Here is a 1,091,230-nt window from a genome sequence, read left to right as displayed (position 1 = left end):
GATACAGGGGCTGGCCCCCAGGCTTCTGTGTATGCAGCACTTGGAATTTGAGTTAAGAAAGCAATACTCCTCCCTGCACATCTGAGCTAGGTGGCCGCCTCCTGGCAGCTTAAGCAGACACAGGTAACACAGACCCATACATCTGTAGGGTAGGCTAGGACTCTCAACTTTGGCTACATTAGAACCACCTGGGAGCCTTCCAAAACTGCAGCTACCCTGGGGCTCCATCCCCAAATTAAATCTCTGGCAATGGGACCTGGAACTGATTATGTTCTTAAAGATTCTCAGGTGTTGCTAATATACACAACCATTGATATAAAGTGAATGAAATGACTCCTTGAAGGCAAGGAGCTTTGATTTAATCATTTATAAGGATTCTTAAGATTAGCTAACTCCTTCCCACAGAATTATAGGTCACTTAAAACATTTGGTTATTCATTTATTTGGCAGCAAACTGTGAATGAATTTTCCTGGTTTCGCCAGAAAAGTCAGGACCCAGGCTAGTTTAGAGTGGGTTTGGCCCAGTGCTAAGCTTAGTGTCCTCCATAGCACTAGAGGGGGCGCTGTTTTACCCTTTTCACTTTCCAAGCCGTGTTACTTCCGGTGGCCGACACTCACCTCCACCCCCACCCCGTGATCCCTCTCTCCAGAGGAGATTAACAAGCCAAAGTCTCAAACTCTACTGCCTTCTCCTCTCTCAGAGAAAGGTGCCTCTCCCACTTTGGTCAAAGACTCTATCCTCCCGTGCTCCAGACTGCCGTCCCTCCCACCTCCCCAGAAACTTCTGTCCATCATTCCATCACTCTTAGCTCTGAAGAAAATAATTAAGGCTCAGGAGAAAAAATTGGAACTGTAAGAATGGAAAAAGAAAAGAATTGGAAAGAAAGATTTCTATCTGTGGGTGATATGATATGATAGTATACTTGGAAAACCCTGGGAGTATCAAGCCTTAAATTCATACTAACAATCTGAGAATTCGGTGTAGGAGCAGGATAGTAAATTAACATACAAAAATCACCTTAGTCTGTATTTATAATAACAAACTAGAAGATAAAATGGACCCTAATTACAGTAACACCAGAAAAGAAAAATAAGCACCTAGGAATAAACTCAAGAAGTACACAAAACCTATGTGAGAAAATTATAAAACATTCCTGAAGATAATGAAAGTAGACTTGAATGAATGGAAAGAAATCCCTCATTTTGGGGTGGAATGACTCAACATCACAGAGATGTCAATTTTCTCCAAGTCAAAGTGTAAAATTTAACACAATCTCACTTTAAAAACCTAACAAATTACTTTCTGAGGGTAGATTCTGAAGATTTTATGATAAAATAAACAATAAGAATGGGAGACTGAGGGGACAACTAGCCCAACTAGATATTAAAACAGTGTGGTATTGATGCAGGAATAGACAAATAGATCAATGGAGCAGGAAGTTCAGAACAAGTCTGAAAATAGAGCCAAGTGCATACAAACATTGCTGTTTGCCTTAGGTGGCATCTCAGTCTGTTGGGGTAAGGGATGGGCTCTTTAATAAATGGTGTTGGGGCAATTGGATAGCCATTTGAAAATAGATAAAATTGGATGTGTACTTCCCAGTGTATGTTAGGTTAAAAATTAAAAGCTAAGAGTACTAGATTAAAACATGGGATGATTTCTTTATAGTCTAAAAATCGAAAGAGGCTTTGATAACTATTACTTAAAATCCAGAAAATCAAATTTTAGAAAATGATAGATTTGACAGCACTATTTACATTAGTCAAGACGTGGAAGCAACCTAAATGTCCATTGACAGAGGAATGGATAAAGGAGATGTGGTACATATATACAATGGAATACTACTCAGCCATAAAAATGAATGAAATAATGCCATTTGCAGCAATATGGATGGACCTAGAGATCATTATACTAAGTGAAGCAAGTCCAACAGAGAAAGACAAATATCATATTATATCACTTATATGTGGAATATAAAGAAAATGACACAAATGAACTTATTTACAAAACAGAAACAGACTCACAGACTTTGAAAACAAACTTATGATTACCAAAGAGGAAAGGTGGGGGGAGGGATAAATAAGGAGTTTGGGATTAACATATACACACTACTATATATAACATAGATAATTAACAAGGACCTACTGCATAGCACAGGGAACTCTACTCCATAATCTATAGTAACCTATATGGGAAAGGAATCTGAAAAAGAATGGATATATGTATATGTATAACTGAATCACTGTGCTGTACACCTGAAACTAATACAACATTGTAAATCAACTATAATATAAAATAAAAATTAAATTTTAAAAATTTGCATAAAAATAGTGAATACATACATGCCACCTTTGGTGTAAAATAAAAGGTTAAATAAGAATACGTGTATAAAAAAAAAAGAATACGTGTATGTATATTCAAATATGCTTAACTTTGCAAAAATACTCACAGAAAGAAGAAATCAGAAATTCATGAAGTGGTTAACTTGTTGTAGGATAAGGGGGTATGGAGATCAAGTGGTAGCAACAGAAAGTTGGCAGTGAGAATCCTCTGATAAACTTTTATTTAGGGGCAGATAAGTTTTGTGAGGCCTGAAACACATTTGATCTTTGAGTCTCTCTTTAAGGGACTTATATGTGGAATCTAAAAAAGCAAACAATAAAACTGACAGAAAAAGAGACAAGACTTGTGGGTATCAGAGGCGGAGGGTAGAGGGAGAAGAGAATGGATGAAGGTGATCAAAAGATACAGACTTCTAGTTATCAGATAAATAAGTAGCAGGGATGTAATGTACAACAAGGAGGACTACAGCTGACGTTGCTGTATAACCTATGGGAAAGTCTTTAAGGAAGTAAATCCTAGAGTTCTCATCACAGGGAGAAATTTTCTTTTTCCCTTTTTTCTTCTCTCTTTCCTTTTTTTGGAATCTATACAAGATGACGGATGTTAGCTGGACCTATTGTGGTGATCATTTCACAATACATGCAAATCAAACCATCAGGCTGTACAACTTAAACTTATACAGTGATGTATGTCCTTTTTTTTTTTTTTTTTTTTTTTTTTTTCTTTTGCGGTACGCGGGCCTCTCACCGTTGTGGCCTCTCCCGTTGCGGAGCACAGGCTCCGGACGCGCAGGCTCAGCGGCCATGGCTCACGGGCCCAGCCGCTCCGCGGCATGTGGGATCTTCCCGAACCGGGGCACGAACCCGCGTCCCCTGCATCGGCAGGCGGACTCTCAACCACTGCGCCACCAGGGAAGCCCAGAAATGCAAATTCTTGGCCCCTGCTCCAGACCTGCTGAATCAAACTTTCTGGGGTGGGGCTCAGTAATCTGGATTTTAACAAGGTCCCCAGGTGTTTTTGGTACACGGTCAACTTGGAGAAGCGCTGGTATATAGGGTTTGTGCCACCCGTGATCCTTCTCCCCAAATTTGCACAACTGACCTGTGAGCCAGAAGCCAGAAAGTAAATCTCCAGCAGCAGATGGCCCCAGAAAGCTCATTTATGAGACAGGAGATGAAATAGTAATGGCCAGAGGCAGCGCCTGTGATTCTTTTCTTCCCCAGGACAAGTCCAGGGAAAACCGAAATTGAATGTTCAGCCTCAGAGAAGATTTTTCAGGGTCATGCTGAGAGACCAGTTCTTTCCAGAGGTGATCTAAAGGGCTGCAGGGTGGCCTGGCTCCAAGCACTTCCCTGCCCTTCCCTTTTAGATCTTTCTTTGGGGCAGGGGGGTGTTTGCCTCAGAACTTACATAACCTTGCTGGTAAAGTCCACTGCAGCAGCTTCCAAATCCTGTAGGGATATATATGGCTGCAGGCTTTCAAAGAGCGGTCCCCAACCAGCAGCATCAGTGCCATCTGGGAACTTGTTCGAAATGCAAATTCCACGCCCACCGAATCAGAAATTATTTTAACAAGCCCACCAGAGGATTCTGACGCACACCAGGGTGAGAACCACTGCTTTAGACACATCATATGCTCAGAGTCTCTACTTTCACTGCCTTCAAGCCTACATTCAGGAAAAGATCTCATGAACTTTCTCTCAAGTGGAAACTGATTAATCAATCCTTCCTCCAGAAGTATCTGCCTTTGATAACAGTAGCTAATGCTTGTTGAGTTCAAGGCACCAGGAGTGCTTTCTGTGTGCTAATTTCTTTCATCCTCACAACAATCTACAAAGGTTCTATTAGCCCATTCTACAGATGAGAAAACTGAGGCACAGAGCTATTTAGTAACTTGCTGAAGGTCACACAGCTATTAAGTAGCCTAGCTGGGATTAGAACCCCACCAGTCTGGCTCCACAGCCCATATGCTTAACCTCCACCCTACTTGGCCTCTATTTTTTTTTTAATTTATAAAATTGAATTAGAAATTCTCCACAACATGTACACATCCTTGACATAATAAAATTGATTTCATTGTGCTTTCAAAATTACTGAATATTTTGACCTGCCAGTTTAAGGGTATTGAACACGGTTTTGATGTCTGAGAAATTTTCAGAGACACAGATTTAAATATAGCTCTGATTTGAAGGGAGAACAATGACAGAAATCACTGGAATGAATTTCTGACCAAGACATTCCACGTGTCAGTCAATGGTGGGGAGGTGATTGGGGGAGGGGCACTTCTTTGCCTGCTAAAATCTCTCTACGTATATGGCTGTCTTTTCCTGATCTCAGCCTGGCTGTGTGACAACACTTAGAAAAAAACAAAACTAGCATTTGAGTGGTTACTATACAGCAGGCATTTTCACTTCATTTCTTGTTTGATCTTCATAGCAACTCAGTAGAACAGATATTATTAGCTCCAGTTCTCCAAATGAAAAACTGAGATTCCCAGAGTTTAAGTAACCTAATCCAGTTACACAGTTAGCAAGTGACTGAAGCCAAGGGTCTTGATGCACAGCTTTTTTGTTCTTTGAAAAATGATTGAATTGTGATTCAAATCTTGCTGCAATCCTCTTCTCGCTAGGAAGGTTGCTACACCCTTTTGTGGTGTCACCATCAATGATTATGGTCTGGAGAGGATTCTTCCCCACTGTCTCACCTGTCCCATTCATGACCAAGGTCCCAGGATCCTGGCATCACCCACGTGAGATGACGATTGAATGTGAAGTGTGGGTTCAAGAGGATGCTAACTGATGCCCAGGTGTGTCACCTTAGCCTCTTGAAGCATCCCGGCAGAGGTGCTAACAGAGGCAATGATCCCAGGGGTTAGAAATAAGAATCTTTGGGACTTCCCTGGCGGCCCAGTGGTTAAGACTTCCACTGCAGGGGGCACAGGTTCGATCCCTGTCAGGGAACTAAGATCCTGCCTGCTGCTCGACGTGGCCAAAGTAAATAATTAAATGAGAATCTTTGCCTGGAGCAGCCCTACTGGGTTTCAGTGCACAAAGGTTGTCTGCTTTTCACTCAGTCAGTTCAAGCAGGAGGCTCCAGGTGATGAAATTGTGTCCTGGTTGAAATGTTTTCCTTTGGGAACCAAGTCTGTGGCTTCCTTAGTTCTGGTAACAGATACACTTTTAGTTGGTACAAACATTAATTTGAAAATTAAAAATAGAAGATTTCAAAGCAATGCGTGACAATATTAACAGTTTCCTTGGGTGGTAGGTAAACAGGAAACTATTTACGTTTCTGTACTTTGCAAGTTTCATGTAATGAACACATACTGTTCTCATAGTGAGAAGTGACATATGACAAGTTGAAGATGCCAGTAGGAGGTACATTACTGGTGGACCGTCAGGGACCATCAAGCCCAAGAAGCGTCTCCATCTGTGGACTCAGCACCTGGAGGTCATCTTCCCTAAGGTATTCTCATAGTGTTCGCCCACAGTTCTTCTAGAAGCATCAAGGCGACACACTTGAGAACCCTGTTTCATTAATAAGTCTTTTTCAGCTAAATCAACTCCCAAGGCTGTGAGTGGTGACTGGATTTTGCCAAGAACTGGAATCAAAGTGGGCAAATACTGCCCCAGGCACCCTCCACTGCACTTCCTTTAAAAGATGGAGTATTTTCTAAAACCCTCACCTTCGCCTCTGCCTGCGGGTACAGCCATCCCACCTGCCAACCCCCCAGGGCCCTGCCCTCCGAGACTGACAGGGTGGCCCTGTCTCTGGAACCAGCTCTATGCTCTGCAACCCCTCAGCTCCAGAGGATGTGAAAACACTCCTGACAGAAGAGACCAGAGTCTGCTCCATGTTTCTAACAAGGCTGCATGCTTGTGGCTCACCCTGGAATAAGGAGACCAGAGATCCGAAGTCTGTTGAGATCCTGATGGAGGGGAAGTGGTGACAGCAAAATGCTGTGTCAGGCAGCATCTCAGAGGCAAGTGAGGGTCCCAATGGGCCCCAGAGCATCTCTCTAGTTTGCTTCATTGGTGGAGGCAGCAGAAGGGAGGGAATTCAGATGTGTCCAGTTGCTGGGGAGGGCTACCAGTGTTTGTTATCCATTCCCTGGAAGACAGAGGAAGAAACTGGCCAAGCTGGAGGTCTGGATTTTTTTTTTTTTTTTGGCCACACTGCGTGGCATGTGGGACCTTAGTTCCCTGACTTTGGAAACACGGAGTGTAAACCACTGGACCACCGGGGAAGTCCCAGGAGACCCGGTTTTCTACAAACTACTGGCGCCACAGTACTCCCGAAAGCCCTGCCGTCGGCAGTGACCTGAATCACTCCCCTCAGGGAGAAGCAGTGAAGCCCATGTCATGTTATGGTATCTCCCTGAGCATATCTCCTTAGGCTGGTAGCTCCCTGATGACAGGATTGTTTTATCATTTTGTTCCCTGTCAGCTTAAATGTTTTTTGAAGGACTCTTGCCTGACTTAGTTGATTTCTTTCCTCTAGTCCCTTTCTACAAGTCATGTCCCTTTGTGTCCAGAAGGAGCCAGGAGCCCAGAGGAACCAAGCCTCCCAAGCAGGTCGGTATTTCCCACGGCCGCATCCATGGCCACCTGGAGAGGGGCAGGATACTCAGAATGGACGTGGTGGCACCTGGCTACGTGGCCACCAAACTGCCCTACCCCTCGGCCCTCATGCCGGAGCTGGCCAGCAACAGGGCTCTGCAAGCCAAGAAGAGCAGGGCGACCGTGCCCAAGATCAAGTCCCAATCCCTTCCAGCGGGCTGCGCACAGCAAGAAGGAGCTTAGCAGGATGTGGGCCTTCATGTCCATCACCAGGATGGTGTCCTCCTTCCGCAGCTCATTCCCCACAACCTGGTGGAGAAATCAAAGGTCCGGACCTAGGAGTTCTGATTCGGGGGTGATCACACTCTTGGCCATGTTCGGTGTCATACAGCCCCTGTCTCCAATGTAGGGGATATGCTGTGTTGCAAATGAGCGTCACTGCATTTTAGAACGTATTTTAGTTTACAGGTATGTTTAGATTGAACCTAAGTGGTTACTTATTAGGCACATCCCTGTGAGCTAATAAAAAAAGCAGGAAGATCACTGCGTGCATGCAAGACCAAGGATATAAGGATGTCATGTCCTATTAATTCATGGTACTCGTTCTGCTTATTCAAACCGGGGTAATGGTGGTGGTTAGCCATGTGTTTCCTCTGGAGGAGGCTGCTGGGAAGGGATTGTCCATCAAAGACCATCTGGACTTGGCCTCCGAACACGCTGCACACGCTGCCAGCTGCCACAGTCTCCGCTGAAGAGGCAACAAGCACGTCCCTGCCCTGGAACCCTACCTGTCTAGCCTCCTGCCATAGCCTCCCCGCTCCTCTGACGCACCCCTGCCTTTTGGCTCGCTGGACCTTTGGATCAGGATAAAACCCCTCTTTATCCACAATCTCTTCCCTGAACGCTGTACCCACTCTTCCCTCGTCTTCCCCGAGAAGCTGGGAAGGGGTTGGGGGAAGGGGCAGGGAGGCTGCTCAGCGTTCAGCGGCTAAGGAGTGATTGGCCAGTGGGTGGGAGGTAACCCACGGCCTCAGTAGATCAGGCGCCCTGTGTAAAGTCCTGAGGTTGATGCAGACAGAGGCCAGAGGTGGCTCTGAACCCCCAGGAGTGTTCTGGCCGCCCCTGGTAGGGATCTCGACTCAGCATCTCCACAAGCCTAGGGCCTCCCAGGAATTCAATTTACAGTTTATTAATTGAGCACCTTACTGTGTGTTGAGCATGCATTAAGAATTGTAGGTAGGGCTTTCCCTGGTGGCGCAGTGGTTGAGAGTCCGCCTGCCGATGCAGGGGACGCGGGTTCGTGCCCCAGTCCGGGAAGATCCCATATGCCGCGTGGCGGCTGGGCCCGTGAGCCATGGCCGCTGAGCCCCTGCGCGTCCGGAGCCTGTGGCTCCGCAACGGGAGAGGCCACAGCGGTGAGAGGCCCGCGTACCGCAAAAAAAAAAAAGAATTGTAGTTAGGGCTTCCCTGGTGGCACAGTGGTTGAGAGTCCCGCCTGCCGATGCAGGGGACACGGGTTCGTGCCCTGGTCCGGAAGATCCCACATGCTGCGGAGCGGCTTGGGCCCGTGAGCCATGGCCGCTGAGCCTGCGCGTCCGGAGCCTGTACCCTGCAAAGGGAGAGGCCACAACAGTGAGAGGCCCGCGTACCGCAAAAAAAAAAAAAAAAGAATTGTAGGCATAGCACCTGTCCTAGACAGTTTGGGATCCATGCCCTCATGCCCTCATGGTGCTTTAATGTCTGCCAAGAGAAGGACAGACGACGAATCGGGAGTTAAAAGAATAATGAGGGGTACGAGGGTCAAGTACAGGTTACCGGGGGAGAAGGTCAAGGGAAATCCGCCTGTGTGGGTCAACAGAGCCCCTGGGAGAGAGCTCCTCACTAGACTGGATTAGAGAAGGGTAGCCCCACAGCAGCCCCCAGGCCCGCTTCCCCCCCAGCCCCCATGGTGGAGGAAGGTGGACCCGCTCATCCTTAGATAAGTCGATCGCACGCTCAGGATTCAGAAGAATTTCAAAGCAGTGCTTTACTTTGGGTTCCAGCCACACCTTCTCATCCTTTCACAGAATATTCACAGGCATGTTGAGGAATGGAGTCTCTTTACCATTTACCTCATCTTCTCACCCAATATGGACCTTCATTGTCCAGCTCTCCGGGGCAGCTCCACACATCCACCCCTTTCCTGCAGTCCCCTAACCCTAACCCCCTCCTCTTTAGACCCTCTCCCTTTCCTCTTCTGGGTAATCTGGTGCACGGGATTCCGCCTCTTTTCCGTAACCTCCAGTTTCAGCCATTCAGTTTATCATGTTCCACTCAGATGAAATGGGGAAGGGGGTATATTGGATCCTGCTGGTAGCGCATCAACCAGCCCCTGGCAGGCTTTTGCACAGCCAACATCCTTCTCCCCCTGGCATATCACAGCATTAGTACCTTGCTAGAAGAATCCTTTCTGCTTCCTCAAAGTTGAGTTCTGTGTTAGTCAGCTGGTTACCCACCAAGAATCCTTCTTCTCTTCTTCTAAATCTAAAGCAGCAGGGTTTTAGTGCAACGTGGCCCCCGAGGCCACATTCCCTGAGTGTGGGCCTGTTGCTGATTTCTCTCCAAGGGAGGGGAGCGATGTTCGCCGTTTCCAGGCCTGGACCTTAAAACAATGCACGTGCACCCACCAAGCTGGAGCACAGACTCCTGGCAACCGTGCTTTGACGGTGCAGGGTCTGGGGGAGGGGCAATGATTTTCACCATCGTGTGCCTGTCAACAGCTCAAAGAACAGAGCCGCTCCACTGATCTGGGTCATCCATGTCAGAACTGTAAGCTAGGGAGAAAAACGTATTTATTCTTCAAACCACGGTATTGTTTGGTCTCTACTGTAAGTAATACAAGTTTCATTACCAAAATGTCTCTTTGTCTGGTAGTTGAGTGGGAAGGACCCTCCCCCTGTAAGAAGATACATTTTATAATGTTGTCCATCTCTTTAAGTGCCAATTGAGCATAAAATTACTGCCCTGTGGGGACTTCCCTGGTGGTCCGGTGGTTAAGACTTCACCTTCCAATGCAGGGGGTGTGGGTTCAATCTTTGGTCAGGGAGCTAAGATCCCACATGCCTCACGGCCAAAAACACAAAACATAAAACAGAAGCAATAATGTAACAAATTCAATACAGACTTTAAAAATGGTCCACATCAAAAAAAAAAAAAAATTACTCCCCTGTGGCTTTCCTTCCCACAAACACTCCTCACTCTTCTTCACCTGCTTCAGGTCAAGGTGAGTTTTCCCTGGGAAGATGACAAATGGTAGCTCTTCCCTCAACCACCCCTCCTCCGAGCCTGCAGACATATGGTCTACCAGCCGGCTGCCCAGAGCCCTAGCATCTCTGCAGCTGCTGTGCAGTGAAGCCTCTTCTTCTGGGCTCTGCTTTATTACAGCAACCCTCTAAGTTCCGTTTCACCAATGTCTGGAAGGCAAAGACTAAGGCTATAAATAAAATAGGTCCTACTGCCTCTTCTTCAGGGTTTCTATTGGTTGTGACTTAATCTCTTGAGGCAAATTGATGGTTTTAATATTAAACTGAAATACCAAGAGTCAACAAAGAGATCAGAGAATTGAGCAAAAAAAAATAAACCTTTCCAAAAGGCGTATTTTTCCAGCTCTTTGGATGGGGTTTGTTTGGGCGAGGAAAATTTGTTTCTTTCAGGTATTGAGGTAGACAAGATAAATACCTTTATAAAGACTAAGAAAGCCAGAGAGTCTAAACATGGTTGGGTTTTTTTTTGTTTGTTTTTCTTTTGTTTTTTTGGCCATGTTGCGTGGCGCGCAGAATCATAGTTCCCTGCAGTGAAAGTGCAGAACGCTAACCACTGGACCACCAGGGAATTCCCTAAACGTGTTGAATTGGAAAAGAATCTGAAACTCCAAGCAGAGGTTGGGTAGGGTCCCTGCTTAGTCTCCCCCAATTCATCCAGATCCCTCTTTGGCCCCAAATCAGGAATAGCTCTGGCATTCCTTGGCCATGATGAACTCCTGCTCCACTCTGACCTTGCACTAGGTATACCATCTCTACCTAATAAGTCAAGGGCTGAGAGGGTAGCAGTTGTAGCTTTGTAACTTCATGTGCAGCTCAACCTTGTACACTCATCCCATCTCACTCTTTTTTTTTTCCAGTTCAGTCTAACTTTAATTTAAAACCTTCAGTCTTTTAAAAACATTCAAAAACATTAACTGTCCCAGCACTAGAGGAAAACATAATGATGACAAGATAGTCTAGATGGAGGGACCCTGGGTAGAAGGTGTGATCAAATCATAAATGGCACCATCAATGTATGGAAGGCATGTAATAAGGTCTAAAGGGAAATATTTTATTAATTAAATCATGTATAAATAATGCCTTGATATTGCATTATGATCTGATGCTTCTAATCACTTCAAATGTATGTTAAAGTGTGATATTTTAATTATAAAAATAAATCCTACTCAGGACATTTTAAAGGCAGCTACGATACTCTTCATAATAGATCTAAAAATGACTCTACTTTGGTGTCTAACTTATTTAGTACATTCACTGTTTGTCTTTCATCATTGACTTGAAGTTGTTTTCTTTCTTCTTATTTTAACCATATTCTCCTAAAGGCCCAAAGTTTCAAACTAAAGGCCTGATGTAAACAATTTCACGTGTGGTTGGGCAACTCATACTGTGAAGACCCAATGCCTTTAAAATGTAAAGTGAGGAAAACAATCTCACTCTTGACCTCAGCCAAGGGCTGATTCCATGTCCCTGGGAGACAGCCCATTGTGGTGAAGAACTGTAGACGTTGGAGCCATTTAAACCGGGGTTTGAATTCTGACTCCGGCTTAGTGAAAGACCTACGGGCCAGCACCTCTATCTCACCCACCGGATCTGTGCGCAGCCCACTGTCTCATGGAAGTGGGCTGGCTCATCTCATCTTTTGTGACAGGGTCTACAGAGGGGTCTTAAAATATTCTATTTCAGAAAATAGGCTTGAGACTTATTGCAAAGGCTTATAAAGGTGAAAATAAAAACCGAATCCTAGAAGTGTGATGTCTAAATGACATTTTAAAAGGAGGACTCTTAAATTTGATGAGAAGCTTGAGAGCCTTCAAAGGAAGAAGTGTAAGTTCATGGCATGTATCGTCAGGGCCCCTCCATATATCCAGGCCCCTCAAATATCATTTATAGAGGAGGCACCTGAGAAGGTAAAGGCCTGAGCCTCACAGTTTCTTGAGGAGTCTGGAGTTGGTATGTGGAATTTTTTTGTTTGTTAGTTTTTTAATTTTATTGAAGTATAGTTGATTTACAATGTTATGTTAACTTCTGCCATACAGCAAAGTGATTCAGTTATACGTATATGTGGGTATATATACATATATATATATACATGCTTTTTCATATTCTTTTCCATCATGGAATATCACAGGATATTGAATAGAGTTCCCTGTGCTATACAGTAGGACCTTGTTGTTTATCCATCCTATATATACTAGTTTGCATCTGCTAATCCCAAACTCCCAGTCTATCCCTCCCCCACCCCCTCTCCCCCTTGGCAACCACAAGTCTTTTCTCTATGTCTGTGACCCTTTTTCTGTTTCATAGATATATTCATTTGTGTCCTATTTTAGGTTCCACACATATGTGATATCACATGGTATTTGTCTTTCTCTTTCTGACTTACTTAGCTTAGTATGATAATCTTTAGGTCCATCCATGTTGCTGCAAATGGCATTATTTCTGTCTTTTTTTTGGCTGAGTAATATTCCATTGTGTATATATGTGTATATATATATATATATATACATCACATCTTCTTTATCCACTCATCTGTTGGTGGACATTTAGGTTGTTTCCATGTCTTGGCTATTGTAAATAGTGCTGCCATGAACATAGGGGTGTGTGTATCTTTTCAGATTATAGTTTTGTCTGGATATATGCCCAGGAGTGGGATTGCTGGATCATATTGGAGTTGGTATACGTTAACTTAATGCTGTAACTTCGAGCCCTTGGTCAGCAATATAGAAGCAGCTCCCATAGGGCAAGTCCCTTTGGTACCATTTGTGTAACAAAACTCATCTTTGAAATGTAATTAGAGCCAACACTCCCTGAGTGCTCACTAGGTACCATCATGCTAAGCCCCGTACGTGGACCATCTCCTCAGTCATCTCTAAAATGATGTGAAGGTGCTGTTATTTTTATCATGGAAGTGACCAGCCCACCGTCCCCCAGCTAAAAAGCGGAGTCAGTATCTGAAGCCAGCCAGGCTCTCCCGGGCTTGTGCTCTCAATGCTCGACAATAACGAGATTGTCGGAACACGATAAAACAACACCAAAACCAGCACATTTTAATCATACATACCCTATTACTTAAAAAATATACCCGATAAGAAATGAAAATGTTGCGTCAATGCTACTTTATTTTTTACACAACTGAATATTCTAGCGAAGAGAGAGTAAGAGAATTCTCTTTAAATACTGTTCACAGAAAGAAATTTGATGTTTGTTCAAAACAAATGCTCAGTTACCTCACCTGATCCAGACTCCCTTTGCCGCTGAATTCTGAAAAGAAAAGAGAAAAACGTACAGGTCAGGTTGAATCATTATCCGGATGGAGACGAGGCCCAGGGTCACGTTATTATATAACATATTTAAAAATATCTCAATTTGGCACGTCATAAATGCCCATAATTGGTACTCATAAGGTTTGTTGCTGTAACTGGTCAGGCCATTAGGTCAGTGTGAGAGCTGTGGCCTCAGGGAACATCCTTCCCAGTTTGGCCAGGGCGGCTACGCTCCCCAGCATCTGGACAGCTCTCTCAGGCACCTTGGGCTGCCGGGGCCCCAGTCGCTGTCAGTTGGTCCAGGGGCTCCAGGAGGGAGGCTAGGATGCCTCTGAAAGACAGTGGCCTCATGTCCCTGGGACCACATCAACATGAGAGACAGTGGTGGCCCAGAGCTGCTCATGAGCAGGGACTCGAACTGCCACAGGCCAGAAGCCAAGAAATCTCACCAGATTTCACCTCCAGGTCTCAGAGCATCACTGAATGGAGGGAACAGCCTGGCCTGGTTCTAATCGGAAATGTTCCCACTATAGAGAACTTCTCCCCACCAAGCACGCCAGGGTGGATTTTGCCTCATCACAAGGGCCAGGTGAGAAGTCACAAAAGCTGTGGAGCTTCTGTCCTCTCACAGCCACTGCTGGAGACAACACACCTGCAAAGAGCTGGCATGAAGCAAAGGCTGCATTGTCTGGGACAGTGCCAGGCTGCAGTGGGGTCTCTGTGATGCTGAGAGCAGGAAAGGGAGGGGGCAGAGGAGCCCCTTAGGGGTTTCACATAGTGAAAGGATAGTTCCCTTTCTTGGAACTATCACCCCTCTGGTTGCCTCTCACTGCCCCACGTCAGACAGATAACATTTGTTTGGAGGAGAAGAGCTGCAATGAGGCTGACCTTGGACGATCCTACCAGGTGCTAAGGTCAAGGTTTCTTCCATTCCTTGGCTGAAAAAAAAAAAAGCTTACAGTACTGGGACCATACTGCCTGGAATCTCTTTCTTGGTTCCAGATCCTTTCTCTACGCCCTAAGGCTCTGCTCTCCTAACTGAGGCATTAGCAGCTTCCCTGGGGGCTCACCTGGGGATCCCCAGTCACTGCTACTCTGTGGATCCTCTGGGGCAGTGCTCCAGGACCCTTGCTGCTCCTATGGCCCTGACACTGTCCCTCACCCCACCACTCCACCCCTTAGCCTCTGTTTATGTGGCAGGACGATCCCTAAACAACGCATCACAGGACTTCTCATCCTAAAGACATCATGGAGACCCACTGTTTCTGCAAGTACTTTCCAGAAAACAACCACTAGTAGGCCATGCAGATTTAAAATGTGTACTTGGGATGTCGTGGGGGTTTGGGGAAAGTATGACTGAGCCAAGTTAAACAGGTTGCTTCCTGCAGGACATGGTATTCTCTGTAAACCTCGGAGAGTGTCAGGTACAGTGTTTTTGATCGTATTTGATCTTTGCAGAGCATCTCTTAGCACCAATGACCACAGAATGCAGATGGAACCATCTGTGACTCTGTGACCTTTGCAAGAAGCTCCAAGTTCCCTGGGGAAAAGGACGCCTAGACTCCTATTTCCACTGTGATCGGGGCCGTGCATCGCGGACTTTCAGGCTCTGGAACACGGACTCCGACTTTGGTTGGCCCGTGCGTCTGTCCACCAGCAGAACTCCCGCCTCCCGCCCCAGAGCTCCTCCCAGAGCCCTGGTGCGCGCAGCCCGTGTCCGCTGGACCCTTTCCTTTCCAAGCATCGAGTCATCCCCGAAGGAAGGGTGAGAAAGTTCCCCTAATGATTCACCAGTTCGCCATGGGGGCCTGTCTGGGCTCATTCTGCAGTAACTCCATAATTGGGACGGTAGGAGAGAATTGGGGTGAAAAACAGAGAAGAGGAAATATGCTTTACTCTGAAAAGGAAAAATGGTCTTTCCAAGGTGGCAGTGTGATCCTGCAACATAAAAACACAAACCGTTATGCAACCACGCTGTGCCGAAGGTCTTTCAAAGATGTCTATGTTAGTGGTTTTCAACGTATGGTCCCCAGACCCAAAACATCAACAACACCTGGGGACTTGTTAGAAATGCAAAATCTCAGGTGCCCACTGAATCTCGGGTTGGGGCCCAGCCATCTGAATTTTAACAAGGTCCCAGGTGTTTATGGTGCACGGTCAACTTGGAGAAGCACAGATGCTGCACCCCTCCCCAAGTCTGCACAACTGGCCTGTGGGCCCCTGAGCCAGAAAGCAAATCTCCAGGGGCAGATGGCCCCAGGTGACGCATCTGGAAGAACAGAGACGAAATAGTGCCGTCCAAGGGCGTCGCTCCATGATTCCTTTCTGCTCCAGGACAAGCCCAGGAAAACCCAAAATTAGATGCTCAGCCTCAGAGAATTTTAGGGTATAGTGTGAGACCAGTTCTTTCCAGAAGTGATCTAAAGGGGCTGCAAGGTGGCCTGGCTTCAAGCACTCCCCCGTCCTTCTGTCTTTGAGAAGCAGATCTTTTTGGGGGCGGTGCTTGCTCAGGGCTTACATACCTTCCTGGTAAGATGCTCTGCAACAGCTCCGGAATCCTGTGAAGGAATGAGGCCCAGGTTCACTTAATAGGAAACTCATCCCGGAGGCTTGCAGTGTACTGTGATCCTGCCCCTCCCCGATTCCATTCTAAGGTAGCCGGAAGTCAGATGCAAAATGCCTTTCAAGAAAACAGCTAACCGTGGAGCCAATCACAATTTTCTGTTCAGGAAGGCAAGTGTGTTTTCTTGGTGGGGTTACCCTTAGGGTCCAGGACAATGTTAAACTTGCTTCTTCTTCCCAATAGCCTCGACTTGAAATTGACTCCTGGTTTAGGCAGATTTTCAAGGATATGCCATTTCAGCTTCTTCAGCTCATCTTTCCTTGTGGGTCTGGCCCAATGGTGGAGGCAGACTCAACCTGGAAGTCTGACGCCAGTATCCAAGCAAACTGTGGCCTGTGCTTAGAAGGACCAATGGGTTTCTCAGGAAGTGAGCGATTTTCTGGGGTCTTGGCATTTTCAGAGCTAAACCCAGGAACAGGAACGTCCTGGGCAAACTGGAATGAGTCGTTCACCCTACTTGGACTCACAGTGTCCAAAAATTTGTGTTTGTTTCTTTGTTCTGCTACCACGCAACAAAACCTTGATGGACATTTTGAACAGGTTCAGCTATTATTGAAACTAGTCATTTCTAAACTTAAATTTTTTTAATTAAATTTTTTTTTGTTTTTTTAATTTAATTTTATATTAGAGTATAGTTGATTTACAATGTTGTGTTAGTTTCAGAGCTTTGTTTTTTTTTTAAGAAATGAAGCTCTGCCATAAGAGTAAAAGGGCAGGTGGGACAATGGGAAGCAGAGTATATGATCAAGGCAAGTGTCCATGTCATGCGGAGGAAGAGGAAGGGGCAGGGAAAGTGAAAAAACAACACGAAAACTAAAATGGGAAAAGATGAAGAGCGCAGAGGAGGAGCCCATGGTCACGGAGCTGGACCACAGCCCCTCTCCCCCATTCCCTGCCCTGCAGCCACCGTGTGGAGCTTGTACAAGGAGAAAACACCAGTGAGCCCAAAGGGGACAACAGGCATTCACCACGGGTAAGTGAACTTTTAGTGGCATAAAAATATGGTGGAAGGAAAAAGTACGTACGCGCTGCCAAAATCTTTTCATCCTTTGGTTGGCGAGCTTAGCAGCCAGATGCATTAGAGAATGCACAGGGGGAAACTGCGGCAAAGAGACGGTGAGGGTCAGACAGCACCGGGCCCAGGCCCAGGGCTATGCGCATTCCTGTCTGCTCACTCCCTTACAAATGGGTTTAATTTTCAGAGTAAAATCCATTTCCAAGCCTAAGCCTGAAATTTTATGATTTCAATAAAGAACCGCTTGCCTTGCTAGCACATTTCATTCCAACACATCACTCAAAAATATTCCCTTAGGGTAAAACAGACTTGTATCTGCATTAGTCCCAAACATTCTGTCCTTCTAGTGTGGAGTGCATCGTCCCAGATAAGCATCTCCATGAAGATCCTCTCTGGCTCCCCAGGTGTGCTCTCCTTATCTAAGGGACGAGGTGGAAGGGCAGCATGCATAACCACCGCCTCCATTCATTTTATTCTCCTGTATGTCTCATCTGTGACTGCCCACACACACTCAGACATACATACCCTGTCTTATCTAGTCCTGTGAATCCTCCCTGAGTATTTCAGCTCAGAGTAAAAGTTAATTCGTGTCACAGACACGGAGTTTATCTTTTCCCTTCCATTTTCTTTTATTTTTTTTCTTTTTTAGGCTAGAAAGGATCTTTTTTTATTGAACTATATTTGATTTACAATGTTGTGTTAATTTCTGCTGTACAGCAAAGTGACAATTATACACATATATATATATTCTTTTTTTCATATTCTTTTCCACTGTGGTTTATCACAGGATGTTGAAAATAGCTCCCTGTGCTCTACAGTAGGACCTTGTTGTTTATCCATTCTATTAAATGTAATAGTTTGCATCTACCAACCCCAAGCTCCCACTCCATTCTTCCCCACTCCCCACACCCCTTGGCAACCACAAGTCTGTTCTCTATGTCTGTGAGTCAGCTTCTGTTTTGTAGATGGGTTCATTTGTGCCATATTTTAGACTCCACATATAAGTGATATCATATGGTATTTGTCTTTCTCTTTTCCCTTCCATTTTTGACCCTTCTCAACTTGCAGTGCCCATGGCCTGTCCTGATACTATTCCCATCCTTACCTGATCCCCAGTACTAAATCTATACTACTCTTGTGTCTTTGCCTCAAAGGGAAAAACATTTCGCTTGGTACTTGTTTATTTTAAGGATCTTTCTGAAGACTTGGAAAGCCTTGACTATATAAACAAGTGACTTTCTAATAGTAGAATTTCAATCACTCTGACTGGATTGATTCTATGACCTTCCCAATATTCTCCAAATCATACCCTGCAGAAATTCACTTCAACAATCTGTTCCTGAGGGTAACTCCAATTTATAATAAGAGAGTTAGAGGCGATGCTTTTTATTCCCACAGCCCATACACACTGTGACAGTGACAAAAGATGCACACCCACAGGTCACTATTGAGAATGTGGTGCTTCACACTTCACAAAGCGCTTTTCAGAATTTAAAACACAGAAGGTAACATGGAGCAATGTAAATAGAGCTCAGTCTTTACCAGGCTTCTTGTACATCTGTTTAAGTGCATAATAAAAAGTTATTTCTTACTAATTTTTCCTTTTCTGTAATTATTCTCTAGCTTTTCAGATCTGTCAACCTCCCCCAACCCCTTCCCCAGAGAGGGAGAGAGAGAATCCCTGCAGCCCCAGGCAAAAGCACCTAGAAAGCTATTACCCAGAGTTTCTGGAAGGCCCCTGTTTTTCTACTTATCTGCATATATTAAACGGGAAAGGACAAAGGCGTGCAGAGGAGAATGACTTTTACAGAGAGATGATTACGATAAAATACTGACCCCGGCTTTAACTGGATGCGTCGGCTTCTGAGTTCTGGAGTAATGAAATAAAAACTAAATAAGAGGGGAAAAAAGGTTGATTTTAATTCTAAGCGTCACTTGCTGTAAATGTGGTAGTTGCATGCTCTTGTTACTAGGCTGGTGGTACTCACCCTTTTGTATATGTCTTGATTATCCTGGAAAGAAAATGATGAGGGTAAGTCACATGGAATTTTACTGGGGCAGGTTTCCAGGAGAAGTTACACCGGGGACCTTCCTGATTTACCTGAATATTATGAAATAAATTGGCATTCTAAAAAGAAATCCATTATACAAACTTAATAAGACTATAGTTGATGCAGAACCTTGCCAAAAGGAAAGTTGCCAGCGATATCATTATTTTAAAACTTAATCTTATTTTACCTTTTCAGTCTTCAGGGGAAAAACATACTCTATGATGCATTGAAGCAATACCCTAATCAGTTCCCAGATAGCCATCTAACTAAGAGGTGGGATAAAATAACGATTGCAACTTTTAATTTGCTGCTGGGCATACCCTATAATTCAGTTTTCTTAGGGTTGGTTCATATCGACCAAATTTTTTTCCCTAAAAGCTTTCTACATGAATCTTCACTGTTCTTGCAGAAAGTCCAGCTTTTAATTTCTAAATCCTTGTTAGAGCACCACCCTGTTCTGTCTGCATGGATGACAGCCCAGGAAAAGCTGTACTGGCAGCGTATCCTACTCAGAGAGGTACTGTGAATGATGTTGTAAATATCTCGTTACTATTGATCTCATCTCATTTACATCTAAACATTGTTGAATCAGCTCAAACTCCAATCAAGACAGAAATGAAAGTTGTTAGTAACATGTCTAATTTTGTTGCTGTGAGTACAACTTCCTACAGACTTTGTGGAGGGTTTCTGCAGTAACCAATACTTACATATTCTCTCTTTGTTATGCGTGTACATGTACCCACATGAATATGGGCACACACACACACACACACACACACACACACACACACAAAATAATGAACCAAAATTACTCATAGCAGAGGCTCAGTGGACATTAACTTTGTTTCTTTATGATCACCATTTCTAAATCAGCAGAAAGTATTTACTATTTTTACAACTTCCGGTCTCTTTGTCAGCATCTGTTCACAGGAGTGTGTGTGTGTGTGTGTTTGTGTGTGTGTTCTGGACACCTATTGGGCAAATATTTTTGCCCAGTAGGCAATATATTTTTGTTATCATGTTCATCAACTTTATACCATTACTTTTCAAGCCCCCCCACAAAATAACCAAGGAATTTGAAGATGATTTTCCAGGTGATGAACACCAACTCTCAAAATTTCATATGCACCTTCCTTGCTTTATTTTTTTTTTTTCTTTTTAGAGAAAAAAATATTTTTAAAATTTTGTCTATCTATCTTGGAGACTACTTCCCCAACTAGAATATAAGTTCCATGAGAGCAGGTAATTTGGTCTGTTTGGATCAATACTGTATCCCCACCTGACGTGTAATTTTATGTATATACGTGATTATGTATATGACATGTATATGTGATTATGATCCTTATAAGAATGCAGATGATGGTCATTTATATTTAGGAGATTCACTCGTTATTTCCTAAAACTGTATTCTTACACACACACTTACACGTACACGCAGAATTCTCCTATAGGTAACAAAAGAGTGTGCTTATTTACAGATATCAATTATGGTATAAGCAGGTGCACTGCTATAAATAAAAGAATTACCATATGTATATTAATTGTTTTACCTTAGGTTGTCTAGAAAGAGTTGCCCAATATGCCAGCCGCTAAAAAATGGGGAAAATGAATCAAAGATAAGTACAAATTCCTTAATCAATAGAATTAAAAATTAAATTCGAAAGTTGCCTCATTTATGAACGTTGAATTATCTTCTCACACAGTGGCCATAAATTTCAACACAACTCCCAAGATGACTTAAATGAAGCCATGAAAATGAAAACAGTGAGTTTCTGCTGCAGCCAAGAATCTGATCTTAAAATAGTTTCAAGTGAACATTATCCACTTGATAGTTTCAAGGCCAAGGCTAAATAAAAATCTCACATTACTCAACAGTGGTGTACCTCAAGCTTCACAATATCCAAGCCATCTGGAGGATCAGCTAAAGGTCGAGGAAATCCTATTGTGAGAAATCATAAAAATCTCTATTAGGAGAAAAGAGGTTGTAACGTTAACTTTTTAAAAAATATTTATTTATTTATTGGCTGTATCGGGTCTTAGTTGCAGCACATGGGCTCCTCTCTAGTTGTGGTGCGTGGGCTTAGTTGCCCTGCAGCAGGTGGGATCTTAGTTCCCCGACCAGGAATCAAACCGGCGTCCCCTGCATTGCAAGATGGATTCTTAACCACTGGACCACCAGGAAAGTCCAGCATTAACTTTTAAATCTTTACCATGAAGAGCACACAGCGATTCTATTAATACCATCTTGTTAAAAGGATTGTTAAAGAAAACACACTTCTACCTACCACTAGCAAATCTGAGATTTGTACCAAAGTTAATTAAAAATTGCATGGTTTTTTATTTACCAGGAGTTAGCAGCACGAGAGTTAGCAAGTTAGGAGAGAGGGAAAAAATTACCTAGTTAACAACTTAATTTGTATTTTTGAAATGGAGCAGTGCCCTATGGTCCTTGCCCCCTCATGTCCTCCTCCTGCCTTTTGTCTGTAGAAAAACTTTAGCCAAAAGATAAGTTTAATCCAAGAAGTGAGAAAATGCAGAAACAAAAGAAAACATTCCCAAAAGACTAAATAAAAATAGTTTAGTCAGTAAGCAAAGTCAAGGACCTTTAGTTCCTTCTCAAGGGCTATAGATAATATTCTGAGCCATATCCTGTGAGCTGTCTTGTAGATACTAAAACCTCCATCAGGTGGAAGAAGTTAACTACACGCTGACCAGGCTGTAGCCATGACAGAAGCTGCCACAATTCTGAGAACTGGCCTCAAGGAAATGGGAACAACCCAACCAGAGAACTGAAGATTAACTATACTTAAAACAATCAAGATGAGGCTGGTCAGACCACCACATGGCCAATTTCAAGATTACCGTCAGAGCTGACTGTGCTGTTTCTGCAAGTAGCCCCCTCCCTCCATCTATAAAAGCTCTTGCCCACTGATTTTGGGGGGGGGGGTCGTGGCTGGGGAGTCGGCCTTTGGACAGGCTTTTGTCCACCCCACTTTATCGCCAGCACCTGACATAAAGGAAGCTTTCCTTTCCACCAACCTTGCCTCTTTATTGGCTTTTGAGTGGCAAGCAGCTGGACCCCACTTTTGGTAATATTTTGATGGAATATATAAGGACAGGATGTCAAGAGATGGTGTCAGTAAGTTTGTGCATCAGAGTCACTCTTGGAACTTTTAAGAAATATGGATACCTGTCTCTCTGCTTCATCAGACGCTTCAGGAATAGGGACATGGGGAAGGTGGCTGCTGGTAATGAGCTGAGTAAGCACTGCAGCTGAACCCTATCTGACCTAGATGAAGTCTTCATCTCATTTGCATGTAACACAACACTTGGAGGAAAAGCTAATGCTGCAACTGAAAGAATCAACGGGATCTGTCAAAACTAAGAAGAGGAAATTAAATGGGATAAATATAAGACCCTGAATTTAGGTTTTAAAAGTCTGAGACAGGGAATATCTGGCTCAAGAGTAGTATTTTTTAAAAAAAATACCAAGTGATATATTGCTCCCTGCCATCTCACTATAAGCCAAGAAAAAGCTGAGGCAATCTTGTGCTGGATTCAAAAGATAGTGTCCCAGCCTTGAAAGGTAATAGTCCTACTTGAAATGATAGGATTTGTTGTGAGTTAAAGGAACTGAGCACAGTTTTCTTTGGCAAAGGGAAAAATTAGGAAGTGTGTGTTAACTGCCATCAACTGGTTTCAGAACTGTCATAAGAAATATTAGTCTTGGGCTTCCCTGGTGGCGCAGTGGTTGAGAGTCCGCCTGCCGATGCAGGGGACGCGGGTTCGTGCCCCGGTCCGGGAGGATCCCACATGCCACGGAGCGGCTGGGCCCGTGAGCCATGGCCGCTGAGCCTGCGCGTCCAGAGCCTGTGCTCCACAACGGGAGAGGCCACAGCGGTGAGAGGCCCGCGTACCGCAAAAAAAAAAAAAAAAAAGAAATATTAGTCTTATTCTGTATATCCCCAAAGGGCAGAACTAGGGCTAGTGGTTAGAAGTTGCATGTGATCAGATTTCAGCTCAGTGTAAAGAAGTTTGTGATGATTGGAGCTATTCAAAAATGAAAAGAAATTCAAACCAATCTTATAAGGAATTATTAAGAGGTTCTGTGCTAACACTATAATGATAAGTACCATAGGGACCTTATCCTCAGGGAACAGAAAATTAAATCGGAAAAAGAGGGAGGTGGATATAAATATATAGACAGATAAATAAAATGTAGTAAGAAATTTCCAAAACAAGTTTCTATTGGAAACCAGGGGAGGCAGCTACTGGCTGACTTTGGCTGGTTGTGAGTTGGGTGTCACTGAAAGTAATCAACTAGGGAAATCATAGAGGCGATCCCTGCTCTCCTGAGAGTTTAAACTAGATGACCTCCATGGTTCCTTGCAATGCCTAGGCTTTGTGATTACACTACAGGACATGGCAAAACAAGCATGCTATTTCAAATATATTTTCTGTTTGAATATATTTTCAAAGATTTTCTACTCCCTGAAACCAAAATTCTAAAATTTTGAAATAATCTGTGTTTCCATCTGGAGCTTCCACCACATCCTGCATCATATAGCGAGTTACCTGGAGATGGGTAACAAATTTCGACTAGGGACCCCATACCCAACCCCTGTTCCCTACAGGGAACCCCTTTTCCCTACAAAAGCACTGGTACTCAGAATTTGGTGAAGAGACACCCGCGTCCGGTCAGCACCTCGGACAGCGCCCAAGCCTTGGAAGACATGGGGCCTCAGCTGCGCTCCCTGGGCCTCTGCCCTCCCCCCCCCCGCCCAACCCCCTCACCTTCCCCTCCAGGCCCACAGGAGAAGCTAGGAGAAGATTCCCTTTCCCTACGCCCGCTCCCACACCGCCCTTCTCCAACTGTTCCTCAATCCTCATTCTTTGGGACTTTAAGCTCGTCTCTGCTCTCATCTCTTCAGAATTCCAAGAGCACAAATGGCTAACACGTTGGAGTCGTCCCCCGACTCATATTCCTCACAATTTCAGCGGGGCCAGCCCTGGGACAGGAGCTGTTTAAAGGCAGTTCCACAGGGGAAAGTAACCTCCTTTGGTAAAAGGCTGCAGCATCTAGCTCTGTCCATCCTCTCTGATGGAAGCCATTTCCAAAGGGTAGAAATGAGAGTAGGTGAGGGAACCAAGCTAGACTCCCTCCAGAAGTGCCCTGAAAGGTCAAGGTCTGTCCCAGTCTTCCTTAGAGCTCAGGCCAGCTGGGGTCTGTTGAAGGGGTCCCCTTACCTGAGGAGGGAATCTGTAGTAGGCAGAAGCAATAAATGGCCAAAATGGATGGGAATTGGGCAAGAAGATGCTTCATCTTCAAAGTGCGGTTTCTCTTTGCTGACCACAGATGTGTTCTGCTGGGATAGGAGTTGAGCATTTCCCGAAGTTCCACAGGCAGAGACAACACTGCGTCTGGCCAGCCCAGTGGAGAAGGTGCCTTTATTTGCAACGCCCTGAAGCCCATTGGCTGAGCACCAATCAGCTTTGCGCAGGAGGACTCGGCTTTTCTCGTAAATGTCGTGCTGAGCCCTTATTTGTAGAATTATATTCTCCTGGTGTAGGCATTGTAGAGTCACCTTTTTCAACCCAGCAATAAAAATAAAAACTGGAGAGTCATAATTGTTATTCTATAGTGGTTTGAGAAGCATTTTTTTGACTCAAAAAAAGGCTTTTTTTCTTTTTTAAATCAAATCACTGGATATAAATCTGTAAACTCTTGGATGATGAAGTCTTGTTTTATAAGAAGCTGTTTATTCTCCACCATTAACAAAGGATGTTTTATAGTCTTTGGTGCATCTGAGAATGAAATTTGGAATCCTGAATATAACATTAGAAGAAATTCAGAAGTTCAGTTAAGGTTTTTAAAAAATTAATTATGGTTAGGAATTATACTTCTTATGGTTTCTTCAGATTCATTTCTATGAACAAGTTAAATATTTCAAATTTAATCAGTATTCAAGAAAATATGACAGTGTTTAATAGTAATAACAAAATTACTCCATCTACTGAGGTCCTATTTAGGATTTCACATAGGTTATTTCATGTAATTTTGCAGAAAACTTATAAGAAATGTATTTCTTTCCTAATTCCATGAATGGAGAAATTGAGGCTGGGAGAGATTAAGGAACTTGCCAAAGCCACCAAGCCATCAAGGATGCAGAGAAGGGATTTGGACCCAAGGTCACATCAGTAAGAGTGTGGGATTTTAGTTGATATGTTAATTTTTTCTACAAAGAGCCTCCTTAAGATTGGATATGAGATAGAAAGAAGAAGGAAAAAGAATGAAGTGAGCTGTCTTGCAAAAAGTGTAACCTATACCGCATATGCAAAATAGCTTTAGGATTTTTTCCACCATGCATATCTTTAATTTTTGCCTTTAAGGATTAGGAGAATAATTTTTGGTGGAAGTTGCTCAGAATGGGCTATTTATTTATGACTTAAAATGTGGTATTTTGCCAAAAAATTTCTAATTCATAACAGAGCAGGAATTATAAACTATAGCCATAATTTTAGCCTACTTCTTTGAGCCAGCAAGAAATAGAGATTTCTATTTATTACAGTATTTACCACTTTGGTTCAAGGAGAATAACCAAGGCCTTTAAACACCACAGAGAGATGATGTCTTTTGTATTAAAATACACCCACTGCCTAACAGCAAGTCTCTACTGAATGAAAGAAAAAAAGTGAATGATTGCTTTTTGAACATAAACGTTTTATCTATGTCTTATTGAATGGACATTATGGACACAAATGGACATTCTAGACACAAAACACACACATAATAGCAAAGATTTGTGGCAGTTCTACAAAATGTCAATCAACAAGTACTTTTTGAACATCTGGTCTGTGTCTACCAGTGAACTAGTGCTCTATACATAAACATACATTTTTCATATAGGTTATAGGTTTATAAACATAAACCTATGGGATAACTGACTTGTATCAAATTTATTTTGTTTCCTTTGCATATTTTGTGCTCATTATTTCTCAGATATTCAGGATAAAAATATAAATTAATTTTAATAATAATTCAGAAATGGGAAAAGGAAAATCCAAGAAAAAAATCTGCATTGATACTATTCAACAACATTGGTATAGACTGAATTGTGCTGAAACCCTGACCCCCAATGTGACTGTATTTGGAAATAGAGCTTTTTTTTTTTTGCAGTACACGGGCCTCTCACTGTTGTGGCCTCTCCCATTGTGGAGCACAGGTTCCGGACGCACAGGCTCAGCGGCCATGGCTCACAGGCCCAGCCGCTCCACGGCATGTGAGATCTTCCCGGACCAGGCCATGAACCCGTGTCCCCTGCATCAGCCGGTGGACTCTCAACCACTGTGCCACCAGGGAAGCCCAGAAATAGAGCTTTTAAGCTGGTAATTCAGGTTAAATGGCATAAGGATGGGGCCCTAAGCCAACAGGACTGGTGTCTTTATAAGAAGAGGTAGAGACACCAGTTCTTCCCCACTCCCCCACCCCATGCACGCACAGAGAAAAGGCCAGAAGAGGACACAGCAAGAAGGTACTGTCTGCAAACAGAGGGGAGAGGTCTCACCAGAAACAATCTTACTAGGACCTTGGTCTCAGACTTCCAGAATCCAAACTAGGAGAAAAGAAATTTCTGTTGTTCAAGCCACCCAGCCTGTGGTCTTTTGTTATGACAGCCCAACCAGACTAGCACAAACACAGGGATTCTTAGCTAGTTCAATACAAAAAAAAAAAAAAAAGAAATACAAAGTAAAAGGTGGAAACTCTCATTGTTTAAAATGATACAATTACCAGGCTTCTCTGCTGGCGCAGTGGTTGAGAGTTCTTCTGCCGATGCAGGGGACACAGGTTCGTGCCCCGGTCCGGGAAGATCCCACATGCCGCGGAGCGGCTAGGCCCATGAGCCATGGCCGCTGAGCCTGCGCGTCCGGAGCCTGTGCTCTGCAGCGGGAGAGGCCACAACAGTGAGAGGCCCGCATACCGCAAAAAAAAAAAAAAAAAAAAAGATACAATTATCTCCCCCCCAAAATCCAAAGGAATCAACTGACAAATTATCAGAATGAATAAGAGTTACACAACAGTCGGATTTAAAGAAAACTATTTTCAGGAATAATTTTCTTAGACACGAGCAAAACCAAATTGAAAAATGTTTATTAGAAAATGTAAATAGCTTAAAAAACTATGAAATATTGAGAACTAAACCAAACGATAAATATGGACTATATTAAAAAATAAAAGTACAGAACTTTACCGAAGGACATAAAAGAATATGTGAATAAATGAAAAGGTACATCATGAATCTAGACAACATTCACTGTTGTTAAAGTTTCAACTAATGGCAAACTCACCTATAAAGTCAGAATAATCCTTACTAAACTTCCAAAATGACTTCTCATAGAATTTTAAGACTGATTCTGAAATTAATTTGGGAGAGAAAATATTCTAGAATACACAAGAAATTTCTTTAAAAAAGAATGATACTTTGTTAATGTAAAAATGTACTATAAAGCAATAGTAATTATGTTGCAGTAGTCATTTTGTTATTGATCCACCAACAGGCAAATAGGTCAATGGAAAGGAATAGAGTCTTGAAGCAGACCAATTTAATACAGAGTCAAGGTGGTATTTCAAATCGGTGCAAAAATAATGAACTACTCAATAAATGGTGGTTAGGACAATTGGCTATCCATCTGGGAAAAAATTCCCTATTTCACACTATACGTTAAAATAAATTCCAGAGGATTAATGAATTAAATCTAACGCACACACACACACAGGCACAGGCACACACACTTATATAAAATGCTATATTAGGAAAAAAAAGAGAGTAAATAATTGATTGGAAATTGCTTTTGAGCAAAACCCAGAATAGGGGAGGCTCTACAGTGGAGCTGAATTTGACTGGGATTTAAAAGACAAGTGGAGTTTGTGGAGCAGAGCAGGTAGGTAAGGGCAGTATGAAAGGTACAAAGGTGAGAAAGTATCAGAGAAAAGTGAAGTTTGGTGCTTCCAGAGATTGGGGACAGAAGTGTGGCTGATAGCTGGAATGGGAGGAGAGATAGCTTTGGCATCTTTGGGGAGGTTGTTGGGACTACCACAAAGATGATGGGGAAGCAGAATGAAGGGCTCGATGGAAGCAGGTTGTCAGTCTGCAGACTTGTAGTGAGAGTAGTCGATGAGTCATTTTTATCCGCTTACTCTCCCCATCTGCAAACGCAGCTGCCCACCAACAGACGGCAATCCTCTGATGTTAGAACTTGGCCTCCTCCTGCGGGAAGGGAAGTGAGAAGGGAGAGGAACACATTGGTTAGCGGCTGGGCTGGCGCGGAAAGCTGCCCTTGAAGAGCCTGCTGTGCCGATCAGGAGTTGGATGTATTGTGTCAGAATCAGGACGTCCTCAAGGTTTGAAAGCAGGGATGGTGGGATCTGAAGATGCCGGCATCCTCAGGTGAAGAATAGTGAAGGCCAGACCCCAGAGTCTTACCGAGAACAGAGAAGAGGGGGTGGATTCAGACGTTTGAACTGGAGAATTGGCAGGAGTTGGGGATGATTGGAGGCTGAAGGAAAAGAAGGAGCTGGAGAGGCCTCCAAGGGGTGAGGTGTTCAACGCAGAGCAGAGCGGCAACCTTGACTGAGGCTTGGAAATGCAGGCTTGGAGGGAGGGCGGTGGGTTGCTGTGTTGGTTACGTGCCTGCAGAGGATACAAACAGAGGGGTCCAGGATGTAGCTGGAAACGAGTGCCTTGTGCTTTAGAAAGAGACTGAACTGTGTGGATTTACTCATCGGGAGCACAGGTGTAGCGGCTGCAATCACTAGAAAAGACGTCGCTTTCGGAGAACGAATGGAGTAAAGGAACCTGAGAGCAGCGGCGAGACATGGGGAATATCAGGGCTCAAGGGCAGGGGCGGAACAGAAGCCAAAAGGGGATCCAGAGGGAACTGCCAGGGAGAGAGGGACGGTGGATTTAGCATCTAGGATGCCGTGGGTGAGCAGTGTCGACAGGGGCTGGCGTGAGCATGCGCAAACGCAGAGACCACAGAGAAGCAGGTGCAGACCAGCCTTCCAAGCACAGAAGGTGAGAGGGCTGCGCACAAGGGAAGCTCCGTAATAAATGAAGGGTGAAGGAGACGGGGACACGCAGGTCGGCAGAGCAGAGGAATTGGTAGAGACAGGGAGATGAAAGGAAATTGAGAAGCCAAAGTCATGGAGTTATCCAAGGGGACAGAGTCACAAGCCAGGAGGAGGGATCAGTCTCTTGCCTCTGAAACAGGAGGGAAGGAGATAAAGGCACACACAGAGCTGGAGAAGGAATTTGAGCCAGGTTATGTAAAGAAGAGGCTAAGGTACCTAGCTGGAGTCTGGTGGGAAGAAGAAGGAAGTTCGGGCAATTTCGAGGCAAAACCTCACACAGTCCATATTCCCTTTGTTAAATTCTCTTTCCACTTTTTCCTGCTCTATATTTTAAATTTTTAAATATTTTCATAAGGCAGGCCTGCTTTATTCTTCACAGTGCTAAGTAATGGAATCCAAGCCCTGACGTAATAGATCCTTCTAATTGCTCGTAAGAGAAATCTCAGCTAAAGAAGAAAGTGTATCCCTCTCTAACGGAAACAAACTAAACAAGATGAAAAAACTCAGAGAAATGTTCTTCTACATCATGTAATCATGCTTGTCCATGTTGTTTCTAACACAAGCATCATAAAACATCGGAACTCCGGAGATTGTTGCTATGGCTTCCGCAAAGCACTGTAGCTTCTGTGAAGGCGGTGATCCTAATTGGTCTTGTTTAAAAATGTGTTGCTCTGTTTCACCCCATCTGAGATCTGTTTTCTGAAAGGCATATATATTTGTGAGTCTTTAAGTCAAAAGAGGGCCAGGGGCACTTTGCTCATCTTCCATCTGCGTGAAGGGAAAATAATAACAATGAACCAAACCTTGTGATTTTTTTTGTTATCGTAAACAAAGAATTTGAAAGAATAACTCATGTAAGTTAATGGTAATAGATGCTTGAGAAGCCAGGTAGGAAATGAAACAAAAATGGCTATGGTCAGAGGGAAGGTTCGAATGGTCATTGTGGACAGTCTTCATGATTGTGGGCTGTTCTTCATGGTTCTGCACAGGCCACGGAGCAGGAGAGGAAGGTTCTGGAAACTCACGGAGATGAGGGGGCTCTGGAACTGTAGGAGCTCAGACCTTTGCTGGAGAGTCAGGCCACCTCCAAGAGCCATTTCCTGGACACCAACACCAGGGGAGATTCCTGCCCCCCTGACTGTCTTTGGGAGCCTTCAGCAAGGCTGCCTGGTGCACAGACTGCACTGCTGCCACCTTTGCTTGCAGAGACCAGCTGCCTATCCACCTCGATAAGTTGTCCCTTTTGAGTCACTTTCCCATAGTTGAGAGAAGTTGAACACCCTCCTTGGAACCAGATGTGATCATTAGCTCCATAGGGACTAAGTGTTATCGTGGTTTGTAACTTCTGAGGGCACATGGGTCTCTCCGGGTATGTGAGGGAAACCATACATCCTCATCTCTGAAAAATTCACGGGCACATCTGGATGCCCAATTTTCATACCGTTTCAGGGGTTCAGGCACATCGTTCTTTCCACAGTCCTGTTTTTCTATTGCTGTCAAAGTATAATTTACATATAATAAAATACACCCATATTCAGTACATCCTTGAAAGAATTTTGATAAATATATACACCCAAATAGCCACTGTCAAAATCAAAATCTGGGGGACTTCCCTGGCAGTCCAGTGGTTAAGACTCCAAATTTCCACTGCAGGGGGCACGGGTTTGATCCCTGGTCGCGGAACTAAGATTCCACATGTTGCGCAGCACGGCCAAAAAAAAAAAAAAAAGTTAAAAAAAAATCAAACTCTGGAGCATTTTCATCACCCCCAAAAGTCTCCTCTTGTGACTTTGCAGTTGGTTCCCACACTGAGTCCCAGCCCTAGGCAAGCACTGATCTGTCAGTCACTGTAGTTAGTTTTGCCTAATCTAGAATTTCATATAAATGGAATCGTACATTAGGTGCTATTGTGTCTGGCTTCTTCTGTTAAGCATTATCCATGTTGCATGTACCAGTGGTTCATTCCTTTTTATTCCTGAACAGTATTCTTTTGTGTGGATCTAGCACGGTTTGTTTATCCATTTACCGTGTGTGTGTGTGTGTGTGTCTATTTTATTATTATTTTTAATTGAAGTACAGTTGATTTACAATGTTTCAGGTGTACAGCAAAGTGATTCAGTTGTACGTGTATATATGTACATATATTCTTTTTCAGATTCTTTTCCACTATAGGCTATTACAAGGTATTGATTATAGTTCCCTGTGCTATACAGTAGGTCCTTGTCTACCTGTTTTATATGTAGTACTTTGTATCTGTTAATCCCCAGTTCCCAAGTTATCCCTCCCCACCTTCTCCCTTTGGTAATTATAAATTTGTTTTCTCTGTCTTCCACAGTCCTTTTTCTTGAACCCCTACCGCAAAAAACCACCCACCCTCAGGAGAGGGTTCCTCTGAATGTAGCCCCCAGGCCATGTGCTTGAGAAACACCTGGGGTGTGCACGAAAAATACAGGTTCATGGGTCCCCTTCTAGACTCCCAGAATCGGGATTGCTGGGTGTGGCACACGAGACTATGCACTGAAAACACACTTCACAGAGGGCTCCACTGCCTTCTGAGTTTGAGAAGCTCTGCCTATGGATTCAGGGGCCCCGGGTTAAGAACCTCAGTTCAAACAAAAGTAGATGATTTCTGGGACTTCCCTGGTGACACAGTGGTTAAGGCTCCGCGCTCCCAGTGCAGGGGGCCCAGGTTTGATCCTGGTCAGGGAACTAGATCCCACATGCGTGTCACAACTAAGAGTTCGCATGCCACAACTAAGGAGCCCAGTTGCCGCAACTAAGGAGCCCACCTGCCTGCCGCAACTAAGACCCGGTGCAACAAAATAAATAAATATTTTTTTAAAAATAGATGATTTCTCTTGTGTACTCAATAGCTCATTCTCAGCCAATTTTGGGTTCAGAACACACAAAGGTATTTTTATATTGGTTCTGGAAAAATACTGACAAAGACAAATCTTATGCAGAAAATAAATAGATAATAGAGGACTCCCCAGAAGCTGCGTGGAATGTCTGGAGTGATCTGTGCCCCAGCCCGGCTCCATCACAGCTGCTAGCGTCCACATGATCTATGCACAGCTATCTGCATGTGTAAAAATATCATTTGTGCACTAACCCAAGCATCCCTGGTGGATAGGAAGTTTCGAGAAAGCTCTGATGACTAGAATTTGTCATTTAGACAAACAGAATGCAAACAACCCCTGAGCATTGCTGGCTGCCCTGCTCTGGGAAAGGCATCCTGGCCTTTCCATTTTATGACCCACTATGAATAATTCTCACAATGTTTCATCTCCCTATTACTCAGACGTCACAAGCTCATTTCTTTTCTTCCCAGGGCCATATTTTAATTCAATGTAGCAACGCTCCTCCTCCGGATTCTGTGTTTTTATTACCCATGATGACACCATGAGAGCGCTGAGGCATAGGTACACTACTGAGGAAGCAATTGGTGCACAGGAGATAGAACGGGGCTGTAACTACACATTTATTCCTCCTCTTCTCGTTTGAGTAACTTTCTTTTTGGAAAGTTTGCTGACCAATTCATGGAGTGACTCAGTTTTCTACAGGAGACAACTACAGAATTATTACAATTATAACTACCCAGCTGTAATATCTGACACCACCATATTTATCAGAAGGCACACATCCAAGTCCTAAGCTGGTGTCATCCCATTAGGCAATTGTATAAAAAGCTCTGGGTTGTGTTACGAATCTCTAAAACCTGGAATGTGTCAACAAAAAATAAGGATCTTTTTTTTCACTTCAACTCTGAAGCTTTCAGACTTTGGACAAACCAAGATCAAGATGGCCAGTGTTTGACATTGTATGTTTTACGTGGATGCTATTAGTTATCATGTTCGTGGAGACCTTGGCCTTTAGGGGGTCCTCGGTGTGGGAGATGTTACCAATCATGGGGAAAGATTAATCAACAAATGGAACTGGGACAACTGTGTTATCTCATGGCATCGAAATCTCAGGGAGGCCGAATGGAAGGTACACATTGTACCGACATTTTTAAGGGATCTTTAAAGGTTGATGTGTCTCCATCACTGGGAGCGCGGAGCCTTAACCACTGTGTCACCAGGGAAGTCCCAGAAATCATCTACTTTTGTTTGAACTGAGGTTCTTAACCCGGGGCCCCTGCATCCATAGGCAGAGCTTCTCAAACTCAGAAGGCAGTGGAGCCCTCTGTGAAGTCTTTAAAGGTTGATGTGACTCCACCTACCCTTTCAACCTCCAAGATGATATAAAAGGCAGGCTGTCTTGATTCTGCAGCCTCGGGCACTTTTCTTTCCCCACAGGGCTGCCGAGACCACCAAATATTCAGATGTACTTCCATGACAACAGAGGAAATTTTGGAGAAATATTTCCTTAGCTTCCTGTGATCTTTGCCCTGGTCATTGGCTGGCTCACAAGTAAGCGATAGAGAAAGTAACTCAAGCTAAGTGCAGGTCGTCATCCTCACCAGTCCTCACGGCCATAACCAGCACTTGTAGTCCAGCTCAGCTTTCTACACGGAAACAAATTCGATTTCTACTTCTTCACACCATATAAAAATAAATTCCAGATGGGAGTGAGATTAGATAAATGTGAAATTAGATAAATTTTAAAATTTAGAAATTTTAGAACAACTGGAAGAAAGTATGCGATACCATTGTATTATTGGGGGAAAGGTGATTTCTTTATAAAGACAGCAGAAATCACTAGAGAAGACATTGATGTATTATTATAAAAGTGTTAAACTTCTATACGATAAAATATGCTACAGGGCTTCCCTGGTGGCGCAGTGGTTGAGAGTCCACCTGCCGATGCAGGGGACGTGGGTTCGTGTCCCGGTCCGGGAAGATCCCACATGCCGCGGAGCGGCTGGGCCCGTGAGCCACGGCCGCTGAGCCTTCGCGTCCGGAGCCTGTGCTCCGCGACGGAAGAGGCCACGACAGTGAGGGGCCCGCGTACCGCAAAAAAAAAAAAAAAAAAAAAAAAATGCTACAAACTAAGGTTAAAGACAAGCCACAATCAGAGAGAACACTTTTATGGCAGATGAAGAATTTATATACAAATATAAATTCATATATATGCTATGAATTAATAATAGTTAACAATTAGACAGTGTTTACTATGTGCTGGGCACAGTTCTAGACATATATAAAGGCACATTATCCTAATAATCACCCTACAGCTATAAAGTAATCCTATTATTCATTTTTCATTCTACAGATGGGGAACCATAGAATTTAAACAGCTTACTCAATATCACACAGCTGGTAAGGATCTGAGTCAGGGCTCAGCAAAGGATATGAGCAAGCGATTCAGAGAAGAAGAAATATAGTTGTTACCCACCAGGGTTCTTGGCCTCCCTAATCAATAGAAATTGATCAGAGGCTAGACGAGAAATTCAGGCAAGGCTTTATCCGGGCCCCTGCTGCAGCAGGGGGCAGTGAGAACAAACAGCAGGTTCCCTGATAGGGGGTGAGGGTAGGGGTGTGTCCAGGGGTCGTGCCAGAGGGTTGGCTTAGGTGTTTTGCCCACCCCTTAGGTGGTGTTGTGTGCAGGGGGCATGCGTAATACCCTGCTTTTGCTCCAGGCTCTTCAAAAGTGGCAGTTGGGTTTTTTGGTCTCTTTGTACCTTTTGTTCAAAATTTGTGTATAGTGCCCATGCATGCAGTTATTTTTAGTCCCATAGAGTTTCTTTGTATTTTGTTGCTCAAGGAGAGGTGTGTCCAAGTGCAAGCATTGCAGCACTGCAGCAAAGGGTCCCAGGTCCCATGTCTCATAGTGACCAGTAGACTAGTATTAGAGAAGTATGTATTAAAACCATTACCTACCATTCACACACATAGGACTGTCGGAAATCTAAACGTCTGACAATACTAATGTGGCCAAGGAGTGCTGGGCAAGTAAATTAGCACAACCCCCTTGCGAGCAATTTGGAATACCTAGTGAAGATGCTTGGAGTTGGGAGCCCCAGGGAGTCAGTTTTGATGGTTCCTAAAGACTAGACTGCTACAGCCCCTCAATTTTTACTGTGGGACCCCTCTCACCTGCTATTGGATTGGGCAAGACCCTCCCCCATTTCAGTGGCTCCTCTCAAACTGGTCCTCTGTACAACTTCCGGTTTCTCCCATTCTCCAGTTTTTCAGATGCTGCCTGGTTATCTGTCTGTTCCTGTACAGATGCTGTTAACCTATGGGTCTGTGGTTTTTCCCTGCTTACTTGTATTTTTGAGGTTTGTGGCAATGGCTCATCATCTGGTTCTGTTGTCAGTGTTGTCCATGGGTTTTGCTATCTAGTTGCTCTGTTTTTATGCCGATATTTTGAGAAACTGAAAAACTGTGCTGCCACTACTACCTCTAAATTCCTAGAATCTGTTTATGACATAAAGAACTAGAGGTAGCTTAAATGTCCAGCGAAGGGGATCTGTTTCGTATACTATGGTACGCCTATAAAATGAAATAGCATGAAGCCATTACCAGTGATACTGTGGAGCTCTCCATGTTGTAGCATGTATCAGTACTTCATTCCTTTTTTTTTTTTTTTTTTTTTTTTGCCAAATCATATTCCACTGTATGGGTATGCTATATTTGGTTATTCATTCATCATTTGATGGACATTTGTTTTGTTTCTACTCTTCGGCTATTATAAACAGCGATGTTGTGAACATTCACATACGAGTTTTTGCACAGATGTATGTTTTTATTTCTCTTGGAATATATACCTGCTAGGTTGACATTTTGAGGAACTGGCAAGAAGTTTTCCAAAACGATTGTACAATTGTATATTCTCACCAGCAGTGTGTGAGTGTTGCATTTCTCCATGATTGCCAACACTTGTTATTGTCTTTTTGATTCTAGCCATTCTAGTTGATGTGAGGTGGTATTTCATTGTGATTTTGATGTTCACTTCCCTAGTGATTAAATGATGTTAAGCATCTTTTCATGTGCTTACTGTCCATTTGCATATCTTCTTTGGAGAAATGTCTATTCAGATCCTTTGCCCATTTTTAAACTGGGTTATTTGCCTTTTTGTTATGGAATTGTAAGGGTTCTGTGTATATTCTAGATACTAGTCCCTTATTAGATATAGGATTTGCAAAAGTTTTTTCCCATACTTTTCACTTTTTTGATAGTATCCTTTGAAGCACAACATTTAAAGTTTTTGATGAAGTCCAATTTATCTATTTTTTTCTTTTGTTGCTTGTGCTCTTGGTGTCATATCTAAGAAACCATAGTCTCACTGAAGGTTACAAAGATTTATGCCTATTTTTCTGCTAGCTTTTTAGTTTTAGCTCTTGCAGTTAGATCTACTATCCATTTTGAGTTAATTTTTCAACATGATGTGACGGAGTGTGTAAATTCATTCTTTTGCCCATGGATATCAGTCATCTCAACACCATTTTTTGAAAGGACTCTTCTGCTTTCATTTAATTATCTTAGCAACCTTGTGTTACTGAGTCCAGGCTCGTACTGCTCACTGCATGACAGGCCAATCGATTGAGAGACCAGTTGTTGAGGCAAGGAATGGCGACTTTATTCGGAAAGCCAACAGACCAAGAGGATGGTGAGCTAGTGTCCCAAAGAACCATCTCGCTCAGGTTTGGATGCTAGTTTCTTTTATAAAAGAAAGAGGGGAAGGTGAGGAGGTAAAGTAAAAAAGGCAATAAGTTGTTGCAAATATTTCCTGGCTCTGGCCAGACTCCAGAGGGGGTGTGTTAATTTCTTCTTTTCCACAGGTGGGCCTGGTCAGGATGTTTCCTGTGAACAAAGGAAATCAAAGATATTTTAGCTTAACCTTCAGACATGGGAGACAGGCTTCCTGGAGATGGGCCATTATGCGTACCTTAAGCTATAGGCAACATCCCTTTAGTGAATAACTTGTAGCAAAAGCAATAGAATACAAAGGTTAAAGAAACACATCCAATATGGAGTCAGGGTTGTTCTTCCCTGTTACACTTGTTGGAAATCAATTGATCATAAACGTGAAGGTTTATTTTTGGACTCTCAATTCTATTCCATTGATCCATATGTCTATTCTTATGCTGGTACCACACTCTCTTCATTACTGTAGCTTTGTAGTAAGTTCTAAGATTGAGAAGTGTTATTCCTCCCTCTTTGATCTTATTTTTCAATAAGTTTTGAGTTTCTTGAAGTTCCCTGTGAATTTTAGGGTCGCATTGGCAATTTCTTCAAAGAAACCAGATGGAATTTTGATGAGGATTGCAATGAATCTGTAGATCAATTTGGAGAGTACTGCCATCTTAATATTAAGTCTTCAGATACATGAACATGGGATGTCTCTACATTTATTTCGGTGTTCTTTAATTTCTTTCAAAAATGTTTGTATTTTTCAGAGCATAAGTTTTGTACCTCTTTTGTTAAATTTATCTCTAAGAATTTTATTCCTTTAGATGCTATTATAAATAGAATTGTTTTCTTAATTCCATTTTTGGATTGTTCATTGCTAGTTTATAAAAATACAATGATTTTTGTATTATATCCTATAATTCTGCTCAACTAATTTATTAGCTCTTTTTAGTAGAATCTGTAGGATTTTCTGTATGCAATATCATGTCATCTGAAAATAGAGATAGTTTTACTTCTTCCTTTCCAATATGGATAATTCATTTGTTTTCTTGCCTAACTGTCCTACCTAGAACCTCCAGCAAAGTGTTAGAAGTGATGAAAGTGGACATCCTTGTCTTGGTCCTGATCTCTGGGGAAAGCTTCCAGTCTTTTACCATCAAGTATGATATTATTTGTAGAGTTTTGTAGATGTCATTTATCAGGTCGAGGAAGTTTCCTTCTATTCCTAGTTTATTGTATTTATCAATAAGGGGAGTTGAATTTTGTCAAATGCTTTTTCTGCTTCTATTTATTCATGTGATTTGTCCTTTGTATTCTATTGATATAGTGTAATACATTAATTGATTTTCAGATGTTAAAGCAACCTTCATCCCTGGGATACATCCCACTTGGTCATGTTGTATATTCCTTTATATATATTACTGGATTCAATTTGCATGTATTTTGTCGAGGGATTTTGTGTCTTTTGTATACAAGATATGGGTCTGTAGTTTTCTTGTGATGTCTATGTCTAGCTTTGGTATCAGGGTAATATTGGACTCATTGAATGAGTTGAGATGTGTTCCATCCTCTTCTATATTTTGGAAGAGTTTGTGAAGGATTTGCATTAATTCTTCTTTAAATGTAGAATTCAACAGTGAAGTCACCTGGGCCTAGTCTTTTCTTTGTAGGAAGTTTTAAAGTTACTAATTCAATCTCTTCCTTGTTTGTTATAGGTCTATTCAGATTTTCTGTTTCTTCTTGAGTCAATTTTAGGTAGTTTGTGTTTCCTAGGAATTTGTCCACTTGTCCAGGTTATCTAATTTGTTGGCATACAATTGTTAATAGTATTCATTTATAATCCTTTTTATTTTTGTATTGTAAGTAATATCCCCCTTTTCATTCTAATAATTTGACTCCTCTCTTTTTTTCTTGGTCAATCTAGAAAAAGATGTATCAATTTTGTTGATTTTTTCAAAGAGCCAATGTTTTGTTTTGTTATTTTCTCTTTTGCTTTTCTATTTTTTCTTTCATTTATTACCATGCTAATCTTTATTATTTACTTCTTTTATTCTTGCTTTAAGTTTAGTTTGCTGTTCTTTTTCTAGTTTCTTAAGGTGAAAGCCAAAAATAAATAAATTAAAAAACTAAATAAATAAAAAGAAAAATGTTAAAAAAAAAGAAAAACTTCTGGTTATAAAAGGGGATAGCAGCGGAGGCATAAATTAGGAATTTGGGGTTAACAAACTACTATATATAAAATAGATAAACAACAAGAACCTACTGTATAGCACAGGGAACTATATTCAGTATCTTATAATAATCTATAATGGGAAAGAATCTGAAAAAGAATATATATATTCAGGTATACATATATAACTGAATCACTTTGCTGTACAACTGAAACTAACACAAACTGGTGAATTAACTATACTTCAATTTAAAAAATGTTTAAAAAAATAGTGAAGACAACTAATGTTCTCGTGTTATTGCAAAAGTGGTTTTGATATTGCAGATCCCCTAAAAGGATCTTGGAGATTTTCAGGGGTCCACAGATCACGTTTTGAGAACTGCTATCTTAGAAACTATTCTGCTGTTATAAAGACTGAATATTAATACTTTCCTTAAGTTCATTTATAGAAACAAAAAGAACTAGAATAATTCGGAAAAACCCCAACAAAAATATTCAGCTACCTTAGTCACCAATGTGTAAGCCTCTTGAAAGAATTGTATCTTCTAATATTTGAACAGCATCTTAGGAATGCAATAAATAATAATGAAAGTAGTTTATGTTTACTGTGATTTTAACTACTGGGGGAGAACTGTGCTATGTACTTCAAATGCATTATCTCCTTTATTCTTTAGCATCAAACTCTGGGGTAAATACTATATAATATCCCTATTTTATAGATGAGGAAATGGGAGCACAGAGAGACAAAAGAACTTGACAGGGTCACGAGCCTTCTGTGGTGGAATAAAGATTTGAACCAACAGGGTCTAATTCCCAGAGCTTGGACTCTTATTTAAACTCTGCATATTATTCAGTGTCACATCTAAGTTCCACATTTACTTGTTGTGCTCCTCTCATGTACGTGTGTCCATTCAAACCCTCAAGGAGAAAGCAAATGTCTCTTGTCAACCATAGTGCCCCCAAGAAAGGGCTTAATAAATATCTGAATGTGTGATCAAAAGACCGAGTAAACCGCCCTTAAACTGCCTTGCCATCTTTAAGTCATGGTGGTCAGTAACCACGTTAAAAGTGAAATTCTGAAATGTTGAGCCCCACCGGTATTACATTTAAGTCATTAAAGAGGAAACCAACAGGGTAGACCAAAGAAGAAGAAGAAAAAGCTGGTTTCTTGAAAGCTTGACAAAAATTATATGTGTTCAAGTGCACACGTGTGTGTACACACGTATCTATATTACCGTGTTTGCTATGTAGATATATATTTAGGTAGTTAACCAACATGTAGGTTAGATCAAAACAAAACTGGTTGACGTTTTCTAGGGCAATAAAATCCCCATCACCGTTGGGACTGACTCCACCCACTCTACCTTGACAAGGGGGTTACATCTGTCAGCCAAGGGTGGGTCTGCGGAAAGGGCCCTGTTGAAAGCTGTTTTTACCAGGTAGGCTGATTAGGAATGCTGGGAGGTGCCCCAAACTCAAGCAATTTTGCCTTTTCCCAAGCTTGGATTTTTCTATTTTTCATTTTTCCAAGTTTGGGATTTTTTTTCGTTCTCAAACACCCAACCTGTTTCCTGGATGGAGACCTAGTGGGATTAGGTTTGGCCACAAGTCTCTCTGTCACTTCCCGGGATATAATTTGGTGGGTGTTTTTTTGGGGGGGTGTGGGTGGAAGGGAGGCTCAAGGACCGGGTGATCGGGTTCTTGGGGTCCTTTGGCTCCGCCCCCTCCCACCTCCCCTCGGTCCCGGCGGCGCGCACACGCGGGGGGGGGCGGGGACGCGCACAGTCGCGCAGGGGCGCGCACGGCGCTGACGGGCGCTAGGGCCGCGTGGGGCGGCGGCGGCCTCGCCCCCCGAGAGGGCGTCGCGCGCTCGCTTTCCTCCTTCCGGCGCCGCCGCCGCCGCTGCCGCTGCCGCCGCTACATCCCGGGCCGGTCGGGCGGCGGCGCCGAGGCCTCCGGGCGGGCGAGCCTCCAGCACTCCCCGGACGCCGGAACCCCGGGCGCCTTGCCCCCGGGCCCGCGAGGCCCGAGCCGAGCTTCGCCCCTGGGGCCGCGGAAGGGCCCGAGGGCTGCGACAGGCTCCGGCTCCACAGAGAGTGAGCTCGGGGAAGGGCGGGGGGCGGGGGGATGAGCGTCATATACTCCCGGACCCCGACTCCCACAACACGCCGGGTGGACGGGAAAACGGGGGGAAAACCGGCTTCTGTTTGCTAGCGATATCCCAGTGTGTTTTGGCGACTTTTGAGGGCCTCCCTGGTTCGTGGGGTTAAAGAGGAGAACCTTCATCACGTTAATTATGCAGTGAGGCGGCGTCCTTGCTGGGGATGCTGTGATCGTGGCATCATTGATACTCGGTGATCCATAGTTTACTTCTTTCATCCTTGCCTGAGAATTTGCATTTGTAATTGGAGGCGGAAAGAGGAAGAAAATGTTCCACTTGGGTGCAGGGAGCAGGCAGACAGAGGAAGAGAGAGGCCAGGGAAGAAGGGCCATGTGCAGCTTCCCTACGTGCACAATTAGGCACGTCTCTGGCGGGTGGGAGGGGAAAGGATGGTTGGAAATGCGTGTGTCCTGCCAGGTAGGCTCCCGGGTGCCCTCAGCTCAGATTTGGACAGAAGAGAGGCCTGTCAGAAGTTGGAGGTGGAGGCATAAATTTCTGCACTTCTGGCTGGGAAGATGAACCAGATCTTCCAAAAGCTGCCTTGTTATTTTCCACGTCTGCAAAAGGCAGGAAGGGGCCGGGCACTGAGTGCAAAGCAGCGCAGTCAGGTTCTGGTTAGCTGAGAGGCAGGACTGTCATAAAGGGTTTTTTTTGTCTCAAACACCCCAAGTCTGGGGCCTTGGACCATAAAGAGTTGGTTATTGGTCAGTTTTCACTGCCAGAGTGAGAAATGTCTCAGGTATTCTTAAAACCAGGCAGAGCTCCCTTTAGCTCCAGGCTTATTCATTCTTTTCATTGACTGGGTTAAGAGGAAGAGACACGAAGAGGGAAATGGTCTTCTCTCTTTTTTCCCATTATAATTAGGGCAAAGTCCATCTTGGGTCCAAATGGGAATTTCAAGATGGAAAGAAAAATCTGTCCATCTTTGCTTTTGACCCTCCAGGATAGAGTCTCCAAGAAATACCTAAGAGAAAAATTCTCTCCTTCCCTGGCATGGAAACTGGAGTTCTTGCAAAACTGAACAAAGAAAGGGAAGAATTAGTTACTATCCTGGGCAATTTGCAGTTATATTCAGATCATTTTTCAAATGCTTGAGGTTATACAGTAGAATAGAAACGGGGGAGAGAGGTGAATGCAGGACCTGAGAGATCATAGAAGCCAAGAGAGTGTTTTGTCCTGATACAGGTCTGGAAGAACCTGCATCTTAACCTTTCCGTCTCTGTAACATAAAATTGCTTTTCCTTTTAATATTGAGTTCATAAGAGTAAAGGGAAGCATAGCTAGACTGCTCCAAGCATCCCAGGCAGCTCGGGCTCTGTTGTGTTTTAAATCAGTTGGATGTTTATTTTGCCAGGTAGCTCTATTAAATCTGTAATCTCTCTAATTCCATGAGTTTGGCTTGTTTCCATTTATTCATTCAAGATATGACGTTTGGCTAGAATTTACCAGGGTGTTATAGCTTGAAGAAATACAAAACCCCGTGAACACCTTGCATTGAAAGATTTGATCATCTTACATAGGAATCCTTTACTCAATATCAAACATATAAAACAGGTATAACAGGATCTGATTATTTTTGCTCCAAAAAAATTTCATTTTTTCATACTAAGTGACAGGGAAGAATCTTTTAAACAGCTAGCTCTTTTGGTATGTTTAGAATATTTATTCATCTGCCAAGCCTTCCAAAGATAACCCCCCTCTGTAAGAGACCTGGCGTGCGAAATATACTTGAAAAATCAAAGTGGTTAACTGTTTCCCAAGTATAAAGCAAGTTGTGTTCAGTTAGTTGATCTCATAACCTTTAATGGTGCTTATTTGTTTTTTTAATCGTCCTGTACAGAGACAGGAGGAGCCAGGAACCTCCAAGGCAAAGCAGATACTGCAAGGAGATGTGGACCAGGCCTAAGAAGGTATGGAAGGGAGGTTGTGGACACCTCACTAGTTACCTGAGATCCACGTCACATTGCATTCTCCTTTCTTGCTCATATGGGGATTTCCGGAAGCTTAAACTCGTAAATAGGAGTATGTACACGGATTCTTAGAAATGTTTTCTTAACCATGATCCGAATAGGAGCACCCGCTTAGGAAGGGGGTTAGGTGAGCTGGGTACCTGCCGACTGCAGTGCCTGGCTTGCAGCAACCCCCGAAGACGTGTTTGCTATTCGTCATCATCACTCCTGAGAATCTGTCTTCACCTCCAGTTCATTCTCCAGCTGGCTAGAGTGAGGAGTAGGTTTCCATTCTGGTCACTGAAGGATGAGCAGTCGTTCTGAGGTGGTAAATTGTAATGACGATGGCCAAGTAGACAAAGGAAATTTCTGAACTTAGATTGAGAGAAACCCTTGCTATGAATTTAAAGCTCACAGTGATTGTAATAAGACTTTATATACATACATATATATATATATGTATGTATATATTTATTTATTATTATTATTTTTTTGTGTGGTACGCGGGCCTCTCACTGCTGTGATCTCTCCCGTTGCGGAGCGCAGGCTCAGCGGCCATGGCTCACGGGCCCAGCCACTCCGCGGCACGTGGGATCTTCCCGGACCGGGGCACGAACCCGCGTCCCCTGCATCGGCAGGCGGGCTCTCAACCACTGCGCCACCAGGGAAGCCCTAGACTTTATATATTTTATAAATTCATACGCAGCGTTTTATTTTCTTAAGTGGTGATTTAATAATTTTGTTGATTAGGGAACACATTTTAGTTCAAAATCGAAAGGGCTGGTGCTGGAGGGTCCCCGCTGCTCCAGCCTCAGCTGTCTCTCGTTTCCCTTCTCCCTGTCTGTCCTCCCGGGGTTACTGGGTCCTTGTACATGACCAGATTCTTTTCGTGAAGTTTCCTTTGCTGTCTGGATAGGTTTTGAATGAATGTTTTAAAAACTGAACGCTGGGCAGGTGATCCTTTCCCCGGGGTACATGGGTGATGGGGGGGCGGGGGTCCAGGAGTTTCCAACTCAGTAAAGGGCCCTTGACAAGGCTTTTCATCTGGGCCACTCCCTCGCCGTCCTGCTCACTCTGCACAGGAGACGCCAGCCCCCTTGCTGCTTTGGGGATTCTGGGACCCAGACCAAGCTCTTTGCCAGGTGCTGCGTGATGAGTCCCCTCCCTCTGTTTGAACATCTTCTCAACATCATCTCCACCGAGGTGCCCCTTCCTCCCTTACCCTTCTGTGTTATTAACTGTGTCACTTAGCGCCTGCCTGGTGTGATCCTAGGCGTTAATGGCTCTATCTGTTTATGGCCTGTCTGCCTCTATTAGAAGCAAGCACCATGAGAGCAGAGCGGGTAGGTTGCTGTATCCCCAGAGCCAGGAACAGCTCCTGGCTCAGAATAAGCCCTTGGTAAATATGGCTGAATGGATGAATAACATTTGGAGAAAAGCTGTTCTTTGGTTTTTTAAATCTCCTCTCCTTTCTCTGTCTAGTTGTCTGTCCCTCTGTCTCCTTCACATTCAAGGAGTTGAATGGAGGTTAACATCCCTGATGTCCGCAGGGCCCCTCGTTTTGTTTACTTGTGGATGCCTTTTTAATTCCCTTTCCTCAGTCTCATTTCCTCTCGTCCACCCACATAAGAAATCACTGGAAAGGTCATCCTCTTCTTTCTTTGTGTTTTTGTAGAACGTGTATTTTTGGTTTCAGTGCCTGCGTTTTTAATTTACGTAAATGGCACTGTGTCGTATATCTCGTTCTATTTTTGCTGTATTTCCTTTGCACCACGGTTGTGAGACTTATCTGTGTGCTTGTGTGCACACTAGACCACGTCTAGGCCAATTGCTTTTAAAAATTTTTTAACTCTGTTTGGAACAGTTAAATGGGCTTATTTACCACAGGAGGGGTGAATGTACATAGTAAAAGTAGAACTAGGAGAGGGCTTCCCTGGTGGCGCAGTGGTTGAGAGTCCGCCTGCCGATGCAGGGGACGCGGGTTCGTGCCCCGGTCCGGGAAGATCCCCCGTGCCACGGAGCGTCTGGGCCCGTGAGCCATGGCCGCTGAACCTGTGCGTCCGGAGCCTGTGCTCCGCAACGGGAGAGGCCACAACAGTGAGAGGCCCGCGTACTGCAAAAAAAAAAAGAACTAGGAGAAAAACAAGTGGAACTAGGCAGGTGGGAGTCAAACTCTTCTGCACAAATTCAGAAGGATTGTGCTTTTGGGTAACAACTCGAACACGGGGGAGAAGCCACTGGCAGCTGAGCAAAATGGATGCTTTCAAAAAGCATCATTTTGAAAGTGCAAGGGAGGCCGAATTTGCACCAAAAGTTGATAATAGTACCAGAGTCACTGTTAGTTATTACAGACATGTCAAATGTGTGCTGTCTTCCTTAACGGTTTAGAGAGAGAGAAGCAGCTTAGGATTTCGTGCATGGTTAGTGGTCTTCCTGCATACCTGACCCTGCTTTCCCCATATGTCTGTCAGTTCTTTAACCACCGCTTCTGCCTTGTGAGTTTTCAAAGAGCCAACCTTCTGGCTTAGTTTCAGAGCCTGACATCTTGAGAGGTGCAAACCCCACGTAATGATCAGGAGTAGGGAAGCTCTGCAAACGGCCAGCGTGCGCGCTCAGGTTCATCCCTGTTAGCTGCAAGAGGCACGTTGGGAGTTGTCTTGGCTCCTTGAACAAGGGAGAGTTAATTACAGAAAATGTCAGGCTCTTTAAAGGCTGTTTGTCACCTGGCTGCAGGGAGAGCAGTGGCCCTTCCAGAGCCGAGGAGGGAGGACCGTGGGTGTCAGGCCCCAGACGCTCTGCAGACGGAAACAATGAGCCTCGAGGCTGTTGCCCGTGGACAGGAGGCAGACCCGTGGGGAATTCGTGTGCTCAAGGAAACACTGCAGATGGCAGATGGCGGGCAGGCCGGGAGGAGCTGGGGCTACAGGAATTTGGAATGACTTTCTTTTTGTTGAAAAAAAAAATGGGGCAAATCTTCCTGAGTTTTCCAAGGTCAGCCCAAAATTCTACAGGGGCTGGAAAGGAGAGTAAATGGGAACAGTGATGGAGGTCTTTATTCTAATCAGGCCTCTTTAAGCTGTTTATTCAGAGCACAGGTAATTCACATCCTCAGTAGACAGTCTCAGTCGACAGACACCCTTTTGCTACGGTTTTCCTTCTCATACTGTAAAGAGGTGGTGGGAAGACAGCTGTTACGCTAAAAGGCCTAGAATCTGCATTTTGACGAGTTCCCCAGGGGGCAGCGGGCGCAGTAAAAGCTGAGGAGGCCTGGGGGCTGGACCAGCAAGCAGCTCAGCCTGGCCGCTCACTGGCATCCTGAGAGGAGCTTTGCAAACTCGCCCGGATTCAGCCTCACAGGTTCGCCGGGATCCTCCTCCACAGGTCTGCATTGTCTCTGCTCAGGTGTTCTTGGGGCCCAGGGTGTTGCTGTAGCGTGCAGAAGCTCCCCAGGTGGGTCCAGTACGCAGCCAGGACTGGGAGCCACTGCCCTAACCGTAAGGTCGGACACCTTAGCAGATGATCGCAGAGCAGAAACGCTGCCTGGCCAAGTGGACACACCCCTCCGTAGGATTCGTCAAAGCCTAGCCCCTCAGGTACTGTGGCTCTTACTGGTTCATTGGGAGGTTTTCAGAGATCGAGAGGGTGATGTGATGGGGAGCATTTAGGAGCACCACCTGCGGCCTGTGGAAGTGACCCTGGGGCTGGGGCATGGCTGAGCGGATCGCTGTGCTTGGCTGCCAGAAATAGTTCCAAGATGTAAGTCAGGTCACTGTACCCCATCCCCTCTCACCCACAAGGTGACCGCTCCCCAGGGCCCAGCCTTGTCTGACCACGTCTGCCAGGGCGCGTCTCTGGCCGAGCTCGGGAAGCTAGTGCCTGCGCCTGCGTTTGTGCTGCTCTGCAGCCCGGTGCCCGGGTCTCCGCCCCTCACCCTGTAGGTCTCTGTGCCGCCCCTGCCCTCCGTCTGCCAGGTCGCGGCCCTTGTGCTTTCCTCTCACGGCACCGCGTCCTCTGCCTCATCTCACGTCTTAGGTAGAGTCTTTGGTGGCTGCCGGTCCCCCCAGCAGCCTGCCAGCTCCACAGGACAAGGAGCGTGTGCGTGTTGGGGGGTGCTTTGGGGCTCGGTGCTGTGTCCCTGCGCCTGTTTTGTGGGATGAATGAGGACACCTTTTCGTGATGAGCTTGGTAAATGATCGTTTCTCGGTTAGTGTGTCCTTCAAAATGTATGCAGGTGCACGTCTCCTCGCGCGCGCGTGTGTGTGTGTGTGAATGTATGCAGGTGCACGTCTCCTCGCATGTGTGTGTGTGCGTGTGTGTCGGATGTCGTAAGTGTAGAGATAGTGGCCCTGAGGGGTGGGGCATGTGGTGGGGGCCTGGGCTTCAGTCTCACTGGTTCTGGTCAGCATGGGACTTGGAGAGCAAGTCCTGGTTCGTCTAAATTTTTAACCAGCTTCTACCTTGACAGCTTCTTCACTTGAGTCTGTGTGTGATTTGTGAATTTTCTCATTATAGACCACGAGAAAAAAAAGTTAAGTGCTTAAAAACGGTCCATCTCTCCACCCGGCTGTACCACCGCATGTGCCCCCTGAAAAACATAATAAGTAATGCAGTGTTTCCTCACAGCCCGGGGGAAGCTCGCCTCCCCTCCCCTCAGTCCGCCCTGCCTTCATCTGGACTGGGAGGACCAGCCTACCAAACCTTGCTGCGTCTATGAGAGGAGCCGTATTTGATGTAGTGAAAGTGTCATCACCCAGATGGAGAGTATCTGGGGAGGGAGCGGAGCGGGGCCAGGCAGGGGCTCCAGCTCATTTGTAACCCTTTATTTCCTTTAAAAGACTCAAGTACGTACAGCAGAACTATTAGAACTGAGCATCTGAAAACAAGTATTTGTTATATTATTCTATGTTTTAAATACTAAATCATTTTAAAAACTGAATTAAAAACTAGTGAAGACAGAGATGTATTTCGTAAACACTCAGATACATATTGCCTGTCCATTCACCACATTCTTTCCTGGCTGGAAAAGTATTTACCATCCTTTGCCCCATTTTACAAAGTGGTAAGGAAACTGCTGTTGGTGGTGGTCAGGTAGGAAAAAAATTAAACAGCAGAAATAAAAACACCCGGGTCCGCACATGTAGGTGATATTTTCTGTCTTTTGTTGGTTTTTATTATAAAATGGATATATGCTTATTGCAATAGTGTTTTTAAAATACAGAGTTGTACGAAGTAAAAAATGACTCCACTCATCCTCGAGATTTTCTTCTGTGCATCACACACACGTATGTGTGTTTGCGTGTATATATAATCACATACATTCACATGTATATATATATAATTCTTTTTAACTAATAGGATCATAATTCGATTGTGCAACTTGCCCTTTTTTGTTTACTGATGTATCTTGATACTTTGGAGCTATGTAATTGGCTTACCACCTTTCAGTGTTGTTTTATTTAAATTTTAGAAAAAATTTTTTTGGACTGCAGCATTCTTTCTTTATCCCCTGGTCAGTAGGTTGTAGACATAGAACAGTAGTTGTATGTGTCTATTCAAATGCATGTGAGTGCGTGACTTATAAAATAGAATTTTATTTTCAAGTAATAGTGAGGTCCTAGTAGCTTTGGGTTGTTTTCTAGTCTCAGTTATCGCATGTTAAATATATAAGCACTCACGTGGAGACTGGAGAAATATTTTGAGGTTGAACGGGGGCCTCATACTTTAGAGAGTTTGGACCTTGGGGTGGAGGGTTGAGCCAGGTGTCTTCTAAAGCACCTGCCAGCTCTCCTAAGTCTTCCCGGTCGTTCCTTGGTTGATGTCGTCATCCAGCAATAGCGAAGGTCATCTTGCGGTGCACTGGGCACTGTGCTGGCCGGGGTGCTCCAGCACGAGCTCACATGCCACCAGGGGAAGCAGAAGATTCAGGCTGTGGTGGGTGCCGGGAAGGAAGTGAAACTAGGTGAGGATGGAGGGCAAATCAGGGTGGCCAGCAGGGAGGGCTGAGCCTGCCTTGTGCTGTGCAGCGGGGGGAGCAGGCCCTGCCTGGCGTTTACAGGGGCCCAGTGGTTGGTTGGTTGGTTGGTTGGTTGGTTGGTTGGTTTAGCTGCACCGCACGGCTTGCGGGATCTTAGTTCCTTGACCAGGGATTGAACCCGGACCCCGGCAGTGAAAGCACCGAGTCCTAACCACTGGACCGCCAGGGAATTCCCTCCGGGGCCCAGTGGCTGGGAGAGCGCTTCACCCACTCCCCACCCCCTGCTACCCGAGCGCAGGCCCCCGCAGTGACCACCACAGGCTGTTGGCCTGGGCAGGGACCGCAGCAGGGCACCGGGGTCATTGGCAGGCCTGGGTCTGGTCTGCATTCTTAGTGCTGGCCGTATACTCTGCTTCCCAAGAGATTTTGGCAGGGGCTGCGGTTTATGCCCGCGGAGCTTCCCAAATCTGCAGCCACATCACAATCCCCACGTGTCCTGGGCACCGTCCCTGCCCGGCCCAGGCGGGCCGTGAAGAGGGTGAGAGGCGGGTGGGTGCCTTGCAGACGCCCCGCTCTCCTGATCCCGATGCCGTGGCCGGGCTTGGAAGGGGAGAGGGCTCTCTGGATGTCTTAGTGCAGTAGGAGTTTAGCAGAAGTCACTTTAGAAGTGGAACTTTTTGGAAGTAAAATTGCCACCTGGAAGAAGAAGTGGGCTGATACATAGCACGCTGCAGCCGAGGTGCTCTGGCAGCCTCTGTCTCACAGGGGCCTCCCAACGCACTGGTGGGTATGCAGGCGGCTGTTCTGTCCTAATCTAGTAGGGGGCCCAGAGAGCTATTCTGTGACTAACCCCCAGACACCAACACGGAGAAGAAGGGACCAAATCCTGGCCCTGCCCCACCCCCGCTTCCGGGTGAAAGTAGCTGTTGCTTCTGACTTTACATGAAAACCCAGGGTTAGGAAGGCAGGCGGAGCTTCACGACAGTGCAGGTCTCACTTTCCAAGCAGCCCAGAGGTAGAAATCCTGCCCCTAAGCCACCTGGCTTCCCGGAGGGCAGGTGGTGGGAGCCGCATTTTCATGTCAGGCTGTTTATTCTTTGTCTTCCTACCTTTATCTGGAGGTGAACCAGCTCGGGCGGGTGGACTCGAATTAGATCCCTTCAGGTGACTAGCTCGCATTGGAAAGATCGGATCCTTAAATCAAAAAAACCTCCCAAGTGCAGTGCCCAGCACCGGCCTGATGCCTGGGTGGCGCCCAGGGGCGGGAAGCCCGGAGGTCGGCAGGTTGAGCAGGGGGAAAGCTGAGTGCCAGTGCCCGGGGCTCTTCTGTGCCCTGCCCTGCACAGTAAGGTGTCTGTGTAAGGGGGGCAGACCCCAGTGACTCCCCTGTGTCTGTGCTCACTCTGCCACGACACAGTGTGAATCACAAGCCCCGGGCCGCTCGGCACCAGGGCCTCTTCCTTAGCCTCAATCTTTCCGAGAACTGGTGCACAGACACAGATGCCTCTGGGCACGCTGTGGACCACCTGCCTGGTGCTCATCCGCTTTCTCTTTACCCACTCTCCAGCCCACACTGGTCCCTCCGCCCCTCTGTTAGAAAAGGCCTGAAGCCGGGCTTCCTCAGTGACTGGTGAGGATGGACCCCGCCAAGTGTCCCCGTCTCGGAGGGCCCAGCTCAGTGGACTCAGCCCTGAGGGACCCTGTGCCCTCTGGGCCATCTGTGCCTCCCTTGTCTCTAGAAGAGAAAAGCTAGTAGCCTGGGCTGAGGGTCTGGCCTTTCTTTTCTTCTCCTCTTGGGCAGTTCACACTGTTAGGTTAATTTCTAGGTACGTGTCAGTCAAATAGGAAAGTCACCAAGGGTGCCGAGGGACCCAACGATTTCTGTTTATAGAGGGTCTGCTCCAGGCCAGGTGGTCCTTTTGGTGCAGTCTCTCATTTAATCCTCATGACCATCCTGGAGGGAGGAGGGCCTTGTCTCAGGGACTGAAAGCCACAGCTTAGGGAGGGTAAGTGACTTGCTGAGTCCCAGAGCTAGCGAGCGGTGGGGCACTCCAGGGCTCTGCTTTGTGCCACGTGGCCCCAGACGAGGCGTGGCAGAAGGGGACAGGGAGACAGGCCAGCTGCTTCAGGCAGTTAGAGCGGGAGCGGTGTTCCCCTCATTGGGTAGTGTTGCCAGATAAAAGGCAGGACACCCAGGTAAATTGGGAATTCAGAGAAACAGCAAATAGCTTTTTAAAGCATAAATGTGTCCCACGCAGTACTGGGGACATAGTTATACTAAGTACTAAAAAATGATTTGCTTACCTGAAATTCCAACTTAACGGGGCACCCTGTGTTTTCATGTGTTTAACGTGGCAGCCCTACCAGGGGACCCCGGGAAACATGGTGCGCCTGCTGCGTGGAGACCTGAGAACGCAGGTGCAGGGGTGGGCTGGACTGCGGGGGGAGAACCCCTTGCGGGAGGGAATCCAGGTCGCAGTGAGGGCCTCAGAGGCAAGGATCTGTCGTTGAGGAAGGAGGAAGGCCGACGCCCGGGCCCTCGTGAGCCCTGTCCACCAGGTGCACTCAGGCTCCGTCAGCGCACGTGCAACAGACCAGCTCCCTGCTGCCCGCGGGTGATGGACTGGCCGACAGCCGGCGGACACCAACCCAGCCCAGCATGGTCTCTCTCGCCAAGTGGGCTTGGTTTGGCTTCAGGAAGCCCCGTGTTAAAGGTGACACGAAGCACTTTTTTGTCTCTCTTGCAAAGAATCGAGTGCGACTTCTGGTTCTTCTGTGTCCCCTGCAGCAGAGTGTAACCGTGTGACCCGCTGAGGACCCAGGTGCCCCACGTCACTCCAGGGCAGCGATAGCCTGAGAAACGCCCACCCCCGAGGTTCCGCGCAGGCTCTGGCGGGCAAGTGGGCGGGGCCGGGACGCTCCGGGGTTCGTTTCTCGGGTTTCAGAGATTCTCTACGGCTCAGTGGGTGTGGCCGCAGCTTGTCAGCGAGTCAGGATTTTAAACCCAGCCTGCTTGGAATCGCCGCAGGGTGGCGTCTGCCCTCTGAGGATTACCCAAAGGTCCGGCCCGCGGCAGGCCCCCTCCTGCCCCGGCTTCCAGGCCCTGGCAGGTGCCAGATGCCAGGATCACAGTAGCCTGGGCCAGAAAGAGTCAACAGGCACATCTGCAGAAGTGAAGTCTTATCACGTGTTCCAAGACCAAATAGAAATGGCCCCTTTCCGTAAAGTGTTTTAATTTTACTTAATTATCAACTTGATAAGTTGCTATTAATTAAAAATATGATGTTAAGTTAAATAAGTCAAAACACCCTTGGTTGGTATCAATAGAAAATTTTTCAGGAGTATTTGTATTGAGGCTATTAACTGAAATGGCCTATTCTTTTATTACCTTCTGTTTACTTGATTTATTTGTAAGCAGCAGGGCCATTTTGCTTGTGTTTTCCAGGAAGAAGCACTGAATGGCTGACCTTTGACAACATGCACCACCAGTGGCTTCTGTTGGCCACATGCTTTTGGGTGATTTTCATGTTCATGGTGGCCAGCAAGTTCATCACACTGACCTTTAAGGGCCCTGATGGTAGGTACACCTCCTCATGGAATGGATTTTGGCAAATTCAAACCTTGCTGTGGTACCGTTCCTGGGTACCTGCTTGGATGAGTGACTCTGACCCAGAAGGGCCCTGGAGGTCATGGCGTCCAAATCCTTGATGTTGCAGAGGTTCAGGAGAGGAGGTGGACGGGGATGAAGGGGTCTTTCCCCTCGCAGTCTGTGGGTTTGGGGACCAGTCCTGCTTGCTGTCGTTGAGAGATGCTGCGTATGTGCCCGGTGATGCTGCCTGCTGGTGGCCACGTGTTTGAAGGTCACCTTCAGCGCCCCGGAAGGAAGGTGGTCTAAATATACGTGTGTTGGGTTGTCCTCGAGGATTTTTTTTAACTCCCCTTGACCTGATGTAGGCGTTCAGATGAGGACATATTAAGAGCACGCAACCCAGCCTCAGAAGAGCTGCGTCTAGTTCGTGCCCTTGCCCTTTGCTTACCGGGGCCTTAGTATTTTTTCTGTGGAATGGGCGTGCTCCCTGCTCTGACAGCTCCAAGCCCGACCTGGGCACCGTGAGGCCCTGTGAGTGACCTGTGAGGTGCTGGGCACGAGTGAGGAGCTGCGGGGACAGTCGTCTTGAACCCTGAGGCCACTCCTTCAGGGGCAGCATGAGGCAGGGCGCACAGGAGTTGTTGAAAAGGCTCGTGAGTGGCCTTAGTGTCCTGGCACTGCCATCCTGATAGGGAGGAAGCGCACAGCACCTTTATCCTGCACGAGGCCCTTGGCATGTCCGCCTGCAGGTGGTGGCCCTTGAGGAAGGGAAGTAGAAAAGGATCACACCAGTCTTTTGCTGATTTACGCCCGGGGGTGCACAGCCCGTGCCGTTTGTGTGGCCAGCGGGCTCCGGGCCGTGCTCATCCTGGAGAGCCCCCGGGGGTGTCCCCGGCTATGCTGAGGCTGCCCAATGCCCCACACCCCCTGCTTCCATCCTCCCTGTAGAGGGGCAAGGTTGGAAGGCAGATCTGCAGGCAGAAGAGGGAGGCGCTGAAATAAGCCCCCAGGGTGGTTCTCAGCTCTGCAGTTTCTGGTCAGTAACATTATCGGGGCCCACCTGGCTGTCATCTCAATGCTACCCTCATCTTCCAGGAGCCCGAGAGGCTTTCACAGCCCGGGGAAGGTGGAGTCACAGCTGCAGGCATCTGGGGTGGCCAAGAGCATCACGGGGTATCACGGCTAATCACGGTCACACTGGGAACCAGGGCCACTGTCAGGACAGCACAGACCAAGTCTGGGAAGGTTGTTGGAATCTGAGCTGCGGATCTCAGCCCAGCCATTTGCTGCAGGGCTGCTCCCCCCAACAGTTAACGTCACCGATAGTGGAGACCCCTTGTTAAGAGTTAGAGCAGTGGTTCTGGTCCCCAGGGCACTGTAAAATCCCTTGGGGACTGTGTATACCTCCTGCTGCCCAGGCCCAGCAGAGACCAGGGGGCAGAATCTCTAGGCGGGGGGCCCAGGTGAGGACCGCCAGTGGGAACGTGGCTGGGAAACTGCACAAGAAACAAAGCTGCATGAAATGGTGTCACTGAGTCTACACATTTCACTTGTGATTCCTTTAGTGTCACCTCCTGGTAAGGGAGGCAGTTGAAAGGCGAGCCGTGAGGTTGAATTGTTTGTGGTTTATTTTATTTAAAAATGAGGAGTGTATGTAATATATTTTATATTCCACCCAAAATAATTAAATAAGACGTGTGTCTCTGAGTTTGAATATGATCTAGCAGTAAGGCCTCTGAAGAGCACCTCGCATCTCAGGGGCCTCTGATAAACGAGGTGTCGCTGCTGGGATGGGGCAGGTTTTATGCTGAGTGTTTTCAGAAAAGTGTGGAAGCTTGAGAAGTTTCGGGAAAGGGGAGCAGAAAGTGAATGGGTGGAAGGTGACCCTACAGAGAAGGCTGAGAGGCCTTAGGATGTTAAAACTGCAGAGGTCTGCTGCTGCCTTGGGGGCGCTCACCAGTGGCTCCAGCCCCATGAGGCGCATGGTGGTCCTCGTGCCCTCGGGTGTCCCGCGTAGTTGCTGGGGTTCCGTGCATGGGAGCCTGGTGGCAGGCTGCTCCTGGAGGGAACGTGAGAGCCAGAGCTCACCAGCCAGCTCCCCTTTCCCCCTCGGGCAGCGCGGAGAAGCCGGTCTTCAGTGGGGATGCAGCCCCGTGTCGTGCTGTGGACTGAGAGTGAGGACCCTAACCCCTAAACACTAACCCCAAACCCTAAACCCTAACCCTAACCCTTTGTTGTTGGGCTCAAACATAACCCAGCCTTTCTCGACCACACAGATCTTATCTAACTGTCCCCAAGTCCCTGGCTGCGATCATGAAGGCGGGTGTCTGCTGGCTGGGTTCGGGTGCAGGAAGCGAGCCCACATGCATGGTGTCTTGCTGGCCTGGGTGACTGAGCAGGGAGCGGGCCCCCCAGAAGTTCAGGCCTCAGCCCCCTGGGGTACTGTGGCTCAGGCCTCGGGTCCCCTCTGTCTTGAGAAGCAGCTCACCCCCACAGTGGATCTCGGGCTGCTACAGGAAACCGGGGAGGTTGGTAAATGTGTGGCCATGAGAGATTTCCTCATGTGTTGGAGTTTATTTTACTCACGTTCAGTGTTTTTGCTTTTGAACCAGAAGCCCCCTGTGAACTGTCATCACAAAGAAGTAACTAACACACAGTGGTGTCCTGTGTGGGGAAGTTCCGTTCCTGTAAAGTGGGCAGCAGATCCATGGCCTCAGTGTTCAGGGAGCTGAGTGCCCTCAGTGTCTATGGGCAGCTCCTTCCAGCTCTGTCCCCTGGGAAGTGGGCTCTGTTCCAGCATCCAGTTCTCACCTACCTGTTCTTTTTTTTTTTTTTTTTTTTTTGTGGTACGCGGGCCTGTCACTGTCGTGGCCTCTCCCGTTGCGGAGCACAGGCTCCGGACGCGCAGGCTCAGCGGCCATGGCTCACGGGCCCAGCCGCTCCGCGGCATGTGGGATCCTCCCGGACCGGGGCACAAACCCGTGTCCCCTGCATCGGCAGGCGGACTCTCAACCACTGCGCCACCAGGGAAGCCCTCACCTACGTGTTCTTAATGAGTTCCCTACCACCCAGTGGGTAGGAAGAGCACATTTGTCTTGAGCTGCTGTTTAAAGCCGTGTGTGTGTGAGTGTGAGAGTGTGTGTGTGTGAGTGTGTGTGAGTGGTGGTCTCTCTTTGGCTCAGCAGTGAAGCCACAGTGAATCCTTCTTTAACAGATTTCAGTGTCATTTTGAACTAGACTTTGTCATAGGGAAATAAATCCCATTCAGTGGTGGGAGTTTGATGGCATGGTGTGTTGAGACTTGAACACAGAATTGACATCCATGTGAATCTGGGGTGTATGCGGAGACACTGACTTTCTTCCTAATCTTGTGCCTCAGCTCAGCTGCCAGCCGCTTAAGGTCAAAACCTGTGATGCGATGTCTGCACGCCCCCTGCCCAGCGTGTGATGCAGTGGTGACCCTGGGCAGCTGGACACACAGAGAGGTCAGGGAGCTGAGGGGATGCTAGCCTGTCTAGAAAAACAAAGCAGTACTGCACGTGGCAAATTTAAAGACATTTTGTAAAACAAATATAATGATGTCTCTAAGGAAAGCGAGCTCATGTTATGAAGACAGTTGATGGTACCTATTGATCAGGATCCTTGGGCCTGAAGCTGGCGTCTCGCCCCTGGGGTTCAGGGTGGGGTAGGGATCTGCCCTTTGATCACAGTGGCGCCAGTAGCACCCGCTGAAAATACGTGGTTGTCAGCAAAGCAGTGGGAAAGCAGAACCAAACATAAGGTGTGCTATTGGTTTTATTTGAATCTAGTTGAATTGGGTTTGAGGGGAGTTGGGGAGCAAATACCAGGATGTTCAAGGTAAAAAAAAAAAACAGTTAAAAATTGGCGGACGAATAGCCGACATGTGTGGCTGGAAGGTGAGCTGTCCCACAGCTACCAGAGCCCGTTCTGGATGCTTCCGAGTGTGTGGAATAGGCGCCTTTCAAAAATTCACTGTTAAATCAGTTGTTTAGAATTCACACTACGTTGTCCATCTAATATGTCATTAAGGAAACTTCGGTTTCTGGGAACCCGTGCGGCCAGTGGAAGTGCTGAGCATCGCTGTGCTGGTCAGAGATGTTGGCACATGAGGTGACCAGATAGGAGTGGAAGGTGCCATTTCCCTGAGCACGTTGGTGCTCGAAGGTGAGGCTGCGGAGGAGGAGGAGGTTGGACGCTGGCCTTGTGGCCCTCGGGGTGCATTCCGGAGCCTTGGGGCCAAGGGTGCTGCTGCCCTGTCTGTCTTCACGCGGTCCATGGTGCCCCGTGGTGCCTCACGGCAGGTGCAGAGCAGCTCCTGTGCGCACCTGTGGTTAGGGCTGCATTTCAACTCAACACAGGGAAAAGGAGAAAAGATTTCCGTGGGATTCATAGAGGTGTGTGGCCAAGATTTCTATTGGAGTCGGAGAGCTCAGAGGCATGAGAGGTGGGAGACGGGTTATTATTATTGACGGGGCTCTGGGAGGATGGGTTTCTCCCCTCTGCACTGGGAGGACGTCAGGGTGGGGCTCGTTCATGGCGGGGCTGGCTGGGGAGCGGGAGTCTTTAACAGCCAGACTGAAGGCGGGGAGGCTGCAGTAGAGCCTGCAAAGTGTAGGTGGTAATGACCCAAGAGGAGCTGGTTTTGATGTTTTTAACAAAGTGAAATACGCCTTTGCTTATGCTTTTTTATGCTAATTTCTGTGCTTTTCTTTGATAACTACTTTTTTATTCAAATTATGTTTCCAGGCTTTGCAAAACTTTGAAAGCAATGTTTCTTTGATTGTAGAGATCTGACAGTTACCTTCAAATTCTACCCGAAGGTTTTCCCCCAAATCAGTTTGTTGTAAACGATTACTCTGGTGTAGCGTTCTTTAAGACTCCTCTAGTCTGATTTCAGTTCCATAAATTTCAAAAATAATGTGTGAGCACTAACTAGACTGCTGACTTGGCTTTTTTTTCCTAATTAAACTTTTAATTTTGAGATTGTTGTAGAGTCACGTGCAGTTGTACAAGAGAGTCCGATGTACCCTTTACTCTTTTGCCCCAGTGTAACACGTTGCAAAACCACAGTGCAGAGTCACAAGAAGGGTATTGGCAAGGATGCAGTCACGAGGCACAACATCTCCACCACCACCAGGATCCCTCTGGTTGCCCTTCTGTAGCCGCACCCACCTCCCTTTCCCCATCCCCCACCCCTGCCCCCTCCCCCCTTGACAACCACTAATCTGTTCTCCTCTCCGAATGTTTTATATGGTATATGACCTTTGGGGATTGGCCTTTTAAATTCAACATGGTCACCTGGAGATGCATCCAATTTATTGTGTGTATCAATAGTTTGTTCCTTTTTAGTGCTGAGTAGTATTCCGTGGTATGGATGTACCAGTGTTTGATTAACCATTCACCTGTTGAAGGATAGCTGAGTTGTTTCAGTTTGGGGCTATGATAAATAAAACTGCTGTGAACATTCGTGTATAGGTTTTTGTGACATAATTTTTCATTTCTCTGGGATAAATGCCCAGGAATGCAATTGCTGGGTCATATTGTATTTGAAGGCTTAATTTTTGAAGAAACTGCTTCTTCTAGAGTTTCTGAGAGCTGCTGTACCATTTTATATTCCCGCCAACCATGTGTTAGTGATTCCTTTTTCTGCCTCCTCACTAGCATTTGGAGTTTTCACTGGTCTTTGTTACAGGCATTTTGATAGGTGTGCAGTGGTATCTCACTGTGGTCTTAATTTGCATTTGCCTGATGACTAATGACGTTGAACATTTTCTCATATGTTCCTTTTCCACCTCTAGATCCTCTTTGGTGAAATGTCTGTTCTGTTTCGCTCATTTTCTAATGGGATTGTTTGCGGTTTTTTTTTTTACTGTTGAGATTTAAGAGCTCTTTACATATTCTAGATATGCCAGTCCTTGGTCAGACGTGTGGTTTGCAGATAGTTTCTCCCAGTCTGTAGCTTGTCTTTCCATCCTCGTCATAGGGTCTTTGCCAAGCAAAGGTTTTAAATTTTGATGAGATTCAGTTTATCAGTTTTTCCAAGATTTACTCCTATGCTCTTTAAGAAGTTTTATAGTTTTTTGTTTCACATTTAAGTGCTAATCCCGAATAAAGGGTGAGGTTTAGGGAAAGGCTCCTTCTTTGTCTGGGGGTGTCCAGTTGCTCGGGTACCATTTGTTGAAAAGATGCTGCCCCACCACATTGCTTTTGTGCCTTGTCAGCTATCACCTGGGTGTGTTTGTGCGGGTCTCTTCCTGGGGCCCCTGGGCTGTGGCACTGATCGGAGTGTCTGTCCCCTCCATGGGAAGACGTTTTAACCTCTCTATGTCTCCTAGCCTACAGCGCCAAGCAGGAGTTTCTGTTCCTGACTGCCGCGCCCGACGCGGGGAGGTCGCTGAGAGAGACGCACTTCCCTGAGGAGCTGAAGGTGGGCACAGCCAGGCCGCAGCACTGACCCCTCTACCCATTCTTCCTTGGCGTCTCCCTCTCACCTACTCACCCCTCCGGCCCCAGCAGGTCCCCCATCACGGGGAACAGCCTCCCCTCCCTCCCTGCCCTCATCAGCTGGTTTCCACATACTGTCATGCTCAGCTTTAGAGTCACTGCTTCTGCACCTTTCCGCTTGCTTTTAGTGTCTGGCCGGGGGAGTCATGGTCGGTGGGCCTTGTGCATCGTGGGTGCTCTGGAGTGTTGACTGTGTTGAGTTCCCGCCCAGCCGAGAATGAGCTTTGTGATGGGTGGATTGGGGATGTTGGGCGAGTCGGGAGGAAACCAGGAGAAAAAGGTCTCTGCCCCCGAATCCTGGGAATCCTGGAACTTTGGAGTTACGGGGCAGCTAGTCCAGCCTCTGGGCGGTGTGGATGAGAGAACTGAGGGTAGGAAGAAAGCTAATCATCCAGGGTCACGGGGCGTTAGCAGCAGGGCCCAGGGCCGCTGACCTCTCCCCGTGCTCACCTTCCTTGACACTCTGACTCCAGTTTCTCCCCAGGCTCCTTTTGCACGTAAATTCCTAATCGTCCCCCAGCCAAGGTGAGGGGCACACTCCTGAGACCCCCTTCTCCCCCTGCTGGCCCCTGTGCCGGGTCTGGATGGAAGGTTCAGGTTGCCCTTGTGCAGGAGGAAATGAGGTGAGGAGAGCCAGCTCTAAAGATGTTTATCAGCCCAGAATTAAACTCAGAGAAGGGACAGTCCTGCCCATGAGCTGCACGTAAGGTCAACAGAAAGAATCCAGCCAAGTCTGGACAGCACAGCCCTGGGTTTCTGACATCACAGCCTTCACCCCGCAGTTCACGCGGATCTTCTCACCTGGTCTCGTGACTCCTCAGAGCAGAACCAGTGCTGATGGGCTCCATCGCCCGCTCACAGCAGCCAAACCACTGGTACCACTGACCTGACGGCCAGGCAGAGCCCCTCTCCTCACCTGAAGCCGCATGTCAGAGAAACGTAATGGTGTGCTCAGCCCTGAGGAAGTGGAATAACGGTGCCTGCTTTTTTAAAACCCACACTCAATGACCTAAGGTGTTTTCTTAAATTAATAAACCAGATGCACCAATGTGCCAGGTTATCTTCAAAACAGCCACCGCCTGTGTAGACAGCAGGTTCTTAGGTCCAGGCCACATACTTACACTCAGGTCATATGGAGGGAGAGCGAGGGGGCAGAAGCTGGCCTTCCCTCAGGTCGCTGAACGGAGGATATCCTGCCATTGCCATTGTGCCATCAGCACAGCGACAGGCAGACAGCCCACCCGCCCCCGCGGTTTGTCCAAGCTGAGGGTGAGGGGACAGGGTCAGCCGTCTCTGGCTGCACTATGGTCCAGCGCATCCACGCAGCCTGAACCCCGGGCCGCAGCGCTGACTCACGCCCTCCGTCCTGCTGCTTCTGTGGCGACAGCCCCCAGGCTCCGGCCTCCGTGAGTTGATGCCCGGCACGCCCCGTTCTGCCGATGAAGCCCTTGTGCCCGTTTTGTCTCCGTTCCCTGCAGCTGACCGGGAATAGGCTGCCGGGAGGGCGGCTCGTTCAACCCTTGGTCTACATGCAACGCCTGGAGCTCGTCAGGAACGTGTGCAGGGAGGACACCCTGAGGAACCTGTCACACACCGCCGTCTCCAAGTTTGTCCTCGACCGGATATTCGTGTGTGACAAGCACGAGATCCTCTTCTGCCAGACGCCCAAAGTGGGCAACACCCAGTGGAAGAAGGTGCTGATCGTGCTGAACGGTGCGTCCTCGCTGGGCCTCAGGGTCTGCAGGGAGGCTGGCCGGGGCCAGGGCGGGGAGTTGGGGGAGGGCGGCCGAGAGGGGAGCCCGGGCCGGGCCGGTGACTCGCAGACAGCGTGCCGGCATCTCTCCTGTTCGTGTCCGCGTTAGAAGTTGGCGGGGTTCACCCGGGCGCTCCCCACCCACGGTCAGGGCCTCCTGGCTCCCCCATCTCTGCCTGCCCAGTTGGTCCCGTTGCCTCTCTTCGGAGTCCCTGCATTGATTCTTGCGAGTCACTCACTCTGTCCTGGGAGGTCAGGGCTCCACACTGACTGGGCCATCCAGCAGCTATCCTCATGGCTGCCCTCCTGTGCTGAGAAGGACCCACACCCAGACACTGGTGGGTCTGGGGGCCTCCCCACCTGCAGTCGTCCCCATCTTACACTGAGCATCCGTATTCGGAGGTTTAATCCGCCTGCTTCAGGAAATCTGGTGTTCACTCGGGAACAAATTAGATCATTGGAGAGTGCCCGCATGCACCACAGGCTTTGACTCCTCACCACTCTTTTCAGACACTGTGTTTGTTTAAACTCCAGTTACTCTGAATTGACCCAAGATAATTATGGGCTCTGCTAAATGCAGCTTCAAAAGAAACATAGTTCCAGTAGACAGCCGTGTGACTCCTGGATCGGGAATCAGACCTCGGAGCCCCATGGGACATGGCCCCGGCCTCTCCGTCCCGCGGCCCCCCTGGCCTGCCGCTGCTCTCAGAGCGGGTGTCGGAGTTGGGTGTCATTCGGCCTCTTCCCTGGTTCGTTGGGGAAGAAAAGGGAGACACCCACCTCATCTTCCACTTATAATCAGCGCACTTCTTGAGTAATCAGGCAGTACGTTGGATTTTTGACATCGGAGAATGAGCTTACAAATCAGATTTAAAACAACAAACGTACAAAAGTCTTACAGATTTGCTACCACTGTGTGACGCATCAGACTTTGAAGAAGAAGAACCCGTTGATGCGGGCGGGATAGAGACGGGAGCGGTTCGCCAGGCCACGTGATAGGAGAAGGACAGTCCCAGGGCTGCCTTCAGCTGTCCGTAGGTGCACCTGCATGGCGACAGGTACCAGAGCAGGTCCAGGTGCAGATCCACAGAGCTGGTTCCTCTGTTGGCCCCTTGAGAGCAGATGTGCATCTTGCTTGTTTTATAGCCATCCGTCCACTGTACTTATTAGCACAGGGCTCTGGATCGGGGCTTAAATATTCTGAGGAGGCTGTGATCACTGCTTAGATGGCCCAACAGAGATCCTTCCCTGCCGGACTCTGAGTTTAACGTGGCAAGGTTAACACAAAGATGCACATGAAGAGTTGCAGGGGCTTGGCTAGCACCCCAGCTCAATGATGCTTTATTTCCACTTGTCCAAGCTGAGAAAAGAGTGAAGCACCTGCCCAACCCTCCAACCCTAGGATGGGCCCCCCAGGTTCCACTCTGCAGCCCGGACCAGGAGCTGTGGCTCTCGGCCCTGCCCTGCCTTCTCCTCAGACACCCCGCGTCCTCCTCTGAGCCGTGCTTCGAATATATCACATCACTCGCACAGCATCAGCCTGACTTGTCCAGCACCAAACTTCTTGGCCACTGCCAGTCTGGGATGCTGTGAGGTTACCTAGGAACCTCTTAGGCCTGGGTGATGTCATCCTGGGAGTGATGGGCCCAAGCTGCGGGCATGGACCAGCAGTGTGTGGTTGAGTTGTGTTTTTTAAATTACTTTTTATTGGAGTACAGGTGCTTTACAGTGTTGTGTTAGTTTCTACTGTACACAAAATGACTTAGCTGTACGTATACATGTGTCCCCTCATTTTTGGATTTCCTTCTCATTTCGGTCACCACAGAGCATTGAATAGAGTTCCCTGTGCTATACAGCAGGTTCTCATTAGTTACCTATTGTATACATAGTATCAATAGCGTCTGTATGTCAGTCCCAGTCTCCCAGTTCATCCCACCCACCCCCACTTTCCCCCGTGGTGTCCATACATTTGATCTCTACCTCTGTGTCTCTATTTCTGCTGGCTGTGGGTTTCGTGGTCCCGGTTCTCTAGCAGTTTCCCCCAGTTCCAGAGCAGAGTCAGTATTGCAGGTTTGGGGCGTTCTGCTTGCAGGCACCGATCTTTCTTTTGTGGCAGATTGAACCCGATTTAGGTGCTCGTTGCTGTAGCCGTTGCTCCCTCCCTCTCCCTCCTCCTAACTCGTCTGTTTCCTCCAGATGGCCTGTGGATCACCAGAAGCTCTTCTTCACTCTCATCCTGCCCGCAGAAGCAGTTGAAATTCAAAGACCTAAACGTGGATACTGGGATGGCCCATGGGGAACGCGGGCCCGGGCTTCGAGACGGGCATCTGCCTTTAAAGGCAGCGTCCCCAACACGCCCTCTCCCTGTTTGCCTCCCAGGAGCCTTTCCTTCCATCGAAGAGATCCCTGAAAGCGTGGTGCACGACCACGAGAAGAACGGCCTCCCACGTCTCTCTTCCTTCAGCGATGCAGAAATTCAGAAGCGGTAGGAGCGGGGGAGGGGGATGCTGATAAAACCCCGCAGGCTCGGCTCTGTACTTGCCGTGTTTCCCAGATGGCTCCAAGAGCTACTGGTTTGTGTTGGTGAGAGGCAGCCGGGCATACGCCCAGCGTTCAGCGCATTTAAATTCACGTCTTTGTGAGAATTTCTGAATGTCTTCTCCACCCTAACCTTCATGCAGGCTATCAGAATGAAGGTTGCGTAACTGTCCTATAGAAATGAGTGGTCGTTTTTGTTCTGCTCTGATTTTGTTAAGTTTTATGGATTTCTTACTGAACATGACGTTCATTTCATAAGAGAGGGATTTGGGTTTCAGGGAAACCCCACTTCATTTTTCATTTTCTCCCAAGGTGTTATGCCTGCCTTCGCGGCAGCTGCCCCTGGGGGGGGGTGGCGGGATCGGCTGGACCCAGCAGAGGTGGAGAGGGACAGGCCTCACCAACCACGGCAAGGAGGGAGACCGGCATCGGGCAAGTTCCTTAGCTGGTTGGACAGTTGTCTTGACAGCTGTGGTATGGCCCCGCAGAACAAGGCTTAAGAGGAACAGGTACATAATACGCTAGTCAGTGTCAGGGCACCGAATGATCTTTCACCTCCCTTGCTTTTCAGCTACTTGATTTTCATTGCTTCCAGTACTGGTTACTCACTCTTGCCAACGTGTACAGCCTTAGAAGGCAGGTGTCAAATGCCAGGTCAGAGACCCTCCTGGGGGAGGGCGGTCCTGTCACCCCCCTCAGCAGCGATCCTGCGGGGCTTTTGTGAGAGTAGACACGCTGAGACCTGCAGCGCTGAGAGGGTCTCTGGACTGGGTGAGCGCACGGAATCACAGCAGTGTCGTCGTCGCTCTGTCACTGTCAGTACAGGCTCTTTACGGGGGTACCCCTGCGCCGCCACCCCCCCACCGGCAGCTCCCCCAGACCCCCTTCTGCCCGCTGGAGACTGGAGCCTCACTCTGCCTTTCCTCTTCCCCCCCCTACTCTGCCCCCCATTTTCCTTCCCCTGGAAATTTTGAATTGAGTTTTTAAAGACGTACCCTGAGAGTCATTCTCAGGCCTCAGCTGTTCCTAACTCAGTCAGGGTTCCTGCCCTTAATGGTTTTCTGCACAGGAACAAAACTTTCAAACATTCCTGAAGTTTCAACCTACTCAAGTGAAACAAAACATGGGGTAAATAGATGTCTTCACAGCAGCCCCGGGGGTGATGAGTACTGTGGTCTTGGACAGTTAAGGTCTCTGAGCCTCCATTTCCTCAGCCTGTAAAATGGGTTCATAACAGGATCTGCTTCCAAGGGTGGCTGTGCGGATTGAGTAAGAGCCACGTGCAGTGCGCTTGGCACAGGGCTCAGCCTGGTGGCTGCCACTGCTCCAGCCATCACACTTCACTCTTCCTCACAACCCACAGCCAGCACCACCAGCAGCATCAGGTTAACTTCTTCATCTTCATTTTTTTCCCTTAGCTTGAAGACATACTTCAAGTTTTTTATCGTAAGAGATCCCTTCGAGAGACTGATTTCTGCGTTTAAGGATAAGTTTGTTCACAACCCCCGCTTTGAGCCTTGGTACAGGCACGAGATTGCCCCTGGCATCATCAGGAAGTACAGGAGGAACCGAACGGAGACCAGGGGCATCCAGTTTGAGGACTTTGTGCGCTACCTGGGTGATCCGAACCATAGGTGGCTGGACCTTCAGTTTGGGGACCACATCATCCACTGGGTGACATACGTGGAACTGTGCGCACCCTGCGAGATCAAGTACAGCATCATCGGTCACCACGAGACCCTGGAGGACGACGCCCCACACATCTTGAAAGAGGCTGGTATAGACCACCTGGTGTCTTACCCCACCATCCCCCCGGGCATCACCGCGTATAACAGAACCAAAGTCGAGCACTACTTTCTGGGTATCAGCAAACGAGACATCCGGCGCCTCTATGCACGTTTTGAAGGGGACTTTAAACTCTTTGGGTATCAGAAGCCAGATTTTTTGCTAAACTGACGTGTAGGACTGTGAGTTCAAGTATCTTTGTTAGACCAGAGGCTAACCAGGTGGAGATCTGGGCACAGAAATGACACTTTGCTCTGTCACACTCCCCCTGAACACTCCTCAGTTCCCATGGACCTGGGTGTGCCTTGGCCAGTGAAGCTGGACGCTGACCATTATGACCTAGTTTGGACAGAAGGTGCACGGCAGGCCCTGCCTCCCTCCTCCACCCCAGCCCCAGTGCCATGGGGCCTTTGCTCTCCTCAGCGGGGAAAGAGACTAAACATTTGCAGTTGAACAGACGGGAGGAAGAATCATACAGCCTCGAGTCACCTCCCTCAGTTGTCAGACACCTGCAGCTCCCGCAGACGGTGGGGCGGTCATGCCTGTCCCCAGGGGATTGTAGACATGGCGCTCAGCGCTTTCAGGAGAGATGGAAGAGCCAGTGGTCTGCACACATCCCAGGGGCCGAGATAGGGTCAAATCTGAGTAATTACACCTCTGGGTTTCATCTTGGCGCCGCTATAGTCACAGAGGCAGACCCTTCTTTCCACGACTCTTCTGTTCCTGAGAAGTTCAGGAATGACTCGAGGGCACTCTCCGGGAGTCCATCTATTCAGAATACATGCCTGTGTGCTGCTGGGCCACATTTCCAGACCTCTGCCTGCCAAGTGATGATCTCATTCAGCCCAAGAGATCCAATTTTGCAAAGTGAGGGGAGTGTACACATTTCCCACCTGAGAAAGGGAACTTCTCTGGGGACCTTAAAGGGAGCCTGGGAAGAGGCAGAGCTGGCCGGGTGCTGGAGCTCAGGCTGCCCTGGGCTTGGGCACGTCCACCCTGGTGACTGCCTCTTGTCTCTGATGGTCCCGTGTGGATGGGCACGGGGAGGGGGGTCTCCACCTGCCTCCCCCAAGGCCAGGGCCTCCTGGGGGCCAGCGGCAAACATGGGCAACATGCCAGTATTGCCCAGTCAGTGCAGCTTACACATTTCAGTCTCCTTTCGTCTCAGCAAAATGCTCACCACTGGACCCATTTCTGATGATGCCGTCATCCTGGACTGTAAGTTGGATAATCAAGTTCACCAGCAATAAACTTCTGGGCCGAGGCAGCCGCAGTAACGCACCTTCCAGACACGGAGGAGCAGGCCACGGCTACCATTTCAGGTGCCGTCCGACAGCGAGGCCCCTCGAGGTACGGGAGAGTTTCCCTGCGAAAAGTCCCAAGCGCCCAGGCTGCACAGGGCCCAGGAGCCCAGCTTTTCCTCCAGGCAGCCTCCACCGTCCCTCTCTCAGTGTGGCTTCCTGAGTTTGTAAATGTGAAAGTAACATGAAATTAAACAAAACAAAACACGTGCCAACCTGACCTTGGGCCGCGGTTCCAGGTCAGGTGCTGTGTGGATGCGACATCCCCAAGGCCTGGCGACGGTGAGGGGCACGCAGGCCTGCATGATGGCTGCGGGCGAGCCGGCGGTGGAGGAGAGGCGCTCGTGTGCCCGCCCGCCACGCCGGCGGAGGGGCAGCCAGCGTGGCGGCCCGTCACCCTCTGCTGACACGCAGAGGCTGCAGGATCAATCATTCTTCTATCACGTTTTAGCAGAGGCTTGTTGGAATCGTTTCGCACCTGATGCAGGAGTGTCTCTGTGGGGTGGAGCGAAGCTCATTCTCAGGGGAGACACCTGGCGGGGCAGGGGGAGGAGGAGATGGCAGCTAGAGAGGGCGACCCCGCAGGGAATGTGCAGGTGAGCACTCAGAAGTAGCATCAGCCTGATTCAGAAAGAAACAGGAGAAGCAACTCTGCCTCCAAGAAGCGGTCTTAAGGCAGGGAGGGCAGTTCCTGAATTTGGAAGTTTAATAATATTAGGTTGACTTAATAGGCTTGTGTCTTAGATCGCTTTTCTCTTACTGGATTTCTTCTCACACGTTTTAGTCTCATGGGTCTTATGTTGGAAACTGTCAACGGTGAAGTGCGCAGAGCCAAGGCGAGATTTGGTTTCCCTAGAGGCTGAGTGCACGGAGAGATGGCAGATCCCCACGTGCCGGGGCCCAGGTGGCTCTGTTTGGGGGGGGGCGGGGAGGGGTCCCGGGAGAAAGAGCCGCCGACCGGGGACACGGTCCCAGAGGGTTACTGGGGGATGTTGGTTTCCCGACCGCTCACCCTCTACCCCTCACCGCACCCCACCCCCACTTCCCCACTCAACCCCAGCTTAGCCCATTTAACTGGAACCTGCAGAAGCAGGGAACAGCAGAAAGCGGGACGAGAAGGGGAAAACGATCGAGATGCAGCCGAACTTTGGACAAAGAGCCTTGCCACCTCTTTGACGAAATGTAAATTGTTCTAGGTACTGCTGATGAAAGATTAAATCCGTCGATCTAAGAAGGAAATGGAAAATTTTATTTGAGACAAATTGAGGATTATAACCCGGGAACAGCCTCTCAGAAAACTCCGAGAGCTATTCTGCCCATTAGAAGTCAGAGCACAGTTAACATAAATTTTGGGAGACAGAGGGTTATACGTTAAATGATGGACTGTTGACAGTTTACACAATCCAGATCTTCAGGTGCAAAGTGGTGGGTCCTTGTGACCCTTTGCAAGATTAAGAAAGAACGTTATCTTTTAAGGAGTTGTCTTGTTGGTTCTAGGGGAATGTTGCTGTTTATGGCTGAGCAGGTGTTTCTGCCGATTGGGAGGTTTGGTCAATGCCTAATGCAGAGACACAATGCACGGTAGACGGTAGAGAAGAGGCCAAAGGGCAGAGAAGATTTTTTTACATTCAAGTTTTTCTTGTCTTGCCATAAAATGTGTTATTTCACAGTACCTCTTCCAAGCCCCTTGGACACGCCAGGCGCTGCATCCATCAGGGTTATGGGGTTCAGAGCTGAGCAGAGCTGCGAGCTTGCAGTGCAGTAGAGGCCGCCAAGTGCTGAACAGGGCCGCCCGGGCCTGGGGGTGGCGGGTACACAGGAAGGACTGGGGAGTTACATGTTTGTTTCCTTGCCCTCAAGCCAATCTCCCTGTCAGTTTATTAGCAGTCATCTTGACGCTGTCTAAAACAAGACTTGGACAGCAACATCACATCCGTCATCTGTATTGTCCTCAAAACTGAGTTGACCTGGTAAGTCTTAACAGGCCTTTTTCAGTCTTATTTCCTGTTGTCTGTAATCTGTAAACTCTCAATTGTTGTAACACTGCAAGGACCCAAAATTCTGGACTTTTCTTTGTGCTTGCCAATTTCCACTAGCCAATCCTCCCTCCCTCTCTCTCTCTCTCTCTCTCTCTCTCTCTCTCTCCCTCTCCCCTCCCTCCCTCCCTCCCTCCCTCCCTCAGAAAGTAGAGAGGAACGGTCAATACATGCTTGCACTTTGCCTCTTTCCCTCCATTTTCCCCACAGTCTTTCTGTTTTCTCTTTATCACTCCTATTGTCGCAGGTAAGTTTCACTCAATACTGCACTGCAGCATCAGGAGTCTCAACCTTTCCGGCCCACAATTATCTGTTTTGTAGCCACACAGCTCCTAACCAGTGAATATGAAATTTGAAAACCACAAATTTTGGGTTTTTGTAACTGCAGCTCCAATATCAGGATAACGGTTTCTTTGTTAGATAGGGTAACGTCAGCTGCCCTGACAAACAAAAACCAAGGTTTCAGTGATTAAAGACAATAAAATGATTATGTCTTGCACACATAACAATCCAGTGGTCTGTTCCTCCTAGGCAGGGAATTTTCCATCTTGTGGCTCCATTATACCCAAAGGTCACATGGTCCTCTGCTTGCAGGAGAAGGGTAGGAGGAGGGAGGACCACTGGGGCATTATTATGAGCCAGTTGTGGCATTGGGACACACGTCTTTCACTGCGTCCTTCTGGCACACAGCAATTTCACGGGAGCTGGGAAATTTAATTCCTGCCTTGACAGACATTTCCTGGTGACAACTCCCACATTCGTGGTGAATGTTGACCAATCCATAATAATCCATAAGGAAGTAGAGTGCTTTACCATTTACAAAGCATTTTAATGTAAATAACGATGTGAAGTAGGCCTAAAAGATTTATCATCACTATATCATAAAGGGAGAAATAGCTTCAGAGGAGTTGACTTGCTCAAGGTTGTACAGCTAGACTTCCGGTTTCAGGCCCAGTGTGTAAAAAGGGCTTGGAAGTTGTCGTTCCTATTGTTACAACAAGAAAAACGCTGAGAAAACTGAAAATCAACACCTTTCCTTAATACTCGTCAGAGAATCATGAGATGGGTGGATACAGAGATTCTCAGCTGAGATCAACTCACCTGTAGCAGAAACCACCAGAGCCGTGGACCGGTAGGATCACTTACGTGGTAATCCTGACAAACTGCTGGAGGTTGAGTGTGAGCTACCAGGCATTCTTATGATGAAGAGTCAAGAAAGAAGAGTCTCCTCCTGGCTCTGCAGATAGAGGAGAAAGGTAACCATTTTGAACTATGCCCAGAGCACCCTCCATCACAAAGGGCTACTAGCTAGAGTGAAAGACTTCACCAGAGCCTTATCCCACATGGGAGATGGGCATTTACCCAATTCCAGCCCCCTCAAGCCTTCCTGTCTCACCTCAGGGGTAAAAAAAAAAAAAAAAAAAAACAGCTAAGAAACACCTGTAAAGGTGACAGCCTGGAGACACAGGCCCACTAAAAGACTGAGATTTAAGGCTACAATTGTAGAATGCCACCCCCTCCCCACGCCTTGCCTCCACAGCACCAGAAATCAAATACAATGACTGTGAGTTACAGCTGGGAGAGCTGCAAGGCACAGACTCTGTTTAAGGAGTAGTTCCTAGGGAAGCCCAAGGATGATAGAGGAGGTAGCAGCAAGGACCCTGGAGGAAGCTGGAGCCTCCAGCCACCTATGGCTGCAGCAAACATTACACACAGCCCAGCTGCTCACAGGTTACCGTACATCCTAACATGAAAGGCCTTCTACCTCGGTTCCTATTACCTGATGTACATTATGTCTGGATTTTAACCAAAAAATTGCAAGGCATGCTAAAAGATAATTTTTTTTAAAAACCCACAACAATATGAAGAGCATCAGAACCAGACTCAGATACGACACAAATGTTGGAATTCTCAGGCAGGGGATTTAAAATAATTAATATATGGAGGGCTCTAACGGAAAAAGTAGACGTCATGAAAGAACAGGTAGGTATTGTAAGCAGAGAGATGGAAACTGAGAAAAGTCAAAAGGAAATGCTAGAAATCCACAGAAGTGTAACAGTGTAACGCCTCTGATGGCTTCCCAGTAGACTGGGCACTACATATGAAGCTGTATAGTGTTAGTTGAAGGTGGACTCAGATGAGTTATACATGTATATTGTAAACTTGAGGGCAACTGCTACACAATATAAAAAGAAAATGTAATTGATATTCTAAGAGAAGAGAGAAATCGGAATCACATGAAAATGTTTAAAACCAGAGGAAAAAAAGAACAAGCACAATGAATAGAAAAGCTACAAACACATTTATCCAACTGTATAAGTAATGACTATAAATGTTAATGGTCAAAACACACTAATTAAAAGACAGGGATTGCCAGAGTGGATAAAAAAACAAAGACCCAGCTACATGTTGTGTACAGTAAACCCACTTTGAGTATAAAGATTATACAACTAGCGAGTATCTGAACCAAGCAGACTCTCATGCTTTAACTTCAATCCACTTGTCCTCTTCCCACAGCACATGCCGTCGATGAATTACAGAGGCAAGTACGGTTTCTAGGGAAAGCGGAGCCTCCCCACACCTCCGACGTTTATGTCAGGGGGGACAAACTAGGCCCTCGTTCTCCTGAAAAGCCCTTGAGGGCTTGCTGTGATTGCCAACAGGGTAGTGGAGTAAATAAACCTAACTCCTGCTCCCCCTGCAAGGAAGCCTCAGGTCAGTTACCTGTTACAGGAAAGAATGTTTTAAATGGATCGATCTCCTCATATCTCCTGCTCTCCTTCACCCCCTACCACTCACTCCCCTTCTCCCACCCACGACCGAGTGACCCTCAAGGGCAGGGACTGTTTCCATTTATTCCCATAGCTCCTGAGCCTGAACAAATACTTAGTGAATGCTGCCTTGACTTAGCACAGTCGTTCTGAGCATGGCGTTTTTCTACAGGAACGCTCGCTGACCCCCTTGGCCACCCACCTGTTGCACGCCTGGCACCGCTGCAGCAGCATTGGACCTCCCTTCTCCCCAGCTGCCAGCATTCACTGGGAGTCAGTCATGAACTAAGCTGCTTCCACGCCACCCCATCCTAAAGACTCATGAGCGCCTTTTCTCCTTCCCACCCTCCCCGTCCCATAACTGGAGGACAGGGATGCTAAAGAAGGAACGTCTGCACTCACAAGAAAGCTGCCAGTTTCTCCGTGCATGTTCTTCTTGGCTATTTGTCACCTTTTTCCTTAGGAAAAGAACAATAACAATTTGCCCTTTCTTTCATCTCTAAAAATAACTTGAGTGTAAGATATACTTCAGAGCCTTCTGTACATGATAGCAAAACCGATCTGTGAACATTTGACAGTTCAATTAGGATCAGGCGACAGTGCTTTGGAAATAAGAATATGAGAATCTCATCTTGAGCCAGGCAGATCGGCCGCTCCACCTTAGGGTCCGGAGGCCCAGATGAGCTCCTGTAGGTCCAGAGGTTTAAGGAGGAGAGATAGATACACCTCTGAGCTTAACAGGAGGAGCTGGGCACAAACAGGAAGAAGAAAGGAAGTAGGGCCCCCTGTTCCCACCCTTGGTCCTGGTGATGAGCTCCAGCTGCCTCACACTGAAGTGGTGCTTTGTGGCTGGTGAGGATACCGCTTGAAAACCATCGCTCGAGGCCTTCACAGAAAGCCCTGAAGATCCAGGTGCTGGGGAAGAGTATTCCTTTTACCTTCCTCCTTCACCCTTGATACAAGAAATAGGTTTGAACCCTTTGGTTGTCTTAGGTAGATACCTCAGCATAGAATTTCTGGGCCACAGATATTTTTTAACGAAAAGGAAAAAAACCAATGTTACGACTTTAGGGAAGTTTCCAAAAGGCAAAAAAACTAGAACCAACCTCCATGTTACATAGAGAATATAAGTAAAGAGTTGGCCATAAACAGATTACACTGCAAAATTATTTGGAAACTAGGAGGATGGTAATAAAAATAGCAGCTGTATATTCTCTAGTCTTCAGTTGGTTAGATATTAGGTAATTATGACCAAACGCTGTAGTCTTCTGAGCCAGGGCCCACCCCATAAAAAGGTGTGGTTACCCTGCCCAGGCCAGGAGGGCTGGGAAACCCCAGGACATCAGGGTTTTTTTCTGGAAAGAAAGAACTAACAACCTGTTCCCTTCTCCCCCAGCGTGTCTGCGTGAAACCTCATGATTCGTTTTAATTTACTCTCTGATGTTTCACAATTTTGGCATTCCCGTTGATGGTATCTCTCACTGATCTTAAAAATAGCCAGATATGAAAACACATAAAATTTTGGATAAATCGAAAGTGCTTTCTGAGGAGGGAAGTGTGGACGACCTCTGACCTGAACTTCCAAGCATAAGAAGATGGACAGGATAGCAGAAGTGAGAATACCCAGTTTACAGCTGGGAACATCAAAGGTGCACAAGTTAAGGAGGTCCTTGGGCCACTGCTGACTTATACGCCGTCCGGTTGTAGCAGTTTCTCTGCCAGCTTTGTTCACCAGTTTCCTCCAGGGGGCGCTGTCTCCTAGTGCCCGCTAAACCCAGGTTCCCTTTGTGTACACAGGGAAGCTCACTAAGGTGGTCTTAGAAGCTGCAATGAAGATGGTTACAAAACAGTACTCTTCTGAAATTAGGCCCAGGATGTACATGGTCAGATTTTCTCTGCTGAAGAGCAGGTAGAGGATAGGAAATCAAACTAAGTCTACGGAGAGATTGTCAAAAATCTCTGAGCCAGGGAAATGGAAATGTCGTCTATTTTATTAAATCATAAGCTCTAAAAACAAACGGACAGCTTCCCTTACAGGAGATAATTCTTAGTAAAAGACTGGAACCCCTTGCTTAGGTCTTTGTATGATGTCACCCAATTTTACTCTTGCTGGAACTTGCCTCAGTGATAGTTGGAGCGAATCCAGCCAACTCTGTATGCCTTGTTCTGAGGGGAATGGGGGCCCGCTGTGGGCCCAGGGCGGCTGTTGTGTTTGCCAAGGGCTGTCCTCACCAGCAGCTGTCAGCCTGAAAACACTCCTTGGGACGTTGGTGGGAGTTTCAGAAAAAGAAATCTTCTCTATTCCTGTCCAGCATCAACAAAACCCAGGTGAATAGCGTTCATTAGCAAGTTTTCTATTCCACAACTGCTCAAACTTGCAGGTAAGTTAATTATTCTACCGAAAGGTTTTCCTGCTTAATATTCAGAAAATATAGTAAAATCAAGATATGCAGAAAAAGCTTTGGGTGTGACAGTTTTCTCTGTATGCGCTTGTGTGTCTACCTGTACACACTGTTAACAAACAAAAATTTAACCGAGTAAAATTTAAAGGTCTAATTGGCTTTATTAAACGATTCATGAACTGGGCAGCATCCCATCTGGCAAGTAGAGAGGAGTTCTGAGGAGCTGTACAAAATGGAAGGCTTTTATAAGCAAAAGGAGGAAAAGAGCAGATTGCTTCAGGCTTAGGTAAGCTACCTATAGGGGATGGAAGGGACCTGTGTGGTAGATTGCCTCAGTGGTGCTGACAAGAAATTTCCATACTGACCGGTTAAGACGGGGTCCCCAACCCCTGGGCCACGGAACGGTACCAGTCCATGGCCTGTTAGGAACCGGGCCGCACAGCAAGAGGTGAGCTGCGGTGAGCGGTGAGCGAGCGAAGCTTGATCTGTATCTACAGCCGCTCCCCATCGCTCGCGTTACCGCCTGAGCCCCGCCTCCTGTCAGCATAACGGTGAGCTGTATACTTATTTCATTTTATGCTACAATGTAACAGTAATAGAAATAAAGGGCACAATAAATGTAATGCGCTTGAATCATCCCGAAACCATCCCCCCCCCCGCCCCCGCCCCCGGTCCGTGAAAAAACTGTCTTCCATGAAACCGGTCCCTGGTGCCCAAAAGGTTGAGGACCGCTGGGTTAAGACTATATTCCTGGGGGAGGTTGTAACTGTAATTAGGTTAGGTATTAAGTTTGGTTTGCTGATGTGGGGCTTAGCACAAGTGATTTCATTTTGTTGTTTCTTTGTAACAATACACAGTCCATTTATCTATATCTCTGTGTCACTTAGGTTGATTTCAGTAAGCCTACAGCTTCCATTCTTGGCAGACAGATACAAAATGTATGCTTTATTTCTATGTGACTCACTGGCATTCTCCTTCCTTGAGAGCTTTGTGCTCTATACATTGATTTTTTTTTTGCTCCCCCCCCCCCCCCCCCGTTATCGTGTACACGCTTCAGTGACAGCCTTCAACCCTTATCTCCCGAGATAATTGTCCTATGCAAGGAAGCCACAACATCCTGTTGATTCTGCCTTCCCCGTATTGATGGAAAATGTCATTGAAAATGGAGGTGGGAATCCGCATGTGAATGCAGTCACCTGGGGAGGCCTTGGTGGGTACAGTCCTTTCCAGCCACACGTGAAGAGCAGGAAGGTGTCTAGTGGCGGAGCCTAAGAAATGGGTAGTGGCCCCAGAAGAGCTATGAATGTGGATAATGCAGAATGGGTGGGGTTGTTTTATGTCCAGTTTCTTTTTAGCCTACTCGCTTGTCTTTTCACCAGATGATCCTGGACAGTGGAAATCAACAGCTAGATGATCTATGAAACTAAGTTATATATTTGAGGACTACTTGGTGAAGATTTACCAGGACCTGGTGGAAAGGGTTTGTTGAGGGAAATTTCCACTGTAATGCTGCACATGCCCGGTTCAGGGAGTTCCAAGGGGAGAAAGGGCCACAGAGCTTTTGTCTGATCGATAGCCTCATTACCTGCCAGCCAGCACCTCCATTAACACTGATGATGGCTTGTTTCCGCTTTTGGCAACAAGTTCCAAGCTGGTAGACTGACTGATGGTCATTTTCTACAGAAATGCACGCCATCGCCTGCTCACTGTGCATCTATGTCACAGACGGCTGGAATGTTTCCCATAGGTTATCTTTATCCCCATGAATCCTGAGGAGTCTGTGCCTGATTTTTAAAAACTGTCTGACAAAGCCCAGTATATAGGCACAGGGATCAGTGATGTGTCCTGCAGTTTCACTTCACCTATAGGAAGTCCTATAGGGATTCCTCATCCATCATTTATAATGCTTAGAGAGCCCTACTCATTTGAGCATTACCATGTTTTCTCAATATAAGTGTAGTGTGAGTATAATCGTGAAAATAAGGAACAAGCTTCCTCAGTGCCCATCAAGGGCTGGCATCAGAGTTTATCAGTGAGTATGGGGGTTTCCAAATCCCAAACATTTCATTTTGGTTCCTTCCCCGTCCTGGCGTATGATTAATTACTTCATCCTTGTGTGTTCCCTAGTTTTTTCCTATAGGAATAATAATATTGGGTGGGCCAAAAAGTGCCTTCGGTTTTTTAAGTAAAAATAAAAAACACATTTTTCATCAAGAACTTTATTGAACAACGTCTTCCCCCTTTTGTTCCACTACCTTCTGCCATTTTTTCAGGCAACTCTATGATTCCATCTTCCCAAAACTTTTCATCTTTTTGAGCAAAGAACTGTGCCAGGTGCCTTTTACAGTCTTCCAGGGAATTGAAATTTTTTCAACTAAGAGAATTTTGTAAAGATGGAAATCCAAAGGTGTAATGTCTGGTGGATATGGCGGATGAATCAGAACTTCCCAGCCAAGCTGTAACAGTTTTTGCCTGGTCATCAAAGAAACATGCAGTCTTGCGTTATCCTGATGGAAGATTATGCGTTTTCTGTTGACTAATTCTGGACCCTTTTCATCGAGTGCCGCTTTCAGTTGGTCTAATTGGGAGAAGTACTTGTTGGAATTAATCGTTTGGTTTTCCAGAAGGAGCTCATAATAAAGGAGTCCCTTCCAACCCCACCATATACACAACATCACCTTCTTTGGATGAAGACCGGCCTTTGGTGTGGTTGCTGGTGGTTCATTTCGCTTGCCCCATGATCTCTTCCATTCCACATTATTGTACAGTATCCACTTTTCATCGCCCGTCACAATTTGTTTTAAAAACAGAACGTTTTCATTACATTTCAGTAGAGAATTGCTGCAGAAATATGGTCAGGAAGGTTTTTTTCACTTATGTGGAACCCAAACATCGAAGCGACTCACACAACAAGCTGGTGCAAATGATTTTCAGTGCTTGATTTGGACATTTTGAGTATGTCGGCTATCTCCTGCGTGGTATAACGTTGATAGTTTTCAATTATTGTTTTGATTTGATTGCTATCCACTTCAACTGTTCTACCCCACCATGGAGCATTGTCCAGTGAGAAATCCCCAGCACGAATTTGCAAACCACTTTTGACACATTCGATCAGTCACAGCACCTTCTCCATACACTGCACAAGTCTTTTTGTGCATTTCAGTTGCGTTTTTACCTTTCTTGAAATAATAAAGCGTAATATGCCGAGAATGTTGCCTTTTTTCTTCCATCTTCAATATTAAAATGGCTACACAAAAATTCACCAATTTTGATGTCTTTTTTAAATGCATGCTGATGTGACAGCTGGCACATTCAATCTAACAAAATTGTTTTGAATGAAGTTAAAGACAGCTAAGGCGTCTAGAGCCATCTTACAGAAAAAAACCGAACCTTTTGGCCCACCCAGTACAAGGTACCAAGATGGGATGTTATGCTACAAAACCTACTGATGTGTCCTCAAATCTTAGTGTCCAGGAGGTGATTACAGGCTAAAAATGTACTTAAGAGCAAAAAGATCTTAGATGCTTTAGTAAATAATAAAGCTCTAGAATTTAATAACGGAAGTAGAATATTTTGGTTTTATTTTTCACTTTGAGGTTGATAAATACCATGAGACCTTCCAAAATCCTATTACTCAGTGCGTCTGTCAGAAACAGAAGGACGCATTCACTGAATACAGCATTATCATTATTCTCATCATCATTACTCTCAAAAAATAACCACTCTGAAGTGCTTGTTGTGGAGCGCAGGCTTTAGTAGTTGCAGCACACAGGCTCAGTAGTCGCAGCACGTGGGCCCTTCGAACGCACAAGCTTTAGTAGTTGTGGCATATGGGCTCAGTAGTTGTGGCTCATGGGTTCTAGAGCACAGACTCAGTAGTTGTTGTGCATGGACTTAGTTGCTCTGCGGCATGTGGGATCTTCCTGGATCCACATGTGGATTGAACCCATGTCCCCTGCATTGGCAGGCAGAATCTTAACCACTGCGCCACCAGGAAAGCCCACCCCGTACATTTTGAAGCTCCATTATTAGGCATGCTTGTTTAGGATTGTTATGTCCTCTTGACCAATTGACCCCTTTATCACTATGAAATGGCCATCTTTTCTCCCAGTGCTATTCTTGGCTATGAAATCTCCTTGGTCAGGTATCAGTGTAGTCACTATCCCCTTATTTTGATAAGGGTTAAGATGAAACAACTTTTTGTATCCTTTTACCTTTAACTTATTTGTATCTTCTTATTTAACTTTTACCTTTTACTTATATGTATCTTTGTTTTGGAAGCAGCATATATTTGGACCTTCCTTTTACATACAATTTGACAATGTTGCCTTTTAATTATAGTGGTTAGACCATTAATGTTTAATTAACATTGATGGATATGGTTGAGTTTCAGTCTACCATCTTGCTCTTTGTTTTCTATTCATCTCCTCTGTTTTTATTCCCCCTTCTCCTCTTTTTCTTCATTCTTTTGGGTTAATAGACTTTATTTTTGTAGAACAATTTCATTTATCTCGTTTGTTGGACGTTCAACTATAAATATTGTGTTATCTAGGTGGCTGCTTTAGGGTTTAGAGTATGTATCTTTAGCTCACTACAATATTCCTTCAAGTGACTACACCATCTCACATGCAGTATTAGAACTTTGTAGCCCTCTGTTTTTCCTATACTGGCCTTTGTGCTATTTCTGTCACGTACTTTATTTCTGCATGTTATAAATCTCACAATATATTGATATTTTTACTTTACACACTTCTTACTCTCAGGAGGCATACCTCTGAACAGCGTCTTCTTTCTGTTCTTTTGCTAGAAATTTGTCTATAAGAACAAATAAGATCCGAGATCATAAGGTTTCATAGTCCTTAGTGTAGAGTCTGTTGCAACAATTTTAACTACTCAAAAGCTGCCCTCCAACCCCCGGCAGCTTCCCGGTTGTTGGTGGTGAATTTGTTGGATAAGCAACCTTCAAATCCAAGTGAATTACTACATAAAGAGAGTAGATGAAAACCTAAGGAGTGATGTAAAAGAGAGTTTGGACCCATTCAGTAATGAGGAACAGATCAAAACCTAGTTTGACTACAACCGTTATCAGTCAAAATAGAAAGCTGAGGAGAAAACTCATTCATGGAAAGGTGGGAGGTGGCAGGGGGATTTGCTCTGCATGTTTCTTTATCATGGGACTAGGAGGCTGGCCAAAGTTGTCTCCGTTTCTGTTTTACGGACTCATCTAAAATTTTCTCACCTCACTTAATGAGGCATTTCCCTTCTTCCAAGCCAGATTTGATGGGAGTATCTTATATTTTCTTTAGCCAATTTTAGATGTAGAAAAACTTCACAAATTTAGAATGAAGACATTTCGACTTGAAATAATGAACAGTATGGATTTTGGAATACTATAATGCATTTTATCGCATTCAAATACATAGCATGAAACAGATGGCAGAGCACTAGGGAGAGAAGAGCAGGTTATGTGTAGTTTTTAATTCCCTCCTTCCAGCAACTTCTCTCTGTAGTACTGCACTGTAGGAGACAGTTTTAGAAATTCTATCTCTACTTTCCTATCAAGGACATAATACAATTTTCCATGTCTCAAATCCTTTCCAGTACTTAGTCTGGTATTTCCTCACATGCTGTGTTAGAGTTCTGTCTAAATTAGAGCTCTAAAATGTCTATAACATCTAGAGTTCCGTTAAGAGAAGCTTACTCATGAGATCCGATCAGCACCCACTTCAGGCTTCCTGGTCATTTAACACAATTTCCTAAGTCAAAGCTAGGGTTACAGTGGTGTGCTGGGTAACGGTCCCTCAGTTCTGTCTCTTTCTCTTTCTCCAGTTATATTAAAAAATAATTGACATACATCATTATATAGGTTTAAGGCATACAGCATGATGGTTTGATTTACATATATTGTTGAAATGTTTACAATAGGTTCAGCTACCTTCCATCTTTTCATATAGATGCAAGAAAGAAAGGAAAAAAAGAAAAAACAGATTTTCTCCTTGGATGAGAACTCTTGGGATTTGCTCTCTCAACAACTTTCCCATATATGGTTCAGCAGTGTTAGCTATAGTCATCATGCTGCACCTTACATCCCTGGTACTTATTTATCGGTTCTCTTTTTAACCACAACCGCAGGTGGGCTTGGCCAGGCCTTGGAGCTAGGCTGGCACTCGGTGCGGGGAGAAGGGGGCACGGCGGGGCGAAGACACCTGCTCCAGGGGCGGGGGCTGCAGCGGACGGCCGATGAGCTGCGCGGGGCGGGCAGAGAACGCGCGGGACGAGGGCGCGTGGAGACGGGCGCAAACGCAGACGCGCGCGCGGGGCCGCCCGGGGCGAGGAGGGAGAGGGTTTGCGGAGACGCCGAACGAACGTGGAGGGGTCGCCGCCTTCCCGCCTGCGGCCCGGCTGCCTAAGCCAGGGGAGCTAGGAGGGCGTTCCCCGCGGGCCTGGGCTCGGCCGCGCCCACCGTGCCCGCCCCGCCCCCGGCCGCCCACGCCGCGTGGGAGACGCGGCCCCACCCCGCGCCCGCCCCCGGCGGTGGTCGCGCCGCCCGCCGCGCACCGCCCACCCGCAGACGCGCGTGGCTCTCGGCGAAGGCGGCGACCGCGCTGCAGTCGCCGGGCCCGGGCAGCGAGCATCCTCCCTTCTCCGTTCTTCCCTCCGGCCCTAAGCCGCAGCCCCGCGGTGATGAGCCCCGAGGCAGTCCCGTCGCCGCCCCCCTGTCGTGGCTGCGACTGCGGGGAGCCGCTCGCCCAGCGGGTGGAGAAGGGCGACGAGGCCTTCCGCGCGGGCGAGTACGAGACGGCGGCCGAGCTCTTCCGCTCCGCTCTGGCCGGCCCGGCGCGGTCCGACCGCGGCCTATGCCTGCGGCTGGGGGACGCGCTGGCCCGCGCCGGCCGCCTCCCCGAGGCCCTGGGCGCGTTTCGCGGCGCCGCGCGGCTCGGGGCGCTGCGGCCCGACGAGCTAGGGGAGCTGGCGAGCGGCCTGGCGTGCGTGCCGGGCCCGCGCGAGCGGCGGTCGCCGGTGGAGAAGCCGGGCCGCGCCCCCGGGGAGGCGCCGAGCGGGGGGCCGTCGGCCTCGGTTCCCGCGGCGCCTCGGGACCTGCTGGACTGCTCGCGCTGCCAGCGGCTGCTGCACAAGCCGGTGACGCTGCCGTGCGGGCTAACGGTGTGCAGGCGCTGCGCTGAGCCGGGGCCGGGCCGGCCGCCGGTGCGCCGCGTCAACGTGGTGCTGAGCGGCCTGCTGGAGAAGTGCTTCCCGGCCGAGTGCCGGGCGCGCAAGCTGGCGGGCCAGGTGCAGAGCCTGCAACGCCAACAGCAGCCCGAGGCCGCTCTGCTCAAGTGCCACCAGGCCCTGGACCTCGGTAAGCGGGGGCTGGGCCACCTACACGCTCGCCTGTTGAGGGGCAGGGCCGGGACGGGAAAGCTTGGTTCGGCCGGCGGGGCTCTTGTGCTGTCTGGAGGCGGTGAGCGAAGAGTAGGGGCCAGTTGCACCTGCGGGCTGTCTTTTCCAGGACCTCCGTGGCCTTCCTGAGCCGCCCTGTGAGGCCAGCACTGCTTTTCACCCTATCTCAGCCGTATAGGAGTGGGGGGAGGGCCAAGGGTTTTAATTCGTCTTGCAGGGAAATGCAAATAGCTAACACCCTCGTGTGTTACAAGAAGGTAACACTCCCGGGCTATCACAAGAAGATAGCCTTGTGATGGGGCAGGGTTTGCTTTGGAGATTCAGCTGGTGCATCCAGGAAGGATGCTGTTACACTCCACTGTTTGGCCCTGACCTCCCTTCTCTCTCAAAGGCCGTTAGATGTCGTATTGGTGTGATTAGCTTTTTAGATGGTTATATACTAACTAGCAGTCTGGTTTATTTTATTTTATCTTTTAAACCGGAGTCTGTGACCAGCACCAGCCGCTTCCCGCCCAGCCACCACCTGTTAAGAATATATAATTTAAAGGAAGCCCAAACTTCGGTCCTGGTCATTGCGTTTGACTCTGAATGAGTATGCTCTATTGACAGTTGTTTAGGGTGGAGAGTGTGTGGATGGAGGGTGATTTGTTTTCTGAATTCGCTGGTTTTGAAACAGGGTTGTGTGTGTATGACTTAAATCTGTAGTCAAGAAGACTTGGTTTAATGTTTTGTTACGAAGAGTCTTATTGTGTGCTCTAGTCATTATGCATTTTATTGTAAACTAGGGTTAAGGTTTTCTCTTTTAGAAGGCACACCTGTATCCAAATTGGGAGATTCTCTGCTGGAATCGGGCAGTTAAATTGCTTTATGTAACAAATAATTGGTACCATATTTGAAACCAACATATCCGTACTTTAACAGGCTGTGTATTTTTTAGTTTTCAGTTATTTATGTATCAGTATATATGGTGTAGAGCCACACTATTCAGTAGAAATACTGTGTAAGCCACATATGTTACTTTATGTTTTCTGTTAACCCATTTAAAAAAGGTGAAAAGTAGCAGGTGAAATTCATTTAAAAATATTTTTTAACCCTATACCTTCAAAATGTTATTTCAACATACCTTTAATGTAAAAACATCCAGCTTTTACTTTCTCAGTAAATCTTCGAAATTCATTGTGTATTTTACATTTGCTACCCACCCCAATTTGGATACTAAATTTTCATCAGAAGTACTTCCTCTTGTTTAGATTTCTTAAAATTTAGAGTTGAAAAAGCGATTCTCATGTTGATGTCATTCCAAATTAACTTAAAAGTTATCCTCTGACTGAAGAGTATCCATTTTTAAAAATTCTACTAGTTAAAATAACTCAGTTCCTTTGTTGGACTAGACCTCTCTCTTGTTTTCACTAGCCACATGTGTCCAACGGCTACTGTTGTAAACAGCACAAGTACAGAACCTTAAAAAACAATTGCTGGAAATGTAACAGATCACAATACCAACTCTTGGAGAAGATTTAGAAAAGGAGGACTATTGTATGCGGCTGATGGGTCTGCATAGTTATACCCCTGGTACATTGTTTGGCAGTATCTGAAAATGTTAATTATGACCTTTGGCCAAGCAGCTTCAATGAGGTACAAGCATATGTGCACTGAAAAAATGTATACAGGGGTGTACAAGAGCGTATATACATCATTAGAGATAGCCCTAAAGTGGAACTCAAATGTCCAAAAGGAACAGAATGAATAAGTAAATATATTGTGATGTCTTTGTGGAATACTACATAGAAAGAAAATAAGCCAACTTCAGTTACATACTACAGTGTGGATGAATCACATAATGTTAATTGAAAACCAGACTGAAAAGCATTTTTAATACATGATTATATTTATCTGTAAGTCCAAACAGGCAAAATTACTATGGCATGTTAGAAGCAAGTAAGGGCAGTGATTACCTTGGGGAAGAAAAAGGGGAATGTTATTGTGAGTAAGTATGGGAGGGACTTGAGTGGTAGTGGTAATGTTCTGCTCCTTGACCTAGAAGATGGATGCACAGGTGTGTTCACTTTGTGACAATTCATTGTATTTTCCATTTATGTATTAGACCTCAATTTAAAAGTTTTAAAAACATGGATTATTGCAGTCAGTTCATCATGAGAACTTTATTCAGTATCCATTTTCCACCCAAAGATTGGAAAAGAAAGCCAAGTTTCCCTAGTTTAAAAATTTATAGAAAAAAGTTAACTTAGTAATGAATTAGCTCCCAAGAGAGGTTTTGTTATAGTAAAAAGTTTACAAATATTTAGATTTGGAAATGGCTGTGTTTAGACCCAGGCTGACCCTTAGTTATTTTGTGACCATAGACAAGGGTGGTAATCATCAATGCTGTTCCCCGAATGTTTGTATCTTTATAGCCTCTCCAAACAAGTACGATTGCATTCCTCGCCTGCTTGTGGTTGGGTAGAGCCATGTGACTAATTTTGGCCAATAAGTTGCGAGTGGAATTCAAAATAACTGTATGTTAAACAGAAATAAGCATGTGAAAAGATAACTCAATAGATAACTGTCTATTAAAAAGAACCAAATGGGTATTCTAGCCCTGGAAAATACGGTATCTGAAGTTGAGAATTAGACGGATTCGAAAACAGGCTGGACACATCCAACATCGGGATGGGAACACTCAGCAACAAGCCAATAGACAATATCCAAGCTGAATCACAGAGGAAAAAAACAGAGCATAAGAGAAATGGGGGACACAGAGAAAAGTTCTAAAATCTGTGGAATACGAGCCCCCGAAGAGGAGAGAGGGGGAAGGGGCAAGTGAAATATTTGAAGGAAAAATGGCTGAGAATTTTCTAGATCTGATGGGAAACTGTCACTGAACCAAGAGGCTCAGTAAGCCCAACAGGATAAACACAAGCATTCACTTCACACAACAAACAAAACGTATCTAAGTATCTTACAGTCCAGTTACTGAAAATCAAACATAAAGAGACATTTAAAAGCACTTAGAGAAGGCAGGATATATTTCCTTGAAAGGAGCCAGAATAAGACTGATAGCTGACTTTTCAACAAAATTATTAAAACTAGAAGATAATGGAGTAACATCTTGAAAGTGATGAAAAAGGGGGAGAAAAACCTACCTGGCATTCTTTACCCAGATGAAAAATATCTGTCAGAAATGAAGGCAAAATTAAGATGCTTAAATCCAGGTAAATAATAGGAAGGACTTGTATTGCCATCACAGTTGCGTGAAGTACTGAGCGGAATTCTTCTGGTTAAAGGAAAATGGTGCAGATGGTAGCATGGAACTAAAGGAAGGAATGAAGATCACTAGACAGAGTAAATACATGAATAAATATAAGAGAATATTGATTATTTCAAACTCTTTCCCTCTCCTCGGGACTTCCTGTTCTCTGACACATAACAGTATTGAAATTAGGCCAATTAAGAACCCTAAAATGGCCTCTAAGTGTTCAAGTGAAAGGAAGAGTCATGCATCTCACTTTAAATCAGAAGCTAGAAATCTTTAAGCTTAATGAGGAAAGCATGTTGAAAGCTGAGACAGGGCAAAAGCTTGGCCTCTTGTGCCAAACACCTAGCCAATCTGTGAATGCAAAGGAAAAGTTCTTGAAGGATATTCAAAGAGCTACTTCAGTGAACACATGAATGATAAAGTGAAACAGCCTTATTGCTGATATGCAGAGCGTTATAGTGGTCTGGATAGAGCACACCAGCCTCAACATTGCCTAAAGCCAAAGCCTAATCCAGAGCAAGGCCCTAACTCTCTTTAATTCTATGAAGACTGAGAGGTAAGGAAGCTGCAGAAGAAAACTCTGAAGCTAGCAGAGTTTGGTTCATGAGGTTTAAGGAAAGAAGCTGTCTCCATAACATAAAAGCGCAAGGTGAAGTGTTGATGTAGAAGCTGCAGCAAGTTATCCAGAAGGTCTAGCCAAGATCATTAATGAAGATGGCTACACCAAACAACAGATTTTCAGTGTAGATGAAGTACCCTTCTATTAGAAGGAGGTGCCATTTAGGACTTTCATAGCTAGAGAGGAGAAGTCAATGCCTGTCTTCAAAGCTTTAAAGGACTGGCTGCCTCTCTTGTTAAGGGCTAATGCAGCTGGTGATTTTAAGTTGAATCCAGTGCTCCTTTACCATTCTGAAAATCCTAGGGCCCTTAAGAATTATGCTACATTTACTCTGCCTGTGGTCTATAAGTGAAACAACAAACTAGATGACACATCTGTTTACAGCATGGTTTACTGAATATCTTAAGCCCACTGTGGGTACCTGCTGCTCAGAAAAAAGATTCCTTTCAAACTATTACTGCTCATTGACAATGCACCTGGTCACCCAAGAGCTCTGATGGAGATGTACAAAGAGATTAATGTGTTTTCATGCCAGCTAACACAATACCCATTCTGCAGCCCAAGGATCAATTTCAACTTTCAAGACTTACTGTTGAAGAAATACATTTCGTAAGGCTATAGCTGCCAGATAAAGTGACTCCTCAGGTGGATCTGGGCAAAGGAAATTGAAAATCTTCTGGAAAGGACGCACGATTCTAGGTGCTGTTAAGAACATTCGTGATTCATGAGAAGAGGTACAAATGTCAACATTCACAGGAGTTTGGAAGAAGTTGACTCCAACCCTCATGGATGACTTTGAGGGGTTCAAGACTTCATGGAGGAAGTCACTGCAGATGTGGTGGAGACAGCAAGAGAACTAGAATTAGAAGTGGAACCAGAAGATGTGACTGAATTCCTGGCATCTCAGGATAAAACTAGTAGGTGAGTTGCTTCTTAAGGATGAGCAAAGAAGGTGATTTCTTGGGCTTCCCTGGTGGCGCAGTGGTTGGGAGTCCGCCTGCCGATGCAGGGGACACGGGTTCGTGCCCTGGTCTGGGAAGATCCCACGTGCTGTGGAGCGGCTGGACCTGTGAGCCATGGCCGCTGAGCCTGCACGTCCGGAGCCTGTGCTCTGTAGCGGGAGAGGCCACAACAGTGAGAGAGGCCCACGTACTGCCAAAAAAAAAAGAAAAGTGATTTCTTGATATGGAATCTACTGGTGAAGATGCTGTGAAGATTGTTGAAACGATAACAGAGGACTTAGACTATTATGTAAACTTAGTTTATGAAGCAGCAGCAGGGTTTGAGAAGATTGATGCCAGTTTTGAAAGACATTCTGCTGTGGGTAAAATGCTGTCAAACAGCACTGCCTGCTACTGAGAAATTGCTTATGAAAGGAGGAGTCAGTCATTGTGGCGTGCTTCACTGTTTTATTTTAAGAAATTGCCACAGACACCTCAACTTGCAGCAGCCACCACCCTCATCAGCCAGCAGCCATCAGCATCAAGGCAAGACCCTCCACCAGCAAAAAGATGATGGCTTGCTTGAGGCTCAGTTGATGGTTAGCATGTTTTTTAACAGTAAAGTTTTTTTTGTTTTTTTGCGGGACGCGGGCCTCTCACTGTTGTGGCCTCTCCCGTTGCGGAGCACAGGCTCTGGATGCGCAGGCTCAGCGGCCATGGCTCACGGGCGCAGCCGCTCCACGGCACGTGGGATCTTCCCGGACCGGGGCACGAACCCGTGTCCCCTGCATCGGCAGGCGGACTCTCAACCACTGCGCCACCAGGGAAGCCCAACGGTAAAATATTTTAAAATTAAGGTATACACATTGTTTTTTTTAGATATACTGCTGTTGCACACTTGATAGACTATCATATAGTGTAAACAAAACTTTTATGTGCTCTGGAAACCAAAAAAATGTGTGACTTGCTTTATTGTGATGGTCTGGAACTGAACCCACAATCTTGCTCATGTATGCCTGTATGTAAAACTATGGGATGTCATTGCAACAATGCTTAGAGGGAAATTTATTGCTTTAAATGTCTCTACTACAAAAGGAAAGTTGAAAATCAGTGATCTCCAGACTTCTATTTCAAGATACTAGAGGAAGAAAAGCAAATCGAATCCCAAGGAAGTAGAAAGGAGGAAAGAAAGGTGAGCACAAACGTCAGTTGTAAGAAAGGAAAAATAGTGTCCGATATTTCTTATGAGCATTGGTACAAAAATCCTAAACAAAATATTAGCAAATTGAATCTAGTGATAAACTTAAAGAACAATACATCATGATCAAGTAGAATGTTACTTTGTTTGTTCATTGTAAATCAACCACATGTACAGAATAAAGGAGAAAAATCGTATGTCTGTTAAAATCTCTCAGGAAACTAGGAATAAAAGGGAACATTCTTAATATGTTAAAGAATATCTATAGAAACCATCCTAATTAAATATTGAATGTTTCCCCATTCACTAGGTGACAGGGTTGTTCACTGTGTCATCACTGCCACTCAACATTATACTAAAGATTCTAGTGAGTGTGATGAGGAGAAAATAAAAGAGCATCAAAACTGGAAAAATAAAACAGTTACTATTTGTAGATCATGTGTGGGAGTACCTAGAGACTCCAGAATAGTATTTGGACTATTATAAATTATAAGTGAATTATCAAGAGTGTTGAATATTGGGTCAATATAGAAAGACCAATGATAATTATAAATACTTAGTAAAGAACAAATAGAAAACAGAATTTGAAAACAACCCATTGAACAAAAAATTTCTTGGAATAAATCCTGAAATATCTGAAGGATGTTCACAACCTCTACACTGAAAATACAAAACATTTCTGCGGGAAATTAAAGTGGACTTAAATAAATGGAAAGATTTTATTTTCATGACTTGCAAGTCTGGGTATCAATAAGATATCTACTCTACAGATTGAACTGTAGACTCAATGCAATTTCAAAGTCTCAGCCAATGGTTTTGGTGGAAGTTGGTGAATGACCAAGGCAGTACTGAAGAAAAATAACAGAGCTGGAGAGTTTATAAAGTATCAAGACGTACCATAATGTTGCAGTGATTAAGAGCTGTATTGGCCCAAGGGGAGACACACAGAAACTGACACTTGATTTACTACAAAGACGCCAGTGGAATTCACTGGGGAAAGAAGCATTTTAAATAGTCTGAGCCAGTTGCTTATTCATATGGAAAAAAATGAACCTGGATACTTACCTCATACATTGAAATTACAATTAGATTTCTGAAAGAAATCATAGGAGAATATGAACTTGGGACAGGCAATTTTTTCTTGAATAAGACACTAAAAGGATGATAAAAGAAAAAATAACTTTGATTTGATTAAAATGAAGAACTTTTTGTTCCTTAGAGACCCCCTAAAAGAGTGAAAATGTGGTGTGTATATGTAATATGTGTCTTACTGAGAATGCAAGTCCAGAATATTGATAGAATGCCTATGGTTCAAAAACAAGGTCTGTCCAAAAAATAGGCAAAGACTTCAACAGATGCTTTATAAAAGTAGATCTCAAAAGGGCAATAAACATATGAAAGGGTGCCCAACATAATTGGTGATCAAATGCAAATTGAAACTAAAATAAGATCTTACTACATACCCGCCAGAATGGTTAAAATGAAAGTTTAACCATTTACATGGTTAAACATTTACATAGTTTGGGCAAGTATTTGAAGGAATTGGAACTCTTATGTTGCTGGTGGAAATGTCACTTGGTAGAAGTTAAATGTTTGGGAGTACCTACTAAAGCTAAGCATATATACAACCTCTGACACAGTGTTTCCACTTCTGAGTATATACCGAATAGAAATGAATGTCATGTCCACCAGGAGACACATGCAAGAACGTGTCAGCTTTATTTATATGTGCCAGAAACATTTGAGAAACAGCCCTCCAGTAGAGTAAGTAAATCAATTCAGAGTATTTTGTGTAAAATGCACAAAATAATATTACACAAAAGTTTATTTTTTAAAAAGACCACTGAGACCTACAATAATATGGATGAATCTCACAGAATGATACTGAGTGAAAGATACAAGGGTCCATTCCATTTATATAACTCCATGTATAAGAAGTTCAAAAATAGGCTAAAGTAATCTGTAGTGATAGACGTCTGACTGGTGGTGACCCTTTGGAGAGGTGTCCTAACTGGGAAAGTGCCCAAGGGAACCTTCGTAGATCCTGGAAATGACCATGGTGGTGATTACATGGGTGTAACATATGTAAAGTTCAAGATGTACACTCAAGATTTATGGACTTGACTTTCTAAGTCCTACATTAGTTTGAACAAATAACCTATGAGGAGATTGCTATTCATTCCTTCTATTCATTGGGAACACTACCCAGTTGTCATTGCTTTGTGTCACTTCATTCAGCCCTTTTAAAGTAGCACTTGTATAGGTCTCTACTTCCCTCCACTGCCTACTCACTGGACAGACTGTCCAGCAGTAACCCCAGCTCCCAGCACCACAGTGGCCCTGGGTGGCAATTGGAGGAGAACAGCCTTTGATCAGCCCTAAACACAAGCTACAATCTCTCTTCTCTTCTCACAAAGCCTGTTCTCAGGCTGTCCTCTTCTGAATCTTTTGCCTGTACAGGGGTTAATCGGTAAACTCTCTGAAATTTTGTGTTAGTTTTTTTAGAGGAAACATTTTTCTTCCATTTACCTTCTCTACACAAAACATTTTAAATTGTTTTTCTTCTTCCATTCATTTTTGAGCAATTCCTCAATAAATTCTCAGTATTATTAAGCTTAAGGCTGGATGCTTAGAAAATGTGTTGAGATCTATTTTAAATGTTTTAATAGGTTAAATTATGAAGTGCTGGCTTCATAAATGGGTTGTCAAATGCTAGAAGCCAGCAAAGAAAATAGTTTGATTCATTCAGCGTCTAGATGGGAAGTGAATTTTATTGCCCTCGGACTTCTGTAAAAGCAGCCTTTAGAATCTGAGGAGTGGAGGCTTAAACGCATTAGAAAAAGATTAAAAATAAATGTAAATGAAATGTGTGTTTCACTCGGGAAACTCAACATCAATTGAGCTAACACAAAGTATAAGCAACAAAATAGTGGAAAAACAGAAAAATTAGTGAAACAGGAAAAATTGAGCCGGTTAACAAGTGAGAAGCTGGTTTATTATAAAACTGGTAAAACAGACACGTTTGGCAAGTGTGATGAAGACAAATGCAAAGCACGAGTAGCATCAGGAATGAAGGAAAGTATAACTGCAGATATAAATACAACAGATCTTAAAATCAATACGAAAAGAACAATTTTAAGGGAACTGTAAATTACCAGAATTGATCCAGGAAGAAGTAAAATACTGGTATGGACCAAAAACCATTAAAGAAATTGAACTCAGGGATTTTCTCCTGAACAGAGGCACTACTGTCAAGCAAGATCTAACAAACTTTCAAGGAAGATTAACTCCCATCTTATTTTATCGATAGCTCATAAAACATTTTGGAAAGATTTCCATCTCATTTTGGAGGGTTAGAATAATCTTGTTACTGTTAGCAGGTAAAGCTTGCGCGGGAAAAGAATTTCTAGGCTGGTCTGACATGTACATAGATGCGCAAACCTTAATTAAACTTCTTAGTAATATTTTGAATCCAGCAGTGTAATAAGAGTTAAGGTCGGGAAGGAAGGCTTATCCAAGGAATGTAAGGATGATTCAACGTTAGACAAATCTTTCAACGTGGTTCACTGTAGTAACAGGGAGGAGACAGACTGCGTGTAGTAGATGCTGAAAGAGCATTCTATGACATTTAATGCCCGCTTGTTCGAATGCCTTCGTAGGTGTGTTTCCCAAGCTCAAACTGTACTTCCAGCAGCGGTTTTGTTTTGTTTTTTTGTTTGTTTTAGATTTCCTAAAGTCTCCAAAGAAGATTTCTGTATTTCAAAATGCATTCAACCATGCAATTGAGGGGCTTTCATCTAATATTCAGTTGAAAATGATTAATCTGCGATTATATTTAGTGTATATTGACATACTAAAGGGGCAGATATCATGAGAAGAATCTAATAGAGGGCTTCCCTGGTGGCGCAGTGGTTGAGAGTCCGCCTGCCGATGCAGGGGACACGGGTTCGTGCCCTGGTCCGGGAAGATCTCACATGCTGCAGAGCAGCTGGATCCGTGAGCCATGGCTGCTGAGCCTGTGCGTCCAGAGCCTGTGCTCCTCAACGGGAGAGGCCACAACGGTGAGAGGCCCGCATACCAAAAAAAAAAAAAAAAAAAAAAAAAGACTCTAATAGAATTCTATAAACACTTTCCAGGCAGTGAAATGCTCAATTTAAAATTATATGCGTGTGGATTCACATCAGTATTCCATAGTACCTGTGTGCCTTTTCAAAGGTGAATATGTAAAATCTCGTTACAGATCAATAGGTGAAGATTTTCAATCAATTTTGATGACAGGGAACACTAACTTTGAACCTGAATTGAGGAAAATGTTGTCTTCTCTAAGAGAATTCCATTTTCCTAATTGGTAGACCTATACTACAAAAAAAGAAGTAAATTACTCTATTTTGCAGTTCGTCAATAAAAAAGGTGTAAATATTTGTTTTCTCTCTTGTTATACAAATACCTGCATAATACCCTCAAGTTGACCTCTTTCCCTGCAAAGCCTAAAATATTTAATGTCTGGCCTTTTACAGAAAAAGTTGTTAATCTCTGCTCCAGCCTGTCAGTGTCTTTTTAAAAAATTCAGCTTTTCTTGTTTGGCTCCTCCATTCCTGCTGTTACTTTTCCCTCTTCCCACTTTTTTCCTTGTCATACCTTCTCTATATGATACATTTGTAGCAGTAACATAATTAATACCTGCTCCCCATGCCTTGCCTGCACCTTTAACCAGTTAACTCTGTAAACAAAGAGGAGATGTGGTAGCCTTTGGAAAGTACCAAGCGGTTACTTTGAGAAAAAGGTCAAGATCAAGGATTTGGAGCAGGTCAAACATTCGTCTTAAGTGGAGAGATGAGAACACATTTCAGGTGCCCAGAATTTTATTGATGAACTAAAATGCATACTTCAGCCCTATTTCAAAGACTACAGTGAGTATGGGTAGAGTGAACTCTGTCCAGCGGCCTAGAAACATGGCCATGATGGTTCTGCTTTCTTGAGCTCCGGCTTTGTCACGTTTCCATGGTACCCTGCCTAATCAGCAACTTCATACACTGTCATCACTTCACAGTGAGAGCACTGTTAGCGTCTCTGTAAGCTGTTCTTAGGTCCTTAGTAGCCTATGAGTACTGTAATTCTCAAGATCTCTTCCGTTTGAAGAATCCTGGGAAAAGGAGGATTTGTTTTCCCTTCTTTTCCCACTTACCTGAACATATTATGGGTACGAATCTGCACCCGCTCAGTTGCATAGAAAAACAAATTATGTTTTACTTTTCGGTTTTTAAGCGTGAATTTCCTTGTGTACTTTCAAGAAAATGATTCTGAATCTTTTCTTTTTAAATACCTAGTTATAACATTAAGGTGACCCAGCATCTACTCAGTAGACATTATGTTGCAGCTAGTGTATGGGTAGCAGTCTGTTTTTCCTGGTGCATTTTGAAACCTTACTCATTGTCTTTCTGATTTCCTGAGAAAAGCTATGTAACATATACTTATCAAACTACGAAACTCTACGTATGATTAGAGGAGGTGTTATTTATTTTACCTTTATGTTTGTTTTCTAATTTAATATTTTTAATGACTTAAAGATCATTTTTTAAAAATGCAGTCAGTTTTATTTATTTCCATTCCTCATGCCTTTCAGCTCCTGGTGACAGTCCGTTATTGCTGCTGCGAGCAGAGTTGTATTTATCCGTGAAGAACTATGAACAGGCTCTGCAGGACGCCAGTGCAGTTTGTCAGAAGGAACCTCTCCTGCCTAAGGTATTTGTTTGTGTAGGTTGGCTTTGGAGATAATAAATGTAAATTTATGGGATTTTTAAAAATTCTATTGAAGTATAGTTGATTTCCAGTGTTGTGGTAATTTCTGCCATGCAGCAGAGTGATTCAGTTACACGTATGTACATTCTTTTTCATATTCTTTTCCATTATGGTTCGTCGCAGGATACTGAACATAGTTACCTGTGTATGGGATTTTCTGAAGAATAAGGTCATTGTGATTAGTACCTACGGGCAGAGTACATTTCCCTCAAATTGTAGATAGTCTAAATGTAGCAATCCACTTCATAATAAACCAATTCAGTTTAAAAGACCGAGTTTCCAACTGGATCTGGATAGGAAACACTAATTCAGATTACTATTAGTAGATGGTTAGCTGAATAATATGCCTTAGGCACTGAACAAATATATAAACAAACTAATAGAATTTTATGAGTTGGTGAATAAAGAGGAAATGTTTAAAATGACAGTTTAAGTAGGAAGATACTATATTATTATTATGATCATAATAATAGTGATTAGCAGTTGGGCCCTAATATGCATGTGCATATAAATGGTGTTAGTAAAAGGGTGCATGTTTTGTATGTATTTATTTTGTAATAATTTTAATCTCTGTGTCTTGGTTGGAAAGGTCTGATATTACTTCCTCTAGTGACACGAAATAAGGTTTGCTAACCTAATAACAGTAGCTTAAGTTGTCCTTGAGGAAGATTAAGGAGCCAAAGAATAAAAGTTGTAACTTTTTTCATGAATTTTTGAATTTTAAACCCCTTGAGAGATTTTAAAGTTTTAAAGAACTTGTGATGAGATTAATGCCTATAGCATTCTCTATTATCTAATAAAAATGTTTTTTTCTCCTGCTGTATTGCTTTTTAATCATCTTTGTTTTAGAAACACTGAAGAAACATTAACCCAGCTTAATAGACAGGGATGTAGCTTGCTCTTCCTGTCTTCCTTCCATCCATTCATCCAACCAGTCATCCTTTAAAACAAAATGTTTTCATATTAGATTGAGTATTAAGATGGGTGTGGGAATGAGTCCAAGAATGGGAAGCCAACGTTTGTTGGACCAAGCCCGGAAATTCATTTTGCTGCTTGTTTGCTTCACTAAATACATTCCCTACTCGTATTTCTGATACTCTTTCTCTGATCCCTTGATCTTTTATTCTTCTGAGGTAATTTCTATCAGTAGTGATTGAGCCTTAAGGACTGTGAATTACAAGTCTAGTATTTCTGATTGACAGTAGACCTATGTTGCCCTTTGAAGCTAGATTCTTCTCCACGGTATTGACCTTTGTGCTAACAACCTGGCAGTGTGTCTCTGACAAAAGACAGACTTAATTACTACAAAGTTACATGTCAGGGAGGCAGCAAATGTATCTCTAGCCTTTGGGATTTTGGTTTTATTTTCAGGGTTTATTGTAAATCTGTGAATCTCAGTTCTTGATATATGTCTAGTGAAGAACAGCTCCAGCAGAAGTGCAACCTTGATAATCACTTTAAGATAGTAAAGGACAAAAGTTTATTTCCGGGTTACCATTGCAACTAAAGGAAGTGCCATTGGAAGGTGAATTCAGAGGACTGAAGGGAGGGTAAGTTGGCCAACTGTGGTTAAGATGAGATGGAAGCTTCAGTTGGGGCTGGTGCAGCAGGTGTTTTACCCAAGCAAAGCCATCCTTTCAAGCAAGCAGCCATGGCTGATACTGAGTCCAAGCTTTTGGTGCAAATAGAGATGGGCCAGTACTAGCAAATCATTTGTCCATATTCAGAAATATAACCCAGCAAATGGTAAGTTGATGCAGCTGAATCCAGGAAAGTTAACTGCCTCCTAAAACAAAACCCGGTAATCCTCAGACGAATACAACAAAATGCAGAGTTGATACAACATGTTATGTAAAATATCCAGTGTTAACCAAAAATACTAGACATGCAAAGAAAGAGGAATTGTTGACCTTTACTCAGGATAGAAGATAGTCAATAAAAATTGTCTTCCTGTGGGCCCAGAAGTTGCATTTAGCAGAGAAAGACTTCAAAGCAGCTATTATAAGTAAGTTGAGAGAATTAAATGAAATTATGTCCAAAGAATTAAAGGAAAGTGTGGTGTCTTGGAATTAATAGACAGCCCCAAGGGAGAAATTGAAACTATAAAAAACGGAAATACTAGAGCCGAAAAATACAAATGCTGAAATAAAAGATTGCTATATAAGCTCAATAGCACATTACACACGGCAAAATAATCTGTGAAACTGAGGACAGAGTGATAGAAATTACACAATCCAAAGAACAGAAACAAAAAAGTTTAAAGAAAAATGAATCTTAGAAACATATGGTACAATATATGTGTAATTGGAATCCCAGAAGGAGAAGCTAGAAATTGGCAGAAAAATTTTTGAAGAAATAAGGGCTGAAAGCTTTCCAAATCTAATAGAAAATATTAATTTCAGATCTAAGAAGCTTAATGACCCCAAAGCAAAATAAATACAAATAAATACACTCCCTGACACATCATAATGACTGCCAGTCAGTAATCCAAAGATAAAAAGAAATTCTTGAATGCACCAAGAGAAAAATGACATGAAGTGAGAAAAACGACATACAGGAAAATAATAAGATTATTAATGACATATCACCAGAAACTGTGGAAGCCAGTTAACATTGGAATAGCATATTCAAAGTGCCCAAAGAAGAAACCTTTCAACCAAAAGTCTATATCCAGTAAAAATATATCTTTAAAATGAAGCTGAAATAAAGACATTTTTAGGAAACACGTCTTTGTTGCCAGCAGATGTGTACTACAAGAAATGCTAAAGGAATTTTTCAAGTCTGAAGGAAAACAGTAAATTGTAAGTCAAATATAAAGGAAGTGATGAAGTGCCCCACAAATAGACCAAAGCAAGAACCAACTAACTACATGGTGTCTGCCTACAGGAATCAATTTTAAATGCAAAGATACAGACTTAAAAGTCTGTAGAAATACACCCTCAGAGGGATTTCACCCCATGGGGAAAGAAGAACAGGAGGACCTCAGCAATCCTTGTCACCACCATGGACCTCTGCAGCCTTTGCTTCCAAGGACGTTTACAGTCTTCACCAATCCTGAACCCAGATGATGGCGCTGCCCAGGGTCCTTCCGCAGGGTCTCCTTCCCAGTGCTGGAGCTCTCACTGTGGTGAGACCTGCGTTCAGGAAGCCAGGTTGCTGCTATGCCCCACTCACGAGGATGAGGGTGCCATAGGGCCTCACCACCTGTGGGAACCAGAGCTGCCTCTGTGCTGTGCCCTTCCCCCGGGGCCTAAGCGTTAGGGTCTATGCATCTGCTCCTCTGCCATCACGGGACCATGAAGCTGCTGCTCTGCGCCCCGCCCCCTGGGGCCTCAGTTGGGACTTTGACTCTCTGTCACCGGACTGTGCAGCTGTTGCTCTGTGCTCCGTCCCTTCCTCCTCAACTGGGACACCTCTGTGCCCTGTTATCCCTGGGCTTTGCTGCTGCTGCATCTTGCCCCCTCTTGACCCCCTTAAATACGAATCACTGCAGGGGGACCCAGACCCCGGTTCCATGGGTGATGTACACGCACTTGCACCTCAGATACTGACTCCATCATGGCAGCAAGTGAGCCTGTGTCCCAGGCCACAGGGGCCACGGTAGTTCTGCCTGCCACTGAGCTTGTGACTCCTGCTCTGCTCTGAATGCAAGTGCCTCGGGCCTGGTACCACAGAGGGATCCCCTCAGCTGGAACATCCCCCCACACGTAGAAGAGAAGAAGAGGGGAGGACTCCAGCAGCCCTAGCTGCCACTACCATTGCAGATACCCATGGGATGCTGGCTGTCTCAGCTGCTGAGTGTCCCCACGGTCTTTGCCAATGTTGAACTCAGCCGGCAGATCTGCATGGAGATGGTGCCAGTGCACCCCTGCCCAGTTGGTGCCCTCACAGCCAACTTTAGGTGAAGGGGAGTTTAGATGATCCACTGAAGCCAGGTCATGAAGATGGAAAATCAATAAGGAAATAATGGACTTGAACTTGAATAAGGAATAATGGACTACTGGATCAAATGAGTCTAATAGACATATACAGAATATTCCAACAAACAGCAGCAAAATATGTGTTTTTAAGGGCACACAGCATTCTCCATGATAGATCATATGCTAGGTCACAAAGCAAGTCTTAATAATTTTAACATGATTGGAATTTTATCCAGTATCTTTTCCAGACCCAATGGTATGAAACTAGAAATACATAATAGGAGGAAAGCTAGAAAAGTCACAGATACATAGGAATTAAACAACAGGCTTGTGAGCAACCACTGAGTCAAAGAAGAAATCGAAAGGAAAATAGAAAAATACCCAGAGACGAACCAAAGTGGAAGCACAGCATACCAAAATGTATGGGATGCAGCAAAAGCAGTTCTAGCAAGGAGGTTGTAGCAATAAACTTTTACATTAAGAAAAAAGTAAGATCTAAAATAATCTCAGGGACTTCCTTGGTGGCGCGGTGGTTAAGAATCTGCCTGCCAATGCAGGGGACGCGGGTTCGAGCCCTGGTCCAGGAAGATCCCACATGCCACAGAGCAACGAAGCCTGTGCGCCAGGACTGCTAAGCCTGCACTCTAGAGCCTGAGAGCCACAACTACTGAGCCTGCGTGCCACAACTACTGAAACCCTCGTGCCTAGAGCCCATGCTCCTCAACAAGAGAAGCCACCGCAATGAAGAGTAGCCCCCGCTCACTCAACTAGAGAAAGCCTGCATGCAGCAACGAAGACCCAACACAGCCAAAAATAAATAAATATAAATAAATAAATAGATACTAATGCTTTAAAAAAATTAAAAAAAAACAACCTTAAATCTCAGGAACCTAAAGAACAAACTAAGTTAGCAGAAGGAAGTAAAAAAGATTAGAGCAGGAATAAATGAAATTGAGACGAGAAAGACAACATAAAAGATGAACAAAACTAAGATTTGGTTTCTTGAAAAGTTAAAATTGACAAACCCTTAGCTAGACTAGGGAAGAAAGAGATGACTCAAATAAATAAAATTATGAGTGAAAGAGAAGACATTTGATACCACAAAAATACAAAGGTTCAAAGTGACTACTTTGAACATTTATAAACCAACAAATTAGATAATTTAGAAGAAATAGGTAAATTCCTAGAAACATACAGCCTACCAAGTCTTGAATCAAGAAGTAATTAGAAAATCTGGACAGACCAATAGCAATCAAGGGGATTGAACCAGTAATGGAAAAGCTCCCAGAACAGAAAATCCCAGAACCAGGTGGCTTCACGGATGAATTCTATCAATCTAAATTCATATCAGTCTATTCTAGCAATTTAAAGAAGAATTAATGCCAATCCTCACCAAACTCTTCCGAAAATTGAGGAGGATGGAGCACTTCCAACGTCGTTTTATGAGGTTAGCATTACCCCGATACTGAAGCTAGACAAGGCCACTGCAAGAGAAGAAAAGTATAGGCCAATTATCTCTAATGAATGTAGATGCACAAATTCTCGACAAAATACCAGCAAACCAAATTAAAGAGCACACGGAAGGATCACTACAACGGGATCAAGTGGGATTTATCCTTAGGATGCAGGGATGGGTCAACATATGCAGATCAGTCAGTGTGATACCCCACATTCACAGAATGGAGGATAAAAATTATAGGGTCATCTTTTTTTTTTTTTTTTTTTTTTTTGTGGTATGCGGGCCTCACACTGTTGTGGCCTCTCCCTTGCGGAGCACAGGCTCCGGACGTGCAGGCTCAGCGGCCATGGCTCACGGGCCCAGCCGCTCCACGGCATGTGGGATCTTCCCGGACTGGGGCACGAACCCGTGTCCCCTGCATCGGCAGGCGGACTCTCAACCACTGTGCCACCAGGGAAACCCTGGTCATCTTAATAGATGCAGAAAAGGCATCTGACAAAATTCAGCCCCCTTTTATGATATAAACTCTCAACGAATTAAGTATAGAAGGAATGAACCTCAGCATAATAAAGGCTATATATGACAAGCTCACAGCCAAAATCACGTTCAGTGGTGAAAAGTTAAAAGCCTTTTCTCAGTGGTCAGGAGCAAGACAAGTATGCCCTCTCTTTTCTTAAATCAATTTGTTTTTATTTTTGGCTGCATTGGGTCTTCGTTGCCGCATTGCATCCATAAAGCAAAAACAAAATGCTGTTGGAAAATACTGACCCATATTGCGTTTTGTTCATTTCTGTTGTGGGACTTTGTGTATTACACTTTGTGTTAGTTATGTCTGTCCTGTCTGTGTGCTCCCACAAGACTGTAAGCTCCTTGAAGACAGGAACATTGTAGTGACCTGTGATTACTGGGTGAGTGAAGGGTGGTAGACAGTCAGTTCTCTCTTAGCATGTCCCTTGGAACTGCTTTGGGCTCACATTCCAGGTATGGACTCCTGTGTTCTGATTGTGTGTTGCACTTGTGGGACATTCAGGTTTGCCCAGTTTCGAAGGCAGTAGAGCTAGAGCCATCCTCTAGCTCTAGAGGGCTTGTGTTTATTCTACTTAATGTGCAAATAAAACAGTTCCAGTGATTTTTTTTTAAATTTCAGGGCTGTTTGTACATGAGTATATCATCACACTGTTTTTTCAAATGTATATCTTTGGATGAATCCAGGGACATCACGTGAAAGCTCTGGCTCTTTCCGGACTGGGAAGAAGTAAGGAAGTGTTGAAGGAGTTTCTCTACTGCCTTGCTTTGAATCCTGAATGTAACTCAGTGAAGAAAGAAGTGCAGAAGGTGTGATTTCCTTTCAATGACTTTCTTCTTGAAGTCTTATTTTCAGCCTTTGTGTCCATGCTGAGTAGCTGCTACATGTAAAATGAACAAGAAATGTAGTTCTGAATCATTCAGGACAGTGTGATTTAAAACAAACAGTGATAATGATGAATTCATGCATTTGATAATGTAGCATGTTTCATGAGACGGTGTACACATACCTCAATTCTGCTGAAATAATGACACGTATTACTGAGGCAGGGTAGATGTGTGCAGCTGGGGAGGCAAAGTGATTTATCCTAGAGTTTGTAATTCAGGGACTGTAGTTTGTGCAGAAGCCCTGTAAGAGACATCATGATATATGCAAAAGTTATCAGTTCAGCTGCATAGGTTGACTTGAAATTTTCAGCAAAGCTTCACCAACGTGGAGCAGAAAACACCTGCTCTTTTATGCAAATCTTTAATCCAGTCCTATTGGAGGTCATCGAGTCACACTTGATGTAGGGACCTGCCCTATAAAAAAGCCTGTACGGTAGGTACACAGTCTTAGCATTTCCGATGACAAGGAGTCCTTGCTTTTACATCAACGTTTCCATACTTTAACACTGTTTATTTTCAACTTGTACGGTACACTTACCCTGTAGTTTCCACTCTACAGTTGAGTTTTAGTCTCTGGAGCAAGAGAAAAGTTTTTCCTCCTTAATTTAAACCCCCTTAGATATTAGAGAAGAGCTATCATCTTCGCCTTAACTAGTTCTTTGAACCTAACATCCTCTCCCCATAGAACAGGGTTGTCAGGTTTCCTCCTCTGGCTGCCTTGCTGTATACCCCAAACTTTAGCCCCTACATGCAGTGGCTGCAGGTGGTGAACGTTTATCTTCCCTGTGTTCACTGGGAGTTTACTTTTAGCCTCCCATCACACTGTTGGCTTCTGTTAGAACTGTAATTAGCCAGAAGAGCCAGATGTTTCTTTTTTAATGAGAACTTTCTGGCACTATTTTTTATCCTTTTCTTGTGTAGTTGACTGGTCTTTGTTGATCCTGTTAAGTTGTCACTCATTGGTTTTGATCACTGTTTCCACTTGTCAAAATAATATTGAATCGTGAGCTGGCTGTTTTTAACGATTCCTGCCTGCTTTGTCTCACTGCAACTTTCACAAGAATCGTAAAACATGTGTTACCCCAACTGATCCTTACAACAGCATCATGAGAAGTTGAGCCCGAGCTCAGCGACATTAAGCAGATTCAGGAAGGTCCCAGGACCAGGATTCAGGTCTTGTGGATTCTTGCCTGTCTGGTGCTTTTGCATGCAGACATGATGTTTCTCCTCCAGCATGTCACGGGTGCTGGGTATCTTCTGTCACAGACGGCGCCAAACAGTGCCAGCCTCCTGATGCCCATGAGATGTGGTACCCTCCCTGGCAGCCTCCTGCAGCTCTGCTGACCCCTCAGGGCCAGTGCTGAGGACACTGCCGTCCCTGCTGGGGTGCTGACCCTCACTGCCGCAGAGGTCGTGGGTTCTGGTGCGCTCATCTGTCACCTGCAGCGCAGTGGGTGCATTCTTCATTGAGGTTTCAGTGAATCTTCTACGCCTCTCTTAAGCCCTCGGATTCAGCTGAGTCCATGAGTTTCTGCAGGGCCATCGAGGGACTGGCCGGCACTTCCCACCACCACCAAAAGCTGGTGAACCAGAACTGTGTCCCTTCACCTTCTCTTCCTTTAAAGTTCTTACTGGTTGACTCTTCCGGTTCTCTTGTAAATGAAGCAGCCCTCTAGAACTGTCTTAATCCTGTGGGTCATCACAGCTCAGGTTCGGTCTGGGACCCCCTGCAACCGATCCACCCCACGTTTCTCTCTTACCCCTGAGACATTTAGGGGAGATTTTCTGTAGCAGGTGTGTAAGGACCAAACTCAAAGAGACTGTAATGCTTGTATTTTGTAATTGGTACGAGTAAGATGGACAGGAACTGGGGGCTCAAATGCCTAAGATGTTGACTGTGGTTTCAGACACACTTGAATTTTTAAAACATTGGCAGTTGGAATAGGGTAGTTATTCTTGTCAGTGTTTTAGGCCTGTTTGGCTTCAGAGTTTCCTCTGAGTCTTTCAGGTATGTGATGTATTTTTCAAAAGTGTCTTAAAATATATATTTTTCCGTCTTGGCAATGTTACAGGTAATGTGTGAGGTGTTTTTCCCTGCTTCAGAAAACGTGCCTCAGAATTTAACATCTTCCGTCCAAAGCAGACTGTTGAGCACAAGGTTAATGGCGCAGTGTCAGAACCACATGAACAGCCAGCCTCCTGTGGAGGGAGGTGGCAGTGCAGGGAGTCCTAAGGTGGGAAGTGCACGCGTTTGTCAATATTATCTTGATTAAGCTTTATGTAACTTTGAACATTTACAAGTTACTCACACGGTTGCATTACGTTAGCTACAAGTACTTCTTAAGACCAGTTCTGGCTTCTCAGCCTGAGAATTGACACTTCTAAAGGAATTTGAGGGAAGTAATGAAAATCACTGAAGACTGAAAGAAACTTTTAGAACATCTCCAAACAACCCACAACATCAGGAGGCTTGATATTATTTTGTCTTGGAGAAAAGAGAGCAGAGGGATGGTTTGAATATATGAAGATTGGTGTTCAGTTGATCTGTTTCCGGAAGAAATTATCCTTATATTTTACCATGAAAAGTGTAAAGTTCATCTTAGAAGTTAATAGATGAAACCAATTATGAGGGAAGAGTATATGCTCTCTTTTTTTCCAGAGATTTCTAAGAAAGGCTGCTGCATGGTATTTTTCTCTGATGCTGTGATTTCTTTAATATTCAGGATTCTTTTTTCTTACTTAACCAGAATCCATCTGAGAAACAGGATGGATTTAGAAACACCAATTCTTCGGTGTTCTATTTTATACTGGGCCTACACTGTGAGGAGGGTAAGGAAGTGTTAGAAAGTTTTCTTCCAGCGGCGCTGAGCACTGGTTTAAAGAGACAGTTTCCGAATGAGTTGGAGGATGCTCACGATGTGAACGGCCCTGGAAAAATTCCCAAGAAAGGTCAGTAAGGCTACTTTTTTTTTTTTTTTTTTTTTGCGGTACGCGGGCCTCTCAGCGTTGTGGCCTCGCCCGCTGTGGAGCACAGGCTCCGGACGCGCAGGCTCAGCGGCCATGGCTCACGGGCCCAGCCGCTCCGCGGCGTGTGGGATCTTCCCGGACCGGGGCACGAACCCGCGTCCCCTGCATCGGCAGGCGGACTCTCAACCACTGCGCCACCAGGGAAGCCCAGTAAGGCTATTTTGTCACTGAGTGTGTGACCCTAGAGTGATAGAATGTTGGCTGATGCTCAGTATACTTTAGAAACATTTTATATAGGTGGTTTAAAATTGATCATGAAATGAACATATCACCTTCAAGATTGTAGGACAGTTTAAATGTTTACCCCTACAAGGACTTCATAGTCAAAATAGCAGAGAAAATTTAGGTATAACTTCCACTTTTATTCATGCTTTACAGTTAAATTATGGCTGTATACAGTCAGCCCTCAGTATCTGCAGATTCAACCAACCACGGATCAAAAATATTCAGAAAAAAAAAAGTCCAGAAGTGCCAAAAGCAAAACTTTCTTTTGCCCTGTGTAGGAATGAGTTATCAACACATAGCATTTACATATATTACTATAAGTATTATAAGTAACCTAGAGATGATTTAACGTACAGGCACACCTCGTTTTATTGTGCTTTGCAGTTTTTTGTTTTTTTTTTTAACAAATTGAAGGTTTGTGGCAAACCTGTGTTGTCAGAGGATGGTTAGCACATTTGGCGATAAATTATTTTCAGTTAACGCATGTACATTTTTTTTAGACATAATGCTGTCGCACACTTAATGGACTACAGTATAGCATAAACATAACTTTTATATGCACTGAGAAACCAAAAAAAAAAGTTGTGTGATGCAGTTTATCGCGATATTCACTTGATTTCAGTGTACTGGAACTGACCCTGCAATATCTCTGGGCGATGCCTGTACGTGGGAAGATGTGCTTAGGTTATATGCAAATACCACACCATTTTACGTAAGGGACTGCAGCGTCAGGGGTCTTGGTATCTGTGGGGATCCTGGAGCCAGTCCCCACGGGGATGCAGAGGGACAGCTGTACTGCTAATCCCATCCAGCGTGGTTTGTTACATTGGTGTAACATACTTTATCCAGAGGAAATACAGTTATCACATGCTCTTACCCAGATGTGCAGGTGTTAATTATAGCATTTAGCTTTTTCAGAGGCTGATTCCTCACCCCAAAGGAACGTGAGCTCTAACGTAGGAGAAAGTGCAGAGCTCCTGATAGATGTGGCTGATTTTGAGTGTGCCCTTCGCATGAGGTAGGATGACACAGAGTCTATGCAACTGGGAAGAATTCAGCCTTTCTGAATTTTGTATCCCAAACATAACGGGCTTTTTATTGTTAGAGAAATTACGTATATCTCAATAACAATTGATTTATTTTCTAAAAATAAGATTAAGGAACTTACAAATGGAAAATGGATATAAGTGATTTCTAGAATTCTTACAAAAAGGTTATTTGAAAACGTCTTCTGGACATTTCTTGCTGAAAACCCAGATGTCTTCTCCAGGTTGCTCTTTGAGCCTGTCACTACGCCCTGTGGACACACGTTTTGCCTAAAATGCCTCGAGCGCTGCCTGGACCATGCCCCACATTGTCCTTTGTGCAAAGAAAAACTCTCAGAAGTAAGTCTTTCTTGGGAACTGACAATTCCTAGCACTTTTTTATTCGGTCTCAACCTATTTCCCCTTCACATCCAGCTTTAATTCCTCAGGCCCTCAATGCCCTTTCCCAGTCCAGGTCAAGTCAACTCTTTGCCTTTTGTGTGCGTCTGTATAAGTAGCATGGCAGTGCCAGAGTAAACCCACAAAATAGGGAAGATTAAATTTCACTTTAAATTCATAATCTTAAATCTGAGACCCAAAACCTTATTAGTCATTCTTTTTTTTTTTCTTTTTTTATAAATTTACTTATTCATTTATTTGTTTTTGGCTGCATTGGGTCTTTGTTGCCGAGCACAGGCTTTCTCTAGTTGTGGCGAGCGGGGGCTACCCTTCGTTGTGGTGCATGGGCTTCTCATTGCGGTGGCATCTCTTGTTGTGGAGCACGGGCTCTAGGCACACGGGCTTCAGTAGTTGTGATGCACGGGCTTAGCTGCTCCGCGGCATGTGGGATCTTCCCGGACCAGGGCTCGAACCCGTATTGGCAGGCGGATTCTTAGCCATTGCGCCGCCAGGGAAGTCCTTATTAGTCATCCTTACTGTGCTTCTCTGGTAGCCTCAGCTTTTCACTCTCCAGGTGGTTCTTTCATCTCTCTTCTCTCTCACCACCTGCTACTCTCCCTCCCTGACATTATGATACTCATGGAAAGGGTATACACCAGCAAGATGGGAATTGCCTCTTCCTTGCTCCAAGGGAACCCTTTCTTTGCTTCTCTCATGGAGTGGGGGGCGTCCGGGGACTTCCCCTCCCCCGCCCCTCCCCTCCTCCCCCCTTCTCTCCCTCTCAGGGCCGACCCCCCTGCTGTCACCTCAGTCCCTTTTGTCTTCTGAGACGACTCCCCTCCCCCCACCTCCTTGTTGACCCTTGACTAGGAAGAGAGCTCTTTGTCCTTAAGAATTAATTACCATGTGGTATTATTTAACTTTTTCTTTTGTTCCAGTTGTTGGCAAGCAGAAATTTTCATATAACTACTCTGGCTGAAGAATTAATATTTCGATATTTGTCAGACGAACTGTCTGACAGAAAGAGAATTTATGATGAAGAAATGACGGAGCTTTCAAAGTAAGTCTCCGTGCTCCAGGTACTTGGTGTTGAGTTCAGGCTAAAGAAGAAAATCCTTGTTAATCTCACGACTTTATCGCATTTTTTTCCCCCTGCTTTTGGCAGAGAAATTAGCCTCCAAAAAAATTAATTGCAAAGAGTTTATGTGAATTTAATTGAAAAAGTTTGTAAGAAATATTTCAAAAGTGTGTTTTGACAATATTATATGGTTGCTTTTTGTATCTAAATAAGCAATGCTGAATTTTTCAGAATTGAAAAGGCACAGGACATAGAAGGGGAAAAGGGATTACCACTGAAAATAGGCTTGACAGTTATTTTTTCTCTTTTAAAGTGATTAAAATGTTGTGTTGTAGTGACCCGTAACTATTGAGACCTTATCATTCTTCTACTCTTTTTTTATTTAGAACTCATTACCTTTGACGGCTTTCATCAGAATTTTTTTCTTATTTACTTTTCTTGAGATATAGTTGACATCTCACATTGTATTAGTTTCAGGTGTACAACATAATGAGTTGATATTTGTGTATATTGTGAAATGATCACCACAGTAAGTCTAGTTAACATGTCTCCGGACATAGTTACAAAAATTTTTTTCTTGTGATGAGGGCTTTTGAAGATCTACTCCCTTAGCAACTTTTTTTATTTTTATTTTTTTGCGGTACGCAGGCCTCTCACCGTTGTGGCCTCTCCCATTGTGGAGCACAGGCTCCGGACGCGCAGGCTCAGCGGCCATGGCTCACGGGCCCAGCCACTCCGCGGCATGTGGGATCTTCCCGGACCGGGGCACGAACCCGCGTCCCCTGCATCAGCAGGCGGACTCTCAGCCACTGCGCCACCAGGGAAGCCCTTAGCAACTTTTAAATACACAGCACAGTGTTGTTAACGATAGTCACCACGCTGCACCTTACATCCCTAGGGCTTATTTATTTCGTGACTGGAACCTTGTGCTGTTTGACCCCCTTCACTCATTTCACCTGCCCCCTCCTCTGGTAACCCTGTCTGTTCTCTGCATCTATGAGCTGGGTTTTGTTTATTTTTAGATTCCACATATAAATGAGCCCCTAGGGTGGTATTTGTCTTTCTCTGTCTGACTTATTTCACGTAGTACAGTGTCCTCAAGGTCATCAGAATGTTTTTATAGTGATCGTAAGCGTGGTCTCCTCAGATTAAATGAGAGGGCTTGGCAGGGAACGTGGCTCAGCTGAGAACTTTCTCAAGCTGTGGCCCTTGGCTTTCTTTTCCCACCTAAGCCTGAGGCAAACCTGAGGGGTTTGTAAGTGAGAGAGCTGAGGTTGGCTAGCTTCTGCTGTTTCACAGTGACTCTCACTCCCTTCTGTTTCTAACAGCTCCACCTCTAAGTTCACATTTCCCTCGCCCCGCAGTCTGACCAGGGATGTGCCCATCTTCGTGTGTGCCGTGGCCTTCCCCACTGTGTCCTGTCCGCTCCACGTCTTTGAGCCCCGCTATCGGCTTATGGTAAGAAGATGAGTGGAAACTGGCACCAAACGGTTTGGCATGTGTTTATCTGCGGAGCACGCAGGGTAAGAATTACCAGTGTTCAAAGAAAGGGTTCTAATTATATGTATCATTTGTCATTTTTCTTGAAGCACGGCTTAAGGTGATGTTGAAAACCTCTAGTGTCTCCTGTTACATAACAAAGTGTAAGTTCAGGGCCATCCGTGATGTGGTCCCACCCTTCGTTTCTAGCCTCATCTCCTACCCCTTCCTCTGGAACGTCTTACCTACTAGTCCATTGCCACATTATTCGCCTGCCTCTACAAAAAGTTCATGTTTTCATGCCTCCATGCTTCCCTCTGTCTGTAATTCTCTTCTAGCTCACCATTATACAAACAAATCTGGTCCAACTCTTTAGGTCTAAAAAAATTGTTACATCCTCCATGAAACCTTTATCCACACAGCCAGAAAACTTTCAGTCTTATAAAAACCCATGGTGCTTGGTTTTTTTTGTTTTTTTTAAATTAATATTTTGGCTGTGTTGCGTCTTCGTTTCTGTGTGAGGGCTTTCTCTAGTTGTGGCAAGCAGGGGCTACTCTTCATCACGGTGCGCAGGCCTCTGACTGTCGCGGCCTCTCTTGTTGCGGAGCACAGGCTCCAGACATGCAGGCTCAGTAGTTGTGGCTCACGGGCCTAGTTGCTCCGTGGCATGTGGGATCCTCCCAGACCAGGGCTCGAACCCGTGTTGCCTGCATTAGCAGGCAGATTCTCAACCACTGCGCCACCAGGGAAGCCCTGCTTGGTTTTCTATCTCTTTTTGTTTTGCATCATTTTTCTAGGGAAGATGTTCCGAATCAGCAGGCAGCTCCCCTCCAAAGACTGCTCTGGAGACCCCCGGTCCTGCCCATGTCCTGGCTTCCTGATCCTCTAGGGCTTTGTCGTTACTGCATGGTCCCGATGAGGACATTACATCCAAGTTCTAGCTGGTGGAAGAGGCCCTGGTGCTTGTAGGGGATCCTGGAGAAAAGGGGCCCATATCAGTCACTGCTGCTCACACCTCCAGCAGAGGAGGCTGGGAAATGTAGTCCATCCAGTTGCCCAGGAGTTAGGGGAGAATGGATGTTTAGGGCTATCTGCTAGTTTCCACCGTATATACCTAGGAACATATCTTTCTAAAGATGTATGTAGAACATTTATGGAGAAAGTTCTACAACTTTATTGAAAGATATTCAAGAATGGACAGAGATACTGTGTTCATGGGTACATAGACTCAGTGTCATAGAGAGATGTTCTTTTTTTTTTTTCATCTTTATTGGAGTATAATTGCTTTACAATGGTGTGTTAGTTTTTGCTTTATAACAAAGTGAATCAGTTATACATATACATATGTTCCCATATCTCTTCCCTCTTGCGTCTCCCTCCCTCCCACCCTTCCTATCCCACCCCTCTAGGTGGTCACAAAGCACCGAGCTGATCTCCCTGTGCTATGCGGCTGCTTCCCACTAGCTATCTGTTTTACGTTTGGTAGTGTATATATGTCCATGCCACTCTCTCACTTTGTTACAGCTTACCCTTCCCCCTCCCCATATCCTCAAGTCCATTCTCTAGTAGGTCTGTGTCTTTATTGCTGTCTTACCCCTAGGTTCTTCATGACTTTTTTTTTCTTAATTCCATATATATGTGTTAGCATACGGTATTTGTCTTTCTCTTTCTGACGTACTTCACTCTGTATGACAGACTCTAGGTCTATCCACCTCACTACAAATAATTCAATTTCGTTTCTTTTTATGGCTGAGAGATGTTCTTTTTACCCCAGTTGGTCTATAAATCCAAAGTAGATCTGGTCAGCAACACAAGAGGGTTTTTCGTGGAATTGCTCAAGCTGATTTTAGAATCATTATGTTAAAGACCAAGACCATGGTAGTTTTGAAAAACCAGCTGAGAAAGAGGGGAGAACATCCCTGCAATAAAATTACAAGTCCAAGTAAGTAGACCATTGAAACAGACTGTAGACATAAGCATATCCACTCATATTTGGACTCCAAATTTATATGTAATTTTGTGAGAAAAGGCAAAACTCCACAATAAAAGGTACTCAGACAATTAGTGGGTAGTCCAAATGGGAAAAAAAAAATCTTTTTTCTCTGCCTTATACTATACACAAAAAGTAACACATTTACATTCCCAATGTGAGATGTGAAAAACGAAATATTAAAACATTTAAGAGAATATTGGGGACTGTCTTTACAATTGGCAACAGGGAGAGATTCTTTTCTTACACAAGATGCCGAGAGCATTAGCGCAGAGAAAGAGATGAATACATCTGAAGTGTTAACATTTGATTCATCGCAATCAGCATAAGCAAAGTGAAAAAGCAGTTTCAGAAGTTCCACTTCCACTGGGAATATGGAACATCCAGAAAAGACTTACTACAGATAAGCTACTGAACCGAGGAGAGACAGGTCCTCCAGGGAGAGAGCAGACAGGAGCCCTGGCTCACCCATGGCCAAGCCCAGGAGAGGGGGAGAATTCAGCTGATTTTTTGGACAAATTTCTAATGGCCTCATGTGGGCAAACATGAGAGCCTCGATCCCCTGGATGCTGCAGAGTTGGCAGCCAAGTTCCTGGCCACAGACCGGGTGAGATGTTTATCGCAGGAACAGGTTTTGTGGCTGAGACCGACTTTGGAGGAGCTGACGTGTGAGCTGGGGCACCGAGGCCTCGTTTGAAGGGGCTCTTCAGGCGGCTCCATGCGCACTGCAGCTGTGGGTAAGACAGACCCTTAGGAAGCAGGGCGCTTTATTGGCGATCCAGGCAGAGGTGTCATAACTGTGCAGGTGTGTAACTTGGGAGTCCTCCCTCAGCATTGGTTCGCAGGTGTGTAGTGCAGTTGTTGGGTTCAGATCTCGGCTCTGAATCTTCCTGTGGCCCTAGATCAGTTTAATTTTTCTGAGCCTCCATGTTTCTGTGAGGCTTGCATGAATACGTATGATAAATTGCTCTGTGTAATGCTTGACATGTCGTAGGCACGATCGATACCATCAGGACGGGGGGGACAGTGGGAACCGTGACTGTGGGTAGGGTCACACGGGAGAGCTTTGGAGTGAGGATACAGTGTCCCGGGCAGCCCCAGTGTGTTGGGGACACGTGGAGGATGCCTGTGGTGAAGGGAGGGACCGGTCAGGGAGGGCGAGAGTGCTGGGTCAGTGACAGGTCAGCTGGGGCGTGCCAGCGTCACGTGTGACTCCACTGGGCTCGTGTTGGTAGAACGGCGGGGTCTTGAGGTGTGATGGGGAGACAGGGAGATGAAGACAGTGCTTTTTTTAAAAAAAGTTATTTATTTATTTATTTTTGGCTGCGTTGGGTCTTCGTTGCTGTGCGCGGACTTTCTCTAGTTGCAGAGAGCGGGGCCCGCTCTTGGTTGCAGTGCGTGGGCTTCTCATTGCGGTGGCTTCTCCTGTGGCGTGTGGGCTCTAGGCACACGGGCTTCAGTAGTTGTGGTACGTGGGCTCAGTAGTTGTGGCACACGGGCTTCAGTAGTTGTGGCACACGGGCTTCAGTAGTTGTGGCATGTGGGCTCAGTAGTTGTGGCTCACGGGCTCTAGAGCACAGGCTTAGTAGTTGTGGCGCATGGGCTTAGTTGCTCCACGGCATGTGGGATCTTCCCGGACCAGGGCCTGAACCCGTGCTCCCTGCATTGGCAGGCGGATTCTCAGCTACTGCGCCACCAGAGAAGCCCCGAAGACGGTGCTTGTAGATGCCTTTCTGCGGCAGTTTGTTGGGGAGGGAAACAGCATGGGGGAGGGGAGCAGAGTCTGAGAGGCGGGGGGTGGGGACAGTGCCCTAGTGCCCCGGCCAAGGGGGCTGTGGGGCCACATTTCAGGTCCACCTGTCCCCACCCCACTGGTTAGAAGGGCTGAGGCACAAGTACCCCGTCCCCGCCGGCCCTTCTCTTGCCATGTCACACATCAGTGTGTTTCTCATCGGCTGCTGGTCTCTTGGAGGAAATAACCTTGCTGCTCTGGCAGGGAGATGCTCTTTGTTTCGTTTGGTTTTTTATTCCTTTAAAACCCAGGATTGCATCTGGGGAGAACTGAAGACCCTCCTGCATTTTTAGTCTGGGTTGTTTCTTCCGCCTGTCCCGCCAGAATCTCAGAGTACGGCTGCATGCTGGAGATCAAGGACGTCAGGACGTTCCCCGACGGCAGCTCTGTCGTGGATGCCGTTGGGATTAGCCGCTTCTGGGTTTTGAGCCACCGTCACAGAGATGGCTACAACACGGCAGACATTGAGTATCTGGAAGATGAAAAGGTGTGTAGTCACACCCACGGTGCCAGCTCTGTCCCCTTGCCAGCTGCTGTTTCTGGTCATCTGTGGGCACCGGGCCTTGTGGGGCAGAGGGCAGAGTGCAGCGAGGTGAGCTCTGAGGTCTTGGGCCCAGGGAGCTGAGTGTGAAGAAGACCGAGTGCGGTGGCTCTCAGGGTCCCTCTTCTATGCTGATAACAAATCTGATGAGAGGGTTTATTGACTATCATTGTGGATGATGACTTTTGGGGGTGTATGTATATATTTTAAAATGGCAGCTTAAATAGCTACCACATGAAATAATTTTAGTTTTTTTTAAAAGAAAACTCTCCACTACATATGAATATTTGATTTGTATTATATAAATCAAATTGAGAATGGTCATGTGTGTTATAATCTGATTCCTCAGTTTACCTCAATTTTCATAAATGCTGTTGTTTTATAATCAGGAAGGACCTTAGTGCTTTATTCCCATTTTACAGATGGGAAAATTCTCTCCTAAAGCGGCTGAGCAACTGGCTGAAGCTTCCACACAAGAGGCGGTGATGAAGCCAGAACAAACCTGGGTCCCCTGGTCCTCAGCCCGGAGCTGTTCCTGCTCACCTGTTCCTAGGTGTCCCTACCTAGGACTGAGCCTTGCTGGGCAGTGAGAGGGGCCCCGGGCAGCAGGGCACATCCGTCTGAAGCCTAAAGGCCTCCCCCGGCATCAGGCTCAGGCCGTGAATGCACTGTTGCTGTAACATGTCTATTGGAATATAATGTGGTGACATGGAATATAATTTTTAAAATGTTATAACTCTTTGACTTGGTAATTCTGCTGCTGAGAAACTATCCTGAGGAAATGACAGCCCCTTCTCTCACACACACGCAAAGCCACTTTTGCGGACTTATATTACTTGTATTATTTTAAAGTGTATCTTACGTGAATGGTTGAGTAAATTATGACACACCTCCAATATAGGATTGCATGTACTCATTAAAAATGATTCATGGGACTTCCCTGGTGGTCCAGTGGGTAAGAATGCAAGCTCCCAATGCAGGGGGCTTGGGTTCAATCCCTGGTCGGGGAACTAGATCCCGCACGCACGCAGCAACTAAGACCTGGTGCAGCCTAAATAAATAAATAAATATTTAAAAAAAAAAAAAAAGATTCATGATAACATCGGGTCCGTGCTCATATTAAGAGAAACATCTGGATGTTACAGATGGACAGACAGACAGGGTAGGTAGAGCTCCACTGTGTAAAAAAAGTGAAGATTTCTGTGTTGAGCACATATCTTGTTTATAAAACACTGATGAATACTGAAGCGTTAGATGCCAGGAATCCGCTCAGCAGACGTGGCCGCAGTCACTGTGTGATGGACACGCGTGTGATAATGAACTGTTGAAAAGGTTGTCTCTTCTCCTTGGTCAGGTGGAAGGTGCAGAGTATGAAGAACTCACCGCCCTGCATGATTCAGTTTATCAGCAGTCTGTGTCCTGGTTTGCTTCACTTCAGGATCACATGAAAGAACAGATTTTAAGCCATTTTGGGTTAATGCCTGACAGAGAACCTGAGCCTCAGGTATACTGTCCTTTCTTCTTTTATCATGCTGTTATGTCCTGCCGTAATGTGCTAAGACACATTATGCTGGGGAAAACTTGGCAGTACCTGCTATGCTGTTTACTCCGTTATGGTCGCTTATGAACCAGTTCATTTATCAGCAGCCCAAAGAAGCCCCTGGTATAGTAGCATGCGCCTTTTGGAGCAAAGCAATAAATGCTTTCTGATTAATACTACATGAAGGTAATTTCTTTTCTCTCAGAAATCAGTTTATTCTGATCGGCTGTCAGCTTTTGTACTTTCTCCCACAAACATAGGAAGATTTAGTAGTAATTTTAGTATATTGGCAGGAACACTTTATGTTTTGCATGTAAGATCGCCCTGCACCCAATGAACAGGCGTTGGATAAATGAAGAGAAAATCCCCAACTCTCATTAAATCGGAAACTTTCCTAGCCCTCGACCCCATCATCGTGGGCTTTCTCCCTGCTCCCAGGACTGCTCTCAGTGACACTGGTTCTTTAAGTGATGAATGGGTTTCAGGTCTGTGAAGCATTTGTAAGTGCAGATGACTCCACTTCTCCGCATCTGGGTGGCACAGGTGCGGATGGTGTGCGCTTGTGACTGAGAGCGTGTAGTTCGTCCTACTGTACCCTCTCACCTGTCCTGGAGAAAGGTGGGCAGCGCCAGGTCTCAGCAGGTTTACGGTCAGATGAAATGTCTTTTGTATCTTTTCCATCCATTTTTATGTTCTTTTTCTGTCTCTTGGGGGCTTCTCTCTTTTACCCCCACTTGAGTTCTGTCTTTTCCAAACCCAAGACAGTGCTTTCAGCCTCAGCTCACCTCCGAGTCCTTTCTCACCCTCCACTCTGTTATAACCCCTCCTCCTCTGTTCTGTAGCCTGGATTCAGAAAGCAAGGTGATTAGACTAACTTGATTGAGGTATGAATCATTCTTTTTTCTAGGAGTTTTTGCTTACTAACCCCAATTAATCTCTAATTGTAACACATTGCATGATGGGAGTGGCTTAAAAACAACAGAAATTTATTATTGTACAGTTCTGGAGGTCAGAAATCCGACACAGGTCTCACCAGGCTGTGACCAAGGTGATGGCAAGACTTTATTCCTTCCTGGAGGCTCTAAAGGAGAATCCATTTCCTGGCCTTTTCTGGCCTCGAAAGGCTTGCGGTGTTCCTTGCCTCTCACCCGTTTGTCCGTCTTCCAGGCCGGCAGCTTGCACCTCTGACCCCTCTTCCATAGACTCATCTGCACCTGATCACAGCCCAGAACAGCTCCCTGCTGGAAAGACCCTTGCGATGAGGCTGAGCCCACCGAGGTGGGGGAGATCCAGCATAAGCTCTCCATCTGCAGGTCCCTGACTCACATCCGCAGTGTCCCTTCTGCCGTGTAAGCTGCCATAGCCACGGGCTTCAGGAACTGGGGGGAGACCATTAGTCTTCCTACCACAGAGGATTTTAGGTTCTTTGTGGGAGATATTTTTATGCCAAGGCCCTTCCCATTAATCATGCTACTCAGTCTCTCCCCACTCGGTGAGATGAGGAGGGAGAGGGAGGGTGTGAATCCCACAGAAGGTTGTTTTGTCCAACACTTGGGCCTTCTTCCCTTGGAGAGGAGACGGGTGCCTTCCGCACAGTGACGTGGGCTGCCCTGTGTACTTTGGCCTCTGTGTTACTCCTGATCTCTCACCCTGAGCTCTGGTGAGTCTAGAGCCACCCTCCCTGGTTCGCAGTTTGGATTCTGAAGTCAAGACATTAGGAGCAGGGCGCCTTGGATGCCTTGGTTCCAGTACCAGGACTATTGAGAACAACTTTGTGATCAGCTTTTGCTTAGAGCTCATTCCAGAAGTGCCTGCTTGGTTATGTGAAATAAAGGCTCTCAGGTCGCTTACTAGTTCATATATATGTACATGTATAATTAATAGTAACTATTAATAATATATAATTGATAGTAATTTCTTATATATATATTTAACAATAACTCATATATACAGATGTTTCATATAGAGGTACATTTGTCCCTGACTGTATTATAAGGTTTATCTTACTGTAACCCTCAAACTTGCACACCTACTGTGTGCTTTATAAACATTGTGCTGTATATAACATTTAAAACTTAAAGAACAGCAACAGAACATTGGACAGTCGAGGTAAAAACTATAGTCTCCTTTTCTGGTTGGTCATATGTTCTGAACTAGAGCTTTGAGAGAACGAGGGTGACTAGTCCATAGCGTCTCCCTGTGCAAGCTGCTTCTCTTGACACATTCTTCCTTTTGTGAGTTTCCTCACATTTCAGTGTGTGACGTGGCCGTAAGCTTTGTGTTTTGAGGGCTGAATGAATTGCGTGGTAGACCTCAAAGAGAAGACGGCATTTAATTCTTGTTCACGTGTCTGTGGGTAAACAAAAGACCATTTCGGGGGAACAGGCTTGTATCGTAGGTGCTAATTTTGTGCTTCCCTTTGTTTTGCAGAGTAACCTTAGTGGTCCTGCCTGGTCCTGGGGGATCCTGGCAGTGCTGCCGTTGGAGCGGAAGGCTCAGCTGGCCATACTCAGCATGATCTCGCCGAAGGAGCGTCTGCTCGCCATTCGGCGAATATTAGCCATCATCACGCGTAAGATGGATAGTCGGCAAGAGCTGGTTAACAGCCGGGAGAGAAATAATTGATTTTCTCTCTCAGGGTTTCTGGAAGCCCTTGTGTTTTTATGAGGAGTTCCAGGCACGGACGAGTAACATCCATCCATCGTGCTTTGTAAAATGCTTGTTGATAGGGTTACAGATTGGAACACTTAGCAAACCTTGGCCCCCTACTCAAAAGTTGGAAGTCTGTGCCTGGTGGCATCTGACTCTGTACAAGGTTAGCCTGAAATTTGAATGGATCCCACGGTTGGAAAACAACCTAAGAAAATCTCTCTGAACCAGATGCTTTCAGTGTGTAGTTCACTCACAACAGGGGATGACCCAGGTGATTGACAAGTGGTTTAGCTTTTGCAAGAAAGAAGACTCCCTTCCCAGTGAAGTGTTCCCATCATGCTTTGGAGGGAAATCACATTTTTATCTGGAAGCATATTTCTCAGAGCACAGGCTAACCAAAAACGCGCTTAGGTTTTGTGTGTCACTGTGAAGTTGTCTGTGAAGGAATCACACAGTTGTCTAGCGGCAGGGCTGAAGTTAGTCCTTACCCGAGGAGTAGTACAGAGCCGGTTAGAACTGTGTTTTATGTCCTGCCGTAGTTCTGATGTTGTAAATTGCATGTTTTAATGGATATCAAAATATAAGAAGGGTACCTTGGATATAGAAAAATCTGAAAGCAGTATAGTTGATTTGAGGGTATGTACTTAAACACACAAACACACACACACACACACACACACACACAACAAAGAATGAATAAAGGAAGCTGAAACTGTACATGCATTGGGATGTTCAGAATACAACCAAAGGAGTGCAAAGAACCCCTTGAAAACAATGCTGTCTCATTAATTCAGTGGATGTGAAGCATGTAGGAAATGTCATCTTTCTACTCAGATTGCCGTTAGAAACTAGGCCCATCAGTAAATTTGAGTTCACCATCCATCCACTAATATATGAAGACATTAAAAAGCTGCTATGAAATGGGTATCTGTCTATTCCAGGAAAACACATCAGGACAGTATACAAGGAGAAGGAGGCAGGTATGGGATGTAAACAGGTAGCAAGTTTTTCTCCAGCCCCAACCTGAAAATTATATTTGTTTTCTTTTTTAGTAAGTTTTACAATGATCAGACCAGATGTTATCTATTAAAAAGCAGTGGTGGGGCTTCCCCGGTGGCGCAGTGGTTGAGAGTCCGCGTGCCGATGCAGGGGACACGGGTTCGTGCCCCGGTCCGGGAAGATCCCACATGCCGCGGAGCGGCTGGGCCCATAAGCCATGGCCACTGAACCTGCGCATCCGGAGCCTGTGCTCCGCAATGGGAGAGGCCACAACAGTGAGAGGCCCGCGTACCGCAAAAAAAAAAAAAAAAAAAGCAGTGGTATAAATCCCAACCTCTAGTGCATATTGGTGATGTTAATTGGAATAACCATGTGAACCTGAGATACCGAATCGTTCTCGCTGGCCTGACAGCTGGTGCGTTTAGTTGGCTTCTTGGTCTGTGAGGTGGATGTTCTTAACGAAGAGATGGTGAGAACCAGACTAGAGAATAAATCACAGCTTTAAGTTTTGCTTTACTTATTCAAGGTATGTGATGTTTTAGGTTTTTTAAATATATTTAATGATACTGAATGTTGGTTTATCAATCCATCAAGCATTTTAATAGAAAGACTTTATAATTGTATTTGTTTTTACATTGTAGGAGTTTTCAGTAGCTAAAACTCAGTTTCATCATGGGAATGCGCAAACACTATTCTTGTGTAACTTAGAGTCATATAGAGAAAATTTGAATGTATTTCCCAGTACCTCTCATATTGTGAATCTCAAATCTCATTATGGTATAAAGGCAGTTTGGCCAGGTGACTTCTAAAATATTTTATTAATTCATGCATTGACAATAGTATTCATTACATCCTAACCTGATCATCTAAAAGGAAGCACAACTGCGTCTAGTGTGCCAGAGACCTTTGTTAGAAATGGTTAGTGACAGTGGGTATGCATTGACCATGCTTGGTCTTTCTCTTTTGGAAAAATCTTTTTCTACCTTAAAACCGTACAATTGCTGTTTCCATGTGAGGGTGTCCAAGTAACCACAGTGTGATCGTAATTTCTCCGGGAGCCTTCCTGAAATTAAGTGTCTGTGCTCACAGTGTTAGGGCTTCCCCATAACAACTGGATGCTATTGCTTTCTAACCTCACTCTTTAAACATCATAACTTGCATAGTTCTCGAATCATTAAGTTATCTCTTCCTGATGCCGTCTGCCCCTTTCTGAGTCATCTCCTCATCCTGAATATTCTCTCATGGAAGCGTGTTCAACAGTGATGATGCAGACTAGAGCAGCAAAAGTTTTTATTGTTTTTGTTTTCTGACAGCAGAGGGAATGGGCTGTGATCCCCTCATGCTCTGTCCAGCATCACACGTCCGCATCGTGCAAAACAGGAGAGGTTGGTGCTTCCTGAGCATTTAGCTTACATTGTTTATCATGAAGTCAAATGAAGGAAACAATACCCCAAGTCATATTAGGAAGGAAGCTTCCTTTTAGAAAGTTAAAAAAAAAAAAAAAGAATCCCAACTCCAGTTTGCTGTAAATCTAGCTAAAGGAGAACAGTCCCCTTTCTCCTCCCCCTTCCTACCTTTTTTCTGTGATAGAGATGTCATTTCTAAGGATTTCTCAGGAAATAATGTCATCTCTCGGTCAAAGTCAGAGCATTCCAGTTTAATTTTACTGAAAGTGTTCTGACCCTAATGCTCTAGTTACATCAGAATAAAAACAGAATCTATTTAGAGTAATAACAGTGTGGGGAGTAGTTTTTCTCCTTTAAATTTAGCTCTGGGAGTACAGTATACACTCTGTTAGGTATTTTTCCATTCACTCTCCTGAGTGGCTTGACTCCTAATTCCATCCCTGCCTGTGTCTTTGAAACGCAGCTGACATCCTGACAGGCAGTATTTTGAAAGCCCGGGAGATTTGGGGGGTATCTTGTTCCCTGTGTGTCCCTGTCTTCTGTATTGAAAGGATATTTTTGGAAGTTCCAAATTAGAAATTAAAAATTTTCAGGTTTATCCACGCAACCACCATAAGTTCTAACCAATTCACGTGCCACATTTTGGAGTGTGATCTCATTTTTATAACCAAAAAAATGTCTTTTCTCAAACTGCTCCTCCCACCCAAACCAAGAAACCCCGAATGTTTAATAATTTATATCTCAACTCTTAACATACGTCAGGTCTTAACCACGGGACTTTCGAATCATCAAGGAACAAATTTATAGATGGTAAAATTGCTGTGACCCATATTATCATTTTGTCATAAAATTATTTGAAAATTGGCAGTTGATACAATCAAAATACTTCATTGCCTGACCTAGCCGTATAGTCATTAGGATCTGTAAGCTGCTTTTAAAAAGTATTCATCTGTTTCTTCTCCTTCCTTTCTTTTTTTTATGTTTTCCCCCACCACTTAAATTACTGTTTAGAATTTCGATGCTGTCTTTCAAATAATAAAAAAAAAAGAAATATCAAAGATATGAGGAGGCAAGTAGCTCATTAGGAGGAAAATAAATGTGGGCGGTTTCTTTCTGTGTAAAGCACGAGGTTTCATTTTTCAGAGATATGCCCGTGGAGTCAAGCAGGGAGGTCCCTCTCTCCCATTTTAACGTGGGTAGCAGTGGCAACTTGCAGAAAGAAGCTCTTTGTCTTTAGCACCATCCCTACTAAAAGGCCCTGTTCTGATTCTGTGGTTCACCAAAACCTAATTCCCAGGGAAGCTAGATTTGAATGGGTAGGGGGGTATATGTGCCAGCCACACAGGGGAAGAATTGAACCCTGAATGTTGCCAAGCATCACCTCCTCTCTACTAGGCCTAGATGCTTAAGTCTAAGCCGTTGACTTCAGTCTCCTAGAAGAAGGTCTTTTCACCCTTACAGTTGCTCACATTAACTTCACTTACCCACCGCTAAAAAAAATTACCAACGTCTGCTGGATCCTATGACGTAGCTTTTAGTAGTGGATCTTAGGTGTATAGTCTAGTAGCGCATATTGAAATATTAGGATATGTCAGCAGCATAAAATAAAGAAGAAATTAAAGTGCCACCATTGTACTTGGCCACGCTGGGAACCGTATCTCTGATTTGTGCCTGGGTCTTAATGTGTAACGGTGACTGAGTGACAATACAGAGAGGTCCGTGCCATTGAAAGAAGAGTTTACTGTTATTCGCAGTTCTGTTAGAAATGAGAGGCATGGCCCTCGGGGCTACTTGGGGAAGCACCCAGCGTCCGGAGGCAGAGACGGCAGTGAAGGGAAGGCATGGGGCATTGTATTTTGGCAGGAAAGGGGAAACGGCATGGCTAGTTTGTGTAATGTCGGTGGGCTGTGGGCTGCAGGGTGGTCTCTCGTTGTCTGGTACCGGCCCTGGGTGATTTGGGCAGAGGAATATTGCCTCTTGGAGGGTAAGAGCCATCAGAGGAGGTGGCTCAGAGTGTGAGCACTGGGTTGTTGGGTTTTCTATGAAAGTCGTGCTCCCTTGTGAGCCCTTTGCTGTCTCTTAAGTATTGGCCACCCCAGGAGGGGCCATCTCTCCCCTGTCAGGGAGGCCCCCAAGAAGTCAAAATATCATAAAAATATTTTTTGAAAACATGATTAATACAATTAGTCCTCCGATGTTTTGACATCATATTAAGGAAACTTGGGGTGATAACAGAGACAATGGAGACATTTAGAGAATAGGGCATAAGTTACCTTAAACAGCATAGAAAGCATTTTTTTTTTTTTTTTTTTTTTTTATGCGTTACGCGGGCCTCTCACTGTTGTGGCCTCTCCCGTTGCGGAGGACAGGCTCCGGACGCGCAGGCTCAGCGGCCATGGCTCACGGGCCCAGCCGCTCCGCGGCATGTGGGATCCTCCCAGACCGGGGCACGAACCCGTGTCCCCTGCATCGGCAGGCGGACTCTCAACCACTGCGCCACCAGGGAAGCCCATAGAAAGCATTTTTTATGAGAGTAAAATAAAACACAGAGGAACACTGGTGAAGGTATAAGGAGTCCTTGAGGCCGGCTCATAATTAAGTTTCCCATTTATATGGCATTAGCCAAGATCACAGATCTGGAATTTTTGGGGGGAGGGGTTCATTAATAATATTTTGGGAGAGTTGTAAAGTGTGTTAAAAGTATTAGTCTGATAATAATATCTTGGTGTATTTCTTGGGTCAAGATGGCAGGTCGAGCAGTTGTGCTATTGGAGGGTATGATCTGGTAATTTAGTAAAGTATATTAGCGATTAGTGGTGTCAACCTTTTTTGGGAAAAAAAAAGATAATCAGTTCAGCCCACACAATTGAGCTTATTCATAAGTAGCAGAGGAACTGCAATTTGGGACAAGCAAACTATGGTGAACCACAGGCAAGTTTGGAGAGCAAAGGAGGAGAGTGTTCTTCATAGAGGAAAGGAAGAAGTTGGGAGGAATTTTTTTTTGAAGTATTCTATTCTATTTATTTATTTATGGCTGTGCTACGTCTTAGCGGCATGTGGGATCTTTAGCTGTGGCATGCGGACTTCTTAGTTGAGGCATGCGGACTTCTTAATTGTGGCATGCAGACTCATGGTTGCAGCATGTGAACTCTTAGTTGCGGCATGCATGCAGGATCTAGTTCCCTGACCAGGGATCGAACCTGGGTCCCCTGCATTGGGAGTGTGGAGTCTTACCCACTGGACCACGAGGGGAGTCCCAGGAGAGGTTGCTTTGAGCAAAAGTTCATCAGTGGAAAATGAGAGTTTGCAGTGGTGGCACCTTTTCATTGACTGCAAGCGAGGGCAGCTTGCTGTTGCCAGGCCAAGGGGGCAGTCTTCCTTCTCCCTGCAGTGCTGTTCAAGCTGTGATCTTGTGGATTCCTAATTCCAGTTCTGAGTTAGGGTTCTTTAAAGCATTTTCACAGTGGTATGTGTGTGTAACTGAGGGAAAGGAGTGGTTATGGGGAGAGACACAGGGCAGGAGGTTCTGGTGGAAAGCTGGAGGGCAGTAGTAGGAGAAGGCAGTGGGGAGTGAGCGGTCCTCTCCTAGGGGCTTGAAGGGTTGACTTCGGTAAGACAGCAGATGCTTCCTGGGAAAGTAATAATCACCATTAATTTTTGGAATGGTGTACAAATGGTACTGATAGTAACATCTGCCAGATTTCCCTTTAGGCATGGGAGCGTGGGGGGCTATGTGTGTTGACAGAGAGTGAGGAATATATATACCAGGATCATGGGCTAAGCAGACAGCAAGCTGAGAAACATAATAGAATGCATAATTTTGAAGGAAGCAAAGCAAAAATGTTTTGTGTTCAACTTGTACCTTAGGAAAGGCAGTCCATGGGCAGAGGTCTTAGTGTCCAGGGTGTAAAGTTGTCTACAGTGGCAGACTTGTGGTCTGAGATGTCATCTGAACAGTGAGATTTTGAGCCAGGGTGATGTCTAGGATGTGGGATTTGATATCAGTTTTAAATGGATACCCAGTTGGGTTGATGTGGGTTTCAGCACTTGATATGTTTGGTTGAAACAATGGCTTACTTAAAGAGTTTGCAAACCAGTGAAAGCTCCCAATTCAGTAGTAATAAGATTGACAGTGAGCAGGATGGTGTGCAGCTGTACCTGGCAGAGTTTTTGTTTTTGTTTTTTGGTGGAAGCTTATTTCTGGTTGGGTCCCATATCATATGAGTGACTGCCTAGCATGTGGGAATGTCTGTGATTAATGGGTCCTATTAAAAAATAAAATTCAACTGAGTAAATTTGAAGACCTAATTGGCTTTATTAAATGATTCATGGATCAGACAGCATCTCCTCTAGCAAGCGGAGTGATACCCTGGGGAGTTATACAAAATGGAAGGCTTTTATAAAAAAGAAGGGTGGGTTGAGGAGTACATTAGCACAAGAAAAATGAAAGTTCATTGGAGAAAAGTAAGGGTTCAGGGAGATGATGGCTTCTCATTGGCTAACTTGTAGCATTTTCCATTGGCCGGGCTTGTTGCTAGGCGAGGAGAAAATCTCTTCCTGCTGGGGTAGTGGAGATGCAAGGGATGTCTCTTCCTGCTTGAGGTAATTGACAATGAGTGGTAGGGTGTGAGAGCTTCCTCTGCAGGCCTTCCCAACTTCCGATGTTGGTTGACATTTTCTTTATTAATTTTCACATTTTCCCCTTTTTAACAAGATCTTTGTCCAGAAGCATTGCTAATCAAAAGCCAGGCTTTCTGAGTTCAGTAGCCTTCATCCCTTGATGCCAGGAAGGACCTTTCCTGAGTGTCATGTCCCATGTTAGATGGACAGTGTGTGGACTGGAAACCACTTCAGGCCCGTTTGAGTAACAAGCAAAGTAAGTAGGGAGAAGTCTCAGGTGTTTCTTTTCCAAAGGCTATATTCTGTCAAGGTCATAAGCATTGGAGATCATCTTGAAGTGCTGAGCTAGCAACACCTTATTAGTTATGTCATTTTTAGGGACTGTTAAGCCAGGGGTAAGTCAGATTTTTAGTGCCTGTGGGGAGAGAATCTCCTAGTTTAAAGAATTATTCTAAATGTCTTGCAAAGATGGATACTGCTGGTGAGATTTCTTAGTGAGTGGGGACAAATCTGATGTAGATAACCATATGACCATGGAGGTGAAGAAAGGGCTTTATCTTTCCAGGCCATTGTCAGAGTAAGAAGAGAAAGAGGGTCTCATGTTCAGTTAAAGTGTGAAATATTGATCCATGTTTTTGGGGCAGAAGCAGTCTACCTTGTTGACCTAAAACAGTAAAACAGCCAGTTATTTTACCAGCAAAATGGGTTTATCGGGGATCAACAAAGAATTGCAATTTGGGACATGCAGTCTGTGGTGAAACACAGGCAAGTCTGGTGAACAAAGGGGCGGAACATTCTTTTATAGAGGAGAAGGGGGAGTTGGGAGGGGCTGTTATAAACAAAGAATCCACTGGAGGAACCTGGAGTTCAAAGTGTAATGGCTTTTCATTGGCTTAGTCATGACAGTGTCTCATTAGCTGGGTTATTGCCAAGCAAGGAGAAATTCTTCCTTCCTCCTGTTGGGTAGTAAAGTAGTCACCTTCTTCCTGTTGGAGATGCAAGGCATGGCTCTTTTTGTTGGGTGTGCAATTGATGTCAAGTGGTAGGACATGAGAGCGCCCCCTTCTGGCATCACTACTTCATTTTAAATGAGGTTTCTGTTTATTAATTTTCACATTTCCCCCTTTTGATCAAGATCCTTCTCTGAAAGCATCACTGATCAACAGTCAGTTTTTTTTTCAGATTTAGTGGCCTTTGTTCCTCGATGTCAGGAAGGACCTTTCCTGGGTGTTGTGACCCATATCAGAGGAAAAGTGCACAGATTAGAAACCTATCAAGGTCATATTCAAGTAACAAGGAGGGGTAGGAGGGAGGTCTCTTGGGCATTTCCCATCTAAAATTTGTATCTTAGAATAGTGATACAAGTGCGCCCTCAAAACTAGAAGAATTAAACAGGCTCTTTGGGAAGACACAGTGCAGGAATAAACATGAAGCAATAGCTAATGAACTGTTAGCAAAAATAGCAAAACTTCAAAGACTTTTTTTGTTGTTGTTATCTCAGAAGAACTGTTTGGAACCAAGTGTTTTATCAGTAATACAGCCTGTAGCTTGCAAATTCAAAGACCATGAATTTGAATCAGAAACTAGGCTCAGTTAATAGTCCAGATGAAAGAGAGAGACTGTGAATCCTGAACTTTCTGATGGGGCTGGTCTGGACATCTTGGGAAAGCTGTCTCATCAGATATCATCTGTTTCAATTCTGGGGAATCTTTACCTTCAAGTCATCAGGTGGTGTGCAGGTCCAGCCAGGGTTTGGTTCTTTTTAAAAACGTGTCACATGAATCCAAGAGTCTGTTTTCTGGAGTTTTGGCAGTACCAGGGTTGGTTAGTGGTACCTGATACAGGCGTTTCCAACGAAGTTGAACAGAGTTTTTCCAGAGGTGTCTTTTTCAGTAGACAAAATCTCCAGGTTGCAAGGTGTTACGCTAAAGGTCCTTGTCTCCCTGGAGCACACTGTGAAAAGATTGCTCTATCAGAGCGTGGTTGGTTTTTTTGAACATCTTTATTGGATATTGGAGTATAATTGCTTTACAATGGTGTGTTAGTTTCTGCTGTATAACAAAGTGAATTAGCTCTGCATATATCCCCATATCTCCTCCCTCTTGCGTTTCCCTGCCACCCTCCCTATCCCACCCCTGTAGGTGGTCACACAGCACCAAGCTGACTTCCCTGTGCTTTGTGGCTGCTTCCCACTAGCTATCTATTTTACATTTGGTGGTGTATATATGTCCATGCCACTCTCTGACTTCGTCCCAGCTTACCCTTCCCCCTCCCCGTGTCCTCAAGTCTATTCTCTACATCTGTGTCTTTATTCCTGTCCTGCCCCTAGGTTCTTCAGAACCAGTTTTTTTTTCTTTTTTTAGATTCCGTATATATGTGTTAGCATACGGTATTGGTTTTTCTCTGTCTGACGTACTTCACTCTGTATGACAGACTGTAGATCCATCCACCTCAATACAAATAACTCAATTTCGTTTCTTTTTATGGCTGAGTAATATTCCATTGTATTAATGTGCCACATCTTCTTTATCCATTCATCTGTTGATGGACATTTAGGTTGGTTCCATGTCCTGGCTATTGTAAACAGTGCTGCATTGAACATTGTGGTGCATGTTTCTTTTTGAATTATGGTTTTCTCAGGGTATATGCCCAGTAGTGGGATTGCTGGTATCGTAGTTCTATTATAGGTTTTTTAAGGAACCTCCATACTGTTCTCCATAGTGGCTGTATCAATTTACATTCCCACCAACAGTGCAAGGGGGTTCCCTTTTCTCCACACCCTCTCCAGCATTTATTGTTGGTAGATTTTTGATGCTGGCCATTCTGACTGGTGTGAGGTGATACCTCGTTGTAGTTTTGATTTGCATTTCTCTAATGATTAGTGATGTTGAGCATCCTTTCATGTGTTTGTTGGCAATCTGTATATCTTCTTTGGAGAAATGTCTTATTTAGGTCTTCTGCCCATTTTTGGATTGGGTTGTTTGTTTTTTTGTTATTGAGCTGCATGAGCTGCTTGTATATTTTGGAGATTAATCCTTTGTCAGTTGCTTCATTTGCAAATATTTTCTCCCATTCTGAGGGTTGTCTTTTCGTCTTGTTTATAGTTTCCTTTGCTGTGCAAAAGCTTTTAAGTTTCATTAGGTCCCACTTGTTTATGTTTGTTTTTATTTCCATTTCTCTAGGAGGTGGGTCAAAAAGGATCTTGCTGTAATTTACGTCATAGAGTGTCCTGCCTATGTTTTCCTCTAAGAGTTTTATAGTGTCTGGCCTTACATTTAGGTCTTTAATCCATTTTGAGTTTATTTTTGTGTATGGTGTTAGGGAATGTTCTAATTTCTTTCTTTTAGATGTAGCTGTCCAGTTTTCCCAGCACCACTTATTGAAGAGGCTCTCTTTTCTCCATTGTATAATCTTGCCTCCTTTATCAAAAATAAAGTGACTGTATGTGCATGGGTTTATCTCTGGGCTTTCTGTCCTGTTCCATTGATCTATATTTCTGCTTTTGTGCCAGTACCATACTGTCTTGATTACTGTAGCTTTTTAGTATAGTCTGAAGTCCAGGAGCCTGATTCCTCCAGCTCCGTTTTTCTTTCTCAAGATTGCTTTGGCTATTCAGGGTCTTTTGTGTTTCCATACAAATAGTGAAATTTTTTGTTCCATTTCTGTGAAAAATACCATTGGTAGTTTGATAGGGATTGCAATGAATCTGTAAATTGCTTTGAGTAGTATAGTCATTTTCACAATGTTGATTCTTCCAATCCAAGAACATAGTATATCTCTCCATCTGTTTGTATTATCTTTAATTTCTTTCATCAGTTTATTTCATTAGTGTCTTATAGTTTTCTGCATACAGGTCTTTTGTCTCCTTAGGTGGGTTTATTCCTAGGTGTTTTATTCTTTTTGTTGCAGTGGTAAAAGGGAGTGTTTCCTTAATTTCTCTTTCAGATTTTTCATCATTATTATATAGGAATGCAAGAGATTTCTGTGCATTAATTTTGTATCCTGCTACTTTACCAAATTCACTGATTAGCTCTAGTAGTTTTCCGGTAGCATCTTTAGGATTCTCTATGTATAGTATCATGTCATCTGCACATAGTGACAGCTTTACTTCCTCTTTTCCGATTTGGATTCATTTTATTACTTTTTCTTTTCTGATTGCTGTGGCTAAAACTTCCAAAACTATGTTGAATAATGGTGAGAGTGGACAGTCTTGTCTTGTTCCTTATCTTAGAGGAAATGATTTCAGTTTTTCACCATTGAGAACGATGTTGGCTGTGGGTTTGTCATATATAGCCTTTATTATCTTGAGGTAATTTCATTCTGTGCCTACTTTCTGGAGGGTTTTTTTTTATCATAAATGGGTGTTGAATTTTGTCGAAAGCTTTTTCTGCATCTATTGAGATGATCATATGGTTTTTCTCCTTCAGTTTGTTAATATGCTTTATCACATTGATAGATTTGTGTATTTTGAAGATTCCTTGCATTCCTTGGACAAATCCCGCTTGATCATGGTGTATGATCCTTTTAATGTGCTGTTGGATTCTGTTTGCTCGTATTTTGTTGAGGATTTTTGCATCTATGTTCATTAGTGATATTGGCCTGTAGTTTTCTTTCTTTGTGACATCTTTGTCTGGTTTTGGTATCAGGTTGATGGTGGCCTCGTAGAATGAGTTTGGGAATGTTTCTCCCTCTGCTGTATTTTGGAATAGTTTGAGAAGGATAGGTGTTAGCTCTTCTGTAAATGTTTGATAGAATTCGCCTGTGAAGCCATCTGGTCCTGGGCTTTTGTTTGTTGGAAGATTTTTAATCAGAGTCTCAATTTTAGTGCTTGTGATTGGTCTGTTTATATTTTCTGTTTCTTCCTGGTTCAGCCTCAGAAGGTTGTGCTTTTCTAAGAATTTGTGTATTTCTTCCAAATTGTCCATTTTATTGGCATATAGTTGCTTGTAGTAATCTCTCATGATGCTTTGTATTTCTGCAGTGTCAGTTGTTACTTCTTCTTTTTCATTTCTGATTCTGTGGATTTGAGGCTTCTCCCTTTTTTTCCTGACGAGTCTGGCTAATGGTTTATCTATTTTGTTTATCTTCTCAAAGAACCAGCTTTTAGTTTTATTGATCTTTGCTCTCGTTTCCTTCATTTCTTTTTCGTTTATTTCTGATCTGATCTTTATGATTTCTTTCCTTCTGCTAACTTTGGGATATTTTGTTTTTCTTTCTCTAATTGCTTTAGGTGTAAGGTTAAGTTGTTTATTTCAGATGTTTCTTGTTTCTTGAAGTAGGGTTGTATTGCTATAAACTTCCCTCTTAGAACTGCTTTTGCTGCATCCCATAGGTTTTGGGTTGTCGTGTGTTTATTGTCATTTGTTTTTAGGTATTTTTAAATTTCCTTTTTGATTTCTTCAGTGTTCTCTTGGTTATTTAGTAGTGTATTGTTTAGCCTCTATGTGTTTGTATTTTTTACAGTTTTTTTCCTGTAATTGATATCTAATCTCATAGCCTTGTGTTTGGAAAAGATACTTGATATGATTTTAATTTTCTTAAATTTACCAAGGCTTGATTTGTGACCCAAGGTGTGATCTGTCCTGGAGAATGTTCCATGAGCACTTGAGAAGAAAGTGTATTCTGTTGTTTTTGGATGGAATGTCCTATAAATATCAATTAAGTCCATCTTGTCTATTGTGTCATTTAAAGCTTGTGTTTCCTTATTTATTTTCATTTTAGATGATCTGTCCACTGGTGAAAGTGGGGTGTTAAAGTTTCCTACTATTATTGTGTTACTATTGATTTCCCCTTTTATGACTGTTAGCATTTGCGTTATGTATTGAGGTGCACCTATGTTGGTTGCATATATATTTACAATTGTTATATCTTCTTTTTGGATTGGTCCCTTGATCATTATGTAGTGTCCTTCTTTGTCTCTTGTAATAGTCTTTATTTTAAAGTCTATTTTGTCTGATATGAGAATTGATATTCCAGCTTTCTTTTGATCTCCATTTGCATGGAATATCTTTTTCCATCCCCTCACTTTCAGTCTGTATGTGTCCCTAGGTCTGAAGTGAGTCTCTTGTAGACAGCATATATATGGGTCTTATTTTTGTATCCATTCAGCCAGTTTATGCCTTAAACTACATTTAAGGTAATTATCGATATGTATGTTCCTATTACCATTTTCTTAATTGTTTTGGGTTTGTTATTGTAGGTTTTTTCCTTCCCTTATGTTTCCTGCCTAGAGAAGTTCCTTTAGCATTTGTTGTAAAGTTGGTTTGGTGGTGCTGAATTCTCTTAGCTTTTGCTTATCTGTAAAGGTTTTAATTTCTCTGTTGAATCTGAATGAGATCCTTGCTGGGTAGAGTAATCTTGGTTGTAGGGTTTTTTTCCCTTTCATCACTTTAAATATGTCCTGCCACTCCCCTCTGGCTTGGAGAGTTTCTGCTGAAAGATCAGCTGTTAACCGTGTGGGAATTCCCTTATATGTTATTTGTTTTTCCCTTGCTGGTTTTAATACTTTTTCTTTGTATTTAATTTTTGATAGTTTGATTAATATGTGTCTTGGCATGTTTCTGCTTGGATTTATCCTGTATGGGACTCTCTGTGCTTCCTGGACTTGATTAACTATTTCCTTTCCCATATTAGGGAAGTTTTCAACTATAATCTCTTCAAATATTTTCTCAGTCCCTTTCTTTTTCTCTTCTTCTGGGACCCCTACAATTTGAATGTTGGTACATTTCATGTTGTCCCAGAGGTCTCTGAGAGTGTCCTCAATTCTTTTCATTCTTTTTTCTTTATTCTGCTCTGTGGTAGTTATTTCCACTGTTTTATCTTCCAGTTCACTTACCCGTTCTTCTGCCTCAGTTATTCTGCTACTTTCCTTCTAGAGAATTTTAAATTTCATTTATTGTGGTGTTGTCATTGTTTGTTTGTTCTTTAGTTCTTCTAGGTCCTTGTTAAATGTTTCTTGTATTTTCTCCATTCTGTTTCCAAGATTTTGGATCATCTTTACTATCATTCTTCTGAATTCTTTTTCAGGTAGACTGCTTATTTCCTCCTTATTTGTTAGGTCTGGTGGGTTTTTATCTTGCTTCTTCATCTGCTGTGTGTTTCTCTCTCTTCTCATTTTGCTTAACTTACTGTGTTTGGGGTCTCCTTTTCGCAGGCTGCAGGTTCGTAGTTTCCATTGTTTTTGGTGTCTGCCCCCAGTGGCTAAGGATTGGTTCAGTGGGTTGTGTAGGCTTCCTGGTGGAGGGGACTAGTGCCTGTGTTCTGGTGGATGAGACTAGATCTTGTCTTTCTGGTGGCAGGTCCACGTCTGGTGGTGTGTTGTGGGGTGTCTGTGGCCTTATTATGATTTTAGGCAGCCTCTCTACTAACGAGTGGGGTTGTGTTCCTGCTTTGCTAGTTGTTTGGCATAGGGTGTCCTGCACTGTAGCTTGCTAGTCATTGAGTTGAGCTGGGTCTTAGCGTTGAGATGGAGATCTCTGGGAGAGTTTTCACTGTTTGATATTACGTGGAGCTGGGAGGTCTCTGGTGGACCAGTGTTCTGAACTTGGCTCTCCCACCTCTGAGGCACAGGCCTGACACCCAGCTGGAGCACCAAGACCCTGTGAGCCACATGGCTTAGGTCAGGACAGAACGTTAACTTCTCATAATTTGCCAAGTTCCTTATGTCACCTACTCTGTTTAAGGCACTGAGAAATTTTGGAAAGCACAAACTCCTGCCCCCAGTCATTTAGGAATGACCCAGTTTCAGCATTTCTGCCAGCATGATTATTTTTAATAGAAGAAATTAGGCCTTTACAGTATTGACATATATCTCCTTTTAACAGCTGTGGATCAGAAGAGGCAGGGGCCAGTACGTTGGGTGTCCTGTGACTATCTCAAAGGGTAAGAGTTTATGAGTTGCCAAGGGGGTGGATCTGAGATTCAAAAGGACCAAAGGCGATGCTTTTGGCCAAGGTATTTGGACGGTCTGTAGAAAAGTTGCTAAATGAGTTTTAATGGTGCTGTTAGCACTTTACACTAACCCGGAGGATTGAGAATGGTGAGCTCAGTGAAAATGTTGTAAAACTGGCCAGACAGCACACACTTGTTGTAGCGCTTGACCTGTAAAATGAGTTCCTTCTGTAATGAAGCTCGAGAGGGCGTCCCCAGGAGGGGATAATCTTTTATAACAAAATTTTAGCCATAGAAGCAGTTGTATATCTACAAGGGAAAGCTTCACTCTGGTGAGAAAACATACAGACCATGATTAAAACATTTATATCTATGAGAGTGGGGAAGCTGTATGAAATCCATTTGACAAACCTTGAACGGTCCATCAGGCAATTCAAAATGTCCAGGAGTAATGTGAACACGTTTCCCTGGATTGTATTTTGGACAGGTGGGACAAGCAAGGTTGGTACGTCTTGTAGCTTTATTATTTTCCCACCAATATTAGTTCATGAGTGCTTTGTCACTGGACCAGTGGTTTAATGCATGTACCGTGGCAAGGAATGCTTATCGGCTATAGATAAAAATGTTTGTGGTTTTGCCTTTGACTAAAGAGTGAGAGTGTATAATTCAGCCTGTTGGGCCAAAGTAGCCGAAGGTAGAGGTGCTGTCTCAGTGACTTCAAGAGAAGTTGTAATAGCAAATACAGCATGGTGTTCAACATGTTCATCTTTTAAATAGGAGCCATCAGTAAACTGTGAAAAACCTACACTGGTCAGAGGAGTCTCCTCTGAGTTAATACGGAGAGTCAAAAGGTGTCTGTCAGTGTTAAACAGCCATGAGGAGTTTCGTCAGTGAAGAGGGAGGAAAAACAGGATTGAGGTTATCACAACATGAAAGAGTTATGTGAGGAGCAGTTAGCAGAAGGATTTCATAGGTGTAATGAGAATTCAGGAGGGCTTCACTGCATGGGTACAGAGATGGTGTATCCCAAAGATAACACCCAAAGATACACCATCATCCCATGATTCTCTCTTTGGTGGCCTTAACCAGAAGGGCAGTGGCAGGAATGGCTCTGAGGAAAGGGAAATATCCCAGTGCCGTAAGTTACAGCTGTTGGCTATAATACCCTATGGGTTGATGACGGTCCCCGTGCTTTTGGGCGAGTACTTCAAGGCTGTTCTCTTCCTTCTCACCTGCAAAGAGGGAACAGGAAGCTGATATTGAGGATGTCCAAGGGTAGGTGGTGTCATTAAACTTTTCTTAAAGACTTCAAAGCTATGGCATGTTGATCTCCTCTGATGGTGGGGTCAGGTTTGCTTCTTTTTAATAAACCATATAGAGGCTGGGCCACAAGAGAGAAATTTGAAATCCAGTTTTGACGGCAGCCAGCTAGCTCAAGAATACCTTGTAATTGGTGCAGAGTTTTAGGCTTTGGGAAGTTCAGGATGCCATGACGCCTACCTGGATACAAATGTAGTCCTTGTTCTGAGATTGGGTGCCCAAAATACTGAACTTGAGTTTGGGCAGACTGTAATTTTTCTTTGGAGACTTTATGTCCCTTAAGCCAAATGTTTCCACAGGTGGATGCTGTCCTCCTCTGAAGAGGTTTGAGAAGGAGAACAAAGAAACAAATCACCTATACAGTTGACCCTTGAACAGCATGGGTTTGAAGTGCCCGAGTCCATTTATATGTGGACTTTTTTTTTTCAGTAAATATGCATTACAGTACTACATAACCTGCAGGTGGTTGGGTCCATTGATGTGGATATGAAGGGCTGACTGTAAAGTTATACTCAGATTTTCAACTGCATGGGGGGTCGGCATCCCTAGCCCCCGCGTTATTCAAGGGTCAACTGTATATTGTAACAGAGTAGAGCCTGCAGAAGACTTTATTTCACCCAAATCAGGTTTCAAGATTTGTGAAAAGTAAGAGAGACTTTGTGTGAAACCCTGGAGCGTTACTGTTCACGTGTGTTATTGTCCTTCCTAGGTGAAGGCAAAAAGATATTGGCTAGTTTTTTCAACTGAAATACCGAAGTACACACTGTATAATTCAGTTACAGTGAAAAAGTTTGCTTCCAGGGGAAATGGATGTCAGTTGTGTGTGAGGGTTCGGAACAGTAGGGTTCAAGGGATAACAGTGTATTGCTTGGAGGACCTGGATAAACCTCTCTCCTTGGCCCTTGGGTTTTCTCACAGGCAAGATAGGAGTGTTATAGGGATCAACGCAAAGGATAATGAGGCCCTGAGCTTTGTAATCTTCTATTATGGGCTTTACGCTTTGAAGGGCTTTTTTACTTACAGGGTATTGACCAATTCCCTAGGGAGAAGTTCTGAGGGATCTGTCTGAATCTCAATGGGAGGTGCACTATGGATTTTGTCAATATGAGTTGGAGATTTTCCCTATAAGTAAGGTGGTAGCTGATTCAGATCAGTCTTCAGAATCAGCTTCAGTGCCATCAGAGACAGAGCAAATAAAAGATGCCTAAGGGCCGTTTAATTCACCTGATTGGCTACTTTGATTTCAACTGTGTCAAGTTCTACATTTATTTTCCCCTTTTGGGAGAAAAAAATTTCAGGATGATCCTTTTCTAAGAAGTCTAGGCTTAATAAATGAATAGGGGCAGAGGAGCTAAGGCGAAAGGGATGAGTGTCTCTCAAAGAGCCTAAACAAAAGGGACTAGGTTCAGAGACAGGACCCTCTTGATGTTAGAGATCCCCACTATTGCAAGTTCAGGGACTGAAACTTTAGTTAGTTCATAGAGTGGGGAAGCCAATAGAGAAAATTTAGGAACCTAACCAGCCAAACCTAGGAATTCACCAAGCTGTTGCTTGGTAGTGGTAGACTAGGAAATCCTGTTAGCCGAATTCTTTTTGGAGATAGCGGAATCCTTCAGCGCTTAGATGGTGACCTAGGTAGTGAACAGTGTCTGGAGATAATTGTAATTTTTCCTTAGAGACTTTGTGTCCTTTTCAGCTCACTGTTGGAGCAAATACAAGGAGTCTTCTGTGGATGACTCTTGGGTAGCTGAGCACAGCAGGGGATCTTCTACATACTGTGAAAGGGTTGATTTCCTGGGAACTGTAGGGCGCTTATGTCTCGGTGGAGCATTTGGGAGAAATAAGAAGGGGCCCCGTGAGTCCTCGAGGCCTGAGTGTCCAGGTATACTGCTGATTGTTCCAAGTAAGGGCAGGTAGATACTGGCTTTTGGGGTCTAAGGGATGTTGAAGAAAGCTGAACAGAGGTCTACGGCAGTGAAGCGTTTCAAATCAGGTGGAACCTGTGACAGAGGGTTTTGGTTTCAGGACAACTGGCAAAGGGGTTACCTGCAGTTGACCTTTGAACTTCATGGTCTGAACTGCGTGGGTTCACTCTTGTGTGGATTTTCTTTCAGTAACTAGTACTACAGTGTTGCACGCTCCAAGGTTGGTTGCATCTGGGGAAGTGAAACCACGGATGCGGAGGGTGGATTGTGAAGTTATATGCGGATTTCAGCTGCACAGGGGTTGGCGCCCCTAATGCCCATGTTGTTCAAGGGTCGCCTGCATCTTACTAGTAGCTCTCAGGGCATGGACAGATCGCCGTCCCCGTCCGTTAAGTTTCCAGACCAGTAGGATGGGCGTGTTGCAGGTCTGGTGCAGGGATTGGTTAGCTCCTGCTTGCTTAAGTCTTCTGCTTTGGCTGTACGGCCTTGTATGGTCTCAGGCTTCGATGGACATTGAGGTAACTTAGGGAGAGGTTTAGCTACATCTGTCTGAACCTTTATATTAGGTTCCACACTTTTTATTCTTCCAATGTCAGTATTACAAGCAGCCCATAAATGTTTGGGTATGTCAGTTAAATTAGGGGACTTTTGTTGAACTTTCTCTTCTCTGTCTCAGAAACACTACAAGGAACATAAAAGGTCAGGTTCAGGTTGGTCAGGAAATTCTAAGGTGAGTTTTCCATTGGAAGCAAAACGTATTAGACCTTCTCATTTGGAAAGGAGATTTCCAACTGATAGAATGACGGGGGCTGGGTCGCATAGCACAAAGGAAGTTTCTTCAATAAAAGGTCCCAGAGTCATTTGTACCAGTTGAGATGAAAATTCTCTGAACTTTATTAGATACCCCCACTATGGGAACCTCCTTTTTACTCCGAGGAATTTGTTGTCCTGTGAGGGTGGGATTTAAAGTAGAAAATGCAGCTCTGGTATCATCTAAAATTTGGCACGTTTTTTCATTAATTTTTTTAGTTTCCCCTTGGTGGTTTATGGGAACTACTGGTAATAGTTTGAGAGCAATCTGTTTTTTCAATGTCCCAGTTGATTACAGCTGTGACACCAGTCTTTGGACCAGCATTTTTCAAAAATGGAACCCTTAGGGGACTGCAGCGCAGGTGGTGTTTTGCGTCTCTGGCCCTGGAGCCGTTGTATCTGTAAGGCTGTTAGTTCGGTAGATTTCTGTTTGCAGTGTTGCTCCGGGGTCCTTTCAAAATGCTCAGCTGCCGTCACGAGTTTAGACAGGCCTGTGGCCTCCCATCCTGTCTCCTGCCTTCTTGCCAATCCATTAATCTCAAGAGATAATCCATTTACAAAGAGGGCACCTAGAGCAGGCTGTGTGGGTTATTTTTCGTATGGAACCCTGAATGCCAGCAAAGGAGAGCTTCCAGATGGGCTGTAATGTCCACCACAGATTTATCTTTCCTTTGTTTGCATGACTGGATAATAGACAAAATCACTGCAGGCAGGGAAATTCTAGGAATGGCTTGTTAACGGGAAGTTGCTGTTTTGTGAGCCCTTTCTGGTTAAGGATCTCGAATATCATTCTTGGGGTTTTGCCATTTTGTTTCTTTACTTTTTTTTTTGCTGCGCTGGGTCTTTGTTGTGGTGCGTGGGCTCTTGTTGAGGCACGCAGGCTCTTCGTTGTGGTGTGTGGGCTTCTCTAGTTGTGGCATACGGGCTCTCTAGTTGTGGCATGCGGGCTCAGTAGTTGTGGCACATGGGCTCAGTAGTTGTGGTGCGTGAGCTCTAGTTGTGTGTGGGCTCAGTAGTTGTAACACATGGGCTCTCTAGTAGCAGTGTGTGGGCTTTCTAGTTGTGGCACACAGGCTCAGTAGTTGTGTGTGGGGTCAGTAGTTGTAGCGTGTGGGCTCTCTAGTTGTGATGTGCAGGCTCTCTAGTTGTGGCACGCAGGCTCTCTAGTTGTGGCACGCAGGCTCAGTAGTTGTGGTGCATGGGCTTAGTTGCCCCACAGCATGTGGGGTCTTAGTTCCCCAACTAGGGATTGAATCCACATCCCCTGCATTGGAAGGAGGATTCTTAACCACTGGACCACCAGGAATGTCCCGCTGTTTTGTTTCTTGCCTCCATTTTGGGGGCTACCCCAGGTCCTACCACACGTGTACAAACTGATAAAGATCTGGCAGTCCAAGGTCACAGGCCCAGACAGTGACTCTAAATTCTTCAAAAAAACTTTTGGGGCTCCTCTCTAGGTTTAGAAAATTCTTTATAGTTCTTTGTTCAGTCTTAGACCAAGGGATGAAGGACACCTGAGAGGGTTCATCTGCAACCTTGGGTAGTTTTATTTTAAATGGTAATTGTTTGATAGTCTCTCTGTAGTGAAAAGGTATCTTAGACGGAAAGTTAGTAAAATAGGAGTACTCAGGTGAAAAAGGATGGGGGCCAGTAAGAGTCACATCAGTTGTGACGTCTGTCCTAGCATCTTTTGTGTTAGCTACCTTTTTTGTCTTTAATTTTTCCTTAGCCTTTTATTTTTGGCTGTGTCGGGTCTTCGTTATGGCATGTGGGATCTTCATTGCAGCATGTGGGATCTTTATTGCAGCATGTGGGATCTTCCACTGAGGCGCGTGGGATTCTCTCTAGTTGTGGCGTGCGGGTTTTCTTTTCTCTAGTTGTGGCACGTGGGCTCCAGGGCGCATGGGCTCTGTAGTTTGCGGCACGTAGGCTCTTTAGTTGAGGTGTGCGGGCTCAGTTGCCCCGTGGCATGTGGGATCCTAGTTTCCCGACCAGGGATCGAACCCGTGTCCCCTGCATCGTAGGACGGATTCTTTACCACTGGACCACCAGGGAAGTCCCCCTTAGCCTTTTGTAATGAGTCTGTTAATGAAGCTATTTTGGAATCTTGAAGTGTTTTGTAATCTTATGCATAGCAATTAAAATAGGTATCCCATTCTGTCTGTCCAGTTTGGGATCCTTTGCTCTCCAATGTATTTCTTTGAACAATCTTGTCTAATTGGAGCATTCCCCATAATGGCCATTGTCATTCTAGGTTGTTTTTAGTAAAATTTTTCCAGCTTATTAGATAATTGCAACTTCCAGGATTATAGTTGTTAAACATAAAATAATCAGGTAGTAGTATACTCAACTCTCTACATATAAAGGATCCCCCCTCCCTTTTTTTAGCCAGGCCTTTGGGTTTCCTGGAGCCACGCTAATCTGGAAAGCGGGAAAAGGACTGAACTTGCAGGCCCCAAAGAATGGGTACTGTGGACTGATTCCGAACAAACAGGGACCTGTAGCTGCCACCAGCAGTTCCCGATGTGGAATCTGGAGACAGGGCTGAAGGTTTTGTGGTCTGAATGGCTGGGGGCTTGGCCCTGAGCAGAACTGTCTGCCAACTCAAGCGGCTGCAGGAATCATCTACCAGTTCAAGCTGACCCGCCCTGTAAAGGAAAGCCAATTCGATCAGGAGCTTGAATGCAAGAAGAACCGAGCTCAACCAGGAGGAGCTTACCAAATTAAAGACTTCTAAGGACTGAAGCACACACCAGCTAAAGCAGACAGCTTTCCCAAGACAATAGGGTCAGGCCTATATATTCTCTCCTTTCTGCCTTTTCTCACCTTGTTGTTTCCTTCTCTATCCAGGAGAAACAACGCCCTCATTCCCATTACCCAACCCCTAGCAAAAGGAGGAAACCTTTCTGCCTGTTGCGTCTATCGTCAGAAACCCAAATCTGCCCATGATGGCAGTGACCCTTTAGTCTTCCCCGGAGCAAACTTCTCCTTCATCTCCAATGCGACCGTTAACTATACCCACAGACCTTTGGGTATTTCTTACCAAATCAAACCTTTACAGCCAGGTGCTAGAACAACTCAGGGAACTCAGGAAAGCTCTCCACTTACGTTCAGAGTTTACGCTACAGGATATGAAATGGGACCAAAGAAGAGAAGAGACCCGCAGGGCCAAGTCTGGGAGGGGCCCCAACGCAGACTTGCCTTGGGGTAGGCTCAAGTTTGAGAACCACTGCTCTGGCCAGCTGAAACCCCTGCAGCGGGCTCTAAGGGCTAAGAAGTGCAGCTTGTGTACTTTCTAAAGCAAACAGACCAACAGAATACCCCAGGACAGAGTAATGAGCAATTTGTTTCTGTGCTCAGTGGACAGGAAATAAAAAACTGCATACAGTCTAGGTTTTCTAGTGTCCCACTTCTGCCCCAAACACAGTGTATTGACTGTCTTGTCCCCAAGCCTCACATGTGGAGAATTAAAATAATTTTGGTGGAGAAAAAAAAAAAAAAGAGTAAGTAAGGACCACAGAGGGTAGCAGGCCTTTGAGGTCTACTTATCGTTCAGGCTGGAAAACCATGGCAGCGTGTGGCAGACAGCCTGAGTTGTGGCCATGGAGGCGCCAACAGCCAACTGGGCCTTCAGAGGCAGCGTGGGCTACTTGGTGACCCTATTTAGCAAGTCAAGAGCAGTCGGACACGTGCCCCTCTGTCGAGCGCCGTCACCCTGCTTGCTGTACCGATTGTGTTAAAATATACCCACAGGATTTTAATTTATGGAGGTGACTGAGTGACGGGGAGGCCGATGCCATGCCACCCTGGGCCGCAGGGAGAAACACCAGACCCAGTCAGGAGGCTGGAGTGAGGGGAGAGCGTGGGACACAGCTTCTGTTGTAAGGGCGGGGGATGCAGCGAAGGACTGGCTAGTTTGGATAATGTCAGTGGGCTCTGGGCTGCAGGGTGATCTCTAGTTGTCTCGTACTGGCTCTGGATGATTCGGGCAGGGGAATATTGCCTCTTGGAGGGCAAGAGCCATCAGAGGAGGTGCTCAGAGTGTGGGCTGTGGATTGGTTGGTTTTCATGTGCGAGTCATGCTCCCTGGTGGGCCCTTTGCTGTCTCTTAGAACTGGCTGCTACCCCGGGAGGGGCCAGTCTCTCCCCAGTCTGGGTGGTCCCCACGATGTCAAAATGTCACAAAATATGAAAAAACATCATTAAGCAAGCTCATTGTAGCATTCTGGCTACAGCCTCTGTAAGAGGTTTGTACTCTGGAAATAAGTAGGTGTTTTCTGCGGGGCGTGGGCCTGCGGGCACCCTGCGCTCTGTGACTGCAGACCCGCTGTTGCAGTCAGGCAGCAAAGGCACAGCTCTGCAGAGCAGGGGGCTCCCAGGCATGTGACAGTCCCCAGGTAGAAAGATCGAGCCTAATCACAGTAGAAAACACTGAGGAAGTTTGCCTGGGACGTCAGGACAAAAAGGGAGTTTGCAACTTGGATTATCTCTAATCTTTTACCTCCAGGGATCATTTTAAAACCTTGCGTTGGGACCTTCGTTATTTAATATACTCTTCTAATTTGAATGGTTTGGTCACGTTTTTCGCTGGCGTATATTCTCTCTCGTGCTGCTTACCCACCCCTCCACCCCATGCACACAACTGTCCACGGAACTCTGGCAAAAAAACAGGTCAGAGGGTTCTATCTGTATATTGCTCTTTCATGCGTGTAGAGGGTGGTGTCTTTATAGCATCTTAATTTTATAGTTGTGAAATGATTTTACTAGTTAAGAATTTGATGTGTATTTTTTTTCTATTTAATTAGAAGGGCAGGTGTGGACATAAGTCAATGGAGATAAACTTTAAAAATCATGCTTTTTCCTGTTTAGAGATAGAATATGTCATCACACTCATAGAATGTAGTTGATTCCTCCGGCCTTCCTTTTATTTCCTAAGTTCAAGTCAGGATTAAAGGTGTAATAACAAGATTTGGCATTTCTTGTTGCTTAAGTGAGGCCCAGACTTCAATGTTGTGATGTTTACTTCGTGTATGCTTGTACTGTTTGCTTTCTTTCCTTGGAATTGTATTATCTAACGTTTGGTATTTGGAGTAAATATAAGTGTTGTAAACGTTCGTTAATAAATAATTGTGCGCAAGTAATAGGGTAGAGTGACTGGAAATTAGATCCGGTCATTGTGTAGGATATTGTATTAATTTTCTGTGGCTGCTCTCCAACCAGTTACCACAAACTTGGTGGTGTTAAACAATAGAGATTTACTATTTTGAAGTTCTTGGGGTTAGAAGTCCGAGATCAAGGTGTCAGCAGGGCTGTGCTTTCTCCAAAGGCCCCATGGAAGAGTTCTCTCCTGCCTCTTCTAGCTCCTGGTGGTAGCCAGCAGTCCTTGGCTTGTGGCAGCGTAATTCCATCTTTGTCATCATATGACTGCCTTCACTGCGTGTATCTGTGTGTCCAAATCTCCCTCTTCTTATATAAGTGCACCAATCGTTGGATTTAGGGCCAACCCTGATCCAGCGTGACCTCATCTTAACTTGATTACATCTGCGAAGACCCAGTTTCCAAAGAAGGTCACATTCACAGGTTCTGGTTGGACATGAACTTTGGAGGAACACTGTCTAACCCAGTACAGATGTGGAATTATTCCACCTTAATTCAGGAGTAGAAAAATAAGGGAAGTCAGCGGCTTTGCCTTAAAAACAAAAATTACTTCTTAAAATCAGTTCTGTCCAAGGCAGATAAGATTTTATAGGAGCTGAAGCTTGTATAGTGGTTTTTCTTTTTTTTTTTAGGGGTGGAATTCCTTAAGAAATTCCTTAAGAAAAGGAATGTAAAATTCCAAATACAGAGTTAGGTATGAAAATGCATATTTATTTAGAATTTTTAAAGAAGTAAATTAAAAGTTTTAAAGTTGGCATATACCACACCCATCACAGAATACTGAAAGCCGTTTTTATTAACTGTCTGACGCCTTTATGATGCTTTTCCTTCCTTTTTTTTTTTTTGGTTGCATATGCTTCAATCGCCTCCTCCTATGACAGTTTTGTACTGTATTAGTTTCTTAAGAGATAATGATATTTAAATTCTGTCTCTCGCCTGGTTGTTGAAAAAAATTGTCATTTCGGAGTTTCAGTTTCACAAGTTGTTATTGGTAATGTCATTTAAATTGTTAGGATTGTTGTCTAAATTTGGGAAAGCCTAAACTGAGATTCTTTTATATGTGAGCTGTAAAATTCAGGCATTTTTCAAGATATCTCATAGACTGGTGACTAATCTTAAATCCTTCATCACCGTCCAGTAGAATTTTCTGTGATGATGCAAACGTACATTGGAGCTAATATGGTAGCCGCTAACCACAGGTGGTTATTGAGCACTTAAAGTGTGATGAGCGTGGCTAGGAAACGGAATTTTTAATTTAATTCCATTTTAACCCTTTGCTCTTCACCCAGAAATCTGCCCACTCCCAGCCCTGGGGCCAACCTCAGTGCCCTCTTGTGGGCCCCCCTCCAGGCCCAGTGACTATGTCAGCAGACTAGAGCCTGAGCCAGTGAATTTGGTGAAACCATCTAAGGATGTGGAGGTATGAAAAAATCTGTCTCCTTCACTCACCTGCGTGTGCTCAGAATGACTGTTGAATCAACATGTTTAAGAAGGGAAAGGCGGGGCTTCCCTGGTGGCGCAGTGGTTGAGAGTCCGCCTGCCGATGCAGGGGACACGGGTTCGTGACCCGGTCCGGGAAGATCCCACATGCCGCGGAGCGGCTGGGCCCGTGAGCCATGGCCGCTGAGCCTGTGCGTCCAGAGCCTGTGCTCCGCAACGGGAGAGGCCACGACAGTGAGAGGCCCGTGTACTGCAAAAAAAAAAAAAGAAGGGAAAGGCTTATCGTTCTGGAACAGACTCCTGTTTATGTTCTCGAGGCTTCTTTCAGCATGAGGTCCCATGTGTCAGTCAGGATAGACCACGATGCTACAGTAACAAGCACACCCCCAGATCTCTTGGTTTTCAGATGGTAAAGGTTTATTATTTTACTTCCATGACATATCTATGAATGGTGGGCACCAGGGATGCATGTCCCAGATCCCCTTCAGTGCGGGACTGGTGGCCTTCTGCTGGGAGAGTGTTTTGCTGTCAGCCCCTTCAGGTGACGCCTCACACCAAGTCTCATCCCTTCCCAGAGGAGCTCACATTCAGTGGTTGATCAAAGTGATAGCATAAAGGCTGCAGCCATCTCAGCCCAACATAGGACAACTCCGAAGGGTCCTTTTAGCTCCTGAGTTCCCTGTGAGCCCAGCTGAGGCTGCTGTTGCACCTGCAGTCTGGCTGGACTTCCCCCTTTGCGCATTCCCCCTTCCTGCCCGAGGTGTGAATCTCACAGGTGCTATTTCTAAGGGCACGCTTTAATAAATATCCTGCAGGATGAACTCTTGTCTTAGAGTCTGCTCCCCTAGAGCCAACCTGCAGTGGTTTAATACCAGGAGTGGGCCAAGAAATCAAGTGATAAAGTGGGGTTTTGGAGTTGGATTACTCACCACTTTCTGGCAGTAACTCCCCATCGCTGGCCATAGGGCCTCTTGCATGAAGTCACCATCTAATGGTTAAAACTTGCACTGGTGGTGAACTGGGATGGTGTACTAGCAGAAGGAAATGCACTAGTTCATGCAGGGTGTCAGGCCTTTGAGAAGTGCATGTAAATAGTTATAAGGACAGTGGAATTGGGTAGCTATTGCTAAGACTGATCGATGCTCTAGAAAAAGATAAAAAGCTATGAAAAATTTATCACCAATCAAAAGCCCTGGGAAATTTTGAATACCCAGGTTCCCCTGAACCTTCTGAAGCTTAGAGATGATGCCAGGGCTCCTTCCTATAGGGCGAACACCATGGGCCCTTCAGAGTCTACCCCCACCTACCCTCCTGGTCACTAAGCTTATAACTGGGGTTAAATCACAATAAAACCCACGCATAGACGTTCTGAGCCTGATTAGGGGTAGGGGAGAGTGCTGTATCCCAGAGGAGCGACAAGACCTTGCCCATGGGTACCAGCAGAAGGCAGAAGACTGTGCCTAGGGTGGGATTCTGTAGGTGCTTCATCAAAGGGTTTGGAACGTAAAGTTGAGTAAGAGAGAGCTGGGTGATGTGGGTGCAGTCTCTTGGGACTCCATATCTGTCTAACACACTGGGAGGACTCCAGGAGATGGGAGAATGCCCTGGTGAAAGGGGTACCAGAAACCCTAAAATGCAGCCCAGAGCTGATGTGGGAAAGTGCATTACGGAAGCCAGCCCACTCATGGCCCTCGGGATCGGAGAATTCCCGAGCAAGAGAGGCCACGTGACAGACATAACTGCCAGAGGCAGGTGAGCTGTCACGGTGGAGGGAGGGATGCTGCTGACCCACACATGGGTACCAGGATGGTTATTACAGCAAAGTGTCCCTGGGCAGAACAGACGCACAGCCGCCAAGGGAGCTGCTCAGTCCGTACCACTCAAATCAAGGAGCTGGGACCAGGAGGTCAAGGGGAGTTACTCCAACAGAAAATTCACATTCCTTTGCCCAGTTTCCGTATCTGAGTCAGTTTCAGACCCAGAACCCACTGCCTGAAGAAGAGACCAGATCCCCAGGAGGAAGGGGACGGTCACACCATGGTAAGTTTCTCTTGGGCCTTCTGCAAAGGTCCCTTCAGCCAGTCGTTCAGCTAACAGTGCACAAGGGGAAGAGGAATATTTCACATTTCGAAGACTCTTGGACATAGGATCCAGGTCTCTATTGTTATCCAGGCACGCGAAACATCATCCTGGCACCCCTGTTAGAGTGGGGTGTACGCAGTCCTGGTCAGGATCTAGCTGCCTCTGGGTCCATTGGTTCGCAGACTCACCAGCCCGGGTGGCCATTTCCCTGGTCCCTGAATGTGTAATCAGAATAGACCTACCTTAGGGTCTTTGGCCTGAGAGGTAAGAGCTGTCATAGTGGGGAGGGGCAAGCAGAAGCCTCTGAAACTATTCCCCCCTTCCTCAGCCAGATGGTGAATGGAAACAATACTGCGTCCCAGTGGGATGGTAGAAGTTAGTGTTACGTATCAAAAGGATGCACAGGTAGTGGTCCCAGCACTTCTCCATTTAATTGACTCGTCGAGCCCTTGCAAAATCCCAGTGGATCCTGGAAAATGAGAGTAGATTCTCCTAATTTCAAGTGGGCATTCACCCGGGTCGCAGTCCGCCACACCAGATGTTATGTCTTTGCCAGGATATATTAACTTATTTGAGGCAAAGGGTGTACAGACATAGATTTAGCAAATGCATTTCCTGTGAGAAAAGAGGCAGTTTGCGTTCACATGAAACAAATATATACACTTATAGTTTTGTCCCAGGACCAGTGTTGACCCTTCTGCCCACCGTCATGATATAGTCTGAAGAGACCTGGATCATCTGGAAGTTCTGCAGAGCATCTCATTAATCCACTGCACCACCTGATACCGTCCTAACCAACCCGCATTAGCGAGAAGTGGCCAGGGCGTGGAAGGCCCGGGTGGTAGAACGTGCATTGCAGAGGGCGGGAGATAAACCCTACGAAGATTCAGGGCCTGCCGCCTCAGTGAAGCTTTTCAGGGTCCAGTGGCGAGAGGCATGCAGGAACAGGATATCCCACCCGAAGGAAAGGACAGACGATCGCATCGTGCACCTCCCACCGTGAAGAAAGAAGCACAGCATCTTGTAAGCCTCTTCAGATTTGGGAGGCAGCATGTTACATGTCTGGGGATTCTGCTCCAACCCACATATGAGATAAAACAAAAAGCTGCTGACTGGCGGCAGCCCAGGCTGTGGTACAAGGACCCCTGACATTTGGAGCGTGTAACCCGGCAGATGTATCGCTGGTGGGAAAGGAGCTGTGTGCCTTCTATGGACAATCACAGCACATACCCCCTTGCCTCTGCAGAGCAATACTGTGCCTCTTCCACTTTTAAGAAACACTCCTGGTACCCTGCGGGGCCCTGGTGGAGACGGGACCCTTGACCATGGGCCGTAAAGTGGCTGTGCAGCCACAGATGCCCATGATGGGCTGGATTCTGACACACGCCCCCAGGACAAGGCTGGGTGGGCCCCCAGGATCCATTTTAAGATGGAAGTGGTATATCTACAGTCTCACATAAGCCAGAGCGGGGGGACAGCAAACTATACAACTCGAAGCCCAGATCTCTCTATCACCCACGGTTCTTGCTCCAGGGCAGCTCATCCGTTCCTTCCTGTGACTGGGAAATGGTGTATGACCAGATGAAGGAGGAAGAGAAAGTCCAACTCTAGTTCATGGTCAGGTGGGCTTGGTACGTATGTGGAAGCTGAAAATAGATGGCAGCTGTATACACCCGCAACCAGGGGTGGTCTTGAAACGGTAACAAGGCAAAAAATCACACTCTTAAATCTGAGCTCTGCAGGTTGAGATGTCTTGGTTCCCAAAGGTAGACTTCTGCCTGGGAACATGTGAGACTCATTGAGTTACAAGCTGCCGTCTTCATCTGGGCATGTCAGAGTCACCATCCTGATGGGGGTGTGTGCCCAGAAGGACGAGGCAGGGCTGCTGCACACTGGGATGTGTGAACCCAGGTGATGCACATGGCTGCCACTTGGTCCTCTTGCTCAGTGTTGATGGTGGATGAACAAGCAACAACTCCAGCCTGAGAAGGGCACGTAGACCAGCGTTCATACTTCACAGAGGTGAGGTTCTGAGTCATCACATGGATTAAGCCACTGAGACCAGCAAAGGTGCTAGCTGAGGCGAGGAGAGCCTGGAACAGATGGTCCAGAAGGGGGATAGTGTTATCAGCTGTGGCCTTGAAACCAGCAACAGAGGCATCCTATTAACCTCCTTTTAAGTGTCCCCCAGGAAGAGGAGGAGGCCCCCGGGAATCTTGAAGGAGCTGCTTCCGGAACATATATGAAGAGATGTGTCCAAGAGGCACAGATCGGTTTATTGATTATTTCCACCAACAACCTCAGAACTGAAAGATAATTCGTGGTACTTTGTGACAGGACAATAGGAAACTTGGACACTCCAGAAGGGCTGTGTTTCTAGGACCTGGACCACCCCCTTTCCAATCCTTTTCAGCAGGAGGGGGCAGTGACAGCTCTGTCATGAGAGAGGAACTCCCCCCCGCCCCCGGTTCTTCAAACCAAAGGTTGCCATGGAGATGCACTGTAGGCTTGACACTGTCAGAGGTCCCTGTTTCACATGAAACCTCAGAATCCGACTTTGGAAAACATAGCAAGTGACTGGCCATTGTTTCAGACAGCAGAAGAAAATGAGAGGCAGCGGAGGAAACGGTAGCAAGTAATAGATGCATTCCTCTTACAGCAGTAACATCAGACCAGACTGTGAAGCTGTAGGTCAGTTGCTGAGTGCCTGGGCCGTGGCTCCCCTAGGATGCCCACAACACAGGCAGCAGCACAGGAGAGCAGGTCGAGCTGTGTGTCCAGATCCTTTCTCCTCTGTTTCTTCACCACTTCAAGACAGTTTCAGAAATGCACTTCTGAGGAAAGATCTTATATCCAGTAAAACTCTGCGGAGCAAAGACAAGCAATTAGCAATTGGCATAAACAGCCCTGGCAATAAGTAGCAGGACCCTTACAAGCTCACCTTACAACTGAGGGCCACCAGATGGATGCTGTGGCCACAGCCAGGGCCTTGGAGCCAGAGGAAGGGAGGGGGACGAGGTGGGGGGACACCCAGTTTGCACCAGAGGTGAGTTTATGGTGCTTTCCTGTGCTTTCTGGCTGCCCACCTCTGGACACAGCTGGGCACACCCTCAACTCCAGCTGCTGTTCACGTGAAAGGAGGCTCTGAGAGGCCCCCAGGCCCCTGCCGAGACTGAAGCCAACATGAGAATAAAGCTAAAGCTACATCAAAGCAAAATGTAGCACCCAAGTAAGTTGTTATATTACAGGACTGTTTTTAACTCTAACATGTGGCATTTTGAGCCATATCTGTGCAAGTTAGTGAAGGGGTGCTTGTGGAAGGGCAGGGATGGGGGAGGATTGGACTCCTGCAAGGACCTTCCCCAATTCAGTGGTTCTCCAGGTGTGGGCCTGGACCAGCAGCTTCAGCACTGCCATCTGGGAGCATAACTCATCTCAGCTTAATTTACATCCCCCAGCAGGGAGAGGGAAGGTTTTCTCCTTGCCCAGCAACAACCTAGCCAATGAGAAACCACAGCAACGCCTAACTCTCGCTCTCATCCAATGAACTTTCGTTCAAAACAGCTCCTCCCAACTTCCCCCTTATAGAGAAGAACGCCCCTCTCCCGTGTCCCCCAGCCTTGCCCATGGTGTGCGTGGCCTGAATCGCACTTCCTCTGCTATTCCCGAATAAACTCAAACTAAAACACCTTGCATGTACTCTAACTGGCGTGTAGCCTAAACAATAAGATGTTTGCCCAAGTTGTTTTAGAGGAACTCGGGGTCAGCTGTGTCTAGTTTGAGCTGAGCTGGTTGAGACCGGAGTGGACCACCAAGCCTCCAACTGGACGGGTGCGAGTGTCCACTCAGTGACCTTTTGGTGTCAGAGGGCCCCAAATCCCACCCTCAGATGTGCTAAACACCTCAGTTTTCTAAACGTACAGAGGCCTGTAGCGTAGTCACACCTGGGCAGAAGGATGATTACTGCACCTTTTTCCAATCGCCTTTCCCCATACCCCCAACACCCCTCATGTCTCAGACCTGCCCTACTGCTTTATACTTGATCCCATAAACACCCCTTGCTTTCGGGGCCTGTTCTCCCTTCTCCTCGCTTGGCTGCCTCGTGAATAAACCGTCTCTTCGTTGCAAACCTCCGGGTCTCACCATTTGGTCTGGCTGCCTGTGGAGCAAGACGAACCTGCTTGGGTAACAATTGGGACCTCAAGACAGACAAGACAGGTCCAACTCCAGAACCCACAGGCTGAGATGATGGAGCTCTTGAATGACGCTGCTCCCTCAGCAACCTGTGTCAGCCTCCTGGATTCCAATCGTCTATACTTTTTATTTCCCTGCCCTGGGCTCTTCAAAGGCAGGGACCCAGTCTTTTTTTTGTTTGCTTGTTTTTGTGGTACGCGGGCCTCTCACTGCTGTGGCCTCTCCCGTTGCGGAGCACAGGCTCCGGACGCACAGGCTCAGCGGCCATGGCTCACGGGCCTAGCTGCTCCGCGGCATGTGGGATCCTCCCGGACCGGGGCACGAACCTGTGTCCCCTGCATTTGCAGACGGACTCTTAACCACTGCGCCACCAGGGAAGCCCAAGGACCCAGTCTTAATTCATCTCCCCAGTATGTGCACAGAGCTCTGCTTTAGGCTCTCATAGATATTTGGTGTCTCAATGAATAAAGGAAGAAAGGGAAGGACAGCAAAGGGAGGGGAGGACAGGATGGGGGGAGTGTGGGAGGGGCAAGTACTTGGGAGAAGTTCCTTCTAAACGACGGGGTGTTTGGTGCCATCTGCGGTACTGCAGAGGACTGAGGTGCAGGGGTGTGAGCTGTGGGCAGGGCACCCCGTCAGGGGCTCAGCAGGTCTTAGCTGAGATCCCAGGACAAACGGCTTCAGGAGAACAAAGCACGATCGCCCTTGCACAGGCGTTGGTTGTGGAGCAGAGCGCTTCCATAGGCCCACTCTTGGCATTTCTTCTCATCCAAAATTCTAGGCAGGGGTGGACTTCCGTTTATGGGAGAGGCAAGCGGGATAATTCTGGCTATAAATGTAGCGCCCTTTTCCCACTGATGTATATCATGTATGCCATCATTTCTGGTTGGTCTTCGATGGGCGGCCTGTCACAATGTCTAGTTTTAAATTCCTCTCTCCTTGAGCCATTTTGCCAACTAGATAATACTGAAAACTATCTTATACTTAAAAATACTGGAGAGCTCCAGTCAAAGGAACCCTGGAGTGAGTTCTTTTATGAAGCCAAGAGCCTTTTTACAAAGCAAAAGGATTTTTTCTGTTTTACACGTTTAAATGGTTTTTAAAAAATTCTGACCCAACTGTACAAACAGAAAAAGAAGACGCTTTGATGGGATGTTAAACCGAAACAGCCCAGAGTCACGTGGAAGTTCCACCTGTGGCTTTAAGTGAGTCAGCAGCAGGTCAGAAAAAGGATGAAGGGTCTCCATGAAATGCACCCGGCAAACTTGCTTATTTTGAAACAGACCTTTCTACTGAATGCTTCCCCACCCCTTCCCCACGGTGGAAACAGCAGCAGCAGAAGCAGCCGCCTCCTCCAAAAATTCTCTATTTACAATCAAGAATCGTTAATAACTACGCCAAGGGAGCCGGTGTGAAAGGTAGCCCTTGGGGCAAAATACGTGGCTGAGTCCTGTGATTGTTCCCCTTCGAGTGGTGCTAGAGTGTTAAGACCATGGAGTCAGATCTAGGTTCAGATTTTGTTTCCATCACTCACTAGTTGTAGGGCAGGTAACAACCTCACTAAGCTTCATTTTTCTCACCTGTGAAATGGGAGTAAGAAACTCTTATCTGGCAGGATTATTACGAGAATGGATGAGACAGTGCATGTAAACACAGCAAGCACTGAAGAAATAGAAACTGTTATCATCACCACTAGTTACAGGTGAGGCGTCTTTCTTTTTTCTGCCTGGAACTCAGAAGCAATGAGTGGAGCTCTAGCAACCCTGTTGGGATCATGATGTAACTTTGTGAGTGGAAGTCATGCTTCAGGACTGAAGAAGCAGAGGGCAGAGGAATTGGGGTCTCAGATGACATCGTGGAGCCCTGGATCATAGCGGTCCTGGGCCACCTACTTCTGAGGGACTTTAGGTTGTATGAGAGAAAACGCCCCCTACCTTGTCTAAGCCATCATGACTTGACACACGTTAGTAGCAGCCATGTGCAATTCCTTGCCGCGTGGCTTTAAGGAGAGACCTCCTAAAACTTCTGGCCCTCACTTTCATTTCTGAAATAAAGGAGGGGCTCAGATAACCCCTCTGGACTGTCCCCTCTCACATAACAGGCTCCTATTTCGACCTTCTGAGTCTGGGGGTTACACCAAAGCAGAGTTTTTGCCTTGATCTTTTTGCTTAGTTGCAGCAGCCTGGTTTGGAGGTGGGGCAGGGGATGGGGAGGAATGGGGCAGGTGGAGGGGCCAGTAGAAGGTAGCAGTAGATCTGAGGTTAGCTCAAGATTAGATCAAGACCTTGAGGTCCTCATCACCGTGTTGCTGTCCCCCTAACACTGCCTACAGGGGTGCGCCCTCAGCCCACTTCCCGAGCTCAAGGGTTGTCATGGTCAGCATACCAGGAGGATATTTGTTCCCATAAGCTCAGCCGACCTCTTCCCAGTCAGAGCTGCTTCGGTTGCCTCTCCTCCTCAGCGAGATGAAAGCAAAACGTCTAACAAAGGACATCAATCTCGTGATTTTTTAAATGAGGAACTACAGCAGCAAGCAGCCGTATTGGGAAATGGCCACAGGGGGTCGCTGCGCGCTCAGTAATGAAGGGATGGACGCCAGCCCTCGGGGAAGGGGAGGCTGTCTAGGAGGGTTCGGATTTGAGGAAGGAGCTGCCCGTGGAAGGGATGGAAGATCTCCTTTCTGCACAGCTGAGTCCCCCACTGCAGCCGAGAGGGAAGAGCCTTAGTGTTGTCTTTGACCCCGAAACCAGGCTTGCAGAATATTACTGTTATTGTTTTCATTGTGATAGGATTTTGGAATTCTCATGTAATCTTTTCTGGCTCACAGATGATGAAAGCTATAGATCCTCTCTCTAAAAAGGTCAAATACCCACTACGATAAATCAAGGCCAAAGCCTGGAGCCCAGGGGGTCCTGGTGGTAAGTAAGTGTCTAGCTCCCCTTGCTGGATGGATGGTAAGAGAACTTCAGGGCTGCCCTAGTCACAGGTTTGAATCCCACTCTGGCGGGGTGACCTGCTTTACTTACTGGACACTTGCTTTTCTCACTTATAAAATGGGAACTCTGAGTTCCGCCTTGGTCGGGAGTTAATGTGGATACAGCACACGGAGAGCCGTCAGCAGGTGGCCATGTGCCTCCCAGGTTGGAAGCACAAGAAGAAGAGGCCTGGGGAGAAGCCGGTGGGCTGGGATGTTGCTACCAAAAGTGGGGGCCAGGGGCTTCCCTGGTGGCGCAGTGGTTGAGAGTCCGCCTGCCGATGCAGGGCACGCGGGTTTGTGCCCCAGTCCGGGAAGATCCCACATGCCGCGGAGTGGCTGGGCCCGTGAGCCATGCCCGCAGAGCCTGCGCGTCCGGAGCCTGTGCTCCGCAACGGGAGAGGCCACAACAGTGAGAGGCCTGCGTACCGCAAAAGGAAAAAAAAAAAAAAAAAAAAAAAGCGGGGTCCAGCAGCTGGACGTGCAAAAGCCAATAAGGTGGCAAGGTTGGTGGAGAGGAAAGTTTGCTTTATTGTGGAGGCCGGCAACTGGGGATGGGGTGTGGGGGAGTTGGGGGGAAGGCAGACTCGTGTCCAAAGGCCGATGCCCCTCACTGACAATCAGCGGGCCAGAGCTTTCATGGGCGGAGGGAGCGGGCTACACGCAGAAACGGCACAGTCGGCTCTGACCGTCGTCTTGAACTTGGTCGTCGGTCGTCTGACCAGCGTCGTCGTCTTGATTGTTTTAGGTACAGTTAGCCTTCAGTCCCAGGGTCGGCTTGTTCCCATTTCTTTGAGGCCGGTTCTCAGAATTGTGGCAGCCTGTGTCATGGCTACAGTCTGGTCATCATGTAGTTAACGTCTTCCACCTGGAGGGGGTTTTAGTCTCTGTAAGACAGCTCACAGGAGATGGCTCAGAATATTAGCTGTAGCTTTTAAGGAGGAGCTAAAGGTCCTTGACTTTGCTTAATGACTCAACTATTATTTTTGTCTTGTTGGACTGTTTTCCTTTGTTTCTGCACTTTCTCACTTCTCTAGTTAAACTTTTTCTTTGGCTAAAGGTTTTCCAGACAAAAGGCAGGAAGAGGACATGGGCAAGGACCACAGGGCCCTGCTCCATTTCAGTATGAGCTTGGATGTGTTTGCACGTGGCCGGGAGAGGCAGGTGGATGGGCAGCCTAGGGCTCAGGGGAGCTGGAGGGCTCTCGGGTGGCGCAGATGCATGGGGTGTAGACCAGTGGTTCTCAAACTTCAATAAGCTCGGGAGCACTGGAAGGCTGTTGAAACAAAGATCGCTGGGTCAGCGGACCCTGAATACCGTGCAGTTGTAACCAGCTCTTTCAGGATCCCCAGCAGGGGGCCTGGATTCGCTGCTTTTCAGTGGTTGGTCTAAAGGCAGGGATGAACTTCAGAATTTCTGGTCGGTTTGGAATTGTGCCTTAGGAAGTGTCTGGCACACCATCTTCCTGTTCCTTTATTTTTGCCCCCAAAAGATTTCATTTGACCAAAGGGTTCCCTGGCTTTAAAATATTGGAATAGTGCCTTAGGAAGTGTCTGGCACACCATCTTCCTGTTTCTTTATTTTTGCCCCCAAAAGATTTCATTTGACCAAAGGGTTCCCTGGCTTTAAACCATTGGAATATCATTGGTCTAAACCAGTGGTTCTCAAAGTACGTTCCCCAGATCTGTGACATCAGCATCACCTGGGAACTTGTCACACAGCCAATGTCTTGGGCCCCGCCCCCTACCTGCAGATCAGAAACTTGGGTGGGAACCAGCAGGCTGGGGTTTAACAAGCCCTGCAGGTGATGTTGATGTGATTTAAAGCCTGAGAGCCGCTGGTCTGAAGGAAGTGTGGGCCCGGTGCTCGGGCTTCGGCCATTCTCCCGTTGGCAGATTTACTCCTAGCATCCTTCCCCTTAGCGGCCCTTTCCTCTTTGGCATCCCCATCCCCTACCTTTCCCACCTCCCCTCATCAGACTCCAGGTGTCTAAAGATGCTCGCCCCTCTCTCTGCTCCCTGAGCTGGCACCTTGCAGTAGATAGTGAAGGGCTCACCAAGTACACTAACTTCTACCAGTCCCATAAAAGGGGGTAATGAAGTTCCTGCCCAGATTTCCACTTGCAAAAATGCATGCTTCCTTAAGAAAAAGAGAAAGTAAGAATCCAGGGCCAGATGGGGATGCTGGGATATTTTGTGGCCTTTGGGCACCCCTCAGATGGCTAATGATGACGGTCACCATCATCATTAGATGATGGTGATCTATACATCATTATAGAGTATAATAGTGTTACTGAGTCCAAGCTCGTACTGCTCGCCACACAACAGGCCAATAAATCAAGAGACGAGTTGCTGGGGCAAAGAATAGCGACTTTATTCGGAAAGGTGGCATGCTGGGAAGATGGTGGACTCCTACCCCTAAGAACCATCTTGCCTGAGTTAGAATTCAGTCTTCTTTTATACTAAACGGGGAGACAGTAAAGTCAAACATTTCCTGGGTCCGGTCAGACTCCATAGGGGACCTGTTACTTTCTTCCATCCTGCAGTCATTCACAGGTGGGCCTGATCAGGATGTTTCCTGTGAGCTAAACAAAGGTATTTTTAGCTTAATGCTCATTACCTGGGAGGCAGGGTTCCCAAAGATGGGCCATTATATATAATTTAAGCTTATAGGCAGCGTCCCTTTAGTGATTAACTTTTAGCAAAAGCAATAAAATACAAAGGTCAAAGTAAAAGAAACACATCCAATATGGAGTCAGATTTGTTCTTCCCTATTACAGTAGCAGCCTTTGCACCCAGCCAGGGTGACCCCTGCCCCACGCTGACCCCCCACCCCACCCCCCAGCTGTCTTCCCCCCAGGCTGCTGGGTCCCTGAGGAGACAGGGCCAATAGGACAGCTTGTTTGAACTGATCGGGTCTCCACCCCTTAAATTGTTGAGGCACTCGTATCGAGTGAGCCCCAGATTCTCAGACTGAGGAAGGAGTCCATGTAAGTTCTGAATTTCCCTGTTGCTTCAGGAGGCAGAAGCTGTGGCGAGTCAGATCAGGGGCTTGGCTGTTTCTCTTGGCATCAGACAGCTTCTTGGTTTCTTCTGTGAAATAGGGATGAGAGCAGTACCTGCTTTCCAGATAAAGCGCTCAGCACAGAACCAGGCGTCCTGCTATTACCATGGAAACCAGGAAGCCAGAGCATCCATCCTTCCCGGACAGCCTCGTGCGGGCACCCCACTCGGGGCCGTGGGTGCCCCCAGCCCAGGCCGAGCTCGGAGTCTCATCACCCCTTGGCGTCCTTGTCTATGAGCAGAGGCCGAGGGAGGAAAGCTCCTCTGCTCCCCCGAGCCAGTCATAGTAGGTGGATGTTTCTAGCCTCCGCAGGCCTTGGAGTGGATCCTTCTGGAGCCCACCCTTCTCTCCCTGCGGCTGAGCTTGAGTCAGCAGTGGGTCCTTGGGCACGTGGGGCTGGGCCGCCGCTCACAGCTCAGCGTCGCCTTACTTGGCTAAGCCCAGGAGGAAGCAGGCATCGGCCATGGCACCTCATGTGGACTCTGTCCAGTGACAGCCATCCTTCTGGCTTCGTGTCCTGGGAGCTCAGGGCCGGGAAGCCTGGATGAGGGGGGAGGGGAGTGGCAGCCAAGGGCGGGGGGAGTTGACTCACGGTTCTGTGCAGGGCGGACCCTGACCACCCAGCATGATCCCAGGCTTTGGGAAGGGAGACACTCCAGGGGCCTCCATCCACAATTTCATGTCATTCTGCCAGCAATCCAGGGGAAAGAGTGGGTGAAAATCAGTGACATCTGGGATCCCCAAAAGGCCATCCCTGGCTGCTGAGCTCCAGGCTGTGCAGCCTCGGGTGTGGCACCCTCCCTGCCAGCCACATCCTTGACCTGGTGGCACTGCAAGGGACATCTGATCAGCTGGTCCAGTGCAGAGCTTCTAGCGGGGGAAGAATGTCTCAGCTCCACTCTGGAAACAAAGCTCTGGTTTTGTTGGCACCGCCCACGTGGAGTGGAGGCCACGGGGCCTCTGTTTGCCCCTCTGGATCTGTCTCTTTCATCCCCAGGGCCCAGAGTGGTGCTTCACCAGAACAATGTGGGGTGCCAACAGTCACCCCAGAGCCAGAGAAAGGCCACGCAGCAGCAAGGAAGAGGGTGTTAGCCCCGCACCTGCACCAGAGCCATCCGGTTGTCTGCCCGGTTTCCCCAGCCTCACAGCCACGTGAGGGGAAGGACGCGTGAGAAGGAAGGGCAGCCTCTCTCCCCGCAGGGGAACTGGCCCTGGGCCCCTGCAGGCACAGTCAGCATGGGTCCAGGGGTAGAGGAGGGGGCGGGAGCACAGCCAGAGCTCCTGGAGGAGGGTGCAGGGTGTGCTTTTCTGAAATGTGCAATAGTTAATTTATCTAATCTATATTGGTGGCATTCGAGTTCTAATTTTTAGCTATCATCAACTACATGAAAGAATACCCCATACCTATATCTTTGTATGTTTGTCCAATCATCTACTTAGGATAAATTCCCATTAAAATGGAAAGCCCATGTGAAGAAGAGACAGCCTTAAAAATCTTGTTCATCTTTTTATCTTTAGTGTCTATAGTATCTGGCATATAACACAATCTCAATATATATTTGTTGATTAAATAAAATTTTTTGAAGTGGATTTTTTTTTAAATAGCTCATGTTTTGTGGGGTGATAGAGATTTAATGCATTTACTATTTGAAGTGCTTCACATAGATGAGGGTAATTTTTTTTTTTATAAATGTATTTTTATGTATTTATTTTTGGCTGCTTTGGGTCTTCGTTGTGGCGCTCGGGCTTCTCACTGTGGTGGCTTCTCTTGTTGCGGAGCACGGGATCTAGGCGCGCGAGCTTCAGTAGTTGTGGCACGCGGGCTCAGTAGTTGTGGCTCACAGGCTTAGTTGCTCCACGGCATGTGGGATCTTCCAGGACCAGGGCTCGAACCCGTGTCCCCTGCATGGACAGGCGGATTCTTAACCACTGCGCCACCAGGGAAGCCCCTGAAGTGGAATTTTTGAGTCAGAGGATATGCATATTGTATATTTTAACATACATTGTCAAATTGTATATAGAAAAATTATACAAATATAACCCCATCAACAGTATCTGGAGATACCTGTTTTTCTTTGTTCTTGCCAGTCCCATCCACTGGTGGACAGGACCCAGTGGATGCCAAGTTCTAACCGGTCCGGTGAGGACCCGGGGAGAGGATGGGGGGTTCCTTCCTCCCCTGAGCCTAGAGAAAAGAGAGAGCCCCCCACCAAAGTACCCTGTGTGCAGTAGGTGCTCCATACAACTGGACCCACACTGCTCCCCTACCCATGGCCCCCGGGGCCTGGGTCAGCTTTTCCTGCTGTGTGGTTTCTAAGGACTCTGCTTCCTCTGGCCGTGAAAAGTTACCTGTCTTTAGCGTCAGTGTGTGTGTGCGGCAGCTCTGTCGGATCGCCTCAGATGCTCGGCCGGGAAGAGCTCAGGTTAGAGCCGGGAGATGAAGCGGGCTCAGCAGCCCCGGTGTAAACACAGGTTTGGAAGGACCAGGGCCCCGGGAGGCGTGCGAGCAGAAGGAATGCCTGTGCCTGGTGGAAGAAGTGGCACCCTGCCTCCTGCGTATCTCTGACCCATAGGAGTGTTGTTGATCCAGGAAGAGCAGGTTTTGCACACATTTTTGTGATCTGATGCAATTCTACCTTCAAAAGGCCCTAAATCTAAAACCTAAGATGCAGTAAAAGAAAATAAGCTCCAAAGCCACGGGAAGTGATTTTGAACTTATTCAGAATGTCCCCCTCCCCTGAGGAGACTTCCCTGGTTTACCCTCAGTCTTTCCTTGCTCCCAGCTCCTCAGCCCCTCGGGCCACAGCCCCAGCCACACTGTAATCTCACAGTGGCCACATCTAGGGTGCCGAGGACGGGCCTGAGCACTTTGCAGGTGCTTCCCTACAGGTGGGTGTGATCGGTAGAAGGGGGCACCAGCCCTGAGAGCTTGTGCAACGGGAGTGGCTTAGCTCAGGATTTGAGCCCGTACGGCTGCCTTTTCCTTTTCTCATCTCTTCCCTGGCGTTCGCCTGTCAGGAGCTGTGAGGGTTAATTTCATGTGTCACTTTGGCTGGGTCATGGTGTCCAAACATTATTCTGGGTGAGTCAGTGAGGGTGTTTTTGGACAAGATTAACGTTTGATTGGTGGACGGCGAGTAGGGCAGGTGGCCCTCCATCCTGTGAGGGGGCCTCGTCCAATCGGCTGCTGGCCTGAATAGAATAAAAGACGACCCTCCCCCAGTAAAAGAGACACCTCTCACCTGAAATCTTCAGACGAGAACATGAGCTCCTTGTTCTATGAAGCCTCCAGCCTTTGGACTTGGCCTGGGACAGTGCGTCTGCAAATTTTAGTCTTGCCTACCTGCATGATCACGTGAGCTGGTTCTTCGTAATGAACCTCTTTCTCTTTACATAGATACACATCCTGTTCGTTCTGTTTCTCTGGAGGGCCCTGGCTAATAGAGGAGCCTTTCGTAGATGCTGTGCTTTGGGCAGCCCCAGGGCACTCAGTGTAGCACCCAACCCGTGGGGGCAGTATAGCATTTTTGAAGCCAGGGGTCCCTGTGTAACGGACCCTCACCCCCGAGAAGGGCATTCGCTCCTCCCTGACCCCTGCGGGGCTGTGGGAAGAGGTATAGGCTCAGCGAGTGGGCAGGGTGGTGGGGTGAGCAGAGCCGGGACGGCAGGACAAGAGTGATTGACCAGCGTCAGGTCAAAGCAGAGAGAATGTCAGCCTGTGGCCCCCCAGTGGGCCCTAGACTGGATGCCAACCCTTGTCGCTGTTGGCCAAAGCAGAGGGCAGGCTGTGTGGAGTGGGACCTGGGGGAAGCAGCAGAGCTGGGTGTCCCAAAGGTAAGTCCCAGCGTGCACCTGGGGGCGGGGGCTGGGGGCTGTAGGGGCCGTTCATCACGGAAGTAGCAACTTAGGTGATAAGAAACGGCAGACTGATCGTTGTTTGGATTTTGTTACTGTGTTTACCTTTTGTGTGTGTATGTGTGTGGTACGTGGGCCTCTCACTGTCGTGGCCGCTCCGGTCGCGGGGCACAGGCTCCGGACGCGCAGGCTCAGCGGCCATGGCTCACGGGCCCAGCCGCTCCGCGGCATGTGGGATCTTCCCGGACCGGGACACGAACCTGTGTCCCCTGCATCGGCAGGCGGACTCTCAGTCACTGCGCCACCAGGGAAGCCCTGGAAGGAGGGCTTTAATAGATTCTTGGGGTTGAGGTTCTATAGGGATGAGTATCACTTTCCCGAGATGGGTCCAAGCCAGCTGAGCCGCCGGACAGCCATGACACGTGACCTCAGGTCTCCTTCATAGCTAGAGGTGAGATCCGACCTCGTGGGACAACCACCCCCTTGCCCCCCAAGACCCACATTCCGGAGAGCAAGGGCTCTGCTTGCTCGGCCCTCCCACCTGGCGGACCCTCCCATCTGAGGACCTGCCCTGACTCGGGGAGGACGAAGTCAGTCATGGAACCACGTGGCCAGAGTCCTCCCCACGGTTCTCTACCCTCCTGCCCAGGTGAAATATGAAAAAGGAGACACAAGAGTGTCCAGTAGTCATTTTCCTGGCCATGTTGTGCCCACCAAACCCTGGCCTGGGAGTCTCCTTCTGAGATGTGGATGGAAGGCAGGAGTGGAGGTGGGATCCTGAGGGTCCCAGCTGGACTTCTCCCCCGAGGGTCCAGGTAGCACACCCTCACCCAGGTAGCCTCTGCGGGCAGGTGAACGAAGCCTGAGCTCCCACTCAGCCGACTCTGCTGATTGCTTCTCCATGGACCCTCTGCCACCGCGATGCCCGCCCCTTACGTCTGGGCATCGTCACTTCATGGCAGCCCTGGAAGCAGCTGCAAACTGCCTGGAACCCTGGACCTGGGCGAGGGTGTTATATTCTTCAGGAAAGAGGCAGGTGAGGTTCAAATAATCACCCTATCAGGTAATCACACAGGATACATGCCTCTGCACCTGGTTCTTCCACTCGCTACAGTCTGTGCGATTCATTCATGTTGTTCTGTGCCCAGGGCTTCCTGCCCTTTCAGTTGCTGGTGGCATTCCGTTGTATGAATATACATATATGCATTGAGGAATATAATTAAGACCAATGTACTTTGTGTAATTACTGTATTTGTGTTTTCCTTCAGTGTAAAATTTTAAAATGCACCCCAGGAATGTGTACCACCCTGTACAAAGTCTGGCAGCTGCACACAGCTGAAATGAGTTCTCACACTACTCTTTACTGTAAAACGTATACAGCCAATTGATTCGCACAGACTTTTTTAAAAATTAATTAATTTCTTTGTTTTTATTTTTGGCTGCGTTGGGTCTTCGTCGCTGCGCGTGGACTTTCTTTAGTGGCGGCGAGCGGGGGCTACTCTTCATTGCGGTGCCCGGGCTTCTCATTGCGGTGGCTTTTCTTGTTGTGGACCACGGGCTCTAGGGGCACGGGCTTCAGTAGTTGTGGCATGCGGGCTCTAGAGCACAGGCTCAGTAGTTGTGGCGCACGGGCTTAGTTGCTCCGCAGCATGTGGGATCTTTCTGGACCAGGGTTCGAACCCGTGTCCCCTGCATTGGCAGGCGGATTCTTAACCCCTGTGTCACCAGGGAAGCCCTCGCAGAGACTTTTAAAAATGTTTTTCTAGAAGTCTTGTACCCATAGCCATCCTACGGTCACATCTCAACAATGATTTGAGAAATGGAGTGGTTTCAGTGCTTTGCATGATTCTTGTTCCTGCTATTTTCTGTGTCTGTTTTCATCTTGCTTGCATTTACAAAGCTTAACTGATTACTCTGTCATTTGATATTTGGGGGATTAGGATCTGAAAAACAAATCTACATGGTTAGTGAAATTCACGAGACCACTTGAGGGTTAACAGAATTTTCTGTCCATGATTTTCTTATTTAAGTTTAGAAATGTCATAGATTTTAAATTAAATACCTTCTTTTTCAGTTTATACCTATAACTTCAGTGCGATTCGCTATTTCTTGCAAAATCTGCTATCGGTACTATCAGTCTTTATAATCTTATCCCCAACAACAGGGTCACAAAACCAGACCACAAAGAAATGGCGCGACACTCTCGTTTGTCAGAGAACTCAGTCGCATCATATTGTAAATGGCGAAAGCATCACCATAAACGTCTATTGTTCATAAGACAGAGCGAACCAACAAAGATGTGAGTCACTCATCTGTCAACGACGTAAGCAAGTTCTTTGCTAAATTAGATAATAGTTTACAAACACTGGAAGAGTATTTGCTCAGTTTCTGAGCTATTTGCAGTGTAATTGTGACAGGCATAGCACTCTTAAATGTCATCTGCCTTAGTCACATGTTCGCCCGTATTTTCTCCAGTCTAGACAAGCATCCAAACAATAAGCCCTGGTTTGCAGTATTTGCCAATTTCCTTTGTGTAAATGCTCCCGACACAGTCTATTTCAAGCCGACATGTCATAAAGAAGTGACACCTAGGCTCACATTCGAAGGTCAGGTCTGGGTGAACTGGATGGCCAAAGGAGGGGATGTTCCAGGCAGAGAGAAAAGCATGAGAAAATGCACGGGGGCTCCAGTGGAGCCTGAAGGACCATGTGAGACCGTGGAAGACTTTGTCTACCCAGGAGAATTGACAGTAATGAGAGCTGATGTTCATTGAACGAACCCACTGTGCCTGTTTCTGAGCTAAGCATCATCTCATTTAATCCTCCTCAGAATCCTATGAAATAGGACTTTGTTTTACCCCCTTTTTACACATTAGGAAACTGTATGGCTTAGAGCAGTTGAATGACGCACCTAAAGTCACACAGTAAATGGTAGAGCTGGGATTTGAACCTAGATTAGTCTGACGCCAGAACTCTACCTACAGCCTCTTAAAGGGCTCTCCTTTCTTATGGAAATCCAGGCAGAAAGTGACAAGACCTGAACCAAGGCTGGCTGTGTGGGGTGAGATAGGGGAGGGAAGCGGTAAAGTGGAGACTGGGGCAAGATCCCATAACCAGCTGGGTGTGGGAGGTGAGGAAGGGGGGGAAATATGTCAGTGGAACTTTTAACGTGAAGAGTTGAGTGATTGTTGTTGCCATTAACCAAGGCAAGGAATAGACTAGAAGGAGGGGTTTGAACAAAGCGGGTTTGGATATGCCAAGTGGAAGGCAGGCTGAGGCATCCAGGTGGAGAATTCTAGGAGGCATCAGAAACACAGCCCTACTTGTGGTTGCCAAGGGGGAGGGGGGGAGGGGGAAGGATTGGAGTGGGAGTTTGGGGTTAGCAGATGCAGGCTTTTACATATAGGATGGATAAACAACAAGGTCCTACCGTAGAGCACAGGGAACTCTATTCAATGTCCTGAGATAAACCATAATGGAAAAGAATATGAAAAAGAATATATATACGTATAACTGAATCACTTTGCCGTACACTAGAAACTAACACAATATTGTTTCCAATCAACTATGCTTCAATAAAATAAATGTAAAATGAAAGAAACATGGTTCCGGACATTAGGGGGGAACCTGGCCTATTGGTCCAGGTATGGACGTCGTAAACCTGTGGGTGGCGGTCTCACCTGTGTGCATGTGAAATCAGTCAGCGGGGTGACAGCCTTTGGCTTCAGTCAACCAGACACTAAGAGCCAACAGGGAAGGAGAGTCTTCATGCTTGGAGGTGTTCCCACTCAGTCAAGCGTTCCTGGAAGGCCGGTTTTGATTACCGCAGATTCTAGTCAATAGGAAGGAAGCAATCCTTCTGAAAGTTGCCGCAGTACCTTATTTTCAGAGGTAAGCCATCTGTTACCTTCCACTGGGAGGCCCCGCTTGAATGGAGAGCCAACCCTGCAGACCCCAGGCTGGGGCCGCCCTGCCCGGACTAGACCAGGAAGCTGCTTTCCTGGAGACCCCATCCTGCTCTCTTTGGGTGAAGGAAGGCGGGGGGAACAGGGGACTTTAGACCCTGCTGACTGAGAAAAAGAGAGGCTGCCAATCCCTGGAAGCTCTCTGCTGGCCACGAAGCTGAGAGAAGAGCAGGTGTTTTCATTCACAGGAGAGTAAGAACCAGCTGTGGGGCCTGCAAGATGCAGATTCCTGGGCGCCTCCAAAAGTTCAGATTCACTAGGTCTGGGGCAGGGACCAGGAATCTGCATTGTAATGACTCCCTGTATCAGGGTTCTCCTGTATCAGGAGTTTTGACTAAATGTCTGGACACCCCATGGCCCAGGCAGGCTGGCATAAAATCCTCCCTCACCTACCCCAGCTGAGGTGGGCTGAGGCTGGGCAGGCCTGAGAGGACCATGCCAGGAGCAGGGAAGATAGAAACCGGGAAGGAGTTTGAAGACGGGCCAGCTGAAAGCCAGGGAAGGGTCGCTTCCTCAGAACCTTGTGGGGTTCAGAAAGGAGGGAGGCTCAGCTGTGTCAGGGAACCCGGGTCAGGCAGGGCTGCAGTGGACCCTGGGCTCTCGCCCTCCAAAGGTCACTGAAGGCCTGGGTCAGAGCAGCCTTTGTGGAGTGGTGGGCAGGCCGGCTGCACTGGACGGAAGCTGGACCGAGGATGCGGAGGGGGCCAGCGGGTGAAGGTTGCACAGGCCAGCCGTGAAGGCGGGAGAGGCAAGGCGGAGGCTGGTTCCATCACCATGCATCCATCGGAGGTGAGCCTGGGGCCTGGCTCCCCGGCTACAATGGGTTTGGGTCTCCCCTTTCTGCAGGTCTTGGGGACTCCGTTTTCCTCCATCACCTCTGGGATCTGTCTTCTCCAGCCCTGGCTGCAGAGTGGGGCGTGGGCTCCCGGGCACTCTCTCCCTTCTGCTGACCCCAAAACATGTATGGCAGGTCTCTTCGTCTTCCGAAACTGCTGTGAGAATCCCTGTGACAAGAGTCAGGGTTACAGAAAGCACAAATGTGGGCACTTTGCAAAGATTCCTAATTTTTGCGGTTCTTGTAGTTCCTAACTGCTTCTGGGGATGGCAAGTGGAAAGATGACAGGGCTTTTTACATACATTTCAAAAGCCTAGGGCCAGGCTTTTGAAATAAAATGTTGCATAATACAGAAAAGTATGGAGAATATATTCCACACCGTTGGTCTCACTGACAACTGTCTCAAATTCTAACAGGTTTCCATGTGTGATTCATATTTATTTATCTTTTTATTTATTTATTATTTTTCTTTCTTTTTTTCTTTTCTTTTTTTTCATATTTATTTTTAAGAAATGGGAAATGGTAAGAGATAGAGTAGACTTTTAAGTGCTGGTGTGCCCTCCCTCCAAAGCCTGTGTGTGCACACATGCATACAAACATAGATGCACACACACACACACCAGGCAGCGAGCGCTGGGATCTCAACTCCTCTCGCCCGGCAGAATCCCCGCCGTGCAGCCTCCCAGGACCATTGAATGTGGGGCTCCTTGGAGGAACTGAACAGCTAAAAAGGAATCTCAGTCACTCACTTCATCCTTGAACTTGGGAACATCCTTTGCACCGTTCTCTTTTTCTCAGTAAAACAGTCATCTTAACCAAGTGTGCAGTCTCAAACCCGGGCCACCCTTCCCACTGTCCTGTCCATGCTGAGCTGCTGTGCTCACTCTACAGATACTCTGTATTGCGTGACTGTGCTTTGGTTTACAGATCTGTCCCCCTCTGATGTCCATTTAGGTTCTTTCCTAAATGAAAGCTCCAGTTCACATCGTTTACCAGCGCTGGGCGTTGCGGGACATTTTCCATGTCAGGCAGTTGGATGTGATTGAAACACATCAGTCGAAATTGATTAAAATATGGTGCCTCATTGTGGGTTTTTTTCAATTCTGCCCTGGAGTTTTTTTAATTTATATTGCTTTATTTTTTAAAATTTTTATTGGAGCACAGTTGATTTACAATGTTGTGTTAGTTTCAGGTGTACAGCAAGGTGAATCAGTTATACATACACTCACTCTTTTTTAGATTCTTTTCCCATATAGGTCATTACAGAGTATTGAGTAGAGTTCCCTGTGCCACACAGTGGGTCCTTATTAGTCATCTATTTTATAAATAGTAGTGTGTATATGTCAAACCCAGTCTCCCAATTTATCACCCCCCCTTTCTCCCCTGGTAACCATAGATTGTTTTCTACGTCTGTGACTCTGTTTCTGTTTTGTAAATAAGTTCATTTGTACCATTTATTTAGATTCCACATGTAAGCGATATCATACGATGTCCTTCTCTGACTTGCTTCACTCAGTATGACAACCTCTAGGTCCATCCATGTTGCTGCAAATGGCATTATTTCATTCTTTTTTATGGCTGAGTAATATTCCATTGTATATATACCACATTTTCTTTACCCATTCCTCTGTTGATGGACATTTAGTTTGCTTCCATGTCTTGGTTATTGTAAATAGTGCTGCTATGAACATTGGGGTGTATGTATCTTTTTGAATTAGAGTTTTCTCTGGATATATGCCCAGGAGTGGGATTGCTGGATTATACGGTAGTTCTGTTTTTAGTTTTTTAAGGAACCTCCATAGTCTTCTCCATAGTGGCTGCACCAATTTACATCCCCACCAACAGTGTAGGAGGGTTCCCTTTTCTTCACATCCTCTCCAGCATTTACTGTTTTTAGATTTTTTGCTGATGGCCATTCTGACAGTGTGAGGTGATACCTCACTGTAGTTTTGATTTGCGTTTCTCTAACGATTAGTGATGTTGAGCCATGTTTTCGATGGCTTTTTGGCCGTCGATCCTGGGGTTTTTAAAAATGTTTATTGAAATATAGTTGATTTGCAATGTTGTTAGTTTCAGGTATACAGTAAAGTGATTCAGTTATACACGTGTATATACATATATGCCTCGTTGTGGTTTTAATTTGCATCCCCTGCTTCTGGCGAGGCTGAGGATCCTTTCTTATGTCATTAGTCATTCTGCTTTCTTGATAGGGCTGTTTCTTCATGTGAGACAGTGTCTGTGGACCTCCACCGCTGGGAAGGAGGGATTAAAGATACTGGCTGAGGGTGATGCAAAGGATCTGGGGAAGCAAGAGGGATGGGACCCAGACACGGGAATAATTAGACTCAGATTGGAGAGGGGACGGATCCTCTGACAGGAAGGGAAGAAGGACTGACCATTTATCAGGTAGAGGCGGCCGATGGAATGTCAAGGAAGCTCATGCCGCAGGGCCTTTGTTTTCCCCACTGGGGTGGTGGCAGGCACGTGAGGGAGGCCGTGGGCCTGGAGAATGATGCTCTGGGGAACAAGTAACCAGACCGTGTAAAAGAACGATCAGGTGGCTTTGAAGGGCCTGTGGAGGGTTTGCCTGGACCAGCCCTTGGCCGTCGAGCGCTCCTGGAGCACATGCCAGCTGCCCTGGATGGGGGTGGTTGATCTGGGGGCTACCGGCTCTGACACAGAACAAACGGGGGTGTGACCACAAACTGGGATGGCGTGGGTTTAGGCTCTGAGGTGCATCTCTGCCCCTGACGTGGTCTAGAGATGTTCAGGAAGCTTCAAATGGCAACGTCTCACTGGCAGAATGACCCCAGCAAAGGGAACCTTCGGTGAAGTTGTGAACTAACTCGGTAGCCAGGGGGATTTGTTCAGTCACCTAGTCCTTTTACTGGAAATCATCTTCAGGTGTTCTAACAGGCCACGCCTCATCTTGACTCTAGTCACAGTAATTCCACTGAATAGTTGTGTTCTGAAAGTGATATCCTCAGTTTGTGTTCATATCAAATTCTGGTATTCATTTCCTGAATGGCTCCCATAACCAATCACCCTGAAATGGATGGCCTGAAACAACGGGAAATTATTGTCTCATAATTCTGGAAACCAGAGGTCCAAAACTAAGGTGTCACAGGGCCGGGGTCCACCCGGAGGCCATAGGAGAAAATCTCTTCTTTGCCTCTTCCAGCTTCTGGTGGGGTTGTCGGCGTTTCTTGATGCATGGCTGTACCTCCATCTTCACGGGGCCTTGTCCTCTATGTGTCTCTTATAAGACACTTGACATTGGATTTAGGGCCCCCTTAGGTAAACCAGGATGATCTCATCTTAAGATCCTGACGTTAATTTATCTGCAAAGAACCTTTTTCTAAATAAGGTCACATTCACAGGTTCTGGGGATTACAATGTGGACATATCCTTCGGGGGGGGGGGCACTCTACTACTTGCTCAGGCAAACCTACTAGAAAGCAGATGAAACCTTGAGCATCTAAGATGTGTGGCTCAGAGACCCCTGCAGAGGAAGGGCCCTAGGGGTCCTGGAGCAGACCTCATCCAGGCCCATTGCACAGAGGAGAATACTGAGGCCCAGAGGGGAAGTGGCAAAGCCCAAGATAGACTGGTGAGACTTCCTCTCCTCAGACACAAATCCTCGTACCTAGAGACAACATCCCCTCACCCTTTCTGCAAACAGCAAACCTTGTTTGAATGTCTTCTCTTCAATCCAGAGGTCATGGCCATGAGTAGACTCAATGGTACTTACTCAGGGCAGCATATAGGGAGCAGTAACCTGTTGATTTTGGCTGAAGCTCTTAATGCTTCTTGGCTTGTGTAAATGACCGTCCTTTTCTTAAATTGATGCCTGGAATCCATATGATTTTTCTTAAGGAGCACAACTGATTTTAAGTGTCACCTGTTGTAAACCTCCCTGGCTCACCTGCAGTATATTTCAGAACAAAGGTTTATTTGTCATTGTAAGGTTTTTGTGGAGGGAGATGGGGCGGGTGTGTGACAAGCTGGAGGAAGGGCCTGTGTTCGAAATCATCCCTGATCTTTCAACTGTTAAGCTGTGTGACCTGGGCCACTTAGCTAACCTCTCGGAACCTCTTCTTCTCCACCTATGAAATGGGTCGATGACCCCCAGCGCTCAGAGTTGGCTTGAGGATTGGTGAAAAGTTGGTTGTGAAAGCACCTGGCACGTGGTTCCTACTCAACAAATAACTTTGAGTTTTGCCTTTTAAAGGAAAGGTGCTTACAATCTAGAAAGGAAGGGAAGACACAGAACTTAAAGTAACAGCTAACACGTGTGTGAGACCCGGCTCCAAGCGCCTCACGTGTATTTACTCATTTCATCTTCTTAACGACCCTACAGGGCATGCGCTGTTACCACTCTCATTTCACAGACGGGCAAAGGGAGGCTTAGTGCAGGGAAATGGCCTGCCCGAGGTCGCAGCCAGAGCTGGGGTTTGCTGGGGTGAGAATCTTCCTGAGCCTTGATGCTGCCTCTCCAAATTTTCAGAAGGGATGTACCAAGGCAGGGGAAAGGAGTTCAGGGTGGATTTGCAGCTTCAGAGAGAGGACACCTATGGCTGGAAACACGCAGAAGGGCTCCAGGATGCCGGTGGCACTGAAAGGGCTGTGCTGGATTTGAACAGACGTGGGCTTCTCAGGTGTCTGCCCAGGGGGGCGGCCTGCTCTCCTCACCTCACAGCGGCTCGTCCAGAGCTTCGGGAAGGGCAGCCGGCCCCTCTCCAGCAGGGGTGGAGACGCTGCAGGCTGGCCGGACTTCAGGGGCCGAGGAAACACTGCTGACCTTCGAGTCTACTTCACCAGGTAGGGTGACAGTAGTTCTGGTCCAAATCGTTACATTCTAGGGTGTTATTAACCATTCATCCAGGACAGGAGGTGTCAGCCAGGGCTGTCCCAGCAAACTGGGTCATGCAGTCACGCTGTTACTGAGCAGCGAGCTGCCTGGGCCTTCAGGACACAGGCGACCAGCCCAGCACGGTCCCTGGCGGGGCTCAGGGGGATTTGGGTGGTAGGGCTCAGGTAAAGGCGTCCTGAGCAAACAGAACGTGAAGGGCAGAGCATCTCTCGAAGCCCCGTGCGAAGGGGGGTCGGGAGGAGGAGCCAGCTAGAGACGGAAACATCTCACTTGCCTGGACGCACCTGGACCACACACCCTGCAGCCCCCGCTGCATTCTGGGAACAGAGAAGATGCTTAAACTTCCCACCCAGAAGGGACTTTCTCGCTCACGAAAGGAAGACACCGCTGGGGTTGTTATTTGAGTAACTTGGGTAAGAAAACACAGCGTCTGCTCTAGTCACTAGAATTACCCGGGCAAAAATAGCCTCGAGGGTGGTTTTTCTTCTTTTCCCCAAGCCAAACTTTGAGAGGGTTTGTGGTGTGTCCCACGTAACCACGTGTTCCAGAACTCTCAGTCCCCCTTATTCTCACCGGGGAGCGGAGGGGCCCTGGGGGGAGATGGGGGCCCATGCCCAGACCGCCCCTACACTCCTTGTCCCGCCCCTGCAGGAGGCTGTGCCTGCAGGAGGGGATTATGAGTCACCTGGTCCCTGAGGGGAGAAGCAGACACAAAGCAGGGCCCTAAGGATATGGCGTGAAGACAGGTTAACTGGGTTGGAACACAGGGAGGGTTGCTGCCAGGCTGCACAGGTAGCTTGGGAGGGGGAACAAGGGGAATGAGGACAAACTTGCCCTCTCCCCACCGGGGCCCTGGCCAGGGATGCTGTGGAACCGGCCGCTGCATCGGTGAGGGACTGCAGGAGGGCAGCTTCCCAGAGCTGCAGGCTTTGTGAGGCAGAGGAGAACAAGACCAGGGACCCTGCAGTGATGACCCAGGCCTCCCCCTGCATCCTCACCCCCGGCTCCATTCCGTGTCACCCAGGCCTTCCAGGGACCACGCTGCAGTGTGACTAACACACAAGTGCCAAGCTTCTCTCCGGAGCAGAACCTACCCACTTACCAGTGGCATCGCGTGAATTTGCTTTGCTTCCAAGGGAATAGATAACTAGTGTTCATATGATGTCAGGGAATTGCTAATCGTGGCGATGGCGAATGTAGCCGTGTGGGAACTTGTGGAGCTGTAGTTAGTGATGGCAGAAAAGGCAAATATTTGGTGGTTTGGTGCTGCACCCAGGTTCTCTGGAGGAGACGAGAGGTGAGGCTTGGCACTGAGCCAGGCTCGGAGCCCCGGGCCTGGGACTCCACTCCCTCCTGCGAGTGCAGGGTGGGCGGGCAAGTTCAAGGCGGCGTGAGGACGGAGGACAGCCGGGGGGCTCGTGTCACCGGGCCGGCTGCCCCAGGGACTGGGTGTTGCCTGTTCCCACCCCAAGCTCACACACTTTCACACACTTGCACGTGTACACACACACACACTCATGCTCACATATTATCCTCGCACACACACCCATACATAATATCAAGTTTACACACCAGGCACACACTCACCTCAATGACACATACGCCTGGTCTCACGCACACTGTCAGAATCCACACACACACGGCTCTCACATGCTCACACTCCTGTATACAAACACAACACGCACACAAACATGCACAAACGCACCTTAATCCCAATTAGAGCTCTCTTCCTGGTTCCAGAAAGGAGGTAGTCACGTTAGTGTCTTGGGCTCAGATGGCCTTGGCTTAGATCCTGAGCCCCCCTTATTACGTTGAGAGAATAAAGTCCTCACCTTCCACGTTCTCTGGGCTTTGAGAAGAGGACCAACCTCCAGGGGGCGACAGAGAGAACATTAGCAGTGCCTGGCTTAGTACATTCTGCTAAGATACTTCAACTTCAGTAAATGTTGGTGGAAACAGTACTTGCAAATGACCGCAAAGAAAAAAATGTCAAGTGTGAATGCATATCTTATCCGGTAAATAATGCGTGATGTGCAGAGGGTGATGTGCGGCGTGGAGCCTCAGAAACCTGTGGGGAACCACTTGCCCCGCTGCCGTCAGTGTACAAGGTGCTTCTCGTGTGCGCTCAGTGTTGGAAACCAATGTGAGTTTAGATCCAGAATTACAAAGCCTGCTGCCCAACCAGGCACCCAGATCTTGGGTTCTAATACCAACCTTAACTAAAAGGAACCAGGGCTTGTTGAGGAAGTGGTTGATTCCAGGGCCGGCAGGAAAGGTACAAGGTGAGACTGGAGCATCTTACAGTGTCAGAGAATAAGGGAGTGCTCAAGGAACACGGTGATGGGGGCAGGTCAAAGGGACAGAGGAGCCAAATGCAAGCACTTTCCAGTGGCCAAAGCTGGAACATTGGAGCAATAAAATATTAGAGTATAAGCAGCGTATAAAATAAATATCCATGAGTCCATACTGACATGAATAAATGATAAATAAATAAACAAATGGGGGATTATAGACAAGTGTCTCATACAGAAGAATTCCAAATAATTTATATGGATACTTCTCTCTCAAGGAGGCAGAACATAACTCCCCAGTCCTGAAGTGTGGGCCACGCATAATGGCTTCCAAAGAGTATGGTATGAAAAGAGGGGGAAAAGAGTAACTTTACAGTGGAGAATCCTGACAAACCCAGCCTCAGCCAGGTGGTCGAGGTCAATAGCAACGGTAATAAGTCATGTACCCTTGATCGGTAACCACTTCTGGGGTCTTCCTCCCCAAAACCCATTATCCCAGTTTAACCATGAGAAAAATATCAAACAAACCCAAATTGAAGGACAGTCCAAAAAATACCTGAACAGTAATCCTCAGACCTGCCAAAGTCAGCAAAAACAAGGAAAGTCTGAGAAACTGTGGCAGTCTAGAGAAACCTAAGGAGACATAATGACTAAAGATAACATGGTGTCATAGGTGGGATCCTGGGCCACACATTCTTTGCTCTTCCACTGAAATATGGAATTTAATTCTTCTCCCCTTGAATCTGGGCTGGCCCCACTTTACCTATAGAATGTGGCAGAAGTGACTCTGGGTCTTCTGAGCCTAGGTCCTCAGAAGCCTTGAATTTTTGCCCAGACCTTCCAGAACACTTGTTCAGGAGGAGGGCAGATGCCAAGTAAGAAGTCCAACCTCCCCAAGACCACCATGCTGTGAGGAAGCCCAAGTGAGCCTCATGGATTAGAGTTACAGTCAGCCCCCCGCTGTTCTGGCCAGCCCAGCAGATTCCAGACATGTGAATAAAGACTCCTTTTGATGGTTCCAGCTCCAGCCACTATCTGACTGTAACTGCATGAGAAACTCTAAGTGAGGACCACCTGTATGAGCCCAGTCAGCCCATTTTCGGAATTCAGTCAGAATTCCGAAAAATAACTGGGTACAGGGAGTGACAGAGAGTTCCAGGCAGAGGAACAGCATGTGCAAAGTCCAAGACTGTTTCCTTAGACTTTCTTTAGAGAATCAGTCTTCTAAAAACAGCTTAGAACCAGCTCTTTGAACCAGGTGTAGTACTTGGCCTCACACACTGAACAGATATAGAGGGATATTGAATCCATCCATGGACGGACTGGGGAGAGGGGTGATTCATACACCCCTTGAGACTGTAGCTAAGTTAGCTTGGGTTTGGGTGCATTACATTTCTCCTGGGATTTAACAGGAGTCTGAGGACTCTTTCTAAGAACTGGGGTAGTGTTTTAGATTTTTTAAATGGTGTTTTCTAAGCCGACCATAATTATGCTGAGAACTAAAAAGACACACCCCTAGTTGGGTATAAAATAGATTCTTTAAAAGAATCAAGGGAAACAATAGCATTTGGGTTAAGAAGTATGAATTTTCCACTTCTATGTTGACTTAGTTTGTAAAAATAAGCATCTCCTCCTTGAGTTCTAAGAGTCTGTGGGTTGGAATGCATTTGGTAAGACTAAATGTGAAATAAAACCAAAACCTAGGAATTCCCTGGCGGTCCGGTGGTTAGGACTCTGCGCTTCCACTGCAGGGGGCACAGGTTCATTCCCTGGTTGGGGAGCTGAGATCCCGCAAGTGGCCGCATGGTGTGGCCAAAAAACGAACCAACCAACCCCCAAATCCAGAGGAAGCTGAGAGAACTCTGGGGTCGCTGGCCGCTCCCTGAGTGCATTAAAAGGCCCCGGCTGTGTATGAGCCTGTCCAGGACCTGGGGGGTGAGGTTGAGGTCCCCAAGCCTCCCTGGAGCAAACGAGTGAAGGTGGGTTTTGGACTGAGGCCCTCTGAGTACTCAGCCCCCTTGGTCTCCAGCTGGCACTCTGTAGCCACCACCCTCTTCCACCTTGGAAAGAGCCCGGTGACCGTCCCCTTCCCCCTCCCCAGGCCCTCAGAGAGTCAACCCCTACAGAGACACCCTCCCCCCGACCCTCCCTCGCCAGGCAATTAGGGAGCTCCACCTGGAGCTTTCTAGAAGTGAGAGGGAGACGAGGGTAGGAAAGCATCCCGCCTCCTTCAGGCGGGGTCCCTGCCTGGGTTTTTCTCTTATTGAGGTAAAATAATTCACATCTTACGCTCTTCCTGCCCAACAGAACTAGAATATTTATAGAAGTGTCAGGCCTGCCCAGCTTTGCTTTCCACTCCCCACCCGTCCCATATGCTAACGCCTGCACAAGGCTGTCTCCAGAGCCAGAGGGGAGTGGCTGACCACTTGGCAGATCCCCAGCTTTTGGATTCCCTTTTATCCCACCTCACGTTGTTTCCAACAGGTCACATTCTCCTGGTGCCCAGAGGCCCGCGTGCCAGCAGGAGGGCTACCTCTGTCTCTTTGTAGCTCACAGGACTTAGGGCAGGAAGTACTGAGACAATAAGTCCACAGTGCTGCCAGGAGGGGGGTGATCTGAGGACATGAAGGGAGGGGACAGATTGTCCCTGCTCCCTGGGGGGAATCCCTCTTAGCTCAGACCCCAGCTGGGAAGCCACTCTTCTCTGCAAAGAGGCAGAGGATGAATCTGGAGTCTTGGCAACAGATCAGCTGGGGAGCAAGGGGTCTGAGACCAGGAGACCCAGGGGCCCAGGCTGTGCAGGCTACAGGGACACCACTGCGGGGCACTCCACACGGGGGGTGGCACTTTGCAGAGTCCCCGGTGGGGGGAACCAAGCCTTCTCTGCAGTCCCCCCAGTAAAACTTCCGGGGCTCAGCTCTGAACCCGATCCTAGAAATGATGTCCCAGTGCAAACTTTGCAGAACAGGCAAAATCCAGAGAAGAGAAAATGCAGAAGCCGAGGGATCTGGCTCAGCACAGGGCAGAGACCGTCTCTTCTCCACGTGCTGTTAAAAACAGTCTCACTTTTGGCGGTGCGGAGAATTGAAATTAATGTCAGAATCTGTTTCTATTACCTGGAGATAGTTTGATGCGTTTATGCTCAAGCTAACTGTATGATAAATTGCCTTTTATCCTCATTCTAGAGCAAGGACCATCTCTTCCTTAGATTGTCTTTATGGACCCTCATGTTCATGGAAGGTCTTCTGGGGTTTGTCACAAATATATTTCTGGTTTGGGTGACCAGAGCACCAAAATGAGCCACAGTCACGCTTACAGAAATTGTGTTAAGAAGTTGCCTTCCTGTCTGGTTCTCCAGCTAATCACATGTGTAGTTGGAAGCATTGAGAAACAGCCTGTCTCCATTGGTTTCCTCACAAAGTACATCCTGAGACAAGGTCTGATGTGACTGGTTTATTCAGGGATAAATAAGCAGACAGACAAACAAATAAATAAACTGGGTGGTCCCAGAGAGCGGGGGTGAGGGAGCAGAAAGGGGAGAGATGTGTTATCCAGCTGGACACCACAAAGGGTCACTAGATGTTGCTTCTTGGAGCTCTGAAGAATCTTCTGGAGTAAAGACTCAGAACCCTCTACCTGAGCATTGAAGTGGGGAGCATTGACTCCCCTGCCGTCCTCACAGGTGTTAACTCTGCACTTTCAGGTGATGTGTGTGTGAGACCTTTCCCCCGGGCATCGCATCTCACCATCAGAAGACCTGAAATGGGTGTGGTGAGACAGGAATCAGCTGTTCACACCTGTGTGAAGCTGGTTGCAACCTGCAGGGACCTGGTCCCCAGGTCAGTGGCTGAAACAGGAGGTGAGGCTGACAGGAGCTGAGGTGATGCACCAAAAGTGCCCCCCACCCAGGTGTGGGCCCAAGCGGCATAGGGTAAATGGTTGGTACTCAGACCACGCTTCTCCGTAGAGAGCGTGTTGCACATAAATGGAACTAGATTACCCTGTAGAGCAGTCCACAACCAACTCAAGCCACATCTGAATGCACTGCTCAGGGGAAAATAACCACATCTTCAAGGCGCTCTCTGCGGAGGACAACAGAAAAGCCATCACATTGAGGAAAATCGTGTTTGTGAAGTTCACCTTGAATGCTAGTGCTTGAGGAAAGAGGGTTTCCTTGGAGAAATCGGATGAGTAGGTAGAGGTTCATGGAGATTGAAAGGCACTTCTGGGTACTTTCCAGAGCTTTCGAAACAGCATTGGAGTGTCATTGCACCTATCTCCACGGCAAAGGCAGGCATGTCTCTTCCTGGGTGCACCTGCATCCCCAGCATCACTTTTTTCTTTGATTAATTAATTTATTTATTTTTGGCTGCGCTGGGTCTTTGTTGCTGCGCGCGGGCTTTCTCTGGTTGCGGTGAACGGGAGCTACTCTTCATTGTGGTGCGCGGGCTTCTCACTGCAGTGGCTTCTCTTGTTGCGGACCATGGGCTCTAGGCACACGGGCTTCAGTAGTTGCGGCACGTGGGCTCAGTAGTTGTGCCTTGTGGGCTCAACAAGGAGCGCAGGCTCAGTAGTTGTGGCGCACGGGGTTAGTTGCTCCGTGGAATGTGGGATCTTCCTGGACCAGGGCTCAAACCCATGTCCCCTGCATTGGCAGGCGGATTCTTAGCCACTGCGCCATGAGGGAAGCCCCCCAGCACCACTTTTACATCATTCATCCCTAATTCTGGTTCACATTTGGCTCCCAAATGCAAGGGAAAGAGGGTTAGGAGGTGTGTACAGAGTTTCCTGGAGAAACTCCAATGAGTTTCAAGAAAATAAGGAAGAGGAAGGGGTTAGAGAGAGTATGGGTGGGCGTGTGAGAGAGAGTGTCTCTAGTGGAATTAACTCATTCTCTACATGTAAATGTTTACCATAAGTGCCCGGCATACAAACAAGTTCTGTTCCGAGAGCACGTTTGTAAGTCTAATTTGTTCGTAAGTCCAACAAAGTTAGCCTAGGTACCCAACTAACATAATCGGCTATATAGTACTGTACTGTAATAGGTTTATAATACTTTTCACACAAATAATACATAAAAAACAGACACAAAAAATAAAGAAAACATGTTTAACCTTACAGTACAGTACCAGCTACATCACCGCTGCTTTTACGATTGCTTCCAGACATCCTGGGCTTGAAATAAAGACACTGTACTGCTGTACCTATACAGTGCTGTACAGTAAAGCACACAAAAGCACAACCGCTTGTAGGAGATGCATGCACGTGACAGTGTACACCAGACACATGAACTAACTTATGTGACTGGACATGCGAACGCACGTTCGCATCTTTGAAAGCTCACGACTTGAAGGTTCGTATGTAGGGGACTTACTGTATTGGATACTTGAAGACAGAAGGACCATGGCGGGAGGCTGGGAGGGCGGGGGGAGGCACATGCCTTATACTGACCGTCTTCTCAGCAGGAAGCAGGGCAGCGTGAGGAAGCCAGCTGCAGCGCTGCGCTAGGGGGTGCTGTGGACCCAGGAGGGCTGGGTGGCTGCCTGGCAGATGGAACCAGCACGGAGTGGGGATGGCGGGGGGCACGGGTAGGTACGGTTCATGCAAATGGAGACACGTGTTTCCTAGGGTGAAGGTGCAGGACATGGGGATCCCAAAGGTGAACGAACTTGCATTAAAAAAAAAAGTGTTTTGCTAATCTCTCATTGCAATGGAGAAGAAGCTTCGAGTGTTTCCTGCAATGTTCTCGCAGGTAAAGATTTGTCTAAAATGCTCAGAGGAGGCTGTCATAGATTTTGATGCATGTTTCATAGTTTCTGGCATACCGCTGGATCTCACAAACAGATTTATGAAAACGCAATATTTATTGTACCATATCCATGCTTGAGTAAACGTGGTTACACTGCAAGGAAAAGAGAGGTCGTGGCCACAGCCTCAGTGACCAAGCTGGCGCTGAGTGTCCAAGATGCAAGGATGGGACCCAATGTGGTTGGCCTGGCTCTGCCCTCTTGGGTTTGTAACCCTGGGGTCACCCTGCCTTGGGGAAGCCCCTGCATCTTCTGACTCTGCAGGAAAAGAACAGCTCTCTCTCCTTTCCGCCCGGGCAGGCAGCAGACCAAACTGAGTATTAATAACACGTTCAGAGACAGGGGCCTCAATCTTATCTGAGCCCGAAAGGAGTCGGACTCATTATGCTGTCTGCCACCCTCAACTTATCTAAGGGAACACACAGCACGGATTCATCCTTCAGTCCCAGCTCCCCAGCGAACCTTCGCTCCTTGGAAACCTGAGAACGTTTGCTTCAAACATGGCCCTCTGGGCCAGGCATCAGATGGGCTTGGCTGCCCCCCAACCTCCCCAAGTCTGGGAGGCGGGGGTCCCGGCAGCTGGAGTAACTCTACCCCTGCACAATCCAGCTTCTTTTCTTTTCCCGGACAAGGTTTATAAGGCAGAGTGTAGCCTTACCACAGACATTCCCAGGAGGGGCCCTGAGCTCCTGCATCACGATAGCCCCCTTCAGCTCCCTGCAAGTTCACGTTAAGATGGGTTTTTAGATAAAGTGGGATTGATACTTAAGGCAACTCGAATTTGCATGTGATTGAGAAACCACCTTCCACAACTCGATGGATCGTGCTAACCCTTTTGAGGGAGGGGAGCGGGGAGAGGGATGCTTTGTCTACCCCCAGGCTGTGTGCAGGGGCAGGCATGGGCTTGGAGTCAGAAACAAACCAGACTGGAGTCCAGGCTACCTCCCTTGCTGGCTGTGTGACTTGGGGCAGGTTACTTAACCTCTCTGTGCACAGCTTCCTTACCTGGAAAAGGAGGGTGACAACAGCCTCACAGGGTTGTTGTGAGATAATGATTTTGAAGCACAGTCCTGGGCACAGAGAAAGAGGTCAATACAGGTTAGCTATTATCATGAGGTCATTTCCTTAATCCATTTAAGCCACGGAGCCAACGGCTTTGCTGTTGTTGTTTGATACAGGGCGTAATCGACAAGTGGCCAGTGTCCCGTGCAGAGAGGCCACCACCCAGGAAGTGAGTGGAGGGACCAAGAATCAGACCCCGGGCTGTGATCCATTCCCACCTGATGCTACGTCCCAGTGGTCCAGGTACTTGCCGGCTAAGGATGCTGGGGATGACGGAGTGCTAAGCGACGCCAAGTAAGAAATTACATTGTGCACAATGCATGATCCCTGCATTTGGGGGGCCACAAATGCCACGGGCGCAGGTGTGTCCCCTTTCCACAGTGGGATGGGACAACATGCTCCGTCTGTAGTGAATATGCCCTTTTATTTACCTGGCGATGTCAGTTCCAGACAGCCTGGGCCTGGCTGCTGATCTGAATAGTAATCAGCTTCTCATGTCTCCCTCCCTGTCTTTACGAGAAGTCAGGACACTAATAGCCTCCCCAGGGAGGGGCTGCAGCCTTGCCGAGTGAAGCCTCATGCGTCCTCATAGGCGGCAGCCGGGGATGAAAAGGATTTTTCAGCTTGGCTGACAGTTTCATTTAAAAAGCAAAATAGAGTAAACACTTGTTTCTGTTGGCCACAGCAGAGTGACGTTTGTACTTTCGAACAATTACTCAAAAGTACTTTCTAATGGAGCCTCCATTTTATTTTGTTCGTTTTTAAAGTTTCAAGTCTCTTGATTTGCCATTCGGTACCCCAAGAAATCATGACCACAGCCCTATACCCCACTCGAGTCTTCTGTACACAAACGGGGTTGCGTTGGAGGAGCCCCCTACGTGTGCAGGCACCCAGAGAAAGGACGTGGGCTGTTATAAGAAAGGCTTTATTTTAATGTTCTTGAAACTGGATCCAGCCATTCTTTCATTTGGTATTTACTCGCTCTGTGCACGGTTGGATGGACTGAGGTCCTGCCCTTGGGGGCTTCCATTCAAGCAAGAGTCTGGAAGCTTCAGCCCAAGGATTGTTTTCGTCGTTCCTGCTGCCCAGACCCCGCTGTTAAGCCCTCCCTGTTGCCTCTGCAACGCCCCCTCCAGGTTGTGCTGGGGATGCAAGGCAGGAGAGAAGGTGCAATGCCCAGCGAGGAGCTGGTAGCGGGGAGGTCCCCCCCGTGTCCCCAGCTCAGAAGCTTGGGCCTCCCTGTAGACGTCCAGCCTGCACCATGCCTGTCACCCAACCCCTGGGAGGACACAGATAATTGCTGGAGAGGTTTCCATTCCCACGACTAAATTTATTCCATCAGAGTTTTTTCTTTGCTTAAGTCTAATTGGTGCAGTCATTATGTCAGAGTGAATGTTGTTATTTTAGTCAAAAGCGGTCAACTAGAGAAGACATTCTGTATTACAGCTCTCCTCCCCGTCCTAGGGCTACGATCCTTAGGAAAGAGCCAGTGAGACCTATGTCCTGTTGCCACCAACCCAGACCTTCCAGGGCCCTCAGAGAACAAATAGAAAACTGGCCTGCTGGGTTTGACCCAAATAATCTTAAACAAGGTGGTGAATCTACATGTGTATAGACTACGTCTATGTAGATAGAAAAAAATAGCTCTGCACTGCTTTCCTTCTAGGATGTGTTATTCTATCCTGCGGGATTCCTCACCATCCAGGATGCTGGGCACAGTAACGGGGGAAGTGTGTATGTTTGTTGAATGAATGAATGAGCTATTGCAGAGTCCATGCGTGTGACACTGTGCCATGTTGCATGAGGCGAATTGAAAACCACCTCTACCTTTAGTGAGCTCGTGTCCTGTCTGTGGGTGTTGGGTGACAGTTACCAGTGATGAGGAAAAAACCCAAAATGGAATTCATGTTTATGCTTTCACCCAGCAAAATGCATATCAGATGACAGAAAACTCAGAATGTCTGTAGGTAAAATTACAGTGCAAAGTTTTATAAAGTCATCAAGGTAAATCCTATTTTGCAGAATTGCCACAAAATTGTGAATGTTCTCATGGCCCTAATTCAGAACACGTTCCTTAAACAAAGAACATCTTGGTTTGATTCCATTTGTTTTGAAGCCCATATCGTATGGATTTTTTCTTCAGCGTGTTATAAATATGTAAGGATAGTAAGTGAAAACTTACGTCATTTTTCAGATGCACAGATTTCCAGTCAACAATTATACAGAGGACTAAAACACGTAATCAACATGCATATAATCTAATTCTCATCTAATATTTAGGACTTTCTGCTTAGGGTATCCGCTCTCTGTTTTTGTGTGTGTGTACATATTTACGATCTGTCAGTTAAGACACAGGTATCTCCTGCAGGTGACACAGCACTGCCCTTGATATGTAGATGGTTCTTGGAAGGTTTCCTGAGAAGGGAGGGAAATATCATGGAGAGTCCATCATCCTATTTTAGGCTGAAAGCATGTAACTCTGACTTTGTTGTATTTTAATGTGTAGCCTTACACTGAGAACTGTTGTAAACAGTCCAGGTTTCTCTTTGTAGAATGTTGAAAATGAGCTGTTGTATTTGTTTGCTAGGACTGCCGGAACAAAGTACCACAAACAGGGTGGCTTAAACAACAGAAATGTGTTATCTCCCAGTCTGGAGGCTGGAGGTCCGAGATCAAGGTGTTCGCAGGGTTGCTTCCTTCTGGGGGGTGCGAGGGAAGGGTCTGCTCCAGGCCTCTCTGCTTGGCTTGAAGATGGCCGTCTTCATGTTCACATGGCCTTCCCCTTGTACCTGCGTCTGTGTCCAAATTCCCCTTTATAAGGACACCAGTCACCTTGGATTAAGGGGCACTCTATCCCACTGTGACATCTTAATGAGTTGCATCAGCGATGATCATATTTCCAAATGAGCTCACGTTCTGGGGTACTGGTGGTTAGGACTTTAACCTGTAAATTTGAGGGGGACACACTTCAACCTGTAACAGCTATGGAGGGGTCTGCCCCACCCCCATCCTCCTTCTCCCTCTTCCCCCCTCTGCCTCTTCCCGAGCCTGTCCCCAGGGGCGACTGAAACACCCTTAGAGACCTGTCCTTCTGCATCTTGGAGATGACTTGGTTTTCAGGGATCTCACCTGATGGCAGTCATGCCCAGGAGGGGTAGTGACATACCGATTTCAGTTCACTGTCTAGCGCCGTGGACCTCCACCCGTGTGCCCCAAATCTGCTCTGCAAATTCCGATCGGGGCGTGAATCGTTACAGAACTGTGCCTTCGGCCGGTCACCCTCCCGTGCTCAGAGACGTTGGATATGAGGGACCACAGATGGGGTGAGAGCCGGTGTACCTTGCAGCGAGTCAGAGACGGGAGGCAGGGGGTCGGGTCAGGCTGGCACGCTCTAGTGCCAAGTGCGTGACAGCAGCAGTCGGAGCTTGGAGCAGGGACGGTCCGCTCACACAGGGATGCAGGGCCGAGACCTGAACGACTGCAGATGCTTTTAGGCAACATGACATTGTAGGCGTGATGGCTTTGCAATTATTGCTGAGGTTTCTTATTGATTTTGGAATATCTTTTGAGGTTAACCTTCTAATGTATTCAAAAGGGCATCACAAACAGAGACAGAAGACAGCCTGCTTTCGGCATGTCAGGCTTTCGGTCTGGAAGGGACAGGAGACGTCCCTGGAAAGAACCAAAGGCAAAAACGCAAGGCAGCGATATCAGAGGGAGGGGAGTTGGGCAGAGCTGGGTTTGAACCCTGCCCCCGTCTCTTTCTGGCTGGATGACTTTGAACAAGCTGTCTGACCTTTCTGACCACCTGCTGACCCCTCATGTGTTCAATGCACATCGCAGTGCCTGCCTTGGGGAGCTCTCATGAGGGTCAGGGTGCCCACAAGATGCACTGTAGTGGCTCCAGTATCGTTGGTGACTTTATCTTTCTTCCTGGGCCCAGCCCCGCCCGGCAGGAAAGGCATAAGTCCTGAAAGACTGTCTCAAGTTAACACGATGGCTTGTCTTTGCCACAAAAGCTGCTCTCAGGGTGAGAATGGGCCTGGAACTGTCCCCCACCTGCCCCCTCTTTGCTCACTGGGCTCCTGACCAGCTGCCGAGTTCTGCACGCATAGCCGGGACCTCGCAGCTTCCTGAGCAGCGGGGAGGCCTCGGGCAGGAAGGGAAAATGAGGGTGGCCAAGGCTGCGCACACCTGGGCTGGATCAATGGCCACGCTGTGGAGAAGGCCCCCCAGGGCTCTGTGGCTGGGTGTCCGTCATCGCCTGTTGGGGCCCGGGTTTGTGTTTCAAACACTTGTTCGTGTGATTTGCACGTCCAGTAACTCATCTGTAACTGCCCTCCCTCCCAACAGTCCCCGTCACCACTCGTATTTTCTTCTTCCTAATACATTTCTCCCTGTCTGTGTGTCTGTCTGTCTCTCTTTTCCTGATTTTCTTCAGTCAAGGATAGATGGGGAAGCGGAGGCCTGGGATGAATGAAATTACTGGAGTGGGAAAGGCTACTTAGGTTATTCTAGGCTAACTCAGTGTTGGGTGGCCAGCTCTCACTGCCCCGGTCCTAGCAGATGTGATGGTGCTGCCATGGCCAGCAGAAATCACTCACCTGTACTCCGCTGACCTGCCCGCCGAGCCCAACTCAACCAGTCCTTAAAAAGGACGCCTCACCCAGCTGCAAGTTACAGATAAGAAAACCGAGACCTCAAGAGACTTAAAAATTCCTCGTTCAAAACCCACAACCAACTGCAACTCTCGGATGCGATGTGGGGCTCTAAATGAACCTGCCACATGGCCTTGGCCGTACCTCCGCTTGTTTATTCACAGAGGAGATCCGTGTCCTGACGCCTCTGTGAAGTATCTCCTCATCTGCTCAGGTGTTTACGAACATCATGAATAACTCCTGCGAATATTCACTGGATAGAAATGTGTTTCAGAACTACGCTAGGATGAGTCCTACCTTTGTTTTCTTTTCATTTCTTTTTTAAAAAAGTTTATTGAAGTCTAGTTGATTTATAATGTTGTGTTAATTTCTGCTGTACAGCAAAGCATGTCAATTATACATATACATTCTTCTTCATATTTTCCATTATGAGTTTTTTTTTTTTTTTTTGCGGTACGTGGGCCTCTCACTGTTGTGGTCTCTCCCGTTGCGGAGCACAGGCTCCGGACGCGCAGGCTCAGCGGCCATGGCTCGTGGGCCCAGCCGCTCTGCGGCATGTGGGATCTTCCCGGACCGGGGCACGAACCCGTGTCCCCTGCGTCGGCGGGCGGACTCTCAACCACTGCGCCACCAGGGAAGCGCTCCATTATGGTTTATCACAGGATATCGAATATAGTTCCCTGTGCTGTACAGTAGGACCTTGTTGTTTATTTTTTTTCTGATTAAATGATGCAGTTACTTAAGTTCCAAAGTTACTTAAAATTCCAAACTTTCCAGGAATGTGCATCATTTCTCTTCTAGCGATGCACTGCCACATATTGGTGCCTGACTCTCTACCTTCTTCTTCTGCACTGATATTAACTCTACTGTTGTTGCTATTGATTATTTCGGATGTGGACTCATACCATCGAAGCTGCCCTGAGCTTGCACTTTTCACGTTCCACATCAGGACAAACAGGTCTAACTCATTCTTAAGACGTGTAGTATTCCACATGTGAAGATCCCAACATTTATTTAATCTTCAGAGTTCATCTGGGTTACTTCTATATTACAAAGCCACAAGGAACATTCTTGAGTCTTTGAGCACTTATAGAAGAGTTTTGGAGCCTTAAATCTTAAAAGTAGGAATACCAGATCAAAAGGTATGACCTTGAAATATTTCAGTAGATACTGCAAGTCAAAAAGGTCTACTGATTTACATGCTCACCAGCCATGGACCTGAGCATCCATTTATTTCTTACACCCTCACCAATGCTGATTCTCAGTGGCCCATTTTTGGCTTCACCAATCTGATCAGTGAAACAATATGTCATTGTAGTTTAATGTGCATGTTTTATCTCCTGAGGAAAGCTGTGCCAGTGGCTTCCCAGGCTTGGGCTGGTTCCTCCTCCTGGCCAGTCTGCTTCTCGATTCTTTTCTCACCCCTTCATGTTTATGTGATTGGGAAATGCCCACGAATTTTAGTGGGCACCTCAGCAGAGCCTAACCAGAAAGACAAACCAGCTTCAAATTCATGCCCTAAGTTCAGAGCAGAGATTGTGACGTTTAGACCTGAGGTAACAGCACACGATTCCAGCAAAGAGTCAGTGCACCGTCGTCAAGTCTCATCACCAAGACACTTTCTGGCTGTCTTGATATAACAGAATGATGGCAAAGGGGATGCCAGCACTCAAGGGTGGTTCTGTTTCATAGGAAGGTGGCTTTTCTCCACTCAGGCAACCTTCTCGACAAGCTTTCAGAAGGTGATGTCCCACTGAAAGTCAGCTTTTGGGGACAAAGGTGTGGCCATGGAGTCTCAGCCCTGCTACCTGCTGCCATCTCCATCCTTTCCAACCTGTTTCCTGCGATTTCTCATCTCAGCACAAGGCATGTGCTGGTTGATTGTTTCCTTTGTCCCTTACCTCCCCACTAAGATTGTAAAATTCTTGGGGGCAGAGACCAGATCTTATCCTCCTTTGCTGCGCACCCAACTCCAACAAGACTCACCCGGGGCGGGCATGGATGTGTCTGGTGCTGCCCTGGGTCTGAAGGGCTCCGGCGAGTACTGTACAGACTCCCCAGGGGGTTGGACCCCTCCCCATACCCCTCCTCCCCGCCCTGGCTCCAGTCTAACTTCACCTAATGAGGCCTGGAAGTGAGCCAGTCCCAGAAGTAGCCAGAAACCTGACTTGTCCAGGTGGCCCTCAGACCACCGCCAAAGCCAGCCTGGACCTCTGTCCCCACGTGAAACTTCTCACGAAACATGTGTTATGTTTCTCCTCTCAGACACACGCTGCTGAAATTAACACGTCACCACCGTCCTCAGCAGGGTCCCTGCCTGATGGAAGGCAAAGCTATACCCACTCATGTCCCCACAGCTGACTTTTTCAAAAAGAAAAATGCTTCCGTTTGCAGCGCTATGTATATTTCTTTCATTTCTGAAGATTGGTGTTTGAGTACCATGTTGCTTTCATGGTACTTGGCCTAAACGTCATCAAGCTTGCTTTAGGTAAGCTTCACACCTCCCAAGTGTGAACAATATAACTCATTCAACCCCACTTCTAAAAAGAGGAAACATGCAAAGCTCATTAGAGGTTCTCGGGCATTCTTTCAGGAGTTAATTGCCACATTTTAAACCGCATTAGAGCCTTTTCAGCTCTCTTTAGGAGCCATTCCTAAAATCGAGACTTTATTGACACTTTTGGACACATTTGCTCTCTGACACCTTCTATGAAAGGAAAAATTCCTTTCCTTAAATTTTCCTACCTGCAGAAGAATATGGTGGATATAATATGAATGAAAACTTGCAGAGGGCTGTGATCTGGGAGGAGAGATTGCATTACAAATGACCAAAAAATGATTGAGGGGTCAGGAAATGGAACGGTCAGGCACGCTGGAGTAACTCAGCCTGGGGAAGAAAGACACTGATGAGTGACTTAGAAAAAGAGACCTAAGTTCTCTTCATTGTAAACCTTTCAAACTTTTAAAAATTGGTGAGCATTTCCATGCAGTTCTATGTATATTTTAAATTTCCCTTTGAAACTTCCTTTCTGACCAATGGATATTTTAGAAGTATCTTGTTTAATTTCCAAGTGTTTAGAGATTTTCCTGCATCCTTTTTTTTTAATAAAGTTAACCATTTTTAAAAATTTGTTTTTGCTGCGTTGTGTCTTCGTTGCTGCACGCAGGCTTTCTCTAGTTGCGGTGTGCGGGCTTCTCATTGCGGTGCCTTCTCTTGTTGCGGAGCACGGGCTCTAGGCGCGTGGGTTTCAGTTGTTGTGGCACGTGGGCTCAGTAGTTGTGGCTCGCAGTCTCTAGAGCGCAGGCTCAGTAGTTGTGGCGCATGGACTTAGTTGCTCCGCGACATGTGGGATCTTCCCAGACCAGGGATCTAACCTGTGTCGCCTGCTTTGGCAGGTGGACTCTCAACCACTGTGCCACGAGGGAAGTCCCTCCTGCATTCTTCATCTTACTGAGGTCGAAAAATTGATTCCATTATGGGCAGAGAACATAATCTTTATGATTTCAATGCCTTTACATTTTTTGAGATTGTTTTATGGCCTAGGATATGGTAGGTCTTGATGAATGTGTCATGAGCACTTACAAAAAAATGTATTCTGCCCCTGTGGGGTGAAGTAATCTGTATGTGTCAATTAGATCGTGTTGGTGGACTGCATTGTTTAGGTCTTATCTATTCTTGCTGATTTTTTTTCTAGAAATTCTCTCAGGTGCTGAGAGGAGGGTGTGGAAGTCCCCAGTTAGAACTGTGGATTTGTCTCTTTTCCCTTCCAACTCTATTGTTTTGTTTCATGGATTTTTAGGCTCTGTTATTTTGTGTGTACCTACTTAGGAACATTATATTTTCCTGGTGGATTGATCCTTTTATTATTATGTAATTCCCTCTTGAACCCTGGTGAAGTTCTTTGCTCTAAAATCTACTTTATCAGATATTTATATAGCTACTTCTGCTTATGTATTATTAATGTTTGCATGTTATATCTCTCTCAGTACTTTTGCTTTCAACCTACCTATGTCACTGAATTTAGTGAGTTTCTTGTAAGTAGCATATAGTTGAAATTTTTTTATATTGAAGTATAGTTGATTTACAATGTTGTGTTAATTTCTGCTCTACAGAAAAGTGATTCAGTTATGTATACATACACTGTTTTTTTAAAAAATTATTTTCCATTATGGTTTATCACAGGATATTAAATACAGTTCCCTGTGAGTTGAAACTTTTTAAAAATCCCCTAAAGCAATCTCTGCCTTTTTAAAAATTGAAGTATATTTGACTTACAATATTATATTTTAGGTGTACAACATAGTGATTCAGTATTCTTATAGATTATACTCCATTTAAAGTTATTATAAAATATTGGCTATACTCCCTATGCTGTACAACATATCTTTGTAGCTTACTTATTTTATACACAGTAGCTTTTACCTCTTAATCCTCTACCCCTATCCTGCCCATCCCCCCTTCCCTCTCCCCACTGATAACCACTAGTTAGTGTGTTTTCTGTGTCTGTTTCTGTTTTGTTATATTCATTCATTTGTTTTACTTTTTAGATTCCACTTATAAGTGATAACATACAGTATTTGTCTTTCTCTGACATTTCACTAAGCATAATACCCTCTAGGTCCATCCATGTTGTTGCAAGTAGCAGAATTTAATTCTTTTTCATGGCTAAGTAATATTCCATTGTGTGTGTGTGTGTGTGTGTGTGTGTGTGTGCGCGTGTGTGTATACACACACGCACACACATCTTTTTTATCCATTCGTCTATCGATGGACACTTAGGTTGCTTCTATATCTTGCCTGTTGTAAATAGTGCTGCTAAGAACATTGGGGTCCATGTATCTTTTTGAATTAGTGTTTTTGTTTTCTTCAGATATGTACCCAGAGGTGGCATTGCTGGATCATATGATAGTTCTATTTTTTGTTTTTTAAGGAAACTTGATACTGTTTTTGGAATAGAATAGCGGTTGTACCAATTTCCATTCACACCAGCAGTGTACTAGGGTTTCTTTTTCTCCATATCCTCACCAACGTTTGTTATTTGCAGACTTTTTGATGATAGCGATTCTGACGGGTGTGAGGTGATATCTCATTGTGGTTTTGATTTGCATTTCTCTGATGATTAGCGATGCTGAACATCTTTTCACATGCCTATTGGCCATCTGTATGTCTTATTTGGAAAGATAATTATTCAGCTCTTCTGCCCTTTTTTTTTTTTTAAATAGGGAACATTTTTATTTATTTATTTTTACTTATTTTTTAAAACCTTGGTTTTATGTATTTATTTTTTATTAATTTATTTTATTTATTTATGTTTGGCTGTGCTGCGTCTCCATTGCTGCATGCAGGCTTTCTCTAGTTGCGGCGAGCAGGGGCTGCTCTTCGTTGAGGTGTGTGGGCCTCTCATTGTGGTGGCTTCTCTTGTTGCGGAGCACAGGCTCTAGGCGCGCGGGCTTCAGTAGTTGTGGCTCACGGGCTCTAGAGCGCAGGCTCAGTAGTTGTGGTGCACGGGCTTAGCTGCTCCATGGCATGTGGGACCTTCCGGGACCAGGGCTCGAACCCGTGTCCCCTTCATTGACAGGCGGATTCTTAACCACTGTGCCACAGGAAGCCCTACCTGGACTATTTTCTATTGCAAAGTTGGGGGTTGGAAAATAAGGGGACTGTGTCACTTTCATCTCGTGGTGGAGGGTTGGAAAAAACAACACAGTCATCTTGTTGTTTCTCCAGTTTCAGCCTCTTTGTTTTCCTCTTTCCAGCTCTCAGAGCTCTCCTTGGTTGCCTCTTACATTAAAGCAAAAATATTTGTGACTTAGTGCCAGACAAAGAGTTCTTAGACTTGACACCAAAAACACAATCCAGTTGGTAATTTGGGCCTCATCAAAATTAAAAGCTTTTGTTCTATGAAAGACCCTGTGAAGAGGATGAAAAGACAAGCTACAGACTGTAAGAAAAGTAAGATTCTAAACCACATATCTGATGAAGCAATAGTATCTCAAAACTCAATAGTATCAACATTGTGAGAAGACAAGCCACAGCCTGGGAGAAAACATCTGCAAAAGTCACATCTGAGAAAGGACTGGTATTCAAAATATACAAATAACTCTTAAAACTCAACAAACAACCCAAATAAAAATTGGCAAAGAGATGAACAGACACCTCACCAAAGAACACATACAGATGGCACAAAAGCATACTAAGAGATGCTCCACATCGTACGTCATTTGGGAATTGCAAATTAAAACACCAATGAGACACCACTACATACCTATCAGAATGGCCAAAATCCAAATCATTGTCAACACCAAATTCTGGTGAAAAGGTGGGATGACAGAATTCATGCATTGCTGGTGGGAATGCAAATGGTACAGCCACCTTGGAAGACAGTTTGAAGAAACTAAACATACTTTTACTCTATATTCCAGCAATCTTGCTCCTTGGGATTTACTCACATGAATTGGAAACTTATGTCTGTACAAAAACCTGCACGTGGATGTTTATAGCAGCTTGATTCATAATCACACAGACTTGGAAGCAACCAAGATATACTTCAATAGGTGAATGGATAAATAAACTCTGATACAGCCAGACGATGGAATGTTATTCAGTGCAAAAAAGAAATGAGCTCCCAAGTCATGAAAAGACGTGGAGGATCCTTAATGCATATTACTAAGTGAAAGAAACCAATCTGAAAAGGCTACATGTATGATTCCAATTACATGACATTCTGGAAAAGGTAAAACTGTGGAGACACTAAAATGATTAGTAATTGCCAGGGGTCAAGGGGGAGATAAGGATCAATAAACAGAACATAGAGAATTTTTAGGGCAGTGAAATTCTTCTCTATTATATTACAGTGGTGGATACATGTCATTATACATGTGCCCAAACCTATAGAATATACAACACCGAGCGTGAACCCTAATGTGAACTATGGGCTTTGGCTGGTGATGTATCAGTGTAGGTTCATGGGTGGTAGTAAATGTACCACTCTGGCGGGGCGAGTTAATGGTGGGGAGGCTGTGCATGCGTGGGGATGTGTACTTTCTGCTCAGTTTTGCTGTGAACCTAAAACTGCTCTGAAAATAAAGGCTATTTGGAGTATAACCTCAGCAGTAAAACAAGAGCAACTCAATCAGAAATAGGGCAAAAGACACGAACAGACGTTTCACCGAAAGGTATACAAATGGCAGCTAAACACATGGAAAGATGTTTGACATCATTGACTTTCAGGAAAATGCAAATTAAAATGATCACAAACTGATCAGAATCGCTAAAATGAAAAACTAGCGACAGTACCCATTGCTGGTTTGGATGTGGAGAAACTAGATCACTCACACATTGCTGGTGAGGACGTAAACTGGTCCAGCCATTCTGGAACATAGTTTAGCAGTTTCTTATAAGACTAAACACGCAATTACCATACGACCAAGCAGTTGTGCTCTTGGGCATTTGTCCCAGATAAATGAAAACTGAAGTTCATAGAAGAAACTGCATGGACGTTTGTAGCGGCTTTATTTGTAACAGCCAAGAACTGGAAACAACCCAAATGTCCTTCAATGGTTAAACTGTGGTGCATCCACGCCATTGGAATACTAGTCAGCAGTAAATAGGATCCAGGAATTGACACATGCAGCTATATGGATGAATCCCTTGGATGGATGGGTCTGGAGGGAATTATGCTGAGTGGGCAAAAAAAGCCAGTCCCCAAAGCTTACATTCTATATAATTCCATTTATATAATTTTGTTGACATGAAAAATATAGAAACGGAAAACAGGTTAGTGGTTGCTAGAGGTTAGGGACAGACGGGGTCAGGAGAGGGAGGTGGGTGTCTATAAAAGGTGAACAGAGGGATCCTTGTGAGGGAAGCTTTCTGTGTCTTGATTGCGGTGGTGAAAGCATGAACCTACCCAGGCAGTAAAATTGCACAGAACTCAACACCCACACACACACACACACACGAGTGCAAGTAAAACTGGGGTGATCTGAATAAGATCAGTGGATTGTGTCAACCTCGGTCGATACGCCGGTTGTGCAGTTGTACTATGGCACTGCAAAACGTTGCCGCCGGGGGACGCTGGGTGAAGCTGTCTCTCTGAGTTATTCTGAATCTACAGCTCTTTCAGAAGTTTCAAATTGTTTTTAAAAAGGGCCAGGGAGCCATTCACTTCTTTGGATGAACTGAAACTCGGCTCTGCATGGGCAGAGCCCATGTGTGTAACCGAGTATGAAGCCTCTGGTTTAGTGTTCATGGTTTGGGAATTCCATGCGCCTAACCGGCAGCTCTGCTGTCCCTCTTGAATCCTCCTGGGTTCCGAGTGGTAGGTGATGAGCACAGTAGATGGAGCCCCTCTTGGCCACTCTTCCTCCTCCAAGTACCACTGATTCCAGCTCTCCGCACGCCCAGCTATGGTGCTAGTGAGGCTTTCCCCAAAAGAGAGAACTTGTTAAAGGTGAGGTTTTCCTATAGGTAATACTTCCCTCTTGTTGTTTGTTTTGATGAGAAAAACAGATGCATTGTGGTAAAAAAATAGTTTCTATATTGATATTCGTTAATAGATGTGACATGTTATGACTTATTAAAAATGCTAACAATTCTTTATGGTTAAAAATTAAGCATAAAACCTCTAACATGATAAACTTGAATAATTATGTGTGGTACTAATGGAGGTTAGCAGTAGGGAAGGCATAGTGAAATCTTTATGGTAAGTCCCCTACATACGAACCTTCAAGTTGCAAGCTTTCAAAGATGTGAACGTGTGTTCGCATGTCTAATCACGACGTAAGTTAGTTCACATGTCTGGCGTACATTGTCACGTGCGTGCATCCTCTACAAGTGGTTATGCTTATGTGTACTTTACTGTACAGCGCTGTATAGAGGACAGCAGTACAGGATCTGTATTTCAAGCCCAGGACGTCCAGAAGCAAGTGTAAAAACAGCAGTGAGGTAGCTGGTACTGCTGTATTTTTCAAGGTGCTGTACTGTCAGATTAAAGATGTTTTCTTTATTTTTTGTGTTTGTTTGCTTTATATGTATTATTTGTGTGAGAAGTCTTATAAACCTATTACAGTACAGTACTGTATAGCTGATTGTGTCAGCTGGGTACCTAGGCTAACTTGGCTGGACTTACGAACAAATAGGACTTACAGATGCGCTCTCGGAACGGAACTCGTTCGTATGTGGGGGACTTACTGTATTGTTATTTGTAACTTAGAAGAGCTCAGCCAGAGCGTTATCTGATGAGAAGCTTAATTAAACCTTTGGAAACACAAATAGAAAATATCAAGTCAGTAATTCTGTGCAGAAGTCGAAGTTCTCCCAGTTCCCAAAGGAACTCTGTGGACCTCTTGCCCTCTTTATGTAGATAACCTGGTGTCTTCCTCAGGGCTGATTTTTTTAAAAGGATAGTATCATGTTATGTTATAAACCTTTCTCCAAGACAGTAAAACCCTTAACATCATTTTAGTAACTTTATAATGTTCAGTGGGGTAGATATATCATCATTTTCTTAACCATGAGACATGTAAATTATCTGATATATATATATACACGCATCATGGTACATATATATATACACATATCTCCATGGTATTTATTATTGTCTTATGTGATAGTCCCAGCAGAATTACCAGATGAAAAAGAATGAACATCTTGATGTAATATGATGCATTTTGGTCCAAAAAAATCTTTTTCCAGAGGTGTTGTGTAAATTTACATCCCCTAGAAGAGAGTTCACCACCAGAAAGCCTTTCTAGAATCTGGTGATGTACATTTAAAGAGAAACATGTGCTAATTTAATAACGGGAAAATGGTATCCCGTAGTTCTTTTAAATTGCTTTTTCTTGGTTGCTAGGTGGTAATACTTTTCCCCTGTGGGTCTGTTAACAATTTGAAGTCCTTTTTGGAAATTGTTCATGTCCTTTGAGTAATACCTATGAGTGATTCCATCAGTTTTACTGACTATGTCAAATTCCATTGAGAAGTGTAACTGTAATTTACTTAAATCATTTTTTTGCTATTGGACACATTGTTTCTGAATTCTACTATTGAATGATACTAATTCTTTTATTCACATAGAAGATGTTAAAATGTGTTATTTGTGTCAATTATTGTCTATATAGCAGTGAACCAGTCAGACAAAGGGATTTGCTTTCCCCTGTAGGTAGGGGAGACAGACTCTAAACAGATAAGCATATGATATGTTAGTAGGACTGAAGTGCTAGGAAGGGTGAGGGGAGTAGAGGAGGTGGGTCGCTGGAGTCTATGCTGTTTGACAGAGAGTGTTCAGAGAGGGTCAGACCAATAAAAGAGCAGGAAGAAGTAGGGGAGCAAGCCAGGCAGATATCTGGCAGAAAGTATTCTGGGCAGAGGGTAGAGCAAGTGCAAAGGCCCCGAGGCCTGTATTAGAGAAAGGACCAGGAGGCCAGCATGGCTGGTACGCAGTGAGTTAGGAGGAAATGAGGGGATGTGAGGTCGTAGCGATTGCCAGCAACCAGATGTTACTGTACGTGAGATGGAAAGTTAGTGCAAGACTTGGGGCATGTAAGTGGAATGATACAGATGATTATGGCTTATATATATTTTTAAAGGACCACTCTGGCTACTGCATAGAGGATAGATTATAGAGGGGCACAAAGGGAAACAGGGAGAGACCAGTTGGGCCATTTAAATATTCCTGGTAAGGTTATAGTGTAGGTAGTAAAAAAAAAAAAAAAAAAGGTTGGATTTTAGACATGGTCTGAAGAATTGGGTGGTGGGTTGACTGTGCACGTGAGAGAAAGGGAGCCAAGGATGACTCAGAGGTTGTTTGGCTTAAAGTACCGTTTATTTAGAATGGAAAACCGTCTGTCTGCCCCAGGGTTCTGTTTGGATGTAGTGAGTTTGAGATGATGCTTAATCTGTGGGCCGTTGACTACGGATCTGCCTCTCCTGGGAGAGGCCTGGGCTGGAGGTATGAATTCCACGGTCATGAGCAATTAGGAGTAGTGAAACCTCATAGGGAGTGGGTGTAGAGAGAGAGGACCAGAGATCTGAGAACTGAGCTCTGGGCACTCCAGGTTGGGTTGGTAAAGAGGAACCAGCCAAAGAATCTGAAGAGGCGCCTTGAGGTAGGAGGAGAGAGGAGAGAGGATGGTTCCTGGAAACAAGGTAAAGAAAGAGTTTCAAGAAAGACAAGGCGAGTAAGAAGAGGGCTGGGAACTGAGAGCTGGGTTTGGTGTGGGGACGTCAGCAGAGACCTTAACTAGAGCTCTCAGTGGAGTGGTTAGAATGAAGTTCAGGATGGAGTGAACTGATCTTTTTAAAAGGAAAGGTAATCATTCTCTGGACTTTGAATTTTGTTTATTTCTCTACTTGGGAAAAGAAGGAGAAAAAGTTTCCCTTGAAGCTGCCTGATGAACATGGTGGCCTTGGCTTCACTCAGCCAGTTAAATTGATCCAGAAGAAACTCTGTTACAGGGTCAACCAGGTCTTTAGGTACAAGTGGTAGCTGCTTGGGTGATGGGATGTCAAGCAGTGTAAAAAGTGTCCTTACTCAACCCCAGTCCCTTCAGTGAACAAATAGAAAACTTCTGCCTTTGTGTAGCTTACAGTCTAGCAGAGAGAAAGACACTAATGGAATTGACACATAAAATGCAAAGAAAATAGAGGTTTTAGGGTGTAGGGATGGAGATTAAATTTTAAAGAGTAGTCAAGAACAACCTCACTTCTTGGTTTTTTTTAAACTGAAGTATAGTTGATTTACAATGTGTTAATTTCTGCTGTACAGCTAAGTGATTCACTTATACATATACACATATTTTTTCATATTCTTTTCCGTTATGGTTTATCCAGGATATTGAATAGAGTTCCCTGCGCTCTACAGTAGGACCTTGTTGTTTATCCATCCCATATATACTAGATTGCATCTGTTAATTCCAGACTCCCCATCCATCCCTCCCCCATCCACCCTCCCCACTGGCAACCACAGGTCTGAAGAGCAACCTCACTTTGAATGTGAACCTGTGACTTTCTAGGGGAAGACCGTTCCAGGCACAGAGGGAAGAGCAAATGCACGGGCGTGTTTAAGGAGACTACTGACACGGAAGCAGGTGGACAGGCAGACAGAGTACAGATATGAGAGCAGAAAGACAGGTGAGAAGCCACATCAGGGGGGGCCTTGTAGGTCACAGTAGAGACTGGCTTCTATTCTGAGTGAGACTGGAAGCTCTTGCACTAATTTTAGCAGAGAAGTGACATGATCTGACTCATGTGTTAACAAGAACACTCTGGCCCTGGGGTGAGGGTAGACCATGGTGGGTGAGGTGGAAGCTGAAAGCGCAGCTGGAGGTCGTGGAGCCACCTAGACGAGAGGCGATGGTGGCCTGGCCCAGGAAGGAAGCTCCATAGCCGTTCACTCCCCTTGTGGGGTTCTCATTCAACCCTTGCAGACTCCGTGGGGGAGGAGACCTCGAACATACCTTAGAGACAGGGGGAGTCTAATTAATGGGAGCAGTTTGACAAGCTCTCCTCTCAGAAATAAGAGAACAAATGAAAAATAAAAGCCTATGGGTTCCATGCAGGAAGGAAGCCAATAACTATGGTCCAGGAATGACTGTGAGAACTCGGTTGGACTTCTTGAGTCCATCCAGTTCTCCATATGTATTACTTTTGCACATTAATTCCATTTCTAGGTAAATGATAATCAATAACAATGAAAATGCCTCTCAGATACAGCAAGAAATGAAGTCTGGGAAACTAAACTTCCTTGTAGCCAGGCGGAAGTGGAAAAGAAACCACAGGAAACTGGGTCTATAGTGGCAACTCTGAAGGGCTCTGGTCCTATGGGGTGAGGGAGGTTGTTGTTGATAATAACTCTCCAGGGGCCTCTGAGCTATCCAAGAGATAGGGGAAGAGAAAACAAGAGCAGTTGTTGGGTTTTTTTTTTTGTATGCATTTCCTGGGGGCTGACTCTAAGAAGCCATGTAATGTGAGCCAGCCTTCTCTAGCTTTAGAGGAGAGCTACAGGCATCTCGGTTAACACCTGCCACATCTGGTGCTGGACTGCAGAATGATGGAGATTTACTTCCATCATGCTTTTGCTCACTCACAAGCCTGTATTTTGGACCAAATGGCTCAGGAAATTAAACTGGCTCAAGAAAAGTTTCTAGATGCTGCGGCCACCATCTCCTTGCTTGGAAGAAGAAAAAGGACTCAGCTCCAAGTGTCAACTCTGTAACGTTTCTGAGATTGTTCGCTTTATGGTGACTTGATTCTGTTAAGAGCTCCCCGTTGTGATCTGAACGCGGGTTGGAAAAGAATTTCCAGACACAAGGCAGAATGAAAAGAAGATAGAATTTATTAAAGGGAAGGGTCGCTGCCAGAACAGTGGGCCGACTTCCTGATAGCCAGGGAGAGTCGACCCTGAGCAAGGGTTACTGGTCTGTTTTTATAGCCAGGGAACAAAGGAACCTGCGAGTCATCTACTGATCGGGTAGGGAATGTATACTTGCAGTGTGCAGAGCGTGAGAAGAATGGGACAAATACCTTTCTTGGTATGGGACGGGAAAGGGACAGGGCATGCTGCTTGGGAGGGCTCTGGGACATTGTAATGGTCGCAGTGTGACAGAGTGATAGGAGTCCTGTAACTCTTTGTTCCGGCAGTGTTGGCCCTTTGAGTTTTTCTTGTTCTTTGTCCTTGGAGCACCACATTCCCCAGTTGAGACAGAGGGAAAAAAAAAATAGAAAATCTGAATAGACCTATAACAAGTAGAGAGATTGAATTAGTAGTAATAATAATAATAAACACTGAGAAAAGCCCAGTCCCAAACGGCTTCACTGGTGAATTCTACCGAACACTTGAAGAATTACAAACTCTTTTAAAAAGCAGAAAAGGAGGGCTTCTCGGCGTTTGGGTGTTAACATCAACGTGAGGGCCTGAGTCAGGACCATCGCTGCAAGTGGGCCCGGGAAGGTGATTGTTCCTGACAGGTCTGTGGAGGCGCAGGTTCAGAGATTGGTGAAAGTTACCTCGGGTTCTTGTGGAAAACGACTCGTTTCAGAGCACACCCCTGCCACACATGGGGTGTCCTTAACTATCCACAAGCAGACAGGCTCTGGAGTCCCCAAAACCAGTATTTCTAATGACAAATAGGATTCCCTGTTGGTGGAATTTGGGGAATCCAGTATACCTCCCTATCCCCAAATTAGCCCCTCACTTCCTCACTCAAAGAACTTTGCAATTCAGATTAAAGTCTTGGTTCCTGCAAGAGACATTTACACTTTAGTATGAATGAATTCAAATCCATTTCGTGCCATATGTGGAGATAAAAACAGAGATTGGATACCTCTGTGGACCAGAAGATAAACTGGGAAGCCAATCATTAAAAAAGAACCTTACTTTTTTTTTTTTTTTAAGTTTTTTGGCCGCACGCATGTGGGATCTCAGCTCCGTGACCAGAGATTGAACCTGCACCCCCTGCATTGAAGGCAAGGTCTTAACCACTGGACCGCCAGGGGAGTCCCAAAAAGAACTTTTCTTGATTCTCAGTGTGGACTTTCCCCCTTCTACTAGTGGAGCAAAAGTAGAGGAAGATGCCTTATCCTTGGATAAAGTTTTATAGTTGATAAAGCACATGCATGATCTTATTTGGTCTTTATAGTAAATAACTCATGAAGTAAGCATGAATGTGATGCCCATTTTTCAAGAGAAGCACGTAGAACCTAAAGATAAGGACCCCCCCAGGCCACCCTGCTGTTAGACGGCAGAGCCAGAATTTCCGCCTAGGTCTCTGAACTCCAAATCATGTGTTCTTTCAACTATGCTAATGTGGACGGAGCCTCTTCTGTCCCCTTTTCCACAGACAGAGAGTTTAAATCTCAGCTAGTACCCTTTAAAGCGACACGATAATTCTTTACAAATAATTTCAAAAGAGTTTCTTAGATCAACTGAAAAATGAAGGGAAGAGAAATGACAAGCACTCTTTTTATAAATTCATCTCTACAATACTTCAGCTCATTTTTTGCCCCCAAACACCCCATCCTGTAAAGGATACGTAGAAGTGCTGGGCCGTGAGCCTGTGTTTGAGAATTCACTGTTTTAATTCAGGCCCTTGATGCAGCAGCCGTGTTCTGACAAATAAATCGAGGCACGTTTCAGAATTGGCCCTTGCTGGGTGGGGGGAGGGAAGCTTTGATTGAATTGCTATAAACCCTAGGAGAAATGCTAATGGTGTCAGCATCCGTGAGGCTAGGAGTCAACAGGAATCTGCCTTGCCCAGGAGTACCTGTGTCAGTGGCCTGAAAGTGGGTCAGGGTTTTTTTTGAAGATAAACATTCTTATATTTCCACATTAAACGCTATGTAGGTCACTGCCTACCTAAGGGCTCTCCGTTGATACTGAAGCTGTGAGAATCAGAGTTTCTGTCACACGGGGGTCTGGTGGCTGACAAGTGGCTGCATTTGTTGCAGGGGGAGGGGGGCAGGATGGGAGAGAAAGAAGGGAAGGGCAAACCTGTCCCAGGTCCTCCCCTGGGGGAGTGGAAGTCTTGGGAGATGCTCAGAGAAGTACAGACGCCCCCGCCAACCCAAAGTGGGGCACTTTGATAAAACAGGGACCTCCCAGGACTCTAGGAGGAAACACGAACCACACCCCCGTGTCAAGAGGACTTGGTCACATCCATCCTTTTCCTCTGGCTGGTAGGGGGCCTCCTGGGGCCAGGAGCAGGCCCCCAGGGAGCCTAGAGAGGTGTCCGCTGAGTTTGGGGGTGCTGCTGAGGGGGACCCAGCACCGTGTTTGTTCAGCAATGTGATTTGGCATCTCTGCATCTCGGAGCCCTGAGGCGAAACCTGGAATCCTCCAACCTAGGTAGGACTCTGGCAATGAGGACTCCAGAGTGGGGCTGAAGGATGTCACCCCTACGCCTGCTAACTGGTCTTTCTGTGACCTTGGGGTTTCCCGCCTGCTTCCATTAAAACATTCAAGTTAGAGAAAAGCCTTTCTGGGAAAGAGAGGAATGTGTGTGTGTTACATTTTCAATGAAGCATCTGGATGGTTTTTAAAGGTACACCTTAAAGGAGTCAGACTGCCGAGGAGTGGAAAAGAACAATCGTATAAAGTGATTTTGGCCACGTGATGTCATTTCCCTGGGCCTCAGTTTCTTCACCAGTAAAAGGAAGAGGGTTTAGGCTGGTTGATGGAACGTCTGGGGGATTCCCTGAAGACCCTCTTCTGTGTAGGAAAGCCTGGGGCGTGAGGAGGTCGCAGGGAGAACGGCCAGGACCTTGGCTGAGGCTGTGTGCACGGTCACAGAGGGCTCTGCATCCGAGTGGGGCATCGGGACTCGCACTAACACCGTCTCCAAAAGGAGTGCTTGGTTCTCTGCACCTGATTCCCCTTCCCAGCCAGTACCCGGGATCCAGCTTTCAAAGTGAATATATCTAACACCGGTGAGCAGCGGGTCAGGGGGACCTGAGTTTGCCTTCAGGCTCACCCACCGGCTGTCTGGGGACATCGGGCAGCTCACTTAATTTCTCTGAGCATCTCAAAATCTCTTTATCAGTAAAACGGGAACAATGATTTTCTAGATCCTACTTTATGGGTTTGTTGTGATGGTTAAATTCATGGCAACTTTCTAAGCAGCAGGCCTGGTGTACAGAAATTTTTGCAATGAATGATGATCACAACGGGGACAGGACTACATCTGGCCCATCTTGACTTTGGCCCTGTATGAAGGTCGCTCCTTCACGTATCTGCATGCCCGTTACATGGGAGAACCGTGCAAGCCCACCTGTATGCCTTCAGAGAAAGGATATGATCCCGGGCTGTAGAATTCCTCAGCTGAGTGTTTGCTCAGCACGGGAAAGAAGTTGTATCAACAGTATTTAGTTGTGGAAAGTCTGGGAGGAGGAGACCTCGTAGTCGAGAGAGCCGTGGTGGACAGTGGGGGACCAACCAGATCCCCATCGAGACTTGCGCCCCCAGATGCTGGAGTACTGCTGAAGACGGCCCCTAGCTATCAGCCCTCTTCCAGAATAACTGCTCCGTGCGGGGGTAAAAAGGCCCAGGTCTGTCCCCTCACCTGGCTTGGGACACCTCTGAATGGTCCTGCCTGCTGCAGGGCCCCCGTGGCATTGGCCAAGGCCTTCACCGAGTCTGCAGTGCAGCCCGGCTTCTCACCTGGCTCAGTCCTGCGTCCTTCCACAGAGGAGCACAGGGGACCCCTGATTGAGGGGGTGGGATGGGAGGGAGTCAGACAAAAAGAGGAGGTTGGACTGCATGACCTTTGAGGCGTCGTGGGTCTGTGATGTTAAGCCTGCACCTCACAGCCCCAGGGAGTCTGGGATGCTCACTAATATGGCAGGTTCCTGAGCTCTCCCTTGGCCCCAGCTGGACCCACCAAATCGGACCCACTGGACTTCATTTAGAACAAGCTCCAGAATGATCCTGCTAACCACTGAGGGAGAACAGCCCCCTTAGAAGGTGGGCCTTGTCCTCTTGGCTCCAGCAACAGGTACAATAAGGCAAAAAAGTTCCAAGTCATCTGAGGCCAGCATGGGATTTGGTGGATGCGTTTCTGCATAAAGGAAGAGGACACAGACCAGCCTGGACATAGTAAGTCTTTCACAGGTGCACCTACCGCCTGTCTGCTCTCAGGCACGCATGCTGTCCTCACACCCTCATAATGAAATGACCTCCAAGTTAGAACGGTTTCGTTTTTCATATTTCCCTCCCTCATATTTCGCCTTTTACTCCAAATATTTTTTTTTCGAAGAGGTAATTTACATAGGTTCTACCAAAAAGCATGGGCGTCAGAGATTATTTGCAACTTTCAAATGCAATTAGCAAAGGATGTTGATTCCCATCCAAAAAAGGAAGAACTTCTAATGGACGATTAAATGTTTATAGGTCACCTTATTATTAATTTATTTCCTCAGGAAGTCAGGAAAGCACCCAGATTTCATAGCCGAGTTAGTCATTCGGTTCTCAGCCTGGCCACACAAAGTAAGTATGAATCATATCAGTAACATGTGCAGTGAGATTCGAATCTCGGTTTTACTGTTCTCTTAATCTCCACTTCGGCTGGCCTCCAGCCTCGTACCCAAACACTTTCTCTCCGATCAGCCTTTGCATTCAACGGAAACATAGTCGGGGCAGCCTCAGAGAAAAGAGCGTGCTTTGGAGCACACCGAGCATTGTGAACGTCCCAGCTCCAGCACTGGGTAGCTCTGTGACCTCGGGCAAGCTGCTGTACCTCTCTGAGCCTCACCTCCCTCACCTGTAAAATACGGGTAAACCAACTCCTTCTCTGGCAGACGTCTTAACATCTTACAGGGCTTCTAGCCTGGAAGCTCCTAGCACATAAAGGGCTGCACAAATGGAGGTTATTTTCCTATCTTCCAGTGGGATTAGCTGTCCCTGGGTGCACAGCAGGCAGCTGGCTACATCTCCTGCTCACGACTGGACGTATATTTAAACACCAAGAGCAGGCGGGTAGAAGGGCAGGGGGAGGATGGGGACGGTGTGCAGATACTCACCACTTAGCCCGGGAGGCAGAAACAAAATGACAGATGACAGTACAAGGAAGCAAATGCTAAGCACCAAATGAATGGCAAAGATGAGAATTCCAGGGTCAACGTTCCCAAGGTACGAGACCTGGGAGGCGCAGTACGGCTTTCCAAGATGGTGGTACCCAGCCTTGGCGACACAGCAGCGTCATCTGAGGAACTGAAACCAAGTGCCCATGCCTGAGTCCCGCTCCCAGGGCCTCTGATTTAATTGGCTTGGTGTAGAATCCAGACGTCTGTACTTGCCGAAATTTTCGCCTTGATTCCAGTGTGGGCCAGGTGGGGATTCTCTGTGCCAGGGAACAAGGCCTGAAAAGGGCAGGACATGTTTACCCCAGACGTGTGAACAGCGCTTTTCTGTTCTAGGCGCTTTCACCTACATGGTTCCAAGAGACCCGGGCAGGTGTGGGGAAGGGAGGGAGTCAGAGCCAAGGCCAGAAGGACAGTGATGTTTCCATCCCAGAGAATACTGGGGCTGCACCTGGGCTCTGTGCTCTGAACGCTGTCATGTCCCCCCGTAGCACTTATTCCTTAAAGAGAAAAGATTGTCCCTTCAAACACATAAGTGGCCCATAGTAATGGCAGAAGTGCAGCCAAGTCTTTGGAGCTCGTGCAGTGCTGTTACCAAGTCCAGGCTTGTGCAGCTCGCTGAATGACAGGCCAGTAAACTGAGAGACGACTTGTTGGGGCAAAGGAATAGTGCCTTTATTCGGAAAGCCAGCATGCTGAGAAGGTGGTGGACTCGTGTCCCAAAGAACCATCTTGTCTGAGTTAGAATTCAGGCTTCTTTTGTGCTCAAAGGGGAGGGAGTAAACTCAAGCACTTCCTGGTTTTGGTCCGCCTCTGGAGGGGATGTGTTACTTTCTTCCTTCCTGCAGCCGTTCACAGGTGGACCTGGTCAGGATGTCTCCTGCAAGCTAAACAAGGGTATTTTAGCTTAATGCTCATTACCTGGGAGGCAGGCTTCCCAGAGATGGGCCATTATGTGTAATTTAAGCTTATAGGCATCGTCCCTTTAGAGGTTAACTTAGAATACAAAGGTTCTTCCCTATTACAGTTTGAGGGTGCCCCCTCCCAAACAAATGACGCAAAACTACAACTACAAAAAAGTCTTATGCTTTGTTAACTTTAGGCTAGATGGGCCACTGGGATGGGGTACGTGTGTAGTCTCTCATCTGGTTAAATAGCTGTGGCCAAGATCCCATGGCTAGTAACCCGTAGAACTGGCATTGGAATCCAGGTCTAACGCCATAACCTCTTAGCTACTATTGGAAACCCTGGTGTCTGCCCTATCTAGATTCATTAAAATGTTCTTATTTGAGGGTGGCGCAGTGTTAAGAATCTGCCTGCCAATGCAGAGGACATGGGTTCGAGCCCTGGACCGGGAAGATCCCACGTGCCGTGGAGCAACTAAGCCCGTGCACCACAACTACTGAGCCTGCGCTCTAGAGCCCGCGAGCCACAACTACTGAGCCCATGTGCCGCAACTACTGAAGCCCACACGCCTAGAGCCCATGCTCCACAACAAGAGAAGCCACCACAATGAGAAGCCTGCGCACCGCAACGAAGAGTAGCCCCTGCTCACTGCAACTAGAGAAAGCCTGCGTGCAGCAATGAGGACCCAACGCAGCCAAAAAAAAAAAAAAGTTCTTATTTGAGTGTTGGTCCCGTGGTGGAAATTATTGCTTGCTCACAGTATTTCAGATGAAGCTCCCCGAGCAGAGTCCTGAGTAGTAGATTCTATTTCCATCCCAGGTTCTGTCCCAGGCAGAAGTGTTTCCCAGGACAGATGCCAGGAACCTTCCCCCACAGGGCAAAGCCCCATCTCCACACTGAAGCCCTCCCTTAGAGAGCGGTCCAGGAAAAGCTCCAAACTGTGAGAGGGAAACCTCAGTGTGGCTTACTGCTGCCTTCAGCCAAGCTGGGACATTTACGGGCTGGCCCTGCCAGATAATTTTCAGGGATTTAAAAAGCTGAGAACTGGAACTAAGTCCTTTTTGGGAGGCAAGAAGCCAATGAAGATGCTGCTGCTGGGGAGCCCGAGGCCCCGCCTGAAGAGCCCACCCCGGGCTGGGGATGGGGAGAGAGGGAGTCCAGTGCAAGTAGTGGGGGGCAGGGCCAGGGGGACGCCCTCTCCTCAGAACACAGGCTGCCCAGCCCCGCACCTCAGCCTTTCAGCCTATGACACCCTTCGTGTCCCTATGGAGCAGAAGCTCCTGCTTCAGAGTCTGTGTGTCAGGAGGGCATCCCCCAGCCCTCTCACTTCCACACCCTTCATGTGACCTTCACCGATGCTGCTGAGCTCTTTTGCTCCAGGTTCTTCCACTGAAACATGGGAGCTGCTTATAGCTTCCTTGCAGGGTGTTTGTGATGATGACAGAGGAAGTATGCAAGACACCGGGCCTGGAGGAGGGTCTCAGGAACGCGCAGCTACACTCGCAACTAGCTTTTTATCAGTAGAAAATTATAGGCATTTACTGCTTTTTAATGAGTAAGGAGTAAGACGGCTTACTCTTGCAGTGAGCTAGACACTGCGGACCTCAGGGCAGAGATGGGGACATTGCCCCTCCCTGAATCCCCGCAGTCCCTAGAGCAGAGTGCCCTGAAGGTGGTCTCAATGGTCAAGAAAGGTTTACAGACTGGCTTGGAGCCAGTAGTGCACATGCTCAGAACCTGCAGTGCCTGGAGTGGGGGCTGACTTCACGAAGCACGTGTTGCTGGTGGCTTGTAGTGAAACCTGTGACCGTGATACCGGGAGTGGCCCCCAGCGTGGGCTTGGGCAGAAGGCAGGCCAAGTCACACTAGAGCAGTCACGGGTGAGGCTTGAGGAAACCTCCTCTGTTGAAAGGATTCTTGGGGCTTCCCCGGGGGTGCAGTGGTTAAGAGTCCACCTGCCAATACAGGGGACACGGGTTCGAGCCCTGGTCCTGGAAGATCCCACGTGCCGTGGAGCAACTAAGCCCATGTGCCACAACTACTGAGCCCACGAGCCACAACTACTGAACCCAAGTGCTGCAACTAGTGAAACCCGTGCTGCTAGAGCCCGTGCTCCCCAACAAGAGAAGCCACCGCAATGAGAAGCCTGTGCACCGCAACAAAGAGTAGTCCCCACTTTCTGCAACTAGAGAAAGCCCGCGTGCAGCAACGAAGACCCAACACAGCCTAAATCAATCAATCAATTAATTAAAGAGGGAAAAAAAATTTTTTAAGAATTAAAAAAAAGAGGGAAAGGATTCTTTTTGGTACCTCATTACCGATGGTTCTGATGAGAGGTGTGTGACCTGCAGGGCTCGGAGCTGGGAGGGCTGGAGTCCAGGCCTGGCTCTGATGGTGGCCAAGCGTGTGACCTGAAGATGGCATTCCCCTCACTGAGGTCCCAGAGGCCTCGTTAACTGAGTGGAGGGGAGGCCTGGATGATCTCCAAGCTGCTCATGCACTGGATTTTACCTATTGCAAAAGTCCAGGAAAATGCATCTAATGAACTAACCAGCAATAAGTATAGTCAATGGATGGATACATCAATCAACCAGGTATTTACAGAGGACCCATTAAGGGTCTAGTGTGGCTATAAACACTTCAGGGCAAGAGATAGGCTGCCTGCAGTGGGGCTCTTGGCCTCTAACCCTACAGCACCTCTAACCCTACAGTGGACATTGTTCCACCCACTGCAGTGGCCTCTCCAAGTTCTATTGCCCATATCTTTATTTGAAAGCCTGTCACGCACACTGATCTTGGTTTCTAAATGCCATTCTCCAATACAAGGAACCAGGGCTCCCGGGAAAAATGCCTGATTCCAGGTCTGAGGCAGGAAAGTACAAGATGGGCCTGGATCTCTTTGTTATGCCAGAAAGCAAGGAAGCGCATAAAGAATGATGGGGACATGTTAAAAAGGACTCAGAAATTAGGAGCCAGCATGAAAGTGTTCCCACTGACCAAGCCTGGGACAATTTGAACATCAAAATAAATAAGGGCAGTCATAGATCTTAAACCACTAAAATAATAGGGATCCATGAGTCCACACTGACATACAAACCCACACACAAACATACTTAGATACCCACATGCATGCAGGAAGAGGGGAAGAAGAATGCCAGCTAATAAAAGTAAAAAGAATGATGGGATTGACAGAGCCACCAATTTGCAAAAGTCCTGGTAACAGCTGAATCAGGCAAAATCATCCATTTTTCTAAAATTATTGGGTGAAGATTTGGTGAAGAACAGGTTATAACAATAATTACAAAGGGAAAATTGATAAATTTACTACAGATGAGAAACCTAGTAGACTCTACCATCACCCTTCATCAATAAAGGGACAAACTGACAGCAGGCGCTGGTCCCCTGAGAAGAGCAACATCAATGTTAACACCTTATTGACCGGAGACGTAGTAATAGGTCTTTTGTTACCTGAACGTTATGGATCGGAGACGTATCAATACATTTTTAGAGACTGATACAATTAACATCACCGTGTGAAGTTGTTGGAGCTTAAAATTGATCACGGGTTCATTATACAACTTATGATTGTCGTTATCATTCACATTTTGCTCCGTTAGGTTTTTGTTCCAACCTTGTGTATATGTAAAATTTTCAGAAATAATGCATCATAACATTTTGAGTGGAGAAGTTTCTGGTGAATTTTATGCAGATACTCTCTATGGTTGTCCGAGCGACGTATATACTAGTGTCTCAGAAGATGACAGCTCTTCAGGATATAGTTCTGATTCAAACGATGTGAATATTAGACCAACAAAAAGACAAAAGAACCTTAGTGATTGATTCTGATAGAGAAAGTGAAAATGAAGCTCACGGTGCTGGAGAATGCTCCTTTGCTTCTGCAGAAGAGTGAAGACAACATTTCATGAAAATTAGAAGACTTTATAGGTGTGTCAGGTATAACTATTGAATGTAATAACCCACAAAGTGTTAGTGAAATAGCAGAATTAATTTTTGGTAATGACTTTCTCAAGTTGGTCACTTCTCAAACAAACTTGTATCACCACAGAATAAAAAGTCATAAAAAGTATGATAAGGCTTTAAAATGAACTGAGGTAACCAATAGTGACATGAGAAGTTTCTTGGATTAATAATTTTGATGGGACAAATAAAGTCACACTGGAGGGACTTCCCTGGTGGTGCAGTGGTTGAGAGTCTGCCTGCCAATGCAGGGGACACAGGTTAGATCCCTGGTCTGGAAAGATCCCACATGACGTGGAGCAGCTAAGCCTGTGCGCCACAACTACTGAGCCTGCATTCTAGAGCCCGCGAACCACAACTACTGAGCCCACGTGCTGCAGCTACTGAAGCCTGCGTGCTCTCGAGCCCGTGCTCCGCAACAAGAGAAGCCACCGCAATGAGAAGCCCGCGCACCGCAACGAAGAGTAGCCCCCGCTCACCGCAACTAGAGAAAGCCCACACGCAGCAATGAAGACCCAACGCAGCCAAAAGTAAATAAATAAATAAATGTATTAAAAGAAAGAAAGTCTCACTGGAAAGAATATTGGTCGACTGATCCCTGACTTGAAAGCCCTGTCTTTCCAAAGATTATGACAAGAAGGTTCGAACAAATAATGACATTCCTTCACTTTAAAGGTAACTCCGAAACTCCACTTCCTGCAGACAGATTTCAAAAGTTAAACCTTTTTTGGATTATTTTCTACCAAAATTTCGGTTAATCTATATACCGAAACAAGAGCTATCACTTGATGAGGCAATGATGAAGTGGAGAGGACGACTCAGACTCAAAATCTATAATCCCAGAAAACTTACAAAGTATGGAATTTTGGTCAGCATGGTTAGCAAAAGTGAAACTGGAGATCTATGCAACCTTGAGATTTACACAGATGAAGGAAAGAAACTGCAAGAAACAATATTATTGGTCCTACAACCTTATCTTGGTTCATGGCACCATATTTACCAAGACAATTATTACAACAGCGTGTCCACATCTGAACTATTGTTGAAAAATAAAACCAGAGTTTGTGGGACTCTAAGAGAGATCGTGGTCTACCAAACCAATTGAAGGAGAAATCTAAAAACCTACAGAGGGGGAAAATGACATTCTTACGGAAGGGAGAAGTGATTCTTCTTATATGGAAAGACAAGAGGCTAGTCCGCGTGGTGACAGCTATTCATGACGCCTCCATAACATCTACAGGAAAGGAAGACAGGAGGACTGGTCATCAGATAACGAAGCCCACATGTATATTAGAGTGTAACAAACATATGAAATGAGCTGATCAATGAGATCAATATCTGGCAAACTTCAATATCCTCTGGAAAACTCGAAAATGGTATAAGAAAGTGGGTTTCTATTTGAGTAATTGCAGTTTATTCAATGGGTTTAAAATTTATTATAGCCTTAATGCACAGAATAAAATGACTCACAAGCAATTTTTGCTAGCAGTAGCTAGAGAATGGGTAACGGACCATCCTGGGGTATGTAGTGGTAGTACTGCACCTGGTCCTTCTTGTGGAGTTTCTAAAAGAGCCTCCCCACAAAGATCCACCTTGTCGATTATCAGGTAAAATAAAAGAACATATTCTAGAGGAAATAATACCCACAGGACTAAAAAACGTGCTGCCAGAAAGTGTCGAGTCTGCTCTTTTCAGGGGAAAGCACAGTGAAACACGGTATATTTGTAATGGATGCTCTGTTCCCCTGCACAGAGGTGTCTGCTATACTGCCTATCATGCTCTAACGAAATATTAGAATGCTTTAGTAAGACATGTACAAAGTTTCAAATAAATACATTAAGTGCAAAAAAAGTTGATATTTACTCAAAAATATTCACTTTCATAACAAATTGCCGGCCATAGGCGTTAGTTTCTGCAGAAATCCCCCCGGTCAGTTATGTGTTAAGTTTCCTGATTTTGGTAACTGTGTGTTATGGCAGGAAGGCACGTAAGGTGTCCCCCATGAACCCCACACCGGCTTGGGGTTCTCACGTTATATGATCCTCTCCCTCTGAGACTGGGCAGGACCAGTGACCTTTTTCTTTCTTTTTTTTTTAAATTGAGGTATAGTTGGTTTACAATTTCAATTCACTCACCCTGGGACCCAGCTTTGTCCGTCAGTGAGCCAGCACTAGCCCCTGGGTCCCCGGGGGCTCTGCACCCAGCCACCTGGCTCCACCCACCAGCAGCCGCATCCCTCCTACAAGGCAGAGCCTGGCAATGACGAACTGGACCCGGGTGCCAGCCACACCTAACAGACCACACGTAGTAGTCAGCCCGCCGCAACAGAAGGACCCACGCGACCCACATAGGAGGTACCCCTAGAGCATATAGCTCTAGTGACCAGAGGAGAGTGTGCTACTGGGACACATAGGACATCTCCTACAGAAGGCCGCTTCTCCAAGGTCAGGAAATGTAACCAACCTACCAGATACCTAGAAATAAAGACAGTTAATTAGGTAAAGTGAGGCGACAGAGGAACATGCTCCAAACGAAGGTACGAGATAAAACCCCAGAAGAAGAACTGAGTGAAGTGGAGGTAAGCAATCTACCCAAGAAGTTCAAAATAACAGTCGCAAAGATGATCAAAGAACTTGGGAGACGAACGGATGCCCACAGTGAGAAGTTAAGAAGTTTTTAACAAAGAGTTAGAAAATATAAAGACCTATGGCCTTTTTCTAACCCACAGAATATGGTGAAGTGGCTGGAAGGGCTCGATTACACATCCACCACGATGCGATTGCATCCCACCTCACTGGAGTCTCTCAGGCTCTTGTTGGGTTTTTGTGTGTGTGTGTGTGGTATGCGGGCCTCTCACTGTTGCGGCCTCTCCCGTTGCGGAGCACAGGCTCCGGACGCGCAGGCTCAGCGGCCATGGCTCACGGGCCCAGCCGCTCCGCGGCATGTGGGATCTTCCCGGACCGGGGCACGAACCCGTGTCCCCTGCATCGGCAGGCGGGCTCTCAACCGCTGCGCCACGAGGGAAGCCCTCTTGCTGGTTTTGAAGAAGCAAGCTGCTATGGTTTTGAAAAACATGCTTTTGACTTAAACATTTCCTATCCTTTCCTGCAGTTGAGGGAAGTTACTCTTATCCTGATCTCCTATTTTCTGACATTTTGAACTTGGATTTGCCTTGACTCTCCATTTGTATTCATGTGGGTCGTGGGTTGAAAAGTTCATCCGAGGCATCATGGTGAAACTGGAACACCTCACTGTTTGCAGCATCCCCAATTCATTGTTTTTAAACGCATGATTTCTGTAAAGAGTCAGCTGGATTTTGCAGGGATTGGGCTACTTAGTGCCGTGACCTGTAATTGTGATGCATCAGGCCACCTACTGGCTCAGGTCTCCTGGGGGGAAGCCGTCCTCTGCCGGACTTGGTCTGGATGGCCCCCAACCCCAATCAGAGTATTCTGGATCATCTGTTCATGCAAATTTTGCTCTTGCCAGCTTCTAATATGAAAGCCAAGTTGGGGAATTCCCTGGCGGTCCAGTGGTTAGGACCCGGCACTCTCACTGCCGTGGGCCTGGGTTCAGTCCCTGGTGGGGGAACTAAGATCCTGCAAGACACGCAGCATGGCAAAAAAAAAAAAAAAAAAAAAAAGCTGTATTGGTAAGGTGACGACAATAACAGCAGAGGTCTTTTGAAACAGCTGCGAAGTGAAAGTCTAAAGAGGAACCTTGTTATCATTGGAATTGAGGCAGAAGGGGCTGGAACCCAGCCTGGAGTTTCCTGACCAGTGAACAGAAGGTCATAGGCACACATCTGCCTCTCAGTACAACGTGGTATAGTCACATAACTTCGTGAAGATGGCAGCTGGGGAAGGAGGGACTCTGGAGAGCCAGAGGAGCCAGGATTGGTGGTAAATTAGCTCCCCCAGGATTACCTGTGCCTTGGCATGTCCATCTGTAAATGGGCCCCTTTCCTAGAAAGGGAATAAAGACGGACCGAGGCGTTTGCGCTGTTCCCAGGCCATTCAGAGCAGAGACAGCCGGGCGACATGGCCCAGCCTCACCCCTGCTCTTTGATCGGTGCCATGTCCCCTCAGCTGCAGCTGTGGGCGCAGAACAGCAGGCCTTCAGGGTCCCCGAGAAAGGGTCGTTGCCCTTTTAGCCCATTATGAGCCTATGGCTGGTCGTGCTTTTCTCATGGAAAGAATTCCTTTATTCCCATGCTCCAGTGTTCTGATAACTTTCAGTACGTGGTCCTTTCTTTTCCTGGACAGACGATGGCATCATAACACTTCTGTAGGAAACAAAGCCCCAGCAGCATCTTCCCTTGTTTAATTGCATCCAACATTCTGGAAGAACCCAAAGGTTTTGCCTTTGAGTCCTGGGTGAAGCAGATGAATGCCATCCTTTCTGTGTTTTCTAAAAGAGAGACAGGAAAATCTTGCATTTGTGCTAAAAAGTATTCCCACCTTATTGAAATTCAGGCTTGAACTATCCACCCTGAACACGTCCAGAAACCCTTTCTCTAATTTTGGAAGCAGTGATCTCGGGAGAGGAGTTTTCCATCTGTCTCCTTATGATGCTAAGTTGTTAGTGCTGTTTATTATTTATTACATTTTCCACTTTATGTGAAACTCTGATTTTCTTTTTTGCTGGGTATTAAGAATTCAATCGGGTTGGTACAAAAATAGGGTTGGCATCCGCTCCTGCAGACTGATTTTTTCGAACAGCGTATTTCAGGGGAGGTTTGTATTTATTTATTCCCGAACTGCTTTCATTCTCAGCTGGTACTTGATGACTACTCTGGTTGTCTACACCCGTGCTGTGTCGTGTCAGAGACGTCTGAGTGACGAACGTGCTCAGTCAGCAGTAAAGAGATAGGTCTTCCAAGGCTCTGCACACGTGGCTGGGGGGCTGGGCTCTCTGCCCCCACAGGGGAGAAGATGACATGGGCGCTTGGCCACATACAGATGAGTGGCAGCGCGGGGGTCTCACGTTCACAGCAAACGCACGGCCTCAAAGGAGGCAGTCTGTGGCATGTGCTTTTAAAAACAAGCACATTGGGACTTCCCTCGTGGTCCAGGTAGTTAATTAAGACTTCGCTTTCCAATGCAGGGGGTACAGGTTTGATCCCTGGGCAGGGAGCTAAGATCTCACATGCCTAGAGGCCAAAGAAAACCAAAAAAACCCCACCAAAACATAAAACAGAAGCAATATTGTAACAAATTCCATAAAGATTTTAAAAATGGTCCACACCAAAAAAATCTAAACAAACACATTAACAGGCTAACAACTGACTTTCAAGACGTCTCCTGGTCCTCCAGGGCAGCCAGGACTGTGGCAATGATGTGTGTTATCAGGTGAGGCTGCCCAGGCCAAGGTGGAGAAGAGAGATGTGTTTCTCAGACATGGGGCCTCCAGCTGGCCAGTGCCCCAGAGGGGATCCTGCCCCTCCAGCCTGGTGGGGACACAGCTGAGAGCCGCCAGGGTTCCTGCACACCTCAGTCACACACTGACAGATAGCTCAGGAGCCGGAGGAAGGAACGGGAACCATGGTGCCAGCATTCTTGCAGTTAAAGCTTTATTATTCACTCCCACAAACGAGGGAGTCCTCTCCGTGGCAATCCCTGGACGCCCATCTCATGCTAGCAGAGGCTCGGGGGGGGGGGGGGGTGGGGGTGGTGAAATAGCTATGAAGAAGGCTTATTTCATTGCAACCGAGTTGAATCATTTTCCACCCAGCATCTTGTTTATAGAAATATCCTATCAGACATGTAAAGGAAAAGATTGGTATCTTATGCATCGTAATTAAAGTATTGCTTTTCTCCATAAAACATTATCTAGATTATTCCCCAAAAAAAGTGTCATTTGCAATAGTGAGTATAAATGTAACATTACCAGCTAAAATAGTATAGAAAACATTACTTACTGGACCATCTCCCCACAGTTCTTTTGATGTGCTAGTTGGAAATAAACAGACTTATCTTTGCTGTCGTCCAATGCTGTCTTTAATTTAAGAGATGTTTTAAGATGAAATCTCTATCCAATTCTGTATTGTATCATATTAACACACACAATTAGTAATGCTTTATCCGTTATGAAGAAAAATGATGACTGCTTTTAAGCTAAATTACCTTTATTATGGTAGCACAGCCTGGAAACCACAAAATATTTACCCAGTGTATGTACATTCTTATTTAATTTTAACACTGCTTTTATCAACCAAATTAACCAATGAATTTTATTAAAGGGAACGTTATCATAGAAGAGCTTCCCATACTGCATTCCATCTGCTTTAATTTATGTAATTTTGATAGTTTCTTCATTTCATTTTTAATTAAGAGGAACACATGGAAAATTGAACATTTGGGTCTAATTTTAGCAGAATTTGGAATCGTTAGACCTATGTTCTTGTTAATATAAAGATTGTCAGCGTTGGGACTGCAGGGCCTGAGTCTGTTCACTTGAACCCTCACAAAGGATGTTCAGTAAACACGATGATGTGGGGCTTCTCTGGTGGCGCAGTGGTTGAGAGTCCACCTGCCGATGCAGGGGATGCAGGTTTGTGCCCCGGTCCGGGAGGATCCCACATGCCGCGGAGCTGGCTGGGCCCATGAGCCATGGCCGCTGAGCCTGCGCGTCCAGAGCCTGTGCTCCGCAACGGGAGAGGCCACAGCAGTGAGAGGCCCATGCACTGCAAAAACAAAAACAAAAACAAAAACAACGATGCTGTGGTGATGTTGGACACATTGCTACAACCTTGAAACTCCAGAAGACAACCCACTCACCATGGTGATTTTACACTGAAGGAAGCCAAGCAGTTCCTTTTTATACTTTAAGAAATACAACTTGCAGTATAAAGGAGGAGAATGTTACCGCGTGAAGCGCCATACAGCTCAGGCTGGGAGTGTGCATCCCAGCAATATGTAAACAAACCTTGCTTCCTTTGGCTCTGGAACTGCCGTGGGACCCAGGCTTCTCTGATTCTCATTGTGGGTGTGTAGACAGATGGGAGAGATGGCAAGAAAAGAAGAGCTTGTATTGAGGAGTTTCTTGACCTTCTCGAGCTAGGATTTTTTCTTTCTTTCTTTCTTTCTTTTGTAAACATTCTTTAAATTGAAGTATGGTTAATTTATAATGTTGTGTTAGTTTCAGGTGTACAGCGAAGTGATCCAGTTTTATATATATACACACACACACACACACACACACGTATATATTCTTTTTCATATTCTTTTCCATTATAGGTTATTACAAGGTATCTAATATAGTTCCCTGCACTATATAGTAGGTCCTTGTTGTTTACCTATTTTATGTACACTAGTGTGTATATGTTAATCCCAAACTCCTGATTTATCTCCCCTCCCACTCCCACTACCCCCTCTGGTAACCATAAATTTGTCTTCTATGTCTGTCTGTTTCTTTTACATTTATTTACTGAAGTCTAGTTGATTTACAATGTTGTGTTAATTTCTGCTGCACAGCCAAGCAGTTATACAGTATATGTACAGTTATACATATATATATATATATTCTTTTTCATATTCTTTTCCATTATGGTTTATTACAGGATGTTGAATGTAGCTCCCTGTGCTCTACAGTGCTAGGATCTTCTTAATCTAAACTTTCCTGACCATTCCCCCACCCCCAAAAAATATCAAGTGTAGTAGCAGCGTGTCAGTGGGAGTCAGTACATCCTGGGGGTAGCAATTTACAATTTGGAAGATACAAGCTCAAATCTTGGCGGACTTGAGAATTTGAATTCTGCTAAATTTTTAATTTTCTCTTTGGAAACCTCCTGGGAGACAGAACTTATGCCCACTTTAATTGCTTTCTTGGGGGGGAAATCAGAGTGATTGATGTTTGAGAGGTGCATCTTGGTGCAGAGTCAGTGAGCAGAGAGGTGGTGCCACTGGTGTCGTCGCAGCCACTTCACGTGTGCCCCAGTTCACAGGTGCTGGGGCAGGGCAGCTGGCTGTCTCAAAACTGCTTCAGGTGGATCTCATGGTAACTGTGCAAAAAAATAGGCCCCATACGATGGGCCAGGCCCTTGGCATTGGCCCTGACTGGCAAGTTCTACCACGAAAGTTTGTGGGTTTATGTAAGAATCACGTTCAGGGAGATTGTGATAAAAGTACATTAAAAAGAGTGTGTGTGCATTTCCCATCATTGGCATCTCATGTCCTATGGCTGAAAGGCTATTGATCAGGACATGTGGCTCCTTCTGTTCTTAATGTGGACATTTACTCGTGTGACCTGAAGCAAGTCACTTGATTTCTCTAAGCTTTGGTTTCTTATCTATAAAACAGGGAAATACCTGCCTAATCCGTAAAGTGTAACAAATAACGTGTGTTCAACTAATGCTCAGGATCTTCTAAAGAGAGTGAGAGAAGAACATTGTTTTTAAATAGTTAAAGACATTACACAGGCAAACTGTCACTGTCATTATTTTCTTTCTACTGAAATCTGTGTTACTTTTTATTCCCACTAAGCCAAAAAAATCTGAACATATTACTGAAAAATAGGTTAGAAAATGTCCAGGGATGAAAGGAAATGATTTCCAATTGCAAAAAACCCAAAAGGATGTCTCTGACAACCCAGGTCTAGATGGGATGCTCAGGGCATGACTGATCTTATAAACATGAAAATAACCAAAGGATATTTTATCAAATTGGAAACAAATAATTTGAATCTATGTTCTTGCCAATATTCAAGTAGCAATTTGCCAGTAGTGGTAGCAATAGTAGTATCATTATTTCCACTGAGTTATGATAGCCACCTGAAAGCCAGGGTTGTAATGAACAGCCTTACAAAACTTTAGAGCAGGCTTAAATAAAAGTATAACGTATCAAAAGCGTCTTTACACCTCACTTGAACGAGTACTTCCCAGCTATGGAAGTCTCATAAAATTCAGAACCTGGTAATTTGTACTTAATCTCTATAAATACCGTGTGTTGGGGAGACCCACGCCCCCACCCCTGTGAGATGGCAACTAGACATCAATATTTTCTGCTGTATAAAATGGCTTGTCAGGAGTACACATATTAATTTGACCCCAAGGGAGAGAAGGTGAGAGCAAATCAACTAGAGTGAGCCATTTACATTCTTTATTTCTAAGGATGAGTTCTCCATTTATTTTCATCTTCTAATCGGGCACTTGCCAAATATATATAAATCGAATTTTCTGTCTCTGTAGCCTATGTGTCTCCTTACTTGGATAGGCCTTGTTTTTAGGAAGTAACAGTGTTTTAAAATTACATATTAAATAGGAAAACAATATCAGTCTGCATATAATTAGTGAACATAAGCAGATTATTTGCAATCAACGTCTACTTAGTGCCTTATTACCCTAATGGAAGTTATTGTAAGTGATGATAAAATCGTCAGAAAGAAGTTATGCTAAATGATGATAAAATTGGCATTATTAAGTAGTAGTAACCTTTTACCTTCTGCTTGGATTTAAAAAAAAAATACGCAAATTCATCCCTAATGAGAGACTCTGAAGGGCCCATTGATGGCCTTTGGGCCAATGAAGGTACTGTGGATTGAATGACTGTGTCCCCACCCCCGCCCAAATTCATATACTGAAGCCGTAATCCTCAATGTGATGGTATGTAGAAGTGGGGCCTTTGGTAGGGAATTGGGACATGAGGATGGAGACTTTGTGATGAGATTGGTGCCCTTGTAAGGAGAGACAGGAGAAAGATGATATCCTTCTCTTCTGCCATTGTGAGGACACAGCAAGAAGGTGGCCATCTGCAAGCCAGAGAAAGAGCCCTCACCAGGAAATGAATTGGCCGGCACCTTTATGGTGGACTTCCAGCCTCCAGAACTGTGAAAAATAATTGTCTGTTGTTTAAGCTGCTATCTGTTACAGTTGCCTGAGCTAAGAGAAGGAAAGACAGCAGCTCTTACCCACAGCCAGAGGAGATGTCGGCGGGCAGAGGTGAGACGGACAGGTGGAAAAGCTCTCATCCTGTTGTTGGGACACTTTGCTTGGCTTTGCCCACCTGGTGCCTTTCTCTCTGTTCCTAATCTGTGGGTTTTGTTGAATCTGTGACTCCCAGGCTTGGTGTTGGGAAGGAATCTGACATGAAATGATCTTTCTACAGGCAGAAGTTAGACAAAAGCGATGGTGGGTGTGCAGACTGGGAAGGAGTGAGAGTCCTGGCCAGGAGAGAGGGCTTCCCTGCCTCCATAGAGGAACCAGGAGTGGGCAACAACGAGGAATTGCCCTTTCTGGGCCGGGTGACTCACTCACACCCATCTGGTACCCACGTGACTCCTTCGTCTCTTTGATTAGCACTTACTGGACACACCAAAGGGGAAAATAAATAAATATGGATTTCTAAGTTAGTGTAAGTGACTCTGGCTTCTCCCCTAAAAGCCCTGATGCTATCTTCATGTCAGCAGGAATGAGGTTGATGAGGCAGATGTGAATGTGTTTTCAAGGATGAAAAGAACAGCAAGTCACTGGAGAAGGGCATGCGGGTGAGTCTTTGGCTGGCAGCTCCTGGCTTATGAGGCTCCTTAAAGAAGGAGCAGTGGGCTTCCCTGGTGGCGCAGTGGTTGGGAGTCCACCTGCCGATGCAGGGGACACGGGTTCGTGCCCCGGTCCGGGAAGATCCCACATGCCGCGGAGCAGCTGGGCCCGTGAGCCGTGGCCGCTGAGCCTGTGCGTCTGGAGCCTGTGATCCGCAACGGGAGAGGCCACAGCAGTGAGAGGCCCGCGTACCGCAAAAAATAAAAATAAAAAGAAGGAGCAATATGTTTTGAAACATCTTCTGCACTAGGATATAAGCTCTGGGGCCTGGGAGGTGCTCGGCACGTCAGTACTAGTGGGATAAAGGCATATATGATGATCACTAGCACCCTGACTTGAAGTGAGGAAACCAATTATCCCCCTACTTCCAAACTTCTCCTCTTTATATCACGCTGATTCCTGCCTCTGTCTTTGGAGAGGCTGGTGTTTGGAAGCTCTGGTCATTTTCATTCTTTTTCCCCTGCCCATCCCATTCCGTTGGTTGGCAGATCTGGCCCTTTCTGATCTACAGTGCTCTTTTTATTTCCTCCCTGCGTCTGGCCCTCTGGCCTCATTAGCTACTCCAGCCTCCTTACAGGCCTCCCTGCCTCCACAGCATACCCCACAGTCCAGGCCAGATCCACCTCCCTCCAGTACAGCTGCGATCACTTCCTCTCTGCTCAGGAGGTAGCAGAGGTTCCCTGATGTCTGCAGAATAAAGTCCAGGTTGCTCGTGCGGGCACAGTCTGAAGCTCAGACTCACTTCCTCAGCCTGGACTTTTCTGGGTACATGACATTTTGGTGGGGCTTCTTTGAAGCCAGGGATATTTGGCATGGCTGTTTTAAAATATAGGTTTTATTACTATTCAGGTATGGGAGGCCCCATTGAAAAGATAGTTTGTGACTCACGGTTCCCAAGAGGAGGGGGCACGCCATGCCAGGCAGGGGCACAGGGGAAGCACCAGTGTGGGTCAGGAGGCAGAGGGAGGGAGGGGAGGATGTGGGCTGGGCAGGTAACAGTCTCTACTGTGGTTCCTGCAGAAAGGAACAGACCAGGCAGGGAAAGCTTGGGAAGCGAGTTTAGGATTGATGAGCTTCAATAATTCCAGCAGGCTCTGGGACTTAGGGGCTGTCGCTAGTTGTCTGGTACCCTGCCGTGGGGTGATTAGGTCAGGGGAGTAGTGGCCCTCAGGGTAAGAGCCTGAAGTGGAGGCGGTTGGAGTGTGGGATCTGGATAGGTTGGTTTGCATATGAAAGGCGAACTCACAGGCCTTAGGAATTGGCAAACCCGTGGGAGGGGCCTTCTCTCTAGATTTATCCACTCCCCAAGGTGTCAGAGCATCAGGAACACAGAAAATTAAAAAACATAATTAATACAATGGTCTAACAAAGAACCCCCAATTATTTATTTATTTATTTATTTTTGGCTGTGTTGGGTCCTCGTTTCTGCGCAAGGGCTTTCTCTAGTTGCTGCGAGCGGGGGCCACTCTTCATCGCGGTGCGCGGGCCTCTCATTGTCGCGGCCTCTCTTGTTGCGGAGCACAGGCTCCAGACAAGCAGGCTCAGTAGTTGTGGCTCACGGGCCCAGCTGCTCCGCGGCATGTGGGATCTTCCCGGACCAGGGCTCGAACCCATGTCCCCTGCATGGGCAGGCAGACTCTCAACCACTGTGCCACCAGGGAAGCCCCGCAAATTATTAAACTATTGCATAATGCCTAGAATTGTCAGCCTCCCCCTGTTACTGGGTGGTTCCCGTTCCTAAGACCCACTCCAATGCAGAACTCCCCTCCATCCATTTCTACCCCCAGTTCCAGACTTACTCTTAATTTGCTAGCACGTTAGACTTGGCTTTTCCTGTTTGCCGCACAGGGAATCGCTCATCCTCACGTCGGGATACCCCACACCTCCATCTCTGCGCCGGCAGCCACTTCTGTGTCTGAAAGCCTGTCGTGGTCCATTTCCTTCACAACTGGCTATTAACAATCCAAACCAGTCATCTGTTCAGCTAGGTATTTGCCATTTGCCAATTCACAGTGCTTAAAATAGTCTTCCAAACTATTTTGTTAATTTTTAATGGGTTCTGTCTGTGCGCCCAGACGCCAGTTCCTGAGAGCAGCCGCTCTCCTCAGCCTCCTGATTATTGAAGAGCTTGGCTGAGCCCCCAAAGGCTTTTTTTTCCATCCCATAGACTTTTATTCCAGCTTTAAAATAACATAAATTCCACCTGATTACTCACTTCCCTACTTTGTTCACACTTAGTCATTAATCAGTTTTATTAAAAATGATGACGGACCCAAGTTGCCATCACATGTGAGAATAGTTACCCTCAGGATTGGCTTGAGAAAATCCTCTTTTGAATATCTTAAAAAAATTTTTTTTAATGAACAAAATGATGAGAGTGGGAGATTACCATTTCCCTTAAGTTTTTCAAAATCTTTCTTAAGAGGGACGTATCATTCCATCTTTATAATCTATTCTACTGTATTTTAGTAGCTTTTACAAAACTTCCTAAACATGTATATGAAACAGAGGTCAAGCATACTTATTACAAACTTTAATTAAAGTCTATTCTCTAATCTGACATTTAAGTGAATTAGTAGATATAAAAAATGTCTTTACGATTGAGTGTTCTCCCCAAAATCTCTCTTGTGACTCAGGTTGTAAAACACTCTCAAACTATAATTTTGCTCCCTGCCATTCATCGTGATGACGCTTTTACTGCTCTCTGGATTTCTAGGCTGTGTATAGAGGCGTATGTAGGAATAAAGGACATCCAACTTGGAGTAATTAATTGCAGTTAATCCCATGGGACCCAATCATGGCACAAAACGTGGCATCAGCCAATGTCGAACTTGCTTATTACTGAAGCTAGTCAGTGTGGAACAGAGCTTGCTCGAGTGGATGACATTGATAATTTTGGACACGTGCTAAGTATCTTACATAGATCTTCTCATTTAATTTTCAGAATGACCCTATGAGGTAGCTACTCTAATGATCCCCTTTTGACAAGTAAAAAGCTGAGCCAAGGCTAGGCGAGCCTGGGCACCTTGCCCAGCAACAGACTGACTCTGCCTCGGGCTGAGGGTCCCCTCCACTGCACCACCTCCCTCGTCACGTAGAGACTCAGCCACATTCCTTTCCTCGCTGCGGCCACATGCGCGCTGTCCAGAGGGCACAGCTCACCATGACGATATGCCCTTGAAGAAAATAAAAGAATTCCTTACAAGACGCCCTGGAGATTTGAGGAATACATGTTGGCAACCCTATGGACCAGGGACTGCAGGACTTTAACTGTCTCCGTGTAGACTGGAAGCTCCCTGGGGGCAGGACCTGCGTGACTTTTCCGTTCATTATGCCCACCAGCCGTCAGCCTGGTGCTGGCTACCTGGCAGCACTCAGCTGAGGAAGACGCCAGCTCTGGGGACAGAGCTCCCGCCTGGGAGTTCACACGGGAGTCAGGACGTCCAGTTTTTTTGTTTTTTTTTTTTAGGACGTCCAGTTTTGACCCTTGGATACCTTTGCCGGGTGACATTAGCCAAGTCCCCTAACCTCTTTGAATCTTAGCTTTCTCGTCTCTAAAGATAGGGATGAAATCTGATCCCTGTGGCAGTTGTGACAACAAGTGAGAAAATTATTGTGAAGGTGTTTTGTAAACTGTAATTACTACAGACATGTAGTTTAGCAAGTTCCAGTTGAATTGTGACACACTTATGCCTTGGCTTTCCAGGCATCTTTGCCGCCCCAGGGACCCCAGTTTCTGAGTCCATGTTGGACAGGTGCCCTGGGAAGGGTAAGCATAAAGGTGGGTATAGTTGGAATATAGGAAGTTCACTCCAAAGCCCCTCACAACCAAGTCATTCTGCCGGCCGTGCTCCAAGGTGGCTGGAACCACAAACTCTAACGTTAACTGTCATTGCCACGCAGCCCGTGCTGTCCACTTCTCATGAGCAGATGATGCAAGTCCTGCTATCATCCCCATGTAGTGGTGGGAGGACCAAAGCGCACAGAGGCTGGAGGGTCCCTCAAGGTCAAGGAGCGAGGAAGAGGCAGAGGCAGGCTGTTGACCAGTGCGTCTGACCACCCAGCTGTGGATGGCCTGTCTCTACTCTCTGAGAGCTTGAGAAGTTCTGTAGGGCTAGAAGAGCTGTGTATCCCGCCCACGGGGCCCAGGTACGTGGGGGGTTTGGAATGTCACAGATGCAACTGGTCATTGAAAAGCAAATCTTCCTCTGCACTCATGGGTTCCTCCCAAGCCCTCACTTAAGTCAGCGGAACAGAGAGAAATGTCACTCTTTTCCTCTGACTGACCTTTCTGGAAGATGGATGGGTCCAGGCCAGGCCCTGGAAAGCTGATACGCTGGAGGTATTTGCGAGGGCAAGTGTCAGTGCCCCGGTGGACAGGGAAGGCTGGCCTGGCCCGAGAGAGAGGGGAGGGGAGGGAAGAGGGGGCTGGAGGGGGCAGTGTTTGGTTTGGGGATTTTTGGGTTTTTTTTTTCCCCTTTATTTATTTATTTTTAAATTGAAGTATAGTTGATTTACAATGTTTCGGGTATAGAGCAAAGTGATTCAGATATATATATATTCTTTTTCAGATTCTTTCCATTATAGGTTATTACAAGATATTGACTCTAGTTCCCTGTGCTAAACAATAGGTCTTTGCTGATTATTTATTTTATATATGGTCGTGTGTATATGTTAATCCCAAGCTCCTAATTTATCCCTCCCCACCTTTCCCGTTTGGCAACTGTAAGTTTGTTTTCGAAGTCCGTGAGTTCGTTTCTGTTTTGTAAATAAGGTCACTGGTATCATTTTTTGAGATTCCACATGTAAATGATGTCCTATGATACGTGTCTTTCTCTGTCCGACTTACTTCACTAGTGTGATCAGCTCTAGGTCCCTGCCTGTTGCTGCAGGTGGTTTTTGTTCTTTATTGAGGTGAAATTCACAGAACAGAAGATGATCTACTTCAGAGGGGCATTTAGCACGTTCACAGTGGTGTGCAACCATCGCCACCCTCTACTTCCAAAGCGTCTTCATCACCCCCAAGGGAGACCTTGTGGAGGAAGGTTTTGATGTTGTGAGCAGGCAAGTACGTGATAGAACTCCCCAAACGCGTCCCAACCTCAACCTCCAGGCGGGTTGGATTACGATGCTTTTGTGTAAGTGGATTCCAATGGGGGACCCAAGAGGAGTCTGTGTCTGACCCCCCATCAGGGCAGAGGACGTGGGAGACACAGAGGGTGGGGTCCGGAGTGAGAGTGAATCTGGGGGTGTTCAGGAGTCAGCTGAGGACTTGGGAAGCCAAGGTTCCCTCAACTCCAAGGTTAACGAGGCCCCAGCTGACATCTGGGTTACATCAGCAATTTGCCGAAAAGGCAGCACCCCAAACAGGCACAGAACATCTCTAGGACATAAAATGCCTTCCTCGGAGCTGTACCCACTGTACCTTGCATCACAGAAGCCACTGTGCTTCAGACAGCCGCCGTAAATTGTCCATGAAGCAGAGGCTTCTTTCCTATTGGCTCTGGAATCCTCTCCAAGGCGTGGCCCCATCTCTGGCTGTTTCTGCCTTGGCCTGAGAATCACGCAAAGCAGGCCAGAAGGGAAGAGGGGAGGGGAGCCTGGAGCTCCTGGCCCTGCTGGCAGTGGCCCCCTTGGGAAGCCAGGGTCTCCGGCTTCGTGGAGCCACAGACAGTACCAGTGACAGAGCAGCAGGGCTCCTTCCCCAGCCGGGCTGAGGCTGAGCCCCTGAGCCCCTCCCCCACTGCTCCTGCTGCCGGCCCCCCTCCCTCCTGTCTGGAGTCTCAGCCACATTTTTCATTTCCCTTCTGGTGCATTTCTGGTATTTCTTAGTTGCTTTACCGAAAAATCACTTTGAAGAACATCTCTATTCTTGAAAGCAAAGCATACCTCTGTCCTCCTGAGCTCAAATTGTATTTTATTGAGGATTCCCTTATATTGTGATTATTTAATGGACAATCTGCCCTGCTGGGAACGGCAGCAAATATAACTATTGACAGGAAAAAAAAAAAAAAAGATGCACTTTCTGAGACACATTTGGCAAAGTAAACCCAGCTTCTTACAAGAAAAGAATGTAATGAATTTTTCTCTATTTTTAGTCATGCATAAATCCCTTTAATACGGTTGAGCTCAAAATTCCATATTTGTCTTGGTCTGAAGTGAAATCTACAGGATAAGTTTAAAGGACAGCATATTTGCCCACCACTGTGTATTGAGGCTCCCCAAGTGGAGCAGAAGTTTCCTGGGCCCTGGGTGTCATGGTGATGCTGAAAACGCGACCTCTTGTGTACCGGTGCCGAACTGAACCTCGGAGACGGAGTTTTGGGTGAAGTAGAAAAGAAGAGCTTTATTGCTTCGCCAGGCAAAGGGGGCCACAGCAGGCTAATGCCCTCAGAGCTGTGTGTTCCAACCCGTGAGGATTTGGTGAGGAGTCTTATAGCAATGGTTCAAGGGTGGACGGGGTTGCTGATGAGGATCAGGGTGTGTGCAGGGCCTGACCTCCTTTTAACTGGACTCAGGTGGTCTCTTGAAGAACTTCCCTCTGGAACATCTTCCATTTGTTGGGGGTTTTAGTTCTGCAGAGGGGCTTAAAGATACTGTTATGCATACCCCTTTAAGGGGAACCAGGACCCTGCCGCAAGTCTGCACTGTTGTCTCTTGGCTTCTCCTCCCTTGTCTCTGCATCCCCTCCCTTCCTGGATGAGCAGCTGTTTGAAAGACTTCCTTGCCCAGGAGCCCCACAGGGTTCTGCTCGGTTTCACTCGCAACCCTAGAACTGGGGCCCTCAAACTCAGGTGGGATGGGAAAGAAAGGGCTTTCCCTCAGCTTTCCTGGGAGCACACTGGATGGGGACAGAGTGTCCACTGAGGGCCTGGGAACACCAGTGTTGATGTCTAGTCAGCATAGATGGGAGGGGATGCCTTTGAACTTGGCCCCTAGGGCATTTAAATGAAGGCCCAAGCGGCAGGGGAGAGGAGGTGACTACTGAAATAAAAAAATGAAGAGAAAGAAAAGCTGTAGTACTAGGGTCACTGTAAAGCTCTAAGTCTCCTTATTTAAGGATTTAAATTTTTTTTGTTAGTCACAGTTAGATGGCGAGTGCCTGCCCGACCCACGGGGTGTGGCCAGGCTTACGTGGAGGGAAGGAGCGAGGCCTGACACTGATAATCAAAGGCGACTGAGTGGACTTCACTAACAAGGGAAGTCAAGACCACGAAACCTAGAGCCGTGCAAGGGACACACGCTATCACTGGTCCCGCGGGGACAGAGGCACTGGGGCGGGGACAACTGAACAAGGAGGCGTAGTGCTCCTGACTCTGGAGGTAGAAGTCCCCAGAGGACACACATGTGAGGGAGCACACCCCTGGCGGGACTCTGAAGGGACTGTGCGTGTGCACTGGGGGGAGGCGAGAGTGGCCGGCTAAGGACCCAGTGGGCTGCAGCCCCTCAACCATGCCTTCCTGGGGGCTGTGGTTTCAGAGCCTCACCCACACCTTCTTACATCAGGCAATCCCACTGGAATGGAAGCACAGCATTCCAGCACAGTTTCCTGTAGTCCAGAGGACTCACCCGTCCTTACCACGTGCCAGCTTTAGTGGGTAACACGTTCAGAACATCTCAGACCCTGGAGGTACAGGCATCACTGTCTAGGGAGTGTGTCCACAGCTCACCTCCTCTGACACCCACCAAACCCAAACCTGCTGCCGTCACTGCAGTGAATGCGCTGCTGCTGAACGGCCGCACCGTCTCCCCTCCCCTCCCCTCCCCTCCCCTCCAAGGACCAAACCAGACTGTAGCCCTGAGTGCTTGGCAAAGAGCCAGAAAGGCAGGCGAGTGGTACTGTGCTTTTGTATGATGGTCTGTGCTTCCTCATGCACCAGAACAAGTTCTCATTTGTTCCCTGTCGACCTTCAACGAGGCAATGAGGCAGAGGTGTTCATCTTTGTTTACTCACTGAGAGATCAAGCCACAAGAGGCTCAGCCACTTGCCGGGGATCAAACGCCCTGAACTAGAGAACAGGCCCCCAACTCCCCTTCTGCCCACCCTAACCATTGGGATGTAGACATCCTGTTGGAATGATTTTTAAAATATCCTTTTGAAATGGACACATAACTCATTTTTTAAAAATCTCCATAAAGTTTAAGGTTACAACATACAGAGGACATTTTCCATGAGGCTGCCCGGTATCGACAGCACCAATCAGTGGAGGGCTGGATATCGATCAGCTTTCTGGGTCAAAACACTTTGTATAAGTTCCCATTAAAGCCTTTTGAAGAGGACCTTTGCTACCTTCCAGATCTTTAACTGCCTTTTGTCTTCTCCCTGAGCTTTAAGGTATAAGCAGCCCTACCCTGAGCTCCCTCCACTTGGTCGCCAGGTGTGTCTGCGATGGAGCCATTGCTGGGAACCTATATGACCTCTGGCCTCTGGGTCTTCCTTAGGGAGGCAACAAAATGCACAACTCTGTCTCGGTCTCATTTCTCAGCCAGATGTTTTGGTCCATGTCGAGCAGACATGGAGTTTGAGTAATTTCTAACTGGATCACAGGGAAGAGTCTGCTCCAAAGATTTCATCCTAAACTTGCACAATCCACGCCATTTTTATTCCCTCAAGGGCAGAAATTGATTGCCTGCGCTTCCTGTAATAGATGGAGGAACCTAATCCTTCACAAATGTTCCTTCTTTTATATGAGCAAAGAGAAGGACCGAACAGAGCCAGATCTCACTTTTTAAGGGAATTAAAATTGGAGATGAGGACACTAAGGCAAGTTTTCTGTTTAATTCAGAGCTACAGGGAAATCTAGATTGATCACAGAAGTAGTTTCCAACCTTCCCTATTATACTGAAAACAAAACGTGCTACAGATGCCATTGCCAAAGCCTGAACTCCAGCTGTGTTTGGTAATTGAAGAAACAAAACAAAACCCCCCAAACTCCTAAGTATTTTTGTTTATAGATTTTTATTCCCAAGGATTTAAGTGGAGAACTTCTGCCTTAATGAAGGACTGGGGTTTACGAAGGGTCGCTGACTCAGCAAACACATTTACCTATGATAATAACTGCAAACAAGGCAGAAACATCCATACGTATAAAAATAATGAACAAACCAAACCAAAGAGACCAAGAACAACAATAACAAAAAACTAAAATAAATGAAACAAAATATTATGAAAACAATATTTTCCCTCCTGACTGTATCCTCAGCTCACAAGGGACCTCTTCTTGGAAAATCTCTGCACCAGGTGTTTTCTGTTTGCCCCTCATCCAGGTCCCTTCTCTCTCCTCCTCTGCCCTGTACTGTGCCCTGGGAGGCTGACCTCTGCAGAACATGTCACCTAGCACCCTGCCCATGCAATTCCTGGTGGGATTCAGCCAATGAGAGAGACTGGCAGGAGGTTGGAGGGCAGGAGGAAGGAGAGAGAGGTTGGGGTATTTCATCCTTACTTGCTCCATATAATGGTGTTTCCTGAAAACTGGGTTCACCTCTTGGTGGGTGTCGAGCCAATAGACACAACCAAGCCAAAGATGGGGAGAAGGAAGCATTTATTACTTGTGACAAGTAAGGAGAACACCGGGGATCTTTCCCCAAGCAGTATCTCCCCTCACAGCAAAAATGGGAAAGTTTGAAGCTAAGGTACGTGCATATTCATGAAGGGGCTTGAGCAGAGGAGAACGCAGCATAGAATTAGGGCAAAGGTCGACAGAGTCCAGGCCTTAGTTGGTTGAAGTCAAGAGGGTCAACGTCATCCTTCCATCCTCCACCAGGGGATGGAGGGGGGCTTAGTTCCTGCAGAACTCAGAGACTGTATCAGATTGTTACGTATATTCCTTGAGCAGGAACTAGGACTCAGTTTTATCGCTGAACTGTTGTTTCTTGACTGCTTTCCTTCTGTCCCTGTGTTCCCCCTCTTCCCTTAAGATCATTGATTACTGAGTCCTGTCCAAGGGCAAGCATTGTAGTCAGGCTTAGGTCACAAAATGGCTTAGATCAAAATGGCTTCTCTCATGTCAAGAAAGCCGTGCCTGGTTCTTTTTCTCTGGGGACCCCCTGCCCTATCTGCTTACATTGGTGCCAGGTTTCTCCTTTTGAACAGGCCCCCAGAACTCCAGCTCTTCTTTGCTCCAATGGCACCATTTCCTCTTCTTGCCCCTCAGCCCTTGGAGAACAATGGCTTCCAGTGTTGCAACGACAGTGTTCGTGAGCTCAGGTCCGGCTGCTCACTGCCCGAAAGCCAGTACTCGAGAGACCGTGTTGGTCGGAAAGGAAAGGCTGCTTCATTCAGGAGGGTGGCAACCTGGGGAGAAGGTGGACTCCTGTCCAAAAACCAACTCAGGATTCTGCTCGAGTGTGAAAGTTTTTAAAGAGAGAATCATTTGGGGAGGGGCTCAGAGTCTTCATTCTCTTCTGCTGTGTGCAGACTTTCTTCTGATTGGCTGGTGGTGAGGTGACAGGGCAGTGCTCCAGGAATCTGGTGCTCAGCCAGAAGTTACCATCCTCCACCTGGGTGGGGGTCTTAGTTCCTATAGAAGAACTCAAAGGTATTGTTACATATGTTCCTTGAGGAGGACCCAGGACCCTGCCGCATCACTGCACTATTGTCCTTTGGCAGCTTTTCCCTTGTTTCTGTATTCCCCCCCTTCCCTGGTTAAGCAACTTTTGAATCTGTCCTTTGGAATTCAGGAAAGGTCAAGGAAGCTGAATAAAGCCTATTTCCTACAAACAAGAAAAGAGGGACACAGAATGGATTTGTACTAGGAGGGCCCCACAGGGTCCTGCTTTGTTTCAACAGACCCGTGTTTGTTCCTTACCCTGCCCACAGCTCTGTGACTGGTCCCTTCACTAAACTCTTCAGTTGAACCGTCTGGCATGATTTCTGTTTCCTGCTGGGACCCAGACATAGATTCTCTTGACCACTGAAGATTAATTAGTCAACTACACGCCAGGGCCCCTCTACCTTCTTCTCTGATACAATTGATCACCTCCACTGTAATCTCATATTTCTGTTGGTTTCCCTGTTAGACTGTGAGCTCACTGACGTTCAAGGCTGACTCCTTTACCTCCCACCCCCAGCCCTGAGCACACCATCAGCCCTAAAATGGGCAGTCAGTTGATACTGCTTGAATGAACATGTAATTGCAGGTTAAACAAATAGGGTCTAAATGCTCTTCTGAGACAAACACTAGACTCTCTACTTTTCACTTTCACCTGTACCTTCATTAAGCACCTGCTGCTTGCCAGGCCCTGGGCCAGGTGATGGGGCCAGAACCATGAACAAGACAGACACACTCATGGCCCTTAAGGCAGTTCTAATCTAAGGGAGTATTGAGGGAGCCGACAAGAAGATGGGTGGTTACAATAGTGTGTGATAGTGCTTTGACTAGGGCAGGGAAGAGGGCTTTGTAAACATCCCTCCCCAAATCAATCCAAATTAGGGGTGGGCTGGCAGGGGAAGTCTAAGCCAAGACTGTCAACCTCAAATGCCTGCAGGGCCAAGCGGGCTAGAAAAGTGAGTCAATCCAGCCAGGTGGGGGCTGAGTGAACTGGAGAGAACATGCCTTATTTACCTACAGTGGGCCACTGCCCTTGGCTTAAGCGAATGGTGTCCTGCGACCACGGGAGACCAGTGTCCCCGATGTTGAAGAAATATTAAAAAGCTGGGTTTTTATTTTTAAATGTCCAGAACTAATCCAAAAATATAAAAACACTAAGGGAAACAAACAACACGTATCAGTAAACCAGATGCTGCCTGCTTCCCACTCCTGGCCTAAACTACTGCTCAAAAGAATGAGCCAGAGTTAGCCAGCTAAAGTCCGTGTGTGTGTGCGGGGTAGGTGCTTCAGTGGGAAAAGGGTTCCAGGTGAAAAGAACAGCATGAGAAACTACCCAAAACATAGGCAGAGTCTGGCAGGCTGAGAAATTTAGTGCAGCTGAAGAAGAGAATGGGAGAGAGACGTGGCAATGGATGAGGCTGGGTAGGCAGGACCGGACGATGGAGGGTCTCATAGGCTTGGGGTGGTGGGCACTGCTGATTACCTTGCCACTAGCCATCCTTCTTTACTACTGGAATCTCTATGTTGTTTAGCTGCTAGGCAACATGTGGTTGAGAGGAGAGATGCCCCTCCTTTCTTGCATGTATCTCCTCTGCCCGTGTGTATACGCCATTGGGCTTTGCTTGTAAAACACGAGTTCTAAGAATTTAAAGATGGTGAGAGCAGAGCATTAAATCCCAAGCCTGGGATCCATTTGAGATTAGGGTTCCAAGAGACCTTGCTGCTGGCACCCATGAAGCAGCACTGCCTGGAGCCCAGGGCCTCAGGCTGAGGTTCACAGCAAGGCAAGCTGGGTGCTAATGGGGAGTGAAGCCCGGGGGCAGGTCTCTAGGGGGCTACCTAGATTCTAATTATTGACTTAAACAACTTTATAATTACATTTGCAGCAAATTTATGTTTTTATGTACTTCTACCAATCTCTATGTATTCTATTTTCCAATTATAAAAATGTAAGTAAATGATGGAGATAAATTCGCCGTGAGTCTAAGGAATTTTCTAAATTTCCCTCTTCTGGGAACTTTCTCTTTGCTTCCATGATTGTTTTGGGTGTTTCTACCTTATCATTCCCTTCTCACTTCTCAGGAGTAATTCAGACTTTTAAGTCCCAGATGGCATACTTCTTCATGATCCTGCCCACAATAAGGAAACCCAGAGTAGTATTCAGGGATGAATTAAAGGGTTAACCTTTTCCAAAAGTGTTATGTCAAGAACCGTATCACACATCAGAGAGCACAACCAAATCTCTTCAGCATACAAGCAATGTCCATTCTGCCCCCTCATGGCCAGAAATGACCCTCAGGGTTTCTTCCATAGAGGCTTTTTTTTTTTTTTTTTTTCAGTGAAAGACCAGAAGAACTCCCTCTCCTGGAATAACAGGATCTGCAGACATCTTAACTACAGGTTTGCGCATCCCCACCTCCCTCCCGCTGGTGTGAACCCGTTGTGCCTCCTCCAGCTGTTGGGACAGTACTATTATTTGTGCCCTGAGGGTCTAGGATGAAAAGGGCTCTAGTCTCATTGGATGGGTAGGCTGTGTATTCCTTGCCCACCTAACTGAGTTGTGAAATGGTAATTTCCAAACGAGGGGGCTAGACTACAGCAGAGTCCTCATATCAAACGATCCATGTGCAAAACATAACATCGTTATTCACAAAAGCCAAAAAGCAACCAAAGGGTCCTTCCAAAGAGGAATGACTGAACAAAATGTGGTTTATACATGCGATGGACTATTATTAAGCCCTAAACAGTAATGAAATTCTGACACATGCTACAATGTGGATGAACTTTGAAGACATTACACTAAGTGAAATAAGTCAGTCACAAAAGGACAAACACCGTACGGATCCACTTATACATGATCCTAGAGTAGTCAAGCTCAGAGAGACAGAAAGTTGAATAATGGGAGCTGTGGTTGGGTGGAAGTGGGAGTTACTGTTTAATAGGTACAGAGGTTCAGGTTGGCAAGAAGAAAAAGTTCTGGAGGTGGATGGTGGTGATCACTGCACAACGGTGTGAATGTATACTTAAAAATGGTTAAAGTGGGGGCTTCCCTAGTGGTGCAGTGGTTGAGAGTCCGCCTGCCGATGCAGGGGACACGGGTTCGTGCCCTGGTCTGGGAGGATTCCATGTGCCGCGGAGCGGCTGGGCCCGTGAGCCATGGCCGCTGAGCCTGTGCGTCTGGAGCCTGTGCTCCGCAACGGGAGAGGCCACAGCAGTGAGAGGCCCACGTACCGCAAAAAAACCCACAAAAAACGGTTAAAGTGGTAACATTCATTTATATTTACCATGATAAAAATCTATATCTCATTAAACCTATTTAAACTGTATTAATAATTATAAAATAATTTTAGATCAGAGGAGAGATGGCTGAAGGCACAGACAAAATGGGAAAGGGTGACATTCCAGCCCTGGCAGGAGCATTAAGGACTCAGAATTTGGAGCTTTGGATGTAGTTTGTTCTCAGAGCTGGAGAGGAACGGTCGATGTTATAATCCACCTCCATGTCTTACTGTGCCAACACAGCCCCAAAGACCTCCATCATCCAGTAGTATCACCAGAAAATATGCAAATGACTCAATGGATCTGGCAACATGGTAACAAATCACCTTAAAGAAGCCAAGGCCACGCACAGCCTGGGTGTATTCACTTTGCAGGAGTTAACAGCGCTCACCTGAGATCAATCTTCAATAATACAAGCCCGCAAACCCAGCCCTAGAAGAGGAGGCAAAGCAGACGAGGGTGGATGGCGTCTCAGAGGTGCGTCTTGCAGGGTCCCCCCAGGAAGGAGGTGAGGACAAACCCGTGGACCCCCACTTTGCAGTTAACAGGTCACATTAGTGCCGGGGAGGGGAAGCCACACCCACCAAGCCCTGCTGAGAGGTCCCACCCCCCCCAAAGCTGGGTCCCTGGGTTCATCCCGGGACACTAGGTAGGATGTGGGTGAGGAGACAGAGAGGGAGGGAAAGCTAGTCAAGAAGAATTGACCTGACTTGGTAGAGGGAAACGTGTTAAGAATCCTAGGGGCAAAATCTCCCTAAGGGTTCAGAAGAAAATATCCAACAGGTCAGCTGACCTCTTCTCTCTGACTAACTGAGCTCCTTGCATAAATAAAAAGGGTCAACATTCAGCCAGAAAGCAAAACGGGTTTGTTCCCCTTAATCCTGCATACAAGCCTCTGAACTCCTGCAGCCTCTGCGAGGGATTTCAGCTACAGAAGCAAGGCTTTCCCAGCGCTTTATTGTAGCCTCACGCCCAGAGACGACGGTGAGAAGGAACAACTCTTGCACAGGTGAGCAATGATTTGCAATGATTGGCGAGAGTGGAAAACGGAATGAGGGCGGTTGGGGCCAGGCTGTTGAACGGGGCTGGCAAACGGCTCCCTCGCTGGCTCCCAGCACAGGGCCTCTGCACTTGCCATTCCCTTTGCCTCGAATACTTTCCCCACACGTGTTTGAAGGAAGATTTTATTATTTTCCCTGTCTGATGTTAAATTATATACCTATTTGTCTCCTATGAGGGCATATCCTTTGTTGTGTTTTCTGCTGTGTCCCCAGGGCCCGGGAGAGGTACCTGGGACATGACAGGCTTCAACAAATACTTGCTGAGCAGTCTGGCTTGCTAACTCGCAGCAGTAGCTAGCGGCCGTTGGGAGGACTGTGTGGAGAAAGATTTGAGCATCAGTATACAGTAATCGACAATGACTGGTGTTTTGCCCAGCGTGGGGAAGCAGAGCCAGAGGGGAGGTTGGCACCACTGATGCCTAGTATTGGGGTTGAAAACGGTGCTGGGTTTGTACTTTCCTGACATATTAGCCGGTAAGTCAGTATTCTGGGTTGATGGGTGGAATGAATGTCACAGTGAAGATCTGGTGGGGGAAGAGATTCCAGCTGGCAAGGCACACAGGTCAGGGCAGAGCGGGGCTGTCATGGGATTTAGCCTGGAGCTGGAAGGCTGTGCTCGCAGGAAGCCAGAGATCTGGGGGAGGCCCTGGGCACGAGGAGGCTGCGTGGGGACACGGGGCTTGTTTGAGAAACTGCCCAGGGTCAGGGAGGGAAGCCTGAGACACAGAGGGGCTGGTCTATCCGTTGCCACCCCCTGGTCTCCATGGCATCCTCATGTCACCCAGAGCTGTTTCACCACCTTGCTGGTTCAGAGCAGAGCTATGAAGAGTTCACAAAAGAGGAGTAAGCAGGGAAGAAATAAGCCCACAGATGAATGTCACTAGACTATATCCTTTTTTTTTTTCTTTTTTTTTTTTCACGGTACGCGGGCCTCTCACTGCGGGATCTTCCCGGACCGGGTCACGAACCTGCGTCCCTTACATCAGCAGGCGGACTCTCAATCACTGCGCCACCAGGGAAGCCCTAGACTATATCCTTTTAACACTCCTTAAATTTGGACTCCTTAAATACAGCGGGGTCACTGAGTATTCTTGTGTAGTCTCTCGGGTCCTTAAGCAAAACGACAAAAATGAAACCTCCATCTCCTTTTTAGGTTGGTGAATTGGTCAAGCAATGTCAGGACTCTTTTTCATTGTTTTTTTGTTTTTTAATTTTTATTGGGGTAGAGCTGATTTACAATGTTGTGTTAGTTTCAGGTGTACGGCAAAGTGAATCAGTTATACATATACATATATCTGCTCATTTTTAGATTCCATTCCCGTATAGGCCATTACAGAGTACTGAGTTCCCTGTGCTATACAGTAGGTCTTTATTAGTTATCCATTTTATATATAGTAGTGTGTGTATGCCATTCCCAATCTCCAAATTTATCCCTCGGTGCCCCCTTACCCCCTGGTAACCATAAGTTTGTTTTCTACATCTGTAACACTATTTCTGTTTTGTAGGTGAGTTCATTTGTACCCTTTTTTTTTAGATTCCACATACAAGCAATACCATATTTCATCATATGTTAAATGCTAAGTTAACTGTGAGCTCTTAAGCAATTGTCCTCAGTGCCATGCCAGACCCAGTACAATACTGCTGGTTTCCCAGGGCCAAGCTGCTCCCTCTCTGTCTCTCTCTCCAAAGCAAAATAAAAGAACAGCACTGAGCATCTTAGAACCACATTGCCCAGTTTCTGGGATAGGACACAGAATCGACGGGCCCATCTTTATTTTTCCCTACAAGATGTGTTCTTGTGTAATAATCTCTTTCCCATTTCCTAGAGTGTCTTCCAGCAAACGATGGCAAACATAATATAAACACCACTTGCGGAAGAGATGGTCTTTTATTAGTTCTTAGAAAGGCCTTCATTTCCTTCCAGGCTCATCACTCTAACTAGAAACCCGCTGATGGTTGGGAGTGAAGCAAATAGATTAGAACAGTAAACACCAGGTTTTCGAAATATGGTTATGCTTCTAATGGTAAAATAATTATAAGCTGGGGCCTTAAAGCATGCTTCCGTTTACCCCCAGGAAGGATTGTACTATTACAGCGTGATGCTAGATTAAGACTGGAGTTTTAAATGATTGAATTGTGTCTCTCTTGAAGTGGTGCCGCTTTATCTCTAGAGATCGGGAGAAAATAAAATTTCATTTCATATTTAGAATATTTTTCACCTGAGGAGCTGTTTGGATTTCAGAACTGATTTCTCATGCAGGAGAGATGGTTAAATGTCAGGAAATTATGCAGAGTTCCGTGTTGGGGATCACCACTTGGGAGGATGTAGCCAGCCACAGCAACCAGTCTTGGTTCTGGTACACAGGTTCTTTTTATGCAAACGGAATTTTACACAAATGGTCTCAAATCCCAGGCTATTCATTTCTCGATTGTTTATCGGCTCACTCTTAAGCAAGAATTGAGTTCAAAAGCATCCTGGTTACAGACCATCCATACAATCCGTGCCACCCGCATACCCCTTTCTGCCTGAGTGTGGCTTTGTTGATGCCACTTGAAATGACCACCCATTAGGATTTATTTTTGCCAATCTACATGCCTCAGCCCAGACGGGGCAGATCATTAGCGGGTGTGAAGGGAGGCTCAGGAAACGAGCGCCCCTCCAGCACTTGTCATTTCACTGTGTGACTGTTGCCTGGTCTGATACAGCAGAAAGAGCGACAAGGGGTGCTTTTCTCCTGCCCAGGACACTGAACTCACAGAAAATGAGACAGCACACGGGGCCGAGGCAGTCAGATCTCACCAGAGAGACTGGGATAAATGTGTTTCCCCAGTTGCTCAAGGAAAAGATTCCAGCGGATGGCAGGGGGCCAAGGGACAAAGAAAGCTAAAGGCATGATGGGAACGACCCTCTGAGGCCGCAAGGTGAAGAGGTGGGAGAGCCAATGGCAATCAACCAATTACTACGAAGACGTCAAAGGCACTGGCTGTGCATACTGAGTTTTCGAATCTCTTGCAGAATGAAAGGCTAGCCCAGTGTGTACCGTCTGACAGATGCAGGTGGTACATGTGGGCATCTTCTGGGCCTTGACTGACCTGTCCTCTCCCAGGCCTGCACCTGGAGAGCAACCCTGCAGGTCAGAAAGGTTGGACCTCCTGGAAGATTTCCACAATTCCTGGAGGCCTGTCCCTTCCAGGGGGATTTCTCCCTCCACCCAGCTGTGCCTGCATTTCCCCTCAGTGGGCTAGGGGATCCCTTCACCCCCTCTCCCCGACTCAACAACAAAGCAAGACCATCTCAGGATGCCTGGGAGGAAAGCTACAGCTTAATGAAAAAATAAGTGAGGGCCTATCTACCTATCAGTAACTGTTGTTTGATAGTTATTAATGGATGGCAGAGACAACATGTAAAAGTTATCCTGGTGACTTTGTTAAAACAAAGTAAAATTGGTCAGAGTCCATAGAGGTAAATTTACTCCTTTTAAATAGCATACTTTTAAGGATGACCAACCATCCTGGCTAGCTCCTGGACAAACTGGGGTGGTTGGTCACCCTACTTCTAGTTAATATCACAGTAGCTGGTTTAGGTTATTGAAAGATAAACTATTAAGTGTTTCAGACCTGGATAGCAAAAATCTAACAGGTGATTCACTCCCTTAGCTTTATCTACAGAAGTAAAAGCATTAAGAAAACCCAATGACTCGGGAGTCAGGAGCTTGAATCCTGGCACCCCACCTACAGACTGTATGAACTTGGGCAAGTTGTCACTCCTTCCCTCTGCGCCTCAGTTACTTTATCTATAAAATGGAGATGTTAGAGCATATCTCAGCGGGTTGTTATCTGAATTCAGTGAGCTAATACATGTGTGATATTGTGATTTATAAGAAGAAATATATATTTGGTCATCGTCCTTTTTCTGGCACAGAGATCCTAAGACCTTTGGAATTTCTTGTGATGCGAGCAATAAAGGTGTCTTTTGTTATGTTACTGAGGTACAATTTGGACTGAACCTAAGGATGGGGGCTCATTGCCAGGGGAGCCAGCCCTGTGCTTCGGGTGCTGGAACTTTCAGTCCACTCCCTGACCTCTGGGGAGGGGAGAGGGGCTGGAGGTTGAGTTCGGTCACCAATGGCCAGTGTGTTAATCAGTCATGCTTGTGTAATGAAACCTCCATGAAAACCCACAAGGATGGGTTTAGAGAGCTTCTGGGTTGGTGAACACGTGGAGATGAGGGAGAGAGTGGTCCCAGAGAGGGCATGCGAGCTCCACACCCCTTCCCCATCCCTTGCCCTAGGGCATCTCTTCCCTCTGACTGTTCCGGAGTTACATCCTTTTATAATAAACTGGTGATCTAGTAAGTAAAATGGTTCTCTGAGTGCTGTGAGCTGCTCTAGCAAATTAATCAGTCCCGAGGAGGCGTTTGTTGGAACCTCTGACTTGCAGCCAGTCGGTCAGAAGCACAGGTGACAGCCTGGGCCTGGGATGGGTGTCTGAAGTCGGGGTGGTCCTGTGAGACTGGGCCCTTAGCCTGTGGAACCTGAGGCCGTCTCCACATAGACAGTGTCAGAATTGAGTTGAATTGAAGGATACCCAGCTGGTGTTCAGAGAGTTGCTTGCTTGGCGGTGGTGGTGGGGAAACCCCCCCCCCCCCCCCCCCCCCCCACACACACACACACACACACAATGTTATACACCACACTCCTAGTGAGCTGTGGTCTCCAGCTCATCCTGGGGAGTGTGGTGGAATGTTTCCACCATTTCCACATGGATTTAAAGGTAGGCTTTTTCCTAGTGAATCTTTAGGAAGGAAAAAAAATGACACATAAAAGGTAATTACATGTGGTTTTCTTCACTGTCACATTACAAATATTAATTATGTGGAAGATTATTTCTAACATCAAAACTTTTACGTGCACGCTGGTCAGTTAATTTATTCAACAAATAATCAGAATTGCATTTTGTCTCTGAGAATTTACAGATGCTTCCTGACAGATCATTTATTGAGGAACTTCTAGGTGCAATTTGGTGCTGTGAAATTGTCAGTCCTTGGAGAGAGAGTGAGAGGCGGGGGGGTGGGGGTGGGGGGGTGTGCTGAGGGGCAAGCTCCAACGTGAAATATTTGAGGCCAGGCAGAGGCCAAGACATAGCGGCCGGAAGTGGAAGGGACAGAGGCTGACCTGGCTCAGGAAGTACAGCTGGTGGTCGGGTACCGTGGTGGACTAGGTACAGTGGTCCTAGTTTTAGAAACAATTAGCTCTAAGTGACCAATCAGGCAGCCGAGGGGAAGCAGAGGGAGGCTGAGTCCTAGTTCCCAGACACCTGCCCGCGGCATCTAGAGCGGGAGCTGTGGGCCTCTGGAGCCAAGGACCTGGAGACAGAGGTGGTGAGAGGCAGACAGAGTCTAAGAGCCAGGGGGGCTGTATCTCAGGGAAGGACACTAGTCATAAAGGGAAACCAAGGATGGATAGGACCACAGAAAGACGCTCTATGCCAGATAGGAGGTAGGGGATGTGCAGGTTGGGTGGAGACGTCTGGTTCTTCAGGTCCTTGTCTGATTGGAAGGAAGGGAGACGCAAACGATGGCAATGGCATTGGGGCTGCAGTCCCATCTACCTTACCTGAGACCCAAGCATCCCCAGATTGGGGCAGGAAACTGTCAATCTATACGTCAGTTAGGGACCTGTCAGGACATGGAGAGCACGTGCAAACTGGGTAGCTGGACGATTTAATAAAGGAGCTATTTATAAAGATCTGTGCAGAGTATAGGGAAATCAACAGAAGCCAGAGCAGAAGTACTAGAAATAGTCAGTTCCACCCTCAAGCCTGAGCAGAACCCAGGGAAAGCAGTGTTACATGGGAAGGGCTGCCTGATAGAATATGTGGCCTTCCATGGAGGGGTACACCCAAGCCAAGGCAACACGGTACGCAGGGGGATGGCAGGAAAATACCTCCACCTCGCCTTTCTCCCACCTCCGATACCTTTTTGGTACCTCTCACTGGCCACATCAGCCAGAAGGGAGAAGGCAGGTACGGCTGTTAGTGTAGAGTCCGTACAGGCCAGCCTCACCGGGCACAGAGTGGGCAGAAGAAGGGTGCGGAGTAGATCTGGAGGGACCATGGGAGGTAACCAGAAGACTTCACCCTCTTTGTGTCTTAGGTTCCTCACTGTTTTTTATTTGAGAAATAATTGGTATCCTCAACCAAGGGCACATATAGTCCTCTTGGTGATGGTATCAGGGCCAGTTTAGCCATAGTCCCTCCAGAATCAAAAGCATTAGCACAGCTAGTAAATTTCATATGAGGACAGAAAACAAGGGTGACAGCAATTCATCGACAGATGCACAGATGCTACAGTCCCCGTTTTCGTAGCTGGTCACAGGCCTAAGTTGTAACATAGCTTTCTCCCCCCACCATGCATTCCATGTGCCCCCTTCCCTCTGCCAGTGTCTTGGCTGGACAGCAGAGGGGGACAGCATCAACAAGATCTTCATTTCTGCAAAATCTGATGCATTGGGGGGCCTTGCCTTGATCAGTTGACAGTTTCTCTTTTGTCCAGAACTACTGGGCAAGTGAGGATGACAAGGCACCACAGGGCATCTCCTGGATTGCAGACATAATTCTTCTTGCTCCTGTTCTGTAGCGGTCACCCAACCTCCCTTCTGATCAGAACCCCAGACAACACAGTGACGCCTTTCTTCTAGTGGGTCAATGACAAGAGGAGGCCAAAACGACCAGAAGACCTTCCAACAGAGCAGAACCATGACTGTGGCCCCAGGTGAAGTCTTCCTCCCTTGGATACTATTAACTCTAAACCATCTGGAACCAAAATTGTGGGAACAGAAAGTACAAATTCCTTCAGGTGTTGTCTGGTGTATCAGTGAGAGAAGCCACTTCTACCTCCAATCCTTGGTTCCCCAAATTCTGGAGGTGATGGTACCATATACTAGCAGCTGGTTTAAGGCTTATACTTCATCCTGAACGTGTCTGGGCCTTCAGAGGGCCGTTGCACCATTCTATCAAGACAGCTCTAGCTAGCTAATGGGACATAGGGGAGACCAGTGAATTCTGGGCCGTGATCCCATAGTCCCAGTTTCTTTGCTCTGAAATGTGTCCTCTAGTTGTAGGACATCTTGTATGGGATACCACAGTGGCAGATAAAATATTCTCTAGGGCCACAGATGGTGACACACACCTGAAGTGCTCCAGGTGAGGAAGGTTAATATTTCCCTAGAACTACAAATGCCCGCCACTTCATGATATAGGTGGTTTAACACAATCAGTTTGCCGCCAAGGCTGATCCACTCTTAATACCCCACAGTCATTCCCTTTTTTCTTAAAGCCTCATTTTTTCCCTAAGAAACCCAACTTTACTGCATATCAGCTCAACTACAAATTGAGAGCAAAGTCAGTACGTATTACTTTTTCAAACCAGACTTGAGACAGTGGAAGATAACATTGGCCATTCTTGTATTTCTGCTGGTGTCCGGATGCTGGGGCTTTTGCCCTCACATCCCCATCCTGGTGGAACACTGAAACAGGCATCAGGACTCCCCACTCGGACGAGTCACCTTCTTGTGTGTCCTTTTGTGGTGCGTGATCTTAAGGTTTCCCCAAGCCACCTGAGAGACTGAAGTAACTTGGCTCTGTGGAAGCCTGGAAATAAAAACGTCCTTGAGAAGCGTTTGTGAAATCTCTCTTACTGGAATGTGGATTAAAAAGGCTTGCTGGGGTACGCGGCTAAATCTTTACAAATGTTTAAGATAAAGCGCAAATGAGAAAAACATGTTCAGTGAGTCTTTTTGGTTTGGGCTAAACTGTGTTCTTGATTCCCTTCTACTGAAATGTGTTATGATCAGGGAGAATGACCGCAGGCCAGATGGTGAAACCATTGTCCTTTTGTACTTGGGGTGACTTCCCCTCGAAGAGCTATGCTGCTTCTTTCTGACTCGGTCTCATTTTCTCTCTCTCTCTCCCACCTCACTCATGACACAGAAGGCAATATTTGGGGTACTTTTATTTAGTAACATTACAGCGACCATGGGTCACTAACAATGTTCTGGACCACTGGCAAGCTTTTTAGATGGAAGTGGAAACTTGGGTGGGCTAAGGTTCTTACTAATTAAGATCGCTGAAAAGAAACTGATAAAAAATGGCAATGAGAAGAAAGTAGATTGTGTGGGGAAAAAACTGGACTTTTATGATTTTGTAGTATTTTTAAGTAAAATTATTTTGGAAGTATAACATACATACAGAAAGTGATACAAATCATAAGTAGCTCAAGGAATTTTCCCCAAATGAATCACGTGTAACCACTACCCGGATCAAGAAACAATATTGCCGCCCCCTCGGAAGCCCTATTTGTGTCTGCTTTCATCGTTTTATTACTATTACCCCTAAGGGTAACCACTATCAAGACTTTTATCCACAGCAGTTTGTCTAGAGTTATAAGTATGCACACGTTTGTGAATTGGCTCTCTCACGCAAAATTGTGTTTGTGGAATGTATTCATGGTATTGCATGCAGAGTAACACATTCACTGCTAGTGGTCTGGAGCAGGGACAGGCAAGTTACCCCAGCCCGTCCTTGTATGGCCCACCAGCTAAGAACGGCTTTTGCATTTGCAAAGAGTCATAAAATAAATACACAGTATGCAGCAGCGACAACATGTGGCCTGTAAAACCTGAAATATTTACTCACTACCCCTTGACGGAGAAAGTTTGCTGAACCCTGCTGTAGAGAATTGTGTTGTACGACTATACCACAATTTACCGTTCTATTCTACTGCCAAGGGGTATTTGGTGGTTTTCAGTTCTTATCTATCATGAAGCGTGCAGCGCTTGCATGTGCGTTTTGGTGTCTATGAGTACACATTTCTGTTGGGGATATACCCAGAGGTGGAATTATTGGAGTATAAGGTATGAAGATATTCAGTGTTAGTGAATGCTGCCAAACAGTCATACAAGTTGACACACTTATCAACAGTGATTGGGAATTCTAGTTGTTCCACATCCTTGCCAATACTTGGTGTCACCCATCTTTTTAATTTTGGTCATTTCAGTGTATGTGTAGTGGTATCTCCTTGTGGTTTTGGTTTGTATTCACCTGATGCCTCATGGCATACATACGTTTTCATGTGTTTATTGAACATTTACGTATTCCTTTTGTGACATAGCTGCTCACATGTTTTGTCCAAGGTTTGTCTGTATTTGCCTTACTGATTGGTAAGAGTATCAAATTATTTGTTAGATAGGATTGCAAATACCTTGTTCTACTCAGTGATTTGTACCTTAACTCCGCAACGGTATCCTTCGATGAACAGAAATTCTTGATTTTAATAGTCTAACTTACCGGTTTTCCTTTTTGGTTCAATGCTTTTTTATCCTATTTAAGAAGTCTTGGCCTACCCTCATGTCACACAGGTATTCTCCAGTGTTTTCTTCTAGAAGTGTTATTGTTTACCTTTCACATTTAGATCTACAGTTCATCTAGAATAGGTTTCTTTGTATGGTGTGAGGTAGATATCAAGATTCATTTTTGTCTCCTATAGTATCTAATTGGTCCAGCACTGCTTTTGGGAAAAAAAAGGATGATTTCTCTACTCTACTACAGTGTCACCTTCATCATGAATCAGTTGCAGTATATGTGCAGATCTGCTTTGGACTTATGAAGGTGTTTCGTAGGAATTCATCTATGGATGAGTAAGAACTTCAGCTTCCTCCTGTAAGAGTGTCTTGACACTTCTTGGCCCTTTCCGTTCCCATATAAATTCATTGAATTGAAGAGGAAAAATGAGATTTTTATAGTATAAAAAGCAAATATGATATATCCCTCCATTTATTTAGGTCCTCTTTAACTTCTCTGTATGCTGTGTTGTAATTTTCAATGCAGAAGAATTACAGTTGACCTTTGAACTGCATGGGTCTACTTATTTGCAGATTCTTTTCAAAAGTAAATAATACAGTGCTGCTTGGTCTGTGGTTGGTTGAATCCTCTCATGCAGAACCACAGATTTGGAGGAACTGCTGATATAGGGGGCCGACTATATGTTATATGCAGATTTTGCACTGTTGAAATGACAAAATTATATAGTAGAAGAGAATAGCTGTTGCCGGAGGTTAGAGATAGGAGCAGGGGTTAGTAGTAAGGAGGAGGCAGCTGTGGGTGTAAGGGTAGCATGAGGGCTCTTTGCAGTTGAACTGTTCTGTATCTTGATTGTGGTGGTGGTCATGGAAATCCACCCATGTGATGAAATCCCATAGAACTAAACACACACACACACATGCACACATATACACAAACGAGTGCCTGTAAAACTTAAGAAATCTTAATAAGATCAGTAGATTGTATCCGTGTCAATTTCTCAGCTATGATCTTTACAAAACACTAGTTAAGCTTTTTAAATAAAGGCATTGAGAATTTGGACAAAAACGAGGACAGTAGAGTGAGAAAGGAAGCATTGTATGTAACATGCAGATAATAAAGGATGATAACCTGGGAACATTTTTTCTTAAAAATTTAACTAGAACCTCATCAGTTTTATTGATGTTCTCAAAAAACTAGTTTTTTGTTTCATTAATATTTCCCTACTGTTTTTCTATTTCACTGATTTCTGCTTTGATCTTTATTATTTCCTTTCTTCTGATTACTTTAGGTTTCATTAGCTCCTCTTATTTTTGTTTCTTAAGGTTTAGTCTTTGAAAATTTTTTCTTTTCTAATATAGGTGTTCAGTGCTATAAATTTCCTTTTAAATATAGCTTTAGCTGCATCTCAAACATTTTTGATAGGTTATGTTTTCATTTTCATTCAGTGCAAAATACTTTCTCATTTTGTGTATTTTTTCTGAGATCCATAGGTTATTTGGAAATCTCTTATTAATTTCCAAATACTTGAGGATTTCCTGAGGATTTTTGTTATTTATTTCTAATTTAATGCCGTTCTAGAGAGCATACTTTGGATGACTTCATCCCTCTTTACATTATTGAGAATACTTTCATGACCTGGAACCTGGCTTATCTTGGTAAACGTTCCATGTGCTCTTGAAGAAAATACGCATTCTTTTGTTTTTGGGTGGAGTGTTCTTTGATGTAAATTAGGTCAGCTACATCGATAGGGTTGTTCAAATCTTCTGTATTAGTTCTGATTCTCTGTATACTTGTTTTCTCAATTGTGGATAGATGGGTGGTGAAATCGTCTTCCATAATTGTGAATTTCTCTGTTTCTCCTTGCAGTTCTTTCAATTTTTACTTTATATATTTTGAAGGTCTGTTTCAGAAACATAAATATTAGAATTGTATGTCCTTTTGATTAATTTATCTGTTTATCATTATAAGTGACCTCTTGGTCCTTGGTAGTTTTTTTGCTCTGAAAGTGACTCCATCTGATTTTAATAGAACAATCCAAGCTTCTTTTGACTAGTGTTAGCATGGTGTATCTTTTTCCGTTGTTTTACTTTTAACCTCTTTGTGTATTTACATTTCAGTTGGATTCTTGTACGCAACATATACTTGGGTCTTGATTTTCTTTAATCCCATTTGACAATCTTTGCCTTTTTAATTGAGGTGTTAAGTGGTCTACATACATCTTCTTTATCCATTCATCTGTTGATGGACACTTGGGTTGCTCCCATACCTTGGCAGTTGTAAATAATGCTGCTAGGAACACTGGGTTCAAATTAATGGGGGTTTTTTTTGGATAAGTATCCAGAAGTGGAATTGATGGGTCACACGGTAGCTCTATTATTAGTTTTTTGAGAACCTTCCATTCTGTTTTCCACAGTGGCTGCACCAGTTTCCATTCCCACCAACAGTGTAGGAGGGTTCCCTTTTCTCCACATCCTCCCCAACATTTGTTGTTTGTTTTCTTTTTGTTGACAGATATTCTATCACAGATGTGAGGCGATATCTCATTGTGGTTTTGATTTGCATTTCCTTGCTGATTAGCTATGTTGGCCATCTGCCTTTCCTGGAAAAATGTCTGTTCTGATCTTCTGCCCATTTTTTAATTGAGTTCTTTGTTTTTTTGGTGCTGAGTTGTATGAGCTATTTATATATGTTGGATATTAATCCCTTATTGGTCATATCATTTGCAAATATTGATATTTTCTCCCATTCAGTAGGTTGTCTTTTCATTTTATTGATGATTTCCTTTGCTATGCAAAAGCTTTTTAGTTTAATTAGGTCCCATTTGTTTGGTTTTGCTTTTTTTTCCTTTTACTTTAGGAGACAGATTTTTTTTTAATTGCTGTTATTTTTGTCAAAGAGTGTTCTACCTAAAATTTCAGTTATATTTTTAATTTCTAGAATTTCCCTTTAATGTATTAGAATTTTCTATTGAAATTCTTCACCATATCATCTACTCTTACAAACTCATTCATCCTATATGTGAATGTGTATAGTAACTGAAATATCTTGATCACCTTTGTTTCTATTATTATTGCCTATTTTCCCCTTGACCTTTTTAATATATACTTGATGTTTTATTTAAATGTCAAACATCATGTATGAAAACTGAGGAGACTGAGGATTTTTTTTTCTTCCTTCAGAGAGGATTAATGTTATCTCTGACAGATAGCTCAAATATGGACAGTTTACCTTAATCCTTGGTTCAAAGCTATGTTATAGACTTTGCAAGACTGAATCTATATTTAATTCAAGACTACATTTAGTATGTACTACAGACCCTCAGCTGAGAGCATGGATGTTTATCTTCCCAGATATACAAGACCACTAAAACCTCTGCATAATTTTCCAGCTGGTTTTGTAGAGGTTTCTGAGCATTTTGTATTGCACAAATTAAGAATCAGGAAGTGCCTCAAGGGGAGAACTGCTATGGAGTGTCAGGCTCACTTTCCTGAACTTCTCTTCCTTCTACATCCTGGGCCCTTCAAGTCTTGGCCACCTTGGCAACCCCACACTCCTCTTTTGCCTTTGCATCCCTGTGAGATTAGCAAAAGCTCTTCTGGCTTATCTGATTCTTGATAACCTTCTTCTGCCCAGTTCAACCTTACTCTCTCTGTATCAGGTATCAGCAAATGTCCTAAGCGGAAGGATGGAATGAAAATGGTTGCGTTCTCAATGGGTTTCCATTTTCTTGAGAGCTTTGGCCCCTCAGATGCTGGCATTTGTCCCAGCATCTCCCTAGTGCCCTCAAACAAATTTACTGTGTATTTACTTTTCTACTTCTTTTCAGCTGAAGCATTTGTCTACTACAAATCACTCCACCATAGCCTAGAGAGAAATACTCTCTAGGATTTTAATAAAAAACAAGTGTGCACACGCAGATGCCAAAGATTCTATACTATTTTTCATTTGACTCTAGTTGGTCACACTTACTAGTACTAGTGTTCATGAATCTTCCCATGGTATCTTCTGTTGTGCCCATAGTAATGAAGTAACTAATTGCGATGGTAATAACAGTGGTGGTGTCTGTGGAAGAGTAAAGTTTTGAGATGTTAAACTTTCCAATATTTCCACCTTTTGCTTTTACCACTTTTACAGAGAGTTTGTTCTGTGTCCATTGTCCCATGTGAAAATATGACAGAATGGAGAGTGAAGAGGTCTATGAGTCTCTGGCTTTGGTGTTCCAAAAGCCTAGGCCTTTAGGACAACTTAGAGAATGTGAGGCCTCAGCAAAACTCTTGAGAGAAACAGGCTGGAGAGAGTAGAGGTCTCGCTGCTCCAAGACAAGAACATAATTCCCCACAGTTGATGGTGATAGAAAGTGATGGGAGAGAGAGCCGCAGTATAGCAGATGCCATTAGTGCCCTGCCCCAACCCTCTGGCCCCAACTAACCACCTCAGAATATGCCCGTCTGACATCCAACTGCCACGGCCTACACCTCTATGCCTGAGGATTTTCTCTGGCTCCCAAATCTCTTTTTTTTTTTGTGGTACACGGGCCTCTCACTGTTGTGGCCTCTCCCGTTGCGGAGCACAGGCTCCGGACGCGCAGGCTCAGCGGCCATGGCTCACGGGCCCAGCCGCTCCGCGGCATGTGGGATCTTCCCAGACCGGGGCACGAACCCGCGTCCCCTGCATCGGCAGGCGGCCTCTCAACCACTGCGCCACCAGGGAAGCCCCCAAATCTCATTTTGCCTTCATCTTTGGCAGACTGAAAGTATCAGACGACTAGTCCCTCCAGCAAACAGCTTTCAACCAATGACAGATAGGAGTCGGTATATAAATACTCTAGTCCCCAATCCGACTTGTGTGTTCTACATGGGTTGCTATGTCATTTCCCCAGAAGGTTAAGTCCCAGTTAACCACAGCGGCTTGATAATTCCTTCTTCTTGCTGCTTCCCTTCCCTGTCTCTCTCCCCAACTCTCCTACCAGTGTTTTCTTCATCTCCCGAAGAAACCATTTGCTCTGGAATCCTTATCTCGAGAGCCTACTTCTGGGGGACTCTAACTAAGACAGGGCTTAGACTGGTGCAGATGCTCCAGGACCTGGTTCCCAGACAGTAGCCAGAGGGGACAACAAGACTCCAGAGATGAAAGGCCGAGGATTCAGGGGGGGCTGTGGGCCATGAGGCATGGTCAGCCTCGCAGAATGTTTGTTGAGGGAGCATTAAATTAAGAAGAATCTTCTGCACTAGTGAGTGCTCTGTTTCCTAGTTGGGTAGATAGCGGTAAGCTACATTTTGAAAGTAAGTAAATGACTCACCAGCTAAAAACAAGTACTTTTGTCTGCAAGGGTAGCCTGGACTAAGCTTTTTATCAGGATGAGCTGTTCTGTTCCTTTTGCCTTTATTTGCCCTGTATCAACCATCAGAATGTTCAAAAACAGGGAAATTATTATGAATGTATAGAAGCAAATGGATTTTAATGATTGTTTTAGATGCCATTCATCTCAGATCTTCTGAAAGTTTTCAAAAAGGAGCCAGAAGTAATTGTTTTTCAGATTTGTCTTAAGTCATTCAAAGTATGATACAAAACGGAGTGATTTCCCTCTCAATTCCCTTTCTAAAACTTCCATTTTGCTCATTAAACACTGTAAATCCAGTGAGATTATGAAACTGGTGATTCAGTTAAGGCTTGAAAACTTAGATATGGCCTCCTGGCTTCAAAACACCAGAAAGCACTTCCTAGCAATTGAAATGTTCATGACTGCCAGCTGACTCAATACATTCACTCAGGCTGTATAGGTGGCATTTTTCTGCGTGTGCCTATGTATACACACATTTGTCCCCAATACACACACGTGTTCAGCTTACTCCTCACTCCATTTCTTCTCGCTTCAAAGTAGAAGGAAACTTTCTTCCGCATGCCTTTAGAAGAGAAACGGCAGGAGATCACAGTAACCCAGTATTAATCACCCAAATCACTCCAGTTATGACGTAATATAGGAAACACAAGTTGTGAAACTAGAAGATCCATAACAAATTGAGCACCTTTAAAGCTTGTTATCAGTCAAACATTCCTCTTCCCTTAACGTCAGAATCTACGGAATCAAGAAATCGACATGTTTTCAGTCAGTATGACAGATATTTTTATTGGTCCCTCTTATGTCCAGTTTCTCTCTTCCCACTCTGTGTCCTGAGAAGCTGAACTCTATATAGGTAATCAGTGGGCTCCCTTGCTCTCGGGATTCCATTTGGGTTTGGCCAATGGGTGTCACTGGTAGGAGACCAGAAGACAGTAGAAGGGTGATGTCAGGGTAATTAATCTCCAGGTCCCTCTCAGCTGGGTCACTGCAAATGGCTTGTGTCCTTCTACGTAAATCACCGCTCCTTCGAAGCATCCCTGCCTGCCAGCTACAGATATGCTCCCTGGGTCACAGGAGGCGGTTAGAAGAATGGAGGTGGCTGGTAATGGCTTCCTGATGTTGCTAACCCAGATATCCTTCAGCCTCCTTTACTGGTTTCCCCTAACCCTGTCCAACAACATTAAAAAAATTTTTTTTTATTAAACTCTCCTCAATTATAGTGTCTGAGTGAGTATGCCATCTGTTTCCTGCAGGGACCAAGACTGATACAGTTTGTCCCTCCTCATTTGTCAGACGTTAAGCAGAGCAAGACAGTGCAATGCCGTGGATTTGCGATGCAAGTCAACTGCAAAGTGAAATTATACATTTTGCAAAAGACGGTAAGATTTCATGAAGCAGATAAAAATGGTGTTGGAGAGCTCTTCGAATCACATGTAAAACTATTATCTAAGGCGGTTTAGCAGAATTCCTCTAGTTAAAAATTGAAGAGAAAATCCACGCTTAGGCATTTCAAAAGAGAGTGATTTTCATGTCAAGGATTAAGAGAGGCATTAGGCAAACATACAAATCCTTTGCTGCTGCTGCTGCCGTTGCTCCTTTTTTTTTTTTTTTTGAGACACTTTCTTTATGCTTGTGTCATAAAAGTATCTGAAGTGAAGGATGTCCTTATATGCCATCCTACTGTTTTTTTTAGGAATATTGCACCCAAAAGCCACCCAAAGAATACTCAGTTTATTTCTTGTTTGTCTTAAAAATTAACATGTAATGGCAATTATAACCTACACTTTAATAAATGTAAGATAAACTTACTTTCATAATTTTTCACTTTATTTTTAAAGATTAAGTCATAGTCAAACGTCTTATTTCTCTATTGAGTATCAAGTTTTCGTCCCCAGTTGAAGTGGATTCACTCAAAGTGGCTTTTTTCCAGTGACCTTTGGCTCAGAGGACCATCTGAACATCCTTGGAGGAGCTGCAGAGGCCACTGGGGGAGAAGAGACTGTCTATTCCTTAGGAGATTTCTGAGGGCATCCCTTTGGATTTGGGGTTGGCCTCTGGAATCACACAGCCTGGGTTTCAGATTCCAGCTTCAACTCTGCTAGCCCTTTGGCCTTGGCCGGGCCCTCAGTCTTGGGAATCCCATCCCCAGTCATTGTTGAAGCACTTAGCCCAGGTTTCTAGCACGGGGTAAACACTCAGTTACCATCAGCTCCCAGCAGAATTACTGGAATTACTGTGCAGTCAGTACTTCTATTTACTAGGCTTCTCTGTTAACATTATATCCGTTTACTAAAATTAAAACAGTAAATATTGCTTATGTTTCCACCAGTTTCAAAACGACAAGGTTTAGAGAATAAAAGGCAATGGAATTGAAACAGGATCTCTACCTTTCAAAGAAAAGAATCCATAAGTTATATAGAAATATCAAAACAAGAGAAGTAGCAAGAAATATCAAAAAAGAGAAGCCTGAAAAATAACAGAAGAAAAGGCAATTAAATTAATTAAGACAATAAAAGCAAATAGGGAAAAATCCTTTTCTAAAGGGCAAATACCAGCTGAAACATAAACTCTAACTAAGCTACTAGACTCCTAATAGAGAAATCAAAATGACAAAGAAATATAAAAATTAAAAGAATAAATAAAGACTCTCAGGAATATGCAAAACGTAAAGGATGCAGGGGAGACAGTACTTATACAAAGTTAAATTCAATGTAAAATGCATTGTAATTATAATGAGAAATGGAATAATTTAATAAATTAGTATAAAGTATAATTAATAACAAAATGAAAGCAAGCAGGAACATTTATGTGCCCCCAAACATAGCGTCAAAATATAGAAAGCAAAATTTTAAGACAATTAAAGAGTAACTAACAAACCCCAAATGCAGGGATATAGCAACACACGTGTATCAGCCAATGGCCTACTGAGTATGAAAATAATAACCCCTTCTTAGCTTCCATACCTTAGAGCAGAGTTTCCCAACCAAGCAATAAACATTCTTGGGCCATAGGACCTCCTAAGTCCTTAAGTTGTGTAAGGGTCTTAGGGATGCTGAAAACTTCAGTTTGGTCACCCCCAGCCTTGAGCAGCTTTTCCTGGTACTTCTCAGAGGACTGATTAAACAGACTGTCTGACCGCATGGCCTGCAGTCCCTGAGACCAGAGAGAGACAGTAGGATAAGTGACATCCCTCTCTGCCGCTGCCGCCCAGTACACTGAGCTTGGCAAGGAAGTGTCTGCTACCTGGGCATCTGATTTGACAGCCACCTTCAGAGAAGTTCCTGTCCTGGGGCAGGTAAGTCCAGGTAGGGGGACAGAGGGGCAAGTTACACAGCAAGCACGTGGCTGGGAGTTAGGGAGGTTGAGCAGGTACCTGGCCAAGCCTCAGGCCTACATCTCTGTCGTGTGATTTGGGTGCTTTGTGGCAGGCGGCTGTGCCTTTCTTTTTTAAAATTTTTTCATTGGAGTATAGTTGATTTACAATGTTGTGTTAATTTCAGGTGTACAGCAAACTGATTCAGTTATACTTACATATATATCTATATTTTTTCAGATTTTTTTCCCTTATAGGTTTTTACAAAATATTGAGTAGAGTTCCCTGTGCTCTACAGAAGGTCCTTGTCGGTTATGTATTTTGTATATAGTAGTGTGTTTATATCCCAAACTCCTAATTTATCCCTCTCCCCAACCCCTTGCCACCTTTTGGATATGCCTTTCAATGCTAGCAGAACTGTGACTCGTCTGACAGTGTATGTGCAAACTGAAAATGAGAGTTTCCTCACTATTTAAAAATATTCCTGTAAAGCTTCATTTGATACAAAAATCCATTTGCATTTCACAATTTATTTCACCAATACAATTTTCAGATGTAAGGTGTCAGATGCTTTAAATACCATTTTCACTGTTGTAGAAGTTTTTGTGGTTATTTATAAAGTTTAAGTTTGTCTTACTATAAAGGAAGCTTGTGTCAATAGTAACACTGAAAGACAGAAATTATTCTTTAAGAGTCTTGTTTAGGAATTACATGCTGCATAGAACAAGAGAATAAAAAGGAGTGTTTCATGAAAGTTAAAAAAAATGCAGTGATTACACTTAACCAGTGGGAGAACTGATACTTCAGTATTTATTCTAAAATATTTGTTTCTAAAGTAATACTTCAAATATATGAGGCCAAGAATACATACACACACATATATATATATATATATATATATATATACACACATATATATGTATGTATAACTGAATCACTGTGCCGTACACCTGAAACTGACATGACATTGTAAATCAACTATACTTCAATTTAAAAAATAAGTAAATAAATAAAATTGTTTAAAGAAGAGAAAAAGAGTAAAATGAATGAGATAGACCTACACAGAATACCAGTTAGCATTCTGAATTGAAAGCCACATACCTGTTTTGAAGCCAAGGACACCATTTAAAATTTATTTTGGTCATGCAATGTAGTTAAACCTACATGGCATCAATTGAATGATTTTTTCTCCCACTGGCATGCTTTAATAACATGTATGAAGTCTTATCACTGTACCGTTCCTGTGCTTTCAGCATCTCATTTATATGCAAATTCTCGTGTATGCGACTTATTCTCTGGTAAACGGTGCCGGTGGATTGAGTGGCTCCGTAATTATGTTCCATCCCCATCTACCCTGTTTGTTTCTTATTTTATCCCTGCCACAGTCCCTGCTTCGTGTTCCAGTCATGAATTACTGAGCAGCTCCCGCAGCAATTTTTCTTGTGTGTGATGGGATGCATACCTCCCTCCCCTTGATCTGTTACCTATTTACCTGTACTTTCTAAACCCAGTGCATGAGACTTGTCCCTTCTTCCTTTTGATTGTTTCCTTTGTTACTTCCTTTTAATCTGGAAGTCTTTGGTTCTAATAGAGATAAGTCGTTCCACTATCTTGGCCCCTTCCCTCTTCTCCCTCAGTGTGCTTTATGTGCTACCGAAATTTACTACTACCAGTAAAATGATTTTATATACGTGTGTGTGTTTGGGGCTGCTCAGGAGAATTTCATGTGGGATGGTCATGCCAGGAATAAACATTATGCTTACAGATTTACATATAAACACAATGTGTAGACTTGTTTTTACACATACGTACAAAGGTACGTGAATAAAGTGTGTATGTGTGTGTGTGGAGAGTCTACGTGTGCCCTGGAACAGTTAATACTTGTGTTTGAACCCTAGATCTATCATTGATTATTTGTGTGACCTTGGGCAATTTCTTAAACTTCTCTACTTCATGTGCCACACTGGTAAAATAAGGATAAGAATAGTATCTATTTCACAGGGTTTTTGGAGGATTAAATAAATAAATACATACAAAGTGCTTCTTGGGGCATTGTAAGCATAAATGCAATAAATGTCAGCTATTTTTCATTATCACACAGGACAAACAATAGATATAGACACACACAAAGAGGTCTCAATTAGATTAGATCCTTCTGTTCACGCAACCAAAATTCACAGCACCTGCTGAGTGCAAGAGGCCTCGCTGGAGTGCTCAGAGGGGTGTGGAGATGGGGAAACTCTCACCTGTGCATCTGTGAGCCTGCACATTCCTACCGGGTGAGGACTGAGGCGAGCCCCCTCCCTCAGTAGCCAGTCTCCATACCTAATCTGGCAACCTGGCAAAGGAGGCTGCCCACACCCACTGTGTGGTTGAGAATGATGATGAAGCCCCAGCTGGCACTGACCAGCCCATCCTCACCCATTTACCACCTAAGCTGTTCCGTTTGCCCAGCAGGGAACTGCAGGATTCCCAGACACACCTTCCCATCCCACCTTCCTAGAGAGGCTTCCTCATGCAGCCCCCCTTGGTCCAGCGTGTGCTGCCCACGTGGGCTTGTTTCCTGGTCCCGGCAGACAGGACCAGCCGTGTTTCCTGTGCTCTCGTTCCCCACTGTGGGGCATGAGGATGTAGGATGCATCACTTCCCTGCAGGGAGGGCTCGAGAACTTTGCCAAGTACACAGGCAATTGGCTCAGGGGAGCAACCGCTCCACAAACACAGCCCTTCCCCGGGGCAGAGGTAAAGCCCTAACTTTCTCCTGCTGGAGAAGCGGGGCGGGGGTGGGTGGGTGGGTGGGGTCGGGCATCCTGCCGCTGACCCGCTGGGTGCACCGCATTTGCCCCAACTCTTCCGTCATCCTCGCTCATCACTTCCTGCTCCCAGCTCCAAACACACCCGGCAGTATCACTTTCACAAAGGGCTTTGCAGTTTGCAGCCTGCTTTGGAAACTGCCCCCGTACCTATGGGAGGATGTGTCCTGTGCTTCCCAATTTATAGATGAGGAAACTGCAGCTCTGAGATATTATAACTTGCTCCAGGTTGCACAGGAGGACAAGGTTAACACATGACAGAACTTGGGCTCGTAATTGGTTTCAGCCAGCTGCAGTGTAATGACCTTTTCGTTCACGGGCTCCCTCAACAAATCCTTATTGAGGACCTAGGTCACGCAGAGACAGGCGTGGACAGGGCTGGCGCCACCCCTACCTTGCAAAGCCTCCAGCCTCCAGGAGAAGATGCACAACGAAGTAACTGACTAAGTGTAATGGGTGTTGTAGCAGAAGAAGTACTTTTATTAAACATGGTGCCAGGGACCTCCCTGGCCGTCCAGCGATTAGGACTCTGCACTTTCACTGCTGACGGCCTGAGTTCAATCCCTGGTCAGGGAACTAAGATCCCGCAAGCCACACAGCACAGCTGGAAAAAACAAACAAACAAACATCGTGCCAGGTGTTTTACCAGAGGATGGAAATAAATCTGAATGAAGGCATCTGTGACTAGCCCCAACTCTAGGGACTTGTTTTAAAAAAAAAATCATAATTATTATTGATAGTTGTCAGTTTTTTATTACTTTTTCCTTCTAGTTAATTTACAATGCTGTGTCAGTTTCTGGTGTATGGCAAAGTGATTCATTTATACATATATGGGTATTCTTTTTCATATTCTTTTCCGTTATAGTTTATTACAAGGCAGTGAGTATAGTTCCCTGTGCTCTACAGTAGGTCCTTGTTGTTGGTCTATTTTACATAGAGTAGTTTGGACTTGTTGCTGCTTACATCCCAGGCCCGGGATGGGGATGTCTGTACGGGGAACACAGGGATGCTGGCCGAGAGGGGCAGGCAGTCTCCCCCGAGTGCCCCCTGCCAGGGCTGGCACTTGGGGAGCTCATACAAAAGCACGGTGACAAGATGTAGCCCAGAGCATTCAGCAACCTGCAGGTGGTGGGTTATTGCTGGGTGGGCGAGCAGTGGGAAGTGAACGGAAAAGGGAATGAAGGAGGCCCGGCTGGGGATGTTCGCACAGACCCACCCTCGACAGCTGGCAGAAAATGCGTTCTCTGACCTGTTACAAGTGTACACTAAAGGATTAACCTGTTTTTTGTTTTTAATGAAGGGATTCTGCCTTATCAGGAGTAGGTCTCCTTGGTATGAAATTGATGCATTTTATAAGGAGTTTTCTGAATAGTAAGGTAAACAAAATAGCCATAACGATAATCCCCACCACTTACCGAATACGCTTTACATCCTGTTCAGACACGATGTGGTTGAATTTACACCATCACTCTGGGACGTGGGTGTTGCATAGATGAGGAAGCTGAAGCTAAGTTACGTGCCCAAGGGACCAGAGGCAGGATTCGAACCCAAGTCCTTCTGATGTCAGATCCCACCCTCTTAACCACCAAATCGCCATCGTACCATCCAGCACAGAGGCAAATGCTACAGTGGCAGTGCACAGGCATAATGAATTCTGCCTCAGAGAGGAGTAACGAGGAAGGGTCTCGTCAGATAGCCATTGGAAAGAAAGACATCCCCCAAAGAGGAAATGATGTGGGAAAAGACAGAGTGGTCTAGCGTAGCCTGGGTGTTCAGAAAATCACCAGTGGTATGATGGTCTTGGGTAGTGAAGAAGGAGGTGAGTCATGAGAGTGGCAGAGATGCTGCCGGAAAGAGCAGAGGCTACTGTATCAAGCACCTTGCCCACCCAGCGATGGGACTTGGGGATTTTCCTGGAAGGAATGGGGAGCCATTGAAGGGTGTGAGGTCTGGGAGGGGAGTGAGGAGAGTATCATGTTATCATTTTTGCAGTCTTGACAGAGAAAACGTGGAGGCAGTTGGGAGTATACGCTGGAGCCTGTCCCCTGGGAGATGCGTCAGGCAGCCAGGTGTGTCCACCTGTCTGATCATACACCTTCCTTGGTGAAGAAATCATCACAACATATTCCCAGTAGGTGTGTGATTATTCACAAATGATCACGGCACAATGGCACTCATGCATTAAGTGCATTAAAACATGACTGTGGTCAATGCCACTGGTACCCATCAAAATGGTTAATGGTAAATTTCATGTTGTGTGGGGCTTAACCTCATAAAAACAAACAAGTAAGTGTGAGTAGATATTCTATTCTTCCCCTTCCACACCACAGCGATGGGGTGCACATGTCCCTTTGATGTCGAGGTCTGGACGAAGGGCATGGCTGTGGGAAAGGAAAAGAGAGAGGATTTGAGGTGTGGTTTAAGAGGTAGAATTGATAGAGCTCGATGTTTGGAGGTTGAGGAGTGTGTGGGAAAGGGCAGAAGATGCCCCGTTTCTGGTTTGGATATAGGAAAAAAAAAGTTTTCCCTTTTTTGGGGACTTGGTGTGGCCAGTCCTGGGATCATTTCCCAGGGGTTGGCATAGGATTGGGTGGGGAGTTTCTAGGCATGTCCAGAAGTGAATCCAGCCTGAGGGTATGGATAGATGGTCCTGTTTAGGTGAGGAAACTGAGAGTCTAGTCTGAAAAAGCCTTATTAGCCAAGGGCCAAACAAGAGGTCAGAAGGAGGCAAACTCAGGAGTGGGAATCCAGGGGCAAGCTGGGAACTAGGCAGGAAGGGTTTCACAGACCACATGGAAAGTGATGCAGGCCAGGGGAGGGGGGGGTCTTCCCGACCAAGGTTTCATTCCGGACCATGGAACCTGATACCCAGGGGATGCCCGGGGGGAGCAGGAGACACTTGGGAAGAGATGGATGTGGGCTTGGGTAGCAGCATCTGGAGTGCAGAAGAGGCTGCTCGGGAGAACATGAGCCACTGGGCTGAGGACAGAGCCCTGGGGAAGATCAAAATTTAAGACGCCGGCAGAGGAATGGAAGCCTGACAATGAGGGAAATCACCCGACCGAAACCAGGAGAGTTCGGGGTCACAGGGCCAAGGGGAAATTTCCAGAAGGAAAGAAGTGGTCCCAGGTGTCAGACACTACAGGAGGACAAATAACACAGGAACTGAGTGCTTCCCTGGTAGCGCAGTGGTTGAGGGTCCGCCTGCCAATGCAGGGGACGTGGGTTCGTGCCCCGGTCCGGGAGGATCCTACATGCCGCGGAGCGGCTGGGCCCGTGAGCCGTGGCCGCTGAGCCTGCCCGTCCGGAGCCTGTGCTCCGCAACGGGGAAGGCCACAACAGTAAGAGGCCCGCATACCGCAAAAAAAAAAAAAAAAAAAAAAAAAAAACAGGCACTGAAAAAGTGTCCATTGGCTAAGCTCCCCGGTGACGTTAGCGAAAGTAATTCCGGAGATGAGTGGGGTGGGGCAGGGGGAGGCGAGGGCATGGAGCAGGGAGCCCTACTGGTGGATGGAGATGAGAAGGTAAAAACCCTTCAAGCAGAGCAGGCTTGGGTTGTCTGACTTCTCATCTAATGCTCTTTCTCCTCTCCCGGTGCAGCTTGGCCCTAGAAAGTTCTAGAAGTCTTATTACAGTCCAGAGGCAGGATGAGGCTTTTGGTTCTGATCTCTTGGATTTCCAGGCACTTTGGGAGAACCAGCAGAGTTTCGGACAAGTCAAGTACCCTATCAAAGTCAGTGTACCTGATGATAAGAATATATTTAAGGGGTTCAGAAACTTTCCTGGGATTCTTTTAAAGAGTTTGCATAGAGTTAGGGAGAGGAGTAGAGCAACAGAGAACTTCTCCTTGGCCTCCCTGACCACATTCTTCTGGTTTGTGTCAGGTGGTCCCCCAGAGTGGGGTGCAGGCTGCTGCTTCCAGCCTTCTGGTAGATCTTTTTGCCCTGCTGTGGGTGAGAGGCGGCCAGCTGGGTGCCTGGTGGGGAAACGCCATTGGCTGGGTTAGTCACTCGCCTCCACACTTTCACATCCTCTATCAACACCTGCACACTTCAGTGGTGACCACACGCACTCTTCCTGTTTATACGGAAAGTGCCATTCAGAAAGCTTGCCAGAGAGGAGAGAGCTGCACCCTCAGCCTCTGAAGAAAGACATTGCACAACTTATTTGGGAGAAGGAGAAAAGGAGCCCATGAGTTGAGAGGTAAGGTCAAGCCAAAGATCATCTGGGCCCTTCGGGCTGCCTTGGGTGGAAAAGAAGTGACCTTTCCTTTGTAGCCTTCAGGGGGTGACCCAGAGGAGCCTGACCCAAGCTCCCCAGGGCCAGGCAGCGGGGACTCTCAATCTGCTCCACAGAGAGAACCCAGGCTTGGGTGAGCGGCCGGACCAATTGGAGAGGCAGATTTGGAAGGTGGTCCCAAAAGGTCACAGCATTCACGTGGGGATAGCTTGTAAAGAATGCACAACCTGGGTCTGAGCGTGGACACGCACAGTCGTGACGGTGGCCGGCCCTGTAGGCTTCCGGAGGAGTGTGTCTGAACTCCGTTTAGGCCATCGGCTACACCGCACACAAAGAGCCCATGATGTATATGGTCACAGACTGGACCCCAGTGCATGGCTCCAGTGAGTGCACAGGAAGGAGAGAGTATGCAGGGCTCACCCTGAGGCCACCGCCGCTCCCGCAGAAGTGGCTCAGGACACACGGCCTCCTCGTCGGCAGGGGCTGACAGCACTGTTCGTATTCCTTGCACAGCACATAATGTCTGTGTGTGTGCACGTGTGTACACATCATGCACATACACATGCTACATTATGTGTATAGACAGACATACACGCGTGATACATAAAGACCCATATATAATACAAAATAGCAATAGTGTCTGTATTTTTTTTTTTTTTTTTTTTTTTTCTATACGCGGGCCTCTCACTGTTGTGGCCTCTCCCGTTGCGCAGCACAGGCTCCGGACACGCAGGCTCAGCGGCCGTGGCTCACGGGCCCATCCGCTCCGCGGCATGTGGGATCTTCCCGGACCGGGGCACGAACCCGTGTCCCCTGCATCGGCAGGCAGACTCTCAACCACTGCACCACCAGGGAAGCCCCGTGTCTGTATTTTTGAAACTAGAGAGTTAATGGTATGACAAGAGATTTCTTTTCCTAAAATGTGAATTCCTTGCTATTAAAGTTTTACAAATATAAAAGTGAAATCATATTGGGATATGTGTTTTATAACCCCCTTTATTCAAAGTATTGGGCTCTTGGTGCAAAGTTAAGGAAGAGCGCCTTGCCTTACGTAAGGCTGTCAAGGTTGCCTGTCTCACTAAAGTGAGATTATTAGAGTAAAAGTAGCACAAAGACTCCACATTCTGAGGTTTGGGTTTTGTTTCTGTCACTGCTGTTCCCTTGCTCTGGGCATTATCTGTGCTTTGTGTTCAGATATGCCATGCATATTTTTATGTATTTTGCATCTGGAAAATGGAAAACACGTGCATTGCTTATTGGCTAGACCTCTAGGTTCAAGTCCCAACTCTAACACTTCCTGTGACTTTGGGCAAGTCACTACACCCGCATCTGGGTTTCCAGCATCTGTAGAATGGGTACAACAACAGTCTCTACCTCTTAAATAAGGGTTAGATGAGCTAATACATGTAAAGCGCTCAGAAGAGTGACACATTGAAAGGGCCCCGTAAGTGTTGGCGGCCATTATTATTGTTACTGCTGTCATCAGTTTTTGTGCAATTAAGCTGTCACATTTGAAGGGAAATGGTAGGAGGCAAAGATTAAATGTGGGAAGTGGGGCTATGTAGATGGGTGTTGGGGAGACGCATAAGAGGTCAGAGCCATGACACCAACATGCAGTCCTTTACCCTGCAGAGGTGTCGTGAACAGGAGGTGGGAAAGGAGCTCTCATACATGTTGTACGTCCATGTGCACAGCAACCAAGGGCAGATACGTGTAACCGTGGCGTCCGAGTGATGCTAAATGGCCTGTGTTTAGTGCCTCTCATGTGGAAAGCATGTGCTCGCGTGTTACATGCCTTCTCTCGTGTCTTGCACCAGAGCCCTTATGGGATGCTGCCTATTTTAGAAGAAGCTGAGAGCCGGTCTAAGCGTGGCAGAGCTGGGCTCTAACTATTCTCCAGACTCTGCTCCTAGCCCTCGTGTCGCCTCTGCAATGTGAGCTAAGTGGTAATGGAATGTGCCAGATGAGGAAGCTGAGTTTCAGGAAATCAAGAACAAGTTCAAAGTCACACTGAGGGTTAAAGGTGTGGCGGGGAGCTGGATGGCTGATCCCTGATTTCCAGACCCTCTATTCCTGCCTCTGCAGTTCAGAGGAAGAACCTCTAGGCTTGCACCCTGCCTCCTGAGGTTGACAGCCGGTGGACTCCTTCAATAAGTCACTCTATCTTCCACGCTTTGGTTTTCTTTATCTGTAAAGTGGGTAAAATAAACTGCCCTATGGAGTTTACAAGGTTTTATGAGATTTCAGTGAGGCTACACATGTAAAATGCTATCATATTGAAGTCCAGTTGACTTACAATATTTCAGGTATACGGCAAAGTGATTCAGTTATCTGTCTGTCTATCTATATTCTTTTTCGGATTCTTTTCTATTATAGATAATCACAGGATATTGGAATCTAGTTCACTGTGCTACTACTCTTCACAGTAGATCCTTGTTGGTTACCTATTTGTATTATCGTGTAGTGTGTATCTGTTATCCCAGACTTCTAATTTATCCCTCCCCCCTTTCCTCTTTGGTAGCCGTAAGTGGTTTTCTACGTACGTGAGTCTGTTTCTGTTTTGGAAATAAGTTCATTTGTATCATTTTTTTAGATTCCACATATAAGGTCTTATCATGATATCTGTCTTTCTCTGTCCTGACTTACTTCACTTAGTATGATAACCTCTAGGTCCATCCACGTTGCTGCAAAGGACATTATTTCATTTTCTTTATGGCTGAGTAGTATTCCATCGTATATATGTACCACATCTTCTTTAACCATTCATCTGTCGATGGACACTTAAGTTGCTTCCATGTCTTGGCTATTGTAAATAGTGCAGCTATGAACATTGGGGTGCATGTATCTTTTCGAATTAGAGTTTTCGTCTTTTCTGGATATATGCCCAGGAGTGGGGTTGCTGGATCATATGGTAATTCTATAGCTATTATATATTTCTGATTCATGTAAGAAAAAAATGTTGAAAGTGACTCTCAGTAAAGGCAAGTTAAAAAGGAAAGGAAAAGTAAAAATGATGTTGGTTCTTCATGGCACGTCATTAAGTATGACTTAACTTATTCTTTCAAATGACTGCTTTGCACTGCCTGGTACTGATATTCTATAATTCATTTAACCAGTGTCATATATGGAAAATTAATTTATTTCCATTTTTAAATAGTCGAAATTAAACTGCAGTGATTGTTCTACAAATCCTTTAGTGCCATCGTTTTGTCAGTTTTTTGTGGTTTTTTTGTTTTTTGTTTTGTTTTCTTTTTTGTTTTTGTGGTACGCGGGCCTCTCATTGTCGTGGCCTCTCCTGTTGCGGAGCACAGGCTCCGGACGCACAGGCCCAGCCGCCCCGCGGCATGCGGGATCTTCCCAGACCGGGGCACGAACCCGTGTCCCCTGCATCGGCAGGTGGGCTCTCAACCACTGCGCCACCCGGGAGCCCTAGTGATGTGTTTTAAGATTTCACCTTTCTCCCAAGTCCTGGATGTTGACCACAGTAAGAGAGAATGCTTGTGAAGGGAAGAATTGTTTTCTTATTTTTCTCTGGGAATTTGGCCTCATCAGCCGTGCTCGTGTTGCAAGGGAAAGAAACCACGTGGAGCTGTGCTGAACAAAAAGACCATCTTTTGGAACAATCTGGGGGGATGACCAGGCTTAAAGAGCAACAAGCAAGGAGATATGAAGTCCAGGCAGCAGAACCAGTAAGAACACCATTAGGTACCACAGCAGTGGAAATGGGGGCACAGGCTGGGCCACGTAATGTGGCCACCACTGTAACAGATATGACCTCAACTGTTCCCACGTTGGGGCATCACTTATGTAAAATACAGGATCCCAGAAGGAAGGGAGAGAGTGATGAGCTGCGTCTAGGTCACGTGCCTGTCCCCAGGGAAAGGTCAGATCCATCCATGTGACTTCAAGCTATGCATAGGGAGGCCTCCCCCAAAGGAAGACTGGAGCGGTAATAGGAAGGGGTGGACGGTTGGAAGGTGACAGCGAAAAGCGACGAGCGTCTTCCACATGGTTCCTGCCCAGCAGTCTCTAAGTGGTGGCTGGTTGGTTATCACTGGGAGAGATCAGCCTTTGATGGATGTTTGTACAGATAGGTGTACACAAGGGAGAATCAGGAAACTGAGCCCCCGCTGCTTCCTGAATCCTTGTCCTGGACGCTTTGCTTCTACAGCTGGGAGTAGAGTAGGAGACCGAGGGATTTTCCTAAGGACCTGAGCAAGAAGATGGACCCTCCTTGTAAATCAGAGGAATCGGTGCTCTCTCCGTAGCTCCTACCCGTGTCAAGCATTTCACGGTCAGTTTTTGAGTCCCCCAGTGTAGATATTACACACTCCTTTTACATATGGAGGACAGAGACTCCAAGAGGTTAAGTGACCTGCTCACCTAGTCCATACAGTTAGACATGGGGCTCAAACCCAGGCTCCCCAGCTCTGAAACCTTCCACTCCAGCTGGCCTTAGGGCGAGCCTGAGTCTAGGCTTCACAGAAGCAGGACATGTGCTAATATTTGAATGAAATCATTTTCTTCCAGGACACCAGAGTGTGTGTGTGTGTGTGTGTGTGTGTGTGTGTGTGTGTGCACGCCCCCCCCACACATAACCAGGAGGAATTCTAAGAGGAAAGTTAGGGGTTCCGAGGGAAAACATCCCATATGTTATAACTTTGCCTGGGCTGTCCCTGTTTCTAAAGACCGTGACAATATTTTTTGAAGCAAAGATCAAAGGACATATGGTCTGACTCAAGGGTTAACAAAGGGAAAAATATTTGAAATTGGGACTCTCTGGGACAATTTGAGATGTGTGGCTACAATCATTCCCAGAGCACCTGGGAATCATGGAGCTCTTTGGGAAACACTTTGAAATACTAAAACATTAAATCCCATTCTCCAAACTAGGGATGATTTTATCAGCAGAAATTGGGACAGTCTTATACATTGGCTCTATGATTCCAAAGATGGGAGGCCTCATGCCCATGACAATAGCAAACGTCTTGAAATCTGCTTGCATCACCTGTAAAATCATTAGAAATAATAAGAGAATTCTTCATACAAAATGAATAGATTTCTTACAGCAAAAATAGCCAGTAAGAAGGGATATAATTCATAAAAGCCACTGCAATGTAAATATCTAGAAAAGAACTTAAGAGGAAACACATGAGACCTTTACAAAAAAAAAAAAATCTACTTAGGGATGTAAAGCATGTAAATGGAAACACACCCAAAAAAGAGGAGAAATAGTATATGTATAGCTGATTCATTTTGCTATATGGTAGAAACTAACACAACAATGTAAAGGAACTATACTCCCATAAAAATTAATTAAAAAAATTTTTTGAAATGGAAACACATGGGCATATGGAAACTAGATAAGTAAATATGAATTCTCACCAACCTGATTTGTATGCAAAAAGTGTGTAAAATAAAATTTCCAATGCATTGGGCGGAGGGGAACTTGATAAAATTCCAATCGAAACTTCTAAAGAATAACAAGGATATTTTTGAAGAAAAGGTGGAGGCAGACATGGTGCTTGCCTTTTCAACTATGAAAGTTTCAGTGGTCATATCGTTCCAGATGGATAAACAGATCAATGGGAGAGAAGAGAAAGTACACACACACGCATTCATGCACATGCAAATGTAGTGTGTGATAAAAGCACCTTTTGGAATCAGTAATAGCAAGAATGAGGGCACTCATATCGAGAATGAATGGTCAGTCCTCATTTAGCTTGATTCTTCAGCAGCTCTGACACAGTAAACTCTTCCTTCCTTCTTGAAATACCTTCTTTTCTGCCTCCAGAACATCCTTCTCTTCCCTCTCATCCTATCTCAGTGGTCTTCTGTTCAGGTTCCTTTTCCAACTCTTTCCTGTGTCTAGATGCTAGAGTGCCCAGGGCTCAGTCCTCCAACATCTCTGCTCTGTCTGCATTCACTGCCCAGGTGATCTGGTCCAATATGACCATTGAAACACTAACAATGTCCAAAATGACTTCTCCTAGCCCAGACCTGTTTTCTGAGCAGAAACCCCGCTGTCCAACACCACTCGGCATCTCCACTTGAATGTGTGTTCAGCCTCACAGTCTTAGCATGTCCAAAACAGAATTCCTGATTTCTCCAACCCCGGTCCTGCTCCTCCTGTGGTTTTCCTCACACCATCAGCAGATGATCCCTTCATTCTTCCAGGGTCAGGCCAGCCCCCTGAAGCCATCTTCACTTCTTTCTTTCACAGCCTACATCTAATCCATCAGTAGATCCCATTCACATGTCATTTGAAATATATCCAGAGTTGAATCCCTTCTCAGCACTCAACCTCCTGGGTCTCTCACCTGCTCTGCAAACTGGTCTCCTTCCCACATGCTCCTTCTTCATCCTGTTCTCGGCACAGACCCAGAGGCATTCTTGTAAAACTGAAATCAAATCATATGTTTGCTCAAAACCCTCCAATGGCCCTCCTTACCTCCGTGTTCCAGTTATTTATGGCTGCATAACCAAGTACCCCCAACATATGGTGGCTTAAAACAAACTTTCAGTTTTGCTCAAGATCCCATGGGTCAGCCATTGGGGCAGTTTAGTTTTGGTGGGGCTGGAAGGACGACCCCTTCTAAGGTGGCTTCTTCCCTCACATCCTGGCACACTTGTGACTCCTCATCTTCCATGACTCTCCATGTGGCTTGGACAGAATGCCGGTCTTGAGGTCTGTGCACTTCCTCCATTGTGATTGTCTCTAAGACGGCAGGGAAGAGGAAGCTGCCACAAGAGGCAGGGGCTGGGACAGCATCCTTTCTGCCCACATTTTGTTGGCCAAAGCAGTCAGCAGGCCTGTCCAGATTCGAAGAGGTTGAAGAGTCTCCTGACGGGGGGCAGGGCAATGTCATGATGCAGAAAAACACACGGGGTGTTCCTGTGGCCATCTTTGGGAAACGCAGTCCGCTACACTCAACCATTAGCAATCCAAAGTGCTACCATGACCTGTCAGGTCCTACAGGGTCTGACTCCTGCCACCCCTCACTTCTAGTACCCTTTCCCCTCATTAGTGGTACGACTTCACCTAGCATGGCCCCTTTGCTATGATGTGAACAAACCAAGTGTAATCCCACCTCATGGTCTAGTGCCTGTGGTTCCCTCTGCCTGGCGTGCCCTTCCCGGGGTGCACGGGTCACCTCTCACCTCCTTCAGGTCTCTACCCAAATGTTACCATTTCAGAGAGACCTTTCTTGACAACCCTTGACTAAGAAAGCCATTCCAACCCCTTCTTGTCGGTTGTGTTTAGCACCATCTTACTATCAAATGTTTAGTTGTTATTATCTGCCTCTTCCCATTAGAATGTAATGTATCACGAGGACCTAGAAAATGTCTATTCATTGAAGGTTCCGGATAAATATTTGTTGAATGAATGATTGGACAGGTAACTTTTCATTAAATGATATTGGGACACTGTCTAACAGCTGGGGTGGGGGGAGGAGAGGAAAGTTAGATGCATACCTAATACATTAAACCAAAATAAGTTCTAGAAAGATTTTAATGTATTATAATAAACATTGAAAATTCAGGTGAAGATTAAATAATCTTGGGGTGAGAAGGGTTTCTGTAAGCCTGATACTAAATAAATGAAGTAGAAATAAAAATACAGATTTGACTCTGTCAAAAACACCACACAATGAAAAGATGAATAGCAAACTTGGAAAGATACTTCAATATAAAATGAGCACAGACAATCCTTAATATTAGAGAGAACTCTGTCAAATAAATTCAGAAAAGGAAAATATATAAAAGCCTAATAAGCATTTCAGAATAAAAATTCCACCAGCTGTGTGGTTGCAGTCAAGCTACCCAGTTCTGTAAAAGGGGAAGGCATGTGGATTCAATGAGCAAATATATGTACCTTTCTTAGAAAAGTGTCTGGCATATAATGTTGCTTAATAAATATTAGCTTTTAATATTATTATCTCCAAATGCCATGCATGACACATACATGGGGTTTTAAATGTTTATTCATTATTTCATCCATCCATCCATCCATCCATCCATCCATTCATCCATTCATCCATTCATCTACCCATTCATCCATCCATCCATCCATCCATCCATCCATCCATCCATTCATCCATTCATCTACCCATTCATCCATCCATCCATTCATCTACCCATTCATCCATTCATCCATTCATGCATTCATCCATTCATCCATCCATCCATCCATCCATCCATTCATCCATCCATCTACCCATTCATCCATCCATCCATCCATCCATTCATCTACCCATCCATCCATCCATCCATCCATCCATCCATCCATCCATTCATTAATTCCCTGGGGTGCAAGTGTTGCACCACTTCACAGGCTGCACTCTGCCGTCTTCCCTCATTGACTCATAAATATAATGAAGAAAAGGTGCTGCAGGAGCCCTTGGATTCTTGAGAAATCTATTTAAAAAGCCAGCCTTTCCCAGAAAAACTGCTCTTACATCACATCAATAATACCAACCTCAAAATCATACTCATTTGAGTAGTTTAAGGGCTGAGAAAGCACTCAGGGACACACTGAAAGGACGCCTCCTCAGTTTGGTGAACAGTGTAATGAAGTGCGGCCGTGGGGTCTATGTTTCACAGGAGTGGTGGGCTGCCCTCTTCTTAAAGGAACAGGGATGTTGGGGAACAGAGTTGTTGAGTCCATCTTTTTGTTTTGTAAATAGCATGTTTACCATCTGGGGTCTGAGAAACTCTGGACTGAGAACGTTGCTGTGGAATGGCTGGCCATTGATGGTATGAGCCTGTTATTCGATCTTTATTGTTGTCTGGCCTGCAGTTATATTTTTGTACTTCAGGAGATGCCAGACAATCTTTGTTTGGCAATAAAGAGTAAGCGCTTAGCCTTCTTGACGGGCAGACGCCCTCCTGCCCTCTACACTTGACACTTCTGCGGTCCTGACGGCGCCTCGGTCAGGTTGTCTGATGGGGCAGCACATGCTTCAGGAAGCTGCTAGCAGCCCAGCAATCTCGTCACCCCAACTGCATCAGTGACTTCGCTTACATGCCTCCTAAGAGCTCCAGAAAACGCTGTACTCTGAGGCTTCCTAGAAATCACTATTTGAAACTATTGATGGACAAGGCTTTTATTTCTGAGGCAATGAACACACCATGCACTGCAGGAAGGTTCGTGTGGACAGCCACCTGCACAGGGGCACATAGCTGAGTGTGTGATTAGGGGCTAAAATCCAGCCTACGCTCCGTTCGCCTGGAGGAAGGGACACCTTTCCTTCAGTTCTCACAGTGGCACCAGCATCTCACCAAGCCCTGTGCCCATCGGTCTGGACCCTTAGGAGCAGGTGTCTCTCATGCATGTACCCAGGCCAGGCCTGGGTGAGGGGAGTGTTGGTGTGACAGCAATCGGTGATGCCAGGGAGCTGGGAACAGAGAGCTGGCTTGGAGCCTTGCCACATAGCAGTCTTGGGCACATCAGTTTTAGGAAGGATGACAATCTGCAAACTGAGGATCGGACCATGGATTCCATTAACACTGAATGTATCGGTGAGCTTCTAGAAACTTCTTTGTGCACCCTATCCAAGTTGGGAGACTACATCTTAATCATTCGTGCTACATGCTTTTAACTGACAGGGAGCTCCTGAAAGTGTAACGTCCACCATACGGCTCCCTTAGGACACAGATTCCGGCCAGTGACACATGGCCATGACCCACCTCCTCCTCACAGACAGCACAAGTTGTAAGAGGCAGAACCACAAAGAGGCCAAGTGTAAAGGCTTTGATGAGTGTACAACCTCGACTCAAATCCCAGCTGCACCTCCCAATTAAAAGGATATTAATGATCACTCATCTCACACTTTGCCGTATGACTGTGGGCAAATTACTTTCTTTTTTTTTTTCCTAATTTCATTGGAATATAGTTGATTTACAATGTGTTAGTTTCAGGTGTAGAAAAAAAGTGCTTCAGTTATACATATATTCATTCATTTTTATAGATTCTTTTCCCATATAGGTTATCACAGAGTATTGAGTAGAGTTCCCTTTGCTATACAGTAGGTCCTTGTTGATTATCTATCTCATATATAGTAGTGTGTGTGTGTTCATCCCAAGCTCCTGATTTATCTCTCCCGCCCACATTTCCCCTTTGGTAACCATAAGTTTGTTTTCGACATCTGTAAGTCTGTTTCTGTTTTGTAAATAAGCTCATTTGTATCATTTAACAAAATTAGATTGTACATACGGGTGATATCATATGATATTTTTCTTTCTGACTTACTTCACCCTGTATGACAGTCTCTAGGTCCATCCACGTCTCTACAAATGACCCAATTTCGTTCCTTTTCATGGCTAAGTAATATTCCATTGTGTATATGTACCACATCTTCTTTATCCATTCCTCTGTCAATGGACATTTAGGTTGCTTCCATGTCTTGGCTATTGTAAGTAGTGCTGCAGTGAACATTGGGGTGCATGTATCTCTTCAGATATGGTTTTCTCCAGATATATGTCCAGGAGTGGGATTGCTTTATCATGTGATAGCTCTGTTTTTAGTTTTTTAAGGAACCTCCACACTGTTCTCCATAGTGGTTGTACCAGTTGACATTCCCACCAACGGTGTAGGAGAGTTCCCTTTTCTCCACACCCTCTCCAGCATTAATTTTTTGTAGACTTTTCGATGGTGGCTATTCTGACCGGCAAATGACTTTCCTTTCTGAGCCTCAGTCTACTCTTCAGTGAAAATAGGGATGATAACACATCTGGGTTTTTGTGAGGACTTAATGAGGTTGTATGCAACACATCAAGCACTCAGTAAAAAGCAGCTTTTTTATTATTTAGACACTGGACCCACATCAGCTTTAACATGTCTATTACTTGAAGAACAAGTAAACGAGACATGTTGGGAAGAGGGTTAATTCCTCAGACTGGTGGAGCATTTTGTGAATAACAATGGTAATTTTCTGAATGGCTCTGAGTAACCTGGAAAAGGGCGTGCATCTAGCACAGGCCTTGTTGGTTTCCCGGAGAGTAAATTGCCCACTGGAATGGGCTGACCATTACTTGCTCATAATGTCAACTGTTTTAATATACACATCCGCTTAGTGATAGCACATTGGCCAGGAAAACTACGAAGCTGATGTTTTTGCCTAAATAGCCAGTCTTTTTTGGTCTTGAATAAAGTGTCAAATATATGATTTAGATTTTATGTTCAGCTGATTGTTGACATCAGAAAGCATCAATCCAGAGTAATTGGCAAGTGGGTACACATTCAAATGATATGATGATATCCCTGCCACATTTTCCTGTGATTTGAGGGGAGAAAATCATTAGGGATTCTTGTTTTAGAATCTCATCAAAATAGATCCTTTGAGTAGCTGCATAGCACAGGGAGATCAGCTCAGTGCTTTGTGCCCACCTAGAGGGGTGGGATAGGGAGGGTGGGAGGGAGACGTGAGAGGGAGGGAATATGGGGATGTATGTATGCGTATAGCTGATTCACTTTGTTATACGGCAGAAACTAGCACACCACTGTAAAGCAATTATACTCCAATAAAGACGTTAACTAAACCAAAGGATCTATTATTTTTTTAAGTGCTTGCCACTGCTCAGTTTGACCAGAGTGGCGCTGTAGCTGGAATCAGGGAGCTCTGACCCCTTAGCCTGTCTTCTGTTCATCTGTTCTCTTTGCTGCCACAGCCCACACATTCCTAGCTGGAGCAAGTGGACGAGCAGCTTGGGTTAGCCAAGGCGACAGATGGACTGGAGGTGCCTGACCATTGACCCCTGACCTCTGACCCAACTCCAGAAATGTGTCCATAGGAAGGATAAACAAATTAAATTTCTCAGTGTTGAGACCTCAGAGGTCATCTCTTCTAACCATACTCTCCTTTTCCAGTACATTTTGATAAGTAGCCATTCATTCTCTTTAACTACCTCTGACAATGGAAACCTCACAGCCCCTTGATACGGCCATTCCTTTTTTCCCAAAGTTTCAATTACTTGAAAATCCTTCCTTTCAAAGCAAAATCAGCCTCTTTGTGATTTTGGCCCTTGTTTCCCATTTTGCCTTCTGGTGTCACAGGGAATAGAGAAAAGAATATGAGATTGACTTAGGCAGACAGATCATAGTTCCCTGTATTCAAAGCATCCTTTGGGCCCAATAACAGTAACCATCGTTTATTCATCTCCAGTGGTGTGGGTTGGAAGAGGCAGGCTCTGGAAAACTCATTGCTTTAACTCCGAAATGAACCTTTCATAAGTGGATCACTCCGGCCGTCCTTAACCAAGCATTAAAAACATTGGAAGCCTCTGGAGAGTTTTTCCCATGAGAGTGGGCAAGGGGAGGGGAGAGAGGAGAGACAGAATGAGTGAGAGAGAGAACTAGGGGTGGTATTGTTCGTACCTGTGAGAAAGGAGTCCCCAGCTGAGAAAGTGAGCTAGCAAGAGAGGGTCAAAGATCTACCTGCTCCGTGACTGTTTGCTGACTAATGCTGACTCCTGCCTGAGCTGCACCCCATCCTGGAAGTTCTCTACACGTCTGGGTAACTCACCAGCATCAGGTTGGGAGCAGGGACCGCCTTGGGGCTGCTCCTGTCCGGCCTTGTTTATTCAGACGTTCAGAACATCTGTGCAGCGGGATTGTAGTGCAACGGTTGAAGCTCAGAGTCAGGCCAAGTGGGTCCTGGGGTCAGGGAGTCAGAAAGAAGTGCCCAGCAGGAATCAAAGACCTCCCACCCCAAGTGTGGTTCTGGCTCTGCACACCAACCAGCCGTGTGGCCCTGGGCAAGTGTCCTCAACCTTTCTGAACATGGTATTCCTTACCCATCATCACTAAACACCTGGCTGGGTGCATCAGGTACTTTTTCTCTGACTTGATGAAACTGTGACTGCAGACTTACCTCCTACAGAGGATGGAGACGCAGCACCCCTGTCCCACCACCAGGATGGCCAGCAATACCCATATAGTCTCCCAGAGCAGCCTGACAGCTCATCGAAACAAATGTATATGTGTCAGCACTGTTTTCATCTTTGACTTTAAACAACCTTAATTAATAATCCTCTCCTTTCTCGGTGTGTCAACAGAACTCCACCTTTTCATTTGGAGAGAGATTAAATAAATATCAAAATAAAATATTCAATTATTAGAACCCGAAATGAGAAAATATAATTGATTTGAGAGGCTTTCGCTACAAAAATTCCCTGGGGCCACTGACTACATCTTATTAAAAAAAAAAAAATCACAGACTTATATTTCTACATTTCTTATGTAATAATTTTGAGTTTCTCGGGGGAAAATAGTATTATGCAAGGAGAAATAATTATGCCAAGTGTTAAATATTAGTGAGCCGGATTCCCCCGACGTGCAACCAACATCCTGGGAGTAGGTTAAGTGCCTTAGAAAGCACCGAGAAGCCTTGTCACTGAGTAAATTATGGCTTCAGTGCACTAACGGGGACACTGGTAGATTGGAAGAGTTCATTCAGCTTCCCAGAGCACCAAGCCTAATCCCTGGGCAGCATTTGTGCTCTGTGAGAATCTGGATCTGTGTTCATCCACATCTATTTCTGTCTTCCAAGAATAGGCACTTCTTTAGGGTAGAGCTCACATCTGCACAGTGTTCCTTGGCGTCTGGCCCAGCCCCAGGCTCGGGAGAGCCCAGTAAACACGCCTCCAGCTTCTTGAATGGAGTGCACTTTGCTGCTGATCAATGCCTTGACGGCCCTGAGACTGTTCCTCTGCCTCCCTGCTGAAACGGTTTCTCAGTGTCCTGACAAGCGCCATCACCTTGGTGTCGAGGACATGTAGCCATTTCCCTCAGAGTCCTCAGGTCATCTGGTTGGATGTCTGCAATAAGCACACAATATTTGGAATACGTGGAGCATATTCAATTCAGTTATCTAAAAGAAAAAACACTTTCCTCTTCTTTGGTAGCTCAAAGTTATCAGATACTGAAAAGCAAATCCGCAAGCCGAGTTCCTTCCTGATAGGTAGAGCAAAGAGCTATTTGGAAACTCTGGTCCCAAGTGCATGCCCAGAGCCAGAAGTTCCCAGCCTCGTGGGTGATAATGAAATACAGACAAGTCACATGTCATTTCTTGAGTAAATCCTCAGCATCCTAAATGTGGCCGACAAAACCCTCTTAGACTTGGCCCCTTCTCTTCCCCAGGCTCACACAGAGCTTCCCTACCACACCCCACTCTGCCCCAGCCACCGGGGTCTTCCTTCTGCCTGAAACCTCGCATGTGTTTCCCAGCCTGGAGCTCTCTTCCCTCACCTGACTGGATCCTGCTCAGGTTCCTCTTATTGGTCACGTCCCCCAGGAAACCACCGCTATGCACGGCCTGCTCCATTCTTCTGATAATTATTTTTACAATTATAATTTTGTTCATCAAATATCTGCTAACCATTCACTGTTGGGAAGGGACGGCCTCTGGTTCTTCCTCTCCCCACTTCCAGCACCATTTCCCAGAGTCAATTTCTTTTCCTTCACCATTTATCAAACAGGTGTGCCAGGTTCTAGGTACCAAGGATACACCATCAGACCAATGAGACAAACAAGGACCCGGTTCTAAGAGGTTGTTTCCATTTTCAATTCTTCTGCTTTTGCCTCCGTATAGACAACGTGAATATCACTCTATATTTTTTAGTTGAAGTATAGCTGATTCGCAATGTTGTGTTAGTTTCAGGTGTACAGCAAAGTGATTCAGTCATATATACATATATATATTTCAGATTCTTTTCCCTTCCAGGTTATTACAAAACATTGAGTATAGTTCCCTCTATGTTTAAAATTTATTAATAAAAGATATTATTTACAGACTCCTCAATGTGAAAGGAGAGGATTTATCTCAATACCACCACCCTTCTTCTCCCAGAACCCTGGACATATCCAGTGTTTGACATCTATATTATTATCTTTGTTCTTCCTGTGTTTATATTTGTAATTTGAAGTATTATACTAAATCTGTATTTCTCATTTCATCAACTTTTGATAATATTATCTCTCTGATTCCTCACTTTAGAAAATGAAGGTGCCCCTGCCCTTTTCTCCACCTTCCACGTCCCACTTTGTGAGATAAACATTGACTGTACCCTTAGTCCTGTATTTGCAGCCAAGTCTCCATGGCTCATCCATCCACTGATCAAGTCACTTAATAAGTCTAACATCATAACCCCTGGGCCAGTCAAGAGAGGATGTTCCCAGAATCAAGGGTTAATGGATCTTCTCTCTCGTTGTTTTTATCCTCCAATATAGCCACACTTTAGTTTGCTTCATGTGTGAATTATGGTTTTATTATGCATTCAGCTGTATTATACATTCCTCACCCTACCACTGATCCCTGGAGTTTCCACCGATCCCTGGAGTTTCCACTGATCCCTGGCTGGTGTTGTTTTTCTTGCATTATTTGCCCTTGTGGTTAATATTCCCAAGCCTGTCTTTTCTATTCAGTCCCTCTTTTCTCCTAGAGAACTCCATCCCTTATCTCCCCACCATCCTTCTGCTCAAATCTACACTGTTTACCCTCCCTCTAAGCCTGCCATGCAATTGCCATGTTGCAAATTTTTTCCACTGTTACCAGGGGTCTGGATTAGAACCACAGACTCCTAGACCACAAAATATCCTTCTTATTCTACCCTGTGTTTTTCTAGGTATATCTCCAAATACCTTTAAAAGAAAGGATGTATAGGAGATAAACTTTCTGAGATGTTTTTGTCTGAAAATATCATTGCTTTGCCTTCATGCTTGACTGATACCTGGCTGGGCATGGAAGCCTTTAGGCAAAGTTTCTTTGTATCTTTGGTACTCTGACACATCAAAGGTGTATCTAGGTATAGCTCTCTTTTCTTTAATTGTTCTGGGCATTCAGAAAGTTCTTTTAATTCTGAAGAATTTTGTCCTTAAGCTTTGGACAGTTTTCTTCAACTATTTTTTAAATAATTTTTTTCACCTCCAACCCTGTATGTGAAATCTTCTAGACTGATCTTCTCTCTCATAGTTTTTAGGTTTTGCCTTTTTCTCCCTACATTCTAAGAGAGTAGAGTCAGTCTTTGGGCTTATTTTCTAGTCTTTCTTTAGTTAAAACTTTTTTCAACCAGTATTATCTTTTTAATCTGCAAATACTGTCTTTTATTCTCTAATTGTTTCTTTTTCTTAGTATTTTGTTCTCATTTTAAGGATGTTATTATGTTTTCTCCAAAATCTTCTTGGCATATTAATTAGAGTATTTTTAATGTTGCCTTCTGTTCCCTAATTGTCTTTCCTTTTTTTAATTTTTCTGGGTCAGTTTTTGTTTCCTTTGGTCTTTCTTTTTTATATCACAGTTCTCCTTGTATTCCTGTTGATTCTGAGTTTTGCATTTCCATTTCAGGGAGAAGGAAAAATGTGTGTATTTCGTGTGTTTATTGTCAGCAGGTCTATTTTCTGTCTGGATCTCTCTCCTTTAAAACTGTGAGTGGGATGGAAGGGTGTGTCTGCTAGGAAGCTTTGCTGAGGACAGCAAGATGGTGAGCAACAATCCTCCTGAAAATTTCTAAATGCTGAAATGATGAAGGCTTTATTCTAGTACACCAAGCTATTAATGCCATTTTACAAAGAGGAAACTGAAGCTCAGAGACATACCTGTGGTTAAATAGCTAGTAAGTGTTAAAGCCAAAATCTGAACTGCCATTTGCTAGATGAACACTTTTATTCTCATTCCACAAAACCAAATAAATGTCAATGTAAATGGAAAAATCACGTTATATGACTAAAAGCTCTATCTTGTCTGTAAGTATACTCTTTCACACGCTCTATAGTTAAAGCTTCCGCCTTGATGGTCATATCTTGAGCACAGGGGACACTGCACCTTTCCACACATGTAACAAGCCATCTTTTCCTCTTAAGCAATTAATCTACACTCTGCTATTAAAGAAAATGAGATAATTAAATTTCACTCGCACTCAGAAGTCATCTAAGCAGAATTAACAGTTTCAGAGGAGCTGTGAGCTGAGGAACTAGAGGGAATAATTTATTCCTGGGTTGGGCGGCCACGAGACAGTAGAAGTTTCTTAAATTATTTTTAGTGGATGTTAAGAAAGCCACATTCTTCCTAATTCTAAGGTTTTGTTCTGATTCTGAAGGTCACTGCTACTTCACTTTTTAAAAATCCACTTTTTGGAAAAATATGTTGACAACAAATAATGACTTAGTTATTTTAAAAATTACTCTAGGGCTTCCCTGGTGGCGCAGTGGTTGAGAGTCCGCCTGCCGATGCAGGGAACACGGGTTCGTGCCCCGGTCCGGGAGGATCCCACGTGCCGTGGAGCGGCTGGGCCCGTGAGCCATGGCCGCTGAGCCTGCGCGTCCGGAGCCTGTGCTCTGCAGCGGGAGAGGCCGCAGCAGTGAGAGGCCCGCATACCGCAAAAAAAAAAAAAAAAAAAAAAAAAAAATTACTCTAAAAATTCAAAAATAAACATGTATGGATCACCTAGATATACCAGACACCCTGAAATTAAACCATGAATTTGTTTCTATTTTTTTAATAGATAAAATCCTTCTATTAAACATCAGAGATTCCCATGCTGGGTGAGGACAATCACAACATATGACACCCTATGCTTTTTAAAAAAATTTTGTTGAAGTTTAGTTGATTTACAATGCTGTGTTAATTTCAGCTGTACAGCAAAGTGATTCCGTTGTACATATGTACATTCTTTTTCATATTCTTTTCTATCATGGCTTATCCCAGGATATTGAATACAGTTCCCTGTGCTATACAGTAGGATCTTGTTGTTTATCCATTCTATGTATAATAGTTTGCATCTGCTAGTCCCAAACTCCCAATCCATCCCTCCCCCATACACCCTCCCCCTTGGCAACCACAAGTCTGTTCTCTATGGCTGTGAGTCTGTTTCTGATTTGTTGATAAGTTCATTTGTGTCATATTTTAGATTCCACATATAAGTGATATCATATGGTATTTGTCTTTCTCTGACTTACTTCACTTAGTACGATCATCTCTAGTTGCATCCATGTTGCTGCAAATGGAATTATTTCATTCTTTTTTATGGCTGAGTAGTATTCCATTGTATACATGTACCACATCTTCTTTATCCATTCATCTGTTGATGGACATTTAGGTTGCTTTCATGTCTTGGCTATTGTAAATTGTGCTGCAATAAACATAAGGGTGCATGTATCTTTTAGAATTATAGTTTTGTTTGGATATACGTCCAGGAGTGGGATTGCTGGATCATATGGAAACTCTATTTTTAGTTTTTTGAGGAACCTCCATATTGTTCTCCATAGTGGCTGTACCACATGAATTGGTTTTTTTTTTAAATTAAGTTATTTATTTATTTATTTTTGGCTGTGTTGGGTCTTCATTTCTGTGTGAGGGCTTTCTCCATTTGCGGCGAGTGGGGGCCACTCTTCATCGCAGCGTGCAGGCCTCTCACTGTTGTGGCCTCTCCCGTTGCGGAGCAGAGGCTCCAGATGCGCAGGCTTAGTAGTTGTGGCTCACGGGCTTAGTTGCTCCGCGGCATGTGGGATCTTCCCAGACCAGGGCTCGAACCCACGTCCCCTGCATTGGCAGGCAAATTCCCAACCACTGCGCCACCAGGGAAGCCCTGAATTGGTTTCTTAATTCAACATTCCCCACACCTTCCTGGGTGGTGGTAATAGATGTTCCATGAAAAATGCATTCCCAGGTCAAAAAAGTTTGATCAACTCTGAGTTAAATGAAGTTAATTTTCCTTTGTAGCTGTTCTTCTCAGAGCCTTTCATTGCTAATAGGCATTGGGAAAAGCACATTTTGGGAAATGCTCAATTTAGAAAACACACAATTTGAGAGACATTTACTTAATTTATTAAAGAGCCATTTTGCTTTGCTTTCCTCTGCAGAGACATGTTCTCAATTATTCCATCTTGGGCCACATCTCTGGCCATGTAGCTTTTCATTCCCAAGGCATATTCAGTCTTTATTTGGGTTGGGTAACCTTGCTCCTACATCCACCTTCATCCTTTGCATTTGGGCTATGACCACCTCTTAGTTTCACAACCCCACATCCTTGAAGATGCCGTATGTTAATGCCTTAATTTCCTCATCTGCAAAATATTAACCCACAAACACATTAGGCGTTAGTGAGACATGAAAAAGAAAGATTACAGCCTACCTATGACCTGAAGGTGATAGTAAAGCATTTGAAATAAAGTTCCTTCTTGTGGAGAGTTCTCTCAGGATGGATCATCTCAGCCTTTAGTAGACGATATCCTATTGTGATAAATAACAAGATCGAAAATAAGCAAAGACTCAAGCTCTGCGATAGCCACGCATGTACCAACAAGAAAGGTTAGAGGAAGATTGCAGTTGTGTAATACAGAGAAGGGCAGTGTGTGCCAGTAACTTTTGTCAAGGCCCACCAGTGTCTTGAACAAGGATTTCCCCAGTTCGTGGCCAGATGCCATGTTTGTTATGACTTTGACTGACATCTCCTCCTCCAACTGTCCTCTTGGCAGCACTGCCCACCTTCTGTCTGAGTGAGAACTTCAAAGTCATCCTCGCCCCTTGACTTCCCTCTCTGAGTTGAAGGAACCACTTTTCCCCTGGCCAAATCCATCCTTTAAGATCTAGCTCAAAGCCTGGGCGAGCTCTGGCACTTTCTAAACAAAGGTATCCACCCATCCAGCATTCTTTGAGGACTTAGTGGTCCAGGCCTTATCCAGGATTGATGGCTGGCAAGATACAGAGCAAACCTATGGGAACTTCATTTATTTATGTTCACTTGGGAAGCCAGAGTTATAGCCTGTATGACCACCCTTCCCGCATCTCCACCATCTTTGGAACAGGTGTCATAGACCATTTCACCTTCACACCTGCACCTTGATTTTAGCAGTTCCTGAGTCTATTTCTATCCGTACTTAGACTCGTCCGATTAGGTTAGAAGGCTGAGGTGAAGTAAAGGACTCTTCAATCTCATGAGAATCTTCTGAAGCTACATTGTAATTGTCTCAAGAAGTTAAGGGGGAAGTTTATCTCCTCCCTGCAGATAAATGGGGGTAGCCAGAACTATTTGGGTAGATGGGGTCCTCACCCTTCAGGCTTCAGGCTTCTGGCTGGGTAAGTATTCACAGGGCAAATACAAAACCTTGTATAAGTAGGCAAGGCAGCAGGACCACTAAGCAATTTCATTCTTACTATCACTTCATTTCACCTCCATAAAGGATCCTCAGGTGCAGTGATTTCCGTGGAAAGCCTTGGGTGGACTCTTAGACTCCTTCATGAGGGTAAATTCTGTAACCTGGTTACCCACTAAATGTTTCTAGTCAGACGTCTTGTGGAAACACAATTTCCAGTTGGGCCGAGAGGGTTAGTGTTTCACAGGCTTATACAGTTGATCCTTGAACAATGCAAGGGTTAGGGATACCAACTTCCATGCAGTCAAAAATACATGTTAAGGCGCTTCCCTGGTGGCGCAGTGGTTGAGAGTCCGCCTGCCGATGCACGGGACACGGCTTCGTGCCCCGGTCCGGGAAGATCCCACGTGCCGCGGAGCGGCTGGGCCCGTGAGCCATGGCCGCTGAGCCTGCGCGTCCGGAGCCTGTGCTCCGCCACGGGAGAGGCCACAACAGTGAGAGGCCCGCGTACCGCAAAAACAAACAAACAAAATCCATGTTTAAGTTATCATTGGTGCTCCGTATCTGCAGTTCTGTGTCAGCCAACCGCCCATCGTGTACTACTGCAGTATCCACCATTGAAAAATAATCTACGTTTAAGTGGACACACCAAATCAAACCCATGTTGTTCAAGGGTCAACAGGACTTTCAGGAGTGTTACCTCTCATTTTGCACATTGGAGGCCTCTCTAAGAAGCTTTGTCCCAGGATCTGCTAATGTCTCCTCTTATGGATTATTTATTGAACATGACCACTTACATGACCAGATGCTCTCCCTTTGCTGCCAGACTCCTCTCACACTGTTCTGATGGACTGGTTTGGATGTTTGCAAACCTGCTTGTTTAAATTAGATCCTCAGTCTCTGTTCTCATCAGGATGGTCTTTAAAAGCACAAGCTACCAAAGTGGACCTACAGTATAGTACAGGGAACCATACTCGATATGGCTGTAATAACCTATAAGGGAAAAGAATCTGAAAAAGAAAATATATATATCATACACATACATATATACAATATATTATACATATATATGTATGTATAACTGAACCACTTTGCTGTACACATGAAACTAACAAAATATTGTAAATCAACTATGCTTCAATTAAAAAAATTATGAGATTTCATTTTTCCTAATGCAACTATTTAAGGGTATGCATTCCTCTTTAGTACTACTATATTCCTCATGTTTTAATACATGACATTTATATTATCATTCAGCGTAAACACATTCTAATATCATTGTGATTTTTTTTCTCATTTCCTCACTGCTTAGAAAGTACTCCTATGCTTTCTTTTTTTAATTTTTTTAACATCGTTATTGGAGTATAATTGCTTTACATTGTTGTGTTAGTTTCTGCAGTATAACAAAGTGAATCAGCTATACGTATACTTATATCCCCATATCCCCTCCCTTTTGCGTCTCCCTCCCACCCTCCCTATCCCACCCCTCTATGTCATCGCAAAGCACTGAGCTGATCTCCCTGTGCTATGCAGCTGCTTCCCACTAGCTGTTTTACATTTGATAGTGTGTATATGTCCATGCCACTCTCTCACTTTGTCCCAGCTTACCCTTCCCCCTCCCCATGTCCTCAAGTCTATTCTCTACGTCTGCATCTTTATTCCTGCCCTGCCCCTAGGTTCTTCAGAACTTTTTTTTTTTTTTAAGATTCCATATATATGTGTTAGCATACGGTATTTGTTTTTCTCTTTCTGACTTACTTCACTCTGTATGACAGATTTTAGGTCCATCCACCTCACTACAAATAACTCAATTTTGTTTCTTTTTATGGCTGAGTAATATGCTTTGTACATACGTGCCACATCTTCTTTATCCATTCATCTGTTGATGGACGCTTAGGTTGCTTCCATGTCCTGACTATCGTAAATAGAGCCGCAATGAACAATGTGGTACATGACTGTTTTTGAGTTATGGTTTTCTCATGGTATATGCCCAGGAGTGGGATTGCTGGGTCACATGGTAGTTCTATTTTTAGTTTTTTAAGGAACCTCCATACTGTTCTCCACTGTGGCTGTATCAATTTACATTCCCACCAACAGTGCAACAGGGTTCCCTTTTCTCCACACCCTCTCCAACATTTATCGTTTGTAGATTTTGTGATGATGGCCATTCTGACTGGTGTGAGGTGATAATTCATTGTAGTTTTGATTAGCATTTCTCTAATGATTAGTGATGTTGAGCATCCTTTCATGTGTTTGTTGGCAATCTGTATATCTTCTTTGGAGAAATGTCCATTTAGGTCTACTTCCTATTTTTGGATTGGGTTGTTTGTGTTTTTGATATTGAACTTCATGAGCTCCTTGTGTATTTTGGAGATTAATCCTTTGTCAGTTGTTTTGTTTGCAAATATTTTCTCTCATTCTGAGGGTTGTCTTTTCATCTTGTTTATGGTTTCCTTTGCTGTGCAAAAGCTTTTAAGTTTCATTAGGTCCCATTTGTTTTTTTTTTGTTTTTATTTCCATTTCTCTAGGAGGTGGGTCAAAAAGGATCTTGCTGTGATTTATGTCACAGAGTGTTCTGCCTATGTTTTCCTCTAAGAGTTTTATAGTGTCTGGCCTTACATTGAAGTCTTTAATCCATTTTGAGTTTATTTTTGTGAATGGTGTTAGGAAGTGTTCCAATTTCATTCTTTCACATGTAGCTGTCCAGTTTTCCCAGCACCACTTATTGAAGAGGCTGTCTTTTCTCTATTGTATATTCTTGCCTCCTATATCAAAGATAAGGTAACCATATGTGTGTGGGTTTATCGCTGGGCTTTCTATCCTCTTCCATTGATCTATATTTCTGTTTTTGTGCCAGTACCATACTGTCTTGATTACTGTAGCTTTGTAGTATAGTCTGAAGTCCAGGAGCCTGATTCCTCCAGCTCCATTTTTCTTTCTCAAGATTCCTTTAGCTATTCAGGGTCTTTTGTGTTTCCATACACATTGTGAAATTTTTTGTTCCAATTCTGTGAAAAATGCCATTGGTAGTTTGATAGGGTTTGCACTGACTCTGTAGATTGCTTTGGGTAGTATAGTCATTTTCACAATGTTGATTCTTCTGATCCAAGAACGTGGTATATCTCTCCATCTGTTTGTATTATCTTTAATTTCTTTCATCAGTGTCTTATAGTTTTCTGCATACAGGTCTTTTGTCTCCTTAGGTACATTTATTTCTAGGTATTTTATTCTTTTTGTTGCAATGGTAAACAGGAGTGTTTCCTTAATTTCTATTACAGATTTTTCATCATTAGTGCATAGAAATGCAAGAGATTTCTGTGCATTAATTTTGTATGCTGCTACTTTACCAAATTCCTTGATTAGCTCTAGTAGCTTTCTGGTATCATCTTTAGGATTCTCTATGTATAGTATCACATCATCTGCAAACAGTGACAGTTTTACTTCCTCTTTTCCAATTTGGGTTCCTTTTATTTCTTTTCCTTCTCTGATTGCTGTGGCTAAAACTTCCAAAACTATGTTGAATTATAGTGGTGAGAGTGGACAATGTTGTCTTGTTCCTGATCTTAGAGGACATGGTTTCAGTTTTTCAGTACTGAGAATGATGTTGGCTGTGGGTTTGTCATATATGGCCTTTATTATGTTGAGGTAAGTTCTCTCTATGCCTACTTTCTGGAGTGGTTTTATCACAACTTGTTGAATTTTCTCGAAAGCTTTTTCTGCATCTATTGAGATGATCATATGGTCTTTCACGTTCAGTTTATTAATATGGTGTATCACATCGATTGATTTGGTGTACTGAAGAATCCTTGCATTCCTGGGATAAACCCCTCTTGGTCATGGTGTATGATCCTTTTAATGTGCTGTTGGATTCTGTTTGCTAGTATTTTGTTGAGGATTTTTGCATCTATGTTCATCAGTGATACTGGCCTCTAGTTTTCTTTTTTTGTGACATCTTTGTCTGGTTTTGGTATTAGGGTGGTGGTGGCCTCATAGAATGAGTTTGGGAGTGTTCCTCCCTCTGCTATATTTTGGAAACGTTTGAGAAAGATAGGTGTTAGCTCTTCTCTAAATGTTTGATAGAATTTGCCTGTGAAGCCATCTGGTCCTGGGCTTTTGTTTGTTGGAAGATTTTTAATCACAGTCTCAATTTCAGTGCTTGTGATTGGTCTGTTTATATTTTCTATTTCTTCCTGGTTCAGTCTTGGAAGGTTGTACTTTTCTAAGAAGTTGTCCATTTCTTCCAGGTTGTCCTTTTTATTGGCATATATTTACTTGTTGTAATCTCTCATGATCCTTTGTATTTCTGCAGCATCAGTTGTTACTTCTCCTTTTTCATTTCTAGTTCTACTGATTTGAGTCTTTTCCCTTTTTTTCTTGATGAGTCTGGCTAATGTTTTATCAATTTTGTTTATCTTCTCAAAGAACCAGCTTTTAGTTTTATTGATCTTTGCTCTCGTTTCCTTCATTTCTTTTTCATTTATTTCTGATCTGATCTTTATGATTACTTTCCTTCTGCTAACTTCGTGGTATTTTGTTCTTCTTTCTCTAATTGCTTTAGGTGTAAGGTTAGGTTGTTTATTTGAGATGTTTTGTGTTTCTTGAGGTAGGATTGTATTGCTATAGCTTCCCTCTTAGAACTGCTTTTGCTGCATCCCGTAGGTTTTGGGTGGTTGTGCTCTCATTGTCATTTGCTTTTAGGTATTTTTTGATTTCCTCTTTAATTTCTTCAGTGATCTCTTGGTTATTTAGTAGCATATTGTTTAGCCTCTATGCGTTTGTATTTTTTACAGTTTTTTTTTCCTGTAATTGATATCTAGCCTCATAGCGTTGTGGTCAGAAAAGATACTTGATACGATTTCAATTTTCTTAAATTTCCCAAGGCTTGATTTGTGACCCAGGATATGATCTATCCTGGAGAATGTTCCATGAGCACTTGAGAAGAATTCTCAAATGTATTCTGTTGTTTTGGGATGGAATGTTCTATAAATATCAATTAACTCCATGTTGTTTAATCTGTCATTTAAAGCTGTGTTTCCTTATTTATTTTCATTTTGATCTGTCCATTGGTGAAAGTGGGGTGTTAAAGTCCCCTACTATTATTGTGTTACTGTCGATTTCCCCTTTTATGGCTGTTAGCATTTGCCTTATGTATTGAGTTTCTCCTATGTTGGGTGCATAAATATTTACAATTGTTATATCTTCTTCTTGGATCTATCCCTTGATCATTATGTAGTGTCCTTCTTTGTCTTTTGTAATAGTCTTTATTTTAAAGTCCCTTTTGTCTGATATGAGGATTACTACTCTAGCTTTCTTCTGATTTCCATTTGCATGGAATATCTTTTTCCATCCCCTCACTTTCAGTCTGTATGTGTCCCTAGGTTTGAAGTGGGTCTCTTGTAGACAGCATATATACGGGTCTTGTTTTTGTATCCATTCAGCCAGTCTATGACTTTTGGTTGGAGCATTTAATGCATTTACATTTAAGGTGGTTATCAATATGTATGTTCCTATTACTATTTTCTTAATTGTTTTGGGTTTGTTACTATAGGTCTTTTCCTTCTCTTGTGTTTCCTGCCTAAAGAAGTTCCTTTAGCATTTGTTGTAAAGCTGGTTTGGTGTTGCTGAATTCTCTTAGCTTTACTTGTCTGTAAAGCTTTTAATTTCTCCATGAAATCTGAATGCAAGCCTTGCTGGGTAGAGTAATCTTGGTTGTAGGTTTTTCCCTTTCATCACTTTAAATATAGCCTGCTACCCACTTCTGGCTTGCAGAGTTTCTGCTTAAAGATCAGCTCTTAGTCTTATGGGGATTCCCTTGTATTTTCCTTGTTGCTTTTAATATTTTTTCTTTGTATTCAATTTTTGATAGTTTGATTAATATGTGTCTTGGTGTGTTTCTCCTTGGATTTATCCTGTATGGGACTCTCTGTGTTTCCTGGACTTGATTGGCTATTTCCTTTCCCATATTAGGGAAGTTTTCAACTATAATCTCTTCAAATATTTTCTCAGTCCCTTTCTTTTCTTTTCTTCTTCTTGGACCCCTATAATTCGAATGTTGTTGCAGTTAATATTGTCCCAAAGGTGTCTGAGACTGTCCTCAATTCTTTTCATTCTTTATTCTGTTCTGTGGTAGTTATTTCCAGTATTTTATCGTCCAGGTCACTTATCCGTTCTTCTGCCTCAGTTATTCTGCTCTTGATTTCTTCTAGAGAATATTAAATTTCATTTATTGTGTTGTTCATCATCGTTTGCTCTTTAGTTCTTATAATTCCTTGTTAAACATTTCTTGTATTTTCTCCATTCTATTTCTGAGATTTTCGATTATCTTTAGTATCATTACTCTGAGTGCCTTTTCAGGTAGACTGCCTATTACCTCTTCATTTGTTTGGTCTGGTGGGTTTTTACTTTGCTCCTTCATCTGCTGTGTATTTCTCTGTCTTCTCACTTTGCTTAACTTACTGTGTTTGGGGTCTCCTCTTCGCAGGCTGCAGGTTCGTAGTTCCCATTGTTTTTTTTGTCTGCCTCCAGTGGGTAAGGTTGGTTCAGTGGGTTGTGTAGGCTTCCTGGTGGAGGGGACTGGTGACTGTGTTCTTGTGGATGAGGCTGGATCTTGTCTTTCTGGTGGGCAGGGCCACGTCCGGTGATGTGTTTTGTGGTGTCTGTGAACTTACTATGAATTTAGGCAGCCTTTCTGCTAATGAGTGTGGTTGTTTTCCCATCTTGCTAGTTGTTTGGCATGGGGTGTCCAGCACTGGAGCTTTCTGGTCATTGAGTGGAGCTGGGTCTTAGCGTTGAGACAGAGATCTCTGCGACAGCTCTCACTGATTGATATTTTGTGGGGCTGGGTGGTCTCTGGTGGTCCAATGTCCTAAACTCGGCTCTCTCACCTCAGAGGCTCTGATCTGACAGCTGGCTGGAGCACCAGACACTGTCAGCCACACAGCTCAGAACAAAAGGGAGAAAAAAAAAAGAAAGAAAGAAAGAAAGAAAAATAAATAAATAAAATGACGTTCTTAAAATAGAAAAAATTTTTAAATGTTATTAAAATAAAAAAGTAATTAAAAAAAGAAGCGAGCAACCAAACCAATAAACAAATCCACCAATGATAACAAGAGCAAAAATCTAAACTAAGATAAACATAAAAACAGAAACAAATCAGATGTAGAAAGCAAACCCCAAGTCTACAGTTGTTCCCACGTCCACCACCTCAATTTTGGGATGATTCGTTGTCTATTCACGTATTCCACAGACACAGGGTACATAAAGTTGATTGTGGAGATTTAATCCGCTGCTCCTGAGGGTGCTGGGAAAGATTTCCCTTTCTCTTCTTTGTTCTCACAGCTCCCGGGACTCAGCTTTGGATTTGGCCCTGCCTCGGCGTGTAGGTTGCCCTCTGGAGTCTGTTCTTTGCCCAGACAGGACAGGGTTAAAGGAGCAGCTGATTTGGGGTCTCTGGCTCACTCAGACCAGGGGGAGGGAGGGGTTCGGAATGAGGGGCGAGCCTGCGGTGACAGAGGCTGCCATGACATTGCAACAGCCTGAGGCACCGTGTGTTCTCCCAGGGAAGTTGTCCCTGGGTCTCGGGATCCTGGCAGTGGCAGGCTGCACAGGCTCCCATGCGGGGAGGTGTGGACAGTTACCTGTGTTTGCACACAGGCTTTTTGGTGGCTGCAGAAGCAGCCTTAGCATTTCACGCCCGCCTCCAATGTCTGCGCTGATAACCGTTGCTCATGCCCATGTCTGGAGCTCATTTAGGAGGTGCTCTGAATCCCCTTTCGGGTGCACCCCAAAGCAATGAGGTCTCCTGCCTCTTAAGCAGGTCCAGACATTTTCCCGGACTCCCTCCCAGCTAGCTGTGGTGTCCTAGCCCCCTTCCAGCTGTGTTCACGCAGCCAACCCCAGTCCTCTCCCTGGGATCTGACCTCTGAAGCCTGAGCCTCAGCTCCCAGTCCCGCCCGCCCCGGCGGGTGAGCAGACAAGCCTCTCGGGCTGGTGAGTGCTGGTCGGCGCCAGTCCTCTGTGTGGGAATCTCTCCACTTTGCCCTCTGCACCCCTGTTGCTGTGCTCTCCTCCGTGGCTCTGAAGCTTCCCCCCCGCCATACCCCGTCTCCGCCAGTGAAGGGGCTTCCTGGTGTGTGGGAACTTTTCCTCCTTCACAGCTCCCTCCCAGAGTGGCAGGTCCTGTCCCTGTTCTTTTGTCTCTGTTTTTTCTTTTTTCTTTTACCCTACCCAGGTACATGGTGAGTTTCTTGCCTTTTGGGAAGTCTGATGTCTTCTGCCAGCGTTCAGTAGGTGTTCTGTAGGAGTTGCTCCACATGTAGATGTATTTATGGGGAGGAAGGTGATCTCCACATCTTATTCCTCCACCATCTTGAAGGTCCTCTCCCCAAGGGCATCCTATGCTTTCTTTCTGCTTATCTCCTTGTTATTGGTTTGTAACTTTATTCCATTGGTGAAATTCATAGTCAAAGTTTGAAACATTCCATATGTACTTGAAAAATAAAGGTTTATTCTCCAAAAATAAAAACACCATCTACCCCATTCTAACAGAGCAATTCTGCAGAATAACTGCAGACCTATTAATCTTCTGGTCATTTCTTCTAAACTTCCCAACAGCTTCCTCTATGTTAAATTGAGTCTGAGTTTCTCAGTCTAATATTCTACACGGATAGCACACAGACTCCAGGAGTTTTTGACAGGAGCCCTAGTTGCTGGTTTGTGGCCTCGGGTTAAATACTCTGCCCCCCTGTAAACCACATTTCCTCCCCTGTAAAACAGGGGTAATGGCAATGCCTACCTCATTCAGTTGTTCTGTGCATCCAATGAGAGCATGTGTGCACGTTGCCTGCTGCATAGTAAACACTCATTACTTGTCAGCAACTATCAAGCATGTGATGAACTATTGTTAAACACTCTCATTGTTTTTCAAAGTCTGCCAAGAATAACATAACGCTGTTTGCTACTTTTATTGACTTTTCACAAGATTTTGTTCTGGGGTCAAGACTAGGTTAGGAATTAAGCAGCATGAGGTCAATGAAGACTCCTAGTTATTGATGTTTAAATGAACCTGATTTCAAGTGCCCAACAGGCAGAATTGGCAGGAATAGTCTCCTGAAGAGCGGATAATCTCTCGACATATAAAACAGGGCCAAGTGGTTTAAAGTGGGGCTAGAACAATGGGATCCCTGAGAGTAATCATAGGGACTTTTGCTAATGTACCTTTGGTCTTACCTGTGGGTGAAGAGGGAGCTAGTAGAGATTAAAACAACTGGAGCAATTGTAGAAAATTAGACACATAACCAGCAATCTCACACATCTCTGCATGGAGGTATGCTTTAATGCTACATGTAGGCAAAGCCAGATTTGCCTTAACTGGAGTTTGTAATTGACCCCAGAATGCAAGGAAGCATTCCACCGGGTCCCTGAGTTCTACAGCATAAACATTGCTGAGATTTGAGTATGGAAAAATTACAAAGCAAGTATTGCCAGGACCCCAGAGACATGACCTAAGAGTTCCTTTCTGAAATACAACACCAGAAAAAAAATCCCATAACTATAATCATCTTAAATCTAAAATAGTTATGTTTGGCTCATGTTATTAAATATTTAAATAATTCATATTGAATAAGACTAGTTGCCATTTGATGGGTCCTTACAGTAGATGCCAACTCTGTGTTATATCTTTGCAGTATTATTCTATTTATTTGTCAACAAAGGAGCTGTAATCGTCATTCACATTTTACCCATGAGAGAAGTAAGAATCAGAAAGTTTAATTACATTGCTGAAAATCACATTGCTAATAGAAGCAAAACAAAGATTTGAACCAGATTTGCTGGATCCAAATCCTGTGCTCTTAACTAATACACAGGATAACTCACAGCCACCCTGTGAAGGTCGTTGTCAGAGCAAATTATCCAAATCCAAGCAAAACTTTGTTTTTCATAGCACATATGCATCTATTCGGTGCATCTAAAGAAGTTTTTGAATAATTGGGAGATCTAAAAGTTAAGTGAAGTATTGCAGAACCAAGCTCCAGAAGAGAACAGAAATTAAAGGAAGTGAGTTTGGTGTCTAGGACTACTTTTGTCTGGGGATCAGTTTTGAAGGCAGTGGTCAAGAGGCCAACACAAGCTGTTGGCAGCCCTCTGGGGCTCAGGTGATGACAAAAGTCCACAGAGGAAAAACTAAGCATAAGGAATCCACATTATTTGGATTGGAATCTTGAGGAGTGCACCCCAAAAGAAATGGGGACTTGAAAGTAGATGTGCCCCTAAAGGTTTTTCATTATTGTTTAAAATTTCCCTAACCTGTCAAATTATATCAACGTAATCATGAATTGCGAATGAGCCTGAGAACCTGGCAGAAATGGATGTACTTCTCTGGAGAAAGATAATATCACCGTAGGCCTCAAATTAGTTCTGAAAATTATTTTGCAAATACAGTGTCCATCATATAAAAAAAAAAACTTGGTAGAAGGAGGTAAGACAATATGAATGACATGCTGTCAGCAGAAAAAATAGACAGTAGAAGTATACTCATAGGGGCTCCAGATAAAGAGGTAGTTAGATACAAACTTTAAGATAGCCATGCTTACATGTCTAAAAAGATAAGATTGAAAAAAAGATAAGATTGAGAATTTTAGAAGATGAGAAACTACAAAAATGAATCAGATGGAAACTCTAGAATCAAAAAACGTGATATTCCAAATTAAGAGCTCAGCAAATGGCTTTAACAACAGATTACATACAGCTCAAGAAAGAATTGGTTAGCTGGAAAGTATATTAGAAGAAAATATTCAGAAAGAAGATTTAAAAGACAAAAAATTAAAATTTAAAAGAGTAAAACAGAAGACAGTGAGAAATTCTAATGTGCATGAAATTGGAATCTCAGAAGAAAAGGAAAGAGAGAATGAGTCAAAATCAATAACTAAAGGCTATTGAGATAAAGGCTAAGAACTTACCAAAACTGCTAAAAGATATCAAACTCAGATGAGAAGCCCTAAGAACCTCAAGTAGGATAAAGAAAAAGGAACCTGCATCCTAGGCACATCATAGTAAAACTGCTGAAAGCAAAATCAAAAAAGAAAATCTTAAAGACAGCCAGAGGAAAATCAGGCTTTACCTTCAAAGGAATAACGATATAATTGACAACTGACTTTTCAATAGACAAGATAGAAGCCAGAAGATAATGATATAATATCTTTAAATTGATGGGGAAAAACCTGTGAACCTAGAATTGTAAACCTAGCAAAATATCCTTCAGTAATAAAGGATGATCAAGATGGTGATATAGGAGGCTACTCTTCTCCACCAAATGTACAGCTGTACACAGAGCGATTACCTCTGAAGGAAATGTAGAAACTGAGAGACTCCTACATATCAGGCAAATGAGGAAATACCCACATTGAAGTGGGTAGGAAATGCCGAGACACACTCTTTCCATAAACCCCACCCCTGGCACAGCATCATACAGTCTGGTGGGAACTCCAAACTCTTGACTTCTCGCTAAGGAGCAAATGGTTTGACCCCCAAATTTAGCACCCCAACTTTTAAGACTCCCACCCAAGGGACAGATCCCTCAAACACCTAGCTCTGAAAACCAATTGATCTTGTGTCCATGGAACCCAAATGAATATGGCAAATGAAGAGGTTATTAATGAGCACACAAGCACTCACTGTAGCTAATCACCCAAGGACTCAGCACAGATGGAGCAAGGAAAATCACCCATCTACCAGTCTTTGCCTGAAGGGGTCCATCTGCTGAAGCTTTTTCCTCTAAGATCAGGAATAAGACAAGAATGCCCACTCCCACCCCTTTTATTCAACTGGAAGTCCTAGCCAGAGCAATTAGGTGAGAGAAAGAAATTAAAGACATATAAATTGGAAAGAAAGAAGTAAAACAGTCTCTGTTTGCAGATGGCATGATCCTATATGCAGAAAACCCTAAGGACTCTACCAGAAAAACTATTATAAATGAAAAACAAATGTAGAAAAGTTGCAGGGTACAAAATCAACACACAAAATTCTTTTGCATTTCTTTATGCTAACCATGAGCTAGCAGAAAGAGAAATTAAGAAAATAATTCCCCTTAGAATCACAACCAGAAGAATAAAATACCTAGGAATAAATTTAACCAAGGAGTTGAAAGTCTTATACACTGAAAACTATAAGACATTGTTGAAAGAAATTAAAGAAGACACAATAAATGGAAAGATATACTTGCTCATGGACTAGAAGAATTAACATTGTTAAAATGTCCATATAACCTAAAGTAATCTACAGATTCAATGGAATCTCTATCGAAATCCCAAGGACGTTTTTTCAAAGAAATAGAATAAAAAATTCTAAAATTTATAGGGAATCACAGAAGACCCTGAATAGCCAAAGAAATCCTGAGGAAAAAAAATCTGGAGATATCACACTCCGTGATTTCAAACTATATTACAAAACCATTGTAATCAAAACAGCATGGTATTAGCAGAAAAACAGAAAAATAGAACAGAAATTAGAGCCTAGAAATAAATCCACACATATATGGACAATTAATTTATGACAAGGAAGCAAAGAATATAGAGAATATAGAGATATTCTCTATTAGAGATAGTTTCTTCAATAAATGATGTTTGGGAAAACTGGACAGCCACATGCAAAAAGAAGAAACTAGACCACTATCACACCATACACAAAAATCAACTGAACATGGATTAAGGACTTGAATGTAAGACCTGAAACCACAGAACTCCTAGAAGAAAACATAGGTGGTATGCTCTTTGATACTGGCCTTAGCAATATTTTTCTATCTATGTCTCCTCAGGCAAAAATCATCATTAGAGATTAAGAGGGACACATCATCCTTTTAATAAGCTCAATTCACCAGGATGATATAACTATTCTAAATTGTTATGCACTTAATAAAGGTGACCTCAAAATATGTAAAGCAAAACTTGATTTATAAGAAATAAGTAAATTCTTAATTATAGTGGGAAATGTTAACATATCTCTTAGATATGACTGAACGACAGACAAAATATCAGTAAGGATAAAGAGCTTTGAACAATAATATTAGAAAACATGACATATATGTATATGTATTTACAGGTGTGTATATATATATATATATATACACACACACATATATATATATACACGTGTGTGTGTGTTTATACATATATATATAATACCGTAGCAACAGTAGCAGAGTACACATATTTTTCTAGCACATAGGAAGTATTTACGAAATTGAGCATATGTAGGACCAGAGAGTAAGTCTCAAAAATTTCAAAAGATCAAAATGATAGAGTATTTTCTGCAATCACAGTGCAACTGAACTACAAGCCAACTTCCAAAGGATAACTAGGTAATCCTACATGTTTGGAAATAAAGAAATATGCTTCTAAATGACTACTATGGTAAAGAAGGAATCACAATGGAAATTAGAAAATACTTTGAACTAAATGATAATGAAAATCTGTACATCAAAACTTATAGAATGCAGCTAAAGTTGTGCTTATGTGAAAAAGTGTAGCACTGAATGCATATATTAGAAAAGAGAAAGGCCAAATATCAGAGCCAAGCACCCAGCCCAAGAAATTAGGAAGAAGACAGCAAATCAAAATAAAATAAATTAGAATGAAGGAAATGATGAGGATGAGAGCAGGAATGAATGAAGCAGAAAACAGGCAACAGAAGGAACCAAAAAAGACAAAAGGTAGTTCTTTGAAAATACTAATAAAATTGATAAAGTGCTGGTGATATTGGTTTAAAAAGAGAGAGAGAGAGAGAGAGAGAGAGGGAGAGAAGCTATAAATATGCAATGTAAGGAATGAAAAGGGGAATAACTACAGATCCTGCAGCTACTAAGAAGACAGTAAGTAAACATCATGAATTATGCCACTCAACTTGATATTTTTCATGACTTGGATATCGTTGTAGAAGCCATCAACTTACCAAAATTGACAGAAAATAGACTTAAAACTATTAAAAATCAAATCCATAATTAAAATTTTTCCTTCAAAGAAAAGTCTAGGCTCAGATGACTTTACTGGTGAATGCCACTATATTCTTAAAGAAGAAATCATCCCAAGATTACACAAAATCTCCCAGAGAATAAAAAGAAAAAGAGGTAAATGTCCCCAATTCATTTTCAAGGGCTTTCTTAGCCAAAGCTAGCAAGATCACTTCAAAATAGGAAAATTCTACTCACTTATTCACGACCATTGGTGCAGAAATTCCCCTTCCCCCCCCCCCCAAAATAGCATATTGAATCTATAGCAAGTAAAGCATTACAACTGAGTTGTGTTTATTCCATGAATACAAGGCTGGTTTGAGTTTTGAAAATCAATCAATCTAATTCACTACATTAACCATTAATAGAAAAAAAAAACAGGTAACAGAATCATCTCAACAGGCCACAGAAAACATTTTATAAAATTCAGCTACAATTCACATTTTCAACAAACAACAACAAAAATTAATAGCTATAAGGTTAACAAACTAGGAATAGATGGAAAATTCCTTAATCTGATAAAGGATCTACCAAAAATCCCTAGTTTTGAAATCAGGAATAAGACAAGGATGCCCACCATTACTGCTTCTACTCAACACTGTATTTAAAGTTCTAGCTGGTAATTTAAGAAGAGAAATAAAGGTGTGAGGATCGCAGAGGCTGGGAAAGAGCAGCCCTTAATCATATGATGATGTTGTTGAATTATTGTGTACATAGGAAATAAAAATAAAGCTACAGACAAATTATTAGAATGAATAGGTTAGTTTAATCAAACACCTAGAGGGGAAAAAAATCTGACAAATTATATGCAAGATCTGTATGCAGATGAATATGAAACATTATCGGTATAAGTAAAGGGAAATCTAAATAATCTGGGAACATAGTATGTTCAGGTGTCAGAAGACAATATCTTTGATGTATTAGTTCTCCAAACTGATCTATATATTCAAAGCAATTTCTGTTGAAATTGAAACTAAGAGGTTTTCTTTGTGCACGTGTGTGTGTGTGTGTGTGCGTGTGTGTGTGTAATTTGACAAGCTGATTCTAAAGCGATAATGAAAAACAAAGGACTAGGAATAGAAGATAATCTGAAGGAAGAACAAGGTGGGAATAACTGCAAGGTGTGAAACTGACCCAAGAAGAGACAAACAGACCAATGAAAATGACAGGATTACCAAAGAAAAAGACTAGGACCAGGGCCAGAAGAGACACCTAACCTTGGCCACTTGTGATGGCTTCCCCTGAGTCAGAGGCTCTTCAAACTCACTTCACACCAATCACATCAGTATCTTGCTTGGGGCAAGGGGGCAGGCGGTGCAGGTAGGCGACTGGAACTTTTCTCCCAGTTAACTCTAACCTCAGGTGGGTTTGAAAATCACCTCTCCCAACACATGCGTGCGTACACGGACACATGCAGACACACACGTCTTTCTCCCTAAGCTTGGATGAGTAAAGGCAGTTTTTATTTAAAACTCATTAGGAGGACGGAGAACGCGATTATATCATATCCCCCAAAATTTGAAATCCATTTAGATTTTGTCTTTCCCCCAAATTCTACTCCCTTAAGCTGCGACCCCTTCCCCCTCTAGCCACACTCTTTATGCCTTCCTGTACTCCTGTTATTATTATTCTTTTATTTTGGAGAACAATTCCTCCCTTCCCTCAGGTTCCCTAACCTACATCTCTATCATCACCTTGCCTAGCAAGTGAAGGCCTTTGTGAGGACTCACTCTTAGAAACTGAAGGTACTTTTAATTCAGGGTTTTGGCCATCGCATATTGCTGTGCGTGGCTTGGATCGTCTTCCTCTGTGTGTATTTTCAGTAGTGGCGCGGACTGTGTGAACGCGGGGCTGTGCTCCCCATGTGCTGCTCAAGCAGCCCCTGTGATGCGGGCTGCCTGACACGCACCCTGTGAGTGAAGATGTGCCCCATAGCACCAATAGCTCAGCAGCCCCGGCTTCGTGGGCTGTGACCTCGGCAGTCACACAGGGCCCCACATGGAGAAGGGTCTGCGCTTGGGTTAATGCTCTGCTGTCATCGTCTTGAAATTCTTAATCATTTGTGAACGAGGGGCTCCGCATTCTCAGTTTGCTGTGGGCCCTGCAGACAATGCGGTCAGCCCTGTACCGAGGAAAGGGCTTGCTCAATTTTACAGCAAAAAAAAAAAAAGAAAAGAAAAGAAAAGCCTCTGGGCCGAGTGCTCTGTGCAATACTTTCTCTGGCTTCTCAGAAACCATTTCCTCTTTTCGACTCTCGGCTATCCCCCTGGGTTTAGCAGCTGGGTGTACACTTGCTGCCTCACTGAATCGCTGATGTTCATTTCCTGCCCACTTCTCATGTTTTCACAGCAGCCGAACGGGGCTCTTCACCACCTGGCCCCAATCTCTTGCCCTGGCCTTGTGCCTTTTTCTCCATACCCCCCCCCCCACCTCCTTCTGCCTCTGCTCCCACCCTGAACATGACTCACTAACTGCTCCAGCTCTCCTCCACAAGGCAATACTTTGACCACACAGAACCTGCTCTGTCACCACAACAGGATGTGCTTCTTGCCTTTGTGCCCCATCGTGTGCTCTTCCTTCTGCCTGGAATGCTTTTCCATCACTGCCACCCATAGCCACTTTGGCTTTCATTCCTTTAGGCCCAGCCCAAATGTTAGCTTCTGCACTAAGAGAGCCTGAGACGGAAGTCATCACCCACTGGCTCTTGCTCCTGTAGCTTTGAAGACACTCCTCTGTCATAGCAGGTGAGACGGCCTGGCATACAGACCTCTTCCATCCTCTCCCACCCACCTTATTCTGGATAAGTCAGTTCTTGACTTAGACTACAAGTCAGTCATTCTTTCTAGAAAGATCTCCCTGAGTATTTGTTTTTCCCTAGTCATAGCACTAATTGTATTATAATTGTATCATAATCTCTCCTTATTTCTTAACCTGCTGCTTGGCATGTACTAGATGCTCAGTAATGTTTGTTCAGTTAAAAAAAAAAAAGTCTGAAATGATATATGTGCTCATTGAGAGTACTGTCGTGGGTCCTGAGCCCAAGACCTGGGCTTGGTTAAGTAACCCCATCCTTGACTTGAGGTTGCGCTCTTCAGGGGAGGATGACAGGGTGTGGGGATCTGGGCTGCCACTCAGGCCCAAGATGATGATTCTCCCTTTCTGTTGTAATAAACCTCATATTGTTGTCTAGAGAGTGACAGAAAGTAGTGCTAAATTCATGAAAATGTAACTGTCTGTGCCAAGTATATAGAATTACAATAAGTATCACAGGAGAGTTGGAACTTCGGAAAAACACTGGGAACTAGCTCTTGCAAGAGCTGCTGTCTTGACGTCAGGGTGGGCCTGGCCCTGAGGCCTTGGTGCTTTCATCAGGCCTCCTTCCTGGCCTCATTCTCACCCTTCTCCCATGATCTTGGGCCCCATTTTCCACATCTCATTGTGCGCCGACTTCCTGGAGAACCAGCAGGGAGGTTGCTTTCTTTTGAGGAGGCTCCTGCCTCCGTATCTCGTGCTGGGCATTTTCCTTCTTGCGGCTCCGCCTGCTTTTTGAAGCTCCCTGCTTCCCAGAAACCAACCACCAGTTGGAAGAAAATGGGGTTTCTCTCACCCCCATCCATGCCCTCCTTTTAAGAGACTGGCTCCCCTTCTCTGTAAAGGATTCCCCACCCAACAAGGAATTCTCTAGGACCAAGAGAAGTTCAGGGGAACTGAGCTGTAATTGAGTGTTTCCTGTAAGTTAGTGATATGCTAGGAAGTTACAGGGAAATCAATTTGGGATTCATAAATATAAAGAAGGATGTTGTTCCAGGCAGAGCTAAGTTCCATTAAAAATGGAATAGGAAGCCTTTTGAGAGAGTGCCCTACCTATCATTAGAAGTGTTCATGAGTGAGCTGAACATACCAGGGCTAATATAGAGGGATTTCCTGCCTGGGGAGGAGGTTGGTGAGAGAGAGCCTCCATGGTTTCTCCTGACTTTCAAGCTTCTACTATTTCATTATAGGGTTCTAACCTTGTAATACAGTTTATATTTCAGAATACTCTTCTTAATTTGTTGTTTTTTTAAACTCTTTCTGAAGTGAATCAGCATCATACAGTGGTAATTAGCTTATTGGTAGAAACAATGGCAGAGCCTGAAACATGCATATTTTTTTGTATATGTGGCAAGGACAAAAGAAAGCCTGACTCTTATTGTTCCTGCACTATTTTCCAGAAATGAGATCTTCTAGTATCCCTGTGAGGATGTAACAGTAACTTAGCCAGATAACATGGAAATAAAGAAACAATTATTAATATGGAATATTAAAAAAAATGCTGGAGCTGGATTAATCAGCCTTCAGACAATTGAGCATGGGTTTCTTGTTAATTGCTCTTCCTGCAACCAGAGTGAACCCAGAAGGCGAGATATTTAAGAGAGAAAACATAGGCTTTGCCTATGGGGCACATAGTCTGGGACATCTGGTAGACCTCACCATATGTGGCCATGTGCAGGGCACACTGGAGGGAACATGACTTCATTGAGTTAGGTGTAATAATCAAAACATGATTATAGTGGCTCAGCCAAATAGGGTCTTGTTTTGCTCCCAAAAGTCCTGAGCTAGGTAGGTGGTTCAAAGATGGTACGATTGTGTGAAGAAACCATCAAAGACATAGCCTCCTTTTAACTTCACATCTGCCAATTTTATTTTGTGGCTTTTGCCCTCAGGGTCCAAGATGGCTGCTCCACCTCAGGCCTTCAGTTGCATTCTGGAAAAAAAGAAGTAACCTAGAGGAAAAAATGTTGCCTATTCCAGGAAAGTGAAAATTTCCAAGAAATTCCATCTGATTTAAGCTTATGTCTCATTGGCCTGAGCTGTGTTCCATGCCCAGTTCTTGCTGAAATAGAGACTAGAAAATATAATTATTTCTGCTGGGCTCATCACATCCCCAAACTTAGGTTTTGTTAGTAGAGAAGAGGGCAGATAGATATTGGGTAGGTGACCAGCAGTGACTGACATAACGTGTTTGTCCCAAGCTCCCGATGACGTACCCTGCTCTCTCTGTGTCTTCTATTTCTAGATGGGAGCACCTCCACCATGAACTTTGAGGTTTGGAGATGCTGTTACCTGATAGGCTTTGGGAGGAACTTATACTGCTGTCCGTGGCCCATCAGTGTTTAACCAGCAGGATATAATTTGGAAATTTCTCTGTCTTCAGGAAGTGAGCCAGAACTGGTCCACTTGCAACCTCAGTGTCCTCCAGGGGCTCTGTGGGGATCATTAGCTCCATGCGGGAAACCTCTCTGATGCCACGGAGAAAAGAGTCTGACGTGTCAGTCACGTCGTGACTTCCCTCCCTCATTTCCCCTCAGACCTACACTGCATCTCCGCCTACTGGACGCGTTGGTCTTGCTGTCTGTTAACACCTAACTGAATCACTTTGCTGTACACCTGAAACTATCACAACATTGTTAATCAACTATACTCCAATATAAAATAAAAAGTTAAACAAAAAAAAAAACACCTAACAAAACAGCAAGCGCTCCTGTTTGGAACAGACCAACACCTTGAGATTTGTTTAAGCCAAAGAGGAGGTCATACCTTTAAACAAGAACAGATTTATGGCTCTCCTGATGTCCTCCAGCGATTCCTGTCTGGCAGTGCTCAGGAAAGAACAACTGAAGACTGAACTCTAACATTTTAGAACTGCCAGAGACCAAAACTGACAGAGACAAAAATATCCAACACAGCCTTGGTGGCTAGATCCAATCTCTGATCTGTCGTTCTTTGGTTTGTGACACGTATCTGTTCTTTAGTTTACTCATCTGTAAAATAAAAACAATGGTAACATACCTCATGTGGTTTTACGAGGAATAAACAAAGTTGATAGTTAGAGCAGTATCTGGTACATCATAATGTAGAAATGTTGGCTATCATTATGATTAGTGATCTCCTATTCTCAAAGGTTTAGAGTCCTTGCGTCTTGCATTATGGCCAGCGTACATCTCAAGAAGCACAGCAAAGAGCCAGTGGGAATATTAAGTTTTAAGTCAGGATGGTTGGTTCTTGTTACTAGCACCAAGGGCTCTTCTCATATCACAAATAATGGGGTTATCCCCCAAGTAGGTCAGCATGGCACGAAATACATGATCTGTGATAGGAATCACTTTTCTGATCATTTTTATGAATCGCCTATGCCTTTTCTGCCTGCTTTTTCATTTTCAGTACAAGTGCTTTGTTTCTTTCCTTTTTAAAAATGTAGTGAGCTTCACACACTAGTCTTTTGTAGCAGATGTATAAGGAGCAACTAACATCAAAGACATATATGCATAGAATTCTTCTACCAAATCAACTTTTTTTTAAAAAAGGACTCTTTAATTGGACAATACTTTAACTCTCTAAACAATGTTATGGTAGTTGACCACATTTTGAAATTATCTTTGTCTTGTTTGGTTGTTGAATGGCATGAAAAATTTCCCTCTGCTTCCTTACCCTCTCCCAAGGGTCATTTTCCCCACTCTTTTCTCTGCCCTGTCTGGCCTCTGACCTGCCCAGCTCTGCTGTTTCTACAGACTTCTGAATCTAATTAATGTCTTAGTAGCTATATAAGTGAATTATGTAGGCAGGAGGATGTTGGAAACTTTGAGGAAGGTACATTCCTTAGGGAAAACACGGTTTTGTTGAAAAAAAAAAAAAAGACTCCTCATGGAGGGGGTGGAATGTCAGTAAAACATAACCATCAGTAACATTGTTATACTCATTAAATATCCCTTACCTGATGAGCAGATACAACCTTAGGAGTATCTCTTTTGACATCTGGGCAATAATCAGCGATTATGGAATCCAGCTGAGGGGACAGATAGTCCAAATATGCCACCATTGCAAATTGGCCTCAGCCATACAACTGGGGTGTTGGCACCCCTCCTTCTCCCCTCCCTTTTCAAGCCAGTTCACAACCGTGCTTGGGGAGTATGTCCTTGGATGATCTCACAAATGACCCTGGCGGCACATTCTTAAACCCTCCAGAATGTGGGCAGGCAAGGGGGAGGGCCAGAGTGCTGAAGTTCTCCGCCAGAGGATACTGCCAGAGAGCCCAAGGCAGAGATGGTCCCTATGCCCCACGTTTCCATGGAAACATAGGAGGAGTGATGACAGCCAGCACAGCCACACCATCTGCTCAGGACCTGGTGAATGATGAAAAAAATTGAAAAAGAAAGGCACCTTAGGTCCCGGGCTAGAACCACTCTAAGAGAGCAGTGGAGAGGAAAGGGCTGAAGACTGTCGAACTCCTAGGTGGATTAAAACCCGGGCTGTCCTGGGGCTCGACATATTAGCATGTCATTTGCAAGCAGAAAGCCTAGAGGGCTGATCCTGCAATCCCTAGATACAATTATGAACATCCAAGAAGCCTCAGGAAGGAGAAAGCAGACTGCATGCTGCCCGCAGTCTTGCTGGAACAGGAGGGAGGGTGTGGTGACAAACAGTGCTGGTGGAGGCGGAGCAGGGCTCCCATCACCTTCCAGCAGGACCACCTGCACAGCTGTCTTTTGGCCAGGCATATCCTTCCAGGGGAATGGTGGGATTGTAAAAGGAAAATTCCCACTTGGTCACAAAAAACCTCTGAGTTGCAGCCAGGTCTTCAGAATAAGGCCTGAATTAATAAAGCCATGTAAGGTCTCTCGTCTCTCAATTCGTATCCGCAGGGAGATCTTAGCTGGATGCCACAGATTTGCTTCTGGGTCTACTTAGGAGGTTTCCAATTCCAGGCTGGCAGAATGTGAGTGGGGCCCTAGCTAAGTGCACTTGTGTATCTGCCTCAGACCGAGTAGGATTCATCTCTTAGTCCCTTTCCTTCATAGATGTAGCCTAAACAAACAAACCTGACCTAGGAAGCCCAGCAGCCCCTCTGGTTTAGCTGACTCCCCCAGAGGCTCTCCAGAGCTGGGCACTTTCGTGTAGCTTTCTGTAGTATTGCCTCATTTATCCCCGGAGGGAGATAGGCCTCCAGCCTGAAGGCCTTTACTATGCACAGAAGCTACATCAGCTTCACAGGAAACACCAGTTTTTATTTTTATTTTTAACTCAGGTTGTCTCTTACTCCTTTAGCAAAAAAAAAAAAAAAAAAAAAAAAATCCTCCCTTTTAGTTCTGGCCTTTGAATCCCAGGAAGTCCAAGCCTTTTTTTTTTTTTTTTTTTGTGGTGCTTTTTATTAAGGATTTAAAATTTTGACCTCTAGGTTAACTTGTTTTGGTATGTGTAGGGGCTGCTTGTTTTGGTATGTGTAGGGGCTGGAGGATAATGGGAACATCTTAATAAACCAGATAAATAATAATAATAAAAAGATCACCCTATAAAGGCTCTCATTAATTGTTCTACATTTTACCTGTAAATTTAAATTTCTTCCCATGAGAACTTAGCAAAAATGGCATCTACAATATTACTTGGATTTCTTCAAAAGGCCTTATTCTCCAACTGGAGACCATACACAAAAACTGAAAATAAAAGTATTCATGTAACTTCCCCTACGTTAGAGGCCCCAAACTGAAAATGTTTATTACCCACAGTGAAATTGCTTTAGGCTGGAGTATACTCATGCATTAACAAGAGGCACCGTGTTTACATTCAAATAGAAATCTACCCATTCATACGCGGCTTTGCGGGTGAGGCCTCTTATGAGCTAACCACTCTGCCAGCTCTGTAGCCCCAGGGCTTTCTCCCTTTCCTTTTCCAGGATGATCTATTTATCCTCAGCCTCCACAGTGAGGGCAAATCTGTATCCTGAGCTTTGGCCCAGGATGGGAGTCCCAGTAAACATGGTTCTGTTTGCTCTTCAGCCTTCCTGCGTTGTATAAACAGATGTGGTGGAAAGGGAAGGAAAGCCAGATCTCTGTGAGGGGTGGGAGGTCTCCTTTCTGGAGAGGCTTCCCGGCCGGCAGCCCTGAGCACAGGGACAGGATGCATGTCTTGTTGGGAAAGTGGAACTTGCAGTTCTTCCAGAGAGGGGTTGTTCCTCTAGCTCTCCTTCACCCTCCGCCCCCCATCCTTTGCTCCTGGGAACACTGTCTGGATGCCTCAGCCGTCTCACTTTTGCCAGAGCAAAAATTTACAACAAGGCTTATGCTAAGGAGATGTTAAGAAGACAGACTTCCTCCCCCCCCCCCCCCCCCCCCCCCCCAGTCTCTCCAGATACACCGTAGACTGGGATTTGGGAAGACAGTCCTTCACACCTGTGCCTTCTCCTGTATCAATATTCCCTTTGTTCTTCTGTAGCCTTGTTACTACCTTCAACTAATGAGGGAAGTTTTCAGGGGTTGGGAGTTGCCAGCTTGTAAAATAACAACTCCTTTCCCTTAAACGGTGTTGAGGCAAATTCCCTTCCGTCAAACTCTGCCTTAATTTACTGTTTTATCTTTTGCACATTAGTTATGGATGCTAATAAAGGAAGGACTGCTTCAGAGCTGGGGGAAGAAAGGGGGGTACTGTTTTGTAAGCCAACCCCAAATAGGAAAGAATTCTTGTTGGTCTTTTCTTCTCCTACATGTGCTCCAGACTTTGTTAATCCTCATTCAGAGGTCAGGGAGGTGAGGAGTGTAACTCATAAGCTTGCCCCAGATGGAGGGATCCTGTGACTTCTACCCAAGGGTCTAGATTTCTGGCAGCCCCAGGCAGTGGTTCTTCCTGCCTAGAATGAACAAAGGGGAGAGCACCAGAAAGGTCTCCCTATGGCAGGGACTTGCGGTTGGGTGCAAGGGATGGGATATTACACTGCCCTGTACTGCTCTCTCCAGGAAGTCCTTGGTATCCTGAGCCGTGCTCCCAGAGCTGTGGCCAAGAGGAGAAGAGAGTCAGGGACAAAAGAGGCGTTCTGGGTTTTGGCTCAGCACTTACACAAGCAAGGGAGGGGGAAATGATCTTTAAACTCAAGGAAGTAGTCATAATAAGAACTTAATTTTTAGGGGCCACAGTGACACTCTTTCATCCTTCTAGCAGACAATACGCCGCTCTCTAGACTTCCAGATAGGGCTGGAAGTTTGCATTCTACCCCCAGAGGCCTGTCACCCTTCCCTGAAAGAAACAGAAAGGAGGTGGGTGTCCAGGGTCCGACCAGCTGAAGGACGGGAGAGGGGGGGACCCCCACTGCAGGCCACACTGGAGGTCCCGTCAGAAGAGGTTTCGTCCCTGATCCCCTTGATTTCACTTAACTTACTGGCTCCAGATATTTTAAACGGTTTGTTTACGGCGCTGCTGCAGGCTGCATCGCCAACTCTCTCCGCGCCGCGGGCGGCAGGGACATCTCCCAGCACCCACCCAGGTCAGCAGCCGCCTCATCACCCGGCCCGCGGGGGCACCCGGCCGCTCAGGGGCAGCCCGGGGCCCCCAAGAAGTGCGTGCACCCGGGAGAGGCCGGGCGGGGCCGGGGCAGAAGATGCGGCAGGACGGGCGAGCTCCGCATCCCGGCCCTCTGGGCCGCCGCCCGACCCTCACCCCCGCTCGCCGGACCGCGCTGGGCGCCCCCGGGAGGCCAGGGTCGGCGGAGCGGGGACACGGGGGTCGCGGCAGGCTGCGCGACGAGGCCTGCGAGCGGCCGGGACCCGGGGAGCGGCGCGGTGAGCGCAGGGGCGCGCGGGGCGGGCGCGGCGCGGGGCTCACGGCGCGCGCGCGTCTCGGCCTCGCCCGCGCACACGCGCCTCCCCGAGGAGAAAGGCGGGCGGGCGCGGAGCGGCGCGGCGGCGGCGGCGGCGGCTGGAGCGGGCCGGCCCGCCGCGAGGGCGGGAGGAGGGGCCGGCGCGGGGGTTGGGGGGGGGCGAGGCGGCGGCGGCGGCGGCGATCTCGCCGCTCTCTTCTGAGTGTGCCTGCGCGAGCCGGCGAGCGGGTGAGTGCGCCGGCCGCCGCCAGCAGCCCGGCCGGCCCAGAGGCGGGGAGGGGGGCGCCGGGAGCCCCGAGCCGGGAGCGGGCAGCGGGCGGGCGGGCGGCGGCCGCTCCGGAGCGGCCGGGATGCACCTTGAGCAGCGCCTTTCGTTGCAGCGCGCGGGCGGCCCGAGCCTCAGCGGCGGCGGCGACGGCGGCGGCGGCGGCGGCGGCGCTGACACCTCCCACCATGGACAGCTTCGACTTAGCCCTGCTCCAGGAATGGGACCTCGAGTCGCTGTGGTGAGTCCCCGTGCCGGGCGGGCGGGCGCGAGCGAGCGAGCGAGCGAGCGGCGGGGGGCGACCGCGGCTGCCCGCGCGCTCTCACCTGGGCGGGGGGCTCGGGCGACCGGCCGCCGTGGGGGCGGGGTGGGTCGGGGGCGGCCGCCGCGCCGGCTCCTTCCCGCCTCCCCCGAGGGGTGGCCGGGCCGCCCGCCCGTCTTCTCGCCTCCCTTTCCCGTCCCCTCTCCCCGGTGCTGCCCGCCCCAGCCCGGGGGCCGGTGATCTGGGGAGCCGGGGGCAGAGCGCACTCGTGAAGAGAAAAGGAACCGATTTCTAGAACGTGTCACTAATGCCGGGGGATCCACCCCTCGGCCCCCTGGCCCCTCTCACCTCCCTTCCCTCCATTCGCGCCCCCCCTTTTCTCCGAGGGCCCCCGGTTCGCACCAGCGACCCTCTGGAGTTGTGGCCACTGCGTAGTGCCCTTAGAGGATGCTCCAGCCTCCTGCCTGTCTGCGCCGGGTCTTGGCGGCCGCATCCTTTCTCTCAACACCCGAGATGGAAAGTGAACCCGAGGGCAGGGGGCGAGTGCTTCTCCGTGCGGGAATTCTAAGGCCCTGCCCCTGGGAGACTCATTTCCTCGAGGTTGCAGTCCCTTTGAGCCCTTTCTTCACACCCCGCCTGGCCACAGTTACACTCCTCCTGTCCCTGCTCCAGCCCACCGGCGCCCCGTGTATCCCTTTATTCCGCGCTCAAAGCTCGCAGCCTGGGGAGCGGGAGGCTGTGGAAGAGCCCTCGGGGTTCTGTGGCTCGGGGTTCTCATATTGAGGAGCTACTGTAGGTAAAGCGCCGCTGGAAGCAGTTTAATTCTAGTTGCGGGTGTGTTAAAAATCCCATTGGCTGTTTCCACATCCCTCTTATCCACCCCCCGCCCCCCGTCCCCTCCCCCCCCACCGCCCCAATCTCCTAAATGTTTGCAACCAGCCCTATTCAGGTGGTAAAATTACCGCCTGCATATTCCTGGATGAACTTGTGTTATGTTTAATATTTACGGGAATGAACATCTGTGGAACAAGCATATTAACTGCATTCTGTTCTTCCCCTGGTAATCGCTTATTGTAGAGCTGAGGTTTGGTTCACCCCCCCCGTTTTTCTTAATTCAGTAAAGAGTTCACATGTGTCTAAAACTGCAAGTGGTGTGCACATGAATATGCAGTGTGCAGTTTTAAAGCTGAACTGCCTTTTGATTTACAGATCGTATACAATATGTGGAAATGTGTATATTTTCCATGCCGCAGGCTTCCAGTGACTGATCTGTCTAAAGCCAGGTGTAACTAACTAAACTGGACACAAAGCTAGTGCATTATCGAGCAGTTTCTTATAAAAAGATCCCAGGATGAGTAAGTACAGCTTGCTCTGCACAGTGCTGGTGCCTATAAAATACACAAGGATGGGCCCTAATGTAATAAAACTTTTATACATTACACTGGAAACTTCAAAGAGCCAGTGTAGAAAGAATATGAAACATGTTATTACTTTATAAAAGTCGCTAATTACTGTGTTGTTGCTGCTGGGGTTATTTCAGCCTTTCATTTACAGATGCCTATTACTTTACAGGTTTATACTTAGAAATGTTGGTTTCTGGCACAAATTCAGTAGGTTTGCAGGTAGAAACTGTGCTTTAAAATTGACTTTTGCTTTTAAAAGTCACATTTTCAGTCAAAAGGAAGAACTTTTTGTTTCGGCAGGTTTTTAGGCTGCTTGTCTGCTTGCTGACTCAAAACTGAAGCCCTCATGACTTTTACGAGTGATATTTTGAAATCATCAGCCGTAGTCTGTGGCTTTTCCAGCACAGGCCTGAGCTGTCTTTCCCTCTGCATCTTTAGTTCCCAGCTGGGTTACCTGGAGCACAGTTACATAATAAATGCCTGTTGAATTGACTTGAAATTTATATTAGCTACAGTACTTTTGTTATTTAAAAAAAAATTTTAAAAAGCATTTTTAAGAAGCTACTGTACATGCAGTCAGATTTTGATCAATCCATCAGTTTGTCTTTGTCTTATGAAACTGTGCAGGATTTCTTGCTTACAATATAATAGGACAGTTTGGCTTGACTGAGGGAGTGTTTCTAGTTTGCAGATGTAGAATTTACATCTTCTAAGAGATTATATATGTCTCATCAGTTAAAGATAAACCAAACTCTTTGAGTATGCATTTCTAACCCGGACATTTTCTCAGTCATGGATGAAGTTTTTGGATGGTATTTTCTAACTCAATTTTATGGTTGACTTTATAAGTTTTTAAGATTATGGCTTGGTTTTAAGCTTATAGGTGACCCCAAATAACTAACATTTGAGTGCTTTCTGTGGGTCAAACATTTTCATATCCATTGTTTTCTTATTTGAATCTTACAACAATTCTAGAAGTGGTAAGTGTTAGTAGTCCCATTTTACAGACAAGGAAATGGAGGCTTTGAACTGCAAAATGACTTTACTGAGACCATAAAACAAATGACAGCGGAATTTTAAAACTAACATTTACCAAATACTTAGCCAGACTCTGTTCTAAGTACAATGCATGTCTTAGTTCATTTAATCTTCATAGCAACCTTAGGAAACAAGCAATAACTATTGTTATTCCCATTTTACAGATTGGGAAATTGAGTGTGGGGAAGATCAGGTGACCTGCCCAAGGTCACACATCTAGAAGTGGAGAAGCCATATTTGAACCTAGCATTAATTTCAAAACTCAGTTTTCTGACTTCAAATCCAGCATATTTTCTATAGTATTGCAGATGTATTCCCAGTTTATGAGAGCAGCTCTGAAATTAATTACAAAACAAAACCTTGATGGACTGGAAATTAAGGTTCTGCTAAAATATAAAAGAAAGAGAAGGTCAGAGCCCTTAATTATATTAATTTAAAATTAAAGATTTGGAAACAATACCATGATTTAGGAAATTACATCTGCTGCCCTACTTGAATTAACTTCTAAAATGTATATAAATTTAAAATAGAGACTACTAAAGCCTTCTTTCTTTAATCCCTTTTAGAAGAACACTTTTCTTTTGTGTGTGTGGGGGGAAGGTACAGATGAATGGCAAAGGAAAATGGTATTTTAACAAACAATTTTTTCTCATTGGTGGGCATGATTTTCCAAAAAAACAAATTGCAGTTTGTTAGTTGTGACTGTGGCTTTGAATCTGAGCTAGCTTAGTCTAGTGGTCACTGGAAGTGTCCCCAAATGACTGTATAGACAACACGAAGAGAAAAGCTCAGTAGTATTGAATTTAATCTCCTCTGCTTCCTTGCACACCCTTACCCCTCCTTCCTTGCCCTCCAGAAACTCCCGTAGTTATTTTTCAAGGTGGAGGGGGAGATTTTGAGCCGGAATTATCCAGATGGCTGTTTCAACTTTTCTTTTCAGCCACGCCTTAAAATTGAGAAGGGTTGCCCTAATTCCCACCTCTAATTCCACTTCCATTTCTGGTTTGAAGTACGAATGAAGAATTTGGAACAAGGTGGAGGCTTTCATTCTATAGCCGGCTCCCTAGTTTCATTCAGTAGAGCCGAATCTCTGAAGAGCTGGGGATTCAGTAAGTTTACGTGGGCGGGTGACGAGAGGAGCAGGACCCCTTCTCAAACTCCTCCTCTATCCCCTTGGCTGCTCTTTCTGTTCGCCACCAGCTTTTGATCAGCTGCTGGGCATGTGCGCCCTTCCTCAGGGCCTTTAAAATAATGACCATCCCTTTGAACAGGGTAACAGTTGCTTTCATTTATTCACTTAACAAATTTTATTGATCATCTCTTAAATACAAGACCTCATGCTGGTTGCCACAGCGGATACAGAGAAGAGTAAACCATGGGTTGTGCGTGTTATTGTCTAGTGGGGGTAAGACAAGTACACAAGTATAAAAACGTTTCAGCACTGGTGATTCAGAAGTGAAAAGGACCATATTTGGGACTGGGGTGGGTGGTGGAGGAGGGAAAGAGGAAAAATCGAGTTTAAAAAAAAAAAAAGGCTTCCGTGGAAAAGGTGGCCTTTGAACTAAGCCTTGGAAGATGAATGGGATTTTTACAGACGGTGGGGGTGGGGTATTGAGAGGACATAGCGGCATCTTGGGCAAAGAAAGAACTGGAACAAAGGCTTTCATGGTGTCTCTGAAAGATCCTTTTATGAATCATGGTGGAATTACCTATACCAAATATTTTAAAGATGCAGAACTTTGTAATCATGAGGTGGTTTCAGTGAATGAGAAAAGCTTTCCACAGTGAACTTGGTCAAAATTGTTTTTAATCTCCCTTAAATATAGACACATGTTAGTTACTGGGGAGAAAGTCTGTTGAAATAAAATAGTAAATATTCAGATCCCTCTCTACTGCTCCCCCGCCCCATTGCCCCATAGCTTCACATAGCCCAGAATCCATTTACTTTTGTTCCAGGAGACATTATACTTTATATTCTTTCAAAGTGGAACCTTTGAAGTTGTAATAAGTGGATTGTATCATACTCACCAATTTGTTCAATTCAGCAAGCATTCATAGAGCATTAGGCATCCCTCTAGGTTAGGTACCAGAGAGCAGTAGCTTTCAAACGTTTTATACCATGACTCACAGTAACAAGTATGTTTAACATTGCAACCCACCACATCATTTGTGTGCACACATAACTGAAACAAGTGTCATGAAATAACACTTATCCATATTATGGGAGGTGTACTTTGATATTTTCTATTCTTTTTTTTTAAAAATTCCCCATCCATGGATTGAAACCTGTAGTTTAGGGGAAAAAAGAAACTAGCGACGCATAGGAAACAGCGTTTGCGAGCAACTGGTAGGAGAATAAGCCGTCCACATCCATATCTGCTGTACAAAGCTGACGCTGCCCATTTGAGGGGGGGGGGAGGGCGCATCCTGTTGGGAAGGGAAGAGACCTTTAGGGCTGAGAGGCCTGTGAAACGCCTCTTGGAGAAGTGGACTTTAAGAAAGAGAAAATAAAAAGGAGGAAAGTCCATGTGGAGCGAAGGCCGTGGCTAGAAATAAGGAGGAAATAAAGCGTGGAGCTCGTTGGGTGAAGATGAAGTTATTAACTAACTCAGGGGGAAGATGTCCTGCACTCCTGTGGGGGGAAGGGGAGCCAGGTGGAGGCACTAACAACTTCGTCTCCAGTAGTGCCTGCTGACCCACTGGGTTCTCTGCAAGTCAGTCGCCTTCTTCCAGGCCTCCTTAGGCTCCCCGGGGTAGAGTCAGACAACTGCCCTGATCCCTATTCTTGACCCTTATTAGCCCTTCCTTCCAGCCCCAACAAAGCAAACATTTTAAGGCCTACCCCTATCCCTTTCATCAGCCCGTAGGGGTGAAAGTAGTTTGCCAGAACACGGAGCATAGGAGAGACGCACCTTCACTGGGCGCGGCCTGAGCGCCAGGCGTCCTGGAGCCCATAGGTCTAGCCCCGTTGGCCCCGCTCGTTCTCATTGGCCCGAAGTGGTGGACTGTTTGGCTGCGGTGGCCATCATTGGCCGAGAGCCCCAGAACACGCCCACCGCGTGGCAAAGGGCTTCCCCAGGTGCAGGGATGAGAATGTTTCCAGCAGAGTGGCTTCCAGGGCCGGGCGGGAGGGTTGCCTCCCTGAAGGGGCTGATGGCCATCGTGGAGGAGGTAAGGACGTGTGGATGGGAAGCAGTGAAGTGCTGGGGGCCGGGAGCTGAGGCGTGCCTCCACTTGTGGTACCGTGGGTGGTGTGTTTTGGAAAAAGCTGGCGGGGGATTTGTTAATTCAGGTCATCGAGGTTGAGGGCTCAAGCTCTCAAGCTCGGTGTCAGGATAACAGGGAGGATGCGCGCTGGATGTGCAGATGAGTCTTAACCAAGTGCCTTTTGATGACGATGAACGTGAGTATTGTGTGTGGGGAAATAATTCTTTCCTGTGTTCCAGAGTCTCTTTTGTGAAAATGTAGGAGGCTTATAAAATGCTGAAAATCTATTTTGGGAGAATGTCCCTGTGAACCAGAATGGGTCTAATCTATGCCACTTTAAATTTAGCAACTTGAACAAGGCCCTTTGGCATAATATTGGTTAAAGTAACAGTCAAATTAAGAAAAAAAAAAACCTCTGAAAATGAAATGCAAGATTTTCTTTTCCTGTGTAAATGGAATTTTCAACCTGGAATAAGTTTGCCTGTTTAAATTTTCTGTATTTTGGGACTAAAGCCTTGGTGGCAAAATCAAGGACATAAAAGACGATTTTAAATATCATTTAGTGGTAACATAATGTTTCCTTGTTTTGTTTCAGAGTGAAATCCATAAAACTTATTTTCAGTGTTGCCTGTTCTCTTTTGTTTGGGAATTTAATTGAGGTTTCTGAATTCAGTTGGCTGCAGCCTCCCCTTCTGTTTGGCCCTGGGCAGCTCACCATCGTTCTCATTTCCTATTCTCAGTCTTGGCTTAATCACTTATAAAACAACAGCACTTATACTGGCCTACCTCATAAGGTTGTGATGTTAAGTAATAAAAGTGTCAATTGCTTTGTGAATGCCAAATGCAGTTCTTTTATACCCTTTACTTTCCTTCAAAACGTCTCTTTATCATAAACAAGGAAGGATGCAGAAAGGTCACGTTGGGTCAGGGCATCCATCTGGTGCAGAGTTCTGTTCCTGGTAATGGGACCCAGGGACATTTTTGAGTAGAGGCTGATAGTTTTTCTTAGTTGTACGTCATAGTTGAGAAGACAAATGTGCCCTTACTTATGGTTGTACTAGTAACAAATGTAGATATATTAACCATTACATAATCGTTGATGTTTCACCAAGAATGTATTGAATTACCACCCATTGCATCAAATGACTTCATTTGGCTCTGTGGGTCTCATTAAATTATGTCAGGCTAATCATAATTTAGCTTCAACAGAAACAAAATAACACGGTTATACCAGGATGAGAGGATACCACACTATCCAAGAAACTTAATGGGTTTAGTCTATGGAAACTAACACCTGGGGATGTGATAGAGGCCCCCGAGTGTTTCCAGGTGTTTTGCTGGGTTGTCCAAGGATATAAGTAAGTCAGTGGGTGTGAGGTTATCTAACGGTGGTGTGACAAGGCTGTCTCAGAGGGTAACAATGACCTGTCCGTAGAGGCTGTAGACCCCCTGCCGGGGACTTCGTAGAAAGAGCTTTCCAGAGTAAGTGTGCCAGCAGCAAGAAGTTACGCCTGAGTCCTTCCACCTTCAGAAGTCTATGATCATCCCCATCACAGGGGAGCGGGAATCAAAGAGAGCCAGAGTCATTAATTGTCTTCACTTGTGTATTTTCCCCTCTGCAATTTCTCCACTCACATGTGGAGAAAGGCGTGGGAGGGTGCTTAGGCTTCCTTACATAATTTCTTCTCAGGAGGCTCCTTGTTAGCCGAGGTAAACAACAGTGACTGTAATTTGGAGACCACGCTATCATAGCAACTCAGTTTAGAGTTACATGCTTAACTTGAGCTGAAATAATTTTATTTTTCCTTTTTTTTTTTATGACAGGAAATTAGTTTCCAAAAATCCTCTGGAGTGCTGCAGTACGAGTCTGTTAGTCTTAGTTAAGTTTTTCGTGTCATACCTGCATTTTTTACCTGAGTTATGAGGTGACAGACCAAATTTTCCGTCAATGTTCATTGAAATGTTAATTAGTTACCTGGCAGTTTAGATAGAAAAAGGCGTTACTCTAGTGGATCATCACCAGTTCTGGGAAATAATCTGTCTGTTTTGTTTTCAAATGTCAAAATATATTTGTTTTTCTTTAAAATGTATCTTGAGAGGAAGAAAAGACTTAGGGCTTAGAAAACAGTTTTGAAAACGAAGGTCCATATGCTTACCTAGCACTCAGGCCAGCGTTTCTCAAACTTTAACGTGCATCCAGGTAACTTAGGGATCTTGATAAGATATAGATTCTGATTTAATAGGTCCAGGGTAGGGCTATGATTCTGCATTTTTAACCAGCTCCCAGGTATAACTGCTGGTCCATAGACAAAACCTTGAGTAGCAAGAATTAAAAGGATAAAAATTCCTTTGAAAAGAAGCTCTTTAAAAATTCCTCATCTTCTTCTTTTTATTTTGAGGAGGCTTTGTATAATAACATGATAATTCCACAGTGCCAGGAGGTTACATTTCGATGCAGCATTTATTTTATTTTCGTGAGTCTTTCTAATACAATTTTGATGAGTGAGGGGGTGGTTAATTGTATCCTAGTGGGGATATAGTGGGAAGTAAACATAAAAACCTAAGTAAACAAAGTTTGTAATGAATAGGCTAATCACTTTTTCTTGTCAGCCCTTCAGAGACGGAGTCCTCCTTCTTCAGGAGCCAGTGCCGAGAGTAACTGGATTCAGAGTCTTAGAAACACTCTGGATTTGTCGGGAATCTCACAAGCACTCCTCTAGGTGCCCAGGACTCAGACCAAATGTCCCCGTTCTCTTTGGCAGGGAACTGGGGGTAGGGTGGGGCAGGGAGGTGGCAGTGGTGGGAGAGGGGGGTAACTGTTTTGCAGAATTACTGCACGACCCTGTGGCCATAGCTGCAAATTGCAACTTTCCCAGTGTCCTAAAAGAAATTGCAGCTCAGCTCCTGGTGGAACCCCTGGTGGGCTCAGAGCCTCCGATGGGGACCTTCTCTCCCAGCACTGCCGGCCACCTCTCCCTCTTCCCCACCACGGAGTGCCCCGAGTCCCTCAGGTGGTCAGACTTAGCTGCAGTTTCCATGTTTAATTTCCATTTCTACTTCATTAGAAGAATAAGTGCAGATGGCACTGATTATGTGAGTAAATACAGTGCGGTTGACTTTGTGCTGTGAGATTGGCGGGAAGTTTATTTACTTTATCTTCTTAATGAGGGCGTGTGTGTGTGCGTGTGTGTGTGTGCGTGCGTGTGTGTGAGTGCGCGTGTGTGTGCGTACGCGCACACACACACATTTCCATTCTCTGAGATAGGCATGGAAGACTGTGGCTGATAAGAGCAAGATAGGTTGGGCTTACACAGTTGTGACCATTTCAGATTGGGAAAACAGCTGACTTTTAAGGAACGATAGTGACTCCTTTAAATCTTGCAGCCTCAAGACACATGTGAACCCACAGAGGAAGTGTTCGCAATAGGTTTTTAGCCTGTGGTTTGGTGCAATGCTTTGCATTTGTGCTTTTAGTGGCTGTGATATTGCCTTCTACCTCATAATCCATTATGTTATCTGACTAATTGTGTTTAACCATTTCGTGAAATAGGCGATGTTGCATTCCATGTAACTTTTCTTTCTGACTGGGAACAGGTGAGAGGGAAACTCTTGCCCTCAAGCATGGAGGTAGATCAGACCCCTTGTAAGGAAAGCATGTGTTTGGTTATTGCTTTGGTTTGTACTGGTGTCAATGTCATCAAATTAATGTATTTTCTCTCACACTGGAGAAAACACTGTTTATTGACTCTCAGTAATGATACAGATAACGGAATAGTCAGGTGATTTGCGCAACTTACCCCCAAAGGGGTCTCTCAGAGTTAGTGGTTTTCCGTTGGGTCGTAAGAAGGCACACCCAAGAGTTCCTTCAGAACAAAAGAGCAACTGCTGGCCATCAGCTAAATTCTGAACTTTGTTATTCAGAATTGGGGCTTGACTAAGGAGATAGGCTGTCAGCATGGCCCAGCTTGCTCCCTTTCATACCAGCCATACTCCACGGCAGGGAGCCCTTTGGTGTCATTTCTCAGAGTTGCTGAGGAGGAAAGCGCTGTTGGAGGTTGAGGGCTTTACAGGCTGAGGGGGCAGGTGTCTCCACTGGCCATGGACTCTGCAGTTCACTGAAATAGAGGCTCTGGGTCCGGAATGGGTTGGTCCCTCCACTTTCTGAAATGTGCTGTTTCGCCGCTCTCCTGGTCCATAGCAGTGGTGGAAATGAGGATTCCCTGGATGAGAGGGTGTAGCTTTAGAGACACTCTGTGTTAAGCTGTCTGTCATCCTGAGGAAGCAGGCCGCAGCATCAGCATACTGCTGATGGGGAAAGCACACTACTTCAGCTAACGTCCGTATTCAACAGCCTTCCCTCTTTGGTGGAAAGTCCGGTGGTTTACTGTATTACCCTGGTATACCAGTTGTAAGGCTGGCTGTGTCAGTCCAGGATGAAGCCTTCACCTGGCTCCCGTTGTTTGGGCTCAGGTTGGGGTGAGGCAGGAAGGCCCATGCTATTCCTGAGCGCCCCGATCATCGGCTGCTCGTGATATTTGGAGCTCAGCACAGATGTTGCTTGCAGGGCCGAGTCCTTCTCAGAAGAACTGTCCGTGTGCCGGAGGGGGCCGCTCAGCTGGAACCACGTGGACTCTCCCATTTGTGTTTTTTCCACTAAAGATAGATCCTTCCCTAGAATATGGCTTGGCTTCTGAGAACTAAATCTTTGGGGTGACTTTCCTTTAGAGTGTGTGTTTGTTTTTCGATAAGTAGAGTATTAAACTTATTCTCATTGATACCTGAGAAAAGCATACGTGTATATCTATACTTATATATATAATAATTACTTATAGATAATATATTTAATATTATAATAATTTATATAATATATATAAATAATAAGTATGTAAACTTATTCTCAGTGATACCTGAGAAAAGTATCTTCTGGGAAAGTGGTGAATTTTACCTACCACCTGGCCCTCCCCCCAACCGCTGCAACTTGAATTAAAACGCCAAGGCTGAGTTAACAAGTTCTGAGTATGGAAATTAAATATGTATCATCGAAAAAGGGAGGGATTATGGTATTTCCGTTTCTAATATTTAGGTAGAAAATTAGTTACGCAAGTTAATTTCGGTTCTTTACTGTTACCCCTCAGCAGGACAAAAATAATATTTTAGTGTCCTGAAATATTATATACAATAATGTGACACAGTATGGATGCCTTAAGCTGCTCTTCATAACCCTCCTTTTCTAGATTTATAGGTTTCTGGGTTGAGATGAGCAACTACTTATTAAGCCAGACACAGAAGTAAACGCCACATTTTTAGCCCTCGGTGTCTGTGTATGTAAGCCTCAAACAGATTCTTTCAAATAATCTCAGTAGGTTTTTTACCTGCTCTAATAGGGAATCCTGTGGAGTGCATAAAAGGGTACCCTGTGCATTGTGGAGTTTTAGGGAAGATTTCCTGGGGAACGTGACATTCGATTTGAGTTTTCAAGGGTGAGCAGGAGTTAGGCTAGGAGTCAGGGAGCAGGGTGTGTGCCAGGTGCAACAATGTAAGCAAGGGCAAAGAGGTGCAAAATAGCGTGTCGTGATGGTAGCAGCGACTAATTCAGGCGGGTTGTGGGTCTGAAGCATTCCAGGTAGGCAGCAGCAGGAGAGGCGTTTGGAGTGTGGAGGGCCTTGCGTGGCATTCCGAGGAGCCTGGACATTTCCCCTTAGGTGACGGCCTGCCGTTTGAACAGGGGAACAAAATGGTCGCACTTGCATTTTATTATTTCTGGAAGGCATTTGGCATGGGTGAGTCTGGTGGCTGTGATGGGCCACGTCTGGAGGATCAGGTCAGGCAGGGAGGATGGAGGGAAGGGGATGACTAGAAAAGTGTGTAGGGCAGCGGACCCCAACCTTTTGGGCACCAGGGACCGGTTTCATGGAAGACAGTTTTTTCACGGACTGGGGGCGGGGGGGGGGGATGGTTTCGGGATGATTCAAGCGCATTACATTTATCGTGCACTTTATTTCTATTATTATTACATAGTGATATATAATGAAATAAGTATACAGCTCACCGTGATGCTGACAGGAGGCGGGGCTCAGGCGGTAACGCGAGCGATGGGGAGCGGCTGTAGATACAGATGAAGTTTTGCTCGCTAGCCCGCTGCTCACTTCCTGCTGTGCGGCCGGTTCCTAACAGGGGTCTGCGGCCTGGGGCTTGGGAACCCCTGGTGCAGGAGATTACACTGGAAAACTCGCTGACTGGTTGGGGGAATGAGGGAGGGTGAGGGGCCAAAGATGCTTCCAGGCTGTTGAGGTTGTGTGATGAGGTAGGGAGCATAGGAGGAGGGGCAAGCTGACTGGGGAAGGATGGAGTGTTTAGATTTTACAGGGTTCCATTTGGAACGCCTGTGGGCCGTGCAGGTCTCGAGTTGCCTGCGGGAAGTTTGCTGTATGGTAGTGACCTTTAGGAAGAAGGAGAGGACAGAAATAAAGATTTGGGAGTTGTCAGCATACATAGTGACAGCCATGAGATTGGACAAGATGATCCAGTAAGAGTGAGGAGGGAGCACATAGGCTGAGGACCCACAGGGCCAGTGGGAGGGAAGGCAGCCCGTGCAGAGAGGTGGGAGCCAGAAGAGAGGGGTCCACAGTCGACTGGTTTATTTTTTATTTTATTGAAGTATAGTTGATTTCCAGTGTTGTGTTAATTCCTGCTGTACAGCAAAGGGATTCAGTTATATCAATACATATGTGTGTGTATATATATATATATATATATATATATATATATATATATATGTGTGTGTGTGTGTATATACTTTTTCCTTCTGGTTTATTACAGGATGTTGAATATAGTTGTCTGGGCTATGCAGTAAGACCTCCTTTTTTCCCCACTGTGTATGTACTAGTTTGCATCTGCTGACCCCAGACTCCCAGTCTGTCCTTCCTCACCCACTCCCAGTCTGTCCTTCCTCACCCACTCCCCACCATGGTCAGCTGCTTTAGAGGACTCTCCTTGAGGAGGGCAGTGGGAGTGAAAGAGACTGAATGCTCTCACTGCGGAGGGGAGGGAGGGAGGGGGTGAGCTCAGGGAGGAAGGTCTCAGAGAAGGGCAGGGGCCGGCCGGCCTGGGAAGAGAGGAAGAACGCAAGGTGGTTCCAGATGTCCACACGTTGGGGGCAGCGGAGACTTAAAAAATCCCTATGAGAAATGGGAGTTTCAGAGAATGGAACCACTGAGAAGAGGATAGTATCAAATATTAGACTCGAAACAGTAAATTATAAGTGTTTCATAGGTATTTTTGAAAAACTGACTAAGTTAGCGTAAACCTGTGTCAGATTCTCTGTCTGTAATTTAATTAGAGTGTTCTTAGAAGTAATTTTGATTCAGAAGGAATTGGATGAGGCTACATTGTCAGGAAAAAATTAGTGGACTTTTCTCATTGTGGACTGTTGAAAATGGATTTTTAAAAACGTTTTCAAACACACAAGACTGACAGAGTCAGGTGCCCCAGGATGTTGCTCTGACATTTAATGGCAGGATCTCCTTAGAAGGGCACTCAGCCCATCTGGCCTCAGAGTTTCTTAGTGTTTTTTACATATCACTAAGTGTAGTGAGCCCTTTACATGAACTACATCTCATTTAATCTTCCTAACCTGTGAGGCGGGTTCTGTTATTCCCCATTTTATAGAGAAGGAAACAAAGGTATAGAGTACCTTGCCCAAAGTCCCACAGCCAGTGCAGGCAGAGCTGGGGTTTTAGCCCAGGCAGTCTGGCTCCAGAGTCCTTCCCTGTGGCCACCATCCTGTCAGAAGTATCTTGATGTCTCTCAGTAACAGAATTATAGGGCATGGGTTCTGAGGTCCTTTCCAATCTTAAAATATTTGTGATTTATACATATATGCATATATGTGTGTGTGGTCTCCAACAGGTGCAATGGGTACAGTGTTTACTGTCAGCTTTTTAATCCTGAATGAATAATACACTGGGTCCAAGTTATTGTGTATTTCGGACTAGTGGAATTCTAATCGAACAGGCTTTCCTGTACAAGGGTTGTCTGCAGTTCACTGTCGTTTTAGGTACTGCTCTTTTTGTCAGTATTTCAAATGTATAAAAATTTTGTATACTCATAAAACCACTAATCTGACAAGTTTTATGGCTGAAGAAAATGGTTGCAACTGTTCACCACCGCTGGCCCAATCTACCCCAACACCTAAATGTAACTTTATTAATAACAATAACGGTGGTGCAGCGCCCAAATTAGTAGAACTACCATATGGAGATCATCTGAAATTGTTTGCGAGGTGATTCTTTTTCATGCAGATTTTCTTGCAGTTTCTTCTTAGTTTCTACATAAAGACAAACTGTCTCTTCTAGGTATGTGACTACTTCTATAAGAAGTGTTACTTGGATGACATGGAAGGAGTAAAGAGGCTTAATTTGTGTCACGAGATATTTGGGTGAAGTAACAGTAATAGATTCTCGGCTTAAGGAATTGTGACATGTTGAAACAGATGACAAAAATAACTTTAAATGTCTTCTTTAAAAATCCTTGAATAAGACAATTTAAATGTTAAGGAGAAAAATCTGCCTGGCTGACGAAATTCTAGAACGATGCCATTTGATACCGGGAAGGGCAGGGGGTTTGGAGCCAGCATGCAATGGGTCCTGACTGCCATATACAAGGTGTGCTGCCTTAGACTAGTAACCTAACCTCTCTCAGTTTCCTAACCTCAGTTTCTTCATGTATAAAATGGAGGTAATAATGCCTGTGCCACTGACTTGCTATGCAGATTAAATGAGATAATATGCATAAATAGCCCAGCACATAGTAGGTCCTCAAAAAGCGGTAACTTTATTAATTCTTTTTTCCCTTCTCATGCTTACTTAATGTTTTGATTAGCAGTTGTATTCAATGACTGTATCCATTCTGTGTTTGAAAAGATATTTAAAAGCATTTATGAGTCAGTGTTTCAGTTGTATCTTTTAAAAAAATTGTTTTAGCTGATATCTTTTTTTCCCCAAAGGTGTGGGCTTGTGTTTATTTAATGACTGCAGAACACAGGTATAGAAGATGGTCTCTAATACTTTCTTCTCTTGAGAGCAAGGATTCCTTCTTGTGACTCCACAGGGCTAATATAATGAGCCCTGTGCATTGTAGCTGCGAAGAATTACCTATTTTTAAAATTTATTATGTGTATTTTAATTAAAATAGAAAACAGTTAAAACCAGAACTTCCAAATTGGTGAAGCAATTATATTATTGTTCAGTTTAGGTGGACTTAGAAGTAATGAGTTTTGATAGCCCAAATGGCAAATGAAATTCTATTCATTCTTTTCCATCAGAACCAAACTGAGGTCATTCTGTTATTTCAGATGGATGACTATACCTTGACTTCATTGTCTGTACTTTGGTCCATACCCATATGCTTGCTCCCCAGTCTCTGGACATAGAATGACCCCAGATTCTCCAGTGGGATGACAGCTCCTTGTGGTCTTGGTACAGTGACCCTACGTCATGTAGTTACCGTTTTTATAGACTTCTGATTTGGCTGCTTTCTGTTCTCTCGATTCCCTTCTTCTCTCATCTATGCATTAATTGCTGATACAGAACATAGGATAGCTTTGCATCACATTGCTTGATTCTGGCAAACCTGGAGCTGAGTTATCACATATTTCTTTCATACTGAAATGTGAAATCAGCCTCCCCTAGGGGTTGTTTATGACATCTGTTAGGTTTATCTACCTACAGATAAGTTAAAATGGCAAAGTGGGTTAAACGTTATGGTTGCAGTTTGTAATAGCCAGCTTTTGTCAGGTGATGCCGTAGTAACAAAACACCCCCCCGATCTCAGTGGCTTACAGTTGCAAAGTGTAGTTGTCCATGTTATGTGGCAGTTGAAGGTCAGCTGTGCTCTAGTGTCTTTTTCATTGTCAGACCCAGGCTGACAGAGTGCACTATTTTGAAATATGCCGTCCTCTTGGTGGAGGGGACAAAAGAGCTTTTGCTGGGTGTGGCATACGTCATATGGCTCCCATTTCACTGGCTTAATAAGTCATAAGCTCAAGACTTATATTAGTAGGGAGGGAAACTATCCTTTTCCAAAGCAGTACTGCAAGTCACATGCCAACCAGCAGGGATGCGTATCCTCTTAAAGGGAGGGCAATGAAAAATTGAAAACAATGATACAGTCTGCTGTGTACTTTACGTGTGTATGTGTGTGTGTGTGTGTGTGTGTGTGTGTATATATATATATATATATATACATTTAATCAGTGTTTTTAGGTTAAAGAAAAATAAGATTCACAAAAAGCTTGCAGAACTGTCCGGTCGCATATTCTTTTATAATATATATTATAGAAGATTTCTGTCTTTTGGCCTATGGTTTTATTTTTACCGGAATTTATCACCTCTTTAATTTTCACTGCAAAAAAAGGGACAGATGAAGAACCTTGGTGAAATGTTTTCATCCAAAGGACCAAAGCTTCTGTGTGATAGGCTTACAAGATTAGAGCAATTGTTTTTAAAAGTATGTGTTTATTTAACATTTCATCTGTAAATAATTTGCCTTCGCCATGTATAAAGGAATACTATTATTTAGTTATTATGTCCTGATTCTTAAATTAAGAACTTGACTTTGCTTATCACTGATTAGAAGCAAATTGTAAATGAGGGGCAAAATCCATATACATTGGAAGGGAATCAGGCAATAAACTATCTGCCTTACAGAAAAAAAAGTCTCATTAATGTTTTCTTTAACTGAAGCCTTACGTATAACTTGAGCCTGGTTTTGATGTTTAAAAAAAATTTAAGCAACAAAAGAAGATGAGTGAACCTACACATACATAGGGAATGATAATTAACCATTGATGTGAATTAATGAATGTGTGTTTATTGAGGTCCTAGGGTAGATGGTGTGAAAGGAATTTCCTGGAACTTAGCAGGACCTCTCAGAGCTTGGTCTTACCCTGAGCCCACTTTATTCCTCACAGATTTTAGAGTAGGCAGGGTCTGTATTCAAATCTTCAGAAAAGAACTTTCTGAAACATAGGACAGTTTTCCTTTCTGTGTGTGTTTGGTTTATGTTATGTAAGGAGCATGCTCGATATTATTAGAATAAGATACCCCTTCTATGTTAATTCTAATGAAATCGAAGAAAGAAAGAAAGTCCACACCAATATTGTGAAGTGCTTAATAGTATTTAAAATCTCTGGGAGACTGGACCAAAGTGAAAATATAAACTTAATAAGTGGAAATGTAGTCATTACTTTGTATGAGCATCAAGGTGCAATATTTGGAACAGATGAAAACCGCTATGTAGTACTTTGAAGAAGACCCATTAGAAGAGAATTAAAACTTGAGCACATTAGTGCTCTTCAACGGGCCTAGCACATGATCTTTTGTTGCTTCAAAATCTTTTCTAATTCTCATCACTTAACCTTCTTGGCTATATGAGCAAAAGTATCTATCCCTTCACATTTTCTAGAAGTGTGTGTATACCAGGAAACATTTCTCTTAAGTATCATAGATCATTTAAAAAGCCAAAGTAAATCCTGAATTTTATATGTCTACATCTCAGGCTGAGATTAATGAAAATAAAAGAGCAACCTTTTTGGTTGCTAAAAATTATTTAGTGATGGAAACATGGATCACTGATATTTTTTCTTTACTATTTTTTTTGTATGTTGATATTTTTCCTGCAACCTTGCTGAATGTATTCATTCATGCTAATAGTTGTGTAGCGGTGTGTACGTGTGTGTGTGTGTGTGTGTGTGTGTTCCTTCAGAGTTTGTATATGCAAGATCAGCTCACCTGCAAATAGAGATAGTTTTGCTTTTTCCTTTCCAATCTGGATGCCTTTTATTTCTTTTTCTTGCTTGATTGGTCTGTTGGAAGCCCCAGTACAACGTTGAATAGCAGTGGTGAGAGTGGATATCCGTGACTTGTTCCCAATCTTAAGGGGAAAGCTTTCAGTCATACGCTATTAAGTATGATGTTGTCTGTGGGTTTTCATAGATGCCTTTTGTCAGGTTGAGGAAGTTCCTTTCTATTCCTAGTTTGCTGAGTGTTAGTATCATGAAAGAGTGTTTGGTTTTGTCAGAGGCTTCTTCTGCATCTATTGAACTGATCCTGTGAATTTTGTCCTTTATTCTGTTAATGTGATTTATCGCATTGGCTGGTTTTTGTATGTTGAACCAACCTTGCATTCCCAGAATATTTCACTTGGTTATGGTGTATAATTCTTCTGTACATTGCTGGATTCATTTTGCTAGTATTTTGTTGAATGATTTAAAAAAAAACAAATTTTCTGTTTATTCTTTATTATTAGAAGCTCATGAATACTGGTGAGAAAAATGAAGGTGCATGACTTCCCAGTGGAAATATGGAAGCTTCCTTTCTGTTCATACTCTTGATGACTGTCCTTTAAGTGATGATCAGATTTCAAAATACGCCTACCTGAGTACTCAAGTTCAGAAACTTCTACGTGATGGTTATCTAAAGAACTTTACCTTGAAACTTGCTTAAGAAGTTCCCACGTAATGTTATTTCTTACATGACACGTTCAAATTTTAGGTCCTGACCTTGTGAAAATCATCACTCAATTTTTGTTTAAGCTTAGTTTTCTAATCAGGAAACAGGAAAATGAGCAAGTGAAACATGGTATGTGAATGTGCTCTTAAGATATTATGTGATGCTAAGAGAGAATTACTTATATAAGTATGTAAATATAATTATTTAGCACAGGGTTCACAAACTCAAATACCTTTAAGGACCAAGAAGACCTAGTAATTGTCTGAAACAGTCACACAGTTGGATGTGATGGGGCCTGTGGCTAGCTGGAAGCTCTGCCACCTTGTTTCAGTGCCTTCAGATTCAAAGTAAAACAAACAAAATAACGTGGAGAAAACAAACCAACCCCCCACTGACCTGGCCAGACATCACACATCTTCCTCCTCGGTGGGACCCCTGATGTAGGGAGTCAGTGACAGAGTGTGAATCCTGGGCATCTGGTTTCAGCCCCACCGTGGAGAAAGTTCGTAACCTCTCTGTTTCATCTGCTCATTTATAAAAATGCAGATAACGTGCGCCTTGCCTGCTCCAAGGGCTGTTGCGAGAGGCTGAAATGGCATAACGTGTGAAAATGATCAGAAAACTATCAGGCCTGTATAAATCTGAGGAATATTGTTGATTCTCTGCTTCTATAAATCTTAGCTTTCCAATGAAGATACTTTTCTTGTTGAGAAGAATCCATAGCCAGACATTGGAAAACTCCAAAAGGCCCGGTAGAAAAGTCCCCTTTCAATAGAAGGAGATTGGTGTAATAGATGCAAAGCCCATTTGATATATTTACTGGACTTAACCTGCATTATCCTGTTGTCGTTGCAGTAAAAAGAACTGTGGTCTTGTTTTTCTCACCATTACTTTCTCTTAGACATGTGGATTCTTTTGACAGTACAGCAATATGGTTCATAATTCTCACAAAGCAGAGATGGTATCTGTAAGGATTTTCTGTGGTTTCCTTAACAAATAAACAGAAAGTCAGAACTTACGCTTTCTTAGTATTCTGGTATTTGAGAGAGAGGGAGTTCCACAGTTTTATGACAGCAGTGAATCGAGTGCTGATATCTTGAAGCTTCTGTAGGAGGCTCTTTTGGAGCAAAAGGTGTAACTCGTAGGTCAGCATCTGCACAAGCTTTGCCGAGTAGCCCAGCCACGGCAATGTGTGTCTCGTCAGTCGGCAGGGCATAGTCATAGTGGCTCATGGTTGTGTTTATTAAGCTCCTACTATGCATGAGGCACTCAGAAGAGGTAATGGGGCCTCTGCTCTGAAGAAGCACGAAGTCTGGTTGGAGAGAAACCAGTATCCACGATGTAGCTCTAGAAGCTGGACTCACAGGCTGTGAGCTCTGTCCGACTTGAGACTTGGAGATCATCTCTCTAGCCCAGTTCCCTCTTTTTACAGTGGAGAAAACTGTACCTGTAACAAAATGTTAATATCTGTGGTGTAGTCCAGGGGTTCTCAAGTCTCGCTGTCTCCCAGAATCATGTAGGGATTCAGAGTCTCTGGGGTGGGTGACCAGAGATTTATACTGGGGTACAAAAGAGCCACAGTCTTGGGCGATTCTGGTGTAGCCAGTTTGCTTAATGGATTTGGGAATGGGAACAGTCAGGCGGTGAGTGGTTTTGGAGTTTAGGGTATAGAAATCTCAGTGAAAGGCCAAAGAGCCTGATGGAGGACTTGCATGTTTGTGAAGCGTGGACTGGAATCTTCTGGGATAGGGGAGCCATAAGGGGAGGGCGTGGAGACTGGGAGTGGCGTGAATAAGGTGGTGAGAAAGATGTTTACGTCACATGAGCCTCTGGGATAGCAAGGGGCTGAGGGGATTTGCTTTGACAAAGAGCTGTGATATCCTCAAGGCATTCTGATGTCACTTTAACTTTGTATGTGTAAGGTTTTAAGAGGGTATTTGATTGCATTACAAGTCATTCTGCAAATTCTGAATTCATTGTATTTGACTGAGCATAATTTTTTTCCAGTTATCATTAGTGTCATGGTTAATACAGTTGTCGTTTGGTATCCGTGGGGGATTGGTTCCAGAACCTCTGAGGATGCCAAAATCCACGGATGCTCAAATCCTTCTATAAAATGGCATAGTAGGTCGGCCTCCATATCTGTGAGTTCCATGTCCACGGATCCCAGGTTGGTTGACTGAGTGTCTGCGGAACCCGCGGACACAGAAGGTGGCCTGTATCTTCGATGCCTTCCCCAAATTGGTTTTAGACTGACACTGATAATTTTGTGTGCTTTAGTTGCTGTATTTCTTGGCAATAAAGTAATTGATATGCTAATAAACGTCTGCATAAAGAAGTGTACTATGGACAGTGAAAACACGAGCATTTATAAACTGTCCTTTGTTGAAAATCATTTTATTTCCTCAAGAAAGTGAGACATCTTGATGACATTTTAAATATTAACAAAGATACATGATATTGGACAATATCTATACAAATCCTTCATAATAAATTAATGTATCTAACCAGTGTGTATAGTAAGAACCAATTTCCTTCTTTTGTAGAAAATCTGTCCACTTTATATTTATGTATATTTTATAGCCATGTTCGTTTCACTGTCAAAATATTGAGCGTATATATATATATTTTGTACTGAAACACTTCCCCCTGGTGCGTGAGTTGGTGGAGGGCAGGAATCACATAGTGATGCTGGAGAGCGCGGCTGCAGGCCAGGTGGTCTGAGTTCTGCCGCCCGTGCTGCTGCTTGCTGGCCAGGAAGGACTGTTTTGTCAACCGTGAACTCTTGAAAAGAATTATACCCACCGCAACGGATTGCTGTCAGGGTTAAATGAATTAATATGCGTAAAGTGCTTTGAGGTTATCCAGTTAAGGCCCCTCATTGTACACATCGAAGAATCTTGGGCTTATTCTAAGAGCTTGCTCAAGGTCGCTAGGTAGTGAGAACCTGGACCAGAACCCAGAGCACCTGATTCCCAGGTGAGGAGAGAAAAGAAAAGAGTCAATAGGGAGGGTGGGAGGGAGGGAGACGCAGAGGGAAGAGATATGGGGATGTATGTATATGTACAGCTGATTCACTTTGTTATACAGCAGAAACTAACACACCATTGTAAAGCAATTCTACTCCAATAAAGATGCTAAAAAAAAAGCCAGTTCTCTCTGCAGCACTCTCTTCATGGTCTGTCACTTGGTCTGACTCCCTCCCTCCTCTCCTCCACCCCCATCTCTCTCTTTCTGTCTCTCCCCTGCCCCATCTCTCTCTCTGTATGCTTGTCCCGCTCTCCCCATCTCTCTCTCCAATCCCATTCTTCCTCTCTTAGCCTTGTAACCTGGAGGTTAGGGAACCCCCTCCTATCTTATGTGCATTTTTCTTTCTTTTCTTTTCTCTGAGAAGAGCGCCTACAGCTTTCATCAGACTCCCAAAGGCATCCGTGACCCCACTTCCATCAGGGTGGATGTGGCTCTGCAGCAGCCCTTTTCCATTGTGAGCAGAAGCTGAGTGGCGCTCGGAGAGGTAGAGGAACTACGTTCCTGTTACTGTTTCCAGCTGCAGAGGAGAGGGTGAGCCCTAAGAGGGAGGCTTGGCCAAGCTGTCCTGCTGGGTAAAAGTGATTGTATCGTGAAGACATGGTTGAATCTCTTCTGAACTGTCTAAACAAGCCGGAGGCTTGGAGTTATACAGCTGGGGCACAGGGACAATGCGGGCCATAGAAAGTAAGCCAGAAAGAACTCGGAGCCTATGGGGCCCTCGCGTCATCCATCGTTTCATTAGGGCACGTGGGAGTCAGGTGCCTTCGATTTGCCGTAATTGCAAATAAGCTGGTTACTAGACATTTTCATAGTGAGGGCTAACTCCTTAAAGAAAAACGCTGACATTCTGTGATTAAAAGAAAATTAAGGGGACCAATGCTGTGTCTAAGGACTCAGGAATTCAAATGCATTGTTATAAGAGCCATTTTATAAGAGTGCATGTTACACTGTTTCCTAAGGGCTTTTCAAGTATTAATTGTAGGCTGAGTTATCCTGAAGGTCACTTACTTAAAGATAAAATCATGACCAAATAGCTTCCCGTGTCACCTTGAGATCTATAATGTGGCCCTCGATGTTTTCCTCCACGATGCAGTATGCAGATTTGTCACACAACGGCTTTAACATAACTGATGGTGATGTGCTTTCTGTTGCTGTGGTGAGATCAAGGACTTTTTAATATAGTCTGGCTGGACACCAAGAGTACAGAAGCGATCCAGTTCTCCCCCGGCAGTTGGGTGGAAGACAGTTCATGTTGGGGGCGTTAAGTATGGAGGGCCTTATCAGGATGACATTCTTTTGCCAAGTATGTGTGATAAAGCCAGGGTTAGACTTCGGGAATTCGGACCCGGTCTATATTTAGAATCCAGAAACCACCATGGGACGGTCATTGTGCCAGCCGATGTCCGGTCACAGTCCTGATAAAGTGAGATAATTTAGGCATCTAGGACAGCGGTGCCCTGTCTGTTCTGAAGTGTTTGTTCATTCATTCATTGGTTCATATTTCAACATGTCTCAATTTTTCCTGACATTGTGTTTACTTATGGGACATTTTTAGAAGGATCTGAATAATTTTTCATGAGAAAAACTCAATGAAAAATTAAAGTTAAGAAAACATTAGAGCTTTTATACTTTGGCTAAACCTTCCCTAAAGAGCTTTTCAAGGAACCAGGTATTAAAAATTACCAAGTTAAGGAAAGAAATGTCAATAGGAACTTTTCTTTAAAGTAATTTAAAAAAACAACAAAACAACCCACATATACACACAAGAGTTTTCTGTGTGATTCCATCTCATTTTTACCCCCAGTAGAAATAATTTCTTTACAGAGACTGCCTGTTGACTGTTACAGGAGAGCTTTTGGTCCATGAGAGGCCAAATGTGGGCTTACGTCCGGCCATGCCTGTGGTTAGCATCTGATTTTTTATTTCTGTATCTATAAATGGGGATGCTGATACTGTCCTGTCTTATGAGAATTAAATGAATGAATGCTGACAGTTAACCCAGGAAAGAACCCTACACTCAGCACTCAGTACATCATAACTTTTCCCCCAAAGATTCAGTGCCTCCAGAGGAACAGAGGGTGAGTCAGAGTCGGTTGTGGCCCTGTATCCTATTCAGAGTTCCCCCTGCCCTCCTTTCCTCTGGGCATCTAGAATGTGGGTGGGTGTGGGCATGCAGCTCCTAGGCCAGGTGAGGTAGGAGAGTGAGGGCAGTGGAGAGTCTGAGAGGCAGAGCAGAGCATGGATTCCCCAGAACCTGTCTGTGCGGGGAGCTCACTGGGTGCGCAGGTGGGGGGTTTCTTGCACTTCCAGCTCTGTTTGACGAGGCTCCCAGGGACTTTCTTTCTTGTCAGATCTGAGCGAAGGGGAGAGAATTACTTTTAAGAATCCACTTGCTGAAGTTTGGAAACAACCTCATGGTTAGAGAGAAAACAGTTCTCTGTTTTCTTCTGTATCAAGATGTTTTCTTACATTTCACTGTAATCACCCCGCTTCCTGAGAGTCGTTTACCTGGTTGCACTTGAGGATGGTGGGCTTGGCTCCTCCCCCAGAGAAACACTCAGGATCCTAAGGTCTTGTCCATGTTGCTGTCTGACTGCTGTTCAGGCAGTTTTTGCTGGTTTCGGAGCCCCATTTTTTTTGTTTTAATTTTTATTATTTATTTATTTATTGAGTTGGGTCTCTGTTGCTGTGCGTGGGCTTTCCTTAGTTGCGGTGAGCGGGGGCTACTCTTCGTTGTGGTGCGTGGGCTTCTCATCGTGGTGGTCTCCCTTGCCGTGGAGCATGGGCTCTAGGTACGCGGGCTTCAGTAATTGTGGCACGCGGGCTCAGTAGTTGTGGCGCGCAGGCTCAGTAGTTGTGGTGCACGGGCTTAGTTGCTCCGCGGCACGTGGGATCTTCCCGGACTAGGGCCCGAACTCGTGTTCCCTGCATTGGCACGCAGATTCTTAACCACTGCGCCACCAGGGAAGCCCCGGAGCCCCATTTTTCCATGACCTCCATGTGGCTCCCAGGTCCTACTGTTCCATGGCTTTTTAGCCACCTCCTTAATCTTGATTAAAAGCTTCTGGGTACCTCCCCACCGACCTCTGCTCCTGACCCAGCAAAGGTCCCACCTCTGGTTTCCAGCCTTACCTTGACCATCATCCCCAGTTTCCATCCCCTTCTCTTTTGGCTTTGCTTCCGTTTGTCCCCAGAAGAGGACAACAGTGCCCTTTGGCCCTGAAGTAGAGATCTGGCTGAGAAACCTTCAGAATGTACAGATTCTTAATCTTTATCTGTAATTGATCATGTAGCCCACACATTTTTTTTTCTTTCAAGAAGATCTGAGGCCAACTGGTTAGTACTTGGTGCATGCCTGTGCTTTTTATCCCCAGAGTCTTAACTCTCTCTCCTTTTTTTTCTTATATAACCTTCCCTCTCTCATTTCTTTACTCCTCCCTCCCCTACCTCCCCTTCTTTATGAGCTTTATGAGCTGGGATGGTTGGCCTCTTGTCTCCGGGCTTCAGGGCTATGATGTACAAGAAGGGTGGCCCATCTACATAGAGCTTTTTAAAGCTAAGGCCCTGTATAAAAATGTAAAGGAAAAGAAAACCTTCAATATGAAGTACAGTCATGTTTTAATTAGAAGTAATATATTCTTTGACAGAGCTAAACAAACTTGTACTAAATATCCATGTAATACTATGCAAATAGCAATAAATAATAAAATAAGAGCTACTCATCACTAACAGCATCTCATCCATATTCTCTCTAGTCTTCACAGTAACCTACCCCAGCCAGCAGATGAGGAAACCAAGACACAGTTGGGTCAAAACCCAGTTATGACGTTGGACATAATGCCATTCCGATTTTAAAGCAAAGCATGTACTCTCTCCGTCTCTATCTTTTAGAGGATATCACAGCTCTGAAACTTTTTTTTTTTTGTAAATTGTGGTTATTCTTGGTCAGTCTGCTGTGTCTGAGTGCTGGAGGGCTGGGAGGAGAGGGGCATGGTATTTTATATACTACATAAGTAGCATCAACAAGTGCGTGGTTAGTTAAGAGCAAGGAGAAGTGCGACTAGGATGTCCTGTCTTCACAGCCAGGAGCTGAAGGAACACCCAACTTCAGGGAGGCTGACTTCTTAATCTCTTCTTACGATGGATCTGGTAGCACCCCGTCCACCCAGTGCTCAGACACAGCATCGGCAAATAAGCTGCGGTCCCAGCTGCAAATAAGCTTCGAACCAAGGAGCAAACACTGGTACAGGAACTAGACCAGCAGGAAAAGTTTAGATTATATCTGCAAGTGTTTATGAAGCTGGGGACTTCGAGTTCTGTCGAAGGGCTAGAGGAAAGCACAGTTTGTATTGCAAACTCTTGTGTTCTGGAGGGTCTCCGCATCTCTGAGGGCTGAGCAGGGACCATGGGTGCCAGTGGAATTCAGTTTGTACCGATGGTGCACCTGTTACAAAATAAGGGGCGGCAGACAAGAAGTGGAGTGTGGCAGACAGTGTCTGCCCTGAGGAGTCAGCAGTGTAGTTGAAAAACTTGAAATCTGCTAGTTTGCTAGTTTCTAGTTGGTTACTTAAAAAAAATTTATTGGAATATAGTTGATTTACGGTGCTGTGCTAGTTTCAGGTGTACAGCAAAGTGAATCAGTTACACATATCCATATATCCACTCTTTTTCAGATTCTTTTTCCTTATAGGTTATTACAGAATACTGAGTAGAGTTCCCTGTGCTATACAGTAGGTCCTTGATGGTTATCTATTTTATATATAGTCGTGTGTATATGTTAATCCCAAGCTCCTAATTTATCCCTCCCTCCATGTTTCCCCTTTGGTAACCATAAGTTTGTTTTTGAAATCTGTGAGTCTGTCTCTGTTTTGTAAATAAGTTCATTTATATCATTTTAAAAATTAGATTCCACATATGAGTGATATCATGTGATATTTGTCTTTCTCTGTCTGACTGACTTCGTATGGTAATCTCTGTGTCCATCCATGTTGCTGCAAATGGCATTATTTTGTTCTTTTTTTTATGGCTGAGTAATATTCCGTTGTATATATGTACCACATCTTCTTTACCCATTCCTCTCTTGATGGACACTTAGGTTGCTTCCATGTCTTGGCTGTTGTATTAAACAGTGCTGCAGTGAACATTGGGGTACATGTACCTTTTCAAATTATGGTTTTCTCCAGATATATGCCCAGGGGATTTAAGTATACTCTCTGTACATAACAGTTAACTTCATTTGACATAATATTATTCTCAATTTGATTGTTTAATCCTTTCACTGGGAGATGTTTGCAAGTCCACTTAACCCAGTTCAGTCTGCAGCACAGTGAGCCCGTGCCCTGTGTCATCATTTACGCCACTGATTAAAAACAAGACTTGATGCTGCAGCTGGGAGCAGGGCCCTCTGAGACATTGTTTGGTTTGTGCTTCTGGGTCAAGACCACGTCATATGTACACACGCCTGTCGAGAGAATTCTCTGACTCAATGAAAGATGGAACTAATGGTCTCTAAGTCTCTTCCAGCTCTAAACAGATGATTTTGGTTCAAAATAATAAAAACAAGCCTTGTAAAAGCTTTGAGTTTGAGGTGCTAAAAACTCTATCCAATATTTTTTTTTTTTTTTTTTTTTTGTGGTATGTGGGCCTCTCACTGTTGTGGCCTCTCCCGTTGCGGAGCACAGGCTCCGGATGTGCAGGCTCAGTGGCCATGGCTCACGGACCCAGCCGCTCTGCGGCATGTGGGATCTTCCCGGTCTGTGGCACAAACCTGTGTCCCTTGCATCGGCAGGCGGACTCTCAACCACTGCGCCACCAGGGAAGCCCTCCAGTATGTTTTTTTTAAAATTTATTTTATTGAAGTGTAGTTGGTTTACAATGTTGTATTAATTTTTTGCTGTACAGCAACGTGATTCCATTATACATATATATTCTTTTTCATATTCTTTTCCATTATGGTTTATCACAGGATAGTACATAAAGTTCCCTTTGCTGTACAGTAGGACCTTGTTGTTTATCCATTTTATATATAATACTTTGCATCTGCTAATCCCAAACTCCCAATCCATCCCTCCCCCATCTCTCCTTCCCCTTGGCAACCACAGTTCTGTTCTCTATGTTTGAGTCTATTTCTGTTTCGTAGATAAATTCATTTGTGTCATATTTTAGGTTCCACATATAAGTTCTTTCGAGTATTTTGGATGGTATTTGTAGAACCTACAGCTTGACAAACCTGTACATTGATTTACAATATCTTCTACTTGCCAGCAGGAGCTGAACGCACCTGGCTTTAAGATGAAGGCTTTGGTGACTTAGCGCACCTCGTCCTAGCCCGTGACCTGACATTGTGATGCGCACTGAAGTTCTCTGAGCCAGTCTGTGCTATTTCCTAGTGGGAATGTGCAAAACATGTACATTTTACTAATTGAAATGGGTATTTCAGAGAAATTTTCCCAGGGAATAACTTAGGGAAGGAAGACTGTGTTTCTGAGGGACAGAGTTGTTGACAGTACAAGCAGGAGCCAGGAAATGTGGAGAACTGGGTTAGAATCTCAGCAAAAGTCACCAACTGACTGGGTGTCCATGGGCGTTCCTTGAGCCTCTCTAGTTCTTATTTTCCTCTTGGATAAAATTGGAGGTTTGGCTGAAATTGTCTATCCAGCTTTAAGAATTCTGCAATGCTGGGTAGTCTTCAAGGAAAGGAAGTGTTTCCTCGTTGGTTTCTGTTAATGGAACAGATAATCTCAGGAGTGGAGGTGGTTGAGAATAGAGTTGGGAGACTAACCCTGTGCTTCCCCAAACTCCTAGGTCAGATTAGATCAGGAGGGAGGCGGTAACATGCTGAATTAGTTTCTCTATTGCGTGGGGAGCAAATTCCCACAAACTGAGCAGCTTGAAACAGCACACATCTGTTTACAGTTCTGAAGGTCAGAGGGCTGAGACAGGTTTCACAGGGCTACGATCAAGGTGTCGGCAGGATTGTGTTCCTTCTGGAGGCTCAGGGAGAATATGTCACCTTGCTTTTTCCAGCTGCTTGAGGCTTTCCACAATCCTTGACTCGTGGTGTCTTCCTCCACCTTCAAAGCCAGCAGCTGGGGGGCTTCCCTGGTGGTCCAGTGGTAAAGAATCTGCCTTCCAATGCAGGGGACGCTAGTTTGATCCCTGGTCGGGGAACTACGATCCCACATGCCACGGGGCTACTGAGCTCACGCGCCACAACTACTGAGCTCATGCGCCACAACTACTGAGCTCACACACCTCAACAAGTGAGCCCGCGTGCCGCAAACTAGAGAGCCTGTGCGCCACAACTAGAGAGAGAAAACCCGCACGCTACAGCTAGAGGGAAGCCCGGGCGCTGCAACTAGAGAAGCCTGCCTGCCGCAACTAAGACCCAATGCAGCCAAAAAAATAAAGAAAAATAAATAAATACAATAAATATTTAAAAGCCAGCAGCCACCCCATGCCGACCCCTGCTTCTCCAACCCCCCTTCTTCCTCCTTCTAAGGACCTTTGTGTTTAGGTTGGGTCCACTGAGATAATCCAGGAAAATCTCCCCAGCTCAAGATCCTTTTTTAATCCCTTCTGCAAAGCCCATTTTGCCCCATGAGGTAACATATTCACTGGTTCCTGGGGTTAGGAGGTGGGCATTTTGGGGCCCATGATCTCACCTCCCACGCACCGCTGACGTTGATGACGTTGCACTGGCCCAGGAGACGAGGCTTCCCTCCTGCGAAGGAAATATTGCTAGCAGATTAAATCATCTTTAGCATTCATGAGGGAGCTACAGCTGCACTGTTCCAGCCTCTTGGGCCACGGCAGGAAGTTTATTAAAAGGAAAAAGGGGAGAAAATGGGAAAAGAACTACACTGTCGGGAGGCAGTTATAGCAACTCACATGACGTCAAAGGCAAGGCCTCCAGAAGGAGCGTCTACTACATACTCTGATTCAGTCATGCAGAGAAAGGGACAAATGAGTTCTGAGGGCCAGAACCACAGGTACTTTGAGGCTTGTTTCCTAGGAAATTTGATGTGAGATAGGAGGTTTTAGGTTCTCTGGGAGTTCAGCTGCATTGGCCACCTTGCACTTCATGTTGAGGTCACATGTATTTACTTTCTGGTGGTGAGGCTTTTCTTTTTTTTTTTTTTTTCTTTTTAAAGCACTGGGAAATTATCGAATCCTCTATGGGAAAGAAATTCCTGTATTCAGTCCGAAGGTGACACGGAAAGTGTTGACAGTTCCCTGCAGCAGAAGCCACGGCGAATTTGTGTTCTTCATGTCTCGGGGGTGACATTTTAATTGTCACTGCATTAGATAAGAACTTATCTCCATTTGTAGTTAGAGGTGTAATTGAGGATGAGGCAGAGTTCGGGAGAACAAACCAGCTAGCGACCCTGAAGCCACATCTTTCCCCCCCCCCCCACCGTAAACTCCAGCCACTTTGCATCTGTGTCAATCAGAAGAAACTCAGTTGGTTCCAGAAGAAATTCTGTTTCTTCAGTCCATTCTTACTTTCTCATTTGCTTTGATGGAGGCATGCCAGCCGGCCTCCAGACCAGACTAATGCCCCCCCGCCCCCATGAGTGGTGGGGAAGCACTGGCTGGGGTCTTAAGAAGGATTCTGGGTGGTGTGGGTGTGTCCAGTTAGCCAGCTGGTACTGGGGCTCCATAACCCAGACCCCAAGGCATTCTGACAGCCCAGCGCCTCCCAGGCCCCAAACGTCTTACGGAAGAGGGACGCCCAGAGAAGCGAGCAGTGGGTCAACTAGAACGTGGTCTTCTGTGTTTGCTGTCATTTGAAACATCGTCAGACAGATGCGCGCTGGGAAGTTGGCCAGAACCTCTAAGGAAAAGTGAAAGCTGGAAACATTTATAAAATACCCGAATTGGAGATTTTCCCTAATTAAAGGGAAACTTCCTTAGTTATTTCCCCAATTAACAGGGGTTTTGTTTTTTTTTGCTTTTCTTTTTGGCTGCTGTTGTTGCCATGTCTAGAAATAGGATTATTCTGGTCTAACAGTTTCTAGGAAATGTAGCTGCTTGTTCTCCAAGCTCTGTCTTGGTTGTGCTCCGTGGAAGGGTGTTTCCAGCAAAGCATCTTACAAGGTGTCCTGAGACAGAGAAACAAACAGCCCGGACAGTGTTCTGCTGCTCTTACTGTATGTTGCTTCCCTTCAGGTCTCGGAGCTCTAATATAAAGAAGAAGTGCCCCCCTCACTGGAGGGGCATGACTGTGGCCCCAGACTCGGTCGTTGTGCTTCTTGAGGACTTGTTTCCTAAGTGATCGCGGTGTTTCCTGAGAGGGTTTTGGAAGAGGTGGATGGGGAGACAGCGTTGGTTGCCATGGTTTACCTGGGAGCCTTGACATTGAACTTCATCCAAGGCCAGCTTCTGTGTGCCTGCCACATGGGTCTTCTCTGAACTAGTCTCATCCCCCGCCAAGAACATGAGGAGTTAGCTCAGGTCATTCTTGTGAAAGCAAAGCATACTCCCTAGAGCCAAGAGCTCTGCCCTGCATTTCCTTTCTAGAGGGGTTATATTTATAGCTCATTGTCATATAATTAAGTGCTCTATTTACTGGCAGGAGTTAAGATCCTATAATGGTCCTTTTGAACATTTAAATTAGAAAATTTTTAACCTATTCAGGCATCCAGCTGCCTCTGCTTACCTTTTTCTCTACCAGCGATAACAGGGGGGTTTCAGTGTGCCTCCAAGCTGCAGTGACTGTTTGCAAAATATTCCTTCATTCTCTGAGGGCAGAGTTGGTGTGATCAGGATAAACAAGGTCAGTAGGCGGTCTCCCGGGCGTTTGTCCTTTAGTTCTTCCTGGTCGTTTAGCCTTGGGAAGGACCTCTGTAGCCTCACATTGGATGATGTTAAAAACACGTTGCCTCTTTGGTACCCCTCCGATTGAGAAGTCAGAGACACATCGGACTTTAACTTCGTTTCGCACCAGGTAAAATGAGATAAAAGCACCTGCTAAAGCAGAGGACACTGTGAACAAGTTGCTGGGATGTGTTGACCTCCTTCAAGAGACAAATCTACTAACAAGCCATTTTTCAAGTCATCTCTGTCTTCATGTGGGGTTGACTCCACTGCGAATCAACTGCAAAAATATTGTTTAGCAAAACTATCCTTATACGTACATGTAAGCACCAGGCATGTTATCATGATGTATTAACATAGCTGCCTTCCTAGAGATTGCTGCTCGGGAGGCCAGACGGTGGGATAGGAAATTCAGGCTTGGCCTTGCTGGCCCTCTGCCGCGGGGAGAGGATGGGCGGGGGGGAGCGTAAAGGGTGAAAGTGCGCTGGGTCGGGGGTGGGGTGGGGTGGGGTGGGGCTTTGCCTGGTGCAGGAGGAGAGCCAGGAGGCAGAAAAGTCCAGAAGCCCAGGAGGTGGGGGAAGTTTCAAGGGTGAGGGGCAGCAGAGTCATCAGCTTACTCAGATCTGGAAAGCGGGTGTTGGATTGGGTGGCCATGCCTGAGACACTGACAGAACTGCACGTGGAAACCAGGGCTCAGAGCCATTCAGTGTCTGATCCGTGGCCGAGCCAGGAGGGTCCTGGTAGTGGTCCTCCTTCTGGAATTTTCCACTCAGTCTCCTTTGTATTCATGAAGACCGGCTCCTTAGATACGACTCGTTCACAGTACCCCATTGTATATATGTTCTCATTTTATATAATTTAAATGTTTCTCATTTCATTTGTCTCTTTATTAGATATAGATCATGGATGGAGTAAAATGCTTCCTGCTCATTAAGCTGCTTACTTACAAGTTTAAATTTAGATATAACACTTTAAGTGTTAAAAAAAACCACAAAGAACCCTGATGTCCGTGAAGTGGCCATCTGAAAGCTCTTGACAGCAGCCTTTGAATTGTAGACGGCCACCACGATTCTTCTAATTTTTAACTTCTGACTGTGATACATGAACTTGCCTTTATTGTAGAAGAGGTTAGTGTCTTGTGTATCTGGCTCTAGGTTGTATATAGTATTTGACCAAATAACACATTCTGTTGACCTTATGGGTGAACAGAGACAGTGCACGGCTAGGGCTGCTGTGACAAAGTGCTGCAGACCGGAAGGCTTTAACCACAGAAATTTACGGCCTCACCTTGTGGGCAGGGCTTCTTAGGGCTGAGAGGGACAGTCTGTTCATGCCTCTCTCCTAGTTTCTCCTGGTTTGCTGGCAACACTTGGCTTGTGGACGCCTTACCCCCTTCTCTACTTTTTTGTTGACCTGGAGTTCTCCCCGTGTGTAGGTCTGTGTCCAAATTTCCCTTTGTTGTAAGGACATCAGTCATAATGAATTAGGGCCCCACCCTACTCTGGCATGACCTCATCTTGACTGATTATATCTGCAAAGACCCTGTTTCCAGATAAGGTCACGTTCTGAGGTCCTTGGGGTTAGGGCTTCAATGTATGAATTTTGGGGGACACAGTTCAATCCATAGCAGACTACAGCAGAGTAAGATTCTCCAAGACTGGGGATTCTGTCTTCAACATTCAGACTTAAAGTGTTGGATGTTATCTTGCACTTCATTGAAAAATGACATTGCACTGAAGTCCAGCAATACCTTATTCGTATTTAAATCAGCCAAGTCACTTAATATGGGAACAGACATAGGGAACAAAAGGACCCAGTTAAAGTAAGAGTGGTGGCAGGAGAGAAGAAAATGAAGATCAAATGGCAAAGATAAAGAAAACACAAATGAGAGACAGCCATGATAGTTTATTTGGGGAGCATGTTTCAGATGGAATTTTCTGGGTGCAGAAAATCTGTGAAGTGTTCCAAGCACACTTTATTGTAATAAGACCCAGCAGGTCAATATTGGTGATACGGAGGATTCTTAGCATTCATGGCATTAGTCCCACGCTTAAGAAAAACAAAGGTGCAACTCTCAGGATGACTTTGGAGGTGTTTCAGTTCATTGTTAACACCTCCCCTCCTGGTCTGAGAAGGGCACCGTCCCAGGGATTGCAGCCTTTATCGGCAGGAGGGGCCCCTCACAGTGTGGCCCAGCCAGCAGCCTGCCCCAGCCCTGCTCAGGACTGCCCCCTCCACGGCTCGTGCTCTCCATGGGTCCACGGCGTGTTCCCTTGAAGGCCAGTGGGTCACTTGGAGCACATCCCCTGCACATGGACACGGGGAGAATGAGCCAAAATGTCTCATTCTGTGGTTAAAATAGAGGTGATTTTTCAGCCTTCCCATCTCGTAGACTAGAAAGCTCCAATTTTAGCAACTCTTCTCTGGTCTGTACTAACAGGCATCAGAAGGCATAAAAATACATGATAAATGCTGTTTAGTTGAGCAAACTGGATTTACAGACTGTCCTGCCTGTGGACAACCACACTTGCTGGGCAGTGGGTGCCTTGAATCTGTACTCATTGAGGCTCTGAGACGGGGAGAGTGTCTCCACAGGAAACAGGCAGCTGATTTGCAGAGAGAAAAAGGAAAATCATGTCACAGTCACGGTGTCGTAGAGAAAGGCCCAGGCCATTTACTGCGTCGTTGGGTATTTGTGGCTAGTTCTGCTGAACGCCTTTTAACACCCATGCAAACAGCAGCCCCTTTGAAAGAAGACCCTGATACGGAACCACAACATTGATCCAGTTGAGGCTGGAGCTTTCTTTCTTTAGAGGAGGGGCCTCACCGAATCACACTCCCTCCCTCCACATATGTTTCAAGGATCGATAAATGTGTGTTCTCTATTGCACTGGGACTGTTCCTTCAAACCTAAGTCCATATTTGTAGAGTGTGGCCTTATGGAGTCATTTCATTCATAGATGGTCTAGTGTACATCTCACAGTGCATGTTCTGTACACTGTTCACATAAAAACTCGGAATGCAGAGCTTTGAACCCCTCCTATATCTTTTATACTTTCATTGAAAGATATCTCAGACTTCTCTCCTGTCAGTCATTTTTGGTTTTAAAAACGTTTTCAGTTTCAACTGTGATGACAGTTCCGGAATTTAAAAGCTTCTGCCCACATTCTGTTTCTGTTTCTGTTTCTTTTGAGAAAAAGGTCATATGCTATTAGGTCACCATCGATAAAAATGAATCTACATTAGTAGATTGCAGTATGTTTCAAGTCCAGTGTTTCAGTGCTATAACTTCTAAAATGTAGAGTCCTTTTAAACAAATGTTGGAGCACCTACACTCTGCTGGGCAAGAGTATATCTATAATTTTATTCTATTATGTACTCTTGTATGTTAAAAATGTTCATTTCTATCAGTAACTTTAAGACAGAAAGTCAGAAACAATATGTTCCATTTTAAGGAAAACCTCATTTATTTATTTATTTATTTATTTATTTATTTATTTTTGTGGTACGCGGGCCTCTCACTGCTGTGGCCTCTCCCGTTGCGGAGCACAGGCTCAGCGGCCATGGCTCACGGGCCCAGCCGCTCCGCGGCATGTGGGGATCCTCCCGGACCGGGGCACGAACCCGTGTCCCCTGCATCGGCAGGTGGACTCTCAACCACTGCGCCACCAGGGGGAAGCCCAAAAACCTCATTTATTAAAATTAAAAACGATCAAACAGGTACACTAGAGATTGCGATTTGCAATACGAAAAGACTTTGCCAAAAACCGTCCTCAGGGCACTGAGGATAATTACTTCATTCAACAAATCTTGACTGAGCATCTACACTGAGTCGGATGCTTCCAATGCTGTGACAGAAGTGGGCACAGAGATTCTCAGGGGCCAATGAAGATCAGGCAGAAATGAAGATAATGCATTTCTAAAATTACCACGTAGGGAACAAGGTGAAAATATAACTGCTGATTAGAAGTCAATATATCACTTTCCAAGAACACAGCTGTAAAGTGATGAACTGTGTAGTCATTCAGGGGAGGCAGAGGACAAACATAGATGAAAGGCAGGGATTCTATCTCAGTCACGAACAGGAAAGTGGACCCAGGGCATCAAACGACTGCTGTAAAAAGTGGTGTATCTTCTGAAAATGCTCAGATTTCTGCTTAACAACAGTTCCAGCAACTATGATTTCACATCTGTTAGTCAGCCGGTTTTAATCTGCAGAAGGTGAAGTGATTGACAGTTACTTGTTCTCATGTACAGATCAGCTGCTTGGAGTTTAACCTTTAGGTGTGCTTAAATGACCACGCTTTACCACTTTTTTTTTTTTTTTGTATAAAACCACCCAAACAGAAACAGTCTAATAACTCGCAACGAGGGATGCAGAAATCCAGGAGACATTTTTTCACTCGATATAAATTGCTCCAATTACCTCCTTTCTTCCTTTCTGTCTGGGGGTATTTTAACTCTCACCCTAGAGTCTAGAGGCAACTTTACAGTTAAAGAATGGGAGCCATTTGCAGCAATAGAAACGACAGAACGGCATAATTCTTCCACTTCAACGCCTTGCAGGATTTTAAAGGAGTGAGTGTGACTGCCTGCTAAAGGAAAGAAGAGAAATGGGGTCTTTTATCTTTTACCTGAGTATGTGGGAATAAATATGAGTTTTCAACTTTGTACAGAATTTATAGCTTAAGCTTCTAATTGTTATAAAAGAGCAAAAATTCACAGGCTTTATGTAGTACTGCATTCGGCTTTTACATGCATCTCTATGTGAAATTAAGGTAATACTCACACGGGTGAGGCATTTTTTTCAACTGATTCAACTACTCTTGCATCAGATTTCATCCATGTTGCGTGAAGGATGGGGAAACAGGCTAAAAAAAGGAGATGGCTAAACATTCACTCTACGTAAGCCATACGGTCCTCATTTTTAGTCAATGAATGCTCTTAAGCTTGATCTTGTACTACAGAGAACACATTTTTTTAAGGGACTGTGCATGTTGACTAGATACAGGCTCTATGCTAAGTGTTTTACATTTGTCATCCTTTTTAAATATCTTTATGACTCATGTAGGCAAAAGCTAACATTAATCCTATTTCACAAATGAAGGTGTAGGCTAAAAAAGTTTATCCCTGGCTCTCCAAATTGGGCCACTTTTTAAAAACAGATTCTTGGACCTACTTCTGGAGAGCAGGATTTAGAAGTTCTAGAGTATAGATGGGAGTATCTTTACGGTTAAGTCGTTTCCCCAGCTGGTTCTACTAAACATCCAGGTTCGGAGGCCACACTTGGTTGGAAAAGCCACCTCGTGTCACACAGTTAAGAGATGGTAGCACCAAGACTGGACTCAGGCCTCTGTGACCGCAGGGCTCATCCTCTGGAGGTGACCGTCGTGGGGCCTGAGCAGAGGCATTTGAAAACCACCATCAAACCCTAGCATTTGAAGGAATCCACGCTATGATCGTGTCTGGCGTCTTTCTCCCTGTGGGAGTGTCCTCCGGACACCCTTGAGGGTGGGCATCTGAGCCTCCAGTTTGCTGGCGGCCCTTGCTGTGGCGGAGAGCTTCTGATTGTTAGCAAGCTCTCTCGGCCCTGGGCATGCATGTTCCTGTCTGTCAGTTACTGGCTTTGCCTTCTGGAGCTATCCAGGGTAAATCCAGCCATCCTTCGGCACGACAGCCTTTGTGCTATTCAGATCATCTCAGCTTCTTCCTTCTGAGGCTTTCCTACTCTGGGCTAACTGTGTCCGGTGCCAGATCTGAACCCCCTGCCAAAGAAATCCCACCATAACCCCTGCAAACAACCAAGGTGTCAACCACAGAAGCTCCCCAGCGTGATGGGAAGGGTGTGTGGTGTGTCTGTTTCTCCCCAGGATGGGATCATCTCTCTCTCTCTCTCTATTTTTTAAAATTAATTTTTATTGGAGTATAGTTGATTTACAATGTTGTGTTGCTTTTAGGTGTACAGCAAAGTGAATCAGTTATACATATATCCACTCTTTTTTAGATTCTGTTCCCATATAGGTCATCACAGAGTATTGAATAGAGTTCCCTGTGCTGTACAGTAGGTCCTTATTAGTTATCTGTTTTATATATAGTAGTGTGTGTATGTCCATCCCAATCTCCCAATTTATCCCTCCCCCCTCTTTCCCCCTTGGTAACCATACATTTGTTTTCTACATCTGTGACCCTATTTCTCTTTTGTAAATAGGTTCATTTATACCATTTTTTTTTAGATTCCGCGTATAAGCGATATCATCTGATATTTGTCTTTGTCTGTCTGACTTACATCACTCATCTCTTAGCTTCCCCAGACCCACAGTTAATTTTCTTTTCTTCTTTATCACTTAGCTCTGTATCAGAATTTGGACACTTGGTCGTTGTTTATAACACAAATCTGAACCTGGCTTGTCAAAAGCAATCACTCACATTCCAGGGCAGAGATAGGCAGGATTTAAAAGAACGGAACCGGGGGCGTTAAGAGAGGAGTTAGCTGTGCCAAAGCAGCAGGCATGTCAGGTCCACGTGGCCTGCGGTCTCGTGGCCTCTGCAGCACCAGGCCAACCTTTCCAGAAGAACGGACTGTTCCTGACCAGCTCCTCCATTGAAGGAAAAGCAAACATATTTTCCTCCTACATTAAACCCTTCAGCCCTTTGTGTTTAAACTCTTTCCCATCTTGTTTGAACTATTTTTTTTTTTGGAACAAACATTTATTGTAGGCCATGTAAATAACAGCTGACCCTCCGTGTTGACTTTTCTCTTACTCTTCTGAGCTGTCTGTCATTTAGTTAGCTGGGAGTTGGGAGACCTGAATTCATGTCTCTCTACCTTGTTACCAATTTAGAGTTTAGACAAGTCTTTTAATTCTCTGGGCCAAAGTTCTTCTGCTAAATAGGGTTAATAAGTATCCTTGCCCTACCTTGTGAGGAGGGGTGCTAATAATATTGCCTGCCCAGAGTCTTGAGATATCTAGAGAAGTGGGTTACATAAAACAATGTGATGCTGTTGTGAATATTTAGTCGCCATTGTTCTTAATGCCACTGTTGGCTTATCCATGTAGTTTAGACTCTTTTTCTAGTGGACTATTTTGTTTCTTCTTTTGCTGTGGCTCTTAAACAGGGTGGAGTTGTCAGAAATATTTACCAGAAAATTCTGACCTTGCAGGGAACAGACAGATCACTCAGAAACAACTCTCTTAATTGATCTCAGATGAGCTTGAAGAAGGGCGTGTGTGCAGGCATACACGCATACTCGGGCCTGTGTGCTGGCTCCGTTTGTACTCAGGAAGGAAACAGATAAGAGACTGCTTCCCCTGCAGATTATCCAGCTCTTTCCTTGGCTGTAGATGGACTCTAAGAAGTAAACTCTTTATACATCTCCCAGGGGGCGGGGGATTTATGATTATCCGTCGGGCTTTTTGAGCAGCGCCACTTTTAACTAAGCGAAAGTATGAACAGATCTTCAAGTTTCCTGGTTGAGAGGGAAAGAATTATGGGTAGGAGGGTTTGGGTAGGAGGGTTTAGGTGAAGATACAAGTCAACGAACTGCACTTGCCCATGATCATGAGCAGTATTGCCTTCACGGAGTCTGTCACCCTGGAGTTGAAGATATGAATAAAAGTGTTATCTTTCTCCAGGTTCCATTTGTCGAAGCTCTCAGACTGTCATCAGGTTTTCTGAAGATCTGTGCCCCGTTTTCCCCTCTGTAAAACATCCATATCAGACAATATTTTCTCTAGCTTTCCTTGCAGAGATGCTGTGGGGATTAGTTAATAGATCACTAGCACATGCTTTGAAAATCAGATGGTACTTCAGACATGATAAACATTTTTTGGTCCTCATTTGGAGTGGAAAAGATCTCTCATTTCTTCCAAGTAATTTTAAGAAGATGGAAGAGGGAATGTTCTTCCTCTTGCAGTGATGCACTGCTTAGGTCATCATGTATTAACATGTAGTCATTATAAGTGGAGAAATAAATGAGCCCTCACTGGGTCTGCCAGAACTTTCTACCACAGACCATTACAAACACATTTCAGTCTAATCAACATCTAGTAACTGTATGTCTACAATGTGCTGATTAGAATATTTAACTGTGCAATAAGAGTTAATAAAATACGTCTAAGAAGTGGAAAATAAGATTAGAAGTGGCATTTTAGACCTTATTCAGTGGCACGGGACAGAAAAGGGTGTGGAAACCAAGTTGGGCTCATTTCCTGTGTCTATTTGCCACTGGCTCCTTCGTTACTAAACATCTGTACATATTTGGATAGCACCCCTTCCCCCCAAATATTCTACTCTCAGTTTGATTCAATACTATTTTGTCATTTTATGATACGTGGAAATTTCAGGATTCACTTTCAAAATAAATAATAAATGAGTTATAATTATAATTCGTTGATTTCTTGCTGGCTTTTTTTCTTATAAGACAGATTGCATTGATTTCCTGTTTCCTTCCCCTCAAAAGTGACTAACCCCCAAAATATCTGGAGGTGTGTTTTTTTTTTTTTTTTTTTTTAACTACAAGTGAACTCCTGTTTAGCAATATTGACTACAAACGTGCCGCATGGGAATTTCACCACTGTATAATTCCCTTTGTCATGTCTTCTCTTGCTTAACCAGTGTATATAATCACGGATTTCTAAGTGTGAGCTGTAGTAATGTCAGCTGTCTGCTGACATGATTGGAGAACTTATTATGAAATGAAGTTAATTTTCTATCTTCTTGGGAACTCTTTTACACTTAATCTTAAGCAGATAAGTGACATAAAAGACCAAGTCACTTGAAGATAACGCATTAAGAAATTGCTGATTGATGAGCTCATGCTTATCTAATTTTGTTTTAAAAAGATCTCAGTATATCTTTCGAGACTAGATTTTTGAGTGGAAGAACAAAAATACTCTAGGATAGGTGGATAAGATACCAGAAGAAGGAAAATTGAAGGGCTCTGACTATATGTTCTCTCTCCAAAAATTATTTTAATATTTAATCCTGGAATTCATGTTTTAGTCATGGTTGTCAGTTGTGGAAAATATTATTTGCATTAATAGGTTTTTTTTGGGGTTTGTTTTTAAATTTTATTTATTTTTGACTGCATTGGGTCTTGGTTGCCGTGCACGGGCTTTCTCTAGTTGTGGCGAGCGGGGGCTACTCTTCATTGAGGTCCGTGGGCTTCTCATTGCGGCAGCTTCTCTTGTTGTGGAGCACGGGCTTCAGGCACGTGGGCTTCAGTAATTGTGGCACGTGGGCTCAGTAGTTGTGGCACACGGGCTTAGTTGCTCCGCGGCATGTGGGATCTTCCTGGACCAGGGCTTGAACCTGTGTCCCCTGCGTTGGCAGGCGGATTCTTAACCACTGCGTCACCAGGGAAGCCTGGCTTAATAGTTTTAATTAAAATAAATGTTTGTGTTTGAGGCAGAAACAGTTTATGTTGTAAGAGGAAACAACAACATTTTAGGCATCTCTTTTTTTGCTGGATTTTCTTTTAGAGATAATGATCATTTGGGCTGCTTTCCATAAATATGCGTATCATACTCGTGTTTCTGTTTAAACGCATGCATGAGTAAGAAGCAGTGAATTTGATTAACTTTATTAACCGTAAATAATGAAGTGGACTCTTTTACATTAACCCTTATTTTATTGTGTATCAGCCTTTAGACATTTGGCTATCTGGACAAGCAATCATTTATATCCTTTTAAAAAATATTTATTGTATCTTTGACTAATTGCTTCTTATCCAGCTTAAAGCCTTTTGCAGGGGTACCATTTGTTAAAACACAGCCAGAAGCAGGCAGAGCGGTGTCATTTTTCAAAAATTTAGTGTCATTTTTATGGACAAATAACACTTGTAAATGATGGATAATAGCCAGCAGGATGCCACATGGTATAAAATGTGCATGAATTATATTTTCTGGGAGTTAAGAGGTTAACTTGTCTATGAACTGATTGAGGAGCTTTATGGTAGATGCGGAATGCTGTGTGCACATTATCGGCAAGACTTAAATCAGCTGAAAAGGGGAATTTCCTTCCCTTGGGTATTTTTCATTATCTCATCCTCTTTTCTGGCTAGCTGATGTATAAAGAGAGCATCTCATCGTAATGCATCTGTAGGATTTATAAAAGAGTAGATGCTGTTCACAACGAGTTGGCAGGTGAATACGTTGCTTGTTAGAATAGAAGTAGAAGTGGAGGTGAGTGCAGGCATCGAAATTATCCTGCACAATGATTATTTTTGTATTTACACAGGCCACATGCATCAAGCCACCTGTGGTTTCCATCCATGGGAAAACAAATGGTGGGAAATAGTCTTGATTTCTTCTGCAGTTTGCACTATAGAAGTAACAAGAATTTAACACACACTTTGCATTGAGGAAGGCTAACTCACGAGTCGGTTTCTTTTTTTTAATTTATTTATTTTTGGCTGCGTTGGGTCTTCGTTTCTGTGCTAGGGCTTTCTCTAGTTGTGGCGAGTGGGGGCCACTCTTCATTGCGGTGCGTGGGCCTCTCACTGTCGCGGTCTCTCTTGTTGCGGAGCACAGGTTCCAGACGTGCAGGCTCAGTAGTTGTGGCTCATGGGCCTAGCCGCTCCACGGCATGTGGGATCTTCCCAGACCAGGGCTTGAACCTGTGTCCCCTGCATTGGCAGGCGGATTCTTAACCACTGCGCCACCAGGGAAGCCCACGAGTCTGTTTTTATACCCTTTTACACTGGACATTTGGGTTAGTAGAAAACACGCTGTCTCAAATTGGTAGCAGTTGGAATGGATGATCAAGTATACGTATAGCTGATTCACTTCGTTGTACAGCAGAAACTAATACAACATTGTAAAGCAGTTATACGCCAATAAGAAAAAATAGGTTAATAAACACTTGAGAAACTTCATTCATCCAAAGGTAAGACTTTTCCTGCCCGAGGCATGGTTGTGGGCATCCATCCTCGTTATGGGAGAGGAGGTGTGTTTGGTGCCTTTTTCATTTCCCCCCTGTGTTCTAACTGCCCTTTCTCATTGGGTTTGTGTTGGGAAAGAAAAGGAGTTGAGGAAACGAAGGTACTTTAACTGTGAGAAATACAGAGGATTTCCTACCTGACCGGTCTGGTCAAAAGCTGGCTCTGTATTTTCTGGGCCAAGCTGCCATCTTCTCTTTATCTTGGGTGCTTTTCAGTTTTAGTACAATATGTCTAGGTTGGATTTCTTTTTATTTACCCCGATTAGTATATCTGTGGATTCATGTCTTATCACCTCTGGGAAAGTCTCAGTTATTATCTCCTTGAATACGTATTCGCTTTCCTCCATCCTTTCTATTCTTTTCTTCAGGACTGTGATTAGACTTACTTTAGACTCTTCTCATCGTATTCTCCGTATCAGCTGATGTCTCTCTTGTATTTTCACCTCCTGGTCTCTCTGAATCGCCTTTCAGGTCTCATCTTTTTCAGCCCTTCCTTCCTCAGTTCTTTTCAGTTTTGACTAATATGCTGTGTAATGTTGCTAGTGATTTAAAAAATTCCAGTAATTACTGTTTTTATTTTTAAATGTTTTACTTGGTTCTTTTAAAATCTGTCTCATCATTTTTAAAAATTGTGATAAAATACACGTAAAATTTACAAACATCTTTACATGTGCGAAGTGTACAGTTCGGTTAGTGCTAAGTACATTCATGTTGTTGTGTAGCCCGTCTCCAGAATTCTCTCCATCTTGCAGAACTGGAACTGCCCAGTCATTTTTGATAGTAACTTGTTACTTGCTTATTCTTGCGATTCTGTCTTTTGCTTCTGTAATACTTAGTATGTAGTTACTTTCTAGTCTGGGCCTGGCAGCTGAAACATCTGAAGTGCATGGTTATCTAAATCTGTTGTTTGTCGTTTCTTCTGCCTCTCGCTCATGTGTATTTAGGAAGCCTTGATTGCTAGCTTATATTTGGTTGATCTTAATCTATAGGAAAGCCCATGGGGCCTAAAGCATGCTTTCCTAGGAGGGTGTTTGCTTTTGCTTCTGCAGGTAGCCGTGAGTGCTGCTGTCCTGAGACCAATTTCACCCCCTTCTCAGTGTCCCGGTGGAACCCAGCCGTTTCCCTTTAGCTTTCCTACCGAGCCCAGACTTAACGCCCTCCCGAAGGCTGCCTAGAAAGCAACGCTGTACCTCACAGGACCTTCCCCGTTTTTGAGCTCACTGCCCAGGGTTTTTTTCTTCATTTGTTTGCTTTTACCTTTGTGCCCCTTGGCAATTTTTCTTGTTTCTTCTGAGCCCAACAGACTATAATTGTCATTTATTCAGGATCTGATTGTTTTACTGGTAGACTCCCAGAGTAGCTAGTCTACCTACTTTGGGAAGCCTTAGCTGATTTTAAAGCCACTTTCACTTGGGTGTTCTTTTGGCTCCCCTGCTGGGCCAGCATCCTTGCTGGGGCAGCCTTTTCCTTCAGCTGCGCCCAAGTCTCGCACGGATTCTGATTTTTACGGAGGTCTGCTCCGTCCAGACCCTGTTGGGGGTCACTTCATCCCCTGGAAAAAGCCTCAGGGTGACCTCCGGCCATCATGCCCACCATAAATTCCATGTTCGGCTCCCCAGGTTGAGGCCCCTTTGTTCCACTTTGGAGTGGCTGTGAGGGTGCAGGTATTGCTGAGCAGTTCGAGCTGGCCTTCAGGTGGGGGTCAGCTTCCCATCCAGTAGGCCCCCTGGCTCTAGGGAAACGTCATCAACGGCTGTGCTCTTCTGCTCGGAGCTTCTCCGATGAGACTTGAAGTGAGAGTGGACGATCCACGGACCTTCCACCTGACCTTGCTACCCCTAACCGAACCCCAGTGGTGGCAGTGGTGATAATCACAGCACAGCTTTTTTTCCTCAAAAGGAATAGGAAATTCTCTCCTGACCTCCTTTTTTATTTTTTATTATTTTTTTTACTTAGAGTAGGCAGAGGGTATAAAAACTCATGAAATAGTTGTGATACATTAACCTTGAAAAGTTCCTCTGAGAAGCCTGACACCTCACTTTGGAACTATGTATATACCTGTTGTGACTTGGGAACTCATTGGAAACTTGCAGTTTAATAACTGTCCATATGAACATATACAGACTGTGTCACCTCCTCTCTCACAGGAGAGCTTTTCTACTTCCTCTCACCTCCCTTTGTTTGTTAAGCATCCTCTAGAGTGGAACGGATTTCTGACTTTTCTCCGCAAGCTGGTTGGTTCACTTTTTCATTACCTTGTAGAAAGTACCTCTTACCCACTGGGATTCTGAGACCCAAGAAGAATGAGCGGTGAGCCCTCAGAACCCCTACAGGGTCACTACCAAACAGGACAGGGCAGTACATGCTCATTTGGCATGTTTTATTTTTTTTTAATGTCATGACAGATTAACCCCATTAAAAACTACGATTATGTTTATATAGCTCCGCCCACCAAGGAAGTGGAGTTTAACTCCCCATGCCTGGAGTGTGGGCTGCTTTTTGTGACTTACTCCAAAGAGCAGTTTATGGTGAGGGTGGGGGGAATAAGTTTGCGGTGGAGAAACCTGGTGGTTGCTTCCTCAGCCAGGCAGTCAGGGTCAGTGTCAGCAGTGGTAAGTCATGTGATAGCACATGTCCTTGATGAGACGTGAGAAGAAGGGCACTTCACCTCTGTGGTCTTCTCCTAAAAACCCATCATGTCAGTCTGAGGATGAGAAAGGCATCAGTAAAACCCAAACTGAGGGGCATTGTACAAAGTGCCTGACTGGTATGCCTCAAAACTGTCAAGGTCATCAAAAACAAGGAAGGTCTGAGAAGCTGTCCCAGACCAGAGGCGGTGAAGGAGCTGTGACTACAGACTGCAATGTGATGGGATCCTGGAATAGAAAAAAGGATGTCGGGGGGGAAAGTCATGAAATTAAAAGTGTGGCATTTAGTTAATAGCAGTGTACCAGTGTTGGTTCCTTTGTTGTGACAGGTGTACACAGTAATGTAAGATGTGAACAGTAGGGTCATCTGGGTGATGGAGAATACAAGCGACTCTCTGTACTAGCTGTCTACCTTTTTTTTTTACATCTAAAACTGTTGTAAAACAAGTGTATTTCAATCAAAAATTGAAAATAAATATAATTAAACAAACATAGGTATTTAAACAGTTTTCCTAATAGCTCTGAGAAATATTCTATGTGTTTTATCTGTACTTCAACCAAACCTTTGACCACCTTCTAGAAGAGATGGGAAATTGTGGAGGAAATGTGGCACCCTTATGTGGACAGCATTTAGCGCCGCGGTCAAGGGCACAGTCTTTGGAGCCAAACCAACTGGGTTTGAAGCCCAGTTTCATTCCTTGTAGCTGTGTGACCTCAGGCAAATGAACACTCTGCCTCAGTATCCCCATCTGTAAGATTTCTATCCCACACTGGGAGATTGTGAGGACTAATGAGGAAACACACAGAAGGCTTACCTGGTGGGTACCACGCCCCTGTGTGCCACCAGGACTTTCACTGTTTCATCCAACATTTTTACTACCTATCAAATGACGATAACCGTGACAAGTGGGTGGGTAACAGGATGGCAGGCAGGTTGGAATGGCGTTATTTGTTCTCAGAGGCCAGTGTTGAAGGGAACAAGGACGGAGCGTGTGTTTCCCACTGTGTTCGGTAATAACATCACCAGCTGTGTCTCCTGGACCCTCTGGGTGCTCTTTAAATATTGATGAATGGATCAGATGAATACATTTAGTTGTGTGTGTTTTGCGTTTGTGGTCATGCAGAACTTAATTTATTTATGATTTAAGGAAACACATCGTATGGCTGGGGTCGTAAAAGCATGTCCTGTGGATGCTGCTGTGTTTCATGCCAGAAAAGCTTTCATTGTCCTCTTCAGAGACACTTGCAGGGCATCAGGGCCAGATCCTGGGCCATCTTCTTGCGGTCCTGACATCTGGCTTGTTGGCTGACTCTTCAGCCAGAGGGGAGCCTTGATGTGGCCTCTGGATCAAAATTAGCTCTCGTTTTCTCATTGCCCTTTTGTTAACTTGCCTTGATTTAGAAGAACGGACGTACACTTCAAAAAAAAAAAAAAAGTCTTATTGAGATATAACTCACGTACCATACAACTCATCCACATGAAGTGTGTTCACACTGTGCAGTCCTCAGCACAGTCAATTTTGGACCATTTTTACGACCCCCATGTAGCTGTCACCCCCCAAATTCCCCACTACCCCCACCCCTAAAAACATCACGAAACTACTTTCTTGTCTCTACGGATTTGCCTGTTCTATCCCTTTCATATAAGTGGGATTATATAATGTGTGGCCATCTGTGTTTGATTTATTTTGCTTAGCATAACATTTTCAGGGCTCATCCAAGTTGTGGCACTTATCGGTACTTAATTGCTTTTGATTGCTGAGTAGTATTCCATCGAACGTGTAGACCACATTTTATTTATCCCTTCATCTGTTGATGAACATTTGAGTCGTTTGCACTTTTCGGCTGTTACAGAAATGTCGCTTCGAGCATTTGTATACAGGTTTTTGTGTGAATATGTATTCTCAGTTTTCTTGGGTGTGTACCTGAAAGGGGACTTGGTGGTCCAGATGTCGTAATGCTATGTTGAGGAGCTGCCAGACTGTTCTCCAAAGTGGCTGCATCATTGTATATCCCGCCAGTAGTGTATGAGGGCTCTAATTCCTCCATAGGCTTGCCAACTATTGTTACGATCTGTCTTTTTCATTATAGGTGTCCTAGTGCTTGTGAAGTGGTAGCTCACTGTGTTGTGATTGGCATTTCCCTAATGACTAAAGATGTTGAACACTTTTTCCGTGTGCTTATTGGCCATTTAAATATCTTCTTTGGAGAAAAGTCCGTACGGATTCTTTCCCCATTTTAAAATAGGTTATTTTTCTTTCTCTGAGTTGCCAGAATTCTTTGTAATTCTGGATATAAGTCCCTTAATCAGACATATGATTTGCAAATAATTTCTCTAATTCAGCGTGTCTTTGAAACACACAAGGTTTTAATGTTGATGAAATCTACTCTGTTTTTTGTTGTTGTTACTTATACTTTTGGTGTCATATCTAAGAAAGCTTTGCTAATCAAGGTCATGAAGAGTTACTCCTGTATTTTCTAAGAGTTTTAAAATAGTTGTAGCTCTTACATTTAGGTCTGTGATCTATTTTGAGCTAATTTTGGTATGAGGAAGAGATATCTTGCTTTCTCTCTGGATGGGGGCGGGGGCTGTCTGTAGTTTTGGTTTGAGTTACAAGACCAGCTTCGATCAAAAGCCTGGGGTGCTGAGTCTATAATGAGCTTCTGTGGGCAGAAACATTGTACATGTGTTGTTGCATTTTTGTTGCTGGGAGAAAAGTGTGTTCTGTATGAGCCCTCATGGGAGGGAAAGAGGATAGGAAGCCTTGGCGGGGATTCCTCCAGACTCCCCTCTATCTTTCCCTTGTGATCCAGCTTTGTATCCTTCCTGCACGGCTGTAATACATCTAGTTATGAGTGTAACTCTACTGAGTCCATGTCCTTTCAGCAAATATCTGAACGTTGGTGGTGGTCCTAGGGCTCCCCAACACGGGGTCCAGTTTCATTCTCTTGCACGTGGATATCCAGTTGTTCTAGCATCATTTGTTGAAAGAAGACATATAGTTTCAAAGAGAAATTTAACTTCTGAAAGCTCAAGCTTAAGGACGCCAAATGTCTTAATACAAGGTCACACATGTGACAAGTATGTGGACTAGTATAGCCTGTTGGTCAGTTCAGCCTGCTGTAACAAAAGTCCCATAGACTGAGTGGCTTAAACAAGAGACGTTTATCCCTCACAGTTCTGAAGGCTGGGAAGTCCAAGATCAGGCGCCAGCTGATTCCTCTTCCTGGTTTGTGGATGGATGTCTTCTTGCTGTATCCTCACTTGGTGGGGAGAGAGAGGGCTCAGGTCTCTTCCTCTTCTTATAAGGGCACTAATCCCATCATAGAAGCCTCACCCTCATGACCTCAGCTACTCCTTATCACCTCCCAAAGGGCCCGCCTCCAAATACTATCCCACTGGGGATTAGAGTTTCACCACATGCACAAACATTCAGTCCATAGCAGGACCCCATCTTCTAAATTCAGGACCAACTCTGGGCCACTTCACGGTGTTTACTCACTTTCTCTCTGGTACACAGGATGTGTCAAAAATGATACATTTCCTGAGTTTGCTGCATGTATATAATTCCTTGTAATTCCCTGCTTCAGGCTACCTGCCTTGTGTCTGTTTTGTACGTCTTGTGTAAAAAGCAGCCTTGGATATCTGACTTTCATCATCCAAATTGCCGGTTAAAGGTCAGCCATTCACCTAATCAACAAGGCTCATAGATTTCTCTAAAATGCAAGTAAATCTTACTCTTTTGCTTTTTTCCTGGAGGCTTTTTGTTTTTCAACTGCGTCTAAAACCAGGCTTGGATTGTCTTCATAAGAAAATAGCATCGTATGTCTGGAAGAGCATGAACTTTGGGTACAGGAGAACTGGGGTGAACTGTCGTCCTGCCGTTTACCAATTAGGCACCCATCGAGTCCTCTGAACCTCTCTCTCCAGCAGAATTGTTGAGAGGGATACGTGAGGTAGCATGTACGAAATGCCTGGTATGTCATTTCCTGGCGTATGGTGGTTCACGCAGTAAGGGCTTGCTAGTTCTGTAGTTGATGCTGAAACCCCAGGTATCACTCATTTTTTTTCCTGTGTGGGCCTTTTTCTAATACCCTTACTCGAATATGCCTTCAGACAGTCTTCTTCTCTGGTCTCTTGTACATGTGTTGTTGCATTTTTGTTGCAATGTAGTCATTGCGTTTTCTAGTTGGTGTGATTTACTCTCCATCCTTGGGAGTTGAAATCCCCCAAGTTTTGGGGGTGTGTTCCCAAGGGAACCATGCAGGAGAGTCATTTATCCTGATTCCAGGGAATAGTGATGCTGAGGGATTCGTGGAATATACGTTTGCATTCCTGCCAGAGCAGTTCATGTTAGGTAGGTTATTAATGCAGGTTGCTTCTTTGCCAGGGGAGAAACTTCCTCTGAGGAGCCCAGCTTTCCAGGGAAGATATAGACTTCTTCAACGAGACGGGAGAGACTTTACAAGATCGTGGGGAGGTAGAGTTGAGGGAATGAATGTCTTTGGTAATGATGCTCTTAATAGTAGGTGACACTGAGCATTTACTGTGACACGAGTGTGTGCTAAGGGCTGAAACCAGGTGGGTAGGCATTTAATAGGTACGAAGATTCCATTGAGTCGAGAGTTAGAGACTGAATGACTTAGGCTGAGGTCACACAGCTAGTAAATGGCAGGTCCAGGAAGTGAACCCAGCTTGGCTATAGAGACTTCACACTCTTTTTCTTGAGTGGGTGAGAGACCTGGGAAGCCAGCAAGTCTATGAAACGCTGTCTGCCTCCATTTCTTGTGCTTTTTCCCAGGAACTGGCTGTTCAGACTGGATACTTTTCAGAGTGGGGGACTGTATTACCATTTACCTCAAGACTAAAGATAGATACCTGACTGCCCTAGGCAGCCCAGGAGGCATGGCCACCTGGACAGAGAGGTTTTAGAACAATTGTATTTGGAGCCAAGAGAGAGAACACACAGCCTTATTTAGAACAGATGGTGTGGTGCAAACAGATGTCACAGAGAGAGCAGAACTGCTTGACTCCGGTTTTGACTTTATCATATTTATTAGGAAAAGTGATCTTGAAATGGAAAGGGTAGAATAAACATGGTTTGGAGAAATTAAAGCCCAGGATAGAAGAGATCATGAGAGTTGCTAAAAATGCATTTAGGTCTCCTGGGCACTGAAAGAACCTGCAGATATGATTGTGGAGACACTTTAGATAATGTTTTGTGAATCACGGAGAATAGGGACGCCTGGAGATTGCAAATGATTTCAGTGAACATGTCCTGATTTTCAATGGGGGAAAAGCATAGTTTAGAAACTACAGATGGGTAAGCTTAAGTCAGTTTCTGATGAAATTCTAGAAGCAATCTTAAACAGATGTTTGTGAACATCTAAAAAACAGCAGTGATTACTGGCAGAGAAAAAGGATTCTCGAAGAACAAGTTTGTTCCTTTTTGGGTGGTTTGATACAGGAAGGGAATGTCAGATAAGAGTGAATATTGATCTCACCAGGACGTTTGCGAGTCCCTCGTGACATGGCAAGTCAGAGAAATGTGAGCTGGGTGACAACACAATTTGATGAGTTTATATTTGGTGCAAGAACCCTTTTAAAACTGGGTGAGGAGGGCTTCCCTGGTGGCGCAGTGGTTGAGAGTCCGCCTGCCGATGCAGGGGACCATGGGTTCGTGCCCCGATCCGGGAAGATCCCACATGCTGCAGAGCGGCTGCGCCTGCGAGCCATGGCCACTGAGCCTGCGTGTCCGGATCCGGTGCTCCGTCTGTAACGGGAGAGGCCACAACAGTGAGAGGCCCGCATACCGCAAAAAAACCCAAAGAACAAAAAACTGGGTGAGGAATGGATTAATTGACATACTGTGGCTTGTGGGCCAATTATAGCTCACTGCTTGTTTTTGTAAATAAAGTTTTATTGGAACACTCATTTATGTGTTGTCTACTGCTTTCATGCTGCAAGAGCAGAGCTGAGCAGCTGCCTCAGGGACCAGATGGCCCACACAGCCTAAGGTATTTGTTTTCTGCCTGTTTACGGAAAAAGATTGTTGACCCCTGACCTGGACACAGCCCTGGTTTTCAGGCCAGCTGCACATCAGAATCACTGAAGAAGGAGTTCTAATTAATGCCTGAACCCCTCCCCTCCCAGTTGAATAGGAATCTCTGAGGTTGAGCCTGGCATTTATGTTGAAGAGTCCCAGGTGACTGTAATGTGCTGTCGGGGCTGGTGGCCTCTGGCCAGGAGCGGGGACGGAATGGGGAGTGCTGTGGAGGCCTGGAGCCGCCTCCTGTTTCTGTTGGAGCTAAAGATGTTAATCCAGTCTCTGGATGACAGGGAGGGGAGGGGATGAGCTAGTCCTCTGGACGACAAGGTAATAATTCCACAGTTTGTGCTCCTAAGGTAACAAAATGATGTTGGTTATCATAATCAATGTGAAGTCCTGCCCTTCCACACTAGCTGTCCCCTGCAGAACAGAATCACCTCACTGTGATTCATGTGAAAATGGGCTGAGGGTTCACTACAGCCTCAACCTTACTAACATTATGATATCACCAGGAAAATCAAAATGAAACAAAACTAACAAATGACAACCAAGGCAGTCTCAGCCTGTGTTAACGTAGTCGTAAAGGAAAAGAAGGATAAAAGGTTCCCTTTATGTGCTTTGTTCAGGTCAGATCACACCTGTTAGATGCAAGGTCCTTATGCTGAGAATAAGGCTGATTCAGCTTTGCATTCTCGCTCAGGGGTGGAACTTCGCAAGTACCACCCTCCTTAAAGCAGGGTGAGCTGCTGTGAGAGGCAAGGCAGTCTCCTCCCTGGGAGGTGTGCAAGCAGAGGTTGGATGACCATTACGCATGGTTTAGAAACGCAGATACCCTTGGTGATTGTAGTAGTCAGGGTTCTGCAGAGAAACAGGACCAAGAGAATGTGTGTGTGTTTATATATATGAAGAGATTTATTGTAAGGGATTGGCTCACGTGATTACAGGGGCCAGCAAGTCCCAAGCTCTGCAGGGTCAGTCAGCAAACTGGAGACCCAGAGGAGACAGTGATTTCTCGTTTGAGTCCTAAGGCCAGTGAGCAAGAGGGGCCGGTGGTGTAAGTTCCAGGCTGAAGGCCTGCAGGTTCAAGACCCAAGAAGGGCCCATAGTTCAGTTCAAGTCCGAAGGCAGGGAAAAGCCCACGTCCCAGCTTGAGGGTAGTCAGGCAGAAAGAATTCTCTTTTCCTCTGGGGAGGTCAAGCTTTGCTTTGTCCTATCCAGGCCTTCATTGGATCGGATGAGGCCCACCCACGTTGGGGAGAACAGTCTGCTTTACTCAGGCTATTAGCTCAAATGTTGGTCCAATCCAGAAACACCTCCCAGACACGCCCAGAATGTTTGCCCACGTGTCTGGGCGCCCAATGGCCTCATCGGGTTGACACATAAAATCAACCACCACAATGACCACCTAGTGCACCATCCTCATTTCATGCATGAGAAAACAGTCTCAGAGGATGTGAGGTGCCAAGGGAGCCCTGCACTCTTCCTGCCAGGCTGGGCAGTGGATGGAGAGGGCATGCTGATGACCGCTAGGGTCCTCTCCAGTCCTCAGGGTTAGACTGACTCTGTTAGACATGGAAGCAGTAGTGCTTAGGAACGAGAGGCCTTCAGCAGGACAAAGCACTGCAGCCACTGGAAAGCACAGCGCTTGATTTGAGGCACCAATCCATCAACTAGATACGGAGGCAGTCAGGGCACACCCAGGTGACAGCCACGGGCTCATGTACTTGGATTTCATACATAAACACCCTTCAGGCCTCTTCACGGAGCTGCAAGTGCTAGTTAATCCTTTAATGCTGTCAAGAGATGAGGAAGAGGGATCTTCGGGCAGGATTCATGCCGGCATGCAGAATTAGGCGAGTGCAAGGCCGCTGGCAGGAGCCCCACTGGGGGCTTCCCTGTGTGTTCTGGGCACATGGCCTCCTCTTGTTGAATCAGCAGATGATATGGCCAGTGCAAGACCCTCAAAGGGAAACTTGCTGTAGGGTACTGCTCCTGTACCTAGGCACTTAACCTTGTGTCTGAGATGCTTCTAGGTGCTTCACATGCATTATTTTTTTCCTAGTCCCAAACCAGCTGTGCGCGCTTCACATCGGTTTTCCCATTCCACAGATGAGGGGACAGAGCTCCGGGTGCTGCTGATTCATTTTTTTTTTTTTTTTAATAAATCTATTTATTTATGGCTGTGTTGGGTCTTCATTGCTGCACACGGGCTTTCTCTAGTTGCGGCACGTGGGGGCTACTCTTCGTTGTGGTGCGCGGGCTTCTCATTGCGGTGGCTTCTCTTGTTGTGGACCATGGGCTCTAAGCGCGTGGGCTCAGTCGTTGTGGCATGTGGGCTCAGTAGTTGTGGCTCGCGGGCTCTAGAGCACAGGCTCAGTAGTCGTGGCGCATGGGCTTAGTTGCTCTGCGGCATGTGGGATCTTCCCAGACCAGGGCTCGAACCCGTGTCTTCTGCCTTGGCAGGCAGATTCTTAACCACTGCACCACCAGGGAGGTCCGTGCCTCTTCATTTTGGAGGAAAGTTATTTGAACCGAAAGCCTAGATGCGTTGTAATGGAATGCCCCTGCGTGCATCCACTCCCTGAGCCCATCTGGTTTTAGGACCAGTAGTACAGTTATTCAGAAGACTGCACACAGAGTCAGCTCTCAGCGACTGTCCCACAGCAAAATGTGAAACTCACAAACATGCCGCCACCGAGCACTGTTCAGGTGTTGTCGAAATAAAGTCAACAGGCTGACTTTTGAGTGAAATGTAATTTTTCAGCTGCCAGCAAGAGGAAGATAATTGATGAAAAGAGGTAAACACGAGTGACTCTGATTACCTGTTGTAAATCACGGCAGCTTCTCTTCATCCTTACCCAAGAGACTTAAAAGCGACGCAAAGAAGCCTCTTGGTGTAAATTTCCCCTCTTGTCACATTGCCCCACCCCTTTTAATGGAAGCCCTCCTTTTGGGCAAGTCAGGAATTCGTGGCTTAAACTTTCTCATTATGACGAGTGTGCTAAACAAATCACGGGTGAGAGGCTTGCGCGTTGCAGGTGCCCAGGTACCCGAGGGTGCCAGCATCCCTCTCCAGCCCCCGCAGGAGACGGAACTGAGCATGCTGGTGGGTGGACCTAGCACGCTTTGCGGAGTGTTCTGTCTGGATGTACAAGTACAGGATTTGTGGGTTTTAAACCATAAGAATTGGTAAATGGACCTACCAAGTTGAATGACAGTCACTAGACCCAGCTCCTGCACTTGGACTAGGGTGGGGCAGGAAGTGGAGACAGTCGGGAAGTTTGATGTTACCACGGGGACCTTATGGATCCAGGCCAAACAAGTGTAGTCTCGGGAGGCAGGACAGAGCTCTGGGTGCTCTCGCCACACAAATGGGGCATGACTCCCCCACTGCCCTTCCCTAGATCCATTCGTGGAGGGGAGAGAGGAGATGGGGAGCTCCTTCTGCCATTTCTCTTCAGACCTTCACAGGTTTCTTAAGTTTCCTGAATTTCCTTGAGCATCGAGAGCAATCTTGGTCTTATTCTTTACCCTGTAAAGAAGTTTTAATACTGAAATTTTAAAAAGAAACTGAGTGGCATGGCTGCTCATCCCAGGATTAAGGATCTTCAGTAAAACACATTTAATTCGTATGGGAACTACACAGACAAACATGAAAATAGCACAGGAATGAGGGAAGGAAAGGCAGACTCTATGCAGCGATGATGTTAGATGTCTGTTTACCTCCTGCCTCTGCAGGCCCCCTCCCCCCTGACTGAACATCCTAAGGCCCTTTGAAGATGCATTTGCGTTTCTGTTGAATGCGTCTCAGGTCCTGAAGACTCACAGCCTGGAGAAGTGTTGATTGCATGTAAGGGTCCGTTACTTGGGTAAACCAAATAATGTAACTGATCTTGGCTGCAGTTGATCAAATCTCTCCCACAGTGTTGGAAAGATTGTAATCTAATTACTCCAGTTCCTGGTTTCTAAGGTGAAGGTTACGTTTGGCTGAAACTTACCTGCTTCACCAGCCATCTCCTTAAGGGGTTGTTCCTTCCTGAAGCACGCATGCCAGTGCGTCTTGTACATATGTGAACCAGGAGGTGAACACACATGCAGACACGTACACAGTGTCTGCCTGTCAAGCACCCTGGGTTTTAACTTTGACTCTGTATATACAGGTCAAAAATGGGAGCCAGGTTAGTTTTTTCCTCTTAACTTTGCACAGCCTGGCAAAGAGGGGTGGGAAGATGCTGCCGCCCCATCAGGTTCACTCTTGGCTTCCCTTATCTCTCCTACCAGCGTTGCCTCGTTCCAGTTCTTTCCTTTTCTGGAGGCGGGAGAGTCCAGAAACTTTTCAGTTTTGGAATGTGCCCGTGCTGTAGGTTTGGAGACTGTCGTTAAAGGCTGCAGAGCTGCAGATTTACCCAGGCGTCATGACTGCATTAGCTCTTTACTGGCAGCCCTCTGCACCTTCCTCAGATGCATCCCAGGGGCTCAGCTTGGGTTTTCCCACTCTTTATCGAAACACCTTTGGACTTCCCTCGTTAGGCCTGTTCTCAGGGAGTAACAGAGAGCATGTGTACGCTCTTTTGTCTGAACGGGGAGGACTGGAGGAATGACGAGTCTTCTTGTGGGCCCGACGACAGTGGGACCCGCCCCCGCTGGCCGTGAGTCCACATAAATCCAAGTGCCCCGGGCCTCCCCCAGAGGAGATGGTCGGCATCGCCAGCTGTATGGGGGTTAGTGGGTGTGGTCCAGAGCAGGTTGCCGTTACTCATCCGGCACCGCTTGGGGATGCGTGGGCAACACTCTGCCCTTTAGTGTTCTGAGGGGTTTCTCTTGGTTGGGCAAAATCTCCATGTACCAAGGTTTACTTTTACTTATGAAGAATACAAGTGTAGAATATGGTGTCATGGAACTTAGAGTGAGTGTCTTGAAATTAAACAACACACCCTCTTTAGATACAGCTTTTCTAACAGAATCAAATACCGGGTCTCTCCTTGGGCTGTGGGACGCATGAGTCTTCTCTTTCAAAATTTTATTGGAGCGTAGTTGATTTACAATGATGTATTAGTTTCAGATGTACAGCAAAGTGGATCAGTTATACATATATATATCTACTCTTTTTTAGATTTTTTTCCTATATAAGTCATTACAGAGTATTGAGTAGAGTTCCCTGTGCTATACAGTAGGTCCTTATTAGTTATCTATTTTATATATAGTAGTGTGTGTATGTCAGTCCCCAACTCCCAATTTATCCCTACCCCTGCTTACCCCCTGGTAACCATGAGTTTGTTTTCTACATCTGTAACTCTATTTCTGTTTTGTAGGTAGGTTCATTTGTACCCTTTTTTTAGATTCCACATATAAGCGATATCCTATGATATTTGTCTTTGTCTGACTTACTTCACTCAGGATGGATGTATGAATCTTCATGGGAAATGTCTGGGCTGCTTTGTAGCATGGGTTCTTTCTGGGGTCCGAAAATGTAAGGTGATTAGACTGTGTTTCATAGGAATGTTGTGAATCTATATATTGAAACATGACTGTGAAGCCACTTCCAAGGGTACCTGCTATTTTAATGGGTCTAATAATCCTTCTGAAAACCTTACACTCAAAGACGTGCAATAATAGTTCTTGAATAAAGTCTGCATGTAAGAAGTTGTAGGAAGAATATTTCTAATTTGGCCTCCCACTCAGCCCATTGGGTTAGCTATACTTTCCCAACCTTTGATTTCAGGTTTATAGAAAAGCGACAAGATGTTGCGATGACCTTTACCCCCTGCCCCGCCCCCTGCCATTTTGCTACATTTCCTTCCCAGCTCTCACTTTGTTTTCTGTGTATTTCCAAGAAGGTTGCCCATCATGACAATTCATCCTGAGCCACTTCAGGTGTGTCTCTGAAGAATTGGTTTATTCTGTTACACAATCTGTTACCATTAAAACACCAGGGAAATTTAACCTTGATATGATAATATTATCTAGGGCCCAGTCCGCATTCGGGTGGCCCTAGTTGTCCCAGTAGTTTTCTATATGGCTGTTTTTTGTCTTTGTTTTTAATCCATGATCCAATCAAGGATCACATATTGTATTTAGTTGTCACATTTCTTTAGCCTCTTTTAAATCTAGACTACTCCCTCGGCTTTTTCAAAGTCTTTTGTGGTGTTGACCGTTTGGAAAAGTCCAGGCTAGTTCTTGTGGAGTGTCCTGCAGTCTGTATCTGTTCAGTTGTTTCCTGTTACAAGATTGAAGAAAGCCACCTGGGGAGAGCTGCTTCCTGAACATATTTCTCCACTCTAAAAGCAATTCCTTCTGTGATTAAGAGCCTTTGGGGTGGTCTTTTGAGACCAGATGAATGTCCTGTTCTCCAGCAATCTTTCCCAGGAGTTGTAATATCTACTGGATGGTCTTTTTGTGAATCAGTTATTCCGTTGGTAGTAACTGTGCCCCAATATTTGGAGGGAAAAATGTCAATTATACTTCGGGTGCCAGAGAAATGACTCTAGGGAGAAAAAGCCATTTCCTTTATATTAAAAACAAAAGGAATTTGCTTTTTGTATACTTAAAATATACAGGTGAAATGGGTGAGTGTGGATATCAGTAAGTCGAAGCCTGTGTTAATTTTGAACGCAGGTTTAAAATTTTTGAGCCTATAAATTTCAAAAGTTTGGACACCCCCTCTTAAAATTTGCATGAAAAATATTAGAGTCGAAGTCTTGCCATTGGTAATTATTGCAGTGGTTGGAACGGAAGTGGGGAAATGCCCTGAGTTTATGAGTGAAAGATCCCTGTAGAGACGTGTCACTCTGTAGGCTTTTCATCCAAGGAATTTATCAAACTCTGAATGAATCTGTTGTATTTTTAAAGCTGTTCTCTTTTGAGAAACTGCTTGTGATAAATGGGTTTCACTAATTAAATCATATACTTCCGTAGTACATTACATACAAAACTAGACTAGGAAATAAATATCATTAAAGTAAACATGCCCTTCTAATTAGTAATTGTTTCTGCCATTTTAAGCAAATTCCAGAGTCACAGAGAGCTGCTCCGCTGTAAACCTGATAATGAAGCTTGTGAGAACAGGTGTAAATTAACACAATGGAAAACATTTACACTGTAACAGGCTAAATTAAAAATGACATTAACAAGTCTCATTTTCAAATTCTCTATAATTAACATTTGTTCAGCCCTGAGAGGAATAAGAAGTGTACAACGGTAGATGTCTTGATTTACAGCTTATGGTATTTATCATGGCTTTATCTTTGTTAAACTGTAAACAACAGAGACGCGCTCCTTCTTAAAATGTGGCACGTTTATGTAATCTTAGTTCTGACAGAGGGTGAAATGTGATATTTACTGGTGTCATTACTGTGGGTAATGGGCAGGTGTGCCCTGGCAGAGCGCTGGTCGGGGGTAGAGACAGACGCGAAAGATTGAGAGCAGGTTGACGGGGGAGATATGCAGGTAGGAGGGTAATAATATCCACGGCATGATAAAATATTCAGATTCCCTCAAGTGTTTCCCCTCCAGGCACATACGTGCCTCTGAGTGCTCCAAATCAATGTTTGTTTCTGCAAATAAATATTATCTTAAAGGTTTTCTTTTATGCCCCTTGTTAATATAAGCGGGAAACCAGAGCATAAGAGGAAACAGCTTTGCAGCTTAATTTGTCACAAAGGACATGAGGTTTTACTCCTTTCAGAGAATTTCATCCGTACACTAATGATAGAATGAAGAACTTAAGTGTTATGGCCCTGATAAACATGGGCCTAGATCTTACAGTTGATTTTTTTTTAACTCAAGGTTTTCATCATTCTGAATTTTTAAAAAATTGTCAAGGTTGTGTACCGTGGATTATTTTTGAGCTGTTTTTAAATTTTTCAGTTTATTTCATTTAGGTTGTTTTGGGGTTTATCCTAGAGGTAGAGGATGGAAAGGTTTATAAGGACGGGATCTGTGCTGTGTCCTTGTTAAGCCTGGCACGTAGCAGGTACTCAGTAATACCTGGAGAATGCTAGACTCAGTCTCTACTAAGTTCTGGAGCTTACGTTCTTGTTGGGAGGTGGAATTGCTCTACATCCTCACCTCTTCTGGGGCTCCAGGTGGCCAGCTCACCCTGCAGATCTTAGGACTTGTTGGCCTCCGTAATTGCACGCGCCAATTCATTATAGTCTCTTTATATACACACACACTCACATACACATACCCTGTTAGTTCTGTTTCTTTGGAGAAACCTGATACACCAACAAAGCAGGATTGTAGAGTAGGTTAGAAATTATCAATACATATGAAGATATATACATACACACATATATAGGATTGTAGAGTAGGTTAGAAATTATATTTGAATATATATACATACACACATATACCCAGAATAATAAATATCGGTACCCTTAGGGGGAAGATTTCAGGCAGTTCTTAGCAGAATACCTGACATACAGTGAGAACTCAGTAATGATCTCTGTACTTCTTATTGGCAAGTAAGTTTGTCTGCAGTTGCTGGGCTGTTCTCTATTTGTCTTAGAGGCAGAACACAAACACTGGTGGAAACGTGACTGCTGCTGGTGGATGGGAGCTGCTGCCATTCAGCTGCTGCATAGCTCATCAGTGGCCAGCTTTTCTGAGGGCATTTCACATCTTCTCTGGCTGCCACTGGCCACTTGATTAAAGGAAAGTGCCAATTCCGCCACCTCCCCCGTGGTCGCCCCCCACCCATTGCCCTGGCTGGTTTCTCCCCCTTCCTTTGCGACCCGCTCTCTGACAGCCCTCAGTTTTCGGAGGATGGCTGGTTAGGCTGGGGAGGTGCTTGGGAGTCTCTGGGCCGAGGCTCTTTCTCCCAGAGCAGATGGTCATCCCCTTCCCTCCAGACCCTTCCTACCAGTCTCTTCAGATCTGCTTCACGGCTTAATGTAATGGGAGCTGCGGGACAGTGAACCAGCAGAGGAATAGGCAGGGTCTGCGGGCCTCTGAATGGACAGTACTGTTATCTTTTTCCTCTTTGGCACATTTATGGGTTATTTTTGAAGGAATATAAACATATCAACTTCCCCCAAACTAAATCTCAGGGATCAACGAAAATTGAATGCTGTGATAAACATCCATCGGCCAGTGAACCAGCAAACAGCCGGCCAACCCACAGAGGGAAAAATGAGGTAGTATGGCTTTGTATTTATTGCTTTGGGGATTTGACTCTTTTCGCGGTTGGCTACCGCATTGACTCAGGATGGCGAACTGCTGTGGTGTGTTGAGAATGAAAAAAAAAATCTTGAAAAATGACATTGAGATTCACTGCCCTCTGTAACTCATATAGATAGATGTAAGGGAGGAGAGAGAAGCGGTAATTCTGCATAAATTCAGTATTTTCATCGAGATTTTCTTTGTACCATCCCCAATATTTGTGTCTTGGAGGACAGTGGCAAATGAAAACAGAAAGCTATTTCACTGGAAACGTGTCACTGTCTATGAATATACAGATATTGTTCCTGCCAGGAAATGAATGTTTACGAGGCGTCTTCCATGAGAGAGGATTCTTCGAGGTGCGGAGAGAGGGCAGACGTGGAAGATGCGTTCCTGCCCTCCAGGCACTGACCGAGTGAGGGAGAGCCCAGCCGTCTCAAGACGCAGTAAGGTGGAGAGGAAGGGCAGGGCGGCCATGCTGCCCACGGTCACGGCTCCTGGCTGGGTTCATGTGGCCTCGTGGCCGGATGGGAAGGAAGCAGTGCTATGAGATGTCATTACCAGAGGCGAGATAACTCAGGTGTGAGCTGTCTAGTTATGAAAGCCCAGGGCACACAGGCTTTCCAGGGGCCCGCCAGTGTTACAGATACTGGAAAAATACTCTTGGCAGCAAATTTAAACTCGCATGAGCTCCATCAGAAGCTGCAAGTATGGAAAAGGATTCTAGGCTTTCTTAAAAAATTAAAACACAAAGCCCCTCAATAACAACTACAAAAGCCCTTTGGAATCATTATTTCAAGCCAGAGCATCATGCTAGTTTCACAAGAGGGTGTGACAATGAACACACGTGAAGAGAATCTTTTAAAAGCTCATACTTAAGGCAGAAGGTCACACACCTTATGGTTTGGTAGATGGCAATAGTAAAAACACCTGCTCTTTGTTGTACGTATTGGTTAAAAAAAATGTTCTATTTTCTGGTATCCTGCGTTGTGAAACCCTTTTTGAATGCAGATTTTATTTTTTTTTCTTCATCTCTGTTCAATTTCTCTGAAAATAAAAACCTCAAGCGCAGTGAAGCAATTTTACATCTTTTTCAATATCACGTTCTCCCCATAATTGTATGGGATTCGTTTTGCATGGCCCCAGACCAAAGCCTTCCCATCCCTGTCATCCCGTGCAGGAGAACCCCGTGTCCTGCACGGGCCACCGAGCCCCGTGGTGACACGGTGTTACCGTTGGAGGAGATGCCGGCCCAGGGGACCGGGAACACGCACGGCACACCACGCCATGCCACCTGCCCTTCTCATTGGAGGCTGAGGCCACAGGTTTTTTTCCAAGCCAAATCCATCTATTCTTTTGAAAGAAGCATCTGGCTTTCTTTGGCAGCTCCACAGAAGTTCTCGTGGTTGTTTGAGAGCTTCTCCTGCACTTATCACATGGTTTAGATTTTGAAAGGGTTCCTGGCATCCTAATATCCCAGTTTCTGGGCACGAGGAACGTGAAAAAGCTGGAGTCTGTTTGCATGTGCGAAGCCTCTTTGAAATTTGTGAGGCTAAAGAAAAAAAGTCCTCCCTACTTAAAAAAAAAAACTCTTTTGGGTTTTGTCATCCCTATGTTCCTAGATGATTTTTCTCCTGCTGAATTTCAGTATCCGCCCATCCCATATTTATGCTAGAAAGATCAGTAGGGATTATAGAGAAGTGGTCCTTCAAAGTTCGCCGAGAAGGCTACAGTAACATTTCAGGGTTTTCTTAGTTTAAATATTTCAAAATTCAGTGATATTTTTTGAGCAACTCTGATGTTCCAGGCCGTAGGTACCATACCAGACACCACGTGTGTTAGCTCAGGCTGTTATGACAAATACACCAGAGTCCGGGTGGCTTAAGCAACAGACATTCATTTCCCACAGTTCTGGAGGCTGGAAGTCTAAGATGAAGGTGTCAGCAGATTTGGTTTCTGATACAAGCCCTCTTCCTGGTATGCAGAGCCTGCCTCTGGCTGTGTCCTCATGCAGCAGAGAGAGGGAGAGAGATGTTGGTTTCTCTTCCTCTTCTTATCAGGACACTCATCCCATCAGGGGGCCCTACCCTCATGACCTCACCTAAACCTGATTACCTTCCCAAGGCCTCCACCTCCAAATACATCACATCAAAGGAGGTTCTGGACTTCAAAGCGCAAATCTGGGGGGAGACACAAATATTCAGTCCAGAACACTGTGTTAGAAAGTTCACCAGGTTCTTTATCATCAAACCTCAGAACACCTTCCCAGCCCAGGCCACTCACATTTCTGTATGACTGTCCTTATTTTTATTAAATAATTTGTTCAAGTTGGATACATTCAGCTCACTTTGATGGTTTAATCACAATTTAGTATGCAACTGCTAAATTTTTAAAAAATATTTTTTGTTCTTGGGCCATTTGTTTCTTCATCATCAGATAGCTTCAAGGGTGTGGATCGTCATGTCTGTAACTTGCTTTATCCATCTTCTAGCACAGCATTTATTTATGTAACAAACACCTATTTTGAACCTGCTGTGCACCAGGCACTGTTTTAGAAACTGCACGGAGAGCAAGCAGCTCTCCTCTTGGAGCTTCCACTTTAGTGGGCTAGATAATCAACAGACAGCAAATTTCAGCTTGAAATCGATTTATACTACACAGAAAGTAAAACGGGAGATAGGGGACACGGTAGTGATTGCAGGTGTAGGGCATTGCTCATTAGGGTGGCCGGGGAAGCCCTACTCGTGAGGTGACATTTGACCCGAGATCTGAGAAGTTAACCTCACAACGGTGTGGGGAAAAGCTTTTCAAACAAGGGAAGCAACAAGGACAGCGGCCTTTCTCTTTGCTCACCACAGGACAAAGAACAAGCAAAGAAGGCCCGCCAGCCAGGTCCAAGGTGAGCCACGGTAGGGCTGGGCCAGGGGCCTGGAGAGGTTGTGGAATGGGGAGGGGGTGGCATGAGATGGGATCCAGGAGTGAGCAGAGGCTGGAGCTTTGCAAGCAATGATGAGTGTGACATTTATTCTAAATGCACAGAGCAACCAGGGGAGGGTTAAATGCGGGAGAAGAGGAGGATTTTATTAACATTGCAGGTTTATTCCGTAAACATCGTGATATCGTGATGATTGTAGTATTGACAGCCTGTATGCAATTACCTGTAATAACGTCCTGTGTCCTTGCTGTGATGCGAACACCCCTTCTGTGTGTTTGGTTGGAAGTGCGAAGATATTTTACGCAAACTTGATAAATGAATTATATCTCTTTGTGTTCCTCACAGTTTAGTGTTCATCACTTGGAGAAGCTATATACGTTTTTACCCCTGTGGGGGCATAAATTGTTCATTTGAGCGGGGCCTGCCAATTTTAGCTAAAGTCTCCCCTTAATTGTGATTGTATGTCCCTTGTGGCTACATGTCAAAATATGACATACCGGCGTAGGCCAACCTGGACCTAATGAACAGGAAACTATGGAATTTATATGATTTGGGGGCACATGGGGCTTTCCTAATGCCAATTCCAAGGGTAAGTGGCATGGAGGTTATTGGATTAATTGGAGAAGCCTAAACTCTGGCTTCAGCTGCCTGCCTGTCATCTGAACACAACACTGAAGGTGAGTTGACTTGTCACTCCATAATGAAAATTGCAGCACTTCTTTTACTGTTAACAGAATATTTTGCTTAGTAATACACTGTCTCGTAGATAAGCACTGACGGTGCCTGGCATATATAATCCTTACTTACGAGTGAGGTGTTTCCCAAGATGTGTTTCAGAAACACTCTCCTTCCTGAAGTCCAGGTGTGGTTGAAGCCATACATGTGCAATAAGGCCTGTTTCATAGCTTCTGTATGGACCTGTCTGCTGCTCTGGTGGAACTGGAGGATGCCACAGGCTTAGGAGGCTTGTACGGAACTTTTCTGTGGACATGATGTTGGTGAAACCGTCAATCCCACGTGACTTTCATCGTCCTGGGACAGTGCATTTGCATATATTTTTAGCTCAGTGTGGCTGTGTTCGGAAGACCCAGAGACCTGGATTGGCTCAACTTTCCAGGCGACGAAGAGGGAGGCTGTCATCCAGACGACAGGGCTGACCTACCGGGATGATGGGGCCCTTGGCCTGAAGAGCTGACGTTGGGTCTATATACTCCTCACATCTGGGGGAGTAAAAGAAATAAAGACTAGAGAGGTCCTCAACTGGTCATCCAGACCCTTTCACCACCATTCAGAGAATCCACTGCATAAACACTCCTAACACATTCAGATTTAATTCAGATGTGTTTTCAAATTCTTAAAGTTGCTGACTTTATTTTTAAAAATTATTTATTTTTGGCTGCGTTGGGTCTTTGTTGCTGCAGGCGGGCTTCCTCTAGTTGCGGTGAGCGGGGGCTACTCTTCCTTGCGGTGCGTGGGCTTCTCATTCTCTTGTTGGGGAGCATGGGCTCTAGGCGCATGGGCTCAGTAGTTGTGGCACAAGGGCTCGGTAGTTGTGGCGCATGGGCTTAGTTGCTCCGCAGCATGTGGGGTCTTCCCGGACCATGGCTCGAACCCGTGACCCCTGCATTGGCAGGCAGATTCTTAACCACTGTGCCACCAGGGGAGTCCCACTGACTTTTCAAGAAGCTCAGTAATAAAATTTAGTAGTAGTGGAGACACATTTCAACTCCCCAAAGAACCTATGTTACAGATTTTAATGTTGTGCTGTTAGCACCAGTTTTTCTTTCACTGATAACTATTACACTGCTTTTCTACTTGAATTACTCTTTCATAGGGCACGAGCAGTTTCTTATTTTGTCTTTCTAAAAATGTAAAGAGTATGTGGAGTATCAGCATTATTAGCTTGCCTTGTCGATAAAGACACTGATTGTTTCTCTAAGGTAGATGCCTGGCAAGTTGTAGAGCTGAGTCCCCCGCTCCCTCCCCAGATGTGCAGACCTTAAGTTCTGTGTTTCTCCTGCCTTTCTATGCCGCCTTTCAGTTTTTGAGAAGAAATGGCTAAATTTCTTCAAAGTCAAAGTGTAGCTCTTTCCAGGGTAGAAGGAGATGTGGAATAGTAAATATTCATCTAGAGCATTTCAAGATTCCTTTTGCACTGGTTTAGTAGGAACGTCAGGGTGATCAAGAAGGAGACCGTCCTTTTCAGGATTAAGAGCTATTTGTGTTGAGATTGAAGTATGTCTTTTTTAGAATTCGTGGACTAGAATTTGGTAAGATTTAGTTCTTTCTGTGTTCTGTTGATTCAAGGACACATGGAAATATGGTTGTAATAGAGGGAACGTGAAGAGACAGTTACAGGTTTTTTTTTTTTTATATGACTGTATTTCTTATTTTTTACTGAAAACGCTCTCACTTTTCTTTTTACTTAAAAAATCCTAATAAAAGGGAAAAAAATCACGAGGTTAGGAACGTTGCCGCAGGATGCGACAGACTGCCGCCAGAACACGAGTCTGCTTGACTGTTGTCAAAGGTACATCTCCCAATTGATGGAGGTTTTCATCCTTTAGTCTCACATCCTTGTTTTTCTCCTTCGAGGGTTTAGCCAAGGAGGGCTCTGTCCGCTCAGGGACGTCTTCCCATCATTGTTCAGTCCGACTTCCCAGCCAGTCTGACAAAACAACACTTTCGTAAGCCCTGAAACCGTGTTTTCAAACACTGCTTTCACTTGTGATCGTCCATGAGAGAATGCTTTAAAGAAAAGGCAGGCCTGTAAGCGTCAGGTGAAGGGGGCAGGTGCCCCAGCTCTGCACGCTGTCACCAGGCAGGGGCCACAGACCTGGTGATGCTAACGCCAGTTTTTGTTACTACCTCATCATCTGCTCATATCAGGGGTTCATAGTGGGCCTCTGATGGGATTGATAAGGATGTAATGGCTAGAAAAGGGGTCCCTTCCCTTGTTTTCCCTCTGCCCTTACTGACAGGAGGGAGGTCTCCAGCAGCATTTGGACCCTTTGAAAAAACTCAGTGCTGTATACGGGCTGCATTAGTAAAATGATTGCATCTCAGCTGGATTGGACTTTTCTTGGAGCAAAGGAACGTTAGTCATTGGGGTGGAACTCTTTCTTTGTGTGGAGGACTTAGGGACTCGGGAGAAAGGGAATTCCAAGTAATGTGTCATGTTTTCTTTCTTTAGGGAGATTATAGACTAATGGGGGGGGCTATGAGCAATAATTACCATAGTACTTCGTAACACTGGGCAAACAGGGTCCAAATGACTATAAGTTTATATTTTATTTTTAATTTTTTTGTGGTACGCGGGCCTCTCACTGTTGTGGCCTCTCCCGCTGTGGAGCACAGGCTCCGGACGCGCAGGCTCAGCAGCCATGGCTCACGGGCCCAGCCACTCCGCGGCATGTGGGATCTTCCCGGACCGGGGCACGAACCCGCGTCCCCTGCATCGGCAGGCGGACTCTCAACCACTGTGCCACCAGGGAAGCCCTGACTGCAAGTTTAGAAAGGTCCCCCAGAGAAGATGAGGATGGAAGGGCATACGGAGGTCAGCAGAGTGGGGTCAAAGGGGTGGAAGCCCCCTGTGAAGGAGTGACGAGGTCATGAGGAAGGAGGAAGGTTATGGGGCATGAGGGTGGCTGCAATTCCAGGTAGAAAGCGTGGCAGGTAGGGTTGTTGGGTTTGAAGTGGCCAGTGATGTTGAAGCAGATGCTTGCTGTACTGGAGATTTTGAAGACATAGAACAGTTAAGAGGAAAACTCAATTTTACAACATGTATTCAGTGCCCTTTTGAACTAGCCATTGAGTCGGGTGCGGGGAGAGCAAAGATGAGTGCCTGCCCCAGAACTCAGAGTCTGGCCGGGGAGGGGAGGATGAAAGCGATCTGTACTGGATGTGAGCCCCAGGCACCTGTAGCAGGCCGTTAGTTATGGGAGACTGGCCCCTAGAGGAGAGGAGGAACTTCCAGCAGAGCCACCGTGAGTGGGACGTGGGGAGGAGACACAGAAGAGGAATTTCAAGCTAAGCGACAAGAGGCGTGTGCACTTAAAGGAACCCAATGCATGGGGGAGCAATCTGATCTTTCTAGGACATGGACACATGCAGCAGAGTAACTTGGCTAGAGGTCAGGAGGCAGGTAGGTCAATGGGCAGGGAAGGGGGGTGGGGAGAGCTTTTACATCATGCTTAGGTGTCTTGATATCATCAAGTCTGATAGAAAATACTGGAAATAGTGTGAATTTCATTGGGTAGCTACTAGCTCCTAAGAAGCCATTGTAGATTTTGAGCAGGAAACTGATATAACAAAGGTAGTATTTAATTTAACTAATTACAGTTTTAAGTACTGTCATAAGAGTCTTTTCTCATTATAAAAGTAAGATGGACTAACTTCAGGAAAATTCAAAAGTAGAAGAGCTAAAAAGAAGAAAATAAACGTGTTGCATAGTCTCACGACCTGTAGATAAAAATTCTGTCGTTTGAGTGCTTTGTTACATTGCCTCTTTTCTGTGCATTTATGTTTCAGAGGTAAAATCAGGGGAAGATTTGGACTGGTGCCCAGCCTCTTTCCCTTGCAACTGCAAGCTGCATGACGTCTTTCACTCTGTCTCTCCAGTGTTTATGAAATATGTGAGAAATAAAGCTCTCTTTGTATTATTAGTTCACAAAATGGTTGAGATGCTTCACTCTTTTCTGTGTCTTTCTGTAAAACACTTTTTGTTCTCTGCAGCCCTTTTCCTTTTGGTACATACACACTTGCTCATTGTTTGGGGGACTCATTGATATCTCCAGGTTGTTTTTTAATTTGAGGAAAATTTAAGTTGGCTTCTGGAAGGCTGGAATCCTGGAGAGGATGCAATAAGGGGCCAAGTGGTCTTTAGGCTGAGATCTGGGGGAGTAAGACCATGCAGTGCCCTTAGCATGGTGGGAACACAGGCAGGGTACAGACACACTTGCTCACCGGAAGTGTCCGTGGGTGCCTCTGTTGTGTCCTGTGTCCTCTGGAGGACCACCCAGGGGCCTACTGAGCCTTTTGTCTTGGACTTCATTGCAGAGGAATGACTCCTGGATTGTCTTTGCCTTTTTCTCCTTTTTTTTTTTTTTTTTTTCTCTCCCTTTAATGGCTTGATAGGGACTTTTTAGGTGAGAAGAAATAAAGCTAAGAGTTTTATAATTTGAAATATTGATTTTGAAAGTCTTTCTTTTATCCATGCCGTTTCAGAGTCAGCAGAGACCCAAATCAAACAATTACAAATTACAAACAATTACAAAAACCAAACAAAAAACCACAAAGGCTCTCAAGGTTCAAGTTGAGACTACCGTCCATGATTTTCTCACAGAGCCAAATGTATATAATGTGTATTACTGTTGGCCTCTTCCCCCCGTGTTTGGATCATACCCCGTATAGTTTTGAATCTTGCATTTTCACTAATATTGTGAGGGTTTATCGTTAAATATTATGATACTTTGCTTGAAAACAGATTCATGACACTCAGTTACGTGAAGGCACCATAGCTCATTTAACCCTTCCTTCTTGTGTTAGACATTGAGATTTTTTTCTCTTAATATTTTAGCTGTTACATGAACATCAGCTGTGGTGAACATTCTTGTACAGAGGTCATTGCAAATATCACTGATAATTCCTCTAGTAAAAATTCTTAAAAATGGAATTCCTGTTTGGAGGATATGAGCCTTGATACAGTTTCTGATATATTGCCAAATTTCCCTTCAGAAATGCTTGACCTGTTTAGCTACCAGCAGGGGCAAGTGAGACCTCCTGCTGCCCTGTGCCATCGTCTGGACTGAGGAGTATACTTTTAGTTCTTTGCCTGTTTGGTAGGGAAGAATGGTATTTCTCCATTCTTTTTTTTCTTTTTCTCTTTTTTTAAAAAATTACTGGTGATCTGCATTTTTAACATGTTCAGTTATTTTTATTTCTCTGTCTTTATTTTTTATTTTTGGAATTTCCTGTTCATGTCCTTAACTCGCGTTATCTGATATTTTTAAACCATTTTCTTCATTTCTAACATCTCTTTGTATATATATGTAATAATACTATTACCCCTTTTCTTACATGTTTTATATCCTTTCCCCAATTTATCTTCAGTCTTTTAATTTTGTGGGACTTTTATGACGTATATAAATGTATAATTTTTACATGGTCAAATGTTTTTTCTTTCATGGCTTTAATGATGAAGAATGCCAGCCCCTTCCAAGATCAGTTAAATATTTACCTATATTTTCTTCTTGTTTTATAGCTTCATTAAAAAATTATTCTTTAATCTGTTGGGATTTATTTTTAAATATGTTACGAGGTAGGCTAAAATTTTTTCCCCCAAATACTTTACCTATTATCCCAAAACCCAAAAGCGGGTGTACTGAAAAACCCTCTTTTCTTCAAGGATTTGTAATGATACGAAGTTGAGTTTTTAAAAAGTTGGTAAGATAGTAATGACCTCGGCCGTGTGTGGGCCAATCCTAGGGTTATTAAATAAAAGGAACTGAATGTGATAGGTAAATGGCAGGCACTTCAAACCTAGGGCCTCATGAGGATGGTGGTGCCGTCTGTGTTAAGTGGGGAATTCATGAGGGGCGACGCTTGTCAGCAAAGAGTTTGCACATTTTCTTCAGCACCTTATTTTCTCAGAGCCTGGCACACGCTTTCAGTTTTGGTTAGAACCGTATCAGCGGTCTTTCTCGGTAGGTTGGACGTCTTTGCAAGCCAAGAGGTGGATTACGTGTTTCAAGGGACAGAGGAGAAATCTGGGCTTTTGGAGGCCATTTTGTTTTTATTCATAATTGTTCCCTCCTTGAAGTGCCCTCCTTGCTGCCACCATACCCCTTCCAAGAACACTTCTTTACTTAGAACTTACCTATATAAACTTCATCACCTTTGCACAACTTACCTTTATGGTTAACAGATTACTTTTGTATCTGTTGGTTCACCTGGCCTCTCACGACAGTCGAATGTAGAAGGCCCGCAGGTATTTTGATGTCCTTGTTTTTAAAGATTTGGAAACTTGTGCCCGAGGACATTAGGGGCTTAAGATCACACAAAGAAGATATGTTCTCTTGTTCTTTCATTGAACAGACACTCATTGGGGGCCCATCGTATGCTGGGCACTGTTAGATACTGAGGATACGTAGATGAAAGGGAGGTCTTTTTATAAAAAAGTTATTCAAGTATAATTGACTTACAATGTTGTGTTAATTGCTGCTGTACAGAAAAGTGATTCAGTTCTACATATATATACATTCTTGTTCATATTGTCTTCCATTATGGTTTATCAAGGATATTGAAGAGAGTTCCCTGTGCTATACAGTAGGACCTTGTGGTTTGTCCGTCCTATATATAATAGTTTACATCCGCTAATCCCAAACCCCCACTCCATCCCTCCCTTCCTCCCCTCCCTCTTGGCAGCCACAGGTCTGTTCTCTATGTCTGTGATTCTGTTTCTGTTTCGTAGATAAGTTTACCTGTGTCATATTTTAGATTGCACATGTAGGTGATATCCTGTGATATGCGTCTTTCTGTCTGACTTTTCACTTAATATGATGATCTCTAGGTCCATCCATGTTGCTGCAAATGACATTTATTTCTTTCAGAAAGGGAGGTCTTGCTCTTCAGGTACTTAAGAAAAGGGAAACGCAGCACTGGAACTAAAACCCAGATCCTGTGACTCTAAGCCGTGGTCTTCCTGCTACACCTTATTTTCTGGTGCATGGACCCATAAGCTTTGTGGCTGAGACTGGTCAAAAAAGTGCTTGTTAGTTCACTTCGTTTGCCGGGACTTGGTGGTCATCCTTAGTTGACTGAAGAGCCACCATCCTCTGCAGGAGTCCGTTCATTCATAATTGGTGCGTCTGGTTACTGCTTTGACTAAATGTGATTCATTCACACTTGGAGGCTCCTAGCACACTAGCAGCATTGGATTGAAGAAGGTTGACTAATTCAGTGAGGATTTCTTTAGCATAGCTTGTTGTGGGGTGCTGATACTTGGGTGAAATATGCCTCATAAGCATCATTGTTTTTTTTTTTTTTTTTTTTTTTTGCGGTACGCGGGCCTCTCACTGTTGTGTCCTCTCCCGTTGCGGAGCAACAGGCTCCGGACGCGCAGGCTCAGCGGCCATGGCTCACGGGCACAGCCGCTCCGCGGCATGTGGGATCTTCCCGGACCGGGGCATCGGCAGGCGGACTCTTAACCACTGCGCCACCAGGGAAGCCCAGCATCATTGTTTTGACAGAGTTGGTATAAAGTAAGGGTGGCTCTTGGCGTGCGCATCCTCAAAGCAGGTTCCACTTCGTGTAGGCATGTGGTTCCGTGGGTGCCCAAAGGCTAAAGTTTGAACGGAGGAAGCTGAATAGAGGAAGTTGACCTTGGCCGTAGTGAAGAGAACCGTGGTTGGCCCCGAGGCACGTATTGCTCGTGATGTGATGCCGTGGAACAGCGTGCTGCCTTGTTGGTGACCTTGAGGAGGCCCAGGTGGGGCACGTGGTGATCCTTCCGGGGAATGGACCCTGGGACAAGGAAGGAACGGACTCCTTCCCTGCGTCAGACTTCGCTTTTTAGAGCCAGGCCTTGGTACTTGACAATAACCATCCGTTAAAATTCAAAAAACAAAATCCCATGAGGCAGTTAGTGTGGGTGACATTTAATACGTCGTGAATGGTGAACTTGAGTGACCTTGATGAAATGAGGGAACTTGGGTAGTAATTAGATGAGTATATTATGTTGCTATCTACCTTAGTTGCCCATATATACCTTTTTAGGATTCTTTGTAGGCACTAGATCAAAAGCCAGACACCTGTTATTTCTTGGTTCTTTGTGTGTAAAGTGTGATTTAGAGTCACTCACACTCTTTGTTTTAAAGAGAAATTTTTTTTCATTGATGCTCTGATATAAGTGGGCCAGCATTATCACCCCTCTGGAAAGTTTGGTGTTCACAGATAAAAACAAAAAGGAAAATTAGGTTTCAGTGGACTTTCATGGTAGTGGGAAAAGCTAGTTGCTCTAATGATTTTATTTATTTATTGTTTTGAATTCTGAACTGAAAAGAGATGGGTGTGCTTGAAAACTGAAGATGGAAGTAAGTCTGTTCAACTGATTTTTGTCCCTTTAGCTTTAATTTCTGTATTTAGTTCTTTTTTTTGCATTTAAGTCTATGTATGTTAATTCTTTTGTTTTCTGTGTATGTTAATTCTATTTTATATGTGTATATTTTATATGCAATGCCATTTTATATTTCCATTTCCTCTTACATTGTTATTCAGTGTACTTCTATGTGTTCTAATAAAATCACTGTTTCTATATGTGTTTTCTGATTGACAGGTTGAAGAAGGAAATTGTTTTTTTTCTTGGTCGTAAAACTAAGCATAGAGTCATACCGGAAAGCTTTCGGAAAACAAATAGAACAACCCCTTTGTCAATGTGGATATTTCAGTTTGTCAAGCTACTTGCATGACTAGAGTGAGAAGCAATCTTAGAACAAGCATTTGATATTGATTTGCCAGGCTCAAGTAACAGGTTACTGCTTCACTTCTTGAGAATTGAATCACAATAATTCTGTGCTCTAAATAATACGTATCTCGAGAATTCCCTTGCATGATTTACGTGCTGCAGTGTAGCAAGAATAAATAATGGAGTCACACGACTTTAGATAAAGGTTGTATATTATTACTACATAATTTTATTGTATAGTAAATCTTAATTTGGGATACACAAAAAGCTGTTGCAGAGGTTCTTAAAAAGTTTTAGAGGCACATTGGATTATAAGAATTTGCATCTTTTTAAAATTAATCCAGATGCATTCTTAGCCATATGGCCTTTATTGTCCAATAAAAATCTCAAGTGGGAAATACTATTGCTTACAAAACATAGACCATTTTGCAAATCAGAATGGATTATCATTCAAAGCTGATATTAGAAATAGAATTCTATATTGTTTCCTCTTCTCAAAATTAAAATATGAAGTTATAATTAGGTACTCTGTGTTTCATATAAAAGTCAGATAGTATTTTTTTGCATATTTTAAATTTATTTCCAGAATTTACCATCTGGTAAATGGTTTGAGTTAATTTTAGAGAGTTGCAAGTAACTGGGATGTTTCATACGGATTTGACGAATCATGTAGCTCACATTTGCATTGTGTGAGTGTGTATGCAGTAAGCTAGTCATAGCTTAGATGTTTAAAATAAATCCATTTAATCTTAAACCTTTTTCTTCTAACCTCTCCTCGTACCCCAAGGCCATAGAAGTTTTGGGGCCATGGAAAAAATTATTTTTAATAATGAAGTTTTATTTCTTGCTCGTGCTAGATGTTCGTAACGTGTCAGTGTGAGTGGCTGCTCTCGGTGACATTGACATCACTCAGGGACCCAGGTGAAGGGAAACTCCTTTTTCTTTTTTTTTTTTTTTTTGGCTGCGTTGGGTCTTTGTTGCCACGTGCGGGCTTTCTCTGGTTGCAGGGAGCGGGGCCTACTCTTTGTTGTGGTGCGCGGGCTTCTCATCACAGTGGCTTCTCTTGTTGCGGAGCACAGGCTCTAGGCATGTGGGCTTCAGTAATTGTGGCAGGCGGGCTCAGTAGTTGTGGCTCACGGGCTTAGTTGCTCCATGGCATGTGGGATCTCCCTAGACCAGAGATCGAACCCGTGTCCCCTGCATAGGCAGGTGGATTCTTAACCACTATACCAGCAGGGAAGTCCCAAGGAAACGCCATTTCTATGCTTCCATATCTGGCAACGGAGGAAATACAGACATGACATATACAAGGATATGCATACTTATTCCCAAACTAGCTCCCAAACAATTGCGTATGGAATTGTGTGGAAATCAGCAAGCCGATTCCAGATATGTATGAGAAATACAAAGGGTTAAAAATACCAAGACAGTCTGGAAAAAGAAAAAGATTGTAGGACTAACTCTACTGGATAGTCAGATTTTATTATAAAGCTGTAATAATTAAGACATATTTTGTTGGCACAGGGGTGGGCAGATGGACAGATGAAATTGAAATGAGAATCCAGGAACAGAACTACACATATATAAAGACATAATTTTTGGCAAAGGTTGGGACTGCAGAGCATTGGGAAAATAATGGTCCTTTCAACTAATAGTGCTGGGTCATCTGGATCACCATATGAAAAAAAATGAAACTTGATCCATACATTTCATCAACATCAGTTGCAGGTTTTTTGTTTGTTTTCTGAACTGAGCTTGGTTTCACATGTAGTATGAGAATAGGGCTCAAGTTCAGTGCATTGAGTTGATTAGATCATGGACAGAGCGTAGATCATTGATTAAGTTTAGTAGAACGTCTCCAAAGCATCAGAAATCCCTCTCGGGCATCTTTCTAGTCATTATCCTTTCCTTTCTCCCCAGGGATAACCACTATTTTGAACCCCAGCACTGTAGTTTACTTGCTTTTGTACATCATACAAATGAATTATATAGTGGAATTATATAGTAGGTCTTCTCCGTATTGCTGCTTTCACTCAGTACGACGTCTGTGAGATTTCTTTATGTCGTTGCGTATAGCTGTAGTTCTTAAGGAGTGCAGAGTTAGGTGTCACTCCCCTAAAGGTAGGGTAGCTATATGTAAATCATTTGTAGTCATTCTGCATGGGAGGTTTATTTATTCATTCAGTTATTTGTTTATATAATATGGACTCACAGATATTTCTTTTATACTTTGGGCTATAATCCAGTACTATATTTTTTTTGCTGAAATTGCTCCAGCTTTGGCTGTTGGAAACCCTTTCAGTTGACTTCTGTATCCTTTTGACATATGCCCATCCTTGTGCTGTTGTAGTTATTGTTTTGAGCACTTTTCTTGCTTTCTGGTACTGCACGTTGCTTCACACCTGTCTTGTATCTGTCCTGCCTCAGTCCGAGAATCAGCTGTTTCTCCCGGAAGCCCTGGTTTCCTTTACTGAAGAATGGTGTTAGAAACCAAGATCTTGGCTTATTTCCCTTAGTATAATGTTCTCAAGGTCCATCCATGTTGTATGTGTTAGTTTGCTAGGTTTGCATGACAAAATATCACAGACTGAGGGGCTTAAATGACAGAAATTTAGTTTCTCACAGTCCTGGAGGCTGGAAGTCAAGGTTAAAGTGTTTGCAGGTTTGGTTTCTTCTGAGGCCTCTCTCCTTGGCTTGCAGAGGACAAGCTCTTGCTAGCTTTTCCTGTGGTCTTTTCATGCACAGGCCTTCCTGATTTCTCCTTTGTGTGTCCAAATTTCCTCTTCCTATAATAAGTATACCAGTCAGATTGGATTAGGACCCATTCTAATGACCTCATTTTAACTTAATCACCTCTTCAAAGGCCTGATCTCCAAACACAGTTACATTCTGAGCTACTGGGGGTAAGGCTTCAATATATGAATTTTGGGGGGACGCAGTTCAGCCCATAATGTTGTAGCACGTGTCAGAATTTCCTTCCTGTTAAGGCTGAGTAATATTCCACTGTATGTATAGACTACAGTTTGTTTATCCAGTAACTCATTGTTTGGGTTGTTTCCACCTCTTGGGTGTTGTGAATAGTGCTGCTGTGAACACGGATGTACAGACAGCTCTTTGAGACCGTCTTTCAAATCTTACAGGTGTATACCCAGAAGTAGAACTGTTTGGTCATATTGTAATTCTAGTTTTAATTGTGTGAGGAAGCGCCATGCTCTTTTCCATGGCAGTTGTACCATTTTATATTCCCATCAACAGTGTGTACAGGGTTCCAGTTTTTCCATATCCTTGCCAACACTTGTTATTTTGGGTTTTTTTTGAGAATACCCATCCTAATATGTATGAAGAATAACAAATATTTAATATACAGCATCAAACATACTAAGTAAAAGCAAAGGAAAAAGGAAATTTTATTTTTTCTGTTTCTCAGAAATAACTGGTGTTAACGTCTTGGTATTCTCTTAGATTTTTTATATATGTGTGCGTGTATATGTGCGCACACACATACATATGCTTGTGTATAAATTTAACAAAACTTTAATCACATTGCTTATATAATTTTTATCCTGTTTTTCATTTAATATTACATTATGGGCATTTCCTATGTCATTAAATATTACTGAAACACATGAGTTTAATGGCTGCAACATACACAATAGTTTCATTATTTTCTGATTATTGCTCACAAGGTTGCTTCTTGTTCCCCCTGTTATATACAATTTTCTGATGAAAATTTCATCTACATGTATCTCTACATTTCTGACAATTTTGTTTGGCCAGATTCCTAGAAGGGGTTTAGCAAGGTAAACAGTTCTCTTTAAAGTTTCTGAATATATACTACAAAATGCACAATTGTTTCCAGCCATGTGGGAGACACCCAATACTTACCGGGATTGAATATTATCTTTCCAACTTGTTTTTAAAAATCTTTTCCAATTGAGTACATAAAAAAATGATTTCAATTTGATTTAGTTTGCATTTCCTTAATTATTCGCAAAGATGTGCAGTTTTCACATATTTCTTTTTTCTTCTGTGAATTTAATATGCCTGGTAAATAATTGACACGGCTAGGAAATGGCACATTGGATTTGCAGAATTACCAATATTTTTATAGATGCTGTTAGAGTTGCGATTAGTCACAGCCTTTAATGTTTAAGAAAATGTGATATGTCTAATACTAATATTAAGAGATGGTGTTGCATTTATTGATGATAATTTTGTTGCTCTGTAAGACTTGTAAAAACTAGTCAGAGACAAACTGCTTGAAACATAAATATTGGAAACAAAGGAAACACATAATCTGAGGAAACATTCATTTTTATCAAAAATTGTTAAGTTGAAAATAAATTAATATCATAAATAGTATTTCTCAAACAGCAAACGAAGTTTGATTAGATGAAAGATAAGGAGACAGTTTCACACAAAAACTGGGAAGAGTACTGGGGAAGTCCTAAGGTAGGAGAGAGTTGGAGGGCAGTGGACAGTTAGTAAATCTGTAGCCAGGAGAGTAGGGTTCAGAGTTCCTGGAGGACCTTGGCAGTTCACCAAACCCTTTCTGATGTCAATTGTTATCCCACTGTAAGTCGAAAGTCCCAGATGCCCCTGCACTCGGGTTCCTAGTCTTGAGGTTCTGTATGTCTTGGAAGAAGCAGACAAGTTGAGTTCCTAAAGGGAAGTTCCCAGAGCTGCTATCAGATGACCTGGTGTCTTCTGAATTATCCTCGGGAATCATGCAGGTAATTTGTCTGAGGCCCAGATGATACTGGGGCAGGTGCAGGGAGAAAGTAGATGCTCTCCGGGTGAACACAGTGATTTTTTTTTTTTTTTTCTTGGCATGCCTAAGTACAGGGGAAATACTGAGAGATTCAGAAAGTTCCTGTTTGATGTAGAGTTCGGTTGGATTAAACTCTGTAGCTGAGGTGTGGAGAGTTGGTTTAGTTCATCCTTGGGGAGGGAGGGGGTGGGTAGGAGAGAAGGAGAGTGGAGAAAATAGGCCTGGCCTGGTAGGGAGAGCCAGGATCCTGGTATAGTGTAGCACATGACTTACTAATCATCGCCTTAATTTTACATTTTGCACGTTTATAGATACTTCAGAAGGGGAAGAACAAATTAAAACTGTTAATATTTCTAAAATATAATGCTTTTTATTCAAAAAGTAATATGTGGCTATAAAATAACCAAGGAAGACAGAAGAGTATAAATTCTTTCCCATCCTCACCACTCCATCATTCATCTCAGAGATAACTATTTAAACGTTTTTATGTATCCATAAACACACACACGTTATTCTATGTCAGAGAGATTATATCATCCTTCCCTCTACAACTTATTCTTTTCACTTTATATGTCTTGGATGTTTTCCATGTCTGTACATTTAGATCCACACCATCCAGTAGCTACATACTCTTCCATTGTACGAAGTACTGTAGTTGGTTAAGCAGTCCTAGGAATGATACTCCACTGGTTTTAAATCTGTATTTGTTTTGTAATTTAATTAATAATTGTTTTGCGGTGGTACCCTAAATATGAAGAGTATATTCCTAAGTAGGAGATGCCTGGGTCAAAGTCAGCATTTAGTGATGGCCTGCTCAGGCCACCTATCTGAGATGGATGAGGGGTGGTATTTCTTTCTGCATTATGGGTGTTTTAATCACCTTCCATCCAGCTCTTCGTGGTACTTCACGTTGGCAGAACATGTTCACATTTCCAAACACCCCGTTCCCTTCTTACTGATCAGCGTGCGGATTGGTTTTGTTTACCGTGCCTGAGCTGAAGGCCTGCAGCTTGGAGTAGCTCCCAACTACTGCCCCTGGGTCTTCTCCCTCCTGGCCCAATGGTGATGCCTTTGAATGTAGAGGAGAGTCCTTGGAAGTTATGGGCCCAGTGGGAGGAGATAGTCTTGTCTAATGGGAGGCTTTGCTATGTCATTTCTATAATTCCAAGCCAACTCTGAGTGCTTTTCTTCTTATTTAAGAAAGCTTCAAGTTCAGTAGTTTTCTAGGATGTTTCCCACTGAGATGTTACAGTATCTTCTATAAATGCATGTAGATTTTTCATTGCGAAAGGACATCATGACACTTCATGTCTCTTTGTGCAAATCTTTTTTTTTTTTTTTTTTTTTGCAGGACGCGGGCCTCTCACTGTTGTGGCGTCTCCTGTTGCGGAGCACAGGCTCCGGACGCTCAGGCTCAGTGGCCATGACTCACGGGCCCAGCTGCTCCGCGGCATGTGGGATCTTCCCGGACTGGGGCACGAACCCGTGTCCCCTGCATCGGCAGGCGGACTCTCAACCACTGCGCCAACAGGGAAGCCCTGTGCAAATCTTAAAGAAAAAATTATTTGGTGAAGCCTAGCTTCATCAACGCCTTGTACCTGAAAGGCATTTGTGTGTCCAAGCACATGCTTTACTGTCCCAGGAGGACCAGGCAAATCCACTCCCAGTGTTGCTTCTCCTCCCTGGCTTCAGTGAAGGTGGGGTTAGTGCAAAAGAAATTTGGTGATTCATTCATCCATCTGTTCATCTACTCATTCAACGAACGGCCATTGAGTGTCTCCTGTGAGCCAGGCTTTGTTCTCAGCTAATTCTGAGGGGTGCGGACATTAATAAATTTATCCTAATATCACAGAGCTACTTACATTACCTGTGACATTGGGCTTACTCTGTTGTGTACGGGCATATGTGGGAAACATAAAAAGAGACAGAAAGAGCAAGAGCTGAGGGAGGAGAGGAAAGGAGAGGAGAAGGTGACATTTTAAGAGAACATGAAGCAAACGTGTTGTCAGAACAGACTTAGTGAGTGTCCTCTTTGAAACGTTTCTTAAAGAACTGTGATAGTTATCATGTGTAGGCAGCCCCATAGTATATAATATTCTGAAAGTTCTAGGGAATCAAATAAAATAGTTTTATGATAGATTGCATGTCTAGTTGAAATGGGGGAACGTGTAAGTGATACAGCAGCCATGGGAGGACCCCTTGGTTTTCTGACACTGTTATATGGATATTTAGAATCAGTCATCTTTAGTGTCACTAGCACAGAACGAATTATAGAAATGTAGAGTTCAAATAATTCATAATTCTCAACATTTTCCTCTAAGTCAAGCGTAATTGACTACAGAATTTTCACCCCGGGAAGATGGAGGAACGTCCTCAGGCGTCTGTGTCAAGGTGTGGGCCACAGACTAGCCGGCACTTTGTATATAGTGAGTGTTAACGGAACATTTTTTGAATAAAAATATATTATTTTAAAAACTTAAATCGTCTTTAATATGCAGAACTTAGAATTTTGATTCTAACAGTTATTTCAGAATAATGTTTAAATTTTCTAAGTCCTACTTTTTCATTGAAGAAAGGTCTTTATCTGTAAAACGAGCATAAGGAGCTGTTTATGACACACAGATTTTATTTCATTATATATATTCATTTACTAAAATGTGTTTTGCATAAATAAGGGGTACATAACAGGTTTGTAGAGAGGGATAAACATGAGAACAAATACAACTTTCTTTATAAACTCTCCAGCACCAGACAGTTGGCCAATATTGGCATTATTGTGATTCTCATTATTATATTCTATAACCATAAAGAATATTTTAGGATCCAAGATCTGAGTGGATTTTCATTCTGTTTGTTCAAACTGTGGAATGTGTATAGGCCACATTTTGATAAGGAAGGAGAAAAAATATTAAACAACCATTGAGCATCTATTTTTAAAGCATTGTTCTCATTGCCGACTCTGTGCTAGGCAATATTCTAGGTGCTGGAAATACAGAAAGTACACATAGGCCCTCTGCTTGTGGAACTAACCATTTAATGGAGGATTCAGATAATCAGTACAAGAAAAGTGATGTGGAAACCGTAGGTTTCTATGTAGGAGTTATGAAGGGCCCCCTGGTCTCTTGGGGGTGTCAGGGAATGTTTCTGAGAGGGGAACACCGCTAAGCTGAGACCTCCAGGGTCGGGAGGAGGGGGCCAGGTGGAGAGCAGAGGTGTTGAAGGCACAGAGAGTAGCACACACCTGGGCTCAGAGATTGGGGAGATTGAGGGCTGACAGTGGGGAGAGAACAGGGGCCGGGGTCCTTCCAGGCTGTGGCTGCCAGAGTTGGATTCTGTCCAGCGGCAGGGTGGTACCAGAGCGGTGACATGATCAAATCTCTGTTTCAGAAAACCCCACTCTGGCTTGACTCTGGAGAAGCCATTGGACTGGGGCAGGAAGAACAGCTTGGAGACCCTTTCGGAGGCACTGCCGGGGTCTGGAGAGAGCCCAGGGTGGCCTGGACTGAGGAGCGGGCGGTGGAGGAGAGAGCTGGACCAATCTGAGTGACGTTGACAGTGCTGGGGACTGATTGGAGATGAGGGGCAGTGGCATGGGAACGATGGAGCCAAGCTGATTCCCGCCTTTCTGGCCCGAGCGATGTAGTGGCTAGTGGTGCTGATGTGGGCAAACAGAACGGAGGCCGAGGCTGGGGTGGCAGGTGGAGGTGCGCTCGGGAGACCGGCTCTGTGTGTCTGTGGGAAGCCTGACTTGGGGAGACCACGTGGATGGTTGGATAGTTGGGTCTGGAGCGGAGAAGGGAGACGTGGGTGCCCCTTGGAGCCTTGCACGCGTCATCAACGTGAAAACGGCACCTGCAGGCAAGGAATGCACAGCGTCACCCAGGAAGAGGCCAGGCCTAGAGCCTGGAGTGACAGCACATTTTACAGGAGCGGTGCAGGAAGAGAAACACGCAGGCACACTCGGGAGTAGCCCGAGAGGCAGGAGGAAAACAAGCTCGCAGCCCCACAGCCCGGGGAGAGAGCGTGTGGAGGTGGCGGTGTTGGCCGTGTGGGGGGGCTGGGCAGTGAGGAGTGTCCGTGGAGGCCCCGCGAGGAGGGGGACTTTGCTGTGTGAACGCAGATCACATGGGTTTCGGAGAACCAGGCCTTGGAGAGAGAGCAGCTCTGCAGAAATCTGTGTCTCATAAAGAGCAACAGCCCGAGGAGGACAGGGGGTCAGGGGAGGCTCCTCCTTTTCTTTCCTTCCTTTTTTCTTTTTTAAAGCTGAGGGCCTTGAAGGGGTTTATTTGCTGTGGAGAAAAAGCCAGTTGAGACCCAGATGGTGACCAAATAGGGGGAAGTGCATCTGTGGGGAGGTGGAGGGTGGATGGAAGGTGGGGAGTAAACGGAAGGGGGCTTTAGAGCCCAGGGGGGCGGGTCCTCGTGGCAAGGAGGAAGGATTCGCCCTGAGAGAGGAGAAGGGGAGGCCTGAGGTCCAGGTGAGGCGGGTGGAGGACAGGATGTTGAGGGGGGGCCTCTGCCCGGGGGTTTCTGTTTCTCTGTGACCCAGGAAGGGAGCCCTGGGCCTCGCACTCCAGTCCTGCCTCCCTGGGGACCACGGAGGCTCCATCCTCGGGGTGGGGGGTGTCTTCATTCCCTTTCAGTCCTGAGGATCACTACTGTCTTATTTCCCTCTTTGCTGCATCCTTTACCCACTGAGACTTCTGGCTGAGCTGGATAAACTGCTTTGTACTAAAGGAAGCCATTCTCATCTTCAAAGCAGGGCCTCCTTCCCTCCCAGATGAATGGTTGAGTCCATTTCGGTAGTTTCTATCTGTGCTGTCCACGTGGAAAATCCTCGCGGTGGGCCCGTCTGCTCAGATGTGGGAAGGTGTTTGAGGCCGTGCCTGTCCCTTTAACGCACTCTCCATAGGGGAAGCTCTCTTTGCTTTCATCCTAGCCTGGGGCTAGTTTTGTACCTCAGGAGCCCAAGCTCTTACCTGCCTTCAGAGATTCCCCGTCAGCAGGTCAGTGCGTATCTCGGTCGTGGTTCTGGGAGGACACAAAGTCGAGGAGTCGGGCTCAGGAGAAGCTGGAGCCATGTGTTTATGGCTGGTGTTCGGGGTCGCAGGGCTCTCCTCTTCTAGGAGCCCGACCCATCAACGTCAGGAAGGTATATGAGGGGACACAGCCACCCTTCTGCCCCCCCCCATGTGAGCACCACGCCCATGACTCTGAGGGGCCGCGCAGGGGTGCTTTGGGAGAGCATCCTGGTTACAACATAGGCACGCTGGAAGATAGGACCCATCCTGTGTACGGCTTTAAAATCCTAGGAGCTGAAGGTTAGCAACTGACGCTGTAAAGTGAAAATGAAATTTAACTGAGCATTTAGTGGAGGAAAAGTAATTTATTGGCTCTACCATGAAAAGCCCTGGGAGTAGGCGTTCTTCTCACCCTGGATGCCAGTGATGGATGCCGGCTCTGTGCTGCAGGCTGCAAGTGGGCACTTTAGAAGAGCATAGTAGGGACTTCGCATGTGGGTCTCATTTGGTTATGTTACTGCTTTTGTGAGGCTCTGCTGTGTCTTTATATTCTACCAAGGAGAAGATGGTAAATCAGGGTAATTGCTTCATCCCAAGGCACTTTTATATTGTAAAGCAAAGAGGTCCTGTTAAGAAACTCAAATTAACTTCGGCTGTTGATACTATATGCAGAGCCTCTTTGAAAGCTGCTTGTCATACAGCCTGGCGGTTTATCACGGAACAATTCCATTAGAACCTGACACTTGTTCTCAAGGCACCAAGACTTAGGATCCCTCAGGAAAAGCATTTAACCCTTGGCAATGCAAAGCTGTCATTTATCTGTCATCTCTCTAAAAACTCACTGGAGCATGTTTACGAGAGAGATTTGGAGCAGTCGTCATTTCCACTGAATTAGAAATAGATGTGGGCTTCAGTAAATAGTCAAGAAACAGTAAAGTGTCCAGGCCCACACTGCAGAAGTGGCCTGGCGCTGCTAGTTCCGTTATAAAATGCACTTACCATGGTATTCCGTAATTCTCAAGGAGCTCCCTGAACAGGATTCAGCGACTGGAGTATTAGCTAATTGCTGCTGCTGACTCATTTGAATTGCTTATCCCAGTTCTATTTTATAGGCTTTAGAAGAATGGTTAAGGTTCATGTATATCCACCAAGGAGGCTTAGCAGGCCTTAGACGAATGAACTGAAACGGTCACGATCTGAAAATTAACAGCCTTCTGCCTGGCATTTACAAACAAAGGATGGAGGTGCCATTTGTCAAAGCCCGTCAGAGAGCAGGTTCCCCAGGGAGCCAGGCCAGCAGAGTCGAAGAAGTCAGTCTCTGGTGCCAGACTGCCTGGCTTCAGACCCAGGCATTGTCTCTCACTGGCTGTGGGCATTTGACAAGTTAGTTAACCTCGGAGCCTCTCGTTCCTTCATGGGTGGACGGGGAAATGTCTCTTGGGGTTTTAAAGACTGTTAAATGAAATAATGCACGTGAAGTCCTTCCTACAGTGGCTGCATATAGTAATAAAGGGAAATTGGTATTAGCAAAATTTAATATGGGCCTGATGGGTCTGAGATGATGGTATAGATCATCCCAAAAGGCTAGTTTTCATTGGAATATTTACTGGCTAAATTTTTCTGTGGGCGTCTGTTACTTTATGACTCCCTTCAATTTCCTGGTTTCACAAAAGCTGTGGTACAGAAGTGATTATGGCACAAACCAGCCTCAATTCCGTTCCCATTCTTGTAGAACAGATCGGCAGCCCTAAGGCAGAGATCTGTAAATGCTCTGAGTTTCAAGATTGAATTAAGATTGCGACAGCCTTTGTGGTCAGAGATAAACAAGTAAGGTTGGGCTGACCTTTTCAAGATGTCCCTGGTGGAAGTAATCAAGAGGGTGATGCTTCCAAAGCTCGTGGTGAGCCAGAGGCATAAAGCTGTTGGGGGAAAACCGAGTGAACAGGCATGGGAACTGGAATGCAGTGACTCACAGAGAACAGCCTGGTGTAAGTGAGCAGGGTCCTAGTAATGTTCTTTAGGATTTAAGGGTTCGTCGTATGCGCTGTTGGCCAGTCCTCACTCCCCAGCAGGTCTTTAACCACCAGCCTCACCACCACCACCGTCACCACGACCACAGTCGCCATCGTCACCACCGTCATCATCACTGCCGTCACCATCAGCACCACCGTCACCATCACCACCATCATCACCAGCACCATAGCTACAACAGCTCAGGGCCTTGATGGACCCCAGTTGGGAGCATCCTTGCTTCCTCCCCAATCTCTGTCTCCAGCCCCATCTTCTCAGCCTGACTTGCCTCTATCACCCGCTCACTCCCTGACCACCTTTCTGCCCTCCAGTCCACTGGCTCTGACTGCAGACCAAGGAAGGAATTTGCAAGTAAACTTCAGCAACCTTGCTTTTCCCCGATTTAAGGAGGGATTACTGATCTTTTAGTATTTGTTCTAAAAATAACAAGAGACGTTAATTGGTTTGACCCATTCAATTTAAAGCAGTTGTTATTGTTTTGGAGCGCTTGATTACATTTCCTTAATTATACACAGTTGCTGCTCCAAAGAGAGGAGCGTGTCTCTGGAACATTCTTCCCCTCTTCCTTTGGTGCCTCTTCTTCCCGTTGGCCCTTGTGACCTCAGCCCCCACCCCGGGGGCGGGTGAGCAGGGCATCCCAGGACTGTCCGCATCCCAGGACTGAAAAGACTGTCTCCTCTGTGGTCCAACTGATCGAGGCCAGTCCTGATGCAAACTGCAAGGAAAGGGCGAGCGAGTCTGGGAGTCTCCTTTCATTCTCCCCTGCGTCCATCCTTCACTTAACTCCCAACCGAGCCTGCTTTCAGGAAGGGATCAGGTAAACTTATTTAGGGCGAGGTAGTTTAGCAGTGGAGCAAACCAAAGAAACGAAACTTTGAATGTGGAATTCCAAGTGGCTAAAGAAGGAAGATGGTGTGGTGAGGACAAAGGTCACCTCCTCCAAATACTCTCAAAGGCCACTTAATAGTAATTTATGTATCTTGTACTTCTGAGTCCTCCCTCTTCCCTTCCCTCTCCTCCACCTGCCCCTTTCTCAAGACCCAGCTCAAAGCAGCTCTCTTGCAGGACGCAATCCTGGCTCCTTCTGCATGCCGGACCACAGGATGTTAACATTCTCTGCTTAGAAGGATCCCTTCCTCTCCTCCCCCTGGTCCCCTAGACTGCTAGCTTCTCAGCAGCAGGATAGGCTGGTAGCAGCCCTAATGGTCTTCCCAGTATCTGACACAAGGGCATTCAGGAGGCATTCAGAAATGCTTTTGGACTAAAGTGAATTGTAGTTCTGCTATTGGAGGAGGACAGTATTTTTTCACCATGGAGAACATGATAACTTTATCCAGAAGACAGGTAAAAGGTTTCTTATTCTCTTTTTTTTTTCCATTGGAGTATAGTTGCTTTACAACATTGTGTTAGTTTCTGCCGTACGATGAAGTGAATCAGCTATATGTATACATATACCCCTCCCTCTTGGACCTCCCTCCCCCCATCCCACCCATCTAGGTCATCACAGAGCACAGAGCTGAGCTCCCTGTGCTATACAGCAGGTTCCCACTAGCTAGCTATTTTACACATGGTAGTGTATATACGTCAATCCTAACCTCCCAACTCATCCCACCCTCCCCTTCCCCCGCTGTGTCCACACGTCCATTCTCTACATCTACATCTCTGTTCCTGCCCCGTAAATAGGTTCATCTCATTCTCTTCTCCTTGAATTCACTCATTTCCTAGATCCCAACCCTGGAGATACACCAGTAGGTAGAATTACGGGGTGTTTTTTTGTTTGTTTGTTTTTTTGGTTTGTTTTTTTAAGGATGAAACACTTTGATATTCTAGTCAAGGGGTGCAATGAACCACATATACCCTTGGCTGAAAGCCTGTGTCTTGGGAGATGCAGTTTGTTTGAAGCGAGTGGTCAGGTTTGAACGGGCTGCACGTGGATCAGGGCAGGAAGGAGGAGGGCAGAGTCTCTCTCTGGCCAGTGGGTCTGCTGGGTCAAATCTGGGGCTCAGTTGCAGAGGCCGCTGTGCCAGCTCCAGCGCCTTCCCTCCAGGAGGGCAGCGTGGGCACAGATTGGAGTTGGCTGGTGCCTGGGTCGGATCCGGTGAACGTGATGGCACCGTCAGCCCTAGCAGGCTTACTCTAGACTCTGTAATTTCTTTATTCACTCAGCCGTCCTCCATTCCTCTATTCTGTAGTACATGGATATCCTTTTCGTATGGGTGCTGTGGAAAGAGACCGATTTTTGTTTTTCGTTGTTTTGGGAGTATAAAAATAACAGGCCAGCCTTTGATCCAGAATTCTTCTTTTACTTCTTTCTGAAGGAGAGAGGACTTCCCTTGGTTTCACTCACCCTGCTTAGCTTTGCTGTGGCTCACGTTCACAACTGGTGGACACTGGGCTTGTAGACACTAGGGTGTAGGAAGTGTGGCCACTTCCTGGCGCTTAGGTAGGTCCTGTCTCCCGGATAGACCTGAAGAAAATACTTTGGACATTGCTGTTCTTTCCACGTGATGTCGGATGATCAGACTCTCATCCTAAGTTCCTCGATCTTTAAAAAAGTTAACCTAGGAGTATCTACCAGCTTTGTCTTTCTTCAAGGGACATTGTAAGGATAACGAAGAGACATACATGTGAAATGTTGTGAGCTCAGTGGAAGGGAGAAGGCTTGAGGCTCAAAGGTATTACTGTTATTTAGTTCCATGCTGTTATCATGTGATTTTGGAAATGAGGATAATATCATATTTGGATATCTTTTCCTCCTTAACCAGCATAATTGGCTTTGGCCACTGCCCTACAAAATACTTCACGCGTCATCAATGTGAAAATGGCACCTGCAGGCAAGGAATGCACAGCGTCACCCAGGAAGAGGCCAGGCCTAGAGCCTGGAGTGACAGCACATTTTACAGGAGCGGTGCGGGAAGAGAAACACACAGGCACGCTCGGGAGTAGCCCGAGAGGCAGGAGGAAAACAAGCTCTCAGCCCCACAGCCCGGGGAGAGAGCGTGTGGAGGTGGCGGTGTTGGCCGTGTGGGGGGGGCTGGGCAGTGAGGAGTGTCCGTGGAGGCCCCGCGAGGACGGGGACCTTGCTGTGTGAACGCAGATCACATGGGTTTCGGAGAACCAGGCCTTGGAAAGAGAGCAGCTCTGCAGAAATCTGTGTCTCATAAAGAGCAACAGCCCGAGGAGGGCAGGGGGTCAGGGAAGGCTCCTCCTTTTCTTTCCTTTTTTTGTTTAGTTTTTATGACTTTTATTAAATCCTTACAAAACAGAATACAAAATTCCAGCGTTGACAGTCGGTGTAAAGGAAAACTTCTGAGCTGTATCAGTTCACCTGGTGCAGTGGAGTTAAAGTGCTTGGATGTGTTTCCCCCACTTGAAAAAAATTTGAGGTTTCTTTTGTCGTTTTTACACATCTTAACATTGAAGCACTGCTGTGCCCCCTTCCCCCAGCGCCAGACTCGTTCACAGTAACGGTTCTGGCCAGTCCTTTCGGGCCGCACTGTCGTTGTGACAGGGGGAGGAAGTGGCTGTCCCGCCTTTGAGAGGAAAAAAAAAAAAAAAGCTGCTCACAGCTCAGCTTTCCCGAGTAAAATGGCCATGGCGCCTGCAGCCAGCGAGAGTCCATTTGTTTCTTCTTTACAAAAAGGCAGAATCCCCGGTTTCAAAATGTGGAATCACATTTTCTGGGACTGTTACACATCTGCAATAAATAATAAATAGTCTCGTAGCAGTTGGCTGCCTCTAATGCAAAATAAGTAAATACATTTGGCAACATCCATTCGAAGAGTGTGATTCTTGTAATTGTCACAGAAGGAAGGAAGCAACTCACAGACGATAGAGATTTTGCCGTCTGCGAGTAACAAAGGAACATAACTCATAACACGAGGTTCTTACTGAGTTTAATTGATGTATTAGCATGCCAGGAATTGGAATTCTCTACTGCAGCCGTCCCCAGGGAAGCTGACCTGACGTGCAGCACGTCAGGGGAGAAGGTTCCTTTGCTTGTAGAGCAAATGGCCTGGCCCTCCTGTTGCTGGGATGGCAGAAGAGGGAAGAGGGCTGAGTTTTAATGGTGACACGTCAAGAGAGAGGCGTGCTCCAGGATTGTGACAACCTGCCCAGACCTCACTTGCGGTCAGTGGAACGGCAGACTCACTGTCGAGAAGGTACTGTCTTTACGAGTCAGAAGAGGTACAAGTTCAGATGCTTAGAGATGAGGGCTGGCAAGTCCAGGCTTTCTCTTCCAGTGACATTTGCTTTATGCAGATGACATTTTAGCTTCCTGGGCCTGACATGACAGGAGGGGGTTGTGGTTCTAGTTCAGGATGAGTGGGTGGGTTCCTGTTAGGAGGCGCTGAGCGCTCAGTGGAAGTGGCCGAGCTGAGAAACCCGAGGAAAGGCAGTCAACAAGTCTTGCCTCTGGTGCAGGGTTTCCTCTGCCCTCCTCCAGAGAAGGGGGACGGGTTGTCATCTTCGGTCATTCTGGTTTCAGCTGATGGTGTGGAGGGCACGGCGTGGCACAGGCATCGTGGCGGTCCCGTGAAAGGTGGCCAGTGCGCTTCTGTCAGTACCTCATGTGGAGGTGGTCCTGCGGGCATTCAGTCCTCCTCGTATCAGAGGCCATAGGCTGGGCGTGCCAGCGGGACCTCATTAGAGAACTTTACTCAGCGGTGGTTTGCATCTGGGAGCGCTTTTGGTTATCTTCCAGCTTAAAGGGGTTGGGAAATGAGGCAGGTTTACTTAAGGAGTGCTTCCCCCTCACCTCCCTCTTCTCCACATTTGGAAGGGATCGTTGACCTTGGCAATGCAGTGAGTCGGATACCTGCCTCATTGATTTGGGCTTGTGTCCTAATGCCTCTGTCTTAAACATCCAAGTCACGTTGCAAAATCGGTAGGGTTTCCAAATGTATCTTCATTGCTATACCCTGCATTGTTCCTGACCTTCTCTTCACACGTCCTGTGCCCTTTGGACCCTGACGTCTTGTGCCCTTTCTCCCTGGCCTTTGGGAAAAAGCTGACAAACTCGTGGACACTAAGGTGCTGAGGGTTGAGCAGGTGTAAAGTGTTTTCCCTTCTTGTGGTGTCTACATTTCTTACAGGGGCGAAGACATCTTAAACCAGAGGAGTGACTCTCTAGTTGTGGAATTTCAGTCGTCAGCCAGCAGATGCAGGAGGTATTCTATTGGGTATGGGGGCTTCTCAGAAGCCTGGAAATCATCCTAAATGACCACCTGCTCCATGTTACATCAGGCCACTTCGTGCATCACACCAGTCTTGTGTGTTTGGTTGGCTTGACCTGGCTGAGGACAGCAAGCATGTCTGTGGGAGTCTCTGTGCATGGAGTTGCACACAGTAGGTGCTTCACAAACCGCTGTACCTATGGGAGAGGAGGAGAAGTACGTTGCATGCAATGCGAGCTTGTGTTTCTGATTGCAAATGCTGGTTTTGGTCCAGAAATCAAGCCAGTTCATAGAAAACCTGCAGTGCCTCTCTTGGCTGCAGCCCACTTCATGCCCATCCACAGCATGAGTTGTGTATCCTCAGAACAGTCTCCATTTGAAATCCATGGAATGTTCACGAAAGCTGGGGTTTCATATTGCAGAAGCATATTGCCCTGCAAGCAGGGCAGGACAGTCGTGCCCCTTCCTTTGAATCTGAAGCCTGGTTCTGTGATTGAGTGTCATTCCCATCTCGTGCCTCCCTTATGCCCGTCACTGTCACCACGGCCACCCCGGAGAGTTTCCAGTGACTGTGGGGTTGGAGCGGTGAGCCTCACCGTTGGGAGGCTGGGGCAGCAGCCTCCCTTTACATGAAGGTCACTGCTTGGGCTTCCAAATCGAGTAACTTTGGGTAATGTACTAAGGCTGAATTAAAATGCTAATAGGCTACATGTTCTGGGTATTTTAACCTGCCCTGATCTGAAATTTAAATGAAATGCCTTAGGTGCTCTCAAAGTCTTGACAGAAGCATAGTTAGCATCACCCCTTAGACAGTGAATTTAAAATATACCCTGGCCACACGGGCAGAGCTAGGAAGATAAGCAATATTTATTTTATGATCATTTTATTTGCGTCCTCTACAGCAACATGACACAAGTATGCTCTTTTATTCGAGATAGCAATTTAGCTGAAACATAACAAAACCAAACCCCAAACCTCACTATTTTTTAAGTTTCTTTGAACCTGCACATTCTCTTCTTATCAGCAACATTTAATAGCAGTGCGTTGGATTTGGGGCACCTGAAGCTATGCCAAAGCCCTTTTGTAGATTTCCTTCGCATTTAAACCTTGTGACGACACCATGAAGACATTGGGCTGCAGAGAGATTGCATGGCGTTTTCGTCATCATATCACTGGTTATGGCAGGACCACAGTCAGGACGTGGCTGTCCTGGCTCCCAGCTCCAGCCTCTGTCCACTAGATCAAGCTTGGACTCTAAGCAAAGCGATGACAAGGTCACTTAAACCAAATGGGTCTGCTTGAAATGCACACAGCTGCTCATTTGGAGGACATGGCAGTTCCTTACAAGGGGTAGTGTCAGTTCCGTTGTCTACACTGGGGCCAGATTTCTCTGTCTACGGAGTTGAAAAGACAAGTCTATTTCCTTCGGTCACTTAAGTCACTTCCTTATTATTAGTTGACTTAGCCTTTTAGTTTTTTCCTTACTAGGAGGAAGGAACACTGTTTTTTCCTTAAGTCCTTCTAGTTATTTGGTTTCTGGTCACTTTGTAATTATATCTTGGGAGAATGGATATTAATTTTCTTGCACAAAAAGGCTGAGTTCCTTGATGACATAACCATGTTTCAATTTCCGTCCTCTCTCTCGTTGCCTACACCCCTTCCTCTTAGCACATTTTTCATAGTGAGGAAGAGTGATCGTGTGAAATATATCAGAAGGAAGGATGGATTCAGTAGGAGTTTGACAACTTGACTGCTTTAGCAGAGATGAGAAGAAGGCTCATAACAGTGAAAACCACTGCAGCATGGAGTTTTAACAGCTCTTTTGGGACCTAATTAATGAAAGAATCACTACAGAAGCACAGCCATGCCAAAAAAAAAAAAAGAAAGAAAGAGAGAAAGAAAAGAGTAGGAGCGTTTCCATATAACACTCTGGGGCCATGTCATAAGAGGAAATACGCTCATAATTTCTATTTACACATCTCTGTAATTACCTTCTGTTTGAAGATTATTTTCAGTCTTCTCCTGTCAAAGTTGCTTAGATATTTCCTCTTTCACACATCAGGCAGAGAGGTCTAGTACTGGTTGCAGCTTGTCCTAAGGATTTGTTTTTCCTCCCGAAGAATGGAATTCTCGGACACCCGAGTCATACTGCTTGATTAGACTGGCTTTCATCTGATCCATGTTCCAGTTACCATTGCCATTTGCCCGTGAATCAGACCTCTGCATTCAGGTGAATGTTGTATTGAGCATTACCTTTAACTTTTTCACGTGTGGTGGTTCTCTCTTCTCTCTCCCTGATGCAGTGTCTGTGAACCAGACAGGAACGTGTTACGGAGGAAAGAACGAGAAAGAAGAAATCAGGAAACCCAGCAGGATGATGGCGCGTTTAATTCCAGTTACTCCCTCTTTAGTGAACCCTACAAGGTAGATGGTTTTCACTTGTCCATCTCCACCCCTCATCCCTCCCTCTAACCCCGTCGGCCGTCTTGACTACAGGAGTTGGCCAACCAAACTTCAGACAGCTCAGCCCCTGAGGACGGGGTCTTCCCCCACAAATTTTGTTGCCTCTTTCACATGTCTTTACTGGCTAGTCCCTCAATGAAATATAACTTTCGTTTAAGATGGAGATCTGCGTGCTATGACTTTTATCAATAATTGGTTTCATCTCTGCATCAGTTTGCAAAGTCACTGCCATTTGTTGTGTTTTCTTAGCTATTAGGAAACAAACACTAAAAAGAGGTTGGGTTACGTATTTGTCACCCACAGATCATGCTAGGAGCAGGGTACTTGATAGGGCTCATAAGAAAGGGCATGTTGGATTGTTTCTCATTTATATCAAAGGCCAGAAATATACCTTCACTTGCAAAATGAAGTAGCTCCCCAGATTTCATTCCTATTTCAGGCTGCTTGGAACTGGGGATGGTTCAGGCCGAGGGCTTCCTGCAGACTGAACCCCACACTCGTTGTAAGCTTCTCTCTCATTTCTTTTGCCTGTCCCTCTGGGTTTCTAACAAGAATAATTCTATATTTAGAAGTTGGAAGCAAAATAATTTGAGCCAAATCTGAATTTTCAAGGAAAGCTTGCAGTGGGATGAAAAAAGAAAATGGAAAAGAAAATCTAGTCCTGGAAAGACTTAATCCAGACCAGGTTGTGAAGTTGCAATCGTAACTTTCCTGATTTCCTTGGCTGTGGCACAGTACCAAGGAGAGATGCTTCGTTCATGCCCTCTGAGGCCATTAGCTGCGGTCCAGTCCTAGTGAGATACAGAGTGTTGACAGACGTCTTCAGAGACGCTGACCATTTTGATGGAATCTCTGAGCTCCCATTCTGGATGTGGCAACCCTGGCTCTTCTAGCAGTAAAGGTGCCTCTCCATCATTTCCCTTGTTTCCATTGTCTGTAACAGGAGCATGGATGTTATGTTCTTCTTTTTCCAGACTAACAAGGGGGATGAGCTCTCCAACCGGCTCCAGAACACTTTAGGCAATTACGATGAAATGAAAGACTTTTTAACGGATAGATCGAATCAGAGTCATCTCGTTGGCGTTCCCAAACCTGGGGTTCCTCAGGCTCCCGTGAACAAGATTGACGAGCATTTTGTTGCAGATTCGAGAGCCCAGACCCAGCCTGCATCCGTCTGCAGCACCACATCCTCCGCCCCAGCAGTGGTCCCTGGGCAGCAGAGTAAGAGGGGCACTGTGGGCTGGCAGAAGGCCGGGCACCCACCGTCCGATGGCCAACAGAGAGCAAGTAAGCACGGACACAGGACGCTTGATTTGAACAGACCTGCTCACCCAGAGAACCATAATAAAAACCCTAACCCCTGTGTCTTGAGCCCCTCATCCTCATCTGCCTCTTCTTCTTCTTCTTCCAAATCAGCACAACAGGGCTCTCTCAGGACCTTGCTCGGAGATGGTGTTGGCAGACAGCAGCCGCGGACCAAACAGGTGTGCAACGTCGAGGTGGGTCTTCAGACCCAGGACAGGCCACCTGCTATGGGAGCCAAGCACAGCGGCAGTGGCCACTGTGTTCAGAACTTTCCTCCATCCCTGGCTTCAAAGCCTAGCCTCGTCCAGCAGAAACCGACCGCCTACGTGCGGCCGATGGATGGCCAAGATCAGGCTCCCAATGAGTCTCCGAAGCTGAAGTCGTCCACAGAGACCAGCGTGCACTGTGCGTCATACAGGGGAGCCTCAGCCGCGAAGCCAGAGTCCGCCAGAACCAAGGCCAAGCTTGCCAAGTTCAGCATCCCCAAACAAGGAGAGGTGAGTCTTTCCTCAACACCACTTACACGCTTCCGAGTAGTTCCAAGGGACGAGCTGACTAGTTGTAAATTCCATTCCCGTGTATCTTCATTTCAGTGTGTGACTGATGTCATGTGGGATTTGTAGCCATCAGTATGGAAGGATGTACACATCCGTAATGATTTCTTAAAATCTCAAATTGGTTATAATCAGAGTATTTTTAAGTACCAACAAATGCTGTTGTGGTGTGTCCGTGTTAGTTCAGGAAGGAATGCCTCCGTCAGTATAGTTCAAGGGATTTGTGTGTGTGTGTGTGTGGGTGTACAAGCCAATGTTGTCAGAGGTTTTATACCCTGGAATAAGAGTGTGTCAAAGCTTTTAGTATGTTAAGAGGTTAATTTTTGGGTAAAAGAGTTCAGAAATTCAACGTTTTTGTCAGTTTTGAAATGTTCCAGGACAAACATCACAAGGGTAGACCTCATCGTGAGTTTTAAAGTAATTGTTAAATGATTCAGTATTGAATATGGTGATTATTCAAATGTTTTAGGTGTCCCATCCATATTAAAATATTTGAGGTCCAGGTTGGTCGTTGCTAATCAAGTGAGAATTCTCCTTGTTCTAGAAAAAATGATCTTCGGTTATATGAAGAGAGTGAAATATTTTAGTTCAGAATCTTCTGGTTTACATTTTGAGTTTATTCTAAAGTGTTTTTTCACTGCATTACAAAACACATGGGATGGATGTAAGGACTGTTAGACTTCAAAACAAGTAAATCACAATCACAGAGGTAGCAAAGAGGCTGCGGTCACTTGAACAGTACATCTGGATGGAAAATGAGGTTTTGTTTGAGAAAAGCACATCTCGTACTCTATTCCAAATTGATGACAGTTGTCCGGAACATGTGAAGAGAAAGTATGACTGCACGTTTTTTTGTTGTTTTGTTTTGCTGTGATATGGTATACCAGCTAAAATACAACATGAGCTCCAGGACATTGTACTTAGGAACTGTTCACCTTTTTTTTTTTTTTGATATATTCTTTTCTAAAGATGGAATAACAGTGTGGCCAGAATATTCTTTGTATCTTAATTTGATCTAGTAACCAAACGAAACAAATGATTTGACATTTCTTATTGCCTGTCCGGCAAGGCTGAGCTTTACCCATTTCTGAGCTCTCATCTCAGAAAGCGTCAGGCACCCATGGGGAGGTCAATGTATTCCCCTTAGAGAAGACATTTATGACTCAGAGATGTTTACACAGGTTCTCATGAGGAAATTAAGTGACATGTATACCAGTAACTTCTTTTGATTATTCATTTACAATGGATCCCAGAAAGTGTTAATTAGGAATTAATGGAAGCACAACGTAAGTTCTGCAAGCATTTACGTTTTTAAAAGTTTGTGGGAAACACACGTAGTTACCCTCTTTCAGAACTGAAGTTGTCAAGCTCTTTGATTCGTGTTTTCCTCATCAAAGAGCCTGTACCAGCCAATAAAGCATGACTCATTTTTTGAACAGAGGGGACTCACCACCAGGATTCCCTTCATAATTTTAATCCCCAGTGATTCCTTGTTAAAATGATTTTCATGTACCAAAGAAACTCCAAGTTTATTAGGTAACAGTGTATTTACTTTGGAACCTGATGAGTTGATAAAGCTCTGGTGCAAAGCCTGTTTTTGACAACCAGGGCAGCCTTATGTGGATGACTCTAGTTTCATCAGGCTTTTGGGTATGTCCTTGATCACGTGGACACTTCCAGGATGCCCTGTCAGGACCCCTGACTGGGAATGACACTCTGTACAGGTGTTGGGTAATCACAGAAAGAGGGAACTTTTTCTGTGAGATAGAGGGTCCCACCGAGAGAAATTAGAGCTTTTATACAGGAAGTGTTTCATTTCCCTCCGTGACATTGAACTCTCCTAACATTCTGTCAATACAGGTATATTTCAAAGAGGCCAATCATACATTGATAGAAAAGAAGTAAGAAGAAGTGTTGTTTGTGGAACAAAGTTATAGTCGGTGGGGGGGTGGTGGTATTTTGGGTTTTTTTGTTTTTTGGTGGGGGAGGGTATACAGTCATTATTTTAGCCCAAAGCTTTGCATATTATGGAAACTATGGTAATTTGAATCTTGTAAATCTTGTGTGTTCAAACAGTCCACAATTATAATAACAATTATGACTCTTTCTCAGTGGGCAACAGGGGGCTACCTGGAAGTTTGAAAGTGACGCTTCCTAGCCTTCAGACTCAAAGGGTTTGTTGGTTGGTTGGTTGGTTTCTTTACAGTACCCAAGGGACTAAGAAATAACCTTTTGCAGATGTATCATTCAGTATTTATAGGACGTTTCTATAAAGCCACAATCATAATAGAAATGGAAGAATTTTAACAACTAATTGGATTTGAAGGAATATTTGCTTTTATTTTTTGGAGGGTTTAAAACAGTGTGGCACACCGTTTAAAAAAATTTTAATGCCTATATATTTTTAAAACAGATACCACCTCTATGAAAATGTCCTTTCATTAGTACTGACATTGATTTCCACTGAGAGAGGGAATGTGTATTTTAGGAAAATTGACAGAGGAGATGACCTGAAGGGAACTTACATTACTTGACTACACTTTTTCAGGATGTTAGCTGGAAAGCAAGACTTAAGACAGTGTGAAGAATTTGGGGGCTAAAAGGAAGCACTGGGTAAAAGTGACATGAAGACAAGGGAAGTGAAAATATAGCTGTATGACACTGCATAGGGATGTTCCTCATAAGAAAATCAAATCAATGGCTAGGTGTAATGTGGTGTGAGGAATTAAAAAAAAAAATTTAAGATGTGATCTCTGCCTCCAAGAAATTTACGTGAATTGAATAAATTAGACTCCAGCACTTCACTTTTAATTTGCAATTTCTCTCACAGTCCAGACAAAATTTAAAATTGGGCTTCTAGGCCTAAGAAAATTCCCTCACCTTTCATAGTCCTTATAGTAGAGAAAGAGTCCATGCTATTTTTTTAAATTGAGAATTTGATTTTGCACTTGGTAAACCCTTCATTCTTTCCGACACACGCAGTCTGTCAGCTGCTGTGGCGAATCATTTGTTATCATTCTTTCATCTTCAATAATAGGTAATTAGTGTAGAGAAATTCAGTGCAATTTGATGTGGAAGTGAAGGCCCTCAAGGGAATTCCTTAACCGATCCACCTGCCTCTTGGCTGGCTTTGCCCAGCTCAGTTTTGTGTTAATGAAAAACATAATTTTGTTTTTGTAGCTGAGTCTTTCATTCCTGACGTCACCCCTCATTAAGTGAGCCTTCCCTGGCCCGCCACTTGTAAGGGTGACTCCTGTTAGGTAGGAGACAGGGTCCTTAAGGAATGGCTGAAGCAGGCATTCTAGAACGTTCCAGGGCAGGGCACACTGAATCTTATTTCCAGTTGAAGTGAGTTATTTTTTGTCTCACACACACACGATTAATATTTTGTCCTTAATGTGTAGCATATAATTCACTGTTAACCTAGAGGGGCAGATATAGGTTGTGGGACCCAACATTTATACTGTCTTGGGGGTCCTGTTTAGGAAATAAAGAATATGGAAATATTTTACACTTGAAATATATATTTTTTAATATGTGTAAATTTATTTATTTTCGGCTGTGTTGGGTCTTCGTTGCCGCGCGCAGGCTTTCTCTAGTTGTGGCGAGCAGGGGCTACTCTTTGTTGCATTGCACGAGCTTCTCATTGCGGTGGCTTCTCTTGTTGCAGAGCACAGGCTCTAGGCGCATGGGCTTCAGTAGTTGTGGCACGTGGGCTCAGTAGTTGCGGCTCACGGGCTCTAGAGCACAGGCTCAGTAGTTGTGGCGCACGGGCTTAGTTGCTCCGCGGCATGTGGGATATTCCTGGACTAGGACTCGAACCCGTGTCGCCTGCATTGGCAGGCGGATTCTTAACCACTGCGCCACCAGGGAAGTCTCCAAACTTGAAATATTTACCAAAACATATATAAACACATTTTTAGGGTCCCTCTTGGGACCTTGGAGGAACCTTGGCTCCAGAGCCCCTGAAACTTATGCATCATTAGTTTCACAGTGCCTGTCTTTGGCTCATGGACTAGTAAGACACTGTTATTTGAAGTAGGATAAGAAATTATCTAAAATGATAATTTTAGATTGGAAAAGTGAGCTTTATATGAGTCTCGAATTTGTTAGAAATAAAAAATACGTATTTATATGCCAGGTGCTATAGGCAAGGCAGAAATGGGATAATGCTATTAAAACAAGCCTAATAACGCAGTGCCGTGGAGATAAAATATGGGTGTCAGCCATAAAATCAGTTCGTTTGGCACATTACAGCTTCAGCAGTGGCGTTCTAAAAGATACACGTTTTAGTTCCTGTTTGCTGTTAATTTAATAAATGGCAGTGACTTAAAACTGCTCTTGCAGAGCCCTTGAAGAGCTGGGAAAAGTAGCATTTGCAAAGTCAGGGAAGGAAGGAAACCAGTGACTGCCGCCCCTCCCTGTAGGTTAGTCAGTGAAGGGGAAAGAGACACCTACGTTTGAATATCCATTAATAGACTGTATGTTAGGAGTTTTCGTAGGGGTTGATAATTCATCCACAAGAACACAGTGACCGTTTTTGGTTGATCAAAAATCTGTTTGTTAAAAGAAGTCATTATATTGTTTAAGATGTATTGATTCATCATAGCATTTTCATGATGGGCATTTTAAAATCACCATTTATACCACGAATAAAGAGCAGAAAGATGAAGCACTGTGGTTTCATAAAATAGCTTCCTGGAAAAGCAATTAACTGATTTTTTTTTTTTTTAAAGTTCGTAGAAGATAAATGAGGTAGGTTTCCTATGTCCTGTCACTCTCGGTTACCTTTGCATGAAAATGGATTTCTTCCAAATGAAAGTTGGCACCAGCCTGTCAGAGAAAAAAGGCATCTGCAAAGTAATGTGTACATTACGTATTCATGCCAGTCTAAATTTCTTAATTACGTTTGAGCTGTTGTTTTCAAATCCAAGGATGCTCTCTGATTGCTCCCTGATGGAATGAGGGTCCCTGTCTGTTCTGGTCTCATCGTCACCATGACCATGGCCTCCTTCACAGTGTGGCTTAGCAATGGCATCGATGGTTACTCTCTCTTGAGTCTTCCTCTCCACAAAATGGGCATCCTCCATTCACTCAGCCAGGATACGGAGAACTGGTACCGCTTGGACTTAGAAGTGAAGACTCACAATTTTGATCTCAGATATGGGATGAGAGCACTTGTTTTCCATCTTATACATGGGTCATGCTGTAGGCCAGAGTGAAGGATGGCAAGTGGAAATGTTTCCGTAGTTTTTGGTACTCTTACGTTCGGTCATTGGGGCCCTAAAAGGTAAAGCATTCAATCACTTAAAAGTAACTTCGGTTGCTATGATCTGTTATTGAAAATGATGAAGAAAGCATATTAAAATTTGTCCTGTGGTGAGAAGGTGCAGGTGTCTTTTTCCGTCCCCCTTTCCCCACTGGCTCCTTTAGATTCACATTATAAAGCTGAGTCTTCCAGCCTTCAGGTGGGAAACTGCTCCCAGCGGTGGAGGCATTGTGGGCAGGACCCGGATGGAGGTGGTTGGCAAGCCCCACTTTATTTTCCCCTTGTATTTTTGCAGTTCTCATAAAGCTTCCTGTCCCAGAAAGCATCTAGATGGATGACAGGGCTGTTTTCCCTTAAACTGCAACTTTTTGGGTGTGATTCCAGACCTGGGGCTAATTGAGAGCTTGAGGCTTGTGAGTTGGGAGCCACTTGAAAAGGTGATGTGTGGTCCAGCATCTCCCCCGCCCTAGAGAAAGGGTCACTGCACAGTCCAGTGAGGAAAGCCTCTTCTTTTGAGTTTCATCCTTTCTTGGTCAGAAGGCACACGCGAGCTGGCGCAGAGCTCCATGGAATGGCCAGGGCTCTGGACGCCTGCAAAGACTGGGTTCCCATCCTGGTTCTGTCATTTGTTAGCTGTGTGGCCAGGAGCCAGGGGTTGAACTTCGCCTCCGTTTCCTTCCTTGTGAAGTGGAGAGAATGATAATATCTGCTTGACAGAGTTACCGGAGGGAGGAGTAGATGAGATAAAGTATGTAATATGCTTAGCACAGGGATATCATGGTAAGCATTCAGAAAATACTGGCTACATTATTCTTATTTGAAATGCCCCTGAAACAATAAAAGCAAACAAGATATACAAATAAGGGTATTATTAGCAGTGGTTTTGCGTGTGTGTGTGTGTATGTGTGAGTTGGAGAGACAGAGGTCCCATGACGAGAGGTGGGAGGAGAAAGAAAAATAAAATTCTGCAAGTTCTTTTGTGTTTATTTTGTTAAACGTAACTGCAGTCCTGAAGACTGAGACTATCCTGGATTAATACAGCAAAGCCTGAGTGACATGACTCTCCCTTATTTAACAGATAGCCCCCTCGTATTTATTGCCGAGTCTGGGATGGAATTTCTCATTCTGTGTATTCGGCTTTTCTGAGCTATTATTATCTGCCGTGGACCACATCACACTCGAGCTTTATTTCCACTTAAATGAGATAGAAAATCCACAGGACGGGGGCTGAGAAGAAAACATTAACATTTTCAGGTAGCAGGTATTTAGAATGACTCATTGAAATAGATCTCTTTGGAGGCACAGAGTATTAAATAGCGTGTTTAATTGGGCTGAGCGGCAGCGTCGCTTACCCACGTGAGGAAGCTGCGTTCGTGATGCCTCTGTAGTAAACGGGGTGTCCTGCTCCTTACACGCTCCATCCGGGGCTGCGCCAGGGGACCAGCGGCCTGCTGGCCACCCCTGGACGTGGCAGTTTTCTATTTTGACCCAGCGTCAACCTTCAGGACCAGCAGACACTTTCACAAATTGGTTGGCTTAGTACAGCAGAAATGAATTGTCTCACAGTTCTGGAGGCCAGAAGCCCCAAATCAAGGTGTCAGCAGACTTGGTTTCCTTTGAGGGTCATGAGGAAGGATCTAGTCCAGGCCTCTTTCCTTGGCTTGTGGATGGCTTGTAGGTGGTAATCTTCTCCTTGTGTTTTCAGGGTGTGAAACCTCTATCTGTGTCTGTCCCATTTTCCCCTTTTGGTAAGGTCATCAGTTATATTGGATTAGAGCCCACACTAAGGACCTCCTTTTAACTCAGTTACCTTTGTAAAGACCCTGTTTCCATTTAGAATTTAAAATTGGGGGGATCACAGTTCAATGCAGCCGGTGCCCATTGATGGCATTTTTATGACTGTTCGGTAAGTTAATAATGTACAGTGCTTAGAACAGTGGCGGGCACATAGTAAACCCTCAGAACATCCACACTAATGGTAACGACTATAATTATTATTATACTTATTTATAGTAGCTCTGGCTGCCTCACATTTCCCTTCTGATATGCTCAGCCCTAGATGGTCTGAGAGTTCAGAATCTGGGAATTGAGGTGAGGTGTGGATGAAGTTCACTAGAATTGGAGTGCCTTGTGAGGGCAAGGATTTCTGTTTTGTTTTGACTACTTTGCTTACGGAAGCATCCCTGACTGTGCCCAGCGCATAGTTTGTGCTTAGTTAGGTATTTGTTGAATCAGTCGATTAATTTAAGGACATGGGTGAAGGAAGTCACTCCCTTCCAACCACTGACCTCCTCTCGCTGGGGCCTCAGTAATTTCTGCCCAACCTTTTATGGGAAGAGAGGAGGCCGACACTTCCAACAAGTAATTTATAGCCGCTGTTCCGAAGGGAAATGGGAACCATACTTACTGATGTATGTAAACACAGCCCGAGTGAAATAAACCACAGAGCTATATGCTGGCCTCGGAAACAAAAGCTGAAGCAGGCTGGGCCTCTTTCTCCCTGTTCTCCTTTCTTTGGTTTCCGTGAGCAGAAGCCCTGGCTGGGGGGCAACACGTGTGGCGGGCCGTGTATGCGATGCTTCTGGTTTCCGGCCACATGATGTGAGCTGTGGTGAAAAGAGGTGGGAGTGAGCAGGGCGATGGGGGCTGTAGGGAAGAGCCTGCATCTTCAAACTTTCTGCCACACGAATTAAGTTTTCATGGACTTGAAAGAGCCTAGAATACGTGGGCTTCTTGGAGGCCCCCTTGATTCCAGGGGGCGCTGATTCCCAGAATGTCCCTTGGCCCTTTTCCTCTACGTGTCATTCTGTGCTTCACTGATCCTGTTTCTGTCACGATCGCTCTTCCAGTTACTCGTGGTAAGGCACTGGTTCATAATTTACACAAACGTAATACACATAGTTATCCTGAGCTCTGTTTATTTGTCGTCTTCCAGACACATCCTTCGGAAATATTGCCGGTTATGTAGCATTCAGGTCCACGTAGGCCTTGGTCAATGCAGTAAATGGCTGACCTGTTTAAATGTGTGACAGAAGGATAAACGGTGGAAAAAAGAAAAGTGTACACATTCAGCTATTTACCAGCCCCTCCGCTCCCCTTCCCTTTGCTTCTCGGGTGTCTTGAAAATCTCACAGAGAGAGCGTTGGTGACGGAAGGTCTCCCCCAGATCCCTGTGGCATGTCTGATTCCTCTCTGTGTCAGCCCTATACAGGCTCATCCTGTCTGTGTCCAAACTCCACAGCCAAGAGGCAGCTCACAGCCTCCTGGGGGGCCTTCCCATGTTTGGTTGCTCTCACCTTTCCTATGTTGACCTGCAGATCCACCTCTCTGTAACGTATGCTTCTTAGTTTTTTTGTTTGTTTGTTTTGCCGCTGCATGCTGGTTGCACGGTGGCCTGTGGGATCTTAGTTCCCCGACCCAGGGATTGAACCCACGCCCTCGGCAGCGAAAACGCAGAGTCCTAACCACTGGACCACCAGGGAATTCCCTCATGCTTCTTAGCTTTAGTTGTGCCCACTGGGATTTCAGATCGCTGTGTATTTCTGTTGTGTTTTGCTATTAACTCCTGTAGGTTAAGTCTTCACTTTGCTCCTCTGGACAGTACGCCACGCGGGGTCATGCCACCCTTTCCCGATAGACATTCAAGTCCATTTAAGCGTGAGTTTTCAGGGTAGCCTTCCTTGCTTCATCATAGCCCATCTAAATCACTTCTTTATAACCTTTTATAAGTGGTGATAAGTATTAGAGGAAAAGGAAAAAGCAGAGCAAAGGGGGCCGGGGATGCACATGCTCAGAGGGTAGGGATTGGGTTGCAGGGTTAGAAAGGGTGGTTAGCGTAATCCTCACTGAGCGAGTGAGATTTGAGCGGAGGAAGGTGAGGGAGTTCACCAGGAGGACAGATGGAGAAAGGGTCAGGTAGAGTAGGGTGGGCGTTTTGAGCCGAGGCCCAGGTGGGGACAAGCCCCTCACCCTGGAATAGCAGCACGGCGTGCGCTGAAGTGGAGTTTGCGGCGAGGACGGGGACGGGAGGAGAAGCCCCACCATCTGAGCGTTTTTGGCCCAGTGAGGACTTGGGCTTTACCGTGAGTGAGAATGGGGAGCCATTGGCGGGTTTTGAGCACAAGTGTTGTGATCTGACTTAGGTGTTACAAGGATCAGTCTGGCTGTCATATTAAGAGTAGATTGTAACCGGGCAGGGGTAGAAGCGGGAGCTCAGTTGGCAGATTGCTGCCCTGATCTAGGGGAGAGCTGATAGTGGTTAGGACCAAGGTGGTAGCAAAGATAATGAGAAGACTGGATTCTGGATCTACACTGAAGGAGAGCCAGTAAGGTTTTCTGACGGTTCAGATGACAGATGGAGAGGAACTGAGGTCAGATTTTGCCCTGAGCAACTGAAAGGAAGTTGCTGTCAACTGAGGTGGGAAAAGCTATATGGGAAGCAGGGTTTTGGGGGGAAGAGCAGGAGTTTATTGGGTTTATTGAGTTTGGGGTGTCTCTTAGTCATCCAGTGGAGGTGGTAAGTGGGCACACACATTGCAGTGACAATTCCGGAGTTTGGTAGGGAAGGAAATCTATATCTGGGCCAGAGATGGAGATTTGGGAATTTCCCACATACACCTGGTACCTAACACCTTGAGGCTGGATGAGGTCTCCCAGGGCGTGAGTGTGGCTCAAGAAGAGGGCTGAGCCCTGGTGCAGTCCTACGTCAAGGGGTTGATGGGTAGAGGGAACCCGCAAAGGAGACGGAGAAAAAGGGATCAGTAGGTAGGAAGAAAACAGAGTGCGGTGTCCAGAAGCCACAAGGAAAGAGGGTGTCAAGACAGGAAGGGAATGATCACCAGTGTAAATTTTGCTGATGTTGCATTTAGTAACATGGAGGAAATGTCTTGGGGCCAAAGCCTGTGTGGGTTGAAGAGAGAATCAAGCAGAGGAATTGACACATTACATGTAGACAACTGTTTCCAGAAGTTTTGTTGCAAAGGTCAGCAGAGATTTTGAAAGTAGCATGTCTTCACTGTAAAAATTTGGATGAAATTGAAAACATGAAGGAGAAAAAAAAATCACTTGTAATCCTACAGTCTGGAAATGATCATAATTAACATTTTGGTATAGATCCTTCTGGTCTTTTCCTGTACTTCCAGCTATTTTATGGAATTGGAATGAATCTATTATATGGTCATTATCCCATTCATTTTTCTAACATACCATAACCGCTTTATCATGTCATTGAACAGTCTTTGGCAACATTCAGTTCTGGTTTTTGCATCTTATTTAGTTGAGAGATTTCAGTGTTTTTATCCTATGGAGGTACCATAATTTACTTACATAATCCTTTTGTTGGGCATTTAAGCTGTTTTCAGTTTTTTTTTTCCACTATTGTAAATTTTTCTGCAATGAATGGTCTTATAAATTTTGTGTTGATATAATATTTCCCAAGAAAAAATTCTTAGACATCTAATTTATAATTCTAAATGAACCAAACCTTATCATATATAATCTTTGTAAATTTTCTTTTCATGTCCTTTACCCATTTTTCTGTTGAAGTATTTGTTCTTACTGAGAAAGAGTTCTTCAAAGTTGACCTTTCCTAAATATATTATAAGCAATTTTTAGTCTTTTGATTAACATTGTTTATAGTAGTGAAATTACATTTTGTATCTTTCTTCCTGTGATGGCTTCCTCTGTATTGGGTTGGAAAAACCCAAACGAACTTTTTGGCCAGCCCATGTTTTAAAGGCTATTTCCATAGGTATATTGGAGAGTTAAATCTAACTTATGAAACCATGAAAGAACTAGGTGAAAAGTTACCTATCTGGAATTTATTTTGCAATAAGGTAAGGCTTTACTTATTTTTTCAAATAGTCAAATTCCAGTATTACTGATTAATTAGTGTATCTTTTCTTTATAATTTCAGTAAGAAAAGAGATATAAATGGTCCATCTTTATGGGATTATGATGTAGCTATAGGTAGGGATCTTATGATACAATTTCTTATGAAACTGGAAATTTTAAGTCAGCATGTCCAGCCTTTCTTCAAGTCCTACCACTTTGACAGTCTGCTTCAACCATCAAAGAACTTCCTTTCTTCTAAATTCCTATCATGTCCACGTGTGTTGTGTTACCATATATTATTATTTACTTTTCTTTGTGTCCATCTGATCTCAAAAATATCTTAAGTACCTTGAGGTCAGGCTTCCTTCCTGTTTATCTTTGCCTCAACATCTAGAATAGGATTCTGTTTGATCTAGTACAGAATTATTTTGTCCCTGAGTTCTAGACATTGAGTTTGTTTCTGCACCTGATAGAGACACACCTACTTTCATTGGTTTGAATGATGTTTGGTAACTCAGTGACAGAAATAAAGACTAGAATAAAGTTCAAACATGGCATATAATCCGACCCAGGCTTTATCTCCATCTGCTTACCAGTGATCTTGCTGTGTCCTAATAAGCATGTCATTTTCTATCACATTTTTCTCTCTTTGCTTATGCTTGGAGTGTTATCCTTTCCTAGTCTACCTGCCAAATTCCTTTTTTCAAGGCCAGTTCCTCTTATAAAATACAACAGTAATACTTGGAAATTAGAAAGTCACCACCTGGAATTGAGAATTGTTGACATATTGGCATATTTACTTTCCATCTTATTCTTGATATTTTTCTGTTTCGTTACTTATTGTTTTTATTAATAAGTTACATGCTCATTTAAACAATTTAAATAATGAAGAACAATGAAATTTAAAAACCAAATCAGAGGACTTAACTGGTGGTCCAGTGGTAAAGAATTCACCTTATAATGCAGGGGCCACAGGTTCGATCCCTGGTCAGGGAACTAAGATCCCACATGCCACGGGGCAACTAAGCCCCCGCTCCACAACTACTGAACTCGCGTGCCTCAACTAGAGCCCGAGTGCCACAAACTACAGAGCCCATGCGCTCTGGAGCCCACACCACAACTAGAGAGAAGCCTGCACACCATGACAGAGAGCCCGCGCACCCCAACGAAGATCCTGCATGCCTCAGCGACGATCCAGTGTGCCGTGGCTAGGACTCGACGCAGCGAAAAATAAAATAAATAAGTAAATTTAAAAATCTTAAAAAGAAATAAAAGCCAACTCAAATCCTACCATCCAGAAGAAAAAAATCACAGACATAAGATGAACTTCACTCCAGATAACATTCTTTCTCTTTCTTCCTCTGTCTTTATACTTCTTTGGATTCATCGAACGTGGAGCTGCTCTTGAGCTTTGATGTACATTCTGATGTGCCCATCCTGTTATTTCTTGTAGATGTTTCATTCTTTCTGCTTAAATACCTGAATAATTTCTTCTTTAAAATTCTGCAGCTTAATGAGAACGTTTCAGTACCGAGCATTTCCCGAAACATGGAGTGCTCTTTCAGTCTTTCAAGATTAGTTCACTCTTCTAGTTCAGGGAATTTTTTTGTTTTAATATATTAAGTGTTTGCACATGTTTTTCACACATACTGGTTTTGATTTGCCTTTGAATTGAATTATCCTTACGCTGAGTCATACTGGTCTTTTTTTTCAGACCTGTTAGTTCCTTTCTAATTGCTTTGATCTGTACTTTTTCACCTGCACTCACTATTATTTTCCTAAACCTTTTCTTCATGTCAGGGATTCAGTTTGGGGTGTACCTTCTGTTTCTTGCTGCCTCTGAGTTTTTTTCCTTAGTTGTATCACATGAACATTTATTTTTGTAAAAAAAAAAAAAATATATATATATATATATATATACACACACACACACCAATGATTACTTTTCTAAGAATTTACAAAATTTTAATTCTCATTTCTGTTGTATTAATTATAAGATTAATTTATTGTTATAATTCAGGGTTTTATTTTTTCATGAAAAAGTTATAAATCAAACTCTCCTTCACTTAGACTATTAAATTTTCATTCTTTTAATGGGCATTTTCTAGTTACACAGTCCTCAGGAAAAGAAGCATCTCTATTATAAATTAATAGAGCACAATGCTGCTTCATGTGATAGAGTCCAAAAACAGTGGCTTAAAAACAAGACAAGTTAATTTTTCTTTCATTTTGAATCTGAGATGGTGTGTGTGGGGCTTCTGTTCTGTGATATCCTCTTATGGACTCGGGCTCCTTTTCTCCTGTTGTTCTATGACCAGTAGGAGTGTTAGGCTCATCCACGTGATCCAGGATGGTCCATGTTCCTTTCCAGCCTGGGAAGAGAGAAGGGAAAGGGGAGCACATCCTGCCCTTTCACGGTTCAACTTGGAAGGAGCACAAACCACTTTCTTTCCTATCCCATTGGCCAGAATTAGTCACCCGGCTCTCTTAGTTTCAAAGAAGGGTGAGGAAAGCATCCAGTCTTTATGCTGGGTCACCATGTGCCCAGAGAAAATTTTTATCATTATGGAAGAAGACACGAATAGATTTGGAGAAAAACAGGCAGTCTCTGCCGTATAGTACTTACTACTGTATATCGGTGGTTGCTTGTTTAAAGGTTTGTCTCTCATGGTTTCCATGAGCCCTTCAAAGGAAAGAATTATTTCCCCACTCTGATTTCCCCAGTGCCTGAGTCCAACGTATAATAGGTGTTCGTTCAGTAGTTTTTGTTGAATTGTTGTTTTTGAATTAAAATGACACAGTCTATGTAATTTGTTGGATTTCTGAAAGAATGGGATCTGTAAATTCATAAAGTGTTTTGGGACATTATAGAAAATTTTGACAAATAGAGAAAGGCTCCCTATTATATTATTATATATGATAATTACCCCTGAAATCAATGATATTACAAAGTATATGAGTTTGATTGAAGTAAGTATAAATATAGCCAGTAATATAGGTTCTTCTTATTCAATATGAAAATTTCTTGGAATAATAAGTGGATTCCTATCTAAATTCATGAGTTCTCTTATGACATTTGGGTTAAGCCTGAAATGGATTAATCTTTTTCTGATAAAGTTTCATAAGCTGTGATTTCTCTGGTGACCACATTTAATTAGGTATTAAATAAACTGCTTATCTTTATACCAACAGGTTTTATGACTGCATTTTTTTCCTGAGCTGTATTTCATAGATTAAGTAGCTAGCAGAAGTAAAAAAAAAAAAACATAAAATATTTAGTAGACCACAGTATCCTTAGGTTAAAAATTAAAATATGCCTACTTTTAAAATGGAAAATAAATATTTAAGCTTAAATTTAAAGAACAGAAGTAGGTAAGATAGTCTAAATATGTACATTTCAGTGGGAAAAAAATTCATTTTGCTTTTCCAGGTACTGTTTTTTCCCCTAGAAATTGAGTATGCTTTTATTAAGTGGAAAATTCCGTTTAATCTGCAAAGGCTGAAACATTTTGTGATAAGGTTGTGAAGGTTTTAATTAAAAACTTGAGTTTTATTTTTTCAGTACCACACACCATGGTAAGATTCTTCAACTCAAATACACTGACATTCTGACTCAGCTTTTTCCCCTCTGCCCAAGTGTTGGAATGGAGAGGAGAGCCTTGCAGGCCTTGTGAATGTTGAACAGCCAAGATTAATTTTTTTTTTTTTTTTTTTTTTTTTTTTTTTTTTTTTTTTTTTTTTTTTTTGCGGTACGCGGGCCTCTCGTTTGTGGCCTCTCCCGTTGCGGAGCACAGGCTCCGGACGCGCAGGCTCAGCGGCCATGGCTCACGGGCCCAGCCGCTCCGCGGCACGTGGGATCCTCCCGGACCGGGGCACGAACCCGCGTCCCCTGCATCGGCAGGCGGACTCTCAACCACTGCGCCACCAGGGAAGCCCAGCCAAGATTAATTTAATCTGCTCTTTTAGTGAATGGAACACCACAGAGATGGATCTGGAAACACCAGATGACCTTTTGTACAGATCAGAGCAAGAGAGTTTCTGAGTTGCCTGCAGAACTGAGATCCAAAACCGAAGGAAGATCACCAATTGTCAGATTGCCTAAAGGCATAAAGTCTGTAAAGGGATTAATGTTTCTCAGTCTGTTTCCTAGAGCACAGTGACGTTTTAGAAGAGACTCTTTCACCCTCCAGAAATTTCTTCAGTTCCATCAAATTGGAAATGAAACGACTGTTTCCTTTCTCTGTTAATCCCTCTCCTCCCCAGTAAACTTCAAGTGAAGACTATGTAGGGATAGGTGAGTAGGGTAACCTCCCCGGGAGAAAAAGTGATGGTTCAGCTGAGTACGTGAGGGCTGCGGTGAGTTGGGTTCATCTGAGTTCCTGGTTCGAGTTTCTGGCATGTATCTCAGGCTGGTATCTCTGGGGCCTTGGTGGTTAAAATAAACAGCATCCAACATGTACCGTGTTCTCACTGGAACTTGATGTCTTGGAATCATCTAGGGTTCTTCTTTATTTATACCATATCTTGTTGGTTGATCTTTCTAAAAAACTCGAATATTCTTCCAAATCTTTGTGCTACCTTCCTATTTAACTACTTCACTTTCATACCAGCTTTTCCAGCTTTTGAATGTTCAAGTGGTCAACCTCTCTTTAATAAGCCCTGAACAGCATTATCTGATTAATCTCCTGAAGATCCAATTTCACCTCTTTCTTCCCCACCTCAAAATCTTGGCAAGCTCCCCTCTTCCCTGTGGGTTATAGAACAGGCATTTCACGGACAAATTTAAGTTGTTTAAGATAATTTAATTCCATAATACCTTTAAAAATTCAAAAAATTGTAAAAGAAACAAACAAAACACATAGCGTAAAATTTACCACCTTAACCATCTTTCAGTGTGCAGCTCAGTCGTGTTAAGTGCATTCCCATTGCGGTGCAACAGTATTTCATAACTCTTGAGGGGTTTTGTCCCCCCCTCTCTGAAGAGAGTTGTAAATCTTGCGATATCTCACACAGGTTTTTAAAGTATTCTGTACTTAAACGCTTAAGAACTTGATGCCATTCAGGTGAAATCATTTGCGCAATTAAGTGGTGGCTGCTGGGATCTTCCTGGAGCTCAGTTACGATCGTGCTGCTCCCTCTTCCTTTCCCTGGCGTCTCCTCGGTGAGTAAGGACTGTGCCTCACTCATGTTAGGTACTTGGGAACTGTTTGTTGAGTGGCTGTGTGGGATGGTAAGACCCCTGTCGATGTAGGATATTGCTGCTTTTTCACCGCCCTCCCAAGAAGTCAGGCTAATGCCATGACGTTACGATGAAACACAATTCAGCTACGTCAAGAAAAAAACTCGTGAATATTGTTAACACTCTGGGATCAGCAGTTAAAACTAAAAAGAGAACATGTGAAAGCAGCAAAATCCTTTTCGAATATCTGTGAATAATCTTATTCAAGTGAATTATTTGATTTTACTTGCTTTCACACATGCCTTTAGAAATAAGTAAAATGAAAGAGAACAGCATATTTTGAACTGATTTTCAACCTTCTCGTTTCATAGGATTAAAAAATCATGGTTTTGATTAAAATTCACAGGTGGACTTATCAATCTCCTTTCCAGACCTGAGCCCCTGATTCATTCTTTTTCCTTTTTTGAATCATTATTGGGTTAGTCGCCAACGTGCAAGACTGGTCAGTTCTCTTAATTGCTCTGGGCTTCAGGTGCATTAAATTAGAGCCTATTCTGTTCCAAACCTAGTTTGGTTCCTTTTCATGATGTACCAATGACGTGGTATAATAAAATAGAATATACAACCTTGTCAGCCTCTGCACTATACTTCTGATTTGGATAATGTGAAATAGAACCTTTTACATTGCAGTGAAACTTTAAGATGACCATAAATGACAGTAAAACCCCCTAGGATTAAAATATCAAAAAAAAGTTGCATAAATCTGATTAATTAATTTTGTATTTTATACATTGCAGTGTTGGTATTCTGGATTCTGTACTATTTTCACCCTACAGGTTTTCCCGTGAGGGAAGGGGGAGGAGTTTATCCATCCGATGACTTCATATATCATCTATACGATTATAACATGTATCTCTAGTCTCGACCTTCCTTCTACACTGAGGAGCTGTATTTCTAACTGCTTCTTGATGTGCCCTTATGGATGGTTTTGTAGACACCCCGGATGTAAAATGACCAGCACTGCTCATACTGCCTTCCGCAGAGGGCTTTTCATCCGAAATTCTGTGTCTTGGTTAAAAGAGGGCCTTTCCTCTGGGCTCTAAGCTAGAACCTTTGAAGCCATTGTCATTTGCTGTTTCCGTCATTCACCTCTACTCCGCAGTTAATTCCTATTAATTTTATGTAAGAAAGGCTCTTGAGTGGGATCCCTCGTCCTTGGGTTTTATCACCTCTTGGCTTTTTGCCATTAATCTCTTCCAAGTGTAGTTTAGCTTCCATATCACTACCAGACATGTACTGATTAAAAAAAAAAAAAAATTTTTTTTTTTTTTTTTTTTTTTTTTTCCTAATGAAGAGGAAATGGAAAGGAAAACCCGAGTCTGATCATGTTACATTCTGGCTCCAGCAGCTCCTTTTGTTCCTCACTGGCCTGGAGCAGCTTTCAGCATCCCAGAGGTGTCTTCCACGTTGGGAGGGTTATCAGTAGTTCTGTGAAAATGACGTTCAGGTTACACTAGTTTTTACTCCCATATTCCTTAGCCTCTTATACCAAATGTGGATTATGAATCTCCGAAAGGAGACCATTCGAAGCAGCATTTTCTAGGCTCCCTTGACCACAACACTATTTTGGTGGTGGTTTTGTTTTTGTGTCTTGCAGAGCAACTTACGGAATTCGTGTTCTGAGAAACATATGCTAGAAAATACTAACCTAGAAGGTAAAAATCCAGATACTTGGACCTTCACCATCTCACCTCACCCGCCCCTCTGGCTCACACCTCAGGGCCCTGAGCCAGGTCCACTCTTCTTTAGCCACTCAGACCTTGACTCTGTCCCCCAACACACCACGTGCTCTCATGCCTCCGTGTTTTACGGTGAATTGTTCCCTACCTGAAATCTGCTGCATCCACTCACCCTTACCCCATCGGGCACCCGTCACTAAACCTCTCTACCATCTCCTCTGTGAAACCTCTGCTCCTCATGGAATGAGCTACTTTCTTTGTTACTTCACAGCACTTCTTGTCCCTCCATTTTTATCCATCCATCCAGCCACCCGTCCATTTACGTAGCTGTCTCTTTTACTAGTCTGTGGGCTCCCAGTCAGGCTGGCACCCTGTCTTATTCATCTTTGTATCCTGGGCATTGAGTGCAGTGCTTACCATGCAGGTGCTCTACAAATTAATGTCCAGTTAAAAAAGAAGCTTAAAAACAGAGTGGTTTTTTTTCCCCACAAAGGACTCATAGTATTTTGTAAGCAAGCGTTATCCCAGGCTGGAGGTTGAGAAAATAACATACTTCATATCTTACCTCTTGTCAGAATTCTGGCCAGACATTAAATTTTTAAACACCAGAGAATACATTTTCAAAAGCTATGGGTAGCTCAGGATTAAAAGCATGTGTATAAAACCTTCGTTTGGAGTAGCAGTCAGTTAGCAGGGAAGTGTTCCCACTCTAAGAGTAAATAAGAATTTGAAATCTATGATTTCATTAAGGATACAGATCTAGTTTTCTTACATTTTCGCTACAAAAGAGTTCTTTAAAGCAAGTAAGTGCCCATAGTCTGGTATAAGCCAAAGTCCAAGTAATGTCGCTTATCCCAGCTAAAGTTGAGAGTAAATTAAAATGAAACCTTGTCCTTGTCCTGGGTCCCCGGCTGTATCTCACAGTGGCATGAACACGGGAGGGTCTGTGGATGGACCTACACTAACATTAGCTCCGAGATATCCCTGTCTGTGGGATCATTGCACGTGAAGGCAAAACCAAATGCTGAGTTATTTCAGTGCATTGCAACAGACAGCAGTTTGTGGAGAGTTTCGTTGTGCTGGGTACAAGTTCTCTTGGGTTTTCCCTAATCAATGTGGACCCCAGAGAGATTCACACAGAGATTATGGATGAAGTGTCCCATATCCCTTTCTTTTAGGTTTAATGGTTTGACATGAATTACGGGGTAGGATCAAGCTATCAGAAGAGAAGTCAGCCTTTGCAACAATGTTGAAATAGATGAACAAACATAATGAGAGGGGTCAATGAGACCCTCCTCTCAGGGTAAAGAAAGCCTCTTTATGCCTTTGACCCCTGGTTCATGCATTGACGGTCACCATTTGAGAAGTGCAGCTGTGAAGCCACTTAAAGTGTGTGTGATTATGTTTGTAACCATAAGCCTTTTTGTTCACCAAAGACCCAACTGGGAGGAGAGAACGTGCAAAACAACCACCGTATCAGCACCGCGGCTTATTTAGTAAAAGCTTCCCCAGGTCCGCTCCTGTCTTAATGCTAATTTACAGCATTAATGTCAGCTTCCGAAATTGCAATTCCAAATGAAAACTCCACCACTCTTCAACCCACCAAACATTACTGAACTGCACGATATTTTGAAATGTTACTGAACTACTGGATATTTCGGCAGTGGTAGTGTTTTAAATCATTTTAAGTATTCGGACTCTTAGAAATAAGTCAACTTGTGTAGGCATTATCTTACGTTTTCTACCTTTCTCTTAGCTTCTTTACATCGGTGGCTCTCTGTAAGGATTATTGTTCCTTGGGCAAAAGAGTGTGGTGATAACACGTCATTGAAAAAATGCGCTTAGAACCACATTTTACTGAAAATGACACATTTAGAACTGCTTCTTTGCTTTAAATTATAACCGTGCTAATGAAATGCACAATAGAAAGTTATTTAACATCCATACCTTTTGGGGGGGGCGTGGTAATCGGTTTAACCTATTAAATAAGAAGCTGTCCTAGGGCATTTAAGTGACCAAGTATGGCCAACTCAGTCAATCGGAAAGTAAAACTTAACGACTTGATAAAGATTGTAATCTGGATACTGTTGTAACAGCGTCAGGATGTTTGTGATCACTGGATAGACTGGGTCATGTGAAGAGGTCCTGGCTCAAATTGGTGGGCAGCTCATTGAGAATCATGAACTTTAGTGCATGCCTTGACTATCTTTTTTTTTTTTTTTTTTTTTTTTTTTGCAGTACGCGGGCTTCTCACTGCTGTGGCCTCTCCCACCGCGGAGCACAGGCTCCGGACGCGCAGGCCCAGCGGCCACGGCTCACGGGCCCAGCCGCTCCGCGGCATGTGGGATCCTCCCAGACCGGGGCACGAACCCGCGTCCCCTGCATCGGCAGGCGGACTCCCAACCACTGCGCCACCAGGGAAGCCCCTATCTTTTTAATTTAATCTTATTATTATTTTTTTTATTTCTTATGGAAGTACCATTTATATAATGGAAAAGTGATCATAAGTATACAGCTTGAAGAATTTTTACACATTGCACACATCTGTGTAACCCTCACCCAGATTAAGACATGGAGCATTACCAGGCCCCTAGAAGCCCTCTTATGCCCCCCTCACAGGACCTACCCTACCCACCCGTGGTTGACCACTGTCTTGACTTTAACAGCAAAATGATTTTTGCCCGTTTTTGTACATTATATGATTGGCTGCATGTGTTCAGCCTTTTGTGTGTGGGAGTCTTTCATGTTGTGCGAATGGTAGACTTCTCTTTGCAGCAGAGTGGCATCCCATTAATTTGTCCTTACCTACCCATTTTTATTATAATTTTATCGTTTCATTAATTCTATTTATCTGATTTAACGGCACACCAGTTTACCTTTAAAAAGGTCAAATGCTATTCATTTAACTGCATGCTGTGCGATCTTTTAAGACATGGATAAATGAGGCATCCATAAATTGAACCAATGTTATGAGGAAAAGAAGCTGGTAGCACATTTTCATTATTTGAAAGAGGTCATGTCCATGGCAGTCCACTGCAATTCTGAATATGTAAAAAGAAAGTGAATTTGGGAGAATGCCAAAATAAATTTCGTTGCAAGATGATGACAGAAATATAGTTGTACTTAAGGTTTGAACGTTGGCTTACGCTTTCTCTTTGGATGGTATTTTTAACAGACTATTTTAAAGCAGAAAAGGTGAATTCGGTTTGGTTACCCAGAACAAAATTTCCAGTATGTAAATGCCTCACATCTGTGTATTTGTTTTGCTGTAGACAGAACCAGCAAGAGTTCAGTGATGAAATCTGTTCTTAATTATGAGAGCAGCTGCTGCAGTGGTAGCCATTTTTTTTTTCCTCCTCCTGATGTGAAGTTGCCTGATTTACTCATTTTTTGCCTGCGCTTTCCGGGGTTGCTAGTGCAGAAAAGAGCCCCTTTGTGAGAGGTTGCAATTTGTTTTCTGTATGAGAGCCACTGCGAATGGACTAAATGTGCACAGCAGGGTGGTTTTATCTGTCTTCCTCATGCCCTGCAAGCTGTCCTTACCTCTGCTCAGCACCAGAGACCCATAAAACCACCCAACAAATGAGGGGCCTGTTAAGTGCTCTGGCAAGAATCTCAGGCCGCAAGCAGCTCTTGTGAATTAACTGGGTCCTTCTGATGGGGCGGGCTGGTGGTAGGGCTGGAAGATACCGAACTAGAACATATGGTGTTAAGAAACTATTTTGTTTTTAGGTTTGTAGATTTATTAACATGCCCTTTTCCATTTCTAGTCAGTTAATTTTTACATCCATAGGGCCGAAGCATATTTCTGATCCTGTGGGTTACCAAAACAAGGCAAAAAGAGATTCAGATAATCTTTTGGGTTATTTCTAAGCAACCTTCATTCTCGGCCCAGACCTTCACAGGAGGGGCCGATATTTAATTTTTCTAGGTATTTCATGGCATGCTGAAGTAAGGACTTTGGATGAAACAGGATGTGGAAGCTGTGTGAAGGGGATCTTTCATTGTGAAAAGTTTCCACGCAGGGCTGAATTCAAAAGCTTCATACATCTCTTTTGTGTACAGAAATCAGTGAATTGTTTAGTTGGAAGTGATTGATCCCCTGTGTGAATCTCCGGTACAATGTGGTTTTGTTCTCTGTCCACATTATTTCAACTCTTGCCACAATCACTCGAAGCCTGACGTTTTAAAAAATAAAGGCAACTTATAATACACGAGAAAGTTTTAAAAAAAACGCCAAAGTGCAAAAACAGAGGTACGTCTTGACAAACTGGAAGCAACATGCTTTTATAATTTGGATTATTTTATGTAAGAGGAGAAAGTTTTTCTTTCTCGTGCTTGAAAACCAGGGTTTTACAAGCTCTGTGAAGTGGATTTTTTCAGAAATTAGTGAAAGTAAAACTAATGTGGTTCCTGCTCAGTTGGCCCTTTCTGGAGCCGTGAAGTACAACCGTGGCATAAACCTTTGGAGTGAGCACTCAGTATTCTAAACCAGAGGAAGCTGCCTGCCTGGCAGTGTTATTCCCTTTCTGATTTTAATTAAACACAAACCAGTGCAGAACAATTATCTGTAATTCAGTCCATTAAAGCCTCTTTAAAACAAGGGATTCAGGGAAAAGTGAGTTTTTCTCACCCACATTGTCCAGATAATTATGTTTCTGCCTTTTGGCCCTTCTGAGGTCAATTAGATAAAAAGATTCTGGTCCTGGCTCTCTGCAGCCTCTCCCCTCAGCTGGCCAACCACACCAGACCCTTGAAGGTCAAAACACTTGATTCTGTCAAGCATTTGATGTTATTTCAGGATATATTAATAGTATTATAGCAACAACAGAACATTTAAAAATAATTCACGAGTAATCCACAAAAAAATGCATTATATCATCTCGGACTAAGGCAAAACCAGAGAGGTAATGCAGAGCTGTGGGAATCATCCTTTAGACGAATGACTGAAAAGTTATAAACCATCCAAAGCAGAATGGAGGAGATGGGCCAGGTGAACAGCAGGCTCCATTCAAGCTGTGCATCGTCCGCCATTGGGATGGATGGCTTGGTGTCCTGTTCAAGGAACACTGAGAATTAATCTCACACCTGTACCGGGCTCCTCTGATTAAGCAGAGCTTAGATTTCCTCTAATATATTTCTAATCTCTTATGGTTGAATTCTGATCCACAGGCATATGAATAATTCTTTAAGGGGCTGAGACTTCTGTCTTTATTAAGGATTTGTGGATTATCCCATGTATGAATGAGTACTTAACATATTGTGACAAAGACAGTGTCCTGTCCGGCAGGGAGATTACCTGTATGTGGCAATTACCTGAGTAATTGTGGGTGAGTGAACCTATCTCATAAAGCCCAGTCTGTTCTGTTTCCTCCACTGTTAAATCCTCCCGTGCTTTAATTAGGAAGTATTTTTTTCTGTCCTTTCTGATTTTCTGTATTATATTTGATTTTACCTCTCTTCTTGATGGCCTGGCTTTCAGTTGCATTTTGAGTTAAATGCTCTGTGTTTAACGTTTTCTGCACATTTCTAGTGAATCTAGTATCCTGGGTCCACACATCAGACCCAGAGAGTCCTAAGGAGTATTTCCTGTAGTTCACTTGCCAGGATGAGACTCAGGAATTCAGGTAGCTCAGTGAGTGTGGTTGCTCAAGCTGGGGTGCATCTTTCTGTTCTGTTTATGTTCCTCGGCTTCCTTAGAACTCTAGCCTGCATTCCAAAGGATGAGAGTTTGGTCCTAGACAGCCTTTGCTTGCTGGTGTGTGGTTCCCGTGGCTTAAGGGAGAGCATTGTGTAGGGATAAAACCTTTGGGCATTTCTGGGTCCTGATGTCGTGAACGGCAAAAGGCCAATGGAGATTACTGGCATTTTTTTGGTCTTCGGATAGTTGTCAATTGAAGGCTCTCTTTTTCAAAAGATTCAAGTGGTTTTTGTTTTTTTTTAAAATGTATTTATTTAATTTATTTATTTCTGGCTGTGTTGTGTCTTCGTTACTGTGCTCGGGCTTTCTCTAGTTGTGGTGAGCGGGGGCTACTCTTCTTTACGGTGCGTGGGCTTCTCATTGCAATGGCTTCTTTTGTTGCGGAGTACGGGCTCTAGGCATGCGGGCTTCAGTAGTTGTGGCTCGTGAGCTTCAGTAGTTGCGGCTCGTGGGCTCTAGAGCACAGGCTTAGTAGTTGTGGCGCACGGGCTTAGTTGCTCCGCAGCATGTGGGACCTTCCCGGACCAGGGCTCGAACCCGTGTCCCCTGCGTTGGCAGGCGGTTTCTTAACCACTGCGCCACCAGGGAGGTCCCTTAAGTGGTTTTGTATTTTAGGTGGTTAACAGCCAGTGGACAAGTCCAGAACATCAAATGCATCTGATTATTATAAATGGAGTCATTTCCAATGACACCTTGAAGTTCATATGAGAAATGACACAGATACAAATTCCTATTCCTTTGAGTTTTTAAAACATGATCTCAGATATAAAGGCAAATGACAAACCTGGGAAAATTTTGCAATCTGTTAATATCCCTAGCACATATAGGACTCTTAAATGCCAATTAGGAAACAAAACAGTGCTGTGAAAGAAAAATGGGCAAAGGTCCTGAGCAGCCAGTTCACAAAAGAAGGTACGCAGCTGTCCAAAAAACCATATGGAAACACGCAAGTGAAAATATCAGTACCATAGCATGTTACCTATCAAATTGGCAATAATTTAAAGTCTGTGAAGGATTGGGAGTTAATTTTCTGCAGAGCAATTTGGAGCACGAGTGAAGAAATTTAGGATATTACCTACAGGAACGTGTGTCGTAGTTTCATTTAACACATCAAGGAATAGGAAAAAATTCCTATGCCTTATGTGGCATTAAAATACGATTTTGAAGATCACTTACATCATGAGAGAATTTTATGATATGTTAACTGAAAAACAAGTGTATAAAACAGCATACAGGGGATGATCTCAATTTCATAAATACACAGTCTACGACTAGAGATCATTTTGGTTGGTGGCATTATAGATTTTTTTTTTTACCCTTTTCCACTTTGTTCACACGATGAATATAAATTACTTTTACAATTAGAAACAACTCATAGAATTTTAAAATAACTCTGTTCCTTAAACTGACTATAATCAGACTCACTAAGAGCATGTTGTGCCAGCGCATATTTTGGTAAATAAAATACCGTGACCAAAAGACGTATTTTTTATAGAAATGATCTGGATAAAAGGAAATTGAGACAAGTAGTTGCTGCCCAGGGAGTGTTAAATAAGAAAACACCTGGTGCCATGGGTCAACAAACCTGGCTTTAATGGAATCAGGAAAAGAAAAGCAATTGTCACAAATCAAATGCTTTCATAGATTGTGTCTATTATTCCTTTGATATCTAAAAGTTGCCACATATTAGGAAATAGGAATTATTGCCTTTCTTCATGTCCTCCTGGTACAGTTGTTTCCGAGATGTGCCCTGTCTCTAATTGCCACCTCATGCACGTTTGTGCCTGAAGGTCATTATATCTGCAGTTAGAGGAAAGAAAACATTGACATTATGTCTGTTAGGGCTTATCTTGTGTCTTCTGTCCTGGCGCAAGGGCCAAGCGTGCCTGACAGCCCTCGAGACTGAAACGAGATTGCAGAACAGCAGGGGAAGGCAAACTGCACAATATGTGTTTCCATAAGTGACATTACAACCATGAACATGAAACTCACAATCCTCCATTAAGTTAAGCAGTTGCTAGGGTTGAATGGTGTGCTGTAACCATAATGGGGCCATAAGCCCAAGGAGATTGTCATGAGTTTTTATATTATAAAAAAATTGGCCAGAAACATATGTAATTAAGGGCACCTGATTATGGTGAGAAGTGTAGTTGAAAACCACAGATAGTGAGAAACGTAGACAGTAGGATACTCAGGACAGCGTTTGTGTATCTGCATTGCTTTGCTTTATGGAATTCAAATTCCTAGTGATGCTCAGAGTTCAAATAGTGGATTTGCAGCAGGAAAGAAAATGTTTAATATAGAGATAGCAGAACTAGGGAGTGATTCATTTTTGTAAGTAAAGAATAGAAAACAGAAACCTAAAAAATACAGACTTTTTTTTTTCTCTGTTATACTCTGAATGGTCCCTTTTCACGCCTGATGAGACTGCCCTTGGAATCTGTTCTCACGCAGCCTCAGCTCCACAGCTGTTCTGAGCATGTGACCAGCCAGCATAGTCCTTTTCTACAGAGACTCCTCCCACACAACACCGCTTACTAAAAGGAGCTAGTTCTCAGGCACAGACTTTGGCCTTGAGAAAATGCAATCCAATTCAGTCTACATGCGTGCGGAATACCTAGTGTGTGCAAGGCCCTGCAGGGCCTCGGGGTGACTCAAAGATAACTTAGTCCCAGTCTTTGTCTTTGAGGACACGAGTGAGGTAGACAAATGTGTTTGTTAATAAAATATTCCCTACTTACACCCTTCCGGATTTTGGACAGACTTAAACCCTCTTCCTTCCCTCCCTAAGTTCATCTCTCGCAGTCGGGGAACGCTTGCTTGGTCCTTATACGGCCACTCTTGATCCCATTAGCTGTTCATCTCTTTCCTGCTGTGTCATGGGTGCACATGGCGCAGTGGCCTCCTCTAGGAGGAGGAGGAGGATGTCCCCATAGTCTGGATGATGATTTCCATCTGCCGTGTTGGCTGCCGGGCCTGTGTGCTCGGGGAAAAGTCAGTCACTTTCACCTTCATATTATTCTCGTCCGTGCTTTGACTTTTTTATTAACCAATAAGGAATGTTGGTTAACATCGCCAGATTACCAATATTAATAAAATCATAATGTGAGCATTTTCTAAATATGTTTTCCACGTTGAGCGTGTTAGCCTCCTTTGGTTTCTGCTGGGTATCTAGCTCTACCATAGGCAGCCACACAGGTACACGCATTTACCCTATCGACATTTTCCCGTGGATCAGAGCTCTGTGGGGATTCTTCACTTGTAAAGTATCCTCAGACATGTTTTTCAGACTATTTTGTTGCTGGAAAAGGGGAGATGGCGCTAGCCTTCTAGGAATGCTGCACCTGAACCTGAGATTCGGAGGTCGGGACCGTGGAAAGCTGAGAGTGGGATCCATCCAGGCTCACTCAATAACCTTCTGATTTTTTCTAGAAAAGGAGACTCTGTCGGCAAGATGGCAGGATGTGGGGTCTTCTTTCCCAGTTTCTCACGTTAGCTGATTTGAGGGCTCCTTGCTGTGGGATCAGAAAAAATCCAGAGTGCGGGCAAGTGACAGTTCACACGTCACCTGAAGCAAAGGAAAAAACAGACAAAATGTAAAAAACAAAAAAACCCCAACAGCCTCCCTCGCCATCCCCAACCCTGAACCTGAAGACGCATGCATTATAGCTGTCTTTGGACTTTACTGCCCAGGTGAATGTCCTGCATTTAGATCTGTGTGTGACGTTTCACAGACTTGTGTGAAGGGGCACATACGGACAAGAGGAGGAAGCAGATTTCATTTCTGCTCTTTCTCTTGTTTAGAGCAGGGCAGCTTTTGGATGGTTTGATTGGAGTTAATGATTCCCTCTTCTGGAGGCACCCTGGCTGGAGCTGGGTGACCAGCTGGGAGCTGTGACCGAGGGGCAAGCATTGTGGACGAGGGTTGGCCAGATGTTTCCCAGGATCCCCGAACAACTCAGCATCTCTGAGCCTGTGAGGATGGGCTGATGATCCGAGGTGGAGGGAGCTGAGCTTCCAGATCTTTAAGTGTCCCCTTGGTATCCCCTTTGGGATCCACATGAAGACGTTTGAGGCCACTCTGAAGGTTTAAGGCTGTAGACGTCTCCTCCATTCTAAGTGGGGACAGGATTGCCCAGCAAAAAGGAAGGCAGAGACCAGCCCAGTCTTAGAGATGGCGGTTTCAGAAGTAGAGCTAGGCTATTACCTCTTGCCAAGAGAGGAAAAAAATGTGTGCTGCAAAGTTAAAATATGGATGTAAACAAAACTGGCCTTCATGCAAATGTCTGCTACAATACCTGAGATCTCCTTGTTTTTCTTGAAAACTTAGGGTCTCCGAGTGTTTGGTGGGGACTAGGGGTGAAATTAGGGAGCAGAGCTCTCCCCACTGTTGGATCCCCCCTTGCCAGCCTCAGACAGAAGCAGGCCTCAGGTTACATTGTGGCAGTGGTGGCTAGCTGAGAGGTGGCCGGTGTGTGGGATTCATTGATTAACTGCTGCTCAGCCCTGGTTAGAGAGGTGCCTCTGGACATCCAGGGCTAGTGTTCGAACTTCTGATACACCAGCCATATCCTTAGATTTATAGGCCAGGAAGGGACCACTGGTGGTGAAATTCATCCTCCTGACTTCAGGTAGGACCACATCCAAGCCATTCCAGACTTTTAAGAATCTACCCTATTTATAAAGTCTTCAAAAACAGTCCTTCAATCTCTCAGTTTAATGTTATGAACTCTTTATGTCAGGAAATTTAACTTCAGAGCAAAACTCAGATTCCTCATAGTTTAGTTCAAAGACCATTTCCTGCAGCTGTCATCCTCCCTCTGAATACCCTTCATGTATTTGAAAACCAATATTAAATTGGCTTTCAGCTTTCTCTTCTCCCCAGGTGGAATAATTTCAGTTCCAGTCACTTGAATTCAGAAGAAAAAGCTTGCTAGGAAAATTCAAGTCAAGTAAATATAAGCCCTTCTTTTAAAGGTGAAAAACTAGGATAGAGAGGGGAGAAAAAAGGAAAATAAATGGTTTCTCTGCTGACAATATCCAATCTGAAATTCAGGCTACCTGGAATGAAGTAAAAAGTTGTATATTACATTTTCATCACTGTAGAATTAATCAATTCCTTCCCGTTCCCCTTCCAAGGAGAGCTGGAGCTGACTTTTCTTTGTAGGTCTTAGGGATTTCCTTTGCGAATTTAAAAGCAGTTGTGCGAATCAAAGAGATTTAGGAGCTATTGAGAGAAACAAGATTCCGGAGTAAGGATTCCTTACTTTTGCCAAAACCTCAGCTCTCTCTGGAACAGAAGTTATTTATCTTTGGGGAAACTCATAGATCTATTTGAAAATCTGATAAAAGCCGAGAACCCTTTCCTAGAAAAATATGTGTATGTACATACAGGAACAATTCCATACAATTTTGCTGAGTCCCTGGACCTCAAATTGTAATCACCAAACCTATTTTAATAGGCTGCGTTTCAATCAGAGGTGAAAATGAATCATTTTGCATAAAACTTAATTTATGACCAGAAAAGAAAAAGTGAATTTTTCTTTTTATAAAAGGGTAAAGTAAAACAGATTCCTATTGAGGTATGAGTTCTCGGGGACATAATTGGATATTTAATTTAATTTAAATTGAAAATGCTTTTTTCATTTCTAAGGTATTCCCACCAGAAATCGATAATACCTAATAGAATTTGATTTTGAATAAGAGTCGATGTTAACCTCCTCCTTATAATGCAGTGTGTGAGCTGTGTACAGAAACCCTGGGTGGGCACCAGGATAATAGGTTCTTCTCTTGCTTCTGCCCTTGGCTGGTTGTATGGACATGGGTCTATCTGTCATCTTCCTGGGTCTTCTTACCTGTAAAATACTGCTTTCAGAATCTGTCTCTTGGCCTCATTTTTCTGTATTTTAGTTTTCCATCTCCCTGGCTGTGCTTTTCCAGAGTTCAGTGAGATGTTCCTTGACACATCACTTTTTTTTTTTTTTTGCGGTACGCGGGCCTCTCACCACTGTGGCCTCTCCCATCGCGGAGTACAAACTCCGGACGCGCAGGCTCAGTGGCCATGGCTCACGGGCCCAGCCGCTCCACGGCATGTGGGATCTTCCCGGACCGGGGCACGAACCCGTGTCCCCTGCATCGGCAGGCGGACTCTCAACCACTGCACCACCAGGGAAGCCCGACACATCACTTTTATAATCAAGTAGGGCGGCTTGGCAAAAAAGAGTGAAGGAAAAGATATAATGAGATGTTGGCACAAAGGGCGGTGGCCACAACTGCTCATCAAAGCACGTGTGTCACTCATCCCACCTCAGCCAACTGGGCTCCAAACTTTGTGTAGTAAAATGGAAACGCATATGCTTCTCACTCCCAGACCAGGAGCATACTTTAAGGACACAGAGTATGTGAGAATCCAGATTTCCTAAACGATTTTCTCCATTTCAGTCTCACTAATTAGCAAAATGCCAAAATAAATGACTTGGTTTACAGATAATTAGTTTACACGTATATTTCCACAATCAGTGTTGGCACCCGTAGATTTGAAATCAGAAGACTTCTCTGCTGTCATCTTTCATATTTTAGAAGCAGGTTTATCTTACCCAAGTAAAATTGTTCAGTCCAGATAGTTGGATAATTTAGATAGATTGTTGATTTTTTTCTCCTTTAAGTGATACTGAAGAATACCCAATTCTACCCCAATTCATGGGGGTTAAAATGAGAAATCAATAATTCAGTGGGTCTGGGTGGATTTGGACTTCAAACTCCACATGTCATGCTTCCTAGCCTAATTGCTGTCGAGATAAAATACCCGAAGAGTTTGGTAAAACTGAAAATCAAGTAGGTGAATGTGAGGCCCAGGTTAAGGATGCCTTCCAGGTTGGCAGGCTTCTTTGTTGGCTCACATACTGCTGGTTATTTTAAGTTCCAAACCAAGCAGACAGTCTTCACATCCCCGTAGTGGTTGAAGCTGTGTGTTTCAGGAAGCGCGTTATTAATGACCTTGAATTGCAACCTGCTGACAGGACTCCTTCGTGTCACCACAGCATCACGGGGCTGCATCATGGTATACATTTCCCGCACCATCGCTGGCCCTGCCTGGTACGGTTTCTTAACGTGTGTCGTATCCCAGCTTGGAAGGTTATGTGTCCATAGTCTCCATCGGCACCAAAGGGTGGATGGGGAGAAGGGGTTCAAACAGATGCCCTTCGTTAGCTTTTCAGCTCTGCAGTGTGACGACCAGTGTCCGCCTTTGCATTATTTTATGCTCAGCAAGAGACCCTTCCCTATTGCGGGGGCAGTGATGACAAATCATTTTCCTTTTTCATTGGTCAGAGAGACAAAAGGTGGTCAGGCCTGGTAGAGGCAGGTTTGAGATAAATGTCCCAGCGCCCTGGCAGTGAAGGCGAGCAGGTTGTCTTTGGATCAGAGCTGCGATTACTCCTGCTTTTAGCCGAGTGCCTTTCATCACTGCAATTAGTTTCTTGTCTGCGAGTGTTTCAATACAGCATCAGAGGTTTGCCATGCAGTCAGTGTCAAAATCTCTGAACACCGTGCTCACTTTTGTGCTTGAATACACTTATTGACACGCACACAGGTGTTAAATTAGATTGGTTTCAAGGCATTGTACCAAGTCACCAGGCACCAACTGATCCTCCTCTTGCTAAGGTTTCTGAAGTCTGGGTTACAGGAAGATGAGGAATCATCAGACAGTGTTAATCGAATAGGAATTTTAAAGATTCACTTAATTTAAAAAATTTCCATCACATTTCACCTAAGAGGGGGGAAAAAAAAACAACCTTTGGTAGAAAGTAGGCATTTAGATAACACGTATACATTTAACATGACAATGCACTTGACTTTCATTTACCTCTGTCGTATTAACATAATTTGTACATAGTCAACATCTAAACTCCCTTAAGCCCCAGTTTAGAAAATCACAGGTGAAATTGTTCTTCCAGGAGTTACGTTTAAATGCAAATTAGAAAGGCAGCCTCAGAAATTCATGAGCCTCTCTGCTCCCTGGGGCCTCTCGGTGCTCTGGCTCCTGGCTCAGTAGGGCTTGTCTTTCGGAAATGGCTCGTTAAGGCCTGCATTCGAGAAGAGGAAGCTCCCCTGCCACCGAACCTCCCCCCCCACAAGCAGTCCACAGCAAAGGGCCAGCGCAAGAGCCAAAGGGCAAGGTAATTAAAACAGTAGCTGCAGAGGCAGACTGGGAATAGAAGACCTGTACCTGTAGCAATAGTTTTCCATTAAAGGTCTTGTTTTAAAAAAATTTTTATTATTTTTTTGGCTGCGTTGGGTCTTCATTGCTACACAAGGGGTTTCTCTAGTTGCAGCGAGCGGGGGCTACTCTTCGTTGCGGTGCGCAGGCTTCTCATTGCAGTGGTTTCTCTTGTTGCGGAGCACGGGCTCTAGGCACGCGGGCTTCAGTAGTTGCAGCACACAGGCTCAGTAGTTGTGGCGCGTGGGCTTAGTTGCTCCACGGCATGTGGGATCTTCCTGGACCAGGGATCAGACCTGTGTCTTCTGCATTGGCAGGTGGATTCTTAACCACGGCACCACCAGGGAAGTCCAAAGGCCTCATTTTTTAAAACACTCCACCTAGATAGGGGAAAACGTTGAGGATTAGAGTTAGGCAATTAGGGCTGAGACAGTGCGGTTTTCTACACCCACTTCCAAACGGTGAGGGTTACTTTGATGGACCCGAATGCGTGATTCTAATTCTGTGCAGCACAGGCTTGGGGTATCAAACTTGGGAGATATGTGGGTCCATTTTAAGTGATCTTTCCCCCTCTGTGCATAAAATTGAATAAGAGAAAACCCCTGTCCCAGGTGTTAGTCTGAATCTATGGGTAAAAATTATTCAGGAACTCTTCTGAATTGATGTAGGTCATGGGAAAGTGAGGCCAGGAGAATGACGAGCTTGTTGGCCCCCATTTTCCACCTTGCTTAAAGCAGTTTCAGTAGACACAAGTCCTGAGGGCCTTTGTTTCCCCCTCCTCTCATCAAATCTTAACAAAATCTGCTCTTTGGCTGCGTTCAGCAAGAGCTAAGTGCTAGCAGCGAATGCTAAGGAGAACCACCATATCTACAATGAATACTCCATATAGAGCTGCTAAGGGTCATGGGAATGTAAGTGTTTGGAAATTATACAGGGTCTTCAGGAAAAAAATGAAAGGGATCATGTGTTGTTGTAGGTCCATTTCTGAGCGGGTTGTGTCAAAAAGAGTGCTTTTCCACGAAATGAAATCACCAGAAAAGAGCTCATGTGTCCGTATGTACTTAACCCTTTCTTTTTTTGGGTGGGGGGGGACCCTCATTGTGTGGCTTGCGGGATCTTAGTTCCCCAACCAGGGATCGAACCCGCGTCCCCTGCAGTGGGAGCATGGCATCTTAACCACTGGACCACCAGGGAAGTCCCTGTACTTAACCCTTAATAGGTGTGGAGGCATTGCTTTGTTATGAAGATGCCAGGCTTCACAAAGGAATGAAGAAGCAATGCAATATTTCTCCTGAGCAGAAGTGAAGACAGAGCTAAGGCTGAAAGGTGGCCTCCACCTTCGGGAGCTGGGGGAGGGTGGTGAGAAGGAGTTGGGAACACATCCTTGCCGGCTGGCCTCCGCTGACTGCCTCCTTCAGGTCCCCAACCACGTGCACTTACTCTCCATTCTTTCCAGCCTGTTAGGAATTCTTCCTTTCACTTCTCACGGTCTGCAGTTACCTTCGTCACTTTCCAGTTCATTGCCCACCTCCTCAGTCTATTAAGGACCCTGTCTGTCTTGTTTACCGCCATATCGCGGGCTCCTATAGCAGGGTCTCGCATCCAGAAAGGCCCCCTAACTAGTCGTTGAGTTAATGAAAATACCATCTATCGTGAAAAGAAAGTTAACCAGAATATTCCATGAAACGTGCCTGGTGTCCTGTTCGTCTTTATCTGAGCCCCCTTCCCCCACGTGATTTCTATGAAATGATAGGAAAGGACATTGCCTGAGGCTTTCCTGACTCCAGAATTAACCAACTATAGCAGCTCTGGACGTAAACCTTCTCTTGGACCTGCTCCTGCCCAGATCGTCTTGCTGAACAGATCTTATGGCCTCCCTGAGGCCTCTGGGAACTGAGGATGGACACATGGGTGACTGGGAAGCCAGCCCGTGTCTCCTGAGCCTGGCACGCTCCTGTGGCCCCTGCACTAGACCCTCATTGGCCCCTGCTCCAGGGCTGGGGATCTGCGCTGGTTGATGTCCAGTATTAGAGTTCCATGCTCTCAGTGCACAGTGGAGTTATGAGAACCACTGTCCTCTGGCAGATGGTCAGCTGGCCCTAAACAGGAAGATTTCTGCGCCCCCTGGGAAAGATATTGGCTTGAAGTGGAGATGACTTGTTTCACCTGCTAATGGATGTAGGATTCTTCTGTCTTTACGATGCATAGACATGTCACATTTTTTTGGTTTCCTGCTCATGATTTAGACACTGGAAATCATCCAAATTGTTTTTTTTCCCCCACCATAAAGTTTTGTTAACTGGGTCTTCAGATATGTTTCCAGATCAATCAAACTGAGCTGAAACCTCCAACGAATACACTGACTTACGTTGCTCATTTGTTGGTTTGGCCCTGGGCCTGGCTCCCCAGTGTAGGGCTGGATGATGAGTTATTATTGAAACCGAAATGGCCTTCATTTCAATACGATTTTGTGATCATATGACCCTGCTTAGAGTTTTCAGCACAGGATGGATCCAGCACCATGTGCTCAGTCACCAGTGGGCTACACAGTGTGAGTTACACAAAATAAATTTCAGCCTCGTGGGGGAGACCTGGCATGTACATTTAGGAGTGGTGGGTTGTGGTTTTGGATTCGTTGGAGATAATTTTGATTGGACAGAAAAGGTTAGATAGTGGAGGGATTGAAAGTCAGCCAGAAGAGTCTGGATATTTTCCTGAGCAGAGTGGGGACCATTATCAGTATAGGAAATGGAAAGAAATATCGTGAGAGTTAAACCTTAGGGAGGTTATTGTGGGGGCATCAGAATGGCGGGAGGGGGAGAAAGGGGGAGTGTTAATTGGGAAACTGTTGCAGGAAGCAAGTGCTAGAGGATGCGGGTCTGGGCTGAGAGGGTGAGAAGGATGGACAGGGATGGGAAGAATGAAGCTGTGAGATGCCTCGAAGGGGAGCCGCAGGACCTAGAAATGCACCTGGAGATGCGGTGAAGGGAGAACCCAGGAGAGAAGGTGTCGATCCTGTGACTTAACAACAGAAAGGGCTGCTGAGAGCAATGGGGGAGGTAGGAGAACTGATAGGACACTACTTTAGGGATTTATAGCATCCTGTCGGTGTAAAAACCACTGGACCATTGCAACAACCCTCTGGACCAGGCAGGAAAGATATTTTGTCTCTCCTCTTGTAGATGTTCAGAAAGCTTAGACCATGCAAGGCACATGGGTAATAAAAGTGGAGATGCTGGCATGGAGCCTCAGTTCTCTGGGACCTGGTCCAGAATGTGATAAATTCTCATCTGAAGATGTTGAATTTCAGTTCATGGCAGAAAATCCAAGTGGAATTCTGAGAAAGCATTTGGAGATGTCAGGTGGGTGCTTGAGACAGAAGTCTGAGAAATGATAATTCAGTCGATGAAACAGTAATTGAGTCTCTTTTGGAAGGAGATGTAGAGAAAGAGTAGTTGAAGGCTCAGAAGTCAACCTTGGGAGCCCTGTATCATTCGGGTGCAGCCGACGACGCTGAAGGGAATAGTTGGAGGAGCCCGAGAAGAAGGATGTGGAGTGTCTTGGAGGCGTAGGAAGGGCAGCGTGTCAGGAGGGTGAGGGGAGGGACAGGGCTCACCAGCGTAGATGCCTTGAGAGGTTAGGAAGAGGGCTCATTTCTGTGGCAGAAGAAGGTCCTTGTTGACTTGTGGGAGAGTAGTAAACATAGGAAGGTAGTTTGGTAAGAAGCTAGCCAGGTGGTGAAAGGTTCCAAAGTGGGTGGATGGGCGATGATGAAATAGAGATTTTGATTCCAAGCCAGGTTTAGTTATGAAGAATGGCAAAGTTGGGGGGGGGCAGGTTTTAGAAAAGCAACAGGATCAGTCAGTGGGTTTTCAGGCTGTAGAAGACTGCTGTTGGAAGGGGAGAGGAGGAAGTGTTGGCGGAGGAGAGAGTCAAGGTGATGCACAGGAGACAGGAGGGATGCTCTCTGGGTCACAGGTGGAGGGTTACTCGAGAGAAGGTGGAAACCCTTCTTCCTTCAGGACTGCGAGAAGGTGACTGCAGAGGATTGTCAGTTAAGAGCAAATGCCCCAAAGAAAAACTACGGACACATCTTTTCATGTCTGTGCCTTTGCCACTTTTTTCCTTTTCAGCCCTTATTGAAAATGTCTTTACCTCTCATAGAGAAGAGGCACCATGTGTAGGCTATTAGGTAATAATGTGTTTCTTCTCGGTCCAAAGGGCGGTACAAAAACTGAGAGCAAGGTACACAGTACCCCTGAATGTTCTGTATTTCCTGGGGGGGGGAAATGTTATATAAATGTATAGTGCTACTGTGATAATTCTGTATAAAATTTCAAAGGTCCCAATTATAAAAGATGACAACAGATAGATATTCAGGCTTAAAAATACTAACATTATTTTATTTGGTTGGGATTTATTAATTTTTAAAAATGGATCTAGGTGACCTGGTAGAAATGGTACGGATTTTTCAGGTTTAGAGTTTAAGCTGGACCCTCCCCCGTAAAAGGTAGAGTTGTCCAAACGTGGATCTTTCCACCAAGTAGTATATTTCGTTCAAGGTAGACTGAGGTAACTAGTCACCAAAAGAGAAAATGAATGTCAGTATCACATGTGAGCGTGTTAAAGGGAGTGGAGTGACCCCGAGGCCTGGCCTCCCTGGGGAGTCTGCAGGGGAGATGCCACCTGCGCGCCTGAGGAGTGCATCTTCTCACCTCCGTACCCCAGCAAAGGGGAGAGCAGAAATCCGAAAACTGCCACCACACTTCCTTCCTTCTGTGGGCCTCAGGAAGACAGCAAGTTTGCTCCATGTGACTCCAGACCCTGTGTCACCTCCCTTTTGCTTCATTTTTACCTCATCTCACGTATGACCCTACGTCCGTGCATCTCTTCTTTTGCAATAGCGCAGTGCTAAATTCTGGTACATAATTAAGAGGGTATTACGTCAGCTGCCTTAGGAGTGGGCAACAAAGAGGTAAAGGGAAGTAAAGTTGAAAAAGGAAGGGTAATGGGAAATGGTACAAACTCCCCAGCCTGCCAGAAGCTAGCGGGGCTCCCCATGGGTATTCATGACAAACCAAACCTCCTCTAGGCCTCTTGTCTCTCACTGCTCACTCCACATTTTACCCGTCCCTCAGATACGTTGAGGGCATTCCCACTCCTTGTTACTCGATGTCCACTGCATGCTAAATCCTGCCAGGCCCATGGAAGCCATTGCATCTCCAAGTTGTACCAAAGCAGAAATGTCAACTAAATTATCTTTAATGAAATCATTTGCTTTTTTAAATCATAGAGTCAACCAAAGGGGGAAAAAAGATTCACTTTAATTGCAGGCACTTGGAACACCCAGCTGGGGTTAAATATCCTTTCATCTTGCATGATTGTGAGAGACAGAGCAGGCATTCTTAATTCCGTAAATGCTTATGGTTTGGGGATAATTAAATTGGGTTAGAAAAGCAAAATGAAGGAAATCCGTGGTTGAAAGGAAAATGGAATCTCCATCAGTTAAGGGAAAAAGGAGGTTTTAAAAACGGATGGAAATGAAGTTGATTGCTTGCCAAGTTTCACACGCAAGACACTGAAACTTAGGAGGGAAGAAGAAATCGTGATCAAACAGAGGTCATGTAGGCACAAAGGAAGGAAGACTTAGTTCTTATTGGGGGGATCAAGATGGGGGCTTCTCAGCTGAGTGGGCCTTGAGAAGATGATGAGGACGAGGACATGTGAAGTTAAGGGAATACGAGGGAAGTTCACAGATGCAAATGTGCAGGCACATAGTGTTGTGTTCAGGGAACAGGGAACCATCTACTGTGTTTTGGACTTCATTCCTTAGAAATTGGTGAGATACTGAAGCAGCATTGAATGTATCAAGCTCTGTTATAAGGGGTAGAGTCCTGCGTCTGTGTGAGGGACAGGTTGTATAATCAAATACAGAAGTCAACGGGACCAGTTAGGAAAGGATTGCAGTAGCCCAGGCACACACCGGTGATGGCCTGAACTAGGCAGTGTCATCGAATGGAATGTGGAGGAATAATCCAGAGAGATCCAGTTTGCCAATTTCTGCATTGTAGACACTCCCACCAAGGCTGATCTGGGCCTACCGGGATGGTGTCACTCACCATGTGGAGTTGAGAAGAGGGGTGCCAATCAGAGCACGAGCCGGTTGGAGCCGGCTGGAGCCGGCCTCAGCACACCGCTGTGTCCAGTAGGTTGTGGAGAAGGATACTAGGTCCGGTTTGGAATGGTTCAAATGTCATGCATCAGTGGGCCATCTGTGTGGAAAGAGTCTCGCAGGCATTGGAAACTTATAGCTGGCACTCAGGAGAAAGGGCAGGGGAGGGATGGAGATTGAAGTCAACAGTGTCACGGGGGAGGAAGGGAGGGAAAGTGACTGGGAGGAGGGAGGAGGGAGGAGGGAGGGAGGGAGGATTTATGGAAGCGGACTTAGAACTGAACCCAGGGGACACCTGTGTATAAGGGGTGAGATGTGGAAAAACAAACGGAAGTGAAGGACTGGGAAAGAGAAAGTAGGGGTGGGGGCGGAGGGGGGGAGAATCAGGAGACGGCAGCATAGTGGCATCCAAGACAGCAAAGGGTCCAAGCAGCAGAATGATGTCATCAGGAGGATAGGATGTTTTGACTCCAATTTATGAACATAACATTTTAATCAGAATCAGCCCAGCATGAATTAATTTTCATGAAGTTCCTGAGGGAACATCATTAAGCCAATTTAATTCCTTCCCATAATCAATTTTCCATAGAGCGCTGTTAATCTGTTTCCAATTTTTCTCATTTTCATATTTATCTTAATGAAATTATTTAAATCAGGATCGATGATATTCCTCATAAATAACATAATAAAGATTTATCAATAACTTTAAAAAAATCTCGATTGAATTTTACTGATGATATCCTTTATCGTTTATTTTCTTCTGAGGCCATGATTTCTGAGTCCAGTTTCCCTGGATCTTTTTTTTTTTTTTTTTTTTTTTACCATTAATAACAGATGATCTGTTAAGCAGTATTTCATCAGTATAAATTTTCGTCTTTGGCCATTATAGCCGTGTTATGTTTTACTTTCTCTTTAAATACAAACCCAGTAAGCCCATCTAAAAAAGCTGCTTTCTCTTACCAGTTCACCTGGGCCCAGGGCATTAGGAGACCAGGTGGAAGCCTAATGGAGAAAGATGAAGTGGTTTGGAAAGGTCTTTGTCTAGTCTTCCACATCATAAACGCGAGAGAGGTAATTAATAAAAGTCTTAAAGTCTGATATTGGCAGGTAGTAATTTAATTGCCTCTAGTATTATAACAGTTGTAAAATCTTAAATCACAGTGCTTTAAAACAGGGCTTCCCTGGTGGCGCAGTGGTTGGGGGTCCGCCTGCCGATGCAGTGGACACGGGTTCATGCCCCGGTCCGGGAAGATCCCACATGCCGCGGAGCGGCTGGGCTCGTTAGCCATGGCCACTGAGCCTGTGCATCCAGAGCCTGTGCTCCACAGCGGGAGAGGCCGCAACAGTGAGAGGCCCGTGTACCGCAAAAAAAGTAAATAAATAAATAAAATAATCAAAGACACCAAATTATTCCACTTGCTAGTCAAAACAATGATAAAAATCTCACGTATATTTCTGTTTACCATGTGACAAGTGTGTTAATATAGTCCAAGAACAAAGCACTGTATCGAATTTGGTTTTGTTGGCAGAAGAATGCTAGTAGGTTCAAAAAGATCAGACTGGACCCCAAGACAAACAGAGGGAATGACCATGGCTGTGAAAGTCAGCCCAGCTTCTAAGAGGCTGTTCGTGGTTGGTGCCATTTCAGTGGTGAAGTTGCCACAGCCCAGGGGCTGCGTCTTGGGCGCAGAAGGCTGATTGTGCCACCAGACTCTTAAGCCTGCACTCACATAGAGTAAACAAACAAGGCATGTGAACCTAGAATGTCAGTTTAGTCACGAAAGTGGGACAAGGACTACAGATTTGGGAAGGATATAGGGTTGAGATCTGGCTGGCTTAGAAGAGAAAAAGCAAAAGGTAGACGTGTGTGCAGTAATAACTTCCAGCTAGTTGTCATCAAATACAGGTTTACTATGGATCTCTAAATATTCTGATTTATCTGCCATGCACCCTAGGAAGGAGAATAGGACTGGAATATTTGAAGTCCAATAAGTACAATTCTGGGCTTCCATCCCAATGGTGTGAATGCCTTACTGACAGGATATTAGTGATAGATTTGACCAAGGCTGCTGCTTCCCTGGAAAGGGCTGGGATGGTCACTTCAACCACCCTCCTGAGCCATATGGCATTTCTTTAGGTAGATCGCTTCAGTCAGATTCTAGTCTAGTCTTGTAGGTCTAGCATTCATAGTAATTTTTGGAAAATGTATTTTTCTGTTTCATCTTGCATTCACTTTGTGTCATTAATAGAAGTTGGTGTCTCAAAGGACAGTCTCCAACCCTAGTTTTGGAGGAATCTAACCGCTAAGAATCAACAACCATGGCACTCAGTCTTCCGTAATATGGGATCACTTAGAGATGAATGATTGAGTCGAATTACATTCAGCACCCACAGATGTTTTAATTACACATTTTATTCTGAGATCATTGTAGATTCACATGCAGTTTTAAGAAATAATACAGAAAGACCCCATGTACCCTTTACCTGTTGCCTCCAGGTGGTAACATCTTTCAACACTGGTAAAATATCACAGGCAGGATATTGACATTGGCACAGTCAAGATCAGAGGAATTCATCCACCACAAAGATCCTTCACATTGGTCTTGCATCCCAGAAATAAAGCCCACTTGGTCATGGTGCTTAATGCTTTTTATACACTGCTAGATTTGATTTGCTGAAATTTTATTGAGGCTTTTTGTATCTAATACTTGAGATCTTTCCTCTTTTCTAATGTATGCATTTTAGTACTATAAATTTCCCTCTCAGCACTGCCTTAGCTGCATGCCCTGTCTTTTGATATGTTATATTTTCATATACGTTCAGTTCTGTGGATTTGTTATTTCCTTTAAGATTTCTTCTTTCACCCATGAATTGTTGAGAACTATGTTGTGTAATTTCCAAGGGTTTGGAGATTATCCTCTTGTCTTTTTGTTACTGATTTGTAGTATGATTTCATTATGGTCTGTGTATGGTTTCAATTCTCTTAAATTGGTTGAGGTTTGTTTTATGGCACAGGAAATGCTCTACCTTGATGAATATTCCATGGGCATGAAAAAAAGTGAGTTCTGCTGTCACTAAGTGGAGTTTTCTGTATATGTCAATGAGATCTGTATTGTTCATTTCTTCCAGATTCTTCTTGATGTTCTGTTTAGTACTTCTAACTATTGCTGGAAGTGGGATGTTTAAATTCTCAGCTGCAGTTGTGTTTTTCATCTGTTTCTCCCTTTAGCTCGATCAGTTTTTGTTTCATGCATTTTGAGGTTGTTTGTTGTATATACTTTCCGGATAGTTATGCCTTCTCAGTGGAGTGTTTGTTTTATAGTTATATAACATTTCTCTTTGTCTCAGGTTTTTTATCCTTTGTCTTATGTCTGCCTTATCTGATGTTTAATATAGCCACTTCTGCCCTTTTTTTTTTGATTGATGTTTGATGGTATATCTTTTTCCATCCTCTTATTTCAGTTTACCTATGGTGTTGTATATGAAGTTTTTTGAGAGCATATTGTTAGTTCATGTTATTTTATCCACTCTGACAATCTCTTTTAATTGGTTTATTTAGACCATTTACGTTTAAGTAATTATTGACACTTTTGGGCTTAAGTCTTCTGTTTTATTATTTGCTTTCTGATTTGTTTTCTCTGACTGTTTCTCTATTTCTCTTATCTTTTCTGTGGGTTATGTGAAGAATTTTTAAAGTATTCTCTGTTGATTTGTTTATAATTTTTTTGGAGTATACCTCTTTGTATGGTTTTCTTTGTGATAGCTCTAGGCATTACAATACACATACAAAACTTATCGTCTACCAGTGTCAATAAAGTACCGGTATCAGTGTTATACCATTTTGATGGAAATGTAGAAACCATGCTACATTTGGGTATCTTTGGCCTTCCTGCTCTTTAAATATTGGGTTGGCCAAAAAGGTCTTTTGGGTTTTTCTGTAATATCTTACAGAAAAACCTGAACGAACTTTTTCACCAACCCTAAATATAGTTTTAGGTATTTCCTCTATATGTGTCACACACCATGACAGATGGTGTAATAATTTTTGCTTCAACCATCAGTTTTGCCCATTCTGATGTTCTTTTTTTTTCTGAAGTTCCAAACTTTCTTCTTTTGTTTCCTTCTCTGTTTAGAGAACTTCCTTAAGCCATTTTTAAAAGATTAATTTTTATTGGAGTATAGTTACTTTACAATGTTGTGTTAGTTTCTGCTGTACAACAAAGTGAATCAGCTATACGTATAGATATACCTTAAGCCGTTTTTAAGGGTAGATGTACTGGCACAGATTTCTTAGTTTTCCTTCATTTGAGAATGTTTTTATTTCCCCTTTCATTTCTGAAGGATATTGCCACCAGATATGGAATTCACAGTTGACAGTTTTTTCTTCCAATGTTTGAAAAATGATGTGCTTTTTCCTCCTGGTCACCAAGGTTTCAGATGAGAAATCTATTTTCATATGAATCATTATTCCCTTATAAATAGGGTACCCTTTTCCTTTGTGCACTTTCAAGAGTTTTTCCTTGGGGCTTCCCTGGTGGCGCAGTGGTTGGGAGTCCGCCTGCTGATGCAGGGGACATGGGTTCGTGCCCTGGTCCAGGAGGATCCCACATGCGGCAGAGTGGCTGGGCCCGTGAGCCATGGCCCCTGAGCCTGCGCGTCCGGAGCCTGTGCTCTGCAGCGGGAGAGGTCACAGCAGTGAGAGGCCCGCGTACCACAAAAACAAAAAACAAACAAAAAAAAAAAACAACAAAAAAAAGTTTTTCCTTGTCTTTAGTTTTCAGAAATTTAATTATGATGTGTCTTGTGGATTTCTTTCACTTCATTTTATTTAGAATTCTCTCAGTTTCTTGAATCTGCGAGCTGTATCTTTCACCAAATTCAAAAAGTTTTCAGCCATTATTTTTTAACACTTTTTAAACTCCATATTCTTCCCTCACCTTCTGGCATTCTGATGTTAAAGAATACGAGGTCTTTGGTTATGGCTCTCAGGTCTCTGAGGCTCTGTTCAGTTTTTTTTCAGCCTATTTTCTCTCTTTTCATATTGAGTAAATTCTATTCCTATGTCTTCAAGTTCCTTGATTTTATCCTCTGTCAACCCCACTTGACTGTTGAGCTTATTCAGTGAGTTTATATCCAAAAACGTATTTTATTATACAATTTCATTTTTATAACTTTTGTATAACTTTTAAATTTTTGTTGAGATTTTGTTTTTCATTTATCTCGAGAGATTTTATTGCATGTTTATAAGATTGTTGCAGCAGTTTCATGATAACTGCTCTAAAGTCCTCGTCAGATGATTCTAGCATCTGATCATCTCAGTGTGGGCATCAGCTGATTGCTTTTTTCTCATTCAACTTGTGCTTTTCCTGGTTCTTGGTATGATGGGTCATTTAAAAATTTTATCCTGGACATTCTGATTATTGTATTAAGAGTCTCTTTTTTGAGGTTTAGCACCCAGACTACTTTTGTGGACTGTGTTACAAGGACATTTGATGTTCCGAGCCTTTGCAGTGCTATTTTGGTCAGCTTGGTTTATCTTTTTTTCTTTTTTTTTTTTTTTTTTTTTTCGGTACGCAGGCCTCTCACTGTTGTGGCCTGGCCTCTCCCACTGCGGCGCACAGGCTCCGGACGCACAGGCTCAGTGGCCATGGCTCACGGGCCCAGCCGCTCCGCGGCATGTGGGATCCTCCCGGACCGGGGCACGAACCCATGTCCCCTGCATTGGCAGGCGGACTCTCAACCACTGCACCACCAGGGAAGCCCAGCTTGGTTTATCTTGCTCCCTGGTACTCCTTGAGGAGAAGGAAGGAGTTTCTCCAGGCGGGGTCCCCTGATGCCTTTAGGTTGGGGAAGGGAGTATCTGGCCTGTGGGGAGGACAGGAATGGAGAATGTTTCCCTGGTCAGGTGCTGATTGTGGTGGATCCCCCTTTCGTGGTGTGTCTGGGTAAGGAGGGCAGTCTCAGGCCTGGCAGGTAGAACACTTCTCCTGGCCAGTTTTTGTGGGTGGGGCATGTGATCCATTTCCCCTTACCAGTTCTGCCTTATCTGGTGTTGTAGGTTAAGACTCTTACTTAATCTGCAAAAGGAATGAGTCTACCTGGGCTGCCTTCTGTTCGTACAGTTTGTGAGTTAGGAAACACCAAGTCTGGGGCACCTTCTTCTGTTCAGTCCTAAGGTGCCGTCACGCTGTGGACTGCGGGACCTAGGATCCCAGCCATCTCAGCTTACCCTGGACACCATTTAGACCTTTCCTTTGGCTGCCCTTTGTGTTATTTCCAGGGCTCATTGCTGTGCTTAGCAGGAGCAGGGAGAAATGAGTTGACACCATTCCTGTTCAGAACTGAGGTCCACAGGTTAGTCCACACAAATGTTTGAGACCCAGTTTGGATAGTCTGTGAAAAACCCAGAGACATAGGATCCACGTAAGCTCTGTGCATCAAGTGGACTGGCCAGTTGGAAATAAAGAACTAAAGAAAATGGCGGAAGTGAAACCACGGATGTCTCAAAGCAAGACATGATTAATCGCCAAGTGAGTGATATGGGCAAGAAACACTGGGGGCTCTGAGTGGGGGGGAAGATCAATATATCTCCTAATCTGATCTGAACAATTAATAACCATGGTTGTTCAGCAGTCACGATGCCCATAGGATGTGATCTTCCGATAAAAGAGGTTTCTAGCTGGTAGTGTGAAAATAGCAGCTAGAAAGTAACATCTTAATACAAGACACCTCCCCCCTGGAATCATCCAGTCCCTGCTTTACCATATACTGAGGGAGTGGGAAGCAGGGCAGGGAGAGGTCAGTGGGAGATGGGCAGTGGGGAAAACTTCGGGAGAATGGCTTTTATGATGCCTGCACGTGGTGACCAGAACCCTGAAGGCAGTGATTCATAGGCTAAAAAGGTGTCTGGCTGACTCAGTGGGATCTGCGGTTTTGAGAAAACAGGTAGTAAGCCCACCATGTGAGCAGGCATGTGACGGTGGGGAAAGCCAGAAGCACGGGGCTGTGTGAAAGTAGGTCATGGGCTTGGCAGCTCTATCCGTGCAGCTCAGAGCACACAGCACGGCGTGATGGTGACTGGCAGAAGGTGGAGGCCGGATCCTGAGTTAGCCTATCCGAGTGCTCAGGGGGGCACCTGGAAGGCCCACCGCTTTGATGTGTGCTGCTGCTGGTACCCACTCTGCTTTGGAACCTGCCGGTGTCCCTTCCCCACGTGCTCCAAGCACCTGGTCCTGTTTGCAGGGTCCCCGGACTAGGTAGCGTGTAGGCACAAAGGAGAGGAGAGGGATAAGGAAGAGATTAAAAAAAATAATGCGACGTAGATGGCAAGCCTGATTTTTTTTTTTTAATCAAAGATTTGCAATATGAAGCTCAGCGCTTGATAGAAGGAAAAATATTTGGTGGTGGTGGGGGGTTATTATAAGGATGATCACATTTAGCATATTGTTAATAAAGTGTCACGTTCCAGGAGGATATCTCTGAGTTAGTCCGTGTGGTGCCAACGGTTTTTTCAGTAGACATAAAAAATGATTGTAAATAGTGCTATTAGATGCCACGTTAGAATGACTAGTTACCTTGTAATAGTTAAGAACGTGTGAAAATATACATGGCCAGCAATTTCTAGTTGAGTCTGAAAATCACAGCCGAGAAATCTGCGCTATTATTATTGTTGTTGTTTATACGCAGTTAAACATTTAAACGTGGGTCCTGGGGGGAATGATCACTCTGGTGTCCATCAAGGAAAGAAAAGGGTTTGCCCTTGTAAAGCCTGCATGTTCACATTTCACTTAGTGCAAAATCTGGGTTGTGCCACTCCATTGGTATCATGGATAATTTTAAGAAGCAAATAAACAAGTAAACGCATAATTTTATTTTGGCTTACTCTGCATAAGTTGAAGGTCTGTTTCCTTTATTCAACAGTAAACTGTTGATCACAAACCATGTGCCAGGGACTGTTCTAGTGAACAAAGCGCACAAGAACCCCTGGCCGTGTTTGTTCCCTCTACGTCCTTGGGAAAATATCTGTGGTCTTGTGACGGGGTGTGGACACGATGAGGTGTGGGAGGGAGAGGCCAGGAACTCTTGTGTGTCGACAGGAGGCTAATAGGAATTTAGGAATTTAAAACGGGGCCCATGGTATAAGCATGTGTTCAACAAGAGTGGGCTGTGTTGGCAAACAGAAGGGGGAAAAATCTAGGACTGATTTGAGGAGGAAAAATGCCAATGAACTCATTTGTCTTTATCCTGGACACTGTTTTCAAAAACATAATTTCGTTTTTCTGTTCAATTCAGCATTCCACTACTGAGTATTTACAAAGTGCTGGGCTAAAAAGTATTACCTAGAACCGAGGGGTTGTGAGGAAGAATGTTTGTTCTCCATTTTCCTAACTCTCAAATAAGAATATTTTTGTAATGTGATAAAAATTCTCTTTAAATACACATATGCCTGGGAAATATGTATTTATACATCAATCTTCCATTACTTTCCTCATCATACTATACTTTCCAGGCAAAGATGGACTCTTCCCTCCACCCTCATACATTTTGTTCTCCACGTCCAACCTTTGTTCGTCCTATTCCTGATAATGTCCTTATTTCTTACCTTCTTCTCAGAAAAATTGGGCTGTCAGCTTCATCCATCCTTCCAAAACATCCTCTAGTGAAACATCACCTTTCCCCACTACAAGGGCACTTGGTGCTTCCTCACACCTGCCTTGTGTTGTTACTAGTTATTTCTAACCTCCCCGACCTGCATTAGATTGAAGTCTCTGTCCCAGAGGACAGGGACTGTTTCTGACCAGTATTCATGCATTCCTCCTGGGATCGTCCACATGGACGTTCCTCAGTAAATATTTATTGAATTGTATTGTAGAGCAAACCTTCAAATATTTTGAAGATAATTATTCTGTTCCACCAATTTTCCAGGCTCTCCATCTGCACTTGTTCTTAAGACTTGTTTCCAAAGCCTTTGTCTTTCTGTTTGCTCTCGTTTGGATATTGTCCCTATAGCGTGTCTAGAACTGAAAACTGTTCTTCCTGGGGCCAAGTACAGCATGACAACCAATTTCCTCTTTCTGGGGAAAGAAACCACCCACCAGTCTGAGAGACATCTTGCTTTAATTATCGTGGGCAAATCAAGTCAACTAGGAATTCTTTGAGCGCCTAATGGCCGTGAACCACACTCCTGGGCCTGTGGCCAGGCCAGCCCAGGTCTGCGTCTAACCTTCTGCCATTCACCATTGGAAGGGCTCACCCGCCTCCCTTGCTTTAGACATTGAGAATACAGCAAACAGAGCATCACAGCCCGTTGTTTCCATACACTGAGCGGACTTGCCTCTGAAACAGATTGAATGTGCACTTTATCTTCCAGGAATCTTAAGAGTTTGCTTCTTTTTTGCTCCTTACATATGCTTTATCTGAAAGACCTCTCAGACCTGGAGGATCCAGTCCATCCTGTTAACACTCCATCCTTGGAGACAGTGTTGCCTTGTGAACACACGGTTGGGGCCGACAACCGGGAAGCTGGTGTTTCCGCGACCCTGGGCTGTATCATTTGCACTCTCTAAAGAAACACCGGCTCACTTCTGTTTTCTCCTCTCTCCCTCCTTCCACATCCCACACATACATAAATGAATTTTCTGATGTGACAGGCTGCAGAGATAAATTTAAGGGAACCATCACGCTGGATTGTTGTCCTTTGATTTTCACCTCTTTCTGCCGGCCACTCGGAGGCGCTTAGCACGACTCCCTTCCTGTAAAGGAGTGATGCATTTAAAAAAATAACTCTGGAATGCCCTCCCAAATTCTTAGAGTCAACCTTTAATTAAGTAAGGTATCAAGCAGGTCTCTACCCAGTGATGCAGGGACGAATACAAACACACGCACACACACACACACACGGACTGTGAACCTGAGGGGCCTGTGCAGTTGGCGCGTTGGAGACTCCCGTTCAGATGTCACGGGCAAGGGAAGACGTGTTGTCTTTTGGTCGCAGGGCTCGAACATGGGGCCTGGTATTAAGGAGCACCGTGCTCAGCCCTTTCTGCTGAACTTACCATAAGTTGTAACTTTGGTGGGTAGGTGCTTATAATATCTTGCTCTGTACTTTTACATTGTGATTCTTAGGGCATGGAGCTCCTCTCTCCTCTTCATTCAAAGGCAACAGGCGGTGAATTATCATGTAGTATCAGTGAGTTCCTTATTTCCTATCCTATTTTCTGTTCCTCTCTCAGAAACTCCTTGCTGAGATTGCCTATCACCACAGTCCGGGGTATAATCTATCACCTATTGTTCAGTGATGCTGAAATGTCCTGTCATGAGTAGGGATGGATAATGGGCACAAGTGCTCCTGAAATTTCTTTAGTGGCATAATAATGAGTGGTCAAAATTAGGCATTTTAAGGACTGTTGCCAAATCATTTCAGTTTATTTTCATGTAAAAACAAGGCATTGCAGGAGAGGGATAACTTTTGTGTTCATGTAAAAACAGGTCCTCAAACCATAACTTGCTTATGAAAAACTAGATGCAGGCTCCGTGTCAATCAGCTTAAGCGAAACTGCAGCAGTAACAAACAACCCCCGGTTAAGTGGCTTCCGATACAGTGGTTTGCATTCCACGTCTGTCATGGTTCCATTTCAGTTTTGCTCCAGGAAACATTCATTCCCAGGCTCCAGCTTCTTCTTACATTAGTGCAGGAGGGCCCTGGCGCTTGCTAACGCTGTCTTCCTCGTCTTCCTGCTCTGGCCCTGGCCTCACACTCAGCTCTTCTCTCAATAGACACACATCAGTCAATTCTTCCTTTAATGAAGGGGTCCCCAAGCCCCTGGCCTCACAGCAGGAGGTGAGTGGTGGGCGAGTGAGTGAAGCTTCATCTACCTCTCTCTATCCTTCCCTCACACACTGGCCCCCCCATCCGTGGAAAAAATTGTCTTCCATGAAACCAGTTCCTGGTGCCAAAAAGGTTGGGGACCGCTGCTTTAGTGTCCCTGTAGTATTATCTTCACTTGTGCCAAGGGTATCTTTGGACTAAAACAGTATATATCTTAAAAGCATCTTTTGTGCCCCCCCCCAAAATAACCCAAAGTATATGAAGAGGAAAAATTAAATACGATTGGATTCTTAAAGGCTGTTTTACGTACACATACGTACGCATATAGAATTCTCAAATTTGCTGTGTCTATTTTTACTAAAACCATCTTCATTTTTGAGTGGTTACAAAATCTGTCAGTATAAAAACATTTGAAATCCTAGCCTCACCCCACCATCCCCTGCAATAGTGTACAGAAGTTTGTGTTTACAGTTGCCTATATATAGGGAGAATTCTCTGGACTCTCTGAATATACTGTAAAAAAAGACCAAAAAGGGGAATCTCTATACCCTTTTAAAAACTGAATGCTTCCCACAAGGACACTGGAATGGTTTTATGAAATTCTGTCCTACTTCCTTAAATAATAAAGAAGCAAACGTGTAAAAGAGTTGGCATGATAATCGTTAGTAAAAATACATTCTTCTGCCAGTCTTCCTTCAGAATATTGTTTTTGCATTAAAATTTAATTTTTTCTTAATATTAAACTAGGCTCAGCCTTGGCTCTCAGAGCATTAGACATTTCTAATGAGAGCAGAAGTCTGTCTTGTCGGCACCAGAAATATGACAAGCGCAGCAGAGTCCTAACTGTGTCAAAATTCGTTTCTACTTGTTTATAACACACATATTTGCATTTATGGCAGTGTTTCCTATTAACATGGTCCACCATTGTAAGTATTTTTTGGAGGCAATTCTCAATGAAAATGTCTTGAATTCACAGTAGTATAGTGTCACAGAAGAAACTTAACAGCTTTCTATAACTTTAATAACTTTCTAATTGCTGCCTTGAAGTAATTATGTCCAGAGGACAGAATACTGTATATATTTTATTATCCATCAGTTTCTTTTTTAATGGGAGTTCTGTGCTTTGTACAAGTCAATTATTTTTTGATAGTTTCTGTAATTAACGTTTAATTATATTTTATCATCCTCACTTTACTATATCACCTTGGTGATAATCAAAGCATTTCTAAACACTGTAGTTCCTTAGAGTGTCTTGCGTGTGTATACTATTACCTTGTTAACATGTCCAGAAGATTTAGGAGGTATTTATCTAGATAGAGATAGATAGATAGATATCTCACCATTTACTAGAAAATACTTGAAATCCATCTTCTCTATACTTACAAATTGGAGAAGCCCTAAAATGTGAATAAAGATAGGAGAAAATCCTTAAGCAATACCTTGTGTGTGTACTTGTCAGAACGGCAAATTGTTAATTAAGTCGGGTTTTTTTGTACCACGGGATTTTACTTTCCCTGCATTTATATAGTGCTAAATGTATATGAAAAGATGTCACTGATCCTCTGTCAGAAGGACTTTTCCTTCGAGGGTTTTGGTTTGTGTGCGGTAGAGGTAAAGAATCTGTATCACTTCATCACTCCATTCACGCATATTCACAAAAGGTCGCTGGAATTAATATACAAGGCAAGTTAAGCCATGACCTTGGGCGTGCAGCCAAACCCACAGGACACAGTCTGGGTTCTTACAAATTGTTTGTTACACCTCTCTGACAACCCCGTCGGTCATGTGGGTGAGAGCTGCATTTCTCCCGCCGTGGACCATTTTCAGAGGCAGCGAGGATCGTGGAAGCAGGCGCTGTGGGAGAGAAGCCGACTCCTTACTTGGGTCCTTCCCACGCTGTCTGTCCCCCTCTCTTGCATGCATTCATCTCACTGTGTTGGTTCTGCAGTTGTTGCCATCCCTCACTTTGTCTCTCATTTTCACAATTTCCTGCCTATTTGCAACAACTGGCATTCCCCCTCCCTTCCATATAAAACACAGCCCCAGAAAGGATATTATAAAATAACTTTCTCAGTTCACTGGTTAGCCACTTCTGTACAGGATGGAATAGTACATTTTGGTGAAGTTGAGAAGTTACAGCTATTCTTGGTCCTCAGTCTTCGAAGGTTTGTAGTTTGGGCATGGAAGGATTTAAAATGAACCACAGTGTGTTTTTATTTAAATGGCACGTCCTCTTCTAGGTATTTGCAAATTGAATAGATAGTCATTTTTCTAAAGAAGGAAAGAGAAGTAGCTGTATGAATCTATTTTAGATGCTTCCTCAAAGGTATTTTGCATATAATTATTCCAAAAATGTTGTGAGTTAGGGAGTATTGTGTCCATCTTTTACAGTGGAGGAAAGTCTAAAGATATTAGTCAATCCAGAGTCATAGAGCTGCCAGAAGGCACAGGTGGCATTGAATGTGTGTCCCTACTACTCTGTCACCAAATCATACAGCCTGTCAATGTGAGGGCACCTTTATAGTTCCCACAATACAGACCCCTTTTCAGATTTCAGGGCCTAGGCAATGCCAATGATCTGTGTATCCTAAGGCCTGCTGTTAATTTAGCCCTAGAGGGTGCTTGAAGTTCCCAGTAATGACTAACACTAGTGCTTCCTGGGTACCAGGCACTGTGTTCAGCACGTTTCCTACATTTTCTTACTTAGTCCTCTTACTGACTCTAGCACTGTTATTACGCCCATTTTGCAGGTAAGGAAGCTGAAGCCCAAAGAGGTTAAACCACTCACCCGAGGTCACATAGTAAGTTAGTGAACCAGGATTTGCACCGAGCTGGCTGTTCTCAACACCCACATTCCCAGCCACTAGGTCCATGGGCCTTGGATTAGTCAGTCCTTTGAGTGAGAAACAGAAGGGCCCTGGCAAAGGGAAGTGTGTGGAAGGAGAGGACTTCTGTCTCTGCACCCTTTCCAATCATAAATAATATAGTTCAGATAAGGTTTTTATGTTAGGTAGCTATTTTCCTAATAAAACTTAGAAATAATAACATGCAGGATTGGAAATCAGAGAAGGAGGAAAAGCAAGACATTGGAGGACAGGTCAAAATGAGCATCTTCAGGATGGGGGCAATGGGACAGAGGGAACCAGGGGAGGGTTTGGGTGCTTAGAAAGCCCAGGACTTTTCTGTAGTGGAAGAGGAGAGACTGAACTCTGCTGGTACCTCTTGTCTCTAAACAGGGCAAGTTAGCATCTCACTTTAATTCCTCCAGACGGTCATTCTCAGAGAATTCAGTCATGCCAGGTGTGCAGAGAAAATCAAGTCATTGTAATATGATAATATTTACAAAGGAACTGACCATTTATAACCTTAATTCCTCCTCAAATATCTCTTTACTGACCTTGTGTCTGTCTGTCCTGTCTGTCTGTCACTAAGAGGTTGTAAACACCTGACAGTAAGTTGCAAATACAGTGCAGTTTGGAAATGGGATGTGCACATCTTACCAAAATATGGGATTTCATCGTGTCAGTGAAAGTGATGGAGAACTACTCAGATCATAGGCAGAGCCATGGGCGAATGAGCGTTTGGCAGAGTTAGAGGAGTTTAGTAATGAGAGAAAAAAATCAACCAAGCGGATGGCCTGGTAGGTATTTTGAAAAGGAGAGAAATCCTTGGAGGAGCCACAGACACTCTCAATTATTTTTGCAAAAGAATTCTCTTTATGGATCAAAACTCAGAAGGATGTTCTCAAGGACAGGCATTCCATTTTTGTCAGAAAAATTATTTTGAAGAGTAATTATGCCTTGATTCATTCTTTGCTCAAGACAGAGTGGGTATTACAATTAGAATATTAAAATGTTGAACTATAAAATAAATGTTCTCTTAGTGTTTAGACTAAATAAAAACTTATTTCACTGCTTAGTGTAGACCCTTAGCGTCTATTGTTGGTGGCTTAATTTTACTTAGCACCTTTTTGGCACAAAGTTGAATAATAAGGATGCCTGTGCACACAGGCACGTATGTTTGAATGTAGGTATATATATTCTTGTTATCTAATTTCTTGAGCATTCATTCTGTATCTGCAAATTAGATTTTATTTGCTGTCCCAACAGGAAGTGTGTCTCTAATTTCTCAGGAGTACCATAGAACTGGGAGGGCAAGAAACATATAAATGAGACACAATTTTAAGTTAGCAGACTGATATGTGAGTTCGATTCTCCTGTTGTAATTATGCATTTGGTGTTTAAGAAATGTTTGCTAAATGGATGGACACATTCTCCATTATGAGTTTAAAATGGTTAAAGTTTTTAACCTTAATCTCTCTTAATCTTAACTTTGTAAGAGAAAATGATTTCGTGGATACGACAATACGTTGAAAACACACACCGAAAAAAACCCACTAAATTTTTATTTGGCCGTATTATTTTCATTATTACTAGTAGTAATGAACAACTGTGATCATTCATTCAAAGGAGAAACAATTAGTTGTCTGTCTCCCATACCCTAGGCACTGGAGTACAGGATACTGTGACTTTATATCTCTTTTACCAAACAGAATATTCAGATTCAACACGTTTCCATTCTTTCTCTCCTGGAATATCTGTCGCACATTCACCCCATGCCCACTTTCCTTTAACTTGTTTCCCTCTTACTTTTTGACGGGTTAAAAAGCAAAAGCAAAAACCTAGAAACCTAACGACAAGTGTGGAAATACTTGGCGCCAGAAGGAATGGAGAGAGACTTCACTTACTCTTCCTGTTAGGTTACATTTAATGTTACTGCACAGTTAGTCGTGTCGTTCTTGGTCCAAACTGAATTCATGCAGTTGCCCCTGTAATTACGATTTAGCTGTAAAATCACTTTGTTAGTAATGCTTTGTTTGTCTCTCATAAAATCAAATTGCTAATATTAGAGATCTGATTGTTACAGTTTCTCTGTAATGGCTAGGGAAAACATAAAAGGGCGAGCGTTGCTTTAAAGTACTCGGGAAGAGTGAAAAATATCACTTCATGGTTATTGTGTAAACAGACATTTTATTCCATTTCTTGGTAACTGAAGTGTTACTTTAAGAACTGTAGAAGACATACCTAGACGTCTATGAGCGTTTTAGGACGTTCATACACCAAGTGGAGTTTACATCCTTCCCCCAAAGTTTATCTTTTCTCCTGTCTTTAGGGGAACTAAAAGGAAACATCTTTTACTTGCAATGCAAACAGTTAAGAGTTAAACAAATAAAACCGTTTCGATACATGAATGTGACAGCAATAAGGTATCCAAAGTGGGTATGTTAAGTACTTTTACGTGCATTATTTCCCTTAATTCTTGACAGCTCCATCGGTTTGGTCATATTATTTTCCCATTTTACAGATGAGAAATATGAAACCCGAGTAACTTGGTCAAGGTCACCTTGAAAGGGACCTCTGTTTTTTTCCAACTAAACTTTATTTGAAGCAATTAAATTGAGGACACATCCAGAGGTTTCCCACCCATTTTTTTCCCCCCAGAATTCATCTCCCTCTAGTTGAGAGGACTAGATATTGTCATGAGTTAACGGTAGGAAAACATGGTTTTGAGGGGGTTTTTGGTATGTCTCTTTTTTTGTTTTGTTTGTTTGTTTTTGACCCAGTGGTTTTCATTCTCAGATGTTTTCCTACATGGACTGCTGGTTTGGGATAAGAGGATGATAGCTCTGCCCTGGATTTCCTGGGCTGTGTCTTTAGGACTTTCATTCTTTCTCAGGATTAGGCAGGGAGGGCCCTTTGGAGACAGCAGGAGAAGCTCATTTGCTGGGGGGGGGGGGGGTGGGGGGTGGGGAGGGGGTATGTGTTCTTTCAACAAGGCCCTCGTTCTCCACTGTTCTCGTTCATCATCCTTCTCCCTTTGAGTTTTTCTCTTCCAGCTGAAACACGATTGAATAGAACAGCAAGAAAAATGCATGCTATTTGCATACAAAGCCCAGCAAGGCCCTCAGATTGGGGTGCAGAAGCTGAGACGTGTAAGGGAGCAGGTATTGATAGATGGGACCGGGGCACCAGGGGGAGTTGTTGCAGGATTTAAGTGAGAGTCTCTGAGACCTGGAGATGCGAAGGGGTGAGTGATGTAGGATCTGAACGCCGCAGGCAGGAAGCCATCAGGCCTTCCTCAAGGGAGGAGCTAGACACGGGCAGTCACAACCTCACCCAGAGAGCTCAGAGCTCCGAGGGCTCCAGACTGAGGACCTGTACGGTGACATCGCCTTCATGCCAGCTGGTGCGGGGGAGGGAGGTCGGCCAGCCCGAGTGAGAGGCCCCTGCAGCGCAGAGGACGGGAAAAGTAGTTTGGTTTTACTGCTCTTACATCAAGCATCATGACCTTTGCGTAAAGGAGTTCAGCCGCTCACTGTGTATGGCCTCAATCTAGATGCCTGCTCTTGGCTGAAGGATGCTCTGTGCCGACTCCCTGCTCACTCTTCCCGGGTTTATCCTCCACCAGCCCCTTCACTGATTCCATGCATGCCCTGAAAAAACTGAATGTCTCAGTATTCCCCGCGCACCCCCAGGCCCTGCTTCTCACCTCTCTGGAGCTGCTCTCCAACCTCCCATCCCCCAGCTGGTCCTAAAGGCTTTCCTCTTGATCTCCCTGGTCAGACGCAACCTCCACTTCCGGTGAAAGCTCCACACAGTTTGCCTACATATACCTGGTTTTTTCACTTATATTCCATGAACTTGCTCAGATGTGCTGCTTATTTTTCCAGTCTGTTATAGTACTTAATACAGGGCTTGGCACATAATAGGTATCGAATAAATATTTATCTAATGACTGAATAAGTCAAATAAGACATTCATTCACACGAGGGGAACAAATGTGGCCGAATAGAAGCCCATCAGTGACATGTCTTAATAAGGATCCTTTTCTCTAGGAGGCAGCCAAGGCCCTGTGGGTGATACACGAGTGAAAAGGCATAGTCACTGCTTACAGGTTGGCGATCAGTTACTCATTGGATTATAATTAGGGATTAAAGCTGCGTGAGATACTCCCGTCTCCTAAATAGGTTATGAATGACCCTCCCACACACGCAATCTTGGTATTGTCATTTCTTTAACAAACTATTTTACCCAAGTATCAAAATAGGTAAACTTTGACCTAATTCCTATTCATCTCTTACTGATTTCTAACTAGGGCTGCCCACATTAATCCTGGATAACTATCAATCTGCAAGGGATGCGTCATGTCTGAGTTTGAGACGTGTTAGGGAGAAACTCTGGAGACATTGGTGCCTCTCAAACCCTCAGCAGGGATGTCAGAGCCTCCCTCTGGACCATCCCTGTATTTTGGGTTCACTGTCCTTCCCTCTGTTGTATGGCAGGATAGAAACTCCTCTGCGTGGTAAGGGCTGTGTCTCTCAGCGCCTAGAAGGCTTCACAAGGCGCACATATGACGCATTTAGAAAATCACTGAAATAGGTAACTGAAGAATTTCTCTCTGTCCAAACTTTGGTTAACTGGCTTTGCACAGACGTAGTCATTTATGCTAATCATTCAGCACGTGTATTTTTTTTTTTTACTTAAGTCTAGTTGATTTACAATGCTGTATTTCTGCTGTACAGCAAAGTGATCCAGTTATACATACACACATTCTCTTTCCTATTCTTTTCCATTCTGGTTTATCACAGGGTATTGAATATAGTTCCCTGTGCTGATGCGGGGCAGAGCCCTCTATCACATCCCTCCCACTTTTCCTGAGAAGCGCTGAGTGCTCGGTAAAGCCTTTGCTTTCGAACCCCAGGCATCTTCCGGGTGCAGGGGTTACTTTCAGGGGACGTGGCTTCTCTAGTGATTACTTCTCCCAGAGTTCAGAACTGAGCCATCTGTAATATACCCGTGAACTAGGCTTTAGAGTCAGCAAGAAGCTGATCGAAGGAATCGTTGTTTGCGTGACCCGGGTCCCAAGTGGTTTCCCTGGTGAGGGTGAGACTGATGACGCGGTCCTCATTTTTCCCGGCTAGACAGCATAGGGCAGAAATTGAGCAGATGGAAAACAGAAACCATTCCCAGTAGCCTTCATGAAGCGGAGGAAGGGCTGGACCTGACCCCCTGTGCTGAGGACCACTGGGATGCCTGGGTGGGCGGTCTGACCCCACAGGTGAGAAGGTGTGATGGGAACCAAGAAGAGTTGTGTTTTCTGACCTCGGCTCTTCACCCATCTTGGGAAACGGAGAGGGGGTCGTATCTGCCACCAGTCTTCAAGGGGAGTGTAGACACTTTCCTCAGAGTTCCACTAGCCTAGTGGTTTTATCTGGTCAAAGAACTGTTTTCTTGCTGCTTGTTTTGCTAACTAGACATGTAGATAGACTTCCGCATTTGTGTCTTCTGCATCCGTATATTAACGTGATGCTGATGATGTCTGAACAGAGGGAGAAAGAGACACTTGATTTGGAAGAGTAGAAATGCCAAAGGAATGTTCAGTAAAAGGATACCAACTCTTAGAAATCACATTTGTCTCCCAGAACCAGATAAAGGCCATTCTTTGATCGCTGGTTCCTCTGTGCTTGGTTTGTATCTCTGCATCAGCCCTCATTGTTCTGTATTCTGAGTTATCTCTGTATATTCACTCATCTCTGAGGACGAGGTCCTCTTGGGAGGAGGGGGTCACGTCTTGCCTTTGTTCCTCTGGCATTGGTGCAGTGCCTGCATAGTGGGTGTCTGTTATCTGTGGGATGCCTAAATGGGCGAACCACATTAATGAGCGTATGTCACAGATTCATAAACTCCTTAGGACCCAATTTTCTCTACGTCTGTCTAAAATAACCCAACAGGTAACCTCTTAAGGTCCATTTCTTTTCTTAGTTGAATGTAAGATAACATATATTTAAAGCTGTGATTATTATATTTTAGCCTGAAAAAGAAATCTCTTTCTGGATTTGGGTCCTGTGAGCCATTGACTCTATGTCACCCCAGATAGAGCGGAGCTCCTTGGGAGTTCCGTCGCTCACTGCCTTGTCTTATCCTTCTTTGAACCGCCAGGGCCAAGTGTGGTTCGTAGTGCGTTAGTACTGCAAAATGCAAAAAGCAAAAGTAGTAGATAGAGCATGTTGACTTTTCCCTAGAATGTCAACTTCTTGACCTGCAGTGAAAGAAGGGCTAGTGCTTGCTATGTTTTCTTTGGTGCTAGAGCCCCTGGCAGATGGCGTAATTTGATGGGGATGGGAAGCTTTCACCAACCTCCGCATTTCTGAAGAAGCAGGAATTCAGATTCTCCACCACCAGTGAGTCTGCTTGGCCTTAAGTTGAGTTTTTGTCTAATCAGTCCTACTTCAGTTATTAGGAGATCCCTAAATATGGATGCTACTCCTGATTGGGGCAACAGCTAATACATTTAATAGCTTTAATGTTCAACGAGAAATACTCACATTGTGACAACATGCAAAGAATATAAAATATAATCGACTCCAACTCAAGATGATCAACCCCAGGGCTAGTTTTGGCCATTAGAACAAAAAGTTAATGCGGGTTAGGTTGAAAGCCAGCGTTTAGTCTAATGTTGATGAACATCTAGGCAAAAATTGCAAATAGAGACTTCAGTGGGAAAAATGATCTACTGGTCCCACTTTTAAAGAAAGTACTAATCTGAGAGAAACAAACAAGAAAGCAAGCACCAGAAGACTCCTCAAGACTGTCATTAGCTCCATTATTCCATGGGAGGCTGTGAACAGTCAGCAGAGGGGTAATAGGAAACTGATGAGAAATTATTATTCGACATTGGGCTTCTTTTTTACCCAAGTTGATTTCATTAGAAGTAGATGACCAGGTAATAATCTGACAGTTATTGAGGGCAGTAAATCTGTGAAAGGAAAGAAAGGATCTTCACTAAAATGAAGAAAAACCCTTTCATTCGATAATCTCTCATTTTTTCCCAGAGGAAAAGAGCTCTTTTGGGCTTGAGAAGAGGACAGTGTCACATTTTCTCTTAATGATCAGAGAACCATTGTACATATAATAACATCATCATCCCGTGAAAATCGGATATATCACCTGTGAATCTTCTAAAGTCAGTGGACTAGTGTGTTTCTTACATCTCCCAAGGTTCAGATAATGGTGAACTAAACCAGAAGCATCAGGCTATCACCCTCTTCTTGGTATTTGTCCTGGAGCCCCTGAAGGCTCCTTGGGACTGCAGACTGCTCCTGGGTCCTCCCCCAGGACTCGGTCATGGTTTTGGAGTAAGGGGGCTGAGTTGTATTTGTTTCCCTTGCTGTGGGCTGTCTGCAGCTTTGAGGTCCTGGGGGTTGTTTCTCTTCCACACAGGCGTGGCATATGGTCAGGGAGGATGCAGTTGACCCTTGTGATCAGCAGTCCCTGGCAAACTTTGAACAGGGATGGGGCTTTAGTGAACTTTTGAATGGCCGTTGATCTGGGGACAGGCTGGGTCTTATTCACGGCAACCACTTTTGCGATGGAGGCGCTGCCAAAAAATATCGTCCTCCAACACAGAAGGGGAAGGATGGGTTTCTTCTGTTTTTTCTCCGAGTCTCATGTGACTGTTTCCCAGGGAAGGAATATATGTTGGGAGTGAGACACAGATGGTGGTGTCACTGAGCCAGGTGAGCGGTGGGACGGGACAGGGAGGGTGGTGTGGAGCAGGGATTCAGTCACTGTGCCCCTTCTCTGCTGGGAGTCCCTTTGCTACAGAGAGCAGGGGGTGGTGGTTGCAGCCAAGGCCAACTTGGAAAACTTCCTTGGCTTCTCCCTTCCCCCAGTCAGGGCTCAGGGTTTCTCTGTGAGTTATTAGCACCATCCTCCAGCATGCTGAGCTTATACCTGCCCCGGGACCTTGGCCTTTGCTCTGCCTCTGCCAGGAGTGTTCCTCCCCTACCTCTTCACAGGGCTGTTTTGTTTTTGTTTTTTTCCTCTTTGTTCAGGATCTCAGTTTATATGTTACCTTTATAGAGAGGCTCCTTCTGGCCACCATATCTAAAATAGCCCCCCAGCAGTCCCTCTATCACATCACCTTTATTTTCTGAAACTGCCTTGTTCATTAATTTTTTTTCTTTATTATTTTTGTTTTCCTCCCATGCCATCTGGAATATAAACTCATTGTCATATGATGCTAGGAGAGCAGCTAGCACTTAGCAAGTGCTTAGAAGACATCTTTTGAATAGATGAATAACGAGCATCTTACTGTAATATAACATGGACTCCACTGCTTACCTGAATGTTTCCCCCAGTAGACTATTAGCTCCTGAGGGCATGGACTGCGTCTCACCCATCTTTGTATCTTCAGCACTTGGCACACCGTAGGCACTCAGTAAGTGCTGAATGATTGACTAGAGGAAAAAGAGTGACCACAGGTACCTGGGAGATAAACTGTGTGATTCTTTAAAAGACTGATCGGTTGATTGATCTCAGCAGGCTGTTTAGCCATGATGTCATCAGTGCCCGAGGCTCATTCTTTGTGTTACTGTCCTTAGCGTGTAGCTTCTTTCCTCAAAGTTACTTCATTGTCACAATGTAGTTATTACTGCAGCTCCAGCCATCATGTCACTATTCTTGATAGGAAGGAGGAAGAAGGGGGATGAACAGAAGGGAGGCTACCAGCTGAGTAAGTCTCCACTTCAGGAACTTTCTCAGAGTCCCTAACAGATAACTTCTTACATGTCATTGAAAGGAATTTAGTCACATGAATAGTCTCGGCAGAAATTGGGAAATGCGATTTGTAAAGTGGGTACATCGCCTTGTCCAACAAAATTTGGGTGCTGTTAGTAAAGAGGAAGGGGAGAATGGATAGTGACATGCAGCTAGCAGTCTGCCACTACGTATAGTTGAAATTATGTAAAATCGAGAGGTTTACTGCACGTAGCATGCTAGGCGGCTCATACAGCATAACAATAGCATAGTAACTTGTTAGACTGCCCGTAAGACGTCTACCCACGGAAATCTTTTGGGCAGAGCCTCTCATAGCAGGAATGGCTGCTTAGTCTTCTAAGGAATTTCCCGGCAGTCCCTGTGAATTTAGAGCAGCACTGAGCAGGTTTCTTTTGCTCTGACTGCCGGAGAGACTCCCCTGATGGTTGCTGTCCGTACGCTGATGACCGGTCCTCAGCAGGACCCTCCTTCTTGGTGGGGCTTGCCTGTCCTGGTTTGCGCTTGGTGGCAGCAGAAGCTCATCTCCCCATCCCGGGCTTCAGAGTGACATCCTGGGAAAGCTTGTTCTCTACCACCGGGTCTTCAGCCTCTGCAGACCTTTTCTGATTCCCTTTACGATGGACCTAGCAATCTGGAAAGTGAAGAGGGAGTCAGAAGCGGGTGGTCAGGAAACAGGTGAGAATACAACAGACAGAAAGCATAACAAAATGGAATTTCCTCCTGGTTTTAGTTCTAGTTTGCTTTCTGAAAGCAAGTTATCTGGGAAGATAATTTGGAAAACTGGAAAATTCTATCAACTTCAGAGAGATAGTTTTCTAATTACTTAATTGGTAAAAAATATTTTATAATCACAGAGGAAAGCCCATATAACAGATTAAATGGAATAGCATACACATACCCTATGAGCAGTCAGTGCAAACGTACACAGAAACTCTGGTGCATCAGGTCTCCTGATTTAAGATTATAGCATGAGTCATTTGGCACGCCAGACGTATATGCATTTGGAGGTAAACTTTAATGAGAAATCTAAGATCTCAGTGTTTGTGGACGGTATTTTTTCCTAAATTAGCTTTTTAGTTCAATACAGTGGAGCACATCTGACTGTAATCTCAATGCTACAGGCCCCATCAGAACCATAGAGTCATCGTACAAGTCTGAAATATAAAGCTTTTTTTTTTTTTTTTTGCGGTACGCGGGCCTCTCACTGTTGTGGCCTCTCCCATTGCGGAGCACAGGCTCCGGACGCGCAGGCTCAGTGGCCATGGCTCACGGGCCCAGCCACTCCGCGGCATGTGGGATCTTCCCGGACCGGGGCACGAACCCGTGTCCCCTGCATCGGCAGGTGGACTCTCAACCACCGTGCCACCAGGGAAGCCCAAATATAAAGCTTTTATGTACTCTTAACAACTTAAATTTATCTCGATAGAAAACTGACAATGGAGTAATTAGCAAAGTTGTTCTTATTAATGCCATAAACAGATAATGAAAGAAATGTAGATTTCACTTTTTCTATTTCAAGTGTTTCATTAATCTAGCAGAAGTAGGCAGAATAGCAAATGTTTCTGGAAGCTTAGTTTTAACAAATAGCTGTATTTGTCCCTGACTGGAGTTAAGAAATATGAAAGAAAATTATTAGTTTCTACTTTCATGTATCATAGCATTTCCAAAGCCGCATGTAGTTGGATGTTTCTGGGTAATTTGTTCCAATTTGTTGCAGATATTTAAGTGCTACTTAGATACAGTGTTGATCTAAACAGGAAGGAACTACTGTGTAGGAAAGGGGCTTAGGTGTTCTTTAACCAAGTGAAAATGAGGGCCAACAGAGACCTTCTTCTTTTCTAAATTAAAGAATTTAGTCATTGTGTTTATGTGAGTAGGTGAGTTAAATATAAAGGCCTTTGCGCATGGTGTGATCAGGAACGTTAAATGTTACTTAAGGGCGTCTTAATTAAACATTTGTATTTATTCTCTGACAGAACAGAAACAACCATGTGTGGGTTAAATAAATCGTCCTCTTGACATTCTGCCCGTGTTTTAAGGGAACCAAGACAAACAGGATGATCCTTGCAGAAAAAGTTAATCAGGATGGAATCTTGCTTGTGATATTGATCCCTCCCTTGCATGTCTCACCTTCCTTGGCCATAAAGTAATAATAGAAGAATAACATTTGTATTAGGGTCCTCCAGAGACACAGCACCAATAGGGTATGTGCATATGTGTTTGTGTATATGTATATATACATAGACATACATATATAAAGAGTAAGAGTATATATATAATAAGAATGTATACACACACACACACATACTGTGCACAGTATATATACAGAGAGAGAGATTGAGATTCATATTAAGGGATTGACTCCGTGATTGTGGGAACTGACAACAAGGCTAAAATTTGCAGGGCAGGCTGGCAGGCTGGAGACCCAGAGAAGAGTGGGTGTTGCAGTCTGTCTGATTCTAAAGGCAGTCTGGAGGCAGATTTCCTTCTTCCTCAGGGATCTCAGTCTTTTTAAGGCCTTCAACTGATTGAAGGAGGCCCACCCACACTATGGAGGGTCATTTGCTTTACTTAGAGTCTCTGGATTTAAGTGCTCATCTTATCTAAAAGTACCTTCACAGCAATATCTAGCTCCATTTGATGTTTGACCAAATATCTAGGTACCCCGTGGCTGAGCCAAGTTGACACATAAAATTAACATCATCATCACTATCATCGTTACTTACTATATGCCATTTGCTATTTTAAGCACTTTGCATGTATTAACTCACTGGATCCTCATTGCAGCCACATCAGATATATACTCTTACTGTACCCATTTTACAGATGACAGAATTGCAGTCAGTGAGGCCAGTTCTACAGCTAATCTAACTTGGTTGTGCACATCTGTCTTGCCTATAAATTGTCCTTGAAGACATGGCAGATATTGTTCTCCTTTTGTTAGGGGCTCAGTAACTGTTTGCTGAATGAATGATAATGGTGACCATTTGGGGAGCAGTTACTGTGTATTGGGAAACACTCGAAGCTTCAAGATAATTAAAGTGGGTCGGTATTTTAACTGATGGTGAAACTGAGGCTCTTAGAAGCTGGGAACCTGAACAAAGGGAGCTGTGGATGATGGAACCAGGATCCACACTCTGGTGGTTGTGATCTTAAAACATCTATTAATATTCATCAGGTATGGAAAGGTTAAAGCCAATATTAAAGTATAGATGATTCTGGAAGTACATAAGTGACTGATACTTTCTTTTTGTAACCTTTTCCATCTAATCCAGGGACCATGTGTTCTGTGTGTTCTAGGACAGTCTCCCCAGTTATGACCACACTCTCATAAATACTTTCATGTTGGGCTTCCCTGGTGGCGCAGTGGTTGAGAGTCCGCCTGCCGATGCAGGGGACACGGGTTCGTGCCCCGGTCCGGGAAGATCCCACGTGCCACGGAGCGGCTGGGCCCGTGAGCCATGGCCGCTGAGCCTGCGTGTCCGGAGCCTGTGCTCCGCAACGGGAGAGCCCACAACAGTGAGAGGCCCGCGTACCGCAAAAAAAAATACTCTCATGTTTGTTAGACCATGTGTCACTAGACTTCGGATCCTTAAATAAAGGCTTACTGTTCTCAAATCTTTTCTGTTAAGAACCCTTCAGTTCACTTACATCGTATGTCCTTTATACGTGCATCTCCTTTTTATGCTGCTGTGTATCTTTGTGAATTACCTTTTTCCTTTGTCTCCCTGCCTGTCAGACCAGCACTTCGCGGTTCTTATGTCTGTCCACCATGAAATACATTGCACTGTCCTCCTCTTTTCTTCTTGAATGTAAATAATCCTTTTAGAATGTTACTTTTGGGGTTTGTGGCCCATAAATAGTCATAGATGTCCTTGGATCATACCTGAGTGTCTGAGGGCTCCACTTACTGAGGTGTTCTGATTGCAGAGGTTGCCACACACCAGTCCAACTCGGGCTCGTGTCTGGACTGAGGGTAGAAAATGTGCCCCAATAATTATTGAAGGAAGAAACTCTTTTTTTGATGAAGGTCATTAGTACCTTAAATAGTGTTTGCCTTTCCGACAAGTGCGTTTGCACTTCGTAAGTCCAGTCATTTCTCCCCATGAGCCAGCATCTTCAAACAAAACGAATGCACCCTGGTTCTTTTTCCCTTCTCTGGGACTTCTGAATTTGAGGTTAGATTTGGCTCCTTTAATATTGTGGAACTTCTCCTTAGTGTTCTAAAAAAATTAGAACATGAAGTTACCAGCTATAAACTGCGTAAGCACAGGCCCAAATGGCATTTCCTCCGGTCTGTGTGGGAATGTTTGTGGATTTGACAGATCATAGGAATGCCTTGATTCTGTAATCCTCCTGGTAGCTGCTTGGACATCTCTCAGAAACTCAGCTGGCTTCCTTGTCCCTTCAGTTCCTGGGTGGTCTCTTTAGGGTAAAACCCATCATCAAAGCAGGCCAGGCGCTGGCACTCAGCGTATGAAGCTGTCAGGAAGTGATCCTCTAGACTTCCTGGGGACCCCTGCCCACATAGCAACACCAGGCCATGGTGGCTGCGGTGCCTCAGGTGTGGCATTAGCTGAGCATCGTGCGGTGAGCTCATGCTAATTAATCCTTCTGTACCAGCGAACGTACAGTCTCTAATTAATACCCAGCTAACACCCAACTTCGTTTCCCAGAAGGCTGTAGTCTCTGAGCAGTAATAGCAAGGAAGAAGTAGAAGGGGGGACAAAAGAAGAAAAACACACGAGTGTTGGGTTACACTTCCTTTTCCTTCTAAGCATCTTGGAAAGTTCTCTTTCTCTCTAGCTCTCTCCTTGGACATTCATCTATATATCTATCGATCCGTCGGTTTACCCACCTATCGATCAACCTATCTATCTATATATGCACCAAGATCAGCCAATGAGTATGTGTGTTTTTCCTCTTCTGATTTTGGAGGCCATTTTTGCTTTTGTTTTTGTTTGAATTCATTTTCTTACTTCCCACCTCCTTCCCTTTCTTCCTTTTGCTTCTGATGATGGAGGATGAGTAACTGGATTATTTACCAGGAAGGCTGTTAATTCGAAGTCGGATTGTTTCAAGCACATGTTCTCAGCTCCTTCCTCCATGTTGTTCAACACTCTGATACCTTACTTTCTGATAACCTTCAGAGGAATGGAAAAAATTGAAGTGTATTCAAATCGTGAGTGTATTCAAAATAGAGTGGTGAGAGAGTTTGGGGACAGACTGCAGGCTTTTCCATATGGGGCTGTTTGTAGGGTCCTAGAAACACCCATGTGGTGGTGCTAACATCTCTGAAAGTTCTCAGCCATCAAATGGAACATAAGATCACCACCCTCGTGCGGGCGGGATGGCCTGCCATTCTCTGGAAATGTTTGAGCTTCTTTCTTTCTAAATTGTAGCCATGAGGGTAGTGAGAATATGTCTTCTCAGTTGGGCTCATGGTACTTTATTATCCTCAGTACTTAATTCTTTTAAAGAAGTTCCTTAAAGAAAATGTCTGCTTCCTTCTCTCTCATTTGAGTTATAAACTGCTTATTCGATATTTGTACAGTGAATGAATGAATGAATGACCAAGTGGGCAAAGTCTGTCTGGCTAAGTACAGTAAGAAGGAGTTTTCCAGAAAACACAGCCCACCTCTAATATGCAAGGTCAGGAATGACATATAGGTTATATTTCATGTTGCAGTGGCAGCTTATTGGTGGTGGTTGGTGCCGTGAACACTGTGTTCAGAGGGATTTTGAGGTGTCTCCAAGGTTCTGGAGGAAAGAATGCCACCCGGGCTGGAGGGGGCGTTTGCCTTCCCTGTGCCAAAGCTAAACATTGGGTGACCTCCCTTTTTCAGACATAAAGATGTCAGGTTTCTAAGAGGGGTGTAAACACACCTCTCTCTTCCTGTCCTGGATTCAGAGCTAATTGAGGAATAAAACATAAGCAGCAGATGTAGGTGGAAATCTCAGCTGATAGAGCGGATAAGGGAAGGTGGTCTTTGATGTGTCTCTCTTCTCCTTGGAATTAAACATTCCAATCCCAGTGGGCTCAGGTGATGCTGGAAACCGCAGCTTCTCCTGAGAGGCCGGGTGAAGCTTCCTGCCTGGTGCGAGAGCAGAATGAATGAATGCACCCGAAGGACCTGGCGCACTCCCTCTCCCTTAGGCAGTAATAGGAAGAGGTTCCCCTGCCTGAGGCTGGAAGTGCTACTTCCCAGCTGGTCCTTTCTGAGCACTGGAGTGCAAGCTTGCTCCCCTCTGGGTCAGAGAGGAGAGGGGAAGTCTAACAGGGTAACCATTTGTATGTGAACAGCTGTTGTTAACACAAGTTGTCTAGAAAGTCAACAGGATCTGCTCTCTTGCTGTCCCTGGACCAGCGCAGCCCTCACTGTCGGGCTAAGCTCATGGCAGCCCTGCCCCATCCCGCGGGTGGAGGGTGGTCAGGCCTTTCCTCCTCTGACCTTCCCCTGCTGCTCTGCCCCGCCGAGAGGTGATCTGCTTCCACGGTCTTGGGCTGCCGCTGAGGCCCTTATGGACACATGTGCAGCACCTCTGAGGTCCTGTAGGTCCCTCTGTTGTCTTGGGGAATTGCCTTTGTAGCTCTTTGTGGGCTGGGTCGTCACAGAGGAGCCTTCTCGGAAACGTTTTTGACGTTCAGCACTTCATGAAAAGTCACGTGACTTCCGTTCACCTTCTAGACCTGGAAATGTGCAGTTGATAGGTCAGTGTCAAGATGTCCAACCATGGGACTAAAAGAGAACCATAGGCTTCATCTAGACATCACTGTCCCCTCCGGTGAAGTGGTGGGGAGAAGCATCAGGAACCGGAAGCCCAGCTTCTGATGGGGAGACTTCAGGCAAGGCTTCCGCTCCTCACTCAGTTGTGTCATATGCAAGGCTGCCTCGTGCTGTCATTCTAACCCATTCCAGAGGAAGGATTGGCTACCCTAGAGATGCTCGTGCTTCCTCCCCAAGCCTGGAGTACCCACGGGGCATCGTGCGTAGGTCACAGGTTCAGGGAAGGTCGTGGTGCTCAGCTGGGTTGACACTAGTATGAAAGCCCATCTCCCTCCTGGGGCTATCCTGTTCCTAACACCTCCAGCCGTCTTTAGTCGTCTGCTCTACCAGCTCTCAAGGCTCATGTTTAAGAGTCTTTCAAATGCTTACCCTAAATACCACCACCTCTAGTTTAAGCTCATTGCTTTCCTGATGGGTCCTCAAAGGAACTTTCTCCAACTTATCCCCAAGCCTTTAATTTTTAGAATGTTGTGTTTGCGTAAAAGAGATCTCAGGTGAAATGCATCACCAGTGGTGCAGGGCTGAGAATTTCCACACCACCTTCTTCTTTCCATTACACTTCTTTCTGGAAATATACATCTGTTCTGATTATGAACATACATATTTATTATCTGACAAGCAAATCTGGTTTGCCTTTCTATGAAATTACTTCATTGCAGTGCAACTCTTAGGAGCATATTTTACGTCAAAAAAAAAAAAAAAACCCACGTTATTGAAACTGTATATTATGATCACGAATAGAACAAGAAGATCTGTGTAGCACGATGGAAAAGTTAATTGGAAAATATGATTAACTCAGAAGTCCACAGGGTCCCATGGAGACTGTTTCCCTTGCTGCCTCTCTGTGTAGCCCTTCAAACTCTTGAAGATGCATTCTTTGATCCTAAGGTATGGAACTGACATTGAAGAGTGTTTTGTACATACCAGACATGGATGAATTCGAGAAGCCGTCCCTACCCTCCTAGTTCTTCCAGTTCAGCTGGGCAGACAGAGTTTGTAAGGTGGCACAGTGTCCCATGTACAGTACTGTCCGTGAGCAGGGGAAGTCAGCGCCATTCGACAGGCCCCTTGCACGGTTTGCAGGCAGTGCTCTGGCGCATGCGGTGTGGGAAAGGCTGTTAATACATGGATGCCTGTGGAGTGCAACATTCTCTTAGCAGTGGCTGCTACTTGCCCCACAAAACTGGAGAGTGCTCTGTTACCAGATCTTTTTTTTTAATCAGCATAAAATCTGGAATGAGGAGAAGTATCTTCTGAAATCGTCTTTCTCAAAGAGAAAAATGAGCAGAGTCAGCTGTATCATCTATGCACTGATTGCAGTGCTGAATTAGGGAAGATAAATGCACCTAATTTATAGTTACAAAGACTGCGCTGTTTAGCATCTCGTTTCCCATGGACTGAAGAGGGTACATAGCAAACCTCACGATGCAAATTACTTATAGTGTGTTTCTATAAATCAAACAACGACAGAAGTATCACAGTGATCTCTAAACAGTGCCCATAAATAACAGTGGCTTTAGTTACACACTCAGTGAAATGAAAAAAGCAAAGAATCCATGGGAGGTCTTCGAGCACCTCAATCAGCCCTCAAAGTTGGAGTCCTTCTGGGCTGGTACCCAGAAAGGTCCAGTCTATTCTTGGCCATGAATTCAATACCTTGCCCTCCCTTCAAAAGGAACTGTACCCTGTGGCTTCCCTTGGTGGCCACCCTGAGAGTTCTTTGCGGACAGAGCATGAAGACTGCTTTGCTTGACATCCCAGCGAGTGGCTTGAGCTCAACAACTGTTCAGTGAACGGAGACTCTGAACACCTGACCCATCACACTCAGGGCATGAAGCAAGCAAAAGTAATGAGATGGGAGGACGCCATTGTATTTATTTCATCATTTTGTTGACTTGTCCTAAAGCAAACCGATCCTGGGGTCATGGTAATCCTTGCTTATTCAGTGTCTTAAAACTATGAACCATTGACAAGATTATGAATTTTTTTTTTTTTTTTTGCGGTACGCGGGCCTCTCACTGTTGTGGCCTCTCCTGTTGCGGAGCACAGGCTCCGGACACGCAGGCTCAGCGGCCATGGCTCACGGGCCCAGCCGCTCCGCGGCACGTGGGATCTTCCCGGACCGGGACACGAACCCGTGTCCCCTGCATCGGCAGGCGGACTCTCAACCACTGCGCCACCAGGGAAGCCCAAGATTATGAAATTTAAGGAGAAAAAAAAAGCAGACTCATTCAGTGACTTTAAACCCTGTTTTGTATGAATTTCAGTTCCAAGTCTTAAACTCATGGTGGTTAGAACTTGAGTACTTGAGTACTTTTGCTACTTGAGTAGCAAAAGTGTAGGCAAGTTACTAAATCCCACCCAGATGTGCTGTGAGGGCAGTTACAAGCATGCACCTCTCAGGTCTCATGAAGGCCTCCCAGACATGAGGCTGGAGAGAACATAGGTTGAGAAACGTAGATTGGAGAATGTAGATTGAGAAATGTAGATTGGAAAATACATATATTTGAGCTTGTGTTTTGAAGCTAACTTCCAGGGTCCCAGTGGGAAACTTAGCCCATTAATGGCTGGTGCTTTAAAGAAGCATAGAAGCCTCTCAGCTAGTCTTCCCCTAACCCCCTGTGGATCTGCCCATGGATCTATGTAGCAGGTACAAGCATTAATCAACACTTTTGAACCCCAGTCACAGATCACCTTTGGTCAGAAGCCTGGTTGGTCCTAGCGTGTGGAAATGTAGGAGAAAGCAGGAGAAAAGAGAGAAAGCAGGAGAGAGGGAGGGAAGGAGGGGGAGAGAAAGCCAGATGAAGGGATGGAAGGAGGGGGAGAGAAAGCCAGATGAAGGGATGGAAGGACGGGGAGAGCCTAGCTAAGCTGCCACAGAATTTTCTTCTCCTGTCTCAAAGCAAGTTCTGGCACATTCAGGTGACTGCATGGTATCCATGGCTGGGGTCAGGGGTCAGGGCTCAGTCTGGACCCTGAGACCGGGGACTGGCATGCAGGGGCCCTGTTGAAGACACAGCCGGCAGTGCAGCTGACCTTGAACTTTGAACCCAAATTACTGAGTGTGCTTCCTGGGGACCAGCTGTTTGTTTACCTGTGCTTCTCTGCCTTGTTAACAGATTGCAGTCCTTGGAAGAAGAGAGATTTTTATTTCATTCTTCAGATATGAATTATTCTTTTATCCTTTCCTGGCAGGGTTTGGGTAAACTGAGCTCATCCTGTCAACCTCAACTGTGCGTTGAACACTCTCAGCCCAGAGTCAGCATCTCCTTTAAGTTTAGATAGATGCTGGTGTGTAGGTCTGTGGCAGTCACTGTAGAATCCTGAAAATAGTTTATCTGCGTAAATATCCCAGAATGTTCTGCTTTTCTTGAATTTGAGACACATAAAGAAGTCAGTCAGATGCTCATTAAAAAAAATAAAAATTCTCTATGTATGATAGTACATTTCCCTCTGGTTCTCCTTCACTGAACATGTCAAAGTCTATTTTGAAGTGATTCTCATTCTCAGATATTTGTTGGCATTCCAGCCTCTTCAGTTGTTTAGAAATGCTATTTTAAAGCTATTTTGGTTGTAAAATGTTGTACTGAAAACACATTTATTTTAAAAGTTTTGAATTGCTTTTTGTTTTATTGCACTCTGTACTTGAATCTAAATCAAGTGAAGGCAGTGCCATGTGATATCAGAAAGTGCTTTGTTCGAAGAGGGCATTTTACTGTAAGAAGGCATGCTTTGATTAAAGTGGTTTTTCAGATGATTAATACAAGTTCTAGGGAACAAGAAACTAGATTCATTTAAGAAAAAATAACTGAGGTCAACATAAAGTTAAAGTTATATCAAAGGAGGTAGGCAGTCAGACTTAATGATACAATGAAGGAATATATACTTTCTTCTTGAACTTTGTCTGTCCATGGACTTAATTAATTTCAATTATGTAACATAATTGGTTGTGAGTTTTCTCATACTTAGCAGAGTTTTTACTTCCATTTACCCATGCCATTTCTTAAACATAGCCCCAAATGTCTTTTTTTTTAACATCTTTATTGGAGTATAATTGCTTTACAGTGATGTGTTAGTTTCTGCTTTATTACAAAGTGAATCAGCTGTACATATATCTCCATATCTCTTCCCTCTTGTGTCTCCCTCCCTCCCATCCCTCTAGGTGGTCACAAAGCACCGAGCTGATCTCCCTGTGCTGTGCGGCTGCTTCCCACTAGCTATCTATTTTACATTTGGTAGTGTATATAGGTCCATGCCACTCTCTCACTTTGTCCCAGCTTACCCTTCTCTCTCCCTGTGTCCTCAGGTCCATTCTCTAGTAGGTCTGCGTCATTATTCCCGTCTTGCCCCTAGGTTCTTCATGACCTTTGTTTTTAGATTCCATGTATATGTGTTAGCATACGGTATTTGTTTTTCTCTCATAAAAAGAAACGAAGTTGAGTTATTTGTAGTGAGGTGGATGGGCCTAGAGTCTGTCATACAGAGTGAAGTAAGTCAGAAAGCCCAAAATATCTTAAACTGATCTAAAATATATTTTTTACTTTTTGAAAAAGGTGGCTTTCATCTATAGCATTGAACCCATTTCAGGAAGGTTTTATGTGATTTGTGCCTAGCACAGTGCTGTACCATGTGTTCTGTGATCTGAGTTTTATAGTCAGAGGCTGTTGCACCTGAGACAGTTGGTCTGAACTCACTCCCAACTAATTTGACAGATCCCTTAGTGTTGGGATGATAAAATTCTCTCTTCGGGTGAATTGGGGTTGGACCATCACAAGCCACGGAGGGGTATTACTTTATTATCCTGCAAATCGCCAAGTCCTGCCAGAGGACCCGTGTCTTGTTTTCTGGCTTCTTTCTATGTTTCCTATTGAAGAACGCTTAGAACTGGCCATATTTACCTGAAGTGATATGATAAAAAGAGTGACCTCAGTTACTTTATGCAGATACACTAAGCTTTTTTTTTTTTTTTTTTTTTTTTTTGCGTGGTACACGGGCCTCTCACTGCTGTGGCCTCTCCCGTTGCGGAGCACAGACTCCGGACACGCAGGCTCAGCGGCCATGGCTCATGGGCCCAGCTACTCCACGGCATGTGGGATCTTCCCGGACCGGGGCACGAACCCTTGTCCCCTGCATCGGCAGGCAGACTCCCAACCACTGCGCCACCAGGGAAGCCCCCATCAGTGGCTTTTAATAAAGTTTCTCTGGATACTGGCAAACCAAGTCCAGTTTGTTCTAGTTTTGTAAATATAATTAGGTGAGTACATTCTATGAAGATGACCTATAAATATCACTTGCAAATATCTATGTGGACAAAGCTTTAGGGAACTTGTGTTTAAGGAAGAATCCCCGGCTTCATGTTGTGTGTATTAAAAAGATTGACATAATGCTGTTCTGCTGTCGTTTTGAGGTTTTTATGAAGTTGCTTAGCCTCAAACTTTCATTTCCTTTCCCGAATTAGTACATCTGTCCCACAATAGCCTGATGGACCCTGAAACATGAAATAGCCTCTCATGTGCTCTGTGTTACCTCCATATACATTCATGGTTCTCTGATCAGGACATTTCATATTTTGGAACCTGGAGAGGCTCTGGGGCTAGATTGCTTCCAGCTCAATCCAGCTCAAAGGTTTCTAATTTGGAAACTTTGGAAAATCGTTTACTCACTTCTAAGCCAGTGTCCGTCTGCACAAGTAGAGGTATGATGAGAAGTAGGGAGACGAGAGGTGCAGTTTTCATCCCCTTTCCTTCAAGGAAGCAGGCGTCCACCGCATTCAAGAGAGTCCAGTACCACCTTGCACATCACTTTACACCCCGAGTGTGGGAGCCCCCAGGAGCTGGTCGGAGACTCGGTAGAAATTGACCTAGGTCGGCATATCCGCTAAGATGCTTTTTTCTAGAGGTTTTGGAGATTTACATTTGTGGACAACATCCTGATTGGTTTGACTTCAGAGCTTTTATTTTATTTGAAAAAGTATTTAACCTGTTAATATAAGCAGAGGAAAGAGATCAGGTTTCGAGCAGGAGATCGATGGAAGCGTGGTTCAGTGTGTATGGTGTGTTTGAAGCAAGTTGTTGCATAATAAAAGCACAGGCCGTTTTTCGTCCTCTGCAACCTTGTAGGGGCGTCAGGCTTGCCCCTTCGTGCAGGTCCTGCATGTCTGAAGCGCTTTGTGCATCCTCTGGAGCCGTTAGACTCAAAGTCGGTCTATGGGATGAACATTGTACTTAATCAAAACTGTCCTTGAGACACGCTCAACCTCCCCTAAAGATGAGTTTAATGCCTGTTCTAACATACCCAGACCTCCCCCTGTGTATGTGTAACAGGTGTGCATAAATTAGTAATGTGGGAAGTGTGGGGTTGGGGTGAAGGGACTTTGTTGTATGAAAAATATGGATCTTTAAACAGTAGAACCCGACTCAGTGCAGGGAAATGAGAAGCACAAAGAACTTGCACCTGAACGTGGACCAGCAGGTCCCTGTTCTCACTTCAGGCGTGCTCTGGGCATGTGTGCTCATTGCAGAGACACGGCCGGTGGAATCAGTAGATGTTTCAGTGACTGTCGTGCTCTTGCACCCATGCGTTTGCACTTTCCTCCTTGCCTCTTACTAGCTCTCTCTGTTTCTTTTCCGGGCGTAGATATTTGGATTCTGGTGTTGAACTTACTGGTTTATGTTACAACTGGGACCCCACGGCGGGGTGCCCCATGCGGACGAAGGGCTGTGAATTATTCACTTCTGTATCCTCAACTCCTCACACAGCTGAATTGGGGCTCAATAAATATTACCCAAATGTGTGTATGATGACTTCATTTTCCTATGAGCAGCCTTTGCAGATATTAATTAAAATGTCTGCAAAGACTGCACAGTTGCCTATAGCATAAAAGGGACATCAGCTTACCCACCAGCATTATCAGTTCCTGATCCATGGTTGTGAGATCTTGGATGATACCCTGTTAATAAACAGCTTCCCGGGAATGGAAGCTCAGCTGCTGGGTCTTAGAACAATATGGGCTGTTGAATTGAACAAACATTTACTGTGTCCTTTTGTGTGCTGAGCTGATGTCAGGGTCTGCCGCCATGTTCTGTGTGTGCCCTCCACCTGCACTTGACCTCTGACCTGCTCCGTCTACAAGGACAGTCTCAGCAAAGGCAGGCACCCTGGGGAAGCCCAAAAAGGAAGGTCATAGGTAGTGGAAGGCTGAGATCTCAGCACGCTCTTTCTTCATTTTTGAGTCATCTTTTCATCTGCCCAGGACTAATTGCAGGGCATCCATTCCACAGACTTTGATTGGGTACCTACTGTGTGCCACGCACTGTGCTGTCTGCTGAGAACACGTTTGACGTTAATGTGTGGTCCTTGACTTCAAGGAAATCCAAAGCAATAGACGTCAATTCCAAGATCTGCTCTGTGGCAATGAAATTTATTCCTTAGAAGGGATTGCGTTCATCAATAATAATAAGCACATTCTGTAGGAAAATCTCACTGCTGAGCTTGAAAAAATAAAGATTGATCATCCATGCCAAGACCGAAGTAAATGTTAATGAGTCAGTGGGAGCAAAAGGAAAAAAAATTGTTTTAATAGTAATAATGATGATGATGATGATGATAATAACAAAGATAGTAATAAAAACCTTAGTCATTTGCATTTGATGCTGTAGTTCTAAAATAGAAATTCCCTTTTGGAGTATGCAGCATGGGAAAATTAAGTTGATGAAATGACATTTAGGTTTTAGGTGTCATCTTAATAGTTTCTAAATCTGAAACGTAGCATGTGATAGAGGGTCCTCATAATGTTGCTGTTTTTGCCAGATCAATGCTGAGTTTCTAGCAAAAGCAAAGATGAAGTGAAGTTTGAGTTTACGTGTAATGTGACAGATGGAAGAACGGTGATACTAATAAGGAATGGGATTTTCCCGCCCTCCCCTTCCTGATAACCAGAGTCCTCTCACGTGTTCTAGACTGAGATGAAAAGGGCAGGGATACAGCTCTTGTTGAGTGAGCGCTGATGCTCGCAGGGTGCTGTGCTGAGCGCTGTGGGAAGGACAGACAGAGGAATAGACAGAGACCACAAGCACCTTAGACGTAAACCGTAGATCATCGCAGGATCACGGGCGAGCCGTGACAGGGATGTGGGCTGGGATGGGAGTAGGAAGGTCAGTTTCTTTGGGGACTCTAAGAAAGCAACTCACAGGAGGTGGCCTGCAAGTAGAACCTCGAGGGCTGTGTGAGATGGTGTTAGCTGAAGAGGGAGGAAATGCATTGTTGACTCTGTGTGTGTATCTGTGTGTGTGGGCACGCGCATGAGTGTGTTCTTTCCTAAAGCACTTAACCCCCTGAGGTAGGAACAAGCTCTCAGTCCCCGAAGAAATTCCCTCAATCCCCAATCTGATGTAGGGCACAAAAGTTTGTTCAGTAGTACTTATTGGAGGGACAGGGCCGGGAAGCTTGCGGGGAGGGGGGAGGCATGTTACAACAAACTAGGAGCAGCGGCTTGAGTTGGATAAAGGATGATGCTCCTTCTTTTGAGGACCCTCTCTGGCAGGCTGATTAACACATAAGCTCCCTCCCCATAGACCTCAACTCAGCCACCTGCTCTAATTCTCTCCTGCTCATTCCACAGTCAGAAAGCAGAGAGGTTTCTTAAAGTGGGACTTTCCTACCCTTTATATATGATTTTATTCTTTTTTTTTTTTTTTTTTTTGCGGCTCCGGACGCGCAGGCTCAGCGGCCATGGCTCACGGGCCCAGCCGCTCCGCGGCATGTGGGATCTTCCCGGACCGGGGCACGAACCCGTGTCCCCTGCATCAGCAGGCGGACTCTCAACCACTGCGCCACCAGGGAAGCCCTGATTTTATTCTTGACCTTGGTTTAATTGTAATGGTAAGAGTTGCAACATTAAAAATGTATTCTAGGGCTTCCCTGGTGGCGCAGTGGTGGAGAGTCCGCCTGCCGGTGCAGGGGACACGGGTTCGTGCCCCGGTCCGGGAAGATCCCACATGCCGCGGAGCGGCTGCGCCCGTGAGCCATGGCCGCTGAGCCTGCGCGTCCGGAGCCTGTGCTCCGCGGCGGGGGAGGCCACAGCAGTGAGAGGCCCGCGTACCACAAAAAAAAAAAAAAAAAAAGTATTCTATGTTGTGAATGCAGAGACACAACACACACATTTAACATATTTAGTACAGTACATGTATACTGGGGTAGATCAGAGCATCTTCTTTTTCCTTTTTTTTCTTTTTTTTTAGCTATGTAAATCTCAGAAACCAAGGAGGCAGAAATTTTCTTTTTGGAGAGTGTGTCTTTCCCAAAGCAAAATTGAATTTTTTTTGGAAAAGAGCTATGGGACAAGTCCTTTCAAAACACACCTGATTCAAATGATGTACACAGACGGCATCGTAGGTATGCTTTACACCATTGAACTGCTATTGTCACTTTGTGCTTTATCTCTTTTGAATGAATTCGTTGGACCTCACTCTCCACTCAGCTAGAATTCAGAAGATCCTCGTCATCTTTAATCGTTCCTTTTGCAAAAATACAAATCAGCTCCTAAGTTTGTAGAACTTGTAATTATGGCTCTTGAGAATACTTGGGTAGAATGTGAAATAAAGTACTTTTTGATTCTTAAGCCCAAAGCATATTTCTCTCCTGTTATTCTATATGCTTTTCAGTATTGAAAGCTTATATCTAGAACTTGACAATCTGAACTCTGGTAAGCATCACAAATACAGTTCAGACCAAAGTCCTTACTGATACTTTGTACACACAATCCAGTAACTCCTTAAGAAGACATTTGACTTGGAGCAGTGCGGCATTTGGTCTGAAGAGAGGGCAACTGTGAGAAGATACGGGTGTATCAAAGTTAAACAGAGCCCCATTCCGTCTTATCTTCAAATTTCCCCTGTGTTACCGCATCTAACGTGGAGCAAAGTTACTGCCATGTGTAACTCCCATGGGGTGAGGAACAGAGTTTGCTTAAAATACATTGTGTCTGGCATGGTGGTTTGAAACTCTCCCAAAGGTAGGGTTGCAGAGGCGGAGCTCTCTGTTCTTTTCCAGCGTTTGTAAAATGTGAAGCCTTTATGAGGCGGATGCTTTGGATGGGTGTTTTGGGAATGCATGGCACATCCATCAATATAGTAACATCAGAGAAACCTTGCAGGGACGCTCGGCAGAGCCCTCGCTGAAAGCTCCAAAAGGCTGAGCGAAAAAAAAAAAAAAATATATATATATATATATATATATATATATATACACACACGCACATACCACCATTCCATGAGAAGTGGCCAAAGGACGGGAACTATGAAATAGGGTTATTTCAGCCCCAGAGGTAGGAAGGAGTCCAGGCATAAAGGGAAAAAGCATGTTAAATTGAGAACTTACAATGGCTCTTAACTTCTTAGGAACTGTGTTACCTTTCTCTTAATTGGGGTATAATTTGCACACAGTGAAATGTTCAGTTATTAAGTGTACCTTTCAGTCAGTTAAGGTAAATGCAAAGGCTAACGGCATCTTCCTCGTGCATCTGTCCAGTCAGTTCCCTGGTGCCCAGAAGCAAGCCTTGATTCTTGATTTGATTTCTGTCACCATAGGTGGACTCTGACCCACTTTAGAATTTTGTAGAAATGGGATCATACAGTATGTACCTTTTATTTCTGGCTGTTTTTTACCCAGCATCATGTTTCTGAGAGTCATCCATATTGTTGCCTGTATCAGTAGTTTTTTTTTTTTTTTTTTTCCATTGCTAATGAAAAATCCACTGTATGAATGTATCACAGTAGATTGATCCCTGGATGGAAATCTGAGCTCTTTCTAGGCTTGGGTTACGATGCATAAAGCAGCTATGGACACTGTAGTTCAGAGCTTTTTGTAGGCAATGGTTCGATTTCTTTTGTATAAATACCTAGTAATAGACTTGTTGGGTTGTAGAAAAGATTGTGTTTAACTTTTTAAACTGCAGGAGATTTCCAAAGTGACTGTACCTTTTTATACTTGACCAGAGATATTGAAGAGTTTTGGTATTCCACATCCTTTTCAACATTTGGTGGTGGTAGAGTTTTTCATTTAATCACTCTAGTGGGTGAGTTGGTATCTCATTGTGTTTTTAATTTGCATTCCCCAGGTGGAGACAATAATGAACATTTTTTCATATGCTTATTGGTCATTCGCTTATCTTCATTTATGAAGTACCTCCTCAGGTCTTTTGCCTGTCTTCTAGTGTGTTGCTATTATTATTGTTTATCAGGGATCAACGTACTTTTAGGTACTAGATACAAATCATTTTTTGGATATCTGCATTGCAGATGTTTTCTCCCATTTTGTGGCTTACCTGTTCATTCTCTCGCTGGTACTTTTTGATGAACAGACATTTTAAATTGTGATGAAATCCAATTTTTTTCTTTTATGTTTTATTCTTTTCTGTACTCTCTCTAAAAATCTTTGCTTACTTCAACATCGTGAATTATTAGTCTATACTTTGTTCTAATAGCTTTTGAAAAACTTATTTTGAAATCATTTTAGATTTACAGAGGAGTTGCAAAAGAGTACACCGAGTGCCTGCATACCCTTCACCCATCTGTCCCTGATGTTAACATCTTACGTGAGCATGGTACAATGATCAAAACCAAGAAATGGGCATCAGTACAATATATTAAGTAAATTTAAGTAAAAGGTCCTTGTGGTGTTCCAGGATCCCATCTGGGACACCATGTTGCATCTAGTTGTCATGACTCCTTAGCGTTCTCTAGTTTGTGACAATTCCTCAGTCTTTCCTTATATTTTATGACCTTGACATTTTGGAGACTACTCCAGAAGTTTTGTAAATACCCCTCAATTTGGGTTTATCCGAATTTTTCTCATGATTAGGCTGAGGTTTTGGATGACTTGCGACAATGAACGCTACAGAGGTGATGTACCCTTCTCATTGTTTCCAGTAGTTTTTGTTGCCGTGGTTTTAGCTCTTATGTTTAGGTCTATGATGGTCTCAAATTTTATTTTTGTGTATTTTCTTTTGAGAGAACCCTGCTGGGATTTTGGCTGGAATTGTTTTGAGTCTTTAGATCAACTTGAGAAGAATTGACATCTTAACAGTATTAAGTTTTTCAATTCATGCGTTCATGGTGTGTCTTTCCATTTATTTAGGTCATCCTTAGTTTCTCTCAGCGATGTTTTAGAGTTTTGGTATAAAGATCTGACATGTCTTTTGTTACATTTATTCCTAGGTATTTGGTATTTCTTATACTTTTATAAGTAGTACTTTTAGTGATTTGTATTGCTAATATATTGACTTTATATCCTGTAACATTGCTGAGTGCATTTGTCAGGTCTAGTCGTTTTCTTGTAGATTTATTCAGACTTATGTACACAGTATGTCATCACTGAATAAAGAAAGTTTTGCTTCTTCCTTTCCAATCTGTATGACTTTATTTCTCTTGCTTGTCTGATTGCACTGACTAAGACCTCTGTAAAATGTTGAATAGAGGTGGAAAGAGTAGACATTTTTTCTTAGTCCCAACCTGAGGGGGAAACATTTAATATTTCCCTGTTTAGTGTTAGCTGTAGCTGTTTGTTTGTTTCTTTGTTTTGTTTTGGTTTTTTTTGGTGTCCATTACAGGCTGAGGAAGTTCTCCTCTTTCTAGGTTGCTGAAAGTTTTTCACATAAATGGATGTTGTAACACAAATGGGTTATGTTTTGGACATAAATGGATGTGTCGTGTGCTTTCTCAGCATCTACTGAAATGATCATATGAATTTTCCCCTTTAATTTGTTAATACAGTGAACTCCATTAATTGATTTCCAACCTTTAATCCCTGGAGTAAACTCTACATGGTTATAGTATATTATCCTGCTTTGTATATTTCCAGATGGTTTGATAATATTTGGTTAAAGATGTTTTATATTGTTGTTCATGAGGGATTTTGATCTGTAATGTTCTTTCCTTATCTTTGGTTTTGATACCAAGATTATAATGACTTCATAAGATGAGTTGGGAAACACTCTCTTCCTTATTTTCTAAAAGATTCTGTGTGACAGGTATTATCTGTGAGTAATTTTTGAAAGAATTTAACACTAGAAACATTTAGTCCTAGAGTTTCGTTCTGGGAAGTTGGTTAATTACAAATTCAATTTCTTTAATAGATACAACATTATTCAGATTTTCTATGTCCTTTTATGTCACTTCTGGTAAGTTGTATCTTTCAAGGAATTTTTCTATTTCATCCAGGTTGTCAAATTTATTGGCGTAAAGTTATTAATGATACACCCTCATTAGGCTCTTAATTTTTGTGTAATTTGTAGTTATGGTCACTGTTTTATTCTTAATATTGATAATTTCTGATTTCTCTGTCTTTTCTTCATCTTGATCAGTATTGCTAGGTGGTTATCAATTTTATCAATCTTTTTAAAGAACTGATTTCTGGCTTTGTTGATTCTTTTTCTGTTTGTCAGTTTTCCATTTCATTAATTTCCTCTTATTTTTTTTTACTTTCTGTCTTTTGCTTCAGGTTTAATTTGGGAAACTGTATTACTTCTAACATTCTCCTTAATGAAATTACTAATTAGTAAGGAGAAAAAAGATTAATTAGTATGAAACTTTTTTAATAGGGAATACTTTTTTAATGAAAAATATTACAGTAAGTTGAACTTAATATATTATGAGCAAAGTTGACCTATTAGATGTCTACTAAAATACTCTGAACAAGCATGGCTGCCCTGGTCTTGATGGCAGCTGCCCACAGGATTGGATTAGCTCATAGACTGAACCACAACCCTTTCTAGAATTGGCAAAGCAATGCCTCCTGAAAGATATATACAAGAGGGCATACAACGGATTTTCTTCACACAATTAAATTCATTTGAAACATGAAAATTATACATCTAGTTTTAATTGATGTGTTCAACCGTGGGCATTGATCTGAGAAATATGGTAATTACACTTAAGAGATAAACATTAATAGTTTTATGCTCATGAATCATCCGTAAAAGGATTAGGTGCCCCCAGTGTTTTTCATCCGTGTCCTTTATGGGGAAGTACATTAACAGTGGCGGGAAATGATTCTAGATGACCACTAAGAATGAGTGATTATTATCTATATTCATAAAAATCAGATGGTAACTTAAGGTATACCATAAAGCAATAACAATAATGATTAGGATTAATAACACGTCCTGCTTTTCAAAGCATGGTAACTAGGCTTTTTCATGCCCCAGATGAAAAGTACCTTTTTTTTTTTTTTTTTTTCTTTTGCGGTACGCGGGCCTCTCACTGTCGTGGTCTCTCCCGTTGCGGAGCACAGGCTCCAGACGCGCAGGCTCAGCCGCCATGGCTCACGGACCCAGCCGCTCCACGGCATGTGGGATCTTCCCGGACCGGGTCACGAACCCGTGTCCCCTGCATCGGCAGGTGGACTCTCCACCACTGCGCCACCAGGGAAGCCCAAAAGTACCTTTTTTATGGGGCCATAGGGGGGATATAGAAGTTTTGTGCAAAAGTGGTTTTGGATGACAGAGAAGGGACTAAGACCTCCAAGTTTAGACTTCATGTGGAACTTTGCTACTAAGTGTTATTGCTGCTGTTCTGTTTCATAATAAGCTTTGAAAACAAGACTGAAATGTATATAAAGTTGGCCCTTGGAGGCTGCTTCTCTTAGGTTTTGATTTCAAGTGATGCACTTATCCTTCAGGCCACACTGACACATCACTTCTATAAGGTAGCCTTTAGGTCAGCATTTTCTGCGGCCGTTGTTTAACGCTTATTTGGGATATGTGTGTTCATCTCACCTCATACATATTTCTTGTCAGAATCAATGAATGCAGCAATCCAAAGTTGTTAAAGAATTAAAGGTTGGGGCTTCCCTGGTGGCGCAGTGGTTGAGAGTCCGCCTGCCGATGCAGGGGACGCGGGTTTGTGCCCCGGTCCGGGAAGATCCCACATGCCACGGAGCAGCTGGGCCCGTGAGCCATGGCCGCTGAGCCTGCGCGTCCGGAGCCTGTGCTCCGCAACGGGAGAGGCCACAGCAGTGAGAGGCCCACATACCGCAAAAAAAAAAAATAAATAAAAAATAAAGATTGGAGCATTTAATATTACAAGCACTGATGCTCGCACAGATGCTTTTCTGATAGTGGCACCATCTTTGTGGAAGGCAGGAGTGGAACACAGTGTGTGGTGACATGGTCAGTAATCCTGATCCACAGAGTGTCTAAAGAACTAGGAATTAGCTAATGGAGATGTTCGTTAGTAGATTTTTTTTTTTAAACATCTTTATTGTAGTATAATTGCTTTACAGTGGTGTGCTATTTTCTGCTGTATAACAAAGTGAATCAGCTATACATATACATATATCCACATATCTCCTTCCTCTTGCATCTCTCTTCCCTATCCCCCCCCACCTCCAAGGTGATCACAAAGGACCGAGCTGATCTCCCTGTGCTATGCGGCTGCTTCCCACTAGCTATCTGTTTTACATTTGGTAGTGTATATATGTCCATGCAACTCTCTCACGTCTTCCCAGCTTACCCTTCCCACTCTCCGTATCCTCAAGTCCATTCTCTATCTCTGCGTCTTTATGCCTAACCTGTACCTAGGTTCATAAGAACCTTTTTTCTTAGATTCCATATATATGTGTTAGCATATGGTATTTGTTTTTCTCTTTCTGACTTACTTCACTCTGTATGACAGTCTCTAGGTCCATCCACCTCACTGCAAATAACTCAATTTCATTTCTTTTTATGGCGGAGTAATATTCCATTGTATATATTTGCCACATCTTCTTTATCCATTCATCTGTTGATGGGCACTTAGGTTGCTTCCATGTCCTGGCTACTGTAAATAGAGCTGCAGTGAACATTGTGGTACATGACTCTTTTTGAATTATGGTTTTCTCAGGGTATGTGCCCAGTAGTGGGATTGCTGGGTCATGTGGTAGTTCTATTTTTAGTTTTTTAAGGAACCTCCATACTGTTCTCCATAGTGGCTGTATCAATTTACATTCCCACCAAGAGTGCAAGAGGGTTCCCTTTTCTCCACACCCTCTCCAGCATTTATTGTTTGTAGATTTTTTGATGATAGCCATGCTGACTGGTGTGAGGTGATACCTCATTGTAGTTTTGATGTGCATTTCTCTAATGATTAGTGATGTTGAGCATACTTTCATGGGTTGTTGGCAATCTGTATATCTTCATTGGAGAAAGGTCTATTTAGGTCTTCTGCCTATTTTTGGATTGTGCTGTTTGTTTTTTTGATTTTGAGGTGCATGAGCTGCTGGAGATTAATCCGTTGTCAATTGCTTCATTTGCAAATATTTTCTCCCATTCTGAGAGTTGTCTTTTCGCCTTGTTTATGGTTTCCTTTGCTGTGCAAAAGCTTTTAAGTTTCATTAGCTTCCACTTGTTTATTTTTGTTTTTATTTCCATTTCTCTAAGAGGAGGGTCAAAAAGGATCTTGCTGTGATTTATGTCACAGAGTGTTCTGCTTATGTTTTCTTCTAAGAGTTTTATAGTTTCTGGCCTTACATTTAGGTCTTTAATCCATTTTGAGCTTCTTTTTGTGTATGGTGTTAAGAAGTGTTCCAATTTCCTTCTTTTACATGTAGCTGTCCAGTTTTCCCAGCACCACTTATTGAAGAGGCTCTCTTTTCTCCATTGTATATTCTTGCCTCCTTTATCAAAGATAAAATGACCATATGTGCATGGGTTTATCTCTGGGCTTTCCATCCTGTTCCATTGATCTGTATTTCTGTTTTTGTGCCAGTACCATACTGTCTTGATTACTATAGCTTTGTAGTATAGTCTGAAGTCTGGGAGCCTGATTCCTCCAACTCCAGTATTCTTTCTCAAGATTGCTTTGGCTATTCTGGGTCTTTCATGTTTCCATACAAAGTGTGAAATTTTTTGTTCTAGTTCTGTGAAAAATGCCATTGGTAGTTTCATATGGATTGCACTGACTCTGTAGATTGCTTTGGGTAGTGTAGTCATTTTCACAATGTTGATTCTTCCAATCCAGGAACGTAATATATTTCTCCATCTGTTTGTATCATCTTTAATCTCTGTCATCAGTGTCTTATAGTTTTCTGCATACGGGTTTTTGTCTCCTTAGGTAGGTTTATTTCTAGATAGGTTATTCTTTTTGTTGCAGTGGTAAATGGTAGAGCTTCCTTAATTTCTCTTTCAGATTATTCATCATTAGTGTATAGGAATGCAAGAGATTTCTGTGCATTAATTTTGTATCCTGCTGCTTTTCCAAATTCGTTGATTAGCTCTAGTAGTTTCCTGGTAGCATCTTTCGGATTCTCTACGTATAGTATCACGTCATCTGCAAACAGTGACAGCTTTACTTCTTCCTTCTGATTTGGATTCCTTTTATTTCTTTTTCTTCTCTGCTGTGACGAAAACTTCCAGAACTATGTTGAGTAATAGTGGTGAGAGTGGGCAGCCTTATCTTGTTCCTGATCTTAGTGGAAACAGTTTCAGTTTTTCATCATTGAGAACGATATTGGCTGTGGGTTTGTCATATATGGCCTTTATTATGTAGAGGTAAATTCCCCCTATGCCTACTTTCTGGAGAGTTTTTATTATGAATGGGTGTTGAATTTTGTCAGAAGCTTTTTCAGTATCTATTGAGATGATCATATGGTTTTTCTCCTTCAGTTTGTTAATATGGTGTATCACATTGATTGATTTGCATATATTGAAGAATCCTTGCATTCCTGGGATAAACCCCACTTGATCATGGTGTATGACCCTTTTAATGTGCTGCTGGATTCTGTTTGCTAGTAATTCATTGGGGATTTTTACATCTATGTGCACCAGAGATATTGGCTTGTAGGTTTTTTTGTGTGTGTGACATCTTAGTCTGGTTTTGGTATCAGGGTGATGGTGGCCTTGTAGAATGAGTTTGGGAGTGTTCCTCCCTCAGCTATATTTTGGAAGAGTTTGAGAAGGATAGGCGTTAGCTCTTCTGTAAATGTTTGATAGAATTCACCTGTGAAGCCATCTGGTCCAGGGCTTTTGTTTGTTGGAAGATTTTTTATCACAGTTTCAATTTCAGTGCTTGTGATTGGTCTGCTTATATTTTCTATTTCTTCCTGGTTCAGTCTCAGAAGGTTGTGCTTTTCTAAGAATTTGTCCACTTCTTCCAGGTTGTCCATTTTATTGGCATATAGTTGCTTGTAATAATCTCTCACGATCCTTTGTATTTCTGCATTGTTAGTTGTTACTTCTCATTTTCATTTCTAATTCTGTTAATTTGTGTCTTCTCCCTTTTTTTCTTGATGAGTCTGGCTAATGGTTTATCAATTTTGTTTGTCTTCTCAAAGAACCAGCTTTTAGTTTTATTGATCTTTGCTATTGTTTCCTTCATTTCTTATTCATTTATTTCTGATCTGATCTTTATGATTTCTTTCCTTCTGCTAACTTTGGGGGTTTTTTGTTCTTCTTTGTCTACTTGCTTTAGGTGTTAGTTTAGGTTGTTTATTTGAGATGTTTCTTGTTTGATGAGGTAGGATTGTATTGCTATAAACTTCCCTCTTAGAACTGGTTTTGCTGCATCCCATAGGTATTGGGTCATCAAGTTTTCATTGTCATTTGTTTCTAGGTATTTTTTGATTTCCTCTTTGATTTCTTCAGTGATCTCTTGGTTATTAAGTAGCATGTTGTTTAGCCTCCATATGTTTGTATTTTTTTACAGATTTTTTACTGTAATTGATATCTAGTCTCGTAGCATTGTGGTTGGAAAAGATAGTAGATACGATATCAATTTTCTTAAATTTCCCAAGGCTTGATTTGTGACCCAGGATATGATCTGTTCTGGAGAATGTTCCATGAGCACTTGAGAAGAATTCTCAAGTGTATTCTGTTGTTTTGGGATGGAATGTCCTATAAATATCAATTAAGTCCACCTTGTTTAATGTATCGTTTAAAGCTTGTGTTTCCTTATTTCATTTTCATTTTGGCTGATCTGTCCATTGGTGAAAGTGGGTTGTTAAAGTCTCCTATTATATTTGTGTTACTGTCAGTTTCCCCTTTTATGGCTGTTAGCATTTGCCTTATGTATTGAGGTGCTCCTATGTTGGGTGCATAAATATTTACAATTGTTATATCTTCTTCTTGGATCGATCCCTTGATCATTATGTAGTGTCCTTCTTTGACTCTTGTAATAGTCTTTATTTTAAAGTCTATTTTGTCTGATATGAGAATTGATACTCCAGCTTTCTTTGGATTTCCATTTGCATGGAATATCTTTTTCCATCCCCTCACTTTCAGTCTGTATGTGTCCCTAGGTCTGAAGTAGGTCTCTTGTAGACAGCATATATACGGCTCTTATTTTTGTATCCATTCAGCCAGTCTGTGTCTTTTGGTTGGAGCATTTAATCCATTTACATTTAAGGTAGTTATCGATATGTATGCTTCTATTACTATTTTCTTAATTGTCTTGAGTTTGTTATTGTAGGTCTTTTCCTTCTCTTGTGTTTACTGCCTAGAGAAGTTCCTTTAGCATTTGTTGTAAAGCTGATTTGGTGGTGATGAATTCTCTTAGCTCTTGCTTGTCTGTAAAGGTTTTAATTTCTCTGTCGAGTCTGAATGAGATCCTTGCTGTGTAGAGTAATCTTGATTGTAGGTTTTTCCCTTTCATCACTTTAAAAATGTCCTGCCACTCCCTTCTGGCTTGCAGAGCTTCTGCTGAAAGATCAGCTGTTAGCCTTATGGGGATTCTCTTGTATGTTATTTGTTGCTTTTCCCTTGCTGGTTTTAATATTTTTTCTTTGTATTTAATTTTTGATAGTTTGATTAATATGTGTCTTGGCGTGTTTCTCCTTGGGTTTATCCTGTATGGGACTCTCTGTGCTTCCTGGACTTGATTGACTATTTCCTTTCCCATATTAGGGAAGTTTTCAACTATAATCTCTTCAAATATTTTCTCAGTCCCTTTTTGTTTTCTCTTCTTCTTCTGTAATTCGAATGTTGGTGTGTTTAATGTTGTCCCAGAGCTGTCTGAGACTGTCCTCAATTCTTTTCAGTCTTTTTTCTTTATTCTGTTCTGTGATAGTTATTTCCATTATTTTATCTTCCAGGTCACTTATCTGTTCTTCTGCCTCAGTTATTCTGCTATTGATTGATTCCTTCTAGAGAATTTTTAATTTCATTTATTGTGCTGTTCATCATTGTGTGCTGTTTATTTCTTCTAGGTCCTTGTTAAATGTTTCTTGTATTTTTTTCTATTCTATTTCCAAGGTTTTGGATCATCTTTACTATCATTACTCTCAATTCTTTTTCAGGTAGACTGCCTATTTCCTCTTTATTTGTTTGGTCTGGTGGGTTTTTAGCTTGCTTCTTCATCTGCTGTATATTTCTCTGTCTTCTCATTTTGCTTAACTTACTGTGTTTGGGGTCTTCTTTTCGCAGGCTGCAGGTTTGTAGTTCCCATTGTTTTTGGTGTCTACCCCAGTGGGTAAGGTTAGTTCAGTGGGTTGTTTAGGCTTCCTGGTGGAGGGGACTAGTTACCTGTATTCTGGTGGATGAGGATGGATCTTGTCCTTCTGGCGGGTGGGACCGCCTCTGGTGGTGTGCTTTGGGGTGTCTGTGACCTTACTTAAGGCAGCCTCTCTGCTACTAGGTGGGGTTTGTGTTCCTGTATTGCTAGTTGTTTGGCATAGGGTGTCCAGCACTGTAGCTTGCTGGTGGTTAAAGAGAGCTGGGTCTTAGCATTGGGATAGCCATCTCTGGGAGAGTTTTTGCCATTTGACATTATGTGGGACTGGGAGGTCTCTGGCGGTCCAATGTCCTGAACTTGGTTCTGCCACCTCAGAGGCTCAGGTTTGACACCCGGCTAGAGCACCAAGACCCTGTCAACCACATGGCTCAGAAGAAAATGGAGGAAAATAAAGAAAGAAAGAAGGAAAGAAAGAGAAAAGTAAGTTATTAAAATAAAAAAATAAAATCTATCATTAAAAAATTTTAAATTAAAAAGTAATAAAAAAGAGAGCAGCCAAAACAAATCAACCAGTGATAACAAGTGCTAACAACTATGCTAAAAAAAAAAAAAAAAAAGCGAAAAACAAAAAACGTACAGACAAAACCCTAGGACAAATGGTAAAAGCAAAGCTATACAGACAAAATCACCCAAAGAAGCATACACATACACACTCACACACTCACACACACAGAAATAAATAAATAAATATATATATATATATATATATATATATATATATTTAAAAAGAAAGGAAGGCAGCAACAAAATCAATAAACAAAGCTTCCGGTGATAATATGCTCTAAATACTAAACTACGGTAAACATAAAACCAGGAACAAATTAGATGCAGAAAGTAAATCCCAAGTCTACAGTTGCTTCCAATGTCTGCCACGTCAATTTTGGGATGATTCGTTATCTATTCAGGTATTCCACAGATGCAGGGCACATCAGGTTGATTGTGGGAATTTAGTCTGCTGCTCCTGAGGCTGCTGGGAGAGATTTCCCTTTCTCTTTGTTCGCATAGCTCCTCGGGTTCAGCTTTGGATTTGGCCCCACCTCTGCGTGTAGGTCGCTGGAGGGCGTCTGTTCTTCGCTCAGACAGGACGGGGTTAAAGGAGCCGCTGATTCGGGGGCTCTGGCTCACTCAGGCCGTGGGGAGGGAGGGGCGCGGAGTGCGGGGCGGGCCTGCGGCGGCAGAGGCCGGCGTGACATTGCACCAGCCTGAGGTGTGCCATGCGTTCTCCCAAGGGAGTTGTCCCTGGATCCCGGGACCCTGGCAGTGGCGGGCTGCACAGGCTCCCATGAGGGGAGGTGTGGAGAGTGCCCTTTGCTTGCACACAGGCTTCTTGGTGGCTGCAGCAGCAGCCTTAGCGTCTCATGCCCGTGTCTGGGTTCCGCACTGATAGTTGCAGCTTGTGCCCGTCTCTGGAGCTTGTTTAGAAGGTGCTGTGAATCCCCTCTCCTCGAGCACCCCAGAACAATGGTCTCTTGCCTCTTATTTCCAGACTTTTTCCTGGACTTCTTCCCCGCTAGCTGTAGTGCACTAGGCGCCTTCCAGCTGTGTTCACGCAGACAACCCCAGTCCTCTCCCTGGGGATTTGACCTCCGAAGCCCGAGCCTTAGCTCCCAGCCCCAGCCCGTCCCGGCGGGTGAGCAGACAAGCCTCTCGGGCTGGTGAGTGCTGGTCGGCACCGATCCTCTATGCGGGAATCTCTCCGCTTTGCCCTCCGCACCCCTGTTGCTGCGCTCTCCTCCGCTCTGAAGCCTCCTCCGGTCTCCACCAGTGAAAGGGCTTCCTAGTGTGTAGAAACTTCTCCTCCTTCACAGCTCCCTCCCAGAGCAGGTCCCATCCCTATTCTGCTGTCTGTTTTCCCTTTTTTTCTTTTGCCTACCCAGGTACGTGGGGAGTCTCTTGCCTTTTGGGAGGTCTGAGGTCTTCTGCCAGCGTTCAGTAGGTGTTCTGTAGGAGTTGTTCCACATGTAGATGTATTTCTGGTGTATTTGTGGGCAGGAAGGTGATCTCCGCGTCTTACTCCTTCTGCCATCTTGAAGGTCTCTCCCTCGTTAGTAGATTTTTAAGAGCATGAAATGCGACGCGGTAGTAGTCTAATTTAAATTTTGTTAAATGGACCAGGATATTCCCAGAATGTTTCAAACTTTGCCTTTTCCTCATTGTCTCCAAAGCTAGATGAAGATGCTTTGAAAACTTTATGCCTTGTCAGTCAACATGCTCATCATCAGAAGATACCCAGCAATGTAAAGGGCATGCCAGGAAGAAAAAAAAAATGAAAGAAAGAACAAGACTCTATATCTTAGTTTGTTAACTGCAATTAGAATATACTTTTCAAATAATAGGAGAGAATTGCTTGGTTGAAGGAACAGTAAATTACTTATTCCCTTTTGAAAACTACACTGAAAGAGAAAAGCTGGGTTTTCTTCTTTCCTCCTTTTTTGTATCAATTGATTTGCACTAGCATATCACTATTCAGTTCTGTAAGAATTTGTTAGGATTTTTTCTCTTCCTAGACTTTTATTTCTGTAATATTTTCATATAGTGGCCAAGTAATAAATACCCAACAGAAATTTTTCGTGCTTTTTGTGGAGCAGTTTCTTTGTACATAGCAAACTACTGTCATCATTCACTTTCCTTACTAGGTAATGTTGTATCTTGTGTAGAAATATATATTAGCTGGTACAGAATTCTGGCTACCATTAATGAGATAGATACCCATTGCTATCACATATTATCAGAGTCTTGTAAATTCTGACACTTTTTGGTTATTTTTTAATATCAGAAAATCTGGCGGTATATTTAGTAATTTGTCATATAATCACTGAATTTTTGTGATTACATGATATGATATATGATTATATGACAAACTCTTTAGGGGGTGCAGGAAAAATAATATATGGTCCCTTCCCCTGAAGACCTTAGCATCTAGCCAAGAGAGACAAGGCTGGAACGCAGGAAACAAGGGTACAACTCAAGCAAGACGGGGTATAATCGTGTGCTCCTTCTAAGTGTGTCGAGCAGGGCAAGGATTGTGAGTATTCGGAGGTTCTTGTGTTTGCTTCTCCCAAATCCGCTCCTCTGACCCCAACCACTTATTGCCAAGGAAGCTCACCTCTAAGAACTGCATCAGGCTCTCCTGCCCTTTGGCTTCCAGTTGAGCTCAGCCAATGGGGAGATCAGAGGGAGGGAGGAGAGTGAGGTCCCATCTCCTCCCCTCCCCCCCCACCTCCTCTTTACTAGGGGGGCTCCGGCCCTTCAGGCCAAGGAGTAGTCACTACTCCCTTGTGTTCCTAACCTCAGGCCTGTGGTTCCCTATCCAGTACCATGGGGCAGGCAGTAGTCCCTCTGTTAAACTCTCATCTGCCTGGTCCTAGCTTACCCAGTCTGCCAGGACCCTGTCTATACAGTGGGCTCCAGGAGTTAGGGCAGGTTGTATGAAGGTAAGCTCATGCCAGGCCTTGGAGGTCAGGGGTCTGAGAAACAGGGAGCAGGGTGAACAGAGCAGAGACATGCAGAGGTGCAGATCTTCTAGAGATATCTGGCAGTTCTGGTCTTCAGGAGGTGGCATCAGGAAATCCCTGGCGTTAAGGGTCAGGCACTCACTTGTGCAGGGATCTTTGCCTTCTGGCCTTGAAGGACGAGGTTCTCTCACAGTCTCCCCCGAAGTGCAGATTTGAGGTGACTGGAATTGATGACCTAGGGAGTTGCTGCATTTGAAATGGAGCTCATCATTCCCTGAGGGAGCCTTGCCAGGGTGAGTTTGCTAAGGGCATGATTGGAAGAGTGGGATTTCCAAGGACCGAGGTGTCACTAGCTTCCTGCAAGTCTTTGCTTATGCTGTCTGGGCATCCTGAAGGCTCTTGCAAAAATCTTGCTCTGAGCTTGTTCCAAAAGCATGGACATTTTTGGACCTCCCTTCTCTGTCTCTGCAAATCCTTCTCTCTTTCTCTCTACCCCTCATTCTAAGTTCATTTTTTCAATAGACATTAGATGGCTGCTGTGTGCCAAGTCCCGTTTTAGGTGCTGGGTATATAGCAGAGGACGAGGGATGTAGAGCCCCTTACCTCCCAGGGCTTATTTCTATTGAAGGAGAGCGTAATATGCCTAACTACATAAATAAATGAGAGAGTTTCAGAGTAGTGGGTACTGTGAAAAATAAAGTGAGGGGATGGAGTGATGGGCTAGGAAGGGAGGGAGGGATCGTGGATAGGGTGGTTGAAGAACACTTTTGAAGAGGTAATGTTTCAGCAGAGAAGTGTATGCAGAGGATTCAGATAAGGGAAGAGCATCCTTAAGCAGAGAATTTTTCTTATAAACTAAACTCGAGTTTAGGGCAACTCAACTTTGCAAAGCTGTTGTAAAGAGAGAGAGATGGTTTGGTGACCACATCAGGAATGGCTGCAAATATGAAGCAAAAGTAGATGCTGTAGAAGTGAAATCAGGCGAAAGTGTGAGGTGAGAGACAAATTAAACTAAATCCTGAGTAGCAAAGACATCTGGCAATAAGAAAAACAAGGAAGAATGCAAAAGACAGAACTTAAGTTGCAGGGAAAATGAACAGGGAAAACAGGAAAGGCCAGCTGTGAAATTGCTCTGTTTATGTAGAGGGAAGTGACTGGATAGAGATGTTAATGGTTCTGCTTCGGGGATGAGACACAAATCCATGGAGCCATGTGTATTCCAAACTACCCAGTTTTTAGCCTATGATATATCTGAAATATACAAAACACTAAGTTAGCAGGATTCTCTTATCAGTGTGGTTCTAGATCTTATTTATAGGAAAGTAGGAGGAGCAGTTTGGTTGGAAGAGAAAATCAAGGGATTTATCATGATGCTTTGTTTTTATATAAGTGACATTATTTTTCCTTAAATGTAAATTATAGAAAAATATAACAAACCTTAAAAAAAACTTTGAAATGTTGAATATCAGGTTGCTTTTGCTGCTTTTTTCTAGTTTTATCACCACAGGCTATATTAGCATCTTAAGATGAACTTGAGATACTTTTTAACTTGAAAAAAATATTGAAATACTGAAAAGTACATAGAATAATATAGTAAATACCTGGATACATACTATCCAGAAATAACTGATTCATTTCGGTTATTCTTAATGAAAGAAATAAAATATTATAATAATTTACGGGGCTACATAATTTGAGGCCTAGGGAAAAATGAAAATGTAGGACCCCATGTTAAAAAAATTATTAAGAATTTCACTAAATAACTTAACGGTCATATTTCCCATATGTGTTTTAAATTGCATAAATGATGCTGAACTGTCCATGACATTGTCTGACTTGCCTTTTTCGCTTGACATGATTTCAACATCTATCCCTATTGGTCCATGTGGTTCTATATTTTTTTTCATTTTAACTACTGTTAGAAGTTAATATATAGCATTTTAATTAACCTGTTCCATTATTAAGTGAATGTTTTTCATCTTTCCACATCTGTATAATTTTAAGACACTCATTTTGAAATAATTTCACCCTTAAAAGTTGCAAGAAGAGTCAAGGAATTCCCTTACACCTTTCACTCAGATTCCCCAAACATTAACCACATTTCTTTATTTTTCTCTTTTTCGCTCCTCCCCTCCTCTTCCCTTCCCTTTGCTTCTCCTCACTTTGCTTCCTATACGTGTGTATAATATAAAATACATTGGCATATGTACATACAATTTTTTTGAACCATTTGATAATAAGTTGCAGACATGATGCTTATTTATTCCTAAATACCTTGGTGTATATTTCCCCCAAAAGAAAGAACATTCTCTTATTATAACCACAGTACAGTGATCAAAATTAGGGATTTAAAATTAAGACAATGCTATAATCTCTAGACCTTATTTTAATTTCTCAAATTATCCTAATGATGTCTCTCTTTCTTTTTCTGGTCCAGGATCCACTTTAAGATCATTTAGTTGACATGTCTTTTTAGGCTCCCTTAATAGGCATCAGTTCCTCAGTTCCTTTTGTCTTTCATGACCTTGACATTTTTGAGGACCAGAGGCCAGTATTTTATAGACTGTTCGTCAATTTAGGTTTCTTTAATGTTTTATAACGATTAGATTCAAGTTTGGGGTTTTTGGTAGGAATGCCATCATAGGGGTGCCAATCCTCTTCAAAACATCACGTCCAGAGGTCCATGATATCAATTTCTCCTGTTACTGGCGGTGTGAACGTCATCACTTGGTTAAGGCGGTATCTGTCAGGTTTCGCCACTGAAATTATTAATGAGTAGCATCAGTAAGTATCTTTGAGACCATGTCAGCACCTTATTTATCATCAAGCTTTCACTCAATAGCTTTAGCATCCATTGATAATTCTTGCCTGAATCAGTTATTATAGTGGTGCTTGCCAGATGGTGGTTTTCTAATTGCATAATTACCACTACATTTATTAGTTGGCATTCCTCTGTAAGGAAGAGCTTCCTTTCTACTTTATTTAACCAATATGAATTCATGGATTTTTATTTTATTCAATGGTTTATAACTGATTATTTCATATTATTTCACTGCTCAAATTATCCTAGATTTGGGCAGTGGGATTCCCTTCAAGCTGACTTTTTTACATCTGACATATCCTCCTTATTCCTCATTATTTCTTTTTCTGGTACAGCACAATGTTCACGGATCATTCTGTAATTCTCCAACCCCAGACCTGGAATCAGCCATTTCTCCAGGCAGCCCTGGTTTTGTTTATTGCAGAAATGGTTTTTAGAAACCAAGATCTGGGCACTGTGTGTACTCATTGCTACTAGGACCTTACCTTCGACAAAGCTACTAGATGATATAGCTATCTATCTGTATAATAATGCTATATTAAAACAGATATATAAAATACATATATGTACACACATCTGTAACTACTTCACTATCTATCTAACATCTATCATCCATCCATCCATCTTATTTATCTACCTTTCTATCTAACAAAAATTAGGGTTCACATTGATACCTCTAATTCTAATCCAATTCCACAGGGATAATTCTAGTCTTCTCTCTTCCTGTATTCATAGCTCCCTTTTCTGACAGGGAGAAACCTTGTTCTTATTATCCATAATATATTTACCTTTTTTTTTTTTTTTGCGGTACACGGGCCTCTCACTGTTGTGGCCTCTCCCGTTGCAGAGCACAGGCTCCGGACATGCAGGTCCAGCGGCCATGGCTCATGGGCCCAGCTGCTCCGCGGCATGTGGAATCTTCCCAGACTGGGGCACGAACCCGTGTCCCCTGCATCGGCAGGTGGACTCTCAACCACTGTGCCACCAGGGAAGCAATATATTTACCTTTCTGTTCAGTATTAGAATGTGCACACACACACAAAGATTCACATGGATAACACATACACCTGTGAGAAAAAAAGACTACCAAGAGTTTAGTATTTGTTTAATATAATTATTTAAGTAACACCTTGAAACTTAAAATACCCATAATGATTTATTTTGCTGATGGATGTGTGAATTTGACAGAGCAAAAATCAATCCCTAGTACAGAAACCATAAGCTAGGAATTTGTTTCCCTGTGTTATCATTTGGGGATGTATGACCCTGTGAGTATCTGCCCTTCAGTAAATGTATGGCTTCCTGATTAAATGCGTAGCCCCAGGTCTCTTCCGTACCCTAGTGATTTCTGATTTTCAAGGGATCATTTGGTGAGAAATGCAACTACATTTATTCAGGTTAAAAATATGACCTTTTGAAAGTCTGTGTGATTGGAAGCTACCCTAATGGAGAAAAATCTTCATAATCAGTGGTGCAGAGAAGTAATTTACTGGGTCTTAATGGGAACATACAGCAGAGTTATAAATATGAAGACATGTTGTAATCAGTCACGTGGTGTTTGCAAGCACGCATGCCTCATGTGTGACTTTTAGCTGATAACTTTTGCCCGTGCAAATTACCAAGCGATGTTTATGGACTGTGTTTGTCATCAAGCATAAAACTGTAGTTAAATACAGTACAGAGCTATTGATCGTTAGTTTCCTGGGCAAACATTCTCCCATGGGTCACGGTAGGTTTTTGCCATAAGCCTCTCATCATGCTAGGTTCTTACGTTAATAAATAGAGCAGCCTTCCTTTTGCAGGCTAATCACCTGGAGAGACCAAGTTTCCCTATTCCTTAGTAACGTGAATGCAGCCTTGCCCTCTTTGGTGCTGAAGAGCCATGTGTTATCCCACTGATCTCTGAGTCACTTCCACGTGCCACGGGATGCTGTGTCTGAGCCTCCTGTCCTTGATGCAGGTGAACTGTTCCTCTCTTTCATTGGGGCGCATTCCCTTGCCAGTCATTATTTTGTGCTTGTAAATTCTGGCAACTCAACAAGACAGTCCTGGTGAATCAGCAGAGAAGTTAACCTTTACCATCCAGAGCTTTAAACGTGTTAAATTGCTTTCAAGTACCCAGTGCTTCTTGGAATTTCACATCCCAGCCCTAACAGTGTGGGGTTCTTTACCACCTAGCCCAGGTTTTGCCTTCGTGGTGCACATTTCCCAGGTACACAGGTCCCCTCTTCCAGCCCCTTGGCTGCTATAACTCAGTTCACCCCATTCGGGTACCACTCAGCATCCTTTCAGGTGGATGATGGCAGGTGTGATAGCTGCTGCCAGGTATAGCAGCTTATTTTTTTTTAGGGAACATTTTGCATTGATACATAATACATCACTTACGATCTGTTTTTGTATGTAGTTTAAGTGTTGATCTGTAAATTTCAGTATGAATCTTGGGGCACAGGAAACCCGTAACGACTACTCAACCTTCCTGCTTGGAATTTTGCCATGTCAGTACTAGCTTCCAGACCCAAATCCTTTGTCCTGCCTGTCTGAGTGAACATAAAAAGAGCAAGTCTCGAAATGGGCATAAACGTTTGATGAAAACAGTTTCATCTCTTGAGGTAGTCTGTAATTTCCAATTTCTACGGAGTTTTTGAGAGTATTCTTTCTCTTATAAAAAAATTTTTTTTGTACTAAATCTTGGTACGTTCTCAGGCTTATAAAAAGTAACACCTAGAAATGATAGATCAATGGTTGAAGGAGATTGGCATGTGATGGCCACACACAGAATCACCCAGACCCTGGATGCCACACCTCCTGCAGTCCACTGTCAAAGACAAAGCATCAGACTGCTGGCGGAATAAATGGACTGATATGCTCCACTCCAGGAAGCCCAGAGCCCAGCAGCTCTGACTCAGACACTGCGCTGGGTTATTTTACTATGCACACAAATCAAAAGCTTTTAAAATACCCCTTTCTTAGCATTTATGGAAAAGCATCCTTTTTAAGATTTTTCAGTGAAACTTCACCAATCATCACAGTAGCCTTGGATAAGGAGGAAGGAATTGTAGAGTCCCTGATCATTATTTGGAGACATATGTGATGTGAGCTCTAATTAAGTGTTTTGCTCTGCCAAACAGCAAAGTCATTCAGGGCTCCTGGAATGACCATATTTAACTTAGTCTGCCAAACCACAAGGCTACTCATAGGTCTCTTATTCAGAGATGGATATAAGGTAACTTACCAAAATTCATACAATTATTAGTGAGTAAAAGTAGCCTCCAAGTTGACTCTGAGATTCCTGGCAACCAAAGTGAAAAGGGAAACTTGAGGGGCTTCCAGGGTCATTTGACCTTAAATATGAACTCAGTCACTTAGGAGAAGCAGAGACTTTTCTCACATTGTGGTCCAAGAGACATTATTCCTATATATTCTCGTGGACACTGATACAGACGACAAGAGACATTATTCCTATATATTCTGGTAGACAGTGATACAGACGACAGGATTGTTTATAACATCCTTGCAATAACTATAAATTTTCATCTAGATGTTTTTGTTGCACCCCTTTGTGCATATAGTGATCCAAGTGCTAAAGTGCGGTACAGTGGTGGTAGGGGATGAGTTATTGCTCTTTTATCTCTTCCCTATCTAGATCTTCCTTTAATGCTTTACTGCAATATCCAAATGCTACTATATAATACAGTATTTTAAATTATTAATCAAGTGTAGTTTTAAAAAATATGCTTGGGAATGAAAAAATATGCTTGGGAATGAAATGAACAACAAAATTGTTAACTAACAATACTTAGTGAATAAATAATGAGAGGGTAGTTTTTTATCATTGCCTGAACAGAAGTATGTTTATTTCCAAATCAAGCATTGAGCGCTTTTCTCCTGAATAATCGTTTTAATGCAATTAATATTTAGCGGGTAGTCTCCGTAGCAGAGCAGAGCATTGCGGTTGTGTTCCTTCTCATCCACATCAGCACATTTTATATTCTGAAGTTCATCTAAGATTGCACATGTTGCCGCTGTACATGAAAAGATCATTTTTAAACATCTTTTGATCAGTGACATAAGTGAAGGGTTGAGAGTTAAGTTCAGTGGCACATAGGTGACTTCTTATTGGTTTTAGACTGGTAAGCAGGAGGCCAACACAGAGTCAAAATTATGGGAAATGGGAGAAAATGGGCAAGTACAGGCCACATGAATAGAAACAAGGGCCAGGTAGGCAGGCAGATAAGCTGTAAGCATCACGTGGTCCTAAGTCCAGTCCTCGTTCGTTTGACTTAAGATGGAGAGGAAGGAACCAAGTCCCTCTCTGCGTAGGAGGAGGAGAATGAATGGTTGAGCTGTAGTAGTATAAGGATGGATATAGTAAACCCAAGGTTGAAGGTGGTTCGTAAATATTTGTTCCCTATTAACAGCAGGATTCCTCAACAATTCAGAATCTCTTATTAGAAGGCTGAATCCAGCGCTAGCTACTTAGGATGAGAAAGAATGAATAGTAAAAGCTCCACAGGCAAGCAGATGAAGTCATTGCCGGACTGGGTGCATGATTCACAGTGAAGCATTCAGGGGGTGTGGGTGACTTAACCTGAAGAGAAGAACAGGCTTTTCTAAACTAGTGTCTAAGGAGTGATACTTCGGTAATACTGGAAATACGTCACTATTATCTTGCACGTAGAGTGACTGAGTTTTGCATGAACTTGTTAATTATGTAAAATAGCAAAATTGTACACAGTGCAACAGAACTGGGCTAGTCTTAGGCAGATTCCACAGATTTTACCTAATTTTAACATCTTTTTATCAACGACATGATAAACACGTGAGTGACCTCAAGTATATGAGTAGGTTATCCTTGAAGGATATGCTTCCCTTAAGGAAAAAGGAGCCCTAAATTACAAAAGGAGAAATGGAATTAAATGCTTGCAACTAAGGGGTTAGGGGAGGTTGATGTTCAAGAATATGGTGCATCAGATGTTTGCCTGGCGTGTAGTATATGACTTGAGGGCCCTGCATAGTATTGGCACATAACAGCCCCTTAACCATTAGTAAGTATTGCAGAGAGTTGGCTTATGCAGTTTTGGGGAATGGCTAGGCAAGTACAGAGTTCATAGGACAGGCCGTCAGGAAGAGCAGGCTGGGAACCCTTGGGCAGGTGCTAATGCTGTAACCCCCCAGTGGAACTGGTGGCATTTGTTCTTCTTCAGGGAAACCTCACTTCTGCTCTTAAGGCCTTTCAACTGATTAGATCAGGCCCACCTAGATTATCCAGGCTAGTGTTCTTTGCGTAAAGTCGCCTGATAGTGGATGTTAACAGCATCTACAGAATACCTTCACTCCTAGGTGACCGTTTGATTGAGAATCTGGGGCCTGCGGCCTAGCCAAGCTGACACATACAGCTGACCATCCCAAATAGGCAGGAGTAGGATTATGTTTGGGGCTGACGTAAAGCACCCACTTGGTAGTCGCAGAGTGTAGGTGAAGCCCAGCTCCGCCATGTCCTGGTTCTGTGCCTGCCAAGCATGCTTCTTAACCTCTCTTGGCTTTCGTTTCCTCACCTATAGCATGGGGTTTGTGGAGTTCTTAGGCCAATCACATGAATAAATGGTGTGATAAAAGAACACAGTTAAAGGCTTCGGATGCAAATTAGAGCATTTTATATTCACATTGTTTGGAATGGCGTCCAGAAATGTAAGAATGCCTAAAAATCAACCTGATGGAGTAGTAGGGAAGAAGTCGGAGTATTTTGGGGCCTGGACTTTAAAAAGCTTTTCTTCTTATGTCTCCAGACACACATTAGTCAGACCTGGTTTTAATATTTTTTTATTGTGCACCACAAAGATTATCAGCTTATTTATCCAACACAGAGAATTGGGAAAAAAAACCCAAAACAAAACAGTGAATGGGCCTGTTTTTCTGATGGCAGTGGAAGGCATGATACATGACAACATCTGTAGGAATACCAAATGGAGTCATTAGGATCTACGCCACTGGTATGAGTACCAACTGAATCCGTAATGTGGACCTCTTCACATAATCTATTAGTAGAGCGCTTAATTTTTCTGTTGGTTTATTGCAGCCCTTAACAAGCATGGCTGGTAGTAAGTAGACAGTTAAATTAAACTCATGAATATCTGTTATAGTTTTAAAACTATAAAATGGCAACAAAAGCCTTACACTGCTGTTTGTATCAATGCCGTGGAGTACACGAAGCATCTCTCTCTTGCGGGTCTGAAGCCAGGAATAAACACGCCAAGAGCAAAGGGAACAATTCACTGGGGCCATTCCTCCTTGGCACTTTACAATAATCGACATCTGAGATGGTAAGAGAGGAAGCAATAACCGACGAGGTGATCTTCATTTCTGAGAGGGAGGGAGGGAGGGCAGAGGGGCAGGCATGAAGCATTTTGTGTGTGAACGTGAGGCAGGTGTGCTGAGCACCGTCTTTGCCCTTACGTGTGGAGGGCTTCCAAGACTAAGAGGACTCTTACGTAAGTTTCAGTGGAAGCTTTTCCCCAAAGGAGCAGAGTTAGGCTGGCAGGAACTTGAGCAACCGTCTTCAGGGCAACTCCTTGAAGACTTGGGTGCCAGCAGGGAAAAGGAGCAGCAGAGCTTCCTGGGTGGCACGCCATCATCAGATGCCCTGCAGAGTTGTAGGCGGCACAGTTCCGTCCCTCGAATGCTCCACGGGGGAGCATGGTTTATGGGCTACCCCAGTGTGGAGACCAAAGCGGTAGAGACCGTGGGAGGAGCAGATGCAGGAGAGTGACAGCCCAGAGGAGGAAGCCAGGGGCCGCGGAGGGAAAGGGAAGAAGCCAGAGGGGCAGCAGCAAAGAGGAGGGTGGAGGAAAGGGAAGGCAGGCCGCTGGGGCACCAGCTACCTGGGCATCATTCCGGAGCAGCCGACCAGCATGGCCGCAGGCAGGGATGCAGGCACTAGGGGTGTGGGGGGGCCTGTAATTCTAGACCCTAAAAGCCACCTAGGAAAGAGGACCAACCAGATGATGTTAGTGATCCAGACAGTCTTGTAGAACTGGCCACGGTCATTTGGGACCTTCTTTCCCCCTCCAAAGCGGAAAGAGAGATACCTGGGGAGTCTAGCGAAGGAGGCCAAGGCAAAGTTGATTGCTGAAGAAACAAAATGATGAAAAAGATAGGGAAACATTGCTACTGATATTGCTTGCATTGAAAATGTATCAATAAAAAAGAAAGCCCTCTCGTAACTGAAAACTCTACAAGGCCGGTAAAACAGAGCATGAAAGTATTGGGTTGGCCAAAAAGTTCCTTTGGATTTTTCCGTAACAGCGTATGGAAAAACCCAAATGAACTTTTTGGCCAACCCAGTATTTCAGATTTCAGGGCCTGAGACTGCTGTATCAACCAGTGCTTGCCTGCCAAGATATTGAGAGAAAAGGGTGTAAAATAAGTTAATTCAAAATCAAACGAAAAGGGCCCCAAGCCAGGGTGTATTTTTGGATAGGACTTTTTTCCTGCCCTCTCAATTTTACCAAGTGGAATTCTTTCAAAAATACTGTCCTATTCAACCTTTAGAAACGAAGGATTTGACATTTAATGGGAGATGTGCATTTTATTCTGAAGAGAGAACACGGTGACCTTGCTCTGTTATTCTCCAGAGTCCAGACCCTGTTTTGCATTGTGTATTGAGTACAGAGGAGACAGAGTTACTTCAGACCTAGTGGACCTGGCATTTATACGTGAAGGTCAAGGCTTGGGAAGGCCGTAGCTTCCACTGCCAGTGGACCATCAGATGGCAAAACTATCAGAGATGACATTACCAATGTCTGGTTTCATACTCGTGAACCCATGAAGGCAAAACAAGTGGGAGGAAAAGGGAAGTTTTCAGATGAAGGATAAAACTCCTAAAGAAGATGTGTAAAGTGATTAACTAAAACTTAGCCAATTTAAGCAACAAATGAGAAGTTATGGAACTCTCTTCATTTATAAAAGTGCTCTCTGCTGGGAATATCTTAAAAGGATGTCAGCTAACATAAAAGAACTATACTAGAGGAAGAACTGTTCATGAAATACATTGAGGTTTGTGATGGGTAGCATCAGCAAGTTGTCAGCAGTTGTGAAATAGGGCATTTTCCCATTCTTATTGACAGGATTCAAGACATAATCTAAGGGACTTCCCTGGTGGCGCCGTGGTTAAGGATCCACCTGCCAATGTAGGGGACACGGGTTCGAGCCCTGGTCCGGGAAGATCCCACATGCCGTGGAGCAACTAATAAGCCCATGCGCCACAACTACTGAGCAGGCACTCTAGAGCCCGTGAGCCACAACTACTGAGCCCGTGTGCCACAACTACTGAAACCCGCAACAAGAGAAGCCACCGCAATGAGAAGCCTGCACACCGCAACGAAGAGTAGCCCCCACTCACCGCAACCAGAGAAAGCCTGTGCGCAGCAACGAAGACCCAACGCAGCCAAAAATATAAATAAAAGAATTTATATATTAAAAAAAGACATAATCTAAGGCGTGTTTGGTCACATTAAGATAACCCAGACCTTTGAGATAAGTCTGATATAAGTAATGAGCTTAAAGTAAAATTCAGAGGACAGTGTGTTGCAAACTATGTCAGAATGGCATAGCAGGGCGGTCATTTTAAAATCTAGTTTAAAAAAATCTCATCAAGTTTATAGATGATTTTATTTGCATATTTTAAACCTGATTGTTATCTATTTATGGAAGTTTATAAAGAGTTATCATTCTAATTTCCTGAGCTACAATTTAAGAGACAATAAAACAACTGTTACTCTTTAAAACCCTTAAAACCTTTGATCAGTGCCCATCATTTCTATAATTTTCCTCTATGCAAGATACTTATTTCTCTGTGTTTTAAATATTATTACTTTTTCCTTCACTCAAGAAATATTTATAGAATGTTTACCATTGCCAGGCACTGTTCCAAATGCTGGAGATAAAGCAGAAAGGACTCGATTCCTGTATATCACTGATTTCAAAATGCACATTTTCTCACATTTTAACACCTCTGAAATTAGCGTGTGTCTCACAATCTATTATGTGTCATAACATGGTTGACAGAAGTTTCTCTTTCTCAATGGAACACAGCATTGTGGTCCATCTCACAACTGACAGCATCTTATAATTGTCGAAATAGAGTGTAATGGTACAATTATGCATATATATGTTGGTGTGCCTAAGAAGCTATTTCATATTTATTTATGAAGAAAATTGAGATAATTCTTCCAAGAAACTCATTTTTGTGCCTCTGGGGGGGAAAATTGGCTCTATTCTAGAATGCTCTGTGTGCTCTTGGTAGTTGTAAATTGAGAGAAAAAAAATTTTTTTAAATAGTGGATAAAATGGGATTCAGAAGGATGTAAATACTAAACTTTCCTCTATTTCTTCCTTCATTATGCATGAGAGGCTTTTAAGATAGCTTAATCATCTCAGTGTTTGTATTATGTAGGATGTTGGTAATGGGTATCTAAATATTATATTACTGGTTTTTTCCTTCATGTTTTATTCTGTGACAAAAATCGATTTAATTACTTTATAATATCGCTATAAGTAAATCCAATTATGAAAGTCTGGATTATTCACGAAAGTTAAATTAGAAGGTGATTCTTCCCTTTGAACATGGAATTACCATAGAATTTGCTCAAAAGGGACATTTAAAATCAACTTTGATTCACAGAAATTCAGGTTGCATGCAGTTTTCAAAGGATGCCGGTCATGTAAAATGAGATACACCTGCATTGATGAGGTACACCTGCATTGTTGAGCTGAGTCAACAGAATTCAGCTAACTGTACTCACACACATAGTATGCTACGTATGTGTATATTTAAACATTATTCAGAAGAGTCACCCCCTGGGAATTAGAATCTATCACTTATTGATTTTAAATAAATATTCGATTTCTCTGACTGTAAAAAGAAACATTTCCTCCATTGTATATGCAGAACAAGTCAGTACTAATTGTAGCATGTGACTTCAAGATTTTATAGGGCTATAAATTGTTTATACTGTTTATTAACGTTTATACTCTTTTAAGTGCATGAGCTTACAGTTTAAGCAGTCATGAGCAAATACACTTCCAGATATTTCATGAACAATATTAACAGCCACCACATACAGAGTTTTGTAGTAGCACCCAGGAGGGACCTCCCTTTCAAATTTCCGGAGAAAATTTCCTCCAAGCAGAGACGTAGGTGATGCACAGGGACAGGGGAAACACGTTTGCAAAACCTAGATGTGTAGGAAAGACTGAACGAGGCTGGAAGGAGGAATTGTGAAAGGAATCGAGCAGGTACATCTGGGCCAGATCATGAAATGCCCTCTTAGCTGTGAGGAGTAGTTGGCCTTTGCTTCTAAGGGCTCAGCCATCAAAGTTTCTCCAGTAGGGGAAAGACGTGACGAGATGGTGCTTTGGAAAGATCACTACAGCTGCAGTGAGAGAACCCACTGGAGTCAGACAGGATGCTGGGACACGTGCCGGGAGGCGAGTGCTGCAGTCAGATTAGAAGGAATGGAAGCCGGAGCAGACTAGATACTTCAGGGATAGAGAGGAGTGTGCAGAGATCAGAGGTCTCCAGGAAGAGTTTGTAATGCATCAGTTGTGGGGTAAAATGAGGGCAGAAGTTGAGGCTGACTCCCGTGTCCCCAGACTGGGCAGCCAGAAGGATGGCGGTGCCATTCCTTGAGAAAGTGAATACCTGAAGAAAAGCAGGTTAGGGCAGGGGACCAAGATGAACCAAGTGGAGATGTTCCATTGGCCATAGAGTCAGCAGGGTTTTGTAGCACCTGTCGGAGACTGGGAGAAGTCTGGATGGAGAAACACAGGTGGCTTCACAGCCCATGCATCAGGACACAGCCCATTCTGCTGGGTTACGTTTAGATTTTCTCCAGCTGGGCTACATAACTCACGTGTAGATGGTATACTGGGAGAGGAAGAGAAGCCTGCACTGATTTGTCATAATGCATTAGGAAGGCAAGTCCAGGATGCCTCACAAGGACTTAGGGGGCCAGAGTTGGGAGGGCGGAGAAGAGAGAAGAAAGCCCCCATCCAAGAAAACCTTCCCTATTTCTTTAGTGCCATCACACCAGGGAGATTTATTACAGTAAATTCATAGCTGGATGGCATGCGTGCACACACCCATGCATACACACACACGCATGCGTACTCACACATGCATGCACACACGCATCCTGTTACTTCAAATGACAAGGAGGGATGCTGCCATCGGACGGGGGCGTGCATTTCTGTAAGCCTGGGGCTAATCCCCTACTTTCAGCTCGTTAGGAGATGGAAACTGAAGAGCATTGTACACTCTGCGGACTCTTTCTAGTGACCTGCCATCACGAGAATGTGCCAGACCTATTTCGTGGAGAGCGTCCAAGGCTTCCAGACAGCCGCTCATCGAGGGCCTTTCCCCCTTTGACCGTACCCATGGCTACCACTCTTTTCCTGCCCGGGATAGCTTTCGCAGCTGTTCGAACCACACTGCCAACATCCTGTGACCCTCAGAGAATCCCAGGCCTGGTCTGGCCACCCAGACACTTGCCGTCAGTAAATAGCATTGTATGCGGTACCCACTGTGTCGTGCTGGGCATTGCACCAGCCCCCCGGGAGAGATGCTCCTTTTAGCTGCCTCACCAAATGCTGAACAGGCTTTTCTCCAACAGGACCATGAAAAGTATCTTTTTAGGCAGGGGTCTTCAAAGGCAACCGTGGTCTGTGTGAAGGAAAGGAGAAAAATCAGGCATTCCTGAAGGGGTCTTGGTACTTAATGAGGAGAGAACCAGAGCAGGCTTGAATCTGAGAGATCTGGATTGGAAAAATTTTAAAGTTGGAGAGCCCTTTCCGAGGTCACCTAAAGCAAGTTCATGATCGTTTAGCAGTCTATGCGTCCTCAGAGCCGTGCGTCTCCCTGGGGGATGGGGATTTGACTGAAGTCATGATTGGGGCTGAAATGACTGTATCAACATGTGTACTTTCATCATCATCATTTTGTTCCATCACAAGATGGTAATGCTGTCTTCACACAGTTGCAGTAAAATCTTCTGGCCAGTGTAAGTTCTCATGGTAAGCTATAGCCTCTTCACAGCGTTCCCACTTTTCCTGCACTTGAATTAAAATTCCTTAGGAGCTTAATATCCTCTTAAAGCCACCGTGGTGTGGTTTCCCCATGGCCTTGCATTGAAATCTTCATGGGATCATTGTGGTGCAGTTAAGTGGTTACTGGTACAGCCTGGTTTAACAGTAAAGCCCTAAAAAGCCCTCAGAGTGTGTCCCATTCTGTTTTTTTTTTTAATATATAAATAAGTTCTGCCATTTCCAAACATACCTTCAAAATATCCAGAGACATTTCTCTACCTTAGAGACCCTAGTAGTTACTTTCTGATTAAATGGGAAAACAAAACCAAACAGAGCTTTGCTTTACTTGCATTTCTGTTTCATGAGGACTTGACTTGTGGCCCCTATTCTCCCTGGCCCTGTGGCTCAGATTTTCACTTGGGCCCACGTGGATGATGGAGAGCAGATGAAAACTGACGTTTCTACGTAGGGAGCCATTATTAAAACTGCTAAAACGTTAAGCCAATTGCGTGTCTTTCAGAAAGCAGAATTGCCTGTTCTTTCTTCTTTCCACTCCTTATGTCAGCAATATTTCTTCCGTGATAACATTTATGTATCAAAGTTTATGCTACTTTGACTTTTTATAAAATACCAGTGAAGATAAATGGATCGATTGACCCCAGCAGCAGTTTATCCCTTTAGTCACACTTCAGTGGCGAAATCAATAACCTTCTGAAATATTTGATATTGCAGCCGTTCCAGTAAATAGTGACATTCCTGAGCAATGTGCAAGGGGAACTAAAATTTATTATCAACTTAGATTTTTTAGTACCAGTATTGATTTTCCCGGCAACGCTTGTGAATTTTTATTTATTGGTAGCTGAGCAAGTGACCTTTGTTTCAGAAAACTGCAGTTTCAATTTGCCAGGATTAGGGGAGTTGGAAGGACATGTGTATATTAGTGAATGTGGGGTGAAAGACAGAAAAGAAACCATGAAGAGGGCTTTTTTTTGTGTTCAGTACTCAACCTTCTGCGTTCTTTTTTGTGTTGCCAAACCCAGACATTCCAAAGCCACAGGACTTCTTAAAGACAACCTCGTGCTGAGCCCTGTGAGATGGGTTCTAGAGGAGATGGTGTTTGCACTGGCCTTGGATTTGAAGGTGTGAGGAGAGACATGAGAGAAGAGAGGAGCTGAGAACAGGAAGCAGGAAAGGGGCTGGGATACTGGTGAAGGAAGAGTTAGGGACAAGAAGGGAGGGATGCAGCCCTGCTGGAGCAGGGGCAGCAATGGACGTGACATTGGCCAACAAGAGGGTGCCCGTGAGCAGGACCTTGGATTTTAGGCCTGGAGGCAGTGGGAGCTGTTGTAGAATTTTAAGCTGAGATGAAAATGTATTTTTTTTCTCATCACACGTGTTGTTTATTATTAAGATTGGGGAAAGAAACGTGGAAACTTTGCACACTCTGTTCCAGGATTCAAAATATAATGAAGTCGTTGCAATTTCCTAAAAGTAAAACTATGATTTGGAGGGCCCACATGTTTAACAGATATAGCAAATTCAGAAAAATATATAAATCATGACTATATAGCTTGCTACAGTTTTACTAAGTAAACAAGCCCATGTAATCAGCACCCAGATCTAAAAATAGGACAGAACCGATAACCTCGACGCTGCCTTCATGCCCTCCCCAAAGGTAACCATTATTCTGTCCCCATTAATTATTTTTCTAATTTGGAAATACAGACTGTGCTCTCTTTTTATCTTGCTTCTTTAGCTGACATTAGGTATGTAAGATTCATCATGTTGTCACGTGTAGTGGTAATTAATGCATTTTCCCTGCTTTTAATATTCCAAAAATGTATTATTGAAAGCTCGGTCTGGGAGTAGGAGATGGGCAGAGTAGACACGGAAGAGGCGTCAAGGGAATGAAGCTGCAGGTCCGAGGCAACGTTTGGGGCTTGAAAGTGTTGGCGCAGGCAAGAGCAAGTGCTGGACTGAGGGTAAGACAAGTGATCGGATTCCCCCAGGGGAGAAGAGGAGACATTGTCCAAGATGCAGTTGCTTACGGAAGTGCTCTTCCAGATCATGAGCTTGCTCTTGGGGTTGGAGATGACAGTTTCTCCCGCGTGGGGTCATGGAGCCCTGTGGTGTGTCGCAAGCCAGGGCTTTGGAATCTGAGGGTGGTGCGAGAATGCCGGCCTAGAGCCGCGCTCTGTGCCTCCGTGTCCTGGTATGCGTGAAGATTAAATGAGATGATTCAGTGGCAGCACTGAGCACCATGCTGGGCACAGAGTAGACGCCGCTCGATACATGTGAATAGTTGTTACTTTGAAGTTATATATGGGAAAATATTACGTCTCAGGAAAGCTGAAACAAAAGCTAAGGGGAGTAGCTAGTGGGAAGCAGCCACATAGCACAGGGACATCAGCTCGGTGCTTTGTGACCACCTAGAGGGGTGGGATAGGGAGGCTGGGAGAGAAGGGCAAGAGGGAGGAGATATGGGGATATATGTATATGTATAGCTGATTCACTTTGTTATAAAGCAGAAACTAACACACCACTGTAAAGCAATTATGCTCCAATAAAGATGTTAAAAAGAAAAAAAGCTAAGGGGGGGAGGGGAGGCGGGAACAGGGGGTGGAGATTCCTTTTCAAGACAAAATAAGTGACTAAAAATTAACTCAAGTATATATGCTTACGATCTAATTTGTCTTTTATTCGTTGCTGAAATACAGTCTTATTCAGTAGTTCTCTACCCCAGGTGTAGATGAACTGTTTTGCAAATACAATCTATAATTTTTAAAGAAATGATTTACTTTTGTTTGTTATTTGTCACTGTTTTTTCAATTGTACTGTGAAATTTTATTCAAAAATGGAAAAATCGTTGGTCACTTTATCTGCCAAAGTTAAATGAAACAGATATTTCTTAAAAGAATCAATAGAAAGGTGAATTCAGCTAATTTACCATGATAGGTATGACCACCATTTTAAGACAACAGAGATCAACATTTAACATGGGGATGACAGCACAGATTTCTCTCTGCAACCACATTTCTTAGCTAACAGGATGGGAGAGAATCCACTTTTGTCTGGGTTCTGCTTATAACTTTATAATGTCCTCAGTGGGAATTGCAGAGAGGGTTGGAAATAGAAAAGTCTTAAGACTTGTTGACCCAGCTTATCTGATGAGGTCTCCAGGATATTTCAGAAGTTAGTCATTTGAGAGGCTTCGTTTTCTTCTTATCATTTCACGATTGATGTGTTTTTACCAAACTGGCAGATCATCATTCTGCTTTGCGGTTCAGGGGCTCTTAAATGAGTCATATTCATTTGCTATGTCTATATCACTTTTTTTTTAACTAAATATTTCAATTCAGTGTTTACTGGAATTTGCCAACTATGTGTTCATCCCTAGTCTGGACAAATAAAAAGGCATAAGATGTGTAAAACTATAAAATAATGATATAACAAAGTAAATGAGTAAAGACTAAAGGGAGTGGTATAGACAGTCAGCACTCCAGAAGCGGAAGGAACTTAGAAACGGGCCCTGAATCATCAGAAAAGGCTTCACAAAGGGAAAGAAGGTGGGCTCTGAGGAGGCAGGTGAGTGTGGACAGCGGGACTCATTCATCCCTGAGTTTCTCATGAGAATCTGTTGGAATGGCTTGTGGGGGTGGGCAGGCAGGGAGGGAGGCAGGAACAGGGGTGGAGTTTGCTTTTTAAGACACAGTAAATCAGTTGCACGTGACTAAAAATTATATTAAGTATGCATGCTTACAATCCAGTTTGTCTTTTATTCGTTGCTGAAGTAAAAATTCTGAAATGCAGTTTAAATGTTGGTCTTTGTTGTCCTAAAATGGTGATCATACCTATGGTAAATTAGTTGAATTCACCTTTCTATTGATTTTGTAAGAAATACCTGTTTCATTTAACTTTGGCAGATAAAGTGACCAACCACTTTTCCGTTTTTGAATAAACCTTCACAGTACAATTGAAAAAATAATGAAAAAAAAAACCAAAGTAAATCATTTCTGCGACTTCCCTGGTGGCTGCAGTGGTTAGGAATCTACCTGCCATTGCAGGGGACACGGGTATGAGCCCTGGTCCAGGAAGATTCCACATGCCACGGAGCAACTAAGCCCGTATGCCACAACTACTGAACCTGCGCTCTAGAGCCCGCGAGCCACAACTACTGAGCCCGCAGGCCATAACTACTGAAGCCTGCGCGCCTGCAGCCTGTGCCCTGCAACAGAGAAATCACCGCAATGAGAAGGTCACGCACCTCAACGAAGAGTAGCCCCTGCTCGACACAAATAGAGAAAGCCCACGTGCAGCAATAAAGCAATGTAGCCAAAAACAAATAAATAAATATATATATATATATATATATATATATATATATATATATATATAAAAGTAAATCATTTCTTTAAAGTTTTTGGATTGTACTTGCAAAACAGTTCATTTACACCTGGGGTAGAGAACTATTGAACAATTTTTTTTTTTTTTTTTTTTGCGGTCCGCGGGCCTCTCACCGTTGTGGCCTCTCCCGTTGCAGAGCACAGGCTCCGGACGCGCAGGCTCAGCGGCCATGGCTCATGGGCCCAGCCGCTCCGCGGCATGTGGGATCCTCCCGGACTGGGGCACAAACCCGCGTACCCTGCATCGGCAGGCGGACTCTCAACCACTGCGCCACCAGGGAAGCCCAAGAATGTATTTTTGACAGGGAAAAAAATGACCAAATGAAATATCTTGACTAGCAAATTTAAAGCACCTTGACTTAATTCTGATTCACTTCAGGTGGAAACTTCTGGCAGGTTCTCGGGTCAAGCTTTGTGCAGAAAACATCAAGTACTGACCCAGGAAAATTATTCTAGAACCAGAGACGCTTGCAAAAGTAGCAGGAGTGACATTTTGGGAAGGTGGCTACAGCAGGAAGTAGGTCAGCATGGGCTTTTGTCTGTTTCTGAAATTTGGGGATAATAGGTGAGCACTTTAGATGATGTTGATGGGAAGTTCCCTGAACTGATAATAACAGTTTCATATAAACTTATAATATCATATATGTGCTGTATTTATTATATAACCAACTTGGGGCTTCCTACCTGTTTATTCAAGAAACTTAAGGTGAACAGTTTTCTTGAGTTTTCTATGGCCAGATGATTTCTTATCTGGCCATAGATGTTCAGATTTAGTTTAAAAAAAAAAAGAAGAAGAAGAAGGGGAGGATGAGGAGGAAAAAATGGAGGAGGGAGAGGTGGAGAAAAAAGAAAAAGAAAAGAGACAGCCTTTTTACAGTATAGAAACAGCTACTAAGTGTGTACAGATATGGTTTATTATTTTAATCAATTTGCTTTAAATCACTTCCACCAAGTCCCTGATGTGCTGCTCTTTTTCATCAGCACAGACAGTGCACACAGCCCAGACCTTTATTAGAGGGGGCACCAAGGCGAGTGCGTTCTTCATGCCAGTGTCAGAGGTCAGGCTTTACTGGGAATGAGGGTCCTCTCAGCAGTGAGCTGCGTGTCCTCTGTAAAACTGACTTCAAGGATTATGTGAATAGGGGCAATTAAATAATATATAAGTGAAGGCTATCATCCTTATTCCACAAGAATATCTTTGTGCTTTAGCCTCTCTGAATTTCAACATGTCATATTTTTAAAATCAAAGACGTGTTTCTACACTGTGTTATTGAAGTACAGTTCAGCTTCAAAAACACATTTAAATTTATTTCTATATCAGTTTTCTTCTCAAGTGTGGGGAAGTGCTCTGTTGGTGGCATTGTAAACTGGCATTGTCTTTTCAGAGTGCAATTTGGCAATATCTGCCAGAATTTGCAAGCACAAGCCCTTTAGCCTGGCAGTTTCATTCCTAAGAACATTTCCAGCAGAACTACACACACATGTGCATCAGGAACTAGTAATTGAGAAAAAACTGTCAACAACCTGAATGCCTTCCTCCTGTAGGGAAGAAGTTAAATTGTGGTATAAAAATATTGTGGATTATCATATGTCAGTTACACAAAAATGGTGCAAATCTACATATGCTGAATATAGCAAATCTATGTATCTATCTGTAATTGATGAAAGAACTTCAGAAATGTTAAAAAGCAGTTGTAAAACCAATATATAGCCTGATCCTACTTTTATTTTTAAATAGTGACACACAACACTATTAATAATTGGTTATTTGTGGAGAGAGGTGCAGACTGGTGCAAAAATAAAGGGGATTTACATTTTTAAATCTATGTACTTTCGTGCATTGTGAAGTTTTTTAAAAGCATGTGCTTTTATGTATTATGTAATTAAGCTTGCAAAAAATATTTTCATGGCATTTATCAGAAAAATTGCCAAACAATCGAAATGCTAAGTACCAGCCATGGTCCTTCTTTTTTTCCTTTTTATGTTCCTTCCTTCATAAGTAAGTGATTTTTCAAGTTTAAATAATATTAAGCAAAAACTATACAATAAAATTCCACTCCCACCTTTGTCCTCATCTCTCCTGTTCTGTCCCCCAGCACTCTGATAGCTGTATTTATTATCTTGTGTTGTGTCTCCTTCTAAAGTTTTCTTTAAGCAGATGCAATCACATAGGAATAAATATTCTCCTTATTTGTTTTTGTCCTCCTCCTTTTTTTCCCTTATTTTTTAATTTTTTTTTTTTTTACGAAAGATGCCATATCAGTGTGCATTTTCCCTTCCTTGTTTTTCTTTTTTCTCACTCACCAATTTGACTTGGACATCTCTCTCTAGAAGTTTCCTCATCACCTTATGCAGCTGCATGGTGTTTCATTGTATGGGTGGGTTATGACTTTTCTATGGAACATCTCAATTAGTCCTGTTATTAGCCCTTTTTATAGATAAGGACCCTCTGTAGTTCAGAGAGGAAGAGGCTTACAGATGAGAAAGTGGCAGAACAGGGTATAAACTCAGATAGTCTAAACCTAGATTTAGTTTTGAATCCCTTAAATAGTAATAGATAAAAAAATTCAAGTCAAAATCTGAAGATAATGATAAAAGTAGTTAGCAGTTTCTGGATCTTTCTGCCTCATTCCTCTGTCTTAATTTATGAAATCAAATAGTGTTCATTGATGCTCTTCCTCAGCCCATAAAGCTGTCAGTGTTCTTCTGCTCAGGCTGCTGTGACAAAATGCCAGAAACATAGACGGGTGGTTTAAACCACAGACATTTATATCCGCAAGTTTCTGGAGGCTAGAAGACCTAGATTAGGGTGTTTGTTTGCATGGTTGGGTTTTGGTGAGGGCCCTCTTCCTGGCTCGTAGACTGTCTCCTTCTCACTGTGTCCTCACGTGGTGAAGGGAGGGCAAGCAAGCTCTCTGGTGTCTCTTCTTCAAAGGGCACTAATCCTTTGACGAGGGCCCCACCCTCACGACCTCATCTAACCATAATTACCTCCCAAAGTCCCTACTTCCAAATACAGTCACATCAGGGGTTAGGGCTTTGAAATATAAACTTGGGAGACAAACATTCAGTCCATAGCACTGTCCAAAAAGAGACTGTCAAAGTCCAGTCAGTCAGTAACATTTATTAAATACTTTCTTTGTGTAGCATACTCTGAAGTGCTTCAGATATATTCTTAAGAGAAATTTTTCCTGTTGTGAGAGGTGTTGAGAAGGTCTGATCATCTTCATCCTGAAAAGAAAGCTAGACTGTACCAGGGAACAGACAGGCCCAGCCATGGTTAACAAAATGGTTTACTCGGATTAAAAAAAAAAAAAAAATTGAGGGGGAGGGCCAAAGCTGGTTCACTCTATGATGTCTGTCCAGATGGTGGCAGTGGCGTTTCTCTTCTTCATGGTTCACAGAACGGTCTGTGTAAGTCTCAGGGTGATGAGAATTAGGTGACCATGTCCTTTTTCTTGCCCATGATGGAGCATCACTCCCTCCTGCCCTCCCCCACAAATCCACACCTTCCCTCTGTGCTGCTCTAGGATGAGAGGTCATAGTGTTGAATGCTGAGCCCCACAGCATTGGAGGTAATCCGACAGTTATTCGCCATGTTATTGATCTCACAGATTCTCTTCCGTCCTCAGTTTGTTGATGTGGATGTGTTACTGACCAGGGTTCTTGGACTCCTTAATTAATAGTAATTGATAAGAGGCCAGATAAGAAAATCAGGCAAGGCTTTATTGGAACTTATGCTGCAGCATGAGGGAATGAAAATGAGTAACAGATTCCCTTGCTCGCTCCCTGAGGAGGGGAGGGAATGCTGGTCCCTTATATGGGGTGAGGGTTAGGGTGGGTCCAGGGGTCAGGCCGGAGGGGTGGCTTAGGTGGTCTGCCCACCCGCTTGGTGGTGTCAGGTACAGGGATCATGTGGAGGACCCTGCTTTTGCTCCGACAACTCAGAAGCGGCAGTTGGGTTTTTGGTGTTTTTGTATCTTGTTGTTCATAATTTGCCCCAACTGCACAGGCCTGTAGTTATTTTTAGTCCCTTATAGTTTCTTTGTGTTTTGTTCCTCAAGGAGATGTTTGTCCAGGTACAAGCACTGCAGCAAAGGGTCCTGGGTCCCAGGTCCCAGCCTGTCTCAGATGGAAGGAACACACAGGCCTTAGGAAGAATTGGGTGGGAAAAGAGGATGACAAATGATGACTAAACTAACGGGGGACAGATCATGGCACTTAGGCTCTGTTGCCTCCTTATTGTGACATCCGAATAATGTTTTATTAGGACCTGTGAGTCTAGGAGTCCCTCCAAGGAGACTTACATGAATAACATCAAATAATATAGAATTTCCTTTTCCACATTCTAAAACAATTTATATTTGAGAATGTGTCTACTTTGGTAATAGTATCCTAGTTTTAAGTTGTCTAGACTAACGTATTGTACCTGAAATTTGTGTTAAATTGCCCAGGTAGCCCTAGAAGGAGAACTTGTTCTGAGTCTCAGGAGAATTGACTTCCAGACCTTGTTGGTGCTCTTGACAGATATTCCTGAAACTCCATATGAAATCTGCCCTGTATTTGAATATTCTCACCTTCTTTATAACCATGGGATCATACACTGCAACATTATAGGTATCAAGTGCTGCAGTGAACATCTGAGGTGTGATAAAACATTGGTGGTTACACCAGATCCTTAGAGAAATAAGAAATAGGCAAGTAATTTAAAATGTTTTCGAGTTACCAAGACATGGCTTTAGAGAAGTCTTCTCAGGGAGAAGGGAGGAACCATTTTCTGCAGGCAGACGATGTTGAAAGAATATTCCAAACAGAGAGGAGAGTGGCTTAAGGAAAGTGATCCCAAAGAACCTAGATCATTGAATTAAGATAACTACTGTATGAAAATCACTAAGTGTGAATGTCAACCTCTAATGTTCTTCAGGTAATTCTATAAATAAAAGGGGAGCAGAACAGAACAGGAGTTGGCAAACTTTTTTCTGTGAAGGGCCAGATAATAAATATTTAAGGCTTTGTGGATCATCTGGTCTTTGCTGCAGACATTGAACTCTGCCATGGTAGAGTAGCATGAAAGCAGCCATGGACAGTGCATAAACGAATGAGTATGCCTGTGTTCCAGTAAAACTTTATTCGTACAAACAGGTGGTGGGCCGGATTTGACCCCTGAATCATAGTTTGTGATACAGAAGACCAGTTAAAAGAGTGAAGTTATATTGTGTTTTCAATCTCTTAGTCTCATAACTATTTAAAATCACGCTAGACATCATAACATATACTGTACAGTGAGATTTGTCCCATAACTGTACATTTATTTTTCTGACTCCCAGTGGGTGATGTTCTGAAACTTACGAGAATATGATTGCATTTTGGAGGCACTGATTTAGTGCTGAACCTGACCACGGAGTTTTTAATTTATAGTTTTTGAAATCTAGCAACCAGTACACATACAAAACTTGCAGATTCCGAGGGTCTTTGTGTTTAAACTTTATACTGTATCTTGTTTTCAGTGACTTTTACAGGTACAGCCCTTCTTGCTAGGGAACTGAAGTTCTGATAGTTAAAAACAGATTTTAAAAGTTAAAAACAACATCAACAATTACTGAGCGTTTACTGTGCGCCAGGCATTCCCGTAAGTGCTTAAATTTACTCATACAGCATGCAACCCTATATGTTAGGAGAGGTAATCCTCATTTTACATATGGGAAAACTGAGGCTAAGTAAATCACCCGATGTCTCTGTTACCAAGATTCAAATCTGGCAGCCTGGCCCCAGAGCCTGTCTGTCTCAATGGCTGCCCTGATCCCTTCCGTTTAAATTGAGCCTATAAATACTACTATTAGCAGCTTATTAAAGTAGACCCTTCCATTCTGAGAATCACGCCTTTCACAAAGAGATGTGTATGTTTTTAGTATAGAATAAAAGACTTGAAAGGTCAGAGACCTTTCCGTCTGCTCTAATTCAAGTCACAGAATTCGGAAGTAAGGAGAATAAGGGCCAGCCCAGGACAGGAACCTGCCCAGGTAGTCAGGGAATGACGGCACTAAAAGGAGAACTTGGTCTCCTGACCCCTAGATCTTGTCAGTGCTCTCGACAGAGATTCCAGAAACTGCATTTGGCACCTCCCTGTATTTGAATATTCTCTCCTCCTGTGCAGTAGTTGGCAGCATCTCCTACAGCATTGAAGGTATCAAGTCCTGCACAGGCAGTGAGCAGAGCCCTTGGCCCGTTCCTTCAGGGACCTCTGAAGCCACCCTCCAAGCTGGTGTGATGGACATGGGAATATGAGATGAAGGAGCCCAGATTTGGGAGCTGGCCGACTCAGGCAGGGCCTTTTAGAACTCCAAGCCCTCAGGCCTGCTTCTTTTAGAGGTCCCCCCCACCCTGTCCTATCGAACCTATTAAAATAGACCCACATCCTACATTGAATATGACATTTTATTTTTTTAATATTTTAAAAATTTTGAAAGAGCCTTTGTAATTTTGCTTTTGAAGTTTGAATGTAATTCATTTAATTTACAATTGCTTTCTGTGTAATCATCAGGCCAACTCAGGAATTCATGGGAAGTGAAAAAACACTAAGCTATACAATTATTTTCAAGTGTAGTGGATTTTTAAAATGAATACTAAATACGTATAACGATAAAAATGACCTCATGTTTTTGGACATTTAATTAAACATTTATTAATTTTGACAGCTTTCTCTTTTTATTTTGGAGCCCATATATTTTCCTTCTTCAGCTCCCAAATATTTGTGTGGGACCTTAAAATCTGGTTAACTTTAAGCCCAGTGCCTGAGAGATAGAATGGTCCCAGACCTGGATAGGAATCCTGGCTCCACCACCTGCAAGCTGTGTGACATTGGGAATGGTACTTTCAAACTCTGAACCTCAGTGTCTTTGTCTGTAAAATGGGGCTAATATGCCTCCCCCAATGAGATCACATATGCTTTCTTGGTGTTGGGTGAGACATTCACTTCTGACTGTCCTCCATTTGTCCCAGGGATCAGGGTGGGAGGTTCAGTAGCCCTCCCAGCCCACACCTGAAGCAGGAGTGAGAGAGGTCTTTCTTCCCCAGCCTCAGCATCCCAACAGCTGGGTAGGACTTTGGGTGGGCCTTTGGCTGCCTTTGCTGCAGGCTGTGGCATTCTTGCCTGTCTGCTACTCCTTCCCTCCTGTATTAGTTACATCTTTTTATTCTCCGTTTCTGATGCTTTGACATCTTGGGGCCTGGCTGACCCTGGAGGGACTGCCCCTCCCAGGGCTGGCTGATTGCTGGGAATGCACCTTTCATATACAAACTAACTAATCCAGGGTCCACACCCTCAGCTACCTCCTTTTTCAGGCTACTGTCCACCTGCCCTAATCACCCCAGGTACCAGACAATTAGGGACAGCCTCTGTGCCCCAGAGCCCACTGAAATTACTCAAATTAGCTAATCCTAAACCTGCCTATCCTGCTCTCGCCCATTCCTTCCCTTGGAAACCACACTAAAGGCTCTTGCCCACATTTCCCCCTCGCTCTGTCTGTCTCCTGACCAGCCCTGGTGAGTCCCTGTGTGGCCCCCATGGTGTGCTGTGTCCCCTCCTCTTGGGATCTGTGAGTAACAAACTATATTTTCAGTGGCAATTGTCTTCTGATCTGTTGTCTCCTGTCACCTTACCTGAATAATAATAAAACCCACATTGAAAAGACACCAGCCCTGGGGGGAAGGCAGGCCCCAGTGAGCAAGGAAACGTACTGCCAGTCTGCATCGGTCCCATGATGGAGGTGGGGAAGATGCAGCCAGCAGGCCCTCGATCCTGCACCTGGTAGGCCCAGGGCATGCAGAGGTCCCTTCTACCCAGACAGAATCGGAACACACCAAAGCCCGTCTCGGACACCCCTGCTGCTTGAAGGATGTGTGAGGGAGGGGCAGCAAGCATCAGCTTGTGAGAACATGGTGGTTGTAAGAAAGTGCCGGATTCATAGCAGTCACACGTGCCTTCCTGCTCCAGCTCTGCCGCCCGCCCTGACTGACCGTGAGCATTCATCTTCCTGGCCAGGCGTGGTGACAGCCCGAAGACAGGGCTTGCTTTGTCTGTGTCTCAATTGAAAATGAGGCGCCAATACAAGTAACTTAATCAAGTGTTAAAAGTTTATCTCTTCTGCTTCCTCTCCATTCTTTTTTTTGCATTTCTGATTAATTTCCCATTGAAAATCAATACTAAAAATAAATGATTAGAAGCAAAACATGTAAATGTGTAAAGCTAGTTAGGAAAACCGTGAGCCTGTACCTAATGGCAAACCTCTCAGTCCCCTACATTGTGTAGAACTTGGAAAGTACTACCTGGTTGCTGCCTTTCTGGGTGGGAGAGGCCCCAGCAGTTTTCTGGGATGTTCACAGGACACCGTGGACTTAGCCCGTGTTCCCATGCCTTCTCTCCTCACACTAACACAGAATATCTAGCAGGGGTCCAGGGAGGCCGCTCTGAGAATAGGTCCAAACTAGAAGCCCAGCTCATTCAGAACTTGCCAGTGGACCAGCAGAAGGATCCTTGTGTTTTTCAGTGGATGAGGCAGGGGTGAATTCACCATTAAATTAATCAAGCTTAAATTTCAGGGCTTCTGATTACATTGTCCTCTTACAAGGCCCTGTACCTAATTTTGTGTTCTTAACTTTGCATTTTTTTTCTTAAGAGATAGCTTCTAGGGCCCACAAAACCCACGTCTGCCCCTGAGAAAGGGGCATGTGGGTGTTATGTGCTGTTTTCACTCCTTTCATATTAATCTGTCATGATTAGAGCACATGTTAAGACAGGTGTCAACATCATTCATAAATAATGGCACCGGTACCGCTGCTAATAAATGGCCCTCGAATATGTTATTCATAACATCTTAAAGGACTTGTATTGAAACCTTTTGCTTTACTTTGCAAGATTCAGATCTGTTTGAAATCTTTGTAGACTATGAGGAAAAAGAAAGAATTGATAAATCAGTGTTTTTCATTCTAGGCAATACATCTGTCCTTCTTCTAGGTTTTAAACCTAAACATGAATTTTTAAAGGCGTGAGGCACACAGTTGCATTATAATTTTTATGACAGTCAAATTCTTTCATCTAGCACTTGAAACCAATAGAGATTGACAGTCCTATTTTCTTGCTTTAATGATGTGAACCTCATTGAAAATGAAGATTCTGGATGGTTAACTGATGCAGAGACTGCTATTGATTTAACTGTCTCGTTGGCTTCGTTGTTCAGCCCTCATTGGCCTCTTGGGCAGGGGGAGGCCCAACAATAGCATTGCTGACATTTCCTTGAAAAGATGCAATGCTTTGACAAAGACAGCTGCACACTTCAAAAAAGATACAGTTTGGATGTACATGCTTTAGTCTTTTCAGAAGTTACAAGTGATGGATTACAACACACAAAAGAGGTGTCCTGAAGTTACATCGAGTTAAATGTCCATCTGAAATACTTAAGAATAAAAGTCATTGCAGGATGGCGATTTTCAAAATTCACACCACTTACACAATTTTTAAAAAGAAATTGGCAAAGCAGGAAGCAATAACGGAAAAGCTAATAAATTTATCTACAAGCACGAGAGTAATTATAACATTTAATTTAAATAAACATTCCTGGTCTTGTAACTGTGAAATCCTGAATGCCATTCTGAATATGATGCAGAAAACGAAATGCTATTTTAAAGCGGCAAAGTTCAAACGTTATACATATGCTAAAGCTTCTATTTAATTGACAGTTTTTATTCACTTGAAATTTTATATAATGTCCTCAATGTCTGTGCTTAGTAGACAAGATCTCTTTAATTTATCCCAATACTTCCATTATCTTCTCTCTGATTCATTCTCAAAACATCAGTGCTGTTTTACTGTATTTAATTTTTGAGTTCCCGTCCCAGTACGTTATTGGGGATATACTTTTTCATCCCTTACTTTGGAATTATCTAAAGTATTCATATCAGGTTCATTACTAAAACATTCCGTGCAGAGTTTTGGCTGTGTATCACAGTGTTTGTGAAGTTATTAATATAACAATTGCTGAATTTGGTTACAAATAGTAAGTGCAGAGAGGTAGCTCTGAGAATCATGTGTGGTCATGGATATTTAGTAACTTGCCTGTTTGGAGTTGTTCAGACCCAGGCTGAAGCCTGTCTCCTTCCCTCGTGGTGGGGTGATCTGGACCAAGTTACCTGCCCTGTCAGGCCTCATTAACTCACCTGTGAATGGGGGGGAAATAATACCTATCTCATAGGGATGTGATGAACGATTAATCCCCTGATGTATGGAGAGAGTTCAGCACGGTGTCTCTTACTACTACTCAATACTTGACAGCTGTATACACAGCTTTAATAATAAGGACAACAGTAATAAAAATTGTATATTTAGCGAATGCTAACCACGTTCCAGATACTGTATTATGAACTGGGACTTAAAAAAAAAGATAGAATAATTCCTAACATTGAAGCGATTATCTTTTGGGGGAAAGCACATATATTTAATGCTTTATTATTAATTGTAATATAATAACCGAGTTGTTGTTAATACACACTATGATAATTTGTGAGCAGGGATAACGTGTTGCTTAAAATAAATCAACTTCATCAAGGAAGCAGATGCTTAATTGACAAGCTCAGCGTTACCTTACCCTGAATAATCAGTTATAAAAGGGCTCAGAGTCCTGGATGATTTATTGTCTTTCGTACCCAAAGAGGAGCCTAATAACAAAGGTTTTCTTCACTCTAATTTTGTGTTTCCAGGACGTATTGTCAGGAAACAGTGTGTTTTTACCCCTTCTGGACTCAGACAGGTTCTCTGACTTGGGTCTGCGTTGCTAGTGGCTTAGACCTCTTACCTTGTGTTTCTAGAGATGGAGGCTAAATTGGACATGGCCGGGGCAGGGGTAGGGATGGCAGGTGACCACATTAGCTCAGCTGTCTTCCATCTGCACACCTGCTGCTCTTAGGAGCTCCGCCCCACCGAAGCCAGGAGGTGGCTGCCACCTGTGGGGAGAAACCAATGGTTCCACCCTTTCAAACACCAACAGGTGATAGGGGTTTCGGTAGATGAGCTAGTTCAACCATCCCATTAAAGAAAGTTGAGAGACAATGAGTGACAACATTTTACAAATTAGGACTTGAAATTTAATTGAGAGAAATCTACTATTTCCTAAAGTTGAAGTCACTATATTTTAAAGATTATTTTTCTAAATTAAAGTCCCTTTAAAAAGAAAATCTTTAAGAAAACAGCCCAAATTAATACAGTAAAATTTCTTCATGAATACTGTTGTTCTTTTTCCTGTCAAGAAATCAACAAATCACATGTTATAATATAATGGAATTTCTTCTGCAGCAACATTTTGATGTAATATACATCTGCCTTATTGTCACTGAGTTTTTTTCAATTTGGCTAATAAAATTTCTTCCATGGAGCATGGTATACAGACCCTTTTTTAAAGGACCTTAATCCAATGGACTTGAAGCTAAAATAGTCCAAAAGCAATTAGAAACTCTCCTGATGGCAAACTTGCATGCTTTGTGTTTGCCTGTCAGGGAGGGGACCGCAGGCCTGACATCATAGGAACATGTCCATCCTGTGTTAAGGAGGCTGTCTGACCTTGCATGTCCCTCCTTTGTTCCGGAAAAAACATTTTTCTTTAATGACTCTAGTGTACTAATTTTCATTTAGCCGTGGGGATCTTGGAGCATCCGTGTGTCAGGGTAGGATGAGACCAATCTGAAGAAAGGGTACCCTAGCAAGACCTGGCCGGGGGTCAGATGAGCATTCTCCCAATTTGGGAATGTGTGGGTGGAAAGTTAATGATAAGACCCAGCTAGCATGAGGCTGAGCACCCATCTCAGCATCACGTAAACCTTTCTGAAGTGGGAAAGAGATAATAAATCTGAAAGGCACAATAGAACTGAACAAAACGTGAACAGGGTTGGATATCAGGCAGAGAGGCATGTTTAAAGGAGATTTTTAAATGTATTTTGAGGATTTAAAAAAGAACCGCCCACCTGGTTCAGACCTTGTTCGGCCTCACCCGGATTCATCACCAAGAGTAAACTGGATCAATAAACTTTTGCTGTCTACATGTCCCCTGTTCCAGTATCTCCTGGCACATCTCCAGACAGTAGGGGATGAAGTAAAACTAGTTAATAACAGGTGAGCCTCCCTTGCTTATACTGTAGCAACAGAAGGGATACGGAGAAACCCAGATTCCAAGGCTGGCCCTGTCAGTATGATCTGCCCAGAAGTGAGATCTGCCCTCCAAATGACCTTGCTAAATGGCCCCAGTGAGTAGGTGAATTTCTCTCCCAGCCAGGAAGGGCAGATCCGCCACCACCAAGTCAGTGATCACTGAAAAAGGACCCCAAAGTGTTCCGTACCTTTTACTGCCTCTGAAAATTACAAGGAGGCAAGGATGAAATTTTCAGGGCTTAAAAGGCCCCTGCACCCTCATCCAGAAAGCCAGCAACTACGAGGCACAAACACAAATTTAGAACAGAGTACCTCTCTGAGACTCATTTTTCCTCAAATCGAAGGTGGGAACAGGAAAATAGTTTGGAGATGATTACATTTTCATTTAGTCCTTACTCTGGATAAGGCACTAGGTTATAGGTAGGCTATATGCCTTTCAGTACCAGTCACAACTCCTGCCATTAGAGAGATTGTTCAGAAGGAAATGCCCAAATGAGCCAGACAGGAAAGCTTAGTGTGGGGCTGCCGTGGGCTCTGTGGGCTCTAGATTTATCCTCTGGGTGTCAGGGAGCCGTTCAAAGTTGGTAAGCATGAAGAGCTAAGTGGTGAGTGCTGTGTTTTCAGATTAACCTAATAGTAGAGAATAGAGTTGTTTGGAAGGGGTGGGTGACAGACAAGCTTGTAGGGCATCATTTCTGGCTAAAGAAACCCCAGATGTGGGAAGACACATGGATTGTTCCAGGGACTGCCCTTGGCAGAGGGAAGAACTGGGGTTAGAGGGATGGTAAGAGAAGCAGACACGGTGAACCCAGCAATCCTTACACCAGGATGGCTCGCCTCTGGGCCCTGGCTTGTTGGCAGACAGCATAGCATACTTTGCTTTCAGTAAACATCTAACTTTGAAAATCTAGATTAGTGAACAAGCAAATATAGGACCAATTATTTGCTTTTCAGAATGGTTCCCTGCTTCAGGAGGAATTATAGTAAGAATTACTTTGTAGACCAAGCCCTCCACGTGTATTTAAAACTCGACGTCTGTTCCTCCGATATCCCACACATTGGGTTAAAAAAGGGAACATTTATCCTGACTGCACACAGACCTCATCTCTTCATTGGGCTTGTTAAATAAATCAGTATAATCCCTGTTTGGTGATTACCTCGTGGAATAATCAAGTTGAGTTGTGTCTTCTTGATAAACCAGACCCCTTCAATGAAGAGTAAAATCCCAACCATTGTGGGTATAGCAAACTTTTATTAACTGCAGTGCTTCTTTCTTCCTGAAATGTGTAATCATTCCCTCTAGCCTGTTTTTATTTTTCCATATACCTAAAACTAAATTTTAGTCCCTTCCTGACTCAACTGATGGCTGTCCTTTGATTTTAGATTTAGGATGTTTCGGTTGAGAAGGAAAAAGCAGCCACCTTGAGGATGAGAATGGGGGCACGTGATAAAAGAAAGGGCACGTTATTTTCCTTCTCTCCATGAAATCATGGTTTGCCAAAAGAAAAAAGACCTTTTGTGAAATGCGGTAGTTCTCTTCCAAATGAAATTGAAGGGTCACTCCGAAGATGAATGATTCTGAGATGTTAATTCAGAGGAGAATTTATTTTTAAAAGCTGAGATTTATTCTGAGCCAGAGGATTCTGAGTTCAGCTGGGGGACTAATGAAGCAGGTATTTTATTTTGTGGAGTTCCTAGTGGGACTGTCAGTCATTTATAAAGGGGCCTGTTTGCAGGAATTTTAGATCTGGTTAAAACTCTATGCATTCAGACTGTGAGATCCTTCTTCACTGGGAATTTTCTCAGAAGACATTTATGGAGGAGCTTATTTCTTTTATACTTGAAAGGTTTTGTGTGTGCGCGCTCTGTGTTTTTAAGAAGGTACCATATTGGTGTGAATTTATGTTATTGAAAGGTTGCAAAGGTTAAAAGGCACATTCTCCACAGTAGGGAACCTTCCCTTTCCTGGATTGGACATTGTTTTTCCTGCCTGGGGTCAAAAATAAACTAATTTATTGATATCCTAACCAATTATCTTCCCAGACTGTAGATAAGGCTTAAATCCCACTTTAAAATACATCTGTTGATGTATACTTTCTTAGACTTAGATGTCTGTGTAGAATCATGCCTTGTTTTTCTTTGTCGAGAGTAGCGTTCACTTTATTGCTCAAACTGTATCCCTTCCCCATCTTGTCCCTTTTCTACCAGGACTTGTTAAGGCCTCATGGACACATGGCATTAACTTCCCCCTCACTCATTAGTGCGGTTCTTAGATCATAAACCAATCCATGGGCCCGTCAAAACGTGCATTATTAGGAAATTGATGGGCAAAAGTGAAATGGCCATGGCTTGAGCTCAGATGACAGAGTCTCTTTATGTGGCCAGGTGTCGTGTTGACAGTCTTGAGCCTTGCGTTGAATTCAGCTCCATCACGTTATAAAGAAAATTCTCTGGGACTTCCCTGGTGGCACAGTAGTTGGGAGTCCACCTGCCAACGCAGGGGACACGGGTTTGATCCCTGGTCTGGGAGGATCCAACGTGCCACGGAGCAACTAAGCCCGTGCGCCACAACTACTGAGCCTGCGCTCTAGAGCCTGCGATTCACAGCTACTGAGCCCGCGTGCCACAACTACGGAGCCCACGCACCTAGAGCCCATGCTCCGCAACAAGAGAAGCCACTGCAATGAGAAGCATGCGCACCACAATGAAGAGTAGCCCCTGCTCGCCGCAACTGGAGAAAGCCCACACACAGCCACGAAGACCCAATGCAGCAAAAAGAAAAAAGAAAGAAAGAAGGAAAGAAAAGAAAAGAAAGGAAAGGAAGGAAGGAAAGAAAGAAAAGAAAGAAAAAAGAAAGAAAGAAAGAAAAGAAAAGAAAGAAAGGAAAGAAATAAAGGAAAGGAAGGAAGGAAAGAAAGAAAAGAAAGAAAGAAAATTCTCCATTAAAAATAACCCACAGGTTGTTCAGTGGAATATGCAGCCCGTACCGTGAGCCCCTACTTGTCATGATGCGCTCTTTCATCAGCCAAACCTTCAGAAGGGGATGGCGCTCAGCCAGACGGGGGCCATCACTGGGCCTGGCCACTAGGTATGGAAGCTTCTCAGATGCAGCAATCCCCATGAACCAGACAGGCTTTGGGGGTGTCCCTCAAGCCAGGCAAGCGGTTGGTTCCTAGCCACTGCAAGAGCCCAGGCTTTCCTACGATGTTGCTTACGAGCTTACTTCTTTCCCAGCTGGATGGCTTCAAGCCGTCCCCCTGGGCTATCTCTTCAGCATTCTGACCTCATAAAATAGAAAGTCTCTAGAATACCTAGCTTGGTTAATGATAATTTATTCTGCAGATCGGGGCTGTAGAAACCCCCTTGCACAGATTAATGGCTGTTCCCTGGACATCAGGTAAACCTCAGCAGGGCAATTATTTGTATCTTCGTTTTATATACGTTCACTCACGCACACGGAGCTGAGAGCTGGATAGACCGAGCTGAGCTCTCCCATAAGCAGGGACAGCCAAAGAACGATTTATAAGTTGCGGAAAGAGAGGATAGGCTGGGGGGCGGGGAGGGGTAGCCAGGGAGAGAGAGACAGACAGACAGGGAGAGACAGAGGGAGGCAAATGAGGACCCATCATGCCAAAATGAGACAGGATTCGCTGCTGTTTTCCTTTCCCAGTGTATTTTTTCCTGGATGCCTCCCGAGCAGAGCCGTTCCGTCCCTCCCGTTGTGTGTGTGCTCCTGCATGAATTCAAGTCAAGTACAAAACCCCCTGATTTCTCTGTTCATCATAGGAACGGGTAACGTCCTTATCAATACGTCACAAGAAATTGCAACTAATGTGGCTTATGACCTTATGCTTTTATCAGTAATGGTGGAAACGGTGTTTGCCTAGCCATTAATGCATTCGGTTCAGTAAACTCAAGCTGTTTGAAATTTTCACTAATCCTTGCCCACTGAGTGCTTCCCTAGACCAAATCACTTATGAATAAAACAATAAAGCAAATGCTTGCCCAGGTTTCTTAAGATTTTTCCGGATCAGACATAATTTACAGGGCACAGCATTTGAAAATGAGATTTGGGATTTTTGTGGGTTTTTTTTTTTGAAATCGCAGATTCCACAGTACTGGAGAATGAATGAACTGTTTACTGAAAATATGAATTACATGAACTTACCCCATAAGGTGTTCAAGTACTGAGGGTTTTTTTTTTTCTCAATGAAAAAATGAACCGATATGTAAGAATAAAAGTAGAAAAATGGTTTAACACCGAGCACAGAGATGCTTTTCCAATGAATCCGTCTCTGCTATTTAATTTACATTTTGAGGGGTCATTAGGATGACGAATGACACGGCTGGAGAATAAAACACACTTCCTGAACAAAAGACAATCTCTGTAGCCTAATAACATTTTATGCCAGCGCTTACATTTGTCAGAACTGGGTGCTATTTATCCCTATGATTATTTAAAAATCATTTTTATTGTCCTTTGTTCTGTGTCCTCTTCGGGGAATTTTAATTCAGAGTTTGACACCTACTTATTAACTTCAGTGAAGTATGGAGTACAAAGGCCTCTACTCTATAAAGACTTCTACACAGCCATGTTTCTGTTGCCTGCAGCTGTACACAAATTAGCTCAGTTTGGATTTGTTTCGATCAGAAATAGAAAGCCTGTTGGGATAGCGTGTAACCTTTGCTTCCTTGAGGAGGCAGGTCTCCCTCCGTCTGAACCAAGCAGGGCTGGCGGAGTCGACAGAAGGGGAATTTTCCTAATTATGCTGCAGCCCTTCTGCATAAATGCGTTACTTCCATTTCCCCTGCCTCCTCCAACTGCTTCCCCCCACCAACGACACTCTTGTCATCTGCTGCCACATACTGATGCCTGTTCTCTCCTCTCCCAGCCTCCACGTCGACTCCCACACCCTCACTCTTCTTCCAGATTGCTTCTTCCCGAGCCATCTGTTTCCCGGGCTGTGTATCTTCCCATCTCCTCCATGGGCTAGGTTTGTTTCCAGGGTGGGTAGCACCCTTTGGAGATTGAGTGGGAGTCCTAGATGCATGATGAGATGCCCGCCAGGAACCCTGGAGCGAGGGATTCTCCATGCGGCGTGGCCACGAACCCTCCCCCACTGCCTGGGATGCGGCCGCAGCATCCTTCCACCCGCGCACAGCCTCGCTTCAAGCCTTGATTGCCACACACCACCCCGGAATGCCAACTCATTTTCCTTGTGACTCATCTTGGAGGTTTTTATAAAGGGCAAGTGTCTGGTCTTTCCCAAGAGGAAAAACAGCCCTGACGCAGTGAGTCAGAGCCTCGGAGGGAGCTGTGTCCTGGGAGGTGGATCTGCAGCCCCCGTGGGGCCCTCCCAGGGCGTGTGACACGGAACCAGGCAGTGTGCAGGGCGCTCCCATCCACTTTCATAGGACGTGCAAGGGCTTCATCAAAATCTCATTCCTCCATCTAGACTCATGCCTGCCTGCTTCAGGTGACCTCACGTTTTCCAGTCGACTGGAAATAAAACAACCAGCAACTAAAGCTCAAAGATGAATTCTTGGAAAGTAAAATCCTGATACTAATTTTAAATCTCTCTTATCAAATTATCTTGGCTGTTGGTACTTCAAATCGATATTCTGCAGGGAATCCAGCTTTGAGTTATGGAACTGGCTTCATTAGCAATTGAATGAACATACAACCATCTGACCACTGTCATTGTTATTTTTAAATGATATTAATAAGGGAAACTATTTCTCTTTGGTCCTTAACTACTTTAATTTTTTTAATGAAAGTTAAAATGATAATTGATGATAGCTAATACCTAAAAGGGTAGCTATTTTATCTATTCCCATTGACACTAGTAATAATCAAAAAGGGCACTAAAAACTCAAGAAAACTTAAGATCAGCATTTTCATATTTGGGACAGGAACACACAGATGTGGCCTTGGGCACATTGGCAAGACCAGATTGCTTGTGAACCTGGCCACATATGAAATAATGACCAATTTCTTTTGCTGCTTTTTGCAAAATAAACATCAGTTGTTTATTCTCAGTTGACTCTGAGCAAACTTTCCAGAAGCTAGAATTGCCTTCACAGAGAACCTCTGACTGTTTTCCTAACATGGGGTAATAATAATACAGAAATTTTACAGAGGGGGCTCTGTGCACCTCTAGGAAATGGAAGAAAAACTGATATGCACTCTGTAGTTTCTATGTCATGCTTCATTGGTATTGTTAATATTGTTGTTATCTAGACATTTATGGAGTTACTAGGAGGTTGGCGAGCATTGGCTCAGAAGATATAAACGTGGTCCCTGTTCACAAAGCTGAATTTAAATAGCTTGGAGATGGATGGTATAAACATAAAAATTCAGGTAAAGGAAACAATTTCAAGAAAGGAATTCCATGAATCTGCAGAACTCATTTACCGACTGCATAGGGAAGTCGCTGACTTTTTTTCAAAAGCATAAATAGTAGGTATCTTTGTTAAAGAACACAGTCTGGAAAACAGTTTTAGATCTGCATGCTCTGTGTTTCCCTCACCATGACCAGCTCTGGGATTATTTTTTTCAGCCCTATGAGTTATTATTTCATTGCTTCTACCCAGCAGATTCCTGGGCTGCCCTGAGTGCAGACTTCATGCAAACAAAGAAAACCTGATATCTTCTCCAAAGTGAGCTGATTTTTTGGACTTCAAGTTGTCTAGTTTTTTTTCTTCCTCTGCCCATGTTTAATTCAGATATTTGCAAGATATTCCATAGACTTAAAGAATCAAGATGTGTAAAAAAGATTACTGCTTAAAACTGGCATATTGACAGGATGCTATTAAAAAAGGAGTGCAAAAACAAAACCTGTTAGCAGGCATCAGGAATCACCCATCTTTTACTTGCGAGACTTCACATTACCAAATCAAGAGTTTAGTGATAGCTTTCGTAAGTAATTGATTGAAATGTCTTACATGCTCTTAAATTTACACTTATTATCGACTATTTTTAGATTGTATCAATTTTCATAAAAGGATGACCCCAGAGAACATGAGAATCAGAAGAAACAGTGTTTACTGACAGAACAGAAATTTGTTCCTTTGTTTCTACTAAAATCTACTTATTATAAAGTTGTTACCAAGTCCAAGCTCGTACTGCTCGCGGCACCATAGTAAATCGAGAGATGAGGTGTTGGGGAAAAGCATAGTGACTTTATTCATAAAGCCAGCAGACTGTGAAGATGGTGGACCAGTGTCCCAAAGAACCATCTTCCCCGAGTTAGAATTCAGGCTTCTTTCATACTAAAAGGGCAGCGGGGGTGTAGCTGGTTGTTGCAGACTTCTTGGTGCGGGAATCTGTCCACAGCCCATGTGGTCACAGTGTTCCTGTAAACCTCCAATAAGTCAGTTGTTATTCTCTGTTCTGTAACTTTTTAATCTCTATATGAATGCAAAAGTGTTACACCTCTAAAGGTCAGAGCATTGAGAATGGATTATCCTGTATATTTCAGGATATGGACAACATTATTCTGCAGAAGGTGCAGAGCCAGCATGCCTAAGCACAGGCAACAGAGGTTTAATGGGAGAGGTTCAATTTGGAGTCAGGTTTGTTCTTCTCTGTTGCAAAGTAACCTTTTTTTTTTTTTTTTTTGCGGTACGCGGACCTCTCACTGCTGTGGCCTCTCCCGCTGCGGAGCACAGGCTCCGGTCGCGCAGGCTCAGCAGCCACATGGCTCGTGGGCCCAGCCGCTCTGCGGCATGTGGGATCCTCCCAGACCGGGGCACGAACCCGTGTCCCCTGCATCAGTAGGCAGACTCCCAACCACTGTGCCACCAGGGAAGCCCAGCAAAGTAGCATATTAAAGGAAGAAATCATGAGACTTTGAATTGACTTGGAAGGCTCTGAGTGTTTAAAAATCCATCATGAATGGGTAAAGCACTCTTAGTGTCCCAATAAATAGATGATTACAGGATGGGATTTTCCCTGACTCTGACGTACAAAAAGGTAAATAAATAACAATTGAGATTTTTATAGATTATATTCCATATAAAGTTATTATAAAAATTTGGCTATATTCCCAGTGCTGTACTTATAATTTATTTATTGTATACCTAGTACTTTGTATATCTTAATCCCTTTCACCTATCTTGCCCCTTCTGTTGTATACATGAAACTAATATAATATCGTAAGTCAACAATACTTCAGTTAAAAAATAAGAATATATTTGCATAAAAATATTGAGATTGTCTAATCACAAAGGGAAGAACATTCCATGGCAAGAACTCTTCCTCCTAGAAGTTATCATTTAGCCACTTAAAATTCAACCAAAAGAATTTTGTTCCAAGGTCAAATTGCCCTGCCTTGCTTTTTCTTCTCAGCTTAAGCTAAGCTCCTGTTGACCTGGAGAATGTGGCCATAGAGCTTACACAGACTTCCTCTTCCTGCTTTCTGTTTTCTCCTACATATTATTAGAAAATGGCATTCTGTTGGATGTCTGTTTCAGCATAGAACTTAACTATTAGGTACTTTTGCAACGCTTACTGCTAAATAATCCAGGTAAGCTGACTAACAGCATCATGTCTGTGGAACTGAGCAGTGTTGAGGCTGTGATAGAGTAATAGTGTGGTTGGATGTGACTCACCCATTCATTCAGCATACATCTTGTAAGTGCCTGCTTTATGTCTTTCTTACCACTTTATCTCCAGCATCCAGGTAGTGTCTGGCACACAGTAGGACTCTGAATATTTGTGGAATGAATGAAGAGCACACTCTATTGTGAATTACACTGTTTTTGCATAGAAGGAAATTAATACCTAATATCTGGATGATGGTGTCTAGTGTCTGTGTTAGAAATATTTATGCTAGTGGCAAACAAAAGTTACAGTTGGCTTCTAAACAGAGTAGTATATTGTGCTTGTAAAAAAAAAGTTTTCTATGTCACTTAATATTTTCACTGCATTCCAGATACAGTCATGTGGGCTTCATGTGTTTCATGAACAGGCCATGAACATATGACTACAGAATATTGGTCTTTTTTTTTTTGCGGTATGCGGGCCTCTCACTGCTGTGGCCTCTCCCGTTGCGGAGCACAGGCTCTGGACGCACAGGCTCAGCGGCCATGGCTCACGGGCCCAGCCACTCTGCGGCATGTGGGATCTTCCCGGACCGGGGCATGAACCCGTGTTCCCTGCATCAGCAGGCGGACTCTCAACCATTGCGCCACCAGAGAAGCCGACAGAATATTGGTCTTTAATAAAGTGGCTAGGACAATCTCATCATAAAAGTGGTCCCCTGTCTGTAGTGCCAACAGTTGTAATGGCTTCCACAACCCATGGGCTCTCAGTGTCTTTCTTCACATTTCCAGTAGTTCCCTTTCTCATTTCTCATGGCGGTAGTTCCCACCTGCTAGGACTGCCCAATGACCGCATCACGGCAGGTGACGGACGTTTTCACCTGATGTTCACTGACATCCCAAACAGAGCTCATTGTCTTCTTTCCACCCTGGGTACCAATTTCATCTCCTCCTAAACATTGCCATCTCAGTGCCATCACTCTTCTATCCTGACCACTCCAATTCATCTTTCATTCTTTTGCCGCTATAAAATCTGAATTTGATTTTATTTCCTGAAAAATTTTCAGTAAATGCCCATTATAACTGAGGGTCCCACTGTAACTGATTCAGATGGCAGAAAAGTTGGAGGAAAAGAGTACCAGGCTGAGAGACCACCGCAATGAGAAGCCCGCTCACCGCAACAAAGAGTAGCCCCTGCTCGCCGCAACTAGAGAAAGCCTGCGCAGCAACGAAGACCCAATGCAGCCAAAAATAAATTAATTAATTAAAGGAAAAAAGAAAAGAAAATACCTCTGGAGATGGAATAGACTTGACATTGTTGAAGTAGATGTGACAGTAAGACAGCAAGTGGCTTTGTAGGATGGACATAGGAGGTGAGGCGGATGGAAGAAGTTTAGGAACAAAGATCGGGAGTTCAGTTTTAGACACTTTGAGATTTCCGTGAGATAGTCCAGGGGATGTGCCAGGTGCAGTTGGATAAGTGAGCCTGGAATTCAACAATAGATCCAGGCTGGAGATACATGTTTGGGAATTAACTTACAAATGATGTTTGAAGCCACAGGGGTGCAGGGCATGACCAAGGGCATGGGTGTGATAGGGAGGTGAAGAAGGCACTGGTGAGACCTTTGTAACCATCAGGAAAATTAGGTGATTGGGGAGGAGCTGGCAAAGCAAAGTGGGAGTCGGGGAGAAACCAGAAGTCACCAAAGCAGTGGAAGCCCAGGGACTAGAGTCAATGAAGGAGGTGGGGCCTGCCCTGCTTAGAATGACAAGAAAGATAAAGACTGAAAAAGCCTATTGGATGTGGCAATGTAGAGATCATGAGTGGCTTTAGCATGAGCCATTTTTGTGCGGTGATGGGGCGGGAGCGGGACTGAAGTCATTTGATAAGAGTTAATGTCACAGAGACTGTATCCACCAAGTATCCCATCAGGCTGCGGAGAGAATCTGGGTGTGATCAGGGAGGTCCTCAGCCTTCCAGATTCTAGACCTCTTTAGATTCAGAAACTCTCCCATTCATTCATTCATACATATAGTATCATTCAGTCAATAATAGTAATAATAATTGTACTTAAAAAATAAAACAGGAGAATGGGTTTAGGGAGTGAGTTGCATTGGGAGAGAGGGAGCTCATTTAAATCAGGTGGTCAGACAAGGCCCCTGGGGCTGAGATGACTGAGCCGAGACCTACCTCTCAGAGGACCAGCCCTGGGGGAGCACGGCCTGGGGAGCACAGCCCGGGGAGCACAGCCCAGGGGAGCACTATTTGAGGCCTGGAGAACGTCCGGGCAAAAGGCCTCAGACAGGACAGATCTGGGCCTGTTTGAGGGTCAGGGAAGAGGTGCTCTGGCCGCAGTGCTCTGAGCAGGACAGGAGGGTGGTCATTCAGGATGAGGCCGGAGAGGCACATATGGAGCAGACAGCCTGGGAGCAAGGTCATTTGGAAGCTCTCACAACGGAAGCACAAATGTATTGTCTTAAAAATTCATACGGGTTTGGGCTCCCCTGGTGGCGCAGTGGTTGAGAGTCCGCCTGCCGATGCAGGGGACATGGGTTTGAGCCCTGGTCTGGGAAGATCCCACGTGCCGTGGAGCAACTAAGCCCACGCACCACAACTACTGAGCCTGCGCTCTAGAGCCCACGAGCCACAACTACTGAGCCCATGGGCCGCAACTACTGAAGCCCTCATGCCTAGAGCCTGTGCTCCGCAACAAGAGAAGCCATGGCAATGAGAAGCCCACGCACTGCAACAAAGAGTAGCCCTCACTCGCCACAACTAGAGAAAACCCACGCACAGAAACGAAGACCCAACACAGCCATAAATTAAAAAAAAAAAAAAAATTAAAAAGCAAGAAAAGGGCTTCCCTGGTGGTGCAGTTGTTGAGAGTCCACCTGCCGATGCAGGGAACGCAGATTCATGCCCTGGTCCGGGAAGATCCCACGTTGCCGCAGAGCAGCTGGGCCCGTGAGCCATGGCCGCTAAGCCTGCGTGTCTGGAGCCTGTGCTCCGCAACGCGAGAGGCCACAACAGTGAGAGGCCCGCGTACTGCAAAAAAAAATAAAAAATTCATACAGGTTTGTATTTTACTCCATAATGTGTCTGTGTCTGCCTTAATTTAAAGAAAATCACAATAGTACCATGAAGAAAAAAAAAACCCCAAATCATTTTCCTATCTTGTTTGCTGCAGGGACAGATGTGTTTGTCCCGTGTGTGTCACATTTTGAAAGCTGAGCTGAGCTGCAGAGCTGACATGGCCCATCAGGTCCAGGTTCCAGGCAATCCCTCATCTCTCTTGCTGTCACAATATTTTGAGAACCCGGATACACGCAAAGACATGAATGTAAACGTCAGCTATTTTTCCCTGGTGCTCTGAGGGCTTCACAGGCAGCCCCTGAGCAAGGTGCTCGGGACACGCAGAGGCGAGGCCATGGATGTGCTCAGGCCGCACAGGGGAAAGGCAGCAATTAGAGCTTTTTAAACAGAGATCTCATAGTTGGGGCGTTTGATGGAGTCCCTGACCCGCTGATCTTTTTAAAACGATCTCAGGGAAATACTCAACCGAGGACTTTTTCAGTGCAAATGACTGATGAATGTTCTCCTCTTATTAACTCACTGAGATGGTGGTTTTGATCGTACCTGCACGAGTCAGGGCTCTCAAGTGATCCCTACTCCCCTTTTAGCCAATCCTTACATGGCACCTACCATTGGCCAGCTTTGTTCTTTAGGTGGTTTATTCCGTGTAGTTGTCACAACAACCCCGTGGATAGGTCCTATGAATTATGTCCATTCTATAGATAGGAAAACTGAGTCAGAGAGAGGTGAAGTTCTTACCATGTGGTCTCTGAAGGTGCCAAGACCCTTACAGTGGGTCCCCAAGGTCAAAACTCTCTTCATACTAATACAGAACTGTTATTTGGGGGGTTTTTTCACTGTGTTGACTTTTCACTTGGTGTAAAAACAATGGAGAGTAAAATTGCGTGTCCTTAGCATGAATCAAAGCAGTGCCCCTGCATCCTTCACAGCCATGTACTCACAGTTAAAAAACAAACATCAAACCCTGCCAGTTTCGCTTAAGAATGTCCTTGATGAAAAAGCAAAAATTATTAGTTTTGTTAGATTTCGACAGCTGAGGGCATGTCTTTCTAATACTCTATAAGTGGGAAATATGTGTAAGACACTTGTGCCTCCCCGGGTAGGATGGTTGGCGAGAATAACCACTTAGCGGCACAACAGTAAAATGGGACACGATTTTACTTTAGAGAATGGCCGAGAGACACGCGGTGATTCTCAGACTTGGGTGTTTGGCAGACACCTTCTTGAAAGTGAATGAAGTGAAATTGTCACTTCAAGGGAAACAATTGACAGTGTTTTGTTGCTAATGATAACATCTGAGCTTGTGAGTAAAAATTAGAATTTTAGAAAACTTGTATCTCCCACTTACGAGCTTGACAACTACATTAACTTAAACACTTAAAAGACTTTTTTGATGAGACTGGTGGTGATGTAAACAAATATGATTTTGTTTTGTTTTGTTTTTGTTTTTCGGTACGCGGGCCTCTCACTGCTGTGGCCTCTCCCGTCGCGGAGCACAGGCTCCAGACGCGCAGGCCCAGCGGCCATGGCTCACGGGCCTAGCTGCTCCGTGGCATGTGGGATCTTCCCGGACCATGTCTCAACGTGTTCCCTGCATTGGCAGGCGGATTCTTCACCACTGAGCCACCAGGGAAGTCCCTGTAGATTTTTCTTCAGGGTTGACTCTCACTCAACAATTAATTGAAGGCAGTGTTGTGCATATTTTTATTACACATGGCAACAGTGTTTTGAGAAATGATAAAGGTTAGTTGTTAGGTGAACTCTGAAATCATAGCAATGAAGTTTTCATTGCAACACCGCCACGTCAAAATCCATTGGTCTGTCTGGCACTTTGAACAATCTCCTACACATGCATTATTATGGGACATGATGCACTGGTAATTTGGAAAATATTGGTTGGTTGAGTTACACAGATCTTCCATATGCTAACACATGTCATTATAGTATATCAAAAAATCATATTTGTTGGGGCTTCTCTGGTGGTGCAGTGGTTGAGAGTCCGCCTGCTGATGCAGGGGACACGGGTTCGTGCCCCGGTCCGGGAAGATCCCACATGCCGCGGAGCGGCTGGGCCCGTGAGCCATGGCCGCTGAGCCTGCGCGTCCGGAGCCTGTGCTCCGCAACGGGAGAGGCCACGACAGTGAGAGGCCCGCGTACCGCAAAAAAAAAAAAAAAAAAAACTCCCTCAAAGGCTCAGGAGGCTCCTAGTCATGGAGGGCCTGACTTTCTCAGGGGTCCTAGCCCAGCCCACCTGGGGGCCTGCCAGCTGTGGAGGATGGTCAGGTGGTCACCCTCTCCTCCTCTAGGAAGTGGCTCTCCTGGAAGTCACAGGGATGGGCTCTGTGTGGGCAGATCCAGCAGGGCTGGTGCAGGTTCTTGGAACGGCCAGGATGTCAGGGTGCCGCCCCCCTCATCATGGCCAGCTCCGTGTGTGCGGGGAGGGCAGGCACATCCTTCCACTCCCCTCTGGCAGCTGGGGAAGTTCCCATGCCCCTCGGGCCACGCCATCAGGGTGGAAGTCTAGGTTCAGAGGGAGGAGATGCAATATAGGAGATGAACGCAGATCGACCAGGTGACTTGTCGTGACCTCACCCTGGGAGGAGTAATTCTGTTGGATCTGGGAGCTCATGGCTGGTCAATGACAAGATGCCAACCAGAAGCAGAGGAAGCCCAAGAAGGTGTCCAGAGGGCTGAGACTGGGGAGGAGCTTGGAGGGGTTTTGGAGGCTGGTTCGCTCTGTTAGGTACAAACAGTGGTATTGAAGTGAGAGACACCTGCAGGGCCACTGGGCTCACAGTCTAATTCATTTTCTAAAAGCTTTCTAACAGGGTCCCTGTGGATATGCTGAGACATCACCAGTGCACGGTCCTGGCTGATGTCACCTACACTAGCTCCTCTGTGCCTGGCTCACTTGCACGCAGTGAATTCCCTGGTGGAGGTTCCCCGTTATCCAGACAATCTCTCACTGAATGTACCCATTCCTGCTCTTTCTGGGTTTTCAGGAACAGCATGAAAGTAACTCACGGATAAGAGCAGAATTCTGAGTTCTTCCACTAGTGACAAAATTTTTAAGAACGTAGAACTCTCCCTTCTAAATCCTCCCATAGAAGTGACTCTTTGTGACAGGGTTCTCTCGTTATGCATTGGCTTCAACTGCTGTCTGGCACATCACTGTCTGCACTGTGGTGCCCCCCTGGGTAACACAGGGTAAGCTGTGTTACTCTGATATCCCTTGAAAGGACACACGGTGGTGGACCTGCTGGGCTGGGGATTACGGACACATTTGAATACTCCTTGTTCAGCATTTCTTATGATTCAGTAAAGTCAGTCCCAACACTTCCTGGGGACAGATGTCATCATTTCCAAGATTGTATTAGTGATATTTTAAACTGTGGGTTCTCTGCAGTAGAAAGCCTATCCCAGTTGTATTTAATTCCCTCCCGTCTGCCCACACCCGTGCTCTAGCCCTGCACCTGACACATGGGCATAGTGGGTGCTGAGTAAATGTTTATTGAGCCAGTGCCTTCTTTTTATGGAATGGCTTTGCTGAGACTGAAGAAGTCCTATAATTTTATTAGCCAAATAAATTGTTGGGTATTTTCTGGGAAGATTGCTGATCTCATCCATTCCAAATCCTGGGCATTTGTTAAATGTATTGACTACAGCCCTCTCTGTACTGGCTCCCACAGGGAAGGGGGGCACTTTGCTGGGGATCAGTTTGGTGAGACTCCTGAGCTGGTTGGGGCCAGGGGTGGGTAGCTGGGGCCACCTCTAAGTCCAGAACGAGGAATCTGTATTCAGGATCAGACTGTTGGATCTTGGCATAGCTCCCTTTCTTCTTCCTACAAAGAGAACACAGCGTTGACCCAGAGAATAGTAACTTTATCCTCTTTGCCTCTTTGATGTTCAGAGGATCAGAGGTGCTACTGATTAAAATGCTCAAGTCACAGGGTCATCCCAGACAGAGTCCTCCTCAGAACTCTTCCTCTGTCGCTCATTGCATTCCTGCTTCTGTACTAAAACTCCCAGCCCCTCTTCAGAACTTTCCTAACAAGATAAAAGACCCCTCCTCCAAAACCGTCCTGCTTCAGGACGCACACGCCCTCAGGGTACCACCTGTCAGACACCCCCACCCCCCACCCCCTTGCCTGCCCTGCTGTCTCCCCTTCTGGCCTGACATTGAATTTCGGTAGGTTCCAGCTAATGTCAAGTCTATTTCCGATGCTGTGCCCTCTCTGTGAACTATGAAGACAAGATTAGCAGATACAATCGGCTGCTTTAAGAGCAAAAGAAAAAAAAAATTCACAAGGACTCGATTTTAATTATTGGCCTGTTGGTTATTACTACTTGGAGGAACACTGGCTTTTGTGATAGTCTGTCTCTGAAGCAGGAAGAGAGTGGGAAATGTGTAGACATCAGAATACAGGATTTTTTTTTTCTTCCTAAGGAAAGAAACCCAGCATTCTTTCAGAGGCTGCGAAAGCCTTCTCATGATCTGGTAGATCCCATCTGTGCGTTTTTTGGTGACATGCTTCAAGTATACAGGCTGCAGTCAAAAGACCTAAAAACCTAAAAGACCTAAAAAAAAAAAAAAAAAAAAGAAAGAAAGAGAAACGTGGGTGTTAATGAGCGAGCCCCAGCTTGACAGCTGTTGGGATAGCTAATCTCTCTCTCCACGTGTCCCAGGGGCATGATTAGCAAACTCACACTTCCTGGGGGGGAGTCTAGCGTTCTGAGGTGTCACCCCAGAGGATGCGTCCCAGGGTTGCGTGTGAGGTTGCTCTGCCCTGCTCCCAGCACTGTCCTCTTGGAAACCACAGTGAAATGGATGGAAGAGATGATGAGCCCCTCGTCTCTGTTTTCACTCCTGGGGGTTGGAGCAGGGTGGGCACTTGGATGGAAAGAGCAAGGCATTATCAGAGGACATTCTGAGCATGAGATATAAGTCATCTGCAATTCTGCCTTATCTAGGGAGGTTATCAAATGACCTTCTCTAGAGGCCCTTTGAAAAAGGGGGCTGCCAGCCATCTCTTTGGAAATGCAGGCCCCGGGGACACTGTGTGATAGATTCTTTAGCTGCTGGAGGCTTCTCCCCATCCTGTGATACTAGTAAGTTACTCTAGTCTTGCTGTGGTGATGAATTTTCCTATAGGGTGACTTCAGCCTCATCTGCTGTAACATAGCCTGGAACTCCCTACTTTCTCTTTGGTTTTTCTCCTGTTATCAGTTCCTTTCAGACCTACCATGACAATTTCCAATCAATGTGACCCACTTTTGGGAGTGACCATGACTGTCAGAATTCTTCCTAAAAAGGGATTCAGAGAAGCAAATACTCCCTCTAGTATTAGGAAAGCTACTTTGTCAACTTTCATTTTCTCACCTTTCGGCCTTCTGTTTTAGTTATCGGGCTTGGTTAAAGTATTATTAGGAGAAGAATTGCTGTAATTTCCATTAAGTGTTTTTACATCTGTGTTAGTCTTGGGGGACTCTCAGCATCTGAACATCCTGATAGAATCCCCTGCCTTCGGAGGCAGAGGCCATGTATAGAAGCTGAGAATGCCAGATACTCCAGCCTCCCTTGAAGCTGGGGCTTAAGCTCGTGATCCAGGCTCTGCCAGTTTGATTCAAAATTGGAATTGTGGTCCAAGGATGTAGGGAATGTATGGAATCCATACCAATGAGGTTGAGGGCAATGGTGACAGTTTCCCCTGGTTTCCAGGCTGCTGTTTTCTTGCTGCACCATCCAGTGCCCACCATCCAGTGGCCCCTGATAGGGATGGCGTCTATCACTCACAGAGAGGCGTCTTCCCCAGACCAGCCCCATCATGCACGCTGGGCAGCTTCTCTGACTGTAAGATCTTCAAGCCTAGCTTTGCAGGGCTCCTGAAGTGTCTATGAGAAACCCAATATTCTCTTTAATAAATGCCATTTCGAATTAAGTTTGCCAGTGTTGGTTTCTGTGGCTTTCTACTGAGAACTATGTTGAATTAGTTAACCTGTCTCTTAGAATGTGGAAGAACTGAAAAAGAGAAATGTATAGTGTGACTCGTAGTTGATTATAAAACACTGAATTAGGGAGCTTACAATTCATCTATCCTATGTCCAGACAGTCTAAGGCTGAAATGTAGCCTCCAGGTTTGGCCTTAAGATCTTCAGGGACTCCGCACTCACTGTAGAGCCTAGGTTATTTCTATAAGGATCCAAGTATTGGGAAAATTTCCATTATCTTGCAATTCTGCTACCTAGCACAATGCCTGACACATAGCAGAAGCTCAACAAATATTTGTTGAGTGAATGATTAAACTGTAATGCCCATCATTGGCTCTAATTTCACCCATAGTAGCCCCATAGAATAACTCCAGCCTCTTGTTTATGTCATAACCCTTCAAAAATGTGAGGGCTTTATACTATCCTTGACTTTTCACGTCCCCTGAGTGAGCATTTTCCGTGACCTCATGTGTTCCTCTTCTTCGGGCACGTTCCTCATGGATGGCATCCAGAACACAGCACCGTCCATAATAGCGTTGTCCTTTCTTCCTGCATAATTAATGAAATTATTCTTTGGTCAACTTTGCTTCGTTGTTGATTCCCACCTGTAACTCCTAAGTCATATACACGTGAGGCTGCTTCAGCTCCAGCTCATATGTTCTTGGAGTTGTATCTTTGGGCCTAAATGTAATATTCATTTGTCTCTACTAAATTCCATTCTGTTGGAATGGCCCATCCAGCTTAATGAGATCTTTCTGAATCTAATTCTGTCATCAAACATATGGAGTATGTGTGGCTAAAATAAGCAGTGTGACAGCCAGGACCTTCTGTGCTCATGTAAATAATTCTTTGGTTTACTCTTTAGTCACTCTTTGTTTCCAGAGTTCATTGCTCATGGGCCAAAGCTGCCCACTTTTTTTCCTTGAAGGCTTCCAAAGAATCTACCCAGAGAAGCTGTCCCTTTTCCACTGGTTAGGTTGGTCCCTGTTGCTGTCTCTCTCGGCACCTGGTGGCTAGGCGACAGCAGTCGGAGCCCTGACACTGTGTCCTTAGAGCATTTTATCTACCCATAGCTCATGGTCACTATTGTTCAGCATGTCACATAGCTGTTGCTTGAGGTCTGGTTCCGCTTCAGCCCCCATGTGTTCTCAGCAGTGTTGTCAGACTGACTCTCAGAATCTCTTCTTTCTATTTACTGCTAAGAAGTTTCCTAGAGGACGCTAATTAAAATGCTTAAGAAGCAACATGTGACCTTCATATCACCTCCATGTCTCCAGCTGCAAAGAAGGCATAACTCTTTGCCCTTTTGTTTGATTTGGGGTTTTGTGTCGATGGTGCTGAACTCTGTCTATCACGCTCCCAAAGAACGTGTCAGCACCGACTCAAGTTCAGGTTCATGTTCCGTGAACACGTTGGGTCATGAAGCAGAATTCAAGCAAACTTCCTAGTTGCTTTTCTTTGATGAGGCTCTGGTTGCTTGCAGGTCTCCCTGGCATTGCCCAGCGTGGGGACTCAGGCTTCTCCTTGCCCCTCGGAGGTCCGTTACCAGCAGAGTAGTCATGGTGTCTGGAAAGTGGGCAGCCTTTGGATAGCTGGTCACATAGCTAATCGAATGGCTGATCCCAAGGAGTTTTCATGACATTCGTAGCCTATTAACTTGAGAGGCTCTTTCAAAGGACTGGATTCATAGTTACACCGGTCTACAGATCTGTGTTTGTGCTTTTAAAAATGTGTAAGATAGATTGATCAAAACAGAAGCTAATGTGGAACTCTGCTTTACTCCAGCCACAGTGGAGACAGTATTTTTCAGACAGTTTTGCCCGTCCTGGCCTCATCATCATGGAAAAGGCCAAGGGGACTTTTAAAGACGTGCAGATTTCTGTCGGCGGACAAACTTGTCAAGACCCCAGAATCCAACTCCAAGTGATATCACACGTCTTGGGTAAAAGTGACAGACCCAGAGTAGAGACCTTGATCTTATCCTCTGTTTTCTGTCTGGGTTATGCAACCATCATCAGATTCTTTGTATCATCAATCAAGGAAAAGGGAGTGGGTGAGATTAGGAAGTAGCTAGGTGTTATAATAGTAGTGAACTGTCTGTCGGGACCGTGGCAACAACCGCCTTCCTCAGCTTGCCTTAGGAAGGTGATTCGGAGCAATTGAAGTACCACGTAGATAGGTGATGTTTACTGCATCTTCCTGGTACCCTCATGGTGTGGAAGTTCTTCATGATGTCTCTCTTTTATCTCCTTCTCTGTCATTTCCAATGCAGAGAGTTTGCTCCACCCTTTTGAAAGAAGCAACATCTTTGTGGCATGTGGATTTCAGGTGGAAAGTGATCATGAACCTGTCATGTTTGTTTCATACAGGACTTCCATGCTCATCTGGCTTGGAGCTGCTCTGTTAGGATGCTGTCAGCTGACTCATACGCTCTGGCCACACTCGTCCCAATAACTTCGGGATCACCTTGTTAAGAAAGGGTCTGCTGTGTGGATAAATTAGTCTCCACTAAATAATATTTTTGTATCCTGGGATCAAAGCATAATAACATGCATTAATAGCTGAGTTTTAGAAGTGATCTCTATAACATTGCATGTAAGAAACATAAATCAGTGGAGGAATTCAGATATTTTCCAGTGTCTCTAAATCATACTTATATTTATTTAAGATACTTTATTTGGTAGCTAATGGATTAGGGTTGGGGCGATGTGAATTCTTTTCTGAAATTTTTTAAAGTGGAGACAAAATAAATAGAACAGTCTGACTCTGATGTTTATATAGTTTCAATCAGTCATCAGCTGACTTCATAGCCCATGAGAAAGGAGTATATTCACGCTGAAATAGCCATCTTCATAGCACAAAAGTGTTACTTTTACTCTGAAATAGTTATCCTTTTAACACAAGATAAATTTTTACCTTTTTTTGTCTGAAATAGGCACTTTTACCTTTTCGTCTGAAAAAGGAGCAGACTTTTTCCAAGTCTCCTTCACAAAGCTCCTTTGTGAATGACAAAAACATCCCTTTTAAAAACCTTACTTCTTCTCAACCTCTGTTCTTACCTCCAAAAATCAATGACCACGGCAAATGAACAGCAGAGTCTTTATTGAGCAAGGTGGATGGATTAGTTTTGAATTTCTGTGGTTCTATTTTCTTTGTAGGAAAAACATCTGTTGAGATATTCTATTGAGTGTTTCCATTTAAAACTATATTTTAATTTAAAAAATCCTTGTAATATTCATTGGCCAAAATGGCATCGTTAGATGATAGAAGTGGTTAGAATAGAGCACAGTGTAATGACCAAAGGGCCCTTTTTAATTGCCATCAGCACTACTTAAAAGAAGGACAGGGCTTCCCTGGTGGCGCAGTTGTTGAGAGTCCGCCTGCCGATGCGGGGGACACGGGTTTGTGCCCCGGTCCGGGAGGATCCCACATGCCGCGAAGCGGCTGGGCCCGTGAGCCATGGCCGCTGAGCCTGCGCGTCCGGAGCCTGTGCTCCGCAACGGGAGAGGCCACAACAGTGAGAGGCCCGCGTACAGCAAGGAAAAAAAAAGAAAAAAAAAAAAAAGAAGGACAGAGAGAGGAAACCTTTGGTATCGGGCACAGAAATTTAATTTAGAACAGAAAACTGAGTAAGTTTTATCACAGTCTCATTTAGTTCCTTTTGTGATGCCTTAGCCTTTGGCACACTGACACACCAGGTAGGTTTCAAAGATCCCTTTTATGCTTGCAAAATACAGTTTTTTACTCGGCTCTTACACCAGGTAAAGAGCATAAAGAATGATTTGAGACTGTGGCCATTCCCTTCCTAAGCACTTCAGGCCAGTGTCAGGACCACACCATGGTCCCCTGGTCCAGACACGTGATGCTGGGTGTTAACCATAAACACGACTGGCGATGCCGAAACGTTAGCTGAGGGAGTCCTGGGGAGGATAGAGGAAGCCTTCAGAAACTAGGCAGTGAAGAAAAAATGGACCATTGTGAGGAACAAAACATCTTTCAGATTCCGTGACAGTCCCTCACTTTAAGAGAACAGGGGAGCTTAAAAAAAAAAAGGCGGCAGATGGGAAGTGTGGACAAGAAAATAGGTCATAGAAGAATTTATGAGCAACTTTCCTTGAAAATTGTAATAAACAGGTAGTAAAACTCTAAGGAAAAGCGAGGGAATGAGAAGCACACCATTTGGGGTGGTGAGGGAGGGTTATGAGGTAAGTGAGGGGCACAGTGGACCCGAAAATGTATTATAATTCTGTATCTGGAGCTGTTTGGGTACACAAATGTGTATTTTACTGTTATTCTTTAAAATGTGCATATGCATTATGGACACACTTTTGTACGTATGATACATCTTGAAGTAAAACATTTACGAAAACAGAACAAGGAGTGGTTAAGTACAAAGGAGCCCAACTAAAGATTTCCAACAGTGCCAAGAATACACGTGAGGATTTGGAAGTAATAATAACGACTTCACATCTTGACTTTGGATGAACCAGGCTCTGTTCAAGCACTTTTAAATGTAATAATTCATGTTGTTCACAGGCCTCTGTAATATGTTATTACCATGGCCATTTATACAGTGAGGGAAACTGAGACCACACAGTGTGACAGGGTGCAAATCCAGGCACTTTGGCTCCCAAGCTCAGGCTGTTGGCCTCTTTTCTGTAACACCTACATAGTAATAAAGAGCCTAAATAAAATTTGCATTGGCTGTTAGATAGAAAAGATCAAATTGTCTTTTTAACAAATTGTATTGACATGTAGTTGATTTACAATGTTGTGATTAATTTCTGCTGTACAGCAAAGTGACTCAGTTAACAACCATATATTCTTTTCATATTCTCTTCCATTATGGTTTATCACAGGATGTTGAATCTAGTTCCCTGTGCTCTACAGTAGGACCTTGTTGTTTACCCATTCTATATGTTATAGTTTGCATCTGCTAATCCCAAACTCCCAAGCCATCCCTCCCCCCACCCGCCCTCCCGCTTGACAACCACAAGTCTGTTCTCTACGTCTGTGAGTCTGTTTCTGTTTCGTAGGTATGATTATTTGTGTCATATTTTAGACTCCACATATAAGTGATATCATATGGTATTTATCTTTCTGTTTCTGACTTCACTTAGTATGATAATCTCTAGGTCCATCCGTGTTGCTGCAAATGGCATTATTTCATTCTTTTTTATGGCTGAGTAATATTCTGTTGTATGTACTACATCTTCTTTATTCATCCATTGATGGACATTTAGGTTGTTTCCATGTCTTGGCTATTGTAAATAGTGCTGCTGTGAACATAGGGGTGCATGTATCTTTTCAAATTATAGTTTTGTCTGAGTATATGCCCAGGAGAGGGATTGCTGGATCATATGGTAGTTCTAGTTTTAGTTTTTTGAGGGACCTCCATACTGTTCTCCATAGTGGCTGTATCAATTTACATTCCCACCAACAATATGAGGGTTCTCTTTTCTCCACACCCTCTCCAACATTTATAATTTGTAAACTTTTAAACAATGGTTATTCTGTAGCTGATTCACTTTGCTGTACAGCAGAAACTAATACAACATTATAAATCAACTATACTCCAATAAAAATTAATTAAAAAATTTTTAAATGATGGTCATTCTGACCGGTGTGAGGTGGTACCTCATTGTAGTTTTGGTTTGCATTTCTCTAATAATTAGTGACGATGAGCAACTTTTTATCTGTATGTCTGAAATTGTCTTTTAGTTCGAAGCTACAGATGAAACAAATCAGCAGCAACATTGATTTGGGAGCAGTTGACCATATCCATCATTTAACTGGCAAATTGCTGAAAACCTGGTTGCCTACCAGTTGAGTTCTTTCCATCAGAAACTCAATGAATTAACATTTGTGCATCATTTCCATACGAGGCCAGCCAGTGAACTCACTCCATTAAAGGAGAGAGTCACTGAGTGCAAAATACACTTTGAGGGATGGGGAGTGTGTTTTCTGTAGGCAAAGTATCTGACTAACCCAAAAACCACAGTTTTGAGAGAAGATATAAATTTGTTAATAGAGAGAAGCCATTGAAAAATTAATTTAGGACTTCCCTGGTGGCACAGTGGTTAAGAATCTGCCTGCCAGTGCAGGGGACATGGGTTCGAGTCCTGGTCTGGGAAGATCCCACATGCTGCGGAGCAACTAAGCCTGTGAGCCACAACTACTGAGCCTGCTAGCCACAACTACTGAGCCCGCACACCTAGAGCCTCTGCTCCACAAAAAGAGAAGCCACCGCAATGAGAAACCCGCACATCTCAACGAATAGTAGCCCCTGCTCACCACAACTAGAGAAAAGCCCGTGCACAGCAATGAACGCCCAATGCAGCCAAAAATAAATTAATTAATAAATAAATTTTAAGAAGAAGAAAAAAATTAATTTAGATAACCAAAAGGCCTTTAAAAATACTCTCTACCAAGGTTACTACAAAAAAAAAGAAAACTGAGCTTTCATGGGATTAAAAGTGGAGGGAAGAAAAAGGAATGTTTTGAAGTAGGTAGAAAATGAACATATAGGAAAAAAAATAAAGGGTAAGCAGATATATTTCTGGATGATGATAGATAATCATTTAAATCCTCTAGGACTAGCCTAATTATTAGCTGGGGATCTGGTTAGTTACCATATTCATAGTATTCAAGTGTTTCACAAACTTGGCTGTAATATAAGAATTTCCCAGGGAGCTTGTTCAAAATGTAAATTCCTGGATCCTACCCTAGAGATTCTGAGTCAGTAAGTCTGGAGCTGGCCCAGTAATTGGTAATTTCAACAAAAGTTCTAGATGATCGTGCTGTGGATGGTTCCTGACCAGGCTCAAAAAAAAAAAAAAAAAAAAGCCCGTACTAAAAATGATGTGACTCTAGAAGACAAGGTGCAGAGTGGCGTGTTTGCAGATAACTCCCAACTCTTCTGAAGAACAGCGTGGTAAGGAAAAATCACAGGAAAATCTTCAAAGACTGAGTGGGCAGAAAAGAGAAACATTAGCATTACCGTAGGCAAGTGTAAGGTAATGCCAGTAGAGGAAAGCAACCCAATCTTGATTTAACACTGTACTTAGAACGTGGGAAACTCAGAGCTATTTTATTCTGGAGATTATTCCAGAATGTAATTTAACATAGACATATTTGTAAAGGATGAAACCTCACATTTTTAAAATTTTAAAACATTTTTATTGACTTTATTTTGTCAGAGCTGTTTAAAGTTCACAGGAAAATTGAGGGGAAAGCACAGAGATTTACCATATAATCCCAGCACCTACACATTCAAAACGTACCCAGTTATCAACATCCCCGACCAGAGTGGAACATTTGTTATAGTTGGTAACCCTACATGAACACATAGTAATCCCATAAACCCAAAGCCCATAGTTTACATTACGGTTCCCGGTTGGTGTTATGACACCTCATATTAACAAGTGTATCAGTCAGATCCGACTGAGGAACAAACCACCCCAAAATTCAGTGACTTAAAACAATCATCATTTATTCTTGCTCCTACATCCAGCCTAGGCTACAACTGGCTGCACTGATCTTTATGTTGAAAGTTGGGTTCAGATCTGTTCAACAAATTAATCTTCCTTCAGCCACATGCTACCTTGGATGTGTCTTTTCATGGGGAAGGGCGAGGCACGCTGACCGAGTATATTTTTAGCCTCGGTTTGCCTCACGTCCACTGGCCAAAGCAAGTCACTTGGCCAACCAAAATCAAGGGGTAGGGAAGAATATTCCACCCACAGTGGGAGGAGAAGGAAAGTGAATATTTTCTTAACAATAATCCAAAATCGTGCAGTGGAGGTATTATTCTTTAGTTTAAAATCGGGGGAAAAAATGCTATTATTGAGATCCTCACCGGTTCAAGGTCGAGTTACGAGGAAAACTCACCCAAATTAAAGATGTGCTGGCAGAAACGTGACAGTAGATGCAAGGGCTTTGAGAGAGGAACATAAGAAAGAATGATTAATTATTTTTAGGATCATCCAGGAAGGTTGTATTGAATAGGGTTTGTAGGATGGATGGGATCTTACACCATCAGAAACAAAGTCGATATGATCCAGGCTGGGATTCATGTATGTATATGTTCTAATGTTACATTTCTATATCTTAATGTTTATCGTACTTAAAAATCGCAACATATAAGTATCATCCGAGTTTACTTTGCTAATGAGCGGTTGATAGAATGACTTGGAAAACCCTCTAAATTCTTGGAAATAAAGCAAGCACAGTAAAATTAAAAAGCTCCGTAGTTCAAAATCCAAGAATGCAATAATTATATTAAACATTTTCCAAATGTTAAAATAAACTAAATAATACAGAATCATTTGATAATCAGCATAGTTATTTTGGATTAAAAATTATTCAGTCTTATAAACAAACTGTGACAATTGATCACAATTAATGCAAATAAGTAAGATGCAGTATTATGTACTGATTCGCTCAGTTGTGCCTGTAAATGAGTGACACAATTACAGGAACAGTTTGCAAATGAGCTCCCAAACATAGATACCAATTACGATTATTCATTTATTTAGAATCAAAGAAGATGAGTTTCACAGATTTTTCCCTTTGAGAAAATAAATATTCATTTGGGCAATCTTCTTGAAATCTATGTATATACGTCCCTCTCCAAATAATTTAAAAACAAGTAAAGATAAAAATTAGAGTCCTATTAGTCTCTGTGGTTCTTTCTAGGAAAAGGCTGAAGAATTTAAAGAGAGGGACTCTACAAAAGCAGAACTCAGTAATTTCTAGCAGAATTTCAATACGAGAGGAAGAAAGAGTTTAATAGTTCTGTCGTTCATATTCATGTCAGCACAACAGCTGAGTCATCATTTGAGGCTTGCCTAAAAGCCTACCCTTCCTCTAGTGTACTATCTTCAAAATCCTTTGAAAAATATTAATCGCATTAAGGCATGCTTATGTATAATTTAATACCCAATTAATCAAAAGTCTCATGTTCCTGGGCTTCAGATGAGATCTGTATGGTACCACATTTTCTAAAGTGTTTGGTCACTAACTTAAGAAAGGACTGAGTGCCAGAAGACTTTTTGATGTTTGAAACTTAAAACGTAAGAACACCGTAACACCCCTATTCTCGTTTAAATTGTGTGGAGAATGTTGATATTTTGTTTTAGTGGGCAGTCACCCTGCGAAGATTCAGGCTTTAAGCTCTGATACACCTTCTGTGAGTTTTAGTTGCAATAGCAGTTCTGTTTTCAGATCATCTGTGTGCTGGTTAGACCACTCCTGTGGTCTAAGTTTATCGCACCCTATTGCCAAGATAATACTAATGTAATATTCCACTTGGAGGTGAGCCCAGGAGATCATAAAAAAACTTGATGAGGTTGATTTTTCAACCTTTTCCCTCTCTGTGCTCTCCCTAGAACTTTCTAGTTCCCTGGGTCTCCTCTTTTTACACATCCTGCCAGAAATCTGGGATTTTACCTCACTCTGTTACGTGTTCCTGCAACTCTACCTGGCACGCATGGACTCCATTCCAGTGAGGTCAGGGGCAGTGGTGGCTCTTGCTGGTTCAGTCATTTGTTTATACCAGTATGGAATCATGGATATTCATTTTATACTTTGAGTTATAAGCCAGTACTACTATATTTTATTGTTTCAGCTTTGGTCATTAGTAACTCTTTCACGTGGCTCCTGTGTCCCTTTGACATACTCCATCATTGTGTTTTTGCCTATGTTTTATTGAGTTGTGTGTCTTCTTATTATTGAGTTGTAGGAGTTCTTTATTCTGGTTATGAGTATATCGTATATATGTTTTGCAAATATTGTTTTCCCAGACTGTGGATTCTCTTTTTTTTCCCTTGCTAACAGCTTTATGGAGATATAACTCAGACACCATACAATTCACTCATTAAAAGCCTTCAGTAAGTTTTAGTATATTCACAGAGTTATACAACCATTATCACAGTCAATTTTTTTAACATTTCATCACCCCCAAAAGAAACCCTCTGCCCTTTATCCCTTCATTTTTTACAATGTCTTGAAGAGGAAAGGCTTTTCATTTTAACAGAGTCACATTTATTTTTCTCTCTTGTGGTTTGTGATTTTTGTGTATTATTTAAGAAATATTTGCCTAACCCAAGGTCATTAAGATTTTCACCTGTGTTCTCTTCTCGAAATTTTGTATTTTAGTGCTTATATTTAGGTCTAAGATCCATTTTGAGACAACTTAATTATGTGGTATGTGGCAAGGTTCAAGGTTCACCTGCTTTCATACACATATTCAGTTGTTCTAGCACCATTTTTGAAAAGATTATCTTTTCCTTATGAATTATGTTTTGACAAAATACCTTCATCAAAAACAAATTAACCATTTATATTCAAGTCTATTTCTTAAACTTCATTAAAAATTTTTGTTAAAATTATTAAAATGCCTAGACACGTACAATCTACCAAGACTGAATCATGAAGAAATAAGTCTGAACAGACCAATTACTAGTAGGGAGATTGAATCAGTAATCAAAATCTCCCAACAAAGAAAAGATGGCTTGACTTCTACCAAATATTAAAGAGGAATTAATACCAATCCTTCTCCAATTCTGAAAATTGAAGAGGGAGGCACACTTTCAAACTTACTTTACAAGGCAGCATTTCCCTAATACCAAAGCCAGACAAAGATACTACAAGAAAAGGAAATTACCGACCAGTACCCATGATAAGCAAGTCCTCAACAAAATATTAGCAAACCAAATTCAACAGTACATTAAAAGGATCAAATACCATGATCAACTGGGATTTATCCCTGGTTCAGCGCACACAGATTAATATATACAATATACCACATTGACAAATGAAGGATAAAAATAATATCATCTCAATAGATGTAGAAAAAAGCATTTGACAAAATTCAACATCCTTTTATGATAAAAAAGCTTCCAACAAATTGGGTATATAAGGACTGTACCTCAAGGTAATAAAGGCCATATAGGACTAGCCCCCTGCTAATATCATACTCCGTGGTAGAAAGCTGACCTTTTTTCATCTAAGGTCAGGAACAAGGTCACTTCTATTCAGTGTAGTACAGGAAGTCTTAGCCAAAGCAGTTAGGCAAGAAAAAGAAATATATTTCCAATTCTGGCATGCAAAACCTTGCCATCCTTATTGTAAGGATTCCCTGCTGAGTAGAGAGGAAAGAGGACAAGTTCTTTCTACAAGCAGCTATATTCTACTCATAAATCTTTAACTGTTGCAAAAATAAAATACCACTGTAGGCCAGAGGCTTACCAAGTGTCCTGAATTAGGGAACAAAAGGCAAAGTGGTAGGAGGTTGTGAGCTGTAGCTAATGCATACGTGTTTATGTGAATTTGGTGTATGGATTTTTTCTGTGATAAGTTTGTAACTACAACTGCTTATCATTGACTTGTTTTGCCCAAGTTGTTGTTGTGGTTATTTATTCTCTTTATTTTATTACCCTTTGGCTACATGAGATTTAAAGAGTTGCTGAAGACAGTCAAGACTGCTAATAAGTCAGGAAATAAAATCATTAGACAAAAGCAAAAGACAGATGAATGTGAAATAAAAGTTTTGGGAAAGAGTTTTATGAGACCACATGGCTTTCTGTACTAACACTAATGCCTGTGGCCATATGTATCAATGACTCCTTTGCTGGCAGATTTGTAGACATAACTAAAGAGCAATGTACCTTTGCAGATTTTTGGAAATCACTGACTACATGCACATCTATTTCTTGTACAGTTTTTGCATTTGGTGAGGTTACAGTTACAACTTCATTTCTGTCACTACATTTAGAGAACTTAAGTGACAGATGTTCCTACTGTCTGACTTCCTTTGAGTTCTTCCTAAATTATTCATCAACTTGTTTAAATATGCTTTGTTATTTTTTTTTAGAAGTCTTGTAGATACAAAAACAACTTTAGCATTTAAAGTGTATGCACCATCCAGCAATTCCACTACTGGGCATATACCCTGAGAAAACCATAGTTCAAAAAGAGTCGTGTACCACAATGTTCATTGCAGCTCTATTTACAATAGCCAGGACATGGAAGCAACCTAAGTGTCCATCGACAGATGAATGGTTAAAGAAGATGTGGCACGTATATACAATGGGATATTACTCAGCCATAAAAAGAAACGAAATTGAGTTATTTGTAGTGAGGTGGATGGACCTAGAGACTGTCATACAGAGTGAAGTAAGTCAGAGAGAGAAGAGCAAATACCATATGCTAACACATATATATAGAATCTGAAAAAAAATAAAAGGTTCTGAAGAACCTAAGGGCAGGACAGGAATAAAGATGCAGATGTAGAGAATGGACTTGAGGACATGGGAATGGGGAAGGGTAAGCTGTGACAAATTGAGAGAGTGGCATGGACATATATACACTACCAGATGTACAATAGATAGCTAGTGGGAAGCAGCCGCATAGCACAGAGAGATCAGCTCGGTGCTTTGTGTCTACCTAGAGGGGTAGGATAGGGAGGGTGGGAGGGAGACGCAAGAGGGAGGGGATATGGGGGTATATGTATATGTACAGCTGATTCACTTTGTTATAAAGCAGAAACTAGCACACCACTGTAGAGCAATTATGCTCCAATAAAGATGTTAAAAATAAATAAATGAATAAAATGAAATGTATGCACCAGACCCTGACCTTTTGAGGTAATATAGGCGTATCTCAGAGATATTGCAGTTTCGGTTCCAGACCACTGCAATGAAGCAAATATCACAATAAAGCGAGTCCTGGGATATTTTTGGTTTGCCAGTGTGTATAAAAGTTATATTTACACTATTCAGTAGTCTGTTAAGTTTGTGATAGCATTATTTCTAAAAAAAGAAAACCAAACCAGTATATACCTTAATTTAAAAATACTTTCTTGCTAGGGCTTCCCTGGTGGCGTAGTGGTTGAGAGTCTGCCTGGCGATGCAGGGGACACGGGTTCGTGCCCCGGTCCGGGAAGATCCCATGTGCCGCGGAACAGCTGGGCCCATGAACCATGGGCACTGAGCCTGTGCGTCCGGAGCCTGTGCTCCGCACTGAGAGAGGCCACAACAGTGAGAGGCCTGCGTACTGCAAAAAAAAAAAAAAAAAAAAAAAGCTTTCTTGCTAAAGAATACTAATCCTCATCTGAGCCTTTAGCAAGTTGTAATCTTTTGCAATGGTAACATCAAAGGTCACTGATCAACATAACAAATATAATAATGAAAAAGTTTGAAATACTGTGAGAATTACCAAAATATGACACAAAGACACGAAGTGTGCAAATGCTGTTGGAAAAATGGGGTCCATAAAAAAATGGTGTCCATTTGCTCGACTCTGGGTTGCTACAAACCTCCAATTCGTAAAAGACCACGATATCGGTGAAGCTCAGTAAAGTGAAGTGCAGTAAAACGAGGTATGCCTATACTGATTTTTACATATGAATTAACACTGCTATCCAGTCATCAAGAATTGGGCTCCCACTGTATCCCCAAGATACTGTGTGAAACTATTAAGTTGAATGAAATTTGTTTTTTAATTCATTTGAAGCCCCAAGGATTTCTGTTACAAATTTATAATTCTCCAGGCCTTTATAAATTTTGTAATTTTTACCAACCATTGGAATTGGCTTGTGAGATGAATTATGAACTATAATCTAACCAGTGGACTTCAGGCTGCTTTTCCATCTCACAGGTTGAACTATTTATCACAAACTCTTTGCTTGATTTGATCGACACGCATCTCTGCAGTGCTGGTCAACCACTGTATTCTGTGCAACTGGCGTGTCCTTGGGCAGGTGCTGGAAAGCTTTCTCTAACTAAAACTCTGCTTCTCTGATTGAGATAAAGTCAGTTCTCTGGTGGTGGCTGCTTTGGGTTATGTAGTAGGACATATCATCTATTACAGTGTAAATGATGGTTTTGTAGATGTCACTTCACAAGTTAGGTTGAAATTTAAGTCTCTGACTTATTGTGAGGGGCAGGTTAGGTTTTGCTAATGTTAACCTTCTAACTCCTTTCTCAAGAACGCTGCTGGCAGTATTCAGTCAGGGTCCTCCATTTGCTCCTGGTTTCCCCAGCTCTGCGACTGTCATTCTGCTGCCTCTGGACGAATTTTCCTGTAGACCACTATCTCTTTTCCTTAGAGTTATTTAAGGCACTTCTCCAGGAATCTCTTCTTGATGGGACAAGGGAGCTAGCTCTACCCTAAACATGCATTGGTCATTTCTTGAGCTTGAAAAGTCAGCTCAGGTTGCTCTACACCAACAACATCTGAATACTGACGTATTGCATGGAATGGTAGTTGAGAACGCAGACTTGGCCTCCAAAGTTGGCTTTGAACTATGGCCCTGCCCCAGGCTAGCCATATGATGTTGAGGAAGCTTTCTTTTTCAAAATGTGGTGAAATGGTATCTAGTTTGTAAAATTGTTGATGATTGGATTACACGATGACCGTAAAGCACGCAGCACAGTGCCTGGCGAGTTAAGATACTCAGTGAAGTTGGCAATCACTACTAAGACTGTGAGATCAGTATGGATAGACCAATCGACCTGAAACAAGATGTGTTTGTCAAGTTATACGTAGTCACCTCCACGTCCCTTTTTCTGGAACAGCTGCCTTTAATCTTCCTCACTACATTATCTGCTGTTTCAGAAAGGGTGAAATGCATATTTTTATCCTAGGTATAATTCAAGAAGCTGTAAACAGCGAGGAATTCAACAGAAGAAAAGAAACCTGTTTTAGAAACCATTGGGTTGGAGTAGAAAATGCAGGCAGGGTGATTTTTTTTTTTTTTTTCTCTGTAACCTGCTGTAGGGCCATATGGTTGCTGAATGCATTGATGCTGGTTTTAAGATTCCTGAGTATTTTGAACTTGACATGTTATTTTTTTAATGATTTCAAACATCATTTCTTTCAGGGCCTTTTCCCAGTGTTGCCATCATATTGAACAGATGGCGTGGCGGCATGTACATTTGCATTCTGCAATCCTGCCATGTTATTTGCAAATTTTCTTAGCACAAACCTGTGATTCTTTCTCTACCTTTTCAGTATGGCTGCAATGAAATGGTAAATAGATTCTTCCCCAGAGCGTCGAGGATATGGTGGAAATTGGGATCGCGTATTGCTTCTTCTTTTTAATTTTATGTGATTATATTTTTGGGGTTTTATACCTACTGTTACTAGTACATTCTGTCATTTCAAACTGGCCCTTTCATTCAGAGAACTACAAGTCCTCATTATACCTTTATGATATGAGTAAAAATGGGGTGGTATTAGTGCTGAGAGGAACCTTAATGATTACATGTCACCATTTCACGTCACCCTGTTGACTTTTCTAGTTGCTACCTGAAATTGTCCTGTTTGGTTTTTGTCTGGTTTTGCCCAAGGATGGAATAAGCTCCGTGAGAGCTTGGACCCTGTCTGTTTCGTTGGTCCCCAATGATCACCTGTGAACGAATGAATGAGTGAATGAAGTCATTAATAAGGGACCTTCTAGGCAATATACAGTATGATTCCAACTCTGTGATATTCTAGAAAAAGAAAACTATGGAGATAGTAAAAAGATCAGTGGTTCATGTCGAGGGGTGAATAGGCAGAGTACAGAGTATTTTTTAGGGCAATGAAAATACTCTATATGGTATTATAATTATGAATATATGTCATTATACATTTGTCCAAACCCATAGAATGTACAACACCAAGTGTGAACCGTAAGGTAAACTATCGACTTAGGGTGATTATGGCGGGTCAATGTAGGTTCATACTTGGTAAAAAAATGTACCATTCTAGTGAATGATATTGATAATGGTGGAAGCTATCCATGTATGGGGTAAGGGGGTATATGGGAAATCTTTTTACCTTTCTCTCAATTTTATTTTACACCTAAAATTGCTCTAAAAAATAAGGTCTTAAATAAAAACAAATAATAATAATAAAATAAAGGACCTTCTAGGTACTAGAATTCTTTCGCCAGCAGAATTTGGGTTCCCTGAACATAATTGCTTTTCTCATCTTTTTACCTTTATTTTACTCACGTCTGTTTGCAAAAGGGTTTGTCCAGGAGTGATGTCTTCATAGCCTTCCTTGTTTTTTTATGATTTTTTAAAAAAATAATAAATGACTTTTTAATAAAAATGACTGTGTGGATATAAATAGACAGTCCCTCAGAGACTTTTTTTTTTTTTTTTTTTTTTTTTACTTGGAGGGCATAGTGGGATTAGTGCCAACATCAAGACATCTATCTTCCTGCTTCACAGATTGAAAAGACACAGGATGCAGGAGAGGCTGTATTGATCAGAGCTGGTTCCTTTTAAAGGCATGTGATGATGAAAAGTAAGCCCCCCAATATCTCTATTAAGGTCCTTTGATTTTTCTCTCTTTTTTTTTTTTTTTCACTGTTGCGGCCTCTCCCGTTGCGGAGCACAGGCTCCGGACGCGCAGGCTCAGCGGCCATGGCTCACGGGCCCAGCCGCTCCGCGGCACGTGGGATTTTCCCGGACCGGAACACGAACCCGCGTCCCCTGCATCGGCAGGCGGACTCTCAACCACTGCGCCACCAGGGAAGCCCCGATTGTTCTCTTTTTAAATGAGGTCTGGTGGGAATTCCCTGGCAGTCCAGTGGTTAGGACTCGGCACTCTCACTGCCGGGGCCCAGGTTCAGTCCCTGGTCGGGGAACTAACATCTTGCACGCTGTGTGGCGCAGCCAAAAAAAAAAAAAAAAAAATTAAAAAAATCTAAATGAGGTCTGCTAGGGCACCTGCACAGCTCAGAGGGGGTCCATGCAGCCGGCCGCGCTGTCTGACCACTGGCTTACTGTGCACGGGGATCTGGGTTTGCCCTGATCGTTGCTGTGCCCTGCCCATGACGTGCACTAAATGTCTCCGTGACTTCAGGCTAGGAACCTGTCTAGGATTTGTTCAGTCTGAGCCTTGCACGTAGAACAAATAGAAGAAACATTTAATATTGACAGTTACACAGTGCTGGGTCTAGAAAAGGGCCGTCAGCTCTAATTATTGCCAGGTGTTGGCGGGTTCTTTGTCAGTACAGTAACAGATTCTGTCTGTCAGCTCAGAGGTACAGTGAGAGGTGAAGAGACACTTTGATGGCTTCAACCATGTGTCTATAAAGTGTTTTTGGCTTCACCAAGTAGGTCTTTATAGATATTAAAGTGTCTGTGAAAAGGGGCAGGAGCTTCATCTCTGCTGAATGAAAACTTTGATTTATCTAAAGCCAGAATTACAAAAGTGAGGGTCTTTGTACCCTGGGTTTCTGTTTCCCACTTCTGAGCCTAGATTTTGCCACTGGAAGCCTCCAACTGTGCTCAGAGTAGACGATAAAGTTCTGTAGGAGGTCAGCTCCAGCCCAAATGCAGGAAATAACCTACATGGGAAAAGAACTTGAAAAAGAATAGATATACGTATATGTGTAACTGAGTCATTTTGCTGTACACCTGAAACTAACACAATATTGTAAATCAACTATACTCCAATATAAAGTAAAAATTAAAAAAATTTTTTTTTCCTGGCCTTCACAATACACACAGTATTTTTTTGTGGAACATTTATGCAGGTAAGATTTGGGAACCAAGAAGAGAATATAAAAGTCAGCTGCTAGATTTGAGTCTTTACCAACAACGGTAGGATTCGTTATGTCCAGTGAAGGTATATGGATTTGTTATACTTCCTTTCTTGCCTTGGAAAACAATCTCACCTGTCTTAGCATGAAGCTTTATTTATGGTGTATTTTCTAAGGCAGGGCTTTGCATTATAGGGTTAAGTGTATAATAAATGCTACCTAAGTGTAGTATTTTCCTCAGTAATGAGTTTAACCCTTTGTTTGCTGCAACCTGTAACCATGTAACCTTCCTCTCTGTGAAGATGAATACTAAGTATCATTATGAACAGTTCTTCTCATTATGTTCCTATGGATGGCATCTTTTTTTTTTTTTTTTTTGCGGTACGCGGGCCTTTTACCGCTGTGGCCTCTCCCGTGGCGGAGCACAGGCTCCGGACGCGCAGGCTCAGCGGCCATGGCTCACGGGCCCAGCCGCTCCGCGGCATGTGGGATCTTCCCGGACCGGGGCACGAACCCGTGTCCCCTGCATCGGCAGGCGGACTCTCAACCACTGCGCCATCAGGGAAGCCCTGGATAGCATCTTTTATAGCTTGCTAATTATAAGCATGCAGAACTCAAGTGCTTAAAGTTAAATAATGTCAACAGGGTTGTAATAGATTTTCATGTTGAATACTTTTATTGATTAATTGTTCGTTAAAATCTCTACCCAATTAATCTACTTAATTTATTGGATACTGTAATAATTTTTATTCCATACTCATAGATTAGTACTTTAAAAATATTCTTTTTGTTCTCTTTGTGAGCTTCACAAATCACTCATATAGACTTACAGTACTATAACTAAACTAGAAGATACAGAAATTTACCGTGCATTAAAAAAAAAGTAAAAAAAAAAAAACCAAGGTCCTACTGTATAGCACAGGAAACTGTATTCAATATCCTGTGATAAACCATAATGGAAGAGAATATGAAAAAGAATATATATATATGTGTGTGTGTGTGTGTGTGTGTGTATAACCGAATCACTTTGCTGTACAGCAGAAATTAACACATTTTAAATCAACTACACTTCAATAAAATTTTTTAAGTGAAAAAAAATTTACCTTGCAACATTTTATTAATTGAAAATTGGTTGGCAATGCCCAAAATTATAGTCTTAAAGTTAGCAAGAATCTCACACTTAGTAGTGTGAGTTAATAACTAACTACCACTCAGAGAGTCACTTATTTTCTGATTGAACATGTAGTTAATCATACCCATTCTCTGTTTGAATGGTTCTTCGAAAAAGAACTTTCAGAACGCTAAAATGACTCCTCTGCTTGACCCCATTGGTCCAAACTCCAGTGTCTGGAGTGACCCAGAATTACTTTAAACCCTTTTCCATGACAATGGCCTTGAAATATGGCAGATGTCCAGCGTGGCCCATTCCACTCTTCTCCTTCCCATGACACTGTATCTCCACTTTCTTCAACTCTTCCTCAAGTGCTCTGATGCTTCGTCAGTCTTGTCATCCTTTTCTAGACTCCAGGAGCTTTCAGCTCAGCAACAAAGGGAAACGCTAAACACACAAGTATTACTAAGAGTAATGAGGTTCTCATAGTGGAAGGAAAAAGTGCTGCAGGTATAATGATAGAGAGGGAGGTTGGGGAGGGTGCTAACCCAGCCCAGGCCTTAAACTCTCTGTTGGTTGCAGAGATAGCATGCCCATGAGATGAACGGATTTCACACATAATGCTCCATCCCACACTCCCAGTCCCCTTGCTCTGTTCGAGTTTCTCCCCTTAACATTTTACCTTCTAGGATACTGTATGATTTATTTCATTATCATTTAACTGCCTCCTTTCAGTAGAATCTAAACTCCACAAGGGCAGGAATTTTTGTCTGTTATATTCAGTTGTGAATCCCTAGCATCTAGAATATGCTGGGCATACAGTAAGCTCAATAAGTACTTATTGAATAATACTTACCCTTAGATATAACTATTCAGAGTTAGCTACCCATCCATCTAACCATATTAACAACAGATTCATACATTTCCAGATCACCTACTGGGAGATCTTATAAGTCCTTGACAGATACCTTACAGAAATCCCCATACATTATGTGACCAGAGGAGGGACTTCCCTGTTGGTCCAGTGGTTAAGACTTCATGGCAGGGGCTGGGGGTTTGATCCCTCATCAGGGAACTAAGATCCTGCATGCCATGCAGTGCGGCCAAAAAAAAGAAAAGACCAGAGGAAATTGGAGACAGAACATCATCTGATCATCTGGTCTTTGGGAACTCATGCTGGACCCTAGTAATCATTGCTTTCTTTTCTAAGTACTAAAATATTCTCTATGTAACTCTAAAATAAAATCATTGTGCCTATTTACTGATCAGCTGTCATGTGGAAGGCACCCTCCTGAACGCCTCTTACACGTTGCCTCATTTCGTCCTCACATTTATTAGGTACTATCATTATCCTGTTTTATGGATGAGAAAGATGATGTCTACAGAAGTTAGCTAACTTCTCCTGGGGGACACATATGACAAAAGCAGAACTGGATTTTCAAAAGTCCATGTCTCTGGATACTGCACCGTACAGCCTCTGGCGTGACTGTTGGAACCTTGGGCAAACCTAAGTCTGTAGTTTGGGGATCCTACCTTAGGAAGAGCTAGAGCTTTAGCCTTTTCCTGATGTAATTTCCTTCAGTGCTCTTAGTGCGTTTTTTTTTTCTGGGGCTGCCACGTAAAGTAACATAAAATGCTTTTAGCATTCTCTTAGTGTTTCCACCTAACCAGGGTGTGAAACCCTCTTAATCTATCTACTCCTGACTTTGAGGATGGTTCTTGGTGTGAAGTCAGAAGCACGGTAGAAGTCGAGTCATGCCTTCTTCTGTCATCGCTCATGTTGTACCATTTCTCACCCCACCATCTACCCCAGTGGTCACCAACCTTTACTTTTTTTTTTTTAATTCATTCATTAATTTATTTTTGGCTGTGTTGGGTCTTCGTTGCTGCGTGCGGGCTTTCTCTAGTTGCGGTGAGTTTGGGCTGCTCTTCATTGCAGTGTGTGGGCTTCTCATTGTGGTGGCTTCTCTTGTTGCGGAGCACGGGCTTCAGTAGTTGTGGCACGTGGACTCAGTAATTGTGGCTTGTGGGCTCTACAGTGCAGGCTCAGTAGTTGTGTCACACGGGCTTAGTTACTCCGTGGCATGTGGGATCTTCCCGGACCAGGGCCTGAACCCATGTCCCCTGCATTGGTAGGTGGATTCTTGACCACTGTGCCACCAGGGAAGCCTTCCAGCTCTTCTTTGTACTTGGAAGGTCTTACACATGGTGCTAGGTGGCATTGAAGAGGGGATGCCTGCATTCTGTGCAGATGGGATCTTGCCATAATAATTGCAGCATAGTTAAAATGGGATGTTTATTATTAAACTTTTTGCTTTGTAAAGATTTTGTTTTTCTCCCTTTGGCTTATAACGGCAAGGGGTTTTGTGATCTAGTGAGGGAATGAAGACATAGAGAGGTTGTCTTCTCATTGGGCCCCTCAGAGGCCTTGGAGTAGGGATAGAAAGCAGCTCAGCCCCCTCTGTAGTAGGGACACAGGAGCTGATATGTCTCTTCTCTTCCTGGGTGGCCCAGCAAGTTACCAGACGATGGCTTTGTCTGGTGATGTTTTACATGGAAATCCAAGGGTCAGCCAACACTCCCAGGGGCCTTCTGAGACCTACCCTGATAGAGGAAAGGGAAAATGTGTGGATTCATATCCCTGTTCGGCCCCAAGTACCCTGGTTCCACAGGCCAGTGGACTCACTCTGCTTTACACCATGACACACATACAGGTTTTGAAACAACTGAGCATTTTATGGCAATGGGAGGTAGAAGATAGAATCCATTATGACAGCTTTCCTCCCAATAGACTGCAAAGGTCTTCCAAGACTAACAGTAGAGCTACACCAGCAGACTCAAGAATGAGAATGCTGTAAATGTGTACAAATTAAAAAAAGGAAAAAAGAAAATCTTTAAGTATGGCGTTGTAGATAGATTTATTTTAAAATATGAAACTTCCAGTATTAAAAACTCACCAGCCGGGCTTCCCTGGTGGCGCAGTGGTTGAGAGTCCGCCTGCTGATGCGGGGGACGCGGGTTCGTGCCCCGGTCCGGGAGGATCCCACATGCCGCGGAGCGGCTGGGCCCGTGAGCCATGGCCTCTGGGCCTGCGCGTCCGGAGCCTGTGCTCCGCAACGGGAGAGGCCGCGGCGGTGAGAGGTCCGCGTACCGCAAAAAAAAAAAAAAAAAAAACCTCACCAGCCAATCAAAATGCGTACCAATTTCTCATGTTTTCCAATGCTACCTGCTCCCACCTCTCAGGTGATCCTTCTGCCCTGCACCCCAGCTGATTTCAGCTGGATTTCTTTATTCAGCATGTATTTATAGCATATCTCCTACTAGAGCATACATAGAAACAGTTGATGTCAGGCATACACAGAATGAACTATATTCTGGGGGCCAGACGACCTGAGACCTTTTTGAAAAGGTGAAATGATAATGGGGAGAAAGACTCATGAAGGACATAACATATTAAGGGTTACTTGTGAATTGCTGCTTTCTTTCTTTTAGCAAAATAAAAATAATAGAACGTGCCAAATAGAATATTGTCCAATATGTAGCCCCACTTTTGCCATTTCCAATAGTCATTTCAAATCATGGCTAAAAGAGAACTCATTTTCTGTCTTACTGTGGGACATAAATCAGAGCAGCCCTAAGTACCTTTAATTGGTTAATTTCTTCAGGCCCATTGGATTATTCTCTCCATCTTACAAGTTTTTGTGTTCAGAATTTCATGATTAGAAAAGAAAACCATGTTCTGACTATAAATAATAATCAAATGTGTTTTTCTTGTACATTTCGCTCTATCATTTAAGGGGGAAAAAAAGGATATACTATAGGGATGCCCTATCAATAAGCCTTCTGCTACCTACAAATAACATATTATGTGTTATTAGATTAGGTTGACCCTTGAACAGTCAAAACTCCACATACTGCCATCTCTGCGTCAAAAACAAATGAATTGATAAATGACTCACCCAAGGGCAGGGAACAGTTTAGATAGAATCAAGACTCAGATCCTAGTTCTTTTGATTCACATACGCTGATCTCTAATTGAACACAAACTTTCCCCCATACTTAGTTAACTTAAAGGTCTGTAAAATGAAAATACAGGTACTATATTTGTTGGAAAAAACGGACATGTAAGTGGTCCAAACCCTTGTTATTCAAGGGTCAGCGATATGTAGGTGGGCTGCAGGATGAGATTCAGGAAATTTTTAAAAAGGAAATGGTACATTTTAGAAGTCTCCCTGAAGTCTGCCTGACATGTGAGGGTTAAGTAACTTCAGCATTGTCACTCTTGCCTGAGCCTGTGTTAAAAGCAATGGCCGCAGTTTCAGATGAGAGAACACAGAGTAAAGAACACGGGAATCTTGAAGTGTTCTTGTCAATTTCAGACTACAAGTGGTATGTGCATGTTTGTTGTTCCTGTTATGTGGATTCTGTACCCAGCTTTGACAGGACAGTGTGGAAGGTGGCCCTGGTATACAGCACTGGGTACTCTAATTGAGACATGACCCCCTGGAAAAGCACTCAATATCAATTAGTGCTCAGGATGTAAAAACACTGTCTCTGGTGTTAATCTCTTTATGCCATCAATAGATGTTTGACAAGGTCAGTGCATTGACAGACCACTTAACTTTCTGAAAACCAAGTGTACTTTTAACTAGGAAGCTCTGATTGAGATCACTAATTTTCATTCTAAAAATAATAACATGATTAAATGATCTTGTCCTATGGCTAGGAATCTGACAAAAAATCGATTACTAACTCTTTAACAATATTGCCTCTTGATAGAAGGCTAATACCTGTTCCCTAATTTACAAACACCAATGTGCAGATTAGGGAAGCCAAATGATTTTCTAATGGTTTCTGTGTTAATGGGTATGTGCTTAACTTCAGTGGAGTAAATAAATGTTGATATTTTAAGAATTTGTTTTTAAGATAACTCTGGTAATTTATTTTGATAAAGCAAAGACATTTGTTCGACCAGCCGTATTCAAGTGTAAGACTTTAATTTTTTAAATAGTCTTTTAATTTTTTTTTAGTATATTGGCCATTTACTATTCATTCAACAAACATCTTCAAGCGCTTACTATGTTGTACCAGTACTCCGCTAGGAAGTGGTCATAAATGAGAAATACCATATCCACTGTACAATCTACTAATACAAGTAAATGATACTCATTAACATTTTTCTCATTTTTTTCTTTTCATTTCAGTATGGTATTTATTACTAGAGTAAAATTATAAAGTTAATGTGAAGGGGAGTGGGGAGAAACCGCTTAATGGGTACAGTGTTTTACTTTGGGATGATGGAAGTGTTTTGGAACTAGATAGAGGTGATTATGACTCACAACACTGTGAATGTACTAAATGCCACTAAATTGTACACTTTAAAAATGGTTGGTTTTCTGTTACATGACATTCACCTCAATTTTTTTTAATATACTTTGCAGTTTTTTCCTCTTGATACATTTATTTGACTTTGCATTCTATATTAGAGTTGGAAGGTATTTGTGAAGCCTGGCTCTGTCCCTTTCAGGCATTGTTTGGTATCTTTCACTAGAATTCTGAAGATTTTTCTTATAGGTCTTGAACATGTCTTGTTAATGTTATTCCTCATTTATTTTTCTTGATATTATGGGTGGGATTTTTTTCATATTTTTAGTGTTTATTGCTGCTGCACAGAAGAGCTATTGAGCTTTGACTGTTCATAGCCAACCACTTTTTAAATCTCCCTTTTTAATAACAGTAACAGTGGAGTCTTTTGGATTTTTCTAGGTATGTGATCAAAAAAATCTGAGATCAAAAAAACACTGAGATGATCACAGTTTTACGTAATTTCCCTAGTGATACAATACTTCAAAGAGGCCCTAATATTAAATATTAAACGATTTTTGCATTCCTGGGATAGATCCCACTAAGTTCCCACTAATTCTTATAACATTTTATTGAATCATATTTACTAATAATCTTTTGAGGATTTTACATTTATTTTCATAAGGAGATTGATTTAGTCTCTTATGTGAGGTTTTTATATTAATTTAATAAAATAAATCATATAGCTTCCCATTACCTTCTACTCTGGAAGAGAAAATATGTGGGAATTAGTTCTTCCTTGTAAGTTTGAAATACTTCACTGTAAAACTATTCGGCTTAAATCCTTATTTGAAGATAATTTTTAATTTAACCTTCATTCTCAGATTTATAGGCCTAATTTCATTTTCTTTATGTCTTATGTCAGTTTTTTCCAGAAAGTTGCCAAGTTCATCAAAAATTTTCATTTATTAGTATTGTGTTCTATATTAATGTTAACCTCAATACTTTCTTATGATTATAAGTGCTTTCATATGTTTTATCCCCTTCATATATCAAATTATTTTATGTTTATTTGAGCTTTCTTTTTTTTTTTTTTTTTTTTTTTTTTGCCGTACGCGGGCCTCTCACCGCTGTGGCCTCTCCCGTTGCAGAGCACAGGCTCCAGACGCACAGGCTCAGCGGCCATGGCTCACGGGCCCAGCCGCTCAGAGGCATGTGGGATCTTCCCGGACCGGGGCACGAACCCATGTCCCCTGCATCAGCAGGCAGACTCTCAACCACTGCGCCACCAGGGAAGCCCGAGCTTTCTTTTTATTGAACAGATTTTTAAGTGACTTTCCATTATTGTTTTGGGTAATATGTTTTATTTTTGTTTCTAAGAAATTATATTTTGGCTTTATAAATTCTGACTTTTTGCTTTATAAATATTTCATTGGTTTTCTCTCTTTGTTATTTTCTTTTTCTGCTATGCCTCTTTGATTTTAAATTTTCAATTGCTTAGCACATTGGTTTTTTTTAAAAAAAAATAATGAAAGTTTTTAGTGTATGAATTTACCTCTAAGAATATCTTTGGGAGCATCCCATAATTTTGTTTTGCAGTATTTTTATATTATTTTCCTGTAAATATGAAGAGTTATTTATAGTTGATTTTTATAGTGATTTTATTTTATTCCAAGAGTTCTAGGAGATTTTAATGTCTACCCTGTTTTAATTCATTGCTTAAGTGTTTTGATAACTTGTAGCTAAAGAGTCTGGGCTATAAAACAACTGCTTTTTGGAATTTTTTGAAGCTCTTTTGTAGCTCAGTATATAACCACTTCAGTAACTATTTCATGTGTGCTTGAAAACTTGGGGTTTCCTCATAATAGTCTAAGTTCATTATATCTTTCAGTTTGTCCTCATTTAATTTTATTTTCAAGTTCTCTATCTCTCTTATATATTTGGGATCCTGTTTTGGTATCCTTTGTCTCTTAGGAAAAATAGGGCTGGGCTAAAGATGTCCAACCATAATAATTCTATTTTTTTCTTTTTTCTTAGCATACCTTATTTTGATGCTCTATTAATGCCCTATTTTTTCCTCATTCTGTGTTGTACTCTCCAATTCATTTTTTTTTTTTTGCTATGAACTGTTCTTTAGTTGAAAATAATATCACCACTATTTGCTGTCATTATGTTTGCATTCTTATGATATACTTTTTTTTTTTGCGGTACACGGGCCTCTCACTATTGTGGCCTCTCCTGTTGCAGAGCACAGGCTCCAGATGCGCAGGCTCAGTGGCCATGGCTTACGGGCCCATCCGCTCCGCGGCATGTGGGATCCTCCTGGACCGGGGCACGAACCCGCATCCCCTGCATCGGCAGGCGGACTCTCAACCACTGCGCCACCAGGGAAGCCCTATGATATACATTTATACACCTTTCCTTTTTTATTATTCTTTTTTTTTTTCTCAGTGTATAAACATCTAAGCGGTGGTGACAGAAATTCTGAGGGATAAAACTGGATGTGAGCAGCAGAGCAACAGGTGAACCAATTGGCTGAGCACACTGGGGAGATCAGGAGTGGGGACCCAGGAGGGCTGAGACCAGTCTCCAGCTCTGGCGATCAGGAGCAGAGTGTAGCCTCAAAAGGGGAAGTGGGGACTTCCCTGGCAGTCCAAGGGTTAAGACTCTGCACTTCCAATGCAGGGGGCACTGGTTCAATCCCTGGTTGGGGAACTAAGATCCCACATGCCGGTGACTGTGGTGCAAAAAACAACAACAAAAAAAAAGCCATGCAGGCATGATCATTCCTAAAAAAAAATAGCACTTGTTAAAAAAAAAAAATGGAAGAAAGAAAGAAAAGAAAAGAAGGGGGAAGAGTTAGGTGGGCATAAGACTTGCTGAAGAGAGAACTGGCTGACACTCTCCTGACCTCAGGTGACCCTGTCCTCAGGTGAGGCTGGTGCCACAGTCAGTGGATGGAGCTTCACATAGACTTGCGATAATCCCTGGATTCAAGCTTAGATCCTCGCCCAGTGCTTTGGTGGCACTGATGGGACACCTGATTTCTTTGTACCTCAATTTTTCTCTATATCAAAAATAGTAAGACTTATTTAAAAATATTTCTGTAGAAGTATTCAAGAGTGTGCGTGTGATAAACAATGTCTAAATGTTTGAGGAACCTTTCGAGTGCTTGCAGACAGACGAGGGTACTGTGACTTTAAAACAGTATTATTTTAGAATGAAGGTTCCGCCTTCAATGTGTCTGATAAAGAGTTAAACTAGTTTTGAAAATAGGGTATGTGCAGCTTCATCTCCTCCATAGTGAAATGACATTTCCCACTGATTGGATTGAGCCTTTTCTCCTTAAGCTTGGCTTGCTTCTTCCAGCGCTGTGTGCATGGCATGGTAATTAGGGGCTTAGGTTCTCAGTGGTAGGATGCTCCTGGCTATTTCTTGAGCTGTACTTACCCACAGCTCCGTTCCTCACACTGCACTGGCAGGGCGTGTGGTGTGTATTTTTAAGTGGTAAGATTTGAGGAAAGCAGTTCCATGGAAAAAGGAACGTGATCGACAAGGCTTGTAGAGAAGGAGAATCAGCTGGGGTTGCTCGCTTTTAATTGAAGTTTAGTTGGAGGTTCAATGAGGTGAGGCTGTTATGACAGATTTCAAAATGTAATGATAGGCAAAGGGGGTGGGTTCATCAAAGTCGGAGTAAATACAGAGCAACAGCTCAGCAACCCAGCGTGAAGCAACAGCTACGAACCCTCACAAAAGGCAGAGTAATTAAAATTGGTGTTGCACAGCCCTCCTCAGTGGGTACCTTTCCAAGGAAAGCAATGACTTTATTGTGGAAAAATATAAACACAGATTTGGAGATGTAAATTACATGCATGTTTTAATCTTGTTCATAAACACTGAAAGTTTTAAAAATGTAAATATAATCAAAGTGCACAACTGCAGCTGAAACCAGATTTGAGAAGGATTTTGAGAAAGAAAGAAGGTGAAAGGCCCTGCAGCCTCCCCGACCCTCACACCCTGCCCATCCCAACCCTACCTACCCATCTCCCCCCCACCCCACCTTTGTGGATTCGGAAAAGAAGAGATAGAATTCTGCCCTCCAGTTTCTGAGGACACAAATCCTTGTCTTTAATTTGTCAGCATCACAGAAGAGATGGTTAGTATTAACCCTTTCTCTCCATTTCCTCTCCTGCCTTAACCCTTTTGGTCTATGCGTGTGATGTTTGAGGTTAATGAGTACGATCCACAGTGACTAAGCATTGGATAATTTGCAGCATGGGAATGAAGGAGGAAATTTATCCAAACACTATCCAGATTCTTCTATTTCCATACTTTAAGCACGAGAGTGACCTCAAGTAGAGCCAGTTCTAAAGGTTGAGCTTGGAGAAATAGCATTAGATAGTAGAAAACTGACTGCAGTGGTGTTGAAGAAATGTGTGTGGGTTCTACCTTGACTGTCCTTTGCTGCCAAACATGATTTTGGGCAAGAATCTTCACTTCACTGGGCCACAGTTTCTCCATCTGAGCTGTAAGATTCCTTCCATTTCAACCTTTCTGTAATATTATGCCTCATGGATCCACTCCAATCTAAATGGGGCCTGGGAAATTCAACCCCAACGTGGTACCCTTCCCCAGGTGGCCCCAGGAGTCAGAAATGTTCCAGACGAGGGCCAAGATTTTCCTCTGCCAAAGCTCCTCCACTCTGTAATTTAAAGCCAGGACTCCCTGAGACTTTTGTAGGAAGTCTTTTGTCCTGGCCTCAGTTCTGCACCTGCTCAGCTGGGCAAGGGACCTTCCCAGGAGGGAATGACCTGATGTCTGGCCAGACCATCAAAGTTCACGGTTGGAGTTGCCATCGAGATGACCCAGTGTAATAATTCTGCATATTTCATCTACATTGACGAGGGAAATATTTAGCAGGGCTTTTATATTCTGTTCCTCTCTCAGTGTGTTCCCTCTTCAGAGTAGGGTAGTGGAAATTTATAGGATTATGGGGAGAGATACTAAGGGCCACCTGTCATTGATATAAATCATTTAAAATGAAATTATAGTGTGGTATTCAGGGGAAGCTTAGTTTCAAGGAACGAAACATATCAAGAGTCTTTGTAGTAAGTTGTGTACCTGGGTGAGTCCACCAGGAGAGCATGAAGTCAAGTTTTCCTTGATTGGTTGTTTTAAGGTGGAAAATAAAAAGTACATTGAGAATTTAGCATTTGCTCTCCCAGTATATTACATGGTAGGAAAGGGTTGGGATTTGGAAGTAGGGTAAGAGAAATGGTTGTGGGTTTGAAGATTCGTTTTCCAATTCGACCACTGATTCCCACCTGAGCTCTGAAGGAGGTCAGTTCAAAGGACCATTGAGCCCTGGCCTGGCTGAGGCTTCACCACATAGCCTTTGTGATGGTTGCCTCTGGCTGCCCTGGAAAGGAAACAGGGTTTGGGCTGGTTCCAAAAAGAGCTCTCTGATCTAATTTGATTGGAGTAGCAGAACGGTGAAATTTCCAGAGCAGTCCCGGGATAAGGCATTGGGAACAGAAGTTGGGGGTGTATTAGATGTATGTTGCCAAACTGGAACTTTTGGGAAAACAGGAGAAGGGATGAATATAGGAAAGAGGAATGAAATATTAGTAAAAAGCTTTGGGTCTTCTAATCTTATCACGATATTTAACACTGTTTTTCTTGTTTTATAAGGATAGACATATATGTTATGTTCACGCACTGTTAGCAACAGTAGTTGTGCTTTGCACATTTCATTATTGATTTTTTTAATGATGAGACTAGAAAGGGGTAATTTATACAAAGATAATGTTCCTGTTTTAACGAAAACATCAAATAATCCATAAGGAAATAAACTTCACCTAAAAGTTCTCACACTGTTGGATTAAAGTCCTAAATATAAAAACCCAAACTCTTAAAAGAACACATGGGTACATCTTTATAACCTTGGATTTGGCAATGACCTCTTAGACGCGACACCAAAAGCAAAGCAATAAAGAGAAAAATAGGTAAATTGGACTTCATCAAATTAAAAATGTTGTGCGTCCATGAACACTATCAAGAGGGTGAGAATACATTCCAAAGAATGGGTAAAACTGTGTGCAAATCGTGTATCTGATAAGGTCCTAGTATCCAAGATATATAAAGAACTCTTAAAACAAAACAATAAAAAGTTAACAAACCCAATTTAAAAGTGGGCAAAATACATTTCTCCAGAGAAGATACACAAATGGCCAAAATGCACATGAAAAGATGCTCGACATCCTTAGTCCTTAGGAAGATGCAGATTCAAGTCTCAACGCAATACCATCGTACACCCATTAGGGTGCTTATTATACAAAACACAACAAAACCAGAAAATAACAAGTGTTGGTTAAGATGTGGAGAAAGTAGAACCTTCATACATTGCTAGTAGGAATATCAAGCGGTACAGCCAGTACGGAAAACAATTTGGCAGCTCCTCAAAAAGCTAAGCATAGAATTGCCATATGACCCACCAAGTCAACTTGTAGTTCTGTACCCAAAAGACGTGGGTATTCAAACAAAAACTTGTGTACAGGTGTTTATAGAAGTGCTATCACAACGGCCAAAGTGGAAAAACCAAAATGTCCATCAACTGGATAAACAAAACCTGGTCTTGTCCAGACAATAGAATGTTACTCAGCCACAAAAAGGAATAAAGTAGACATAGGTTACAACATGGATGAACCTTGAAAACATTATCCTAAGTGAAACCGGCCAGGCACAAAAGGCCATGTGTTATATGATTCATTTATATGTAGAATAGAAAAATCCGTAGTAACAGAAAGTAGATTAGTGGTTACCAGGAGCTGGGGAGAGGGAGGAATGGCGACTTCCTGCTTAAGAGGCGTGGGGTCTCCATTCAGGGTGATGAAAACGTTGCTGAACTAGGTAGTGGTGACATTGTGAATGTATTTAAGGCCAGGAAATTATACACTTTAAAATGGTTGAAATAGTAAAGATTATGTTATGTGTGTTTTACCATTTCCAGACTCTATAAACATCATAGAAACTCTGGTAATTTGACAAACAGATGAGCTTAGGTTTGCTGAGGAGATGCATATATTTGAAGTACAGCCTTTGGGACTGGGGAAAGCTTCTGGAAGAGAAAATGTACATGGCTGAGGATGAGTCCTGTTTCCTGGTCCAGACTTGCTGTTCTGTGGCCTGGGGCGAGTCATGTAAACTCTCTGAGCCTCAGTTGGAAGCCTTGGACAAACCTTCTATTTCTGGGTGGGAAAAATCTCAATTACTTGTGGGAGCTTTTCAAGCCTCACACACTTGCATTCACCTTGGCCTCTTACCCAGTGTGAAGGGTGGAATATTTCTGATGGAATGCTCTACTATCAGGAAGAGTGGGTGGGGGACACACACAGGGGTCTGGGAGTGTGAAAGTACACTTTCTGGTAGCACCTTTGTAATACTGAGAAGTCCTGGAGCTGGTGGTGATAGCGCTCGCACTCCTGGGAAGGGCAGGAGGTAGATTCATTCATTCCTTCCTATGCCGCCCCCTGGCAGATATCCACACTGAAAGACACAGAGCCCCTGAGTGGGTGGAGTGTCTGTCCTAGAGGGAGGAGATATCATTCCAAAGTCCATCTGTGAACTGCAGTTGTGGTGAGTGTGCTGAAGAAAGAGTAAATGCTGCGTGGATGAGTATTCCAGGGCTAGGGATGCTCTGAGAAAGTCATGGTTGACCTGCCTCTGAAGGAGGACTTGGAATGAACCAGGAAAACCAGGAAGGTACAGACCAGCATTCCTGGGGGAGAGAGAACCGTGAGGGGGAAGGAAAGCAGAGTGGGCTTGGGGAAGACATGGCAAAGAAAGCCTCATGCTGGGAGGTCATGCTGAGTTGTGGTCAATGTCATTGAATTAAAAGGCCAGGGAAGTATTTTGCTGAGACCACAGTAGGCACTTGTACCAGCAAATGCTGCTTTCACGTCCCCACAAAGCTACCTCCTGTGCTCTGGGAGTACGTTACCAGCAGTAACCACACAGCATCTCTGAAACTGAAAATGGTCCCCAGAGTTGGCTGTGACCTGAAGCCACCGTTCCTCGGAGCCTATACCATCTCCCCAGCACAGGGCAGTGTGGGTTACAGAACCAGTGGCTCTGGAGTGTGACACCCAGCCTACCCTGAGAGTGCTGGGAGAATGTGTCTCCTTTTGGTCTTTTGGGTTTTGGCCCATCACCCAGTAAATCTAGGCTCTGAGGATGGTAGAACTACCAAGAGTTTCACTTGTATTCGGCAGGACCATTGCATGTATTTGGTGGGTGGACCGGATCCATCTTTGTGGTGTAGGCCACATTTGCTTCCACACTTTGATGGAACCCAAGGTGAACGGAACTCATACCTGCCAGTCATGTGCTGTACTCCTAGGAGCCTTCCCTGCTTAGAGTTGACGTGGTTGGAGGGCCCAGCGCTGCAACTCTGGGGCGTGTGCGATGCTCCCGGCCGCCCTGTCCACGGTGCAGCAGTGGGGAAGGGAGGATGGTCACAGCCTTGATTGGAGTTGTCCCAATTAAGGAAGGGAGCTCATCTGTAAGTCCTACTTTAGGCAAGGCCCCCTGTCCAAACCCTATTAAATTTGGAGGCTTATGGGTCATTTCTTCTCTGTAACCATAAGTCTGTTCCATCTGGCTTAATGTTTCTTCCCTTTGCTTGCAGGAGAGTAGATCTGGAGAAACCAACAGCTGTGTTGAAGAAATAATTCGGGTAAGGATATTCTTTTACAAATCTTACCAACTGGTTGACATAGATTCCAAATAGAAGGAGGTGCAGCTGCAGTGTCAAAGTGAGCCCATTGTTCATGTATTGTCTGATCTTTACCCTTTCTGAGGGTAATCACCTAAGTTGCCTAAATAACAGTACTTTACAAAACAACTTCTAAAGCTTCTTTTAGAAACCTAGGAGCTACACCTTAATCTGGTCCCTTTGCACAGGCTGAGGTGACACTGTATTAAAGGGATCAGCTGGAAGACAGAGCAACAGAGTTGAGATGAAAACTATGATTGTGTTCACATTTGGATGCCCCCATTTATCACCCTACTATTTAAAAGCATCTTTCAATAGTCTGTGCTTTCCAGTCAGGCAGGGGTTGCCTGGTTATTTTTCTCCCAAACTTAATTAGAATCAGAAGCACTCTGACAAGGAGGTGATGCTCAGTGTTGAAAATTTACTTCTGTATTGTTGTGCGTGTTATTATTTTTGCCTGTTACTCTCTGTAAGCCTGTCCTTTTCATCATCATCATCTCACGTGCACAGCCTCTGTGAACTAGTTTCACGCGCAGATGCACTTAGGCTGGGCTGTTCTGCCCTATTAGTGTCCTCCTGAGCACTCAAGCTTATAATCAGGATGTCCTCTTCAACCTATATTTTGTCTTCAATCATATTTTTCATCGGAATAACCTAATAATTTATAGCTCTCAGAAAGCTGATATTACACTGGGCAAAACACCAAGGCAGATCAGACCAGATGGTGTGGCAATTCTCTATAAAGAAAAAGAAAAACTTTATTTTAATATGTTTGTAACTTTTGGGCATCCTACACACTTTTCCTTGAATGGCTAGTGAATTACAGTAATATGGTTATGTGGTTTAAAATTTTACATTAACCATCAAATTGTTTTCAGCGGTAGGATTTTTATTTCTTCCTGGAAAGCATTATTTCATAAATAAATTTTTTCACTCTCGAATTGAGTAAAATAACTCATTGAAGTTTGATTTGATGAATTCATAATGATTTTTGTTTTTCTGGGAGAGATTTATATAGAAAGCAGTTGTCAAAGTGTGGTAGCTTCATTTCTGGCATTTAATTATACGTTGAATAAAATACGTGTTGTATTTTACATCTAAATTATCTCTATCTTGGGGCCTTGTTTCAGGTTAAACACAGATAGTGTAAAATGCAGATGTACTTTTCCTATTTTTCTCTTTTAACATACTTTCATGTTTGGGGTCCCAATATTCAGTGTTCAAGCCATCTTCCTTTGATTGGTTATGGTGTTTATATCTGCAAAATGATAATACCACAACACACCAATCCCCTCTTTGGTTTCTCTGTTTATGTTTAAAAAATCCTACCCCTTCTCATCCTTTCTTATCTTTTCTGAGGATATGGAAGAACTCTGTTGTTTGACCTTTCTGTCCTATATTCTAAGCAGGGCTTGAAGTTTATAAAGAGCTTGAGTGTTTCTCATACCATAACGATATATTTTAGAGAAGCAGTCCACAACCTTTTCGGCACCAGGGACCGGTTTCATGGAAGACAGTTTTTTCACGGACCGGGGGGGGGGGGGGGGGTGGGGGGGGGGGGAGAAGGTTTCGGGACGATTCAAGCGCATTACATTTATCGTGCCCTTTATTTCTATTATTATTACATAGTGATATATAATGAAATAAGTATACAGCTCACCGTGATGCTGACAGGAGGCGGGGCTCAGGCGGTAACGCGAGCGATGGGGAGCGGCTGTAGATACAGATCAAGCTTCGTTGGCTCACCCGCAGCTCACCTCCTGCTGTGTGACCTGGTTCCTAATAGCCACGGAGCGGTGCCAGTCTGTGGCCCGTGGTATGGGGAACCCTGCCTTATAGACAGTGCAAAATTCACTTCAAATAAAACTGAATGCTGGGGCTTCTCTGGTGGCGCAGTGGTTGAGAGTCCTCCTGCCACTGCAGGGGACACGGGTTTGTGCCCCGGTCCGGGAAGATCTCTTCCACGTGCCGCGGAGCGGCTGGGCCCGTGAGCCATGGCCGCTGAGTCTGCGCGTCCAGAGCCTGTGCTCCGCAACGGGAGAGGCCGCAACAGTGAGAGGCCCGCGTACCGCAAAAAAACCCCAAAAAACTGAATGCTGTTAGTCAAGAGTTTAAAGCGTTATTTATTTTTTTCTTAAGAAAGCTGATGAGAGCCTGGCACCCCGGCCCCACTCTCCTACCTTCCCACAGTACTGACCCCGAATCCATCACACCACGGGTGCCGCCCCTGCCTGCCTTGAATCAGGCGTGGAACAAGAGGAAAAGCCTGGACCAGTGAGAGAATTGATTTATGTGTACGCGCAGGGTCAAGGGTAGGGGGGATGCTTCCTTCATCGGAAGACAGCTGAGCTCTGAGCTCCACACTTCCCAGAGCTTGTGAGGAGTGTTCCAAAGAGGAGATGGTATAGACTGGGAAGTGATGGTGGTGCTGGTGCTGTCATGTGAGCATCTTTTTCTCCCCTCACCTGGCAGTCTAAGGTGTTAGTAGTGCTCTAACTTCAGGAGCTCCTAGAGGATCATGTCTGTGTTCCCAGTTTTGCCTGGAATGTTTTTCTGGCTGTCACCTGCCTCTCACACCAGGCAGCCCCAGGATTGTCTTCCCCTCTTATTCTAAGCATCTCTCCTGCAAACACAAGCACAGGGCGCCTTTTCAGTTACAGCCTGTTGGATTTGTTGTGTGTCTGTCACACATCAGTATTCTTCCCACACGGTGGCCCTAATGTTTGGAATTTAGAATTCACGATTTTGTGGAATGAATAAATAAATGAGTGGGTGAGTAAAAGAATCCTCGAAAGGAGAGTGATGAGTACCGTTGTGATGGCTCAGAGATTCCCTTTGCTGTAAACCACAGACAAGAGGTATTGGCCTTTTTAATGCTCGGTTCCTGTGAATCATCTTTGTGGAGCCCAATTTTCCTTACCAGCGTCTCTCCCCTTGGAATCAGCTCAGGTAAACCTGATGTCGTCAAGGTCACCAGAGGTGCTTACTACTTGCAGCCATCTCATTTTAAAAAGGCTGTCCCTTGTTGTGGAGGAAGATCGGGGTCACTAAAAATACCTTAAAATTATGAAAATGGAGATGGTCGTCGGACAAGTGTTTGCATGCCCTTTCCATGTGGGAGGTACTGGCAACAGCGGTGGGTTAGAGAGACATGACCCCTGGCCCTTTGGGAACCGACAATGTGCTGGAAGAGATAGATACTAAGTTTTTTCTTTTTTAATCTCATAAATAAATGTATAATGTGAATTGTGGTAAATACTCAGGGTTTTATGAGTGCTTACTCTAGGGTACATTACCGAATTTGGGGTCAAGAACTACTTCCCTGAGGAAGCAGCCCTTGAACTGAGCTGGAGGGTGAGTAGGAAAGCAACCTAAGGAAAATGGTGAAGCTTCCAAGCAGAGGGAATGAAGAGCTCGGCTTGTTAGAGACCCGGGAAGGAGAGAGAAGGCCCGCGTGGCTGGAGAGCAGGTGGGAAAAGCCAGGCAGGAGCGGCCAGTCGTGCTGTGCTTTCTCAGCCACATTCGAGAGCCTCTAAGCACAGGGGAACCGGTGAAGGATTGGAGCTGGGAGCGATGTGATCAGATTGGCGGCGTAGATGCACCGTTCTGGCTGCTGTGAGGAGTGGCTTGAGGGGAAAATGGAAGAGGAATGTGGGGCTGATGCAGGTTCCAAGCAAGGGATGCTTGGTGGAGACACGGGAAGATTGAGGGAGATGCTGTGTTGGGTGGGGGAGAAGAGGACATCCTCTGTTAATTTTTAGACATGCTGAGTTTGAGGTGCCTTTGTGATGTTCAAGTAGACGAGGAGAATGTAGAGGAACTCAGGACAGAGGTCTGAGCTGCAGGCCAGCATTTTGGATGAATTAGCACATTGGTAGTAAAACCACAGAAATGGGTACATTTGTCTGGAGAGAGACTTGAGGCCGAGAAGCAATGAGGGCCTGAATTCCACCATTTCAGGAGCAGGGAAGGGAGGAAGATCCACTGGCAAACGAACATGAGAGGGAGTGACTAGAGAAAATTGGGACCATGGAAAGCCACAGAATTCAAGGGAAGAGAGTTTCCATCCAACAGGGTGCAGAGTTTCTGAGAGGACACGAAAAGATGAGGATCGAAAGCCACCCAATGGATTGGACAACAAAAAGGTCGTTGGTGACCTTATGGGGAGCTGTTTCTGTGGAGGAGAGGGGGCAGGGTCCAGACTGGAGAAAACTGAGAGGATGGAGTCCCTGAGTTTAGAGACCTCTTGTGAGGAAAGGCAGTCGTTTCCGTTCCATTTATTTCCTACACAGTCACGACCACCAATGAGGATAGGCTAACATTTATTGAGCACTTACTATATCTGGGACACTCTTCCAAGCTTCTTGCGTGTGTTTTCTCATTGGACCATCACAACTGCCTTCTGTGTAGTTGGGAACTATTATCATCCCCATTTTACAGAGGAAGAAACTGAGGCGAGGGGAGGTTCAACACAGCTGGCCAAGGGAACAGCTACCACATGGTAGAGCTGGGATTTTAACCAGCACCACCATCTGGGACCAGCACCCCCTCTCTCTTACCTGCTGTGCTGTTTTATTAAAGGAAGAAGCCCCCACCCCCACCCCAGCTCATTCATGAAACCACTCAGGCATTTTGCTGTGAAAGGGAGGTTTCCCGTTCCCATGTGTATATGATCTGAAAGTGCCCAATCACGCGTGTGTGCACTTGAACTTAGTGGAGGTTTTATGGCCAACGTCAGCAATCTCACCTTTGAACTTCTTTTTCCTCCCCCCTCTCTTACTTTTGCTGAGGTGACTGCTTTCAAGTCATTTGAATATTACATTATGTTCTCCAGTATAATTATTTTTTATCGTCACTCAGAGAATTTCAATCCTGGGACCTAGTAAATCTGTGTATTACTGCAAAATTCATTTAGGAGATGGGCACTAAGGGCTGGGAGCCCTCATTGCTGACATATGTTTGTAACAGACAGTTTTCTGTTGCACTGTATTTCATCCCTAAAGGCTCCAGTGCTGTAATACTTAGGTGCTTTCCCTAGCATTATCCATTAACGTAGAATGGCATTAACATTTGTTCAGCAAATAAAATCCGTTTACAACCTCATGGGGGTGTGCAGGGCTGGAATCTAGAATGCACAGATTTTATGCCGCACAGCTCTAGATGGTGTTTATTGCCAAGCATTCCTCATAACGTAGGGAGCCTTTGTCATAAGGGACCAGTGTTTTGAGATCTGGTTTGGATTTAAAGGATGAATTTAGAGACAATCTCAGGGCAACATCTGAGCAGATTATCTTCTTGGCTTTCATCTTTAGTCGCTAATTTAATTCCAATTTCCTGTGAAATATTCATGGTGAATATTTACGTAGAGTTGCCTTTCTGTTGATATGAAAGGAGTAACTGGGACTTGTTTAAATTCTGGAGACCCAAACCAATTTCCTGACACTATAATTGAACAGATTTCCAGCAGACAGAGGGAACTCCTTTTCCTTGGTTTTCTAGAAACTAAGGAGCCTCCTAGGCAAGATTTCCAGTTGTGATGCCGGGAGATCTGTGAGTGAGGAGAGAGTTGAGATTACCATCACGTGGGACGTACATCGTCATGGCCCCCTCACGTGTTCAGACCCTGGATGGTGAGACAAGAGAAACCTTGTGCTTAAATGTCTACAGGCTCCGTAAGCCACATGAAAATATATTAGCCACTCGGAGAAAATAGAGAACAAAGGGACAACTTGTTTTAAGTGATCTGTTTGGGTCGTTTGCAGAGCTGGACCTAGGTCAAATCTCCCGTTTCAGACCAGACAGGCGTTTCCTGCCTCATGTTTTTTTTTTTTTTTTTTTTTTTTTTAATAAATTATCTCATTTGTTTCAAGTAGTAAAGATTTTATTCACGGCAAAATGAAGCCCACAAATGGCAAAATCAATCCGGGTATAAATGTAGAGGAGCCCGTTTATATATCCCATGACTTGTCATAATAAAATCGAATCAAAGCAAAAGTAAACCTGGTGGAGGTCTAGAGAAATTCACCAAGCAAAAGCTACGTGTTTTATCCAAGATAAATGAGTTTCACTTGGTAGTGTTTTGTTTTGATTTTTCTTTTTGCAGTTGGCCACTTGGATGGATAGAGACAGCAGTAACACAATTTCTATCTTATTTTACATCTGTAGGTGCATTTTTACTAGATGTTATTATATTTGTCCTTTTGGCTGAAACCCAAAGCCCTACTGAAATGGCTCCATCTCTCTTCCAGGGGCCTCCTGGTGCCCGTAAGGGGTATGCAGCAGCCTGCTGCTTGATTCAGGGCCATTTGGCTACACTTTGTGATGACTCTGGAGGTGTCCAGTTTGTAACAGAGGTGGGGTGAGAATACTCTAATTCAGAATCTGTTCTGAGCCCAGAGGCTTTGGGGTGATGGCCAAAGGGACCATGGAGGTCTGGAAGCTCCCATTGGGAGTGAATGGCTTTGCCTTTCTGTTTTTACCTGTCTCCTTCTGATGCACACGGTTAGACATCACAGAGGCATTTACAGAACCAGGGGTGTGGAAGACCAAGGGGGTGTTAGCAGCCCAAGCAGCATATATTCTGTGGGAATATACTCTCTGCCCTATAGTCAAGGGAGAGTTCTGATACCGCAGTCAATATCTTTGCATGGGGGATTGTCATTATCTTACTCTGAAGGTGCCGACTGGAAGACAGGAGGAGGTGCACACATAGTGTTAACAACAGCTGGATGCCACAGGCCATCACGGAGCTCACGGTGCTGTGTACCTCCTGCTGTGCCCAGGCTGGGACAAGGGAAGCATGTCAGTAGCCAGACTGCACCATGGGCGGGGTTTCCAGCAAGGTCAAAGGCACACCTTCCCCATTTCTCGTGAAGAAACTTGGAGAACTTCAGCACTACATTAGAGGACCGAGGCATTAAATATACTTGATTTTTAAATTTTTCTGTTGCTCTAGCCTTGCAAGGTACATCCACCGAGCAAAGAGATAGTGAGACTGGGCTCAAGACAGAGTCAGATTCTTGGAGGTCCTCTGCAGAGCCACACGTGCTCTGGCCTCATCTCTCACCCCTGCCCACCTCTCACTCTGTACATGGCTTCTGCAGGAGCGGCACCACAGCTCTCTCCCTCACCTCCGGGCTTCACGCATGCTCTTCTCTAACCCCAGAGCACGCTCTGTCTACCCCTGACCCCGAACACCCGACTGTTTCTTGCTTATCTTCCAAGCCTCACTTAAGATGTCACTCCCTCCAGGAAGTCTTCCTGATTGCCAGAGTCTGAGTTAGATGCTCTTGTTCTATATTCCCCAAGTACCCTTTACTTTTATTCATAGCACTTATTGTACTGAGTCATAATTGTCTTTCTTAAGCCCCATTAGGCTCTTACCATCCATCTCCAGGGGCTATCAAACTGCCTGGCATGTAATGGGTGTTTTAATCAATGCTGAATAAATGGATGAGGAATAATGAATGAATGCCTTTGACCTTTTGCTCAGTGTCTGTTTTTCCTCTCCACCCTGTTGTCCTTCCAGTCCTCCAACAAAAAAAGATTGAGGTGCTGTCCCCCTGAAACATAAACTCTCCAAGGACATCCAAGATTGTTGGGTTACCTGGGAGCATTAGAACATTCTACATTTCGCACAAATTCAAGAGAGATGAGAGTTCAACTAATAACTCCTGAGGGTTGGAAGTGAAAAGGCATCCCCAGCTACTGCTGGTATCCATGCCAGAAAAACTCAGACCTTTTGTATCTGCCACTTGTAGTCTGATTATCTTTCATGAAACTGAGTTTTCCATTTTGATAGCTAATGAATGTAATGTACAAGTTGAAGAAATCAAGATAATAAATTTGCAGGGATAATTTGGTTAATTACCATATTGCTGCTGGTGTAATCGAGGGAGGGATGTCAAAGCTATTTCCACTGGTAATATGTTCCATGTAAAGCAGTTCTTGGAACAATTACCCAAAGTTATCAACTCAAGACACACATTTTAAAATTGTACTTATCATGAAAACCACACACGGTGTTCTCTTTTTTCAAATGGAGGGTTGTGAAATTACACAGATTTGCTGCAAATTACTATTGTACACATACAGGAAAGTTAAAAATAATTTCTAAGATCGAAAAAGATAATTTGAGGATTGACAAGATACAGGCCTTGAAAAATTAGAACATCTATCTAGATATTAATGATATCTTTTAAGGAAGACATAATTACCTGTAGTTCTTACACTCATAATTATTTAGATCATTATAATGGAAAAAACTTAGAAACCTGATTATTCTTTTGCCATTTCATTTATGTGCTGTTTTATGATTTCTGATATATTTGGTTTATAGTTACGTGGTTTGTGTGTTTTTAATGGTTGTTGGATGCCATGAGATGTAAGTATTTTAAAAATGTAGGGGTTGAAACTCAGGACGTTTTTCATGACTTTTAGAACATGTGCCCGTATTTATCTACAGGTGGTTTTGTTCTGATTTTGAAAGCTGTCCACACACACAGCCCACAATTTCAGAATGGGTAATCCAGTTTTGGCATTCCTTTTTTTTTTTTTTTTTTTTTTTTTTTTTTTTTTGCGGTACGCGGGCCTCTGACTGTTGCGGCCTCTCCCGTTGCAGAGCACAGGCTCCGGACGCGCAGGCTCAGCGGCCATGGCTCACGGGCCCAGCCACTCAACGGTATGTGGGATCTTCCCGGACCGGGACACGAACCCGTGCCCCCCCAAATCGGCAGGCAGACCCCCAACCACTGCGCCACCAGGGAAGCCCTAGTTTTGGCATTCTTTAGGCTCCTAAATTAACTGGTTTTTGAACCTGAGGCATTTTCCCATTTGCACATGGCTCCATTCCTGGGCCCACGTGTAGCCCAGAAGTTCTGGAGAATCGCTATGCTTGGCCTGCTTCCTGAACACCTTTGGTTCTGCTGATGAACTGGGAAACGTACACCTCTTCCTGTCTCTCCAGATACAGTAGTCCTCTTTTATCCGAGGTTGCAGTTACCTAGGGTCAATTGAGGTCTGAAAATGTTACATAGAAAATTCCAGAAATAATTCATCAGTTTTAAATCATGTGCTGTTCGGAGGCAGGTGATGAAATCTCGTGGCATCTTGCTCCATCTCACCTGGGATGAGAACCGTCTCTTTGTCCGGCGTATCCCGTGCATCTCGGTATCTCTCTCGGTACTGTGTTCAAGTGGTTCTTACTTTAGTTGATAACGGCCCCAAAGTGCAAGAGTAGTGATGCTGGCAGTTCTGCTCTTCTCTGACTGTGCCTAATTTATAAATCAAACTTTATCCTAGGTGTGTATATATAGGAAAAACAGTGTGTGTAGGGTTTGGTGCTGCTTGTGGTTTCAGGCACCCACTGGGGGTCTTAGAACATATACCCCATGGATAAGGGAGGATTGCAGTATTGGGCTGGAAAATAATGTCATATCCTGACACTAGCTGATTTATTTCTTACAGCTTCTCCCTCTCTCTTTCCTCCCACTAAAAAGGTGTACCTATTTATGCAAAAGTATATCTCTCTCTCTCCCCTGAATTTCCTAAAAAGTTACAGGCGTTGTAACTCATGGGCAGTTTGCTGTTTATTATTACAACTTTTTCATTACAGTGTTTTCATTTTAATGCCTTATTTTTTATTGTAATCCTAAATCATGAGAGGTCTGTGGTTCTGTAGAATTAAAAATACTAAAAATTTTATATTCTTCTCCTTTTTAAAAAAAAAGTGTTTTTCTGTGAACATTGATTAGGCTTCTGAAACATGATTAAAAATCCTAAGATCAGCATGCTTATTATTGACATATTACGCATTAATTTAAAACTCTATGCCTCAGCTACTTGTAAATATCTTTTTAATAATCTCAAATATAGGTTTATTTTTGCATATGAAGTACATATTTTCTAAAAATCACCCTGGGATTCTATATTAATTTAACAGTATCGATATATTTATATCTGCATACTTTATGAATCATTTTAGCCTTCCCTTCTCTGGCAATAACTTGTGATCTCACAGTATTTTTGGTCAGTTTTTAAACATGTTTTTGAATTCAGTTTAACGGTGTCTGGGTGGGGGAGAGGGAATGATAAGCTTTTATTTATTTTTCTTATTTTTTTAATTTTTTTTGCAATTTTGGAAGATATTTTATTTTCTATAATTAAAGAGTACTTTTTTGGTAAACATACTATTTTTAATAAAATATAATCTATAAGGGCAAACATGAATCAAGGATATGATGAAATATTGATTAAAATAAATCCTACTCTTTCCTTTGTAGAATATAGATTATTATAAGTGGTTACTTTTTATTTTCCAACTTGGCAACAGTTTAGTACGATAAGCCCAAGAGAAAAGTTAATATATTCAAGATATATTAATATCTGAGTTTGAATACGCAAAGTATTTTTAAAAAGTAATATTATAAAAATGAAAGTCCTTGAGCATATGCTGACATGACAGGCTTTTAAAAATAGAACCTTTCAAGTTAGCTTAAAACGTTAGTACAGCTTCTGAAAAATGACCGAATCCCCCAAAACCTACCCAGGCTGCTTCTCTGGAAACCAAATGACAGACTTTTACCCAGCTTCAAACAGGAAAGCCATTTGAAAACTCAGCTGCAGATAAACTAGAGAGAAAGAGGAAAAGGGAGAAAGAAAATCCGGCCATGAAGAAGATGGTGTCGCGAGAGGTTCCCTCCAGTGAGAGTAAAACCTCCCCTCTGGGCTGCAACATGAGCATTGATCATTCTGACCTTTTCGCTTTCTATTTCCTTGGTTTTCTCAATGAAGTCTCTCACTCAGCCCTCCACCCGCACCCCAACCCCAGACTCTGGAAAGCGGCAAGAAATGAACACTGAGTTCTTTTGGACGTTCGCTGGTTATTGTTGTATGAAATCAGGAGATCACTGTGACATGAATACAGACTCAAGAGCAGATTCCCAGCAGGTTCAAAACAATGTAGATGGTGATGGGGGGAGGGGGGGACTCATGGTAACTGGAGTCATCTAGAAAGATCGTCAGCAACCCGTGGATAGTTGAAATGATTAATCACTTCAGCACAAAAGAGCACAAAAGGAGATTTGTTAAGAATAAGCGGGGGACAGAGTGCTACCTCCAGGGGTGCCAGGCCTGTCTGCTTAATAATGTGTTTTTAAAGTGTATGCCACGTCAAAAGCCAAGCACGTGCAAATGGAGGAAAATGGAAAGAAAAAGCAGTGGTCAGAATACTTAGTGCATCGGAACAAACGTTTCCGAGATCAGATTGGCAATAACTTTGATTGGAGCATTTTTAAATGCATTCTTATGCCCCACCCCACCTCCCACCTCCAAGGTCTTAGCAGCCCTGGGAAAACTCACAGTCCCTAGAAGGATGTGTGCTGGACCTTTTATCACTAAAAATGATAAAGAGCCCATCGAAGCAATATTGTGTGATAGTCCCCCTTTCTTTGAGGTGCAGGGGTCTCAATAGTCTCCTTGGGCTAGAGCAAACTCCATGAATGAAAGCAACAGAAGCAATAATGATAGCATGGCTTAACACGCCTTGATGGCTTTCTGTGCCCTCAATGTCTGTTATCTCCTTTAATCCTCACTCTAACTCTAGATGATGTCATCCTCATCTTCCAGAGCAGGAAACTGAGATAAGGGGAGGGGAACACATAGTAAATAAGAGACATGGTTAAGGTTTAAACTCCAGAGCCCAGAGCCTAAGTTCATAAACCAGATAGAGTGATTTTTTTAAAAGGCTGAATATTTTCAGTACGTAAGACTAGGCAAATTCTTCTTGTGGGGAGGCATCAGGACTCTTGTGTTCGTACCACCTCTTTCTCACGGCCTTGAGGATAGGAAAGGATGCTCATGGCTGCAGTTGTTGCTTTAGAAGCCACACAGCGTTTCTGAGGAGTTAGATTGAGCATTGATGCCTGCGGTGTGGCATAAGGGGTGCACAGTGAGCACAGAAGTACCTTTTTTTGTTGTTGTTGTTGCGGTACGCGGGCCTCCCACTGTTGTGGCCTCTCCCGTTGCGGAGCACAGGCTCCGGATGCACAGGCTCAGCGGCCATGGCTCACGGACCCAGCCGCTCCGCGGCATGTGGGATCTTCCCGGACCGGGGCGCGAACCCGCGTCCCCTGCACCGGCAGGCGGACTCTCAACCACTGCGCCACCAGGGAAGCCCCAGAAGTACCTTTGATAGTTCCTTACAAATTGGTCTTGAGCGTCTATTCACCTGTAACCTAGTTACTGGTAGTACATCTTGAAGTGCCAGCTTCTTCTGCATCAGCCTGTGTTTTGCTACCTTCCATAAAGCTCCATGTTACTGACACCACCTGCTCGTATTACCCTTCGCAAGAGCCCCAATAGTCAACACTGTCCTCCTTCCCAGGAGAGGGGTGGGTGAAAATGTAGAGTCAGAGGCACCGAGAGGTCCAGGTGGCCGCAGCCCGCACCCCTGGCTGCACAGGTGTGAATTTTCACTGTCGCTGGAGGGAGTTCTTGCATCAGACACTCTGTTTGACAACGGCTCTGCCACTGACCAGCTTGGTAGCGTTGAGTCAATAGAGATTTCAATACAGTGCACAGTTTGCAAAGAAGAAAGCTGTAGTTCTCGCTCGTCATTTGATATGGCTGGAGCATCTGTTGCCAGATAAATTGGTGGATACAAACATCTTCGTGAATCAACCTGGCTAACCAAACGTTTTCATTCATCAAACGCAGTTCTGGAGGTAAAGCAGTCTTGCAAATCTGTGATTGAAATCAACCTTTTATTTTGGAACTGATGACTGTTAGCTGCCATTATTCTCATTAGGATAATCAAGTATTTTCAAACTCGTTGGAGATGAGGTTCACTTAAGGAAATCTCAGTCTGTGAAATCCGGTTGTAGAGTATTTGCGAGATTAGCTCTTTATTGCTAAGAAATCATTGTTGTGCTAAAGGACTCCTGCCTACAGGAGAGGATTAACCTAGGATTAATAGCAAATTCCCCTAGATATCTAGACTCTAGATACCTGCTTACAGCTTTTTTTACAACTTAGCATTCCTAGAAAACAAGAGTGTTGGAATCACTTTGAGTTTGATTTGACAAACGATAAAATATAAAGACAGTGCTTCCTTGGAATAAAAATGAAAGCCAGTGGGACATTATAAATCACTTTACAAAAATATCTTTTTTTTTTTTTTTTTGTACCACTGTTCAGGTGTGCAGACTAATAAGCAAAGCAGCTGCAGAGGGAATAAATGCAGACGACACCCCCTGGTGGAACATTGTTTGATAGGTGGTTGATGGCGTTTTCTCTCTTTAAATAGAGTGGAAGTGCGTATTTAAATTTCTTTGCCTTCTTAATTATTGTAAACTACGTTCATTTATGTCAACTTATGCCTGTTAGTTGCTTTTACAAGTATATGGTTATACCAAGTATGCCTAATTATGAATCAGATTACCCAGGCAAAGTCGTTTTTATAATATATGTTCTAGTCTACTGTGTTTCTAAAGACTCCTTTTCAGAGCTCACAAAGGATTAAAAATTATGCATAGCTTCTAACTTATAGGAGTATTTTCACATTGAAATAAACTTGGTAGATTGCTTGGAACAGCTGTCTTGCTTATTGGCAAATGACATAGAACCCTCCTACTTAAATATAAATCCTTCCCATGTTAAGACTTATCCAACTGAGGAGAGCAGAGTAAGACTCAGAAATCTGCTTGGGCTTGGAAGGACAGTGAATTAAAATAGTGGAAGTCTTTAAAGAGGTAGGTTGAGAAAATCCCCAGCTTCCACATAGAGCCTTAAAAGAAGACACAGGAAGGGAAATGGGTTGATATTCCTGTACCATGTATGAAGGATTATATCTTTTCAATATTGTGTTTTTCATTGACATACAGATTTAATTTCAATTAGAATGTGATTGCCTACATTTCTGTATGATTTTGTAGGACCCAGCAGTATTCTCAGTAAGTACTTGAATGATTTATTGAAAATCTAACTTCATGAAAAGACTGACTCATTCAACTTTTAAAGACATCTTATATATCCTTTCAAGTATGGGACTTATTGTTAATTATTTATATTCAACACCTTGAGTTATTACTATAAAAAAGTCAGTGACCCCTAGCATCCAAAGATGAGTAAGAGCTGGAATTTTACATGTAGAAAATTCAGGTCTTCATGGGAACTCAAAGGCATCTAAAATTATAAACTGTTTTTACATCTGTTAGGAATCCACTCTTGAGTGAATTAGGAGTTTATAATGATACCTGTGGTTACTTGAAAATGAAGAACTGGGCATGCATATTCAGCATAGTTAGTAGTGAGTTTTCTTTTTTTTTTAATTGGGGTATATTTGTTTTACAGTCTTGTGTTAGTTTCTACTGTACAGCAAAGTGAGTCAGCCATATGTATACATATATCTCCTCTTTTTTGGATTTCCTTCCCATTCAGGTCACACAGAGCACTAAGTAGAGTTCCCTGTGCTGTACAGTAGGTTCTCATTAGTTATCTATTTTATACATAGTAGTGTATGTGTATGTATATGTGTGTGGGTGTGTGTGTGTGTGTGTGTGTGTGTGTGTGTCAATCCCAGTCTCCTTTAATGGATTTTCTTCTCCTCCTGTGGCAGCAATAACATGTGGTTGACCCAGGCTGGTTGTATGGCTCAAAGGAGATTAAGGATTGCACACAGTTTGGTAAAGTGCTATTAAAAACAGCAGTGTTTCAGCTCAGAGCTACAGAAGGTAGAGAGCTGGAGAGAGCACCACTTCCACTCTTACAAGAGGAAAAAAAAGCCAGAGAAAGAGCAAATTAGCTACTTTTCTTAAACCCGTGAAAGAACTGAGGTCGCAAGGCAAACAACCTGAAATATGAAGGGAGACAGGCACCTTCAGGGAGAAACAGGATTTGAGCTTTTGCTTGTAACGGACACCACCCAAGGCCATGTAAACCAGTTAGAAGAAACTTGTATGATTGGCAAAGGTGAACATGGGCTCACAGGAGGGCACCACAAGCACAGGGGAGTTTGCACTCTTCTGCAGGCTTTTCTTCCCCCAGGTGCTCATAGGGAAGACCTGGGAGCAGGCTGGGAGGCCTCACCTGTGGTGTTGGCTAGGGGAAGGGAATTGCAGCCACTGCTGAACCTCCACCCAGGCCCATCTCCTCTTTCTCTCCTACTGATCACAAACCTTAATCTGTAGGAAGAAGGGCACAAACCTGCAGCCTGAGAGCCCTGGTGGGTCCCCCTATAGCTGGAGGAGAGGAATGGCAACCATCACCCAAACAACGCACACCCTTCTCCCCTGTCATTCCTTAATCTTCAGGGGTTAGGGCAACCAGAATGCATCCTGAAGTCCCTGTGGGAAACCCACTGTATCGGCAGAGTCTGGGGTTTTTTTTTTAGAAAAAACAAAAAGCTCTACCCCTAGGGAAGGGTCAGGAATATGTGCTCCCTAACATTACATTACATCTGGAGGAAAGCTACACCACCAAGACTCATGTTCACAGTGCCCAGCTAACACCAAGGCTTAATCAAAACATCAGAGACCATCTTCTTTCCCCAGCTCTCCAACCACTGCATAGACTAGCACTGAGTAAAAAGAACAGTGGGATACAACTGGGAGAGCTATGCAAAGAGAAGACCCAAAGCCAAGTGGAAACTCATAGCCCAGCAGAGAGCAAATTCACATCCAGCCTGACCCCTCATTAGATTAACACAAACCTCCACACTGAAGACCTAACAGAAGGAAAGGCATTCTCATCTCCAAGAACAGAACATACTTCCCTCAGAATCTACTGTCTTATACAACATGTTTGGTGTTCAACAGAAAATAAGGAGACCTATAAAAAGGTAAGAAAAAGCACAATCTGAAGGGACAAAGCAATCATCAGAACTGGACACAGATATTAGAACTATCAGACACGGAACTTAACTGGCTACAATTAATATATTAATGGCTCTTAAGGAAAAGGCAGACAGCATGCAAGATCACACCGATGGAAACTATAAGAGATGACCACGTGAAAAAAATTGATAAATGAAAAAGAGATGAGGAATGTCTGTAATGGGCTCATCAGTAGGCTGGGCACAGTTGAAGAAAGAATCCATGAGCATGAAGGTAAGTCAACAGAAATCACTCAAACTGAAAACAAAGAGATAACAGTGTAAAACAACAACAACAAAAACAGAACAGAGCATCCAAGACTGGTTGGATAATATTAAATGGTCAAGCACATGTAACTGAAATTCCAGAAAGAGGAAAAACAAAGAGAACAGGGCAGAAGAAATAATGGCCAAGAATTTTCCAAAATTAGTGACAGACACCAAACCACATATCCCAGAAACTCAAGCTCAGAGAATACTTAGCAAGATAAATACCAACACACACACATGCACACAATCACACACACACCCTAATGTATATCATATTCAAACTGCTGAAAGCCAAAGACAAAGAGACAATCTTGAAGTCAACCAGAGAAAAAAAGACACTTTACCAACAGAGGGACCAGGATAAAAATGACGGACTTTTCATTGGTAACTGGGCAAGCAATAAGACAACAGAATACATCTTTAAAGTGTGAAACGGAGTGAGGGGGAACCTCAACCCAGAATTCTCAACAAAAATATTCTTCAAAAGCTAAAGAGAAATAGTTTTCCAGGCAAATAAAAACCGTGGGAACTCATTATCAGATCAACCAGACAAGAAATGGTAAAGGAAGTTCTTTAGGCAGAAGGAATATGATGTAGTCAAAAACTCAGATCTTCCCACACAAAAATAAGAGTATCAGAAATGGAATAGATAAAGTAAAACAGGCCCAACAGCATGTAGTAAATGCTAAAGCCTGGCCTTACACCGAGTTCCTTTATTTACTGATTAAAAGGCAACCATTACGTACTATTTAAAAGGTAGGGAGTTTGAGCTTGGAAAGATGAAGAAGTTGTGGTGGTTAGGGTTATACAAGAATGCAAATATACTTAAGGCCACTGAACCATGTATGTAAAAATGGTAAATTTTACATCGTGTGTATTACCGCAGTAAGCAACTGTTATATCCAAGAGGTGCTCCATAGCATGCAAACATACAGCAATGTTTTCCCTCTCATTTTCTCTCTTTTTACATTTAATTTAATTAATTTATTTATTCTTGGCTGTGTTGGGTCTTCGTTGCTGCGCGCGGGCTTTCTCTAGTTGTGGCGAGTGGGGGCTGCTCTTCGTTGCGGTGTGCGGGCTTCTCATGGCGATGGCTTCTCTTGTTGCGGAGTGCGGGCTCTAGGCACGTGGGCTTCAGTAGTTGTGGCTCGCAGGCTCTAGAGCGCAGGCTCAGTGGTTGTGGTGCACGGGCTTAGTTGCTCTGTGGCATGTGGGATCTTCCCGGACCAGGGCTCGAACCTGTGTCCCCTGCATTGGCAGGCGGGTTCTTAACCACTGCGCCCCCAGGGAAGTCCCTCATTTTCTCTTGAAACCCTTTTCACGAGCTACTTCTCTCCCTGCTGCTGAATGAAATCTCAGTAGCTCCCATGGCTTCTCCAGATACTACTCGATGATTTTAAAGTTCTCTAGTCACTCTTAGTGACAAAATGTTTCACTTCAATAATTAAAATGCCCAGTCACAAGCCATCATCAAAGCTCTGAACTTCATTTAAAGTTAAAGATTTCTTTCCCCCAACTTGGGTTTCCTACAAGCTGGAATCCTAGGAAGGAATGAGGGTCATGGCTGTTCCCTTCTCTATTTCACTGGCTTGTGCTTTTCTTTTTTTCAGTTGAGGTTTCTGGTTCCACTAGAGCTAGGGTGACAAAAGAGAGGTGAGGGGCAAAAGAAGTCACACACTTGGTGGTCCTTGTGAGCTGACACTGGTGCTTTTTTGGGTTGGTGGGTCTCTCTCTCTCTCTCTCTCTCTCTAGGAGAGAAAGAATATTCTTTCTCTCACAGGGTTCCTTAATAGTTCCAAATAGATTTTCCTGACTGTACACATCCACCTGTAGCTGCTTTGATGAGGGTGATGCCCCTCTTCCAGTCTAAACGACCTCACTTCTTTGCCTGTTTTTGCCCCAACCTGGCTTCTGCATCCAATGGTATAATTAGTCTCTGTAGTGGAGTCCATAGCCAACACAGTCTTCTGTGCTGCCACCCTGGCCACTCAAGTCAGCCAACGCCCCTGTGGAGTTTCTCAGGCTTGTGTTAGGTATTCCCAAACTCCCAGAGCAAATATAAAGCCCCCCGAGGGCTGTTGGGGTATGTGTGGGTGTGGGATGGGGGCTGTTTAAAAGCCTTCTTACTTGAGCTTGAGTTGAGGAAAAACCATCTCCCTTCCCCTCCCTCACTTCAGATGGGGGAGGCAACTGTAGCAGTATTACAGCTACTTTCTCCAATGAAATTCTTTTTCGGGGCCTCTAAAAAGAAACAGAATTGAGTTATTTGTAGTGAGATGGATGGACCTAGAGTCTGTCATACAGAGTGTCGAGCAAAAGGTCATAAAAGGCTTGTTGAGCCCCTGGATGAGAGCTCTGCCCTGCCTAGGTGTGCCTCCCTTTGATTATATGGCATCTGTTGTTTGTTCTAAATCAAAAGACAAAGAACAAGTTACATTGTCACATCCTGTTCGGTAGTACTCAGTTTTAGCATGATCACGAGGTACATGCTTAAATAGAAGGTACACTTCGTAGAAGGTTTGCCATTTTGTTCTACGTTACCATAGTATATACCATCTAGGTTACAAATAAAACGCTTAGAGGAAAACATAGGCAGAACACTCTGTGACACAAATCACAGCAAGATCCTTTTTGACCCACCTCCTAGAGAAATGGAAATAAAAACAAAAATAAACAAATGGGACCTAATGAAACTTAAAAGCTTCCGCACAGCAAAGGAAACCATAGACAAGACAGAAAGACAGCCCTCAGCATGGGAGAAAATATTTGCAAACGAAGTAACTGACAAAGGATTAATCTCCAAAATATACAAGCAGCTCATGCAGCTCAATATCAAAAAAACAACCCAATCCAAAAATGGGCAGAAGACCTAAATAGACATTTCTCCAAAGAAGATATACAGACTGCCAACAAACACATGAAAGGATGCTCAACATCGCTAATCATTAGAGAAATGCACATCAAAACTACAATGAGGTATCACCTCACACCAGTCAGAATGGCCATCATCAAAAAATCTACAAACAATAAATGCTGGAGAGGGTGTGGAGAAAAGGGAACCCTCTTGCACTGTTGATGGGAATGTAAATTGATACAGCCACTATGGAGAACAGTATGGAGGTTCCTTAAAAAATAAAAATAGGACTACCATATGACCTAACAATCCCACTACTGGGCACATACCCTGAGAAAACCATAATTCAAAAAGAGTCATGTACCACAATGTTCATTGCAGCTCTATTTACAATAGCCAGGACATGGAAGCAACCTAAGTGTCCGTCGACAGATGAATGGATAAAGAAGACGTGGCACATATATACAATGGAATATTACTCAGCCATAAAAAGAAACAGAATTGAGTTATTTGTAGTGAGGTGAATGGACCTAGAGTCTGTCATACAGAGTGAAGTAAGTCAGAAAGAGAAAAACAAATACTGTATGCTAACACATATATATGGAATCTAAGAAAAAAAACCCTGGTTCTGACGAACCTAGGGGCAGGACAGGACTGAAGATGTAGAGAATGGCCTTGAGGACACGGGGAGGGGGAAAGGGTAAACTGGGACGAAGTGAGAGAGTAGCATTGACATATATACACTACCAAATGTAAAATAGGTAGCTAGTGGGAAGCAGCTGCATAGCACAGGGAGATCAGCTCAGTGCTTTTTGACCAGCTAGAGGGGTGGGATAGGGAGGGTGGGAGGGAGATGCAAGAGGGAGGGGATATGGGGATATGCGTGTGCATATAGCTGATTCACTTTGTTATACAGCAGAAACTAACACAACACTGTAAAGCAGTTATACTCCAGTAAAGATGTTACTAAATAAATAAATATAAAAACAAAAACGAAAAACACAGTTAAGAAAACCTCACATCTCAGAGACAAGGCTTTAGCTGGGTAGAAATAAGTGTGTTTATTTTCCTTTAATTTCCTCACATTCTCCTCCTTCTTAATCCTTTCCTGTTTTCCCTTTGCCTTTTAAAAAATTTTTGCAATGAATTTGGCCTCAGACAAGAACCTCTGAAGTCATGAGCCAACATCTGCACGATGGTCCTACTGCCCAGGCCTTTTTAAATAGCACAGGTCGGAATCTGGTTTCATAAGTTCAAGAGGATCAGCCAGAGGACAAAATTCTTATTGAGTCAGTTCTCTTTTAATTTAGTAAATGTTTCTTATCCTGTGTTTCCCAGTACTACTTGAAGAGCTGTTTTTAAAAGATCATTTTAGCTTGTGGATAAAAGTAGTACAACAATCTACTTACACACACAGTATCTTCGTTTAAAATGAGCGCATTTCAGTGCGATTGAACTGGGGTTGGAAGTAGTGCAGTTGATCTTTTTTTAAAATTTTATTTTATATTGCAGTATAGTTGATTTACAGTGTTGTGTTAGTTTCAGGTGTACAGCAAAGTGATTCAGTTATACATGTACATATATCTATTCTTTTTCAGATTTTTTCCCCATATATGTTGTACAAAATATTGAGTAGAGTTCTCTGTGCTATACAGGTCCTTGTTGGTTATATGTTTTATATACGGTAATGTGTATATGTTAATCCCAAACTCCTGATTTATCCTGGGCTGATCTTTAGCAATATCTTGGGGGTAACTCCACAGCCCACTTCCCCCCTCCTTTACAAAGCCTGCCAACAATGGCTGTCACTATAGACAGATTAGCATGTACCTAACGGTGTCCTTGAAAAACTTGCTGTTAAGAGCTCTGTTATCACATAGCCTGAAAATGTTAAAGAAGGGAAGCACAGACTTTAAAAAATATGCCTTTTTTTATGAGGTCCAACCCTTCGTTTTGACACTTAATAAATAAAATGCCCACGTTGCAAGAAATGGGATAATGAATTGTAAAAAGACATAATCAGCAATGACTAAATAATTAAGGGAATTGAAATGCAGAGTCATTTGGGGATGCATTAATAATAACACGATTTGTTCCATATGCTAAGGAATTCTGTTTTTAGAAAGTCAGTCATCACACATGTTCCATGGCAAAAAGGAAAAAAAAATTAATGTTGACTAATAGGAACTGTAATTAGATGTTCTGCTTTTAAACAGCTGAATAAAAGATGGAATCATATAGAAAGTATATTTAGATACAAGTCAGAAAGTAAACTGATTATTATTCATAGGGCTGTTAATAGGAACTCTAATTTGTGCATCTAGTGGGAATTGTATCAGGTAATTAAGAAAGGGAGTCACACTAGGCTTCCTTTATGCATTCATATTTATGTATCTTCTTATACCCGTGACTCTTGTTTTTCTCATCCTCCAACAACTTAACCATCAGAGTCACGTCTTGTGGTGGCCAGTGAGCATTTGGGGCTTCTGGGGCCTGGCAGGTCTTACCTCCAAGGGATGCTGCATTGGGACACCACTCAGTCATCATGTCCCCTGAGCCTTTGTCAGACGTCACCAGCAGGCAAGCATGACTTTTAAGCTTCTGTTAGTTTTTTACCTTCAGTGGTTTCTTTAAAGATCCCTGGAAGGGACTTCCCTGGTGGTGCAGTGGTTAAAAATCCGCCAGCCAGTGCAGGTCCCACGGGTGTGAGACCTGGTCTGGCAAGATCCCCCATGTCGCAGAGCAACTAAGCCCGTACACCACAACTACTGAGCCCACGTGCCACAACTCCCGAGCCCGTGTGCCACAACTACTGAAGCCCACGCGCCTAGAGCCCGTGCTCTGCAACAAGAGGAGCCACTGCAATGAGAAGCCCGCGCACCGCAACAAAGAGTAGCCCCCGCTCGCCGCAACTAGAGAAAGCCCGTGCGCAGCAACGAGGACCCAACGCAGCCAAAAATAAATTTATTTGTTTGTTTATTTATTTATTTATTTATTTATTTTTTAAACATCTTTATTGGGGTATAATTGCTTTACAATGGCGTGTTAGTTTCTGATTTACAACAAAGTGAATCAGCTATACATATACATATGTTCCCATATGTCTTCCCTCTTGCGTCTCCCTCCCTCCCACTCTCCCCATCCCACCCTTCCAGGCTGTCACAAAGCACCGAGCTAATATCCCTGTGCCTTGCGGCTGCTTCCCCCCAGCTATCTACCTTACTACGTTTGTTAGTGTGTATATGTCCATGACTCTCTCTCGCCCTGTCAAAACTCACCCTTCCCCCTCCCCATATCCTTAAGTCCGTTCTCCAGTAGGTCTGCGTCTTTATTCCTATCTTACCCCTAGGTTCTTCATGACATTTTTTTCCCTTAAATTCCATATATATGTGTTAGCATACGGTATTTGTCTTTTTCTTTCTGACTTACTTCACTCTGTATGACAGATTCTAGGTCTATCCATCTCATTACAAATAGCTCAATTTCATTTCTTTTTAAGGCTGAGTAATATTCCATTGTGTATATGTGCCACATCTTCTTTATCCATTCATCCGATGATGGGCGCTTAGGTTGTTTCCATGTCCTGGCTATTGTAAATAGAGCTGCAATGAACATTTTGGTACATGACTCTCTTTGAATTTTGGTTTTCTCAGGGTATATGCCAAGTAGTGGGATTGCTGGGTCATATGGTAATTCTATTTGTAGTTTTTTAAGGAACCTCCATACTGTTCTCCACAGTGGCTGAACCAATTCACATTCCCACCAGCAGTGCAAGAGTGTCCCCTTTTCTCCACACCCTCTCCAGCATTTATTGTTTCTTGATTTTTTGATGATGGCCATTCTGACTGGTGTGAGATGATATCTCATTGTAGTTTTGATTTGCATTTCTCTAATGATTAATGATGTTGAGCATTCTTTCATGTGTTTGTTGGCATTCTGTATATCTTCTTTGGAGAAATGTCTATTTAGGTCTTCTGCCCATTTTTGGATGGGGTTGTTTGTATTTTTGTTATTGAGCTGCATGAGCTGCTTGTAAATTTTGGAGATTAATCCTTTGTCAGTTGCTTCATTTGCAAATGTTTTCTCCCATTCTGAGGGTTGTCTTTTGGTCTTGGTTATGGTTTCCTTTGCTGTGCAAAAGCTTTGAAGTTTCATTAGGTCCCATTTGTTTATTTTTGTTTTTATTTCCATTACTCTAGGAGGTGGGTCAGAAAGGATCTTGCTGTGATTTATGTCATAGAGTGTTCTTCCTATGTTTTCTTCTAAGAGTTTGATAGTTTCTGGCCTTACATTTAGGTCTTTAATCCATTTTGAGCTTATTTTTGTGTATGGTGTTAGGGAGTGATCTAATTTCATACTTTTACATGTACCTGTCCAGTTTTCCCAGCACCATTTATTGAAGAGGCTGTCCTTTCTCCACTGTACATTCCTGCCTCCTTTATCAAAGATAAGGTGTCCATATGTGCGTGGGTTTATCTCTGGGCTTTCTATCCTGTTCCACTGATCTATCTTTCTGTTTTTGTGCCAGTACCATACTGTCTTGATTACTGTTGCTTTGTAATATAGTCTGAAGTCAGGGAGCCTTATTCCTCCAGCTCCTTTTTTCATTCTAAAGATTGCTTTGGCTATTCGGGGTCTTTTGTGTTTCCATACAAATTGCGAAATTTTTTGTTCTAGTTCTGTGAAAAATGCCAGTGGTAGTTTGATAGGGATTGCATTGAATCTGTAGATTGCTTTGGGTAGTAGAGTCATTTTCACAATGTTGATTCTTCCCATCCAAGAACATGGTATATCTCTCCATCTATTTGTATCATCTTTAATTTCTTTCATCAGTGTCTTATAATTTTCTGCATACAGGTCTTTCGTCTCCTTAGGTAGGTTTATTCCTAGATATTTTATTCTTTTTGTTGCAATGGTAAATGGGAGTGTTTTCTTGATTTCACTTTCAGATTTTTCATCATTAGTATATAGGAATGCCAGAGATTTCTGTGCATTAATTTTGTATCCTGCTACTTTACCAAATTCATTGATTAGCTCTAGTAGTTTTCTGGTAGCATCTTTAGGATTCTCTATGTATAGTATCATGTCATCTGCAAACAGTGACAGCTTTACTTCTTCTTTTCCGATTTGGATTCCTTTTATTTCCTTTTCTTCTCTGATTGCTGTGGCTAAAACTTCCAAAACTATGTTGAATAAGAGTGGTGAGAGTGGGCAACCTTGTCTTGTTCCTGATTTTAGTGGAAATGCTTTCAGTTTTTCACCATTGAGGATGATGTTTGCTGTGGGCTTGTCATATATGGCTTTTATTATGTTTAGGAAAGTTCCCTCTATGCCTACTTTCTGGAGGGTTTTTATCATAAATGGGTGTTGAATTTTGTCGAAAGCTTTCTCTGCATCTATTGAGATGATCATATGGTTTTTCTCCTTCAATTTGTTAATATAGTTTATCACATTGATAGATTTGCGTATATTGAAGAATCCTTGCATTCCTGGAATAAACCCCACTTGATCATGGTGTATGACCCTTTTAATGTGCTGTTGGATTCTGTTTGCTAGTATTTTGTTGAGGATTTTTGCATCTATGTTCATCAGTGATATTGGCCTGTAGTTTTCTTTCTTTGTGACATCCTTGTCTGGTTTTGGTATCAAGGTGATGGTGGCTTCGTAGAAGGAATTTGGGAGTGTTCCTCCCTCTGCTATATTTTGGAAGAGTTTGAGAAGGATAGGTGTTAGCTATTCTCTAAACGTTTGATAGAATTCACCTGTGAAGCCATCTGGTCCTGGGCTTTTGTTTGTTGGAAGGTTTTTAATCACAGTTTCAATTTCAGTGCTTGTGATTGGTCTGTTCATATTTTCTATTTCTTCCTGATTCAGTCTTGGCAGGTTGTGCATTTCTAAGAATTTGTCCATTTCTTCCAGATTGTCCATTTTATTGGCATAGAGTTGCTTGTAGTAATCTCTCATGATTTTTTTTATTTCTGCAGTGTCAGTTGTTACTTCTCCTTTTTCATTTCTAATTCTATTGATTTGAGTCTTCTCCCTTTTTTTCTTGATGAGTCTGGCTAGTGGTTTATCTATTTTGTTTATCTTCTCAAAGAACCAGCTTTTAGTTTTATTGATCTTTGCTATCGTTTCCTTCATTTCTTTTTCATTTATTTCTGATCTGATTTTTATGATTTCTTTCCTTCTGCTAGCTTTGGGGTTTTTTTGTTCTTCTTTCTCTAATTGCTTGAGGTGCAAGGTTAGGTTGTTTATTCGAGATGTTTCCTGCTTCTTAAGGTGGGCTTGTATTGCTATAAACTTCCCCCTTAGAACTGCTTTTGCTGCATCCCATAGGTTTTGGGTCGTTGTGTCTCCATTGTCATTTGTTTCTAGGTATTTTTTTATTTCCTCTTTGATTTCTTCAGTGATCACTTCATTATTAAGTAGTGTATTGTTTAGCCTCCATGTATTTGTATTTTTTACAGATCTTTTCCTGTAATTGATATCTAGTCTCATGGCGTTGTGGTCGGAAAAGATACTTGATACAATTTCAGTTTTCTTAAATTTACCAAGGCTTGATTTGTGACCCAAGATATGATCTATCCTGGAGAATGTTCCATGAGCACTTGAGAAAAATGTGTATTCTGTTGTTTTTGGATGGAGTGTCCTATAAATATCAATTAAGTCCATCTTGTTTAATGTATCATTTAAAGCTTGTGTTTCCTTATTTATTTTCATTTTGGATGATCTGTCCATGGGTGAAAGTGGGGTGTTAAAGTCCCCTACTATGAATGTGTTACTGTTGATCTCCCCTTTTATGGTTGTTAGTATTTGCCTTATGTATTGAGGTGCTCCTATGTTGGGTGCATAAATATTTACAATTGTTATATCTTCTTCTTGGATCGATCCCTTGATCATTATGTAGTGTCCTTCTTTGTCCCTTTTAATAGTCCTTATTTTAAAGTCTATTTTGTCTGATATGAGAATTGCTACTCCAGCTTTCTTTTGGTTTCAAATTTGCATGGAATATCTTTTTCCATCCCCTTACTTTCAGTCTGTATGTGTCTCTAGTTCTGAAGTGGGTCTCTTGTAGACAGCATATATAAGGGTCTTGTTTTTGTATCCATTCAGCCAATCTGTGTCTTTTGGTGGGAGCATTTAGTCCATTTACATTTAAGGTAATTATTGATATGTATGTTCCTATTTCCATTTTATATATTGTTTTGGGTTCGCTACTATAGGTCATTTCCTTCTCTTGTGTTTCGTGTCTAGAGAAGTTCCTTTAGCATTTGTTGTAAAGCTGGTTTGGTGGTGCTGAACTCTCTCAGCTTTTGCTTGTCTGTAAAGGTTTTAATTTCTCCATCAAATGTGAATGAGATCCTTGCTGGGTAGAGTAGTCTTGGTTTCAGGCTATTCTCCTTCATCACTTTCAGTATGTCCTGCCACTCCCTTCTGGCTTGTAGGGTTTCTGCTGAGAGATCCGCTGTTAACCTTATGGGGATTCCCTTGTGTGTTATTTGTTGTTTTTCCCTTGCTGCTTTTAATATGCTTTCTTTGTATTTAATTTTTGACAGTTTGATTAATATGTGTCTTGGCGTGTTTCTCCTTGTATTTATCCTGTATGGGACCCTCTGTGCTTCCTGGACTTGATTAACTATTTCCTTTCCCATATTAGGGAAGTTTTCAACTATAATCTCTTCAAATATTTTCTCAGTCCCTTTCTTTCTTTCTTCTTCTTCTGGAACCCCTATAATTCGAATGTTGGTGCGTTTCATGTTGTCCCAGAGGTCTCTGAGACTGTCCTCAGTTCTTTTCATTCTTTTTTCTTTATTCTGCTCTGCAGTAGTTATTTCCACTACTTTATCTTCCAGGTCACTTATCCGTTCTTCTGCCTCAGTTATTCTGCTATTGATCCTATCTAGAGTGATTTTAATTTCATTTATTGCATTGTTCATCGTTGCTTGTTTCATCTTTAGTTCTTGTAGGTCCTTGTTAACTGTTTCTTGCATTTTGTCCATTCTACTTCCAAGATTTCAGATCATCCTTACTATCATTATTCTGAATTCTTTTTCAGGTAGATTGCCTATTTCCTCTTCATTTGTTAGGTCTGGTGGGTTTTTATCTTGCTCCTTCATCTGCTGTGTGTTTTTCTGTCTTCTCATTTTGCTTATCTTACTGTGTTTGGGGTCTCCTTTTTGCAGGCTGCAGGTTCGTAGTTCCCGTTGTTTTTGATGTCTGTCTCCAGTGGCTAAGGTTGTTTCAGTGGGTTGTGTAGGCTTCCTGGTGGAGGGGACTAGTGCCTGTGTTGTGCTGGATGAGGCTGGATCTTGTCTCTCTAGTGGGCAGGTTCACGTCTGGTGGTGTGTTTTGGGGTGTCTGTGGCCTTATTATGATTTTAGGCAGCCTCTCTGCTAAGGGGTGGGGTTGTGTTCCTGTTTTGCTAGTTGTTTGGCATAGGTTGTCCAGCACTGTGGCTTGCTGGTCGTTGAGTGAAGCTGGGTGCTGGTGTTAAGATGGAGGTCTCTGGGAGATTTCCGCTGTTTAATATTATGTGGAGCTGGGAGGTCTCTTGTTGACCAGTGACCTGAAGTTGGCTCTCCTACCTCAGAGGCAGAGCCCTGACTCCTGGCTGGAGCACCAAGAGCCTTTCATCCACACGGCTCAGAATAAAAGGGAGAAAAAGTAGAGAGAATTAGTAGAAGTATGAGGAAAGAAAGAAGGAAAGGAGGAAAGGAAGGAAGGAAGAAAGAAGCAAAGAAGGAAAGAAAGGAGGGAGGGAGGGAGGGAGGGAGGAAGGAAGGAAGGAGGGAAAGAAGGAAAAAAAGACAGAAAGAAAGATGATGCAGTAAAAATAAAATAAAGTATAATATAGTTATTGAATTTAAAAATATTTAGAAAAAAAAAAGGGACGGATAGAACCTTAGGACAAATGTTGGAAGCAAAGCTATACAGAGAAAATCTTACACAGAAGCATACACATACACCTTCACAAAAAGAGGTAAAGGGGGAAAAATCATAAATCCTGCTCCCTGAGACCACCTCCTCAATTTGGGGTGATTCGTTGTCTAAAGGAGGGAGGGAAGGAAGGAAAGAAAGAAAGAACGAAGGTAAAGTATAATAAAGTTATTACAATTAAGCTTAATTATTAAGAAAAAGAATTTTTTAAAAAAAGTCATGGACGGATAGAGCCCTAGGACAAATGGTGGAAGCTAGAGTATACAGACTAGATGTCACACAGGAGCATACACGTACACCTTCACAAAAAGAGGAAAAGGGAAAAAAAATCATAGATTTCGCTCCTAAATTCCACCTCTTCAATTTGGGATCATTCCTTGTCTATTCAGGTATTCCACAGATGCAGGGTATATCAAGTTGATTATGGAGCTTTAATCCGCTGCTTCTGTGGCTGCTGGGAGAGATTTCCCTTTCTCTTCTTTGTTTTCACAGCTCACAGGAGCTCAGCTTTGGATTTGGCCCTGCCTCTGCGTGTAGGTCGCTGGAGGGCGTCTGTTTTTTCGCTCAGACAGGACGGGGTTAAAGGAGCCGCTGATTCGGGGCCTCCGGCTCACTCAGGCCGGGGGTTGGGGGATGGGGGAAGGAGGGGCACTGCGTGCGGGGCCGGCCTGCGGCGGCAGAGGCAGCGTGACGTTGCGGCAGAGGCCGGCGTGACGTTGCACCAGCCTGAGGCCCGCCGTGCGCTGTCCCGGGGAAGTTGTCCCTGGATCCCGGGAACCTGGCAGTGGCGGGCTGCACAGGCTCCGCGGAAGAGGGGTGTGGAGAGTGACCTGTGCTCGCACACAGGCCCCTTGGTGGCGGCAGCAGCAGCCTTAGCGTCTCCCGCCCGTCTCTGGGGTCCGCGGTTTTAGCCGCGGCTCGCGCCCGTCTCTGGGGTTTGCGCTTTCAGCCGCGGCTCGCGCCCGTCTCGGGGGCTCGCGCCCTCAGCCGCGGCTCGCGCCCGTCTCTGGGGTTCGCGCTTTCAGCCGCGGCTCGCGCCCGTCTCGGGGGCTCGCGCCCTCAGCCGCGGCTCGCGCCCGTCTCTGGGGTTCGCGCTTTTAGCCGCGGCTCGCGCCCGTCTCTGGAGTTCCTTTAAGCAGCGCTCTTAAACCCCTCTCCTCGCGCACCAGAAGACAAAGAGGGAAGAAAAAGTCTCTTGCCTCTTCGGCCGGTGCAGGCTTTTCCCCGAACTCCCTCCCGGCTAGTCGTGGCGCACCAACCCCTTCAGGCTATGCTCAAGCCGCCAACCCCAGTCCTCTCCCTGAGCTCCTTCCAAAACCAAAACCCGAGCCTCAGCTCGCAGCCCCGCCCACCCCGGCGGGTGAGCAGACAAGCCACTCGGGCTGGTGAGTGCCGGTCGGCACCGATCGTCTGTGCAGGAATCTCCCCGCTTTGCCCTCCGCACCCGTCGCTGTGCACCACTCCGCGGTCCCGAAACTCCCCCCTCCGCCTCCCGCAGTCTCCGCCCGCGGAGGGGCTTCCTAGTGTGTGGAAACTTTTCCTCCTTCACAGCTCCCTCCCACTGGTGCAGGTGCCGTCCTTATTCTTTTGTCTCTGTTTTTTCTTTTGCCCTACCCAGTTACGTGGGGAGTTTCTTGCCTTTTGGGAGGTCTGAGGTCTTCTGCCAGCCTTCAGTAGGAGTTCTGTAGGAGTTGTTCCACGTGTGGATGTATTTCTGGTGTATCCGTGGGGAGGAAGGCGATCTCCGCGTCTTACTCTTCCGCCATCTTCAAGGTCCCCCCCCTATTTATTTTTTTTAAAAAAAATAAAGATCCCTGGAAAAATGCCTCATTTCTAGTGGCCACTGTAGGTGGCCTCCAAATAGAGAGAGTGGGAGATCGTGGGACCCTGGAGCGGCCACAGTTCACAGATGAGCAGCACATTACTTTGGTGGGATGCGAGAATCAGTCCCTTTATTTATTTTTTTAAGGTACGACATCAGAACTGATCTGTGAGATCGTGGTTAGAACAAACAGGTTTCTGATCTTGGATTCTCCATGAAAACGATGTGCCTTTTTGGAGAATAAAATAACCTAGAATGGCAAGGGGAGTGCCAGCTTTTAACAGAACTCCTCCACCTCCCTGGTTATCTGTGTTCATGTGCGTGCTTGTTAGTGGGCACAGCAGGCTGAAGCCGTCGTACCGCTGCGTTCTCTTACTAACACACAGAACACTGAACCATAAAGCAAGGAGTTCCTTTCGGCTCTGGGTGTGAAGCGCACGCACTGCTCCGCTGCTCCTCAACCCTGCGGTGACGCTGGCTGTTTAAGCAGCCCTTCCTGTCCTCTTGCTCCATCATTACGTGACTGTCCACCGCAGGGACCAGGAATTAGCCCTGGGGTGAGGGGAAGAGAATCTCAGCTCTGCAAGAGGCATACTTTATGTCCCTTATAAAGTGTCTGAACAACCCCACACCTGGATTTCCTTTCATAGAATACAAGTAGGGTCTCTTACTGCTTCTTTGGGTGGTAGATGTTGATACGACGCATAACAGGGTTCTGCGTTGTGAGTGGGAGAAAAAACACTGGACTGGAACTCTGCCTACCTGGGTTTGAATCTGCTGTTTCTGTGGCTTTAAAAAAACAAAACAAAACAAAACCCCCTCTGTGCTTCCGTTGAGTCACCTATAAATCAGAAGTAACAATACTTTCCTTACCTGTCCTGCAAAGCAGTGGTGAGGATCTAATAAATATATATGTCCAAGTGCTTTACAAGCTATAAGTCATGTTATAAATGGCCAGGGTTGTTTCTGATTGTAGTTAATATTTATGTATTATCTTCCTTAGAATACAAAGTTCTCACGGCCAAAGACAGTCTTACACAGGTCCCAGGGCTGTACGCATAGAATTCATACCCCACCATTGACAGACAAAAGATGATGATAGACAAAAAATTATATGTAGATGCACACTGTAGTAGGCAGAGGAATTCCCTCCCCCAAGGATGTCCATGCCTTAATCCCCAGAACACGTGACTATGTTAGGTTACATGGCAAAGGGGAATTAAGGGTACAAATGGAATTAGGTTGCTAGGCAGCTGACCTTGGGGGGGGCGGGGTGGAGATTATTTTAGACTATCTGAGCGGGTCCAACATAATTACAGAGGTCCTTATAAATGGAAGAGAGAGGCCAAAGAGAGAGAACCAGAGAGCTGGGGAAATGAGGGCTTGCCTGACCTTGCTGGCTTTGAAGATGGAGGGAGGGGCCATGAACCAAGAAAAGCTGGGAGCCTCTAGAAGCTGGGAGGGACAAGGAACAGATTCTCCACTGGAGCGTCCCGAACAGAACACAGCCCTGCAGACATCTTGATTTTAGCCAATTCTGGACTTCTGAGTTTCTGACCTGTAAGATCATAAATGTGTGTGGTTTTAAGCCACTAAGTTTGAGGTGATTTGTTACAGCAGCAATAAAATAAATAATAAAAACCAACGCGTAACATGTGTACCAATTTTGACAAAAGTAGGGAGATGCAATTTATCAGGTACTGATCTTAAAATGCCCCAAGGCCAGGACTGCATGTGACCACAATTGCCTGGAGGAAGTAAGAGCCTAGTGCTTTTTACTTGAACCTGGTTTGTCCAGGTATTTGGACTAATCCTGTCCTTCTCTTTAGCTTTATTTCCTGGCTTAAGTAAGCAGTAAGTTTATTGCTATGTGCCCTGTGGGTATTCCATAAATACTTCTTGACTGCCTGACAGTGTAAGTGTTGTAATTATTTCCTAGAGGAGGAAGGAAATGAGGTGAGTAAAGGACAGGTAAGAGGAGGGAATTGGCTGGGATTGCATAGTAACCAGAGGATGCCCAGCTGCCTGGGAGTAGTCTTCACCTACGATCGCTGCCCTTCCCACTAAACAACTCATTCCACTCCAGATTAGCTCCAGGGATAACAGACCTTTTTGCTCATCCTGGGCTTTTTTTTTTTTTTTTTTCCGGTATATGGGCCTCTCACTGCTGTGGGCTCTCCCGTTGCGGAGCACAGGCTCCGGACACGCAGGCTCAGTGGCCATGGCTCACGGGCCCAGCTGCTCCACGGCATGTGGGATCTTCCCGGACCGGAGCACGAACCCGCGTCCCCTGCATTGGCAGGCGGACTCTCAACCACTGCGCCACCAGGGAAGCCCTGGGCTTTTTTATAGTTAGCAGTACTGAGTCAATCTCCAGAGGATCGTGAGTAAAAAATCACTGGTCAATCGGCCTGTTTGGGAAGCCTTGAAATTCATGAGGGCATAAAGTTCATCTTATACATAGTTATTGAGCACTTGCAATATTCCAGCACAAGTGTTGAAGCTAGCACTGTGACTCAGACAGATTCATTCCCCCAAAGATTTCATGAAACGGAGTGTCCTTTGTCCCACAAGTTGTCCATCGATACCTACTGGAGGTCTCCTGAATGAAATGCCCTGTTCAGCAGAAAATATTTTTTTAATGTAGCACATGGCCCTAAACTAAGGAGTTAATGATCCCACGTAACAGTGAATAGGAAACTTGCAAAAATCATGGAAGCATGCAAGTTAACAAATGTGTGCACAGATATACTGCAGTGTGATGTGAGGCTTATCAGGAAGGTTTGGGTTTTGTTTGTTTACTTCTTTTGAGGAAATAGGTTCCTCCCTAGCTCCCTGCTACTAAGTAGCAGCAATCCCAGAACTTTCCCCACAGCTGGACATCAGTCACTGCCAACTGAGGCAAAGGTGCTTGGGGGCTCTGAAGTTAGATCCTGGTTTGAATTCCAGCTTTAAGACGGACTAGCTGAGTGATTCTGGATAAATTACCTAATCTCATTGAGCTTATTTTCTGCTTCTATTAAATGGACTCAGCCTCATAGGAGGATGAAAGGAGGCAATACATGCAAAGCCCCAGCTCGGGGCAGACCTGTCCCCCCTTCCCACCGGCGGGAGCAGCAGCTGCATTAGGAGTGCGATCCCAGGTGGCCACTAAGAGCTCGGTACCTCAGGAACTGCCTCCTCTTCTCCACCAGCCCCTCAGCTGAAGCTCTGCTGTCATGTTCCCTTCCTGTCACACCTTCACTCCCATACCCAAGGACAGACCTTGGAACATCAGAAGTTTTCCACCTTCCAGAAACTTCCTTCATATTCCAAAGAAAAATTCTAAAACACATCAAGAAACACCAATACTTCGCTTCATTGTCTATTTTCCCTTTAAAACCCACACAAGAGGGCTTCCCTGGTGGCGCAGTGGTTGAGAATCTGCTCAGGGGACACAGGTTCGAGCCCTGGTCTGGGAAGATCCCACATGCCATGGAGCAACTAAGCCTGTGCACCACAACTACTGAGCCTGTGAGCCACAACTACTGAACCCGCATGCCACAACTACTGAAGCCCTTGCTCCACAACAAGAGAAGCCACCGCCATGAGAAGCCTGCACACCGCAATGAAGAGCAGCCCCTGCTCGCTGCAACTAGAGAAAGCCCATGCGCAGCAACGAAGACCCAAGCAGCCAAAAATAAATAAAATAAATTAAAAAAAAAAAAAAAAAACCCCACAAGACCACTTCTTGCCCTGTTCTCTTACCTTTTATAGGTGAACTCCAGTGTTTTGATTCATTACCTTTGCTATCTATTGAGTTCTCCGGCCCAGGCAATGAACCCATGAGCTTAAAATGGAAACAGAAAAACTCCTCCCTTTTCTGTAGCTGTTCCTTCACCAGTAGTTATTAAGTAAATTCAGTGTTTTAATGCACTAACAAAAACACATGATTGTTTAACAGAGTATATTATGGAAAATGGCAGTGTTAATAGTCTCCGTGGTGTTCTAGTTGGGGAAAAGTACATTATAGCCTTGCCAAGGCAGGGGGCTGTTTTTGTACGTGAAAATAAGTTACTGACATTGTATATCTTTTATATCTTGTTGCTAGGCAACATATAAGAATGTGGTTATTGCAAATGTTTCCGCTTTGTTGTTTAAAAAAAAAAAATCCACTTCTTAATTCTGTTAAATTAGACCTGTTATTGATTCTGTGGTCTTTCCTGAGTTTATTGACTGAGGCTCATCCATTAGCTCGGGGTGGGAGGCGGAAGGGAGAGGCAGGTTTGTGTTTGTAACTAGAACACATACATACTAACACTAATCATTAGCTCTCTTGTTCATCACTCTTTGTTTTCATACGGAGACAGGTAGAGCTCTGGTACCCAGGGATGCGGTATTCAAAGAACGGGAGTAAGATGGGGACAGAATCTGCCAGTGAATGAAATAATTACAGATATTTTCTAGAATAAGCTTCCTGTCACCGATGGTCCCGAGGCGCCAGAATATTTCTTTGTTTTCTTCCTCCAGAAGTGTGACTCTTGTTTCTGCCTCTGTTTACTTGGTCTGGTTTCCTGCTGATGGGCTATATCAGAACCCGGAAGTGGTATTTAGAGGAGGTGGAGAGTGTAAGGAAATGTGACTATTAATTTCCCATGAAATAGAGTTCTTCTGGCCTCTCTTTACCCACTCGTCCCGGGTTCCTGCTAACTGGCAGCTGCTGTGATTGCCTCGTCTTCACCCTGTTGGTAAGGGAGGGATTCCTGCCCTACAGTGACGGGGATGCAGAGCGCGGGCCTCCCGACGTTGGGCAGAGGCGATGGACGGCAGGTTATTGCTCACATTCATCCTCAGCCTGGGGAGGGGCACCCAGAGCACAGAGTGAACCAGCAGGGACTGTAGGAGGCAGGCTCTGGAGTAACAAGGGGACGGGAGACCCCACGGGGGTAAGCTTGGCTTGTTCAGCTGATTCGGCAGGCTGGCGGGGAACTAGACACCTTCCTCAGGGATGAGCTGGAGCTGCACCTGGTCCCTGGCTGAGGGGGGTTGTTGGCTAGGAGACCTTAGCCACGGGGACAGAGTGGGTGGGGGCTTGTGGTTAGGCCAGGCGAGGCCCTCCTAGTTTCACCAGATGTCAAGGGAAGCACATAGTCCTGAATCTCAATTGTAGTCCTTCCATCACAGAGACAGATGATCAGATTGGTTCTTCAGACTTCAGGGCAAAAAACCCCAAACCAAAACTAAACAAAAAAACAGGGCCAAGGAGTTGCATTTACAGTTTGGGGTTGATCAGGAAGACCTTTCTACCAGCTGAGATACCAGAAAACTAAAGGGTCTGTTTGCGGAGGTCACAGCTTCCCATCCTAGGAGGAACAGAAACTGGGTGTGTTGGCAGGGATTCCTGCCTTAGGTTCATGGCTAGTCCTTCCAAGACCTGGGATTCTGTGAACTTACAGGAAAGAACCAGCAGACCAGGTGGCAACCCATACACCAAGCCATTTTCTCTCACCTGTTCTATGCTCTATCCCCTTCCACCCAGGATCTTAATTCCTTCTATGACTGATGATGATGCAAGAAATAGCCCTAGAGGTACCAGTAGCCCCACCCAAACAAAGCAAGGAATGGTTGGGGCTTAGGCTAAGATTTATGCCACCTTCTCAGTCCTTCTCCAAAAGCCTCAGCTGAGCTTTGAGCCCTTACACGTGACTTTGATAAATTCCTGAGGTCATGATCAACTCCATGATCTGCGATAAACCTGGAGGTTTCCATGGATTATCACATCCCGTCAACATGTCCCTTTCTTCAGAAATGATGAAAGATGATTAAAGAAAAAGAAACCCACTCAAACGTATCGTACCACAGATTATAAAAGACAGCCATATAAGGATTCAGCATTCAACATGGAATGCTTTTACTATTTACCAGACAGTACGCTGGGCCCCGACCTACTAATTTGTTTCCCAATGAAAACACACTAAGAACAGTGCTTGCAAATTTTTACCCTGGAATAAGCATGGGTGCTTAGGGATGGGTGTGTGTAGAGGGAATGGGACTCCTGAGGTTAGTGGATCTGATATTCTAGGTTCTGGGATGGTGGAATTGTACTGAGTTACTTGCTCTATCATATGAAGTTCAACTTGGATTACCTGCATCAAATCTGCAGTGCTTAGAGCCTAGGGAGTTGGATCCCTCGTGCTGTGCACTGAATTTGTCATGGGGACACCTGTCCTCCTCCACACTCTTTGGGTCTTGACACACACTCTCGTCACAGAGCTGAGCACGTGTGCTGCTGTTTGCTTGTGTCTGCCCTGTTCCTGGAGCATGAACTCCATGAGGGCAGGGGCTGTTGTTTCCTGCTGTTTGTTGCATCTTTCGTGCCCAGCACGTGCTCAGCTCTGTGTGTGCGTGCGTGTGTGTGTGTGTGCGTGTGTGTAGAAGACTCCTGCAGACATTCAATGCGTGTGAGAAGTGTTTCCTGCACTGAATGATTGCCTTCCTAGAACTCATATTCTGAAGAAGTGGCAGACATAAACATAATTATGAGATAATGGGATCACGCTGTATTATTAAGTATGTACGAAGTGTTATGGTTCTGAAGAGGACTAGGGATTTTTTCCTGCACAGAACGTAATCAACTGCTGTGTTGATTTGGATCAGAAAAATCAGTAATTGATTGCTGGTTTAGACTATGAGGATTATTCCTTAGGCGCCAAATTGCGACTTATTAGATTTTTTAAAAGTTTTTATCGAAGCTCTTACTGCCCATATTCTCTCTGTGTTTTATTTATTGGCTTATGTGTCTGTCTGAACAGCATAAACCTGGAGAACACATCTGACCCCTCTTTCCATCTCCAGCATCTATAGCATAGTTGAATTATCATCATAATGCCACTGATACAATACACTTCTAACTTGAAAGAAATTTTTATTCAAGTTGAAATTAAATGAATAGAGGTAGATTTTTTTCTTATTAAGAAGCATATGTATAATCAACATCTATTTTTAAAAATAACGTGTACCTTTGAGACCAAGCGTAGGCTTTTTGGGCAGAATCGGAAACACCGTTTCTTGGATTCACCAAAACACCAGCTGGGTAATGACTTGCATACTTAGTCATCACTACTTATTATGTGCAGTTAGTTGCATTAAGGAAACTTTCAGTTTGTCTGGGGGGATAGGTTAAAAATGGAGTCAGACCTCTAGAACTGCCTTTTTGTCTTTCTCTTGCATCCAAAGGCTGAACGCTTAAAGGTTTTTACCATTTTAATAAAATTAAAATCTATTAACATTTTTGAAAGTAGTCAGCCCGTCAAGTGAAATAACTGGTTACTGGATTCTAAATTGAGTTTGCAGTTAAAATGATTTTTAGAAGGCTTAAGTAGTGAACTTCGAGAGTCACCTACTCATACATGCCTTATTCATTAAAAAAAATAATTTCCATAACTTTTTAAACTTGGTAATTACATGTTTTAATTACGTAATTACACATTCTAATTATGCAGTTAAATCCGATTACAGTAATTATGTAGTTATATAATTGATACATAATACACATGCAAAAACCTATATAAGCATGTATTTAACAAAGGAAATAGTTCTGAAGAGCCGCAAAAGGATTGACTTACAGAAAATAAAGGAACTTGGCTAATTAATGACTTGAAATACTATAGGGAGTACTGATGCTACAGCGTGTGTGTTCACAAGGTCTACGTTTATGGTCAGAGGGAATGCATGAGCTGAAGACCTGGGACTCAGGGGTAAGAGTAAGATGAGAGATCCCACAACGAGGTGTTAAGATAGGGAGATAGTTGGTGAAAACTTTTCAACAGAGCAGCCTCCTCCATCCAGGGCGTCCTGAAGGAAAGAAGCATAGGTTCTGCGCTCCAGTGGGAGGGATGGGAGTCTCCTGCTGGGCCCGTTGCTGCCTTACTTAGCAGCCATTGGCTTCATTTACTTGACCTGAAATATCCACAATCACCAGAATCTATGACACTGAAGACCAGGTTAATGAAAACTTGAGAAAATACCTTTTAGCACATTTGGAAGAAGGTTGGAGAAGAAAGCTAACTTATAAAATGACAAGAAGTAATTGAAAATTACTTTAAAATTTTCTGAAAAATTTCTCAAAAATTACTTGGCTTGTTTTGATGAAAGAGATCCTGCTTGGAGCTTACAGAAAGGATGACATGTATGAAGTCTAAACTGCTTAGAACTGGGAGGAAATAGGAAATATTTTCGCATTTCTTCACTGAGGTATAATTGTTATACGATAATCTGCACGTGTTTAGAATGGCAGCTTGATAAGTTTTTATGTCAGTTTATACCTGTGAAAGCATCACCACAATCAAGGTAATGAACATATCCATCATCCCCATATTTTTCTCAGACCCCTTCGTCATTCATCCCTCTTACCCTTCTCCACATGCCCTGCCTATCCCCAGGCCACCACTGACCTGCTTTCTGTCATTATGGAGGAGTTTGCATTCTTTTTAGAGTTTTATATAAGTGGAATCAAACAGCATGTACTCTTTCTTCTTTGGCTTCTTTTACTCTACATAATTATTTTGAGATTCAACCATCTTTTTGCTTGTATCAATAATAAATTCTTTTTTTAATTATCGTTGAGCAGTATTCCAGTGTATGGATGTACTGTATTTATTCATTGACTTTCAAAGGACATTTGAGTTGTTTCTGTTTCTTGGCTGTTACAAATGAATCTGTTATAAACATTTGTGCACATGTTTACAACACACAAAATGTTTTTTTGTAGAATTATGCTTTTTTTTTTTTTCCCCTCTGGAGTAAAGATTCAGGAGTAGGGTGTTTGGATCAAATTGTAGAAGTAGGTTTAACTTTTTAAAAAGCCTACCCAACTGTCCCCCTAAGCACTTATACCATTTTTTATTCCCACCACCAGTATATGTGTGTTTTGGTTCCTCCACATCCTTTCCAACACTTGGTGTTTTTTAATTCTAAACATTCTGATGTGTGTAATAGTATCTCATTGTGGTCTTAATTTATGTTGCCTTAATGACTAATTACTTTGAGCATCTTTTCAGGTACTTATTTTCCATCTATATATCTTCTTTACTGAAGTGTTTAAAACTTTTGCCCTTTTTTATTGCACTGGGTTTTATTATTAATTTTTGAAAGTTCTTTTTTTTTAATTTATCTATTTCATTTATTTACTTTTGGCTGCGTTGCGTCTTTGTTGCTGTGTGTGTGCTTTCTATAGTTGCAGTGAGCAGGGGCTATTCTTCATTGCGGTGCGTGGGCTTCTCGCTGCGGTGACTTCTCTTGTTGCAGAGCACGGACTCTAGGTGCCTAGGCTTCTGGAGTTGTGGCTCGCGGGCTCTGGAGCGCAGGCTCAGTAGTTGTGGTGCACGGGCTTAGTTGCTCCGCGGCAAGTGGGATCTTCCCGGACCAGGGATCGAACCCCCATCCCCTGCATTGGCAGGCGGATTCTTAACCACTGTGCCACCAGGGAAGCCTGAAAGTTCCTTATATATATTTTATATACATACAAGTCTTGTGTACTTTGAAGATACATACTTTGCAAATATTTTCTGTCAGTATGGGGCTTGTCTTTACATTCTCTTTAACAGTGTCTTTTGAAGATTCACATTGTTAGGGTTTTTTTTTATTTTATTTTATTTTTTATGTTTATATTGGAGTATAATTGCTTTACAATGGTGTGTTCGTTTCTGCTGTATAACAAAGTGGATCAGCTGTATATATACATATATCCCCATATCTCCTCCCTCTTGCATCTCCCTCCCACCCTCCCTATCCCATCCCTCTAGCTGGTCACAAAGCACCGAGCTGATCTCCCTGTGCTATGCAGCTGCTTCCCACTAGCTATCTATTGTACATTTGGTAGTATACGTAAGTCCATGTCAAACTCTCACTTCGTCCCAGCTTACCCTTCCCGCCCCCGTGTCCTCAAGTCCATTCTCTACGTCTGCATCTTTACTCCTGTCCTGCCCCTAGGTTCTACAGAACGATTTTTCTTTTTTTAGATTCCATATATATGTGTTAGCATACAGTATTTGTTTTTCTCTTTCTGACTTACTTCACTCTGTATGACAGATTTTAGGTCCATCCACCTCACCACAAATAACTCAATTTCATTTCTTTTTATGGCTAACATTCCATTGTATATATGTGCCACATCTTTACCCATTCATCTGTCGATGGACACTTAGGTTGCTTCCATGTCCTGGCTATTGTAACTAGTGCTGCAATGAACATTGTGGTGCATGTATCTTTCTGAATTATGGTTTTCTTAGGGTATGTGCCCAGTAGTGGGATTGCTGGGTCATATGGTAGTTCTATTTTTGGTTTTTTAAGGAACCTCCATACTGTTCTCCATAGTGGCTGTATCAATTTACGTTCCCATCAACAGTGCAAGAGGGTTCCCTTTTCTCCACACCTTCTCCAGCATTTATTGTTTGTAGATTTTTTGATGATAGCCATTCTTACTGGTGTGAGGTGATATGTCATTGTAGTTTTGATTTGCATTTCTCTAATGATTAGTGATGTTGAGCATCCTTCCATGTGTTTGTTAGCAATCTGTATATCTTCTTTGGAGAAATGTCTATTTAGGTCTTCTGCCCATTTTTGGACTGGGTTGTTTCCTTTTTTGATATTGAGCTGCATGAGCTGCTTGTAAATTTTGGAGATTAATCCTTTATCAGTTGCTTCATTTGCAAATATTTTCTCCCATTCTGAGGGTTGTCTTTTAATATTGTTTATGGTTTCCTTTGCTGTGCAAAAGCTTTTAAGTTTCATTAGGTCCCATTTGTTGATTTTTGTTTTTACTTCCATTTCTCTAGGAGGTGGGTTCAAAAGGATCTTGCTGTGATTTGTGTCATAGACTGTTCTGCCTATTTCTTCCACTAAGAGTTTTATAGTGTCTGGCCTTACATTTAGGTCTTTAATCCATTTTGAGTTTCTTTTTGTGTATGGTGTTAGGGAGTGTTCTAATTTCATTCTTTTACATGTAGCTGTCACGTTTTCCCAGCACCACTTATTGAAGAGGCTGTCTTTTCTCCATTGTATGTTCTTGCATCCTTTATCAAAAATAAGGCAACTGTATGTGTGTGGGTTTATATCTGGGCTTTCTTTCCTGTTCCATTGATCTGCATTTCTCTTTTCATGCCAGTACCATACTGTCTTGATTACTGTAGCTTTGTAGTATAGTCTGAAGACGGGGAGCCCAATTCCTCCAGCTCCGTTTTTCTTTCTCAAGATTGCTTTGGCTATTCGGGGTCCTCTGTGTTTCCATACAAATTGTGAAATTTTTAAATCTAGTTCTGTGAAAAATGCCAGTTGTAGTTTGATAGGGATTGCATTGAATCTGTAGATTGCTTTGGGTAGTACAGTCATTTTCACGGTGTTGATTCTTCCAATCCAAGAACATGGTACCTCTCCAACTGTTTGTGTCGTATTTAATTTCTTTCATTAGTGTCTTATAGTTTTCTGCATACAGGTCTTTTGTCTCCTTCGGTAGGTTTATTCCTAGGTATTTTATTCTTTTTGTTGCAGTGGTAAGTAGGAGTGTTTCCTAAATTTCTCTTTAAGGTTTTTCATCATTAGTTTACAGGAGTGCAAGAGATTTATCTGCATTAATTTTGTATCCTGCTACCTTACCAATTTCATTAGTTAGCTCTAGTAGTTTTCTGGTAGCATCTTTAGGATTCTCTATGTATAGTATCATGTCATCTGCAAGCAGTGACAGCTTTACTTCCTCTTTTCCGATTTGGATTCCTTTTATTTCTTTTTCTTCTTGATTGCTGTGGCTAAAACTTCCAAAACTATGTTGAGTAATAGTGGTGAGAGTGGACAACCTTGTCTTGTTCCTGATCTTAGAGGAAATGGTTTCAGTTTTTCACCATTGAGAACGATGCTGGCTGTGGGTTTGCCATATATGGCCTTTATTATGTTGAGGTAAGTTCCCTCTATGCCTACTTTCTGGAGGGTTTTTATCATAAATGGGTGTTGAATTTTGTTGACAGCTCTTTCTGCATCTATTGAGATGATCATATGGTTTTACTCCTTCAGTTTGTTACTATGGTTTTCACATTGACTGATTTGCATATATTGAAGAATCCTTGCATTCCTGGGATAAACCCCACTTGACCATGGTATATGATCCTTTTATTGTGCTATTGGATTCTCTTTGCTGGTATTTTGTTGAGGATTTTTGCATCTTTGTTCATCAGTGATATTGGCCTCTAGTTTTCTTTTTTTGTGACATCTTTTTCTGGTTTTGGTATCAGGGTGATGGTGGCCTCATAGAATGAATTTGGGAGTGTTCCTCCCTCTGCTATATTTTGGAAGCGTTTGAGAAGGATAGGTGTTAACTCTTCTGTAAATGTTTGATAGAATTCACCTGTGAAGCCATCTGGTCCTGGGCTTTTGTTTGTTGCAAGATTTTTAATCACAGTCTCAATTTCACTGTTTGTGATTGGTCTCTTCATATTTTCTATTTCTTCCTGGGTCAGTCTCGGAAGGTTGTACATATCTAAGAATTTGTCCATTTCTTCCAGGTTGTCCATTTTATTGGCATATAGCTGCTTATAGTAATCTCTCATGATACTTTCTATTTCTGCAGTGTCAGTTGTTACTTCTTTTTCATTTCTAATTCTGTTGATTTGTGTCTTCTCCCTTTTTTTCTTGATGAGTCTGGCTAATGGTTTATCAATTTTGTTTGTCTTCTCAAAGAACCAGCTTTTAGTTTTATTGATCTTTGTTATCATTTCCTTCATTTCTTTTTCTTTTATTTCTGATCTGATCTTTATGATGTCTTTCCTTCTGCTAAGTTTGAGGTTTTTCTCTTCTTTCTGTAATTGCTTTAGGTGTAAGGTTAGGTTGTTTATTTGAGATGTTTCTTGTGATAGGATTGTATTTCTATAAACTTCCCTCTTAGAACTGCTTTGGCTGAATCCCATAGGTTTTGAGTCGTTGTGTTTTCATTGTCATTTGTTTCTAGGTATTTTTTGATTTCCTCTTTGATTTCTTCAGTGATCTCTTGGTTTTTAAGTAGTGTATTGTTTAGCCTCCATGTGTTTATATTTTTTACAGATTTTTTCCTGTAATTGATATCTAGTCTCATAGCATTGTGGTCAGAAAAGATACTTGATATGACTTCAATTTTCTTAAATTTCCCTAGGCTTGATTTATGACCCAAGATATGATCTATCCTGGAGAATGTTCCATGAGCACTTGAGAAGAAAGTGTACTCTGTTGTTTTTGGATGGAATGTCCTATGAATATCAATTAAGTCCATCTTGTTTAATGTGTCATTTAAAGCTTGTGTTTCCTACTATGATTGTGTTACTGTCGATTTTCCCTTTTATGGCTGTTAGCATTTGCCTTATGTGTTGAAGTGCTCCTATGTTGGGTGCATAAATATTTACAATTGGTATATTTTCTTCTTGGGTCGGTCCCTTGATCATTATGTAGTGTCCTTCTTTGTCTCTTGTAACATTCTTTATTTTAAGTCTATTTTATCTGATATGAGCATTGCTACTCCAGCTTTCTTTTGATTTCCATTTGCATGGAATATCTTTTTCCATCCCCTCTCTTTCAGTCTGTATGTATCCCTAGGTCTGAAGTGGATCTCTTGTAGACAGCATATATATGGGTCTTGTTTTTGTATCCATTCAACCAGTCTCTGTCTTTCGGGGGGAAGGTTTAATCCATTGACATTTAAGGTAAGTATCGATATGTATTTTCCTATTACCATTTTCTTAATTGTTTTGGGCTTGTTATTGTAGGTCTTTTCCTTCTCTTGTGTTTTCTGCCTAGAGAAGTTCCTTTAGCATTTGCTGTAAAGCTTGTTTGGTGGTGCTGAATTCTGTTCACTTTTGCTTGTCTGTAAAGGTTTTAATTTCTCCATTGAATGTGAATGAGATTCTTGCTGGGTAGAGTAATCTTGGTTGTAGGTTTTTCTGTTTCATGACTTTAAGTATGTCCTGCCATCCCTTTTGTCTTGCAGAGTTTCTGCTGAAATATCAGCTCTTAACCTTATGGGGATTCCCTTGTATGTTATTTGTTGTTTTTCCCTTGCTGCTTTTAAATTTTTTTCTTTGTATTTATTTTTTGATAGTTTGATTAATATGTGTCTTGGCATTTTTCTCCTTGGATTTATCCTGTATGGGACTCTGCACTTCCTGGAGTTTATTGACTCTTTCCTTACCCTTATTAGGGAAGTTTTCAGCTATAATCTCTTCAAATATTTTCTCAGTTCCTTTTTTCTTCTTCTTCTGGGACCCCTATAATTTGAATGCTGGTGCATTTAATGTTGTCCCAGAGGTCTCTAAGACTGTCCTATATTCTTTTCATTCTTTTTTGTTTATTCTGCTCTGCAGTAGTTATTTCCACTATTTTATCTTGCAGGTCACTTATCCATTCTTCTGCCTCAGTTATTCTGCTGTTGATTCCTTCTAGAGAATTTTTAATTTCATTTATTGTTTAGTTCATCATTGTTTGTTTGCTCTTTAGTTCTTCTAAGTCCTTGTTAAACGTTTCTTGTGTTTTCCCCATTCTATTTGCAAGATTTTGGATCATCTTTACTATCATTACTCTGAATTCTTTTTCAGGTAGACTGCCTATTTCCTCTTCATTTGTTTTATCTGGTAGGATTTTACCTTGCTCCTTCATCTGCTGTGTGTTTCTCTGTCTTCTCATTTTGCTTAACTTACCATGTTTGGGGTCTGCTTTTTGCAGCCTGCGTGTTCATACTTCCCATTGTTTTTGGTGTCTGCCCCCAGTGGCTAAGGGTGGTTCAGTGGGTTGTGTAGGCTTCCTGGTGGAGGGGACTAGTGCCTGTGTTCTGATGGATGAGGCTGGGTCTTGTCTTTCTGGTGGGCAGGACCGCGTACAGTGGTGTGTGTTGGGGTATCTCTGACCTTATTATGATTTTAGGCAGCCTCTCTCCTAATGAGTGGGGTTGTGTTCCTGTCTTGCTAGTTGTTTGGCATCGGGTGTGCAGCACTGGAGCTTGCTGGTCAGTGAGTGGAGCTCAGTCTTGGCGTTGAGATGGAGGTCTCTGGGAGAGCTTTAGCTATTTGATATTATGCGGGCCTAGGAGGTCTCTGGTGGACCAGTGTCCTGAACTTGGCTCTCTCCCACCTCAGAGACACAGGCCTGACACCCACCCAGAGCACCAAGAACCTATCAGCTGCACATCTCAGAAGAAAAGGGAGAAAAAAGGAGAAAGAAAGAAAGAAAAGAAAAAGAAAGTTATTAAAATAAAAAAAAAATTAAATTATTAATATTAAAAAGTAATAAGAAAAAGAAAGAAGAGAGCAACCAAACCAAAAAACAAATCCACCAATGATCACAAGTGCCAAAAACTGTACTAAAAAACAAAAAGAAAAAAACGGACAGACAGAAGCCTAGAACAAATGGTAAAAGCAAAGCTATACAGGCAAAATCCCACAAAGAAGCATACACAGAGACACTAAGAAAAAGAGAAGAAGGAAAAATATATGTATCTCTATATAAAAAAAAAAAGGATGAGAGCAACCAACTCAATAAACAAAGCTTCCAGTGATAATAAACTCTAAATACTAAACTAAGATAAACATAAAACCAGAAACAAATTAGATGCCGAAAGTAAATCCCAAGTCTACAGTTGCTTCCAGTGTCCGCCATCTCAGTTTTGGGATGATTCGTTGTCTATTCAGGTATTCCACAGGTGCAGGTACATCAAGTTGATTGCAGAGATTTAATCCGCTGCTCCTGAGGCTGCTGGGAGAGACTTCCCTTCCTCTTTGTTTGCACAGCTCCTGGGGTTCAGCTTTGGATTTGGCCCCGCCTCTGCATGTAGGTTGCCTGAGGGCATCTGTTCCCGCTCAGACAGGATGGGGTTAAAGGAGCAGCTGATTAGGGGGCTCTGGCTCACTCAGGCCGGTTGCGGGGGGGAGGGAGGGGTACAGAATGCGGGGCATGCCTGCGGCAGTAGAGGCCGGTGTGATGTTGCAACAGCCGAGGTGCACCGTGTGTTCTCCCAGGGAAGTTGTCTCTGGATAACGGGACCCCGGCAGTGCCGGGCTGCAGAGGCTCCCAGGAGGGGAGGTGTGGATAGTGACCTGTGCTTGCACACAAGCTTTTTGGTGGCTGCAGCGGCATCCTTAGTGTCTCACGCCCCCCATCTTTGGGGTCCACGCTGATAGCCGCAGCTCACGCCTGTCTCTGGAGCTTGTTTAGGCAGTGGTCTGAAGCCCCTCTCCTCGCGCACCGCGAAACAATGGTCTCTTGCCTCTTAGGCAGTTCCAGACTTTTCCCCGGACTCCTTCCTGGCTAGTTGTGGTGCACTAGCCCCCTTCAGGCTGTGTCCATGCAGCCAACCCCAGTCCTCTCCCTGGGATCTGACCTCCAAAGCTAGAGCCTCAGCTCCCAGCCCCCGCCCAACCCAGCGGGTGAGCAGACAAGCCTCTCAGGCTGGTGAGTGCTGGTCGGCACCGATCCTCCATGCAGGAATCTCTCCACTTTGCCCTTTGCACCCCTGTTGCTGCGCTCTCCTCTGTGGACCCGAAGCTTCCCCCGCCACCCCCCGTCTCTGCCAGTGAAGGGGCTTTCCAGCGTATGGAAACTTTTCCTCCTTCAGAGCTCCCTCCCCAAGGTGCAGGTCCCATCCCTTTTCTTTTGTCTCTGTTTTTTCTTTTTTCTTTTGCCCTACCCAGGTACATGGGGAGTTTTTTGCCTTTTGAGAAGTGTAAGGTCTTCTGCCAAACGTTCAGTAGGTGTTCTGTAGGAGTTGTTCCACATGTAGATGTATTTCTGATGTATTTGTGGGGAGGAAGGTGATCTCCATGTCTTACTCCTCCGCCATCTTGAAGGTCTCCCCGACATTGTTAATTTTTTAAGAATAATTTTGATGAAGTTTATTTTATCAGTTTTTTCTTTATGGATAATGTTTTAGGTGTCATAGTTACAAAATCTTTCCCTAATCCAAGGTCAAAATATTTTGTTCCCTATGTTTTCTTAGAAATGTTTTGCAACTTTACGGTTTTACATTTGGGTTTAAGGTCCACTTTAAAGTATGGATGGAAGTTCAGTTTTTGCACGTGTATACAATTGTTCTAGCCCCCAATTATTGAAAATTCTTTCCTTTCTCTATTGAATTGCCTTTGCACTTTTGCTAAAAATCAGTTGTCCATCTATGTGTATTTCTGGATTCTCTATTTGGTTCCTGTCTCTCAGTCTATACCAATATCACACTGTCTTCCTCAGTGTAGGTTTATAATGAGATTTTCTGTCACATAGTTCTTCTGTTTTGTTCTTGTTTTTCAGAGTTTTGTTATTTTAACACCTTTGCATTTCCTTGTCAATTTTAGAATCAGCTTGTCAATTTCTACCAAAAAAATTAAAAATAAAATGCTTGCTGGGATTTTATTGAATCTACAGATCAAGCTGGAGAGAATTGATATCTTGACAGTATTGATTCTTCCAAGCCATGAGGACAGTATTCATCTACATTTATTGAAATCTCTTTTAACTTCTCTCTGCAATATTTTTCAGTTTTTAGTATAGGACTTGAACATTTTTTATCAGATTTGTCCCTAAGTATTTTGCTATTGTAAATAGCATTTGTTTTTTAATTTCAGTTTCTGTTTATTAGTTGCTAGCATGTAGGTACATAGTGATCTTTGTTTATTGATCTTATATCCTGCAACATTGTGAAACTAACTTATTAATTTTTGTAGATTCCACTGGATTTTCTATATAGACCATCATGTCATAGAGTGGTTTCAGGCCGCATTCTGATTTTCTTCCTACTTATTCTGTCTGTTACTAAGTGAGGGATATTGAAATATGGCTATAATTATGGGTTTGTCTATTTCTTTTGGCCATTGTATCCATTTTTGTTCATGCATTTTGAAACTCTGTTATTAGGTGTGTAGTCATATAGGTTGTAATGTCCTATGGATGGATGGATTCCTTTAACATTATGATATAACCCTCTTTTCCCTGGTTGCTCTGAGATACACTTCGATATTAATATAACCTCTCTAGCTTTCTTTTGACTAATGTTAGCATGTAATATCTACTTCTATCATTTTGTTTAAATCTATTTTTTTATATTTAAAGTATGTTTCTTATAAGCAGCATATAATAGGTCTTGATTTTTTATGCACTCTCACCATTTCTGTCTCTCAGTTGGGATTTGAGGATGTTTTTGTTACATGTTATTATTGATATGCATAGGACTGAGTCTGTTGTCTTGCTGTTTTCTACTCATTCTTTGTTTTTTGTTTGTTTTGCTTCCCTCTTTTTCTGCCTTCTTTAGTATTGTTTCATTATTGCATTTTATCTTATTTGTTGTCTTACTAACTGTAACTCTGCTTAGTTATTTTAGTGGTTGCTTTAGGGTTTGTAGCAGACTTCTTTAACTTATCACAGTCTACTTTCAAGTGATATTATGGCACTTCATATACAGTGTAAGAACTTTTCAATAGGATACTTTCATTTCCCAGTCACCTTTATGCTATTGTTGTTACATGTTTTCCTGATACGTGTTATAGACTCCACATCAATTATTATTTTTGTTTAAACAATCAATTATATGTTAAACACATTTAATAATAAAATATATTTTTATGTTATTACCTCTGAAGTTACCATTTCCAGTTCTCTTTAGTCCTTTGTGTATGTCCATATTTCCATGTGTTATTTTCCTTCTGCCTACAGGAGTTCTTTAACGTTTCTTGTAGTGAAGATCTGCTGGTTATGAATTCTTTCAGCTTCTGTATGTCTTAAAATGTCTTTATTTTACCTTAGTTTTTCACAGGTATTTTTGCTGGTTATGTATTACTAAGTTAGTACTTATTTTCTTTCCACATTTTAAAGATGTGGCTCTACCATTGTCTCACTGGCATTGTTTCCAACAGCAACAAAAGAATCTGCTGTAATCCTTATCTGAATTTCATTTTACTCTCGCTGCTTTTAATATTTTCTCCTTATCACTGATTTTTGAGCAATTTGACTCTACTGTGTCCTGGTATAGCTTTCTTCATGTTTCCTGTGCTTAGAGTTCATTGAGTTTCTTGAATGTATGAATTTATAATTTTGATCAAATTTGAATTTTTTCATTATTTCTTCAAACATATTTTCTACCCCCCTCATCCCTTTCTTCTTTAGAGACTCCAATTTCATGTACATTAGGACACACATGAAGTTATCCTGTCGTTCACTGATAATCTTATTTTTTTTTTAACCATTTTTTTCTCTGTGTTTCATTTTGTGTAGTTTCTATTGCTATGTCTTCAAGTTCATGAATCTTTTCTTCTGCGATCTCTAGTCTGCCATTATTTGCATTCACTGTATATTTTCATCACACACTGTAGTTTTTATCTCCAGAAGTTTGATTTGGGTCTTCTGTATATCTTCTGTGTCTCTTTAACTTTGGGGACATATAGATTACAATTATAATAACTAGTATCCTTATCTGCTAACTTTAACACCTGTGTCAGTTCTGAGTTGATTTTGACATGTGTTCCCCTCCTTATGGGTTGCATTTTCTTGCTTCCTTGTAGGTCTAGTAATCTTCAGTTGGATATCAGATGGTGAGAATTCTGCCTTTTTTATTTCTATGAAACTTCTTGAGCTTTCTTCTAGGGTGCAGTTAAGTTACTTGGAAACAATGTGATCCTTCTGGGTCTTGCTTTTGCAATTTGTTAGGTGAGAACAGAGCAGCATTGAGTCTATGGCTAATTATGGCCCACAGCTGAGACAAGTTTCTTTTGAGTGCTGTATCCAGTGCCCCATTAATGATGAGGTTTTCCACTCTAGCTAGTGAAAACAATGACTGTTTCTGGCTTTGTGTGAGCACCTGGTGTTTTCTTCCTACTCCTTTCAGATGATTGTTTCTCCAGCCTCAAGTTGATTCCTCACACACTTGGGCTACTCAGGAGTGTGCTGAGTACTCTACAGAGACCTTCTGCAGATCTCAGGGTTCTCTCTATTGCAGCAGTCTCCTCTCTGGCACCCTCTCCTACAAACTCTAGTCACCTTGTCCTCCCAGACTCATCTCAGGATGGTCACTGGGCTCTGCCTGGGCTATATTCTAGATACCATAGTCTGGAAACTCTCTTAATGCACGAAGCTGGGGTAATGAACAGCTCTACCTCACTTCTTTTCAATCTCCCAGGAATCAGTGTTGTTGATTGCCTAATGTTGAGTACCTTGAAAATCTTTGTTTTTTTGTGGTTTTTTTTTTTTTTTGCGGTACACGGGCCTCTCACTGTTGTGGCCTCTCCCGTTGCGGAGCACAGGCTCCAGATGCGCAGGCTCAGTGGCCATGGCTCATGGGCCCAGCCGCTCCGTGGCACGTGGGATCTTCCCGGACCGGGGCACGAACCTGTGTCCCCTGCATCAGCAGGCAGACTCTCCACCACTGCGCCACCAGGGAAGCCCGAAAATCTTTTGTTTTATGTATTTGTCCCAGTTGGGAAACTCTTTGAATTATAATAAATTTTCATAAAAGGAAAAAACAAATCATGACAATGTTAAACTGTAGAGTTTTTTGTTATTGTTCTGTTTTGTTTTGTTTAGCTGTGTTGGGTCTTCATTGCTGCACTCAGGCTTTCTCTAGTTGCAGCGAGTAGGGGCTCCTCTTAATTGCAGTGCATGGGCTTCTCATTGCCGTGCCTTTTCTTGTTGCGGAGCACAGGCTCTAGTTGCATGGGCTTTAGTAGTTGTTGCATGTGGGCTCAGTAATTGTGGCTCGCGGGCTCTAGAGCGCAGGCTCAGTAGTTGTGGCACATGGGCTTAGTTGCTCCGTGGCATGTGGGATCTTCCCGGACCAGAGGTCGAACCCTTGTCCCCTGCATTGGCAGGCGGATTCTTAACCACTGCGCCACCAGGGAGGCCCCCTAAGCTGGAGAGTTTTATATCAAGTAATGCGGTTGCGGGCACAATGTGTTTATATATGTCAGTTGCAGTGGATACTACAGTAGGATATTAAATATAGCTCAGTGGGAAAATTGCTAGTATTTTCCCAGCTTTGAAACTTATCAAACCTTGGCAGGTTTGCTTAGATCATAAACTATGAAGAACCTCTATACTGAGATTTGCAGATTTTAAAATCCTGATTTTCTGAACAGATTTTGACTATTGTTGAGAGTCTAAGATTAAGTAGAATGATTTGTGTTGAGGCCTTTGAGTTTCTTTAGCCTCGAAGGGTAATATGAAATAAAACTGTAGATATTCAACAGTCTCCTAAGTTGCCGTGATCACTTTTCCTTTATCCAGTTTTTCACAAATAGTGCTTCTAAGATCAATTTTTCTAAGTCATATTTCTTGATTTTGCACTCACTTCCTCAAAAGCCTAACTCATAAGAGGAGGCCACATGTGAACAAATTAATGCAGTGCCATGAAGTACATGCCAAATACGGTTGAGTCCTACGTAGACACAGAGGAAGATAGTGTTTCAACCACCTGGAGGGCAGAAGAGGAGTTTACTCGGTGGACAAGAGAAGAGAGGTGTCAGAGCAAAGGAAAGAGCATTGTGACGACATTAAAGCTTAAGGAATAAAAGTTGTTGGAAAAAGAGGTGGGTAAATGTAATGAAAGCCCAGAAGCTAAGCCAAGATATATGACGTTGGCGGAGGGTTACAGTTTTCCTGTGGTCATGCTTCTTTATTTCTGTTATTACAATACTCACTTTTGAGTAGCATTTTAGCACCACCAAAATATCCCACTGTAGACAGTAAGTTATATCGTCAGCTTTGAAAGGTGTCAAGCTCGAGACTAGCATCATCACGCTTGTATTTTTGAATGATTGCTCTGGTTCCTCTGGCGAAGTAATAATGGCATAAAATGTGTCCCTCCATCGGAAATAACTAGAAAACTGCACAAGATACATGAAATAACTATTTTCAGACGTCAGAAAACAGTCGGTACAGATTTGTGATTCTATTAGAAGGAAAAACAAATTAGGTGCCTACTGAAACCACTTCAGATTCATACTCAGAAGTGCTTTCCAGTCTGCAATATGGAGAGGTGGCTTCAAGCAGAACCTATAAGTCTCGCCAAGATGAGAGGAGAGAATAATGTTTGGAGAGGCCTAGGGAACTGGAATTTGCAAGGCAGAATACAAAAATGGAGGCATTCAGAGAAGGAGTTTCAGAAATCTGCCTGGAAAGCCCCTTGAGTCTTTGGCTGAATACTAATCCTTGCATACATAATGTGAAACTCCACAGGCCATGCAAATAAAGATTTCCATGGAGCTGTAAACTGAACAAGTTCCCAGAGCTCACATAAGGCAGAGATATATTTGAATTCTCACAAGCCATAATGGAGGAAAAAAAAAAAACCAGACCATCAGTAGAGACACGAGAAGAGTCATGCCTTAGTAATAAGGATAAAATATCCCTAGAGTAAAGGCTACTTTGGACACACCCTAACAGACTTTAAAATTAAGCCTTGTAAAGATAAACCTTATTTACTAGTAACAAATTTCATGAATCTTTGTAGAAAGAAAAATGGTTAAAACAATTATCATTATAACATTCATGATGTTAAGCACTCATTCCAATTTTTTAGGCATAAAAAGAAGCTGCAAAATGTGACCGATAATAATAGGAAAAATGCTCAATAGAAACATCCCCAGAAATGAAAAAAATTTTGAAATTATCAGATGAAGGCTTTCCAACAGCTAATATAAATTATCTTGAAGATTTAAAGGAAAGACTAACACAGTAAGGAAAGAAATTGATGATATGAAAATGGAACTTCTAAAGCTAAAAGTATACTATTTGAAATTTAAAATTCACCAAATAGACTTAACCATTAAATTGAGGCTTCAGAAAATAAAAATCAGTTAAGCTGGAGACATCACCATGGAAACTATCCAAAATGAAGCATAAGGGGGAAAAAGGATTGCAAAAGCAAAAGAACAGAGCCTCAGTGCTCTGTGTCGCAGTATCTACATGGCTATTGTAGGTGTACCTGGCAATCCCAGAAGGAGAGAAGAGGAGAAAGATGCAGAAAAAAATATATTGAAGAAATAATAGCTTAAAGTCTTCCATATATGATGAAAACTATAAACCTGCAAATCCAGGAAGTTCAAGAAACCCTATGTAGGATAAATACAAAGAACACACAATCAAAGTAGATCATACTCAAAATGCTAAAAATGAGTAATGGAGAATTTTTAAGCAGATAGAGAATAAAAAGAAACACTATACAAAGGGGAACAAACAAAAACATAACTACAGTCTTATTGTCAGAAATAATACAAACAACAACACAATGGCATGTTTAAAGTGTTGAAAGAAAAAAAAGTCACCCTAGAAATAAATATCCAATGAAAATATCTTTTAGAAATGCAGACAAAAATGACTTTTTCAAATACACAAAAGGTGAGAGAATTCATTGCCAACATATTGGACTAAAGAAATTTTAAAGAAATTTCTTCAGGCTTAAGAAAAATAACGCCAGAGGGAAACTTGGAGCTACATGAAAGAATGAAGAGCTCCATGAATGGTAAACATATAATTGAATACAAAATATAAAATATTTTTCCAATTTACTTGAATGTTAAAGATAACTGGCAATCTAAAGCCAAAGATAGAGGAGTTTGGTTCAAGATGGTGGAGTAGAAGGACGTGCGGTCGCTCCCTTTTGTGAGAGCACTGGAATCACAACTAACTGCTAAACCGTCACTGACAGGAGGATGTTAGAACTCACCAAAAAAATACCGCACATCCAGAGACAAAGGAGAAGCTGCAATGAGATGGTAGGAGACATGCAATCACAGTAAAATCAAATCCCATAACTGCTGGGTGGGTGACTCACAGACTGGAGAACACTTATACCACAGAAGTCCACTCACTGGAGTGAAGGTTCTGAGCCCCACGTCAGGCTTCCCAACCTGGGGGTCCAGCAATGGGAGGAGGAATTCCCAGAGAATCAGACTTTGAAGGCTAGCAGGATTTGATTGCAGGACTTCGACAGGACTGGAGGAAACTGAGATTGTACTCTTTGAGGCCCAACACAAACTGGTGTGTGCATCAGGTCCCAGGGGAAGGAGCAGTGACCCCATAGGAGAATGAAGCGGACCTACCTGCTAGTGTTGGAGGGTCTCCTACAGAGGCGGGGGGTGGCTGTGGCTCACTGCGGTGACAAGGACACTGGCAGCAGAAGTTCTGGGAAGTACTACTTGGCCTGAGCCCCGCCCCCCGCCCCCCCCCCCCCCCCCAGTCTGCCATTAGCCCCACCGAAGAGCCTGGAGGCACCAGTGCTGGGTTGCCTCAAGCCAAACAACCAACAGGGAGGGGACCCAGCCCCACCAATCTGCAGACAAGTGGATTAAGTTTTACTGAGCTCTGCCCACCGGAACAACACCCACCTCTACAGACCACCAGTCCCTCCCATCAAGAAGCTTGCACAAACCTCTTAAATAGCCTCATCCACCAGAGGATAGACAGCAGAAGCCAGAAGAACTACAGTCCTGCAGCCTGTGGAACGAAAATCACATTCACAGAAAAAGAGACAAAATGAAAAGGCAGAGGACTACATACCAGATGAAGGAACATGATAAAACCCCAGAAAAACAACTAAATGAAGTGGAGATAGGCAACCTTCCAGAAGAAGAATTCAGAAAAGTGATAGTGAAGATGATCCAGGACCTCAGAAAAACAATGGAGGCAAAGATCGAAAAGATGCAAGAAATGTTTAACAAAGACCTAGAAGAATTAAAGAATAAACAAACAGAGATGAACAATACAATAACTGAAATGAAAAATACACTAGAAGGCATCAGTAGCAGAATAACTGAGGCAGAAGAATGGATAAGCAACCTGGAAGAAAGAATGGTGGAATTTACTGCTGTGGGACAGAATAAAGAAAAAAAGAATGAAAACAAATAAAGACAGCCTAAGAGACCTCTAGGACATTAAATGCACCAACATTCTCATTATAGGGGTCCCAGAAGGAGAAGAGAGAGAGAAAGGACCCGAGAAAATATTTGAAGTTTATAGTCGAAAACTTCCTGAACATGGGAAAGGAAATCGTCACCCAAGTCCAGGAAGCACAGAGAGTCTCAGGCAGGATAAACCTAAGGTGGGACATGCCAAGACACATAGTAATCAAATTGACAAAAATTAAAGACAAAGAAAATTTATGAAAAGCAACGAGAGAAAAACGACAAATAACATACAAGGAAGTTCCATAAGGTTAACAGCTGGTTTCTTAGCAGAAACTCTGCAAGCCAGAAGGGAGTGGCACGACATATTTAAAGTGATGAAAGGGAAGAACCTACAACCAAGATTACTCTACCCAGTAAGGATCTCATTCAGCTTCGATAGAGAAATCAAAAGCTTTACAGACAAGCAAAAGCTAAGAGAATTCAGCACCACCAAACCAGCTCTACAACAAATGCTAAAGGAACTTCTCTAAGTGGGAAACACAAGAGAAGAAAAGGACCTACAAAAATAAATGCAAAACAAGTAAGAAAATGGTAATAGGAACCTACATATCAATAATTACCTTAAATGTGAATGGATTAACTACTCCAACCAAAAGACACAGGCTCACTGAATGGATACAGGAACAGGACCTATATATTTGCTCTATACAAGAGACCCACTTCAGACCTAGGGACACATACAGACTGAAAGTGGGGGATGGAAAAAGATATTTCATGCAAATGGAAATCAAAAGAAAACTGGAATAGCAACACTCATACCATATAAAACAGACTTTAAAATAAAGAATGTTACAAGAGACAAATAAAGGTGCTACATAATGATCAAGGGATCAATCCAAGAAGAAGATATAACAATGATAAATATATATGCACCCAGCGTAGAAGCACCTCAATACATAAGGCAAATGCTAACAGCTAAAAAAGAGGAAATCGATGGTAATACAGTAATAGTGGGGGATGTTTAACACCTCACTTACACCAATGGACAGATCATGCAGACAGAAAATTAATAAGGAAACACAAGCTTTAAATGACACAATAGACCAGATAGATGTAAATGATATTTATAGGACATTCCATCTGAAAACAGCAGGTTACACTTTCTTCTCAAGTGCACATTTAACATTGTCCAGGATAGATCACATCTTGGGTCACAAAGCAAGCCTCGGTAAATTTAAGAAAAGTGAAATCATATCAAGCATCTATTCCAACCACAACACTATGAGATTAGAAATCAGTTACAGGAGAAAAAAATGTAAAAAGCACAAACACGTGGAAGCTAAACAATACGTTACTAAATAACCAAGAGATCACTGAAGATATCAAAGAGGAAATCAGAAAATACCTAGAGACAGATGACAACGAAAAGACAACAATCCAAAACCTATGGGTTGCAGCAAAAACAGTTCTGAGGACAAAGTTTATAGCAATACAATCCTACCTCAAGAAACAAGAAAAATCTCAAACAATCTAACCTTACACCTAAAGGAACTAAAGAAAGAAGAACAAACAAACCCAAAGTTAGTAGAAGAAAAGAAATCATAAAGATCGGAGCAGATATAAGTGAAATAGAAACAAAGAAAACAATAGCAAATATCAATAAAACTAAAAGGTGGTTCTTTGAGAAGATAAAATTGATAAACCTTTAGCTACACTCATCAAGAAAAAGAGGGAGAGGACTCAAATCAATAAAATTAGAAATGAAAAAGGAGAAGTTACAATGGACACTGCCGAAATACAAAGCATCCTAAGAGACTGCTACAAGCAACTCTATGCCAATAAAATGGACAACCTGGAAGAAGTAGACAAATTCTTAGAAAAGTATAGCCTTCGAAGACTGAACCAGCAAGAAATGGAAAATATGAACAGACCAATCTCAAGTAATGAAATTAAAACTGTGATTAAAAAATCTTCCAATAGACAAAAGTCCAGGACCAGAAGGCTTCACAGGTGAATTCTATCAAACATTTAGAGAAGAGCTAACATTCATCCTTCTCAAACTCTTACAGAAACTTGCAGAGGAAGGAACACTCCCAAACTCATTCTGTGAGGCCACCATCACCCTGATACCAAAACCAGAGAAAGATACTAAAACAAAAAAGCCAATTACAGACCAATATCACTGATGAATATAGGCGCAAAAGTGCTCAAAAAAAATACTAGGAAACAGAATCCAGCAACACATTAAAAGGATCATACCCCATGATCAAGTGGGATTTATCCCAGGGATGCAAGATTTCTTCAATATACTCAAATCAATCAATGTGATACACCATATTAACAAATTGAAGAAGAAAAACCATATGATCTTCTCAATAGATGCAGAAAAAGCTTTCAACAAAATTCAACACCCATTTATGATAAAAACTCTCCAGAAAGTGGGCATAGAGGGAACCTGCCTTAACATAATAAAGGCCATTTATGACAAACCCACAACAAACATCATTGTCAATGGTGAAAAGCTGAAAGCATTTCCTCTAAAATCAGGAAGAAGAGAAAGATGTCCTCTCTCACCACTATTATTCAGCATAGTTTTGGAAGGCCTAGCCACGGCAATCAGAGAAGAAAAAAAATAAAAGTAATACAAGTTGGAAAAGAAGAAGTAAAACTGTCACTGTTTGCAGATGGCATGATACTATACATAGATAATGCTAAAGGTGCCAGCAGAAAACTACTAGAGCTAATCAATGAATTTGGTAAAGTAGCAGGATACAAAATTAATTCACAGAAATTTCTTGCATTCCTATACACTAACAATGAAAGATCAGAAAGAGAAATTAAAAAAACAATCCCATTCACCATTGCAACAAAAAAGAATAAAATACCTAGGAGTAAACCTACCTAAGGAGGTAAAAGACCTGTACTCAGAAAACTATAAGACACTGATGAAAGAAATAATAGATGACACAAACAGATGGAAAGATATACCATGTTCTTGGATTCGAAGAATCAATATTGTGAAAATGACTATATTACCCAAAGCAATCTACAGATACACTGCAATTCCTATCAAATTACCAATGGCACTTTTTATAGAACTAGAACAAAAGACCTTAAAATTTGTATGGAGACACAGAGGGCCCTGAATAGCCAAAGCAATCTTGAGGGAAAAAAACGGAGCTGGAGGAATCAGTCTCCCTGACTCCAGACTATACTACAAAGCTACAGTAATCAAGACAGTATGGTACTGGCACAAAAGCAGAAATATAGATCAGTGGAACAGGATAGAAAGCCCAGAGATAAACCCACGCACTTGTGGTCAAGTAATCTATGACAAAGGAGGCAAGGATATACAATGGAGAAAAGACAGTCTCTTCAGTAAGTGATGCTGGGAAAACTGGACAGGTACATGTAAAAGAATGAAACTAGAACACTCCCTAACACCATACACAAAAATAAGCTCAAAATGGATTAAAGACCTAAATGTAAGACTGGACACTATAAAACTCTTAGAGGAAAACGTCAAAAGAACACTCTATGACATAAATCATAGCAAGATCCTTTTTTACCCACCTCCTGGAGTAATGGAAATAAAAGCAAAAAAAGACCAAATGGGACCTAATGAAACTTAAAAGCTTTTGCACAGCAAAGGAAACTATCAACAAGACAAGAAGACAACCCTCAGAATGGGAGAAAATATTTGCAAATGAATCAACGGACAAAGGATTAATCTCCAAAATCTATAAACAGCTCATGCAGCTCAATATTAAGAATAACAAGGAATCCAATCAAAACATGTGCAGAATACATACCAGATGGCCAAGAGGCACATGCAAGGCTGCTCAACATCACTAATTATTAGAATAGTGCCAATCAAAACTTCAGTGAGGTATCACCTCACAGTGGCTAGAATGGGCATCATCAGAAAATCTACAAACAACAAATGCAGGAGTGGGTGTGGAGGAAAGGGAACCCTCTTGCACTGTTGGTTGGAATGTAAATTGATGCAGCCACTATGGAAAATAGTATGGATGTTCCTTAAACAAAAAATAGAATTACCATATGACCCAGCAATCCCACTACTGGGCATACACCCAGAGAAAATTATAATTCAAAAAGACACATGCACCCCCCAATGTTCATTGCAGCACTATTTACAATAGCCAGGTCATGGAAGCAACCTAAATGCCCACTGTCAGACGAATGGATAAGGAAGATGTGGTACATATATACAATGGGGTATTATTCAGCCATGAAATGGAATGAAATTGGGTCATTTGTAGAGACGTGGATGGACCTAGAGACTGTCATGCAGAGTGAAGTAAGTCTGAAAGAGAAAGACAAATATCATATATTAACTCATAAATGTGGAATATAGATAAACGGTACATATGAAGCAGTTTGCAAGGCAGAAATAGAGACATAGATGTAGAGAACAAATGTATGGACACCAAGGGGGAAAGTGGAGGGGGTGGGAGGGTGAGATGAACTGGGGGATTAGGATTGACATATATACACTAATATGTATAAAATAGATAACTACTAAGAACCTGCTGTATAAAAAAATAAATAAAATAAAATTCAAAAAATAAAAACCAAAGATAGACATTTATTCAAGTGTTTATAGCATATGTAAAAGTAGAATGAATGATAACAATAGCACAAAGGACTGAAGAGGGAAATAGAGGTTACCGTTTGTAAAGCTCTTACATTGGAAATCGAGTGGTATACTACTTTAAGACAGACCATAATAAAAATACACAGTGTAAACTGAAGAGCAGCATCTTAAAAGTAAACAGAAGTATAGCAAATAAGCCAATAATGGAGGAAAAAAATACAAGAAAGATTCAATTAATACAAAAGAAGGCAGGAAAAGAGCAGAAAAAGAACAAAGAACAGACAGGGCACATAGAAAACAACTACTAACGTAGTAAACTTAAACCAAAGCCCAATGTAATGTACGTTTAACATTAAATTAATGTAATTTCATAATTACATTAAATGAAATGGTCTAAATACTCTAATGAAAAGACCAAGATTTTTTTTTTTTTTTTTTTTTTTTTTTTTTATGGTATGCGGGCCTCTCACCGCTGCGGCCTCTCCCGCTGTGGAGCACAGGCTCCGGACGCGCAGACCCAGCGGCCATGGCCCATGGGCCCAGCCGCTCCACGGCACGTGGGATCCTCCCGGACCGGGGCACGAACCCGTGCCCCCTGCATCGGCAAGCGGACCCCCAACCACTGCACCACCAGGGAAGCCCAAGACCAAGATTTTTTAAATGGATATAATAAAGGCAGAAATCAACTATATTCTGTCTGCATGCTTTAAATATAAAGACAGAGATAGACAAAGTGAAAGGATGAAAAATATATTCAAATATTAATCTAAGAAAAGACTGAGGGTCTATATTAATATCAGCCAAAGTAGAATTCAGAAGAGATAATATTGCCAAGAATGTAGTGTATGTTTTAAAGTGATAAAGATTACATAATAAGTTATCAAAAGTGCATAACAGGGCTTCCCTGGTGGCGCAGTGGTTGAGAGTCCACCTGCCGATGCAGGGGACACGGGTTCGTGTCCCGGTTGGGAGGATCCCACATGCCGCGGAGCGGCTGGGTCCGTGAGCCATGGCCGCAGAGCTTGCGCGTACGGAGCCTGTGCTCCGCAACGGGAGAGGCTACAGCAGTGAGAGGCCCGTGTACCAGAAAAAAAAAAAAAAAAAAAGTGCATAACAACCTCAAACATGTATCTATTTAATAAAACAGCTTACATTACATGATGCAAAAACTGGTAGAATTGCCATGAGAAATTGACAAATTCACAATTTTAGTTGTAAATTCAAAACTTTTTTCTCCTTATTTGATAGAACAAGTAGACAGAAAATTAGTACGATTATAGAAGACCTTAAAACATTAACAACCAACTTAACCTAATTGACACTGTGTCCAATAGTACTACACCCAATAGATTAATTAGTTAACCTTGTAGAATACTACACCCAGGAGTTCTGCACTCAGTTGTCTTTGTTATAGAAATTCAATTTATAATTCCCCCAAGAAAATTCCAGGCTTTGCTCATAAATTTTACTAATCCACTGCAGAAGAAATAATATTAATCATGTCCAAAATTACTCAGAAAACAGGGGAGGAAACTTTGTCCAAATACTTATGTGAGACCAGTATTACCTGATAATCAGAATAAGACAAAGAAAACTATAGACTATCACCCTTCATTTATATAGACTCAAAAATCCTTCCCAGAATTTTAGTAAATTATATCCAGAAATACATAAGAAAGTTTATTCTATGACCAAGTAAATTATCCCAGGAATGTAAGAAGGGTTTAACATACAAAAATCAATAAATGTAACTTTCCACATTAACAAAGGAGAAAACCATATCATTTCAGATGCAAAAAAGCATTGAACAACATTGAATATAAACTCTCAGCAAAGTAGGGATGTAAGAGAACTTCAGCTTGATAAAGGGCATTCTCAAAAAGCTTATAGAAACATTATACTTATTGATAAAGGAACAGATACGTCCCTTCTAAGATAATGAATAAGGCAAGGATATACACTCTTGCCAGTGTCTTTATACAAGTAATGACCAATACAAAAATGAAATAAAATAGTCCATTCACAACAGCATCAAAATTGTAAAGTAGTTATTGATAAATTTAGCAGAATACATGCAAAATTATACTCTGAAAGTTATAGAAAATTACTAAGGGAAATTAAAGAAAGCCTAAATGAGGAGCTAAACCATAGTGTTTAGGGAAACAGACATTGACATAGACAGAAATGCAAGCATAATAGAGTCTAGTAGAGGACCCACATATACAGTCAGTTCTCAGTACTCATGGTATTTATGTCCTGTGTTGCCATGAATTCTGAATTCCAAAATATAAACCTAGGGGGAATAACAATAAAAGGTTCCCGCAAGCCTCTCCGGTCACAACATTTTTATCAGCCCATCAATACACAACCTTGATTTATGTGTGTTTCTGTTTAAAGGCACCTTATTTAATATATATTGTTGGTTCATTAGCATTGAACTCATGGTGAGCACTGTAACTCAGACCTGAATGAAGCTCATCTCCATAAGGCACGTCACAACTTTCTTGTGATGTACTTTTCTTAGGAGCACCGGACAGCCCTTCAGCACTATGCTTGGGGGCTATAAACAGTGAAATCACCGACAAAAAGTACAGAAATGCAAACACTATGGCACTGCATATACTGTGAGAAGGATACTTGTTTATAGTATGAGAGCTGAAAGAAGATGGCAAAGCGTTGTCGCCTTGTTGGACCTCAGCGGGAACGTGTACATCAAGCATTTCGGTTGTTCATCATTCTGGGCAGGTCCATGAAAGACCACTATGATATTGTGATTTATAATAAGAAATATATATTGGGTCTTTGTCTCTGTTGCTGGCCTACCACTCCTCAAACCCTGAGGATTTCCTGGGTGATAAGAGAAAGATTTGTTTTTCGTAACAGACCTCTTTCAACTATGCCCGAGTTTATATTAATGAGGTGATTTTTGCTGAAGCCCCTAAATAATCTAAAGATGGAGGCTAGTTGCCCGTAGGACCAACGATGTGATTAGAAGGTTGGAACTTTCAGCCTTACCTCCTGACCACCAGGGAGGGGCAAGGGGCTAAAAGTTGAATTAATCGCCAATGGCCAATGGTTTAATCAATCATGCCTACAGAATGAAGCCTCCAGAAAACCCCAAAAGGATGGGGTTCAGGGAGCTTCCAGGTTGGTGAACAAGAACTCATTCCTGGGCTTCCCTGGTGGCGCAGTGGTTGAGAGTCCGCCTGCTGATGCAGGGGACGCGGGTTCGTGCCCCGGTCCGGGAAGATCCCCCATGCCGCGGAGCGGCTGGGCCCGTGAGCCATGGCCGCTGAGCCTGCGCGTCCGGAGCCTGTGCTCCGCAGTGGGAGAGGCTGCAACGGTGAGAGGCCCGCGTACCGCCAAAAAAAAAAAAAAAGAAAAGAACTCATTCCTGTGCTGGGAGAGCAAACTCGCTTCAGGATCTTGTGAACCTCCCCCTGTGTATCTTCACCTGGCTGTTCATTTTTATCCATTCATTTGTGGCTCTTGATTCGTGGACATGTGTTTTCATTTATCTTGGGTAAATACCTAGGAGTAGAATTGCTGGGTTGTGTGTTTATCAGCCTTGGCACTCTTGACATTTGGGGCCAGAGAATTCTTTGTTGTGGGGGCCTGTTCTGTGCCTTGTGGGATGTTGAGAAGCACCCCTGGCCTCTACCCACTAGATGCCAGTAGCATCCCCTCAGTTGTGACAACCAAAAAATACCTCCAGACCCTGCCCCTGGTTGAAAACCACCCTAGAATTTGGTAGCCACTTAGTGGAGATGGATAATAAGCTTCTGCAAGCAAACAGTGCTCAGTGAAGGAAACATTTTATCCTCAGATGCATGAGTATTTCTCAGAGTTCCTTTACCAGGGAGAAGCAGATCTTAGGTGTCTCATTCAGTCACAGAAGATCCTGTTTAGTGCATTTCATTCAAAAATTCCAAAGCATTAGGCCCATTGTGTCTGGATATTGAAGAGCATATGTTAATGTGCTTATTAATAGGTTTTTAGCCGTTTTGTTTCGCGCACCACTGTTGGACACCATGGTTACCATGTTTACCTGGCTCTTAGTCAATTTTAGCCAGTTCTTGTTACACTTCATTTACTGTATTGGCTTTTCACACAGTTCAAGACTCTGATGTTGCTGTCACATTTCTTCTCTTATCTGTGCTGTGTACACATTTTTGGACAAGAAACGTTAGCTTGCAGTATTTTCCAAAGCAGGTTGGTAAATGCTTGAGTAATCATTTTGTTGGAAGAATTCATCACAGGCGAGAGAGTTTCGCATGGGAATGTATGTATTTTCTGATGAGCAATCGCTTTGCATTTATTTTTGCAGGAGCTGCCACCAAGAGTCTAATTTTAGGTATCATCACTAGGGTCCGTGTGTGTAATTTTGACAGGATCTACGTTCCTTTCATTGTCGAAATTAGTTGAATGATTCTGTAAGTGGCTTTAAAATGCAAAGAAGATCATTCTGTAGCTATATCTTAATTTGCAGAGCTTGTGCTTCTGCCACTGATGTTTATTTTTCCTGACAAGACTTTAAAACGTGTGGGCAGGACTCAGCACTGTCATTTTCCCATAGAGGCAGCCTGAGTCCTTGGGCAGTTCCTCTCCAGCTTCTCCCCCATGACCCATTCTCAGTGCTGATTTGCAGCATTTCCAAAGTGAGTCTTCCCTGATGCCAGAGGCAAGAAAAGGCATCGCTGCCACCCACCGCTTGTTAATCCCAGCTGTTATCAGTGAGGCCTGATGGAAATTCCAGGAGAGGGCAGTCATGGTCACACTTCCATGATTTCCAGGGTCTTAGAAAAGAGCACAGTACCCATTGCTCGAGTCCTCAACAATTTCTTATTAAAACTATGGACGTTAAGCTTTATACAGAGCATTTCATAGGTGTTATCTAATTTTTTTTTATCTAGAGTTGTTTTCTATGAGAAGTATCATACCAAATCTGGGAGACATCTTACAGAGACTAGAACAGACTCAGAGGATGGCTAGCCCCAGATCACAGAGCTGGTTCAGAACCGAGCGAATTCAAAGCCAATCCTCTGAGTAAAACCCAGGATTTTTTTTTTTTTTCCTGCTCTGCCAAAACTATCTCCATCCAAATTAGAAACCCAGACGAATGGTCTCCAGTCAGAAATGTTTAGACTTTCATTTAGAGCAGCAGCCCCGATCAGAACTCTCCAGGGTATCCCGTCATAGGGAATTCATAATTAGTTGGCCAAGTGATGTGATTCTGAAACATAAATTTGTGACCTGTCTGGGGAGGGGGTGGGCCGGAGCTAGTCAGGGGAAGCCTGTTGCCTTGAAGCCCTGTAAAGCAAAGAGCCAAACCATGAGGTTTTCTTAGAAAGCAAAACACACCACTTTGCACTGCATGAGTTTGAAAGGAAGGGGTTGCAGGTATCCAGAGAAAACAGCTTCCAGGGAATACCTAGATGGCCATTTTTGCTTGTTTTCTACCCTCTGTGCTTTAGCCTGGCCTCACTGGCCTCTGATGTAAAGAGTTGAGTTTGCAGGCGGTTTTCTAATTATGACTCAACGAGGCCCTTCTGGCTCCTCTTGGAGTGGGTGGGTGAGAGCCAGCCACCGCCATGGCCTCCCATGGCCATCTGTGATTTAGAGCAAAATCTTTGAGGGAAGTATAACTGCCTGAATTACTGCTCTTTTATATGTTTTTAAATGAGGATGTAAAGGCCAAGGGCATTTTTTCCCATTTAATACTATTAAATCCGTCATTAAATCTCTCGCTGAACACTGGCTGATTTTAATGATACCCTCAAGGGCCGATCTTGCTGCTTGACTGTGTTAATATTGTTGTATATATAGATACAGTAAATAATGCTTAGCTAAGATGGTATGAGAAGCATTGTTGTGTGTATCAATAAAAATAGTCGTACTAATGAGACCAAGTGTCAGGAACAGATGTCATGGTGGGAATCCAGCCATTGGAGCTAAAAGTACGGGAAAGGACAAAGCTCCACGGCACACTGAATCTATCACTAAAGTCAGCCTGAATCCTCTAAATATTTCATAGCAAGTTGGCATAGAAGGATTAATTTGGAATTATCATTTCTATTTTTACTCTCTTACTCTATAGCACTACAGCATCAAAACCACAGATGCTTTCCAGTGTCTGTTCTATTTACTGACTCCAGCACCCCTGATTTCTGGGCAGCGTCAGAGGCTCACCTGCCTGATTCTTTTCCACATTACGGAGTTACACTCATGTTTTTATCACACAGAACCATTAAACAGAGTGTGGGAAATCTTGATTTTTTTTTTTTTAAACATTGGTTTTGAAGGTGAAACATTATTTTTTTATCTGACTATCCAATATTATATCCTTTACTTTATGACTACTTTAATCTTTAATAATAATTTCAGTGGTTAAAGAAGATGTGGTACATATATACAATGAAATATTACTCAGCCATAAAAAAAGACTGAAATAATGCTATTTGCAGCAACATGGATCGACCTAGAGATGATCATACTAAGTGAAGTATGACAGAGAAAGATGATATTGCTTACATGTGGAATCTAAAAAAATGATACAAATGAACTTGTTTACAAAACAAATAGACTCACAGACAAAGAAAACAAACTTGGGCTTCCCTGGGGCGCAGTGGTTGAGAGTCTGCCTGCCGATGCAGGGGACACGGGTTCGTGCCCCGGTCCGGGAAGATCCCACATGCCGCGGAGCAGCTGGGCCCGTGAGCCATGGCCGCTGAGCCTGCGCGTCCGGAGCCTGTGTTCCGCAACGGGAGAGGCCACAGCAATGAGAGGCCCACGTACCGTAAAAAAAAAAAAAGAAAACAAACTTATGGTTATCAAAGAGGAAAGGCGGGGGAGGGATAAATTAGGAGGTTGGGATTAACATATACACCCTACTAAATATAAAATAGATAACAAGGACCTACTGTAGAGCACAGGAAACTACTCAATATCTTGTAATAACCTATAATGGAAAAGAATCTTAAAAAGAATATATGTACACATATGTACATGTATGTATAACTGAATCACTTTGCTGTACACCTGAAACTAACACAGCATTGTAAATCAACTATATATCAATACATTTAAAAAAATTTTTTTAAAGAAAGCATTCACCCTGAAAAAAAAAATTGTCAATGGCCACAACTAACTTTTAAAAACATACAAGGAGCTCATGTGCTAATAGTGGCTTTAGTGCTTGTGTCTTTTTTGAGTCTCCCATTGGCCCTTGAGTCAAGTACTGTCATCAGTCCCTATTTACAGATGAGGAAACTGGACCTGAGAGGTTAGATAACTTGCCAAAGGGCACAGAGCAAACGCAGCAGAGCTAAGAGTCAAACCCACCCATGGTCACGTTATAGAGCTCAGACTCTTCCCCTCCTGCAGTTCGTATGCAAAACACACCAGGCATTGTGTTGGGTGAATGTCACATGTCACTCAGTGGAATTCAAAGTGCAGGAACTCAGTGAATATCTGTGGAATGGAGAGAAGAGAATATGTAGACAGGTGTATTGCACTAGGTGAACTCCACATCTTAAATAGCTTCTTAGAAAACTGAAAAGTTTGTACTTGACTCCGACTCCCAGAATTTCTTGAGTGTATGGAAATAGTTGAAAGTTTTCTGAAACGTTCTAAACTCTTCCATATCATGGAAGAAGATAGAGCAGAGAAACCATTCATCTACAATATTTTTTACAACTTTTAGCTTAAGTATCTATCAGAAACCCAAAGTGAAAGAGAAGTCCCCCTTTTATTGCCCTTAGAGAACTTCTGATACGATTCAGTTGTAAAGAGAGAAAAGGAATAAGGAGAGAGTAAAGCTCTATTCTTTTTAAGCTAGTCTTTCTCTCTTTGGCAGTTGTAACCTTTCCAGGTAATTGTTGGAGATTTGGATATAATTTTTGAACTAGCACTGTCCTTGGAAAGGCAGGTAGAATCCACCTCCATGCTATTATTTTAGATTTCTAAATGGCCCCTTACTATGAGTGAGCGCTAAGGTAGTGATATATAATCTCATAACTCATAGACTCCATTACTGTAATTCTCTATTCTCTGTTTTCCTCTCTTCCTGTTATACAGGTCCACGTAGATTAGAGCTTGCGATGGCTTAGCCAGAGTTTGATTAGGAACAGACAAGCCAATTCAAGGCTGACCTGCAGCACCTCTAACTCATTCTTCTTCTTCTTTCCCCCTGTGTGTCCTCTTGGCTGCAAGGACACAAGCAAGGATGTAAATGAGGATAAGGTAAAGAAAACCTCAGAGGGTCCCAGCATCACCTCTATGCACACACACCAAACAAAACACAAACAGTTTAAGATACTGTAGTTAGGATTCCCTCAACAACTTCAGAGCTAAAGTTAAAGATTGAGGAAACACGCAAAAGAGAGTACGGGAGAGCACATTTGCAAAGAGGAAAACTAATACAACTGTCTTATAGGATCATTATGAATATTTATACTCTGATAATTTATCATGTACTCATGATAGAAACAGCCTCTAAAGGTAATTGAAAGAGTATGGACCAAATTTTAGGGCAGTTCAGTTACATGGGCATAGTCTCACTTCAGATCCCGAAATAAAAAGTGGCTAAGAGGATTGAAGTTCGCATTATTCAATAGAAGAAAACTGCTGTCGTGTTTAATGCCTTGTAGAGCCTGCTCGCCACATGCTGACAGCCTAAGATTTTAAAGTTGAGGAACAGAATATCTTAGTTCTGCACAAAGCTTTCTGCTGTCCTGATATCATGCTTGTATGTCTTGTGCACAAATAGAGTTTCCTAGTGTGTGCAGCTCTGTTGGCCGGCCCATTTGCCTTCCGTCCAGCCTTTGCTCTGAGTCTTTTCCTGGCCCCTGTAGGGAGGGAAGTCCCAGGCCTTGCATCTGTCATTCCTGTTCTGTGACGTGCACCATGGTCCTTGGTGTGAGTCCTGCATCGGTCAGACTCAGAGCCTGCTGAGGCTGGACAGGGTATTACTACACTGATGTGCACACACACACATGTGCCCAAAGAGCACCCCTGACTGCAGACCTGAGGCAGCTCTGTGATGAAGTCTTATTTCCAGGCAGTGAGGCCTCGCAGAGGACAAGGTCCTGGGAACTTAGGCTCTGTGGGCCTGGTTCTGATCACGGTTCCGCCTCCAGTTTCTCTGGACTAGATCCAGTTCTCTGAGGGGCCTGGGGCTTAAATAAGTCGCTCGCTAATCATTCAGGCCAGAGCAGCTGGCGAGGTAAGTCCATGCTTTGCAGCCAGGCATAGGAGGAGGTTTCCTTGAGTATTTTCTTTGGTACTATGGGGGACGCCTGGGTGCACCTTAAAAAGTAGATCAGAGTGAGTGCAGCTGCCCAAGGTACTTGCAGTGGATGGTGTCTGACTGACAAAGTACAGTCTCTGAGCTTAGCACAGAGTGGGTGCTCCAAAGAGAGCTCTGATTGGCTGCTCTAGTCAGGCCCAGAAGACCCTCCCGACTCACTTTCCCTTTCCACGAGGGCGCCGCGTCTGTCAGAGCAAAGAACAGAATGCCTTGGGAAAGTGGTTGGTTTTAGAGCTTCAGAGTGGCCTCTTGACCATTCTTTCCTTTTCTGGAGGAAAGGTTCTGCAAATGACGGCTTCCACACCACAAAGTGGGCCTGGATTCTAGAAAGATAGGCTAAACGCTTTGTTACAGATGATTTGAATGAAGATGTTGTTTGTTGGAGAAAAGAGCACACATTCTGTCAGTGACCAAGCTGACCTTAGTCCTCAGGACCACGTGGGGTTGAAGTGAACCCTCTTACGTTGTCTAATCCTTGCTGTCACGTGGCATCTTTCCTTAGTAGATACTGAGCGCCCTCGAGAAACAGAGGCCTGCGTGACGCGTGAGGCCTGAGGTTAGGTGGATTCTCTCACAACGCAGGGCAGCTTGGCTCCTGGCACAAAACTGCAGGGTTGACATTTATAACCCGCCCAGTATCCCCGGGCACGGGCAACACATAAGCCCCCTCGGAGCGCACGGACTCCAGGGGAGGAAGTGGTATGCAACAAGCAGTATTTCAGGATCTCCATGGTTGGGGCCAAGGGTGGGGGGAGTTTCCATCCCCTCAAGTTTGGAGGAAGATATTAAGAGTATTTAGGATGTGCGGGTTGGCAACGCGTGGCAATGACCCTTTCCTGCCGTTTTGAAGTTGGGTAAATAGTGAAGTTTTCTCATTGAAATCTCTGCTCATTGTCTGTTTTCCTCCTGTGAGGGATGGATTTTATCCACCACTGTCTCTCTTTTTTTTCCTCTTGTATTTATTTATTTATTTTTGGCCGCGTTGAGTCTTCGTTGCTGCGCGCGGGCTTTCTCTAGTTGCAGCGAACGGGGGCTACTCTTCGTTGTAGTGCGTGGGCTTCTCATTGCGGTGGCTTCTTTTGTTGCGGAGCACGGGCTCTAGGCGCGTGGGCTTCAGTAGTTGTGGCTTGCAGGTTCTAGAGCGCAGGCTCAGTAGTTGTAGCACACGGGCTTAGTTGCTCCGCGGCATGTGGCATCTTCCTGGACCAGGACTCGAACCCAGCTCCCCTGCATTGGCAGGCAGATTCTTAACCACTGCGCCACCAGGGAAGTCCCTCCACCACTGTCTTCTGTAAAAGAGATACCAAGAGAAGAGAAGGCCAACCTGGGCTCAAGGCTCCACGCAGCCATTCACTGTCTCTGTCCCCCGCTTAAGTCCCTGAAACTCGAGGCACTTGCCTAAAAACAGCAAAGCAAGACGGACTTTTGGATGTTGAAAATGATTTGTCTGGCAAGTATTCAAACTTAAGAAAATAGACCCTCTACACACTCGTGGGTCAAAATAAGCATTTGTGTCTTTTTGTCTTTTCTGGATCTCTAAATGTCATTAAAGTATTGATATTTTGGGTCCTTTTATAGGGCTTTGGAGCACTAATTTTATCTTCAGAAGCCTCATCTCTGAGTTCGCCACCAGTGGTGTGTGTGTGTGTGTGTGTGTGTGTGTGTGTGTGTGTGTGTGTGCGCGCACATTGGGGCAGGAGTATTTGTCCACACACCCAACTACCAGTTTGAACGGTCAAACATCGGGAGAGGCCTGATCAGGCCTTGGATGTTACACCAAAAGTAAAGCCCAGAAGGAATTGAGTGGATGCATTTGAAGCTGGATCTCTTGAGAACAATCATTGCAGGTCAAGGTTTAAAAAGCTTCAGGAGCAGCTTCAAATGGATTAACTTGGAAAACCTCGAAAAGGTCAGTGTGGGCCCCTCATGCTACGGCGACAGCAAAGGTCGTGGCTCAGGCAGGGTGTCCCCTGAGTGTTCGGTGGGGACATTGTACTGCCTTTTAATATTCTAATGCTGACCTTACCCCTTTTGAGTTCTGTTTCTTCCTCTCTCTCTCTCTCTCTCCCCCCTCCCTCCTTCCGTCTCTCACGCTTTCGCTGGCAGAATTAGTGCCTTTAAAAAGAATAACATCATAAACCTGGAATCCTGTTTCTTTATTTTATAATGTTCACTAGCATTTACAGATGTTTGGGCTACAGGGCTTTTGGTAACGTCTACATTAAGCATTTCAAGTGCACTCTGTTTACAGTTATTACAATGTGAGGACCCTAAATCCCAAAGACAACAGTCTTCATGCCCAAGGGGAAACGGAAAATCAAAACATTGGCCAGAATAATTTAAAGAAGAGAAAGAAAAAGAACTTTCCTTTTCGGTTTCTGAAGCAGTAGTTTTTTTTTGCGGGGCGGGGGGGGTGTTTGATTTTCTGGAATGAAGTCTCCCAGATAGTAAAGCTCACCATAAGCTTAAATGACACGTCGGCTCACAGTATCCGTCTCAGCATTTCTCTATCCTCACATCAAAGACAATGCATTGTATTTCCAGTTTATGGAAAAGAGAATTATAAAATATCTTTTGCGTATGTTTGGGTTTTATTAAGTTCAGATCTCTATATTCTGCTATACTTAGTTAAGCTGCTAACAAATGCAGATACCCTTTTGATATGATATTTCTTTACCCCACTTCTTTGCTTTTTTTTCTTTTTCCCTTTCATTCATTCGTTCATTGAACAAGTGTGCTCAGTGCCTCTGTCATATGCCAGCATGGTCTTCTAGGCCTCAAAACAGGGGTCAGCAAACTTTCTCCATCAAGGGCCAGGTGGTAAATATTTTAGGCTTTGTGGGTTGTATGGTCTCTGTTGCAACTACTCAGCTCTGCTCTCGTAGTACAAAAGCAGCCAGAGGGAACCATAGTGAATAATGGGGTATAGCCGTGTCCCAATAAAACTTTATTTACAAAATCAGGTGACAGGACACGTTGGTCTGGAGGCCGTTGTATACTGACCCCTGCTCCGTGATAGGACAATGAACTAAACAGAGAAAGATCTCTGTCTTCCTGAAGTTTACATATTAGTGGAGGGAAACAAGAAACAAATGAACCAGTGAATATATAAATGTCAAGGGGTCATAGATGCTAAGAGGGAAAATTAGGCAGCATGAGAGTATGGAGAGTGAGTGGGCGAGTGTTATTTGAGACAGGGCATGGGCAGGAGGGCCTCTCTATTGAAGGGACAGTTGAGCTGCGACCTCACCGAGGAGGGGGGTGAGTGGTGTTGATGTCATGGAGTGGAGTGGATGGGCCAAGGGAACAGCAAGTACAAAGGTCCTGAGGCAGGAGCTTGTTTGGAGAAATAGCAAGGAGGCCATTGCAGGTAAACTAGAGGGAGTAACAGGAGGTTAATGGGAACTGAGTCAGAGAGGGAACCAGAGGCCAGATTGTATGGGACCTTTCAGACTTTCGTAAGGCCCTTGGGTTTGATTCTCTGTAAGACAGGGTGCCGTTGGAAGGTTTTCAGCAGACGAGTGACATGATTGGCTTTGTGTTCTTAGGCTTGGGGTTACGGTTAGACCTGTGGTAGAAATCAAGAGCTCAGTTTTAAATGTACTAAGTTTGGGGTACTCTTCAGATACCAAAGTGGAGGCAAATGGGAAGCAGTTAGATACGTGAATTTGGAATTCCAGGTAAAGGTGTAGGTTATCAGGATAAACTCGGCTGAGATGAGATCGCCTAGGACATAAGTCTGTTTGGAAGAGTAGTGGTTGAGGGCTGAGCCCAGGGTCACACAATCCTCTTGCAAAAGAAACCGGAAGGAGTGGCTGTTAAGGAAGAAAAACTAAGAGAAGGTGATTCCTTGACCAGGTGCAGTGCGATTTGTGGAGGAGAGAATTCTCACCTGAAATAAAGACTGCTGAGAGGTCCAGTAAGATGGAGATTGAGAATCAGAGCTGGATACTGTGTCAGCTCAGTATGACTGGAATTGGGAGATTAAGGAGCGGGCATGGAGCCAGAGAGTAGGAGTTAACTCCTAGGAGTTTTGTTATAAAGGGAACAGAAAAACGGGATCGTTGTTCAAGTGTGCTGTGAGGTCAAGGGAGAGTGTTTGGAGATGGGAGATAAATCTTGCTGTTGCTATAGTGATAGATAGATGATACATAGAGAGGAATTATGAGCAGATGACCTTTAAATGCTTCAGCGGCTTCGCATGTTGAGATTCTAGTTTTAATGAGATGTGTTCCTTACCTTTTCTTATAATGATACTGTGGCAATCTTTTCAGTAGAATTTTTAAAACTTTCTATTTATTGGTGGTTGAATATATAGACTGGAAATGAGAAGATCCGAATCCTGGACCCAGCTCCACCATTTGCCTTTGTTGTATCCTTGGGCAAGTTTCTAAGTTTCAGTTTCTTCACTTGTAAAATGAAGATTAATAATATTACCTGTGTGGTCACTTGACCAGGGTTTTTTTGTTTGTGAAAATTCCATGAAAATGGAATTACCACACTGGTATATCATGCTATAAGCATAATGATCACCTTCCTGCTGTTATTAAGAATTATTGTTTAGGGATTTATCCCAAGAATTCAAAATTGATTCAACATATGAAAATCAAGTAATGTAATACACCATAACTAATAGAATAAATAATTTTTTAAAACCTATGATTATCTCAGTAGATATTAAAAATTTGACAAAAGTTAACACCCTTTTATGATAAAACACTCAACAGGGCTTCCCTGGTGGCGCAGTGGTTGGGGGTCCGCCTGCCGATGCGGGGGACGTGGGTTCGTGCCCCGGTCCAGGAGGATCCCGCATACCACGGAGTGGCTGGGGCTGTGAGCCATGGCCGCTGAGCCTGTGCGTCCGGAGCCTGTGCTCTGCAACAGGAGGGGCTACAAAGGTGAGGGGCCCGTGTACCGCAAAACAAAACAAAACAAAACAAAACAAAAACACTCAACAAACTAGGAACAGAGGTGAACTTCTTCAACCAGTAAAAATACATCTATGGAAAACCTACAGCTAACATCATATTTAGTGGTGAGAGACTGAAAACTTTCCCCTAAGATCAGGAACTAGACAAGAATGTCTGCTTTCACTGCTCCATTCAACATTGTACTAGAAGTACTATCTAGGGCAATTAGGAAAGAAAAAAGAAAATAAAAGGCATCCAGATTGGAAAGGAATAATTAAAACTATCTCTATTCACTGAAAACATCATCTTTTATATAGAAAGCCCTAAAGAACCACACGCACACACATACATAAAGCTATTATAACTAATAAACAAGGAGCAGCATTGCAGGGTACAAGATCAATATACAAAAATAATTGGACAATCTGAAAGTGAAATTAAGAAAAAAAGTCCATTTGCAATAGCATCAAAAAAAATAAAATTAGGAATAAATTTAACCAAGGAAGTGCAATACTTGTACACTGAAAACTAGAAGACAATGTTGAAAGAAATTCAAGGCCTAAATAAATATAAAGACACCCTGTGTTCATGGATTGTAAGAATAATATTAAGATGGCAGTACTCCTCCAAATTGACCTACAGATTCGGTGCAATCCCCATCAAAATTCCAACTGCATTTTTTGCAGAAGTGGACAAGCTGATCTTAAAATTCATATGGAAATATAACAGACCTCCAAAGCCTAAAAAATACCTTGAAAAGAACAAAGTTGAAGGACTCACACTTCATGATTTCAAAACTTACTACAACGCAACAGTAATCAAGGTGTTGTGGCACTGGGATTAGGATAGACATACAGATCAATGGAATAGAATTAAGAGTTCAAAATTAAACCCATCATTTTATGGCCAGTTGATCTTTGACAAGGATGCCAAGCCCATTCAATGGGAAGAGAGGACTCTTTTCAATAAATGGTGCTGGGACAACTGGATGACCACATGCAAAAGACTGAAGTCAGTTACCTCATCCCATATATAAAAATTAACTCACGATGGATTAAAGACCTGAATTTTAGAGCTAAAACTATAAAAATCTTAGAAGAAAACATAGGTCTGAATATTTGTGATCTCTGATTAGGCAATTATTTCTTAAATATTACATGAAAAGTACAAGCAACGAAAAGGAAAAATAGCTATGTTAGCCCTTATGGAGATCTAAGCGTTTTGTAATTCAAAGGACACTATCAAGAAAGTGAAAAAACAACCCACAGAATGGAAGAAACTATTTGCAAACTGTACGTCTAAAAAGGATCTATTATCCAGAATTTATAAAGAACTCTTAGAATTCAACAATAAAAAAACAACTAAAAAAAAAATGAGGCTTCCCTGGTGGTGCAGTGGTTGAGAGTCCACCTGCCGATGCAGGGGACACGGGTTCGTGCCCCGGTCTGGGAAGATCCCACATGCCGCGCTGAGCCTGCGCGTCCAGAACCTGTTGCTCCGCAACGGGAGAGGCCACAACAGTGAGAGGCCCACGTACTGCAAAAAAAAAAAAAAAAAAAAAATGGGCAAAGGATTTAAATAGACATTTCTCCAAAGAAGATTACAAATGGTTGGTCAATAAGCACATGAAAAGGTGCTTATCGTTAGTCATTAGGAGAATGCAGATCAAAACTCCAATGAGACACCACTTCACACCACTAGGGTAACTAAAAATAGAACAAGTATTGGCGATGTATAGAAATTGGAACGTTTATACGTCGCTGGTGGGACTATAAAATGGTGCAGGGGCTGTGGAGAACTATTGGCAGTTCCTCAAAAAGTTAAACACAAAGTAACCAGCGACCCAGCAGTTCCACTCTGAGGTATATATCCAAGAAAATTAAAAACGGACGTTCACACAAAAACTTGTACATGAATGTTTATAGCAGCATTCTCCATAATAGCCAAAAAGTTGAAACAACCCAAATGTTAATCAACTGATGACTAGGTAAACAAATTGTGGTACAATGAAGTATTTTTTGGCCATAAATAGGAATGAAGTACTAACTGACATAGGCTACAACATGGATGAACCTTGGAAACATTATGCTAAGTGAAAGAAGCCAGACACAAAAGGCCAAACACTGTGTGATTCCATTTCTATGAAATGTCCAGAATAGGTAAATCCATAGAGACAGAAAGTAGACAGTAGTTGCCAAGGGACAGGAGGAGAGTGAAACTGGAAGGTACAAGGTTTCTTTTGAGGATGATGGAAGTGTTCTAGAATTAGAGGTAGATGAAGATTGTACAACATGGTGAATAACTAAACACCCCCTGAACTGTGCATTTTAAAATGGGTAAAATGATGACGTTTATAGTATGTGAATTTTACCTCAGTTTTTAGAAAGTTATTTTGTAGTTCCTAGTACAAATAACACAATGGCCATTTTAGGCTCTGAGGTGTCAGAAAAATCCAACTGTAGAATATGCTTTATTGCAGGGGTCCCCAACCCCCAGGCCGCATGACAGGAGGTGAGCTGCGGGCGAGCGAGTGAAGCTTCGTCTGCCGCTCCCCATGGCTCCCCATCACTCACATTACCGCCTGAACCATCCCCCACCATCCCCCCCACCCCACCCGCCGTGCGTGGCAGAACTGTCTTCCACGAAACGGGTTCCTGGTACCAAAAAGGTTGGGGACCGCTGCTTTATTGGGAAGTGGCCAGGTTCTCCATGATAGGCATCTCCTTAGCACATACACAATCATCCACACACATTGACACACACAAACCCAAGTGTCTTTCCTTTCCTGCTATTCTCTTCATCGTGAAGGTAGACTGTTTGGATCAAAAATAACAAAAAGAGCTTTCACATAGGAAATATAGTGAAGCTCTGTGATGCAGGCCTATTACCCTAACATATGTGGCCAATGTAGTCTTAAAGCCCCATTATCTTTTTCTTTCCCCAAAGCCTATCTAAATTTCAAGTTCTGGGAGTCATGAATCAACATGTTTGTCTGTGGCCATTTGAATTGAAAGTGACTGAGGATCTTAACATCATCACAGCTGAACATCTGAAGGTCCACCTGTACCCTTCCATCAACGAGAGTCCAATGAGCATTTTTCTCAGAGCCTCTTTTTCTCATCACTAAATTTAAGATGATCCCTAAGGAGGGGCTATACTTTTTTAAATGTCATTTTTTTTTCCTGATTATGAAATGTGTTCATTTAAAGGTTCTACTGAATTTAGTATATATATATATATATATATATATATATATATATATATATATATTTTTTTTTTTTTTTTTTTTTTTTTTTTTTTTTGTGGTACGCAGTCCTCTCACTGTTGTGGCCTTAGTATATTTTTTTAAGTCATTTCATGGTCAACATATCCTAAAAACCACAAGCCCACAAAATTTTGACTTCAGAAAGGTATCCTTGTATTGAAATGTTTGAGGAGGAACCACTTAAATAGAGATGACTCTTCTAAGCTCCTTATTTCTGTATTTATATGTAGGGGGAGGTGGCGGCAGAGGACACGCACGTGTTTAATACACACAGAGATGCCCTCACAAAACACTCTTGATAGATGGATACGTAGATCCATAGACAGATGGGCATCCATATGGATCCCACGGATGTTCACGTAAAAGGCAAGATGGACGTGGGAGCTGGAGAGAGACAGGCTGCGGTCCTGCCCCAGCTGGTTATTGCTGAGAGTTGGGGGAATCGTGCTGGAGTATATATGTGTACGTGATACCTCTCCTGCTTTCTACATCTGCTCTTCACCCCGTCTCCTCCGCCTTCCATCCCCGTAACTGCCTGTCTCAGATACCCACTGCTTCACCCCTTCCTTAGATCAACGGTCTCATCCCTTCAATCCCCGAACAAATACAGGCGAGCTCAGTGCCAGTACTGTGGTGAGCCACAGGGAACAGCCATGGACCTTTGGGAGGAAGGAGATGAGGAGACTAGAGGCCGGGGAAGGGGAAGCGCGCCCCGAGCATCCGCGCAGAGGGGGCGCCTGGCACCTCTGACCCATGAAGCAGGTACCGGCGTCACTCTGCTTTTGGTGCCGCAGAGACCGCTCTCTGCCTTGGGCCCTCAGGCCTGGGACAAACCAGCTGAAACCTGTCTTTACTACACAGTCAGACCTGCAGGGACCAGGCCGTAGGCACATGCAGGCTGCCCATTTGAACTGCCAGTGCCGGAACTAATTTTCCCAGGTTTGGGGTTTGGGTTTTGTAAAGTAACCCTGGGGCCTGCTTCGGGGGTGCTCGACCTCTCCTCTGGGCAGCCCGGGGAGCCTCTGAAGGTGACTGACTTCTCCCTGGCGGAAACCGGCTCTCCGGGGCATTTTTGTGTCCGCAGAAAGGAAAAGAACAGAGTAGAAAGCCTGCCAGGTGCTGGAGGTGTTGAGCTAGCATCCTTAGGAGTTATAATGAGGCAGTTTAAGAGAATTGTCACGAGAAGCCTTGTACTTAAATCTGGGAGAGAAGCGTAGAAGGCCAGGCAGTGGGATGCTTAACCCAGCACTGCAAAGCAAGGGCACAGCCATCCAGGGCAGCGTCTTCCCTGGCAGACCACTCCCAGGACTCAGCGTTTGAGCCGTGGACCCAGCGTGGTCAGTCTGCAGACGCCCACGGTCCAGGGCTCGCCGCTCTGCACAGCCGGCCTCGGACTCACCGCAGCCACTGTCTGCTGTCAGCCGGTTTAAGGCCCACAGAGAGGAGTTGCAGGGGTTTGGACCTGGAGTCAAGACAAGGCTTTTGGAGGAATAGAGATTTCCTCGGTGCAGAAGGCATTGCAGAGGCCTGGTGGCACTTTCCCCAGACATGCCTGGGAAGGAAGCAGGTACCTGAGAGGACCTATGTAGGACCTCAGCATGGAGGCAGGAGGCTCTCAATAGATGCTAGTTTAAAACCAAGCACCTAAGCCACAACTGACTCGAAAGCCTGCATTTTTTTTTTTTTTCCAGAAACGCATAGACCCCTTATCAGAGGCCCATTGCTTGGGACCAGAGATTATTTTAGGGCCAGGACTCCCCCCTTTACCATCACACCCCCAGCCTTACCAACAGTCTCTCTGGAAATACCTAGTTCTCTGCAAGTAGCTATGCCTATAAGGTTGTACTAGTGCAAAGTAGATCCCCCCTGAAGAGTCTCCCTGTTTCAGAGTGAGGAGCAACACGGGACCTGCGTCCCGTCTGGAGGCGTTCATCGTGGAACCTGGGAGAGCCTCGTTCTGCTCTGCGGCCGCGTCGAGGGCTTGGTCAGCAGCAGAAGGCATCTGCTGAGGGCGGTGGGAGCAGTTTCATCAGCCAGTCCCCCCGGGTGGGAGCCGGGCTGCGCCTTCCCACGGAGGTGGGCACGGAGACAGGGTGGCTCAGAGGTGGGTGGAGGAGTCGCTCCTTGACTTCCTGGCTGTGTGACCTTGCGCAAGTTCTTTAACCTCTCAAGTCCTCAGTTTCCTCATCTGTAAAGTGGACAGTAGTGTTTACCTCGCGGCTGTTCTGAGGACTGCTGGAGCCGTGTAGAGGGAGCACTGCGCGAGCATCTAGTACTCTGTGCCTTTGAAAACGTATTAGGTGTCTGTGCTCTGATCGGTGGTAGCCCAAGGAACTGAATCAGCTAGTCTCACGCTTGAATTGTGATTTTTTTTTTGAATTGTGACTTTTTTTTCTTTGAATTGTGATTTTTTTTGTTTTGAATTGTGATTTTAAGTGTGACATTTCCAGTTAAAGGTGACTTGGTGATAACACTGATCATCCCCCTTATTGTTTAATCTTCACACATCAACTCAGATACTTTCCCTCTTCCTCGACGCCCAACATGTCCTCCGTCTTGAAGTCTTATCCTCAGTAAGGAAAGAGCAAGTGTCCTTTAAGCAAGGCTGCTCTGCTCAGTTTTAGGCTCTTGCGCTTTTTGAAATTATTTGGTCATTGATTCTAAACGTCTCTCAGCGCCTCTAGCCCCTGTGATCTAAACTACATAATGTTGCCCTAAACTACATGCCATTTTGTGCTGTTCACTAACTGATGTGTGTTCATCCTGTCTCCACTTCTAACCGCGATTCTCCTGAGGGGAAGGACTGCGGTTTGGATTTCTTCTGTATGGTCAGAAGCCAGGGAAAGACTGTATGAAGCCCCTGCGTGCATTTGAATAAATCAGCCAGGTTGATATGCAATTTTTATTTGATTCACTCACATGCAGACCGACCAGGTCCACGCCTCCCTGCAGTAGCGAAAGGAGAATCCAGGAGAGAGAACGGGGCTCTCTGTGCCCTGGTGGTGCCCGGGCAGGGCAGGGATCCAGGAGTTGGGGTGGGAGTGCCCCATCTAGTCATCCTTTCGGGCCTGGGGCACTGCGTGCTCTTCAGACTGCCTTCGAAGAAACCTGTTCTGAGATCAGAAGTGGGCCCAGCAGACTGTGTCCTCTAAAAGCAATTCCTCACTCTGATGCCGAAACATCTGATGTTTCCTAGAGCCTGCCACTTCCTCCTTCCTAGCCAATTGTAATTGTATTTCTCATCACTTTAGAAGGACGCCTTCTTTTCCACTGTCTCCCCATCCAGACTGTCTAGCACACTGTTGCCAAGTTGCTCTGCCTAAAGCAGCACCTGGCACGTGTGACCCTCCATGTTCAAACCCTCACTGCCCACCCACTGCCAGCCCCTACCCTCCGCGTCTCGATGTGGCATTCAAAGCCCCGTGCAGACCACACCCATTACCCTCCTTAGCTCTCATCTCATCCCCTCACCCCGGCTCAAACTGTCCCTCCAGCCTGTTCCTGGGGTCACCCAAATCTCACCTTGTGTTATAAATTCTGGATGATAGATCCATGCAGCCCTGACCATGCCAGCTTAGGGTGAGCACTGCATCACTGCCTGGCCCTGAACTTGGAGTTTGACAGCCACGCCTGAGAGGCCATTCTGCTCCTGCATGGCATGTGTTTGTGGATTCCTGTCTCCGCAGCTGCCCTGTAAGCTCCCTTACAGCAGAGTCCATGATTCCTGTCCTCTGTGTCCCTTGACAGGCTCAGCACATTCCCCCCCGCAGCCCCCGAGGCCACCTGTCCCTTGACTTCCAGAGACGGTGTTCGTGATGTTCCTGGTAGTCTGGTTCCTACCTGAGGCAGGGCTGCTGTGGATGCCTCAGAGCTGAGCCTCTCCAGTTTGGTCTGGAGTCTGCCGTGGAGCCCCAGACAGAGAGCTGCTGGCTGTGCAGACAGGAATAATAAAAGGTGTTTCAGCGGTTTTTTTTCGTGGTTGTACCAACAGCCCTCCGTCTGAGAGCCTGGAGCCCACTGCTGGAACAGGGAGAGAGCACACTTCCTCGGGCCAGTTCCTCTCCATTGTTATTAGGAAGTTGGCTTGTTTGAAGCATAGCTTCACAGGTGCAGGATTCATCCTCGACAGGTGATTATTATGTTTTGATTTGTATCATCACTTATAAAACAGAATGGAGAGATTTCAGACCATAAAGCATATCCTGCTGCACATGAGATATGAGTGTTAAAAATTCGTCAGTGTTGCTAAATATTTACCCGATACTAGGTTTCTACCTTCTGCCAACCTGAAGCATTTTCTTGGCAAACGTACTTCGTGGAACTCTGGAAGTCTCTCTGCCTTACTCATACATAAATACAACCATCTGTCCGTACGAGGTAAACAGACTGACCTCTGTTCTTCTCCTTTATTTAACTTTTGTTTTAATTTCTTGAAATTTGTCCAAAATAATCCTGACTCTGCTGTTGATTCTTTGTTAGGAGCCAAAAAGACACAATTATAAGGAACTCCAGAAACATCTAGTGCATTCCTTTTTTGCCCAGTGTTATTTGAAACCCCTCTGAGAATTGTAATTTGCAAGTTCCCCACACTTTCCTTCCTCCTGAGAGATCATTATTCAGTTTCGTGTGTCTCCTACCCTTACATTATTTTATCGTTCTACTAGAGACGCTTGGAATTTGTTAGGCATCACATTTATTTCAAAGTCCATATTTGCACAGAACCAAGCTAGTGTTCTACCACAACTGTAAGTAAGGCGCGATCAGTCTGTGTCTATTTAGTTCCTATTTTGTGTTTAGTTGCTAGGTTCATTTTTAAAAGAAGTACTCCCGCTTGCGGTATTTTTAATGCATTCAAAGGGATCACTCGTTGTTCCTCACAAAGTTATTTTGAGAAGCCAAATACTCATTCTAGTGATGTCACCTCTGAAGCATTCCTAGAGCTGTACTTTCTTTCTGAGGATGAAGTGGATGAGCTCTGAGGGACCAACATCCTGAGTTGGGTTTTGACTCACAACGGCTCTCCTTAGCTTACTCATTCGCTTTATTGAGGCTTGACTCTGAATGACTTCTGACTCTCTGTGAATTCAGATCCGCTCTTAACACTGAAACTCCCCACCCTTCATCCTCCGGGAATTCAAAGGCCTGTGATGTAGAGCAGTTAGTTCCCAAAGAGGAATTTCAGAAAGATCTTCAGCTTTCACCGTTGGAAAGAAAGACTCGTCTGCCCAACAGTGACAACACAAGATGTCTCTTCTGGCAAAGGTCATAGCAGCGGACTCAGGACCGCATCGCACCTCGTTTGCTTAAGTAACCGTTCTCTGAGTACCTGCCATGAGCATTGCACTAAGGTAGACCCCGGGGAACAAAAGAGGGGTCTCTGCCTTCAGAAGGCTTAACGGTGGTCTCAGTTGGTGTTGATTGAGTGTTATAAACGGTCCGTGCTCTAGACAGCCAAAGAAAGGAAAGGTTAAGCAAAGGAGGCCGTGAGCAGACATTCCTGAACCATTTGGGTCATGAACTAAGATGTGATGGGAGGGTAGCATGTGGTCAAGGATGTGATAGCAGAGGTCAGACACCTGAGCAGACTGCAAGGGGGATGCACGAGCCTCCTTCCTGTAGGCAGCAGTGGGAACCCAGCTTGCCTGAACCCCAGGCTCCTGGGCGGGGCATCGGGACATGTCCAGTCAGACAGGCCAGAGGCACCCGGCATTTAAAAAATTTATGCTTCCCCCAGTATTTCTGGGCCCCCATAGACAGAATAGCTCTGTGTAAAGTAGAAATAACACTGGACTCAGAATGAGGAGATATTGAGTCTAGTCCCAGAGCCACGGGGAACCATGGAATCTGGGGGTGAAGGCCACCGTAGCAAGCGATGTTCCTGTTTTTCCGATGAGAGGACTCGGCCCAGAGAAGTTATCTGCCCAAGGCCACACGGTCGTTCTGGGACTTGGCTAGAATGTGAAACTGGGGCTTCTGCATCCTTCAGTATTCCTTCAGTTTGTCAAATCGTGACGAGAACATTTAGCTGGGGTTGGGTGCTGTCAGGGCCATGCTGACGAGGGTCTGGACCCTTCATCAAAAACTTGCTACTCCTTCCTTAAGTCCAAAGCGCCTTTATCATCCCAGTACTGCTCTGCCACATCTGCAGGCACAGTTGGGCAATCTCTAGCTCTCCTTTTTTGACAACTGTATCAAGGCATAATTTACATATCACAAAACTCCCTCGTTTCAAGTGTGTAATTCAGTGATACGGAGTAAATTTAGAGATACGTGCACCCATCACAATAAAATAGTTTTAGAAGATTTCATCAACCCGGTAGGATCGTTTATACCCATTGTGTAGAAGACATTCACACACACACACACACACACACACACACACACACTCTCTCACTGACATAACACTCCCCCACATACACGCTCACTCACACATCTGATGGTTAAACTGGAATATTAATATCCTGCCCTATTTAGGCTTTTATTACAACACGGATTTTTAGCAATCTGGTTTCAACATTTAGAAGTTTGCTGCTCTACAATAAAACTTGCCTGCCGCATACTTTGGTGAGTATATTGAATACTTTTCAAGAATAAAATTATGTAGCTCAACTTTTCTTCTCAAGAGTTGCTTTTCCTTCCAAGTTTTCTTGTTCATATTTATTTTAGGAATTCTGTCCGTAGAGATGTGATATGGAAAATATATTTGTGGGACAGCCTAACAGGTGGGACAGAGAGCTGATTTCCCAAACACCCAAAGCACTCTTTAAACAGCAATAAAAATATGTACATTCTGATATCAAAGGGGGCCAGGATAGAAATAGGTGTTCTGGGAATAGGAAAAGAATATGTCTAATAAATATGCTCTATAATGATTAGAGATGCAGTTCAAGCAACAGTTCAAGCATTTTTCCGATAAAATTGGCAATGAGGTAAAATGATTTTTTAATTGAGATATAATGAACAAATAAAATTATAATACATTTAAAGTGTACAACATGATATTTGATATACGTATACATTGTGAAAGGATTCTCACCATGGAGATAGTTAGGTAATTAACACATCCATTGCCTCACATACTTATCTTTTTTTTTTTTTTTTTTGGCGATAACACTTAAGTTCTACTCAGCAAATTTCAATTATTGAACACTTTATACGGTATAATTATTACGGTATACTTATATACAATAAAGTCTGAGGATCTAATGTACAGCTGGTAATAATGCACTTATACTTGTATAATTATTACAACTATAAGTGCATTATTACCAGCTGTACATTAGATCCTCAGACTTTATTGATGTTATGACTGAAAGTTTGTACCCTTTTACCAACCTCTCCCTATTTACCCCACCACCCAGTCCCAGGCAACCACTGTTCTACTTTGTTTCTCCACATAAAGTGATGCCGCTCAGTATCTGTCTTTACCTTCTGACCAATTTCACTTAGCAGAATGTCCTCAGGGTCCATCCATGTTGTTGAAAATGGCGGGATTTTCTTCTTTTTAAAAACTATTCATGGGCTTCCCTGGTGGCTCCGTGGTTGAGAATCTGCCTGCTAATGCGGGGGACACGGGTTCGGGCCCTGGTTTGGGAAGATCCCACATGCCACGGAGCAACTGGGCCCATGAGCCACAACTGCTGAGCCTGCACGTCTGGAGCTTGTGCTCCGCAACAAAAGAGGCCATGACGGTGAGAGGCCCACGCACCGCGATGAAGAGCGGCCCCTGCTCGCCGCAACTAAAGAAGGCCCTTGCACAGAAACGAAGACCCAACACAGCTCCAAATTAATTAATTAATTAATTTAAAAAATATTCGTATATATCACATTTTGTTTTTCCATTTCTCTGTCAGTGGACACTCAGGTTCCTTGCATACCTTGGCTGTTATGAAGAATGCTGCAGTGACCTTGGGAGTGCGGATACTTCTTAGAGATAATGATTAGTCTCCTTTGGATATATACCCAGAAGTGGGATTGCTGGCTCATATGGTAGTTCTGTAATAGGGGCAGGGTGGCGCGCGGCTGTTAGAGCAAGACCCTGTGCGCAGCAGTAGGACGTCCCGCTCCACCCGTGGTCGGCCTGATGGTGGTCCTCGCGCCAGAGAGTGCAGTGAGAGCGGATGGTGGCCTTCTCCGCGGGGCCCTCCAGGCCTCGGGGCTGGTGGGTGAGCTGGGGCGGGGGCCCAGGGACAGGCTGAGGGCTGTGTCCCCCAGAGCTCCAGAGTCCTCTTCACTGCCACCCACTGGCCGGGCCCAGACCTTGAGGCAGCAGCGAACCCCTCCCCCATCCCCGCCTCCGCGACTTCATGGCGGCGGCCGTCTCCATGGGTTGCAGTCCCTGGAGGCCTCGGCAACGGGAGTATATGGACACAGCCATGAAGGTAACAGCTTCAACCAGCTTCAGTCTGTCAGTTCAAGTTTCTAAACTTGGTCCAGCTTAGATCAGTTGTCTACCCCTAGGAGGTGGCCAGAGGTCAGGGTTAAATTGCAAGGGCATTGCACGTCGTGACTGCAGGTCCACCTCTGTCGTGGGGCTGTTCTCAAAGCAGGGCACTTGTGGTGAGCTGGGCATTCACCTGCTTGGTATTTGCTACCCCGTGTGCTCCTGTTGATGCTCTGCGAATGATTCTCTCCAGCTTAAATGAAAAGCCTGAGGGCCGACTGGGTGCGGCGTGCCTGGCTCCCTCAGGGATGAAGGCTGGGCGGGGTCTGGGGACCTGGCCCCGAGGGCGCCACCAGCTGAGATCTGCCTCCTCAGCGGAGCCTGGGCATTGGCGGGAGGACCCAGACTGGGCGCCGGATGAACACTCCCGGGCAGGGTAAGCGACCTGCACAGGCTCCTCTTAGGCAGGACCTGGACCTCGGAGGGCGGAAGTTGAGCCTTTGGCCCTTGCCCTTTCTTGTCAGAATAGAGAAAGACATTTGTTTTGGTGGAGATTTAGGGGAACATCATGACCTGACCGAGACCCGACCTCAAGAACAAAGGATCAGACACCAAGCAGTTAGCAACAACTAACCACGCCCCTCCCTCACCTTTCCTGCAAAAGGGCTTTGCTGAAAACTTTCAGGGAGTTCAGCGTTTTTAAGGCATGAGCCACCCGTCTCCTTTCGTGGCCCTGCAGTAAACCTTTCTCTGCTGCAAACTCCGACATTTTGGTATTGTTGGGACTCACTGTGCGTCAGGCACACGGACTTGCGTTCGATAACAGTTGTATTTTTAATTTCTTGAGGAACTTCCACAAGCGGTACCAGTTTACATTCCCACCAAAAGTGAACAAGGGTTCCTTTATGCCTCACATCCTTGCCAGCATTTGTCTTTTCTTATCTTTTTGATGATAGATATCCGAATAAAAATGCGGTGTACGTGGTTTTGATTTGCATTTCCCTTATGACTAGTGACATTGAGTACCTTTTCATGTACCTGTTGGCCATTTGTGTGTCTTCTTTGGAAAAATGTCTTTTCAGGTCCTTTGCTCACTTTTTATTCGGGTTATTTGGCTTTTAGCTATTGAGTTGTATAAGTTCCTTGTCTGTTTTGGATATTAACCCTTTATCAGATATCGGTTTGCAAATCTCCTATTCCATAGGTTGCCTTTTCATTTTGTTGATGTTCCCTTTGCTGTGCAGAAGCTTTTAAGTCTGATATCCCACTTGCTTACTTTCCTTGATTTGCCTTTGCTTTTGGTGTCAAACCCAAAAAATCATTGCCAACACCAATGTCAAGGAGCTTATGCCCTGTATTTTCTTCTAGGAGTTTTATAGTATCTCATCTTACCTTCAAATCTTTAATCCATTTTGACTTGATATTTTATATGATGAAGATAGGGGACAGTTTCATTTGTTTGCAAGTGGATATTCAGTTTTCCCAGCACCATTTCTTAAAGATACTATTCTTTACTCATGGTATATTCTTGGCTCCTTTCTCAAAAATTAATTGGCAATATAAGCCTCAGGGTTTAATACTGAGCTCTAATTCTATTCCCATGATCTCTCTCTCTGTTTTTAATGACAATACCATACTGTTTTAATTACCACAGCTTTGGAATATAGTTTGAAATCAGGAAGTGTGGTACCTCTGCCTTTGATCATCTTTCTTACAATTGCTTTGGCTATTCAGGGTCATTTTTGATTCCATACAAATCTTGCAATTGCTTTATTCTATCTCTGTAAAAAATGCCATTGGAATTTTGATAGGGATTGCATCGATAGCGTAATATGGATATATATATTTTTTTTTTTTGGTATGCAGGCCTCTCACTGCTGTGGCCTCTCCCGTTGCGGAGCACAGGCTCCGGACGCGCAGGCTCAGCGGCCATGGCTCACGGGCCCAGCCGCTCTGCAGCATGTGGGATCTTCCCGGACTGGGGCACGAACCCGCGTCCTCTGCATCGGCAGGCGGACTCTCAACCACTGCGCCACCAGGGAAGCCCTGTATACAGATCTTTTACTTCCTTGGTTAAATTTATTCCTAAGTAATATATTCTTTTTGATGCCATTGTAAATAGAATTATTTTCTTAATTTCTGTTTCTAATAGTTTGTCATTAGTGTGTGGAAATGCTACTGATTTGTATATACTGATTTTGTATTCAATTTCACTGAATTCATTGATTAGTTCTAACATATTTCTGATGGAGTCTTGAGTGTTTTCTATATATAATACCATGTCATCTGCAAACAGAGATAATTTTACTTTTTCCTTTGCAATTTAGCTGCTTTTTCCCCCTTTTTCTAGCCTAACTGCTCTGGGTAGGACTTATCGTAATGTGTTGAACAAAAGTGGCTGGAGTAGTCACCATTTTCTTGTTCATGATCTTAGAGAAAAGCCTTCAGTCTTTCACCATTGAACGTGATGTTAGGTGTGGGCTTCTCATATCTGGCCTTTATTATGTTGAGGTAAAATCTTCTATACCCAATTTATTGAGAGTTTTTATCATAAATGGATGTTGAATTTTGTTCAGTGCTTTTCTCTGCATCTATTAAGATGATCATATAGTTTTTATCCTTCATTTTGTTAACATCATATAGCACATTTATTAATTTGTGTTTGTTGAACCATCCTAGCATCTCTGGAATAAATCCCACTTGATTATTGTGTATGATCCTTTTAATGTGCTGTTGAATTCAGTTTGCTAGTATTTTTTAAAAACTTTTGCATCTGTGTTAATCATGGATATCAGCCTGTAGTTTTCTTGTGATGTCTGTGTCTGGTTTTGTTATCAGGGTAAATGCTGGCCTCGTAAAATGAGTCTGGCAGTGTGTCTTCTTCAGGTTTTTGGAAAAGTTTGAGAAGGACTGATACTAATTTTTCTTTAAATATCTGGTAGAATTCACCAGTGAAGCCATATCCTCTTGATGAATTGATTCCTTCATCATTATGTAATGAGCTTCTTTGTCTCTTGTTAACATTTTTGGCTAACATCTATTTTGTCTGACCTAAGTGTATTTAGCCCTGCTTTCTTTTAGTTTTTGTTTGTGTGGAATATCTTTTTCCATCTCTTTACTTTTAGCCTGTGTGTCCTTAAAGCTGAAGTGAGTGTCTTGTAGGTAGCATACAGTTGGGTTTGTTTTTTTATCCATTCAGTCCATCTCTGTCTTTTGATTTGAGAATTTAATCCATTTACATTTAAAATAATTATTGATAGGTATGGGCTTACTGTTGCAATTTGCTCCACTGTTTTCTGGCTGTTTTTTAGTTCCTTTTTTCCTCTCTTGCTCTCTTCTTCCTCTCTTGCTCTCTTCCTTTGTGATTTGAAGAGTTTCTGTAATGATATGCTTTGATTCCTTTATTGTTTTTGCTTCTACTGTAGGTTTTTGCTTTGTGTTTACCATGAGGCTTATACAGAACATCTTATAGGTATAACAGTCTATTTTAAGCTGATAACAACTTAACTTAGAATGCATACAAAAGCTCTACATTTTTACACTCCCTCTCCCACATTTTATGTTTTTGATGTCACAATCTTTTTATAAATCTTTTTATATTGTATATCCATTACCTAATTATAGTTATTTTAAATAATTTTGTTTTTCAACCTTTGTACTAGAGTTATAAGTAATTTATCACCATTTTAATACCCACCATCATTATAATATTAGAGAATTGCAAATTTAACTATATATTTACCCTTACCAGTGACTTTTATACTTTCATATGTTTTTTGTTACTATTTTAATTTGCATTCTTTTACTTCAGCTCATAGAAGTCCCTTTAACATTTGTTGTAAGGCTGATCTAGTGGTAATAAACTCCTTCAGCATTTTTTTTTTTTGCGTTACACGGGCCTCTCACTGTTGTGGCCTCTCCCGTTGCGGAGCACAGGCTCCGGATGCGCAGGCTCAGCGGCCATGGCTTATGGGCCCAGCCACTCCGTGGCATGTGGGAACTTCCTGGACCGGGGCACGAACCCGTGTCCCCTGCAACAGCAGGCAGACTCTCAACCATTGTGCCACCAGGGAAACCCGATTCCACTACTTATAACATTTTAATACAATGTTCTGTTCTAGAAAAAAATCCCCAAATTAAAGCATGGGAATGATAGTACGCTTTAAATATATTCATTTTAAATGAATAGGCTTCATTTAAAATGAATCTTAGAAATGTGTGGTTTTTGTTGTTCCAAAAGGTCCCAAGTACATAGATAGAAGAGGGAAAGCACTTAACACAGAGGGACAAGAGAATAGGACAGATCACGTCCACCTTCCTTCTGCTAAAGAAAACTAGAAAACAGCACAACTGCATCCAGAACAAGAAATCTTCAGAAAAGTCCAAAATGAAGAAATCCAGCGTGAGATAATTTTTTTAAGAGTGACAGTTAGGTCTCCCCTGGTGGCACAGTGGTTGAGAGTCCGCCTGCTGATGCAGGGGACGTGGGTTCGTGCCCCAGTCCGGGAAGATAACACGTGCCGCGGAGTGGCTGGGCCCGTGAGCCATGGCCACTGAGCTTGCGCATCCAGAGCCTGTGCTCCGCAGTGGGAGAGGCCACAACAGTGAGAGGCCCGCGTACCGTAAAAAAAAAAAAAAAAAAAAAAGAGTGACAGTTAGATCGACTTCAGTCAAGGCTCTTATCCTTTCCATGAAGAGTCCAGAGTTTGCAGGGACCACTGAAGTCAGGTGGGTGAGAGGTCCGGGACTCCAGCAAATGGGACTGATTTCCTTACAATGGATCACACTCATTACAACGTGAAGGAAATAAGGAAAGGCCAGACACTGCACGGCCTCAGCTTTGTGAGAACTGGAAATCGTACGGACGATTTGCGGGAGCCAATGGGCAGCACAGGTCTTAAGGTGCCCTTGGAGTTTCTGGTTTGAAGGTTTGCTTTGTATCTGTCAGCACCCAATGCTTGCCCTCCTGCCGTAAGCCCCTGGAGTCATACTGTTGTCTCATGCATGGGTTCTCCAGTCTGCGAAACCTTATTTGAAAGCTGCTTCTCGATTTGATTCCAGTTATCTTTACCTATGTGGTCCACCCTCCGTTTTATCCATTGGTGATTAACCTCATTGAGAGCAGAGGAAGGACAGCGACAAGTTAAACAGCTTGAGTGTTGCAGTGAATTAGAGTAGTCAGTGTTCCAGTCAGAGATTCTCTCACCCAGGGGGATGCGTGCGACCAGAAAATACACATACAGCAACTGGGAATCCCCTTCTCAGGCCAATTTTAGTTCAAATTGGACATATGCCTGGCTTTTCAGTTAAAGAAACAAGATTTCATTGTGATTTTGGGTAACCCTATTTTTACAGATTTCCATTGGTTATTTGCATGTTTTTAATTATAGCAGCCTAAGCGTTACTAAGAAAAATAGGTTTTTACAGACTCACAGACATAGAGAACAGACTTGTGGTTGCCAAAGGGGAAGGAGAGTAGGGGGAGGGATGGATTGGAAGTTTGGGATTAGCAGATGCAAACTATTATATATAGAATGGATAAACAACAGGGTCCTACTGTAGAGCACAGGGAACTACATTCAATATCCTGTGACAAACCATAGTGGAAAAGTATATGAAAAAGAATGTATATGTGTAACTGAATCACTTCGCTGCATGGCAGAAATTGACATAACACTGTAAATCAGCTATACTTCAATAAAATAATTGTTTAAACAAAGGAAAAATAGGTTTTTAAAAATCTTAGTGAAGAAAATATTTTTATTTTTCAACAGCTACTGTTTTTCCAAAAGCTTTCCATCAGTGGTTGTGAATGCACTATACTTACTATTTTTTTCAAAGTATAGGTCCCTCTACTGTGGTAACAGAATGAGGATGTTTTTGCATTTTTGTGGATTTAGGGGCCAAATTAGAGATTTTGACTGTGACCTCCTTGTTCTAAGCCCAAATCTGCCTAGGCTTCAAGTCTGACCTGGTGTCTGTGTTTACAGTCCGGGAGCGGATTGACAATTAGAATGTACTTTCCGCTTCTGTCAGGGGAGGAGTGTGTTTCTCCCACTTTATCTCGCCCAATACCCGGCCGGTACTCTGCCTCCCAAGTACAGGCCTGCAGGAGTGTTTTCCTTTCACCAGACACGGTGCTCCTGATAGCTTCCAGCATTGAAAGGATACGCAGTGTGATAAAAATTACCGCGTTCTGTTGTTGGCGACATTTATCTGATAGGAGTGTCATAACATGAATAGTACGTGTGAAAGAACTACAGTGCTGAGTGATGGTTCTGAGACGGAAACCGAAAATGAAATAATGCTCTGATCTGCGGTAGCCACTGCCACACATAATAATCAACTCTGGCGTTTTGCATTTGACAGGATTAATTCTGTGTTTTATTTTGAAAAGAGTTTCTGAGCACAGAGCATTCTGGAGTTTACTATGGTCATGGGCCAGGCCTGTGGATGTGGACCCTGAGTTGGCAGTGGTTGTGGAGACATTGCTGAGAGAGAGAAGGAAGTAATTTAATCTCTCTCAAACCTGGCAGCAGTCGTATGTGTTTGGTGGGACAAGTATAATTTATTGTCGCCACCATTTTACAGGCGAGAAAAGAGAATCCCAGAGAGATTAAATGAATGATTAAATGATCCTATTATTTTACCCATTGTGTAGGCCTTTGAGGAGTTACGAGAGAGTTATAAGACACAATCCCTTCCCTCAAAGAGGTTATCATCTAGTAGGGGTCAAAAAGTTTATAATTTAATACCAGTAACCCATAAAATGAAAACTCACAGCCCCAGGTAGCCTGTAAATGTTAAAGTGACACAAATCGTGGGAAAGGGAGAGGGGGGTGGGCAGCCCTCGCTGAGGACAGCACTGGTCAGTGACCTGATTCAGAGAGAGGCCGGGGGTGAGAAAAAAATGAAGAAGTAAGTGAAGTTGGAATCACATGAAAGGAAAACTGAACGATGTCAGGACAGGAAAATCTCAGGCAGGACAGGAAGCAAACCCATTGCTTTTGGAGGAGGAATGTAATAGGAACGTAACAGACCAGTAACCCTGCAGTGGTCCTTGATGGTGCCCTATGACAGAGCATCCTTAGTGTTTGGAGCAGGGTCACTGGAAGCCACGTGGCATGGTAACTATTTCAGATAAAACACCTCTGTGGCTGTGACCAAGGTAGAATGCACTGGGGAAACGGTAGCCAGGGAGAGAGACCAGGGGAAGTGTTCTTCTATTCACTGAATCTAATAGGAAAGTTAGCATACAGTTTAAATTTGTTCTGATTTCATCTTTTTGCAAACTCAATATACTTTGCAGCTCTTCATAACTGAATGTTTTGAACTCCAAGATTAGATTTCAGGCTAAAATTCAATTTTTGTTCCTTCTCTTTTTTGATAACAAAGAGCTACAGTGCTTAGTGAATGGATACCATAATCCTCCAGCCGTTTGTCCTGAGACAGGCTGATGCAGGTGACATCAGAGCAAGTGGGTAGCTACACAGGGTGGAGGTGGGGTGCAAAATGAGGACACGAGAGTCTGCTCACCTTGAAGCTGTGGATTCTTGGGGCTTGTGGTCAGTCTTGCTGTTCAGTAGACAGGAAAATGGCAACTAGCCCATGTGCCCCATGGCCTTCTGAAGATGGTATATGGAGGAGAGAGAAAGCTGGACAGTTAATGAAAGGCAGTATTCTATACCCCAGTCATTTAACCTCTTCTGTTCTTTCATTTAGGACAAAAGTGAGTGTATTTGCTATAAAAAGACTTGGCATTTTAAGTCTATTCAAGAAATAAGAAGATACTCTGAAGTATGTCCCTTGAGTAACTAGACATTTGCTTAGGGAGCTTAACACAATAAGGCTGTGTTAAGACAGATGTATGGATTCTTTTTTTTTTTTCTTTTTACCGAAGTATAGTTGATTTGCAATGTTCTGTTTCAGGTGTGATTCACAAAGTGATTCAGTTGTACATACGTATATATATATTCTTTTTCAGAGTCTTTTCCATTACAGGTTATTACAAAATATTGAATATAGTTCCCTGTGCTATACAGTAGGTCCCTGTTGTTTATTTTCTTGATAAATATATAGGAGTGTGTATCTGCCAATCCCAAGTTCCTGATTTGTCCCTCCCCCTCTTTTCCCCTTTGGTAACCATAAGTTTTTTTTCTATGTCTGTGAGTCTGTTTCTGTTTTGTAAATAAGTTCATTTGTATCATGTTTTTACATTCTTAATCCTGTCAGTTGGCTAAGGAATGTAGACTCAAAAGTGAGGACCTCCCAGTGCTGGGAAATAGGATGTGCGCTCATTTCTAAGTGACAAGAAAATCAAAAAGAAAGAAGGGCAGACAGATCCTGGCAGTGGCAGGGAAGTTTACAGGATCAGAAGGTAGCTACTCAGACCTGGGAGTAATTAGCTTCAAACATTGTATTTCTCTTCCTGTCTTACCTGTGGTCCAGGAAGTGGGTAAAGGACAGCCAAGTGGAGGGAGGAGGAGCAAAGCAGTGATGAGGGGATGGTTGAGGTTAGGTGGTCAGGAGCAGTGACGGGGGTGGGGACCAGTGAATGCAGTGGTGTGGGATCCATGGCCTAGCAATGACATAGCATCCTTTCCCTGTGAAGAAAATAATCCCAAGCAAACTAAGTGAAGTTGTAGCAGCTACGAAAAGTTTTACCTTTGCTTTTATTTTAAATCACTGCCAGAAATAAGGTACAAATTAAATACGTTTTTAAAAATCAGATCTTCCCTCACTGACTGCTATTATTATGTCAGAGATCTGCTCTGATGAGAAAACTTAAGGACGTTTTTTACAGGATAAAGTACAAGTCATACTTAGGAATCATAATAGTCTCTTTAAATAACTTTCAGTTTTAGTAATACATAGTTTGTATTAATTATTACTAGCTTAATTACAGATTACATTTGCACAATACCTCATTCTTTTATCAAAACACTTTCCCAGATACTCTGTCATCTCAGATTCCCAACATCTAAAACACAGAGAGAAATTCTGTTTCTCATTTTAGAGAGAATTCTGAAAATCAGTTTGGTATTAATCAGCTGGTTTTTATTGAATGATTAAACACAAGGGAACCATGCTTATATATATGAGCTCTCATTTAATCATTTAGTCCCCATGATTCAACCATGATATAGTTAACACCTACATTTCCTCTGGTTCAGAGATGATGCCCCAAACTGAGATCTGATTGATTCCGGAGTCTTTGGTTTGAAATCACTACAATTGGCTGAAGATGTGACTTACCTAAGCTCACTGAGCTAGTAAGTGATGGAAGAGGAAATAAAAATAGTCTATTTTCCCTTAATTTTCCCATTAACCCTAATGGAGAATTTTAATATGATGAATAATCAGTCTTAAAAACTCATTGCACAGTAAATAAAAACAAATATATTTAAATGGTTGCTATAAATAATTCTTATGTTTTGGGAAATTCTAACAGATTTAATTGTTTTAAGCAAGCTGTCTTTACTATTCCTTTGTATATTTAGTAGTACTCATTAGATGGAAAAATCACCTGGAAATACTTAGCTATAATTAAAGTAATGTTAGCAAGCAATTTTGCATTGAAATATAGGCGTTCAGTTCAATTCAACAAGTTAATTTTGGGCAAGGTGTTTTATTTAGTCTACACAAAGATGAGTAGACAGTATCCCTCTTGGAGGAAATGTTCAGTCCTTCTTTAGAGGACTGTTCTTGAAAGAGATGGTTAGGATTCCTAAGCATGATTTTTATTCTACATTGGGGGAAGGGTATCAGAAGAGGAGGAAATGGTTGAATGCAGATTGAGGTATATACTCATAAAACTACAACACAAAAAGGAATGTAACAATTACTGTGAAAAAGAAAGGAAAAGAAAGTGCCTTGGAGGAGGATGAGAAGGGAGCTCTCGTATCATATTGGAACAGAAGGGGAATCAGCAGAGGCTTCAAGACAGATGTAATATTTGAGATGAGCCTTCATGGATGGCTAGAAATCCAAAAGGCACATGGCGATAGGGCATTCACACACAAAGGGGTTGCTGTAAGTAAAAGCAGAGATGGTAGTTTGTCTTACATGTAGTGTGTGTAGTTTAGCAAAAAGGCACAAGGCTGAAAACTAGGACCTTGTTGTAGAAAGTCTCGAATGCAGTAGCGTAAAAAACAAATACCAGACTGGTACTAACACGATAGATTGTGCAAGTATCAGTGGTGGCAGTTAATCTTTTTGAGTTTTGACTTCCTCACCTGCAATATGGAGATGATAATAATTACATTAAGGGTTGGATGTCAATGAGAAAACTTGTGTGGAATTAGTACTCTGAAAACCATAAAACGCAACCAGTGGCATCATCACCATCGTTATTGCTGTGTACGTGATGGTATATGAAGATTGTGGAGCAGGGGAGCTTTTTGTTTGGATCTGCACTTAAGGAGAATTAAGTCGGCAGGGATGTGTAGGATTTATTAATAATGGAAGAAAGAGAACCATCAGAAACCATTAATGAGAGGAGATGGGTTCAATATGGCAGAGTAGAAGGACGTGTGCTCACTCCCGCTTGCAAGAGCACCGGAATCACAACTAACTGCTGGACAATCATCGACAGGAAGGCACTGGAACTCACCAAAAGAGATACCCCACATCCAAAGACAAAGGAGAAGCCACAGTGAGATGGTAGGAGGGGCGCAATCACAATCAAATCAAATCCCATGACTGTTGGGTGGGTGACTCACACACTGGAGAACAGTTACACCACAGAAGTCCACCCACTGGAGTGAAGGTTCTGAGCCTCACGTCAGGCTTCCCAATCTGGGGATCCAGCAACGGGAGGAGGAATTCCCAGAGAATCAGACTGAAGGCTAGCGGGATTTGATTACAGGACTTTGATAGGACTGTGGGAAACAGAGCCTCCACTCTTGGAGGGCACACACAAAGTAGTGTGCACATCAGGTCCCAGAGGAAGGAGCAGTGACCCCATACCATCAGGTGTTGGACCTACCTGCTAGTGTTGGAGGGATTCCTGCAAAGGCAGGGGGCAGCTGTGGCTCACCGCAGGGACAAGGACACTGGGAGCAGAAGTTCTGGGAAGTACTTCTTGGCATGAGCACCCCCAGAGTCTGCCATTAGCCCCACCAAAGAGCCTGGAGCTGCCAGTGCTGGGTCACCTCAAGCCAGACAACCAACAGGGAGGGAACCCAGCCCCACCAATCTGCAGACAAGTGGATTAAGTTTTACTGAGCTCTGCCCACCGGAACAACACCCAGCTCTACGCACCACCAGTCCCTCCCATCAGGAAGCTTGCACAAACCTCTTAGATAGCCTCATCCACCAGAGGGCAGAGAGCAGAAACAAGAAGAACTACAGTCCTGCAGGCTGTGGAACGAAAACCACATTCACATAAAAATAGACAAAATGAAAAGGCAGAGGACTATGTACCAGATGAAGGAACAAGATAAAACCCCAGAAAAACAACTAAATGAAGTGGAGATGGGCAACGTTCCAGAAAAAGAATTTAGAATAATGATAGTGAAGATGATCCAGGACCTCAGAAAAAAAATGGAGGCAAAGATCGAGAAGATGCAAGAAATGTTTAACAGGGACTTCCCTGGTGGTGCAAGGGTTAATAATCCACCTGCCAATGCAGGGGACATGGGTTCGATCTCTGGTCAGGGAAGATCCCACGTGCCGTGGAGCAACTAAGCCCGTCTGCCACAACTACTGAGCCTGCATTCTAGAGCCCACAAACCACAAGTACTGAGCCTGAATGCCACAACTGCTGAAGCCCACATGCCTAGAGCCCGTGCTCCACAACAAGAGAAGCCACCACAATGAGAAGACCGTGCACTGCAGCAAAGAATATCCCCCGCTCGACACAACTAGAGAAAGCCCGCGCAAAGCAACGAAGACCCAATGCAGCCAAAAATAAATAAATAATAAATAAATTTATTTTTAAGAAAAAGAAGTGTTTAACAAGGATGTAGAAGAATTAAAGAACTAACACCTAGAAGAATTAGAGGACAAACAAACAGAGATGAACAATACAATAACTGAAATGAAAAATACACTAAAAGTAATCAATAGCAAAATAACTGAGGCAGAAGAACGGATAAGCAATCTGGAAGAAAGAATGGTGGAAGTCACTGCCATGGGACAGAATAAAGAAAAAAAGAATGAAAAGAAACGAGGACAGCCTATGAGACCTCTGGGACAACACTAAACTCACCAACATTCTCATATAGGGGTCCCAGAAGGAGAAGAGAGAGAGAAAGGACCCGAGAAAATATTTGAAGAGATTATAGTTGAAAACTTCCCTAACATGGGAAAGGAAATAGCCACCCAAGTCCAGGAAGCACAGAGAGTCCCAGGCAGGATAAACCCAAAGAGAAACAGACGGACACACATAGTAATCAAACTGACAAGAATTAAAGACAAAGGAAAATTATTAAAAACAGCAAGGGGAAAATGACAAATAATATAAAAGGGAAGTCCCATAAGGTTAACAGCAGAAACTCTACAAGCCAGAAGGGAGTGGCATGATATATTTAAAGTCATGAAAGGGAAAAACCTACAACCAAGATTACTCTACCCAGTAAGGATCTCATTCAGATTCGACAAAGAAATTAAAAGCTTAACAGACAAGCAAAAGCTAAGAGAATTCAGCACCACCAAACCAGCTCTACAGCAAATGCTAAAGGAACTTCTCTAAGTGGGAAACACAAGAGAAGTAAAGGACCTACAAAAACAAACCCAAAACAATTAAGAAAATGGTCATAGGAACATACATATCGGTAATTACAGTAAATATGAATGGATTAACTGCTCCAACCAAAAGACACGGGCTCACTGAGTGGATACAGAAACAAGAACCATATATATGCTGTCTGCAAGACACCCATTTCAGACCTAGGGACACATACAGACTGAAAGTGAGGGGATGGAAAAAGATATTCCATGCCAGTGGAAATCAAAGGAAGCTGGAGAAGCAATACTCATATCAGATAAAATAGACTTTAAAGAATGTTACAAGAGACAAGGAAGGACACTACATATGATCAATGGATCAATCGAAGAAGAAGATATAACAATATTAAATATATCTGCACCCAACATAGGAGCACCTCAGTACATAAGGCAAATGCTAACAGCTATAAAAGAGGAAATTGATGGTAACACAATAATAGTGGGGGACTTTAACACCTCACTTACACCAATGGACAGATCATGCAGACAGAAAATTAATAAGGAAACACAAGCTTTAAATCACACAATAGACCAGATGGATTTAATTGATATTTATAGGACATTCCATCTGAAAACAGCAGATTACACTTTCTTCTCAAGTTCACATGGAACATTCTCCAGGATAGATCATATCTTGGGTCACAAATCAAGCCTCAGTAAATTTAAGAAAATTGAAATCACATCAAGCATCTTTTCCATCCACAGCACTGTAAGATTAGAAATCAGTTACAGGGGAAAAACGTAAGAAACATAAATACATGGAGGCTAAACAATATGTTACTAAATAACCGAGAGACCACTGAAGAAACTAAAGAGGAACTAAAAAAATACCTAGAGACAAATGACAATGAAAACACGACGATCCAAAACCTATGGGATGCAGCAAAAGCAGTTCTGAGAGCAAAGTTTATAGCGGTGCAATCCTACCTCAAGAAACAAGAGAAATCTCATATAAACATTCTAACCTTACACCTAAAGGAACTAGAGAAAGAAGAACAAACAAAACCCAAAGTTAGTAGAAGGAAAGAAATCATAAAGATCAGAGCAGAAATAAATAGAAACAAAAAAAACAATAGCAAAGATCAATAAAACTATAAGCTGGTTCTTTGAGAAGATAAAATTGATAAACCTTTAGCTACACTCATCAAGAAAAAGAGGGAGAGGACTCAAATCAATAAAATTAGAAATGAAAAAGGAGAAGTTACAATGGACACTGCCGAAATACAAAGCATCCTAAGAGACTGCTACAAGCAACTCTATGCCAATAAAATGGACAACCTGGAAGAAACGGACAAATTCTTAGAAAGGTATAACCTTCCAAGACTGACCCAGGAAGAAACAGAAAATATGAACAGACCAGTCACAAGTACTGAAGTTGAAACAGTGATTTAAAATCTTCCAACAAACAAAAGTCCAGGACCAGATGGCTTCACAGGTGAATTCTATCAAACATTTAGAGAAGAGCTAACACCCATCCTTCTCAAACTCTTCCATAAAACTGTAGAGGAAGGAACACTCCCAAACTCATTCTATGAGACCACCATCACCCTGATACCAAACCAGACAATGATACTACAAAAAAAGCCAATTACAGACCAATATCACTGATGAGTATAGATGCAAAAATCCTCAAGAAAATACTAGCAGACAGAATCCAACAACACATTAAAAGGATCACACACCATGCCCAACTGGGATTTATCCCAGGGATGCAAGGATTCTTCAGTATATGCAAATCAATCAATGTGACACACCATATTAACAAATTGAAGACTAAAAACAATGTGGTCATCTCAATAGACGCAGAAAAAGATTTTGACAAAATTCAACACCAATTTATGATAAAAAACTCTCCAGAAAGTAAGCATAGAGGGAACCCACCTCCACATAATAAAGGCCATATATGACAAACCCACAGCAAACATCATTCTCAATGGTGGAAAACTGAAAGCACTTCCTCTCAGATCAGGAAGAAGATAAGGATGTCCACTCTCACCACTATGATTCAACATAGTTTTGGAAGTCCTAGCCACAGCAATCAGAGAAGAAAAAGAAATAAAAGGAATACAAATTGGAAAAGAAGAAGTGAAACTGTCACTGTTTGCAGATGACATGGTACTATACATTGATAATCCTAAAGATGCTACCAGAAAACTACTAGAGCTAATCAATGAATTTGGTAAAGTTGCAGGATACAAAATTAATACACAGAAATCTTTTGCATTCCTATACACTAACAACGAAAAATCAGAAAGAGAAATTAAGAAAACAATCCCATTCCCCATTGCAACAAAAGGAATAAAATACTTAGGAATAACCCTACCTAAGGAGGTAAAAGACCTGTACTCAGAAAACTATACGACACTAATGAGAGAAATCAAAGATAACACAAACAGCTGGAGAGATATACCATGTTCATGGATTGGAAGAATCAATATTGTGAAAATGACTGTACTGCCCAAAGCAATCTACAGATTCAGTGTAATCACTATCAAATTACCAATGACATTCTTTACAGAACTAGAACAAAAGATCTTAAAATTTGTATGGAGAACACAGAGGACCCCGAATAGCCAAAGCAGTCTTGAGGGAAAAAAATGGAGCTGGGGGAATCAGACTCCCTGACTTCAGACTATACTACAAAGCTACAGTAATCAGGACAGTATGGTACTGGCACAAAAACGGAAATATAGATCAATGGAACAGGATAGAAAGCCCAGAGATAAACCCACCCACCTGTGGTCAAGTAATCTATGACAAAGGAGGCAAGGATACACAATGGAGAGAAGACAGTGTCTTCAGTAAGTGGTGCTGGGAAAACTGGACAGATACATGTAAAAGAATGAAACTAGAACACTCCCTAACACCATACACGAAAATAAACTCAAAATGGATTAAAGACCTAAATGTAAGACCAAACACCGTAAAACTCTTCGAAGAAAACAAAGGAAGAACACTCTTTGACATAAATCACAGCAAGATCCTTTTCGACCCACCTCCTAGAGTAATGGAAATAAAAATAAACAAATGAGACCTAATGAAACTTAAAAGCTTTTGCACAGCAAAGGAAACTATAAACAAGATGAAAAGACAACCCTCAGAATGGGAGATAATGTTTGCCAATGAATCAACAAAGGGTTAATCTCCAAAATATGTAAACAACTTATGCAGCTCAATATTACAAAAACAACCCAATGAATAAATGGGCCTACGACCTAAAGAGACATTTCTCCAAAGGAGACACACAGATGGCCAAGAGGCACATGAAAAGATGCTCAACATCACTAATTAATAGAGAAGTGCCAATCAAAACTACAGTGAAGTATCACCTCACACTGGCTAGAATGGGCATCTTCAGAAAATCTAGAAACAACAAATGCTAGAGTGGGTGTGGAGAAGAGGGAATCCTCTTGCACTGCTGGTGGGAATGTAAATTGATACAGCCACTATGGAGAACAGTATGGAGTTTCCTTAAAAAACAAAAACTAAAATTACCATATGACCCAGCAATCCCACTACTGGGCATATACCCAGAGAAAACCATAATTCAAAAAGACACATCCACCCCAATGTTCATTGCAGCACTGTTTACAATAGCCAGGTCATAGAAGCAACCCAAATGCCCATCGACAGATGAATGGTTAAAGAAGTGGTACGTATATACAATGGAGTATTACTCAACCATAAAAAGGAACGAAATTGGGTCATTTGTAGAGGCACGGATGGACCTAGGGACTGTCATATAGAGTGAAATAAGAAAGAGAGAAACAAATATCGTATATTAACACATATATGTGGAATCTAGAAAAATGGTACAGATGTGAACTGGTTTGCAAGGCAGAAATAGACACACAGATGTAGAGAACAAACGTATGGACACCAAGGGGGGAAAGTGGCGGTGAGGTGTGGTGAGAAGAATTGGGAAATTGGGATTGACATATATACACTTATATGTATAAGATAGATAACTAATAAGAACCTGCTGTTTAAAACAATAAATAAATAAAATAAACTTTAAAAAATAAAGAAAAGAAACCATTAATGTCCTCTGGTTAAAAATAATGAAGGTGTGGTTAGGGTGGTAGTTCAGGTAACCAGAAAGCAAGGTAGAGACATTGCAGAGATACTAATTCAAAAACGTACTGAGCACCACCTGTCTTCCTGGACACAAATTCAGCAGGGCTGCTTAGCATCCTCTTCAAAAGAGACAACAGGGTCAGATACAGGACAGAACAGGCAGGTAGGTACTTGGGGAGCAGAGGAGCGAGGGTCATAAAGGGACACTGGATCTTCCTTTGCTTTCCACTGGAGAAACCTTGGTAACATCAGGATGGAGAAGGGACACCTCGAGTGTCTAGGAGTTTGACCACCTAATGGCACATGTGTCACAGTAGGTGAGAGGTGATATAGGGTCAGTGAATCTTTCCCCGGTGGGTTTGAACACGCTCACTGTCCTTGCTCTCCGTGTGGGTCCACGCTCTCTCTGGTGCTGGGGGGAGAGAGTTACCCAAGAAAATAAGGCACAAGAGCGGCCTCAAGAAACTCTCCCTTCAGACACCTGACAGATTCCCTTTTCAACCTCCCGCCCCACAACCAAGGGAAGTGAGAAATTGTCTTCACCTAAAGAAAGAATTGCTTTTTTTTTTTTTTTGCGATACACCGGCCTCTCACTGTTGCGGCCTCTCCCATTGCTGAGCACAGGCTCCGGGCGCGCAGGCTCAGCGGCCATGGCCCACAGGCCCAGCCGCTCCGCGGCATGTGGGATCTTCCCAGACTGGGGCACGAACCCGTGTCCCCTGCATCAGCAGGCGGACTCTCAACCACTGCACCACCAGGGAAGCCCAAGAAAGAATTTCTTACTTTTCTCAAAGTGGATCAACTCCTGCCTCTGTACTTGCTTAGATTTGGAAGTGGAAGGAGTCAAGAAATAGGGTTCAGACCTGATTTGTAAATTCCAAGTCACTTTCCTGGTAATCAGAAATGGATTCGATTTAATTCCACACTCATTTAGTGAATGCAAATATCTTCCAGGAGAAGGAACTGGAGAAAAATACTGAATGTTAATGCAACGAACCTCTCCCTACCTTGCTCTCTCTCACAGTTTAGTGAGAGTGTATGTCAAAAAGTATATGAAATATTACATGCTGAGCCTAAGTTGTGTTCTGTTATAAAAATCACAGCACTCTCTCTTTATTTCATATGTGTAATTGGTTTTTTCACTGCTCCATGAATGACATTTTTATGAAGACCAAAATGATGTGTGCGACCTATTGGAAACTTACACTGATAGGAGTTTCTAATAAAATAAATAGCCCCGCTAATAATGATCCCTAATGTTAAAAGTACTTTGTTCATTACTTCAGAAACTTCCTGTAAATTTTGTGGGAAGCAGCTCCCTTTGTATGGCATTTTACATAGACCTTTTACTACTGGGTTGTCCCTTTACTTAGGAGCTTAAATGAAATGAAAATAGGACAGGCTTGTAGATCTTTTTAAGGTATAAAGGGTTGATGGCAATAGCCATTGAACCAAGAATTGGTAAGATTAGGGAAAGAAATGATAAAAGTGGGTTTTAAATCCTTTTTTTAAAAAATCCCTTCCATATCTGTTCATCTCTTGTTCATTCCTTATCCTGTCTATGCTTATTAAGGCAGACTTGTGAAACTGCTTTGTATGCTACTGAGTTTAAATACTCTGTATTACAATGTTTGTTTTTCCCTCCCTTTAGGAGATGACCTGGCTTCCACCACTTTCAGCTATTCCAGCACCTGGAAAAGTGGAACCGAGCAAATTTCCATTTCCAAATAAGGTGAGATCCTGCGTTGCCCAGGTTGAATAGGCTTTTTACTCACACAGAGATTTTTAGTGGACAGTGGGTTTCCCTTGATTGTCTTTTCCTCTGTAAATATTCCTGCTACAGGCACATGGATCTGATTTTCAACAGTTTGCAAGCATAGGTCTGTTCATTCCAAGGGAAGAAATCAAACTTGCAGTCCTACCTACCTCCACTTCCATACTTCCTGCAAAATATGACGAATATTACAATTATCATGTTATCTAAAAACACTTGTGAAGTTGAAATGCATCTTACGATCATTTTATACATCCAGTGTGATTGTATGTCTTGTTTTTTCCTGAAAAGCTGTTATTAAATTAATGATGTATTTTAAAATCAGTGTCTTAGAATTGAGGACATGAAGTATATAATTTCTCGGTTATCTTTTATAAAGCTGAAAATATTTTCTAGGACTTAAAAAAAATGATTTCCATATTTTCTAAGAACCAGCATACACAGAATATCAGCTACAAAATATATTTAAATTATACATGAGTCTAATAAGTTTTGATTTTTATTAACCATCCAACACGTAATTACATATTCATTATAAAGGTGAAATTATGCACATAGAAGAAGCAAAATATGAAAGTTTCTCATGCCCTTGTCCAGATTTTACTTCCCTACCCACAGGTTACTATCAGGAGTTTGGTGTGTACCATTTCAGTCATTTTCCCCGTGTGCAGTTTTTTAAAAATCCTAAATGGTACTAAAAGTACTTTTTCTAAGAGTAGACTTTTTCCCAGATACACACAGTACATAAATATCATTGCTAAATATTAACATCACAATGTTCTAAAGTAAATTATTGAAATAATAATTCATTATTATCCCAATGGTAAATTCCATTCTAAGAGTCGGTTTTTGTTTGCCTTAACAAGGCGTATTTAGAGATCTTCCCAAGTGAATATGTAGAGATTTCCTTACTTTTTCTTAACAGCAGCAAAATATCTCATAGTGTGAATTTGCTGTGATTTATTTGTTCAAGCTCCTTGAATGGCCATTGAGACTGTTAATGGTTCACTGTTAACACAAGCACTGTTACAGCACACGGTTTTTGTAAGTGCCTCTGTGTGTGCCTCTCTTTCAGTGTCTCTTGTCCAGACACCTAGAACAGGAGCCAGGGTGCTGGAGGCATCAGAAGCCTTATTTACCCTTGACTATGTTTCAAGAGTATTTTTTTATGAATCTTTGCCAGTGTTTAATATTATCTGGTTTTTTATCATCGTGTCTGTAGTATGGATGAAAAACTGTTATCTCGTTAATTTGCACTTCTCCAGTAATTTCTGAGTTTGAGCATTGACTGTTTTTCCTTTGCAAATTGCCCATTCATGTCCATTGCCACTTTAAAAAAATGATTCGGGGCTTCCCTGGTGGCGCAGTGGTTGAGAGTCCGCCTGCCGATGCAGGGGACACGGGTTCGTGCCCCGGTCTGGGAAGATCCCACATGCCGCAGAGCGGCTGGGCCTGTGAGCCATGGCCGCTGAGCCTGCGCATCCGGAGCCTGTGCTCCGCCACGGGAGAGGCCACAGCAGTGAGAGGCCTGTGTACCGCAAAAAAAAAAAAAAAGATTCATAGGAACTCCTTATATCTTACTCATTTGCCTGTTCTATATGATGCAACTATTTTCTTGCAACCTTACTTATGGACCTTTTATACTAGCAAAGTGTTTAATTTTCATGTCAGAGAAAAAAGATCTTTCCTGGCCCAACATTCTAACAACGTTCTCTATTTTATTGTAATTCTTTTATAATTTTTGTTTTTAGGTTTAAAAATTTTGTTTGCTTGCATTGGTGTGTCATAGGATTCTAGCCTTATTCTTTTCATTGGTTGAGTAGATTATGACAACACTATCAACAAATTAGCCCATCTTCCCCCCACTGGTTTGAAATACCACCTACGTCAACAACTGAAAGTCTCATAAATACACAGTTTTGTTTCAGGACTGTCTATTCTGTTCTTTTGATATATTCATCTCATTCTTTCCCAATAACTCATTGTTTAAGTCAGAGGTCAAATAACTTTTTATTTAAAGGATCAGATAGTAAATGGTTTAGGCTTTGCAGGCAATATCTGAATGAATGAATGTGACTATGTTCAAATAAAACTTTATTTACAGAAACACAATTAGTAAAGAAGTCTTACAACTCAATAATAGAAAGAGAACTCGTTTTAAGAATAGGCAAAGGATTTAAATAGACATTTCTCCAAAGGTGATCTACAGATAACTAATAAACATATGAAAAGACACTATTGCTCTCATTTAGGAAATGCAGATCAGAACTACCATGAGATACTCCTTCACACCTACTTAAAGGGCTAAAATCAAAGACAGACAATACCCAGTGTTCACACGAGTGTGGAGAAATTGGAACCCTGATGTCAGTTGCCGGTGGGATCTTAAAATGGTGCAGCCTCTTTGAAAAAGTTTCAACATTTCCTCAAAGGTTAAACATTGCATTATTGTATGACCCAGCAATTCCACTCCTAGGTATATCCCCAAGAGAATTGAAAACACACGTCTGCAAAAAATCTTTTACACGCATGTTCACAGCAGCATTGTTCATAACAGCCAAAAAGTGGAAGCAATACAAATGTGCATCAACTGATGAATAGATAAACAAAAGTGATATATCTTTATAATGAAATATTATGCCACATAAAAAGGAATGAAGCATTGATACACGATTCAACATGGATGAACCTTGAAAATATGCTGAGCAAAGGTGAAAGACCAGGGCTTCCCTGGTGGCGCAGTGGTTGGGAGTCCGCCTGCCAATGCGGGGGACACGGGTTCGTGTCCCGGTCCGGGAAGATCCCGCATGCCGCGGAGCGGCTGGGCCCGTGAGCCATGGCCGCTGAGCCTGCGCGTCCCGAGCCTGTACTCCGCAATGGGAGAGGCCGCGGCAGTGAGAGGCCCGCATACCGAAAAAAAAAAAAAAAAAAAGGTGAAAGACCAGTCACAAATGACAACATGTCCAGAAGAGGCAAATACAGAGAGACAGAAAATAGATTAGTGGTCGCTTACAGCTTAGGGGTAGGGAGAGAGGGTTGAGTGCCAGCTAAAGGATAAAAGCTTTCTTTTTGAAGTGTTGAAAATGTCCCAAAGTCCCTTAATAAGAATGATTCCAATGTGTTATTGTTAAATATAATAATTTCTTTATTTTTCTGTGTCCAGCTGAGGGTACTTCCTTCTATTTTTCTGTGTCCAGCTGAGGGTACTTCCTTCTATTTTTCTAGCTTTCTGAATATTTTAAAGATTTGAATTTTCTTTCCATTTAAAAAAATTAAGGTATAATTTACAAACAGGCACTTCCCTGGTGGCACAGTGGTTAAGAATCCACGTGCCAATGCAGGGGACATGGGTTCAAGCCCTGGTCCAGGAAGATCCCTCATGTCTCGGAGCAACTAAGCCCGTGAGCCACAACTACTGAGCCTGTGCTCTGGAGCCCACGAGCCACAACTGCCAAAGCCCGCATGCCTAGAGCCCGTGCTGAACAATAAGAGAAGCCGCCGCAACGAGAAGCCTGCACACTGCAATGAAGAGTAGCCCCCGCTCGCCACAACTAGAGAAAGCCTGCACGCAGCAATCAAGACCCGTTGCGGCAAAAAAAAAAAAAAAATAGGTGACTTTACAGAGTGTGGGAACATTACATGATTTTAATAATGCTTTTCTTTCAAAAAGTTCACAATAAGTGCTGGTAACGTATCTTGTATCGGACTTCCCTGGCAGTCCAGTGGCTGAGACTCCGTGCTCCCAATGCAGGGGGCCCAGGTTTGATCCCTGGTCGGGGAACTAGATCCCACATGCTGCAACTAAGAGTTCACAGGCCGCAACTAAAAGATCCCACAACGAAGACCTGGCACAGACAAATAAATAAATAAATATTTTTTTAAAATTTTATCTTGTATCCATGAAATAAGACTTCATTAGTGTCATTCCTACTCTGACGAATCACCATAAACCTAGTGACTCACGACAACATAAATTTACTATCTTACAACTCTGGAAGACAGAAGTCTGAAATCAGTTTCACGGAGCTAAAATTGAGGTGTGGTCAGGGCTACGTTTCTTCTGAATGTTTTAGGGAAGAATTTGTTCTCTTGTCTTTCTTGGCTTCTAGAGGCTGCCCTGCTTACTTAGCCTGTGGCCCTCATCATGCTGACCTCTGACCTCCTTGTCACATCTTCTCTGACTCTCCTGCCTCCTCCTTTTCCTTATAAGGAACTTTGTGATGATACTGGGCCCACCTGGATAATCCAGGATAATCTCCCATCTCAAAATAGTTAACTGAATCACGTCTGCAAAGTCCCTTTTGCCATGAGAGGTAACATATTCACAGGGCCTGGGAATTAAGATACAGACAACTTTGGAGGAGCCCTGACTGTGCCTACTTCAAAGACATCACTAGTTCTCACCCATAGTGCACCTCTTTTAACCTGTGTCTCAACTATTTAGTATTCTGACAGCTGGAGGCTTGCAATTCATTAATTAGACTACTAATGTTTGAGATGATCACAGTTGCTAGTATGTAGGAGTTAGAATTGTTTATGGAATTTGCAGGGCAGAGTCTCCAAAATGACTAATAAATAATGAAATTAAGCCCTTATTGAGATTAAAGGGGCATTTTGACCTCACAAGTAAAGTCGATTTAAATGTGCTTTCTGAGTTACCAGTACCATTAAATTAATTAGCTACATACTTCCAAGAATTTCCCCAATTTGTCTGGGTATTGAAGGGTATAATATATAATAAAGTCAATTGATACTGAACTTGGATGTTTTTTTCTATTCTCTGGAGGCTTAATTTGGAGTCACAATTCCCTAGACAAACACTATCAGACGTGCCTGCCTCATTCTTCAAATCTCAGAAGTTATTGACTTTGGTAAAGAAAAGAATGCATGCCATTATGAGGTATTTCAACCAAGAAGAAGAAATGAATTTGCTTTGTCCTTTTCCCTCGATTTCTGTAGCAGTCTCCTAAGTTCTGAAATGCAAATAGAGAGCTAAAATTGTAGAAATTTTTCCATACTCAGAAGGCATCTGTGCAGATCTAATGGCATTTCACAAGCATTTCATGTGGCAATGAATGCCAGATCTGATGGGATCAGACCTGGTTTGAAACTATTCTTGCTGATCAGTTTCTAAAGCATTAGGCAGAAGAGTTCTAGCATGATTACAGAAATGAGAATCCTATTGCCGTCCTCTTTCTACAGTACAAGGAGAATGAAAGCCAGCAAGTGTGAAGGAAAGTGCTTTGAAGTTGGGAAGTTTATGATATATCTCCCTCTTTGGGTTCCTAGCATGCTTCAGAAACGACCACAAAATGCTTGGGCTAAAACTTTATGTTTACTTCATTACCTCAAAGTAAACATTTAAATTTACTGTCATTTACATTATTTCAATTGTTTTGAGCTTTAGAGAAAAGAAAGTGATTGGTGAGGAAGAAGGAAGACCAAACCACATCAAGTGGTGCTTTTTCCTAGAGTAATTAGCTTTATGTGGAGGTCTGAAAATCAAAGAAGATATATTTCCATTTCTTGCCTTTTGTAATTCTAATGATGTACTGACAGACAAGCAAGAGGAGGTAAGGGTACAGCAGTCCTCAGATGGTTCCAAAAAGCCATTTTTAAGGAGTGTTCTCACAGGATAAAGACTGCCCTCCATCAGCAACATGGCTTAAGAACAACTATATTTTATCAGTTTAAGCTGCATATTTTTTTCACATTTTAAGATCCCCAAAATCAGGATTTGTTTTACAGCTGATGGCATTTTACAATTAATTGGCAGCCATTTTCTTCCATAGTAATACATGAAGTAATGCAGCCTTACACAGTTTTGTTATGTGTGATGAAATGCGGTATTTATTATCGTGCTTCCTTGAATGGCTTTCTCGGCTGCCAGTGAACTTGGTTATTTCTGCCTTCAGTACAGTGATTTGTAAAACTTTACTTCCCAGCTAAATACCACCTTTGAAGAAGTTTTGGGATTCCTGTGTACCCAACTCGGTGTTGGGAATGCAGGATTTAAAAAAAGAGAACAAGTTTCCAACTGCAGCTATTCTTCTAAATAACTAGGAAGTGGTTCTCCTCTTTGTGCACATGACTGTCAGAATGACACACACTTGCTGAGTGAATGTGGGAAATTAAAAGCAGTAGAGTAGGGCTCCCCTGGTGGCGCAGTGGTTAAGAGTCTGCCTACCGACACAGGGGACGCAGGTTCGTGCCCCGGTCCGGGAAGATCCCACATGCCGTGGAGCGGCTGGGCCCGTGAGCCATGGCCGCTGAGCCTGCGCGTCCGGAGCCTGTGCTCTGCAGCAGGAGAGGCCACAGTGAGAGGCCCGCGTACCGCAAAAAAAAAAAAAAAAAAAAAAACACTAAAAGCAGTAGAGTAATCTCAGAAATGCCCTGTTAGGAATTACAGGCAACTTTTTCTTATACTTTCCTATTTTTCTGAATTATTTTTTAATAAATAAATGTTACTTTTTGTGGTTTAAATAGCAAATGCTACTTAATAGGATGGAGCCATCCTTGGGTCAAGACAATTAATAATAGTAGCGTTCTTTTTGTATACTTTAATATGTACAGTTTATGTTATATCATGTATACCTTGATAAAGCTTTTTTTTAAGGAGTCATAGTTGAAAAGACAATTCCTGTAATGGAAATTTGACACAGCGTAGTGTAAACATAAAGAAAACAAATAAGTCCTTCTGAGATTCAGGAATATTTCCAAGAACAGGTAACCCTTGAGCTTTTTTGTTCTGAGCCTGGAAGGAAGAATGAATTTCGCCAGGCAGAAAACAGAAAATGGCAGGACATGCATCCCAAAGATGAGGACAGGCTCTCGAGGCTTGAAGCACTCCCACACAGCAGTGGTGAAATGCCTCTCAGCCCCGGGTTCTCATAACTTGCATACATGTCACCTCCTCTGCTGACTCACTGGGCTCCCAGGCCCGGAAGGCAGGGGCTTTGTACCCTCACTTCTGTAACCCTTGAGGACCCAACAGAGAACCTAGCAGGACTCCTTGAATGCTCCCAGAGGAGGCTGAAATGACATTGCCCAGATGTGTTGAGCCACGCCCCAGGCATCTACTCAGGGACGATGTTCACAAAGGGAGAGAAGGCCTTTGAGACAGAAGCTATAGGTGTAAGGGTGTCTATCTGGGTGGGGCAGCAGGAGACACAGAAGCAGAAAGGGCTTCAGTGCCTGGGGCTTGTTGCCCTCTGCTCTGAACCCAGCCTGGCTCTGTGAAGGATGGAGGATCTGCACACCCTGTGGGGCCCCCAGGTTTTGCAGCCAGCTGGGCAGGGCAGTAGTCCTTCATGGACCCTGTCTCAATTCATTCATTCTTTTATAACTCTCCTGTATATTTCATATTAAATGGGACTTTTGCAAGGAAAGAGGATGTGAATTCCCGAGACAAAATTTAGCATTTCACTTTAATGGAAATAAAATCAGGTTCAATCACTGTTTACCTGATCAATAACTGAACTCAAATACCACATAGTACTGACTTTCTGCCATTTCAGATAAGTGGAAATCTGTAATAATCTTTCCACCCACCAATGTGAGATTGACAGCAGTTGTTCAGCGGAGTGTCCCTGATGGGATGGTTGCCAGCCTCGTCTGCAGAAAGGTGGTGAGAGTGAAGGTACATTCAAAGGGAAGTGGGTTAGATTAAAAGTCAATAATATAGGACACTTCGCTGGTGGTGCAGAGGTTAAGAATCCGCCTGCCAGTGCAGGGGACACGGGATCAGTCCCTGGTTTGGGAAGATCCCACATGCCGCGGAGCAGCTAAGCCCGTGCACCACAACTACTGAGCCTGCGCTCTAGAGCCCGCGAGCCACAACTGCTGAAGCCCACGTGCCACAACTACTGAGCCCATGTGCCACACGTACTGAAGCCCACGTGCCACAACTACTGAAGCCCTCATGTCTAGAGCCCATGCTCCGCAGCAAGAGAAGCCACTGCAATGAGAAACCCATGCACCACAACAAAGAGTAGCCCCTGCTCGCCTCAACTAGAGAAAGCCTCTGTGCAGCAACGAAGACCCAATGCAACCAAAAATAGATTAATTAATTTCTAAAAAAAGGATTGAAAAGAAGGACTCAAACAAGTACATGTGCATGTGTGTGTGCTTACCAGGTACTGAGGAGACGGGGAAATAGGGAAACACTGCCGAAAGGGTAAGGAATTTTACTCTGGAATGATAGAAATATTTTGCAACTAGATGGGGGTGGTGGTTTAGTACATTGTGACTGTATGAAATGCCACTGAATTGTTCAGTTCAGAGTGGTTAATTTTATGTTGTGTGAATTTCACCTCAATAAATAAAACAAAAAGTCTGTAATACAACATGGAAGTGATTGTGAGCTCTGTTACCAGAGCTGCTTAACAAACACGTAAATGTTTCTCATTACGGTAGCTGGTAGAGATTATGATCCATGATTAGGTTCTGAATGACCAGTAATATATCTCATATTCAACTTACATTTTGAAAGTCAAAATAAGAAAATTAATTGATATTTCTTGTTTTTCTTTCTTTTTTTTTTTTAGGACTCTCAGCTCACTTCCTCGGGACACAGTAATCCAAGTAAGAAAAGTTTCTCTCTGTAGCTTCATATGTGGGCGTTGGAGGGGGTGGAACAGGTGAGGAGGTTTAAAAGAATTTCACTAAAAGACAAAATCAAGTGGGGAAAGGAGGGCCATTTGTCCAAGTGCTACCCCAAATGGATAAGATGCATGGTGAATGCTCCTCTGTCTTTTTATTCAAGGGAGGGAGGGCCAAAACATAAAATGGTGAATTTCAAACCAACCCTAGGAGGAAGGAGCGCCATCCTTTCTTATAGTTGGCCTCTGGTATGTGTGAGGGGAAAAATTTTTAAAGGCAGCTAATGAGTTACCTAAATTGAGAGAAAATAGGTAGGTAAAGAGATCAGAAGACCTCATGATAAATGTCCTTAGAATCCATGAAGAAACCATGCCCTCTTCCAGGGAGAAACAGACTAAAGGGTCCAGGAAGGAATTTCATTACTGAACCCAGTGTCTAATAAAACATGTGGGCTTCATCATCAAAGAGAGAATATCATTCCATGAAGTATTGTTTTAATTCTCTTCTTTGGCACTGTTAATTGGTATTAATGTTTTCTTGAGCATTAAATATGCATAAGCTACCCCATTCATGTCGTGAAAGCACACCCACGAGGACTGGGCTCTGTTAGTCTCCTGATCGGCCAGTCGGCTGAGAGCATCCCTTGCAAATTTCAAAGCTATGTTTAAAGATGAAAATCACTCTGAGCCAGTAGATGTGTCTTAGGAACTGAGGCTCACCTACTGAGCATCTGTGAGGGCCGGAGGATTATGAAGAAAAGACATCCAGACAAATGTATTGGGAAGCCCCAGACTTTTAATGCACAGCTAGAGAAAGGCCAGGGTAGGAGGATGATGGCATAATGATCCACAGGCAGTATCCCTTAGTTATCCCACCCTGTGCTGGAATTTGCTGTGAGTACTAGCACCAGGGAAGAGGTGAAATGCCAAGGGACGTGAAATCTGTAGAAATTAATAAATGTAATAGTAAGGAAAGGAATCAGGAGATGCAGGGTTAGGTCCGTGAGGTGTGTAGGCATCAGGATCGTATGCCAAAGGCTAGAGCGTACGGAAGAAGTGCCATTGCTTCCCTCACCATTTCTTTCCATTTGAATTTAAACAGTTCAGGGTAAAGGGAGGAGAAAATAGATAGAATAGAATAAATGTACCTTCTCTCAGCTTGGAGTCTTTGACATAAAGAAGAACAAAGGAAACAGCTGTTCAGTACCGTCTGTGTTCAGTCTCTTCTTTACGTATGCTATTTTATTTAATCCTAACCATAGCTGTGTGAAGTAGGCATGACATCTCCATTCTGCACGTGATGAAAATGAGATTCTGCAGTTAATAACTAACCCATTACCTTGACCCCCAGAATGTTGCTTCTGTCCCTTCAGTGTGAGATTGAATTCTTGTCCAAGATTTCTGTTTTCATCTGGCGTATTTTTACAGCATGCCATAACTTTCACTCGCGGATGCTACGATTGAGATTATGTAAAAGCAGACCTATCTTCTGGGGAATTGTGAGGGGCACTTGCATGGTGTGGTATAAATCCCTCTGGCATTTCATCATCTGAGGACATTTGTAATTGGTTTTCTCTTTTCTAGGGGTAAGGGGATTTTCCTTTTCAAATAAATCCCCGCCCCTCAAAACCAAGCACATCTATAAAAAGGTAATATCACTATTTAAAAATCATAGTGATGTGGCATATATATATATATATATATATATATATATATATACACAATGGAATACTACTCAGCCATAAAAAAGAATGAAATAATGCCATTTGCAGCAACATGGATGGACCTAGAGATTATCATACAAAGTGAAATAAGTCAGACAAATATCATATGATATCACTTATGTCTGGAATCTAAAATATGACACAAGTGAACTTACTTACAAAACAGAAACAGACTCACAGACGTAGAAAACAAACTTATGGTTACCAAAGGGGAAGGGGGGATAAATTAGGAGTTTGGGATTAGCAGGTACAAACTACTCTATATAAAATAGTTAAACCACTAGGTCCTGCTGTATTGCACAGGGAACTATATTCAATATCTTGTAATAAACCATAATGGAAAATAAAAAAATAAAGATAAAAATTGCAGTGTCCTCTGTAGATTATAGCACATTGGAAATTTTAGGAGAGCTGGTCCCACCAGCATTTCCTGTGCTGTTTCTTGTATTTGGTTTGGAATCATTACAGCTTTGGGAGTCATGACTCCAGTAAGTATGTAGAAAATAGGAAAAAACTGTACTTCAGAGAGACAAAATGTGTATTGATGGACTGACCTTCCCCACTTTTTAGGTCAGTCATTCTTATCTTTTTGAAATTAGAAAAACTAAATTGTGTAGGTACTAAGAGAAGAGAGTGTATAAATTAAACAGAAAATTATTTTTTAATCCAAATCTTTTTAAAGAGAGTTACTTTAGCCAGTTTGCTGATTACTGATTAATTTAATTTAATATAAAATAGAAGCTAATTAAGTATTGAGAAACTTAAATATTAAAACAGGTGATGTATGTCTACAGTTTTTTAAAAGCGTAAGACTGTCCTGTTCAGGTGGCAGCCTTGAACATAAGCGCTTCTTTCCCTGCCTTCAGAGTCTCCATTGAACTAACCATAAAGCAAGAGTGATACAAATAAATCCGTAACAGCACTGAGAACCAGAAATTCAGCTGAGTGTCTGGAAAATGGAGACTGGACAGGACCCTACTGTTAGATAGATAATCCTGGGCAGGGAAGGTCATGACCCAGAAAAAGAAAAAAGGAAAATAATGAACCAAACAGGAACAAGCTGTGGTGGTAGAGGGAATGTCCTTGGGAGCTCCAGGAGAGACTTGATTTCCTCTCAACCCCAACAGAGAAGAGGCGTGGACTGTGATAGTGATAGGAACATGGCCATTCTTCCACCCATTACTCCTCTACCACTATCCTAGTGGGTTTTCGTACAGAGCTTTCAGTCTGGCTTTCCTCCCTCAAAAAAACAAAATACAAAAAAAACCATAGTAATATTTGCTAAGAAAATGAACAGCTAACTAGAACTTCTAGTTGGGAGCTAGTACCTAAGAGAGAAGCAGAATAGATTCTGAGATAATACCAGACCTTAAACATAGATATCTCTGATGGGTGGAGGAAGAGCTAACTTTTCTCAAGAAGGAAGTAAACCGAAATGCTATACACCCAGAATAAAGTATTTCCTGTTTTTGTTGGGGAGTGAGAGAGCAGTCAGGGCTCCCAGCTTGTCTTGAGGCCTCTTCTCCTGAACCCTAAATGAAGCCTTCCAGTTAACATACCCTGTCCACTTAGAAGGAGCCCTAAATCAGCCCTTCCCTACAAGGGAGACGTACGTTAGCAAAATGGATCAATATACTAATATGGGAAATCCACGCCAGTACCTTTGTTAACCAGCCTGTTATCATTCAAAGATGTGAATACATAACCCAGGAGCACCAAAGAGAAGGAATGACCCAGAGGAAATCTACTTAATTCAAGGAACAGAAGAAAAAATTTTCAAATGTAATTACAGTCTTCAGAAGGATTTGAAATTATTTGCATCAAATAAGAAGACCAGATTGGTATGAAAAAGAAGCAGTTACAGAGCAAATGAGCACTCCGGAATTAAAAATAGGGTTGACGAAATTTAAAAATTTAACAGATAATAGCTGAAGTCTGAAGTCTGGAATATAAGGTTGAAAACATTTTTTTTTCTGAATATAAAGCAAAAGTCAGATGGAAGATATGAAAGGAAGTTAAGTTACATGGAAGATTTGTCAGGGTGGAAAGGTCAAATCCAGCTAGTAGGAATACCAGAAAAAGAAAATGGATATGAATAAATAATAATAGAAATAGAATTCCTCAGGAAATGAGCACTCATTGTCAAAAACACTTGTGTACAATGAAACAAGAGCAAGGAAAAAGAACAGACAGCAGAGAATTAGAGAGACCTCCAAGGACTTCAGATATTGGAATTACCAAGCCCAGAATATAACATAAGAGTGCTTACTTTAATTTACAGAAATGAGAGAATTGAAAATATGATGAAGAACAAAAACATTTGAAAATGTACTAATCAGAACCTCTAGAAGTTAGAAAATAAAAACAGAAATTAAAATTTCTTTGGTCAGGTTTAACAGCAGATTACACATAGGTGAAGAAAAAGTAATGAATCAGGAAACTTAAGAAATTATCTAGAATGTAGCCTAGAGAGACAGAAATGGAAAATATGAAAAGGAAGTTAACAAACCTGGAGTATAAAGTGAGAATTTACTAGAATTAATTAGAATTAACTTAACTAGAATTCCAGAAAAAGATAAGGGAACAGAGGGGATATTAAAGGAGATGATGGCTGAAAATATTCCAGAATTGAAAGACACTAACCCATAGATTCAAGAAACCCAATGAATCTTCCCAGTGAATCTTAAGCAGGATAAATAAAAAGAAGTCCACCCTAGACATATTATAGTTAAACTGCAAGCCACACAGGTAAAGGAAAAATTCTTAAAATGCCCTTAATAACTTCAAAGAAGTAACAATTAAACTTCCAGTTGACTTCTCAACAGCAGCCGTGTATCTGGAAATTGACAAGGTGATTCTCAAGTTTATTTGATAGAACAAGGGACCAAAAATAACTCAGACACTCCTTAAGAAGAAGCAGGTTGGAGCCTTGCCTTACTAATACTATTATATGAATGAATGAATGAATGAGTGAATGAATGAATGCATGTTTTAGCTAAGTAATGAAGATAATAATAAATTGAGCAATGAAACAGATATAAAGGACCCAGAAACAGACCACAGATTTATGAAAACTAGGTTCGTGTCAGAGCTAACAATGTAGATCAATGGGGAAAGAATGGGCTTCTTAATAGATAGTACCAGAATAATTGGTTATCTATAGGGAAAAAAAGGAAGCTATCTCCTACCTGACATCATATACAGAAACTATTCCAGGTATTTGTAGAAGACCTAAATGTGAACAGTAGAATTATACACTTTCAAAAGGTAATAGAGAACATCTTTCTGATGTGTTTCTTAAGTAGAACACCGAAAAAGTGTCAAATAAAGGAAAACGGCAGATTTTTTTTTTTTTTTTTTGGCTGTACACGGGCCTCTCACTGTTGTTGCCTCTCCTGTCGCGGAGTGCAGGCTCCAGACGCTCAGGCTCAGCGGCTATGGCTCACGGGCCCAGCCGCTCCGCGGCATGTGGGATCTTCCCGGACCGGGGCACGAACCCGTGTCCCCTGCATCGGCAGGCGGACTCTCAAGCACTGCGCCACCAGGGAAGCCCAAAATGACAGATTTTTATAAGGAGATGCTGCACAGCAGTGAGGGTGAATGAACCAAAGCTATGCACATCACATTGGCTGAATCTAAAGTCATATCATTGAATGACAGAAGTAATCTCAGAAGAATGCCTACACTATGATTGCATTCATATGAAATTTAAAATCAGGAAAAACTAAAGACTTTTATTTACAAATTAATTCATGGTGGCAGAAACTGTCAAGAAAGGGAGAATGATTAACACAAAACTCCATTGCTAGCTAGCTGGGCTTGAATAGGACACAAGCTCAGGAGGCTTCTGGGTTATTTCTTGTCAGTGTCCCCTTTCTGGGCCTGGAAGGTGTTTTTACAGTTAACTCATTTTACTTTTTAAAAACTGTATATAAACATTTTTGTACACATTACATGCATGCTCTATTGAATTTCTCTTTAGGAAAAGCGTAGCCTTTACTTGAGACGAATGAACCTTTGCCACAATGAGATACAAGAATGAGAATCCATTTGACGTAAATATGGGAACCCTTGCCTTCTTTCAAGTGTAGTGGCCGTCCCTCCGTGCAGGTCCAGTCTCTCTACTGTTCCTTAGAGGCTAATATATATGTTGTTATAATATTGTAAATTCCGTTACTCATGTATAATTTTTCTCATGGCCTATGGGCAATTCCCAAAATTAAATTATTGATAAAATTAATATTAATGAGGATGACTCATTAATAGTTACTGAACAGAATATAAATATTTTAAATCTTGGCTATGCCGGAGGAAAGGTATAGCTGTGCATAGTGGGATGTGAGTTGCCTCACTTTGCATAGTATAAAAGAAGAGGTACTGTCAGAAGTTGTTTAATCAAAAAATAGGTTAAATTTATTCAAAGTTAAGATACCCACTAGACACTAAAGTTTAACAGAACTAACAGAAATTTTAAGCGGAAGGGAGGTGGTAGTATAAGTGTATTAAATACCTTATCTCTCATTTTTCATATCAGAAATCGTTACATACTGTCTGAAGTTGATTCATCTAGAAATAAGCATATTACTTAGTGTTACAGTTGCAGGGCTACCAGGACTAATGACAAAAGCAAGCACAGTCGTTACCTTTACTCTACTGTTCAGTTTTTTTTCTTTACGCTGAGCACAGATTACTTTTATTGTAAAGTGGTAGCACAGCAAAACTTGCCTTCGAAGCAGAATACAGCCTAGGTCTATTTTGATTTCCTTTTCATAGCGCTAATTATGGTACTCCAGCAGTGCAGTCATTTTCAGTTGAAGGGGCGTGAATTAGATATTATCTATGTTTCCAGAGAGACTACTCGACATAAAAGTCCTTGGTAGATTTACTGGATTAGACATGTAGCTACTGTCATTTTTTAAGTGACCTATTGGAGTCATCAAGCTGTTTCATACCTTAACTTGTATACTGTCTCAGTGGTATGTGTACCTTTCTCCTCTTTTTCCACTGTAGCGTGGGACACTGCATTAATGATAGGTCATCAGACAGAAGACATATACTGAGCATGTAATATATGTTTGGTACTGTGGAAGACTCAGGTAGACAAATATGGAGTGTCAAGTTGAAAGTATACATGTAATATACATATACACATACATACGTATTTATATGTGAGTATGAATGTATACATTTTCTTTCTATGGCTCGTTTTTTCTCTTTCTCTCTTTAATTATATTTCCGCCTGCAAAATGACCACACTGCACCTGAGCCTATCTCTTATGCCCAGTGTCTTAAAGATCAATGCAGGTTCGTTCCCTAGGAGAGCAGTGTTGAATCTATCATGAAAACAGCTGGAATAATCAGGACGAAGCCCCACCAGTCCTCATTGGCGGCGGAGAGGAAACATCTCCTGAGCACCCAACTGAAAAATCCCTTACTGAGAATTTTTTCCAGCTCACATTCATCATTTTCCCTCGGGTCCTGATAAAGAGCCTATGATTCTCCATGGCTTGTGCACATAGACACTTCAAGTTAACTTCAGAAATTACATCACGTAAAATTTCCAGACATTGGGGAGAATTTTGTGTTTCATTCTTTCTGAAGGGCAAACATAGTTTTACTTCCTGACTCCATCCTGCGTTTCCTTTTCTCCAAAAAGGTTAATTCATGATCAACTGAGAGCACTCATTCCCCGACTGTTCATAAATGCCCAGTTTGGCCCCATTGCATCCTTCCTGTTCGCCAGAACCTATTCTGTTTTCCCTGTTGCCACAACATAAGTGCTGCTAAGAGCAGAGATAATCGGCTGCAGCTTTGTTCCTGCGCCGATCCGGCTCCCGATTCCTGCAGCCCCCAGATCCCATGTGCAATAAGGCCTCTGTCCTCTCAGCCCACGGGTTGTCTGGCAGCGTTGTTGGTCAAGGTAAAACATATTTATTCAGACATCCAAACAATGTCTTCATGTATCATATTGATTTCCTTTTTTTTAATGGCACAAGTTGTTGAGAAACGTTTACTCCTGGGCTTCTGAGCCTGCTGCCTACATTCCTGATGATGATTGGATGTGGGGTAACTTCTGGCAGCTCCAGACCAGGGAAAGTAACCAATTTCTCCAAATTAAAGGGGGAAAAAAAGATCGCTATGTTTGAGAAAAATTAAACCTCCATTTAGTTTTATCTTAGGTAATGCAGGTGTTACAACTCTGTACTTTAGGATTCTGGCAGGAATTGTGGTTTCTCATTTGAAAAGTGATTTTGGACAGTACTAAGGTTATTTTCTAGCACCAAAGCCAGTTGACAAGGTCTTGCATGTCTCCTAAGTGAGTTTACAACAAACCTGGCCTGGAAGAGAAAATATATTATGAACGTACAAGCTTTAGAGCAAGTTTATTAATTCTCTGCCTCTGTTTTTCCTTCAGCATGGTTTCCCACGTACTGGGGCTCCGTCAGTGTTTGGTACTGAGGCAGTTAAAATAGATGTGACTTTTCACAAGGTGACTGTCCCTCACGTATGTCCCGGCAGTGTGTAGACACACATTAACACAGTTACATCTGAGATAGATGTGTGCACTATATGTCACTGTCTTCTTTCTCTCACAACCGTTCTGTTTGAAAGAACGAAAAGGAAAAGAAATTATAAAGTTTACTTTTGAGTTCAGTTTGGACGATATCTTCAGAATGTGTTCATCATGTAATTTAGGGGGTCATTCCCAAGCCTCGGTGACAATAAGCTAATGGCTACAGCTGACAAAAGGGACTTGGTACAGGACATAGGCCTGAAGCCCTAAACAGCAGACTGGGGGATTCTGTGAGGTCTCCAGGCCTGACTTGAAAGAGCAAAGCAAAGCAAGTTGCCACCATCAGGCCCATCTCTTGCAACTCATAACCTTCTCCGGGGTATGTTAAACTATTAGCACTACATAACCAGCCTAACTAACCACAGCTAACTCACAATGGCAGTCATGACCTTCCTCCATCCCGTAGCCTCAAGAAAACAAAAAGAAGTGCCTTACAATACAAGGATGTATGGTGTCAAGCCATCAGTGGTCGAGGATCTAAGACTTACATTATGTCAATTGCAAGAGGAATTTGCCCTTTAAAACTACAAGAAACGAACTGGTTCCAGGCTCCCTTCATTAAAACCCATTCAATCCTCGGTGACCACAGACGGCAGAAACATTTCTTTAACTAGTCTCTCAGATGGCCAGGAAGGATTTCTGATTTATATCTTATTCTGCATTAACAGGGTGACCCCAGAACCTGCTGCTGGGGCTCTCTGTGGGGTGTAATTCTTGAGAATCTTGTAAGCTAGGGTGCAACCTCAGTGTTGTGTAGAATTCTCTCCTCCAAGTTCTGATGTCACCTGACCTGGTTTAGCTTGTGTTAGCAGAAGGGCTCAGAATCCAAAACGCCTTGCATCTAGAATGCTAATGGGGTTTATTTCCTTAAGTTTCCTGTAAAAGAAGTAGAAGGAAACAGATTCCATCTGTAAGGTATTCATCTTTTGGCAGGGTCTCCACTCTGAACCTCTGCTTGTTTGCAAACAGCTCCGTAGTACCTATTCACAGATCCTTGCCTGGGCCATTGTATTACAAAGAAGAAATTATTTTGCAAATCCGGTTCTTGGACCATAAAAAAGATGTTTGAAAAGCCTCCTGCTGCACATTTTGAATGGTTGTTAGTAGGAGTGTGGAAATATATTGAACCTCTCTTAAATCTTATAGGCTGTAACGCTCACATGTTGGTATTTTCTTCCTTTTTAAGAGAAAGGTGATGCTGAGCCAGGGAGTCCAGACAATGGCACGTCGAATACATCGTAAGTCTGTTTCCTGTTTCTATCCCGAGATGACTGTTCTTTAATATGCTTATAATATGAAAGAGCGCAAATAACTTGTTATAGTAACAGTAATAATGGAAAGAAGGCTGTGGTTCTCTTTCTCATGATAATGTGTTTTTAAATGCTTTTGGGTGCGTATGCATTTTGAGGTCTTTCTTATGCTTTAGCCCAGTAAGAATAATCTTGAAAACACAAGGCTCCTCTTCATAAAGTACAAATGTAACGAGATTGACGGTATTATTTTGGCAGGGGGAGGGGAGGAAAGCTTTTGGAATTTGCTTGGCAACTTCCATCACTGTCATAAATAATTAGAGGACTTTTCACACATACTAGGAGATAGTCTGTCCTGCACACCTGGGAAGTACCAGTGTCATTTTAAAGCCTGCCCTTTGCAACCTGACCTCTGAATTATGTGAAATATACAGTTATAGATATCTCTGGACCCTCAAGGGTTTGTTCATAGTTTTGAGTTAACAAACACAGTTTTGAAAAGATAAGAAAAGGCTTTTAAAACATGTTCCTCACTCTACGTTTTGTCTTTTTCCCCTCGATAGCCAAGCAATCCAAAAAATGTTTTGACGATTAATTCGATGCCAAATTTATATGCCAAAGTTTACATAATTCACAAGCTAACAAATTATTTTAGCTCCATAGGAATTAGTAACAGGTTTACTCCTTAAAAATCATTATTTTTTATCATTTCTGAGGAGTTAAATGTATTTTCTTATTATAAGACCGTTTTGTGCATATATCTATATTTGGACCAGTGCTCTTATTACTAAGCATTTAAAGAGCTATTCATTAGAAATGACAGCTTACGATATAACATTATTGAGTGTATTTGTCCAAGATCTGTTTCTCAATCTAGGAAGAGCCTTTGGCTTACATAGGATGGCTGTTTGTTTTGTAAAGGTTATGATTACATGTTTCTTAAGATGTTACCCTAAAAGTTCAAAATAGTTCCATTATCATGATTTCTAATGATATAATGAATGTGACTGGTTTTAAATGGTTAAAATATTACTAATTTTTAAATTTTTGATTGTAAAATATAGTAGGAGAAGGGTTTTAATGCCATCTGGAGGCATTCTAGAGAACTGAAGTGGGTAGAATCATTTAAATATGTAGTTCTTTTGAGCAGTGTTTGAGACTAGATAAGAATTTATGCAACTAGAATGTCAACTATTTGGGAGTAAGTTATATTTTTTTATAAATAATTTTATAAAAGTGTTAATTACTGTAGAAACAACAATTTTTCAAATTCTCATTAACAAATCATCTTAAAAACAGGCAAAGGAGCATACAAAATATTTTGGAAAGCTGCTAGCATCCTGCATTTAATTTTTTCAAATTTAAAATCACATTCAGTGGGCTCCGATTTTGTTAATACAGTTTGATGTGCCGCTAAAGTTCTCCGCCCCTTATACATCTCCGAAAAGTCCATTCTCTAAAAGAATTGGTTTCCATAACTCATTACCTTATCAAAATAAATATGTTGTCTGAGGAATTATTTTTAAACCCTCTGGAGATCTGTGAGCAGTGAAAGTTTGAAGCATCACCCCACATTCTTGTCTCTTTGAGCAAAACAGACTTAGTCATCCATCTCATATCCTGCCTCTTGAACTAGAAACAGCAGAAATAAAGCCTGAGGCTGCAAGTATTCATCTTAAAAGTGGAGAATTCTAAACTTGATCCTCCCAAAGAACCTTCTAACCGTGGTCTGTTATAATTAGGCAAGAGGAGCAGCTCATTATGAATAAAGAGCAGGGATTCAGGATGCCTTAGACTTGCGTAGCATTTTACAGTCTCTGTGTGGTATCCTATCTGAGCTTTATCTATGCAGACAGATAGGTAAGACAGTATCCTCATTTCATATATAAGGAATCTAAGGATCAGAAAAGTCATTCAACTTAAGTGAAAAAATTGGGACACACATCTTTGGATATTCAGCTTTTTTGGCCATTTACCATACTGAGGGGTCAGGGGATCTTAGGAGACAAAACAAAGTCATAAGTCAGAACCAAGGAGAAAAGTGGGGACCCATTTATTTGTTAAGTGGTAAGTGTATTAGTTTGCTAGGGCTGCTGTAACAAAGTAGCATAGACTGGGTCCCTTAAACAACTGAAATTTATTGTCTCAGTTCTGGAGGCTAGAAGCGCAAGATCAGTCATTAGGGTTTGTTTCTCCTGTGAAAGAAGGATCAATTCCAGACCTTGTTCGTTGTTTTGTAGATAAACATCTTCTCCCTGTGTTTCTTCACATCATCTTCCTTCTCTGCATGTCTCTGTGTCCAAATTTCCCCTTTTTATAAAAATACTAGTTATGTCGGATTATCACCCACCCTAATGTTCTCATTTTAACTTGATTGCCCTGTGAAGATGCTATCTCAAAATAAAATCACATTCTGAAGTATTGGAGGTTAGGACTTCAACAGGTGGATTTTGAGAGGACACTCAACATTAAGGGTCAGAGCAATCAAAATGACTTCGCAGCCGGGTTAAGAGAATCAGGAGTATACAGATGCCAGAAGATGGAACAAGGTGATAAAACAGACCAAAAATTATGAGCTCCATGGAAACCAAAGAGGTGAAGGAGAGCTGAAAACTGTAAATAACATACACACAGGCACTAGGAAAGATACCTCTTCTACATTTGTGGTTTGGTGGGACAGACTTGGCTTCAGTAATGCCTATACATCCCTCTGTCTGTATAGTTCCATGACCTCTGAGTCATTTAAAGCCACTTTTTGGTTTTAAATTGTAGTATAAAATTGAGAGTATCCAGACAGCTCATTTTATGAAAAAGCATCTTTCCTCACTAGCCTCTTTTAAAAACGAGAGATTAGCATTGTTTGCAATGTCCAAGACATGGAAGCAACCTAAGTGTTCACTGATGGATGAATGGATAAAGAAAATGTGGTATCTGTACGCAATGGAATATTATTCAGCCATAGAGGGAAATCCTGCTACTTGCGACAACATGGATTGACCTTGAGGGCATCATCCTAAGTGAAATAAGTCAGGCAGAGAAAAACAAATACCATATGTATTTGTATGTATGTAAAATCTCATTTGTATGTAAAATCTTAAAAAAAAAAAAAAAAGAGCTTCCCTGGTGGCACAGTGGTTGAGAGTCCGCCTGCCAATGCAGGGGACACGGGTTCGTTCCCCGGTCTGGGAAGATCCCGCATGCCGTGGAGCGGCTGGGCCCGTGAGCCATGGCCGCTGAGCCTGCACGTCCGGAGCCTGTGCTCCGCAACGGGAGAGGCCACAACGGTGAGAGGCCCGCGTACCGCAAAGAAAAAAAAACCAAAAAACTCTGGATGAAATATTTTTTACAAAACAAAACTATTTGAAGACACTAGAGGCTGATCAAAAGAAGGCAGAAATGTTGGCAATTTGATCCTTGAGAGAAAGAATTGGAATGCATGAGACCTACATTTTTACAGCTTCTCTCCTGAGGGCACTCCCCATTCCACCAAGAGTAACTACAACTCAAGGCCATAGTCATATATTCTTGAAGTGTATGAGGATGGAGTTCAAGGCTGCCAGAGTGGCTGGGATTTAAGGGAAGAAATTCCAGAAAGGAGGCAGCCATAGAGAAGAGAGTTCCACTTCTGTATATAAATTCTCCTCCATGCTTGGGTGACTTCTAAACTGCATAGGTATCGGAGAAAGGCCAGTGAGCCCAGTGGAAAACAATAGCTAGAGAGCTGAAAAGCTGAGCAGACATTTCAGTAGCTGCCTACTGCCTACAAAGATTGCCTGTAGAGTTTGGAATTTGAATCTCACCCAAGTTATAGGGACTTGGCAAACACTTAGGTTTTTGTCTGAACCCTCAGAAAGGCCTTGCCTTAAGAATAAAGGATTCATCCTAAAACTAAGGGCAAAACCAAAGTAGGTCATAACAAAGTGTAATCCTAAGCATTCACAAGTTCAGCTAGTAATTTGTCTGAAACAAAAATATTAACACTCTTTAAAGGAATAAAACAGATCTAGAGCCTCTATTACATGTCATTCATATTTATTATCTAATCAAAAATTAACAGATATGTATAGAAATAGGAAATTGTTATCCATAATCAAGTAAAAATGTAATTGCTATAATAGAACTTGAAGTAACCTAAATGTTGGAATTTTCAGGCAATAACTTTAAAGCAGGTGTTAAAATATATTCAAGAATATAAAGGAAAACATGGTCATAATAATTGAAAGAAGAAGACTCTCAGCAGGGAAATGGAAATGATTAAGAAGAGCCAAGTGAAACTTCTGGAACTGAAAAGTAAAATATTTGAAACAAAAATTTCACTGGATAGCCTTAGTGAAGAATGGAAATGACCAAATAAAGGGTAAGTAAACTTAAAGTCAGATCAATAAGCATTATCCAATATGCAGAACAGTGAGAATGAAGATTAAAAACAATAAACAGAACCTCAGTGAATTATAGGACAATATCAAGTAGTATAATACACATGTAATTGGGGTCTGAGAAGGAGAGGACAGAAAAAACAGATCAGAAAAAATATTCAAAGAGATGACAGCTGAAGGCATCCCAAACTGGCTGAACACCTTAACTTACAAATGCAAGAAGCTTAAAAAATCCTAAGCAGGATAAATAAAAGAAAACCACACCTTGAAACGTTACAGTAAAATTGCTAAAACCTATATTAAAGGTAAAGAGAAAAATCTTGAACATTGCCGGAGATAAATGACATATTAGGTAAAAGGTTAACAGTGACGCAGTTAACCATAGGATTCCCACCACCAACAACAGAGGCTAGAATATAATGCAAAGGCATCTTTAAAGTGCTGGAAGACAAAATAAAAACAATAAATTAAAAAAAAATAAAGAACTGTATCAAGCTAGAATTCTAAATCTAGCAAAAATATCCTTCAAAACAAGGTGAAATAAAGACATTTTTGGTTTTTCAAAGTCTGAGAGAATTTATTTCCAGAAGGCCTGCACTACAATCAGTGATAAAGGAAATTTGTCAGGCTGAAGGGGAATAATCTCAGGGGGAAGTTCAGACCTACACGAAGGAAGTATTTACAGGAAATGATAAATATTTATGTAAATACAAGAGATTATGTAATGTAAAAAACAAAATACTCTTATGGGACTTATGATGTATGTAGATGTAAAATGTATGACAAAAATACCACAGAGGATAAGAGAGGGCAAATGGAATTGCATGACTCTAAGATTCTTATATTTTATGTAAAGTGATATAATATTAAATCCAAGTAGACTGGCAATAAGTTAAGGATGCATAGTATAATAACCAGAAAAAACACTAAAAAAAAAAAAAAAAACCAAAAAAAGCATAAATGTCATTGGAGGAATGAAAATAAAATACCAAAATAAATTAGATTTGAAAGACTGCCTACTGTCTATAAGATATACAATTTAAATATAAAAACACAGTAGGTTGAAGCCAGAAGAGGAAAAGATAGACTGTGTAAACAGTAAGCATAAGAAAGCTAGTGTGACACTATTAAACTACCATACAGACTTCTAGACAAAGAGTATTAGAATAGGTAAAAAGAACATTTTATCATGCTAAAAAGGTCAGTGAATGAGGAAAACAGACCAGTCATAAATATGTACATATTTACTAAGAGATTATCAAAATATATGAAACAAAAACTGACAGAACAATAATAATAGAGATTTTTAACATCCATTTATTCAGTAATCAGTATAAAAATTAAACAGAATATTAGGAAGTATATACAAACACCTTCAGAAAATAGAAGAGGAAGAAAAACTACCCAATTCATTGTATAAGGCCAGTATAACCTTGATACCAAAATCTGACATAAACCTTATAAGAAAAGAAAATTGTAATCCAATATCTCTTATAAACACTAAAAAATCCTTAATAAAACATTAGCATATATGTTCCAGTGATATATGAAAAGGACATTATTCATTATAACTAAGTAGGGTTTATCACAGGAATGAATGGTTGGCTTAATGTTAGAAGAAAAATTAACGTAATCCACCGTATTAATAGAATGAAGGAGAAAAACCATATGATCCTCTAAAACAATGAAGGCAAAGCATTTGACATGATTCAACACCCATCCATGATTTTTAAAACTCTCAGCAAACTAGTACAAAAAGGGAACTTGTTTAATCTGACAAAGGGCATCTACCCCCAGACCTACTGCTAATGTCATATTTAATGGTGAAATACCAAACACTTTCCTCCCAAGATCAAGAACATAGCAGTAATGTCTGCATTTATCACTTCTATTCAGCATTGTAGTTCTAGTCAGTACAATAAGGCAAGAAAAAGAAATAATAGGCATAAAGATGGAAAAATCTTTTGGAAAAATCTTTATGAATGATTGTTTATAGAGAAAATCCTAAGAAATTTAATAAACAACTGCTAGAACCAATAAAAGAATTTAGCAGGGTCAGTTTACAAAAATCAGTTGTGTTTCTAATAACAGTAAACAATTGCAAAATGAAATTTAAAAAGCAGTCCCATTTGCAATGATATAAAATACTTAATAAATTTACCAAAAGACATATAAGACTTGTACACTGAAAGCTATTAAACCTTGATGAGAGAAATTTTAGACTTTAATGGAGAGCTATTCATAAATTGGAAGACTCCTAATGTTAATATGTCAGTTCTTCTCATAATGATATACAGATACAACGCAGTGTTGATCAGAAGGCCAACAGGGCACTTTTCTAGAAAATGACAAGTTGATTCTAAAATTTTTATAGAAAAGCAAGGGTCCTAGGTAGCCAAAACAGTCTTGAAGAAGAGCAGGGTTGGAGGCCTTACAGTACCTGATTTCAAGACTTACTGTAAAACTAAAGTAATGAAGGCAGTGCGGCATGGACATGGACAGACAAATCAATGGAACAAAACAGAGTCTAGAAATAGACCCACACATATATGGTCAACTGATTTTTGACAAAGACAAGTCTTCAACAAATGGTGCTGGAGGAGCTACTGGGGGAAAATCTGAATCTCACTTAAGACACAATTGAGATGGATCACAGACCTCCATTTAAAGGCCCAAACTATAAAGCTTCTAAGGGAAAACATGGGACAATATTGCACAACCTGCAATGATTTCTTACAGAAATCACGAAACCACAGAAAAGAAAAGAAAACCCCGATGAATTGGATTTCATCAAAATTCAAAACATCTGGTCATCAAAATGACAAGGCAAGACACAAACTGGGAGAATATACTTGCAATACATATATCTGACAAATAGTTTGTATCCAGAATGTATAAGGAACTCTGACAATTCAATAACAAAACGATAAAGACACAAATTTTTTAAATGGGCAAAGCCTCGAACCGACAAAGAAGATATACAAATGTCCAGTAAGGAACTGAAAACATGCATTTTACTAATAATATTCATCTTCAGGGAAATGCAAATTAAAGCCACAATGAGATACCACTGTATACACCCACTAGAATGACTAAAATTGAAAAGACCAACACCACCAAATAGTCAGGAGATATGAAGCCATTGGAACCCTAGTGCATTGCTGATGGGAGCATAAAATGGCATAACCATTTTTAAAAACTGTTCCTTTTACACACATTTATTGCATTCCCCAGCAATTAGGCACACACTTGGTACTAGATCCAACAATTCCATTTGTAATTATTAGCATGGGAAAAAAGAGAAACGCACGTCCTTTAAAAGATTAGTACAAGAATTTGGGCTTCCCTGGTGGCAGAGTGGTTGAGAGTCTGCCTGCCGATCCAGGGGACATGGGTTCGTGCCCTGGTCCAGGAAGATCCCACATGGAGCCTGCACATCCGGAGCCTGTGCTCCGCAATGGGAGAGGCCACAACAGTGAGAGGCCCGCGTACCGCAAAAAAAAAAAAAAAAAAAAAAAGATTAGTACAAGAATTTTAATAGCAGCTTTATTCTTGATAGTCAAAAACTGGAAACAACCCCAATATACATCAGCTGGTAAATGGATAAACAATCTTGGTATACTGGAATACCTTCCAATATATTGGAAACATAATGGAATACTTCTAATGAAAAACAAATTCCCCAACTTGGTCTATAGATTCAATGCAATCTGAATCAAAATTCCAGCAAGGTATTTTGTGGATATCAACAAACTGATTTTAAAGTCTCATTGGAAAAGCAAAAGACATAGAATAGCCAATGCGGTATTGAAGGAGAAGAACAAAGTTGGAGAACTGACTCTACCCGACTTCAAGACTTACTATAAAGCTACGGTGTTGGCAAAAGAATAGGTAAGTCAATCAGTGGAACAGAATAGAGAGCCCAGAAATAGACCCACGTAAATATAGTCAGCTGGTCTTTGACAAAGGATCAAGGGCAATACAATGGATAAAGATGGTCTTTAAAACAAATGGTGGTAGAACACTGCATATCCACATGCAAAAAAATGAATCTAGACACAGACCTTACACCCCTTGCTAAAATTAACCCAGAATGGATCACAGACCTAAATGTAAAACACAAAACTATAAAACTCCTAAAAGACAACATAGAAGAAAACCTACATGACCTTGACTATGGTGATGACTTTTTAGAGCAAGTGACTAAGGTAGTGCCTGCAGAGGAAGAGCAGACTGAGATCCTGTTAGTTTGTCATCTTCACTAGGAAAGTTCTAGGAATAAGGAGCAAATGAAGATTTCCAAGCTGCAGCAAAGACCACAATTTCACAGGGTCACCGTGCCTGCTTAATCCAGATTTGCCCACCACTGGCAAGTCCACGCTTAAGTCAGAGGTCAAAAGCGTAGGCTTGCAGAAAACTCCTAACAGAGGACCTGTCTGCATTTGAACGAAGTACCTATTACTTTAAAGAATAAATGAGGATTCAAAAATGACCTTCATAAATTAAGGAAATTGGATTAAACACAAATAGTTAAACTTCTAGAAGAAACAAAATTAACAAAATGAAGCAGAAGGAAATGGTCTACCAGGTGTGTACATTGTACAGTAAAAGACTTGGAAACTCCTATAAGCTCAAACTGAATTAGAGCAGCCCATGAAATCTTATTTCTCCCAGGTTAATATAGTAGTTGGAAGTAATATATGGAAAGTGCCCATTACCTAGTAGGCACTCAGTAAATACTTATTACTGCATTTAATAGGATTCATGATTTAGAAAAGATAGAAAACAACCCTATCTCTGCAGTTGGTACAGATCAGAGCTTAATGAGAATTGTCATCTCTCCTTTAAAAAAGGTGACATGCTTAGAAAGGGTTAAGTTTACAAAGGTCTTCCAGTGAAGCCGGAGCTGTGAAGAAGAACGCAGAGTGGTCCGTCTTCTCCAGACATGTCAGCCAGAACGAGCTCTTCTCCCAGCCTTCAGACAATAGGACCAGAGGCCAGCAGTGCATGGCTTTACCTCTCCCCAAAGGAGAATGCATAGCTAGGAGGTGGCTGGAGAGTTCACCTCCACCACGGACTTCTAATTTTAAATGTCTTAGAAGACTTGGATATCACTGACTGATGGAACAGAGTGGGTCTACTGGTGATGCCCAGAGCTCCTTTCCAGATGTCTGATGTGCACCTGTGAGTCATTTATAAAGGTGGAAGGTGAAGCGTGTTTATATCAATGAGAAGTATTTACCTCCATCAGTTCAGGCTGCTATAACAAGCCACTGTAGACTAGGTGGCTTATAAACAGGAGAAATTTCTCTCACGGTTTTGGAGCCCAGGAAGTCTAGGATCAAGGTGCCGGCAGATTCAGTGTCTGGGCCACTTCCTGGTTTGCAGATGGCCATCTTCTCGCTGTGTCCTCACATGGCAAAGAGCAGAGAGGGGAGAAGCAAGCTCTTTCGTGTCTCTTCTTATAAGGGCATTAATCCCATTCGTGATGGTTCTACCCTCATGACTAATTACCTCCCAGGCCCAGCTCCTAATACTATCACAATGGGGCTTAGAATTTCAACATATGTTTGGGGGGAGGGGAACACAAACATTCCATGCATAGTTATTTATTAAAAATATCTTATGCCCATTGTAGAATTACCTTAGAAAATGTTAAATATGGAGGGAAAATATACAGAGGAACAATTATGTGCTAAACATATAAAGAAATCTATCACTTACGCATGTGCTTTTAATAATAAGATTATACAAACTGATCATATAATAGGTTTTGGAATTTGAGAGATCAAAGTCAATTTGAGAACTGTTACCAAAAGATGTTTTTTTTTTTTTTTCAGAGAAGTTTAAAACCTTCCTGATATTTATTTTGGCCATAGCAATGCGTGTCTAAAATGATGAACTGTGACTGTTCTTTTAGCCCACGAGGTACCTTCCCCAGAGACTTCCTTTCCGTATCTGTTTAAGTAATTTGCCAGGCTCCTGTCTGCTAGGAAAATGAGAAATCTAGTATAGACACTTTGCCTAGAGAAAATTGGCCAGATCCCATTTCTCCAACGCTTAGACACTAAGAATAAAAAATAACGTAGGAAGGGTCTCTAGGGCTCCTTGGACCCCCTTGTTATGTAGATGAATAAATTAGACCGAAGGCCTTTGAGAGGTATGGCTTGTCCAGTGGATAAGGAGGGAAGGCCTTGACCCAGCCTTCAAAGACCAACAAGTCCAGCTGGGGCTGGGCACCATTGCTGAAGGAAAAGAGAGGTGAGAAGGCTGTCAGTTTTACCTGAAAAGGAAATTAGATGTTGCTGTTGTGTTGGTTATACCATCAGATTAAAACAGCAAACAGATCCAGGAACGTAGATTGGAAATTATGCCATCACAGAACAAGACTGCAAACCTTATCTTTCATGTTCGTACACCAGACTGGAAGGCCCATGGTCCCAGAGGTCATAGAAGAAAATTCTTCAGCAAAACTAGGAAGTCTGTTCCCCTCTCTTGTTCTGTTCCCCTCTCTTGTTTTGTTCCCCTAGACTGATGCTTTCTCTTTCCTCTACGCCTGGACTCCATCCAAACATACCTCTCCTCAAGGTGTCATCTAGGTCAGCATTTCTCAAGCTTTTTTGGGGTAATTTAAAGGGTTTTAATTTTAATTGTGATAAGATATGCATAGCATAAAATTTATAGTCTTAACCATCTTTAAGTGTGCAGTCCAGGGGCATTAAGTACATTCACATTGTTGTGGCTCCCATCACCATGAAGTATTCCCAGAACTCTTCATCTTCTCAAACTGAAACTCTGTCCCCGTTAATAGGCCAAATTAATAACTTGCCATAGCTAGTAACTCTCCATTTCCTCCTCTCTCCAGCCCCTGGAAACCACTACTCTGCTTTCTGTCTCTCTAATTTTGACTACTCTAGGGACTTCATATAAGTGGAATCAGATAGTATTTGTCCTTTCGTGTCTGGCTTATTTCACTTAGCATTATGTTTTCAAGGTTCATCCATGTCGTAGCAGGTGTCAGAATTTCCTTCCTCTTCAAAAAGGCATTTTCTTTCTTTTTAAAACTGAATAACATTCCACTGTGTGTATAGACGTTTTCTTTATCCATTCATCCATCAATGGACATTTGAGTTGCTTCTACCTTTTGGCTGTTGTGAATTACGCTGCTATGAACATGAGTATACAAATATCCCTTCAAGTTCCAGCTTTCATTCTTTGGAGATCATACCCATCTCAAATTTTCAAACATAACCTACCCAGTCAGCCATATGTCACATCCTATGAGAGTGTATGTTTCAAACAACAGTGTCAAAAAACAGGACCCAGGGCTTCCCTGGTGGCGCAGTGGTTGAGAGTCCGCCTGCCGATGCAGGGGACAAGGGTTCGTGCCCCGGTCCGGGAAGATCCCACATGCTGCAGAGCGGCTGGGCCCGTGAGCCATGGCCGCTGAGCCTGCGCGTCCAGAGCCTGTGCTCCGCAGTGGGAGAGGCCACAACAGTGAGAGGCCCACGTACCGCAAAAAAAAAAAAAAAAAAAAAAAAAAAAAAAAAAAAACAGGACCCACCATGACGCTGACATTTTCTTTTTTTTGTTAATATTTTTTAAATGCAGGTCACACTACATAAATTCATTTTTGGTCAACCCATGTTCACGAAACACAGTAGAGGTTACTGACCAACTAACGAGATAGTTTGTGCCATGGGAGTCAGGAACAAAAAGGAAACCACCTGTAGGGGCCCTGCAGTGTTTCTAACCCCAGCTTGGTCACCTGATGGAGATGATTTCTTCTGTCCTCCCAATAGCCTGGAAAGGAAGTTCAGGGCTGAAAGAGTATAAGAAGCTTGTCCAAAGATTTGCCTCCAGTGAATCTGTCGCCCCTCCCATCTGCCACGGGCCATCTCTCTGGCCCACACTGCCTGACAGGCTAGTTTATAGGGTGCCTGGTAGGACTCCCCTCAGAGGACCCAAGGCATTCTATTAAGGCCAAGGAAAACTTTAGCTCAAGGGAGTGACAACTCAGAAAATTTCAGGACCCATTCACAGGCTCAAGAAGTAGGTATTTGGGGTGTATGCCATGCAGGAAGGGTTAGTTTTCACCAACCCCTAACTAGACCACAGAAGCAACTGCTTCCTTCACTTAATGATTCAGGTGGACAGTATCTGAAAGTGAGTTTGGAACGTTTGCAAAGAGCTCTTTCAGTCCAAAGAGACATTCACTAATAAACTGGAGCTCCTCTGTATTCAGTGTGACTGTAGCAGATGGCAGTGTTTTTCTGAGTCACTCTGGCCAAGGGAGACTGTGGTAAATCAATAAATATTACCATATGTATTGATAGCAGTGCGTAATCGATAAACAGTGCCTGACATTAACAGGCTGATTACGCTTCCTCCAAGTGTTTCCTTTCATGAAGCTGCTTCACTCTTGTGTTGAAGCCTTGCCCAGCATTTAGAACATAATACTTATTCAGTCGAAGATTATTAGTATGAGTAAATGAACGAATGCAGGATAACACAGAAGATGTCTGGAATATATCCGCTGTGCATTTCGTGTATCTTCTTTCAGAAATACCGTTAGCTTGATTTGTGCTTTCTTTTCTACGGATTTTAATTAGATATAAAATGCAGAGGTTGTATATTTACAAACTGAGTTCTCCCCCGTCCCTCCCACCCCCAGATCACAGATTCTCTTTGCACCCCTATGCCTCTAATGCTGGTCCCCTCTCAGGCAGCCTAGTACCAAAATGCTACTCCCCAAGCATTCAATGTCTATCTTGTGTCAGGCACTCTGCCGGACACGTTGTCTTATTTCAGTCTCACAACAACCCGGTGAGGTGACATTACTACATCTCATATTACAGAAGGGATAATCGAGGTGTCAATGAGTGAGACCTCACAGTTGGCAGTGGCAGAGCTGAGATCCCAGCTGGGTCAGAGCCACTTGGAGGCGCTGCTTTAGGTCTGGTGCAGAGGGCTCACGGACTAGAAGAGATACTAAGGAAGAAATTCTGTTTCTGAGCAGAGGGCTGGCATCTCCCTTCAAGCCCTGAATATCTGCTCTCCTTCCATAGTGTCGAGAGCATTGCAGCCCACAGAGCCTGTGAGGAAGCTTGCGGAAGGAGACAGGAGGAAGCCTGGTTACAGGCGATGAGTCAGGGTGGTATTTCTGCCCGGTGATGGAGGTCTTGGAAGTAGTAGAGGCTGGAGTCTGAACTTCATCTGACAGTCCGAGTAGCTGGCAGATGTCGAAGAACAGCTCCCCGGCCCCGGCCCACCTGCTCACCTCAAAGGGCCTTCTGCTGTTGGCAGAGTGTATTTCGGTAAAGCAGTGCTCACATGATCCCCACAAAAACATGTAAAATATTTAAGCCTCTGCCCTCAGGGCTCTGCCACAGAGAATTCCATCTCCACTCTGAGCTTCTTAAGTGACTGAAATATACAAAGGGACAGGGACTGTAGGGATAACGGGCAGATGACCAAGCATTCACACACACGCGCGCACTCACCCTTCAGTGTTAAGCAGGCCATTCCTGCTTGAAAAATGAGGGCTCCGTGGGACTTAAAGCATTTCTTTCAAATAGTACTAGTGTCAGTATATCATGATGAAGAGGTAGCAAATACTAACTGTAAGCCAGACTGTGTACTAAATGCTTTCTAAAAATAGGAGAGCTGTATAATATAACAGTGACGCAGGGACAGCCGGTGTAAACGGGACACAGGATCACCCTGCCGATGAATCAGTTCTTTGAATCCTCATAGCAACTGGGAAACGTCGACAGCATTAGAACCTCCCTTTTTATAGAGAAAGAAACAGAGGCTACAAGAGCTTACACAGGTGGTGTGGCCCAGCCTGGGTATTCCCCTACAGTTGTCTGACTTGAAAGCCCCCTTTCTTCGATGCCGCCTTAAACTGCAGGCATGTGCGCTGCACCGTCGTGTGGATCTAAGCAGTGCTGGGCTCAAAACACAGACAAAGTTACGAGTGACCAGATGGCAGGAAACCCAGCGACTGGAGACTGTTTCATTTGAAAGTCTGTTTACCACTAAAGCTAGAGGATTGAGTTAGATGAATTGGCTTGTAGGGATGGGGGAGAGAGTATTATTAATTTGCTTTTGGCGTTTTGGCAAGTAAAGAAAATAATAAGCAGAGTGAGACAAGAAAAACAAGCACTAGTTGGATAGAACTGGTAATCGTATAGCCTCACTTCTTGAAACAGGATGATGTTACTTTCACTCAACCCCAGAAGCAGATTACTCTGAAAACAGAGGATTTTTTAATGGTTAAATACGTAAAATATCATTGTTTTTAATTTTGAAAAAAATAGATATTATCCATTTGACCACAAGAAAAAAACTCTTTTTTCTCATGAGCCAGTTGTAAAAATGGAGACATTCTCTAATTTTGTGAGTTTTGTTTTCCTATTGACAGTTTTGACTAGGTCGTATGACTCTCGCTCCTTAAATTTACTGAGCATTTATTATGTGCTAGGCACTATTCTAAGCATTTTACTCATATTATTCTCACAGCTCTCTGGGATGGTTATCCCCATTTACTGATAAGGGAAATGATGCACTGAGAGGGTAAGTAACTGGCCCAGAGTCACACAGCTAGTGTGTGACAGAGCTGGGATTTGAACTCATTTTGCCTCCTGAGCCTATGCTTTTAACTACGCTTCTATACAGCCTTCATTTCAGCTATTAGACTTCAAATTACTTCCAAATACTGAATATTAATGTGTCTCTGAACAAGAGAACAGCATTTCTGAATTGTGTGATTCAGAATTGTGTGATACCCCTGGGTATACTCAAGATGTCGAAAAATACACTTGAATTAATAATTAGCATAGGGCCTCCCTGGTGGCGCAGTGGTTGAGAGTCCGCCTGCCAATGCAGGGGACACGGGTTCGTGCCCCGGTCCGGGAAGATCCCACGTGCCATGGAGCGGCTGGGCCCGTGAGCCATGGCCACTGAGCCTGCGCGTCCGGAGCCTGTGCTCCGCAACGGGAGAGGCCACAACAGTGAGAGGCCCGCGTACCAGAAAAAAAAATTAGCATAATTAAGATTTTAATCTTATCTATAAATGTCTGTAGCATATCATTATTTTTACCTTCCCCTTAAAATGTCCAAGAGGTGATCATTTCATTACATTTTGAAGTACGTTTGAATTCTGTTTTTTCTAATAATTCTGTTACCAATCATGCTACACAGCCTCAGAGTAAGAACAGCAGAGAGTTCAGTGCCTTTGCAAGTACTAAATTTGAGGTTCAAATTTTGAAGAAAAGTGAGCCATTAAAACTTGAATATTTGTGCGGTTTTTGTTGCTTGGGCTAAAATTGCATGTTTCCTGAGGGACCGATTTTGCAGGTTCTGGATTCGGGTGGTGCTGGGTTAGCCCTGAAACCCTGGCTGGACTTCTTCAGTATTGAGATGTGATATCCTCTGTGGAGCTTTTAGTAAAACTTGATTGATCAAAAATAAATTGAAGTAATGCCACAGAAAATGTTACACCTAGACCAAAGCATTCAGGAGGACGGGAATGGAAATGTCTCTTCTTCCAGTTGTTGTAAATAGATGTCTTTGTTGTTTCATGTCCCTCTGTTTAACCTCCAAACTAGGACTGCCAGATTAAATACCAGATCCAGATTAAAATCCATTTGAATTTCAGATGAACAAGGAATAGTTTTTGAGTGTAAGTATGTCTCACGCAGTATTTGGGACATACAGTAAAAAGAACGTTTTTTTACCAGAAATTTGAATTTCACTGGTGATCCGGTATTGTTTTAAAATTATTATTAATTAATTAATTTTTTTATTTTTGACTGTGTTGGGTCTTCGTTGCTGCGTGCACGCTTTCTCTAGTTGCAGCGAGCGGGGGCTACTCTTCGTCGCGGTGCATGGGCTTCTCACTGTGGTGGGTCCTCTTTTTGCGGAGCACGGGCTCTAGGCACGCGGGCTTCAGTAGCTGTGGCTTGTGGGCTCTAGAGTGCAGGCTCAGTAGTTGTGGCACATGGGCTTAGTTGCTCCGCGGCATGTGGGATCTTCCCAGACCAAGGCTTGAACCTGTGTCTCCTGCACTGGCAGGCGGGTTCTTAACCACTGCACCACCAGGGAGCCCCAGGATTCTGTATTTTTATTTGCTAACTCCAGCAACCCTGCCAAATCTCACATAGACTGTAGGGCCAAGTGGACTTTCATTTAAATCCATAATTTATCAAAGGATGGAAGAGAGACAGGGTGAAGAAGGGAGAGAAAAGAGAAGGGAGAGGAGGTAAAGTAATAGGAGGAGAAAGAGAGAAAGTAAGAATGAATTCGGGCAATCCGCCAAGTAAAATAACTAACATTCTGCAAGAAAGAAATTCTAAAACAGGTCATAGGATGGAAAAAGTCTGTTTCACAGACTCTTTGGCCTGAACATTGGCCAAAAAAAAAAAAAAAGGCATCCTATTAACATCTGAATACCAAAGCTCATCCAGGAATGGAAAGATTTGGAATTTGAAGGTTCTTAGCTTTCAACTTGGTTAGAATACCCCAATTCTTCATTAATTGCAAGGAGGATTTTGTTTTTTCAGTGAGATGCTTCGGTAATTCGATATCAAAGAAAGCTAGCTAATTTCCGTTTATGTTACTAAGATGCATTTGAAACTTCGCGGGTCGTGTTTTGTTTGCTTGCCTTGCGCTGACATGCAAAAAACTATCAGATGCCTGATAGGAGAATTTACCTCTGTTTAAAAATCACACAGTTCTGCTGTGAAGCATGAAGATGGATTTTTTTTTTAAGTGAAAAAATATTAACTGACAGCTCAAGACAGGTTTTTTTCTTTAATCTCTAACCAGACAAATTACTATAAGCAAGAACCCTCTTGCCTTAATCCTGGACACGTCACAGATGTGACAGTGTTCTGTAGGAGATGGCTTTTTAACTGTGGATGAGGGAAAATAACCTTTGGAATTTTTAGGATGTTATTACAAGCAAGTTTACTAGTTTTTGACTTACTAAGCCACAGCTGGAGCCAGCCTTCATCGGGGTAAGAATATTTTCATGCTGCTATTATATCGTTCGTATTTCAAGTGTAGGATTATTACATTGGGGGGAATATGGCCTTTGAGGCTTGTACTGTCTGTTGAGAATGCAAATGTGAATGTCCTATAAAAAGAGAGAAACTGACTGCTTCCGTCTGTGCCGTAAACTTAAAGACTCCAACAGATGAGGTACTGGGGCTGCTGGAGCAGGAATTGGATCACACCACCATTTTGGATAAAAGAAAATGTTGTATTTCTCTGGGAGGCATTAAAAGAGCTGGGCTTGCAGCCTCCCTCAAAGCCAGACAATTATGTGTCAGGTTCTCATTTCTGTAGTTGTTGTTGTATTGTTGCTGCTTGCTTAAAAAAAAAAAAGAAAAATCGACAGAAGAGGGCAAGGAATTTTCAGACCAAATTAATTGTGAATCTGCTTGATCAGATTTTCTTTCGAATTAATGAAACATGAACCATCGTTGCTTTTTCTACCACCTTGTCTCCATTCTGCATCTTACTGTTTCTTTCATAAGGTACAGTGTGTCGTTAGTTCAGAGAAAGAACAATGTTATTCTATATGCTTTCCCTTAAAGAGACTTCAAAAAATTCCAGTGTCTCTCCAAATAGCAGAGATGACCTCCCCACCAGCCTGGCTGCCTGTGGAAATGCACTGAGAAGCCACAGGGAATCATATCAGTCCACCTGTGACAGCCAGGCTAGGAGCAGGTGCTGTTTTGATAGGAAAAATGTCCAAAGGAAATTGCCAGGTGATATCAACAACAGAGAACCAATCTGTATGGCGACTTCAGCATCCTTTCCAACCAGGTGGCTTTTTCAATCCCATTTCTTGACCGTGTTTCTTAACCAGGGTGCACAGCAGATCACCTGGGGAGCTTTTAAAAATATTAATAGCTGTGCTCTGCAGAGTCAACGTCTGCCCCCCCGTGATTTTGATACACGTCTTTGGTTGAAAACATACTAGGAGGTCTCAAACCCAGCTAACCATCAGAATCACTGAGGAGGCTTTAAAATTCAGGTTCCTGGGCTCCCTCCGCCAGAAATTCTTATTCAGTGGGGCTGGGTTGAGGCCTAGGAATCTGTATTTTTTTAAGTTTCCCAATTAGTGTTGCTGGTTAGTCAGATTTGGAAACCCCCTTTGCCCCAACTGAATTACATACATTTCATTGAGAAAAGCATTTTGGGTTAAAAAGAAAATTAATCATGTGTACAGAGCCTTTGGAGCAGCATCCTATACTTTCACTGTTTTCACCTTCAGTTTTTCCCTAGCTTCGTGCCTCCCTGCTTCTCTCCCATCCTGGAGGAAGAAATGCCTGATCCTTTTCCCCTCTGGTTCCCTGACCTCATCTCCTCCCTCCATCCTTCTCCAGGCCTGGCTTGTTCTTTCCTTAGGTACTCTTCCTCCTACAGCATACTCATATTTTCCCAAACTAAACAAAATCCCCACACCCATCAACCATTGTAGCTGCTGAGCTGTGGAAGTCGTTCTCTCTCTCCCAGTCCTTGAACCTCTTGTGGGCCCTGCTTTCTGGCCACCTGTCCGCTGCATCTGGTTTCGGGCATCTGTACATGTGGGCCACCATGATCTATTTGTCATCGGGCCAAACCAGTGGCCCTTTCCCAGTCCTTAACTTCCTTGACGTCTTGGCAGCCTATGACCTGTCAATCATGCCCTCTTTGAACCATCTACTCTTTGTCTGCCATCTGACTGTACTCCCTTGGTTGTTTTGGTTTGGTGTTTTACCAGGGTTCAGTCTTCGGTCTGTTTCTTTTTCTCTGCATCCTCCTCTTGGTGAGCTCATCCACTCCTGCCGCTTTCACTCTCATCTCTGTCCAGGAGCCTACTGCATTGAGATCCCTAACTGTGATGTCTTCCTTGAGCTCCTAACCAGTCTCTACGGCCAGCCACTGAGACCTTAGATCCTACATGTTCAGAATCTCACATTCCTCTCCACCCTCCCCCCCAGCTCTTTCCCTTATTCACCTGCTTTTCTTAGTGCTGCCTCACAGACTCAAAACCATGGACTTTCTCTCCTTCCTTAGCTCCAGAGCCCAATCACTTGCTGTATCCTATCACGTTCTGTTTTTGCAGCCTCTCCTACCTAATTCTGTTCCTTTACATCTCCATGGCCACACCTTTGTTCATGCCTTCCGTGCTTCATTCCCAGCCCTCTGTAGAAGCCTGATCTCCCTGCTACCCGTTTCTTCATTCCAACTATATGATTAATGTATCTAGAGTACAGTTCTGATCATGCCGAAATGTGAGTTAGCCGGGTATTAGCACACTGACCTAGGGACATAATACATTCCATGATACAGAACTGCTAGAAAAGCAACAAAGGGCAAGAATCATGATTAGTTGCTTGTTGGTTTTAATTTCCAGAATTCAGAGATAGTATAGAAACCAAATTCTGAAAGTGGAGTGGCTCTCCATGGTGGGATCTGTACCTTCTGAGACAAGTACTTCATTTTACCCAATTACAGCCACAGATGTGATACTGTATATTGATACTGACCATCTGCCTAGGGCTTTTAGACAGATGTTCAGACACCTGCGGTCTGAACTATAGTGGATGGTTATATTCTTACGTTTCTTTAAACTGCATTGATGGGCATAAAGGAGGGTATGTTATGTGGGGTACTTGCAGCCTGTTGCCTGTACAAATAGGGTGTTACTAGTACAAGAATGGCTTGAGACCTCAAGGTCATACCTGAAGTTCAGGGACCACAGGGCTTTATATTTTGGACCCAGCCTTCTAAAACTTTATTCTTATCCCAGGTGAACTGTTGTAGCTTTCATAATGGAGAGGATAAAGGGACTTTAATAGAGGTAACTTTTCTATACTTCAAAGTGGATACCATTAGGCTGTGATAAGTTATCTATGTGTATGACATTACCTAAAGCAACCCATAAGGAATCTATACAAAGCAACATACTCAAAAACACTATAAATAAATTAAAACAGAGCTCTGAGAAAGGTACTAGTAAGCCATATGAAGGCCAAAAAAAAGAGGAATAAGAAGCCAAAGGAAAAAACTAGTATACAATGGATAATATGGCAGACTTAATACTCTAATATTATCAATAATTACATTCAGTGTAAATGGTCTAAATACAGCAAGTAAAACATAGAAATTGGTAGAGTGGATTTTTTTTTTAATGACCCAACTATTTACTGTTTACAGGAAACTCACTTCAAACATAATGACATGGGTAGGTTAAAAGTAAAAATGTCAGAAAATACATCATGCAAAAAGTAATAAAAAAATCAAGAGTGGCTATATTAATATAAAAAGTAGATTTTACAGCAAATAAAATTACTAGGGACAAAGAGGAAAATTACATAAAGATAAAAGGATCAACCCAGCAAGAAGATATACCAATCAGAAATGTGTGTGGAGAAACAACAGCGCTTAAAAATAAATTAATCAAAAACTGATAGACCTGAAAAGATAAATAGACAAATCCACAATTATAGTTAGGGACTTCAAAACCCTACTTTCAGCAATTAATAGACTAGACTACTAGACAGGAAATCAGCAAGGATATAGACGAACTGAAAATACCATCAAACAGGATTTAATCGATATTAATAGAACACTTAACCCAACAACAGTAGAATACACATTCTTTTCAATCGCCCATGAAACATTCACCAAGATAAGCCTTATTGTGGGACATAAAACAAACCCTAACAAATTTAAAAGAATTGAAATCATATACAGTATGTTCTCTCACCATAACTAAAATTCAGTAATGGAAAGATAACAGGAAAATTTCCAAACACTTGGAAATTAAACAGCACACTTCTAAATAACCCATAGGCCCAAAAGGAAATTTATAATATACATAGAAAGAAAAATGAAAACACAGCCAAAAAAAAGAGGCAGCACAGCATATCAAAATTTGTGGGATACAGCTAACAGTACCAAGATGGAAATATACAGCACTAAATGCTTACAGTAGACTTGAGTAAAGATCTGAAATCAGTTAGCTAAATCCTACTTCAAGAAACTAGAAAAAGCAGAGCAAAATAAAGCCAAGGCAAGCAGAAGAAAGGAAGTGATACAGCTAAGAGCAGAAATCAGTGAAACTGAAAACATGAAAACAATAGAGAAAGTTAATAAACAAAAGCTGATTCTTTGCAGAAATTAATAAAGTTCTAGCAAGGTTGAAGATAACAAGAGAGAAAACACAAATCAAGAGTGAATCGAGGGAGGGCTTCCCTGGTGGCGCAGTGGTTGAGAGTCCGCCTGCCGATGCAGCAGACACAGGTTCGTGCCCGGGTCCGGGAGGATCCCACATGCCGCAGAGAGGCTGGGCCTGTGAGCCATGGCCACTGAGCCTCTGCGTCCGGAGCCTGTGCTCCACAACGGGAGAGGCCACAACAGTGAGAGGCCCATGTACTGCAAAAAAAAAAAAAAGAGTGAATCGAGGGATAACAGTATAGACCCTGCAGATGTCAAAAGGATAAGGTAATGCTATGAACAGCTCTACATACATAAAATTGATGACTTATGTGAAATGGACCAATTCCTTGAAAACAACAAATTACCAAAACTCAGCCAAGTTGAAATACTTAACCTGAATAGCCCTGTCATTATTAAAGAAATTTACTTTGTAGTTTAAAAGTTCCTTCCCCCCCCCAAAAAAAAATCTCTAGGCACTGATGGTTTCACTGCAGAATTTTATCATATATTTAAAGAAGAATTAACATTAATTTTATACAATCTCTTCCAGAAAAAAAAGGAGGGAACACTTCCCAAATCATATGAGACCATTTTCCTGATGCCAAAACCAGACAAAGACAAAACAAAAACAAACCAACAGACCAATATCCCCCATGAACTTAGACATTAAAAAAAAAGTCCAAGAAAATTTTAGCGAGTTGAATCTTACAATGTATAAAAAGACCATGACCATGACCAAGTGGGATTTATTCCAGGTGTGCAAGGCTGGTTGAGTATTTGAAAATCAACCATTGTAATCTACTATAGCAACAGGCTAAAGAAGAAAAGGTATATGATCATATCAACTGATACAGAAAAAGCATTCGACAAAATTTAACACACATGCATTATAAAAACTCTCAGTACACTTGGAATAGAGGGGAACTTCCTCAACCTTGTAAAGAACATCTGCAAAACACAGCTAACAGCTAACATCATACTTAATAGTGAAAGAGTGGATGCTTTCCCTCTAAGATTGAAAGCAAGATAAGGATGTTCACTGTCACCACTCTGATTCAGTATCATACTGGAAGTTCTAGCCACTGCAATATGGCAAGAAAAAGAAATACAAGGCATACATATTGGAAAAGAAGAAATAAAACTGTCTCTAATTGAAGACAACATGCTTGTCTCTGTAGAAAATCCCAAAGAATCTACCAAATAGAACTAATAAACAATATTCTGAAATATTATAGGATACAAGATCAATACACAAAAATCAGTTGGATTTCTATATGCTGACAAGTAGAAACCAAATTTAAAAATTCAATACCATTTACAGTTGCTTCACAGAAAATGAAATACTGAGGTGTAAATCTAACAAAACATGTACAGAGGCTCTATGATGAAAATTATAAAATACTGATGCCTAAATGCCTAAAATGTTCCCATGAGATATCTACAAATGTGTCTCTATCAGCACCATAGGGGAGTCTGTCCTAGCAGAAGAGTGCTAACTCTGATCTATAGTGAGCCTTGGAAATTGCTGGGTAAATATGTAAAAGATTAAGTGCTTAAATGGATAAAAATTATTGGCAGCATGGATACTGATATAAAAGTTTTCCACTGTCTCAATATCAAAAGCCCAAGAATGCCAGATTCCCAAAGTGAGTCAGAGTGCTTGGATTGTTTTGCACAAATGCAGCTAGCCAGGATCAACACCCTTGGAGTAGAGCTTGAGGTAGAATTTCCAAATCCTACAAACATTATGGTGACAGCCACCCAGCATCCGAACGCTGGGCAGTCCAAGGCATGAGTCACAGGCAGATTCTTGGACATTCGGCAATGAAGAGATGCCCAGCTTGGCCCCAGCACTCCATCGTTAGTGGTGTCAGAAGACACGTAGCCATGGGGTGGAGAAATGAGCTAAAAAAAAAATAATAAGCTGCTAAAATAGTAGTCCAAAGGCAAGGAGGAGAGATGCCTGGCTAGAGATTGTTGTTGCTTAGATTAGATGAGTTTTCAAGCTGGAAAGAAGTTTAGAGATTGTCTGGTTCTTGGAACTTTGGGTGAGGTATAGGAACAGCCTAGCGCTCTGCCATTGCCCAATCCTGCAGATGATACACACTTGGAATTCTATTTTGAACAGGCTGGGAATATACAGAGAAGTTTTAGAGGAAAAAAAAAACATATAGAACGTTATAGGTGAGAGTTTGTGATACAGGCAGTAGATATATTATTAGCAGCATGCAAATTCAGTCAGGTATCTGTTTACTACTGTATTTATGTACATTAAAAAAATGTTTTTCAAAGCACTTTCCATTCTGCTATATCACATTGTCTTCAACAACAAGGTATAAAGAAGGCAGAATTGGGTTCTTTATTCCCATTATAAAGAAGCCACCGGAAAGTTTATGGCTAAATAGTTAACATCAGAGCCAGGAGAAGTCAGATCCTCGGGTCTTCCAGTCCTCAGCTCTGAACACCTGGCAGAGCTGTCAGACCCTGAAAACAGTTACTGGGACCTGGGTCCTTACTAGGACCTATTTTTCTCTTCTTTCCATCCCAAGGACCTTTCTTCCAGAAGAGAATGCCTTGCTTATTTAAAACAAAAATAGTCTTTACAGTAGAAGTATGTCCAGAAACCTAACTTGTCATCTTAGTCACTGCTTTCTTACTGCATCTTCTCTGTAGACCTGAAACTTGCATATTTTATTTCTCTGAAAAAAAAAAAAAACCTCTGAGCTCTTAACAGTTGGTCTTTGAGTTGGAAAGTCTTTTTCTGTGTAGAATATCCACAGTCCCAAACACACACACACATGCACGCACCACTCCCCACATCCAGGTCAGGAATGGGCAGAAGGCCATCTCACGCCACAGGCAGGGCCACCTAGCTAAGTAGGTGGCAGGACCCCACACGGCACTGAGAATTCTCAGGTCTGCAGGAACCTGATCTGAACTCTTGTGAAATGCCCTCTCACCAGCTTTCCATTCCTTCTTCTAAAGAGTTTCTGCTTAGGAAGAGCCAGGTGGGCTTTATTTCCTTGGTATGGGAAGAAAAGTTGAGTTGAGAGACCTGATGCTTTCAAATCTTCATGGCATGGCAGGGATCTCGGAAGAAATAGATGGTGGAAGAGCAGAACAAAGGTAGCAGAGAGGCTGGCCAGCTCCTTGTCCACGGCTGTCAGTAATCCCACCAGAACACAGAAATCACATGCTGTGTCATAAGATGTGCAGACTTTTCGTTAGTCCAAGTTCTGGGCTTCCAGAGACTGTGTGTCCAGTGCAGAAGAAGGAGGAACAATATGGAACAGTAATAAGCAAGACTTGATTCTCTTTCTCTTGTAGAAAACAAAGTGGAGGTAGATATAACTGTGCAGGTTGCTGACACTCTGGGTTCTTAGACCTTTTCTATGAAATGCAACCAAAAGTTTAAATAACAACAGCACAGGATAAACTTGGCTTGAAATTGCATAGTCTTTGGCTGAGATGCAGTGATTTTAGCTTCCTGCATGTAAACCACCCGAGCCTTGATGCTGTAAGATGATGGGACACCGGTGGGAGGGCGTTGGAGGAAAATGAAGGGATATCGATGAAACTTTTTATAGCTCTTCCGAGCAGCCAAGATTTTAGGTGATTGTATGTCAAATTGACTTCCCAGGCAATTCATCTAAGAATTTTATCTAGACCCCTCACCAGAAAAAAATCAGCTTTGTTTGAATGGGTTTGGATGGCTAGCTGCTTTGGGGGCCATCAGTCCGTGAGGAGTGGGTGCCTCCTTGGGAAAGCTGAGCAAGTATTAGGATGACTCATTGTTTAGTAAGTGCCCTGGGGGCATGGTTTGGGGTGTCTCCACACACACGAGTAATCTTTTCACAGATTCTGGAGAGGTCTTTAGCCATATAAAAATGACTCTGTGATGGATCTTTATTTTTGCAGATACTTTATTTCGACTTCCATCAGCTCCCTTATTTTATGGCATTCAAGCACTTATAAGTGCTCACAAAGTCTCAGGATTAATCATTACAAATGAAATCCCATCTCTTACCAATAAAAAAAAAACAGTGAAAATGTAGGGCTGTGTTGTTAGTTTGAGAAATCTGTTCATTACGGTTGTTGGAACTAAACATGTTCATTTATAATGAAAAAAAGTGGGGGCAGAGATAACCCTACCTACTCCATCCTGTGTAGCTACAGGCAGGCATGTAAAATCAGAGTTTTTACAGGAAAACCCACATCCCAGAGTTTCCCTTGCAGTCTCAGGACAGACTTCCAGCCTCTCTCAAAAGATCTAGCTGGAGAAGAACATGTTTATGCTCATAGATACAGGCACCTGGTCTAAATCCCCTCGTTGCTGGGAGGCTAATGAATTACCTGAGTCAGTTTGTCCAGAGCTGTAAGCGTTCAGTCTGCAAGGGTCCCACTTGGGAGACTCACTCAGCAAAGAGCTGAGAGTGGCACCTGAGCCCCCCAAGGCCCCAGTGGGGAATCTAGGGCTGCACTGCCCAGTCCAGGAGCCACCAGGCACAGGCGGCTGTCGAGGTGTGGAGAGTCTGGACCGAGATGGCTGTTAGTGTAAGATACACGCCGGATTTCAGACACTTCATACCAAGGGGAGAAAAAGTAAAAGGTCTCATTAGTAACTTTTTATTGATTACATGACAATATTTAGGGTGTATTGGCTCAAATCAAATATATTATTAACATCACACCATTTCTTTTTTAGCACAGCTACTAGAAATCTTCTAATTACCTAGGTGGCTCGCGTGATATTTGTACTAGACAGCACTGTTGGAGATAGAGAACGGACCCGCACGTGGGGTGGCCAAGGAGGGGACTTACAGAAAACAATGCAAACAGTTTCAGACTGGACGCGTAGCTTCAGCATCCATCCCACACCAGCCTGCTGGGCCCCCTCCTCACCCTCTGCCCGTCTCTGGGATTGCCCCACAGTCCAGACACCCTGTCTTCCACGGAGCTGAGCAGTTCCTCTGTCTGACCCGTCCCCAGACTCCTCTCCAGGCGATCAGCAAAACATAAGAGTCTTTGGTCAGCCAGACCCATCCTCCTTAGAAGGCTTTTCTTAAAATATCAACCCACAGTCTCTCTCCCTCAATTCATAAATTGTGAAAGCTCTGAAAGCCTGAAGTTTTTTATTTATTTTTATTTTTGGCTGTGTTGGGTCTTCGTTTCTGCGCGAGGGCTTTCTCTAGTCGCGGCGAGCGGGGGCCACTCTTCATCGCGGTGCGCGGGCCTCTCACTATCGCGGCCTCTCCTGTTGCGGAGCACAGGCTCCAGACGCACATCTGAACGCCTGAAGTTTTTAAGAACTCATTTGGTAGAACTGACTGAAAGTGATGTATAGCTTTGATCCCACTTCCCGTGGTTGTCTGTTCGTTAGACTGCCCGGACCCTGCCTGGCGTGGTGTATGGTGTGTGGTGTAGGCATCAGTTTGCCTTCTTAACATACAAAAGTTCTGAATCCCAAAACACATCCAGACCTGAGGGTTTCAGGTAAGGACTGTGGACCTGAAGCAATTTTTCCCTCCCTTAAAGCCTGGCTTGGCTCTCCCTGTCTTCCGTCAAGTCTCCCTTAAAGATGGATCTAAGCAGGTCATTGTCCTGCTTTTAGTCCTTTTAAGGATGCCCACAGCCTCCAGGACCAGGTTCCAGCACCTTCACAGGTGTCCAGGTTCCTCATCAGCAGGTATTTATCACCTGCTACAGGCTTGGTCCTCAGGGACTGAGGGAACTCAAAAGACACTTGAAATACAGTCTCTGACCTCAAAGCAGGGGAGGTGAAGCCCCAGGAACCACGGTGAATAGCAGAAGGGTTAAGTGCACAGGTAAATGAAACCAGCTCCAAGTGCAGGCAGGAGAAGAGAAGAGAGCAGAGCAGCCAGCACAGGCTCCCAGGTCCGGGGCATGCGGAAGAGGCAGGCGGAGCTGGGCAGGTGCAGCATGGAGGTGAGGGAGCAGGAGAGGGAAGGAAAGGGGGGTGCAGTTTCCCGGTCCCTCACCTGGATGTCTGTCCTCTCCAGATACTTAATGAGGCTTGGCCTGTTGCCTGCCTTTCCAGGAGGCCCAAGGGACACCCTAAGGATGCCGCCTTCCAGAATTAAATGAGTTCCCTGTGTTTTGTCATGTGAACTGATTCCTTAGATCCACATCACCAGATGTTGAAGTTCATTACTTCCATCCTTGTGTCAGTTAAGAAAGCTGATTGGAGCGTACCGAGCCCAAGTTTAATCTGCCAGCCTGATTGCCTGCCCTCCCTCACCTCTGGTTTACATGTCAAGTTGCCAGAAGAATTAGTGGCGGCTCTGTCGTACCCTGCAATTCGGTTCCTATTTCTTGAAGCCCTACTGTGTACAGGGCTCTGAGCCTACGCTGATACAAGCCCTCATATTTATTCTGTACTGTAAAATTTGCAGAATACTTTTGTCTACATTTTCTTATTCAATTCCCCAATAGTCCTTTAAATTTGAGAGGATATGTACTATTCATTCTCAGTTTACATTGAGAAGTGGAGACCTGAAAAGGCTGAGTAATTTACTCAGGGCCACAGCGCTAGTTAGTGACAAAGTTAGGAGTCAGAAATTAACTGCAGACCCAGCACTTCTTCCCATGCAGGTGTCAGCTACTTCCTGATCATGCCGTACATATTGTAAGTACACGTGTTGGACGTTTGAAGGTCATTGAGGAGGTGTGATGGCCTGCCCACTGCTAGCCCAGAAATGTGACTTTTCTTATTATTTGCCAAAGCAGTGTTGGCACCATTCAGCCTCTTTCCCTAATACATCTTGACAGTTAGGCTAAAAATCTAAATGATACCCCAGACTTGTGAAGGAAAGGTTGACCCAACCATGCGAAATGGCAGAATGGAGCCGGGGAGGCAGCAAATAAATTACGAGAACTGGTCGCAGAAACGACCTAGGGTGCTGGCTCAGTGAAAAGAGCTGCTGTCTTGTAGGGATATGAAAGGGGGATGCAAGGCTTTGGTAGATAAATCCCCGAGATATGAAATTGCAGTATATCTTATAACCAAGTGACAAACTTATTTTTATTAGTCTTTATCGGAGTATAGTTGCTTTACAATGTTGTGTTAGTTTCTACTGTACAGCAAAGTGAATCAGCTATACATATACATATATCCCCTCTTTTTTTTTTTTTTTTTTTTTGCGGTATGCGGGCCTCTCACTGTTGTGGCCTCTCCCGTTGCGGGGCACAGGCTCCGGACGCGCAGGCCCAGCGGCCATGGCTCACGGGCCCAGCCGCTCCGCGGCATGCGGGATCCTCCCGGCCCGGGGCACGAACCCGCGTCCCCTGCATCGGCAGGCGGACTCTCAACCACTGCGCCACCAGGGAAGCCCTATCCCCTCTTTTTTAGATCTCCTTCCCATTTAGGTCACCACAGAGCATTGAATAGAGTTCCCTGTGCTACACAGTAGGTTCTCCTTATCTATTTTATACATAGTATCAGTGGTGTATATACGTCAGTCCCAATCTCCCAATTCGTCCCCCTCCCCCTCCTTGGTAACCATAAGTTTGTTTTCTACATCTGTGACTCTATTTCTGCTTTGCCAATAAGCGATATTATACAGTATTTGTTTTTCTCTTTCTGACTAACTTCACTTGACAGTCTCTAGGTCCATCCACATCTCTGCAAATGGCACTGTTTCGTTCCTTTTTATGGCGTGATGATGTTTTATTCCTGGGAGTACAGAAGCCTTAGTTGAACATAGCGTTTTTCAAATACACCGTCCTGAGAGAGTATTTTATTTTCTCCTTTACAGAGGAGGAAATGGACAGTCAGTACCGCCACCACATCACCCAGCTGGTAAAGAACACTAGCAAGGGGAGCTGGAAACTCACCCACTCACACTCAGAGCCCCTGACTTCCTCTGGGCTGCCAGGGTGACTGACTGCCCAGGGCCCACACTGACGCCACAAGCACCCCTCTCTTTACACCTGCTGCCTGACCAGTGTGGTAAGAGCAGCCAGATGGGTCATCCTTCAGAACTTGACCTTGAGGCCACAAAATCCTTTGAAAGCCTAGAGTACCCATCTCTAATTTCTTGGCTGGAGAGTTCTGAAAGGCATGTATTTACACAGTGAAAAGGCTAGAGATTTTATGTAGGATACCTTAACACTGGAAATAATGATGGGAAAGGAAAGAAGTGTTTTGAGTGCTTTACTTATTACCAACCTGAATATAAATAAGGCACCAAAAATCGCTGGCTTTCATGTTCATTCTTTAAAAAAAAATAGTGGCTTTATTTTTGAGTAATAAGGGAAAGGTAGAAGGAAGTACTTGGTGTCACAGGATAAAAAAAAAAAGTCATTTCCCTGTTATCAAGGAACGAGCAATAAACCTAGGACAATAAACCCGCAGGAGCCAGGAGGCAATGCCATTTCTGTACTATCCACTCACTCTTTAATTTTTCTTTGGTTGAAGTCACCCTGGCTTCTAAAAAAAAAAAAAAAAAAAAAAAAAACGTGTTTTCCTTTAATAGAAAAAATTTAGAATTACCGTAATTCCCAGGTAAGAAATCCTAAACTCTTGCCATATGAAAATTAGACTTGGGCACAGCCGGTTTTTGCAATATCTGAGAGTAGAAGGAAGGTTTATTTCCAAGAATCTGACTGAAATATACACAGAGAAAAATAAAATTTTCTTGCAGAATCACATTTAAAGATACCCATTTGGGGTAATAATCTTAACATTCCTATCAATTAACACTGACTTGAGTTGAAGTTAGAATGGAATTCTCATCTCGACATCATTTTATCCCCCTTCTCTTATTCCATCACCCGGCTCTTTCCTGTGTAACCACACGGCAGTCTGTTCCTTTCCATTTGGTTCAGTTGGGAATCTGTTCATTTGTTAAGTTCCTCCTCTGCTGGGGGCCCCACCCTCAGCACTGGACGTGACCACATAAATCTGGGAAAATGGCACGGCCCCTGCTCAAATGACATTGACCCTGCTGGAGTGGGGTGGAACGGAGAAGGGTGTATCCGGAGGGGCTCAGAGCCCCACGTGACAGCAGCAGCTCCAGCCTCAGGAAGCTTTGACATTGAGTCTCCTCACGCTGCATTTAACCTGGTACCCAACCACCTGACTGGTCCAAAGGACGCCAGAGGATTTTCATGCACCATCTCGGTGCTTCAGAGTCTAGAGGGGGAAGGAGACCCCTGGCGCCCAGCCAAGACATCGGGTCCATGATGGGGCTCAGAAAAGAGCGGAGATCAGAGAAGGTGGATTGTCTGGTGGGCTTCCTAGAGGAGCGGTTCTGGGGATGGACATACTCAAAGGTGTGTATGGTTCAAATTGCAGAGGAAGGAGGCCAGGCTGCAGGTGAGGACGCAGCGCCCAGCACTGCAGGATCTGGCTTGCTGCCTCTCCTCTCCACTCATCGAAAACTCCTCTGGCCCCTTCATCAGCCCATCCTCCTGCTGCTACCTGCAACTCCCAGGCACAGCCCTCACCTCCAGCCACCATAAACGGATAACCTTTTCCCAACCCTTGCTGCTGTTAATAAGACAGTTGGGCAAGAATCGAAAACAGTGCTGCTGAAGAAGGAACCAAGACCAAGGGACCAGCAGAATTCACTGTCCTGTTCCCCTGACCACAGGGGCCACCCGGGCTGATGGGCGACCTCGGCAGAGGCCGACACCAGATTTAGCAGCTGCGGCTTTTTTGTGCCTTGGGCCTCAGTCCTGCCGGGGAAAGAGTTAGCAGTGCTCTGGATTTGGCGGGAGGCGGCCTCAGCCCAGACTGGGAGGACACGGGCCAGGGAAGCAGCAGCCGCACCCTCCAGGGCCTTCAGCAAAGCTGCTCTGACCTCGCCACTCAGGCCAGCTCAGCCAGAGCCTTGGGGGATGATGACCAGTCACTGCTCCCAAGGAGAAGGCAAGAAGGCTCTTCCTGAGACATCCTTAAAGGAGTCTGAGGTTTAGATAACATTAATTCCATGTTAATTACTAAGTTAATTTCATGAACTTAGCCCTTCCTTGGGCCCTGATCCCTAAGTAAATATCCTCCTGAAACATGACCTCCCTGAGAATGAATTTCTACCTTTTATCTAGCAGCCCTTGTCCTGGGGAGCTTTTCCCTTAAGTTCCGTTTTCTCCTAACCTTGCAGGACTGTCCCGCGTGCCTTGTCACAGTGCTGCTTCCCTGTGGAGCACTGAGTGGCTGGTGAGACGTTTGAGGCCCCTGCCCTCCTGCACAGGCTCTCCTCTGCAGAAAGGGTTGGGATGCCAGCAACAATAGCAGTTTATCAACCACCGGCCTCCGTCGTCACCAAAGCCTCTAAAATCCCTTTCCAGAGGATTTCTCTGGTGCACAAGCTCATTCACGGCCTGAGTCCTTTGACTGTGGTTTTGGGTGGAGGTCTTTGGGGAAGGCAGCCCAGAGGATGCAGGGAAACGCTCTGGTTTGGACACGGCGGGGGGACTGGGGGCAAGGGCACAAGAGTGGTGCATCACCAGATGCTCCAGAATAACGCCCTGCCCCGGACCGCAGGCCGCGGGAGTTCCGAGGGCACACACGTCTCAGGTGGAGCTTTGTGATGGTGTCTGTATCTTCCATGAAGATCATTTGGGTGCAGGTATATTGAAAGATACCACACGGAGCTCTCAGAGTACCCGTGAGACTAAATCTCCCGGGAACCCAGACTCAGCTGGGAGGACGGAGCAGTGATGGGTCGCAGTCTGGGTTGGAGATCAGCCTTGGGAATCCAGCAGGTTGAGATTTCTCTGAAACAGGGAGTGCAGTGCAGGTGGGAGGGAGGAAAATCTGGTTAAGATGGTCTGGTGAGGAGGGAGAAAGGGCAGTGAGGGGGCTCTCACAGGGCTCAGTAGCACCTGCTTGGCCTCAGCTTTCTGAGGGCCTGGTCCTGTAGGCCACAGACAAGGTCAGGACAAAGTAGGGGTGAGTCCTGTTAACACCCGCCTTTGTGCCTGCCTCCTGGGCACCACAACCTGGACATTCAGCTGGAAACACACCCAGTTTGCTTGACACCGCACAGCAGCCAGCGTCTGCATCCTTCCCCGATCACTCCTCCTGGCCCCCCCAGCTGCTGCCTCTCCACCGAGAGAACCGAAAGGAAGTGCACCACACCTGCGGAGAAGCCATTCGAAACACAAATGAATTTTCCTTTTTTTTTAAAAAAAAAAAAAAAGAAAAGGATATCGTAGTAAGATACCTCAACCAAAATATATTTGTCAAATGCCAAACTCTTACTTGGAAAAGGTCTGGATAAAAAGTAGCATACGCTATCTTGTCATCTCCTACAGGAGTTCCGACAGCAGCATGTGGGCGTCCAGTCTTGCAACTTTTACTGCATAAGCGACTACACAGCCGGGGGAGGCCTGGGGTTCTCAGCAGTTTCTGTGTGAGCTCTTCCCATTGTTGGTCTGACTCTAGAGCAGACAGCTGCGCACTTTCTGAAGTAAAAGCCAGTGAGCTTTAAAATGTATAATTGTTATCAAGTGTTTTCTTTTTTAAATAAGCTTTTATGTAACTTAATTGGAGCTCATTGTTTTTCAGCTCACTAAAGGTATATAGGTATATTGTAAGTGTATTCCACCCCATTTGGGGTCAAGGATCGAGTTCTTCTGTGCACAGTTACAGGTCTTGTCTCTTATTTTGAAGGGGTGGGCGCTGATGTTTTATCAGTTATACAAATACCTGTGCCCCCAGGCACTGGTGACACAGAAAGGAGTGAGGCCAGACATTTCCCTCAAGGAGCCCGTGATTCAGGTAGGTGAGACAGACTGGAAGACAAATACTTACCATATAGGGTGGCAAATGCACTGATAGACATGTGCACAGAAGAGGGTAATTAGTTAAGGTCACTGCGCATCGAGATGTGCCCTCTGGGGTGGCCTTTGAAAGGTGATAAATGAGAACAGGGAACAGAAAGAAGGGCACCTAAGGCAGGAGGAGAAACCCTGGCTGACATTCAGAGAAGCGGAACCAGAAATAGTTTGCAGTGTTCCAGAACTGAGTTCAAGGGCTAGGACAGGGGAGCACCTGCAGGGAGCTGAGGCCAGGCCGTGAGGAGGCTCGTGTGCCTTACGAAGCAGCAGGCACCGTGAACTCAGATTTTAGATGGGCTGAAGCAAGGTGGGAAATAGAATCTGGAGGCAGGACTGCAGAGAGGCGGGAGTGAATAAGCTACTACAGTGAGAACTGGAGTGTGGGAAGGGGTGAGGGCATGATAAGGGATAAAGAAAGATGGCTTCAAGAGAAAGCTGAAGAAATTGGACAGACACCTCTAGGAGTTTTGTTGTCCGTAAGGAGGAGAGAAGGGAAGTCAAAAACCACGTGCAGGTGACCGGGTGGATACAGAATTCAGCAGTGAGTGTTGGATTTTGGGTGGGGAGGTAGTGGGACCTGGTTTGGGGCGGCACATCAAGGTGGAGGTACGTCCAAGTGGAGATGAACTTACTTGCTCAACAAACACTTACTGTGTGGTTATTCTGTGCCAGGCATTTGACTAGATTCTCAAGATGCCCAGTGACATAAAATGTGGGCTCTAGCCTCCTGGAAACCACAGTACAGAGATGCACTTGGCCCTGTAGAGCTGACAGTAGGAGGACAAACTCATGGTGGTCTCCTTGGGAGCAGATGAAGAGATGAGAGGGTGCAGAAGACCAGAGAACTGAGGGTAGGATCCTAGGATAGCATCAGCTTCTGAGCAGTGGCCAGAAGAGGTGGATTCATCCAAGGTAGTTTGAAGTCAAAGATAAAGAGACCCTTGAGAGGCCAGAGAGCCGTGCAAGGAACACTGCAAGGAAGGAGTGTCACATAAATGGCACATAAATCAGAGACCAAGAAAGACAAAGAGACAAAGATGTCCGTTTGATTCGGTAATTCAATGTCCCCAATACCCTTAGTCGGTATGTGTGCATATGCAGTCATCTGCCATTTGGAAAAAAAATTCTACTCTTGCTGGTCAAGAATGTGAATGCTCTGTTAGGACTTGCAGTGTCTGGCCAGAATTGTACCGCTTTGCACAGGTAATGCAAGCCTTTGATTTGCGCTGTTGCTACCACTGGCAACACACTGCAACTCCACCCCTTAGCTGTATCTATAGACTTCAGTCTAGTACTTTTTTTTAATCTTTACATACTTTTCCGCTTCCTTTATGGGCTTTGGTTCTGTTACTTTTTCTTTGATTGAAGTATAGTTGACGAACAATATTATATGTTACAGGTGTACAGTATAGTGATTCACAATTTTGAAAGGTTATATTCCATTTACAGTTATTATAAAATATTGGCTATATTCCCCATGTTGTACAATGTATTCGTGTAGCTTATTTTATACCTAAGAGTTTGTAGGTGACGAAGAAACAGCTGACTACTATTGGATTCTAATGTAGAAAGTAAATACACAAGAGTCCCTACTGATATAAATAAATGAGTAAGTAAATAAATGGGGGCAACTATGTCCCCGTACATAGTCCCCCCCAAACGTCCCGTACAGAATTTTCCAAATAATTCATGTACGTATTGCCCCCTCAAGGACGTGGAACATAACTCCCCATCCTTAAGTGTGGGCTGTCTTAATAGCTTCCACGTGCAGCCTGGAAGGGGTAAGAAGAGTAAGGTCTCAGCACAGGAGCTAGACCAGTACAGCCTCAGCCCGGTGATAAGTCACGTGTGTAACAAGCACCCGCGATGATGGGATGAGAAGGCCCTTCAGCTCTGGGGCCCTTCACCTCCTTCCGCAAACCATAACCTCAGTCTCATCATGAGAAAAACATCAAACAGCCCCATGAAGGATCCTTCCACAAAATACATTGCCAACACTCCACAGAATGGTCAAGGTCATCAAAAACAAGGCACGTCTGAGAAACTCACAGCCGCAAATAGGGACCTAGGGAGACATGACAACCGAGTAATCCCATCCTGGACAGAAGAAGGTCAGGTGAAAACTAAGGAAATTGGGACGAAGTGTGGACTTTGGTTAATAATAACATCTCGATACCGGTTTATGAGTTGTGATAAATGGATCACACTGATGGAAGATCTTAACAGCAGGGGAAACTGGGTCCTGAGCTTCCAAGAACTCCCTGTATTATCTTGGTACCATTTTCTAAAACTAGTATAAAAGTTTGTTTAAAAATAACAATGGCTGGGCTTCCCTGGTGGCGCAGCGGTTGAGAGTCCGCCTGCCGATGCAGGGGACGCGGGTTCGTGCCCCGGTCCGGGAAGATCCCACATGCCGCGGAGCGGCTGGGCCCGTGAGCCGTGGCCGCTGAGCCTGCGCGTCCGGAGCCTGTGCTCCGCAACGGGAGAGGCCACAAAAGTGAGAGGCCCGCTTACCGCAAAAAAAAAAAAGCAATGGCTGACTATTACTGGCCTGAGTTTTCCCACTGAGCCCCGTGCTTTCATGCACTGTTGGCTGGACCTCACCCAGGAGGAGACTGCCACCTCTCCCTTCTGCAGGCCGGTGAGAGCCGGCCTCGTGGCTTGAAGTTCGTCCCCGCTGAATTCACAGAACGCTCCCTCTGTTCTTATTGACTTGAAGTTACGTGTCTCTCCTGTAACCCACCTAGTTAATCCGAGGATCCAGTACGCCTTGTACCGCACCCAGCCCCTTGCTGTACGGGAGCAAGGTGTCCCCTGGCCTGAGACTAGCCGATTCAAATCAACAAATACTCACAAGTACCTCCTGTGGCCCATTTAGCTGCTTGCTATTAAAAACAGCTATGTGAGTCTCAGTGATGAAAATGCAGCAGAAGCCAGGGGTGAATTTCTGGTAGGAAGAAGGTATCTTTGGGCCATATAGAAAGTGACATTCCTTCTGTTTGTTCTGAGTTTCATGTCACATCCTTACTGCATCAGGGGAATAGGAGCACTCTTTCAGAGATCCCGGGACAGTTTGTTGTCGGGATAAGAAAATCCTGTAAGCCTGAGCTCCTTTGTCAGACTGGAGCTCTGTGAGGTTGGGGACCATTTCTTATTTGTCCTGGTCTACCCGTCTGCTAGCACAGTGCCTGACACATGTAGGCTACCAGTAAAATTTTACTTAAATAATTAATCTCACTACAGGTGATGTAGGCTGCCGCTATGCTGTTATCCCAGAACAAGATAGGCTCCTGGTTATAGGGGCACATTAGGGGCAGTGCTGCCTGGACCAGGTTAGACACTGTCTCATCTCTGTCGGGCCTTCACCAGGACTCCTGGTCAAGAATGCCCACTCTTTTCTGTGTTAACTGTGCAGTAAGGCCGGTTGAAAGTAAAATGGTCCATCCAAGGGCCTGACGCTGTACCTGAAAACTTCTACTATTACTCTCACACCTTCAGGATCTTTTTTGGTGTTATTTGGGGAGGTTTTTGTTGTTTTCTGTTTTTCTGTTTCTTCTCTTTTTAACTGTGAGAAGTCATCACAGATCACAAGCGCCTGGGAAACTGTTAGAAGGGGTGTATTCTGGCCAACCTGTACCATGCAGTGTGTCTAGGTCACAGCCGCTTCCAGGGGTGTGGGCTACAGAGGAAGATTATTTTAGCAGGTAGGCAGGAAAGGAGACCCATTCTAGACCATGGTTCAGGGCCAGGCAGGGGCAGGGGGTGCTCCAATGCCCGTGTAAGAAAGGAATCTGGATGAAAGCATAGCCCTGGAGTGGGGGGAGCACCCCTGAAGAGGTAGGGGTTTTCAAAGATAAGTGTCACCTACCTCACAGTGTTGTCTAGTGTTGATCCAGAGATCAATTGCTTTTCTGCCATTTTAATGAAAACCTATGTACCAGGAGTCTTGACTCATCTAAAATTGGAAAATCAAGAAGTCTGCATTGGTCATGGGTCCCGTTTCTTTTCAGCCTTCCTCTCCTGTCCTCCATCAAAGAATAGACCCAATTAGGCAGGATTTAGCCATGAGTTCCAGTATAGTAACTAAATTTATAATTAGTACTGATTATTTCCTTAAGCAGCAAGTAGAAAAGCACTCTTTTGAAGTCAAATTCTGTCTCAAAAGTATGCACTCACACTTAAAATTTTTCATTGAATCATTTTTCTTTGCACTTGAGGTTCCCTTCTGCCAACTGAAAATCAGGTGCAGGCGGACCTCGGAGATACTCTAGGTTGGGTTCCAGACCACAGCATTAAAGCAAATATCGTAGTAGAGCGAGTCACACAGTTTTTTTGGTTTTACAGTACAGATAAAAATGCTGCTGGCGCTATGCTGTAGTCTGTTAAGTGTGCAATAGCATTATGTCTAAGAAACAATGTACACACCTTCATTTAAAAATACTTTATTAAAAATGCTAACCATCATCTGAGCCTTCAGTGAATCAGAGCAGTAAAACATCAAAGATTACGAATCACAGGTCACCATAACGAATATAATAATAATGAAAATGTTTGAACTATTACAAGAATCACCAACATGTGACACAGAAACATGAAGTGAGAAAATGCTGTTGGAAAAATGGCACCGATAGACTTGCTTAACGCAGGGTTGCCACAAACCTTCAGTTTGTAAAATACACGGTTATCTGCAAAGCACAGTAAAACGAGGTCTGCTGTAGATGAATACATAAAAAGTTGGATAGGCAGCAAGCAACTTGATTCTGCAAGTTGACTCTTCTTTACTTAAACCCAAAATATACCTGATCTAAAACCATGAGGAAGTGCTGAAGCTTTCTTGCAGAGCGGCCTGACCAATGCTGGTGTTAGTTTGTGGTATAAAGCAAAGTGATTCGGTTACACATATATATATTCTCTTTCATATTCTTTCCCATTATGGTTTATTACAGGAAATTGAATATAGTTCCCTGTGCTATACAGTAGGACCTTGTTGTCTATCCATTCCATATATAATAGTTTGTATCTGCTAATCCCAAACTCCTTATTTATTCCTCCCTCGCCTCCGTCCCCTTGGCAACCACAAGTCTGTTCTCTATGTCTGTGAATCTGTTTCTGTTTTGTAAATAAGTTCATGTGTGTCCTATTTTAGATTCTACATATAAGTGACATCCTATGGTATTTGTCTTTCTCTGTCTGACTTCACTTAATGTGATCATCTCTAGGTCCGTCTGTGTTGCTGTAAGTGGCATTATTTCATTCTCTTTTTTTTTTTTTTTGCCTATGCCACCTGAAAATTAGAACATTTCATATATTGACCTAATTTTCTGTACCTATTCACTGTAAAAAAGAAAAAGCGGTGAACTAGTCTTGGTAGTGTGTGTGTGCGTGTGCGTGTGTGTGTATATACATATATATATGAGATCTTTAAAAACTTTTTATTGGAATATGGTTGCTTTACAATGTTTTGTTTCTGCTGTACAGCAAAGTAAATCAGCTATACATACACATGTATCCCCTCTGAGATTTCTTTTTTAATTGAGGTTATCTGACTTACGTATTCTGACCACCTGGATTAGTTTTACAGTGAATAGTTCTAGAAGCATCAGAGATAACATGCAAAGTACTACAAAAATGGTAGCATTAAAGGTGAATTCACGGAAATGCCTTGGTTTGAGGATCAAATGCCAATCTCCCAGTTCAATGAATAGCTAATAGGATGCTTTTGCTTTAACATGGAACATAAATGGCTTTTCCTTCTCTTTACATTTAAGTGATCCGCTTACTACGTTTGTGGCAGAGAGGGTGAGTGGATTCATGTAGAAGGCTGCGTCTAGGCATAGGCAGCTGAAGGCATATGTTCCAGAGATGGACAGCTTGGAGGTGCAGCACCGGCGGAATCCCTGCAGTATCCGGTTCCAGCTGGTTCTGCCCATAATCACAGGGGCCAGAATGGGCATCTTGGTCCACACAGCATAGGAGGTTAACATTCCATAAGTCTCAAATGACCTATGGATACCCTGAACAGAGAGGCAGTGGCTTCTTTCCCTCAAGACTTAATGGGAATGGAATATTACTCAGCCTTAAAAAGAAAAACGAGGGCTTCCCTGGTGGCGCAGTGGTTGAGAGTCTGCCTGCCGATGCAGGGGACACGGGTTTGTGTCCCGGTCCGGGAAGATCCCACATGCCGCGGAGCGGCTGGGCCTGTGAGCCATGGCCCCTGAGCCTGCGTGTCCGGAGGCTGTGCTCCGCAACGGGAGAGGCCATAACAGTGAGAGGCCCGCGTACCGCAAAAAAAAAAGAAAAAAAAGAAAGAAAAACGAAATTGAGTTAATTGTAGTGAGGTGGGTGGACCTAGAGTCTGTCCTACAGAGTGAAGTAAGTCAGAAAGAGAAAAACAAATACCGTATGCTAGCACATATATATGGAATCTAAAAAGAAAAAAAAAATGGTTCTGAAGAACGTAGGGGCAGGACAGGAATAAAGATGCAGAGTAGAGAATGGACTTGAGGACACGGGGAGGGGGAAGGGTACGCTGGGACAGAGTGAGAGAGTGGCATGGACATATATACACTACCAAACGTAAAATAGATAGCTAGCGGGAAGCAGCCACATAGCACAGGGAGGTCATCTCAGTGCTTTGTGACCACCTAGAAGGGTGGGATAGGGAGGGCGGGAGGGAGACGCAAGAGGGAGGGGATATTGGGATATATGTATACATATAGCTGGTTCACTTTGTTATACAGCAGAAACTAACACACCATTATAAAGCAATTATTCTCCAATAAAGATGTTTATGAAAGAAAAAAAAAAAAAGACTTAATGGGGCGGGAACAACTCAATGAACTAAAGTGGAGAAAGCTTTAATTAGAGAAACTTAGGAACTGTTGACTTCCAAGGCAGAACAGGTACTTCTCCCCCTCCAGTTAGTACTGAGTTAGCTTGGATAGTGGACTTTGTCCTTCACATGACTGTACCCTGGGAAGGACATTGGGGAACTAATATTTGAAGACTCTACAGGTGTTTCAAAGACTGGAGAATAAAGCCTATGAGGAAAGAAAAAAAGGGGCCAGGATTTTCTGACAAGGAAAGAAGATGGGGATCTGTACTCCCACTTTTTATCGCTTCACTAGGCTTACTTATCTGTCTTTCCCTTCAATAAACAGTGAGCCATGTGAAGGCAAAGGCTTTTCAACCTTCTATCTCGAGCATCTAGAATGTACCTGGTTCACTGGTGGTGGTGAATAAATTAAGAAGTTTCTGTTCTCTGTTAGAAAAAGTGAAATGGACTTAAGTTACAGCCTGGTGATTGTTACAAGATGGAATGGGTAGTAAAATTCCAATACTAATGTTGAATATTGAGTCATTCCTATGTATCAGCCACTGTGTAAAATGTTGTATGCATTTTCCCCCATATAATTCCCACATTCCTTGGGGGTTAACACTCTTACTTGTCTATTTTAAAGGTGAGGAAACTGAGAGAGCGACTCTGAGTTCTTTGCACAAGGACACACAGCTAGTATGTGGCAAAGCCGGGATGTGAATCCATCAATCAGGCTTTCTGACTGCAGAGCTCAGGCTCTTAATTACTATACCTACCAGTCAGAATTCAGAGTGGAAAAGAGAAACCACTCTAGGTGTTTTAATAGGAGGGCACTTAACATAGGGCATGAATGACTTCCAAGTCCATCAGGAGGGCTAGGGAATCTGAGGTCAGGGGGCCAACAGGAAATCAGTGATTAGTTCAGGAAATCAGTAAATGCCAGAATTGCAGAGAACTGCTAACAGACATCTCAGCATCGACAGGTTTTATTCCCAGAAGGATGCCTGGAAGCCTCTGGCAGAACCTCACATCTGCCACCTGCTGAAGCTTATACACCTGCTTCCACTGCCCCGGTACAACGATGGCCTCTGTTACCCTTCGGCCTTCCAAACCCTATGGGGGTGCCTCTCATTGGCAACATCTAACTCAGAACCCTGCAGGCAGGCATGTAGGAAATGTAGTTCCCAGTCCTCTAGCCCCCGTGAAACAAGGTAGTGCTCCAAAGGGAGAAATGACGCTGAGATGTCCACAGATAACCTTGCGTACTGTCTTGAAGAAACCTTGGGGACTTTTCCAGAGAACTTGGAAGGCAGGATAACCTATGGTATCTTTTGTATTTCCTCCCAGAGGCTAAAGAACAGGCCAGAAAATGATCTCAGATGCCCTAGCACTGCCTGTGATTTCTGAAAACAACCCCTGAAGAATTCTGAAACGCAGAATGATAACTCCTTAACTCAGTAAGGATGGGTTTGTGCCTTACCCTAGGTACTCAGGAAGTAACACCCCTCCCCTGGAAGCATTCATATTCAAATGGAGGGCGGGGGAAAAGTGGAAGCTGTTGAGTTGATACACAGCCTTAATACAATGCACTAGTTCTGTACAAAGGCAGATAAGATGTGGAGAATTCTATTCTGTGGATTGCAGATGGTTTTAATGAGAAGGCGAAAGTTCACTTGGAATCAGGCAGTGGTTTTAAACCCTGGCTGAATAGTAGATTCATCTGGGATGCTTGTCAAAAATACCGATGCCTATGCCCAATCTAGGACCAATTAAATTAGCATCTCTGGGAAGGAGGCCCACGAATCAGTGGTTAAACACCACGGGTAATGCTGACCTCATCATTGAGCAACCCCTCGGAGGCTTTACAGTTTCCAGTGTGCTTTCACTTTTATTGTCTCATTTGTGTCTCTACTGTCGTAGCATTTTATTAGCAGACAAACTAAAACTCAGAGTTCGGGACTTGATCCAGGGAACAGAGCTATTCAAGACATTCAGCTCTGCAGACTGTCCAAGTTCACTCTGTGTTGTCTAGTGGTTCCTGCGCTTTGCTGAAAATTAGAATCACCTAGGGAACTTTAAAACTCTGGATGCCCAGATCACACCCCAAATCTATTCCATCAGAATATGGGGGTGGGGTGGGAGCCAGGCATCAATGTTTTTCAAAGTTCCCAAGTTGTTCCAGTGTGCAGTAGTTTAGAAACCACCATGTTAGGCCATACTCAGGAAACACGTGACATGGGCGTAGCTCAACATGTGCGCATTTGCTTATTTGGAGATTATGCTTGGCTCTCTTTCCTGACCCTAACAGTTTATCTGTTCAATTAAATCTCTTAATTAGGGGCTGTCTCAGGAATCAACTTGTCAATAACGATAGCCACAGACATGCAAAAACTGGTATTGTGCCCGCCGTATGTATGACCCTTCTAGATTCAATACATTCTTCCTGTCAAAAGTTATGAATGAGGGCTTCCCTGGTGGCGCAGTGGTTGAGAGTCCGCCTGCCGATGCAGGGGACACGGGTTTGTGCCCCAGTCCGGGAAGATCCCACGTGCCGCGGAGCGGCTGAGCCTGCGCGTCCGGAGCCTGTGCTCCGCAACGGGAGAGGCCACAACAGTGGGAGGCCCGCGTACCGCAAACAAACAAAAAAAGAAATGCCCATGGTCAAGTCTGTGCAAAGCTTCCCAGTCGAGGTCCCCCAACCTCTCTTCCAGTTCTGCCGAAAAAGGACCGTGTTCTTTCACACTCTGTACTTGAATTCATTATGCCTTAGAAACGGAATTCTCTAATACCAAGAACATTAGTTCAGAAGCTAATTTTCTAAAAGTCCTTGTAACGAACAAAGAGAGGAATTTTAAAACCATCTTTGAGGAGCGAGTCTTCCCTGTTAAATTACCCTTTCTAGAGTCCAGCTTGTTTTTTGATAGAAATGATCGAGTCCGTCCAGCCCTCTTTCCCTATAATTCTTTTAGGAGGAAGCAATTTTCAAGTCAGATCAGAGAAAGCTACTTTACAACCGTGGCCTGCAGTGCCCTGAGTGGAAAAGATGGAGCATCTTCATATTTTCACAGTCACACCAGCTGTGTGCGGTGCTTACAGCTTTCTGGGTGGAAAGAGTCCTGAGATGTTCAGGGAAACTGGGCCCAGCATTCCATTTCTCCCAGACAAAGAGTTCCCTCCAGGCTGCTCAGATCCCCTATCTAGTCCCCTTGCAACTGTAATTCCAAGTAAAAAGAACAACGAGCACACTTTTTAAAATACACAACTAAAAAAAAAAAAAGCAAAAAACAAAACTAAAAAAAAAACCTGGGATATTTCAAATAACTTTAGCGAGATGTGTCTTTACTACATCCAACAGAAGTGGGGACACGATAAACGAGAGCAAACAGTGGACAGACTTCCCTTGCCAAGTGGTCAGCGTTTTACAAGGTGTATTTGCAAGGCTGCCCCTGTTCTGTTTTCCGAGGCCATGGCTCCTAAACGCATGGCCCTGAGCGTACCCCCCTGTGGGCCACCTGCAGCTGTGCGCTGGTTTCTGCCTTACAGCTGTTTTGTAAGACATCACGGCGCACCACGCCATGAGCAGATAGCGTCATCAGAATTGGGAGCAAGATGGGTCGTTAACATGTTCAACTGGCTCAGAAACAGGCCTCTGGAATCCCTGTGTCCACCAGCAGTCGTCATTGGGGGTGTGCAGTTGCAATCCGTCCTGACCAGAGCCTTCCCTTTTTCCCGCTCAGCTCCTCCACACTCTAAGTTACCAGGGCCTTTACGTAACTTTACAGGCTTGTCCAGTGCACTCTGTGAGGCAGGAATTGTAGAGAAGACTGAGCCCTGCAAGAGGCAAAGGAGAGCTGCAGGGAGGCGGGGACATGACACCTTCTGGAGGTGTCAACACCCCTCACCTTCTGCAGAAGCTCTGAGCCCGTGTCGTCCAGTCCAGCAGCCACTGACCACACGTGGCTACTGAGCCCTTGAAATGTGTATGTTGTCACCTTGAAATGCTATGTTGGCTTAAATATATTGACTATATTGTAATTTTACCTGTTTTTACTTTTTTTGAATGTGACTATTAGAACATTTTAGTGACCTGTTAGGCTTGCTTTATACTCCTCTGAGACAGTTTGAATGATGGCTGTTCATGCTTTAGCACAAGCAATTGGGAGTGACCTTGAAAAGGGACACACTAAATATTTACTACCATCCAGTGGCATACCAGTTACTTATTGATGCCAACAAATTACCCCCAAACTTAGTGGCATTTGTTATCTCATGGTTTCTGTAGGTCAGGAATCTGAGCATGGCTTAGCTGGGTCTCCCGGCTAAGGGTCTCTGGAGAGGCTGCCATCAAGGTGTCAGCCGGGGCTGCAGTCACTTCAAAGCCTGACTAGGGAAAGATCCATTTCCAAGCTCACATCGCGTGATTCTTGGCCAGACTCAGTTCCTTCCAGTGGTTGGGCTGAGAGCCTCATTCCCTCCTTGGCCGTTGACCAGAGGTCCCCTAAGCTCCCGGCCATGGGGATTTCTCCATACGGCAGCTCCCAACGTGGCAGCTTTCATCATCCGAGCAAACCAGCCAGAGAGCCAAAGGGTATGCATGCCAGCAGGTGGACATCACCCAATCTCACGAGTGACACCCCATCACTTTGCCCTGTTCTGTTCCCTAGAAGGAGGTCACTAGGTCCAGCCACACTCAGGGTGGGGAGGACACAGTACCAGGAGGCTGGGGTCGTTGGGAGTGTCTTAGAGCTGCCTGCTGCAGCTAGATAACAAAGGTCCCGTTAACCTTACACCCGTCCACCAGTGCCATGTACTGACAGTAAGGGGTCCAAAGTGCTGTGTTCCCATTTGCTGGTTAATGCATTAAAGAAACTCGGAAATCATCTATAAGAAACTACAGACAGTGGTGACTTTGGGGGAAAGAGTGGGAAGTGAGCAGGTAGAGACAGGAGGGGAGGTAGACATTTCCCTGGATTTTTTCTTTGTGGGGGGGGATGGCATTGGAACCCTGTGTGTGTATCACTTTTCCAAAAGAAAAGAACATCGTGGGAGTGCAGGATATAACCTACCTCCATCCCCAGGCATGCCATGCTCGGGGGTCACCTTCCCCGACTCCATCTGACTTCTTTAGGAGTCTGAAGCCAGCACAGGTCCTTCCTCCTCCAGTGCTCTGCTCGAGGGCCCATCCCACCGTATAACAATCGCTGGATTACTTGTCTCTGTCCCCTGATAACCCGGTGCTCTGAGGGCAGGCACAGAGCCTTTGGAACTTGTATTCAGTGAGTCAGGCTCAGTTGGTTGAATGAACGAGCTCTTTTCCTTAGCAGATTTGGGGGTGAGAGGAGGGGGTCCCTGGTCCTCTCTGGGGTCCTACCCTGTGGGCCAGGGCAAACTGGGAGAGATCTGGGGAGGAGTACACATCCTCAGGGCCCCAGGCCCCCCACCCATCCACCCAGACCACAGGCCCCAATATGCCCTCAGAGGTGGCTCAAGGGGCCATATCACAGGCTCTCGACTTTCAGTAGCTGACTAGAGATGTGATAAACCTCTGCGGGCAGGAGGTGATGGCCTAGCCCAGCGCTTCTAAAACTGAGGCCTCTGCCCGGCAGCCTCTGCATCACCTGGGGACTTACTATAAATGCAAATTTGGGGGCCCCTTCCCACCCCTGGAGGTGGGCCCAGACACCGGTGTCTTAACAAGCCCTCAGGTGATGCTGCTTTTGCTCTAGTCTGAGAACCACTGGCCCAGCTTTGACTCCCAGGGTGCCTGTGGAGGGAGCTTCCTGCTTCCCTAGGGCTGGAGGTCAGATCAGGTGGCCTGCTAAGGCCGCTTTTCTCTGTAAACATTCTCCCACAGCACCTCCGCGTCCTACGGCAGTCCACCTGCCCCAGAGGACTGATCTGATGAGGAACTTCCCTTGGCCGCTAGCGTCCCGTTTTCAGTTACTTGGAAGAATATTTTGTGACTTCATGCTTTTCTAAATGTGCCTTCGTGGTGGAGCTCGGGGACACATTGTTCCTTAGAAAGAATGAAGGATCCTGCGGACACAGAGCGTTTGCGAGGATGTATAGTTCTGGTGCCGGGTGGACCAGAGCCTAGAGGACTTGACGAAGGCTCCTTGGGGGCTCGGCAGATGGCTCTGTTGCTCTGCTCATCATTTAGCATATGTGTCATCTGATTTTATTTGCAGTTGCTGTTAGGAGAAAAGAAAAAGATGAATCTAGTTTTTTTACCCAAAAGCTGTTGGATGTGTGTTTGGGGTCACATTTCACTGTACTAAGGAAGCGTCTAGAAAATACCTAGAGACAATTGATTAGTTTGTAACAGAGGAAAGAACACTTCCCTGGTCTCAAGCCCAGTTGGGGAACTGGCACCATCTCCCAGTCCAGTCCTTGTGGCCACCTGGTGCAGGAGCTCTGGGGTTCAGTCTGATTATTGCCTTTGTTCCTGGTCCAGGAGAAGCTGCTCTGGTATTATAGAGTCACAGGCTGTTGCCTGAGGGCGAGGCTCTGTCCTACACACCATATCACATGCGCAATGTTTCCAGAAGTAGTCAAACATTCTATGTAGCACTCTACCATCTAAAAGCACTGCCATGTCCATTTCCTATTGAATTTTTAGAACAGCGATGGGAAATGTCTTACCTGACATACGAGGAAGTAAGTGCTCAAAGAAGTAACCGGACTTCACCCCAGGCTCCTGACTCCAGTGTGGATCCTGACTCAGATTCCAACCTGTCAGTTTTACTTTTATGAGTCGTATCAGCTCAGATCCAGGGAACCCTCTAAATCTCCAACAATCTAACTGGACTTTCCACGCATTGGTAAAGGCAGAGAGTCAGAATTCAGAGCCACAAGGGGCTGTAGAGGTCATTTTATCCCAGCTTCGTTTTAGAGATGTGGAAATAATATCCAGAGTGAGTGCACACTTTGCCCAAGTTTACAGAGCTGGTTACGGACAGAACTCAGACTCAATGCTGGCCAGCCTCATTCCACCACTCCACACTCTAGTACCACAGACTGTGTCCTTTTATTAGTGTTGATTTTTACCTTCCTTTGATTTCCATTTATTCTGTATTAATATACTAGATATGGGACTATCTGGAAAGGCGGTTGCTTGACTGAGATTTTGAAGACACACGTTCATCCCGTATCTCACCAGGGTTTGACAGGTCTCCTGAATGAGGTTGGCTTTTGCGAGGGTCTGAAGTAGCAAGAAAATGAGATGACACAGGCCTGTGTCAAGGTCGCAGGTGGACTTATCATATAAGCGGAAGAAAAGGACCATTGGAACCTATTGTTCTTAAACAGAAGAGGTACAGGACACCTTCGCCCCAGGTTGAACATGGCAGAATCAGAAGATCATTTGTGATTTCATTGACAGCTAGAACCAATCCTAGGAAGAGGGGGTCCAGGAAGAAGATGTGTGTGAACAGAAACCATCTCCCTATGCTCCACATTGCCTCAAAAGATGTAGGTAGGAAACCCAGGTAGGAAAGCATCAGAGCTGGAAACTCTCAGGTCATCTAGACCACCCTTTGTCTCGTTCCTGATTTCTACGTTGGCTTCCAGACTAAGTTCTTTCATTTGTGCCTTGGATGCGCTACATCATCAACCCCAGGCTGAGCCTGTCCTAGCCGTCCTGGTTCCCAGTTAACTGGGGAATGGCACGAGCTAAATTCTTCTGAACGAATGTGGAGAGGAAGGTGGTCAAGTGTTTTTGAAAATAAGCCCAGGCAGATGGTAGTGCTGACCCTGACAGAGCAGTGGACTTCAAAAACAGTGAAATGAGTTTTATAACTTCTCCTCCTGTGTTCCAAGCAGTGGAGAGGATGGATTGGATTCCTTCAGAGAGGTGGACTTGCATAACAGATAGGTTTATCATGCACAGCTAATTGTTAGAATAGATATTTGCGTATATGAATATGGTTTTTTTTTAGTAGTACTATCATTTAATCATTGGGTTGTTGTGAGGTTTCAATGAGATGCACTATAGAAAATGTCTTTTTTTTTAACGTCTTTATTGGAGTATAATTGCTTTACATTGTTGTGTTAGTTTCTGCTGTATAACAAAGTGAATCAGCTATACGTATACTTATATCCCCATATCCCCTCCCTCTTGCGTCTCCCTCCCACCCTCCCTATCCCACCCCTCTAGGTGGGCACAAAGCACCGAGCTGATTTCCCTGTGCTATGCGGCTGCTTCCCACGAGCTATCTGTTTTACATTTGGTAGTGTATACACGTCGATACCACTCTCACTTTGTCCCAGCTTACCCTTCCTCCTCCCCGTGTCCTTAAGTCCATTCTCTACGTCTGCGTCTTTATTCCTGTCCTGCCCCTACGTTCTTCAGAACCTTTTTTTTTTTTTTTTTAGATTCCATATATATGTGTTAGCATACGGTGTTTGTTTTCCTCTTCCTGACTTACTTCACTCTGTATGACAGACTCTAGGTCCATCCATCTCCGTACAAATAACTCAATTTCATTTCTTTTTATGGCAGAGTAATATTCCATTGTATGTATGTGCCACGTCTTCTTTATCCATTTTGCATATAGGAATATGTTTAATGGGGATTCATAAACATTTGCCTTTGGCTTTAAATCTCAAATAGGTGGAGATCATAGAAGCACCGGCTATAGAAACAAATCTGCAAACCAAACAGCCCATATAAAAGTCAGGTTTTCAAGAAGCCATTAAGACATAGCAAAATGAAATGAACTTAGAAGAACTAAAGGATTCAGATCTGATAAGGGCCCCAAATGACAAGTAATTCCAGGAAAACCCTATTAATTAAAAACGGCTGCTCTGTGAAATGACTGCCATTATATTTGAAGGTAGTTAATGTGCCCGTTTGCAATACCTGTGTAAGATACAGATGAGCCCTAGAAGCAGTTGGCCATCTGTTATGGGTAGGCTACTATTTCTGCTTCCTGAGAAATTGTGGACCTCAAAAATATAAGCACCAGGGACTTCCCTGGTGGTACAGTGGTTACGAATCTGCCTGCCAATGCAGGGGACATGGGTTCGAGCCCTGGTCCGGGAAGATCCCATATGCTGCAGTGTAACTAAGCCCGTGTGCCACAACTACTGAGCCTGCGCTCTAGAGCCCACATGCCACAGCTGCTGAGCCCACATGCCACAACTACTGAAGCCCACGTGCTGAGAGCCCGTGCTCCACAACAAGAGAAACCACTGCAGTGAGAAGCCCACGCACCGCAGTGAAGAGTAGCCCCTGCTCGCCACAACTAGAGAAAGCCCATGTGCAGCAACGAAGATGCAACACAGCCAAAAATAAATAAATCTATTTTAAAAAATATATATATATATAAAAGCACTAGCTACAATGTAAAGTTGTCTACTGCTCAATTAAAAAATAGTACACACAGGGAAGCTACCATCATCAAATAGTAAAGTTGCAAGGGTTGTATTGAATTCCTCCCTTTTCTGAGGGCCTTACCTTCAGATGAGGCGACTGGGTTCCGTGAGAGTTCATTATGCCAGACCTTCAAAATTTTAAGGCACTTAAAAATGGCTAAAATGGCAATGCTGATTTGAATGTAATCTGTGAGAAGAACCAGCCCTGGGAGACAGTATGCTTTCCAAAGATAGGTGCCCACCACTGAAAGAACGCAGTAGAAAATTGAATGTGTAGGTGATTGGGAGTTTGAATGCCAATTCTACTGTTGGTGGTGAGGCAGTGTTTTCTTCATCCTTCACTTCCAGAAGCAGAGAGGTTCACCTGAGGTGGTCCTTGGCAAACCACAGATGGAAATGTTTGTACTGGGTTCCCCGATCTGAGCTCAGAGGCAAACCTCCACATACCCTTCCTCTACACAGTTCCCATGGGACCCTCTGTCCCTGCGTGAAAGCATAAGAGCCTTCAGCCCGTGGCTCAAACCTTTTGACCCTTTGTACCAGGTGTTCAGGGGGCATGTTGTAATTTTCCTGGGACAATAATTTTAAGAAACTGTTGTCTACACAGTTCACCAGTGAAAAATGGATAGAATCTGAATCACCTAATTGCATGTTTAAAAAAAAAAATCCTGCCTCGGTCCTGTCAGGGTCCCACTGTGAAGTCAGCTGTCTGGTCAGACTCCACTGTGAAGTTACCACCAGGCACTGACCGGAAGTGCTCTGGACACAGTGTGACAGCTGCTCAGGTGCTCAGGGCACGAAGTCCAGGTTTCTCTGTACCTCTGGCTGCACCTCTGCTCTCCGGCCTTCATTCGCAGAGTTTGATTTTATTATCTGTTTTATTTCAGCTGTTGTCATCAGGCTGTGGGTACTCCAGGCTCCCAGGATAGTCCCCTGTGCACTCGGGCTGGTGGCCATGTTTTCTGTCCTCTGCAGGCACGAACTCACGTCAGATCGATCAACCATGGCAGCAGTTATATCCTAAAATAGATCCCCCTCCGCAACCTCTAGAAAACGTCATCTTTTCTTCTCAACATGGCCTGAGAACAGAGCAAATGGCTTAGTTCTAAGGCACTGTTACAGAAACATCTTCTGTCCCAAACTGTTTACGCATGCAAGTTTCTTAAACGCTCCAAGGCATGGCCCTCAGAGGTAAAAGAGGAATACTAATGAAAAAGGAACATGTGTTGAATGTTGGTTCCGCACAAGATTCTGTGCTAATAAGCAAGCTGAGTGGCAGAGCCAGGATTCCTCCTAGGCAGTCTGACTCCAGAGTCTGTGCTCAGACCCCCGAGGTCTGCTGCTCCGGCAGCACCCGCCTCGAGGTAGGGTTGAATGAGGTCAGGTTGGACAGGAGCTGGGACACCTAAGAGGGTGCTGCGGGGACACGAAGGGGGAGTGGGCGCCAAGGGACATGGAAGGAGCGTGGCTGTGGGTGGGTGGGCGTCACCATCGGGAGGAAGGCCTGGTGGTGCTCAGGTGAGGGGGGTGTAGGGATGCAGAGGTGCGTCAGGGTGCCCTGCGAGTCAGTGTGATGCTGAAGCACGGGCCCTGCACTTATGTGCTGATGACCCTCCCCAGTCTCCATCCTCAACGCTTCAGAGCATCAGAGTCTTGGCCTTCCTTGCTTTTTCAAAAACAGAGTCAGGTATCCTCCATCTCTGCCCTGTGTCCTAACCAACACTTACTTTGCATTTTCTTTCACTCTTGGTTTAAAACTTTTGTTATTATTATTCTTGTTTAATTTACTTACGCCAGTGTAATTCCTTCTGAAAATAGACAGATGATGAACATGTTGTCGAGCAGGTGGGATCAGATTTGGGGGCAGTCTGCTCCGATGGTGCCATTTGTGTGTTTCGATGGAGGCAGACACAGCCTTCACCAAATGAGGACAGCTCTCAGGCTCCTAAGTGGTCCCAGCTCTTCCGTATTCTTCTCTAACTTCACATCTTCCTCAGCTCCTCCTCAGGCTCTCTAAGGAGCCACTCTGGTTTTCCCAGCATTAAAAGGGGCCAGCACTGTGCTTTGGAAGTTGAGTCACAGGGACTCCACTGTGGCCAGAATGATGTAGAAGGGCCGGGCGTGTTCTTGGGTGGCCTTGAGACTGAGTCATCTCAGCGCACGCCTGTTGGGGTCTGGGGCGCCGGGCAGTGGTGACCGTCTGTTCCAGGGATGCGGTCCCTCGTGCTGGTAGCAGCAGGCTCACAGGATTACTGTGCGATGTGAACGAGCTGTCAGTCTCGGTGTTCCCATTTTTCCAAGACATTCTGAAGTTTATTGGAGTCTAACTTCTCTCCAAGCCTCTCTTGAATACAGAATGTTTTTACATTTGATCCTTTGTTTTTGGATCTCAGACCAGAAACACAATTAATCTTTTTTTTTTTTTTTTAACATAAGAGAGGTAAATTCAGTGATAATTCCTATTCCCAAAGTGAGGTGGATCTCTGACTGCTTTTCTTCTGGAAGGGATGACAAGGGAGCTGAGTCTCACTATAGAAATGATGAAACCATGGCCCAGAGGTGTGACTCTCCCAGGATCAGGGGTGTGAAAGGCAGCCTGAGATTCAACCAGACACATGTTCATGTGTTGACACATTTAGCGTGCACCTAGAATAAACTAAACAAGTTCTACTCCCTACCTTAAAAGGAACCCCACACACGGCTTTTACTCTGCCAGCTTCATGTGGTAGCCGAGTCACAGGACGGGTGTGCGGCCAAGCTAAGATCCCTTGCTTTGGGACATTTAGGGGCATCTTGCTCTGGTTGGCCATGGCCTTCAAATCTGTCCACACTGTCGCCCATACACAGATGAAACTACTCAGGCACCCTTGACGTGACTTCCATCTAACGGGGTGTCATTAAAAACGATTGTGTGTCCTTCCCTCCCCCTTCCCATCCCCTGACGGGACCACCCACACTGTGAACACCCAGTGTTTACAGGGCAGTCCTTGAGATTAAACCGAATTGCAGTTGGCAGCTGACCCCAAAAGAGGGAGTGAGGAGTGGGGGGTAAGAAACTGTCCTGACTTCTCTGGTCCTTTTCATCAGAAACGTATTTGTGCCTTTGGGTAGGAAAATCATCATGGGGGGACTTCCCTGGTGGCGCAGTGGTTAAGAATCCGCCTGCCAATGCAGAGGACACGGGTTCAAGCCCTGGTCCGGGAAGATCCCACATGCCGCAGAGCAGCTAAGCCCACGAGCCACAACTACTGAGCCCACGTGCCACAACTACTGAAGCCCGTGCGCTTAGAGCCCGTGCTCCGCAACAAGAGAAGCCACTGCAATGAGAAGCCCGTGCACCACAACGAAGAGTAGCCCCTGCTCGCCACAACTAGAGAAAGCCCATGCGCAGCAACGAAGACCCAACGCAGCCAAAACAAAAAAACAAAAAAAAATCGTAGCTGCCCAGCCAACCAACTGGTACTGTACTCTGTGCCATCACCGTGCTGGTCAGTAGTGTCCCAGGACAAATGAAACACCGTCCTCACCTAGATTCTCCCCCAACAGCACTCTAATATAATAAATCACCAGTATCTCTTCTCTTCGAAGCCCAGGTTCAAGTTTGCGAGGTCAAGGGAAATGAGTGACGTGCCACACAGACGTAAAGGGCGGTTGAGGTGCAGCTGTGCAGTCCTTGCCAGTGTTTGGCTTGTTTGCTTCTGGTTTGAATAATAAAAGAAGGATACCACTTGCTGCTGGTAGAACAGCTGTAGCCAGGGGGGATTTGGTGTCCTAGTGGTCATGGCTTAAATGGTATACCAAGAATTGCTTTAAAATTTCACAACTGTGCTCTTTAGAACAAATACAGGAGTCGTTTTACTTTAGGAAATAGGGCGCACATTTATTTTGCAGACTCTCGGACGCTAAAGGAGGACTGGACCTTGGAGATGTCCAGCACAACCCTTCATTTTACAAAGAGGGAAATGGGGCTGGGGGCGGGGCCGTTTATTGATTTGCCCCAAACACACAGCCGTGAGAGGCAGAAGTGGGCCCACGCCCTGCCCTGGCAGATCTTTACCCCAAGTTCACCCCAAAAGTCACTGAAATTACTTATAAAAATATTCAGAGGAATGTATCTACAATAGGCCTGTAATTGGCTTTTATAGGAAACAACACATTTTAGGGGTCAGTCTTTGGACTTTGAAGGTGATTTCAGAGAGGAGAGCGAGGCCTTCGAGCACAGGGACTCAGTGGCCTCCACACTGATCCCTGGAGCCCCAGGGTCCATCCAAAGACGGACTCTTCCCCTCACTCTGGACAGAAGAGCTCTGCATTCATCTGTGTGTAGAACACACTTCTGAGTGAGACTTCTTATGAAATGAGTTCATCTGAAAACGATTATTCTACAAAGAAATAAATCAGCAATGCTGATAAGAATACAGTTTCATCATCGTCAGAAATGATGTTTGAAATTCTTTCTTTTTTTAATTTAATTTTTTTTAATATATCCTCTTTTTTTAATTTCATATTGGAGTATAGTTGATTTACAGTGTTGTGTTAGTTTCAGGTGTCCAGCAAAGTGATTCAGTTATACATACCTATATATTCTTTCTCAAATTCTTTTTTTTTTTTTTTTTCTTAACTTTTAACTCTTACGGACCCAAAAGTAAGCTTCCCCACTGCGGTTGTCATGACGCAGCTGAGGGACCCAGGGGGCTCTGGGGAGTTCCTCCCCAGAGTCTTCCCAGAAGGTTTCCTCCTATTTGGTTTTCCTCATCCAGTAGGATGTTCAGGCAGCTGTCTTTTGCAGATCTTGGATGGGGGAAGGCCCAGCAGCTGCTCTGAGAACTTGAGTTTGTGGTTTTCTAGCTCTCGGCAGGGTTCTGCCCGCTCTCTCCTTCTGCTTCCCACGAATGGTGATGGAGATGTAGCTCAGCACCCGCCACATGGAAAACACTGGACAAATAATTGTGGAATTACAACTTCACAAGGAAAAGCACCTATTTGACTCTGTTCGTTTAAAACCTCATATTCTTTTTTTTTTTTTTTTTTTTTTTGCGGTACGCGGGCCTCTCACTGCTGTGGCCTCTCCCGTTGCGGAGCACAGGCTCCGGACGCGCAGGCTCATTGGCCATGGCTCACGGGCCCAGCCGCTCCGCGGCATGTGGGATCCTCCCAGACCGGGGCACGAACCCGTGTCCCCTGCATCGGCAGGCGGACTCTCAACCACTGCGCCACCAGGGAAACCCGAAAACCTCATATTCCTGAAGCAGGTCATCACGTCCTTTGGCTGTTGTGAGGGTTTATTTTCATGATGTGGCAGTTTGTAATTTCCTAAGTGCATCAGAGGAAAAGGGCTCAAAAGGAAACATTTTTTTTTTAATTAGTAAATCTAATACGCTCATTACTGAAACATTGCTCTAATACAGGTATTTTGGTGCTAAATTCTCTTGAATTTTCTAAGTATCTGTACCTCTTTGTTCCCTCTTTCAGAATGCTAGAAGATGACCTTAAGCTAAGTAGCGATGAAGAGGAGAATGAACAGGTAAGATTTTCCTTGATGTTGCCGTTCTCTGAATGTGATATGATGATGCCAATCTGGTAGACTGTCCTGGGTATTAACTGAGTCATACAAATGCTCAATTGTGATGCTCTAGGACGCTGGGTATCCTCTGCTGATTACGAGATTCTGTGCCATTGGGCCAGTCTGTTCAAATATCTTGGCTTTAATTTCCCATAAAACTGTAATTCTGTGATCTTCATGGCATCGAAGCCAACAGCAGCTGTTTATCAGGAAGCCGCCGGGGATCAGGCTTCAATGTGAGATAGAGCTTTTGTTTTTGGAAAGGTTACTGGCTTTCTGGAGATCAAATGTGTGAGCTTCACCTCGTCAGCATGCAACAAGCATGCTTTAGCATTAAATATTGAGAAGTCTTATACAGATATTATTAACATTGAGCGGAAGCAAAGGTAGAGGTGAGCTAAAACGATGAATAAAAAATAATCGCGCTCAGAATAGCCTGTTTGTCTTAAGTGATAAATGTGCTTGAAATGTTCTCCCCTGGTGTTGATTTATCGGCTCGAGACATCAGTCAGGGGTTTATAAATACTCTTCTGATCAGTCAGTTAAGGTGATAAAATACCCAATTAACATTCATCACTCTCACTTCTGCATTTCAGGAAATGTTTGTATTTTAAAGCAAGTTTGAAAACATGAAAAGACAGATTTTCCTCCACTTCTGTTTCCTTTTTCTCATCACCTGTTTTGTATCGTGTCAAGGTGGGATAAACGTGATAGGTATAAAGACAATTCAGAGAGGTTTTCTGTGTCATTTTTACACGTGATACAAGACACGTATACTGTCCAGTTCATCTTGGAATGGTGAATTTTATACAGAGGTATCGTGGAATGCTGTGCAGGTGTTGCAGCTGTCTAGACATGCAAACGCACATAATGTACTGAGAGAGTGTGTAGAGGTGAGATCAAAGGAAATTTCCGGGAAGAGCATCTGAGCCAGATATGACTGTGAGATCACAGAAAAGCTTGCTCGCCTTGTAAGAGAAGGTGAGGCATCAAAGAAGGGACTGGGTATGAGATAGAACTCAATGCAGTTTGAAACTAGATTGGCCAGCTGAGGAAAGCCCAAGTGAAGAAAGTTTGAGCAAGGAGGGCCACTCGGGCTTTCTTAGAGATTTATTGATCTGTTTCTAGGTGTATGCAGCAGGCCCATCAGACATCCACAGCCCAGCAATCTTGGCAGATCTGGGGAATGATTTCACCCCTCATGTTGGTTCCTCGTCTTTGTGTCTACAAGCAAATGATTTCATCTCTTGTGTTTTTTTTCCCAGTGGAGGTCCAGATAGGATTGGACCTATGTTTGCTGTGGATTAAGTCACAGCAAACATGTAGAGTGTGTATACTTGATACTGGAAAAGGGATTTACAGACTGTTTCATTCAGCGAGACTTCCTTAATTTAGAAAGAATTTCCTGAATTATCTCCAGGAAATGTTTCCACTGAAAACACAATTTAAAACAATTAGTTATCAAGGATGAACTAGAAACATTCTCTAAGGCTGTGAGAACCTTTAGTTTACTCATTTTGCTTCATTAACTACTCCTTTTCAGTCTGTAGCTGTGGAAAATATTGTACTGTGAATCTACCAGTCACATCCTTCTTGCTTTCGGTCTGTACGTATGTACACCTTCCTGTCTTTTACAATGAAAGCAGCTGACAGAATGAATGACTTTCATACCCTAATCCTCCCTTGTAATTGAGACTCCGGACAGTGGTTTTGTATGTGGCAGTTTAGTGATTGCTCTAACACTGATTATATTAAGTTATCCTTTATATATCCTATATATACCCTGACCTAATCACAAAATCCTAAATCCCATGCTTTTAAAAAGCACTAATGGCATAGAATTTTTTTTCTCTTCAAGACCGAAATATGATTGCACCCCAAAAGAGCGGAGCCTGTGCATATACACAGCACACATACACGCTCTGCATTTCTCTGGCATTGAGAGATAATTAAGCACCTAACGTAAATTATTTTTTCAGATATAATCAGAGCCTGTCTCTTAACCCAAAATCTTTCAAAAATGTACTGTATATTTCCCTGCCTCAATAAATATAGTGTACTAAAATCCTTGTTCTTTTCTAACATGACACCTGGTTGTCTTTGTGACTGTCGGTCACCAGCCTGTGTAGCCACTGTGATAAAGGAACATCCACAAGAGCATCGAGTTGCTACAGCTGTTTGCTCTTCCTAAAGTAGCCTCGTACACTCATGCATTTGCATATTCCCGTCTTGATGTTCCTTTATCATTGCCTCTGTGCTCTCAAAATAAGAGACAGGCTAGTTTAGTGAGTGAGCACCAGCTCAGCAGCTCCCTGGGTTCAAGTCCCTGCTCTGCTACGCAGTGGCTCTGCAGCCTTAAACCCAGTCACTGAACTGCTCGGTGCTCTGGTGTCACCATTTGTAAAATTGGAATTAACCTTAGATCCCTGCAGCCTGCCACTTCCTCACAACTTGTGCTCACCCGCAATCTTCATGTCACCAGATCCAGTAGGCTTTTTTCTTCTATTTTAGTCAACTTACAGTGGAATACACCAGGCATAGAGGAAAGTTACACGTTACCTAAGAATACAACTTGATGAATATTCATAAACCACACTCACCCGTGTAGCCAGCACCCAGATCAAGACACAGACATGACCAGCCTCTTGGGTCTCCCACATCCCCTTCGGGGCAGCAGCCTCCAAAAGAATAGCCACTCTCCTGGCTTCTAACACCGTAGGGTAATTGCGCTTGTCTCTGAAGCACAGCTACATCAATAGGATCGTGAGCGCACGCTGCTGTGTCTGGCTTCTGTCGCTCAGCATTTTGTCTGTGAGACTCATGCATGATATTGCATGTAAGTGAAGTTTTTTCATTTCCATTGCTGGATCCCATTCCATTATGTGCATATACTGTAATTTGCTTACCTGTCCTACTGCTGACGTACACGAGGGTGTTTAGGGCTATTGGAATAGTGCTGTTACTAACATTCTTGTACAGGTCTCTGGGGAGTGTATGGGAACGTTCCTATGGGTCTGTCCCCAAGAGTAGAAGTGCTGTAGGATGTTCAATTTGAGTAGACTATCCCAAACCATTTTCCCAAAATGGTTGTACCTTCTGACACTCCCACCGGCAGTATAAGAGAATTCCCATTGCTCTACATTTTCCTCACATGCTTGTCTTTTTATATTCATGAGGAATATTGTTCCGAAGCTTTCTTTTTTTGTATTGCCTTTGTCTGGTTTTGACATTAGGACGGTGCTGGCTTATCATGTGAACTGCAAAGTGTTCCTTGCTCTTCTCTTTCTTGAAGAGATTGTATAACATTAATGTTAATTCTTCTTTAAATGTTTGTCAGAATTTTCCTGGGAAACCATGTGGGCCTGGAGACTTTTAGAAACTTACAAATTCTATTTCCTTAATAGTTAAAGGACTATTCGGATTATTTCACATTGGGTAGGTTATGGTGGTACGTGCTCTTCAAGTAATTAATCCATCATGTCATTTACGTTGTCATATTTATGTGTGTAGAGTTGTGTTCCTTCATTGTCCTTTTGATGTCTGGATCTATAGTGATAGCCCCTGTTTCATTCTTGATACAGATCTTCTTTTTTTCTTTGTCAGTCTTACTAGAGCTTTATCAATTTTATTGCTCTTTTCAAAGAACTAGCTTTTTGTTTCATTGGTAGTCTCTGTCAGTTTTTCTTTTTTCAATTTCATTGATATCTTATCTTTATTGTTCCCCTCCTCCTGTTTGCTTTGGGTTCGTTTTGTTCTTTTTTTTCTAGTTTCTTGAGGGAGCTTAGATTATTGATTTGAGATTTGTCCTCTTTTATTTTTTTTTTTTTTACTTTTGAAAATTGATTTATTTTGATTTCTTTTTTTTAAACATCGCTATTGGAGTATAATTGCTTTACAATGGTGTGTTAGTTTCTGCTTTATAACAAAGTGAATCAGCTATACATATACATATATCCCCATATCTCTTCCCTCTTGTGTCTCCCTCCCTCCCACTTTCCCTATCCCACCCCTTTAGGTGGTCACAAAGCACCGAGCTGATCTCCCTGTGCTATGCGGCTGCTTCCCACTAGCTATCTGTTTTACATTTGGTAGTGTATATATGTCCATGCCACTCTCTCACTTCATCCCAGCTTACTCTTCCCCCCACCCCGTGTCCTCAAGTCCATTCTCTACGTCTGCGTCTTTATTTCTATCCTGCCCCTAGTTCTTCATGACCTTTTTTTTTTTTTACATTCCATATATATGTGTTAGCATACAGTATTTATTTTTCTCTTTCTGACTTACTTCACTCTGTATGACAGTCTCTAGGTCCATCCACCTCACTACAAATAACTCAGTTTTGTTTCTTTTTATGGCTGTGTAATATTCCATTGTATATATGTGCCACATCTTCTTTATCCATTCATCTGTCGATGGACACTTAGGTTGCTTCCATGTCCTGGCTATTGTAAATAGAGCTGCAGTGAACATTGTGGTACATGACTCTTTTTGAATTATGGTTTTCTCAGGGTATGTGCCCAGTCCTCTTTTATAATATAAGCATTTAGTGCTGTACATTTCACTCTCATCACTGCTGTAGCCACATCTCACAAATTTTTGTATGTTGTATTTTCATTGCCATTCAGTTCAGTGAGACGTCATCCTCTTTGATGCTTTTAGAAGTGTGTTGTTTTATTTCCAAGTGTTTGGAGATTCCCTGTGATCTTACTTGTATTGATTTCTAGTTTGGTTCCATTGTGGTCTAAGTACACATCCTGTATGATTTCAATTTTTATAGATGCATTGAGTATTTTTTATGGCCCAAGATATGATCTATGTTGGTATATGTTTTATGTGTATTCTGCTGATGGTGGGTGGAGTGTTCTATAAATGTCAGTTAGAACCTGTTGGTTGATGTTGCTGTTGAGATATTCTACATCCTTGCTGACTTTCTGTCTAGTTGCTCTATCGATTGTTGGGAGAGGAGTGTTGAAGTCTCCAACTGTAATTGTGGTTTTGTCTATTTGTCCTTTCCATTCTATCAGTTTTTGCTTCACATATTTTACAGCTGTAAACTGTAAACACATTTGGGATTACTACATCCCAAATGTGCACACACATTTGGGATTGCTACATCTTCTTGGTGGATTGACCTTTTATAATTACGTATGTTCCACTGTGGTAATCTTCTTTGCCCTGAAGTCTACCTTATCCTATATCAGTGTAGCCACTGTTAGTTTCTTTTGATTAATGTTTGCATAATATAACTTTTTCCATTCTTTTACTTTCAACCTACCTGTATTTGAAGTGAGTTTCTTACAGACAGCATATCCACTTTGCCAATTTCTGTCTTTTAATTGATGTATTTGGACCATTTACATTTAGTGTAATTATTAGTTGATAATTAAAGTGATTAACTAATATTAATTAATGTAATGTAATGTTACATTAGTGATAATTAATTATGTTAGGGCTTAAGTCTACCACTTTATTTTTCGTCTTCTGTTTGTTCTCTTTGTTTTTTCAATTTTCTGTTTTCTCTGTCCTGAATTCCTGTAGCTTCCTGGAACATTTTGTAGAATTTCATTTCTGTTTATCTATAGTATTTTTGAGTGTATCTCTTTGTATAGCTTTTTTAGTGGTATTTCTGGGTATTACATTATATATACATAACTCACAGCAGTTCACTGGTGATGGCATTTTATGAGTTTTCTCCCTGGGTATCCTGTAACTACCTCCATCACAGAATTGATAATATGAGATTTAGTTATCTGTCTTCCTGATTTCTTGAGTGAGCGACCTGAATCTGATGCTGTGTCTTATTCATCTTTACTTCCCTATTGCGTACCATGCTGACTGGCATCTAACAGAGAAGCCTCATCTTCCTGTAACCAGATGCACACAACTACCTTTGTCTTCACTCATTGTCTCCCTTCCCCCCTATTATAAGAGGACACTGCCTTCCTCTTATCAAAAGTTTGTCCCATTTCCTCTCAGTTACTTGGGGACTTACTCCTTTGACTCTTTTCTGCCCCTCCTCTCCACCAGAACCACTCACTGGGTCACCAGTGACCGCAGTGGGTCTGCAGAGCACATGTACCAGGCTCTTCTCAGTCCTTTGTCTCACCAGAAGAGTTACAGCATTGAAAACTGTTAATTACCCCACTTTTATTGAGTCGTCTAATACCATACCCTCCTGGTTTGTTTCTTGCCCCTCTGGCTGTGTCTTCTCAGACTCCTTTGCTGACTGCTCCTCCTGCAGCCAATCTTGAATGTTGGAATCTTTTAGCATTTCTGATTTTCCCTCTCCACGTCCTCTCTGTCTCTCTCTGGATGATCTCATAAATTCCCATGACCTTCAATTTTTTTTTAAATACATTTATTTATTTATTTTATGGCTGTGTTGGGTCTTTGTTGCTGTGCATGGGCTTCTCATTGTCGTGGCTTCTCTTGTTGTAGAGCACGGGCTTTAGGTGCGCAGGCTTCAGTAGTTGTGGCACATGGGCTCAGTAGTTGTGGCTTGTGGGCTCTAGAGCACAGGCTCAGTAGTTGTGGCACACGGACTTAGTTGCTCCGCGGCGTGTGGGATCTTCCTGGACCGGGGCTCGAACCCGTGTCCCCTGCATTGGCAGGCGGATTCTTAACCACTGCGCCACCAGGGAAGCCCCAATTTTTATATACTTACAATTTCTAAAATTATACCCTCAGCTCAGAACTCTCTTGTTAACCACAGACCTATTTGACTTTTCCAGTTGGATGTCTCACAAGCATTTCAACTCCAAGTTGTGCCAAACTGGAGTTCTGGTCTTTGCCACCCCTCTACCTATCCACACACAAATATGTTCCTCTTGTGACTGTTACCATTTCTAAACCTAGAACTACCAGGCACTCAGTTGTTTAAGTCTAGAAACATCGGGCTCATCCTTGATGACTCCCTATTCCTCACTCAAATGTTAATTTTATCTCTAATCCCTATACGTTCACAAATATTAGTCCATCCACCTCTTTCCATCCTGGCTAGTCTAAACCAGTCCAGTAGAAATCAGCATATTTCTCTTCTCCCCCCTCTATAATACAACTTCCTCACAGGGATCTTTTGAAAAAGATCAAGTCAGAGCATCAAAATCAGATCAAGTCATTCCTTGGTCTAAAATCTTAAATGGGTTCGCATTTCACTTGGGGTAAAATCCAGAGCCCGTAGTTGGCCGACGGTACCCTACACAGCTGGCTTCACTCAAGGCTTCCCTTTCACTTCACACTGAGATGGTTCATGGTACTTCCACCCCATGGGTCTTCTTTCAGCTCCTCCAACAAGCCAAACTCAGCTGCCTCAGGCCCTCCATAGGCCTCTCCCCCCTGATTTTTGCCCCATTAATACCTACTCATCTTGGAAGTGCAGCATAAATTTCACTTCATCAGGGAGTCTCCAGTTATCTAACTTGGACCCGTGGTTAGTCCACGTCACAATAACCTAACCTTTCTTCTTAGGTCTCATCATAATTTTAGTTGTGTATTATGTTTACTTTTTTAAGTATCTCAACCAACCAGACTGGAAGTTTCCTGAGGGTAGGAACTGTATCTGGCACAGCAGAGGTGCTGGATACTTGCTGAATGGATGCACGAATGATGCACAGTTATTGAATTGAGAGTATTTCCTGCTGTCTGTTGTCCAGTATCAAAGATGACTTTGGGTCTCCCTTTTTTTTTTTTTTAATTAAACACTGATTTTTTTTTCAAATTAGTCCTATCCAAAGATCAAAAGTGTTGACAAAGAAGAAAAAAACATAGACCCAAGGACAAAAATTGTCTGTAGATAAATACACAAATCACCTACGTATTTAGGAGAAAAGCATTTATCCAATCTCTGTAGAAATGTCAATAGTCACTTCTTAAATGTGCTTCATACCAAGCCATATTGAGGTTATAACTTTCTAGAAGTTATCTCAAACAGAAGCCTCCAAAACCAAGAGAGTGCATTTCTTCACAGCCTTCCCTTTCAAAAACTGTAGCATTTTGACTAACCTCTAGAGCTAGGATTGTGACCAGGTTTACAAAATGTGGAGGTTTAATGGAAATGGAGTCGTAATCTCATGTTTGCTCCTATAATTTTCATACTTGATGAGGTTCAAACTAGAAACAGGACAAATGATTTGAGAATCAGATTTTGTGTCTGAGTAAATGAAGGAAGGACACAAGATATGTGTGGCAGTTGGTTTGATCTCCAGTTAAAACCTGTGGCTCTTGGTTTTAACAATTCTAGACACCAGTGTTTCTTTGGAAGAAAGTAAAGGAGTTAGAAGATTTAAGACAAAATGATTCCTGAAGGTACTAAGTACTCAAGCCATTTTTTAAATGGATTTGGAAGGGAGAAATGAATTATATTGCCTATCTTCCCATTTAGTAAAAAAAAGAAAATGAGTTCTGGGACTTCCCTGGCAGCCCAGTGGTAAGACACCATGCTTCCACTGCAGGGGGCACGGGTTGGATCCCTGGTCGGGGTACTGAGATCCCGCATGCCACCTGGCGCAGCCAAAAAAATTAAATAAAAGGCAGATTTAAGGTTATTTAAAAAAAATGAGTTCTGCCTCTCAAGTGAGGAGGGTAAGCTTGGACACAGCAAATATCTAGATGAAATTATTACCACTAAGGCATGAGGACAGGGCCACGTGAATAAGACACTCAACAAGGAGCAGCTAAGATCATGTCAACTGCACCCAGTGTTTCAGAGATGACAGATACATAAGCACAGGGAAGTAAGGAGAAGGGATCCAAACTAAATGGCTGTGTATGTGCCTGCAGCTTCTAGTAATTACATTATCCGTACGTATTAGGCAGTCTTTTCATTTTAATTATATAACTACATTTTTCTCTTTAAATGAGCATGGTTTATCCACTTAAACTGACAGTTTTAATTTTACAGGCAGTGATCCTGGGATATAATCTGTAGAGGGAAATTCTCCTACTGGCATCATTTACTTCTCACAATGAAGAAAAGTTACCTTTTAATCCCCAGTCAATATTTGGAGAACACACAATTCATTTAATAAGATATCCAGGTAATTAGCATAAATCTGCAAGTCAAAGAGCCACTTCTTTTCTTATTCTTAATGCATGGAGTACTAATCATGTCCCTCAAAAAGAATCTCGGTCCTCTTAGAGTGACTCTAAAGCTTCGCTTATCAAGGTGTCAGGATTATAGGTGGTGAGATGGCTCTGAGCACTGAATTGCAGTTCTTAACTGCCTTTTGTTAACGTTGGTTTCTTAAGAAGAAGCACAAGGAACACTCCCATCTCAATTTTCTGCTGTTTACCGTAGAGGTCACTGGATAAGTAACATCAGCTCTGGGTGTAATATTAAAAGCAGATTGCCAATTGTAATGGCCGCTGGTCATTTTTTTCCTTGTTCCTTTTTAATATGACAATTGCATAACAGAAAGCAGAGCTTTTCAGAAGAACCTCTGAAGCCATCAGCAGTGCGTGTCCATCCGTCACCAGATGTATTAGCTGAATGATATGCAGATGTGAAATAAAAATATAGGAGGTTTTTGCAGCCCAGCTCCACTTCCCTGGGTGTATTTTTCTTCTCAGAATCAGCTTGGTCGATGCTGAAGTTCTTGGCCTGTGAAAATTTATTACCCACAGAGTCAATCTGCATTCAGGCGGCCAAGTCTGAATAAATAGAGTCATTGTGCTTGTCTGGGATTTGTGGCCAGAGTTCATCCAGTCAGCTTGACATTCACATCCCAGGAGATTCATAAAAGCCAACACCCTGGTATGTGCTCTTGAATCCTGCCAAAATTGTGTAGAATTATATAAACAGGAGTTGAAGCAGTAATCAGGACCAGGTTTGAGGGGTGAGCTCCAAACTCAAGTTTCTCCTACATTAGAAATGAACTATATCATAGATGGGATTTGTAGCCAACAAGAGCTGAAACATTTTTCCAAAGGAGTCATTCTGAGAAGAATCTTATATGCCTACTAAATGTAAAATATTGTGCAAGACGCTGGCTTTGTTGGTCTTGATGAATTACACATTCATAATATTCATTAGGAAAATTTAACCGCAAAAATCTAAAGGACTTTTTAAATGCTGGGAAATGCCCTGTTCTCAATGACTATACAAAAAAGTATATATTACATATATTAAACCTAACAGCAAAAATAGAAAAAAAAAAAAGAGTAGTTTATGTGTTTTTTAAATTTTTTGTCCTGCATTAATGTTGAACCTAAGCTACCTATCCAGTTTAATTATACTGACAAGTTGGTTTCTTTCTAATATGGAAACAGCACAATAACGCTGATTGAAAACTATCAGATCTTTGTCATGTGGGTGAAGTAATCATAATTCAACCCTTCAGGCACCGTCAGTGAAACACGAATGTTCAACAGGAGGTTTTTGCCTCTTGGTTTATTTAACAGCCCTAAAGCTTACTTAAGTAATATTTTATAAATAAAATTTTACTGTCACCAGAGGCAAATGCAAAACTCTTTTAAGAAGGCCAGTTTTATTACATCATGCCACTCTTTATAAACATTTGTGAGAAGCGCAGGCATTGGTGGAGATACACAAAAAAGTAGTTGTCTTTTTTTATGTTAATCAACTGTCATTTCCAAAACTGAAATGGTCAGCAAACCTAAATGTCACAGAGCACAGATATACAACGGCTCACAACCCCATCTCCTCACTTTTTTTCTCAGACCTCCTCTGGGGACCTGAGATTGATGGAGGTTTAGTTGTGTCCACTCAGCTTGGATCATAGGACGTGACTAATTTCAATCTGAGGACCCTCAGTGGATATCTGGAAAATGAGAATATTATATAAAAATTAGGAGATGATCCACTGAATTTGGGCAAACATGCAATTAACACAAAAACGGAGAATCATGGCTTTGTTAAGTTGAAGAATTCAGAGGAAGCTACATTCTGGAAACTAAGCCAGGCTTTTTTAACTGTGCATATCAGTACCACCAAAATAGACTCCATTCAGAAAACAGAAGAAGGGCCATGTACCATTATTGGATAGGCATGCTCTTCTCAAATACAGCTGCCAGCCGGGCTGCTGGTTGGCAGAGGAAGTGGAAATCTCCCTCCGGAGGACACTGCTATTTAACTCAGAGGAATAGCCCTTTGTCCTGCGACTTTTATGGGGTTTTTTTCTTCAGTAGCTTTTGCAGAATTGTAACCATTCAAGACTGGATGCTCCTTGGAGTCTGTGCTATCACTCGTATCCAGGCTTGGGGGCTTTCATATAGGAAAGGATTTACTTGCAGTCATTCAGGTACCTGGTCCAGATATGCACTCGGAAAATTTTGTTTGTGTTTGTGTTTTTCCAAATCTTCTCCAAGTGGGGCCGGTTATCTCAGAAGCACAGATTTTCTCAGGAGACTATCTTAACCTTTTGTTTCTACTGGAGCAAAATCATTTGCAGGAATTCAGTGCCCCTGGGCACTTGCAGTTCCATCCTGACCAGATCTGTAGCCAACAAGTTGTGCCGAGTGAAACAAGAAGCAGACCAGGGACTTTCCTGGTGGTCCAGTGGTTAAGACTCCGCACTTCCACTGCAAGGGGCATGGGTTCGATCCCTGGTCACAGAACTAAGACCTTGCATGCCACGCGGTGCAGCCAAGAAGATCAAAAAACAAAGAAGTAGACCAGACGGTTTCTGAAATGTCACCAGACATGGTCCTCTTCGCATAGAAAAGTGCTACAGTGTGGGTTAGCCAGAATCTCTATCTGTGGAGGTCTGATACAGCAACATGTTTCTGGGTACCTCTCCTTTCTACCTGGACTTCATTCTTAGAAGTCCAAGGCAGTTGAAGGAAGAGGGTGTGATTACATGTTATATGTGAAAACATTTTCAGGTATAAACCATCAAGCAGTGGTCACTTGAAATGTGAAAATCCTAATACCAATAATAAAACAATCAGAATCGCTTCAGCTTTTCTCTTAACGTTATATAATTGGTTTGCAAAGTGCAATTATGAGACTCTTACCTAACCATGACAAACCTATTTTTACCTTCAAATATTGCTACTTTGTCTGACTAAAAGAGATGTTTTGTGAAAACAGAAAGCCAGACTTAGATTTTGGTAGATTTTCGTTCTTCATGCACAGGTTACATGATTTTAACAAAACTATCAAAATAGTTATGTGACTTGCATCTTGTCTTTATGCAAAAACAAAGTAGCATTTGTATTCCACAACCTGGGCTCTGGTTGCATTCATAAGAACCAACCACCTACTGAGGAGTGACGTTGACAATGTAAACACAGAACAAATCGGGTCTCTGGATAACATCTATATAGCTGCTGAATTAAACCTACCGCTAACCTAATAAACTGCTGGAATTTAAAAAACAAAAAAAAAGAAAGAAAGAAAAAGTAAATGGGACTCCACCAAAGCATTGTATGAAGGTAAAGTAAGGATTCTATTAAAAGCTCCAAAAGGCACTGGGCAAACCCACCAAAGTGGGGAGTGAGCAGTCCCGGTGCCCACCTGCTCTGCCAAAGATGAGAGTTATTACTGGGCCAGCGTCATCCTGGCTGTGCTCAAAGTCTGGCCTGTACTGAAATAGCACTGTGAGAAGAGTTGCAGGGGCGTATGGCTGACCAAAGCCCTGAGGAGCAGGCCAGAAAGTCAGGCAGCCACGTAGAACCTGCGGGGCCTGGATTGCATCACCCTGCACGCTCCCAATTTAGCCTCCCATTCCCAAGAACCAGGAATTGCAATCCATGCACTACCTGTAGCCTGTCTGCAGGCAGCTCAGCTGTCATTCTTTGGTCCTTCTTGTTTGCTTTCATTGTGAAGTTGACAAGCACATGCACGCACACACACGGACTCATTCACGTGGAAGGTGTTATTGCCTTGCCAGCGCTCTGTCCCAGAATCCAAAAGCTTCTGCCATTCTCACAGATCCGAGAGTTGACAGCCGAGCTCGGATCTTTCACCTTCATCCGACAGCACCAGACCTGACTCAGGCAGGCACTTCCTTTACATGTGTAGTCCTGTCATAGTGAGCCCTGGAGGTAAAAAGAATTCTTCCCCGGGAGTTTCGGGCAAGCTCTAAATGACCCATATGCTTCTGCCTATAAACTGCTTGAAGAATCAAGATTAGTCTCAAAAACCTAAAGCCGTCCTGTCTTCTTTGCAAACATCTAAGAGACGACTCCTTGCTGCTTCTGCATTAGCATCCCCAGAGGAAGCTTTTGCCCCCGTGTCTGTTTACATCTGCTCATCATCCCACCAGTCCTCTTTGGCTGGGATTGGCAGAATCCAAAATGTATCTGGTCCCCTTCGCTTCAATCTCTGCCCTGAAGAGTCCACAGCCCGGCAGAGGCAGGACCGGGGTGCTCTGTGGGACTTCACTGGCCTGGTTCCCTTACTTACCGACTCTGACCATGAGCAAGCCAACTTCCCAAAACCTCTGTTCCAATATCTTAATGTCAGTAGACAAAAATGCTAAAGTAGATTAATAGAAAATATTTTAAAAACGAACCACCCCATCAAAAAATGGGCGGAAGATCTCCATAGACATTTCTCCAAAGAACACATACAGATGGCCAAGAGGCCAATGAAAAGACGCTCATCGTCGCTCATTATTAGAGAAATGAAAATCAAAACTACAATGAGGTATCAGCTCACCTTACCCTGGTCAGAATGACCATCATTAAAAAGTCTACAAATAATAGATGCTGAAGAGGGTGTGGAGAAAAGGGAACCGTCCTACACTGTTGGTGGGAATGTAAATTGGTGTAGCCACTATGGAGAACAATATGGAGGTTCCTTAAAAAACTAAAAATAGAGTTACCATATATCCAGCAATCCCACTCCTGAACATATATCTGGAAAAGGTGAAAACTCTAATTCGAAAAGATATATTCTCCCCAATGTTCATAGCAGCACTATTTACAACAGCCAAGACATGGAAGCAACCTAAGTGTCCATCAGTAGATGAATGGATAAAGACGATGTGGTACATATATACAATGGAATACTACTCAGACATAAAAAAGACTGAAATAACGCCATTTGCAGCAACATGAATGGACCTAGAGATTATCATACTGAGTGAAGTAAGTCAGACAAAGACAAATATTATATGATATCTTTTATATGTGGAATCTAAAAAATAATACAGATGAGTTATTTACAAGACAGAAACAGACTCACAAACATAGAAAACAATCCTGTGGTTACCAAAGAGTAAGGGGGGAAAGAGAAATTACTAGTATGGGATTAACAGATGCTCACCACTATATGTAAAATAGATTGGCTCCCCTGGTAGCACAGTTGTTAAGAATCCGCCTGCCAATGGCAGGGGACACGGGTTCGAGCCCTGGTCCAGAAAGATCCCACATGCCACGGAGCAACTAAGCCCACATGCCACAACTACTGAGCCTGTGCTCTAGAACCCGCGAGCCACAACTAGTGAAGTCCGCATGCCTAGAGCCCATGCTCCGCAACAAGTGAAGCCACCACAGTGAGAAGCCCGCGCACTGCAACGAAGAGCAGCCCCCGCTCGCCGCAACTAGAGAAAGCCTGCGCGCAGCAACGAAGACCCAACACAGCCAAAAATAAAATAAATAAATTAAAAAAAATAAAATTAAATAGATGAACGACAAGGATATACTGTATAGCACAGGGAACTATATTCAATATCTTGTAATAACCTATAATGAAAAGGAATCTGAAAAATATATATATACATATGTGTGTATATATTTATATATACATATATGGTTGAATCACTTCGCTGTACACCTGAAACTAACACAATGTTGTAAATCACCTATACTTCAATTTAAAAAAGAATTTATATTACTATAAATAGATATTAGTGTAAAACCATTAAACTGTACATCTTAACATCTCCCCCCCTCCCTCCCTCCTCTTCCCCTTCTCCCCAGAAATGTTCTTTATTTACATTGCTGGAACTTTTTTTAGGCTTATTTAGGTAATAAAAGGAGAGGAGTACAGGAAGAAGCCAGAAAACTGATTTATCTAAGCAAAGGCAAGGAGCTAATGATAGAAGAATAGATCTAGAAGTCAGAGGAGGAAGTGAGAATGGTGAGCTGGCAATCTAGGGGAGAGAGTAAGGAGGGGGGAAGGAGGCAGAGAGAGGAGAAAGATTAGTAATTTACCACCTGCCCAGCAGGGGTCACATAGAGTAAAACAGTCCCTTATATAGTACCTCGATAGAAGCTTTTACTGAAAAATGCCATAAGGAAAGAAGTGAATTTCTTATAAGGAAGCAGGTGCATAGAGAGTGCCATTTTGATTTTTAACAAAATAATCGTTCAGCAAAGATTTGTCAGATCCTCTTATCTAAAAGGGTAATTGGTAACTGAAGGGTGATGCCTGTTTAAAAGCAAAAGACTGCCTTGTTCATTTCTTTAAAAATAATAATTTTTTAAAAAATGTGTAATTGTACTAACAGAAGCTCGAATAAACTTTAGAATCTGTTAAAGACCAAAGCCCGGTTGTCCCATCCTCTGACACAAATCGTTTCTGGAATGAGACCAAATTGAATGAATGAATGAGATAAAAGCTAATCCGTTATCCCTCAGGGATTCAGGAGGGGCACCATTATGGCTTGGTCACCTAGTGACATTATATTCGTCAAGCATTTATGTGCCTTGTGCTATTGGTTAGACCTTGTCCCAAACATTGTTCAGTCATGTAACTGGTACCCACTTCCTATTCTCAAGGAGCTGGTGTCTAGCCTCCCTAAGTCCAGTCCTTTATGGGGTAAGTGTCCAGATGACCAGGTAGAAGAAGCTACTTGCCATGGGACAGTGATGCCGCAGCTCTTGAAGCACAAGTTGCTCCCCAGGACCTATACTGGGGCTGAATGTCACCCAGCTCACTTCTCCCTCCCAGCACCCACACTAATAACCTCATGCACGGCCATGGATCTTCCTACCACCACCCGCCCACTTCAGACTGACCTCTTACCACCCCCACACCAGCTACCCCTGGTGCACAGACATCCTCCAGGAATCCACTGGGATCCTCTGACCCATAATGTTGCCCTCATGGCAGTCAGTATGGCCCATCACTCAGGGTGCCTGATACCGTCCATACCCTCAGTGGGACCCTGGCCTGCTGGGAGGACTCTGACATCAATCACTGTGGGTGAGGGACAGCCCCCAGGGCATGTACTCACACCACCCCCACACCTTCCCTTCTTTCTCCTAGCTCGTAGCGGCTGCCCCCCGAGTTTTCTGTTTTGATGGCAAAAGCCTCCAGGGCCTGGAAGCAGAAGGGGCCACGTGGTAGATGTCACCAATTGTTCATAGTGTTATCTCTAGAATAAAATGTCCTGGAAGTGCTCAGTGAAGACAAGAGTGCCTCCTTTAATAATCCCTCTCAGGAGATTTGAGTTGCCAAATTTGGGCAGCCCCCAACCTCAAATAGTGCCCCCAAATCAGTCAATTGGAACTGGAATCCGAATTATGAGATAATGTTATCCAGCAAACCATCTGGTGTCATCGACCTTAATCAGCACTTCCCATAGGATATACTAGGTACTAATAAATGTCTGTTATAGTCTTTATCAAATTTCTGGTAGACACATGCAAATCTAAGCCACACAGTTAAAATAAAGCAACCAGTCAAAATTTCTCTAAAGAGAAATGTGTACCCTAGTTTTTCAAGATAGTAAAATAGAGAAAGAATATACAGCTAAGGGGGGAAAAATGTATTTCAACAAAGCTCTGAAATTGGAGCCATGGCAGATAGTAACATTTGTTATCACCGGAAGTTACCTACTCATGTCCTACTGGCGAATCACACGGCAGGTGCCGTCCGTCAGCAGGAAGCTCTTTCCGGCGGAGGGAGGATGAGCTGGGATCTCCGCCTTCAGTGATCTTCAAGGAACTTGAATTTTTAGCCAAGACTAAAATTTCCATGAAGCAGATGACAAGCTCCCCAGGAAAGAAGAGAACCCAGCGCTAATCCATGTTCTAGACCAGGAGCTCTGAGAGCAGAGGGTCAACAAGAGCTTGAGCGGTCGAGGCTTCATGAAAAGGACCTTGGGTTGTAGGCAGACTCAAAAGAGAAAGAGGACGAACTGGAGAGAGAACAGAAGCGCTGGCTTGATTTAAAGAGACACCAAGAGTAGCAGTGATTTGTCCACAGCTGAACCCCGTTCAGCTGTTTGCTTTCATTATTGGCAGGTTCCTCAGCCCCTGAATTTCTGTCCTCTAATCCTGATCTTGTTTATATTTGTAGACTCATCTTTATTAGAACTGACCATACATTGTACCCCAAAAAAGCAGGGTTTTCTCCCCTTGTCCCTGACTCCCACCGGGTTAGCATCCCCTTTCACTCTCAGAACTGTTCTTATTTGGATAGAAGTATTCTTATTTGGATGATAAATTATATTGTCCTCCCTGACTCTGCCTGACCCCTGTAGAGTACTGGATAAGGTCAAAGTCCACTGAACAAAATGCTTCCCAGACAGCATTTCTAGGAATCCGAAAAGTACTCATGACTGAGAAAAAAAAAAAAAAAGACCAGAAATAGACTCTTTCCTTTGTCTTACAAATGTTCCTAAATGGGTTGTAAAGCACCAAATGGATGCTCACAACATAAAAAGTTCAGACACTCATCAACTGGGACCAAAATGAAAAACAACAGCATAAAAGTTAACGAAACATAAAATATGCTAATAGAGGTAGAAGGAAATTAAACAGGGAAATAAGTTAATAAATAACAAGTCTTAACTTGAAGAAGAATGACAAGAAAAAAGTAAGGCCTCACCAGCCAGAATTCCTAGAAAGACAGGTGTGTCCATATAAATTTCACAGCCTTCTTCCAATAACAGCAAAACACAAATGAAGTAAGATTAGCTGTGATAGTATTTATTCAGGTAATTAAATGTGGAGACAGTGTCCTAACACAGGTGAAGCAATGTGATTACAATCACTGCTGCAGTGATACCTCCTTGACTGTCAGTGTCATAAACCAGAGATGGAGGTCAATCCCACATGGAGCACGGAAACAAAGATGTGTTCTAACCATCTGTCTCCTGGATCTTCTTCTCTTAGAACAATAGCAAAATGTAGATCCAGAAAATCAAGCCATCTGTCTTCTTCTTATGACTGTCATTTGTCAAAAACATATGGATGTTGTGTACTTAATTATCATTTAACAGCTTTAATCTCAAATCCAACCGTCTGTTTAACATCCGCACTTGACTTCCCCTAAACAACTTGAACTTCACACACCCAAACTTTTTTGGGAAACGGGGGAGAGATCATAGCATTTTGGAAATACAAATTTTAAAGGTTACTTTCCATTTACAATTATTACAAAATATTAGCTATATTCCCCCCATGTTATACAATACATCCTTGAGCCTATCTTATACCCAGTACTTTGTACCTCGCACTTCCCCACCCCTGTAATGCGCACCCCCCCCCCCGCCACTGGTAACCACTAGTTGTTCTATATCTGAGTCTGTTTCTTTTTTGTTATATTCACTAGTTTCTTGTATTTTTTAGATTCCACACATAAGTGAGATCATACAGTATTTGTCTTTCTCTATCTGACTTACTTCGCTAAGCATAATGCCCTCCAAGTCCATCCACGTTGCTGCCAATGGCAAAATTCTTTTCTTTTTTATGGCTGAGTAGTATTCCATTGTATATACATACCACATCTTCTTTATCCATTCATCTGTTGATGGCCACTTAGGTTGTTTCCATGTCTTGGCTGTTGTAAATAATGCACCTGTGAACACTGGGGTGTATGTGTCTTTTCAAAGTAGAGTTTTTTACACCCAAACCTAAACTCTGCCTTTGTCCTGCTCCTGCACCCGTCTTGCCCATCAGTGACTCTCGATCTGTACAAGGTGCTCAAGCCAGGAACCTGGGACTCATTCCTGACGCCTCCCCGACTTCCCATGTTCAATCAATCACCAGTTCCCTCAACCCTACCTCCAAAATGTAGCATGAACTTTCTCCATCTCCACCACTACCGTGCCCTTCTCTCTCCTGGATCACTGCAGGTGACCTTCAACTTTGCCCCTTCCTGCCCCAATCCATTCAACACACAAAGGCCAGAAGGGAATTTGAAAAGTGTAAGTTGAGGCTTCCCTGGTGGCACGGTGGTTAAGAATCCACCTGCCAGTGCAGGGGACACGGGTTCAAGCCCTGGTCTGGGAGGATCCCACATGCCGTGGAGCAGCTGGACCCGTGCACCACAGCTGCAGAGCCTGCGCTCTAGAACCCAAGAGCCACAACTGCTGAGCCCCCGTGCTACAACTACTGAAACCCGCATACCTAGAGCCCATGTTCTACAACAAGAAAAGCCCGTGCACCACAATAAAGAGTAGCCCCTGCTCGCCGCAACTAAATCCCACGCGCAGCAAGGAAGACCCAGTGTAGCCATAAATAAATGAATGAATGAATAAATAAATAAAATAAAAGCGTGGGTCATATTGCCTCACTGCCTACTCTTTTTTTTTTTTTTTTTTTTTGCGGTACGCGGGCCTCTCACTGTTGTGGCCTCTCCCGTTGCAGAACACAGGCTCCGGACTCGCAGGCTCAGCAGCCATGGCTCGCGGGCCCAGCCAATCCACGGCATGTGGGATCTTCCCGGACCGGGGCACGAACCCATGTCCCCTGCATCAGCAGGCGGACTCTCAACCACTGCGCCACCAGGGAAGCCCTTTTTTTAAAATTATATAGATTCACCAGAAGTTGCAAAGAATACAACTTTGTATTCTTTGCAGGTCCCATACATCAGGGGTCCACAGCCTGTTATGAACCAGGCTGCACAGCAGGACGTGAGTGGTGGGCAAGCGAGCAAAGCTTCATCTGCCACTGCCCATCGCTGCCCATCGCTGCCCATCGCTCATATTACCTCGTGAACCATCGCCCCTGCCCCCGGTCCTTGGAAAAGTTGTCTTCCATGAAACCAGTCCCTGGTGTCAAAAAGGTTGGGGACTGCTGCCATATATCCTTCACCCAGCTTCCCCTCATGTAAACTTTTCAGTGACTTCTTATTGCTGTGGATAATGTCCAAAATCCTTAACTTGACCTCCAAAGCCCTTGGGACCTGCCACTGTCCCCACTGCTCACTGACCTCCCCGACAGCAACCTTCCTGTAGTTCCTCCACTGACCAGAGATCTAGGCCTGCCTTGGGCCTCTGCTCCCGAACACTTTTCCCTTCCTTCCTTCCCCATTCCTACTTCTCTCATTCAGTAACTCTTCTTTACCCTCCGTGTGGCAGCTTTGTTACCCCTTCCTTAGTGAACCTTCCTTGGGCACTCATTCCAAATGAGGTCCCTTCACATTCTGTCCTCTTTGGTCATAGCCCTTGTCTAGATCCAGGATCTAGAATGCTTGTGTGTGTTTAATTTTTCATGTCTGGCTCACGTGTAGACTCCAAGTACAATGTGGCAAAAGCTTTGTCCGCTTTGACTGTCACCCAAGCAGAGCCCAGGCCCTGCACTTGATAGGTACAGCAGTTGGCTTTATGGAGCTGTCCACGTGGTATTTCTGTTTCTATCAACTAAGAAAGAAACTGGATTATGCTAAGACCTCTCTGAATTCTAGCCTCTTCCCTTTGCTTTCTCCCCTCCAATATCCATGAACTTGTTCTACGCTCGACCCAGTTACAGTAAGGGCACTTAACTTCCTCTTTGATTTGCCTTCAATAACAGATTGTGACTGGTAATTCACTTAGCGTATGTTGAAACCTGCAAGTCTACTGATTAGGTTCCCAAGCACCCAGCTTGCTGTAATAAAGACAGAGAAAAGATGTCATCCCTCAAAGAGAACCTGGAAAATAATTATTTCTGGCAGAAAACTTGTTTTGTCTCACAGACTTACCCTTCAGAGTCATTCATGAATGAGTAATGAACTCAGGAAGGATCAGTGATGCATTGTCTTAAGGCTTCAATCTGTTTTGCTGAGAACTGAATAAAAAAGTCACAAGAGGAGATGATGATTTAGAAAGAGAAGTATGGTTGCTCTAACATACAAGTCTTGAAAGAAGGAAATTGGGCAATTCATCTAGTTTTCTATGAGTAGTTTTTCAGGTTTCAATCGTGAGTCACCTCAGTAATTTTCTTCTCTGCTATTTAATTCCAGTGTTTATTTTATTATTTCCCAACAGTAAAATAAAATAGTATGCAACAGCCAAAGTTTATTTTAAGAGAGGAGACAGTAAGAAAAAGTTGGTGGTGGTGGTCTTTGCTTTGGTATATAACATACAATTTTAATGCCGTTAAGTTTTGTTCTTTTCCTCAAGGAGTTATTTAAAACATTTAATATATTCTCATCTCCTTTTTGATGGATGATGAGTCCTCCTCTGTAAAGTTTTGAATGATGTAGAATAACAACAGATTAAATAGAACAATCAAAAGCAGGCATTAAAAATAGCGGTGCAGGCAGTCGTGTGGCAGATCGAAGGGTGAGGGTCACAGAAAGACATTGCTTGGTGACTGGCTAGATGCATGATGTCTAAGCCCAGAAGGCCCTTTTGGTCCCAGCATCGTGTCCATCAGCTAAAGGAAAGCAGCCCCTGTTCCCAGCTTCCAACTCAGCTTACATTAGAGGACTCACCGATGTCAGTCCTATGGAGTTATTCCCAGCAGGTACCACCACCTGGGATGCATCAATTCACAGGCATTCTAGTGATGGTCGGGCATCTGAGTTTCTTGTTTTGGGTTTGTTTTGCTTTGCTTTTGCTTCTTAAATCATCTTCTTATAGACTGCACATCAACAAGCGCTGTGTCTCCTTATCACAAAAGTCAGTGGGAAGTATTTGCAGGCAGGAGAGAAGAGAATCAATAGACTTAAAAAAAAAAAATTGACATCCAGGACAGGACGAAAATTCAGGTGCCGTGTGAGAGATTCCTATTGACCTTTTAGTCACATCTCCTGATTTTTGTTATTCCAGGAGTCTGTCTCCAGTGCCTCCTGCTGAGATGATGAGAGACTGTGCTGATAATACATGCCATCTTTCCTTTGGGGAGTTCCAAATACTTTTTGTATGTTTAGCCAAACACATTGTGTATTTACTAGAGAGTGAAGTTCTTTTCAAGGATAACTGCCGAAAGTGGAAAGCCATCTTGCTGAGTAAGGGAGAACGCTTTAGGAGATGAACCTGGGAACAATGACAGCTGCCTGTCACCTGCTGGGTGCTTTTCGTGAACCTGCTCCTGGAGTGGCCCTCGGGAGAGCACAGACAAAGGAGAGAGAGGAGAGGGCAGGGAGTGCTGTCCAGGCCTTCCTTGGCTTCTCACCTCTTCCCCCTGCCACATTCGACTCCCTCAGGTGTCCCCGCAAAGAGAAAGCACTGTAGTTATTCTTCTTCTCTATCTTGAACGAATCATGTGACACTAGAATGCCAGGTCACTTGGGCTGTCGTTCCCTGGAATCCAGGGAAGAAGGAGGGGACCCCTGCCCCTTGGATTGTCCACAGTAGCCTAGACCTTGACTGGCTCCCTCAGCCTCCCTTTGGAGAAGGAAAGGGTAGTTTGGAAACTGAGACCTGGGTCGAGGACCAGACTCCAGGTCCATAATATAAACGTAAGGCAGAACCTGTCCCAGAATGTAAGACTCTCAATTCCCTGTTGAACAGATTTTATGCTTTTTCCTAACTCACTGTGGTTGCATCCCTTGTGGAATTATCTAAGTTTCTCTTACTAATTTATTTTCCAATCCTGGTGCCAGGCTCAGGAGCTCATGTTCCCTGGGTTCTTTCTTTCAGATCTGCCTTTCATCGCTACTTTGCTGCCGCATGTCCACAGAGACACCCTTGTTATTTGAAGGGGACAGTTCCTGATTGTACAAGGGCACCCTCCTGACGTTTGAAAAGTGTTAGCATCCCTGGGGCCAGGCACTAAATGCCAGTAGTGATCCCCTCGTGAGTGTGACACGCAGAAACACACTCAATTCCAGATGCTCCGGGGGTTGGGGGGAGGGTAGCCCAGGTGAGAACCACTGCCAGGGGCTTGGACAGGCCCTTCCTCCGCCGTCTAGTCCAGGACCACCAGTGCTTCTTCTCGCCTGACCACATTTCAGCGGGGAGGATCTCCTAAGTGATTCATTCGTTGATGTTTACTCTGCAGGTATTTCCAGAGCGCCTGCTAACAGCTCCACACCCTGTTTGAGGAGCTGTAGATCCGCCAGCCATTAGTCACTGCTCACATCTGCCCCTTCCTAGCTCTGTCCTACCTTCATCTGTTTATTTGCATGTTACTTCATAAATGTCTGCCAGTCATCCCTGGACCTCTCTTCTGACTCCCTACCTGGGGACTCAGCTTGTCCAGGACAGTGACCACTTCTGCTTTGGCTTTTTTCCCTCTGAGACCCCAGAGCAATCATCTTCATGTAGTAGGAATTCAGTAAGTGTTGGTCTGACTGCATGATCCAAGGATATGCAACCATCGCCAAGGGTATATTTCTTTTCTGTAATAGAGATAATGGTTCTGATGTGTCGTTTTCTCTAATCTGAAGATTCTATTTTGTCTGCCACCCACCTGTAATGAGGAATAGCGTGGGAAACATTGGTATCCCTGGTAAACAGTCAATTTGACATATGTCACGTACAAGGTGAAGACTGACTCTGAACGCTCCTTATCTCCTACGTGCGTCCTGAGGAAGCCTTGGTCTTCGAGGCCATGCTTTGATCCCCTCCCAATCATGACTTCTCAGTCAGAGAAGTCTTTTTCTGCCTTCCGTAGATTCAGAGTGCTTGGCGGCATAAGGCAAACAGACAAAAAAATAGGACAGACGACGAAAGGAAAGTGAGTGCAAAACTGGGAGAATCTGAGGGAGCAATGGAGGCCTTCTTATTTCCTTTCTTCTTTTAATTTTTATATTATGGAAAATTCCAAACACACAGTAATTCCCAGAATACTATACTATTCCCCCAGTGTTCTTGTCACCTAGCTTCAACAGTGATCAACCCAAGGCCATCTCATTTCATTTCTATGCCTACCTACCCTCTCTTCCCTCCAATTGTATCATTTGAAACCCCAGCATCGTGTAATTGTATTCATAAGTATTTCAATATGAATCTCAAAAAGACTCTTTATAAAAACATCGCCACAGTTATGTTCCTGTGTCTAAAACATAGCAGCACTCTCCTGATACCATCACATAGCGCGTCAATGTTCCAGTATCCAACTGTGATGCTTTATCAATAAATCTGAAAACCAGATCCGAAATTATAGCTGCGTAGGAAAAGAAGCTGCAGAGGAACCAAGACAGATCTTTTCCTTACAGGAAAGTAGAATAAAGCAAATGGTACAAGGGAATTCCGGAAGTAAAAGTGAAATAGCTCTGATCAGTACCACGTCTCCTGAGACCTGTCCAACCTCACCTGTGCAGTATGTCCAGTCTCCTCAAGCTCACCCCCTGGTGGCAAGTGTGACCCATGGGGGCTTCCCTTAACTCTTCAGAAATATGCGTTTCCTAACACGAGAGGATTCCCTACTGTGTTATTAGTAGTTTCATATTTGGCCACCTGTCAGAAGTGTGGGTGACACAGGGTTTCTTTTTAAGTATTGATGGAGCACATAATTTTAAAGTCAGCGTATTAAATAAACATCTCTGCCCTTTCTTCCAGCAGGCAGCCCAGAGAACGGCTCTCCACGCTCTGTCTGACAGGTACATTTTGTCATTTTTATGAACTATAAATTGCTTTATGAAACATTGAGCCCTATTTACTGTGGCATATAATTCATAATCGGATTTTGTCCCTAAAGTATCTGTGAACTGGGATGTTAAACATTTTGCATGCTTCAATTTGTCATGCATGTGTGGAGTTTATTACTGCAAAAATCGCCTTGTTGTATTTCATAGAAAGTATGAAGAATCCCTTGTTGTACAATGAAACAGGAGACAGGAAACTTGGAGGGAAAGTCCTGAATGGTGCAGTAAATTCTGAACTTCGGAATTGGTTGAGATCTAAGCTCATTTTTCAACAATAAGTACTTCATTTATTCTGGGGTGTTGTCTTCAGACTTCTCTTCCACATCATTTCCCCGAGAGCTGTCTGTCTTCCGATGCGATTCTCTCTCGAACTTTACTTTATGCACGGAACCCAATTCATGGTGCTGTGCGTGCCTGACTTTTGACTCCTTGCTCTGGCTTGTTTTTCCTAACTTGTGTTATTGAATGAGATACGTAAAGCTAATCAGTAAACATACTCCAGCTGTATTTCACATCGTCCTTTGCCTATAAGACTGTTTGAAAGTATTTGAATGGGCACATATAAAGTTACTTTCTAGAATAGAGCAGACCATCTCTTGGTTTGGGTTGGTTTTTGATTTCTCATTTGCCAAAGTGTGTGGTGTGTGTGTGTGTGTGTTTTAAAGAACCATCAGGAGGTAAAGATGAAGCTTTGTTTTCTCTCCACAAGTGAGGTTCTCACAGGGCTGGAAATAGCCGGAGGAGCTGTTCCCCTCAGCGGGCTGGCAGGCATCTCGGCATTGTCTAGCTACCACCGCCCCCCTCCCTTCCTTCCCAGTTCTCTTCTGTGGAATGAGCAATAATTGACTGTGTAGACCAGCTCAGTTCAGTGCTTCTCCAAGGTGAAACCTGTCACTTAGGCGAATTATCTGTGTTCATGGGTGAAAAGCGTTTTCTCGATGGTGGCAGGCGGAGCCCAAGTGTTTTGATTTCAATTGAAAAGCCTTCCCCATGACAACCACACAAGCCTGTGGGCTCTAAGAGTGGCTGCCACGTGATCTGCTGGGGTTGCTTCTGGGATTTTCGCAAAAGCTGATAACTGTACTGCTTCTGAGTCTGTTGGTAGAAAGAAGAGAGACTCTGGATCACAACACACTTAAAATCTGACACATTAATTCTTTTCCTCTACACTTTCTCTTTTCCCTTTGACTTTTCTTCTTCAGTGATTCCTTCAACAAAACGCATTGAGAAGCAAGAGAGAGCCCTCAGTTGACAATACGATGCCACTGCCAATGGTGACGAGGTTTCTTTTTGGGATGATAAAAATGGTGTAAAATTAGATTATGGTGAAGACTTCACAACCCAGTAAATATACTAAAAACAACTGAATTGCATGCTTTAAATGGGTGAGCTTTATGGTATATAAATTACATTTCAATAATGCTACATATCTAGACACAAAATATCTTTATAGACTTTGGTAGAATGAATCAAGAACCATTTTTAAAAACATGGACTCCCATTGAAGACATGATTGTAGGTACAAAGACGAGTCATCAGAAACTCGGACCGGTATATTCTAAGGCTTCTCCCCAAAAGATACAGGACTTTGTCCTGGGTAGAAAATGTGCATAGATTTTCATGATGAGCAATGCTATTACCTTTGACATTTTCTGATCTTCTCTCAAAAACCCCTCCTGAAGCCCAATAATTAATTGACTAGTAAGTTAGTATCTTAGCCCTTGTTCTTATATAACCACTTAGTGCAGATACTGTGAGGAAAAAAAAGTTCATTCCCTAGAAACAGAAAAACAGAGGTTCCCATTGTCCCTGCTCTTCTAACGAATTTCCCTGTCTTCAAACGTAACTGAGCATTTCCCTCTAAACCTTAACAGTTTTTCTGTTCACAGTGGGAGGAACTCAACGCCTTGCAAAGTAATGCGCTGGCTTTGCCTACTATTCTAGCAATGCAGTTGTGTAAAGCTACTTCTCTGTGCTTTTCCTGTTTTATGTTTTCCGTTAATTCAGGACCACTTGAGTATTTCCATGAGTGAGAAGTCTCTGTAATTGTTGGGCGATACAATTAAAAACCCTTCTTCAAAATAAGGACTTGTAACACCTACTGAATTAATTGGATTCATGTTTCTAGTTTCTTCAATTAGAGAATGCTAACTTAACACACGACAGATGTCATTTTCTATCACATTACCTATTCTGTTGAATAAACTAGTCTTTTCTAGAAAATGAGGGATGCGGCTTTGGGTCCAGCCACCATATGACTTGCCTAAAATTCTATCTGTCCCAAGAACGACCTCAGGTTGGGAAGGGAATTGAGTAGAAATTCCCCTCCAGGTTGTGCCCTTCCCAAGGTAGAGATCTAACCCCAGTATCTCTGTCTACTTACAGTATGGTGGTGATCTTTCAAACATTCATTAACGCAGACTCTACTGGTTTCCTAAACTCTTTTTGCAGCCTGTTATCACCTCTTGATTTAAAATTCCATAATGATTAGGCAGCAATTTTGTTTCTCTCCGAGAAAAAGAAAGAGCACTTTTCAGGCCTTCAAAGTTGCTTCCTGAGTTCTGCGATTCTGGAGTTGGACAGAAAGCCCATGCTGGCTTGAGTCAGGCTACCATGTGACACTGAGGTATCCCACTGGTTTGCTCCTCTCTGGGCCCATGTCACTTCCATTTAACCTTATAACTGCCTAAGTACCTGGTGAACACAGGACGTGTGATCCAGGAGGAGAGCTGTTTTGTCTCAAGATGTACAACTTGATGATGAAATGGGATTCGCTTGACTGGGATTGTAGGGGCAATGTGAGTTTACACCGTAGGAAGCCAGTTGTCCTCTGCTTCCCCGTAAGAAAGCCGACCTTCGAGGCTTGGGGACCTGGCCTAATGGGACTAGATATAGGGAAAAGGGGTGTCGTTTCCCTCTCTGAGGGCAGATGGAAATCTCATCCCCGTGGGGTGTCAGAGGGTAGAGGATATCCAGACATCTTCTGAAGGTCAGTCTTGTCTATCTTTTCATTGCTCCAGCTTCCTGGTTTCCAGGGGCATTCTAGCAGAAGTCTAGCATCTGACAGTTGGTGATTGTAATGGTTTAAAGTTCAGTGAGTCCTCAGTAGTCAATACACAACCTTGATCAATTAAAACTCTGATATTGCCATTACTAAAATTTAAAAAGCATCTGTGGTCACTCCCATAGAGAACCTTTTGCCTTCTTTGACTTTGGGTGATGGGCTTAGTTGATGGTTCAGCCGAAATAGCCCAAACACTCCACAGACCCAAACAGGATCATGACAGCGAGGCAGATGTGGGCTTTGGCCCAACTAACCCGTGCCACCTGCAGCAATGGGAAGGGTGTGTGAAGGTGGGATGGTGGCTTGGGTTTTGTTCTTTTCTACTGTTGCCTGTAGAACTTTTTATCGATCTGTCTTATGCCATCGAGAGGCAGCTGGCCTACCAGAGGCCTGCCAGTGCCCCAAATAACGAAAAAACAAGACACCAGGGCAGGAAGAGGTGGCAAAATTCTCAGCAAGGTAAACCAATCAATTACAAGAGAACCTCCCTTTGCAGAGAAGCATACTCCTTTTTTTTTTTTTTTTTTTGGTGGAAAGTAAAGTTTACTTTATTTTGGATGCCGGCAACTAGGGGGAGGTACAGACTCATGTCCAAAGGCTGATTCGCTCCCCCTGACAACCAGCGGGCCAGAGCTTTCATAGGCAGAGGGAGCGGGCTACATGCAGAAACGGCACAGTCAGCTCTCACCGTCATTGAGATCTCACCGTCATTGAGAAATTGGTCATCGGTGGTCTGACCAGCACCATCTTGATTGTTTTAGGTACAGTTAACCTTCAGTTCCCCGCTCGGTTTGTTCCCATTTCCTTGAGGCCAGTTCTCGGAATTGTGGCAGCTTGTGTCATGGCTACAGCCTGGTCATCGTGTAGTTAACTTCTTCCACCTGGTGAGGGTTTCAGTATCTACAAGACAGCTCACGGGATGTGGCTCAGAATATTCTCCAGAGCCCTTGAGAGGGAACTAAATGTCCTTGACTTTGCTTACTGACTAAACTGTTATCGTTTTGTCCTGTTTGACTGCTTTTCTTTGCTTCTACATTTTCTCATTTCTCTGATTAAACTTAATTTGGCTAAAGTTTTTACGCAGACAAAAGACAGGAGGATATGGGGGTGGGGGAAGGACCGTAGGGTCCTGTTTCATTTCACTCCCCATTGCCCTCTCCCCTGGCAAATGCAAAACCACTTTCTCTCTGTGAATTTGCCTCTTTGGGGCATTTCATATAAATGGAATCCTGCGAAATGCGCTCGTTTGTGTTTGGCTTCTTTCACTGAGCGTGTTTTCAAGGTTTATCTGTGTTGTAGCAGGTACTAGTACTTCATTCCTTTTTTTCTTTTGAGATGTCTTATCAATTAATTTATTCTAAATTGCCAGTGTAATTTTTTTTAATTTAATTTAATTTTTTAATACAGCAGGTTCTTATTAGTTATCCATTTTATACATATTAGTGTATACATGTCAATCCCAATCTCCCAATCCATCCCACCATCACCCCCCACCACCACCACTTCCCCACCTTGGTGTCCATACACTTGTTCTCCACATCTGTATCTCAGTTGCCGCCCTGCAAACCCATTCATCTGTACCATTTTTCTAGGTTCCACATATATGTGTTAATATACGATATTTGTTTTTCTCTTTCTGACTTAACTTCACTCTGTATGACAGTCTCTAGATTCACGCATGTCTCTACAAATGACCCAATTTCATCCCTTTTTATGGCTGAGTAATATTCCATTGTATATATGTACCACATCTTCTTTATCCATTCGTCTGTCAATGGGCATTTAGGTTGCTTCCCTGACGTGGTTATTGTAAACAGTGTTTTGGTGAACATTGGGGTGCATATATCTTTTTTTTTTCTTTGCGGTACGCGGGCCTCTCACTGCTGTGGCCTCTCCCGTTGCGGAGCACAGGCTCCGGACGCGCAGGCTTAGCGGCCACGGCCCACGGGCCCAGCTGCTCCACAGTATGCGGGATCCTCCCGGACCGGGGCACGAACCCGTGTCTGCTGCACCGGCAGGCGGACTCTCAACCACTGCGCCACCAGGGAAGCCCGCATATGTCCTTTTGAATTATGGTTTTCTCTGGGTGTATGCCCAGTAGTGGGATTGCTGGGTCATATGATAATTCTATTTTTAGTTTTTTAAGGAACCTCCATGCTGTTCTCCATAGTGACTATATCAGTTTCATTCCCACCAACAGTGCAAGAGGGTTCCTTTTCTCCACACCCTCTCCAGCATTTGTTATTTGTAGATTTTCTGAAGATGCCCATTCTAACCAGTGTGAGGTGATACCTCATTGTAGTTTTGATTTGCATTTCTCTAATAATTAGTGATGTTGAGCAGCTTTTCATGTGCTTCTTGGCCATCTGTATGTCTTCTTTGAAGAAATGTCTATTTAGGTCATCTGCCCATTTTTTGATTGGCTTCTTTATTTTTTTTTAATATTGAGCTGCATGAGTTGTTTATATATTTTGGAGATTAATCCTTTGTCTGTTGCTTTGTTTGCAAATATTTTCTCCCATTCTGAGGGTTGTCTTTTGGTCTTGTTTGTAGTTTCCTTTGCTTTGCAAAAGCTTTTAAGTTTCATTAGGTCCCATTTTTTTTTACTTTCGTTTTTATTTCCATTACTCTAGGAGGTGGATCAAAAATGATCTTGCTGTGATTTATGTTAAAGAGCGTTCTTCCTATGCTTTCCTCTAAGAGTTTTATAGTGTCCAGTCTTACATTTAGGTCTCTAATCCATTTTGAGTTTATTTTTGTGTACGGTGTTAGGGAGTGTTCTAACTTCATTCTTTTACATGTAGCTGTCCAGTTTTCCCAGCACCACTTATTGCAGAGGCTGTCTTTTCTCCATTGTACATCCTTGCCTCCTTTGTCATAGATTAGTAGACCATAGGTGCATGGGTTTATCTCTGGGCTTTCTATCCTGTTCCATTGATCTATATTTCTGTTTTTGTGACAGTACCATATTGTCTTGATTACTATAGCTTTGTAGTATAGTCTGAAGTCAGGGAGTCTGATTCCTCCAGCTCCGTTTTTTTTCCTCAAGACTGCTTTGGCTATTCGGGGTCTTTTGTGTCTCCATACAAATTTTAAGACTTTTTTGTTCTAGTTCTGTAAAAAATGCCATTGGTAATTTGATAGGGATTGCATTGAATCTGTAGATTGCTTTGGGTAATATGGTCATTTTTACAATATTGATTCTTCCAATCCAAGAACATGGTTTATCTCTCCATCTGTTTGTATCATCTTTAATTTCTTTCATCAATGTCTTATAGTTTTCTGCATACAGGTCTTTTGTCTCCCTAGGTAGGTTTATTCCTAGGTATTTTATTCTTTTTGTTGCAGTGGTAAATGGGAGTGTTTCCTTAATTTCTCTTTCAGATTTTTCATCATTAGTGCATAGGAATGCAAGAGATTTCTGTGTATTAAGTTTGTATCCTGCTACTTTACCAAATTCATTGATTAGCTCTAGTAGTTTTCTGGTAGCATCTTTAGGATTCTCTATGTATACTATCATTTCATCTGCAAACAGTGACAGTTTTACTTCTGCTTTTCCAATTTGTATTCCTTTTATTTCTTTTTTCTTCTCTGATTGCCATGTCTAGGACTTCCAAAACTATGTTGAATAGTAGTGGTGAGAGTGGACATCCTTGTCTGTTCCTGATCTGAGAGGAAAAGCTTTCAGTTTTTCACCATTGAGAATGATGTTTGCTGTGGGTTTATAGTATATGGGCTTTATTGTGTTGAGGTAGTTTCCCTCTATGCCCTCTTTCTGGAGAGTTTTTATTATAAATGGGTATTGAATTTTGTCAAAAACTTTTTCTGCATCTATTGAGATGATCATATGGTTCTTATTCTTCAATTTGTTAATATGGTGTATCACATTGATTGATTTGCGTATATTGAAGGATCCTTGCATCCCTGGGATAAATCCCACTTGATCATGGTGTATGATCCTTTTAATGTGTTGTTGGATTCTGTTTGCTAGTATTTTGTTGAGGATTTTTGCATCTATATTCATCAGTGATATTGGTCTGTAATTTTCTTTTTTTGTAGTATCTTTGTTTGGTTTTGGTATCAGGGTGATGGTGGCCTCATAAAATGTGTTTGGGAGTGTTCCTTCCTCTGCACATAGAATGAGTTTGGGAGTGTTCCTTCCTCTGCAGTTTTTTGGAAGAGTTTGAGAAGGATGGGTGTTAGCTCTTCTCTAAATGTCTGATAGAATTCACCTGTGAAGCCATCTGGTCCTGGACTTTTGTTTGTTGGAAGATTTTTAATCACAGTTTCAATTTCATTACTTGCGATTGGTCTGTTCATATTTTCTATTTTTTCCTGGTTCAGTCTTGGAAGGTTATACCTTTCTAAGAATTTATCAATTTCTTCCAGGTTGTCCATTTTATTGGCATAGAGTTGCTTGTAGTAGTCTCTTATGATGCTTTGTATTTCTGCAGTGTCTGTCATAACTTCTCCTTTTTCATTTCTAATTTTATTGCTTTGAGTCCTCTCTTTTTCTTGATGAGTCTAGCTAGAAGTTTATCAATTTTGTTTATCTTCTCAATGAACCAGCTTTTAGTTTTATTGATCTTTGCTATTGTTTTCTTTGTTTCTATTTCATTTATTTCTGCTCTGATCTTTATGACTTCTGTCCTTCTGCTAACTTTGGGTTTTATTTGTTCTTCTTTCTCTAGTTCCTATAGGTGTAAGGTTAGATTTTTTTATTTGAGATGTTTGTTGTTCCTTGAGGTAGGCCTGTATTGCTATAAACTTCCCTCTAATAACTGCTTTTGGTGCATCCCATAGGTATTGGATTGTCGTGTTTTCGTTGTCATTTGTCTCTAGGTATTTTTTGATTTCCTCTTTGATTTCTTCAGTGATCTCTTGGTTATTTAATAACGTATTGTTTAGCCCCCATGTGTTTGTGTTTTTTACGTTTTTTCCCCTGTAATTTATTTCTAATCATAGCTTTGTGGTCAGAAAAGATGCTTGATATGATTTCAATTTTCTTAAGTTTACTGAGGCTTGATTTGTTACCCAAGATGTGGTCTATCCTGGAGAATGTTTCATGCGCACTTGAGAAGAAAGTGTAATCTGCTGTTTTTGGATGGAATGTCCTATAAGTATCAATTAAATCTATCTGGTCTATTGTGACATTTAAAGCTTGTGTTTCCTTATTAATTTTATGTTTGGATGATCTGTCCATTGGTGTAACGGAGGGGTTAAAATTTCCTACTATTATTGTGTTACTGTCGATTTCCTCTTTTATAGCTGTTAGCAGTTGCCTTATGTATTGAGGTGCTCCTATGTTGGGTGCATATATATTTATAATTGTTATATCTCCTTCTTGGATTGATCCCATGATCATTATGTACTGTCCTTCCTTGTCTCTTGGGACATTCTTTATTTTATCTGATGTGAGTATTGCTACTCCAGCTTTCTTTTGATTTCCATTTGCCTGGAATATCTTTTTCCATCCCCTCACTTCCAGTCTGTATGTGTCGCTAGGTCTGAAGTGGGTCTCTTGTAGACAGCATATATATGAGTCCTGTTTTTGTATCCATTCAGCAAGGCTGTGTCTTTTGGTTGGAGCACTTAATCCAGTTATATTTAAGGTGATTATCGATATGTGTGTTCCTATTACCATTTTCTTAATTGTTTTGGGTTTGTTTTTGTAAGTCCTTTTCTTCTCTTGTGTCTCCCACTTAGAGAATTTCCTTTAGCATTTGTTGTAGAGCTGGTTTGGTGGTGCTGAATTCTCTTAGCTTTTGCTTGTCTGTAAAGACTAGAGAACTTTTGATTTCTCTGTCCAATCTGAATGAGATCCTTAGCCGATAGAGTAATCTTGGTTTTAGGTTCTTCCCTTTCATCACTTTAAACATGTCATGCCACTCCCTTCTGGCTTGTAGAGTTTCTGCTGAGAAATCAGCTGTTAACCTTATGGGAGTTCCCTTGTATGTTATTTGTCATTTTCCCTTGCTGCTTTCAATAATTTTTCTTTGTCTTTAATTTTTGCCAGTTTGATTACTATGTGTCTTGGTGTGTTTCTCCTTGGGTTTATCCTGTACGGGACTCTCTGTGCTTCCTGGACTTGGGTGGCTATTTCCTTTCCCATGTTCAGGATGTTTTCAACTATGATCTCTTCAGATATTTTCTCTGGTCCTTTCTCTCTCTCTTCTCCTTCTGGGACCCCTATAATGCGAATGTTGTTGCGTTTAGTGTTGTCCCAGAGGACTCTTAGGCTGTCTTCATTTCTTATCATGCTTTTTTCTTTATTCTGTTCTGCAGCAGTGAATTCCACCATTCTGTCTTCCAGGTCACTTATCCGTTTTTCTGCCTCAATTATTCTGCTGTTGATTCCTTCCAGTGTATTTTTCATTTCAGTTACTGTATTGTTCATCTCTGTTTACTTGTCCTTTAATTCTTCTAGGTCTTTGTTAAACATTTCTTGCATCTTCTCTATCTTTGCCTCCATTCTTTTTCCAAGGTCCTGAATCATCTTCACTATCATTATTCTGAATTCTTTTTCTGGAAGGTTGCCTATCTCCACTTCATTCAGTTGTTTTTCTGGTGTTTTATCTTGTTCCTTCATCTGGTACATAGTCCTCTGCCTTTTCATCATGTCTGTCTTTCTGTGAATGTGTTTTTCGTTCCACAGGCTGCAGAATTGTAGTTCTTCTTGCTTCTGCTGTCTGCCCTCTGGTAGATGAGGCTGTCTAAGAGGCTTGTGCAAGTTTCCTGATGGGAGGGACTGGTGGTGGGTAGAGCTGGGTGTTGCTCTGGTGGGCAGAGCTCTAAAACTTTAATCCGCTTGTCTGCTGATGGGTGGGGCTGAGTTTCCTCCCTGTTGGTTGTTTGGTCTGAGAGGACCCAAACCTGGAGCCCACCCTGGCTCTTTGGTGGGACTAATGGCAGACTCTGGGAGGGCTCACGCCAAGAAGTACTGCCCAGAACTTCTGCTGCCAGTGTCCTTGTCCTCACGGTGAGACACAGCCACCCCCAACCTCTGCAGGACACCCTCCAACACTAGCAGGTAGGTTGAGTTCAGTCTCCTGTGGCGTCACTGCTCCCTCCCCCTGGGTCCTGATGTGCACAGTGCTTTGTGTGTGCCCTCCAAGAGTGGAGTCTCTGTTTCTCCCAGTCCTGTCGAAGTCCTGCAATCAAATCCCGCTAGCCTTCAAAGTCTGATTCTCTGGGAATTCCTCCTCCCGTTGCTGGACCCCCAGGTTGGGAAGCCTGACATGGGGCTCAGAACGTTCACTCCAGTGGGTGGACTTCTGTGTTATAAGTGTTCTCCAGTCTGTGAGTCACCCACCCAGCAGTTATGGGATTTGATTTGATTGTGATTGCGCCCCTCCTACCATCTCATTGTGGCATCTCCTTTGTCTTCGGATGTGGGGTATCGTTTTTGGTGAGTTCCAGGGTCTTCCTGTCGATGATTGTTTAGCAGTTAGTTGTGATTCCATTGCTCTCGCAAGAGGGAGTTAGCGCACGTCCTTCTGCTCTGCCATCTTGAACCAGTCTCTCCCATTCTCCTTCTTATTCACACCTTATGACGTGCCTCTCAAGTGCCTGTTCTTTGTACCTATTATCGTACTAGATGGGGTAGAGAGAGGCAGAGAAGAATTGGGATAAATGGGCTTTGTGGGTCATTTCTAAAGGTGTGTCTTTGGTATCGACACTGCCGCATCACAAGTCATGTGGAGAATATGCAAAGTGCTGTGAGGAGAAGGCAGGATGTGTGTGCAGCATGTGAAGTGCCTCTGAAAACCGTTAACTTCCCTTCCCGAGTAGTAAATAGTAGATAACTGTGATCGAAAAAAGGGTTCGTGTGATTTATCAAGGTGAGCAACTGTGCATCTCCAGAAGAGCCGGAGGTCAATCTTGAAATCCAGAGCAAGGGGAACACTAGGCGATTGCCAGGACTAAGAAGTTAATCATCCCCTTGGACCGCTTGCACCTGTCTCAGAGCCACAGAACTGCTGCAGAGCGAGCAGGGATGCTTTATAGCCACAGATCAGGAATTAATATGTTCTGTGAACCCTCCAGCATCATTTTCAGTAACGTGGGTTTTATAAAAATGCAGCATAATTTCGTATGAATAAATCACATTCGGCTAGAAAGATGAGAAGCTGGGGGAAAAAAAATTGTGCTTGACTTTAACAGAAAAACAAAAAAAGGAACGAGCAAGGAAGCCAACATGAAAACAGTTGTTGGAGCCATGGCACTGGGAGGGTGCAAATGGCCGTGTGGTTAAATTGTACATATAATCATCTTCTGAAATGTCAGCCTATACTCCAGAAATGGCTACATTTTTACAGCCTTGGAGATGCATCACCAGATTGTAACCTGTCTGCCCATCTGGCAATATCTCAGGTCCAAGATCCATTTATACTGGAATCCAAACAACTGCCATTGATTTATTCATTTGTGCCGCGAGGCTTTATTGAACGTGTCCTGTGTGCACAGCGGGCACTGGGCTGGTGCAGGTGGGCAGTGGTAGGAAGCAGCCATCCCTCTGCTTATGGTCTCCCCGACCACAGCTTTGCGAAGAGAAAGCCTTGTTAGCCTCGTGGATCTGCTCACCTCAATTTCGCCCTTCCTCAAATAAACCTCACCCGTCAAATCTCCTCTTCCCATTAGGGAGAATATAATGAAATTAAGTAAGTGAGGAATCATGTAAAATGAAGTGGTCACCTCCATGTGAGTGTGACCTGTGTCTGGAAGCGGGGCTGGAAATGAATGGTCCCACGACCAGCGGGGAGGGCAGGGTAGGCATCTGATGGCAGGGAGGGGGCTTTGCATTCAGCCTCGTCTTCCTGACCTGTCGCCACGTGGACCAGTTTCAGCCAAGCCAAGGGAACGTGCTGGGAGTGGCCACCAGCACCGAAGGGTGTCTTTCCAGGTCACATTTTACATACTGTCCCTGAAGTCTGAAGAAGAAAGTCACAGTTGCCAGGCACTGGTAATGGTTGGCCTCTTCTCTAAGGGTCCAAAAAGGGGGCTTGGGGGACTTTTAAGAAAGTTTCAAATTTCCAACTTGGAAGATGACAAGGTAGCAGGAGGACATGTATCAGCCCCACCTTCGAGACCCACAGTGGTCTCCAGTCTCTCCAGTGCAGGGGCTTCTGATGATGAAGTCTTTTTGGTAAAACTTTTTAAAAGAGCTTTAGAGTTTAGAAGCCCTATCTCATTGGCTGTCTCATTTTATGATCCCACAATAACCCTATGAGATAGAAAGGACCCATTTTACAGATAAGAAAACTGAGCCCGAGACAGGTGGTGGACTCACCCCAGGTCACAGGGTAGCAAGTGGCAGAGCTGGGACTAGACTCCAGGTCCTGTGACTCGTGTGGAGTAGAATTCTCTCGTCCCCATCACGCAGCAAGGAAACAGGCTTGGATGGGGTCAGAGGCAGGTGGCTCAGGCCACGTTTTATATTGTAACAAATAGCTTAGTCTGTACTAATACTTTGTTTCTACTAGTAGTTATAATAATCCGTACATTTCTTGCCTAGCTATCTTTTTATCCCTAGCACCTAGCACAGTTCCTGGCAGTTAGGAGACACAAAAAGTTATTTGATGAATGAAAGAAAACAATGAACAAATGAATGCGTGAATCAGAACCCATGTTTTGTGGTTAAGCAATGGCAAATTTGGGCTTAAAATAGAAAATAGATTTCTGAAACTGTGGCTGTCCGCTGTTGCAGCAGACCATCTCAGGAGGCAGAGTTTGATGGTCAGGGACTTAAAAAAAAAACCCTTCAAAAGATTGAAAGCATCCGGTGCGGTTCAATTCGAGTGAAATTAAATTCTTAGAAATCGGTAACCAGAGAGAACTGTAGAATGGCCATAGGATGCCTTAGAGAAGTTTCCTGCCCGGAGATGATCACTGGCTGCTCCCTGTCTCCCCCTCCCCACTCCTCATTGCTGTGCTTCCCACTGTGGACACGATTTAAGACGCTCTCCCATATTATCTCCACCAATTATTCATGTTTCTTTTTTTCCTTCCTTCATTTGATGCACATTTATAGTACGGACCCCCTGCAATGGGTAAGGCGTCACATCAGTCTCTGTGGTAGACACGAAAATGCTTTACCCATGCATCCCACTCTCCAGGAGTTTACGGGTGGTAGCGGAAACATGCGCAGATCTACCGCGTGCATTAAATGTCAACGTGTGCTTGTGTGGTCCTGGGCCTTGTTAGTACAGCAGTGGCGTGTAGGTACACCACCAAGCATTTCACATGCATCACTTATCATTAATCCTCACGATAACCCACTCAGCCAGGAAGGAGGAATTCAATATTAGGGCCTTAAAGAGTTGAACATTTATTTCGTTTCATGTTCCAAACACCCTCCCTAGAATCCTAGTGAATCTGGGTTTACAGAGACATGTAACCGACCCACAGTCTTACGGCTGTAAAGCTGCCGCATGGCCTGTCTGATTGTAGCTGATGCTCTTAGCGGCTTCAGTAACATCCTCCCACCCCATCAAGTTACAAAGAGATCGCTGTCCCTGGAGGGATGCAGGTAGACCCGAAGCCGTCTCAGAGCAGAGCAAGGGACGCGGGGAGGGGGCATTTGAAGTAACGTGTAAAGGAGGGGAGCATCAGGGGACCAAAGAGTGGAAAGGGGAAGAACAGCTTTCTCCGCAGACAGAACAAGCACCCTGAGCAAGGGAAGGCTGGGGGCTCAACAGGGGGCAGCAGGCCCTTCATTCCCCTGGGGTGTGGGCATCCAGAGGGATAGGGGTCTGGGAGCCAGCTCTCCACACCCACCCACCCCCCCCAGTGCAGGAGGCAGGGGAGCCCGGCTTCCCTCAAACGTGGGATCAAGCCTCATCTTCCGCAGAAACCTTAACTAACCAACTACCCTGACTCCTACGGTCCTGTTCCATCACTACCTCGTGGAATTGCTGACATAGACCTGCTTCCGCCCTCTGCTCACTTTATGTGTTTATGTGTGTTCTCATCAGTGGGTGGAGAACAGGGGCCTCATCGTGAATATTAGGTAATACTGTATACAGAATGACTGCTCAGATGTAAGCTATTGTATATAGGATGGATAAACAAGGTCCTACCGTATAGCACAGGGAAATATATTCAATATCCTATTATAAACCATAGTGGAAAAGAGTATAAAAAAAGCATGTGTAATATATGTGGAATCTAAAAAAAAAAAAAACGGTTCTGAAGAACCTAGGGGCAGGACAGGAATAAAGACGCAGACGTAGAGAATGGACTTGAGGACATGGGAAGGGGGAAGGGTAAGCTGGGACGAAGTGAGAGAGTGGCATGGACATATATACACTACCAAACGTAAAATAGCTAGCTAGTGGGAAGCAGCCGCATAGCACAGGGAGATCAGCTCGGTGTTTCGTGACCCCCTAGAGGGGTGGGATAGGGAGGGTGGGAGGGAGACGCAAGAGGGAGGGGATATGGGGATATATGTATACGTATAGCTGATTCACTTTGTTATAAAGCAGAAACTAACACACCGATGTAAAGCAATTATACTCCAATAAACATGTTTTTTAAAAAAAAGCATGTGTATATGTATAACTGAATCACTTTGCTGTACAGGAGAAATTAACACAACATTATAAATCACCTATACTTCAACTAAAAAAAAAAAAAAGAAGAAAGAATGCTCAATAAGGACTTACTCAATGCCTTTCAAACATGAAAGCCTAAGAATTCAAATTATGCCACTCATCTCTGCTGCCATGATAAGGAGGGGCAAAAAATGCCAAACCTCTGGCCCAGCTTTCCCTAATCTCTTCTCTTTTTTATAAGACGTCATGAAGCAAGCACGGGATTTTGAATCCTTGAGCTTTTGGGCTGGAACTTACTTTGGGCAAAGTATTTATACATCTGAGTCTGAACTCTCACAATTGCATAAACAGGATGGTGATAATGTCCTCCTTGTTAGGTTTACGGACAGATTAAATGAGGCGATAGATAGAAAAAGTGCTTTGTTAATCTATCCATACGATAGTAATTACTCTATTACATCACTAAGAAAATCTGCTCATCAAGGTTCCATGAGGTACTCTTTAAGTCCTGCCAGGAAGCTTAAAAGCAAAGAGAGGAAAATATGACAGAGTGGATTTAATTTATGAAACCATGAATAACTAATAGTATGGAGCGTGTTTTTACCTTGACATTATAGCAAAATAAATATCAACAAAGCCCAAGAACTATCCCTTACTATTGCTCGTTCCATCCCTACTTTGTAATAGGTTCTAATCTAGCCTGTTCTCCCATCAAAGCCTAACTGTGGATCTCTGGGTCCTGGGTAAGTTCACCTCGACCCCTGAGGAGGCAGCAACCCGTGTCTCCTATGTCAGCATCTTACTTCACTCACCTGGAAAAGTCATCCTGGGTCATTTCCAGACACCTTTTCCAGCTGATCCCTGAAGAATTGGATTCATCTTATTATTTCCAAAGTAAATCATCCTTATTTCAAAAGCAAACAATGACTCTCAGATAACATGAGGGATCCCTGGTAGAGATCTGTTTGGGGGCCCTGTAAAGAGAGAAGAACGCTAACTGAGCCTCTGTGTGAGCTCTCTTCTCTAACGGGGCCAGCGGTACCCATGGACATTTACAGAAGTGGACACACTCTCCTTACTGCTTCTTCTTAACTGCCACCTAAGTGTCCCCGACCGCCCTTCAGTGACTGTTAGCCCAGCTGACTGCATTAGCATCGTAAGGAAATGTAGGCTATCGAATCTAAAACTCAGCTTTTAAAAAGTTCCCTTAAGTACTGGGCCTCCCTGGTGGCGCAGTGGTTGAGAATCCGCCTGCCAATGCAGGGGACATGGGTTCGATCCCTGGTCCCGGAAGATCCCACATGCCGCGGAGCAACTAAGCCCGTGCGCCACAACTACTGAGCCCGTGCTCTAGAGCCAGCGAGACACAACTACTGAAGCCCACACTCCTAGAGCCCGTGCTCTGCAACAAGAGGAAGCCACCACAATGAGAAGCCCGCTCACCACAATGAAGACCCAACGCAGCCAAAAGTAAATAAATAAAATAAGTAAATTTATTAAAAAAAAAAAAATAGTCCCCGTAAGTACTAATTTCCACCACAAAACTTAATGGCTCCGGAGAAGACCTTGAATTCTATCAGGTAAATAACATACATTTTAAAAGGTCCCAAACATGTATTTTACACAATAGAACAGAGCAGCCTGGAAGAAACTGTTAACAGTCTTTCAAGTAAATGAATAACAAGTTGTATGAAGCCACTAATTACCTGTTAAGATGGTTTAGTGGGGTGGGGATGCCTGCAGGTTCTTGTGGACCCGCTGCCTGAGGTCTGGGCAAGGAGGATGCAGCCCGGAGGGACCTCTGGGTGAAAGGCAGTGTTAATAACCCTTTTAGTCAATGCCCACAGTTGCCAGGAACCTAAAGGAGCAGATGGGATGCGAGCTGGGCATACTTTAGCGGGGTTTAACCTCTTTCAAAAAGAATGAAAATAAACGGTTTATTATGGGATTATGTGAAATCATCTGTGTCAGACTTTTGAAAATTGTAAAGCACTATTGAATGTAAAGAATCTTTCGGGGCTTCCCTGGTGGCGCAGTGGTTGAGAATCCGCCTGCCGATGCAGGGGATGCAGGTTCGTGCCCCGGTCCGGGAAGATCCCACATGCCACGGAGCAGCTGTGCCCGTGAGCCATGGCCGCTGAGCCTGCGCGTCCGGAGCCTGTGCTCCACAACGGGAGAGGCCACAGCAGTGAGAGGCCCGTGTACCGCAAAAAAGAAAGAAAGAAAGAAAAAATCTTTCATTCACTAAAAAAGAAAAGAAATTTAAGGAATGGTGGTGGTGACAGCTGTACAACGATGTGAATATATTTAATGCCACCGAATTTTTCACTTAAAAACGGGTAAAATCATAAATTTTGTATGTGTATTTGCCACAATTAGAAAGAAAAAATGAGTACCTCTCTGCACGTACTAATATCCCCAGGTCCTCTGGATGGTCCCGTCTCTCAAATGTCTAGAGTGGGAAGCAGGCGTTCTCTCTCCCAGGTTTGAGGTGCTAGATTCCAGCCTGGAGATTTCTTCCTTCCTTCCTTCTCTGCTAGCCAAGGTGCCTCTGGTATCCTGTGCTGGGGAGACCCACCATCCCTCCCCTGCTCTTGTTACTGACTCAGATCCTTGGACTCTTTAATCAGTAGAAGTTGAGAAGATGACAGACAAGAAATTCAGGCAGGGCTTCACTGGGACTCGTGCTGCAGCACAGGGGAGCAGAAACAAGTACCAGGTGCCGTTGCTCGCTCCCCGAGGAGAGGGGATGAGCTGGTCTGTTAAGTGGGGTGGGTCTGTGGGTGGGGGCCAGAGGCGGGGCTTAGGTGGCGTGCCCACCCGCTTGGTGGTGTCACGTGCAGGGATCGTGTGCAGGACCCTGCTTTTGCTCCCGACAGCTCAGCAGTGGCACTTGGTTTGTGGCCTCTTGGTATCTTACTGTTCATAACTGCCCTGCCTGTGCATGTGTGCAGTTATTTTTAGGCCCTTATAGTCCCTTTGGATTCTGTTCTGGAGGAGATGCTTGTCCAGGTGCCGGCACTGCAGCCAAGGGTCCCAGGTCCCAGCCCACCTCCCTCCTGTCGCCAGGGACCTGTGGCTGCAGAAGAGCCAGGCTCAGTGTCCACACCACCCGGTTTAACCAGCCTCAGGAAAGGGACCAGAGGAACAAGACACCCCATGGATGGAGTGACCTAACAGTTAGGACCAGCCCTTAGGTTACTGGCTTGGACCTGTTACCGTGCACACGGTGTTCCTCTCTTCTGGACTCGTTCCTTCAGACTAAGTTGATAGAGCTGCCAGTGGTAAAATATTTAAATAACAGAACTGGAAGTTTTCGCTGGAAGGCTTTGTCTCTGTGCGTTACCCCTTTTGAACACTGTGTTGGCATCACTTCTAGACCAAGGACGATGGTACCGTGGATGTCTGATGTTTGTTGTTCACTTAAGTTTTAACGCATCCCCCCCAATTTTTTTTTTTTTCCTGTGGTACGTGCGCCTCTCACTGTTGTGGCCTCTCCCGTTGCGGAGCACAGGCTCTGGACGCGCAGGCCCAGCGGCCACGGCTCACGGGCCCAGCCGCTCCGCGGCATGTGGGATCTTCCCGGACCGGAGCACGAACCCGTGTCCCCTGCATCGGCAGGCAGACTCCCAACCACTGTGCCACCAGGGAAGCCCCCCCCAAAATTTTTAATGTATCCAATACATGAGACATCTCCAAGTTAAAGTTAAGAGAAATAAAAGACTGTGTAATGAGCATAGTTTTCAATATTTCTCAATTCTGCCTATTCCTTTTTAAAAATATATATTGCTGGAGATACTACTTTGGAAAAGATCCCTGGTGTTCTCCTTACTTGCTGCAAGTGGTAAATCTTTCCTTTTCTTAAAAAGAAATATATACACACACACACACACACACAGTATTTTTATATATATATATATATAAACATATTTATATATAAACACATTTGTTTATATATCTGAAGTGGAATTATGCCTGTGCATTCTTGAGTAACTCCTGAGATTGAATCAAGCACTTGCTGTCCTGCGCCGAATGTGTTGATGATTGGTTATTAGTGGTCAGTTCTATTCAAATATTTAAACTGATTACACATGAAGATATAATGCAGTCTCCCCCGCGTTCCCCCTTTTTAAACTTTGCATTCACACTGACTCAGATCTGGGAAATTGAACTGAACGTAAAATAAACCCGAGAGCAACCAATCATATATTTTACAGGAAAAAATTCACAAAAGGTGCATATTTAATACCCATGTATATTTCTTAACACACTGAGGCCACTGTCTGTAGCTCTTTCACTGGTGTCTGTGTCTTTAGTAAACGGAGGGCAGCTGCAGAAACATTTCTAGTGGGGGGGGTAGTTTTAAAACAAATAGATTAGTGGTGTTTTTTGTTTTGTTTTGTTTAAAACCAAACTACTTAGCTGCTTTTGATGAAAGTTTATTTAAATCGAGACACCACAACTGTTTTTTGTTTTGTTTTGTTTTTAATCTCCTTTTAGTGGAGAAAACTGGCCAAAGCCCTGGAGCCTTCTTTCTCTGCGTTAAGAGCCTTTCAGGCCAGCACCTCTCCATCCCCCTTATTCCCTCCCAGACAGTCCCACCCAGGCCAGTTCGCTCTCGGGATGCTGAGCCAGCTGGAGCGAGCTGCCCATCCTGCTGCTAACTCTGGGCACGGGGCCTGCCCCTCCACCTCCGACCCTTCACCACTTGCCTCCCGTGACTCAGGCCTCTGGCGTCCTCCAGAGGCAGCCTTGGGCCAGCATTGGCAGGCTGGCCCGCTGGCTCTACTGCGTTTTGGAGCCTGATGAGCTCCCCTGCTGGTGTTGAAAGGTTAACGTGCCCCCCCCCCCGGAGGGGAGCAGGCTGACCTTTCCCGCGCTGGCTACCGGGCCAGCTGCCATACCGGATCCTCCCGTTGGCCGGCAGAACACGGTGCCCACCTCTGCCCTCATCACCTGGCATCGGAGCCCGGCCATCTGCACCCCTGTTATTCGGGGTCTGCCATCTAACCTGAGCAGATTCCTGAAGCTTGCGTCCCCTCCCTGTAATTCTCCGTGGCCTTGAGTTTCACACGCTGCCCGGTACCCACTGCTCCTGCCATCCTGAGAGACGGCGTTCGGTACGTCAACGCTCATTAATTAATTACAGGTCAGTTGGGTTAAATGTTGAAACCACACCAACTCCTTGGGAAGGGAAAGGCCATGGCCCCTTTTCCCATCTCACAGACCAGGTCCGCCTGCTTGCTGGCCCCACTCCACTAACTGGATGGGGCCCCAGAAGCCCAGCCCAGGCCTGGAGTCCAGAGAGCCCACTTGACCTCCCTGTGGCCCCATTTGCCCTGTTCATGGCCAGGGAGCCTCTTTAGGCCATGGTTCCTCATCTTAAAATGAAGATATAACCCCTGTTCAGCCAGCCCAATCCTGGTGCCAGTGGGAGGGAAGGCGGATAGAATGTGTGAAGGCCCTGTCGGCCATGGACGCTACACAGGCACAGAGAATTGGGGTATTTATTAGTTTTTGCAGGGCTGTGTGAAGGAGGTCCCGTTTTCATTGAGTCATTGCCCAGCCACTGAACTATTTGATAGAATTCCGAAAGGACAGCCAAGTGGGCCTTTGGTGTGGTTACAAGATGAGCACAAAGCTGAATGATACCCTAGCCCTCTGACAGGGGCCCGTGGTCTTCAGGGTCACCCCCAGGCCTCTAAGAGTCTCATGGCTACCACACCCTGTCCTGTGCTGGGACTTAATGTCATAATCCTACTTCATCCCCCCGACTGCCCTCTGGGGCAGGTGTCATTGTCCCTGCTTTCCACACTGGGAAACTGAGGCCTGGAGGATGGAGTCATGTGCCCAAGGTGGCTGGAGCCGAGGTTTCTGGGCAGCAGTGTGGCCTTGCAGACCGAGCGGGTGGCGAAGGGCCTCATCCTTGCTCTGCCTACAGAATCCCCTTGAAACAGGACAAAACCCAGCCTGCCGCGGCCAGCCTGCCGTGTGTCAGAGCGGAGGCACATTTAATCACCTTTCATCTTTGTCCGCTTCACGTTTGAATGTAAAACAGGAATGACTGCACAGCCACGAAGGATCCTGCTGGGGGCTTGCGTGTTAGGATAGACCTCATCCAGTTCTGTTCTCTCCAAGAAAGTACTTCTAGGCATCTCAGCCATCCTTCTGTGCTCTGTGCTTAAAATAGAAGATGGCAGAAAACTTGAGAAGCGCTATGGTCGTGCTTAGATGGACATATACGATGAGGAAAAGAGAGCCAAGCCAGCATGATTGCCTAAGACATATTTCTTGAAGATTTTTTTTCCTTCCAACTGGCTGGAGAAATATTAGCCATTCACTAACATTTCAAAATGAAGGCCAAATTTTGCTCACATCCCTACAGCAGCTCTGTGCCCCTGTGAGTCTTTAAAATGTAAACCTGCCCATATGTTGTTCCTTTGCTCACTGGTCATCCTGACTTCCTTGCCTCATTCAAGTGAGGCAAAGCCTCTGGGTAGTGGAGACCACAGGGGCTCTCTCTGGGTGTCAGAAGGGATGTCACACCCACAAGGGCTTAATTTCTAAAATATACAAACAGTGCATACAAATAAATAACAAAAAAACCAAACAACCCAATCAAAAAATGGGCAGAAGATCTAAATAGACAATTTTCCAAGGAAAACATACAGATGGCTAATAGCCACATGAAAAGATGCTCAACATCACTAATTATTAGAGAAATGCAAATCAAAACTACCATGAGGTATCACCTCACACTGGTCAGAATGGCCATCATTTAAAAGTCTACACAGGGGGCTTCCCTGGTGGCGCAGTGGTTAAGAATCGACCTGCCAATGCAGGGGACACGGGTTCGAGCCCTGGTCCTGGAAGATCCCACATGCTGTGGAGCAGCTAAGCCCGTGCACCACAACTACCGAGCCTGCGATCTAGAGCCTGCGAGCCACAACTACTGAGCCTGCATGCCACAACTGCTGAAGCCCACGCACCTGGAGCCTGTGCTCCGCAACAAGAGAAGCCACCACAATGAGAAGCCCGTGCACTGCAACAAAGAGTAGCCCCCGCTCACTGCAGCTAGAGAAAGCCCATGTGCAGCAGCGAAGACCCAACACAGCCAAAAATAAAAACAAATAAATAAATTTTAAAAATAAATAAATAAAAAATAAAAGTCTACACAGGAATTCCCTGGCCATCCAGTGGTTAGGACTTGGCGCTTTCACTGCCGAGGACCCAGGTTCAGTCCCTGGTGGGGGAACTAAGAGCCCACAAACCACATGGCTCGGCCAACAGAAAAATAAATAAATAAAATAAAAGTTTACAAATAATAAATGCTGTAGAAGGTGAGGAGAAAAGGGAACCCTCCTACACTCTTGGTGGGAATGTAAACTGGTGCAGCCACTATAGAGAACTGTATGGAAGTTCCTTAAAAAACTATAAAAATAGTATGGTCTTGCATGCCACATGATCTTACAATCCTACTTCTCAGCATATATCCGGAGAAAACTCTTAATTCGAAAAGACACGTGCACCCCTGTGTTCACAGCAGCACTATTTACAATAGCCAAGACGTGGAAGCAACCTAAATGTCCATCGACAGATGAGTGGATAAAGAAGATGTGGTACATATATACACACTGGAATATTACTCAACCATAAAGAAGAATGAAATAATGCTATTTGCAGCAACATGGATGGACCTAGAGATTATCATACTAAGTGAAGTAAGTCGGAGAAAGACAAGTACCGTATGGTATCATTTATATGTGGAATCTAAAATATGGCACAAATGAACTTACATACAGAACAGAAACAGACTCACAGGCAGAACAGATTTGTGGTTACCAAAGAGGAAAGTGGGTGGGGGAGGGATAAATTAGGAGTTTGGGGATTGGCAAATGCAAGGTACTGTATATAAAATAGATTAACCACAAGATCCTACTTGTATAGCACAGGGAACTATATTCAATATCTTGTAATAAACTATAATGGAAAAGAATAAAAGAGAAGAAGAGATGTCACAGCAGGAGCTCAACTAACAGCACTCCTCGGGTCCCCTTCAAGCCCAGGCGCTGTTACAGACTCATTTTGTGAGTCGAGGCGCAGGAGTTTTAGTTCCCCTACCCCTGCACACATGCTATTCCTTCCACCTGGAACAGGGTCTTTTCTCCCCTGTCCTCCCCTCCAACGTGCCTGGCTACCCCTATCCATGCTTCAGGTCACAGCTGAAACAGCCGGTCCCCCATTAGGCCTTCCTGCCTTTGCCGTCCGCCCCCAGAGCACCCTCCACTTGCCTCTTGTGTGGCCCTCATCACTATGGTAACGAGCTGCTGAATTGCCTGCCTCACCCTGCCCATATATTGTTCCTTTGGGCACGGGTCATCCATCATTCCCGAGTTCCTTGCCTTAGTCATGTGAGAGGAAGACCCTTGGTAATGGAGACCACACAGGCTCCTTCAGAAGGGATGTCACACCGACAAGGGCTTAATTTCTCCTCTGTAAAGTGGAGAGAGTAATGCTCACTCTGTCCATCTCAAGCCATTGTTGTCAGGTTCTGGGAGATTATTTTTGCAAGAGAGCTATGTTTAAAAAGGCTGATTACAAATGGCCCACTTTTTAGTAGTAGAGTTGCTGCAAAAAAAGAAAAAGCAACTTGAATAGCTCTTACCTTTGATGAGGAATAAAGGGTGACTTCAGAACACCCCATTCCCTCCTTTACTCTTAACCCTTTATACCCCAACCTAGGGAAGGCAGGGGCTTTTCTCCAGCAGTAGTTGATAAGTTACATAATGGCAATGGTGGTAAATATTATAATAAAAAAGCAATCACTGAAGTGGCAATCTTAATTCAAAATTACTTTACACAGGACTCCAACTTATTTTTTTCTTGTCTGTTGAATCTGTAACGTGAACTAAAGACAGAATTACTTCAAGTGGTTTACAGCAAACATGACATTAAATATAATGATTTTAAAGTTGTATCATAAATTGAATATATCCAAAATCAATATAGAGATGCTGTTGACATCCAGTTGCTTTTCCGGAAAAGTAATTGAGATGTCCCCGTTACTAAAATCATGGAGTCATTATAGTAATAGTTATATTATAATCTGTTACTAAAATACCATTAGATATTTCACAACTAGGATCCTCCCTCATAGCACTGCCTCTTAACAGCAGGATGGTGTTGGCTGAAGAATACCTTAACAGTAGTTTCCTCTTTTTCCATACTTGGAATAGAACCTGAATAATACCCACTGTAAAGCCTTGAGAATGTTTTAGTTCGTGTAGATTTGGTCAAAGTTCTAAAATAATAAATCTGTAGGGACTTCCCTGGTGGAGCAGTGGTTAAGAATCTGCCTGCCAATGCAGGGGATACAGGTTCAATACCTGGTCTGGGAAAATCCCACATGCCTCAGAGCACCTAAGCCCATGCACCACAACTACTGAGCCTATACTCTAGAGCCTGCACGCCACAACTGCTGAAGCCCGCACGCTCTAGGGCCCACGTGCCGCAACTACTGAGCCCACGTGCTGCAACTACTGAAGTCCGTGCGCCTAGAGCCCGTGCTCTGCAACAAAAGAAGCCACCGCAATGAGAAGCCCACGCACCACAACGAAGAGTAGCCCCCGTTTGCCACAACTAGAGAAAGCCCACACACAGCAACAAAGACCCAACACAGCCAAAAAAAAAAAAAAAATCTGTAAATTAGGAAATATTAAAACAGTATAATTGGTAATTTTGTTTCTTTATTTGGGGCACCTAGTAGACTGGACATGGGATGCTTGGAATATTAGATACTCAGGATAAAGAACAGTCTTTATACAATCTTTGATATAGTCTCTCTTCCTGTAAATATCCTGGATCGCCAAGCATTAAAAACAACTGAGTTTCTATGTTGCCATCCTAATCTTGAACCATTCTTATGTTCGTTAAATCCAGCTTGCCCATGAGGTTGTTTCCTGTGTCATCATACTGCAGTCTGTGCATCTGTATTTTTGTTGTTGTTGTTAAAGAGTTTATCAGGATTAAGAACTGATTCATCTGTTTAATTTCTCAGTAACTGCATTAGTATCTGTCCTTTATTAGTTTTAATTTTTTTTATTGAATGAAAGATTTTTGTCAGTTCTGTAATGCTTTACAGTTTTCAAAAGTTTCACACACATGATTTCATATAATCCCATAAAAACCCTTTTTTTCTTCCCCCTGCCCCTACATTACCCTTCCCCCCTTCCCTGTCCCCACTGGTAACCACTAATTTGTTCACTATTCTATGCATCTGCCTTTTGTTTGGGTCTCTAAAGCTTTACTCATAATCCATATTGGCCTACGTAATAAATCCTTACACGTAAATGGAGAATGTTTGTCACAACCAAAACTTATCATATAAAATACCCCAATCTAAAATAAAATGACAGGTATAACAACAGATCCAGTTAGAGATGTGGATTATTTGAAGCACACAGCTAACCAGCTGTACGAGTAGAGCGTAGCAGTTAACTGCACTGCCTTTATTATCAGCCCAGCCAGGTTCAAGTGCCCGCTCTTCTCCTAGTCAGAATGTGAATTTCGACAAGCCTAAATTTTCTTTGTGTTTACTGTGCGGTAAATAGCAGTGCTTGGGGACGCCAACTTATCTAAAATCCTGTCTCTACAGAGCCTCCTTGAGCTTCCAAAACTGTCACCACCTTGATTACTAGGAGATAATCTGCAAAATTTTCCTCCACCTTTACAACTCACGAATGCCAGCAGCTAGGTAGCAGGTAGATGACAGGGGAGAACTGTGCCCCCTCCAAAGACTGTCAGGCTGCGCTGCTGCACAGCCCTGCACACCGGGCTTCTGCGCCCCCGGCCCCCGTAGATCTGAGGGCACGCGAGCAGCACTTCCGGCGTGACTCCCCGGGCTGAGTATAGCGGCAGTCGCCACGGGCCCCAGCAGGTGCCTCTGCCCCGGCGTAATGACAGGCCCCTCTCTCCTAAAAGTGTCCCAATTTAAACCACCAGGAGTTACCACCTCACACCCATTAGGATGACTACTATCAAAAAAAAAAACAAAACAAAAAACCCAGGGCTTCCCTGGTGGCACAGTGGTTGAGGGTCCGCCTGCCAATGCAGGGGACGCGGGTTCGTGCCCCGGTCCGAGAGGATCCCACATGCCGTGGAGCGGCTGGGCCCGTGAGCCATGGCCGCTGAGCCTGCGTGTCCGGAGCCTGTGCTCCGCGACGGGAGAGGCCACAGCAGTGAGAGGCCCGCATACCACAAAAAAAAATAAAAATAAAATCCCAGAAAACATCAAGTTTTGGCAAGGTTGTGGAGAAACTGGAACAACGTGTGCACTGTTGGTGGGAATGTAAAATGATGCAGCCATTATAGGAAAAAAATGACAGTTCCTCAAAAAATGAAAAATAGAATTACTGCGTGATCCAGCAGTTTCACTTTTGGATATATATCCCAAAGAATTGAAAGGAGGATCTCCAAGAGATTATTTGCAGACCCACTTTCATAGCAGCATTACTGACAATAGCCAAGCAGTAGAAGCAACCCAGGCATCCATAGATGGATGAAAGGATAAAAAAAAAAAGTGGTCTCTACATACAGTGGGATATTATTCAGCCTTAAAACAAGAAGGAAATTCTGACATGTGCTGCATGATATACTTTGGGACATTACGCTAAGTGAAATAAGCCCGCTCCAAAAAGATTAAAACTGTGTAATTCCACTTACATGAAGTATGTAGAGCCGGCAAATCCAGACAGAAAGTAGGATGGTGGGCATCAGGGGCTGCAGGAGGGGAGAATGGGGAGTTAGTGTGTAATGGGTATGGAGTTTCTGGTTTGTAAGATGGAAAGAGTTTTGGAGATAGAGGGTGGTGATGGTCGCAAAGCAACGTGAATATACTTAATGCTACTGAATTGTACGATTAAAAATGGCTAAGCTAGGGCTTCCCTGGTGGCGCAGTGGTTGAGAGTCCGCCTGCCGATGCAGGGAACACGGGTTCGTGCCCCAGTCTGGGAAGATCCCACATGCCGCGGAGCGGCTGGGACCGTGAGCCATGGCCGCTGAGCCTGCACGTCCGGAACCTGTGCTCCGCAACGGGAGAGACCACAACAGTGAGAGGCCCGCGTACCACAAAAAAAAAAAAAAGGCCAAGATAGCGAATTTTATTTTATGTGTAATTTACCACAATTTTTTTAAAAAAACAAAATGTCCTGGTTTAGACCATAAATTATATGTCCACCCTAATTATTACTAATTTTGAATATGTGTCAGTCAGTGTTAGGAAACATTTTCAATCTTAGCCGTTTATTTCTAACTATGGAATAAAAAGCTCCTGTTACGAAGGCAGATGGGGAAGAGATTAAAGAACATTTGTTTGGAGTGGGTGGCATTATAGGCAAGAGTTCACACAGGAATCAGGCCCCCAGTGAGGGGGAACCCAACTGAATCCTTTTTTTTTTTTTTTAACATCTTTATTGGAGTATAATTGCTTTACAATGGTGTGTTAGTTTCCTCCTTTACAACAAAATGAATCAGTTATATATATATATACATATGTTCCCATCCTTTCACTGACTCGGGGCTGCAGTTCTTTGAGAAAGAAGGCTCCCTGCGTTTCTAGAATGCTAGTAGGAGGGCCGAGGGAGAGGCTCCCACGTCCAGGCCCCTCCCGGGAGCCTTCACTCCTGGACTGAGCCTTCCACCACAGCCTGCAACAGCGCGCAGGCCTTCCTCGTCTTCCAGACTTAGCTCGTGACTGCTTCCTCCTGAAATGCCCTCCTCCATCTCAGCTCCACTGTCCCTTTTGAAACCCTGGGTCCCCTAACAGGTCAGCCCCTCCACGAGGTGAGCCCAGGACCCACCAGGCTTCTCCCTTTCCTCCAAGGTACGGGCCCTTCTGCTGTGTCATAACCGTGTTAAAGCATCCCCATCCATTCTCCCCAGGACTGTCATCCTTCTTCCACTGGCCTCACATCCTTCATTAGCTGATAAACTTCTGGAGGGAAGTATGAAGATGGTGTCTTAAGGTCTTCTCTTTGGTTCCATGACAGGTGTTTGCACACCAGCAGTGGATAGCTACTGTAGGCCATTTCCCATTTGCTATCACCATTGTCATGACTTCAGTTACTGTTTAACGTGTCGGCGTGTTAACCTTCCCCTTTCTGAGCTTCGTGCGATGCATCCCCATGGTAGCTATGGTGTTATTTTTCTCTCTGAGCTTTCTGAGGAAGGTCATCTGTTGGAAGTCTAGAATCGAGGCAGAGCTTCTCCAGGAAACTTGTATCTTGATGAGCTCGCCCCTTGCAATGGTCATGTTTCTGAGGAGTCATGTTTCTGCCCCCATGAGCAGACCCCAAGTAAAACTTGGTGTGTGCCATCAACCTCACCTACCTCTCCATCCTCTCTACCTATTCTAAAAAGGGTAAGCTGCATCCAGGGCAGTAGGAAGGTCTAATAGGGTCTAAAGGAATAGAATTGCTTTCCAAGGGAAGTTTCTACCTTGTATGTAGTATGAGAATGAAAACTTCCCAAGCCGGAGCTTGAGAAGTCAGCTCTAGGTTTACAGATCCCACTTTCTTTCAGTGAAACACTCCAAGGAGGGCATGTCTTTATTAACTCCAGCATTATCACCAAGCCTGTTCTGTTAATAAAATAACATTTTCCAATGTCTGTTTTCCAAATGCAGCAGCACACAGCTCAGGGCAGGTGGAGCCTGGCCATTGGGATGCACTGAAGGCCCTTTGGTTTGGGCCGTCTCTCCACCCGCTCTGGTACATTTCTTTTTATAGAAGTTCTAATCTATTCGTATGGCCACCTTAAGATTCTAAATTAGCTGGCAGTGTTGCAGTTGTAAACAAGTTTTGTTTCACTGGGAAAGTGATTACATAAGGCTCACTTTTCATCCCTTTCAGCTCATTCAAAAGCTTTAAAAGGCACCATTCTATCCCTGAATTTTGTGACTTTGAAACAGACCATATCTTATCATCCTTTTATCTTCTGACTGTTCCTCCATCAAAATGTCTGTTGTATTACATTGCTCTTAAAATACAGCTTTGGCAACCTGAGATATGAACTCCCAGGTCCCCAAACTTCCCAATCTGTGATTAGTTGTAATTAATCCTCTCACATGTCATTCCATCTTGGATCCTGTCAAGTGACCCATAAGGCACTTTGCAAAACTTCAGGCAGGAAATCCCTGCACGTTACCTAATGGTGATGCTGTTTGCCACATGTCATGCATCTTCCTTCAGTAATTCATCCACAGACATTCCAGGAGCGTGTCTTCAGTGCTTGGCACCAGACGTTTCTACATTGGGTGGATAGAAAAGATCACAAACCTAAGATTGTCAGATTTAGCAAATAAAAATACAGAAATGACTTTGGTATAAGTATGTCCCTAATATTGCAAATTATTCATTGTTTATCTGAAATTCAGATTTCACAGGGTGCCTTATATTTTGTCTGGCAAACCTACAGATACCATATTTTGATTGAAAGACCATTAAAAAAAGTATTCTGTGAAAGTATTTGATCTTTGTTGGAAATTACATCAGAAAGTGTCAAGATCTTAGAGGGCCATCTGTATATAAACTGTGAATGCAGCTTAAATCAAAATTCTGTCTCACTCTCCTAGAGAGCTTCCTTGAAAACGAATTTTCTCTCTTTTCCAACAGTAGCATAAGCGTCTCACTCCCAATAGGACAGTGCTCAAGGATTCTTTTTGATTCTTCATCCTATTATGTATCTTTGTGCATGTGGAGTGTGTGTCTTCCTTGTAGCAAGCGTTGGCCTGTTTGGAAATTTGAGTGAGGGTTGGTACCATTTACAGGTCAAAGCCATCCAGCTGAACTCCTGCCCCTCCACCCCCGTCCCCACCCACCATCCGTGTCCCGATGGAAGACATCAGGCTCCACTTTCTACGAGGCACAGGCCACTGCCTCAGCGCCATGCTGACCTTTTGATGCCATTTATAATTTATATTTTGCTGAGTTATTTGTACCAAGGAATGTCTGGTTCGATAAAGTAGAAGCTTTTTCTTTTTTGCTGCCACAGAGGAGAATTCCTGACCTGTTTCCACGCCTGCGAGGAGACCAAGGAGATTTCTGTGTCGACCTCTAAAAATAGCTGGTGATGGTCGCAGAGCATCACCTCCCAGCACGTGGCCGTCAGGCTGCGAGGTTCTCATTAACGGGACTGCGTGTGGGTGACACTTTCTTTCAAGCTCTGTGTCATAATCACTGTTATTCCCTCAGTTATCACATCACATTAATTATTCATTGCCTAACGTTTTTCCAAATGTAATTAATGAGATAAGTTACACAGTGGCAATGGTAGTAAATATTATAACAAAAGCAATGACTGAAGTGGCAATTTTAATTCGAGATTATTTTAATTACATGGGACTCCGACTTATTGAAAAGCCTGTCTCCACAGAGCCTCCTTTGAGCTTCCAAAGCTGTCACCACCTCGGTTACCTGAAGACAGTCTGCAAAATTTTCTTCCACCTTTACAGTAGCGAGCAAGTAGAGGCATTCAAGCAGATAGGTAACTGGGTAGATTATAAGCAGGCACTGGACCTCCACCCACCCCAGGAGCCAGGAAGACAGCCTGTGTGTTGGGCATTTTGTTTCAGAGGAGGACAAAGGTAGAAGAAAGCTGCGCTCTGGGCAGGACCAGCTTCATGGGCCGCTGACCCATGTGGTCATACAGCCCCATGCTTGGAGGGTCCACACTCGGTTTAATGCTCTGCACTTGTCCTCTTGAAATTCTCAAGAGTTTGATCCTTGAATCTGTGTTTTGTGAGCGAAGTCCAGTGGGACGACAGAGCGTGCGGCAGGGGCTTGGAGCCTTGGCCCGTGGGTAGACCCTCCTTCCTGCGACGGGTTCTCAGACGTCTGCATCCCTGCCTGGTGCCTTGGTCCCATCTAACGCTCCCCTCTCCAACCTACACGGTAACTGCTGCCTTCCTGCACCCCCAGCAGGGCATGGACACACCTGGGGTCGGCGTAGGGTAGCACGCCCAGGGCACCGCAAAGCCCTTTCCGCTCCAAGCTGGCAGCACCGGGGTCTTCAGTGGGCAGCTCTTTGGGGGCGAGCCTCCTCCCGCGACCCGATCCAGGTGCCTCATGCGTCCTGGTGCAAAGGTCACAATACCCTCAGAGGTTACCCCATGCCCATGTTGATTTGGGGCAGTGGGCCTACGGGAAGGGGAGACGCCTGGCTCAATTTCACAACCCCCCGGCCAGGGCACCACCTGATAAGACCCCCCAATGCCCGTGAGGGATTATACTCACCCCACAAGTATCCTAGGGCTCAGAGGGCATGGCATGAAATAGCAAATAAAAAATGCGGTAGCATACTGAGAGGCCACGGAAGAAAGAAGGCCTCCATGTCTTAGTGCTTGTAACGACACTTGTTTCCCTGCCTTCTGAACAAGAGGTTCACATACTCGTTTTGCAGTGAGCCCTGCAAATTATGTGTCAGGTCCTGGCTCCAGGGCTTAGGGAAGCCGGGTCACTGCCCTTATTCAGCATCAGGAAAGGCCTGTCTTTTAAGGTCTTAAGATCCTCATGGAGTGCCTTCTCTCAGGTGACACTCTGAGGAACCAAATGCATTTTGCTTCTTGGAATCATGCGAGACACACACTGCCAGCCGTGCTCTGACATCTGGTTACAGACCTTCCCCCTGCCCTCTCTTCCTCCTGTTTTCAAAACTCTCCTCTGAATCCCCTCACTCCTTTTTTACTCGTCGGGGGAAAAGAAAAGTGAGACTACCTTTGAAGCAGAGTGATTCTGACCAAGGAGACAAACCGGTTTGCAGGCAGGGAGTGTCCCCGGGACAAGGTGCAGTCCCCCTGCCTTTCCCCAGAGCCTGCTGGGGCCTTGACTGCATTTCCTCACTCCATCCTGGTGTCCAGTGAAAGAACAGGCTGCAGCTCTGCAGGCCTGGCTCGTCCCCAGCTGATGCACAGGACCGTTCAGACCCTCCCGGGAGAGATCATCACGTCGGGCTGGGCCTGGCCTTAAAGTTTGAGTGGCCTGGGGCACGGTGCTTGGTATTCTTTTCCCTTTAGCAGGCGGCGTTTGTGAAGCAGGATTGCTCACAGTCTCCACGATGGTGGAGCTGGGGAGTCACAGGACCCAGGCTAACTTGGCACCGTACCCAGGAATAATAAAGCGAATAAAATTATATTGCCCACATTCTAGTTTACTCTGCTCCCCCTTCCTTTGCTTACCTCCCCCGCTCTTCTGTTCTCCCTCTTTGCTCAGCCTGCCCAGAAAGCACCTTTCCACGTTCAGCAAACCGTAAAGAAACAAAGGCTTGGCCCGAACGTGCCTTTCCTTGACTAGAATGTCCTCGTGGTCATTTCCCTCTCACAGGGTCAGCTGTTCCCGGCCTCTGTGCATGGGGGTTGCTTTCAACCATGAGGTCTCACCAAGTGTTCTCTTGGGGGCGCAGCCCCTGTGTTGGCAGGGGCCACACTGTTTGGAGGGGACCGCCCCTCCCTGACTCATCTGCCCCCCCCCTCTAGCCACGCCCGCACCGAGACTCCTGGTCCAGTGTTTTTCTCAAGAGTGTCCCACTCAGAATAGTCTCTACTCTTTTAAATTACATAGGATGTTGGCTTACAGAACTTTACTTCACCTGGTCCAGGAAATCAGTCGATCCCAGTCTATTTTTCCAGCTCTTTTCATCATCACCCGTGTGCCTAAGTAGAAGGGCTAGACTGCGGAGATCCGCGGAATCCAGCTTCGTGGGAGGGGCCATCGTGTCCACGTGGTCCTGGAGAACTCGGATACCTGAGGGCGGGTGCTGGGCGTGAACTGCGCATGCGCGAGCCCGCAGGCCTCAGGCTCCAGGGTTCCCGGGACCCGGTTCGCTGTTCAGACTATCGAGGGAGAGGCTGGATCACAGGCGCGGGCTGCTGGGACCTAAATAAATTAATTAATTAAAGGGCTACTTGGTACTGGACTCTGTAAACTAGAAAAAAGGATAAATGATTCCACCTGCTGGTCTGAGCCTGTTTTGCTTCCCCCTACACACCCGCCCTGGTGGGTCTCCATCTCTCGTTCGGCCTTGGCTTCGTGCCATTATCCCACCCCCTTGCCCTGAGGCTTGTTTTGCTTCTAATCTCCCAGAGAAATCCTGCCTGTGGTCAGGGCCCAGCTTAGCTCTCACTTCCTCCATGGACTCCTACCTGAAAACGCTATAGCCCTCCTTATTCTCCCGGCCTCTGTATTCTTAGGACTAAGAATTTTATCGCAGAATTTAGCACTTAACATACACTGTCTTCTTTGGAACTTTGTTCTAGGCCCTCCACATTTGAGGGCGTGGATTAGCACGGTGCTTCTTTCCCCCAGGACGCTCAGAACAGTGCCGGGCAGGTGAAGTGCAAAGCTACAGTGCAAGGGAAGGAGCTGGGCGGATTCTAAATGGCAGAGAAACCCCCATTGACCTAAAACTACATGAAGATGCTCTGGATGTGACCGGCTTCAGGCAGATACTGCCTTCAGCTCATCCATGCAGTCAACACGTGGCAAGATAAGAAATCTCCAGCTCCCAGCACGGCGCCTGATGAATCAGAGGCTCAGTGCGTGGTTGTCAAAAGAATGTCTGCGATTACCTGGGCTTGCAGACGTAGCAGAGCTACGCATTTGGCATATCTCAGCTGTTACACAGTAACTCCCTGCACAGCCAGGAAGAAAACACAGGACAGCATGTTATCGTCCAATCCGGACTAACTGGCCGTAACAAGTCATCGTGACTTTTGGCTCCAATGTTCTCTGGTTCTCTTTTGGCTTCCCCACGGCTCATCACCCTGAATGGGGGAAAGGAAAAGAATTGCATAGAAATGAACATACCTTCTAGTTAGAAATTTTGGTATTAGGCATTTCTAGGGATAGGTAACTAAAATGAGGGTCACCGGGTTTTTAATTACAAAGAATATTAGTAGTGAGAGGGACCTTAGCAGTCATCTGGTCCAAGCCCATGTCTTAATAGATGGAGAGGTGGAGACCTTCAGGGAATGACTACAACCCAGGTGTGAAGGTTTCCAGGCTGCCTCACTCTCCTTGAACCTCAGCTGGAATGAGCCATCCAGCTCACCTTGATGATCATATAGCAGGTAGCTGGGAAGTTGGGTTTGTGGCATGTGTCCAGGACCTCCTGGATGGAGCAGGCTGTATGATGGCCTGTCCAAGAGGCGCCCTTCACTTCCTTACAGAGAGAACCCTCTATTCGGTTCCCCCTGCCCTGAGCTGCAGGTTGTTCAGGGGAGGCTGGTTAGGCTCCAGTCCTAAGAAAGGACTCTTGATTGGTCCAAGCCAGTCTTCGTGGTCTTATTACCCTTGCTATGGAACTGGTTTAGTCGTGGTCACGTGACACAGTGCAAGCCCAGCGAGACATGATGGGTAGTCTGTGTAACGAGGGAAATAAGACAGGACCATTGCTTTCTCTGGACATGGTCAGCCATGAGTGATGACCGTAGCAGCTCTCTGAGGGCCGTGAGGGGCGTCAGCCTGCAGACAAGCCAAGGATGGCAGTGAGAGAAGATGGAAAGAACCTGGGTCCTTGATGAGGCCTCGGAGCCTGGAAACGCCCCTCCCTGGGGCTTCTCACATGAGGCCTGCGTGTCCTTCCTGACTGTGTTTTTGCTTATTTTAGTTGTCATCCCTGTTCCCTGTCACTACACACAGCCTGTCAGCTATGCTCTATTACATAGCCTTTCAGAAGGCCCTTCTGCACGGCACTTCCCGCAGAAACACCTGAATAATACTTTACACATTTGCCCTGAGAGTCCTTATCTGAGGAGCGAACCCAGCCTGGTGTACGACAGCTCGCAAGCTCACAGCTTGAGCGGGTGCGGCCACAGGTCTGTGTCTCAGTTGCTGTCATTTGGTTTCCATAAACTTGTGCTCATCGTCCTGAAGTCTTGCGTTCCTTGGTGAGATGCAAATTAAACACCACATCGTGCCGACATTCAGAAGCTCACTTTATTTGCTTTAAACACAGAAGTGAAATGGAATTGGTTTATTCCTATGGAGATGAGGTTAGGAGTGTTTTCAAGAGCCAGACACAATTCCGGAGCCACCAGTCTCTCTGAGCCCCGCCAGCCTCCCTTGGGAGCTGCCTTTGACCTCGTTCAAGGCCACAGCCGTCTGGAGCTCTGCACTAAAACAGCCAGGTTTACGGAAATAGGAGACTTCTAAGAAGTAGTGTTGGAAAGCTCATTTGCTGAGTCATTTTGGACATTCCTTTTCTGGGGAGACAAGAGTAGCTAATCTCCCAGGTTTTTTCCTGATCAGACATTCTATAACCCCATGGAGTGACCAGATGGGTGAAGTGAGTTAAGAGCGCCAGTGAACCGGAGGAATTCCTGTTTGTTTGGGCTGCCATGTTGGAAGAAGTACTAGAGTTCTTAAAAATTAAAGACCAGTATTACCCTTAGGTATTGAGCCCTTGCGACATGCCCGGCACTGTGCTAAGAACATTACAAGCATGTTCTCATTTGGTCCACCTAGCAGCCCTGTGAGGTCAGCACTGTGATTACCTCGTTAATCCAGCGAGGCAGCTGAGTCTCAGAGAGGTTAAGTAACTTCCCCAAGGTCACACAGCCAGCAAGCAGAGGAGGTCAAATGTCCATCTGGGTCTGTCCATCTGATTCTAAAGCCTACCCAACATTCTGCCTCACGTGGTAAAAATTCGCTAAATGTGGCTGAGGCCAGAAAGGCTGATAATTTATCTCACTTGCTGGGAAAGTCTGGCTGTACACAGAGTAGAGGTTAGCATTAGGAGCCTAAGATCCGGGTTGCAGCCTCTCTCCTCCACTAACTAGGTGTGCAGCCTTGAGTAGGTCACTTAATCTCTCTGTTTTGCCTTCTGTAAAGTAGACATAATGACTTTGCTACTTTATAGGTTTATCGTGAGGTTCAGAGGAGGGACTTGAAAAGAAAATGCTTTGAAAAATGTTAACAAACCGTATAAATTCAAGCACTTATTACTATTAAAAGTAGTCAAGTAAGGACAAGAAATTAGATTAATTGGACTACATCCAAATTAAAGTGTTTTTGCTGCAAACAATATCATCAAGAAAGGGAAGGGCTTCCCTGGTGGCGCAGTGGTTGAGAATCTGCCTGCCAATGCAGGGGACACAGGTTCGAGCCCTGGTCTGGGAAGATCCCACATGCCGTGGAGCAACTGGGCCCGTGAGCCACAGCTACTGAGCCTGCGCGTCTGGAGCCTGCGCTCAGCAACAAGAGAGGCCACGACAGTGAGAGGCCCGCGCACCGCGATGAAGAGTGGCCCCCGCTCGCTGCAACTAGAGAAAGCCCTTGCACAGAAATGAAGACCCAACACAGCAAAAATAAATAAATAAATAAACTTACAAAAAAAAAAAAAAAGAAAGAAAGAAAGGGAAAAGACAACCCACACACAGGAGAAAATATTTTCAAATTGTATATCTGACAAGGGACTTTTATTTAGATTATATAAAGAACTATTATAATTCATTAATGAAGAATTTTTGAAGGGCAAAGGACTTAACTAGACATTGTCCAAAGAAGACACACACGTGGCCAATAAGTACATGAAAAGATGCCCAATATCATGAGACAGACGCTCAACAAAATCACACGAGTTCCTACTCCACACCGACCACTATGGCTAGAATCATAAAGATGGACAGTAACAGGTGTTGGCAGGCATGTAGAGAGATTAGAACCCTCATACCCTCCTGCTGGGAATGCAGAATGGAACAACTGCTTTGGAAAGCCGTCTGATAGTTCCTCAGAAGATTAAACATAGATGGGACTTCCCTGTTGGTCCAGCGGGTAAGGCTCCATGCTCCCAATGCAGGGGGCCCAGGTTTGATCATTCAAAGCCTTCAGTCCAGAGAAGATAGCTGGGTGGAGAATGTTCTCCGACAGGCCTTTATTTTAAAGTAAACTAATTAAATGTTTTAGAATCAGAAAAAAATATCAACAGGTCCAGGACTGTTTGGGAACCAATGAATATTTGTACATTATTGTATTTTTCCTTTATTTGTGAAATGTCATCCTCTTTGGTTGGGTCACATGTGGGTCTTTAGTCAACTGAAAGTAAAACTTTGTTCCAAATATGACCCAGAACTCCAGTTCCAAAACTGACCCCAGAACAGAAGAACTGACATTCCTTAGCAAGTATTATTAGTTGGGCAGTAATGCTGTAACCTCAGGAATCCTAAAGGAATGTTTTGGTGCTGTTCAAACAGATTTCCCAAACCATGGCACCCCTCTAAGCTAAGGAAGCAGAGCACCAGACAGCTGGTTAAGAATTAATGGCGGGACTTCCCTGGTGGTGCAGTGATTAAGAATCTGTCTGCCAGTGCAGGGGACACAGATTCAATCCCTGGTCCGGGAAGATCCCACGTGCAGTGGAGTAATTAAGCCCGTGCGCCACAACTACTGAGCCTGAGCTCTAGAGCCTGCGAGCCACAACTACTGAGCGCACTGCAACTACTGAAGCCCACATACCTAGAGCTTGTGCTCCGTAACAAGAGAAGCCACCGCAATGAGAAGCCCGTGCATTGCAACGAAGAGTAGCCCCCGCTCGCCGCAACTACAGAAGGCCTGCATGCAGCAACGAAGACCCAATGCAGCCAAAAATAAATAAAATTAAAAAAAAAAAAAAAGAATGAATGGCTTACTGTCATTTGTAACACTTGATGTCATAAAGGTCAGAAATCTGGAACATGACAAGGGCCCCGTGAGGTGACATCTGTGCTCTCTGGTGTTTGAACTTGATGATCAAGCCTTATGTTCCAAAGCCTTTCATAAAATTGGAATTTGGGCATTAGTTCTTCATTCCTTGATAGAACTATGTAAATGGCCCCATTGACTGGTCAGGAGGATTTCTGGTTTCTTTGGCTTGTAACACAAAGTATTCCATATGCTACCACGGGATCAGCTTTGAAATATGAGGCATGATTTATGTCCAAGTTTATAGACCTCCTATATTACTGGATTTCTCTCCTGCTGAATGTGGCAAGTTCTGTTGACGTTTATCCTCCCCTAAGACCAGCAGAAATGTTCAGAGACCTTAGGATATGTGCCATGCTGAACACGTCTTCTTTATGACCTTAATCCCTTCCCCAAGCCATTCCCTACTCCCATCCTAGTTCCCTGCCCCTTTTTTCTTACCTTTAACAGATTGTCTTACTTGAGCCCTTGGAGTCTCCCTTCAGGCTGAAGCCACCATCCTGCCTGAAGTTTTTACATAGGCTAAACTATATCCCCCATGCTTATTTTTGGACCTAAACATAATGTTTATCCTTCTTAATTGTCATCTGGTACTGAAGAGCAATCTTCTAAATAACTATTTGATTAAAGGAAGATTTGAAACTACTACAACAATCTATTTAGAAAGTAAAGAAATGAAAAACAGCATAATGAGGATGATCACCTGCAACCATAGGAATGTTCAAAGGCAAAATGATAGTTCCCAAAGCTTCCGTTATTAAGAAAGAATAAAAATAGCCAAGATAGGGACTCCCCTGGTGGTCCAGTGGCTAAGACTCCACGCTCCCAATGCAGGGGGCCCACGTTTGATCCCTGGTCAGGGAACTAGATCCCACACGCCACACTAAGAGCTCGTATGCCGCAACTAAAAGATCCCATGTGCCGCAACTAATACCCAGTGCAGCCAAATAAATAAATAGTTTTTTAAATAGCCAAGATGAACAACTCAAGAAGTTCAAGAAGTTTATAAAAGTATTGTAAAGTAATCCTGAAAAATGTAGAAGGAAGCAAGGCCAGAAAATAGTCCAATTATTATATAGATCAAGAGCTGTTTCTTTGAAAATAATATAAAATAGACAAACCCTTGGCAAAATATAATAAAGAAAAAGGGAAGAGAAAACAAAATTTAGAATAAATACAATTTTTTATTTTAAGAGACTATTATATAAATTTTGTAGAATAAACTTGAAAATATAAATTAAATAGAATTTTTTGAAAAAAAATTAACAGAATTGACAAGAAATGGACAAACCAAGAAATAAATTGTAGAATAAACCGAAGAACTGGCATTCTAAAAGACTTTATGACTAGGTGTTATTACTGGCGATAAGTTCTAAACTTTCAAGGAACAGATAATTCTCATACTAGATAAGCTTTTCTTATAGATAGAACACTATGAAAGGTAAAACACTATCCCATATATTCCTTTAAGCTAAAACCACCGTGATGCAAAACCTGCCAAAAATTGCCCGCAAATATAAAATAGATCAATGTAAATATATGTCAAGTTCACCTATAAACATAGATCTTCCCAAAATGCTAACTAAAATAGTAGCAAGCTAAATTCAATTATATAGTAGTAGAATCATCTTCCACAATGAAATAGACATTTAAAAGGTAGCATATGTTCTGTCGGTGAAAAAATGAAGAACTGGAAAAAATAAGAAAGTTCACAAAATATTTGTCCTTGTAATTCCACCATCAGAAAGTATCCACAGTTAACATTTGAGTATATATCCTTACAGTGTTTTGTTCTCTGTATAAATTTTTTATGTAATTACGATCATGCTACTTTGTAGCCAGCAGACTGTCAGGGAAAGACCATGTACAGATATCCTGTGAGGTCCTCCACTAATTTGGCAAAGAATTCAGAAACACAGCTGAGACAAAGCTGGAACGGGTGTACCCCAGGTGCCCTTGGAGGTTGTAACGGAGTACTTACACCTCAATCCTTTTACGCTTGGACCTCACATATCCAGTCAAGAAGACTTACACAGTCTGTGTTCTTAATAATCCCTTGTCAGAGCCTGTTTACAGACAGTGGGACCCTCTGATTCTTAAGCAAAACCCTGAGTCAGCGAAACCCCATCCTCTGTCCCAGGGAAAAAGCAGGGTTTAACACTTAAGTAGGTCCTGATCTATTTCTCTGCCCTCAGATGACTGGAAAGCCCATTGCTTCACAAATACAGAGTGAGAATTTTTCACAACAGTAAATATTCTGTTCTAATATGGTATTTTTGGTTTGTTTGTTTATTTTGCGGTATGTGGGCCTCTCACTGTTGTGGCCTCTCCCACTGCGGAGCACAGGCTCTGGACGCGCAGGCTCAGCGGCCATGGCTCACGGGCCCAGCCGCTCCGCGGCATGTGGGATCTTCCCGGACCGGGGCACGAACCCGTGTCCCCTGCATCGGCAGGCGGACTCTCAACCACTGCGCCACCAGGGAAGCCCACTCTAATATGTTTATAATGACTACATAGTACTGAAAAGTATTCTCATAAGGGTGTATAATCCCCTAGTGTTGGGCATTTTGGTTGTTTACAAATCCTTTCCTATTGCAAATACGATAAGAGCCCATAATCCTTGTAGATAAATGTTTTTAAACATACCTGATTATTTTCATAGGGTAAATTTCTAGAAATAGAATCTCAGCTCTGTCCCTTATTAGGATCCTTATTGTCCCTACCTAGAAGGAGACAGAATAATACCTACCCTGTAAGAAGGAGACCAAGGCATAAAGTAACAACTACAGAAATCTTGAGGGTCTCTGGTCTCGAGGGAGGTATTGTCCGTTGTCCTGAGTTGCTATTTTGTGTTGGGATATGGCTGTTGTGTTCCCCTGGGGTCTGGGTGCTCCTTTCTGATTTATTTGTAGAACTTTTCTTTGTTCGATTTTGTAGATTAATGAAAAACGTGCAGTTTTTGCATTGTCAACAAGTGGTATTGTAACTTGCATTACAGTTTCTCATAGCTGATTTCATCTACTTTTTATGATTCTGTATGGTTTCTGACAGTTACACTTTTCTCCTGGGAGAAGGTGACTCCTCTGTTCCAAGCTCTCTGCCTGGCTGAGTGTCTATCAAGTCCCTCCTCTCTCTCTCTTTCTCTCCCTCTCTCTCTCAATCTCTCTCTCTCTCTCTCTCTCTCTCTCTCTCTCTCTCTGTCTCTCTGTCTCTCTCTCTCACACACACACACACACACACACAAACACACATGCTATGGCTCTGCGGTACCTGGCACCAAGTGAATTCTCAGCAAAGGTCACACCAGTATCATCCCTCACCCCCATGCCATTTACTCTGAACATAAATTTAAAGAACCACCCACCTTTTTATCCTTAACATTTTTAGAACCGCACTTATTTGAGTCATTTTTCTCACAAGGCTATCTATATACCTGTTCTTTCTAGCTTTGGTACACAGACTTTTAAAATCAGAGCTTAATTTCCACAATAATGGTTTTTAACTAAATTAAGTAATACCTAATTTGACTGGGTGATAAAATGGGCAGTGACTATAGAAGAGACCTGCTTGGTTGTTTCATTCATCATCTTTTGATACAATTAATCAGAGCTGGAGGTTGGAAGTACTGAGAGAGGGTTCCTTTCCACTTGATAAATTTTTTAAAAAATTTTAGTGGAGTATAGTTCCTTTACAATGTTGTGTTAGTTCCCAGTGTACAGTAAGTCGATTCAGTTATACATATACATATATCCCCTCGTTTTTAGATTCTTTTCCCATATAGGTCATTACAGAGTATTGGGTAGAGTTTGCTGTGCTATACAGTAGGTCCTTATTAGTTATCTATTTTATATATAGTAGTGTGTATATGTCCATCCCAGTCTCCCAATTTATCCCTCCTCCCCCTTATCCCCTGGTAACCATAGGTTTGTTTTGTACCTCTGTGACTCTTTCTGTTTTGTAAATAAGTTCATTGTATCATTTTTTTTTAGATTCCATATATAAGCAATATCATATGATATTTGTCTTTCTCTGTCTAACTTACTTCACTCAGTATGAAAATCTCTAGGTCCATCCATGTTGCTGCAAATGGCATTATTTTGTTCTTTTTTATGGCTGAGTAATATTGTATTATATATATGTACCTCATCTTCTTTATCCATTCCTCTGTTGATGGACATTTAGCTTTCTTCCATGTCCTGACTGTTGTAAATAGTGCTGCAGTGAACATTGGGGTGTATGTATCTTTTCGAATTATGGTTTTCTCCAGATATATGCCCAGGAGTGGGATTGCTGGATCATATGGTAGCTCTATTTTTAGTTTTTTAAGGAACCTTCATACTGTTCTCCACGGTGGCTGTACCTATTTACATTCCCACCCACAGTGTAGGAGGGTTCCTTTTTCTCCACACCCTCTCCAGCATTTATTGTTTGTAGATTTTTTGATGATGGCCATTCTGACTGGTGTGAGGTGAAACTTCCTTGTAGCTTTCATTTGTATTTCTCTAATAATTAGTGATGTTGAGCATCTTTTCATGTGCTTTTTGGCCATCTGTATGTCTTCTTTGGAGAAATGTCTATTTAGATCTTCCACCCATTTTTTGAATGGGTTGTTTTGTTGGTTGATATTGAGTTGCATGAGCTGTTTGTATATTTTGGAGATTAAACCCTTGTCAGTTGCTTCATTTGCAAATATTTTCTCCCATTCTGAGGGTTGTCTTTTCGTTTTGTTTATAGTTTCCTTTGCTGTGCAAAAGCTTTTAAGTTTCATTAGGTCTCATTTGTTTATTTTTGTTTTTATTCTCATTACTCTAGGAGATGGATCAAAAAGATGTTGCTGTGATTTATGTCAAAGAGTGTTCTGCCTATGTTTCCCTCTAATAGTTTTATAGTATCTGGCCTTACATTTAGGTCTTTAATCCATTTTGAGTTTATTTTTGTGTTTGATGTTCTTGAGTGTTCTAATTTCATTTGTTTACATGTAGCTGTCCAGTTTTCCCAGAACTGCTTATTGAAGAGACTGTCTTTTCTCCATTGTATATCCTTGCCTCCTTTGTCGTAGATTAGGTGACCATAGGAGCGTGGGTTTATCTCTGGGCTTTCTATCCTGTTCCATTGTTCTATATTTCTGTTTTTGTGCCCGTACCATACTGTTTTGATTACTGTAGCTTTCTAGTATAGTCTAAAATCAGCTCCATTTTTCTTTCTCAAGATTACTATGGCTATTTGTGGTCTTTTGTGTTTCCACACAAATTGTAAAATTTTTTGTTCTAATTCTGTGTAAAATGCCATTGGTAATTTGATAGGGATTGCATTGACTCTGTAGATTGCTTTGGGTAGTATAGTCATTTTTACAATATTGATTTTTCCAATCCAAGAACATGGTATATCTCTCCATCTGTTTGTGACATCTTTGATTTCTTTCATCATTATCTTACAGTTTTATGAGTACAGGTCTTTTGCCTCCTTATGTAGGTTTATTTCTGGGTATTTTATTCTTTTTGATGCAATGGTAAATGGATTGTTTCCTTAATTTCTCTTTCTGATATTTCACTGTTAGTGTATAGGAATGCAAGAAATTTCTGTGTATTAATTTTGTATCCTGCACCTTTACCAAGTTCATTGATGAGCTCTAGCAGTTTTCTGGTAGCATCTTTAGGATTTTCTATGTATAGTATCACGTCATCTGCAAACAGTGACAGCTTTACTTCTTTTCCAATTTGGGTTCCTTTTATTTCTTTTTCTTCTCTGATTGTCAAGGTTGGGAATTCCAAAACTATTTTGAATAATAGTGGCGAGAGTGGACATTCTTGTCTTGTTCCTGATCTTAGAGGAAAAGCTTTCAGTTTTTCACCGTTGAGAATGATGTTTGCTGTGGGTTTATAGTATATGGGCTTTATAGTGTTTAGGTAGGTTCCCTCTATGCCCACTTTCTGGAGAGTTTTTATCATAAATGGGTGTTGAATTTTGTCAAAAGCGTTTTCTGCATCTATTGAGATGATCATATGGTTTTTATTCTTCTTTTTGTTGATGTGGTGTATCACATCAGTTGACTTGCGTATATTGAAGAATCCTTGCATCCCTGGGATAAATCCCCCTTGATCATGTTATATGATTCTTTTTAATGTGTTGTTGGGTTCAGTTTGCTAGTATTTTGTTGAGGATTTTTGCATCTATGTTCATCAGTGATATTGGCCTGTAATTTTCTTTTTGTGTTATATCTTTGTCTGGTTTTGGTATCCAGGCGATAGTGGCCTCGTAGAATGAGCTTGGGAGTGTTCCTTCCTCTGCAGTTTTTTTGGAAGAGTTTCCGAAGGGTAGGTGTTAACTCTTCTCTAAATGTTTAATCGAATTTGCCTGTGAAGCCATTTGGTCCTAGGCTTTTGTTTGTTGGAAGAGTTTTAATCACAGTTCTATTTCAGTACTTGTGATTGGTTTGTTCATATTTTCTCTTTCTTCCTGGTTCAGTCTTGAAAGGTCATACCTTGCTAAGAATTTGTCCATTCCTTCTAGGTTGTCCATTTTATTGGCATATATAGTTGCTTGTAGTAGTCTCTGATGATCCTTTGTATTTCTGAGGTGTCCGTTGTAACTTCTCCTTTTTAATTTCTAATTTTATTGATTTGAGTCCTCTTCCTTTTTTTCTTAATGAGTCTGACTAAAGGCTTATCAATTTCGTTTATCTTCTCAAAGAACCAGCTTTTAGTTTCTTTGATCTTTGCTATTGTTTTCTTTGTCTCTATTTCAGTTATTTCTGCTCTGATCATTATGATTCCTTTCCTTCTACTAACTTTGGGTTTTGTTCTTCTTTCTCTCGTTGCTTTAAGTGTACGGTTAGGTCGTTTATTTGAGATTTTTCTTGTTGAATCAGTAATTTTTTTTAATTTTAGATGTTTAAATAAGCGGGCTGAGAGAATAAGTGTATTTGGCTAACCTCTTGTTTGTCCCTGCGAACCTGAATCCCTGAGAGAGGCGAAACTCCTGGTTGTGGTCTCTTTGTGTCTCTTCTAAGTGGAACCACCTTAGGCTTTCAGTAGGTGTAAGAGTAAGGCATAGATTAGCGGGTCTCAAACTGGTACCCCACTGGCCTCATCTGACCTACAGATGTGTCTCATTGCAAAAAATAAAATGAAACTTTTCATTGTTAAAAACTCTCAAATTAGTTACCAGCATTTTAAAATCAGGAGATTTGACATAAACATCAGGATTTGGGGCTTCCTCTGAAAAAAAAAATTGAAGGATTTGGTAACACTGGCTCTCATCTCCGCGTGGCAGAGATCCGCTGGCCTGGGGAAGCAGTAGACCAGTCAGGACTGTTCAGCTTGACACTTTCCCACTGGGGAGCCAAGGGTCCACTGTCTTTATCATCGTGTGTTAGGCATTTGTTTCTCTTATAACTGGACACTTCACTCATTAATGCTACTTGCCTGACCCCTGTAGGTTTTGGATTTTCAACCGGTGATATAGATAGTAGCTCTCTAAGTCATCTGTTTTATGAAATCTTTGGCAGCCCCAAGGCAACAGAAAAACGCCATATGTGAATAAATGAACATCTCATGGGCTGTTTCATAGTGTAATGAAATGCACTGACTTACTGCGTCGAGAGTCATTTTTCTTTCATTCATTCAGTTGAACGTTGTTGACAGCCTATTCACGCCGCACCGCCTGCTAGCACTGGGGATGCAAGGATAAAGTAGATAATTCCTATCCTGGTGCCTGCTAGCACTGGGGATGCAAGGATAAAGTAGATAATTCCTATCCTTAGTATGGTAAGGGCTACAAAAGAAAAATAGGTGATGTGCTAAGGGGCTCAGGGGAGGAAATATTAACTCTTCCTGGGGGAATTGAGAAAAACTTTACAGAATAGGGTAACATTTGCAACCAAGTCCTGAAGAGTGAGTTGGAGGTACCCAGAAGAAGAAAGGGAGAGAGGGCTTCGTAGCATAGAAAATAGCACATGCAGAGGCACACAGGTTGTCAAAACGGTGAGAAATTTATGATAGACAAGGTTTGGGGGTGCACCCTATGAGGTGTGGCTGAAGACTTGATTGAGGCCAGACCATGAAGAGGTTCAAAAGCTGTGTTTAATAGAGGACTTGTTCCTGGAGGTATTACAGAGCTAACAAAAACTTTTAGTACAAGACCAGCAGTCCTATCAGTGAAGCTCCTTGTGCCAGCTTTCCATTTCCATGTCTCATTATGTGATTATAATTTTAGATCAGTTCATGTCAATAGAGATGCCAACAAGTAAAGGAACACCATTGCCAGGGCGCTGATTACACTTTAGAAATCAAGCATGTGTTGAGTTCATCCGGAGTGTTGAATGAGAGGGAGCTGGGACCTCTTCTAATTATTAACCTTTCGTCCATCCCAGTGGCGTGCCCACAGGCTGTTGGGCATCACGGCCATCTTCTTTTACTGTCTGTATTCAGATTCAGCCCAGGCCAGATTCGGAAAAGAATGTGTCACTGCAGCCAAAGGAGGGAACACAGGAAGCAGATCATTTAGAATAAAGCTGGGACTCTCCCAAATGTGGATTTGGTCTTGGCCACTCACAAAACCAGCAAAACATTTCATGAAATCAAAATACCAGAAGTAAATAAACCATCCAGGGGAGAACTGGGCTCATATTATATAGCAGATGAAATCTAGAGTACATTTAAAGACATTCTGTGCAAGGAAGTGGTGTTAACATTGGAAAAGCACAAGAGGGGCTGAAATCCCCTTAAGTGTTTTTTTATTGGAAAAAAGAGATTGTAACCTTTTTGAAAGGTTAAATCCTTTTTCCTTTAACTCATTAACCTAGTGATAGACTTTTTTCTATTGATTCTTTCATTTCGTAATCACAGGTGAATACCTATTATTCCCAGGCACTGTGCTAAGTTTGGTGACACAAAGCCTTTTATTCCACGACCTCAATGATGTTTTCATGCCCACACGTTTTCAGTGGCACCATGTTCCTCAAATAGCAGAGGGTCCAAGAACTCTCCTAAAAATTGTCCAATGCTGTGTCATCATGTCAATCAATCCATGTTATCATTTCAGAAAAAAGTTGCTTTTTATATTAAGTTGAAAGAATTGTTAGCGTCTTTGGTATGGAAACGTGACAACTAGTAAGCACACCAAACTTTGCAATTTTAAATATATAAAGCTTAAAGTCTTCTTTCAGGAGGGTCTGTCTGATATGTCTTTTTCCATCTTCTTGATTCCATGACTCCAAAGAGCCTTCCTGGCTTAACTGAGCCCATCCTTCTGTTAGTTCTCATCTGCAGTGATGACCATCCCCCGCTTCTTTATTCTGCCACCCTGGCTGCTGCAGCTCCCCCAGCAGAGGCAAAGCAACTGCACGCGCTCATGGTGAGAGCAGTCATTGTGCCGAGTCCTGAATGACCAGCTGTCCCCCAGAGACCCACAAAAAGTCTAGTTAATGGAGCAGGCTTTCTGCAGGTAGGGGTAGTTATCTTGATCCCACAACTGGAACCACCAGAGCCCTTGCACACAAGCCTGCCCCCATCCTTGACGTGGATTGCTTCCAGCGACACTGTCTCCACCGGGACCATTGAAACATGAATGTATTCAGCCCTGACTCCAGAGGACTGGGGCCTCACAGCGCTTCAAAGCAAAGCAGGAGGAAAACCTGAAATTCTTGGCCCTCCCGACGGTTTCAAAAACAAATAATAATTACGCCAGTAAAACTGTCGTTTTAAGTCAATTTCCTAATTTAAGGAAGGAAAACATAAAACTCTGAGGCTTTTCTGCCAATCTAATTCAGATCAGAGACTCTGTCTCGCTGGGCTAGTGGGTCTCATTACGATAGGACAGCAGTCAGAAAAGGAAGGCGGCACAGGAACTGTTTAATGGACGTTTTCCCAGAAATTAAAGGGCAGCTTTTCAAAAGAGAGTCACTTGGCGGTGCAAGCCCCAGGGAACTGCACACACATTGCTGCCTCTGCCGCAAACACAGCAACCAGGTGCACACAGCAGTGGCTTCAGTGTCCTTTGTTGTCGGAATGAAAGTGCGGGAATGTACCGCTTGGTGATCAAAGCCTTTGACCATCATGTAAAACCAACCAAAATGTTCTTTATTTCTCTTAGTTTCCTGGTCTTCAGCAAATGTCATTCCAGGGTGTGGCGGGGAGACAGACCTCTTTCCTCCACCATGTGTTGCTTGGCTCTGGGGAGTTTTTACGTTTTGGTTGGTTTGTTTGGGTTGGGGTGGGTTTTTGTCTGTTTGTTTTTGGAGTCTTCCCCCAGTGTTTGGGGGACTTCCTGACACACTGTTAACATGGATCCCAGCCGTTCGTGTTCAGTCACAATCTAATAACCTTTTTTTTTTTTTTTTAATGACTCCATTGATAGTAGCCATGTCGACTCAGCTGCCAGGAAAGATGGATTTTAGTTCATAAGGGAAGAGAGAAATATTACAACCCTTTGATCACTAACCGTCCCTTCCCAGCCTCTGTAAAAAGATCCAGGATCCCTCACTCAACACCAGAACAGCAGGCTGGAAAAGGAATTGTTGCGGCTCAGGCAAGGCGTAAAGGTGCAGATGTTGTCTGACGTTGAAGAATTTTGTCAGACAGTAGGTATGGACCATGACATTGGCAGAAGAAATAGAAACCACTAGGGAAGGTTATGTTCAAACTCCATTTTTCCCTAAGCCTGCAGTTCAAAACAGTGCTTTGACTTTCAGGTACATCCTGTAAGATAGTTTCTTGTCTTGTCATTCCTCTGGGAGAAGCAAGGTTCCAGTGAGTTTTAAACAACACCCCCCACCACCACCCCTGCCCCAACACTGAGGATTTATGAGACTCTGTCCTTGAGCAAAGCATTTGTCAAAGATTTAAGGGGCGGGTGAAAAGGGCCCTTTACCTTGTCCTGGCTGATTTGCACTTGAGACCATAAACTCTCTGACAAGCTCCCTCAGCCCTGGGCCTTCACTCGCATTCATCCTGTTGAAGCAGTGGTCCCAGCTGGAAGGGGCAAGCAGATATTTGCTGACTCGACATTTAAAAAGTGGTCACTGCATTTTCTGGGTTTAGAGCTTGACCTCAAAAAAACAGTCAGGTGTGTTTCAATGCAATTAATAAAGGACTTTGAAGATGTTGACTATTATGTGAGTATTGAAACTTTCTCTTTGGCTCACTGTTTGGGTGGATGTGTGTGATTTGAATTTTTGTGGTTAATTAATTACCATGAGAAGTGTCCATGTTTCCTGTTCTCTTTGAGTCTATAATTTGAGTATGTAACTTTCTGGCAAATTTCAGCAGGGATACGAACATCGAGTATAATTCAAAATAGTATTGCTATAAGCCACTGTACTGGGGTTGAATTTTAAAGTCTAGGATATTTAAAAGTGTGTGAGTGAGGGATCTTCAGTTCTTTAATAAAGGGCTCAAAGGAAAATTACTGTTTATACAGCAAGCCGGCTCCTGTAAAGACTACAGAACTCGACTCTGTGGGCAGGAAGAGGTGGGAAGCAAGACAACTTTGTCGGTCCCGCCGTCTCCGGAACCTTCCAGCAGGCCGTGAGAGCACAGAGCAGGACACTGTGCCCTTCCTCACAGCCCACTTCCTAAAATAAAGCAAACAGGCATTTTCGTTCTTTACAAAATATTTCAAGCATTTTAGATTTCCTTGCCTTTTTGTCGGTGATTGGAATCAGGAATGCATTTGAAAAGCCATTCCCAGAAATAGGAGCAAAATAGAAACAGTCCTTCTGCAATTACACCACCTTCCCCTCTAAAGTGGTCACACAAACTAGTCTCACTGACGAGCGCCTGATTACCAAGTGGCACTGACTTTCACTCCCAATTTAATTTCTGTGCATCCATTGTTTTAACTGTGAGGCTGCTTTGACCTTGACAGTGGCTCTGGAGCTTCAGGTGACGCTGACAGATGCGCAGGCTGGTGGAACAACAGCTCGCTCGGTGGTGTATGTGTGTTTGCTCACTTGGCTTTCCTCCCCTTTCCTTCCCGGGGCCTCGTGGGCTGACAGTGCCGGCCTCCCGCAGGCCAACTGCAGGGCCTCCGTGCCCTCCAGCAAGGGCAGCAGCAGCGGCAGCAGCAGCAGCGGCAGCAGTTCCTCCAGCGACTCGGAGAGCAGCTCGGGATCTGACTCAGAGACCGAGAGCAGCTCCAGCGAGAGTGAGGGCAGCAAGCCTCCCCACTACTCCAGCCCTGAGGTAAGGACACGCTGGCCTCTGAGCGCCTCCCCTGCCTGCTTCTCCCCGACCCGGTGAGCGAGGTCAGTCTTCCTCCGAGTGTGGTCTCACACCTCCTGCTCCTCCAGCCTCAGTGCTATGACACTGGCCTGCGAGGCGCCATGACCTCTCTAGGCCACCACCTCCTGGCAGCCTGCCGGGGTTGGTTTAGGCTCATTTCCCCCAGCCCCTCCTCACAGTCCTCCTAATCACAGAGCTTCCTTTGAAGTCTAGAAACTTCATCTCTTATGGTCCCAAAATTCTCTATCTTGACTTCCAGAACTTTCCAAGTATGCTGTAAACATCACTGACTGGAAATAACCTGAGGATCGGGTCTCCCTAAGGGTCAGCCGAGGCAATAAGCAGACAGGGCAGCTCCCCGCCTGGAAGTGTGAGCCCCCGTAAATCACGGGGAAAGGAGTTTTGTGGATTAGACATGGTTAGGATCTTACCTTTTTTCAGTTCATCACAGATTAGGAGAACAAGGGCTATAAATATGAATAAAACCTCCTTTGTTTTCTTTGTGAAAATATAAAAAGGAAAGTTAGCATCAACTTACAAATACTAATGAAAACTTTTATAGCTATGATGAGTATCTGTGTGGAAGATTTAGGTGCCTCGTATAAAAATATTATAAGGTCCTAATAAAAGCCATTGCTACTTCTACTTTAAAGGGGAAAAAGGGGAAAATTTAATAGCAATTCAGAGCATGGATTCTTGAGAGAGGGTTGAGAGCACCCTTCTCTAGTCCCTGGATCTGTAAGGGTAGACTTTGATTTCTAAAGAGGGAATAAAATATGCTTCTTCTTGAGTGTATAAACATTTGATTTAACTTTTTACCTACGACCTTCTGTACCACTCTGGGCCCAAATTTCTAAATATGCTCTAAAATGAAACCAAGGGCTTCCCTGGTGGCACAGTGGTTGAGAGTCCGCCTGCCAATGCAGGGGACACGGGTTCGTGCCCCGGTCCAGGAAGATCCCACATGCCGCGGAGTGGCTGGGCCCGTGAGCCATGGCCGCTGAGCCTGCGCGTCCGGAGCCTGTGCTCCGCAACGGGAGAGGCCACAGCAGTGAGAGGCCTGCGTACCGCAAAAAAAAAAAATGAAACCAAACCCACATATGCAGACCTTGGCGGTGAGAGGTTTTTGGGTTTTTTTTTTTTTTTTTTTTTTTGGCCACACGGCAATGCGTGCAGATCTTAGTTCCTGTGACCCCTGAAGTGGAAGTGTGGAGTCTTAACCACTGGACCCCCAGGGAAGTCCCCAGAAGCACCTTTAAGGGCCAGCAAGACCCATGTTTCCAGCTTGTGTACCTGTGTCTCTGTCTCTCTCTGTCTCTCTCCCTTTCCCTACCTGTCTTTCTATCCCTATCTCCCTATTTAAGGGGAAGGCCCTTGGCAACATTAACCTATAAAAGCCATATGTTGATATAATCCTGACTTTTCCCAGAAGCTAAATTATTTTTCCTTCTTCATCATTTCATTCATTCATTCACTCATTTAGTGTTCCTTCGACGAAGATCTATTGAGTCTCTGCCACAGGTATGATGCTTGGCCCTGAGAGACAGCAATGAGCTGACAGAGAAGGTTCCTGTCTTCACAGAGCTGATATTCTAATGGGAGTAATTTGAAACAAAGAAAAATACAGGGGTTAAATAAAACAGAGGCGTTAACCGGGCTTCTTCAGAGCCAGCTTTATGCTCTAATTTGTTGAAAAACTCCAGAATATTTAGTAGAAAGAACTGGGTTCCAGGGACATCGCAAGAGCCAGGGGGGACAGTGGCGGTAGATTAAAAGCGTTAGGGTCTGTGAATGTTACCTCCACCCCAGGCTCTTTGTGACTTTGAAGGTTAAATTCAGGAAAGTTGAGTCTCATTTGCATGCTGAAATGTGACTCCTGGAGTTTCTAGGTGAGGCTGAAAGCAGCCTCGGAGAAGTACAGCTATAAACGGCTTTAAGCAGATTCTCTCTAAATGTCACTGAGATAATTACAAAGACCTGAACTCTTGGGTGATGAAAGGAAGCACTTGCGGTTTCTTGTTTCTTCCAGCAGCTACCAGAGGCCCCTAGCTGAGGAGAAGGAGGGGAGTCTGGTAACACAGGCCTCAAAGTTTAAGTTGCCTGAGGCCGCGTGTAGCTTTCAACTCCTGGCTTCTCTATGCAGAGGGAGTGCAGGAGTGACAAAGAGATGTAGCCACACTGCAGGTGACTTCTTTCTGCTGGAAAGGAATGTATTCCTTGGAATAAAAGTAAGGTTTCTTTTAACATTTTTCCCAAGGTGACTAGAGAGACACACCCTTCAGAAATACAATGAGGGAATTCCCTGGTAGTCCAGTGGTTGGGACTCCGCGTTTTCACTGCCAAGGGCGCGGGTGTGATCCCTGGTCTGGGAGCTAAGATCCCAGAAGCCGTGTGGCATGGCCAAAAAAAAAAAGAAATTAGAAAAATACAGTGAGTTTGCAGAATGAAAGTCGCGAAGAGGGGAAGCATGACCTGCTGAGCCTCCACGGCATCTCTGCTTTCTTCTGGCCAAGCTGGCCCAGGACCCCTTAAAGAGAGCAGTGAGACCCCTTTTCCTTCCCCGCCACAGGACAATCCAGCTCTTTATAGCCACACACCTCACATTCCCTTGTGAAGACCTGTTCACGTTGCTTTGCAGCAGAACATTTGTGGCCCTCCTTTCCTTCCTGGAAGTATCCTGAAGCCCTCCTGTTATCAAGCAGGAGACCCTCATGATATCCCAAGACACCTGTATTCTCCCCCTCAACGTCCAGCACTGGACACCCACTTGGCTCTCCTGAGTTTCATACGAGCTGTTGTTTATGGCCGTGGCTGTAGAAAGCCACTGCATTTCTCATGAATCACCATAGTATAAGCCCTTGTCTGCAAGCTAGCACGGAAGAGACCCCGAAAACAGTATTTCCGTCACTGCAGATCCCCTCTCGGTGGCCTGACGTTTGCTTGCTTCTCCCCAGCCTAATTGTTTTCATTTGAGTTGTATCTTCTTTCCTGGCCTGGGACATCCTTTCACGCCAGAGCTTCACAGGGGGAAGCGCCTCGCCCTTCAGTTAGCACGTTTACACCAGCACACAGAGCTCCTTAGACCGGTGTTCCCCAAGTAAAGGATGCTGCAGGGACAAGAAAGAGCCTGGTCACAGGATTTTGAGGAGATCCAGAATAAAGTAGGTTTCACCTGTTTCTTTACCGTAGGGCATCATTCAGCCCTTAATTTTGCTCATGTAAATGGTGTTCTCCATTGTGGCATTTCCCAAATGTATCTGACCACGGAAACTTTTCTTTATGGGATATATGAACTCAAAGCACACTTTGGAAAATGCTGCCCTAGATTGTTCTTGAAAATCAGCAGGTACACGATACAAGTTATTCATTGATTCAACAGGCTTCTTAATTAGGCATCTGTGGGGTATGTGGCAGTGGGTGCTCTGAAGGGTATAGATGAAGTGGAGACTAAAGTACACGGTGGAGAGCTTATACACTGATCAGAGGGAAGATTGATCAGAGAGGAGAGTCCTGGATGGAAATACAAGGCAGCAAGCCAGGAAACAATCAAATGCACTGGGCAGAAACCCTGATGGACAGCTCAGGAAATGGACCAGAGCCAGCAGCGTGGCAGGAAAGGAACCCCAAGCCCTGAGTTCACCCTCCTCCCCTGCCACCTAATTCTTGGCTGTTTGAGCTTCCTTGGCCACAATTGTTTCATCCCCGAAATGGCAGATAATCCCATGCCTTCTAATCTGTGACGTTGTTCTGAGGAATAAGTGATACAAGTGGAGTGACAGCTCATTGTGAGTCATTATTGGTAGGAGCAGAGTCATAGCATGCTGTCCCCCTAACCTGTTACGGGTCCTGCGAGGGATACAAAGAAGCAGAGACCTGGCCCCTGCTGGAAAGCAGTGTTTGGCTTTGTTGAAGACACAAGATTTATATACATGAAATGGCTATGGACATCAAAAGATGATGCATTAAGGATAACAGAAGGCCACAGGTGTTATTTGGAGAGTTAGTGGTGTCTCCAAAAATCAATCTAAGTCTATCATTTTAGGTTGAAGACTGACATTCCTCAAAAGAAACGAGGTCCCTCTTTCGTGAGGCTACACCAGAGAGTAATGGGAGACTGGCAAGGCAGCAGGGGAGAGAATCTGGTCTTTAAGCCCAGACAAATGTGGGTTTAGCCTTGGTGGTGCCTGGTAGCTCTGCAGCTTTGGACATTTCACTTAACCTCTCTGAGCCCCATCTACAAACTAGGGGCGACAGTATTTCTTACCTGTATGGATTCAGGTAGATGATACATATAAAATGGGAGCACATTGTAGGTGTTCTGGCAAGGAAAGATGGCTGTTAGATGATGGATGCCCGAGGAATTTGGATTTTTGTTGGAGGGGCAAGGGGAGGCCCTTGTAGATCCTTTGAGAAAGAGAATGTGATTCAGTGATGTGTTGAAAATGGTCCTTCAGCCTCATTTCTTCAGCTGTGAAGAGCAGAAAAAATGACCCTAGAGCACATCAGGCAGTGGGGCCACACTCAAGTGCTTCAGTTCTCCCTTCACTGTTAACGCTCCCTCCAGGAAGTTTTAGTGGGAGTCTCCCTGTGAGCCACTGTGTTTTAGCTCCAGGCACACGTCTGTGTTCTCCCACATAAGAGATGTGAGGTGTGGGAGGCCCAGGCTGCTGGGGATGAGGGCAAGCTAGCGTGAGACGTGGCGCTGGGGCCAGTGTGAGTGGCAGGCTCTGCCATAAATGGTCCACCCTCTCCCCGTGTGTGTCCCCTTCTGCAAGGCCGCTTCAGCATCCATTCTTATTACTGGGCCCCATTTATCTGGGGAAACTGAGGCACGGAAGTCACTGACTCACCGGTGGTCCGAGAGAAATGGGGTGGGGAGGAGACAGCCTCAGAGCCATAGCTGTGTTTGCCACCAAAGTAGCCTTCAACCACACCTGGCTAATCTCAGGGCAGGCGAGAGCTTCCCCTTGGCGAAGAAGAGGCCCTGCTGCCCTGCTTCCTCTCTTGCGTCACTGTCGCAGGATGGACCAGGTCAGGTGTGCTCTGCAGGTTCCATTGTCCCCTGTCTCTGGAGAAGCCAAATTAAAGCGAGGTCAGAATTTACACAGGACAACTCAGAGGTGCAAAAAAAGATGTATCGTTTTGTTCTTTTGCCTCTTGCTTTGGGAGCCCTGGTCCTTTGGATGGCATGAAAGCAAATGAAGCAGAAAGTTAAGTCAGACAGCAGACTCCCTATCAGGGTCATCAGAGATTCCCCTTCCACACCTGTATCCCTGGGGGAGGCGCCCCTTCCTCAGGGTGCCAAGGAAAGGGCCTGGAATCCCCATGCTGGCCTCCACTGAAAGGTCTCTTGTCATTCCCAGTCCCTGGACACCCTGCGCTGTGGTTCCCTGAAGTGTAGACAGTCTCATCTGTTTTGGGGGAACCAGCAGGATGTCCACGGTCCCTGCCACAGCTCCAGTGCCTGGTGCCCACACTCTGTGGCCACTTCATCTTGGCCCCAGGCCCTGCCGGCCCATTAAAGGCTTCCCATCTCCCTAAGCTGTGCTCCAGATGCCTCCAGACTCAGCCAGGACCCTTGGGTCTAATATTACTGCCCTCCCCTCCCTCCCCTGCCCCAAGATCCTTGCTGCATGTGGCTATGCCCCAAGTTCTGCTCTTAATACCAACCTCACTGTTGAGAACCAAATCTTGATACGTGAAAGGAAGCTTTAAGAAATTATTATGTTAGAAAACAGTGGTTTTCGCCTACAAGGGCGCCTGACTCGCTCTGGGCTTTAACCAACCAAGTTTGAAGTGCAAAGCTAAGCCGATTCTTTATTTTCGGCTGGTATTTAGTCTTTCCCTGGATCATCAGAAGCCATGAATTCGTAGGGTAGAGACCATAGGGAAGGAAAAATACATCACCTTAATCACTTCAAAAATTTTCCCCATTTCACCTATATTCACAAATTGATAATACTCTAGCTAAAGTTCTATACTTATCAATATACTTCTTTTCTATTAATAATCACAGATGCTGGATAAATGGACTTTTATTAGAAATCAACAACATTTACTCCCTGTAAAAGCATCCGTTCTTAACCTTTGAATAAGACGTAGCTGCCTAGAGATATGAATGAAAGCTATGTCCCTCTCCTCGAAAAATGCGTCTACGTGACATTTCACATTCTGTTACAGGGCATTCACTGACCTGCCCCCACCCAAGTCCCCACCACCGCCCCCACCCACCCACCCACCCACCCCCGGAGCCCATCTATGGGCCAGAGTTTAAAACTTGAAATGTCCAGGATTTGCTTTAAGGTAGCAAAACTGCTTGCAGGAAAGGTTTCCATTGTCACCTCCTCATCTGAAATGTTTCGGGCAAAGTGTGATGGATGCAGGTTGAGGATGGACGAACCAAGTCTAGCCATCAAAGTGCACTGGGCACGTACAGGTAGTTCTTTGGGAGTTTAGTTTCCACTCAGTCCCCTTTTCTAATTCCGCCCCCTCCCCATATTTTAAGTCTCACAAAAAATGAGTGCTTTAACACTCAGGGTCTCCAAACTACACCCCAGTTAACTTTTGTGGACTCTCAAGTTTATGTGTGTCTGTATAAATATAAAAATATATACATTGTATAACCCTCAGAAATGTTGGAAAGGGGTCCTAATGAAGCATAGTGCATCCCCTTATTTTCCAAATAGGCCTCCAGCTGCTGTACTGGCATTTCAGTGCCGGGGACCGGGAAGCGGACAGCATCTCTGCATCCTGTGTGCCCACTGATGCTGCACACACCTACAGCTTCCATGTTCCTTGTGTTTCCAGCCCATCCATTGTCTGCCCTAAGTCAAGAGGAAAACAGCCAGGCCCCTTTTAACTGAGCCCATCATAAAAGATATTTGTTTGTTGCTGGTTTTCTGCTTTTAGGCCGAACCAGCGTCCTCTAACAAGTGGCAGCTGGATAAATGGCTAAACAAAGTTAATCCCCACAAGCCTCCTATCCTGATCCAAAATGAAAGCCACGGGCCGGAGGGCAATCAATACTACACCCCGGTGAAGGACGAAGCGCCAGACTGCGGGAAGCTTCCCGACAACGTCTGCCCGACCAGCCTGAGAGACAAGGACATCAAGAGCGCCTGCAAGGAGGAGCAGAGGCCGAGGACCGCGAACAAGGCCCCGGGGAGCAAAGGGGTGAAGCAGAAGTCCCCGCCCGCGGCCGTGGCCGTGGCCGTGACCGCCGCCGCCCCGCCGCCCGCGGTGGCCGGTGCGCCCGCCGAGAGCGCGCCCGCGCCTGCCCGGAGGTCCGCGGGCAAGAAACCCACGCGGCGCACCGAGAGGACCTCCGCCGGCGACAATAGCCACCGGCCCGAGGAGCCCGCAGCCGCGGACGCGCTGGGGGCGAGCGCGGGGATCCCCCCGGAGCCCCCCAAGCCCCGGCCCTGCGGCAACAGTAGGACCAGCCACCGCAAGGAGCTGCGCTCGGCCGTAACCGGCGAGAAGCGCCGCACGCGGGGGCTGAGCCGGATCGTCCCCAAATCCAAGGAGTTCATCGAGACCGAGTCGTCCTCGTCGTCCTCCTCCGCGGACTCGGACCTGGAGTCAGAGCAAGAGGACTACCCTCTGTCCAAGGCCACTGCCGCCTCCGGGAACGACCCGAGGCTGAAGGAGGCTGCCAGCAGCAGCAGCGGTGGCGGCCCACGGGCCCCTGTGGGCTCTATCAACGCCAGGACCACCAGCGACATTGCCAAGGAGCTGGAAGAGCAGTTCTACACACTGGTCCCCTTCGGCCGCAATGAACTTCTCTCCCCGTTGAAGGACAGTGACGAGGTCAGGTCACTCTGGGTCAAAATTGACCTGACCCTCCTGTCCAGGATCCCAGAACACCTGCCCCAGGAGCCGGGGGTCTTGAGCGCTCCCGCGGCCAAGGACACTGAAAGCGCCCCGCCGAGCCACGCATCCGATGCGCCCGCAGAAAAGGCTTTGCCAAAATCCAAGAGGAAACGCAAGGTAGGCCTGGAAACCCGAGGGGCTGAGGGCACGGCGGGAGGGAGGGCTCTCCCTGAACTTGTGGGCAGCCGGTCTGCTGGTCTAGAATGTTCCCAGAGCAGGAGTTTTATGTGACTTTCCTCAACAAATGTTCATAGAGCACTTTATGTATGCCAGATACCTCTGTAAGTACTTGACATGTATTAACTCAGCTAAATCCTTAGCACTGCCCAATGAGGGAAGTATCCTTATTATTCCCGTGTTACAGATAATTAAGGTCCGTCTCACTGCATGTGGAAGTAGGCGAACGGGAAATCTTCCCTGAGTGTATGTGCAGAGGCAAGCTGGAGGCTGGGCCTGTGAGAAAAAATATGGGTGAACCCCATTCTTTGCTGGAAGGGGTGGGATCGTTCATTGACTTTAGAAGCCAGCAGCCTCAGAGAGTTTAGTAAGGCTGTGACTGGGGTGAGGCGTGAATCCGGAAGTGCCTAGTGGGGACCGTGGACGACGGGGCCCTGGGAGGGCACACCAGCCTGGTGCATCAGAGCCAGCGCCTGGCGCTCCCGTGGCATTGATCAGGAGAACTTTGTGGTGGCGTTGGGCTGGGAACAGGGCCCTCAGGAGGAGGGACTTTTGAGTAATCAGAGGGTCAGGGATGAGGAGGCGCCAAAGGAGGGAAGCAAGCTGAACAAAGGCGGGTTGAACGAAGTGAGACAGGCAGCTCAAGTACTCGGAGAGCAGGACGTTTGTCAGGAAGCAGACCCAGACGCTCGGCCATTTGGCCGTTTTTGAAGATTTTTGAGCACAGGAATAATTTAATGATAATTTTAAACCAATTTTGAGGATTTTTATTCCCTCCTGTTACTACATCTTCAAAAGTAACTTGGACCACAGTGGAAAACACAATGCGTGACAAGCCAAAGATGGTAGTCGTTGTGGATGGTCCCAAATTTAGGAGAAAATCATTCACAACAGTTAACACGTATATACGTCCCCATGAGGGATGCTGTTTTTGTACATATTAAGTCATTTATAAAGTCCTTACAACTTTATGAAGCAAATATTATCGTCATGCCCATTTTACAGATGAGGAAACTGAGGCTCAGAGTGCCTAAAGGGACTTGCCCCAGGTTCACATAGTGAGAAAGGGCAGAGCCAGGAATGAAGCCTGGGTCTGTGGCTCCAGGGTCTCCCCTGGAGTCAGTAAGAAGTCAGCATGAGGTTTGTGCAGTATCTTCCCCACAGGGCCCCTGCTCAGAGGGCTCTGTCCTTGGAGTTTAATGCTTGCGGTTGCCATCTTGGAATTCTTCATTTTATTTTTGAATTTGTGTTTAGTAAGTGAAGTGCGATGGGACGATAGAGCCTGCGCGGTCCCACCTCCTGCCCATTTCCCAGGACAGGTTCTGCCTGCCCCGTGGCCCCTTTGCACTCCTAGCCCTGTGTAGCATCCCCATCCTCATCCTCATCCAGGGGCCAAGGCACAGGCCTAATGAGGGTCAGGGTCAGCGTGGGCATCTCCCCACCCCCAATCCCAGTACTGAGGGGTCCTCCAGGGGAGATTGCAGTCCAATCCGCAAGGGGTTGCCAGTTGGCCTTGGGGAAGGGGAAATGCCTAACTGGACTTCCTCACCCCTTGACCCGTGGGTTCCACAACTGGCTGGCGGGGGAAGCCCTTCACTGGTGGGCTGCGCACAAGCGCCCTGTCGCAGGCCCAGGCCCCCGGTACTTGGGAGTGTCTACACGTGCCCCCCAGGTATCCCCATGCCTCAAGGAGCACAATGTGAAATAGCAAATAACCACAGCGTGACAGGTCAAGAGAGAGACTTTGAAAGACACGAAAGACAAGAAAATGTTTCCGACTTTAGTACTTTATAATGTTAGTCTTTAGCTGCTTGCTTTTTTTTTTTTGAGGTATAATATAATGATTTGATATTGGTTTATAAGTATTGCAAAATGATGACCACAGTAAGTCCAGTTAACATCCGTCACTCTCCATAGTTACAAATTTCTTTTCCTCCTGGTGAGAACTTTCAAGATCTCCTCTCCTAGCTACTGTCAAATATGCACCACGGTATTATTAACTATAGTCACCATGCTGTATATTACATTACGTCCCCATGACTTATTCATTTTATAACCAGAAATTTGTACCTTTTGACCTCATTCATCCATTTTGTACTCCCCACAACCCCAGGCAGTCAGCAGTCTGACAGCATAAGCTGGGAGGAGGTTTGGTTTCTGTTTTTAGATTCCGCATGTCAGTGAGGTCGTAAGGTGTTTGTCTTTCTCTGTCCGACTTATTTCACTTATCATAATCCCCTCTAGGTCCATCTGTGTTGTTGCAAATGGCAGGCTTCCTTCTTCTGTTGTACGCACATATATGCCGCAGTACCCTTATCCATCTGTCTAGCCGCGGACATTGGCTTCCTCGTCTTGGCCGCTGTAAATAATGCTGCAGTGAACATGGGGGTGCAGATATGTTTTCAAATGAGTGTTTTTGTTTTCTTTGGATAAATACCCAGAAGTGGGATTGCTGGATCATGTGGTAGTTCTATTTGAATTTTCTGAGCAACCTCCATCCTGTTTCCACAGTGGCTGCAGCAATTTACCTTCCCACCAACAGTGCACAAGGGTTCCCTTTGATCCACATCCTCACAGACTTATTAGTTTTAGTTTTTTTGATAATAGCCATCCTGAAAGGTATGAGGTGCTATCTCGTTGTGGTTTTGATTTGCATTTCTCTGATGATTAGTGATGTTGAGCATCTTTTCATGTACCTGTTGGCCGTCTGTATGTCTTCTTTAGAAAATGTCTAATCAGATCCTCTGCCCGTTTTTCAACTGGATTTTTTTGTTTGTTTCTTTGCTGTTGAATTGTATGAGTTCTTTATATATTTTGGGTATTAATCCCTTCTCGGATATACGATTTAGAAATATTTTCTCCGATTCAGTAGGTTGCTTTTTCATTTTGTTGATGGTTCCCTCTGCTGTACAGAAGCCTTTTAGTTTAATGTAGTCCCACTTGTTTATTTTTTGCTTTTGTTGCCTTTGTTTTTGGTGTTAAATCCAAAAAAATCATCACCAAGACTGACATCAAGCATCTTTTCCTGCTTTTGGAACAAGGCTCCCAGCATTTTCATTTTGCACTGAACCCCGCAAATCACGCAGTCAGCCCTGGCCTCCTGGGTGACCTTCCATTCTGTGGACTTCAGTTTCTTTGTTTGTAAAATGGTGACATCTTTGCAGGGGTGTTGTCAGATTCACATGATATAATGCAGTAATGCGGGTTAGCTCACTGCATACCTACCCTCTTTCCTTCTGTTTTCCTCTCATACCCTGCCCTCCCCCTTACTCGTTGGATTGACTTGTCCCTCAGTCCCCAGGTGATTAATTGATTAATGAGTGAATCAGCCAGTCATCTGGAGATGGATGGATAAATGGACAGGCTGATGGAAAGAGAGAGAGAGAGGTATTTCAGAGATAGAAATTGATAAACATACAGATAGATTGGAAATATATATAGCTGTATAGGTATATGTAGATAGAGAGATGTGCAAAAACATATACATGTATATTCCATAGTATTCTGTATTTAAATAATTTTATTATTCATGGGCTTTTTTATTTTAACTTACAAAACTTCATTTACACTAAGTCTCACATTCAGCTCTCCTCATGAAATCTACTGAATCATCATTAAACTCACACAGAGAAGTGAAAGAACATTTTCACAGCACTCTTTACTCAGTATCTGGGGTGTGAAGCCCTCAGTTTTGGGTGCTGGAGATGGGACACCACAGACCTGGCTGCCCAGGGTGCAGAGTCTAGCCCTGCCAGAGCCCTGGAAGCCAGAACTGCGGGTTCAGAGCTTTGGCTTGGACCCTCATTGCGGGCACAGTTTCAGCGTGAGCTGCTGGGGTCCTTGCAGTTGAGGCTGTGTAACAATCCCAGCTAGAGAGAGAAGGTCAAAATTTCTCTATCTTTGGTGCCGGAGCTTGTCTCCTGGAAAGCTCTGCTGAGAGCCCTGAATGTGCCTGTACTGTGTTGCTGCGATCTCACCAAAAATGGAATTCGTGTATCACACCCTAGTGCACGCCTAGGTTAAATGCAATCGTGGAAAACGAGAATCCGGTCAAACTACTGTTTTATAAAAATGTCCTTTGAGGCCATGAATTTCAAAAGAAAGGTCCGAGCTTGTCACTGCCCTTACAACATTAAGCCCAGGATAGGTCGCTGTGCCTTGTTTGGGTACCAAGAAATGCCGAAGGGAGGGATGCTGAAGCTCCAGTGGGACTCCAGAACAGGTCTTCTTGGGAGGGTGGAATCTGCCTGTTGGTAAAGAAGTGTTCACTGGTGATCTTCGTGTCACGCTTTTTCCTCTCAGTAAGCTGACAGATTTCTTCCTTGTTCACGGAGTCACTGATGGGGAACCCAGGCCAGGGCCGAGAATGCTGCAGCCACATTGATGCTCAGGATGTTGTCCAGAGAAGCCCAGATGAGCTGGTTGGCGATGGGAGCTCGCTGTGATCCCTTGAAATCCAAAGCTGACTGGCTTTTGCTTCTTCCCATGCAGTGTGACAGCGAAGATGACTGCCGGGAGATCAGGAAGGCTCAGGGAGAGAAGGAGAGCTCTTCACGACTCACTGCGTCCGCCAGCAGTACTTTGTCCGCAAACCATTGCAACGTGAACGTCAACAGGTACTCAGGCTCCCAGGAAGGCAGAGGGAGCTGGAGGCGTGTCTGGGTCTGAGAGGCACATGCCTACCGGGGGAGAGTCGGATTTTTGAGTGACTGCTCTGCTCTGGGTCTCCATGTTGCCTACCAAGCCTCTTGGGCTCCTTAATCAATAGAAATTGATAAGAGGCCAGACAAGAAATTCAGACAAGGCTTTACTGGGGCTCATGCTGTAGCACGAGGGAACAAAGACAAGTAACAGATTCCCTTGCACGCTGTCTGATGGGGGGCAAGCTGATTGCTTAAATGGGGTGAAGGTAGGGTGGGGCCAGGGGTCTGATTCCTTCCTAGGGCGGGGCCAGCTGATTCCTTAAATGGGGTGAGGGTAGGGTGGGGCCAGGGGTCTGATTCCTTCCTAGGGCGGGGCCAGCTGATTCCTTAAATGGGGTGAGGGTAGGGTGGGGCCAGGCTGGAGGGGTGGCTTAGGAGGTCTGCTCACCCCCTTGTTGGCGCCAAGTGCAGGGGGCGTGCGCAGTAACCTACTTTTGCTTCTGACACCCTGCATTTTTGCTCCGGACTCCTCAGAAGTGGCAGTTGGGTTTTTGGTCTTTTTGTATCTTGTTCATAATTTGTTCCGACTGCCTTGTGCATGCAGTTATTTTTAGTCCCTTGTAGTTTCTTTGTATTTTGTGGCTCAAGGAGATGTTTGTCCAGGTGCAAGCACTGCAGCAGAGGGTCCCAGGTCCCAGCCTGTCCCATGCAGACTCCTTTCCCTTGGTTTAACCCAAGACTAACCAGTATGCCTGGACGTGTGCTTCTTGTCACAGCTCCAGGTGCGCTGGAAGTACTTCTTTATAACAAAAGACCAGTTACTAGTTGCACACAGTTCTGTCCTTTCAAAAACACACCCTCCACTCTGAAAACTTACAAACTGAATAAGCTTATTACACCAATGAAAAATATAAACGAGCAGAATCTCCATATGACACACCTAAAGGCATTGGGTGTAGACTGAATTTGCGGTGACAGACAGGATCTGGGTCTCCAAGGCGAAACGGCCACCCAGTCCCTCCTCTCAAGGGGTTCCAGAGAGACCCACATGGCACTGAATCCCCTCTGTGACAAAGGCTTCCTAGCAAAGCCAGGTCCCAGATATTTATTATAAGGGAGCAGCTTATCATCAGTCATAGAAGTCCTTTCCATTTAGAAATAGCACAGCTCAGAAACCACTTTATCCTCTGCTAAGACACTCCTCACTCTCCCTGACAGTGTACATAGAATTTTTAAGGGGAGATTAATGTTTCAGTGCAACACATAAAAATGTAAACTGAAAGGTTAGGAGAAGATGTAGAGTAGTACTAAAACCCGGAGAGGAAATTGGAGAGCGGGGGCACCTGAGCACAGGCCCACTGCAGTGTTAGAATCACCTTGGGAAGAAGGGCGAGAGCCCTTCAAGGTTTGAGCGAGAAACAGCAACACACACAAGCTGCCCGAGCCCACAGTCCTCTGGGCCAAGCAGATGGCATCCCAAAATATTGAGGAAATGTGAATGGGGAAAATACGGCTCAAAAGTTTCTTTTTTTCTTTTTTTTTTTGCCGTACGCGGGCCTCTCACCGCTGTGGCCTCTCCCGTGGCGGAGCACAGGCTCCGGACGCATGGGCCCAGCGGCCATGGCTCACGGGCCCAGCCGCTCCGTGGCATGTGGGATCCTCCCGGACCGGGGCACGAACCCGCGTCCCCTGCATCGACAGGCGGACTCTCAACCACCGCGCCGCCAGGGAAGCCCTCAAAAATGTCTTTTTAAATGTGTGATAGAGTTATATATGTGCTTCTTTGTTCATGCCTTAAATAACCTTTCTAGCAGATCTAGTAATGACCATAGTAGTGATGAGTATAAACCATATTCCAGGATGTCTGCCACAACTGGTAAGGCATGAAAATATCTGTGATTTCCACTGGTGACACAATCCCAGGTCTTGCTAGTGGTACTCCTGCTTAACCACCACTATGGTTTCTTGCCTTTGTTCGTAGTTAAAGGAAATGTTCAGTTTCGGTGAGAGGTTAAGGAAAGTGAGGATGCAACTTCTTTCCCATGCAAGTGCGGGGACCCCAGGATAAGAGCTCTTGCTCTAGAGTTTTTGCTGGCAGAGCCTCCTGGCTCTGATAGTTTCACTTACGTTAAGTAAGGACTCAACGCATATGAAAGTGCTTTGAGTTTTTCTTGGAAAGGTGGCCTGTGTACCTCTGGAATTGTGATTACCACTGTTAAGCTTTACCTGTGTAATAAGACAATCCTTCATATATGGTGATCGCCCATCCCAAAGATGCGATCCCAAGAACGTTTCCAAGTTACTTTGGTCAACCCGAATAGATAAACTTATAATGATGAAGAAGGCATAGTCATACGTTCATGACAATATTTAATGTAATAATTTAGTTTTCTGCAAACATTTAAGATCATGTAGTATGTAAAATAATTGAGACTTAGAAATAAGACTTTTTCACTCACATGTCAAGAAACAGTTATATTCAGACGGTTCATGTCCGTCTTCAACATCAGTGTTTTCATCTTCACTGGCTGAGCCACTTTTGACTCGTCCAAGGCAGTTTTCGAGAACACACCTTCTCACTTCTAAGTTGTTGGATGCACAGTACTTTTTGAACCAGAAAGCTGTCATCAGAAATTCTCTCCCGACACAGATCTGTTGGCATAACATTAAGAACCTTGGCTTCTCGTTTGTTCTAGAGGCCTGTGTTTGTAATTTCTACACTGTGACCACCAACTAAGGAAATTGCTTAAAAATAAAAAGTGACTTTACTGGCTTGTTTGCAGTGATAGTCAACACATGCAATTAAGAAGTCACAACTGCGGGAATAATGACTAAATCTTTGTCAAATGAATTTATTTTAACTGACTCTACCAGGTGACTTCTAGAAGCATCCCAAATTAGCAATGATTGAGTTTATCTGAGGCTAATGTGTCTTCCCCCAATTTTTGTTTCAGCGGAGAGAGCCCTGTCTACATAATGTACATTGCAAAGACTCAAATGTGACTCCCTTCTCTGGTGGTCTTTGGCGGGGTGTGAGGGGATTTATATTTAGGCATAGACAATAGTTTGGAAGGTAAAATAAGGAGCTAGGAATCAGAAAATGTCATTTCTAATGACAGTTTTCTATTCTTTGTTTATTCTGATCCATGCCTGGCTACCTAACAATTAGAAGGTGGGTTCATGCTCGGTTACTCTGTGATTCTGTTATTCTCCATATAATAATTAGTACAAGCTCAGGTGTTAGCAAAAGTCCTTTTGGAAGTGGAGATCTCGTGTATAATTTGAGTTTCCCGTTACCTGCTGTTTACACTTGTTAGGAAAACAGTAAGTTGTTTGTCGTGTATTTTGAGATCCTTGGATGAAGAACTTGGGAAATGAAGGTATTATTATGCTTAGTTATTTAACTCCAGATTACTATTTTTTTCTGGGAGGACGAGTAAAGAAACCATGAACGAAATTTCTTTATTGTTCGTTACGGTCCTAATGCCATAAAATCGTTTCCTGGCATGATAATTCCCAATAAACGTCTTCCTACCAGCAGGTTTTAAGTGGGAGGGTCACATATAAAACATTTACCGTGCCACGCGCTGAGTGTGTGACATTCCATTACTGTGATTTCCGTTTACAGCTTGGCAATCCCAATAAATAAAAATGAAAAAATGCTCCGCTCACCCACCTCACCCCTCTCCGACGCATCTAAACACAAATACCCCGGCGAGGACCTGACGTCCCCCAGCAGATCCAACAGCAACGGTTTGTTCACCTCCGCCTCGTCCACCAAAAAGCATAAGGCTGAGAACCAGCTGCAGACCCATGGTGGAGACCTCACGGTACGTTGATACTCTTCTGCCCCAGATAAAACAAGAGTGAAAATGAGCACACCCCTCTACTCTGCCTCTAGCCCAGCACAGTCCGAACACGAGCTTTGTTTTTTTTTTAACTTGCAACTTCAGGAAAAGCTCCTGCTTTATTATTCCAAATAAATTTTCCTAGGTAAAATAAATGTCCGATAGTTTCTGGTATGTGGGAGGATAATGTTTGTTCAAGCCACAAGGAGGCCTTATTGACAGAAAACTTGGCTGTATAAACAGCACAGGCTGAGAAAAGGTTTAATCTCCAAACGTATTGGACTGGATGACCTAAGATCAGTAACACCCACCTTGCGACATTGCAGGAGGTCGAGGAGGCCCACCTTGGTAAGGGGGCCCCGCTGACGGTCCCTGCCCACATGGCAGCGTAGCACCAGGAAGGTAACCTGGCACGCCTTGGGGATGACCGCCGTACTGACCATGAGGCGGCATTGGGGGTCTCATTCCTCGTTGCTGTGGGATGCCTGGCTGCGGTGGCATCATACCTCCGTTTGGTCCAACGGGTGGATTACCGATGGGAGCCTGTCCTGGTCGAGGAAGATTACATTGATATGTGGTGACCAGTGAGGTCCCACAAAGCAGCCCTAAAGGCTGGTCTGGGAAGACCTGGCAAAGCAGCTGCTCTTCGGCTCTCGCACAGGCAGCTGCCGAAGAAACGGAGGAGGCATTTTAAGCCTCTTCTGCTTAGGAACACTCTTTGGAGGACTTCATTTCCCATCCTGAAAAGAATTAGCCCTAACGTAACTCTCCCAGGACAAAGTAAATTGGGAGTTTTGGACCAACCAATCTTTCTATTGGAAAAGATTTCTTGCCCCTGGGGCAGAGCTAAATCCGGGATTGGAGCCCAAGGCCCAAGTTGCAGGGCTCCCCGCTGCCCTCAGTGACCATTGTGGTGACCAGGGTGGGACAGCTGCCACCACTCCTCTTCCAGTGACTTTGTCAAGGGTGATTCCAACACGCTGTATTCCCCTGGGAACCTGGGTTCCCCTCTAGCCTCATAGCTTAGTCACCATGTGACCGCGGGCCGGTTGCTTAATCTCTTGAGCCTGTTTCATTTGCAAAACGGTGGTGTAAGATTTCAATGAGGCAGTACCGCCTAAAGAACCCAACCCCTATGGACACCTGTGCAGCTAACACTGCATGTAAGTTCCTCTTTCCTGCCACCCTCCATCTAACAGCGGGCGGCCCTGGACCGTGCATCCTCCAGGTACATTATTTAATTCCAAACTCTTCCCCCTGTGCCTCTCAAAACCAGTGGGGCTTTGTGAGGCAGGGAGAAATGAGACTTGGCAATAGGACTCTGCAAAGAAAGTGGTGGGAGGCAGCATGTCATGCTTTATCCCATGAATTAAAGAGGCAAAAAAAGTTGGTAGATGGTCCGGCAAGAGCCTAAATCTTACTGAACATGAGGAAATTAACCGCTTTATGCACCCTCATTTGGGAGCAATTATCTTTGGTTCTAGGATACACGAATCTGAGAAGACCATATTAGAAAAAACAAATAAAAAGCTAACGATTCCAATTTTAAACCAAACACAACTTTTCTTTGCCTCTAGATCCTTCAATCACAAGCAACTATGATATGCAGAGAATCGTAAAACAATGATAGACTTTATTGAGGCATTCTTTTCACTGAACGGGTGTTTATCAAGGAAGTATTTACTGTGTCCCAGGCACTTTGCTACATAACAGAGACGCACTGATGATCTAAAGGGTTCAGTCTCTGCCTGCAGGATAGCTTACAGTCTAGCTGGGGAGAGCCACTTAGAGCAGGGCTCACACACATCCGTAATTTACTACCCTGCATGCCAGAAAGGAAACGCCCAGAGTCCTGGAGGCTCTCATAACAAAGAGGCTTGATCTACGCATAAAATCGGTCCATATTTAAAGAAGCATTGATATACACTCCACCTTAATTACTTCAGAGGAATCCATTTGAATCTCCTAACTAAAACAGGGGTGTTTTATTATCCAGACGTCGGCACACAGTAGGTGCTCTCTATAATGTCCGTATCTCCAGGGAAAAGGGTGTTTCCATTTTTCCCCAGATCCAGAGTGTTCCTTCTTAAAACACATCTTAAATAATTTCTAGTGATTCCCTTTGGCTCTCCCTGTTCTTCACAGACAGCTGATGAGAACCAGTCAATTGTGACCTGAATGACCTCTTTTGTGAGGGATGACTATAGCTCAGTGGTTCTGAGAGCTTTGGCTCCTGGACCAGCATCACCTGGAACTTGTTAGCAATGCATGTTGTCAGGCTCTTCCCCAGACGTACTGAGTCAGAGATGCTGGCGATGAGGCCCAGCTGGCTGTGTGTTAATGGTGATTCTGATGCAGTCCATTTGGACAACCATGGGTCTAGCCAACTGGGAAGCGTAGGAGCCTGAATCCTAAGCCCCCAGCCTCCACCCACAATAGCCATCTGAGCTTGGGCGAGTTCAAGATCTGGATCTGCGGGAGTGGGCACACTGAGATTCCTTTTTTTTTTTTAACGGTACGCGGGCCTGTCACTGTTGTGGCCTCTCCCGTCGCGGAGCACAGACTCCGGACGCGAAGGCTCAGCGGCCGTGGCTCACAGGCCCAGCCGCTCCGTGGCATGTGGGATCTTCCCGGACCGGGGCACGAACCCGCGTCCCCTGCATCGGCAGGCGGACTCTCAACCACTGCGCCACCAGGGAAGCCCAAGAGAGTGGTGCCCTTTTGATGTCCCGGGAATGACATTTGACCACGTATGTAAAAGCCTCCAGCTTGAGACCTGTAGTGCAAGTACTTCTTCTTCTTTATCTCAACAAGGAAAGCACCATCAGCTCTAACCTAGAACACAGAACACAAGCGATTCTGACAGGTTGCTCCTTCAGCCAGGTGGCCAGTTTCTCAAATACAGGTGTGTTTGTTTGTTGTTTAGAAAGCGGCTCACAGCAATTCCGAAAACGTTCTCCACAAGTCACGGCCACAGACAGAGCCATGGTCTCCAGGCTCCAACGGCCACAGGGACTGCAAGAGGCAGAAACTCATCTTCGATGACATGTAAGTGTGGACCCTTGGTTGGTACGGTGAGGGCCAGATCAGTGGGAGCAGGGAGATGGTTTAATATGCGTCTGATTCACGGGGTGGCCATTTCTGTCATGTGATCTCATCTGTTAAATGTCACCCTCTCGAAGGGAATTGCAGCTTCACTCCAAGTGTACATACCCCTGAGTCCTGGGAGACTTCTGAGTGAATAGAACAACCAGGGCTAACAGGGCTGCCTCCAGGATGTCAGAAAACTAAGCTAAATGGCATCAATGAGTCATATTTCTAAGCCCCTGCATTTGGGGTTGTGTGCTGCCAGAAGGAGAAGCATTTTTTGTTTTTGTAAATTATAACAGGCAAAGAATAATAGAGATTCACTCCTGAAAGCTTTTTTTTTTTTCCTCTAAAATGCTGTAGTCTTTATAAAAGTGTAAACAGTTCTTATACAGGAGAAAATATCCTGTCATCCATCTCTCAGTCCTAACACCGAAACCCAAGTATTAGTTCCGTTCCCGGCATGGATTTAAGAGGAGGAGAAACAAAAGAAAAGGAATAAATTAACATCCTGGAATGCTCTGGAGATGCTGAAAATGACAAATGAGAAATGATAAAATGATACTGAAAATTATTTAGGCTCTTGGGGGAAAAAATATGTGTCAAGGACAAGCCTGGAAGGCAGCAGGTATGGTCTCGAGTTCGCCTTGAATCCGCCTTTCAATCTGAGCCGTTCACCAAGCGTGCGGTGTGTGTGTGTTTGAGGCACGCCCTTAAATCCCGGCGTGGAGCAGCGGGCAACAGTGAGAGAACACCCTGCTCTCTGACTGTTGACAGTCTGGCTGAGGGGACAGACGGTAAGCCACGACCCTCACCCGAAGTCAGAAAATAAAATGGTGCTAAATGTCTCTGAGTCCCAGCTTCCTAATCGGGAAAAGTGACTGTCATGATGGGCTCTTCTGCGATCCAGTGAGATGGTCTCTCCTGAGCGTGACCACCTGAGAAGTGAAAGCTCAGCGCGGTGGTGATGACTCTTCCACCCTCATCTCCCTCCCATCCTACTTTCCAATCCTATCTTCACTTAGAGTATAGGCACGATCAGTTGGTTCACCTCCAAGAAGCAAGAATACCGAGTTAGGGCTTCCCTGGTGGCGCAGTGGTTGAGAGTCCGCCTGCCGATGCAGGGGACACGGGTTCGTGCCCCGGTCCAGGATAGATCCCACATGCCGCAGAGCGACTGGGCCCGTGAGCCATAGCCACTGAGCCTGCGCGTCCGGAGCCTGTGCTCCGCAACGGGAGAGGCCACAGCAGCGAGAGGCCCGCATACCGCAAAAAAAAAAAAAAAGAATACCGAGTTGTAGCCCTCAAGCCCTGCTTGGACTTCATTAAGCTACTTAGGGCACAGACTTTGAGGGTTCAAAGCCAAATCCACATTATTTTGTTTCTTTATTGAACACGTTCCCAGATAATTGGTTTTACCAAAGTGTAAGGGTGGCCCAGGAGGACGTGTGTTTCTCTCCTCTTCCCGTGGCTGCCGCAGCTGCACTCAGCCCCAAGCACGCCCTCCCCTGACCCTCAGCATCTCCCCTTCCCCTCCTTGCCCGCTGCCCTGGGCCTCAAGGGAGGTGGTAATTAATACCCAGGGTGGGGGGCGTGTAATGGGAGTACAATCAGGCAGTCAACTCCATATATAATTAGGGTTTGGTGGTGTAAATTGTTCAAGGGAGCTTTAACCATTTGCAAAAACAGGAGATTAGAATCGTGTTTAATGACAGTGTGGAAATTTGCATTCAGAAGATATAGGAATCTCGTGATTTTCATCTTAATTAAAGATGCTTTTCCTAATATTAAGCAAATTGAAGACAAAGTAGTTATATGGATGGGTCAGCCTCCATATCGTTTAGGTTGCAACCCAGTTCTTTGAGGAATTAAAAACAATTATACTTATCTTACAAATCAAGTCTTTATAAGAATGGAAACGGGGCTTTAGACATCATTCAAAGCCAACGTGTCATTTTTACCAGTCCCAAAACTGCCCTTATTCATCTCAAGAAGCTGACAGATGGGAAGGGATGGACTGGGGGTTTGGGGTTAGTAGATGCAAACTATTATGTATAGAATGGATAAACAAGAAGGTCCTACTGTATAGCACAGGGGACTATATTCAGTGTCCTGAGATAAACCATAATGGAAAAGAATATAAATAAGAATGTATATATATGTGTGTGTGTGTATAACTGAGTCACTTTGCTGTACAGCAGAAATTAATACAACATTGTAAATCCACTATACTTCAATAAATTTTTTTTTTTTTTTTTGCGGTACACGGGCCTCTCACTGTTGTGGCCTTTCCCGTTGTGGAGCACAGGCTCCAGACGCGCAGGCTCAGCGGCCATGGCTCACGGGCCCAGCCGCTCCACGGCATGTGGGATCTTCCCGAACCGGGACACGAACCCGTGTTCCCTGCATTGGCAGGCGGACTGTCAACCACTGTGCCACCAGGGAAGCCCAATAAAAAATAAATTTAAAAGGAAAAAGAAAGTTGCAGGTATTATAAAAGATCTGGACTCAGGGAGCAAAAAAAAAAAAAAGGAGAAGCAGTCATAATCTACAACATGAACAAACACACGTGCATTTGACAGTAAGGTACCCAAAGCATCATATGTATTAAGGGCATGGTGTTTAAACACACACATGTATGAGAAATTAAAATGTAAGGAATTTCCCAGTGTATGGACCAGAAAGCTAAGTCTGAAACAGCAACAACTAAATGGTCCTACTTCTACCTGCAGTGTCTTGGACTGTCTACAAGAGGAAATGTTTCTCATTCTGCTGGGACTGCAGCTAATATAATTTTGTCCCTATCTGTATCAGCCAAGAGGCGGTTATCATTCGTTCTTCCCATTAGCAATGTGTGTGATTTTTCTGGCTGGCAGCCTACAATACAGTGTTTCTCCCTTTATGGATAAAGATACAATAGAATAAAAAAGCACTCTTTCACATCCATCATATATAGAGAGAGACATCTTCCAGTGGCCACATGTCCCAATTGATTTGAAATCCATGACAGTAAGAGAAACATGCAACTCAAACAGCCACTTAACTGCTGAACTGAGAAAGTCGTGGGAAGATTCTTCAAGCTTGAAAAGCAAAAACAGGCATTGTCTCTTCATTGGAACAATAAAAATATGTCCGTTAAGAGATCACTGGGGGGACTTCCCTGGGGGCACAGTGGTTAAGACTCCACGCTCCCAATGCAGAGGGCCCAGGTTTGATCCCTGGTCAGGGAACTAGATCCCACGTGCATGCCGCAACTTTGAGTTCACATGCCACAACTGAGGAGCCCACCTGCCACAACTAAGGCCGGTGCAACCAAATAAATAAATAAATTTTTAAAAAATAATAATAATAAAGAGATCACTGGTCTAGGAAGTCACCTAAAAGTATGTAAAGTGTCTCCCAGGTTCAGTTGGTGTGTTCTGAGGTCCAGTGGTAGGAACAAGGGTATATGATTGATTCATTCTCAGTTATTAATTGAGGGAAGATGGAGGCATATGGGTGGCCTCTCCAGGAAGCTTCCCATGGACCACAACCTTAGCCGCCTCCGCTCCCTCTCTGCTCTGCACCAGCTTCAAGGACCATGACCTGGCTCCTATCATTTTCCTTGACTTCTCCTCACTAGAGGTGTCAACAGGCAGTGACATGACCAAAGAGAGGCCACCAGAAGGAAAGAAAGAACTAGAGAATTAGCAGCGGAATGATTTAGAGTTGATGGAAATCCAGTTACAGCGCTCCAGTGAGTGACAGATGCCATCCTGTCATGTGACTTTTAAAGCCACATCAAGTAGCTTTTTTTAAAAAAAGTAAACTCATCCTTTTGTATTACAAATACTCGTTAACGGTTGAATAAACAGGAGATTCAGACAAACGGCCGCCCGGTTCCTGTGGGCACTCAAATAACAACCGTTGAATGGACCCAGCTGAATGAGAATAACAATCCCAGAGGGTAACGCCTGCATCTTTTTTTCTTTCTCTTTCCGTGAATGTAAGGAATCTACTACATGCAAGTCAGTTTAAATTCACGGGCTTCCAGGCCCTTTTCCTAGGTCACTTACCCGTTCAGGATGTAGACGGAACTGAACCGAATAATTTGTTTCAAAACTGTGATCCAGGTCAGCCTGTCCTGCAGGATCACCCCTGACGTTTAGCCGTGCACCACTTTCTCTCCTCGAGAGCCCTGATTTTAAGGTGTAATTACCAAACTTCTGTTTAAAAAAAAATCTGTGAGGATTTATGTCCATGAGTGACAGCACTTGATTCAACTCCAAGCCTAGAAACGGATCTTATTAGTGCAGAGCCGTGAGCTGTAAATTACTTGGTGTCATAATTAGTGACAGGGGAGTTCTTGGCGCTGGAAAATCCAGGGAACAATCGTGTCACGAAGTCCTCAGTACAGACGTCAGAGCAGAGCTGAGTGGTGAAATGCTTGGCCTCTCTTCCCACATGCCATATTGCTGTGCTGGGGAGCCAGAGAACCCCGGGTGCCAGCCCTGCCCGCTGTTTCCAGAAGGATGTGCTGTCTCCTGCCCACATTTCACAAGGAAGAGTCAGTCATGATCATCACATGCAGCCACACCAGCAAACGCCCCATCTGTCCCCGTGGCACCGATACCAGGAACCCAACCACTTAAACCTCCCTACGCCGAGAGAAGACTCCCTCGCCACACGGTGCTGAAGCCCTGGCCTGGGAGATGTGGCTGGCAGGGCAGGAAGAGGGAGTCGGCATTTGTGATACGATGCTCAGCAGCCTCATAGCTAAAAGCGTTTAAATTTTATAGAGGGTGGAAGATTCCTGTATGTGAAAGGCCAGATGATTGAGTGAGAGGACACCAACTGAAATCCTTGAGTAGGTGATGTTACATCGAGGCAAGGCGCGCCCACGGAGGGCGTGCTGTGGCCGTTCTTCCTCTCCCGAGGGGCTCCCCTTCCCAGTCGCTTCAAAGCTGGACCCCACCTTTCCTGATACACCATTCATGTGCCTTTCTGTTCTTCATATGGAATTTTTTCACTTATGGACCCCTCTCAGCCAGGTTTTTATTTTTTTCTAACCAAAACTGAAAGAAAGGAAAAAAAAGGACTTGGCTGGGGGTGTTGGGAGGGCAGGAGTTGGGGACAAGACCTTTTAGATCTCCCTGATTGAAATCTGAGCTCTCTGATCATTTTAAGGGCTTGTAAAATGATTTTATCCTTTTTGATTAATTTTTATCAGTCGTTTTTCTACAGTTATCATGGTTTATTTTATTTTATGTATTTATCTTTGGCTGCGTTGGGTCTTTGTTGCTGCGTGCGGGCTTCCTCTAGTTGCGGCGAACGGGGTCTGCTCTTCCTTGCGGTGCGTGGGCTTCTCATCGCGGTGGCTTCTCTTGTCACGGAGCACGGGCCCTAGGCACGCGGGCTTCAGTAGTTGTGGCTCGCGGGCTCTAGAGCACAGGCTCAGTAGTTGTGGCACACGAGCTTAGCTGCTTTGCGGCATGTGGCATCTTCCCGGACCAGGGCTCAAACCCGTGTCCCCTGCATCGGCAGGCGGATTCTTAACCACTGCGCCACCAGGGAAGCCCTTTTTTAATTTTTGATTTTATGTTGGAATACAGTTGGTTTACAATGTTGTGTTAGTTTCAGGTGTACAGCAAAGTGATTTAATTATACATATTAGTATATCCTTTTTCAGATTCTTTTCCCATATAGGTTATTACAGAGTAATGAGTAGAGTCCCCTGTGCTATATAGTAGGTCCTTATCGATTATAGATTGTATATATAGGAGTGTGTCTATGTTAATCCCAAGCTCCTAATTTATCCCTGACCCCGCCTTTCCCCTTTGGCAACCATAAGTTTGTTTTCTAAGCCTGTGAGTCTGTTTCTGTTTTGTAAATAAATTCATTTGTTAAATATCACACCCAGAGAAGACCAACAATCAAATTGATGTGTTTCCATTTCGATAGAAAGTGGCTTATGCTCACGTGACAAAAACCTGCCGTTTAGCCTGTGTGTCCTGGAAAGCACACGCCGTCTTCTATGTGTGGCCGAGAGAGGAGTCACCTGCAAGAGCCTGTGGCCTGTAGGAGACACGATGAGTGACTGCTTATGCTTCTGAGAAGCCAGGGACTCGGGGGTCCCAGCCAACGTCAAGGGTGTAGAAACAAAAGCCGCATTTGAATCCTTGCTGCCGAAAGCAGTCTTCCTGCTTCCTTCGGCAAGCACTCATAAAGCCAACGGCAACACCGGGGGCCCTGGCTGTGCAGTGCCCTCGTCAGCAGCATCCACTTACTCAGTGCGTGAAAAACAATTACCTCACTTCTTACGCGTTCTTCTTGGTAAAGAAAGTACCTCACAGCTTGGGCCACAGTAACACCTCGGGGACTTATTAAATGACAAGCTGACAGGCTATCAGATGACGAATTCATTTGGTGTGCAGTTGCCTAGTTGTCTGATTTGGATTTCAACTTCCCTAAGAAAATGATCCCCACTTCTGCTATGCCAAGGAACCCGTTTGTTCAGACACGTTGAGTTCGCCATCTCTGCCAGTTTTCACAAAGCAGGCTGGTTTTGCTGGGGAGGTGCATTTCACAGAGGTAGGAATCACAGAAAGCAGCCTGCCAGCCTCTCCGTGGGAGAGCGTTCAACTCCATCTCAGCCACAAAGGAGAACAAAGAGCGAGGTTGCTGTAATACGCTGGTGCCAGAAGAAATTTTAGGGTAGCTCAGCCCCGGCCGCTGCTTAGAACTAAGGTGGCTCGGTGTAGGTGGGGTCAATGAGAGGTGAGGAGGGCACATTCCCTCTGGATCAAGTGCTCCCATTTTTTTTGTTGTTGCCGAGAGCTCTTATAACAAAGATACACGTGGCTCGGCTTTGGCTTTTGGATCACTCAAGCCCAGCTTCTGAAGAGCCCCAGAGACACGGTTAGTTACATGCATGATGTTGGACTGTGCTTTCCGTAGGGTTGCTCACGTATCATCATCAAATACCATCGCTGTGAGAAACGATGTGAAGAACCTTACGATCACAACGAAAAGCAAAACTCTAAGTTTTCCACGTGAAAGAAAAGAAAGAAGATTCAATGAAAAATGAATTTGAACGCCACGATCGTTAGATTCATTTTAGTGCCTGTGCCATGTTATATTTTGTAGCTGCCACAATGGTGACAGCAGTTTTACTTTCCTGCTGACTTGAAAGTCACCGTCGGAGTGATGCCTTCATGACAGCACGTGTCCACTGCCTTGCCGGACAATCTGGGTGACATCCCATCATCCCGTTGCCTTTATAATGATCTGATCTAGGAGTGTGGCTCTAGAAATCACCTGAAAGGAAAACAAATGGGCCAATCATCAAGCAATCTTCAGTGACTCAGTGTAATAAGCCCTCCATTAGATGCAAAGATGAGAATTCTTACATGATCCTAAACAGGCCCTGATAATACATTTCTTCAGCATCTCAGGTTAATGTTGTAGCTGCTGTGATGTAGTCAGAAAATAGATGTGTTACTTATCCACCTACACCGTTGTAAGAGTTTGTGACTCAGCCTCCATCTCAGGTTTAAAGGATACACTTACATGCTGCAGATAAAAACAGCATGGATTAAGGTACCCGTATTAGGAATTAGGTGGCACTGCCACCCCAGGGGTAACTAAGAAGGCTAACAGATGCCTTTGCTTATTACCAAAGTAATTCGTTCGTGAGAACGAAATGCATTTGAAAAAATGATGATCCGTTAGTGACGAGGTCTACAAAAAACAGGGCAAGAGAAAAACGACCAGATTCCTCTACCGGAGTGTGGGACAGATAATGATGTGGAGAATTTCAGGTTGCCATGGAGATGTTCTCTGGCTCATTGCCTTCGAGGCTGCACCCCATCAGAAGTCAACCCTGTCTCTCTCTCTTTGAAACTCAAAATATGAATGCAAGGGGCGGGGGGTTCATTTCTCTTCTACCATGTACCTAAAACTACAAGGTGGGGAAGATCAAAGAGGTCTACGACAGGGCCCCCGCTGAAAATGGTCCAGCTGCAAAGTTGCATACATGCAGTGACTGTAGCCCAGGACAGCAGAAGGTAATTAAATGCCTGGAAGTGAAGTGTAAACAAGAGGTGTTATCTGAGATCGGGAAAGACATAGCTGATCATGGACCAAAATTACCAAGAAGGCCTTGTGGCCTAAGAATTTGAGGGACAGGTAACATCTGGCTCATCATAAGCACTTAATGAACGAGCAGAGAGGTGAGTGTTCCAGGAAGGACGGAAAGGGTGAGCAGAGCTTCTAAGACAGCCCTGGCGTGTCAGCCAGACAGTGAGCACACCTCTCTGGCTGTGGTTGAGGGGCGTGGTGAGTAAGTGGTACGGTTACGAGGGTTAGGCAAGATGATTGGAGACCTGAACTGCGATTGGAATTCATAGGCCCTGGAGGTGGATTTGAGGTCTGTGAGTAGGATGGGGATATAATGAGAGCCACGTTTTACAAGCATTGGTCAAGGCTTAAAGCTGAGAATAGACTGGATGGGTGTGAAACTAGAGGCCAGGAGAGGTGATGAAAGCCTAGACTTGGTGGATATGGTCATTGGGGAAAGAAAGGGATGTTTACGAGGGAGCATTCATAGCCTTTGATAACTGGGGGAGAGATGGATGGAGATGCCTGAACTCTTGTCCTGAACAAATAGGCTCCAGGACCCCATCTGAAGCTCAGGAGTCAGATCTGGGTTTGGGCAGAGGTAGGTCTGGTCTTCTGCTTCGGGGCATTCAGCAAAAGGACAAACGAAAGATATTGCAGAGGGTTTTTAAGGCATGAAACTCTTCTGTATGATACTATAACGGTGGATACGTGTCATTATACATTTCTCAGAACTCACAGAATGTGCAACGCCAGGAGTGAACCCAAATGTAAACTGTGGACTTTGGGTGATGATGATACGTCAGTTTCGGTTTATCGATGGTAACAAATGTGCTGCTCTGGTGGGGATGCTGGTAGTGAGGGAGGTTGTGAACATGCGGAAGCACGAGGTACACTTTCCACTTCATTTTGCTTGGAGCCTACAGCTGCTCAGAAAAATTAAGTCAGTCCATTAAACAACAAAAACAAGAACAAAAATAATGTCAATTGCCACAGTCGGCATCAAAGACCCCACAGATAGCCAGTATGTGTTCAAAGGTCAATATGTGGACAGAGAAGAAAAAACCATCGTGAAAGTCAACTAAAACGCCATTCAGATGGAAGAAGCGTGAACGTTGAGGAAATAAACTAGAACAGGAAGAACCGGTCAGAGCAGGGCCTTCCTTTGAAGGAAACCTCAGGCCTCACCCACCAACGAAGACCCATCATGATGAATGAAAGAGTCCAGGCCTGCATGGCAGGAAAAATGGTGAAGGGCTCACGATGGAGAAGCAGAGTTTCATTATGCACATTAGGGAAATCCTGCAGCCACGTGCCTCATTTCTTTGTTGGAAAAGTTAGAAACTCCCAGCGTGTTACCACAGTACTGACAATATTTTATGTGGAAGAAGAGACAGAAAACCGAGGTCTTTTCCTTGCTTCTGTGATTTGTGACTCAAAATTAAGTATTCGCTTTGATCCTGGTTTATTTGTTTGATCGATTGATTAAAACCATTCAACTGAGGATTATAGTTTTGGATGGTAATGTCATTGACATGGTATGTGTGATTTTTCTAAGCCTTTTGACCCCTTAGGATAAAAGGATGCTCTGACTACCTAATACTGCATTGGGGAAAAGACGCCTTAGCTGAAAGAAGGCAGTTCAAAATACGTGTATTAAATAGGTTAAACAGTTCATGATTAATATTGCTACTTACATCTTATCTCCCATTCAGGGGGTCCTGGCTTATGGTGTGTACATGAATAGGTCAAGTTTACTGAATATATAAAGACCCATAATGCAAAACAAGTTCATGCTGATGGTACCTAAAGTATGTAGATTTTTAAAAATCTATCCAATGAAGCATTTAAAGTTACTGTCTGATGAGTAGTTTAGTGTAACTTGGGGTCATGTCACACACTCACATCCATCTCTGGATGAATTCCCTTCATCTCTCAGCAGAGTCAGCGCTGGCCAGGGTTATTGTTTTAATAATGCCCATGTCTGGTGTTAATGTTTACCAGCCAGTTAACCAGAACTAGAGAGAATACATGCCATGTTCGCCTTGTGACAAGGAAGACATCATTTTACAATTAACTTTATTGTACATTTATTGTGCAATTAACTTTATTGTATCATACAGCAGCACCTCTTTTCATTTTTCATTGCAAAGCTTTAAAATAATTAGATATAGAGATACAAGCAACTTGGGGTACCATTTATGCATACAAACAGCACTGATTTTCATAAGGGTACAGAAATAGACTCACCTGTACATATCCATACAATTATTATGAGATACCTTTGCCATCTTTACATTTAAAAGGGATTGTTTTGTGTAAATAACCTGTGAAATAAGATTTTGCACTTGTTTTCTTAACCGTGCAATAAAAAATCTGATTTGCAAATTAGGTACTGGGGATCCATGTTAAAAATCACTGTAAATGTATATATTTATGTGCATATATTGAGTGTGTTTTGGATTGCTAACTTAAGAGAAATATAATAGGAGTCTTTTACATATAGGCTATAGTAGTTCGGAAATGCAAAAGAAAAGAAAAATACTTGATTCCGTCTTAAGAAGAGTCTTGAAATTGTGCTTCAAGTGTGAGCAAAGGAAAGAATGTTTTCCAAAGATCTTGCACTTGCATGGTAATGACGTTTCATATCACCCTCTCCTCGTAGGCCACGCAGTGCAGATTATTTTATGCAAGAAGCTAAGCGAATGAAGCATAAAGCAGATGCAATGGTAAGACCTTTTCTCTCCAGATCCTGTCCTCCAAATGACATTTGTACCACAGCTTCATCACTGGGGCAACATAGCTAGGGTCATTATAAAATCTATTACAAGGATGGCTGGGTCTGTTAAAGGCAAAAATGTTTATATAATCCATTGCTCATCGCCCAATAAATTATGACCTCAACCAATGATGTCTGACTGGGAGGAAGCCCTGGATAAACTAATATTTCAGTTTAGACCTAAAGTTTGAATAGGAACCAGAGGCAATGGAGTCAGTGGGTGGTAATAGTTTCTTTCCTTAAAAAGAAAACACCCAAGTTTGCATATTTCTCCCTTGTTAGCCTGGCCAACGCTTGGCTTGGTCCCAGGATCAAATCCCTTTTCAAAAAGACTTGTGTTCTTCATATGTACCTGCCAGAATGAATTTTTCCTATGAATCTGGACAATCCAGAAACTATTTCACTGCACATAAGACCCTGAAGTTGTAGGATTTGATGTTTTCAGAGAGTAACTTTTCTGACTTGGATAATTTATTTGAGAAAGCTTAAAGCCTTCAGGCAAGAGTTAGAACACTTCTGGTTTTTTCTAAAAGAAATCATATGGTTGTTCTGTCAGAAGATCTCATCCAAAGGGAGTCTTTCCCATCTAGTAATTCTAGTTCTGCTCCCCTCCAGTGCTCATAAGTGAAATCAGGGTGCTGGAGGTGAATATGGCATTTCAAATGACCTTCAGAGTATTATTCCAGGGTTGAAGATGCCTAAAGCCATAACTGTACCCCACCTCCCAATGCTACTGATTTTGCCCACCAAGGATGCATTTATATGAAGCTAACTGCCTAGGTCCACTGGTGTACAGAGAAATAACCACGGGGTGTCAGAAAATACAGAACGGAAATAGGAGGTAGAGTTTCTGTCATCACAGTCACGCAGTCTGATGGAGAGTTCTGGTCACCCGAAGGAACCTATGCATGGTCACATTGAATTTTAAAGCAGAATGAAATTTCCTGCCTGAATCATCCAGTGTTTACTAGGCTTCCTCAGTCAGTGTCATCTTGCCCAACCTGGCCTTTCCCAGCGATACTCTGCTCCAGCCATGTTGGCCCCCTGCTGCCTCTAAGCACACCTGACTCGTGCCAGCTGGCAGGTCTTTGCACCTGCAGAGCCTCACACTCACACTCTCACTCACACGCACACCCACACCTTCAGTGTCCTCCCCAAATTCAGCCAGATCATACTGTTCCTTCCCAGTTTCCTCCCCAGCCTCCCTGGGGAGCCTCACTTGCTCCCTTCCTGCCCTCTCTTTGGCATTGGACTCCTTGCTTTGCATTCGGTTAGTTAATCACAGACTACCAGGCACTTTGAGCTATCTTGTGAGTGCATATTTTTTCTCTCCAAATATATGTTCCTGGAAGGAGCTTTTGTGTGTCAAGTACAGACCACACAGAATCAGGTGCTTTAGCAAATACTTATTGAAAGAAATGACTTCCTTAATCTGAAAGCACTGCCAAGAAATATTGCTCTATAGCCTCTTAGGGTTATAAGCTGTTTAAAATTTTGACTTGCTAATGCGGGAGAATTCTGCTCTACATTTCCCTTTCCTGAGGTGTCATGAATAACCATGAGAGGTTTTTTAAGAGGGAAGACTTAGATCAGTAGTTAAGAGTATCTGTGTAATTCTGTTTTGATTGATGAAGGAATGTTTGAAAACTGCGGAGATGATGCAATTCAAATCTAGAATGTGTCATGATCCACCGAGAGGAAGAATGCACGGAACCACGCATGAACCTGATGTGTACGTTTAGATTTATGAGAACCTAAGAACGTAAAGCTGATTCTTGGTTATCCTCACTGATAGGGGTAAAGATTAACATAAATTTAGGGACCTCCTATAATCCCAAAAGGTCTTTTTTAAATTAATTTTCAACGTTGTGTCCTTCAAGCTGAAATCATGCCTTGAGCTCTACCTCCTCTCCCTTTCTCTCCTCACCCTCACGCGTAGGGTGACGTTCTAACTGCTAACGAAACAACTAAAAAATACATACTTAAAGGAAGGCGTGGAGATGGAAATGTCACAAATAGTGTAAAAGATAATAAGGAAGGCCTTAAACCATCAAAGTGAGAGTATACCCCAAAAGTGTGAAAACTATTGCATGGAGTCAGGCCTATGAACGTAGATATATACTTAGCACAGCAGTGAGGACCAAGGAGCAAAGTTGACAAACCATTAGGAGTTGGAAAGAGGGCAACAGAAATTAAAGCAGCCGTGAAGTTCTGCACAATTCTGATTGGCAGTTGTGGATTTGGTATAATTCTGTATAACCATTTACTCACTTACCCTAAACCAGTAGCAATTTGCGAAAATACCTAGAGAAGGTATTACCCTATTTCTCTCTTCTCTCAGCTCCATTCACAGGAGTTTGGAACTTCAAAGTCGGGTTTCTCAAAGTGTATAGATTATGTGACAATGCTGTTTGAAAAACTCTTCCTAAGGAAGACGCTGTATTAACTCTCTTGATCAGGTGGAGAAGTTTGGAAAGGCTCTGAACTATGCTGAAGCAGCCTTGTCATTCATTGAGTGTGGAAATGCAATGGAGCAGGGCCCAATGGAATCCAAATCTCCATATACAATGTATTCAGAAACAGTTGAGCTCATCAGGTAAGCGCTGCGTTTTCTTGCTTGGGGGCAGGGGTTGGGGGTGGAGGGAAGAATGTATATAAGTGCTGTGAACACAGAAAAGAATGTCAGCCTGCACTGTCAGCTACCAAGAACCAATGTTCATCCCCCAAATAAGAGTGGACAATCTTGCAAGACATTTTTGCAGAGGCTGCCTCCTTCGCTCTCCGTGTGAGTGCCGGGGGGTGGCGGCAGCTCCTCTAACCCCGCTGGCTGCAGAAAGGAAGCTGAATCTGAGGGAGATGTGAGATGTCTACTTCACCCAGCTGGGAAGTGGCAGAATCTGAATTCACTACATCTCCATACTGCTTTTTTTTTTTTTTTAACCTGATCCAGATTCATATAATCTAAATCCTAACTTCATCAGTAAATGATTCAGGAGTATTTAATGAAAGGAAAGAAGATTCAAGGGGATTTTAGGAAAGGAAGTCCATCCTACGAGACCATCTGAAGAGGTGCTGGCGTTGTTCTGGTCTAAGACTTGGACGTGAGCGCCATCCCCCGGCCTGGGTTAAGACCTGTGGTATGCGCAGAAGCAGGTTTTCTGACTGGGGCACAGCAAGGACTTGGGTGGGCGACTCTTTGTCTTCCATGATGGCAACATGGAAAGGCACATCCTTAATGTCTCTTTAATGAACCATTAAGGGAATTTCATCCATTAACACTACTGGGAACCTTCATCATATGTTTTATGTCTTTAGCTGGTTCAACTGCTTGGGATAATGTCTAATACCCATTATGTGAAATAATCCTTCCCAAAACTAACTTTAAGGGACTTTTCTAATTCTGGAATTCTAGGCAACCTAAGAGTAAATGTGGTTTACCATGTCTCACCATTGCAGATGGAAGATTTCTAGTCATCCTCAATTTAACCTTCTTGATATGCATTGGCCCAGGTTTGCTCCTTGGTATTTTACACTGTTCTCCTTCAGGAAGTAGGAAAGGATGACAGCCTTTGACTTTGTTATCCCAGTGTCAAGAACACATCATCTTCAAAAAGTACTTCTCAAGAATGTTTTGAAAGTTAACACTCTCCAACCATTTTTCTTATTAAAATATTTCTATTGGGCTTCCCTGGTGGCGCAGTGGTTGAGAGTCCGCTTGCCTATGCAGGGGACACGGGTTTGTGCCCCGGTCCGGGAAGATCCCACACGCCGCGGAGTGGCTGGGCCCATGAGCCATGGCCGCTGGGCCTGCGCGTCCGGAGCCTGTGTTCCGCAACGGGAGAGGCCACAGCAGTGAGAGGCCCGCGTACCGCAAAAAAAAAAAAACACACACACAAAATAAATAAATAAATAAATAAATAAATAAAATATTTCTGTTACACCAATGTATTGGTGATTCCTTCATACCGTTTTCTTACCCGGTACAGCATTTTGGGCAGTGAAGAAAAGAAATTGCCATAGTAAAAAAAAAAAAAAAAAAAAAGCTTAAAATTACTTTCAGAGATCCTAGATTCTCACATTTCTTCCTCAGAATAAGGCACAGACTCAGATGCCCACAGGCAGGCATGGAAGAATATGGGTGGAAGTGGACAGGCACAAAGCCATAATGTGTTCTAGAATGTGAGTGCCTCAAACAGAGGGATGTTTTTGGTTTTTGTTTGATCTGTTCGTGTATGTGGTTATAAACCCTGGAAAAGATCGTAGAACATAGTATGTACTCAGTGAATATTTGAGGAATGAACAAATAAGCAAGTCACAGGGCCTCTGGTGAACTGCATAGCCTGCCTAAAGGCATTCAAACTTTAAAAACAAACAGATAAATCCAAACAATGATAAAAGCCTGATGGCAAATAAACTGGAGGTGCTGATGTGCACACCCGCTCTACACCAGAGATGGGACCTCGCGTGGGTGGAAAACACAATGCATTTTCTAGATGATTGAATAGAATCCCTTAAGCTACTCCAAAAACTAAGATAAAAAAGAGTTTTTCTTATCTGAGTTAGAAAACAGCATTGATATACCACTTGAAGCTGCATGTTGCCCACCAGGTTTGAGACTCCCCTCCCCCACTGAGAGACACTCGGGAGCTGGGAGCACCCCCAAGGAGGATCGTGCCACAGGTACCCAGCTTAGGATGTGTTCTTTGTCCCAGTAGGCAAGAGAATTCCTTTCTCCACCAAAGGACGCCAAGTGACTGGGGGACACTGGCGGGTGGAACCCTGCCACCACAGATCAAAATTGCACCACAAAACCTATGAAAATTAAATTGTAAATGGAACCACAGCCCACAGAAGTAGGTTATAACTTGCCTGCTAAACCTAAACAGGATGACTTCCTTTTAAAAGAAAAGATTTAAACAGGACCCCGGTGTCTCCTAACATAATAGCCAAGAGGTCCAAGATACAATAGAAACTCACTCATCATACCAAGAAACAAGAAAACCACAACTGAGATGAGAAAAGACAATCAGTTGACACCAGTAACCAGGATGAATCAGATGTTGGAATTATCTGACAAGGATTTTAAAGCAGCCATCATAAAAATGCTTCAACAAAAAATTACAAATTCTCTTGAAACAAACAAAAAATGAAAGTCTCATCAAAGAAATAGAAGTTGTTTTGAAAAAGAACCAAATGGAAATTAAAGAACTGAGAAATATAACAAATAAAAATCTCACTGGAGGGGCTCAGTAGTAGAGTAGAGATGACAGAGGATAGAATCAATGAACTTGAGAACAGAAGATAGAATTTACCCCCCAATCGGAGCAACAGAGAGAAAACGGACTGAAAAAAAAAAAAAGTGGATAGAGCTTCAAGCACAATGACAATAGAACCTCCATGTCAATATTGGAGTCCCAGAAGGAGAGGGAGAGAATGGAACTGAAAGATATTTTGAAGAAGTAATGGCTGAAACTTGCTAAATTTGGCAAAAGACATAAACCTACAGGTTTAAGAAGTGGAGAAAAACCCAAACAGCATAAACAGCCAAAGCAAGGCATGCCAAGACACATCAAAACTACATTTCTGAAAACTAAAAACAAAGGAAAAAAAAAATCCTGAAAGCAATGAGAGAGGAATGACACATTACCCATAGGGGGACACCAATTCAGATAACAGCTGACTTCTTATCTGAAACCATGGAAGCCAGAAGGGAGTGGCACAACATTTTTTAAATGCTGAAAGAAAAAAACTGTCAAACTGTGAACCCTAGATTCAGTGAGACTTCATTCTTCAGGAATAAAGAGGAAATAAAAACATTCTCAGACTAAGGAAAACGAAAAGACTTTGTTTCTAACAGACCTACCTTTAAAGGTTGGCTAAAGGAAGTTTCTCAAACAGAAAGGAAGTGACAAAAGAAGGAATCTTGGACCAACAGGAGGGAAGAAAAAACAACATAAGAGCAGAACTATGGGTACATGCAATAAACTGTCCTCCTCATGAGTTTTATAAATCATAGTTGATGATTGAAACAAAAATCATACCACCATGTGATGCCCAAGACAATGTTATTTAAAAGCAGTGACATGGAAGTAAGGTTTCAACTCTTCAAGCAAAGTAGAAAATATTGATACCAATAAATTGTGATGAGTCACATATGTATCTTGTAATACCCGGAGAAACCACTATGAAAACTAAGCAAAGAGATACACTCAGAAACACTACAAGGGACTTCCCTGGTGGCGTGGTAATTAAGAATCCACCTGCCAATGCAGGAGACACAGCTTCAAGCCCTGGTCTGGGAAGATCCCACATGCAGTAGAGCAACTAAGCCCGTGTGCCACAACTACTGAGCCTGCGCTCTAGACCTGCGAGCCATAACTACTGAGCCCACGTGCCACAACTACTGAAGCCCGCATGCCTAGAGCCCGTGCTCCGCAGCAAGAGAAGCCACCGCGACGAGAAGCCCACGCACTGCAACGAAGACCCAACACAGCCAAAAATAAATAAATTTAAAAAAAAAACCACTACAAGTCTGCATGCTGTGGAGATAGTGTAATAACAGTATCATTTCTTGAGCAATTTGCAATAAGCCAGCCCACTATGCCAAGAACTTTACAAACACTCTCTCACTTAATCCTTACAGCAATGCTGTGGGATCCACAGTACTCCTCTTACTTTATAAATAAGGAAATGGAGGCTTAAAGCTGTTAATTTGTCTAAGCTCTCACAACTGTAAGGACTTGAACCCAGGTCTCCCTGACCATTCCATATACTGCCTCAGCTCTCTCCAAGAGTCTGCAAGTAACTTGGTATATTATTGGAGAAAGGAACAGCCATAGACCTCTGGTTCAGAGAAATAAGTGAGATTGAATAAAGTTCATAAAATCTACTAGTTAATGCATCCAGGACAGTTATACTACTGTCAAAGTAAGAGTTCCATAACAATAAAAAAGGAATAAATCCAAGCAGTCATCTGAGTACAAGGAATAAAAATTTTTTTGGAGATTGGCCTGGAAGGATTGACCTTTGCTCCCATCTTGTCAGCCGCTCAGCCATAAATCAGAATTTGTAAAAATGGATGTGTCACCATATATGTGGATAATGCTTGAACTGATACCACTCTTGACCATCTGTAGCGTTTGGACTTGTATTGTTAAAGGGCAGAAAGTTGCTGGAAGGTCATAAAAGCCATTTTGTTCTAGTCATCACAATCACGTCATGCTTAGAGAAAATGGGGCAGCCTCAGCTGGCTTCTAAGAAAGAACTGTCAGCAAGCACTATGAAAAACTAAGTATTGGGCAGAGAGAACTTCCATCCTAGAAGATGTTGTTAATAAGAAAGCTTTAATTTTTTTGTTTTTCTTTCCTTTTTTTTTAAGGTATGCTATGAGACTAAAAACCCACTCAGGCCCCAATGCCACACCAGAGGATAAACAGCTGGCTGCATTATGGTAAGTGCCTCACATCAGATTAAAATAGCCTCCCCAGCCTCGTACATCTTCACTGGCAAACCAGGTGCTGAAATGCACGACGGTTTCCTAGCGCTTCTGACACACCAAACCAAAGGCAGTTCTCATGGTGGCCAGGGAGAGCCTGCACCCTGCTGTCCTAGGCATGAGGTGAATTCACAGTGATTGAAAACCAACAGGTCCATGACACAAGGACCCATTTTTCTGTGTGTGTGTGTGTGTGTGTGTGTGTCTTAAAATCAGGTCTGTGTTTTAATCACTTGAATGTGAATTGCGCCAAATGTAATCTCTTGTGTTTAACATTTTAGAGGCAATCAAGATAATTCATCTGTCTCTTTACATGTGGGATTAGTAGAACTGAATCAAGATGATGTATTCAAGTTCTCAACACATTAAACTGAGGAGCAGTTCATTCCACTTTGATAATAAAAGCAATATTTAAATGTTAATCAACACGTAATAGGTTTTTTTTCTGTAATGGTGACAATTATAATGATTATAATAATAATTTTCCCCTCGACATCTCCTTAGTACTCCCTCAAATCACAGGACACCTCTCTGTTGGTTCCTCCTGTGATGGGAAGCCAAAGTGTCTTTTTCTCTGATGCTTCATACTCCACTCTAGAACCTGATCTGCAAGTTGGAGAATCGAATCTCAAAATAATATAACAGCAACAACAGCAACATACACAAAAGAGAAAACATTAGTTTTGCAACATCACGTCCTCTGGAGTTTGGTGTGCTAAGAAGAGACTCTTGGTCAAGGGTATATTGTACAACACAGGGAATACAGCCAATATTTTGTAATAGCTGTAAATGGAAAGTAACCTTTAAAACTTGTATGAAAATAAATTGAAAAATTAAAATTGAAAAAAAAATATTTAAGAGACTATTAAGCTGTATTTGGTATGTTGGTATTCTAGTATGTCAACACCAGATCTGAGTTAGCAAATGATTAGGAGTGGAAAGCACCAAGGAAAAGTGGATATGGTGAGGACACGGGGAGGGGGAAGGGGCAGCTGGGACGAAGTGAGAGAGAGGCATGGACATATATACGCTACCAAATGTAAAATAGCTAGCTAGTGGGAAGCAGCCGCATAGCACAGGGAGATCAGCTCGGTGCTTTGTGACCACCTAGAGGGGTGGGATAGGGAGGGTGGGAGGGAGACGCAAGAGGGAGGAGATATGGGGATATATGTATAAGTATAGCTGATTCACTTTGTTGTACAGCAGAAACTAACAGAACATTGTAAAGCAATTATACTCCAATAAAGATGTTTTAAAAAAAGTGGGTATGGCACAGGAAATGCTTTCTGTGCTCTTTTCAAACTTTAAGTTCCTTATTAGGATTAATAAATTAACAATGATTCGTTAATATTATATAAAATAGAATACTAGTATGTAAATAACAAATATATAAACTGTAACATAAAATAGTGACTACTCCCAGTATGGTTTTTATAAAATACATTCATATCCGTTACTTTATTTGAACTAATTATAGTCCAGTACAGTGGTAGTGAAGGGAATAAAAACAGGTGGAAGGGCTGGCTATTCTTTTAGCAAAGCCGCTGCCGGAAGTCCAGGGTGTCAAGGCAAATCAGAATAAGGTAGTTGTGCCCTGAAATTCACCCAGGAAGCAGTGAGAGCTGTGTGCTAGAGCCTCCTCCCTCCTCTCATGGAGAGAGACTGTCTCCTAGTGGTGGAAGAAGAAAATGACAAGCCCCTCAGTCCCAACAAAGAAGCAGTAAAGCTGCTTTCTGTCTTCATATTTATATTCTTTAGTTATATATATTCTTCTTTTATTCATATTTCTTTATATGAAGTGATATACTTGTGGAGTAACTCCTTGGAATTTTGAGTTACATTGAACAGGTAGGAAGGTCATATGCCTACCGTGTTATAGACCTTGAGTGCACCTGGAACAGCAAGATTGTTTTTAAGTCTTGTTAGCACAGGGCCCACTCATACTTTCGGGGGCTATTCCTCTTTTTCTGCTGCAGTTACCGATGCCTGGCTCTCCTGTACTGGCGGATGTTTCGACTCAAAAGGGATCACGCTGTAAAGTATTCAAAAGCACTTATCGACTATTTCAAGGTACTGTCTGGCTAACAGGCAACATGTTGTACCCAGTTGTCTCCCTGTCAAGGACATTTTCAAGGTAGAATCCATTGCTTTGGGGATAATACAGGAGCTGATATCCACACGAACCCCATTTATGACATACTCGTGTTCAGGGCTCAGAGGATGGCCTTGAGAGCCCATCTAATTTATCCCTCTGCCTGTGTCCAAGTATTTTTATAGCCTCTAAAGAAAGAAGATCCCTTCACCTATCCCAGTGTCCTAGCAAATCCGTCTTTATAGCTAACATAAATTGCTCATGTTCACTTAGAGCTTCTTCCTCTGAGAAGTAATTCCTTAGAACTTCCTCTTAGCTATCTCCAGTAGCTAATATAATTTTTCATAAAGGTGTTATTTTAAATGGTAAGAAATGACTTGTTAGAACCCAGAGGCACTAGAACAGTAACAATGTGCTCGTATAAGGATAGAATTGCAAACCGTGCTAACTTTTACCTATCTCAGGGAATGAAGTCATTTTCACTGGGAGAATGAAAAGAGGGGGGAAAAAAGACCAGAAAACCTCTGATGTACTGTTGTGAATAATTCATCTGAGATTTCTGGGCCTCTTCACTGCCCATTTGACTGTAGGAACAAGAAATTACGCCATTTCTACCTCCACTGGCTGTTTGTCAGATACACAACCATCATTTTCGATCTTTAATCCCCAGCCTCCACTTCTTGGAGATGATCTCTGATGAGCCGGCTATGCTGGGCATTCCGTGGGCGATGTCCACCCAGCATACTGTCTCCTTCCTGGTCATGCATGCAGTGACCAGGAGCTAAGCCACTGTCTTGGTCCATTGACGGTCGTCAGTCATAATGACAAGTACTGACACTAAGCCTTTCCCTTTACTTTGGGTGCCTGAGGTCAAGATAAGTAGTTTTCAAAAATTTAGAATCTAAGAGCTAATACTAAAGAGAGTTATTACAGTCAAGCAAAACGCTTGAATAGAGAAGGAGTCTGAACTCTGTAAGCCACAGAGGTTACAGCAGAACTATTAAGGGATCCAAGATGTTCTTAATGTCTGTAGGCAGTCCATGAAACTGTACAGAACGAAAAGAGAATACAAATTAAATATCAGAGCTTCCCCCAGAAGGTATTGGTAGATACCCTAAATCAAAGGCTATTTAAATACTACTTAAAGTTCAGAGATTATGAAAGCTTTAGGAAACAGTGATAACTGGTCCATAAAAAATGAGTTGTCTCAGTACAGCTGGCTCTGAATAAAAGGCCTTTGTCCCCACCCATGTTTTTCTTATAGTCACAGGACTTTAGTGGTAGGGGAAGAGGCCTGAAGGTGATTTTGCCAAATTCCCACATGTAAGGCCATTTCTCACCATTTTGATGACACCTCCACTAAAAACTAAAAATCGGTCACCACTTCGTAAAGTGCTTTTTAACCAAAAGAAACACTTTGTCTCTGGGGAACCAGACTGAGGCTATTTTCTTGTCTCTGGAAGGGAAAATTCAATATTATAAAGTCCATTCTCTCCTTAACAGTCTCATAGACTTATGCCCAAGAAAGCATTATTGGGCTCTCAGGGAGGAAATCTATCTGTACATTTAGAAGCTTTCCTTGCCAAAGGCAAAAATGTCTTTTAAATGCCTGATGCAAACAACTGGCTCATGCAACATATCCTATATCAGAATTTTAAATAAATCAGAATTTTTGAATTCACTGTTGTTAAGGAAATACATGTTAATCTGTTCTTTTAGAAACATTCAAGAGCAACTTCGTTGAAGAGAAATACTTTTAAGCTTCATAAGTTAAAATGGTAACAGTTGGGCTTCCCTGGTGGCGCAGTGGTTGAGAGTCCTCCTGCAGATGCAGGGGACGCGGGTTCGTGCCCCGGTCCGGGAGGATCCCACATGCCGCGGAGCGGCTGGGCCCGTGAGCCATGGCCGCTGAGCCTGCGTGTCTGGAGCCTGTGCTCCGCAACGGGAGAGGCCACAACAGTGAGAGGCCTGCATACCGCAAAAAAAAAAAAAAAAAAAAAAATGGTAACAGTTGATGTCTTATATATTTTCAGGCATTAAATATATGTCAACGATTTCTGCAAATATGCCCTACGTTTAAAAATAAGACATTCTCATTGTGTCAGTGGGAGGGGGCAGCTGCCTCCCACTATCTTCCAGAGAGGAAGCCAATAGCCTGGTAATTAAAAACTCCCCAGATCCAATTTCTGTGAATCTGCATTTTATCTACAACGTCAGCCGTTACTTCTCTCAGCGGTCACCTGAGAACACGTTGTTGTGGGCTGTTTAAACTCAAGCAGATGGTACTCACTGTCAATGTTTTTATTTTCCTGCAGAATTCATCTAAAGCTGCCCAAGCCCCATCTCCATGGGGGGCCAGTGGAAAGTAAGTTCATTTTTCCAAAGTGAAGGTGATAAATGATGTGTTGCATGACGCTGGGTAAGGTGCTCCTCTGCTTACAGTGCCCTGAGGGGCTGCCCTACCAACCTCTCCACCTGTTTTCCCATGCTCTCCCCTTCCAGGAGCACTGGCACCCCATCCCCCATGTCTCCCAACCCCTCCCCCACCAGCTCCGTGGGATCTCAGGGGAGCCTCTCCAATGGGAACGCCCTGTCCCCATCAACCATCGTCAGCATCCCACAGCGCATCCACCAGATGGCAGCCAACCACGTCAGCATCACCAACAGCATTCTCCACAGCTATGACTACTGGGAGATGGCGGACAACCTGGCCAAGGAGAACAGAGGTATGTGTGCCTCTGGGGAGCGTGTGCGTAGTTCAGCCACAGCTCAGGGGGACACCCTGATCCTTGGGCATCAGCAGGCGAAGAGGAAATAGTAGAAGCTGTCTATACTGTGGGAAAGATCAGAGATAGAGATGGAGATAGAGATGATATAGGTACCAATGATACAGACACAAATTATATAGATAAACACACACACATGTTTTTTTTCCTTCAGACAGTGAGCCCCTTAAAGGTAGGGATTACATTTTATTCAACTCTGTATTCCTAAGACCTGCATAGTGCCTAGAACACAGTTGGGCATCTGAAATACTGGAGGAATTAATTAACTGATAAGTATGAATGTTGCTAGCTATTGAAGTGATAGCTGCTCACAACTGAAAAAAAATGTGTTTGAGGGCTTCCCTGGTGGCGCAGTGGTTGAGAGTCCGCCTGCCGATGCAGGGGACGCGGGTTCGTGCCCTGGTCCGGGAAGATCCCACATGCTGCGGAGCGGCTGGGCCCGTGGGCCACGGCCGCTGAGCCTGTGCATCCGGAGCCTGTAGCTCTGCGGCGGGAGAGGCCACAACGGTGAGAGGCCCGCGTACCACAAAAAAAAAAAAAAAAAAAAAAAAAAAAAAAAAAAAAAAATGTGTTTGATGGGTAAGCTGTATTTCTTTTTAAATAATGTTTGTTTTTACTGATTACAAAAGGAATGCATGTTTACTGTGGCTAAATTTGTAAAGTACAAAAAAACTATAGAGAAAAAAATTTTTTGATCATCTGTAATCTTGTCACTAAGGAATAACTACTATTAACATTGTATTGAGAAAAAAAAAACCCTTTTGAAATTGCTTCTCATTTTCTCCAAATATGCATGATTTTTACCAAAATAAGATCATAGTATATATACAGTTTTACATCCTGTCTTTTCTTCATTTTACATTATATCAGGCATTTTCTCATGTCACTAACTCATTCAGGAACACCTTTTATGATGACTCTATAATACTTTCAAAATAGAGGTATGCAATCATAAGTATCCTGATTTCTCAAACCATTCCCCTGTTGTTGGACACTTGTGTTACTTCCAATTTTTTCCCACTGTTACAAATAACGTTACGGTAAGTACCGTCATGTCAGTCGTTGTTCGTATTTCTGATTCTTGTCGTAGGAGGGAGTTGTAGAAGTAGAATATGGAGGTCAACAGGTATAGATTCTTTTAAGATATGTATTGGTATATTATTAACTTTCTCCCATAAGATTATACCAGTTTACTACTCTTTCTCCAGTGCTGGGTGAGAGTGTAAATCTGAGCTCACTATCAAGCCATTAAATGCAAATTTTGTTCCCATGGTAACATGTGCCTCTGAGGCTAAGATCAGGATGTCCATGATGAGATGAGGAACCAGTGGCACAGATAGGCCTGAGTACGTGAAATTGATAATGAAACCAGACAGGACATAACAGTAGTGCGGCGGTGAGGCACCCTGAAAATCCAGTGGGGTGCCAAGGAGGTCAGTGCCAGGGGCTGAGGCCAGCAGGCTCGCCAAAGGAGCTGGCACGGAACAGGGTTTTGAAAAGCAAACAGTAGTTGAGTGGCTGAGATGGAGTGGGGTGGATGTGTCACAAGTGGATGAAACAGAAGGGACAAATGTACAAATGTCCACGGCCAGTTTGGGAGAGCCTGAGCAGGCCAGGCTCCAGATGGCACTGCCAGCTGCTGCCAGCCGTCCCTCAGCAGAGCTGCACATCGAGTGCAAAGTCCGCATGGCTTCCCCAGACCTGCCCCTCCTCCCCTGTTCTCCTCCTGGCCGCCTGCCACGCTGTCCTCCCGGCCCTTCTCGGAGCCTGCCCAGCAGGACCTCATTCAGCACGTACAAGAGCACCTTTGAAAGAATACTCCCAGCTTCTTACTTTCAGGGAGTGCTGTTCAGTGGTCCAGTTAGGGCAGCCTGGCAGCCACATGAATTGATTCGTGTCTATGAGCCACCAAACCGTGATCTCTGCGACGGCAGAGCCTCCCAGGCTAGATTCTTCATCTCGGTGTACCCCCTGCCTCTGCCCTCCTACACCTAGTGTAGTGCCTTGGCAGTAATAAATGTTTAAAGAAGGGACAAACCCAGAGAATGTCCAAGGACTAGAAGGTGACCTCAGCAGAGGTGTTTCAGAACCCATCTGTGAACAAGGACCTACAGTATAGCACAGGGAACTAACTGTACTCAGTGTTTTGTAATAACCTCTAAGGGGAAAGAATCTGAAAAAGAATAGATACATAACTGAATATGTATAACTGAATCCTGAAACCAACACGACATTGTAAATCAGCTATACTTCAGTAAAATAAAAATAAAAGACAATTTAAACAAGCTGGATGCTCCAAAAAAAAAGAGGGACTTCCCCGGCGGTCCAGCAGTTAAGACTCCGTGCTTCCACTGTAGGGGGCACGGATTTAATCCCTGGTCAGGGAACTAAGATCCCGCATGCCGCACGGTGCAGCCAAATAAATAAATATAAAATTAAAAAAAAAAAAAAAGAAAGAAAAACCCGTCTCTGATTTGTCTCCAGGAGCCTGGAGCCTCCTCCATCGGACTCCCACCCTCCCCCGACAGGGGCTCAGCACATAGCACAGCTGAGGACAGTGTAAGGGATGACAGAGCTGCAGGCCAAGTTCAGGGTGGGACGCATTACTGCACAAGGAGAATGCAGCCTGAGGAAGTACATTTTCTTTGCTCTTTGGCTAAATAAATGCCATTCATTTGGGTTGGGTTTGGTTTAGTTTGGTTTTGCCATGCCATGTTTCCTTTGTTTATTCAGAATTATTTCAGTAAAATACATACACATTTTTCCTCTCTGTCTATATACATGTATATATTTTAAACATGAAGAGTTAAATCTATTAAAATCAGTGTACTTATAGAACAGTGAAAAAATGACATGTAAAACACACAGCATCCATTAAATTCAATATTGTAAATGTCACTCGTTTGAATTAGAAGTCGCCAGTTGAGGGATTATTGGGATATAGGTGAGCTCTCGGGGGCTTTATTTTGTTAGGTTGAGCTCATGTCAAATGATGGGACAGAGAAGGCTTGATTTATAAAGAGGACCAAGTGCGTGTCCCTCTAACGACCCTCTCTGTCCCCTAGAATTCTTCAATGACCTGGACCTGCTCATGGGGCCAGTCACCCTGCACAGCAGCATGGAGCACCTGGTCCAGTACTCCCAGCAGGGCCTGCACTGGCTGCGGAACAGCACCCACCTGACATAGGGGCCCCGCCTTCGGGCTGGAGGGCACTCTTGTCTTCACGGACGGCTCAACATTTCTGGACACTGTGCTCCTGAAGTTCCCAGCCACAGCATTTCTCAAACGGCGGTGAATATTTTCTCAGCATCGAACAATGGTCTTTTCTCCCAGGGCATGTGTGTTTGTATGTGTGGGTGTAGAAAAGCTGCCTGTGTAAGTGTGTGAGATACACAGCTCTTTAGAACACGTTTCCTTTGTCTAGTTTCCATAATCCCAGGCTAGACAAAGTGATCAGACGTTTCTGATTAGAGAAAACACGCTTACACACACACACACACACACACACACACACACACACACTTTCTAGTTCAAAGCTAAACCATGACTTCTTAGAACATTCAACGAAAATCTCATGGGTTAGTGAACCAGGTGCAGTACAGCACACCAAAAGCTTTTTGACTGCCACTTAAGATCATCTTAGTTCTTATACTTTTGATTACTTTCAGTATTAATATACTCTCCCCCAGTTATTATTTTTTTGACTGTGTGTATTCATGGGTAATTGAATAATGAAAATAAGTCAGTTATTTTTGTGGACGTTTACTAGATTGCATGTTACCAAATACCCTGCCTTTTGTCTAGTACCTGCCCCCTCCAGCCAACTTTACTGTCAACTAAACGTGTTAGAAAGCAAGTGAATTGACTCCCACGGGCCTTCCCTGCCCTGCCCCGCAAAATAGTATGACCGTGACACTGAGATTTGGTAAAACTTCAGTGTCTTTGAAAATTCACCAACATGAAAGCAGCAACAACTGCTTTGGGGGGCTCAGTGAGTAATTGAAATCTCCTGCACACGCCAGGAGCCCGCCCGGCACATGTGTTTCTTCTTCCTGCCACTGTGACCCAGGGGCTGTGGAGCCACGTGGTGTCTGTCGGCCGATATTTTTCAAGTGTTTTCTTTCCATGATAGCTTTCTTACCAGTTTTCTTGGCCAGATGAGGACATTACCCAGGATGTCCGTTCACTCGGGTCTGTATCTGTTGCTTCTCAGGCCAAAAACTATTTGCTATCATGATTCTATCTAATCCTCTCACTCTTGGAGAAAGTGTCACTGCGGGCCTTGAATGCATTTTGATCTGGGCGATGTGTTTCAGGCTTTGATTAGCAAGCTGCTTACTCTACAGAGTAAGTTATTCCCGCAAGGATCGCAGTCCTGTCTGGGGTAGCAACGACCAGTCTGGTATGTTTCCGTCTCGCCCTTGATTCTTTTCTTTCTTTTTTTTTTAAATTAAGTTTACATTTTAGTTTTTTTGACATCTTTGTTTACAGTTTTTGTCTGAAATTTATTTCTTTTATTGTCTCTCGTCATACCCTAGATTTGATCTTATTAAATATATTTGGATATAAAAATATCGGTTAAAAAAAAAAAGAAAAACTCCTGGAAAAGAGGATATACTTCCTATACTTTAAAAACAAAAACAATAACCTTGAGGCCTCTCACTTGACAAAATTGTCCCAAGACGGCCTGAGAAAGGTGATGTGATATGTGGAACAATCCATTTCTCAAGGTGATGGGAACACAAAACGTTTATAACAGATACTGATGGTCTTATCGGTTTGGTTGCAATGTTAATGTCTTTGTCAGCCTGATCTGTAGGTGGGAAATAAGATTGCTGTCATCCCCTAGCTCTAAGCACTGATTTAAAACCTTACAAATGATTGAGTAGCTTTGGTGATTTGAAATTCATTTAAATGAACAAGTGAAGGCTTTGTGCAATTTGCGTTTGGCGTTGGCCTTCAAGCATCTGGAAATATTAACAGTACTTCTTTTTTACATTTATTAAACTGAGGTGCTTCTGACATTCCTTTCACTAATTGTTGCTAGAGTTCCCTAATCCCACTGGAGTCTCACTTAAGACATTTTGAATTTTTTTTTTTTTTTTTTCTGGAAGACTGAGGCTTAGTTGTACTCACTCCTGCTGAATTCTGATGAAATGTTCAGACTCTCACAAAAAGGGATGGCCCCCAGGGTCCATGGTGCATCCCTGGGGTGCTTTTCTGGTCTTCCCCACCTTTCAAGTCTCAGGCCTCGTGGTGGTGTTCACGTGATGTGCTCACCTGTGAAACCCATTTAAACACACAGGTGACCTCTGGCTAGTTGTGCAAGCAGCACCACATCAGCACTCGGTGAGCCGCGTTTCCAGCAAAACGTGAAGCTGGTCATTTGGGGGCCGTCACAGCACGCCATTCTCAGTGTCTTTTGTTTCATTGGTAGAGCATGTTGGGGGCAGTGGTAGCAGTGGTTTTTCCTTGCTTTGGCATTGATGCTTTTGATAAGGAAGCATCTTCTGATCGTTGCTGGTTTCTTTTAGTTAGCTTTGTTCAAAGTAGAAATATCTTTCTTGTGTTTTCTGGTTAGGAAAGTAATACATGCTCACGGTAGAAACTTGAACAATACAGAGAAGTATAAAGTAGGAAGTATTCAGTCCCATTCCCCAGAGACAACACTGCTCATCCTTTTCCTGTATATCCTTCTAGAGAGTCTCCCATTTGAACGTAGAATGTCTATCATCATTGTTTTCTATTTGAAGACATTATTTCATCAGAAGTTCAGTACAAGTTCAACTGGCCTTATCCCTCCATGACCTGAACGGACCTGGATCACAATTGTTAGAGTTATCTTTGAAAGAGAGGAACCCAAATGTATTCCTGATCAAAATGTGGGATTCGTTACCATTCGACACAGATCAGACTAACGTGCAGAACTGTGCTTGGAAAGAGAGGTTCAGTTAAAACACATTGCTGGAAACTTTCAAATCACAAAGGGAAACTCGGACCCACTGTCTAAAGAGGAATGTACTGGAAAAAAAAAATCTGAAGAGTTGACAAATTGTGTACTAGATTGAACACATGGAATCAATGCAATGAGCCTTCTGCACTAAAACGTACCCTCGTATGTGCAACAATGATGTGTGTATTATATAACAGTGATGTGTACATTTCTGACATCCCATACATAATACACAGTTTGTATAAATGCATACGTTTAAAAATATATATGTACAATACAGCTAACATAAAACTGTAGTACGCCTGAAGGATATGACTAGTGCCTAATATTGAGTATAAGTCACTACGTGTTCAAATCACCTCAGAAGTGCAGTAATTGTTATCAGATTAATCAGTGCAGCCAACCTTATTTATGAACCACATCTTTGAAACTGTGCAGTAGTATATACATATATATTTTTAAATAACATTTTTCACAGTTTTCCAGAGTTACTGTTGAAATCTGTATCACCAAAAAAAAAAAAAAAAAGAGCAAGATTTTTTAAAATGATGTAGACACTCTTCAGACCCAGTAATCTGTGTGTGATTTCCTGTCTGTAGATACCCAAGACACTCTAGCAGTCACCAGCCTTAATGCATGTACAGGATATTATTGTGACTTAATTTATCTGCAGTTTTTAATCCATGTGAAATGGGAATTTATAAACTGACTTGGATTAACTACGTCTGCCTTTCTAAGGTTGCAAATGTTACATTAAATGATTTATGTTATAAATGAGAGGCATCGAGTTGTACGTAAAAAAAAAATGTCCACCAATTTCTGTGAATATTTTTACAAGGAAACTTCAGAATCAAAAATATATTCAAATAAGCATTCTGGTCCCCATTTCATAATCTCTTTAGAATGGACCTTGTTGTTTCATAAAATTTTTAAATGGAGCTTCCACAGATTATCATTAATAAGTCTGATATTTTTCATGGGGGTAAAAAGTATGTTTTTCTTTATTGTAAGTATAGTTTACTATTTGTCTTTCCCATTTCCCAGCATATTTACACACGCACATGCATGTGTGAGGATACAAACGCACACGCATGGGTGAGAACACACCCCCATTGTCCCAGAAAACACTGCATAGGAAGCTTGAGGTGTTTGTTTTGATGACTACTGATGCCTGTCCAACCAGTGGCCCTGGGACACTGTTTGACTCATCATTCCATAATGACAGAAGTTTAACTCCCTGACTTGTGTCTACCTGGTTTTTCCAACTCTAACCAACATGGTAGAATAATGCTGGCAATATTTGGTTGAGTGAAATGAGAGAATTTTGAACTAACGAAGATAGACATATTAGACCAGTGGCTTTCCGTGATGTATCCCCCCCGATGTGGGAGGGTTTTTTGTTAACCTCATTTTTTTTACTCTTCTCTCCCTCCTTTTTCATTCCCCTTCTCCCCAAACTAAACTAAACAAAGAAGCAGAAACAGCCACAGAAACAAAACAGTGACTTCACTTTACCCAGCCTATATCCTTAGATTCAAATACGACAGCAGAACCCTAGCTCCGGTCACCATGGAGACCGCCTCATCCCAAAGATGACCTGGCCGGGGTCCTTGGCTTTGCTTGCTCCAGAGACCACTGAGCTTAATACTCTTTCAGAGGTGGTTTGGGCTAAGAAACGCCCAATAGTCTTTCAAGAGCTGTCTTTCCCTTACGCAGTTTTGCCTTCTACTCAGCTGAAGTCTGTTCCCATCAGAATCCTATTTTTAAGAAGTAACCCATTTTCGATGAAACCTGGATCAAGTGGAGTCTTGAAAGACTTTTTTTTTTTTAATGAAAGTGAAAAAAAAATAGAAAACAACAACATAAACTGCATTTCCAACAAATTGGAGCCAGAGTTTTATTTCCTTGTCTTCCCATTCCCAGAAGAGCACAGTTTTTCAATATTACAACTTCCTGACAGCACAAGAAATGTTCAGACTTGAGATTTGTGTTCTCTTTGTCCAAACCGAATTCTTCTGTATATGTCATCAGACGGGTCCATTTGTTTGCTTGGCATGAGGAAAATGATAAAACTCTGTTCTCAAACGAATTACATCTGACCACGGTTTTGGTTTTTATTTTATTTAATTGGCACTCTTGAGGCAGCAGGGGGTGAATGTGGGGTCGTCTACAAGGGGATTTAGACTCACAGCTCTGACTCAAGTAATGGGAATCGAGGGATTAAATCCCTCTGTGTTACTTTGAAAATCCACCTCGTGTAGCCAATTTTAAACACATTGATCTAAGGGATGAATTACTAATTGCCAATCAACACAAGGATCAGCATTTGTCTTTAAGCACCAGGAAGTAGTGATGAGACCTGAAAAGCTGAATCAAGGACTTGTTTTTCCACGCGTTTCTAGCACAGGAAAAGCTCATCAGAAAATATTTATATCCAACTATGATATAAGATAGTACCCATGTTTAGGATTTTCAAACAGTGCTCTTTGGTTATAAAAATGATCACCCTTTTCTAGTTTCCATATTGTTTTCCAATGCTTTTTCGTAAAACAGAACTGATTTTTTTCCCCAGTATTTATCATCTCTTTATTTCTAGATGCCCAAATGAGCAAAGAAAATACTTACTCCTGAGGAATGTGCATTACTTGACCATACAGCATCCACCCACAGTAGCCAAACGTATGTATTCTTTTTAAAGCAGCGGTCCCCAACCTTTTTGGCACCAGGGACCGGTTTCATGGAAGACAGTGTTTCCACGGATGGTGGCGGGATGGGGGGAGACGGTTCAGGGAGTAACGCGAGCGATGGGGAGCGGCTGTAAATACAGATGAAGCTTCCCTCACTCGCCCGCCGCTCACCTCCTGCTGTGCGGCCCGGTTCCTAACGGGCCACAGACCAGTACCGGTCTGAGACCTGGGGGTTGGGGACCCCTGTTTTAAAGAACATTCTCTGAGTCTCCTCTGTTACCCTCATCTACAGCGTGAGTGATCACGAAGCCTGAAATATAGCCACGTAGTTGAGGTGTCAAAAATCCTAAGCACATAACACACTCATCTTTAGTGATAGACACTTTCCTAGCATTACCAGCTCTCTCTGGGGCCTATTTGTGGGGTGAAATGGCAATATTAACACTTTTCCTTTGAATAATTTGCAAACCGACTCTTGATCCCCTGAAGTTCCCAGGGCTGCCAACTCAACCCGAAATGTCCTTCTCTGAGAGCTGGCTTGATTTTTTTTGTTCCTTTGGGGTTTTTCCTTCTAAGTTCAGTAAGTCAGATTCTGTATCTTGACTATTTCGAAGAACAGTTACTAGAGACAGTGGGGGCTTTCAGGAGACAAAGATTCAATATTAGAACTCGCCGACCTTGGGGATGAGAAGTCTGGGAAATAAGCGGGCTGCCTGGATGCTCTCCTCCTTTGCCTGCTGCCCCCGGTTCTTAAATAAAGCCCCTCTCCACGCTTGCTTTTCGTCCATCTGAAATGTAACGCAGAGCATCAACTGACCACCCCCCCGCCCCACCGAGAGAGTGTGAGGACCACCCTGTTGGGGCAGCATTTTGAGATCCCCAGTTGTCACCCACAGCTGGAGTTAAGCATCACTGTCAGAACAGAGGCACCGGAAACCCACTGTCTCTGCAGGCACCACGATGCAAAGGTGGGTGATGGGGGAGATGACACTTTGTCCCAGCTCTGACCCGTTTCTAGGGGACCAAGATGATGACAACGGGTCGCCACAGGCCCCTCCATGGGACCCCTCAGCCTTCGTTGTTACCACTTTGAGTCCATCCCGCCGGCAGTGAGGGAGCTGGGGCAGGGTGTCCTGTCCTGGGCAGGAGCACCAGGGCTGCCAGGTACCCTGCGATCAGTGATACAGTCGCACCGTCCTCTTCTTCGTCCCGTCCTGGTCTTACGGGAGCAGTGGGTATCCAGATGGAAAGTGGAAGAGGGAACCTTGGGTCCAAGCTTCCAATGGGTGCCTCTTCCATGAGAACATAGCCCGCCTCGAGAACACCGGGCTTCAGACATCCTTGTCAAGCCAGATGCCCACAGCACAGTCGTATTCCCTGTGCTCGCCTGGATTTCTTTTGCATGCCGGGAAGCTGACTTCTCTTCATGTGAATCCTGTGCCTCTGATGGTAATTTTTTGTTTGTTTGGGGCCAGGAGACAGAGGACAGCTGCTCTGGGAGGTCTGTCCCTGAGAAGGGAGATCTGTCATAAGGGACTTGTGTATGTCATGAGCTTCGGGAAAGAGGAAACTCCTCCTGAGGAAGGGATGGAGCGCGTTAGAGAATTGCCTCAACGTGACTGCTTCATTGTAGGCTAAACCTCAGGGTCCCAGGAGAAAGAAAATCAACCTGAGAACTGAGTGATCTTGCGATGCCAAGCTAGAGGGTGACTGTTCTAGCCCCAAACATCAGGACGGAGACTGGAACTCTGACCATTGACCTGAGTGTTTCACACCACGGAGGTCACGACCTAAATGTGGGCTCGAAGTTTTTTAGCTTTTGCTTAATATTTATATTATTTAGACACAGGGGCTTCCTTGTGTCCCTAAATCAGTGCTTTGAGCTTAACCAAAATAATCATGAAACACTCATTCAGAAGGGCCTCTTGTCATAGTCACTGGAAACCCCCTTTCCTTTAGGACAAAAGAGCAACAGCTATAGCTGATTCACTTTGTTGTAAAGCAGAAGCTAACACACCATTGTAAAGCAATTATACCCCAATAAAGATGTTTAAAAAAAAAAAGAGCAACAGCTGAAGGTCCTGAAGGATCCAGCCTGATTGAAGCCCGAATCAGTACCAATACCCTTTCCAGGGGAGCACGACACCTTATGGGGTAAACTCTGGGTGTTTAGGTTAAAAATTCTAGGGTGGCAACAGAAGGTGTATTAGCATGAGGAGGTGGAGATACTCCAGCTAGATACTCAGATTTCCCCTTATCTCAGGCAGGATATTAAGGAACAGACACGCCTACTACAGCACAATAGCTGCTTACCGCTGAGGTTCTGTGGAATCAAGTTCAAAGTCACTCACTCCCACGTAGTTTGCCTCGGTTGGAGCAGGAATTTTAATTCCACCATTTTCCTTTTGCTGTGTCATCTTGGATGTTTATTCATGGAGCTGGCAACTCTAATTCAATATTCTGATATCAATGGCCTAGTGTGTCACATCAAACACCATTTCAAATTCTGCATCTCGGTCTTGGGAAAGCTGCCAGCAACTTAGAATCCTGCTTATTCCCCTGGAGACGTTGCCAGCAATCCGGATGAAGCAGCCACTGAACCAGATTAAAGGGCCTTCATCTTCTCCTCTTACAGGAATTGGTCTTACCATTGTTTCAACAATTGAAGAGGATTTTAAGTCGGACAATTCTGTACAGTAATTTACGCTGTAAAAAATGTACATGTTGTAGCATTGATTATAAAGTGCTGTATTTATTAAGGTCCAATACCATTTCCATTTTTGTCTAGTTGTTCACTATTAAAAAAGTTTAAGTTCCTTTTTGTTATGTGATATTCATTTGGGGCTTCTTGTGAGAACATTTGATATGGTTAGAAAGTCCGGGATCTGTGTGGATCGTCACTATTTTAATCCAAGTAGTCGTAATGGTCTGTTAAGCGTCACCATGACAAACCCTACTCCTGATGAAATCGTGTGCTCTTACCTGTGTCTTTAAGAATGTGATAAAAATCTTAACCCAAGGAATTAATAAAGAACAGTGGCTTTAGTAAGGAACACTTCCTCCAGCTTTTCTTCTCAAAATTCGTGAACGCTTTTTCCAAGGAAATTCCAGTGGACTCTCACTAAGTCCCCCAGAGCTCTTCCCAAAGAGGGGCCTCAACTCCCAGGCTGCCTCTACGATGTCTGCCTGCCTGGAGCCTAAAGTTTCTGTACTTTGCTGGTTGCTCGGATCTTCTTAAGGAAGTGCAAATGTTAACTCCCCTTTCTCTGTCTCCCTCTTGTATTAAGAAAAAAAAAAAAAAAATTACTCCCACACAGCTGTATTTATCATATTGCAAATAAACAGAAGTCCACGTTCAAATCGTGAATAATTCAATAGTGAATTATTTGGGCAAGATATTAGGAAGGAGTGGAGAAGTACAACTAATATTAAGGATTTGTCTGGGGGGATCTTCTATTGTGTCTGAGTTTAAATTGACATGTACAAGGATGGTGGAATCATCGACCATTTATTTGACTGTTTGGAGATTTTGCCGTGTCTGTAAGTCACATGAAACGCATGTAGCACAGTTCTGGACTGGGGAAGTGTCTTACTGTACTGCAACAGAATGAGCCTTAAGGATTTATAAGAATAAGCACTTTTATATTTGAAGGTAAATGCTAACGCATCAGTGAGATTACTTTTTTAATGTCTCAATAAACCTTGAAATCAACATCACTCTGTCTCAAAAACATCCTGCTGTCTCTTCCTAGAACTTCTTATGAGTAAAATGTTCTTTCTCTTGGGTTACACGATTTGGTTTTAAATATAATCCACTAGTCACAAACTATCTTTTCCTCTACAAAAGTCTGACTCCCTCTGAGCTAGGAGAATGGATGACAGCATTTTAAGGGAAGGGGCACCGGTCTCAGAATGCTTTTGGGAGGAGAGGTTAAGTGTCACTTGGGAGTGAAAGAGAAATAAAGCAGTCTGTGATAGAACCTGGAATTATCTTGCTAAGAGAGTTTTCGATTGTTGTTTATTGTTTGTTTGCATGTCAGAGCTTTGTTTATTATAAAGCAGTGCATAAATGGTAGCTGTTATATGACATGGTTCGAACGCAAACGGCCGACGAACATTGAAAACGGTCCATGCTAAGACTGATGTAAGCCTGCACTTCTTTTCCCCTTTTCTTTTTTTGTGTTTAACTTTTTGAGGAACTTTCAAACGGTTCTCCACAGGAGCGGCACTGTTGTACGTTCCCGCCAGCAACGTATGTGAGTTCCAATTTCTGCATCCTCGTCGACACTTGTTATTGTCTTTTTTTATTGATAACTATTCTGCCGAGTGTGAGTGGTATTAGATTGTGGTTTTGACTTGCATTCCCCTAATGACTAATGATATTGAGGTGCTTATTGGCCATTTAAAAATCTTCCTTGGAGAAACAGCTATTGAATCATTTACCCATTTTTAAAAGGTTATTTGTCTTTTGCCTGTTGAGTGGTAAGGGGTTCTTTTTGTGTGTGTGTATTGGATATGAGTCCCTTATCAGATATAGGATTTGCAAATATTTTCTTCCATTCTGTGGTCATTTTTTCATTTTCTTGATAGTGTCCTTTCGAGTACAAAAGTTTTTAATTTTGATGAGGCCCAATTTATCTATTTGAAATTTGTCTCTTGTACCTTCATCGTGTCTTATATAAGAAGTGTTTGCCTAACCCAAGGTCATGAAGATTTATTTCCTCCTATATTTTCCTCAAATAGTTTTAAAGTTTGAGCTCTAAAATTTAGATGCACGATCCACTTTGAGATGATTTTTGTGTACAGCGTGAGAAAGGGGTCCAGCTTCATTCTTTTGCATGTGGATATACAATTGTCTCAGCACCCTTCGTTAAAAAGACTCTTCTCACCCCCCCCCCCCGCAATGAATTGTCTTGTCACCCTTGTCCAAAAACAATTGACTGTGCCCTATGGCAGCACCACACTGTCTTAATTACTGTAACTTTGTAGTGATTTTTAAAATGAGAAAGTGTGAGTCCTCCAGCTTTGTTCTTCTTTTGCAAGTTGTTTTGGGCGAAAAGTGGTTTTTTAATTAACCATCAATTATGTATTAAATTTCCTATAAATGAACTTGTTTCAAGCAGGTGACATCTAGCCCAGTTTAAAAACAAATAATGTGTGCCCTAGTAGCATGGCTGAAAGAACTGTATGGAAAGTGCAGAATGGGTTCATGAACCAGCCAAGTCCCTGCACATTCTCAGTCCCTGTTCTCCAAGAGACACCGCCCATCCCAGCGTTCTTGGGCTAGTATCTGGGTGTCCCCCACCAAGCTGGAGCATCTGATATATGGAATATGTGTTTCTGAGGGTACGATAGAAATATAAAGTTGGTCCAGATATTCTGTGCTTCCAGAGTCCAGCAGCCTCTTTCTGCCCCAGTGCTGTATGTTCAGGTGCTCCGGTGCCCAGTGTGGACCTGGCACCTTGGCCATTCTGTCCCACTCAAAAGACAACACCTGTGTCAGTCTGCCTGAGGTCACCAGATTTCCCAGCGCTCGACAGGCAGGCTTGACCCCCGCACCTCTTTGGGACTTTCGTCTCACCATGTTTCAAGTCTTTCTGGCCACTTTTGCTGATCTTCCTGGAGTCGAACAGATTCTCCTGTGATCGTCAAGGATATAGATTTTACTTCATTGCCAGTATATGGGAACATAGAACAGACAGAATGAGTTAACCCAGAGGGAACACTCAGAAAGTGACTTTACACTTCCTACCTGCAACACCCACCCACCATTGCCTGCTCCAGCCCCTTCTAGAGGGTCAGTTCTTCCGAGACCCTTGCATGAAATCTAGGGTTGAGCCCGTAACTTTGCCAGGCACCCTCAGATAAGAAAAAGTCCTGGGGTCATCTCATCCAAAAGTTATCTCGTTTTCGACCTTAAAGGGCCTGGCATGTGCATTATTCAGACTCCATCTGAAGCTGAAGCTTTTCCCTCTCCAGCTTCTGGTGGAAAGTGGGCAGTTAGCAAAGGGCTATGCTTGGCCTCTTCACTGTCCTTCGCAATTCCAGCTCCTCCAGCCTGAAGCAGGGGGAGGGAGGCTCTTTTTTCACTGGCCATGTGATGCACCTTATGCTGGTTTCCTTGCCTGGTGCTGACTTTGTCTTGGACATCCTTGAGGCATCTTTGGAAGGAAACCCCTCTGTTCTTTCCACTCCCTCACTCCCATTATGGAGATCTACCACCAGCCACAACCCTGCCGGCTCCTTTAGCTTGGACTCGCAGCCTCCAGAACTGTGAGAAAATGGATTTCTGTTGTTCAAGCCACTCAGACTGTGGTATGTTGTTAAGGCCGCCCTGGGAGACTAATAAATGGCCTTTCCTCATGTGTGGGCACCTGGCAAGACCTCCAGCCTCTCCTGCTGAGGCCTCCTCGTCCCTCTAGGACAGGTCTTGGGCAGGACTGTGGTCGGGCTCTCAGACAAGCCCAGACCAGACCTCTTGTGCAGATGGATCCGTGTCATCCCCTTTGACCCCAGTGTGACAGAGGCCACCTCCACATGTGGCACCTTCCCTGCTGCTGTGGGCAGCTTTGACCCGCACACCTGTGAGTGTGAGAAGTCAGGTCCTCCCCAGACTGCAGGCACGTGGATTCAGCCTTCTACGAGGCCCTCTCATTGAACCTGAGGTGATGGAGAGGTGCCTGGAATCAGGGTGGGACTCACAGCACACTGGCGACTCTTTCCCGAATTCCCAGGCCTTCCCATGGCCTCTCCGCCTTCTATTATGGGCCTGCAGTGGGTCTGACCGCGGGTCTCTGACGTCTGCATTGGAAGCCCTGCATAGTGGGTCTCACCTCACTTTGGGATGTGGGAGTAGTTGGCATCTATTGTCTTGGGGACTTCTCAAAAAAGAGAGAAAATGAGTCCTATCTTAACATCCTGTTAGACGCCAATGAAGACCTGGGTGGTTTGGATCAGGGTCTAATGAGACCTTGGGGGTTGCTTCAGGCAACCCTGAGGCAGAGAGCAGAGAGCCAGGGGCACTCACGCGGGCTGGCAGCCCTTCAGCTCCCCTGATCACCTTCCTTGGGGAGGCCTCAGCCACCGCCGGCATGGGGGAGTGCCTTTCCCTTGGTCTCCGCAGGCTGAGGGGCCTGGGGTGGAGATCGGCCATGTTTCTTTTTAACTTCCCAGGTGTGGCATTACTTTCCAGCTCCTGAGCCCAGGTCGCTGCCTTTCACACCTCTGCCCTCCCAGGGGGAACCTACTGCCTGCTTCTCGACCTTCAGGGTAGAGAGGTGGCAGCGCCTCTGTGTGACCCAAGTGATTACCCTCCCAGGATCCTCCCAGTGCTCTTGACCTCCAAGCTCATGGCATCCTAGAGCAGGCCTCTATCTTTTCAGTTTTGCACAGCCTCAGATCCGTGGTTTTCTCTTCATGGTGATCCTTCCATCCTTCACAGATGCCTCAAAGTTCCTGGACCTTTTAAGGCACCGCTTCTAGTTTTTTAGTGCAGTTTGTGGATGATGATGGTGGTGACGGTGATGGTGATGATGATTATATCTCTTTGGCCACCTTGATCCTCTCTTCTTTAGTAAGATCAAGTTCTAATGCTTCCCAGGGACAGGAGCATTTCCATACTGGGATTGGGCTTGATGCAGCTCAGGCTTCCTTACTGGTGGTTCTGTATGTTGGTGGTCTGCATTCCTTCCTCTTCTATCTAACTTGTTCTTCTGAGATTGCCTTGAACTTCTGGACTCCACGTTGCTGGGATCTCACTGAGGCTGCAGCCCCACTGGCAGCCACGTCCTTGGCGAGCCAGCTCTAGTTATCCTGGCCTTTCTGGTTCCGTTGCTGCTCTGCCCTTTGAAGAACCCCTTTGCTGTTCAGTCCTGCTGCTGTTTCTCCATGCCTCTGGTCAGTACATCCAGTGGGACCCCTGGCAGGTCTCTCCTCCCTACTGGCTATTTTTGGCTTTTGTTGCTTCTGCCACACTCATAAGCTAGTATAAGGTGGCTTCTTGGAACCCACCCCTAATTTCACCTTAAAAATGCTCCCTGGAGGTAGAAATGTCTTCTCCATCACCGACCATGTTGAAACCATTTCTACTCTGGCCTTCAGAGAGCCACACTCAGAAGCCAGGCAGTTTTAATCCACTGCTGGTCAACACAGCACTTCCCAGCCTGGGTGAAAATCAGGGACATAGCCCAGGAAAAATAACAGGTATCAGTGCTGAGACGGAAGAGTTGGACCAGCACCAAGGGGACTTGACCGTGAGTTGCCCAGACACTGAGATGTGGCTCCTGACTCAGGGTAGCTCAGAGTCTAGAGCCTGGGATGGGTGGCCTGCAGGTGGAGGTCACATGGCCACAGCCATGGGAAGGAAGAGGGTGAGGGGTAGAGGCAAGTAAAGTGGTTCCATCCTTTCCACCAGGATGATTCTTACAGAGCCTGCTGACCTGGAGGGCAGTTCCACATTCAGCCACTGTACCCCTATGGAGCCATCATTTAGCCCAGGACATTTCTAATGTGGGACTTGGAGACATCTCAGTGGTAGCTGATGTCATCTCAAAGCAGGTAAGTAAGCAAGGTAAGTAAGGCAAGACCACAGAAAGGGTCCAGGGTGCTGAACGCACAGGTGGACACGTGAGCCTGGACAGGGGACCTTCCCCTTGGGGAGGTGGAGGCAGGCAACGCCAGGTAGTGTGATTCACGGAGCATTCGGAAGACTGCTCCACCTCCCTAGGTGACTGACAACTCCTGGATGTCCATCTCCAGGCTCTTCTTTGTAAAATGCCCATATCCCCGTGAGGCATCTCACAGGAAGTCCCTGACACATCCATGACACCTCATCTCACTGTTTCCCCCTAATTAGCAGGAGGAGACTATGGAGAGGTAGGGGTGCCAGGGAGGTCCAGAGAGACCCAGTGGAGAGAAGGGGAGATGCCCAGCAGAGGAGGAAGGCCCGCAGTCCAATCCGATCACTGCACCAGCACTTGCCGCCTAACAGCTCATTTACCTGAGGTCGTTTGCCTTCACAGGGGGACCGTGATCCCAGGGAAAACTGATTCTATGTGAACACTCGTGATCTGTCCTCCCCATGCAGGAAGTGCTGGGATCTAAGAGGAAACTCCCCAGTGGGTGAGCGTCACTGCCTTCCTAGGAGAGTTCAACATGTTCATCTTGGGCTTGAGGTTGTAATTATGATTTAGTGGAACACGGCTTCAGAATGTCTTTTCCTTCATTTCACGTAAATTAAGTTGCTGGTGCATGTGGGAATATGTGTGTCTCTATTCCCGAGGGGAGTTAGAGAATTCATTACTTATTGTCTAGGAAGTGCTCTGTAGATTAAAAAGCTGTCTGGGAATGCGAGGTATTATTAGGTGCCTTCGATTTGTAAATCATCTTGAATGGGTTGTTTTGTTTTATTCTGTTTTGCTTTTGTATGAAAATGATAGCTTCAAACCCTAAGTTCAGCGATGGCCAAAACACATGCCAAAGAACACGTGCAGGACGGAATACAGGTTTTTCAATGGTTTTGATTTATTCACTCCAAGGGTGTGGGAGGCTTTAAGAATTCCAGCCAAATAATCTGATGTCCAGGGGATGGTTCCAGGGGTCGTACTGCCTGTGACCTTGAAAAAGTACACTAACTTCTCTGAGCCATGGTCTCCACATCTGAGAGGTCGACCAGTTGGACGAAATGATAGCTTTTCTCTCTTCCTTCATTGGCATTTTGTATAATACATCTATGCACACGTGTCTGCTGTTGACTGAGCCCTCCCAACATGTGGGACACAGTGCTAAGGGCTCCATACCTTGTCTGAAACCAGAACTGTCAACTTCTCCATGGTTACACAGCTAAGGAGCAGTGCTGTCGGCCACTCTCCTCCCCAATAGGAGGTGCTAGAGGATTTCATCAGTTCTATTCCCATTTCCTTCTCTTTGTGGTCCCAGCCTCCTTCCCTCCTACTTAGGGTAATAGGAGAGACCTGCTGACTGTCATACACACCTGATTCCTAGCGGGAGGGGAAGGGAGGGAGGGAGAGGGGGAGGGGAAGGCAAGGAAGGAGGGAAAGGAAATGGAGGGAGGGGAGGGTGGGAGGAAGGGAAGAAGAGAGAACCAGAGTTGAATAATCTATATATCTGTCTAATTTCTTTTAATTCATATGAATTCATTAAGGTTAGGGGGAGTGGGCCCCAGGCTGTACTCAGATGAGTGTCTGTCAGAGGTCAAAAAACCTTTCCCACTTTCAAGGAAGCCCCTCCCATAGCTTATACTAGCCTTATAGTCTGACAGGGAGCAGGGTCTGAATCTTTGCCCATTCATCCTTTCTCACTGAATTGACACTTTATATCTATCTTTCTATGAGAGACCCATTCTGAAAATTGTACATATTTGGTCTGAAAATCTCCAGATATTTGCTGTGGATTGAAAATTCTGCATCTGAGGTCAACAACTGGGAAGTAGAAGAGGTGATATCTGTAACCCAGAATGTGTATAAGTTATGATGCAGGGAGGACTCTGAACAGGAAGAGGAGTCACAGGAACACAAGCTCACAGATGTGGGCTTTTGCATGAGGAATGGTGATCCAGGACCCTCCCAGACTTTGGGAAGTCCCGTGGACCGTCCTGACCTCCAAACCAATGTGAAGGGCTGTGGTGAGCTGTGCAGGTGGCCTGCAAAGTGTGTGCAGAGAGTCTGGCTTTCATTGTTGAGTGAATGAATGAATGAATTTGGAGATAATTCCTATCCTCCACATTCTTAATATCTAGAAAAATAGTATTTCTTTCTTACTGTGATGAGCTGTTCTTGGTTTGTTAATTCATGAACCCAGCACAAAAAAATAAGACTTTCCAACGGTTATATTCGCTCCAAACATTAAAAGAGGGGAAGCAAAACAAGATACAAATGATTGAGCATTGGTATACTATGATCAAAGGGAACCCTGATCAGTGTACATTAGGTCAAAAGCTGTCTTCTCGTTTGGACCTTGCAAAGTAAAGAGTCAGCTCTGGGGAGCTGTCTTGTGAATTATAGGATGTTTGACCTCTACCCACTAGATGATGCCAGTAGCACCCCTTTCCAAGTGGTGACAATGAAAACTGTCTCCAGACGTTACCAGGTGTCTCCTGAGGGGCACAGTCTCCCCACACTGAGAACTACTGCTTTGGAAGAAAATCCAACGTCTTTGATATATAAAGACCCTTAGTGATCTGGTCTTTTCCTGTCTTAGCCTACTCCCTTGTCCCCATAGAGGGCTCCAGTCATGCTGAGCCTACTTGAGGTCTTTGGACTAAGCCCCAATAGTGCTTCCATGCCTTTGTACACCTTCTTCCCACTTCCTAGACCACTTTTCTCCAAATTCACTCAGCCAGTCCCTTATTACCTTTCAAAACTCAGACAGGCATCATCCAGACCACCCACCACCACCCCCAAATACAACCTTCCTTTACTTTTCTTCCTCCTGCCTTGGACCCTGGAAGCACCTTGTTCAGAGCTCCACCCCCGCCTTCCTGCACTCCCTAGTAGAAACCTCTGTGCAGACTTTTATGGCCTCAGAGTGTGAGCTAGTCTGCGAGATCAGGATGGGACTCTGTCTTTTCTCTCTTTGTCTGCAGTACCTGGCACAATTCCTAGCACAGAGTAGATGCTAGCTGAGTAAATGAGCATGAGAGGAGGGAGGGCTGGAGGGGGAGATGAAGGGAAGCAGGGAAGGGGGGAGAAGGAAGGAGAGAAAGGAGAAAAGCTGTTAGAGATTTTTCTAATGTTATAGGAGTAGTAAATGTTGCTCTCTGTGTTCAGTTTTTATTTCTAGAAGCCCGCTAACTCAGCCATAAAAGTAAATGCTTGTCCCTCATTAAAACCATATATATATCAATAAAGCGATATAGCCCAAGCAGTTGCTGGGCTATTATTTCTTTTTAATCTCAGGCAAAGTACTTTACCCTTTCTTTGATCATTACTACTTATTCCAGATCATCCTTGTTCAAACACTGGCCTTTCTCGGGGGTCCCTCTTTGCTGGCTGTGTTGAGTTCGCTCTGTCCGTAGATTCACCCTTTACTCTCAGACCATTCACGTTTACTCATTCCATTCTAAGCTGCTCTAGCACTCTGCTGGCTCCTTCAATGAAGGGATTGACGTCCCTGTGAAGGCTGCAAACAGAGTTCCCCTTCCTCTACCCTGCCCACGAGATCCTGAAGGAGCAAGTACCCAGGAAGCTCCTAGAAGTGGCTGAGCTGATGCATTTCTGAGCAGAAAACAGACACTTAATCCCCTAGCTTCCTTGAAGTTGGGGGTCGTTTTCCTATTGGAAGTGTACTACAAAATAATATGAAAATATATTCAGGCCCTATATTTTAGATGGAAGAGGCACCATGAATAAGCCAATTTTTAAAAAATTAAGCAAAGGGTATATAGAAAATCAGCTGAGGGCCTCAGATGAATGAAATATTTCCTCTTCTGCTGGAATAATACTTATTGAGATATTTGCCAGTTGTTTTCCCACTTTCTAAATTATCACCTCCTGTGCCTTAGAATTCAAGCATTTGAAATAGCCTCATTCACCAGAGGGCAGACAGCAGAAGCAAAAAGAACTGCAATCCTGCAACCTGTGGAACGAAAACCACATTCACAGAAAGCTAGACAAAATGAAAAGGCAGAGGACTACATACCAGATGAAGGAACAAGATAAAACCCCAGAAAAACAACTACATGAAGTGGAGATAGGCAACCTTCCAGAAAAAGAATTCAGAATAATGATAGTGAAGATGATCCAGGACCTCAGAAAAAGAATGGAGGCAAAGATCAAGAAGATGCAAGAAATGTTTAACAAAGACCTAGAAGAATTAAAGAACAAACACCTAGAAGAATTAAAGAACAAACAAACAGAGATGAGCAATACAATAACTGAAATGAAAACTACACTAGAAGGAATCAATAGCAGAATAACTGAGGCAGAAGAACGAATAAGTGACCTGGAAGACACAATGGTGGAATTCACTGCCACGGAACAGAATAAAGAAAAAAGAATGAAAATAAATGAAGACAGCCTAAGAGACCTCTGGGACAACATTAAATGCAACAACATTAGCATTATAGGGGTCCCAGAAGGGGAAGAGAGACAGAAAGGACCCGAGAAAATATTTGAAGAGATCATAGTCGAAAACTTCCCTTCCCTAACATGGGAAAGGAAGTAGCCACCCAAGTCCAGGAAGCACAGAGAGTCCCAGGCAGGATAAACCCAAGGAGAAATGCACCGAGACACATAGTAATCAAATTGACAAAAATTAAAGATGAAGAAAAATTATTAAAACCAGCAAGGGAAAAACGACAAATAACATACAGAAGAAGTCCCATAAAGTTACAGCTCATTTCTCAGCAGAAACTCTACAAGCCAGAAGGGAGTGCCATGATATATTTAAAGTGATGAAAGGGAAGAACCTACAACCAAGATGACTCTACCCGCTAAGGATCTCATTCAGATTCGACAGAGAAATCAAAAGCTTTACAGACAAGCAAAAGCTAAGAGAATTCAGCACCACCAAACCAGCTCTACAACAAATGCTAAAGGAACTTCTCTAAGTGGAAAACACAAGAGAAGAGAAGAAAAGGATGTACAAAAACAATTAAGAAAATGGTAATAGGAACATACATATCGCTAATCACCTTAAATGTGAACAAATTAACGGCTCCAAGCAAAAGACACAGGCTCGCTAAATGGATACAAAAACAAGACCCATATACATGCTGTCTACAAGAGACCCACTTCAGACCTAGGGACACATACAGACTGGAAGTGAGGGGATGGAAAAGATATTCCATGCAAATGGAAATCAAAAGAAAGCTCTAGTAGCAATACTCACATCAGATAAAATAGACTTTAAAATAAAGAATGTTCCAAGAGACAAGGAAGGACACTACATAATGATCAAGGGATCAATCCAAGAAGAAGATATAACAATGATAACTATATATGCACCAAACATAGGAACACCTCAATACATAAGGCAAATGCTAACAGGTATCAAAGAGGAAATCGACAGTAACACAATAATAGTAGGGAACTTTAACCCCTCAGTTACACCAATGGACAGATCATCCAAACATAAAATTAATAAGGAAACACAGGCTTTAAATGTCACAATAGACCAGATAGATTTAATTGATATTTATAGGACACTCCATCAGAAAACAGCATATTACACTTTCTTCTCAGGTGCACATGGAACATTCTCCAGGATAGATCACATCTTGAGTCACAAATGAAGACTCAGTAAATTTAAGAAAATTGAAATCTATCAAGCATCTTTTCTGACCACAAAGCTATGATTAGAAATAAATTACAGGGGAAAAAACGTAAAAAACACAAACACATGGAGGCTAAACAATACATTACTAAATAACCACGAGATCACTGAAGAAATCAAAGAGGAAATCAAAAAATACCTAGAGACAAATAACAAAAACACGACAATCCAAAACATATGGGATGCAGCAAAAGCAGTTCTAAGAGGGAAGTTTATAGCAATATAATCCTACCTCAAGAAACAAGAAAAATCTCAAATAAGCAATATAACCTTACACCTAAAGGAAGTAGAGAAAAACAAAACCCAAAGCTAGTAGAAGGAAAGAAATCATAAAGATCAGAGCAGAAATAAATGAAATAGAAACAAAGAAAACAACAGCAAAGATCAATAAAACCAAAAGCTGGTTCTTTGAGAAGATAAAATTGATAAACCTTTAGCCAGACTCATCCAAAAACAGAGGGATAACATTCAAATCAATAAAATTAGAAATGAAAAAGGAGAAGTTACATCAGACACCACAGAAATACAAAGCATCATAAGAGACTACTACAAGCAACTCTATGCCAATAAAATGGACAACCTGGAAAAAGTGGACAAATTTTTAGAAAAGTATTACATTCCAAGACTGATCCAGGAAGAAACAGAAAATATGAACAGACCAATCACAAGTAATGAAATTGAAACTGTGATTAAAAATCTTCCAACAAACAAAAAGTCCAGGACCAGATGGCTTCACAGGTGAATTCTATCAAACATTTAGAGAAGAGCTAACACCCATCCTTCTCAAACTCTTCCAAAAAATTGTGCAGAGAAAGGAATACTCCCAAATTCATTCTATGAGACCACCATCACCCTGATACCAAAACCAGACAAAGATATTACAAGAAAAGAAAATTACAGACCAATATCATTGATGAATATAGATGCAAAAATCCTCAACAAAATACTAGCAAACAGAATCCAACAACACATTAAAAGGATCACACACCATGATTGAGTGGGATTTATCCCAGGGATGTAAGGATTCTTCAATATATGCAAATCAATGTGATACACCATATTAACAGACTGAAGAATAAAAACCATATGATCATCTCAATAGATGCAGAAAAAGCTTTTGACAAAATTCAACACCCATTTATGATAAAAACTCTCCAGAAAGTGGGCATAGAGGGAACCTGCCTCAACATAATAAAGGCCACATACAACAAACCCACAGCAAACATCATTCTCAGTGGTGAAAACTTGAAAGCATTTCCTGCAAGATCAGGAACAGACAAGGATGTCTACTCTCGCCACTGTTATTCAACATAGTTTTGGAAGTCCTAGCCACAGCAATCAGAGAAGAAAAAAAAAAGGAATCCAAATTGGAAAAGAAGAAGTAAAACTGTCACTGTTTTGCACATGACATGATACTATACATAGATAATCCTAAAGATGCCACAGAAAACTACTAGAGCTAATCAATGAATCTGGTAAAGTAGCAGGATACAAAATTAATGCACGGAAATCTCTTGCATTCCTATACACTAACAATGAAAGATCAGAAAGAGAAATTAAGGAAACAACCCCATTCACCATTGCAACAAAAAAATAAAATAAAATACCTAGGAATAAACCTACCTAAGGAGGTAAAAGACCTGTGCTCAGAAAACTATAAGACACTGATGAAAGAAATCAAAGATGACACAAACAGATGGAGAGGTATACCATGTTCTTGGATTGGAAGAATCAATATTGTGAAAATGACTATACTGCCCAAAGCAATCTGCAGATTCAGTGCAATCCCTATCAAATTACCAATGGCATGTTTTACAGAACTAGAACAAAAAATCTTAAAATTTGTATGGAGACACAAAAGACCCCGAATAGCCAAAGCAGAGGAGCCAAAGTCTTAAGGGGAAAAAAAAAAGAGATGGAGGAATCAGACTCCTTGACTTCAGACTACACTACAAAGCTACAGTAAGCAAGACAATATAGTGCTGGCACAAAAACAGAAACATAGATCAATGGAACAGGACAGAAAGCCCAAAGATAAACCCACGCACCTATGGTCAAGTAATCTATGACAAAGGAGGCAAGGATATACAATGAAGAAAAGACAGTCTCTTCAATAAGTGGTGCTGGGAAAACCGGACATGTAAAAGCTACATGTAAAAGAATGAAATCAGAACACTCCCTAACACCATACACAAAAATAAACTCAAAATGTATTAAAGACCTAAATGTAAGACCAGACACTATAAAAGTCTTAGAGGAAAATATAGGAAGAACACTCTTTGACATAAATCACAGCCAGATCTTTTTTGACCCACCTCCTAGAGTAATGGAAATAAAAACAAAAGTAAAAAAATGGGACCTAATGAAACTTCAAAGCTTCTGCACAGCAAAGGATACTATAAATGACGAAAAGACAACCCTCAGAATGGGAGAAAATATTTGCAAACAAATCAGTAGACAAAGGATTAATCTCCAAAATATATAAACAGCTCATGCAGCTCAATATTAAAAAAACAAACACTCCAATCCAAAAATGGGCAGAAGACCTGAATAGACGACATTTCTCCAAAGAAGATACACAGATGGCCAAGAGGCACATGAAAAGCTGCTCAACGTCACTAATTATTGGAGAAGTGCAAATCAAAACTGCAGTGAGGTATCACCTCACACCGGCTAGAATGGGCATTATCAGAAAATCTACAAACAAATGCTGGAGAGGGTGTGGAGAAAAGGGAGCTCTCTTGCACTGTTGGTGGGAATGCAAATTGATACAGCCACTATGGAGAACAGTACGGAGGTTCCTTAAAAAAACTAAAAATAGAATTACCATGTGACCCAGCAATCCCGCCACTGGGCATAAATCCAGAGAAAGCCATAATTGTAAGAGACACATGCACCCCAGTGTTCATTGCAGCACTATTTACAATAGCCAGGTCATGGAAGCAACCTAAATGCCCATCAACAGATGAATGGATGAAGATGTGGTACATATATACAATGGAATATTAGCCATAAAAAGGGATGAAATTGGGTCATTTGTAGAGACGTGGATGAATCTAGAGACTGTCATACAGAGTGAAGTAAGTCAGAAGGAGGAAAAGAAATATCGTATATTAACACATATATGTGGAATCTAGAAAAATGGTACGGATGTACGGGTTTGCAAGGCAGAAATAGAGACACAGATGTAGAGAACAAACATATGGACACCAACTGGGGAAAGTGGGGTTGGGGAGGGGAGGTGGGGGGTGGTGGTGAGATGAATTGGGAGATTGGGGTTCACATGTATACACTGATGTGTATAAAATAGATAACTAATAAGAACCTGTTGTAAAAAAAATTTACAAAAAGAATTCAAGCATTCAAGGCTATTCTGTGCTCATTGTCTTATTGAAAGAATTTGTCAAGCAAAAAGAGGTGAGGGGGAAAGGGGTGGAACTGAATACTTGAAATGAGGCTAGTCTGGATTGAGATGTGTGTAAGTAAAACATACCCTCAAGATTTTGAAGATTTAACATTAAAAAGAAACAAACCTATCCCATTAACAATGTTTCATTGATTATATGTTGAAATGATAATATTTTTGATACATTGGGTTAAAATATTATTAAAACTCGTGACCTGCTTCTTTTTACTTTTTAAATGTGGCTTCTAGAAAAATTTAAATTATATATGTGAGAGTTTTTATCATGAATGGATGTTGAATTTTGTCAAATGATTTTTCTGCATCTATTGAGATGATCATGCAGTTTTTGACTTTTCTTTTGTTAATGGGGTGTATTACACTGATTGATTTGCATGTGTTGAACCATCCTTGTGAACTTGGGATGAATCCCACGTGGTCATGGTGTATGATCTTTTAATGTGCTGTTGGATTCAGTTTGCTAATATTTCATTGAGAATTTTTGCATCTATATTCGTCAAAGGTGTTGGCCTGTAATTTTCTTTTTTGGTGGTGTCTTTGGTTTTGGTATCAGGGTGATGGTGGCTTCATAGAATGTCTTTGGGAGTGTTCCCTCCTCTTCAGTCTTTTGGAAGAGTTTGAGAAGGATCAGTATAAGTTATTTTTTGTATATTAGATAGAAATCGCCTGTGAAGCCATCTGGTCCTGGACTTTTGTTTGTAGGGAGTTTTTTTATTAAAGGTTCTATTTCATTTCTAGTGATTGGTCTGTTCAAATTATCTATTTCTTCTTGATTCAGTTTTGATGGGCTGTATATTTCTAGAAAGTTGTCTGTTTCTTCTAGGTTGTCAAATTTGTTGGCATATAATTGTTCATTGTGTTACCTTATAGTTTTTTGTATTTCTGCGGTATCTGTTGAGATTTCTCCTTTTTCATTTCTTATTTTGTTTATTTGGGTTCTCTCTGTTTTCTTCTTGGTGAGCCTGGCCAGAGGTTTGTCAATTTTGTTTACCCTTTCAAAGAACCAGCTCTTGGTTTTATTGATTTTTTCTACTGTTTTTTTAACCTCTTTTATTTATTTCCTCCTTGATCCTTATTATTTCCTTCCTTCTGCTGACTTTAGGTGTTGTTTGTTCTTCTTAAAATTCTTTTAGGTGGTATGTTAGGTGGTTTACTTGAGATTTTTCTTGTTTTTTGAGGATGGCCTGTATCGCTATGAACTTCCCTCTAAGAACTGCTTTAGATGCATCCCATAGATTTTTGTATTGTTGTGGTTTCATTGACGTTTGTCTCAAGGTATTTTTAAATTTCCTTTTTAATTTCCTTGTTGACCCATTGGCTTTTTAGCAGAATGTTGTTTAGTCTCAAGGTAATCGTTTTTTCCTCATTTCTTTTCCTGTGGTTGATTTCTAGTTTCATGCCATTGTGGTCATAGAAGATGCCTGAAATAATTTCTGTGCTCTTAAATTTGTTGAAGTTAGTCTTGTGCCCTAGTATGTGGTCAATCCTAGAGAATGTTGTGTGTGCACTTGAAAAGAATGTGTATTCTGGTTTTTTTTAAACGTAATGTCCTGAAAAGTCTACAAATAACAAATGCTGGAGAGGGTGTGGAGAAAAGGGAACCATCCTGCACTGTTGGTTGGAAAGTAAGTTGATACAGCCATTATGGAAAACAGTATGGAGGTTCGTTAATAAACTAAAAATAGGACTACCATATAATCCAGCAATCCCACTCCAGGGCATATACCTGGACAAAACTATAATTCAAAAAGAGACATGCACCCCTATGTTCATAGCAGCACTATTCACAATAGCCAAGACATGGAAACAACCTAAATATCCATCGACAGATGAATGGTTAAAGAAGATATGGTACTTTATATACAATGGGATACTACTCATCCATAAAAAGGAACAAAATAATGCCACTTGCAGCAACATGGATGCAACTAGAGATGATTATACTAAGTGAAGTAAGTCAGAAAGAGAAAGACAAATACCATATGATATCACTTATATGTGGAAACTAAAATGTCACAAATGAACCTATCTAAAAAACAGAAACAGACTCACAGACATAGAGAACAGACTTGTGGTTGCCAAGGGGAAGAGGAGAGGGAGAGGGATGGACTGGGAGTTTAGAGTTAGTAGATGCAAACTGTTACATTTAGAATGGATAAATAACAAGCTCCTACTGTATAGCAAGGGGAACTATATCCAATCTCCTGGGGTAAATCACAATAGAAAAGAATTTTTAAAAAGAATGTATATATATGTATAGCTGAGTCACTTTGCTATACAGCAGAAATTATCACAACGTTGTAAATCAACCATACTTCAATTTAAATAATTTTTAAAAATCCATGCTTCCCTGGTGGCACGGCAGTTGGGAATCCGCCTGCCAGTCCAGGGGACCCGGGTTCAAGCCCTGGTCCGGGAGGATCCCACATGCCACAGAGCAACTAGGCCTGTGTGCCACAGCTACTGGGTCTGCGCTCTGGAGCCCGCGAGCCACAGCTACTGAGCCCTCGTGCCTAGAGCCCGTGCTCCACAACAGGGGAGGCCGCCGTGGTGAGTGGCCCGCTCACTGCAACGAAGAGTAGCCCCCGCTCGCTACAACTAGAGAGGGCCCACGTGCAGCAACGGGGACCCAAAGCAGCCAAAAATAAATTAATTAGTTTAAAAAAACCCATCACCATAAAAAATTATACATGTAGCTTGCATTATATTTCCTCTGGACAGTGCTATCCTCGAGAAAAGGATAAAGGCAAGGACCTTCAGATGTTCAGCCAACAGGAGCATTCTCCTTCATCTGCATGTGTCCAATATTCTTAAGCTCAAAACCAACATTTTTGATGTATGAGTGATCACACGAAGTCTTTTATTACTTCTTTATTATTTATGTAATACATTTAAGGTTTTATTTCATGCATTTGGGAACAGCGTAAATGGATAAAATGTTGGATGACGGAAGTCTGAAACACATCCAGTTATTTTACATTAATTCTTAATGGAAATAATTCCATTTTTCCAGTCTTTCGACTGAAAGTTGTGTTTTCTTATAATGTGATATGTATATTGTGGTTCCTCTATTTTAACTCTCTAATTGTCTTAAAATTAAGTTAAAACAGAGTCTTCCAGTTTGGACAAGATGCCATAGACTCATCTCTCCTTGCTTCCCAACCTAAGTACGACTATAAACCCTGGAGACAATGCAAGATGCAACCAAAGGAGAGGTCTGGAAGGTAGAAAGAGGAAGGAGAGCTTTTTAGGGACCCAGGAATGGATGACCAACATAGCAGTAGGGTGTCTCCCAACTAACCACCCAACAGAAGGCCACTCAGGCCTGGTATCTCCCGACTCTGAACCTAGCAACAGATGGTGACTCAAGTAGGCTCATTCCTCCATGATGAAACAGCAATCCCTCCACCAACACCAAATAAACCCACAGTAATGGCAAGGGGTCCTGCCACAAGTGCCTAACCTGGTGGTGCTCTCCTTCCCTGTGGTCCTGAGACTCCCCTCCCCACCAAAAGACAGGAAACCACCATATATGGAGCTACCCACTAAAAACATCCTACCCAGGAAGCACCCAGCCTGCTAAACTTCTTTGTTTAGCCTAAGACTTACCCAGAGATCCCAGTGGCCCCATAGGGGAGAATTCCACTGCAGCAAGCTTCTTGGACAATCTAAATACATGGAAGAACATACTATATTCATGGACTAGAAGACTCAGCATAGTAAAGATGTTAGTTTCCCCCATATTGATCTATATAGGTTTCATGTTATTCCAAAACAACAACAACAAAAATCCCAGCAAGGATCTTTGTAGACATAAACAGGTTTTCTAAAATCTACATGAAAAGGCACAGAGACTATGGAATAGCTAAAATAATCTTGACAAAGAAGAATGCAGTGGGAGGAATCATTATATCTAATATGAAGGCTTACTTTATAGCTAGAGCAATCAACACAGTGTGGTACTAGCAAGGGAGAGATATATGGAACAATGGATCAAAATTGAGAGCCTGGAAATATACCCATACAAATACGCTCAACTGATGTTTTTAATTTTATTTATTTATTTATTTTTGGCTGCATTGGGTCTTTATTGCTGCGCACGGGCTTTCTTTAGTTGGGGTGAGCGGGGGCTACTCTTCATTGTGGTGCGCGAGCTTCTCATTGCAGTGGCTTCTCTTGTTGAGGAGCATGGGCTCTAGGCACGCGGGCTTCAGTAGTTGTGGCTTGTGGGCTCTAGAGCGTGGACTCAGTAGTTGTGGCGCCTGGGCTTCGTTGCTCCGCGGCATGTGGGATCTTCCCGGACCAGGGCTCGAACCCGTGTCCTCTGCATTGGCAGGTGGATTCTCAACCACTGTGCCACCAGGGAAGCCGTACTCAACCGATTTTTAACAAAGATGAAAAAGCAATTCTATAGAGGAAGGCTAGCCTTTTCAACCAACAGTATTGGAGCAATTGGCTATCCACAGGCAAAATAAAGAAAATAAACTTCAACCTAAACCTTACTCTTTATACAAAAATTAATTTGAAATGAACTATGGACTTAAATGTAAAATGAAAAACTAGAAATCCTTCTGGAGCAAACATTGGAGAAAATCTTTGGGATCTAGAGCTTTGTAAAGAGTTCTTATATTTGACACCAAAAATACAATCCATAAGAGGAAAAACTGATAAATTGGACCTCATCAAATTTAAAACTTTTGCTCTGCAAAAGGCTCTGTTAAGAGGAATAAAAGGGCAAGCTACAAAATGGGAGAAGATATTTGCAAATGACACATCTGACAATGGATTAGTATCTAGAATATATAAAGATCTTGAAACTTAACAGTTAAAAAAATCCAGTCAAACAATGGACAAAAGATACAAATACATTTCACTGAAGGGAAATGCGTAGCAAATAAGAACATGAAAAGAAGTTTATCGTTAGCCTTCAAAGAAATGCAGATTAAAATCACAACAATATACCACTACACACCTATCAGAATGGCTAACATCGTACCCAAAACAGAAGCACCTAAATAATGACAGCCGCAAATGTGGGCAAGGATGTGGAGAAAGTGCATCACGCACGCGTTGTTTGTGGTGATGTAAAATGGTGCAGTCACTCTGCAAAATGTTTGGCACTTTCTTATAAAACTAAACGTGCAACTACCATATGTCTCAGCAATTGCACTTGGGTGTTCATTCCAGATAAATGAAAACTTACGTTTATACAAAAACCTGTACAACGGGACTTCCCTGGTGGCGCAGTGGTTAAGTATCCGCCTGCCAATTCAGGGGACACAGGTTCGATCCCTGGTCCAGGAGGATCCCACATGCCGCGGAGCAACTACTGAAGCCCACGTGCCTAGAGCCTGTGCTCCACAACAAGAGAAGCCACTGCAGTGAGAAGCCCACGCACCTCAATGAAGAGGAGCCCCCACTCGCTGCAACTAGAGGAAGCCGGAGCACAGCAACAGAGACCCAACACAGCCCAATAAATAAACAAATAAAGATTAATTAATTTTTAAAAACCTGTACATGAATGCTCATACCAGCGTTGTTTGTAATAGCCAAAAAACTGGAAGCCCAACCTAGATGTCCTTCAATTGGTGAATGAGTAAAAAAGGATTACTGTTCAGTAATAAAAAATGAACGAGTTATCTATACCTGCTACAGCTGAATGAATCTCCAGAAGACTGTGCCAAGTGAAAATACCAGTCTCAAAAGGGTGCATGAGTCCGTTTATGTAACATTTCTCTAACACCTAAAACACAATTTTAGAAGCAGAGAACAGATTATTGGTTGCAGGGGGTAGGAGCTTGGGGGAAAGGGAGTGGAGGGAGGTGGATGTGGTATTTAAGGGACAACAGGAGGGGTTGTTGCAATGATGGAACTGTTCTGTATCTTGACTGTTGGTGGTGAATACATGAACCTACACAAAGTATAAAATTGTACACACATCCACTCAAACGAGTACAGGTAATACCGGGGAGATATCTGAACAAATTGGTGGATTGTCAATATCCTTGTGAAATTGTACCTCAGTTTCCAAGGTGCTACCATTGGGGGAAACTAGGTAAAGGATACATGGGATCTCTCCATGTGACTTCTTAAAAGAACATGGGAATCTACTTTTCTCAATTAAAAAAAAACTTTAATAAAAATAATGGGATACATTTTACTCAATCAGGACATCTTAAAGTACAGCAAATGGATGAGAACATTTTGGAAACTATAACACAAGACTTTCATGCTAAAACAAAACAAAACAAAAACACTGGACTTTGATTCAATCTTGCAAATAGAAAAAGAAAAAATCCAAAGAGTCTTCATCAGCAGACCGATCAGCACATTTAGACAATATCCTGCTTTAGCTCCTGATATCATTTCTGATGCCCTGCCCACCCTTCTTTGTTGGTGATTTAAGGGTAGAAATTGCAGATATGGTACATTTAAAAATTGGTTTGCAAATTACCCCCTTACATGTACTTTAACATTTGGCTGAACATTTTGAAGAGGCTCTAGAAAAGCAAAAGAAAAACAAACTAAGCACATCATGTTACAATTAAAGCAATTAAATCCACCCTCCTCTCCCTCAAGAGACAATAAAAACTTACCCTTTGATAAAGACACTTGCCAGTACTGTAAAAAAAAAAAAAAAAAAGGTGGGGGGCACTGGAAAAATATCTACCCCATCTGAACTAAAATGAAAGAGAGCTACGCTGCCCCGTTGTTATTCCAAACAGGAACAATGAAGGGACTCTGAAGGATATTGTAGTGCCCAATTTCCAATGATTCCTCTAAATCAACAAGGAGAATTATCTTTAATAATAGAATAAGAAAAGCAAATCTTTCCTTTAGATATGAATGCTACTCTGTCATTGTAAATTCTACCAAAACGTCTGCCCATCTTCCTCAGATTCATTAAACTATTTAGGAATTTCAAACAGTGCTCAAACTTCCCATTACCCAGCCTGTGACTGTAACTCTCGGCCCCTCAGTAGTCAACATGCATTTCTTCTCTTTGATACCATACCAGGAAATTTTATTGGCAAGGATGTTTTATGTAAATGGAACTACACCCTCAAATGTTCCTTGGACTATTGCTAGAAACACCCAAACAGTCTCCCATGCATAATCCTTTTTTAAAAATTATTTATTTATTTATTTATTTATTTATTTATTTATTTATTTATGGTTGTGTTGGGTCTTCGTTTCTGTATGAGGGCTTTCCCCAGTTGCGGCAAGCCAGGGCCACACTTCATTGCGATGCGCGGGCCTCTTACTGTCGCGGCCTCTCTTGTTGCGGAGCACAAGCTCCAGACGCGCAGGCTCGGTAGTTGTGGCTCACAGGCCCAGTTGCTCCGCGGCATGTGGGATCTTCCCGGACCAGGGCTCGAACCCGTGTCCCCTGCATTGGCAGGCGGACTCTCAACCACTGCGCCACCAGGGAAGCCCCGCATAATCCTTTAATAGTGCAATTTAGATGGCACTTTTCCTGTACCTAAAAATCTAACCCAATCTCAATTTGAGCACTTATGTGAGGTCCCTAATTTTCTCTGGGACAACAGTTCTCCTGAAGAATTCTGGAGACCAAACCCATCAACGTAGAAATTGACTTTTCTAAACCCTTCCCTGTTCTTTTGCTCAATACCCTATAAAGCCTGAAGCTAAGGAAGGATTGAGACCCAGTATAAAAGATTTTGTAGAACAGGGATTTATTATTCCTTGCATCAGCTTTTGTAAAACTCCAGGACTGCCTGGTAAAAAGCCTCATGGGCATAGATTCTGATTTATGCAAGACTGTGGTACCGTAAATAAGATCGTGATTCCTCTTTTCCCAATGGGCCTTAACCCAAATTTTGTTTTGTCTTCAGTGCAACTCAAAACCACCCACTTTGCGGTGATGGACTTATGTTCTTTAGCATCCTGCTAGATCCAGGCAGTCAATATTTATTTCCCTTCTCATGGGAAAATAAACAATATACCTGGACTGTTTTGCCTCGGGAATATACTGAAGGTCTCCTCTTATCTCTCTCAGAGTCTTAATTGGGACCTTAAAGATTTGAGATTTCCTTGTGATTTTGTTCTTATCTAATATGTAGATGATCTTTTACTATGTTCAAAAAATGAGCAAAGCTTTGAGATTGATTTTTGTGTATTTCTTAAAGACCTTAGTTCAGAGGAGACATAAACCCTTCAAAGAAATGACAGTTTTGCAACACAACAAGTTCATTATGTATGGCAGATACTATCAGAAGAAGGCAACTCTCTCAATACATTAAAAATGAAAAACTATTCAGAATTTTCCAAGGCCAACTATTTAATGTACAACTTTGAGGATTCCTAGGATGACTGTATCCTGCAGGCATTGGATGTCAAACTTGTCTAATATTGAATCTCCTTTTCATGAACTAAATCCTCAGACCTTGAACCTCTACTAGGAAGATAAACTTTCTGAAACCTAAGAACCGGTATGCAAGGATCCCTGAACCTGGGTTGCCTGATTCTCATAAACCCTCTTCATTCAGGGAAAGTCTGAACACCAGGAATGTTGACTCAACTACCTGGGAGGCATCAGAGGCCCATTGCTTATTTCAGTCTTTGTTTAGATCTGGCAGCTCAGCCAAAGTTAGCTCATCTAAGAACTATAGCAGCAGCATCAAAGCTTTGGAAGTTTCAGCTGGCTTAGTTCTTGGGTCACCACTAAATTTAATGGCTCTCCGTGGACAGACTCTTTTATGGATGGAAAGTAGTCAGCGTTTCTCAACTCGTTGCCTGACATCCAATGGAATATTTATTCTTTCTCTTTCAATATCACTGTCTGTTGCTGCAACCCATGAAGCCCAACCTCTCCCCTTCCTTTACCGAAAGGAGAACTCCATGATTATTTAAGTGTGTCTTGGGGTATTATCTATGTCTCCTACCAATTTATTACAGATTCCCTGGATAACCCTGACCTGATTTTATTGGTGGATGGTTCCTACTTAAAAACAGAAACTTGAAATTATCAAGCAGGTTATGCTACCACAAAACCGAATTCACCTTTGGAAGATAAGCCACTCCCCAAGATCAAGTCAGCTCAGATGTAATTGCCCTCACCTGCTTCTACCAACTGGAAAAGAATAAAAGAGCAAATAGTTTTACTGATAGTGGGTATATTTTTAAGAGTAGTCGCTGACTTCAGAATGCTTCAGAAATACTTTCTTACATCGGCAGGATCCCCTATAAAAACTAGATGACAAATTAAAGAAATGTTAATGCTTTGCTTTTACTTAAGGAAATAGCTATAATAAAAGTGGAAGGTCATTCAAAACGCAAAGACTTTGAATCTCCCCGTAATGCTCTAGCTGACCACTATGCTAAAAAAAAGGGGGGGCAACGTTAACCAAGATAATTGCTCATGTAATGACACGGAAAAGAGCACCTTGGAGGAATTCAAAGAGGCAGTTATTATGTAGCTGATTCACTTTGTTACACAGCAGCAACTAACACAACAATGTAAAGCAATTATACTCCAATAAAGATGTTTCTTTAAAAAAGGCAATTATTAACTATCAGAGACAAGCCCCGATTCAGAAAAAGTAAGTGGAAGGAATTAGGATGCTCACTGCATGTGGATAATATTTGGCACTCTCAGGATGGCCAAAACAATTGGCACTCTCTCCGGTTGTGCCAAAAAGAATTTAAATGAAGTTTAGCAAAAATGCTTATGATATTATACATAATAGCAAAAATCACTTGCCAGGAGTGTTAGACTACCATCAGTGGGATAATTTTATAGGTATGCTGAGATGTTTCCAAAATACATCACACCAGCCAGGGACACAATCCTGGCAAAACTCTGGGGACCAGGTGTGGACAGGAACCAAACCTCAGGGACCCTTTTAACACTCCGTATAGGCTTTCTATAAATGCCTCCTACCTGGGTTATGAATACATCCTGGTTATTGACTATTTGTTCTCAGAGCAGATTGAAGCTTCTTCTCAGAGAGCTACTGCTCTAACCATGGTAAAAAAAAGAAAAAGAAAGAAAGAAGGGAAGGAGAGAAAGAGACAAAGAGAGGGAGGGAGGGAGGAAGGAAGGAAGGAAGGAGAGAGGAAGGAAGGAAAGAAGAGAGAGAAAAGAAAAGTAAAGAGGAAGGAAAATTGCCTGCTTTTGTTTTTCCAACTTGAGGAGTTTCCACTTCTCTAGTGAGAGGGACATTGATTTTACTGGTATTTTTACTAAAGAACTCCATAAAGTTTTGTCTTCTACTGTGAAACTAATCATCCACAATCCTCACAAAAGATAGAACTAGTGGAATTCAAAACAAAATTAGCAAAGCTCTCAGAAACCTTAAACTCCCATCTCCTAAAGTATTACCATTAGATGTAATGTCTAGAAAATGAAACCTACAGATTCTCTCTTTATGAATAACAGATGGCCTCATATGCCTGGGAATTTCACCCCCAATCTTAGATTCTATCTGTTGTGCATTGAACTACGTTCCCTAAAAATATATCTTCAAGTCCTAACCCCCAATACCTATAAATGTGACCTTATTTGGAAAAAGAATCTTCATAAATGCAATCAAATAAAGATGAGGTCACGCTAGATTATAGTGAGCCCGAATCCAAGCACAGGTGTCCTTCTATAAAGAGGAAAAATTGGACATAGAGACACACAGGGAGAAGGTCATATGATATAGAGACAGAGATTGGAGTGATGCTTCTACAAGCTAAGGGACACCAAGGATTGTCAGCAACCACCAGAAGCTAGGAAGAGGCAAGGAAAGATTCTTCCCTAGAGCCTTCAGAAAGAGCATGGCTCTACCTACAGCTTGATTTCAGGCTTCTACTTTCAAGAACTGTAGAGAATAAATTTCTGTTGTTTTTGGCCACCCATTTTGTGGTACTTGTTATGGCGGCCCTAGGAAACTAATATACTAGTAGTCTTACAAGCAGATATGATTAATTATTGCAGAGGACTCATGCGTACTTCCAGATTTAACATCAACAAGTAAGAGCTGCATCTCCAACGCACCCCCGACCCCCACCCAAAAAACCTCTGCAAGGTCTGTGACCTGGAGATTTAGTCTGGAAAAGGCACCAGAGAAAAACCGCCCTTGAGCCTCAATGGAAAAGACCATGTCAGTTACCATTTACAACCCAGAGTAAAACGCCAGGGTATTGGCTCTTGGATCCATGTTTCCTGGATCCAGAGATAAACATCACTTCCTCCTGAATACTGGATATCCATTCCATCTGAGACCTTACACTGAGGATCCTTGGGAATTGTCCAGAAGTTGCCAACTTCAGAGATGGATGGTGTCCACTCAAGAGGATGGGACAAATGATAGACCTCAGAAATGGACAGCTTCCACTCAAGGTGATGGAACAAGGTGAATTTTCATATTCTTCAACAATTTTCTGATTTCCTTTCACTCTACTATACAATGTGGCCCGTTATCCACTTTAACACCTTCCAAAACACTGATTTAATCCCTTTTATCTTCACTCTTTTATTTCTAACTCCCTGTGGTCTCCTACCCCTTACAGAAAAGCAAAACTCTCTTATGTGTTTTTCCCAGACCATAGCTGCTACTCTGAATCCAGTGGGTTGGTGGATCTGTAAGCCCTTAACTGACCTGTTGACAAACATGTAATAGCTGTTCCTTTGCATTTTTCAGAAGGAAAATTCCCTTTAACAGATCCCTTCTGGCACTTGAGTTTCCCTTGCATCATTAATCCCAACCTCCAATCTTGCAAAAATTGAACTTTGACCTTTCATCAATGAAATGTTTCTGCTGAGATCATTACAGTCCTATTAGCAAAGCCTAGTCAACCAGGAATAGGCACTAATATTAGGGCTATCCTGATCATGAGAGTTTGTTCTCTTCAGAGATACTTCAGCCTGCCTTATAGGAACTATTTAATTTCACTCAAGGAATGTGTCCATGTTAAGGTACACAGCGGCTCAATCCTAGTATAATGAGTGATACTTAGACTCCCACTTCTATCTGTGCTCCACTAGGATACAACTTCTTAAATGGACATCAAGCATATCCCTCTGTACCACACACTCACCAATCCTGTCTATTCAGAGTAGTTGATGGGGATGTCCAGGTATTTAGAACACCATCCTTCTACTGGATCCTATTTCCTTGAGAAGGATTCCCAGAAACCTCCAAAACGAAGCAAGCACAGATGATTGGGGAGAACTTCCAGAGGGATTACCATAATGGGGATAATACAGTTAGAAAAGTGGCTTGAAACTTGTCTCTACCTTTAGCAGAAGTCATAAATGACACTACTTCTGATCCAGAAACCCGAAGAGCTAGTCTAAACTCAGTATCTAGAGTTATCTTGGAAAATCATACAGCCCTTGATTTCCTCCTAACCAACCAAGGGGGAGTTTGTGCCCTAGCGCATACTTTGGTTGCACCTATATAAACACTGCAGGGTAAATAGAACAATTTGAGTAAACTAAAGGAAAAAGGCACCCGGCTGTCTTGAACAGACTCTGGTGGATTACAGGACACAATTTCACACTGATTGGGTTTCATAATCTAGGCCCTTGGCTTCAAGCCCAATAACAAAGACTAATAGTCATTCTGCTTCTGATAATCGCCTGTGTTGCAATTGGCTGATGTATTCTGTCCAGAATCCTAAATGCATCTGGGAAGCCACTGTCACATCAGAATTTCAACAACTCATCCTACAACAGGAGAAGGAAAGAGTAACCTTTGATCAACCGCAGACTACATTCGAAGCGCACTTTTCTGATCATAATCAACAAAATCTGGGCAATGGTAGAAATGTGGATGTCATGATTGATGTCCGGTGGCCTGAGTTCATCTGCCCTTGGCCAAAAGGGAATGAGAAATAAAGAAAAAAGAGCAGCCCGTGACATTGAGAAGCTGGCCTGGCTCTCACAGCCAGGAGTATTAGTCTTCTAGTAGAGATAAACAATCTCACAGAATCCCATTCTCAGACAAGGTCACTCTGAGACCATGACGAAATGAGACAAAGCAAGGCCACTTCATAATTTGGCTTAAGTATGGAAAAAATAAGGCTACACTGCCACTCAACAAGTACCAAACACCATCTTTCTCAGCCAAGCAAGTGACAGCTGCTTCTTTACCAATTACAACTTTATCTTCCTTCTGGTCTCCTCTCCCCACAGGTAAGATTTATTGAGACAAGCAATCATAGAATTACCCCTGCTTCTGACATCCAATCTAGAGTATACCCCCAGTTCCTTAAACCCTCTTCCAAATCACCCACTGAAAGCCAAGTGTTTGTTTGTTTGTTTGTTTTGTGGTACGCGGGCCTCTCACTGTTGTGGCCTCTCCCGTTGCGGAGCACAGGCTCCGGACGCGCAGGCTTAGCGGCCATGGCTCACGGGCCCAGCCGCTCCGCGGCATGTGGGATCTTCCTGGACCGGGGCACGAACCCGTGTCCCGTGCATCGGCAGGTGGACTCTCAACCACTGCGCCACCAGGGAAGCCCAGAAAGCCAAGTTTTATAGTAGATTCTTCCTCACACTCTGACTGAGAGAGTCCCCCAACCCCCATACTGTGTGTTCTCCACAGTGAGTAATAAAACCCAGCTTCCTAACTGCAGGTATGTCCCCAGTGGTCTTTGGCTGGAGAGTGTTGACAAGTTCATCATAGGGTGAGTCATAAAGATGATATCTTAGGAAGAAGCATCTGAAACTAACATGTGGGAAGGGCCAGAGAACGGGATGGGGTAATTACTTAGGAAGCAGTCGTGCTTGTCTAAGAGGGAAAGGATGAGGGATTGTCCTAAGACTACAGTCATGGGAATAAAGATGGGGAGACAAGGGGTACTTGGGAGAAGAGTTGGTGGGAACTGAGTAATTATCATTCATTTACGCAGGCAGCCAATGCCTGCAGGACACAGACAACCTAATCCCTCTTCTCAGAGAGGTCATACTCCAGTGAGGGCAGCGTGATGGAGACCGTTTGGGCTTGTGATAAGAAAGGAGACACACAACAGAGTAGGGGTTGTGATGGAAAGTGGACAGAAGGAGTGGTGGCGGCAACTCGGGCAGGCTGTTCATGCAAGGTCACCCTGCGGTGGTGAGTGACGAGCTGGGACCTGACCGGCAAGCAGAAGCTGGCCAACCAGAGAGTGTACAAGGAGCATTTCAGGCAGAGGAACAGATACGGGAAAGAGCCAGAGGTGAAGTTGAGGAAAAGGCACAAAGTTTGGTTGCAGAGTGGTGGGCAAAGGACAGAGTGTGACGAAGTGACATTGGCGAGGAAGCAGGGCCAGTGAGCACAGGGTCTTGGAGGCTAAAATAAGAATTTTGCTAAAGAGAGCGAACCAAGTTGCACAGATGCTCTTCACCCCAGAAGCCCCTTGCCTCGCAATTTCTTCTTCCTGCTGCCCTTCCCAAGTTTCCTTCTGGGAATCCGGGCTTTCTGAGCAGTGGTGTTCTAGTCCCAGGGCACTGATGAGCTACCTTCCTACCTCTTCCTGGCTCGTAAGTGGGGCAACTTCCTAGCCTCTCACTCATCATTTGAAATTATTTCCCCTGCAGGAATTTTCGAATACTCCTTGCTAAAAATCACTGTGTATAGAACAGCCCAGGCATCAGCTTTACGTCATCATTATAGCAATAAACCTCCAGAAATGCCCAAAGTTTGGTGACGGATGACTAAGCTTGTGTCTAAAAATGAGACCAAATTGCGCTTTTCAAATTTCCAATTACTTTTCCATAGCTTCCTTCTTGGCCACTTCCCCGCAATAGATTTTGTATTTGCCTAGACTACTGTATATCCTGATTTCATCTTTCAGTTGTTGGTTGTTTTCCCTTCAAGGTAACTGTGCTTCTTCCTACTTTGGAATCTTTCTTCACATTGATTGGGGGTTTTTTTTCCCATAATTTTTTTTCAAGTTTTATCTGTATCTCTGCTTCTTTGCTGAACACCTTTGAGACAATAATATCTGAGCTTGGTGCTTTGCTTAGCTGAAACGCATTCTGCCTGTTAATCATTTCTACCATCACCACCCTTTCACTGGGTCTCCTGAGTATCAGCTGTGGTTCCTAGATTTTGGCAATTCTTCACTCTCTCCCTCTGTGAGTAATGAAATTGTCTTTTCAAAATCTAGTCTTCCTTTATTCCTTTTGTACTCTGAGCCCCCTTTTCCCCCTATGTGAAAATATTTGATGTCTTGTATATGTGGTTTAAAAGCTGATGATTATGAATGCTGCTTGCAATATTGAGCCTCTTGATTTTTTTAATCTTTCCCTGATTAAATTCATATAATGATTAATTCTGCTTGTCTTTTATAATCCCCTTATCTTTATTCTGACTTCCTCATGTCTTAAAAAAAAAAAAGACAGAAACAAAAGCCCTCTCTATTGTTCTTTCTATCCTTAATTGAATATATTTCTTAACCATTTTAGCTTTTTAAAATTAAATGAATTATTGTGAATATTTTGGACCGCATAATACAACCATCATTCCAATTCATTTTATTCAATTTTTAAACCTCTAAAATTAAGGTTTTCCAAACTTATGGTTACCAAAGGGAAAAGGTGGAGGGGAAGGAGGAATTAGGGATGAACATACATACACTACTATATTTAAAATAATCAACAAAAACCTACTGTATAGCACAGGGAACTCTACTCAGTATTCTGTAATAACCTATATAGGAAAAGAATCTGAAAAAGAATGGATATGTGTATATGTATAACTAAATCACTTTGCTGTACACCTGAAACTAACACAACATTGTAAATCAACTACACTCCACTATAAAATAAAACTTTTCAAAAAATTAAGGTTTTTACAGGATGTTAGAACTAGGGAAAACATTGTTTATTACAGTCCTCTCATTGTACAGACCAGGAATTTGAGGTTTAGAGAACTTAAACTATTTGTCCAAAATTAAGCAGCTCACTAGCGCAGGTGAAACCTGGTCCCTGACTGCTTGTCCAGTGATGTTTCTACAACAGAACCGTGTCTCCGTGTAAAGTGGCATTTGTGTTTGAATACCAACAGCCTAGGTCATCATTTTCACATGTGGATTAATCGTTTTTCCTTCAGTATTTGTATCTGGAACATCTACAAAAGGGAAATCTTCCAATAAAATCAAGAAACAGACTCCATCCTTCAAGGTCCCTGCAGGTCCCTGGACTCATTGTTGTCAGAGTGGGCAGGAAAAGTCCCTGTGCTTTATTTTCAGTTTTCCTGCTGATTTGGTATGTAACTTTGGTTGTATTTTCCCCTTGGGCTTTCCTAATATGTTGGATTCTAGTTATAGACAGACCCTAAGAAAGACCTCGTCTAAGTCCAAAAACGAGATATATAGCATCATTTAGGACATTAACTTGGGGAAGTGCGCTTACTTTTAATCCAGAAATGTGACCCTCCTGTCTCTCAGGCTAGTTAAGAGTACATTTCTCATCCTCTCCCACTAAGCCCAAGATCCACAGCAATTTAGAATGTTCCTTGGGTTTGCTGACTATTCTAGTGAAGGGAAAAGGGGAGCGCTGATTGAGCCTATGTTCTTATGCTGCTTTCTCCGTATGGTGGGACATGGTGAGTCCCTGAGATCAAGTTCTGCTAAAGTCCCACGAATAGTCTGAGGTCATGGGAATTTGCTGGCCTCCCAAGGAAAGTTGAGTTGAGAGCTAAGTTGGTCCTAAGCCCTGGCCTTGGTTCTTTATGACGATGCTTTATCTCTCCAGGGAAAGTTGGATCAACCTTGCAGATCAGTGAAACACAGATCTTTAATCTTATTAAGTATCCTTGGCTGTAAGTTACTGAAACCAATTTGAGTCAACTCACACTGGATAGAGAAATCCACTGCGAGGACACAGGCCTATGTCACAGAGCTCAGGGCAGGAATGGGACTGATCTAACAAGGCCTGGAAAAGCCCTGAGAGGGAGCCCAGCAAGAGTTCTCTCTACCTGTGGCTACTTGGCTCCAGGAATCAGCTATAAGAATCCACAAGAAGAGGCTTCCTGGCCTCCACCCTATAAATTCCCCAGAGCTCCTGAGATGGTGTGTGACATGAGGATACCCCCTCTCTGTTCTGATTCCAATTCCCTCGGAATTCCCGCCCAGCTGAGGCCTAAGCCAAATGGAGGTGGAATGCAATTACATTTGTAAGGTTCTTTGTGACTTCCTACTCTAACCCGAGAATAAATGTCCATAAGTGCAAACCCTCAAATTCAAACATACACACAGACCCCACACACGCACACATGCGCACATTGTCTAAGGAAGCACTCCTTGTAGTTTTAAATGGTTATGGCATGCTTTTTCCTGGCTCGTGACTGCTGGGAGTGTTCCCAGGCAGTTCATAAATAAAATACATTGCCTCATGCACGAGAATAAGATTTAGAGAAAGGGAGAGGAGGAAAGCAGGAAGAAAAACCTATCACTCAGATTATTGATCGATCTCAGTCAGAATACACACGCTCTGAAACATCTGATACAAGCATCAGGAAAGAACAACTGACCTGAGCAAACCAGAAAAATAATCGTTTGTTAATTTTAAAAATAATCAAACAAGGAGACTTCCTGTTAAACTCTGGATTGAGCGCACATTATCCCTTTCCAAATCTCAGAAAAATGACCATAAAGAGATTTTTTTTAATTTAATTTTTTTATTGAAGTAGAGTTGGTTTACAGTGTTGTGTTAATGTACAGCAAAGTGATTCAGTTATATATCCAAATACTGTTTTTCAGGTTCTTTTCCATCATAGGTTATTATATGGTATTGAATATAGTTCCTTGTACTATACAGTAGGACCTTCTTGTTTATCTATTTTATATATAGTGGTGTGTATCTGTTAATCTCAAACTCCTAACTTATCCCTCCCTGCCCTTTCTCCTTTGGTAACCATTGGTTGTTTTCTATGTGAGTCTGTTTCTGTTTTGTAAATAAGTTCATTTGTATCTTTATTTTTTAGATTCCACATATAAGTCATATCATAAGATATTAGTCTTTGTCTGACCTACTTCACTCAGTATGATAATCTCAGGTCCATTCACGTTGCTGCAAATGGCATCATTTCATTCTTTTTTATGGCTGAGTAGTATTCCATTTTATATATGCAATCAAACAAGGAAAAATCATTAGAGAAATAAAAATTGTAAAAGAAGAATTAAAATAATATCTATGAAATTATTTTCATATTATATATATTTTTAAATTTTCATATTATGTGTTTTTCTTATGAAAAACACAAAATCAATGAAAAACACCAATACAAATAATAGCCATTAAAATAATATCTATGAACTTATTTTCATATTATGTATTTTTTATTGTTTTCATATTATGTGTTCTTCCTATGAAAAACATAAGAAAATCAATGAAAAACACCAATACAGGTAATAGCCATTTTAATATGGTAGAATATAAAATTAATATACAAAAATCAACAGCCTTCATATAAACAATAACCAGTATAAAAAGACATAATAAATAAGACTCTATTTACTATAGCAATAAAAATACAAAAACAAAATATGTAAGAATAGGGAATTCCCAGACTTCCCTGGCAGTCCAGTGATTAAGACTCTATGCTGATCCCTGGTCTGGGAACTAAGATCCCCACATGCTGCACAATGCAGCCAAAAAAAAAGTAATAATAGCCCATTAGAAAGGTGCATAAAATTTTGGGAATCTTCTGAAAGATTCAAATATGACAATGAATAAATTGAAAAATGTCCCATGTCCTTGGATAGAATGACTCACCATCAAAAATTCTCCCCAAGATTGTACATGCCTAATGAGATCCTAATAAAAATATCAAGTCCCTCCACCTCTCCCCAAGATTGTACATGCCTAATGAGATCCTAATAAAAATATCAAGTCCCTCCACCTCTCCCCAAGATTGTACATGCCTAATGAGATCCTAATAGAAATATCAAGTCCCTCCACCCAGAACTACACAAGTTGATCTTAGAACAGAAAAATTAGCAAGCAAGTATAGCTAAGAAAACCTGGGGGGTCGGGTGGGGGAGAAGGGTAATAGTGGTAGCCTTACTAGATTAAAAAAAAAGAACTTTAAATAACTAATGGAGGTGTGGTAGGTGTGAACTTGAAGGGGCCAAATCTGGGACCATTTGTGCATCAAAAAATATATATATATATATATAAAATCAATCTCAAGATTACAATAAGTAAATTAAAACTTAGTTCATTAGAATTTTTCAAGAAGAGGAGGAGAAACAGGAAGAAAAAGCTCATTTACCACCATTAGAGGTAACTATTTAGACAATACTTTTCTATGAAAATTAGTAATTATAGGGAAAGAATGAAGCATTTGCCCTCCTTTTTAGGGAGAAATGATAGTTTATCCCCAGTTGATAAGGGACAGTTCTTCTTTGAAGAAAAATGCTAATAAATGTGGAAGGAATGACGGAAGTAGAAAGTCACTCCTTTGCAACCCAGTGAAAAAGTTGACTCAGTTCAGGATCATCAATGGATGCTGAAACCACTAGGTGAAAAGATTGTTGAAGAGAATACTCACTTGGTAAAAAGTACTACTCCGTGGCATGCATGGGGGAAGATGTAGTTTTACAATGTAGATATCTGGCTGTCACCACCCAGCCAAATGATTTAACTTAGTATCACTAGTAGTGGGACAACCTCTACCTCTTGGTATAATGGAGTATGAGGTACATAGCAATATGTATGAATGGTTCTTGCCAGTGTGGAATGGGAAATGAGGGTGGCAGTACCAAATCCGATCCCACAGTTTGAGAAGTTTTACACTGCCCACTGGGCACAAAGTTCCCATTGGTAAGTAACAATGGTTATTTAAGAATGGAATCAAAACACTATTCTTGCTTTCACTTCATGTGTATTATTTTTTTTCAAATGGCTACTAAGTTGTTATGTCACAAATACTAAGTTGTTTGGCTCTACCTACTTAATAAACAAAACTATTGTGTTTCATGCTGTGAAAAAAAAAATCACTAAGTTCCATGATCCATCAGTATGATTCCTCCCTTGCATATGTCCTCGACTTCTTTCCCTTTTTCTTCTTTCATTATACTTGCTTTGCAAAACCCCTACCCTGGTCAAATCCAACCCCCTGCCTCCTCTTGGCCTGCCCCTGGGCACCTGGACGATTACGAGTCCTCCTGAATGCCTCCCAAAACTATTTTCCATGCAGCAGAGTAACTTTCTAAAGTCACCTTATCCCTTAAAACCCTTTAATTTGTTCACTGCCTTTAGGATAGAGTCAAAACCCATTCATATACTTTGTGGGGCCCTTCATGCTCTGACCCTTTCTTACCTCTCCAACCTCCTTTTTCAGCACACCCCCCCATCCCCCTCTGTACTTCACACTTCGAAGTTTCTGGAATGTTCCCTGTTCTCCATCCCTTTTCTGCCTTTACAGATGTTGCTCCTTCCATGGGCAGTGGTACCCCACTAGTCTCCTAGTCCTTACTGAGATGTCATTCTCTCTAGGAAGCCTCCCGGACACCCTTCCTATGTGCTCCATAGAACAGTCTCTGGAAGCAGCCCTGAGCCTATCTGGCAGGCACGTGGTACTTATTTGCTTCCCTCACTACAATGGAAACTTTTTGAGGGTGGGACGTGCATTTTGTTCACTGTTGACGTGACAGTGACTGGCATTCAGAATGCTCATTATAACCAATTATTTAATCATCCTGAATTATGGGAACTATGTTGTTTAAATATGTTGGATTTGTTCCAGGACCCCCATGGATACCCAAATCCCCAGATGCTCAAGTCCCTTATATAAAATAGTGTGGTACAGTCAGGCTAATGTATCCAGGGTTCTGCATCAGCGGGTTCAGCTGATTCCAGATGGAATTCTGCCCTTATGGAGGGCCGACAGTGTATATATACCTGTCCGTGGACTTTCTTTACTCTGTAAAGACAGATACTGTTTTTAGAAGAATTAAGTTTTGGTAAGCCAACGCTGGTTCCAATTTCCTTTCTAAGTTTCTGTGGGCTTGTGCTCGTTCTTGTTATTATCTCGTCTTTCAGCATAAATTGCCTTGTAACATAAAAGCATATATTGCCTTGTAACAATCATCAAGATCACTCTTTCCTAAGAGCAAAGCACGAGTTACAGTGTGTATTTTACCCAAGGGACTTGAGTACAAATCTTTGTTTTTTAGTGGTTTCCTGTTCTTTTTTTTTCTGTTTTTGGTATTTGAGAGACTAGATGTGGATCTTTCCGACAAATGTTTACTGCTGGATACGGAGGTTAAAAGATAACAGATCCATGTCCTTACCCAGGGCTGTCCCCGCAAGGGTCACGGGTCTGCACTTTCATAGGATCTTGAGATGTCAGTAATATTAGATGTTTCAAAAATGATTTTTAATAAAGTTCAGAAAAGAGGAATAAGGTGCAGTGCCCCCCAAAGTTCTCCCCCATGTGTGGGAGTCCAGAGTGGACATCTCAGCTGCTTTACCCAAAGGTCAGGCCAACTCCCCTTAGCCTGGGAAAGACAGTCCTCATGAGAATAAATGGAAGTAAATAAATGAGTGAATGAATGTAGGTGATAACAGAATATTCTAGAATGGGCGAAAACTTTAGCAAAGATTCTGGGGTTTATTCTTTATCTATCTTTTTATCCTGTTGTATCTAGAGAGCAACCTGATTTTTTTTTTTCCCTTATCGGAGCCTACCTACTAATTTGCACTAAAATGCAGTTAATACCGTATTACTATATTCTGTAAAGGTGTTGCCAAGGTCAGTTAGCTCAGCGTCTGTGTTTCTTTTTTGAGAAAATAAAGAAAACAACAATAACAACAACAAGAACCTTTGACTCAAATAGTGTGAAAAAATTGAAATACGACGGTATTTTTTCCAGTAGAGTCCACAGATCTTTCTTCATTTTGAAAATCGAGTTTTGCCATTTCATGTTAGTGGAATACTGACATTTAGAGAGATGCATTAAAAAAACATAATTAAGGGATTCCCTGGTGGCGCAGTGGTTGAGAGTCCGCCTGCCGATGCAGGGGACACGGGTTCGTGCCCTGGTCTGGGAAGATACCACATGCCGCGGAGCGGCTGGGCCCGTGAGCCGTGGCCGCTGAGCCTGCGCGTCCGGAGCCTGTGCTCCGCAACGGGAGAGGCCACAACAGTGAGAGGCCCGCGTACCGCAAAAAAAAAACAACAAACAAACCCATAATTAATAAGGGGCTGCCACTGTTTTTCTGTGGCATCTCAGCAGATGATACCCTGATGTTGCAGCTGGCAAATGTTTGTGAGTCTATTGAAATGACGCTGTTTGTATTAAATTATGACGTTTCAGAAAAGCATGCAACGTGATTTTGTAGGGTTAGAGACAAGAATACTGAGGTTGAAGTGCATTTATAGAAGTCTATAAAGTGGCAAAAACGAAGGGGCTCGAAAAAAGAAACAAAGTCATTTGAATATTCTCTGAATTACCAGTAAACGAGCCTCAGCTCTGCAAAATCAATTTTGAAACGAGTACTAATTGTTTCCTACGCACTTGCAAACTCTTCAAGTCTCTCAGCTAAGGGAAAAAGGGGGAAAAGTGTCAAGCCTTTGCAGGGAGGTTCGCTTCATGTTTGTGCATTACAACAATAAAGACTGTTATAATAGCGATGTGGGATCTCCAGGCAAACCGACATTGCCAAGAGAGGGAAAATGGTCCTTAGGGAACAATCGTCTTTTGCCAGAAGGCCCTCAATTAAAATTGCATTTAAGCACACATAATGTATGTTTTTTTGTTTGTTTTTACAGTAGTAGCAAATTGCTTTCGCGTGTTATCCCAGCGCTGCATGTGGGATGGGACACCTGCCGCAGGTTTACGAATATCCAGGTGCAATGGAGGGCGGGACTCATCGCGCAGAGAATGATGTTCGCGCCCCAGCGGGAGCTGGCAACGCTGAAACCCCGCGGCGCAGCGTTCATTCCCACTAACCTCTGTGGGCCTTGATTCCCGGTCGCTCCCTGACACAGCAAAGTGTCAGTTCACGTGTGTCCCTTCCTCCACTAGATGTCACTGTAAGTCAACCGCTCATGGCGGGGGACCTGGGTGTTTTACGGATCTTCCAGGGTTATTAAGCATGGTGGGTCCCTGAACTAGTGTCCTCCCGGACTGGGGAGTGCAGCGCGGGGCCGGGACTCGCAGAGACTAGGACAGCGCATCAACCCCAGCGGGAGGCTCGCAGGTCTCGGGGTACAAGGCGGGCGCCGCGAGGCGGAAGGCGGGCCGGCTCCGCGCTCCTCTCCGCCCCCGCAAGCGAGACGGTCACGTGCCGCGGAGGCGCTGACTCCCGAGGGCGGGCCTGGGAGGGGCGCCGCGCCAGAGGTTCGGGGTCGCCCGGGGCTAGGAGCGAGGCGGGCGCTTGCGCAGCGCGAGCCGGGGCCGGGACCGCCGTGGGCGGGGGGGAAGGGCGGGGAGGAGCCTGGGAGCGCGCCGGCCGCCGGAGGGGGAGGGGCGGGGCGGAGCCGCGGCGCGCGCGCCCGTTGGAGGGGGAGGGACAGAGCAGCCACCGGGCGCGCTCAGGGCGGCCGCCGCGAGCGTGGGGCGAGCGTGGACCGCGGCGCGGCGGTGTGACTCCTTACCCGGCCCTTCTCCCCGCCCCCGGCGAGGGCACCGGGCGGCGGCGGCGGCGGCGGCGCCGGGGCCAGCGAGGCCGGAGGAGGCGGCCGTGCCCGGGCATGGTGGTCTGGGGCAACGCGGAAGGTGAGCGACCCCCGGGCCGGGGGCGGGGATGGGGGCGGGGTGGGGCCGGCCTCGCGTCGCCGGGCGGCGGCCCGAGCGCGGGCGGCCTCAGGCGGGGCGGGGGCGGCGCGCCGGCCCGGCTCCCGCGGCCCTTGGTCTCGCGGCCTGGGCGGCCCGCGGCGTCCGGAGCGCGGCCGCTGCCGGGTTATGTAACGCGTGACCTCCCCTTCCTCCTCCGCCATGGCGCAGCCGGCCCGCCGCCCGCGCTCGGCCGCCCGCTGAGGCGCCGCGCCGACGACTCGCGCCCGCGGCCCTGCTCGCCGGCCCCGCTCGGACCGCGCCATTCATTCATGCGCGTGGGCTGCCGGCCGGGGCCACGCGCTGGATGCTCCGCCCGGCCTCCCGCCGCGGCGTCTTCCCCGTGACCCCGCATCCCCCCACCCCTTGCCCCGCGTTGGATCCCGGCATCGGTGTCGGACTATCCGAAGGCAATTTTTACTCACTTATTTTTTCCTTGTTACTTATCTGTTGCCTTGATATGCAGAGCTCCTTTCCCCAACTGTCCTGGCAAGTGCCCGTTTCCCACTTCACTCCTTGTGAAAATGATTCAGCACCTGTGCAGACGGAAAGGGCCCTTTCCTTATATGTTTCCCTGCTCTTTCTACCGAAACCCAGTTTGTAAAGAAATACCTTAGTGTATCACTCGTTAGTTGACCCCCCACCCACCTGATTTAAAAAAAAAAAATTGCAGGTGGTGTAAGCCTGCTGTTTCTATCTTCTACATCTTTTCAGGTCACGTCCAGCATAGAAATGGTATCATTTAAGTGAAAATAACGAGACTAGCACATATCATCAAAGGGCTTGTAACTAACTGGTAAGGACTTGATGTAGCGATTCTTAATTCTGTCTCCCCGGCCTCTCCACTATCGTTTTCCAGAATTAGCCATTTCCGCTTTAGGGTAGGACATAGGATAACCTTGGTTCTTCCTGTGGACTTCGCGGTAACCCGTCCTGTGGGGTATACCGTTTACCTGCTTTCCAGACTTCCATCTCAGCTTTCCCACGTAGCCTTGTCTTAGCCGGAGCAGATACTGCGGGTGTGTAGTTCCCTCCCTGTACTTCCTAGACTCTTGGAAGCGCACCTAGCGTCCCTCTTTTTCCAGCGATCCTTCCCTGGTCTAGAAGGATCTCCATTCACTTCTTAGGCTGTTTTTTTGCCACTTCTCATGTGTTATGATGATTATCTTTTTATCCGTATCCTCTTTTTCTCTATCTCCAGGTCTTTTGTGGGCAGAATCTGTACCAAACTTGTCATAGAACATTACTCCTATTTCATGGTAAACAATACGTATTTAAGTTTTTTTTTTTTTTTAAGGCAGGAATCTCTCTTTTAGGACTAATTTCTTTGATACCTCAAGTAGTAAATATGTTTTCAAAATAATGTGTTTGAATATGTAAGATCACTCCATTTTCTCCAACCCCAACTTCAAAACTCAGATTTTGTGTAAGAGAAAGAAACCCGTCCCCACCAGCAACAAGCTAGTCACTAATAAGAGAGATTGCATGTAATGTATATTTTATAGTCCTTTCTTTCATAGCTGCTGTAGTAGGAAGATAAGAACTTCAGAGTTAGATGTAGATTTAAATTCTAGGTCTACCCATTACTAGCTGTGTCCTTGGACAATTTAAGTTACTAATATCTCTGATTTTTTTAATCATTTGTCTAACGAACATATTTCCTACCTTGGGTAACTGACGATTAAATGAGCTCTTAAATGTAAGGCATCTAGTGAGTCCCTGGTACACAGTGGTGCTCCGTAAATACAAATTCCCTTTGGTATACCTTTTTATTACAGTTCACAGTCTAGAATGAGCTGGGATGTGCTGAGACAAAGCATGAGAAGAAAGCTAATCACAAGAGGTGGTAGGTACCTCTTCTTGTCTCCAAATAAATGAACAAGCCCTAAACTAAGGAGCAGTAAAGCTCTTTCTGCTTCTCAAGAATGTATGAGTGTATGTGACATATTGTAATAAATCCTGGAGTATATTAAATAGAACATTTATAAATGAAGGAAATACCTTTTAATCTTACTTTCCTTCTATAACAGCTCCCACTAAAGCATTAACATGGATATTAAAAAGAATCTATGGGAGACGAGGAAGGAGAAATATTAAAAAAGTCTGTTTCAGGGGCAGTTAGGTTGCATGCTCTCCTTTTAGTATCTCATCTACTTATGAACAGTACGGGAATCCTAGTCTGAGTTCAAGTATGTCTCCCTTAGACTGTTGCAACAGTGCCTTCCCCGGTGTCCCTATTTCTGTCGCTCCCTTCCCGGCTGATCCCCACATAACAGTCAGAGTGATCTTTTTAAACACGTAAATCATATTGTCACTCTCCTGGTGAAAACCCTCCAAAAGCTTCCTGTTATCCTTAGAACTGAATCAGAACTTTTTGCCGTTTCTCGAACAAACCAAACTGTTCCTCTCTTGGGGTGTTACGCTTTTAGTTGGGCCACCCCTTCCTCCTGGTGGCTGTCTTGCTCAGATGTCATCACGTCAGAGTGATCTCTTTCTGATCCCTACAGTAGAAGCCAGCCCCTCTCTCTGTCACTTTTGATTCATTTTGCTTTATTTCTCTTCACAGCATTTATTACGAGGCAGAGATACACTCTTCACTTAACTTACCCATTTCTCCCATAAGACTTGTTTGTTCCAAAGCCTCTCCCCCCCGGAGGGCAGAGGCCTTGTCTGACTTGTTCATGGCTCTGTCTCTGGTGCTTAGAAGGGTGCTTGGCACATAGTAGGCTCTCAGTGAAACTTGTTAAGTGAATTAAGTGAACGAGTGGTATAGTTGATTTAAACATTAGTTCTGGAGTCAGACAGCCAGGGTCAGAATCCTGGCTCCTACCATTTACTGATTGTGTGGCCTTGGGCTAGTTAATATCTTTTGGTGCCTTAGTTTGCTCATCTGTAAGATGGGACAATAATACCTACTTTTTACGATTATGGTAAGAAATAATTGAGTTAATGTATATAAAGTTCTTAGAACAGGGTTGTTTCACAGTTTTGAAAACCAGTACTTGAAATTAGCTTGGAGTATTCACTTAGGACTTTTGTGTTTTTGTGTGAGATTAAAAATGCAAGCATTGAATTTTATCTTTACTACTTTTACTGAATTTTTCTGGCTACCAAAGTTATACTTATGGAACTCCTTTTTAAAATAAATACATTTTGTGGATGTATAGAACGGATTAAAAAATAAACTGCTAAGAATGGTGACCGGTATTCGGTCTTAATGTGTAAGTCAGCTTTTTTTTTTTTTTTTTTTTTGCGGTACGCGGGCCTCTCACTGCTGTGGCCTCTCCCGTTGGCGGAGCACAGTCTCCGGACGTGCAGGCTCAGCGGCCATGGCTCACGGACCCAGCTGCTCCGCAGCATGTGGGATCTTCCCGGACCGGGGCACGAACCCGTGTCCCCTGCATTGGCAGGCGGACTCTCAACCACTGCGCCACCAGGGAAGCCCTAAGTCAGCTTTTTGATTCTTAGATCTGTGGAAGATGCTAAGAGTGATTATCTCAGCAGCTGCCCACGGGAGTGGCTTTTATATATTTCCCTTCGAAGTTCAGCTAGAGATGTAATTGTGGTGATGGAAGGACTTGCTGGAGGCTGAAGACAGGAAAATCCTTGAGATACAGTTGAAGTATGAGTCCTGTAGTAGTTGGGAAAGGAAAGATGTTTTTACCATCTTTAGTGTGTTCAATTTCTGCCTTCTTTCATTATGGGTTGCCCACCCCCAAACTGTATTCCTAGAAACTAAGCTGCCTGTGGTGATTGCCCTTGCATAATACCAGTTATCTTTACTTAGTCCACTGGTCCTTAGTAAAATGCCTCTTTGTAGGAGCATTGTTTTATTTCATTTCTCAGTCTGAACTTTAGTCAATAGGGTCCTAAACTTTGGGCGGCCTTAAACTTAAAAAAAAAAAAAAATCACAATACTGCTCTGTGTAACATTTGTTACAAAGTTTAATAATAATTGCTGAATCATTAAATATTTACTGTGTGTCAGGCTCTTTGCTTAGTGCAGGGTCTCATTTAATCTTCACAACCACCCGGTCAGGTGGACACAGTTTTAAAGAAACAGATTTAGAGAGATGATGCTACTTGGGCAGGTCACACAGGTGAGAAGGAAGCCAGGATTTCAGTCTGCTTCCACCTGATTCCATAACCCAAGGTCACATCCACTTTGCTATGAGGCAGGTCGAAACAAGGTTTCTGTTTGGAAACTTGCGTTGTGTTTCATCACGTTATTTGTATGTGTCGTTCTTCTTTACTACTGGCAGTTTTATCGTTTTATGGCTGTTTTTTTCTTTTCTTTTTCTTTCTTGTTTTTTTTGGCTCTGACTACGACAGATCTTCCACAACTTAGAATGGAATTACTTTGCATTAAACCCGTCGTAAGTTAAAAATGTTGTAAGTAAAACTGCATTTAATACACCTAACCTACTGGACATCATAGGTTAGACTAGCCTACCTTAAACGTGCTCAGAACACTTACATTAGCCTATAGTTGGGCAAAGTCAAGTAAGACAAAGCCTATTTTATAATAAAGTGTTGAACATCTCGTGTAACTTATTTAATACTCTACTGAAAGTGAAAAACAGAATGGTTGTAAGTGTATCAGTGGTTCCTCCTCCGGGTCGCGTGGCTGACTGGGAGCTGTGGTGCCGCTCCTGCCCAGCATCACAAGAGAGTACTGTACCGATACCTCTGGCTCCAGAAGAGATCAAAAGTCAAAGCACGGCTTCTGTTGGACGTGTATCGCTTTGGCACCACCATAAAGCCGAAAAATTGTAAATCGAAGCATCATAAGTTAGGAACCATCTCTACTATACTTAAATGTCTGTTTTTTATGAGTGTGAAACATTTTAATAGGTTGATGATATGCAAAATCATTTTTTCCTTATTAAAACATTAAAAATAAGTCAGCATCATGTGTGTCATGGTAGGTCAGCTTTGTAATCAGTTTGAAAAGGTTTTGCATATAATAGATGTGATGCCTCAGATTTAGGAAAACATGAATGTATTTAAATTTGCTTAAGGCTAAAAGAAATTTCAGGTAGCAAGTAAATACATGTGTTTCTGCCGATCATGGAGCGAATCTTTATTATTTTTGTTTTTAGTAAGGAAGGACTCATCGGTGTGGAGCGTTTTTACATAATGCTAAGTTTTAATGATTTTTGACATCTACTTGTGACACTTCAAAAATATGAAGAATATCTAAATTATGAGTTGTTGACTTCTCAACACTTAAGTAGATTCAGAATGCCAGTGCTAGGATGAACCCTATAGATTCTGTAGGCCATGCCCCTGTATTTTCCCTGAGGAAAAATGAGACCCAGAGAATCATCTGATGATCGAGGAGAAACAGGACCAGAATCTAGGGTTTTGTGGGGTGGGTTTGTTTGTTTTAATACTTTAAAGCTGCTTTTTCCTCTGCTACACTAAACTGCCCCCTTCATCATGCAGGGTAAGACCAGTGTATGCTTAGTATCTTATGTTCAAGAGGGTAGAGAATTGAGCGATATATTCATGTAAACTTGTGATTTAAAGTCATGAGGTTTTTTTTTTTAATCATTGGCTTTAAAGTAATAGAAACGATTCTGTAATGTAGTTAGAAATTATGCTTTCTCATTCACGTAGGCAGGTAACTGTCTTACGCACATAGGATGGTTTGACAAGCTTTTAAAGACCTGATCTTTAAAGATCAGATCTTGTGGCTTTATCCTTAAATTAAAAGATTAGTTAGGGATGGGCAAAAAAGTTGGTTGTGATGTGAACAGTTTTTACTTGAGCCCAGTATCTGAGTAACCAAAATGTTGTCTATTGCTTTCAATCATGCCTGATCAGAACCAAGACTAAAATGAGCTCTTGGGAAGTTTAGTCAGAAAATAGTAGCTGAATTTTACATTTTCTAAACTCCATCATTTCTACACTTGAGATTGCTAATATGTTTTTATCATTTAGGTACTAGTCTTAGTTACATAATTGAAATTATGATTTAGATTCCTTACTCTTAAATGTTTTTCATCAAATTTCTCAATTTTATCTTGTAATAAGCTGTATTTCTAGATGACTTACTGCCTATTTAAGCCTTTTTAATATAAATTTATTTATTTGTTTATTTTTGGCTGCGTTGGGTCTTCGTTACTGCACGCAGGCTTCTCTAGTTGTGGCGAGTGGGGTTACTCTTTGTTGCGGTGCATGGGCTTCTCATTGCAGTGGCTTCTCTTGTTGCAGAGCACAGGCTCTAGGCATGCGGGCTTCAGTAGTTGTGGCACACGGGCTCAGTAGTTGTGGCTCGCGGGCTCTAGAGTGCAGGCTCAGTTGTTGTGGCACATGGGCTTAACTACTCCGAAGCATGTGAGATCTTCTGAGACCAGGGATCAAACCCGTGTCCCCTGAATTGGCAGATTCTTAACCACTGCGCCACCAGGAAAATCCCTATTTTAAGCCTTTTTAAAAATTTAAGCTGGACGATCCTGAATTTAAAAAATATTTTAACAGTTTCTTCTTTAACATTTTTGAGAGCATAACCAAAAAAGTCCCTTACTTTTTCTAATGCTTTATGCCTTAAAAAGTGCTTTTGCTTGACTTTTTCTCATCCAGCTCCCATAGAGTCCCGAGAAGAGAGGTAGGGCAGTATCTCCTATTTTATAGGCACAGTGTGATTCTGGCATTAACCACCCAGTGTTAGAACAGACAGCACGGGTTAAGGGCACAGTCCACCAGACTCCCCTTACTTCAGGTGCCAGCTGCAGGCTCCAGGGCTTCCAGGCCACCTGCACTTCTCACCAACTGGCCACATAATTGGGAGTTCCCACAGCCCCCTCAGACTTGATAATTTGTTAGAGTGACTCACAGAACTCAGGAATGGGCTGTACTTAGAATTATCGTTTTATTATAAGGGATACAAACCAGAACCTGCCAAAGGAAGAGATATGCAAAGAGAGGTCTGGGACGGTCCCAAACACGATGCTTCCATGTGCTCAGGACACATCATCCTCCTGTATTGGTTTATGATTACCAACCAGGGAAGTTCACCCAAGCCTCAGGGTCCAGAGTTTTTATTGGTTTATTACATTGGCACGATTGATTGAGTCGTGGGCCACAAGGTCGAATTTCATCTCCAAACCCCTTCCTTTTCCAGGAGGTCAGGCTGATAGCATATGGCTCAAAGCCAACCCTCTAATCACTTGGTTGGCCTTTCCAGCATGGTTAGCCCCATCTTGAAATGAGGGGCTTACTGGGAGTCACCTGTTAATAAAAAGATGTGTCCTAGGGGTCCACCATGGATAACAAGGAGACTCCTATCAGTTGTGAAATTCCAAGGGTTTAGAGTCTCCCAAGAACCAGGGACAAAGGCCAGCCAGCCACCCTGTTCATTAGAGGACAGTAGCTGAGGAGGTGAGGACAGATGCACAATTGTTACAGTTCAAACTAGAACACACCTCTGTAGTAGTGGCTCGGAGATCTCCAGTATACTAAAAATTGGAGCAGGTTGCATTTCAATATATTTGTGTATGTAGAAAGATTGCCTTCTGTTGAAAATTACAGCGGTTTTTTTATCGGTATAATAGTATTTGAAACCTGGGTTGATGTTCATTTGAGTGAAATATTTTATTTATGTAAATTGTGTTGTAGGTAGGGTTATAAACTACATACTTTTTGGTATTTTTTAAAAAGCACGATAATTTTGGCTCAAAAAGTTTGCTTTTGGTATTTCTTTTTGAGTGTAATTTTAGGCTTAGGTTATTACTACTGTTAACTGAAAGGAAGTCTAAACTTCATGAAGGTGGAGGTGTTGATAATGTATGTGTTGTTAGAGCTCTAAAAATGTAGTAACTTAGTTGCCACTTTGAATTTTAGATCTTGAGTGGAAGTTACTAGCTGTTCAAGTTTACAGTGTTGAAGGTTAATAATGTTTTTTTGCATATTGTTTATGCCCAGTAGAAAATCTTACTTCCGATTGTCACTTAAAGGTTATTACATTCTCTTGGAGCTCACTGAGTGTTTCTCAGAATTAGCATCTATTAATTCAGGCATAGAGTGCTAAATAAGTGTCTGTTGAAGAATGTAGCATCTCCTTAAAATGTCATATCATCCTAAAAAGTAGTGGGTTTTTTGTTGTTGTTGTTTTTAATCTATGATGGGGGGTTCTTGGCATGAAGTGAGGGAAGCGAGGCCAGAAGGTAATGCAGTGGCAGTTTCTTCAACATTCTACTCTGTTTTCACTTGCAGTTACACTTACCATAAGGATTTGTGAGAAAAGAGATGCGTGACAGATGGAACTGATAGCAGATCTAGAAAAGAGTGAGTTTGACCATATTTTTTGAATTGCAGTTACTCAGAAGGATTTGTTTTTAGTTATATGCCACCATGTATGCCGGTTTACCTTGTGAGTTTGGAGATCTAATGCATTGTGCGGATGCAATACATGGGATGAGGACTGCTGCCGAGACAAGTTAATAAATCTTCGTGTAGATGAGGCTGGGGAGCCAGAACCTTTTGCATCTGTGTGCAGCCATCCCATCCCCCATCACTTATATGCACAAGTTCACACTTCCTTTCCTGACTTTCACAAAGGAGGGTTCAAACTTCTTAGTATGATATTCGGGGCCTTCTGTACATTCCCTCAGCTACCCTGTTAGTTCATCTATCACTGTCTCTGTGTCAGCCCCAGAATGTTGCCTTAAACTTCTTTTTCTCTTTCATGTTTTTGCTCGTGAATTTCCTTCTTCTTGAATTCACCCGCTCACTCCCCTCTGCCTGTTCAAATCCTACTTATTGCCCTCAGCTCAGATCCACCTTTTCAGTGAAGCCTTCTTGGATCATCTCTTCTCCAAGGGGAGCTTTACTGCTGTCTTCTGTGTGGTCTGTTGTGTTTTGTCGGTGCCTCTAATGTTGGCTCCTGACTGTAGTCCTATGCACATCTTTCTTCTCTAACAGGTAGCTTTGGATTGTGGTTTACACTTAACTCATCTTGAAAACTGAAAATTACAGTAAATACTCCGTGAATATGGAGTAACCTGTTAGATCAGACCTGGGATTTGCGGGGAGAGGGAGTGGGAGGCAAAGGACAGGTGAGATCTCCCTCCCAGACCAACTGGGGAGTTGCCTTTATGCCTGTTGTGAAATTCTTTCTACTAGTGCACATTGTAACAGCATTCTTTCTACATAGTATACTGTCTCATTACCTCTGAACTTCTCTGGTCCTTGTCTCTGTTCTCGGTGACCACTCTAGGTACACCACAGGCAGAATTGGTGGTTCTCAAAGTATGTGCCTCACACCAGCAGCATCGGCATTACCTGGGAACTTTTTAGAAATACAAATTCCCAGCCCCACTCCTGACCTACAAAATGAGAAACTTGGAGTTGGGGCCCAGCAGTCGGTTTTAACACATTATTGACCGGAGATGTATCAATACATTTTTAGAGAGTGATGCAATTAACATCACCATGCGAAGTTGTTGGAGCTTAAAATTGATCAAAGGTTCATTATACAACTTAAGACTGTCATTATGACTCACATTTTGCTCCTTTAGGTTTTTGTTCCAACCTTGTGTATATTATAAACGTAAAATTTTCAAAAATGACATATTGCAAAATTTTGAGTGAAGAATTTTTCAGTGAATTTTATGCAGATGCATTCTCTGGTTGTCCGAGCGACGTATATACTAGTGTCTCAGAAGATGACAGCTCTTCAGGATATAGTTCTGATTCAGACGATGTGAATATTAGAGCCACAAAAAGACAAAAAACCTTAGCGATTGATTCTGATACAGAAAGTGAAAATGAAGCTCACGATGCTGGAGAATGCTCCTTTTCTTCCACAGAAGAGTGGATTGAAGACAACATTTCACAAAAATTAGAAGACTTTACAGGTGTGTCGGGTGTAACTATTGAATGTAATAACGCACAAAATGTTAGTGAGATAACAGAATTAATTTTTGGCCAGCCAAAATAAAAACTGCCAGGCACGGGCATTAGATTCTGCAAAAATCCCCTGGTCAGTAATGAGTTTAACAAGCCCTCTAAGTGATACTGGTGAAGGCTCAAGAATGAGAACCGCTGCTCAGGATACAGCCCCCTCTTCTTTGATGTTACCTCCTTTATTCTCCAGTTGAGTTCTGTCCCTGTTTACTTCTGCTGTGGCCTTTGGAGTCTTTGATTTATTGCAACCTTGAACTTTTCTTCAGATAACCCTTTGGCTTTCCTATGAGACTGTGCTGCCTCTCCTTAGTGAAGATCACTGGCTTTTTACTCCTTATAGATTCTTTTCTTTATCATATCATCTCCAGAATATTCTTTTCTTTTCCTCTGTAGCCTGATCCCTACTTTTGGACATGCTGACTTTGAGATGCATGTGGGACATCCTGGTGGAGATACTTAATGAGCGATAGGAATTCATGAAGGTGAGGGAAGGTGTTGGGAAGCCAGTTCATCTTGCCGCACCCTGGAAAGCCAGAGAAGGAGGTTCTTTGTACTTCATTAAAACGGTGTCTTCATTTCCGTTCCCATCTATGGAAATCTATAATTACAGAGAAGAAAATTATTAGTGATTCTTTTAGAACGCCTCCTTCCGCTTGTTTTCAAATGACTGATTTTGTTAGATCAGTCATTTGCAGTGGGGGAGGGGTGCGTATTTTCATTGTTACGAATAACCAAGAGGATAAGAGAGAAATTTGTTATATTAAATTGTTTGGGATAGAACATTTGCTTTTAATAAGATCAGCCTCAAACTGGGACATTACAGATGTTATGCATTTTCAGTTTTAATACAGGTTTCCCCTGCTACCTGGAAGTAGAGTGTTCCTGTGAAACCTTTCTTAAGCCGAAATGGCCAAAAGCAAAGAAACCATTACCGTAGGACTCATCTTGCTAGTGGATGCACAGAATAAACCAAGATAAAGCACAGATGCTCACAGACAGTGACACAGTCCAAAACCATGGGGGCTTGATGCTGAGATGCTGAGCAAGGTTCCTGGGCAAGGACTGGGCGGTACCAAGGTGCTTGGGGAGGACGCTCCCTCTGCAGCAGCCTGCTGTAAGACAGGCTGAATGCTGCTTTTGCTTTGCCCTTTTTGTTTTGTAAAAGTGAAAATTTTCTTGGGGTTTCTTCTGGTTAGCGGAAACAGGTACTAATGGAGGTCTTTCGTAAGAGCGAAGTGGTGCGAAGTAAGCTTTTGAAAAGTGGAGGATGCCTGTGTATCTAGACATTTTTCTTATGTATCTTATTGCTTGTCTCTCCTTTTATTTCTGCGTCGTTTATTGAAATAACTGACTCTAAGTCATAATATGAAAACAGTGAAATGCACCTAGGTTCCTTAGGGTGCAGGCTAACCAGGTACCAGGGTGCAAGGCTGTGACAGAGACTTGAGAGTGCAGTGATGCAGAGAGTGAAGTAGCTCTCTCCGCTGTGATGGGGGTGGCGGTTCACAGCTGATGAACTACTGCTTGTTTTAGGTCATTCGGGGGCCCAGGTTCCTTCTGTTTGCTTAGCCATCCGCTAGGGTATTGTCCTTATTCTCTTGGTTGAAACCAAGTTACCTCACAGCTGCATTCCAAAAAAAGTAAACAACTTCCTTTAAGGATAGATGGCACAGAATTTTGTACACGTTACTCTGTTCGCATCTCGTTGGCCAGAGCTTAATCACGTGGCCACTCCTGATTTAAAGGAGCTGAGGCAATGTAGGCTCTTGGCAACCCTGCTCCCCACTAAGAGGGGGTGGGAGAGGTGTTCTTTTACTAAAAGAAAGGGAGACTGAACATTAGGGGACAGTTGTCATTCTGCCACTCCAGAGTTTGGGGATCCCCAAGACCACCCTCACGTTCAGTAATTCACTAGAAGGACTCAGAACTCTTGAAAGCTGTTGTGCTTGTGGTTATGATTTATTACAGTGAAAGGTTACAGGTTAAAACAAGCCAAAGAGAGGCATGGGGCACACAGGAGAGGTCCACGTGTGGAACTTTGAGTTGTCCTCACCACAGGAATCTGGGATGGAGGTGACTTCTGTCAATGACAACTGACAATGCCCATGAAGTATTGCCAACCAGGGGAGCTCACCTAAGCCTTAGTGTCCAGGGTTTTTATTGGAGTTTGGTCAAATAGATGAGGTTGACCTTCTGTCTCCAGCCTCTCAGAAGGTTGGTAGTGCATGGTCCAAAGCCTCCACCGTATATCACAAATCACATTGTTAGACCATCTGGAGTGACTCTTAGCCCCTAGATAAACAGACATTTGTCAGGCAGGGCATTCTGAGAGCAAAGGCCAGACCCCTCTTTGAGCAGGGTTAATTCTTTACTGTATAGCCACATCTGTGCGTAGCCTTTGAGTTTTTTAACAGAGTAGCGTAATATGTGTACTTTGATCTTAAAAGCCTTTTTAAAAAATGGATAGATATATAGAATCATACATTTAAAAAACTGCAAGAGACTAGGGTTTGTCAGGTCCACCTCTATCCACAAATGAAAGAACTAAAATCTGACTGCTTAAAAGGTCAGTTAAAGTTGGTAGTGTCTCTGGGTCTCTACTTCTCATGAATATGGACGTGTACAGTTGGGGTCTAGATGCAAGCTGTTTGTTGGACCTGTTTTCCTCCTTAGTCCTTCTGTCACATGTATGGCAGCTACTGTTTCTGACCCAGACAGGTGCGAGGGTCAAAGCATCTGTTTTGTTGAATTGTATTAGGCTGGTTCAGTTCAGTAGGAGTGTTCTTTTCAGGAGTTTATTATACTGATAGCATTGTTCGTTTCTCCACTGAAGATTTGGAGACATAGGTTTGTACAAGGTAAGTGTGATTTTGTACCACAAACCAGCCGTGCAGCCTTATCAGATATTTTATCTTAGCCCTTCTATCCTAGAAGGCGCCTATGTGCAAAATAGCTAGTATTTGGCCTGCCTACTCCATGGATGTGTTGTCAAGATAAATAGGATATGTAAGAACCCCTTGGAAAAATAAAAGCACTATGGAAATGTAAGATATAGCGGTGTGTTGAAATTTTTAAAATTTAAATGTTAAAAATTTAAGGAGTACTGAAAAAAAGGAAATGTAAAGTGTCAGTCAACAGGTGAATTTTTTAAAAGAAGGTGGGAATGTGGTAATTTTCCCTTCCCTTTTTCTGTTTCTTGCATTTTCTCAGTTTTATGCAGTAAACATATAGTGCTTTTATAAATCGAGAAGGAAAAACTATTTTTGAAAAGGAACACTTAACAAGACTGAATACCGAAAACACGCAAAGCAGTGTATAAACACAAATCATGAATTTGGAGGGCAATAGAGAATGCCTCAAGAAAAGATAGATCAGACTCAGTTCTAGAAAAGGCTTCAGTACCCACATGTATAATTCGTTGTTTAGAGAGTGCTGTGTATATTGTAGCCCCTTTTATTTGGTGGGTTAAAGTTCTTTGAAGTCTGTGTTTGTTTGGTGTTGATCAAAATGGTATCATACAGTACAGGAATTGTTTAACTGTGCATAAAAAATTGATAATAGGAAAATGCTTCAGTATACTGAAGGTGAAGAGACCAGGTTAAAAAAATTTTTTTAAGGGTTCTGTTACACTAGGAATAATGTTTGGTCTAAATATCTTGACGTTTTATTTTTATATGTTTTTCAAAGGTATTTTAAATACATGAAATACATGCTGTATTACGATATAAACTTGTCAGCTCGGTTTAGAATCCCTAAAAACCAGTATATGGTGAAGACAAAAGATTGTTACAAAGGCACAATAATGCCCTTCACACAGGTGTCTGATGGTTGTTTTTAATACCTTGGTGAAAGTCTCTTCAAAGTCAAAACCTGAGTAGTATGTAGGTGGGTCTGGAAGAAGGTTCTGCTTCCCTGGGTTCTGAAATTCAAGAATCTCCGTTGTGCTCTAATAGCTTCAGTGGTCTGAGAACCATAGCCTTAGACAATGATGGTCTCTAAGGTTGAACCAAAACAAAACCTCGAAACAGCTGTTTATCTGGTGTTGAAGCCTTCAGCATTTAAGGACAGATGAGAGCCCAGTGGAGCAGCTTTGTTAAACTTTGTCAGTGACTGTGTCCTAGCACTTCGTTTACTTTGTCACTCGTGAGGGGGATACTTGGCCCTAGTAAATTAGTTTTGCACATGGCCTCCCACTGCCCTCCCCAGGAAAAAAATCCCACATGTGCTATACAGGTGTCCTGGAGAAGAACAGCCTGCTTCTGAGCTTTGTATCCTCAGTGGACATCCTGGTTACCCGCTTCCCTGCAGCTGACCAGTCCCTGTGAACCCAGTTGCCAGTGTCAGAGTCCTTTTTTTAAACTTTCTTTGCTTATTTTTAAAAATATATTTTAAAAAGTTTTAGTTGTGGTAAAATGCATATAACATACAATTTACCATCTTCACCATTTTTAAGTGTGGCATTAAGTATGTTCACACTGTTGTGTAACCATCACCACCATCTGTCTTCCCAGAATGCTTTTCATCTTGCATAACTGAAACTGTACCTGTTAAACAGTAGCTCCCTGCCCTCCCAGCCCCTGGCAGCCACCCTTCTGCTTTCTGTCTCTGTGAATCTTACCACTGTAGATACCTTATATAGGCGGAATAATATGGCATTTGTCTTTTTGTGACTGGCTTATTTCACTTAGCATAATGCCCTCGAGGTCCATCCATGTTGCAGCATTTGTTGGAATGACCTTCCTTTTGTTTTTTGAATTTTATTTATTTTTTTAATACTACCTTCCTTTTTTTTTTGCGGTACGCGGGCCTCTCACTGTTGTGGCCTCTCCCATTGCGGAGCACAGGCTCCGGACGCGCAGGCTCAGCGGCCATGGCTCACGGGCCCAGCCGCCCCGCGGCATGTGGGATCTTCCCGGACCGGGGCACGAACCCGTGTCCCCTGCATCAGCAGGCGGACTCTCAACCACTGCGCCACCAGGGAAGCCCTACTACCTTCCTTTTTAAGGCTGAATAGTGTTCCACTTTATGTATATACCACACTTTGTCTATCTGTTCATCCATCAGTGGACACTTGGGTTGCTTCTATCTTTTGGCATTTGGGAATAATGCTGCTGTGAACGTGGGTGTACAAATATCTTGAGACCTTGCTTTCAAGCCTTTTGGGTATACCCAGCAGTGGAATTGCTGGGTCATACGGCAGTGCTATTTCTAATTTTTTGAGGCACCACCATAGCATTTTCCGTAATGGCAACACCATTTGACATTCCCGCCAACAGTGCACAAGAGTTCCAGTTTTTTCACATGCACGCTAACACTTATTTTGTGTTTTTTGGATTGTAGCCATCCTAATGGGTATGAGATGTTACCTCGTGGTTTCAATTTGCATTTCTCTAATGGTTAGTGATGCTAAGCATCTTTTCATAGGCTTAATGGCCATGTGTATATTTTCTTCAAAGAGATGTCTATTTAAATTTTGTGTCCATTTTTTAATCAGTGTATTTGTTTTTCATTAAGTTGTAGCACTTCTTTATATATTCTGGATATTAGTCCCTTTTCAGGTAGATGTTTTAAAATATCTCCTCTCATTCTGTGAGTTGCCTTTTGCTCAGTTGATGATGCACTTTTTGATGCACATTTTAAAATTTTGGTATAGTCCAATTTATTTTTTTCTTTTGTTTCCTATGCTTTGGTGTCATCCAAGGAATCATTGCCAAATCCAATGTCATGAAGCTTTCTCCTATGTTTTCTTCTAAGAGCTTCATAGTTTTAGGTCTTACATTTAGGTCTTTGATCCATTTTGAGTTAATTTTTGTATATGGTGTATGTTAAGGGTCCAACTTTATTCTTTTGCCTGTGGATATTCAGTTTTCCCAACTTCATTTGTCAAAAAGACGGTGCTTTCCCCCATTTAATGGTCCTAGAGAAGTCCTTTTAAATACACAGGTCCCTGGGATGGGTCATACCGTAAGCCAGTTATTAAGCAGTTTCTTAATTGTTAGCAGAGAATTGACAGCTAACTAAGGTAGAGGAGGAGGCCCTGAAGAAGGAAAAAAGAGGTGTTGAGCAGCGATGTGGTGGGAGCTGCAAGTAAACTTGCTTTATTTTGGCCTTGCCTGGTGATGGTCTGTGTGGCTGCGCGCTCTTTTCTCTGCATTTGTGGAGCATTCATGGATGAGTATGCTACCATAATATGCACATTCATTCTTCCATTGTGTATTCATTTCTGTATTCCAGTTCATTCAGCAACTATTTCTTTTTTTCCTGATAAATTTTTTTTCTTGTTTAATTTTTTTAACATTTTGAAGAGTGTGGCCCATTTATTTATTTATTTTTTAGCATCTTTATTGGAGTATAATTGCTTTACAATGGTGTGTTAGTTTCTGCTGTATAACATAGTGAATCAGCTACACATATACATATATCCCCATATCTCCTCTCTCTTGCGTCTCCCTCCCACCCTCCCTATCCCACCCCTCTAGGTGGTCACAAAGCACTGAGCTGATCTCCCTGTGCTATGCAGCTGCTTCCCACTAGCTATCTGTTTTACATTTGGTGGTGTATATATGTCCATGCCACTCTCTCACTTCGTCCCAGCTTGCCCGTCCCCCTCCCCGTGTCCATTCTCTACGTCTGCGTCTTTATTCCTGTCCTGCCCCTAGGTTCTTCAGAACCTTTTTTTTTTTTTAGATTCCATATATAGTTGTTAGCATATGGTATTTGTTTTTCTCTTTCTGACTTACTTCACTCTGTATGACAGACTCTAGGTCCACCCACCTCACTACAAATAACTCAATTTTGTTTCTTTTATGGCTGAGTAATATTCCATTGTATATATGTGCTGCATGTTCTTCATCCATTCATCTGTCGATGGACACTTAGGTTGCTTCCATGTCCTGGCTATTGCAATGAACATTGGGGTGCATGTATCTTTTTCAATTATGGTTTTCTCAGGGTATGTGCCCAGTAGTGGGATTGCTGGGTCATATGGTAGTTCTATTTTCAGTTTTTTAAGGAACCACCATACTCTTCTGCATAGTGGCTGTATCAATTTACATTCCCACCAACAGTCAGCAACTATTTCTTAAGTAACTGTTAAATGAAGATAAGATAAACCCATACATGTACATATGGCTAGATTAATGAGACTGAATAAAAGCCACTCACTTTCATTACTTAATAGTCAATATACTTGAGAGTTATGAATATGAAAGCAACAGATTAACACTGACGAATATGTATTTGGGCATTTTCTGTGTATGTAGTGGGAATTTTTCTGGTGTGTGATGAACTGTTCAGAACCTTACAATGTTAATAATTCTATTACAAATAGATAAATAGCACTTTAGCATGAAAATGATTTCTCTTGGTGATTAGTATCATTCTGTGGGGAGATATTAAAATCTACCAGTAATCATAGTAAAGAAGACAGAATGAAGTTCTTTTTAGTGGGATTTGACTAACCTCTTAAGATGCACATTGGAAGTCCAGAGTGAACTGGTGACAGTGCGTGCCAGCAAATATGAAATTGAGTTGTGGGAAAGTGTGCATCAATAATTTCCATATAGTTTTTAGTAAGCAGGATCTTCCTGGCACTCTTCATAGCGTTTTGAACATCCCTGTGGAGAGCATGAGAGAGTCAGGAAATCTTTTGCATTGTGGGCACCCAGGGTCCCTGGGCTCACAGAGCTGCTCTCCTGTTTGCCTTGCACTTGCCTCCTCTGGCAGCTGCTGTTCTGTGTAGACATGGGGGGCGGGGTGGGACTGCAATGATGCCTCTCATGTGGTGTCTTTCTAATTTCATTACTTGAGGCCTAATAGGTATAGGTGCGTTTAGCTTAGAACCTTTCAAGGGCTGGGACATATCCAGCACATTTTGTAGAGTCACATATAGGAACACAGAACAGAGCCGAAGTCTTTAGGCTTAGTTTTTAGTTCATTAGTTTTGGTTTCAGTCTTTTTTTTTTTTAATTAATTAATTTATGGCTGCATCGGGTCTTAGTTGCAGCACACAGCATCTTTAGTTGCAGCACGCAGGCTCTTTGTTGCCATGCGTGGGCTCCAGAGCACGTGGGCTCAGTAGTTGCATTGCACGGGCTCTCTCCTTGCCCCACGGCATGTGGGATCTTAGTTCCCTGACCAGGGATTGAACCGGCGTCCCCTGCATTGCAAGACGATTCTTAACCACTGGACCGCCCGGGAAGTCCCTCAGGCTTTTTCAATTTGAGCTTTTTCTTTTAAGACTATCTTAATCAGACCCCCAAGTAATCTGAAACTTATAAAAGCAGGGTTGCTAAAGTTGCAGTGGGTTTAGGGAGTGGAACCGTCCCTGCTTGCTGTTTTTACCCCCAACTTGTTTCCTCCCGCACATCCACCCTGACTACAGTTCACAGCCCGTGGGATTCCGAGGAGCACTAAGCAGACTTTGTTTTATAGCTGAGGAGTCCACGGTGCTGTTGGACTCATCCCAGGTCATGTAGCCAGGCAGCACAGTTGGGCTGGCATTAGAGCCCAGGTCTTGAGTCACTGAATCTATTGTGTTGTAGACCAGAGATAGCTTATTTAAAATAACAACGTTTGTATTTTATAGTCTTCAAACGGTTTCCACATAGGTGGTCTCATTTGATTTTCACTCTGTGGCCTAGCAAGGTAGATTTGTATAGTAGTAGCTAATGTTTATTCAGGGACTACCCTAAATACTAGGAATCAGGGTACTTTTGCATACATGAATTCATTCTTTATTCATTTTTTTAAACTAATTTTTAAAAACCCAGAAATTGGCTTCTACATTAATGCTTGGATAAGACGAGGTTAGTAGGTTATTTTAGGTTATGAATTACCGTCTCTGAAATGTTTATCACTTTCCTCAAGGCCATCTCGCACTGTGGAACTAGACTGGGAACCCAGTCTGCAAGAGTTTCATCTGAAAACTAGAAGGCAGTTTTTATTTGCAAGTCTGGCTTGATAATTGGATGGCTGTTGTTAAAGGGCATTCTCTTTTTAGTGAGCAGGGTTAGTCAAGAGGACACATTGTAATTCGGAACATTGTGTAGGGTTACGGTTGTAACCCTAACCCTAACTGAACTATCTAGCATCTGCTGTTGGACAGAAGAAAATTACACAACTGATGTCATCTAGCAGTGACAGGGCTGATTAATTGCTACTCCTAGTATTCAGCAAAGACCAGTTTTACAGTTAGGTTTTTACTCCTAATCCATTGTCATAGGCCATCTTAATCTACATATAGATTATTTAAATGGATTTGATAGGACAGGCTGCCTTAAATCTTCTCTGGGATACATTTTTTAAAATATAAATAAACATGTAGAGCATCAAAGTTGTTACATAATCAAATTTCTGAAATTGAAATACATTACTAAAATATGTGAATATAGTAGTTTTAATTTTTTATGTTTAGTTTCTGAAAATAGTTCTTCAGTATGTCTTGTGTAGAGCACCAAAGGGAACTCTAGTAGTCAACTACCCAAACGTCTGATAGTGAGAGAGCCGGATAAGATAGTAATTGAGACTCAGAGAGATGGAGATTTACCAGAGGTTGATGAAGCTAGTTAGAGGCAGAGCCTGGATTAGAAATAAGTCTCTCACCCCTAGTCTTTTATTCATAATCTTTTGATTCACGTATGCTGTGTATTATGCTACAAACAATAACAGATTGATTGTCATTGTAGTTTTATTCAGTCCGTTTTTAACATTGATTTATCCAAATGTGTATTGTTTACCTTGTTGGGTTTTTTTTCTGTATTTTTGATGGTTCATCCTAGAGAATTTTCCTTCTATCTAAGGGATATCCTTTAGAATTTCCTTTAGACAAGTTTGCTGGTGGCATTAACCTCTTTTTATTTGCCTGAAAGTGCCTTTATTTCATCTTTCTTGATTGAATATTTCTCTGGGCTTAGAATTCTAAGTTAGTAATCATATTCTTTCAGCACTGTTGTCTTCTGGCTCTGTTGAAAACACAGCTGTCTGTTTAATTGCTGCTCCTTTGAGTATTTTGTTGGAATCTCTGATTTTCCTACCCATGGCAGCTTTTAAGATGTTTTTTTTCTGTCTTCAGTTTTTCATAGTTTTACTATTATATGTCTAGATATAGATTCTATTTTTTCCTGTTTGGGGCTCATTGGGCTTCTTGAATTTGTGGCTTGATATCTTTAATCAGTTTTAGACTGTTTTAGTCATTATTTCTTTAAATATAACTTATGTTTTTCTCCTTTTTCCCTCCAATTTATTTAAATTAGACTTTCTCATGTATCCCCGGTGTCTCTTCTCCCATCCATATTCTCCGTCCTTTTGTGCTTTATCTGGACATTTTCTTCTGACTTATTACAGTTATGCTTTTTTTTTTTGCGGTACGTGGACTTCTCACTGTTGTGGCCTCTCCCGTTGCGGAGCACAGGCTCCAGACGTGCAGGCTCGGTGGCCATGGCTCATGGGCCCAGCCGCTCTGCGGCATGTGGGATCTTCCTGGACCAGGGCACGAACCCGTGTCCCCTGCATCGGCAGGCGGCCTCTCAACCACTCAACCAGGGAAGCCCCCAGTTATGCTTTTATTTGTTTTTCGGTTTTTTTTGGTTTTATCTATTTATTAAGTTCTTAATTTCTAATATTGTGTCTTTCAATTCTAGAGTCACCGTGTAGTTATTTCTAATATTTTCCAGTTCTTTACTGATATACTGAAATTTGTCTTTTCCCTCTTTGAGCATAGTAAGCTTGATTAATTTAAAGTCTACCTTAAATTCCGTATCTGGAGTCTCTGTAGGTCTGTTTGTTGTTGTTTTTTTTTTTCCTCTTGGTTCATGTGATCTTTCTTTGTGTGCCTGGTGATTTTTATTTGTGTACTAGATACTATATTTGCAAACTCATTTGTAGAAATGTATGAAGTTTAGGAAGTTGTCTCATCCTGAGAGGATCCACATTTCCTTCTGCCAGGTGCCGTGGGGCACTCATGGGGCAGCCTGGGGTCACCTGCATCTGCTTTCGGAGACTGAGATGACCTGGGGCAGGCCTGCCTCCAGTTTACTCTGATCCTGGGGTCCTACGCCCAGGTGTGAGAGCTGTGTCCTAGGAAGGGAGCCCTAGCTGTTGTTGCCTTAGCTCTGTGTGTGTTCTCAGCCACTCCTTGAGAATTGCCAGATTTCTCAGAGGGAAAGGGTCTCCCAGTTTGGGGAGATGATGTGAGGTGGCAGGTCTCCTCTGTCATCTGAATCTTGGCTCAGTGATTTTTCATTATTTGCTAGGCCTTCTGTGTCTTGAGGCAGTTTTTTAAAACTATGTTTTGTCTAGCTTTCCTCCTCCTCAGCGGGAGGGTAGGTGCAAATTACCTAGTTCACTGTTTGTTATGGGATTTTCTCAAAAGTAGAATTTGAATGTGTAAAATGAAATATGTTTATTTCTTTTTTCCTTTTCTTGATCTTAATTGAATCCTGCACCAATAGGAGTTTGCTGTTCATAGGTCAAATTATATTCTTTGAAATTGGATGAAATTACATCTTCAGTCCTTCATTCCTTTCACTTTTCAAAACTTTAAACATTTGGCTGGGATAGCTCTTTTACTTTGGAATGGGGGAAGAACCTTTAAAACTTTTTTTAAAAAATGATTTTGTTTCATACTGCTCTACCCTCATTAAACTATGGATAAAGATTTTCATATTGGCCTTTTGCAATAGGTACCTGGTAGATCTTAAATAAATGAGGCTTTTAAGTAGATGGCCAGATGAAGTAAACTTTTTAAATGTATTTTGTTCTTTAATTTATGTTCATTTAGCAGATTAATAGTTGCAGATAATTTTTGTGAGTGTGCATTCTTAATGTACAGTGGCCAGAACACCCACACGCTTTACTTGTAAGAGCAGATGTGCAGAGTCAGAGTTTATACTGAAGTCAAGAACTGTGTGTTAACACATTTCCCAGACTCCTTTAAGATAAGGGAGAGGTCTTGAGGTACTGGACAAAGTGAGCCTCTTGAAATCAGAAGTATTGAACAGCACTGATGGCATTCCTGGGACTCAGGGTGAACACATTGGGTAGCCATGCCCTTACCTTCGTCAAACTTAAAAAGGCAAAACAAAGCAAAGCAGCCCTTCTCTCCGCCAGCATCCACAGCACCTGATCAGGGTTCATCACTTTGCCTCCTGTTCTCAGCCCTTTCCACCTGCCCCTTGTCTCTCTGTTGGACTCAACTCTGACTCTCTGCATGTCTTTCAGTCACCTATTAAGAGTAGACAGTAAAAATTCATAATTAATATAAAGTCAGCAAGGAGAAATTATAAATCCTGTATATACTAAGAATAGAAATATTTGAAAGAAAATATCTGCTGATGTGTGTGGATAAAGTGTGGCTATCTTAAGATGTTATTCAATAAAAGATTTTTTTAAAGCATATCAAAGCCAGTTTATCTTGGATAATGTATAAGGCTTCTCCAGTGGTGTATGGTAACCCTTTGATATTAACCTATATAATTACTAGAAGAAAAATACTTAATTGGAGGTCATATTAATTTTGTGAAGAATAATGCAGTCATGTCCCAAGATGTAGCCGTTTGGGTTAGAAGAATTTGACTTCACAAGGAATTTCATATAATGCCTGCTTTGATTTATACCTTGCTCACCACTAAGCCAGCTGACACTTGAGATGAGCCATTTTGGTGGCTTCATGGTATAGTTGGTCATGCGTTGCCTTAAGGAGAGTGCCAGATTTACCAATTTATTATTGGTGATAGTCTTTCTGCATCATGTCCCCTAGTTGCTTTGATTGACTTCTTTTAGGATTTTTGCATAATAGATGAATTACACTATGACTGTACTTCTAAGTGTGCAGTCTGTAATAGCAAAGACAGAATTTAAGAGCCATATTATAGGGCAGTGCATGAAGGAAAATGTTTTCTTAGGTTCCATTAACATTAATTAATGTTAAGTAAGCACAGTACGTTAGTTGGATTTGGTGATGTTTTACATAAGAAGGTGTTAGGATTGATGCCCAGAAATGCATAAAAGTTTTTCCTGTTGAAATTAAAATTTACAATAGTTATAATTAAAACCTGATACTTAGCTGTAAGGAGTTTCGGGGGGAACAGATTTCACTTGTGAGGCCAGAGAATGCTCTGCTTCGGAAAAAGTTTCCTCGGTATGATATTTTGAACTTTTATGAATTGAACATTTGAAGTTAATTTCTCATTTTTCTTGATATTGAAATAAGATATCAATTAGTAGTACCTTTTGTCACGAAATTGATATATTTCTTTCTTCCCCTAATACAGAAGCTCCACCATGAGACGAGGTGGATGGAGGAAGCGAGCTGAGGATGACTGGGAAAAATGGGTGTGTTTTAAAAGAATAAAAATAATTATATTGAACTGTCTAGGTATTTTTCATTCTTCTTTTAGTTTATAATGTGGTTGAAGGCGTTTTCTAAATTGTAAATCACTTTAGACACCAACTCTGTGTTTTCACAGTGTATTGAAAGCTTAAACTTTGAGAAATTTTGTCCTGAGGAAATAAATGTTCTGGTGCACAGAATTTATTGTATGATAATTTTATTGCAGCATTGCTAATAATACTGAAAAACATTAAAACGTAGATATCCAGTAATAGGGGATTATCTCTATACCGTGGAACAGTGTACACCCATCATTTAGCTGTATATTTCTTAAGCTGGCAAGATGGCCTTAACTAAAAGGGTGTATTATAAAGGACTGTTATTACATATGATCCTATTTGTGTAAAACCTCTGTGTTCTGAGGCACAGAAATAACTTTGAAAGTAAGATCCCAAAATGTTAGCAATGAATGGGATCATAGCTAATTTAAATTTTCTTAAAATTTTGACAGCATGTAATATTTGAGTAATCAAAAACAATGAAGTCATTTCCATTTTGGAAAAATATATATACCACTTCTAGACGCCTACAGCTTTATTCTAAAAACCTTATTGATATAGTAAAATTGATAGAGTCTTAATCGATTAACCTTAATTATTTCGACGTTCAGGAAAGGTGTGGCTGAATTCATAGATTTGTCAAGGTCTTTAGCAAAAATAATAATGTTTTTATATTCTTTTTGAGGTTGGTGTTATGAATATTAGTAGTACTACCAAACAGATTGATTAGATCCAGAATTGAGCCACTGAATCATTTATTGTATTCTTACCTGCATGTATGGAAGACTTTACTGGTTTGTCAAACTGCTTCATTTTACTTGAACTTATTAATCTTAAGCTTCACATACACAGAAGATGGTGGAAGCCAGTCAAAATATATTCTTACTGACCACTTGTCAAATTTTTAATTGATTTAAGCTTTGGTATAACTTTTGCTTGATTTTGTAGATAAGAACAATATTTTGTGGCATTACACTTATTAACCTTGACTTACCTTTTCCCTCTTTTAACGGAACTTTTACCATTGTAACAATGTGATAGAATTATTAAACATTGAGTTGACAGAGGGAAAAACTCTCCCTTGACCTGCCTGTTTTATTGCCTTGCATTATGGTTCATGTTTATCATTATACCTTATGTCATCCTTATACCTTGGTTACTAGCACAGAGTAAGGCCTTTTTATTATTTTTTTTTTAAATATAAATTTCTTTCTGAAAAGGGGAGGGTGGGAAGAAAAATAAAACTTTTGTGATTAGTTTACCTTTTCTTTAATTGTAGGGTGGGTATATGGCTGCCAAGGTCCAGAAATTGGAGCAACAGTTTCGATCAGATGCTGCTATACAGAAGGATGGAGCTTCATCTACAATTTTTAGTGGAGTCGCCATCTATGTTAATGGATATACAGGTTGAGTACTCTTTACTTTTTAGGTACCCCATTTTGGCATGTACTTTTATTAGGATTGGGAGCGATTTGTTTTAAATTCTGTTTTTAATTATTTATTTTGTATATAAAAAAGGTAAAAGTAAAACCCTCTGCTTAGATACCCCTCCTTCATGTTTCCTTTCCCTCCTCCTGTGCCTGCCGTTGTCTTATTTTAAATTTTATCAAAGCACATAGTTTTTTAAAGTCAAGTGAGGTTTAAAATGAAAAATTAGGATCCTCCTGCTTAAACAACTCATCACATGTATGGGGCTTCTAAACTGTGAGCTTCAATAGAGGGGGATCTGGTAGGGCCACTTCATTGGTGAATCTTCAGCTGTAATTATCCAGAGGTCCTTTTGGGCTGGTGGAGGAGGGGGTGGAGTGTGTGTGTCAGGTTTCCCAGACTCTTGCCTAGAGAAGGGTGTAAACCCAGCTGCTGGCATCCTGGTTGCCAGGAGGGAAGGAGAGGGCCAGGAATCTCACTGTTTAGGGAGTAGAGTGCCATTTAATCTCCCTGCTGTGTTCTTTCCTCCTCTCCATCCCTTCTCCCCTCCTGCTGTGCCTGTTGTCATCGAGTCCAGTATCTGGAAGGGACAGGATAGTGTTTCACTGTGAGTTGGAGAGTTCTGGAATTCTAATTCACAGTTTCAGCCGTGAGCTTCCTGTTTTACAACCTGTCCACAAGCCCACTCTTGGAGGTGCCCAGTGCCTCTGTTTTCACGAGTTTCTCTTGGTTTCACTGGCACCAAGCAGTGTCTTCTGGGTCTCCACACAGCCAGCTCATCTTTCAGATCTTACCTTTCTCTGATCTGCCCCGTCAGTTACCACTTGTCTGTTGGCTGTCAGATTTTACTGCCAAAGTTTTCTTTTTATTCTCTTCAGGATTCCTCTCCTCTTAAGATCATTTTCTTGTGTTTTTTGAGGTGAATGGCTATAAATACTTGTGTTGGTCAGTTAACGGTATTTCCTCCCCACTTCTCAGTCGGCTGATACCCGCTCGTTTTTAGGGTCTCCGTTTAGCACTCCCCCTCGGTTGTCTGATTGTCTTGCTCCTGGTGGGGGTGGCTTCTCAAGGTTCTCTGGGGCTCTGGCTCCTTGTATTTATTCACATCTTGGCATTTATTAGATCTTATTGTAGTTGCCTGTTTACTAGACAAGAGCAAGAGCTTCATTTCCACATTTTCATTACTGTTGTGTCCATGGTGCCTGTACAGTGATGGGTATAACCACTCAGGGGGTACTTGTTGATTAAAGTTAAGTTTTAATTTGGCTGATACAGTTGCCTGGTTGAGTTTTAGCAGGCGTGATTGACAATTTAGTCTAAGAATGTTATCTCAAAACGAATGGTGGTGCAACTTTGGGAAAATTCACATGCACCTTTTCTACTTAGGCATCTTAGAACGTTCAAGCTCCACAGACCTTCCTGAGATGCATTATAAAAGACTAAAGGTGTTAAGAAATAAACATTGCTTGTTACATCAGCAAGTTTTGGAAGTCCCCAGTTTTCGAGGGCACCCTTATTTACATAAGAGGAAGAAAAAAAGATTCTTTGTGTGAGGGAGAAAAAAATGAATATTGTAGTAATCATTACCATGGTTGAGAATCTGGAATTCTAATTTACTTTCATCACTAATTTTTATGTGACTGTAAGACATTTTCTCTTTTGGACTTATTATTATCCCTATCCTTTTCTTTAAGATAGAGTTAATTTTTATTCTTGTTATTGTTAGGATTACATTGCAATTCTTTAAAGTTCCTTTTTTTTTTTCCTTTGTGGTACGCGGGCTTCTCACTGCTGTGGCCTCTCCCGTTGCGGAGCACAGGCTCCGGACGCGCAGGCTTAGCGGCCATGGCTCACGGGCCTAGCCGCTCCGTGGCATGTGGGATCTTCCCGGACCGGGGCACGAACCCGTGTCCCCTGCATCAGCAGGCGGACTCTCAACCACTGCGCCACCAGGGAAGCCCTAAGTAAAGTTCCTTTATGTTGAATTTCATAGGGACGTGCAAGTTGTGGTGCTACAATTTTTTAGAAAAATTTTCACTTTTAGTGACTACTTTATAGATAAAACAGAATCTAACAGTCTCTGTGATAAATCAGCATGAAAAGAATAGTGCTGTAGATGCAGTGAGACAAGTAGGGAATCCTGTGTTGTTGTTGGTTCTTACTCATGCTCCCCATAGACTTGAACTGATGTTCCAAGTCTTCTTAATTCCTTTAAAGCTCCTAGTTCTGCCATCTGAACTTCTCTTTGGTAACCCACATCCCTTCCAACACAATTAGCTTTGAACTTGAGTTTAGAGATAAGATTCCCCCATCTTCTGGCTACTCTGCCTCTGTTAACCCATTCTCTCATCTCTTTTTCTCCCAAACAGCATCTTTTCCTTTCGAAGGTTAATAACTTCTTTGCCTTCTATCTCATTTTTTTAATTAAAAAAAAATTTTGACTGTAGAACCACATGCAGAAAAAATAGAGACCATGAACCTTTGCCCAGTTTCCCCCAATGTAACATCTTGTAGAGCGGGGGTCCCCAGCTTCCGGGGCCCCAGACCGATACCCGTCCGCAGCCTGTTAGGAACCGGGCTGCACAGCAGGAGGTGAGTGGCTGGTGCGTGAGTGAAGCTTTGTCTGCCGCTCCCCATTGCTCACATTACCGCCCGGACCACCCCCCAGCCCACCCCTCCGTGGAAAAACCGTCTTCCACAAAACCAGTCCCTGATGCCAGAAAGGTTGGGGACCGCTGCTCTAGAAGATGGTGCTGTATCAACCAGGAAACCGACATTGATACGGTCAAGACACAGAACCTTTTCACACAAGGATCCTTCCTGCCTCCCTTGTGGAGCCATACCGACTCCCTTCTGCTCTCAGCCTGGCAGCTACTAGTCTGGCCTCCATTCCTCTACTTTTTTCATTTCAAGAATGTTACGTAAATAGAAGATACAATATATAACCTTCTGGGATTGGCTTTTTTACTCAGCATAATACGCTGGAGAGTCATCCAAGTTGTTGTGTGTATCAGTAATTTTTTCATTTTTATTCCATGGTATGGATGCTCCACAGTTGAACTGTTCACCCATTTAAGAACTTCTGGGTTATTTCCTCTTTTTGGCTGTGAACACGTGTGTACAGTTTTTTGTGTGAACATAAAGAGTGCAATTGCTGGGTTATATAGTAGTTGCATGTTTCGTTTTTTTCTAAGAAACTGCAAAACTGTTTCCCAGTGGCTGTACTATTTACATTCCCGCTAGCAATTTATGAGTGATCCACTTTCTGTGTCCTTGCTAGCATTTAGTGATTTTTATTTTAAAAATTTAATAGGTATGTAGTAATAATCTCTTTGTGGTTTTAATTTGTATTCCAGTCGCTCCACATCCCCACCAGCATTTTGTACAGACAGGTTGGGTTTTTTGTTTGTTTTAATTTAGGTATTCTAATACATGTGTAGTGGTATCTCCTGGCGGTTTTAATTTGCATTTGCCTGATGGCTAAAGATGTTGAATATCCTTTCCTGTATTTATTTGCCACCTGTAGATCCTCTTCAGTGAAATGTCTGTACATGTCCTTTGCCTGTTTTCCAATTGAATTGTTTGGTTTTTTACTGTTGAATTTCGAGAGTTCTTTATATAATTCTAGATACTACTCCTTGTCAGATGTGTGGTTTGCAGGTATTATCTCCCAGTCTGTGGTTTGTCTTTCACCCTCTTCACATGGTCTTTTGCAGAACAAAAGTTTTTAATTTTGTTGGGGTCCAGTTTATCAGTCTTTCCTTTTATGGATTGTGCTTTCAAGTCAAAAGTCTTTGCTTAGTACTAGATCCCAAAGATTTTCTCCTATTTTTTATAAAAATTTTATAAGTTTAATTTTTAAGTTCATGGTCCATTTGAATATTTTTGTTTGTTGTTTGTGGCCTGTGGATATCCACTTGCTAGCACCATTTGTTGAGAAGGCCATTCTTCCTGCATTGGATTACTTGTGTACTTTGCCCAAAAATCAGTTGGACATATTTGGGTGGGTATATTTCTGGGTTCCATGTTCTATTCCATTGACACATGTGTCTGTCTTTTCACCAGTACCACATGGTCTTGATTACTGTACCTCTGTACTATATAGTAAGCCATAATACTGGGTACAGTGATCATTGCCATTTAATTCTTCTTTGGAAAGGTTGTTTTAGCTATTTTCTAGGACCTGTGCTTTTCCACATAAACTTTAGAAGAAGCTTTTCTGTGTCTACAAAATAGATACCTTGCTGAAATTTTGATAGGAATTAAATTAATCCTATATCTCAATTTAGGGAGAATTGACATCTTTACTCTGTTAAGTTTTCCAATCTTTGGACCTTTCATCCCATTTTACTCTGTGTTAATTAATTCAACGAATATATTTTGTATGCTGCTTGTGTGTTAGGTACTATGTTTGAACAGAGATGACAGTGATGGAGAATGTGGATTTTGTGACAAAGTAATCTCTGGGCATTAGACGTGAACAGAGCCAAGTGGGTGGCAACATAGAAGTAATTGCCTTTGAGGGTTAGAGTGATTACTTCATAGAAGAACTGAATTTTTGAACTGGTCTTGGATAAATAAGGTGTTTTTTAGACGAAAATGGGTAAGGGCATTCTTGTCCTAACCCTGACCTCCATTTTCACCTTTATATTCTCTCATTTTGGTCAGCAGGATTATTCTGATATTTGAGATTTGTCTTTGTACTTCCTCTTTCCTGTGCTGCTGTTTGTGCTCTTGCTTCCCTCACTTCTGTGAACTGGAGTCATATTCATGCATTAAGACCCAGTTAAATTAGATTTGCCTCCTTCCTTAAACTGGTCCACAGAATATACATTTCATAGCATTATTGCTAGAAACATTTACTTTTGACACCTGAGTTTTGTCTTGTATTGCCAGGTCTTACTTATGTGCTGAGTTTGGGGGAGTCCGAGAGCCCGTTGTGTGTGGTGCCGCTGGCCGGATGTGGATCTGAGAGAACACTGCGGGGCCTCCATTAGCTCCTCCTCCAGGGCTTCATCCCTCCGAGCTCTGTCAGATGTTGCCTTCTCCAGGAGACTTTCCCTGACCAGCCTTATGTAAAATACATGTATCTTGCCCCGCAGTTGTTTTCTAATCCCTTATCCAGCTTCATTTCTCTTCATAGAATTTATTTTCTCCTGAACTGGTATTTATCTGGCTTACTTTCTGTCTGCCCAGTGAAATAAAAGTGCTGTGGAGCACAGCCGACAGTGCCAGGGCCTAGAAGCTTGCCTGGCACATTGTAAGATTCTCAATAAATGTTAGTTGAGCCTACGAATGAATAGCAGAGTTCTGTGTTTGTACATTAAACACAAAATGTGTTTGATGTTTGACTGTTAAAATGTGTTCACTCATACGCTAATTCAACTTAGTTTTCTTAAATGGGTAGTTTTTTGTTGTGTTTTTTTTTGGTACGCGGGCTTCTCACGGTTGTGGCCTCTCCTGTTGCGGAGCACAGGCTCTGGACGCGCAGGCTCAGCGGCCATGGCTCACGGGCCCAGCCGCTCTGCGGTATGTGGGATCCTCCCGGACCGGGGCACGAACCCGTGTCCCCTGCATCCCCCTGCATCAGCAGGCAGACTCTCAGCCACTGCGCCACCAGGGAAGCCCAAATGGGTAGTTTTTAAATAAGAAATGGGCCACACTCTAGGCTTAACTGAATTGTAATCTCTGGGAAATAGGCCCTGGGCATGTTTATTTTGATGAAAGCTCTCCAGGTGAGCTAGTGCTTCAAATCTAGGGAGCTGTAATTGCTCTTCTGTGGAGTTGGATCAGGACAGTGAATATGGAAAGAGACGTTCTGGTAATTTTCTGCTTTTTTCAGTAGGTGGATAAGAGACCAGGTCTGGTGACTTTGGCACTGCTGAAGTTTGTGGAAAAGCAGGGCAGGCTTGGGTATGATTTGCAAAATGAAACAAGGGGATATGCAAGTATAACAGACTTATATCTGAAGTGGTAGGGATTTGTTTGAAAACGTAACCTTAACATTGATAATTTTCTGAGCATGTGAATATGGTGATTTAGGAAAAGAGTCCGTTTAATGCTCTAATCTAATTTTTTGAAATGGATACCTTCCAGGAATTATTTTCTACGAATATATACATAGCATCTCCTCCTGTTTCCTGTGAGACTGATGGTGTGAATCCAGGGATGTAGGAATTTAACCTCCTACATGGGAGAGACTTACTGTATTAATTTCTACCACCCCCTGTAATTTTGCCTGTGTCTGATAGGTATTTGCACCTGTTAGGTACTCAAAAATGTGTTCTTTAGGCTTTTGAGACGTTTCTTTGCTTTTTACTTGGTTGAGTGTATGTGGCTTTTAGTTGAATTTTGTAAGTCTGCTGTACTTAGGGAGGAGAGGAGAAAAGAGAGTAGGCATGGCTACTGGAGAAAGAGTATTGGCCAGGGGTCAGAAGACAAAGGGGTCTGCACAATAGCTAGGTGATTGTGCACAAGTCATCTAATTTTCCTCATCAGTAAACTATGCTAAATTATCTTTCTAATTTATAGGATCGTGAGACTCAAATGAAATAATGAAAGATATTAACTACTGTAAGACCAAAGGAGGTATAAGCAGCCATTGGCTTACTTCTGTCTAGCATGTATGTGACACAGCCAAGATTTAATCAAGTTCTTTGGACATGCAGGATGAAACGGTACACATGATGACTGTTTTCTCAATAGAGATCTATCAAGGAAAGCTTTTGCACAAGATTTTAAAACTTTGTTTATAGAATGTGTTTTAACCAGATGAGCAAAACTCTTTTGTAAGCTGTGTCCAGAGACGTCACAGTGGTCTTCAGTGGCTGTTCTGATGTTATGTGATGGCGTTTGCTGTGGTGGAATTTCACATGTGGAGCTTTAGGCCTAAATCGTGGTCCAGTGTTTAATATGTGCCTTTTACCTTTTCTGTGCTTGCCTGTCTCTTACTTTCTGTGGTTGGTTTTAGTTAATGCTAAAATTTGATTGCATACAGAATATTCTCGAAGAATGTTCTGTAAAATTAGCAGTAGGAGTATTATGGACCATGAGTGTTAGAGATTTGCAAAGCTTTCTTTCCAAGATACCTGTAAGTTTTAAAAATTGCACAGTCCTATTCAGTAAGAAACACAGTTTAAGTAAAACTTATTTTCTTGTTGATCCATGTTCTTTGATGTATCTTGTGTTTTGTCAAGAAAGGATACATGTAACATAGAAAAGAAAGGTGTATATGTTGTTCAACCTATAAGATGCGTTTTAGAACCTGTTTTTAGATCTATTAAAACTTGAAAATGTTGCCGTGTTACAGTCCTCTTTTGTCTGAAGTTGGTCTCCTTTGTAAAAACCTCATTCAGGATGCTGAGGAGCTAAGAATTTTGGTTTAAAAGGATGTTCCATTGGGATTTTGATTTGTGTTTCTCTCATGATTAGTAATGTTGAGCATCTTTATTTTTTTATTTTATTTTATTTTTTTGCGGTACGTGGGCCTCTAACTGTTGTGGCCTCTCCCGCTGCGGAGCACAGGCTCCAGACGCACAGGCTCAGCAGCCATGACTCACAGGCCCAGCCGCTCCGCGGCATGTGGGATCTTCCCGGAGCGGGGCACGAACCCGTGTCCCCTGCATCGGTAGGTGGACTCTCGACCACTGCGCCACCAGGGAAGCCCTCTCTCTTTTATTCTTGTTGAGTCTGGCTAGAGGTTTATCAGTTTTGTTTATCAGCAAATGCTTTAATCTTAGGGAGAGAAAGAAAGTAAACTGTAGATTCCTGACTGGCCAGATGTTCAGTTTCCACTATTGTATGTGAAGTCATTATGATGCTCTAGTTTAGTTTTCGTGATCCCTAGCCCCTGAAAACCTTCAATTATGAATTTTGAATTAATTTTGTTTGAAAGTTGTTTTCATTTCTCTTTCCAGTGCGCTATCCAATTTGGTAGCCACTAGCCATGTGTGTTAATAAGCATTTGAAATATGACTAGTCTAAATAGAGGTGTGTTGTAAATGCAAAATATATACTGTATTCTGGAGACTTAGTATGAGAAAAAGAGTGTGAGATATCCCAATTTTATATATTGATTACATGCTGAAATGATAATATTTTGGATTTATTGAGTTAAATAAAAACATTAAAATTAATTTTTTACTATTTTTAATGAGGCAATTAGAAAAACTTATATATGTGGCTTGCATATGTGGTTAACATATTTTTACTGAGCATCTCCAGTAGGTGCGGTCAGTAACAACAGATGAATTCTACGCTGTAAGCATTTAACAAGAAGTAATCAAACCTGGCACGTCTGTATGTGCTTTGTTAGCTTGCTTGCTTCTTCAGTTTGTAAATATATTTTATTGAAGTATAGTTGATTTACAATGTTGTTTTAATTTTTCCTATACAGCAAAGTGACTCCGTTATATATATTTTCTTCCATTTTGGTTTATCACAGCATATTGAATACAGTTTCTTGTGCTATATAGTAGGACCTTGTTGTTTATTCATCCTATATATACTGGTTTGCAATTGCAAGCTCCCAATCTTTCCTTCCCCAACCCCCCTCCCCCTTGGCAACAACAAGTCTGTTCTCTGTGTCTGTGAGTTTGTTCCTGTTTTTAAGATGTGTTCATTTGTGTTGTGTTTTAAATTCCACATAAAGTGATATTATATGATATTTATCTTTCTCTTTCTGATTTACTTTGCTTAGTACGATAATCTCTAGGTCCATCCATGCTGCTGCAAATGGCATTATTTTGTTCTTTTTTATGGTTGAGTAATATTCCACTGTGTGTGTGTGTGTGTGTGTGTGTGTGTGTGTGTGTGTGTGTGTGTGTGTTTGTATACCACATCTCTTTATCCATTCCTCTGTTGATGGACATTTAGGTTGTTTCCATGTCTTGGCTTTGTAAATAGTGCTGCTGTGAACATAGGGGTGCATGTATCTTTTTGAATTATAGTTTTGTCTGGGTATGTGCCCAGGAGTGGGATTGCTGGATCATATGGCAACTCTATGTTTAGTTTTTTGAGGAACCTCCATACTGTTCTCCGTAGCGGCTACACCAATTTACATTCCCACCAACAGTGTAAGAGGGTTCTCTTTTCTCCACATCCTCTCCAACATTTATTGTTTGTAGATTTTCTGACGATGGCCATTCTGACTGGTGTGAGGTGGTACCTCATGGTAGTTTTGATTTTCATTTCATTTCTCTAATAATTAGTGATGATGAGCATCTTTTCATGTGTCTGTTGGCCATCTCTATGTCTTCTTTGGAGAAATGAAAACTACAGGCCAATGTCTTTAATGAATATAGATGCAGAAATTCTCAACAAAATATTAGCAGACCGAATCCAACAACACAACAGATCATATACCATGACCAAGTTGGATTCATCACAGCGTCACAAGGATGGTTCACCATACACAAATCAGTCAGTCAGTGTGATACACCCCATTAACAAAAGAAAAGTCAAAAACCACGTGAGCATCTCAATAGATGCAGAAAAAGTGTTCGATAAAATTCAACATCTGTTCATGATAAAAACTCTTACCAAAATCGGTATAGAGGGAACGTATTTCTTCTTCTAAAGACCAAAACTCACTGAATTAGATAGTTATTATAATAAAAGTACTTATTTAAATACTTGGTCCTGTATCATTTGTGTTTAAAGAAAATCTGTTGCTTGAATAACAAAGTAGATACACAAGTCTCCTGTGGAGACCACCCCCAGCCTCACCCCCAGGTACAGCTGTTGCTAGGAGAAGTGTGGTACAGAGTTTCCCTTAGATTAATAGGAGAAAGAAATAGAGAAGCTATTGAAAATAATTAGTTTCATGTGATACTAGTAATGCCTGTCATAACGTAACTTTAGTGAGTCAGACATTTTTTTATAGGAAAGCATAAACCACATTGATTCTTGGTTAAGATATTTTTCTATAGTTTTATTAAGAATAAAATAATCTGAAACAAAATTGGGGGAAAAAACAGTGCTTCTTGGTCTGCAATTCTTATTTTGTTTTGGTTAACTTTATTTTTTGGCTTTGATACAAGTTCGTATTAGGAAACAGAGTAAAATTTTTTTAACTTTTCTTATATTTTTTATTTTATTTAAAAAAATTTTTTAAGCCAATCATCTTTTTACACATTTTGAAAGAAACATTTATTTATTTGTTTGTTTGTTTGTTTGTTTATGGCTGTGTTGGGTCTTTGTTGCTGCATGCGGGCTTTCTCTGGTTGCAGCGAGAGGGAGCTACTCTTCATTGCGGTGTGTGGGCTTCTCATTGCGGTGGCTTCTCTTGTGTGGAGCACGGGCTCTAGGTGTGTGGGCTTCAGTAGTTGTGGCACGCGGGCTCTAGAGCACAGGCTCAGTAGTTGTGGCGCACGGGCTTAGTTGCTCTGCGGCATGTGGGATCTTCCCAGACCAGGGCTCGAACCCGTGTCCCCTGCATTGACAGGCAGATTCTTAACAACTGTGCCACCAGGGAAGCCCTTATATTTTTTAAATAAAAGTTTAAGTTATTAAGCTTCACAGGAGTAAAGTCTAATAAGCTCTACAGTAAGTGTGCTCATAGTAAGTATTTTTAAACATAAGATAAAAATGTCAAGGTCAATATAGCTAAATGTGGTTGAAATTTTTTAAATATTTGCTCTATTATCAGTATTTAATTCATTACTCGGGTGCCTATCTGCTTTTCTGGGCATTGCTTGGCAGTAGATGTTTTTGTGTTGGTTGACTGTGCCTTTAGCAGCCAGGATAGTCGGATGTGCTAAGGCAAAATAGCTCTATCACTTTGTGATTTTCCTCCCAACTTTGCTTACTGGCAACACAGCCAAGGAGAAGGTGTACCAGTGATACGTTCTTTAAATCATCCTGTTTAAGGGATTGTTCAGCTAGGGCTCTACTTTCTTAATGTAAAACTTTTAACATGTTTTATTATTAATTTTACAGATCCATCTGCTGAAGAATTGAGAAAGCTAATGATGTTGCATGGAGGCCAATATCATGTGTATTATTCCAGATCCAAAACAACACACATCATTGCCACAAATCTTCCTAATGCCAAAATTAAAGAGTTAAAGGGAGAAAAAGTCATTCGACCAGAATGGATTGTGGAAAGGTAAGTTTAATTTTTAATTAAATTAATGAGTTTTAAAAACTGGAATACTTTTTCTGTTATAAACCCTTATCTAACTTGTATTGCCTCTTAAGGGTGGAGAGTAATCCATGTCTTAAGAAACACCACTGTGCTCCTTAGCCTCGCGTGATGATTCGGGTGGCCTGGGGTTTGACGTTAGTGTTCTTGCAACGTCAGCTCCCAGGAATTAAGGGAGATGACTCAAGTGAGTGGCAGGAAGCAGCGATGGGAGGGGTTGACAAAGCATGCTGTTCACTCAGCAAATATTTGTGCACCTGTTACGAGTAGGCAGTGTTCTGTGTACTTGGGAAATACATCAGTGAGCAAAACAGAGTCCCTCCCCTATCTCTTGGAGCTTACATTTTATAAGGGGAAACAGATAATAAACAGTATATGAGTAAATTTATGTCATATGTTAAAAGTCAGTACATGCTGTGGGGGAAGAAGGAAGATCAGGGTAACGTGCACCCGGAATACTAGGAGTGGGCGGCAGTTTGCAGTATTATTAGTACCTGCTTTTCAGTTAGTGTAGCTCCTTGGCTGTTGGTTTGGAATTGGTGTGTTGTAAATCAGTGCTGGCCATTCATACTAACTTCCTAAGGTTAAATATGTCATCTAGAACCTTGGTGATGAGCCAGAACTTGAGTGATTCATATATAATACATATGAGTGATTGCTAGATTTATGAAAGTTAAAATGTTAAAATCATAATTTTATGAATAGATTGTAATCAGTATATGAGAGAATGGTCAGACTGTATAATGGAGTGTTAATGAAACAAACTTAGAAATTATGTTTTTTTAAGTCAACTGCCGAGCTTTTTTCTTATCCTATATTTCATTAATTCTGACACCTTCCATTAATTTATTCAGTAGATTTCGAATTGTTAGGTTTCGGGACTTCCCTGGCGGTCCAGTGGTTAAGATTCCATGCTCCCAGTGCAGGGAGTGTGGTTCCGATCCCTGGTTGGGGAACTAAGAACCCACATGCCACGTGGCACGACCAAAAATTTTTTAAAAACTAATTAGAATTGTTCTGTTCCTCTGTATAGCAGACATAGCATAGACTCGCGAGAGGCAACGTATTATAGTGGAAAGGCTGTGCTTGGGCTCTGGAGACATACCTGGGTTCACACCCCAACTCAGCAATTCAGGGTCCCTGTGATCTTGTGTAATGGGAATAGTTACGCAGCCATTCTGAACCTTGTTTCCTCATTTGTAAAAGAAGGCTGCTGTCTACCCGCTGTGGTTATGTGACAACTAGGAATAATTCGTGCAAACTACCTAGCACAATGCCTTGTACGTTGTAGAGGCATAAGATGTAAGAAGCTACTGTTGTTATTTTATTTTTATTCTATAAACATCACCGAGTATCAGAAAATAAATTCCAAAAGGTCAAAGTGCATTTGTCTTCCGGAAAGCCAAATATTCTTATAGATTAGGGTTTTTTAAGCCTTGGCAGATTAAGTTGAAGGTCCATCCCTAGAACATCTTTGTGCTATGTTCCCAGGACCCAGCCACTGTCCATTCATTATATAGGATTAATGAACCTAGCTTATAGCTGTGTGTCTTCTTAAAAGTAAATTGTGAAGTTTTCAGTATAAGAAGTTAGTATCATTCCAGAGTGTAACTGTGTGTTGTCACTTAAAGACGATCCTTTCATTGTGCCTGGGCAAGGATTTTGATCTGGGGATATTACTTTGGCTTTGGAGGGGGTGGGGGAGATCCATGGGTAAGGAAAGCGGTGGTGAAAAGAGCTCTTGCTGGGTGGGACTTGACTTGCTTAGAAAATGGTGGTCTTCATTACAGCTCTTTCTTTATACCTGCTCTTCTTTCTCGTGCTGAATGCTGCTAGAGAGATAATACAATAAAAAATGCACCTGAGACAGTTACAAGTTATAAAATACACCTTAATGGATTTTATTTTAGTTTGAAGTCAGGCTTAATTATCTGTTTTTAAGTAACTGAAGTGACTTTGTTTTTTTCTTTTTTTTTTGCGGTACGCGGGCCTCTCACCATTGCGGCCTCTCCCATTGCGGAGCACAGGCTCCGGACGCGCAAGGTCAGCGGCCATGGCTCACGGGCCTAGCCGCTCTGCAGCATGTGGGATCTTCCCGGACCGGGTCACGAACCCGCGTCCCCTGCATCGGCAGGCGGACTCTCAACCACTGTGCCACCAGGGAAGCCCCTCAAGTGACTTTGGAATCATGGTTATGTGGCTTATTTGCTTTATGTTGTATATGAGAAGGCAGGGCTAATGCGGTTAACTGATTTGCCCAAGAATTCAGAACCCAGATTTTCTGACTCGTATTTGGGTCTGCTCTTTGCCATTTAATTAAATTGTTATAGGTGAGTTGGCCCATGTGGAAATGGTTCAGTCTGGGCTGTACCCTAATATATGAAATAAATGCCCTGTGTCTACGATGTCATAAGCATGGGCTCCTCCACGTTAAATCACAGTGCTGTTTTCTTTCACACTCTAATCCCAGTCTTCTTCATCTTTTCTCCTTCTCAGCAGTGTTTTAATGAGATTTTATTATACTTAAAAATTTGAACATTATATTAGCCGTTTAATGGATCATACATGATATTCTCTTCTATAATTAGTTTTCCTGTTTTTAGTTTGAGCAGTTTGAAAAGTGACTACCACTTATAAGTGTGCAGGATGATTGCTTTGCTTTGATTAGAATTCCCTGGTGTCTGTGTAGGTGCCATTAAACCTGAGTTAATATAGGCATGATTATGGGGTCATGACTTCTGAGAGGCAGGGGAGTCCTTTAATGAGAAGCCTGTGTGCGTTAGTTTAAGGTCTGAGATTATGTTACTGAAGGCTTTGCTTTGTAAATCTTATGTTTGTATATAGTACAGTATAGTAGAAGTTAGTGATTTTCAAATTTTTCTCTTAATCCTTTTCTTCAGACAATTTTACACTGAAATTTGAAGTGTGAAGTAGTTATAGAAGCTGCTGTGGTTCACCTCACTGCCTCATCGGGCCCGAGCACAGTTGAAAACATGGTCCTAAGTTATTCCGAGTCCATTTTGTTCTTGTTCATTTTGTGTTGAGTCTTTGGTGGCGTGGGAACCTGCCTCCTCTGGTTGGATTCTCACGGGCTCTGCTGTGAGATGAGAGGGTCCAGTTGTTGCCAGCTCGGTTCTTCTCGTGGGGGGTGACTGGCTCCCAGTCAGTGTGTCCTTTCTTTCTAAGCTCCCACCTGTAACGTTAGCACGTTTGTCACACACTTGTGATGCTCTGAAGATCTCATACTTCCTATGGACTGAAACTTTGTTTCTAATTACACTCAGTGTCAATATTAGTGCTTACTCAACTCAAAAGTTGGTTGCAATTTTATCTCATGATTTTTTTCATTCCCCTTATGTTTTTTTTGTGTCTTGCCTCAGTTTATTCTTCGTAGAAAATGTGTGTGATTCTAGTTTCTGGTATAGATTTGACTTAAAAAAAATTAATCTTGAGTCGTTTACTTTTTTCTCTCACAGCACTACAGAATTCTCAAATTATTTTTACTTGGCCAATTAACCAGTACACATTTCAGTCTCCCCGCCACCCCATGACTTGTTGTAGGTAATATTTATTAGAAAATAGAGTCTTGGTCTTCAGGAGCTAAAGAATGAATATGAATAGCTTAACTCTCTCAGTATCTGTAGTAAAAATTAAAAAGCAATCTGGACCCTGAAGGATTAAGGGCAAAAAGTTATATACATATGTTCATAGCTGTTATTTCCTTTTCTGAGCTTGTGGGATCATGGTGAGTGGTTGGAAAGTTTGGGTAATGGGAGAGGTGGTGGCAAAGCGAATTTTAATTTTGAATGCGTAAAGAATAATGTTTGCTTAATGGTAGAATAATAGGCAAAAACAGCTCAGTTTGTCCTTAGCACATGATTAGATCCTTTCTTGCCTTAAGTCCACTTTTGAATGAGGAAGAAGGATAGATGCGTGAATGGATGGGCAGATGGGTATACAGTGTCAGATATGGTTTTTCTAATAGAGAACGACTGGGATGTTGACTGGAACCATACAAACATTTGATGTGCAGAATTGCTTCATCTAAAGAAGATGCTATTGCTACAGTTACAATAAAAAGTTTGGAATAGAAATTTAGTGACTTTTCTTGTATCTTAATTTTTGCAAAATCTCCCAGATTCTGGTTATTACTGGCAGTGTAAGTTCATTTTCAGCATAGGAAATAGGAAATGATTTAAAGAACAGAGTTCTGCTGTAGATAACTTTACTGGGGCTATAGGACCAACCAAGAGTTAAAACTCCTCAAAGGAAGTGACTGTCTCACATGCGATGAGTATGTGCCTGATACATTGTACAGAATGTAAGCTCTTTCATATATATCAGAATCTGCTTTGAGTGTACATGGGAAGAAAGCTCAGTATATAAAGAAACCATGTAGTAATATATTTTGGTAAAGTGAAGCTCCATTTGGTTTTGAAATACGGGTTTTGATGTTCGGCTCTGTTTTTTTTTTTTTTTTTTGTAAGAAGAATGGTAGAAAATATAGAATACAGCTCCTTTGTGCTTAGGATAAACAGTGAAATTAGAAAACGTTAGAAATGAATCCCTGAGAGACTTTGTAAAAGAAGATCTTTTAAAAATATACCGTCAGATAATGTTTCTCTCCATATATCTATAGATAGATAAATGGATAAGCAGGGATAATTAAGAATGTACACAGATGTATAGTGGTTTGGGCTTGAAATTAAAAGAATTTCTTGTCTAACGTTACTATAGTGCACTGGGCTTTAGTTTCTTTTATTGGGCATCTCAGGATGTCTGATTAGAGACTGCAGTATTTAAATTGGCTCTCATTTTATATCAGTCTCCACGGACTTAGTTATGTAAGCCTTAAGTTCTGGGTGACTGTTGTTAGGAGTCGGGTACGGTCAGTTTAGAGAGCACCTGCAGCGTCTGGGTCACCCAGCAAGCTGTCAGTAGGATGGGGGAAGCCAGCATGATAATGGGGCGTGTCCTGGCTTCATTGCACGTTGGTCTTACTTCAGATGTGCAGCTGACATATTGAGCACAGTTTCAGTCTCCACTAAGCCCTTAGTTACAGCTGTGCTGTGTGTCATGAAGGAGGCAGAAGGCTAAGGTTAGGGGTAAGTCCCTCTGCTTCTGAGGGTGGGAGAGCAGGCAAGATAGGTAATAACTAAGAAGACAAAGGTCCATAGCCAGGCAGTTAAGACCAGTTGCTAAAGGAAGTGAAGTTAGTTTGATAAAAGAATAAAGTGAAATTCACTGTGCTGTACACCTGAAACTAACACAACATTGTGTGTAAATCAACTGCACTCCAATAAAAATTTTTTAAAAAGAATAAATAAATTAATAGATGGTCTAATTTTAGGATTTTAGTTCTAGTGTTTGAATGTAATCTGTAATCTTGATAAAACTAACTTTTAGCCTGATGGTAAATTTATTTAGGTAAATGAAAATTGAAGTGTGTTGTCACTAGTATGTTCTCAACTGTCATAAATTAGTAGTTTAGCATATTTAGTAATTCCACCTAAAGTTGAAGGCAGTTTAGGTGGGATTGTATATTGATATAATTACATAAAGGACATAGTCTATAATATGGTATAGTTTCATTTTTAGGGTATATCATCAGTATGTTTTTCTGTATTCACAATTGTTGACTTAATATTTTAAATTGGTTTTGTTTGTTTTAAGCCAGTTCAGTCTTTTTTTTTTTTTTTGCGGTATACGGGCCTCTCACTGTTGTGGCCTCTCCCATTGCGGAGCACAGGCTCAGCGGCCATGGCTCACGGGCCCAGCCACTCTGCGGCATGTGGGATCTTCCCGGACCGGGGCACGAACCCATGTCCCCTGCATCGGCAGGCAGACTCTCAACCACTGCGCCACCAGGGAAGCCCCTGGTCTTTTTTTTTTTTTAAGTTCTGTGGAGTGTGCTTTGAGAAAATAAAAATGTCAAAACTCTTGGATTTGTCAGATAATAAGAAAAGTATTTTACTGTATTATTTTTCTTCTAAATAATTAAAGGTTGGCTTTCTTAATATATATTTTAGGTTTAAAGCCACACATGTGCTTTGAAATATTTCCTGATACTTAAGGAGCCTGTTTTAAAATTTGGATGTTAGCCTAAGCATATTAGTTGGCTGTTTTAAAATTTGAGTTGAAAATGGTATTTTTAAAGATACAGTAACCGTATGTGTAACTCAGTTTATTAGAAAGCAAAACTCAGTTGAATCAAGTCAGTTTTAGTTCTGAAGTATAATAGCATTAGGGAGTGTCAGTTAATCTAGTATTATAATACTGCTGTTCCCCTCGTTTTTACAGGTGGTGTTTGATGCATATATAATGAGCATTTGGAAGACGATATATAGATATATATGATAGCTTCTGCCCTCTCAGAGTTCTGTCTTCAAGTGGCCTTGTCTCTGTCACTCTTACACACATAAGATAGTATAAATTATTTGTTAATCTTACAGTTGAGATTCTTTATTTTGTCCTTTTATTTTACAGTTTTTCACATTTAATAGACCTAACATGAATCTTGGAAATTGGGAATCCTCATCCAGTTCCCTTATTCTGGAAAAATTTAATACGTGAGATAGGATTTGAGAAAATCTTGATGATTCTGTGTGAATTTTGGGGGGGAAAGATTGTGGTTAAATATTAAAGTCATGACGATTACAATATCGACTAGTCCAACTCTGTGCTTGAAGTTTTTCTCATCCTACTCTATAGTCTGTTTTCTTTTCCTCAACATGAGATGGCTGGCTACTAGTTTTTAAAATTTCAGACCTGTCTTTTCATGGGCAGAAGGTCTCATTCTTAAGTGTGTAATAAGTAAGGTTGTATTAGGACCACTAAAACAAAGGGAAAAGGAATAAACTAGGAAAAGAGATGGCATGTTGTTGGTGAAATATTCCTGTCGTTGAGAACATTCATTTTTTGTGAAGCTCCTTTTCCCCAAGTATTAAACTCTTAAATTGGTGTTACTTTTTTATTTTAGCATCAAAGCTGGACGACTCCTGTCCTACATTCCGTATCAGCTGTACAGCAAGCAGTCCTCCACGCAGAAAGGTCTCAACTTTAATCCTGTGTGCAAACCTGAGGACCCTGTACCAGGTCCCAGCAGCATCACCAAACAGCTCAACGACAGGGTGTAAGTTTGTCTAGGTTGGGGGAGACTACACAGCTGGTTTTTAGCAGTGAGAATGGCCCCTGCTCTGCTGAAGATACAGACAAACATAGAAACTGGCTATTCGTCTATTTTAATCCTGCTGAAGTACAGGAGTGCATGTCTTACCTAAAAATTATTTTTATCATGACAGTTTCATAAATAAAATGTAAAAAAGAAAGCTTTTCCACTATCATTAGATTCCCATGTTAAACCAATGGATCTTAAATTATTAGAAGTAAAATGTTCCATGGATTTTCATGGCAGTAATTATTTTTGACACAAGTAATTTGCCATAGACTATTGCTTTCTCAAAAACTGAACTAACTACTCCAGCTAAAGTTTTGCTGTGTGCTACTGCATAGAAAGACAGGTAATGAAAATGTTAACACTTTTAGGTTATTTTTGAAAAATTCTAAATCAGTAACAATTCTAAATAGGTAAATATTTTATATCAATTAAAATTTAGTTGATGACCCTCAAGGTCATAGAGTTAGAGGTGAATCTAGACTTTATTCCATGTGTCTGATTTTAAAAAGTATTTTGACTTAAGCTTTAATTGCAGTAATCCTGGGTAAATTGGCTTCACAGTTAATTGGTGTGTTGCCTTAACTTGTGTATCAGGTAGTAGTTCATTATCATGGTTCATTATCATTAGCCTTCCCCTTATTTATTAAATTGTTTGCTTTGGGAGTTTGATAATATTTTTTCCAAAAGACCAGGAGTCTAATTAACTTGGGATGATCCAGTGTCACTACCTTCTGTAGTTTTGTTGTCATTTGTTCTTTAACTTATAGGTTCACTTATAAGTGTATTCAGTTGTTTTTCACGTTACCTAAAACATTTAATTTTGTTCTTTTAGTACCATCAAGGTGTACAAGTAATATCAGAAAAGCTTCTGAATATACAACTTCATTTTTTTCTTCACTAATAAAAGAAAATACATATGTGTGTGTTTTTTTGAAATTCTTCTTTGTGTTGATTTTAGGAAGAATTTACCTATTAGATTTAAATTATTGATCCATTTATGCTGTTGCCTAGTAAATGTATATCCACTCATGATATATTTCTAGTACAGCTGCTTTATAAAGGTCCGTTTGGGCTGAAACACCGTAGTGCAGAAAGAATGGGTATGAGCAGTATGTTTTCTGCCAATGTGTGCATTTCTGTTGCGTGTGTTGCTGGTAAAAAAACCTTAATATTTATGACATAGAAAACTAGATTTAAGACTTTTCTGACTTTACTTTTGTTGCTTTCTGTGTTCTTTATTTTTGGCATGTTCAGTGCATTTAATAAATTTCTTTGAAATTCCTTTATGTGACTTTTTGCTCCCTTGCTCTCTGTCTCAAGGGCCAGACTTTCTCTGACACATATCAAATGAGGTTTTCCTTCCTTCCTCTCTTACTCGTTTCCCGTTGGTCATCTTTTCCTCTTTCACTGGTGGGATCATCTTTGAGGACAGGACCTACTCAGACTTGGCTGTCAGATTCCATGAGTTGGTCAGCCAGAGCCAGAGCCAACCCAGGAATGGCTGGTGCTGTTTCGCATCCAGCTCGTGCGTGGTTTGCTGTGCAGTCAGGCTGTCATGACTAATGTACCCAGTTGGTGTTAGGAGCAGGAACTTTAGATTAAACCTGGTCATGCCGTGGTAATCTCACCTGTGCCTTGGTGCTGCATGTGGCACCCTCACGTGGAGCCTGAACTGTACTTGGACTAATGCTGTGGACTTTTCTAAGTAGAATGAATTACTGCTTTGTAATTCAGATTTTTGTTTTTGTTACTTAGGTGATTCTTTTGAATGCAGATGAATCTTGTCTTTATTACAGAGCACTACCAAGCAGACATCTAGAAGAGCCAGGATGTGAATTTAACATAACATTTGTCATAGTTACTGCATTTATAAACCTGTCATCAGGACACTTGGTCCAGATTGCCTTGGACCTACCACCCTGGCATCTAAATAATGCTTTTCTTAGAAATGAAATGCTAATTCCCTTGTCAATAGGGCGAACATCCTCATTTTTCTAGGTATGAATTTTATTGAATTAACCATACACATTGACCTTTTTTTTACTTTTTATCTACTTGTGCAACAGTTTGACCCTGTTAATGGATTAGTGAATATAGTCTGTCAGTCATTTCCTGGGGGAAAGTAAGGAGCCTCAGGATTGTAGCAGTATTGGATTTAATGTGTTGAACGGTGCCTTATATAAAACTGAAAGTAAAAAGAGGAATGAGAATTCAAATAAGGTTTCTTACCCATTTTTACGGGAATTAATTCATATTGTATTAATTTAGCAAATACTTACTGACTACCTAGTAAATGCCAGGCACAGTGCTACAAACTGGGTATTTAAAGCTTACAGATTACAGTTAATTTATAGTGGGAAAAATAACTGAAAACAGTTTCTTGGATTTTTCTTCAGTCTGAAAAAGCCAATTCTATTTTCTTCTCTGTGAGTCTCTGAAATTAAAAAAAAAAAACAAAAACCTGAAAGGCTGTTAATGTGCTAGAATTTTCCTAGTTACCTTTCTTTGCTCCTTCAGTTTAGCAAAGAATTATCTTTTATTAGAAGAGCAATAATGAAAAAAAGTTTGTGGCTTAATCATTCAGATTTGGTGGAGGGAATATTAAAGTGTGTACCACTAAGACAGCGTTTAAATGAAAATTGTTTTAGCCTGAAAGTCAGACATTGTTCATTTAAACAAATTTTTTTCCTGCCCTAGAAATCACATAATTAAGAAGATTGAGACGGAAAATGAAGTCAGAGTCAATGGAGTGAACAGTTGGAATGAAGAAGTTGCGGATAATGACTTGGGTTTTGTGGAGCCGGAGCCCTTCTTCCCAGGAAGGAAACAGAACGGAATTCCGCATCCCAGAGATGGCAGTGCCGTTTGCAACGGACACACTCATAGCTCTAACGGTGCCTTAAAGACGCAGGACTGCTTGGTGCCCGGGGGCAGTGGTGTTGCCAGCAGCCTGTCCCCCGACCCTGCCCATGAGGAGGAAGCAGCCGAGAGGAGCGGCGGCGGCTTCAGAGACTGCGCTGAGCAACAGTCCCAGCAAAGCACCAGAAGCACAGATGCTCTGCGGAATCCGCACAGAACTAATTCCTTCTCCCTGTCACCTTTGCACAGCAACGCTCGAGTCAATGGTGCTCACCACTCCACTGTTCAGGGGCCTTCAAGCACAAAGAGCACTTCTTCAGTCCCTTCGCCGAGCAAGGCGGCACCCTCTGTGCCACCCAGGCCCTGCCGCTTCATCTCGGACTTCTACTCTCGCTCGAGACTGCACCACATTTCCACGTGGAAGTGCGAATTGACTGAGTTTGTCAGTACCCTGCAGAGACAAAGTAGTGGTATCTTTCCAGGAAGGGAAAAGTTAAAAAAAATGAAAGCAGGCAGGTCTGCATTTGTTGTAACTGACCCAGGTAGATACTTACTAAAATTGTTTTCTTAAGAAACAATCATGCTTGATCATTTTGTTCTTAATCTGTCACTGGTATTCTCGTCAATACTGAGGTCTTGTAACATGGAAGTCTCTAGGAATAGCAGGTTATGTAAGTAACAGTGAGTATGACAGATGACAGAAAGCTTTCTTACTAAAAATTTTCTACAAAATTAGATTTGAGTGTGGCTAAGTGAACATTTTTAGGTAATTTAAATAGTGATGAGGTTGGGATTCTGAGCATTCATTCCTCCTGTAGACCTTATCAGTTGTTGAAGTTTTGAACTGTAAAATATAACATATTTTATATTCAGTGCTTAAACTCCTGTAAGAATGAATTGGTTTGGTAAGAGTAACTGTTCATTTTTAAAAGCTTGCGTCATAATGATTTATCAATAATTAAATAACTTTGTCATAATAGCTATTATAAGTATAGTGGTAAGCTTTTAGTGAGATTAAGTATTTTCACATATAAGTAGGTTGGTTAATTGTATTTTGTTTTTTAAATAGTTGTCATCAAAAAAAAACAAAACCAACAATAACAGGCTGTATTTCTGTGCCTGTCATTATAAATTGGTATCTGGTTTGAGGTTTTAGTTGCTTTTTATGGATTACATGGGTTCCCCCTGGGGCGGGATCTCAGAGATTATCTAGTATTACCCTTTAATTTACAGCTGTGGAAACTGAGGTGCAGAGAGAAGCTCATGGTTCTCTCACAATGTGATAGAACCTCTCCATGTGGGTTTTTTCTGTTGTGTTTTGCTGTGTTTGATGTATTCCAAATGCTTTTTGTTATTTATGAGATATTTCAAAATAATGTTATAGGTACTAGATTTTCCTTTTATCATGCCTTGGCCTTGTTACCTAAAGGTCGTTTAATTTTGAAAGCTTCAAAGAGCTATTATGGATCAGTTCTATGAATGGGAATAAGATGAGAGATTTTTATGTTGTATGAAAGCATTCAGTAGGCATTTAGTATATACATTCTGTGTGACTTGAATCTTTAAAACCATTATTTTGAGTTTACATTTTGTGTGTATAATACTTTTATACAGCAGACTTAAAATTGTTAAGGTTTATTTTATAAATGATTTCTCGAGGGAATACAGAGGGTAGCAAGGAAGTCCCTGGCTTTGGAGTTAGGTAATAGCCTGAGTCCACATCCTGGCTCTGCCACTCTTACGATGCAGAGCATGTGAGTTCACCTCTCTGAGTCTCAGTTTCCTGTCGGCACACGAGTGATAGTACAGGCAGATAATAGGATCAAAGGTCCGGTGCCCTGCACCTAGTGAGAACAAGGTAAACTCTTTCACAATCACAATTTGGTAAATAGAGTTGTCCCAACATTTTGGGGAGTAAATGTAAGTTTTTGGAAGCCTGTTATGAAGATTGACCTCAGTACGTTATTCTTAAATCTAGCAGTGAGATCATCACTTTTTACAAGTGTGGTGGCTTATGGGGCTCTGAAACTAGACTGCCTGGGATTGAATTCCAGCTCAGCCTCTTACTGGCTGTATGATTCAAGTTTTTAATCTGCAAAATGGGGATAATAAGCTTACTTCTCTCGTAGTGTTGTTGTGAGAATTTAAATAAATTAATACATGTAAACCTCTTAAAACAGTGCCTGACACCTACTTATAGAGCACTCAATAACAGTAGCAGTTTTTACTGCTGTCTTACCAAGGAATGTTGTTACTGCATAGAATAGTAATCATCTAAAGTAACTTAGGTCTGTGGAACTAAATATATGAAAACATCTTTATACATTTTTATAAACCATTCAGCCTGCAGAAATAACTTGGAGATAAGCAGTTAGACAGACTTTTAATTAAAGACTTGTTAGAATATAGACTAGGAAAACATGATGTCTTCACAATTGATTTAAAATTCTGTTTGGAAACTACATTTGTATCTCTGAATTATTTCTAGAGCCAAAGAAACTGAAATTTGATTGCTCTTGAGGTGATAGAAGTAATCTATTATAGAATCTGTATTTTTTTTTAAACTTTATTCTGCTTGTAAGCATTTAAAAATGTAATTTCTAAAATTAACTAGACCTGATTTTTTTTTAAATATTAAAAACTAGCTTGGGGTTTGAACATTCTGTTTTTCCTTCTAGGAACTATGTCAGTATTGAGTTCACCCAGACCTCAGAGCTGTATAATGCATGTTGATATGGATTGCTTCTTTGTATCAGTGGGTATACGAAATAGACCAGATCTCAAAGGTCTGTATTCTCGTTTATGTATTAAGAAAACTGATATACTGTTATAGACATTTATTCTAAGGGGTCACAAAGTATTCTTTAAGAAATATTTATTCTCATTTTCCTTGGCAAAATCAATTCCTACTTCCAAATGTTCTGGACTCCATTATCAAGAAAGAGAGGGAAATTAGAAAAGTTTTGTCCTCCCTGTAGAGACCAGGCCTTTAGGGAAGAATATTCCTCTTCAGCTGAACATCTAAGGCTAATGTAGATAGGGACCTGCTTTGGGCATTTTCTATATTTTTAATCTATATTTATTATTACTTTGTCAATAAATGGAGATTTTATGGTAGCATATGTCTTTGCAACTTGAGTCACTATGCTTTCTCTTGAATGAATAACTTGATTAACTGTCCTGATGCTAGGGAACATTCCCACTTTTTGGTTGTAGGATAATTTTGTATTATTGAATATTGCTAAAATATGTTGTCATCTGTGCAGTCTTTGTTTTAATGGAAATTTTAGGTATTTGTGACCTAGTCAATACTTTTGAAAATATTTATTCTCGATTTTTGAGAGTTCTGTGTCCAAAAGAGATAGCTATTAGTACTGTCTTCTGAGAGTGAATTTTCCCCTTAAGGAAAGCATGGAAACTGCCGGGGTTAATACTAGGGCTTTATTCTTATCACGGGCAGTGGCTGCTTTGGCTCTGATAGGAGCGTTCAGACTGTAAAGAGTTGATTTTAGCCCATGAGTGACTTCTTAATGCTTTTTTTTTTTTTTGTCCTCACAACAAATGCATTCAATGAAATATATGCATGTATATATATATACTATATATATATATATATATATATATACACACACACACACACACATGGATTATCCATGCTATTGCTTTACAAAGTTAGAGTTATCTTTTAACACAAACACATATAAGGAAATGATGCATGAAAGATATTATAACTAAACCAAAAATTTTGGGACTATATATACTCACCTTTGATTATATAGTAGGTCAGATTGTGATTCCTCTACATATACATTTAATTAGTTTCTTGCTGTAAAAATAAAGATTAGTTTAGATGTTACCTTACTTTTCTGATACCAGAGATATTAAAAATCTAGATACAGTTAGTTTTTCTTTCTCTCCCCACCCCGCCAGTCTGAATCTAGGATCTGAGTTGCCTGTTTTCTACTGTAACAAACCAGACAAAAACCATAGAAAGCTCTGATAGTGTTGCTTTTTAGTTGAATGAATGCATCAAAATTGTCGTAACTAGTTTACTTTGGGGGGTACAGAGAAACATCAATAGAGGACTTTTCAATAGCGACTGATAATCTTAGAAGATTTTGGCTCTTTTAGGGATTAATGCCTAAGTTAAAGTAAAGAGAGATGTCTTATTTCTTAAGTGTTAGTGTTCCTGTACTTAGCTTTTATTCTCTCCTTACAGGAAGGCCGGTGGCCGTCACAAGTAACAGAGGCACGGGGAGGGCACCTCTGCGCCCTGGCGCTAACCCCCAGTTGGAGTGGCAGTGGTACCAGAATAAAATCCTGACAGGCAAAGCAGGTACAGATAACGAGCCCTCTTTGAAGTCAGAGTGCTCCTGTTGAAGACTTCTGGATTTTGCTTTGGTATCGTTGTTACAGAAATAAAAGCAGAGTTGAAATAATTAGCTTTTTCATTCAAGGGTTTTAAGGGTGTCAGTGACATCTTAAAGCAAAATCCGAATGCAGTACAAATGAGTGGTTTAATAGTTACGCTTTGTTGAATTGGATAACGATACTTTCCTGGGAAAGAGAGTGAAGACTGTTTTAAAAGGTGTGATTAGTTTGCTTTGTGTAAATTTAGATTGGGGATGAAAATCATGGACATCGTTCTGTGGAAGCCTCTCCACTTGGAAGTTAATTACTTGTTGTTTGGTCATGGATCCCAGTAAGGGCACTAAGGTTTGTGTTGCCGAAGATGTGTATGAGCCAGTGTAGTGAGAAACAGTAAGGCTTTAATTTACTGGAATAAGAAGATAAGTGCCAGCAGTCATTCCCCATATCTTTGTTGAACCTGTTTCATATGAGAAACTTTTTTCTTGCCTCTCTGGCTCTTAAATTTTGGCTATTAGTAAACAAAAATCATAAATTATACTAATCACAGCGCTGTTAAGATTTTCATGTTTCTCCCCCCCACACCCCCATTAAATTCCCTGAGAAATATTTGCTTAGAAGTGAAATTATTTGGCATTGATCAGTTTCCTCATGGATGTCTGGAAAGCCAAAATTTTTTTAAGTTAGTTTTTCAAAAAAATGTTAATCAGGAAATAGAAATTAGATATGCAGTAGAATGGAAGGCATGCAGTTAAATTTCGTCCCAATTATTTCAGGTCTCTAGTTCTCAGTTATAAAACTTTGGGCTTATTTTAGAAATGCTCTTAATGAAATTAAGACAAAAGGAAAGCCAGTAGACATCTCTGAGAACCTTTTCAGGATTACATTCCTCTTGCTGGTTGTGTTTATCTGTTTACATGCTATAGGTACAAAGGAAAATAATTATAGATACATCTTTATGCTTCATGGGTACCTGTATTCTGCAGATTTCCTAAAGCTTTTCCCGGTCATTAAATCTTTTAAGAGAATTTTTAGGATTCTAGCGTTCTGTGTGAAGTGAGTAGATGTTGAGGTTAGGAAATATTGAGCTTGTTGAGCTTTAGTTATATTATGGTATTTGACAATATGGGTAGTTTCTTAAGTATTAGTAGTTTGGTTTGGGGGCAGGTTGGTTTTTCTTTTTGTCTTTTCTGTGTGGTATCATTTTAAAGATGAAATCTAAAATTCTGGAAAACAAATAGTAGCTTAAGGGAATGCACAGTACTTGTCACGCATTGGGCACTCAGTAAAATATTGGATGAACATTAAAGAGGGAAGAATAATACCCTGTGTATACCGTTCATAGCATCTCTCGTTACTCAGAGCTCCTCCCATGGGTAGAATCTTGTGTTTGCACACGTGTCCTTACTTTACAGTCTACATCTACACATTCCTTAGAGCAGCAGAGAGCTGGTCCTCTTCTGTCTTTCCTCGCATCACAAATGATCTGACCATAAACAGTTTATAAACAGAATTCTGGCATTGGTTACTTAATTGTGTTCATCAGTGTAGCCACTGGGTGTTCATAACATTGTAATGACCTTTTATAACTCACATTCCCTCTGCCTCTAAGTGTGAGTGGTAAACCAGAAGGTATATATTAGGAGAAGTATTGAAATTTCACTTGCCATTGAAAACTGTCAAAAATAGATTTTCCTATCACTAGAAAAAATGAATATGATACTTTATATTTTATACCCTCTCTTTAACTTAATATCATTCACTTTTATGTACGTCCTAAGCCTTTTGACCCATTAGGATCTTACCAAAATATTTGCTACATATAACATGAATAGATTGTCCTCTATTACAAAGTTTGGTTGCAGCTAGGCTTATACTTGGAACTTGTTTTTTTTCCGTGCTTTTGTTCCTCTTTCCTTGTTATTCTCTGATCTTTCTTTCTCTGGCTCCTATTATTAGATATGACACCAAATTTTAAAATATTGAGGATCAGTTTAGGAATTAGAATGTTTGCCTTCTGTACAGTAGCTTTTAAAAAAAATTCAGTTCGAATGTTTTGGATTGTATGTCTAGGCAAAGTATTAGAACAAATAGCATCTTTAGCCCTTTATCGCAACTTAGTTTCTTACTTGTCATATTCAGAGACTCTGTCTAATCGGACTGGCGTAACCAGGGCTCTCCATCCCTGGCTTCTTGGGCAGCTGCTTCCTGAGCAGTACTTAGCAGCGAGCCTTCTCGTTGACGATCTTGAATTTGGAATCCATGTATACTCAGAATTTCATGGTTGGGGCCTTTTCTCCCTTCCTGAATTCCAGAATGCAGACGTCTCCTATCCCTTCAACAACTTCAGTGTTCATTCTAAAGAACAACAGTTTTTAAAATCGTGTTAGTCATAGATTTATTCTCAGCGATTTCTTTTTCACAGACTTGGGTCCTGGCCTCTGATTTCTCCAACCGTTCCTCCACATTCTCCATGTGCCCGTCTAGTTTGTCGAGTTTTGATGAGCAGTTCTCTACTTTGCCCTCCAGTGAGGACAGTGTGTCCCTGCATTTCCCTGAATCTCCCATGAAGCAACTCACTCCGCTCGTGGAGGGACCACGCACCCTGCCGCGCTGTGGACCAGGTCAGCCCGCCCAGAGGAGAGAACGCGAGGTGCCACCCCAGGCAGGGCGTTGGGAGCAGGGACCACAGACACTGTTCTCACCACAAGCATGACTTTTCCGTGATTTTCAAAACAAGTTCTTAGGTTGTTTAGCCCTTCGAATATAAGTCACCTAACTCCCCATAACTCACAAGGCGTAACTCACGGGTGCACCTTTGAAAGGCAGCTGGTTGTGGCCGTTCAGGCTTCAGCTCTTCTTTTTTGGTTTAGTAGCAGCCCCTGTTGAACTGTGATACTGACAGCCCCAAAGTTCTTACAGATTTTCAGCTTAGAGTAATGGACTGTTAAAGCTGATATTTATTTAGCCTTCCAAAACCCTTCAGAACACTGGGCTGTCTGCTCTGTGTTCTGTCTTTAATTTGTCCTAGGACAGCTTCTGTCAGTCACAGTGTATCAGAAATCATGGCTCAGATTGTACACTCTGCTGATTTTATTTTGGACGCGAGTGGAATTTGACCCCATTAACATGCCAATCCTCAGAGTTTGATTCGCACTTATACTTCGTATGCATGGGTGCCAGAATCCAGAATTGCTTGTGTGGGTTTCATAGCTGGGTGAAAGCTGATGATTACTGAGGTCAGACCAGGAAGAGTTGTTACAGCTCGTAGAGCCGGACACCCTGCCGTGTTTACCTGCTGGTGCTTTACTTGACTGATTTTTTTTGTGGAACGTTATGTCTCTGAAATAAAAAGATAAATACTGGGCTTGTTAGTTACGTGTTGTTACACTGTACTCTAAATAGATCTGTCTAGAATTAGCTGAAGTCCTGTCGTCTTGTTTTACTGATTGTTCAGAATAGTAGAACTATGACTGAGGATAGATGTTTTTAAAGCATATTCTTCTTGGAACTCAGTAGTATCCCAAGAGACATAGCTGAAGTTGTGTTTTCATCTGTTTCTCACTGGCTAGTGATGTCACGTGACGTGCGGTCAGTAGGCTTTCTAGACTGAGTGCCTTAATATTCTTGCGTGAATCTGTCAATTTGGTTTGGATATTGAGCCTTATTTGTGAGCTCTACTCTTTAGGCTAGAGTTGTAGTCTGTAGAGCAAGTGATAGTCTCATCTCACTTGAATGTTTTTAATTGCACATGCATTGTTAAGCCAGAAGTAGAATTTCCTGGAAGGGGGGATAATACTGTGAAGCTCTTTTACGTGATGTGTGCTCAAAAGAAAAAGCTTAGATTTAGGATGGAACTTCTTATGGTATATGACCTTTTAAATTATTTTTTGATCAAATGACTTGTAGGAAGGAATTTGATGTTTGTTGAAAATGTTGTTAATTAGCTTTAAATTTTGCAAATAGTTTTTAAGAAACAGCAAGAACATTCAGAGAAATTTACTGTATTTCCCACTAACTGCTTCCCATTCCAGAGAGCTGTGTCATCCTTTTGAGGCTGTAGGAGGGGGTTTATCTTCCTGATCACTTTTTTCATCCTTGTCTGTCTCAACAGACTTAAAGGGATATTTTATACTTATCTTTTGGTATATGTTTTTTAAAACTTTTGTTAAAACAGAACTCTTTCGATTTATTATAAGTTTATGTCTGACTGCTGGTGAAGAATGTACTGGAAGCAAACCATTTTAGTTATAGATTTTCTTTTATTAAATAAGGGAATAAATGTCAATGGAGGTAACTATATTTGGAATTTATTGAACATTTATATATGAAAGGACTGGTAAACAAATTTCTTGAATGAAAGTTAAGGAAAATCAGTTTTTAACACACAATCATTAAATTTTGTTTTTAAAGCAGAAATACCAGATTCATCAATGTGGGAGAATCAAGATTCCGCACAAACAAATGGAATTGATTCTGTTTTGTCAAAGGCTGAAATCGCATCTTGTAGTTATGAAGCCAGGTATGTAGAAATTAAGGGTGTTGTAATACTTAATGAATAATTAAGTTACTTAATCATTTTTATATAATATTTTGAAGTGGATTTAGACATGCTGGTCAAGCCTGTGACTTAAATGTTAGAAACATGTTATGGAAAGAAATCTTTCTAGCCTTAATCCCTTCAGTTTCCTTTTCTTTCCCTTCACAAATGCTCGATAACTTTAAATAAATACCTTAGTGTCCTGATGAACCAGTGGGTCCTATGGTGGAAACCAAAAGAAGCTGGACATTGTCGTTTTTAAACCATTGTCTCTTGAAGTATAGAATTAAAGAATTAGATATTCTTGAATAGGAGAGGGCCTTAATGTCATCTACTCTGATCGTTCCCTTTTAGCACCAGGATCCCTTGTTATTTAAACATCCTAATAGTATTTTTTTTTAACTTAACGTTAAAACTTGATTGCCTGTTAAGTTATAACTAAACAGTTCCATAATGGCATGACTAATCATCTCCTCACTTAAAGTTGCAGTGTTGTCAACCTGTTAGCACTAATCCTAATTACAACCAGCTGTTTTAGTACTAGAAGAAACAGACACATATATGTTCCTCATACTTTAAAAAAATTAATCGTTTTTTGAAAATCGATTATTATAGTTGTAAAAATGGAGTAATAATGAAGTGATTAATTTTTTTTTTTTTTTTTTGCGGTACGCGGGCCTCTCACTGTTGCGGCCTCTCCTGTTGCGGAGCACAGGCTCCGGATGCGCAGGCTCAGCGGCCGTGGCTTACGGGCCCAGCCGCTCCGCAGCATGTGGGATCTTCCCAGACCGGGGCACAAACCCGTGTCCCCTGCATCGGCAGGCGGACTTTCAACCACTGCGCCACCAGGGAAGCCCCCTGAAGTGATTAATTTAAAAGAGTATTCTTTGTTTTTTCTTTCTTTATAACTGAACACAAACATTTTTACCTTTATAGAACAGCAAGCATTTATTTACACATTGCTGGCAAGTGTTAAAGTATTTACTAATTATAGAAACAGAGTCAAGTCACATCAGCTACATTTTTCAGCCTTTTTTTTTTTAGATAGTGTCTTTATGGCTTAGTCATTCATACTTTTAAAAAAATTGAGTTATAATTGACATGTAACATTAACTGCATACAACGACTTGAAATATATAACATTTTTCAGTCTTGATTTAAAGTTGGGGTTATTCAAGCAAGTCCAGTCTGAACAAAGAGTATCTCAACACAACATCATCTAACCAGAGTGGTTTGCTTAAATCTTGCCAATTATTTTATAAAAAGGATATTTAAGAAAAAAGGATTATATTCAGACATGCATAATTATAAAAAAAAATTTTATATAAATTTATTTATTTATGTTTGGCTGTGTCGGGTCTTTGTTCTGTGTGCAGGCTTTCTCTAGTGGCGGCAAGCGGGGGCTACTCTTCGTTGTGGTGCACGGGCTTCTCATTGCAGTGGCTTCTCTTGTTGCAGAGCGCAGGCTCTAGGCGCGTGGGCTGAATTCAGTTGTTGTGGCGCACGGGCTCAGTAGTTGTGGCTTGTGGGCTCTGGAGTACAGGCTCAGTAGTTGTGGCGCACGGGCTTAGTTGTTCCGTGGCATGTGGGATCTTCCCGGGCCAGGCCTCGAACCCTTGTCCCCTGTATTAGCAGGCGGATTCTTAACCACTGTGCCACCAGGGAAGTCGTAAAATATTTTAAATTATTTTCTGTTTATGACTTGTCAGACTTTTACTCCTGAACTAACTTTGCCTTTCTCATTGACAGAATTACGTTTTAATCTTTTTCATTGTTAGTTGATAATGTAGCCAAGGAATTGAACCTTACTTTAATGAAAGAGATACGTCAGATCTAAATACATTTTGCATTATTATGTTTTTTTTAGCACAGGCGGTTTAGAGCTGATTGTACGCTGTGCTCAGTAGGCTAGTCTTTCCCCCCTGCTGAGTTACAGGCAATGCGCTTATGATGACTGGGCATCGTGTCCTGTATCTGGAGGGTATGATGAAACCCAGAAACACATGCTCAGTCTTTGGATTTTGCTGGTGGTGAAATGGAAGTGCCGCCTTTCCATACTGCCTCTGCAGGATCTCCCTTCTCTCCCAGCGGCCCAGGTTGGACGCTGGCTGGAGAGTGAGCACCAAGGCCACCTCAAAGTTAGAAGCACTGCCAACTCCTGGTGGCTTTCCAGTCCAGTAGCCACAGATATGTCTGGGCTCCGGGCCTCTGTTGGTGTTTGGATGGTGCCTTTGTATTGTACCACAGATGGCGATTGTCAAGCTGAATGTGTTACAGAATAATTGGGGTGACGATATATGAGGGCCAGGGCCAGATGCTGTGTAGCAAGCCATTTGAGTGTCGCTTAGAGGGCAGATGTTTATTCTAAGAAGATGCAGAAAGTGATGAAAATGAATTTGTTTTAGTTGGTGAAGAAAAACATGAAACCCACAGCGATGGGGTTTTTGTCCTTTAATTGTTAATTTTTCATTTTCTAGAAGGCTATTCTTAATGAAGGTCTCTTGAATACCCTTTTTTGTGTGTGTGGCTATCTAATAGTTATATTTTCCTTAAGTGAGTAGTTTTTTTTTTAAATAAGTATATTCACAGTTGGATCAGAGAAATGTTTCTGGGCTTGGCGTGGGGACTGTGCTGTGGGCGTGGTCATCCCAGCTTTAGGCACTGGTGAATTTTCAGTAGACATAGACTTTATAGTAACGGGGTCAGCAAAGGATGGAACGTGAACATGAGACGGTAGAAGTCATAGGAAGGTAGAATGTGTATATGTAGGTCAGAATATGTACTCATACTTACCATAGAGAACTAGCTTTATACATAGTAAGTTAGAAGGTGAATAATGTAGACGGATAGGTAATGATATACAAATATCCTAGAATCATAAATTTTTAAGAGCAAATCATTTCTGAACCTCTGTTTTCACGTGCTTTTGTAAGGACACTTTACAGTCCTTAATTAGTGGTATGGATGTCCTTCGGTATATTGAATTGACAGTGACGGTGATTTACTGGTTACTTTTTTTTCATATTGTCTAATGCAACGCCAAATGCCGTTGTCTGAGCGTACAGCACGTGGAAGAAGGAGTGTGCTGCCTTCACTTTAAACCTGGGAGTAGTCTTTGCTGCCTGGGACTTCACTTGAGAGGAATAAATGTCACTGCAGTGAAGTTATTTCAAGCTGTTTTGTAATTGTCTTTACTCGTTTATCTTCTTTTATTTATTTATCTTATTTTATTTTTTTGGCCGTGCCGCATGGCTTGTGGGATCTTAGTTCCCCAACCAGGGATTGAACCCGGGCCCTTGGCAGTGAGAGTGATGAGTCCTAACCACTGGACCGCCAGGGAATTCCTACTCGTTTTAGAGGAAACAAGTCTAATTTTCCAACCACCAACTCAAGGTCTTTGCTTCCCTTAGTTATGGGAAGCCTCTGAGGTTTACCCTTTTTTTGTTCATCGCTCCCTTACAGTGTCTAGTGATCCCCAAACATTCCTCCGTGAGATGGAGGTGTGCATGAGTACATAAGTTGATGTCTTACATTTTTCTAAGTAATACGTCCCTGAAATTTCTTGTGTAAGTGAAAACTTTGAAAGTGAATTTATTGTAAATATGAGTATTGTGCTTACAGGAATTATGTAAGACATTCCTTTAAGAATGAATAATTACCTTGAACTTGTAAGTTTAGCTTTTTTACATGCTGAACCTATGTATCTAGCATTACTGGAACGTTTCAGCTTGTCTATGCACTTCTCTGCAGACTTGTGAACTCCTTTGCACACACTTCCCTGCCTTATGAACCAGGTCCGTCACCTTGAATCCGTCCTCTCCTAGGCCAGTGCAGGTCATCCTCATGGATGTCATGGGATACGCTTTATTCACATAGTGCCCGAGACATAAATTTTCGTTAAATGAATGAAAGCATTGTCTTCTTCACCATGATTTGTTAATCAGCTCTTCCTTTACTGTCATTTTTCCCTCTTATTAGATATTTCTCATCTACTCTGGGCTTTGCAGTCTGATGATCTATTATTGTTTTTATATACATTAAAAATGCATGTCATTTCGCATTTCTTTCATCTGAATGGCTTGGCGGAGTCTCTTCCTTCTTGGCTCTCTGGTGGTCTGGGATGGGCAGGCGCCACAGGCCTCTGTGCCACAGGGCACACCTCCGTACGAAGTGAGCACTGAGTAAATGTTTATTGGGTGGATGTATAAAGTAACCATTTGATGTATTTACACCTATGAGTATGTAATCTGGGGGAACATTGCTTATTATTATCTGCTTGTGTTTTTACTGTAAGATTTTTTTTCGATTCATTGCATAGTAGTAACATGGAATTGTACTCATCATGTATAATTACATGGTTACAGTTTTGTGCTCCAAATTACCACAGGTAAGTGGGGCGTGGAGACACGCAAAAGGTTTGAAATTTACCATTTTCAATTAGGTCCCTCAAAATTCTGGAACCCTGGCCCCTGCCCAGAGTGAAGTCCCACCATGTCCAAAGCTGTTGGCATCTCAGCCCCTGTGGAGCCACCGCAGGAGCTTGGAATTGGTCACTTGGGGATTGGGTGGCGATAGGATGAGTACACCGTGTCGTCTGTCGCATAGCGCTGTTCTGTGTGGTTCTGCTGTTTATATTCTTTGTCTTTGGGGGGTTGAGCCCTGGCCAAACCGGGCCCCGTGTGAGGGGACGCAGACCGTTTTGACAGCACGCTCCTGCTCTGCGGTGGTTGTGGTGTCACCGACGTATGGTATGCTGGCATCTCTGCACAGGCGCCAGAGGGCTGAGTCTCAGGAGCCGTCTTCACAGAGGCAGGAGCCACACCTGGCCTTTGAATAACGTGCTTGGGCACATCTGCACATGTCACTTACACGCCTCAGACAATCTTGTCAGTTTCCTTTTGGGGGAAAACAAACCTGTAAGTTGTCTTAATGCCTGTTTTTTACCCCTCATGAAAATGGAGTTAAATGAAAATTGTGTATCAGTGGCTTGGGGAGATACTATCAGTATTTGATACTTGATTTGGCATTTAAAAATTCCTAGTCTAACCTCCGCTGTATTTTGTTCTTTCTCTAGACAAGTTGGCATTAGGAATGGAATGTTTTTCGGGCAAGCGAAACAACTTTGTCCCAGTCTTCAGGCTGTCCCCTATGATTTTCACGCGTATAAGGAAGTTGCACGGACGATGTATGAGACACTGGCCAGGTACACTGTGTGCTGTGCTCACACTCCTGTCTGTTCCTTTACTGCTTTTACCTAATGTTGAAGAGAGAACAGTTTCCCCAGGCCTGTCGGGGTCACTTTTGCTGGACGCTCCTCTCTTCTGGGAACCTACTCCTCTGCCTTCTGGTGTCACGGCCCCCTCTCCTCCCCACGAGCACCTCCCGGAGCAGGGCTCAGGCCTCAGGGACGTGTTTGCACGGCTGGGATTGTTCCGCTGCTCCCCGGTGGTGATGTCAGTCTGATTCTGTGCCTGCATGACTTCTCGTCAGCGGTTCCAGGTTTCCCTCCGTGGAACTAGACAGCTGAAGGATGGGAGTTTTTAACCTGGTTATTCTCTTTTATTACATTTGAATTATGGTTTTGTTTAAAATGAGAACTGTACGTTAACAAGTAGAGACCTTGTCAAACCCTGTGTCCTCTAAGGTCATTTGGGACGCCAGAAGTTAGCTTTCATAGAAGGTTCTAGCAGTACAGCTGACGCTTGCACAGCTTGGGGTGGTGCGGTGCCGTCCTCCGTGCGGTGGAGCGCCACGTGTCGTGGCAGCTGCCCTGTGGCTCCTCCATGTCGGGGATCGCGTAGCGCTCCAGCGTTTACCGCTGACAAAATCCAGGTATACGTGTCCCGTGCAGTCCAAACCAGTGTTGTTCAAGGGTCAGCTGTAGTTTCAAGGTGGGTGATTAGTTGGCTTGAGAAAAAGAGATTAATTTTTAGAATATTTACAGTGTAGGTATATTGAATATTAATTCAAAACTTTAAATTTTAGATAAGTATATGTCAGGCCCTGTATACTCTACAGCTGGAGTTGGCATATTTTCTCCATAAAAGGCCGGATGAGGTCGTTGTCCCAGCTGCTCAGCCCTGCCGTGGACAGTGGCAGCAGTCACAGACGAGGTGCGGGTTCGGCTCTGCTCCCTTCAGTCTTCATTCACCAAAACAGGTCTCTAGACAGCAGACCAGGGTCCGCCAACCCTTGGGCTGTGTTGATGTTCTAAGGGAGGTTCTTGCCTCTATCTTCACTTCTTCCTCTCCTTTCTTAACGCGTTATTTTGAACACCTGTTTATGGAGTATCTACCAAGTGCAAACCACTGTTGATGCTGCCAGTCCTATGAGAGTGGAGTCAGATCCAGGCTCTGCCTTTGACGAGCTTACTTTAGCAGGAGAGAGAAACATGGAGGGGCAGGTGAAGTTATCTGGCATCAGTCTGTAGACTTAGGGCTGAATGACAAGCCAGTTACGATCACAGCTGTCCTTAAGACCCCAATGTGGGAACGTCAGTGTTACCAGGTGGAGAGAGTGCTTTTCAAGTCCTGTCCCAAAGCCGCGGTCAGTAGCAGTGCCGCGTGTGGGCTGGGAGCGGGTGGCTGAGCTGGGTGCTGCGTGTTCTGGTTACGGAGGCCCTGGAGCAGGCAGCCAGCCTGCACCTCGGATCGGGGGGTTTGGTGGACGCTATCATATAATTTTAGTGGGTGGAGACATTGTTAGTGGCACGTGGCTGTTCTTTGGGGGAAGAAATTCCTTGTTCCCCTTCCACCTTTGGAAATCCTGCCTCTGCTTCATATTCTCCACGCCTCAGAGCAGCTTTCATATCAGGAATACCCTTCTGCTCTTGCAGATTTCTCTCTGGAGTTAAGCCTAACAGAACACTCATTTCTTAAATGATTATTGATAGTAATTAATCTGATTCGTAACCTACAGTAAGGTGTAGTGAGAGGCGAGGCCTGGCCCTCCTGGGACTTTACCAGGTGGATTATTGGCGATCCATTTCTGGCCCCGAGGCCTCTGCTGGCCTTGTGGTTCACATATTTAATTAGCATCAGAGCCACGTGGTGATTCTTCTCTTCCTTTTCCTCTTCTGTGGAGAATTGAAACAGTCCTTTGTGTGAGTAGATCGTGACCAAACAGCAGCAACAGTCAGAACCCAGAGCATTTCCACGTGCAGGGGGTGTTGCTGGCGTCTTAGACAGGCGTCTGGGTGACTTGGCCACCATCATATCCTGCTGTGTCCTGGGCGTTTTTGTTTAGGAGACTGTCAGTTGCTTGTTTGATTTGTGTGATATTTCTGTTCCTCAAGGATTCTGGTAAATCGTGTTTGAACAGTTTTGAAATTAAGTGTTGTGACAATTCCAATTCACTTACTACTTTTCAACTCTTGAGAGGTTTACAACGGTATTCTCAGTATAGGGAAACTGAAATGGTCATTTCTGTTGTAATTTTGGTAGTTAATATGGAAAAAAAGAAAACATTGATTAACTTTGCAGTTAAAAGTTAAGTGACTAAATAGGGGCACTTGGGCCAGTTCAGTTAAACTGCGAATATTTTTAGCATTTTAAGTCTTGTAAGGAAATGTCAAAGAGAGATGCCATAGGAAAGCCTGTTTTGCCACATGTGGCTGCTTGATGTTAAGCTGTGGCTGTGATTCGTTGCCTTTGCTCTGTGTTGGCAGCTACACACATAGCATCGAAGCTGTCAGCTGTGATGAAGCTCTGGTAGACATCACTGAAATCCTCGCAGAGACCAGACTCACTCCTGACGAATTTGCAAATGCTGTCCGCACGGAAATCAAAGACCAGACTAAATGCGCTGCCTCGGTGGGAATCGGTTAGTAGCCAGCGTATCTTGTACTACTCATTTTCCTCAAAGCAGTGCTCTGGGACCGTTGAACACCGCTTGATTTTTAGGAGTGATCTTTAGGTTTCGTTTTTATCACCGTACCGCATAGGTCTCCCACTTCTGAAACAGTTCTCGGCATGGCTCACAGTTGGGCAAAGCATGAGATGAAAGTGTTGGAAACGTAAGTAAATGATAACGTCTTTGGAATAAACAAGTTGGAGTATTTCTTGTTCTTCAGAAATGGGGAATATTGGATGCAATGTATGTCAACAGTATTTTTTCAAGTGAACAGAGGTGGTATTTAAGGCAGTGCAGTGTGAGTGGGGTTTGGAGTTCCATGCTGTTGCGTCTTGTGGTAACTCAGTTACTTTCTGAAGCTTCCTGGACCGCTCAGCCAGCCCTGTCTTCACTCTCTCGGGGCCAGAAGTTGCTGTTATTGACTCATCCACACGCACACCCCATTATCCCCTCCCCCCACCTGTTCTGTTTTGTCTCTAAGCCGTGTTTGCTTCCTCAGCCCTTGCCATCATTGGTCCTCCTCTTGTCGACTCTCGCAGCTGTGTGCTCTGGAGCCCCCTCTGTCACCCTGAGCTTCCCCGTGTCCCTCCTGTCTGAGCGAGCCCAGTGCCTCTACCCATAGGAGATCTTTACTGGGTACCTGTCCCGAGAGGAGGGCAGGGCGTCCAGCCCCACGCAGGGCCTCGTGCGGGAGCGCCACGTGCAGGTCTGGAGGCAGAAACAGGAGTGAGGGGAGATCCTCGGCCAGAGCCTCTCTTGGGGTCTGTGTGTGAGTCTGATGAGCCTCTCTTGGGGTGTCTGGGGTGTCTGGCGTGGGTGTGAGAGGCGCACCCCCAGGAACTTGCTTGCTGTCTTTAGGGATTAACCAGCCCTGGGAGGGCAGGCCCTCCCCGTCGGAGGGATTTTCAAGATGTCAGAACGTCGTAAGCTGCAGAACGTACAGAGCGTGAGGAACACATTAACAGCGTCCCTCCCCTCCGGCTCCCCGGCGTGTGGCCTGCACCCCCTCCTCAGCGTTCGTTTAGGACTTGCCTTCTGGAGTCCACTGTCAGGCACAGGTTTAGTTCTTTGTTGTAAATTGTATTTACTTTAAATTTACAAGTGGGGTGACATGAATAGGTCCTTTTAAGTTCAAGCACATAATTAAGACAAAAATCCCAAATGATGTTTCCACTTCTCAGCCCTCTTTTCTTCAGAACTCACCACTTTTATCGTTTTAATGTGCCTTGCCAGTACTTTTTCTCTTCATGAATATCTATACATTTACCCTAGGAAAACACACTGTTTTTAATGTAAGTCTCCTGTAAAACTAAGATAATGTGCTTTATAGAAGTCTTCTGTAATTCGTGGAGATTTTATTATTTACACAGAAGTTCATCTGACCCCATTTAGGTATTTCTCAGATGCCTGATACCTTCTCGGGCTCCAGTAGCCTTCTCTCTGCCCTGCGTTAGTTGTCTGTGTCCGTTCACACACCTTGGACCTCGCTGTCACTGTCTGTCTCCTTTTTTAAGACGCTCATATCATACCCTCAATTTCTACTCCACGTGTTCTGGTCATATAGTGAGACATCTGGTTCTCTGGGCTTCTCCTCCCCAAGTCCAATGGCATTTCTTTGGCCTTATTTCTACCCAGCGTGGATCCATTGGTTGGTAAAATGAGGGACTTCCCTGGTTTTCCAGTGGTTAGGACTTTGCGCTTCCACTGCAGGGGGCCCGGGTTGGATCCCTGGTCAGGGGACTAAGATCCCGCCAGCCAAGAACAAACAAACAGATAAACATTGGTTGGTAAAATGAACTGATTGCTGGTCATTGCCCACAGTTCCTGTAAACCTCCAATCTTAGATTAGGACTGTTTTCTCTATTCCTTTACCTGGGTAGGAGATGTTGAAATGTCACGTGTTTTGGAACAGAAGGTAACATCTGTCCAGGAACCATGCTGGTTATAATCTGTAATACTTAACAGAATTCTGCCAGTTTTGTACTGTGTTTGAAATGATCAAAGTTGCACATTATTTTCATTCTCTTTAGAAATTTGATAGGTAACCTGTCTCTAGATGTCTTTGTTAAGAAATTTTGAAAGTAATTGTGGATATTTCTTGAATGACTTCTTTCTTTCCTTTTTTCAAAAAAAAAAATTTATAGGTTCTAATATTCTCCTGGCTAGAATGGCAACTAGGAAAGCAAAACCGGATGGCCAGTACCACTTAAAACCAGAAGAAGTAGATGATTTTATCAGAGGTCAGCTAGTTACTAATCTACCAGGTAAATACAAATCGTTTCTTTTTAACTTTTATTTATTGTAAGTATTCATTAGTGCTTTTCATAGATGTATAACGTTTCTTTCTTTTTTAAAAAATGAATTAAAATTTTTTCATCTTTTATTGAGTGCCATGGGAAACAAAATTTAGAACTCCACAATGAATATCCTTTCAGTTGGTTTATCAGAACCTTAATATAACATTTTAGTTTTGCCTCTCATGTGTTTTACTTTAAGTATTCTCAAGTACCAAGATCAAGGAATTCTAAGAAGTCATACTTAAAAGAATATGATGAACTTGACTTCTGGTCCTTTAAATAAATCAAAATTGAAATAGTGTACTTCTAGACCCAAGGTGAAGTTTTGAAAATCGATTCCCCTATTTACAAAATCGTCCTTCCAAACTAGTGATACTTTTCTGAGTTTACTAAACAAATAGTTTTAAAAGTAGAAAATATATAAACCATATTAGGGAGAAGAAAACCTAAAATGAAGTGTTGTATTTTGTTAACTCAGGCTGAAGTAAAATGTCCAAAAAGGCATACCTTTCTCACCTAATGGGCAGGATGCTTAGTTATCTTACTTTCTTGTGTAGTGTGGCTAGCTAACCTAGCGTGTAAAAACCTTTCTCTTTGGAGAAATCAAGTATAATTCATTGTAACTGGAAAATGGTTGCCCTTTTGGGGCCTTGAACAGATGTAATTTTTGTGTGTAGGGCAGTTCATTTCACAATTATTAAATATTGAGACTTGCTTTCTATGGTAGGTACCTCTTTCTAAGAAATTTCTCTAAGCCATGTAGTAATCCAGGATACCATTTCAGATCATCCTCTCCTGTTTTTGTAAAGCAGCCTGCGTTAGCTTCACAAAGCCCCCAGGTGTTTGTGGTGGGAAAGTTCAAGAGAGTATATATACTTTTGGTGAAAGGTTTTCTTTTTATTGATTTGTTAAAAGTTCTAACACTTTTAACAGTGGATTTAGTGGTATTTTTAGATGCATGTTCTTAAGTCTAAGAAAAGTATATCTGAACTAACTTAGAAATTTCTGTTATAGGCCAAAAATATTAAATGACCCAAATGCCATTTTATGATGGGTTAGTTCTGAAGCCTCCTGACTCCCTAGTAAATAACATCCAAGAATGTGGTAGTATCAGAAATGTGAAATATGGCATTTTGATGGTCAGTTTGAGGTTAAGTTTGAAGAGTAACCTTATAAAATCATGCTAGCAAATTGCCTTATTAGACAGCACAACTTAGGAGTTTTAATAACATGTCTTATTGCAGTTTTATATAAGAAGGAACCAGTGTATTTAAAGGGCATGTGTTGCTGAGGCTCTGCCATAACAAAACACCACAGACTGCGTGGCGTCAACAGCAGCAGTTCATTCCCTCAAGAATCCTGGGGACTAGAGTCCACGAATGAGCTGCCGGCCCGTTGGGTTTCCTCTGAGGTCTCTCTCCGGGGCGTGTAGGTGACCGTCTTCTCCCTGTGTCTTCACATGGTGTTTTCTCTTTGTGCGTCTGTGTCCTGATCTCTTCTTATAGGGACACCAGTGATACTGGATTAGGGCCCACCTATGTGACCTCTTGTTCCCTTAATTACCTTTACGAAGGACCTTTCTCCAGTTATAGTCACATTCTGAGGTACTGGGAATTAAGATTTCAGCATGGGTATCTTGAGACACAGTTCCGTCCACAGCGCCATCTTTCTACTGCATCATTCTTGTAATTTTTTTTTGTTTGTTTTGTTTTTTTTTAACACAGAAACAGAGAGGTTTTAGTTTTAGTTCCTTGACCTAGTCATCTTACCTTTCACCTTCATTTGCTTCCTGGCTGGAAGGACTTTACTTTTTGAAGGGCACGTGTGGGTTTATGTGTCCCGGTTGAGTTCTTAGGCACAGCCTTGAAGTTCCTAAGAGAACCTTGAAATCTGGGGGAGATGGGGGCGGCCAGGATCGGCTTCCTCTGGCGATCCCCCTGCTCCTCTCTCCGTGAGAACCAGCTTGTAGCCTGTGGCCGCCCAGAATTGTTGGAGAGATTTTCATGTGTAAGACTATTGACTTTTATAAAAATCCCCAAATTTATTTTCAGGAAGATTTAGAACATTTCAGTATGTAAAACGTCAGCCTTTTCTGTTGTTACTCCTGCCCTGAGATGGTAACGCATCTCAAGTACGAGCTGCCCTCTGAAAGCAGGCTCCACACGCATGCGGGAATTCTTACAAAAAGGAAACTTGTTCATCTTTGTTAAAAATTTGTCATTTCCCGAAGATAGTTGAAGGTGAATACATGGTGACTATTAACATTTTGTGGCACATGCTTTGAGTAAGTTCTGCTCTGTAACCAATAACCAGAAGCAGGTCCATGTTAGACGCGCCTCCCCACTTGTCCCCCGCCAGCTGCCTCTGTCCCTGTGTGCCCTGCCCGGTGACTGAGCACACGGCGTGCCTGGCACACAATCGTTGCAGCCGCGTGAAAGGGGAGCACATGCTGGTAAGTTTATGAAGGCGCCCCAGAGTAGTGACTGCACGTTGTGCTAGCAAACAAACTACCAGCGAGAGCTGTTGAGCTAATGAAAGAAAGGACTGTCCCCAGCAACGGTTTAAATGCGGTAGCTCTCTCCACTGTTTCTGTGGCTCTTCGCAAGGCTTTCCACCCTGGCTTGTAGGACCTTCTGCCCCTTGTCCATCCTTTGCTGGGTGTGTGCACCCACTCTGAGGTTTCCAGCTCTTTCTTCTCGTGTCAGATAAGCACCGCGACCGTGTCGGTGTACATGACCATCTACGCTGTCCTGATATGGGAGCCACTAGCCAAGTGAAGCTAGAAAATTTTAGGTTAAATTCATTAAAGTTAAATAAAGTTAAAATTCGTCTTCCCAGCTGTACCGCCCACATTGCAGTCAGTGCTCAGTTACCCACATGTGGCGGGTGCCTCCTGAATTGGGCAGCACAGAAGAGAATGGTTCCGTCACCACAGAAAGTTCTGCTGAGCGGTGCTAACTTAGATGGCAAAGGTTGATTCTTTGGAACTTGACTTTTCTGCGTCTCTGGACTGTCAAGGTCCGGGTGCCGGGAGGAGGCATTCCTGGCTGTTCTTAGCCTGGGGTCATGGTTCCCCTTCAAGGACAGGTGCCACATCTTCGTCCAGTGGCCTCACTGGCAGCTTCCACGGCTTCAGTTTTCTTCTCTCCTTCTCAGAACCTTGGTTCTTCGCTGCACATTTTCCTTCATGTTTCCCTTCTAGGTGGCTGCACTCAATGTGACTCTCAAGACCCTGTTACTTCCTCCTTAGAGGGGCCTCCTTTCCTTAAAAACGCTCACACGAAGCAATCAGACTAGCACCCATTCGGGGTCTTGGTGCTGATTCCAAGCCAACTTTTCCCCCCTGTGCAGACGTCATAGGGGTTAGAGGTAGACCATCCATATGCCTCCTTCCCCCACTCAACTTCAGGCCATTCCATTCCATTAGGTGAGCCTGTAATGGAGAGGAACCTCTCTTCTTCCCTAGAGGGCAGTTCAGTTAGATTAGGTTGATCGTGGTTAGGTTGGTGGTATTTAATGTAATAGTCTTCCTTTTGTACCTCTTAGTGAATAATAATTGTGTTCTTGTATACTCAAGAGACTCTCAAAAGCTGTAGGTTTTCCCCCTGTCCATCCCAGTGCACACAATTAATGCAGGATTATTGCCTCTTGCTGATTTTGCAAATCAGGGAGAACAGATCGGCTGCCCAGATTTGTCAGGGAAAGAACATGATCACATCTTGAGGGTGGGGAGTTGCGGCAATGATGGGACGGAAAAAAATAGAGACAGAAAGCGTTCCCTGAACACGAACAGCTGCGTAGAGTGTCTCTGGCTTTGGCCACCCTCGTATCTGATTTGTCCCTTTCGTTGGGTTCCTCCTCCCCATCTTGAAAAATACTCCAATAGGTTTCACTTAGAATTTCGTCTTTTTGTGAATGGTCTTCGTCTGGAGGGTTCTCTTGTTGTTAACTCAGACTCTGCTATTCTTGCTTGTTCTCTGTTCTGAATTGAACTTGAAAATGGCACAAATGGGATACAGCACCCTTAACACCTTTCATCTGACTTCCATTAGGGGACAGATTTTCTTGGGTTAAACTTGTCTCGCCCACCTCTGTGGTCATAGACCTTTTGTAAAGTTGACCACCTCCCTCCTAACCGTGTGTCTGCGTAACTGCTCCAAGAGGTTCTCCTGGCAGAACCTGGACGAGAATACTCCTTCCCCCACTAGGGCCACTCAGAGAACTGGAGCCAGAAGTAACAATAAAGGTGACAGATAGGTGACCCCAGACTCCACTCTGAGCCCCCTGGTAACATCCTACAGAGGGCCAGACTGCAGTCTTCCTCACTGATGGACAATACTGATCTCATGGTGTGGAGACCATTTTAATAAGAGTTTTAGTTCCCCCAGGTTACTCTTAAATCACTTTCCCAGACATATGTACCTTCGTTAAGCTTTTGGGCACATGGAGAGCAACAGCTCATGAGCATCGTTGGGGCGAGGCTCCAACCTTGCATCTTGCAGACAGTGACGAGGGGCTGCTGCACGCTGGCCCAGCTGCAGGACACTGACTGCCTTTCCAGGGAGAGGATCTTTGTTGGTAAAAGACATCTGTCCTCCCCTCGCTGCTACTTTGCTCAGGAAGCTTCATCCCCACGTCACTTGTGCCACTTTGTCCAGTATGAGAGCAAGCACCGTGGGCTTGGACCTCTGTCATGACTTCTTGTTCTAGTTCCCATTCAGAGAAAATGTGGCTGAACCATTGAGAAGTTTGGTCCTCGCCAAAGTCATAGTAGAATCCCTAACATTCCTGAGTCTCCTAGTATGTCTGTAAGTCATACTATAGACTAGCTTAAACGAGTCTGTAACTTAGTTGATTTTGTAAATAAGATAGAAGACTTTTTTACTCAGTAATAAATAAAAATAACATTTTTTTGGAGAACTTACTTAGTCATACACACTTGAAAAGTTCTGGTTCACCTATAGGTAGAGTCCAAATTGAGAAGTAGCTTCTAAAAATAAGTTTACTAGTATGATTGCACCAACCAAAAAAAAAAATTCTCAATCTATGAGATGCTTCAGTTATGTCACTTCAGAATTTTAAGGGAGATTATTTTAAACTAGTTGTTTGTGCATGAATAGTTATTTCATAATGCTCAATTGTTTTTAATAGCTTATATGCAGAATTAAAGAACTGTCCCTTTCCTAGGAGTTGGACGCTCAATGGAATCCAAGTTGACATCTTTGGGAATTAGAACTTGTGGAGACTTGCAATATATGACCATGGCAAGACTCCAGAAAGAATTTGGTCCCAAAACAGGTCAGATGCTTTACAGGTTCTGCCGTGGTTTGGACGATAGACCAGTTCGAACTGAAAAGGAAAGAAAATCTGTTTCAGCTGAGATCAACTATGGAATAAGGTTTACCCAGGTACTGCTCTCTTCACAGGTTTTACCTTATATTCTTTATATTTTCACATAGTCCTGTCTCTCCAACTAGACCATAGACTCTTGATGCTTGAAATTAAGTCTTAAAACTCTTGCCGTTCCCAGAACTGGCAGAATGTTTTTAAGTAGACAAGAGCAGGGCACTAAACCATACACATGCTTAATATTGAAAGTTAATCTACTTGAGAAGAATTGTTAGGCATGTAGGAAAATAACATGGAGGGTATTTTTTTATGTTTGTCTTTCTGTAGCCAAAAGAAGCAGAAGCTTTTCTTCTGAGTCTTTCAGAAGAAATCCAACGGCGACTTGAAGCTGCTGGCATGAAGGGTAAACGCCTGACTCTCAAGATCATGGCGCGAAAGCCGGGGGCCCCTGTAGAAACTGCGAAATTCGGAGGCCATGGAATCTGTGATAACATCACCAGGTAAGCTTATCTTAAAAAGGATATTGGACACTGATGTTTCAGTGCAGGTTATTACAATTAATGGAAAACGAAAAAAAAACAAGGAAGAGTAGGAATAAAAATCTGCAAAACGCTGATGTTCCTGGATGTCCTGCGGAGCCAGGTCTCAGCTCAAGACTCAGAACTACGTTGACTTGCCAGCTTCCAGGCCAGCCTGTCTGTGTGTCCCTGACCGGGCAGACTGTTCTTGGGGTCTTGAGTTCAGTGCAGGGACAGAAAGGGAGGCGGTTGTGGACTTGGTGGAAGGGTCTTGCAGGGAAACGTCAGTGTAATAATTCAGAAAATGACCTCAATGAGACATGTACTTCACTTAGGGAGGTGTACTTTCTTTTTGTGAAAAGATTAATCAGACTATGGTGGTCTCTGGAAACTGGTAGAAGGCATTTTACACTACACGTGCCTGGGTGTTAAAATTCTGGTTGACAGACAGAATGCAGTGTGGCAGTTTCTTCTCGCTGTCTGTGCGTTCTAAAATGCCTCACAGTTTCCGAGAACTGTATGTTGTGATGCATTCAGCAGCACCTAGGGGCTCCCCCTGTCTAAGCACAGTAAGAAAATCAGCCTTCGTTTAATCCTTTTTGGAAAATCTAGATATTCCAAAAATCTAGTTACAGCATTAAGAAAAACTGGGATTTTAACTGTACTTTATTTCCCCCAATTCAAGGATAATATTCAGCTTTTTCGGTAAGCACATATCTGCTTGCTGTTATTGGTATTTGTTCATTTTTGTCCTAAACTTTTAAAAAAGTTTTATTTTGAAAAATTTAAACATGGAAGTAGAGAAAACAGTGTAATGAACCCCATGTACCCTTCACCTGATCTGCACAATTGCTGGTGGGCACCTGCACCATCCTTCCTCTCCTTCCCCCTAGTTATATTTTTGAAGCAAATCTCAGGTACAGTATCATTTCTTCCACAGATATTCACACAGGACAGTTCAGAAATCTGCCTGCATTGCTGGCAGTAAAGTATACATTTTGCCATGCACTTAAAATAAATATCTTTGGATGAGACATCATAAGGCATAAATAGCACGTGATTAACTGAAACAAGTGTAATTTTGTAAATGTAATAAGATGTAGATCGATTGTAAGCCATTAATTTAAGCCTAACGTTTTGGTGGTATTGTAACTGCATAAGAAATGCTTTAGGTGAGAGCTTATGAAATATTGTAATACTGATCCTGTATTTCCTCTAATTCAGGGGTTGGCAAACTACTTCCTGTGGGCCACATCCAGCCTGTGGCCTGTTTTTACATGATTCATGGGCACTAAGAATGATTTTTATATAAGAGATTGTAAAAAATGAAGAATAGGTGAAAGAGACAACAGAGTACAAGCTGTTTTCCATCTGGCCCTTCCCAGAAGTAGTCTGGACCCGTGCTGTAGTCAAACTGAAGTCCTGTGTGGTTTAGGAAACTCAGAAGTGTATAATTATTCTGTAATCTCTTGTAATTGGCCTTAATCAAAAGCTACATGGCAATCACGTGACTCACAGGCACATTTTGATACTGTCATCGAAACGACAAAATTTAAGTTGCGTAAGTTAAAGAGCCACATGTAGATTGAGATCGTGGCTCGATTATCACTTAGGAAAATTTTTCTTATAAGTTTTCCTTTTGGGAAAAGACTTCTTCCTTCTTGGAGTTCTTTTCTGTATATGTGCTTTTAATTTGAATTGTGTGTGTGTATATATATGTATATTATATATATTTAAATGTGATAAACGAAACTGAAAAGGTCAGATACCAGCTTCCAGTCCTTTGCAGCTCTCCCCAGCTCTGCGCACCATACTTTTCAGCCTTCTTGTGCTCTCTTCTGATCCTTACACCCGTACTTCTAGATACATACTTAAACTGCTGTTTCACTGTAGAAGAGGATTTTCTCCCTTCTGTCCTCCACTGCCTGTTGCTCTTCTCCCCAGACGTGTTTCTTTCCTTTGCCCCCAGTCAGGTCGGTGGGTTTTGGTTCAGTCACGGTCCACTGTCCCATTATTATGACATGTACATACTGTACATAGCTGGTCCATATTGTCCACTAGGATCACATTTTCTTTCCTCTTGAATATGTTTCTCCTGGAGTTACTGAGTATCTCGTTTTGCTTGCTTTTTTGTGAATTTGCCACTGAGTTTATCCCCAGACTGCCTTCCACTGTGACTGTGTTTTAACACATCAGCAAGTCTGTTACTGTGATCTCTTTTCTTGGAGGCCTTTCTCTTGGGGCCCCCAACCTGCTACCCGGGTCTGAATTTGTTTAAGACTTGCTGAAAAGTTGGAGTCGTGGGGTGTCCCTTCTCTGTGTTGGATCCCTGTTTTCCTAGATCCCTGGTCTCATATCTTGAGAAGGAATTCATGGGTGTAAACCTGTCTATCCTCATGCCCAGTGGTTTGCTGACTTAAAGGTTATAAACATATCTTAGAAATCATTTTTCCTCATTTAAAGGCTCCATTGTCATCATCTTTTCAGGGTTACTGTTGAGAAGTTCACTGCTCTTCTGATTGCCTGGTCTTGATAGGAGATCTGCTCTCTCTGGAACTTTCAGGATCTTCTCTTTATCACAGGTGTTCTGGGATGGTATCAGTTTGTCTTCGTGCCAGGTACTTTGCCGGTATTAAATTTACCATTTCTATCAATACTAACATTTTACATTGGAGTTTTTGAATTTATTCTTTGGAAGATGCAGAATTCTCTCTTACCTCTTAAATGTTCTTCTACTCCCAGTGTCAGTCTGTTTCTCTGAGTTCCTTTTTTCCTGTTCTGGTTGCTGTCTTTTATATCAGAGATTTTCTTCAAGCATTTATCTATCTCACAGTTCTTGGCTGTTATATGTGAACTGCTGAAATGTTGTGGGAGCCTCTGGACTCACAGTGGGACACGCAGACCAGGGGGCTTCACTCTGGGAGGGCGGCTGGAGGGGCTTGGTCTTTGGTTACCACAACCAGCTGGCAGTGTCTGTGGTTCTTCCTGTGACATGTTCCACCCAGGGGATGGGTGAGAAGATGGACCGGTGACAGCTAGTGTTCTGGTTACTCAGGAGGAGAGGGGTCTGGGTGGAGAAACGGGTGTACTGTGCTGCTTCCGAGCGAGGGGCCTCGCTCATCCTCTGCTGTGCCTGACGCCCCCTGTAGCTTCTCTGTGTCAACATTCCCATCTCTGGGAAGCTGTCCAGGAAGGAGGATGGCCCGCTGTGAGAGCCTGCTTCCCAGGTATTCTCTCCCCCTCCTTTCAGACGTATCTGACACCTCTAATTGCTGAGCTCTTCTGAGGTTCTGTAGCATAAATTGGCTTATCTCAAAGTTGGTGCCTTGTTTTAGGCATTTAGCAGGCATTTGAGTATTCTAAATTATGGCTGACATTTTTCCTCTACGCTTGTCTTCTGTCCTTTTTCTATCTTTTAAGAGTTTACACCTTTCAAAAATAATTTCAAGTCCATTTAGTGTTGTTTTGGAAAGAAATGAAGATAAACACGTGTTTAAACCACTATGGCCCACTACAAATCTTGCTTTTAAGTTACTCTCTATTTATCTGTGTGAAATAAATTTAAGGTAATCATTAGGTAACAAACCAATGGAAATTTTTTGCAAATGATTTCCATAGAGAAATAGGTACTTTTCATAGATAAATACATAATGTATTCATAGTCCTGAAAAAGGAGAGTAAATGTAGTCTTGGGCACCTGATATTGCTGGCACATTTTCTGGTCCCCCTTGAGGAGTTCTTACAGATGTAAAAATTGCATATTGTGGTCTCTCTGGGTTTTAGACGGGGCGCCACCATACTTCCTTCCTCAGAGGTGTCCACACATTTCTGTATCCGCATGCCCGTGTACTGGGCGTATTCACATGTTGAAAACAGAGTCAGGAGAATCCGGGAGATTCATCTTTCTCTTCTGAATATTAACCGTACCTCAACAAAGATAATCTTGCAACCTAAAACATCTCTGGGAATCTAAAACGTTGTATTTACTGCTCAGGCTTTAGTTGCAACATAATATGCTTATATTTGAATATACATTAACTGAAGTACATTTCTTTAAAACATTTTTCTCAACTTATTTTTGGTTGACCAGCTCTCTGAAAGTCCCAGTGTTCTTGATTTTTCTTTTCCTACTTGTTGCCAATGTAATTAATTTAGCATTATTGGCTTCCTTGAAAGGAAGACTATCTCCTACTTTTTTAAGGATCATATTTAATACTTTAAAATTTAAACTTCTTGATAACTTGCTTTACAACTTTAACTCTTTAAACCGTTCCATACTACTGAGGTACCAGGGAATACATATGGAATGTAGCTTTTGTTCTTTTAAAAAAGTTAGTTCTGTCACTTACAGGACTGTGACTCTTGACCAGGCAACGGATAGTGCAAAAATAATTGGAAGGGCTGCACTAAACATGTTTCATACGATGAAACTCAACATATCGGATATGAGAGGGGTGAGTAGTAACATATTAAAACAGGATTTTCTGTAATGTTTTTCTTATTTGAGGGTTGAGCGGACGGTGGTCATGGTGCGGTTTAGGGGGTTTATATGCAGCTTTTTCAGCTCCACTGATGAAATATAAGAGAAACTGAAAAACGACTTTCTCATCTGAGCTGGTCTCCTTATTTAAGAATTCACATTTGTTCTGAGATCTGTTTTCTGCTTAGAATAATAAGTATCATATCTTGAATTTTTATAGTGCCTTTCTTTTAAACAACCAAAGACCTATCTTAACATGCGTTATTTGCTTCCTGCTCTGGTTCCCGCAGAAGGAGACGGGGCTGGAGGGAGTGTGAAGCTGCAAATGTTTCTTGACCTTTAAGGTTCTTTTTCATCAGAAGTTTGTTCTGATGTCTGATAAACGATGATCTAGAAGGAAGAGTTTACCATGGGCACGTGAGGATGCATGATCAGTGAGGGCATCAAAAATGTGAAAGCCTTCATTTTCTTAAAGATTAACCTTTGCAGGTTGTGTGTGAGTAAAGGATAGTTACTCGCTTGGTATGGGTGTTGTGGAAGGATTAAAAAGTCACTAAGCCGGGCTTCCCTGGTGGCGCAGTGGTTGAGAGTCCGCCTGCTGATGCAGGGGACACGGGTTCGTGCCCCAGTCCGGGAAGATCCCACATGCCGCCGGGCAGCTGGGCCCGTGAGCCATGGCCGCTGAGCCTGTGCGTCCGGAGCCTGTGCTCCGCAACGGGAGATGCCCGTGTACCGCAAAAAAAAAAAAAAAAAAAAGTCACTAAGCCAACAGTGATGATCCTCCTCCCTGGAGTACTGTCATGGGCAGGGAGCGGTTACTTATCTGTGTGGATACCTGCCGCGTACCCACTGCCCACCCTACCCCCAAGCCCGGTTTTTATTGACAAAAATGATAGGTTAAAGTAAGGTTGCAAATAGACTGTCCCCTGGTTAAATTTTGTTCAAGTTTTATTTTAAAAACTTAATTGGGACTTCCCTGGCGGTCCAGTGGTTAGGACCCGGCGCTTTAACTGATGTGGGCCCGGGTCCAATCCCTGGTCAGGGAACTAAGAGCCCACAGGCCGTACGGCATGGCCAAAAATAAACAAACACAAAAACTCAATTGATGAGAACTTCGGTGGGTACAGTATTCCACATTTTTGGAGTTCCTGATTTTGAAGAGATAATGTTTGGGTAGATTAGATACTCTAAAATTGAGAGTAGCTAGTATAGGTAGTATAGAAGTCGTTTTCGTAATAAATTGTATAAAAGGCTGTTTGAATTTAACTTTTTTTTCCTAGAAACCTATTTTATTCTGGTTCTAGGTTGGGATTCATGTGAATCAGTTGGTTCCGACTAAACCAAACCCTTCTGCATGTCCCAGTCGCCCGGCAGTTCAGTCAAGCCACTGTCCTGGTGGGTCACACTCTGTCCTTGACCTCCTCCAAGTTCAGAAAGCTAAGAAGCCTACGGAAGAGGAGCACAAGGAAGGTCAGTGCTCGTCAGCGTGGTTCTCATTTGGAGCTTATACCGTCCGGAGTGGGAAGTTAGCGTACAGGTCGTCCAGCTTTGCTGCCTGTGACTCTCAGAAACACCCTGACACTCTGAATTATGAGGAATCAGTAATAAAGCTTTATCTGTAATGGATTAAAGTGCACCCTTCCTCCCCTCCCTCTCCCCCTCAGTGAAGAGGCTATTTTATGTCATTTCCTGTGTTTTCAGTATTTCTGGCTGCTATGGATCTGGAAGTTTCATCTGCCTCTAGAACTTGCACTTTCTTGCCACCTCTGTCTTCACATCTGACATCAAGTGTCAGTCCTGTTACTACTAGCAGAGCTGAGTCCTCAGGGAAATGGAATGGTCTACATTCTCCCATCAGTTTAAAATCAAGACTTAACCTGAGTATAGAGGTCCCATCACCTTCCCAGGTATGTATTTATAGTTGTAAATATGATGTCAGTGCAAAAGTAGTTTTACAGTAGAAATGATGCTTTTAAGTTATCAATACAGCCAAGAAAGGGAGAAAGGGCAGCTTGACGGGGTGGATCATGGTGTTAGTTCCAAATGGGAAACAAGTTCAGGGCAAGATTGTGCTTTTGCAAAGATTTGCGACTCTCGCGGGTTGTAAAACGTGGATGAGAAAGCCCGTTCTGTGAACTGCCACTGTCGGCAGCCCCTGGACCTCCCTCTCACAGTTGTGATCACATGGACACAGCTCTGGTCAACAGCACGGCTTTGCTGCTCATTAGTAGAGGCCTTTTGTCAAAGGTTTCTCTTGCAGCATTTGCAAACAGTTCTCTCTATAGGGTAAATGATTTTCCTAACACCAGCTATTAATTCCATTGGTGTGGTCTGTAAACGTGGTATGCTGTTGGCATTTTTGCTTCTTGGAAACTTTACATAGCACTTCAAGCTCTGTTGGGAAAATCAGTTTTCTCTGTTCCCCTAAGTGGTGGGATGTGCTGGCTGTGAGGCCAGGGAAAGGGGCGGTTGAGAAGTGCTTGCACTAGGTCACTGGTGCTGGCGAGTGACCCCAAAATGGTGGCTCCTAGCGAGGTAAGACTGGCCTATCGGCGTATGGTAATTGCTTGTTTTCAAAGGGATGGATGGGCAGAGGATTCTAGTGTGTGGGCTGGAGAGTTGAACTTCTAGAATCCCTTTTTCCTAGCTTGCTGCTCAGACGAATATAATTTATATTTGGGGGCAGATAGTCTCCTGTCTGAAAGGTAAACCAGCCTCTGACCCAGGACTCTTTACCTCATCCCAGAAATGGACATGCACCTTAGGCACTGGCCGCTTCCCCTGGGCAAAGTTTAAGATTTGAGCTTGACAAGGGCCCGCCAGTCTGTCTGTTCCTGTGCAGGAGGTTCAGTGAGGAGACATGGCTGAGCTGACCCTGGGGTACCGGCCAGGGGCCTGCCCTTGTCATCTCGAGTCCACGCATGACCAGCCAGGCATCAGTGGCAAAAGACCAAGATGTTTCAAAAACGTGCTGGTTTGGGGGTGGCTCTCCTAGCTTGATGATCTGCACCTTGTGTTCACGATCCATGATGTTGCAATGGAAAGGAAAGTGGGGCATGAACTCTGGAAATGCATCATCTCAGCATCTGTCTGGTGTCTTACAGCTAGATCAGTCTGTCTTGGAAGCGCTTCCACCTGACCTCCGGGAGCAGGTGGAGCAAGTGTGTGCTGTGCAGCAGGGGCAGCCGCCTGGTGACAGGAGGAGAGAGCCCGTAAACGGCTACAGCACAGGGGTGTCGCCACAGCCAGCTGGGACAGTGTTGTTACAAATACCGGAACCTCAAGAATCCAACAGCGATGGGGGAATTAATGTAATAGCCCTTCCAGCATTTTCACAGGTGAATTGAATCGAGGCCCTTCTACCATAGTGTGAATATCCTCGGCCATCTGGCTCCCAGCTCAGGGCACTTCTCGTTTCCTTTTCTCCTTTGCCCCTTAACCTCCCAGTGGCTGACTCCGTCCCTTGGGGGAGGAGGGATGGCCTGTCTCCGCATCACCTGCGGGACACAAACTGACAGAGCAGCCAAGTGTGGACAACAGAGGGCAGAGAAGAGGGAGGCTATGGGGTGTGGGCACTCACAGCTTCCACCCCAAAGACAGAAACACTGTTTCATTGGCCTGAGAAGACCCTGGGCCACACTCGAGTACCAGGGTGAGGATGTGTAACCGTACACTAGGGACAGTAACACAATCAGAGTTCGATGTTTAAGAAAAACATCACATATGCACCTGTTTTCTTGCGTTTTGCTTCTCATTTCCTACTAGTGCTTCTTGCCCTGGTGGTTCTGCACAGTGTTTTTGTTTTGTTTTTTTAATTAAGTCAATTCACATTCAAAGCTGTATTCCTTATTCTCACCCTATAACCTTGTGAGGATTTATGAGCTTTGACACTGAGGACCTAATTCATACAGATCAGAAAAGTATGATTTGAAATAAAGTCTATTTTGTGAAAAATATAAACCAGCCGCCTATATAGAGTCAGCTCAGGTTTGACTTTGAACTTTCTCTTTTCCACCAGGTGGACCCTGAGGTGTTTGCGGCCCTTCCAGCAGAGCTTCAAAAGGAGCTGAAAGCAGCCTACGATCAAAGACAAAGGCAGGGAGAAAACACCCTTCACCCGCAGCAGGCCAGCACATCCGGTAAGCTTTGCAAGTGACACGTAACAGAAGTGACAATGTGAGACATGAAATTGTTGTTTGATTGTTGTAGTATAGATATATGATGGCCCAAGTCTTTAAGCTCTTAGTCACGTTCAGTGCTCTTCACATCAGGGGAACGGAACTAGTACGCAGTACAGGTTAAGTGCTGTCAAGAGTCCTAGGTGGATTTGTATCTGTAGCTTCTTGACTTAAAAGTCTGAACAAGCTATTACCCAGAAATCTTTTGAATTGATTATCTGTCAAGCCAGTTGTCCTTTGAGACCGATCCTTCAGAGGATGTAGGTTTAAAGCCCAGAATGTGAAGAAGGTTTCTTCTGAATACGCGTCACAAATACCACATTTAAAATGAAAACAGAATACTGCCCTGCTGAACTGCTGGAAGGAATTCGCCTGTGAGTTTTCATTGACTGCCGCGAGCCCCGTATAGAGTAGCAGGTCCCGAATGTCACCAGTAAGTGGCTGAGCAACCAACCCTAGGAAATGCGGGGCCACCTCAGGGAGGCCTGTGCTGTGTGCGTGCGTGTGTTCAGGGCTGCTTTTGGGAGGAGGAAGGGGCCCGTGCTGCTCTCCAGGCATGTTGTGTTGAGGATCTTATGTCCATCTTCTTTTAGTGCCAAAGAACCCGCTACTGCAGTTAAAACCAGCAGCGGTGAAAGAGAAGAAAAGAAACAAGAAAAAAAGCTCCATCAGTCCCCCCAGAAAGATTCAGAGCCCTTTGAAAAATATGCTGCTTAACAGTCCTGCAAAAACTCTGCCAGGGGCCTGTGGCAGTCCCCAGAAGTTAGTTGATGGATTTCTGAAACATGAAGGTCCTGCCTCTGAGAAACCTCTGGTAACTTCTTTCATGCTTTTTAAACTTTGACCTTCTCTTTCCATCAGATGTTTATGTACTCGATGTTATGTAAATATAGCACTTTCTATTATTTGTTTTCTTAACAGGGAGAACTCTCTGCTTCCACTTCAGGTGTTGCTGGCCTTTCTGGTTTGCAGCCTGAGCCGTCTGCGTGTGTTAGACCCCCAGCACCCAACCTAGCTGGAGCTGTGGAATTCAGTGATGTGAAGACCTTGCTCAGAGAATGGATAACTACCATTTCAGGTTGGCCTGGCTGGTACTGAGACGTGATGTCCTATGACTACAGAACATGAACTCAGCTCTATAGAGGAACTATTTTCCTAAATCGAATGAACGTAAACCAGCCACCCCCCCCCCCCCCAACCTTTTGACCTCTGTGGGCGGCTCGGAAAGGTTCCTTACCACAGCCCACTCGTGTGGCAGCTCTGAGTCACTATCGTAGCACGTAGTTTCCTTGGTCCCTGCAGATCGCTGCCCTTTCTCCTTCATAAAGCATAAGTTGGTCCTCATTTGAGATTTCTCCCCTCTCTAGATCCAATGGAAGAAGACATTCTGCAAGTTGTGAAATACTGCACTGATCTAATAGAGGAAAAAGATTTGGAAAAACTGGACCTAGTTATAAAATACATGAAAAGGTAACTATTCCGTGCTTTTACCCAAAGGGAAAAAAAAACAGCATGTCTGTCACCACAGCTACTGGAGGGAGGTGGTGAGCGAGCCGTGCCCTTTCTGGCCATCAGTTACGGTATGTATGGTAACTGCTCTTCAGCAGTACTGAAAAGGGAAGGCCTGTATTTTGAATGCCAGAGAGAGAAAGAGGTGCCATAACATTGACTGGGGAGTATAAAATGGTCAAAACGAGACTGCTCCTCCTCTCAAGGTTTATAGAGTTTAAACCATAGAAGTACGTTTTTGAGTTATTTCTATACAGACGTTAAAACCCTTAAACCCTAAGTATCAATATATATGTTAAACAGCTTCTTGAAGGAATCGGGTCTTTCCTGATCGCTTGTCTCCCCTCACCTGCAGGCTGATGCAGCAGTCGGTGGAGTCGGTTTGGAATATGGCATTTGACTTTATTCTAGACAATGTTCAGGTGGTTTTACAGCAAACTTACGGAAGCACATTAAAAGTTACATGAACGTGACCAGGGAGCCTGCTGCTCTCCGCTAGCTGTGCCATAAGTGCTTGTGAGGTATTTGCAAAGTGCATGATAGTAATGCTCTGAGTTTTATAATTTTAAATTTCTTTTTAAGCCAAGTGTTTTTGTACATTTCTTTTCAATAAGTGCCAAATTTGTCAGTATTGCATGTAAATAACTGTGTTAATTCTTTTACTGTAGCATAGATTCTGTTTACAAAATGTTTGTTTATAAAGTTTTATGGATTTTTACAGTGAAGTGTTTACAGTTGTTTAATAAAGAACTGTATGTATATTTTGTACAGGCCCCTTTTTGTGAATCCTTTAGGAAGCAAATCCTGAACTATTACGGCTGGACCGTTACACGCTTCACGCGAAGCTTTGAAATGCCTGAGGGGGCCCAGACTGGTGTTCTGCTTGTTCCAAGCAAGGGTAAAGAAAGCTTCCAAATCCTCTGATCACTCCTGACCCAAAGCATGAACACAGGAACATGTTAAGAAAATCTTCTTTACTTCTTCCAAGAGGAGGAATTTACATATTTTTGAATTAGAACACACACACAATTGAAGATTAAGTTTTTCCTGGGAAAAATTATGTCCCCCAGATGGTTTAGAGGTTTTTGTCTTTGCCTCTACTGGCCCTTGAGAAACTTCAATCCTAATGAAGAATGGTCCAGATTTTCAAATGTATATAAAAGTATTTTTCTATGCTATATGTTATGCCATAACACTTTAAAAATATAGTTTATAATTCTATGCCAGTGAATACTCAGGAACATTTTCTTCCAACACCCCACACTGACTGACTTCATTCAACACTGTGCTATAAATAGGTAGTCAGATATTAGGGATCTGCCAGAAGAATTACCCTGATGCTAATAGATCTCTTACCTCAGGGACCCACTTCCCACATTCTTCAGGAAAACCATAACAAACTAACTTCAATCAATCAGACTAATATGAAGAAACCATTATGATGCCTCTGTAACAACTTAGTGTTTACACTAAGTCCAAACAGGTAATCAATACCCTATTGATTGATTGTCTCATCAGAAAATGTATGCATGATGGAATTTGCTAGGACAAAGCAGACCAAGATGGAGGTATAAGAATTCCTAATGTTAACATGTGCTGGTACACAAGGTATGATGATAGTTAATAAAAACAGTTTGAGAGAACGAGCTGCACGGGGCTGGAGACTCACAGAAGAGCAGCTACGCTGACATGAAGCCTAGCAGAGCTCGCGGGTCAGCGTCTGGGTTCTTTATTGGAGTTCAGAACTGTGTGCTGAGTACAGTGGACTCTCGTGACCACACAAGCAGTAAGGAGCAGCCAGTTTTGCTTTACACCGTGGTTTCACACAAAGCAGATAAATACCAGAATGCCTAATCTTCTACCTTAAAAAATTCCTAAGGGCATATGGCAGAAGAACGCATGGGGGAAAGAAAAAGAAAAACCACCACTGTGGGAAGGGTATGCATAAATAAGTATTTCTTACCTCAAAAAAGTCCCAAGTATCAGAAAATCTGCAGAAGCTTGGTTAATCAAATACTGCAGTACTGATTTAATCAGTATAAAATTGAAAGAGCTTTAGATCTGTAATAAAAATCCAGATTTGGGGAAGGGCAACCTTTAAAACAGCAGCCAGTAGAGGAGGACTGGGGAAGGCGTGGACGAGTGCGCAGGCACGCCGGAGCCGGAGCTGTGGGGACGTGTAATCGACCACTGTCAAACCAGTGTAAGTTTCTTGGTTTCTCATGGAAAACATCTTATACGCCTATTTTTTTTTCCTTCTATGCTTAATTAGTTCATCAGTTTTCAGATAGGTCCATTCCATTTTTTGCCTTGTTTTTCTTGGTAGTATTACAACATCATTTTGCATTTACTCCAATTCCTGACCCGTGTGGAAAAATTAGATGATTTCAAATACTTTCTTTAGCTCCACAATAAGCTGCCAGTCACTCTTCTGCATCTCGTCTCTGAACCAGTCTTTGAGGGCGTCGATGGACTGCCTGCTGATCTGTAAGGCCCAAGGCACACAGTGAACAAAAACAACGTAACGAGTGCCAAAGAAGAGCATGGGGCCCCGACCCTGCTCATCACAGACGGACGGCTCAGGCAGAAACCGCCAACGCGGAGCCAGCCTGCCTGCCTGCATTTTCTGGGAGCAGGATGCCAGCAGCACATCTGTTTGCTGGGGATCCGACCTAGAGTCCTAGCGGGCACTCTGTCAGGAGGCCAGGCTACAGGCCAAGCCCTCAGCTCCTGAGTAAAGGCCATCAGAAGAGCCGACGGCCCCCTTCCTTAAAAGGGGCCACTTTTGCTGAGTGAGATACTTACCTTACTGACGATAATATCTGTAGCTTCAAAATGTCTTCCGTACATTTTGGGAGATTCACCAGGGATGGGTTCTATTTTGACACAGACTTCCTGTCCTTTTTTTGCAACATCCACTTGTTTATGGTTTACTTCAATACTTGTTACTATTCCAATGTCAACAAACTGTAAAGTAATAACAGAAACTACGATGTGGGCAGAGGAATCGTGGCAGTCACAGGCGCCCAAACTGGACAATTCATTCATGTAACTGGAGCGAATGAGCCAGCTGCAAAGCCTGGGCCCTGTGCCCCTCTATCACCTTGGTCTCTGGGTCTCTCCGCAGTGTGATTTTTCTCACTGGAGAACTGGGGGTGACACCACCCCACCCCGTCTGCCTTCACAAGATGGCTGTGAGGACAAAAGGAGGTCGCTCGTGTGCTTTGGGACACGTGGAAAGTGCTCTGTCCATCTGACGTGTTTCCACCCTGCCCTTCCACGTGACAGCTCCCAGAGTAAGAGAGGCCACAGCAGGCACGGAAGTCCTGAGTCAGAAATGCTTGGGGTGGTGGGGATGCAGGCAGAGGGGCAGGACCCGTCGTGTGGGCCCCGGCGGCCACGCTGAGGACTCTGCTGCTCATTCTGAGGATGCGACTTGGGAGCGACCTGCCCTCAGTCACAGTCTAGGGAAGGCAACAACAACATCCCGCTCTGCTGCCTGTTTTGCTAAGAGATACAGGGCAGCGAGAGTAAAACAGGTAACCTGGTTTGGCCGAAGCCACACAGGAGATCACTGCTGTCAGTAAGTGTCCTCGCTTAGCCACTGGCAGAGAAGCATGACTCCTAGAAGCAGTGAGTCACAGCACTCGGAGGACGTCAGGTGCCGTCTCCCACTAAAGGAACCAAGTCTGGGGCAGGGAAAGTCCTAGATGAGCCTGGAGCACAATGCACCACAAAGGAAGAAAGGGCCCCAAGTGCTATGTGCAAGGACACAAGGCAGCTTGAACGGGGCTCCCAGTGACCAAACGCTGGATAACTGGGGTCTCAAAAAAAAACCCGGTGTGTTTCAGATACCTAATGAAGAGGCCGGGGTGGGGGGGGGAAGGTTCTTTACAGAAACGTGTGGGAAGGGGGATCACAATACTGCCACCATCCATGTCATAACTACTCAGGCGAGGACTGTCAATGGTGGTTAAAGCCGCTGGGAAGCTCACAGGGACTCTCAGTGCTCCAGGTGACTGAGTCAGTACAGCGCACGAAGACCTATCTCTGATGGCGATGCTGAGCTGACAGCACCTTCTCTGATCACCCAAGTTTGCACTGCGACAGTGACAACCCGTGTGACAATTCAGAGGCACGCAGGAGCACCTGTGTGCACAGTATCCTTCCCAATCATTCTAACTTGCATCTAGTCACAAGGGAACATCCAGACAAATCCAAGCTGAGAAATCATCTGTGGAACTGCTGTTCTGGACTCTTCTTTAAAAAGAATGGCAGACCGTTCATCATTGAGACTAAAACACTAATAACCAAATGCAGTGCACCTCGAAGGAACCCTGGGCCAGGTCAGCAAGCAGCATTACTAAAGACATTTGGGACGATTGGTAAAAAGTGAATGTGGACTGTGAACTACAGATTTTATTGAATTAATGTTATTTTTTCTTAGCTATGATGCTAATCTAGAGGAAAGACATGAGTGTCCATTATACTATTTTTTAAGCTTTCCCCAGACTCAAAACACCAAAAACTTTTGAAGAGCAATAATTCTGCAACTTTCATTACCTGAAGCACTGACACCAGGTGCTTGAGAATCAACACTGATTAAGGAACACTGATACTGAGTTTGTATAAGTTACAGGAGGTGACAAGCGCTGCTTGATTTGTTTTTTATCACTCTTGACTTCCCAGAACTGCTTTAAGAGATGACACACTTTCTAAAAAGTACAACCAGAACTTACATTTTTGCTAGGCACGCACATAGGTGTCCCCTGCTTCACCTGGCCTGCTTCCACAGTCACGCCCATCACTATCGGATCTCGAGAATTGAAAATAAACTGAGGCAGAATTTTTATCTTGCAGGGAAATACTGCTATGTGTCTAAAAGGAAAAAAGAAAACCCAAGAATTTTTAAGCTTACAAAATCACTTCGAAGCATAAAAAAGCAAATGCAGGTGAATATGAGGCCTCTTCTCCCCTCAGCTGAGGGCAGCAGGAAGGCCACACATCAGCGCTCAGGGGTCCCTAGGGTGCTACATCCTCTCTTCATCCTCCTCCTTCCCCTCAGAGCAGCTGCATCACAGGAGCACGTTGGGCCCAGACCAAAGGCTGAGCCCCGCCCCTGAAGATGGAGCTTGAGTGCCTCGGTGGAATCCACCATCAGGTGTGTCCTGGGGCCCGTGTGAGGCCTATTCTGAGGACCACACAGGTATCAAACCACATCCTCCTTTTCTCTACCATGTTCCCACATCAGTTGATCCAAAAGGATACTATTTCTGTGCTTATGAAGCATATGCTTAGAATGCTTTAATGGTTTGTAGCATTTTCTGCTTCTTTTTTTTTTTTTTTTTTTTTTTTTTTGGTAGGCGGGCCTCTCACTGCTGTGGCCTCTCCCGTTGCGGAGCACAGGCCCCGGACGCGCAGGCTCAGTGGCCATGGCTCACGGGCCCAGCCGCTCCGCGGCATGTGGGATCTTCCCGGACCGGGGCACGAACCCGTGTCCCCTGCATCGACAGGCGGACTCTCAACCACTGCGCCACCAGGGAAGCCCTGTAGCATTTTCTTAATCAAACTTCAGTCTTTCCCCTTCAGGTTTCATGATCTAAAGTGAGCACACCTCAATCTAAATCCCAGTATTTACCAGTCTACTTTTAAAATGTACCTCAGACTGAGCCATCCCTCCCTCTGGTCACGCTGGTCTGAGCCTCCACCACGTCCTGCCTGGACTACGGGGGCCTCCTGACAGGCTCTAACCAGCAGCCCCCTAAACCCCGCCTGTGGCCTACGGGGTCCTACAGGATATGGGTGCTGCCAACTTCTCTACCGCAGCTCCTGCCACCCTCCCCGAGGGTCACTGTGGCTGCCTCCACCTCTGAACACGGCCCTGCTGGCTGGTGGTGTCCTTCCACCTGACACCTCCTGGGTGTCTGGGCGGCTCGCTTCACTCTCCCCAGCTGAGCTGCCTCCCCACCACACTATTAACCACAGCTCTCCTCGCCTTATCTAGGCCCTGCCCTGCTTCATCCTGCGCTTATCCCAACTTCTCATGTGTTCTTCACTTGTCTTCCCCTAAGCTCCGAGAGGCAGGGACCTGGTCAGGTCCATTGACAAGGGCTCCCCTGCACCACAGGCTCTGTCAGGTTTGCTCGAGGAATGACACCTGCCAAGGAATGCCTCACCTCCTTTCGTTTTCTAATTTTCCACACTCTCACGGTGTTACCTCCATTCCATGCAACCCCAGATGAGGAACTCCAGCAAGATAAAGTCCCCAGATGTAGCAACTACTCACCCATTAACGCAACCTAGGTCTGCCAAGTTAAAGAAAATTTAAAACTAAGCAGCAATGTTACAGAGAGGATTGGTCCACACACTGCTAGAGTGTCTCTGGTGGGCCAAGTTCACACACTGCTAGTGTCTCAGGTGGGCCAAATCTGTGGCGTACAACACACCACCTGAGGATGCAGCTTCCGGGAGACGAGCGAGTGCCATGCTTCTGTTGTCTACACACCTGGCTGGTATTTGGAAATCCTCAAATAATCAACTTTATTACCAAAGATCCAAAGTAGGTAAAAATCACCAACTTACTTAAATTCTTCTTGTTTCTGTTTCTTGTAGTCTTGTCTATATTTCGTAAAGGCATCGAATAAATGATAAATAATTTCTGCACTAAAAATTCTAACTCCTAAACCGTCAGCCATTTCTTGCGCATCCCGTTCAATTCTCACATCAAAGGCCAAAATTACTGCATACCTAAAAGGTTAAAACACATCAAAGATCATTCAATGAAACCCAGACCATGTCATAACAGTTCTACTAAAATAAAATAGGCAACATAAAAGCCTTTACAGCAGAAGAGAAATTACTTACTGAGGATCATGTTCCAACATCACCGAAGCCTTCATAACATCTTTTTTATGGACTGGACCAATGTTAATTCCTGCATACTGTAAAAAGGGAGTTTCCTAGTTTAACTGCCTGGGTTGGGTAACAGGAACAGCGCCATAAACTATGCCGACCACTGACTCTCGTGGAGTCAGGTACCATTACTTACGGGCACTTCTGATGTTTTCAGAAATTCAAGTAGAGCTTCCAAAGATCCCAGTGTAGATGCCTGGACATAGACTCCTTTCTCTTCTAATTTGATGGCATTTAGTGTCTGCTTTAACTCATGGATCAGTTCATCCTTGAAAAAAGATTACATTTGACAAGGTTATAAATACACCTCTATCTCAGCAGCCTAGAATTAAACTGTTCCTGTTTTTGATTAGGTGTTCATCTGAAAATAAGAAACCAAGGCTTAGGACGGGCAAGGCATGGCAGAACCTGTACGGGAAAGGAAAGAGAGATTTGGCGGCCATAACTGAGCTGTATCCCACTTCACCTCTGTCTATGTTAGGTTTACTAATGTCGAAATATGTTTAACCTCTGTACCACTTGGCAGGGTAGATGGGTGAATGAAATGACGTGATAAATAAGAATCTTCTAAATTTAAATAGTACTACATGAATGTAATATGTTACAGTAGCCCAAAGGTATTTAATGATGAAATACCCTAATCTCAGCAGCCCTTTACTCCATCATCACTCCTTTGAAGGTGAAGAGATTTTTGACCAGAAGTAAGTAAAACAACCATGTCGATGCCATTAAAGATGCACAAGTCCACCCATACTCAAGACTGGCCACAGGGATGCCCGCCCTGTTCTCATAGGCCCTAAGGGGGCCGATTCCCTGGCGACAGTGACTGGGTGCTGCCTAAAGAATAATGGTCCCAGCATAGGACAAGAGCCGCGTGCTGGGAACAGTGCTATCTTCTCTTTGGCAAGAGAATAAATATGTCTCAATGTTTGCTTTTGTGAAACTCTGCTGGGCTCATGTGTGCCATCGGTTCCTGAAAATAGGCAAACAGGCTTTAAAATGACTCCTAAAACCTAGTAAGAGATTTTTTTAGTTCCATCTATATAGCTGAGTATCTTAAAAAAAAAAAAGGAATAAACTTCTAGCTTCTGGTTCATTTTTTATTTAAATAAAATGTTCTAACTTGAATATATATAATCATTTATTCATTGATTTCAGGGTTAATTTCTATCATTTCTTTCTACTTACATTTGTCTTCATTGTTCTTTTTCCAGTTTCTTAAGATGCTAATTCATGATTATACAAACTGAAGTAATTTAAAAGCATCAACTGTTTGTTAAGAGACCACCAGATAAGTCTTCACAAAGACAAAGATGCCCATCTTATTCATCATTCTTAGTGTGTGCTCTACTGACACAAGGTACAACTCAAAACAGCTTTGGAGGAAAAAATAAAATAACTTACTTTAAGAACTGGGATTTCATCTTCTTTATAAGCCACGAGGAGGGGTAAACCAGCCAATGTTTTTTCCAGGTCTTTTCCAAGAATCTTTACCCCCTGAGCTGCTTCTACTTCTTTATGCTTTTCATATTGGTTCTACAGAGATCAAAACATTTGTTATCACGTTTATTTGAAAAGTGGTTAGTGGTAGAAGACGATGTAAGACGATACTGTCATGACCTTGGAACAGAGAAAGATTTCTTTAAACTAGATACAAAAAGCAATAAGTGCAAATGGAAGACTGATAAATTCAACATTAAAGTTAAATAATTCTGTTTCTCAAGCTACTACAGAATGAGTAAAAAGACAAGTCACAGAACAGAAGGTGCATACTAGCCAGTAACATACACTAGTAACTAGCTACCAGTGTAGAACGAAAACAATGTACTTTTGATTTTTATGAGAAACTTAGTTGGTAAACAAGGACTTTCACACATCTCTACTCTGATGGATGGTCCCTCCTGCATGAAGACACCTAAAATTAAACCAGTGAAGGGTGTGTGTTGTGTATTAAGCCAGGTGGCTCTTGAAGTGAGGAAACCACCTCAGTAGAATTTTTAAACACTGCAAGTCCACACATGCCAACGCTTACCACCCTGACTTACCTTTACTCTTAACTCCTTCATAGGAGGAGGTAATAGGAGGCCTCGAATCTGAGTGACAATGGGCCCTTCTACTCCGGGAACAATAATTGTATCTCCTTCCTTCAAACGCCCGTTGATCAATATTACATCTATAGTGGTGCCCATTCCTGGGAGAGCCTTAACCTAAGAGACATTTATTGCAAAGGGAGTGAAATATAGGCTACAATGCACCATGTTGAGATTAAATCTAAATTAGTAGACATCCCCACCCAAGAACCCTGTTTGGGGGTTGGTGGGGGGAGGAATAAACTGAAAAGCTGACAGTACCTCCATCACCTGTGCTCTCAGCTCTTCACAGTGTGCAAGTCTCTTATTCAACATGGTCTGAGTTAACTCGACAAGAAGGTAGATCAGACTTCCCATGCCATCACCAGTATGTGCAGAGGTAGGTACCAAGGACACAAAAGTGCGGGGATCTTTATTCTCATAAAACAAAGCTGCGTTCAACCCCTAGAGACATAAAAAGCAAAGTCATTCCCACAGGCCGAGTGGTGGAAGGAGGTCTCCAGAACAGAAATGACTAACTAGAAGCTGGATGAATAATGGCTCTTCATTCTGAAAAATCCTCAAAAACACTTAGATCATGTATATTCTGGAGGTATTAACCATATTGCAGAAAAGTAGTTTCTTTCCAAGTCAATTTGGTTTTTAAAAGTTAAACATTCAGACTACAAAGAGAGGTCTTGAAATAAAGATTTTAAAAGGAAAAGGGAGAAGGGAAAAGAATGAAAATGCTAATTGCCATTAATAGGGGAACAGAACCAGTATTAATGAAATTAGTGACTTAATTATAAAGACAATGTAAAAGAAGAAAAAATATTCTATGATATAGAATCTTCGTAAAGAAGGGAAAGCTTTCTTACCTGCTGTGCAAATTCCACAATAATAGCCTTTGCCCGCTCCTCAAATTCATCTTTTGTATTCTTTTTCTGCTTCTTTAAAGTAGCAGCCACATCAGAGTCGGGGCTCTTTTTCCAATCATACAACCTATCAATCTGGAAAAGTATTTTTCATAAGAAACATCTCTAAAGCATTCACAACACTCAGGAAGTTAATTAAGGTTAATTTAAAAGCTCCAGAAAATTCCAAATGTATATCACACATATCTGGAAGAGTGTATTACTTTCATTGTACCAAAAGCCCTTCACAGTCTGCTCAACTGCATCCCCTCTTAAATTTGAAGTGCCACACTGCCTACCAGCCTCCAACCAGTTCATGAGAGGCTGCCATTTCTTGCAAAAGATGAAAAACTAGAATTATCCTAGGAACATTAACATATGTTGGAATTCCAAAATGGTTATGTTAAGTAGTATGCAGGAAAAAGGATTAATTACAGCCAAGTACAATCACCAGGAAAATGACATGAAAAATATAGAAAATAATCTATTTTCCTTCACTTTTCAAAAGATGATAAATGGGTATAAAGAAGATTATTTAAGAGTAAAAACAAACAAAAAGGCATAATATATTGGCTCATTCTAGGGTGATAATATAAAAAAGTAGACCAATCTGAATGCTATCAAAAAGGAAAATCAGTAAGTAGAAACAGACCCAGAAATGACAATGATGGTATATAATTAGCATACAAGGGCCTTAAAATAGTTATTATAAATATATTCAATGACTTTAAGGGAAAAACATGTAACTTGTAGAGCTAAAAAAAAAAATATATATATATATATATGAAATGAAGAAAAAATAAATCACTGGATGAGCTGAAGCAAATTACATATTGCCAAAGATCAGCAACCTTGAAGATAAAGCAAATAAAAACTATCCCAACCAAAGCAGGTAGAGAAAAAAGGATGGAGAAAAGAAAAAACTTCAGTCACTATGAGACAATATTAAGAGAAGTAAAGTCCTAGAATTCTATCAAACACTTAAACAAGGAAAGAGTAAGAAAAGAGAGCAGAAAAATAACTGCACAAGTAATGACCAAGAACTTTCTAAGAAAGTCAAACTCAAGTGGGATAAATATAAAGAAAACTATTAAATAATCTCACTGACAAAACTCTTAAAGAAAAAGTCTTTTTAAAAGCAATCAAAAAATTCTACATTACATACTGGGGAACAAAGAATGAGTAGAGATAAAAGCCAGAAAATGAAGATGATGAAGGAAAAAAATATTTTTTAAACCTAGAATTCTATATCAAGTAAAACCATTCAGAAAATATTTCAACCTAAATGATAAATAAAAACATAGTATGTCTAAGCAGTGCTTTTAAGCATACCTTTAAATGCTTATATTAGAAAAGAAAAAAATATCTGAAATCAATCATCTAAGCTTCCATCTTAAGAAACTGGTAAAAGAACAATGAAGACAAATGTAAGTAGAAAGAAATGATAGAAATTAACCCTGAAATCAATGAAATACAAAACAAACAATAGAGAATATCAATAAAACCAAAAGCTGGTTCTTTGAAAGACACAAATTTCTATACTGACAAAAGTAAAAAACGTAAATAACCTACACTTAACTTAAATTCCATGCTGATGGTGCTTTACTAGTGAATCCTATCAAACACTTAAAGAATAATATCATTTCTACACAAACCCTTTCAGAAAACAGAGGAGGAAATACTTCTCAACTCATCTTAGGAGGCCATTACTCTAATAGCAAAACCAGAGAAAAGATATTAAAAGAAATCTACATACCAAAATCACTCATGAAAATCTCCCCCCCAAAATTAGCAAATCAAATCCAGCAATATATGAAAAATATATCATGACCAAGTGGGATTTGTTCCAGTAATGCAAGGTTGGTTTAACATTTAAAAAATCAATAGTAAAGAACAAATGGTACTGGAACAACTGGATGTCCACAGGCAAAACACTGAATACAGACACAGACCTTACACCCTTCACAAAAAAATTAACTCAGAATCGATCACCTAAGTGTAAAACACCAAACTCTAAAACTCTTAGAAGATAACAGGAGAAAATCCAGATGACCTTGGCCACAGTGATGACTACGTAGATACAACACCAAAGGCATGATCCATGAAAGAACTGATGAGCTGGACTTAATTAAAATTAAAAACTTTTGTTCCGTGAAAGAGCCTCAAGAGAGTGACATTACAAAGCACAGACTAGAAGAAAATATTGGCAAAAACACACATCTGGATAAAGGAATAGTATGTAAAATAAACAAATAACTCTCAAAATTCAACAGTAAGTAAACTAAGAATCCAATTTGAAAATGGGCCAAAATACTTAACAAAAAACACCTCACCAAAAAAGATATAAAGATGGCAAATACATACATGAAAAGATGTTTCGCACCTTTTGTCACCAGGAAGATACGAATTAAAACAAGATACCACTACACACCTATCAGAATGGCCAAAATCCAAAGCACTTACAATAGCAAATGCTGGTGAGGATGTGGAGTGACGGGAACCCTCATTCACGACCGGTGGAAATGCAACATGGTGCAGCCACTTTGGAAGACAGTTTGGCAGTTTCTTACAAAACTAAACATTCTTACCATACAGCCCAGCCATCGTGCTCCTTGTTATTTACCCAGGAGTTGAAAACTTACGTGCACACAAAAACCTGCACACAAAAGTCTACAGCAGCTTTATTCATAATTGTCAAGACTTGGAAACAACTAAGATGTCCTTCAGTGGGTGAATGGATAAATAAACAGGTTCATCTAGACAGTGGGATTATCATTCAGTGCTAAAAGAAATGAACTATCAAGCCACAAAAAGACACGGAAGAAACTTTAATCCATATTACTAAGTGAAAGAAGATAATCTGAAAAGGCTACATACATACTGTAGGATTCCAACTATATGACTACTCTGGAAAGGGCAAAACTATGGAGACAGTAGAAAAATCAGTGGTTGCCAGTGGGTGGAAGGTGGGGGGATGAATAGGCAGAGCACAGAGGATTTTTAGGGCAGTGAAAAGGCTGTATAATTCTATAATGGTGGATACATATTATGATACATTTGTCCAAACCCACAGGATGCACCACACCAACAGTAAATTCTAAGGTAAACTACGGGCTTTGAGTGTGTCAGTATAGGTTCATCAACTGTAGCAAATGTACCACTTGGGTGGGGTATACTGATAATGGGAAAAGCTATGAGTGTGGGGGGGTGGGGGGTATATCAGAAATCTCTGTACTTTCCCCTTAATTTCTCTGTGAATTTAAAACTGCTCTAAAAAATGACATGTTTTTTAAATAGCAACAAACTTCTCACACCCTCAACAACATGGATGAAATCACAGAAGCATAATGTTAAATGTAAAAAGCCAGACACAAAAGAACATATTCTGTCAAATTTGATTTACATGAAGTTCAAGAAACAGGCAAAACTAACCCATGGGCACAAAATTTGGAACAGTGGTTGCTATGAGGGGCTGGGGATTGACTGGAATGGGGCATATCGGTACTTCTCGGGTGATGCAAAGTCTGATGTCTTAATTTGGGCTGTGCAACAAGGATGTATATACATTTATCAAAACTCAATTTCACACTTAAGTTCTGTGCATTTCACTGTATATAAATTTTACCTCAATTTAAAAAATAAGGATATAGCAAATTTACAGAAAGCATAAAAATATTTACGTCACAGCTTTTCCACCTGGTAATAATAATTAACCTGTTTTGAACCCTTACTTTGATCAGATACTAGTCTTAACACTTGACATGTTTTATCGCCTCTAATTCTTACAAAAATCCAGTAATGCTCTGTTTTGCAGGCAAAAAGAGGCTAATTAAGGACCCTCTTTATACAGTTTGAAGTGCCAAAGCCAGGATATGAACCCAAGATTCAAACCCTGGAAGCCAAGCTCTTAACCACCGTCCCACTCTGCTAACTCAGAGCTCCTAGGATGTAGTTTCTCTGGAGACAATAACGAAACTAGAAAGAGCGAGTGACTAAGGTAGTGCCTGCAGAGGAAGAGAAGACTGAGATCCTGTTAGACTGTCATCTTCACTAGAAACGTTCTAGGAATGAAGAGCAAATGGAGATTTCCAAGATACAACGAAGACTGCAATCTTAGGGTCACCGTGCCTGCTTAATCCAGATTTGCCCACCACTGGCAAATCCACACTCAAGTCAGAGGTCAAAAGCATAGGCCTGTAGAAAACTCCTAAGGGAGGATGTGTCTGCGTTTGAACAAAGTAACTATAACTTTAGAAAATAAATAAAGATTCAAAAATGACCTTCATAAATTAGAGAAACAAACAGTTGAACTCCTAGAAGAAAACAAAATTAACAAAATGAAGTGGAAGGAAATGGTCTACTAGGTGTGTACATTGTATAATAAAAGACTCGGAAACTTATAAGCTCAAACTGAATTAGAGCAACCCATGAAATCTTCTCTCTCCAAAGTTAATACAATAGTTGGAAGTAATACATGCCAAGTGCCCAATACCTACTAGGCACTCAGTAAATTCTTGTTATTGCTATTTAACAGGATTCATGACTTAGAAATGAGAGAAAACAACCCTATCTCTGCAACTGGTACAGATCAGAGCTTAATGAGAATTGTCATCTCTCCTTTAAAAAAAGTGACAAACTTAGAAAGGGTTCAGTTTACAAAGGTCTTCTAGTGAAGCTGTGGCTGGGAAGAAGGCTTAGTGGTCAGTCTCCTCTAGATTTGTCCAAACCCACAGAGTATACAACACCAAGAGTGAACCCCAATGAAAACGATGAACTCTGGGTGATAATGATGTGTCCAAAGGAGGTTCATCAGTTGTAACAAATGCACCTCTTTGGTGGAGGACACTGGGAACAGAGAGGGGTGTGCGTGTGTGAAGACAGGGGTATACCGGAAATCTCTGTACCTTCCCCTCAGTTTTGCTGTGAACCTTAAAGTGCTCTAAAAACAATAAAGTCCTGATAACAAAAAGTAAAGCCCCTCACCCCCACAGCAACAGCAATTCACGCTGTTACCGAATAAAGGAGAAAAACCACATAAGCATATCAAGAGATGCAAAATGAGCATCTGACAAAAATCAACAACCATTCCAGACTTAAAAGAAAAAACAATACTAAGCAACCTAGGAATAGAAGGGAAATTCCTCAGCTTAATAAAGTGCATTTACATCTGACATCATACTTAATGGTAAGTATGGAGAAGAAACAAGGATGTCTGTCACCACTTTTATTTGACATTGTTCTAGAAGGTCTAGTTAGTGCAGTAAGGAAGAAAAACATTTATAAATTGATAAAGGATACAGATAAGGGAAAAAGTGTAACAGTTTTTATTTGCAGATAACATAATCACGTATACAGAAACTCCCATCCGAGCTACAAAAGCTACTAGGCCTAATCAGTGAATTTAAAAGGTCACAAGATAATAAAACTGTAGCATATTGTCAAGACAAAGTAAAGTAAAGTAAATGTAGAGACAGACATCATGTTCACTGATTGGAAGGCTCAATTTTGTTAAAATGTCCATTCTCCCAGAATTTATCTACAAATACAACCCCAATAAAAATCCCGGAAGGAAGAAACTAACAAGCTGATTCTAAACTTTATATGGAAATTCAAGGACCCTGAAATAAGCAAAACAATTTTGAAAAATAAAAAGTTGAAGAACTTAACCACCCCACCTGTTTTCACGACGTTATTATGAACCTGCAATAATCAAGACAGGGTAGCAGTGGCACAAGGACAGACATATAGGTCAATGGAAGAGAAGAGAAATACTAAGAACAAACATGTACCTACATGGTCAATTAATTTTCAACAAAGACTGCAAAGTAACTCAATGGGGAAAAGAATAATCTTTTCACAAGGGGTTTTTGAAGTAGATATACATTTGGAAAAAAGTTAACCTTGACCCTACCTTACACCATGCACAAAACTAACTTAAAAACATCATAGATCTAAATGCTGAATATCTAGAAACACTGGAGAAATTTTTCATGAACTTGGGGTGGGAAAAGATTACTTATATAGAACACAAGCAACAAATTATAAAAAAAAATAATTTCTCATAAACTGATTTTGCTAAAATTAGAAGTTTCTGCTGCTCTTCCAAAAACCTCATTAAGAAAATGAAAAACTAAGTCCTTGACTATAAGAATATATCTGCAATACACATAACTGACAAAGGACTTCTATTGACAATATAAAGAACTCTTAAAACTGAATTAAGACAACAATCGAATAAAAATGAGCAAAGGATTTTGAATAGAGACTTCAGAGAGACAGAGATGGAACAAGTACATGAAAAGATGTTTGATGCCATTAGCCATCATGGGAATGCAAATGAAACCAGTATACTTTGGCACTACACACTCATGAGAATGGCTACAGGTAGGGTTAAGTGTTGGCAATAATGTGCAGAAACTGGAACTCTTCCAAATTGTGGGTTAAAAAATGTAAAATGGTACAATCTCTTTGGGAAAATGTGTCATTTTCTCATAAAGTTGAACATATACCTACCATATGACCCAGCAATTCTATTCCTAAATATTTACTAAAAGTAAAGGAAAATAAACGTCTACACAAAGACTTGTGTAAAAACGTTTATAGCTGCTTCACTAATAACCTAAAATTGTAATCAATCCAAGAATCCTTCAACAGGTAAATGGATCAAGTGTTAAGATGTATTAGCGAGATGATGAAATATTACTGAATAATAAAAAGGAACAACCTATGACCTATGCAACAACACGGATAAATCTATATTAACATGAGTAGTGAAAAATGCCAGACTCAAAAGATCATACACTGTATAATTCCATTAATATGAAATTATAAAACAGGCAAAACTAGTCTATGGCAGCACAAAGAAGGCTGGTGTGTTTGGGGGTGCAGAAGGGGCACACTGACTGTAAAAGAATATGAGGGAACATTCTGGGAATATGGAGGTAAGTCTATATTCTGAATGATGGTGGTTAAATGTGCATATAATTTTGTCAACATACACTGAACTGTACATTTAGCGTTAAGTGCATTTTCTTACATGAAAGTTATACTACATTTTTTTAACCACAAAAAAATAAGAAGCATATTTTCACAACTTAATTTTTCAGAAGGAGAGCTTACCTTATTGAGTGCAACAATGAAGGGACATTTTTTAGATTTCAAAAGGTTGATAGATTCAATTGTCTGGGGCTCCAAACCATGCATAATATCAACAACTAAAATGGCAATATCACAAAGAGAGCTTCCTCTGTTTCTCAGATTACTGTTGGAAAAGAAAAAGATGTATAAATAGAAATCTTGCAATTAATACTTTTATTTTAAAAACTTAAAATTTTAATTTCTTTGTAAAACCTAAACAAAAAAGAACAAAATGAAGTACATGCATTAAATTCAAGTGCCATTAGCCCTTAACTTGCCAAATGCTTATCTGACAGTGAATTGACATCAGTTGGAATGACTTAGTTCCAGAAGTTACTCCATTATTTCTGCCAATTTTACTGACCAAGTTTTTTGCGCTAAGGAACATGGCCAAGAGGTAACAGGACAAAATTCCACCTGTAATGGGTTTCATAGGAGATAGACCAGGTATGTATTAGGATTTGCTCTTTTAAAGTGGAAAAGACTTCTCTCTACAAAAAACAAGTATCCAAATAAAGTACTACTAAATCAGTGAGGCACAGATGAGGATTGGCAGTTACAGGGAGCACAGACCTCAAAACAGTACCCCAAGACTAGCGACTAGTTAGAACTCCTCACTCACTGAACTTTGAGACTTAATGGTTTCAAGCAGTTTGCCTGATGACAAAAGATACAAATCATTCCTACCTGAAAGACTCATGTCCCGGAGTGTCAATAATCAGCATTCCTGGAATCCGTACATTCTCTCTATTAAACTAGAAAAGGTGGGGGAAAGTGGAGAGCTTAACAAAGCCAAAACAATGAAAGCTTCTTTACAAAACAATTATTCTGCCATGAAAACTTCAACATCACTTCCTTTTCCAAATGAACTGTTTTAAAACTGTTTCAACCAGCAAAGCACAACAGTTAATATTTTCATTAATATCAAAAGGAATTTTTCAGAAAAAAAACTGAAATGAGAAAATATTCCCCTTGTTAAAGTTATATAACTGATGAAGTCTAAATCTGAACAGATTATTAGTAAGTGACATAGTAAGTGACAAATGACAGAGCAGTCATCCGAGAGTGATTATTTATAAAAAGCTGACACAGAAGAAGAGGTTCTCCATATCTGGAAAATGTATCTGGTCCAATTTTAAAGCAATTCTAAACTCTGAAAAATATCTCAAAGCATGTTTTAAAGAAAATTTACCACCACATCAACTTAAAATATTAAAGAATAAGTTCAAACCCTGCTTTATTCAAATACTATCCTCAACACTTGATTTTCTGGACAAAAGCACACAAATGAATGGAAACAACATTACAACAAGCCAGATATGGACGTCCTCCTTTAATCTAAAGAGTAGCACTGACCAACAAATCTCTCTCACACATACACACACAAAACTTTTTTCTTTGCTTATCTATACTTTTGTCAATCTTCAAATGATTTTCCAAAATCTTATCCAGTGATCTAGGTCAAAATGATTCAAATGCAAAACATTTCAATTTTGCATTCTGGTGGTCTTAGATCAAAATTCACCATAATTATTTCCACTTCGCTGTCTGGAATACAAACAATATAATTACAATTGCCATATAAAGGTTATCCTGAGAACTTTCATACAGGCCTAATAAAAATCATGCTTTTTAACTATGTGCTAAAATAACACCAGATTTAGAGTCTGGAAACTGGTGGAATAAGCTGTTATAAACTCCCCAGTGACTAGCACAGAAAAGTAACAGATAGAAACAACCAAAATAAAATTTAAATTACAAATTCAGAAAACTGTAATTCAAGAAAACTGTCCTAAAATAAAGAGTTTAAACTACATACTGAAATGGAACACCATGTAACTGGAAAACTGACCCAGAAAAACCAAAAACAAGATGCAAAAAGACTACATAACTTATACGAGGATGAAAACCGGCTTGTAATCAAACTTGCAATGCTTTATGTCAGAAGAAGTTGGAGTAACAGTCAAGATACTTAAGGAAAGAAAATGTGAACCAAGGATTTTACATGTAGCCAACTAACTTTCCAGGATGAAGGCCACAAAGTAACTCTTAAATATTTAAAAAACTCAAGTAATATTATTCCCACTACTCCTTCTTCAGCAATCTACCAGAAAACAAGCTGCATAAAACAATTTCAAACACACAAAACAAAAACTGAGTGATAAGCTCACAGACCCTTTCTATACACAGAACTGAGACTAAATAAGGAATGAAGAGAGATACCAGCATGTAATAATGTGCTATGTGTTACATCAGACAGCACGATGTAACCAAACACAAATAAGACTACTAGAACCTGTATCAAAAAGACTCAGAAGCCAATCACTGGGCAAAGATGGAACTATCTCAGCACAATAATAACTGAAATGGATTAAAACACGGTAAATAGGGACTTCCCTGGTTGGGCAGTGGTTAAGAATCCACCTGCCAATGCAGGGAGCACAGGTTCAAGCCCTGGTCCAGGAAGATCCCACAAGCCGAGGAGCAACTAAGCCTGTGCACCACAACTACTGAGCCTGTGCTCTAGAGCCCGCGAGCCACAACTACTGAGCCCGTGCTCCGCAACAAGAGAAGCCACCGCAATGAGAAGCCCATGCACCACAACAAAGAGTAGCCCCCGGCTCACCGCAACTAGAGAAAGCCCGTGAGTAGCAATGAAGACCCAACAGCCAAAAATAAAAAAAAACAATAAGGTAAGAAAAAACACAGTAAATATGTTGAAATCCATGAGTTTATAATAATATAATAGCAAACCAAACCAATCACTCTTTATTTTAAGAGCTGGTTAATAAAGGTGAAGGATCAGGCATTTATTCTGCCTTTCCTCCACATCCCATCACTCAGTGACCAAATAGTAGATGAGAACTCTATAGAAGTAATCAGATAATGGGATTGGAATATCAACATTTAGAGATTACTTCACTTCATAATAGTGACTGCCTCTTGGAGCAGGAGGGAAGGAGGTCCCCTACAACATTTAATGTTTTATGTCTTTAAAGATGGCGTGTGTTAATTATGAACGGTGAGCATATGGGTCTGTTATACTATTCTGTTCTTTTCTCTGTGTTTGAAATAATTTATACCTTAATTTTTGTCAGAGATTAAAACACATGAAATACAGTGTACTTACATTTTTAATCATCTTCGTTTGCTCATTAATAGCTTCAAGAGGAACATTGGTGGCACCAATTTGCTGCGTAATACCACCTGCCTCACCATCTTGTACATGCGTGTGACGGAGCTGGGATAAGATGGCAGATTCAGATTCAAATTTCAAAATGCAAAAAGAAGCAAAAGCAATAAGAAAACAGCAGCTTGTAAACAGAACTGCCCATGTGTGCTATGGTTTCTATTAGCTTTTTTTTTTTTTTTTTTTTTTTTTTTTTTTTTTTTTTTAATGCGTTACGCGGGCCTCTCACTGTTGTGGCCTCTCCCGTTGCGGAGGACAGGCTCCGGACGCGCAGGCTCAGCGGCCATGGCTCACGGGCCCAGCCGCTCCGCGGCATGTGGGATCCTCCCAGACCGGGGCACGAACCCGTGTCCCCTGCATCGGCAGGCGGACTCTCAACCACTGCGCCACCAGGGAAGCCCTCTATTAGCTTTTTATAAGGTATCATTCACTTATTCAAAAAGTTATATATCAATGCACACATTTTCTTACTTTATCTAGAATTTTTGTCTTCCCTGTGTCCACATGTCCAAGTACACAAATAACAGGAGCTCTTAGTTTCTCTGTATTTACGTTTTTACTATGTTCAAGTCTCCGTTTCTAGGAATAAAAAAAAAACACAAAATTAAATACTATTTCAAACCCTCAGTACCATCTTCCTTTAAATTATTTTGCCTTTGCAAGGGAATGCCACAACCTGCATACAGGTTTTGCTGCTTTAACTACATGTTATAATGTGAACTTTACAAACTTTGGACAAGAAGACACCTGTTTATAATAGATTTCTGAGCAGCATTACTAATTATGAATAAGAATGGTGTAAAGTATTGGCTCAAACTTTCTGAACACTTTTGTACATGGTTAATTTAATGGAATATAATGAATAGAAAAAGGAATTGATCATTTTGTCACACTTACTATATAGTACAACCTCTAACTTACGTGGAGGTTTACACAGAAAGAGGTATACACTAGCATTCCAACACTTTCATTAGAACTTAAGAATTGTTAAAAGTTTTAAAGCAATATATTTCAAAACTGTATCCAGTGTACAAATGCTATGTCTTTTCAATTAGGACATGGTTACTGCAAGCTTCAGCCTGACACATCTAAATGACATTTCCTACCTTCCTAGTAACCACTAAGCACGAGAAAGCCTGTCCTTGAACTACAACGTATTTACTGTATCATTTACTTCTAAATACTTCAGCTTTCTGAGAACCAAACAAAACACAAGCTAGCAGTTCCTCTTTAAAATGACAGCCTTTGAAGTACAGTAAAGCTGGCATTCAACTGAAATAACACTTTTCACAAAAAGTCTGAAGCAATGTCATTTACAAAACTATCACTATTTTCCATCTAAAGAACCGTTTTTCTAAGAACTCTTTCATTTCTACCACGACACTGATTCCTTCTATAGAAACTGTAATGAAAAGACATTTTGGAACGTCAAAAGTGAGACGCAAGTATCTACTAGCGAAGAGTAGTACACAACAGCTTCACAATATGTATGACTCAAAAGCAAAGGGGACCTTAGTTAGAACTTGATATGGTTGAAAACTGCCTTTCTCTCCCATACTTGATGAAATGCTGAAATTTTCTGGAGGGCAATTTAGTATATATAGACCATGACTCAGAAATTCTACCTCTAAGTATTTGCTCTGAAGCAATGACAAGTATACAGAGATGTACAGGTGTACAACAGTTTGCTCACTGGAGTATTTATAATAGCAAGAATCAGTAACCACTTAATCTTTAGTGGAGGATTTCTTAATGAGGGTTTCCAAAACCCCAGGGCTGATAGCTATCTGGTTGCATAGAATCATATAGGTATCCTATCCACAATGGAGAGTCTTACTTAGGAAGTCTGTGGTGAATGTCAGAAAATTATAGTATATAGCAAGGTTTCAGAACCATGAAGTGTGTTATGGACTGAACTGTATCTTTTCCAAATTTATACACTGAAGTCCAAACCCCCAATGTGACTTATTTGGAGATAAGGCCTTTAGGAGGTAATGGAAAGGTTAAATGAGGTCCTAAGGGTGGGGCCCTAATCCAATAGAGCTGGTGTCCTTATAAAAGAAAATCAAAAATCTTTCTCAGCACTTACAGGGGAAAGGCCATGTCAGGACTCAGTAATAAGGTAGTCACCTGCAAGTAAGGAAAAGAGTCCTCACCAGAAAACAGCCCTGCTATCTCTTGAATCTTGAACTTCTATCCTCAAAAACTGTCAGAAAATAAATTTCTGTCATGTAAGCCTCCCAGTTTGCAGTATTTTTGCAGTATTTTGTTGTGGCAGCCCAAGCAGACGGATACAAAGTTAAATTAGGATCCTTCTATAAAATGGAAGACAATATGGAGCTGTTAAAAGGTGTTGTGAGGCAGGACTTCTTAAATGATGGAATGAGGAGGCTCAGCAAGTCCTCTCCCTAAAAAGAAAAGATAAAACTAGACAAAATTGTTGAAACAGCCACTTAAAGACTCTAGAAATTGGCCAACAGCATATAACAAATTGAGAAACATTTAATTCAAGAAAATCTACTGACCATCAGTAAGAGCAACTGTGGAGTTTCAGACTGGAGTTGCTCCATCACACTCCTCTCACTCCCACAGCTCCATGGGGCAGAAGTGATATGAGAGAGGGACAGGGGATTTCACACTGTAGGGCACTGCCAAAACCAGGAGTGGCCCCAATGGCAAACAAAGAGATAAAACTAAAATCACAACTAGACTAAGGCCTTGATACTGGTGAGACAAGAGATAACCAGGAAGATCAGTCAGACATTTAACAGGGAGGCCTCTGGAACAAGACCGGCAAACCAGGCTTTGATAAGATACTACTAATCTCCGGTGGTCCAGAAGGCTGTGCCCCTTACAAGGTTGTCAGAGGAGACCAAAGAGGTCCTTGGTCCTCTAACAAGAACTTAAAAAACGAAAACAAACAAAAACAAAGAAAACAAAACTGAGAAGAGGCATCAGCAGTTGCATACAATAGAAGCCAAAGACATAACAGAATTAGTCCACCTGATTCACTAGGCAAAAAAAACAAAAAACCCAAACTACCACATTTGTAGGAGCCAACAGAATTCAGAGTGGTCAACAGAAACTACCTCTGAGAGACCCAGATTTTGGACTTATCAGACAAAGACTCAAAAACAGGGAACCATGTTGAAAGAAAAGTGTGATGATGACTCATCAAAAGAGGACATCAATAAATAGGAAAAAAATCATAATTAAAAAAAATAACTTGAACATTTTGGAGTTAAAAAGTTCCGTAACAAATTTAAAAATTCACTGAAGGGGCTCAACAGTAGCTATAACCTGGCAGGAGAAAGAATCAAAGAACTTAAAGATAGATTAATAGAAATTAAACCGGAATGAAGAAAAATGGACAGAGCCCTGAGAGATCTGCAGGATACTCTTAAGTGCACCAGTGGAGTTCCAGAAGGAGAGGAGACTGAGAAATAGGCAGAAAGAATATCTGAAGAAATAATGGCAGAAAATTTTCAAAATTCGACAAAAAACATCAATCTACACATCTAAAAAACTCAATAAACTCCAAGTAGGATAAATACAAAAGATAGCCACACCAAGACACAACCTAGTTAAATTGTTAAAAGCCACGATCAAAAAGAAAATCTTGACAGCAAGAGAAAAATCACTCCCTGTGTAGAAGGGAACCCAAATAAGAGTAACAGCTTAATTTTAACCATAAGCAATGGAGGCCAGAGGCAATGCAGTAACATATTCAAAGGACTAAACAAGAGAAAAAAATTCTCATGCAAGAATTCCGCATGCAGCAATATTATCTTTAAAAATGAAGGTAAAATAAAGAATTCCCAGACTTAAAACGACTAAGGAATTCACTGCTAGAAGATTAGCATGATGAGAAATAACACAGAAAGTTTATCAGGGTGAAATGAAGTGACACCAGATGATAACGAAAAGCCACATGAAGAAAAAAAGGGTGATGGTAAAAGATGATTATATAGGTAAATATAAAACACAGTAAAAATTACCTTTTTCTATTTTCTTCTCTTAAAGGCTGATTTAAAAGATAACTTCAAAAATAATTCTAAAGTTGTATGCTTGATCTTATAACAGATAAAGATGTAACAAATATAACAAAGATCAAAGGCAAGGCGAGGGAGGTACTGGAGCTATACTGTGGCAACGAAATGACACCAGCAGAAACTCAAATTCATAGGAAGAAATAAGGAATACTAGAAACGTTAATATTTAGGCTAATATTAAAGACTATCAATATATTTTTCTCCTTTCTTCTCTGAATTCCTTTAAAAGATGTAAGATCAAATAAGACATTAATAGCACCACTGTTTTATTGGGTTTGTAACATTTATAAACATATGTAACAATAATACATAATATATGTAACAATAATAGCATAAAGAAAGAAATAGATCTATATTGGAACAAAATCTTTTTTTAACTAGAATTAAGCTACTAATAATAGAAAATAATAAGTTAAGATACATATTGTAATGCCTAGAGTAACCATGAAGAAAATAACTTAAAAAAAAAGACCCAAGAGACATGCAATATGTAGAAAACAAATAGCAAAATGAGAGAAGAAAATTCCATCACATCTATGACAACTTTTTTCCTTTTTTTTTTTTTTGCCCCACCAAGTGGCTTGTGGGATCTTAGTCCCCCAACCAGGGATTTAACCCAGGCCCTCAGTAGTGAAAGTGCAGAGTCCTAACCACTGGACCAGTGGGGAATTCCCCATAATAACTTTAAATGTGAATCAATTAAATGCTCTTAAAGGCACATTGTGTGACTGGATAAAACAGTAAGATTAAAGCACATGCTGTCAGCAAGAGACTTTAGAGTCAAAGACACAGACATAAACTGAAAGCATTAAGACTGAAAAAGACATACCACGCAAATGATAACTATAAGAGAGATTCATGGCTATGTTAATAACAGACAAAAAATGGTATTAGAGACAAGAGACATATCTGTATCCTCAAGAAGATATAACAAGTATAACCACATACAAACCTAACAGAGACCCAAAATATATAAAGAAAAAACTGAAAACATTGAGGGGAGAAATAAAATTCAACAATAAATTTGGGAACTTCAATAGCCCACTCTCAATAATGGATAGAAAAACTATACATAAAATGAGCAAATGTATACAAAATTTGAACAGAAGTATCAACAAAACTGACCTAACTAACACCAGAGCCACCAACAGCAGAATCCACATTCTTCCTAAGTACACAAGAAACATTCTCCAGAAGAGACCATATGCTAGAAGATAAAACAGGTCAATTACTCTAAAATGACAGAAACTATACAAAGTATGTTCTCTGACCACAATGGTCAGAATTTAGAATTAACAGAAGGAATATAAGGAAAATCCACAAATATTTGTAAATTATAACAATACACTTCTAAATAATGCATGATCAAAGAAGAAATAGTAAAAGTGAGATTAGAAAATCTGAGTTGAATGAAAACCAAAAAAAGTCAAAATTTGTGGGATGCAGCTAAAGCAGTACCTTAGAGGAGAAATCTGTAATTGTAAATGCCTATATGATGTGGAGAAGAAAAGAATGGTCTCAAATCAATTATCTAAGTTGTCACCTTAAGAAATTAGCAAAAGAAGAGGAAACTAAACCCAAAGTAAAAAGAAAATAATAAAGAACAGAATAAAAAATCAACTAAAAAGAGAACAAACAAAAATAAAGAAAAATCAATGAAACCAAAAGTTGGTTTGAGATGCTCACAAACATGGAAAACCTTTAGCCAGACAGACAAATTAAAAAAAATTAAAAAAAAAAAGAGGAGACAAAGATCACCAAAATTAGAATCAAGAGGAGGCACCACTACTGACCTTACAGAAACTTAAAGGACTGTAAAAGGATGCTATGAACCACTTTATGCTCACAACTTAGATGAAAAACAATAATTAGAAACTCAAAAATTACTGATAATGACTCAAGATGAAAAAGAAAATGACAATACAATAAACTGAATTAGTAATTTTAAAATCCTCCCCCCAAAAATGCTTTATTGATGAATCCCAACAAACATTCAAAACAGGAAATAATATAATCCTTCACAAACTCTTGCAGAAAGTAGAGAAGGATGGAACACTTCCCAACTAATCCTACGAGGTTAATATTAATCTGAAATCAAAGCCAGAGAAACACATCTTAAAATAAGAAAGTTACTGATCCATATCCTCATAGGTATAGATCACAAATTCCTCAACAAAATATTACAAATGACATTCAGTACCATATAAAGAGGATTATATACCATGATCAAGTGGGATTTATTCCAGGAATGCAAGGTTGGTTGAATACCAATTAACATAATACATCATATATCAATACAAAAAGGGAAAAACCCATCTCAATAAATATACAAAAAGCATCTATCATCCACTCACCAACAGAAACTCACCACAAACTAGGAAAAGAAGGGAATTTCATCAAACTGACAAAGGACATCTGTGAAAAACCCACTGCTAATACCATAGTTAATGGTGAAAATCTGAACATTTTCCCCCCAAATACTGGGAACAAGGCAAGCATGTCTGTTCTTACCACTTCTATTCAACAATGTATTGGTCTAGCCAGGGAAATAGGGCAAAAAAAGAGAAATAAGCAGCAGTAAGACTGGAAAGGAAGAATTAAATTGTCTTTGATAGATGACATGACACTGATTACAGAAAGTCCTAAGCAATCCATGAAAAATTACTGGAATAAAAAAATTTCAGTATAGTTGCAGGATACAACACGATCAATCTATAAAATCAACTGCACCTTTATACTGACAATGGAAGATTAAATGAAGTGACTCCATTCACAAGAGCATCAAAAACAATAAATATACTTGGCAATAAATTTAACAAAAGAATCATAAATCCTATACTCTGAAAACTACAAAACACTGCTGGATGAAATTTTAAGAGATATAAATAAATGGAGAGACAGCCTATTTCCATGGATTGGAAGATTTAATATTAATAAGATGGTAATTCTCCACAAAATTAATCTACAGATTCAATGCAATCTCTATCAAAGTCTGAGTAGACTTTTTGCAGAAACTGCTGACCCTAAAATCTGTATGGAAAAGCACGTAACCTAGGATAGTCAAAACTATCTGGAAAAGCAAGAATAATGTTGGAAGACTTACATTTCCCAATTTCAAAACTTACCATAAAACTATAGTAATAGAAAACAGTATGGTACTGACGTAAGAACAGATATACAAATGAATGAAACAGAACTCAAAAGTCGAAAAATAAACTCTCACATTTCTGATCACTTGATTTGTCAAAAATGACAAATTTGACAAAAATGACACAATGGGGGAAGAGTAGTCTTTTAAACAAATGATGCTGGTTAAATTCATTAAAAAATGATGTTAGTCCCTTACTTCACACCATACAAAAAAATTATCTTAACATAGAGTTAAAAATACAAGAACAAAAAGTATAAATTTTTAAGAAAAAAACACAGGGCAAAATATTCATGATCTTGGGTTAGGCAAAGATTTCTTCAATACAACAACAGAGGCATGCTCTAGTAAAAGAAAAATTTAATAAACTGGATGTTAACAAAATTAAAAATGTGTACACTTCAAAAGAAACTTAAAAAATGAAAGGAACTCTTACAACTCAATAATAAAAAGACAAATTCCAAAATTTTAAAATGGACAAAAATTTGAATAGATGTTTCAACAATGAAGATTATAGGAATGGCCAATAAACATACAAAGAAATGCTCAACATCAGGGAAATGCAAATTAAAACTGCAATAAGATATACTACTTCACATCCTTTAGAACGGTTATAATGGAAAAGCAGACAGTAACAAGTATTAGTAAGGATGCAGAGAAACTAGAACCCTCAACTGATAAAAATTTTCAGTTGCAGAGCCACTCTGAAAAATAGTTTAGTAGTTTCTGAAAAAGTTAAACACAAATTTACCATACGATTCAGCAATTTCACTCCTAGGAACATATCCAAAAGAAATAAAAACATGTTTCCATGCAAAGATTCATATGAGAATGTTTATAACAGTACTATTCATAATAGCCAAAAAAGTGGAAACTCAAATGTCCTTCAACTGGTGAATGGACAGTAATAAAATGTGGTATATTTGTGCAACAAAACACTATTTGTCAGTAAAAAGGAACAACGTACTAATAGAGCAACAACACAGATGAATAGACTTAAGTGAAATAAGCCAGACACAAAAGACTACATATTATATGATTGCATTTATAATGAAGTTTCCAGAGAAGACAGCTCTCTAGAGACAGAAAAACAGATTAGTAGTTGCATGGGGCTAGGAATGGGGAATGACTGCAAACTGGCACAAGGAATTTGTCTGGGGTGATGAAAATATTCTAAAGTTGAGTTGTGGTGATGGTTGCACAACTCTGTAAATTTACAAAATGTCACTGAATTGTACACTTAAAATGGGTCAATTCTATGGTACGTAAATCATATCTCAAGCAAGCTGTTTAAAAACTGTTGAGCTAAGGAAGCCCATAGCATATTGTTATGTGGAAAAAAGTATGCATCCACAAAATTTATTATCTAATTATTAATGAATTTTTTTTTAACATGAGGCTGATAAACAGATTCATTAACAAGGGTTGTTCTTGTTATCTCACTGGGGAGTGAGATAATGGGGGAACTTTTACTTTCTGATTACACCCATTCTGTTTGCTTTTAAATCATCAAACACAGTACACAAACTGTCTCTCTTACACATAGGTATACAAGGGAGTTGGCCTAAGTAGGTACCATGGGGAAGAAGCAGAGACACGTGCAGGAGAAGGGAGGGGATCTAGTGGGTGGAGGCCAGAGATACTGCTCAACATCCTAAAATGAAGAGGACAGTCCCCCGCAGCAGAGAATGATTCAGCCCAAAAACGTCAGCGGTGCCGGGGTTGAGAAACCCCAGTTTACAGTAACAGACTCTGTTAGTCCTTTAGAGATTCAGAAAATCTATTCCTATCTAGACTTTACAGAAGGAAAGGCAAATACTGATATATAGGTATTAAAACAAAAATTAAAAACTAGAATTACATATGAAAAGATTAAGAAAAGGAAAGCTAAGAACAGTTTTTAGCTTTAAAATAGTTTAGCATCCTCAAAGCAAACTAAAGTAGTTTTTAGTGTATTATTTATGCTAAGCTGACATAACTAAAGAAAACTTTCTCTTGAAGCCTAGTAGAAGTAGCAGTAGAAGTCTACCTCATTAAGTAGGCCAAACAGTAAGCCGGCTAGGTAAGTGAACTTGACTAAATAGTGATAGAAGCCTCATTAACCCACCAGATTTAAACAACTAAAGGGATCAGATGCCTCAGAATGACTAACCTAAATACATAAGGCAAAAACTCAACTAGAGGGCATAAGCTCAGAATACCTCTGTATACCGATAAACTGTCAAAGAGCACATTAAAATTTGGAGGAAAAAAGAAAAAAATGATGAAGCAGTCACCATTCTGTCTTAGGTAAGAGTGAGGTCCTTGGGTTAGACCACTGTTAAAGACCTATTATGTCTCCACAAAAACCGGACAAAGATACCACTCCGAGACTGTATTTTTTTTTTTTTTTTTTTTGCAGTATGCGGGCCTCTCACTGTTGTGGCCTCTCCTGTTGTGGAGCACAGGCTCCTGAGGCACAGGCTCAGTGGCCATGGCTCACGGGCCTAGCTGCTCCACGGCATGTGGGATCTTCCCAGACCGTGGCACGAACCCATGTCCCCTGCATCGGCAGGCGGACTCTCAACGACTGCGCCACCAGGGAAGCCCCGGGACTGTATTTTTAAAAGGGCTCCTCAATAAAAGCCTTTAGTTGTATAGTTCTAATGTTCACAGAGGAGTGGGGAGGAAAGGAGGAAAGAGAAGAGGAAAAATAAATACCTCGATCCTCCGTTTTGCTTTGTCGTAAGCCCGTTCTTCTTTAGTTCGATCATCATCAGAGTCATACTCAGATTCCGAGCTCACTTCTTTACTTGGCTTTTTAACTAATGTTTTCCCCACATCCTTCTCATCTGACACCTTTTCATCTTCTTCATCGCCTTCACTGCCTTCACTGTCTCCTTCTTCTTCCTCTTCTTCTTCACTCTCTTCGTCATCCTCCTCCTCCTCCTCTTCCTCCTCTTCCTCTTCAGGGTTTTCTTTTACTTCTATATGCACCGTGTTTCCTACTTTCAGGAAGAGATTTTGAAATAAATGAAAGTTAACAATGAGATTTCTATCAAGATAGAGACCTTAAAGGGAAAATAATACTGAACATGTACTAAATAAGGGAGTAACATTTTTTTGGGGGGGGGCGGGCGGTATGCTGGCCTCTCACTGCTGTGGCCTCTCCCGTTGCGGAGCACAGGCTCCGGACGCGCAGGCTCAGCAGCCATGGCTCACAGGCCCAGCCACTCCGTGGCACGTGGAATCTTCCCGGACTGGGGCACGAACCCGTGTCCCCTGCATCGGCAGGCAGACTCTCAACCACCGCGCCACCAGGGAAGCCCAGGGAGTAACATTTTAATACAGCATTAATTCCAAATTAATGTTTTCATACATCATAAATGCAGTGTTTGTCTACATTGCTACAATGAAGACTGCCATTTAACAGTAAAAACTTAATGCATTAACCATACTTCAGCTAACAAACAAGAAAAACATTACTAAGCTAGGATACAAGAGAGGACAGAAACCCAGGGAGGTGGACACGATGCCTAGTACTTTGTTCCCCCTGGGGTCACTTGCGGATCCTGGAGGAGGCAGCTGAAAAGCTATGCAGCTCTTAGTGGCCCCTCAAAGCTTAGGGGTCCAGGCATTGGGAGTTCAGGCCTACCAAGGATTTCCATGGGGCGAGGGCGATGGACACTGGGCAATACCCTTATTGTGGGGTGAAATCATGAAAAACTGTACTGTAGCAGTAAGGATAAACGAGAAGTAAACAGGGCCTCCCCATTATTGGCATATCACCTCCAGATCCTCTAAATTCCACATGTGGAATAAGACGACTCTATATTGCTAGTTCACTCAGACTCCTGGTAGATGTACATATAAATTCTCTCTGGAGGAAGAAAACACCAACCTTGACATCAAATTATTTCTACAGTTGCAAACAATTGAGGAGAAAATTAATGAACCGGAACACAGATCAGAAGAAATCTACAATGAACCATGGAGACTCAATAGGTAAAAAATACAGAAAAGAGGAAAAGATACAGTGATAGAGTAAGAAGGTCTATCATAGGCTTAACTAATATCCCTGAGAAGAAACAGTGGCTCATAACACTGCAAAACTGATAAAAACATATAGGCAGAATAAATAAAAACAAAACAAACCTAGCCACATCATAATAAAACTGATGAAAACGAAAGACACATGAAAAATTTAGGCTGGTAACCTGACTTTTAAACAGAAACAATAAAAGCCAAGACAAGGGACTAATATCTTCAAAGTATTAATAAAATTACGACTAAGAATTCCTCATTTAGTTTGTCACCTTCAAGAATGAAGATGAGATAAAGATATTTTCAGAAAAGCAAAAATGGAATGTCTCAGTAACAGATGCATACTGAAGGAAATTCTAAAAGGTATTCTTCAGGCTGGAAGAAATGATCCCAAATAAAGGTCAGAGGTGCAGGAAAAAAATGAAGCACAACAAAAGCTAAGAATGTGGGTAAACTTAAATATATACTGACTGCTTTTTTTAAAAAGCGATTATGGGGTTTAAAACAGAGAATTAAAATTAATGAGAACAATGGTATATAAATTGAGAATTGGTTAAATGTTGTTTATGTCTTCTTTGGTCATTACATTGCCTGGAAAGAAGATAATAGTAGACAGTGATAGTTCAAAGATCCATGTCAGGCCCAGTCAGAGGGCTGAGGAGCACTGGTCTGGGTTGGGCAGAGCGAGGGAAGGCAGGGTGCAGCCGTTGTGCGGCGTAGTCCCCCAACCTGCTGCCAGCTCTGTAGCCTGTCAGGCCCCAGCACTGTCTGCTGATCTCGGGCTGGAGCCATGGGGGTGCTTGGGGGAGGTTTAACACTAAGGGTATTCCCTATTGTGGTTTTTAAAGGTCTTCCATTTTCTCAGATTGCTTTCTTTTCATCCCTCCGTGCTGTTCCCGCACCCCTGGCAAGGACCTACCTTTCAAGGTCCCCCTCAAGTGTGCCCCTCTAGAAGTCTTCTACAGCCCCTTCCTCACCCCTCATCCAACACACTTAGGTGTCTCCTTTGGGCCCCACAGAAATGTCTGCACACCACTGTTAGGGCTTCGCTCCTTCAACAACGAAACGTGTTTATTGGCGCCTGCTATTTGCCAGGCACAGTTTTTTAATTTCTGCATTAGTTTCTGTCTCTCATCAGATTTGAGGGCAGGAGCCATCTCGTTATGGAATCCATAGAGGGAGAGGGGACGAGGCAGGCTTTGGAATCAGGCCCAGGCGGCTCCAGATGCAGGTCCACCACTTAAGGACAGCTGCCCGCCCTCTGACAACTCTCCTAACCCCCTCAGCCCCTCTCAGCTTTTGTGAGGATTTAAAAGGCATCTATCAGGAAAGGGGGAGGAATTACACAGAGCAGTTGCCCACCCATCCATTTATTCCTGCACAGATCCTTGTTTGGGGTGTCTAATGTGCAAAGCACTGCCACAGGCATTGCAGGGAACAGAGAAATCAGTCCTCATCTTCTAGTGGGGCTGATGTGAGAGGAGGAGATAAGGACTAGGAGGAGGAATACTGGATGAGAGGATGGAGAGAAAGGGAAAAAAAAAAGATCCACGTGAAAACTCTCCAGAGTAACCACTAAAAGTAAGCAGAAAAGTACAAAACTTCCAAGCTCATGAAAGGAGAAAAAATTCAAATAATTTCTAACCAAAAGATGGTTAGAAAGGAGAGAAAAAGAAACAGAACAAGAAGAACTTAATAAGATGATAAATATAAAATCAATATACTTTATTAACTCTATCAAATGTTAGATGTAATGGGCTAAGTACTCTAGGTAAAATATAAAAATTGACAAACTGGATTTAAAACCTCAACTATATGCTGTTTAAGGATATAGAAAGTGTAATAAAGACAGAAGAAGATCATGTAAATTAAAGCTGGTATAGCTATTAATATCAGATAAAGTAGACTTTAAGGCATCACTAGACATAAAATGACAAAACAGTTATTTCATCAGAAAGATATAAGATTACATTCATCTAATAATATAGCACCAAAATATATAAAGCAAAAATTAATATAACTCATGGAGAAACAGACAACCTACAAGCACGATGGGAGATTTGAACACACAACTCTCAGTGAGAGAGAGAAAAAGCACACCAGAAAAAAAACTCAGAACAGAACATAAGAGGTGAACAAAATGATCAGCAAACTTAACTAAATATAGGTAACAAGTCACCCAACTAATGCAGAATATAAACTCTTTCCAATCACATATGAAACATTCATAATAATTTACAGCCCAACAAATGGTTGGTTAAGTCGACGTATTTCAAAGGACAGAACCATGTATTTTTCTGATCACAATGAAGTAACAAAGATACGTAAAGTCCTCACTTTCATAAATTAAGAAATATACTTCTGGGCTTCCCTGGTGGCACAGTGGTTCAGAGTCCGCCTGCCGATGCAGGGGACACGGGTTCGTGCCCCGGTCCAGGAAGATCCCACATGCCACGGAGCGGCTAGGCCCATGAGCCATGGCCGCTGAGCCTGTGCGTCCGGAGCCTGTGCTCCGCAACGGGAGAGGCCACAACAGTGAGAGGCCCGCGTACGGCAAAAAAAAAAAATATATATATATATGCTTCTAAATAAATCCCAGGTAAAAGTTAATATATCAAAATAGAAAATTTAAAATTCAACGTATCAGACCTTACAGAATTTGGCTAAAGCCAGGCTTAAAGAAAAATTTGTAGTTTTAAAAAATGACTGAAAAATCAGAGCCAAATATTCATTTCAAAAAGTTAGCAAAACGCCAGCAAATTAAACCCTAAAAAAGACAGGAAGAAATGACAAAAACACTTTTTATTCATAGTGATTAGGAACTAAACAATTCATTTGTATTATCTTTGTATTATATTTTAAGTTCAAGAGGTTTTTTTGGTAGGCTAGCTTTAATAACTTATCCCCATTTATAACATTATCACTCTGAGAAAAAATGTATTCTAAAGCCTAGGCAACTATCTTACAAATGACTTTCTGAAAAACCATTTATTAATAAAATCAGGATCCATATGAGGACTTAGGAACCATGGCAATGGAGAGAGCAAGACTGGTCTCTATCCCCAGGAATGTTCATACAGCTTTCATCATCGGGAGACTATTTCTTTAATATACACACCTCCAATAACCACCGGACTTATCAATGTGTGCTTACGAGCTACTCACCTGTTTCTCTCTCCTCATCACTAGCCATAGCTTCCCAGTCATCCAATCCAGCATCCTCAGTTTCTTCTTCCTCTTCTGTAAATAAGATTTTCATTAAAGACACAGAATATATTTAGACAGATAAGATTGCTTTTAGGAAAAGAAAATTATGTAGAAAACTATCCTGACATAAAGAAATAAATGTTTTAGTTATGCAAAAAGTATGTACACAATTTCATTACCTTTGGAACTAGTTTTCAATATACCTACCATGTTAAATCCTCTACTATTACTAAATGCTTCACAATTTCCTCGTGTTTTGAATACACTATATTAAACTTAACGCAGATTTCATATTTGAGGTAATTAAAATATTAGCAACTCATTGAAATGTTCCTTTAGATCTTGAAAAGGGTAAATGATGGCATTCAGTTCTTGAGGATAAAAGAAATTTCACATATATCTTCTTTTTGATCTTCAACCTATACTTTATACAGAAGAATGTACTGTTTATTTTGCTTTAACCTCTACAAATACATATAAATACAACTTAAATTACATAGTTGGAGGTACAAATCTACACTTCTATTCCAGTTGAAAATAAGAACCGTACATTGTGCTTACAACCCAAAAAATAGCCAGAAAGGTATAATTTTGAATTTATAGACTTTAAACTCTCATTAACAAAAATGACTCTTTTTACTGAAATCTAATCAAGCAAAATTATTCTCAAATGAAAGGAAGATGAGATTGGGACACTGTAGTATTTGTTTCCCTGTCATAATTACTATTTGTCAACAAGTTTGGACACGCCTTCTTGAGGAGGAAATGAGTCAGAAACACATACCCCTAACTCCTCCTAAATTAGCAATTCTTTCTAGTGCTACAAATATCACCTAAAATAGGGAACTGCTGTTAAGTCTATCAATGTGAATTTCTCTAATCTCATCCTGTTAAGCTGAGGTGTGCCCAGGAAAATGATCCTTTTTATATTGAGAATAGGAGGGGAAGAAAAATAGGATCAGTAATACCTTTCACCAGTGTGGGTCAGTCTTAACATTCTCTAAAGCTGCTCCCATTCCTGTCTTTAAACACTGGAGATTCTCTTGATTTTACGAAACATACATTTAGCCAGCCTCTGGCTCTCCTAGCAACAGCTATCTCATGAATTAGAACAATGTTTATCTTAAAGAAAAAAAAAATCCAGAGATTTTCTCCAATCTCAAAACACACACACAAAATGAGTAAGTTGAATCCTCTTACTAATTTAGTAAACAGAAGCTGACCTCTATAAAGATTTTAAAACACCAATTTTTATGACTCTTAATAAAAGTTCTAATTAAAAATGCTTCCAATTTGCTTCCGAAGGATTAAATAAAGAACTTTAGTTTTTCTTGGTACCGCTTAAGAATTCTGACCCATAAATAAAAACATCAGAGAAAATCCAAATACCTCTCTCTATCCTCTCTACAAAACATTTTACCAACACTACTGTAAAGAACAAAAGTGATTCAAGTCTCATCTCTACACTTTTTTCAGTGGAAATGAAATGATTTAGAGAAAAGAAAGAACTATGAAGAAGGCCATCCTGCCAGACATTTGGTTTCCCCAAACTAACGATAACCAAGACAACTTATGACACATCAGTGATATTTAACAGGAATTAATTAGTCAACACTACTGACCTGGTTCAACAGGAGGTGATGTCTCTTCTTTTTCAGGTACTCCTTGTTCCACAACTTCTACAGCAGCACTTAACTCCACTGGTTCACATACTGAAAAAAGGAACAGAAACCAAGTTAACAATACTTTTCAGTGCATAATTTCTGTTAGGATACTCTATTAAGTACTGAATAAAAACCAGTAGTACAACCTAAATTCTTTAGCAAGTTTAGAAAACATTTAAATATCAGCTATGCATGGTTGTTTTTTTAAAGAGGAAACTAGTTTTTCTTTCTGCTCAAGAATAGAATGTAAAATTACAGAAGGTTGAGAAGGAAACAGAAAACATAAGAATGATAGTTGTGCTTTTCAGAGTTAAGAACAGTTATTCATAGCATAGGATCCACATTCTTCAAACAAAAGTACTTTTCCATTAACCTGTCATTTGAATCCGTTGAGAATGATAATAACAAGAAACAAGGTACAGGAAGTAAGTTTCAGTATGCAATTCTGATTTGCTGATTTCTTTTTAAGACTTCTGTCTTGAAGCTTATGGGGGAAAAGGCAAACAAAACTGTTTCTAAATCACAGGCTATTTTGTATGCAAACCTTTATTTTCCAGCTGCTGTGGTGTTTTTTTCTTCTTTTTATCTTCATAAATTGGCCTTTTCTTTGGCAAAGAGTCTTTTGATGGCACTTCAACACCTGAGGGATAAAAATGGAAAATTTCAGGGTTTATACTACTTGCTTGTCACCTAAGAAATACTACTTAAGAAGATAACATTTTATTCACCTCAGAGATACATACCCTAAAATATAAAGGAACGTTCATGGAAAACCCTCTTTTTTAATGTAAGGTATTTTAAATTTTATATACGTTTAAATTCCATCTTTTTGGTGTCCAGTTCTGTGACTTTTGACAAATGCATGTAGTTATGCAACCACCATCATAATGAAGATGCAGAACAGTTCCATCACCCTGTGCTGCTCTGGGAAGTTAAACCCTATTCACATCTTTATGCCCCTGGCAGCTACTGATCTGTTCTCCAACCCAAAACATGTGCTCTTTCCAGAAAGTCACAGAAATAACACTTTACAGTCTGGCTATCACCATAATGGATTTGAGTCATCCTCGTTACTATATGTACCAGTACTTCATTTCTTTTTATTGCCGAACAGCATTCCATTGTATGGATGTACCACAGTTCCCTTATTCGACAGACAGCTGAAGGACATTTGAGTTCTAGTTTTTGAAATTATGAATAAAGCTGTTAGGAACATTTGCATGCAGATTTTTCTGTGAACATTTCTCTGGGGTAAATACTGTGGAGTGGGAATGATGGGACATTAAGATAAATATGTACAGTTGACTCTTGAACAACATGGGGGTCAGGGCTGCCAACTCTCCGCGCAGCTGAAAATCTGCATATACCTTATAGTCAGCCCTCCGTATCCATGATTCCTCCATATTCATGGTTCTGCATCCTCAGATTCAACCAATCACAAATTGTGTAGTTACTGTAGTATTTATTATTGGGAAAAAAATCCACCTATTAAGAAAACCCACACAGTTCAAACCCGTGTTGTTCAAGGGTCAACTGTATTTAAATTTGTAAGAAACTGCCAACTGTTTTCTAAAGTGGCTTTACAATTCTGCATTCCCACCAGTAATACATGAGAGTTCCAACTGCTCTTACCAGCATTTGGTAAAGACAGATGTTGGGTTCTTTTAAATTTACATATTCTAATAAATGTGTAGTGATATCTCACAGTGGTCTTAATTTGAATTTCCCTAATGATGTCGAGCAGTCTTTCCATGTGCTTATACTAAATAGTTTCTTGGTGAAGTGTCTCTTCAAACTTTTGCCCATTTTTAAATAGGATTGTTTTTCTCATTGTTGAGTTTCAAGTTATCTTTATATATATTTTTATGCACACACACATACACATAGTTATCACGTATGACTTTCAGGTATTTTCTTTGAATTCTCTCAATGGTGTCTTTTGCACAGCAAAAGTTTTTAACTGGACTTCAATTTCATAATTTTTTCCTTTTATGGATTATGCTTTTGAAGTTGTAACTAAGCACTCCCTGCCTAACACAAACTCACAAAGATCTTCCCCTATGTTTTCCTCTAAAATTTTTGTGTGTGTGGTACGCGGGCCTCTCACTGTTGTGGCCTCTCCCGTTGCAGAGCACAGGCTCCGGACGCGCAGGCTCAGCGGCCACGGCTCACGGGCCCAACCGCTCCGTGGCATGTGGGATCCTCCCGAACCAGGGCACGAACCCGTGTACCCTGCATCGGCAGGCGGACTCTCAACCACTGCGCCACCAGGGAAGCCCTAAAAGTTTTTAAGTTGTATATTTTATATGTAGATCTACAATCCATTTTGAGTTAAATTTTATATAACGATTGAGATTTAGGACTAAGTTTTTTTGTTTTGAGGTTTTTTTTTTACACAATGTCTAACTGTTCCACTATCACTTGTTGTAAACATCATATTTTATCTACTGAATTGTCTTTTCTTATGACAGAAAAAAAAAAACCCTGACCATACGTAGACTCTATCTGTTCTACTGATCTATTTGTCTATCCTTTTGCCAGTATCACACTGTAGTGATTACTGTTTTTACAGTTAGTCTTGAAATCAGATAGTGAGTCCTCCAAGGCTTGTTCTTTTTCAAAAATACTTTGGCCATTCTAACTCCTTTATCTTTTCATACACATTTTAGGAATAGCTTATAGATATCCACAAAATATTCTGCTGCAATTTTGATTGAGATTGCACTGAATCTACAAATCAGTTTAGGAGAACTGATACCTTAACAACATCAAATCTTCCAATCCATGAATGCAACATCTCTCCATTTACACAGGTCTTTGATTATTTTCGTCAGTGTTTTATAGTTTTCAGCATATAGATTCCACAAATACTAAGTGTTTCAATGACTTTTATGGGGGGGGTACTGTAAATGGTACCATTAATTTTTTATTTTTACTGTTAATTGCAAGCATATAGAAATACAGTTGATATTTGCATACTGGTCTTATCTATAATCTTGTTAACCTCACTATTAGCTGTAGGATTTTGTGGGGGGTAGATTCCATGGGATTTTCTATGTAGACAACTGTCATCTGTGAATAGATAGACTTACTTCTTCCTTCCAGTCTGCACGCCTTTATTTCTCTTTTTGCCTAGTTGCCTGAGTTAGGACATTCCAGTGCAATGTGCAATGATTGTGATGAGAGTGGATATCTTTGCCTAAATCACAATATTAGTGTTTATTAGTATTCAGTCATTCACCAGTAACTGAAAATTGTATGTTTTCTGTAAATGTCTTATGTCAGGGAAGGAAGTTCCCTTCTATTCTCAGTTTGTGAATTTTTATTATACGTGAATGGTGAATTTTGTCAAATCATTCTTCTCCATCTATTGAGATGATCATGTAGATTTTCTTCTTTAGTCTATTAATATGGTGAACTATTTATTTATTTTTAAATACTGAACCAACCCTGCATCCCCAGGATAAAACCCACTTGGTCATGATAGATTAACCCTAAATATAAATATACGCACATAAGCATAAATATTTATATAGTTGACCCTTGAATAACACAGGTCTGAACTACACAAATACTTATACTCAGATTTTTTTCACTAAATATGTATTATATTATAGTACTAGAAGATCCACTGCTGGTTCAATATGTGGATGTGGAACTGTGGATACAGAGGGCCAATTAGAAAATTATACACAGGTTTGTGCCTGCATGGAGAGTTGCCCCTAACCCCTAGCTTGTACAAGGGTCAATTGTACTGTTGGAATCAAACTGCTAATATTTTGTGGAAAAATTCTGCGTCTTTGTTCATGAAGGATATTGGTCTGCAGTTTTCCTTTCTCGTAATGTCTTTGTCTCACTATGATATAAGGGCGTGCTGTCCTCATAAAATGAGTTGGGTAGTTCTGGAAGATAATGTTCATAACTAGCAGTATTTCTTCCCTAAATATTTGTTAGAATTCCCAAGTGAAATCATAGAGGCCTGGAGTTTTCTTTGTTGGAAATTTTTTTTTAACTTAGATAAAATGTAAGTAGATATAGGAGTATATTTTTTAAATAGGTATAGGACTACCCAGGTTATGTATTTCTTTGCATGTTGGTTGTTTGTGTCTTTTAGGGGAACGTGTACTCGCTGTATGCTTAGTAGTTACAGGCTAAAGGCTATGGAACAGACTGAAAAGGTAACCTGCTACACAATTCAGCGTAATTATCCGAAAATATCTGCAGATACACTAAGAACACATTTTGAGCTCAATGAATAAGTTTTATATTATTCTAGGTAATGAATATGTAAATAATATTTACCTAACAAGGCAGCTTTTAAAGATATGGTGAGACATAGCATGTAGTATCTTTTCAATGAATGCACTTGTGGAGGGCCGTTAATGTCAGGTTAAGAAGTTTGGACACTTTTATTAACAGACAATAAGGAACCCATAAGAGGGCAAAAACTGAGCAACACTATGAAGAATAAGAAAAGAGACTAGGGCCAGAGATGCTACTTGAGAGACCATCTCTTCCAAGCCTGTCCTAAAGATTGACGCCAAGTTCACAATTTTAAATAATTTTCATCTAATCTTGTAAATACAAGTCAAGCTACTCCATAAAACAGCATTTCTGAGATTGGCAAATTACTCCCTACGTGGTCCTATCCCAATTTCTCCATGAGTGCTTCTAGCCTGTCAGATAGCCACAAGTCAAATCTGATATTTGGGTGCTAGTTGTACTCAAATTTGTTCTTTACTTTTGTTTTTTAAAAAGCTATATCCCCAACTGAGAATAAGACTTTCTGAAATCTAAGTACTGTGTTTCTCTACATTTACTGCTCCCAGCTGACCATATAATGCATAACAAAGAGCTGGTCACACAGATCAATTAAATCTCAGTTCTAGGTCCTTGGACAAGCTGTTAAAGTTTTCTGAGTCTCCATTTTTTCATCTATATGATGGGAATGAAGATATTTATGAGGAAATAATGTCAAAGGTAACATCAGGTATATACTAAATACATAATACATGGTAGCTCTTACTTTAATTATAGCATAAGCACCAAAATTACTATAATATAAAAATCTGTGGAACGTAAGGACAGGACATTAAGAGAGGTCCCAAAATATTCTTCTCAAAGGAGCAAAGACACTATTTTAAATCATCTTACCTGTCAAAAACATAACTGATTAAATGCTCAGATTATGGTCTCTAAACTAAAAGGAACCAAGGTTCCCTGGGTAAACAGTTGATTTCAAGGTCTAGAGGAGAAAATGTGCAAGATGAGCCTGGGATATCTCGTGGTGTTAGAAAGCAAGGAAGAGGTCCAAGAATACAGTAGTCAAGTGAAAAAGTCACAGGGACCAACCTGAATGACTTCCTGCTAGCCAAAGATGGTATAATTTGAGTATCAAAAGCATAAATGGGGCTTCCCCGGTGGCGCAGTGGTTGGGAGTCCGCCTGCCAAAGCAGGGGACGTGGGTTCATTACCCGGTCTGGGAGGATCCCGCATGCCACGGAGCGGCTGGGCCCGTGAACTATGGCCGCTGGGCCTGCGTGTCCAGAGCCTGTGCTCTGCGGCGGGAGACACCGCGGCAGTGAGAGGCCCGCGTACCGCAAAAAAAACCAAACCAAAACAAAACAAAACCATAAATGACTTTAGGAGATGAAAACATATCAATTATATAAAACTCCATTAAGATAAAATGATATACATCCAAAGCAAAATTAAATTCTAAATTTAATACTAAACCTCCACTGGTCACCTTTGGAGGTTAAGGGGACATCAATTTATTATTTTGCAAATTAGTAAAGAAAGGGAAAGAATTAAGCATATTCCCTGGTTTTCCTGCATGAACTGTATTTCAGGGAAAGCTTTTCTTTAGAGAAAGATTCTAGCTAATAAATGCAGAAAGAATGACAGACTATCACAATTCTGCAATTCCTAACGAAGTACTGGATATAGGCAATGATCACCAATTGGAATTAAAATTATTAGATGAAAAGTCAATGAAGAACTCTTCTAATGGACAAGGCTGCCAATAGCTAAACTCACTGATCAATCTTGACATCACCAGAAGGCAAGCAGATCACGTGCCTCCTTACATGAGGCACTTTAGGTGGTAAAGCACCATTAAGAAGTAGCCAAACTGCTAGATCTAAAAAATTACAAGGTATAGAGAAATAAGTTAGCCAACACCAGGAGAATGCAAACAGACAAATCCAGGATAGGAGAAATTCTAGGAAAACATCCAGTATCTTCAACAAATAAATCCATGCCAAAAATAGGGGTGGTACTGATATCAATGAGAGACAGACATTATCAACCAAATACAACACATGAATTTAATCTGGATCCTGATTTGAACAAATCAATTATAAAAGACATTTTGGAGATAAGTGGAAAAAACTAGACATGGACAACATCTAGATATCAAGGAACTTTGTTTAATATAATAATACATACTACACTTATATTAAAAAGTAAAATGTCCTTATCTGTTAGATATACACACTAAAGTAAAATGTGAGTAAAATCATAATGGCATCTGGAATTCACTTTCAAATACTCCAGGGGAAAAAAGTGGGTGGAGGGGGGACAAAACAAGAATGGTAAATGGTGATAACTGTTGAAACTGAGTGATGTCTATACGGGGACTCATTTTACTATTTTGTATTTTCATTTACAGACATACTATCATTTACACACAAATTTTTATCACAGTATAGATGTCATCTCCCTAAATAATGAAATTATCTCACCTATTCCTTACATTATTATTGGACTTTTTCACAGCATTTTCATAGAATTCTCCTTCTGATTCAATTCAATTCTCCTTTTGACCATTATAGAGATATAACTGCATGAGAGAAGTTTCTAGAGCATTCAGTTAATTAAGAACACCACCTACCCTGAGCTTGTAGAAGTTTAAGGGTAGCTTCGGCTCTGGCTCTGGCTTCTCTCTGGGATTTAGTTAAAAGTTTCCCTTCTTTTTTCAAGCGTTCTTTTCTTTCCTTTTCTTTTTGCTTTTTCCTTTCTCTTTTTTCTTGTTCCAATCTTTCCTATAAAAGAATATGCATCAGACAAAAATTGTATTAGCTTAATGAATTACAAAATTTAAACATAAACAACCCAAATTTCTAACAAAGCTCTTGAGATACATGCAAAGTATTATGTTAGGAGCTTCCAAATGAAAGTACTTTAAATGTTGTACATAATGAGTATTAATTAGTATCACATGAGAGTCGACTATGTGTTGGCAATGATGCACAAGCAACTCCTGTCTGTACCTGAGGAAATAAGGTAGGATTTTCTCTACCCCTTCATCTTATTATTTACATCTGAACAATAATGTAACTGAAATACCATGCAACTAAGAAATTTTTAGAATTAGAAAGCTAGAGATATTTTACAAGAAGCGGATTTAAGTAAAACAAGTCAAAGTCAGCAGCTTCACAATGACATACCTCTTCTTTACGCTTGGCTTCCAATTCTTCAAGGCGTTTTATCCGTTCTTCCTCTTCTCTCTTCTGTCTTTCCTCTTCTTCTTTAAGCTTAGCCAGAGCTTCCTGCATAGCCTTAACTGTGGCTTTGCTAGGTCCTTTTTTCTTCTCTTTATCTTTTTCTTCCTTTTCTCCTTTCTTTTTCTTCTTATCTTTTTTCTTTTTGTCTCCTTCATTGTCATCTACCAAAAAAGAAGAGAGGCAAAGAATATTTTTAAAAGTTGTTTCCTACGGCAATGGTAAGCAAACCCCAGAGTGCAGGAACCATAATGGGCCAGGGCTGATGCCAGCAGCAGGCTAAGGGCTTTGGATATCAAGGCCTCCTGAGCACCTGAGTAACCAGAAGAGCTCCAAACAACCCAGTTGGCCTCCTTAGAAGCCTACAACGCTGGTGCTACTCTGAGTTGTCCTGAGGGATTCAAGAAGATGGGAGGATCCAGTCATCAGGGAGAAGATATACAGTACCTAACATATCTTCTAAATCCATGGTGTCTGAATTCATAAATTCTGTAGCTAGTTTTGCTTCTGTAAGATGGGGATGATAAGAATGATGCCTACCTTAAGGGGATAGACATTAGAAGAATAAAATACAAAAATATAAATACATTCCAAGACCTCTATAGCATTATGCTAAAGAATTAAAGATTATGAAGCTACTTTCTTGATGGTTCTCCTCAAACATGTCCAGACAGTAAAAATTTGAGTGGTTAAAAAGTTATGTCGGGCTTCCCTGGTGGCGCAGTGGTTGAGAGTCCGCCTGCCGATGCAGGGGACACGGGTTCGTGCCCCGGTGTGGGAGGATCCCACATGTCGCGGAGCGGCTGGGCCCGTGAGCCATGGCCACTGAGCCTGCGCGTCCGGAGCCTGTTGCTCCGCAACGGGAGAGGCCACAACAGTGAGAGGCCCGCGTACCGCAAAAAAAAAAAAAAAAAAAAAAAAAAGTTATGTCAATTTTCCCATTAAAAGTTTTCTAGTCTAAAGAAAAATTATATAAGTCATCTGATCTTTGTTTCCATTCTGAATAAGGGGGAAATTTAACTAGAAAGCTTCTTTTTTGCTAATTGGTTCTGGTACAAAAACGTGCCTCAGTATTGCTTAAAAGATGTTAACTAATTTCAGCATGTTACTTTTCCATTTCATAGACCAAATTAGGTTTTTAAAAACAGGAAAGAATTCAGATATTATCTCACACGGAGGTATCAAAAGGAAGAGTAAAGTTTTCATTAGGCAACTTCCAGCCTTCAGCAGCAGCAAAAAATTGTTTTCCACGGTGAAATTCCGTAAAAATCCTAGTTTGTGCACAAATCATTTGAAAGGTATTTATACTACATACATAAATGTTTAACAATGAAAATCAATTAAAAGAGTACTTAGACCTAATTTTAAGTTTCTTACAATTTAGTACCTTTATAAGCAAGGACAAACAACAAAATGACTTTGGGGCATAATAATCAAAACTTAGGCTGATTATGAATCCAAGACTTTTGCCCTTTCCTCGATATTATTACCAACCTTCTGCAGCTGTGGGAGCCTCTCCTTTCTCTTCAGAGGCAGGAGGTGCTCCAGAATCAAGAGTCACTTTGGATTTTACAGCTTCCTCTTCAGATTTCCTTTGAGATTCTTTTGGTTTACTCTGATCCTTTTTACCAGATTCTAGCTCTTCTTTTTCTTTCAGCTTCCGCAGTTTTGCCTTTTCTTCATCCCGCTTTTTTCTCTCACGCTCTTTCTTTTCTGCCTTCTTTTGAGCCATTGTCTTAATTTTGAAGGAGGAGTCGTCATCTTCATTCCCACTCTCTACATTAGGACCTGGCTTATTTTTCTGATTCTTTTTCTGTCCTTTCCTGGACTGCAAAACTTCATCTGATTCATCACCACTTTCACCAGAAGAATGTACTCTCATACAATCTTTAACTCTTTTACTGCTATCCTCATCCTCTTCTGACCCATCCTGCTTCTTGTTCGATTTCTGAGCTTTCCCTTTAGCTTTTTTGGAGAGTTTACTAAAATCATCATCGTCATCACTCCCAGAGTACATTTCCATTTTGGGTTTTGCAGTCTTTTTTGATTTTGAATCTTTATCTTCCAATTCTTCACTATCATTATCTTCAAAACTTTGTTTTTTGCCTTTCTGTCCTTTCTTTTTTTTATCTTGTTTTGAGGTGGATTCATCTTCATTATTTTCTGTTGGCTAAAAAATTTCCATTGTTAGAAATATTAACAGAGTTATACTTTATTTTTTTTAATTGAAACTCCTCAAAGTCATGTACTTCGTTAAGTACACATGGAAAAATTATCGAGATAATTTTAAAATAATGTTTTTACAAGAATATAAAACTCAAGCAAGTACCAGAAGCTAGCCTAGGCCTCAGGTACATCTCATAATCACTGTAAATTTCAGAATCCAGGTGCTCTGAAGCAAACACTAATCACCAGTCCACATTTACTACCTTCTTCAAATGGCATAAAAAGCCTAAGGGGAAAATTGAAAGAAAAAATATCCATCCCTCTCTCATTACTCTGAGGCTTATCCAATTTCAAAGGATGGAAAGAAGTATCAATAATATAGAAAACTGCGGGTAGAGTTGGGAAATGTTATATTTCCAAACGTACCAATTTTATAAACAGATAACATATCACAAAATACCTTTAGATTCCCAAATAAAGCATCTTTATATTTGTGAAAGGTTTTAAAATGCATTATTGATTCCCTAAAAACTGTTTTCCCCCTTTGGCATCAAATTTTATGGAAACTTTTAACTAACATATATATGTTGCTCAAAGGTTTCCAAAAGCAGTCCCTAAAACTGGAGCTACAAAGAAGCATAAACAGGTATCAACAATCTGTATTTCACCTTTGCTGTAGCAGTTTCTCTGTCAGCTTTGATGCCTTGAGCTTCCCAAGACAATTCTTCCAGTTCTTTCAGGATATCATCTTCACTAGAAATGGATTAAAATATATTTTGAGGTACTGAATTAGTTTAATAAGTAAATCTAGTACCAAAGCTAATAAAAATCAAATATATTTAAAATATACTTACTCAAAATCTTGCTTTTTTTTCTCCTTTTTCTTTTTCCCCTTTGCCTTTTGAGGTTCCTGTTCCTTAGCAGCACCAGCTCCTTCTATTTCTGCAGCCAAGGCATCGAGATCAATGTCATCCTTGGCACTTAAATGAAAACACAGAAGACCTAAATGTTACTCCAGAGCAAAATAATCTGTCACATTCACTTACAGAGAATTTTTTTTTTCACTTTAGCCTTTTTCATGCATTAGCAGCCCACTGAGAAAAATCACTTGGCCAAGTTCTTTCATGACAACGCTTGAGTTTATAACTACTCATAAGCCTCTCTGTATCTGCTTCAATAAAGTTTGAGTTACACTCAAACCCAGAAAGAGTTATAATGAACAGCTCCAGGAAGAAAATCTAGGTAATCAAGAAAAGGAAATTCATGCTTGTATTCAAGTAACCCTAAAAAAGAAAAAGAAGAAAGAAAGGAAAAGAAAAGGAAATTCACTTTTGTTGATACCAAAGTTTTTTTTGTTGAGTGTCTGAATGGAATTATTTATAAAATGAAGAGAAGTTAAAAGAGAAAGATTCTTATTATTTGATTATCAATAACACCTAAATCTTTGGAAACCTTTGCATTTTTACTTGGAATAGCAAAAATTTTAGAGCTGAAAGGGACTTTCATCTAGTCTATTATCTCATTTTACCAAAGGGAAAACAAGATCCACAAAGTTTGAATGCTTTCAGCAAAACATCACCACACATCCAAATCTAAATAAATTAGGAATGATTCAGTAAATAAAATAACCCAAAATCCAGAACCAAACCTGGTCACAATCTTTTACATTCCTGGTTTCATTTCTGGTTCCATCCCACAATGTCCTCCATCTACCAATATTACTTGGAGTAATAAACCAAACTAAGTTCCAGTTAAAACCTACAGAAAACAAAGGAGGTCAGTCTGAGATGTACAAGTAGAAAAGGTGTATGAATTCAAATAAATGATACAATCAGAAAACAAAGACCTCACGCAACAGGGCCTCCACTGGTGGATGCCTTGTTGTGAAGATGCTTCACTTCAATAAAGATAATTCCTAATATGATAAACATAAAGATTATGTAACAAGACACGGAGGACATAGAATTTATCCTCAAGGAGCTTCACAGAAGAGACACAGAGAGAGAGAGAGGGCAAACGAGTAAAAAACCAGGAATTGCAAAATGCTAAATGCCATGAATTAAAGGAATTTTATGCTTTTATAGGTGACCAGAATTGAAATGTGTTCCCTTTTGTCCTACATTTTAGACGGTGTATTTGAGAGGGATCACAGAACACTGAACCACTGTACTGGTGGTGACTTCCCAAAGCACCAAATCCAGAATGAGAAAGTCAGACACTTCCTAGCAGAGGAGAAACCTAGACCCAAGTTACTGAAGGAGAAAAAGGAGTTAACCAGGCAAAGAGAGCGCATATATCAGACACAATGAGCACAAAAACCTAAAGGTAATAACATGTATGGTGCCTCAGGAGGACTCATTAAAAGGTATCTGAATCAACTGAGAAGCTTTTTGTAGGTTACTGATTTCTTGAGCCCACTCAAAATCTAGGGAACCAGAAACTGGGGGTCGGAGCTAGGCAGCGTATTTTTAGCAATCTTTCCAGGTCAGATTTGAATGGTTTTTCTTTTTTTATAAATGAAGAAACTGAGGCACAGAGAACTTGTCCAGGATCACACAAGGCAGAGATGGGATTTGAACCCAGGAAGTTCTGATTCCGAAGTCAAAGATAGTAACCCTGCTGGCATAATCAAATTTGCATTTCAGAAAGCTACCTCTGGTATAAATGATAGGGCAGAATCCCAACTAGTCAAGCAGCAGAAAAAGTAGGAAGCTTTTCTAGCTAATTGGGATGACAAACACACATCTGACTTGCAGCAGTGGCAGGCAAGATGAAGATATATGAGTCAGATAAATACTAAGGAGATCAATCAGCAACACAAATGACCAACTGGTTGTATATAGAAAGGGGGAGGGAAGAATCAAGGATAATTCTCAGGTCTCATCAGGTAACAGAAACCTTAGTCTGGCCCAGCATCAACCATCCGGCCCAGCAGCATGAGATCAACCAGTACCATCTCCAAAGGCAGCTCTGCCAATATTCCACACTACAGCAGATTCCAAGACAGGGTGACAAGGGAAGGTAGTTAATGATAGATGCTTGGCACCTCACCTCCAAAAACTTGCCAGTCCTCATCTGACTCTATTCACCTCATAACAATAGTTTGTGATTTGCTATACTGCCACAGTATTCATTAACAAACATCTCCAGAATAACAAAACATTGGACTACATCTGTATGCTGCTGAGTTTGAAAAGCTCTTCTGGCTAGTAATAGAAACTAACAGCTTCTGAGTGCTTACTCTTTATCAGGAATTGTGCTGACCAATTACTAGACATACTATATGTCATTTAATCCTCAAAACAACTCTATTAAATTAAGCTTAAAGATGATGATACTTTATAAAAGGCATCCAGCTAGAAAGTTACATACCAGGAACTCAAGCCCAAATCTGACACCAAGATTGTACTGACTTCCTAGAAAATGGGAAATACAGTAATCAAGTTTCTGAAAATTTTTTGACACAGCTACAAAATATATCAATGATATAACAACATGCTTAACAGTCTTACCTACCATGGTTTCTAAAGTGTTCTTTCAATGTGTACTGAACTTCCTACCCCTGATTCAAGAGAATGTCCTAAAATGTCAACCATATTACAAAAGTTCATGAAAGTGACACATAACATCAGCTATTTAACTTGAGACTTTTATACTCTACCTACATTTCAGCCCTACTTTCCTACCTACCCATTACATACTACAGCTTAAAGATTTCAATGAACCAAGAGTCAAATCTACAATCCAGTCATGCTGATAATGAAAGCTTTAAAACCTTTAAGGAATGTGTAAGAGTATTTTTATGTAGGTACATCTTTATGGAGATCATTTTTCCTTTATCAAAGCTACAGTATTCTTACTAATATTTGCCCTTCCAGCCCCAATCCTTTATTCTAAACTTACTGCAGACTTCCAGAAATAAAAGGCAATTTTCTATGGTATTCAACTCAGTGTTTTCACAGGCCACATTCCTCCATCATCAGGACAGAAAAAATGTTATAACTTAATGGCCTTTGAACAGTGAAGCTATTGGGACTTCCCTGGTGGCGCAGTTGTTAAAAATCTGCCTGCCAATGCAGGGGACATGGGTTTGATCCCTGCTCCGAAAAGATCCCACATGCCACGGAGCAACTAAGCCCGTGCGCCACAACTACTGAGCCTGTGCTCTAGAGCCCGCACATCACAACTACTGAAGCCCACACGCCTAGAGCCCGTGCTCTGCAGCAAGAGAAGCCACCGCAGTGAGAAGCCGATGCACCGCAACCAACAGTAGCCCCTGCTTGCCGCAACTAGAGAAAGCCCATGCACAGCAACAAAGACCCAATGCAGCCAAAAATAAAAATTAATTTTTTTTAATGAAGCTATTAAAAATATTGCATATGTAGTTTTTTTAAGAAACAGCCAAACTACTTTCTAAAGTGGCTTTACCATTTAATATTCACAACAACAATGAATGGACATGTGTATTTTTTCCACATCCAGTATTTAGTATTTTTCCACATCCAGCCAGTATTTAGCATTATGGCTACTTTTCCTTTAAGCTGTTCTAATAGATGTGTGGTGATATCAAGGTCTTCCTTTGCATTTCCTTAAAGGCTAGTGAAGTTAAACGTTTCTTCGTGTACTTTGCCATACATATACATTCCGTGAAATGTGTCTTCATATCTTTTACCCTTTTCTAATTGGATTTTCTTTTAATGTTGAGTTTTGAGAACTCTTTATATGCCCTTTATGAGTCATCAGTCAGATATGTGGTTTACATATACTTTCTTCCAATTTGTAGCTTTTCATCCACTTAACAGGGTTTTTTAACCAGAGCAAAAATTTTGAATTTTCATGAGGTACCATTTATCAAGTTTTTTCTTTATGCTTTTGGTGTCATGAAAAAGAACTTTGCACCAACTCATAGGTCCTGAAGATTTTTAACTATGTTATATTCCAAAAGTTGGGTATTTTAATGTTTTGTATTTTGATCTTTTGCCTATGGTTATCCAACTGCTCCAGCAACATTTCAACTATCCATCCTATATACATAAAATTGCTTTTGCACCTTTGTCAAAATCCACTTGGCTATACTTGTATGGGGCTATTTCTAAGTCCTCTATTCTGCTCTGTTGATTTACGTCTTTCCCTCTGACACTAATAAACTGTCATGATTAAGGTAGCTATACAAAAAGTCTTGAAATCAGAGTGATTGCTTTTATTCTTATCAGAATTGTTTTATTATTAATTCCTTCAAACTTTTCAAATAAATTTTGGAATATTCTTGTGTGAATTTACAAAAAGAATCTTGCTGTAATTTTTATTTAATTTTATTATTTTTTTTTAATTTTTGGCTGTGTTGGGTCTTTGTTGCTGTGCACGGCCTTTCTCTAGTTGTGGTGAGTGGGGGCTACTATTCGTTGTGGTCCATGGGCTTCTCATTACCGTGGCTTCTCTTGCTGCAGAGCACGGGCTCTAGGTGTGTGGGCTTCAGTAGTTGCGGCACGCGGGCTCAGCAGCTGTGGCACACAGGCTTAGCTGCTCCGCAGCATGTGGGAACTTCTCGGACCAGGGCTCAAACCCATGTCCCCTGCATTGGCAGATGGATTCTTAACCACTGCGCAACCAGGGAAGTCCGTCTTGCTGTAATTTTAATAGTAACTGCATTAACTGTATGTGAATTTAAAGAAAACCAACATCTTTATTATGTTGAGTTTTCCAATTCATGAACACCGTATTTCTCCATTTATTTAGATCTTCTTTGATTTCTTTCATCAGTGTTTTGCGATTTTCACAAAATTTGTATTTAATTTTTAAAGTAATCTGAAGTGGTATTTTTAATTTCTGTTTCTACATACTCATTTCTAATATACAAAATGTGACTGAATTTTTTATGTTGATCTGGTATACTGCAACCTTGCTGAACCCACTTATTAGTTCTTTGCACTAAGCAAGGAGTTATGATTTGAAATCAAAAGTACAACCCACCCCCCCAAAAAAACTAGACTTCATCAAAATTTAGAATATTTGCTGTGCAAAAGACCATATGAAGGGAATTAAAAAAAACAAGCCACAAAGTGGAAGAAAATATCTGCAAACTACATATCTGAAAAAAAAAACTAGTATCTAGACTATGTAAAGAACTCTCAAAACACATCAGTAAAAACCCAAACAATCCAATTAGAAAATGGACAAAAGGCATGAAAAGACATTTCACTAAAGAGTATTTACAGATGGCAAATAAAGGATGTTCCACATCAATAAGCATTTGGAAAATGCAAATTAAAATCACAATGGGATATCACTACACCATCAGAATGTCCTCTCCCCAAACAACAGTGATAATAACCAGTGTTTGCTGAAGATGAAGAGGACCTGGATCACGCACACATTGCTAGTGAAAATGTAAGCTGGTACAGCCACTCTGGAAAACAGTCTATCATTTTCCTGGAAAACTAAAAAGGTACTTTTACCATATGACCCAGCAATTGCACTCATGCACATTTATCCCACGGTAACAAAAAATTTATCTCATGCAGAAACTTGTAGACAAATGCTTGTAGCAGCTTCATTTGCAACAGCCAAAAACTGGAAACAACCCACATGTCCTTCACAATGGGTAAATGGTTAAATAAACTGTGGTTCATCCCCATTCCATGGAATACTATTCAGCAATAAAATGTAATGAACTATTGATACATGCAACAACTTGGACGGATCGCAAGAAAATCAGACTGACTGGAAAGAAGCCAATTCCCAGAGGTTATATACATATATGATTCCACTTATAAAATTTTTTATTTTCAAAAATTCACATAAGTACAGAAAAGATTCATGGTTACTAGGGTTTAGTGAGAGGAGGTGCACAGAAAGGAGATGATTATGGTTACAAATGAACAACACGAGAGATCCTTGCAATGATGGTCTGTATTTTGACTGTGGTAGTGAATATACAAATCTGCACATGTGATAATACTGTATAACACTAAACACAAACATACACATGTGCTAGTGCAAGTGAAACTGGGAAAATCTGAATATGATCAGTGAACTATATCGGTGTCAATATCCAAGTTGTGATACTGTACAGTTTTACAAGATGTTATCATTAGAGGAAACCGAATAAAAGACACAGGAATCCCTCTGTATTAATTCTTACAACTGCGTGTGAATCTATAATAATCTTAAAAGGTTAATTAACAAAACTGAACACTGTTTAAAGGAGAAGACAAACCTCAAACTGAGAAAAAAAATTTTTGCAATACATATATCTGATGAAAGATTTGTCTATAATATATAAAAAAATTCCTATGACCCAACATTAAAGAACACAATTTTTAAATGGGCAAATGATTTCAACACTTAACCAAATGAGATACAATGATGGGAAATAAACACATGACAAGATGGTCAGTAACACTAGCTAATAAGGAAATGTAAACAAAATCACAATGAGATGCCACTACACAGCCACCAGAATGACTAAAATGAAGGGCTGATAATATTAAGTGTTGAGAGAGGATGTGGAGCAACTGGAACACACCTCAAGAGGGAATGCAAAACTGGCACAGCCACTTTGGAAAAGACAGTTTGGCAGTTTCTTCAAGTTAAACATACACACTTACCATATGACCCAGCAATCCCACTCCCAGGTATTTACCTAAGAGAAACGAAAACATATGTCCACACAAAGACTTGTACTCAAATGTTCACAGCAGCTTTATTCATAATCACAAGAAGCTGGGAAAAAAAACCTAAATATCCAACTACCAGATAATTCATAAACAAATTGTCATCTACCCACACAAAAGGATACTACTCAATGATAAAAGTAAAGAATGTTACACACACCAACATGGATGAATCTCAAAAGAGATTATTTTACGTGACACCCAGCCAGCCAATAAAGGCTACCTTCTCTATGATTCTAGTTATAGGAATTTTTAGAAAAGTGAAAACTACAGTGACCCCCCCACACACAAAACACAAAAGCTACAGGGATTTTTGGCCAGAAAGGACTGTCTACAAAGGGTCATGAGGGAACTTTTTGGGTTAATGGAAATATTCAGTATCATGATTGTGGTGAAAGAAGCACAACTGTATAATTTATCAAAGTTTATTAACTCCACACTTTAACTTTGTGTATTTTATGTCAATTACACCTCAAAGAAGAGAATTTAAATTTCTAGGGATACTATAAAAACGGATGAGAAGTTACAGAATGGATTTATCAGTTTACTGAAAACAGTTAAGGTTAAAATTACATATACCTAATATAAGTCATTTTACCCATTTTTATAAGTTAGGAAAATAAGAATCAACATATAATATTTTTATAACACCTTAATTTCTATTAACACATGTAATATGTAACTAAAATGACATTACTGTGAAGGAATCTTTTAAAAACATGGTATTTCTTTATTAATTGTATGTAAAAGGCATGTGATCAACTTTCATGCTTGGCTTTTTGGAATTATCAAAAATCATACATAAAAATAAAAAATGAGACACTTCACTTTGAGATCAATACACTAAAAGCCTTTTAAATACACATAACAAAAAAAAAGTTCACTGTAAAGAAGTAAAAGAAAAATTAACTTGTTTGCAAATCTCCTCTCAACTCCGAACTGACAAATTTCATTTATTAATGACAGACATTTTCCACTAAAAAGTTGTCTGATTTAAGTTCTACAAGAATATAGGAAATCCAACCCTTTCCCAAATTATTCCACAATTCAAAATCTCCAAGCTTCCTAGGATTCTCTCCTACCAACCCCCCTTCTCCAATGTCTCTTTATTTTTACCCTCTGAGGAGGTCTTACCTCCTGGCTCAAAATTTCTCTGACACTGAGAGGTGGGGGTCTATGCCCCTCCCCTTTAATATGAGACTGTGTGACTGTTTACTCAACAGAATATGGCAGAAATGATGTTACAGTTTCTAAGCCCAGGCCTTGTACTTCCGGGCTCTTGAGACATTCACTGCCAAGCTAATGAGGATGTCCAGGCCACATAGAAAGGCCAAGGATAGGTGTTCCAGCTGACGCGCCAACCAACAGCGACTATCAACCACCAGAAGTGAGTGATGTGCAAGTGAGGCAGCCTTTAAGATGACTCCATCACAGTCATCATTTACCTGCAACCACATGGAGACCTCCAAGCAAGACCAATCTGAGCTCAGTCAACCCTCAGAACCAAGAGAGACGATGATTTTTGTTGTTTTAAAGAACTAAGTTTGGGATGACCTGTTATGATACAATAATAACTGAAGCACTCACATATTTCTTTCTGTTCCTAATGGATACCAGGGCCTACAGAAGTAGAAACCACACCAGTCCTTCTTCTCTCCCCACCCACAACTTGACCAAAAAAAAAAACAAAAAAATTGTTCACAATCTATAAGTACTGAGGGAAGACACGGTGATATCCAACCCTTTGCACTTTACTTTGGTTTCTGCTCCTCCCCTGAAACAGGCTCAATAAGAACAAACAAGAGGAAAAACATAAGGAGGAATCCCATTCTTTACTCCTAACTCTATCCCAGCAGTGCCAGTAGCAATAAAGGAAACAGGGAAATCTAGTCCTGCCTTCTCCATAAGATGCCTTTTGGCATCTCTTTTCCTCCAACCTCCATCTCTTCTTACCCAGCACTCCCTGACAACAGTTACATATACAAACAGGAAAAACAAGACGAAAGAGGGAAAAGCCCAGCAGTCATTGCTCCTCACTAGCTCTCACCATTTGCACCACAGAACCCAACAGTTCTCACTCCCCACTCCCTCAATGGAGTTCTATCTTAAGCACCACAACCCATTAATAAATTCAGAGGTACCCAATCATGTCTTTAAAAAAAAAAAAAAAAAAAAGCCCTCCGAGCTTAAAATTTCCTTATGAACTGGGTCTTGACGTCTTTAAAAGGCATGTGAAACCATACTGCATTGTACAATGCAAGCAAACAGAATGTATCTTATTACCTTCCACAAAATTCAGCCTAATTCTCCACTTTCTAAATACCTCATAGTTGAAGCGGTAAGAATACAAAACCAAGTATAAGCGTCATCTTGTAGACCTCCAAATATACATAATCTAAGTTCACACATTTTTATGGATTCCAATGTGTTTAACTATAAAATCAGTTCAGGGCAGCTTTGTCAAACCAGAACGAGTACCCTCAAAGGGGGCACGTGAGATGGGTTAGGAGGGGGAAACGCAGGGTTGTGGGTAATTTCAGAAGGCTGAAAATTCTCCCCAGTAACTTTTATCTGTTTAATTTGTTTTAATTTTAATATGATAATAAAGATTTAAGATGAACATTCCATGAATCATATGGATAGACACTTTATCACAGTTCACTGTCATAGAATATCAACCAAAGCTTTTGTTTACAAACCTCCACTAAGTTGTTTCACATTGACGAAAAAGAGCAGAAGCAGACTTAATATGTAAATTAAACATTTTAGCCAAGAGAAGGTGCTATAAAACAAAGGTGAAAATCATTAGTTCATACTGAAAAAGATTAGAAAAATTGAGTTCTTACTAGTATATGCATGCTGAACTCAAAAGAAGTCCATTATAGGAGGCAATACTTTCACAATAAAATAATGATTTAGATCCTGCTACTCAAAAGAATAATTCCAAGATAAGCAGCATTAGTATCACGTCGTTAGAAATGCAAAATCTTAGGTCCCATCCAAGACTTACTACATCAAAATCCCCATTTCAACAAGACCCACAGGTGAATCACATGCACATTAAAATATGAGAAGCACTGGTTTAGAATCAACAAAACACTCTCATTCACATCAATACTGCAAATTTGAACTTCAAAAATTTTTATATTTGTTACTGTTTGATATAAGTGTATTTAGGGTTTCATAACTGCCTAAGAGGTAAGTTTAGACTTAGTTTTGGGCCTGAAGATATATATATAAGCAGTATTAATAATTTAAGTCAACATTCTCAATTAACACCTTAAGGACACAAGTTATGTTCTAAATTAATTGATTAAACTGAGCACTTCTGGCACTCACAGATAGTGAACTCATAATCTTTGTATTCCGTAAAAGTAACTCTGGTCCTTAATCACTGTTAAAGGATTCTTCCCACCTAATTTCCTTTTGTAACACCTGGCATAACCAAACAAATATTAATAAAATTTTGATGCAGGTAACCACTCTCAGGAGAGGGTACTTCTCACTTGCTGAACATCATCATCATTAGAATGGTCTGGCTGCACCTGTGCGCAGGCACTAGCTAAGCAACTGAAGATCTTGGATACTCTTCATCATCAACCCTTGCTTCTCAAGAGACAGAAACATACAGCACACTCCCATTCCTTCCAATCTGGCTTGCTCTCCTGATGGCAGATTTAATTACAAAGGGATCTGGAAGACATATGTAATAACTTTAGGAGGCAAATTTGAAATCTCAAGGGTAGCACTCCCATACTTAACCTAAACTTCACATTCTCCCTTCATCTCCTCACTGTATTATCTGTGCATATGCCTATTTGCTATATTAAAACGTAAGCTCCTTTGAGAACAGAAAACTCCTTTTTGTGTGCTCAATTCACCTCCCATTTTAAAAAATAAATTTATTTATTTTTGGCTGCACTGGGCCCTCATTGCTGCATATGGGATTTCTCTAGTTATGGTGAGCGGGGTGGGGGTGGGGGGGGCTACTCCTCACTGCAGTGCGCAGGCTTCTTATTGCAGTGGCCTCTCCCGCTGTGGAGCACGAGCTCTAGGCCTCAGTAGTCATGGCACACAGGCTCAGTAGTTATGGCACACGGGCCCAGTCGCTCCACAGCATATGGGATCCTCCCAGACCAGGGCTTGAACCCGTGTCCCCTACACCGGCAGGCAGATTCCCAACGACTGCGCCATCAGGGAAGTTCCCACCTCCCTACCTTTTACAACTAGCAACCAGCAGGGAATGTAACACATTCTTAACAGGCACTATTAAAGAAAAAGCCCTATTTTAGAATGGCAACCACAATTTTCATACAATTAGAAAGGCTCACCAGTTTCATCACTGAGGCTTAATAAAAATCTCATCTACCACCATAATAATTACTATATTTTGATCGTAGTAAAACTTCCAAATTGAATTTTCTGAAATAATAAATTCAAACACCAGTTTAAAAATCCCACTGAGAGAAAACTACATTTACCTAACACAGACAAGGATCCTTTGTATGTGAATTTTCCAAATGAATGGAAACGTACCATTCTTTAAAATTTATATTTAAAATGTAAATCTTTCTTATAATTGATTATGTAACCCCCTGAAATATTTACAAATGTCTGGGGTTGTTTCAATACAATGGGGAGAGGGAAGACAGAGTGGGTAGGACGCAAATGAAACAAGGTTATCTGTGAATCAGTAATATCTGAAACTGGGTGATGGACAGGTGTGTTCATTAAACTATTCTACTTCTATATATGTTTGAAATTTTTTATTTAAGAAAATTTACACTATAGTAACCAAAACAATGTGGTACTGGTATAAGGATAAACATAAACATCAAAAGAATAAAACTGTCCAGAAATAAATCCATTCATCCATGGCCAACTGATTTGACAGTGGTGCCAAAACCAATCAATAGGGGAAGAAATAGTCTCTTCAACAAATGGTGCTGGGACTACATCTCCACACGTAAAAGAATAAAGTTTTGGACCCCTACCCCACACTATCTACAAAAATTAACTCAAAATGGGTTATAACCTAAATGTTAGAGCTAAAACAATAAAACTCTTAAGAAGAAAACATAGGTGAATCTTCACACCCTGGCATGACTTAACAGTAGATTTTTAGATACAATACCCAAAGCACAAGCAACAATAACAAAAATTAGGTCAGCTGGATTGTATCAAAATTTAAAAACTTTTGTAAAAATGATACTATGTCAAGACAGTGAAAAGACAACCCACATAATGGGAGAAAATATTTACAAATCATGTACCTTATAAGGATCAAGTATCCTGAATATATAAAGAACTCTTAAAACTCAAGCGAAACAAGCTAATTTAAAAATGAGTAAAGGACTTGCACAGACATTTGTCCAAAGATATACAAATGACCAAGGAATACATAGAAAGATGTTCAACATCATTAGTAACCAGGGAAATGCCAATCACAATGACAATGAGACACCACTTCACAATCGCTAGGATGGCTATTAATGGGAAAAAAAAAAAAAAGGAACAGAATTGTTGGCAAAGATACGAAGAAATCAGAACCCTTGTACATTCTGGTGGTGCTGTAAAATGGTGCAGCTGCTGTAGAAAAGTTTGGTGGTTCCTCAAAAAGTTAAACATAGGATGATCTACCACTTCCACTCCTATACTGTACTCAAAAGAACTGAAAACTGGTACTCAAATATCTAGACACAAATGTTCATAGCAGCACTTTTCACAATAGCCAAAAGGTGGAAACAACTGAAACATCCATCATCAGATGAATGGATAAACATTATGTGGTATATATACACAGTGGAATATTATTCAGCCATAAAAACAAAATGAAGTACTGATATATTCTGCACATAGATGAACCTCGAAAACATGCAAAATGAAAGAATCCACACACAAAAGGTTATACATGGTATGATTCCATTTATATGAAATATCCAGAATAGGTAAATCAAAAGACAGTATATTAGTGGTTGCTAAGGGCTCAGAGGAGGACAGAAAGGGAAAGTAACTGCTTAATGGATATAGGAACTCCTTTGGGGGTGACGAAAATGTTTTGAAACTAGACAGAGAAGACTGAACAACACCATGAATGTACTAAATCTCACAGAATTGTACATTTAAAATGGTTACTTTTATGTTATATGAATTTAACCTCAAAAAAATTTCACAAGGGCTTCCCTGGTGGCGCAGTGGTTGGGAGTCCGCCTGCCAATGCAGGGGATGCGGGTTCGTGTCCCGGTCCAGGAGGATCCCACATGCCGCGGAGCAGCTGGGCCCGTGGGCCATGGCCCCTGAGCCTGCGCGTCCAGAGCCTGTGCTCCGCAGCGGGAGAGGCCACAGCGGTGAGAGGCCCGCGTGCCGCAAAAAAAAAAAAAAAAAAAAAAAATTTCACAAAACTGATTACGTGTTTCATACCAACCTGAATGGGAGTAAACTAATATAATTTAGCACTTCAGTCATCATTCAGGAGTGACAAGTTTGTAGGCCTGCAAAAGAATTTTGCTCTTAAACCAAACAACACAATGCCAACTGCTACTTACAAGTCTCTCTAATAACTCCCCTCCATTCTAATTACCAATCGGCTGAGATAACCAAGTTGTGAAAATTCTAAGTTCAGAGTGAGAATGTGAAAAGAAGACTTACACAGAAAAAAAAAAAAAAAAAAGAATAACTTTAGCAGATCCCTATAATGAAAGTGTGACTTTTAAACATTGTGAGCTACACCACAATGAAATGCAGGGTGAACCTCCTCTGCAACCTGGTTTGAAAAGCCATTGTGGAGTTGGAAATCTGAAATATGAACTGGATATTAAATGTAAGATAATTTGTGTTAATTGCACTAGGTGGGATAAGGGTATTATGGTTACATAAGGAAACATTTAGAGAGAAAATGTCAAGATGTCTATAAAATAAAATACATAAAGCAAAAATGAGGACAAAATACTGGTAATGATTAAATCTAGGTGATGAGTATATAAGAGTTCATTATACAATTCCTTCAACTTTTCTGTGTGCTTGAAATTTTTATAATAAAAAGTTAAAATCTTAAACTTTAATCCCAACATTTCATTTTTTAAGACTTATTAGCTACTAACATGTCTGAAAGAGAAAATCACTTCTCTTTAATTCTTAAGAGAACAATGGATAATCCAGTAAGTATGTGTCTTTTTTCCCCCCTAGGTTCATTCCTGACAAGTAATGCCTTTAAGTAACATCCAACCTTAAGTAAAAGGTCACTGACCTGAAGTGGGGGATTATAAAACAAAATACCAGACAATAGTACTACTGTCCTTGTACTGTTTTACAGGACTTTAAATATTGACTTTGTAAATGCAAGGTAAAATTTTAAGTCAAACCACTTAAAAAAAAATAGAAACAGCATGTATAAACTCTAACCCAAGATAAGAAGGGGGAAAAATAGAAACAAAGCATTGCAGAATTGGCACAAATAAAAAACAAACCAGGATGGCTGAAATAAGATCAAATATATCATTAATCACAAGCAACGTGTAAGTAACTTTAAACTCTTAAAGGTGTTATCAAATTGATTTAGTAAGAATTCAATTTTATGCAGTTTATCCAAAGACCTCAAACAAGTACATAGAAAGGTTAAAAGTTTAAAAAAAAAATTAAATCCTCAACAAAACACCAGCAAACCAAATCCAAGAACATATAACAAGGATTGCACACCATGACCAACTGGGATATATCCCAGGATTGCAAAGTTGGTTCAACATATGAAAATTAATTAATGTAATCCACCATATATAAATAGTATAAGACACAAAAACCACATAATCATCTCACAGATGAAGAGACAGCAATGTAACAAAATCCAACACCCATTCACGAGGCGGGGGGCGGGGGTGGGGGGACACACCTAACACAATGTAAAAAACTGAAAGCTTCGCCCCCATCCCATGATCAGAAACAAGAAAAGAATGTCCATTCTCCCCATTCAATACAACACTGTACAGCAGGATCTAGCCAGAGCTTAAGGTAAGATAAAGAAATAAAAACCATTTAGATTGGAAAAGAAGGAGAAAACTATCTGAACTTGCAGTGGCAGGACCATGTACATAGAAAATCCTAAGGAATCCACATACACAACAAAAAAAAATTCAAGCTAATATATGAGTTCAATAAGATTGCAGAACAGATCAATATATAAAAATCAACTGTATTTAAACTGTGTACTAGCAATAAACAATCTGAAAATGAAATTAAAAAATAATTCCACTTATGATAGCATAAAAAAAATTAAATGCCTCAGAATAATTTTTCAGAAGAGTTGCAAATGTTGTACTCTGAGAACTACAAAAAATCATTGAAAGAAAACCTGAAAACCTAAATAAGTGGAAAGACATTCCATGTTCATGGATCTCAAGGCATAACATTGGCAATACTCCCAAAATTAATCTACAGAAGAAATCCAATCTCAATCAAAATCCCAGCTGCCCTCCCCTTTTTTTTTGCAGTAATTGAGAGATTCTAATTGTAAAATCTGTACGGAAATGCAAGGAACCCAGAATAGCCAAAACAATCTCAAAAAAGAACAAAGAGAAATCACACTTCCCAATTTCAAAACTTAATACCAAAGCTGTAGTAATCAAGACAGTGTGATACTGCCATCAGGATAGACATACAGATCAATGGAACAGAACTGAGAGTCCAGAAATAAAATCCTACATATACGGTCAATTGATTTGATCAAGGAATTAGAGGAGTAATAGTCTTTTTTTTTTAAATGGTGCTGGGACGATTGAATATCCACACGTGAAGAATGAAGTTGGACCCCTACCTCACACAATATTAAAAAAATTAACCCCAAATGGCTCAAAGGTCTAAATGTAAGAATTAAAACTGTAAAACTAGAAGAAAAATAGTAAATCTTCATGACCTTAGATTTGGTGATTTCTTAGATCTGACACCAAAAGCACAAGCAGCCAAAGAAAAAATAGATAAATCGGGCTTTTTAGAGACTTTTGTTCTACAAACGACACCACCAACAAAGTGAAACAACAACCTCCTATGGGAGAAAATAATGACAGCCCAGAGAATGGGAGAAAATATTTGAAAATCGTATCTGATAAAGGATTTGTATCTAGAGTATATAAAGAACTTATTCCTCAATAATAAAGAACTCAATTTTAAAATGGGCAAAGGATCTGAATAGACAGTTCTCCAAACAAGACATACAAATGTCCAATAAACACATGAAAAGATACTCAACATCTTAAGCCATCATGAAGTGCAGACCAACCAAAAGTCACAATAAGATACCACTTCACACCTACTAGAATGGCTATAATCAAAAAGTTAGATGATAACGAGTGTTGATGAGGATATAGAGAAACTGAAACTCTAACACACTGTTGGTTAGAATATAAAATGGAGCAGCAGCTTTGGCAGTTCCTGGAAAAAAAGTAAAACTACTTGGCAGTTCCTAAAAAAGTTAAACATAGAGTTACTCTACGACCCAGCAATTTCACTCCTAGGTATACACCCCAAAGAATTGAAAACACAAGTCCACACAAAAACTTATACACGGATTTTTTTAGCAGTATTATTCGTAACAGCCAAAAAGTGGAACAACCTTGAATCCATTAACTGATGTATGGACAGGTAAATAAAATGTGGCACACCCATACAATGAATTCTTAGAACATGTGATTCTAGACTTAGAAAAAATTCCAACTACTACAGTAGCATCAATCACATCTATTAGTTTCATCAGAGCTCAGTATCCGAAACCTAATGACACAAATTTAATTAATACAGTACTTACTGTATTTTCAGAGACTGTTTATATAAAGTTTACAGTACGAAGGAAGTTTCAAAAACAGAAAAAACAAACATTATTTTAAATCTCAATAGAAAGTATCTTTCTATCACCAAAGGGAAATTTGAAAACCAATGATTCTAAACAATGACTGCTACCTGGGTGAAAAGTAGGGATTCCTCTGAAAAAATATACCTGAAATTTTATATACCATGTCTGAAATGGGAAGGAATGAAACATTAAATCATCACTGTTTTCATAAACAAACAGGCTATGAGACAGGCAGTTATTCAACTAAGGTTAAGTGAGAAAAAATTTTTAAAGAAATTCTGGCACTGACTGACCTATGGACAACGGCTGTCATTCTTCTATTCTCCCTCCTTTGTTAAACTGTTCCTCTTTAACAGTTGCTTCACCAGTAAAGATCCTTTGGGAAGTCTACATATTGGAGTAGCAGGATTTCTTAAATCAGCTAGTGCAGCACAGTTTAAAAAAAAAAACAAAACCAAACCGCAGGTTCTGAGGTCTGGTTTGGCTTAACAGCTGAGAGGCTCTAAGCCTCAAGCACATTATTATGCTAAATCTGTTTCCTCTTCTATGTGTTACAAAGTAGTTCTTTTATCTTTATACCTTTCCCTTCCTCCAGATTCTCAAACTGGTTACAGCATAGTTATTTCTTCTACATTAAGTGTCTTCATTATTAAAATTATGTAAATACTGTGATTACTGCTAGAGAAGTAGTATACTGTGATTATTTCGACAGCTCAAAATACCTGATTTGAAATTTCTTAACAGTACATATTTGACACAAGGCATAAGTTAGAAAGGGAGGGAAAAAGGAGTCATTTGTGTGTCACTAACTAAAACATTTGAATGCTGCTGTAATGTCTTTAATTTTTCTCCCTGGTCTCCCCCTCTGTTATATATTATCACAAACTAATAACCAAATCGCAATTAAGCCTTCATCCTTTAATAACAGCTACTTTTAACAATGAGAGAGAGTTAAGTTGGTCAGACCATCTTGAAAAAAAGTTTTCCTACATTAACAGCAACCAAAACTATAAGACACCTAGGAATAAACCAAACAAGAAATATCCTAAAGGTTCAACTGAAGAAAATAGTTTTACTGATAATTAACCAAATAAAGAAGCATGTCATGTTACTAATTTGTTCATCACTACATTTCAGCACCTAGAACAACAGCTGGCACTTAACTGCTTTAACAGACAATATATTTCTTGAAGGGAATGATTCAATACCATAAAGATGTAAGTGTACCAAATAATCTAAAAACTTAACGGGACTCCCAATTAAAATCAGTCCCAACAGACTTTTAATAGACCTTGATAAACTCACCTATTACATAAAAAAATTAAAAAATCATAAGTGGGTAAAATATCAAGAGCATGAACATACCCACAAATGTCTTAAGTTGTCCTCTGAGTGCTTCTCAAACATTCTAAGCACCTGTTGGACAAACATGAATGGAAGTCAAAAGGCTTGGGAAATGTCTCACAAATGCCTAAATCTGGTTTAGGAACCCCTAAATAAACAGTTCTCAGAGTAGTTCCCCCCAACACAATTCAAAGGTCTAAACTAATTCAAGAGGTCAAAACTATTTTCAACATAGTACTATGAGGCTATTAGCCTTTTTTTCATTCTCGTTTCCTCACAACTGTACAGTGGTTTTTCCAGAGGCCACACGATCTGTGATATTGCTACAGGTTGAATCACAAGCAGACAAGAATCAAGCTATCTTCTACTAAGTCAGATAGTAAACATTTACAAAATGTTTACCACCACTCTCTTCATAAATTTTTGAAAATGATTATTTAACAGTGTTATGTTAATGTGATGTTATTTTTACTTTTAAATCAATATATTTAAAGAACTTTTCAGTTTTAATTTGTAATATGGTAAGTACTAATTGACCTAACCCACATAAACAAAAGCCTTTTGGGTTCCTTAGTAATTTAGGAGTGTAAGGGGGTCCTAGGACCAAAAAGTTTGAGAACTGCTTTTCTAACCTAAGCAGACACTCAGTTCCTCAGTTAAACAATGCTTTGCCCAACATATAGATCAACTGCCAGATTGGAATAAACTTAGAAGGCTAAGTAAAGCACAACTAGTGGGCAAGTAACATCAAAAGTAGCTACATCGGGATCCCCTGGTGGCGCAGTGGTTGAGTCTGCCTGCCGATGCAGGGGACACGTGTTCGTGCCCCAGTCCGGGAAGATCCCACATGCCACGGAGTGGCTGGGCCCATGAGCCATGGCCGCTAAACCTACGTGTCCGGAGCCTGTGCTCCACAGCGGGAGAGGCCACAACAGTGAGAGGCCCGCATACCGCAAAAACCTAAAACGTAGGCAGCTGTCTCAGAGATAGCCAGAACTCCCCCAAAAGGAGGAATTTTTGCCAAGAATAATAGGAGCATTATGTGTAGTTAAAAACAAAGAGCTACTATACTAGCTCACCACCAGCATAGAGAATCATAGCTGAAGATACCTATACTCAATCCTGAAAGACCTCCTAATTCCTGAATGACATCCCCACCTTCATGTCTGACTGTGAGATAGGTGAAATAATGATCTTCCTTCCCTCTATATCCTTTGTGAGGGGGTATAGATGTATTAATCCCATTTATTAAGGTAACATACCACATTCCTTACAACCTGAAAAATGTAACTACCACACTTGGGGGATTAAAAAAAAGGATCAGAATGAAGAATTGGAGGCTAATTGTGAAAAACTAGATAATCAGGATCATTTTTTCTCTGCACACATCAATAAGAGAACATTCATTGTGTTATATAAATGGAAATGGTAAGATATTGCTACAGCACACAAGATCCCATAAGATATGGTCCCATTATGTAAGCTGATTACTGGGAAGGTTATAGGAAGAAATGAAAATATTGGCCTTATATTTTGTCTATATGATCTGTGAATATTAAATCCTACCCCAGTCAACTGAAAAAGGCAGGAAAACTGAACACCTATCAAAGTCTCATTCTCAGAATTTCACAAGCTGAAACAAGATTCTAGAACTCAATGTTTAAACAAAGGTCAGTCACTGATAAAACATATGTAATCCGAATAAAATTACTCAGATTAGATAGTAAAATCTAAATTTAAATAAACACTGAGTGGCTAAAAATTTTAAATAACAATATAAGGATTAAAACACTCAAGTATTTTATGTTCTTTCCAAGAACTGAAAAGTGGCTCAAGGCCTTAACTTGATAGCTAATAAGCAGGTGCTCATTTCTCACCCAGTTCTTCCTGAGCAGAAACATGTCTGGCTTAGGACAGCTCAGAAGGGAAGGAGAGGTGGGAGGAGTCCACAAAGCATTAAAAAACAAACAAAAAAATTTGATATTGGCTTATGAGAAAGTGTGTTTTTCCATTACACTGCCACCATTTTTCCTTCAATACGAGACAAAAAGTAAACACTGCAGATTTAGTCGGAAAGGAAAAAAAACCCAGTAGCATTCCTTCTATACTATCAAACCAATCATTTAACAGGCTCTAGTGTTTGCAATTTAAACTTTATGTCATCCAGGAAAACCTTTATGAATTAGCAAAAGACTTTCACTTTTCTCTAAAAATACACACACAAAAATAAATCTCTCCTCTGAATAGCTTTTTTCCAATGTGAAAGAGCTTGAAAAAAAACAACTGTAGCTAAAATAACATATACATAAATTTTTAATCTAAAGAACAAACTTCTGTAATTCTGATCCAAACAAACCAATTGTAAAACACAAAACGAGGGCTTCCCTGGTGGCGCAGTGGTTAAGAGTCTGCCTGCCGAGACAGGGGACACGGGTTCGTGCCCTGGTCTGGGAAGATCCCATGTGCCGCGGAGCGGCTGGGCCCATGAGCCATGGCCGCTGAGCCTGTGCTCCGCAGCGGGAGAGGCCGCAACAGTGAGAGGCCCGCATACTGAAAGAAAAAAAAAAAAAAAACACAGAACGAAAAAAAACCCCACAAAACATAATTTTAATTAGAATCAGTGAAATCAGAAAACTGACTAGACAATTGATAATATTTAAGAAATCACTGCTAGTATTCCTTAGGCTTAATGATGACATTGTGATTGTGTCTTATGTTGTGTTCCTGTGGTTGTTTTTTTCCCTCAAGTATTTATCTTTCAGATACACCTGAAAGATTTACACATGAAAGGATTTTGAGAGTTCTTTACCATATCCAGCAGAGATGAAACACGGCCAGTCATGTGACAACAATGGTCGAAGCTGGGTAACTGGTACAGGAAGCTTTATTACACTCATCTCTATTTCTTGTATAAGGTCGAAGAAAAAAAGTATCCTAGGCACCAAAACATCCTGTCAAAAGCATAGAAATTTCTCTCCCACTAAATCACCCCAGAATTCTGCTTCTTTCTTCTTATTTATCTGCTTTGATTAACAATAAGTTCTATTCTTGAAACCAATTAACTTCCTCCAAAAGACCTGTAACTGAAATACAAGACTCACCTTGGTGTCTTTTTAACGCCATTCATCAGATAGGTGAAGGCCAGTGAGGACACAACCCAGGATTCCAACTCACAACTGGTAATCTCATTTTAACTTCAAGACCACATATCCGTTTTGAGTCAAAATGAACTATCACAGGTTGTTTTTGTCTTCTGAATTTCTCTTACTATCCCCAGTATTTGGACTAAGTTTGGTGAGTAGTACAGCAAGGTGAAAAGTAACAAATGTTGTTCACTCCCAGGAAGTAAAACCCTTTCAATGAAAAGGGGTAAAGAACTCAACCGAATATGACACCCAGAAATGTTCCAATAATCTCGGGGTACGCAACTCTACATACACCCTTACGGCTCCCTCGCCTCAGAAGTCTTTTAAATGGTTTTGAAAAGACCGACCCTGGTTGGTTTGTTTCATCTCCTCCTCCTTTCTTAGGGGAGGTGCTAGAGAGCAAAGAAATGACCAAAAGGCCGGAAGAAGGAACGCGAAAAGCATGGAGTCTGGACAATCAGCCCTTAAGTAATTGAAAGCTGTACCCAAATTAAATGAAGTTAAAGGGAGCTTGCTGCTACGCTCCTCCCGGTAACTCCAACGCACCTGAGCGGCTCAGAGGGTGGGAACACCTGGCTGGAGACAGAGCGGATCCCAACTCCCTCTCTCGCCAAGAATTCATAGGTACAAAGACATAAAAAGAACTCTTCCTGACCCCCAGCAAGAGTAGCGCCACGAAAACAACTCCCAACCTCCAGGCCACGCTGGCTGAGCCGCCCCTGACCCCGCGAGGCCGCGAGCCCTGCCCCGCGGGGCCTCGAACCCCAAACGACTGCCCCTATCCTCAGGCCGGACACCCCTTCTCCCGGGCCGGGCGAGGGGCGGCAAAGGGACAGAGTCTCGGCTGGGAACCCGCCCGCCGCTGAGGCCCTCCGCGCCCGCCCGGTACTGGGGTCTCGGGCCCGCGCTACCCACTGTGGGCCCCGGCCGGTGCCCCGCGGGGCCGCTCTCGAGCCTCGACCCCGGTCCGCCGCGCGCCCACGGGACCCGCGCGCCCCCCTCAGCCGCGCCGGCCGCCGCCGTTGAAACCCCGACACTGGCTACCTGTCTTCGCTCTTGTTTTTCTGCTTCTTTCCCATCGTGTGTCAGCGGCGCTCGTAGCCCCAGCCCCTCTATTCGGTCTCTCACAGACCCACTGTCCCCCGGCCGACTTCGGTCTCCGCTCGGCTCCGTGCCCCACCGCGGTGCCGCCTCTCGCACCCGGCTCTCCACAGACCCGCGCACTGGGACAGGGCACATATGGTGTGAGCTTCGAGTGCGCAAGCGCATCGCCCCACCGCCTCGGCGTGTGGACGCAGGGCGCGGCTCATTGAGAGCTGCGCCTCGGGTAGAGCGTCTCCAGTTGACCCGCCCGCCAGGCAGGAGCCCGAGCGCCCCCTTTCCGCAAGCGTCAGCCGTGCACCGACGCCCGTGCGGTTTCCAGATTCTAGAACCCGGAGGTGGACAATGAGGCTGAAAATTCCACCGTCAGCCTTCTCCCTGTGGGGAACGCAGACTCGGGGAATCGGATCTCAGTTCAGGAGTGGACTTTCGGTTTCCCTTCCACCTTTAACCTCTGTCCCTTTGTACTCTCAGCTGCGTGAAGTTCAGTAAAGAACCACAATGAACCCCTGGTGAGCTGTCCAGGTGTTCCCAAGGGAGATAGAGAAATCCAGCACATGAGTCCATGACTTACCAAAAAAATAAATAAACCAAACAAACCAGAAATCATAAAACAAGGACACACCCATTAATTCTGCAAAATAGATCATAATCTTTACATTCAAAGCGAGAGCAAGTTCTAAAAATGTGTGTCTGGGAAGTCGCGAGGGAACCTATTAGGGTTGTGAAAGTGTTCTATATCCGGATCTGGACGATGACACTACGAGTGTTAACTATGTAAAAACTATGGCGTATAAGTTATATTTCAACATTTTTTTTTAAAGGGGGAAACGTTCAATAAACAGAATGGAAACGAAATTGGAGTGTCACTCCTGAGGAAGACAGTAGCTATTTCATTTCTGATGTAACATTACGTCAGAGCCTAAGAACGTCAACTCCAGGCTGAGCACTAAGAAACTACAAACTCCAGCATACATCGCTTCCTCGCTCTCTGGGCTGTTTACACGGAGGGAGGGAGAGGTTGGGCCACCTCGGTTCCGGGCGGTGGGGCGGAGAAGGGTGGGGGAGGGGCGCACGCGCAGAAGCGCTCACCGCACGCACGTCCCCTCCCTTCCCCCCCTCCACTTCCTGGGGCGTCGCAGATTGTATCGCGTGAGAGCCGCGGCCAATGAGGAGGCAGAAGTGACGGCCGCTCCCCAGTCCCCCGCAGCTGCTACGAGGCTGAAGCCGGAGTGGATTGCTCTTCTGGAGAAGCTGGTGCCTCACTTCTCAGGTATCACCGAGAGCTCAGGTGAGGCAGAGAGTGGTGTGAAAAAGCCGGCCATGCATCTCGGTGCTGATGGACACCCGGCTGCTCAGCCTCCTGCCTGGGCGGGGGAGGGGCGCGGCTCGGGCGAGGGTGTCCGCGCCGCGGAGGAAGCTTTGGCGCATGCGCCCCGGGAGGCGTTGAAGCCGGGACCACCTCAACTCTGCCCTCATCTGTCTCCGGGGGCGCAGGGAGTGGCGAGGGTACTTTTGGGAAGCGGCTGGCGTGCAGTTAAGGGTGAGGCCCCCTGGTTGTTTTGGCGGGTGCATGCCGGGGGATCAAGGAAATGGTTAGGTGATTTGAGGACAAGTCCCTGCTCACCATTCAGTTGAACTGAAAAAAAGAAGCTTGTTGTTTGGGGAATGAAGTTTCCCAGGATACTTGCACCATCTCCTTTCCCCCTTTCTGAATGCGGTGACCAGCAGCACCTGCCCGCAGAGCAGCCCTTGTTAATCGTTTCTCCTCCCAGTTATCCAAGACTTGAATTCTGAGCTCAGCCTATAAACCTCTAGGGATAAGCAACCGCTACGCCCCTGGTAAAGAACAGGATCTGACATGAAAGTCAGTGTTTAATGTCGAGTTTTCTGCCTCATCTGGCCCCAGTCCTGAGTCACAGCCTTACGTTTTTCTCAGGAGGTAGAGAGTGTGAAATTCATTTGCTACATTTGAAATACGGCTCCTTTAAAATTTTATAGCGTTTATGAGGAAGTTACATTTTGGGTTTTTTTTAACCGGAAATACTTTTGAAACTTAACGATAATTTGAACAAAAGTTACGCACGTTCCTTCAACAGTTGACAAACATTTTTTGTGCATCTGCAGCGTTCTCAGCACTGCTAGCTCCAGGAATACAAGGTGAAATCGAGTATGCTTTTTTAAAATTTATTTTTGGCTGCGTTTGATCTTCGTTGCTGCATGCAGGGTTTCTCTAGTCCCGGCGAGCGGGGGCTACTCTTCGTTGCGGGGCATGGACTTCTCACTGCGGTGGCTTCTCTTGTTGCGGAGCACGGGCTCTAGGCACGCAGGCTTCAGTAGTTGTAGCACGTGGGCTTCAGAGCGCAGGATCAGTAGTTGTGGCGCACGGGCTTAGTTGCTCCGAGGCGTGTGGGATCTTCCCGGACCAGGGATTCAACCCATGTCCCCTGCATTGGCAGGTGGATTCTTAACCACTGCGCCACCAGGGAAGTCCCCAGTATGCTTTTCAAAAGCTTCTTTTCATGTGTAGAAAAAGGAATCAGAGGCGAAGTTTGCAAGAAGACTATTTCTCTTCACTTCAACATTTATAGAGGGTCTGGTGGGCCAGGCTGCGTGTCGGAAGCTGGGTGAATAAGCTCACAAGTTTATTCAGATTTTTGAAAGTGCTTCAGTAGTGATTGCAAATGTATCACATAATTGAGATGCAACAGCCTCCTGCTTTGATAGGCAAATTATAAATTGAAATTCAGGGCTACCCATAAAACATTTGATTTTCCACCAGCAACAATAATACATTTCTTCTAAAATATGTAATTGAAATAGATAACAAGGACCTACTGTATAGCACAGGGAACTCTATTCAATATTCGTAGTAACTTAAATGGGAAAAGAATTTGAAAAAGGATACATGTATATGTATAAATGAATAACTTTGCTGTACACCTGAAATTAACATTATAAATCAACTATATGCCAATATAAAATATGTAATTGAGAGAGATCTTCCTTTCTAATCTGAATTAGATTTTTTTATATTCATTTATTTATGGCTGTGTTAGGTCTTAGTAGTTGCGACATGCGGGATCTTTCGTTGTGGCATGCAGGCTCTTCACTGCAGCACAGGCTTCTCTCTAGTTGTGGCACTCAGGCTCCAGAGCATGTGGGCTTTGTAGTGTGCGGCACACAGGCTATCTAGTTGAGGCGTGTAGGCTCAGTAGTTGTGACTCGAGGGCTTAGTTGCCCCGCGGCATGTGGGATCTTAGTTCCTCGACCAGGGATCAAACCCACGTCCCCTGCATGGGGAGTTGGTTTCTTTACCACTGGACCACAAGGGAAGTCCCTAGATTCTATTTTTAAACTCTTATCTTACATAGAGGATTGATGGAAAAATCAATATTCTTTTTAATATTTGTAATGTTATATTGTTTGATCTCAAAGTTAAGAACACTGAGTGTCAGTAAATCAATACCAGTATCAATCTTTGTGGCCTTATAGACTTTATTAGGTAATGGGAGAACAGGAATGGAAACTAAAGCTTAGGGAACATCAGGCAGAGTTCTTTACATAAGTTGTAATGAGCTCTCTTCAGAGTTAAACGAAAATCATTTAGGCAGAGATGAAAAATATGTCTTTTGCTCAACTCTGCTCTATGTTGAAGCAAAGTTTGGTGTGTATATGTGTGTGTAAAACCTCACTGCAGTTAAACTTTATCTTGTTCGCAGTCATTTCTGCTTTTCTTCCCTTTTCCTTTGGTAAAGAACACTGTCAGTATACAGCACTAGGTTTAATTTCGTCATTCCTTTCTGGTCTGGTGATGGTCTTAAAGATTTGTCTTTGCTTTAGGGTAGTAAAACACAAACTAAATCAAAAGCACCTAAACTTCGGTCTAAATCGTTTTTGAGGAGTGTAACTATAATCCATTGAAAATTAAATTTTAAAACATTTAAATAAAAATTCTTAACATGACGTGCTTGGTTGTTGGCAGAACACTTTGTGGACTACAAATTATATACTTGCTAGCATTTTTGAAACTAAGAGAAAGCTGTCTTATTTATTTATTTTTTTTTTTGCGGTACACGGGCCTCTCACTGTTGTGGCCTCTCCCATTGCGGAGCATAGGCTCCGGACGCACAGGCTCAGCGGCCCTGGCTCATGGGCCCAGCCACTCCGCGGCATGTGGGATCTTCCCAGACCAGGGCACGAACCCGCGTCCCCTGCATTGGCAGGCGGACGCTCAACCACTGCGTCACCAGGGAAGCCCCTGTCTTATTTTTTTTCTCTAACTTTGTAAACCTTCTCCCCAGCATCAAGGCTGAACTGTACCATTTAGAAGAATGGAAGCGAATGCATCTGTTGAAATGTTTTCAAAAGTCCTAGAGAATCAGTTGCTTCAGACCACCAAGCAAGTGGAAGAACATTTGGATTCGGAAATTCAGAAACTGGATCAGATGGATGAGGATGAGTTGGAACACCTCAAAGAAAAGAGACTCAAGGCACTGAGGAGAGCTCAGCAGCAGAAACAAGTAACCTCTCTGCCCTGCTTTCTGAAATTGCTCTAACAGTATGCTTCTAACAACTTACATATACCCGTGCTGCAGTAGTCACTTGTAGTTCTTAGGGTGGTTTGACCTCAAAGTACCTAATGCCATTAAAAATTTGCCCAGAAAAAAGATTCGTTTTAAAGACACATTCAGAATTAGCCTGACCAGTGTATTAATCCACGGTCAAGTACCGGAAACACGTGCCCGGGATAATCTTCTGAGTTCAGATTTGTGTGGTTGAGGAGAGAGTGGATGAGGAAGAACCCTGGGAGGAATAGGGGTCAGTGGGTTCCCTTTCAGGTGGAGTTATGAGAAAGCCTGTCCTAACTTAGCTGTGCTCAAAGCAAATGCGTCATTAAGGAGTGTATTTGAGAGTTTAAACTCTTTATGGAAGCTTCACCAAAGAAATAAGGAGAAAAATATCAGGGCCTCCGGTAGGTCTCAGCTCAGTGTAAGCCAACAGGAAATGTATAGATACCAAAACTGGTGACGCAGTCTCGGCTGTGTTAGTGTAAGTCCAGGGATGGCACTCCTGCCCCTTTCTAGTTGGACCACTTCTGGAAGACTGTTCAGAGGAGGACAGCCAGAAGACGAAGAAGTCTAGAAGTCATTTCATATGAGAAAGTCAAAAGCAAATGGAAATGTTCAGTGTGAAGCAGGGAGGACATAGGCGATGTAGGATATTTGAAGGGCTGACGTGAAGGAGATTAGAATTTCTCTTTCTCATCTGAGGTCCAAGCTGGGATCCACAGCCCACTGTTCTGGATATACTGTGATTCAGTGTGAGAAGACTTTTCTAAGAACAGAGAGTACATATACAAATGCTTTTTAAGCACACCTGCCAGACACTGTTGTAGTTATTTTCACGTTGTCCATCACAGTAACTCAATGAGAGAGTTGCTTTATGATCTCCACATTACAAATGAGGAAAGTGAAACTCAGAAAGGGCAGTGATTCAAGCCCATGCCTTCTGCCTGCAAGTCCAGTACTCCCTTTTATTAAAACCAGCTCATGAGAAAGGAAACAAGCTTCCAGTTGAGGGGACCAGCTTCCTGCCACAGGAAAGGTTCAAGAAGCTGAAATGTCTGTCCGACATGGATGATAAGGGTTGATTTATTGATTTGGGGAGTTGGATTAGGTGACTTGCGGGATCTTTGTTTCTGGACACACGTGAAGACAAACACCTTTTCTTCCCAGGACACTACCCATTGGTGGCCAGTACAGAAGAGGTTTGCTGTCTCTGAGTTAGTCATCAAAAGCAAACAGGGCTCCCGAGCTTCAGAGCTGCAGTACCCGCCCCCTCCCCAAAGACAGATTGGCTTTATCTCACAAGCATTATTTTTTAAAGCTATGTAGTAACTTAGATCAAATGCTTCTGACTTTAATAGTTTCAGTGCAAAGAAATTAAGTAGATGGTTACATTCTAAGCCTCTTTGTAGTCTAAATTTTTACTTTCGAAGTTCTAAGAAAACGTATGTTTTAAGTTACCAAGACAGATAATGATCTTAAATATGAGCCATGCTGTGGAGATAGTCACGGCCCACAGACTGTATTTGCACTGACACTAGCAACATAGGAAAGTACATCACCGAAAGGAATTCGTTTCTCTCTAAGATAAAGTCAGCTCGATTACAAAATATTATAGTGATTTGGACATAAAATATAAAGTGATATTGAAAGAAATATTTCAAATGTGTGATATTTTCCCTTTTCTCCAAATCAGGAATGGCTTTCAAAAGGACATGGGGAATACAGAGAAATCCCTAGTGAGAGAGACTTTTTTCAAGAAGTCAAGGAGAGTAAAAAAGTGGTTTGCCATTTCTACAGAGACTCCACATTGAGGTAATGTTGTTTCCCTCAGTGACTGTTCTTGAACATGATGAGATTGTTGAATAGTGATACACCTGACTTAATAGAGAAATTAAGAAAAATATAAAAGGAAGTAATTCCTAAGTTGTCTCTTTGTACTAGAATTATATTAAAGTTAAGCAATCATTAAAGATTAACTTAAAAACCAGTGTCATACAAAAGTACAAACTATAGAAGATCAGTATTTCCACAGAAATGGCTATTTCCTGAACTATATTTTCACTAGCTAAATTTTTTAAACATCTTAGAAATGAACACTTTAATTTTTTTATCAATGCCAAAAGAATTCTACTTTTGTCCCTACTATTATGATACAGCCACAGTGTTGGAAATGGGGCAACACCTAAACACCAGCTTTGAATTCAGTCCACTTCTTCGCAACTTGCAATTCACCGGGAGACTGTGGCTTGACCAAGCCTTTCACCTGAAGCAGAGTTGCGGCACCAGGCATGGCTGGAAGGACAATAAAGTGATTTCTATTAGACGAACCCAGGTCTGCCAACCTCTCTTTGGAGGCAGATCCCTCAAAGTGAAAATAGCCCCAGAAGAGGTTACATCTTAAACCAGAGGACTCAAGCCTTTTTTTTTTAGCCCCCAAATTTGAATACTTGCCAACATTTAAGTGTTGGCAAAAAAACTTTTAAATGTTGGCAACTAATCAGTTTTTAGAATTTTTTTTTTTAAGTATCAGATAACTTGATAACAGACCTAGAATTGTATGAAAGCAATTCACTGATGCCAAGTAGCTCCTGCCCCCCTTAGACACACACTCCAATGCAGAGTCTCTGTTATTCCCTGGGATCCCAGCACTGCCCTCTTTTCGCATATCCATAGCCTGCCTGGCCCTTGTCTTTGCCTCATCACCCAACAATGTGGCTATTAGTTAACACCTTTCAGGGACTGATTGCCTGGGATTTATTGACTAAGAAAATAAAGATGAAAGAAAATAACTAAGATGATGAAATCTCCTATAAGTGGGAAAGGGATTAGGAAGGTAAATAGAAGATTGATATTATTTGTCCACTTATTTATTAGATGTCTCTGCCCACTAGATTGTTAGTTTTGTGAAGGCAGAGGGTTTGCCTTTGTGTCGTGTGGCCCACTGTGCTCTGGGTTCCTAGCCATAGAGCAGCATTGACTACACATAGTAGGTACTCAGTAAGTATACTTGATGGATTTATAAACAATGCAGCACCAGCAGTACTTACCTTAAAACAGAACTGAAAAGTCAAGATTGAAATAGGGTGATAAGAGATAGAGATGGGTAGATATCAAAGTTTCTAGCACATAGGAAGCTAGATACTTTGTGTTGTATAAAATCCTGGAGCATTCACAATCACCGTTTGAGGTAAGTATGTATAATTCCTGTGCTTCATGCGTGGACACCAAGACTTGGAGAGATTAAGTGACCTACCTAACGTCACTCTGCTACTAAATGATAAAAGAGGATTTGAACCCAGGTTTTAAGCCTAATGCTGTTTTAGCTACACCATAACTACTACTTCTGGATTTTTTTTAAAAAATGGATTAATTGACAAGTGGGACACAGACCTATTTAAAATAGATTCTGTATTACTCCAGTAAAACAATGGAGTTGATTTTTGTACAAATCTTCAAGAACGTATTTCTCAAAATGATTTGTCACTTGTTTGGAACTTCATTCAAAAACAGCTTATTCCCCTACCATTTTTCACTAAAATCCCATTGCTGCAGTACGTGGGTGATATGTAAAAAGAATCACTCAGAGGTGATGATGCATCAAGGTTATAAGAAACTCTGTGGACCCAAACCTAACTCAGGAAAAACTATACCAAGAAGTACCTGAAAAGCCTACTAGTAAAACCAGCTATGAAGCGTTCGGTGTCTTAGTCATCGAAAGCAGTAGTTCTCAAACTTTGCTGGGCATGAGAATCACTTGCATGTTTCTCAGCTCACCTCCTAGAGAATTTTGATTCATTTGCATATTTTAAAAGTTGACTGTAATAATCACCTCTGGGTAAGAACTACTGCTCAAAAGATTATTATAGCAGTCTTTCAGAAACACTAGAGGGTTGGCCAGTTTAAAATATAATTTAAAGAAAATATCGCTTTCCACTTTTCAGGTGGCTTAATAAAGATTACTGCTGGTATTTTTCATACCGTAATGACCATATTTGTAGCCCTTAACCTTGATATGCTTCTCACTAACAGAGTTGCACAGTTGGAAGGGTTCCTTCTCAGTGACACCATTCAGTCTTTCTTAGTGACTTCCGAATATGGCACCACATGTTCATTTCTAATTCTGAGAACTGTCTTCCCAGTTCTGTCAAGTTCAGATTTGTCACCTATGAGATGCCAGGAAACATGCATAAGGGAAATGACAATTTTTTATTCTTAACCATGAACATGACAACTTTGTGAACCACTTAAGGCATAAGTTGAATACTTCGTTTTTTATAAGTATCATTAAGGGAGATCTGACTTTCTAGAATATGATATCATGAGAGGTAGAAAAAGAGGTACCTAACCTATCAAATGGAAATGAGGTTATCTGATCGAAGCATAGGTTGGCCGCCAAATTATCAGATTCAGAAAAACTAAAAACTTAGATGTGCCTTAATATTTATTTTGAAAAAGAAATCTGTTGTTTTTAGCTTTTGATTTTCTATGTGTTGTTATTTATAGGTGTAAAATACTAGACAGACATTTGGTGATACTGTCCAAGAAACATCTTGAGACCAAATTTTTGAAGCTGAATGTGGAAAAAAGCACCTTTCCTTTGTGAGAGACTGCATATCAAGTCATTCCCACGCTAGCAACTGGTGAAAAGATGGAAAAACACAAGATTTTGTTGTTGGATTTTCTGACCTAGGAAATACAGATGACTTCACCACAGAAACTTTAGAATGGAGGCTGGGTTGTTCTGATATTCTCAATTACAGGTAACTTTTAGTAAACTATCAATTTATATTAATTCACATATCCAGTTGATTTTTTAGAGAATTTTTTTATGTTAACATTTATTTTATGGAACTAAGATCTTTAAGCTGAGATGTAGAAAAATTTTCACAAAGGAAAAGCATATTTCTTAAAGTGTACATTAGCACGATCTTACAGCAAAATCAGAGTTTAAATAAAGTTGATCTTGGACCTTGGAGTCCATCTAACTATAAAAGTTTTCAAAGTTTCCAGATCCTATGGAATCTAATCCTCTGTTAATCTGGAAACCCAAATGACACTCCAGAAGAATTGACTCCTTCCTGATTTAAACGAGTTTAATCAAATTGATAATGACTTACATTAAAAATCTAATCTTTGAAAGTAGATATTCCTGTATCACTTGTAGAATCTGATAAAACATATAAAATCTCATCTCTATGCTTAGCTTAAATTACTTACTCTGGGAAACAGTCTCAGAAAACCATCTGTTGATAAAATCCAACTTCCATTTTCCGCTTATCTCTTTGTCCACTTCTCTAGACAAATAATTTATCTCATTCCACAAATAAGAGCATATCATCTTATCTTTTGTGCCTGTTTTTGATTTGCAAAAATAACAGGTGAAATTTTCCAGTTATTCCAGTCAGAGTGCCTTTTGATAAGTAGAAAGCTCTCTCATCTTTTTACTTCCCTTCCTCCTTTATCTCTGAATCTCTCCTCCACATGCATAAATCATTCCTACATTGTAGTGATTGATTTTGGAGTTTTAGGTTTTATTTTCTTAATATTAAGTAAAATGTTAATATTAAATAAAATTATTTTGAAGTGATTTCAAACTTTAAATAAGTTGGAAACTAGTACAAAGAATTCTTGAATTCTTGTATATCATTGACCCGTGTCCCTCAATTTTCAACATTTTATCTTTGCTTTATTGTTCTCTTTCTAGATATATATAAACTTTTTTTCAGAACCATTTGATTGGACGTTGTAGGTATATTGTCCCTTTACTCCTAAATGTTTCTGTGTGCATTTCCTAAGAACAGGAACATTCTTATATAACCACAGTACAATTTATTAAAACACAAAATACATAGTTTACAGACCTTACTCAAATTCCAGCATTGTCCCAATAATGTCCTCCATGCTGGAAAAATGGGTTCTGTGTACTTACTATGTATTTTTAGTTTCCATTAACCTGTAGCAACTTGTTCCCCTCCTTTGTTTTTCAATACTTTAACATTTTTGAAGAGTACAAGCTAGTTATTTTATAGAGCATCTCCCAGTTTGTTTCAAAATTAGATTCAGATTCTGCGTGTTTTCCATAGGTGTATTATGGAAGTGATGTTGTATTCTTTCTCCTCAGTGTACCATATCAGGAGATATATGATGGTTTGTCTCATTGCTGGTGGTGATAACTGTGCACTGGTTAACCAGTTGTCCACCTTAAAGCCAACTGGTGATTTAAGGAAGAACTTCTCCAGACCCCACATTAACTTACTTCTTCATGTATCTGTATTAGAATGGGCCTGTGGATTCTTTTTATTCAGTGGGTTATAGTCTGTTGCTGTTATTATTTACTTTGAAGCTCAGATTGCCTCAAATTTGGCCAGTGAGAGCCTTTCATACTGGCTTCTGTGTTCTTTTGACACATCCCCATAATTCTTTGAGCACTTTCTGGTGCACGTAAGGTCTTTTAGGGGGCCTCGTGTTATACTCTCCATAGGAACTGGCTTTTTCTCCGAGACGCCATGGTTCCTTTCAGTGGCAAATGATATTTCAAAACCAAGATCTAGCTGCTAGGAATATTTCCAGATATTTTCGAAATATTTTTCAGGCGTCATGAAAAGAGTTCCATACTCTTTTCCATCTTTTCTTGATAGTTCATGATAGAACTCTTTTCTGAGTTCTATCATGGGTTAATGATAATGAATTCCATGAGTTTTGTTGATGTCTATAGAGATCTAAGCATTAAAAGATGTTAAATAGAATCAAACCAGTCATAACAGGCTATCAAAAATAGAGCATGGTTTTCCCGTGTCATTCTCAGGAAAGAATCTAATACAGATTCAGCATACCCAAAACAGATAAAAATAACCGATTTCCTTCTGTGCTTTTTTCAGTCAGAAATTTTGTTGGTGCATCCCGTGAAATGTTAATCAGTAATTAATGCTAAGAAAATAAAACGCTGATCTAAAGCATTTAGTAGTACATAGTAAGGTTTAAAACTATCAGTGTAAATAATATACCTCTTCCTTGACACCAACATTTTAAAGAAAATTTTACTCTATTCCTTGTGTTACAGTGAGGATAGATTTTTGTGCAGTTTAGTATACCAGCTGTACTAAATCATACAGAATAAGTGTTTTTCAAATTTGCTTTCTTTTTAGTGGAAATTTAACGGAGCCACCATTTCAGAGCCAAAAGAAATTTGGAACAAACTTCACAAAGCTGGAAAAGAAAACTATTCGAGGAAAGAAATATGATTCTGACTCTGATGATGATTAATTCTTTGTAAATCGTCTCCTGACTTCAGAATTAGATGTTTTCTAAATTCTATTGATTTCAGTACGTTCGTCTCCTAATGGTCACATTCTAGAATTGTATGCAGTTGTATCACATTGAAAAACATCTGTGATATTTTCTGTGTGGAGCTCATGTTTAAGTTGAGGAAAACTTCTGAGTTCTAAAATTATCTGAGTAGGGTCTGGATTCTCTATTTTTGAGATTGGTTTTATCACAATATGATTCTTACGTTTTTATACCATTCACAATTGTGTTTTTAATCTACTGGATTGGAAATAGAAATTTAGCACACTGTTCCAGGACTAATTCTTACCTAGCATCATTTACTTTATAAAGAGGTCAAGTAACATTTACTGGTGTAACAGACTGCACTTGTAAATGATTAGAAACACTCTTTACTTCTGGAATATATTTAAAGAACTATTAAAGAACTGTATTCTGTATGCCGCATGGTGTTGTGGAGTCAACTGATGGCAACAGAAAGCTTTTTCAGTTTGTGAACATACTGCCTTATTTAAATGGTCTTGATTGCTTATATTTTAAGACGTGTATTAAACAAATCAAGAAGCACTTTCGAAATGGCAACATGAGGAGACGTACAGACCCCTCAGTGAAACAGTCATAACTGGTAAATATTTTTTTAGAAATTAAAGTCTCTGGAAATTGTCGTAAGAGCACACAGCAAACAGAAACATTTATCCAAGAAAATACTCAATCCTGGTAAGAACAGTGAGTCTCTGTGGTATTTGAACCATGACCCTTGCACCCTTCCTCCCCTCATCTCCCAGTCTTGGCCTACAATTTATCCCTAGGAGGAGCAGAATGCTAGCATCTCTCATTCCCCCAAGGTCTGTGTTGCAGAAGCTCTGTTGCAAGCAGCAATAGCAAAGAGGTCTGAGCCTTCCTTCCTCCACCCAGTCCCCACTTGTAGCACAGAATATCTACCCCAGGAATACTGTTTTCTAATCACTGTTGCCCTGGCGTACTCAAACTAGAGCAATAGTGATTAGGGTGGAGGTTCTATGGAAGGAGAGGCAAGCAGAGAAGATCAGGGGCTGCCACCCACTGCTCTACTTACAGACTACTCCTAGCAAAGCCAGCTACTCTCCCCATCCCCAATGCTGGGGGAGTAGCACAGAGGTTCTGCCCAGTGGGAGAAGCAGGCTGTAAAAACAGCTTCCATAGCATTCCCTAAAGGGACTGACTTTATTTTGAACAGAGAGAAGTTGAAGCATAAGGATGCTGCTGCAGACAAAGATTTCAGGTGGGGTTGGGGGTGAAGTAAGAGGAGCCTGGGATCTCCAGGTTAGCAAAACAAGCAGAAAGGAAGACCAGTGAGAATTTCAACAGAGAATGAAAGAGGAAGTTCAGAGTAGCCCTACAGTTGGAACAAACCTCAACAACTACAAAAACCTAAATTCAATTAGATTGAACTGCGTGGCAATTTATGTCCCAGGACATTGTCAAATAATAGAGAGGTCCACCAGCAATTAGTGGATGTTAACAGCACAGCGTGATAACAATGGAGACAGACCAACTAAAACTCTTGCAGGGACGGCAGGGAAAGAAACAGCAAGAGAGCCCTGCTAAAACTACTGTCCTTGGGGTTGAGGGGAGGTGTCAGCAACACTGCATATGCCCAGGCGACGTACTGCAACATCAGAGGCCATATAATTCAGGGTAAGTGGACTTAGCCAAAATGGTCCAGCTAAGTCACTAACCATATAAGCAAACAAGCCCTGGAGAAGGGAGTATGAGTCTCCAGAACTGCTGTATTATGTAAAATGTCCAGTTTTGAACCAAAAAAATAAGATTACAAATAAACAGGAAAGTGTGACTCATACATGGTGGGGAGAAAAGCAATAAAAAAAAAATTTTTTTTTAAATTGCCTTTGAGTGGGTCCAGGTATTGGAAGCAGACAAAAACCTCAAAGCATCTCAATATATATACATACATACACACGTACACATACTAAAACCATGCTGAAGGTAAAGGAAGGTATAATATTCCTTCAAAGAATATTAATGGAGATAGAAATTATTTTTAAAGAACCAAATGGAGATCTCTGGACTTAAAAAGTAGAATAACTGCAATGAAAGATTCATTAGAGGGACTCAACAGTAGCTTTGCAGTAGAAAGCCAATGTGGGGATTAATCAATATAGATAATGCAGTCAGAAGAACAGGAAAAAGGAAAAAAAAACAGCTTCAGAGAAATATGGAACATCAACATATATGTCATGGAAGTGCCACAAAGAGAGGAGAAACTAGTGAGTAGAAAAGTTTACTAGAAACAGTGCCTAAAAATCTCAAATTTGATGAAAAGCATTAATCCAAGAAGGTGAGGTTCTGAAAATAAAAGGATCCATACCCGGACATACCAGAATAAAAATGTTTAAAGACAGAAGAATCTTGAAAACAGAAAGAAAAACCACTAATCATGTACAAGGAAACCACATTAACAGTTGACTTATTAGAAACAATGAGGACCTAAGGCAGTGGGAGGACGTGCCAGGTGCTAAAAGGAAAAAACTCAACCAAAGAGTTTATGTCTAACGAAACAGGCTTTCAGAAATGGAGGCAAAATGACACACAGATTTTAAGAACTCATTCCCAGGAAACCCACCTTACAAGAAATGCTAAATGATGTTTTTCTATCTGAAAGGAAGTGAGACCGCACACTTATTCACACCCTTACCAAAAGTCAATGCCAATTAAAATGTAAGAAATTATAAAAGACATTGTAACAACTTATTTTCCCTTCTTTCGGCTGATATAAAAGCAATTGTATAAAACAATATACATATATATATAATTGTGTTGCACCTATAACATATGGAAACGTATATTTGCATATAATACCATAAAGCAGGTGGGAGCAAATATTTCATACTTCAATAATGAAACAACAGAAAGCTAACAAGAAATTGTGAATTAAAAGGTTAATTTAAAAAATCTAAAAATATATTCAGCTACTTTAAAACAAAATTGTAGAAAGTATATGTTTAACATACAGTGATGCAATGTGTGTAACAAATGCTATACAGCTAAAGTAGATTCTGACAAGATGTATACTGTAAGTCCTAGGGTATCCATTAAGAAAATAATTCCCAAAATATACAGAAAATTATTAAAGAACATAAAATATTACACTAGAAAATATTTACTTAAACCAGAAAAAGGAGAACACAAACATAGATGTAATGTATAGAAGACAAAAAGGTAAAAGGACATGTAAACCCAACCATATACATAGTAACAATACATGTGAGTGAATTATTACTCATGCCTAACAATGATTAGGCAAAGGTTGTCGGACTGGATAACAAAAACAAGACTCAACTCTATTCTGTCCACAGGAGACACACTTTAAAATCAAAGGTAAAACTACAATGAAAAAGCTATACCATGCAAGCACCAGTCAGAGAACTGGAGTGGCTAAACTAATAGACTTGAAAATAAAAGCTTATTACAGATAAAGAGGGTAGTAATTTTATGATAGAAAAGAACCTGTCAGGAAGCTATAACAGCATAAACATCTCTGCACCTCACAACAGAACTCATATTCTTGACAATTCTGTATTTTGCTGCAAGAATTCTGAAGCAGAACTTGATAGAATTGAGGGGAAGATAGACTATTCAGCAATACTAGTCAGAGACATGACCCTGCCTCCCCTTTAAATAATGAATAGAAAAACTAGTTAGAAGATCCACAGGGAAATAAGACTTGAACAGCACTATAAACCAACTACTTAACACATCTATAGAACATTCACACAATAGACAATTCTCAAGATCACACGGAACATTCTCCAAGATAGACCATATGTCAGACCATAAAAAAGCCTCAATAAATTGAAAAAATATTAAAAGTCGTAAAAGGTATGTTCTCTGACCACAATGGAATGAAATAAAGACAAAACTGAGAAATTCAAAAATATGTAGAATTTAGTGAACTCTTAAATAACCAATGAGTCAAAGGGAAAGTTTACAAGATAAATTAGGAAATCCTTTGAGCTATATGAAAATAAAAATGCAACATACCAAAACTTATGGGCTGCCACTAAAGCACCATTTTCAGGGAAATTAATAGTAAACACCTATATTAAGATAAAAAGATCTCAAGTCAATGATCTCCCACCTTAAAATACTGGTAAATGGGAAATTTACAGTAGCAAACACATTTTAAAAAGAGGGAGACTTCCAGTTTCTGGTCCAGCATGTAAGAAGCTTGGAAGTCACCATTCCATCCTAACAAGTAAAAAGCTGAACAAACTGAAAAATCAACAACTCTTCTTATATCCATAAGAGAAGTTAGGTCACAGGGAAAACCACTGTTCCTAAAATTAGACCAACAGATAATATAGAGAATTACGATTTACTGGAGCAGCAATCTCCTTGGGAACCAGTGCCAGGGTAGGGACACCTCAACTATAGTTTGATGAATTTCTGGAGGCTCAGTGTGGACAAGTCAGACTTAAAACCTCCAGGGGAACTCATTCATCAAGGGAGGGGAGACCCTACACTTGTGAGTGTTATCTCCGGGATCTCTATCGGATTCTCAAAATGAATGTCAAAGAAAAATCCCGTCATGGTTCTGTCGGGGTGAAGGGAAAAGGAAGCATTTTGAAATATGCCAGAGCATTCTGTTCTCCTTAATAAGGTCTGGCCTTCAGACCAAAACCTAACTGCCCTGGGGAAGGGAAATACCCAACCCTAGTCCCGATTTACCATCCTGTCCCACCTAAGAGGTGAGGAGAAAAAAAGCATGAGTGAAGTTCACTGTCCAGAAGCACAGGCTCACTAAAAGTCGGAGACATAATCATAGGAATAAAATGTTTTTGCTCCTCCCAAACCTTATCACAACACTACTAAAGGCCTGTTTCCAACAGTTCCTCTTACCCAGTACATCATGCTCAGCTATCAAGAAAAAATTAAATGACAACAGTAAAAAAAAAACAAAAAACCCCACAATTTTAAGAGAGCAAGCATAAAACCCAGACTCAGATATCACAGGGTGTCAGAATTATTAACTAGGATTTTTAAAACCATGATTATTATGTTAAGGCTCTAATGGATAAAGTAGACCGCATACAAGAACAGGTGGGCGATGTAAGCAGAGATACCTAAAGTTTAGGAAAGAACAAAATAGATACTAGAGATCAAAAACACTGTAACACAGATAAAGAATACTTCTGATGGACTTATTAGTATACTAGTAGACATGGATGAGGAAAGAATATCTGAGCTTAATGATATTGCAATAGAAACCCCCGAAACTGAAAAAGAGGGAAAAAAGTGGGGGGAGGGCTAAAAAAAATAAGCAGAAAATCCAAGAACTGTGGGACACCTATAAAAGGTGTAACATAAGCATGGTGGGAATACCAGAAGGAGAAAAGAGAAAGGAACGGAAGAAATATTTGAAACAATAATGACTGAACTTTTCCCAAAAATTGATATCAGATACCAAACCATGGATCCAGGAAATCTCAGAGAACACCAAGAAGGAAAAATGCCAGACAAAACAAAACACAGAAGCCTTCACTGAGGCCTATCATTTTCAAACTACAGAAAAATCAAAGATAGAGGAAAAAATCCTGAAAGAAGCCAGAAGGAAAAAATACCTTTCACTCTTCTGTAGGTAAGTTAAGAATTACAGACTTCTCCTCAGTAACCATGTGAACAAGAAGAGAATATAGTGAAATGAAAATGTTGGGAGAAAAAAGCCCACCAACCTAAAATGCTGTACCCTGGGGCATTACCCTTCAAAAGTGAAGGAGAGATAAAGGCCTTTTTGGACAAACAGAATTGAGGAAATATGTTGCCAGTAGACCTGCCTTGCAGTAAATGTTAAAAGTTCTTCAGAGTGAAAGAAAATAATGTAGGATGGAAAATTGGATCCAATAAGGAAAGATCAGAGAAGGAATATGTAAAATAAAGACTTTTTTTTTCTTAATTGTTCTAAAGATGACAATTTGTTAATAAGAGCAATACCTTATTCGTCTATGTATGCTTGTGTGTGTACACACATATGCTTGTGTATGCTTATGTGTAAGTGAAATGAATGACAGCAATGATGCAAGGGATAGGAGAAATTAGGATTATTTTGTTATTATAAGGTATTTACAGTACCTGTGAAGCAGTACAGTGTTATTTGAAATTGGATTTGGGATTAGTTGTAAACGTATATTGCAAACTCTACAGCAAACTCTTAAAAAAAATAGTATAATATGCTAGGAAAGAGAAAATGGAATCATAAAATGTTCAATTAAAGCCACAAATGACAGAAAAAATGTGGAAGACAAAAATAGGGACAAAGAACAAGATAAATAGAAAAACAAATATTATTAACCCAACTATATCAATAGTCACTTTAAAGATTAGTGGTATACATATGCTGATTAACAGAGATTGTAAGACTGGATTTTTACAAAAGACCCAACTGTGTTGTCTACAAGAAACCCACTTTAAATATAAAGACACATATAGATTAAATGTTAATCTTTAAAAAGATATACCATTCTAACACTAATCATAAAGAAACTGAGACTAGCTGTATTAATTTCAGGCAGAGCTGACTTCAGAGCAAGGAAAGTTGTCAAAGATAAAAAGGAGGCTTACATAATCTAAGACATGACAATTTAATTTGCGTGTGCATTGAAACATCAGAATATGTGAGGCAAAAAATCAGACAGAACTTCAAGGAGAAATAAGTGAATCCACTATTATCATTGGTGGCTTTAACACTCCTCTATCAGAAATGGAAAGATCCAGCAGGCAGAAAAATCAGTAAGGACAGTTGAACTCAACAGCACCATCAATCAATTAAGTATCATTGATATCTATAAACTACCTGATTGAACAACAGCAGATTACACACTCTTCTCACATGGAACATTCACCAAGATAGAACACATTCTGGGCCATGAAATACACCTTAACAAATTTAAAAAGTAGAGATCATATAAATGTCTGTTCTCAGACTACAGTGGAATCAAACTAGAAATCAATAACAAAAAGATAGCTGGAAAATCCCCAGAGATTAAACAACACATTCTTAATAACACATGAGTCAAAGAAGTCTCAAGAGAAATGTTTAAATATTTTCACTAAATGAAAATGAAAATACAACTTATCAAAATCTATGGGATGCACTACTATATATAAAATAGATAACCAATAAGAGCCTACTGTATAGCACAGGGAACTCTACTCAATACTCTGTAATGACCTCTATGGGAAAAGAATCTAAAAAAGAGTGAATATTTGTATAAGTATAAATGATTCACTTTGCTGTACAACAGAAACCAACACAACTTTGTAAATCAACTATACGCCAATAAAAATTAATTTTAAAAAATTTATGGGATGCAGCAAAGGCAGTGCTTAAAAGGAAACTTATAGCACTGAATGCATATATTAGAAAGGAAGGTCTAAACAAATCATCCACCTTAGGAAAGTTGGACAAGAGAAAATTAAATCCAAACAAGCAGGAAAAAAAGAAATAATAATTATTAGAGCAGAAATCAATGAAACTGGAAGTAGGAAATCAATAGAGAGAGATCAACCAAACCAAAAGCTGGCTCTTAGAAAATATCAACAAATTTGATAAACCTCTAGCCAGGCTAAGAAAAAAAGAGAGGACACAAACTATTTTACAGAAATGAAAAAGGAAGCATCACTACAGATTGTGGACATTAAAAGGATAATAAAGAAATAATATGAACAAATCTGTGCCTGCAAATTTGATAACCTAGGTGAAATGGCCCAATTCCTTGAAAGACACAATCTGCTAAAACTCACACAAGAAATAGATAAATCTCAATAGGCCTCTTTCTATTGTATTATAAAATCAACAACTACTAATCTTCCAAAACAGAAAGCACCAGACACAGATGGGTTCACAGGTGAATTTCAGCAAACATTTAAGGAAGAAGTTACACTAATTCTCTACAATCTTTTTCAGAGGATGGAATCAGAGAGAATATTTCCTAACTCATACAATGAGACCAGCATTACCTTAAAGCCAAAAAAAAAAAAAAAAAAAGACAGTACAAAAAAACGACAGACCAATATCTGTCATGAACATAGATGCAGAAATTCCCAACAAAATATTAGCAAATCAGTCCAGCAGTGTATTAAAATAATCATACAGCAAAACCAAGTGAGATTTATCCCAGGTATGCAAGACTGTTTCAATATTCAAAAAATCAATGTAATCACAGCTAAAGAATTAAAATCACATAATGATATCAATGGATAGAGCAGAAAATGCATTTGACAAAATCCAACACCATTCATGATAAAAACTCTCAGGGAACTGAGATTAGAGGGGAATTTCCTCAATTTGATAAAAAATATCTACAAAAACCTACAGCTAATATCATACCTAATGGGAAGAAGTTTGAAGTTTTCCCATTAAGATCAAGAACAAGGCAAAGATGTCTGCCCCTCTCACCTTTGCTTTTCAACATCATATTGGAAGTCCTAGCAAACGCAGAAAGAAAAGAAAATATACACAGATTGAGAAGGAAGAAGTAAACTTGTGTTTATCTGTAGATGACATAATTGTATAGAAAATCTAGAAGAATTGACAAAAACAAGCAAATGAACAAAATAAAAAACCCTCCTGGAACTAATAAAAGTTTATAGCAAAATGCAGGATACAAGGTTAATACACAAAAGTCTATTGCCTTCCTGTATACCAGCAATGAACAAGTAAAATTTGCAATTAAAGACATATAACAATTTACATTAGTGCTCAATGAAATAGGCAAATCTAATAAGGTATGTACAAGATTTGAGGAAAACTATAAAATAGATGAAAGATATCAAAGAACTAAATAAATGGAGAGATATTCCATGTTCAGGATAGGGAGACTCAATACTGTTAAGATATTAGTTGATATATAGATTTATAGGTTCAACTTGATTCACAGATTCATGAATTTAACTCATAAATTCAACACAATCCAAATCAAAATCCCCAAAACTTATTTTGTGGATATTGACAAACTAATTCTCAAGTTTATATGAAGAGGAAAAAGGCTCAGAATAGCCAACACAATATTGAAGGAGAACAAAGTTGGAAGACTGATACTATGCAACTTCAAGACTTATGATAAAGCTACAGTAATCAAAACAGTGTGGTGTTGGTGGAGGAATAGACAAATCAATGGAATAGAATAGAGAGCCCAGATATAAACCCATATATGTATATATATGTATGTATGTGTGTGTATAGTTAACTGATCTTTAACAAAAAAAGCAGAGGCAATATAATGGAGCAAAGATAATCTTTTCATCAAATGGTGCTAGAACAACTAGACATTCACATGCCACCCCCCAAAAAAAAACCAAATCCAGACACAGACCTTATACCTTTCACAAAAATTACCTCCAAATGGATTTGAGAACTAAATGTAAAACACAAAACTCAAACTCCTAGAAGATAATATAGGAGGAAACCTAGATGACCTTGGGTATGGTGATGATGCAACACCAAAAGCACAATCCATAAGTGAAAGAATTGATAAGCTGGCCTTCATTAAAATTAAAAATGTTTGCTCTGTGAAAACAAATGACTCTTAAAACTCAATAATAAGAAAACTAAAAACCTGAGACTTCCTGGGGCACAGTGGTTAAGAATCCGCCTGCCAATGCAGGGGACATGGGTTCAATCCCTGGTCCAGGAAGATCCCACATGCTGCAGAGCAACTAAGCCCGTGTGCCACAGCTGCTGAGCCTGTGCTCTAGAGCCCACGAGCTGCAACTACTGAGCCCCCGTGCCACAGCTACAGAAGCCCATGTGCCTAGAGCCTGTGCTCCACAACAAGAGGAGCCACCACAATAAGAAGCCCACACACCACAATGAAGAGTAGCGCCCACTTGCAGCAACTAGAGAAAGCCTTCATGCAGCAACGAAGACCCAATGCAGCCAAAAGAAAATAAATAAAAATAAATAAATTTATTTTTTAAAAAAAGAAGTGCTCGCTTCGGCAGCACATATACTAAAATTGGAATGATACAGAAAAGATTAGCATGGCCCCTGTGCAAGGATGACACGCAAATTCGTGAAGCATTCCATATTTTAAAAAAACAAAAAAGAAAACAACCCAAATAAAAGATGGGTCAAACACCTGAACAGACACCTTACCCAAGAAGACATACAGATGGTAAATAAGCACACAAAAATATGTTCCACATCACATGGCATGAGGGAAACGCAAATTAAAGCAATGAGATACCATTAGACACCTATTAGAATGGCCAAAATCCAAAACACAGCACCAAATGCTGGCAAAGATGTAGAGCAAGAGGAACACTCTTTCATTGCTGGTAATAATACAAAAGGGTGCAGCCAGTTTGGAAGACAGTTTGGCAGTTTCTTACTAAACTAAGCATACTCTTACCATGTGATCCAGAAATTGCACTCCTGGTATCTACCCAAATGAGTTGAAAACTTATTTCCACACAAAAGCCTGCACATGAATGGCTATAACACCTTTATTCATAATTGCTAAACTTGGAAGCAACCAAGATGTCTTCAGTAGGTGAATGGATAAATAAACTGTGGTATATTCAGACAATGGAATAGTATTTAGTGCTAAAATTAAATGAGCTATTAAGCCATGAAAAGACATGGAGGAAACTTAAATGCATGTTAGACAAAGTGAAAGAAACCAATCTGAAAAGGTTATATACTGTATGGTTTCAACTTTATATGACATTCTGGAAAAGGTAATATGCAGGCAATAAAAAGATGAGTGGTTGCCAGGGATTAAAGGGGAGGGAGGTATGAAAAGGTGAACCACAGAGGATTTTTAGGGCAGTGAAACTACAGATCTTCCTAGACTTAACAACAGGGTTACATCCTGATAAGATATTTTCAGTTCATGGTGGGTTTAAGTCGAAAATGCATTTAATGAACCTAACCTATCTAACACCATAGCTTAGCCTAGCCGAACTTAAATGTGCTCAGGACACACATTAGTCTGCAGTTGGGCAAAATCATCCAACACAAAGCCTATTGTATAATAAAGTGTTGAGGGCTTCCGTGATGGCGCAGTGGTTGAGAGTCCGCCTGCCGATGCAGGAGACACGGGTTCGTGCCCCGGTCTGGGAAGATTCCACATGCCGCGGAGCGGCTGGGCCCGTGAGCCATGGCCACTGAGCCTGCGTATCCAGAGCCTGTGCTCCACAACGGGAGAGGCCAAACGGTGAGAGGCCCCCGTACTGCAAAAAATAAATAAAGTGTTGACTCTTTCATATAATTTATTGAATACTGTACTGGAAGTGAAAAAAAGTGAATGATTGTATGGGTACAGATGGTTATAAGTGTATCAGTTGTTTACCCTAGTAATCATGTACTGACTGGAGCTGTGGCTCACTCCTGCTGCCCGGCAACAACCAGAGAGTACTGGCCAACGTACCACTAGCCCAGGAAAAGATCAAAATTCAAAGCTCGGTTCCTACTGAATGCTTGTTTGCTTTCGCACCATTATAAAGTCAAAAAATCATTAAGTTGAACCATCATAAGCCAGGGACGTCGGTGTTCTGTATGATACTGTAATAGTGGTACATGTCATTATACCTGTATACATTATACATTTGTCCACATCCATAGAAAGAGCAACAGTAACAATGAACTCTAATGTAAACGATGGACTTTGGGTGATAATGATGTGTCAAGGCAGGTAGGTGATCAACTGTAACAAATATGCCACTCTGGTTGGGAATGTCGATAATGGGAGTGGCTATGCGTGAGTAGGAGCATGGAATATACGAGAAATCTCTGCACTTTACACTAAATTTTCCTGTGAACCTAAAACTGCTCTTAAAAACGTATATTTTTTTAAAAAGGGAAAATCTCACATTAATAAGCTAACTTTACATCTTAAGGAAGTCAGAAAGAAAGACAAGCTAAACCCAAATATAGCAGAAGGAACTAATAAAGATTAAAGCAGAGACAAATAAAATAGAAATTTTTTTAAAATAGAGAGCATTGATGATACCAAAAATGGTTCTTTGAGACTATTAACCAATTTGGCAAACTGTTAGCTAGATTGAGAAAGAGAGAAAAGATGAAAATAACTAATATCAGAAATGAAAGTGGGGATATTACTACTGACCTTACAGAATTAGGAAGGATTGTAAGATAATATTATGAAAAATTATACACCAACAAATTAGATAAGATAACCTGGAAGAAATAGACAAATTCCTAGAAAAGGCACAATTTACCAAACCACCTCAATAAGATATAGAAAATTTGAACATACCTTTATTGAGTAAAGAGGTTGAATTAGTAATAAAAAGCCTTCCAGGAAAGAAAATCCAAGATCATGTGGCTTTGCTGGTGAATTCTACCAAACGTTTAAAGAAGTAACACTAGTCCTTAACAAACTCTTCCAAAAAAAGAAGAGGAGGAAACAATTTCTAATGTATTCTATTAGAGATCATATTACCCTAATACCAAAGCCAGACAAAGGTACCTAAAGTACAAAAAAAAATTGCAGACCTGTTGCAAAATCCTCAATAAAATACTAGTACATGGAATTGAACCACATATCAAAAGGATTATACACCATGACCAAGTAGGATTTATTCCAGGATGCAAGGACGGTTCAACATAAGAAAATCAATATAATACACCACAGTAATAGAACAAAGGAAAAAACTCACATGATCACTTTGATGCTGAAAAAGCTTTTGAAAATATCTAACATCCTTGCAGGATAATAACACTCAGAAAACTAGGGAATAGAAGGGAACTTCCTCATTATGATTCATGTAAAACCTCAAAGCTAACTTCATATTCAACGGTAAAATTTTCTCCCCTAATAGCAGGAACAAGACAAGGAAGTCCACTTTCTCATCACTGCTATTCAACATTGTACTGGATGCTCTTGCCAGAGCAATTTGGCAAGAAAAAGGAAAGGCATCCAAACTGGAAAGGAGGAATCAATCTACCTCTCTTTACAGATGATATGCTCCTATAAATGGAATATCCCAAAGAATACATAAATAGACAGAAAAAACCTACTACTAGAATAAATGAATTCAGCCAAGTTGCAGTTTACAAAACAAACACACAAACTCAGTTGTGTGTTGACAATATACTAGCAAGGAACAATCAGTAAAGCAATTAAGAAAATAATGCCATTTACAATAGCATCCAAAGAATAAAATACCAGGAATAAATTTATCCAAGGAAATGAAATACTTGTACACTGAAAACTATGCAACGTCACTGAAGTAAATTGATATTTATTTTAAAAATTGAAATACATCTCAAGTTCATGAATTATACAATATTGTTAAGATGGCAATACTATCAAAAGCAATCTAGAGATTCAATATAATCCCTATAAAAATTCCAATGACCTTTTTTGCAAAAATGGAAAAAACCAATTCAAATTCACATGAAATTACAACTCAACAACAAAAGGCAAACAACCAATTTATAAATGGGCAAAGGACTTGAATAGTTATTTCCTCAAAGAGGATACACAAATAGCCAACAAGCACATTAAATATGTTCACCATCATTAGCCATTAGGGAAATGTAAATCAAAATCACAATGAGATACCACTTCATACCCACTAGAATGACTATAATTAAAATTAAAAGAGAACAAGTGCTAGGATGTGTGTGGATTGAAACCCTTGTAAATCACTGGTGAAATGTGAAATGTAAAATGGTGTAGCTGCCATAGAAAACAGTTTTTTGGTTCCTCGAAGCATTAAACATAGAAATACCGTATGACCCAGCAATTGAACTCTTAAGTATACTCCCCAAATAATTTAAAACAGCTATGCAAACAAATGTAAATGCATGTTCATAGCAGTATTATTCATTACAGCCAAAAGGTGGAAACAACCCAAATGTCCATCACTGGATGAATGGATAAACAAGTTGCGATACATGCATACAATGCAATATTACTCAGACACAAAAAAAGAATGAAGTACTAACACATGCAATAATGTGGATGAACCTCAAAAGCATTATTCTAAGTGAAAGAAGACAAACACAAAGCTACATATTTTATGGTTCCATTTATATGAAGTATCCAGAATAGGTAAATCCATAGAGCAGATTGGTAGTTGTGAGATGGTGGAAAAAGAGACCCTTATCTACCATTTGTTTTTCCTTTTTTTTCTTGTATCTTTTGAAACTGTGTTGAATCCTTTTTGACAATTTTTTTTTTTACTTTTTAAAAATTGAATCATTACTGAACAAAAAATATATATAATGAAAAGGAACTATACTGGAAAACCCACTGTGTTTGGGACAGAAGCTGAATATTAGGGGATTTTAGGAATGAAATGAGACAGAAGGGGAAAAGTAAGGGATATGAATAATTTTAGAAAAACTTAGAAGGGACAGGAAAGCCACTCTTCAGGTTGTCTGTAGCAGGCTGGACTGTTTTTGTTGATAAGAATCTGAGGTACCCTGCAGAAGTCAGGACAGCCTCTAACATGGACTCTGTTTTCCCCACCACTTAGCTACATAGCTTGAACATTTTCCCATATCAGTACATACAGAGCTACCTCTCTCTTTAATGAATGCAAAGTATTCTATTGTACAGATGTTTCATATGAAAATGTTTCCTAATCAGGCACATGTGAAAGAGAAAACCCTCTGGACTCCCCTCTCTTTTTTAATATTTATTTATATATTTGGTTGCACCAGGTCTTAGTTGCAGCAGGCGCACTCCTTAGTTGCGGCTTGTGGGCTCCTTAGTTGTGGCATGTGAACTCTTAGTTGCAGCATGCATGTGGGATCTAGTTCCCCAACCAGGGATTGAACCCGGGTCCCCTGCATTGGGAACACAGAGTCTTAACCACTGCGCCACCAGGGAAGTCCCATGGACTCCCCTTTCTTTTTAACACACCCCCAAATCTTTATTTTATGAAGGACTTGCCCTGTGTCATCAGTTCCACAAGAAATAAAATGTGGACTGCTCTGGGCCAGCAACCTCAGCAATGTTCTTTTTTTCCTCTTTCATAAAAGAAGAGGAAACCAAATCTCTAAATGAGATCTCCAAGTAAAAACAAACAATATTGAGCAAAGTACCAGGTTTTCTGAGCTCATAAAATGTAAAGCACAGATTACACATTATGAAATAGCCTTGAGAGCTATCTTAACTTTTTAATTGTCTGATAAAAAACATGACTGAATATACCATTCCCACTGAGAAGTCAGAGGCTGGGAATGAAAATCCCCACTGACTGCACTCAGGACTTCAGCAGGAAGTCTGCCCATAAGCCTCTGGGAGGCTCACCTGAAGATCTTTCCACTGGGCCTGCAGGCACCCCCCAATGCCCTGAGTGCTAAACCCACACTTCCCCCCACCCCCAAGTCTGCAGGTGACTCTTTGTGTGTGTTTCTGAGTGCAATGGCCAGAGTGTTCTCAGAAAAATCAGACCAGGGTCTGTTGGCAAGAGAGAAACCACAAACTTGAGTGGTAGTGTCACTTTCTGGCAAACAAAGAGGTTTCCAAAGGTCAACCTGATGAGTTGTAAGAACCAGAGAAGGCATGAAAGCTTAAAAATTCCACCACAAGAGGGAATAAGGAGTGTGGAGCAGATGTACCCATACAAGGTCAGAGAAAATCTAGATATAACAGGACCAATGAACCCACCCAAAGGCAACTGGTACAGATTTGAGGGGTTCCACTACTGCAGTGCAAGAGCCACAATGCAAGCCTCCAAGGAACATGAGAAATATCATCACCAAAAGAAAGCAGTCCTCTGAAAACTGGACTCAACGACACGGAATTTTGAGATCCAGCTGATAAAGAGTTTGAAATAGCAGTTTTGAGGAAACTCAAGTGCACTACAAAAAAACGCAGAAAGACAACTCAATGAAATGAGGAAAACACATGAAAAAATGAGAAATTTAACAAAGATAGAAATCATAAAAAAGGACCAAACAAATTCTGGAGCTGAAGAATTCAATGAATTAAATGAGAAATGCAATATAAAATATCTACAGCAAAGTAGACCAAATGGAAGGTAGAATAAGTGAGCTAGAGGATAGGAATTTTGAAATAATGCAGTTAGGGGAGAACAAAGAAAAAAGAATGAAGAAGAATAAAGAAAGCCTACATGATCCATGGGAATCCATCAAATGTACAAATATTAAAATAATTAGTATTTCAGAAGGAGAAGAGAGGGAGAAAGTGGTAAAAAGTTTAAAGTAATAGCTGGAAAAGTCTCAAACTTTGGAAAGACTTGGGCATCCAATTCATGAAGCTAATAGATCATCCTATTTTTTCAATGAAAAAAAAAAGTACTTCTGTAAGATACACTATAATGAAAATGTCAAATATCAAAGAGAATCTTAAAAGCAGCCAGAAGGAAAAAAAGATTATAACCTACAAGGAACCCCCCCATTAGGCTATCAGTGTATTTCTCAAAAGAAACCCTACAGACCAGGAGAGAGTGAAAATGGCATATTCAAAATGTTGGAAGAAAAAATTTCCAACCAAGGTAATTTATCCAAAGTTACACTTCAGACATGAAGGAAAAAATAAAGGCTTTTCTAGATAAACAAAAACTGAGGGAGTTATCACCACTAGACCTGCCTTGCAAGAAATGCCGAAAGGAATTATTCAAGCTGAAATGAAAAGATGCTAATTAGGGACATGAAAACATATGAAAGTATACAGAACACTGGTGGATATACAGTCATATTTAGAAAATTCTAATTCTGTAATAAGGTGGTATGTTAACCAGTTACCTATGGTACAAAGATTATACGAAAAGATTATTTTAAAATATATAGTTATATATTTTTGTAGCTGTATCTACTATAATTTGTTAAGGAACATAAAATATAGAAAGAGGTAAATTGTGATGTCAAAAATGTAAAGGGAGGGAGTAAAATTTTGGAACTCCTGTGTGTGATTGAAGTTAAGTTGCTGTCAGCTTAAAATGAACTGCTTTATTTATGTTTTACATAAGCCTCATGGTAACCACAAAGCAAAAACCTACAGGAGATTCACAAAAGATAAAGAAAGGGGAAACAGAGCATATCACCATGGAATGACCAGTTGACAAAAGTAGGCAGAAACAAGAAAAAAAATACATTGGAACTACAAAACTGTGAGAAGTTATTAAGATGGCATTAGTAAGTCCTTACATATCAATAATTACTCTAAGTGTAAGTGGATTGAATTCACCCATCAGAAAGGTACAGAGTGGCTGGATGGATTTAAAAAAATATATGACCCAACTATAAGCTGCCTATAAGAGACTCACTTCAGGGTTAAGGACACACATAGGATCAAAATGAAGAGACAATAAAAAGTATTCCATGCAAGTGGAAACCAAAAGAAAGCAGGGGTAGCTATCAACCCCTCTATCACACAAAATAGACTTTAAGCCAAAAGAGGTAATAAGAGATAAAGAAGGTGATCATATATGATAAAAGGGTCAATTGATCAAGAAGATCATAAATATATATGCACCCAACATTGGAGCATCTAAATATATTAATCAAATACTGACAGATCAGACAGGAAAAACAGACAATAATAGCAGCAGACTTCAATACCCCACTCTCAGCAATGGAAAGATAATCCAGACAGAAAGAAAACATTGGACTGGACTCATATATTAGATGAAATGGACCTACAAAACATTTATAGAACATTCCATCCAACAGTAGCAGAATACATATTCTACTAAAGAGCACAAGAAATATTCTCCAGGATAGATCATATGATAGGTTACAAAACAAATACTAGCAACCTTAAGAAGATTAAAATTATACCATCTTTTCAAACCACAATGGATGAAACTAGAAATAAAAAACAAGAGGACAACTGGAATGTTTATAAGCATGTGGAAACAACACATTCCTGAACAAGAAATGGGTCATAAAGAAAAAATCTCAAAACAAATGAAAATGACAACACATCAAAATCTATGGGATGTTACAAAAGCAGTTCTGAGAGAGAATTTTATAGTAATAAATGCATATATTAAGAAGATAGGAAGCTCTCAAATAAACAACTTAACTTCACACTTCAAGGAACTAGAAAAAGAACAAGGAAGCCCAAAGTTAGCAGAAGGAAGGAAATAAAGATCAGAGTGGAAAATAATGAAATAGAGAACAGAAAAGATTAACAAAACTAAGAACTCAGTTTTTGATAAGAAAAATGAAACAGACAAACTTTTAACTAGACTAAGAGACTATTATGAATACTTACATGCCAACAAATTGGGTACCTAGAAGAAACAGATAAATTTCTAGATACATACAGCCAAGACAATCAGGAAATAGAAAATCTGAACAGACCAATAATGCAAGTAAGGCAATTGAATCAGTAATCAAGAGCCGTCCAACACAGACAAATATAGGACCAAATAGCTCTACTGGTGAATTCTACCAAACATATAAAGGAGAATTAATGCCAGTCCTACTCAAACTTTCAAAAAATAAAATCAAAGAAGAATCACTTCCAAACTCATTTTATG

At 43.0% G+C, this 1,091,230-nt stretch overlaps 7 protein-coding genes and 1 non-coding gene across 29 annotated transcripts; 6 read left to right on the top strand and 2 right to left on the bottom strand.

The window, feature by feature from the left end:
- Positions 1-14,367: 14,367 nt before the first annotated feature.
- Positions 14,368-24,480, bottom strand: NMS (neuromedin S). The gene is made up of 9 exons (XM_032651988.1): positions 24,405-24,480; positions 21,041-21,096; positions 20,708-20,746; positions 19,095-19,118; positions 18,943-18,996; positions 17,117-17,191; positions 15,991-16,026; positions 15,365-15,406; positions 14,368-14,406 (listed from the first exon to the last, which is right to left on the bottom strand). Exons 1-9 carry the CDS (start codon positions 24,478-24,480, stop codon positions 14,368-14,370), a joined length of 441 nt encoding a protein of 146 aa, XP_032507879.1.
- Positions 24,481-40,928: 16,448 nt separating this feature from the next.
- CHST10 (carbohydrate sulfotransferase 10) lies at positions 40,929-66,818 on the top strand. 4 transcript variants are annotated; one of them, XM_032652841.1, is made up of 10 exons: positions 40,929-41,129; positions 43,035-43,104; positions 46,525-46,736; positions 51,011-51,123; positions 51,867-52,339; positions 52,563-52,694; positions 59,063-59,154; positions 60,710-60,944; positions 63,364-63,469; positions 64,941-66,818. In XM_032652841.1, the coding sequence occupies exons 6-10, from the start codon at positions 52,595-52,597 to the stop codon at positions 65,476-65,478; spliced, it is 1,071 nt and encodes a 356-aa protein (XP_032508732.1). In that variant the 5' UTR covers positions 40,929-41,129; positions 43,035-43,104; positions 46,525-46,736; positions 51,011-51,123; positions 51,867-52,339; positions 52,563-52,594; the 3' UTR covers positions 65,479-66,818. The 4 variants fall into 4 exon arrangements, with proteins under 4 accessions (XP_032508732.1, XP_032508731.1, XP_032508733.1 ...); XM_032652840.1 differs by lacking the exon at positions 51,011-51,123 and having other exon boundaries at positions 51,906-52,338; positions 52,562-52,694; XM_032652842.1 differs by lacking the exons at positions 51,011-51,123; positions 51,867-52,339.
- A 13,239-nt stretch (positions 66,819-80,057) lies between these two features.
- LONRF2 (LON peptidase N-terminal domain and ring finger 2) lies at positions 80,058-116,662 on the top strand. The gene is given in 12 exon segments (XM_032652274.1): positions 80,058-81,177; positions 92,856-92,974; positions 99,623-99,745; positions 101,896-102,057; positions 102,571-102,772; positions 103,994-104,093; positions 104,346-104,460; positions 105,438-105,559; positions 106,942-107,100; positions 111,163-111,325; positions 112,734-112,883; positions 115,350-116,662. Coding segments are annotated over 12 exon segments (2,730 nt in total). The 3' UTR covers positions 115,545-116,662.
- A 137,920-nt stretch (positions 116,663-254,582) lies between these two features.
- AFF3 (AF4/FMR2 family member 3) lies at positions 254,583-873,074 on the top strand. Of its 10 annotated transcripts, none has more exons than XM_032652346.1 (24): positions 254,583-254,707; positions 299,836-299,961; positions 391,491-391,611; positions 392,625-392,937; positions 393,067-393,452; positions 566,556-566,603; positions 670,197-670,277; positions 678,866-678,902; positions 688,404-688,455; positions 703,368-703,421; positions 743,533-743,584; positions 768,196-768,233; positions 817,620-817,806; positions 824,755-825,834; positions 830,386-830,510; positions 834,166-834,367; positions 837,312-837,433; positions 848,235-848,298; positions 850,808-850,944; positions 855,727-855,798; positions 857,820-857,913; positions 860,251-860,300; positions 860,438-860,661; positions 863,787-873,074. In XM_032652346.1, exons 2-24 carry the CDS (start codon positions 299,909-299,911, stop codon positions 863,906-863,908), a joined length of 3,714 nt encoding a protein of 1,237 aa, XP_032508237.1. In that variant the 5' UTR covers positions 254,583-254,707; positions 299,836-299,908; the 3' UTR covers positions 863,909-873,074. The 10 variants fall into 10 exon arrangements, 9 of the variants coding, with proteins under 9 accessions (XP_032508237.1, XP_032508236.1, XP_032508239.1 ...); XR_004352729.1 differs by having other exon boundaries at positions 254,626-254,707; positions 392,625-393,452; positions 768,193-768,233; positions 863,787-864,013; positions 866,423-873,074; XM_032652345.1 differs by having other exon boundaries at positions 254,626-254,707; positions 768,193-768,233.
- Positions 873,075-910,540: 37,466 nt separating this feature from the next.
- REV1 (REV1 DNA directed polymerase) lies at positions 910,541-992,563 on the top strand. Of its 6 annotated transcripts, none has more exons than XM_032652160.1 (24): positions 910,541-910,742; positions 919,020-919,091; positions 933,983-934,043; positions 935,380-935,506; positions 946,467-946,635; positions 953,651-953,803; positions 956,546-957,249; positions 959,386-959,493; positions 960,927-961,043; positions 965,489-965,597; positions 970,690-970,818; positions 973,282-973,436; positions 975,611-975,730; positions 980,951-981,171; positions 981,440-981,612; positions 985,982-986,084; positions 987,415-987,580; positions 987,812-988,017; positions 989,215-989,448; positions 990,129-990,249; positions 990,882-991,102; positions 991,210-991,366; positions 991,656-991,758; positions 992,153-992,563. In XM_032652160.1, the coding sequence occupies exons 3-24, from the start codon at positions 933,993-933,995 to the stop codon at positions 992,262-992,264; spliced, it is 3,759 nt and encodes a 1,252-aa protein (XP_032508051.1). In that variant the 5' UTR covers positions 910,541-910,742; positions 919,020-919,091; positions 933,983-933,992; the 3' UTR covers positions 992,265-992,563. The 6 variants fall into 6 exon arrangements, 5 of the variants coding, with proteins under 5 accessions (XP_032508051.1, XP_032508052.1, XP_032508049.1 ...); XM_032652163.1 differs by lacking the exon at positions 919,020-919,091 and adding an exon at positions 963,501-963,699 and having other exon boundaries at positions 910,544-910,742; positions 965,492-965,597; XM_032652162.1 differs by lacking the exon at positions 919,020-919,091 and adding an exon at positions 963,501-963,699 and having other exon boundaries at positions 910,544-910,742.
- EIF5B (eukaryotic translation initiation factor 5B) lies at positions 992,175-1,061,071 on the bottom strand. Of its 5 annotated transcripts, XM_032652155.1 has the most exons (26): positions 1,059,449-1,059,496; positions 1,056,661-1,056,711; positions 1,045,392-1,045,426; positions 1,038,639-1,038,764; positions 1,038,453-1,038,537; positions 1,037,113-1,037,788; positions 1,035,565-1,035,782; positions 1,035,009-1,035,159; positions 1,028,658-1,028,753; positions 1,028,072-1,028,161; positions 1,026,408-1,026,482; positions 1,021,920-1,022,206; positions 1,012,491-1,012,598; positions 1,011,960-1,012,070; positions 1,009,517-1,009,584; positions 1,008,812-1,008,953; positions 1,001,657-1,001,788; positions 1,001,061-1,001,243; positions 1,000,755-1,000,916; positions 1,000,114-1,000,245; positions 998,846-998,977; positions 998,662-998,738; positions 998,380-998,544; positions 996,537-996,675; positions 994,603-994,764; positions 992,175-994,282 (listed from the first exon to the last, which is right to left on the bottom strand). In XM_032652155.1, exons 1-26 carry the CDS (start codon positions 1,059,479-1,059,481, stop codon positions 994,175-994,177), a joined length of 3,744 nt encoding a protein of 1,247 aa, XP_032508046.1. In that variant the 5' UTR covers positions 1,059,482-1,059,496; the 3' UTR covers positions 992,175-994,174. The 5 variants fall into 5 exon arrangements, with proteins under 5 accessions (XP_032508046.1, XP_032508044.1, XP_032508045.1 ...); XM_032652153.1 differs by lacking the exons at positions 1,056,661-1,056,711; positions 1,059,449-1,059,496 and adding an exon at positions 1,060,830-1,061,071; XM_032652154.1 differs by lacking the exons at positions 1,056,661-1,056,711; positions 1,059,449-1,059,496 and adding an exon at positions 1,060,830-1,061,071 and having other exon boundaries at positions 1,021,920-1,022,203.
- Positions 1,061,072-1,062,040: 969 nt separating this feature from the next.
- On the top strand, positions 1,062,041-1,073,185 carry TXNDC9 (thioredoxin domain containing 9). Its single transcript, XM_032653382.1, is given in 7 exon segments — positions 1,062,041-1,062,177; positions 1,065,191-1,065,409; positions 1,067,151-1,067,269; positions 1,069,961-1,070,039; positions 1,070,041-1,070,100; positions 1,070,102-1,070,217; positions 1,072,603-1,073,185. Coding segments are annotated over 6 exon segments (681 nt in total). The 5' UTR covers positions 1,062,041-1,062,177; positions 1,065,191-1,065,220; the 3' UTR covers positions 1,072,721-1,073,185.
- A 9,539-nt stretch (positions 1,073,186-1,082,724) lies between these two features.
- Positions 1,082,725-1,082,831, top strand: LOC116764830. Its single transcript, XR_004353039.1, has one exon. It is a non-coding gene; the product is annotated as a U6 spliceosomal RNA (small nuclear RNA).
- The last annotated feature ends 8,399 nt before the right edge of the window (positions 1,082,832-1,091,230 follow it).

This window comes from Phocoena sinus, chromosome 13 (assembly GCF_008692025.1).
Source record: "Phocoena sinus isolate mPhoSin1 chromosome 13, mPhoSin1.pri, whole genome shotgun sequence".
In the NCBI taxonomy this organism is placed as follows: Eukaryota; Metazoa; Chordata; class Mammalia; order Artiodactyla; family Phocoenidae; genus Phocoena; species Phocoena sinus.
Note: the sequence above shows the minus strand (reverse complement) of the source record. Positions and strands in the feature narration are given on the sequence as shown.

Coding starts and splice junctions, on each gene's coding strand:
- NMS (XM_032651988.1), bottom strand. CDS start 24,480: ATGAAGCATCTTCTTGCCCAATTCCCATCCATTTTGGCCATTTATTGC. Junction 21,097..24,404: donor ACTACAGATTCCCTCCTCAG/GTAAGGGGACCC, acceptor TTCTCACAATAG/GATTTCCTCGACCTTTAGCT. Junction 20,747..21,040: donor TGGATATTGTGAAGCTTGAG/GTACACCACTGT, acceptor CCCATTTTTTAG/CGGCTGGCATATTGGGCAAC.
- CHST10 (XM_032652843.1), top strand. CDS start 52,595: ATGCACCACCAGTGGCTTCTGTTGGCCACATGCTTTTGGGTGATTTTC. Junction 59,155..60,709: donor ACTTCCCTGAGGAGCTGAAG/GTGGGCACAGCC, acceptor CGTTCCCTGCAG/CTGACCGGGAATAGGCTGCC. Junction 60,945..63,363: donor GGTGCTGATCGTGCTGAACG/GTGCGTCCTCGC, acceptor TTTGCCTCCCAG/GAGCCTTTCCTTCCATCGAA.
- AFF3 (XM_032652339.1), top strand. CDS start 299,909: ATGGACAGCTTCGACTTAGCCCTGCTCCAGGAATGGGACCTCGAGTCG. Junction 566,604..670,196: donor GTGTTGAAGAAATAATTCGG/GTAAGGATATTC, acceptor CCCTCCCTTTAG/GAGATGACCTGGCTTCCACC. Junction 860,662..863,786: donor CCTGGCCAAGGAGAACAGAG/GTATGTGTGCCT, acceptor TCTGTCCCCTAG/AATTCTTCAATGACCTGGAC.
- REV1 (XM_032652158.1), top strand. CDS start 933,993: ATGAGACGAGGTGGATGGAGGAAGCGAGCTGAGGATGACTGGGAAAAA. Junction 957,250..959,385: donor ATTTGTTGTAACTGACCCAG/GTAGATACTTAC, acceptor TTTTCCTTCTAG/GAACTATGTCAGTATTGAGT. Junction 986,085..987,414: donor ACATATCGGATATGAGAGGG/GTGAGTAGTAAC, acceptor TTCTGGTTCTAG/GTTGGGATTCATGTGAATCA.
- EIF5B (XM_032652153.1), bottom strand. CDS start 1,061,054: ATGCGCTTGCGCACTCGAAGCTCACACCATATGTGCCCTGTCCCAGTG. Junction 1,022,207..1,026,407: donor TGATGAGGAGAGAGAAACAG/GTGAGTAGCTCG, acceptor TCTTCCTGAAAG/TAGGAAACACGGTGCATATA. Junction 998,545..998,661: donor ATGTTGGAACATGATCCTCA/GTAAGTAATTTC, acceptor TTAACCTTTTAG/GTATGCAGTAATTTTGGCCT.